Source organism: Macaca thibetana, chromosome 9 (assembly GCF_024542745.1).
Source record: "Macaca thibetana thibetana isolate TM-01 chromosome 9, ASM2454274v1, whole genome shotgun sequence".
Taxonomy (NCBI): domain Eukaryota; kingdom Metazoa; phylum Chordata; class Mammalia; order Primates; family Cercopithecidae; genus Macaca; species Macaca thibetana.
In genome coordinates this window covers 121,609,837-122,763,269 of record NC_065586.1, presented here as the reverse complement: position 1 = coordinate 122,763,269, position 1,153,433 = coordinate 121,609,837, and the positions used below count along the sequence as shown (strand labels likewise).

At 43.2% G+C, this 1,153,433-nt stretch overlaps 9 protein-coding genes, 1 long non-coding RNA gene and 2 pseudogenes across 40 annotated transcripts; 9 read left to right on the top strand and 3 right to left on the bottom strand.

Annotated features, from left to right (window-relative positions):
* Positions 1–32,999: 32,999 nt before the first annotated feature.
* C9H10orf90 (chromosome 9 C10orf90 homolog) lies at positions 33,000–271,069 on the top strand. 6 transcript variants are annotated; one of them, XM_050803715.1, is made up of 10 exons: positions 33,000–33,848; positions 58,059–58,131; positions 190,380–190,471; positions 198,534–199,662; positions 238,766–239,056; positions 242,135–242,319; positions 244,502–244,679; positions 266,084–266,147; positions 269,966–270,065; positions 270,154–271,069. In XM_050803715.1, exons 1-10 carry the CDS (start codon positions 33,609–33,611, stop codon positions 270,190–270,192), a joined length of 2,391 nt encoding a protein of 796 aa, XP_050659672.1. In that variant the 5' UTR covers positions 33,000–33,608; the 3' UTR covers positions 270,193–271,069. The 6 variants fall into 6 exon arrangements, with proteins under 6 accessions (XP_050659672.1, XP_050659675.1, XP_050659677.1 ...); XM_050803718.1 differs by lacking the exon at positions 238,766–239,056; XM_050803719.1 differs by lacking the exons at positions 33,000–33,848; positions 58,059–58,131 and adding an exon at positions 183,020–183,121.
* A 35,417-nt stretch (positions 271,070–306,486) lies between these two features.
* Positions 306,487–683,948, top strand: ADAM12 (ADAM metallopeptidase domain 12). Its single transcript, XM_050803714.1, has 23 exons — positions 306,487–306,928; positions 359,481–359,578; positions 417,227–417,300; positions 540,237–540,315; positions 559,502–559,578; positions 576,128–576,314; positions 585,261–585,326; positions 586,449–586,520; positions 593,851–594,020; positions 596,895–596,979; positions 601,240–601,388; positions 623,859–624,036; positions 628,718–628,807; positions 630,841–631,036; positions 646,238–646,346; positions 646,456–646,654; positions 649,769–649,846; positions 652,683–652,791; positions 656,408–656,543; positions 657,165–657,273; positions 659,191–659,370; positions 676,648–676,778; positions 679,010–683,948. The coding sequence occupies exons 1-23, from the start codon at positions 306,841–306,843 to the stop codon at positions 679,068–679,070; spliced, it is 2,721 nt and encodes a 906-aa protein (XP_050659671.1). The 5' UTR covers positions 306,487–306,840; the 3' UTR covers positions 679,071–683,948.
* Positions 683,949–685,701: 1,753 nt separating this feature from the next.
* On the bottom strand, positions 685,702–807,387 carry FANK1 (fibronectin type III and ankyrin repeat domains 1). Of its 8 annotated transcripts, XM_050803772.1 has the most exons (12): positions 807,264–807,387; positions 716,866–717,043; positions 708,191–708,315; positions 707,509–707,586; positions 701,288–701,369; positions 700,141–700,215; positions 699,267–699,332; positions 691,705–691,870; positions 688,135–688,278; positions 687,554–687,631; positions 687,417–687,461; positions 687,095–687,313 (listed from the first exon to the last, which is right to left on the bottom strand). In XM_050803772.1, exons 1-12 carry the CDS (start codon positions 807,274–807,276, stop codon positions 687,248–687,250), a joined length of 1,116 nt encoding a protein of 371 aa, XP_050659729.1. In that variant the 5' UTR covers positions 807,277–807,387; the 3' UTR covers positions 687,095–687,247. The 8 variants fall into 8 exon arrangements, with proteins under 8 accessions (XP_050659727.1, XP_050659729.1, XP_050659723.1 ...); XM_050803766.1 differs by lacking the exon at positions 707,509–707,586; XM_050803767.1 differs by lacking the exon at positions 707,509–707,586 and adding an exon at positions 729,136–729,273 and having other exon boundaries at positions 687,095–687,461; positions 807,264–807,372.
* On the top strand, positions 745,865–746,205 carry LOC126962973 (guanine nucleotide-binding protein G(I)/G(S)/G(O) subunit gamma-10-like; annotated as a pseudogene).
* On the top strand, positions 800,616–863,849 carry DHX32 (DEAH-box helicase 32 (putative)). 3 transcript variants are annotated; one of them, XM_050803726.1, is made up of 13 exons: positions 807,427–807,699; positions 822,604–822,691; positions 822,801–823,132; positions 835,041–835,234; positions 841,366–841,738; positions 847,112–847,354; positions 848,682–848,781; positions 848,873–849,031; positions 858,279–858,470; positions 859,222–859,371; positions 861,010–861,197; positions 861,816–861,997; positions 863,328–863,849. In XM_050803726.1, exons 3-13 carry the CDS (start codon positions 822,851–822,853, stop codon positions 863,497–863,499), a joined length of 2,235 nt encoding a protein of 744 aa, XP_050659683.1. In that variant the 5' UTR covers positions 807,427–807,699; positions 822,604–822,691; positions 822,801–822,850; the 3' UTR covers positions 863,500–863,849. The 3 variants fall into 3 exon arrangements, with proteins under 3 accessions (XP_050659682.1, XP_050659683.1, XP_050659681.1); XM_050803725.1 differs by lacking the exon at positions 807,427–807,699 and adding an exon at positions 800,616–800,637 and having other exon boundaries at positions 822,604–823,132; XM_050803724.1 differs by having other exon boundaries at positions 822,604–823,132.
* LOC126963521 (uncharacterized) lies at positions 812,904–813,081 on the top strand (annotated as a pseudogene).
* On the bottom strand, positions 847,635–875,981 carry BCCIP (BRCA2 and CDKN1A interacting protein). 4 transcript variants are annotated; one of them, XM_050803776.1, is made up of 8 exons: positions 875,764–875,981; positions 872,813–872,887; positions 871,844–871,924; positions 868,826–868,915; positions 867,871–868,058; positions 865,590–865,764; positions 858,890–858,968; positions 847,635–848,198 (listed from the first exon to the last, which is right to left on the bottom strand). In XM_050803776.1, exons 1-8 carry the CDS (start codon positions 875,926–875,928, stop codon positions 848,080–848,082), a joined length of 972 nt encoding a protein of 323 aa, XP_050659733.1. In that variant the 5' UTR covers positions 875,929–875,981; the 3' UTR covers positions 847,635–848,079. The 4 variants fall into 4 exon arrangements, with proteins under 4 accessions (XP_050659733.1, XP_050659736.1, XP_050659735.1 ...); XM_050803779.1 differs by having other exon boundaries at positions 858,890–858,965; XM_050803778.1 differs by lacking the exon at positions 847,635–848,198 and adding an exon at positions 855,197–856,557.
* Positions 875,982–876,222: 241 nt separating this feature from the next.
* Positions 876,223–923,610, top strand: UROS (uroporphyrinogen III synthase). Of its 11 annotated transcripts, none has more exons than XR_007728725.1 (11): positions 876,223–876,484; positions 886,186–886,274; positions 886,452–886,535; positions 887,898–887,994; positions 890,784–890,858; positions 895,843–895,917; positions 905,608–905,688; positions 907,846–907,931; positions 909,082–909,180; positions 909,824–910,045; positions 914,894–914,976. XR_007728725.1 is itself a non-coding variant. In XM_050803786.1 (11 exons), the coding sequence occupies exons 2-10, from the start codon at positions 886,212–886,214 to the stop codon at positions 920,854–920,856; spliced, it is 882 nt and encodes a 293-aa protein (XP_050659743.1). In that variant the 5' UTR covers positions 876,223–876,484; positions 886,186–886,211; the 3' UTR covers positions 920,857–920,859; positions 923,512–923,610. The 11 variants fall into 11 exon arrangements, 9 of the variants coding, with proteins under 9 accessions (XP_050659743.1, XP_050659742.1, XP_050659747.1 ...); XR_007728726.1 differs by having other exon boundaries at positions 909,698–910,045; XM_050803786.1 differs by lacking the exons at positions 909,824–910,045; positions 914,894–914,976 and adding exons at positions 920,635–920,859; positions 923,512–923,610.
* A 2,843-nt stretch (positions 923,611–926,453) lies between these two features.
* Positions 926,454–939,976, top strand: MMP21 (matrix metallopeptidase 21). Its single transcript, XM_050803811.1, has 7 exons — positions 926,454–928,548; positions 929,848–930,382; positions 931,417–931,556; positions 931,814–931,955; positions 933,580–933,837; positions 936,478–936,650; positions 937,211–939,976. Exons 1-7 carry the CDS (start codon positions 928,387–928,389, stop codon positions 937,508–937,510), a joined length of 1,710 nt encoding a protein of 569 aa, XP_050659768.1. The 5' UTR covers positions 926,454–928,386; the 3' UTR covers positions 937,511–939,976.
* A 75-nt stretch (positions 939,977–940,051) lies between these two features.
* Positions 940,052–986,118, bottom strand: EDRF1 (erythroid differentiation regulatory factor 1). Of its 2 annotated transcripts, XM_050803712.1 has the most exons (25): positions 985,723–986,118; positions 984,217–984,425; positions 982,508–982,574; positions 981,416–981,541; positions 979,967–980,091; positions 979,573–979,729; positions 976,348–976,449; positions 975,973–976,094; positions 975,048–975,159; positions 971,911–972,058; positions 971,723–971,831; positions 971,281–971,392; positions 969,257–969,517; positions 967,166–967,237; positions 966,691–966,841; positions 964,422–964,610; positions 963,877–964,077; positions 961,735–961,953; positions 959,086–959,309; positions 957,680–957,838; positions 957,356–957,505; positions 954,646–954,799; positions 951,306–951,421; positions 950,362–950,513; positions 940,052–940,886 (listed from the first exon to the last, which is right to left on the bottom strand). In XM_050803712.1, the coding sequence occupies exons 1-25, from the start codon at positions 985,828–985,830 to the stop codon at positions 940,715–940,717; spliced, it is 3,717 nt and encodes a 1,238-aa protein (XP_050659669.1). In that variant the 5' UTR covers positions 985,831–986,118; the 3' UTR covers positions 940,052–940,714. The 2 variants fall into 2 exon arrangements, with proteins under 2 accessions (XP_050659669.1, XP_050659670.1); XM_050803713.1 differs by lacking the exon at positions 976,348–976,449.
* Positions 952,124–972,714, top strand: LOC126962591 (uncharacterized). Of its 2 annotated transcripts, XR_007728733.1 has the most exons (4): positions 952,124–952,284; positions 959,318–959,467; positions 967,588–967,735; positions 972,469–972,714. It is a non-coding gene; the product is annotated as an uncharacterized LOC126962591 (long non-coding RNA). The 2 variants fall into 2 exon arrangements; XR_007728734.1 differs by lacking the exons at positions 952,124–952,284; positions 959,318–959,467 and adding an exon at positions 954,795–955,222.
* A 33,102-nt stretch (positions 986,119–1,019,220) lies between the features above and the next one.
* On the top strand, positions 1,019,221–1,108,220 carry TEX36 (testis expressed 36). Of its 2 annotated transcripts, none has more exons than XM_050803802.1 (4): positions 1,019,221–1,019,489; positions 1,036,677–1,036,808; positions 1,037,555–1,037,635; positions 1,108,052–1,108,220. In XM_050803802.1, exons 1-4 carry the CDS (start codon positions 1,019,439–1,019,441, stop codon positions 1,108,175–1,108,177), a joined length of 390 nt encoding a protein of 129 aa, XP_050659759.1. In that variant the 5' UTR covers positions 1,019,221–1,019,438; the 3' UTR covers positions 1,108,178–1,108,220. The 2 variants fall into 2 exon arrangements, with proteins under 2 accessions (XP_050659759.1, XP_050659758.1); XM_050803801.1 differs by lacking the exon at positions 1,108,052–1,108,220 and adding an exon at positions 1,042,450–1,042,947.
* Positions 1,108,221–1,153,433: the final 45,213 nt, after the last annotated feature.

Here is a 1,153,433-nt window from a genome sequence, read left to right as displayed (position 1 = left end):
TATCTTTGACCTCTGGTCCCCCCAGTGACCAGGTTTTTCTGAGCTGCAGGTGAAGCCACGGCTCCTCAACCCACTTCTGCTTCTCCTCCTGGAAGTTATCCCTAGAATAGGATCCTTTACACCCAGACAGCTTCCACTTAGAATGAATAGAAAGGGTATCTCTCATTGCCTATGTGTCTTTGAGTAGTCTGCTTAACTCTTTTATATTTTGGTTTTCTCTTGTATTCAATATAGGAGGCAGCTAGCTCTAAGACTAATTCCAATTATAAAATTAGTAAGTCCAATATTGAAGACCACTTATTTTGGAAAAGGGAGTAAAAGGTATAAGGAGGGGAGAGAAGCCAGTCACGAACAGAATTGAAATCAGGAGCCCAGCTCCCGGTGTCCTTGTTCTTTCCTCTCTACCCATCTGGATCAGCATCCTGTGGGCTAACCACAGATCTGACTCAGTACCACTGAGCTGCAGTTGGCCCTTCTGGAGCGTGAAGTCAGGAACGAAGAGTCTAAACATCAGCAAGAAGGTTGGCTCTCATGCTTGTGCTCTGCATAGCATTATGCATGTATATCCCATAGCCTAAAATGTACTTACCAATGAACAAAGCTAAGATCAAAAGGATGCTAACCGGATTACAGGTGAGGATGGGAGGTGGAGCAAGGAAGAATGCACCCCTGGATTCCATGTTTAGCTGAATCTCTTCCCTGTGTTCTGTTTACAGACGCTCGGGGTACTGTCTTCAATTCAACAAGAGAATCTTTGTTGCTGGCTTGCAACAGAATCTAATAGGCTTCTTTTCTTATTGTCTGGACCTCTTGGGCACTCTCCTGGGTCTTCTGTGGAAAACAGATCTTACAGCTGCCATCATCACAATCATTGTCATATTGCCTTGACTGTCTGTGCCATATGTACCCCAACAGAATGTGTGTCACTTGAAAGAGGGACATTGACAAAGCTCTGTCTTTGGATCCCTGGTGATCAGCCCCTGGGGCAGTGCTTTATGAAGAGCTGTTGAATGTGCTATTGAATTTCCTGAACAAAAGCCCTGGTCCTGGGTGGGAAGAGCACAGTTGGAATCCCAGCTCTCCTGCTGATGAGGTTTGTGGCCACAGTGTAGAAAGAGGAGGGCTGCATGGGTGCAGTGCCCCTACCAGCTGTGTGAGTGTGGTCTAGGAGCCTGACTTCTTTAAGACATAGCTTCTGTACCTGCCCCAGGACTCTCATGAGAATTGAAAGTGATTTTTGCAATCGTTTTAATGTAACATCTCTTGTGAACCGATGGACTTTGATGGAGTGAGTTGCCCCAGTAGAGGTTTAGAGGGTGTGTTCTCCCAGGTCAGATGGACTTGAGTCCACGTCCTGGCTGTGCCTCTGCCCAGGTGGGTGACCTTGAGCACATCACTCCCTTTTCTGTGCCTCACTTTATCCTTTTATAGCATAGAGGGGAGTCATAGCATCAACCTGTGGGGTTGTCGTGAAGATGAAATGTGCTGGTCCTCTAGAACACTAAGCCCTCTACACTGTGCCTGGCCACTGGAACACCCAGTAAGTGTTAGACTGTTGTGCCTTTAAATTTATGTTCTGGGTACTTTTTTTGAAACTTCAGTCTGATTTTCTGTGTACCTCTCTTAGCAATGACAAGTCATTTTAAAACATTTTCCTAAAGTAGTTTTTTATTTTGTTTTGTTTTGTTTAGCAACTTAAAATAGCAAACATTTATTATCTTATAATTTCTTTGGGTCAAGAATCAGGGCACAGCTTAGTTTAGTTTAGTTTAGTTTAGTTTTGTTTTTGAGACAGTCTCACTCTGTCACCTAGGCTGGAGTGCAGTGGCGTGATCTCAGCTCACTGTAAGCTCTGCCTCCTGGGTTCAAGCAATTCTCCTGTCTGCCTCCTGAGTAGCTGGAATTACAGGCATGCACCACCACACCTGGCTAATTTTTGTATTTTTAGTAGAGACGGGGTTTCATGATATCTCTGTTTTGGTACCAGTACCATGCTGTTTTTGTTACTGTAGCCTTGTAGTATAGTTTGAAGTCAGCTAGCATGATGCCTCCAGCTTTGGTTTTTTGGCTTAGAATTGTCTTGGCAATTCGGGCTCTCTTTTGGTTCCATATGAACTTTAAAGTAGTTTTTTCCAATTCTGTGAAGAAAGTCATTGGTAGTTTAATGGGGATGGCATTGAATCTATAAATTACCTTGGGAAGTATGGTCATTTTCACGATATTGATGTTTAGTAGAGACGGGTATATAATCCTTCGGGTATATACTCATGGAGTTTGAGACCTCCTAACCTCAGGTGATTCACCTGCCTCCGTCTCCCAAAGTGCTGGGATTATAGGCATGAGCCACCACACCCAACCCTTAGTTGGGTTTTCTCTGGCTCAAATTATCCTTGAAGTTTTATTTATTTATTTATTTATTTATTTATTTACTGGCATTTGAACTGCTGGTGATACTTATTACTTATTATTTTTATTTGTTTATTTTTCATTATACTTTAAGTTCTAGGTCATTATACTTTAAGTTCTAGGGTACATGTGCCCAACATGCAGGTTTGTTACATATGTATACATGTGCCATATTGGTGTGCTGCACCCATTAACTTGTCATTTACATTAGGTATATCTCCTGATGCTATCCCTCCCCCCTCCCCCAACCCCATGACAGGCCCCAGTGTGTGATGTTCCCCACCCTGTGTCCAAGTGTTCTCATTGTTCAATTCCCACCTTTGAGTGAGAACATACGGTGTTTGGTTTTCTGTTCTTGCGATAGTTTGCTGAGAATGATGGTTTCCAGCTGCATCCATGTCCCTACAAAGGACACGAACTCATCCTTTTTTATGGCTGCATAGTATTCCATGGTGTATATGTGCCACATTTTCTTAATCCAGTCTGTCATTGATGGACATTTGGGTTGGTTCCAAGTCTTTGCTATTGTGAATAGTGCCACAATAAACATATGTGTGCATGTGTCTTTATAGTAGCATGATTTATAATACTTTGGGTATACACCCAGTAATGGGATGGCTGGGTCAAATGGTATTTCTAGTTCTAGATCCTTGAGGAATCACCACACTGTCTTCCACAATGGTTGAACTAGTTTACAATCCCACCAACAGTGTAAAAGTGTTCCTATTTCTCCACATCCTCTCCAGCACCTGTTGTTTCCTGACTTTTTAATGATCGCCATTCTCACTGGTGTCAGACGGTATCTTGTTGTGGTTTTGATTTGCATTTCTCTGATGACCAGTGATGATGAGCATTTTTTCATGTGTCTGTTGGCTGAATAAATGTCTTCTTTTGAGAAGTGTCTGTTCATATCCTTTGCCCACTTTTTAATGGGTTTGTTTGTTTTTTTCCTGTAAATTTGTTTGGGTTCTTTGTAGGTTCTGGATATTAGCCCTTTGTCGGATGAGTAGATTGCAAAAATTTTCTCCCATTCTGTAGGTTGTCTGTTCACTCTGATGGTAGTTTCTTTTGCTGTGCAGAAGCTCTTTAGTTTAATTAGATCCCATTAGTCAATTTTGGCTTTTGTTGCCATTGCTTTTGGTGTTTTAGACATGAAGTCCTTGCCCATGCCTATGTCCTGAATGGTATTGCCTAGGTTTTCTTCTAGGGTTTTTATGGTTTTAGGTGTAACATTTAAGTCTCTAATCCATCTTGAATTAAGTTTCGTATAAGGTGTAAGGAAGGGATCCAGTTTCAGCTTGCTACATCTGGCTAGCCAGTTTTCCCAGCACCATTTATAAAGTAGGGAATCTTTTCCCCATTTCTTGTTTTTGTCAGGTTTGTCAAAGATCAGATGGTTGTAGATGTGTGGTATTATTTCTGAGGGCTCTGTTCTGTTCCATCGGTGTATATCTCTGTTTTGGTACCAGTACCATGCTGTTTTGGTTACTGTAGCCTTGTAGTATAGTTTGAAGTCAGGTAGCGTGATGCCTCCAGCTTTGTTCTTTCAGCTTATGATTGTCTTGGCAATGCGGGCTCTTTTTTGGTTCCATATGAACTTTAAAGTAGTTTTTTCCAATTCTGTGAAGAAAGTCATTGGTAGCTTAATGGGGATGGCATTGAATCTATAAATTACCTTGGGCAGTATGGCCATTTTCATGATATTGATTCTTCCTATCCATGAGTGTGGAATATTCTTCCACTTATTTGTATCCTGTTTTATTTTGTTCAGCAGTGGTTTATAGTTCTCCTTGAAGAGGTCCTTCACATCCCTTGTAAGTTGGATTCCTAGGTATTTTATTCTCTTTGAAACAGTTGTGAATGGGAGTTCACTCATGATTTGGCTCTCTGTTTGTCTGTTACTGGTGTATAAGAATGCTTGTGATTTTTGCACATTGATTTTGTATCCTGAGACTTTGCTGAAGTTGCTTATCAGCTTAAGGAGATTTTGGGCTGACACGATGGGGTTTTCTAAATATACAATCATGTAATCTAAAAACAGGGACAATTTGACTTCCTCTTTTCCTAATTGAATACCCTTTATTTCTTTCTCCTGCCTGATTGCCCTGGCCAGAACTTCCAACACTGTGTTGAATAGGAGTGGTGAGAGAGGGCATCCCTGTCTTATGCCAGTTTTCAAAGGGAATGCTTCCAGTTTTTGCCCATTCAGTATAATATTGGCTGTGGGTTTATCATAAATAGCTCTTATTATTTTGAGATATGTTCCATCAATACCAAACTTATTGAGAGTTTTTAGCATGAAAGGCTGTTGAATTTTGTGAAAGGCCTTTTCTGCATCTATTGAGATAATCATGTGGTTTTTGTCTTTGGTTTCGTTTATGTGATGGATTACTTTACTGATTTGCATATGTTGAACCAGCTTTGCATCCCAGGGATGAAGCCCACTTGATCATGGTGGATAAGCTTTTTGATGTATTGCTGGATTCAGTTTGCCAGTATTTTTTTGAGGATTTTTGCATCGATGTTCATCAGGGATGTTAGTCTAAAATTCTCTTTTTTTATTGTGTCTCTGCTAAGCTTTGGTATCAGGATGATGTTGGCCTCATAAAATGAGTTAGGGAGGATTCCCTCTTTCTCTATTGATTGGAATAGTTTCAGAAGGAATGGTACCAGCTCTTCCTTGTACCTCTGATAGAATTTGACTGTGAATCCATCTGGTACTGGACTTTTTTTGGTTGGTAGGCTATTAATTATTGCCTCAATTTCAGAGCCTGTCATTGGTCTATTCAGGGATTTGTCATCTTCCTGGTTTAGTCTTGGAAGAGTGTATGTGTCCAGGAATTTATCCATTTCTTCTAGGTTTTCTAGTTTATTTGTATAGAGGTGTTTATAGTATTCTCTGATGGTAGTTTGTATTTCTGTGGGGTCAGTGGTGATATCACCAGGTGATACCTTTACCATTTTTTATTGCATCTATTTGATTATTCTCTCTTTTCTTCTTTATTAGTCTTGCTAGCAGTCTTATCAATTTTGTTGATCTTTTAAAAAAACTAGCTCCTGGATTCATTGATTTTTTTGAAGGGTTTTTTGTGTCTCTATCTCCTTCAGTTTTGCTCTGATCTTAGTTATTTCTTGCCTTCTGCTCACTTTTGAATGTGTTTGCTCTTGCTTCTCTAGTTCTTTTAATTGTGATGTTAGGGTGTCAATTTTAGATCTTTCCTGCTTTCTCTTGTGGGCATTTAGTGCTATAAATTTCATCTACACACTGCTTTAAATGTGTCCCAGAGATTCTGGTATGTTGTATCTTTGTTCTCATTGGTTTCAAAGAACATCTTTATTTCTGCCTTCATTTTGTTATGTACCCAGTAGTCATTCAGGAGCAAGTTGTTCAGTTTCCATGTAGTTGAGTGGTTTTGAGTGAGTTTCTTAATCCTGAGTTCTAGTGTGATTGCACTGTGGTCTGAGAGACAGTTTGTTATAATTTCTGTTCTTTTACATTTGCTGAGAAGTACTTTACTTCCAACTATGTGGTCAATTTTGGAATAAGTGCGATGTGGTGCTAAGAAGAATGTATATTCTGTTGACTTGGGGTGGAGAGTTCTGTAGATGTCTATTAGGTCCGCTTGGTGCAGAGCTGAGTTCAATTCCTGGATATGCTTGTTAACTTCCTGTCTCGTTGATCTGTCTAATATTGACAGTAGGGTGTTAAAATCTCCCATTATTATTATGTGGGAGTCTAAGTCTCTTTGTAAGTCTCTAAGGACTTGCTTTATGAATCTGGGTGCTCCTGTATTTGGTGCATATGTATTTAGGATAGTTAGCTCTTCTTGTTGAATTAATCCCTTTACCATTATGTAATGGCCTTCTTTGTCTCTTTTGACCTTTGTTGGTTTAAAGTCTGTTTTATCAGAGACTAGGATTGCAACCCCTATCTTTTTTTGTTTTCCATTTGCTTGGTAGATCTTCCTCCATTCCTTTATTTTGAGCCTATGTGTGTCTCTGCACGTGAGATGGGTCTCCTGAATACAGCAGACTGATGGGTCTTGACTCTTTATCCAATTTGCCAATCTGTGTCTTTTAATTGGGTGATTTAGCCCATTTACATTTAAGGTTAATATTGTTATGTATGAATTTGATCCTGTCATTATGATGTTAGCTGGTTATTTTCTCCATTAGTTGATACAGTTTCTTCTTAGCCTCGACGGTCTTTACATTTTGGCATGTTTTTGCAGTGGCTGGTACCGGTTGTTCCTTTCCATGGTTAGTGCTTCCTTCAGGAGCTCTTGTAGGGCAGGCCTGGTGGTGACAAAATCTCTCAGCATTTGCTTGTCTGTAAAGGATTTTATTTCTCCTTCACTTATGAAACTTAGTTTGGCTGGATATGAAATTCTGGATTGAAAATTCTTTTCTTTAAGAATGTTGAATATTGGCCTCCACTCTCTTCTGGCTTGTAGAGTTTCTGCTGAGAGATCTGCTGTTAGTGTGATGGGCTTCCCTTTGTGGGTAACCCGACCTTTCTCTCTGGCTAACCTTAATAATTTTTCCTTCATTTCAACTTTGGTGAATCTGACAATTATGTGTCTTGGAGTTGCTTTTTTCAAAGAGTATCTTTGTGGTGTTCTCTGTATTTCCTGAATTTGAATGTTGGCCTGCCTTGCTAGGTTGGGGAAGTTCTCCTGGATAATATCCTGCAGAGTGTTTTCCAACTTGATTCCATTCTCCCCGTCACTTTCGGGTACCCCAATCAGACGTAGATTTGGTCTTTTCATATAGTCCCATATTTCTTGGAGGTTTTGTTCATTTCTTTTTACTCTTTTTTCTCTAAACTTCTCTTCTTGCTTCATTTCATTGATTTGATCTTCAATTACCCAACACCCTTTCTTCCAGTTGATCGAATCAGTTACTGAAGCTTGTGCATTTGTCACTTAGTTCTCGTGCCATGGTTTTCAGCTCCACCAGGTCATTTAAGGACTTCTCTGCATTGGCTATTCTAGTTAGCCATTCATCTAGTCTTTTTTCAAGGTTTTTAACTTCTTTGTGATGAGTTCGAGCTTCCTCCTTTAGCTCGCAGAAGTTTGATCAACTGAAGCCTTCTTCTCTCAACTCGTCAAAGTCATTCTCCATCCAGCTTTGTTCCATTGCTGGTGAGGAGCTGTGTTCCTTTGGGATGGTTCTTTGTTGTTGTTGTTGTTGAGACAGAGTTTCCCTCTTGTCACCTAGACTGGAGTGCAATGGTGCAATCTTGGCTCACTGCAACCTCTGCCTCCCAGGTTCAAGTGATTCTCCTGCCTCAGCCTCCTAAGGACCTGGGGTTACAGGCATCTACCACTATACCCAGCTAATTTTTTGTATTTTTATAGAGATGGGGTTTCACCATGTTGGCCAGGCTGGTCTCAAACTCCTGACCTCAGGTGATCCATCTGCCTTGACCTCCCAAAGGGGTAGGATTACAGGCCTGAGCCACTGTGCCCAGCCGATGAAGTTCTTTTGTGGTGATTTATGAGATTTTGGTGCACCCATCACCCGAGCAGTATACCCTGTACCCTATTTGTAGTCTTTTTTCCCTTTCCCCCTCCCACTCTTCCCCCTAGGTCCTCAAAGTCCATTGTATCATTCTTATACCTTTGTGTCCTCATAGCTTAGCTCCCACATATCAGTAAGAACATATGGTGTTTGGTTTTCCATTCTTGAGTTACTTCACTAAGATTAATAGACTCCAGTCTCACCCAGGTTGCTGCAAATGCCATTAATTCATTCCTTTTTATGGCTAAGTAGTATTCCATTGTATATATATATCACAGTTCCTTTATCTACTCATTAATTGATGGACATTTGGGTTGGTTCTATGATTTTGCAATTGCAAACTATGCTGCTATAAACATACGTGTGCAAGTTCCTTTTCTGTGTGACTTCTTTTCCTCAGGGTAAATACCCAGTGGTGGGATTGCTGGATCAAATAGTAGTTCTACTTTTAGTTCTTTAAGGAATCTCCACACTGTTTTCCATAGTGGCTGTACTGGTTTACATTCCCACCAGCAGTGTAGAAATGTTCCCTGACCACTGCATTTACACCAATGTCTATTGTTTTTTGATATTTTTGATTATGGCCATTCTTGCAGGAGAAAGGTGGTATTGTATTGTGGTTTTGATTTGCATTTCCCTGATCACTAGTGATGTTGAGCATTTTTTCATATGTTTGTTGGCCATTTGTATATCTTCTTTTGAGAACTGTCTATTCCTAAAATCATTTTTTAATGAAGAGTAATGCATATTCATTACAGAAAAGAAATGAAGAACAAGTTGCCTATAGTGCCACCCTAAGAACAGACCATTGTTATTATTTTAGCATATTCCATGTAAACAGCTTTCTCTGTGTGTACAAGTTTATATTTCATAATTTTCTATTTTCATTTAGACATTTCAGTTGTTTAAAAATATTCTAATTAGCACCTTTGACAGTTTAAAAAATGTATTTTTCCTCATTTCACATTATTTCCTTCAGATCTTTCTTTATCAGGTTACTGGTGAATCCTTAGCTATGGATGATGAAGGCAGTTTTGTTCTGGGCCCTTTTGCATCCACGTTCATCTTCATGAGTTTTTCTACTGCTAATGTACTAATCAGGATCAGTCCATGCTGCTTGATTTCAGAATGCTTGCTTATTTTTTATATGCTAATTCCAGAGAGTTCTCAGTCTCTCCAAGTGGTTCCAAATTCATTCTTGAATCTATAAACATTTTCTAACTCAGATCCATAGGCATTATAAATGTATTCCTATTTTTCTAGCTCTACATATTCCATTTTAATACTTTAGCTATTGTGCAACTGTTGAAAATTTAGGAAGTGTGGTTTCCTTTTTGATAACACTTTCTTCAAGATAATTTCCTGCAACTTTCCTGGGAGGGGGAGAAATTGAATGTACCTCTTTGGTTTTTGAAGAAAGAATATCTCTGTTGGACTGGAAAATTCCTGGAAGATTCTCCCTAATTACTCAAAAGTTCCTTTATCTGTTTTCCCCCTTTTCTTCAGTTTTCCATTTTCCATTTCATCCTATGTAAAGTATATGTGGTAACAAATTCTTTGTTTTTGGGATTTGCTGCATTTGGGTGCTCAGTGTTTTATAAGTACTGTGGAACCTATAAGAGAAAATAGGGACATTTATTGAGCTCCTTCCTTGCATGCTTCTCAGCACTTCCCCGAGGTGTTTAAAATGCAATCTTTACCCTAGACTTCTAAGGTAGACATTATCCTTCCATTTTATTAATAAATAAACCTCACTGGTGTATGCAGAGGAAGAGTCTGGGTGGAGAACCCAGTTGGTTCTGATTCCTTGATGAGTTCTTGCTTTTTTGTCCGATTGACTCTTTAAACTATCCTTGGATTCCTTGAGCCAATGGGTTCCTCTCTTTGTCCAGCCTGGTTTAGGTGGGTTTCTGTCACTTGTAACCTGAGGAATTCTGATTAACATGTACTTGTTTAATCTTCCACTAGACTGTAAGCTTTTTGAGATTAGCTACTGGGTCCACACTTATTCTTTGATCCCTAGGAGAAGGAAGGGGAACATTTTTTTATTTAGACAGGGTCTCACTCTTTCACCCTGACTAGAGTGCAGTGGTGCAATCATGGCTCACTGCAGCTTCAACCTCCTGGGCTAAAGTGATCCTCTTTGTATTAGTCCATTTTCATGCTGAAGATAAAGATATATCCAAGACTGAGCAATTTACAAAAGAAAGAGATTTAATTGGACTTACAGTTTCACGTGGCTGGGAAGCCTCACAGTCGTGGTGGAAGACAAGGAGGAGCAAGTCACATCATACTTGAGGGCAGCAGGCAAAAAATGAGAGATAACTTGTGCAGAGGAACTCCTTTTTTTAAACCATCAGATCTCGTGAGACTTATTTACTGTCATGAAAACAGCACAGGAAAGACTTGCCCTCATGATTCAGTTACCTCCCACTGGGTCCCTCCCACAACACGTAGGAATTCAAGATGAGATTTGGGTGGGGATACAGCCAAACCATATCACTCTTGCCTCAGCCTCCCGAGTAGCAGGGACCACAGGTGTACGCCACCACATCTGAAATTTAAAAAATTTTTTTGTACAGATTGGGTCTTGCCATGTTGCTCAGGCTAGTCCTGAACTCCTGGGCTCAAACAATCCTCCTGCCTTGGCCTCCCAAAGTGCTAGGATTACAGGTGTGAACCACCATGGCTGGCCTGAAGGGAAACATTTTTCTGAAACAAAAATGAGAATAGATTAATTGCAAATTAAACAGAATATTTGATGTGAGGATTACCTTGTAAATATGGGCCATATGGTCCTTTCATATAAAGTTCCTTTGAACTTTAAAATTCTGTTAATTAGAACTAAGGCATGAGTGCGCTAAGATTTGGAAATTCCCATCATGAGGACTTGGGCTTCTTCATAGAAGATAAATTGGCAGTGTGTCACTAAAGGCTTCTCCAGAGGCCATTCATGAACAGCTGGTAAATTAGAAAGAAAGAAAAAAAGAAGGCAGAGTGAGTAAAGCTGACTGCCTGGGAGAAGTTTCTAGTGTCAAGAAAGATGAGTGGATAAGAGGCCACTGGACGTTTGTGCTTCATTGTCTAAAGCGTCATCCAATGCATCACTGAATGCACACTAGCCAGTGTGACTGTCCAAGTAATGCAGGATTTATGAATAGAATAAAAGTGTATTTTTTGAATTCTAAATATAGTAAATGCAGGTGAGCTTGGGTAAGGTGCTCTGGCATCTTCCTCTCCCCTTTCATTGTTGCTGCCAAACCGCTTTTTTCTGCTCTCTCTGCTGCCCAGACTCAGATCACACCCATGCACATGGTTCTGTCTTGGTTGGCTCAAAATGACAAACTTCAGTCTGTATTTCCTTCCTGACTGGTCTCTCAGGGCTAATTGACTGAGTCTCCCTGTGTTTGAGAGACAAAGCTATTTTGATAACTAAGCCACTTTGAGAGAATTTGATTGGCTAAGCTTGAATTGAACTTTCACCCCATCCAATTATCTCGTAAAAAAGATCATGTGATTTAAAGGCCACTCCTGTGGAGAGGCAAATTGTCAGTTAGCTAGAACCTGCTTAAGAAAATATTGCCACAATTTAAACTTGGAGCTACCTTTACAAGTTAAAGAGATATATATATATATATATATATATGTGCATATATATATACACACACACACACTTTTTGAGACAAAGTCTCAGTTTGTCGCCCAGGCTGGAGTGCAGTGTCGCGATCTCAGCTTACTGCAACCTCTGCCTCCTGGGTTCAAGCAATTCTCTGCCTCAGCCTCCTGAGTAGCTGGGATTACAGGCACCAGCTGCTGCACCTGGCTAATTTTTGTATTTTTAGTAGAGATGGAGTTTCACCATGTTGGCCAGGCCGGTCTTGAACTCCTGACCTCATGATCCACCAGCCTCGACCTCCCAAAGTGCTGGGAATAGCCACCATGCCCGGCCACAAGTAATTAATATTTCTATAAGCATTATTAATTGTAGAAAATAACTTACTACCAGTTTGTTGAGGAAAGAAAAACATCCTTTTGTGCATTTCAGGCATGACCCAAACTGTAGTATTTTTGACTTACAGTGAGTTTTGCAGGAGACATCTGCTGTGCATGACCAGACAGCCTTCAGCTTCATGTTTAAGTCCTGTCTTGTCTGTAATGGCTTACAAGGCTGTCAGGTGGCAGTATTTTATGCAAATGATAACTCCCTGATACAAGGTTGTATATATTTTTAATTTAACACATGTGAATGTTCACATAATTCTTGAAAGAAATGAGGTGAAAGAGCAACAGCAAGATAAATGATACTAGGATATATGCACTGGAGAAGAATAAGCTGCGGTTAGTTCAGTGACTTTCTACATAGTAACTTGATTGATAGAACAAAAGTAGGACAAGACAAGAGAAAATAAAAATGGGGCTTAAGCCTATTAATTGGATTAAAGATCACAATGTTGGAAGCATCCTGTGAACACAATTGGCTGAGATATAAGAAAACATTAAAATGTTCCTTGTATCTACTAATAGAGAGACTGGTGAGATATAAAATGAGGCAACTATGGGAAATTGAATGAGAATAATAGAGATGCTTGAAATCATGGTGTTTGGTTCTTTCCTTTGCCCCAAGTAAATACACAGAGTTTCATTTCTCCCTCCCATTATTTGTCTCTTGTGATTGGGCTTGGGTTCATGTGTAGACAGAAGTGGTGTTGAAATCAGAAGGATGAATAATGACCAGACTATAAAGGGTGGTTTATGTAAGCCTCATGGCAGCCACAAAGCAAAAGCCTATAGTAGATACAAAAAAAGAGAAATGGTAAGGAATCAAAGGATACCACTGTAGAAAATTATTTAATCACAAAGGAAGACAGAAAGAGAGGAAGACAGAAACAAAGGATCTACAAAAAAACAGAAAAATATAAATAAAAAGGCAATAGTCTTTACCAATAATTATCTCAAATATAAGTGAATTAAATTTTCCAGTCAAAAGATATAGAGTGGCTGAATGGATAGGTTAAAAGAAAGACCCGATTATATGCTGCCTACAAGAGACTCACTTTCACTTCATTTTTAAGGATACTCATAGATTGGAAGTGAAGGGATGGAAAAAGATAACTCCGTTCAAATAGAAACCAAGAAAGATCAGGAGTAGCTATATTTATATTAGATAAAATAGACTTTAAGCAAAACATCATAAAAACAGACAAAGAAGGTCACTATACAGTAATAATGTCACTAATTCATCAAGAAGATATAACAATTGTGTGTGTGTGTGTTTGTATGTGTTTGTGTGTATGTACCTAATGGGAATGTATGTGTGTGTGTGTGTGTATATATATATATATGCTCAAGAGCACCTAAATATATAAATCATATATTAATAGATCAGAAGGGACAGATAGACTATGATAATAATAGTACAGGACTTTAATACCCTATTTTCAAGAATGGACAGATCATTCAGAGAGAAAAATCAATAAGGAAACATTGGACTTTAATTACATTTTAAGCCAAATGGACCTAACAGACATATGCAGCATTATACCTAGCAGCATCAGAATACACATTCTTCTCAAGTACACACACAACACTTTTCAGGATAGATTATATGTTAGCCCAAGAAACAAGTCTTACCAAATTTAAGAAGATTGAAATCATATCAAATATCTTTTCTGACAACAATAGTATGAAATTAGAAATTAATAATGGGAGGAATTTTGGAAAATTTACAAATATATGGAAATTAAACAACATACTCCTGAACAACCAATGGATTAAAATAGAAATTAAAAATGAAATTTAAATATATCTTCAGACAAACAGAAAAGGAAACACAGCATACCAAAACTTATGAGATGCAGCAAAAGCAATTCTAACCAGGAAGGTTGTAGCAACGAAAACCTACATCAAAAAAGAAAGATCTCTAATAAACCAACCTAATGTTATACCTCAAGGAAGTAGGAAAAAAAATAAGCCCAAAGTGGGTAGAAGAAAGAAAGTAATAAAGATTAGAGCACAAATAAATAAAGAGACTAGACAAACAATAGAAAAGATCAATAAAACTAAGAATTAATGTTTTGAAAAGATAAATACAACACACAAAACTTGAGCTAGGCAAAGAAAAAAAGAGAGAAGACTCAAATAAAACCAGAAATGAAAGAGGAGACATTACAACTGATACCACAGAAACACAAAGAATCATAAGGTATTACTATAAACAGTTACATGCCAACAAATTGAATCACCTAAAATAAATGGATAAATTCCAAGAAACATACAACTTACCACAATGAATCACGAAGAAATAGAAAATCGGAGCAGAACAATAACAGGAAAAGGGATTGAATTAGTAATAGAAAGTCTCCCGTCAAAGAAAATCCCATCAAAAGGACCTGATGGCTTTACTGCTGAATTCTACAAAACGTTTAAGGAAAAACTGATGCCAGTCCTTCTGAAACTCTTCCAAAAAATTGAAGAAGAGAGAGTACTTACAAACTCATTTTGTGAGGTTAGCATTACCCTGATGTCAAAGCCAGACAAGGATGCTACGAGAAAAAAATTTACAGGCCAATATCCCTGATGTACATGGCTGCAAAATTCCTAAACAAAATATTAGCAAACTGAATTCAATAGCACATTATAAGGATCATTCACCATGGTCAAGTGGGATTTATCCCTGAGATGTAAGTGAAACCACCTTTGCAAAAATTATAAACAAGGAAATTATGACAGTGAAAGAGATTAGAGCTAATAGACTCCATCTTGCTTCTAACCTTTAAGCTGTCCTTGTTCATTCCTGGGCATAGACAAAACTAACTTTGGGAAGAAATTCAGTTTATGGTTTGACTCTGAAACAAAATTGACAATAGCCCTTTTCTGAAAAGACTCCCTTCTTGCCTGGGGACCAGTCTGCCTTTGCAGCACTAATACATTAGCTACAATATTAGATATTATGGTTTATCAGAAAGCTAACACCCACTTAGTAAAATGGACACATGAAGCAGAAGTGGCTTTCCAGGCCCTAAAGAGGGCCCTAGCTCAAGCCCCAGTGTTAAGCTTGCCAACAAGGCAAGACTTTTCTTTATATGTCACAGAAAAAACAGGAATAGCTCTAGGAGTCCTTACACAGGTCCGAGGGACGAGCCTGCAACCCATGGCATACCTGAGTAAGGAAATTGATGTAGTGGCAAAGGGTTGGCCTCATTGTTTACATGTAGTGGCAGCAGTAGCAGTCTTAGTATCTGAAGCAGTTAAAATAACACAGGGAAGAGATGTTACTGTGTGGACATCTCATGACGTGAACGGCATACTCACTGCTAAAGGAGACTTGTGGCTGTCAGACAACCGTTTACTTAAATATCAGGCTCTATTACTTGAAGGGCCAGTGCTGCGACTGCACACTTGTGCAACTCTTAACCCAACCACATTGCTTCCAGACAATGGAGAAAAGATAAAACATAACTGTCAACAGGTAATTGCTCAAACTTATGCCACTCAAGGGGAACTTTTAGAGGTTCCCTTGACTGATCCCAACCTCAACTTGTATACTGATGGAAGTTCCTTTGTAGGAAAAGGACTTCGAAAAGTGGGGTATGCAGTGGTCGGCGATAATGGAATACTTGAAAGTAATCCCCTCACTCCAGGAACTAGTGCTCAGCTGGCAAAACTAATAGACCTCACTCGGGCACTAGAATTAGGAGAGAAGGAAAAAGGGTAAATATATATACAGACTCTAAATATGCTTACCTAGTCCTCCACACCCCTGCAGCAATATGGAGAGAAAGGGAATTCCTAACTTCGGAGGGAACACCTATCAAACGTAAGGAAGCCACTGGGAGATTATTATTGGCTGTACAGAAACCTGAAGAGGTGGCAGTCTTACACTGCCAGAGTCACCAGAAAGGAAAGGAAAAGGAAATAGAAAGGAACCGCCAAGAGGATATCGAAGCCAAAAGAGCCGCAAGGCAGGACCCAACATTAAAATGCTTATAGAAGGACTCCTAGTATGTGGTACTCCCCTCCAGGACACCAAGCCCCAGTACTCAGAAGAAGAAATAGAAAGGGGAACCTCATGAAGACATAGTTTCCTTCCCTCAGGATGGCTAGCCACCGAAGAAGGAAAAATACTTTTGCCTACAGCTAACCAATGGAAATTACTTAAAACCCTTCACCGAACCTTTCACTTAGGCATTGACAGCACCCATCAAATGGCCAAATTATTATTTACTGGACCAGGCCTTTTCAAAACTATCAAGCAAATAGTCAGGGCCTGTGAAGTGTGCCAAAGAAATAATCCCCTGCACTGCAGGCCATGCATTTCAATCCCTGTATCTTTAACCTCCTTGTTAAGTTTGTCTCTTCCAGAATTGAAGCTGTAAAACTATAAATCGTTCTTCAAATGGAGCCCCAGATGCAGTCCATGACTAAGATCCACTGTGGATCCCCGGACCAGCCTGCTAGCCCATGCTCCGATGTTAATGACATCGAAGGCACCCCTCACAAGGAAATCTCAACTGCACGACCCCTGCTATGCCCCAATTCAGCAGGAAGCAGTTAGAGCAGGCGTTGGCCAACCTCCCCAACAGCACTTGGGTTTTCCTGTTGAGGGGGGAACTGAGAGACAGGACCAGCTGAATTTCCTAGGCTGACTAAGAATCCCTAAGCCTAGCTCGGAAGGTGACCGCTTCCATCTTTAAACACGGGTCTTGCAACTTAGCTCACACCCAACCAAAAAGATAGTAAGGAGAGCTCACTAAAATGCTAATTAGGCAACAACAGGAGGTAAAGAAATAGCCAATCATCTGTTGCCTGAGAGCACAGAGGGAGGGACAGTGATCAGGATATAAACACAGGTATTCGAGCCGAGCTGGAACGGCAACCCCCTTTGGGTCCCCTCCCTTTGTATGGGAGCTCTGTTTTCACTGTATTTCACTCTATTAAATATTGCAATTGCAAAAAAAAAAAAAAAAAAAGAAAGAAAGAAATTACAGTTTAGAGGTCATGCAGCCTCTGGCTCCTAAGATCAGTGCTTGAGATATTTTGCAGACCCTGCACTGGATAGCTCAGTGGACACCACCCAGACCAGTAATCTGGCCCAACCAGTTCTGCCATCCCACCCAGGAACAGAAGAGAGTAAGAAAACCTCACTTTGACCCCCTATGATTCCATCTCCAACCTGACCAATCGGCCCTTCTTACTTCCCAAGCCCCTACCCACGAAATTATCTTTAAAAACTCTGATCCCCAAATGCTCAGGGAGACTGATTTGAGTAATAATAAAACTCCTGTCTCCTGCACAGCCGGCTCTGTGTTAATTACTCTTTCTTCATTGCAATTCCCCTGTCTTGATAAATCAGCTCTGTCTAGGCAGCAGGCAAGGTGAACCCATTGGGCATCTACATAAATACAGTTTAACATAGGGAAATCAATAAATGTGATACATCACATTAACAAAACAAAGGACAAAAACCAAACAATCATCTGAATAGATGCATAAAAAACACTTGATGAAATTTAACATCTTTTCATGATAAGAACTCTCAACAAATTAGGTATAAAAAGAAAGTGCCTCCACAAAATAAAGATAATATATGATAAACCCACAGCTAATGATATGGACAGGAGGCAGAGAAATACTAGGCAGAGAAGGGGAGGTCCCTGGTGAAGCCCCACCCTCAAGCCTGGACCTGCAGACCAAAGTGAGAAATACGTTCCTGTTTTTCTGCCCAAATGTTGCCTTTTCCAAAACCACCCTGCCCCACCCTGCCCAGCCCCACATTCCTGTACGCATAAAATCCCCAGGCTCCACTGGGCAGTGGGCAGAGAGAAGCAGCTTGACTTCAGAGGGACAGCTTGATAGTGGGACTTCAGAGAAGAGTTCATCTGGGGACGACTGAACTCCAGGAGAAGACTACCTTCCCACTCCATCCCCTTTCCAGCTCCCATCCCACTGAGAGCCACTTCCACTGCTCAATAAAATTCTCCACATTCACCACCCTTCAATTCATCTGTGTGACCTGATTTTTGCTGGATGCTGTACAAGAACTTGGATACCAAGAGGGTGAGTGCAAAAGGCTGTCACCTTGACCCTCCACTGAGCTGTTAAACACGTAAGCCATACAGTGTGCCAAAGCTAAAAAAGCACACTGTAACACACACCCTCTGGGGCTTTGAAGGTTGCAGTTATCCCCCAGATGCTGCCACAGGGACGCAAAGAGTTCTACTCCTGCTGGCACCCAGAAGCACTCATCCTGGCCCCTGCAGCTGCTCACCTGGATACTCCCCCTCTCGTGAGGGGTTGAGAGCTGTGGGCTGAGTAAATGAGCCAACCCCTTCGTGAGTCCCACAAAGGGGTCAAGGGAACTACATCATTTCACTAACGTCATCCTAAATGGTGAAAATTTTTTTCACCACTGGAGAAAACCTTTTTCTCTAAGGTCAGGAACAAGACAAGGATGCCCGTTTTCACCACTTCTATTCAACATAGTACTGAAGTCCTAGCCAGAGCACTCAGGCATGAGAAAGAAACAAAAGGCATCCAAATAAGAAAGGAAGAAGTTAAATTGTTTCTGTTTGCAGATGAAATGATCTTAAATATAGAAAATCCTAAAGACTCTACCAAAACTGTTAGATTAATACGTTCTGTAAACTTGCAGGACACAAAAATCAACATACAAAAGTCAGTATTGTTTCTCTACACTACCAATGAACTGACCAAAAAAAAAAAAAATCAAGAAAATAATTTCATCTACAATAATTAACAAAAATACCCTCAAATCTCTAAGCTAAAAGGCAAAGTCAAGCTGGGAACTGCTTAGGGCAAACCTTCCTCTCATTCCATTCAAAGTCATCCCTCTGAGGCTCACCTGAGACAAATGCATATCTGATTGCTCCCTCTCCCCTACTGTTTATGTAAAAATGCAGATTCACTGAGCCAGACTAAATTGTGTATTCAGTGGAAGGCTGGCCAAGGACTCAGAAGAATGCAACCTTTTGTCTCTTATCTTCTTCTAACCTGGAAGCCCCCACTTCAAGTTGCTCTGCCTTACTGGACCGAACCAATGTACATCTTACACGTACTGATTGATGCCTCATGTCTCCCTAAAATGCATAGAAGCAAACTACACCCCCAACCACCTTGGGCTTCCTGAGGCTGTGTCACAGACGTATCCTCAGCCTTGGCAAAATAAACTTTCTAAATTGACTGAGACCTGTCTCAGACATTTTGTGTTCACAGAACTCACTGGCTTCTGAGAGAAAATGGAGAGCACAAGCAAACACATCACTCCATGCTCTGCTGAAAATAATTCCAGCCTGAGAGAAGTCCTTGGAGAGTTCCCTGGTCTATCAAAGCTAGCAAGAAAAAAAAAAACGGGACCCAAATCAAATAGCCAGTGCATAATTAGGATGCTTTTGGTGCAAATAATAAATTCAAACTGAATTCTAAAAGAGTTTGGGATTCATTTGCATGTGGAACTGGAATCCAGTAGTAAGGCAGACCTCAGGGATGCTTTGATTTGGCTGTTCCAAAATCAAGAACCTGATTGCCTTTTGTGTATTCACTCTGGCTTCCCTGCTGTCAGCTGTGTTCTCAGGAGAGGATGGCTGTGGAAGTTCTGGACTTCACAGATACTGAGCAAAGTATCTCCCAGATCAAGGAAGAGCATCTTCCTTGGAAGCCTCAGCAAATTCCCCTCCCTCCAAGGTGGGGCTGGACCTCATCCAAGGTAAAGGCTTGTCAGTGGCTGATGTGGGTCCCTGCTGAAGGACAGTGGAAAGGATGGTTGACAGCTACACTCGGCACTGTCCTGGAAAAGCGTGACCCAAATTCCTTCTGAGTGGGGCTGTAGGAAGGTCCACCACAGTGAGGTGTCTAATGGCAGACTCTAATCCTAGTAGGGAAAGAGCCCATGCAGGCAAGACTGGCCCCAGGTAGTGGTGTTAGCCACAGTGGCTGTGCCAGGCTCAGCTGCCCGCAGTTCAGCAGGGTGACAAGCAGTCCCAGGAACAATGGCAAAAGGCTCCAAAAGAAGCCATGATCTTTTTTGAAGAAAGGGAGGGGGAGCTGGGAGCCAGTGCTGATGTGAAGTCCTGCGGTGGGCTGTTTCTAGACCCCTGCTTGGCCTTCCCAGTGCAGGGTTGGTGGCCTGGTGGACGACTGTCCCCAACTTCATTGCATATTTGTGGTCATTAGCACATCTTGGATGATGACACTCCCCAACCCGCCACCACCCTCCCCACCGTAAGGAGGAGCCGATTCCAATTCTGGGGGTATACCCTGGCCCTCCACAAAGCCCTATCCACCAGGACGGGGGCTCCACATTCCTTTCTATCACTCATCCCCACCAGAAAGGAACTGTTAGGGCACTCCTGATGATGGCCCATTTAGTTGTCTATAAAGTATGACTACCAGCCATTGTACTCATAAGTTCTATACAGATATTGTAAAAGATGAGATACAAGTAAGTATAAATAAAACTTGTAATATTTTCTTTCATCACTCCTGGGGACAACAGTGGTTGTGCAAGTGTCCAGACGAGCCTTGGGGACAACGGCCCAGAGCCACAAGACCTGGAGAGCCTTGAGATCAGGGACTGTGGTTTTTATTTACATATTCATTGTAAATTATTTGTATTGTGATAATATGCACATAACATACAATTTACTATTTTAACCATTTTTTTTATACTTTAAGTTCTAGGGTACATGTGCACAATGTGCAGGTTTGTTACATAGGTATACATGTGCCATGTTGGTGTGCTGCACCCATTAACTCGTCATTTACATTAGGTATATCTCCTAACGCTATCCCTCCCCCCTCCCCACACCCCACAACAGGCCCCGGTGTGTGATGTTCCCCACCCTGTGTCCAAGTGTTCTCATTGTTCAATTCCCACCTATGAGTGAGAACATGCGGTGTTTGTATTTTAACCATTTTTAAGTGTACAGTTAGTGGCATTAAGTACATTCACGTTGTGGTGCAAACATCATCTCCAGGATTTTCCATCTTCCCAAATTGAGACCCTGTACCCATTAAACAATGACTCTCCATTTCCCCCTAGCCCCAGCTCTGGCAGCCCCCATTCTACTTTCTGTCTCTGTGCATTTGACTACTCTAGATACCTCATGTAAGTGGAATCCTACAGTATTTGTCCTTTTGTGTCTGGCTTATTTCACTAATGTCTTCAAGGTTTATCCATGTTGCAGCATGGGTCAGAATTTCCTTTCTTGTGAAGGCTAAATCCTGTTTCATTGTGTGTGTATGCCACATACACATTTATTTTGTTTATCCATTCAGCTATCAACAGACACTTCGGTCGCTTCCACCTTTCGGCTATTGTGGACAATACTGTGAACGTGGTGTACAAATGTCGGTTCAAGTTCTTGCTTTCAGTTTTGGGGGACATATATGAGAAATGGAATTGCTGGATTATTTGGCAATTTCTTTTCTTTTTTTTTTGAGACAGTGTCTTGCTCTTTCACCAGGCTGGAGTGCAGTGGTGCGATCTTGGCTCACTGCAACTTCCGTCTCCCGGGTTCAAGCCATTCTCCTGCCTCAACCTCCCGAGTAGCTGGGATTACAGGCGCCCGCCACCATGCCCGGCTAATTTTTGTATTTTTAGGAGAGACAGGGTTTCACCATGTTGGGCAGGATGTTCTCGATCTCCTGACCTCATGATCCGCCTGCCCCGGCCTCCCAAACTGCTGGGATTACAGGTGTGAGCCACCGCGCCCGGCAGCAATTTCTATTTGTAAGTGACTGAGGAACTGCCGTGCTGTCTTCCACAGCAGAGGAAGCATTTTACCTTCCCAGCAGCAGTGCACAATCCGGGGTCATGTTGAAGTTCACCTTGCACATCTGGTGGCTAGAACTGTGCCTGGCATCTGGAGGGTGCTCAGAAAATGGCGCTGAAGTGAATACATGAGTGAGGAGGGGAGCTTCAGAAGGCTCTCTGAAGTTCCGATGGGGCCAGGGAGTGAACCATGCTGGTCTCTGCAGGGATAATGCAATGGCGTGGGCCCGAGAGTTAGGACGCGGATCAGCAGGAAGCTCCACTGAGCGCTTCCCTGGGGGCAGGGTGGGGGGTGTTGGGCACTAGACCTGGAATAATTTGTTTTCCAGCTGAGGTGCCAAAAGGGCTGCCCCCTTCTTCGGAGGACCCCAGCTATACCTTTTATAAAACTAGTTTAGCCCTTGCGAGTGGCCGACAGTATAGATTCTTCTTATCAAAAAAAAGAACAAACAAACCCTCAGACTTTCTATTTTCATCCTTTTAAAAAGGGCACTTGGCTGGTCCGGCCCTGTATTCCTCATCTCATTTCAGTTCTCCTGCAGAAGGCTGTTTTCTTTGCTTAAAAAGAGGGCTGTCATCCTATTTGAATGCTCACTGCAGGGTGAGGAGCACAGAGAAGCCCTCAGCCAATGCAGGCGGAGGATCTGGGAAAGAGAAGCTGGGACAAGAAAATGCCCTGGAAACCCGAGCAGGGCATGCTTTGTGATCAGCCGGGCAGGGAGGAGAAATGAATCTGAGGCCCAATTTCCCTGCATGATGGGCTGGCTTGGAACACAGGTCAGGCAGTGCAGCTGAGAATGAAGAGCTAGAACCCCGGGGGACACACGAGAGGGGAGGGAGCAGAGTCCTACAGTAAGGTGGCCTCACCACAAGCCCAGGGTGTCCAGGCACAGAAAGTGGGGAATGGGGATAGTGTGCACTCCTCACAGACACAGGACAGACTTGTCCGGCAGGCCTCACACTCCTGGTCTGTTTGCAATGCTGCTGCAGTTTCTTTGTCCGCCTCAGTAAGTGGAGACCTCCCAGACAGCTGCCAGAGGGGCTGGGGAGGCCGGTCCACCAGGCAGTCAAGAGCGGATCACTCACTTCAGCATCCTTCCTGGTTTCCGAGCAGGTCGTGAGATGAACTCAAATGCCGCACAGAAACAGAATCCTGCTCTGACAGACGGGCACTTTGCTGAATTATATCCAAAGGGTTAAATAGAAGCCTATTGAACCAATGCAGGGAGAATCCAGTAAAGTTGGAGCGGTGATCAATTCAACCAACATTTCCTGCATCCTGCCTCCTGGCAGGATGGGGCTGGGGCAAAGGCTCAACATACTGGTACTTGTGAGCTACAGAGAAGGAGCAGGAGGGGGAGCTCACTGTGAAGGAGTCAGCTCCTTTGGCTTCTGCCTGCCTGCTAGAGCAAATGCAGCTTTGCCCTGCATTTAGCTGCCCGCTTTCCCTGTGTTTGAACACAATAGGAGATAGCCTTGTGCTCTTTTGGCATGTGTTAAAAAACCCCTCAGTGTTATTTCTGGCCTATATCCCCTTTGATGGTAGCTTGGAAGCAGAGGGGAGCCTATGGCATTGCATTCTCTATGACCTGCCTCCATGCCTCAGTGCCTGAGTGTTGGCCTTACTGGGGAAGGAGCTGACCCTCAGGACAGAAAGCAGGTGGACCATGCAGAGTTCCTGGGCCACTGAGTCACACCAGGTCCTCTAAATGCTACTTAACTCAGTGTTCCGTGATAAGGCTCATTCACGGACTCAGGCAGGATCCTTATACACAGGAACTGTTATTTATTCAGAAATGTGGATGGATTCATTTCTGTGAAACCACACTTAACAAATGTTTATTGAGATTCTATTATGAGCAAGGCATGGAGGCAGCCACTTAGAAGGACCTGTGAAGATCCTGTTAGTCATTCCAAGAAAAGAGGAGGGCACCACCAAAGCCCCTGGGGAACTCAAATTCAAGGTCAGGGGTGGGACAGGCCACTCAATAGGGGTGACATGGTGGGAGACATCATGGGTGAGTTGAAATTGGGCTCAGCCCGACTTCCCCTTACAGCAGAGCCTGAGAAAAGCCTTGTAGCCATAGTTGACTGGGAAATGTGTCCAGGAGGAGGAGTGAGTGAGGAACCAGGAGCATGAAGCTGGGAAACTGGAAAGACCAAAGCGAGGAGTGCTGAACCCCTGGGGTGACCAGTCCTCCCTCCAAGGGCCCCTCAGATGAGCCGTAGGAAGAATATCTCAGGTGTGTCCTCTGGGGATCCATCACACCCCCATCCCCCAGTGGCCAAAGTGGCCCCGCGGGCAGTGCTGCACAAAGCTGGCCAAAGCCTGAACAGAATGAGCCAGAGATGGGGAGGAGGAGATTGGATGGGGCCACAAGAGAAGTCCCATTCTGCATTGAAGGGCTAACCCAAACCCACTCATTTCCAAATATTGCTAAGGACATCTAATCCCTGCAGGCCCTTCTTTTGGGGCCATACCCATCCTGCTTCAGTACCCATATTCTTAATACCCTGGTAGAACCCTGTTGTTCATTCATGTTTTAGGTGGTGAAATGTGGGAAGGAAAGGAGAGATAGACGGAGGGAGCAAGAGAAGGAGGGAGGCAGGAGCAAATATGGAACACCACAACCATCACACATGAAACCATGTCCTGCTCTCTGAAAGTTTTCATCCTGGGGTAAGAGAGAGACCAGAGAAAACCAGAATCAATCCATATGTCAGGGTAAGAAGTAACATGAAACCAGACTGAGCAGTGTAGGGGACTCACGGGGGGAACTTGGCCAGGAAAGGTCTTTGGGAAGATGACATCTGAGTTGGGAGCTGAGTGAAGGAGAGAGCCAAGCAGAGGTTCAGGGAAGGGAGACCAGGTAGGAGTGTGATTGGCAAGACCCAAGGGCAAGCTCAACACTCAATGTTTCTGGAATTATCTGGGTAAGCCCCTGCCCTCCAACTCTTCTGGAATGTTCCATGAGGGCAGCATCATGCTGCCTCCTTCCTGCACAGTCCTATCTTATCCTGGTGCCTAGAATTTTGTAGTGCTTATTGAATGGGTGAATATGTGAACTTGCTCATCCTTGTGCCAGGCACAGTTCCTTGAATAGGTGTCCTGCTCTCCTGGGCATACCAAACCCAAAATGTGTGCATTTGCTGATTACATGCTAATGAGCTGGCTCTGTCTTTGAGGCTTTCTTTCCTGTTTTATTTGGGACTTTATAGGGTTGTGGGTCTCAGAGGTCATGGGGAGGGGTCAGGGGGTTAATGGAAGAGGTTCTGCCCTTCAGTCTGAGCCCTGGCTCTATATTGACCAGCAGGCACACCACAGGAGCCTCACCTCCTCATCTGCAAAATGAGAATAATAATTGCATCTTCACACTAAACGAGGAAATGCACAGGAAAGATGTAGGAAAAGGGTGGAAAGTGAAGGAGAGGTGAGATGTGGCTATCAGAACTCCTGGGAGCCAACTAGTGCCTCTTAAACCTGCTGCTCCACCCACTCATCTGGAGATTCTGATTCAGGGCCAGTGGGCCCTGGGAGTACAGCTTTTCAGAAGCATCTGGTGATTCTGTTGCATAGGTAGGTTTGGTAAACCTTGGTAAACCAGGTTTGACTACTCTGCTGAAGTCAAAGCTGATGGTCACCGTAGAGCCGACTCACCACCTCATCAGCTGGTCTCATTTCAGGGGGTGACTAATTCTTTCTGTCAAGGGCTAAATAGTAAATATTTCAGGCTTTGGAGGCCATACAGTCTGTGTTGTGACTATTCAACTCTGCCATCCTATGAAAGTGAGGGCACCATTGACATGTACACAAATGGCTATGGTCACGTGCCAATAAAACTTTATTGACAAAAATGGTCAGTGGGCCACATTCGGTCTGCAGGCCCCTGGTCTCATTCATTGCTAGACAGCTGGGGTTGGTAGAAAGTTCTTACTTATATTTATATGAAATGTTCCAAAAGGTAAATTATACTGGGCCTATTTCATTTTCAGAAAGCACATGGATTATTGGATATCTTTATGTATGGATTTGTTTGTATGTATATGTCTGTGTGTGTATGTATATGTATATACACACGCATGCATATATAAATATAAATATGTGTGTGTATGTGTGTGTACATATATATATATTTTAAACTTATGTTTAATTTTATTTCCCTTTGTCTTCCTTCTCACCTTCTATAACAGGGACTGTTAAGGACATAATCACTTAGGAGGAAGTGGTTTTATTTTATTTTATTTTTATTTATTTTACTTTATTTTATTTTATTTATTTATTTTTTGAGACGGAGTCTCGCTCTGCCGCCCAGGCTGGAGTGCTGTGGCCGGATCTCAGCTCACTGCAAGCTCTGCCTCCTGGGTTCACGCCATTCTCCTGCCTCAGCCTCCCGAGTAGCTGGGACTACAGGCACCCGCCACCTCGCCCAGCTAGTTTTTTTGTATTTTTTAGTAGAGACGGGGTTTCACTGTGTTAGCCAGGATGGTCTCGATCTCCTGACCTCATGATCCGCCCGTCTCGGCCTCCCAAAGTGCTGGGATTACAGGCTTGAGCCACCGCGCCCGGCCGGAAGTGGTTTTATAATCATACTTGGGGGCTGGGTGCGGTGGCTCATGCCTGTAATTCTAGCACTTTGGGAGGCTGAGATGGGCGGATCACGAGGTCAGAAGATCGAGACCACCCTGGCTAACTCAGTGAAACCCCGTCTCTACTAAAAATACAAAAAAAAAAAAAAAAAAAAATAGCCGGGCGTGGTGGCGGGCACCTGTAGTCCCAGCTACACATGAGATTGAGGCAGGAGAATGGCGTGAACCCGGGGGGTGGAGCTTGCAGTGAGCCGAGATGGTACCACTGCACTCCAGCCTGGGCAACGGAGCAAGACTCCGTCTCAAAAAAAAAAATAAATAATAATAATAATAATAATAATAATAATAATACTTGGGAAATCAGGGCTCTGCTGACACCTGTTGTTGGTCTTGGTGTGTAGGGATGATCCAAGTAGCCACATGTGTCCCCCTGCCCCACCCCTCCCCACCACTAATGCTGAAGATAGTCTCAGGGTTATCACCTTGGTATTAAGCAAGTGGAAAGCCCTGCCCTGACCAAGACAGTACTGCCTGGCATGGGCCATGCAGGGTCGGGTGGACGGGTGGGGCTATGCAGGCCGTTTTCTTTCATTCAGCACCAGGGAAGGAATCAGAGTGGCCTGGCCTCTGGGGCTTCCTCATGCAGGTGCCCACCTCACCACGCTGTGGGTGAGGGTCTGGTTGCTACTGAAGCAGTTGGTCCCCACCTACTGTCCCCATGGGAGGGAGGGATCAGGTTTGGGTGAGTCCAGGAGGCGGGTGGTGGCTGCATTGTCTGCTGCTGTTAGGCCTGCTGTTTCCCTTGGGGCTTGGGTATTTTGCTGATAAATATTGTATTTCAGAAATTTGCTCAGCACAACTCATTGAAAAATTAATTCGTCCAAGCAAAAAATAGCTGGCTGAGAGTGACAGTGAATATGTTGGTGCCAAGCGAAGTGGAAAAAGTGGCATGTCCACCCTCAGGCCACAGCGATAGGCCCCCGTCCTTTGCTCCCACAGCTTGGCCTGCCAAGGAGTTGCCCTTTGTGCATTGACAGGAGAACACGTGGCTGTCTTTCAGGGAGGACAGGGGCAGGTGCCAGGCACTCTAGGTTTTCCTTTTGGGTAAAATTGCCACAGGACACAAATAGCAAATTGCATTTGATGTTTTCTTAAAACTTCACCCATATCTTTGCCTCCACCTCCTGCTTGCAAACGTATATGGTTTAAAAGCAAACATCATTTCTAACGAAGTCATTGGTTTTCTTTATTCGAAGTCTGTTGAGACATTGGAAGGAAAATATGACAATACTATCTGTTATTTTCAAATAGCTTACTCTTCCCAATGAGTTTAAAGGAGGGATATGTGATTTATCCCTAACTGCGGTTGCTTTGGTTTTCAGTGGTGTTAGAAATGGCTTTGAATATTTAATTGAAGTAGTTGGCACAGAGCTGAACACCCTGGGGGTGCTCAATAAATGATTATTGATTGCTTGCAAAAGCGGGAAGAAAATGAATATTGTGGATAAATGTGACAATATTGGTTGTGCTTCTGTTCCAGTTTTCTCCGTGTTTTGCCCTTCCCTTTGGGTAGTTGGGAGGGAATATGAAATTGTCACCTGGTCCAAACATTGTATAAAGAAGAAGAAAAAAGTTTTCCATTTACAGAAAAGAAAAACAAATGCATATAGGATAATTGACACCTTTTATTTGCCATCCACCCACTGAACAACTATTTATGGGGCCCCTGTAACTTGGCCACGGAAAGGATTACTCCCCTTCCATCCTATCAATTTGTAGCTGGAAAATTTAACAAGGGAATGGAATTCATCAAGCAAACTTGCATCCTCTTCCTAATTTGATTAAAAGGTCCAGGATTCCTTAGTTGGCCATATTATTCTCAGTTCTTTTGTTTTATTCTAGCACCCTGGCGGGTGGGGACTAACAAGAGGAAAAATATATTGCATTGGTCCTGTGTTAGACAGCCCTGTAAATTTCACACATCTGTTTTAGAAGGATGATTGTCTGGATGCACTCGCAGCAAGCGTTGTGCCTTGGAGAAAGGAGAAAAACCTCAGCACCCACCTGATGAGTAAAGAGCCCATAAATAAAAATGTCATTTCTCCCGTAAGGGAAACTAAATTATGAATTCAGAAATTCATAGTCATCTGTTTTTATTGTTGCCTAATGCTTTTTAGATCTGCACAGGCCCTGCAGAAAATCAACTCTGAAATTCTGCATAATTAGGATATCTTTCATAGTCCTAAATGCTAATCCCATTGGAGAACAGATTAAGAATTCACAGGCATGATTTTTGGCATCAGGTACCTGCAGTTTCTTTTCTTTTTGAATAATTCATTGTTTAAATACTTCAGTGCATATTATATACAGCCCTGCATATTGTCTCAGGGGCAAGGGAGAGGTAAGAGATTAATTTCCCATATATTTCAACACTAAACACATTCAAGACTCATTTATGTTGATTTGGTATCATCGGATTGCAATTGCTAACAATGTTACAGTTTTAGTTAGTCACCCCAGGGACCAATTTAGGGAAATTAAATAGGATATTCTGCAGGACATTAATAAGGTCAGAGATCTAACTTTTATAGTAGTTGACTGAGTTATTTGCTTTAAGAAAAAAACAGCAAAAGATTCAGGAAGTGATTTTCCATAAACAGTGCTGATTATTTGCAGTAAATATGGCTTCAGTTAGTGCTTTTCCATTCTCAGCTGTGAATGCTTTATGACAAAATGTGTGAACAGAAAGTAGAAGGTGATGTCTTATAGCTGACTTTTGTCCATGCAATGCTAACCATGGGGGTTCAGCAGTAAAGCAGTCATCATTCAAGACTTGATGCCATACCCCTTCTCCCATGAAAGTTTCTTAGTGTCCTCACCACGTTGGTGCAGATGCCCTCATAGGAAACATTCCCTGTGCTTTGAGGAACTGCTAGTCAAGGCATCCGTCCCATTGCTGGACAGTGAACTCCCTTTCATCTCTATCACTGGTGCCTTGCACAGTGCCTGGCTCAGAAGCACTTCATCTCTGTTTGTTTAATAAATGAATGAATTTTCAAAGATTAACATAAACTCTGTGTTGGTTGCAAGTAACAGGACCTAAGTCAAACGACTTAAGCCTAAAGGGGAGAGTATTGTCAGGATACTATAGTCTCGTTGGTTCCACATGCAGAATGTGGGTCAGGTAGAACCCAGGGTTCCAGAACTATCCGCATGCTCCCATTTCTGGCCTCTGCCTCTCTCTGTGACAGCTGCTCGCCAGAAGTGCTTGTGGTGTTCCAGCCCACAGCCTCAGCTACCCACTCTTGCTCAGTTCCAGGTTGCGGGTTCTCCAGAACAGACTCTTTCTGACTGGCCTCCTGTGAGCCAGGTATTTCTCCAGGAGTCTTAGTCAGCTCAGGCTGCCATGACAAAATACCATAGACTGGGAGGCTTAAACAGCAGACATGTATTCTTTTGCGGTTTTGCAAGCTGGAAATCTGAGATCAAGGTGTCAGCAGGACTAGGTCCCCATGAGACCTCTCCTGACTTGCAATCAGCTACCTTCTCACTGTGTCCCCACACGGCCTCTCCTCTATGCTCAGGAGGAGGGGTGGAGGAGAGAGAGAGATCTCTGCTCCTCTTCTCATAAGGCCACTAGTCTTATCATGAGGGTCTACCCTCATGACCTAATTACTTTCCTAAGGCCCCATCATCAAACACCATCACATTAGGAGTTAGGGCTTCTTCATATGAATTTGAGGATACCCAAATATTTAGATCATAACAAATGGCTCTGATTGGCCCTATTTGGGCCAGGTACCCACATCTGGGTCAGTCAATGGCCAGTCAATGAGGTCAGAGGCATGGCCAGCTTCTATGGGCACCATATGGGAGGCTTTGGGGCGGATGTGGGGGAAGAGTTCCCAGAAGAGCGGGACTCTTGGCAAACCAAAAAGCCTTCAGTGTCCTTGGCAATGTGCGTGAATGTGGTGGCATGGTGGTGCCTGATGCCACCATTCTTTCGTGACTGTAAATGTGACTGACTTTCTGTCCTTTGGGTGAGAACTAGCTCAGTTTGTGCTTATGTCTGGCACTTCTTCCTTCAGTTGTTTTTGCTGGCATCTAGCATTAAAAATCTACACATGTATAGTTTTAAAAATATATAGTTTATAAAGCAGTTTCACATGCACCGACCACCTAATGCAATGTTCACAGCCGTCTGCTCCGGGGATGCTAACTCTATTCCCCAGGTGAGGAGATCAAGGCTGGCCACCTGCCCCAGTTCTGCACAGCATTACATGGCAGAGGGAGTCTTGGAGATAGGGTCTTAGGATGGCCAGTTGAGTTCCAGCTTCTCCTTAACAATCTTCCTTCTTTAGTATTAACATGATGTGTCTGGCAATTTAGAGTCTTTGTCCTTTGGGAGTGATGACAGCTGGTGTCTGTCGAGCAGGTGCCCGGTGCCAGGCTCTGTCCCAAGCCCTTTACTAGTGCCAGCTGCTTCAGTCTCCACAGCAGCCCATCAAAGAAGGCACTATTGTTATCCTCTTAAATGGATGGGGAAGCTGAGGCAAGGGTAGTGTGCAGTTCGCCCAAGGTTGCAAGGCAAGCACTGTGAACATCAGCAGGAGCCACGTCTTCTTACTTGGAGGCTGTGCTTCAAGAGAGCACAGTGGCTGAACTGTGGAGGTTGTGGCCCTGCTGGATGTGAGGAGCAACAGTTCCGAGGGCAGATGGAAGGATATCAGCTCATTCTTCTGCACCCACCCCCACCTCAGTGACCCAGACAGGAAGGCCTGTCCAGGGAGGGTAGAGCTGCTCTCTGCTGAGCTGTGTCTGCACATGGTCAAAATTGACATACTCTAGAACCCAGGGGTGTCAGAGAAGCTAGGGGGCTTGTGGTTTAAGGGAACTTAAGCCAGAAGGGAGGAGGCTTGTCCACAATCACGTGCTAGTTTGTCTTAGGGTCTAGGTGCAAACCCATCTCCAATTGTCCATCCTGTGCTCTTTCCAGCCCTCTGACCTCTCAGTCAAGGTTCTCTCCCTCTGGGCCTCCATTTTCTCCTCCATATAATGAGGAATTGAATCTGACAATCCCAAGGCTTCTGTCCAGCCCTATTGACCAAGAATCCTGGAGAGCTGCCTAAGGCCACAGTGCTCCTTCCTCTTGTTGGCCATACTGGCCAGTTAAGATCCAGCCAGCAGCTGTGGTCCAAGGAGAGAGAAAAATTCACCCATAGCCTTAATGATCTTTGGAATCTCTATAATCACCACAGGCTGGCTCTGCTTGTGACAAGTGCTCGCACTAGCAGTCAGCCAATCGTCAGCAAACCTCTCCATGCTGGTCTCGGAGCAGCTGATGGCCAGTCCTGCTGGTCTCAGCATTGTCCGAGGCCCTTTAGTGTGTGTAGTGGTGGAAGAAAAGACTTTATTATTTGTTACCTGCCTCGCAGGGTCTGCTGGACAGGAGCAGATAGACACCAGTGGGAGCTGGTTTAAATGGTGCCTTTGGGGGCACAGGAATGACCTTCATAGCTGCCAAACATGCAAGCAGATCCCCTCTTTCCTTGATGTCCCTGTTCAATTTTAACGTTTTTATTGCTCAAATGTCTCCCGTGGCTTTCTTTATCACATTGCTTCCAAATCCAAGATGGTGCTCCATGGTGTAGCTCCCTGGGAGTTTCCAGCATGACTCTCAGGTTTGAGTCAGCCATGGATGTCTTCAGTTGGGTGCTGACATTCTCATTGACATCCTCGGGAGATCCCCAGGCAGACCTGGGCTGTGTTCTGTTTAAGAAACCGTGAACTCCACTTCACTGTGTGATCTCGAGCCAGCATTTAATCTCTGTAGGTCTTCTACTTTAACACTCAAATGAAAATGTTGGCCTAAATGATCTCTAAAGTCTTTTCTGTCTCCTCCTTCATTTCCGTTCCCATCTTCAATAGTTCCATTACCTCTGAAGGTGGAAGTTTAGCATTTTAGCCCCCAGGTCCTAGCCCTGCTGAGTGTGACATGCAAAGCTTCGATCTACTGCAGGAAGGCTCATGGCTCTGGGCTAGGACTGCAGCTCTGTTTTCAGGAAAGTTATCTGGGGGCCCTTCTTCCTTTAGCCTCCCCCATGGCTTTCAATGTGGGGCAGGTGAGTTAATTATTCAAGGAGGTGTCTCTGCCAAGAGAAAGTCACCTGTGGAGAAGAGTTCTGTGTCTGGACTTGGAGCACAGCCATGATGCTGTCACCCGCTTCCTCTTGGCGCACACCCTTGATCCAAGGCTTTGCCATTTTCACTTCTAAATTACTAGGTTAATAGAAATGGCATCAAAACAAGAAATAAAATGAGGCATATACCATGGATCTGCAATTCTAATTGATTTGAAATTTAGAATCCGACAATTATCAGCACCACGTTAATCTCCACTATCATATGTGTAGCGAACACTGTGCAAAATAATTTGGGTAGAGAACGTGCAACTGTACTTTCAAAATGATGCCTAACGTGACTCTATTCCGTGCTGTTGTTGTCTCACTGTTTTGCTCACCAGAGTCTAACAATAACCCTGTGAGTGGCAGACGGGGTATTTTCATTCCAGTTTTCCTCCTGGTAAACTGAGGCTCAGGGTGGTGAGGGAACTTCCCATGGTTGACCCAGGACCAGAGCCCCCTTCTAGGCGAGTGGACTCCACCCCCAAGCCCCCACGTGACACGCTGTTTTTCTGATGGCCTCTTACAGCCGTTGCTGCTTCTGTGCTGGGAGTTCTCTTTTTCGCTTGAATGTGTTTCTTCTCCAGGGCTGAGGACGCTCTTTGTATTGGTCGGCAGCCTGCACTTGTTCCTTTCAGTCCTGGCAAGTAAAAGCAGGAATTCTAAAAAGCAACGATGATTCCTCTTGGTTCCTTTGTATAGAGCCCTGTAAATAATTTATTTGGATTTGAGAGGATAGAGACTAGCAAACATATTGAATCTCTCAGTAACTGGGTGGATTCTGTGTTCAAAGTTTCAAGGCAGTGGAAAGAAAAATACTTCTTTGAAATCAGAGAAGACTTTGAGTGACCCGAGAGCTCAGGCGTGAGGCTGGAAACAGACCACAACAAGAAGTTTTTTCTTTTTTGGCATGTAAAGGTCACCCTTGAGGTTCCCACATCCACATCCTTCACAAATGTAGCTGGGATATTGAGACGACTAGCTCTGGAGTTGGAAAACCCTGGGACAGGTCCGAGCTGGGGCACTGCCCAAGTCCCTCCTGTTGCACTCAATACCTGGGTTAAACAAAGAAAATTGTGTTTGCCAGTCTCGCTAGCTAAAGTCACAAGATTCCGAGTATCATGCGGCACTCTGGAATTCCTACAAAAACTCATCAGCAGGGGTATGCTGCCTGCTATGCAGAAACGGCCGTGCATCGGACTTTCCAGATAAAAACATTTAGTACAGAGTTGAAAAACCATGTGATGGTCATGGATTTTGTGAAGAGTAACTGGTTTCCCTCCCAGAGAAGAGCCAAAGTTTGTATCATCCATATGTGTCAAGGCTTGAAGACGGCTGAGCAGACAGCCAGCAGATATGAGGTACGGCTGAGCCTGGGTGGGTGAGTGGGTACACACTTGACTCAGAGAGAGATGGACTTGTTGCTCCTCAGACAGTTCAGGTGTTTTATCTGGTCTGATAAATTAATCATATGTGTTTGTAGACTTCCCTGAGGGATTTGGAAAAACCTTCTTCATATCTGAATTTATTTTAGTTTTTGAAATATGGGGGAAGGAGAAAGCATATTGGATGAAGGTAATTTACGATGACACATGTCTGCATTTACAAACATTTAGTGGTGCTCCAAAGACTACTGAGTTGGGTAATTTGTATCCATGTTTAGAAACTACAGCATGTTTCTGTGAGTTAAATATTCTTAGCTCTGTATGTTTGCAATCACCTGTGTTTAAAAGCAAATTCCTGTTTGTTTCCTGTTGTGTTTTGCAGGAGAACATGTATGACAGGTTTTCATTGAGTTAAAATAGGATGATTCAAGTTAGGTCGGTGAGAATGGTCTTTTATTTTTGAGAGCAAGCTCTAATTTTCAAGCAGAGACAACTTTGTAAAAAAAAAAAAGAGAGAGAGAGAGAGAACTTTGGAGATTTAAAATGTCAAAGTGAGATAAACACCTTACTCTGAAACATATTTGTATTCTGCAACTAGTATCATCCGCAAGCAGTTATCTTTTCAGGAAGTAAACACGCATGAAATCTGATCGGCTTTTTATTGTACATGGAATAAATTATGAACGACATTGTAATTGACTCCCATATAGCTCATTTACCCATCTCTTTTGATAGATGTAACATGCAAATTGCTAATGCCTTATGAAAAGGTAACCTTTCTGAATATTGATGCTGTTATTAGGAAAGCCTTCCCATGAATACTGGCAAATACGCCAGGTCTTTTGTTCCCCAGACTGGGCAGAAGGAAGCCAGCACAATGTGGAAGGAACAGGTTTTGCAAGGTTCAAGGCTGGCTTCTTCCAGTTCCAGCCCTGGGAGTGTGAATTTCCTCATTCACAACAGAGATGTAAAGGCCACAGAAATAATGGTGCTAATTAAATTCAGTAATAGTTGTTCATTACTCCATTGCCCAATCAACCAGAGCAAAAGGTGTGCAATTAGAATATAATTGAAAGAAATCAGAGATGTCATTATTCACAAGTAATTAATCAGATGGGGACAGAATTTTATCATTGCATAATTTTCATTGAGGTTATTTTCCAGTCCTCCAGAGAGAGAAAAACTTGTTGAATTACATTATCATGCATCTTACAAAAGTGTTCATGGCTTCATTTTAAACCCTGTGCAGCGAACAGTAGATCTGGGATTCTCATTTTCTTCATATGTAAGACTTCACTTATTCCTAGAGCCACACTAAATAAAACAATGTGAAAAAAGTACATCTTTTTAGGAGGTTACAAAAAACTTCAAATATGTGACAGTCACAGCTACATTTTTTCCAGGGCCCAATGCCCTGCTACTATTGACAGCTAACAACTGAGCCACCAATGTTAAAATGAATGCCAGATCCAAGCCTCCACCCACAATCAGTCTGATGGGCTGGATGGGCCTCACTGTGTCCGACTCCAGAAGTTGTCCAGGAAGGGCCTGCCTCCTTGGCTCAAGGGCGGGCCAAGTTTGAAAACCATCAGATGGGATTTGCACCCCCCGTCCCTCTGAACTTCAGGCTCTGCTCTTGATTTTTGGTAGCAAACATTTCCGATTTTAAAATATTCCACATCCATTAAACTATTCTTCATGTCGTTCCCACCAGGACACCTCAGCATTATTTAGATTAGGAAATTTAGGAAGAAGGAAACTTCCTTACTCAATTTCCCAAGCTGTACTGATGAGAGACCTCAATTAGCAACTTCTGGATTCTGCCTTTGGACTTGGCCCCGTGACTCTTTCTCTTCTATCGGCTCCAAGGCCGTCGATTAACCTGCCCCGGGTTTTGACCATAAAGTACTCAATGGGCTGACAAATGAGCAAGGTCTCTGGGATGAACTCTCAATGCACAAAGGTGCTACATTAAAGAAACTGGCTGGTTATCTGGCAAAAGTGAGTTTTGGAGATTTTATTTCTGTAAAAACCTTATGGATTTCAAGTTCTTCCCATGAGGTCCTGCAAATCTGCTTGATTTTAGTGTAAAACCTACAGACTCAAATTTTTCCAAAACCATGGGCTTAGTCCTGAGCTGTCTTAATGATTGGAGAACCCACCTCTCACCTGCTGAACTCCAGCCCAGGGATGATCCAGCCACACGCATACCCTTACATAGACTTCCTTCTGATAGCAACAAGGAGCAGAGCCTGCTGTGCTGAAAGTAACCAGGATTGGAAGCAGGTGATGGTGAGGGGTGCTGAAGGTCCCCGGGTTCATATTTTCAAAGCCTTGATGTCTGCACACTCAAAAAATGCCCCAAACTCTGAGAAATACAGTGTGTTAAGGGCATGTCTCCCCCTGCATATGTTTTTGATGAATTTCAGACATCAATGTAGCCATAACCGGAGGATGGGATGAGCTCATATTGAAGCTCTGCCTTCTGTCCACATGGCAAGCAGGGACACTTTCTGAGACTCTATGCAGCAGAGCTTGAATGGTTTTGCCGACCTGGGAAGGGAGACCTCATAGAATTCAGTGATGTGCTCGTATCTCCTAAGGTGAGAATGTAGTGGGCATCTCCTAATTGATTGTGGAGACCTTTCTGATGGTAGGTGTAGGCTGAGATGCATCAGCCAAGGCTCACCCATCTGTCCTCTGATAGGCGACAGTTTCTAATACCTTTAATCATTAGAGGAGCCAAAGAAAGATTATGTATTTGGAAATCACTATTTGGCCATGCCTCCCAATATTTTTCAAAATCTCCATCATCATTTCCATCTCCCTCTTCTATTCATTCTTTTAAAAAATTTGGGTTTAGCCAGCTGGGCACAGTGGCTCACACCTGTAATCCCAGCACTTTGGGAGGCCAAGGTGGGCAGATCACGAGGTCAGGAGATCAAGATCATCCTGGCTAACACGGTGAAACCCCGTCTCTACTACAAATACAAAAAATTAGCCGGGCGTGGAGGTGGATGCCTGTAGTCCCAGCTACTCAGGAGGCTGGGGCAGGAGAATGGCATGAACCTGGGAGGCAGAGCTTGAAATGAGCTGAGAACGTGCCACTGCACTCCAACCAGGGCGACAGAGCAATACGCCATCTCAAAAACAAAACAAAACAAAACAAATTGTGTTTAGCCAGTAGTGCTCAATTCATAGTGAATTTTTTTTTTTTTTTTTTTTTTTTGAGACTGAGTCTCACACTGTTGCCCGGGGTTGGAGTGCAGTGGCACGATCTTGGCTCACTGCAACCTCTGCCTCCCGGGTTCAAATGATTGTCCTGACTCAGCCTCCCGAGTACCTGGGATTACAGGCGCATGCCACCATGCCTGGCTAATTTTGTTGTATTTTTAGTAGAGATGGGGTTTCATCTTGTTGGTCAGGCTGGTCTTGAACTCCTGACCTCATGATCCACTTGCCTTGGCCTCCCAAAGTGCTGGGATTACAGGTGTGAGCCACCGCGCCCGGCCTCATAGTGAACTCTTTAAAGAACTGCATACGCCTCTGGCAAAGTCATGGCCGTTGTGACTCAGTGGGCCCAGGGCAGCGTGAAGGTATTGGCAATGACAAACAAGGAAGAACACTTACCAGGCGACTCCTTTCATCTCCCATGTCCCTCCTCATGTCTGCACTTTCCTCTCCCTTCTCGAGCTGTTCCAAGGTCCTTGTCTGCTCATTTGATCAGCATCTGTTATTTCTGTATCATTTCTGTGATTGATTTTCCTTCTGATTACAGGTCATGCTTCTTTGCACACGAGGTAATTTTTTTTTTTATTATACTTTCAGTTCTAGGGTACATGTGCACAACGTGCAGGTTTGTTACATATGTATACATGTGCCATGTTGGTGTGCTGCACCCATTAACTCATCATTTACATTGGGTATATCTCTTAATGCTATCCCTCACCCCTTCCCCCGCCCCACAACAGGCCCCGGTGTGTGATTTCAGCTTCCTGTGTCCAGGTGTTTTCACTGTTCAGTTCCCACCTATGAGTGAGAACATGTGGTGTTTGGTTTTCTGTTCTTGCGATAGTTTGCTGAGAATGATGGTTTCCAGCTGCATCCATGTCCCTACAAAGGACACGAACTCATCCTTTTTTATGGCTGCATAGTATTCCACGGTGTATATGTGCCACATTTTCTTAATCCAGTCTGTCATTGATGGACATTTGGGTTGGTTCCAAGTCTTTGCTATTGTGAATAGTGCCATAGTAAACATATGTGTGCATGTGTCTCACTAGGTAACTTTAAAATTGAATTTTGGACACTGAATTTTACATTGTTTGGTGTTTGATTTTGTTACGTTTAAGTTATTTGAAAACAGCTTGACCCTTTTGAGGCTTACTTTTTGGATTTGTTTGGGCTTGTTGAAATGTCCGTGGGGATATTTGGTAATGTCTGGAGACAGTTTGGTTGTGACAACCTTGGGGAAAGTGCTACTGGTGTCTAATGGGTAGAGGCCAGAGATGCTGCTAATATTCTACAATGCACAGGACAGTGCCACCTTCCACCCTGTAACAAAGAATTACCTGGCTGAAAATGTCCATGGTGTTGAGGCCGAGAAACCCTGATGTGGGCTAATTTAGTCCCAGTGTTACAACGTGACCCTCCTGAGGACTCTACCTGATGTCTCGTGTGTGACAAGGTGTTTGTACCTTGGCTGGCGGGAACCTAAATTGCTTCCAAGTAGGTCCTGAATGATGTGACCTACCACTTTCTGGAAGTTATTTTCTTGGTTTCAGGTATTTTTCTCTTGGGCAGGTGCAGATCAGTATTCAGGCAAAGACCTGGGAGGTCCCTTGCAGGCTGCTGGAACTCTCCTTTGCAGTTCTCCTCTTCCCAAATTCCAGCTACATCGGCCTCTCTAATTTCCTTCTCTACCTCCTCCACTCAGCAAAGACCCCAGGCTCAGCTGAGTTTCCCCTCCCAAGCTGCAACCTGGACACGGCCTCCAGGTGGGGACAATTGTAGGACTCACCTCTCAGGGGTCATAGTGCTACACTGCTTATTGTGCAATGTCTGGAAGTCATTGTTTCCTAGCTGTTGTCTGGTTACTCTGTCATGGCTGGAAGAAGAAGTCTCCCAGAGCGGTTTCAATATCCCACTATAGTTTGGAAACTTAGCTCTGGGCTTTGCTGAATGTTTTCAAGTGGTTGGAGTACACCGTTTGGTCTTGTAAAATAAAAGCACTCAAGTTTTAAGTATTTGGGCTTCAAGAGAATTTGATTCAGGAAATAAAGAGGTCACTGAGACCAAACAGGAGGTAAAGCGAACATTTCCTTTCTTCTCACAGTTATCAAAAGGTGCAAAACAATTTTCCCTGTTTCCAGACCAAGTTGAAGAGCTTAGCCAGATCAAAGCCTTTGGAGTCTCACCTTTCCCCCTGAAGTCCTGGCCTCCAAGCATTATTTTTGCTGGGATGTGCTCGTGGCTCTGACTGCAGTGAAGACTCTACCTCCAGCCTGAGGAGGGCTGAGAAAAGGCTGTTTAACAAAGGGCAATAAAGATTTTCATGAGCTCCGCCACTCCGCCAACAGGCTGGGAGCCCCTGCCTCATTCCTGTGCCTTGCCTGCTGTCTGGTGGGTGCTTGGGCTCCTCCTTGAAGCCTCAGCTCAGCCTCCACTGACAATGGCTGATGGCCTCCATTCAAACGCAGACATGAGAAGCCCAAGAACTGAGAGGGAAATGAAATGGCTGTGCTTGGGTCTCAATGCTGCCCTCTCACCATATTCTTCCAGCCCTCCCTGCACCTGGCAACTGGAGCTGCCTGTCAGAGGGCAAGGTCCTAAAGAGGTGTGAGGAGTCAGAAGTCTGAAGTCGGTTTTGTTGCATCAGGAGGCAGATCTGGTGAGTGAGGTCTCCAATCTTGCTACAGTGGACAGTATTTAACGAGAGGTCAAGTGTGAGTTGACCCATGGCATTGGAAGCTAAAGCTTGTAAGATCTATCTGACATCATTTTAGTCAATTTCCACCAGGGAATTGGGAACTTGTGGGGAGACCACATCCACATTTCAGCCAAACCGAGGGAGAGAAGAGACAGCAGATGAAAGGTGGCGGTGTGGTTAGGAGAAAGAGCACTGGGTTGAGACTGTCTGGGCTCTTGCCAGCTGAGTGATCTTGGCAATTTTCGTGTTCTCTTTGAGCCTAGTTTTCTCATCTGTGTTCATATGAACAATGATAATATCTGCCTTATAGGGTTGCTGGGGGCATTAAAAGAGATAACCTATATAAAGGGTTAAGTCTTGGGGCTAGCATGGAGGCTGTACCACATGAAAGTGACACAGAGCCGTGGCACCAAGACGTGGCCCCTGGGTGCAGGCCAATTGTAACCAGTGCTTTATGGGTGCTGCTGCTTTGTAAGCCGTCTTGTTTAAGTTGGGGCAAAACACTTCCCTTCCCTCCTTCCCCACACTCAAAATGTCAGGTCACAGGGACTTATGACCTTCTATATTCTTGGCTCAGGGTAACCCCATCCCCCAAGCAATTTAGAAATTAGTCATCAAATTGGCCAGGAGCTAAAATGCACAGTTTTCATTCAGAGCACGCCCACTCCTGGGACCAGCTGCAAATTCCATCACCGACAAGAGACTCTTGAGAGTGTGAGTTCATCCACACCTGACTCCCTCACGATAAAGCTACGGTTAAGGCAGAAAGCATTAATGAGGCATTTTTGACATAAAATGGACCTCCCTAGGAACAAGGATCTAAATGAGGTTTTGCCATCTTATGGAAGATTGCATGGCCCCTGCACCTTAGTGTATTTTAGAATCCTTAGAACATTCTAAGAATTCAGACCCCTGGGTTCTGGGAGGGGTGGCTTCCAGAAATCTATGTTTTTAAATAGAGAACTTGGTGGTTCTGTTGCAGTTCTGAAACCATGATCTGCAAGTTCTAGACCATTATTTTCCAACTGCATGAACCCCAAAGAAAGTCACAAAAAGGCCAGTGGAATTGTCCTTGTTAAGAAAACTAGTGTGTGGAAGGGCAGGGAGTGGGGGCAGATGTGAGTCAGAGAGGAGAGTGTGGAAGCCAGGACCACTGTGTGCAAGGAGAGCTGAGAGATGGAGATGGAACAAAAGAGGCCGGTGTCAGCTGATTCCTGAATTGCCTCATTGAAGCTCACAACAGCTGTGTGAGACACATGAGGCCTATTTTTCCAAAGAGAAAGTTCTGTGAGGCCAGAGACATGGTGCAGGCTGCACAGTGACACAGTTAAGAGCGGCGGAAGGAGGATTCCATCTAGGTTACGTCTTCTTCTACAGATTGTACTTCTCACGTGGTGCTGGGGGAGGCAGCACATCTCCTGAGAATGACAGCTGGAACCCAGGGAGGTTCAGAGCTAACTACAGAGAAAGTCAACTACACCAGAATGAAGTGGTTAGGGGCAGTCATCGTGCCCCTCTAAACTGGGGGCCCTTTCTCTTTCCTTCTGATTGAGACATTTGTCCACCCACAGCTTTCTCACTGAGAACCTCCTTACAGCTCTGAGGACCACACGTGTTCTTACCACCCTCTGTAGTTGCCACCCTGGGTCCTCTTCCTCCTCTACTGGAGCAGATGGATTAAAGAGGAGACACTTGAGCTTGCTCTTGTAACAAATACGTATTAAGGACCTACCCTGTGACAGGAACTGTGGTAGGTGCTGGGGACATAGAGGTCAAAAAGGCTTATCATCTGATTGAGGAGGCACCCATCCCAGTGATGCCAGGCCAGGGTGTCTACACAGAGTTGTGGATCCAGAGAACTCAGCGAGACTGCACGGAGGAGACCTTTGGGCACATTCTTTACGGAAGAGTGGGCGGTTTCCAGGCGTGGCGGGACAGAGAGAGTATAGGCAATTGGGGAAGGGGAGGACATTTCAGGCAGAAGGAATGGCAATTTCTGGATGGGGGCACGGGAAGGGAAAACCTAAGCAGAACCCAGTAGTCTCTCTCAGCTGAAGAGACACAGGGTGTGACTGTAATTTGCAAGGCACACTTCTTGAGAGGAAGGAGGTAGGCAAAAAAAAAAAAAAAAAAAAAAAAAGAATTCCAGAAGTTTGCATCGGGCCCTCTTGAGTCTGGCTGAAAATTAATCTGTGCTGTGTAGGGAGAAAGTCTCTATGACCAGACAGAAAACCGGCAAGGAAAGAACATCTTACTGGGGAGCTGTGAGATGAGCACTTCTCAGCACTACCTCAGAGCCATGAATCATTCAGGTCCCTCACCACCTGGAATGTAGAGACCACACTGAATACAGGAAAATCACATAGAGCCCCGAGGAGGGTCATGTCTTAGTAGTGTGGCTAAACTAGCCTCAGTAAAGGCTACCCTAGATCCATCCATAGTAATTTTAAAACCAGTTGTTGAAATAATCAAGCCATTCCTCGAGTGGTTTAGTTGGCAAACAAAGTTAAAACTTTTTTTTTTTTTTTTTTAACAAGACTGCAACAAAATCCAGCAAGCAATAATATAAAATTTACAATGTCTGGCATCCAATCAAAATTACTAAACTTTCAAAGAATCCAGAGCATATGACTCATAACCAAGATAATGCTAGTTAGTAAAAACAGATTCATTAATGATGCAAATGAGAGAATTCACAAGCAATGATCTATTAAAAGGCTATTACAGATATTATAATTATATTGTTTTCCCTTTAAATTCAATAATTTAAGAAAGGATATCACCGTAATGGGGCAAGAAATGGATTATTTTTTAAAAAAGAACTTGCTAAGAAAAAAATGACACTATCTAAAATGGAAATTTTACTGGATAGGATTAACAGATTAGGTGCTGCAGAAGAAAAGATCAATGAACTTTCCAAAATGAAGACAAGAGAGAAAAATTTAAAAAAAGAAGAGAGAGCCAGAGTGAGATTTGGAGAGGGAGACACGGCAAAAGAGAGAGCACAGTAAGATCTATCTGACATCATTTTGGTCAGTTTCCACCAGGGAACTGGGAACTTGTGGGGAAACCATATCCACATTTCAGTCAAACCAAACCAAGGGAGAGAAGAGATGGCAGATGAAAGGTGGTGGTGTGGTTAAGAGAACAAGCACTGGATTGAGACTGTCTGGGCTCTTGCTAGCTGAGTGACCTTGACAGTTTTCTTGTTCTCTTTGAGCCTAGTTTTCTCATCTGTGTTCAAATGAACTATGATAATATCTGCCTTATAGGGTTGCTGGGGGCATTAAAAGAGATAACCTATATAGAGGATTGAGCCGTGGAATTGGCAAGGAGGTTGTTCCCCATGACAATGAGTTGTTGTTGTTGTCCAAGTTTCAACATACGTTTTCCCGCCGTCTCCACCTCTATCACAGAGCCATGGCAAAAAGATGTGGCCCTTGGGTGCAGGCAAATTGTAACTAGCACTTTATGGATGCTGCTCCTGTGACCTGGAGGATGATATCAAGAAGCCCAACATACATGTGATTAGATACACAGAAAGAATGGGCGGGGAGGAGTGAGGAGAAAAAAGATTTGAAGAAATAATGGCTAAAAGTTTTCCAAGTTAATGACATTTGTATCAAGCATATAATAGCAGAAGCCAGATTCTCAAGGTTGTCCCATGCCACATTAAGTGTTTCCAAAATGATGGTCCACAGGGTTGTCAGTAGGGGTTCTCCAGTCCAAGGGAAATGACCACCATGTACAAATTAACTGAAGCAGCTAGCTGCTGTACTTATGACTGAGATGATACCAATTTAGGGTAGGATCACATATTGTGTCTGTTATGATTGGCTATTAGTAAAACGAAAAAAATCTGGCAGACACAATCTGCATTTATTTTTTATTGTTGCCTAACTAATTATTACATATATAGCAGCTTAAAACAATGCCATTGATTATTTGTAGATCAGAAGTTCTGGTGTAGGTTAGATGGCTTCTCTGATTAGGATCTCTTCAGGTTGAATCACGGTGTCACTGAGACTGTGATCTCTGAGGCTCGGGGGTCCTCTTCTACGATCACTGGTTCTTGGCAGAATTCAGTTCCTTGTGGCTACAGGACTGAAGTCCCCATTTTCTTACAGGCTGTTAGCCAGAGATCATTCTCAGCTTTTAGAGGACTGCCTCAGGTCACTGTCTGAGGCTCTAGCTGTGGGCAGCTCACAATATGTTGTTTGTTTCTTCAAGGCCAGAAGGAGAATCTCTGCTACTTTGACTCTCTCTGACTTCTATAAAAGGCTCATCTGATTAGGTCAGGTCCATCTTATATAATCTCCCTTTTGATTGACTCAATGTCAACTGATTAGTAACCTTAATTACATCTGTAAAACCCAACCCTTTTGCCGTATAATGTAACTTAATCATGGACGTGATTGCCCATCATATTCATAGGATCTTTTCGCCATCAAAGAGAGGGGAACATATAGGGCATGTACACCAAGAGGAATCTTAAAAACCATCTGAGTATTTAGCCTGCCACATTCTATTTTAAATTTTTGCATCTGTGGAGTAAAGGAAATAGAAGGAGCCCTTGGGATTGAAAGCACATAGGTTGGAGTCTCTGGGAGCTCCATGAGGCAAAGTGCACATAATCTGCTCTAGCTCACCATGTGCCCCTGGCACAGGTCAGTTCTCAGTAGATATTTGTGGGATGAATTATGAATGAAGAAATGAATAACCAGAAGTGCATGCAGTATGTTTTAGATGAGCACCTGAGGCCAGAGTGAATGATGGTTGACTACTTAGTGCATGTAAGAGATCTTCCTTGATTCAATACTTACATTAGTCTCTATTACAGATTCACTCATTTTTCAGTGATCACAGACGGACAGACAGATGGACAAACAGGTAACAGCTCTAGTTTGTCCAAATGAAGCTAAAAATGAAGGTCACTTGTTTGAGCAATGTTTTCATTAATCCAATTCCAAAAAGTGAAATTATTTAACTTCCTCTCTGTGAGTCTAATTTATATCTCTTCTCCATCTAGAAAGGACTTTGAGACAGCCCTAAAAATGAGTATCTTGGAAAATATCCCAAATTTAGGAATAATAACATATTAGAAAAACAAACAGGGCTGAAGACAAATGGGAGAAATATTTTCTCAAAGTAAACAACGCATTGCTTGCTATTTTATGCAGGAAACCACCTCCCAGCAGAGTGGCCAGCAGCCAGGAGCAAGTACATTGGCAACCCAGGGCCTGTGTCAGGGCCCAGATGCCTCTGATTCAGTCCTCAATTTACAGAAAGTTCACAGATCCCCTTATTTTAGCTGCAGATGCACTCAACTTTTCACTGATGCTGTCTAGACACTGCCGGCTTCTCAGTGCGTGGCTCTAGGTTGGCTGCCTCATATTGCACTAGTTTTCAAGGCAACCTGTTTGGTGATGATGTTCTGGGTGAGCTGTGTGAAAGGGACTTGGCTACTGGATATGCAGAGAGGCTCAGAAGTGAATGGGAGATGCCGTGTGCTTACCTCCTCACCGCTGATTGGAAGTAGGAAAGCTCTGTAGTTCCCAGCGCATGCAGCCACTGTGCTAGCTGTCAGATATACAGGAAAAGCAACCGTGAAGACTCTGTGGAGCAGCTCCACAACCTGAACTCAGGTTCAGCCTCTGCAATCTGGAGGAAGCTTGCAAAATGAAAATCTGATCCCCTTGTTTTAAAACTAGGGAAAGGGCTAGGAGCAATGGCTCCCGCTTGTGATCCCAGCATTTTGGGAGGCTGAGGTGGGAGGATCATTTGAGCCCATTCAAGACCAGCCTGGGCAACAGAGTGAGACCCATTGCAATCAATCAATCAATCAATCCATGAAAACCAAGGAAAATTGTCAGCAATGGTACTAAAATATAAATCATTCTCATCCTATTCTGTAGTCTTTCTCTTGACTTTTTTACAGTGTTTTAAATTTGCTATTTATGTTGGTCTAAGTACAAATTAAAATGTTATTATCACAAATTTTACTTTTCAGCTTTACATTGTGCAATGACAGTTTTAACACAAATTCAAAACCATGTAGCTCACAGGTAGACTCACCAAAATGACACAGTTCATGTTTTTTGTAGCTCATAGGTGCATATATGTATTTCATTCAAACCAGAATGATGGAAGTGCTGCAAACATCAACTCAACTGTTTGTAATTTCATTGCTTCATATAATTTTACCAGTACTCTCTGCCCTTTGGCCTGCTGATGACTGAAGAAAGACTATAAGGAAAGGAACTAGGGTTGCCCTGTCTTTCTCTTCCTTCTGTGTCATCATTTCAGCATATAAGTGGCTGGCTATACAGGGAAGTAGCATGAGTAAGAGATTTTGATAGGGCTACTGGTCACTCGTGTTTTTCAGAACATCATCGCCTTCTTTCTGCCTTTGAAGTCAATCTGGTTCCAATGGGAAGTGGGACCTCATGGCTGTTGGCATTTCAACGTCCTTGTTCTGGGACAGAATGCACTCACCTTGTATTCACTGTGTATCTTCCTGAACTCCCACACCCAGACTTTGTAGGTTCACCCAAAGTTTGTGAATGAGGATCACCTTATGTCAATGGGGTGCTGAGGGAGTGCACGTGCCTCCTCTGCCCCCAGCATGCCCCATGGTCCTGTTGGCTGTCACTTACAAAACACAAGTTCAAAGACAAAGTATTGGCAGCTGGGTGCAGGAGCTCACGCCTATAATCCTAGCACACTGGGAGGCCGAGGCAGGCAGATCACCTGAGGTCAGGAGTTCCTGATCAACATGGAGAAACCCTGTCTCTACTAAAAATACAAAAATTAGTTGGGCATGGTGGCACACACCTGTAATCCCAGCAACTCAGGAGGCTGAGGCAGGAGAATCATTTGAACCCAGGAGGCGGAGGTTGCGATGAACCGAGATGGGGCCATTGCACTCTAGCCTGGGCAACAAGAGCGAAACTCTGTCTCAAAAAAAAAAAAAAAAAAAAAAAAAAAAAAGACAAAGTATTAAAATATTCAAGTTGGTGATACCAAAAGCACAGGTCCACAAAAGAAAAAAAATTGATCAATTGGACTTCATCCAAATTGAATATTGAGTGCATTAAAGGACACTCAATGGAGTGAAAAGGCAGCCCACCTTTGGATGAACTGTGAGGATGTGGTGCCAAATGAAATAATGCAACACACAGGGACAAACGTTGTTGTACTCTGCTTTTATGAAGAACCCGGAATTGTCAAATTCACAAAAACAAAATGTAAAATAGAGCTCCCAGGGGCTGGGAGGAGGAGGAATGGGGAATTATCATTTAATCGGTACAGAGATTCTGTTCAGGATGATAAAAAAGTTCTGGAGATGGTTTGTGGTGATGGTAGTACAACATCGTGAACGTGCTTAGTTGTGAACTTGAAAATGATTTAAATGGTTAATTTTATGTTGTGTATATTTTACCACAATTAAAAAAAAATTCAAAATAGTGACATTAAACTGAGCACGTGGCAATTCAGTGTACTGGCCCCTATGCAGATTCACAGGTCTCACACCCATGAAGCTGGCCCTGCACTTACCTGTGTTTACAGAACACGAAGTATGAATGCCTAGGACAGTTGTTAGTTGCAGGTTCTTTCGTTAGACAGTGAGATCCCTGAGGTCAGGGTGCATGTCCTATTTCCCGTACTAGTTATATGTTTGTTGAATTGAAATTCTAAGCTAAATGGAAGCTTATTCACAATATATTTGTTAAAAATCAGCCTTATTAAAACATAATTTACATACATGATTACTCGTACGTTTTTGAAGCATACAGTTCATTTTGTTGTGACAAATGGATACAGTTGAACACCAGCACCAAATTGTGACATAGGCCATTTCCACAAGCCAAAAAGTCTCCTGTGCCCTTTGTACTCAATGCCTTTCCCAGCCCAGTCCCTGGCAGTCGCCCGTCTGCTCTCTATAGCTATAGTGTTGCCTGTTCTGAAATGTCTTGTAGCTGAAATCCTAAAGTACGTAGTATTGTATGGCCGTGATAAATTTCGGTTACAACTTCTAGCATCTTAATTAAAGAAATGATGTTCTACTGAGGTAGCAGAGGAGCAAGGGCTTGGCCTTGATCAGGTGAACTTGTATATGAATCCCGACTCTTCCATTCATTAACTCTTCAATTTTTCATGGACTCTCAGTTGCCTCAGTGTCAGTCGCCTCATATGTAAAATGGAGTTACCAAGAGTACCTTCCTCTTGTGCTGCTTTGAGGCTTGTAAGTTGTGTATGACAAGCACTTAGGGAAACCCTTGGCTTATAATAAGAGCCCAAAAAGTCATTGATCACATCATTATTGATGTTATTATTAATAACATTTCTTTGCCTTTAGAATGGGATTACAGTAGTGCCTTCCTTTGGGAGTTGCCATGGAGATTACATAATGCCTGTGAAGCATTTAGAATGGTGCCTGGCCCTTGGTAAGCACTCCATGGTGTGGCTGCTACGATTTTTCTGTTATAAAGCCATTAAGGACCAAATTTTGCTAGCGTTCAATAAGCAGAAGTTATCACTTCCCCTAATTCTGAGAAGGTGTGAAAGTCAGCCACAAAAAGCACTCCTTTTACATTACTTTCTGTCAGTCTGGGTGAAAAAAAATCACAGAAATCAATCACCAGTGTAAAATATACCAAATCTGAAGGCCTTTCCCCCCCGCAGGCCCAGGACAGGCGTGTCATCAAACAGGTGAGCCAGGGAGCTGGAAATGCCTTTGTTCTTCTTGTTTTTTGTTTTGTTTTGTTTTGTTTTGTTTTGTCTCTGTTGCTTTGAAAGAAGAAAGACAATTGAGTTAAAAGTTAAAGGGTCAAGTGGGCTATTGAATTCTCAGAATTTTCTGAGGTGTTCCAAAGTCAGAGTAACTTCAGTGTATTTGATTTCAAAGTATTTCCAACTGTTCAGGACTCTAATTGGGGGAAAGCAGGAAGTGGTGGTAAACAATTCCTGGAGAAAGACGTTTCCACATGGAATGAGAAATGGACTCAGTTCTAGAATCATCAGCTCACATTGTCAAGTACAGCTCATTCTATTGCGCTTTCCTTTATTGTAATTTGCAGATATCACGTACTTTACAAGTTGAAGGTTTGTGGCAGTTGTATTGGGCAAGTCTAGCTGTGCTGTTTTTCCAAAAGCACGTGCTCACTGGATGTCTCTGTGCCACATTGAAATTCTCTTAATATTTCAAACTTTTTCATTATTATATCTGTTATGGTCATCTGTGATCAATGATCTTTCATATTATTATTTTTTTTTTTTTTTGAGACAGTCTTGCTCTGTCGCCAGGCTGGAGTGCAGTGGCACGATCTCAGCCCACTGCAACCTCCGCCTCCCGGGTTCAAGCGATTCCCCTACCTCAGCCTCCCCAGTAGCTGGGACTACAGGCACGTGCCACCGTGCCCAGCTAATTTTTTGTATTTTAGTAGAGACGGGGTTTCACTGTGTTGGCCAGGATGGTCTCGATCTCCTGACCTCATGATCCACCCACCTCAGCCTCCCAAAGTGCTGGGATTACAGGCGTGAGCCACCGCGCCTGGGCTCATATTACTATTGTAATTGTCTTGAGGTGCCACAAATTGCACCCAGAAAAGATGCCAAACTTAATCAAGAAACTGCTCCAACAGCAATTTTTTCCCTCACCTCTCAAGTGCTACCTATTTCCTGAGCTACAAAAGTATGAAAATTAGGCTAATTAAGCCTACAATGGCCTCTGAGTGTAAAAGTGAAAGGAAGCGTTCACGTCTCTTGCTTTAAATCAAAAGCTAGAAATGATTATGCCTAGAAATGATTAGTGTAGAAATGATTAAGCTTAGTGAGGAAGACATGTCAACAGCCCAGTCAGGCTGAAAGCCGGGCCTCTTGCACCAAACAGTTAGTCAAGTTGTGGATGCAAAGGAAAAAAATTCTTGAAGGAAATTAAAAGTGCTCCTCCAGTGAACACACAAATGATAAGAAAGTAAAACAGCTTTATTGCTGATATGGAGAAAGTTTGAGTGGTCTGGATAGAAGATCAATCCAGCCACAACATTCCCTTAAGCCAAAGCCTAATCCAGCCATAATTCTATGAAGGCTGAGAGAGGTGAGGAAGATACAGAAAAGAAGTGTGAAGCTAGCAGAGGTTGGTTTATGAGGTTTAAAGAAATAAGCTGTCTCTGTAATATCAAAGTGCACGGTGAAGCAGCAAACGCTGATGTAGAAGCTGCTGCAAGTTATCCAAAAAATAACTGATGAAGGTGGATAAACAACAGATTTTCAATGGAGACTAAACAGCCTTCTACTGGAAGACGATGCCTTCTAGGACTTTCATAGTTAGGGAGGTAAAGTTAATGCCTGGCTTCACAGGACAGGCTGACTCTCTTATTAGGGATAATGAAGTTGGTGACTTAAGTTGAAGCCAATGCTCATTTCCCATTGTGAACATCCGAGGACCGTTAAGAATAATGCTGAACCTACTCTGTCTGTGCTCTATAAATGGAAGAACAAAGCCTGCATAACAGCAAAGCTATTTACAGCATAGTTTATTGACTGTTTTAAGCCCACTGTTAAGACCTGCTGCTTAGAAAAAAAAAAAAAAGATTCCTTTCAAAATATTACTGTTCATTGACAATGTACCTGGTCACCCAAGAGCTCTAATGGAAATGTACAAGAAGATTAATGTTGTTTTCATGTTTAACACAGCATCCATTTTGCAGCCCATAGATCAAGAAGTAATTTCAACATTCAAGCCTTATTATTTCAGAAATACATTTCCTAAGGCTATAGCTGCCATAGAGAGTGATTCTGCTGATGAATCTGAGCAAAGCAAATTGATAACCTTCTGGAAAAGATTCACCATTCTAGATGCCATTAGGAACATTCATGATCCATGAAAGGAGGTCAAAATAGCACATTAGCAGGAGTTTGGAAGAAGTTGATTCCAACCCTCATGGATGACTTTGAGGGGTTCGAGACTTCAGTGGAGGAAGTAACTGAAGATGTTGTAGAAATAGCAAGACAGCTTGAATTAAAAGTGGAGCCTGAAGATGTGACTGAATTGCCGTAATCTCATGATAAAACTTTAATGGATGAGAAGTCACTTCTTATGAAGCAACAAAGAAAATTGTTTCTTGAGATGGAACTATTCCTGGTGAAGATTCTATGGACGTTGTTGAAATGACAACAAAGGACTTAGAATATTCTATAAACTTGTTGATAGAGCAGTGGCGAGGTTTGAGGGGATTACCTCCAAAGTTGAAAGAAGTTCTACTGCAGGTGAAATGCCTCCAAACAACGTCACATGCTACAGAGAACTGTTTCGTGACAGGAAGAGTCAATTGATGCAGCAGACTTCATTGTTGTCTTTTTTTAAGGAATTGCGACCGCCACTCCAGCCTTTAGCAACCACCACCCTGATCAGCTGGCAGCTGTCAACACCAAGGCAAGACCCTCTACCAGCAAAAAGATTGCAACTTGTTGAAGGCTCAGATGATTAGAATTTTTGTTTTAGCAATAAGTATTTTAAAATTAAGGTATGTACATGTTTTTGACATAATACACCTTTAATAGAGTACAATATAGTGTAAACAACATTTCTATGTCCTGGGAAGCCAAAAAATTCATGTGGTTTGCTTTATTGTGATATCTGCTTTATTGTGGTGGTCTGCCACCGAACCCCCAATATCTCTGAGGTATGCCTATAAGGAGAAAATGTTACAAATGATAAGAAACATAATAGAACATGCTGAAAGGAATACTTAACGAATCCAGGGAAATCTACCTCTTTCATATACAAAATAGTTCAGCTAAATCTGACTTGGTAACTGGGTAATTAACATGCCTATATTTTAGTGTGGTTCTCCCTTCATGGCTGATGTTTGCATAGAAATCTCCAGCCAAGTGCTTCGTCCTTGCTGCTCTCACTTATACCTGCAAACACACAGGGAGCTGAAGTCACCTGGTGGGAAAATGAAGAGTGAACGCTCTGCAGACCACATCTCGTTAGACAGCCAGGGGAGGCTGTCTTCCTCCATGTGCCTCCAAAAGCAGAAATAGTAGGAATAATATATCCACTTTACATCCTGATTCATCTCATTTTCAAATCAGAACCCCACCAGCCACCACCTTGAAAACAAAAGTGAAGGAGAAACAAGGAGAGACAGATAGATTGAACTGCGGCATCCTCATTCAGATCCTATGCGGCATCCTCATTCAGATCCTAACAAGGGAACAATCCTACCATTTGCAATCAGATAAGGGATATTATCTCGGTAATAAAAGGCAATTGAGAATCTAAATGAAAAATCTAATGCTTTTCATGCTGATTTATTTTAGATTAGAAAAAGTTAAACCAGATGTAAACATGAAGAGATGAAGCATGAACAGGGAATCATGGTAGAGCGATATATCTCAGTTTTGTTATTATAGGTGCAGGGTTGCATTAACCAGAAAATACACTGTTGATCCATAAACTGATCTGACATTAATTATTGTTGCAGAAGAGTTCAGAAGATTGAATAAAAACATGCAACACTGGCAAAGATCAATCTTGCATCTAGATTAGCGGTAGAGAGTATGTATCATACCATCCCCACTAGAGTCTGTGCTCACCAACAAATCAGCAGTCCAACCTGGAACCATCCATCACACGTGCTGTCTGCCCTCTAGTGGAACCTCCTACATCCCTTGGAGGAGACATTCAGATGCTGAAAAGAGATAGTCCTCTTTTCTTTGGACTCCAATAATGTCTATCTTTATCTTAAAGGGAAGATGCAGCCAAAAATCCACCTTTGGTCTTTGTCTCCTTGGGATCCAAGTAGACTTGGGATGTCTCCTCTGTTTTCTCTGCAAACCACGCACATGTCCAGAGAGGCAAAGTTAGTGGGGGAGGGTACTGGCAGCAGGGTTCTGTGTAGACCCTGGGAAATCCTCAGCTGTTTTCTCCCCTCTCTTCTTTCCTGCTGTGTATAATGTTTCTGTCCCTGTTCTGCTTGCTTAACGCTGTACAAAGCTCAGAAGCCATCTCTACGTACCCCAACCACCCCTACACACACACACACGTGCACACACACACGTGCACGCACATACATTGCATTCTAGTTGGAGAAGGGAAGGCCTAAGCACTTGGTGTAGGAGTTAAAAATGCTGCTGAATCGTGGCTCTGGCATTTAGTACCTCTGTGACCAAGAGCAAATTACCTAATCTCTCCATACCTCAGTGTCCCTGTCTATTAAATGCAGGAGAATGTCTGCCGAATGGAGGTTGAGATAAATTAGGACTGGATGAGGGGGTATATGGAAAACCCTCACCCAGAAGCCGGTGATGAATATTCATCAAATGTCCACAGTACTGACTGACAATCCTCCATCCCAAACTTTTGGGATCAGATGTGATTCAACAATAAATTTTTTTTTGGATTTTAAAAAGATAATATTGTGCAACAACTCCATCAGGATCTGAGGGAGAACTCTGTAATTAAGCTTAATTAATAACATGTATGAATATTCACACTCAATGGAATAAATTAATATCATAAATAGCCTTAGGTTAGTTCAGGTAAGGTTTTGCTCTCAGAATAGTTTGCTACAGACCGAGGGAGAAAAACTCTCAGACTACAGAGCTTTATGCATGTTAGCATTGCAGATTAGGGTCTATGGATCCATGGTGAGTACTTGGATATCTCGAAGGGAGAGTCAGGAAACAACAAAAACAGTAAAATATTCACTCATTTGAGCCCAGCTATGATGGCAGGATTTGGGAGAACAAGTGAGAGAATGTAGGAGTTGCTTTGTAAAGCATTTAGTCTTACATATACGGAAGGTTCTACTATTATGGCACCTACAATGTTTAGTCAGAGCTCTTGGGAGCACTGCTTCTGGCTACGGATGGAATTCATAGATCAATGTGATGTTGATGTTACTATTGTCTTAGCAGATACCAGGCTTGACCACAGAATTTCTGCAGGGCAGGTCTGGCAGGGTTGTACCTGTGAAGTGGCCGGTGGTGTGGGGGGGTGGTGGAAGGAAGGCTGGACCAGGGTCAGGAGGGCTGGTGTAGGTGACAGAGCCACCATTTTCTTGTTCTTGGACACTTAGGTTTCTTATCCTTTCTGGGCCTGAGTGTTGTTATATATATATTTAAAAATCTCTGTGTCCTAGCCACCACCTTTCAGGGACTTCAGAGAGTTAAAATGAAGTCATGTGAGTATCAGAGCTTTGCAAGCTGGGGCATTCCACTCTATCAAGGAAAGTCATGATTTTCTTACGGTACTTGATCCTAATCTTACTTTTCTATTCCCTAGGACTGATTCTAATAGCATGGGTTCCAATTTGGGGTCCTTTACTCAATTACTAGGGGGGTGTGACTTTGGGCAAGTTACTTACCCTCTTTGTGCCTCACTTTCCGTAAAGTGGAAATAATAGTGATCATGCCTCTGTCACAGAGTTGTTAGAACGATCCTGTGAGGATTAATTGCCCTCATACAATGATAGCTCCTCACGTGATCCCAGGCTTAAATCAGGCCCATGAGTCACTGGGAACAGAGGTGAGAAATGGTTCTTAAATCTTTTTCCCATTGTGTGGCTTTGGTAAACTGTTTCCATTCACTAAATAACACCCTAATGGCTTCAGAGACTTAAGGGAGACAGTCTTGAAAGGACTGAGTTAGGAGTCACTTAATGATCACTCATGAAATAGTGAAGGCTGATCAGGCTCTCCCTCAGAGTAGTAAACAGTAAAAATTGGAGTCAACCTTTGGTTTATTGGGGAAAATATTTCCACGTGTAGAAAGAGTGCCACATAAATCCCAGGCATTGCAGGCCAGAGGCCGGTGTCTCCTGTTAACTCCTAACCTTGATCAGGAACTCCGCCCTTTCCCTCCCTCTCCCCTCCCCTCCCCTGTTTTCCTCTTCCCCTGTGTCCCCACTCCCTCCCAAGCTCCCTCTCTACCTTTTCCCTTACTACTTCCTTCCTTCCATCTTTTCTCCTCTTCTTTCTTCTGCAAACATCCACTGCGTTTCTCATTAACACCCACCATGGTGCTGGACACCAGAGATATACAGGTAGGTCCTGCTCCCAGCAACCTCTAGGTCTCAAGGTGAGGCAGACCTGGTTGGGCGAGGAGGAATCCATTAGCAAGCGAGGCCAACAACTTTCTTCTCACTGGGGTTATGGTTGAGGGAAGATGCAGATGTCAGTTGTAGATTCACATGCATCAATGTGTATTTACAAACCGAGGCAAGTGCTCTGAAGGAAAAGGAATGCTTCTACAGGAGCTTGTACATCAGAAACCTGACTTTGGTTTGAAGGTAATGTCAGGAGAGACAATCCTGTGGGCAGCTCATGTGAGCCGAGCTTCAGAAGGACCAGGGAGACGTGTTATGCAAATAGGACAACGCGTGCTAGGGCCCTGTGGTGGGTGAGCGTTTAACCAATCGAGGGGATGAGGGGAGCTCATAGAGTGTGTGGCAGGAGAGAGGTGCCCAGTGAGTGACGTCACAGAGATGAGCAGGGGCACCATCAGGGCCCTCGTCATACTTTACCCTAATGGCAATGGAAAGTGTTGCTCTTCTGTGTGAAAGGATTACAGTGAGAAACCAGCAGAAAGTAGAGACCACGGCAGGTCTTTCCAGGATGTTGTGATGGGGCTGAGACCCGGGGTCCAGCTGATGAAAGAAGTTCCTGAATCACCCCATTGTTGAAAATTCTTGAATCAATAGTGCCCACAGCCTGTGGAACATGGTTCTAGGCTTTGGAGAAACCAGGCATTTGCAGAAGGCTGTGAGTCTTAGTCAATTTGCCATCCATTGTGAATTGCTGAGTCGAGAGAGAGAGACAGAGAGAGAGAGAGAGAGAGATCATCTGTGATCCAAACTGAAGCACTTCAGTGTTTGTTACTTAATGGCAAGGCTGGGGCTCTTGACTAACAATTGCATGGTGCATCAGGAGATTTTCAAGTGAAAATTAATTCTGTGTTGTCACATTCCAGGTTAATTAACTTGCTAGACTTGATAGAGTTACATTAAAAATATGCATAACAATCGTTCTTAAAAGAACCACACAAGACCACAACCCAGGAGAGAAGAAGCTTAAAATTTCCTCTATGCCAGTTTCTCTCTGCATCCCTCCACCTCCAAAACAGCCTCCAGATCTACCTGACTGGTGTGAAGCACTGGAGAGATAACTTGCTGCTTCTGACAGACTTAAGATTTAAATTATTTTCCAGCCCCATATACAATGTTGCAGCACTTTTATTTCCTTCCCTGAAAATTTTTATGCATTATCTAGTATTTCCCATGATGCATCTATGCTAAGTCTGAGAAAAGGATATATAGAAGTATAATGGCTATATAAGTATTGCCAGATATAGTCAAATAGCCAAATAATGATACTTAGTGTCTTAGTCTTCTTTGTGCTGCTATAACAGACCATCTGAGATTGTGTAATTTATAAAGAGCAGAAATTTGCTTCTCACAGTTCTGGAGGCTGGGCAGTCCAAGATCAAGGTACTTGCATCTGGTAAGAGCCTTCTTGCTTCTTCCTCCCTCCTTCCCTTCCTGTGCATTTTGAAATCCTCAAACACCTTCCTTTTATTCACTGGTAGAGGTAACCCAGGAGAAAATGGAAGTACATCCTCATTATGATCTGTAGTTGTTTCTTGGGAGAACGAAGAAATTCCAGGATGTTCCTGATTAAAAAAAAAAAAAAAAAAAAAAAAAAAAACCACCATGGCAGAAGAGCAGAAGAAAGCAAGCCCACTCCTCTAAGTCATTTTAAAAACAGCAGCATTGATTCATTCATGAGGCAGAGCCCTCATGACTTAAATACCTCCTGCTAGGCCCCACCCTCAACACTGTTGCACTGGGGATGAAGTTGCCAACACATGAATTTTGGGGGACAAATTTAGACCACAACACTTAGTAACAACAACCACATTTGGAACACACGGGCTAAAAGCTAGCGTGTTGGGTCTAACTGGCCAGATCTGATTTCCTGGCTCCATCACATCCAGCTGGGTGACCTTGGCCTGTTACTAAACTGAAGCCTTAGCTTTCTGAGCTTTCACGGTGGAGCTAAAAGAAGCATACCTTTCTGAGAGTTGGGAGAATTCAATGAGAGGATATATGTAAAGCACTGAGCATACATAACCAGTATATGTGAAGTCTCAATAATTTTCAGCACTTATTACAATTAATAATCACATGACTGATAGGTGGTGGCTGAGTTGGGCCACAAGGAGGGGCAGAGATGGTAGCAAATAACTGTGAATCTCAGCTCAGGCTAGGTCCCTGTCCCACCCCATTCTTTCTCTTTCACTACGGGGTCGGGGGGAAGCCAGACTTCTCCTTGGGATGGAAGAATTGCTTGACTACAGATTCTCCACTGCAACCCCAGAAATGGTTGCCCAGATGCAGGGGGTAAGAAGGGGCCGATAATGGGAACTGAACACCAAAAAGTTTAACTCAGCTTCTGGACTGGGGCATGAACTGAGGCCCATGATGACAGCCCAGCTCGTGCTCGAGGAATGTGTTGCCCCTTCAAGTCATGCCAAGATGATGACAGGACCATCAGCACAGTTGCTCTCCAGCTTTGGGGCGAGGACACAGGATATTCCAAAGGACGATGGGGATAGGGCAAACCCAGTATGGAATGAGATAATCTGGAGTATCATTAAAGTTAGAAATCAGAGCCAAAAATCTCACCCACAGCAAACTGCTTTGAGAATAATATTACAAAAGAAATCTTTATCTTTTGGCAGAAAAAGTCAGCAAACAGTCATACCTGCAGACCACGGAATAGTTTCCTACACATTCTGCTTATTTTCACTGGGTCCTAAAGGCCTGAAATCGGATGGCTCATAGCTAATCAATTTACCAATATTTATTGAATGTCCAGCTTCAGCCCAGCACCCATTCAGCACTGTGATGGGCTAGAAGAGAAATATTAGATGTGGTTCCTTGATCTGCTAACAAAATCCACGGCAAAATCAACGTTGGCTGAATTTTTCTAGTTTCCCTTCCTCCCTCCCTCCCTTCCTGTGCATTTTGAAATCCTCAGAAACCTTTTTATTCATTGGTTTTATTCACTGATGGAGGTAACCCAGGAGAAAATGGAAGTACATCCTCATTACAATCTATAGCTGTTTCTTGGGAGAATTGAGAAATTCCAAGATGTTCCTGATTTTTAAAAATGTACATTATTAAAGATTATATATCTGGCAAATCAAAACATGAAATTGGGAAATGTTTCTGTTTGTTTTCTAGATCCACAGTCGACTCTTCTCATCCCCCAAAGATCATTCTGCCTGGGAAAGAAATGAAAGTCTTTCGAATGCAGGTAAACGACTGGGGTCTGCCCAGGCAGGGTTCCCTTTCAAGCCTTTATTCACTCTCTCTCTCTCTTTTATTTTTATTAATAATGGAATGTACTTTTAAGCCTAGTTTTCCCCCAAATGTGAGATGATAGCTCAGTGGCTCTGACAAGATTTGAAGCTGGTTTGAATGTCTAAACAGCCAGGCCTTGAGACTAAAGGATGTCACAGGGGCAGCAGTGGCTTCAGGGGCGCCTGTGGAACCTGAGCTCCTTGCAGAGTGCAGAGCATGTGGGTCAGGCCAGCATGCAGCAGGGCTCCCCCAGGGATGAGTAATGGGACAAATACGAATATTCTCAGAACAAAGTGGATGCAATTTAAATATAGGCAGGATATGTGCATTCATAAATCATTTTTATAAAGCTTCCATTCTCAGCCACTAAACTGTAAAAACACTAGGTGAGATGGTTACAGTTCATCACTTTTATTAAGTTTGTTAACATAAATGATGTGAAAACCAGCTCCCCTGCCCCACCCTTTGTGAGCGAAATCCTACGGATTTAGTCCAATGTTCTGATGGAACTATAATAAGACTACTGGGTTAATAGACTATTTCCATTCAGAGACTAGCAAAATTCAATTCTAAAAGAATGCTTTAATGTCACAATTTTATTTTTTAATCCTCATTTTAATTTTAATTTATAAATATGGCAGATGGGCCACTACAGATGAAAAGTGCATGTGATTATGTGTGTGTGTGTATGTGTGTGGATGTGGATATATATGCATGTATGTATACATGTACACACACATAGATACATTTATGTCTTCTCTTCACCACCTGCCTATAGCAAAGATATCAGGAACCTGAATTCCTTTCCATAACTGACACAGTCAACCCAAGACAAAAACACTACTTGAAACAAGCTTTCATATTTAATCCTTTCTGGAAGTCCCGAAGCAGCATGGTTTACAGCTTGTTCTTTTTTTTTTTTTTTTTTTTTGAAACAAGGTCTCATTCTGTCACCCAGGCTGGAGTGCAGTGGTGCTATCATGACTCACTACAGCTTTGAACTCCTGGGCTCAAGCGATCCTCCCACTTCAGCCTCCCAAGTAGCTGGGACTATGGGCACGCACCACCATGCCCAGCTATTTTTTTTTTTTTTTTTTTTTTTGGTAGAGAGGGGATCTTGCCATGTTGCCTCACCTGGTCTCAAACTCCTGGGTTCAAGCGATCTGCTCACCTCAGCCTCCCAAAGTGTTGGGATTACTGGCATGAGCCACCGCACCCAACCTCCAGCTTTTTAGTAGTGACAGATACTTAGTTTGAACTTTTTGAAAACTGAGCCCAGAAATTGCCTGTAGTGAGAACACGAATCCATCTGCAGACACTTACTGTGGTCTGAACAGCAAAGGCAGGCTCCCAAAACATGTCTGGCTACTTGCATCCCACAGGGAGTTTGGGGACACTGAGAAGAGTGCCACGTTTTCCTCAGAGCACTCAGAGGTGGCTGTGACATCAGTGAGACCTGGTGACTTAAATGTGGATGCCTTGGTCCTTTTTAGCTTAGGACTGGGCACTTCCACAGTGGATGCCTACTGGAGAGGGCCTGAGCACTTTAATGGCTTAGGAACCAATTCCGTGCTGGCCCGAGGCTAGAGGTTAATGGTGCAGGCAGCAGGGAAATTGCTCAAGCAACCCTGGGTTGGGAGGGAGACAGAACTCTTGGCTTTGTATCCTTTTTTTAGTCTGCCAATATTGTCAAAGTGCGGATTACAGAAGGACACTTAAAGGCAGTCCTAAACCTTGAGTATATTCTAGTAGAAGGCAAGGAGTCAGACCTAAATGGGTTTCACGCTTCCCGGCAGGGCTGATTCTCCAAGGCACTCTCTCATGTTCTCTGTGTCTTCCCGCAAGGTTGTTTCCATCTGTTTAAGAGAAATTGCACTGGGCACTTGTTTAAAATGGTAAGACAGATTTTACTGGAGTTCTGCAGTGGAGGAGAGAGCTTTCAGCGCAGGACTAAGCTCAGCTCTGAGTACAGCAAGGGCAGCTGGAGGTTTACGGCCAAAAGGCAGAGCGAGGAACTCAGCTGATGGAAAATTACAAAGAGGAAGTTAGTATCCAAGGTGGGGGAAGACGGACATGATTAGCCATCAAGGGTGGGGGGCATTCTGCCTAAAATGGCTTTGCAGAAACTCACTAATCCTGGGCTCAGAGCGATTCTCACTAACCCTAAAATTGGGCTTAACAGGCCAAGGGTGAGGCCTAGTCAAGAAGAGGGCCCAGAGGAGCCTGGCTGAGGTTTGGTCAAGGAGGGAGTCCAGTTGTACCTCTTCTACAAAAGGAGGGCTAAGCAGCCATCCGTGCCCTCTGGGCTCTCCATGGCTGGCCTTTCTCCCTCAGGAAAGCATAGGGAGTTTAGCTCAGGACTAAAGCCGTTGTTTCCATGCTCAACAGAAGGGCCTGGGACAAGGATGACATCTTTCTTAGCCCTCTCAGTGGCTTTGGGAAACCCAGAGAGCAGAGTTTTAGGTCAAACTCTGGGTTTGGAGACCAGAAACCCACTATTGTAGACAAAGGGAAACTGTTGCAAGGAAACCAGTGAACTTCATGGGAGGATGAGGCACTGGGTTGCAGAAAGACAGGAACCAAGGTTGCTACTTGGGCCTTGGCAGCAAGAGCGTGCGGCCCCTTACCTGGAACTGCTGGGTCAGGCGCACTCTGACCCGATCATCAGTCAGGAGGCAAGGTCAGATATTAGATGCACAACTTCCAGAGACCCAGTCCTGGGGGTGATGGGCTAGTGGGGCAATGTTCTAGAAGGAATCCATGGGCCATGCATATGTCTCAAAAGGCATAAGTAGGCACATAGGATCTTCAGCTAGGGAGGGGCCACAGAGGTCCTTCTGTCCAGCTTCCTTGAGATGTCTGATGTTTTAAACCCCTCTTCATCATCCCCATGCAAGAATGTGGAAGCCCCTGTGGAGTGGCCTGGCCACACAGTAAACTCCAGGGACAGGGGACTCACTCTGTTTTAAGGTAGCCCGTGGCATGCTCACACAGCGGGGATTGTTAGAAAGCTTTTCAATGGCATCAAGCCAAAATAAATCAGCCTTCTTACCTATTTTTAATCTGTATTTATTAGGTAGGCAAAGAGGAACAATGAAATATTTTGAAGTTGCTGGAATACACTATCTGATCCAAGTGCTAGGAAGACAACTCTGTCGTGATATTCCAGGTGGCAGGTAATGTGGGTTTAGCTGGGGCAGTGGCTATGGTCGCTAGAACTTTTGGAGCCCTAGAAATTAGTCAAATTATTTGCATGCTGTTGGGATAAGGGGAAAGTTAAAGATGTTCCTGGACAGACAGTGCTGTCATTCATAGGGTAGGGAACTCAGGATCCAGGAGGTTTATGGGGTTAGCGGGGTGCTAGTGGGAGGATCCTGACTTTGTGGTGTTTGGAAACTCTGTGTGTGAGAGGTCAGTATGGCCTCATCTGCTCCAGATGCCCAGGAAGCAGCTGGCAGTGTGGCATAGAGATCAGGAGCCAGGTCAGGGTTGTGGGTCAGCGTTGTAGATCTTGATATCATCATGGTGTACACGAGGGTGGTATGACAAACCATGAGAATGGCTGAGATTACAGCGGGAGAGAAGATATGAGTTGGGAAGAGGATGGGACTGCAAAACCAGGAGGAACCACATGTGTGGGGTGGGAAGAGGAGCACTGTCCTGAAAACCACAGAGCAGACATCAGGGTTTTGTCTTTTCAATTGGGATATGTAGTGCCCACGTTGACCTTGCCATCAGTTAGCATTTTGTCTTTGGAACAGTTCTTCCACTTCCTCATTTCTTGGTTTGCTCTTAGACAAGGGTGCTTTTGGATGCTGTGATCTTTATGAAGCTGCTCTAAGCTTCAGTGATGCGGGTGGTAGCCTCCAGCAGCAGCTCCATCAGTGGGCTATTTGTTCCAAACAGGCTGTATAGAGCCCAAGCAGGAAATCGGAACTGAATGTCGTCTCTGAATTTTCATTTTTGCATCCTTCATTTTCACAATGAAGCTATTCACTTTCTCAGTCACTGGAAATTCCAGGACTGGGAAGAGTGGGGAGTTGATTTCTTATAGTTAAACTGTCCTCCTGGCAGGGCCTTTAAAATCAGTTGGCTTGTGTAAAAGGCTAGTTTACTATGATTAATAGGATCTGAACACGAAAGGAGAAAACAAATGTAGGAAGGGTGACTGTTCTGTCCAAACTCACATCTGTTTTTAAAATCAGAGAGAGGTGGAAAGTCCCTTTCAAATTTCCATTCTGTGTGTTACAAAAATATTTTGTCACATTTCCCCATCACCATGCTACCTGTCTGCCGATGAGACTACTTGGTCTAAGGATTGACAATGATTGGAAGTCAGGTGTCTGGTTCAGCCATTTCTGGGGAAATCATTTAGGGGAAATGTAAATAGAGGGGGAAATGATGAAGATCGTTTAGAACTTTTAATTACCAATTCACTTGGTTTAGGGAAAAAGGCAGGGCCAGAGGGCATGGAATTTTCTTCCTCCTGATCAATTTGACCTGACCTTTACAACTGGCGGTTTTTAAACTTTGATTGATGAGTCAGATAAAATAATTATATTTCACTTAAAACTTGAGGATGATTGTTCTTTTATTCCAGATTTTACAAAAGCAGTGATTTGATTCCTTCATAACAATAGTTTCTATTTCATTAGTACTGAATTAAACCATTAGTTGCCCCCCAATAAACCCCATAGCCTTCGTCATGATTCAAGGAAGGTTTGTTCTAGGATCCCTTACAAACACCCCAGAACCTGGTGTGAGTTACATGCGTTTTCTTTTCCAGAAGAAGCCTCTTGTAAATGCAGTTTCTCTGGGAACGAGGTATAGGAGGGACACCACATTTATCTGTTTGCTTTCCCTGAAACACCTGGTTTTTAGGAAGCCTCTAATTGTTGGAATTTCAGTGTGTGGATTATCTTTTGATACAGAAACTATTTGATTGTACCTCACTCCATCTGCCTCCTTCTCGTAGATTCCTCCCTGCCCATGGGAGAATCCATGTATTCAACAATTTATAAGAGTGTCTCCAATCAATGCAACTTCTCTGGTCAAAAATCACATCAGTCCCCAGAGGACAAAATGTAAACTCCTTGGCATAGCATTCAGTGCCTTTCCCCTTCAGAGTCTGATTTATCCTTCTGGGTTTTTCTCCAGGCCCATGGCCTTGCAAGCACCCTGCACCCAGCTCTTGACTGTCTCTCTCCTTGTCCAGAGACTCTTCTGTCTGAAAACCCTTCTATATGTTTCTGTTGATAAAACCCTTTCTTTTGACTGAAACTTGATTCAACCTGCCCCACCCCACCCCTGGTCTCTCAAGGGCCTTTTGTCCATTGCACAACCACAACCACAATCCTTTCACGTGACCTTGCTGACTCATCCTTTTTCCCTCCAGAACCGCGAGCTCTGAGTGTAGGGACCTTGTTTTACTCATCTCTGTGTTTCCAAGCTCAGGGATCAGCAGGGAGAAGTGGTTCAATAGATTGAATGGCATAATTTGTCCGAAGAAGCTATTGGAGCCATTTCTCCTTCAGAGGCTCTCACTTCACCCTCCCAGGCAAGCCAGAGCAGGGGGAGAATCAGCGTGTGAGTGACCGAGAACCCCACGGGGAAAACATCTGCCTTTCTGCTCTTCAAGATTTTTTCAAGTGCTTTGAGCAACAGGCTCCTGACCTGCTCCTCAGCTTCCCTTGTCGAGAGGGACAGAGGCTCCCCTAGAAGTGGCTTGGATGGGGTCTGCTTGGTGTTTTCTCCAGCTAGCATCCACCCTGCTGTGCACAGCGGCAGTGGAAAAAGGCAGCGCTGCTTTTCGGATCACTGGAGAATAAAACGCATTTACTCCTGCTTCCTGTGGAGGACATAAGGAGATGCATTTGAGTCTGTTGTGCCTGCTTGGGTAGGATGTTATTAGAGAGAAAGCAGACCAACCGGCCCTTGCCACTGGGGCTGCGTGACACCTGGGTGCCCTCTTATGAAGAGCCGCTGTGCTCCTGTGCCATCCTCGACTCTGCTTCATGGCTCCCTGGGCCTTGACCCCCAATTTTGCTGCAATCACCCATAAATAGTGCAATAAGCAACTCTTTCCCCCGTATGTGTTTCTGCCTCTAATTTTGCCTTTGCCTATCACCTGGTAACATAATCTAATTTTAAAAATAATTGGTAAAATGCTGTACTATGAAAAGAGCTCAACTGCAGATTTTGCAGTCTATATAGCTTTGTGTCAGACAGAAATGCATCAGCCAGATTTTACAGCTTCCTTTCAAAGGCATGAATGCTCAGTTCCTGCCTCTTGTGTACCAAGGCAGTTGGCAAGAAGACTTCATCCAGATGTGAGGAAATCAGACATTGGGGTAGACATGTGGGGCACAGTCCAGGACGCCCCATGTCTCATTCTCAGAAGAGCGGAATGAGGAAACCTACCCATGATTTCATTGAATTCCCGTCTGAAGTGTTTGAACCCTTCCACCTCGCCATGCACGTCAGGGTGGGCACCTTTGGGCGTCGGTATCCTGATCTGAATAAAGACCTGAATCAGGTCTGAGAGACAGGCATCTGGCACTGGTTTTTCTTTTTGCTTGGAAGGAGCACCTCCTGGAGAAATATCGTTAAGAGACCTGAGTATGATGGCTGAGCAGCAACCCTGCACCATGCGCCACAGAGACGAGATTTTCCTGCAACCACAGAGCAGGATAAATGGCTTTGAGTTGGCAGCAGTTCCCAACTGGAGGGGTGCATCTGAATCTCCGATCAAGCCTAGAGCAGAAATAGGTCTCCAGGCCTCACCCAGGCCTGTAGCATCAGAGCCTACAGGTGTGGAGCCCAAGAAGTTATCATGAGCAGCCCTGTGAAAACCACCACTCAGGGTCTTTGGCGTTTGCTGGGTTTTTAAGAAATAAAGGTGTAATATTTGTCCATCTAAGTGATTGTCATTCCCGCATGTCTAAGAGTTACTCAGCGTAAAGTTATCCCATAGAAGGCTGTTTTAATGGCCTCCTCTTCACCCTGGTGGTGAGGGAGGGATTGCTGCTCTAGTGTGATGGAAATGCCCACACATGATACCCAGCACTGGGCAGTTGAGGTCAACAGCTGTTTATTGGTCCCATATGCTCATAGCTCCAGGGAGGAGGGCTCCGTGTGTCCTGCAGGGCTACATGAGGACTGCACTGAGGAACTGTGTGAACACATCGGGTCTGTGGGAGGCAGGCTTTGTAGTAAAAAGAGGGCGGGGTGACCTTGGGTTCCTATGATCCCGTGATAAGGAGGGCTGTTTGGCTGTGGGAGCTTATCTGAGGGAGCAGCATGGGAGAGGAATTATGACGGGCCATCCGAGGACCTCATCATTTTCCCCAGATGTCAAGGCACACGTCATACTGGACCTCAATGTTAGGCCTTTCACCAGGAGGGCCTGGCAGGGGGAGAGAGAAGATGTAGAGGAGTGGGCAGAATGAGACCTGCTGGGGCAGGAAGACAGGAAATTGAGACTTGGCTCCTAGTGGCTTGGTGAGAGGCACATGTGGACACCAGTCAGGCAGTGTCAGGGCTGCAGCAAGAGGACACAGAGTCCTCAGAGGAGGCACAGGTGGGTGACTGGGAATGTAGGGTGGAGTGCAGTGGAAAGAGGTGGTGTCCAGGTCCCACACACATCCCTGGCTCATGACCAGCCCCATCCAGAGCTCCTGAGGTCCCAGGATCAAGCAGAGGAATCAGATCCAAGTCATGAACTCACTTCCCAGAGCAATGCAGAAATCTGAGCTCTAGACTGGGTCCAGGGAGGCCGGGAGGCCCAGTGAACCCTGACCTAGAGCCGGCCATTGCTCTGAACTCAGGAATGCTGCTCCATGTCAGCAACAGCACTGTCATTGTCAGCCACGCCGGAAACCTGGTCTTTCTGCCTTCCCTCACTCCAGTGTCCAACCATGACCAAGGCCCTCTGATTTGCCGCCTCATCATCTTTGGGGCAAGCCTCTTCTCTCCGTCGCTGCCATACTGGCCTGGACTCCTCCATAGCCCAGCTGTGCCTCCCTCATTCTCATCTCCACCTACAGCCAGAACGACTTGCTTAGGCCACAATACCCCTGCTTAAGACCCTTCCATGCCTTCCAGTTGTTCTTGGAATAAGGAGCATTTTTATTGTGGTGCAAAAGGCCCCGAGGCCCTGGGCCCTGCACCCCGCACTCTGTCTCCTTCCCTTTCTGTCCCACCCTCTGCCGCCACGTGCCTCCTGCTTCGGGATCCCTGCCCGTGCTGGTGGATTCCATCCTGCTAAGTGGCCATGACCCTCACTGACCTGACCTGTAGCCCCTTACCTGCATGTCCTCTGGAAGCCAGCCCGATGTCATGACCAGTCGGTGGTGTCCACTGTTCTCTCCCCTACTGTGCCCGTTGCAGTCATGCTTTCAGGTTGATTTGGATTTGATGAATACTTGCTCCTCCATCCAAACTACAAGCTCCACAAGAGCAGAGGCCTGTCTGATTTTGCTTGCCAGTCTCAGTGCCGTGCCTAAGCACTCAATAACCCCCTGGTGGGAGAATGCGCTGGCTGATGGGAGGTAGGAGCTAAGTCTAGGATGAAGTCTGGGTGGGGCATGGAGACAGGGAATCAGGCCCATCTCCAAGGCAGACATCAATAGGACTTTGAGACGACACAGAGTACGTGTCCCCTCGTGTCTGCTTTCTACTCACCACTCTGAATTGATCTTCCCTCCTCCTGGCATCAGCATCCTCATCTTCCACTGACTCCATCAGCCTCTCTCCTCCTGGTGTTGCCTGACTCCACAGCAAGAACCCTAACCTCTGCAGAAGTCCGCGTTGGGCTTATGCGTTATTTTTGGTGTGATTTTAGGCTCCTTTAAAGAAGGAGGTTTATTTGTTTTGACTTCCTTATTAATTGCTAGTTGTATATCAAGAGCACCCCCCAAGAGAAAAATAATACTTACAAATAATCACTGGAAGGCACACACTCCTTCTGAGGGCTGTGTACTATTGGGAAAACACTGAACAGAGAAGGCATGTTCCCAAACTTTGTGGTCCCCGCTGTGCGGAATGCTGCTTGTTTTGGTGAAATATTGTTAATAAGGCGTGGAGAGAATAGACTTGGTTATGAGCTAAAGTGTTATTTATTTATTTTTTTTAGTGGCTTTTGCTCAGTTGACTATCTAAGAAAAGGATTTCTAAAAAAAAAAAAAAAGCATATAAACAAATGCAACGTAAATTGAAAGCGACACAAGGATTTAAATGTATTTTTGAAGCTTGTTGTGTTATTTAATATAATGGTCATGTTAATATCCAGCTTCCCAGCAGAAAAGGAATATTTATCTGGCAGCTGAAATGTGGCAGAGCCGGAGGAGACAAGGACAGGCGGAGTGAAGCAACTGCCAAGCAAAACACAATTATTTGTCCTCTCATTATACACCTATGACTTTTCATGGTTTATTTTATATCTCGGTAAAAATGTCAGAGTGTTGGCCATGAAATCATTATCATACAGCATCTTTTTCTGGAACGAATTACCTCCTAACCTGCTTGCTTCTCTCTTCTTTTTCAACAGTGGGTCTCTCTCTTTCTCTCTGTGTGTGATTGACTGCTGATAACTTGCCCTTAACTCCCCTTGGTGAAATGCGGTAGGCAGGAAGGCCCACGCCTGGCTGAGAAGAAACAGCTTGTAACACGTGTGAGAGGTCATTGTTATCAAAAACAGAAAATTAGAGCCAGTGACCCCTTTCCAGCTTCCAAGGGGTACAAGGATGTCACGTGTCCTGCTGCAAATTGTATTCCTGTGTTTGAGCAGAAGACAGGTAAGGTCTGGCTTCCTGTTCAAAGGTGTTATTGTTCTTAAAAGAACCCCGGCTTCATGTCACATGCCTACCTTGGGTACATGAGGAGATCTTATGATTATAAAACCTCCCAGAACCTTCTCCCTTTGGGCTGGTATTTGACAATGCCACCGTTTGACCTCTGCGCTGAGGGGAGAGCTCCTGAATAATGCTGTAAGAGATTCAGCTGTGAAGTGTCTGTGTCTCTCAAACTCCCTTGACCGTTTGGAGTGAGTACAGATCACAGAGGGCTAAGTTTCCCTAAAGCAGTTTATATTTTTAAATGGAAATCTTTCCGAAGAGAAAATCTTGTGGGAGGCCACGTTATAAACCAGATTAAAGCAGAGAAGCTGTGGCTGAAGGAGGGCGGTGAGCACCCCTGCCAGGTGCACAGTCTCCCCTGAGCAGTTAGAGACATCCCTTAGTGTGTCAAGCAGGATTTGAAAACGACTGTCTGCAGGTCTGGGAGGGGAGTGCAGACCATTTGAGTGACATTGACCGATTTCTCATTGAATATTGAGATTGCACCTCGTTAATCTGGAGCCCCGTGGAAGGAGCAAGTTATCACTGTGGTGGTCCTTTTTAACCCAGAGACAGGCCCCGCTTCTTTATTGATCTGCACTCCAGTTCCTAAATCCTGAGCCCACTCTATTTTATAGCTCTTACAAATGTGATTATCTTGGTGCCCTTAAGCCACAGCTGATATTTTGGGCTCTTCGAGGCTGTAATGGTTCCGGGCCCCTCTCCTCCCCGCCCCCCATGCCTGAATGGAGAAGTGGTGGTAGATGTGTGCCCTGGATTTTAACTGGAAGATGGGAAGAAGCAATAATCTGTAATAGGACAGTGCTTTACAATTTTCTTCCTTTTCCGGTATTAAATAGCTTTGCTTTAATGACGCTCAGCTTATAGCTTCTTTTAGATCCTCCATACCAGTGCTGGCAGGAGTCCAGCTACCAACTCATCTCTGAATGTGGCGTTCACTAATGCCTTGTGTGTGCTTAAACTTGATTTGTTCTTTTTATGAGACTTAGGAAACGATCTATGAGGGTGATTAAACATTGAGACAGGCAGCCTAGTGGGGGGGTTGGCCAAACCCTGTTCTTGGACAGCTTTGAAAACAGGCAACACTGGGGGTCAGGGACTTCCCTTCCAGAAAGCTGTACTGTGTGATGAAGTTTGGGAATGTGGATTCTTAGCTTGGGGTGCCCAGAGCATGGATTAAAATTTGTATCAAAGGATACTGCTCTTTCCTTAGGAGACAAGATTGAGAGTCAGTGTCTGGGTGAAAAATAGGAGGCTTTGGAGAACCCCAGCTCTTCCACAGTTCATGCTGTGACCATGAACAACTTAATTAATTTCTAAGACTCAGTTTTACAATTTGTAAGTGAAAATGGTAGTACCTACCTTGCATTGTTTTTTTGAGGAATAGTTGTAATAGACATAAGACAGTCATCATAATCTCTTTTTTATTATTGTGGTAAGAATACTTAACACGAGATCTACCCTCTTAGTAGATTTTTTTATGGTACAATGCACTATCGTTGACTCTAGGTGCAATGCTGTACAGCGGATCTCTAGAGCTGATTCATCTTGCTGGACTGAAACTTTATGCTCATTGATTATTAAGTCCTTATGTTTCCCTGCCTCCCAGCTCTGGCGACCACCATTTGTTGATTCTATGAATTCTGCTCTTTTAGATACCTCATATCAGTGGAATAATATAGTATTGGTCCTTTTGTGTCTGGCTTTTTCACTTAGCATAATGTCTTCAAGGTTCATTCATGTTGTAATGGGATTTCCTTCTTTTTAAAAATTGAATAGTATTATATTGAGCCTATACACCTCATTTTCTTTATCCATTCACCTATCGATGGACACTCAGGTTGGTTCCATATCTTGGATACTGTGAATCATACTACAATATACATGGGAGTGCTGATATTTGTTTGAGAATCTGATTTTAATCCTTTCGGATGTATGTCTAGAAGTGGGATTGCTGGATCACATGGTAGTTTTATTTTTAACTTTTAAAGGAAACTCCACATTGTTTTCCATAGTGGCTGCAACATTCTACATTCCCACCAACAGTGTGCAAAGGTTCCAATTCCTCTGCTTCTTTGCCAAAACTTATCTTTTGTTCTTTTTTGATAACAGTCATCCTGACAGGTGTGAAGTGATATCTCATTGTAGTTTTGATTAGAAATTCCCTGATGAGTAGTGACTAATTCTAATCATTAATTTTTAAATTAGCAGTGCGTGATATCAACCTCCCCACCTGCCAAAACATACAGATGCTTACAGGTGTGTCCGTGTAATTATTTTCTGTTCTGAAGCATTATGTTTCCTGCATGTTGGGGGAAGCAGAGAGGTTGGGAAGAGGGAAATACAGTGAGCACTGGGGTGGGTCTCACAGAGGGGAAGGACAACCGGTTGGATGACCTGAAAGCTCACTCTGAGCCTGCCATCCCAGGAAGTCAGGCATCTCCCCACTTGCTAGTGACATGCACAGTTGGCCTCCATGCTCAGCCTGTCCCTGCACCTGGCTTCTTTATTCCCACAGCCTCATCCCACAGGAGGGGCTGCTCTTCTTCCAGCTTGCCACAGAGCCTCCTGCCCCAAATCTTTCTGGGCCAGGAGCCCTGCAATGGCCAGCTTTGTCCTTGGCCTTGGCTGTGTCCATCAGGCTGCCCCATTGGGTGGTCAGGCCTGTCTCCTGGCCTGTACTTCACAGCTGGTCAGCAGGGGTTGGTGACCTCACAGCTCCTGTGTGCTGCTCCACCTCAGACAGAAACTGCCAGGTGTTCTCCAAGACACCATGTGGCCCTGGAATGTCCTAGGCCTCCCCTTCCGCATCATTTCTTGCCCATCAGCAAAATTGCTGCCTCATGGGTCTTTGGGCAGTTGATGGAGGGAGGATGAAAAATGCCTGCAGAACCTGGACATCACTCCCTTCCAGGTAGTTTTATCACATGGTTGCCAGGGGTAGGGGGCATGTCTGGATTGTGGCAGCAGGTGCCATGTAGATCCAGAAGTGCCATTGTGTCAGAGGACCTGGCATGGGCTTGGGTAAGAACAGCCATGGAATTCAGGTATCTGTTGCCACAATGCCAATAAACAAAGTGTCTTCCAACTCAGTAGCTTATGGAACAACAAGCATTTCTTTAGGTCTCAGGGCTGCAGGTCGGCAGTTTTGGCGTTCTGCTCTCACTGGGCCCACTCGTGTGTGGGGTCAGTGAGCTGTCAGTTGGGGTGATGGCTCTGCTTACTCAGGCTTATCTAAAAATGTTCACAAGGTGAAGGCCAGGGCCAAGCACAGAAAAGGAAATGCATAAGTTCACGTTCAAAGCAAAGCAAATATAATGGCACAACTCCGAATCTAGAGGTGGAAATATAGACCTTACCTCTTGATCAAAAGATCTAAAAGTTCATTGAAAAGAGCAGGGGCCCTGGGGAGGGGCCATAGAGAATTGGAGCCCTTATTGCCATGCTTCTACAAGGCAGCAGCAGGTGCATATTGTCTGGGACCAACTCCACACCCACCAATTCACTGGGCATTGAAAAGGATTTGTGCTATTTTCACAACCACTACATGAGAATGGGATAAATAAATATTCCCATTTGATAGATGAGAATACTGAGAGCTAGAAAAGTCCAGTAGCTTATGGGGTTTCTGAATTGCTCATGCCTAAGATGGAGGTCCTATTTCTCCCCCCAGGACTGCAGTGGGGTTCAATGCTCTGGGGTGTGTTGAGTACCCAGAGAGGCAGTGCTGGATGCCTGCTGGCTTGGGAGCCTGAGGCCCAGCAAATGCCGGTGTCACACTCCTCGCTGCAGCCCCAGCACCCAACACAGCATTAGAACCCAATACACAGATGGGGACTGGATGTGTGGCAACATTAGAGGGTGGGGAACAGATTCTGGAACAGATTCTGAAACGTATCGTCACTTATGAACTATGAGACTTCTGGTTTCTGGGCAACATGGTGTCTCTTCGAGGTCATTCTTGGAAATTTCCTCATCTCTCCCATGATGAGTTTTGCCAGTTTCTTTGTGTTGGGATTCTAGGGCTGCTCCCCAAGGTCACTGTGTTCCAGCTCTACTGGGGCATCTGCAGCTACACACGTGAGGACAGCATCTGGTCCCCTGTATCAGTGTCTGACGCCTGCCCCGTCTGCTCTTACCACTCCTACCACGTAGTCCTTGGGCTGCAGAGGAAGGTCCACGTTGCGGTTCTTTCGTGACTGTCTCATTCTTTCTGTGCTGCTGCCTTTGCATCTGCTTGCTGGGTCTTGGTGTTTATGCTGCCTGTCCTCAATTTCATTTGCTGACTGTTCAAGTCCCTGCCCTGGGGGTTGGTGTCGGTGGTGTTCTGCAATCTCAGAGGCCAGGGAGCTACAGGGTGGGTAAATCAGAGGGGTGGTTCCCCTCTTACTGAATACTTCCTATGCACCAGGAACTGTGCTGGCACTGAGCATGCAATGCTGAGCAAGATGTCAAGGGAACTTGCCCTCCTGAAATCTATGTTCTGGTGTTTCGGGAAAGACAAACATCAAGTGGACAAACAAGTAAAATCATTGCAACAAAGAGAGAGCAAAAACCAATGGGTGCTCTGCTTCAGGTGGAGAGGATTGAGTAGGAGTTTGCCATGCAAGCAACGGGGCAAGGGGCAGCTGTCTCCAGGAGAGGAAGCAGGATCTGCAAAGGTTTTGAGGAAGGAACGGGTCGAGTGTGTTCAAGGAGCCAAGAGAAAGCTCACTGTGGCTTGATCCTACCAAGAAATGGGGTGAGTAGTAGGAAAACAAGTTGGAGAGCTGGAAGGGAGGGCTGAGGTAACAGAGGCGAATTATCTGTTTGCTGCAGAAGCTGCTAACGGGTTCAAAAGGAGGGAGTTACAAGATTTGTTTTGCTTTGTGAGAAGACTGTTGTGCATGCTGGAACAGATTCTGGTCTAATACCTAGATAATCTGGTCAATCCTGTTTAAGAAATGTAAGACAAAATGACAAGTACAAAACTGCTGTGGCCCCTTGTAGAGGCTTGGAAGGGTGTACGTGCGAGTGAGTGTCCTCTGCTCCACGCGGAATCTCCCTTGACGGTGTGAATGAAGGAGGGAAGGAGTGAATGCTGGAAACACACCAGAGGCCTGCAGCAGCTGTTCCAGTTAAAGAGGGTGATTCCTAGGGTGTTGGCCTCTGGGGTGTTGGAAATAGAGCCTCAGGCTTGGCTCAAGCATTGGATGTGGATGGTAAGGGAATGGAGGGTGGAAGATGATGTCACATTTCACTTCATCCTCTAAATAGATCCAAGAGCTACTGATTATTATTTTTAATAATAATAAATAACTGATTAATAAGTAACCTCTCCAAACCTGGCCTGCTGCTGGAGTACTTACTTGTTAGCCATTGTCACCATGGTGCTTGTGGGGGCCTCGGAGCCACAGACAACCCTGGGTGATCACCCATGGTAATTGTTGACTTTAGACCAGACACACGGAGTGTCCATCAGACGGACTTGGCTTAAGTGAAGGTTCTGTCCTTTCAACCTTCCTCTTCATTGTCCCCACTCTGCGCTCTTCTCCCCATTCCCAACCCCACCATTACCAAGCCCAGGGCCCCTCTATGCTTCTCAGAACCCTGCCTGGGCCATCACATCAGCACAGTCACCTCTCCCTCCTCCTTCACCTATCTGAACCCCGACAAGCTCATCCACAGGGTGACTACACTGGGGCCATGCTGGGCCCTCTTCATCCAGCATCTGCAGGACTCAGCACAGAGTGGGGGTCCAGACAGGATTTGCTGAATGAAGGCCTTCAACATAAAGGCAGAGCAGCGTGTTGGTGAAGTATGAGGGCATCAGGGATTTAAGCTCTCCAGCTCCATTTTCTTGTTATTAAAGTGGGACAGTTATAGTCCCTGCATCACAGGGACATCAAGAAGATGAAATATGGTCCTGCCGGCACCATGCCTTGCATGCAGTGCACACACAGGCAGCTGCTATTTTTATTATCTATATTTTAAGAGGAAAGAAATATGAACAATGTCATATAGTTAATGCAGGATAAAACTCAGAGATATTTGCAAGCTAAAAGAGAAGTTGGTGAATGTAAAAGAAAAGCTTGTCTAGCAGTGAGGTTTACAGACGATCATTGGGGTCTGGAGACCCCTCCCTCCCACCACGCTCACCTTTCCTTGCAGCTGATATACAGCAAATCCTGCTCTACCGGGTCCGTCTCTGGACAGTGCTTTGCAGGGCTAGTGGCTCCTGTCTTCACTGAATACCAAGTATGTGGGTTTAGTAATGGAAAGGGATGTTGTATCCACCTGGAATACAAAACATTCATGACCGTATTATTTATAAGCCTATTTTCTACAAATGGCTAGTCATCCCTGTGAGCTTCAGTTTTCCTGATTAGTTTAACTAAAATTTAAAATATATGGAATTTAAAGCTACTTTGAAAACTTTCCCCCTTTCAAGTCATTGCATAAAGAATAGATCCCTTCAGATGTCTGCATCTGTTGGGCAGCTGGTAGCTCCGTCTCCTGCTCTTGCTTTTGACACCTGCCATTTGTCTCTACACAGACCTTTCTTGGTAATTGAGATGTGTTGTGCATCAGGCAGGAGGCTTATCTGAGGGTGCCGAAGAGATGGTCTCTGGCCAGATGTTTCCCCTTCATTAGAATGTGTCCATCAGACATTGCTCACGAGAACTCTCTGCTAAGGAGTGTCTGCCTCTTTCATCCTATTAGCTAGGATAAGCTGGGCTTCTAGTTCTCTCACCAAAAAGATGGAATTAGCATTTAAGAAGCCGTCGACATAAAAGTTTGTACCCTTCGCAATTAATGCAGGAAGAGGTCAATGATGGTAAATGAATGCTGTAGAAATCAGCCTTCGTCGTTCGCGAACAGTTAGGGCCCTAGCTGCCACATTTGAAGGCTGCTTCTGTCTTCCAGTCCTGATGAGGACGTAATTGTATGGAACACTGGCTTGTGTTTGGAATCCTAATTTGTGCATTGGCAGTGTCACAAGGAGTTCTATGAAGAGCCCTGATTCTTACAGAAGCACCATGCAGAGACCTTTTTAAAGGCCAGGGTGTGCCACGGGGTACACCAAGTGTCTCCCGACACAGTGGTGGGCACCCACGAGAGCAGTGTGTTTGGAAGGTGCAAGCTGTCCCAGCCCAGCCGCTGCCCCTCTGTAATGGCTGGGATCTCCTGCCAGTGAGGAACATAGAGAGTGAGCAGTGGGCAGGCAACCCTGGTTTCCGCAGAAGCTGCAGGGACTAGATACAGAAGAGGCAGGCAAGCGAGTGGCTGGGGAGACGCCCAGGTCAGGACTGCTTACTGCCAAGTGTTCAGAACTGTCCACTCTGCAAAACCATCCCCAAATTACTTATTGAACTGTTCTCACTGCTGAGAGGCAGAGCCAGTAGAACTCGCCTTGCGTCAGGGAGCCTGACCTCTGGCAAGATCAGCACACCTCCCCCTGGGCTCCACTCAGTGTTCCCAGTGACGGCCAGACCCCAAGCAGAGGGCTCATGGCGAGTCCTGGAGTTCTCCACAAATAAAGAAGCTGTGATACAGGGACAAACACAGCATCCAATCACCCAACTCCATCCTATTTTTTTCATCTTTTTGTCCATCCATCCATCCACCCACCCACCCACCCGTTTACCCTTCCACCACTTCATAGACTCTTTGAGAATGGCCTTGACAATATATGAATAAGACATAGGCCTTGGCATTTTAAATTCACTCTAGCAAATGGACATTTGGAGATCCCAAGAATGTCAAAGCCAGAACTCTTGAGAGGCTGCCTTGTCTCATTTGTCCAATAAGAAGACTGAGCCACAGAACAGAGAAGTGGGCTGGAATCCAGGCCTCTTCCCTGCCCGTTGAAGGTGTTTTCACACATTACATGGAGGAAACTAATTTCATAATAAAGACAAATGTATACTTTATAGATTGGGTATAATTCCATGCATTTTTTCAAGAGATACTTGCTCTTTCGAGATTAAAAGAACAAGCAAGTTTTCTCATATTCAGAGAAAGCTGGCACAGCATTTTGAGAAATCAAAAAGCACTATTCATCTTAACATGAAAACAAGTTCTGCTTTATAGCCAGGCACATAGGCGCACACCGATAGTCCCACCTACACACGAGGTCGAGTTGGGAGGATTGCTGGAACCCAGGATTTCAAGACCAACCTGGATACCATAGCAAGACTCTGCCTAAAAAAGACAAGGGAGGAGGATTCTGCTGAGTACCTGGGAGCTGGATTTTCTTTTTGCTGAGGGGACAAGAGAAAGGAAATTACAGTGCATAACTTTAGCCTATTAACTTCCTCCTTTTTACCTTTAACTGCCCCAAGGTAGAAATGAACTAACAGTGAGTATTCTAACCGCGAATCTCCCTTTTGCCCATGCTTCACCTCTTTTTTTTCTTTTTTCCTTTTAACCTTGGAGTTGTCAAACTTCTGGAATTCCGGCCGTGATTTCCAGGCTAGAGGCAGGAACCCCATAGAGACAAGCAAGATGTGTGCTCCTTTGCAGAGTTTCCCTGTAGGCCTCACTCCCGGTAAATTCGATTCCATACACCCATATGAACCACAGTGAAGATTATCCTCATCACTCATGAGACATGTTACAGTGGAACCGTTTCTTAGAAATGAAAATAACCAGTTATACTCACAGTTTAAGAAAAAGAGGCTAGGTGCGGTGGTTCGTGCCTGTAATACCAGCACTTTGAGAGGCCGAGGTGGGTGGATCACTTGAGGTCAAGAGTCTAGACCAGCCTGGCCAACATGGAGAAACCCCCTCTCTACTAAAAATACAAAAAATTAGCAGGGTGTGGTGGCACATGCCTGTAATCCCAGCTACTCTGGAGGCTGAGGTGGGAGAAGGGCTCCAACTCAGAAGGCGGAGGTTGCAGTGAGCCAAGATTGCACCACCACTGCACTCCAGCCTGGGTGGAAGAGTGAGACTACATCTCAAAAAAAAAAAAAAAAAAAAAAAAAAAAAAAAAAAGAGAGAGAGAGAGAGAAAGAAAGAAAGGAAAGGAAAAATTGAAACCAACGCTCCTATCTGGTCAACCTGGTTTCACTGAGCCTTCTTTGAATTTAGCAACATGGCCTTTGTCATGGCAGCCGAGGCAGCTGCTGGATGGAATTGTCCTTGCAGACAGAGAAGAGTTGAGAAGTTTTGACAGCCCCAAGGACAGTCACACTTTCACTGAAAAACCAAGGTGAATGCTCCTGGCGAAGCAGTTGCAGCGTCAACTGTGTTTTCTTCATTGCCAGCACCGGCCTATCAGGAAACCTGCAGCCATGGCACCGATATAGCTCAGTGTATTGATCCCTGTGATTCAGTTTCTGCTCCAGGCACCTTTTAGCACTTTTAACACATCAGCACAATAGTTCAAAGATCAATCATTATTTCTCCTTACTGATCCGTTTTAATTGTGATATCAAAGATGCAGTAATGCTTCCTTAAGTTGGAAGAACATATCTCAAGCCAGGGTACGGTTTTATTGTCATAGTAATGAGCCCTTCACACACGAGGCAAGGCACGTGGCTTTTCAGTTCTTGCACTGACCCCAAGCGTCCGGCACCTCTGAGCTTAACAGAAGTTTCTGTACTCAGCATTCACCAGCCAGGTGACCTCTTTCCCTCCCTCCTCATCCGGACAACTGTGGGTTCTGCGATGCAAATGGTCCCCACAGGACAATACAGATGCAAGTCACAATGAAGGAAGGACCCCTCCCTCTCTGTTCCAGGATGCTTCTGTCCTGAGGGTGTGGACAGGGCAGTGGGGGCAATGGCCAGCCTTCCCTGGGGCCTTCCATGATACCTGCCTTCTGTTCAGAAGAGAGGGGCTTATTTCCCAGGAAATTGACGGTGCCTGGAGCCTTCTCACTTTTTTTTTCTTTTTTTTTTGAGATGGAGTCTTGCTCTGTTGCCCAGGGTTGAGTGTAGCGGCACGATCTCAGCTACTGCAACCTCCGCCTCCTGGGTTCAAGCAATTCTCCTGCCTCAGCTTCCCAAGTAGCTGGGATTACAGGCATCTGCCGCCAAACCTGGCTTTTTTTTTTTTTTTTTTTTTTTTTTTTTTTTTTTTTTTTGTATTTTTGGTAGAGATGGGGTTTCACCATGTTGGCCAGGCTGGTTTCTAACTCCTGACTTCAAGTGATCAGCCCACCTCGGCCTCCTAAAGTGCTGGGATTACAGGCGTGAGCCACTGCGCCCAGCCCGCCTTCCCACATTTGTGAAGGAATTCTGCATTTTATGGAAGGTCTCCATCCACAGAATTGAAGATTGCAATAAAAATTCCAATGAATGATGTAAAGGAATAAGGTTGGATTTCAGCCCTCAAGCTAATTTCCATGTTCCCACCTATTCACTTCATTTTGAGGCCTTGATACCTTTAGAAAAATGAAAGAGTCATCCAAACATCATTAGCAAACTCAAAAAGAGCCTGCACTGCCTCCCCCAAAGCTCTACACTCAGAGTTTCTCCCGTCAGGATGCACTGGAGCCAACCAGACAGGAAAAGGGGGGCAGGAGTGCACCCTAAAAGAACCCTCAACTCTGGATGGAGTTTCCCAAAGGATGTTCCGCAGAATACAGTTAAGCAGGATGCTAAACACCTGCTATATTTTATAAAAGTGTCCTGTGGTCAAATCAGTTTGGAAAGGAACACTGTGGTGAGCTGTATTCTCTACTGAGGGGCCTCCTAGAGTCCTCACTATGCTAATGGACGTATTTCTGCAAGTTCTGCAATCCTGCTTGGCCTCTGTGTGATGAGTGTCTTGCAGGACAAGTGTCAAGTGGATAATGCTGAGGAAGTGCTGCTGAGGCTCAGGGGCTCCCAGGACATTTGTTGAAGGGGGTCCAGCGTGGGCCCTGAGGCTGGCAGGGGAAATGGCACATGAGTGTCTCCTTACGTACAATCGCTCTACTTCCAAGAAGGAAGACTGTGGGGGAGATGCTGGGGTCCCATCAGGCACTCTCTTCAGCGCCTCCAGCTCCCTGCATCAGCATGGCTGGAGGCCCCAGGCCTGATGCCTCCTATAACTGTGATTTAACAGGAGGTGATTTCACAATAGAGTTTAACATTGTAATAGACTGCCCGCTCTCTGAGGGCAAGGGCCAAGTGGGTATTTGTCCATCTTTGACTGCTGGGTTCATTTCCATTTTCTACTAGCTTGCCACATTCTTTGTAGGCCTTAACCTGCTGCAGGCAACCTTGTGGGGAATAAATATGGATGCCTGTCTCCCACTGTGGGGACGAATGGGGCCCTTAGGCAGATTTTCTGCCAGACCTTTCCTTTCCCTGCTCTGTACACTCGGCAAAAATTCAAAAGATGATGCCTGTGGGTGCTCTTTCCTGGGACCTTGACCCTGGGATAAGTAACATAAGCAGGAAATAAAACAATCTCAGGTTATTTGACTCAAGGTTCTTATCCTGACTGTCCAGCTATGGAACCATTCCTAACTCTCTACTGTTTCGTTCCCAGGAGCCTACTTAGTTCCTGCTAAGTTCCAAGTCTGGTTCTTAGCCTTTTTAGCAATTTTGTGAGCTCCCCAAATCCCACTGGCTTAGGTTAGCTAGAGGCAGTTTCTGCTGAGAACTTCAAATGCAAAGCGACACACAAAAAGGGCCATGTTATACTATCTCGTCATCATCCTCTAATGCCAGCATTCACAAAACCTCAGTAGGATTCTCTCTCTCTTTTTTTTTTTTTTTTCCAGATGGAGTCTCATTCTGTTGCCCAAGCTGGAGTGCAGTGGCATAATCTCAGCTCACTGCAACCTCCACCTCCTGGGTTTCCCCATTAGCTGGGTCTATAGACGCCTGCCACCATGCCCAGCTAATTTTTGCATTTTTGGTAGAGACAGGGTTTCACCATATTGGCCAGGCTGGTCTCAAACTCCTGACCTCATGATCTGCCCGCCTCAGCCTCCCAAAGTGCTGGGATTACAGGCGTGAGCCACCGCGCCCAGCCCCAATTGGATTCTAATACCTGTTTGCTGAGTTGACCAGCAAAGTTCCTCATCTCTTTGTGTTATCAGGGTGGACCCCAAAATGCGATGGTGGAGTCATTCATTCCACAAATATTTATTAAATATTCACTCTGTCCTAGAAGCTAAGGGCTTCTAAGGGCTGGGACCATAGCCTTGAGCAAAGACCCTGTCATATGAAGCGCTCATTCTTTTTTTTTTTTGAGATGGAGTCTCTGTCACCCAGGCTGGAGTGCAGTGGCGTGATCTCTGCTCCCTGCAACCTCTTCCTACTGGGTTCAAGCAATTCTCCTCCCTCAGCCTCCAGAGTAGCTGAGATTACAGGCGACCACCACCACGCCTGGCTAAATTTTGTATTTTTAGTAGAGACGGGATTTCACCATGTTGACCAGGCTGGTCTCAAATTCCTAACCTCAAATGATCCTCCCACTTTGGCCTCCCAAAGTGCTGGGATTACAGGCATGAGCCACTATGCCCAACCTCATGAAGCTCTCATTCTACTTGGGGAGAGAGACAGATCAAGATAGAAATTGTCAGGTGTTGGTGAGCTCCGCAAAGGAAAATGAAATGATGTGAGTGACTACAAAGAAACAGGGTGTACTACCTTATTGAAGATGGCCTCTCAGATAAAGTAGTGTTGAGAGACCTGAGGAATGGGAGGAAGTGAGATACACCGAAATTTGGAGAAGACAAACCCCTGAGGCCTGGACATGCATGGAGGGTTTGAGAACAGCTCGGAGCCCAGCCTGGAGCCAATGAACAAAAGGGATAGGGCCTCATGGGGGGGGTCCTGTAGCTTTTAGCTTATGCTCAAGGTGAAGTCAGAAGCCCAAGAAAGGTTTTGAGCAGGGAAAGTCTTGCTCTGACTTGGGTTTTTAAAACACTCCTCGGAAGTCTGCAATGCCATGCAGCTGTGAGCTCATTCGACACTTCTTAGAGCTGCTGGCCAGGCAGGGTCGGGGCCGAGGTCTTGCCTGTGCCATTGTCTCTAACTTTTACATCTCCTGTGGAGGATGATTGCATTGAGACTTTTGAAATCAGATGTTATTCTTAATATTTCATGTGAGGCCTTCCAATATTGCTACTTAATTTGTAGCAATGAGGAGTCTGTGTGAAAATGTGTGCTTGCACATGTAAATTAAATAATTTTATGTCAAGTAGGTATCTGAAGGGTTGTTGAGGTTCTTTGCATAATAGGAGTGTGTGTGCCTTTCTGACTACAGCATGGTTGATGCTGTCAGAGCCAGGGACTGCGGCTGCATAAAAAGGCATACTGGCTACGCCTAGTGAAAAATCTCCCTGTCATTCAGGCTTCAGGGGAATGGAGACTGCTAAGTAGTGGGCAGAGAGGGTGAGAGGCTAGAGTCATTGGGAAGGGTTTCATAGAGGAGGGGTCCTCAACCTCAGCACTATTGACATTTAAGGCCACAAACTTCTTTGTGATGGTAGGGATCCTGAGCACTGTAGGATATTAGCTGCACTGTGGCCTCTACCCATTAGCAGTAGTACCTCCTCCCTCTGGGGATAAAACCCAGAAATGTCTCTAGACATTGGCAATGAAACCCTGGAGGTTGTACATCACCTCTAGTTGAGAACCAGTGTCATCGAGTACCTAGGCTTGGAACCTGAGGCTTTTTTCTGGGTCACAGGGGAGAGAGACTTGAGTTCACCAGTGGGCAGGGGTGGTGAAGATTGGAAAGTTGGGTCTGAGTCTCCTTTCTAAGTCTGACAATATTATTCATCAGCGGAGCTAGAGAAGGTTGGCGAAGGTGGAGTTTACTTCACTCATTTCAATTCACTCCACCATAAATCTTTGATTGCTACTATGTCCCAGGGACTGCGATAGATTCAGGAGTGAAGGGTGGGAGTCAGCATAAGAATGAACCAGACATGATCCCTGCAGACAGTTCTCACACTGTGTAGAAGCTGCTATGAAAAGGAACACATTCCGGGTTCTAGGAGAAAATAGTGTAGGACCCAACCAGTCCACGGGAGGGATAGGCCAGGATAATGCTTGCTAACCTGGGAATCTGAAGGTACTGGGGATAAGCCAGTTAGGGGGTGGTGTAGGGCAGGGGTGGTAGAAATGGTGGGGATTAGCATGTTCAAAGACCATGAAACAAGAGAGAGTGCAGTGTATTCAGTATTGCTGAAATGTAAAATAATCGTCAAGCATGAATAGCTGCGTGTTAATGAGTTAAGGCAAAGTCAGGGGAATTCTCTTTAAAGTTCCATATTTATACTATGTTCATCATATAGAGGAATTTTTATTAATATCAAGAATGAGTGGAACGGCCTCAGAAAAAACAATCCGTAAGATTGTCAGACTGAAATAACCAAATTGGGGATTCTTATTCATGGCAGATGCCACTAAAAATAAATATGCCATATGTCATCATTATCATAATAAACAATCAACATTTATTAATTCTTTCCATGCACAAAGCACAGATGGTGGGAATATATGGGGAAGAATACTTGAAACAAACACAACTCCATCCACTCAGCAAAAATTGATTGAGCACACACTGCATGCCAATGACTTGCCAGCCACCAATGATCTGAAGAGAAATTCCACATTGTTCCTGACACGAAGGGTCACAAGGTCGAATAAAAAGCAAATAACGACTGTTTTTGTCAGTAAGTGTCATACAAATTGGTTAGAAAAATGTTAAGACCTTGTTGTATCAATGTACAAAGAATGAAAAAGGAGATGTAACTAGGAAACACATTGAGAAATATCCATCCCCACTAAAGTGTAAAGTAATTCACAATTTATATGTAAAATCTACGTTTATCTGTTGAAGCTGAATGTTTCCAGTGGTTATGTAAAGTAGTAAAATCCACTGGGAAAACAGAATTCAACAGAGTCAAGACAACTGTACACTTGAAGATGTTCATAGCAGTGTTATCTATTCTAAGAAAAATCAAAAGCAGCCTAAAAGTTTAATAGCAGGGAAAAGATTATCTACATTTTGGTAATATGCTTCATAAAATATTACATTCATTTAAAACAGAAGTTTTAAAGAGGTTGCAATAATATAAAACATGCTATAATTCTTATGTCAAATTTAAAAGCAGTGGCAAACTATACATATGAAATAAAGACCAGCAGAAATACATAAAAATCCGTAATTGTTGAGCTAGTTGGAACTATAGATCATCTTCCCTTCCGTTTACTGAAATTTGTGAAGTTTTTTTATGGCTTCTGTAAATTTAAAACCAAACAAAATGAAAACAAATGAATAACAGTGCATCTTTCTAGCTTTTTTTTTTTCTAGCCCCCACTGACCAATAAGAATGATTCTGGATTTGCTGACATTTTTGTCCTCTCTCCCACCCTCCAAAGAGGGTCTTCTATTTTTTTCTGGCTTCTAAGATGGAAAATAAGAGAGTTGGGTAAAGGAGAAGGTGCCAAGAAATAATGTTCAAGAAATGCAAATAAAAGTTTCAAATTATTTTGAAATTCCTTTAGCATTAATGAATGATATTCTTTTAAACAAGACTGTGTCCTAAGGATGAATCACACGAGTGACAATTGACAATGTGAATTTTAATATTTGTAAAAATTGATTAATGCCGAAAAAGCCAGAGTAATCAAGACAGTGAGGAATTAGTTTAAGGACAGACTTGGGAGCCCAGCCACAGACTCGCAGGTGTAGTCATCCGGTGTGTGGCACAGGGGCCACAGCAATGACGCAGGGGGAAAAAATGTTCCTGACTCAGTTGGAAATTTGTATAAAAGTTTGCTTCTAGATGGATTACTGACTTAAACGTAAAAGCTAAAACAATAAGGTTTTAGAAGATGGCATGGAAAAATATTTTCATGATTGTGGAATGGGAAAAACATAAGACACTATAAAGGAAAAGGTTGCTGAGTTGAACTGTTGTAAAATTTAATTAAAATTGAGGACTCTTGCTCATAAAAGACACCATGTAAAAAAATAAAAATGTGAGCCACAGAGTGTCAGAAGATAATTTATATCTGTGATATATGTTAGATAATAGATCATTGATTTATATAAAACAAAGGATTTGTATCTGACATCCAGAATATATCAGGAATTTCTAAAAATCAAAAAGAAAAAATGACCAGGTACAGTGGTTCACGCCTGTAATCTTAGCACTTTGGGATGCTGAGGTGGGTGGATCCCAGGAGTATGAGCCCAGCCTGGGCAACATGGCAAAACCCCATCTCTACAGAAAAAATATAAAGATTAGCAAGGCATGGTGATGTGCACCTGCAGTTCTAGCTGCTTAGAATGTTGAGCTGGGAGGGTCACTTGAGCCCAGGAGGTTGAGGCTGTAGTGAGCCACGATTGCACCACTGTGCTCCAACCTGGGTGACAGAGCAAGACTCTATCTCAAAAACAAAACATAAAAAGAAAAAAACAACCCAGTTTTTAAAAGTTCCAAACACTTGAACAGATTCTTAATTAAGGAGGATATCTGATGACTAACAAATTTATGAAAAGGTTCTCAAGATCATTAATCATCAAGGAAATACAGATTAAAACTATGATGAGTTATCACCCAGCAGAAGGTAAGATGAAGTAGACATTGTCAAGAGTTGATAAAGATTTGAAGTTGACATGCTTATGCATTGCTTGAAGGAGGAAGAACTGGCACACCTACTTTGGAAAACTGTTGAGCAGTCAGTGCTAACGCTGAACTGATGCTCTATGCCAAGTGATTCAACCCCTGTATATATTCCCAACAGGAATGCGTGCCTATGTGTCCTGGAGGGCATGCATAAGACTATCCATGACAGTTATTCTGAATAGGCATTAATAGGAAACAACCCAAATGTCCATGGAAAGTGAAATGAATAAATGTATTGTTACAGTGAAAAGGAACAAAGCACTGCCACACACTTCAAGATAGTGTGCATGGTGTTATGTAAAGAAAACCAGCACGAAGAAGTGTAAGGATTATGGATAATGGCCATCGTACTTGCTAAGGATAATGCCTTCCAGTTCCATCCATGTCCCTGCAAAGGACATGATCTCATTTTTTTATGGCTGCATAGTATTCCATGGTGTATATGTACCACATTTTATTTATCCAGTCTACCATTTATGGGCATTTAGGTTGATTCCATGTCTTTGCTACTGTGAATAGTGGCTCCATGCTCTATGCTTTTGAAACTGTATGCTTTCCTTTATATACAGTTTGAAACAGGGAAAATGCAGCTCTGGTTTTGATTGAAGTCAGAATGATTAATTTGAGGATGGGAACGAGGAGTGGAAGACACAAGAGAGTCTTATACTTTTTAAAAGTCAGCATGGTGATTTCCCAATGTGCTCACTTTGTACAAATTCCACGCTATCCCTTTGTGATTCGTTGTTTTTCTATGTATGAATCATACTTCAATAAAAGGAACTGAGGTTGTTTGACTTACAGGAGAAAAGACTGGAGTGCTTGCTTACTTTCTTTAAGCAAGTACAGAATTTTATTTAAAATAAGGGGGGAGAGGTTTAGCTTATTTCCAGGTAAGTGGGAGATCAAACAAGCATAAATTAAAGTAATAGAGAATTTGGCCAGGCAGAAAGAAGGACTTCTTGAGAATAAGGATGCTTCAAATAGAACAGTATGTGAGGAGGTGGGGGGCCCCTGTCTTAGAGTGTTCAGTAAGGACACAGTGTCCCACACCAATGGTTGAGTTTCCATGTCAATGTCAGGGGCAAAGCCAGAAAAAAATAGCATAGTTTTTTGACTCTAAGATGCACATTTTGTCACATTTGAACATCTCTGAAATCAAGATGCATCATGCGGGCCATAGCACTTGACAATTGATGGTAGTGTCTCTCTTTCTTAGGTCCAAAAAATAATGTGCATCAATATAAGATTGTAAGATCAAAAGGCACCTTCAATTTGATGAAATATGGTAATAAAATTCCTTTCAGCTTGCAGATTCTCTTCTGAGCCTCATGGTGAGGGAGGCTTATTCCCTTAGGAAGGCATTTTCTATCCCTCCTGAGGGTTTGTTCCACAAGAGGGTCAGAAGGGGCCTCTTCCATTATGGGCACTCAATAAATATTAAGCATCAGCCATGGCCCACGGCCAGCTCCGGATAAAATTTGGCATACGTTAACATTTATTGCTCATGGATCTTGTGACTGATGATCTCTCCCCCTCTCTCTCTCTCTCTCTGACTGTAAAATCTATTCTCATAATGGTAAACACGAGGTAGGACAGAGGGAGAGCCCATGGGAGATGCTTTTTTACTGTAGAGATAAACAGTGGGATGAGGTAGCAGATCAGCCTGGCAAATCTGATCTGAGAGAGGAGACCAGGACACAGACAAGGACGTGGGCTTTGGTTTCAGAGCTCCTTGCCCTAGCAAAGACCTTGGAAATTATTCCAACAAATGAGACACAGTGGTGGAGAATGCTTCTCTTGCAGAGAATGGATTAAGGGGCACCTTGTGTCTGTGTGTGTCCACACCCAAAGACTGAACGTTCACCTGTGTTATGTACACCTGCTAAGAGGATTGGCTCTGTGTGGGAGAAGCTGAGGATCCCAAGCCATAATAGCTCAACCTAGTGGTTTGGAAGAATCCAAGCCAGTCATTATGAGCAGGAAGGCACAATATCCCTGTGCAGGTATTTAGGTCAGTGGTGTCATCTCACTGTGGGACACATGACACGCTGTGGTGTTCATTCTTGCAAAACTGCAAGCAGAACATTCTTTCCATTGGACCCCTGGGGAAAAAACTGGAGATCAAGCACTGCTCTTATCACACTCTAGGTAGAGACCAAATTGGACCAAACTCCTGAAATGTTCTCCGTTGGGGTGGGATGTGGGTGGGTAGAGTAGTTTGGGAACGCTAAAGAAAAAGCAAAGAAAGTTCACCCTGCTACACAGAGAAATGTGTATAATTATTCCCGATGTGTTTTTGCTCTATTTCTCTTTGGGTTATAGAACCAGAAAGAATTTTGTCTAAGTAGGAATTAAGTCAGTTTCATTTCCTGACCGCAAATGATGTCCGAGAGATTTAGCAGAAACACAGTCCGGGAATTTTCGTCTCCCATTGTCTTTCAGCTTAGAAGACATAGCCCTGGTTAGAAGGGGAGGTGTGGGAAGCAGGAAGGCAGGTCACACATCAATGTTGCAGACCTACTTTGCCAGGGCACTGAAGATCCAGAAAAGACTTACTGTTATTTTCCTTCCTGCCTGAGATTCAGTTAGGAGGAGACAAGCAAAGAGCAAAGATTAAAAGGTTGTGCTCTTCAAGTGGCATGAATTGCCACAAGTTTGGCTTTAATGGTGAACGGTCATTAATTAAGGAGATGGATTGTACAGACCGGAAAGATGAGGCTCAAATATCCAAAAGCCCTGCCTTGACCTCCAGTTAAGTTAGTGGACAAAGAGCCACCATGTTGCTGACCAAGCTGCTCATGTCACAAGGCTTTCCTCTGTGCCTGTGTCAGCATCTATTAGGCGTCTCTGACTCTCGAAATCTTCCCAAGGCCCAGCTCACATTCCACATCCTACTGAAACAAACAAGTGTCACCTGGAGCTATTTGGTAGCAAGGCTCTATGGTAGATTCAATGGGGTAGGGACAATCGTATTTTGAATGATTAATTGCTGTACTTCTCTCTTACCTTCTACCTTTATGCTCATCAAATCCTCCGGTGAGCCCTGAAAATCTTTCTCCTAGGACAGCTAGACGTGGCTCACCCGCTGCTTGTTGGAAGAGGGCCACTGCAGAGAGGGAAGCATAGATGGTGGTACAGGCTTGATTATTATGTTCGATAAATACAAGGCAGATGGATGTGGAGGCACATTTGCAGAACTAGTTTATTCCACACCTAGAACAGATGAAAGACTCACACCCTCAGAATTAGGAAAGCCTACTCTGACAAGCAGTGTTGGGGTCTTGGGTGGTGGGGGGCCTGTGTATCTCTGGTCAATGGTCCAGCAGAAATGATGCTCATTTGTGCCTCAAGGCAGTTCTGAGCTCCACCTCGAGCCATTGCAGGGGACACGCACATAGTTAATAGTACAAGCTGCTCACAAATCCCTTAGACCTTGGATACCAGTGAAGGTGGTGGTGGCCTGATGGGAAGGCTCCAATAAGTGGCCACATTGGAAATAGATGGAAACTGTTTGGGGAGTCCATGAAGCTACAACAGTGAGGGATCATAGGATACATACATAGCCTGATCTTGAGCCTGTTTGGACTTTCCTGTGTCTCTCTACTCCCATAATGCCTTTCCCCCTCTCTTATGGTGAGTGTGACCATGATCTGAGCATAGGCATTATCTCTCCTAGTTGGGTAAAGATGGCATCTCTTACTCATTTTTGGTCCCTACAATGCCTTACACATCGTAGCTACTGAACAAAAGATGTTTGCTGAATAACAGAAAGAAAGCTTAAGGGGGTAAAACATAACCGTTTGATTAGAGAATAAAATATTAGAAAATTGAAAGTATGAGCTGAATGTGATCATTGTGTTAAGATTTTCTATTTTTATAGCCTTGCTTCAAAGGCATCTTTTTTCATAGACAATGGCTACAGAAGTCATATTATGAAATATTACTAACAAGTAAAATAACTTGGCCTAAGGTACCTATTCAGTGTTCTCTACATCCCATTCAACAGAAGAGATGTCCTTTGTTGGTTTAGGGCATCCAAGACCTCACATCTGGGATAACTTGGGACAGATCTTTGTAGATGTGACCTCTGATGAATTGTGCCTCCCTATAGCCACACCCTTGGGTAGTTCCTCTCACCTGACCCTGGAGTGGGTCATGTGACTTGCTTTAGGCAAAAGGATCCTAACAAATATGATGCAGGCAGAGGCTTGACAGGTTTGGTGAGATAGCGCACATCCTCTCTCATTTCTGGAAACCTTTGAGCCTCCATCTGAATAACCTCAGCCCAGCCTCTGTGGAGGATGAGAAAACACTGAGAGAGCTCCAGCATCCCAGCCGAGGACCCAGACATGGCAGCAAGGCCACCTGGAACCATCTAGCCTCAGTCAAGCCAGCCAGAACAGAAGCAGCAGCCAGCTAATGTACACAATCATGAGAAAAAATAAATATATGTCATTTCAGGGCACAGCGTCTTGAAGAAATTTGTTATGCTGTAAGTCCTAATTGATATACAACTGAACCCAACAGTGGCATAGAGGAAAGGGTATTTCTACTGCTATATTTCACGGATAATCTCCTATATTATCCAGATATGTAAATTTATTGAACAGAAGCTAATACTCTGGGTCATGCCTTCTCAAGGGATGATGTCCTTTGGAGTCATCGAGCAACACCCCTCTCTATTCACTGCTATTCCTCGAGTTTGATGAACCTTCCCTGGTGTTGAAAGGCTGAGCTAAGCACAGCAGAAATACATGGAGGAGGATTTTCCCTGGATTGGGAACCACCTAAACATGGTAGAACTGGTCTCCTCAACTAGATCCCCAGTGGCCCACGTCCACCCCCACATGGCACCTCAATCCACAGGCATGGGAAGGGCAGAGACCATCTGTGTAGCTTCAGGATTGAGCAGAAGGTGATACATGTTTCCATGGGCTTTTTAAAATACTTTTCTCTAACCCTGAATCCACTGAAGACTGTTCTTGACCTTGGAATAATCTAGAGTATTTATCACATTTTTCCCTTTGAATGTTTTTATTCTCTTAATGGTGACTGGACATCTTGATTCCTTTCTAACCCCGATGACCTTGAGTGAGTCATTTGATTTCCATGGTTTTCTCTGTAAAGTGAGGATAAGACTTTACTTCCTTGGGAAAGTGGGCAGGGGGAGTCCCAGGGGCTCAGTGCAATGACCTCTAAGGTTTCACTCAGCTCTCTCTGTCCCTGAAAGACCTCAGATTGTTCTCACCCTTGAACCTGCTTGGCAATATCATTAACTTTTCCTGATATCCTGTTGCTGTTTTGGGGACCTGCAACACAAGGAGATGAGATGTGTGATGAGGACATGTAACCCACCCATATTATCCATGATGAATGTAACAGACCTTTAAGGAAGGGGAATGGCGTCAGATTCATGGAACCTCAGTTTTCTGGCTTCCTTTGGAAGAGGGCTGGGTGGTCTATCCCCATTTCCTAAGCATGGGGTGAGGGTCAGGCCATCACAACCAGCCACTTCTTCCAGATTATCACATTTTCTGTTCAGATGTGAAACATTGAAAGCTTTGGCTCATGCGTAAGCCAGAGGATCAAATCCAGAGGGAAGGGTTTCCCTCGCCCTTCAATCTTTACTTGAAGGTCACATGCTTGTGAATTTCATTTATCCTACTTGAGAAGTTACTGGTTGCATCTTTAAAACAAGACCTGGCAAGCTCTTGTTTGTCTGCACTGATTGAAGGGGGATAAAGGCTCTTGGGAGGACTTGGCTTTTCAGTTTCTTCATATAGGTTTTCAGATTTGAATTGGTAATTGCACAGTTTTGCGTCAGTGGATTAAAATAGTCATCTCAGGCTGGGTGTGGTGGCTCATGTCTGTAATCCCAGCACTTTGGGAGGCCCAGGCGGGAGGATTGCTTGAGGCCAGGAGTTTGAGACAAGCCTGGACAATATAGTGAGACCTTGTCTCTGCAGAAAAACAAACAAACAAACAAAAAGATTAGCTGGGTGTGGTGGCACATGTCTGTAGTCCCCACTGCTCAGGAGACTGAGGTGGGAGGATTGCTTGACTCCAGGAGGTCAAGCCTCCAGTGGGCCAAGATCACGCCACCGCACTCCAACCTAGGTGGAGAGAAGAGACGGAGGAGACCCTGTCTCAAAAAAAACCAAAAACAACATAAAAATAAAAGAAAATGGTCACCTGTAGCTTTGGTCTTTGAATACCATTTAACTTGTGGCAAAATACAGTATTGTAATTTTAGAGATAAGTCTGGAGCCCTTTAATATGATATACAAATAGTAAGAGGTATTTGTATCCCTTTCAAGGTATAAATGAATATACTGCTTGAATATTAATAATAATTATATTCAAAGGTATGTAAAATCCAACATTTGGTATTCCTCACGAGACACCAGCCCCCAGAATTCAAGGCCAACTCTGCTTTAGTATGTAACACACTGTTGGAGCTGCGAGGGTGAGCACTTTTCCTGTAAATGACTTGCATAACATTTCTAACATGCTGGAAGCTGAAAAATATTAATTGACTGCTAATTATTAGTAGCACATACACAGCAACTTATTTTTTTAGAAACACGTAAATGCTGGCAATCCTTCACAGAAGAGTTTTCAGAAACAGACCATTTTAGCTATTTAATATTTCTCATCTGAGACACCAAGGTTTGGGTAGTTGGACCCCGAGGAGTGAAAATAATAGCTTAAATGTTCTTGAACTGATTGGAAAACACGATAGTCCACTTGAGAGAGCTTGAGGTCTAACTTTGTGCTTTTCTACATGAAAAAGATACCCTTTTATCTGACATCCCTAAGAATTCTCAACCTCTTCAGATGGCTGGCAAAATGGGCCATGGGTGATGGGGTACCTCAGTGGAGGGGGTCTGGAGACAAAGCCACTCTGAATAGCACGTCTGACAGGGTGGTGGCATGTAGGGCCTTTTCTCTTTCCCTGTTTCATGCCATCCAGTAGAACTTTCTACAATGACGGAAATATGTTAGATCTTCACTGTCCAATATGGTAACCACTAGCTGCATGTGACTTTTGAGCACTTGATTTTTTTTTTTCTTCTTTAAAACACAGTCTCACTCTGTCACCCAGGCTGGAGTGTGGTGGTGCGATCTCGGCTCACTGCAACCTCCACCTCCCAGGTTCAAGCAATTCTCCTGCCTCAGCCACCCAAGTAGCTGGGATTACAGGTGCGTCCCACCATGCGCAGCTAATTTTTGTGTTTTTAGTAGAGACGGGGTTTCACCATGTTGGCCAGGCTGGTCTTGAACTCCTGACCTCAAGTGATCCACCTGCCTCAGCCTTCCAAGGGGTTGGGATTACAGGCGTGAGCCACAGTGCCCGGCCGACCCTTGAGCCCTTGAAATGTGATTAATGTGATTGAACCACTGAATGTTGAATTTCATTTTAATTAATTTAAAATTTAAAATAAATTTGAAATTGAATAGTCACACATGGTTAGTGGTTACCATATTGGACAGGATAGGTCTAGAGCATGTAGGATTTGTGTCCTTGTGAATTTGTTTGTACTCTCTATGCAACACTTGGGACCTAACTACTGTGTACCCCTGGAGCCCAGAGAGAACCCCAGAAATGGTGAGAGGCTGAGGAAGCAGTTCGAGAGCCCCTTAAATCTGTGGCCACTGCAGTAAGGAGTTTAGATCGCTGACCGAAGCCACCTGCAACAAAAATCCCCTCTTCTGGGAAATTGAAGAATGAGTGTGGAACCAAAATTTAAAAATAATCATAATAATATTTGATGACAAGAGTTTGAAGAAGTTAAAATCCTCATACACTGCTGGTGGAAACGTAAAATAGTGCAGCTGCTTTGGAAAATAATCTGGCAGCTCCTCCAAAGGTTAAATGTAGAATTACCATATGACCTGGCAATTCCATCCAAGAGAAACGAAAACATATGTTCACATAAAACTTGTACACAAATGTTCATAGCAGCATTATTCCTAATAGCCAAAAAGTGGAAACAGCTCAAATGTCCATCAACTGATAAACAGATCAATAAAATGTGGTCCATCTTTACAGCAGAATATTATCCGGCATTAGAAAGGAATGAAGTACTGGCACATATCACTACACGGATGAACCTTCAATACATTATGCTAAGGGAAGGAAAGAAGTCAGACACTAGGGACAATACGTTTTGTAACCCATTTATACGAAACAACCAGAATAGGGAAACCCATGGAGCCAGAAAGTAGATGAGTGGTGGCTTAGGGGAAGGTGGCTGAGGGGGATAGGGAGGGAGTGGCTGCCAGTGGGTACAGGATTTCTTTCTGGAGTGATGAAAATGTTCTAAAACTAGGTAGTAGTGATGGTTTAACAACTCCGTGAATATACTTAAAAACCATTGATTTATACACTTCAAATGGGTGAATAGTGTTGCATAACAAGTACATCTCAATCAAGTTATTATGTCAAAAAACATAAATAAAATTAAAGGACAAATAGAAAAAAAGAAAGGAAAATAGAATATAGAGACTTCCACCTCACCTCCAGTTGCAAGGAGTTGTGTCTGGGGAGTGTGGCGTGCAGGTGAGATTTTCAGACGGGGCTTCATTTGAGCTCTCCTCTCTGCTAACTTGTTATGTGTCTGGTTTTCAATTATTAACTCTGAGTGGGTGAAGGTTTGATGATAGCTATAGATAAAAATAATGACTAAGGGAGGCAATTAATTCCCATTCTAAAGTGTTTTGAAGCATTTGATTTAATATGTGGAGAGAATGATAGTGATTATTCATTTATCATTTATTCATCCAATGAATATTTAATAAATGCCTACTGTGTGCCCAGAATCCTTCCCAATCCTGGAGAATGGCAGAGTGCAGGAGAGAGGTGGTGTCTACCTTCCCAGAGGGTCATCTACATCTGAGGCGTTGGATCTATGGGAGTCCATTAGTTGGAGGACTGGAAGGAGACAGAGAACACACTCTCATTGGGTAATTTTAGGAGAATTTGCAAACGGAACCATTTATGAGATGTGGGCAGGGAATAGTGCAGAGCCCTGGGGCTCCTGTCTGAGCCCGTTGCAGTCCTGCTGGAGGCGGAGAGGGGAGTCTGGGTTACAGAGGGTAGAGGGTCAGGAGGAGTTGTCTGTAGGAACTGGACTGAGCCAGCCCATAAAGGGCCCACCAGGCAGAGCCAGGGGATTTAAACACCCCAACTGCCCTTCCTCCTATATCCTACTGTGGTCCCCTTGGGTGAACCCACCCAGAAGCCAGAGGCCAGGGAGCCCTGTGGACATGGTCCATGCAGGTCAGCCTGTGAAGGATGGAGTGGATCTGGAGAGGTGGAGAGGGGTCCACCAGAGAACAGGGGTCCAAGGGGAAAAGGATACACGGCTAACCCAGACCCTCATGATCCTGAGGGCCCCTGGAGGAGCTGACAAAGGGGTGATGTATTCTGCCTGGAGGCTCCTGGGAAGGCTCCAGGTACAGGTCCAAAGTGAGCGGCCCTAATAGGTCTGCCCAGGCAAGAAGAACAATTCTGGGGAGGTGCACATCCTCCTGATCCCATTACACTGGGAGTCAGATCACATCACACCCTTGCTCAGCATCTCCCATGCCTCACAGCTGTCTCAGAACAAACCCACAGTCCCCCTGCCCTCGCAGAGCCACATGGGCCATCACTGGCATCCCGTGCAGCATCTGTCTGGCTCCCTTGGCTCCTATTGTGTCACTCACAGGCTCCTTCTCCCTGCTCTAAGTCACTGCTCCTAAGGCCCTCCTCTCCCTCTTCTCCCACAATGCTCAGCCCCATCATGCACACTCGCCAGCTTACTTCATGTGCTTCACTGTGTGCTGCCCTTGGCGGAACCTGAGCACCGCAATTTGTCTGTTTTGCTTTGTTTCCCCAGTACCTATTGATAGCTAAGCACTGGCAATTAAATGCTTAACAAACAGGGACTGAGAAGCAGTGACAGCCAACATCATTGAGGACTTACTAGGGACCAGGTGCTGCATGAAATGATTCACATACTTTTTTTTTTTTTTTTTTTTTTTTTTTTTTTTTTTTTTTTTGAGATGGAGTTTCACTCTTTCTCCCAGGCTGGAGTGCAGTGGCACCATCTCGGCTCACTGCAACCTCTGCCTCCTAGGTTCAAGCGATTCTCTTGCCTCAGTGTCCTGAGTAGCTGGGATTACAGACGCCCACCACCATGCCTGACTAATTTTTGTATTTTTAATAGAGACAGGGTTTCATCATGTTGGCCAGGCTGGTCTTAAACTCCTGACCTCAGGTGATCCACCCGCTTTGGCCTCCCAAAGTGCTGGGATTACAGGCGTAAGCCACCACGCCTGGCCTGATTCACATACCTTATTTCATATTACCTCCTTTTACAACTGGAGAAACTGAGGCAGGAAAGGATGAAATCTCTTGCCCAAGGCTATAAAGCTTGTAAAGGGCAGGGACAGAATATTTAAGCCAGTGGTTTTTTAAGTTTTAAAATTATTGGGGTCCCCAAAGAGCTTTTGTTTATGTAGGCTACTTCTACCTATATTTGCTGAACAACAAATTAAAACTGGGAAAAAATTAAAGTATTCGTTTGTTGACTCATTTAAAATAACAATAATAAATCCATTAAAAGTTTACATAAGATTATTTTTATTAAAAAATAACTGTAATTTTCAAACAAAAGAAGTATGAGAAGCCTGGCATCGTTTTACATTTCTACACATCTCTGTGATGTCTGGATTAATGAAAACAAGCTGGATTTCTTATCTGCTTCTGCATATAATCCATTGTGATATGCTGTCTGGATTGAAATATATGAAGAAAATCAGACATCACTCAGGTATATAGCTGGAAAAGGAGAAATAGTTGAATAGCTTTTTCAGATAATTGTGAATATTGTTCCTTGATACTACACCAAAACTTGATGAGTGGAATTTTCGTTTTTCAATTTTATTTTGTGGTTAAGGGCACATATGGTAAAATGTAACATATTAACCATTTTTAAGTGAACAGTTCAGTGATATTAAATGCATTCAGGCTAGGTGTGGTGGCTTAAGCCTGTAATTCCAGCACTTTGGGAGGCCAAGGCAGGAAGATCGTTTGAGTTCAGGAGTTTGAGACCAGCCTGAGCAGCATAGTGAAACCTCTTCTCTACAAAAAATAAACAAAATTACCCAGGCATGGTAGTAAGTGCCTGTAGTCCTAGCTATTTGGGAGGCTGAGATCGGAGGATCACTTGAGCCCAGGAGGTTGAGGCTGCAGTGAACCCTGATGGCACCACTGCACGCCAGCTTGGGCAACAGAGCAAGACCTTGTGTCCAAAAAAAAAAAAAAAAAGTAAAGAAATACATAAATAAGTTCATAATGTTGTGCAAACTTGATCACCATCCATCCCCAGAACTGAACTCGTTTCGTCTTGGAAAACTAAAACTCTACACCCGTGAAAAAACAGTTCCCCATACCCTCTTTCCCCTGACCCCCGGCAACCACCATTCTACTTTCTATCTCTGTGATTTTCACTATTCTAAATACTTCATTTAAGTGGAATCATACAGTATTTGTCCTTTTGGGACTGGCTTATTTCATGTAACATAATAGACATGTCAAACTTTCTTAAAAGTTGTAAGATCAATATGAAACAGTCTGAGTAAACTCTTACTTTGTTACCTTAAAATTCATTGATTGATCTGACACATTGGATGGATCTTTTATCCATATATGATTTTGTAACCTCCTGCACTGGTTATTTGGAAAATATTGATTCTTTGAGTTATACAGATCTTCTCAATGTTGGCACATTTTATTTTACAATATGAAAAGAATTCATTGATAGTACCACTGAACTCGTCAGAAAAGTCTGTAATTATTGAGAATCTGTAAGGATAAAGGAGGCATGCAGAAGTTCTCAAAATTCTAATTTGACTTGAAAGTTCAAATTTGATCATTGATAACCCATATTATCACTTGTTTTCCTTAAAGTGACAGGCTCACTGTGTTCATCATGAAACAATGTCTGCCAAATACTCATGTCTGAGAACCCATAGTTTGTTAGTAATTCTTTCAATTAAAGTGGTGTTTCATGAAAACACCAGCTAGTTAGATTTGCAACTACAATGAGTAACAATTGCACAAATGATTTTCAACACAGCCAATGTATCACAGCTAGTGTGAGTTTCCCATTGTGTCACATAGGATATTAAAATGAAAAGTACTCAATGGTAGCTGTATAATAAAACACTTTGCCTGGCTGCATCAGGAACATTGTTGTCTCAGTGTACAAGTAATGCGGCGTTAAAGAGTGTGATGACTGATAGCAGAGTTGGGCACCCCTGCCTTCATTCATGTTACGGAGCCAGCTGCTTCACCCATCATGACTTCCACACCCATCTGTGCAAACGGTTAACTCCATGGAAAAGCCAAATCACAACTTGATAATATTACGGAAATAATTTTAGTGCTTAAGGATCATGGAAATCCCTATCTTTTGAGAATGACAGTTTTAAGAGACGCCTACTTCTAACAGTTTTCTCTTTAAGCCTTATGGGTCATTGCCATGACTCTTCTGATGGCTATTGTCTGATGTCATGAGGATCATCCGTTACATCTAATGACTGGTCTCTGGTTATGTTCCTGGTCTCCTGTAACTGAATGTGAAGTTTGGAAAATAAAATCCAGGAGCTACAGTGCTTCCCTCAGGTCCGGCAATGCAGAAATAATCCACAGCATTTGTACAAATAGTCCAAAATACCCCCAACAAAAGCAGCTACATTATGGAAATGATTGAACTTCATCCAATCAAGAGCCAAACCAGTCGTAGTTCTACTTTCATCCAGGGCCCCACTCCCCAATTCTAAAAGGATTCTGATGCTGCAAATCCTAATCCTAACAGAAAATCATCAGAGCTGCTCAAAGTTCCTCGGAGGTGGAACTCCAGGAGGTGGAATGCCTGGACCTTTTCTGTTTGTCCACAGTGAGCTCACAGTTTTGACTTTCCATGAAAGTCAACATTGGAGAGCCCACACCGGAATAACCTTGAGAAATGGCATAAATGATTTGTAGTGTCTTCTTTCTTACTCAAAGGGAAAGATAAATCAGGTGTTCACAGGTCATAGCCAACATGCAGTAGCCCAACAGCCCCTAGTAAGAACCAGAACTGACCAACAGCCGATGATGTCAGGGCAATGAGCCATAGTTGTTTTCTCCGCCATGTGTTTTGAAACCCAAATCGTTTATCATACTGATTATAACCTATAAGGGTGACATTATTCATCTCTTTAATATCATTTCACATCTCCAAGGACATAATCATTCTTTTAATTAATGCATCAATACTATTCCTGAGGGTATTCTGTCTTGGAAGTTGCTTCATGGACGGTGGGCAGAGCTCTTGAGAATGCCTGGGTTCCCAGGGTGCAGTGGGACAGTCTTCTCATGCTGTAGCATGAAACTACATTGCCTCTGAATTGCTGCTCTGTGGTTTAGCTATTTCTTCTATTTAATTTCAAGGCTACTAATTTGAATCTCAAAAGCGGTCTCCTTCAATTCACAGATGAAATTGTTAAATTTAAGGATCACATTTCAGTGAGACAGTCTTTTCTTTTTTTAGTGCTGCAATCAAATGTATGTATGTATGAATGTATGCATTTATTTATTTATTATTTATTTATTTATTTTTAGGATTTCCTTTGTATCTTCTAGCAGTTCCGTGTCGTGACACACCTTTTCCGGGTCTGGTTGTTCCTCCACTCTTGGGCTGTTGAGTTCCCTAATCTTATGCTCTAGTCATTGCTAGAGTCCGGATGGGTTCTGGAGGCAGCAATGCCACACCTGGCAGGCAGCCCGGCAGGCTCCATCTCTAAGAGTAGTTATCTTCACGGCACCAGCAGGACACATTGGAACCTCCTTTTCTCCTTGGCTACAAAGGCTGGATCCACATTCTCTGCAGGGCTAGGGACTGGGAGCTGTGGGGTTCAACCCATCTTTTCTCCTCTCCTGACGTCTTGCCAGGACCACTTCCACAGGCTCTTCCCACACAGGGGCGCAGGGGTCTCCAAAGAGCAGGTATCCTGCAGGAGTAGTGGGACCTCTCCAGGGTCCTCCACAACAAGCCCCAGAGGGAAAAAAGTCTCCTTTTGCACCTGGCAGGGCTTTGGTCCCTGGCTGTTCCCCACAGGCCTACAGCTGTGCATCTCAGAGGAGAGTCCTGTGCTTGCACTGGGGTCGGGAGAGGGGAGCGCTGGAGTCAGAGAAATCCTTTTCTGCTTCCATCTTTCCTTTGGTTTGTGCACCAAAGCACACACTCCTCCGAGGGCATTTACGGTCATTCATATTCATGACTTGCTGGCCCAAATTCTGGCTCTACTTAGAATAAATATGAAGCCATTTTTCAGAATAAAGTTTTTATTTCTTAGTTGTAAGGTTAAAGTGACCATTAAGTGATGAGTGTGACTGAAGACATGAAGCAACATTCATCTGAAAATCGAGTTCTTTGAATGTGTGCAATCCGTTTCATTATCATGTATCTTCTGCGGCTAGTTTTGGCTTTTTTTCCTGAGCTTTCCTGGGGTGGCACCGGATCAAAAGAGCACCGTGGAATGAAATGTCTACATTTTATGCAAGGACTACGTGACCAAATCCCAAGATCCATTAATGGAAAAATATGCATACCTCTCGTGCCCTATTATGAAAACGGGCCTTATCTTACCTGATTAAACTGTCAGCTTTTATTAAAATGGATCCATGTAGCTAAAGAAATTCAAGCTTGGTGGAACTTGCAGAGAAGTGTAGCTACATTGTTACCTCCGTGAAATCTGCGTCTCTTATCAGAATCTCAGCCTTTCTGACCCTTTGGATGTGGAGAGATGTGGTTCACTCTGTGGCTCCTGAGGGGGAAAGAATCCCCAAATTAACTTTGCCGGGGGTCTGGCGAGAGGAGAAGACACCACGCCCACATCTGCATTTCTGTGTTTTAGAGATTATCTTTCCTGCCTTGAATAGCAGAGCTGAGCTTCTCCCTGAAGGCTGAGGACTTTTTGTTCAAGCAATTTCTCTCTACCTTTTCAAAAAGTGCATATATATGAGTGTATATTTTTTTTCTTTCAACTAAGGATCAAGTCTGAAAAAGAAAATGAGGACTCAAGATAGCCAAACAATTCAGGCAAAATAAATGACCTGCAGGCATTTTTTGGTGGTGGTTGTTGCTTTGTGAGGGCTCCTGGGTGATGCCCAGGTGGCGCTGATTTCCCCCAGGCTCGGTTTTACTCAGGGACTGAGAATGAGTCAGGCAGAATACCAGGCCAGACTGCCACCTGAGGACGGCCAAGAGGTCAGATGACTTCTCCAAATCTATGTTTCTGGATGGAGCCGGCCTTGCTGCAGGAGTCGACCCGTCAAGGTGTCAAGGTGGTTGGAAGGGAAGCCTCCAGGAAGGAACTGCACGCAGGAAAAGCCGTGATTTGGGTTCAGTGAACACAAGCATCCCTTCCACTCAAGCTTGTCCTACCGAATTTCAACTCCAGGCTTCAAGCTCAGCCACCTTTGACGAGCTTGAGTACCTCTTTGCAACCTTTGAGTTGAAGGGGAGGGCCTCCCAATTTGCAGTGAAGCAATCTTCAGTGTCAAGCTGGCCTCGATGGGCTCCTCCCTCTGCGTGTGGCTCCTCTTGTCACCCAGCAAATGCTTCCCCCATTCTAATGTTTGTATTGATTCAACCACACCACGGTGAGGCCTCTTCCGCCTGGGAGGTACATACGCACCCGTCCGTAGACAGAGGTTCCGTACCACCTGAGGAGAACTGAGGGTGGCATGGAAGCCAGGAGCTGCTTTCAGCATCTTATGTGAATTATCACACTTCGCCTTCACATCCTGGGAGGCCAGCACAACTCTTAGGGCACTATTGCAGATGAGGCAACTGAGGCACAGACGGCTTCAGCCGCTCACCTAGGGTTACACAGCGAGCAATTGAGGCAGCCAGGGGTGAAACTCAGGTATATTGTTTTATCCATGACGTCGGATGACATGGATGATGATATGGTTTGTCTGTGTCCCCACCAAATCTCATCTCGAATTGTGGTTCCCAGAATCCCCATATGTCGTGGGAGTGACCGGATGGGAGGTCACTGAATCATGGGGGAGGTTACCCCCATGCTGCTCTTCTTGTGGTAGTGAGTTCTCACAAGATCTGATGGTTTTATAAGGGGCTTTTCCCGCTTTTGCTCAGCACTTCTCCTTGATGCCGCCATGTGAAGAAGGACATGTTTGCTTGGACTTCTGCCTGATTGTAAGTTTCCTGAGGCCTCCCCAGCCCTAAGGGACTGTTAGTCAATTAAACCTCTTACTATAAAGTACCTAGTCTCAGGTATGTCTTTATTAGCAGCGTGAGAAGGGACTAATACAGATGACCTCCAGCTCCACCTGCAGACTGGAACTCTCCTCTGATGTCCAAATGCGACTCATGCAGGGCATCATCCCCTCCCCCACCCCGCCTGTTCACTCCCTCTCTCCTCCCTCCTTCTCGCTGCTTCCCTCTGTCTCTCTGTCTCTCTCTGTTCTCCCCAACTCTGTCACTCCCTCTGAGTTGCCAATCTGCAGGTGCTGCATTACCCATATTCTGATTTTTCAAAAACCGCGCTTTGGAATGTATTTCAACAAGAGGACGAATAGACGTGACCACGTTTCATCAAATCCAAGACCCACTGATTGTAAGGTTCTCCATTATTTTATGCAGAGCTCAGAAAGACAAAACAAAACAAAAACCCTGCCAATGACACTATGACACAACATCCCTTGTAAGACCCATCTTGCTTTTTGAGTGGTTAAATTGTCTCTACTATCAGGGCAAATGAGCTTACAGATCATATTCAAAGCACTTGGGTGGATATGGGCTCTGTCCAAGCCAGGAAAATGGCCCTGCTCTGAGTGTAAACAGGTGCTGCTCCCACCTTCAAAGGGCTGTGAGCCCACAAGTGAATATTTAGGGGCAGAAGTTCCACAGCGGGACCACCCTGTTGAGATGGAGGCCAAGTCCTTTCACACCTAGGTCATCTGGCAGGGGTTCTTACCCTTGCTATATATAAGCAAGTACCTACCTCCCTGCGTGGGCATGAGATATGATATTCCAAGTAAGCTAGAGGCCCAGGTCAGAGCAACTACTGGCTAAACAGTAGCTTTCATTACTGTTATCATGATTTTACTCATAGCTGCTTATTTGTCAAGATGGGTGTTCAGTGCATCCAGCAACCCTATTGTAGCTCAAAGCCTAGGAAGACGTGATTAGGATTACAGTATAATACCTCTGCTTAGAGATGTGATTCATCAGAAGGGCTTGTCCTGAAATACCAGCAATTGAGAGGACAATTTTCCTGGAGCTGGATGGGTGGGCCTCATTGGGAGGGGCAGACTATGCTCTTAGGTCAGAGGGGCCAACTTTGAAGGGAACATTTACCTAGCAACGTGAAAGATGGCTGTTGGACTATCCCCTGCTTTTCCTAACGTAGGGTACTTGCACGCTGTTTGTTCATCTTTAGGATAGTTGCAGCATTTAGATCTGAGACTAGCTATAAATGAGAATGAGGTTAGGGTATAAGAACATCTTAGGGGGTTTTCCTACTCCCTGGCCGCAAGTGGACAAGCGCAGGCAGGCCACGTTCCCGGGCAATGACAGGCATGCTTCCCCCTCCACCAGCATCTAGGCCTCAGTGGCCTTGGTGGTGTCCCCGCCATTCCTTAAGAGGGCCACTTGCTGGTTATTCTGGGTCCAGGAAAGAGAGTCTGTGTGGTAGGATCCTTGTCGCATGAAACATTAGCCAGCCTCTGCATTCTAGGGTATAACTAGAAAAATCACGTTATACTATTTAAATGTTTAAAAAGCTGTATCAATCAAATGAGATAATTGGTGTATATAAATGCACCAAAAGGACAAGAAACTAGAAATATTGCTTGTTTGAGGTCAAGTTCATATGAGATGCTTTGGGGAAAGTGAGGGTAAGTGAAACACAGTCCCTGTGTCACCTTGTAAAAAAAATAAATTTTACTGTGCATATTTGAGGTTTATAACATAATGTCGTGGGAGACACATAGATACTAAAATGGCTAGTATAGTTAAGTAAATTAACATATTTACCATATACCTGGTTACCTTTTTTGGGCAAGAGCAGTTACAATCTACTTATTTAATAACAATTTCAAATACATTTGCTTACCTGGAGTCCTCATGTTGTACATTTGATCTCTGGCCTTGTGCATCCCACACATCTGCTAGTTTGTATCCTTTAACCTACCTCTCCCCACCCCCAGCCCCTGCCCCTGGTGACCTGGGGGCTTTCTGCTCTATCTCTGTACATTTGACCTTTAAAAAGCTTGCACATCTAAGTGAGATAAGCAGTATTTTTCTTTCTGTGTGGGCTTTATTTCATCTAGCATGATGTCCTTCAAATCCGTCTGTGTTGTGCAAATGACACAATATCCTTCTTTTTAAAGGCTGAATGATATTCCATTGTATACACAGTACAGATGCCATATTTTCTTGATCCATTCATCTGTCAATGGACACTTAGGCTGTTTCCATATCTTGGAATAGCTGTAAATAGCGCTGCCGGGGACGTGAGCGTGTGGATGTCTTTACAAGGTGGTGGTTTCATCTCCTTTTGGGTAAAACCCAGAAGAGGGATTCCTGGGTCCTCAATCTCCCTCAATTAAGGTAAGAAACTGCATTTAAACACATGCCTGAGGAAACACACACACATACACATGCACACACACACCCCTAAGAAACACACACACATACACACACATTCAGTCTTTTATGTGTAGCTGGGCCTGTAATACATCATATAAATTTTCTGGTTTGAGAACAGAGGGGGACTTAGGTATCTTCTGTTTACTTTTAAATTCAGAGCATTAATGAGATGGATTTTCCCAAGATGGGGTGAGGGGGTTTCTCATCCCTGCTCCGTGCCTCCTGACTCTCTGTAGGCAGTTGGCTTTTGCTCATTTGCATTTGATTGGCTTTGGTTGCCATATGTGTGCCCATGAGGCCCTCACCACATCCAGCTGTTGTTTCTTGTATCTCCTCCCTGTACATGGCAGGCACAGGTTTCTGCATACAACAGGGCTCAGTGACTGTTTTCATCCAATGGCCACAAGAGAAGATAATAACATTGCCTGGAGATTTTCCGTAGCATCTCCCAGGGACAGCCAAACCTGCACATCTTGGACAGTCTGCACTCCACATGTCAATGCTGGTGAGCTGGCCTCCTGCTGGCCCTCTGGACCATAAGGAAAGTCACCTGCCTGCACACAAACGCATGCACACATACATGCATGCACACACACGTGTACACACACACATGCACACACATGCACGCACACATGCACACACACATGTATGCACACACACACTGTGGAAACCTGCTTCTCATTAACTGAGCCCTCTCTGCTTTAATTGAAATAATTGGACTACAGTGGCCAATAAGAAAATCGTTGGGGGAAAAGATAGACATTTGCATCTTAAAATTTAAGCACTTTCTGACTGATTAATTGGTGGAAAGCAAAAGATATTCTCTTGCTTCCTTTTTGTGTTTCACATCTATTACAGTTTATACTCTAGGAGTGAAAACACGCAGTGCTTTCCTGGATGGAAAAAGTAATCCAGTTATTACCCTACCAAACTATATTCTCTCTTTCCTCTTTTTAATGAAGTAGTTAGTGTTTGTTACATAATGAGAGAAAAAAGCACTTTAATTAATATTAACAATTGGAAGAGGATTAGTGCCCAAATCCCCTATTACCAGTTTTCTAATCCACCTTTAATTGTGTAGGCAGCTATCAGTGAAGCACCTAAAACTCTACAAAGCTTAGGGGCAGCCAGAGGGTGGGGGTCCACCCTCATATCTCTGAGGATACATAGGGCCCATCAGCCTCTGTCTTCTAATCCTTCCCAGTGGTCTGCCCTTCCATCAATTGAATGGCTCTACGAGCTTGTCTTTAAGAGTGGAACCCAATGAGGCCTGGCATTCTTATCTCTGTAGTGCAGAGAGAGGTCCACTTTGTGTGCAGGGGAGACCTTGCCTGAAAAAGCCAAGATTGGGGAAATGTCAGACGGGCTGATGTTGAGGCCTGGTGTCTCCAACAGAAATATCCTCAGGTTTCTCTGTTATTGTCAACAAAATAGCTGTGAGAAGTTTGCCAACATGTATATGTGAAGATTTGTTTTGAATATAGAGCAAAGCTGAATTATAGATCATCAAGAATCATCTAAGCCTTCATTATTTAATTGGAAGGTAGGAAAGAAGGATGAAAAAAGAAAAGAAAAAAGCACAGTTGGCCTGACTCCCTAGTTTTCATCCATTCCTTTCCCCTCCTTACCCCAATGCCAAAGATGGGAATATTCCCTACTAAACTCATTAATTTCCTTCAGTTTTGACAGCCTGCTTAAATCAGCTTAGAAATGCCACCACTGAATAAGCTAACCCCTGAGTTGATGATTGCTTCCTTCCTAAAGAGCAGCTCACACAGCAACTGCAAGTGAAACGGTGTACTCCAAGAGTAGCTTAATTACAGATCTGAGAGAGGAAGACACCAAAAATGTGTAAGAGCTGAAGAGACCACAGGCAAGGGGCGTGAAACCATATTGGTGCAATGGATGCTTAAATCATAACCTGTGGGATGGCATAGCTGGAAGGCAAGGCAGATTTTTTTCCAGACATCTATCTCCCGTGGATTTGGCATTCAAAGATATTAATTCTCATATGGGCATCATATAGGATGTTTTAAAAAAAGATACCAAGAGGATATTTGCTGTTTCTTTTTCTCTTCCACGAGAAGCATGCCAGACATGTAGGCAGCTATCAGTGAAGCACCTAAAACTCTATAAAGCTTACGGGCAGCCAGAGGGTGGTGGTCTGCCCTCACATCTCTGAGGATCACCTGAGTTCGTAACACATTGCATAGAAGGGCCAAAGGCTAGCTCTGCTAGACCTGTTACCCAGTCCTGCAGCTGATGGAGAAGGGCCAGGAGTGGATGGTGTGCAGCATCCTGTGTATGGGACCGGCTTTGCCACTGGTGGGCAGCAATGAGCAAGGACCACAAGCGAGGCTGTGGAGATCCCTAGGACAGTTTACAGAAGGGTGGGTCATGTTAGCCTTCTTCCTTTTCTGATATGCTTACCAGAGCAGCAGTTCAGAGGAATGCCATGGAAATAGGGTATCTGGATGCCCACGAGGCATTTGGCCAGGTCTTATGATATCCTTGTGGGGAGACTGGAAAAACATGGGCTAGGTATATTCATAGCTGGTAGAGTGAAAAGCACTGGTCCAAATCAACTTGGAAACGTGTAGGGGAGTCTCTTGTCCCTTAATGCACCTTATCTTGTTTCAACATTTGTAGCAATGGCTCAGATGACACACATAGACACTGATCACATTTGTAAGGAATTGCTTATGGCCTGAGTGACAGAATCTAAAATGAAGGGTGGAAACTAACAAAATAAAATTTAATAGGGGTGAGTAGAATAATTTCTCCAAATCTAGTCATTCATCAAATTCTTTTGATGCGATCTCTTAAAGCTCTCCCACATGCACCCACTTCTATGCGTCGTCACCATCCTGACCCCAGCCATGATCAACCCTTGTTGGTCTCCCAGTTGGTCTCTCAGCTTCTACTTTTGTCCTTTTACAGTGTATTCTATTGCCGGCATCCAGTTGTCTTTTTAAAATGCAAAGGTGATCGAGTTCATCTGCTGCATCAGTTTTTCTTGTCCTTGGAACAAATCCAGGCTCATCAGCATGATTCACAGGGCTGTGTGGCATTTGGTTCCAGCCTCCTCTCCACTTGCCCTGCCCCAACCACGCAGCTCCTCAAGCACACCACGTGCTATCTCGCCTCTAGACTGATGAACACATGTCCCCTCTGCCTGGAATAGCCGTTCATTCCTTTCTATTGCTGAGTACTACTCTCCATTACGTGGGGGTACCACCAATGTGATTCATGCAGTTATGAACATTCTCATACAAGTCTCTCTCTTTTATTTTTTTTGAGATGCAATCTTGCTCTGTCACCCAGGCTGGAGTACAGTGGTGTGACCTTGGCTCCCTCCAAGCTCTGCCTCCCAGGTTCACGCCATTGTCCTGCCTCAGCTCCCCAAGTAGCTGGGACTACAGGCGCCCGCCACCACGCCCGTCTAATTTTTTGTATTTTTAGTAGAGTCGGGGTTTCACCATGTTAGCCAGGATGGTCTCGATCTCCTGACCTTGTGATCCGCCTGCCTCGGCCTCCCAAAGTGCTGGGATTACAGGCGTCAGCCACCGCACCTAGCCTCATACAAGTCTTTTTGTGGATATATGCTTTCATTTCTTTTTGGGTAGAAATCTGTAGGAGTGGGATTGCTGGGTTGTGTGTAAACATATGTTTGACCTTATAAGAAATTGCCAAACTGTGTTCCAAAGTGAACTGTATTACTTCACAGTCCCAACAGCAATGTACAAAAGTTGAGATTTCTCCATATTCTCAGCAACACTTGATATTGTCTGCATTTTTAGTATAAGCCATTGTAATAGGTGACTAATGATATCTCATTGTGGTTTTAATTTGCATTTCCTAGATGACTAAAGATGTTGAACATCTCTTTGTGTGCCTATTTGTCATTTGTATGTCTTTCTTTATGAAGTGTCTATTTAAATCTTTACCTCATTTCTCAAAATTGAGTTGTTTGTCATATTGAGTTATAAGAGGTATTTATATACAGACAGTCCCCAACTTATGATGGTTCAACTTGTGATTTTTCAACTTTATGATGGTTTGAAAGTGATACACATTCAATAGAAACTATACTTCAGGTACCCATACAACCATTCTGTTTCTCACTTTTACTACAGTTTTCAATAAATTATATGAGATATTCACCACTTTACTATAAAATAGGCTTTGTGTCAGATGATTCTTCACATCTGTAGGCTAATGTAAGAGTTCTGAGTACATTGAAAGTAGGCTAGGCTAAGCTTTGATGTTTGCTAGGTTGGGTGTATTAAATGCATTTTTGATTTAGAATATTTTCAACTTACAATAGGTTTGTCAGGATGTAACCCCATTGTAAGTGAAGAAGTGTATGTAACAGGTACAAGTCTATTGCTAGACATATTTAATGCAAGTATTTGCTTCTGGTCTGTAGCTTTTTTTTTTTTTTTTTAATGATGTCTTTCAAGGAGCAGAAGATTTTAATTTTGGCAGCGTCCAGTTAGTTTTTCTTTTACTTTTTTTTGAGACAATGATTTGCTCTGTCACCCAGGCTGGAGTGCAGTGGAGCAATCACAGCTCACTGTAGCCTTGACCTCCAGGGCTCAAGAGCTCCTCCAACCTCAGCCTCCTGAGTAGCTGAGACTACAGGTGTGTACTACCATGCCTGGCTTTTTTTTTTTTTTTTTTTTTTTAAATAAGAGATAGGGTCTCTCTATGTCGCCCAGGCTGATTTTCTTTTTTCTTTCATAGTTAGTATTTTTGGCATTCTGACAGAGGAATTAGTGCCTACCCCAAGGTACAAAGATTTTCTCCTATGTTTTATTCTATAAGCTTTATAGTTGTAACTTGAACATTCAAGTCTATGACCCATTTCAAATTAATTTTCGTGTGTGGTGTGAGGTACAGGCTGAGGTTTATTCTTTTTCTAAATGTCACAGTCTCCTGAACTTGAGGACTCACAGGCACCCAAGATGAGGCACCTGGCTGGGATATGTATTGGGGTGTAGGGTACTGAGCTAGAGATGCGGACCCCAGCTCCTCCTCAACCCGTCAGGGGTCCTACACTGCTATATTTGCCTTTATTGGTCTTTGGATAAAGTTTCCTCTGAATACAGGGTTTCACATCTAGCAATGTTAGAATCCAGTCTAGTCTCCGAGTCATAAGATGGGGGAGTTGAGTCCAGGGAAGGTTGTAGTTTTGCAGGTGAGTCCTTGCCAGAACTAGACCTGCAAGCCAGCTCTCCTCCTAGAGTACCACACCTTCCTCGGCCCCACCTCCACACAGCCTCTGGTGGACAGCTGCTGGAGATTCCACAAAATCCCTTATTTGCAATTTGCCTTTTCAGCATTTTAAACATTGAAAATGAGTAACACTTAAAACTAAATAATTTAGATCCTCTTTTTCTGATGCTGTCACTTGCAGAGGAGATAAAAGATGAGTTTGTCAGGAGGGGTGGCAGTCGTCCAAAGGCTCTGCAAGCACATTCTGCATCTCAGTGGAAAAGCCCAACCTATCAATCAATGTAGAGCAGAGGTCAGCTTCATGGGTATCAATTAGAATTTCTTTTCCCCACTTTCTGAAATGTGGTCTGACATCCTAATGATCTGCTTGGGTTTCCAAAGACTCTAGATTCTTGCAGACTAGCTAATAACTGTTAACTGCAAGCAGTTGCACAATGAAAGTTGGAATCCAGAGTTTGAGAACAAGGCCAAAGAGTTCTGGGAATCCTTAGGATGGGCTCTGAGATGGGAGAGTGCTATGGTACCACTGTTTCCTGAACAATATTTCGCTTCTTTGAAAAACTTAAACTCTGTTTTAAAACCTTTTAAAGTACACAAATAGAACATGAATACATTCTCTTCTCAACCTGCTCTGATCCAGGTTCATCTCCCTTTCACCACTGAAACCATGCAGGTCAAGGTCATCAGTGCTGGCCAAGTGGTCATATCTCCACCTCACTAGGAACCATCATCTGAGACAGGGGATCATTTTCTTCTTCCTGAACCACTTTCTGCTCCAACCTTCAAGATCACCCAGTTACCCACTGTATTTTTTCCTCCTTTGTCTTTCTTGATGACCTCTCTTCCCCCAGGTTCTAAATGTTGATGTGGCCTAAGCTCCATCCTCTTATCTGCCTGCTTATTACTTTAGGCGACACCATCTTGCCCCTTCGTGTTAAGCTCCACATTCTCCACTTTCTTCATAGTTTCAGTCTGAACATTCTGCAATGTTCCACACCTGTCTATATAACTGCCCACCTGTGTCTCCTCTTGAATGGCAACTCAGAGTGATACCATTGTTGATTTTCCCTCCAAATCCTGCCCAAATTCTCTACCCCTCTTCAGTCTGACCAGTTTCAACAATAAAACCATCTTTCAAAAAGTTGCTCAGGATGTCACCCAAGGGTTATAATTGATCCTTCTCTTCTGCCACATCCCGCATTGAATTCATCTGTACATCCTGCCAAATCTTCCTTCAAAAGTGGATCCTGATAATGACCACTTTATAACATTTCTATGACTACTTCCCTTGTCAAACCGCATCACCCCTGCCTGGGCTGCTGGAATCCCCCTCACAGGTCTCCCTGCCTCTGCAGCAGTCAGAGTGGTCTCTCCTCCTCCACCTTCAAACTCTCCAGGGCCTTCCCATTTCACTGAGGACACAGTCCAGACCCATGAGCATGCCAATAAGTCTCGCACCTGCCTCTTGGTGCCCTTCTTTTTTCACCTCCTCTCTGTTCACTGCCTGCTGGCCGTATCCCTTGTCTTTCTGTCTTTTGAGAGCACAGCAAGCCCTTCCTGTCTCAGGGCCTCTGCCCTGGCTGATCCCTTTGCCTGGAATGCTCTTGCTTTGAATCTGCTGTAGTTCCATCCTCACTATCATCAGCTACTCAGAGAGGACCTCACCAGCTCCATGCACCATTCCTAATCATGTTACTCTCTAGTTCTATACATAGCATTGATTCATACCTGAAATACTTATTTTTATATTTATTTATTCCATCTTTCCATCTGAATACAGTCACCAGGAGTGTGCTGCCTCACGGGCTGGTTCACCCTGGATGTAGCATCTAGAACAGAGGTTGGTGTAGGTGAATGTTCAGAAATAGTTACTGGCTGCTTCAGGTGAGCCACATAACTCAGGAGGATGTCCCCTGTCCACGCTCATCTTCCCAATCGAAACTCCCTCCCCGGAGATGATTATTGCTAACATTTTCATGTATTTCCTTCTAGTCCTTTCTCTGAGTATTTACATATATATCACACAATCACGTATGAGTGCACACACACATACACACACACACATGCTTTGTCTCCATTTTTGCTCCTTTTTTGTTTTCTTGGCAGATGGGATCTTTCTAGCCACACTGTCCTGCAGCTTACTCTTATCACTTAGGAACGTGCCTTGAGGGAATTTTTCAGTTCACTTCAGCACATAGAGATTGACTTCATTTTAGGTTAAAAAAAAAAAAAAAAAAAAAAAAAAAAAAAGCATCGTCCTCTACAATTAGGTACCTATGTGATTATCAGGGGATACATGGGCTGTTTTCACTCCTGTGGGTCTAGAACTTCATGAGCAGTTCCCTCCCAGGGCTGATCCTGCTTCTAAGTGTTCATTTTCTCTTTCCCTTTTGGAGGCTCCTTTACACCATCTGCAGTCTTTCCTGCCCCTCCATGCAGGATTACGTCAGACAATATCCTGCCCGGAAGACCTAGGATACTGTTTGTGGAGCATAAATATGATACACCCTCACCCCCAGACTCCTCACCAAGCACAATGTTTGGAAACAACAACAACAAAACTTTTTAAAACTACAAGATAGCAGAGAACACAATGTATGGTAGGAAATAAACAATTTTCTTTTTTTTTTTTTTTTTCTCATTGTTTTCCTTCAATTTTATTTTAAGTTCTGGGGCACATGTGCAGGTTTGTTACATAGGTAAACATGTGCCATGGTGGTTTGCTGCACAGATCAACCCATCTCCTAGGTATTAAGCCCAGCATCCATTAGCTATTCTTCCTGATGTTCTCCCTCCCCCATGCCTCTTTGACAGTCCCCAATGTGTGTTGTTCCCCATTCCATGTGTCCACGTGTCCATGTGTCCTCATCATTCAGCTCCCACTGAATAAGTGAGAACATGAGGTATTTGGCTTTCTGTTCCTGTGTTAGTTTGCTGAGGATAATGGCTTCCAGCTCCTTCCATGTCCCTGCAAAGGACATGATCTTGTTCCTTTTTATGGCTGCATATACACCATTCCATGGTGTATATGCACCACATTTTCTTTATGTAGTCTATCACTGATGGGCATTTGGGTTGATCCCATGTCTTGCTATTGTGGATAGTGCTGCTGTGTACATACGCATGCATGTATCTTTATAATAGAATGATTCATACTCCTTTGGGTATATACAAAGGAATGAGATTGCTGGGCCAAATGGTATTTCTACTTCCGGATCTTTGAGAAATCACCACATTGTTTTCCACAATGGTTGCATTGATTAACTTTGTCACCAACAGTGTAAAAGTGTTCCTTTTTCTCTGCAAACTTGCCAGCATCTGTTGTTTCCTGACTTCTTATTAAGAAGGGGCAATTATTAATCACCATTCTGACTGGCGTGACATGGTATCTCATTGTGGTTTTGATGTGCATTTCTCTAATGATCAGTGAAGTTGAGCTTTTTTTCATGTGTTTGTTGGCTGCATGAATGTCTTCTTTTGAGAAGTGTCTGTTCACATCCTTTGCCTACTTTTAATGGGGCTGTTTGTTTTTCTTTTTTTGTAAATACAAGTTCCTTGTAGACTCTGGATATTAGACCATTGTCAGATGGACAGATTGCAAAAATTTTCTCCCATTCTGTGCATTGTCTGTTTACTCTGTTGATAGTTTCTTTTGCTGTGCAGAAGTTCTTTAGTTTATTTAGATCCCATTTGTCAATGTTTGCTTTCATTGCAATTGCTGCCGGTGTTTTCACCATGAAATCTTTGCCGTTGTTTATGTCCTGAATGGTACAGCCTAGGTTTTCTTCTAGGGATTTTGTAATTTAGGGTTTTACATTTAAGTCTTTAATTTATCTTGGGTTAATTTTTGCATGAGTTGTAAGGAAGGGGTCCAGTTTCAATTTTCTGCATATGGCTAGCCAGTTCTCCCAGCACTATTTATTAAATAGGGAATCCTTTACCCATTGCTTGTTTTTGTCAGGGTTTTCAAAGATCAGATGGTTGTAGGTGTGTGATCTTATTCCTGAGTTTTCTATCCTGTTCCATTGGTTTATGTCTCTGTTTTTTTACCAGTACCATGGCGTTTGGGTTACTGTAGCCTTGTAGTATAGTTTGAAGTTGGGTAGTGTGATGCCTCCAGCTTTGTTGTTTTTGCTTAGGATTGTCTTGGCTATTCAGGCTCTTTTTTGGTTTCATATGAATTTTTAAATAGTTTTTTCTAATTCTGTGAAGAATGTCAATGGTGGTTTAATGAGAATAGCATTGAATCTATAAATTACTTTGGGCAGTATGGCTAATTTTTTTTTTTCTTTTTTTGAGATGAAGTCTCACTCTGTCACCCAGGCTGGAGTGCAGTGGCATGATCTCAGCTCACTGCAAGCTCCACCTCCCAGGTTCATGCCATTCTCCTGCCTCAGCCTCCCGAGTAGCTGGGACTACAGGTGCCTGCCACCACGCCCTGCTAATTTCTTTTTGTATTTATGGTAGAGACAGTGCTTCACCGTGTTAGCCAGGATGGTCTCGATCTCCTGACCTCGCGATCCACCCACCTCGGCCTCCCAAAGTGCTGGGATTACAGGTGTGAGCCACTGCGCCCAGCAGCTATTTTCATGAGATTGACTCTCCCTATTCATGAGCATGGAATGTTTTTCCATTTGCTTGTGCCTTCTCTGATTTCCTTGAGCAGGGGTTTGTAGTTCTCCTTGAGGAGGTCCTTTATTCCCTTGTTAGTTGTATTCCTAGGTGTTTTATTCTCTTTTGGCAATTGTGAATGGGAGTTCATTCATGATTTGGCTCTCTGCTTGCCTGTTTTTGGTGTACAGGAATGCTAGCGATTTTTGCACATTGATTTTGTATCCTGAGACTTTGCTGAGGTTGCTTATCAGCTTAAAAAGCTTTTCTAGATGAGATCATATCATCTGCAAACAACGATAATTTGATTTCCTGTCTTCCTATGTAAATACTCTTTTTTTTTTCTCTTGCCTGATTTCACTGGTCAGAACTTCCAATACTATGTTGAATATGAGTGGTGAGAGAGGGCATCCTTGTCTTATGCTGGTTTTCAAGGGGAATGCTTCCAGCTTTTGCCCATTCAATGTGATATTGGCTGTGAGTTTGTCATATATGGCTCTTATTATTTTGAGGTATGTTCCTTCAATACTTAGTCTATTGACAGTTTTTAACCTGAAGGGATGTTGAATTTTATTGAGGGCCTTTTTCTTGTCTATTGAGATAGTCATGTGATTTTTGTCTTTAGATCCATTTATGTGATGAATTCCATTTATTGATTTCCATATGTTGAACCAACCTTTCATCCCAGAGATGAAGTCAACTTGATCATGGTGGATAAGCTTTTTGATGTGCTACTGGATTTGGTTTGCCAGTATTTTATTTTATTGAGGATTTTCACATTGATGTTCCTCAGGGATATTGGCCCGAAGTTTTCTTTTTTTTGTTATATCTCTGCCAGGTTTTGGTATCAGGACGATGCTGGCTTCATAATATGACTTAGTAAGGGGTCCCTTCTTTTTAATTGGTTGGAATAGTTTCAGTAGAAATGGTACCGGCTCTTCTTTGTACCTCTGGTAGAATTTAGTGGTAAATCCATCTGGTCCTGGGCTGTTTGTTTGGTTGATAGCCTATTGATTACAGCCTCAATTTCAGAAATAATTATTGGTCTATTCAGGTATTCAGTCTTTTCCTGGTTCAATCTTGGGAGGGTGTATGTGTCCAGGAATGTATCAATTTCTTCTAGATTTTCTGGTTTATGTGCATATAGATACTTACAGTATTCTCTGATGGTTATTTGTATTTCTATGGGGTCAGTGGTGATATTCCCCTTATCATTTCTGATTGTGACTATTTGATTCTTCTCTATTTTCTTTTTTATTATGGGGTTTGTTTACTTTTGGTTCTCTAGTTCTTTAAGTTGTAATATTAGGTTGTTGATTTGAGATCTTTCTATCTTTTTGGTGTAAGCATTTAGTGCTATAAATTTCCCTCTTAACACTGCTTTGCTGTGTCCGAGATTCTGATATGTTGTCTCTTTGTTCTCATTAGTTTCAAAGAATTTCTTGATTTCTGCCTTAATTTTAATATTTACCCAGGAGTCATTCAGGAGCACGCTGTTGAATTTCCATGTAGTTGTGTGGTTTTGAGTGAGATTCTTAATATTTAGTTCTAATTTTATTGTTCTGTGCTCTGAGAGACTGTTTATGATTTCAGTTCTTTTGCATTTGCTAAAAAGTGTTTTACTTCCAATTAAGTGATCAGTTTTAGAGTAAATGCCATGCAGCGATGAGAAGAATGTATATTCTGTTGTTTTGTTAATTCTGTAAATATCTATTAGGTCTGCTTGATCCAGAGCTGAGTTCAGGTCCTGAATATTTTTGCTAATTTTCTGTCTCGATGATCTGTCTAATATTGTCTGTGGGGTGTTAAAGTCTCCCTCTATTATTGTGTGGGAGTCTAAGTCTCTTTGTAGGTCTCTAAGAACTTGCTTTATGAATCTGGGTCCTCCTGTATTGGGTGTATATATATTTAGGATAGTTAGCTCTTCTTGTTGAACACTTCACCATTATGTAATGCCCTTCTTTGTCTTTTTTGATCTTTGTTGATCAAAAATGGATTGCAACCCCTGCTTTTTTCTGTTTTCCATTTGCTTGGTAAATTTTCCTCCATCCCTTTATTTTGAGCTTACGTGTGTTTTTGCAAGTGAGATAGGTTTTTTGAAGACAGCATAATGATGGGTTATGACTCTTTATCAGTCTTGTCATTCTGTGTCTTTTAATTGGAGCATTTCACCCATTTACACTTAAGGTTAATATTGTTATATGTGAATTTGATACTGTCAGCATGATGCTAGCTGGTTATTTTGCAGACTTGTTTATGTGGTTGCTTTATGTCACTGGTCTGTATACTTCAGTGTGCTTTTGTAGTGGCTGGTAATGGTTTTTCCTTTCCATATTTAGTGCTTCCTTCAGGAGCTCTTACAAGGCAGGCCTGATAATGATGAATTTCCTCAGCATTTGCTTGTCTGAAAAGTATCTTGTTTTTCCTTTGCTTATGAATCTCAGTTTGGCTGGATATGAAATTCTGGCTTGGAAATTCTTTACTTTAAGAATGTTGAATATTGACCCCCAATCTCTTCTGGCTTGTAGGGTTTCTGTTTACGGGTCCGCTGTTAGTCTAATGGGCTTTCCTTTGCAGGTGACCTGGCCTTTCTGTTGGGCTGCCTTTAACATTATTTCTTTCATTTGGACCTTGGAGAATCTGATGATTATGTATCTTGGAGTTGATCTTCTCATGGAGTATCTTACCAGGATTGTCTGGATTTCCTGAATTAGAATGTTGGCCTGTCTTGCTGGCTTGGGGAATTTCTCCTGGATGATATCCTGAAGTATGTTTTCCAACTTGGTTCTGTTCTCCCCAGCTCTTTCAGGTACCCCAATCAGTCATAGGTTTGGTCTGTTTACACAATCCCATATTTCTCAGAGGTTTCGTTCATTCTTTTTCATTGTTTTTTCTCTATTCTTGTCTGCTTGTCTTATTTCCCAAAGATAGTCTTCCAGCTCTGAGAGTCTTTCCTCCACTTGGTCTATTCTGCTATTAATACTTGTGATTACATTGTGAATTTATTGTGTTGTGTTTTTCAGCTCCATCAGGTCAGTTACACTCCTCTCTAAACTGGCTGTTCTGGTTATCAGCTCCTGTATCGTTTTATCATGATTCTTAGCCTCTTTGCATTTGGGTTAGAACATGCTCCTTTAGCTCACTGAAATTCATCATTACTCACCTTCTGAAGCCTACTTCTGTCAATTCAGCCATCTCAGCTTCAGCCCAATTCCATGTCCTTGCTGGAGAGATGCTGCAGTCATTTGAAGGAGAAGAGGCACTGTGGCTTTTTGAATTTTCAGTGTTGTTGCACTGACTCTTTCTCATCTTTGTGGGCTTACATACCTTCCATCTTTGAGGCTGCTGACCTTAGAATGGAGTTTTTGTGGAGTCCTTTTTGTTAATGTTGTTGTTGTTGCTTTCTGGTTTTTTTTCTTTCTTTCTTTCTTTTAATAGTCAGACCACTCTTCTGTAGGGCTGCTGTGGTTTGTTGGGGGTACATTTCAGACCTTAGTTGCCTCTGTCCCTCCCACACCCAGAGGTATCACCAGTGAAGGTGGAGAAACAGCACAAATGGCAGCCTGCTCTTTCTTCTGGGAGCTCCTTCCTGGGGGCCACCGATCTGATGCCAGCCAGAACACTCCTGTAGGAGATTTCTGGAGACCTCTGTTGGGAGGTCTCACCCAGTCAGGAGGAATGGGATCAGGGACCTGCTTAAAGAGGCAGTCTGGCTGCCCCTTGGCAGTGTGGGTGCACCATGCTGGGGGAACCCTCCTCATCCAGACTGCCAGCAGTCTGGAAATACTGTCGTCTGAATCACAGAGACTGCAGTCACCCCTCTCCCTGCGGGCTCTGTCCCAGGGAGAGATCAGAATTCTCTTCTGACTGCCTGGACTCCCAGAGCTGGTAGGCTAGAACAGCCAACTGCAACCACAGATATGGCAGCCACCCCTCCCCCTGGGAACTTGGTCCATCTCAGGCAGTCTCTAGCCTGCTGCTGCTGGCCCACTGGAATTCCAAGCCAGTGGGTTTTCACTTGTAGGGTGCCATAGGACTGGGGCCCGCAGAACAAGGCCACTTGCCTCCCTGGATTCAGCCCCCTTCCTAAGGGGATGCATGGATGGATCTCCTGCCTCGCCAGAATTCCTGGGGCTGCATAGCTCACAATTGTAATTCAACAAGGGCCTGGTTTTATTGGGTTCTGGAGGCACAGTGCCTGCCTACTTTTCAAAGATCTGCAAAATGGTTGAATACTTAAAAAGTCGTTTTGCTGGCTTCATAATGTGGAAATAAAAAGTGCAAATTAATATTACTAAATGTTTCATAAGTGTCTACAAAATATTACATTATGTCAACTAATCAACCACATCTCACCTCTAAGTCTCTAGCAGAGAATTGCTATGGGCTGAATGGTGCCACCTCAAATACATATATGGAGGGCGTAACCCTCAATGTGATGGCATTGGGAGATGGGGTCTTTGGGAGGTAACTAGGTTCAGATGAGATCACAAGGGTGAGGCCCTCAGGATGAGATTAGTATCCTTATGAAAACAGACACCAGAGAGTTTACTGGCCTCACCTCTGCCATGTAAGGATCCAGTGAGAAGGCAGCCATTGGCAAGTCAGGAAGAAGGCCCTCACCAGAAACCAAGCATGTGGGCACCCTGACCTCAGACTTCCAGCCTCCAGAACTGTGAGAAATAAATTTCTCTTGTTAAAGGCAGCCAGTTTGTGGTATTTTGTTATGGCAGCCCAAGCTGACTGATACAGGAATTTTAATACATGTCATAGGATGTGGCAAGGTCAAAGATCTTTAAATGCCCCAGATCCCATGCATGCTTTAAAATATAAGTTATCCAGTAAAATAGAAGAATACCTGGGAATAGTGAAGCCTCTGGATGTCCCTGTTGTGATGTCATGGGGCTATGACTTCACCGATGGTCATAGATTGGTGGATTCCAGCATACACAAATATGAAACCTCATAGCTAGCCCCTCTTTGGCTATTACAGTGGTGTGACTAAAAATGGATGATCACATCACTTATAGATGGTTTGTTCCGACGCTATTCTATATTGGTCACCTCCTTTCCTGATAGAGAGAAGACCCTTGAGGGCCCTTTGCATTCCTGGCCTCTGAGAGCCCCATCATCTTGGACTATTTTCATCCACCGAGTCAGATCCCGAGGCTGGGGGTGCGGGGAGCAGTGGAGAGTCACAGAGGAGCAGCACCTGTGCTGGATGAGATTGAAGAGACTCCTCATTAAACCAAAGCTTTGATCTCCCTCTGGCTATTCCCCACTCCTGCTTTCACGCAGGAACTTAGGAAGTCTCCAGAGCCCCTCGCCCACCAAGTCCGACACTTCTTTCTCTTAACTTTTGGGGATTCAGGGACCTAATTAAGAAAATGTTCTCTAGGCATATTCTGAGCAGCTGTATGAAAGTTAAGACCGTCCAGAAAGAAAAGGATGTAAATGGCCATTTCGAAGGTGCCAGGCCAGCAATTACTGACCCGGTTTCCAATCTGTTATTTTGAGAACAGCCACATGAACCTTGAATGGACTCATGAAAGGGTGCCCCGTTTACTCAGAACGCGTGCCGGTTTTCCTTTGCCTGACCTCTGTGTCAGTGGCTGGGGGCCACCTCCGTCTTGGCGTTGCAAATGCTCTTTTGCTTAATTAAAGCCATGGGTTTCCAGGCCACAGCTGCTGGGGAGCCCCAGTGTGAGGCACGCTCAAGGCTCCGGTTACAAGACGGCATCCTCATATCTCTTTCTCCTTGAACAGATTTCCTGTGGCTCTTACTGGTTCACCTGATACTGGTCTGTGACGATTGCTTCTACACTGTAAACGTTCTAGTAGCACAACTGTTCCTGAATAATTAAGGCTGGCTATTAGGAAATACACTAAAGCCAAAGGCATAAAATTAGGACATGAAACAACTTAAAGTTTGTATTTACCATTTATCTTTTGAGAGGCTGGAAAGAAAATGAGTTGCCTTGGTTTTTATAGTAGAGTTAAGTCGCTTCTCTGTTCAGTAATCTTCAGTGATTCCCTGTTGCTTACAGTAGCAGGTCTTAAACTTGAGCACGTATCTGAATTCCCTGGAAGGTTTCTTATTCTGTGGGGCAGGGGCCAGGGTTGCTTGAGAATTTGCATTTCTGTGTAGTTCCTGGGTAGTGATGCTGAAGTTGATGCTGTGGTCTGGGAACTCCACTTGGAGAATCAGTGATTTATAGCATAAGGCTCAAACACATTAACCTGGGACTGAAAGTGCTGTTTTCCGGCCCTAATTGGCCTTTCCAATTTGGTCTTCAATTCATAAATCCTTTGCTTTTGTCCAGTGGACTGCTGTCTATTCTTTACTCTTGCCTCATACATGCGGAATCTGACCTACCCTTCCTCACTCCCTACTCTGTTTCTTCCATTCATCCTTCTTTCCTTTATTTTTCCTTCCTTCCTCTCTTTCTCCTGCTCTCCCACCCTTCCTCCCTCTTTTTCTCTCTTTCTTCTCTGTCTGCTCTGTTTTCTTTCTTTTCCTCCTTTTCTTCTTCCTCCCACCATTCCTTTCCTTCCTTCCTCCCTCCTTTCCTTCTTTCCATTTTCCCTCCTTCCATCCCTCTTTCCCTCCATTTCTTCCTTCTTTCCTTTCTTCTTTTCTTCCTTCCTTTCTTTTTTCCCTCTCTCTCCCTCCTGTCTCCCTCTCTCCCTTTCTTTCTCCCCTTTCCCCTCTTTCTTTCTCTCCTTTCTTTCTTTCTTCCTTTCTTTCTTCCTTCCTTCCTTTCTTTCTTTCTTTTCTTTCTTTCTTCTCCTTCTTTCCTTCCTTTTCCTCCTTTCCTCCCTCTCTTTCTGCCTTCTTTCCTAACTTCCTTCCATTTTTTTTCCCACTTTCCTTCTAATTTTCTTCCAATGCCCAAATCCTACCTTTAAGGATTCAGACATTACCTTTATTCTTACTTTCGTTATCTTTGCCATGCACAGTTGGATTTCCCAGCAGGAATTCCTGTCTCCAGCATGGACCTCTCCATCCAACCTCTGTACTGCTGGGGAGGTGTCTCCCAGATCGAAATCTGGTATCATGGTAGCTCTCCTGCTTAGATTCGGCAGGGGCTGTGCATTGGCCACAGCTAACATTTGCCAACCTAGTGGGGGTAGTGCATGTGTGTGTGCCTGTGTGTACTTTTAGGGATGAGAAGGGAAAGAGAGGACTTGTCAAACACACCCAGGGAGCTCTACCAACACACACACGTCGTATAGTGTCACTCAGAGGTCGAGGTGAATAGGTATCAGAATTGTGAGAAATTCTTAATAACTAATATTATAAAATTTTAAAGAGAGATAATATCTCAACCCACACCTCCAAGTTCCAGAAATCAGCTGCTCTCAGTGGGATTCTGAGAGGGGTTTGGGTCCCTTGGTCTCTTGTGCTGTTAGCACAGGGACATGGGCACACACAGGCAAAGGCCGTCTCCCCTGAATGGGAAGGCCAGGCTGGCTTCATTCGGTATTTCCCACATGCCAGGGCCTGCGTGTGCTCTGTTCACGCTCCCAGTCCCCACAGTACAGATGCAGATGCTTGCAGGGCCTGTTGAACAGCTCTATAACTGGATAGATGGACAGGTAGATGGATGGATGGACAGATGGAAGGTGGACAGGTGGACAGACAGGCAGGTGGGCAGGTAGACGGATGGCTGGATGGACAGATGGAAGGTGGACAGACAGACAGGTAGACAGATGGACAAGTGGACAGGCAGATGGATGGGCAGGTGGAAAGGCAGATGGATGGATAGGCAGACAGGTAGACAGATGGAAAGGTAGACAGGTGAACAAGTAGACAGATGGACAGGTGGACAGATGGACAGGCAGACATGTCAATGCATCAGCTGTTGTTGCGGCTGCTGAGGGTTTCCCCTTCAGGTCAGAGCCCTCGTATTTCTTCTGAGATAGAGTCTCACTCTGTCACCCAGGCTAGAGGGCGGTGGCACCATCACAGCTCCCTGCAGCCCTGATTTCCTGGGCTCAGGTGATTTTCTTACCTCAGCCTCCCTGGTAGTTCGGACTACAGGCATGTGTCACCATGCCCTGCTAATTTTTTTGTATTTTTTTAAGTAGAGATGAGGCCTCTCTACATCGCCAAGGCTGGTCTCAGGCTCCTGGGCTCAAGCAACCCACCTGCTGTGGCCTCCCCAAGTGCTGGGATTACAGGCGTGAGCCACCGCGCCCAGCAAGAGCACTGAATTTTTATCCAGTTTTGTTCATCATTTCAGCTAGACCGTTTGGCACTGGGAATGTGAGCAGCTGGACAGCCTTCTGTGAAAGCATTACTAGAGGCCCCTGGACCTTGGAAGAGATGGAGAGCTAAGCAGAGAGACTTCGGACAGCTGTGGCAAGGTGGGGGGGCGGGGCAGAGCCAGCTTTGGCTGGCAGGTGCCACAATCCCAGACTCCTTCCAAATGATAAGAGAAGCCACTCACCATGCCAGGCTGACGTCTGAGCAGAAAAATGCCAATAAATGATTATTTAAAAGAAAAAAATTGATAGTGTTCACTCTCATAAATATGAAACAGAATGAAAATTTAAGAATATAAATTCAGAGCTTTTAAACCTGAAATATAAAGTTGAATAAGGTATCTGTCAGACAAACTAGGATCTGTGTTCAATATAAAATCCCCAACAGAGGAGGATGACTTTTGAGAATGAGAGATTTTTAGTTCTTCATATGAGAATTTGTAACCATTTTTTTTCTCCAAATGTTTCAGATAAAAAATTGTTACATTGAGATTTAATGAACAACTTTTGAGTTTTTCTTAAGCTACAGTAAATATGTGCACATACACACCAAAGTGTTTCCTGCAGTTTGTTTTGGCAAAGTGGCCTATTGTTTCTATCTTTAAAGCAGTGTTTATTGACTGGAGGTGGTTTTGTCCCCCAGGCACATGTGACAAAAATATCTGGAGACATCTTTGGTTATCACAACTATGGAGTGAGGTTTACTGGTGTCTAGCGAGTAGAGGTTAGGAATGCTGCAAAACATCCTAAAATGCACAGCAGAGCCACCCCCCAACAACTAAGAATTATCCAGAACCAAATATCAATAGTACCAACCAAGTTTGAGAAACCCTCCTGCAGAACGACTTTGAACAATTTGCAGGAACAGTGTCTTGGTCTGTCATTGTGTGGCACCACCCATTTCTTCCTAAGAGCAGTGAAAAGTATATATTTTCAAGTTGTAAGTGGTTCAACACACCTTGTATTTCAAGGCTTTTGTCTGAGTCCTTGAGATTATTGGGGATAACATGGGATATTGCTTGCATGTCTGGATTGCATCATTTTTATGATGTTTGGAAAACTGAAAAAACATATCATCAGGAGAGGAAAATAAAGAGACCCAAATGGAAAGATGCATATCTCCTCATCCATTTTCATATTTACATTGTTATATTTTTGTCTCCATCTCTCTCATACAAATCAAGGATCTTTGTCTCCCTTTTAACCACAGACGTTACAATGGGATCTGGAAACACCAACTCCTTCTCACTGTTCCCCAAGATCACAGCTGACATTTTTGCAGTGAAAGCTGGTGTCTCAGCAGGTTGCACATATGCACATCTACCCTCCTTGTTTTACACACTTCCATGCGGGCTTCCTAAGTGTCCTGAGGTTTCAATTGCGGAAAAGGATAAAAGAAACCATAGAGATCCATCAGGGAAGCAGAGTAAGAAGGCAACTGCACACTTCGAATCCAAAGCGGAGAAGATGTTGAGAAGGAGTTGGGGCAGGGGAGATGCATGCAATCCTATTCTGGAAAGGTGCCCTTAGCACACTCTCAGCACAGGTGTGTTGTACTCCCCATGGCTCTTTGTCACATACCACAAAGTCCCCTGCTGCTAGTTTGGGGGACTCATTAAGGACAACATTGGAGGGGCCATGGCAGCAGACTATAGGCTAACCCCAGGAACACGTCCCACAGCAGCTGCAGGGTGACCTAGGAGAGGAGCTGCTGTGGATGCCAGGAATATGCTGTTCCTGTCATGGTCAGGAAACCGCTCTGTCCCCTTGCTCCCTCCCAGGTGGGAGCCCACTACCCCTGCTAGCATCAGAAATTGTCACCGCAGCTGCCAACTGCTGAATCACATTGTCCTTCTGCAACTGAGATGCTGCCACCGTGCAGCAGTAAGGCGGCCCCAGGTCTCCTTCCATAGCTCCTGTCCTAATCAGTCCACGGGCGCCTGTCTGACTGGTGGCATCTGAGTCACATGTCTGCATTCTGGCAGCAAAGTCTGCTGGGAAGCATGGTTTTTTTTCTGTTCTTAGAGTGTAGGAATCACAACGTGGGGAATTTTCTAAATAGAGAGGTGTTCAGTATATTTTACAAGGCCACCTATGATACCTGTGTCTATGTTTAACACTGGCAAATGTGACGTACGTTCAACTTGGCCCTGGATATCAGTTTCATGCCCGTAAGGAAGATGACCAACCTGCGGAAAGATGAAAGGCAAAGGTCTGTGCCCTAAGAAAGGAGAAGAGAGGAAACATGACTGACCTGAGGATGGAGGACTTGCAGAGTGCCCGGGACCATCTTCAGGGATGCAGATTGCAGCGTCCCTGAAGAAGGCATGATGATAGGACCAGCCAGCATGCAGTCCACGTCACCGGGCGGTTCTGGAACCCCTCTCTCCTGGCTATTCCAGATCAGTGATGTGTTCCTAGGAAAATGGCCATAGAGTCAGTCTGTCTGCTCTCCCCCAGTTCAACATTGCTGATCAAATACATTCTGGGGTTAAAATTCCCACTGTAATATGCCTTTTTCCTTCCAATTCCTTTGAGCTTTTTGGAACAAAATCACCTGCATGAATATCTCTGTTGGTCCCATTTTGCCTAGAGGCTACATAAGACAGAGGAATGAGAAAGCTGATCTAGCTAAGGTCCAAGCTAAGCAAACAGCAGGAGACACAGTGTGTGTTCCGGGATTTCCATTCTGCACGGCGGCTAGTCTAAGCGAGGTGTTGCTCAGACAAGCTGTGAGTGCCTTCTCTGGTTGCACACTTGTAGTTTTGCCTGATAAAGGTAAATCTATGCCTCCTGCAACAACTGTAAATGTCAGTCATGACTGTTGGAAAAACAGGGCCAAGAACACAGGGGAGAACTGACAATGCGGCTAGCTACTTATGGGTAGAGGGAGGGAGGATGGAAATGTGTCCAGAAAACACACATGCACAGACACACACTCAACACATGAACATACACACACATATATACACTCTTGCACACACACCAACACATACACACACACACACATGTTCACACACCACATATGCATGCACTCACACAAACAATACATACACACACACTTCTTGTTTGCGCAGTGGAGAAGCACAGGAAAGCATCTTGTCTTAATGTCTTTTTTTTTTTTTTTTTGAGTTGGAGTCTTGCTCTGTCACCCAGGCAGGAGTGCAGTGGCATGATCTCGGCTCACTGCAAGCCCCGCCTCCCAGGTTCACACCATTCTCCTGGCTTAGCCTCCCAAGTAGCTGGGATTACAGGTGCCCGTCACCACACCCTGCTAATTTTTTGTATTTTTAGTAGAGACAGGTTTTCACCATGTTAGCCAGGATGGTCTCGATCTCCCAACCTCATGATCCACCTGCCTCAGCCTCCCAAAGTGCTGGGATTACAGGCGTGAGCCACCGCACCCAGCCTCTTAATGTCTTTTAAAACTTTTCTGTGGTGAGAGAAACCAACTCAAATTAGCCATTGGGAAAATGGATTTGTTCGAAAAGATCAAGATCTCCTAAGATCCAAGAAGAGTTGACTATCCAAGTCTCAGAAGAGAGAGAGCCAAGGCATGGCGTGAGCACAGCGGTGGGCATCCACATGCCCTCCTTCCCTCAGGTATTTTCCTTTACCAGACCCCATGCGCCTCTCACTAGGCAGTGTTTAGATCAGCTCTGGTCCCTGAGCAGAGAGTGGAGCAATTCCCAATGATCAGGGGTCTGCCCTTCGGAAATGCACCATGGCCCAGGAGAGGCGAGTTCTCATAGCACCAAGACCCACAGCTCACTGTGTGGGTGAAAATCAATCCCAGGTAGAATTCTGAGCACTGGAACCAGGCAGCCTTGTGTCCCATCAGCTTCATATAAAAGATGGTGATTTGGAACAAACACTATCCCACTCAGCGTCCTCATCTATGAAATGGGAATAATAACAATCCTTGCACCGTGGGGTTGTCCTGAGAATGAATATGGGTTAATGCATGAAAAGTACCTGCATCAAAGCCCGGCATTTAGTGCTCAGTAAGAATCAGCTCTTTTTTTTTTTTTTTTCATTTCTTTACAAACATATGTGAGATATTTTGCAGTAAAATTCAAGAAAGTGATGGTAGATTTCAGTAAGAGATCACCCCTAAAAAACTTCTGTTGTTTTTTTTCTTTTCTTTAGCCATGAATAATATACATGTTAAACTTTTCACAAGTTTCAAATGGTCTGTGAACAGAGTTCAACAAAATTTGTTCAGTGTAAACTGCACCAAGAAATACAGATTTGGCTGGGTGCAGTGGCTCATGCCTGTAAGCCCAGCACTTTGGGAGGCCAAGGTGGGTGGATCACTTGAGTTCAGGAGTTTGAGACCAGCATGGTCAACATGATGAAACCCCATCTCTACTAAAAATACAAAAATTAGCTGGGCATGGTGGTCGGTGCCTGTAATCCCAGCTGCTCGGGAGGTTGAGGCACAAGAATCACTTGAGCCTGAGAGGCAGAGGTTGCCGTGAGTCGAGTGAGACTCTGTCTCAAAAAAAAAAAAAAAAAAAAAAAAAAAAAGAAGAAGAAGAAGAAGAAAGAAAGAGATATAGATTCATAAAATGCAAATCTTGCTGAAACACCTGTATATGAATGATTGATAAGGTTGACCTGGTGGCCCCTGCTTCTGTACAGGAAAGCACATGGAGTGTGCTGTTGCTACCCTGGCAAGTGACACTAAATGCCTACCCATAAGAGCAGAGATGATAGGTTTTTTTTTTTTTTTTTTTTACTTTTAATTGGAGTACACTATCTATACAGAAAATGTACATTTTATAAGTGTACAGTCTCATGAATTTTCACAAAATAACTTCACCTATGTAATTGGGAACCAGACCAAGAAACAGAACATGAATTTCTCCCATGTCTTATTTTAGCCACTCCCTTCTGGGATTGGCATACTGGCCAGATTGTTGGCCTATTTTTGCATTTTGTGTCAATGGAAGCATGCAATATATGTTTTTTTGTGTTTGACCTCTTTCACACAACATTATATTCGTGCAATTGTTGTGTTGTTATGTTCATTTATTCTCATTGTTGAGATAAATTTCTTTGTGCAAACATACAATTTAGTTACCCATTCTGGGCATTTGAATAATTTCTTCTTTGGGGCTATAATGAACACAACTGCAATGTATATTCTTATACGTGTCTTTGGGTAAACATATGTAAGCATTTCTGTTGTATACATACCCAGGAGGATCTGCTGGATCATAGGACATGCCAAATAATTTTACAGCATATTTCACTAATATTCACCACCAGCAGCACTACTTGAGAATTCTTGTTGCTCTATATCCTTGCTAACACTTGGCATTTTCCAACTGTTTCATTTTAGCCATTGTGATGGGTGTGTCGTGGTTTCTCATAGTTGTTTTATTTAGCTTTGCCCTAATGATGAACTTGGTTGGGCACATTTCCCTTTGCTTATAAGCTGTTAGAATATTTCCTTTTGTGAAAAGTCTAAGTTATTTTCTCACTTAAAATTGGGTTGTCTTTTTGTTACTAATTCACAAGAGTTCTTTATGTATTCTGGATACAAATTCTTTGTTAGATATATGTACTATAAATATCTTTCCCTTTGTATGAATTATATTTTCACTCTCGATGTCTTTTCATGAATAGTTCTTAATTTAATAAGGCCCAATTTATTAATGTTTTATGCATTATGAATAAAGCAATTATTTTCTGTTTATGATATTTTGGCCTACTACAAAGTTGTGATGATGTTGCTGTTTAATTTTTCTTCTGAAAGCTTTATTTACTGATTGTTACCTTTTATACGGAGATACTATTAATCTGGAATTGTTTCTTGTGTATGATGAAAATAGGGGCCCAGATACATTTTTCTCTCATATGGATGTCTATTCTACTCAATCCCTTTTGTTGAAAGACCATTCTTTCCTCATTACATTACAGTATTGCATTTGTCATAAATCAGGAGAGGCTCTGTTTCTGGACGCTCTTGATTTCTACTGGTTAGTTTGCCCGTTCTTTCATTAGTATTACGCTGTCTTAATTTTTGTAACTTTAGTATGAGTTGATACCTGGTAACGTAAGTCCTCCAGTTTTGTTCTTCAAGATTACGTGGAATTTCCAGGTGAATTTTAAAACCAGTTTGTCAATTTTGACAAAATATCCTGCTTGAATTTTTCTGGAATACTGCTGAATTTATGAATCAATTTGGGAAAGAATGAACATCTTTACAAAGTCAGGTCTTCTAATCCCTGAACACAGTATATTCCTCCATTTATTTGTGTTTTTCTATTTCAATAATTTTTAAAAAATTAGTCCAGAGGTCTTGCATAACTTTTGTAAGGTTTATTCCTAGGTTTTTGATTTCTAAATGTTATAAAAATAAGATTTATTTTGTTTTCTATTCATTTTTTGCTAGCAAATAGAAATACAATTAGATTTTGTGTCCTGGTCTTTTATATCAAGAAATCTTGCTAGTTTGACTTATCATTTTAAAATTTTTTCTTGTTAATTTTATCTTTTAATTGACCAATAATAATTGTACATATTCATGGGGTACATAGTAATGTTTTGATATATACAATGTGTAGGAATCAGAACAGGGTAATTAGCATATCCATCATCTCAAACATTTATCATTTCTTTGTATTGGGAACATTCAATATCCTCTCAGCTATTTAAAATGATATAACATATTACTGTTAACTATAGTCATCCCATCATGCTATAGAACACTAGGATTTATTCTTCCTATCTAGCTGTAATTTTGTATCCTTTAGCAAATATCTCCTTCTCTTTCCCCTACCTTTCTCAGCCTCTAGTCTCTGTTCTACTTTTTACTCATATGAAATCAACTTTTTTTTTTTAGCCTCCACACATGAATGAGAACATATGGTATTTAACTTTCTGTTCCTGGCTTATTTCACTTAACATAGTGTCCTTCAGTCCCATCTATGTTGCCACAAATGACAAAATTTTATTCTTTTTATGGCTGAATAGTATTCCATTGAAAACATATATACATATATATTCCATTTTCTTTATCTATTCATTCATTGTTGAATGCCCAGGTTGATTCCATATCTTGACTATGGTGAATAGTGCTGCAACAAACATGTGGGTGCAGATGTCTTTTCAATATACTGTTTTCCTTTCCTTTGGACAAATGCCCAGTAGTGGGATTGCTGAATCATAGAGTAGTTCTATTTGTAGTTTTCTGAGGAACCTCCATACCAGCAGTGCATGAAGAGTTTCCTTTTCTCTATATCCTCACCAGCATTTTTTATTATTTGTCTTTTTGATAGTAGCCATTTTAACTAAAGTGAGATGATGCCTCCTTCTGGTTTTGATTTGCATTTCCCTGATGATTAGTGATGTCAAAGTTTTTAAAATATCTTTCTTGGCCATTTTTTATGTCTCCTTTTGAGAGATGTTGGCTCAGATCATTTGCCCATTTTTAAATCAAATAGGTTTTTTTGCCGTTGGATTGTTTGAGTTCCTTGTGTATTCTGGTTATTAATCTCTTGTTGGATGAATAGTTTGCAAGTATTTTCTCCCATTCTGTAGGTTATCTTTTCACTCTGTTGGTTGTTTCCTTTGCTGTGCAAAAGCTTTTCAGTTTGCTATATAACCCCATTTATTTATTTTTGCTTTTGTTGCCTGTACCTTTGAAGTCTTATTCATTAAATCTTTTCCCATACCAACGTCCTGAAGCATTTTCTCTCTGTTTCTTTCTAGTAGTTTTATTGTTTGGGTTCTTACATTTAGGTATTTCATCTATTTTGAATTGAATTTTTTACAGGGTGAGAGGTTGGAACTTAGTTTCATTCTTCTGCATATAGTGACCCAGTTTTTCCAGCACTGTATATTGAAGAGATTATCCAATGAGTGTTCTTGGCACCTTTGTCAAAAATCAGTTGGCTAAAGATATGTAGATTAATTTCTAGGTTCTCTATTCTGTTTCATGGGTCTATGTATCAGTTTTTATGCCAGTACCATGCTGTTTGGGTTACTATAACTTTGTAGTATATTTTGAGGTATGATGGTCTGATACCTCCAGCCTTGTTCTTTTTGATCAGGATTGCTTTGGCTGGCTATTCAGAATCCTTTGTGGTTCTATACAAATTTTAGGATTTTTTTTTCAATTTCTGTGAAAAATGTCATTGGTATTTTGATAGGAATTTTATTGACTCTGTGAATAGCTGTGGGTAGTATTGTCATTTTAACAATATTAATTCTTCTGATCCGTGAGCATGGGGTGTCTTTCCATTTGTTTGTATCCTCTTCAGTTTATTTCATCAGTGTTTTGTAGTTTTCCTTGCAGAGGTCTTTCACTTCCTTGGTTAAATTTATTCCTAGGTATTTTATTTTATTTTTGGTAGCTATTACAAATGGGATTACCTTCTAGATTTCTTTTTTAGCTCAGTTCTAAGAGTTCTTAGGTAGAGTATTTAGGTTTTTCTGTATATAAGATCATACTGTGTTCAAACAGGGACAATTTGACTTCTTCTTTTCCAATTTAAAGGCCCTTTATTTATTTTTCTTGCCTAATTGCCCTGGCTAGGACTTACTTCACCTATTCTAATAGTTTTTAGGTTCCCTTAGGTTTTCTACATGCATAATCATGTTATCTCTAAATAACAAAAATTTCATTTTTTCCTTTCTAATGCTTCTGTTTTTTATTTCTTTTTCTTGTCTTACTAGGCCAGGCCATGCCTTGAGTAGCATGTTGAATAAAAGTGGTCGTAAGAGGCATTTTATCTTATCCCTGAAGCTCAGAGGGAAAGCTTTCAATATTTTACCATGAGAAATGAAATTTGTTGTTATTTTCCCTCTCCCAAATACTAACCAGGCCTGATCGTGCTTAGTTTCTAAGATTAGGCACATGCAAAGTGATATGGCCATAGATTGCTGTGGATTTCCTTATACCCCTATCACATTAAGGAAGTTCCCTCCTGTTTTTAGTTTACTAAGACTTTATTTATTTATTTATTTACTTATTTATTTATTTATTTATTTTGAGACGGAGTCTCGCTCTGCTGCCCAGGCTGGAGTGCAGTGGCCGGATCTCAGCTCACTGCAAGCTCCGTCTCCCGGGTTCACGCCATTCTCCTGCCTTAGTCTCCTGAGTAGCTGGGACTACAGGCGCCCACCACCTCGCCCGGCTAGTTTTTTGTATTTTTTAGTAGAGATGGGGTTTCAACCGTGTTAGCCAGGATGGTCTCGATCTCCTGACCTCGTGATCCACCCGTCTCGGCCTCCCGAAGTGCTGGGATTACAGGCTTGAGCCACCGCGCCCGGCCGACTTTATTTTTAAAAAGTTCGTAAATGGGTACTGGAGATTATTAATTAATATTATTAGTTTTATATCTTTTAAGACATTTGTGTTATTAATGTTGTATAATGTGTATTAATGTTGTATATTGCATTGATTGATCTATTGTTAAGCCATCCTTGCATCCCTGCAATAAATCCCACTTGATTTTAATATATATTACTATTTTTACATATTACTTGCTTTGATTTGCTGATATTTAGTTTAATTTTTTTGCATTATGTTTGGAGACTGATCTCTAATTTTTCTGTCTTGTAAAATTATTTTCAGATTGCAATACTTTGCATTTTCTTCTTTATAGTGAGGTTAAACATATTTTCATGTTTAAGAAAATTCTAAATTTTTTTCTTCTGTGAACTTCCCATTTGTGTCCTTTGCCCATTTTTCCTTTGTTTTTCCTTCTTATCTATTTTAGAAACTCTTTACATATTAAGAAAATTTCTTTTTGTCTCATGTATGAGTGCTCAATATATTTCTGCCAATTTCAAATTTATCTTTTGATTTGGTTTATGGAAAATATTTTTGTGACTATGCACAACGTTCAAATTTTTTATGTAGTCAATGATTTCAGTTTTTCATGACTTCTGTGTTTGAAGTCTTACATTGAAGGGTATCCTCACTCATAAAATTATTCCCCCTTTTACACTTCTATGGCTTTATTTCTTAATGTTTAAATATTTGACTACTAGAATTTGTTTTGGAGCAAAGAACATAATACATTTTTGTTAGATGAAGTGAACTACCACAAACTTCTATTTGTGAAACTAAAAAGTAAGTCCCTCAGAGCAGGACTGGGCCTATTTTCAGTCTCTGATCCTCACCCCACCCTGCACCAGGTAGAATTTGAACAAAATAGTAGCCGCTGTTTATGCAGGGTTAAAAAAAGCAAAGTTAGAGCTCTTCCTCCACTTTTGAAATCCTTTCTGAGTTTCCTTATGCCAGACCTTGTGTTGGGTACTGAGGAGCAGTCAGGGAAACCGCAGAGCCCACTTGGCTGAACCTCAGGTTCTGTGAAGGTTGGGGACGCTCTCCATGGAGACATGCCATAAGTGAGGAGGTGTACGCAGCATTCAAGGCAGGGGCAAAGCACAGAAGTGTGGGGGCTGTGGAAGGCCCTGGGGATTTTGGGGGACCCCTCTGTGAATGTGTTACTGGATAGGGGTCCTAATCCAGACCCCGAGGAAGGGTTCATGGATCTTGTGCAAGAAAGAATTCATGGCGAGTCTGTAAAGTTAAGGGAGGAGACCACCCCTCATATGTCTTATGCCCAATTTCTGCCTCCAAAGAAAAAAAGAAGTAAAAACTAAAAGGCAGAAATGAAACCCACAGGCTAACAGCCCGGCGCCACACCCTGGGCCTAGTAGTTAAAGATTGACCCTGACCTAATCGGTTATGTTATCTATAGATTACAGACATTGTATGGAAAAGCACTGTGAAAATCCCTGTCCTGTTCTGTTCCGTTCTAATTACCTGTGCAGGTGCATGCAGCCCCCAGTCATGTACTGGCTGCTTGCTCAATCGATCACCCCCTTAGAGTTGTAAGCCCTTTAAAGGGACAGGAACTGCTCACTCGGGGAGCTTGGTTTTTGGAGATATGAGTCTGCTGATGCTTTCAGCTGAATAAACCCCTTTCCTTCTACAATTTTGTGTCTGAGGGGTTCTTGTCTGTGGCTCATACTGCTACAAAGTGAAAGCAAGTTTATTAGAAAAGTAAAGGAAGGAAGAATGGCTACTCCATAGACAGAGTTGACTGTTTTTATGGTTATTTCTTGATGATGTGCTGAACAAGGGGTGGATTATTCATGCCTCCTTTTTTAAGACCATATAGGGTAACTTCCTGACATTGCCATGGCATTTGTAAACTGCCATGGCGCTGGTGGGAGTGTCAGAGGCATGTGAACCAGAGCAACACCATCTTGAATAGGAGCTGGGTAAAATGAGGCTGAAACCTACAGTGCTGCATTCCCAGATAGTTAAGGCGTTCTAAGTCACAGGATGAGATAGGAGGTCGGGACAAAATACAGGTCATGAAGACCTTGCTGATAAAACAGGTTGCAGTAAAGGAGCTGGCCAAAACCCACCAAAACCAAAATGGTGAGGAAGTGACCTCTGGTTGTCCTCACGGCTACACTCCCACCAGCGTCATGACAGTTTACAAACGCCATGGCAACGTCAGGAAGTTACTCTATATGGTCTAAAAAGGGGAGGCATGAATAATCCACACTTCGTTTAGCATATCACCAAGAAATAACCATAAAAATGGGCAAATAGCAGCCCTGGGGCTGCTCTATCTATGGAGTAGCCATTCTTTTATTCTTTTACTTTCTTAATTAACTTGCTTTCACTTTGCACTATGGACTCACTCTGGATTCTTACTTGGGTGAGATGCAAAAACCCTCTCTTGGGGTCTGGATACAGGAAGGGTAGCAGCGAGGATGATCAGAGGTTACTCTCATCGCCATCTTGGTTTTGGTGGGTTTGGCAGGCTTCTTTACTGCAGACTGTTTTATCAGCGAGGTCTGTGTGACCTGTATCTTCTGTCGACCTCCTATCTCATCCTGTGACTAAGAATGCCTTCACCTCCTGGGGATGCAGCACAGCAGGTCGTAGCCTTGTTTTACCCAGCTTCTGTCCGAGATGGACTTGCTGTGGTTCAAATGCCTCTGACATATGTACTAAGCATAGATGCTGGACCAGGGCATCAGAAGGTCTTTTGAGGTTTTCGTTTTGCCACCACCTCTAGCAGGGACTTCCTCTGAGAGGACAGGGATTCCAGGTGCTGGGTGTCCTGCCAGGAAGTGTACAGGCCTGACTACCTGCACTGTGGGGTGTGATTGGTGCCCTTGAGGTTTGGTAGCCAGTGGCCTGAGGTCTTGGGTTTATTTATGCTTGGAGTCCCAGGTTCTGTTCCCTGACAATGTTATTTCCAGTCCTGGTGGTGAACTGTCACCTTGCTAAAGGGTGAGTGGGAAGGTCAACCCCAACGGGTGATCTACCCTCCCCCTCAACCTACCCAGTGTCCCAGGTCTCACTTGCTTATTCCCGGAGACACTTCTCCTTTCAAGCCAGGAGGAGAAATGAATGCCTCATTTGCGTCCTTTGAATGGAATGCTAATGATGGGCGGGGAGAGTGTATTCATTATTCATGTGCCGCCTCCTCCCTCTGCCTCCTTCCAGGGTGCAGGGATGCCTGGAGGCTTCCAGGTGGCAGAGCAACAGGTAATCAGCCTGTCCCCGTCTGCCCCGGCTGCTAGGAGTCTCTGCTGCAGGAGCAGCTCTGCTGCCCCAGGTTCCCAACTGCACTGCTCCTGGGTGACTTGGGCCACCGGGCTGAGGGCCAGTCCTCCTGAGACAAATCGTTGCCCTGGTGAGTCTCACCTGCCCCTTGGCCTGGACGAGGTTGTGGGAGCCCCCTGCCGGGTCAAGAATGAGTGATTCCTGTCTTTGAAAAGTGACTGCATTACCCTCACTTCTAAAAGAAGTCTCGGTGTTCCCAGAAGGACCTCGCGGGTCAGGAGCTGGGTGCATTGCTCTCACTGGCTGCATCTTCTCATTGCCTTCACGTTTCCAATTGCAGCTTCTTTAAAAGGAACTGGTGCCAAACCTAACATTTATTTCCATGGCAATTTCCTGCCGGCAAGCACATCTATTTAATGGAAGTAGATAAAGCTGTGGGCTGAGCACAGGTTTGTGAAAGGGATGGGATGGAAATGGCATTGGAGACTGCTGTCTGTGGAGACGCTGCAGCAGGGAGCATTGAGAAAATATGTTTCTGGGATCTTGATACGGGTTCTATTATGACTCAAATAGTTTCATTTTTCTTTCTTTTAAATGAGATCATATTATTTTGAAAGACTGGATTGGAAGTGTGAGAAATAACATATCTGTGGCCTAGTATCATAAAACGTAAGGGATACGTAGGGACCTCCGCAAAGAATGCAGAAACGGACTGGTAAGATGGGATTTGCTTCTCATGGAAGTGGTGGCATTCTTGTTTGGTTTCTCATTTATTTTCAGCAAAATACTTTCAGTGAGGCTAAGAAATAGTTGCCTTGAGAATGATTTCACAATGGCTCAAAAAACCCTTTCTGAGATTCCCACGAGATAACTCTCAGGAATTTCAGTGCATTATTCCAAAGTTTTCAAAAACTCCTGATGAACCCTGTAGGGTCTAAATTTTCCTAATTCAGTTTTAAAGTCACTCCTTTTATTGCTTAAAAATCATTGAGCATTACATTACGGTACCGTGAAGTAAAACTGTGCTAACTGGGTAATAATATATTAACTTCTTGGGGTTCGTGTAAATGCATTTCACTCCTGAAACACAGAGAACACACTGGCTTGGTGGGAAGTGAAAGGAAGAAAGTGAGGCAGTGCATGAAGTCCACTGTGTGCCAGCGCTGTGGAAAATGCACATAACTCTTTACTGATTGACACAAACCTTAATGAAGTCCCTGCCCCAAGGAGTTTCTGAGTCGCAGGCATGAAGTGTACTGTGCAGGGGAATCAAAGGAAGAGAGATAGGGCAGCATAAACCAGGGGCTGCAATAACGTGGGAGAATATGATTAGCGCAGAGCTGGGCATGCAGTGTAACACCAGCACCCGCAGAGAATTTTGCTTTATTTAATTTTTAAAGAGACATTTCTTTTAGATGCATGCTGTTGCCTCTGGTTCACAAGGATTACAATGAATCATTTAGTACAGCCACCATGGAATGCACTGGGTCACCAGTTAAAAAGAAACATTGTTTTGCTTTTCTTTTTTTTTTTTTTTGAAGCCTGAAAGTGACACATGACCTGCTTTCTCCATAATTCAGAAACACTTTAGGAGATTTGGGGTCCCTTGTAAACTTGGTTACCCTGTGCCTTGGGTTGATTTTACTAGGGACAATCAGAAGAGCTATTTTCCAGGTTTTGGTTGGCTATTCTTTCATAACACTGAGAGCCATTAGCATAGATTGGCCATAGACACCCAACAGGTTATGCTAAGAGATAAGACTCCACACTTCCAGTAAATCCGTCTTGTTCTTCTCCCAAGACACACCCTCTTTCTGCTCACCCTGGCTTCTGCTTCTAATTTTGTATTTTCACATCTCTTTACAAAAATGTATTGCCAAGATACTTCCTTGGTTTACACCCTAACTGTGGCCTGCCTGGGTTTGATGTATGTGAGGATTATTTGTGGGTTCATATCAGACTGGAGAACCCTCAAAGGCAGATCTGGTCTCTCTTGGTCCCTCTCTGCTTAGCATGAAGTGTTGGGGTGAGTTGGGCCTTACAGGTTATAAGGAAGAGAGACTCACTCAAGCTCCTCCCCTAAAGACAGTTTATTGTAAGGATCTGTGCTGCAATAAAGGAGGCAGGAATCTCTTGGGGCCCCAGAAAGAGCTGCTTTTTTTTTTTTTTTTTTTTTTTGTATCAAATGTGGGACCAAGAAGAGGTTCTCTTGGGACTCCAGAGCCCTCAGGAATCATAGACCAGTTCCTTCTCAAAGTGGCTACCCTGTGGCTACCCTCCCCTGGCAGCCATGCTTGGAATTAGAGGAGGTGTCCTTGGTTCCCTGAAACCCTGCACTACTGCTCCCAGACTCTGTTTCCCTCCCTTCTTGAAGAGCCCGACTTGCGTGCCCTCCTGCCAGCTGACGTCACCCTGCACCCTGTCCCCTGGTTGCTGCCCCTGCTCTGGCCCCAGCCCTGCCCTCCAACCCAGCAGGGCTCTGGCGCCCATCTTCCTCTCCAGCCCTCCTCCTGCCAGCTCGGCCTCTTCCCCTGGCTGAGAAGGTGCCCTAACCTCCTTGTCTTCATTCCTCAACACTCCTGGAGATCCTCCTGCCTTCTCCTCAGGTGAACTTCTCTCCCGTTGCACTGGGAAATAGCACCGTGAGCTGCGAGCCCCTTTGCTTTCCCACTCGGAGCCTCCTAAAACACCTCTGCCTGGCTGTCTTTTGCCTCTCTCTGGTGTAGGGAGAATGCTAAGATTCTGAACCCCTGGTACAAGCCCTGCACAATCTCCATGCCTTAAGTGTGGGTAGAACCCGTGACTATGTGATAGAATATCAATTCCATGATTAGGTTACTTGTTATTTGAGGTTGAGCTGATGGAAAGAGATTATCAGGGTGTGTCTGACTTCAGTGAGCCCATGAAAAGGTCCTGCCCTTCATGAGGTCAGGGATGTTCAGGGTGAGGAATTCTGTGCTGGCTTTGAAGACGGAGGGGCCATATGGTGAGGACCTGAGGGAGACCCCTAGGAGCAGACAGCGTTCTCTGGCCAGCAATGGCCAGTAAGGAAATGAGGACATTGGTCCTACAACCACAAGGAATTGAATTCTGCCAGCAACAGAAAGAACCGGGAGGAGGAGCCCAAGCTTCGGATGACAGCCAGCCCTGGCTAACGGCCTGATTCCAGCCTGGTGTGACTCTGGACACAGAGCCCGGTTGGGTCCGGCCTGACTTCTGAGCTAGGGACCTGTGAGATATAAACGTGTGCTGTTCTGAGGGCTCCATTTGTGTTTTTTTTTTTTTTGTTAGATAGCGGCAGAAAACTACTGCCTCCTCCCTCTGGCTGTGGAGATTTGCCCACCTTCTAGGTGGCTTAAGCTTAGGAAGTGGCCTAAGCTTCCACTTTGCTTCTATCCCATGCCCTCTCCTTTTCCAGAAGTTTCCTCCTTCTCTTTTCCCCTGTTTCTTGTACAATAAACAATACCACTCGTTTCTACTCCTGGATTTTTCCATCAGTGCACAAACCTGCCCCATCTTACAAATATCTTTCCCCAGTCACTCATCCCTCTCAAGGTGCCACTCCAGGCCTCTGCTTCCCCCTTGGGAATACTTCTCAGAGGTGAGCACCATCCCCTATCCCTTGTCCCCCCTCTTCTACATGCTCCAGTCTGGCGTTCACTCTAACAAGGTCCACAGTGACAACACCTCTCTCTCCCCACCCCGCTTGGTTTCCTAGCAGCACAGAATGCAGTCGCGTCTCGATCTTCTTCTGGCTCGAGGACACCCCTTTCTGTGGTTTCCTCCAGGTCACCTACCAGGGCTTCCGACTCTGCTTTGCTGATCTCCCTCCTTCAGCCAACCCAGCTGTGGGTTTGCTCCTCTCTGAGCAAATCTCCCGGGGGTGGGGGAAGAGGGTCTCATGCCTCCTGATACGGTTTGGATCTGTGTCCCTGCTCAAATCTCATGTCAAATTGTCATTGCCAGTGTTGGAGGAGGGGCCTGTTGGGAGGTGATTGGATCGTGGGGGTGGATTTCCCCTTTGCTGTTCTCATGATACTGAGTGAGTTCTCACGAGGTCTGGTTGTTTGAAACTGTGTAGCCCCCTTCCTCTTCATCCTTTTCCTCCTGCTCTGGCCAAGTGAAGACATGCCTGCTTCCCTTTCGCCTTTCACGGTGATGGAAAGTTTCCTGAGGCTTTCCCAGCTATGCTACCCCAGCCTGCAGAACCATGAGCCAGTTAAACCTCTTTTCTTTACAATTTACCCAGTCTTATGTATTTCTTTATAGCAGTGCGAGAACGGACTAATACAATCCCCATGGCTGTAACTACTTTTTATGACCAGGGCACCCAGGTGTGGCTCCCCCCAGGGTCCCCTCTGAGCTCCATGTTCACAGCCAATGGCCCACCCCAGTGCCACCTTTGGTGGGTAATATGCATCTCAGTCTGGGTGTATCTAAATGGAAATTTTCACTTCCTCCCATCTTGCACCCAAATGTTCTCCCTGGGCTTCTTGCCTCAGTAGGAAATCTAGAGGTCATTTTAAAGTCCCTCCCCAGCCTGTCTTCCCCACGTGTGCTCCATTGTCAAGTCCTGTGCGTCCTGCCTCCCAGGTGTATCCTCTTAACTGGTCTCTCTGCCTCCGCTCTTGCCCCTTCCTGGCCCATCCTCCACTCAGCAGCAAAAGTGCTTTTCCTAAAAGGTCAGCACCTGCAGTCCTCCATGCCCTGCCCCACAGGCACCAGCTCCAGTCTCACTGTTCTCTTTCTGGTTCTCAACCTCACCAACGTCCTTCCTGCTTCGAGGTGCCCGCCCAGGCTATTGCTCTGGCTTGGAATGCTGTTTGCCTTCTCTTTGCCGGTGGCTTCCTTCCTTCTCGCCTTTTGGGTGGCTCTTCAGGGAGCCTGGTCCCGTGCACTCCAGCAGCTCTGCCCCAGCATCCCTCATTGCAGCCCTGGTGTTTCCATTGTGGAACTCACTGAAACTGAAAGGTAATCCTTTATGTTTTTCTTTCTTGTTCCCTGAAGGCCTGTACTCTTCTTCTGGGTAAAGATTCAGTCCACTTTCTTCACTGTTTTATCTCCAGGACTCAGCACAGTGCCTGACACATAGTGGACCCTTGATGAATATTCACTTACTTTGAAAAATAATAAACAACATCAGGTGTTGGCTTGCTGTCTTTCAAGCATAGCTACTTCAGTTTGGTCCATTCTATAACCCCATCTGTAAGTATCATGATCATGAATGTTGAGAAGGGGAGGAGACCAAATTGGAATCAGGTGAAATAATTTACCCAAGGTTATCGTTGCATCAATGCCAGGCTTTCTGGCTGCAGAGCCTGCCTGTCAGTCCTACACCTGACTGGGCAATGAGCCTACTCACAGGACTACTGGGGAAAATTCGTAACTAATGACAATAGGGTGGCCTGAAAATACCCAGAGCTGCATACGGGGAAATGGCCTTCTTTGTGAATACGGAAATGAGAAGGGGATGTGGAGGAGGCTATTTGGGTTAACTGTCATGTCTTCAGTGGCCGGTAATATGCTGTTAGGTGCATTTGTTTGCATGTGCAGCGCAGCATCTGAGAGCTGGTTTCCTTGGTCTCAAAGCAGCAGGTGGAGGACGCTGCGACCAGCATCTGGAGCTTTGAGAGAGAAATGTGGCCACTGGGCCACATCAAAGGCTGATGAGACTCTGCTCCCCTCCTGGATGGAGAGTGCTTGTATGGGGATGGCCTCTTTTCATCCCTTTGTTTTCTGTTTCCAATTTGTTCAAACAACAAGGAGCTTTGAAGTTCCTTAAGCTACCACAAGTGCAGAGCCTGGACCGCTGAGTGCGGAGAAGTTTCTCTTTTCACTGGAAACGTGCCAGTTTTCCAGATGTTAATGGTGAAGGGCGTTTTTATTTGTTTTTTTTTTTTTTTTTTGAGATGGAGTCTCGCTCTGTCGCCCAGGCTGGAGTGCAGTGGCCGGATCTCAGCTCACTACAAGCTCCGCCTCCCGGGTTCACGCCATTCTCCTGCCTCAGCCTCCCGAGTAGCTGGGACTACAGGCGCCCGCCACCTCGCCCGGCTAGTTTTTTGTATTTTATAGTAGAGACGGGGTTTCACCGGGTTAGCCAGGATGGTCTCGATCTCATGACCTTGTGATCCACCCGTCTCGGCCTCCCAAAGTGCTGGGATTACAGGCTTGAGCCACCGCGCCCGGCCTGTGAAGGGCGTTTTTAAAAAGCAGAGCTTGGTGTTCCTACAAGTGCCTTGTTTGTAGGGAGGGTGACAGCAAATTGATGCACAAGTTTGTGTGTGTGTGTGTGTGTGTGTATATGTGTATATATGTGTGTGTATATGTATGTATATGTGTATGTATATATGTATATATGTTTGTGTGTGTGTGTGTGTGTATATATATATATAGAGAGAGAGAGAGAGAGTCATATTCCTAAACTTATAGTTGAGTCATGCAAAGAGGTCTTCATTTCAGTGTTTAATTGGATGCCTTTGGGAGGGTGGGGATGAGTGAAGGACACTCAGTAATCAGGCCCCACACATGTAGGAGGCAGAGCGAAGGAAGCCTGAAGCCAGTCGTGTGCCTGAGTGACTGTGGAGTAAGGCTGGCCACTTCCATGTGAGAGGGAGGAGGTTGCTATGGTTTCAATCTGGGAACTTCTCCAGGCTGCAAAAGGCAGGCCCATTCTTTGCTGTTGAAGGCAGGGTTCACACTGGGTGGGCGCCAGGACACAAACTCCATGGGACTCGGGCTACACGCTGCTTGGGTGAGACTCTGGCCTTCTCTGAGAGCCAGGCTGTTCGTTCCTTGAAAGTGTGCAGGCTTGGCTGTTGGTTTGTGTTTGCGATGGCAGGAGGATGGCACCCACAGTGGGACTTTGCTGGTGCTGCCTTTGGGAGCCAGGTTAGAGTCACCACTTCTAGCCCTCTTCTCTGCTCACCACAACCTGGTGGGCTGGGTCTCCATTCTTGATGTTCATCTGGATGGTTACGAAGCCCACAGAGACTCAAATGCTCAGCGTGGAGAGGAAAGTTGCTGCTGACGCTTTGGCGTAGGCTTTCCGGATTTCTTCCGACCCTCCAGATCTCCAGGGCCTGTGGTCTAGAGCCCTGTTCCTGGTCCGTGTCTCCCCAAGCACACAGATAGCAAGTGAGAGCCATTTGCAATGTCTGGAGACATTTGTGGTTTTCACAACTGGGGTGGGATGGGGACTACTGGCATCCAGTGGGTAGAGACCAGGGATGCTACTAACTTCCCACAAGGCACAGGACAGCCCTCATGCAGAGACTGCTCTGGCCCCAGGGGTCAGCAGTGCTGAGGTTGAGAATGTCTGTTCTCAGCTTCTGTGGTCATGGCCTTTACTCGTCTGGCCCTGCACAGGTCTGTGAGCCACTTGAAGGCAGCACCGCTGCGGCTGATCCTCGGTGGGTGTCGGTTAATGAGTGCAGGATGTCCGTCAGCTGCTGCCGCTGATTCCTCTGGCCTCAGGACCGAATAGTTTCACAGGGAGCAAATGAGCAAACTCTGGAGGCAGGATGCCACGGGCTGTGTTCCTATGTTTAGTGCTCACAGATTCCTCCGCTGAGCAGGCAGACAGGATATTTGCTCATCACCGTCACCTCTATCACAGCCATCAGTGTGGACTGGGCTCACGGCCACCAGCTGGTCCACACATTTTCACACAAATAGTCCCATTGAATCCTCACACCAACCCTCTAAGGATGTGACTGTGACTGTCCTTTTACTATAGATAGAAAAACAGGCTCCAGAGGTCACAGCCCTTCTTTCCCACGCTGCACCCCTAGTGAGCACAGGAGCTTTGCATGTGGCCATTTACAGCTCTGGTTAAACCCCGATCAAGCTAAGGCAGGTCTTGGCCTGGGCTGCCCAGGATCTATTTCACTGCACCTTGGGGGTAAAAGCTGGGGTCTCAAGGCCCATTCTGTCACAGGCCAGACGCAGTGTGAGGGTGGGGGTGGCAGGCGTGCGTCGGACGAGTGGCCCCTCTTTGGCCTCACGCTACTGCATTGCCAATGAACTCCCCTCCCGCGGCCCACGGCAGTTGAGTGGACATGCCCAGCATGTGCTGGTCAGTTTTGACAACAACCAGCTGGGCTGGGGGTGGGGAATTTTGCCCTGAGTTGTAGCATTTGCCGCTTTCTGTGGTATAAACACTCCCCCTGTGGCTGATTTCAAGTTGTCAATGTGACATCACGGGCGTGTGTGACGTCACTGCACAGCCGTGGAAAGCATTGTACGTGGCTGCCTCCTCCCAGCCCATGAGAGCGGGTGGCAGCACGCCACTGCCGGTGGCCGAGAGAAGTGAGTTCGGACTCCCTGCCCCTGGGAATCTTGGTCTCTGCACTGTGTGCGAGTGCAGCCTCCAGTTGGCAGATGCGGTTATGTGCATTTGGTACATTGTGAAAGAAGGGGCATGCCTGATGGTTTTACTGTCCTGGTTGGGGAGCTCTGGCAGGCTGTGCTCCCTGGATATTGCTGACTGTCAGGTGGGTTATAGGCCTCTTAGCAGCAGGCTATAGAAGAAGTGTCTGTAACCACACAATTGGTGCCCATTAAAAATGATTGTGCCTTCAGAATCCAGAATAGTCCTATCCCGGGGAAGGGGGAGGAGCCGCTCATTGAGCATCTGCAGATTGCCTTGTGCCTGTTGGACAGGTGGGACAATCTGCATATCAGCAAGGTCGCTTGGGCCACCCAGGGTGCCACAAGCAGCAATGAACGGATCCCGGATTTCCATCTGGCTTGTCTGGGATGGTTCTGTCTCATGCTATCTGCAGGAACGAGGGATTCTGTTAAGAGGAATGTCTCATGGCCTGTGTGGTTAGCAGGCCCCGTTGCTTCGGTGTTGGTGGGGGAACAATGCAGAGCATTGCTTGTGGATGTCCACTCTAGGCAGAGGCCCAGCCTTTGGACTCGGCTTCCGCGCAGTCTAAGGGAGCGCAGGGGGTGGCTAGGCAAATCCGATTGGATGTGGGAAGTTGGCAGATGTTAGCAGGGGTATGCAGCAATGAGATGAGGGCCGCCTTCTCCCTCCATCAGGGACCCTCTGGGCCATGCTCATAGAGGTTCTGGATAAACTATCGCCGGCAGGAAGCTGCTGGGCCTGCAGTGTCCTCTGGGCAGCCTGTCCCCGCTGGGACAGAGTGGAGAGAAGGCAGTCAGCACTTCAGTGGCAGGGCGGCACCCAGGTGAGGTGCGGAAGCCGGAATGAATGCTTCATGTCCGGCCCAAGATCTTTCCTCAGTTTTCTAATTAGGAAGACCTTCCTGGTCTCAGCTTTTATGTCTCTAATTCATCTCTCAGTGGGAGTTCTTTCTCACTTAACTTCCAGACTTACACCTCTCCTCTCTCCCTGCGCTCCTATCTGGAGGTGTTGACGGGTGCTCAGCAGGCCGCCCCGGGCCCAGGGAGAGGGGCCTGCTCCCTCTGTGCCAGGCACGCATCTGCCCACTGTTTGCCTGTCCTCTCTGTTCCCCGATTCTCTCTGCTTGGAATGCAGTCATTGTTTCTGTGAGAGAGTCCCCTTGTTTAATTTGCAGCTGCAGTTCCGGGAGATGACATTTCTCAGTCACATCCAAGTCTCATTGCACTGCGGATATTCTGTGGCTCCTGTAGCAGGGAGAGTGAAAATCTGCTTTCATTTTTGTCATTGGGACCACCGAAATTCCACAGTCCTTCAACCCGATTCTGGGAGCAAATTTTAATGAATTCAGCAGAAACTTGTGTAGCAGTGATAAAATGTAATTGCCTACAATTTCACACCCACACTCTCCTCCGTGAGCTGCAGAATTTCAGCCAGCTTGCCGCTTTGCAATTTCATCTCCATGGAATCACTCTCTTCTAAGGTATTCAAGCCTCACGTGTGCTTGAATGAAATGTGTGGTGAATTTTCATCATGATACCAAGAGCAGAAGCAGTCAGCAGTGCCATTAAGATTAATTAGAGGTTGAGGGCCCACACTTCGGAAACAGCGGCAGGCTATGAATTATATTCTTGGTGTACTTTTTAAATATTCTTTCTTCCAGACTCTGATTTTTTTTCCAGCTGTTGTGGTGCCTCTGACTACACATGGGGACTCAATTGTTTGTCCACTCTGACCTCCTCTTCCAGAGCAGGTGGTAAAAACCAGTGACGGGAAGTGGAAGGATGCATCGTGCTTGTGTCTTAAATTACCTGCGAGAGTTTGGTTTCATCCAAACAGCTAGAGGGATGCACTCCCAACACAGGCTTTGTAGGGTGATAGATACTATCCGAGAAGATCAGGTTGCCCGTTTCTGTAAGACCTCTGAGCTAAGAATGTTTTCTACATTTTAAAATGGATTAAAAGAAGCATAATCTTTTATGACATGCAAAAATTATACAAAATCCACATTTCAATGTCCAGAAATGAAATTCTGTTGGAATGCATCCACGCCCATTGGTTGACATATTGTCCAGGGAAGGTCTCATGCCATGGTGCAGAGTTGAGTAGCAACAACAGAGATGGCATGGCCTGCAAAACCTGTGATATTGACTCTCTGGCCCTTTCAGAAGACGTTTGCTGACCTGTAGCACAGAAGAGCAGGTATCTCCATGGGGATGGCTTTGGTTCCTCTGCCATCACTAAAGAAGCACTGTGCTGGGGGTCTCTTAGTAGAGTTACGTTTTCGATGATGCCCATGGGGTCACTCTGGTTTGAGACCTATGCCCTGAAGCCCATTGTGAGTCAGGACTGGACACAGTGACGAGGCTTCCTGGCAGCAGGACGGGACTGCCCATTAAGATGAAGACTCGGGGCCTCCAACCATTGACTGTGTGCATCAGCAGCTTATTATTCACCATTTATCACCATGCCTCAAACCTTCAGCAAAGTGAGAAATAGTTTGCCAATGAAGTAAAGTGGACAATTAATTTGGTTTTCTCCTATTGCAAGTGAATGCTGAAATTAAAAATGAAGCCTCCGATCACTGGTGTGTTTTCCTCTTAGGCTGAGTCTTACCCACTTACAAATCATTGAGGTTGCGGAGATTATTTCCTTCTGAAAGTAATTCTTGCTGGCCAATGGGAACTGTCTAGCGAGATTTGTTGGGGGGAACAATGGAGCGGTTGTATAGAAATATGATATTTATTGTTAAGAGCAGATATTATAAACTGAAAATGTACAACCTTCAGGCAGCCTAACTCCACATAAGCTGGCTCTTATGAGAAGAAAGGAAAAAGGCCTAGAACTTGAAACGGCCAAATATGCAGTTCTCCGCAGTGTCTAATTTCACATTATTTATCATTTATAATGTAATGCTGTATTTTCTCTGAAACTCTTGAGGGTCTAATTTCAGTAGAATTTCCAGCAAGTATTTTGAGCATGACTAGGAGCTGTTAGTAAACACTAGGAAAAAATATTCCTGACTTGCTTGCTGAAGGAGACCCTCTGAATTAAGCTGTTATATAAAATATCCTGACTTGGCCGGTTCTTATCATGTAAGAACAAGGTGAGGTTTCTTGGTTGGCTGGTTTCTTGCTTGGTTTTTTAAATGATTAGGCTTCTGCTTAGAGATGGCAGAGGTAATCCAACTTCTCTGGTACCCATCTTCAGATCAATTCCACCAGCACTGACCTGGAGCAACCAGGCGGAGGCAGAAGGTAGAAGGAGAGGAGGGAGGGTCAGGGGTTGGTGGGGATGGATGGATCTGTAGCCTCCCTGAGGCAGGTGGCTTTTCCTGGCTGCCTTCAGTCCTGCTCTTAGTGACAATTCTGAATATCACTGCAAGAGATATTCACTGCTGCAAACACAGGACTTGCCCTTGTCAACTGAGAAATGACAGATGAGAGCAAATGTTATTGACAGAAGGGATATCAGGTGTCCATATAAAAGCAGAGCCATATGGGGCCCGTTGATGTAAGGAGAAACCCTTGTCTGGATTTTACTGCGTTAAGAATGGGTGCTCCTTATAACAGAGCATGCATGGAAACATGGAAATGTTGGAAACATTTTTATTGATTTAAAAATTTAAGGAAACAAAGAATAAGGAGTGACATTGAAAATGTTTAACAACTACAGGGCATAGTCATTGGCCGATGAGGATAAATGTGGTTGTAAACAACACATCCAGGTATATAGGAGAATATTGGCCAAATATCAGCTGGCATAGAATGGTTTTAGAAAATGTTCTCTATAAATTACTACATACAAGTATTTTTGGCACAAAGAGATGAACCTCAGTGATGTGGGAAAGCCACATTCAGGATACTGGCTTCTCAATCATTCCAGTAATGAGATCATTGCCCTTTAGCATTTCTAATGGTGTGTGGCCCTCAGATTCCCCCAGGCAGCCTGATTCAGTCCATCTAGTATTTACCCAGCACTGCCAAGAGTGGGCACTGAGCTGGGCCCTGGGGATCCAAAGTACACGGCATGGCCCTTGCTCTCTGGGAGCCCAACTCTGGGTGGGGAAGAAAAGAGACGCATTTCTAGTGGGTTAATTTGTGACCTTGGATTCTTAATCCATAGCAGTAGCATAGAAGTGTTCCAACAGTGTGAGTTTGACATGGGAGCCACAAACGCAAGGGATGCTGAGGGCCACAGAGCAGGGAGCCCCACTCAGATGGGTAGAGGCTCAAGAAAGGCCTCCCAAGGCTGCTCAGCTCAGCTCAGCCGTGTCTTGAAGGACCTGTGGCTAACATTGTCCAGGCAAGGAAAGGCAGAGCGAGCACACGCAGAGGAAACCATGTGCAAGGTGAGGGAGTGCACAGCCAGCCTGCAGAATTTCAGCAGCTTGTTAGTGCTGAGGTCTTAGGAGATGAGGCAGGCCAGGTGGGATCAGATCACAAGGAGAGTCTTGTATGTCATGCTTTGGGGTTTGGATTTCATCCTGAAGACAATGAGAAGTCACTGAAGGATTTCTAAAGTGGAGGGGAGGGGATTTGATCAGGTACAAGTTTCTGTTTTAAGAAAATCCTCTGGCAATGAGGCTGGAGGCTGATCTAGTTTCACTAGTAATGAAGCTGGCAAAGTCATAGAAGTATGAGATAATGGTAACCTGGCCTGGGATATTAGTAGTTGGGATGAATGAAGGTGAGCTTGGACTAAGGCAAGACCAAAAGAAGGCTGGGCAAGTACAGCACCACAATATAGGCAAGAAAGGTGTTCCCCTGCTGTGAGGCCTGGAGAGTGAAGAGGATATTGCAGAGTCTGCGGGGCATTAGGAGGGGCTGCCAGCAGGACTGCATCATTGGCTGGGAGAGGAGTGGGGACTGGCGAATGCTTCCAGGTTCCTGACTCAACACCGTCACTCCCCAAGAATGAGAATGTAGGAGGAGTAGGGAGAAGGCATGTGGAAGATGTTTCTCCCTCGCCCCACTCACCTGATGGTCAAAGTAACACCAGCTCCATGGAGGCAATTTGGAAAGTGGAAAACAAAAAGGAGCAGAAAGAAGAGGACTACTCACATTACACAGGAGTGCAAAGGAACTTATTAGAGCTACAAGTGTTAACCTGGGTGAATCTCATTTAAAATATTGAGCAGAAGGAGAGAATTCCAGCAGGGTATGAACAGTACAGTATTATTTGTAAATGTTTCGCAACATGAAAACCATGTCACAGATTGCTAAAGAAATTGTGTATGTGTATCAAAGCACACCGAGGAAAGGACAGACCTCAAATCCCGGCAGTGTTTACCTGAGGAGGGGATGTTATGGGGGAAAGGTATAGGGGACTTTTGGTAACTTTTTTTTTTTTTTTGAGATGGAGTCTCGCTCTGTTGCCCAGGCTGGAGCGCAGTGGCGCTATCTCGGCTCACTGCAAGCTCCGCCTCCCAGGTTCATGCCGTTCTCCTACCTCAGCCTCCTGAGTAGCTGGGACTACAGGTGCCCGCCACCACACGCAAATAATTTTTTGTATTTTTAGTAGAAACAGGGTTTCACCATGTTAGCCAGGATGGTCTAGATCTCCTGACCTCGTGATACACCGGCCTTGGCCTCCCAAAGTGCTGGGATTACAGGCGTAAGCCACCGTGCCTGGCCACATTTATTTCTTAATCTGAATGGTGATTATGGACAATCTGTTATTTATTATACATCCATATGTCTTGACTATTTCATGACTTTAAAAAAGTCATCAGAGACTCATCACCTGAGACCATCATTGTAACATATTTCCTATGAGGTTGGTGCAAAAGTAATTGTGGTTTTTGCCATTTTTAAAAAATTGATTAATTGCAAAAACCACGATTACTTTTGCACCAACCTAATAGAAACAACTTTCTTCTCCCCTCTTATCCAGAGCCTTCAGGGAGAAACCCCACAGCACTGCCTGCCCCTCAGGCTCCGGGTTTCTGCCTTCCCCACAGGTCACAGCTTGGAGTACACACCTCTGTTCACGGTGTTTGACCTTCATGATGTCTACAGGAACTCTTTCCTGCCTCTTCTTTTCAGAGACCACAAAACACATCAGAGAAATAGGGTGTCTGGGTGGCTGCTATGGATTAAGAATCCAAGGTCATGAATTAACCCTCAAGAAATGAACTTGAAGATCACCTTGTCCCTTAAAGGGTGGTTTGTTCTCCCGCGGGGACCTGGTCCCACAGCCAACAATATGCTGCTGGTGTATTGCACTCTGCTGGAATTCCACAGGCTGGTTCATAAATTGAATTTCATTTTCAGAACCAGGAGGAAATGAAGAAATAATTTCACATACCATACATTTATTGAAATTATATCAAAATAAGCAATGAAGGAAAATTTCTCTTGGTAATATAATTTCAAGGATCATTTCATGAGTTTGCAGCTAGAACAGCATCCGAAAATATCTGGGTTTGATAAGCACAGGGAGAAACCGACTGTGTTCTATTTAAACATGAAGGGAGAAGGGAGCGCCCTTTGCAGAGTCCCCACTCAGTTCTCCCATCCTCGCTTCTTGCATCCTTGTCCCTCTGTAGTACTCGCTGTTGACATTTTGCGATTGTGCATATCCCGATTTAGACACCATTTCTTTGTCTTGATAGAGGGCCTGAAATTATCGTTACAGGACCCAGCACTCAACCCCGGCCATTTTGGTCTCCACATTGGCGTAACTTGACCACATGCCAGACCACCAGCTAGTTTTGATACTATCAGAAAGTGGAGACTCATTTGTGATCTGATGCAGGCTAGCCCAGACGTTTTTCACCAATTTTGGTTAATGTGAGGTCAACTCACGTCACAAATTTACAGGTGTTCACCAAAATTGTATCATTTTATTTTAGGAGATATATGGCGGGTTAAAGTGTGAAATGGACTCTGGCGTCATTTCTATTTCTATGAAGAAGCAACTTCTGACTAACCATTCATGTGGAGAGAGGGACTTCCATCTGCCAACTTCTATCAGCATTTCTATCTGATGCTGACTCCACTTGCATTGACCCAGGTGTAAATTTGGAGGATTCGAATAGCTTTTTTATTTATTTAATTTTTGTTTGTTTGTTTATTTATTTATTTATTTATTTATTTACTGAGATAGAGTCTCCCTCTGTTGCCCAGGCTAGAGTGCAGTGGTGTGATCTCGGCTCACTGCAACCTCCACCTCCCGGGTTCAAGCGATTCTCCTGCCTCAGCCTCCTGAGTAGCTGGGATTACAGGCACATGCCACCATTCCCAGCTAATTTTTGTATTTTTTTTGGTAGACATAGGGTTTCACCATGTTGGCCAGGCTAGTCTCAAACTCCTGACCTCAAGAGATTGCACCTGCCTTGGCCTCCCAAAGTGTTGGGAATACAGGCATGAGTCACCTTGCTCGGCCTGATTGGCTTAAACAGTGTATGATGAGACATATAAATTAATATATCAATCTTTTTCCATTTCTTTTGTATCCAGCAGCTAGTACTTGGATACTGCTCTATTTTTTTTTTTTTTCATTTCCTACTCCTCACCCCTCTGCCACCAAAGCCCCATCCATTTGACCCATACATTCAAGGTTATCCCAAAGTCAAGTTGTGAATTAGTAAGGAATGAAATGCTGGTAAGTCAGGTGGGGCCAACCATATCACCACCCCACCTTCCATATTGAACTTGCTGATTGTAAGGGGGGTCCTGCTGATCAGGTGCAGACGCCACATCTCTGGAGAAGTTACTCCTTTTGTGTGGACCGCAATCACATTGTCTTCCCTGAATACAAGGGAAATTCAGGGGATATTTTCCAGGATTTTAAAAGACTCCTGAGGAAGGTGAGTGCCATGAGATTAAAGCGAGCAGCAAGTGCTTCTGCAATGCCCAGGTTGCTCGACGCACCTGATGATCAGCTGTCTTCTCTGCGTTTCTTTCCTTCTCTGTTTTGATGCTGGCTTGATTGTGCTGTACATTTTGCTATCTTGCCCAAGAATAATCAGCAGGAGTAGTCATTTTGAATAAAAGCATCTTTGACTTTCATACACATTTTGTGAGACCAAAGAAAAAAAGCAGAAGTCATTTTTAGCTTTAAAAATATTGTACTGCCTCTGCAGTGTTTCCAGAGAAAGTTGGTAGCAGGGAATGGAGTTGAAGAGGAATCTATCACTGTGACAGTAAAATTAACAAAAACAGTAGAGTGCTAACTTTTTGAGTGATTGCTATGCACTCTGCACCATGCTTAGTGGATTTTCGTTATGTTTAATGAGATAGCACATATGTGTGGCGAAATACACAAATGTGGCTTATAGCTTGATACATTTTACAAATGTATATACTTCTATAATTACCACCCAAATCAAAATAGAATATATCCAGTAATTCAGAAGGCTCCTACCTTCTGAATTCCGAAGGCTTTCCTCATCCATAACTACTACCTCCAGCTGCCTCACCAAGGTAAGCACTATTCTGACTTCTACTGCAATTGATTACTTTTGCCCCTTGGACTTGATGGAAATGGTCATGTAATACATGGTCCGGGATCTGGCTTCTTTTGCTTGACATTATGTCTCAGATTCATCCATGTTCTAGTGTGTTTCTATGCCAAGTATTCTTTTTCATAGCTGCATAATATTCCATTGAATTAATATGTCACTATCTGTTCCACATTTGGGTTATTTCCATGTGTGATGGTTATGAACAAAGCTGCCACAAATATTCTTGTGTGTGTGTCTTCTGTGGACACGTTAATCCGTTTCCCTTGCATATATATCTATAAGTAGAATGGCTACATTAGAAGCTAGGTATAGGGTTTTTTATCTTTGAGAGTAAGATTCAGCAGTTTTCCAAAGTGGCTGTATCACTTTAGCTTCACACTAGCAATGTATGGGCGTTGTGGTTTTTCTACATCCTCTCTAAAACTTGATATTGTCAAACATTTTAATTTGAGCTTTTCCTCTGTGTTACAGCCATGCATCACCTAACAATGGAGATACGTTCTGAGAAATGTGTCGTTAGGTGATTTCATCACTGCAGAACTACCGTAGAGTTTATGTACAGAAACCTAGATGGCATAGCCTATAACACACCTTGGCTAGATGATATAGCCTATTGCTCCTAAGTCACAAACCTGTACGGCATGACTGTATTGAATACTATAGGCAGTTGTAACACCCGGGTAAGAATTCATGTATCTAAACTTATCTATACATAGAAAAGGTGATAATGCATTGTGCTATGATGTTATGATGTCTGTGACATCACTAGGTAATAGGAATTTTTCAGCATCATTATGATCTTATGAGACCATCATCATATATGTGGTCTGTCATTAACTGAAATGTCATTATGTGGTACAAGACTGTATTTTGGTGATTAATAGGTGTTGAGCAACTATTCATATCATTATTTGTCACTAGATATCCTCTCTTATGAAGTGCCTTTTTAAGTCCTGTGCCTAGTTTTAAAATTGTGTTTTCTATCTTTTTCTTATTGATTTGTGGGAGTTCGTAATAGAACATAAGATATATGTATTGTAAATATCCTTTCTCCATCTATGGCTTGATTTTTCATTCTCTTAATGGTTTCTTTTGATGAATATAAGTTCTTGATTTTTCTTAAGTATGATTTATCATTTTTTCTTTTAAAATCAGAACTTTTCTGTATCCTTTTAAAGAAATCTTTGTCCCAAGATCATGAAGATATTCTCCTATGTTTTCTTTTAGAAGCATTTTGGTTTGACCTTTCTTAGTTAGGTTTATTATTTATGTGGAAGTGATTTGTGTTTATGATGGGAAGCAGGGGTTGAGATTCATTATTTTCCCCCAGCAGATGTCTAATAGACCCAGAACGATTTGTTGAAAATATTTTCTTCCTCCAAGTGTATTGCAGTGGCATTCTGAGTGTTTTCCATGTTTTCCATTCATTAATTCTCATAACCCTAAGATATAGATATTGGTTTTATTCCCAATATACATGTGAGAAAACTGAGGCTCAGAGAGATGATGTAATTTATCCTGCCATGCAGCAAGAGCTCAAGGTCTTGCTACTTCATCCTCCGCCTTTGCGCATATGCGCACAGGTCCTGCTGCAGCATTTCCTTTCTGCTGGGTAAATTATATGGCAAAGTGGGAAAGGAATGCCCACTGAGCCACACTGCAGGTGTGCAGGGCTGCAGGTGGTGGGATGGCATAGCCTCTTGGGTGAGTGTCCTTTATAAGACAGCATCTCCTGGCAGGGCTCAGTCTGGTCTTTGCAGCAAGAACGCCTGGATGATGGACAACCTGTCCACTTCTTCTCTGTTTGGCAGGAGGCCTCTCTTGAATGCCCATTTCCATTGCAGCTGTGTTTCCTCAGGTCTTGTGGAGGGAGGTTCTCGACCAGTGTGGGGACTTCTGTTCTGCGACTGGATTTAACTAAGACAAATGCAAATTTGTGCTACAGTTTACTGCTACAATTAGTGCTACAATCAGTACCCTGAAGCACTTAAAGATAACAAAGGCAAACTGTTCTGTTCATTCCTTCAACAAATATTTATTGAGTGTATACTATGTGGTTCCATGTACGGGAAAAATGGCAGTGAACTAAACAGATGAGGACCCCTGCCCTCAAGAAACTGACATTCAAAGAAGAATCTTTTGTAGAGGCTTTTTCACACTGATGACCCTGGAGCTCTATCAATTAAAGATTACCTGAACTTCTTTGGGAGGCCGAGACGGGCGGATCACGAGGTCAGGAGATCGAGACCATCCTGGCTAACACAGTGAAACCCCATCTCTACTAAAAAATACAAAAAACTAGCCGGGCGAGGTGGCGGTGCCTGTAGTCCCAGCTACTCGGGAGGCTGAGGCAGGAGAATGGCGTGAACCCGGGAGGCGGAGCTTGCAGTGAGCTGAGATCCGGCCACTGCACTCCAGCCTGGGTGACAGAGCGAGACTCCGTCTCAAAAAAAAATAAATAAAAAAAAAAAAAAAAAAAAAAAAAGATTACCTGAACTTTACCAATCACTTCTTATCCCAAGCTTCTCCACCCCTACTGGCACTTTGACAACCTGGTTCTTCTAGGTACTAACCCTAGACAGTATCCTAGTTTCTTAACCATTCTACAGTAATTCCTGCTTTATCTCCAAAAACTGGAAAATGGGAGGAGTAACTTGAAATGCCCTGGAAAGGCAGCGGGTCCTATCTTGTTCTAGCAGATGAATTCAGTTGTAGGCTATGCTTTTCGTGGTTTTACCAAGAAACTGGCACGTAGCTGCTACTTCATTATTCTGCAGACCTTTTGGAGATTATGTTCAGCAAGTGTACATGGCCCTTATCAATAAGGAAACTGATTTTTGATTTAATCCTGCAAACCACTGGTTTCTCTTCTGTGCCTTTTTCTTTGAGGCAATCTATAAAATGTGCTCAGATGCAGCCCGTGGTCTGAAACATAAGTATGGAGTAATTGCACCTGGCATAGGAATCTTACGCTACTTGGATCTGCTGAGATTCAGTAGATTGCATTTGACAGAGTTGTTTTCATTCTTTTTATTAATCTGCAGTTTTTCTGCCTCAAATTTTTTCCCCCACCCATATAATGTTTAACCATTCAGGAATTCAATCCGACATGTGTTTCTGAGATATCTACTGCATGAAAGACTGTAAAGTATACTTGGGGAAAAGCAAATTAATAGGACCCAGTACATTGCTCAAGGACTTTCCAGTCTAGTGGGGGAGGAGCTCATATTCCATCGATTATTGCACCAGGCAGAGTGGACCAAGTCCACACAGAGGTGTTGGTAGTGGTAGAAACAGTTACCAGTTACTAAGCATTTATTATTTGCCAGTGCATTATTGCAAATGTTCTCTCTAATCTCAAGACAATCCTTCAAAGTAGATTGAATTATCCCTTGCTTAGAAAACTGAGGCTTAGAGGGGATGAATGTCCTCTTGAAGGTTTTACAGCTTGGATGTGAAAGTCAAGGACTTAAATCCAGGACCAACAGCTCTAAGGCTGGCTCTGCCTTGGAGTATTTGTGTATTTAGAACATTTACATTTAATGTAATGATTGATATGTTTGGGCTTAAGTCAACCATTGTATTTATTATTTTCTCTTCCCTCTCCCTTCTTTCCTTACCCTGTTAACCTCAGAGGGAGAAAACACAGAGGAGAGGCAGATTAATCCTAGTTTAGAGAAAGGCAGTGGCATTGTAATTATTTTTAAACTTTTTAAATATGGTGACAATTATAGGTTCATGTGCAGTTTTAAGAAATAATACAGAAAGAAGTCAGGCGCAGTAGCTCATACCTGTAATCCCAGAATTTTGGGAGGCTGGAGCAGGCGAATCACCTGAGGTCAAGAGTTCAAGAACAGCCTGACCAACACAGTGAAACCCCCATTTCTACTAAAAATACAAAAATTAGCTGGGCATGGTGGCACATGCTGGTAATCCCAGCTACTAGGGAGGCTGAGAAGGCAGGATTGCTTGAACCCATGAGGCGGAGGTTGCAGTGAGCTGAGATCATGTCACTGCACTCCAACCTGGGCAACAGAGTGAGACCCTGTCTCCAAAAAATTAGAAAGAATACAGAAATATTTCATATGCCCTTCATTCTATTTCCTCCTAATGGCAACATCTTAAAAACTACACAAAGGATACTGCCATTGATACACTCAAGACGGAATATTTCCATGATTACACGGTTCCCTCCTGTTGACTTTCTATAGTCACACTCACTTTCCTTCTGCACCTCCCTCTTCCTAACCTCTGGCAACCACTTGTCTATCCTCCTTTTCTATAATTTTGTCCTGTCAAGAATGCTGTCTAGGGGCCGGGTGCGGTGACTGACGCCTGTAATCCAGCACTTTCAGAGGCCGAGGCAGGCAAATCACCTGAGGTCAGGAGTTCGAGACCAGCCTGGTCAACATGGCAAAACCCTGTCTCTCTACTAAAAAATACAAAAATTAGCCAGGCATGGTGGCAGGTGCCCATAATCCCAGCTACTTGGGAGGCTGAGGCAGGAGAATTGCTTGAACCTGGGAGGCGGAGGTTACAGAGGCCGAGACTGCACCACTGCACTCCAGCCTGGGCAACAGAGAGAGACTGTCTCAAAAAAAAGAATGCTTTATAGAATTATACAGCATGCATCCTTCTGGGATTGTCTTTTTGCACTCAGCGTTATTCTTTGGAGGTTCATTCAGGTTGCTGCATCTATAACTAGTCTATTTTTGTGGAGTGTCCCATGATATGGGTGCACCAGTTTGCTTAGCCATTCGTCCACTGAAGGACATCTGGGTTGTTCCTAATTTTTTTTTTTTTTTTTTTTTTTTTGCTATTATGAATAAAGATGTAATAAACATTCAGATGCACGTTTTTGTGTGAGCACAACTCTACATTTCTCTGGGAGAAGTATCTGTGAGTGAAATTGTTGAATCATAGAATAGTTACGTATTCAGTTCTTTAAGAAATTGCCAAATTATTTTCCAGAGCAGCTGTACCATTTTACATTCTCACCAGCAGTGTAAGAGTAATCCTGTTTTTCTGTGTCCTTGCCAGAATGTGGTGGTGTCACTGTTTTTTAATGCTAGCCATGCTGGTAGGTATGTGGTGGTGGTATCTCATTGTGGTATTAATTTGCATTTCCCTAATGGCTAATGAGGCTGGACATCTTTTCATATGCTTATTTGCCATCTGTGTTTCCTCTTCAGTGAAATGTATCTTTATGTCTTTTGTCCATTTTCCAATGCGGCTGTTTGTTTTTCTTACCGTTGAATTTTGAGAACTCTTCAAATATTCTAGATAGTAGTCCTTTGTCAGCTATGTGGCTTGCAAATATTTTCTCTCACTCTGTGACTTGTCTTTTCGTCTTCTGAACAAGGTCTTTCACAGAGCAAAAGTTTTACACTTCGATTAAGTACAATTTGTCAACTTCTCCTTTTGTGGATCATTCTATTTGTGTTACGTCTAAGAATTCTTTGCCTTGCCTTAGATTCCGAAGATTTCCCTTAATCTTTCTTCTCTAAAATATTTATAGTTTTACATTCAAGTTTATCATCCCATTCGAGTTATTTTTATATAAGATGTGAGATTTAGGTCAAGGATTATTGTTTGGCCTTTGAGTGTCTACTTCTTTCCATTTGCTGAAAAGGCTAGCTTTCCTCCATTGAATTGCTTTTACACCTTTGTCAAAAATCACTTGATCCTATTTATGTGGATCTATTTCTGGATTTTCTGTTCTATTAATATTTGGGTCTGTCCCTCTGCTGGCGCCACAGTCTTAATTACAGAAGCTATATAATAAATTTTTCAATCAGGTAGAATGTTTTCTTCCACTTTGTTTATTATTTATTTATTTATTAGTAAAGATGGGGTCTTATGGCCGGGCGCAGTGGCTCATGCCTGTAATCCCAGCACTTTGGGAGGCTAGGCAGGTGGATCATGAGGTCAGGAGATTGAGACCATCCTGGCCAACTTGGTGAAACCCCGTCTCTACTAAAAATACAAAAATTAGCTGGGTGTGGTGGTATGTGCCTGTAATCCCAGCTACTGGGGCTGTAGAGGCAGGAGAATCGCTTGAATCTGGGAGTTGGAGATTGCAGTGAGCCAAGATTGTGCCACTGCACTCCGGCCTGGTGACAGAGTGAGAAACTTTGTCAAAAAAAAAAAAAAAAAAATGGAGTCTTGCTATGTTTCCCAGGCTGGTCTCAACCTCCTGGCCCTTATTCTTCTGCCTCAGCATTCCAAAGTTCTGGGATTACAGGCATGAGCCACTGTGCCCGGCCCCACTTGTTTTCTTATGAAATTATTTTTGTTATTCTAGTTACGTTGAATTTCAATAGAAATTTTTAAAGCGTCTTGTCTGTATCTACAAAAAATCTTGAGATTTTGATAGGAATTGTGTTAAACCTACATATAGGTTTGCCTTTGGCTTTCAGGAGTTTAATTGTGATGTGTCTTGGTGTGGATTTTTTTTCTTCTGTTTATCATATTTGGTGTTCACTAAGCTTTTTAAATTTGTAGGTTTTGGTCTCTTCAAACTTCAAAAGTTTTTAGCCATTATTTCCTCAAGTACTTTTTCAGTGTAACCCTTCCCTCTTCTCCTCTGGGACTCCACTGACATACAGTTAGATCTTTTAGTCTCACAGGTTCTTAACGAGGCTCTGTTCAATTTTTTTTTTTTTCCAGGCTATTTTCTCTCTGTTGTTCAGTTGGGTGATTTCAATTGTTCGTCTTCTAACTCACTGATTCTTTCCTAAGTACCTTCCATTCTTCTGCTGAGCTTCTTTACTGAACTTTTTGTTTCATTAGTTTTAAAAATTCTAATATTTTCATTTGACCCTCTCACAGTTTCCATTTCTTTGGTGAGATTTTCTGTTTTATTCGATGAGGCTTTTTTATTTCATTTGTTTCAAGTGAGCTTATAATTGCTTGTTGAGGCATTTTTATCATGGCTGCTTTAATATCTCTCTCAGATAACTCCAATATGTCCTCTCAGTATCAGCATCTATTGTCTTTTTTTTCACTCAGTTAAAGATGTTTCTGGTTCTTATTGTGATGAATGAATGATTTTCTTTTTGTTATTTTTGCTTTTTTTGTTGGTTGGAGATGGAGTCTCACTCTGTTGCACAGGCTGGAGTGCAGAGGCACGATCTCGGCTCACTGCAACCTCCACCTCCTGTGCCTCAGCCTCCTGAGTAGCTGGGATTACAGGTATGCACAACCATGCCTGGCTAATTTTTTGTAGTATTAGTAGAGATGGAGTTTTGCCATGTTGGGCAGGCTGGTTTGGAACTCCTGACATTAAGTGATCCACCCGCCTTGGCCTCCCAAAGTGCTGGGATTACAAGCGTGAGCCACCGCACCTGGCAGTGATGAATGATTTTTCAGTCAAAACCCGGACACTCTTGTTACAAAACTCTGGATCTTATTAAATCTTCTATTTCAATTGACTTTTTCTGACACTGCTATGCCTGGGAGTGCCACACTGTTACTGCCAGGTGGAGGTAAAAGTCCAGTTTCTCACTAGGCTTCAGTTGACGCCCAAGAGGGGAGAAATCCTCATTGCTGCTGGGCAGTGAGAAGAGCTCTGCTCCCCACTCAGCCTCCACCGACATCTCCCTGGGTAGGAGGGGGGGTTAAGAGTGCCTCCTTACTGCTTCCTACGTGGCTTCCCCTGAACTATGGTGGAGGTGGTCTTGTTATCACCGGTGGGTGGTAAGAGTCCAAAATCTCCACAAGGCCTCCTCTGGTACCATCCCGGTGAGGAGGGGAGGAGATACCTCCTTACTGCTGGGTGGGGGTGGCAGTCTAGGTTCCCCAAGTGATCTGAGCTGAGCCTGGGGGCGGGCAGGGGTGAGAATTCTGGCTCCCGCTCAGCCTGGCTTTCTCTGACTCCACCCTGCTAGTTAGGTTAGGGTGCTTCTTTATAGCCTCACAGATGTGGAGGCATGCTGGCCTTTGCTGGCGTGTGGGCGTGAGGGTACAGTTTTATTCTGTGGGGTTTGGCTGGAGTAGAGTGGTTTTTTCTAAAAGTTTTCTGTCTAGCTATGTCGTGTCTGTCTTGGTTTTTGTTTTAGCCTAGAGAGCAGGCTTTGCTTGGGGTTTTTTTGTCTTTGCGCCTTGATGTTTTCAGGTTGCTGGTTCCTGCAGCTTCAAGTCTGAGATGCACGAGACAAAAGAAAATCCAGGGAATTCATCACCACGTCATTTTTGGGTCTCGAGGTCCATAGCTAGTCTTCCTCCTCTCCACCTTTAAGAGTCTTGTTATGTTTGTTTTATACACAATAGATAGCTCTTATATATATTTTATATATAGCATCCAGAACAACATTAGTTGTATTTAGTGGAAGAAATAAGTCACTGCCCTCCCCAAGAAGAGCCACCGCCCCGACTTCCAACATCTAAACTGGGTTGTTAAAAGTTAAGAACCGATTAACTGGGAGAGAAGACGGGCAGGGGCATTCCATGCTGATGGTGTGAAAACAAGAGGTATATGCTCAGAAAAGTGCTGTACAGTGAGGATACCTCATTCTCATACTTGCCTTCAGGAATTCCAGTAAATGGGTTTGCCAAAGAGAAAAGGAGAGAGTTCCATTTAAACATGACAGGCTCCTACCTCTAGATTCTGCAACAACCTTGGGATGGTAGGCAATGGATAGAGTAAGCCTGAAATAGCCAACACATGTTGGTAAGAATAAGTGAATACTTCTAAAGGTTTTTTTTTTTTTAAATTAGTGACTAAAAAAACTAAAGGATTTATATCATTTACTGGGCCAGGCAGTGCAGGTCAGGATGCCTTCCTTAACATTATAAAACGGGAAGAACAAGGAATTAATTAAGACTACAGGGACACATTGACCAAGAAGGGTTAGGATATTGGAAAACTAGTCGTGGCTTATACATTTTGTAGACTGCACTGTAGTTTATGGGAGATTTTTACTACACTCAATTTCACCTCCCTTCGCATGGGTCCCCAGGGTCAGAGACCTGGCTCCAGAGGATGAGGGAGATCAGAGGAGGGCTGGGTGTGATTAGGAAACAGAGATCGAACAAGGGTGTTAGGAGGGCATGGGATGAGGGGGGTGCCTTACGCATGACCTGCATGACTTTGGCTGAGCTGTAAGATGCTTATTTTCAGGCACAGGCTAACATTGCACCACATCTTTTAAATAATAGGTCAGCATTTATCTCTTCTGAAAGCAACAGTGGTGTTCAAAAATCATTTTGTCCACACCAAGGATGGGAAAATCTAGCCTAGGAATTGGCTTTAACATTTGTCACCCTACTGGTGTCAATCAATACGAAGGGGCATAATACTGAAAATCACCAGGCAATCAAAGTCCCCCCCACCCATTTTGGTGGTACAAATGGGCAGGATCGACAGGGCAAGGCAGGGGCATTACACCATCAGGGAAGAACCGACTTCAGAGGACCTCTCCCAGGCCATGAATTATGCACTTATTCACTCACCTCACTTAAGAAAAATCAATTCTGCAGCATTGTCTGGTGGCTTCGTAGTTTCTTTCCTCTAAATCTATCTTCCTCTTTGTATTCATTTAACATAATCTTTCTAAAATCTCCACCAACACAGCAGAGATGCCGAATGTCACAAATTCTGTTAACTTTCCGTGGAAAGGAAAAAATACTCTCATATGTGCTTTCTTGCTTGAGAATGTGTCTTACGGTTTATTTTTCTGGAGTGAGTTTTGTGGATAGCACTGTACAGTTACAGGTGTTATTTCACATGATGGCCCCCAGCAGGGGTAGTGGCCCATGAGCGCCTTGTGGAGGGGAGGATGGGCCAAGTCCTAGAGGTGGATGATTGACAGGCTGGGGATGGGAAACTACCTCCCATGGAATGCTGGGCTTGGTAGGACCTAAAGAGTGCAGCAGATTGTTTTCCTGTGATATTTACAGTCGTGGTCTATGAGCATGCAGTTTCACATCTGTAAGGACAAACGTATGTCAAAGAAGTCACCAACTGGGGCCCCAGGGCCAGGTCCATCTCAAAAAGTCTTTGGCCCCAAGGAGTTTCTGTCATTTACTTTGAGTTACTTGACAATATTAAAGAATTGTAAGATTTCACATAAAAATTCAAGCATAGAGTTTCTCTTTAAAAACGAGAAGATCTGGCAACACCAGACCTGTGCTTTTGTCAGCTGAATTGAGAGGCACCCACCCCTGGAGCACGGAGCTCGCCAGCTTGCCCCAGTCCCACCCAGCCTCCTTCCACTTCTGCTGAAATGTCACCATGACCCTGATATGTGGCTTAGGTGTGGTGATAGCTTTGAGGCTGGAGTCGGTAGCTCACCGAGGCCTTCGGGGGAGGTCACATTGATACCAGCCTTCTGAGTGTCCTTTACTGTTTTTGAGAAAGCATTTTCTTGAAAGTAATGGCGCTGCTAATGAAAATTGATCTTTCTTTCCAACAGTTGATTTTCCAGAGAACAAACACAGGAAACTCTCAAGCATATGTGCTAATGGTAGAAAGCACAGGCATGGGGAAATGGAATGTGACCATCAGAGGCAAAAGCATATTAGCTGTTTGTCTCCACCATGAGCCGTTGGCCTGGTCTCAGGGAATGGGGTCACCTGCAGCTTCCATGGTACCGAGTGGTGATGGGAAGTTCTGATACTCCATGTTAGCCTGTGCGTATGCTGCCGTAGTCTTCATCACCCGAATTATAGAAAAATTGTCCTGAATTACCTAACCCTCCTTTCCAAATGTCAACCCCTTGAGTGCCTAATATATCCCACACTTACTGTGTGCTTAAGATGTGCCAGACATAATGCTAAGCACTTTATCTGAATTAACTTCGTTGCATCCTCTCAATAACCTTTTGAGGCAGGAATGTTTCTCATCCCCATTTTTCAAATGAAAGAACAGAGGTGCACAGACGGTTGATGATTGACGGGCACGCAGAGCTGGCAGGCTTGAATATTTACAAATTTGTTGAACTGTGTCTAAGCAGCATGGCACTTGAGTGATTTCATTTTATTACAGCCACTTTATGAAACTATATATATACTATACTATAAAGTAATATATTTATGCATTTGTATTGCTATATGGAATTCACACAAAACACATATATGTAATTCATGGGTGATTTAAGGAAATTTCAAGGGAAATTAGAGACCAATGGGTTGTTCACTTTCTCTGAGACTCTTAACAAAACCAACAACACACATTTGACAATTTTTAAAATTTCAAAATGTGTTTCATTTGTAACTAAACAAAACACCAGTGAACAGAATATATACATATATACACATATCTTGAGGCACATGTGGCATTGAATCCTATAAGTGAAATAGATGGGTCACAAGGTATGTATATTGTACATTTCAGTCGATACTGCCAAGTTTTCCTCTCCTAAATGTTCTACCAGTCTACATTTCAGCCAATAGTTTGGGAAGAACCCACCTTCCCACAACCTGATGCTGGATTTTTATAGGGGCGCGTGTGTGTATTTGCCACACTAAGGAAAAGACAGAGCATCTCCTTGTTCCTTTTTTAATTGGGGTAAAATTCATATAATGCAAAATTAACTATTTTAAAGTGAACAGTTAAGTGGTATTTAGTGCATTCGCAATGCTATGCAACAAACACTTGTATCTAGTTCCCAAACCTTTTCTTAAAAACATTATTTCATTATTTATTTATTTATTTATTTTTTGAGACAGAGTCTCACTCTGTCACCCAGGCTGGAGTGCAGTGGCACGATCTTGGCTCACTGCAACTTCCACCTCCCATGTTTAAGCAATTCTCCTGCCTCAGCATCCCAAGTAACTGGGATTACAGGCGCCTGCTACTACACCCAGCTAATTTTTGTATTTTTAGTAGAGATGGGGTTTCACCATGTTGGCCAGGCTGGACTCGAACTCTTAACCTCAAGTGATGCACCTGCCTCGGCCTCCCAAAGTGCTGGGATTACAGATGTGAGCCACTGCACCTGGCCTAGTTCCCAAACCTCATACTCATTAAGCAGTCATTCCCTATTCCCCAGTCCCTATTTCCCCCAGTACTTACAAACTGCTAATCTGCTTTCCATCTCTGTAAATTTACCTACTCTGGACATTTCATATAAAGCAAATCGTACATGATATGATCTTCCGTGTCTGGTTTCTTTCATGTGGCATAATGTTTTCAAGGTTCACCCATGTGTCACGGCTTCATGCCTTTTGTTGGAATAATGTTCCATTGAATGTATGTACAACAATTTATCCATTTATTTGTTGATGGACATTTGGGTTGATTCCACTTTTTGGCTATTGTAAGCAGTGCTGATATGAACATTTTGTGAAAGTATGTACCCCTGTTTTCAATTATTTGGGGTTTGTATGCACGATCATATAGTCATATGGTAATTCTTTGTTTCCTTGTTAGGGAACTGCCACAGCAGCTGCAGCATTTTACATTCCCACTGGCAGTAGATGAGACTTTCCATTGCTCTACATCTTCACCAACACTTGTTATTTTCTGTTTTGTTTTAATTATAGCCATTTTAGTGGGTTTGAAGTGGTATCTCATTACAGTTTTGATTTGCATTCTCTAATGACTAATAATGTGAAGCATGTCTACATGTGCTTGTTGGCCATTCATATATCTGTTTTGGGGAATGTCTGTTCTTTGCCCATATTTAAATTGGATTGCTTGTCTTTTGTTGTTGAGTTGTAAGAATTCTTTTTTTTTTTTTTGAGACGGAGTCTCGCTCTGTCGCCCAGGCTGGAGTGCAGTGGCCGGATCTCAGCTCACTGCAAGCTCCGCCTCCCGGGTTCACGCCATTCTCCTGCCTCAGCCTCCCGAATAGCTGGGACTACAGGTGCTCGCCACCTCGCCCGGCTAGTTTTTTGTATTTTTTAGTAGAGACGGGGTTTCACCGTGTTCGCCAGGATGGTCTCGATCTCCTGACCTCATGATCCGCCCGTCTCGGCCTCCCAAAGTGCTGGGATTACAGGCGTGAGCCACCGCGCCCGGCCGAGTTGTAAGAATTCTTGATGTGTTCTGGATATCAAACCTTTATTTGATATATGATTTGCAAATATTTTCTCCCATTCTGTTGATTATCTTTTCACTTTCTTGATCATGCCCTTTGATGTACATTGCTATTTTAACTTACTTTCTTTAAATATCATTTTAAATTTTATTTACCCAATTGCTAAAGAGCTCTAGCATCTTTTTAGTATATATTATCCCATTGTATTTATTTTCCAGTAACATCCATGTTCAAATCATTTACTCACTTTTCTAAAGTGTTTTCTTCTAATACAATCACAGGAGTTACTTTTATAGCCAGAATATTACTGTTTTCTTCCAGTCTGTTAGGCATCTTATAATTTTTTGTGTAATAACATTGTCATATAAAAATTACTTGTTATAGTCCAGCTCTTCATCTTTCATGGCTTCCAGATATTTTGTCTTCTTTAATAAGACTTCCAATAGTATCAAAATATCTTTCTATTATTTTTGAAAATTTCACTTTTTTATGCTTATACCTTAAAGGCATTTTAAATTTAGTTTGGTGTATGGCTTTAAATATGGACCATAACATTATCCCCAAACAGATTACGAATATTATACACAAATATTCCTTTTGATTTAAAATATTCCTTTCATAAACTAAATTCCCAAATATGCATGGATGTCTTACTCTGTTTTCTTCCATGGATCTATCCATCTCTTCCTGTGCTGAGACCACACTGTTTTACTTAATACTGCCATAGTGTAGGTTTTGATATGCAGTATGTAAGTATTCCTCTCTCATTGTATGTTCTCACTAATTATCTTGGTTGTTCTTCTTTCTTCTTTCTTCTTTCTTCTTTCTTCTTTCTTCTTTTTCTTCTTCTTCTTTCTTCTTTCTTCTTTCTTCTTTCTTCTTTCTTCTTTCTTCTTTCTTCTTCTTTCTTCTTCTTCTTCTTCTTCTTTTCTTCTTCTTCTTCTTCTTCTTCTTCTCCTTCTCCTCTCTCTCCTCCTTCTTCCTCTTCTCCTCCTCTCTCCTCCTCCTCCTCCTCCTCCTCCTCCTCCTCCTCCTCCTCTCCTCTTCTCCTCTTCTTCTCTTCTTCTTCTTCTTCTTCTTCTTCTTCTTCTTCTTCTTTCTTCTTTCTTCTTCTTCTTCTTTCTTCTTTCTTCTTTCTTCTTCTTCTTAGACAAGGTCTCACTCTGTCACCCTGTCTCCCAGGTTGGAGTGCAGTGGCATGATCTCAGCCTCCCAGCCTCAAGTGATTCTTCCACCTTAGCTTCCCGAGTAGCTGGGACTGTAGACACGTGGCACTATGCTTAACTGACTTTTTAACTTTTTGTAGAAATGGGATCTCACTATGTTGCCCAGGCTGGTCTCAAACTCCTGGGCTCAAGTGATCCTTCTGTCTTGGCCTCCCAAAGTGCTGGGATTACAGGCACGAGCCACTGCACCACTAGCCTTTGGTTATTCTTATGAATTATCTCTTCCACTTCAATTTATAAATCAAATTATCAAGTTTTTGATTAAATATGGAATTTTATGAATTAACTTGGGCAGGTATGACTTTACAGTTTTTACTTTTTCATCTAGAAACATATTAAGCCTTCCCATTCATTAAGTTCTCCTTTTATTTCCTCCAGTATAATTTTATGATACTTTCGATATAGGTCTTGCAGATTTCATGTTCGATGTCTTCCTGCAGGCCTTATAATTTTGTTGCCGTTGTTAATTGTTTCTCCTGATATTTTCTAATTGATTATTGCTGCTCTTTATGGAAGTTATTTATTCTTGGAGGCTGCTTTGACTCTGGCTAAACTATTCAACACTCCTAGTAGTTGTAATTGCTTTTCAGTTTAAACCCTTGGATTTACAGGTAGATAATTGCATCGCCTGAAATAGTGATCTTCCATTCCGGCTTCCTGCCTCTTTCTTTGCAATCTTTCTGTGTTAGCAGCACCCGCAGTGAGCCTGGGAATGCTTGTCTGTTCCTAGCATCTGGAGTTTTATTATTTAGCATTTCATGGTTCATTACAATAAATTTCATTGTTTAGATGAAATTAAAAAAATCACAAGTCATGCAACGTATTTGATAACTATTTGCCGGAAAAAGTTAATTTACAAACTTTTCCAAATATGTTAGTCTTAGAAGTTTGCCCATTTTATAGAAATCACAAAATAGGTATTATATTTCTTTTGCTTTATTAAAGTTTTTTCCCCCAGGTTTTAGAACTTGATCATCTCATTTATATCATATTTATGGAATGAATTTATTGCTATAGTAGTTTGGCGGAAGGTCTGTGTGAATAGAAGAATCACTAAAATGCATTTATTCATATGGCCTCATTTTAACTAGCATGGTATGTGGCAGTAGCTTCTTTGATATGAAAGCTTCGCTCCTGCGGTGAAACACTACTGCAGAGACTCCCATTAACAATCAAGAATCCTTTCACACACATCCTCCCCCCATGTGTTTAGTTTTATAAACACAGTGACCTTGTTTGCAGTATAAATTCACCTTCACCTGTCTGTAATAATTTTAGACTCTCTCTGCTGTGGAACAGAACCCTAGCATGGATTCCACTCACAGCTGATTTGCTTTTCCTGCTAATGCGCTAATTCAAATGGGTTCCTGTGCATTCCAAAAGTGAAAAATTCCTTCTGAAGTGCCCTGGTCTGCCACTGGGGTGGAAAGGTCCCTGCCTGCTGTCTTGCTCTGAGCTGGGACTGCGGGGACTGCGGGGGCTGCCTCCAGGCTCTTTCTCCCCATGGCCCTGCAGCTGGGGATGTTTAATCAACTTCAAAGCTAATTTTGTTCCAAGCCCAGCTTTCTGCAGCAGAAATCTCTTGCCCATCAGCCAAGGACCAGTTCCTGGCTCCAGCTCAGCTGGCATGCCTCACTTCAACATATTAAATATTTCATCGTGCCTTGGCGTTGGGGTTTCCCTGGCCTGGTTAGCAATTAGCTGTGCTTTTAGCTACTTTTGGAGGAAACCCCTCAGGATCAGGTGATGGGAGCTATATTTAGAATAAGCAGAAGTAGAATGGCATAGGGTTAAGCATGGGATTCCAAGGCATCCAACTTGGGTTTGAATTCTAGCTCCTTCACGTTGGAGCTGCAGGATGTTGCACAAGTTACTCACTCCTCTGAGCCACATATTCCCTCTGTGTTAAATATGGTTAATCAAACATGGATTTGCTGGAGGAGTTATAGGAGAAGGGGAAAGGATACACCTATTAACAATGCATGGCAAGTGGTAAACCTTTGTGTTAGTTTCATAGGACTGCCATAGCAAAGTACCATGCACTTGGTAGCTTAAGCAACAGGCATTTATTGATGCACAGTTCTGGAGGATAGGAGTCTGAGATCAAGATGTTCGTCCCTTCTGAGGGCCATGCAGAAGAATCTGTTCCATGTCTCTCTCCTAGTTTCTTGTGGTTTGCTGACAATCCTTGGTGACTGGTAAAAGCATCATTGATCTGGTTTGGCTGTGTCCCCACCCAAATCTCATCTTGAATTGTAGCTCCCATGATCCCTACATGTAGTGGGAGGTAATTGAATCATGAGGCGGGTCTTTCCCATGCTGTTCTCATGATAGTTAGTAAGTCTCATGAGATCTGATGGTTTTGTGAAAGGGAGTTCCCCTGAACACACTCTCTTGCCTGCCACCATTGGATGTGCCTTTCCCCTTTTTTGCCTTCCACCATGATTGTGAGGCCTCCTCAGCCATGTGGAACTGTGAGTCCATTAAACCTCTTTCCTTTGTAAATTACCCAGTCTTAGGTATGCCTTTATGAGCAGTGTGAGAACTAATGCAATCACCCCAATCCCTACCTTTGTTTTTAACGTGGCTTTCTTCCAGTGTATGTCTGTTTCTAAATGTTTCCTTTTCGGTACAATAGTCAAATTGGGTTAGGGCCCACTCTAACGACCTCATTTTAACTTGATTATCCCTGTAACAATCGTCTTTCAAACAAGATCACATTCTGAGGTACTGGGGGTTAGGATTTCAACAGAGGAATTTTGAGGGGACACAATTCAACCCGTAACAGCATTCAATAAATATTATCAATTAAAAATTTCCAGTAGTAAGTTGAAACCTGGGAATTACCTTCAGATGAAACAGCAGTATCTCTCCTGGGCTGTAGAATTTCTTGGGATCCAGAGAACTCTTTAGACAGAAAAGAGTATATTTCTGTCAAGCTGAGCTATAAGAGAACTCAAAAAAGTGGTGAGAAATCCAAGGATCCTAATCTTGGAGGAAAACAACCTTCGAAGCTCAGACCCGAGGCTTTTGCACTGGTCAAAGACCCAAGCGGGAAAGAGAGGCCTCCCCGGGTGGCTCTTTACTTTGGTAGCTGCAGGCAGTAGCTGTCTATTAAAGATGTTCCGTTTTCAGAAGATTCAGGTAACCAGCAGGAGTTTTGGGGGGCTAGGTTGCTAGGCAATAGCTTTCTCATTTTCTAGGAAGGCCATAAACTGTCTCATTCCACCTGTTCAAACATCTCTTTTTAGGTAAAGGCTACATTTAGAGAACTGAGGATAATTTAAAGCTTCTTTTTGCAGGAGGAAGGGGAATTTATATGTGTCATCAGTCACATAAACCCTCCTGTTGGAAATGACATGGTAGCCATTTCCTTTGTTGCTTCTGGGCTATTTTTCTTATTGAATCGTGTAAGGGCATCAGGGTGATTTGACTGCTGGGCCTTAGCAGGAGAAGGGGGAAGTTAAGGATCTGTGGACTGCAAAGTTTATGTGTGATATCAAGCCTGGCTCCTTTTTTACTTTCAAATTTCAAGTGCTAGTGATAAAAAAGCAATTACCTGTTATCTTTTGTTGGAAAAGAAGATAAGCACCAAACCCACTCACGGTCCTCTTTATTTTTACTTTCCCGTGTTTGTTTAATCTCAGGTGTTCCTACTGCAGGTTCCGCAGAGTTGGCAGGGTGGTGGTTGACTTACCCAATCCAGCCCTCGGAAGCTTCGTGTTTTAGGGGAAGCACAAAGTCCACATGTTCAAGCAGCCACGAGCCTCCTTGTCTGGCCAGGTATCCCTCTGTGAGGTTTTCAGGGCTGCCTTTGAATGGGAGACATTTTTATCAGACTCGGGAGGGCCCCAAATGAATTCAAGAACAATTTTGTCTGTAGAAAGACAAATGCAGCTTTCCTCACTGGCTCGTGGAGGACAGTCTTGGTGTGGAGAGCACCAAAGCTAAAGCCTTCCCTTTCCTTGATGCCAGTGAAGCTTGGTGGGACAGCTTGGGTCTGGAGTCAGGCAGTCTGGGTCGAATTCCCCGTCTCTCAGCTGGTTGCTTAGCTGCTCTGACTCTGTGCTTCTCTTTCTTTAAAATGGGGATCTTTCCACCAAGGAACTAGGCAATCGTGAGGCCTGGGATGATCCATCTGAGGTCTTTACACAGATAGTAGGCAGTCAGGAAAGAAAAGTAGTCTTGCCATTTCCTGAAATCGTGGACAGCGCCAAGCCCCAGCTAATTGCTGAGGAGGCAGTGTGGGGAGTCATTTGTGTTTTACTATGACGGGGAGATGTCTCCTTACTCTCCTGTGTGACCCACTGCCACCATCCTGATGGGCTCTTCCCCAAGTTCAAAGTAGTATCGAAAGCCCATATCCACGGGGGGCGCCTTGCATCCAACGGCAGAGCTGATTGTCCCAGTCTGAGGAGGCCCACTGTTCCCATGCAGTGCACCGTAGCCACAGAGGACCCCTGGGAGACCCCGTTTCTTCCACACCGGTGGAATAAAACTTTGGTGCACATCTAGATTCTGCTCCATCTGCCCCGTAATGATGGACTCTCTGCACTGATGTCAGACGGTTCTTGGAGAAGAGAAACCCTGAGCGGGGATTCCAGTGTTCACTCCTAGTGTGGCCTGAGCTGTAAGTGCAAGGGCAGCTCTGCTTCACAGGGGGTTTTATGGCTCATTGTTATCCATGCTGTGCTCTCTAATGAGAGTGTTCAGAAAGGAAAAACCCAGCTGGCTAAGGTGGAGGAGAGAGCTTTGCTGTCACCTGTGGAAGAAATGGCCATTTTTCTCCACATTTATTTCCACTGGGGAGATCTAAGAAATTTTTAGAAAATGAAAAAAATTACAATTTTGTGTGAATCTCTCTCTCTCTCTAAATGTACACGCACACACATGTATATATATATATGTGTGTGTATGTATGTGTATATATATGTATATATATGTATTTATCAGAATGCGTGCTACCAGGAGTTTACACTGTGAATACTTCTCTCACATCTCACAATATATTCAAGGATCTGTTTTAAAATGTCCTGGGGTGATAATATGTGGCTCTTTCACGAGTGTGGTCTCAGATGCTCTGAGCAAACCACCTTGGTCTCAGCTCCTGAAGGGGTGAGGTGGGAAGTGGCCCACTGCTGCCAGGAGGAGGGCGCTAATGGAGTGAGTGTGACCTCCATGGAGGCCACCACCAGACACAAATGCAGGTGCCGAGCTCGCAGGTCCATTGAAAGGCAGCGCCATCTTCCCACTCTGCGGAAGCAAGAGATTCCAAAGCCACCACTTGTTCCCCATTTCTTCAGTTTGCTGAGGCTGTAGGGAAAGCAGAAGAAACAGGCAAACCCAGAGTCCATTTCCAGAATTCTGACATACTGCGTAGAGAAATGAAGGTGGCACAGACCCAGTGGTGATATCATCTTCTCTTCCTTTGGAAATGGAAGAAGGATGTGGCAGAGCTTTTTCTGTAGACATCGTGGAAGTGGTGGATGTGCTTCTTGGATCTTGCTCAATGACACCAATGATACTCCCATGAAAGGAGAGACCAGGTCACCCAAACACTGCAGAAGCCTCTTTTGGGAAAAAAATCTTTCAGACAGATCCTAAGGACTAAGAGAATTGGAGAGAAAGATGTCCACTTACAACTCTAAGAGCAGAGGCACCATGAAAAATGGCAGGCATTGACACCAGAGAAACTGAAACGGCAGGGAAGAGATGACCAGAAATTCTTAAGTGGCAAATCCAGAGAAGTCGCTTGGACACAGAGCATAGGAGTTCTGAGGCCCACATTGGAAGCACAGAGTACGAGCAGCCAAGGAACCTGAGTTTGGCACAAGCAGGTACGCTCTGCATCCTCACTGTTGGAGGTGGGTTCTGCACCCTGGCTGTGTAATGCAGAGGGTTCTCAAGGGAAGCGGAACTCGTCAGGGCAAGATGAAATCCTCAGCCTGAGGCCACATGCAGGGCTGGCAGTTCCAAGGGAGGACAAAAGGACAGGGAAGAGCAGATTCCTCCCTCTCATAATGGATCTTCACATCTCCTCCTCCCTCTTCTCTATGTGTACAGCAGTTTTGGAGGCTTTGTTCTAATGTGGCCCCATCTCACACAGGGTTCCTGGTCTCAATGGCAAGGTGCCACCCGAACACTCTGGATTGGGTCCGCTCCTGAAGATCCAGCATTTGTCATTCAGCCCAGTTCAGCAAACATTTAATTAGCTCTCATACCTACTGGCAGCTGCCACTTCTTAGCTTCTGCAATGTGCCAGGCACTTGTGCTAAGAGCTTTTCATGCATTAAACAATTCCCTAAAGTGAGTGTGACATGTATTCTCATTTCACAGACAGGGCACAGGCTCTGAGGGGTTAACTTGACTGAAATCAAACCTGGCCTCGGGTCCTTTTACCGTCTGAGCTCACATATTCTTGTTATTTCCCATGTCCAGAATTAGGCAATGAGGACTCAAAGGTGGGGGCTCCTGTCCCCAAGAGGGCTACAGCCCATCCAGGGGAATGACCATGCAGTCATCCAATTGCTACAATACAATGTGCCCTGAAAACAGGACTGGTTTGTTTTGTCCAGGGACAAAAAGTTCTGAAACAATTTGAGCTGGTTTTTGAATAAGACAGATTTCCTTGAGTTTAAATGGACTGGACTGACTTCTGTATTCAAGGAACTTAGGAATGCTATCACCTTGATCTTAAGTTTTCAGGGCTAAAATATGTATGATATGGCTGGGAAGAGATTCAAGCACAAGCATATTATCTATGAAGCCAAGAGAGAAGCCCACACGTATACTATTGAAAGTCCCACTGGGTTGATGTGAGGCTTAATAATGCAGTAGCAAGCTTTTATTTTATTTTAGATTTTTGAAAACACTTGTTTTGTGCTCGCTCTTTATATGAGTCCAAACCTTACTTATCAGGGGTTCATTTGAGAGTGATGCCACTTTGATCAAGCTCCGTAAAACCCACTGGCCAAAGCTCAGAGACCATGAGGGAGCTGTCTTCTCTGAGGTTTCTGGGGCCAAGAAACAGGGTAGGGAATGGGAGAAAGATGCAGTTGTGATGACAGCCACTGGAATCAGGGCCTCAGACCCCAGCCTCTGTGGCCTCTTAGAGGGTCACATTTACAATGAGGAGACAGTTTACACTCTGAACATTTGAGAACACCCAAGAGGATCATCATAAAGTTACTCATTATCCACAGATAGAGCCATAGGTCAAGTTAGGGACATGGCAGGCTGAGATGCAATGAGATGGAAGAAAACCAGACAGCCCTGGCAGGCTGGAGGCATATCTGTAAAAGGTGGAGGTCCATCCTAACTCCAGAGCTAAGTTGTATATGACTGGGGAGTTCATTGCCCTGGATGTGGGGGGCAACTGCCTGAGTTTATACATTATACACAGCTATCCAGAAACTAGCCAAATGTGTATGATTTCCAACCCAGTGAGGGTAGTTAAATATTCGGTAACTCCATTTTATATTGGGTTGGTTGTCTTTTTATTATTAAATTGTAGGGGTTCATTATATATTCCGGATATCTGTCCTTTGTCAGAAATATGGTTTGCAAATATTTTATCCCAGTCTGTGGCTTCCCTTTTTATTTTCTTAACAGTTTCTCCTTATGAGTAGAAGTTTTAAACTCTAATGCAGTCTAATTTACCTTCTTTTTCTTTTATAGTTGTTACTTTCTGGGTGCAAGAAAACTTTGCCTCCTCCTAGTTTACAAAGATATCCTGCTCTATTTTCTTCTAAAAGCCTTATAGTTTTAATGTTAGAGCTAGGTCTGTGATTTGTTCAAGTTAATTTTTGTGAATCATTTGAAGTAAGAGTTGAGGTATATTATTTTTCAGTGGAATATCCAGTTGTTCCAGCACCGTTATAAACTCTACTTGGTCAGGATAAATATACCTTGTTTATACATTGTTGAATTTTATTTCTGATCTTTTGTTAAGGCTTTTTGTGTCTTTGTCAGGGTTTCTCATCCTCAGAAATGTTGACACTTTGGGCCTGGCAATCCTTTGTCATGGGGCTGTCCCATGCATCCCCTGGGGTTTTGCAGCACCCCTGATTGCTTTAACATCTACCAACCAATGCCAGCTGCACTCTCCCACCAAGGATGACAACCATAAATGTCTCCAGACATAGCCAAATGTACCCTGGGCAGCAAAATCAACCCCAGCTGAGAGCTGTTGGTCTATGTTCATGAGATATATTTGATCTGTAATTTTCTTTTTTCTTTTCTTTTTTTATTTATTATTACTATTATTATTATTATTATTATTATTATTTTGAGATGGAGTCTCACTCTTTTGCTCAGGCTGGAGTGCAGTGATGTGATCTCAGCTTGGATCCTGCCTCCCGGGTTCAAGATATTCTCCTACCTCAGCCTCCTGAGTAGCTGGGATTACAGGCGCCCGCCACCACGCCCAACTAATTTTTGTATTTTTAGTAGAGACGGGGTTTCACCATGTTGGCCAGGCTGGTCTTGAACTCCTGGCCTCAAATGATCCACCTGCGTCAGCCTCCAAAAGTGCTGGGATTACAGGCGTGAGCCACTGTGCCTGGCCTAATCAGTAATTTTCATTCTTCCTTCCTCCCTCTCTCTGTTTTGCTTTTTTGGTTTTGTTTTTTGGTAATCTCTTTATCAGGTTTTGCAGTTTGGCTTTTGCTAGCCTCCTTTATTTTCTTATGTTTTATAGGGTTGGAATGTCTTCTTCCTGAAATGTTTGATAGAGTTCATTTTTCCCACATGTGCCTGCAGGCTGCCTTGGCTAGGTTTGGTTTCTTCCTTCTCATTCTATCCCTTTCATTTTCTTGTCTCCAGTGAAGCTACCTGGACCTGGCATATTCTTTATGGGAAGATTTTTGATAATGGGTCAATTCTTTAATAGATATAGGGTCTTCATACTTTCTGTTTCATATTGTATCATTTTGGTAAGGTATTTTTTTCAAGCAATTTGTTTATTTTTTTCTAAGTTGAATTTATTCACATGAAAGTTATTCATAATATTCTCTTATTATCCTTTTCATGTCTATAGTCTCTGCAGTAATAACGTCTCTCTTATTCCTGACAATAGAAATTTCTGTGTGTTTTAAATTTTTTTCTAGACTGATTTGTGTTTTTTTTTTAGGAACTGCCTTTTAACTTTGTTAAGTTTTTCTATCATTTCTGTTTTATTGATTATTTTCTGTTTCCACTCTTATTTTGGTTTGCTTTTTCTCATCCATGTTAATGTGCACACCTATACTTTATTCATTTTCACTGCTAGATAGTTGAATATTTCACTGTTTATAAATTCTCTTGTCAAAGAACATTTTTTGTTGTTTACAGGAGCTTTTTTTGACACCATTAAAAATCGATGCAATAAACAGTCTTATATATCCCAGTGCAAATGTACAAGAGGTTTTAAAATGTACATACTATATTTCATTTAGTTTAAGATGCATTTTTTTACATTTTAATATCTCTGAGACCAGAATATGTATTAAAATTAATGACATCTTAGAGTATAATTAGCAGCTTTTTATTCCTTGATGATACATTTTTAAATGGCACATCTTATAATCAATGAAGTGTTAGATTTTGATGAAATATTGTGAATAAGAGCAGAATTGCTAGGTGTTAGGTATTTGCATCTTTCTGTTGATGAGGTTGCTCTTCATAGTGATCATATTAGTTGTGCTCACTGATCATACGTGGGAGCCTCTATTGTCTGACGTCCTCACCAGTATTTAATACCACTGATTTTTTGCCAATCTGGGTAGATGCGAAATGGTCTCTTATTGTCATTTTATTTTGCCTTTCTCTCTTTACTAATGAGGTGGAATATCTCTTCAGTTGCTTGGGGAAAATGTGATTCTACTGAGAAATGGCTATTTTGTCTTTGTCTATTTTTCCATTGGGCTGGTGGTCTTTCTCAAATTAATTTACGGGGGTTTTAAAATTAGTTTTAAATCACCATAATAACCCTTTATCTGTTATATGGGTTACAAATATCTTCTTCTAAATTGTGGCTCACCTCCTCTCTTTATGGAATCTTTTGATGATCAGCAATTATTACATTAAAAATAATTGAAATTATCAAACTTTTATTTAATAGTGTTTGTCTTTGGGAATATTCTAAAGATATCCTTTCCTATTCAGGATCATGAAAATATTAACTATTTTATCTTTAAAGAATGTTTTAAAGTTTTACCTTTTACATTTCAGTTTTTAGATTATCTGGAGTTGATTTGTAGGTATGGTAAGGAAAAGATGTCTAATTTTGGTTTTTAAAATAATGGTAGCTAATTGTCCCAGCATCATTTATTGTAGTTTGTAAAATGTTGTGTTTATTGTGTATATCCACTGACGGATAGTCTCACCTCATTATTTTTCACATCCATATATGTGAGCGTCTCTTTTTGGGTTCCTTATTCTTTCTTTTCCACTAGCCCATTTTTGTTTATTTCTGTAGCAATGACCTACCTTTCTTCTCGCCTTCATAATAAGTTTTGATATCTGATACGGCAGATCCCTGGCTACATCTACCTTTACAGATCTACTTTTCTCCAAATGGCAGTCATTGATACTGCTGTCTACTCAGATTTGACATATCCTCTCCCCTTTACACACAAAAAGAGGCTGCTGTTGTCTGGCTCACAGAGAACCCTGCAGTGAGCTGAGAATCAGCATTGCAGGCTGTGGGAATGTCCTCTAAGAAGGACCTGAGAGTCCAGCCTCAGGTCCAGATGGGATCAGGGTTGTTGAGCCCATTTTGCAGATGAGGAAACCAAGAGGAGGTAAGTGACTCGCTTGGCTCCCACTGCTGGGCTGTGATGGAGCTGGCCTTGAGCACGGTTCGGATGAGCGTTGCCACTGCAGACTTGCTGACCTCTAAGTAGAACAGTGTTTCTCATGATCTCAGGACCTCATTTACTCAAATGAGTTTCACCACCACGCTTCAGAAGCGTTCTTTAGCCTAGGCTAGCAGTTTTCCTGTTAATCAGTGTCATGTTCAGCCCCACCCAGCCCTGTTGGACCAGTTTTTCAAGCATCAAGAGGTTCATTCCTTGCTCTTTCTTGCCACACACTCTTCTCATTTATTTCTTTTACACTTAAAAAATTATTTTTATGCTTGCAAAACTCCCCAAGATTAGTAAGTATATTTATTGGTACGTATGAGCTCTCTCTTTGTCTAGATATCTGGAAATGCTAAATCTGGTGTTTGCTCCTTTTTTTCCGTTCCTGAGACCTGGTGGACCCGCAGTCTATGGCTTCTCAGGCACCTCTCCTTCCCCATCTCTCTCTACAAGCAGAAAGGAAGGAAAGGCCACACTTGGGGCCTGGCAGGAGAGCTGTAATTACTGAAGCTAATGCTTTGTCTCTCTGTAAAGTTCAAGTTCATTAGTGAAACTTCCTTTATCTTGTCTTCCTAGTTTCTGGTTTCTGATGAGCTGGTACTTATTTTGCAATCAACAGTAAAAATGTTAAATTGTAATAGTAACTAGCATCGTTAACGTTTTAAAGAAAGTTAACTACACGTAAGCTCCGTGAGGGCAGAGCCTTTTCTGGCTGTTTTGCTCATTGCTGTGACTTTGATGCCTAGACCAATGCCTGGCCCGTGGTCAATGCTGTATAAATATTTGCTGGATAAATAAAAACTAAATTGTATTACGTGCTTCCTACATGCCAGGCAGTGTGCTAAAGGCTTTCTATGTGTCTTCTTTCTTAGCTCTCATAATCTGATGAAATAGACATCACAATCCCTGCTTTGCAGATGGGGAAGCTGAGGTCTAGAGAAGTCAGGTGACTTCTAAGTCACAGATTTTATAAGTGACCAAGCTAGATTCAAACCCATGTCTGTGGGACTCCAAAGAACATTCTCTTAGCCCCCATGTCAGAAATGACAGAAATGTCTCTGACATTAAAGGTACATAGATATGAGATGCTGCCTTACGGAGTCTGAGAATCATCACTGCTTCTTTCACTCATTGGCAGGGGTAGGGAGGCATCACTAAGCATCTTTTCCCCAGAAATCCTAAGAAAAGACAAACAACCCAGTTATAAAATGAGCAAAGGATCTGGAAAGACATTTTTCCAAAGAAGAAATGTAAATGGCCAATAAGCACGTGAAACGATGCTCCATTATCATTAGCCATTAGGGAAATGGAAATCAAAACCATAATGAGATACCACTTCACACCCACTAGATTGGCCATAATCCAAAAGACGGACAATAACAACAGTGAGGAAGGCTGGGGAAAAGTGAAACCCTCATACATCGCTAGTGGGAATGTAAAATGGTACACTTTGGGAAACAGTTTGGCAGTTCCTCAAATTTAAACGTGGTGTGATCGTACGACCCAGCAATTCCACTCCTAGGTATATATGAGAATAGAACACATATATCCACTCAAAAGCTTGTGCATGAATTTTCGCAGTAGTAGTATTATGACCCCAAAGTGGGAACAACTCAAATGTCCATCAGCTGTTGAAGAGATGCAACATATGTGGTCCACCTATGCCCTGGAATATTATTCAGCCTTAAGAAGCAAGGATGTCTTGATACGTGTTACAGCATAGATGAACCTTGAAAGCATTAAGATAAGCAGAAGAAGCCAGAAATAAAAGGCCACATATTATATGATGCAATTTATAGGATATGTCCAGAATGGATAAATCCAGAGAGAGACAGTAGATGAGTGGTTGCCAGGTGCTGGGGTGAAGGGATCATGATGAGTGCTACTAACAGGTATGGGACTTCTTTTGGGGATGATGAAAATGTTCTGGAATTTGGTGATGGTTGCACAACTTGGTGAATATACAAAAACCACTGAATTGTGCACTTTAAAAGGGTAAACTATATGGTATGTAAATTATATCTCAATAAAGCTGTTATTAAAAAAATTAGTCTGCTGAGCGCTGTGACTCACACCTGTAATCCCAGCACTTTGGGTGGCCGAGGCGGGCAGATCACGAGGTCAGGAGATCGAGACCATCCTGGCTAACACGGTGAAACCCCTTCTCTACTAAAAATACAAAAAATTAGCCGGGCGTGGTGGTGGGTGCCTGTAGTCCCAGCTACTTGGGAAACTGAGGCAGGAGAATGGCGTGAACCTGGGAGGCGGAGCTTGCAGTGAGCCGAGATTGTGCCATTCCTGCCTGGGCAACAGAGCAAGATTCCGTCTCAAAAAAAAAAAAAGAAAAGTCAATTGCAGAGAGAGGAGAGATCATCTTAGCCCAGAAGGAAGGGCTGTGGTTAGGAGAGAATGGGACTAAAAGTCAGAGACCTGGGGCCTCTCTTAGACTTGACTGAGAGAGCCTGACTCTGCAACTTCTTAGCTGGGGCCTCTCTGGAGAGCCCTGCCCCTCTTTGCCTCTGCTGCTTCTATATATATATATATATATATATATATATATATATATTATATATATGTATATTTATATTTATATATTTGTATTTATTTATTTATTTTTGGTTGTGGCAGGTGTGGACAAGCTATTTAGGCAGCTTTGGATTCTTAGGTGCCTACCCATTTAAGAGGACAGTTTCCCTGTTCTTGCCTGAATTGAAGGTCTGCTACACAGCAGGGAATAACACGGGGAGTGCAGGGCTCCTCGCTCCATTAAACAGCAACAGCAAAAACAAAGAGCCAAAGAACTCGAAACAAAACCCACCCCAGGGAGAAGAACAACCTTGTTCTAATTGTCTGGCATTGCTGATAAGCCATTGGAGAGTTCTGTAGCGAGGCCACTTTGGTTTTCTAAGTGGGGACACAGGATAATGGCAGTGGTGTGAGCATCTTGAGCCTGGGTTTTTCCTTTGATGCTGGGCTCTCGGACCGGGTCCAGTGACAGTGGCTCTCCAGACCCCTGGTGTGCAGTGTGTGGCTAATGGCTCTTATAATGAGAGATTTATGACTTGGGCTTTCAGATGCTGCCCCAACCTCATTTGTCCAGCTCACAGTGGAGCCTGTAATCATTTCTGCGGGTTCCAGCTCCGGGCTCCAGACATTCTGCTCCGGCCAATTCAGCCAAACAGATGAGAAACAAGAAGCCCCACAGTCCCACAAACAAGAGTCACGTTGCTGCTGGGGAAGGAGAGGAAACCCATCCCGACATCTTAGGAAAATGTTTTTGTGTCTTGTTTACGTAATGAATCTGTCTGTTAACGAAAGAACCTGAGCTGACAAATTCTTTGGTCTCACTGAAGTGTGTGGCTTTGCAGTGGGCTGAAGGCACCTCCAGGTCCTCTTTTGCAGGAAGTTTCAAAGACGTCCCATTTTTCTTCCTGGTGGGTTGCTTGTTCACCAGTCCTGAACTAAAAGCAAATAATTCATCCTTGCTCATCCTACAGAAAGTCGCCTGGCTAATGAGTCTGGTAATTGGGACCCTGTTGTAGCATGGATCTCTCTTAGGGGGAAGCTGGGGTGGCGGCTGGGGTGGCGGTTGGGGGTGGTGTCTCTTTCTGGCCACTGTTGTCCACAGAAGCATCCCAATTTTCTGCCACCCACCTGCAAGGGCAGAAACAGTCTCCTCTGAAATCAAACCACACCGTGACTTTCAATACTATGTAATAACGATTCTTGTTCAGTGAGCTTGACAAAGGAGGGAGTACATCGTGATGAAAATGATGGCGTTTTCCACTTAATGAGAGAAGCAAGCTAATGGAGACTGCCTCCCTCTCACATGCACTGTCTCTCAATGGCCCCCAGCTCTTGTAGGAGAAGCCCTCGTGGCAGAGCTAGACGGCACCCTAGGGGTCATACAGGTCCGTGCACTCCTTGCCTTGCCGATGAGGAAGCTGAGTCCAGAGGAGGGGCTGACATGGCTGAGTGGCCAGGTGGGATCTGGAGCCTAGTGTCCTTGCTGTCTGGACTCTTCTCAGCATATCATGCTGTGTCCTACTAAGGCTCCCCAAATGGGGACTAACTTGTCATCTTTCAACTTCTCCCAGTGCACCTTCTCGCTGCCTAAGCCCTGACTCTCTGCTTAGGTGAGGCTGTGCATTTCCTGGTCTTCCCAACAGAATTCCTGTCCCTGCTACCCAGGTCTCAGTTCTCCCTGATCTGGGCTGCCTCCCAGCTCTGGAATCTTTCTGAGAGGAGAGTGCCTCCTCTTCCTGTCACATTGATGTCCACATTGAAGATGTTTGAGTTACACAACAGAGACCACCTGTGTCTAACTGCTTATGTCCATCGAGGTCTGAAAACAAGACCCTCATTCTTATATCCTGCTCCCTCTGCTCATGTGGTCATGAAGGGAGGAAGGAATGTTTTTAAGGATGGTTTTAAGATTACTACCAAATTTATCTATCCATAGATCTATCTCCTTGCCACCTCCACCTACCGCTCAAAACAAGAACTAGTTTGTGCTAAGAAAATATTATAGAATAAGATCAAGAACTATAGAATGAAAGGCAAAATACAATTCTTAAGAAGGAATTGAAATCAGGGACTTGGATACACATTTGTACAACCATGTTCATTGCAGCATTATTTGCAATAGCTAAGTGGCGACTAGTGTCCACTGACAGATGTAGGGATATGGACATTGTAGGCTATACATTCAATAGCATATCATTTATCCTTAAAAAGGAAGGAAATTCTGACACATGCTACAACACGGATGAACCTTGAAGACATGCTAAGTGAAATAAGCCACACAAAGGCAAATACTGTATGATTGCATTTGTATAAGGTTCCTAGAGTAGGCAAATTTGTAGGAATAGACAGTAGAACAGTGGTTGTTAAGGGCTGAGGGAAGGTGGGAAGGGGGAGTTAGTGTTTAATGGGGAGAGAGTTTCCATTTTGCAGGTTAAAGAGTTCTGGAGATGGATGATGGTAACTCTTGCATGTTAGGAAAGTACTTAATACCACTGCACACTTAGAAATAATGAACATGGTACATTTTATGTGTATTTTACCACGAGTATCAAAACACGAGACAACTCATGAGAGAAGAGAAAATGGTCAGATCCACATTGCATGGAAAAATATCTCTTTATGTGTGTCATCTCCCCATTAGACTGTGAGTTCTTCCAAGGCAGGGATTCCTGTGTTCTCTGCATCGTTGCTATCTCAGCACCCAACTCAGGCCCTCAAACATGCTATTTTGTCCGTAAATGTTTGCGGCTCTGAGATACTGGCTTGATCACATCGATGTGGTACCCATGAGCGGGGTGCTTTCACGTGCATTATTGTATTTGGTTGTCATCATCATCCTTGAGGCTGGTGCTCCTGCTCTGTCACTAGGAGATACCCACACTCCAGCCACAGGGAAAACGAAGCTGGAACATCCCACCCTGGCTGCCACGGGCCGGAGGACCGTCCTTCACACTCCACGGGTCTCAGATTCAGCTAGAGCCCAAGTGACTACAAAATTCAGCAGAATAGGATTTTACAACGTCTTCATTATAACCCATAATTTTCTGAGAGAGATGAAAATTATGTGTAAAACTGTGGCTAATAACACATTGTTTTTTGAGGGCCCGTTCTGTGACAGCACTGTGCTGAGCCCATGAAAACCTTTATTTGCCTCATTTAATGATTCCCAGCCCAACAAAGCCTATGCCAGCCTCTCTCTTACAGAGGAACAAACAGAGGCAAGGAGGTTACGTGGCTCATCCAAGGTTAGACAGCGTTAAAATGTGGTGGCACCAAGCGTCAACCTGGACCAGGCGTCAAAACTCAAGCAGCTCTACTTTTGCCTTCTCCTAATCATGTACAGTGATTATTCATATTGCAAACTCGCAGCTTTAGTCTTACGGGAGGGGTGACACCTAGTAAGAGACATAAATGGAGCTCAACTTCCTCATCTGTAAAATGAGTAGTCATAGTGCCCTCCCCACAAGGTCATTTCTTCCATTAAAGGAGATAACACCTGACCAGTGTTTAGCAGGTGTGTGGCTCACGATTAATGTGCAATGCGTTTTAGCCATTATGATGTGACGGAGACCCTGACCAGACGCAAGGGGCTTGGGATTATCCAGCGAAATTTCCATTTGTCTTGTGTTTGTGAAACGGCTTACAAAGCCACTGTGCATTTATATAATGACCCAGGCTTTATCCCAGAAAATAAAAACTGCTCGCCTTATAAAATGGTGTATTTCATTGGAAAGACAATAAGTTATGCAATTTCTCACATTTCCCCTTTACTTCGGCAGTGGGGAACTCACCCTGTCGTTGTGATTCGTCTGTGCCCGTGCTGTCTCTCTTTTTCTTTTTGTTTGTTTTTGAAATGGAGTTTTGTTCTTGTTGCCCAGGCCGGAGTGCAATGGCATGATCTTGGCTCACCGCAACCTCCGCCTCCCGGGTTCAAGCAATTCTCCTGTCTCAGCCTCCCAAGTAGCTGGGATTACAGGCATGCATCACCATGCCTGACTAATTTTGTACTTTTAGTAGAAATGGGGTTTCTCCATGTTGGTCAGGCTGGTCTCGAACTTCTGGCCTTAGGTGATCTGCCCACCTCGGCCTCCACAAAGTGCTGGGATTACAGGCGTGAGCCACCGCACCCAGCTGCCAGTGCCATCTTTAGCCCAGGTTTTTGAGTTTGATTCAGTGACTTCTCCAGCTCATTATGTGCTTTTTTTTTTTTTTTTTTTTAAATCAGTTTGTTTTACTGTTTTTAAACTGCATTATTAACTATAAGCTACCTCAAATTTGGTTGGGTATAAATTATAAAACAATGCTCATTATAATTTAGTGTCAGATATTTCATTAGATTGAAAACCAATCATTCTTATAAGAGCTTGCATGGTAAATTTTTATATTGCTCAATTTTCTATATAAACCGTTTGTAAAAAAAATTGGTAACAAGTAGACTAATCACCAGTGTGATGTTATCTGGATATATTTTAATACTAAGAAAACTTTTAAATAACTCTCATGCAAACTTGTTTTACTCGTCAAAGAAGCCTCAGATGTAAACATCAAAGAGATGATTGCTGCTAACAAGAAATGTCACAAGGTGGGCTTGTATGCCCCCTCCCATGGTTGCCCTGTAAACATTCCGGTGACTTCATCACACATAGAGCTTTGAGGTTCTTTGGCCGAGGCCGGAAGGTGGAAGCCTGACTCATTCGGAGCCTAGTTACAGAGGTAAACTGTGGCCATTTTTTTCTTTCATTTAGCCAAATGCGTCCTTGTCATTAAAAGACCTTTGAAACTGAGTAAAATGGCTTTGAAACCTCAGTAGAATATGCTCAAACTGTCTGGAGAAGGTACGTTCTAATTCTTTCCCACAGATATAACCGTTATTAAAATATAAAGTAATCTGTTCATTCTGTCCACACTGAGTGTCTTCTGGGCCCAGTACTGTGTGAGGCCCCAGGGGAAAGGAGATGAACCAGGTATCTCTAAAGACCTGGGCTAACTTGGGGAGATACTCAGGAACAGATCATTACACAACAGCATGAAAAGGATGCACGGTAGCGCCTGTCGGGGGTGCTGGTGTGGGCTGGCTGAATAGTGTTCTGAAAAGGATATGTTCCAGGTCTAACCCCTGATACCTGTGAATGTGACCTTATTGGGATAAGGGCCATTTGGATAAGGACCTCGGCAGACGTCATGGAGTTAAGATGAGGTCACGCTGGAGTAGGGTGGGCCTTACATCCAATGACTGGTGTCTTTATAAAGGAGAGAGTTTTGGACGCACATCCAGGGAAGATGGCCATGTACAGGTGGAGGCAGAGATTAGAGAGGGGCTGTCCCAACCCAAGGGACACAGAGGATGCCAGCGACCATGGGACACTGGGAAGGGCAAGGAAGGGTCCTCCCCTAGGGCCTTCAGAGGGAACACGGTCCTGACACCTGGATTTCTGGCCTCCAGAACTGGGAGGCAGTAAATCCCTGTTGTATCCAGCTGTTCCCTTTGTGGTCACTTTTCACGGAAGTCCTGGGGACGAATGCAGGCTCCAGTCCAGCTTGGGGGCCATGTGGGGTAGCGGCGGATCGGCACGTCCTTCTAAGAGAAGCGATCTTGAGCCATGTCACCGGTGAGGAGTTAGGAGTTAGCCCAGTGGGGGAAAAGGGGAAGGCAGCACTCACAGTCATCAAGCCAGCCACCTGTGGGAAGCAGACTGGGTTTAAGGATTTCTAACCTGAGCTCCTTGAACTCCCAGGGTCCCTCTACATGTGTGCTTCGATTTTGTACCTTTTCTTGGGGAGAAACACGTCCCTTGCATTTGAGTTTTCGAAGGACCATGTGGCTTTCACAGTCACACACTGGCAATGTCAAGAAGGTTTGGCAGGACCGGCTGGGAGATAAGGCTGGTGGGGTCACCAGCTTGATTGTGACCTTGCTGACACCAGCAGGGCAGGGAGGTGAACTGATGCAATGGAGCAGAGCCTTTCTTTCAGGAGCAAACGGCCTTGGCCTTGGCTTTCAGTTGGATGTTGGAGGTGAGGAGGAGGGTGCGGAGTGGGCGCCTCTGTTTCCAGTGAGGGCAGCGGGAGGGTGAGGAGGATGTTGCCTCAGATGAAGTCAGGCCTTTGGTTTTTGCTCGGCCACTGGCCAAGGCGATGACATAGGAGGAAGAAGGGACGGAGAACCATGAAGGGGTCTGGTTGGTTTCCTTTTGCAAAAGCTGTTTGAGGCGACTTGGAGGCAGCTGGCTCTGAGGCGGTGCTCACGGAGGGGATCTGGCCTCTCCTTGGCTGGATTGGTCCCTCAGGTTTGCGAAGAGGGCACAAAGGCAGGACAGAGGAATGTCAAGGAGAGAACCCCCAAAAGAAAGTAAGATACAGTAGCCAAGAGGAAAAAGACGAGACGAGAAGTCGAAGACAGGAAGACTTCCCGGAGAAACTGGGTAGTCAACAGCATCGAATCACACCGAGATGATTAGCTGAATTTAAAGCTGAAAAGTGGTTCTCTCAGAGAAACATCTGTTTTAAAATATTAACAAGGAGTATTGTTAAAAGGATGGTGAAAATTCAGAATAAACCTTGACTTCCATAAGACTAGAAATAAGAGAAGGCATGTAAAAATCCAAGAAGTAAGAATTTGAGTGTCCCTTCCCTGCCTCTGTCGCTAATGATGTAGGTAGGAGAGTAAGTGTAATTATTAAACAAACTGAAGGCCTCTGGGCATTTGCCATTTGCACATTTCTTGGGTGGATCAGTTCACGAGGCAATATGTGATGGTGCTTGTCTGCTACTTTTGTAGAGACAAGCCAAGCAGTATTGGGCAACAGATTGGAATTGGACATAATTTTTAACCATATTCTATGATTCAACCAATATTCTACTTGCTATTCTCCAAATAAGCTAGATTTTTCTGCTTTTATACTTTATCTTAAGCCATTCCTGCCTTTCTGTTTGACTGTGGCTTGGGCTGTGCCACGATCCCTCTCCACTCCGTTCACCTGTGTCTAAACCCAACCCTATCTGACAAGGCCATGTCAAGTGTCTCCTCCCCCCCACCAACTTTTCCTGGTTCCCTCTGCTGGAAGGGCTCTGTCTGTGGCTTATTAAGGCCAGGAATAGCAAAGCCGTGACTTTCTCTTACAGTTGCTGGAAAAAGAGAGCATACCTTTATCTCTCAGCTCAGGGCCCCACACGCCCTGAGCACTGCCTAAATTCCTGCTCAGTGGAATTCCGTTGCTGAAACACACACCACCCTCCAGGCAGGAAACCAGGATTCTCAAAGTGCTTGACTCAGGACCTCATGGTATGTTCATTCATGGTGGTTGTAGCCTCTGGGAAGGTGCTCAAAGTGAGGAATGGTTTGGGATGTGTGGTTCAGGCTGATGGAGATAGCAGCAGATGCAATCCTTCCAATCATCTTAGGAGAGAAGAGCTCTTGGCACCTACTAGTGAACACACACATTCCCTGGGTACAGAGGGTCCGCGTCCTGGGTAGCAAACACAAGTGAGTCATAAACCAGCAATAACTTTGGGGGGCTAATTGGGCTGGTTTTTAATTACTTTCAAAATAAAAGCATGCTGGCTCTCATGACTTTTTTTTTTTTTTCTATGACAGTTTTGTTTGAAGTGAAACCATTGATGAAAAGCCTCATTGAGATTCCCATGCCCACAGACTAGGTGTGATTTTTCTAAAAGTCATGCAGTGGTTTTCGAATCAAGGCATTATGATTCTCTTCTGGGGCTTCAGACTCACCATCTGTAAAAGATGTCTTAAGTTGTCTTAGATCAACAAGCACTCCTGGATGTGGGCTGTGCCAAATGTCCGGGAATGCTTGCTAAAGCATAGGGCTGAACCTCCTCAAAGCTCCTCATTTGCTAGGTCTGCAGGTCAGTAGGTGAGACACAAGAATGTGAATTTCTAACAAGTGCCCCCATCGTATGGATGCTGCTGGTCTGGGGACCACATTTTGGGAGCCCTTGCTGTTGAGCAGGAATACAGGGAGGACCCTGTCTCGGGTAAGGTTTCTGAGGGGCAGAGCCTGAGGGCAGTGGGGTTGGGCTGTTCTTCAGGATAAGAACCACAGAAGAGTGAGGGAAACCTGATAAGGAAGGGGGAAGAGCCAAACAAGGATGTCAGGTGAAGTCAGGCCTTTGGTTTTTGCTCTGGAGCATAAAAGTCAGAGCTGTCCTGACCTTTGTACTCCTTTTTTTTTTTTTTTTTTTGAGAGGGAGTGTCACTCTGTTGCCAGGCTGGAGTGCAATGACATGATCTCAGCTCACTGCAACCTCCACCTCGTGGGTTCAAGCAATTCTCCTGCTTCAGCCTCCCGAGTTGCTGGGACTACTGGTGTGCACCATCACGCCCAGCTAATTTTTGTGGTAGAGATGGGATTTCACCATGTTGGCCAGGAGGGTCTCCATCTCTTGACCTTATGATCCACCTGCCTCAGCCTCCCAAAGTGCTGGGATTACAGGAGTGAGCCATCTGCGCCTGGCCCCAACCTTTGTATTCCTAAGAGTCATCCTGGGCTGTGCTTCAACGTGGAGGGTCATTCTCAGAGCGAAGCTATGAGCCATTGTCAGTCACTCTCCCAACAGCTGAGGTATGTGGCAGTTCCCCAGCAAAGGGCAGGACTCAGACAGTCTCCACCACATATTCTAATTTCACAAATGGGGCATGGGAATCAATGAAGTTTAGTTAGAGACAAAGCCCTGTTTGGAGTGTATGCTGCTGTGTTCAGGGCCTGTACACCCTCTGCCCGTTTCTTTAACCAGGGCACTTTCTTGATGCGGTTACAACTTTACTATTTTTTCAGATGTCTACACACACTTTTTAAATGTTGCAGTCATGTGGTTCATAGGCTTTTTCCTTCTTTTGATAAACATAACATTGTAAGCACTTTCTCATGTTGCTATATAGACTTTATATTCATTATTTTAAAGGCCCTACCTTACATCCAATACATGTGCCTCCATCTCCTCAACTAGTCTGTAGTGGGCAGAATAATGTCCCCCCTCCCACAAAGATGTTCATGTCTTAATCCCTGAAACTTATAAATATGTTACCTTGGCCAAAGGGACTTGGCAAATGAGATTTAGTTAATAACCTGGAGACGGGGAGGGTAGCCTGGAATTTCCAGGTGGGCTCAATCTAATCCAAGGGTCCTTACAAGAGGGAGGAAGAAGGGTCAGAGTCAGATAAGGAGATGTGATATTGGAGGCAGAAGTTTGAGCGATGCAGGGCTGTGAGCCAAGGAATGCAGGTAGCCTCTACAAGCTGAAAAAGGCAAGGAAAAGAATCCTGCCCCAGAGCTTTCAGAAAGGAACCTAGCCCTGCCACCACCTTGATTTTAGCCCAGTGAGGCCAGGTTGGACTTCTGACCTCTAGAACTGGAGAATACCACATTGGTGTTGTGTAGGCCCTGAATTTGTGGTCAATTGTCATAGCAACCGCAGGCAGCTTGTGCCCAGCCTTTGTGTATCTGATCATGGCAGTTCCTCCGCCTCCCTGCTGGAGACAAGGCATCTCCCCAAAGCTAGTGTTTGCTGCATGTTGTTATGTGCTGAACGTTGCACTAAGGGTAGTTATGTCATTTAATTGCTTATAGTAACCCTCTGAAGCAGATACCCTTATTGTCTTCATCTCATGGTGAGGAACCAAAGGATGCTGAGTAACTTGCTCAAAGCCACACTAGTAACCAGATCTGGGATTCAGGTGCTGGGACTCTGTGCTGTGATTCCAGCGACTTCCTGACCACTGATGCCACAGTGATAGCGACCAGTTGGGTCTTGGGGAGGGCTGCCTTGATCCTGCTCATTGCCAATCATAACTGGTGTCATTTATAAAACATTAACTCCACACTCCACCCTGCCCAGATGCTTTCCATTCAGTATCCTCAGTGCACTGATGGCAAGGCAGCATTTTTGCAGGAGGTGTTATTGCATGCATTTTATGAAAGAAGAAATTCAGAGAGGGTATACAGCCCATCCACTGTAGGTTGGCCTGGGGCCAAACCTGCAGGCCCAGACCTGTCTAGCCTCATCCTGTGCTGACTCCAAAGTTCTTAACCACATGCGATGCCACATGACCAGAGTAGGATTTCTGTCTTCATCAGCTTTATTGTCAGTTCATCATGATGCATCAGCTCTGCACAGGAATCCAAAAGACCTTTCAGCTCTTATATTTGTGCTTCACAAAAAGTAATCTGTGCACATCATCTTGGATAACTGTCTCTGTCACTCAATAGCAGTCATAGATGGAGGCACAGCCCCACATCTGAATTAGAGCTGATGGCGCTCACTGTTACCCAAGGACAAGATGAGACACAGCCAGGCTCTGGACAGGTCAATGGTGGCCCTTGAAATTCCCTCGAGCCATGTCCTGACCCTTCTGCAAATCTGCCAAACTTGAAAATATTAGAGCACATTATTTTCCTCATAAAACTCTTTAAGTTACAGCCATGCAGTGCTTCAGGATGGGGATATGTTCTGAGAAATGTGGTTGGGGGATTTTGTTGGTGTGCGAACCTTGTAGAATGTACAAACCTAGATGGTATAGCCTCCTACACACTTAGACCGTATGGTATGGCCTATTGTTCCCAGGCTAGAAACGTGTATAGTGTCCGACTGTGCTAAATACTGTAGGCAATTGTAACACAGTGGTAAGCGTTTGTATATCCAAACATATCTGAACATAAACAGGATACAGTAAAAATACAGGCTAAAAGGTAGAAAATGGGCTACCTGTATAGGACAACTCCCGTGAATGGAGCTTGCAGGACTGGAAGTTGGTCTGGATGAGTGAGTGAGTGCGTGAGTGCGTGAGTGGTGAGTGAATGGGGAGGCCTAGGACAGTATTGTCTACTACTGTAGACTACGAGCATTGCACACTTAGGCTACACTACTTTTATTTAAACAAACAATTATACTACAACGTTCTGATGGCTACAGTGTCAGTAGGTGATAAGAATTTTTCAGCTCCATTATAATCTTATTGGACCACTGTCATATATGCAGTCCTTCACTGACTGAAAGGTTGTTGTGCAGTGCGTGACTGTATATCTAAAATGTTCATAAACCTTTTTGATGAGTTGATAAAGGCAGGACTCTAGTTTAGGGAGCTGCTTTCATAAATCTCTTCTTTCTCATCACCTGCACTAGCAGCTGGGGAGCCATTTATTACAGCCCTGTAGCGTAAGGCCGTGTAAGCCCTGGGTAGACTTTGTAGTACTGCTGGCTTGCATCTGAGGGAAAGCTTCTGCCCAGGACTCCGTGAGGCACTCAGGGCAGGTTTGGTGGATGAGGAATTCAGGCAGAGTAGATCCATAGATATGTCCACTGTTATTAAGCTAGTGCTTGGGGGATCCAGGACTAGAATCCCGCTCCTCCAGTTCTCGGTCTGCTGCTCCGTCCAGCTGGACCTGACAATATTCTTAGCTATCTTTGTGGCAGACACTCACAGAGAGGCACAGGTGGGGGATTTTACGTAGAGTGTCTCATGATATGATCACTAAATTATCCTCAGAGGGTCTAAAACAGTGTTCATATCAGTTTCTGAGTCATCCATGACCCCTCCAATAATGGTTGCATGAAGAGGCTGAATGAAGGTCAGTTTTGTATTTCACTCATTCTTAGCTCTAGTGATGTTGGGAAATCTATAGATGTGAATCTCTCTTCTGCTGAGTATAAACTTGGGACGCTGGTGAATATGATAGGCCTAAAATTGTGTAATTGTGACTGAGTCTAAAGAACACAAACGATCGTATGGAAGAAATCTCGCAGCTGAATAAACTAATAATGAACCCAGAGAGGTTAAATGGATGGGATGGAATAAGAGAAATGTACAAGGTTTTGTCATGGTTAGACTATCCTGGATTTACTATTGGCTGATAGAATATGTGAGTAGGTGACATTAAATTTTACAGTAGAGTTATATATTCCATTTTATCCTTTTATCTACTAAAAAGTAGCAATATTATCTCCTTTTGCCTAGGATTACGGGACAACTACCACAGTACAAGCGATCAAATTGCCCTTAAAAATCTCCAGTCTGATGTCACAGAGGCGAAATCTGACTTCACCAAGGTAACATACATTTCTAACTTCTAGAATAGTCAGCAAAATGCACCCATCTATAAAACATAATCACTGGCCTACTTGTGATGTGAATGCGTTTTATTTTATTTAGTCAAAAATTGAATTAATGCGGCAAACAATCTAACCACGCTATAGATGTAATTATTCTTTTATCATCTTCAGCAACAATTTGTAAGCTTGCAACATCTTAGAATACGGCAATTGCTCTCAATTTTAAACTAAAATTTATCTGCTGGAGAGAGAGATAGAAAGAGAGGGAGAATGATGCCATACAGCATTTTGAAGATGCGAAAGAGATACTCTGAAATCTAACAAGCTGGTAGAGGTTGTTAGAACTGCAAAAACTGTCAGTGGTCTGAACAGGGAAGAAAATCAGAGGTCATATTTATGAGATGAAATATTTCAGATTGTAGGGAACAAAAGAGCTTGGTGCACAGTGGTTAATATTGTCAATGTATCATATACCAGGCTCTGACTAATCGACTGATTCAGTTAATCCTTCCCATAGCCCCATGAGACAGGTACTGCTCTTATATTAATACCTAAAAATGAGAAAACTACAGCTTCAGTAGGTGACTTGCCCCAAATCTCACAGCTCGTATAATCTGCCTGGCTCTGGAGCTTTTGTTCTGAGCTTGGTCTAAAGGACTGTCGTGGTGGAAGTCTCTTTTGAGTTAACAAGATTTACACTATGGACTTTCTCACCTTAAAAAACTGTCCAAGATGTTACAGTTTACAAGGCTTCTGCTATCTGTCACAAATGGAGATTCTGCCACCAATTTTTGTAGTTCTAAGAGAGAGTGAAATTATAAGAATCACTCTCTCATAACAGATTAAAGTAACAAAGATGCCTGTTAAATTTTTTTTTACCCAAAATGCTTGTGTTAGGTGTTACTTTGATTTAGCTCTGTATTTAATAAAGCTCAATATTTCCTTCAGAGACTCGGGACTTGAAATCCCACAAGATGGAGAAAGGAAGTTATTTGGGGTCCTGAGATTTACTCATCAATATTTAAAGCCCTTTCTATGTGAAAGCACCAAGCTCACTGTCTCCAGATGTAAAGATGCATGGCTGTAATTAATTTGCTCCCTCAGAGCAGGAGTCAGAGCCCTGGGTTTGGGGAGGAAAATGGGTGGAAAGAGCAGTGGATCACTGAGAGCCGTCCTTAGGTGGAGATGCCAGTTAGGAGGAGAGAGATCGAGTCAGGGAAGGGCGTGGGGGCAATCCCGCTGAGCTCCACCGCTACTCTTTTTTAAGACAGGTATCAACTGAGGATCTTTGTCACCTGTTTTTCACATTGAGCTGGCAAATTTCAGCATTTTCCTATTGATGTCATAAATTAATCAGAGTTTAGACACTAATGTTGATGCCCATGTTTGTGGCTATGTGGCTGCATCCCTGTAACACACACACACACACACACACACACACACACACACACACACACACAGACTTCTCTCTCTCTCTTTCTCTCTCTCTCTCTCCCCTTTCGCTCTCATGCTTGGTCATTATCTATGACTGAGTTCAATAACTCTGGAAATTATACCTTCTGACCACCTGCTCTGGCATCATCTGGATCATCTAATTTGGTCAGTAGGTGACTCAAATTTTCCTCCTAACTTGGAATGTTTAGAGCTCGCCCCTGGGCGTGCACTAGAAGGCTGCCATAAGATGATGAAACACGCCAGGGACTGCCCTGCTGCCCTGCGACTGTGGCTGCCGTAAGTCTCCGCCTCTCCTCCAGGGCCCCCACAAGATTGATCATTTTTCCTTCCAAAACGCATTCAAGCTGTAGCAATGATAGGAAGTCACCTTTTCTGCCAAATGATTATTTAAAAGGAGTAAATATAGAACAGAGTTCTCTTCTTTAAAAAAATTTTTTTAAATTTTCCTCTTAATAAAAGTAAAAGCAACCCCATGCAGAAATAGGAAAATACGGAAACAAATAAGAAAATATTTATCTGTACATTTTCCTCTATTTTCCCCATGCATTTTAACATAAGACTGTGATGTAATTTAACTTTTGTAGCTCTCTTGTATTATTCTCTTGTAATATCCCATCATAAGCAATTCCTCATGTCATTTAAATTATTTGTAATTTGTATTTTTAATTTCTGCAGAATATAAGATGCAGTTGTGCAGTCAGGATTTACTTACCCACTCCCCTTTAAAAAAAAAAAAAAAGCAGTGATTCTTGGTGGTTGTGAGGGAATGGAGAAAAGGGACTGGGAAGTGAGTGTTTACTGGGTATAGAGTTTCAGTTTTACAAGACGAAAAGAGCTCTTGAAATGGATAGTGGTGATGGTTGTACAACATTATGAATGCATTTAATACCACTAAGTTGTACACTTAAAAATGGCTGAGATAGTAAATGTTATGTGTGTCTCACCACAATTTAAAAATTGGGGAAGAAATAGATTCTTTCTGGCTTTTCAATGCTCTATGTCACACTGCATTGAGTTCTTTGTTTTTAGTAACTGCCTGGAAAGGCAACAGTTTCACGATGCAGAATGAGAAAAGATCAGATTTTTCCATTTGTCTTTAAACTGTCTTCCCCTGTTGCTACATAATTGAGCAAGCTCATACATTGGAAAATGCGCTTCCATTCAGGATGAAATGCCCCTAGGCTGACAGTGACCGTGGCTCCAGATCAACTCAAAGGAGGAAGGCAGGTTTGCAGCAAATGCGGAGAGGACTGCAGAGTCTTCTGTGGGAAGCTGCAGCCAAAGAATCTTCGGGCAAGTCCAGCACAGGTTGCAGAGCAGCGATGGGGAAAAATTCAGGTTTCAAGGTAGAGATGGGAGGAGAGGCTTACTCTTTGGAGAAATAAATTGCTACAGGAATGGAGGTATCGTCACTCCAGTGGCTTAAGAGCCGATTCCTCTGATCATCTGCTACTTGACTCTTTCTGGCTTCAATTTATGAAATTACGCCCTTCTTAGAAATACCTCAAGGCATAAATATAAAGTTAAAAACAGTCCGTAAAAGCATGAAACTGTGAAAACAGTTACCAGCACTACAAAATCATCTTTGAAACATTTAAGAGAAATCAATGTCTTAAAGCAGCATCTCTGGGAAAGAAAATGTGAAAAATGCGTTGTGTGGTGCTGGTCAGGAAATGGATGGTTCACCAAACCGAGACAAAACCCAGCCACGTATCTGACCTCTCTCCAACACGAACGTTCTACCGTAAATATGAGATGATTTTCATCCTCCTTTTAAATCAAATCTGATGTCAGTGAATTTTATTTTAGATGAAAGGAATCTCTTTGTAAAGACATGTTTAGTTAACCCAGTAGAAAGGAGGATGGAATGTCACCCTGAAATAGCTTAATTTGAGAAGATATTTGGCATAAAGGAGGTAATTACTCTCTAGAGAAAATTTGCCCAGTTTTAAAAGTAGTTGGCTGATTTAGGAACATTAAATAACCCCCCATCTCATCCCCTTCTTGGTTTCCGAGACCCAGAAGAGGAATGCAACACAAAATGATGTGTTAGGGGCTGAATCGTGTCCCCCCAACCCCCACTAAATTTATATGTTGAAGTCCTATCCTCTGCTTTCTCAGAATGTGACTGCGTTGGGAGGTAGCATCTTTCAAAGAAGTGATTAAGGTTAAGTGAGGTCATTAGAGTGGGTCCTAATCCAATCTGACTGGTGTCCTTATAAGAAGAAAAGATTAGGACCCACACATGGGGGCAGAGGACAGAGGGAGGACCATGTGAAGATGCCGGAAGAAGATGGCCGTCTACAAGCCAAGGAGCTTCTTTCAGAAGAAACCAGCCCTGTGACACCTTGATCTCAGACTCCCAGCTCCTAGAACTGAGAAAAGCAGTTCAGTTGTTTAAGTCACGCAGTGTGTGGTACTTTGGTGCTATGGTAGCCCTGGCAAACTCACATAGATTTTTAAGAGGTTGGACCTTATCTTCAATCATTTAATGGGTCTCACTGAGAGCAGCGTTTAATACACAGAACTTCCCAAACAAGAGTGTCCTGTGTATTAAAGAGCAAAGAGTCATCCAGTGTTTCCTTTTCAATATCTCCCAGTTTGTTGTTTGGGGACTTTTGTCAAAGCTGAGACTACACACTGGGAGAATGCAGCACTTGGCACATAGTAGGTGCACAAATAAATACATGGAATGCACAGTTAAAGAGTTTGACCATGACTGTATGTTATGAATAATAGAATTGCACCTAAAAAATTACATGACTTCTACATTTCTATCAGCAAAATTTCAATGTATTGGATATACAATGAGTCATTTCTGTTTATGTAATTCAGGTAAACTCAAATGCATTCCATTGTAAAGTCCACTGAAATATGGTATCGCTTTGATGTGAACACCCCTCACTCCTCTGTAGGTTGGATTATGTCGGATATCCACTCGTTTCTGCTGGGTCATGGGAAGAGTACCAGAGAATTACATCACACATTGGTATCTTGAGAGGGCAAATCGATTTTTCTTTGGAACTGGGCATTCATCAGTATTTGTCCCTCAGGAGCAGTGTCACCTTGACATCCTGAGTGACTCCAGAGCTTCAGAAATAAGTTCAAATTCATGCCGTTCATGATTGCTCTTCCCGCATCCATTCACATCTCATAGAGTCAAAACATCACGGTCACACTTGCCAGGCCCCACTTAATGAAACGGTGGCTAATTCCTTATCCCGTCCTCTGGGCTGCTAGGATCTTCTGGAGGGACGTACAGGCCTGCAGCCCCTCAGCACAGCCTGGGGGCATCCCTCAGTATGCACGGCCCTGGGCTCTGACTGTGGCTTCAGGGCTCAGTCCAGACGTGTAGCCAGCGTCAGGTATTTCCCATTCCTGTCGTTCCAGGGTGAGATGACATTCACCCATTCCCAGCAACACACCCCTTGTTGATGCCAAGCTCACGGGTGTCATGGTGTCCTGAGCCTGAAGAATAGGTACTCTCTTGATAGTGGAGACCACAGTACGGGGAAGCCTGGAGGACTCCCCCCCAAGAATCACCCCTGTTTTCTCCTTGCTTAGCAGCTGTGACAGCCAAAGGCCCTGTCCAAGGTCCTGTAGCCAGTATGGGAGTCCCGGCTCACGCTAGACCCCAGCTGGCCTGAGTCCTAGGCTGGCATCCTTCCCACCATATCCATGCAGAAGAATCACCTGGGAGCTGGTGAAAGACACAAATTCTAGGCTTTATCCCATAGATCCTGAGCAACCTAGGTCCAAGGAGGGAGAGGTCTAGAAATCTACATTTTTAACATGTCCTCCCCATCAGCACACACACACACACATACACACACACACACACACACCATCTCTCTCTCTCTCTCTCTCTGTCTCTCACTCACTCACTCACTCTAGGTGGTTTCTATGCAGGCAGTCCCTGGCACAAACTTTGGGAAACATTGCCCTATAAAATAAGACCTACACTGCAGTTTCCAAAGTGGGTCTTTTTTTTTTTTTTTCTTCAAAGAGCAGTGTCAAAGGAGTTCCTACTGGGTATGATTGCACTCCTCGTAGGGTACACAAGAACAATTATGATCAGAACTAAATTTAACTAAAATGGGAGGGACTGTGTACCAAGTGAAATAGGCACCAGGTGCATTTCAGTTTTCTTGTATGTAAACTACATCCATAAAAAGTGGTACAAGTGGAAGGGATTCAGGGTGCCACAGAAGTGTTGGGGCTGCAGGCTGGAATCTCACTGGAAGCTCTAAGAACACTGATGCCTGGGCCTGCCTGCCCAGGAATTCCAATGTAATTGTCTGGGAATGAGGCCTGGGCATTAGGGTTTGGACAAGTTCCCAGGTGACTGATGAACCCTGGGCTGACAACTACTAGAGAGGAAGCCCCACTTGACAGGAGTTCCAGCAGAGCTAGCCTCAGGGAAGCAACGCATGATATGATCTGGAAGTGTGAAGCAGCCGTTGGGCTAAAAGAGAGGGCTGAATGTCCCCTTTCATGACTCAGTGCTACTACATTGACCGTTTTTTTTTTTTTGGAAAAAAAGTAGCCAGGGATATTTTGATTTATTTTTAAATGAAGTAAATTTTAAAATGACTCTCCTGCCTATTTCTTCTTTGTTGCTCATCTCTGGGTATCTTTTGAATGTACAACTTCCTATGTATCTTTTTTTAAAAAAACCACATATAATGTGATGGAGATTGTCATGCAAAACAAGCCAACCGTCTTCTCATGCCTGACTCTAAGGATACAGAGCCCCTCAGGCAGCTACGATCACACACTGGCCCTCCTGCAGCCATGTGGACTTGCCATGCCAAATGTCCAGCTAGTGGGAAACATGCAGTTATTTGAGTCAGCAAACATTAGTCCTGCCCTGAAGAAAATAAAAATGCTACTGTGCTTGCTGTCACCTCTTGGAATGAGCAAAGACCCTGCTTCCAACATACACAGGCCCTTCCTCTCCAAAATGTGTTGTCTTGAGAAGACCAGCAGCCTCACAACTTGTCTGTGTTTCTCAAAGTATGCGACCCAGATCACCTACATCAGAATCACTGGGATATCAGTTGAAATGCAAATGCCTGGGTGCCACCCACAACCTACAGAATCAGTCTCGGGGCCTGGGGAACCTGTACTTGTAACATCCCAGGCCATTCTCTGCATGTTGGGATTTGGGAGCTGCTGTGGCAATTGTTGGGCATCTAGTTATGTCCTCAGGCCCCCAAAGCAAAGATTATCTGCAAGCAGTGGGAGTTTAGTGGATACATACATCATTCCAGATCCTGTGCAGTTCTATGCAAGGATTCATTGTAAGCATGTACCGTAATGAATGTCTAAACGGAGGCCAGGACCCTGTTAGCCTTCACTAAGTGCTGGGGTGTAGTCCATTTTCCATGTTGTATTTTGTAGTGCTTCATACATAACCATAATAGAAACAAATGAGTACAGACCTGGTTAGATGCTTTGTTAAAAATCATAGCACACTCTTTTGGAATTTACATGAGCAATTTACCATTAGGACAATCTGCTGATTAGGAAAAATGAAACACCTTGGTCATTTAAAAATATTGGACAAAAACTCATGCAACCGATCATTGAAATACAGCAAAGCTACCTGTGCCTTGGTCCAGTGTCCCCATCCCCCAATTCTGATAGGTGAAATCAACTGATTGCCATAGTGTTGGTCTGGGCAAACGTGGGCATTTGATTTTTTTTTTTTTTTTTTAATGTGTGTGTGTGTGTGAGACAGAGTTTCTCTTGTTGCCCAGGCTGGAGTGCAATGACGCAATCTCAGCTCACCGCAACTTCCGCCTCCCGGGTTCAAGCGATTTTCCTGCCTCAGCCTCCTGAATAGCTGGGATTACAGGCATGTGCCACCACGCCCGGCTAAATTTGTATTTTAGTAGAGTTGGGGTTCTTCCATGTTGGTCAGGCTGGTCTCAAACTCCCAGCCTTAGGTGATCTGCCCGCCTCGGCCTCCCACAGTGCTGGGATTACAGGCGTGAGCCACCATGCCTGTCTGGGCATTTGATTTCTATTGTTTTGCTCTCTGGATCTTGACTTCCATGATGCCAAGCAGCAGGAAGCAACTGAATTAGAGTCTAAATCGGCAAATGTGGAGGACTGCAAAGGACCAAGGTAGGGAGAGGCCTCCTGGTAACCACCATTGCTGTTTCTTTTCAGGAGTGCTGACTTACCTCCCACATGAACCTGCGGCCCCAAATTCCAGACCACCTCCAGAATTCTGTCTTTCCTCTCCATTGAGGATGCGAGCCTGTATTTGGGGGCTCCTGGGCTTGGTGGAGGTGGTTATCAGAATTAGATGATTCCCGTTGAGACATCATTAGATAAATTAAGAATAGATGCCCAGCAGAGAAAACCAATTCATGACTCAGGCCAATGTTTCCAGAACATGTAACTTGTCATAAACATCTAGTTTTCCTGCCTTTCCTGACATCTCTGAGCATCAGGTGTACAGTAAAAAGCCTTGGACAAGACATCTGAGTGTTATGAACCAAGTGCTCCAGCATCCTGGTGGCCCTTGAAAGAGAGTTTACTGTCTGTGTTTCAACAGACTGCTTGAATAATTGGAATCTTTTTCTATTTGCAGGAGACCCTGGCATCACAAAACACAAAAATGATTTCATCCTTAGTCATCTCCCAGATGATTGATGAGAATAAGCTGAGAGAAAACAGGGCCTCCTTGCCCCTGCCTTGTACGATTGGTCAGGCTCGTGCGCATCACACCAAGCAATCTCTGGCTAATCGCAGCGGAGTCAACATTCACAGGGCATTTGCGTTACTTCCGGGCAGATTAGGAATCCCAGCACCGTCAGATGAGCGAGGACCTGAGACAGAGCTGCCACCCAAAGAGGAGAGCCACTGTGGGGGTCCCCGCAGAGGGTTTGCATCCATCACCATCACGGCCAGACGCGTGGGCCCCCCAGCCAGCGCCCTGCTGTGGGGGACTGTTGGGGACTCTCTGTGCCCCAAGTGCAGGGCTGAGGACACACTGTTCCAGGCGCCCCCAGCTCTGGCCAATGGCGCCCATCCAGGTCGGCATCAGAGATCTTTTGCCTGCACAGAGTTCTCCGGAAACAGCTCCGTGGTGCGGCTGAAGGTTCCCGAGGCCCACACAGGGTTGTGTGAGAGACGCAAGTACTGGGTCACCCATGTGGATGACAAAGGGACCAGTTTTTCTCCAGACACCCCACTGTCAGGAAAGAGCCCGCTGGTGTTCAGTTCCTGTGTCCACCTCAGGGTGTCTCAGCAGTGTCCAAATTCAATCTATTATGTAGACAAGTCTCTCTCCGTCCCCATTGAGCCACCTCAAATTGCCGGCCCCAAAATGCACAGATCCGTCCTGTCGCTCAACCTCAGTTGTAGTTCCCACAGATTGACAGCAGATGGAGTAGATGGCCTAGTGAACAGGGAGCCAATAAGCGGAGCCCTGAAGCAGGAGCTCGTGGAGGGAGACCAGGACCTCGTAGGCCAGCGCTGGAACCCAGGTTTACAAGAAAGTCACTTGAAGGAAACCCCATCGTTGGGGCGGGTGCATTTGGGGACCGGCGCATGTCCTTGGAGTGGTTCTTTTCCATTGGAAAACACAGAATTGGCAAATGTGGGAGCTAACCAGGTCACTGTAAGAAAAGGGGAAAAGGATCATGCAACTCATTGTCATGCCAGCGGTCATGCCAACCAACTGTCCATTCACATTCCTGGCTGGAGTTACAGGGCAGGTGAGTGGTGCGTGCATCTGCAGGAGGGTGACCTGTGTAAATGTCCTAGCAAGGTGCTGTTGAGTGAGTTTCTTATACAAAACTTACTCTAAGAGCCATTTCTCAGTAGACTTGCAGTGATCTGCTCTGCACATAGTTGACAACTGATAGCTCAGCATCGATGTCTGATTGGATAGATTTTTTTAGTTGACACTTTTGTAGATTGTAAGAGGCCTTCTGTCTAATTCTTGTTCCCAATAGTTCCAGACCATATGTAATGAGAAGGAAATGATAGCCTCCAAAGGAAGTTAATTTACAACATGCCCAAACTGCTTTCCAAAAGAGGGTGAGAAGAATGAAATGCCATTCGCCCCCAGATGTTTCATCTCTCTCGCCAAACATCTGCGTATTTGGAAGTGTCCAGATTTCTGTACTTTTTGCTTTTCAAGTTAGCCTCATTGATATAAAAGCTAGACTGCAAAGCTTCATAATGGAGTGTGTATGTGTGAATGTGTGCATGTGAATGTGTATGTGTGTGCGTGTATAGTAATTATAGGACATTTTCTAAATTAGGCAAGTCAGGGATTCTCTGTGCCAAATAGTAGCAGCAGCAGCAATTTTCTGTCCCCCTGGTTGTGTCTTCTGGGGCATCTCGGCCAGGATTTGTTGCTGTTTCTGCCATTTCCAGGGTCGGGCAGAATTCCCAAGGTGGGCTGCCCTGAGGACTCTTTACCTTTCTTGGGAAATCAAAAGAGGAAAGCAGGCATTTTTTGGAGGAAAGAGGCCAGATTTCTTTCTTTCTGTGTGTAAACTTCTGATTTTCAACTTTTTACTTTCTACAAGAGGCTCTGGTTTATGAATTACTGAATTTCTATTTGGAAAAAGGTATTTAAAGATATTAGTATACAATTGAAAATGCAGAATGTGCATAATAATTTTACAGTACAACTTTGGTTCATTAAAGCTTTGTTAATAAAAATGACTAAAACATTTAAAGTTATAATGTGTATAGAAATGTTAAATGATGTAATTAATGTTAACAAGTATATATATATTTAATGCACAGAGATTTTTAAGGCAATTTTGATATGGCTTTCAGATTGATTAAACCATTGAAACGCATGTCTTATAGACTTATTACAAGAAGGACAACATAAGCAGCTACCAGTGTTCCAAAGATAAATCCCACTTTAGTATTTAAAGAGATTGCTCAAGCTAAGCACTTCATCTTCCTTATTGATGATGATTCCAGAAATATACCACTGCATTGTTGTGTGTTACCCCAGTTAAAGCACATTCTCATTTTTTAAACCACGTTTCATGGTGTGAAATAATAATTTGGATTTATAGTACTTTTCACCAGAGGCTCTCCACAAATAATAAGAGCCAGATCTCAAACACTCATCTCAGAGGAGGGCAACAAGAGTGTGGAAACTTCCCCCAACTTACTTTTTGGCTTTGGTGGTGCAGAGAAGATTTTTTATTGTGATTTTGTGAAATGACTACTCCTGTAAGGGATTATCTTAGGCAAGTAGTGTAAATTCATTCTACATCCTATGGGCCAACATTCCCCAGAAAAAGCACATATCCCAGAGATTCGCGAGTGGCTTTAAGCCATGAGGCTTCATTCTACCATTTGAGGAAAGAGATAGTCACAGAGACTAGGGGAGACTTGAATACCTTTTTAATAATTTCAGTAGCTTTGGGGGTACAAGTGGTTTTTGGTTACATGGATGAATTATACAGTGGTGAATTCTGAGATTTTAGTGCACCCGTCACCCAAGTAGTGTATATTGCACCTGATGTGTTTTTTTTAAATCCCTAGGCCCACCTCTCGCCCTCTCTTTTCTGAGTTTCTAAACCCATCATATCACTCTGTATGCCTTTGCATACTCATAGCTTAGCTGCCGCTTATGAGAACATACAGTTTTTGGCTTTCCATTCCTATGTTACTTCACTGAGAATAATAGCCTCCAGCTTTAACCAAGTTGCTGCATAAGACATGATTTCATTCCTTCTAATGGCTGAGTAGTAGTCCATGGTGTATATATACCACATTTGGAACACCTTTTTGTAGAGTTGCTGATCTGTTATTTCTAGCTCAGTGTATGTGGAGGAGTGACACTCTCTGAACTCCTCATCTGGGTAACTAGAGCAGCGGTTAGATTGGATGTTTTTCGAGATCCTATCAAGCTTCAAAAAATTTCAGCTCTATTTGCCTAAAGTGGACTCTGCAAAGAAAAGAGGCTCCATGTGATTCTGAGCCCTTCAGCCGCAAAGTCCAAAGCCACCGAGCCCTGGGGTGCACAGTGGGGCACTTGCCTCGGATGCCTACAAATGCACACCCTCACCTACACGTGTACCCCTGGCTGTGTGCTCCCTCACTCAGAAACTAATTTCCAGTGGACTCTATTTCTTCTCAGGTGACAAGAAAGCACATCTGTCCATGCTGTAGAATTCTGGCCTGAAATTTACCAGCACAGCTTATTGACTTTAATGACCACAGGCTATCCTCACACAATGTGCACGATGTTTGGAGGGTGAGCTTGCTGATCTTCAGTTTCAACAATACCTTTTAGCCATAATGCAAGAGATTTCAGACTGCAGCAGTGCTCATTAAAACTCAGAGGAACTGTTTATATTTTCCTGTCTGGAACTGGAATCCTATCTGAGACATTCTTGACAGCCTCCTGTGGTTACACATGCTATTAGCAGTCTTCATACTTCATAGTTATTGAATCTGATTCTTTTTATCTGAAGGATTCCAAAATACCTCATGAGCAGGATCTTCTGTTGGCTGGCTTACTGACATTCAGCTGCTTGGTGGGTGCAGCCTGGGAGATTCTACAAACAGAGGCAAAGCAATTTTAGTTCTAGTCATTATGTCATTGGACAGAAAGCTCTACAAATTGTATTCATGATTGAGCCTCCAGGATATGCACCCAAAAGATCAGATTAGGAAAAATGAGACACAAGCACGTCATGCAATTCAAATAGCTGTGTCTACTGAGACATAGCATTCCAATAGACGTGTGGGCACCTGCTCTCGTCTCGGGCTGAAGGTTAAGGAATTGGTTCTCTCTTTGCTCATCTCCTCGGTCCCTGTATATTTTGTCTTTACATCTCTACTGTTGGTAAGCATTTGGATAGCACCATGTAGGTGGGCATTGGACAAATCTTCACATCTATCATAAAAAAATTTAATCCCCATTCTTGTCATCATCACCATCATCATCTTCATCATCATCATCTTATTCATAACCACAACATATGTTGTAGAAGTCCTAGGCGCCAGGCCCTGGGCTGCATCCATTATTTTGAGTCATTCAAACCATCTGTAAAGAGTATCATTATCCTTATTTTTCAGACAACACAAATGAGGCTTGAAGAATAAATGATTTGCCCAAGTCCACGTGACCAGTTGGTGCTAGAGCTGTGTACTAGTCTCCTGCTGTTCCCTTCTCAGTGACAGCCCCAGGCAGGGCAATTAAGACGGTGGTGACTCAGTGGCAGGCCCCACCTCCACTGCCACTATCAAAGGTGGTATCTGAAGGCTGCTGCTTGTGAACGTCTGGAGTAATACTAGTATTTGGTTGCCAGTTACCGCGGTAGACTATTAGGAGAGTGAACTGCAAGTTAATTTATGAAAAAATGTAATAAGCCATATTATTTGATACAGTTAAAATGTATTGGCTCAGAAATCCTCCTCAGCCTGAAATCCAGTTCTTTGTGGTGGTCTGTGAAATATACCATGTTAACCCAAATGGTTCCCAACTCACCGGATGTGCATGCCTGACTCACTATTGACTTAGACACATTTCTTCCTGCCAATTTTATTGTGCATCTGTGGCTTAAATCTGAAGCTTTTCTCCATTTCTGAGATATCCGAGTAGAGGGAGCAAAATCTTCCAATGATGGTAGATGCTACTGAAGGAAAGATTAGTGAATACACTGTCCACACCTCTTTGCGTTCACGTTCTATGGTGGACCCATGTTGCAACTCCTTCAGTCAGTGCACAGGCTTTGGTGGCGTTGGTCTGAGATGTCCTCAGTGGAGTTTAGCATCACTAGTGAATAAAGATGTGGATGACTAGAAGGCAGAAATCCCTGCCAGGTCTCCAAATGAGCTCTGTGCCTACTCGCACTTAGATGGTACGGTACTGCCACATTGATAGCGGGAGAGGTTTATCTCACTTACACCACTCGAGGGAAGATAACAAACCATGCACACATAAACCAAGCCTACTTGGAGGAGAGAAGCCTGCATTAGACTCCCACTCTCATCCCATGAAGACTTTTTACTAGAGGAACCAGAAGATATTTTACAAATGTGATTTTTTTTTTCTTTAATGATCTATAATTGGGATCAGCAACCTTTTCTTTTTCCCTTTTTTTGTGAAGGGCCAGATTGGGAGAATGTGTGTTTGGCTTCACGGGCCGTATGGTTTCTGTAGCAACTACTCAACTAACAACTCAGTCTTCAGATACCACCTTTGATAGTGGCAGTGGAGATGAGGCCTGCCATTGAGTCACCACCACCTTAACTGCTACTCTGCCTGGGGCTGTCACTGAGAAGGGCACAGCAGGAGACAACTTGCTGTTGTAGTGCAAAATCAGCCATCGACAATGCATAAATACGTAAGTGTGGCTGTTGCCAATAAAACTTTATTTACACTAACAAGAAGTGGGCCAGATTTGACCTGCAGTCTATAATTTACTGACTTCTGGTCTAGTATTCAACTAAATCCATCCCCTAAGGTAAACTTTACTCTGTTTCCCAGTATTGCATATTAGATTCTCTAGAAATCAGACTCTGAGGTGGAGATGAATGGTCAGGGTATTTACTGGGGAGTGTTCTGGGATACAACATCCAGGAAGCGAAGCAGGACTGGGCAGAGGGAGAAGGTGTTCTGTGGTGCAGTCATAAGCAAGGCCTCTGCCAGCCACTTAGGGAACTCTGAATCTAGGATAGGCCTTCAAGGTTATTCTGAGTTTCTGTAAGGGGACTGGGCCCTTATATTTCCCAGGAAGGTATGTGACCTTGGGTGAGGGAGCTCTCTTCAGTCAGCCAATTCCTATAGGGTGGATCGCCGAGGGCACTCTTCCTATAGGACTTCCAGCAGCTGGGGGAAGAAGCTCTTCTTTCCTGAAGGGAGATCTGAGCAGTATAATGCAGTGTCCATCACAGCTGGCCATTCTGCCATTCAGTCTGTGTTTTCCACTCTGTCATTCCATAATGCTCTAAAATAAGTCAAGGATCTTGCTAGGCTAGACCCGGGGCAGGGGATTGGTGGTGAGCGCTATAGGCCTTAGCACCTGTATGAGGAGGCTAGTGCATAATTCTACTCTCTCGCTCTTGATGTTTGTTCATTCAGCAAATATATATTGGATAATTGTCCAGGAGTGGGAGTAGTGACTTGGACAGGGTAGCAGTAGTGAAGGTATTGAAAAGTGGTCAGATTCTGGGGCTATGTGTTCAAGGTAAATCAATAAGGTTTGCCAATGGATTAGATGATGTGGCAGTCCCACGCTGAATCCAAGTGACTGCAGGTGTGCCTAACGCCCTCCTGGTTTTCTGGGGCTGCCTCTACCCTGCAGAGCTTCCCCACTTTTCTGCTGCTGGCTGGCGGACATTCACATCACAACTACACAGTTCTTCCTAATGAAGTGGGTACAGGGTTGAGAAGCAGGTAAACAATCTTACAATAGTCTTTTCTTACCTTTAGGGAAACCAGAAGAATTGAGCAGAATGAGTTTTTTTGTTTTGTTTCATTGTTAACAGCAAGATAAGCCAGAGAGTCTTAGAATCAGCTGATGAATAGACAAGAACTCAGCCCCCGGTATTTAGCAGCAGCTCTACGGCAGGCATGAGCAAACCACCGGGACTCCAAGTTCAGCCTGGTGCCTGTTTTTGTAAATAGTTGTATTGAGACAGAGCCATGCCAATTTATTTATGCATTGTTCTGTGACTGCTTTCACACTGCAACAACAAAGTTGAATAGTTGGGACAGAGACCTTATGGCCCACAAAGCCTAACATTTTTACTGTCTGGGCCTTTTCTGAAGAAGTGTGTGACCCCCCTGCTCCAGGGCAGGCCCTCTGGGTGACTTTGGGCAGGTCCCTTGCCTGCAAGGTCTCTGTTTTTTTCATCTGTGGAATAAGAGAGGTGGACAAGATCATCTTGTGTTTTCTTCTTTCCTTGCTTGTTAATTTATACATTTTTTGGGCCTGTGGTTTTCTGCCACAGGAGCTGTCAGACAAGCCTGCTTCTCAGGTCGATTCTTAGAACATGGTGAAGGAGCAACGCTCAGAGTCAAAGGGAAGAGTTGTTGGCCTCCTTGTACTGTTTACTCTTCACCTTTTCTAACCAATACCATCCCGTCTCACTCTGACTCTCTTCCTGTCCCGTAAGAGCAGGTGCCCACTGCAGTTCGACCTTGGCCTCCAGCTTGCCTGCCACCTTTCCCATCAGCAGCAAGAACAGGTGCTCCTGTGCCACTCATTGTGACTCAGTGGGCATGGCCCTGGCACCTCCTGCCAGCACCCAGACAACCTCCTCTTGCTCACCTGACATTGATCGTGTCCGCTGTGGTACCAGACGCTGGGCTCTTCTCTGGTTCTGCGATGCTGACACATAACTCGACCTGGTCTCCTTGCTAGGCAGGTAGCAGTCTTTTAATGTGATGCATTTGCTGTTTCGTAGAGGTCGTTGTTATACTTGCACACTGCACAGTCCTGGAGGGCAGGATTCAACTCTGAGTCTCTGGCATTGACCTCATCTTACCCAGTAGAGAGCCTGGGAGCAAAGCCTCATAGAGAACCATGGAGCAATGGCCTGCAGAGTGGGTGCCCTGGACTTGTGGGCTGGGTGGAGGATGGGTTTTGTTGATGACCCAAAAAGCCCAATCTTATGTCAGGGCCCCTTAAGTGCTTGATGTGTTTACTTCCTCAAACTACCTTTCCCCATCCCCATATTCAAAACCTCTCTGGCAAGGAAAGGGTGAGGAGCGATGAACGATTCACCGCCAAGAGGTAGGTTATGAAAAAGAAAGTGAAAACGAGAATCCCCACTTGGTTTGAAGTTGAAGTGGAGGGTGGCAGGGGAAATGTCTCAAAATATTGTTTCCCTTTAGGAACTCGGTAAGAATAATCAAGTATTGTCAAGGAACAACTTTATGATCCTTCATGTGGTCACATTTAATGTTAAAGAGGTGAAAATATGTAAGCAGTGTTGCAAAAATATTTTGAAGGTTTCTGAGAATGTTTTATTTATCTCTTGGTAAGTCTTGATGAGATTGTGTCATTTTCCTCATCATCGTAAACACCGTTTCCAGATCATTCCCAAGAGTCCATATGGTATCTAAAGGTTGGTCATGTCAGCCATCCCAGCTAGCTTCGTGGAGAGAATGGCTTTGTTTTTTCTTTTTTTCTGAGTAATTCTTCCATTTATATGAATAGGAGGTGTCCCTACAGTGTTTAGGAGAGAGTCATTATTAATGGGCCATTTACTCAGGTTTGCCAGGAATAGATTAAGAGAAATGGATTCAAAGCCTGAAGCAGGCTGACCAGGTAATGGGCTGATCTTTTAAATTAGGACACTGCAGAGCAGCCATTTACACATGAGTAACAGTGAGTAATAGGGTAACCTGGCAGAAGCACCACGGGCTTGGGAATGAGGCTCATCTGGGGCTCCATTTATACTCCGCCAGTTGCTTGCTTGTCCTTTACAAGGTAATTTACGTAAAGAGTGCTGAGCACTTGGGCTCGTGGTGGGGACTCAAACCATTTTGTAATTATCATTAGTCCTCAGTATCATCCAAGCTGTTCACAGGAAGTCAATTTAGAAGGGATCTTGGAAAAAGGTAGGGGTAGTAGCATGATGAGTTCTGAAAGAAAAAGTATTCTAGATACAGATGACCCTGCAAAATAGAACAAAAAAAGTGAGAAATCGATGATGTGTTTAATTCCTTTGACTTGGTGAGTTTTTGCTCTTTTCTTATAATCTTAAAGCAAAGCTTTAAGATTTTCTGTAAAATGTGATTTTCTTTTCATCAATAATGGCTAACTTTGGCGAACAAGAAATAAATAAAGATGGTAGAGCCAGCCCATTAATTCTTCTTAAACTATGTTGTCAAAGTAGTTTGTTGTTAAATGCAGAAATATTTTTCATATTGCTATCAGATGTTCTTTTATTTCCCCTGCTAGGTCATAGCCCCATGAGGGCATTACTGCAAATAAAGTACTGCAGTCTATATTTGGAGCATTCTATTGACCTTAGGTGGTACAGGGGTTTTATCAGAGAGTATGAAAAAGATACTCTTAACCAGAGAGGTGCATCAGACATGGGTGGGTACTTTTCAAAACACACTCACTCCTGGCTTCAAGTGATCCACTCGTCTCGGCCTCCCAAAGTGCTGGGATTACAGGTGTGAGCCACTGCGCCCAACCAAAACACACTCATCCAATGCTGCAATGAACATGTCTCAGTCAGTACCTCCCTGGTTAAGAGCTCTGTTTGGGGGATAAATTAGGATTAAATTGGGACACTGCAGAGCAACCGTCTCTACATGAGTGACAGTGAGTGTCAGGGTAACCAAGCAGAAGCACCACGGGCTTGGGCATGAGGCCCATCTGAGAACATCTGATAGCATTATGAAAAATATCCCTGTATTTTACAACAAACTACTTTGACAACATAGTTTAAGCAGGTCCATTCTATAGTGTGTCTTGATTCTCAGCTATTCATGGGTAATGGGGAGATTCTTCAAGGTTAAGGTCCCTGTGAGAGCCTGAGGGGCAGGTGCACAGGGCAGGTGTCCTCTTTGCAGGGAACACAACCTTTGTCACTTAGGATTAGAAGCTGTTCCTCAAATGCCTACTCTTGCCTAATCTAATTCTTGAAATAAATGCCCTTGTAGGAACAGTGAAAGTCACAGACAGATGAGGAGTATATAAACCGGTCCATTAGATGGCTGTTGTCTATAGAATCAGAAGTTAAAGACAGAAGCTACAGAAATTCAGTTTTCCTTAATCATTTCCTCAGTTGAGTGAAACATTTGCATGCAAGGACCACATCATGGCAGTCAGTCCCTGGCAGAACTGCACTGGTTTTCTTTGGTGTGCTTTGTGCTTTGGTGTGGTGCCAGAGCCTGCACTGAGCCTGTGTCTCATTCATGTTATTAAACAATGCTATTTATGTGTGCCCCACAGGAAAAAAAAAAACTCAATTCTTTCTTTTTTCCAGAGTTGTGCATCCTCTGAACAACTCTAGGTTTTCTTTCTCAGAGCATTTGACCCATGGGGTAACAAACTGTGTGCTTCGTTGTGTGTTAAAATTCAGTGTCAACTTTGAGGCCCATCTCTTGCAAATATGTGAGCTCTCACGGTGATATTTGGTGTGCAGACCTCACTCCTGGCTTTGTCCTACTTTCCCCATTTATAAATATATAAGTTTGCTGAAATAAAGGGAAACTTATGTAGTTTTACTTAAAATCTACTCACTCTTCCAGTGTCTTTGGTGTATATTCAGCAGATGAACGACCCTGGTGTTTTAAGAAAATAGAGGCTTATCCATTTTTGTATATGGGTGGGTCATATTTAGGCATTTTTGATCAGATGGCCTCTGTAGATAGTGAACAAATGACTTTGAGTTTCTTTGACAACTTCTGCATCTTCATAAATATCCTTGGGCATGTAAGAGCACGTGGACCACTGCAGTTCAGAAATTACAGCCAAAAAAACTGTGAACAGTGGAGCATTAGACCTCAGGCAGCGGAGCTGGGGAGGGATGGTCCATTGAATGTCACAGTGTTGTGCATTTGGAAGATACAGCATGCTAGACGTCAGGGAGAATTTACGCTGATGTAATTCACTGTCAAAACCCTCATGAACTTCGTGGCCTCAAAGCCTACCGTGGCTGTTGGCGTGGCTGGTAACTGGTTTCTTTTCAGGTCTAATATCATTCACTGAAATGTTGCTTAGAAAGGAATTTAAATGGAATCAGTTTCTTCTTCAATTCATTTGCTTTTCTAATGCTTCATTTTCTCTTATTGAAAAAACAACACTCGGCCGGGCATGGTTGCTCACTCCTGTAATCCCAGCACTTTGTGAGGCCGAGCTGGGTGGATCACCTGAGGTCAGAAGTTCGAGACCAGCCTGGACAATATGGCAAAATTCCATCTCTATTAAAAATACAAAAATTAGGTGTGGTGGTGGGCACCTGTAATCCCAGCTACTTGGGAGGCTTAGGCAGATGAATCGCACGAACCTGGGAGGCAGAGGTTGCAATGATGCCACTGCACTCTAGCCTAGGTGACACAGTGAGACTCTGTCTCAAAAAAAAAAAAAAAAAAAGTAAAACATGTTTGTTATAAAACTTAAAATATAAATAAGCAAAAAGAGGAAAGTAGAAAATCAACCATAATCCTACTGCCCAGAGAGAACATCACGGTTAACATTTCAGTAAATCGTCCCAGACAGATTACTTGGAATCTCTCATAAATGCAACAAACTTCTTTTTCTTTGTTTTGTTTCATTTCCTTTTTTTTTTTTTAAACAAAAAGGGGGATTATGTAAAATATATACTGTTTTCGAAGGCTTATTTTTCTCAACAATGGATTTTGAAGTTCCAATACCTGTTAAACAAACTTCCTATTAGTCGTTTAATGGCTACCTGGGCTTCCATTGTATAGCTTTATTTAAACTGCTTTTTAAAAACCTTATTAAATAGGTTGTTTCCATTTTACATTTTTGTAGCAATGTGTTGATAAATTTCTTTAGAGAAAAATGTGAGCATTTTATGTGATTTTCTGAAGCCAGATTTCTAGAACTTCTGGTCAAAGAATAGACACAAATTTAAGACTTTTTAATCTAGATTTCCAAATAACACTCCAAGTGGCACTATCTGTACGTACATACCAGCTTCCTTAAACATGCACAGGTATTGGATATTGCCATTACAAAAAACTCCATGCCATTTTGATGTGTGAAAAATGATACTTATGATTTATTAATTTGCATCTTTTCAGAAAGATGTTGAAGATTCTCATGTGTTTGTTGTATATCTGTATTTCGTCTTTTGTAGGTCGCCTTTGTTTTCTTCAGAGTTCTCATATTTTGCATTTGTACTTCTGCTGAAAATGACCTTTTGTATTTTACTTTTTAATGTTGTCTATGGTAATTTTTAAAACTTTGAATTTTGAAATAATTTTGGATTAACAAGAGTTACAGAGATAGTAGAAAGCACTTCCATACATACATCCTTCACTGAGCTTCCCCTTACATTTACATCTTACATAACCACAGTACATCTATCTGAGACAGAGTTTCTTGACCCGGGTGCTATCCACATTGTGGGCTGGATAAGTCTTCATCGTGGGCGGCAGTCCTTTGCACTGAAGGATGCTTGGCAACATCCCTGGCCTCTACCATTAGATGCTGGTAGTACCTCCACTTCTCCCCCTAGTACACAACCAAAAGTGTCTCCTGGCACTGGCAAATGTTCCCCAGGAAGCAAAACTGGTCCCAGATGAGAACAACTGACATAAACTAAGGAATTAATATTGGTACACTACCATTATCTAAACTACAGACTTTATTCAGATTCTATCTGTTTTTCTACTGATGTCCTTTTTCTGTTCCAGGATCCGATCCAGGATGCCACCTTGCATGTAGGCATCATATCTGTTTCTGGTAATTTTTCACATTCAGATTTCTTCTTCGTCTTTTCCCCTTTGTCTTTTCACAGACAGGTTTAGAAAGGACTTCTGTAACCCGCATGCCTCTCTTGTACTTTTATTTAAGTCTGTAGTCCTTCTGGATATATTTCCTGTACAGTGTAAGTTTGGAATCTGCTTTTCCTAAATGGTTTGCCAGTTGTCCACAGACCACTGATGAGATAATTTGTTATTTTTCTGCTGGTTGGAAATTCCAATCACACATTTAATTCTGGCTTGTATCTTGTTTATACAAGGATTTCCCTGACTTATACAATTGTTTCCTTCCAGAAATTCTCACGCAACTTGAATATTGTGTGAATCACAAAAGCTCCACTGTTTCCGTCTGTGGATTTGAAAGATGAGGAATCTTTCAGATGCTCCTAAGTGTAAATGGTTAGCATTTCATGTACCTCATTACTGCAGGGGTTTGGAAGTGAGAGAATCTGGCTGCCATCATACTTTCTCCAAATTTTAATTTTATATTTTAAAAAAGACCTGGTTCTGTACACTGTTGTTTGTTTTTTTTTCCTTTTACATTGGCTATTTGGAGACATAATATACTTATATTAAAGTGTACACATTTTATTTATATGCTTATGTAACTAACCACAATTAGATATAGATGATTTCTGTCACCTTAAAAAGGTTTAATCTTTTTGCGTTCAATCTTCCTTCACCCCCAGTCCTGGGAAACCACTGATCTTTCTGTCACTATTCTACGATCTATATAAATTGAAGCAAATTGAGCATACTCTTTTGTGTATGATTTCTTTCACTCAGGCTAATGCTTTTGAAATTCTTCCATGACATTGAATGAATCTTTAATTTCTATCAGCAGAGTTTTGTAGTTTTCATTATAGAGATCATTTACATATTTTGTAAAATTTATCCTTACCTATTTTATATTCTGAATGCTAGTATAAATGACTGATACAGATTTTTTAAAATTTCATTTCCAATATTTTTACTTATGGAGATACTTCTGTATAGGAACTGAATCCTGTGACTTTTGCTAGGTGCACTTAGTAGTGTTTTTATAGATTCCTTAGGATTTTCTACATAATATTTTTATACAGGAACAATTTTTTACATACTTTTTCCCATTTTGATGACTTCTATTTTATTCTTGCCTTATTGCTCTAGGTAAGGCTTTTCGTACAGTGTTGAGTAGAAATCATGGGAGAGAACATCCTCGCCTTTATCCTTTGTTAGCTGTGGGGATTTTCAAAAACAGAGATATATAGATTCTCTCTATATCTATTTAGAGAAAATTTACCAGGTTGAGGAAGTTTCCTTTTATGCCTAGTTTTTTCTTCTCTTTTTAAATTTTGATAAAATACACATAATATAAAATTTGTCATTTTAACAGTATTTAAGTGTACAGTTCTGTGGCATTAAGCACATTCATATTGTTTTGCAACCATCATCACCATCCATCTCCAGAACTCGTTTCATCTTGTGAACTCCATATACCCATTAAACGCTATATACCCATTCCCTGGAAGCCACCACCCATATACCCATTAAACACTAACTCCCCATTCCCTGGAAGTCACGACCACTCTACTTACTGTCTGTGAATTTGACTGCTCTAGTGTCACATAAGTGAAATCATACAATATCTGTTCTTTTGTGACTAGCTTATTTTACTTAATGTCCTTAGGGTTCATTTATGCCTTTGCATGCGTTAGAATTTCCTTCCTGTTAAGGTTGATATTCTAATTGTATTTTAACTGTATGTGTATATTCTAGTTATGTGTGTGTATATATATATTTATTAATGCGATGCACAAGGGATATGAATGTGCTTAATGCCACAGAACTGTACACTTAAATATTGTTAAAATGGTAAATTTTATATTATGTGTATTTTATCAAAATTTAAAAAGTGAAGAAAAAACTAGGCATCAGAGGAAACTTCCTCAACGTGGTAAATTCTCTCTAAATAGATATAGAGAGAATCTATATTTCTCTCTCACTCTATATACAGACACACACACACACACACACATATAAATATGTGGCATATATTCCCCTGTTTAGCCTCCAATTGTATGTAAGTGTCTGTATTAAGGGTCTAATATTCTATGTATGTATATACCACATTTTATTTACCCATTCATCTGTTGTTGGGCACTTGGGTTGCTACCACCTTTTGACTAGTATGAATAATGTTATTAATACGATGCACAAGGGATATGCAGGTACATCTTTAAGTCCCTGCTTTTGATTCTTTTGGGTATATGCTCCAATGTGGAATTACTGGATCATACGACAATTCTATTTTTGATATTTTGAAGAACTGTCATTCTGTTTGCCATAGTGGCTGCTCCATTTTGCATCCCCACCAGCAATGCACAAGGGTTCTAATTTCTCCACATCTTCACCAACACTTGTCGTGCTCTGTTTTTTCAATAATGTCCATCCTGATAGGTGGGAAGTGCTATCTCATTATGGTTTTGATTTGCAGTTTCCTAGTGACTTCCTAGTAATAACTGAACATCTTTCCATGTTTCTGTTGGCCATTTGTATATTTTCTTTGAAGCAACAATTATTCAAGTCCTTTGTCCATTTTTTATTCAGGTTGTTTGGGGTGTTTTTAATTGTTGTTTCTATTCCTACTTTGAGAGCTTTTTTATGCATTGGTGTTGAATACTGACAAGTGCTTTTTATGCACCTGTAGAATAATAATAGGATTTTTTTCTTCATTTTATAAATATGGGGAATTACATTGATTTTTTCATATGTTACATTAACTATTTCCAGGGTAACTATTTGGTCATGATCCATTATACTTTTAAAAAATAAATATATTGCTGGATTCTATTTGCTAATATTCTGGGGGATATTTTTATTTATGTTTGTGAGGAATATTGATATGTTGTTTTCTTTTTAAAAATGTTTTTGATTTTGGTGTCAGGAAAAAGGTTTATAAAATGAACTGGGAAGTGTTCTTTCCTTCTCTGTTTCTGAAGGAGATTTTAGAGGGTTGGTACTATTTCTTCCAAAAGTGTTTGGTAGAAACCACCCATGAAGTCCTCTTGGCCTGATGTTTTCTCTGTGGGAAAGGTTTTCATTATGAATTCAATTTCTTTATTTGCTGTATGACCAGTCAGGGTTTCTACTTCTTAAGTATTTTGGCAATTTGTGTCTTTCAAGGAATTTGCCATCTCATAAAAGTCTGGTTCTGCAGTCTTCTGTGTCTTTCAAGGGGTTTGACATTTTATCAAAGTCATTTAAATTATTGGCATAAAGTTGTGCATAGTGTTTTTCTGTTATCCTAAGATCTTCAGTGATGGCCTCTAATCTATTCCTGATAGTGGTAGTTTTGTCTTTTCTTTTGCCCTCATTAGTCCAGCTACAGGTTTGTCCATTTTATTGATTTTTTTCCCCAAATATCCAGGTTTTATTTTGATTTTCTCTATTGTTTGTCAATTTTCTTTTATATTTATTTCTGCTTTTAGCTTTCTTATTTCTATTTGTCTATTTATTTTGTCCTGCATTTGTTCCTCTTATTTTTTTTAGCTTCTTAAAAAGCTTAGATCAAATTCCTATATCAAATGTTTTCATATACTAATTTGAGCTATAATTTCCTTCTAATTTTGGTATGTATTGTTTTCATTTTTGTTCATCTCAAAATATTTTCTGTATATACTCATAAATATTCCCTTTGTTTTAATTATGTCTTCATCATGAACTTTAATACATTAGGGTAAGATGCTGATTACTACATTTTTGCAAAACTTTGCTAGTTATTATATATTTGTAGAAAATTTAGACCATTTACGTTTATTTTGATAAGTAATATGTGTTGATTTATTTCTATCCTATTATTTAGGTTTTCTATTTGTCTTACCTCTTTTTCTTTTTATCTTTCCTCATATTGAATTATTTTTTTCTGATTCCACTTTTTGTCTGTGATAGTTGGGAGTTACACTGTTTATTTCTATTATTTTAGTGACCAGCTAAAAATTGTAACATGTGAACTCTTCAAGTCCAAAATTAAATCAATATTTTTACTTATCTCTGGAGCAATTTAGAATCTTAGAATACTTTACTTCTAATTATCCCCTCGAGCAGAGATACTACTGCTATTATATGTTTTAGTTGTATCTTGTTTTGTTTTTGATTCTTACAAATAGGATTTTCATTTTATATTATACAATATTTAGATTTACCTTGTGTTTATCATTGCCTTTGCTTCTCTTTCCCTTATGCACGTAGATATTATCAATTTTTACCTTCCTAAAGTACTTATTTTACATGTTCCTTTCGGTGGCACATCAAAGTGGAGGGACTTTTGGTGGTAAATTGTTTCCGATGGCTTGGGAGAAAGTGGAAATCCTAAAAACATCTTTGTTTTACTGTATTCTTAAAAGAGAACTTTACAGGGTGTTAGTCTATGTTGACAATTATTTTCTATCAGTCCTTTGAAAATATCCTAGTGTCTTTCGCTTCCACTATTGCTATGGAGAAGGCAGCTATATGTCTAATTACTATACCTTCATACCTCTTTTGGCTGTTTTGGAGATCTTCCCTTTGTGCTTGGTGTTATACTTCATTATAATGTATTTAAATGTGGATTTCTTTTTGGTTCTTTTAATGATTTGTTATCCTTCATGAATCTGATGGTTTTTGTCTTTATTCTGGAAATTTCGCAGCCTTTTATTTCCCCTATTATCTTCTTCAGAATTCTGATTAGGTGTGTTTTATACTATCTCGTTCTTTTCTTTTCTTTCTTTTTTGACAGATTTTCACTCTTGTTGCCCAAGCTGGAGCATAATGGCACATCTTGGCTCACTGCAACCTCTACCTCCCCGGTTCAAGTGATCCTCCTCCTCAGCCTCCCAAGTAGCTGGGATTACAGGCACCTGCCACCATGCCCAGCTACTTTTTTTGTATTTTTAGTAGAGATGGGGTTTCACCATGTTGGCCAGGCTGGTCCTGAACTCCTGACCTCAGGTGATCCATCCCCCTTGGCCTCCCAAAGTCCTGGGATTACAGCCATGAGCCACTGCAGCTGGCCTCGTTCTATTTTTCTTTCTCCTAACCTGTCTTTCCTATTTTTGATTTCTTGACTCTCTATGATGCTTTCATTAAATTTTTTAGATTAATATTCTACTTCACTAATTCTGGTTTCACTTGTATCTAAAGTCATCTGAGTTTTAACTTCAATTAGTGAATTTTTAATTTATAAAAGTGCTTTCTAGCTCTTTTGAAATCACTCTGGTAATCTTTATAGTCTCGTGCTCCTCATTCATAAATTAATTATTTTATACCTTTAAACATATTAGTTTATATCCTGTATTTTTAATTTCTAAGATGAAAATACAGGACATAAGCTAATATTTTTATTTATTTTTTTATCTGAGGCATACGTGTGTCTGATTCTGAAGTTTGGTGTCTCTACTGACTTTTGCTTAAGTTGTTTCTTATATTATTATGATTTCTGCTCCATATATGTTGTTACTATGATCCTGAGCTCATGTTTATTGGGACTTTATCTGTGAAAATTTTCTGGTATTGAGAATAAGTTCCTTCAGATGGGGTCTCCATGCTTCTCTCAGCTGGGCTTACTTCTTGCTAAATTTCCAGCTTGTGGTTGTCCACAGTAAGCAGGTTGTGTGAACTTTTGGTCCCAAGTCTGAAAGGGGACTAGCTTATGATTATAAATTGAGCCTTTATACAGGGATTTCCAGTCTGACTTCCCACATTCTCATTTATTCTCAGGTCTCAGGTTTTGTCCCCTGGTGTGATAATAAATTTGTCATTAAATTCAAATGTCATTTGAATTTAATGACATTGGCCTGGCCAACATGGTGAAACCCCATCTCTACTAAAAATACAAAAAAAGTAGCTGGGCGTGGTGGCAGGTGCCTGTAATCCCAGCTACTTGGGAGGCTGAGAAGGAGGATCACTTGAACCTGGGAGGTAGAGGTTGCAGTGAGCAACCTCAAATGACAAATTAAATTCAAATTTAATTTGACATTAAATTTGACATTAAATTCAAAACTATAAAGGACCAAAAATCAGCAGTGGCCCCCAAGGCAGATGGGTTTGCTCTCCAGTTTTCTTCTTGGTCTCTGAAGTGTTTCCTTACATTCTTGCAAGCGGAACCATATATTTTAAAAATATGTCTTTATACTTATTTCCAAGTTTGTTTTTTTGTTTTTTTGTTTTTTTTTTTTTTTGAGATGGAGTCTCGCTCTGTCGCCCAGGCTGGAGTGCAGTGGTGGGATCTCAGCTCACTTCAAGCTCCGCCTCCCGGGTTCACGCCATTCTCCTGCCTCAGCCTCCCAAGTAACTGGGACTACAGGCACCCGCCACCACGCCCGGCTAATTTTCTGTTTTTTTTTTGTTTTTTTTTTGTTTTTTTCAGTAGAGACAGGGTTTCACCGTGTTAGCCAGGATGGTCTCGATCTCCTGATCTCGTGATCCGCCTGCCTCAGTCTCCCAGAGTGCAGGGATTACAGGCGTGAGCCACCATGCCGAGCCATTTCCAAGTTTTTATTTGCTTCATAGCATAAGAATTTTTGTGATATCTAGTCCACCAAATGACAAAAAAAAAAAATTCCTAAATCTATTTTTCCCACTAGAATGTTAAGTTGGCCATCCATAAAAAAGTTAGGACATTTTTGCTCTTTTAAAAAAATTAAATTCAAAGTTTAATTGTCATCATTGCATTCTTAGTTTTTCTGTATAGTGATGGTATGCCTCTTCATTTAATAATGGACTTCATGAGTCCATTTATACAAGTGGACTTAAATGGGATGTCTTAGTCTGTTAATGCTGCTATAACAGTGCCATAGACATGGTGGCTTATAAACAACAGAAACTTATTACTCACAGTTCTGGAGGCTGGAAGTCTGAGATCCGAGTGCCAGCATGGTTGGGTTCTGGTAAGGGCCCTCTTCCTATTGCAGACTGTTAAGATTTTGTTGTGTCCTCATGTTGTGGAAGGTGAGCTAGCTAGCTCACTGACTGCTTCTTATAAAGTCACTAAACCAATTTACGAGGGCTCCACCATATGACCTAATTACCTCCCAGAACCCTACCTCCTAATAATATCACACTGGGATAACAGCTTCACCGTATGAATTTGGTAGAAACAGGAACTTCAGTCCATTGTACGGTGTCTACTCTTGAAGATTCTTTTTTGCTCACATTGGTAGGCTTTTTCTAATATTGTCACAGTTTTTATCAAGCCATGAATTAGTGACCTGTTTTCCTTGTTATTAAAAGTTATTTTCAAACATATGAAATAGCTAATATTCAGATCATATAATGATATGAACTTTTCAACTGTATTCCTAATGTTGGGCATTTAGCTTGGTTCCTAGTTTTTCACCATTATAAATCTTCATATCTGTATGTGTAAAACTTTGACTATACCTCTGTTTATGTTCTCAAGCTATATTCCTGGAAGAGGAATTGTTAGGTAAATGACTTGAACATTTTTAAGGCTTTTGATTCTATATTACTAATTGCCTTAAAAAGTGTCATGGTAATATGCGCTGCCATTGGCAATGTAGGAGAGTTTCTGCCTCCCTTTAGTCTCTCCGGAATTAAGTAGATATATCTCTATACTTTACTAATTGGATAGGTGAAAAATATGTTATTTTAGTCTAATATCAACTCACAAATAAAGCAGGACTTTTTCATATATTGGCCATATATATTTCCTACTTAAGAAATGGTCTTAGTGTTAGGGTTTTTTTGGAGTCACTAGTGTAACTCTTTCACATCACTAGGGACCACAGTGGTTAACCTGTACCATTTGAGTCAGTGTACAGGGACCCCTAAATCCTTTTGAACTTGTGCTTTACATTTTTATTTTTCTAACTTTTTTTTTTGTTTTTAGAGAATTGGGGTAGTTGTGACAACTCAAAATAATGATGAATCTAAAGGGAATTGGCATATACATGAAGAGAACTGGGATGCAAAAATAACACAATTTAAAGTTTTATTAAGTATAGAAGGCATATTATAATACAGTGAAGAGAAGGATAACTTGCCCCAAGACACACACAGACAGGAGAGAGAAAGAGAAGAGAGAAGGTCTACCAGCAATGACATTTGCAAAATGAGTCAATGTCAGGTCTGTGGAATATCCAAAGCCTATGCTGGCCTACAGAGCAAGGTAGGGTCAGGGGCTTGCTTTTCAATGAGTGGGATGGGTAAGGACATCCCAGGATGGAAGCAACCCACAGTAGACACAGAAATGCACAGAGTCTTGGAGAATGGCAAACAGAACCTGTTCTTGGATCACTGTGAACTTGATGGTTTGCAAATAGAATATGGTATTGGAAGTTTAGGACCCAGCATGTGAGGCTAAGATTTCAGGCCTCACTCTGGGGCCTCTGAAGGGTTGCTAAGCGAAATGACAATACCTGCATCTGGTTGGTATGAAATCTATGCTTATAGAGCTAATGCTGAAGTCTTATTCTGAAGATGCAGTCCTCCTTTTTAAGGATTACCTTATAAGAATACATCTTATCTCAAATCACAAACAAAAGGAATGCACGTATTTTCAGACAATGTTGACGAGGCTAAAATATCACCAGTCATTTCAAGCTCAGCTTGGTGCTTGCAAATGAGCTTTCTGCTTTCCTCCTGAGTATAGATCAAGTCAGCACACAAGGCATGGAGTCTAGGATTAGTAGAGAAAGGAGTGAGAGAGGATTTTTCACATGATGTAATTAGATGCGAATCTTTAATTACATTATAAAACTTAAAGCACAAAACTCAGAGTCTCTGCAGCTGAGTTGAATTAGTTTCTCAACCAAAAGAAATTAGCGTACAAGTCAAAAGACTATCTAAGACCAGAATACCAAGTGTGGAACAGTGTATTTCACTTAGGCTCTCCCTGCAAAGAAAGAAATGCTCTTGGTTTGCGTTTGGCGACTCCTTTTCTGTTCCTGCCTGGTTCAGAATCTGCCTTCCACAGGCTATCAACCTGGTGAGCTGTCTTGCTTTTGTACATATGATATAGCTAATACTCAGATCATATGACGATATGAACTTTTAGACTATATTCCTAATGTTGGGCATTTAGCTTGATTCCTGTTTTTTCATGGAGATGTAATTCACACTCTATAACTATCATGCACTGTGTTATTTTAGCCAGCAATATCTTCTAGAAGGCAATTTTATTCAGAAATGCATTGAAAATCTGAGTGTTGCATATTATTCAGCAAGAGTACCTAATGTCACGAATGCAGAGAACTTAAAGGTAAGGGGCCCCCAAGCCTCACTTGTTCCTTAACTCCTTTTCCAGCAGAGAAAATTTCCTGAAAGTTGGATTCTTTTTTCCTGCAAGGAAATGCACACCCCTCTTCTAACCTCAGAGACAGCCTGATCACCTTGTTTTCACTAATGACACACCAGAGCTTGGCATCTGGTCTGCGTGGCCTGGGAATCTGATCCGCTGCTTCCTTCCTGAAAATTGTCCTCATGTGGCTGAGCTGGTGGTCATGTCAGAAATGGAAAATGTGTAATTTTAATCCAGGAAAAAGTCATAGGGGCTACTACTAGCTAGTTAGGGAGTAAATGATCTCAATGACAGTGCAATTGAGCTCTCAGCTTCTCCATTCCCACTCTCCTGCATACCTGGCTTTTGTCTAATTTCCTGCCCACCTGTGCTTCTGTGAAGGCAAGGTGCAGAGAGAGAAGGTGAAGTTGGAATTAGTCAAGTTTGCCACTTAGTTTATACAGGTTTCAGAGTGGAAAAGGACAGGCCTTGAGGGTCATGTGAAATGGTTCTGATGGAATCTGTACATTTGCATTGTTGCTTATGGCAATTGCTCACTAGGCTGTGCTGCACTCAACCCTGCATCCTGCCACCTGTCCCATTCAGCCAAGTAGATTCATAATATAGGGGCAGAAAAGGAGTGATCCCTTTCCTCTCCCCTTATAAGAGTCAGGACTGATACCCCTATAACAAAAGACAGGTTATCAAGACAAAAGCATAGCATGTTTATTTCATCCTATTTTTACATGACACAGCAGTCTTGAAGATGAAGACTCAAAGCTTCATGGAAGTCATCTGATTTTATGCTTAGGATCAGCAAAGTAGAGACAAATGTAGAAATGTGATTGGACAAAAAAAAGTATGAGCCAAAGGTAATAGACTAGGGAAACCTAGCAAGGACTGTCTGTTCAGACCCTTCTTGGCTTCTCTTTTGTAGCATTTCTTCCTCCTAGGTATGGGGTAAGAACCCCTCTGGAATGAGGGTCTTCATTTCTTTTTGGTCAGCTGTTACACAGAAAAGTGGGAAGAAGATGAGAGTAATCGTCTTAGGCTCTATGGCTGGTCTTTGGGACAAGACGTTTTGGTTTGTGTGGCCCAACTTGGGGAGGAGGGATTCTAGTTTCTGTGACCTGCCCTGGGGGAGGCAGGGAGAGACAGGAGGGAAGAAGAAAGTCAGAAACTTGGCTTCTGAGGTCTTCATTTTAGGGTGGTGTTTTTTGAGCCCCAGCACTGGTACCTGCCAATATGGTGGCCCAGCTAGGGGAAGCCAGGCTTCCAACACCCTCCTGACATGGAGGGAATGGGGCACAAAAAACGAAGGGCCAGAGAATGCAGAAATGCCTGTGCCGTTGGGGATGGGGATTCTGTCTCAAAACAATTTTTCTTTCGGCTGAATGAAACCCATGAGGAGTCATCAGTTAAATGATGTGAGTCACTTGACATGAGCCATTGGTTAAATGATGATATAAGTCACTTGACAAATGTTTATTGAGTGCCATGTGTCATCTAGGTGTTGGGCACTGCAGTGAGCAAAGCAAGGTCCTTGCAGTCACGGAGCTTGCTATTCCATAGATGCAAATGGACAACAGATAGACGCTTCCAAGTGAGATATCTCAATGGTGATAAGAGTTTGTGTAGAGCACTAAAATCAGATGATGTGATTGGGTTGGCTACTCGTTGGCTTCTTTAGATGAGTGGCCAGGGAAGGCTTCTCTGAGTGACATTTCAGTCAAGATCTGCAGATGATGGGAGGAGCCTGTCCTGTGACACTAGAGAGGACAAAGGAACAGCTGGCAAAAAGCCCCTGACATGGCACAAGAATGAAGCTGGCACATTCAAGGGACGAGACCAAGACCAGTGGGACTGCAGAGCAGAGGGGCAGAGAGGGGACACCTGGGCACATGGAGGTGAGCAAAGGCTAGATCACACCGGGAAGAGTTTGTGATTTATTTTAGGTGGGAGGAAAAGCCATCAGAGAGATCTAAGCTGATCTTTACCATAACCTGACCTACATTTTCTCAAGATCTCAGGTGAAGCAGGAAAGTCAACAAAGCAAGGGAGTCCACCAGGCGAGTGGTACAGGTGGGGATGGAGAGAGTATGGTTGGAGGGATGTTTCAGTTATGCAGAATTAGTGCTTGCAGATGGATTCCATGCAGAACATAGGGAAGCAGGGGTTGACGTAATGCCTAGATTTGGAGGTAAAGAAGTCATTGAACTAAGGGATGTGATGGTTAAGGTTAGCACAGGTCCTAATCGTTAACTGATCATTTTCAAATGCATGTGACAGTGGGCAGGCCACTGTATGTTCATCAGTCCCTGGGGACAACCTTCATCTCCAGGCTGATGTGCCTGAAAGCTCCCAAGCACTGGGCCAAATGGTACATGGAGGTATGGCTGTGTTTAAAGATGCCTATAAATTCAAGCAATGGGAAAAGTGCCCCAAACCATGAAATGGTCCTACGTGGAAAGTTAGAATGTTAAAGCCAATAGAAGACTGAGCAAATTTTGCCAAATTAGAAATTGCTATACTTACATGAGACAAAGCAGAACAGAGCTTTATTTTCAGTCGCTTTTCAGTGACATTTTGAGTTTGGCCTACAGTGTTACTTGTATTTTGAGTGGTATTAACATTTTATCATGCTTTTCTCTTTACATGTAACTGTAAAAGTATGTTTATGTTTTTAAGTGTGATTTTATTATATCCAAGAGGCACCTTTTTATCTTAGCCATACATAATCACAAGTGAATAATAAAAGTCATTAGGAAAATAAAATTATCTTTTTAAAAATGTCCTTCCCAGTAAACTTTTCTGGAATACAGATCTTTTGGACCATAATGCAGTACTCCTCTAGCCAATAAAAACCTTTCAGTATCCTGGTCATCAAAGAAGAGATGGGATGTATTTTTCAAGGGATAAAAAGAACATTACTTAAACTGTGTTCATGTAAGAAATCGAGCAGGATGTCACATTATCCCACATCGAAACCAATTTAATGACAAGTAACCAGTCTGCTATTATAATCGAGAAGGAACTGGATGTCTTGGGCAGTGAATCTCTCTGGTTCCACTTTGTTTATGTTCTTAAAATCCCAAATAGAAACAATACGTATGTTTTCCTTCTCTGCATTTTATTTTTAGAAAATCTGGAAAATGAAATGCCTTCAGTTCAGCCACATGACTTCCATTAGTCTTAATGGGAGAAAGGCATCTTCATGGAGGAAAAGAATAACTCCCACGTGTATAAATAACAGCAGGCCTGCAACCATGGAGGGGGTGGGCCCTGCCCAAGTCAGACTCCCATTCAGGATGAGTTGGGATTGAACAATCAGGGTCTCCCAGGAGCTCAGCGCCCAGGGGCACCTTCTTTGGCCCACCACTTCGCCCTCCGGATCTGGGCTGGGCAGGCTCTGCATGACTCACCAGAAATCCCATGCCATTTGGATTGAGCCCCGTTCTTACTGGATTCTCTTCCCCAACTCCAAAGTATACACCAGTGTGACCCTAAAGCTTGTCCCATTGACTGGTCTTTTCTGATAAATTTTTGCAATTGTAATTCATTTCAATTCAACCAGCATGAACCTGAGCCCCAGCTCCATGGGAAGCCATCAGGAGGACTGCCCACGTTGGAATGACGCACAGCCCTTTCCCTCAGTGCTTGCAGCCTTGTCGTGGAAGAGTCCAGACATTCTTATTCACTGGTTGGCCTCGGACAATTATGTTCTTTTACTCCTCACTCCCTGGGGTAGAGCAGGAGTTCAGCACAAATCTCACTCTATGCTTCTCAGCCCCATTCCCCACCCTAGTGCAAATTTCAGTGTCCAGATGAATCTGACCAAGGTGTTTAAGGGCATCTTTGAAGGTGAGAAGAGTTAGAGTATGCTTGTTCCGGCAGGGAAGGGCACAGAGGGGCAAAGGCTGATGTCGCCCCACTTCATTCCTGTTTCTCATTTAAAGTTCACTGAGCGTCTCAGATCTCCTCCAGCTCCTGCAGGCAGCTCCATATCCTTCTCCCCTGCTCCCCAGGGGACACAACACATGAAGGGAGTTGGCACATTGAAAGGACAAGACCAAGGCCAGGGTGTTGGACAGGAGAACCTCCTCCCACAGTGCGCCTTGGTTTGTTCTAGCCAAAGGACAGCCCTTAGCTCACCCTACAAGATGGTCACACCCCTAACTCGCATTGATCTTCATCCGGCCTTCATCCAGTAACTGTGACAAAAAGGGCAGGAAACAGCCATCTTTGAGCACGGGGGTGAGACACGGGTCAAAGATTTAGCAAACTGGCTTCCTGCCTTTCTGTGTCATCTTGTGTGTATACATTTTTTCTTAAATTTAAAATAAAGAACAAAGTCTATGTCACTTACAGATCTTCTCTCTAAAGTTGTGCCTTAGCTATGGGCCATCCTAGGGTTGAGTCAATTATCACAAAGGCTCACGTCTGTGCACTGCATTGTTCTTGTCGTGTTTTCCGGTGGTCCTATTTCCCCCTCCTGGAGCAGGATGACAATCTGCCTGTGATGTAGATGAGGAACTTGAGACCAGATGGATGGAGTGACCTGTGCATCGTCACCCAGTTGATGGGTGGCAGAACCAGGTGGGAATAGGTCCCAGTTATTTATTCCAAGGATTCCAAGTTATTCCAAGGCCTTGTATTCCGAGTTACTTCCAATGCCTTCCGTCTTTCTCAAATGATGCCATGTCACAAACAAACCATCCTGAGAGATTTTATTCATGGTCTTGCTGGGGGACTCTGCCAGGGGCATGAGTCAACAGAGCTGGGCTTGGTGGGATTCTGAGCAGCTGATGACCCAACTCTCCAACAGATAGATGGGAACTTCACTATGATCAGATGCACCTGGGTGCTTTAAGAAATATAGCACGGGATGGGCATGCACGGTGGCTCACACCAGTAATCCCAGCACTTTGGGAGGCCGAGGCGGGAGGATCACAAGGTCAGGAGATGGAGACCATCCTGGCTAACACGGTGAGACCCCGTCTCTACTAAAAATAGAAAAATTAGCCGGGAGTGGTGGCAGGCGCCTGTAGTCTTAGCTACTCAGGAGGCTGAGGCAGGAGGATGGCGTGAACCCAGGAGGCAGAGCTTGCAGTGAGCTGAGATCGCGCCACCGTACTCCAGCCTGGGTGACAGAGCCAGACTCTGTCTCAAAAAAAAAAAAAAAAAAATATATATATATATGGCACAGGATTTACAGATATGTTTATGCCATTTCTGGTGAATCAACAGATGCAGAGATTGTATGTATGGCAGAGCTGCTGAGAAGTGACTCAACTGTATAAAAAACTGCTACTCCATGAGGAACTTTTTAAATCTATCACAAATAACCACTTTTAGAAACATTGCACATTTAGGCTTATGGAAATGGAGCAAAAATAGTACGAAGAGCTTCCTTGTACCCCGGCCCTGCTTCCCTAATGCTAACATGTAAGATGTTAACAATGACCATTCTTTTGTTTTTTTCTTAAACAAAGAAACAAGCACCAATGCAACCTAAAGACCAGCTGCCTGAAAACTCACTTTTTAAGGGGATCTGTACTTGCTCTAAAAAAGATTTCTCTAAAAGGTGTCAAGGCAAAACACAAAGGAGTGGGGCAGGTACCGGGTAGACCCAGAGGGTGTGAACCGTGGCAGGCTTGTCTTCCTAAGAGAAGCTTTGGGAAAATTTGACTGGGGTGTTCTGAGGCTTAAAAGCCCAATGAAAAGCAATCAAGTATCTTTTTTTTTTTTTTAAATGTTCTTTAAAAATGTTGAATATTCTGACCCAAAAAAGGGGAGAAGGTCTGGCGGAAAAATACATACATCCTACAATCATTCCGCATAATTCACTGCCAGTGGTGTGAGTTCATATAAAACAACACTCGGCCGTATTCACTGAGCTTAAAAATGTCAGAATTCTGCCTTCTCCACATTGCTCCAAAATGAAAATTTTTTTTTAAAAAAAGTAAAATGGTGATACATTTATTTTCCAAAAGAAATTCCTCCCTTCTTAGGGTGTAAGGGAAATGCTTTTCCTAGGTACAAATATTCATGGTAGCTTTCAAGAAGTAGTTAAGCATATTTCTATTTTCTATACCTAAGTGGTCTCATGGGGCAAAGCCATAAACCAAATACATTTTGTTTCTTATGAATTACTCTCAGCGAAGAGAAATAAATAACTCAGGAAGTCCGCGTTAAATGGGAGTGATTAGAAAGTGGAGAATTTGTCTGGTGCCACACCACCTGTTTATTGCATTGAGAAAAGGTCGTCATTTGGGGAGGGACTCCGCAACAAAAGGACATTAAATGTCTAAGCTTCGCAGTCACAGAGACGGAGGCAGAGAAAACCAGCTGGGGTCAGTGTCGCCTTCCTTGCATCCTGCCTGCAGCCCGGCTTGCACTGACGCAGGCTCCTTTGGTCTCTTGATTTATTCTTAGTGACTATTTTCATGTGGCATGTGCTTCTCTTCAGAGGCCCTAGGGACTGTCTCCAATTCTGATTGTCAAAAATAGTTCTTCAAAGGGCACAGTGTTCTTAGAAGGCGATGCACACAGGGCCACGTGTTTCCAGCTGAGTTTGGGTTGACATGACTGAGGTTTGCAAAAAGTGTCTGAGAAAACCAGAGAGATGATGTCAGTGAGGCTAGGAAGCGCTTCCAGCGGCCCCAGGAGTGCTGAGAAGTGGAACTCGGGGCCTTTTCCACGGGAATCCTGCAGCCTTGGAATTCACTTCCTTTCCTGACATGGAATCCTCTAAGATATTTATATCTTCCCAAAATGGGGTTTCCAGATCTTGTAATGGAAATGAGGGTTTGAGGGGGCTGGAGGGAGGAACAGGACTGACCGGGAGAGGCAGGAAGTGGAGGTATTTTGGGCCAGGCAAGCCTGTCTCCGTCCTGTCCCCAGCCCACAAAGCACCAAAACCGTGGATCCCTTACGGTTGGTGTCCTGAGAACATGTTTGGACGTTGAATACATATCCCAAAAAAAACACATATTAGAAAGGAGATTCTGTGATCAGAGCTCTCAACAGTAATATAAAACCTCTGATTTTATAACTTATCCGTAGGCCTAGTGTTTGGTCATATGTATTTCACATTTCAAATCGACTCTTCAATTTTGTTCATTTCCTTCACAACTCAGCATGAAATCAACCCATTTCTGGCTTCAGTCCCATGTCCGTGAATTAAGGTTAAAGATTTGCTTCTTCCAGCACCTAATGATCTCCATTTTCAACTTAATTATAGTTATTACGTTTTGCCAACCATACTCATATGCCCATTTGCTACTCATTTTTATAAAGAGGGGAAAATGTAGTATATGTTCAAATTATTGCCAGGAAACAGCTGTCCAAACAAGAATGACGGCCATGCTAATGATGAAGGCGGTGTCCTGAGCAGGAGGCTGTGGTGAGTCGATGCGCCAGTGTTCAAAATCAATGCATGGAAGTTGCTGTAGGCGGATGTCCTAAAATGTAGGAAAGTCAAGATTAGGAACATCAAGATCTGCTTGTGTGTGTGGACTATCCCGGGGCTTAAGCCTAAGCATGAAGATAATTGAGGGATGATTAAGGCCTTAATTTAGTCTCCATGAGCCCTCACTCACTGATCTAGCTGGGGTCCTCCCTAGACTGCCTGCAAGTTTTAGTCTCATTCAAGATGCTTTGTGGCTTGCTGCCTTTCGGCCTTCAAAATGGTTCTTTCCACCTCTCTTTGACCAGGCTCATTAGCTCAAAGACTCTCCAGGGCTCCGTCAGCCAGCTCCCACGTGTTGGATATATTTGTTCAGTGATTTGAACTGCTCAGCACAGGTGTCATTCACTGCTCAGTGATGGAGTTGGAATTTATTATCTGAAGGAGCCTGCCTGGTCTGCCCAAATGCAAATCAAAATGATGTCCATTCGTTCTATGGAAGGGCCATTATTCCCCACTGGCCTCACCCCTCATCCTTAGATCTCTAAGGCTTGCCCTTGGCTTACTTGCTGACAGAGGACAAAGCAAAGGAGCTGATGATGCTGGGGGAGGCCTGCAGGCCATTTCGTAAGCCCCATCAGAGTGGAATCCTCGTAGGGGAATTGCTGAATTGCAAGATATGTTCAGATGTGGCTTTGTTAGGCATTGCCAAAGTTCCCTTGTTTTACAAGCCACATTGAAAGTCTTTTTCTTTTAAAAGATAAGTTAAGTCCATTCACATTTATTGATATAGGCCGGGCGTGGTGGCTCACGCCTGTAATCCCAGCACTTTGGGAGGCCAAGACGGGCAGATCACAAGATCAGAAGATCTAGACCATCATGGCCAACACGGTGAAACCCCGTCTCTAGTAAAAAAAAAAAAAAATACAGAAAAAACCACGACACATTTATTGATATGACCGATGTTTGGTGTCAACACTATCATAATTTAATAATTATTTTTATTTTTTCATACTTGCTATATTTCTTTCCAAGATATGTATTCTTTGCTACATGTGAAATTACTATTTTCATATGTAATTTGAAATTACATATTTCGTTTATTTTGTTTTGGTATTTAAGAAGGTTTGTGTTTTGTTCTAGCAGATACATTTGTACTTATACTATTTTAAATTTCTGTAGTCCTTTTTCTGAGACTAGTTGAAGGACAGGAAAGAAGAAAGCCAGGCTGACTGTAGGAGTCCTTAAATTGTTCGTTCTCATTCTTGTTCTCTCTCTGGGAACCTGATGGGATTGCATACCCGCCACCCTGACATTAATGGTTGATGTAGTCCTGAGTGATGTGACTCACCTGGAGTGAAGCCTTGATGGGCCAGTGCAATGATCCATTCTATCCACTCCTGTCAGCGCCCATAGTCAAGGAGGCAGATGGAGCCTCCTTGACGTCCCTGAATGACCGCGATGGACAGAGCCCCCCAGGCTTGCACGGGCCATATAACAGGTCTTGCTCCTCAGACATGGACATGCATGTGAACCACTTGGGAACTGGTTACAATGCAGATTCGGATTCAGTGGTTCTGAGGTGAGGTCTCGGATCCCGTGTGTCTAGCAAGTTCCTGGGCATGGTCAATGCTACTGGTTTGTGTACCACCTTTTTAGTAGCAAGGCACTGCACCACCAAAATCTGCTTGCTTCTGTTCTTTGTTTCTTTGCTGCAATGAAACCTAACCATGTGGGTCTCAAAGTATGGTTCAAAGCAGTAGCATCAGCATCACTTGGGAGCTCAGAAATGAACATTTCTGGGGCTCACTTCTGATATACTAAACTGGAAACCCCAGAGTGGGCCCAGCAGTCTGAGTTTTAACAAATATGCCATGTGATTGTGCTCTATGCTACCATGAATCTATCTACTCTTATGCCTTGATAGATCAATTAGGACTTGTGTTTAACTCTGAGTAACTAGATACTCAAAAAGCAGTGGCTTAAAAATGTAAGAGTGTATCTATTGTAAAAAAAAAAAAAAAAAAAAAAAAGATCCAGAGGTAGGTAGCTTGGGGAAGGGTATGGCTCTGACCCCTTCCTTTCTATTCCATTTTCCTTTAGGTGTGGCTCTCATTATTATGCTCATAAAGTAGTTGCCAGGACTCCAGCCATCACATCCACATCCATACTAAATACTGTGTGGACCATCTCCTCTCAAGACCTGCTCAGTTCTCCCAAAGGACTTTTTCCACTTATATTTCACTGACCAGAGCAGTGACCTATGATGCCAAAATGTTTTTAACTAGGACCATTGCCATCTTGAACAAAATGGGGGGTTTTCTGAGTTAAAACAAAAAAAAGCAAAAATGGATATTAGTTAGGCAACCAGCTGTGCCTGGCAGCAGAGGTGCTGGGGACTTGAGGGCTCAGTGATTCTGAGTAAAAGGCATGAACAGAGTAGTATTCTGTGTTCTGGAAGAGTTAGTGGATGTAGTCAGTGAGTAAGAGGCTTTAATCTACGAGCTCAGAGGTGAAGCAGCTGTGGTTGTAGGAATGTGGGGCTGGCGTGGAAATGATGGCCATTGGATATAGGAGGCATGAGGGTGGGAATTTTGTTCTTTTCACTGTTGCATCCCAAGTGCCCTGTAACATTTCCTGGCACATAGTAGGTACTCAATAAATAGTTAAATTGAAGATAAAGAAGTCACAAAATTTATTTGAGGGAGCAGGAGAAACCCACAGAAAAACTTTGTTTCTTCCCTCCCTGGAATACTAAAAGCTCAGTACCCTCAGATGAGGGTAGTAGGTTAAAAATCTGACATGGAAGCTACCTCCTTTCTTCACTCATGCACACGCGCACACACGTGTGCGTGCGTACACTCATGCACATGCGCACACACAGACACACACACGCATGCATGTGTGCACGTACGTGTCTGGTAGTTCTGGGATGACCATCTGGTCCTGAGCAGACATTTCACTCTGTGGCGACCTTGGTCAACATTCCTCTGTGCTGTTCCCTTCAACGCCTGGAAGATTATCTTGATTTTTTTTTTTTCTGCCAATTTTTAACATGCAGCATTGTCTGCTTGGTAATTGTCAGAGTACCCAGGAAAGCAAGAGTGGGAGGAGACATGAAAGCCTGCTGAAGTTGCCAGGCACCACGAAAGGAGAACCATCAATAGCAAGGAGCCCAGCACCCCAGCTCCGCTCCCAAACAGGCATGTCTCAGTGAACCTGTGCTTTTAGATGTCAGTGGATATGAGTATGAGAGAGGGTGACCCAGGTGAGTGACAAGCTGTATCCAAAGTGGAAATGAAAGAAATGAAGGAAAAAACTCATATATTAATATACTAGAAATATGTCATAGCTCCCAGAGACAAATACTGTGAGCATTTTGGGAGTGTCAGATTGTCAGTATTTTAATTTTTAATACTTTTCTGTAGGTCAGATTTTCTTTACAGTGATCATTTATTGCTTTTATACTTTAGAAAAAGATGTTTTAAATGGAAATGTCTTAATGAAAGTAATGAAAGTAATTATTGAAATGTATGAAATAATTATTACTTCGAAGGGTCACTTTTGGAAACTTTAGCAATGAGTTTTAAGAAAAGCTTAAAGTTATTTTCCTGTGTGCTTCTGGAATCTGAGCCATGCTTTGGGGATAAAGGACTGTAGGGTAACTGATCTTCTGGGACTGTACTTCCTGAAAGGAAGGTAGAAAGATGTGATCTAATATTTAATTGGAACTTGTTTCTATTGATCATGATTCGCAATGTAGTCGAAGTAATCTTGTTATTAGGAAGCAGACAGGCATGAGTGTGTGCACGTGTGTGTGTGTATGTGTGTTTTATTTCTGCCTTCCAAATAGTTTTGTTATGTTTTAAGACTTCTGTTCATCAACCTGAAGATCTCTAGGTGTATGACATTATTGGAATAATCATAACTATCTAACAACAGAATAATAATGGATAACTAGAACTGGCTAGTTATCCAGTCCTTTCTAGAGATGCTTCGTGTGGATTGATGCATATATTCCTACTTTGCAACAACTGCATGTGAGTCTTTACTGCAAATGAGAGTTGCCTGCACAGTTGCCCACATGGTACCTTGAAACTTGACACTAGAACAATAACATTGAATATACTGGGTTTTTTTTTCCTTTTTCTCTGAATACACAGAGTGCTTCTGATCACTGAATTTGCATAATAATATCCTAACACCGTATTGACATCTTAACTATGGTTCTCCCTTCCTGACCATCTGCCCAAGCTCCCAGAAGAAGGAAGCCTCTTCTCATATATCACTACCTCTGTTTACAAGTCAGTCTGATTTCTTGGTCATCAGCCTCTCTGCCCCTGAGGTCTGCTGCTTGAGGGAGAAAAGGTTCTAATGGTTGACGTTTGTGGCAGAAGAAATCTGTTTACTGTCTAGAAAGGTATTTGTAGGAAGTCTGGTTTTCTGGCGAGGAAAGGCCCCCTCCATGTCTGCTTCCTCTAGCCCCACTGGTGTCCCTTCATCCCTGCGGGTAGATTTTCAGGTTGGCTGTCCTCCTTGGCATTCCCATTCCTGCTCTCTCCTTCTTCTTCCCAGTGGCGCCAGCTCCAGCTCTGCTTTTGCTGTGGATCATCTTTGTGGGTAACGCAGCTCACTGCTTCCATCCTCTCTGCTGGGAGCTGTTTATCCCATTTGCTGTCTGCCTCCTCCTACCTTTTCTGACTCCCTTCCTGGGCTGCAATGCCACTACATAGAAATTGAACAGAAATGTGCTGAAACAATTATCGGTTGATTTTAGACAGAAGTCTGGATGCGGTGAAATACAGCGATACCAAATGGAGACCCGATCCCATAAGAGGAAATAAAGTTTTAACCTGCAGCCAAAAGTTGAAGCCTTAACCAAAAAAAAAAAAACAAAAAAAAAAAAAAAACAAAAAAAAAAAAAAGGGAGAAAAAATATCTACCAGCCTTGTCCATGTAAAACGCTTGTTCTGTTCTGTTTTCTTTTCTTTTCTTTTTTTCTCTCTCTTTCTTTTCTTTTTCTTCTTCCTTTCTTTGCTTTTTTCCTTTCTGTATTTTTTTTTTTTTTCGAGACAGAGTCTCGTTCTGTCACTCAGGCTGGAGTGAAGTGGTGCCATCACGACTCACTGCAGCCTCGAACTGCTGGGCTCAAGTGGTCCTCCCATCTCAGCCTCTAGAGTAGCTCGGACCACAGGCACATACCACCATGCTTGGCTAGTTGTTTTTTCTTTTTCTTTTTTTTTTTTTTTTTTTTTTTTTTTAGTAGAGTTAGAGTCTTACTATGTTGCCCAGGCTGGGCTTGAACTCCTGTGCTCAAGCAGTCCTCCTGCCTCAGCCTCCCAATGTGCTGGGATTACATGTTTGAGCCACCACACTCAACCTCTTGTTTCTTAAAAGGCTACAAATTAACTTGACTTTATTTTATTTCATCTTCCATGTATTGTAATTGGAGGTGGTTTTAGGTTTTCTCTCTCCTTTAAAAGTAAAAGAATAAAGCAAACAACACTTGCTTGAAAAGCTGTGCGATTAGAGTGCTCATTGTTACTGCCTCTTCCTTCCTCTTTCGTGGCCTCCATGTCCACGGAGGAGCATGCATCATGCAAAAGAATGCCTTCCCTGCTCCTCTGCAGCACGCAACATGCAGAAAAATGCCTTCTCCCTCCACTGCAGGACACCGCATGCAGAAGAATGCCTTCCCTCCTTCTCTGCAGCATGCAACCTGCAGAAGAATGCCTTTCCCGCCACTGCAGTACGCAACGTGCAAAAGAATGCCTCCCCCTGCAGTATGCAACATGGAGAATAACACCTTCCCCACCTCGGCAGCATGCAACGTGCAGAAGAATACCTCCCCCCGGCAGCACACAACATGCAACAGAATGCCTTCCTTCCCCTCTGCGGCAGCCTCTCACTTGCCAAAAGGACACAGCAAAAGAGTTCTCAACTCACCTGCAGGTGCCTATGCAGAGTGGGTGTTCGACAGACACCCAAGCCTGCCAACCTCTCTTAACTGGTTTCCAGTTAGATGCTGTAGTTTTGGGGCTGGCTGGAGGAGAACCCAGGTGAGAGGAAGAGGTGAGACGCTACGTATAAAATGCAGACCTGAGAGCTTTGCAAAGGTGTTGAGGGCAGAAGGCAGTCTGGGGCTGCTTGTGTTCATGGCAAAGAGCATTAGGGCTCGTAGGAGATGCTGAGGGCCACCCTGCAGTTGAGTTGAGAAATTGATGTTTATGTTGATGGCCCAGAGACAATGACACAAGCTTGGGTTACTGGAGCTCTTAAGACACAGTTGGTTGTAAGATGGCCCAGATTCTGCAGGGAGAAAACGTCACCGCCCGGAACATCAGCATATGGAGGAAATGTGTGGTTTACACTCAGGGAGGCCTGCTTTGTTCAGAAAGGTCTTTTTGGTTGAGTGGTTGGTTGAAGTCTGTTTTAAGAGGGCAGGAGGCTGCACAGAGCTGACTCAAAACGTCAGAGACAATCTTTCTCTTCCTGAATGAATGAATGTTCTAAAGAGCTAAGTTTCATCTTCAATACGAGAATACCTTTAACACAATTTAAACTAATCTGGATATAAAGGATTCTAATGCGAGTTCTGTATGTTATTTACCTGCCTTCGGCTATTAAAGTTCCCGGGGCAGCTGTACCCTCCTGGCTCGCGTGTCTGCTTTTCATAGTTTCTTGCTCTTCCTCTGAGATGTGACTGACAGTCTTGCTGTCATACTGGTTTCTCTCCTTAGCAACCAGTCATGCTTTCTGGTTTTCTACTGTGAGCAAAATTGCCATGGTTATGAGAACTGTGTGCGTGTGGGGAGCCACTGGCTCAACAGGGGCTCGTATAAGAACATCAAAGATTTGTACAATATTTGGAGAGACACAATAAAGTATCTTTTTCTATCAGATTGGCTAATGGCAGCATTTTCTGGCCAATGGAGGTAAAATGTCCTGAAAAAGACCCACCTTTTTCTCATGTTGTCCTAAGGACCTGCATGGGCTGGCGGTGTCCCCACCTAGCCCAGATGCATGCCTCTTCTCGGCTGTTCTTGATGATGTGTCATTGAGGTCCTTGAAATTCCACCACCCCGAGTCCCTGCCCTGCATGGGTTTCCATAGGGCTCACATTTCACTGCAGGTGAACTTATCCCTAAGGCCTACAGTTGAACATGGTGAGGTCGGGAACAGAAAATCCAGACCAGCCTGCTCCCCTGATGCTACTCCTGCCTGCCAGCATGCCCGGACACATGCCAGCCCTGCCTGATGCCAACCGTGATCATCCCCTGGTGTCCAGGACTCATTCATCCCTTGCTACTTTCTTCCCCAGCATCATATCCTATAAACTCACATGAAAGCTATGGCCCAGCCAACCTGCTGAAGCCTCCTCTGGAAGCTTTTATCTAACAGATACAATGATGTCCTTACCTTAAAACAGCTAGCTTTTGCTGGACGTGGTGGCTCATGCCTGTAATTCCAGCACTTTAGGAGGCTGAGGTGGGGAGATCATGAGGTCAAGAGATCAAGACCATCCTGGCCAACATATTAAAACCCCGTCTCCACTGAAAATACAAGAATTAGCTGGGCATGGCGGCGGGCACCTATAATCCCAGCTACTCAGGAGGCTGAGGCAGGAGAATTGCTTGAACCCAGAAGGCGGAAGTTGCAGTGAGCCGAGACTGTGCCACTTCAAGCTGGCGACAGAACGAGACTCTGTCTAAAAAAAAAAAAAAAAAAAAAAAAAGCTAGCTTTGTGCTTGCTAGTCAGAATTTTGGTACAAAAACATATTGGTTAAGGGTAGCTATATAGGTGGGAAAATTAGAGACAAAAGGAATGTGGAGTAACCCACAGTTGAGGTGAGTGGTCCTGTCTCGTAGAATGTGGGTGGGTGCCATCCAAGAGCAGCTCAGATGTCTGAAGCCCCGGAAAAATTCCACTTCTTAATCTAGGAGGTAACTTTGTGGGTGCTCTGTTTAATATTTCTACATTGTAAATATAATGTATTTCGCAGTAAAAGTGAACTTGAGGGAGGCATAAATGGGTACCGCGTCATGAACCAAGGGGCTCTTCTATGAGTCAAGGATATGAGTTCAATAGAAGGAATTTACAACTGTTGGGCAGAATCCTTTGGTTGCTTTTTGTTCACTTCCTGCTGCATAGCTCAGTTCTGGGATAATCAAGTTTGTGAGATTGTTGCGCTGTGGCATGAGAAAAGGGGATATGGGGAATGTTTCTATTTAAAGGACAGTCATGATGGCCTAGCCCTCTCCATGTGGCAGACTCAGGAGCGGGGCTTTGAACGCCCGTCCAGTGGATGGAAATGCCTGGGATAGGTGACTTCGTTGGCAGGCTGCTCTTGAGGTGGCCAAAGCCTGCGGTGGCCGTGGGTCCTCGCTGGGGTTATGCAGTTTGGAATGTTGGGCATGAACAGAGAACTCTCAGTCCCACCCACACGTAGAGTGCATGAGAGGAGAAGAGCACACGTGCCGCCTTGTCCTGCAAGGGTCCACCTGAGGGTGACTGCACAGTCGACGATTGTACATTTCAGAATGCACAAAATGAGACCTGATCAATCAGTTGTCAGAAAAGTCCTCTTTGGCTGCATATTTCTTTTCTGCAGTGCACTAACTACCTTCTATTTTCTCTGAGTTGGTTTAACTCTTTCAAGTCACAGCCTGAACATCTGACTTACATAGCTCATTCACATAAAAAGTTACAGTAAACCAGAGATAGATGAATAGATAGATGATAGATAGATAGATTAAAATATTGATCGGTTGATCTTATAAATCTATAAATAAATAGTTAATTTAAAAAAATCTAACTCCAGGATGGATCCCTATCACCTGGCAGATTGAGACTGCATCACTGATAACTAATTTGGTTTTTGATTCTGTCAGAGAGCTCTAACAAAAGAAGGTGGTGTATGACTATTTTTGGGCTTTTTCTGTCTGCAATCTTTTGTACTTAAACGGAACCAATGTTTTGAAATAAGAGTCTGGAAACGTTTTTCTGTACAGTTTAGCAAAGTCAACTTTACAATAGGTAGACAAACATCTCCAAATGACAAAGGCTGATAACAATTTCTTTCTTTTTGGTACTTTCTATGTATCCAACACTGGGGCCTGCAGGCACTTTTGACCTACATTCTGTTTATTTGCATGTAAGAACATGGAAAGCTGGGTTTCCCCTCTTAGTGAATAAGAAAATTGATGGCTCTCAGGTGGCCTCACCTGTGCTGGATCCCACGGCCAGGAAGGTGCTTTGGGGGCCCTCTAGCCCTAGAGTCTTCGCTCTTCCCTCTGTACTACACAGCCTGGCCTTGCCCCACACAGCCTGCTTCCACTGGCTGGAGCAGTGGGGACTCCAGGACAGAGGGGGTGGAACAAATGACAGACTTCTGAGAAATTGATGAGAGAGGTTGCTAGTCATGAGCTCAATTCCTTTTTATATATAAGACGTTTGAGAAAACATAGCAAGAATATTCTTATAACTTTTATTATTCCAGGGATTCCCAATATGTTTTTTTCTGTCCCAACACACAGGAAGGCTAGGACGCATTCCCACTGGCAGCAATGGTGGGGCCATTTCTCTTGGGTGGCATCAGCATGGGGGGCTGACAACTTGGTGCAGTCCCTCCCTTATTTAAAAAGAATAACTCTTTAAAAAATGTATAGGGCATTCCAAAATAAAAGAGGTTTAAAAAAATCAGAGTACAAAATGGGTGGTGGAAAGAAAGCCTGTTTTCCACTCCCAATTCCTAGTGTTACATTGCCCTCTCCTGAGACAACACAGTCTCCTGTCTGTTCTGTGTCCTTTGAGAGAGATCTGAGTCTAAAAGCATTTACTGGGGAAACACACTGTCCTGCATTTTGCTTTGTTCACTAGATAATGTATCTTACAGATTAACCCACATCCACACAAGAGCATCTGCCTCATTCTTTTTAACCGTTGCAGAGCATGGATGTACCATCATTTATTTAATTAGTCCCCTATCAATGGACATAGGGTGGTTCCCAGGCTTTTGATAGTACAATGTGGGAACAAGTGACATGTTGTACACGTCTTTAAACCCACCACTTTATTAGAGCTATGCACATTGACCCGATAAATTGTTTCCTACCTCTGTATTTTCCATAGTACGTAACTCGGCACCAATGCTTCTGCAATAGTAATCATAATGAACATTTGTTCAAAGCTGATTGTGCATCAGGAACTGTGCTAAACACTCTATATAAATTACTATTTCATTATAACATTACCTCAATTTTCATGTTTGAGATTTATATAATATAGATATGTTGTTATATATAATATAATCATATAAATTATATAAAAGATATAATTTGTTATAGAAATAAACTTATTACAGAAACCTAAATAATATAATAATAAATAATTTAATATTAGTCCATTATATTATTGCCTCACCTCAATTTTATAGGTGAGGCTGGAAAGTTTAAATGTAGCAGAGGTGGGATTTGAACTCAGGTACTCTGGCCCCAGAATCAAGGTGCTAACTCACTCTATTGCTCACTGAAGATAATGTAATATGAGTTCCTAAGGACACCACTGAGCACAGTCTCTTTCAAGCCCAATCCAGGACAGCCCTGTATAGAGATGGAGCTCCTAACTGAACTTGCAGTACTGTACTCCCCCTCAAGTTTGTCCCAAGAAAAGCACCATGTGCGGTAGATGTCAGTACTTTAGATTGGATTCACAAGAGATTTTGAGCACAATTCTCATTTTATTTTTAGTACACACAAAAGTATTTTCTGGAAGCAGCAAGAGGCAGCAAGGAGAAGTATGCATGACTCTGTCTGCTCCTCCAGTGGAACAGCAGCCCACTAGACATTTCCTTCCCATTGGGGATAGCTCTCCAAGCGATGACTGTCTGTCTAGAGACCTTTCTGAACCCACAGAGGGACGACATCAAAGCTTTCTGAAACCCAGAATCCCTTTTCCTGGGTTTCTTTGCCCCTTACAAGATGTATGTGCATCTCAACAGGAAGACAATGGTGTTCAGATAGAAAGCAAGTTCCCCAAAGGTAAGGAGCGAGGGTGGTGGGTGACATCATTCTGTCTTGACAGTCGATAAAAAGTTGTTGATTACCTACTTGGACCTTGTGCATACCGTCACTGTTCACCTGAGGAAGCCTCCCCTTCTCCAACTGGGAGAGCAGAGAGGGGACAAATTGTTGCCATGTAAGAACCTCCCAAGCACCCAGGAGGCAGCCCTATGTGGGTCAGGATTTTCCAAGCCCACTGTGTGCCAGGCCAGTACCCACTGTGGCTGATAGAAGACCACACCCAGGTGCACAGCAGACTCCCAGGCTCAGCTAAGGAAAGTTGGAGATGCAGGTGTGTGTGGCTGCTCTGAAGGCAGCAGGTCCGCTGGGTTGACTGTGCCCCGTGACTAACGAGCAGGAATAATGACTAAGGGGCGAGGCTCCCACAGGTGCCCAGCACTTAACAAGCATGAGACACTGGAACTCACATGCCCAAAAGGTAGGTCCCAAACTCAGCCTCCCACAGAAGAAGAAACCAAGAATTAGGACACAGTCATCATTTCTCTGGGCGTCAAGTTGCTGACCACTACTGAATGGTGCAACAATGACATAGAAAGGACATAAGAGCACATTGGAAAAACGTCCTGTGGCACCTGGTTATGTCAGCAGGAAAATTTATATTTCCTGTCCCTCTAAAGATGTTCTCTAAGAACTACGGAAAAGGACAGAAAGATGTCAGCTTGGGTTGTAAAATTTAAATTGGTTATGGCAATTGATAAAAGTAATTTCACTTGGAACCCAAGTTAATCCCTAGCTTCTCATTCATTAATCGTTTAGAGAAGCATTTATTAAGCATCTACTGCATGCCAGACACTGTGCTTTATATCCCCTGCCCTCTAGGCTCTCAGTTGGTGCAGGAAACAGCAGCATAGTTCTGTCTGTGTGATGGGCCATGGGGAAGCCGAGGACAGCCCCTGACACTCCAAGGAGGGTCTGTGCAGAGGCACCTTTGCCAAGGAAGTGATTTGAGCAGGAACTTGAAAGTAAATTTGACGTTTTCAAATCAGACCTGAGGGCAGAGGGAAAGGTACACACGAAACAAGGAGCTGGGACAGGTTGATGTGGGGACCTGCAGAGGGTCGGGCCAGGACCCAAGGGTTGTGGGGGTAGCAGTGGCTGGCGTGAGTCTGCAGGGGTCACGTGCATCAGGTTGGAAGGCCTTTCTAAACTCACTTAGGAAGTCTGGATTGAAGGCAGAGCCAAGCCTTTGAAAAGGAAGAGACATAATTAGATTTGCTCGAGAGGAAACTACTGCCTCGTGTGCAATGTGGAGGACAGATGGGAGAGGAGCGCGGCTGGGGCCTGAGGCCCAGCCGACGAGGAGAGCGTGGAGTCACTGTGCAGGAGGGGCCGCGGCTGCAGAGATGCTTGGGATCCAGGGATGGGTCTTTGAGCAGTGAAAAGGTGGGAATGTTAGGGTTGGCCCTGGGGTTTCTGGTTCTGGTGCTGGGGAGAATGATGGAGAAGGAGGCGGAGAAATTGTGGCTTCCTCCCCTGTGTACAGGGTGAACTAGAAAACGTGCTCACTAGAAGACATGGAAGCAGTGTGGCAGAAGGCAAGCTTAACTCCACAGGAGGGAGTTGGGGCTAGTGTTAGGCCTGAAGGGGCAGCGGGAGACAGGCGGTGGGTGGGGCAGAGTGGTCACAGGGAAATTTTCCAGAAGGAACCAGAGCAAATGCTCAGAAAAATGAAAGAGCATGACTGGAAACCTAAGTGGTGTGCTGTTGTTAGAGACTCCAAAGCGACCGCTGCTGGTGGGATGCCCACCGTGAACGGCCATGAAAAGTCCACTTGGCTTGGGCTTGTAGGTAACAGGAACTGTGGGTAGGTCTTGAGCAGAGGTTGGACAGCTGACCCAGGCAAGGGATGACCCAGGCATAAATGGTGAGTTGTAGTCGTTGTAATTGTGGAGATGCATCCTATGGACAGGTGAGCCTCCAGAAGGCCACCTCCACACTCGCCACAGAATGAGCTCCTTTTGGGCACCTAGCCCGGTGCTGTGGAGAGAAGGAGGGTGGATATGATATGGTCCAGCCCTCGAGGGAGTCCTCGCTGATGGGGTGAAAACGTCATCTTCCAAACCCTCCCCTGGTTATAGATGCTGCTGAGTGAGCGACGTGTGTTCCCTGGGATGACGTAGCAGAGGCAGGGATGGGTCCTGCCTTGGGAAGGGGAGAGAGGCTTTTGGAAGGTTTGGACTCAGCCTGGAGGTGGGAGTCCACTGGGCAGAGGAATCAAAGGGGCTTTGTGAAGATAGACGAGCCTGTGGGTGAGGAGTGAGGGACAGGCTGCCATGCGTTTCAGAACCGGGGTGGTTTCAGGGCGCTGTGTTGAGGGGAAGATGCAGTGAGGCAAGCAGTGGGGCTCATATGGGAGGGGTGGACTAAGGACAGAGTGAAGGACGTTGTGTTGCAGGCTGAGGCCCGTAAGTGCCCAGTGAATACTCATTAATCCCCAATCCATCAGAAACGGTCCTGCCTGAGATGCTGTTGGATCCATTCATGTTCGGACATTTTCCACAAGGGAAAGTCAAAATGGCCCCAGAAAGAGCCCAAAACCAGCCTTGAGCGAGAAGTCATCCCAATTACTTATGCAAAGCCAGTGGTCGTCTCCAGCAAGTGCAGGGGAGGGCTCTCTAATTGAATACCAGCGCTCTGTCCTTATATCATCAGTGTAGCAAGCACTGGGTAGATTAATACACTGTCCCAAAACAACCCAACTGTGATAATTGGACAGGACACACTTAATATGAAGCACTGAATAGAAAAGTTTCTTTTCATTTTGAGCAAAGCCATCCTAACCATCAGAAGCCTAGGGAATACCTCCCTGGCATAATTAGCCGGTCCTGAAGTCTGGCTGAATGCAAATGCTCTTCCTTGTGACCAGGGCGGCCGGGGGCTCTATGATGAGGCATGATCTTGTCAGCTTAACGAGGCCCATTAATAATCCACTGGCGTTTCTATTTTCAAAATTGTCTTCTGTGTCTAATGGTATTGAGGAGTCAGGCGAAAATCACTTGGTGCCCTCTAAATGGGATTCTAAATCTTCTCTCCTAGGAGATTACACATGCTGTGACTTGGTTGTAAAAATAAAGGAATGTAAGAAGAGTGAGGACCCCACCACGCCTGAGCCCGCCACAGCAGCACCCTCGCCAGCACCCCCTGAGACAGCAGGGAGCCCTGGCCTGTCCGAAGACTGTTCTGAGCCTCAGCAAATGCCTACAAGATCCTTGACCTTGCAAGTAAGGCCTTCTGTGTGTCATGGCTTGAATCCTGCCAAAGGGAGAGGTTTCCTAGGGAGTCCGTGAGCACACACTCCCTCACTTCCACCTCTGAGGCTGGAAACCTGATTTCACTTCATAGCAGCTATGTGACTGGGCAGGTCCCCTAAGCTTTCTGGGCTACTCTGTCACTGTTTGAATAATGGAGACAATGACACTGACTCCTCCAGGTTAGAATGAAGATCAAATACTATCAGTAGTGACAGTGACAGCGGCAGTGATGGATGCTCCAGCCTTCCACAGGTCACTTCCTAGGCATCAGTGCCTCCAATCCATGCAAGACTCCCAGGAGGTAGGAGCCTGTAGGAGCTCCAGATCTCAGTGTCTTCAGATGAGGACACTGAGCCTTTGAGAGGTGAAGTTGCCCAAGGTCACATGGTCGTGAATGGAAGGATAGGAAAGTTTTACTTTGGCATCTTTTCCCAATTGCTTTATAAAATGTAGTATGCACACATTTTATAAAGTTTAAAAATACAGAGAAATAAAATTAGGAGGGCAAACAACCTCAGAGAAAGTCTCTGCTAACTGTATTGCACAGCTAGCCACACCTTCTTGGAAGGCACTTAATAAGTTTGCAAACCTCCCTGCAGTTGCAGGTGTGGAGATGGCTCCACTGGCTGGCTCCTGTACCCAGGGGGCCTTGGTGGGACCTGGGTGAGGCATTCATGCTGCCCTCAAAGTCTCCAAGGACATTCTTGGTGGGGTGGGCAGCCGAGGCAGAAGCTACACGTAAGCCACCAGTCTGTTCCTAAGGGTTATCTCTTTAGGCATGGAACTCTCTTGAAGCTTCAGCACATCCAGTGACTTATACCTTGTGGTTCTCTGCTCCTGGTGGCTGGCATCATGTGGGGAGCTGGCTGAGAAGACTTCTTCCCTAGCATAGCTGCCAGGGACACATATGTGACACAGACTGAGCCCACACTTCTTCCCCCTGGGCACGCTGAACTCCCAGAGGAAGAGGAAGGGGGCAGCGGAACATTTTGGTTGTGGCAGCACGCCCAGCGAGCCTTTGCTGAGCGTATACATGCAGGACTCCTACTATGTGAGTGATGCATTGTTAATGAGACATGGCCCATGACTTCCTGGAGCTCACAGCCTAGCACCGAGGTAAATGTGTGACTCACTGTTGCTCAGGCCCATCGGAGAAGCACCATGCTCTGACTCAACAGGACATTTCAACAGGGATTCCTGGGGTAGATGGAACTTGAACCAATGGCTATGGGTGGTACTTCAGGCCGGGGACAACTTGAGCAGAGACACTCAGGAATAGTAAGTTAAGACCATAAAAAGCAGTGCAGGAAAAGAATGGGGTTCCCACGGATGGGTTGTTACCATGTGATCTACCAAACTACCATAAGCCTCAGTTTTTGCATCTGTCAAATGGAAAGAAATATGCCTGCCTTTGTGAACAGCTGTGGGACTCCACGAGGTGATGAATACACGTTGAGCACCTAGCCCAGTGTCTGGGACATAGCGGAATGGCAGTTAGTCTTGTTCAGGAGACCTGTGTGGGTGGCTTGGTGCATGGAGGTGGGAGTGGAGACACAGGGACCTCTGACATGGTTTGTGGAGCTCACAGAAACTTCTGCATAGGCAAAGGCTTCCTCCCAACTCTTTCTACCCAGGAGGAGGAGCTGTTTCCTTTTGCCGCAGTTGTGGTGCCTCCTGAAAGGGTGTGTTTTTCACACTGAGTGAATGATCTGTGTCTGTGCTTCTTGGGGCTTCCAAGTGCAACAGAAGCAAGTGACTCAGCACCTCCGTTCCCTCCACACCCATGTCTCTTTGGAATACAGAATGTAGGGCTCTTGGATTGTCTTTTGGGAACAAATGACTCAGCAGGGTAGAAAGAGGAACGGGCAGACGTTGCCTCTGCACTCCCGGCTTTGATGCCAGTTGCCGGTCAATCCTGCTGCAGCAGGGGTCTCAGCGCTGGCCAGGCCTGACCCCCAGGACCTGTGTTGTCAACATGCCTGTTACCCTCTTTACACAAGGATGTAGAAGAAAATTGTGATGTACTTTTGCACCGTGGCTTTTGGTCTCGGAATGTCATGCTTGCCATCAGCTTCTTGGCCACATCAGACAGATGTGTTGCCTTTGTGTGTCACTGCTCTTAAAAATGACATATTTTCTTTTCCTTGCATAGGAAGCACTGGAAGTTCGTAAGCCTCAGTTCATTTCTCGCTCACAAGAACGGCTGAAAAAGCTCGAACACATGGTCCAGCAGAGGAAAGCCCAGCAGAAGGAGGACCTGAGGCAGAAGCAGAGCGTCCTTCCCATCCGCACCAGCAAGAAGCAGTTCACGGTTCCCCATCCTCTGAGTGGTAAGCTGCAGGTGGCTTGTGGAGACTGGAAAAGACCGGGGCGGGGGGTTCCTGGAGCTGGAGGCTTCACTCAGGAGTGATGGTTCCAAGTGATGCCACTGACATATGCAGAACCTATTATGGCTCCAAGTGGCTGACCCTCAGCATCATAAAGCCTGTTCTTGGAGCCAGCCCATTTTGAGAGATCACATATGGGCATTGAGCTCAGCAGAAACAACTTGGGACACCAATTTACCATTACAGCTGGGACAGAAGCCACACCACTATAGCAGCCAGGGTAGCAAGTTCAAATTCTTGGCTCCTAATAGATATTTGCAAGAGATCCCCTTTGCCCTTTATAGATTGCAAAACAGATCTCGGGGTGAGAGGTTGACTCCAGCTTGTCTACATCAACATTCGTCATCTTGAAACCCCTTTCCTGCTGTGAGCTCAGAGGATGCATGGCCAGCTTCCCAGCACTGTGAGGCCAGTGTCACACTGACCCTGTGAGGGAGGGCACTTCCTGACTCACTGGAGAGGGAGTTATCAGGAACCTCCTTTGGGTGCCATGCTGGGAGCAAGACTGACCTCAGTCCCTACTTCATGGAGCTTATAAACAGACTATTAAACTAGCAAGAATAACAAAAAGAAATGAGGGTAAGGATGGGGGACATCAGAGCACATACTTAGTGACTGCCAACCCAAATCTTAAAATCTGGAGGCCTGGAGAAACCCCAGTTTTATTCCTTTGGATAGAGGAATGAGATCTTTCTTCCTAGGAAAATGTTTTGGCCCCTAGGAGGTGAAATCATGAGTATAACTCAGAATAAAAGTCTTTTGGGGAAATAACTGTATTCAATAAAGTGCAGCTTAGCAAACATTACCAAGATCTCATTCCGGGTGCCTGGGGGACTGAGGAAAAGGGTGTTGTAATAGAATTCCTGTGAACCTCCCCAGTCTATGGGCAGACTAAGTCTCCTTCCCTCCACCAGAACTCTGCTGGTGGAGCTGTCTAAAGACCTCGGGGAGGAATGAATTTGAATGCATCCTTCCCTGTGGCTAAATATTTGCCAAGACACCTGCTGCTCCCTCCGCATGACAATTTCTAGTATACTAACAAAAGGGGGTATGCAAAGAGCTCCCCATGGGAAAATGTGTCTCTAACCAGTGCTGTAAGTCTGTTGGCAGATATAGGTTCAATGGGGATACAGTTTCCAGGAGGCTGTTTCGTCTCTGGCCCAATAAAGAGAAAACTGGGTTCAGGCACAGACTTCTCAAGTTGCTGTGAGAATCAAAGCCAGCACCAGGAGACCTCTGGGGCCTTCAGTGCCTACACTGGCCCTGGGCAGTGTTGGGTGTTGGTGCCCAGGCTGTGTGGGCCACTCAGCCTCGATAGTTCTGAAGATGCTACTTGAGAGCATGGTTAGGCTACCAAATTTGTGGTTAGCAAATATAGAATGACGCCACTTTAGAGCTCAAGACTCACATACACACACAGAATGGCGCTGAGGGCTTCCTTTTCAGTCAGGTCCCTTCACTTTGTGTGGGAAGAAACAGAGACCCAGAGACCTTAGGGAACCTGTTTAGTGTGGTGCTGTGCTGGGCTTCTCTTCTCCTGGGCCAGCACCTCCCGGCTGTGCCATTCTACCAGCCACAAGTGGTCTGGGACACCACCATCCCAAGTGCCAGAGGCAATGTGGCCTTGGCCATCTGTACTGGTTTCCTAGGGCTGCTGTGAGAAATCACCAAACACAGGGCTTAAAAGAACAGGACCTGGCAGGGCCCAGTGGCTCAAGCCTGTAATCCCAGCAGTTTGGGAGGCCGAGGTGGGTGGATCCCTTGAGCCCAGGAGTTCAAAACCAGCCTGGCAACATGGAGAAACCCTGTCTCTACAAAACGTACAAAAATTGGCCAGGCATGAAGGTGCATGCCTGTAGTCCCAGCTACTTGGGAGGCTGAGGTGCGAGGATCACCTGAGCCTGGCTAGGTCATGGCTGCAGTGAGCCGTGATCGTACCACTTCAGTCCAGCCTGGGCAACAGAGCACAAGACCCTGTCTCAGAAAAAGCAAAATACAAAACAAACAAACAAACAAACAAAAAACAAGCCCAGAAACATTTTCTTGCAATTCTGGAGGCCAGAAGTCAAAATCGAGGTTTCCACAGGGTTGGTTACTTTCTAGAGGCTCAGTGGGCAATGCTGTGTCCAGCCTCCCTCTCTGCTCCTGGCGGCTTCCTGCAGTCCTCAGTGTTCCTTGGTTTGTAGATACAGCACTATGGTCTCTGCCTCTGTCTCTACATGGCCGTCTTCCCTGCATCTGTGTCTCTATGTTCAAATTTCCTTTCCTCATAAAGATGACAGTCATTGGATTAGGGCTACCCTCATCCAGTCAGACCTCCTTTTAACTTGATTACCTCTGCAAAGACCCTATTTCTAAAGAAGTCACATTCAGAGTTATGGGGGATTAGGACTTAAACATATCTTTTTGTTGGGGAGACACCATTGTACTCATTATATCATCCAACTGGTGTTTGCCCAAAACAAATATCCTTACAAGTTCACATTCCTTTAAATGAAAATCTTAAAATTGTATATAATAAAAGGTAACCAGGCTCAGTTCAGAATGTTAACTAACTGAATACCTTTTGCTCCCCAAATTCCAAGACAGTCCTGGCAACCAGCATGCTCTCAAAGTGGGACTTGGCCAACATGGGTTTTATGGCCACCCAGACCATCCCTGTGGTATTTATGTGTTGATGAGAGCTTTACTTTTGGGTTTGTTTGTGTTAGGTCAGTGAAATCAGACAACCTCTGAAACCAGAGCCTCATACAAGCTTGGGCAAGTGAGAAGAAATGTTTAAGGCCCTATTAAACAAGTCTGCAGTACACATCTTGTCTTCAGCCTGTCTGCTGGCAAGATGATAAAAGTAAAATGCAGATGTTTTTCTTACATGCTAAATTAGTTAATAAATCATATGCGTGAACGAGCTCTGGCTACAGCGTCAAGGCATCTGCTAAAAAGAAGACTCCTATTTGCTTTTGGTGCTGGGGTAGCTGCCTCTGATTGGGGCTTGTCAAGCAGTCTTGGCTCAGGAGCAGAACCTGAAAGGTTCAGGTGGGAGGAGCCTCGGCAGCTGACAATGCCAGAGAAGCCAGTCCCTGGACTTGCAGGGGATGACTATGGTGAGAACCAGGGAACCAGCTGAACTTTATGGTAGCTAGTGAATTCTGAGCACCTTTGAGGCCAGGGGAAGAGTGCTGCATGTGGGTGAGTGTTAATTAGGGTTAGGGCTCCTTGTTTGGAGGCAGGAAAATTTTCATGAACAACTGAGGACTCTAGAGGGACCAGGAAGTAGCACTGTCAAGGTCCTAGCTACAGTCCGTAGCCTGTCTTGACTATCTTGTCACCTGTAGTTTGAACTCTCGAAGCCAATAAATACGATGCATAAGTCTCTCTCCTCACCTGGGAGCTACCTGGGCCACCTTCCCATGGCTCTAGCAGTGACAGAAGGAACTTCTTTGTCCATCTCTTCAGCATACCTTGTTTGAGAACCCACACAGTGCTAGGCACAGTCCCTAGTCTGCCCACCTTGTGGGGAAGCAGGCGGGTGAAGAGGCAATGCTCATAGGATTCTCACAGTGCCATGAAAGGGGTTTTCTGAGGTTGTTGTGGAATCTCATAGATGGTAGCCTTGCTCCCACCCTAGGGAGGAAGGTTCCCGACGTGGGGGAGAACCATGCCAATGGGGCAGGGTGGGTGAAGAGGGGAATACACGGTGAAGAAAGGAGGCTGGGGATACGCAGTTTAGCTATGATTGGATGGTAAAATGGGGATGGGCGGGGAGGTGAAGGGGCCAAAGAGGAGCCCAAGGAAAGATGAACTGTAGATGTGGCTAAGTGTAACCTTATTCTGAGGTCAAAAGCAGGGCTGGGAACTAGTAGTGTAGCTTCAGGTATGACATGATGAGGGTGGGGCTTGGGCAGGGCAGTGGGATGAGGAAGGCGGTGGATGCCAGGGGTTCTCAGGTAGAGGGATCAGTGGAAGGTGGTGATTGTGAGATGTGGAGGACGGAGGCTGACACCCATGGACGCCAAGGGAAGGTGGCAGGAGAGCTGGCCTTTGCTTTCAAGTCTCTGACATTAGGAACATTCCAACCCAAGGGCCTCTCTCCTCCCCAAGTCAGGGCTCTACCTGTGCAATTCACCAGAGTTGCCTGGGAGCGATAAGCAAGGCTTCCCCATCATCACCACACAGCTCCTGGGGTCCCAAGTGGATTGGGTCGTGTTCAAAGGCTGGCCACAACCTGGGAATTAGTGTGTTCCAGAACTTGTCATTGCTCTGCCTTACAGGTGAATCCAGAGCAGGATAGGCTAAAAATAAGTGTGAAGCATCAGGCACAGCCCCTGCAGGTTATAGTGGGGACAGTGCCTGCAAGTATTAGGGGGTATAGTCCCCGCAGGTGGGAGGAGTACAGCCCCTGCAGGTAGGGGACACAGCCTCTGCAGGCAGTAGGGGGCACAGGCCCTGCAGGCAGTAGTGGGTATAGCATCTGCAGGTCATAGGGCGCACAGCCCCTGCAGGCAGTAGGGGTACGGCTCCTATAGACAGTAGGGGTAAACCATAGCTTACAGGCAGTACGGGGTCAGCCTGTGCATAAGAGGCACAGCCTTTGCAGATTGTAGAAGGTACAGCGCTTGTAGGTAGTCAAGGTACAACCTCCGCAGGTCACAGAACAGAGTCCCTGCAAGTTGTAGAGGGTATAGCCCCTGCAGGCAATAGGGGGTTCAGCATTTGTAGGGGGTACAGGCCCTGAAGGCAGTAGGGGTACAACTCCTACAGGTCATAGGGGTACAGTCTTTGCAAGTCATAGGGCTACATCTCCTGCAAGTCATATGGGTACAGCCCCTGTGGGTCATAGGGGTATATCCCCTGCAGGTAGTAGGGGGCAGAGCCACTGCAGGCAGTAAGGATACAGTCCCTATGTTCATAGAGGGTACCATATCTGCAGATTGCAGGTGCTCAGTTACTGGCAGTCTTCACTATGCCCTGTTGACACAATTGTGCCTGTATCCTGTGCCCACTGGAGCTTATCAAACTGGCCCTGGCTATCTCCTTCCAGGCTTGGGGCCCAGCTTCAGAGCCTCCCTGGATTCCATCCCTCACCCCAAAACCCAGACCCCTCTCAGCCTGACTCTGCCCACTCTCACCTTTGCCAGTTGGTCTCACTTCTTGTCCTTCCTTCACTCCCAAAACATTCATGATCAGGGTTCCCAAACCACCGGAGAGAAGCCTCTGTCGCTCCTCCTGTCTGTGCTATAAAATCCCGCCTAACCTTGCAAGCGCCTCTCAAGTCCAGCCTTTTTATTCAACCCTTACCCCCAGACCCTTTCCTGTGCTTCCTGTAATACCTGAGCTGGGCTCTGGCGGCTTTCATCTCTCAGCTGAGTGCTTTGCTATGAATTACTGTTGCTGCCTGTACTCACCGCAGTTAACTCAGCCTGAGAGTGCTCAAACTCAGCCCATATTGCCCCCTTCTATTCTCAGCTCATTTCCTCCTCTGAGGACACCTGTCAGGGTCCTCCTCCATGGCTCTCTCAGTTTGTCCCCTTAACTTTCGAATGTGTAGAAAACCCTTCAGGAACATCCCCTTCTTCCACAAAGCCTCCTGACTCCCATCCTGTCTTTCTGCCCTTCACTCCCTCTCCTCTCCTCTCACTCCCATTTGAACACTCTTGGCATCCTGGTATTCTTGCATCCCTCCAGATCACCTGCCTTCTTCCCTTCTTCACTTTGGCTTAAGGTTGTGTGGTTGCGTTGGAAAACCTTCTAGATTATAAGAGCTGGTGGGCACACTCCACGCCAAATCGCTGCAAGAGGCCCTGCTGCATCTAACACAACAGACAGAATTCATCCGAATTGCATTATCCACACTTCTCAAGGTGAGCCAAGTCAGAGCCATTCAAATCATGCACCAGTAGAGGAACGGAATTCTCTGGAAGGCACGGCAGAATTCCTTCTCCAACAAATCTTCTTTCCCTGATGATTCTTGGTTGGAGCAAGTATTAAAATTAATTTGGACTCCTAGAGCATCTAGCCGAAGATACGACCCAGCAGATAGGAGACAGTGGTGGAAGGTATCTCAGTAATAAAGATTTGCTCGCTGAGCACAGGCCACACCATCCTTCCTGTTGCCTGGTCTGATCTCAAGGCTCTCATTCTCCATAAGGCCTTTAAATAAATATTTGGGGCTAGTTCTTCCGATATTACTCACAAGAGAATTTTTAAATGGGCTTATCAGATAAAAATAAATTTTTACTTTATCAGTTTACAAAGAAAACAGGAAGCATGAATTACTGAAAAGACTGTTTCCCCAATTCAAAGACATTCACTTGTACACTTTTATTATCGTCCTTCACAGACACTGTGAGGTTGTATGTTTTTATTAAGATGCTTGGGAAGAAAAGATCAATTTATGTCTATTGATTGGAAGTGGATTTAAAGGACAATTGTACTTATGGAAGTGGATTTAAAGGACAATTGTACTTACAATTAAAATAATGTAAGGTAAAAACACTGAGTTTCCGAATGATAAGGAAAATGACTTTATGAGGAGTTATATTTCCCAATTGCCTTGATTTTATTTTACAAGTGATTTCCCTTTATATTCCACAAAGCAGCTAAGTAATAAACCTTGCAGTGACACCATAGATATAAATCTACTTGGCAACTAGCATAAAGTTTATTAATAATCTACAAATCACCATATTTTATGGTTCTCTAAAAAATGCTGGGAAACCCTGGAATTGGAGCAAACGGTGAAGTTACACTATCAGACTTGTACTGGATGTAGCTGTTTTATGGTGAGGTTGTGATTCGAATCATTGTTAAAATTCCTTTAAATGAGCAGTTTAAACTTGTCATTAAAAAAACCACACGCCCACATTTTGTTTCAACTTTAAGATTTAATTGACAAGTAAAAGTTGTATGTATTTATGGTGAATGACACGACGTTTTGATATATATACATATTGTGAAATGATTAAATGAAGGTAACATATCCATCACCTTGCATACTTTTGGTGAGAACATTTAAGATCTATTAATACTACTCCCAGTAATTTTCACATATAAAAAAGCTTTATTATTAACTGTAGTCATCATGCTCTACAATAGGTATCCAGAATTTACTCCTGTTTAGTTGAAACTTTGTACCCTTTGACCAACATCTCCCAGATTCTCCCCTGCTAACGCCTAGTAACCAACATTCTGCTTCTATGAATTTGATATTTTTAGATTTCACATATAAGTAAGATCATACAGTATTTGTCTTTCTGTTCCTGGTTTATTTCACTTAGCATAATGTCGCCCAGGCTCATCTCTGGTGTTGCAGATGACAGGATTTCCCTCTTCTTTAATGCTGTATAGTATTCCATTGTGTGTGTGTGTGTGTGTGTGTGTATATCAATAGACTATGAGAAATTGTGTACATATACACACATATATGTATATATATGTATATGTATATATTGTGTACATATATATGTATATATTGTGTACATATACACACATATATGTATGTATACATATATGTATATGTATATATACACATACATGTATATATACACATACATATATATGTGATATATATGTACACACATATGGAGAGATATATATATCTCTCTCTCTCAAAAGATCAATCAATAGGCATAAATTGATATTTTCTTCCCAAGCATCTTAAAAAAAAACAACACCTCACAGTGTCTGTGAAGGACAATAATTCACACACACACACATACACATACACTACATTTTCTTTATCCAAGAAAATGTTTCTTTGTTGACTTTCTGTCTTGATGACCTGTCTAATGCTGTCAGTGGAATATTGAAGTTCCCTACTATTATTGTGTTGCTGTCTATCTCATTTCTTAGGTCTATTAGTAATTGTTTTGTAAATTTGGGAGTTCCAGTGTTAGATGTATATATGTTTAGGATTGTGATATTTTCCTAAAATTGGATAAGGCCTTTTATCATCATGTAATATCCCTCTTTGTCTTTTTTAACTGCTGTTGCTTTAAAGTTTGTTTTGTCTGATGTAAGAATAGCTACTCCTGCTTGCTTTTGGTGTCCATTTGCATGAAATGCCTCTTTCTACCTCTTTACTTGAAGTTTATGTGAGTCTTATGTGTTAGGAGAGTTTCTTTAAGGCAGCAGATGGTTGGCTGGTGAATTCTTATCCATTCTATAGTTCTGTATCTTTTAAGTGCAGCATTTAGGCCATTTACATTTAATATTAGTATTGAGATGGGAGGTACCATTTTATTCATCATGCTGTTTTTTGCCTATGTACCTTGCTTTTTGTTTTTTTTGTTTTTGCTTTTTAAATTGTATTTTTGTTTTATAGATCCTGTGAGATTTATGCTTTAAAGAGGTTCTGTTTTGATGTGTTTCCAGGATTTGTTTCATGATTTAGAGCTCCTTTTAGAGTTCTTGTAGTGGTGGCTTGGTAGTGGCAAATTCATATGTAATGCTTAGTTTCACTGGATACAAAATTCTTGGCTGATAATTGTTTTATTTGAGGAGGCTAAAGAGAGGGCCCCAATCCCTTCTAGGCTGTAGGGTTTCTGCTGAGAAATCTGCTATTAATCTGATAAATTTCCCTTTATAGGTTACCTGGTGCCTTTGTCTTAGAGCTCTTAAGATTCTTTCCTTCATCTTAACTTCAGATAACCTGATGACAATGTGCCTAGGCTATGATCTTTTTGAGATGAATTTCCCAGGAGTTCTTTGTGCTTCTTGCACTTGGATGTCTAGGCCTCTAGCAAGGCCAGGGAAGTTTTCCTCGATTATTCCCCCAATATGTTTTCCAAACTTTTAGATTTCTCTTCTTCCTCAGGAATGCTGATTATTCTTAGTTTTAGTCGTTTAACATAATCCCAGACTTCTTGGAGGCTTTGTTTATATTTTTTTATTCTTATTTTTTTGTCTTTGTTGGGTTGGGTTAATTCAATGACCTTGTCTCCAAGCTCTGAATTTCTTTTTTCTACTTGTTCAATTCTATTGCTGAGACTTTCAGAGCATTTTGCATTTCTATAAGTGCGTTCACTGTTTCCTGGAGTGTTGATTGTTTTTCTTTATGCTGTGTATTTCCTTGAATATTTCTCCCTTCACTTCTTGTATCATTTTTTGGGTTTCCTTACATTGGGCTCCACCTTTCTCTGGTGCCTCCCTGATTAACCTAATAACTAACCTCCTGAATTCTTTTTCGGATAAATCAGGTATTTCTTCTTGTTTGGATCCATTGCTGGTGAGCTAGTGTGATTTTTGGGGGGTGTTAAAGAGCCTCATATGTTTTGTCATATTACCAGAGTTCCTTCTCATTTGGGTAGGCTCTGTCAGAGGGAAGGTCTAGGGCTGAAGTCTGTTGTTCAGATTTTTCTGTCCCACAGGGTGTTCCCTTGATGTAGCACTCTTCCCTTTTCCTATGGATGTGGCTTCCTGAGAACTGAGCTGCAGTGATTGTCTTCTCTCTTCTGGGTCCAACCACCCAGCCGGTCTACCAGGCTCTGGGCTGGTACTGGGGGTTGTCTGCACAGAGTCCTGTGATGTTAACCATATATGGATCTCTCAGCCATGGATACCAGCACCTGTTTCAGTGAAGGTGGCAGGGGAATGAAATGGACTCTGTGAGGGTTCTTAACTTTGGTGGTTTAATGCTCTATTTTTGTGCTGTTTGGCCTCCTGCTGGGAGGTGGCACTTTCTGGAGAGCATCAGCTGTGGTAGTATGGAGAGGAACCGGCAGTGGGCAGGGCCCTAGAACTCCCAAGAGTATGTGCCCTTTGTGTTCGACACCAGCGTGGGTAGGGAAGGACCATCAGGTTGGGGCAGAGCTAGATGTGTCTGAGCTCTGGCTCTTCTTTGGCAGGTCTTGCTGTGGCTGCTGTGGGGGATAGGGGGTGAGGTTCCCAGGTCAATGGAGTTACTTACCTAGGAGGATTATGGCTCCCTCTGCTGAGTCATGCAGGTTGTCAGGGAAGTGGGGGAAAGCCGGCAGTCACAGGTCTCCCCCAGCTCCCACGCAATCCAAAGGGCTGGTTGCACTCCATAATAGCACCAAGTCTGTTTCCAGGCAGTAGGCAACCAGGGCTAAGAACGTGCCCCAAGCTACCTTTGTCCCAGCTGTGAAAGAAAAAGGCTTTAGTTCTTCCCCTACCTGTGGAGTCTGCATGCAAGATTCATACCCTCCCCTGAGTTCCGGCCAAGAGGCTTCTTGACTGGTTCAAATTGTTACAGAGTTCAGCTGGAGGTTTCCTTTGTCTTGTGGCATTTTCCCTGAACCTCTGGCTGCCCTCCCAAAGGATTCCTGTGATGCCTGGCAGGAATGGCCTGCTTGGGGACTCAGAGAGCTCCGAGGGCCTTTCCTGCTGCTTCCTCTACCCCTGTATTTTGCTCGGCCCTTCTTAAACTTCTGTAATGCAAAAGTGAGCTCTTTTGATGCTGTTCTATAAATCCCATAAGCTTTCTTCATTCATTTTCGTTCTTTTTTCTTTGACCAGATATTTTTGAATAACCTATCTTTGAATTCACAGGCTCTTTCTTCTGCTTAATTTGTCTGTTAATGCCTTTTATTGCCTTTTTAAATTTCATTCATTATATCCTTCAGTTTCAGAATTTCTATCTGGTTCTTTTTAATTATTGCAATCTCTCTGTTAAACTTCTCATTTTATTCATGTATTGTTTTCCTGATGTCATTTTTTTTTTCTGTGTTCTCTTATAGTTGGATGAGATTCCTTAAAACAGTTATTTTGAATTCTTTGTCAGATGATGCATAGAATTCCATTTCTTTGGGGTCAGTTACTGGACAATTATCACATTATTTTGTTGGCATTATGCTTGCTTGTTGTTGTTTTTCTGTTTCTTTTTGCCTTGCAATGATGTCTGCACATTTGATGGAGCAGTCACCTCTTCTAGGTTTTAAGTACTGGTTTCATTGGGGGAAAAAAAGTCATCCTTTTCAGGTGAGTGCAAGAACACTGGGTGGAGTGTGGCAGTTCTAGCTCTAGTGAGGGTGCAGTGGCATAGCTGTCAGCTGAGGTTAACAATTGCCAATATTGCAGATGTCTTCAGTGGCCAAGGCTGTGGTTGTCTACAGCAGCAGCAAGGGTTCTTAGGGCCTTCAATGGCAAAGGCTGCTGGGATCCTCCTGATAGCTTTTTCTACCACCAGGAATGTCATGGCCAAGGGGATTTCTCTTGAACTGGGTCTGGCTGTTAGGTGCACTCATGGTGATGTTGACACTGGTGTATGATGTATGGTACCAATGGAGTGGCCATGAAACCAGGGTCTGGGGCATGGGTACATATGGAGGGAACACAACTCCAGGGTCTGGGGCAGCAGTTGTATAGGTTCTCAGGCACTGGCACCCCCAATGCCATGTTGGTAATGGCACACACACATACTTTTAAGAGATGCCATGTGGCCTGATTGTGTATACCAGATATACACACACATACCATCATACATATACACATGTATACATATACACACAGAGATTAAATTCTATGTAACAGGTACAAATAATTTTGAAAACTGAGAACTAGTTATAGCTGTTATATCCTATAGTTGATCTCATTTTTCTTCTCGGTTTCCTCTAGCCAAATACTAACCACAATGCATTCCAAAGGAGAAAAGGATCCTTCAGATTCCTTTGAAAAATATGTTATTTGTTGTATACTGTATTATTTTAGAAGTGTGTAGTGCTCAGTGTATGTTAAAAGCATTGATAAATCCTACAGAAAAAAAAGTGTTTTTTATGCTTAAATTTGTTTAATCCTATTTTTCCTAAATTATTTTTTGGACCTTGAAATGTTTTTATCTAATTCTCGATAGTCTGCTTTGGAAACATTACTTTAGGAATCTACAATGCTTTGCCAATGAAACCCCCACTGGAGTTTCAATTTGCCATTTTCCATAGAAATCTGGCACTGTGAGAAAGTGGTCTTACCCTCATTACCTGCATCCTTTATGTCGAGCAATTCCAGGAAGTGACGGCTGAGGGTCCTGGGGTTCCTCTGGGCAGTAGGGTTTGGTGCAGGTTTCCATCTGTGGCTAGCTTTGCCTCACTGGAAGCTCGCCTAACAATGCACCCTGCCTGGAGCTGTCTCTGTGTGTGTACCCCAGCATCTGTAACAATGCCACCATGCTGGTGCCCAGCACAAAGTCCTCTGGAAAAAGTGGAGTCAGTCACATTCCCATTAGAAAGTCTTCACAGATGTCACAATGTGAAATAACCACAGAAAACAAGATCAAGGGGGAAGTCTCATCCATACCAATTATATGAGAGAATAGCTGCAAGAAGCAATAAACTGCCAGAGAACTAACTGCATAACAAGGGCACAGGCTGGCCTTCCATAGCATTGCCTTCACATGCAGCTACTTCAGACTATGGCTTCAGGGACCCTGCAGCTGGGGGCCTGTTTGTTGCCATGGTATGGAGAGGTTCTGTAAACATTCAGAGTAGGGTTCCCAGATTTATCTAACGAAAATACAGGATGCCCAGTTAAAATTGCATTTCACATAAATAATGAAGCTTTTTTAGTATAAGTGTGTCCCAAATATTGTATGTCCCATATTTATGCTAAAACATATTTGTTGTGGATCTGAAATGCAAATTTAACTGAGCAGTCTTTATTTTATCTGGCAATACTTCCTCAAAGCCTCCAAACCCATGTAGGGACTTGGCTTTTTTCCTTCTCACTCTTACTACATTCTACCAAGGTAACAGTGGTCCTCAAACCTAGGCAGGCTTCAGAATCACCCAGAAAACTGCTAAAGCCACAGACCACCGGCCTAGCCACGGAATTTCTGATTTCGATGACCTGATATAGGGACCGAGTATTTGCATTTGTAACAAAGCTCCAGGTGATGTTGATGCAGCTGGTTCAGGGACTGGAAGGTAACTGGAAGCCACCCAGATGTTGACATTTATGTGAAAATACAATCCCTCCTTTGAGAATTTCAACCTTATATCTTTTGTGGAGAATAAAAATCCCACGGATTCCATCAGTACTAAACTCTCAGGTCTCTTGTCTACTTACTTTGAGAATAGAGGTACTTTACCTACCCACAAAACCCCTGTAAAGAGGAGAGAAGACTAGCTTGAGTGGGTTGCTATAACGATGAATCAAAACATGAATTTGGGGGATAGGTGCCCAGTAGAGAAAGGAACGCCGGGGGAATGGTGGTCGTTGGCATTGCCATTAGCTTCTTCATGGTTAATAGAGTACCTTCATATGGACCACTCCCAGCACAGTGGCTCATACCTATAATTACCAGCATTTTGGAAGGCTGAAGTGGGAGGACAGCTGAGGCCAGGAATTTAAGACCATCCTGGGCAACAAAGTGAGACCCCATGTCTACAAAATACAAAACAAAAATAACAACAACAACAACAATAACAAAAACCCTGTTATTTAGGGGAGGCTGAAGTGGGAGGATCGCTTGAGCCTGGGAGGTCGAGGCTGCAGTAAGCCATGATTGTGCCACTGCACTCCACCCTGGGCAACAGAGTGAGACCCTGGCTCAAAAAAGAAAAGTTTTTAAAAAATGATTCTGCTCCCACAATGGGTGCAGAGGAACCAAATCTTAGCATAAGTAGCTTGTCCCAAAGTACATAGCAAAGCAAAGGCCTAAGGTGACCCCAAGTTTTTAGACTTATACATGAGAAAGCTTTATCAGTTTATGGAGGCCCAGGCAAGCCAAAGATATCATCACATATATGTCATAAAAGTATGATGTTTAATTTTCTAATGCTCATTTTTTTTTTTTTTTTTTTTTTTTTTGTAAAAAGAAACTGAATTTCCTGTTGTGTTTAGTGAGGTCATTAAGAATTTGAATCACTGAATCCTAGAGACTGGGTGTAGTTGCCCATCTTTCACCTGATTTCCTTTCAACTTCAACAGTGTGCTCATTGCAGAAAATAGTCTGTATCACTTTGTTAGCCACTGCTGAGCTCCCCTGGGAGGAAATGCATGTTTTGGGCAACTGACAGGAGTGCTCCACTGGGATTCATGTTGTAAGTTTCTGGTCTTGGGTAAGAATCTGGTTAGTTTGAGAGTCTCTGATCCTGTCAACATTGGGGCAAACTGAATTTGCACAGGTAGAGCTTGTTGTTCTGTGGGTCTTTGGCACCACGGGCAACCTGAATTAGGAGGTGATATGTACCAGCCTTCCTTAGCAGTTCCTGTAGCTTTTATGGGGAACCCTTTGTCTATTACTGGATCTCTTGTGGAGTAACCAGTCCATTAAAAAAATGTTAAGCACTGGATATCTTTTGGCCATAGGAATGGAGTGCGAATGGGAAAAAGCAAGGATATTAGGGGCTGAGAAGAGACTTCCCTGTCCTCTAGGAGTTCATGTGCCACTTGCGGAGAGAGTTGGCCAGGCAGACAGCTGCAAACCACGTCTAGAATCATATAGGAGAAGACCCCTAGGGAGCCAGGAAGAGAAGGGGACTGAGGACAGTGCTCTTGGGTCCAAGAGGTAGAGCAACATGGCCTCAGGGAGTGCATCAAGATTCCATTTCTCTCCCAAAATGTTTTTAATAGACATGGTTGACTTGGGGGTCTGGGATCCTCCAGCTGGGGAAGCAAAGCTCTGGTCCTGGGCCTCATCTGCCATATTGCCTCAGGGGTCTCTCCTTGGAAGATCTGGGGAGGCTTGGGGCTGCCAATGTTCATGGGAAGACATTCTCTTCACCACCTCCCCACCAAGGGTGCAGACCCTTTATCAAATCCATCCAGTAGCTCCACAGCACCCTATCTTTCCATGGAAGCTCCAAGATGGGACCCCATTCTGAGCTCAAACTCAAGGGTAAGTCTCTGTGTGCAAGAGAATGATCTACCCTTCCTTTACCAGGAGGCCCTATACACCTTGCTTCTCAAACTGAGTATGCAGAAGGGAATCAATTTTTTTGGAGACTCTCTGGCTTATTTTTTATTTAATTTTATGTTCCTTCACCAGAAAGTTCTCAGAACCTATTGTCTTTCCAAATTGTTACATCAGCAGCTCTCTCACGTGTCTGGACAGTAATTGGCACATGGCATCACTTTCATACCATTACCAACCTCTGTGTGGCTTCCACTCACCTGACAGGGTTCGGAAACAAGCTGCCTGCCATGTGCACCTGTCGTTCAGCAGCAGGATTCCACAGAAGATTAGAAGTGATTTTAGAAACAGGATAATGTTTAGAAAATGAGAATCCAGCATAAGATTTTATCATGAGAGCACTTCAGAGCCAAACCACCTATGAGTCGTTAACTCACCTTCATATGGTGTCACCTGTGCTGTTTAATTTCTGGAGGGCTAATTTGGTCCAAGATAGACCACTCTCCTATTGCCTACATCAAGAAAATTAGAGGGTCCACCATGGTGAGTCGAACAGAAATTATGTACAAATTTAAACCCTGAGAACCTTGTATTTAAACCCTGAGAACCATGATGGAATTACTCTAACGGCCAGCGGCAGAGACCCAGTGGCTTTGAAATTGCATGATGCACAGCCTTGTGATCTTAGAATTTACAGTTGTTAGGGGTTCCCTTAAACACACCTATTTCCATTCTTTTGTGAAGGTCCAATCTTTAATACGAGATTCAGGGAGGTAGAGACTTGACATCTATACTCCAGGCTGGCTTGTGGACTCCCTGCTGATTTCTCTCCAACAGCTTTCTCCTGGTTTTGGTGTTTCTAAGATAGGGGAAGCAAATGTCTAAAACATCCTTCAAAGTGCTCGGGCTGACTTCAGAAAACAGGCTTCTGGAGGGCATTGTCCTAATAAATCGTGTGAACTTGATTATCATTTAGATTACCTCTTCAGTAGGGAAAATGAAGTTTGCAACCAGAGCTGTAGATAAGGGCTCTGCAGGCAGGAAAAACAGCCCAGCCCCACAAACAACCAATCATGCTGGTGGCAGGGTGATCTTTGCTGCCTTCTGGTGACACCGTCAACTGTCTGAATACTGAGGCCACTTGTCCTTGTGTATGTGTGTGTGCCTGTGTGTGCACACAGGTGATATGAGGATTACAATAAACACCCACATGTGTTTATAGAGATTAATGGGATGTCTGGGCTTTGACCTTACCAGAGTAGTTCTCAGAAGCACCCAAATCTTGGTACCTGGTTGTGTGCTGACTTTGACACAGGCAAGGGCTTGAGGAAGTCTGGCCTTACCAAATTAAATTAGCAACAGACACTGTAGTTTGGATCCAATAATGAGGCAGATGCAAGACTTTTTGGGGAAAAAAGTATTTTCCAGAAATATAGAAATGGGCAATTTACCTTAGTAATTTTATCGAGGGGAAAAGCCCTCCTCTATTTGAATAATTCGAGGTAAACACAACTGCAGTCTCTTCCCTCCATATCAGTGAATTAGAACACATGAAACTTCAAGGAAAATCTGTAAGAGACCCATAAGCAGGCTGAAAATGGTTCTCACCTGCCACTGTAATTTTATACAGGCAGAATTTCCATTAAGAGTAATTTCATAGATAAGATTTCTCTGTTTTTTTTGTTTTTTTCAAACGAAGCTCATGCAGGATGGGTTTCCATTCCATGAAGTGAAATCCCTGTGGGTCATGCTGTACATGTCCTGAAGGCAATTGCGCCAGGCCGGGGAAGATGGCAGTGTGCAGGTAGCCGTGGGAGTCTTCTGCCCTGCACAGGAAGAAACTGAGTTGTGGGACGAGGAGAGATGAATCAAGGATGACTTATCTCTTGCTGCAAGCAGGTCCATGTGGCCCTGGGCCATCATTTTACCCACCCGCACCCACCACAGGCTATTGGGGAACATCCCTCTCTACTTCATGACCTAGCTCAGCTGTCTCCTGTTATGGAGTCTTCCCAGATGCCCCTCTTCCCTGGTGGACCTGACCACTCCCTTCTGAGGTCTCCCCTCACCCTGTGCAGACTTTGCTCTTGGCATCTAAAGGCCTTATTTACCTCATTCTCATCTTGGGCTCGGAGCTCTTAGTTTTATTTATCTTTGTGTCCCTATCGCTTAGCACCCAGGAGATAAAAACTTAACAATGGTCAAATGAATGGGTTGCTTAAACCCAAAGCCTAGGAGTCACCCGTGATTCATCTCTCCTGGCCCCTACAACTCAGTTTCTAACTGTATAGGGTAGAAGAGTCCCATGGCTACCTGCACGCTGCCATCTTTCCCCACCTGGCTGCAATTGCCTGACCTGTCTCACTGCTGCCATTTTTGCATCTCTGCGGTCATCTTTTAGCAACAAAAATCAGATCTCATGTTTAAAACTCCACACAGCTCTGCATCTCTCTTACTCTGGAGGCAAACTCCTTAACAGGCTTGCAAAGCTCCTTAAATAGGTTTGCAAAGCCCAGCATGGGTGGTTTTCAATTCTAGGGCATATTGGAGTCATCTGGAGATTTGGTTGAGATTCCAATGCCAACACACAGGAATCTTTGCCAAATCCCCAGGAAGTTGTAAGGCATCACCTGGGTGGAGAACCAAAGTAATCTTAGCTCTCGCCTCTGCACACTCCCTCCCTGCACAGTCACAATGACCCACTTTCAGTTCCTGCTGCAGAAGCTCACTGTGCCCTTCTCCCAGATCCTCCCACAGTTGACTCTTGTGGTCATTCAGGTCTTGGTTTAAAGATCTCCTCCCCTGTAGGGACTTCTTGCCTCTCCAGTGCCCCTTTGATAAACGGTGGCATTTCATTTTCACCAGAGCATTTGCCGGATACTTTAGTTGGTTTGTGACTTGTCCAGCTTCTCCTGAAACAAATGAAATCCCATGAAGGGAGGATCTTATCTGTTATTTTTGTTTCTGAGCTTCCCCTACCAACATAACTGCTCGTTAAATGTAGAAGGAAGGAGAAAGGCATATCTAAGAAATGAATTTTGGATTGGTCTTGGGAAATGGAGGAGCGCTTGGTCAGGGCTCCCGAAACACAGTTTCTGCAACCACAAGCCACTTCCTCTCTCAACGTGCCCAAAGCTTCTCCAGTGAGTTGTGTTCCTTTCACTCAAGTGAGATTGGGAGCTGTTTGCAATGCGCTTGCCCTATTTCAAACCACTTCCTCACGTCTCTTTCCTCTAGGCTAGGAAAGACCCTGCTATTTATCAGATGAGCTTGGGAACCATTAGGAAAACTCCAAGTCAGCAGCAATCAACTTGCAAATACCTTCTGGGGGTGTGGGTTGAGGTCACCAGCAGGGGAAGCCCCCTTGGACACAGTCCTGCTTATTTTGCACCTAACATAGGCTGCTGGGCCCAGAATCAAAAGTTCTGCATGGCACAGCAGGCTGAGCCAAGTTGAGGAAACACAACACTGGAGGTGTCAGAGAGCTCACATTTGCTTTTGTTTCCTCTTGGGAATCAAACCAAAGCTTAATTGTGGTATCAGGTGTTCTAAAGAAACAAACTGAAAAAAAAAAAAAAAATCTCGCTTTCCAGAGTAGACCACATACAGTTGAACCAAGATGATCAAAATCTTACAAATGGTATTTGTAATGTTTTTAATCTCCTCAGGACATGGTCTGTCTACCCTGGCCTCACCCTACTCTTGAGTAGCCCATGAGGATTGCTAAGCTGGACTTGAATCTAATTCTTTGTACAAGGTTTCTTTTCCCTAAGTAGAATAAGTGACTGTCAAGAGTCACATATTTGCTTGCCCAAGGGCCTGACTGACTGAAGCTGACATTTCCTTTTTTCTTGGAAATGCCATTGGGATGTTTCTGCGACCCTTGGCTCCGACCTGGTGCTGCCTGGAGCAGGGACCACTGGGTACTGGGCGGTATCTTGGCCCATTGCAGTCTCCATGGTGATGTTATTTTCTCACTGCTTCTTCTTACAAATTGCTCTAGGGAAAGCTGGGAGATTTCCTTGTCCTTAGAGGCCTCATACCTAGTGTAGGGATTTTTCTATGGGTGGGGTGACCTTGCACCCTGGCACTTCTCTCCAGAAGACCATGATTCTGTTGCTAAAAAGAAGCATTCAAAGTCATTGTTCTCCATAAAGTAAGTTAGGTGTTAACACTGTACTTCACACCCTTATTTAATTTGTCAAGATCAACTCTGTTTTTGGTCAGTTGTCAATACAGCCACTTAGTTGGAAATATTCTGATTTCTTTTTCTTGTTTCTCATTTGAGTCTTGTCTTTGAAGTTAAGTGATGGTGCCATATTCTTTTTCATGTTTGAATAACCAGATGGGACAAGCTCAGCCACTGTGTTGTTTTCCATATTGTAAGTCAGTAGCCGTGTTGTGTTTCTCCAGAGAGGAAGAAATTTCTTAGGCTCCTTGGCTCTATCCCACCTTCTTAGATATTCCTAGAAAATTCTGTCTATTCTCAAGCCTGAGAAATATTTGGTTGCTCCACTGGATTGATGAGCAAAGGGACAGGCCCGGGTTGGAGGAGATGAATAGAAATAGACCCAGGACTTCACTGGGGATCACAGGAGGCCCACTCCAACTCTGATGCTTGGCAAGGGGCCAAGTTGCCTGTCTGCTTCTGCTGAATGAGCAGGTTGCTGCCCAGGTGTTTTAGGAAGCATGGCAGTTGCTCAAACACACCTCCATGCAACAAGCGCCCCAGGAGCATTTACATATGCGAGACCCTTTGTTAATCTACACGGCTGAGTGTCTCATGGAAATTTGAGTTATTGGAACAGGCCTTTTTCAACTTTTGCAAAAGGATATACACTTTTTTTTTTTAACACACACCACTTTTAAGTGTGCCATCTATGAACATCATTATGATTAGTAATATGTACTTAGAATGAAAAAATCCCAGTCTCATAGTGATTTTTAGCTACTGTGTACTTTCTTAAAGGATACCGAGCATACATGATTATTATGTTGTGGTTCGTTACCTTTCCCCTCATTAGGAAGAGGACAAGGTGGTCTTCATCTTGCAGAGGCTGAGCAACCCTGAGACAGGGCTAAAGACAAGAGTGACACCTCCTTCTTGCAAAATGCCCTAGGGGTAGGTGGGGTATTTCCTTGTCCTTAGAGGCCTCACAGACCTAGTGTAGGGATTTTTCTATGGGTGGAATGACCTTGCACTCTGGCACTTTCCTCAGAAAACCATGACTCTGTTGCTAAAGGAAGTATTGGGGGAACCCGCCCCCAATATTTCAATGTAGGTTCTTTTATTTTCCATAAGTGTTGGCCAGCTGAGAAATTATAAAGAGAGGCATTTTACAGCTGGGCCTCCGGGGGTGACATCACATATCGGTAGGATTGTGATGCCCGCCGGAGTCTCAGACCAGCAAGTTTTCATTAAGGGTTTTAAAAGGGGAGGGGGTGTAAGAACAGGGAATAGGTACAAAGATCACATGCTTCAAAGGGCAAAAAGCAGAACTACTAATAAGGGTCTAACAAAGATCACATGCTCCTGAGGGAACAGGATAAAGGGTAAAAACAGAACCACTGATAAGGGTCTATGTTTAGTGGTGCACGTATTGTCTTGATAAACAGCTTAAACAACAGAAAACAGGGTTTGAGAGCAGAGAACCAATCTGACCACAAATTTACCAGGGCGGAGTTTTTCTCCACCCTAGTAAGCCTGAGGGTACTGCAGGAGACCAGGGCATATCTCAGTCCTTATCTCAACCGCATAAGACAGACATTCCCAGAGCAGCCGTTTATGGACCTCCCCCCAGGAATGCATTCCTTCCCCAGGGTATTAATATTAATATTCCTTGCTAGGAAAAGAATTTAGCGATATCTTCCCTACTTGGACGTCTGTTTATAGGCTCTCTGCAAGAAGAAAAATATGGCTATTTTTGCCCGACCCTGCAGGCCGTCAGACCTTATGGTTGGCTTCCCTTGTTCCCTAAAAATCGCTGTTATTCTGTTCTTTTTCAAGGTGACCAGATGTCATATTGTTCAAACACACATGTTTTACAATCATTTTGTACAGTTAACACAGTTATCACAGTGGTCCTGAGGTGACGTACATCCTCAGCTTACGAAGATAACAGGATTAAGAGATTAAAGACAGGCATAAGAAATTATAAAAGTATTATTTGGGAACTGATACATGTCCATGAAATCTTCACAATTTATGTTCTTCTGCCGTGGCTCTAGCCAGTCCCTCCGTTCGGGGTCCCCGACTTCCTGCAACAAGGAAGCATTCAAAGGTGTTGCTCTCCATAAAGTAGGTTAGATGCTAACATTGTACTTCATGTCCTTATTTAACTATTGTCAAGACCAACCCTGTTGTTGGCCATTGTCAATACAACCACTTATGGTGTATCAGTCTCTACTGAGTTCTGCTTAGACTCAGGATATGGATTAGAATAAAGATCAATTAACAGATTATGAACTAACCATAATGTTTCTCTAGAAATGTGCAAGATTCTATACCTTCTGAACTTAATTCTCTTTCTATTTTTTCCAGATAACTTGTTCAAACCCAAAGAACGGTGCATTTCAGAGAAGGAGATGCATATGCGATCTAAGAGGTACCTAGCTATTGTATAGTGTTCAAAGAAGTTGGTGGGGCAAGTGGGGTGGTTTGAAGGCTTCAGGTGCTCTCCAATGGGACCACTGCTTGTAGGCCCATGTTTAAGGTCTGAGGTCTTTTTGGCTGCAGACCTGAAAAAACGGCTAAAATAAGTATGGTAGTTGAAGTGTGCTTTTGAATGTTAATGCTGCTCTTGGAAAAACCTTAGGAAAGTGATAGGTCTTGGATTCTGAACCAATCCAGTAATTGGTCTCTAAGAGATTCCCAGACTCTGAGCTGGAACTCCTGCACATTCGTATTGTCGCTCTGGGCAGAAGCTATTTGTCACTGCACCTTTGAAGGTAATTTTATGAGGGGGAGAGAAGCTATTTCTCCTAAGGGCCTGGACTGTAGCAGGGACTGAAGGAAAGGATCCAACCTTGGAGGCAGATGGCACATGGGAGCCAGTAGAGCCTCAGAGGGGCCACGAGCTAGGTTTCCTGGTGCTGTCTCCAGCAGACCTGGTGGCCACGCTGCAGGCACATCCTCCTCGTTCTGCTTGCCTGGTGCCTGTTCAAGACTCCCACTAATTCTCACCAATCTGGTGCACACAAAGGCTGCCATTCTTTCTGAGATCTGGCCTCTTAACCAAAATATAATAGCTCGGCAGCGTTGGCCAAGTTCATGCAAGTAAAATGTCATTAGTTTATAATAAAGTACCTAGTACAGGGAGGAATTATAATAATTAAATCAAATTGATAGCACACTTAAAGAAACCATTGAAATAGGAAGAATACTTTTCTCCCCACTTCAGGCATACAATTTCTGCTTTTACCATGATTATATTGTTTCCATGGTGATTAGGTAACTTTGATCATTTATTGGAAGGCTCTTTGTAAATAAGGAAGTGAAAACGAGGAAAAGGGAGACTGTCCCATTAAATACTTGATTCGTAGCATTCTAATTGGGGTTTTTAAAGGGCCACTGGGCTTTAAGACTTGCTATTTCAGAAGTGCAAAGTTGCATATGCCTCAGGCCAGAACCATTCCCTTTTCAATTTACAGAAAAATTTCAGCCAAATCCTCCCCTCCCAGTCCCCAAACCCTAAGCCACCATTATGGAGCCTTGCAAACTAAGCAATTAAAATAATAGATCTCAAAGTAGCATGAGTAGTCAGAGAGTATTGCCCTATCATTTTACTGAAGAGGAAACTGAGGCTCAAAGAGGACAACTGAGCTAGGTGACGTTTCACGTCGAGTAACTGGCTTCCCCCAGCTGGTCTCCTCTGGTGGACTTAGTAGCTGGCTTTACACTCTGCTCTGTGGATTATACTTTGGGTGGGCTCTGACTCTGGCTCACCCACAGAATCACCTGGAGCTTTCTTTTCTTTGTATTGTTTGCTATTAATTATATTGTTAAATTACATTTTTATTTTAAAAAATGCAAACAATGCAGATAAAGCTAAAGTCCCCTCATGACCAGCGGTTCCCCTCCCTGTTGCCAGCCCACTTTCCCTGTCCCAGTGTCAGCTCCTCAGCTATCTCCTGTGTATCCTGTCAGGCCTTTCTCTTTGCCTTAAAGTAGACTTTTACTTGTGCACATACAGTCATGTGATTTTTAACCATGAAAGACTTTTACTTGTGCACATACAGTCATGTGATTTTTAACCATGAAAGACTTTTACTTGTGCACATACAGTCATGTGATTTTTAACCATGAAAGACTTTTACTTGTGCACATACAGTCATGTGATTTTTAACCATGAATGGTATCCTACTACACACTGTCTCTTGGTAGCTTGTTTTTTCACTTTATGTCTGTGAACCCCTTCTGTGACGAATAGATAGATTATTTTCCTTGTCGGTTTTGACTGTCTGCAGAGTGGTCCATTGCATAGATGGACCACGATTTATTTGGGAAGTTCTTTTAAGAAAATACTGAATCAGAAGCAACAGAGGTGGGACCTAGGAGCCTTTATTTTACACTTCCCAGATATATTAGTCAGGGATCCCCAGCGGGATAGAACTAATAGGATGTATGTATATAAAAGGGAGTTTATTAGGGAGAATTGACTCACACAGTCACAAGGCAAAGTCCCACAATATGCACGCTGGGGAAGAGAGAAGCCAGTAGTGGCTCAGTCCAAGTCCACAAGCCTCAAAACCAGAGAAACCAAAAGTGCAGGCTTCAGTCTGTGGCTGAAGGCCCAAGAGCCCCCTGGTGCAAGCCCAAGAGTCCAAAGGCTGAAGAATCTGGAGTCTGATGTCTAAGGGTAGGAGGGGCCAGAGGAGGAGCATCTAGCATGGAAAAAGAAGGAAGCCAGAAGGCCCAGCAAGCAAGGTGATCCTGCCTTCTTCCTCCTGCTTTGTTCCAGCCACGCTGGCAGCTGATTAGATGGTGCCCACCCACACTGAATGTGGGTCTTCCTCTTCCAGTGCACCAACTCAAATGCCAATCTCCTCTGGCAACACCCTCACAGACACACCCAGAAAAAAGACTTTATCAACCATCCAGGCATCCTTCAATCCAATCAAGTTGACACCTAATATTAACCACTCTGCCAGGTGATTGAGATGGTCAGTATCAGAAAGATCAGTCTATATGGATCTGAGGAAATTCCCACTGCAGAGTTTTGAGACATCTTTACTTTCTAACTGACTCCTTAACAGTTTTCTCTCCTAGTCCTTCCTAGAATCACTCCCGAATGTGGCAATTATGTGTTCATTTTTTCATTCATTCATTCAACCCATGTTGATGCCTACAGAGTGCTAGGCATAAGCATTTCCAGGATCTCACGAGTAGCTTCATGCCATATTATGGTTGGGTGACAGGGTTGTGTAGAAAGAGTCAAACAGACCAAGGTTCGAATCCCAGCCCACCACAAGCCAGCCAAGGGACTGATACAAACCTCCTGATCTTACTGGGGCTTGGGTTTCTCATTTATATAACAGTGGGACACTATATGCCTCTTCCAACTGTAGTGAATATGACATGAAATAATTCATGTCAAGCAATTCAAGCCTAGTGTCCAATACCTAGGATGTCTTCTGCAAAGACAGTTGTCATCATTTTTCTACATTGTCCTTATTATTTTAATGGTGGAATATCTTCCCTATATCGTATCTGGCTTCCAAACACGAGAGAAAGATGTTTTAGCCGAGTGCCACATGTACAGCAATCCAAATGCTCAGGCTACAGGGACTCCACTGTGTCTGTGGATTATAATGAAATATTAATTGGCATCAGTCCATGAAGTTTCTGTTAGAAAGTAGGAAAGAAGTGTCCAGAGGAAGATCCCTTGGGCCCATAATTCAAAGTGCAATAGGTTGAGAGGTAAAAACACACACACTTATATGTTTTATTACAGTATTATAATTCCTGCTACTTCTATTTATTTGCTGTTCTTTCTCTAAGTCACAGGAAGGCAAACGTTGAGTGGTAAGAAGGTATTTGGAAACAAGTTTACAATCAGAATACTAAAGGAGTAGGTTTAGAATCCTTCATTTTATGGTTAATTTGTTAATTATCATAGAGAATGGAGGGACAAAAACAATGACTCTAAATAAGCAACTGGCCCCTCCAGCTTTGCTACTGGTGGGACTCTGCCTGTTTCATTGACCCAGGTAGCACTGGACAAGGTGCCATCCCCTGCCATGCAGCGGGTTCTGGGTATGGTCAGGAAAGCCCTTCGTCCTGGCATCCTACAGTTGTGAGCTAGTCCATAAGCAGCAATCTTCTCTTTGAAATGTAAGAGCCTGCCGTCAGGGCAGGATGCAGCCCCACGGCGGGAGCGCGCTGTCAAGCTACCCTTCCAAATGTGTTCTGAATCTGTTTCAGAATCTATAATAACTTGCCGGAAGTTAAAAAGAAAAAAGAAGAACAAAGGAAAAGGGTGATCTTACAAAGTAACAGACTCCGCGCCGAAGTCTTCAAAAAGGTAATGGCCTCGTCACCAGCAGGTGTGATGTGTGTGGCGCACAGATGCTGAATCTGAACTTGACATCTTTGTTTCCCTTTTCCTCTAGCAATTACTGGACCAGCTCCTTCAAAGGAATGCGGTCTAACCGCAGGCTGCCCTGCTGACCACACTACCTGGACCTGGGAGGACTTCAAATGCTGGATAAGCCATTAAACTTAGCAATATCTTCATGATGGGAAAACACTTATTTTACCTTTGATTTTTTTTTTTCCATAAAGGAAAACATCACTTCCTGAATTACTGACCCAAGCCAAACAGAAACAATAACACTCGAGGAAATAGGTCAACAATCTGTTGTGGGGAAACCACCTCCATGTAACCCACTAGATACAGTCCCCTTCACGTTTTTGCTTCTGAGTTGTACCTTTTGCTTCTGATTTCTTCTCCCCTGCTGTTTCCTGCCCATCAGAGAGGCCTTATACAAGCAAGTTTGCTTACATCCCTGGGGAATATTTTACATCAAACTTTTGGGATCCAAATCCGTCTCCTTTTAAATTTTAATACCAACACCTGCCAGTTATGCAAATGCCAAAATGTGGGTCATCATATAGTATATTTTTAAACTTTCTGAACACATATACCACCAATGCTAGAGGCTGACTTGGAAACCAGTGGGTGCAATGCCCGAGGCTGTGGAACAATCAGCCCATCTCTTTGTGACCTGAAGCAGTCAGAGTGGCCCTCAGTCACCCTGCCCCCAGCACCGTTCCTCACCAGGGGGAAAAGAATCCATTGCTATGGAAGCTCTGGTGTAACTTCAGTGTTTTCTGCAACACTCCTCCTGCCCCACCCCGTAAAAAAAGTCGTTTTGTTAAGAAATAGCCTAATGGTCCAGCTTTGCTGTCTGTTCTTCCAAATGTTTATAATACACATTATTTATAAATATGTGTGTTTGGGAAGCTAAGAACAAGCTAGTTTTTACAACACAAATGGAAATAAATGCAGTTATTATAAAAATTCAAGTATTTCTCTGTTATATATTCTGTTATGAAGTAGGTGGCCAGGATAGATAACATAAGGTATAAAATGCTGCCCAAGACCCAGCAGGCACTACTGACCTGCTCCACATCCTCTTCTGCCTCTGACCACCATGGAAGTCCTTGTGATTCTAGATGCTCCAGTGGATAATGTTGCCTCCTAGACAACTGGTAAGAGAAAAGCTGGTCAAACCATCGAGAGCAAGATTTAGGATCCTTCAGACTCTAAATCTTACTAGGATTCTCCCTGGGAATGAAACAAAAGGTTTGGGGATGAAGCAGGAGCTTGGTGATACCTCTGTCCCTTCCCTGAAGTTGTCACCCTTCCTTCCTCCCTCCTGCTGCTGTACATACTGTCCCCTCTTTCTGAAATGCCTTTCTTTTACACATCTGCTGCAAACTGTTGAAAACTCCACCCTGGGGTTCTCTCCTGACATGTGTCCTCTCTGCCTTGCCCTCCAGTATGAATCAGAGACCTCACATCAGCACACACTGAATCAGACTTGTGCTCTCCTGCCCACGCAAGGGTCTGACAACACTGTCAAGCACGGAAGCTGCCTGATTTCCAATCTTGGCGGCTGCTCCCTGGTCTGTGGCCTCTGGCAAGGGTGTCAGTCTGGGTCCAACTAGGAGAGAGAAACCACACAGTCATTTGAATGGAAAAGTTTAATATGTTTAATCATTAACCTTAATAGCAGATTAGAGTAGCAAAAGGTTGGCTAGTAAGTTGTAAAGATAGCCCTCAAGAATATAGTGGGTACAGCAAATACAAGGAGTCCTAGGAAGAGTGTTCCTCCTAGTCCTGGGCTGAGAGGGAACCACAGGGGCTCAGCAGGTGGTGGAGAAGTTTCTGTGGTGGTGTGCCAGTGGAACTTGGTGAAAATATACAAATCTCTCTGGAACTTGCCAGAGATCTGCCCTCTAGGATCCACAGGGAACCATCTCCTTGGAGACACTGCTACAATACCACCTCAGGGAGGGGACTGGGGAAGCAGCTGGCCATGAGTGCTGCTGTCCACATGCCACCTGCAGGGCCTGGCGCTGGAGCTGGCTGGGCAAATACACTGCCTCTGGGAAGCAGCACCCTTTTCTCCTGCAGTTTCTCTCTAGCTCTCTCTACTGACAAAGCCTAACATTGTGTCAGCTGGCAAAGGGAAAATACTGAAAGGGCCTGGATCCATTTTAACAGAGCAGGCAAAAAGGGTGAATATGGAGTGAGAGAGAATATAATCAATATCTGGCACAGTGAGTTATTTAACCTTGCCTTTGTTTCCTTAACCACAAAATGCGGATAATTATAGTGCTCCCTTCATAAGGTTGCTATGGGAATTGAATAAGCCAGTGAGTGTTGAATGCTTAGAAGTATGACTAGCCTAAAGCGAACACACCATGAGTGTTTCCTATTCTAAGTAGAGGTGGAAGTTAGGACTGTCTTGGGAAACCTAAGAGTACAGGGGCTGTGAGTTGGTCCTCCTGGAATCCCTCAGCTCTGTAGTGAGTGCTACACAAGACCATTGAACTCATGGGTGCTGGTACAGCCAAAACCTGCCAATATAAATAGGGTGCTTCATAAACTTCTTCCTTTTATGTTCTTCTCACACTCAGAAACCATTTCAGCAGGTGACAAGCTTGCCTTCAGGTTAATTTCTGTTTTCTTGAACTCATTAGACCTCTTCCAGGATGTTACACTGAATTTCTATTTATACTTTAAGTGATTTTTTAGAAAACATTTAAATCAAATCTATGATATTAGTTAAGGACAGTCTTTCCCAGATAAAGATCCTGCACATGGCTAGGTATGATGGTTCATGCCTATAATCTCAGCACTTTGGGAGGCCAAGATGGAAAGATCTCTTGAGCCCAGGAGTTCAAGACCGGCCTGGCAACACGGTGAAACCCTGTCTCTACAAAAAATGCAAAAACTCATCAAGCTAATGTTTTAATTTTCTATAATCAGTCATTGAAACTCAGGGCCCAACCACTTCTAGACGGTTCTATGATGCTTTTTAGATTTGTGTTGGCTAACATTTAAAGAGAGAATGCTTAGATGGAGCCAACCTTCAAAAATGCCCACAAAGAGCCTCATCCCCTTTGCAAATCCAATGTCCAGCCTTAAAATCTAAAGGATAAACAAACATCAGCTTGAAAGGAAATGCCTCTGAGTCATGTATTTCTGAGAACAGGTCTTAACTAAGGTGGCTAGGATGGAGAATTAAGGTAGGAATACGTGATAGCTGGTGTGAGCTGGTTTTTCCTCTGGGCAGCAGGCTCAGGACAAGGCTGGAAACTAAGATTTGGGTTTCTGTTGAACTAATTTTTTTTTTTTTTTTTTGGCCTGTTGTAACTGTCCTTCAATGCTGAGAAAGGAATTCAGAGAGCCAGTATTTCTTTTCTGTTATGAAAGATGTTAGCAGGAATATAATATAATCATGTTAAAATTCCTATGAAAGTAAAGCCCTGAAGAATCGTAACTGCTGTCCTTTATATTTCTCTCAGGAATTGGTTACCCATTTTTTGAATTCTGTTATTAAAATCAGACTTCAGGGAATACTTTGAGGTTTTGGAAAATTCTAAATAGAATTTACCATTGTAACTTCAATCATTAAATTCTGTTCTGGAATAGATTTATTTACGTCTGAGTGTGTTTCAGTTCTGGCCTAAAACAATTCTTCAGTGATACAGCTGGCAGCAAGGGGTAAAGATTGTTAGAGGACATTCATGAGCTTAGACCAAGCAACATCTGAAATAACTTGAGGTATCCAGGTGGTGACAGCACTGGACCATCTCACTGCGGTCTCCATGACTTCATGTCGAAGGAGCAATTCCTGTTTCGGCTGTTTTCTCTGCCAGCTGGTAATGAAATAATGGAAAAACAATGGCCTTGGTTTTGTTAGTGTCTATTGCCAACCAAACTTCCTGGAAGTTTGCGGGCTCCCCGAGTGAGTCAGCAAATGCTTGCTCGGATGTAACAGGGCTCTTTGAAGAAACTGTTTCTGAAACAGCCAATTGTGGGAGAGCAGTTGAGACTTTGATGCCTGAGGTTCTCCCATTTCAACATTTGGTATAAAAATTGCAGGCAAGGGGCCTGGTCTCTGACTGCATCAAATGACCAACGGTCTGAGTATGAGGCACATCAGGGGCAGAATAAGCGAAGAGAAAGTGGGATGATGTGGCTGCCCAACAGGAGGTATCTGGCAGTTGGTGTGTGAGAGCTCTGGGTTCAGGAAATGACACAAGAAAAACGAACCCCCGTGGGTCTGTGTGAGTGTGTCCGCATGAGCATTAAAAGCGAAGGAAATAATCTGTTTGGTAATGAAAATGAGCCCATTAGCAGAGGGTTTTATGTTATAGAGTTCATTGTAGTTGTGCTTTTATCAATACTTGATAATTACCCATGAATGTCTAGCTCTAACAGAAACCTTTTGGAAGTGGCTGTCACTGGCTGAAGCAGCCCGCACCGGGACTGAATGGCTTTAGAAATCACCCCAGCCTTCTCCTGAGTGTCCCACGCTGAGGGAACGTTTCCCCACTTAGGCAGGAGAGCAGGCTGCCTGGGAGACCCTTGAAATTCCATCAGATCCGCCCTTTCTGCCCACAGTCGCTGCTTGTTTGGGAGTGGGGGACTCCTTTACTCACACAGATGTTTCAGCCACATGGAATGGAGCCACGACTTTGGCATGTCACTTCCAAAATTCAGGGATTTTTTTCAAGTCAGGTCAATTGCCTCAGGCACAGTTTTGATCCTGAGACCCCAAGAAACAGTCTGAGGTAATGGCCTGGAGTGTGTGTTGGGCAGGGGGGTTGAAATCTTCCATTTTTTATCCTTCTCTGAGAAAGTTTCCGCATACACATTCTGGATGCTGCCGTGACCTGCCAGGGTGCAGCCAGAAACAGGATGTCAACCTGTGGCTCTTCTCTCACATCTTTGCGCATCAGGAACTCGAAGAGCAGGGAGGGGAGGAAGAGACTGGACTTGCCTCTAGAATCTTAAAAAATGCCGGGTTATTCTTATCAAAGCTTAAAAGGAAAGAAAAAGCAGCTTATGATCTGAATTGCTGCTGAGAAAAAAAAAATGAATTTCTTTAAATCATTTTTATTAAATAGCACCAAGAGTGAATGGCATAGGAAAAAGTGTCCTTTTGATGACTTTCAGAGCATTCTTCCTCTGTTTAAACATCTCTACTTTCCCGACATGCCTGAAACGGTACAACAGCTGTAACTGACATCAGGGAAAAGATATTACAACCGTCACCCGTGTTAACTCCATACGCCGGGTAATATCCTTTCATCAAAGCCAACGGGGCTGCCTGCTTTACCTGCCCAGTGATGTCAGTGAGAGGGAAATTATAAATCTTTTCACAGCTGCCAATTGATAAAGAAATAAAGCACACTTTTGTGTTATATCCACTATGGTTCCTCTTGGCTGATGTTATCACATGGGTACCAAAGAAATTAGTGATGACAGCACACTTAACGGGTACACGTTGCCAAATATGTGCTTAACATTAAAAGCTACTGAGTGCATAGACAGAGGTTTTGTGTTTGTTTTTGTTTAAAAATATACCCGAAGGCGAGTAAGGCCAGATTTAATTATTATATGCTGACATAATTAAAATGCCCGGTCTTGCTCTCTCAGCTGAAATGTTTATTAAATCAAAATGACAGAATAATTCAAAATATTTTCTGTCATTGGTTTTTGTCTTTTGGTTTTTTTCCAGTAGCATGTGACATTGTATTAACAAGGCTGAGCCTGGCTCTTTAAAATGGAAAACAAATGTTTGTTCATGGATTAAACTGAGGTGTGTGGACACCAATATTTCTCAATAGCGGTTTTGATTCAGATGGATGATGCATATGTTTCCATTGAAGCACTTCTTCCTGATTAGGGTGTTTCAACCCTAAATCTCAATTAGCAGTTGATTAATATTCCCCCTCCTCCCACCCCCTCAACACAGGAGGTGTTTTCTGATTGGTTGGTGAACAACCTCTAAACAGAGACAAGAGCCTGAGCGGAAAACTCCTGAACCCGGAGAGTGCATTCTGAACATTTCTCAAAAGAATAGCTTACATTTGTTTCTTCTGAGTGCTAACCAAGCGACATTCACTTGTCATCTACTTTCTGTGTTCCCGCTGGGCCACAGCAGCTTTAACTCATGCAAATCAATTGTTGCCTCTGTATATCCCATTCCCGCCCTGGCCCTTTTAGGAGCTTCCACCCTACTGCTAAGTGGGGACACCAAGTTAGTATCTTGTCTCTTCTGTTCCTTTTGGAAGTGCTGTCACTGGCTAAAGCAGCCCGCATGTGGGACTGAATCACTTTGGAAACCCTCCCAGCCTTCTCTTGAAACAAAGAGTTCCATTTCACGTACAGGTCCCATCAGTTTGAAATGAAGCCCTGCCTAGGCTCACACTTGGCCTTTCCGAGTTCTGCCACCACCAGCTCCTTCCCAAGCTTGTGGCTAGCTTCATGATGGGGCTTCCTGGGGAGGGGATGAGCAGGACAGTCTCAGCTCTGTGTCCAGGGTCCTTGGGTAGCAATGGAACTGCTATGGACTGAATGTTTGTGTTTATATGTTGAAGCTCTAATCCCCAATGTAACTGTCTATATTTGGAGATGGAGCCTCTAATAAAGTAATTAAGTTAAATGAAGTCATAGGGTGGGGCCCTGATCTGATGGAATTAGTGTCCTTATAAGAAAAGACTCCAGAGCCTTCTCTGTCTCTGCCTCTGCCTCTCCCTGAGAGCACACAAGGAAGAGGCCCTGTGAGCACACAGTGAGATGATAGCAGCCTACAAGTCAAGAGAAGAGACCTCAGAATGAAACCTACTCTTCCAGAACCTTGATCCTGGACATCTCAACCTCCAGAACTGTGAGAAATCCATTTCTGTTGTTTGAGCCACCCAGTTCGGGGTATTTTGTTATGGTACCCCAAGTTGACTAACAGGGGACCCTTGCTGTCCTCAGTGGTGACAGGGTCCCTTGCCCATTCTACTGGCATCTGCTACTCAAGTCTATAGCAGGGGAACTCTCAACTTGCTGACTGTGCTCCACCTTTGCACTCACAGGGACTATCTGTCCCCCTGAGGCTGGCCGTGGCTCCCATAGACCCAAGGCTCTGTGGTCTACTTTGCAGCCCTGGGCTGCAGGAGGGCTCTATTGATGCTGGCACAATTCTGGACAAGTTAGGCAACCAGTACCATCAGCTACCTTCCCCATTTGCCCCTGTGGTTTACAGGAGCTTCCTGACACCTTCCTGCATGCACCATGGAAGGGCATGGAAACCTGCTGAAGAACCAAGCTGGTGGAGGTGGATTTCTCCCCAGGTTATATCCTGAATTCTCTCTGCCCTGGGCAATATATTGGGCCTCTAGGACCTAGGCCCATAAGCATAGCTCTTGAAATGCTCATGGAACTCCAGAAAATTACGCCCCACTCCCCTACAAGGCCTGGTTTTTCAAGACAACTGTGTCATGAAAGATGTTAAGAGACTAGGTTTTAGGGCTCGATGGCCCCTTTTTTATTTTGTGAGATTTCTCCATTACTTTCTTTTCTAAGGGAAAAAGTCTCTGGCTAATGAACAGATGTTCCCTATGCATTTAAAACTCATACCCAATCCACACTTACTATTCTCAGGAGGGCCCTGGGAGCTAGGCAGCAGGCAGGCTCTGGACTGACTTCCTTTTTTTTTATAGGGGCCAGAGGTGCGTGGGGGTTAGTAATCATTTTTAAAGTCAGATGCAATAAGAATATGATGATATCAGAATCACTATTTAAAGTCCCTTAAGTGTCATCTTGATGACAGACTAACATATCTCTTTACAGGTCAGCTCACCCAGACAGCTTCCTTCAGCTCTGAAACAGATCGATTGAGCACCAGATGAAGTTGGCATGGATGGGAGATGTGATGTACAAGAGGTATTTCCTTTAAAATATTAGACTCTTATTCAGCATGAGGAGAAGGCCACGCTTTGAGAAGCAAGGGAACCACACATAGATTTACATCTCCCATCTGGTTCTGCCTCCAGGGCAGAGGCTGTATTGGATTGATGAGCAGTCATTCAACTGCTGGTGAAATTGTCCTCTCTCTTCCTCCCCGAGCTCATCTCTGAATTAAGAGAAGCATGCACATGTGAAGCACTGCCCTTGAATAGTCCCCATTGTACGTGAGGAGCTGGAGTAAGCCAGAGAACACGTGTAACTCGCTCGGAGTATTTCATGTTGGTGGGTTGGGACTGAGCTTTGAACCACGTCTGTTTCCCTCCTGAACTCTGAGCTCTTATACTGACATCATGCTGCAGATGGTGTACATGTGTCTAAGAATGAAAGATACAGATTTTTCAGGTTTCACTAAAATGTTAAGTAATTTTACTGGCCCCAAAGAGCCTTAAATTTTAGAATAGGATCCCTCAAAGCTTTAGGAAAATAAAATTAGAAAATATTTGCCTTGGAAAATTGCATCCTTAACAAAATAAGGAAAAATTACATAGGGTTATCATGGTGTAGGTTTATTGTGATGTGGGAATCATGGAGGATGTGATGTTTCCACCAGACTGAAAGCACCCTGGGGGCAGGGGCTATACCATGCTTCTCTTCCCTAGAAACTGGTATCTCTGGTGTCAGGACATTCTCCTCACTCCAGTGTCACCAGCCATCGAGGCTTAGTTTTTCCCTTACATTGCCAGCTGTTTCTCACATTCTTCCCTCTGTGTCTCACTCCATCTAGAAAAGCAAACATTGCTTGCGTTCTCTCCCCAAAGTCAAAAGTAATGGGACAGGCAGACCCTCCTGAAATTCTAAGCAGAAATTACTGCTACATTTGAATCAGATTCTAAGAGGTGAGAAAGGCTTCTTTATTTTCCCAACTTGTATTTTAAGTTCGGGGGTACACGCGCAGGGTGTGGAGGTTTGTTACATAGGTAAATGTGTGCCATGGTGGTTTGCTGCACAGATCATCCCATCATCTAGGTATTTTTGTCCGGCATCCATTAGCTATTCTTCCTGATGCTCTTCCTCCTCCCACCCCCAGGATGTGTTGTTCCCCCCATGTGTCCATGTGTTCTCATCATTCAGCTCCCACTTATAAGTGAGAATATGTGGTATTTGGTTTTCTGTCTCTGTGTTAGTGTGCTGAGGATAATGGCTTCCAGCTCCATCCACATCCCTGCAAAGGACACGATCTCATTCCTTTTTATGGCTGCATAGTATTCCATGGTGTATATGTACCAAATTTTCTTTATCCAGTCTATCAGTGATGGGCAGTTGGGTTGATTCCATGTCTTTGCTACTGTGAATAGTGCTATAATGAACATATGTGTGCACGTATCTTTATAATAGAATGATTTCTATTCCTTTGGGTATATGCTCAGTAATGGGATTGCTGGGTCAAATGACATTTCTGCCTCCAGGTCTTTGAGGAATCACCACACCGTCTTCCACAATGGTTGAACTAATTTACACTCCCACCAACAGCGTAAAAGCGTTCCTTCTTCTCCACAATCTCGCCGGCATCTGTGGTTTAGTGACTTTTTAGTAATAGCCATTCTGACTGGTGTGAGATGGTATCTCATTGTGGTTTTGATGTGCATTTCTCTAATGATCAGTGATGTTGAGCATTTTTTCATGTTTGTTGACTGCATGTATGTCTTCTTTTGAGAAGTGTCTGTTCACATCTTTTGCCCACTTTTTAATGGGGTTGTTTTTTTCTTGTAAAATTGTTTAAGTACCTTATAGATCCTGGATGTTAGACCTTTTTCAGATGGATAGGTGGCAAAAATCAGAAAGACTTCTTATGTACACCTGTGGATCAGTGCTGGTCACATGCCCCAGGCCATGATTCTTCATCAGTGCTAAGGCGTTCTTCTAGTGGACATCTCAGCATTGACGTGTTCAGAGTTGTGAGGGACTTGGATGGTGATTAAGCAAAAGAGGATGTCCTGGCAGCAACAACCTGGGCCAGAAAGTGGAAACAGCCTCCTGAATTCTGAACTTCCCAGGTTACATTAATGGAGGTGCTTTACTCTTGATACGAAAAAAAAAAAAAAGAAAAGAAACTGGACCAGGCAAGGTTTCAGCAAATACATGTCACAACTGCACTATGATACAAAGAAGCAAGTTTATTCCAACTTTATAACTTTCTCATCCTTCTATAGAATACATGCATTTCCCTAAACATATATATTATTAATAGCCCATAAAATATTAACTCCATCTAAAAATGCATTATTAACAACATAATGAGTGCAATACACACATCAGTTTTCTCTAGACACTTTATTTAGAAACCCCAAGCTCTTTTGTTTTTGATGTCGGTGAAAAGAGACAATTCTAGAAATGTTTATCTAGAAATTCTAGAAATGTTTATTTGTAATGATCAAGAAAGTTCATGATCTTGTAGTCAAGGAGTCAACACAGAATCAATAGTTTGGTTCAAAAAGTAAGATTTCAAATCAAAGATTGTTCCCCAAAGTTGAGAAAACACAGAGGTACTGTGAAGCGGCACATCTTTATAGATGCACTATGTGGTATTTTGTTTGGTTTTGTTTGTGGGCGCTTTTTCTAAAATGGGATTTAAAGTCCAGAGACCATAATTAGGCCCACCGCAAATGATATTATTGTTGTCTTTAATGTATGGCCTTCAAGACATCATAAGAAGGTTCACAGTGACAGTTTACTCATTCTGTGAGCTTGTGGACATGAGTTTCTGCTTTAAAACAATGCTCTGACTTTGCTCTTTGAAGACAAGCCCTGAAAAATCAGCTCTATGTATTTTCATAGATCATCAATATTAGAAGGTGCACATTGTAATTCAAGTCTCTGAAGAGGAAGAAGGAAGATGTTGACTTCAGTCTTCATTTAGTCCTGTTATGGGACTTCCAGACACTGGAAAAAGCTCATCCCTGCAGTCGGTTGGAGGATATTGTCCTGGAAGGGGCAGCTTTCACATATGGTTTGAATTCAATTAGCCAGCTCCTCTGAGAGCCACTAGAGTACCATTTAGGACATTGCTTCTTGAATTCTCATTTGCAGTCTTGCAAATAATTTTCAAAGGTCATTAGACCATAAGGAGTTTTCATTACCCTTCATTCATGTCAACAGCAAACACTTACTGATTGAGCGTCCACTTGGTGCCCTCTGCTAGGTGCTTCCAGGTACATCAAAAAAGGGATGCAGTACAAAACTAAAATGACTAGAAGCAGCAGCATATGGAAGGTAAAATCTTTCCAATAAGAGCAATTGAAGAAACGTTTCTACAAATGTTAAGCTGTAAGTCAAATGTTTTTAAAAAGAAAGAAAAGATTTGATTAGACAAAAATGAGAAACTGCTTGCTGTGGTCTGAATGTGTCCCCCCAAATTCATATGTTGAACCTTAATTGCCAATGTGAGAGTATTAGGAGGTAGGGCCTTTAGGAGGTGGTTAAGTCTCTGCCTTCATGAATGGGATTAGTGCCTTTATAAAAAATGTGCAAGGAAGCTGCTCATCCATTCCACCATATGAAGATGCATCCAAAGGTGCCATCTGTGAAGCAGAGAATGCCCTTCAAACTAGACATCAAACCTAAATTGGCCTTGATCTTGGGCTTTTTACCCTCCAGAACTGTGAGCAATAAATTTCTGTTTTTTATAAATTATCCCGTCTAAGGTATGTTGTTACAGCAGCCCAAACATACTGAGGCACCCTTGAATGTCAAAACACACTGTAAACAAAATTTAAAAGGCAAATGGCAAAATGGGGTAAATATTTAAAACCATAAAGGGTAAGATCCTTTATGAAAGCATCATGTAGCTCAATAAAGGGAAAACAGTCCAACAGAAACATGGTTCTAGAACATAAGCCCTTCACAGAAGAAATGCAAATCACTGACGAACATACAAAATGCCAAGAATAGCTAACATTCAAAGAAATACAATAAAAATAATGAAACATTTAAGCCTGTCAAATTTTCCTCTTCTTTTTCGTTCTTTTTTTTTCTTTTTCTTTTTTTCTTTTTTAAGATTCAACGCCATTAGTGAAAGCACAGGAAACACTGTGGAGTTGGAGGTGTGGGTCATTGTCTGCCTGTTCATGCCCTGTTCTAGGTATTCTGTCCTCTTCCCAGGCTACCCTACCCACCCATTACTTCTCTGACCTACACTCACCATGGAGAGCAGCTCATCAGCAAGGGCCCGGAGTGTGGGGCCATACACTCTAGCAAAGCAAAGGCTCCCAGGAGCCAAGTGAAAGAACTCAGAGCCTTGCAGAGAAGCTACTCTCCCACTAACCGGAAGCTGGAGCAGAGGAGACGGCAGCAGAGACAACACACACAGACATAGCACCTGGCTCTGTAGGTGGGAAAGCCCAGACTGTGTTTCATCCAGTTGGAGGCACTGAGATCCCCCAACAAGCCTACAACGGACCCTGCATCTCACCTGAGCTGCTGTGAGCTGGGCTCTGTTTTTAGCCACTGACAGAGCCGTGCTCCTGCATTGCTAGGGGTACAGCGCATTGGTGGAACTTTTCCAGGGCACGTGGCAATTTGTATTAGGAGCTTTCAGTTGGGAGTTGTTTTTCAACCCAGCAATTCCCAGTAAGGGAATTTATCAAAGATATGACTAAAGATTCGTGTCCAGGGACAGTTACTGAAATGTTATTTTTTATTAGTGAAAAATTGGAAACAATTTAAAAGCCCCACAGGAAGGAAATTGTTTCTGTCCGTAAGATGGTATACAAAGGTCATGGTAACATATCCATGGTGTGGCCTTGCAAAGTCTGCTGCTGAAAAAGTGAAATAATATGAACCCTCAATTGGCAGAAAATGATGCTTTTATGCATAAAAAACACTGAGAGTGTATCATCTAAAATCTATTAATCTTTTACTTTGAAATAATATCACTTGTATAGGTAAGTTGCAAAAACAGTACAAGGAGTGCTCATGTGTCTTCACCTCAGCTCAACAATTGCTGACACTTCACAACATTTGATTTATTGTTCTCTCTCCATACATACATATTCACTCACATATAATTCTTATTACATGACTATCACAATTTTATACAATATATACATATACAATATGTATGTGAATTATATAACTTACATAGTTTTATATAATTTTGTATATATTTGTGTGAACATGTATGTTATTCAAAATGTAACTATGCATGTTATTTAAAATCATATACATTATTTTTCTGAACCATTTGATGGTAAGTTGCAGAAATCATATGCTTTCACCCCTCAATAGTGACCTTCAAATGTTATTTATATTTTTTGCCTCTTTTGTTATTCTGTATTTCCCAAGTTTTCTATCTTTGTAATTAGATAAAAATAACAACATACGTTATCTCAAGAAGTAAATCACAACTGTTTACTTCTGAAATTCTTTAAGTAATTTAAAAATTACATCTAGACAATAAGTTGATATATTCGTTTGAAATAAACTTAGAAAAACATACGTTAAGCTTTAAAGAGGTACATTTCTTTTGAACAAATAATCCTTCTGGGACTCCATTCTAAGAAATTATTCTAAAATTGCAAAATGGCAAGATGAACAAAATGTGTTTATAGTATTCATTTAAGAGAAAAAAATGTCTAACAACAGAGAAATGGTTATGAAAACTAGCACATCCTTCTAAAGAAAAAGTGTTCATCCATTAAAATGGCACCTGTGGCCAGGTGCAGTGGCTCGTGCCTGTAATCCCAGCACTTCGGGAGGCCAAGGCAGGCGGATCGCTTGAGCCCAGGAGTTCAGGACCAGCCTGGCCAACATGGCAAAAACCCATCTCTACTAAAAATATAAAAATTAACCGAGCATGGTGGCAGACACCTGTAATCCCAGCTACTTGAGAGGCTGAGGCATGAGAATCACTTGAACCCAGGAGGCAGAGATTGCAGTGAACGGAGATGGTGCCACTGCACTCCAGTCTGGGTGACAGAGTGAGTGAGACTCTGTCTCAAAACAAAAAAACAACAACAACAACAAAAAAAAAAACAAACAGACAAACAGCACTTGTGAAGAACTCATTGCCACCAGGAAATACACACCTACACTATGGACACAGGCAGCCCTCACTGAGGGTTTGGGTGGGAGGGTGCGTGCACCACAGCGATCCTAAAAGCCTCAAGTAGATCCCTTGAGAAAGCCTCCCTGATCGTGAAGCCATCTGCTCTGTGGCCAGACTCATCTTTCCTGTCATGAACATCTGAGTCCACAGAGAGCTCTGGGGTCCCAAGCATCACCTGCTAGGGCCCCCCTCTAACAGGGGCAGTGAGCACAGAGGGACTCCTCAGGGGCCAAGCAAAGATCTTGCTTCTCCCCATTCCATGTCCAAGGCAGACCTCATGACCAATGGCAGTCTTCCTGACTACAATGCCCAGGTAAAGCCTCAGAATCATTCTGGACACAGCATTCCTGGAGGGAAGGAACCCATGAGATACATGTATGTGCTGCCTGGGCCAAGCCTGCAGGTAGAAGCGGAAGCTGGGGAAGTGGGGTCTCAGTAGAGGGCCTGCTGGCAGTGACTGAGAGCCATTAGCACCCTGATCATGGAGCCTCACCTCCAAAAAGGCCAATTTTCAGGAACAATGGTTACCGACCTGGAAAAAGCATTTATTTTTAAAATGTGCCATTGGTCATGGTTTCATTTTCATTTCACTGGAGACTTATGTAGCCTCATTGATTGCCCCAGGTTTCTTCTCAAGGCTGCTTTCATGACCTGAAAGATGCAGCACCCTTTGGGCGTGGGGCAGTAACTGTCTCCCAGAGTCCTGAGGAAAGGCAGGCCTCACCTCTGTGGAGTGCAAGTTCAGATATTTGTTAACATGTCCTGACACAGCCGTGACTTTGAAAGGTAGGGTGCTGTTTTTTACCAAGATCAGGACAGATGCTGGGATATAGGCTGAGGTCCAGGACAGATGCTGGGACGCAGGCTCTAACTCCTGATCAGGCCAAAGGGACCAAGCTGATTGCTCCCACAGAGCAGAAGCGGACTTGGTGACATGGCTCTGGTGGAGGCTGATCCAGGACATGATGGAATTGGGCAAATCTAATATGATGCATCCTATCTCACCAAAAAAAAAAAAAAAAAAAAAAAAAAAAATCATTTCTAAGGTGAATGCAACCATAATTGCTGCTTGAAGATACAATTATTTAAAATAGCAATATTCTCTATGCTGAATGCACAATTGCAGCATTACAATCCTCAGGGGTGTCTCTGTGAGTTCAGAGAGGAAAGATTTAGAAACCACAAGCCTCTCCAGGATTTGCAGGACGGCCCTTTATGTCAGGCTGCTACATCCAAGGGGTGAGCTGGCAGAAGGCGAAAAGAGACACGATCCCCAGGAATAAACCTCCAAGTGCAAGTTTTAACTTAAAATCCTATTTCATTTATACCAAATGAGATCTGCAAGGAAGTGACATTTTAAAGGTTCCAGTCGTGCAGGAATAACAAAGACAACCATTATGTTGGAAAGAGCAGCTGCTCTTTGATGTTTTAAAGGGCAGAGACAGAGTGCCCAGGTGGAATTAGAGTTGGATTAAGAGGCGAGTTTAGGGAAGAGGCTGAAAGAAAGGGCTGTACAGTTTCAGACACAGATCTGCAGACAGCTTGGCCTGTAGAAATAGACAACCCACTCAGGCCCCAGAGAAAGGCAGGGCCACAGTCCGCTTCCCTGCTTAGGAAGATGCAACTGGGGTTGGGGGAGAGAAGGAGATGGATGAAGCGGGATTTGTTCAACCTGACTGATCCCCTCTAGTTTGCAGACAAGAGTAGAAATTACTGAATTGTTCCAGGAGATAATGTCTTTGAAATATTGTGAACAAAGAGAGACCCTGTTGATCTATCTTCTATTGGGGAAAGAGCAAAAAAAAAGTGACTCAGGTTAACTTTCTTGGCAAAGCTGGGACCTCTAAGAGAGCACTTGCAGAAGATCATTTGCCTGTCTTATCTGTGTCCCAGTAGACATAAATGAGCACCCCACCCAACCCCATCCGCTGCCCATTTAAGCAACTCCTTGGAGTTCAAGTTTTTAAAAGAAAATTCAGCTCAGAAAACACCCTGTGGGTCATGGTTTCAGAATGTGTAAGGTTGGCACATTGCACCTGACAGTATCTGTCCGTATGCCACGACTTCCTTATAAGTTGGTAACAATTGAAAGTTCTTATTCTGTGTCAGTAAGTTCCAGTTCTACAGGCAAAGATTAGAAGGATTTCCATTTTTCCAAAAGGCTCCCAGGTAATGACTATTTTGATGTTATTGTCATTGGAATGTGATGTTTCTTGTGTTGAAGCCTTGTTCTAGGAAAATCTGCTTTGTGCATTTCTTTTCTGGAGTAGAGATTGCAGCTCTCTTTCAGAGGGAAGTTGTAAGTCATTTGTCAGAAAGGAATCCCCTGAAGGAAACAGTGACCAAACCCAGATAAGAGGATGGTCTTTAGGAGGGGGCTTACCAATCACGTTGGTGTGGAGGTAGTGAAGGTCGTCTGTGGTCTGACCCAGCTGCAGGCTTCTCCTCCTCCTCCTGGGCTCCTGCTCTTACCTAGGGGTGTGAACTGCTGCTGCGGGGACTGTGCTCTGGGCTTGTTCCTCTGTGTCTTGGTCCATACTATTCCTTCTACTGGGAAAGCCCTTCTAAGTGTCTTCGCCTGCTGAACAAGACCTCCTCTCCTCCAGGAAGGGATTCCTGACCCCATCACCAAGTTTCCACACCCATGTGACTTCTACAGAAACATTTCCAAGATCCGATTAAAAATACAATTTTAGAGACAGAAAAGGCAATATCTTGACATGGGAAACTGCCAATATCTGTTCAGTACAAATTCAAAAAAATCAGCTATCAAAAGTATATACAGTGTGATTTCAACTGGGCTAAGGTAGCTAAATAGATAAAAATATATCTGAACTAAAATGTGATCATCCAGGGATAATAGAAGTATGGATGGCTTTTGCTTTGTTCTTTGTGCTTTTACATAGTTTCTGACAATTTTGTAATGAAGGCCAGGTGCAGTGGCTCATGCCTGTAATCCCAGCACTTGGGGATGCTGAGGAGGGCAGATTGCTTGAGCTCATAAGCTCAAGACCAGCCCGTGGAACATGGCAAATCCATGTCTCTACAAAAAGTACAAAAATTAGCCAGGTGTGGTGGTGTGCGCCTATAGCCCCAGCTACTCAGGAGGTTGAGGTGGGAGGACGGCTTGAGCCCGGGAGGTGGAAGTTGCAGTGAGCTGAGATTGCACCACTGCACTCCAGTCTAGGCGACAAAGCCCCAGATCTTGTCCCCCATCCCTACCAAAAATTTATAATGAACATTGCATTATATTTTTATTGTTGCTATCACAAACAAAACAACAGGCATTTGTAATTTTATACTTCTGCAGGTCAGAAGTCTGATGCAAGTGTCACTGGAAAAAATGCTGGTGTCACCAGGGCAGGGCTATGCTCCTTTTTGAGGGCTCTGGGAATGCACCTGCTCTTGAGCTCATGCGAGTGGTTGGCAGAATTCAGTTCTTGCGTCGTACATTCCCTTGAGGTTGCTGTTTCCTTGCTGGCTGTCAGTGGAGGGCCATTCACAGCTTCTAGATGCCACTCAGATACCTGGTCTTCTGCCCCCTTTCTCCCTTGCCAAAGCCAGCAACAGTGAGTCAAGTCCCTCTGAAACCTCAAATCTCTCCTGCCTCATTGTCCCTCGAATCTCTCTGATGGAATCTTTTGCCATCCTATTCTACTGGGTCATTGAGCCTGCTGGATAATCCCAGGCAATCCTTCTATTTAAGGTCAGTTGATATTAGCAACCCTAATTCCCTTTTGCCTTGTAACTGACATATTCGCAGGCACACCATAAGATCTTAAGGTCAAAACCCTACCTACCACAAACATTCATTTTTAAATAATAATTTAAAAAGTCATTGAAAAAGAAGCCAATTTAAATAAAGGGAGGGGAGTGTCCGCCATATTTTGGCCTTTAACAAAATAAACAGTAGTCCTCTACAAATGGCTCACCACTTCTGTGAATGTCTTAATTTTCTAAGAAGCATCTGGCTTCTTGGAACTCTCAAACACAATTCCAAATCCCTTGACAAAATTTTCTTCTATTTTTATTCTTTACAAATGAACTTCATTTTTCTGATTTCAAATGGCATGTTTGTTTGCCTGCATGGTCACAATTTCCCCATCCCTGTGTACACAGGCCTTTCGCACAGTGGCTTTGGGGTGTTTCCATTAAGAGGCAGAGTCTCGCCTCCACCCTCTCAAGCCTGGCATGGCACACAGATCATTTTGGCCAATGGACAGGAGCCTACATGATGCAGGCAGAGGTGTGAAAAGAGCATTCACCTTAGGACTTGCCCCTTCCTCCTCCTCTTTGGACCCCCAAGACCACCATAAAAGAGGCTTGGGCTGGCCCCTGGGAGAATGAGAGATGACATATCATAGAGATACCAGTCCCAGCTCAGGTCCTTGGACCAACCAACCTGCCAAAGCTAGAAACGTGAGTGCTGCCACAACACGAGGGCATCTTGAGTTGGCCTAGCTGTCAGCTGACCTCAAGACCCACCACCTGGCCTAGACCCAAGGATCAGACCCAAGGATCCTTAGAATTGTGAGAAATAGCAAATGTTTTTTGTTTTAAGCCATTAAATTTTAGAGTAATCTGTTATACAGCCAAGGGTAGCAAACATATTTTAAGAAACACTCAAAAAAATTTTAATAAGAAAACAAAAGTCAGCCACAATTCCATCAACCCAAAATAACCAGTGTGAATATTCTGGTGTATTTTCTATGAATTTTTGTATTTAGTTACATAGCTAGAGAGAACGAGAGACACAATGATCAATACAAGATGATGGAAACATAGAATTTCTATGACATTTTGTTGAATTCTTGCCTTTCCCCCCTCTAATAAGTTTGAATGTATGTCATTAATTATTTCTAGAAGTATGGCTTTCATTGACTTGGTAACATCTTTCAAACACTGTGATTTCCCTAATGGCTACTTTATTAAATAATGTCACCTGTATTAGCTCCTTTATGAATGTCTGTACATATGAACTGAAGCCCTAAAAATATTCAGTCTAATTGACTTTAAATGAAACAAATTAATAAATCTTTACTGGCCATCTTATGTTGTTCAAATTTTTCTGAACAACTGACTAGAGCTTGGGTTTGGTTGGTCCAATTTGGCCCTGGACGCAGGAATGAGTTCTTGCTACCCTGGGCTTTCTGTGAAATGCATGCTTTCCTTGGTTCCAGGACCCGGCCAGAGTGAACAGGAACAGCAGCTGATCACCACCTCCGCTGCATGGAGCCCCATCTTGGGCAGTGGTTCTTTCTCTGTGTACCTGTATCCGCTTAGCCCCCAGTCTTGCTCACCATGGGCCCCAGACCTAGGTGGGCAGACAGGTGGGGCCGCCTCTTGCAGTGACCTCATCCTAGGCTGATGTCTAATTGGAAAGCCTGGGCTATCTGGAGAGAACAGGCCATTTCAACTGTAGCAGGCTACCTCATGTTTAGGTTTGTTCACATCTGAGTCCCAGGAGGAGCAGGGACTGCGAGTGTGACCTGTCACGCCACCGCTCATGTCAATTCCAAACAGCATGGTTCAAAAGCCACACACAAATCCACAGGGAGTCCAGCCCATTCTTTCAAGGCTCTAAATTGTAACACTCAGGAACTTGCACCCCGTTTTTTGGAGTCCTCCATTTCTAATTCTCTCCACCCCAATGTCCTCTGACCCCAAATAAAGCACCTGTTAACTCACCCCATTCCCCAGCACCCCAGCTCCCTCCCCACTGCCAACTTTGGCTGAAGTAACTGCAACCTATCGTCATGGGCTTCCAGCTTCACCTCTCTTGCTGGCCTTTCTCCCATCCTCCTCTGCCCATCCCTCCTCTCACAGCACAAAACCAGGAATGTTCCTGGCAGAAAAAAACTCTCCCCAGCAGGTTGGAGATACAAGGGCTCTCCATACAAGTATTTTTTTTTCCCTTGGGGGAGGGAGGGATGTAAGTATGAGAATGCTAACAATGCTTCCACAATAACTTTTTTCAGCCCAAGCTGACAACTGCTATCTTCACAAAAATTCCAAGGAGACATGTGGAAACAAGGCAGTCTGATTGGTGTCACGTATCACAGTTTGACGTCAGAGTGCAGCCCTGGCCATCTGGCCCTTCCAGGGTTTCCTGTGCACAGCTTTAGGAAGATGGGGCTGAGGTCTCTGTGAGCTGGGGGTGGGGGAAGGGGGAGGTTAAGGGCAGTTGTGCAAAAGCACACGTGAGACTGTCCTAGAGGCAACCGGGAAGTAATTGACTGAGTCTTTTGCCTTCATGTGGGCACAGGACCAGTATAGAAAATGTGGGAAAGTGGTCGGGTGTCAATGGCTCACGCCTATAATCCCAGCACTTTGGGAGGCTGAGGTGAGTGGATCACTTGAGGCCAGGAGTTTGAGACCAGGCTGGCCAACATAGCGAAACCCCATCTTTACTAAAAATACAAAAATTAGCCAGGCGTGGTGGTGACCGCCTGTAATCCCAGCTACTCAGGAGGCTGAGGCACAAGAGTTGCTTGATCCTGTGAGGTGGAGGTTGCAGTGAGCCGAGATCTTAACACTGCACTCCAGCCTGGGTGACAGAGCGAGACTGTCTCTCCAAAAAAAAAAAAAAAAAAAAAAAAAGGAAAGAGTCAGATAAAGGCAGCAAAATACAGTAAGGAATGCAGTCTCATTCTCACCCCCAGGCTGCTGGTGTGACTTGAAGAAACTTGAAACTAGACTTACATTTGTCCCAGTTTCTTTCATCCTTTTCTCATAGCTCCACTTTGATAACACTCAATCTCTTATTCTTTCTTTTCATCCTGCAGCACCCTCTGCATATAGAAAAGCTCACAAGTTGCTCACAACCAGAGTTGCAGATGTCAGTCCGCTGGTTGAAATCATTTTGCGGAAGTTCAGTGAAAGCCAAATATTTGTCTGAAAGACGCGCTTTTCAGTTTAATTGCTGGTGGTTACAATTATCTCCGCAGGCACTCAGGTTATTTTAACCTACCGGTGAATTCTCAATCCACCATTACACAAATGTCAACCCTTTCTGTGGACGTGTCTATTAGAGAAATTTAAAATAGCATCTCTGTGATCGTGCTTCATCTCTGTGGTCCGTGCTTCACTTGGACCATGAGGTCAGTGCTAAGAGTTCCTGGAGGCAGAGCCAGGGCCAGGGCCAGGGCCAGGGCCAGGCAGGCCCATTTGCATCCCATCAAGCCTCCACATGGAGAAGATTGCTGGTCTTGGCAAGTATTAAAAACGCAGAGTTTGTAAACGCTGTTTTCTGTGATCACGGCAATATGGTGGCTGAGGGGGAGAGGTGGACTTTTCAAAGCAGATTTGTGCAGTCTAAGCTAAGTGCCTATCACAGCGGCTTCCTCCTGGCTGCTGAGTCCTGCTCCTTTGCACCTCCAGGCCCCGTGCGAGTGAAGCCTTGGAGATGTAAAATATTTCCCAGTCCCAGAGAGTTCTCTGAATTTCAGGCAAAATAAATTATCCCTATGTGTTACAACTATGGAAATAGGTTCACATGATCCAAAGAATTTAAGTGTTTAGTAATAAATACCAGGTCCTACCCGGTAAGTAAGTAGGTTTTAAGCTCTTAAGAATATTGATTGATTAATTAATTGATCCAGTCATTAAAATATTGCTTAAGCCAGGCCCTGTGAATAAACACTGGAATCTTAAGAAGAATAAGACACTGCGTCTGGCCTGGGGGAATTCAGATCCTAATGAAGAGACACAAGCAGGAAACAAATGATTCTGCTCGGGGTGATAAGAGCTGTAGCAGAGACATGGAGAAACTGCTTTGAGAGCCACAGGAGGATTAATTCTGCAGGACACAGGACATCTCTAAGGAGGTTTCCAAGACAGGGCGATCCCAGAATGGCTGAAACAGTGGCAATCCCGGTATCCCTGTGAACGTGAAGAAGCTAGGGCTTTCACATGGTTCCAGTGGGAGTGACAATTGGTATAACTGTGTCGGAGATTCTTTGTTGGAGACTGTGTTGGAGACTCAGTCACTCACTGAAAGTAAATATATGCTGATCTCATGACCCAGCAATCCCACTCCTGGGTTTATACCCAAGATAAGGGTGTGCATATGTCTATAGAAGACCTTTATCAGAATGTTCATTGCAGGTTTCTTCATAACAGTTAAAAATCAGAAGCAACCCAAATCTCTATCAAATAGTAGGATAAATAAATAAATTCAGGTGTATTCATACAATGGAATATGCAGCAATGAAAAAGAATAAACTACCGCCACATGCAATAACATGCATGAATCTCACAGACATAAAGATGAGTGAAGGAGGCCAGACACAAGGAACCACCCACTATGAGGTCAGCTGTGTCTGTGATGTTGGAAATTAGTGTAGTTGATAGCTATGGGGAGACGGTTTTGACAAGGGACACAAGGAGTGGAGATGCTGGAGTGTTCTATATCTTGATCAGTGTTGCAGTACAAGCATTGCAAACATGAGCAAAACTCATGAAGCCGTATACTTAATATGCATGTACCTTACTGTACGTATGTGATAATACAATTTTTAAAAGTCAAAAAGCAGCTAACAAATACACAAACAGAATGCCATTACTTAATACTCTAGGACACCTAAAGGATCTCCAGCTTTGCAGGAATTATGAATAATCTGCTAGATAAAAAGGTTTTATTCTTCAATGTCTAGTGGGGAGGGGTAGAAAGAACACAAACCTGGACAGAGACTGACATGGGATTGACCCCACTCGTGGCACTGTGACCCTGGGAAATGCCTCTGAGACTTCACTTCCTGACTGTTTTAATTGGTGATAATAAAGCTTAAGCTATAAACACCTGGAATCGTCGAATATATCATCTCTGCACATAAAAATTGGATCAGTAACGGTCAAAGCAAATATATCCGTGTTTTCTATAGTGATATTCACATTTTAGGCATGAGAACCTATTTCAAACTTTTTTCCAATGAACTTTAAAAAATTTGTAATTATGAACATAATTTTTAAGGATATAGAAAAGCAGGGAGAACATTGAATAATGACTCTAATAAACCATCAATCCAATTGAACAGTTGTTAACATTTTGTTATAATTGATATACTATTTCTCTGAATTAGTCTTTTTTAAAAAATGATCTTATGGAAAGATTGAAACATTAAAGAGAGAGAGTAGTATGGTGAACTCTCATGTACCCAGCACCCAATCTCAATAATTATGAAGACCTATTTCCCCATCTCCTACCCTAGAATTATTTAGAAACAAATCTCAAATATGACATCATTACATGTACAAATATTTAAGTACATATGGTTAGGTCTCTTTTAAAACATAACCACAAGGCAACTATCATATCTTTAAAAAATTAACAATAGCTTCTTAATAGTAAACACAAAGTCAATGTTCATATTTCTCCATTTCTCTCATAAAACATGTTTACAGGTTGCTCAAATCAGGAGCCCAATAAGGTTCAAATACTGCATGTTGCTGCTATTTTTCAAAATTCTTTTTGAACCTATAGGTCCCGCTTCTGAGTTTTCTTGCAGTTCATTGTTAAGGAACCCAGGTTGCTTGTCCTGTACATCAATGCTTCTCACATTTTAGCATGGAAAAGAACCCCCTGGTAAGTGTGTTAAAATGCAGATTCCTGGGGTCCAATCCCAGAGAGTCTGATTCAGTAGGTCTGGGCCAGGGCCTGAGAATTTGCATTTTTAACAAGCTCCCAAATGATGCTGATGCTGGTCTATAGATTCCTGTTGAATAGTGCCACTCATTTCCCACAGTGCAGATTTAGCTAGTTACACTCCTGAGGTGTCTTTGAATGTGCTTTTCTGCTCCTCGCATATTTTTAAGTCACCTTGGCTAGATTCATATGTAGGGTTGTGTACTTTCATCAGGAGGCTTCACCTCTGGCCAGTAAGTAGCCATCAATGATCATCCCTAGATCTTTTATTTCAGCAGAGGTTACAAAATGGTAATTCCTAAATCTATCGTTCCTTCTTCACATATTACCTGGCTTAATTCAACAAAAAGAGACTTTCTCTCAACAACTATTTGAATAAGGTAGAGTTTATACAGAAAATTCAGGATAAATGTTTGAATCTCTCTTTTTATTAACCCATTTTCAAAATAGTGACTTGGTTCCCTAGCCTCCTGAGCAATCAAAGACACATTTTGTTTGTTTGCCTGTTTTTTTTTTTCTAATCCTGATGAATTCATGAATACAAACATATTTGGCGTGTTTCAATACATTAAGTTATTGTTTCTGTTCAAATTGTCCCATCTTTGACTAATGGGAACTTAGTAGCTCCTGGGTCCTTTTGATATGACTCTAGTGATCTTTGACAGCTTCCTTTCTTTGGACATGACAAGATATTATAGCTCACCTTATATATTTCCTGACTCAGACCCAGAGTCAGTCATATCTCCAAGGACCCCTGGTTGCATTTAAGGGGAAGTGGCAGACAGATCACAATCTAGGCACTAAAAGCATCATTATTAATGGATTGGTCATTGTTTCCAGACCCTTTCAGTGCACAAAGCTAGAAAATAGGTTTTATTTTTCCAAAACAAAATATGTCATGAGTTTATACGAACACTTTCAATTAGAGTTTAAGGGGTATTTTACTTGATCCCATCAATCTTAAAACCCAGAAGAACGACTCTAACCCTATAGCCAATAATAGGATTGTTAAAAACCACTAAAGTTGTTTTTTCTTTTTTATGTTCTTTTTGTTTTTAGGGTATGTCTCACTAAGGATGTACAATGAAATTAATGTTTTTAAGTCACATGAGATTGTCTCTTTCTTTGTGGACATGCCACAAATCAATATACAATTATGTTTATTCCATTTTGGTTTTGATGTTTAAGAACTAATTTTTTTAATATTTCAATTTGTTTCATAATTATGTAAAAATATTTATGCGGTTTCAAAATCAAATCTACAAACCGAAGCATATTTTGAGATATTTGACCTGTTCCTTTTCTCTCTGTCATATCTCTTCATCCCCTTACATAATTTAAAAAAAATTTATGGTTTATATTTTCATTGAAAATCAATATATTAACAGTACATGTATAATGTTATACCCACACACATATATTTATATCACAACTTCCAGGATAAATGTTGTATTATATATACTTTCATTATATTACATACTATATTATATACACTTTTGCCCACTTAGCTTTTGAGACCATTTTATATTGTCAGTCATTTTTATACTGAATATATATATCCCATTCCATTCTTGGCGTTCATTAAGGAAATATATAAGGACAGTGCATTTGGTCGCACTTTTAAATAACTTTGTTAGTCCTAACTTTGTGTAATTGGAAAATGCTACTCCACGTGTCTATTCTGCCTACAATAAATAGTCCTTGGTGCAAATCTTGATTTGAATTGCCTGGATAATCAGGAACCACAAGATAACTACTATTTCTTCCCCCTTTTAAGTTTTGGAATAATTCTGGATTTACATAAAAGTTGCAAAGTCAGTACAGAGAGGTCTCCCATATCCCTCATCCAGCCTCCTCTATTGTCAACATCTAAAATAACATAGTACATTTGTCAAAACTAAGAAACCAACATTAGTATATTGCTATTAACTAAACTCCAGACTTTATTCAGATTTCACTGTTTTTTTCACTAATGTTCTTTTCTGTTCCAGGAGTCAGTACGGGATACCACATCATATTCAGTATCTTTCCATTTTTAATTGACCTAAAATTTGATCAATGCTAAAGAGAACTCCCATTCTGTGGGCAGTAAATGACAGAAACCAAGTGGTTTACTAGTGGTAGGATAATCACAGGATTTAAGTACACTTTTGGGTAGAATTGACTTTTACAAGAGGCATTGTGGTTTATAGAAAAAAATGTAAACTCTAGAATTAGGCAGTCCTGTGTTTGAGTCCTAGTTTGGGACTTACTAGTTTTAAGGTTTTGATTATTTACTATCACTGAGCCTTCATTTTTCATCTGTGAAACTGAAATATACCTCACAAGGCAATAGAGAATTTAAAAAATAACGTATGTGAAGTGTTTGACTGTAATATGTGCTACTTCAATGATAATTGCCATTATCATAGCATTTTATCGGGCAGGCTTATAACCCGAGCTTGGGAGCTGGATGTCGGGTCATTTGCTAACCAGAACCCAACTCTCTCATAAAACAGATATGCAATTTTTATTCCTCCAGTTTACTATGGGGTTACAGCTCAGATATGCAACCTCTGATTAAAGTGACACTAAGCAGGAGGAGACTTTTCGAGAGCCATTTGCATCTAAATCTACCATGACTCATATAAAAATTGCCTGGTTTCTGTTTATAAAATGAGGCTTTCCACCAACATGCACTGACATTACCTTGCAGGTATTTTTACCAGAAAATAAGATCTAATATATTATACATATTAGTTTTGAACATATATATATATTTATATTTAGTCTTGAAGTACTGTTGACACTTTTTAAAGTACTTTCTGATGAGTTAATTTTTTTTTTTTTTTTTTTGGTGACAGAAAACAAATGCTCCTTTCTAGAAAATTACTCCAGCCTTGATTTCTGCATGTGTAAGTGTTCATGGGTGCCTAGGTACGTGTTTTAGTCTCTTCTTCTTTTGTAGGAATACAAAAGGCTTTTGTGTCACTTTCCGAAATAGAACTTGAAAGTAGGTCAGTAAGAGAGCTGTAAAATAGGTCAACTGCCATAAATCTAGGCAAATGAAGGAAATAGTGTTCAGCTCTAGAAAGACTTCATGTTTAGACCTCTGGTGCCGGTTCTGCTAAGGCCTAGAGGACCATTTGGGACACAGGGGTGACACCAGACACTCTACAGTACCATTGCTGCCTGCATTTTCTTTCTCCAGGGCAGAGATCACGGCTGCTGGTCATCAGGACCAAGTGGCAGATTTAAGCCTGATGTCATTAGGAAGCCCAGCATGAGGTTGAGGGCAACATTCTGCTTGGGGATGAATAAGCAGGATGCTTTCTCCCCTCCCTGGGTAGGTGAATAAGCACTGGTGTTGAATAATGTGATGTGAAACCACATTATTGGGTCATGCTTCTGGTATTTCAGTGCAGTGGAATTGGACATGGAATCCTATTCCACAACACCCCCCACCCAGAGTGATGCTGCAGTTCCCGCTCTGCTGCTGGAAAAGTGCCTAAAAGACTCAGGCTGCAGGAATGGCTTTTACCTGATTTAACAGTCTCCCCTTTAATGACAGTGTTGTGTCCTCATCACTGGGGGCCACTTTTCCATGCACGAGACTGTCTACATTTTACCCCCAACAGAGACGGCATTTTCCTGATGGTGCAGGATTTTGAGTTCCCACAACTTGATTTTGTAAGAATTCTTGGCACTCTACCAGATGTAAGGGGCTCTCTACTATATGAGATTGTAATTTTTGAAAAACCATCAAATCTGGTGTTGTGACCGAGGCTCTTCCATGTGACTTTCTGAGTTATTACCAACACACATTTCTGGTTTCAAGTTATTCTGACTCATGCTCATATTTATTTTTTCCATTGTTGGCAATATCTCCAACTAACCACAATCCTTATGTATTGTCTGATTACCAGAACAAAACACAGTTTGAGGTTATTTAGAGCCTTAAGAGTTTTATTTTGTTTCTATTAAATTTTAAAATAGTACCAGAAGTAATAGACTTAGTTTAAAATCAAAGATTTTCAAAAATAAAACATGTCCCAGTACAAAATGCTAACTCTGTGAAAATCAGTTCAAACTTGATTTGCAATGATAATGAGCCTTAACTGGAATAATTAGGGAGGTTATTGGAAAAATAGTTTGCGAGAGAAATGAAATATTGTCCACTTATTGTCTTGAACCTCAGCAATAAATACACTTACATGGAATCCCTGTTCTTAAGCCTGGTTTGGGAAACTATATATAGAGAAAAATTCCTAAAGACCCAGATGGCAACATGGTCACACACTGGTTCATTTATCCACTTCACCAGAAATTCCTGTGCCTTCTCTGTCCCAGGCACTGGGCTAGCCATGGACAATAAGCGTGAGTAAGACAGGGTTACCTCCAAGGGGATTCCTGTCTCACAAGGCAGACAGGCTTGCACAGCAATAATTGCACCATCAAGCGTTAAGCCTCATGCTATCAGCAGATACACAGAATTGTGGAAGCACAAAACAAAATGTTCACTTTGCCTGAAGAGGTAGAGAAGGCATCACAGAGGAAATGGTGCCACTCTGGACCTTGAAGGATAGATCTGCTATGGAGTGGAGGAGGAGGGCATTGAGATAGTGGCAGAAGCACATGGAAAACCACGACGTGGTCAACATTTTGCAACAGTCAAGTGGTGCCATGTGACTAGAGGATGGTGCTGTGTCAGGTGGCAGGAAAGAGAGGAGGCTGGGAGTGTTGATTGTGGTCTGTATTAGTCCGTGCTCACGCTGCTAATAAAGACATACCCGAGACTGGGTAATTTATAAAGGAAAGAGGTTTAATAGACTCACAGTTCCACATGGCTGGGGAGACTTCACAGTCATGGTGGAAGTTGAACGAGGAACAAAGGCATGTCTTACATGGTGGCAGGCAAGAGAGTGTGTGCAGGGGAACTGCCTTTTATAAAACCATCAGATCTCATGGGACTTATTCTCTATCATGAGAACAGCAAGGGAAAAACCCACCCCCATGATTCAATTACCTCCCACTGCATCCCTCCTACAACATGTGGGGATTATGGGAGCTACAATTCAATATGAGATTTGGGTGGGGACACAGCCAAACCATATCACAGCCAACCCCAGATTGCTTTATATGTCTCGTGAAGTAGATTTAATATATTTCTGAAGGCAATCAGGACCCATGAAAGTTTTGTCAGATTTCCATTGTAAAAGTGCCTTTGCAGGAGCAGTGGCTAGAATGACAGCAAAACAAGACTCAGGACCCTACACCTGTCTGAGGGGAGGCACCTGGGTTCTCTACCCTGGGGGATTGTGTGGAGAGGGCAGAGCCAGGGGGATATTTCCAAGGTGGCATGCACAGGACTTGATGCCCAGTCTGAAGGGCGTGGTTCAGGGAGAGAGAAAGGAAGGGGCCAAAGATGACTCGAGTTTTGGGCCAGCACTGGCAGGGAGAAGATGAAATGGAAGATCTTTGGAGTCAGACAGACCCAGCCTCCAATCCCAGTTGGACCACTTTTGAGTTTTGTGTTCATGGGCAAGCCACTTCTCAAAGGCACCATTTCCTCTCAAAAGAGGAGGAGTAGTTAACTGTCTCAGTGAGGGCTGATGAGATCTTGCAGGCCTTGGACAGAGGGGCTGCAGGACAGGCCCTGTCATTATTATTTTAGGTAGGCTCAAAGCCATTCTCTGTATCACAAGACCAGGAGGTCTTTGAAGGCAAGATTTGTGTCTGTGTCCTTAATCTGTGGGGATGCTTCCTCAACTATTGGTTCTTTACTTTTCAGCCCAGCCTAGGACAAAGAAAGCTGGAACATTGTGAGTATGGCTTAGGGATATTAGGGGAAAGGAACGCTGGAGTTTCTATCCAGGAAGGCAGTGGGATAATTCCTTCACTCAGGAGTGTTGGGGGACTTGCAGCAGTGGGGTGCTGCTGGCTCAGGATCTGATGGAGATGAAAATTTTAAATGCTTGCTAACTGCTAAAAAATTAAAGCTGCATTAGAGGCCAGACCAGAACTTAGTGTAAGAGGAACAACAATTGATCCCAGGCCCGCACTTCTGACCATTGTCTCGTCTGCCTGAGCTCATCGGGGAGTTAATTCCAGGGAGAACGGAGCCTTGGATAAAAGTGCTCACCAGGATGCAGAACTGAGAGAAACTGAAGCAGCAGGGAAAACTGAGATCTGAGAAGAGGACTGAAATAACTATGGTGAAGGAGGGGAACTGCACGTATCACAATCAGGGCTTGGGAGCGGATGGGTGCAGGGTCAGTCACTCTGCTCTCAGAGCAGCTGGCCTCCCCAGACCCAGAATCGCTTCTTCATCCTCAAGAGTAGAAAGTAGGTCAGGCCTCCTAAAAGGAGTTAAAAGTCTCAGCTGCAGAGAGACCCCACTAGGCGCAATCAGCCAGCACTCTGCCTCCCTTGGCTTCATGCAGACCCTTCTTGGAACTCTGTAGCCACATTTGGCCTCCACAGTTTAAGAGAAATCAAGAAACTGGAGAGGTGCCAAAGGAGAGCAACAAACATGATTAGAAAGAGTGAGAATAGGACCCAAGGGGTACATTAAAGAAATTGGGGTTTATTTGCTTGAAACAGTAAAGAAAAAATGGGAACTATTTTCAAGTACATGACGTGGGATCAGTGTCCAGTTATTTGCCAATTTTAAGGGCACAGAATAAGAGGCAAAGGGCCTAATTAGCCACAGGAGAGATCAGGTAAAGACGGAGTTTCAATAAGGCATGTAGGTCTTGGGATGGCTTTTCCTGTGTTATTTTAAAGTAGGTCTGGCCTCTCTCTCTCGGAAGAAACCTGCTGGAGATTAGATAGGAAGGCCAAGACTTGTCCCCAGAGTACCATAGAGTCCTCCCCCAGCCTTCATCAAGCCCAGCCCTCCTGGCTTCTGGGAGTCCATGCATCCTTGCAGGAACAGAAACCTGACACTCGAGTGGCCAGCCTGGGTGGTGGGGCAGCTTTGCTTCCTCTGGTGATTCTAAGAGCAGGAACAAGCATGACCTTTCATCACATCTTCTCTTTGATGCATTGAAGATACAGCCACCAGCAGAGCCCCAGGTTCTTTGGCAGCCAGTGAAAAATGTCTTACAATTTCCGGAAATGGTAGTCCAGATCAGATCCCTGTGTGACTGGCTAGCCGCGCAGTGCGGATACTCAGACAACCTTGTGAGTCTTCATGGCCTCAGCCAGTTTTGCCTTGGGTGCTGTGGCTTTGTATCTATCACCGCGAGTTCACTCACTCTGTTAACCATCCTTCACGGAAGGAATCAAGTCAAGATGTACAACCAAGCATGTGTGCCTGCCCATCCCTCCTGCCCTGAAGACATGGCACAAAAGACACATTTATCTACAGACAGGATAACTGTGCACTTTGTTTACAAATCAGGACTCTAGTGAGAGAGAAAAGGGCTGCTGTTGATAAGTACAATAGGACAAGTTTGAGATCCACGGCCACCCTATCAATACCCTGTTTTCAAAGCTGATAAACAAGAAGGGTGCCCTGCATATTGAAATTATCAAGATGTTCCAAAAACTAGAAAAATATATAGAAATGGAATGTTCACTTTATTAAATGCATAACAATTACTGCTGTGTAAAAAATTATTCCCCAAAGGGTCAAAACAACAAATATTCATTATCTCAGGGGGTTTCTGTGTGTCAGGAATTTGGGAGCAGCTTAGCTGAATGGTTCTGCCCTGGGGTCTCTCAAAAGGCTGCTGTCATTTGAAAATGACAGGCTGAATGATCCACTTCCAACACAGCTAACTCACATGGCAGGAAACCTCATTCCTCACCTCAGCTCTACTCCACTGGGCTGCTTGAGGCTCCTCACGATATGGCAGCTGGTTGCCTCCAGAGTGAGCAGCCTGAGTCAAGGAGCAAGCTGAAGTGCCTTTCACAATTTAGCCTCACAACTTACACACTGCTCACTTAGGTGGCGTTTTGTTAGAATGAGTCACACTGCTCACTTAGGCGGCGTTTTGTTAGAATGTGTCACTAGTTCATAATTGCAAAGATATGGAACCAATCCAAGTGCCCATTAACCAATGAGCGCATAAAGAAAATGTGGTGTATAGGCACTATGGAATACTACTCAGCCACAAAAAAGAATAAAATCATGTATTTTGCAGCAACTTGGATGGAGCTGGAGGCCATTATTCTAAGTAACTCAAGAATGGAAAACCATATGCCATATGTTCTTACTTATCAGTAGGAGCTAAGCTATAAGTGTGCAAAGGCATATCAAGTGGTATAATGAACTATGGAGACTCAGAAGGGGAAGGATGGAGGGACATCAGGGATAACATATACTACTCGGGTCCCAGGTGCACTAAAATCTCAGAATTCACCACCATATAATTCATCCATGTAACCAAAAACCACTTGTACCCCAAAAGTTATTGAAATAAAAAAAAATGAGTCACTAAGCCCAACCCACATGAAAAGGGAAGAGGATTAAGCCCTATTTCTTAAATGAAGTATCCTCAAATGCTTGGTCATTCTTGTCATTCATGTTTGTTTTTGAGATTCCCGTTTGCCTTTCTCTGAGTGCTGCCTTTGCACTCAGCCTGCCCGCGCTGATGGCGGGAGAGATAAACACCTGGGCCAGGAGGCTGTCTCAGCAGCTGCTGCTCCAGGAGGTTGTCTGTTTCTCTTAGTACTGTCAGTCACTTGGGGTACATAAAATGGAATCTGGGGGTGTGTAGGGAGGGGCATAATAAGTTCCCCATCACAATACAGTCATGAGTCACTGAATGACGTTATGGTCAATCACATAGTACGCACTTGAGCACTTGTAAGGATGCTCCCACAAAATTATAATGGCGCTTCCCTATCCAGGTGTACCATTTAAAAAAATCTTTTCCACTGTATTTTTACTGTACCTTTCTGCCTTTTTACTGTACCATTCCCTACAGTATTCAGTGGAGTCATGTGCCATACAGGTTTGTAGCCTGAGAGTAAGAGGTTATACCATAAAACCTAGATGTACAGTAGGCTGTGCCATCTAGATTTGTGAGTACACTCTGTAATGTTCACACAGTGACAAAACCACCTCACGATGCCTTTCTTAGAATGTGTCTTTGTTAAGTATGACTGTCACTTGGTTGGAGAAGTTGAATGGTCAATGGGCAGGTGACATCGATGAATACAGATGGGGTGACCTTTCCTGTCTCTTGTGACACAGCGCATCCCTGAGTTCCCTGCCCCAGGAGCATTCTTTCTTTGGCATTTATACAGGCTACTCAAGTGCTGATTCTGTGCAATTATGAAAGCATCAGAGACAAGAGGGTTTAATCTGCCCAGAAGAGGTTCATTGGGGGCAGGTTTCTGAGGAGGTGAAGGCATGGATTCTTGAAGTGAGAGATCTAGGAAAAGAAAAATGGACTACATGTTATTAAAATAGACTGAGAGGAGCAGTTTTCATCTCCAAGAGATAGAATTAAAATTTCCAAGAATCTTAATCTTGGGGCAATCACATTTGTTTACGTTTGGAGTAAGCCTTGGGAACTGTGCTTGGAGAGATAAAAGCTGTTCTACAAGCCTCTGTCTGAAGTTCTGTCAATAGGTCACTCTGCAAGGAGGCTGGCTCTTCACTTACTGCAGAAATTAGGAGTGGCTGCCTGTAAATTCCTGGCTTAGGAAAGTTTGCCTCCATTTTTTATCTGCTTGTACTCAGAGCAGATTGAGCTTACATGAGCTTGGGTAAGAAATAAGTGCCCTGTTCATTGTGAATGCCCAGGCTGTTAAACAAAAATAGCACACAGGAAACAGTATTGCAAAGGTCAATTCTTCTAGAAAGGAAGGGACAACAAGCCATCTATCTGAAATTTTCATGTGCAGATCCTGGCCTCTGACCCCACACCATTACCTAACAATCCAGTATTGAATGAGATGTCGGCTTCCATTTCCTGTGAATGAGGAGGCAGAATTTCCATCCAAAGGCAGACCATCTGCCGGACGCAGGATTTGCTCTTTGCCTTAGCTGGCTGTTATTGATGTGTATGAAGGCTTTATGGAGACAGTGTCAACCCAGGCCCCTTGCTTCACAGAGGTGGTGAATTACAGGGCTGAAATCCAGGGCTTGCAGCTAGGATTTTATTTCTCTTTACTTTTCCTCTGCAATGGCTGTTTTGTTTCATTCAGTCAAAAACAAATCAAGGACAGTCTTGGGGCACATTTAGTTCTTCGGAGGAAGCTTTGCAACTTCCAGGATTAAAAGAAATTGGACTTTTACAGCCAACAGTAACAATTGAATACTAAAGAGTGAAAATAAATTGATCATTAACAGAAGATGTATACAAGGCCCCCAGCCCAGCGCACAGCACATATTAGGTCCATTGTGAATAAACCACTTAACCAGTCAGAAGGATCCAAGAGGCCAGTGACTGGGCTCATCTGCAAGCAAATCTGGCTCTTTGAGCTGGAAGAAAACAATTTTTAATTCTCCTACATCGAGGTGTCTGAAGTTCTATGGGTCACAAGTATCAGGATCACCTCAGCACTTGCTAAAAAACTGTCCTTCCCAGACCGTTCTAATGAGAATCTCCAGTGCAAACGCCAGAGGAATTGAATTCTTAACAGACATCCCAGGGATCAGGTAGGTTGGGAGACATTGCATTCGTTCACCTGGTGCTCACAACTACCTAGGAGGTTTGTATTTTACCTTCAATTAACAGCTGCTAAAACTGAAGTTTGGAACTCTGGCTTAAAGAAACAGGCTGTATCTTTAACAGGTCTGAGGATGGGCTCTGACCTACTTTGCTGTGTGGTGGTGGGAAAGCTACATCTCTATGCTGCAGTTTCCTCATCTGTATATTCAGGATTTTAAAAATGAAATAATGGAAGCGAAAGACTTTAGCACAATACTCCAATTATATGAGGTATGTAAGGAATTATGAAGCAGTAAATAGTCTGTTTTTGCGCTGCTGACACGGACATACACAAGACTGGGTAATTATACAGGAAAAACGTTTAATGGACTTACATTTCCACACAGCTAGGGCAGAATAAATGGAGGGGCAAGTCATGTCTTACATGGATGGCAGCAGGCAGAAAGTGTGAGAGAGCTTGCGCAGGGGAGGTCCTCTTTTTAAAACCCTCAGATCTCGTGAGACGTGTTCACTACCATGAGAACAGCATGGGAAAGACCCCATGATTCAATTACCTCCCGCCAGGTCCCTCCCACAACACATGGGAATTCAAGATGAGATTTGGGTAGGGACACAGCCAAACCATATCAGTAAACAAGCCTAATTATTATTAAATAGGTTAAGTAACTAGCTCACACTGTCCAATAATGGTGATTTATCAGTTTGACCGATCAGAAAGAAAAGTCTTTGAAGGCAAGAGGCTTTCTCATTAGTTTCCCAAGTCCCTAACATAGTGTTGACCATGTTGATTGACTGAATGAACATAAGAAGTACACTGCAACGCTGGTTGGTAGTACGGTTAGATATGACACGGCTTGAACCAGGCCTGGTTTCCAGATCGGGTGCTGAGATATGGAGGCATTGGGAAGGGGGCTGGAGAGCCTGTGCCTCCCACTAAGGTTTTTTAAAAAGAAAGTCCTGCACCTTGTTGGAGCATCAACCTGGTGTTTGGGAACACTGCAAAACCTGTGGTGGGAGAGAACTCCCGAGAAAAGCTCCTCTGTAGTGGGAAGAGATGGTATGGAAGGCAGTTTCCTCAAATGCTGGATAACCGCCTCCTAGGAGTGGGTGCTCAGTTAGGAATCAGTGCGGAGTGGCAGGACCAGGATGGAATTTCTGCAGGTGGTCCTAGGTCTGAGCAGCACAGTAGAATCACCTGAGGCTTTGAAAACTATTGAGCTCCACGCATTGTGGGAAATTCTGAGTTAACTGGTCTCTGGGGGTGGCAATGTCTTTAACTCTTCCTATTCTAATAAGTCCCCAAGGCTGGGAATCACCGTAACCCGCAGGGTAGGCATCAGTCATCCAAAAATGGCTCTCAAGGATGAGAAGGCACGGGCACCATTCTTTCATTGGTGTTTCTCCAAACACCCTGGGCTCCCCTGGCCCCACAGTCTGAAGAGTCTCATTCTGAAAGCGTAGGAGGCGCCCGGGAATCTTTTTAACAAGCCAACCCAGGTGCTTCTTACAATCAGGAAAGTTTGGGGAACGTTACTGTACACCCTTTTCTGGGTCCAGGTCATGGAAAAGAAACGTGAGCCAATCTATCAACATAAAACCTAACACTGTTGATTAAAAGTAACGCCCAGGTGTCCTGTGCCTGCGAATCCAAGCTTGTTTCTCGGGCGCGAGATGCCCCTTTGGCGCTTAGGGCCAGGCGGGGTCGCGCGCCGGGCTGTGGGCCGCGGTGGAGACCTGACCCGCACTCCGAGGGTTCCCGGAGAGCCGGGGAGCAAGCAGCCGAGTCATCGTTTCCAGCTTCAGCCTGGAAAGCTGGACCGTGCCGCTGCGTGTGCTCTTGGCAGCCGGGCGCCCGGGGCCCTGCGGCCACATCATCCTGGGGCGGGGACGTGTGCGCTCCGGGCGCCCGGCCGCCACCGAGCCACGTCTATGCTGCCGGCGCTCGCGGCCAGGGAGGCGCCCTGCCCCGAGCCGCCCACCCCCGGGGATGAGCTAGCCGCGGCTCGGGGCGGGACCCTGGCGGGGGGACCCGAGCGGTCTCTAGGACCCGCGGGACGCCGCCGACGGGCGGGGGTGCGGGGGAGACAATAATTTGTTCGGCGGTAATGAGAACGGTGACTGCTGGCCGTGGATCCATTTCACAGGCCTGCCTTCTCTCACTAACGCTCTTCCTCGTCCCCGGGCCAACTCGGACAGTTTGCTCATTTATTGCAACGGTCAAGGCTGGCTTGTGCCAGAACGGCGCGCGCGCGCGCACGCACACACACGGGGGAAACTTTTAAAAATGAAAGGCTAGACGAGCTCAGCGGCGGCTCGGGCGCTGCGCGAGGGCTCCGGAGCTGACTCGCCGCGGCAGGAAATCCCTCCGGTCGCGACGCCCGGCCCCGGCTCGGCGCCCGCGTGGGATGGTGCAGCGCTCGCCGCCGGGCCCGAGAGCTGCTGCACGGAAGGCCGGCGACGATGGCAGCGCGCCCGCCGCCCGTGCCCCCCGCCCGCGCCCTCCTGCTCGCCCTGGCCGGGGCTCTGCTCGCGCCCCGCGAGGCCCGAGGTAAGTCGCCGAACCCGGGCGGCTGGCTGCCCGCCCTGCTGGGGGCACCTCACACTGCGCCCGGGCGCGCCGAGGTCCAGGGCTGCCCCGAGGGGCGACGCGCCCGGAGCCCCGGGGCTCGCGCTTCCAGCGCGGCGAGACCGACCCCCTCCCAGGTGTCAGTTCCCTGGGGAAGGGGGACACTTGGCCCGCAGCCCCGCAGGAGCCAGTACCTGCCCCGGAGGGCACAGCCTCCGGACCGTTCCTCCGTCCTCATCTTCTTGGGTGACATTTGTAGATGTCTCTGTATCTTGACATTTACACGTGTCGCTCGGGACGATGCGTGTCGGGTCCTCTTGCTGGCCCTATCCCGCAGTGAATACCCCCACCCCAGGCTCCGGGCCAGCCCCCCACCAGGTTTCCTTTCCAGCCCCCGCCTCCCCTGCTTACACACTTAGGGGGGCGCGCAGCGGCCCCGCAGGTGAGGCAGCCCCCTCCTCCGCAGGTGTGCCTGCTGCGCTAAACATTGGGCTCTGTTTTCATTAACTGACTCTCTTACCTACTTCTTTAGTTTCCTCCCTGCCCCTTTTCCTGGCTTCCAGGTCACTTCCTAGCTGTCAGTCGCGGGCAAACTTTAGCCGAATTCTCCTTCCTCCCTCCGCTCAGTTTCTCCGCCGTAAATAATCACCCACATCAACTTGGTGTACAAAGAGAACTTACTTAGTTTAACGTGCGCATCTTATGGTTGTTTTACAGACTTAGATTTTCCCGAGTTGTATCCCCTTAAAATCGGGCATCTGTGGATCCCGTTTGCACAGTGAGGACTCACTCAGCAGGTGCCTTTTTAAAAATCCGGGAGCTTCCCCGGGTCTCCGCCGCCGCCGCCTTCTTTCTGCCGCCTGGGGCGCTGTCGGTCCACCGATGAACGACTTGCCTTGGCCGCAAGCTCTAAATTTCTATGATTCTATATAACAGGCATTTATTTTTCAACAACTGGCCTCAATCACGAACCGTTACCACTTTATGATACGTTTTATTTTGCGATTGCCACTGCTGCCCTCCGCCCCCACCGCATCTACTGTAATGTGGTTAAAACCCAGTTCTTGTTAAAATCCACACTGCGAAGATCAATTTGGAGATTAACGATTAAATACAAAGATTGCACAAAGCAATGAGAAAGCCAAGAAAGAATACTGCTGAGGGTTTAAATAACTCTATGACCTGTAGTGAATTGTGCTTTGAAAGACTTTTAAACAAATTAGTCCTTTTGAATGTTTATTGAGAAAGAACTTTTTAAAAAACGGAAAGTGTCTCAAAGTGTGCCTGACATGGTCTTTAACTTGGCACGTGCTTTGTACACAGAAGTCTACTGAGCAGGGGCAAAATTTTTTTTAGAAGAAAATGTTTATTAAATCCAGCTAATAATGGGAAATTATTTCTTGGGCATGTGTTTATTAAATCAATTAAAAATGTTTATTAAATCCAGCTAATCATGGGAAATTATTTCTTGGGCGTGTGTTTATTAAATCAGTTAAAAATGTTTATTAAATCCAGCTAATCATGGGAAATTATTTCTTGGGTGTGTGTGTGTGGGAGGACTTTTACTATTTTATGACTTCAACTTTGGTGGAGAGACTGTTTCCTTAAGAGAGATATGACCCAAAATAGAAAACCAGGGGGGCCTAAGCACTTTGAGTGGGTTACCTTTTGTGATATATTCCAGGATTCACTGCTTGTTTACCTTTAGATTCTCAGTATCAAGTCTTCAATCAATCAGTGCCTTAGATTCTCAGTATCAAAGTCTTCAATCAATCAGTGCCCCAAATCATACCACTGAGGCTGTTTAAAACTCCAAACATATAATGAAACATTTCTTTGCATTGGCAAGAGAAAAGGAGGAATTACTACCTGTTGAGACTGAGCATATTCTGAGTTTCTTCCTAGCCTTGTCTGTACCCTGAGCCCTGGCACAGTTGCCTACTTGGTACTTTCTGGGGGCAACTCAGCCTAACAAGTCCAAAACAGAGCCCTAGATCCCAGACTCTAGTTGCAAATCATTCCTTCCCCAGTCTTCCTGAACCCAGTAACAACCTCCTCTGCCTTCTCCAGATGCCTTGTGCTGACATGTAGGAAGTCATCCCTGTGTCTCCCTTTTTACTCCGTAAGCCACCAACCTCCTAAGTATATTCCCATCTACCCACTTCCTTATGTCCCGAAGTGTGCCTTTCCCAGTCCAGGTCACCTTATAGGAAAAAATCTCTTCTGCAGAAGCCTCTTATTCCTCTTATCTAACAGGCCTACTGGCTTTTCACCTTATCCCTGCATGGTATATTCTCCTTCACAATACAGCCAAAGTTATTATTTTCAAACATGAGTTACAGCATTCAAGTTTCCTGTCTGAAACTCCCCAGTGGCTCTGTAGCACCCTTAGGAAAGAAAATCCAAACCTCAGCATGACCTAATTCCTGTTTTCCTTTCTGATCTCCTTTCTTACCATTCTCCCCTTGCTCACTCTACTCCAGACACACTGCCTTCTCTTCTTTTCAACTACCCAATATAGTAGTGCCATCTTTAAAAAGAATTCAATGTTTGCACTAAGAAGACTTTGCAAATACTTTTCACTGTTTTGCCATGCAGTGTTTTATGGCATTTCATCCCTCTTGTAACTTTTTGCTTTTCCTAGAGTTAATGATTGCCTTGTTTTGATTTTTGTTTGCCTTATTTTCTGTGCACCAAGCTGTGATATTGTGATATAATAAGAAATGTATATTTGGTCTCTGCCCCTGGTTCCTGGCACAGAACTCCTAAAATCCTTGGACTCTCTGGGGTATTAAGAGTGTCTTTTGTATGCTAATCAGCTTATTAAGGCATGATTAGAGTTGGAACTTTCAGTGCCACCCTTCTTGCAACCTCCAGGGACGGGGAGAGGGATTGAAGGTTGACTTGATCGCCAGTGGTGCAATTAATCATGCCTATGTAATTAGGCCTCCATAAACCCCCAAAAGGACAAGGTTTGTAGAATTTCCAGATTGATGAGCAAATCAAAGTTCCTGAAGGGTGGTGCATCTAGAGAGGGCATAGAAGCTCTGCATCCCTTTCCACATTCTCTGTCCTTTGCATCTCTTCCAACTGCTGTTCATCTGTGTCCTTAATTACATCCTTCATTATATAATAAACTGGTGAATATAAGCAAGCATTTTCTGGGATTCTGTGAGCTCACCTAGCAAATTAACTGAACCTGAGAAGGGGGTTGTGGACCCCCAATTTATAGCTAGTTGGTCAGAATTATAGGTGTGACAACCTACTACTTGTGATTGGCATCTGACATGGGGGGGATGTTTTGTGGGACTGAGCCCTTAACCTGTGTGATCTGATGCTTTCTCCAGGTAGATAGAGTCAGAATAGAGTTCAATTGTAGGACTCCCAGTTGATCTCTACTGAAGAACTGGTGGTTGGTGGGGAGAGATTTCTACACATTTGGGTGACCAGAGGTGAAACGTTCGGTACTGAGTGTGAGAGTAGGGAGAATACTTGGTTTTTGGTTTTTCTCATTCCTTACACAACCTCTATTTTACCTCCACACTTTCTAGGAGAACTATCAACCTCCTTTCAATATGATCCAACACCTCAGGTAGTCTAGCCATGATTGTTTTTTCTTGATGTCATCTTTCCTGGAGCCCTTCATCCTCCTTTTCCAATGTGACTGGGTTACTTTGTAGGCACACATTACAGCTGTCATCTCAGGACTGTCCTTATTACCAAGACACTAAGAATTCCTCTTGTATCCTTCCTGTGTTGAATCATCTATATTCTGAGCACTATACATTTTTCTTAGAGTTCATTCCTCATTTCTGTGGAGCACATTTTCCAGTAACTTCCTGAGGAAGGGTGTTGGGGAGATACAATTTTTTGTTTTGATAACTTGTGAATATGTCAGGGATGCTTTCAGCTGCAAACAACAAAAAAAAGTGACAGCAGCAATTTTTACAAGCTTGTGTTCTTTATAAGCAGTTGCAAAATAAGTAGTTTGGTGGCTGGTGTAACTAGTGTGGCAGGTCAGTGATGTGATCGGTCACCCAAGCACTTTCTTTTATTTCTATCTGTGATACTTAGATGTTGACTTTTGCCTTTATGCTTACTTCCTCGTGGTCTTATGATAGCTGCTGTACCTCTTGGCATCCTATCTGCATTCCAGGCAGTAATGCAGCAGAAAGCACAAAAGACAGAACCAGTCAAATCTATTTTCATCAGGAAAATAGTATTTCCATAAGCCTTTGTAGTAGATTTTGTCTTAGATATCATTGGCTAGACTGTGACACAGGGCCACTGCTAGCTTGTACAGAATACTAGAAAAGTAAATACTTTTAACTATATACATTGTGGCTTCAAACAAAACAGTTCTGTGAGTAAAAAAGAAGGTTGGAATGTGTCTCTGGCATACCTCGTATAAAATATATTGATAAACACACATTCATTCATTCCACCCTTGATTGCTAGTTTGTTTAGGTATAAAATTCCAAGAAAGAAATCATATTTTCTCAGTATTTTATAAGGCATTTCTTCATTGTCTCTGTGGCCATTACTGCTTGAGAAGTTGATGGTATTCTGCTTGTCAAACCTTTGAATGTAGTCTTTTTTCTTTTTGGAAGTGATTATCTTTTTTCTTTGTGACTAGTATTTTTGCGTTTTATGATTATGTGCTTTAGCAATGCTCTTATCAGTAATTGTTGGGAACTCAGTGGGCTCCTTCAGTTTGAATATTCATTTTGTCAAGTTTTAATATACTTTCTTATATTCGTTCTTCAATTATTTCTTCCTCACTGTTTTTACCACAGTTTTTCTGAAACTGCTATTAGCTGAATGTCCCAGCCTCCTGAAAACATCCTTTAATTTTCTTATCTATTTTTCATCCCTTTGCATTTGTTCTACTTTCTGGGACAGTTGTTTAATTTCATTTTCCAACCCTTCTATTTAAATTTTTTGGCCAGGCACAGTAGCTCATGTCTGTAATCCCTGCACTTTGAGAGGCTGAAGCAGGAGGATTGCTTGAGCCCAAGAGTTCAAGACCAGTCTGGGTAACATAGTGAGACTCCCCACCCCTGCCCGCATCTCAACAATAAATCTTTTAAAAATTAACTGGGCATGGTGTCATACACCTTTAGTTCCAGCTACTCAGGAGGCTGAGGTGGGAGGATCACTTGGGTCCAGGAGGTCAAGGCTGCAGTGAGCCGTGATCATGCTGTACTACTCCAGCCTCGGTAACAGAATGAGACCCTGTATCAAAATAAATAAATAATTTTAAATTTTATCCTACCACATTTAATTTCCAAGAGGTTTCTTGTGCTATGAATGTTCTTTTATTCTTATTGTAGTGTCCTCTTCTTTTTTGTAATGGATATAAGATTGCTATTAACTCTAAATGTGTTAGTCATTACTTGTTAAACATTTTTTGTTCACCTAATTCTCACTGTTAGCTTTGAGATTCTTTCCCCCCTATTTGTTTAACATCTATCTGACTTTCTTCAAAGGTCTGATTTTTGGCTGTCTGTTGATATTTAATAATGGGACATTAAAGAGGTGATTAGAAATTCTGTGTACTTCCACAGATGGATTTACTGACTGGTGAACATTCATTTTGCTGAGAGACATCCACATATCACAGACTCTGTTTTTCTTAGGCTGGTCAATTTCCCCAAGGAAGAATCCTTCAGCTTCTTGCCAAGGCGATTTCAGTCTGGCAATTGAAGCCTGGCTCTAGGGCCTGTGAGCTTAGCAGGGGAAAAAAAGATAGTGTTGCCATTAAGTATGCTTATATTGTTTAAACTTAATCCTTTTGTTTTCAGTTTAGCACTTTCCTACGCCCCCCCCCCCCCGCCCCCCGCCCCTTCACGATTCCTGGGAGTCCTTATGTTCAGAACTTCTCTACTTCAGTGTCTTCAGAAATACACCTCCTGTGTTGGTCAGAGTAGGGCAGGCAACACCTAACTGTGTTGGCTTTGCAAGGGATCTAGGGCTCTAGCTTCTCCTTATACAGCCTTTCAGCCTCAGCCTGTATTGGCCTTGGCCCATACAGTGCCCCCTGTTCCAGTGCCCAGTGCCCAGTGCCCCCTGTTCCCAAACCTTTCCAGGGTTCTGCTTATCCATCCCACCTTTTGATGGCTGCCCTCCTCTTCAGGTCATAAGTTCCCATTCTCTCTTCCCTGCTAAATAGGTAACAACTTGTCCATCCCCTTTCCATCTTCCAAAGCTTTGCTGCTTTGTTTTTTAATTATTATTATTGTTATTTTTTTTTTAGACAGGATCTTGCGTTGTCACACAGGCTGATGTGCAGTGGTGCAATCGGAGCTCACTGCAGCCTCAACCTTTTAGGTTCAAGTGATCCTCCTACCTCAGCCTCCCTAGTAGCTGGGACTCCAGGCACACACTACCATTCCCGACTAATTTGTTCTTAATTTTTAAATTTTTGGTCAAGCATGGTGGCTCACACCTGTAATCCCAGCACTTTGGGAGGCCGAGGCAGATGGATCAATTGAGGTCAGGAGTTCGAGTCCAGCCTGGTTAATGTGTTGAAATCCTATCTGTACTAAAGAAAAAAAATACAAAAATAAGCCAGGGGTGGTGGCAGGCACCTGTAATCCCAGCTACTCCAGAGGCTGAGGCAGGAGAATCACTTGAACCTGGGAGCCAGAGCCTACAGTGAGCTGAGATCATGCCACTGTACTCCAGCCTGGGTGACAGAGTGAGACTCTGTCTCAAAAATTTTTTTAAAAAAATATGTAATTTTAAAATTTTTATACAGATAGAATCTCACTCTATTGCCTCAGGCTGGTCTTGAACCCCTGGGCTCAAGCATCCTCCTGTCACAGACTCCCCAAGTGTTGGAATTACAGGCATTGAACCATGGTACACAGCCTATTATTGCTATTATAATTATTCCCTTATTGTAGGGTTTTGGGCAGGGCACATAGATAAACACCTGTGACTCTGCCATGTACATTTAGAATTTAGCCAAGGCTTTGATTACCATGCTCTACATATAGATGTATTTTCTTTCTCTCACTTGTCATTTGGCACTTTCTACTCCTTCCTTGTGGAAACAAAAATTAAACTCATTTTTAAATGTTTCAAAACTTTCTTTTCAAAATCTATAAAAACTCGAAGTCAACATATACCTAATTAGATAAATGTTGCAGCTGTGGAAACTGTAACAAAATTTTTCTTAAGGAATGCAGCTACATCATTTAAAGAAGCTAAGCACATTCCTTCCTGGTGTAGATGATGCTGTAATGAACTCATTAGAGTTGCAGAAAAAAAATTTTGTATCAGAGTGTGTTTCAGAGGCCTCCTTAAGCTAAATTGTTTCTGCAGCGTCCATGATTTACAAAGACAGGTGTAGAATTTTCAGATGTTTCTTCTGTACCGAATGGCTAGCCCTACAGCCCTTTGGCTGTGTGCCCACAGGGAGCTATAGGAAGCAGCTCTGGAGTATGTCCATGCTCTTTAATTGTCAGGTCTCTGGGATGGAGAAGTGAAATTGATATAATCTAGACAATGTTTATGAAGGCAGTTGCTGTGAATTTTTCATAATTGTTTCTTTATATGTTTGGATTTTATTAAACCTAAAAGTGTCATACCATCACATTGTGACTTAAAAAGGAGTTTGTTGAGTGCGTCAGTGCCAGGAGCAGTACTCTGGTCTTTGCATGCACTATCTCATACAATTCTGGTGAAAGAATCTTGTTGGTCCTGTTAGTACTCTCATTCTACAGAAGAAGAAATGATAGCCTCAGATAGTGAGATCAGCTCTGTCAGGAGCAAGGCAGTCTAGTCTACCTCATGCTGGAGACTGGATCTTAACCTAGCTGTGGCAAACATTTCATAACCTATCTTTGCCATAACTATAGCAGTGAGATTGTAATTAGCTTGAATTTCAGCAGAATGGTAATGCAGTTCAAATAAACGTTATTTGCCAATTGAAATGTGCACATTAAATACTACACTTTCTTACAGGCTGCCATTTCAATCTTCATGCTTTCTCCAGCCCATTTTTCATCCTGTTTCTTTTGTGCTTTATTTAATGCCCAATATACCTTGCCTCCAGTTGATAGATGGGATGGAGAAGCCGAATAATTCAGCATCATGTTGTTATTTTTTATCCTTTAAGCTTTTATGTCATTCCAAGGCTACACTAAGAGCTCAGCTTCTTGGCAACTGTTTAAAAAATTGGACAGTTTCATTGGATTACATTTTCTGTCTGTTTACCTCCTCCAGGAAGCCTTGAACTGCTTAATCAGTTTAGATGATCCATTCTTAGAAATGGTGAAACACCTTGACATGTCTTCCCCTAGCAGGCGTGGTGAGCAATGGTCTGCAATTTGACCAAAAGATTCCTTGTATTATGTGTTGCCATGTTTGTAATTGAAGCCATGATAGGATGGAAGCATTTCTTGTGAGAGATATGCTCATTTGAATCTGAAGGGGATCTGAGAACTTAGTCTTACTTAAAAAAAAAAAATGGAAACATTGGCAGTATGTGAAGGATTGCCTAGATATATGACCAACTTTTTAAAATATACTTTTAAGTTTTGGGGTACATGGGCAGAGCGTTCAGTTTTGTTATGTAGGTATACAGGTGGCATGGTAGTTTGCTGCACCCATCAACCCGTCATCTACATTAGGTATTTCTCCTAATATTATCCCTCCCCTAGCCCTCCATCCCCCTGACAGGCCCCAGTGTGTGATGTTCCCCTCCCTATGTCCATGTGTTCTCATTGTTCAGCTCCCACTTATGGGTGAGAACATGCAGTGTTTGGTTTTCTGTTCCTGTGTTAGTTTGCTGAGAATGATGGTTTCCAGCTTCATCCATGTCCCTGCAAAGGACATGAACTCTTCCTTTTTTATGGCTGCATAGTATTCTGTGGTGTATAAGTGTCACATTTTCTTTATCCTGTCTGTTATTGATAGACATTTGGGTTGGTTCCAAGTCTTTGCTATTGTGAATAATGCCGGAATAAACATATGTGTACATGTGTCTTTATAGTAGAATGATTTATAATCCTTTGGGTATATACCCAGTAATGGGATGGCTGGGTCAAATGGTATTTCTAGGTCTAGATCCTTGAGAAATCGCCACACTGTCTTCCACAATGGTTGAACTAATTTACACTCCCACCAACAGTGTAAAAGCGCTCCTATTTTGGTTTTGTTTCCATCCTGGTTTTTTTATTGTTGTTGGTAGTGTTCTTCAGAGCCTGCATTAGGATTTAGGGTCTGCATTATACCTTAAAATGCAGCTGTTGTCTGCCTATGGAAAGGTACATTCCTAAAATTAAGCATACTAAGTAAAACTTTTAAACTAAAATCATTATTTCAGCCAATTTCAGTATGATTTGAGAAGATCATGTAAAAGATGATTGAAAAAGAAATCTGGCACCATCATTTATTTCTAAAATATGACCATTTTAAATTGAAAAATGGACATAGAATAAGTTATACACGCATATATTTGCCAGCCAGATTCTACTATATATGCTTCAGAACTTTCAACATTTAAAGATGTAAAATGTTAAAGATATATTTATAGCCATCCTTTTTCTCCCCACCCATTCAGACTATTTTATCTCAGTCTTCCTTTTACAGAGGCTGTACTCCTGTGAAGTTGGTTGGTCTGTGTGTATGTGTGTGTATACACACACATACTCCTAATCAATACCTGATATTCTTTATGTATTTAACTATTAAATAAATGGTACCCTACTATATATGACAACCTTCTGCAACTTAAAAAAAATATATATATATATTTTAGACTTATTCATATATGTGCTTGGTTCATTCCTTTTAATTGAATGGCTGAATCATAATTTGTGTACTCCTCTGCCGATAATAAATCTGTTTTCCCCAACTTTTTGATATTGCGATGGTGCAAGGATCCTTGCTATCTTAGGTATGGGTGTAAGCTCTAGGGAACCTGTTACAAATGAATTACTGAGCTGTAGAGTACACGAAGTTTTTACTGTAACATATTTTGTTAAGTTGCTTTCCAGATTGGTTGTACCAATTTATGTGCCTACTTACTGGAGAGCTCTGGTTACCTATGTGGTTGTCAATACTTGGTATTTTCAGGCTTTTTAAATGTTGCCAAGCTGGATGTTAAATATTTCATTGTTTTAACTGGCATTTTTCTCATTACTAAAGACTCTAAGATTCTTATGTGTTTATATGTTCTTTGTATTTCTTCTTTGAATTATTTGTATTTGTTTACTCATGTTTCTTTTTAAGTTTAGTTTAAGCAATCCTCCTCTCCTGAGCTCCGAAATAAATTTTGATACTTTCTTCTCAATTTAAAATTTTTGCTGTTCCCTTTTAGAATAACTGGAATTTAATTTTTATTTATTGTATGAGATCTATGTCTGTTTCCCCCCATCTGGAAAACCAATTGCTCTAGTAACATGTGTTGAATCCTTTCCACTTCTGATAACCAGCAAGCACACACAGATATGCTTCCGGGTTCTTTGTCCTACTGTTCTGTTTACCTCAGTTCCAGCCTCATACTGTTCTCAGCATCCTTTACTTCATGATAAGCCTTCAGTGTTTAGATTGGTTGGCGTGATGGTTAAGCTTGATTGGATTGAAGGATGCAAAGTATTGATCCTGGGTGTATCTGTGAGGGTGTTGTCAAAGGAGATTAACATTTGAGTCAGTGGACTGGGAAAGGCAGATCCACCCTTTGTCTGGATGGGCTCCATCTAATCAGCTGGCAGCATGGCCAGAATATAAATCAGGCAGAAAAATGTGAAAAGACTAGACTGACTTAGCCTCCCAGCCTACATTTTTCTCCCGTGCTGGATGCTTCTTTCCCTTGAACATCGGACTCCAAGCTCTTCAGCTTTGGGACTCAGACTGGCTTCCTTGCTCCTCAGCTTGTAGACAGCCTATTGTAGGACTTTGTGATCATGTGAGTTAATACTCCTTAATAAACTTCCCTTTATATCATCTCTATGAGTTCTGTCCCTCTAGAGAACCCTGACTAATACTGTTGGTATGTAGTGGTGCAGAAGGCAGACCCTGAAGCCAGCTTGCTGGAGTTTGCAGATCAGCTCTGCCACCTGGCTCCTGACATGTGATCTTGAGAAAGTAACAAACCAACCTGTGTGCCCAGACTTTCCTAGGTTTAGCACTGAAGATGACACATCACAGGAAACCTCTCAGTGCCAGGCAAATTGGGATCGTTGCTCACCTCAAACCTTGAACAAACTACATAATCTTTTTCTTTCCCCATTTCTTCTTGATGAAATGGTGATAATAATCGTATCTACCTCCACAGGGCCGTAGTGCAGGTGAAATGAAATAATACATATACAGTGCTTTGAGAAGTGCTCAGACCATGCTAAGCATTCAATAAAGTTTAACATCTCCTTTCCTTCTCCCTTCCTCTCCTTTAAAGTTATCTTGACTATTCCTGAAACTTTAGTGTTTCATATGAACTTTAGAATCTTCTTGCTAAGTTTTGCAAAATACTGTATGGGGACTTGTAGGCTAATTTAGGGGAGAATTGACATCCTCATGACATCAAGGCTTCCCATCATGAATGTGGTGATTTCTCTATGTATTTGTTCCCTTTAATGCTATTCAATATGTTTTCAATAATATTCTCTTCAAGGTTCTTGCGCATCTTTGTAAGATATATTTCTAGATATCGTAAGTACCTAATAGATTTATTGTCACTTTAGATGGTATCACTATTTTTAAAAATATTTTAACTTTTTAATATGAAAAGTTTTAAACATACACAGAAGTAGACAGACTGCAATCAATACCCATGTTTCTATCACTCAGTTTCAACATGTGCCAGTTCACGGCTATTCTTGTTTTATCTGCGGAGTCATTTCCTTATTGAAAGTTCTAATTGATGTTTTTTCAGTGTATATGAATGTTACTTATTTTTGTAGGTTGACTTTGAATTCAGAAATCTTGCTCAATTGTTTTTAATCCTGATGATTCAAATCATAGCTGGGTGCTTGCTCAATTTTTACTCTAATAGTTTGTCTGTAGATTGACTTCATAGAAATTCTAAGAGAGTAATCACCTGAAAGGGTAAGTTTTTTTTTTCCTTTACAGTCCTTATGCATTCTACTGCTTTTATTTTTCTTCTTTCATTCGGTAGCATCTCCATTACAATGATGAACAAAAGGATTAGCCAGGCCCAGTGATTCATACCTGTAATCTCAGAACTTTGGGAGGCTGGGGGCGGGAGGGGAGGGGGAATTACTTGAGCCCAGAAATTTGAGACCAGCCTGAGCAACATAAGGATACCCCATTTCTACAAAAAAAAAAAAAAAAAAAAAAAAAAAAAAATCGTATGTGTGGCACATGTAGTCCCAGCTACACGGGGAGGCTGAGGTGGGAGGATTGCTTGAGCCCAGGAGGTCGAGGTTGCAGGGAGCTTTGATCTTGCACTGCACTCCAGCCTGGGAGACACAGTGAGACCCTGTCTCAAAAAACAAGGAAAGAAAAACAACAAAAAAAAGTGATTGCTAGTCTCCTTGTTTGTTTTTTTTTTTTTTTTAACTTTAACAAAAATAACTAACTTTTGCTATCTTTATACATCTTTCTTTTCTTTCTTCTATTGCTGTAGGATTATTTACTCCTACTTTTTCCCAGTTCTATTAATTTAGAGGTTACATATTCTCTTTCCACAGTTTCAGTAGTACCATTAAATTTTTAATATTTGCACTTCAGCAATGGAGTCTAAAGGTAGTCAATAACTTTGGCCTCCTCCCAAACAATTACAGGCTAACCATGCTTTAGTGCCCTTCACTGTGCCTCCTGTTTTTTTTTATTATTGTCTAGAATTTTAGTTCTGCCATTTTGAAACACATCTCTCAACAAAAAATGTAGTGGGGAAATACTAGGCTTTGTTCTATGCTGAGCAGTCCAGGCTTATGCTGATTTATCCAATGCAACCAGTTTCTTTTCTTTTTCTTTTCATTCTTTTTTTTTTTTTTTCCATGGTTTTTTGCAAACCACTTCCACTTCTGGATCCAGTTGCTTCTTATTGAAGTAGTCTTCCATCGAAGGTCTCTGAGTAGCAAATTCCCTATATTTGTTTGCCTGGAAAATGTTTTTTTTTTTTTTCATGAATGTTTAGCTATGTATAGATAACCAAACCAAGGTTGGCAGTTGTTTTCTTTTATCAGATATTACCTGTTGTATCCTGGCCTCTCCTGTTGTTGTTAAGGAGTCTTTCATTTAAGGACTATGCCTTTGCGCTAAACCTGCCTTTTTCTCTGGTTACTTTTAAGGTAGTTCTTTGGTGGTGGTGGAGTATGTGTGTATGTGTATGTGTAGTTCTGTATTTTATTCATGTGTTTTTATATGGTTTCATATTAAATTTGTGTATTTCTGGCCTTGCTGTGCTTCTTGAATCTAATCAATTATTTAAAAAAAATTTAGTAAGCATCTCTTTAATTACTGCCTTGCCCTTTTTGCTTCATCACTTCCTTTGGAACTTTTGTTGTATGTAGTTGGGCCTTATAGTTCAGTCATCCTGTTTTTAGCTTGTCTTCATCTCTTTATCACTCTTTGCTTTATATTCTGGGTGATGTCTACAAGTCTAAATTTCAGTTTACCAATTCTCTCTTGAGCTGTGTCTAAATGCTGTTTAAACTGTCTATTGACTTAACGTTTTTCAATATCTTTAATTTTTCACGCATGGAAGCTTTGTTTTGCTCTTTTTCAAACTTGCCAGATCTTTTTAAAATGTAATATTTTAAAATTATCTTTTGTTATCTTTTCTTTGTATTCCTACATGTCTTTAATAATTTGGGATTTATTTATTGTTATCCATTTCAGGTTATTTCAAGTTCTTAGGATGCTGATTCTGTATTACCGTGGATTATCTCTTCCAATGCCTTACAATTTTAAACTGTGAGTTCATTTTCAGCTTTTTTTCCCTCCACTGCTACCCACTTCATGTGAGCCCTATGTACCCTGGATTAAGAGAGTTCCTGTGGAGCAGAATCTGTTTACTCGTGACAGATGCCGCAGGGATTTCCCTTGTCTAAGCCCAGTTATTGTGGGAATTTTACACCACATGGCTATTCTAATTTTGGTCTCCATACCCATGTGGCAAAGGCTTGAAGTTTCTGTTTCTCTTGCAAAACTCCCTAACCCTCACCAGATCTCTGGGGAGACATGTCACTTTGAAGTTTCCCTGTGGCACTTGGTAGAGGTTTTCTAGCCCTGATGACTTGGGAAGGGCGGCCTGTCTGGGCTTGGTTTTACTCAAGGATCTTAGCTAGAATTCTCTGACTCATGGTGTTCAAGATCATGCCTCCTGTTACTAAACTCATGGTTTCCAGGCTGAAGGCTTGTATCTGCCAGGCCTCTGGGATTCCATGACTTTGGCAGTGGGTGGATGCTCTGGCTAGGAATTCCTTCATTCCCTGATAATTTCCTTTCTCTTCTTTCTAGTTCAGTTATACAGGTTGTCACATTTTATTTAACATGTTTCTGTGTTTGTAGTAGAAAGGTTTTCTAGCTGTGTCAGCTCAGTCCACTGTGTTTTCAGAACTGGACATCTCCAATATTGATTCTTTGGTTCTTTTAGTCAACACATTTGTTTGCTGCCTATTGTAATCCCAGATTTATGCCAGGAACTGGGGATACAGTGTTAAGAAGAACAGACACCCTCATTTCATGGCCTCTAGAGTGAGTGGATCGTAAAAACGTACAGAAAATGAGTTGAACCCGCTTGGCAGCTTGATTCTCAACTTCCAGTACTCCAAACACTCAGTCAGAAAAGTCAGTCAGCTGCTTTCCTGCTGGCATGTTAGTCTTTGCCTTGGCAGCTGCCGGGGTGAGATGTGCTAATGATGGGGCCAAGCTGAGCTTTGGGGGTGAAGCCATCAGCTGTTCCCATCTCCCTTTGGCGGAGGCAAAATGAGAACAGCTGGGAAGCAAGGCCAACATACACTCCCAGAAGCCGCTGCTCTGCCAGCAGAGGTGTCAACAGAATTCCAGTCATGTGAGCCTTCCAGGAGTGTATAGTGAATTCATCCCATACTTAAACATTCTAGTATACAGAGAAGATTGTACAATGGAGTAAGCCGACAATGGAAATACTCATTTGTATATTTTTGTAACCTTCAGAATGAATGCTACAATTCCATATAGATTGGTTTCTCCACTGATTTATCTAGAAGAAAATCAGATGCCTGATTTGCCACTAGAATTTGGACATGTCAGATTTAGTCTATTCAATTCACTAAGCTTTACTTCCAGTTTCTTAGTAGGGAGAGTCTGCTCCTTGGAGCATAATTTATTCAGCTGCAATAGATGGTTCTCTTGAAACTTTTTTCTCACATATTTTAGTCTCTTTTCTGTTTTTCGTCTCTGCTCTCCTTTAAAAAGGTGCTTGTCATCCTTCTTTCTCCCTCAGCACTGCTGAAGACTAAGCCATTGGTTACAGAGGCTCAGTGAGGAAGCAATTTCAAAAGAGGGAGGCAGAAAGGGCTGTGATAGGATATGGTTTGAAAAGCTAAATCAAGACAACTGTTTTCAAGCACAAAAGCTCCTAGTAGAAGCGTCTGCTTCTCTTATGAACTTCAGTGACATAAAATAATGAGATTTCTTCAGCTTATCTCTCCTGATGTTACTTCCTTATGGATTTAGTGGGTCAAGAGTGCTGTGTATTCTGGCATTGTAGTTATAAAATTGACAGGTGGCTTGGATCATGGCCAGAATTCTGGACTTGGAGTGAGAAGTGGCTCTGAGTTCCGGCTTGGCCTCTTTATAGCTGTGTGACCTTGAGGAACCCACTAAATCTTTCTGAACTTAGTTTCTTTGTCAACAATGAACAAGGATGCAGCCTACCTCCCTGGATTGTGGTGAATATCAAATGAGGGAGATGTTGGGGGATGTGTTTTGTAATTTAAGGTCTTCTCTTTCGATGGTACAGGGGGACACATGGTACCACTGTTCATTTGTTCATTCAGTGGCTGAGGTTTGCCCTCATGCCTTGGACGGCACAAGTTCTCAGCATCCATGAGCCACCGTTCCCTCCTGCTCGTGGTAGATGGGTGTCCAAGTTAATCCCAAAGTTTGGCAGAGGGGGTGGCAGAGATTTGGGAGAGGAGGGCAGTTTCTATTCCTTTTTCTCCTACCTTAAATCTCATGTTTCCATCTTTGTTGTTTATCAGTCTACCATCAGGGCATCTCTGTTAACCAGGACTATTTGAGATTGCATTAATAATGTGAACTCTTTCAAATATCATTTACTTATAGCACACAAAATGGTCGTTAGTTTCCTTCTTCTCTGCTGTATGGGACACACTGTGCACTGGGCATAAGGGCTGCAGAGAATGAATGGTAGCAGATGCCCAGGCCAGGGGCATGAGTTTTCCTGGCCTTCAACTTCCACTGACTTCTTGAGAAAGAGGTGTGGGAGGGAGGATAAACGTAGAATGGCAAGGCAAATAAAATTTAACATGCCTCTCAGGGTATTGGGTTGGCATGAATAAGAATTGCTGTAGAAATAGGAACCTCACATTTGTGGATGAAGCAGACACATAAATTCTTGACTTATGTGTTAATTACCAGTTAGAGCATGTGATTGCAGCAGTGAAGCCCATTAAGCACTCTGCATCCTTGTGGCTCCAAACAATACAAATTTAGAACATCCAGAATCTGACAGAAATGTTCCACTCTAAGACCAAATATTGGTGGTGTTTTCCCAATTTACAGCAAAACATAAGTGACTGGAAATATCTCCCCCACACTACTAAGATTGTTCGTCTGAATCTTTCTGAAACTGTGGATTGCAGCTACCATATCTTCTGACTTGCACAGCAGCAAATGAATTTTCTAAAATGTTTACTCAGTCTTAGTTCAGCACATGATCAGACAACACCCAAGGGCTCCTGGTTGCAGGTTTATCTGTGTACCTGGAGAACAATCACATTTCTGAGTGGTAATTGCTCTTTCTTTATAGGATAGAATTGAGGAATTCCATAAGGGATTTTGCCTGTGTGGTTTCTGTGCTAGCACTGGTCCAAGGGCTTCTCGTACATTCTCACCATGTCCTGGGAGGCAGGCACTATGACCACTCTTTCTTCCAAATAGGAAAGCCAAGGCTAGGACATTCAGCTTGTGCAGTTATGCAGCTACAAGGTGGCACAGCTGAGATTATGCATGTGAATTACTGCACAAATAGGGAATGTACTAGACATGGGACTTACACGAATAACAGTAATAGTGATGACACCGGCAGTTAACAAAGCATTCAGCAGACTCTGGACTAATCCCTTTACATGAATTATGTGGTTAAGATATCCTTATAGCCCTTAGAGGTATGAGCCATTATTATTTCCATTTTACAGATGAAGAAACTAAGGCATAGAGAACTCGTGATCTGCCTTAGCCTCTGCATCTTATAAGAGGCTGAGCCAGGATTGAAACAGGCAGTTGATTTCAGGGCCCACATACTAAACCACTGGACTGTCAAGCGAAGACCTATGATGTCCAGGAACTCTTCTGTACTCCAAACCATTTGCAGCTATCTCAGCTTGTGTTTATCTTGGGACATTGGGATTTGAGGAGAGAACCTTAGGAACACACTGAGATAGAACAATACTTGAATTTTTAGCTGTGTGAATCCAAGGAACTTGTCCTGTGGGCTCTGACCTGCAAGGACTGGCAGGAAAAATGGGACTGGAGACCCATTTGCAGGGCCTGGTATTTCTGACGTTTCATTTTCGCATCAAAGGAGCATGTGGACTTACCAGCTAAAATGTATTCTTTTTGAAGGAGAAACTTACTGTTTAACAATTAAGTACACTATCTTCTGTTTTCTCTCACAAATAAAATGCAGGACTGAACCTAATAACTTCTACCTATGATGGCTATAGAAAATACTTGTAAACATGATAAACACACATGCATGAGTGCATTCGTTATTTATTGCTGTATGACAAATTGCCACAACTTAGTGGCTTACAATCACACCCGTGTACAATCTCACAGCTTTTGTGGGTTATGAGTCTAGGCACAACTTATTTGGGTCCTCTAATTCAGCTTCTCTCACTGGTTTCAGTCGAGGTGTTAGCCAGGACTGGGTCTCACTCGAAGGCTCAACTGGGAAGGATCTGTTTTCAAGCTCACAGAACCATGGCAGAATTCAGTCCCTTGAGTTGCTGAACTGAAGGTCTCAGTTCCTAGCTGGCTCCCATTTTCCTAATCAGTATTCTCTCCAGTATAGAAGCTTGCTTCATCAAGGCCTGCAGACTGAGAAGGCAATAGAATCTGCAAACAATACAAAATCACAAGTTGTATAATCTAATCATGGTCCGTGAATATTGCTATAGTCTATTGGTTAAAAGCAAGTCACTAGGTTAAGAAACCTAGTGACTTGCTTTATTTTAACCCTACCAGGGTTACACATGGAAGTGAATACCAGAAGGGGGGGGCACTGGGAACCATCTCAACAGTCTACCACAGTGAGTTAATTAGATAGTCAGCATTGTAAATATCAGGAATGGCTTTGACAGGTGGAAGCTTCTGTTTTCAGAGGTGTCCACTCACTATGTACAGGTCTTGGAGCTGGCAGCAGCATCTGATTGGTAAGGTGGCTCTGTTTCTGCATTTTTGTTCCCTAGCTGTTTCATGTCCTTTTACTACAGCATCTTCATTACCTTTGCCTGACAGTTCTTTTCCCATTCTCACTCCAACACTTGGCTGAACTCCTCCTTGGCTTAGACTTCACTTCCTCACAGGCAGCCGGTTCTTGGACCTTCCCACCCAACCCCAGTCAAGGAAAGGTCCCCCTGCTAAATGTTCAAAATGCTATGTCTCCATCAGAGCACTTATCACATTCTAATCAACAGTTTGTCTTCTTGTTTAGAATTTAAGCTCTGTGGTGACAGACCACATCCATCTTATTCTCTGTTGGGTCCCCCATGCCTAGCACATCACAGCTGCTCAATAATTATTGGCATGATGAGTAAATAGTCCCACTTGATGTGCTGCTTTTTCATTTCAACAAATTTGATTCACTAAAGCTCTACTCTTAAATTTTTTGTGTTTGTACAACCTTTCATGTAAATGAATTTGCATATTTGGAAAGTCTTTTTGAAAAAAAGACCATGTGTCCAAATATTTGATATGGAAAAGGTAGTTAGTAAATATTAGTGATACAAAAGGAACATCTTTTGGAAATACTGTGATGCTGTTATGGATGCTGATTTTTATATTGGGTAGAAAATGTGAGGTGATAGTTTAATAAAAATCACAAGAGGTCTCTATTAATTTTAGCTTGTTCTTCTGATCTGCCTGAGAAATGTACAGATGTGAGAATGGGCATGAAGAACTCTATGCGTTTGCTTGGGTTTGGATATTCTATAGCTAGCATTTAGTGACCTGGTGATGATAAACTTAACTATATATTTACTTTTTTTCCTTTTTATTTTCTCTACCCTCATTTAAAACTTTTGAAGTGATTTTAACCTAAATGAGTCAAAATTCAATTGGGGAATGAAATGACTCCTTCTAAAACAGAGCTCACCTTCTGCAACTACAAAGGCAAACAAACCAACAAAAAACTTACATCAGGCTAATTTGCAAATCACAAGTTTTACTTTGTTTTATGCTGCTTTCTTACATTGAACTTGGTTATTTTATTTACATCCACAGTGGATAGTTTCAGTGGTTTGATGAAAATCATTTTTATATGCAAAAATTGGAAGACTTAACATGAAAAGTTGTTATTGATACTCATAGTAATTTTAAAAGTACATTTCTTAAAGTTGTACCGTATTTATTGTTACAATACAGTTTTCTTTTGGTGGTTTGCCTTCAGTCCTTTGTAAAAAAAAAAAAAAAAAAAAAAAAAAAAGAAGAAAAAAAGCACAAAATCTAACCTGGGATCATAAAACAGTGAATTAAGTTATCAAAGGAATAATGAAATTTATGTTTCTGAGGAGTTTTAATATAAATAACAACTGGATAGCCTGATTAGTTATAGTCCTGGGAATATGGACTACAAGACCTACTTAGGTTTTCACAAATTAGCATGCCCATTCATTTGTTGTTTATCCTATATTATATATACACATACACACACATATATACATATATGCACACGTTTATACACACACACATACACATGCACACATATACATTTATGTACATATAGAGAGGGATCTGGGTTTATTACCTAATATTTTAAGGATTTTATGTCTGTTTTTATAAGAGATAGTGCTATTTCTCTTGTTATATTATTGTCTGGTTTTGGTGTCAGGGTTATACTGGCCTCATAAGTTAAGGTTTTCTAACTTTCTGTATTTTGTGAAAAAGTTAATGTAAGATTGTTATTATTTCTCTCTTAAATGTCTAATAGAATTATTCAGTGTGGCCATCTGGGCCTGGAGGTTCAAAAAATATGTGCATGTCGTCTGAGTTAACAAACGTATTGGCATAACATTTTTCATAATATTTTCTTATCACTTAATGCCTGTATTATCTGTAATGATGTACCCCTCTTTAATTCCTAAAATTGGTAAATTATGATTTTTTTCTCATTTTTTTTCATCCTGCTAGGAATTTAACAATTCTATCAGTGTTTGCAAACAACCAACTTTGGTTTCAAAGATTTTCTCTTTTGCTATTTATTTTTTTAATTTTTGCTACTTATTATTGCTTTCCTTCTAGTTTGTCTTTGATTTGCTCTTTAGCTGTTTTTAGTTGATCCTTACTTTGAATATTAACATAACATTCTCAATTTCTAGTACAGCCATTTGGAAATATAAATATCCCTGGTACAGTACTCCTTTAGCTGAGTATTATAAATTTGTATAGGTTATTTTTTCATTATCATTAGTTTAAAATATTTTAAAAATTTCTTTTGTAATTTTTTTCTGTGACTTGTAGCTTATTTAGAAATGTTTTTAAATTTCTGAATATTTGAGATGTTAAGATTTTTGTTATTAATTTCTAATGTTATTTTCTTATAATCAGATTGTTTTCTTTATTACTTTTATCTTTACATTTGTTAGAGACTTGTTTTATACTCTAGCTCATAGTCTTTATTGATGGATATTCCATGAATGGTTGAAAGGAATGTAAATTCTGCTGTTATTGTATAGGGTAATGTCCTGTAAATAGCATAGTTGATGGTGTTTACTTACTAATATTTTTTGTTTATTATTTCTATCAATTATTGGGAGAGGAGTAAAACCTTTAACTGAAGTGCCAATTTATCTATTTGTGCTTTCAGTTCTATCAGTTTTCTTGATGTATTTTGAAACTCTTTTTAGGTTTATATGCATCTAGGATTGTTATGTCTTCTTGATGAATTGACTTCTTTATCCTGATGAAATTTCCTCTTTATCTCTGGTAGTAATTTTTGTCCCACACTTTGACTGACTTTGACTAACATTGATATGGCCTTTGACTAACATTGATATGGCCACCTCAGCTTTCCTATGCTTAGTGTTTGTGTATATATGCACAGAGCATCTTTTTTCATTTAAAAAAATTTCAGTGTATCTATATTTATGCTCAAAGTGCATTCTTTTAAACAGTGTATATTCGCTTTGCATTTCAATGTTTTCTGAGAGTCACTACCTTTTAATTGAAATATTTAATCCAATTACATTTAATTATTCTTATGGAGAATTACGTTCATTTTCTTGCTATCTTTTACTATTTGCCCAGTATGGTTTTGGTTTTTTTTCCCTTCTTTTCCCGTTTTCTTTTGTACTGAGTAGTTTTAACATTTCCCTTTTTTAGCTGTAGTTCTTCATGTTGTTATTATATTTTAGTGCTTGCCATAGGGATTAGAATATGTATCTTTAACTTAGAGAGCTATAGAAAGGATCATGCATCCTGCTGTGACATCCAAAAAGGCTGCATAAAATTAATATGGAAGCAGTGTTTTCATACAGTAGTTCTATAGTTTTAGTTTTTGTATTTAAATTATTCATTCATCTATCATTTTTACATAAAAAGTGAAGATAGGAATCCATTCTCTTTTCAGATGACTACCCAGTTATAACCACTGCCTATTTTACTTCCATTGATTTGAAATACTACCTTGTTTGGTAGAGTTTTATACATATTTGTGTCAATTTTTCTCACTTTCATTCACTTATATTGATCTGTCTACTCTTGGACTCTATGCTTAATTATTGCTATTTGATAACTCTAACACCTGGTAGATCTAATATTCTTTTCAGAATATTCTTTCAGAATTTTTGTACCTTCTTGATTACTTTCCATATAAATAAACTTTAGAATCTAAAAGAAATCACAATAAATGTGAGCAGGATTGCACTTAAAAAGCAAGTGATATCAGAGAGGAGTAAGCACCTTTAACATTTGTGCTATGTGTTGTAATTGGTTTTCCAATGGCTATGCTGCTCCATATGGTTTGGCTGTGTCCCCACCCAAAACTCATCTTGAATTGTAGTTCCTATAACCCCCATGTGTTGTGGGAGGGACCTGGTGAGAGGTAATTGAATCATGGGGGCAGTTACCCCGATGCTATTCTTGTGATAGTGAATGAGTTCTCATGAGATCCGATGGTTTTATAAGGCGGCTTTTCCCCCTTGGCTCAGCACTTCTCCTTCCTGCCTCCCTGTGAAGAAGGTGCCTTTCTTCCCATTTGCCTTTTGCCATAATCGCAAGTTTCCTGAGGCCTTCCCAGCCACGTGAAACTGTGAGTCAAACCTCTTTTCTTTATAAATTACCCAGTCTTGGGCACTTCTTCATAGCAGCATGAGAACAGACTAATACACCCCTTTATGTTCTTCCTGGCCTGTGTCTCTGAAGCTTTTTAATTCCTAGCTAGTGGAATTATTGTTACCAATTATTATCATATTTTCTTTGCCAATTTTCTAGGTTAAAATATTCTAACTTGCATTTTAAATTTATTGTTGGGGTCTTAGTTGTCTATTAAACAACACCTTCCTTCCCCTGTTAGGTTCAGAAGTAAACGATGGCATAGGAAGCAGAATGTTAGAGAACAAACTATCTGTTATTAATAAACAGCTGATAGTAGAATTTGGCTTTAGGTCTTTGGCTGAGTAGGCTTATTACTGCTTTACTTCCAAATTTGAGAGTCACCAATCATACTGGATAATATTAAAATGTAGCATCTTGCCCAATAGGGTCATATCCCTTAACATATGGCAGAGGGCAGACCAGAGTGAGTGTGCTGTAGACAGATCCAAGGTGACAGGGAGATCCCAGAAGAAATGAGCCACAAAATTCAGTTCCTTCTTTGAAACTCTTATATACATCACTATTCTTTACCTGGGGGAGTTAGGGCAAGGGAGAGAGGCCAGGAATATTAATCTAATGGAAATTCATGTACACTAAAACAAGGACAAAGGTAGCATGGTGATGGAGGAGTTGAGGGAAGGAGATTCTCTTTAAATTCTTCATAATGCAGTTTAATTCCCTCCCCCCCTTATTTTATCAACAATTTGTGATTCTTTTTTTAATTGTTAGTTCATATCCTTTGGTCACTTTGTTATTGAGGATTTGTCTTCCTTTAATTGATTTGCTAAGTGCTGTTTATATATGACAGCATTACCCTTTTGTGAGCCATAATTTGGAATGAACAGCATATCACTCATTTCTTACAAAGTATTTTTTAGGTGTTATTTTTCTGGTTGTTTTTCTTTTCTTGTCATTATAAATGGAGTCCAATTTTCAATTTTATTTTAGTAATGATATTTCTTGTATTGGTTTATGGTTTATATACACTCATTCTGGGACTAGCCTGTTTATTAAAATATCTTGATGGTTTTAGTAGATGTTCAGTTGACTTTCTTGGGTTTCCTAGGTAACTAATCATATCACTTATAAATAATTTTTCTTTTCTAACATTTATTTCCCTGAATTGTTACTGCTTTATTGCAGTGTCTCAAACATAAAGAATTGCTATAAAAATGTATACAAATAGCAATAATTCCTCTTTTGTTTTGGTTTTTTAATGGAAGGCTCCTGATATTTCACCATTGATTTTAGTATTGACTGTTGATTTAAGATGTGAGTTTATGATTTTAAGAAAGAACCTATTTCTAGTTTTCAAATAGTTTTTTAAAAAAAAAAAAAAACAGTGTCGGATATTGAATTTTATTAACTTTTTTTAGACATTTACAGAGGTACCATACTGTGTTTCTCTTTTTAAATCCTGTGACCTGATAAAAATATTAATTGACTTATTGATATAAATATTCATTCATGGATTTCCCCATATCAAAATATTCTTATATTTTTGGGATACATCCTGCTGTGTCAAGGCATATCATATTTTTAATATGCTGCTGAATTTAATCCCTTAGTGTTCTAACTAAGATTGTTTGCATCTATATTAAGAAGGAAAGTGGTCTTAGTTCTCTATTTACACAAACTCAGTGGCCTTAAAACAGTAAAACACATCTTTAGCTCATGTGTCTGTGAGTCAGGGATTTAGGCTGGGCAGTTCTGGTCTCCGTTAGGCTTGCTGCCGTGTTTATGGGCTTGCTGAGTATAATAGAGTGACCAGGCTCTTCTCCATGTCTCTCCCATCTCCCTAGAAGGCTAGCCCAGCATGTTCTCATAGGGAAGGCAGAGGCATAAGAACAGACATGTCCTTAGACACAGCCCATTTCAAGCATCTGCTTTGGACCCACCTGCTAACATTCCATTGACCTGTCAGGGAGGCAAACTGGGGAGGTAGGTTCTACCTCTTCAGAAGAGGAGTGGAAAAGCCATATCCCACTCCCAGCCAAGGGATTCCTTGGGGCTCAGATAGAGGGATGGTAAAGTATTAGGGCAATTTTAGCAATCAGCTATAATCCTAAAGTTTCTTTTGTCCAGTCTTTTACTGTGTGTTTTTTGGGACAGTAAAAATTATATGAAAATAATCTGTCATATATGGGGCTTTTAAAAACTCTCTCTTAAAATTATTTGGCCCCAACATCTTCATGGAACATAAATCTCGTACAGATTTTTGAACTTTTTACAGACATACTGGTTTTGCTATTTCTTGTTGAGCCAATTGCGATAACATCTTTTCCTAGAAAATTATTTATTGTCGCCATGTTTTCAGATTTATTAGTATAAAGAACATGTAATACTTGACTACAATTTAATTTTTGTAGCTATAATTATACTCATTTCTTTTTTTAAAACTTATTTTTATTATGAGTTGACAAATTATATGGGGCCTAAAGTGATATTATGATTTATGAATACAACATGGAATAATTAAATCAAGTGAATTAACATATCCATCACCTCAAATATGTAGCTTTTTTTGTGATGGGAGCATTTGCAGTTTATTTCCTTCACGAATTTGAAATGTACAACACCTGTTATTAGCTACATTCATGTCACTGTGCAATAGATCTCAAAAAAACAAACAACCTTATTCCTCCTGTCTAACAGAAAGTTTGTACCCTTTAACCGTCATCTCCTCACTTCCCCCATCCCCAAACTTTTGGCAACCACCATTCTACTCTCTGTGTGAGTTCAATTGTTTTAGTTTCCACATGTAAATGAAAACACACAGTATTTGTCTGTCTGTGTCTGGCTTATTTCACTTAGTATGATCTCCAATTCCAAACATGTTGCAAATTACAGAGGTTTTTTCTTTTTAAAGACTGAATAGTATTCCATTTGCATATATACTACATTTTCTTTATTCATCTGTTGACAGACACTTGGGTTAATTCTATAACTTGACTATCATGAATATTGCTGCAATGAACATGGAAGTTAAGACATCTCTTTGACATACTGATTTCAAATCTTTTGGGTAAATACTGAAGAGTGGAATTGCTGGGTCATATAGTAATATTGCAGGGTCATATGGTAATATTATTTTGAGGAACCTCCATAGAGTTTTTCATAATCATACTAATTTACATTTCCACCAATAGTGTACAAGTGTTTCCTTTTCTTCACATCCTCGCCAACATTTGTTATCTTTTGCCTTTTTGATAATGGCCATTCTGACAGGTGTGAGATAGTATCTCATTGTGGTTTTATTGGCATTTCCATAATGATTATTTATGTTGGACTTTTTTCATATATCGATTGGTCATTTGGAGTATGTCTTATTTTGAGAAATGTCTAGTCTGGTACCTTGCCCATTTTAAAATCAGGCTAATAGTTTTCTTTCTACAGAATTGTTTGAATTCCTTATATATTTTGGATATTAACCCCTATTAGATGAATGGCTTGCAAATATTTTCTCCCAATGCATACATTGTCTTTTCATTCTGTTAATTTTTTTTTCATTGTGCAAAAGCTTTTTAGTTTGATGTAATTCTATTTGTTTATTTTTGCTTTTATTGCCTCTGCTTTTGGGACAAATCTAAAAAAATCATTGCCTATAGACCAACATCATGTAGATTTTTTTTTGTTTCCTTCTAGCAATCTAGTTTCAGATTTTATATTTAAATCTTTCTTCCAGTTTTAGTTGGCTTTTTTGTGTATAGTGTGAGATAAGTGTCCAATTTCATTCATCTGCCTATGATTATCCAGTTTTTCCAACACCATTTATTGAAGAGACTGCACTTTTTCTATCATGTATCCTCGGCAACTTTGTCAAAAATCAATTGACTGTATATTTTTGGGTTCATTTCTGGGCTCTCTATTCTATTCCATTGGTTGATGTGTCTATTTTTAGGCTTAGTACCATGCTGTTTTAGTTACTATCACTTTGTAGTATAGTTTGAAATTAGGTACTGTGTTGTGTTCAGCTTTGTTCTTTTTGCTGAGTACTGCTTTGGCGAGTCAGGGTTTTTTTGTGATTCCATATAAATTTTAGGATTGTTTTTTCTATTTCTACAAAAAATCACGTTGGACTTTTGATAGAGATTACATTGAATCTGTGGATTGCTTTGGGTAGGATGGCCATGTTAACAATACTAATTCTTTCAATCTGTGAACATGGACTATCTTTCCATTTATTTATGTTTTCTTCAGTTTATTTAACATTTTATAATTTTCAATATACAAGTTATTTAATTCCTTGCTTAAATTTATTTCTAATATTTTATTTAATTTTTATAGCTATTTTAAATGGGATTTGATAAGGTTTGGCTGTGTCCCCACCCAAATCTCATCTTGAATTCCCACCTGTTATGGGAGATAATTGAATCATGGGGGCAGGTCTTTCCCATGCTGTTCTGGTGATAGTGAACAAGTCTCATGAGATCTGATGCTTTTAAAAATGGGAGTTTCCCTGCACAACCTCTCTCTTTGCTTGCTGCCATCCATGTAAGACATGACTTGCTCCTCCTTGCCTTCTGCTGTGATTGTGAGACTTCCCTAGCCATGTGGAACTGTAAGTCCAAATTAAACCTCTTTCTTTTGTAAATTGTCTAGTCTTAGGTATGTCTTTATCAGCAGCATGAAAACAAACTGAGTAAATTGGTACCACTGGAGCGGCACTGCTGAAAAGATACCTGAAAATGTGGAAGCCACTTTGGAACTGGGCAACAGGTAGAGGTTGAAACAGTTCGGAGGGCTCAGAAGAAGAGAGGAAAATGTGGGAAAGTTTGAAATTTCCTAGAGACTTGTTGAATGGCTTTGACCAAAATGCTGATAGTGATATGGACAATGAAATCCAGACTGAGGTGGTCTCAGATGGAGATGAGGAACTTTTTGGGAACTGGAGTAAAGGTGACTTTTGTTACATTTTAGCAAAGAGACTGGTGGCATTTTGCCCCTGCCCTAGAGATTTGTGGAACTTTGAACTTCAGAGAGATGATTTAGGGTATCTGGAGGAAGAAATTTTTAAGCAGCATAGCATTCAAGAGGTGACTTGGGTGCTGTTAAAAGTATTCAGTTTTAAAAAGGAAGTAGAGCATAAAAGTTTGGAAAATTTGCAGACTGACAATGCAATAGATAAGAAAATCCCATTTTCTGAGGAGAAATTCAAGGCAGCTGCAGAAATTTGCATAAGTAATGAGGAGCCAAATGTTAATCCCAATACAATGGGGGAAAATGTCTGCAGGGCATGTCAAAGATCTACATGGCAGCCCTTCCCATCACAGGCCTGGAGACCTAGGAGGAAAAAAAATGGTTCCATTGGTCAGGCCCAGGGTCCCTGTGCTGTGTGCAGCCTAGGGACTTGGTACCCTGCATTCCAGCTGCTCTAGCCATGGCTAAAAGGTGCCAAGGTGTAGCTTGGGCTGTTGTTTCAGAGGGTGAAGCCCCAAGCCTTGGCAGCTTCCATGTGGTGTTGAGCCTATGGGTACATTGAAGTCAAGAATTGAGGTTTGGAAACCTCCAGTTAGATTTCAGAGGATGTATGGAAATGCCTGGATGCCCAGGCAGAAGTTTGCTGCAGGGGCGAGGCCTTCATGGAGAATCTCTGTTAGGGCAGCACAAAAGGGAAATGTGGGGTCACAGCCCCCATACAGAGTCCTTACTGGGGTACCACCTAGTGGAGCTGTGAAAAGAGGGCCACCCCGTCCTCCAGACCCTAGAATGGTAGATTCACTGACAACTTCAACTGTGTGCCTGAAAAAGCTGCAGACACTCAACACCAGCCTGTGAAAGCAGCCAGGAGGGAGCCTGTACCCTGCAAAATCACAGGGGTGGAGCTGCTCAAGACCATGGGAACCCACTTCTTGCATCAGAGTGAACTGGATGTGAGACATGGAGTCAGAGGAGATCATTTTGGAGCATTAAGATTTGACTGCCTTGCTGGATTTTGAACTTGCAGGGGTCCTGTTGCCCCTTTGTTTTGGCCAATTTCTCCCATTTGGAATGGCTGTATTTACCCAATGCCTGTACCCCTATTGTATCTAGGAAGTAACTAACTTGCTTTTAATTTTACAGGCTCATAGTAACTAACTTGCTTTTGATTTTACAGGAAAAGACTTGCCTTGTCTCAGATGAGACTTTGGACTGTTGCCTTTTGAATTAATGCTGTAATGAGTTAAGACTTTGGGGGACTGTTGGGAAGGCATGATTGGTTTTGAAATGTGAGGACATGAGATTCAGGAGGAGCCAGGGGCAGAATAATAGGGTTTGGCTGTGTCCCCACCCAAATCTCGTCTTGAATTCCCATGTGTTGTGGAAGGAATCTGGTGGGAGGTAATTGAATCGTGGGTGCAGGTCATTCCCGTGCTCTTCTGGTGGTAGTGAGTATGTCTCATGGGATATGATGGTTTTAAAAACAGGAGTTTCCCTGCACAGGCTGTCTCTTTGCTTGCTGCCATCCATTTAAAACGTGACTTGCTCCTCCTTGCCTGCCACCATAATTGTGAGACTTCCTCAGCCATGTGGAACTGTAAGTACAATTAAACCTCCTTCCTTTGTAAATTGCCCAGTCTTGGGTGTCTTTATTAGCAGTGTGAAAATGGACTAATACAGGATTCTTCTCTCGATTTCTTTTTTGAAGAGTCTCTTTTTAGTGTATAGAAATGCTACTGATTTTTTGTGTGTGTTTATTCTGTATCCTGCGATTTTACTGAATTCGTTTATTCTAAATTCAAAAAGTTGTTTTAGAGACTCTTTAGAATTTTTTACATAAAGAAACATGTCATCAACAAACAGCAACAATTTTACTTCTTCCTTTCCTATCCTATTTGGGTGTCTTTTATCTCTTTCTCTTGCAAAATTGCTCTGGCACTATGTTGAATGGAAGTGGTGAGTGTGGGCATTCTTGTCTTGTTCCAGATCTTAGAGGAAAGGCTTTCAATTTTTTACCATTGAGTATGATGTTAGCTGTGGGCTTCATTGTGTTGAGGTACATTTCTTCTATGCCTAATTTGTTGAGAGTTTATCATAAAAGGATGTTGAATTCTGTCAAATGCTTTCTCTTCATCTAATGAGATGATCATATGGTTTTTGTCCTATGTTCTCTTAATGTGATGTATCACATTTATTGATTTGTCTGTGTTGAAACATCCTTACATCTCAGGGATAAATCCCACTTGATCATGATAAATGATGCTGTTAATGTGTTTTTGAATTTGGTGTGTTAGGTTTTTGATAAGGATTTTTGCATGTATGTTTAACAAGGATATTGGCCCATGATTTTCTTTACTTTTGATGTGTTTGTCTGCCTTTGGCATCAGGGTAATGCTGGCATTTGGAAGTATTCTTTCCTCTTCAATTTTTTGGAAAAGTTTGGATTCATATTTGTTCTTCTTTAAATGTTTGTAGAATTCAGCAGTGAAGCTAATATGGTTTGGCTGTGTCCCTACCCAAATCTCATCTTGAAATGTAGTTCCCGTAATCCCCATGTGTCATGGGAGGGACCTGGTGGGAGGTAATTGAATCATGCAGGCAATTACTCCCATGCTACTATTCTTGTGATAGTGAGTGAGTTCTCACAAGATCTGATGGGTCTTTCTATAAGGTGCTTTTCCCCGTTTTGCTCAGTACTTCTCCTTGCTTCCCCTTCTGCCATGATCAGGGGCCTCCCCTGCCATACTGAACTGTGAGTCAGTTAAACTTCTTTGTTTTATAAGTTACCCATTGTTGGGTATGTTTTTATTAGCAGCGTGAGTATGGACTAATACAGAAACCATTAGGTTCTGGGCTTTTCTTTGATGGGAGACTTTTTGTTAAGCATTCAATCTCTGCTTAGCTTTTGTTTGTCTAGGAAAGTTTTCATTTCTCCCTTATTTCTGAAATACAGCATTGCTGGGTAAGGTATTCTCGGTAGACAGGGTATTTTTTTTTCCCCCTCCCTCCCTCAGCACTTTGAATACATCATCCCACTCTCTCCTGGCCAGCAGGTTTTCTGCTGAATAATGCACTGATAGTCATATTGAGACTTCTTTGTATATAATGTATTTTTTATCTTTTGCTGCCCTCAGAATTTTTTGTTGGTGTTTAAGTTTTGATGGTTTGATTAATATGTGTTAGGTGGACTCCTCCTTGGGCTGAATTTGATTGGAAACCTCTATGCTTTCAGGATCTGGATGTTGGCATCTTTCCCCAGGTTAGGGAAGTTTTCAGCCGTTATATCTTTAAATATATTTTGTGGTCCCTTTTCTCTTTCTTCTTCTGAAATTTCTATTATGCAAAGGTTAGGTCATTTGATGGTATTCCATAATTCCCATTGGCTTCCTTCATTTTTTTTTTCTTTCTGCTCCTCTGATTGGATAATTTTAAATTATCTACTTCAAACTCACCGATTCTTTTGCATCTTGCTCAAGCCTACTGTTGAAGCTTTCTATAGCATTTTTAAAGTTTAGCCATTGTATTCTTTATCTCTAGTGTTTCTATTTGTTTTTTGATTGTTTCTGTTTCTTCGTCAAACTTTTATTCATGTATTGTTTCCAAATTTTATTTAATTTTTAATGTGTAATATTGTATAGTTTACAGAATTTCTTTAAGAGGATTATTCTGAATTCTTTGTCACTTTATAGATATCCATTTCTGTAGGGTTCATTTTTGCAGCTTTGCTAGTTTCTTTTGGTGTTGTCATGATTTCTGGATCTTTGTGATGCTATGTTCTTGCACTGGTTTTTGTGCATTTGGTGAGACAGTCACCTCTTTCGGATGTTACAGGTGCTCTTTGGCAGAAATACACCTTTACTATTTAGTTTAGCCTGTGATTCTGGATGGGCCAACTGGTAATGACCCCAGGCAGGCAGAGCTTGCTTTCTGTTATCTAGATGGCTGGAATGCTGCCTTTGCTTTGAGTTTGGGTAGAGCTAAGCTAGCTAGGCTCAGGTGTCAAGTGAGATCACTAACTGAACTCTGTAATTAGGCAGAACTACTGGCTGGTCATTGCAATTTACTCTGATTGGGCTGGGCTGCAGGGTGTATTCTTTGGCCAGGTGGTACTGTTACTTGAATTCTTCAGTTGTACAGGGTTGCAGGAGGTTCCCTGGGGTCAGGTAGAGTCATTGCTCAGGAAGGTTGGGATGAGCTGGTGTTTTCAGTAGAAATGTATGCTTGAGGTTTGCTTCTTTGCCAAACCATGGCCTTAGGGTAGGCTTTGAGGTTAAGCTGAGTGCTGTTTGAAGTTTTGGGTGTTGCAGAACTAGCTCTTGCTCTTTACCAGAATGTGCAGTGGTGGGGAGCTCTCTCCCCAGGTGAAGCCTTCAAGTAGAGCCTAAGGCTGGGCCTGGAAGATGGCTGTTGGGATTCAAGCCAGGCAGAACTTTTCACCACTTGCGAGTGACCATCTTGGCTTTGCAGGTGTGCTGTGCTGTTTGCTGGTACCTCTCACTGGGGGCTGCCACTGGCAGATAGACAGAGATATCAGCAGTATCTGCTGTGGGCCCTCTCTGCTTGTTTTGTTTCTAACTGACTCCAGCTGGTCTCACCATGCTACCACCGCGAGCATTCTTTATGAAGTGAGACTGGGGTGATCTTCCTGGACAGCATCTCAGAATGCTAGAGAAGCTAGATGTCTGCTTCTGGTTCTCCCTGCCCACTGCAGAAGCCATGGGCGCTGAGGCATCCTCTCTGTGAGGCACCATGCTGAATGAAAGGATGAGGGGAGAAGCAGTGTGGTCAAAGTGAGACCATTTCTCCTGCCCTTCCAACGCAGACTTCATTCGTTTCTGTAGTCTAGGCAGGCCTCTCAGGCTTATTCCCAAGTTTTGGGGTTTTGACCCACATGTTCTTGTCTGTAGATAATTGCTAGTTGAAATTTCAGTGGGTGATAGTAAAGCCTGGGGCCACCTGTTCCATTATGTTTGCCCACTTCTCTTTATTTACAATTTATCTTTGCACTTGTTTAGACTTGTCCGAGATTTAGGTATGTGTTTGGCCTGTCAGAAGAATTCAATCTTGGATTTATTAATCAACACTATTCCTTTCATTCATAGCTTTTAATTGAGTCATTTCTGGTTTTATTTCTTAACTCCTTTGTCTTAATTTTTATTGTTTTGACTTTTTGGCTGAATGCTTAGTTCATCTATGTTCATATTTCTTGATAACAAAAGCAGTTAAAGCTATACATTTTTTGTTAGTGGAGTTTTGGTTTCATTCCATATATTTTGATGTATAAATTCGTTCAACACAATTACAAAAATTTTTTACCTTTTAACTTTTTGTTTTTGCTGTGGGGAATTGCTATTTGACAGTTGACATAAGAACTCTTGTGGGTCAGGTTTTCTGTGAACTACTATGAATTCCAAGATCACTGCAAGTTTTAATAGAAATATGTGAAAAGCTCCCATCTCCCTATTTTGCCTCCCCTCCAACATAAAATGAGTACAGATTTAGAATTTCATTGATTAAATACATCTTCTGAGTGTTCATTTTTCAAATAAAACTTTAGCAGTGGTTACTCAAAGTCTTGCTGTAGTCAATTCTGCAGTATTCACTAGAAGACTTAGATTTTTATCAAAATTTATTTCCCCCTAAAGTCTATGTGGTAGAGCTTTCTTTTTCAATCACTAACCAGTTTATTCTTGGCATTAAACATTATCTTTTTCCATTAAAGCTCTAATTTTTTTTAAAAAGCTAATGATGAAAATTTTAGTTATAATTTAAATGTAATTTGCATGTACAGTTGTCAGTAAGGACTATGAAACATAAACAGTTAAGTAATTTTTGAGATGCAGCAGATCCTAGAAACTCACCCAATCCTGTGGTTGCCAACCTTTCTACGTCTCCCGCAGATGTTCATTGAGCGCCTACTGCATGCCAGATACCATGTGCAGTAACTTCTGAATCCTCTCATCCCCCTACTTCCAGAACATAGGACTATGAGTTACTTGCGAGCTGGAGCCAACTGCATTAAATTAAAATCATTGCAAAATATATTCTAGGGCTTTTACTCTAATAAAAATGACTCCTGGAACTGCAGTACCATATTCTTGGAACCCCAAGAAGCCAGGTGACAACCCATAAATTTATCATAATTTTTCAAATGAGGAAGGCAAGTCTGGAAGGCCAAGTGACTTGTCCAAAGATAGACACCAAACCAGTAAAGGAGCAGGATTTGATGGAGGGAGGGTGAAGTATCAATGAAAAAATAAGTGTAAGTAAAGAAATGCAAATATCTTTTTCTTTAAAAAAAAAAAAAAGCTTGTTATCATTATAAAAAACATTTCAAATATGGCATCTCAAGTTTGAATTGGTTAACTTCCTTTAGGGATATGGAATTTTCTGTCAACATGATTCCCCTGGCCAGGATTAAGACGTGGTCTTATAGACTTGTGAAAGGGCATTATCCCTGGAAAATATGCTTTTCAAAATAAGGGCAGCTGGAAGCCTACAGTTGACTGTTTGTGCCAGAGCAGTCAATTGATTACAGCAGGGAGCTTTCCCTTCTTTTTAAGGACTGTGGAGAGTTCATTATGAAATCTTTTGAAAGATATATGAGCAGGAACAGGCTAGACCTGGATTCCATTAGCTTTGTCTATTCACAAATAGTGGTTAGTATTAGAAGAGTCATAAATCTCTTTTTTATTTTGCTATCAGAGATCTTCATATAACTCAACTCTTTAATAAACAGGTTGAGATACTCAGCAAACTGAATGGCAAAAATGAGAAACTCATGTAAACACAGCGTTTGCCTTGTTTATCATCGAGTGCCTATCTGTGCTTGTTGCTTTCTGAACCTTGAATGCTGTTACTGCAGACCCTAGCTTTGTGCCTAGTAGCCCGTGTCCCTTGGGAAACCTCCTTCACCACTGTCCTCTCGCTTCAGCTCTGGTTCCTTACTCCAGATACTGGAAGCCATTCTCCCTGGGAGCTCCACCATCTTGGTATGACACTGTTGCTTTCCCCACTTATACCGTAACATCGTTCAGATCTAGGCATGTGACCTTTGATTCTAACCTCAAGGAACTGGCCTAGCACATAGCTGGTGCTAAATAAAAGCTAGCTGGTTACATAATGATCTCATGAGGTTGTGAGCTCATTGATATCAGAGTTCAGGTCTCCACTCATAGGGTGTTACAGCCATTTAAGTATAGGGAGTGAGTGGCAATTCCCTTTGACTCTGTGGGCTGCATTTGGTATGCAGGAGATGCTCTGATGTTCCGTGAATGGGAGGAAGGATGTTCTGGGGCAGTGGAGAGAAGCCTGCTTTGATCACAGTGAGGATGCCCCCACAGCAAGAGCAGCCTTTGTGCTTTGACTTTAGGTTGTGGTCAAAGATGGTTGGTTCAAAGGCTGGGGTCTGTGAGACTGCTGGTCTACCAAATGGTCTGCATCGAAACCATTCCCTGGGAGCTCGTTTTGAATGTACGTTCTTATACCCCACCTTGAATCTGGATCACATCGCTGCCACAGTGGTGACACCCTATTGTTTATTCCTGTTGTTTATGGCAAGGTCCCCAGCCTCCCAGGCTTACTTCCCACCCACCCCTTCCCCTGCTCAGCAGAATGGGGTGAAGAAAACCTACTGCGACGTCTTTGTGCACTGGCGTGAGGTGACAGATGCAGGAAGCACTTTGTAAACTGTCAAGTGCCTGGCAACTGAAAGACATCCGACATAAGACGGCCATTAGGTAATTACATGCATAGCAACGCTGACCAGCTGTGGTCCAAGCAGTTCATATAGTACCAAGTTTCCTAACTTGGTGTTATTTGAGAACTTACTTTCATGACTTTTTAATAAATGTATATCACCTGTGCTGTACACAGCTTTGCGTTTCTTAATATTTCTTAAACTTTAAGTCAGTATACACATTTTGCTTAAATTTGTTTAAGAAGGAAGTTGTACTTCAATATTATAAATAGGCCAGTATCACTTGGCATAAATACTATAAAGATAAATTGAAGGAAAACAAAACAATGTTATTAAAATGCAGCCAGACAATAGTGTCTGTTGGTGTCCCTGAGCCCCAAGACTTGTTCTCTTTGTGAACAGGGGCAGAGAGCCAGTGGCTGGGAGGTTTTAGGCATGGTATACCAAATGGACTTTTTCCTAATTAGAGGGCTTTGACAGGAAACTGAAAAGGGAATAATTTGTTCCCCGCTTGACCTTATGTTAAGTGTCAGCGCCACCAAGGACACCTCCACCAAGCCCGCTAGGTGTGTCTGGTCCTTGGAGGGGTGCTGATGAGTGCTGGGTTCTGAGGCTCAAGGCCGGAGGTCTTCAGTGAAGGCCCTGAACAACTCAGTGAGTCTTTGTCTAAAGCAGAGGGGATGAGGCCAGAGTCCTATAGTGCCTCGAGAGTACTTTCTCAGTCCACTCCTCCTGTGTGTGTCCAAAGGCCGGGTGAGGGCTGAGTGCTAGAGTTGGGGGCTTTGGGGGCTCAGGGCCTCTCACTGGGGGTGGGGGTACAGGGAGAGCAATGCACAGTTGAAGGCATTGCCTTGTTGATGAGGAGGTTTGAGATTTGTTCCTGGATCCTGGATCCAAACCCATCAACCAGGGAGCATTTTCATGCAGGTCACTGGAGGGCTTCCGGACCTCCCGCTTCTCTATCACATCTATTCAACATGTTGATTTAGCTTGTGGGAGGTCCAAGGTGTGATGCTGAGGAATCCAAGGAGAAGAAGCAGCAGTCTCTCTCGCAAGGAGTCAGCTCCCCTCCTGTGTGGCCAGGTAGTAAGCACAGGACATGCATGGGCTCTGTGTCAGGCGGGCAAATCCAGCAGCAGAGGACCAGAGCAGGAGGGACCGTTTCTTGCAGAAGGCTTCAGACAGGGATCCATTGTAGCTCAAGCATACAGGGTGGTGACCACCAGTGAGGCCAAGAACCGGCCTATCCAGTGGGAACCCTCTTGATTTGGATGGCACTGGCAGAAGACAGAGCTGCCAGAAGCCGGTCACAACTGGGCCACATCTGGTGAGGTCCGGACAGCTGCAGGAAAGCCACCACTGAAGGGGGAAGTCGGGACAGAAGGGAAGGGTGGGATGGGGCACAGGTTGTCTGGTGCCAGCTTTGGGCTGAACAGGTGGGGTCTGGGCCTCCGGGCTGAGGGCACTGTCCATGGGCACCTCTGCCACAGCCTAGCTTTGCTTGAAATCCTGGCCATGGCCTGCTTTCCACACCCTGCTTCATTTCACTATGTAACCGATATGGGTACACTGCAGTGGGGAAACATGGCCCAGACCGATGGAAGACCAGCGTGAGCAAAGGTGCCGTGCAGGAGAGCCTGGACGGGGGAACAGGCAGGGCTCTGGAGGTCGGCAGCAGTTCAGGTCACAGGATACTCTGGATCTGAGGTGCCCGTGGCAAGGCAGAGCGCTGGATGTGAGCCTGAGCTCTGCCCACTGCCAGAGGCATGCATTCTGGCCAGGTGCCCGGCCTCCAAGGCTCACTTCCCACCCACCCTATCTCCTGCTCAATAGAATGGGATGAATCAAACCTACTGTGGCGTTCTTGTGCACCGACGTGAGGTGACACATGTGGGAAGCACTTTGTAAACTGTCAAGTGCCTGGCAGCTGGAAGCCATCCAACACAAGACTGCCATTTACAGCAGACACAACTGCTCACACACGCAGGTCACTGCAGAAAATGCTCCAAGAGACAGATGGAGTCAGGCTGTGGAGCAGGAACCTCCTAGAATGATGGAGTTGACAGGGTCAAGTGAGTCTGGTTGTGGTGGCCATTGCCAGGCAACTGTCTCTGTCCCTGGGGCTGAAGTCCTCTCCCCTCTTCCTCCCTTTCTCAAAGTCAGCCTTGTAGAGAACTTGCTTTACTCGGGCTTGGCTGACTCTGTGTGTGGATGTGTATTTTCAAGAGGAGAGTTTCTCTCCATGTGGCTCTGATTTATGCTGATACTGTCAAGTTGAAAAATACAAATTGCTTGATTCCACAGAAAATCAATTTGACAATTTCTTTGCTCCCCACCCGGCCCTTGACATGAAAAGTAATCTTTAGGACACGCTGGAGAAGTCGGTGTGTGGACGCTGCTTTGTTTTAGTTGTTTCCATTTTTTTCCAGCTTCTTCTTGGGGACGGGGAGAGCATTGAAATATTTTTGAGAATATCATTGGCCGGCCAGTGACAAGTACCCTCAACTCTCTCTTCGATGGAAGCTGTGTCCATGTGCAATCACAGAGTTGGAGGAAAGACGAAAAGGAAACAAAGTCTACTATGTGGCTTCTTGGCTCTAAAGACAAATATCTGGATTTCAATCATATTCATTTTCCATCTAGAAATTTGTCTTATGGAGAAAACCCGTGCCTGAAGAGCAAGCCAGCATACCTGTGTGTTTCTGCACACGGAGAATTCCATTATGTGATCTTTTTCTGCTTAGCACAGATAAATGTAATAGTATCTTCATTGTTGTAGATCTCATAGATCTGGTGTCCAAACAGTTTACCTAGATGGAGGAGATACGCAGATAGTTGAGCCTGTAAGGGACGTTGAAAGTTTATTAAAATAGGAGTTACTTCCCTTGATAATTTCATTCTCAATTGGACATTTAGAGGGAAATTTCCTCTTCATATAAGGAATTATGCAAATGTTTGGTTTATAGTAGATACATTTGGATTCCTATCTCTTATTTTATAACAATTGCATACTAAAACAGGCATCTCCGGCACCAGCCCCCTCATAAACTTAGCTTTCTTTAACATATTTTAAAAGCAAATAATTTTGGTATTGTGGTCTGCTACAGACATCATTTGTAGTTGAGCCAGGATATTATTTGAGAACTGCAAAGCTCTCTAGGTATTACCTCCTATATAAACCATGTGTTAGAAAGATATAAATTCAGTTTTGAAATATTTGTTAGACTGCTTTTGGCTTTCAGTTCGTGCCAAACATGTGCTTTGGTGACAGATGGAGTCATGTGGGCCCCTGAATGAAACACTTTATTGTGTATAGACTTTGTCTTCCAGCAGTTGGGTTGGAGAAGCTGGGAGATAAAGAGGATCCAATTGCTATGAGGTGTGTTCTCCAGTGAGCATAGGACCCTTTTCCCCCTCAAATATGTCACTAGGTTATTTGGTCTCAAATTCTGTGCCACAGAAAATAGTGCTGTACACTCTGAAGTTATCTAGAATAATTACATGTAAAGCATTCTCATGTTAACTTCAAATTTTGAAACTAGAACGTTTTTCCTAAGAATTTATTGAAACATATTGGCTTTGTGGGACTGTGAACCATTCAAGGAAGCCTGGACCTAGGGTTGCCAGATAAAACAGGACTCCCAGTTGAATCTGAATTTCAGATAAACAATTTTTTCTTAGTGTAATTATATCCTCAGTATTGATTGCATGGGACGTATTTATCCTAAAGGATTATTCATTGTCTATCTGAAATTAGATTTAACTGGAAGTTCTATATTTTTATTTGCTAAATTTGATCATTCTACTTGGATCCCAATTTGTGGTTCACTCTCATAAACAGTGACTGTCAAAGAACATTCCTCAGTGATGAAGGCTCTGTGAGTTTGCAAGTCCACGTGGCACAGAGACGGAGGAAATCTAAGTCCAGTCCTTCTGCAGAATAAAAAGAGTGTTCTGTTAGAACAAAGCGGACATAGACCGCATCTACTGCACTTCGGACTGTGCTCGTTGAATACTTTTTTCTCCCCATATGCCTTTGTTCTCTCTCATCTCCCCCTTTTGCATTTGTCCAATGTTGTATAGGCAGAACAGGGAGGTGAAGGGGTAACTCAGAAAGGCATTCTTGGACCCCTTCTCTTTTCCATGCAAGAAACTTCCTCTCCCTTCCCCATCCTCCCACGTGAATGCCCAGATCCTACCCATTCAAAGCCTGATATCATCGGCATCCATGTTGTGAAGACGTCCTGCCTCAACTGCAATCAGGTTTCTAGCCCAACTCAGATTGCTCTTACAGGCACTATCCCTTTCTTTACCAGACTCTATGCTCCCTGTAGGCAGGATCTAGTCTAATTTAAGAAAACACCCAGGGAGGAGCCTCCAGGCTACTGACATTCAGAAGAGGTTTCTCTTTTTCTCTTCTCTCTGTAGGTAGCATGGTAGCTTCTAATTGAGCACTCAATGTACAGGTGCTAAGACAAAGGCTTTCCACAAATCCTCTCCTTTCTCAATTGCCTCAGGGGTTAAGCACCCTGTACTATGAAGGTCCCACCTTTGGTGAAAGGCAGAGCTCACTGGAAGTTGTTATTCTAGACTCCTATGGAAACCTGAAATGCTGTTGACTTTCAGCCTGTACATCCGTACCCCATTTCTGAGCAGCAGTAGAGAATTCGTCACTGGATGTGTGACTCCCAGCCTCCACTCTCAGGGCAGGATTCAGGGTGACCCAGAAGTTTGTTTTAGAAATAAACCTGTTTAATATTCTTAACACATAAAGTTTCAAATAAATAAGAGAAAAATAGACTAATTAAAAATTGGCAATAAATATGAGCAAATAATCCCCAAATTAAGAAACAAAAATAACTGATGAAAATATGAGAAGGCTCAATTTCAGTGATAAGCACATTAAAACAACAAAGAAATTTGTTTTCTTTATAAGTGGCCAAACAGTATTTGTAGGGCTTTCTCTTTATAATGTCTGGCTATTGTGTTGTCAACTTGCCAGTGCCTGGTCGTTGCTGAATGAAGGGAAACCAGTCACATTTCAGGTCCAGCAGAGAGGAGGAGGGAGCCCTGCCCATGCCCCAGCCCTTCACCCTCCCTCCAGCCCTCATCAGTGGATTCACCTTGTTGATTTATGGTGCTACACTGTGCGATCAGACACCGAAAGGAGAAAAACTGGGCGCTTGGATGACATATTAAGTGTTCATCTTGCAGAGAAATGAAAATCCATTTAGAACAATTAATGCATCATTAGCGTGGATTTTAAACCAAGGCAGTGTTCTCAGCCCACAAATGTTCTTGTTCTGATAAGAGACCTGCCAGCCAATACTGGATTGGGCCAGTTCTCTTGTCTGTGGGAATAGATCAGAGTCAAGGTGAGTATTCTTGAGAGGAAATTATTTAGAAGTTCCTAAAATGAACAGTTTTCTTTACTCTTCTCTATGTAAGATGAGGCAAGGATTTAAACAGTTAAGTACACTGCTTAGTTTCAAACACTGAGAACAAAAAAAAAATTGTAATTAGAATTATTTAAAATGTTCCTGGGTCAATCTATATGCCTAATAAATATCTGTCAAATTGAATAGAATTAAAAGTTGTTCAGGATGCTAATTCTAAATTGTAATAGTTTTGTTTATCCTGTTTGACTATTTAAATTAGGATTGCCCATTTGGGTCCTCCAAATTCAATGGCCAAAGTCAATGGCTAGAAAATAAAAAGTTGTAAAAATCATGTCAGCACCCACCTCTAGATAGCCACATTTTCTCCTTGGCTATTGGAACTTAGGCAGGTGTCCCCTAACTTTGTGATTCCAATCATCACAGCACTTGAAGTCCCACCTTATTCCCCATCTCACCCTGTTCCCCACCTGTATCCTGCCCAAGCCACAGAAGTCCCTGCATTTGGGTGTCCAGCAGGTGGGGAAAAGGGGAAATGAACATTCCTGCTGTCGGGCATGGGACACAGGATATGCCGCTTCTTGTTGTCTTTTGGAATTCAGGTTCTATTTTCCCATAAAAACACATGAGGTTTCAGATATAGAAACTATTACCCACATTAGAAGTCAAAGTGCATTTTTCTCATAAAATGAAATGTTCTAAATGGTGATATGAAAGTCAACTATATGAGTTAAAAGGCATTTAAGAGCTAGCCTTCAAAAACTAACCGAGTCTATAGAAAATACATTTCAAATTCAAATCATCAACTTGTGTCCACTGCCTTCTGGTGTGTAGCCACGTACGTGCTGGGGTTTAGCTTCCCCTCGGCTAATGTAGCAGGCATGGATCCTTAAACAGGAGGAAATATCAGGCTACCATGATGACAATTGCTATTATGGTCCCTTAGTTCTCTGTTCTTCTCTTAATTTGGCTTCTCAAGGAAGCTTTCCTGCTGGGTAGATAATGAACAAAATGTTTTAGACAAGGACTCTGGTTGACTTGGCAGTTCTTTCTCATTAAAAATAAGCAAATTGGAATTCTGGCTTATAAATAAGGCTCATGTGGATTTGGTTGTGTGCATCCACCTGCGAGGAACCAGACATTGCTGGGTGAGCTAAAAGTCAATCACCCATCAGAGTGTCCATGAGAACAAAGCCCTGGACCCCATCCCTGTCTCATCATGATCACAATGAGGCCATGGAAATTTTTAATTTGTTTGATGATAATTCATTGCACAAATATTTGTCTGCACATGAAGATACAGCAATAAATTTGATAGACAAGGCCCCTATTTCTTGTTATTCCTATTTTTGATGGAGGGGTGGTAGAGACAGACAGAGGTAAATAAATAAAACACGATTTGATACTGATAGTTGCTGTAGGCAGCATAAAGGATGATGGGCCGGGAAGCAACTTGGGTTGGGAGGAAAAGTATTTAAATAGGGAAGACTCTCTGAGGGGTAACATTTGAGCAGAGACTTGAATAACAAGGTTTGGGGGCATGTGAAGGTTTGACAGTAGAGTATTCTATGCAGAGGGCACAACAAATGCAAAGGCCATGGCTGGGCGCAGTGGCTCACGCCTGTAATCCCAGCACTTTGAGAGGCCGAGGCAGATGGAACATGAGGTCAGGAGTTCAAGACCAGCCTGGCCAAGATGGTGAAACTCTGTCTCTACTAAAAATACAAAAAAAAAAAAAAATGAGCTGGGTATAGTGGGGGCACCTATAAACCCAGCTAGTCGGGACGCTGAGGCAGAGAATTGCTTGAACCCAGGAGGTGGAGCTTTCAGTGAGCTGAGATCGCACCACTGCACTCCAGCCTGGGCAACAGAGCGAGACTCCATCTCAAAAAATAAAAAAGACCATGAGGTAGGACATAGCTGGGCATTATTAAGGGGTCAGGAGGGTGGTCAGTATGGTGGCAGTAGAGAGAGCAAGATGGTGCTATCAGGACATGAGGTTTTCCAGAACTTAGGAAAGCATGTGAATTATACTTCAAGTGTTTCCTAACCAGCATGATTGTTTGTTTATCACACAGTAGGATTATGAGCACAGCATTCTGTAATGTGGCTGTGTGGGTCAGCCACCTGGCTTCATGATTTGTGTGATCCTGGGCAAGTTGCTTAACTTCTGTGCCTCAGTTCCATCATCTATGACATGGAGATAAATATCATAGGGTTGTTGTCAGGCTTAAACAAGGTAAGCTTATAAAAGATTAGAATGGGGCTTGCTTGCATAGCAGTTGTTCATTTAGCATTCATTATAATCAATAACTATTTCTTGATTATGTAATCTATGCTCAACACTCCGTGTTTGCCTTATGAATAGTTCTCATTCATCCATTCTTCAGGCTTTATACAATCCATTCTTAGGCAGAGTATGTGTCCATTATGGGTCACAGTTAGCCTGTTTAAAAGCCCTAGACTGGGGCTGGGCGCGGTGGTTCACACCTGTAATCCCAGCACTTTGGGAGGCCGAGGCGGGTGGATCACGAGGTCAAGAGATCGAGACCATCCTGGCCAACATGGTGAAACCCTGTCTCTACTAAAAATACAAAAATTCACTGGGTGTGGTGGCATGCACCTGTAGTCCCAGCTACTCAGGAGGCTGAAGCAGGAGAATCACTTGAACACAGGAGGCAGAGGTTGCAGTGAACTGAGATCGTGCTACTGCACTCCAGCCTGGGTGACAGAGCAAGACTCCATCTCAAAAGAAAAAAAAAAAAAAGCCCTAGAATGACTTCCCACTTCACTCAAATAAAATCTAATTTTCCTGCCTTGAAAGGCTTGCCACAGTCTGGGCCTTGCCTACCACCTCGACTTCTGCTCCTCCCTCTCTGCATCCCCTCTCTCACTCCATCTTAGCCATACTGACTGCCTGGCTGTTCCTGGAACCTACAAAGCACTCTACTGCCTTGGGGTTTTCACATTCATGTTCTCTTGATGAGAAACCTGTTATAGATGTTTGCTCTTGTTAAATGTCCCTCCCCTTTAAGATTGGAAGGGGAGAACTTGCAGATGATGAGGCTATCTAGAAGTATTCAGTTAAGAACTGGGAGCATCTTTTAGAAGACAAAAGAACAAAAGCAAAGCACAAAACGCCCAACTGGAGTTTTACAGGAAGAGGACTCTGTCAAAGAAGTCAGTCATCCAGACACATGGCTTAATAAAGGGTGATGAATGTGGATGGGGTATTGACAAGACATGTATGATTGAAAATGTGTTGGTTTTTCGCTGGGGGGTGAAGATTAAAAACCTTTGATTTTTAAACACATTGAATGTGAGGTGGTGATGGTGATGAGACATTGAAATTAACATGTCCTGTAGATAAAATATAGACTGTGCTTGGGTGAAGTGGCCAGATGGGAAGAAAATATTGATTTGGGTAACATCAGCTTAAAAATTAATGAGTTCTCTGGGGAACAGTAAGGGTAGAGAGGGAAGATGGCCAAGAACTGAGACTTGGGGAATGTTCAAGTGGAGGAGGCAAGACCCGGGCAGAGGAGGGGAAGAAATCCAGAATCACAGAGTGCTGCCCAAGTTGGTGTGTATTTTGGCAGAAGGTGGTCACAGATACCCAGCGAAGCAGGAGGGATGTGAGAGAATGCCGTTACATGGAGCTGGGGCTTTAGTGTAGATGCAGAATGACTTGTTTTTCATTGTTGTTTAATTCCATTTAATAAGTTTGCAAGACTTAATGAAATATACAAGATTCCATTCTTCTTTTGCTGTCAAGATCCAAAAATTATTCCTAGGTTTTAATCATTAGTTTCATTTTCCCCTTACATCATTTCTTGCAAGGTAAACATTGAAGAATTCTGACCCTCTGCAAAAATGTTACAAAGTGATTGTATGTATTTGACATTGCAGAGGGCTTAGGTTTTGCCATTAATTCCACCATTTATATTATTGGGCAACTTTGAGAAAAACCTATACAGCTCTATAGTTTAGTCTCACAGTGTGTCAAACGGGATTAGTATCCCACTGACCAGTAACAGGGGTATAAAAATGTAAGTTACTGTTGTAAGCGACTTTGCTCCCCACAGCTGGGAGGCACCATAGGCATGAACAGTTATGTTTATGTGTAGTAGAGACAGCTCGTGCTTGGTGTATGAATCTATTTAGACATTTATGAGAAGCCGTAACTAGCTTTCTTTGAATTTCAGAATGACATATAAAACATCTTTTCCAAATTGTAATTGTTCCATAGCACTTGATTGCTTTTATTTCCAAATGGCTCTGTCCTCTAACACGCCCGAGGCTGTGTATCTGTGGTGCCAGGAGAACTGTTGTTTTGTCATCATGAGTCCAAATGATTTTTTTAAGTTTATTTTTTCATCATAAAAGTAATATGTGCCAATTATAGAAAAGCCAGAAATACATACAAGCATAAAGAAGAAAAATATAATGAATTCATAGCCCCAGCACTGAAAGAAAGCCAGCAAGAGCATTTTGGTGTGTTTCTTTCCAATGACGGATTAGGAAAAAACAAAAATAACAACCTAAACTAAACGATATCCATCTGTGATGGTTAATATTAGGTGTCAGCTTGATTGGATGGAGGGTTGCCTACATGGTTGATAAAGTATTGTTTCTGGGTGTGTCTGTGAGGGTGTTGCCAGAGGAGACTGGCATTTGAGTTGGTGGCCTGGGAGAGGTAGACCCTTCCTTTCCCAGGATGGGTGGGCAGCCTCCCATCTGCTGCCAGCGCGGCTGGAACAAAGCAGGTGGAGGAAGGTAAGATGATCTGGCTTGCTGAGGCTTCTGATTTCCTTCTTTTTCTGTACCGGATGCTTCCTCCCACTCCTCCTGCCCTTGGACGTCAGACTCCAGGTTCTTTGGCCTTTGGACTCTGGGACTTGCACCAGTGACTTCAAAACAGGCAGAGGAAGGTGGGATAAGCTTGCTTGCTGAGCTTTCTGGCTCTCTTTCTTCTTCCTATTCCTCCTGCCCTGGGACATCAGACTTCAGGGACTGAAGACCTCAGACTCTGGGACTTATACCAGTGGCTTCCCAACCTTTGGCTGCACACTGAAGGCTGCACTGTCGGCTTCCCTGGTTTTGAGGCTTTCGGGCTTTGACAGAGCCACTACCAGCTTCTGTCTTTCCCAGCTTGCAGATGGCCTGTCCTGGGACTTCGCTTTGTAATTGTGTGAGCCAGTTCTTCCTAATAAACTCCCTGTTTTATATACACGTATTCTATTGGTTCTGGAAAACCTGACTAATACACCATGTACACGTTTGCATCCATGATCTCATTTGATCCTCTTGCCGGCCCTCTGTGGCAGATGGTGTTCCATAGCTCAGCTCCACTCATCAAGGATCTGAATCGCAAGGAATGTGAGTAACTTGCCCAGGATCATTGAGAGTGTGTGGTGGGTGCAGGACGTGTCTTCTGACTCAAAATACTATGCTGCTTCTCCTACATCTGCCTACATCTTCATAATTCAGCCTGCCAGCATGGTAGCTACAATCTTAGACTCTGAGAGAAGCTGTGTTCTGTCTTGACACGGTTTTATCAATGTGTTTATGCATGTGTCACTTGGTGTCACCTTCCCAAACCAAGTGTCAGTTTCTCCCTTTCACTTTTCTGCCATCCTGGACCCTTGTAGCCAATGATGCAAAAAATTTTAAGTTTTTATTTCAACTTGCTGTTTCTGTGTTTTCTAGAATATGCTGGAGTACTCAGAAGGCCCTTTCAGCTGCTTGAGAATCAATTATTTTCACATGCCTCCCTTTTCCTACTCCAGGAAACCCTGTCAGTGACAAGGTTTTAGCTTGCCTGCAGGTACTGCATCTTCTGTCTAAGCAAATAGCAATGTCGGAAGAGCAGTGAATGGTAAACATGCCAACTTTCTGGTATTCAGAGCCCCCAGTGATAACCAGTCATCCCTGAGCCTTTTGATATGTACTGAACTGCTCCAGAATGACATGATTATTCTTGCAAAATTCCAATTACATTTTAAAAGTTATTCTTAGTAGACTTCATTTTTAGAACGATTTTAGAGTGACAGAAAAATTGCAAAGCTAGAACAGATGGTTTCCAGACACTCCACATCCCATTTCCCCTATTCTTAACATCTTACCTTAGTATTGTACATTTGTTACAGTTAGTAAACCAATATTAGCATAGTTTAAATTAGGTTTATACTTTATTCATTGGTTCTTACTGAGTGCATTTTTTCTGTTGCTCAGTCCCATCCAGGATACCACATTACATTTAGTTGTCATGTCTCTTTAGGTTCATCTTATCTGTGACAGTACCTCAGACTGTCCTTTTTGTGATGATGTTGACAGTTTTGAGGATTACTGGTTGGTATATTTTAGAGTGTACCTCTTTGGGAATTTATCTCATGGTTAGACGGGGGCTGTGGATTTTGAAGGAGAAGATCACAGATGGAAGCGTCACTATCATCACATCACGTCAAGGGCCGTACCATCCACAGGACTTATCACTGTTGATGTTGACCTTGACCGTCTGGCTAAAGCAGGGTTTGTCAGGTTTCTCCATTATAAAGCAACTCTTTTCAGCTTAACTTTTGCCACTGGTTCTTTTGCGGATCCTTCACTTATGTTATTTTAAAATTGCATCACTAATTTACATGTAGGGAGCATGCAGCTAAAATGAAAGAACTACATCATTATTTGGTTAAGATGGAAAATGTGAATCTGAACCAAGGAAATCTTGCTGTTGTTTATCGGAGCATCACCAACATATTGCCCTGAGACAAGGAGTTGCTTAGTTCTATAAGATTTTCTTTAGGTCTCGGATATTCAGGGGCTAAAAAAATTTGCTTAATCAGTTTCCGAAACCTTGTCCCTGGCTTCTTTGCAAATGGCCGCCTCAACTTTTTGCTTTCACTTAGATTTTTCAAAATAATGTTTATCTTAATTCTACTTTTTGCATCTCAGATTGATTCTCCATTTTAAAGTTCACGTAGGTGTTGATAATGGTTTCCCTTTCAAACCAGAACTCCAGGTGTGATATTTAAGTTTCTCTTGACTAATGATCTCATCAGAGTTTGTTTCCTCAATGGCCCACTGGGTGGCTTAGGACGATTCCCACTGGCACCCACTTACACACTGGCATTTTCAAACAATCAGTATGGAGTTGTGATTTTCACACCAATAGTGTGGTTTGGTTAAACGGACACGGCCTCAAAGTCTAGAAACTTGGATTCTGATATCTGAGACTGATTTCATGCATTAAGCTTTTCAAATCCCTTTACTATGTTGACGTATTTGAGCTTCCTTAACCTAATGAGAATCTTAGAGGAGAGAGTACAGTTTTCATTTTGTGGGGGGTAGAGCCTCAGATGTCAGACTTTGACAAATGGAAATAAATCAAGGAGTCAGGACCAGGGTTGGGTCTTGTGGCTCCAAGACATCTCCTCTTCACTGTATGTGTCTTCGAGCTACTGCATCAGTCTCCACCTCTTGTGAAATGAAGCTTGCGGGTGTGGGCATCAGGGTGGTGTGGACTTGGTTAGCCTTTCCTGTTTCCCTTCATAAGCTACCAAAGGAAGGTTGGCTAGAGCAAGGATGGGGCAGGACTCATGCAGGCAGCCAGCCTCTGGGTGACGTGAGGGGAAGATCTGGAGTCACTTTGAGAGGTTTCTTCTTTGCCTGGTTTCCCATAACCTTAAAAACTTTCATTGCAATCTTGACCAGCCTGAATCAGATCTGAAAATGACAAACTCAGACGAGGAGACAAGCAAAGCAGGCACACACTTCCCATGGGAAAGCACAGCTGATGATCACAGCAGATAACCATCAGAGACGAACAATCTAATATGTGTTTTTCCACTCTGAGGCTGAAGCAAACTGGCCATTTTATCAAAACTGCAAGCAGTGTGTCAGGTTACCCAGTGGCAAAAAACCTGGAACTTCCTGCCCAGTATAATCTGTCCACATTTCTTATTTAGGTAACTATGAGTTCTATTGATGCCCAAATATATATTATGAAAAATAAAATATATGCAAACTGTGTATTTTATAGGGTCATATTTTTTCCCCGGGTTTCTCGGGCTTGAATGTATCCATCATTCAGCTCCCGCGTTTATAATTTATCAATAAGATCACTCTATAAAATATATTCTGATGCCTCACAGCTGTGTATAATTTATTCTGTCTATCCGTGCAGTAGAAATAAAATTTTTATTTGCATCATCTAAAGGAAATACTAATGTATAAATACATAAGAAAAGCTCATAAGAAACGGTCTTCTGACTACAGATACTGCTGAGGGGATGTTGTGCAGCCAATTAAAAAGCTGAGAGATGGCTTCATTATCCATGTACATAGATAATAAATACTGTACTCAGCAAATAGTGCAGTTACTCAATTTCTCAAAAAGGTTGCACCACATTCTACAAGGCTGCCACAGCCTGCTTCTAAATTCTCCTTCGAATGTTTGGAAATAAAGCCTCTTCAAGGAAAACATATTTGCCAAAAAGGGCTCCTTTTGGATTAAGATACTGGAGTATGTAGGTGAAACAGGAAATGTTTCAGTGGTTGGAATATTTTGCCTTCAGGAAACTAAATAACTGTGTCTTTCTCAGCCACTAAGAGCCTTGGAAGAAACAGTCCAGAGGATGGAAGATGTTCTTTACAGTTGGTTTCTGTAGCCTCGCCCTGATTATCCAACAGGAGGCCCCACCAACACCTCCTGAACTTCCCCAAAGTCAAGATGTGGAGTTGCTGCCTCTCCTACAGCTCTCCCTGCAGGAGCACCTGCAAACGGTTCGACTAGAAGACCCGGATTTCACGCATTATCTCCTTCCTCCTCACACATGCAGCTTCTCAAGGAAAGTCTATTAAGTGCAAAGACGTTTCCTGCAGGCATCTGAGGCCTGGGAGAAAACTTTCCAGGTCTTTTGGAAGTGTGGCTGGAATACCCATGGAAACCATCCCATCCTCCCCATTGCTGAGGTTGGGTTGGGGGTGATACAGGATTCTAGTTTTAGAACTCTTTCTCTGCCCAATTTAACAGACCCTTGGCAATAGGATTGATTCGTGGTTACTCAATTTCACAATTCACTTGTGTTGGAAACTCAGCACTGCCAGGAGTACCTTATAATTAAATTGGTTTGTTTATGTGGAGGATATTTTAAAATGCTCGCGATCACTTTTTTGACAGTTTTAGCTGACTTTCCAAAGACTACACCGATGCCCATGGTAACTCACCGCGTGGTGTGGTTTTCGGCAGGTGAAGGGAAAGTTCAGATGGATCTCCCGTTTTCACTCCATAATTGCTAGTATTTTAAAGCTGCCTTAATCCAATTCCAATAACATGACAGCTGTCTTATAAGTTCAGTTAATTGCACTCTGTAGTCGGCCTCTGCAGGAGCTGTATAGCTGGATCAGAACTCACTTTGTTTCTTTGCATTCCAATGTGTGAATCCCGTGAGGTCCTGAGCAAGAGACCCAGGTCTTGGCAAAGCTTCGAGAAAGGTGCCGTTGAAACCGGTCCATGTGCCCCTCACACATCAGGTGATTTCCCTCGGGCTCACCACGCTCTGCCTCATTTTATGGAAAGGAAAGTCTTGCGCTCCCTCTGCTGCTGTCTGTCCTCGTGGCTATATGTGGAGCTGGAGGCTTCTCATTGTCAGTTCTCAGCTTATAAGCTCCCCATTCCTAACAAGAAAGGGGGACTTTCCTGACCTGTCCTTCAGAAGTACCATCCCCAGCCATTCTGCTGTCTCCCTGGTTTTCTTCTTAATTTTTCAAGTTTGAAATAATGTTTGATTTACAGGAAGGTTACGGTTTTAACAGAGTTGCTGTGGTCCTGCTGTTTCACACACTTGTTGCTCTCTGAACTGGTCTTGTTTTCATCGTTTCTCTCCCAGTACAAGAATGCAAGTCCTGAGGGTAGCTTTCTCTACGTGCCCCTCTGAAATGCACAGGATGGAGAGAGAGGCAAGCCTTCTGGGATGAAGCTGTGCTCAGGAGATGAGGGTGTCAGTAGTATAGACAGAGGGAGCTGGCTCACTTTGGGGCTGCTGGCATGAAGAAGAAAGAATGGGCTTTTTTAACAGAAGGCATCAGGTCTAGAGTCACTGACAAGAGTGCCTGTCCCCAGGTAGAGAGTTGAATACTTGGTGAATGGTGAGTAAACGTGAGATGCAACTGGACCGCGGCCCCGCAGCTGATGTGCGGTAGAGCTGGTGCTGCTGCGGGGTGCGACTTCCTCCAAAGCCTGCGCTATTCTGCCTTTGAGCACATGGAAGGCATGGGCTTAAGTGACAGGAGGAGGGAGACACACTTACTCAAGATCTCCATGGTGCCAGTGGTTGCACCCCTGCAGCCAGGAGAAGGACTTCTGATGCCTCCCATTCAGAGAGTCGACTCTTCACCTCCAGGCAGCCCTCCACAGGTGTCACAGATATTGCCATCAGAGCCAGCACCTCTGCTTGCTCCACCAGAACCCTTCTTGCTTGAATGCAAGTTCATCCCTGAAGACTCAGCCCATCCCCACACTGAAGATGACACGTCCTGGGCCCATAGTCCCCTCCCTCCTTCCTTCCCCATGCGGCCGAGGGGCGCAGCTCAGCCCTCTCCCATTGGCTGTGTTTCGGACTTTCAGTTCATTCCTGTTCCTTGTCCCCTTGGTCCTCAGCACCTGAGAGTTTTAAATGTTCTGTGACCAGCTTGAGAATTTCTCAGAGGCTGTTTCAGACAGTGACTACGCGAGTAGTAATCCTTTGGTAACCTGAATATAACTGCAGACTTCCACATTGAGCATGATAAAATGGTGTGGATTTAAAAGTATTTGGGGAACTGTAAAATGTCTAGGATTAAAATTTCAATACCATTTGTGCCCAATAAATGTGAACTCTTTAGTAACTTAAAACTGTGCTATTATGACTCAGGTCTGAAAATTATGAGTCCTGCTTGAAGAAATGGGAATAACATGTGAGGGAATCTGGTCCCATCCTTCACCTTGAGGGATATACTGTGGTCAAACCAAATAGCAGGAACATGACCTCATAGGAGAGCAAGCCCAGAGAAATTAGCGTATTTGTTGAGAAAGTGATACACCCTCCAGAAGAGAAAAATGTTATACTTTCCATTAGGATTGTTTATGGAAATGGGGCTAAATTGAACCTGTGTCGGTATATTAACTGGTTCAACAGACAGGACCCCAAGAAACAAGATCGTATAATAGTTTATTGAATGACTTGATTTTTTTTAAAACATAAACCGGTCTAGTCAGTCTGAACTGGAAAATTAATTTTGTCTATAGAATCACTTACTAAAGCATATAAAATTAGACTCCGTAAGTGCAGAGAGGAGAATTGGCATTATGTTTAACAGATTCGCTGGGACTTAAAAATAAATGGATTTAGTCTTAATACAGCTAAAGCCTTGTGACTTTTAATACAGAGCAGATCTTAAATAAGTATCAATTCATCATTTCAAAAAAGTCACTTTTGCATTTTTGTTGCTTGTCTAAGGACTGAATTATATATCTTGTCTATGATAATACCCCAGCACATGTTATAGGTCTTGAAGGAACAAATTAATTAACTTTTGTTTTCTTTAAGTTACAAAATTTTCATGGTTAGATTGACAGAGAATTCAGCAGTTTTAACACTTATCATGACTTAATGGGTTCTAGTGTTTCCCTGGGCTTATTTAACTTCCAAATATTTTCACTGTGTCATTTATGTAATAGGCTTCTGATGCCAAACTTTTCCTGACTAGGGTGAAATATGGGACTGTTTTCCTTTTGATTCAGGGGTGAGCTTATGGGACCAAGGAGGAGCTGATGAAGTTGTCAGTGTCTCTGTTTGGAGTGGAGGCCTCTGGATCCCAGAGAAGAGCTTCGACTCCAAGGTGAGTTCCTTTCCTTCTTCTCTCCGCTCTGAGACTGCCGAAGCTTTTAAATCACATTAGCTGCTTTGGTGTTCTTTCATTCAAGGGTTGCCTCTACTCACTTTAATGCTAACTCTGTCCTTATAGAATGGAAGCTTTATTCTTAAGAAGATGAAATGCAAACCAATTTTGATGTGACAGTGCTGATGAGGGATCCAACATTATTTGCATCTACTGAAAATTAGTTTTTGAACAAAAACCAGGGGTTACAATCCCAGATACACAACTTCCATGTTCAGTTTAACTGAATGAACGATGGGCATTTTTCTATATTTATGTCTATTTAATTAACATTGATTTCCTTGAATTGATTATTGCTAGAAATATATTTATGCAACTTAAAAACCCACTTGTCATGAGTTTTAATGCAGTCTAAACTTTGTTTACTTTGACATGTTTGATTTGAGCCTTTTATGATGTAAAAGAATAATATAAAATGATTGAAATAATAGTGATTAAATTTAATATCTTGGTGCATTTTATCTGCTAAACTGACATGACTTCCTTAAATTTCAGTGCTTGTAGAAACAGTTGGAAAGTGATAAAAATCTGTGGAAATATGAGCTCTTTGAAGAGATCATACAGATGGCTTGGTCCTTGTATTATATAGAACTATTTTTAGATCATTTTTCATAATAGAAAGCAGATTTTTTGAAGAGCAGTTGAGATTGTGAACATCCTCTGTCACTTTCTGGAATGGTTGCAGTGGGCCGCCTTTATGTGAGTAATGATAAGGTGATTTCCATCTAGGGAACTTACCTTGGAAACTGAGCTTTTAGAAAGATTGGTGGTTTGATTAAAAGACCCAAATGCCAAATGTGCACGTATTTCTAACATTGTTGTTTCATGGACATTGTTGCAAATTGAATATACAAGGTACAAGTCAAGTATAGTGGTGTTGATATTTTCTGGAAGGAAAACTTAAGATATTAAAGAAAATTCCATCATGCTATTGGTCAGCAAAATTAAAAACAACGTAATAGATACAGTAAAAGAGGAGTGGGCTTTCATTATTTAAAAAGTTGATTTAAAATATTTAGAGACATGAATAATAGAAAAACATGGAATAATCTAAAGGTTCTTGGATTATGGGAGCCATTATATAGACTTTCCTTGGGGGTAGAGTTGCCAGATTTAGCAAGTTAGAAGTACAGAATGCCTGATTAAATTTGGATTTCAAATAAACAATGTATTTAATTTTAGTGTAAATATGTCTCATGCAATATTTGGGACATACTTTCATTTTTAACCTATGTGTTGCTTATCTGAAATGCAAATTTAACTGGATGTGTCCTGTCTTGTGTCTGGCAACCTTCCTGGAGGGGATCAGAGGGACAAGCTCCTGAGGGCTATGGGCCTGCCCCTGGGGTGGACCAGTTCAGGTCTTCTCTGGTTTGTGACCCCCAGCTTCCTCCTTCCTACCCACCAGCCACCTGGGAGACATCACAAGGTGTGTTGGAGGAGGAACTGGCACATCTGCTGCTGGCCAAGCATACCACCTGATAATTGTGGATCACAAGCATCATCTTTTAGAAAACTAGGAAAAACCATGATTATTAGGTAGCTGTCCCAACTCTTCTGGGTTTCTGCCTCCAGAATGAGAGCCCTGTGGGTGACGGGCATGTGCCCACTGCACTAAAAGAATTCCAGGTGAGTGACATTATGTAGGGGCATGACGACCTAGGTGAGTTGGAGACAGCATTTTGTTGTAACACCAGTGGGCTCATCTCAACATATAGTTTATGGCATCAGTGTATGGCCGTAAAATTACACTATGTACTCATATTTGGTGGGTAACCCCGAAAGCTTGTGTGAGAAGTGGTGCATGTCAATGTCTGTTACGTGTGTGTACCTGTTTGCAGGAGTTCCCCATGGGGAGGACGTGTATACATGCCATGGGAATAGGCATTCTGGCCAAAGGTGTGTATGTGTGTGTCTGTCCTCATTATCAGTAAGTCAAGATTTTCATTTTGAACTGAATCATGCCGTGTATCTTCAGTATGCAAAGCATACTCACGTTAAGAATAATTTTTGCAGAACAACGGTGCCTGCTGTGCCTCAGAATATAGACTTTTAGATTGGCTTCTCGCTCCCTGCCTCTTTCTGTTTGGCCAGTTTTTAACCGAGCACCTATTATGTGCCAGGTGCTAGGCATGCAGCCAATGCAGAAGGCAGGCACACTTTCTGCCACCTGCAGCTTACATTACAGTAAGGGAAACATAATTAAATAAATTCACATTGTGATAAGTGTTAAGAAAAAAACAACAAAGTATTCTAGGGGCCAGGAGAGGAGGTGGATTGTGATAGGTTGGCCAGGAAAACCCTTTCTAAGAAGGAAAGGTAATTGTTTCAATAAGTTCTAAAGAACCAGCCATGAGACGAGCCAGTGTGTAAGAAGCTGGAGGTGCAGGGAGGAGGCAGGTGTGTCTAGAGCACGGAAAATAAGACAGACCTGGAGTGATGCGGGAGCAGCAGGGGCCAAGCCTCCCCACAGGGCTCCTCCCACGTGTGACCTCACTGTGGAAGGTAGTAGCCTGTAGGAAACAGACATTCCTCCTGAGATGATGACATGAACTGTGGCCTTCTTTCTCTGATAAATATTCTGTTTTTTTATGACTTACCAAATCGTAACATTAATTTTTTTGTGACTCTTTTTCCCCAGAGGTGACATGCAGTGTTCACAACCGTATAGCACGTTCCTTATTTATATAGAAATGCCTAGCTTTTAAATTTCTTCTTCTTATTTATTTATTTATTTTGGTAGAGATGAGGGAATCAGGGGATAGGGGACAGGCCTCTTTTGTCACCTAAGCTGGTCTCAAACTCTTGGGCTCAAGCATCCTCCTGTCTCAATCTCCCAAAGTGCTGGGATTATAGGCGTGAAGCACTGTGCCCTGCCAGAAATCTCTAGCTCTTAAACATTTTATCAGATGGCCGTGACACGTCTAGTAAGCCAGAACTGGAAGTTTAGCCCGCAATTTCTGGCTGGGAATGCCATGGGAACCTAAAGACAGGGGGCCTCAAATTCCAAGTCACATCCTTTCTGGCTTTCTTCCAGACAGATTTCCACAATTGTTTTCCTAAAATGAAGATCTAACTCATCACGATTTTCCTTGAAAACCTCTGAGGTATTCCTCGCATCCACATCCTAGAGTGTGAAGACAAACTCTAGGCTTGGCATGAAAAGCACATTACTCTATGACCCAGAGGCACTCACCACGGCCCCACCCCATGGCCGGGGGCTCTGACTGTCCCTCCGCTCTCTCCTCATGTGCATTCTTCTTCATCCCATGATGCCATAGCATGGGGCCACCCCTGTGACCTCAGGCAGCCTGGTCACCTGCCCCGCTGTGCTTTGTCCCAAAGCACTTTGGGCTAAAAAGCGGTAACAAGTTCCTGGGGGTTCAGTCACTCATGCCCAAATCTGGATTATGTGCCTGCCGTGCACCCGGTGCTGGAGCTGCGTCCCTGCCCCGAGGGTGGTCAGGAAAGGCCTCTCTGTGGAGGTGACATCTGAGGGTGACCTAAATGACATGACGGGTGAGCCTGCCATGTGGAGTTCTGGGGAAGAGCATCCAGGCCAAGGAAACCACGACAGAGGGAGCCAAAGAGGGAGCGCGGAGAGAGATGAGCAGGGCCCTGAGAAGGTAGAACAGCTATGGGAAGGTTCCTGGGGGCTTGGGGCAGGGCGTGCAAGTGAGTTTTAACAATGATCTGTGACAGCTGTGCACAGACTACAGCGTAGGGCCCTGAATGGAAACGAGGAGAGCCATGGGGAATCCAGTGCAACTGTCCAGGAAGGAGAGGGAGGCGTCCACACTGACCATGGAGAGCACGAGAAGCGACTGGACTGGAGACGTATTTTGAAGAGAAAGTTTGTCGGACTCGCCAGTGGATTCAAGGTGTTAAGGACAACTCCTGTGTTTTGGCCCTGGCTATGTAGGTGGCAGGAGCTTCCATCATATACACCCCCAGAGAGAAAGGACCCCCTGTCTAATTTGGTGTTCACCACGTCATTGACTTACTATGTATACTGGTTCTCAGCCTAGCTGCATTTTAGAATCACCCAGAAACTTTTACAAGTAACAGTGTTCAACCTCCAGTTGTTGAGATGGCTTAAATGGTCTTGGGGCGGGCCCACGCAGATTTCTTTCTTTCTTCTTCTTTTTTTTTTTTTTTTTTTTTTTTTTTAAAAAATACTCCCCGGTGATTTTAGTGAGCACCCAAGGCTTAGATCCACTTGGGGAAATTAATGTTGCATCCAATGCCAGAGTGCTAGTCAAGTCGATTGAGCTGATTTAGGTAAAATTACTGTCAAGTTTTCCCTCTCTTTCTCTCTGAATGGGATGTTAGAATGTCCTTTCCAAATCAAGAATCGAGCCATCACTGCCACTGAGAATTTAGTGGAAGGAGTAGAGGGACAGGAAAGGATGCCACCTCGTGTGTGTTGGAGAGCTTGCACTTTTGTTCGTTGGTTGTTGTCTATAATGTAGGGATAGGCTTATCTGCATTCCCTCCCTCTAAGGGTCATTGTGAGAATGAGATGAAACAGTGGCTGTAAAATACACTAGAAACTTAACACTACTACAGACATGTAAGGTGACGCTAAAAGTTTAAAGTGTCTTTAGGAACCAAACTCCAATTTCATGTCTTGAAAAAATTAACCGCGGAACCAGCGAAGACGTGTCAAAATGTGATTGATCGTGAGATGACCTCACTTGAGCTCAGCCTTTGAATACTCCAGGAAATGTCCAATTTCCAGCTTTCTTGAGTGAGAATGAAGTTATAGAAAGAGTATGCGAAATGGAAAATAGAAGGCAAACCCATTAGAACATGAAACTAAAGCTTCCCTTAGCATATGGCAGTTCTCAAATATCAAATAGCAACTAATTAAAATGACAGAGGCACATTCTACTCTATACATTTCCATGTGCCTTTTTTTTTACAGCTGAGAAAATGGAGCCCTGCTCTCCCCTCCAACAGCCATCCCCATTCTTTCCTTCACAACCAGACTTCCCAGAAAGGTGGTCCGCATTCACTGGTTTACCGCCCTGCAGTTCCCTCCCAACCCACGGTAGCAGCTCCCATTCCCAACATGTCATTGGAACGGCCTTTGCCAAGGTCAGAGATGGCTTCCTAGTTTCCAAAGCCAGCACACACCTTTCACTCTCTGTCTTACGTATCTTGACACCCATTCCCTCTCCTCCTCTGAAATCCTCTCTTCTTTGGGCTCCTGAGACCCCATTCTCTTGTTTCTTCTCGTATGTTTTTGTTCTTGCTTTTCATTCATTTTCCTGGCTCTGTCCCTCACTCTTGGTCTCCTCTGAGTTTCTTTGTGGCCCCACTTCTGAAGAAGGGTCCCGCTGGTGATGTCCCTCTCAACTGTGACCTCATGGCCTACTTGTACCTGGGGGCTCGCATGAGTGGCAGTGGCAGTGAGAGCCACCACATGTGGAGTTCCCATTGTGTGAAACGCTGTGTCAGGTGTTACGAACGATAACTTCGGCTTTTGTCATCTAGCATGCGTTGACTTAAAATCCACACCTCTCATTCTGCTTTGACCCCTGAGATCTAATCCTCTGCTTCCAATCAATTATAGGTACCCCCAGCTGAAAGTTCCCAATTATGCAAATGTATTGTCCCCCACGGTAGACTCTGCCTCCCACTTAATTGTCCCTAGAAGATAGGGTTGTCATCTTCCTTCTCCCCTGAAATAGTAAGGTTTGAAACACTTCTTAACTCTCCTGGCCCAGTATCCTGACATGAGCTTTTCCTTTCTGCTCTCTACCCCTGCCTGCATTAGTCTTCCTCCATTCTATAAAAGGAGGCGGGGTGCTCTGTCTAAGGCACAGATAGAGCTTGTTCCCTTCCTGCTTTCCAGTCCTTTGGAAGTCCCAGATGACACCTGAATTCAAAGCCAGGCTTCTTAGCATGATGCCCATGGGACTGGGTAGCCTGGGCCATCTGGACTCTAGAGTCCCCACTCCTACATCTTAGCCATGAAGCTTATCAGGGCAGCTAGTTGCCGAAATAGGCCATGTTCTTTACCACCATGCTTGCACTATGTTCTATCCCCATGTCCCCCTGACTCCCTCAGCCCTACTCATTCTTGAAGCACCACTTAAGCACTCATTCTTAAATGGCACCTTATCTTGTGAAACCCGTCCTGCACCCCTGGCCTCCTGGCCAAATTCTTCCTTCCCATACCTTTGTCTTTATAAGTTGTACACATCTCTGTGATATGCAATCACATCATGCACACATTTAATTCATGCAAATTCAGCCTTGCACATGGCAGAAATAGATGCTGCAAGATGCAACTTAAGTGACATAGGTGATCACATCCCCTTGGATCCCCAAGGAGCATGTGGGCATCTGCTGTTTTCTTGGTTCCTTCTGCCTCTCATGAGGCAAGCTTCTTACTTCCTAAGAGCAGTTCTAGTTCTTTCTGTTGGATATCATGAAATAGCACAACCCCTAAAATAAGCCACCTCAACTGTGCTCAACCCAATAAACAACGCCCCAGTGCTCTGTGGAGAAGAAATGCTGAACCTGTATAAAAGCATGAAAGCTGTGAGGCTTTCGAAGATTAATTTTGACTGTGCCTCAGGTACTACCTCTACCTTCTATATTGGCCTTCGACCCCAACCGTGCATGACTTGGGACTCAGCTCTCTGGCATGATCACACAGTACCATCATTATTGGTTTTTATCTGTGCGTCTGCCAACCAGCCTGTGCCCTCCCTCAGGGCAGCAGCCACAGCTCTGTGCCCTTCCACCTCGGTGCAGTACTTGGCACAGAGTGGAGTGATTGCAGGATGCTTGTTGACTGACTCTGAAACTTTATCTGTGCCTGGATCCTGAGCCTTGCCCATTTCTGTGAAGAGTTTGCAAACCACTCTGACTACCACAACTTTTTAGATGTTTCCTATCTCCTTTTGGCGACTCTGGGTCCTTTAAAATCATCTGGAGGCTGCGTCTAGCTGATAGAATGCTACCTTCTTCACTTTAGTGCTATGTGGTATCTTACCTGGAACACCTCCCCCAGTGTGGCTCTGTGCCAGGAGCAGTGCTGTTACTCTACATGGGTGGGTTGACATAGCCAGACCTACAGAGAATGATTTTCCTCTTTATCTAAGGGATTATTCGGGTAATTGCAGGAGTTGCTCAGGCTAGACGATAGCACCTCCAGCTTGGCTGAGCAGGCTCAATAGTTAGCCTTTCGGACTTAGGAAGCATCTATTTTACATTAGCTTCCAAGCCAGCCGATGGTGTTTCCTCTTAAGAATGGAATGACTAAAATACCTACTGTGGAGTAGATCTCCTCATGGGACGTGCATAGTGGCTCATGGTTGGAACACTGTTTCCAGACTCTCTGGGTTCCTGGGTATGGTCTATCCCATCCAGCTTCTTACCTTCTGTGGGAACCCCAACCCCACCCTTGGCCTGACAATCCTCATGAAGCTGTATCTGCCACACGGGAGGCTGCTGGAGGCCCCAACTCCTGCACCAGGCCTCATATAACCCACCATTATGGGGAGAGGATTTGGAGAAGTAAAAGCTGGCACCCTTGTATCTTGGCTGGGAGCTCACCTGTTTCAAGAATCATTGCCATCCATGGTAGGAGAAGAACAGTGGATGTTGGGGCCTGCAGAAATGGATTTGGACTCCCTCTGCCTTGCTATGTGGCATTGGGCCTGTCGTTAGCCCTTGCTCAGCCTTTGTTTCCTTAGCTGTAAAGGAGATGGTGATGGTGACCTTGTGACCTGATGTTACGCCCTACACATGCTGGCTACTCAGCAAATGCCAGCCTCTCTCCTGTCCCTCACTGGGTCCTCCTATCACTACCCCAGGGCTGGATAAGCCTTTGCTGTGTGTGGGGGAGAGCACTGGCCTGGGAGTTCCTGGATGTGTAGCAGCATCCCTGCCTCTACCCGACTGATGCCAGTGCCACCTTCTTCCACTCACAGGTGTCTCCAGGCATTGCCACGTGGCCCCTAGGGTACAAAATTGCCACTGGTTGAGAACCACTGCACAGTGAGAAAAGATGAGGAAGGAAAGGAAGCTGGCAGTTACTGGGATCCCCCTCTTGGCCTTGGATGGAGCCAGACTGGGGTTCTGCAGATTTTTCTGGGAAAATCTGAACAGTAAATATGTTCAGCAACACAGGTCATAATGGTACTTGCTGCAGCGACTCAACTGGGTTGTTGTGTAAAAGCAGCCGTACATAATACGTAAATGAATGAGCATGGGTGTGTTCCAATAAAACTTACTGGACGTTGAAATTTGAATTTAGTATCATTTTCATGTGTCATGAAAAAATATTTTTAAACAATTTTAGAACATGAAACCAGTCTTAGCTTGCAGACTGAACCAAAACAGGCAGTGCATTGGCTTTGCCCAAGGGCCACAGTTTACAACCTCTGGGCTACATGTTCCGTAGATATCAGCTCACTGGATGCCCCCAGCAGCCCTGCAAGGTGGATGCTGTTGTGCACACTTGCAGATGAGGATGCTGAAGCTCCCCACTCCCCCAGCCCACCCTGAGGTAGACCGTTAAGCGAGAAGACTAGCATCTGGGCCAAGGCCTGTCAGATTTGAAATCCAGTATTCTTTGCATAGTGCTCTGCTACCTTTCAGAAAAATCTTTAACTTTCTTTCCCCTGGGCATCATATCAGGACTGCTTCATAAATCTTGACTCCAGACAGCTGAGGTCACGGTTCAGGGGGGCAGACGTGGTGAGCACTTGCCAGAGCTCCCTCCCTGCCCATCTTGCCTCCGAGGGAGATCTGGCTTTCTTCAACAAGATGTGATTGTTGCATCCCAGCTCCCTGCCAGGGTCTTTCCTGCTCACTCCTCCTTTTTGGCCAACACACAAAGAGGAGAAAGCAGGCCAAGGTATTGTACTTGTTTCAACTGTGTGCCTGGCCTAGGGAGCTCTCCTTCAACCAAGGAGGGGCTCTGCGTTTCCAACAACACTCACCACCCACCCGCTTTTTTCTTATGACCTCTTAGCAAGGCCTTAATATCAAACTTTTAAATTGTTTTTATTGAATCGAGTTGTCTTAGATTCTGTACCTTTTCCTTCCCCTACAAGCTTCTGTCATCATCATTAAACTGGGTCCTTTTGAAAAAAAAAATGATATTTTAAAATAACAAATTTGGATAATGCAGGAGATACCATGATTTACCTTCTTTAGACAGAAATTGTAAAATATATTTTTATAATCCTGAGTAATGCTTTTTGTTTGACCAACACGTAGGGCTTATAGTTGCTTGATATTAGGAGAGAAGGAGTTTGATGAATTCTGTTTTCAGTTGTACATTTGCCCAAGGACGTATAAATGCTGTCTCTGAGACCCGAGGTCAAGTTCCCAGGAAACAAGGATGAATGGGACCCAATCCTGCCCTTGAGAAGCTCACAGACTGTAAGAGATTTAAATAAGTACTTAGTCAGACATGTGGGATTTAAAAAAATAAACAACTTATTTTAAAACAGTTTTGGATTTATTGAAAAATTGCAAGGACACTACAGATAATTTTTATATACTGCATACCTTGGTTCCCCATTTCTCACAATTACCTCTGTGTAGTTCATTTGTGACAATTAATATTTTTTTCTTTTTAAGCCTGAAATTTTTTTAATAAGAGAGAGAACATTCTGGGTATTGAGGTCATTTGGAAGAACATATAACTTCCAGAAGGGATTAGGATTCTAAAATCTTACTTTAAACTGAAGAGCCTATCTTCCCGAGAGATTTAATGTGTATTAATGTTGCATTTTATAATTTCATGTCACAGGAAACCTGAGGAAGCCTTCTTCTATGTGTTTACTGTGGAATTTCTCTGAAGTTGCAACATATAATCAGTGAGGACTGTTCCTTAATAATTACTCAATAAGTAGTTGTGATGGCAATGAAGATGTTTTTGTTCAACCAAAATGTAAAGTTAAGATTTTTTAAAAATCCTCCTATTCTTTCCTTAAAAAGTGAGAAACATTTTTGTACCTATCCTGATAGTGCCTGCAACCACATATATAAAATCATATTAACACTTGACTACAGCACCCTTGTAGAATGTAACATATAGCTGCATAGAGAGCCCCTGTGGGAAGAATTTCCTTTTGGATGTATTTAACACACTCTTCATGCTCTTGTGTCTTGCATGTGTCCCTGAGAATGTGAGGAAGACATGCATTGTTCGTGGTGTACACTGCTGCTTTCACAGCATTTTTTATTACTACCTCCTAAAGAGAAAAATTAAATGAATTTAAATTTAATTTCTCCCTAACAAGAGAACTCAAACACTAAGGACTAAGATTTTATTGGGTTATGCTAAGCTCAGCTTTGGAGGGTAACAACCTTTGTAACATCTAAGAATTTTCATCACCTTCCTGGTACCAATTTTGCTCATCCCCATTGAGAATGCATGGTGGGCACCACACGTAAAAGGTCAAAAGGAAACACGTGTCTCCCAAGACTGCATGTGTTTAGACAAATCTGCCCACTGGAGATTTGGGGCAAGGAAGAATAAAAGTTGATTCCCACCCTTCCATCCTCCCAAGATTACTCTCGCTAGATCTTTAAAAATAAGCTTTTTATATAAGAACAATTTTTAATTTATAAAAAAAAATTGCAAAGATAGTGTGGTTCTCATGTACCTCACACCAAGTCTCCCCTGTTATTATATTTGTCACAATTAACAAGCCCATATCAATGGACTATTATGTGCTAATGTCCGTACCTTATTCCGATTTTCTTAGCTTTGACTCTGTGTTCTTTTTCTGACGGTTCATCTAGGACCCCACATCATGTTCAGTGTCGTGTCTCTGAAGGCTCCTCTGGGTTGTGGCTGTTTCTTGGGCCTTCCTTGTTCTTGATGACCTAGACGGTTTTGAGGAGTAGTGAGCAGGAGTGGCATAGACTTTCCCTCAGCTGGGATTTTCCAGCGTTTTTCTCATGATGGGACTGGACTTGTCTGTTGTGGGCAGCAGATCACAAAGGCAAATTCCCTGTCTTGTTACACCATGTCAAGGGGACATACTGTCCATATGTCTTATCTGTGGATGCTTCAGCACCTGGCTGAGGTTGTGTTTGTTAGGTTTCTCCACTTGTAAAGCTCCTTTTTCCCCTTCCCATGCTCTGTTGCCTGGAGGGAGGTCACTGTGCACATCCCACACTTGAGGAGTGGGTAGTTACGCTGCACCCCTGGAGGGGGAGGTAGCTGCATCCATTATTTGGAATTCTCATGCATGTGAGATTTGTCTGTGCTCCCTATTTATGTTTTTAATCATTTAACGACATTAATGTGGTCTCATGGTTATTGATATGGTTTGGCGGTGTCCCCACCCAAATCTCATTTTGAATTGTAATTCCCACAATCCCCCACATGTTGTGGGAGGCACCTGGTGGGAAGTAATTTAATTACAGAGGCGGGTCTTTCCCATGCTGTTCTCATGATAGTGAATAAGTCTCATGAGATCTGATGGTTTTTTAAAGGGGAGTTCCCCTGACCATGCTTTCTTGCCTGCCACCATGTAAGATGTGTCTTGCTTCCCTTTCGCCTTCTGCCATGATTGTGAAGCCTCCCCAGCCGTATGAACTGTGAGTCCATTAAATCTCTTTCCTTTAAAAATTACCCAGTATTGGGTCATCTTTATTAGCAACATGAGAATAGACTAATACAGATATTTATTTTATACTTTAGAATGTAATCCAATACTCTTATTTATTTTATTGCTCAAATTGTTCCTACTTTGGCCATTGAGAGTTCTTTTCATTGGTTCCTGTGTCTCTTTGACATACACCCATGTGTGCATGTGTGAAGGTGTGTGAGAGAGTGTGGGTGTATGAGTGTGTGAGTGTGAATGTTAGTGAGTTTGAATGTGTGTGAAAGTGTGTTAGAATGAGTGTGTGTGACAGAGTGTGACACTGAGAATGTGTGAGTGTGAATGTCACTGCATGAGTTTGAATGTATGTGAAAGTGTATCTGTGTGTTAGAATGTGTGTGTATTTGTGTATGACAGAGTGACTCTGGGAGTGTGTGGGTGTATGTGAGTGAGTGTGAATGTATGTGAGTTTGTGTGTGAAAGTATATGTGAGTGTGTGGGTGTATGTTAGTGTGTGAGTTTGAGTGTGTGAAAGTGTATGTGAATGTGTAAGAACGTGTGAGAGTGTGTGTGAGAGATGGTGTAACTGTGAGAGGTGTGTGTGTGTGTGTGTGTGTGTGTGTGTGTTCTAGCACTTCCTTCTTTTCTGGCACTGCAATCTGCACTGGGTTCACCTGGTATATTTCCTGTTCCTGTCCTAAAGTCAGCCATTTCTCCACAAGCCCTGATTCCTTGGAGAATGGTATTAGAGACTAGGTACTAGATAGGCTCACTGCTACTGGGCAGTCATTGCTTCTAGGCCCTCTCAGCTGACAGAGTGTGGGAAATACATGTGTATGTTTGCTGTGGGTAGATTATAAAGAAACAGATCTCAAATGCTAGATCATGGCTGAGACACACCCTACCTTTTCACATAATTAATTTAAAATGGAATAAAATTGGGAGGCTGAGGCAGGAGAATTGCTTGAACTCGGGAGGTGGAAGTTGCTGTGACCCAACATCATGCCACTGCACTCCAGTATAGGTGACAGAGCAAAACTCCATCTTGAAAAATAATAAAATAAAATAAAATGGTATAAAAGAAAATATGCCAGGAATTTGGCTCTTTATGGATGTACCTATAGACATAAATAAAATAGCTACGTTCAGTACGTTAAATCAGTTACTGAGAATCAAACCTAATCATTAGGCTCTTTTCCCTGGGGAAAAAAAAAGTTTCTTTAAAAAAATTAATTCCCAACTCTTCAGTATTTGACCTAGCTCTGGCATTTCACATTCCTTGCATTGATCCATGCCTCAAGGCTGCCTTTCTGCTAATTACTTGAAATTAAATTGACCTTTTTCTAAAGTTGGCACACAAAAAGGTTTCATTTGGGGGCATAACAATTGTCATATGCACTTTTTACTCAGCAAAGGTACTAAGGTCTTCCTTTTGCTTAAACCTACTAGTTTTCCAAGCATATTGTTTAAAGATTTGTCAAAATCCCAAACAGAGTTGGTGAGAGCACAGAGCTACTGAGATCCAGGGTTGTGGATTGGGTCTCTGTTAAGATGTCCTGTTTCCATGGGAGCCATTAGCTTGGCTGTGTTCCTCAGCATCACCTGGCAGGTCCCACCCCAAAGGTGTCTCAGGAAGGACTCCTCAGAAGGGCCATGGTGGATTCACCAATTGCAGAAACATCACAGGTACAGAACAGCACTTCCCATCATTGACAGACTCACAGCGATGTTTCTGTATATGTAGGCAACGTAGTTTGCATCCATGTTTCCCAAACTTCAGTCACCCAGGTCCCACCAGTGTGAATTTAATCTAATTATAAAAGCAATCACATCATTAATATTATAGCTTATATTAATAGCTTATACATGCTTGAAGTACTTACGGATTTTTTTTCTCAAACACATAAAACTGATTAAAATGAAGTGTGCTGTATACCTCTTAAAATGTATTTGTCTATCATGGGAGAACACATTATACCACTTGCAAAATGCTATTTTAGCTGTTGTGGACTTTTAACAATTTCTTTTTTTTTTTTATTTTTTGAGATAGGGTCTCACTCTGTCACCAAGGCTGGAGTACGGTGGCACAATCAGTGCACCATCACACCCGGCTAATTTTAAAAATTATTTTTTGTAGAGATAGGGTTTTGCCATGTTGCTGAGGCTGGTCTCAAACCCCTGAGCTCAAGCTATCCACCTGCCTCAGCCTCCCAAAGTGCTGAGATAACAATCATGAACCACTGTGCCCAACCAGTTTCTTTAATTTTTCCACCTTGAATACCTCACCAGGTGTATTTTTTCATCAATTTATATGTATAGCCATGTAAACTGAGCCCTGCACAACTTGGGGCTTAGAGTTGAGTGGCTCTAAACCTGCTCAGCTGCTGAGGGTGGAGGCCCTGTGTAGGATACTGTTGGGTGGAATTATCTCCATGAGTTTTGACTTAACACTTTTGAGAGGGAAGAAGTTACTGATTAGATATTACCCTGCTTTTCTGTTGAGTCCTTTCTGTATATTCATTTAATCAACACATATTTATCGAGAATCCTTCATGTGCCAGGCCCTGTGCTAAGTGATAAAGATACTTTGCCCTTTTAAAAATTGCATTAAAACTGGCCATTTCATTTCAGAGCTACTTTGCAACTTGCTCAAACAGAACTCTTGAAATGTTAACTCCTCCTGCAGTACAAACATAAAGAAGAGTTAAAAACCCACCAGGGGTAGAAAATTCTATCATATCTCCTTTGAAATCTATCTCCTTCTTTTATAGTTCAAAACAAGACCACGGGGGCATATAATCTCTGGTCGTGCCTATTCAGCTAATAGGAATGTGTTTGCATTGCCAAAAGTTATTGCTGGTTTTAGTGTTCCTTGACACAGGCAAATCTCCTAAGTGGACTTCGTGGGAATGCATCAGATCTCTGGGAGCTGTAGGACAGCCAGACACTAGCTGCCCATGTCTCTGTCTTTGCTTACAAGGAGCATTGGGAGTGGGCATTTGCTGTCCTGCGATTTCCATGTCTGGATCTGCTGTGGAAAAGTGAAGAGTCACAGATCTGCAGACACCCTTGCCTTGCAGTTTTAAGTAAAAAGAGAAGGGAGCTTTTTGAGGTTGATCTCCAGAATGGTCTCGGTGGAACTCCAGAGACTGAGTTTTCCAGCCTGCTGTTTCATTGGCAGGTACTGAGCCTCGTCTGGTTCAGTCTGGAAGTGTTTCTGGGAATGCAGCTGCCATGGGAAACGCCTGTGATGGGCAAAACACAAACTGGTCATCCTCCCAGCTCCAAGGATTAAACTAATATTCTGATTTTTATGCCACATACTTCAGTTGCCCAGACAGGGTTAGAAGGAGCCTTCAGCTGGAAAGGACAGAAACAGTGTCCTTAAATCAAATACAAAAGATTGGATGCATTTTTGTTGGTTATAACAGACAGGAACACAGAGACGTTCTTTTGGCTCCAGCAGGCATTACGAGGAAAGAGCTGGCGAGCAGAGTTGGCAGGTGGGGAAATGAGTTGGAGAAGCTTTAAAGATCTTTTCCTATAAAATAAATGTCCAGAAGCTGTGGAAACGTACGTCTTTAGTTAAGTAAATACCCTCAAAGACAACACACGTACATTTTTCAGTGAAAGCTGACCAGCTACAACTGCCATGTTTTCAGATTCCAAGAATTTCAGCACACATAGAATTGGCCTCTCATGCTCATTAACCTCAGAGCAACTCCTTTCAAGAAGTTCCTGCAGCCATGACGGCAAATGAGTTTAACTGTTTCATTTTAAGTGCAATGACTTGGAGAGGCATGCTTACTGTTTCCTTGCCCTGCATCTCAGGCTCAAATGAGAGGGAACGTTAATTACCTTACCAGTCCTAGCTTCTGTGCAAACTGGTGCTGAAACCCCCACTTCTCCCTTTCCTTCCATAGAAAGCCTCATAGCAGGGGTTTTGGATGAGGCTCTGTGTTGACTGTACTCTGAAAGGCAAATTGCAGTCCTCTGTTTATGTTTGCGAGTGACTATTAAGTACCTATTCCAGCTAGATTTGGGGTTGGGGTGAGGAGTTTTCAGATTAAATGAGGCCCTGAATGTCATGCTAGGGGCTTGACTTCAATTCTGAAGGCAATGGGGAGCCATTGAAGGTTTCTGAGTAGTCAAGCGACATTTTGGGGGTGTAATTTTAGAAGAGGTTTGAAAATAGAGTATTATTGAAAACTTTATATAAACAATGGACTCTCAGGCAAATCTTTTTTTCCTGAAAATGTCCGTGTTGTATCTCTTGATTGATTTGAGTGTGTCTCATTTATGAGTGGAGAGTGCTCCCAAAATTTGTCCCAAATTCAAAGCAGAACTTGTTAACGTGTGGCCCCATTGAGGTGATGTTCCAAAGGGCAGCCAGACCTTGGCCTGCAGCCCTAACCCTCCCTATGCCCTACTCTGTCTGCATTGAAACTCCCTTTGGAGCACCTCCCTCACACCATGTCCTCACCCCACAGCATCCCCAGCTGGTTTCCGCTCCACCCCACCTGGGACATCAGGTGTCCTCTCTAGCAATCAAGCTGGCTATTTTTCCCATGGCTGTGGGACTTGCATCCATGTCCTTCTCTCCAAGCTTGCTTCCTGCCCCACCCTCAGCTCCTCCAGCAGTACTCAGGCCACGCCGCTCCTGCCAACCAGCGCAGGTCAATGGTGATAGCCTCATCTTCCACACCTGGCTTCTCATCTTGTTCCTGACTTAGTTCCTCCTCTGGCTTTTGTCCAGGAGAGCCCTGGGAACCTCCTTGGGAATGCCTGTTCCTGACCTCCGTCCATGAGTGCCTACAGCACCCCATCTAGTTGCATGGTGGATGAGTCCCTTCTCATCTCTGCCTTAAAACCCCTTCCTTAGGGAAGGCTTCCTTCCTTCATTATTTCATTTAAACAGATGCCTACTCAGTTGGTTGCTATAATTATTCTTTGTGTCTTCCATGCTCTGCCTCACCATTTTCTTTATCTGTTTATATCCTCATTTAATGTCTGCCTTTCAGCCTTAACTCTCCATCCCATAAGGAGAGAGACTTATCTTTTTTATTCACCACTTTTTCCTAGAGTTCACCACAGAAGCTTCTGTGATGAATACCAGTGATATGTGTGTAGGTGGATAGATGGGTGGGTGGGAAGACAGACGGACAGATGGATGGATGGATGGATGGATGGATGGATGGATGGATGGATGGATGGACAGATGGATGGATGGGGCTCACACCTTGAAATAGATGGTGTTGATGAGGTGTATGTATTCTCTTGCACCCTTTTACGTGGTCACCTTATATGTCTGGCTATTCCTTTTAAGATCTTAAAATGTTCTTCTGTTTCCCAGGTGGGAGACTTTGACCCCATACTTTGCATTTTCAAAGTTGAATTCAAGGGCTTTGTGATAGCCAGCTTCCAAGGTGATCCTTGCCCTTCCAAGGCCCTCTCCTTTGTGAGGCAGGGTTGGTTTGGGTCACCAATAGAAGAAGGCAGAAGTGTGTGACCTTGAGGTTAAGTCATAAGAGACATGATACTTTTCACCTGGGTTTCCTGGCCCTCTCAACTGGTGGGAGAAGCCAGCTGCTGAGCCGCGAATATACTTAAACAACCCGGTGGAGATGCCGTGTGGAGAGCCGACAGCCAGTGCTGACTTGCCAGGCATGCTAGGGTGCCATCTTGCAGTGGGTCCTTTGATCCCAGCCAAGCTGCAGGCTCAGGTGGCGACTGCACCCCGAGAGACCCTCAGACTGGAGTCTTCCAGCCAAGCTGCTCTGCATTTCTGCTCCAAAGAAACTGTAAGGAAAGTAGCAACGTGTGCTGTTGTCTCTTCATCTGAACCACCATGGCTAATTTATGCAAGTAAGTAATAATGTCTTACTGAAAAGTAAAAGAAGAAACCTTAAAATCTGAAGACTTGGCCATAAATACCTGTTAGCTTTGGCGGTGTGGCTCACATATGTTCACGTGCGTACGTGGCTGCAATGAGAGGGCATCATTCCTGATTTGTCAGTGCCTAAGATGTGCTGGTGTCCACGGGTTTGATGGCACCATTGTCTAACAAGAGAAGAGAAGGCAGTTGCTTGTTGCTGAAGAAGGGCAAAGTCTACAACATAAGGAGTATTTAATAAAGCCAGCCACAATGTTGATGTCGTGTTTGGCTTAGTGTTTAGGTTTAATTACAACAAATTCAGATTTAGAACCTAAGAAGAGACTTCCGCCTATTTATGTTCTCCTCCTCCTTGAAGGCTCCCCACAGGCCTGCCTCCTCCCTGAAGCTTTCCCTGACCACCCAGACTCCGCTGACCACAGGGTGTCCACATCCCATTAACCACATAGTCAGGACCGTCCAGCCACACACAGCGTTTCTCCTTTTGTGTTTGGTTTGTTGAAGGGAGACAACTATCTAAATTAAGTCACATTCATCCAGAGGCACAGCTGGGTTCTCACTTCAGGACTTGCCATTCTGGAGCTCGCGGAGGACAGAACGCAGGTGTTGGAGAGAGGAGGAGCAGGTGTGCCTGGAAGGCCCTGCTCTTTGGTTCCCTCTGCACCTGTCTTGTGGCCCCCACTGGTGCTCTGCCATGGGTTTCTCACAGCCTCTCTCACATCGTCTCATTGCAGCTGTTGACAGAAAATGCAAACCTTGGCCTTGACGCTTACACTTCACTTCTGGTCACCAGATGTGGGTTTTTTTTTTTTTTTGTTTTTTTGTTTTTTGTTTTTTTTTTCACACCAACCCATTCTCCAACTTTGGACACCAGTTGAGTGCCCTACATTTCAATTATGATGCTGACTACCTGGAGTTAGCACAGACCCCACAGGCAAAGGGTTCCATCCCACAAGATGCCCCACTTCAGATGCCAGTTGCAATCCCCAGGTGACCCACACTTCACTCGCACTTGGCTACAAGTGAGGGAGTCCCATGACCCCCTTGTCAGGCTTAATAATGTGCTGTAATGACTTTGGACTCATTTATTTACTTAGTCTTGCTACTTTATTATAAAATATATGGTAAAGGACACTGATGAGCAGGCAAATGAAGAGGTGCATATAGAGCACGGTCTGGAGGATCCTGAGTGCGGGAGCTCCTGTCCCCGTGGAGTTGTGGTGCACCAGCCTCCTGGCACGTGGGTGTGTTCACCACTCCAAAAACAATCTCCTCTTTTCAGGATGTTTGTGGAGGCTTCATCACTTTGGCATTATCAATTTTTAACTCCAGCTCCAGCTTCTCTCCCCTCCCAAGAGGATGGGGGTGGGCTGGAAGTTCCCAGCTTCTAATTATGGCTCAGTCTTTCTGGTGACCAGCCCCCATCCAGGAGCTCACCAAGAGTCACCTTATTAGAACAAAAGACATTCTTGTCACCCAAGAAATTACAGGAGTTTTAGAAGTTCTGTTCCGGGAACAGGGGGCAGAGACCAGATACATGTTCCTTATGTCACAGAGGTCTCAATGGCTCTGCCAGTGCTGTGCCCTAAGCACTGTGCTACTTTTTTATAACTGTTTTTAGAGATTAGGTTTAGAGGGAATTATTTTCCTGTCCCAGGTTTCTCCTCCCACTCCAGCCCCAGTTATACTTCTGTATTTATTCAGCAAATATGGGTGGAAAGTGGCATTGCCAAATAAAATACAGGATGCCCGGTTAAATTTAAATTTCAGAAACACAGTGAGGAGTCTTTGAGTATATCTCATGCAGCTTGTGTCCAGCAGGTGTGTGTGTGTGCGTTTGTGTGTATGTATAATGAGGAAGACCCATAACCCACTGAAAAGGTGGGTGGGAGATTTAGTATTAGCTCAGCTCAGAGGAGGCATCTTAGAGATTTTCTCTGCAACCACCCTTAATGAAGACTGGCATTCTCTAAAGGCAGGAACTTCTTTCCTACCCCTTAGGGTCCACCATGTCCCCTTGCACAATAAATGCTTAGCAAAAATGTATCATCCCTCTCATAGAGCACAATTTCATATTTTGGTCCTATTCTCATGGAACAGCTATGAGACTATGTTAATAATTTCCCTGTGCCTGTGCTACTCTGCATTACAACCTTCTTTTATTTACTGAGAAAGTTCTTTTGTACCTTCCCATTGATAACGAGACACATCCCACACAGTGATCTATACTTTAAAACAATATAATGGTATTTACATAATTTTGAGGGTTAGCACTCCAATTTCCATACTGTTACCTCTGCACCCGCCTGCCTTTCTGCCTCTGCCTCAGCCACCAGGCATCTCGGAGGTAGCTGACTGCTTTTCGTGGCTGCTTTGTACCATGGGTTTTGCTGTGTAACTATTGCAGCCTGGTTCTACCCTACCACTTGCTTGGAACATCTTTTGGCAAGCTCAATAATGCTTTGGTAAATACCTTGCTTCTTTTACATTCTCTAGGGTCTTTAATTATTGGTATTTGTCGTTGGTGATTTCTTTCTCTTGCTCGCAACTGCTGCCCCTGGATTTCTTGGTCCCAGGTTTTGCCTTGTTCTCCTCCAACCCCTTTGACCACTCTACTAGCTTCTTTTCCACTCCTGTTCTCCACCTGCCTTCTAAATGTATGCAACTCCCAAGGTTCTGTCTTCTGTCTGCTTGTTTTTTACTGCATTGCCTCTCTGGACCCTTTCAGAATACTCCAAGATATCATCTATCACTTTTTTTTTTTTAAATACTTTTGAGACAGTCTTGCTCTGTCACCCAGGCTGGAGTGCAGTGGTGCAATCTTGTCTCAGCACATCCTCCACCTCCTGGGTTCAAGCGATTCTCCTGCCTCAGCCTCCTGAGCAGCTGGGATTACAGGCGCACGCCACTATGCCTGGCTAATTTTTGTATTTTCAGTAGAGATGGGGTTTCACCATGTTGACCCGGCTGGTCTTGAACTTCTGACCTCAAGTGATCTGCCCACCTCAACCTCCCAAAGTGCTGGGATTGCATGCATGAGCCACTGCATCCGGCCCATTTCATCTATCGCTTCTGTTAACATGACACAAAAACTTCACCTCCAGTTCTAATATTTTGCAAGGCTCAAGTCCATATTTACAACTGTCTTAAATCATCTCAATCTGGTTATTAAACTACTCTCTCTATCTGCTAGCCCACCCCCTAAAACTGCATTTCTCTGCTTCTCCAAAGCTTAATGGCTTATTGATGTCCATATTTGCATTGTGACAGAGCCAACTCCCAAGAATGGATTTTCACTCAGTGTAATGCAATAGGAGCACTTTAATTTTATCTGCATTTTCTGGACCCGATGCACCATTCTAGCCCTTTTCTCTTGGAATGAAGTCTGGCTGAGAATGATGATCCATTAGTAAGAATTACCTAATAAATCAACTCTTGGTTATGAGTGGCAGAAAACTAAAGCCAGCTTATGTTAAATTAGAATTTGTTTTCTGTTTACAATACGCAGAAGTCCAGGGGTGTTTTCTCGCTTTAGATATGACAGACTCCAGGGACTCAACCAGTGTTCCCGAGACTGGAATTTATTCTTTCTGTTGTCTCTGCCCTCAGAGAGAGAGAGATGGCTGCTAACAGCTACAGTCTTGTCTCCCCTTCTCAGCAACCCCAGCTGCAAACATTGTCTTCCTCAATGATGTAAATAAAAGTCCTCAAATAGAGTCTCTGAGATCCCATTTAGGTCATGTGCCCCCATTTGAAATGATCAATGTAGTCAAAAAGTATAGAATACAGTGACCGGCCAAGCCTGGGCCATGTATCCACTCTTGGCACTGGGAGAAGGAAATAGTCCACCAAAATCACAAGGACTGGGTGGGAGAACCGTGGTTCCCCAAAATAACCCTGGGTTCTGGGATGGTATAAGAGAAGAATAGAAGGCAAGCAGGCAAAAATGGCAGATGTCTACTCAGTTGTATAAATTCGTCTCTCCACTCGTCCCAGAAGAGGCTTCATGACAGCTGACACATACATCATTCTTGGACTGGTAAGGGATAAGATCTGACCTTCAACAATGGATATGAATTAAAGGATCTCCAACACATCACAGCTGTTACTTGCAGTTGCTAACTATGAGATGATAATGCCTCTTATCTGAGATGAGATGTTCAGTTGTCTTCTACCACAAAGCACACCAGGCATCAACCAACTTGCAATGAATATTTTTAAACTTCTAAGATATAGTTTGAGGGCATTTCCTCAAATAGAAAATCAAAATTTGAAAAAATAGTCAAAACATCACTTACTCAAGATTTGAGTTAATTTTAAACAGTGGCTGTGTAAAAGTTTACTTTTAGACTGTTAACAATATTAAGTAAGTCTATAGTAAAAGCAATCTGCCTATGGTGATGTTTAAAGTGTTAATAGTGGGGAAAAAAAAAAGACGTGTTGAAAGTTTGCTTGACAAAGTAGTATAAATGTACATATAATTTCTGGCATTGTTTAGGAGGCTGAGGCACTGGGTGAGAAAGGCTGAGTGAGATCTTCCACAATCTGCTGGTAACTTGGGAGACAAGGTTCAGCTAGAGGAATGGGGCTTGCAACAAACACATAACTGGTCTCCCATGTCATGTTTCTTGCCCAAGTTGCATGGGCAAGAAAACTGAACAGTATGCTTCTAGTTTCCAAAAGATAGAACTTAACTTCTTCTGTAGTCTTTTGTAGTGTTTTGGGGCCAAAAAGACAGAGACTCCAGACCCTAAATTAAAAGCCTAGGATGGTCACCCTCAAGGAGGCATCCTTGAGGATGAGCCTTACTAAGGCTTGGACTGAGCCTTACTGAAAATGCAACCCAGTTCTGACCCAGCTCAATTCCTGGCAAGTGAGAGACTGATCACATCAGTCCAATTTTCCTACAGATGAAAGGCTGTACTCTCTCTGGTGGGAAAATCATCTGGATCCTTTATGGCACTGCCATACAGTGTCTAGCATAAAATACAAAGTAGCTAGACATGTTTTCAAAAGCAGGCATGAGGGCCAGGCATGCTGGCTCATGCAAGTAATTCCAGCATTTTAGGAGGCTGAGGCAGGCAGATCACTTGAGGTCAGAAGTTTGAGACCAACCTGGCTAACATGGTGAAACCCTGTATCTACAAAAATACAGAAATTCACTGGCCATCAGAGAAATGCAAATCAAAACCACAATGAGGTACCATCTCACACCAGTTAGAATGGCAATCATTAAGTCAGGAAACAACAGGTGCTGGAGAGGATGTGGAGAAATAGGAACACTTTTACACTGTTGGTGGGATTGTAAACTGGTTCAACCATTGTGGAAAACAGTATGGCGATTCCTCAAGGATCTAGAACTAGAAATACCATATGCCCCAGCCATCCTATTACTGGGTATATACCCAAAAGATTATAAATCAGGCTGCTGTAAAGACACATGCTCCTGTATGTTTATTGCGGCACTATTCACAATAGCAAAGACTTGGAATCCACTCAAATGTCTATCAGTGACAGACTGGATTAAGAAAATGTGGCATATATACACTATGGAATACTATGCAGCCATAAAAAAGGATGAGTTCGTGTGCTTTGTAGGTATATGGATGCAGCTGGAAACCATCATTCTCAGCAAACTATAGCAAGAACAGAAAACCAAACACTGTATGTTCTCACCCATAGGTGAGAATTGAACAATGAGATCACTTGGACTCTGGAAGGGGAACATCACACACCAGGGCCTATTATGGGGAAGGGGGAGGGGGAGGGATGGCATTGGGAGTAATACCTGATGTAAATGACGAGTTGATGGGTGCTGACGAGATGGGTGCAGCACACCAACATGGCACAAGTATACATATGTAACAAACCTGCACGTTGTGCACGTGTACCCTAGAACTTGAAGTATAATAAAAAAAAAAAAGAAGAAAGAAAGAAATTCCCCAGCCTGGCCAACATAGTGAAACCCCGTCTCTACTAAAATACAAAAATTAGCTGAGCATGGTGGCATGCACCTATAGTCCCAGCTACTCAGGAGGCTGAGGCAGGAGAATTGCTTGAACCTGGGAGGCGGGGTTGTGGTGAGCCAAGATCGCACCACTGCACTCCAGCCTGGGCAACAGAACAGAGTGAGACTCTGTCTCAAAAAACAAAAGAGAAAAGAAAAAAAATACAAAAATTAGCTGGATATGGTCATGAATGTCTGGAATCTCAGCTACTTGGGAGGCTGAGGCATGAGAATTGCTTGAACCCCAGAGGCAGAGGTTGCAATGAGTGGAGATTGTGCCATTGCACTCCAGCCTGGGTGACAGAGCGAGACTCCTTCTCAAAAAAACTAAAAAGGCAGGCAGTAAACTGTGACTGACAATCAAGAGAAAAAAAAAAACAGAGCCACCAATGATGTAAGTATTGAAATTAGCTGAGAAGGACTTGAAGCTAATTATGATTGGTATGGTAAAAAAAGCAAAAACAAGAAAACAATCTCTGAAATGGAGAAAAACATGCAGAATTTCAATAGTGACCTGGATTCTACAAATATGAATCAAATAGACATTCTATAACTGAATAATATAATCAATATCTAAAATTAAGTACTCACTGGGATGGAAACAGAAGTTGTTAGGAATAGTGAACTTGAAGAAAGATCAATAGACATGAAACACAATAGACATGAGTGGAAGCAACAGAACAGAGCACAGAAGCCACATGGAACACTGAAAAATGTAATTACACATAACTGGAATCCTATAAGGAAAGGAGTGAGAGAGACTGGGAAAGAAGCAATGTCTAAGGAGATAATGGCTGAGAATTTTTCAAAAGTTATGACTAATAGTTAATTCATAATTTCAAACTCATTTAGCCTCAATTAGAATAAATGCAAAGAAAACTTCATCTGAGCCCGTGGTAATCAAACTGTTGAAAGTCAAAGTCCAAGGGAAAATCTTTTAAACATTCAGAGGAAAGAAAGACTTTCAAAGGAGCAAAGTGAAGACTGGTGGTTGACATTTCAATAGAAACAGCCAGAAGAAAATGGAAAGATATCTTGGAAGGGCAAGATGTAAGAAAAACTGCTAATGCAGAATTCAAACTCAGAGAAAATACTCTTTCAAATGGAGGAAAAATAAAGATATTTAAAGACCAAAAGCAGGTGATAAAATTCATCTCTAACAGAATCAAACTGTAAGAATTATGAAAGGATGTCCTTCAGGTTGAAGGAAAATGATGCCAGATAGAAGTATAGAACTGCAGAAAGAGCATGAGAATATCATCAGGTTGGTAAATATAGCAGCATTAACTCTTTAAAAGAATAATGCAAGATATTTAGGGCTTTACAACATACGGATAAGTAAAATATGAGTAGCACAAAGGGAGGAACAAATAGAGCTCAACTATTATAATATTTTTGCTTGCTCTGAAAACAGTAAAGATACTAAGTTAATAATAAGTCTACAATCCTCATTTTGATCTCCCAAGTAGACACTGAAAGGATAACAATAAGATACAAGAAGCTGTTATGGAGAAAGATGGAATAATAAAAATATAAAATGTATTTAATATAAAATGCCATCAAATTTCTCAGAGCTAAAGGAGGAATTACGTACCCAGCGTAAAGAAACTAAAAATCTTGAAAAAAAAGTGGAAGAATTGATGGCTAGAGTAATTAATGCAGAGAAGGTCATAAACGAAATGAAAGAGATGAAAACCATGACACAAGAAATACGTGACAAATGCACAAGCTTCAGTAACCGACTCGATCAACTGGAAGAAAGAGTATCAGCGATTGAGGATCAAATGAATGAAATGAAGCGAGAAGAGAAACCAAAAGAAAAAAGAAGAAAAAGAAATGAACAAAGCCTGCAAGAAGTATGGGATTATGTAAAAAGACCAAATCTACGTCTGATTGGGGTGCCTGAAAGTGAGGGGGAAAATGGAACCAAGTTGAAAAACACTCTTCAGGATATCATCCAGGAGAACTTCCCCAACCTAGTAGGGCAGGCCAACATTCAAATCCAGGAAATACAGAGAACGCCACAAAGATACTCCTCGAGAAGAGCAACTCCAAGACACATAATTGCCAGATTCACCAAAGTTGAAATGAAGGAAAAAATCTTAAGGGCAGCCAGAGAGAAAGGTCGGGTTACCCACAAAGGGAAGCCCATCAGACTAACAGCAGATCTCTCGGCAGAAACTCTCCAAGCCAGAAGAGAGTGGGGGCCAATATTCAACATTCTTAAAGAAAAGAATTTTAAACCCAGAATTTCATATCCAGCCAAACTAAGTTTCATAAGTGAAGGAGAAATAAAATCCTTTACAGATAAGCAAATGCTTAGAGATTTTGTCACCACTAGGCCTGCCTTACAAGAGACCCTGAAGGAAGCACTAAACATGGAAAGGAACAACCGGTACCAGCCATTGCAAAAACATGCCAAAATGTAAAGACCATCGAGGCTAGGAAGAAACTGCATCAACTAACGAGCAAAATAACCACTTAATATCATAATGGCAGGATCAAGTTCACACATAACAATCTTAACCTTAAATGTAAATGGACTAAATGCTCCAATTAAAAGACACAGACTGGCAAACTGGATAAAGAGTCAAGACCCATCAGTCTGCTGTATTCAGGAGACCCATCTCACACGCAGAGACATACATAGGCTCAAAATAAAGGGATGGAGGAAGATTTACCAAGCAAATGGAGAACAGAAAAAAGCGGGGGTTGCAATACTAGTCTCTGATAAAACAGACTTTAAACCATCAAAGATCAAAAGAGACAAAGAAGGCCATTACATAATGGTAAAGGAATCAATTCAACAGGAAGAGCTAACTATCCTAAATATATATGCACCCAATACAGGAGCACCCAGATTCATAAAGCAAGTCCTTAGAGACTTACAAAGAGACTTAGACTCCCATACAATAATAATGGGAGACTTCAACACTCCACTATCAACATTAGACAGATCAACGAGACAGAAAGTTAACAAGGATATCCAGGAATTGAACTCATCTCTGCAGCAAGCAGACCTAATAGACATCTATAGAACTCTCCACCCCAAATCAACAGAATATACATTCTTCTCAGCACCACATCGTACTTACTCCAAAATTGACCACGTAATTGGAAGTAAATCACTCCTCAGCAAATGTACAAGAACAGAAATTATAACAAACTGTCTCTCAGACCACAGTGCAATCAAACTAGAACTCAGGACTAAGAAACTCAATTAAAACCGCTCAACTACATGGAAACTGAACAACCTGCTCCTGAATGACTACTGGGTACATAACGAAATGAAGGCAGAAATAAAGATGTTCTTTGAAACCAATGAGAACAAAGATACAACATACCAGAATCTCTGGGACACATTTAAAGCAGTGTGTAGAGGGAAATTTATAGCACTAAATGCCCACAAGAGAAAGCAGGAAAGATCTAAAATTGACACTCTAACATCGCAATTAAAAGAACTAGAGAAGCAAGAGCAAACACATTCGAAAGCTAGCAGAAGGCAAGAAATAACTAAGATCAGAGCAGAACTGAAGGAGATAGAGACACAAAAAAACCCTCCAAAAAATCAATGAATCCAGGAGTTGGTTTTTTGAAAAGATCAACAAAATTGACAGACCACTAGCAAGACTAATAAAGAAGAAAAGAGAGAAGAATCAAATCGACGCAATTAAAAATGATAAAGGGGATATCACCACCGACCCCACAGAAATACAAACTACCATCAGAGAATACTATAAACACCTCTACGCAAATAAACTGGAAAATCTAGAAGAAATGGATAATTTCCTGGACACTTACACTCTTCCAAGACTAAATCAGGAAGAAGTTGAATCCCTGAATAGACCAATAGCAGGCTCTGAAATTGAGGCAATAATTAATAGCCTACCAACCAAAAAAAGTCCAGGACCAGATGGATTCACAGCTGAATTCTACCAGAGGTACAAGGAGGAGTTGGTACCATTCCTTCTGAAACTATTCCAATCAATAGAAAAAGAGGGAATCCTCCCTAACTCATTTTATGAGGCCAACATCATCCTGATACCAAAGCCTGGCAGAGACACAACAAAAAAAGAGAATTTTAGACCAATATCCCTGATGAACATCGATGCAAAAATCCTCAATAAAATACTGGCAAACCGGATTCAGCAACACCTCAAAAAGCTTATCCACCATGATCAAGTGGGCTTCATCCCTGGATGCAAGGCTGGTTCAACATTCGCAAATCAATAAACATAATCCAGCATATAAACAGAACCAAAGACAAGAACCACATGATTAAGGCTTTTGACAAAATTCAACAGCCCTTCATGCTAAAAATGCTCAATAAATTCGGTATTGATGGAACGTACCTCAAAATAATAAGAGCTATTTATGACAAACCCACAGCCAATATCATACTGAATGGGCAAAAACTGGAAAAATTCCCTTTGAAAACTGGCACAAGACAGGGATGCCCTCTCTCACCACTCCTATTCAACATAGTGTTGGAAGTTCTGGCTAGGGCAGTTAGGCAAGAGAAAGAAATCAAGGGTATTCAGTTAGGAAAAGAAGAAGTCAAATTATCCCTGTTTGCAGATGACATGATTGTATATTTAGAAAACCCCATTGTCTCAGCCCAAAATCTCCTTAAGCTGATAAGCAACTTCAGCAAAGTCTCAGGATACAAAATTAATGTGCAAAAATCACAAGTATTCTTATACACCAGTAACAGACAAACAGAGAGCCAAATCAGGAATGAACTTCCGTTCACAATTGCTTCAAAGAAAATAAAATACCTAGGAATCCAACTTACAAGGGATGTAAAGGACCTCTTCAACGAGAACTACAAACCACTGCTCAGTGAAATAAAAGAGGACACAAACAAATGGAAGAACATACCATGCTCATGGATAGGAAGAATCAATATCGTGAAAATGGCCATACTGCCCAAGGTAATTTATAGATTCAATGCCATCCCCATCAAGCTACCAATGACTTTCTTCACAGAATTGGAAAAAACTGCTTTAAAGTTCATATGGAACCAAAAAAGAGCCCGCATCTCCAAGACAATCCTAAGTCAAAAGAACAAAGCTGGAGGCATCACGCTACCTGACTTCAAACTATACTACAAGGCTACAGTAACCAAAACAGCATGGTACTGGTACCAAAACAGAGATATAGACCAATGGAACAGAACAGAGTCCTCAGAAATAATACCACACATCTACAGCCATCTGATCTTTGACAAACCTGAGAGAAACAAGAAATGGGGAAAGGATTCCCTATTTAATAAATGGTGCTGGGAAAATTGGCTAGCCATAAGTAGAAAGCTGAAACTGGATCCTTTCCTTACTCCTTATACGAAAATTAATTCAAGATGGATTAGAGACTTAAATGTTAGACCTAATACCATAAAAATCCTAGAGGAAAACCTAGGTAGTACCATTCAGGACATAGGCATGGGCAAAGACTTCATGTCTAAAACACCAAAAGCAACAGCAGCAAAAGCCAAAATTGACAAATGGGATCTAATTAAACTAAAGAGCTTCTGCACAGCAAAAGAAACTACCATCAGAGTGAAACAGGCAACCTACAGAATGGGAGAAAATTTTTGCAATCTACTCATCTGACAGAGGGCTAATATCCAGAACCTACAAAGAACTCAAACAAATTTACAAGAAAAAAACAAACAACCCCATCAAAAAGTGGGCAAAGGATATGAACAGACATTTCTCAAAAGAAGACATTCATACAGCCAACAGACACATGAAAAAATGCTCATCATCACTGGCCATCAGAGAAATGCAAATCAAAACCACAATGAGATACCATCTCACACCAGTTAGAATGGCGATCATTAAAAAGTCAGGAAACAACAGGTGCTGGAGAGGATGTGGAGAAATAGGAACACTTTTACACTGTTGGTGGGATTGTAAACTAGTTCAACCATTATGGAAAACAGTATGGCGATTCCTCAAGGATCTAGAACTAGATGTACCATATGCCCCAGCCATCCCATTACTGGGTATATACCCAAAGGATTATAAATTATGCTGCTATAAAGACACATGCACACGTATGTTTATTGCAGCACTATTCACAATAGCAAAGACTTGGAATCAACCCAAATGTCCATCAGTGACAGATTGGATTAAGAAAATGTGGCACATATACACCATGGAATACTATGCAGCCATAAAAAAGGATGAGTTTGTGTCCTTTGTAGGGACATGGATGCAGCTGGAAACCATCATTCTTAGCAAACTATCACAAGAACAGAAAACCAAACACCGCATGTTCTCACTCATAGGTGGGAACTGAACAATGAGATCACTTGGACTCAGGAAGGAGAACATCACACACCGGGGCCTATCATGGGGAGGGGGGGGGGGGGGGGGGGGGAGGGATTGCATTGGGAGTTATACCTGATGTAAATGACAAGTTGATGGGTGCAGCACACCAACATGGCACAAGTATACATATGTAACAAACCTGCACGTTATGCACATGTACCCTACAACTTAAAGTATAATAATAATAAATAAATTTAAAAAAAAGAACATAAAAAAAATATATATATATATATATAATGTATTTTTAAAAACAGAAAGGAAAAAGAAATAAAGTACTAACACTCAAGAAAATAAGTAGAAGGATGCCAGACTTGCAACTCAACACCGCAGGAATTATAGTAAAATTAAATGGAAAAATAAAAAAACAAGGATTATCAGATGGGGTTAAGAAACCAAACTCCCTGTATATGATTTACAAGAGACACTTTAAATGTGAATACATACAGAAATGAAGTGTGTATAAATATAGAATTTCTGACAGAAATCAAGTAAAAGGACAGAAAAATATATATGCCATGCAAACACACCAAAATAAAGCTCACCAGCTGTAACAATATTAAATATAGTCGATTTAAGACAGGAAGTTTGATGAGAAATAGATAGGCATATCTCATAATAAAAAAATCAGTCTAGTAACCTGGTCATAATTCTACTCAGTATCATTTTCCTTCAATCTGAAACACTTCCTTTAGGATTTTTTCAAAATATGTACCATAAAAATTTGTAGAACTAAAAAGAGAGAAAACCATATCACAGTGCAGAGTTTTTGTAAAAATAAACTTTGAAGTAAAACAATAAAAAGATAAAATACACATAAGTGGACAGTTTAATGAATTTTGACAACTATATACACCCACATAACCATCACCCAAATCAAGACATTAAATATTTCCCTCATCCCAAAAATATTTCTTTATAGTCAGTTCCTTTGTAGTGTTCCTTTTCAATCAGTCTCTCTTATCAACTCTGGCTTCAAGTAACCACAAATCTGTTTTATATCACTAAAGATTAGATTTTTCTCTTCTAGAACTCATATAAATGAAGTCATATGATTGTACTCTTTTGTGTCTGGCTCCTTTTAACATAATGCTTTTGCTTTTAACAATTTCATCTGTGTTGTTGGTATCAGTGGTCCATTTCTTGTTATTGCTTGAGTAGTAGCTCATTGTTGGATATCCCACAGTTTGCTCATACATTCCCCTGTTGATGGATATTTGGGTTGATTCAAGTTTTGAGCTATTAAGAATAAAGCTGTTATAATTAACTCTGTGTAAGTCACTGTGTAGAAATATATTTTTATTTCATTTGGGAACATACCCAGGAGTAGAATTCCTGTTTCAAGTGTTTAGCTTTCTAAGAAATTGTCAAATTGTCTCCTAAAGTCGACCATTTTACTTTCCCACCAGAAATATATATGTGTTCTATTGTTTCCGTCCTCACCAAGGTATACATTATACGTCAGTGGTGATTTATAATTTACACTTCGTATATTCAGTCTTCTTAACCTCAACCATTGTAATGGATGGGTATTGGTATCTCATTGTGGTTTTAGTTCACATTTCCCTGATATTTCATGAAGTCAACCCTGTTTACATGGAACTTATAGGCCATTCAAATATATTTTTTGTTTTTGTAAATGTTCAGTTTTTTTTGCCCATTTTTAAGTGGGTTATTTAAATTCTTGGGTGGTTAACAGTTCTTTATATATTCTGGGTAAGAGTCGATTTTGTAGCAAATATTTTCTTCAACACTGTGGCTTAACTTTGTATTTTCTTGATGGTGTGTTTTGATCAGCAGAATTTAAAAATTTTGAAGTCTAATTTATCAAATAGTATTTCATCTTCTATAATATATCATTTACTGCTCTTTCAGTTTTAATCTATATGCATTGTTATACTTACAGTGGGTTTCTTGCTCACAGCATGTAGTTAAGTCTTCCTTTTTCACTGCCTGTGACCATCTCTGCCTTTTATTTTGGAGTATTTAGATCATTTATCTTTAATGTAATTATTGATATCATTGGCTTTTTGGAAGTCATTGTTTTTTATTTTCTACTTTTCCATGTGGGTTTTTGTTTGTTTTTTCCCCCTCCCTCCCTCCCTCTCTTCCTTCTTTCCTTCCCTCCCTTCCTTCCTTCCTTCAGTTCCTTTTTGTTACCTGGTTTTGGAATTTTAAAAAATCAGTATTCTAGTTTTCTATATGTTTGTTTCTTAGCTCTTTGTCTCTATTGTATTAACTATTTATTTGTTAACTAATTTATTACTTTTGGGTGTTTGTGTGAGGCATAGCCTCTCTTAGAGTGTTTCATCCTAATCACAGAAGACAGAGAAATGATTGAGCATCTTTCTCAATTCTCCCAAGGATGATACATAAGTAATACCATTCTAAATGCATAGGAGAGACATTAATTCATCATATATAATGAATGTGTTAAGGTATTGCAGCTTAATCTCTGGAGGAGGTCTGATCGAGAAAGGCTGTGAAATTTATAGTATGGTTCTATAATGTATTCATAGTCTACTGTCAAATAATAGTATACCACAGTGGGAGAATTTAAAAATATCTTCAGTCTACGATCTTTGCCCTTCTGTGAACCAGCCAATTTGGTGTATAATATGATGGTGTTCTCACAATTAGGAGAAACAAGGTGAGGTATCACCTTACAATGGATTTCAAACCCACCACAGGTAAAGTGGTTTTGCTATGCAGGGTTAATTTGTCTCAAAGCTGCTCTGTGACTAGGACAGCATTCAAGCATATTGCTTGTTTCCCTGTGCTCGGACCCTCTAAAGGTTGTGCAAAAATTATTTTCCTTTACCACATTCCCTGGTTTTGCACAAAGCATATCTCACTTCAAAAATGCCCAAGAGCCAGAAATAGGGTGATTTTCTTAATTGCCCTGAATGCTCTGTGTGAATCTTCTCCTCTTGGAAAGTAATTTAATGACCTGTCTTGGGAAATGGACTGGGATCCCTATACAGGCTATTACATTACTCTTTCTAATAGGATTTCTACAGCGATTTAACTATTCCCACTAATCACAAACAACCAATTTAATAAAAGGGAAAATGACAGTTTTGCTTAGAAAGCTGTACAAACATGTTTCCACTTTTCCAGCACAATGACAGCAGCAACAAAAACAGGTGTTGTTACATTGGTGATATACATAGGATAGTATGAACAACTGGAAATACCAAAAGGATTGAAAGCTCACAGTAATGAATGGGGATTTTATGCATGTAAAAAGGAATATCGATGCTTCCCAAAACAGCAATGGATCACATTGTACTTAAACAAACACTACTTTCAAATTGGTAAAAATGTTTAACACATCAAATATCAAAAATGATCAAATAAGCCCTCTCTCCCTTATTTTCCTCTGGGTGTCAGTGTCCTCCCAGGCACCCAGCTCCCCACTTTGCTCCATTCTTGACTTCTTTTTTGTGCTTAATGCCCAGCCTATTCCAAAACCATGCCACCTCTTCCTTTGTTCCCTTCTTATAAAAGTCACTTCTTTTCTGGTGTCACTGCCATTGTGCTCAACTAGTAGAAATTGGAAGTAGTAAAGTCTATACTGCATTATGCCTCAAAAATACACACAGTTAAGGCATTTATCATTCTGAAATGACACAATTTTTGTAATGGTATGTGTAGCCTATATCAAAAATCTTTTCCTTTCTTTCTAAATGTTATTTTTCAGGAGTGATTTATAATTTAGCATAATGAAACATCCTTACCACTGGTGGTTTCCTTTTTAAAAACAACTGAGTACAAACTGACTCTAGACGGGAGACAACTGTGCTTTTGTTTTAAACTTGTAAGATCACTTCAAGCTCTTCAGACGTCCTCCCCTTCCACCCTCCGGTAGCTTAGACCCCCACTCATTATCCTAAATGCCCTCATGAAAGGGATTAAATCTTCCCATCTATCTGTGTTCTTTCTTTTTCTTTCTTCTCGTCATCATTTCTGTTTTTGCCGAAACACATTGATCACATTCAAAGTATCATATAATAAAAGACCAATTACTTTCTAAAAAGTGCTGACTTTCCATTTTTAGTCCAAGTGCCTTGAGATCACACACAAAAGGAACACAGATTAGAAGCACATCTGGGATCACAACAGGAACAAGTTAGTGAGGATTTAATCTGAACCTCCATCTCATAGAAGGATAGTCCAAAGGCCGAAGGCTTAACTTGCAGAATTTGGCACAGAAACAGACTTAGTGAAGTAGAATGAACAGTTTGGATGGACAAAACCCTGGGGGTGGGGTTGGTGAGGTTTGAGGAACAAAGAGAGAAAGCCAAGAGATTATTTGATTTAAGCATCAGAATTGGATGACCCTGAGAATCCCTCTGGAGAACACACTAAAGACTGTTTCTCCAGAGAATGTCGAAATTTTAGATAAGACCAGGATGTTTTTGTATACGATTTGGACTTGAAATTTTTATTAAGTGGCTCAAGCTGTCCCACGGTCATGATACATGCTACCCATATATGTTCCATGAATTTGAAAAAGATTAAGTAATTAGGCCCCAGGCTCAGAGTATAAATTATGATTTAAGGAGGCAGAGTATTAACTATGCCTGGAAGTTAGGGAGGATGTAAGAGTATGTATAAAGGGCGAGGTCTGCAATCTGGATGGGAAGAGAGTAGACCAATGTGTTTTTGTCTTCTGAGTATTTCTCAGTGGACTCATAATGGTTGCTGCCTTTTTATTGCTTGGGATTAAATATAACCTTTGATGATCGTCCTCAAAGCTTCTTACCAGCTGGTCACATCCTGCAAGTCTTGACCTCCTATAAATACAACCTCCTTCTCCAAAAGTCCACTGATTCAGCTATGTCAGGCACCCCACCCCTTACCCCCATGTTCCTCATTTAGCCTAGAAATGTGGAGGTTCTTCTTTCCTTACTCTTCCTCCAAACAAGAACTGAAGACCTAACTCTCAGGAAATCTCCCAGGTTAAATGCACAGCCACCTATTTTCCAATGTGTCATCATTTGGGGACTGAATCAAACTATACTCACCCTGACATAGATTGAATGTGATTACATTTTGGCAAGTTTTCTTCCATTCAAAGGTGGTCTTAAAAAGAACATAACACATCTGTTTGCATATATAAATAAAATAACAAGGGTGGGAGCTATGTAAGCCAGTGTGTTGTTAGCACTTATAAGGTTATAGACCATCTGGTTAAATACAGCTATTCAAGAAGAAAAATTTAAACCAGGGTTTCTTAACAATGACACTGTTAATATTTGGACTGGGTTACTCTTTGCTGGGAGGGTACTGTCCTGTGCATTGTGTGATGTTTAGCAGCATCCCTGGACTCTACCCACTGCATGCCGGTAGCATCTTTCACCCTGTTGAGACAACCAAAAATGTCCCTAGACATTGCCACATGTTCGCTGGGGGGCAAAATTGCCCCACGTTGAAACCACAGATTTCGACCAACCTGTTTAAAGAGTTGCTTGTTTTGAATACTTGTTTTACATTAAGCAAATCAAACTGAAAAGACCTGAGGACAGAAAGCTCTGAGCTGCCTTAGAAGTTGGTCTTTTTCATCATAAAGTACTAGTGGGATCTTGTGGAATACTTGAGCAATGTTAATCTGTGGACACGGGAAGAGTTACGCACTCAACCTATGTAGACTCTTACATCAGGGTTTTACAGCTGACATTAATTTTTCTGTGCAGAATTGTATTCTCCAGTAAGGTCAGGTGTTTGTGTTTCCTATTAATTAAAAAAAGAAAAGTGAGGTCCTATGGTAATAAGTTCTGTGGTAAATAAAATTGGGCTATTATGTTAATAGCAGAGATAATGAAACAGTACTTTCATTTAAAAAAAGTCTTTTTAAAATGTGTTTTGGCCGTAAATTATCTACACACCCGTGATTGATTATTGCTGTATAGATACAATTTATCCTGCAAGTTGTTAAACAGTAATGCAGATATATGCAGAAGTTATTGCCAGGATTTAGGAGGATAACTCTTAGCTTGGAGGTACTGAATTTGGTAAGGGGAAGAAGGAAGGAGAGTGGTCTGGCTGCAGAGCCCCATGGATAGTATCAAAATTGGCCTCTTCCCCCCTGTTTATCACTGGGGGACCAGTGCCCAGGTCCTGTCAGGTGGGATGGGGTAAGGCAGGTGGAGCAAAGCAGTAGCCTCTTTCCTTCTTTCCTGGGCCACATTAGAGCTTTAGCTTTGACCCTGACCCCAGTTCTTGGCCAGGGCAAGAGGACAGTAGCTGTGTATGATTTGGGTAGCATCATTAAATGGTTGAAAGTTCCAATAGGATTCTTCTAACTGCGGAACCTTGCATGTTTGCATCTTAAGAAATAGAAGGTCACACGATCCATTTATTAACTCAAGATATTTTTATTCTACAAAGGTAAAAATAATAGGAAAGAAAGTGAAAAGGACTACTTTGAAGATGGTGAAGACATTGACAGTGATATGAGGATGTCAGAGAAAAAAGCTGAGTGGGACCGGGCGAGGTGGCTCACGCCTATAATCCCAGCACTTTGGGAGGCCGAGGCAGGCAGATCAACTGAGGTCAGGAGTTCGAGACCAGCCTGCCCAACATGGCGAAACCCCGCCTCTGCTAAAAATACAAAAATTAGCTGAGCGTGGTGGTGGGCGCCTGTAATCCCAGGTACTCGGAAGGCTGAGGCAGGAGAATCGCTTCAACCCAGGAGACGAAGGTTGTAGTGAGCCAAGATTGCGCCACTGTATTCCAGCCTGGGCAACAGAGTGAGACAGTTGCAAGAAAAGAAAAGAAAAGAAAAGGGAAGGGAAAGGGAAAGGGAGGAAAGGGAGGAAAGAAAAAAGCTGAATGGTAATAGCAATAAAATACTAGAGAGTAATATGGGTAAATTCAACATGAGCATTCATGTATGTGATTTTTTTAGGGAGGGGAGTCAAGATTGCTTAGTAAAAATTTCATGGCGAGGAAATTGATCCAGGGTTTGGCTCTGCCACGTAGGAGCCAGGTAACCTTGGGCAAGTTGCTGAACTTCTCTGAGTTTTCCTTCTTCGCCTGTAAAATGAGTGTCTTCATCTCTGTGGTCCCAGAACTCTGTACGGTGCCTTGCCCATAATAGATGCTCAACAGATTTGTTGAAAAAACGACTGAAAAGGATAAAATGAACGTAGCCAGAAGAAATCTGGGCTATATCCCTAGTGACTGAAGTTCCAGGCAGGCATGCCGAGGCCTGGGGTCATGGAATCTTCTTCCATTTAAAAAATATGTTCCTGGAAATGGAGGCATTGAAAGTGGATATGTGCTGTGTTTAAACTGTTGTAAACTTATTCACTGGGTTCTGTTTACCTCCTCTCTTTCCCATTGTTGTACCATGCATTTAATATTCATTTAGAGGTTCCCACATGTTAACCTTTCCGCTTCATTCCTTCCTACAATCTCCAAGCAGCTGTCAAAAGTAATATTCCTCTCGCCTGAAGAAAAGCCCTTAGTATTTCTTTAATGCAATCTGCTGCTGCTGAATTCTCTCGATTTTTGCTTGTCTGAAAATATCTTTATTTCAGCTTTAATGTTAAGGATATTTCATTTTTTAAAGGATATTTCATTTTCAATTTTAATGACACAGAACTTTAGGTGACAGTTGTTTTCTTTAAACGATATAGTATATTCTTTTGTCTTCCGTGATGTCATTTGTCAATTATTATTGCTCTTTTTAACATACTGCATCTTTCTTTTCTTTGTCTCTGTTTTTCAGAAACTTTGCTATGATTCATCTAGGTGTGGCTTTTCTTTTTCATTTATAATACTTAGGATTCATGTTTTTTAAATAAAAGTAAGTGACTTGATATCTCTTCCTAATTTTGAAAAATTCTTATTTGCTCTTCAAATATTGCTTCTGCTGTTTTCTCTTACCTCCTTTGCTGGGTCTCTCATTACATATACCTTTCACCATGTCCCATATATCTCTGAAGCTTTTTTCTGAATTTTCCCACCTTTTATCTCTATGCTTTTGTCCTGCATATTTTCTTCAGACCGATTTTTCACTGTACAATTTCTTCCTTCAGCTGTGTTTAAAATGCCATTGAACCTACTCATTGAGTTGTATTTTCTAGTTTTTAGAATTTCCATGTGGCTCTAGTTCTCTGCTGAAATTTCTATTTTTCAATTTCTTGAACATTTGAAGCGTGGCATTTTAAATGTTAAATTCTGCTTCTGAGTTCCTTTAACTGCATCTCCTATAGGTCAGTTTTTATTGCCTATGGTTTTTTTCTTATATTTCAGTCTCATCTTCTCAGTGTTCACTTATGCCTGGTTATTTTTGGAGTGTCAGACATTGTATATGGGCAGCTTAAAGACAAATAGAGCCACTAGATGATGTCATCTGGTTGGTGCCTAAGCTAGGGGCACTTGTGATCAGCGACTGAACTGGTCTCAGTCTTTGTGAAGACTGATCTACTTCTCATTCACCCTCTCTCCTTGGGTATAGCATTTTGAGATCCCAACCCAAACCCTGGAATCAGGAGTTATCAATACTGCCTCTTCGCAGGCCCTCATCTCTTGGTTTTGTCTTCCTTGCCCTGTGAGTCTGTGGGAAGTTCTGGTGAGGTTTTTTGGCCTCTCAGCTGCCTCTCCTAATGGCTGTAGATTCCTTGAGTGGGACAGTTACCTCCCCATTCTGGGATCATACCTTCTGTTTTCTTCTCCATCTGGGTCATGGTCCCACAATACTTTATTACTTTGGAAATGCTACATTGCTTTCAAATATCATTTTTGTATATTTTCCCCAGCTTTTCTAGTTGTTTTTGGTGGGAAGTTAGGTCTAAATGACTCAAACTGTCATTACCAGAAGCAAAACCCCTCCATTTGTGTACCATCAGCTTAATGACTGCGGAATATCACATCATGAGGTTCCCATGTTGTTTTGTTGTTTTTCATTCCTGAGACAGGGCCTCGCTCCCTCACCCAGGCTGGAGTGCAGTGGCACATTTCTAGCTCACTGCAGCCTTAAACTCTTGAGCTCAAGTGATCCTCCTGACTTCAACCCCCTGAGTAGCCCAGACTACAGACACATGCCACCATGCCTGGCTAATATATATTTTTAAATTTCTTGTGGAGATGGGTTTTCACTATGTTGCCCAGCCTGGTCTCGAACTGCTGTCCTCAGGTGATCCTCCTGCCTTGGCCTCCCAAAGTGCTGGGTCTCTAATTACATATACCTTTCACCATGTCCCATATATCTCTGAAGCTTTTTTCTGAATTTTCCAGCCTTTTATCTCTTTATGCTTTTGTCCTGAATATTTTCTTCAGACTGATTTTTCACTGTACAATTTCTTCCTTTAGCTGTGTTTAAAATGCCATTGAACCTACTCATTGAGTTGTATTTTCCAGTTTTTAGAATTTCCATGGGGCTCTAGTTCTCTGCTGAAATTTCTATTTTTCAATTTCTTGAACATTTGAAGCATGGCATTTTAAATTTTATGGTTTTTTTTGTTTGTTTTTTGTTTTTTTTTTTAACCATTCCTCTGATGTGGACATAGAAGAGGTGTTTTCCGACTTCACTGTGAATTATGCTAAATGTCTTTCTGCTTATATCTGTGCATACTTTTCTAGTTAGTTCCTTTAGATGATTTCTTAGAAGTGGAATTGTTGAATCAAAGCTATGCACATTTTTAAGGAGTAGGAAACCTGTTTCCAGACTGCCTTACGGAAAGTGGCACCAATTTACACTTTTACCAGCTGTGCATGGGAGCGCCCATTTCTTGACATCTCACCAACACCAGCATCTCATGCTTTAATAAGCCTAGCACAGCCCCGGGTGGCTACCAGCTTGGCTGAAGGACTCCCAGCTTTAAAAGTCCTCAATAGGTTGGAACTGTGTGTCAAAATTCATAGGATAAGTTGTTAGGTGAAATGAAAAGGGCTGCAGTTAAAACAAACAACCAACAAAAAACTAGCTAAGCAGATTCAGGATAGGGAAACCTGGTATAATAGCAGTTCATATTAAAAAGAATGAGGGGTCATTTTAGATGACAAGCAAACACACTCCTGGACTGGATTTGTAGACCTTGAAGGTACAGATATGGAAACATGGGGTCTCAGTGAACGCTAAATTAGGTGGCTCATATCTGAAATACTCCAACCATGGTTACATTTTAAGAAGTCTGTGGCATGCTTCCAGAGCAGAATATAGAAAGAGGCTGGTCTGTAACCATGTGGCAGGGAAAGCAGCTGAGGGAACAGCGGTGTGTGTCCCTCACAAAAGATGTGTTTGGGGGAAGAAATGAATTTGCATGACTTTGAAAAGATAGTTCTTCTCGACTACATTTAAAAATATTTAAAAGCTGGGCATGGTGGCTCACACCTGTAATCCTAGTGCTTTGGGAGGCTGAACGGGGAGGATCGCTTGAAGCCAGAAGTTCAAGACCAGCCTGGGCAACATAGCAAGACCTTGTCTCTACTAAAAAATTAGTCAGGCGTGGTGGCATGTCCCTGTAGTCCCAGCTACTCAGGAAACTGAGGTGGGAGGATTGCTTGAGCCCAGATGTTCAAGGTGGCAGTAAGCCATGATTGTACCACTATACTCCAGGCCTGGGCAATAGAACATCTCAAAATAAAAATAAGGAACAGGCAGTTACCTACCAAATATTTCATTTTAAAAATGTTTTGGTGCACATTTCCTGTTGGTCCCCACGCACAGGGATGGACATGAGCTGCTCTTCTCTCCATTTACTGCCCTTCATGGACTGTTCCTGCCAGAACTTGGAATTGGTTGTAGCAGAGGGCAGATGCCTGATTCCCTGATTTACCCATGGGGCTGTGTGTGTATGTGTGTGTGTGTGTGTGTGTTTCTGTTGTTCAATACTTTATGACAGTGGTTCATTTTTAGCTTTGATCATCAGAGGAAGAAAAATGGGCTCGCCTTCTGTCTACTTTACATTTCATAATTTTGTTTTATTTTGTTTTTCTTTATTAACAGCTAGCAATAGGACCCCAAAAAGTCCAGGCATATTGGGGGCAAAAGAGTATGCATGGTTTTCATGGTGAAGGATAGAGTGCCTCAGAGTTATTGAGAAGGGATTTATTAACTTTTCTTATTCAGGTAACTATGATTGTCAGTTTGGATGAAATTCTCATGAGTGATTCTTTTTCTCACTTCCAATGGGAGAACAGAGATAAATGTGTGTGTGTGTGTGTGTGTGTGTGTGTGTGTGTGGTAAGATGTTATGGTTTGCAACAAAATGAAAATTCAATTGTAAGAACAGTAGTGTTTTCCTGGATTGCAGGGCAAAAATATATTCTTAGACAAAAGGAGCAGAGGTATGACCAGTACAAATGGCAGTGTGATGTGATCCTTACTGTCGGTCACATGAAGTGCTTCTTATGTGCCATTCCTGTCCAAGTCATGATAGAAACTACGTCATTTAGTCCTCCCACCTGGCATATTACACTGTACTTACACTGGACTCAGAAAGGCTAACAATGACCAAAGCATCACACAGCTAGTAAGTGATGGAGCTTAGATTTGACCCCAGATCTATGTGATTCTAATTTTGGGGGGGAGAGGGAGAGGAGGTTATATTTTTTTTAAAAAAGAGTTTTAGTTTCCTGTGAAGCTCTGATGGGTTTAATTGACCACTTCCTTTTATTTTCCACTGAGGCTGGATTTTCCATTTGTAAAGAATTAGAAAGGAAACCTTTCATTTATGCTTGATGATCATGTAACAGTTTTTGGACTTCCTTATTCCAGTGCAATTTTAGGTAAGAACCTGCCATATACTTGAGGAGAATACACACAGACACACATACACGCGCACACACACAGGCACATCTACACACAATTTTGTGTATACAAAATATCTCCTAGCTAGTAATGCATCAGAAATATTTTCTGAACTATTTTTCTGAAATCATTACAAATAAAATATTTTTCTGTAGGAGTTCAGGAATCTCTGTATGATATGATATCTCTAGAAAATAGTGGAATTTTGGTTCTTACTGGTTGTAAATAATGTTGGTCAGTTGTAAGTTATTCACACCCACGTGCTACGTCTGTTAGCTGTCTTGACTCTTCCTCTGTTTTCCTTTTTTTCAAGTCAACATTAGTTTTATAGTCCAAGTAAGTTGATTACCCAGTTTTTTATCATTTAAGTCAGGTCATTCTTAGGAATGGAGTAACCCTTTCCTCTTCCTAGCAGAACAGGGAGGAAACCTGAATAGCCGAGACTGTCGTGGGAGAAATCCTGCAGTTTCCACAGTGACCTCTTAAATGCTGTGACATTTTCACTCCTGTGGTTTGGTTTCGGATGGGACAATCCAGGAAGGCTGAAAATACGCTAAGGTTTTGCTGATCACACACTTGTGATCACTCTAGCCTCATCCTCAGCAAGGACTACATTTTCTATTTTGGTCTGAAATTCGTCTGTGTTAAGGGTGAATTTAAGTACTTTGCCAAAGAATCAACAGCCAAAATTCTATTATATTCATTTATTCCGTGTAATGATGACTTTGACTTTGTAGCAAAAATCGAGATTGACATCAGAGTGGACAGCCTGTAGTTAGCACAATGTCAGATTCTGCCCTGTAAGCATTTGATGAAGGCATGAGCACATTTTATGAGGCATTGATACAGTTAATTCAAAAAGGCATTGATTTCATACTTTCTATATACAAAGAAGTAATGCCTGAGGTACATTGATGGGTTTTCAAAGTTGGCTGAGGCCTCAAGAAACTTGAAGCCTAGTGACTGGGCAGTGTTTGTGAGTAAACAGAAATAACCACATTTCAGGTAAAATGTGGCAGTATAGTTAGAAGAACAGAGACTGGAGAGAAGAGCTCTTCCTGAGCCTTCGTGGAGAGTTTTAAAGGCCAGGGCATCTGAAGGGGACTTATGGAAGATGGGGAGTACTTTAGGAAATAGAAGGAAAGGCAAAAGAAGAAATGGGAGGCCGAGGTGGGCAGGTCACCTGAGGTCAGGAGTTCAAAACCATTTTGGCCAACATGGTGCAACCCTGTCTCTACTAAAAAACAACAAAAGTTGGCCGGGCGTGGTGACACACACCTGTAATCCCAGCTACTCTGGAGGCTGAGGCAAGAGAATCACTTGGACTTGGGAGGCGGAGGTTGCAGTGAGCCAAGATCGCACCACTGCACTCCAGTCTGAGTAAAGAGCGAGACTCCATCTCAAAAATAAATAAATAAATAAAAATAAATGGGGTGCTCATTCACTTGTTTCATGTGTATCCCACATCATCATCCTTTTGACTTGAGGCCAGGGATTGTGAACTCAATACCTGTAGGGGCCAGGCCAGGGATACAAACCAGTGTAGCTAGCCAGACATAAGATGACAGGTAAGGTTTGCCCCTTGGGCTCTGTATGTGCATCCCATAGGGCAGGTGCAGCTGGGAGAATTGGTGGCTTCTAGTTAGTTTTGGCCAACTGTTACCATGGAAGTAGAAACCCAGGGTTGCCATTTTTTTCCTGATATGTCTCCCCTCCCAGAATCTGCACATCCAGATTTGTCTGAGAATTCTCCTGACACTTAGATGTTAGCAACTTAATCAAATCGACAGCACTGGATGGCGCATACTTTGGGGCCATGCCAGTGACAGCTACAGGCTGAAGGAGCCTTGTGGGTTGCTGGCCTGTGAAATTTGGTCAGGCACATGATTCTGCAATGTGGTCCCCAGACCAGCAGCATCAGCATCACCTGGGAACTTGCTAGAAATGCAAATGCTTGGGCCCCACCCAGATCATCTGAATCGGAAGCTTGAGGTGGGCATGATGAGCTCTGTTGTAATAAGCACTCCGCGTGATTTTGATGCTTGCCCGTGTTTGATATTTTTTATTTTTATTTTTTTTTTACTTTTCTAAATGGCTGGAGAAGAAAATCAAAAGAAGAATATTTCATAACACATAAAATGATGTGAAATTCAAATTTTGGTGTACATAAGTAAAGTTTGATTGGAACACAGCCACATTCATTCATGTGGTCTATGACTGCTTTTGCACTGCAGTGGTGGAGTTAAGTGGTCACGACAGGGACTGCATGGCTAACAAAGCTTAATGTATTTATTATCTGTTCCATTTCAGAAAATGTGCATCAACCCTGCTCTAGAGCACTGGATGTGATGGAAGGGGAGGAGGCAGGTCAGGGAGTCTGGGATGCTCAGGAATCTTGGCTTTATACCCAACCTTGGCTTTATATATGAAGGGCAGAAGTATTATTTGAGCCCTGCATTAATAAAACAGCTCGGGGAACAAAGTGTAGGACTGGCTGATGAAAGAGTAGCCAGGGGAGAGCTGGAATGAGGGCCATGTGGCAGGAATAGAGGGAATTGTGGAGATACTCCAGAGAAGGAATTGCAAAACTCAGTCACTAATTCAACATTGGAACCGAGAGGAAAAAGAGAGTCAGAAGAGGGTACCAGTGTGGGCCAAAAGGATGATGATGACAATAGGAAAAGGAAGGGGTCACAAGATGAGGAATGCACTTGGGGGAGATGGGAGAAATATGAAATGAGCTGGTGAGTTTTCAACACCATAGCCTTTGAGTTGCCAGGGAGAGATCTGCTGATTGTGGCTTGAGGGGCATTTGCAACGCTTGTGCTGGGCTCAAGAGAGCAGTCAGAGCTGGAGATTTGGAATCGAGCATCTTCTACATAGAGGACCAAGTTTTTCATAAGTATGCCTGGGCTTCATGACTGGCTGATTTTTCTAATGTTTTAACAGGAAAAAAAAGCTGAACCCCAATTTTCATCAGCTAAGTATACAGATTGAGGATCTCTCTGTCCCAGAACCAGACTGGGTTGAGATGGAAAGTCATACCCGTAAAGGTTGCAAAGTCCTGCAAGCCTGGTGAAGTGATGGTCTGGTTCACCCGGTGGCTCCAAGGAGCCAAACAGCCAGATGACCCAGAGTCCTTCTCAAGTCCTTCATCTGCTTTTGCCTTGAGTCCTCAGTCCCAGAGCTGCATCCATCACCCCCGAGCCCTGGGATTTCTGGCTCCATCTCCCAACTCCAGTGGAGCTTCTCCTCCAGCCTCAGCGTCCACCTCTGTCCCATTCCTCCCATGCCATCTCCCTCCTGATGCTGAGGCTCTCGTGAATACCCCAAGATACAGCCAGGCAGGTAAGCAAAGGGAAGAGCAGGTGACAGTCTTACTTCAATTTTTGTATGCAGCCACGAAGTGAGAATTCTCTTTGCAGGATCTTTGTGAGGCTTACAGCGTGCGTTTTCATGGTGCAATTTGAATGTGTTTTATAAAAAGTTAGCAATTAGCTGTAATTCTGTTTGTAATAGAAAAACTTGTTTGCATTCGGCCTCACTTAGTACGTAGTGACTCGCGGTGCCTCTGTGATCGATAGCAGGATTACTCTTTAAAGGGCTTAGTATATTCTGCTGATGTTTATTTGAAAGACATTACAGTGATGCTTTATAAATGGCTTTTACTCAACATATGAATGGGGTATTTTTCTAGAAGACAGCTTGCATGCAAACAAACTAGCAACTTAAGCTAACTTCCCCTGACTGACAGTTTTGAAATGGTGTTGTAGGAAAATGGTACATGAATGTTTCCAGATATCAAATTAGTTAGATAAATGAACTTTGAATGGGAAGCAAGCTTTCTGGTTAATAAACACAGTGCATGTTGTTCTACCACTGGCTGTGTCTTAGAAGGCACATAGGCCACTCCAAAACCAATGTTCTGTGCTTTTATAATATTTTAATATCCCTGGTTATATCAGTAAGCGTATCTTAGAAAGTATTACCTTAAAACATTCTACACCAAAATGAAGTACATTCACATATTTTGTGCTGCATCTCACAGGTCTTCTAGTACCTTCTATCCCCTTCTATGATTGGTCATACACATATTACATAAGAGCCTCTTCCCATATAGAAGAAGGGTGAAAGCTAACCTGCTTTCAGCTATCAACCCAGGACTGGACCAGTGCCTGGCTCATAAATAGGCCCTCAGTTAATAAATGTATAATATTCCTTTTTGAAAATTTTTTAAAATGTTATTTATTATGCCCATTTTGATCTAACTATAAAAAGCATAAAAAGGGTGCAATTTGGGAAAATAGCAATCAATAATAAGTGAAATGGTATCTTGTCACTGTCATGCTGTGCAGTAGCAGTTTGATTTGTGATTGGATTTCTGTAATAAGCATGCATTTTCATTTTGTCATGCATGATGGTTTCCAAACAGCCTTTTTACCATTTGAATCTCATAGCGATCATCCTAATTATGTCAGTTGTCTAGTGCTGCTATAACAAATCACACCAGTTTAAGTGGCTTAAAATGACACCCATTTATTATCTCACAGTCACAATCTCAAGGTCAGAAACCCAGTGGGCATGGCTGGATTCTCTGCTTCAAATCTCACCAGGTTAAAATCAAAGTGTCCACAGGACTTCCTTCTTGGTAGAGGCTCTGGGGGAGAACCCATTTCCTGCTCCTTGATGCACTGGCGGAATTCACTTCTATGTGGTTTTAGGAACATGCTTCCTATTTTCTTGCTGGTGGTTGAGGGCGGTTCCCAGCTTCTGGAGACACCAGGTTCCTTGGCTCATGGCTCGCTTACGTCACCTTCAGAGTAAGCATGGTGGGTCATGCCCTCTTGTCGCATCTTTCTGACCCCAGTCATGAAAGATTCTCTGCCTTCAGGAACCCTTGTGATTACATTGGGCCCATCTGAATAATCCATGGTGAAGTCCCTGTCCTTAACCTTAACTGCGTCTTCACAGTCCCTTTCACTGAGTAAGGTAACATATGTATACATTCCAAGGCTTAGCACATCTTAGGGGGCTGTCAATTCAATGACCACAATGATAGACAGGAAAAGTGTTGTTATCCCATTTTCCTAGTAAGAAAACTGAGGCCCAGCAGAGTTAAAAGACTGGCCCGCAGTCCATGGCCCACAGCTGCCATCTGACCATAGCCTTCTAGCCTGAGGCCCCTCCTACTATAGCCTCTTAAATGGAAAAATGCTACATTTCCAAAATGAAATAGTTCTTTGTTGCTTAAAATCATTGTTCCTTTGCAGTCAAAAGAGGAGGAATTTCTGCATCTCCATAAACTTTCAACTAAAGATGCTCCTAGAAATTGATCAGGGTGCTCCAAGACCTCCTTCTGGGCGGTCTGAGGATGCTGAAATGAACTGGGTCTTGGAACCCAGCCTAGGCCTTCTTCCCATGACAAGCACACCTCCTCATCAGGCCTGCTTTCCAGTGCAGCTGGCATTGACACTGAATGTTGCAAGGGGCTGGTACCCATGGATGTGGATGCCAGGCACTTGGCACTGGGGCTGCCAGTGGTCCTTATGAGCCCAGGAGGTATGTGGCTGACAGGAAAGACTCATCCTGGCCTTGGCCTTCTGCCTCCCCGCCTTGGCATCTGATGGTCCTCAGCAGGCAGCCAGGTGCTGGCAGAGATGCCTGGAAGCAGGAGAGGGCACAGGGCAGCAGAGGTCCGAGGAGGTGGTCCCACAGCCTGGCGGGGGTTAGTGTCAGCTGGGGCCTGGTCAGAGGCTGACTTCAGCAACATGATGTCAACACACAGTCCAGCCCCTGGGCACCAAGTCACCACATGGTCCTGTCCCCAAGCCATTGTATCACCACATGGTCCTGTCCCCGGGCCACCGAGTCACCACATGGTCCTTTTCTCTAGCCATGATGTCACCACACAATCTTATTCCTGGGTCACCATGTCACTATATGTCACTATATGTCACTATACCACACAATCTTATTCCTTGGGTCCCATCCCCAAGCCATCGTGTGACCATGTGGTCCTATCCTCAGGGCTACCATGTCATCATGCGGTCCTGTGTCCAGGCCATCGTGTCACCCTGTGGTCATGTCCTTAGGGGTAACTATATTACCCCATGATCCTTTCCCCTGGGCCACTATGTCACCACTTTCCTGTCCCAGGGCCACCATGTCACCATGTGGTCAGGTCCTTAGAGTCACTGTATCAGCACATAGTCCTGTCCCTGGGCCACTATGTCACCACACGGTCCTGTCCCTAAGGCCACCACGTCACTGCATGATCCTGTCCTAGGGGCCACCATGTCACCACATGCTCCTGTCCCTAGGGCCACCACGTCACCACACTGTTCTGTCCCTGAGGCCACCACATCACCACATGGTCCTATCTCCAGACCATCATGTCACCACACCCACCTCCACTCTTTACCTTGTATTTTGTATTGATTCAAATTTTATCAAAAGTCCTGCTGCTGCTGCTCCTCCTGCTGCTGCCGCCCCACCCTGTCTGTCCTATTTTGGATTTTTTTAATCACGGAGATCCAAAGAGACTGAGCAGGAGGATGTGGAATCCTCTCCGGGGAGCTGAGGGTGCTGGAGCCCAGCCTGGGAACATGGAGCCCAGCCCGGGAACATGGGGCCCAGCCCGGGAACATGGAGCCCAGCCTGGGAACATGGAGCCCAGCCTGGGAACATGCCTTCGTTGGTCGTTTGTATAGTCCCAAGTACAAATGTAAAAAATTCAGCTCACAGGCCAAGCCCTGCCTACTCTCCTCAGAAGAACAGAATGCAAGTCCATTTTCAAAGACCAGGGTTTCTCTGCTCCTTGTACAGGGATCCTTGTACAGCCACTTGTGTCCCACAGGCGACGTTGGCCTCCTAGGGTGAGACAAGCAGGCAGCCCACAGGTCAGAGGGCCCTCTGCTTGTGACAGTGTGTGACAGGCGAGGAGGGTCTGGAGGTCCCTGTTATACCTCCTTAGGGGACCTTTGTAACTTTGGGGTCTCCTCTCCACCCTCCAGTTAGTGTTCCTCCTGCATCCCCGGCTCCTCCTGCCTGTACCCTTCATCCTACAGAGGCATCTCGGTGGCCTTGCTCCAGGTGTGGGGACTGTAACGTGGAGCACGCTGACAAATTCTTTGTCCTCGGGAAGTTTCTATTGTACCAAGGGAGATAGACTGTAAACAAGTAAAAGAAAACCAACAAATCATCACAAATGAGGAACTTTGCTAGGAAGAGACAGAACGGGGTGTGTGAGAACCAAGAGCCCCCTTAGGAGGCCACCAGGGCTTCTCTGAGGCCGTGATGTCCAGGCCAGTGCCTGGAGGTGAAGCCACACAGAGGGCCCAGGGAAGATGCTTTGGCAGAGAGTCAGCAGCCACAGGGACCCAGAAGCTTCGGGAGCAAGCGAGTGATGACCTCCAAGTGAACTGCCAGGTGAGCAGATGCCAGAGCCTTTGCAGCGTGAAGGCTGCAGTTTTGTTCTAAGTGCATCAGGTCACCATTGAAGGGTTTTAAGAAAGGGCATCACTAAGCTCGGGAATTCTGGAGGAAAGCTAGAGTGGATTTTCTCCAACCTCCCCTCTGTCGTGGATCAGGGTGACGGAGGGAGATGCTCAAATAAAAGCTGAATTTTAGCTGTGTTAAGTTTGAGAAATCCATGTCATCGTGTTTTCCAGGTTGCTTTCTGATAAGTCATGTTGTCACTTCCCTCTTCCAACCCAACCGTAAGCTCCAGAAAGAAACAGAGTAATGTCGTCTGCTTCAGAATTGGCCATTGTCCTCAGACAGATGCACGCGCCTGGTGGACTGTGTCATTCTATAGTGTTCAGATGCACAGAAGCAGACCAGAAGTATTTCAATGAATAAATAAGGCTTTAAGATGCTCTGGCTATAGCTAAAGTAATCTAAAATGAAAATCTAAAATGTTTGCTACAAACTTGAGGATTAGCAATCATACCAGTAGCAATGGGACAAAGAACTTGAGCTAAGAGCATCACAAGGACCAAAGGTGATGTGATTGTGCCTTTTCCTGCAGGGAGGGAGAAGCGAACTGAAAAACTGAGACTCTATCATGCGACAGAAACACAGTGAGAAGATCCTGTGCTAAAAATAATCCAACATTCTAACACAAACAACTTCCAACTGCATTATAAACCTAAGGATAATACGTGCCATCCGCTACATTTTAACAGGTTGTTTGCTAAGGTTAATTATCCATCAGAATAATTGTCAATAACTCATGAATAAACATTATCATTATTTTTGTAATAACAAACAGGCCCCAATCCAGGGACACCCCATTATAATGCTGCAGTGCCTTAATTCCTGACTGTGTTATACTGCAGTTAATTCAATTTTGTCCTCTCTAAATTCCACAGTGCGCATATCTTCCAGGCTGTGGAACTAGCACACTAATATTAAAGTGGTAATCAAGATTGCCTCTAAATATTCATAGCAATAAATGACTCCCTCGTGCCCCATGAATGCCAGGGCTGCAGCCTGAAGCATTTATTTAGTGCCGGAGAGGGATCTAGTTATTTTAGAGTTCCCTTGAATGCAATATTTTAATTTTGTTGTTCTGCTTGAAAAATTAGATCCCTCTGAGCTTCCAGTATTGATGGTTGAGATGAATGACTTTGGCTCTGGCTGACCGTGGTCTTTGGAAGGATAACCTCAGAGTTGTGATGGGAGTGGACTTGGCCATTGACCCCGAATCTTACTTTTTGGATGGTAATTCCCTCCTGCCCCCGCCAGACCTGCTGCCATTCCACTGCCACATTAATTCACCCTCAGAATCAGGGCAGATTTTTCTAAGCTGTTGAAAATTTCTTATTCTCTAAAGAGAGAAAAATACCAAGGAGCTGATGCTGTACGACATCCCGTCATTCAGGGAAAATAATGAGCACCCTATAACCATGCAAAGCTACATTTATGGACTCCAGGTATTTTGTGTTCATCATGGGCAAAATGATTTAAAGTCAAGTTTGGATCAGCCTCCAATGGCACACATTAAAGAAGGGTAGCACAACATGGATAGCACCAAAAAAAAAGAAAAGGGATGTCAATCTAATCAGCCAATCAATCAATCATCACTTTTTGCACATCTGTTTGTACGGCCAGTTCACTGGGGTGCCCTGGCCAAGTGCGTTGTGGGAAACTTCTGAGAGAACACAGGCACCTGAGGGCCCTAGAGGTGGGCCGCTGGGTCCTGACTGCACCCGTCTTTGCAGATTTGCCTGGGCTCGCCGTCTCAGGGGGAGTCTGCCAAAAAAGCCTTTCTGTGAGGAAGGCACATGCCTCCTGCGAGTGCATGTGCACTGAGGGTAGAGTGTCTGATAAGTTTTTCCCAATGACAAGGCTTCTCTCCTAGGAGGAAAGAGGGATTTGGGGTATATGCAGTATCAGTCTTGGGGTTTATCTCCCAGCCTTCATGCCCTAATGAGGGAACTTAGATCTCACTCCTGGATGGAATTAGGAGTGAAGTGTAATACAAATAGCAAGAGCTATTTCATGAAAAAATTCTATAATAAACTGGGACATCAGCCCAGGTCCTATAATACAGTTACACACAAAAGCACGTGTTCATGCACTTGCATGCATGCATACAGGTAAGTAGGGATATCAGTAAATGTCAGTGCCTTATGGTCTAAGAGGCAGTGCAGTAGATAAAAATAAATCGATTCACTTGAACTTTCAAACTTAAAAAGATATTTTCTTATGACTTTGGAGGAAACAGGAAGCTGTTGAACAATGCCATGACTTTTTTTTGTCACCTTTGTTGAGGAGAACTTACCTCCAAATTGTAATGCTTCCCTTGCTGCAGAACCCTTTCCTTCTGTCCTGCCCAGCATCCCATAGGAAGTAGTCCCTTTCTCTCCGGAATGTCCATCCAGAGACCTCTGTCCAGTCTCTCAGTCTGTAACCCTTTCTTGGCCAACACCTACCAGCTCCTCTTACCTGCTGGCTCCCTCCCCTCCAGCCTGTATTCTCCCCTGGCCTTCGGCCACTCTCGGCCTGCACAGTCTCCAGTCTTGGGTCACACCCTTAACCCTACCTACTTTTTCCAGTCTGCCATTGAGCCCCGAATGCTGCAGAAGACAGACAAGTGTGTATGGGTGAATAAGAAATAAAAAAAACCCCAATGAAGAGAGTAAGAGAGCATCCTTTCTCCAAGGAGGACAAATGAAAATGAACAAATAAAATTCACACCCAGAGATACAGTGGTCACACTGCCAAACATGGAAGAGAAAAGGTCACAAAAGCAGCTGGAGAGAAGAGATGGGTCACCTGTCCAAGGAGGCTGAGGACTGACTTCTCAGCAACAAGAATGGAAACCAAGTCATCCTTGATGGTTCGAGCCTGTAGTCCCAGCTACTTGAGAGGCTGAGGCAGGAGGATTTCTTGAGGATAGGAGTTTGAGACCAGCCTGGGTAACATAGTGAGGCCTCATTTTTATTAAAAAGAGATAGAAACAGAAGACAGTGGAGCAATCCTAGGGTGCTGAGATAGTGGAGGTGAGAAGACTCACCTTGCCAAACATCAGGACTCAGAGTAAAGCTGTAGTAATTAACCCAGGGTGGCATTGGTGCATGGACAGACAATGAGACACATGGCATTAGCTCAGAAGTGGCTCTCTACATGCTGCTACAGATACAGGGGAAGGATAGGTTTTTTTTGTTTGTTGGTTGGTTGGTTGGTTTGTTTGTTTGAGATGGAGTCTTGCTCTATCACCCACGCTGGAATGCAGTGATGCGATCTCAGCTTACTGCAATCTCCGCCTCCCAGATTCAATTGATTCTCCTGCCTTAGCCTCCCGAGTAGCTGGGATTGCAGGAGCACACCACCATACCCAGCTAATTTTTGTATTTTTAGTGGAGACAGGGTTTCACCATATTGGCCAGGCTGGTCTCAAAGGCCGGACCTCAGGTGATCCCCCCAACATCGGCCTCCCAAAGTGCTGGGATTACAGGAATGAGCCACCGTGCCCAGTCAGGAAGGACTTTTAACAAATGGTGCTGGAACAGTTGGTTAATCACATTTTCTCTAAAGTAGAGTTGGACTCCTACTGTGTACTAGACACAAGAATCAAGTCTGGATGGGACTTAAATGTGAAAGGCAAAATTATGAAACATTTAGAAGATAACGCAGTCTGCTCTTTGATCTTGGAGTAGGGAAGGATTTCTCAAATGAGGCACAAAGACTTTAAACCATGAAGGATTTTATTAAAATTAAGGCATTCTGTTCATGAGAACACATTCAAGAGGATGAAAAGACAAAACTCAAACTGGGAGAAGGTATTTGTCACTCATTGAACAGAGAAAAGCATCTACAGATTCAAAATGACAAGAGAAAGGGAGGAGGAAGAAAGCAGGAAAGAAAATGGTCAGAAAACATGAGCAAGTATTTCACCGGAGAAGAAAATCAAATGTTCCGTAAACATAAGCAAAGGTGCTCTGTCTCGCTACTGAGGAGGGAGGCATAAAGGAAAACCCCGGTGAGCTGCAGTTGCACAGTCAGCAGCCTGGGGCTGCCTGCCTTTTTAAATTTTTGCCAGATATTCATGAGGCTATGGAATGAGGGAAACATTTATAACCCATTTGTACTTTGGAAAACAATTTAAAGATCCCTGGTAAAGTCAAACATGTGCAAACTACACCACCCAGAGTTTCCATCCCAGATTAGCCAGGGAAACTCATATCTGTCCAGCAAGGCAGGGGTCTTCAACCCCTGTAGCCTAGGAACCCAGCCACACAGCAGGAGGTGAGGTGAGCTGCAGGCGGAGAAGCTACATATGTATTTACAGCCGCTCCCCACCGCTCGCATCACTGCCTGAGCTCCGCCTCCCGTCAGATTAGCAGAGGCACTGGGTTCTCATAGGAACACAAACCCTATTGTGAACTGTGTATGTGAGGGATCTAGGTTGATGGTTCCTTATGAGAATCTAATGCCTGATGATCTGTCACTGTCTTCCATCTCCCCCAAATGGAACCATCTCGTTGCAGAAAAATAATCTCAGGGCTCTCACTGATGCTACATTATAGTGAGTTGTGTTTCATTATATATTACAATGTAATGGCAATAGAAATAAAGTACACAGTAATAATAATGTGTTTGAATCATCCCGAAACCATCCCCCACCCCCAGCCCCAGTTCCCTGGAAAAATTGTCTTCCACAAAATTGGCCCCTGGTGCCAAAAATATTGGCGACTGCTGTAGTAGGGGACATGTACACAAGAACATGCATAACAGCGTTGTAAGAGCAAAAAGAGGGGTGGACAGAAAGAACGCCAAAGTCCACCTGTAGGAGAAAGGACTTACACATTGTTTTTACAATAGAATACTATATAGCAATGAAAATATATGAACTACAGCTATAAACAACCATATGTATAAATCTAACAGATATGAGATTAAGTAAAAGAAACCAGTCCAGTCATAGAAGAATGGACAAAGTATGAGGCCATTTTTATAAGGTTCAAAACTGGGTAAAACTAAACAGTGTATTGCTTAGGAATATGTACATTAGAAATAAAACTGTAGAAGAAATCAAGATAATGATTAATAGAAACTTCAGCATAATGGTTACCTCTGATTGCGAATAAGGGAAATGTAATAATGAATTTAGCATGAGGAGGTGTATGAGATGAATTGCCTCTCCCTTCCCCCCAGCAAATTCCTATATTGATATCCTAATCCCAGCACCTTAGAATGTGACTGTATTTGGAGAAAGACCCTTTAAAAAGGCAATTAAAGTAAAATGAGGTCATATGTGTGGCCCCTAATCTGATATGGCTGGTGTCCTTATAAGAAGAGATCAGGACACAGACATACAAAAGGCCATCTGTGGACACAGTAAGAAGGCAACTGTCTCAAAGCTAAGGAAAGAGGCCTCAGAAGAAACCAAACCTGCCAATGCCTTCATCTTGGACATCTAGGTCCAAAGCTATAAGAAGATAAACTTCTGTTGTTTAAGCCACAAGGTCTCTGGTATGACAGCCCCACCAAACTAGTACAGGAGGCTTCTAAGATTATAGAAATAGTGTCTTTTTCAGTTGGGTAGTAGGTGCCCTGGTGTTTATTTTACTGTTGTTTTCCAAATTGTACTTATACATTTTATATACTCTTGGATGTACTTTCCCACTTAAAAAAAAATAGAACAACAATTACTGCCAAAACATTTCTGGCCCGTTGATTAGCATTTAATTGATTTATTCAGCAAGTGCATTTCTTTAAGCATTCAATAAAAGACACAGTTCCATTAGAGTAATCAATATATCATTTTTAAGAAAAGGAATGCCATATTTTACCAGTACTACTCCATCATCTCCAATAGGTAACAATCAAAAGAAAATGGAATGAATACATGCTTTTAAGAAGTCTAAGGCAATTAGTGGTCTTAAATTAAAATAGCTGTCTGTTCTTCCTCTCTATTGATTTCTCCTTTACTAGTCATACCTCAACTAATGTACATAAAGATCTTCCCTGAAGGAAAATATATTCTTCTGCAAGATGTTGACACTGGACTCTCATAACACTTCTAGTACTTTATGTGGAATTACTACAAATGTTAATGCTTAAACTACCTCAATTCTTTGGGGGAAAAGGGATGTTGCAAATAATATATTTTTATTCACATATAAAATTGTCCGGATTTCCATTTAAGGTATGTGATCTGTGCATTGATATCTTAGGCAAAGACAATTTGTAACTACAGTAACTAAGTTATGTATATATACATACATATGAAACATGTAGTTATACACACACATGTATACATACGTATGGTGTTTGGGCACATTTTGACAGAATGTTGAGAACGTATTTTGTTCTAATATTTTGTAAATATAATTAATAATCTTGTTTTTCACACATATAATTAATGAGTACATATTGCAAACCCTGGAGAGAACATTATAGAAGCATTCATGGTTCAGCCCGGGTGTCAGCAAGTATAGGTAAATATGCAAGAGTCCCTGTGATGGACTCGAAAGCAAATACCTGTAAGGGCATAAGAACACTTTGACGGCCTACATTACAAAGACATGGTGTATGTTTCTTGGCATGTAGGATCAAATAGTAAGATTAATTTCCAAATTTGAGTAAACACTCAGAAATGCATACAGTTCTTATAAACACCAGACAGTATCAAAATATATAAATTCGGTGTGTTTTTGTAGTCTTTTGCTAGAGTAAATCCATCAAAAACAAGGCCTGTGTAAACCCAGAAAACATACGTGAGAATTTCACATATCTGGAAATTCACCAATTTAACTCTTAAGTTTAAGTAACTACATAAAATAACGTCATCCTTCAATGAAAATTGAGAAAGAACCTCCTTGAAGCTCATAAGAAAAAACCCTTGGGTTTGTACCTATTTTTATCTCCTGAAGGCCCTGAAATTTAAAATAATCTATTCCTCAGGCAAGCAATTGGATGATGTAAGTTTTAGGTCTTTGTCACCGACTCAGAGCTGTCCAATAGAACATTCCATGATGATAGAAATGCTTTTATATCTGTGCTGTCCCACAGTGGTGGCCACCTGCCACACTGAGTTATTGATTCTTGAAATGTACCCAGTATGACTGTGAACTAATTTTTAAATTTCATTTCATTTTAATTAACTTAAATAGCCATACACAGCTAATGGCTACCATGGGAGACACAGAAAGACTACAAGAAGATGTGCAAAGGGCTGCCCTAAAAATAAAGCAAACGATGTTTCAGCCTTTCTGATTCTAACCCAGTTATATGGCCTTAGTTAAGGCATGTTTCGCCTTTTTTCCCAAAACTCACGTGACCTTCAGTTGTTGTGGGTTTTCTTTAAATTCTGTTTCATTTTAACTAACTATTTTCATGTTGGATATTTGGAACCCACAGACCATTTCATCTTAAAGTGTAGTGGCATGTGGTTAATTAAGTCATGGTATAGCTGAAACATTATACATACTGTGAAAAGATCTTTTGAGCTCTGGAGTTATAAGACGGACTTTCAAATATGAAATATTAGAAAACTATGTCTAAACTTCTCATTCTCTTAGCTTTTATACAAGCATAGCACTGAAATAACTGACAAAGCAAAGGCAGACAAAGTCAACATAACTGAAGGAAGCACTAATTGAATGTGGCGGTGATCATGTCTCACCAAGACTGAGTCTCCACGTTCTGCACTCATGTGGTGCTGACCAGGAAAAATGAGGTCTCGTTGAGTTTGTGGTGCCTGTCTCCCTCCACTCTTGTCTTCTTTTTCTTTCTTTCTTTTTTTTTTTTTTTTTTTTTTTTTTTGAGACGAAGTTTCGCTCTTGTTGCCCAGGCTGGAGTGCGGTGGTGCGATCTTGGCTCACTACAACCTCCGCCTCCCAGGTTCAAGCGATTCTCCTGCTTCAACCTCCTGAGTAGCTGGGATTACAGGGGTGTGACACCGCATCAGGCTAATTTTTTGTATTTTTAGTAGAAATGGGGTTTCACCATATTGGCCATGCTGGTCTTGAACTTCTGACCTCAGGTGATCCACCCCCCCCCCCATCGGCCTCCCAAAGGGCTGGGATTACAGGCTTGTTTTCTTTTTTTGAGACAGGGTCTCACTCTGTCACCCAGGCTGGAGTGCAGTAGCGTGACCATAGCTCACTGCAGCCCGAACTCCTGGGGTCAAGTGATCCTCTCGCCTCAGTCACCCAAGTAGCTAGGACCTCAGGCACAAACTACCATATCTGGCTAATATTCTGATTTTTTTAAATTTTTATTTTTTTGTAGAGACAGGGTCTCACTATGTTGCCCACCTAAGCTGGTCTCAAACTCCTGGACTCAAGCAATCCTCCAGTGTCTGGCCTTCACTGCTCTTTTTAAGCTGCAAGAAACCTTAGTTTATACGCTGTGTTGTGATGGCATTTGGCTCTTTCTTAGGTTGACCGCATCATTTATTCCCTCAATTGACTACTCCTGTGGGTCTTATTCAGATATTTGCAAGTCAAAGCCAAGTGTTTTTCAACTGACTTTTCTTGTTTATCTTTCAGAATCATCCAGAAGTGCTGAATATTCAAATACAACTGGAAAGCAAAGAACTGATCATAAATCTGGAAAGAAATGAGTAAGTTAATTCTTGTTTATTGCTTGATATGAGAAAGTTAAGGCACCATGGACAGAAAAGTGCTCTGTGATTTATGCTGGGGTTTAGAAAACAAGAACGAGATGCATGGATTTGTAATCCAAATTTGGATTTGAGGCGAGAATTAACTTTAAAAAATTATCTAATGGAAAAATAATTTTATCACTCTGTAAAGGAACTTTATAACTCAACACTATTTTTTCATAGTTCTGATGTTGTATTTTTTTCAGAGCCTGATTGTTCAAAGATTTAACTTAAGCATCCCTGTACTGTTCAAATAACAGAGTTTCATAATTAATTGACTTCTGACAACTCCTGGATTGTATTAGGGGAAACAGCTTCAAACTGATAGAAATTATCTTCTCCCTGAGAAATACCAAGAGTTTATTTTATCTTTCAAAGCTTATCTCCAGTGGTTTGGACTATTTCTTTCATCTTCTTATTTTTTAAAATTGGTCCTTTTATGGAAAAATTATATAAATTTCCAGAAAGTGGCATTATGGCTTCTTCTGGGCCACTTGGATACGATTATAGATTTTGTGTGCCTTGCTAGCAGAAAACTTTGTCTGCCTCCAACCATAAGTAAAACAACTCATTTTCTTATTCTTTATACCCTGGCTATCCCCACAGATTCCTCAGATTTAAAGGACTCCTTAATATTCTATTTCATTTGTACCATAAAAGAAGAACTTATTAGTTCTTCTAATAAGACAGAAGTCAATTTTCCAAGTCCTGCTTGGTCAAAATAGCAGTTTCTTTCTTCCAAAAGTACTGGTTCCTGTTCCTCACCCATCAGCAGGATGCTGATTTTTTCTGAAACAAGAGTAAATGAGTTCTGTCAGGGACGTGGAGTCCCAGAACCTGACTCAATATCGTCCTCTAAACAAGTCAGATCATTTACTTGTGTTGGTGCTTTGAGTTGAGCGTTTTAAGCAAGTCAGATGAAAGACACAGTCAATCAACAGCCAGCCCGAATGTTCAGTATCTAATGCCAAAATACATAAAAATGTATATAAAATCACACTACCTGCTCCCTGGGATCCACAACCTGCCTCTTTGTATTTTTTTCTTATATGCTTACTGCTCACCATTAAATGGATCAGAAGCTTTGGAAACAAGAAATGAGGTGTTTTTAGCTTTTCTTGTGACTTGATCTTAAAATAGAGGTTCAGGCACATATATTATATAATCAGGAATCTGAAGAGAAAACTGTATATTGCTTTTGATCCGTCTCCCTTAGCAAAGTACATATTTTCATACTCTATTTCTTTATATAAGAATATCAAGGGGCACACATTTTTGTACATTTTTAGGTATGGTTTTGAAAATATCTCAGTGGAAGAAGCTAGGCATTCCCTGAAAGATCAAAAGAATATAAGCCTTCCGGTGGTGATGCATTTTCTCCATAGGGTTCTGTGGTGGGCAGCTGGATTTAGGAATGTTCTTTATTGCACCTGCTCCCATTGTTAGACTGTTGGAAGAAACGTGGTGCACAGTATGAGGGGAGGCTAATCCTGAATGTTTTATGGAGCATTACGACTGCAGGTAGAGAAGCAAAAATCGACCTCATAAAAACCATAAGTTGTTTTTACTATGAAAATAATATACATACCCAGTGAAGAAAACTGAACATTATAGGTGGGAAAGGAACAAATAACCCTAAATTTTTTTTAAAAAGTACTTTTACCACCAAACACAATCCTGTTTAAGATTCTGGTGAATTATATAGATGGGTTTTTTTTTTCTTATAGATAAGCCTTTGCTGCTTTTCTTTCTTAGTTGATATCATAGTCTATATGCAATTTGATATCCTACTACTTCATTTAGCTTCATAATGGACATACATTTCCATAGAGAAATAATTTCTTAGAGCCCATCTGGTTCTCTGAGTTTGTAAAGTGACTTAATAGCCTTATCCACGGTTCCCTCTGAAAATGATTTACCTTCCATTACCGCAGATACTATAATACATGTTCACTGCTAGATAGTAGCTAATTTGTATAAGTATCATTTTAAAAGGTGACTTAATTTGCTGCCTTTCAATTCTGAGTCTTTCACGAGATAATCTCAAAATTATAAAAGTTGAAAACATAAAACTATCTCTTTTTAATTTATTCCTCTCTTTGCAACCTCACTGTCAGACTACATTTTCAAAAATATATAGAAAATGTTTCATATGTTCCTGTGATATTCTATAATTTTAATTGTATTACTTGTACCAATTTTAGAAATTCCATTATATTAAAAGTAACATTTTCATAATAAGAGGGTGCCAATATTACTATTTTACCGATGCATTACCAAAAATACTTCAGTGTAACAATTTTTTTGCAAAAGGTTACATATCTATTCCGAATCTACTATACCTTGGATGCAATGAATACTAAAAACAAAAAAAAATCAAGCAGGCTGAAATGGTTGTGCACTACCAGCATGTAAGGCTGTTAGACGCCAAAGGCAATCAATCATTTAGTATATAATAGAATTTTTAATTTACTTAGCCATTGGCCCAATAGATTCAAGTCAGAGAGTTTTTACAAATGAAACTATAAGAAACCAGAGATAAAAACATAAGCAGAGGCCATTTACATGTTTAACAATGAGTACAATAAAGGCCCTGACCAATCAGGATGAACAGCCGACCAATCTGACCAATCAGAAGGCAGACTGGTCAGTACACCGCTCCAACACCTTCAGCCCTGGAGTCAGCCCTGTGCTTAAAGATGTTTTACCTAAAAGTACGTCAATAGGAGACTGATTCAATTATCAGCTATGAAACAGGATACCATACAACAGTTTTAAATGATGAGACTTTTATTATAAAAAAATTTATGGTATAATCAATGTAACTAGCATGTTCGAAAATAGTTGTTTCTGCTAGTGTTTATTTTTAAAAAATTAAAATAGTTTACATAGTATCCAATTTTTATTTTAAAATTATACACATGACATGTATCTCTGAGTAGGAAGATTATAGAAGATATTTACTTTCTTTATTGTATTAATGTTTCACAAAATAAAATATTTTAAAATTAGGAAAAAACATTTTTCTTTTGAAGGAAAAAAAAACCTATCTTAAAAACTTGATAATGGTTGAAAAGAAGATGCTAACGTATCTATTATTCCTAAAAAGAAAATGATAAAGGTTATTCTGAAAGGCTTCTGGAAGGCCTCTGGTGACTTTTAAAGAGCAAAAAAATACCTACTCATTGAATATTGGGTCTTTAAATATCCAGAAGTTTGCTGTAATTGGAAAACCTGCTTAGAAACCACAACCTAAATTAAAGCGGTCCTATTCCCTTAAATCTGTAGCTAATGCTGAGAGTCATCCAATTAACCCTACTCAAAATGCTTCTGTGGTAAACCGATTCTTCATGGCACAGGGCTGAATTTTTATTAAATAGTTTTTCAGGGAATCTCTTTTATTTGCCTTCTAACATCCCTAATTTATGAAAAGACCGGATGCTGTTCACTTAAAATCTGTATTTGTATAGCTGTAATTGAATGTTTAAAGAAACACAAAGCTTCCCCTGAGAAGCATTTTTCACAATATTGCTGTCTGCCTATGGACCTGCAGAAACTAGGTTGATAACTTTTCTAACTCTGCTAGATCCCCGTGGACTCTCAGGCCATCCCTTACACAGGTATTCGGTGAAACTATATCTTTGATCAAAATGTTTTATTGGACAGGCTGGCCAGCTTCAGCATCAGTTTTTCCATTTTAGGATAATGAAGAGTGATGGCGGTAGATCACGTTCCCTGCATCTCTCAATCCCAGCATGCCTTCAAACTCTGTTCCCATCACTGATTGAAGGCAGTTGCCAGGGGAAGTCCATAGCCCTCTGAATTTATGTTTGGGGTGTCTCTGGGATAGAATAACTTCAGCACTGACTTATTTTGTCTAAAACGATTCCAGACATCTCTTACGGGGCAACTTTAATTAGTATTCACTCTAAAACAATAACAGAAAGGGCATTTTAAAATGGCCAAACATGGGTATAAATATTTGGAAAGGCATTTATCTTAGATCATCTCTCAGAATATCATGATACAGAATGGAGAAATGTAACCAGTGTGGAGATGGCATTAGATGGTTTAGTTGGCTGAATCACCATCCAGAGGACATTAGGCCATTGTTCCCATTGACCCAACCCATGTTGAAGAGGGGGACTGAGGTTGCTGCCGATGGCCTTAGGGCTGTGCGCATGGCCTTGTCCTGGCCCACAGTTTCCTGGGCCATCGCGATGAAGACATAAAAGGTGCTCTGATCACATTTCCTGGCAGTGCAGAGCTGGGGGACATAACTGTGCTTGGCATGGCAAAATCTGGATTATGAGGATTTCAGCAGTTTGGATCAATGGGCCAAAACTAACAAGATGAGATTTAATGGGGATAAATGTAAAATCCTACACTTGGGTTAATAAAAAAATAAACGTTGCAAGTTCAGAAGGCAATTTGTTAGTAGTTCTCGTGAATGAGACCTGCATACTCAAAAGAAGCCCCTGGGGCAACGTGGCTGCTAAAAAGGTGACTGCTGCCTGAGCGTGTGGGGGTATACATGGTGGGTCCTAGACAGGGGAGGTCATCCCTCTGCTACACAGGGCGGGGCACAGTCAAAACCCTGCATCCTTCACTGTTCCAAGCCTGACATCAGAGAGCCACCTGCTGCTTTATTCTCATTTCCACCATTGGGTGTTCCTTTCCTTTCCTCCTCCACCAACCATGACATCCTTACAGTGAGGGGTAGGGTCTTAATATCCTCCCTGACCACCTCCCACACAGTGTGGCTCATCATAGGCACTCGATAAGCACTCCTCAAATGAGTGGAGAGCCTGGACAACCTGGACCAAGCCGGAAGTGAGTTCCCAGGAGGTCGAAGGTCACCTGGGTGGGGTGAGGAACAATTCAAGGAGAAAAGCTTCCAGAAAGGAACACATGATTTGGAGTTAGGAGCCCAGGCTTTGAAAGCAGCATTGCTCCCAACAGCAAGCTGCTGATGTTCTCTCCACTTCCTTCATGGCCTCGAGCGATCTTCCCACCTTGGTCTCCTTATCTGCAAAATGGAATAAGCATCTGTGTCCAGTCAGCGCGGGAAGTTTAGAGCTCATGTTAATTTTGATGATCAGGTTTGAATGACTCAGTAACATTTCTCTGTGGATCCAGCAATCTTAATTATTTTACCTAATTATATTATGTTTTGTTTCAGAGTTTCTAAATTAATGGAAATCAGGTTATGCCTACTCTTTACCTCTAAGTCTTGGTGATGGCCAAACATCTCAACGCTCACAAGACCTGGAACAGATGCGCCGCCCTGGTCCTTTGGGATCCAGCTGCTGTAGGGTTCTTACCTTTACAATCTTGACATGCCCAGGGATTGGACTTTTAAAATCTTTGAGTGTAGAGTGCAATTCCTTCTTTTTTCCTTCTCTTGTGGAAGAAGCCTAGACTGTTTCCCCCCTCCCTGCCCACCACCTTTTTTTTTTTTTTTTTTTTTTAAAAGAGAAGTTAAACTTATTTTCACTGTCCAAACATCAGTCAATATACTGGGCAGACCAGCGGAAGCCCTTGCCACAGCCCTGTTGTTGTACACACTGAACGTGAACAATTCCTTGGAGAAGGCATTTGGCTCCTTCAGGGTCACAGTTCCCTTTCCTGTGGTCTGTTCATAAAGACCAAATGGCGGACAGAGTTTTTCTTCACTGATTGTGCCTGTTCTGTCCAGTTTCTGTTAAGATAAGGACTGGCACATTAGATATTCTTTCATCAGTCATTAAAGCATTGAGCTCCACTTTAGATTCCAGGATCTGAGGACAATCTGCACAGTCCCCGAGAAAGTCAATCCCATTTATTGCTAGGAGATCGCTGTTCCAAACCCAGTGTGCCTGCTCACACCCCAGAAGATGAAAAGTTATAAAAGTCATGCCAGCAGTTGTCAGCTCTGCTGATGTCAGAGGTCGCGTTGGAGCTTCTTGGCCCAGTCCACCATCTCTGAGCATGTGAGGAAGAATAGTTTCATCCACATTGTCCCAACCCAAGAGAATATGTTTTCTAGATTTCTTATAGAGTCCTAGGAAGTGGAGCACACTGTGGAAGCCGTTGTAGATCCACTCACAGATGAAAGACATTATTAATGCTGACCATGGCCTGAGGGGTTCCTTTGGAGGCAGCATGTGGCCTAGACCCTCCCTCAGAGAACACAGACCAACAGCACCCGGACCAGCAGTGACTTGCTGGGTGGACATCACACCCCTTCCCTGCAGCCTGTCCTTAGGAATGGGGAGTTCTAAACTGCCTGGTGGTTCTAATTAGTGATTAAACAAATGTCAATGGAACCGTATCTCAGAAATTGTAGTTTCATGTTTCCAGCTCTCAGCTTCCCTTCTACTATTCACAGATCTTTATTGGAATCTTTATTGCTATCTTATAATTATCCTTACTAAACATTAATAATTAATAAAGCTAATTAAGACAATGTACTTGCTCATGTCCCCCAAGATCAAAAGTTGTAAAAGTCATATCAACAGTTGTCAGCTCTTCTGATGTCAGAGGTCATGTTGGAAAGTGTTGGCCTAATCTGCCATCTTTAATGATTATCATCTGCCATCTTAATTATCTTTAATAATTAATCTTTGTTGATGTGTTAAATCACTTACTCTTTCACTTCTTCACCTGGTCATTTATTCACAAATATGTGTTTAATACCAGACAGTGTAATTGACCCTGGAGGGAGAGTAGTGAATAAGATAAACTTCTTGTCTTCTTAGAATTTAGTCAAGGAGCCCAACACTAACAGATCATTACAAAAACAGTAACTGGGTGACTGCAGTGCTCAGTGCTCAGGAGGGAAAGTTATGGGGCCAGCACCTGGTCTGGGGAGGGAAGATATAGAATGAAGCAGCTTTTAAGCTGTGCACACACAGGGAAGAGCCCAGTCAAGGAGGGCAGGAGATAGAGAAAGAGCAGAAGTAAACGTCCAGCTTCTCAGATTCTAGAAGATCTTTGTACTGATGACCAAGAAAGAGAGAGACAGAGGAAGCCAGGCCATACAGGGGTTTGTGTGCCCTGATAAGGATCTTGACTTTATTCCTAAATACAGTGGCACACCATGGAAGAAAAGGCCTGTAGGCAGAACAACGACATGATAAGATTCTGCTTTTCATTTGTTTGAGATAGGGTCTCACTCTGTCACCTAGGCTGGAGTGCAGTGGTGCAATCACGGCTCACTGCAGACTCAACTGCTCTGGTCTCAGGTGATCCTCCCACCTCAGCCTCCGTAGTAGTTGGGACTACAGGAATGCACTGCGATATCCAGCTAATTTTCCTATTTTTTGTAGAGACTGGGTTTCACCATGTTGCCAAGACCAGTCTTGAGCTCCTGGCCTCAAGCAGTATGCCCACCTCAGCCTCCCAAAGGCATGAGCTACTGCTCCCCACCAAAAATTCAGTCTTTTAAAGACCATCTGGCTGCCTGTGAACACTAGCTGGGAGGGTAGAGTGGGCGTGGTTAAGAGCTGCATATTGCTGCTGTCCAGGGAGAGCTGATGATGGCTTGAGCCAAGAGAGTATCGGTGGGAAGGAGTAAGTAGTTAAGAAATGTTAAGTAGGCAGAATGGACAGAATCTGATGAATGATGGAATATGTGGGATCATGGAAAGGAAGGCATACAATTCTTACCTGAGATGCTAGGAGAACAATGATGCCTTTGATCAGATAGAGAACCCTGGAAAAGGACCAAGAACTTGCCCTTTGAGCAGCGGCCAGAGACACAAAGATGTGGGTCATAGTAGGCATGGTCCTGAGAGTCTGGGAGGGGCTGAATATTGGGTTTCACAGAATTCAGTCTGGAGGTGCCCTGTGGAGGGCCCTTGTAGAACTGGGCGTGGCATTTTTGAAGGGGGGTGTTCATGGATGTTTGCAGCTGACCGGTGGCTGGCAGCTATGAGCTGGAGATCAGGAGCTAGCAGTGGGTAGAACATGGAGAGGCATCAGCTGTGGCCTTGACAGTATCCGAATAGCTGTCACAACCCAAGGCAATGTCAGTGCTCCACTGAATTCTAAGCTGGAGCCTAGTGGGTGAGCCTCTGGCCTCTAGGCTCACTCCCAGGCCGTATTCCATATCCTTCCTATAGTCTGTCTCCATGCGGTGGGTGTTCCTCACACATGGACTCCTGCCCTCCTTGAAGTCTAGAGCATTGCTTCAAGACTGCCAGCATGAGGACCACCTGGAGAGCTTGTTAAAAAGGGCAGTGCCTGGCCCCACTGCTATTGAACCAGAATCCCCAGCTATAGGGCCTGAGGGTCTCTATTTTTAACACATTCTGCTAGGAGTTATATTCACGCTTTACGTGGACAGCCACTAGCCACATGTGGCTATTTAAATTAAGCTTAATTTAAATAAAATTAAAATTTTAGTTCCTTGGTCAAACTAACCACAGTTCAAGTATTCAATATCCACGTGTGGCTAGACGGACGTTTCCATCATCACAGAAAGTTCTGTTGGACAGCATCGGGGCCAGCAGGGAAATTCCAGTTCATTGGATCCTTCTGTGAGACTTTGGGGTATCTGTCATAGCTGATGCATCGCCCACAGGAATGTTCTTTCCTACAGGGAGTGACCACACCTCTTCAGCTTGCCTAATGCCTGCCGCGTAAAAGGCCCATCTCGTGCCTTGGAGAATCAGGTGCTACCAGAGGGGTCATCTCTGCCCACTTTGATGAAAGGGTGATGGTGCAGTCGGAAATTCTCTAAGCATGACTATAGACTCAGGGAATTGACTCAAGCTTCATGCACTTCAGCAGTCTAACTAGACCAGACTCCTTCAGATTTAAGTTAAAATCTCTCAGCCTTAACATTTAAGTTCTTTTTAATTGAGCTAAATTTTCTTTCCTGAATAAGAGCTAAGTTCCCTTGAGCTTCTCCCCTCATGTTATTCTTTGAAGTTGTACAGACGCTGAAAAAGGTCAGAACACCATTTTTAGAGCTTTTTGTTCCTCAACCCGAGTTAACTTGAAAGTGCCTAAACTGGTTAAGATCAACCTTTTAAAAACAGGCCTCTCTGGGTTGCGATTCGAGAGCGTGGTGTCCTTGAGTGAACTCTTTGAAGTTGGTAGAATGAGAAAGGGCATTTGAGATGGAGGTGGAGTTCCGCATTTCATTACATCCCCCGTGCTCCTTCCCTTCTGACTGCAGACTCAGGGTTTTCTGATGAAAATCCTGCTGTGGCCTTAAGCTCCTTTCCCCAACTCTGCATCCCAAAAGGACAATAATGGCTGTCCTGGCTCTTCCCAGGAGGTCTCTGGCATTGGAGAGGCCGATGCCATCTTAGTGGCTGTCGTTGCATCTTCCCTCTCCTGGTGCGGCCAGGATGGTTACGTGCAGACACTGTGCAGGCTGTGGTCGTTATGGCCCATCTCTTCTGGACTTTTTCTAGTTGTTGTGTCCTCAAAAGAAAGACCACGATGCTTTCATTGATTGCTTACGACAACGAAACTAACTCTCTGGAAAGCTTGAAAGTTTTGTTAGAGGCGTTTGAACCAGAGCAACTCCATCTTGAATAGGAGCTGGGTAAAATGAGGCTGAAACCTACTGGACTGCCTTCCTAGACAGTTAAGGCATTCTAAGTCACAGGATGAGATAGGATGTTGGCACAAAATACGGGTCATAAAGACCTTGCTGATAAAACAGCTTGCAGTAAAGAAGCCGGCTAAAACCCACCAAAACTAAAATGGTCACGAGAGTGACCCCTAGTCATCCTCACTGCTACACTCCCACCAGCGCCATGACAGTTTACAAATACCATGGCAACGTCAGGAAGTTACCCTATATGGTCTAAAAAGGGGAGGCATGAATAATCCACCCCTTGTTTATCCTATCATCAACAAATAACCATAAAAATGGACAACCAGCGGTTCTCAGGGATGCTGTGTCTATGGAGTAGCCATTCTCTTTTTCGTTTACTTTCTTAATAAATTTGCTTTTGCTTTGCACTGTGGACTCACCCTGAATTCTTTCTTGCACAAGATCCAAGAACCCCCTCTTGGGGTTTGGATCGGGAACTCTTTCCTGTAACTCTTTGACATAATTTTGCTGAGTTCATAAATACAGATTCTGCTACATTCTTAGAGTATCATGCCCCAGGAAGCCAAAATCCTAGATTACTGTTTTCAGATGTGTTTACTTCAAACTCGTTATCTTGAGTGGAGTTGAGCCCTGTCTGTGATTGGCCATGTTTCATAACGTGCATGGGAAAACTTCAATTGATAGTAACAGCTCTGTTTTCTTGAGGCCTTCTTACTGGTTTCTCATACTGTTTTCATAGTTTATTAGTGATGATAAAGAGCTGCAATATAACTCTATTTACCAATAGCTCATTTGTTGCATGCTGACAGTATGTGGCATGCCTTTATTCCTCATCACAGGTAATGTCATCATGAAAAAGCTGGACTTCGTCAGGGACTTACAGAGATTTGTACACCCACCTTCATAGCAGCAACATTCACGATGGCCAAAAGGTGGGAACAGCCCTAGTGTTTGTCAACAGATGAGTCAGTACACAAAATGTGGCATACATAAAATGAAATTTTATTCAGCCCTGAAAAGGAATGACATTCTGACACATGCCATCACATGAACTTTGAAGACATTATGCTAAGTGAAATAAGTCAGACACAAAAGGACAAATATCATACGATTCTATTTACATGGGGTATACTTCAAATAGGCAAAATTCGAATAGGCAAAATCATAGAAACAGGAAGTAGAATGGTGGTTACCAGGGACTGGAGGGTTAGGGAGTGAGGAGCTTGGTGGGCAAAGATTCTGTTTGGGATTCTGAAAGAATTGTGGAGATGGATGGCAGTGATGGTTGCACAAAATCGTGAATGTGCTTAACGCCATTGAATTATGCAATTACCAATGGTTAAAATTATAAATTTTATATTATGTATATTTTGCCCCAGTTAAAAAACAAAGTTGGGCTCCTGGTATGTTTTTATCATCTAACAAAAGGTCTCCCTCCCTGTCCTCCTCCATGAAGGTACATAGTGTAGAGGAAGACGGTGGTAGTTTCTTCTAAATGCCCGCCCTACCGCCGCTCTTTTTGGTACCTCTAGGAGAATCACAATCCTCCAGCTCCATTTAGGCTAGGGGTCCCCAACACCCTCTCTGACGTGCTCTTCCCAACCCTTAGGAACTGGGCCACACAGCAGGGGAAGAGCATCTGATGAGTGAGTGAGTTTTCATCTGTATTTACGGCCGTTCCCCATCACTCAAATTACCGCCTGAGCTCTGCCTCCTGTCAGATCAGTGGCAGCGTTAGATTCTCATAGACGCAAACCCTCTTGGGAACTGCACATGCGAGGGATCTAGGCTGCACGCTCCTTATGAGAATCTAATGCCTGATGATCTGTCACTGTCTCCCGTCATCCCCAGATGGGACTGTCTAGTTGCAGAAAAAGCAACTCAGGGCTCCCACTGATTCTACATGATGGTGAGTTGTATAATTATTTAATTATATATTACAATGTAATAATAATAGAAATAAAGTGCACAATAAATGCAATGTGCTTGAATCATCCTGAAACTATCCCCGCCCCCACCCCTAGTCCATGGAAACATTGTCTTCCGTGAAACCGATCTCAGGTGCCAAAAAGTTTGGGGACCACTGATTGAGGTGACTGTTCTGAGCTAATGAATAAGGGTGTAACTGTGATTCCACTCACAAAACCCAATCTGACTTTCCTGGACTCTTTCTAGAGCTGCTTCCATATCCCTATCAGAGGAGATGATAGACAGTGTTAGGATCTAGATTTGGGTATCAGGCTGCTTGGAGACAAGCCACCTCAGCTCCTCCATTCTAAAATGGAGAGTAAGGCCTTCCTCCCAGGCTGATAGGAGAGCACAGTGATATGGTTTGGATCTGTGTCCCTCCAAATCTCCTGTTCAGTTGTAATCCCCAGTGTTGGAGGTGGAGCCTGGTGGGAAGCGATTGGATCTTGGAAGCGGTTTCTCATGCGTGGTTTAGCACCATCCCCCTAGCACTGTTCTCGTGGTAGACCTCTCATGAGATCCGGTTGTTTAGAAGCATGTGGCACCTCCCACCTCTCTCTCTTCCTCTTGCTCTGGCCATGTGAGATGCTTGCTCCCACTTTGCCATCCACCATGATTGAAAGCTCCTTGAGGCCTCCCCAGAAGCCAAGCAGAAGTTGTCACGCTTCTTCTACAGTTTGCAGAACCGTGAGCCAATTAAACTTCTTAACTTCATAAATTACCCAGGCTCAGGCATTTCTTTGTAACACTGTGAGAACAGACTAATACATAAGGGATGTGGTATTCAGTGTGCTTGATACTGCACTGCCATTCACAGTGTGTGTGCTGCTCTGCTGCCATTGCTCTCCCATTATCTCCCTCCTCATCCTGGCCGCCTCTGTCTGTAGGAACAGGAATCACATGCTCAGGTCTCATCATCTCCCCTCCTGCAACCAGCTTCCTGTGACTGCCCCTATTCCGCTCTCCTCACCCATCTTTCTCTTCTTCCTTCACTGTGATAGTCAGACAGGTCAATCCCAGTACCCTGCCTCGTCTTACCCTGCACCTGCTGCTCTTGTCACCTGAGGGTTTGGATACCCCCATTTCCACTCGCCCTGGCATCAGCAATGGGAGAGCCCCCAAGTCACCTGTGTGCTGTGGATGGAGGTGGGCCAGGAGGTGCAGTGCAATTCTGTAGGCCTGTGGAGCCCAGGGGCCACCTGTTTGGCTGGCCTGGCTACAGATTAGGTGAAGTGCATGCAACAGTTAATTGCTATGTACCCGTAGCCTGTGTGCAACAATTACCATGCAATTGTCGGACTCCCCTACCTCCAGGCATCACATCATTTCACCTGCAAATTCTGACACATGTATTGCTAAAAAAAAAAAAAAAAAGAATTATTTTTATCACACCTAAAAGATAATGATTTCTTAATACTATCAAATGCCCAGCCAGTATTCATGTTTCCCAGATTTTATATATGTCTCTTAATTTTTTTTCTTGGCAGTTGGATTGCTTGAACCAGGATATAAACACAGTCCCCACATTGTATTTGTCTGCTATATTTTTAATGTCTCTTTTAATATATAGGTTTCCTATCCTTCCTTTTAATTCTTGCAATTAAAATCTTGCAGTCCTGAAAAATGAAACCAGATTTTTACTCAGTAGAATTTTCCACACCCTCAATTTGCTGATTTCATCCTCTTGGTGCTGTCTAGCCTGTTCCTCTGGGCCCTGTGTTTTCTGTTTACTGGTAATTCAGTGTATGGGCTTGTACAGATTGAGGTACTGGTTTTAGGCAGGATGACATTGCAGGTGGTCCTTGTTCTTCTCTTGTGCCATGTCAGTAGTTCTGTGACCTCTGATTGTCTTGTGATGACAGGTTGATCACTGAGTCTGGGGTCACTCTGGAGCTTCCATTAGAAAGCTCTGCCTGAGCCTTTAGCCACCGGGTTCAGTGGCCATTAACAATCAGTGCCTGCATCTGTTCTTTCTTTGGGTCTTGCAAAATTGCAGTATTCTATCATTCTTTCTTCTTTTATTAGCTGAAATGCTCCTATAGAGAAGAACTTTCCCTCATCAATTATTGGTTTCCCTGAGATATGAGATAAAAGGCAAGATAAATTTTTTTTAGAGACCACCTCTACTTATCACTCTGCCTTTGCCAATGGGTAGCCACTGTGTTCCCCAAATTTAGCATCTCACACTTGGTGGTATGCTGCATAGCTCCCTGTTGAGGGTCCACATTTGTAACAGGTTCTGTAGGGGTACCAACATGCACCACAGCCTGTCCTGGAGTAGCTTCTTATATGCTGTAAACACTTCTTGATCCAAAAGCCTTGTATTTTCACATTGAACCATAAATTACCCATATAGATATAACACAAATCTTTTTATTTACAGTGCTGGATAAAAGGCTGACTTTGAAACTGCTCTACAGAGACCTAATTTTCTTGTTGTTTTTAAAGACAAAGGCATCCTCACATCTGGCATGGAGGCAGATGCTGGGGCGAGAACAGGAAAGCAGGAACTGGTTCTAGTGTTGCTAGTAGGAAAAGCAGGGGTGTGGATTGGAGTCTAGACATGGCCTGTCCCTTGAAGGGCTGTTTCCATTCCAATGGCATTGGCAAGTTTAAAAAAAATTCATTTCATTCACAAGCAGGCTTAATCCCACTGAAGGAAAATTGCTGTAATTGGTAAAGACCAAAGCCAGAGACGACACAGAGGCTAACCCTACTTGTTCAGGAACCCGTGAGAAAAACAGAATGGTGTGTTTATCTAAAAATGTTATAAAATACTCACTTCTTTCTTCTCAGTATGCTGGTGGATTTCACTGTGGGATGAGGTGGATTCAACATAAGGGGAGAACAAGGCTTTCTTTATTTTCTTTTATGATTTTCTTCCTTATGAAAAACATGTGGTCAGATAGAAGATGATACAAAACCAAGCCCCCAGCAGGAGGGTTATCTGGGGAGACGATTTATTTAGAGAAAGTTATTTTCACAGCCCTTCTAAGGCCACCTCTTCAGTTTCAACTGGCCTAGAGGATTTCGTTGGTCAGTTTCATGGTTTTCTTTGAAAATCTGACAGGCTCCAGTGGAGAAGCCGCCCGTGCTGTGTCCACAGCCGGCCAGCACCCATTAAGCAAATATCAGTGTCATAGAAGTCCCTTCAGAGTTGTGGGAAATGGTTTTTACATGTGGTTTTCATAAAACGAAAACAATTATTCATTAATATGCTCAGTAAAGTTTTGATAGTATTGTACATTCATATCAACAAAATATATAGAATGTGAGGCTGGTTAAATGAAAAACTGTAAAATGACATTAAAAACTTACTGAAAATACTAGCCCCTCAATTTAATAAATATATTTGAAATTCATTTAAATTTTGGAGCAAATTCACGATCTTACCAAATAGGGTAATGATTATGACTTGATAACATCACTTCTTATATTCTGTAAGTACTTCCTGATCCAAAAACCTTGTATTTTTATATTGGACCATAAATTACCTGTATAGATATTACATAAATCTCTTTTCATCTAGAAAATTATTTAAGACAATTGCTTTTTCCAAAGTAATTTTACATGTAGGAACTGAAATCATTGATGTAGAAGGAAATATGTTATTCAATCAGTTAATTAATTGGTTTTTACCCTATCATAGAAAAGATTCAAGGTTACTTACTGAAGGACACATAAATTAATTAATAAACTTTTCCAGATGTGTAAAATACCCCCTGCCCACCAACAAACTAACATGTCTGCATTTTACTGTCTTCGGAGCAGCAGTTCTAGTTCATATTGAATAGAAGTGATGAAGACCATTTGAGGCAGTATGATGCATGCCTGTTACTGCTTTACTTAAACAAACAAACAAAAAAACAGCAAAGAGGATTTAGTATGATATAGGGGAGAAGCATTGAGCCAAGGGAAAGGAAATATGAAATCTCTGGTATTTGTAAGCTCTGTGACTTTAGGCAAATTAATTAACCTCTCTGGTCCTGAGTTCTCTCATCTATAATCTGAAGTTAAGCCTTCTCAGCTTGGAGACTGGATCAGATGGTTTTCAGGGGCTCCATTTCCACTCTAAGATCTTCGGCCTCAGTAATTTTCTACATTCAAGTATGTCCTCGCTTTACCCAGAGGAATGCTTAAACTGATCCTACTGGCAGAAATCATACTTATAACACTAGATGAGGAATCATGTACGGCATGTGGTATTCAAGCATCAAAACAAATTAAACAATTCCTACGAGAGCCAAGGTTTCTTATCTCATTGTATTTCAGTGAACCAGGAAACCCTGAGTGAGTGGCTCCTTCCACGTGATACTGAGTGATGTTCCTTGGAAACCTGAGAATCCAGGCTGCATCTCAGTGCCCAGAGCAGTCTATTTTGTTGGGAGATTGAAATGTCTGAGATTCCTCATCTGGGGGAAGTGTGTGCTCAAGGGACACTCCTGGCCAACATGATGAAGCCAGCAGTACCCCACCTGTGGGATGGAGGCAGGGTGAGAAGTGCCCTTGGCCTGAGGAGTGGGTGGCATTTGGTAAAAGCTAGATGGCCTTCATGATACACTTATACATAATGGCAACCCTGACCTCCTTAAAGGCTTTTAAAACAATTTGTAAAGCAGTTATGATAGAAGAAAGGCACTGGGAAGCCTCTGGGATTCTAGTTATGTCCTATTTTTTAAGCCAAGTGATGAGGGCATGGGTGTTGATTTTAGTGTTCGTTTTTCCATGTTCTTTTATGTGTTCGGTGTAGGTCACAAAAATAAAACATTATTTTTTGGTAGCAAAACCTGACAGATATTCTTGTCCAAAAAGGGTAATCGTACTGCTCTTTTTGAACACATTTGTTTTCTTCTTCCCCTCTGACCTCCTTGGCTAGGAATCCTGACTGATTTGCAGATTTACAGAGGACATTGTCATTGGAATGAGTTTAAGGAAAGTGGCCACTGTTTGTTGCCAAAGACAAAACTTGGCTAAATATTTTGATGAATCAGCATCTTTTTTTCCTTTAATCATTGGCATTAATTCCTATAAGTGGAAATAGTGAAAACCAACACAAATACTATATAAAGAGTAGGATTTCTCAGAATTAATCTTTGTAATTAAATTTGAATACTGATATGAATATATATAAATATATGTACATATTCTACATGTACTATATGTTATATGATATTACAAAATACAGGTCATTATGTTTAGAATGCAATGATTCATTTTATTAGGTTGAGCCAATAACAAATATGTTATGTTTAGAAAAATATGTTAGTTCAACCTATACTATTGATGACTTTTCAAAAATTCTACTGCAGTACAAATGTGGCTGATGCCCTAAAAATAATCTATAGGTTTTGATTTAGAAATAGAATTCCTTCCACCATTTAAATGTTGGGTATTAAAAATACTATCCTGGGAGGCTGAGGCAGGAGAATGACGTGAACCTGGGAGGCGGAGCTTGCAGTGAGCAGAGATCGTGCCACTGCACTCCAGCCTTGGTGACAGAGCGAGACTCCATATCAAAACAAAACCAAAAAACAAAAAAAAACCTGTCCATCCTTGCTTATTAAGAGAGAAAAAGCCTTTTAATCTGGGGTGTGTTTTTGCCATTTTCATTTTTTACATTTGGATGTTGAAGTGCTTGATGCCATACTGCACATTCTGTACATCTATTCACATTTGTTCATTTGCTTATTCATTTGACAAACTGTGTTCCAGATATTGTATTGGGGTTTGGGACACAGAGATGAATAACACACAGCTCCTGCCCTTCCCAAGGCCTAAATCCACCACTGTTTTATACAGTAGCAAAGGATAGGCTTGTCTGAATTGATTTATAACAAATACTCACTATAGGGCATCACTGAACTAGATTGCCAATTAATAGGAAAATTAGATAGATAATATACTGCTCTTCCTCTCCCAATCTTTGCCATGTCTTTCCTCCCAAATAATTCAATAATTTTTGCTTTTTTTAAAGTATACTCTTAATTGCTAAGTGTATTCTCAATTTTTCGAAACAAGAACCAGATGAAATGCAGCCCGTTCATTGTTTCAATCTCCTGTCCTCAGATGAAGCTTTCTTGGTTCCCATATAGAATTTTTAAACATACCAGCATGTGTGTGTATGTGCGTGTGTGCGCGCGTGCACAGTCATCCCTTGGTATCTGGAGGAGATTAGCTCCAGGACCCCCCACGGGTACCAAAATTCAAGGATGCTCACATGCCTAATATAAAATGGCATAGTATTTGCATATAACCTATGGACCTCCTCCTGTATACTTTAAATCATCTGTAGGTTACTTATAATACCTAATACAATGTAAATGCTATGTAAATAGCTGTTATCCTGTATATTTTTAAATTTCTATCATTTTTATTGTTACATTATAATTTTTTGTTTTCTCCCCCAATTATTCTCAATCTGCAATTGGTTGAAACTGAGAGTAGGGAATCCCAGGATGCGGAGGGCCAATTGTATGGACATAAATATAAAGCTCAATATGTATGTCACATCATACAAGTATATTTTTTGGTGTAATCTATGGGTGGTCTGTTTCTGTCACAGTGCTTTGGGGTGGACATGATAGAGACGCATGTCATTAGGGTGGCACTGCCACGGCACACCCCTTCTGTCCTAAGATGGATGGTCTCTGGTTTTCAGTGGCAGCACTTCTCTGAAGTGCCATAGCTGTCATCACTCACCCTCTGTCCACTTTTCATGTTCCCTTCTTCACAGCCTGACAAGTTATCTGAACAATTAACTGGCCTTAAGGAAAGTTTCAACCTCTATATGTTCAGAATGAGGGATCTGCTTGCCTGTAAACATTTATTTTGCTTCCTATTTTTGTTTTTACCTTTTCCCCAGTCATCCAATTTTTCTAAATAAGAAGCAGATGAAAAGCAGCCCATTGGTTCCTCCAATCTCCTGTCCTCAGATGAAGGTTTCTGGGTTCCCATACAGAATTTTTAAGTGTTTGGGGCTGGCTCAACAGCTTTCCCTTTGGACCCTGTTGTAAACACTGACCACTTTTGATTTATGAGAATCCCAGCCAGGAACAGAGGGCAGCTTTTAAATTGCTAATTTGTATCCATGTTTGCCTGTGAGTATGCATAGTCTAGCAGGCAGCTTGGAGCACTGGCTCCTGGTCATTTGTCCTGTTGTCCCAGGACAGATCTGAAGATCTGAAGAACCAAGTGAAGACTACCTGGCACCAGCCATGGGTAGGTAGGTAATGTGTATGGTAATGTGTGTGGAAGAAATGCTGGGGCTCTTGTAGGCAGGTGGGACCCAGGTGTCACTTGAGGTGGTGGCTGACCTTGCAGGCAGTACTGTCACCTCTGGGAGATCATCCCAGCTTTGCACATCCACAAATCATTCTCCACGGAACTCAAGAGGTCTGACTCACAATGACCAAACTCACATGTGACAGACACCTAAACCAGACTCATCACTGTCATATATGCATCATTTCCCTATCACCATCCATGAGCTGACTTGATTTCCCTCAGTTTTCTTTAAAGAAAGAATTTCAGTGTTAGATGTTTGACCCAGCAAACCATACTGTGAGCTCTGGAACTTTTTTTAGGAGTGATCATCAGTTGGGTTGATTGCCCTGGTTTAGTTCTCAGAGGGTGACTTTATTCTCTCATGGGTGGAGAAGAGGTACTTTCTCTCTAACCCATGTGTGGATGATGAATGATAGCTCAAAGCCTTTGTAATAGAGAACAAAGGAAATCAGGACATCAAATTCCCATCTAAGTATCAAGTATTAGAATTGCATTTTCCCATTGTAAAATATTTTGCTATCTCAGACCAGATCAGGTGCCTGAGACCTTCTCAGTGAACAAAGAAATGAGTGGCCTTTATTTTTGTTAGTAAGAAAACATGTGATTATTCTTTTCAGTAAACAAACTTTGCAAAAATCTTGAAAAGAGACTTTTTTAAGCCACAAGGGCTAAAGCTCATACTGTAAGCTTATTATAACTTTACAGAGCTTGACTTTCCTCTCAAAGCTCCTTGAAGATTTTTTAAGAAGGTTTTTTCTTCTGTATCACATTTACTTGGATATCTAAGGTTATTTATTTCACTAGATAAATTGAGAGCACTGGGCTGGGAATCTGATAATTCCAGGTGAAAGCTGCACTCTGCTGTGTGAATTTAGGAACTGAGCTGTCCAAGCCTCAGTTTGACATCTATTAGATGCAGACCACCAAGATCCTACTGTTGTTTTAGGAATTAAATGCAATAATCCATAAAACCATTTACTACAGAGTCTAAGGCATAGCAAATATCCCACAAAGGTTAGCTGGTGCTGCTGTTATAAATTCAACCATTATTTTTGAGCTCCTGCTATATAACAAGCATGGAACAACACACTGGGGACACAGTAGGGAACAGGGGGAAACAGCCCTTGACCTCAAAGAGCTTGCAGACTAGTGGGACTGTGAGATGTCAAAGAGATGATCTTACAAATAATGGATTATGCTGTTATGTGCACTGGAAGTACTTACGAGTGTGGGCAATGAGGGGAAGAGAGGTGTCTTGATGTGGCAGCCAGGGAAGGCCCCCAGGCTAGAAGCACCATCACCTGCGGGAGTCAGCCAGGTGCAGAGAGGAGGAAGAGTTTCCAGCCAAGCAAGCAGTATATGCAAAGGCCCAGGTGGATGAGGAGCTTGTGGCATGGAGGCTCTGGCCGAATGCCAGGGCATGGGTTGAAAGAGTAACCCAAAAGGGAGACCAAGGGGCTGCCGAAGACCAGACCAGATCTGGCCAGGTTTCAGACGCCACCCTGCACCAGGGGAGGCCCCTGAAAGTTGGTAAGTAGGGTATGGATGGAATGAAACTGGTGTTTTAAGAATGGCTTCCTGAATGAAACATAAAGTATCAAGAGCAGATGTTGGAGGCCACTGGGAGACCGTGACACCGGTGGGGCATGTGGGGCACGGAGGCAGTGGGGGTGAGTGAGGTGGAGGAATTTCAGAAATAATTAGGGAATAATCCTGAATCCTGAAACATTTAGATGCAGTTGAAAGTGATAGCCCAGAAAACTGTGAGATGACTCAGACTCTAATGAGGACAAAGACAGATTGTAAATAAAAATGTTTTTATAAGATGTGAGAGTGCAGAAAGCAATATCAATAAACTTATGCTTACATTATTTTAAATGGGTACCTGAATTGGCCAATTAAATATTGTCAGTAGACAGTGGATTGTTCCCCACTGTGTCCCCAGCATATTGTTCAATGCTTGATATATAGCGGGAGGTAAAAATTGAATATAAATATAGGGACACAGATATAAGATGGCCAAAAAGTCCTTTTGGTATCTTCTCATTGTGAAAATTGAGAGGCCACTTCTATTTGAGGTTGCCAGATATAGTAGGTGCCTATCTTAGTAGCTATTTTCAGACATGGGGCCTGTAAGGATACCACCCTTGTCCAGAAATCCATGACCTCTGGTGAGGAACTCACCTGCTTGTAAGTACCTGGAGTCATTTGCGCTGCTGAGCCTTTCCTGAGCCCTTGGCAAGGCTGACTCTTTTTATAATTCTAACCTCTGCATTAATATACTCTTATCTTTATCTTTGTTCTTACCTCTATAAAATGAGGATGGTTATATTTCCTTGCCTATCTCCACAGTTGATGGATGAAAGTTATTTCATGAAGCGACTGCAGTATTTTATCTGCGATGTAAATTTTTATGTGATTGTGTGACAGGTCATAGTTCCCCATTTTCCTTTATTGTTGTGGACAGAGTTTTATTTAAAGAGTCAAGACAATGTTTTTCTTTTAAATACAGCATAGAAATGCATGACCACTTTTGTGCACCTGAGAAAGTTAGTGAAAAGAATAGATTATCACATGCTTGAGAAGTTCCACTTTGTTCTAAGTTGTATTGAGTCAGAAAGAGTTACTTTGCTAAACTCAGTGAAACTCCTGCATTCTCTCAGCAGTGAAGAGGCCATCTCAATACAAACGGAACGTTTTGATCACAGAACAGAAGACAATGTGCACGTTTACTTACTTAGGTGTTTTGGTGAGGATTGAGCATACCTGGTGTCTGGGCTTTAGGACATCGTTGCCTGATATCGTTCCTTCCTGGTGCTGTCTTTGGAGAGTAACTATGTGTGTTGTTGTGTTTTGCAGAGCACATTTAGGGTTAGGAGGTTGCTGCCAAGTGAAAGAGAATCCAGGCTGGCAGTACACATACAGGTGGTATCAATGTTCAGGGAGGAAGGGGCTGAGAGTGGGCACTGCAGGCCTTGCACAGGATACAGAAGTGGGCTGGGGAGCCCCTAGGTGGCCAGTGGGTCACCTAAGAGTGGATGGCAAATGCTCTGCAAAACATGAAAAGCTGCAAAACCACAGAAATCCCGTCTTCGTCGTCATCATCATCATTATCATTATTATTATTATTATTATTATTATTCCTACCTCAAAGCTGCAGGAACAGTATTTCTTCAGAATAAATACACGAAATGGTACTTAAAGAACCAGACTTTGCAATGTTGGTGTTGATATAGAAGAGATTTCTGGATAAACCCACTATCTCGCCATCCTCTAGGGCTCCTACCTCATCTGTCTCTGTTGTTTTGAAGCCCTCCAGAGTGATTCAGGGAAATTTTTCTCCTGTTCCTCTGCTTTTTAGTTGGTATAATCTCTGCTTCTCTGCACTGGGCTATTGTCCAGATACATGAAGTGGATTCCTAAGTGGAAGTAGACGGAAGTGAGGATGTCTGCTGGAATGTAAGCTCCTGAAGGCCCCGGGGCTGAATCTCCAGCGCCCAGACCAGAGCCTGGCACACAGTGAGGGCTCAGGGTGGTAGAGCCTCTAACAGTGCAGAGAGAACAAAGGGACCTCAGAAATCACCATGTCCACGTCACCCATTTTACAGATGGAGACTGGAAGAGCAGGGAGGTTTAGATACTTGCCCAAGATCCTGTACTTTCTGGTGGAGTCGAAAACTAAACCAAGGGGTCCAGGTCATAAACCAGAGTTGTTGTTTCCTAATACATTGGCCTTCTACTGTTACAAAGCCATAGGAGTCTGCCTTCATGCTTACCCATTCATTCACAAACTAATCATTCATTCATGCAATGTGATTGGTAGACCTCAGACCAATGGCTTTCGTTCTGCTTGGACATTAGAATCACCTGGAGCACAACCCAAAGTTGCCAGGTAGGACGGTGATTTGATTTACTTTTACCTGGACATCAGTATTTTTCTTAAGTGTCCCGGGTGAGCTGCAGAAGCAACAGGGTTGAGCACCACCTTGGCAGACTTGGCTGGTCCTAAGTACCAGCCGTGGTGGGCGAGTGAAGATATTCCCTTGGCTGGGTGGTAAGTGCCCTGACGAGATGCCCATGGGCACCCACCTTGTCCCCTGCACCGTTCCTGATGCAGAAGGCCCTTGGACAGCCTGCACTAGCTGGATCTGGCTCCAGTAGAGGTGAGGGAAGGGTAACACCGTAATGATCAGATGTATGCCTTGGCTGTCCGCTGCCTCTGTGCAGACATCTCTGAGACTAGCTGCAATGGGGCCAGTTAGCTTTGCCATCCCCCCTTCAGAGTGTCATTCTGTTGTCCTGGAGACAACCCTCATGGAGCCAGGTGCTTTGCTGGGGATTCAAAGAAAGGTAAGATGAAGCCTCATTGGGAGGGACCCTCCATGCACAGGAGGAAGTGTTTTGATATTAGTATAAAGTGAGGTTGTACTGACTACTTTGTTTAATGCTGGGATTTAAAAATCAGTTTTCCTGGAACCTTGCTGTTTGCTTTTTTAAAAAATTAATAGTATGGCCATGATTACATCATCAATGTTTAAAGTGCCTTATTGGACCCTCCTAGTCCCCCTGCCGTGAAGGGGCTGCATTCTAAGAGTGAGTGTGTGAGGTGGAGCCGCAGGGAGGAAGCTGGGACTGAATGCGAATGAGAGCTGGACTCGGGACACTGTCTGAGATCGCCACACACCTGAAGCTTCTTTTTGACATAAAAAGGAGCAATGTTTTACTTCCCAATGTAAGTCAAAACCTGAGTCTGTTCAGTTCTCAGGCCTCACAAACTTTCATTGAGTGTAGCACAAGGAAGACAGGAAGAAACCTGTATCCATCACCACCTGACATTGGTCTGAGTGCCACCTGGCCGGCGACACCACTGGGAGCTGGGACTTCTAGTGTGGAACCCACAGAGGATAGCATTGCGGGACAAGCCAGCAGATGGGCTCACGACAGGAACGCCCCAAAGCTGTCTGAGCTGACCCCACTTCTGGTGCAGGAAAGCTATACTCAGAGGGTGGCCCCTGTCCAAATGCCGCTGGGGGTTGGTGACTGGGGCAAGCTATGACCAAAATGTGAGACTTCTGTGCTTTGTAAAGGGGGACTGATGTCAGGGAAGAGAGATGGTGCCCTAATGGTTTTAATTACGGTTTACGTCAAGAGAGATGACATTTTAATGGTTCTAATGACAGTTTCAGGCTGTCAGTACACTCGCAAGTCCTATTATCTTGAAGCAATTTCTGAACATGTGAAGAAACCCCTACAAAACAGAGGGGCCTCCCCAGGGATGGCGACTGTTGCACAGTTCAGAAGAGGCCTGGGAGCATGTGAGCGGAGCGGTCAATGGCCTTCGTCCCCACCACGGTGGTGGCTCCATGGATGCTCTGTGGCATCCCAGAGAAGGAAGCAAAGAGGAACAGCAGTTCAGGAGGGCCAAGGAAAGGGCCTCCCACCTGGGCCAGGTGTGGAATTGACACTGAGTAACACACCTGTACAGGTGGACTCTGAGCAAAGGCGAGAGGAGAGGGCGGGATGAGGAGAGCATCTCCAGGGGAAGAGGCCAAGACCGCATCCTGAGAAGGAAGTTTTGTCAGTTGCTCTTGCTGGGGTGAAGCTGACCAGACCGCAGGTGCTCCCTGGAGCTAGTGACAATGCCAACAGCTGACATGGAGGGAGCACATGACTCATGCTTGGCATTTGCATCTGCATTATCTTGTTTATTCCTCACATCAGCCCTATAAGGTATGTGCCATTACTGTCCTTGTCTTCCAACCGAGGAAACTGAGGCACAGCCCTATCAAATGACTCCTGCCAGGTCACACAGCTGATAGGTGACAGAGCTGGCTGTGGACCCAGACAGGCTGCCTGCAGACCCCGAGCTTCAAACCTATTCTGATGGCGGAGAGCTGAACACACCTGTGGGGCCTCCCAAGGGAAGGGAAGGGATGAGCTGGGAAAATGAACAGTGCTGCCCAGGAGGGACCTGGGAAGGGGTAGCAGAGGGGCCATAGGGCCTTGGAGGAGGGCCACTGAATGGCTCTGACTGAACACAGCACTGGGCTGGGTGAGCCAGCTGAGACATAGCGCCCTGAAAGTGTGGCCCTCAGCATCCTGCACTGTAATTGCTTAACTCCAGGTACGGGATGGGGCATGGCAGGCCTGCTGGTGAATAGAAACAGGGAGGGCTCTGGGCTCACCTCACTCATCCTTGAGTCTTCTCTCCTGGAGCCTGTGCCAGCTTAGGCCAGGCAAGAACCGCATCTCGTTCCCTGCTTATCCCAGGCTCTGCCCTGGTCCCTACAAGCCCTCCAGGAGGAAGAGTGGGACGGTATGAGGAGAAGAGCAGAAGCCCTCCCCCCGCCCCACTCACAAAGATCTGCTCATGCAAAGCGAGTCCAGGAGCTGTCAGAGGAGCAGGGTTTTCTCGGGGGGGTGGATATTCCCCTTCTTAGCCCAAGCACTGCCATACAAGAAGCAGATGTCTTGTTCTAATCTTCAAGTGGGATGATTCGTGGACACTGCCATTAGCTAGTTTTCTTAACATGAAGAGACGGCTGCTTAGTGGCTATTTCTATGTGGGCTGAGCTCATTCAGTAGAGCAGCTTTCCCCCCTGGAGAACAAGAAAATGATAAGCGAGCATAAATCATGCTAAAAGGAACGACTCCTCATCATGAGTCATTAGGACACATGCCACATTGGCGAGCAGATGAAAAACCTTTGATGAAGACCAGTTGTAAAAGCACAAGCTAATGCTGGAGAAATGCATCATGGTGACTTGAAAGTGTAATGTATGCATGCTCTCGCTCTCGGTCTTAAAAAAAAATTGCAGTGCATGTCAAGAGTGGTCCAAAAGCATTTCCTGTGCTCGACCCTGCAGGGAGAGGTTCAGGGGAGGGTGGGTCTGGAAGGATACTTCAAATCAGTGAGTGCTAAGCGTAGTTTGGCACAGTCCTTCTGGAATGGCATCAGGAATGTGAACCACAGTCCTAAACAGGTATGTCCTGCTATGTGACAGTAGCTATAATAGAGCATCATTTCAGGGTTTCAAGAGCACACATCAGAGCATGGATGAACAATCATCCAGTGAAGTTCCAAAGACCATGAAGTCGCAAGTGCCACCTTCGTCCCTTCCTACAAGCAGTAGGAGGCAGTATGCCAGGGCTAAGGCACCAGCTCTGCATGCAGGCAACCTGCTCAGTGTCCCTGTTCTACCACTTCGTAGCTGTGTGACTGTGGTGGTGAATTTAGGTGTCAACTTGACTGGTTAAGGGACACCAAGAAAGCGGGTAAAGCATTATGTATGGAAGTATCCATGAGGAGGGTGTTTCTGGAAGAGATCAGCATTTGAATTGGTGAACTGAGTAAGAAAGATCCCCCCTCACACAATGTAGGCAGGCACCATCCAGTCAGTTGAGGCCCTGGATAGAACAAAACTACAGGAAAAGCGAATTCACTCACTTTCTCTTCTGGAACTGGGACACTCATCTCCTGCCCTTGGTTGGACATCAGAACTCCAGGTCTCCAGTCTTTAGACTCTGGCCTCCCAGGTCCTCAGACCTTTGACCTTAGACAGAGTTATATCATCAGCCCCCGTGGTGTTCAGGCCTTTGGACTTGGACTGAGCTACGCCACCAACTTCCCTAGTTTTCCAGCTTTCAGACAGCATATCATAAGCCTTCTTATTCTTCATAACTGCATGAGCCAGTTCCCATAATAAATCTTCTCCCATCCATCCATCCATCCATCCCCTCCATCCCATCCATCCCATCCATCCCATCCATCGATCTAATCCATTCATCTAATCCATCCCATCCATCAATCCAATCCATCCATCTCATCCATCCCATCCATCCAGTCCATCCATCATCCATCCATCCCATTCATCCACCCATCCATCCTGTCCATCCATCCATCCCATCCATCCATCCATCCAATCTATCCATCCCACACAATCTATCCATCCATTTTTCCATCCGTCCATCCATCCCATCCATCATCCATCCATCCCATCCATCCATCCATCCATATATCCATCCCATTCATCCATCCATCCATCCATCCCTTCTATCCATCCCTTCTATCCATCCATCCCATCATCCCACCCATCCATCCTATCCATCCATCCCATCCATCCCATCTATCCTATCCATCCCATGCATTCATCCATCCATCCCATCTATCCATCCATCATCCCGTTCATCCATTCCATCCATCCTATCCATCCCATTCATCCATCCATCCTATCCATCCCATCCATCCATCCCATCCATTCATCTATCCATCTGTCCATCCATCCATTCTATCCATCCCATCATTCCATCCGTCCATCCATCCTGTCCATCCCATCCATCCATCTCATCCCATCCATCCATCATCCCATCCATTCATCCATCTATCCTATCCATCCCATCCATTCATCCATCCATCCCATCTGTCTATCCTATCCATCCCATCCATCTATCCCATCCATTCATCCATCCATCCATCCATCCATCCATCCATCCATCCTATCCATCCCATCTATTCATCCCATCCATCCATCCATCTATCCTATTGGTTCTGTTTCTCTGGAGAATTTTGACCAAGACAGTGACCTTGGGCAAGTTCTTTAACTTCTTTAAGCCTGCTTCCTCATCTAAATAAAGAATAATATTCACACCACCCACTCTCTGGACAGGGTTCTCTGATTGCAGGCAAGGCAAATGCACACTGCTGACTTCAGCAGAGACGAAATGTTTAGGAAGGAACTGGAGGAAAGCACAATGAACCAGGTCTCAGAAAGGTCGGGGACCAGGCCACTTGGGGATCTTGGAAAAAGAACCGATGGACATGCTCAGCGGGGTCTGCCAAGGACTGTCTTTGTGTCATCTGGTCATGTCCCTACCCCTTGGCCAGAGGAGACCAAGCCACTTTGATGTTAGCCAGTGAGAGAGGCAGAGTTTCTATTCCCAGAAGAAGGAAGCAAGAATGTTAGGGGGATTGATTAACATCATGTGTGTCAAGCTAGTACATCATAAAAGCTGAAAAATCAGCAGTTGTATATTAACAATTATAAATTGGAGTGACTTATAGCAGATCAATAATGTAAACTATTCCAAATAAAAAGCTAATGATGCATTCACATAAATGAGTGCAATTGAAATTAGAAATATGAATCAGATTGTTCGATTGTATCAGTGTCAATATCCTGGTTGTGAAATTACACTAGAGGCTTGCAAAATCTTTCCACTGGAGGAAACTGGGCAAGGTGAACAGAGATTTTCCCTGTATTATTTCTTAATAAACGTATATGAATCTACAATGGTCTCAACAAAAATTTCAGTTAGCAATGTAAAGCTAACAATGGCTTCAGAATCCCAAGAAGTGTTTTGTCTCCATTGCGGCTCATTGTTTTAATTCCCAAGCCACACACATTAAAAAAAAAAAAAAAAAAAAAAAAAAAAAAAAAAAAAACAGAAAAATGTTGTTTACATGTAAGAGTCTTGATGAATAAAAAATTATTTTTAAATGCTTGAGAGAAACGTAAGATACAATAAAAGAGCAGGGCCAGATCAGAATATTCCCTTCTTAAAAATGCTCATTATTAGGCATATGGTAAGCTTGACTACACACACACACACACTCACTCACACACTCCTGCCCTCCCAATAAACATGTGAACAAAATGTCAGCCTGGTTTGTCCCCAGTGGTTTATCTTAGAGAGCACTGTTTGTTCTCAAATCTTATCTTTAAATGTTAGTTTATTGAAGTAAAGGTGGGCCCCAGTGAGTGTCAGCGCTGGAGGGATATTTGTTGGGTTTATTGAGTCCTTGAGTCCCTGTTTATATATTCTGGGATTATGCTGGGGGAAGAAACCTCATGCAAGGACTTTGAAGGGCCTTGTGGTCAGTATGCCCTGGCTTGCAGCTTTCTGTGGTGGTCCCGGATGGGCTGGAGTATTGCTTTGGTGGAAGGGGAATCTAGCCATGCACCGGATTTTTGCTTACTCCTTTTTTTTTCCCCCTTTCTTTTTCTTCTAGCCAGTGTTTATCAGTGGCCTACTTACTGTGTATGAGTCCCTGTGCTGAGTAGTGAGGATCCTAAGACCCAGTTCTCCCTTTAAGAAATTTGCAGTTTGATAGAGGACCATGGTGTGTGCTCCAATAGTGAGCAGTCAGGGAAGTGGGTCTGTATCTTATGCATGTAACAAAGTGCAAGATGAACTCAAGAAAAGAAGAAAAGCAAATTCAGCCATGAATTCTAAATCAGAGTTCCTGCAATTTAAATTACATTGCTGGCAAGGGCTGCATGCTGGTGTAGGTTTTCTAAGGCACTTTGGCTAACTCATAAGGCCTCCGCTTCCCCTCACAGACATAAATGCACTCCCCATCACCACCAACCCCCACCTAGACTGCCCTCTTTGTGGTCTAGAGGTAGTGGAGAGTAGAGTGTTTGCATTGGATTCTATTGGCCATTAGCTGTGTGGCTAGATTTTAGGAAGGGAAATTGATTACAGAATAAAAAATATCTTCCAGAGTTAATTAGAAAGAAAGGATGGGAACATTTTAGCCTAGACGAGGCAAGACTTAGGAGAAACATAAGCTGTGTGGCCTCAGGCAGAGTACTTAATTTCTCTGTGCCTCAGTTTCCTCCAACTGTAAAGTAAGGATCATAATCTTACTCTATAGTTGGTTCTGGAAATGAAATAAGTAAATAATTGCAAAAGTCAGACACAGTGGCTCACGCCTGTGATCCCAGCACTTCAGGAGGCCGAGCTGGGCGGATCACTTGAGGTCAGGAGTTTGAGACCAGCCTGACCAACATCGTGAAACCCCATCTCTACTAAAAATTAGCTGGGTATGATGGCGCCTGTCTGTAGTCCCAGCTACTCGGGAGACTGAGGCAGGAAAATCACTTGAACCCAGGAGGTGGAGGTTGCAGTGAGCCAAGATCGCACCACTGCACTCCAGTCTGGGCGACAGAGACTCTGTCTCAAAAAATAAATAAATACCTGTGAGGCTCCTAAAACAATACCTAGCTCATGGTATGCATTCGATAATTGTCAAGAATACTGATATGTGTTTGCTTGTTCATGAACCTGTCAGATGGCAGAAACATCTGTTTGGCCACCAAGGACGAGAACAGACCAGTGAGAAGCCAAAGCAGCGCAATCGGCTCTAAAACAAAAGTCACGTTGCCTCGAGGGGTGGCAAGGCCTGTGTTTGGGAGGGCCCAGCCATGACTTAGTGGCAGTTGTGTGTCCTGGTCGAGAGTCAGAAGCCTAAGGAGAGACAAATATGGTTGTTCATTATGTGCCAGGCGCTGTGCTAAGTGCTTGCATGTCGGGGCTAGGGGCCTTGCAAGTTTTGTTCATTTCCGAGTTCATTTGTTTATTCTGAGTACCTAGACAAATTCCTGACATGTGAAGTCGGCATCACCCTGGAAAGAACATGTGAATTATGGCCTTTAATTCTTCCCACTACCCAGCGATGCATAGAGGGTATGACTGCCACACTCAATCGGCAGATGAGGACACTGAAGCCTAGGGAAGGAAGTTATATCACCCGAATAATTTCAGCGATGAGCTTTGCCACCAGCAGGTGCAGAGCCAGAGACTTGAACCCACATCTGATACCTTCTCCAGCAATCTTCCACCAGCACTGCTGCCTTTACTGCCCACAGACACCATTCTGATTCTCCAGTCTTTGGTTTGAAGAAATTACGAAGTTCAAAGAGCATCTCACTCGGTCACTGGATCGTGGAGCCACAAGATCCCAGGAGGCAGGCTTTATTTTTATTTCTTGGAGTTTTAGTGAGTGGCTTGACAGAGGAGGAGGTGAAGTTATGGCCACTGCGTGCTGACTGCATTATCTGCTTGTTGCCACCATGCTGATTTGAGAGGTATTTTTAGAGTCACACGTTCATTATTCATGGCTGACATTTTTACTATTACCAAAAACTAGATAACAGCGAAGAATTCCTGGTTGGTGACTTAGTCTCAAGATTGGCGCCAAGCCCTGTTTTAAATGATTCACTCTTTTCTTTGGCTGTGGAATGCCATTGGGTCCTTATGACTCAGGGCCAAAAAGCACATGAGTTTCTCAGGACTGAGCCGGGCGCTGGGATTGCCCATACGTCACAGATGGCAGGCTCTCTCCTAAACATCTAACAATAATTGTTGAGTGGACAAGGGTTTCCAAGTTCCTGCTACTACTGTGATACATGAGTGAAATTTGGTTAGTGGCTCTGTTGCCGGGAAGTTTTTCTTGTTGCTGGTTTTGTTGACATTGCACTTGAATGGAATCGAAACTATTTTGTCTAGGAAGAGGGTGAGAAGAGTTAATATTATACACAAACATTTTATATAGTGATATTTTCAAACTCTCTCCAAAGGCAGTAATGTTTAAATAAAGGAGGCATTTGATTCTCCTTAAATTTTTTAGCAGTGGCCTTCATGTATTAGCAAAGTTGAACTGAGATAGATACACTAAGGTCAACATGGAAAGGATTTTCTTAGAAACCACTCTCAGATACTTTACAGGATAATTGGAATTATTTTCCAACAAGAAGTAATTTTATACAATTTTGAAACCTTTTTCATTTAAATAACAAGTGACATTTCTTCTTTGCTGTAGAGAAAGAAAAGTTTAAGGAGCTTTTGGGCTGAAACTATGGGTTTTGCTAGATGTAGATATAGAATCATGTTGTCTGCTAACAGGGATAGTTTGACTTCCGCTCTTCGTATTTGGATGCCCTTTATTACTTTCTCTAGCCTGACTGCCCTGCCCAGAACTTCCAACACTATGCTAAATAGGAATGGTGAGAGAGGGCATACTTGTCTTGTGCCAGTTTTCAAGGGGAATGCTTCCAGCTTTTGCCCATTCAGTATGATGCTGGCTGTGGGTTTGTCATAGATGGCTCTTATTATTTTGAGGTATGTTCCTTCAATACCTAGTTTCTTGAGAGTTTTTAACATGAGGGGATGTTGAATTTTATAAAAAGCCTTTTCTGCATCTTTTGAAATGATCATGTGGTTTTTGTCCTTAGTTCTGTTTATGTGATGGATCACATTTATTGTTTTGTGTGTGTTGAACCAACCTTACATCCCGGGGATGAAGCCTACTTGATCGTGGTAGGTAAGCTTTTTGATGTGCTGCTGGATTCTGTTTGCCAATATTTTCTTGAGGATTTTTGCATTGATGTTCATCAAGGATATTGGCCTGAAGTTTTCTTTTTTTGTTGTGTCTCTGCCGGGTTTTGGTATGTACTTCATGGATAGCTAGATATTCGCATTTACCTTGAGTTGTCTATGGCTATTTTCCTGGGGATAAAACTATAAAATCCAGGGCATTTTACAACAGATTCAAAATAAATTGGAGAGTCAAGTAATTACTCATAACTTTACATCCATATATCAATATCTCTATCTTTTCATCCTTCTCCCAGTTTCTGAGAAAGAGGGTTATCTTTTTATCCCCAAAGCCATTTGTTCACCTATATCTTAGGCCCTATTTATTCCTGGCTTTCTCCTCTAGAATGCAAGCATTTTGTGTCCCTCATTATTTTCTTTGTCTTTACCATTTTTCATAGGCCTTCCCTGTGTACTCCTTCCTTTCCACCTCTCAATATGCTTTCTGTCTCCACCATTTAAAAAAAAGTCCATCCAACTATTTTCTCTGTCTGTCTGTCTAGCTATCTGTCCATCCATCCATTCCCACCCAGTCAAATTTTTCCTTCATCTTGTAGCCAAACGGTACACACCTGTAGGGTGCTACCCTCTCACTTCTTCATCCATTCTGCTCTCCTGTCACCCCTCCTCTCCATGACCTTTTCTTTCAGAAAACCCAAAGACAGGGCCACTTTCTTGCCAAATCCAATGCTTTCTTCTCAATCTTCTTCCTCCTTGTCGTCTGACGCTGACGTTCATGATCCCCCTTGTGAAGCCCCCTGCCCTGACTCCCATGATAACTTTTTCCTGGTGCTCCCAACCTCTCCAATGGCAAATCCCCTTTACTGCCTTTCTTTCCTGCTTCTAAGTGTGGGTGGATGCCAGGGTGCCTGATCCTTGGCCCTAGGGCCTGGATTCTTTAGGCTTCCTCTGGGACCTATCTCCCACTCCCATCGATTCCAAAGGCAGTGCCTCTAGCCCTGACCTTCTGCCCACTGCCCAGTCCTTCAAGATGGTCCCCCTATCTTCTAAAGCCATCCTCTCCAAATGGGAGCTCCTGGTCTCCCCAGCGCCTCCGTAGTGGGCTGCAGTTCCCAATTGTGCGCATTCCCTTCTCGAGCTGGCAGGACTCTCTCCTTTCACGATCTAGGTTTAGTCTAAATTCCATGTTCTTCAGCGTCTCTGGGGGATGTGTCCTTTCTCTTCCCTGCCTTGCTGCACATTTGCTTCAGGTCCCACCTGGATTATTTGTCTCCTCAATGACCTTTCAGAAACATCCTGCCACCAGTTTGTCTTACAGAGACAAGTGCCCTTTCCAAAGCACAGACTGGAACATGCCACTGTGATACTCACTCTCCCTTGAGGGTTCCCCGAGGCTGATGAAGGGGATGTCCTAGTGCTTTCAGGTGACACCTACATCTCTGTATCATGCCCCCGCCTTGCTGTTTGCATTTACTTCTGCTTACCATCTTCCTTCTCCTTGGTGCAAACCCCTCCCCTGATCATGTACCCTACTCCCCATCTTCAAACATGGCCAGATGTTGACATCTCCGTGTCTCTGTTCATCCTGTTCTCTTGTCTGGAATGTCACTGTCTCCTTTGCTTGGTGAATATCTACTCATTTGCTAATGTATAACTCCAATATCATCTTCTCTTAAAGCTTTTGCTGTTCAATTTCTAGTCCCCCCATTCCTGTCCCCACTCAAGTAGCATTTTCCTTCCTCTTTCATTCTGTACAACTTTACATCTCTCTTTATCATAGCATGTGCACTTTATTAGATCTATTAATAGGTCTGCTTATGCTAATGGAGCATGAGCTCCCTGATATATGAAATTTAGTGTCCTCTCTCTGTGTCCCCAGCACCACACCTGTGAATTAATAGCTGTCAGTATATACTGATTGAATTAAATTTTAAGTGACACTTTCCTGCTGAAGGAAGAGGATACAATCTTGTTAATTGGCATCTCTAGTCTAAACTTTCCACCATGTCTACCATGATCCCCCAACGGTCAGTCAGTCAGAGTTTTCTGGAAATGCCTAAGCCCATTCTCACATTTCTCATTCCTGAGCCCTCCCTTCTCTGCTGCTTCGGAGTCTGTCTCCCCTTTCTCACCATCTGTACCTTCTCCTCTCTTCAATGCAGGCTGTGGTTGCCTTCAAATACAGGCAGTGCACTGTGTGGTCATGGACCCAAGCATGAACCCTCAGCTGATTTTCCGTGTTTGTCTGATCTCTCAGAATTTTGTATGAGCCAGATGAAGGCAGAGGCTGGCCGTTCGTTTCCCTTGAGTACAACTCATGTTGGATTCATGCTTTGCCCATAGTTGTACATCAGAAACTTGATGAGTTGTTTAGATATCTTAGATTTCATTGCCAAGTATTCAAGACCATCAAACCCACAGTTTTATGGCTAAATCCATGTGCTCTAATCATCGAGTTGCCAAAACATGAGTAGGCAGTCTGGAAATGACTAGAATTTGAGAAACAGAAACCTTTTGCCCCCAGTCTGATCCAGTTGGTGCGATGTTGTCCCCCAGATTTCGATACAGATGCAAAGCTTTTCCAAACTGATTTACTCTAGAATTGTTAAAAGCGTATAGAGGACAGTCACTGAGGTTAAGCCTCACATTCCCCATTGTCTGTGCCATTCCATGACAATCAGAAGCCCTCCTACCTTTGAAAAATAGCTGTGGTCTAGTTCCATTGTGAAAGACATCAGAAGCTGCTTCCATTTGGCTGGTTCTCTAAAATGACTAGATACCTGCATACAAGCACCTACAAAGCAGGGTGTGCTGTCTCATTAGTATTCTACTCAGAAAGCAGCTATCTGCAAGAATACCACTTTTATCCCACCAAAAGAAGTCAATAAAAATGTTTTCACCCTGAAAGTGGAAAACACATCCCGTAAGTGTTTTAACGTGGCCTGAATGACCTACACACACACACACACACACACACACACACACACACACACAGTTGCTCCCCACTGGTCTACACAGAAGATAATGTTAGTCCCTGCCTCCTGGGGAACTGGGAGAATTAAGTAAGACACATGAGAAGGCCTGAGAACAGAGTAAGAGATCAGTAAAGGTTTGCTCTGGTTATAATTACACACTCAAAATTGATATCCATAGTTATTATCAATTGCACTTTTATGCTGCCTCAACATCCAAGAGTCAGACACAAGACATCTGGCAAGGGCTGCCTGTTGGCATCAGCAACTTGGGGCAGGAACCTCAGGCTAAGGGTCCCCTGCTGCCGGGGCGGCCTCTGTGCTGCCTGCTCAGCAGCTGCACGCCCAGGAACATGGTAACGCTGGCCTGCTCCCAGCAACATGATGCAGCCATCACAGCTGCTCTGCGCACACCGACAGGGTGAATGTGTCTACAGGGAAAAAGAAAAAGGATGAAGTCATTGCTGGTTCCATACGGGTGGATGGGTGGCCACCCCTTGGGCTTGTATTCACATGTCTCTTGTGTCACAGCCTTGGCTAGATCATATCCTTTTCAGGGGACAGTTTTAATATGGAGAATGGAAGAAGGTTCTCTTATACGAGATCATAAAAGTCCACAGCCCTTGGTGATGTCAAAACCAGGCACTGGAAAGAGCCAGCATGAGCTCTTTCTCACAAAGTGAACCCAGAGCTGGGAGGCAGACCTGTGTCCACTTCCTCCTCCCCACATGTGGACATCTTGAAATCCTGAGGAGCCTGGGACCCTGGCCATGGCTTTGTTTGTTATTTGTGTCAGAAACTCAGAGAGAACACTTCTGTACCTATTCCAACTCAAATAAAGCACAATTGGGCTTCATTAAGAGGGTTTGCTTGGCCTGTGTCAGGGACGTTGTGGAGGACCCACTGTGGATGGGGCTGGAGGCGCCCACGCTCCGGGAAGCGCTGCCTTCGCACAATCTCGTGGAAGGGAAGTAACCCTCAGACACCACCTCCCTACTCCTGTCTTGGGCCAGAATTGCTTACATGTGCTTAATTTTCCATCATTTTGCCTTGATTTTGAAAGTCTTTGGGGAATTTCAGTGGAAAGTGAGCAAGCCTGTTTAGTGTTTACTGCTGAACCATAAATACGACTCTCTTCCCTGCTGGTAGAAAAGCCTTAGGAATAAACGACTGGTTTTACAAAATAGTAAGTTAGGGGTTCCTTAGAATGTCAAGGGGGTTTTAAAGTATGTTTTTACAACTTGACAGAGTCTGGGGAGAAAAGAGGCTGAAAACTAAAGTGTTAGGATCTGCTGCCAACTGGAAATCCATCACAAATGAAGATAAATCAGCCCTGAGCCTATAATATGGAACAATGGGAAAATATGATGAGAATTGTAAAAATTTGATTTGCATGCAACTTTTCAGAAACATGGCTTTGCAAGCATAAATTGAAACAAGCAGACTGACTCATATAACGGGGGGAAATCAGTCTAAGATTCCAAACATGTATGTCAGGGGATGATTATTAGATGGGTTTAAAAAAAAAAAAAAAACTCCGTTTCACAAAGTATACCCCACTAACTCTTACTTTTCCATGGAGAATTCCAAATAACATTTATAAAATGGACTAACTACAAAGGTACTAATCTATAAAATATACTGTCAAGACCCTGTAAAGTATCAATAGCACTATTAATAACACCTTATTTATTTATTTATTTATTTTGAGACGGAGTCGTGCTTTATCACCCAGGCTGGAATGCAGTGGCACAAATCTCGGCTCACTGCAAGCTCTGCCTCCCGCCATTCTCCTGCTGCAGTCTCCTGAGTAACTGGGACCACACCCGGCTAATTTGTTTGTATTTTTAGTAGAGACAGGGTTTCACTGTGTTAGCCAGGATGGTCTCGATCTCCTGATCTCATGATCTGCCCGTCTTGGCCTCCCAAAGTGCTGGGATTGCAGGCGTGAACCACCGCGCCCAGCCCAATAACACCATTTAAGTATCTGCTGCTTATATTTATCCCATGCACATGTCATTTCTAATACTTACAGTGATGTTCTTGTAAAAGTCTTGTCCCCATTTTTACATGAGGACACTGTGCAGAGCATTCACGTAGCTTGCCAGAGGCCACAAAGCTATTAAGTGGCAAATCAGGGTTCAGGCTCAGTTTCAGGCTCAGTTTGCCTTGGCCTTAAACACACCTGCTTTGTCATGGCCTTAACGTGTCTTATAAACAGAAAATTGAACATTGGCCCAATAGAGGCATAATGCTTGTTGGAAGGAAGAGACCTCGACCAGAGAGAAATTCTGCCCGTTTGAGCACAAGTCATGATTTCTGAGACTGAAGGAAACAATTTACTAGATGACATATTTTTTTAGAAGTCAGTTTTATCTTTCTGGTTACGATTCTTCTAATTGAGATGTAATTCATGTAACATAAAATTCACCATTTGAAAGGGTACAGTTTCAGTGGGTTCTGGTATATTCACGATGTTGTACAGCTGTCACCACTATCTAGTTTCAGAACGTTTCCATCCTCTCCAAAAACAACCCCCAAACCTGTTAAAGTCACTTCCTATTCTCCGTTTGCCCATCTCTCTGAATCTTCTGGCAAATGCTCACCTTTATGTCTCTATGGATTGGCCTCTTTTAGACATCTCATGTCAGTGCAGTTATATAGTACATGTCCTCTTGTGTCAGCTCCTTTCACTTACAAGGTTTCCAGGTTCATCCATGTTGTTTGTAGCATGTACCAGAACTTCATTGCTTTTAATGGCTGGAAGACCATTCCATTAAGACAGTATGGACATGCCCCATTTTGTTTATCAGTTCATCTGTTACTGAATGACATTTCAATGACACTTTAGATTTTATTTCAAGGAGTTTGGTTTACACCATAGCAAGCTGCAGAAGAAAGGTCTATTCGCTGTAGGATAGATACCTGACGGTGATACAACAAAAAGTGGAGCTCCCTGGGGGCTCTGCGTTGTCCTTGGAAGGACCTGGCATCTCCTGACCATGACCTTCTAGGCTGGCGTGCCCTGCTATCGGCCTGCATCTCTGACCGTGGTCAGATCACTCATTCACTGAGTTCCAGCTGCTATTTCTTCAGTTCTCAAGCATGTCATCTCTTCTACTGCAGGATCACTTGTGTCCTGTTCTCTGCCTGGAAGTCTCTGCCTCCAGCTCCGGCCTGCCTGGTAGCTCCTTCTCGGCCTTCAGGTCTCAGCCCAGATACTGAGAGCACAACTGACCGCCTGTGTGAAATAGGCCTGCCTAACCCTCAGTCTTTCCTAGCATTTTCTTTCTTTCCCTTTAAACTGCATCTCCTCATTTATGATTCTGCACTTGTTGTGTGTTTACTCATTTTATGTAGGTCTCCCCCACTACCCTTAATGCCATTGACAGGAACCAGTTCTGCTCCTGTTACTTTGTCTCCAAGGCCCAGCCGAAGCACAGATTAGCACAGGTGCAACTTCTGTCACACTCTTAGGGGCTGATGCCCCCCAGAGCATCGCCTGTGCTGCAGTTGCCAGAGCTTAATGAGTGCTGTGGAATGAATACTTTAAAGGGTGTGCCTGTCTTGGTTGTATGGCTCCCCTTCAGCTGGTGAAGAGTCCTCAGCTATGCACACACTGAGTGGGAGGCAAGAACAGTGCTCAGCCAGGTCTCTGCCCTCGGGCTGGTCATCGCACAATGGATGGAGCACTTCATTGCTGAGCACTGTGTGCACCAATGGGCAGTATAGACGCATGCTACAGCAAGCCAGGAGGGAGCTGAGTCGACTCGGGCCAGAGCAGGGCAGATGTGCTGCCTGAGCTTGGCACAGAACGATGGAGGAAGAGGGCAGGGGGCATGGCAGTAGACACCCAGTGATTGGGTGTAAGACCCCAGTTTGGAAGCCCCACCAACCAGAGCTCACCTAGGACCTACTATATGGATTCCACCTGCCCATCATGGGGTGAGATGCTGGCCTTCCTTTAGAAAGGGGCCAAATTTTGTTTTCCATCAGAAAATAATGAATACATAATCAGATAGTTCTGAATGAAGTGAATTGTTCTCTTTCAACCTTACAAGGTTTTGAGAGTCTAATATTAGGATTTGTGATCAAAAAGTTGCAAACGTGCATTATGTCATAACTCCTTAGATCTGACAGTGAAGGATTCTGTTGTAATTCTCCATCTTAAGTGACTTTTTTTTCTCTCAGATGAAATAATGACCTAAATAAATATCGTGTGCTTTAATTTCTGAAAGGAAAATGTTACCCCATACCCATCTATTTTAGAATCGGATTTGTTCCCCTGTGAACAAAAGTTCTGAGCTACACATTGGTGTAGACACCCCCAAGTACTCCAGAAAGTTGAGGGTTAAAAATCGAAGAATAGATTTTATAAATGTAGGACTGATGAAATTTTCAACAAAAAATCCACCATAATGTCCTATCTTATAGGCAAGGCTTTATCCACACATGACTTCTTGATATTCTATGCTGTGGTTTCATCCAGTAGTACATTGGTTCTTATAGATACGTGAACACAATGAGGTTCTTTCTCCTATGTGATTTTTATTTCTGTAGTTTACATATCCCACCTGTTATCTAGAAAACACTGTTCAGTTATATGTACATGTGGTGTTACTTGAATTAGTTCAGCATCAAAAGCTAATCTTTAACACTGGCATTATTGCTGGAAGTGGTTCTCCTTTACTGCCTGCTAAAAAACTTGTTGACATCATTTTTACTTCTTAATTTTGGTTTATTTCAGCTCCCAAGATGCCTACTTAGTCAATGTGATCAAACTCCTAGAACCTGAGGCCTAACTATTTTAGTCCCTGAAACCTTCTCTCTTTTATCTCTTTCTCTATGAATAATTCATTTGTCTGCATAGCCTCTGAAGCAAATCTTCTTTATAAAAAATAAAGACAGGGAAAAATGTAGCAGAGCAGAATAAGTGCCCATGAAATCTCAGGTTTGCCCTCAGAAACAGGCTAAGATTTTGAGGGAGTTTCTGTTTCGTGTGACTTCTTAGCTGGCAGAGAACTATGGATTTATTTTATGAGCTGTTGCCTGAAGTAATGACATCGATATTTAGGCATAATACTGCACATGTTCTTGGTCTGGGTATTACATTCCATGTTCTTGTGTTAATTTCTAGAATAGTCTATATGTTCTTTGATGTATGACTTTTAAAAATAAATTTTATTGTGTATATTTGAAGTACACAACATGCAGTTTGGGGATGCATATAGATAGTAAAATGGTTACTACATGGGTTTAGAACTTAAACTCTCAGGATTTAATTAATTAATTAAATTTTGTTTGCCTGTTTGTTTGTTTGAGATGGAGTTTTGTTTTTGTCTGCCAGGCTGAGGCATGATCTCAGTTCACTGCAAGCTCCACCTCCTGGGTTCAAGCAATTCTCCTGCCTCAGTCTCTCAGTAGCTAGGATAACAGGTGTGTGTCACCACGCCTGGCTAATTTTTGCATTTTTAGTAGAGATGGGGTTTCACCATGTTGGCCAGGCTGGTCTTGAACTCCTCACCTCAGGTGATCCACCCACCTTGGCCTTACAACATGGTGGGATTACAGGCATGAACCACCATGGCGGGCCAGGATTTAATTTAAAATATGATTGTAGGAAGAGTTTTGAAGGACCTTATTTTACACAATGTATATATTCCTAAAACGGCATGAAAGTTGCACTTTTACAAATAAAACCATTTTGATGATCTTTGTTTAAAGGAATGCTTTAGATAATTATTTTGCATAGCTAACAAATGTTGTCCTTGCTTTGTTTTCTTCTGTACTATCGCAGGGCCAACAATTTCACCCATTCTCTTATCATTCATACCTAAATTCAATAAACAGTGTGTCACTCCTGAGTTCAGTGCACTGTGCTGGGCACTGTTGAGAGTACAGAATGACACGCCTTGATCTTTATATCATCCTAGCTTGTCCCAAGCTCTTTACACCCCATCACTCTAAGGCTGGAGAGAGGATTTACATTAGAGTTCTTTCCAATGGGGGCCTCTGAAGCTGTGCAGTGCTTAACCTGGGCCATCACATGCATGGGTTGATTGTCAGCGTGTGATTAGGAATATTTTGCTACATACGTATGATTTTTATTTAGGTTCTACCTATGACCAAATATTATTTGAAGTGGCACATCCAAAATAATAAGGATCACAGCCCAGTATAAAGATGAAAACCAAGTAGAAAGAAAAAGGGAAGGAGGAGGACAAAAATATATTAAGATATTGCAGATAAGAAATGGTTCTAAAGCAAAACTTTTGCTGACGTGTTTCCAGTGAAGATATCTGGGATTTGCTTCAAAATAATTCAGTGAGAGGAAGGGAGAGAGGGTGCTGCCATAGATGAAATGAGGTTGGCCCCGAGTTAACGATAGTTGAATTGGGGTGATGGGTATAGGGGAGTCCCCTCTATTTTTCTGAGAATAATAGAATAGAATAATAGAAGTCCTCTCTATTTCCCTATTATTTGAAAATTTTCAAATTTATTTTAAATTGCCAGGCCAGCAAACACACAAAAGATTCCTGTAGAGTTCTCACAGCCAAGGCAAAGAATAAAATAAGGAGTTATGTATCTCATAGTCCAGAAAAGGGAACACAGCAGTTTTAAAGAAAATATCTGAATTAGATGTGTCATGAGGGTATTTATTTGAAGAGTGCTAGAAAACGTGTTAATTAACGCAGAAGCGTCTGGGGAAATGGGGCGAGGGGTTGTGGGCGAGGCTGGCCCAGGCAGGGAGGAGTGCTTTCTCACTGATGTTGTTTAGAATGGGCGATGCACGGTGATAATAAAAACCAGGCGGCTTCTGCTCAGCTCTGTATTGTTTTAGATTCTCTGCAGGCAATGCCATGCTGCCTGCCCATGCCCAGGGTGGAAGGCTCCTGTCACCCCTTCCTCCTGGAGGCAGCCCTGCCTCTTGGCTTTGGGGGTGCTGCCCCCAGGAGTTTCTCCATCCTCAGAGATCTGTTGGTTCCTTCATGGGCTCCTTCCTGTGAGTGCTCCTTCCTGTGGGTGCTTCTTCCTGTGATGCTCCTTCCTGTGGGTGCTCCTTCCTCTGAGTGCTCCTTCCTCTGAGTGCTCCTTCCTATGGGTGTTCCTTCCTGTGAGTGCTCCTTCCTGCAGGTGCTCCTTCCTGTGAGTGCTCCTTCCTGTGAATGCTCCTTCAGGTCCCCCTGCGGTTCCCTACTCTCTTTCCTTTCCACACACTCCCATGCAGTATCCACATCTGTGGTCCTGGCTGTGATTTATCTGGAGTTCCATATCAGTCTGACAATTTCCAGAAACCAGGCTGTCCATACTCAGCTGTCCCACACCCATCTGAGACTCAGCAAATCCCAGCCTGAGCTCACAGGTTTGCTCTCCTGCTCCCCACTTATCCTGGGGGCTTCCCCATCATAGGCCCTAGCATCTCCATCTGACCAGTGGCCCCAGCAGCCAGACACCTGAGAGTTGCAGGGTCTGCCCCAGCCTTTTCCCAGGGCACTAGGCCTATTGATGCCACCTGGGCACAGCTCTGGATAACCTTGCATAACCTGCCTTTTCTTGTCTCTACGGCCACTCGCTGGGTTGAGCTCCAGCATCCCCTGACTTCTTTGCTCCAGAGTGAGGGCATTCCCTTCTAACTCACAAATGTGTTCTTCCTCCTTCCACACTGGCGGCCTGTCCTTTTCAGGTTGAAACCCAAAGCCCTGGCAGAGCCTCAGCACCTGCCTGAGATACCCTCTCCAGCCCAGCGCTGCCTCCCTGTCTGCCAGGCCCTGGACTGCCCTCACCTCTGCTCCCCTGGCCCCTTGGTCTGGCCAGGTCCTGCACAGCCCATGGTACAGCCACCCCCTCCTACGTGTGTTACCACAGAGACCCAGATCCCTGTGTCCCCCACACCCTGCTTCTTGCTTACCCAGCCAGTTGCCAGGGCCTACGATTTGACCCTTTTGTTCCTAACGCTGCCACTCTCCTTGAACTCGAACACTATTTTTCTTTGGAAACCAATGGTTTGTAAGCAGATTTGTAAACAATGGAACCCTTTCTTCCCTTGACATCTGGAGCAGAAAGTGGGAGGAGAGCAGAAAGGGACCAGGAGGCTAGAGAAGGAGACACGCATCCTGGCAGCATCTGCTGAGTGTGGCTGGGCTGGACGGTGTGCCACTGCTGCCTTTCCAACAGCCCCATGAGATAACTCAAGCCCGCCTCACAGATGCAGACACGCTCCTGCGGCAAGTTCAAGTCCCTCGAGGAAGGCCAGAAGGCCACTGAGGGCAGAGCCAGGACTCACACCCAGGGGCCCGACTCAGAGCCCGGCGGTCCATGCTCCTCGGCTCTCATCACTCCCAGAGCCTCTTCCTGTCATCCTCCAGCTGTGTCCTCTCTTGCTCTGGAGTGGCCACGTTTGTGTTTTTGTTGTGTTGCTGCCTCAAGGCAATGGAGCCTCCTGTGACACACCCAGGCCTGAGGTTCATCCTGTGACTAAGCCCACTCCCTCAAGGCCGTGGTCACCGGTCAGTCAGGCCAGGTCCATCCCTGGGGGGGTGGCTTCCTGAGGGTCACCTGAGGCGGATGCCACAGAGCAGCAGGTGCCTGGGCTCCCAGGGTGGCCCCAACCTGCAGTGGCCTGGCCTGGACTCAACGACCTGTGGGGAGGCTGGCCTTCTATGCAATGTGGAGACGGTCCTTTCCACCCCTTTGCCAGCTCCCCCGACTCTTCCACCTCCTCCTGTGCTCATCCAGTCCTAGTCCCTCGAGTGCCCCTTCGACCCTGAGATGGGGAACTGCTTGGCGTCTCAGCCATCACTGGTAGCAGTTGGGCTTTCCTTGGTTATTGCCTGGTGTGAGTGTTGGCCTTATCCATCCTCCCTCCATTTGGAGTTATTCCTGTTTTCCAGATCACTGGCCCAGCACCATTCTTGCCTCTCCACCTCCTCACACAGATGGAAGGAAATACAAATCTGCACTTTCAAGGCTGAGCATCCACATAGGCGGACACCGTCGGGATGCCTGTGTGTTTCTGTTTCTCACCAGGCAAGTTCTGAGTTGGATACTACACCACCTCTCTCTTCATATCCTCCTCCATACCCAGCTCATTATTGGGCAGAGTAGGCACATGGGAATTAATAAAGGAGTCATCATGTTGAACTATAAATGTTGTAACTGATCTGTTTTCTAAGCCTGTGTTTGGATATTAGATGCAGCGTTAATCTGCATTTGTATATTTGAGATTTGGCAACAGGAATCTAACTGGCTTTCAAACAAACAGTACTGAACTGCTTTATGCCTGCTTAAAGAATACTTATGAGTTTTTATTAACATATGCAATTTTAATTGTAACTGTTATTGCTTTTCTTATTATAAATGCAGCCCGTGGTAATTACATAAAAAATAAGCACAAGTAAGACGAGAAAAAAGATGACACAGAATCTCATTCCATTTTGGTACCCTTCCTTCTCATCTTTTTTCTTTGACATGCTTGAACTTCTGCCTGGTGGTTTTCTTTGTACAGGAGTGGTGTGCCTGCCCATGAGCTTGGGAATTTCTGTACTCTGCCTACTGTGTATTATCAGCCTCTTCATTACTTTCCTTGGGAGGTACAGCTACAGCCAGCTTATGCTATCTTTACTGTAAAATAGGTGCCTGGTTATTTTCCCATCATACACACGCAAAGATAACAATGATATATTGCCCCTTCTTTAATCTCTTCTCTTTTCCTTTATAGAACCTTAGGGGATACAAAATTATGTATACGAAGGATCATAAAATACCAAGTGCAATGTAAACACAGTTGCCACTTACTTCTTTATCTGTTATCGTAAATCAAAGACCGCTTCTACAGTAAGAGAAACGCATTTCCAATTCAGGTGGGACTCACCTTACAATATGTGAGCGGAGGGAGTCCCCTTGTTAGAAACATTTGGTTTACCCGTGTCCAATAATTGCAGAGCACTCCCATGAGTGCAGAAAGCTCCCACAAGATGGTTGAGGCTTCTGGAGAGCCAGACTCGATCCTTCTATCTCCTGCAAAATGTGTCTGTCTCCAGCCTCTCCCTCCTTCCCAGCTCCTATGCAGCCCACGACATATACCAGTCTTAAAACTATGCCTCCTTTCCCCAACCGCCCACCCAAACCACGTGGGCCCTGTGGTGCCTCTCTACGTTTCTCTCTCTTTCTCCACTCCTGGTCCCCGCTGGTTCTTATCCCCATCACTGCTACTTGTACAACCTCCTCTCCCAGCAGGACCTTGTCTGGAACTGACTTGATGTGGACTCCACTGTATCTGGCACAGTCCCTCAGGTTCTCCTTCTTTAACACTCTCCTCACCTGGTTCTGTGACGAGGCTCTTCTAGCATGCTGTCTGTCACTCCTCAGGGGTCCTCTCCCACCTCTTCCGGACTGTTCCTCCTCCACTCAGGTCTGAAATGCTGGTGCCCTCTGGGTTCTGCCCTTGGCTGTTCTTCTCCTGCACATCCTGTGTCGTGAGGACCCATCCTTGAACTCCCACCTCTTCACTGATGAAGCCCAAGTGTACATCTTCCGCATGCATCTGTCCCCAAAGCCCTGCCCCAGGCCCTTGAATTGACTGTGGTAGGGGATGCTCTTCTGCCTGGACGTCTTCCACGTGCACCCCAAATGCAGCAGAAACATACCGAGATGCCACATCTTTCCCCACCGACTCCCTACTGCCCCCTGTCCTTCCTTCCTCTGCCTCCATCAGTGACCTCACCTACCCACTCACTCCTCTTTGTCCTCATCCTGTGGAATTTATGTCCTAAATATTTTTAATATTCCTTATCTTCCTCCCTAGTCCTATCACTATTTGTCTAGTTCCAACCCTCATCATTTTCACCTGGGCTACAGTCATAGCTGCCTGACTATATAATAGGCCATCTTCACAAGTCACTCGTTTTGCTGCACATGTGCCAGCTGAGGATGTGTTTATTGGATGTCTAAGAGAAAAAGACTGATGAAAGGTTGGTATCTGAGATGCTGGCCTGAGAAGATGAGGGGACAGTGCAGGAGTCAGTTGAGAAGGAGGAGAACAAAGAGAGAGCAGGTTGCCTGGCTCCATGTGAGGTTTTCTGGTGGTGCTGGTGAACATGTCACTTTCGTATTTTGCTGCTCTAAAAAAAAATCACTACAAACTTCATGGCTTCAAACAACATCGACTTGTTGCCATACCATTCTGGAGGTCAGAAATCCAAAATCAGTCTCACCAGGATACAACCAAGGTGTGGATGGGGCTCTGTTCCTCTTGGAGGCTCTGGGGAAAATCCCATTTCTTTGACTTTTTTAGCTTCTAGAAGCTGCCTGCATACCCTGGTTCTTGACCTCGTCCTCCTTTTTCAAAGCCAGCAGTGTGGCATCTTCTAATTTCTCTCTCTGACTCTGACCCTCCTGGCTGCCTCTTATAAGGACCTTTGTGGTTATGTTGCGCCTGCCCAGATCATCTCCTTCATCTCTAGCTCCTTCATGTAATGACATCAGCAAAGTCCTTTTGCTAAACGAAGTGATAGATTCACAGGTTCCAGGAATTAGGATGTGTATGTCTTTGGGGAGGCCAATATTCAGCCCATTACAGGAAACAATGGGATGAGGAACACTCATGTCCAGAGTTCCTTTCTGTCATATGAAGTTTGCAGTGTCTGCTGGACATTCAAGTAGAAATGTCAGAAAGGCCATTGATTATGTCTGGAATTCAGGGCTGAGAAAGAACAGTTGGGGATCAAAAGAATCTACACTGAGGCTAGACTGAGTCACCTAAAGAGGGAAGACATAGAAGACCAGTGGGTCAAGGACCAATCCCGTTCATCCCTTTGAATCTCCTCCACAGCCCAACACGCTGAGGCTGGGAAGAGGAGGAGGTGCCAGCAGAGAGCAGCCGCCCTGAGGCAGGAGGGAGTTCATGACCTAAGGCATTGCCAGGAGGAGAGAGTGGTGGGCTGGCCTTGTGCTAATGTAGGGAGAATAAGATCAGGAAAAGAACTGGTCCTTCCATGTGATCAGAGTGGGTAATGGGTGGCCTTGGTGACATCCCTGTTAGAGACAGGAGTCCTGTGCCAGGGCAAGGAGAGGATGAAAGGTAAGAAATGCAGCACATCACAACCACTCATGGGAGGGCAGTTGCTATGGATGGCGCAGTAGCTAGAATTAGGGACAGTGGCAGTTTTGCTTAAAAGATAGATATTATTAAGACATTTGTATGGTGTAAAGGACCCAGTAGTTTGGTTTGTGTTTTTTTCCCCTACTAATCTTCTATTTCGGTTGCCTTATTTCCTCCCTCCTAAGATTTCAAAGTTCCTAAGAAGACATCATTATTATAAAAACCCTGGAAAAAGGAAGCCAAATGTTCCAACACAAAGAAGAAAAAATATAGTAAATAAGTCTCTCACAAACTTTAAATAATCTTAGTGGACTATACTATTCTGGCAAACCTCAGCCTCTAGTAGATTGAAGAAACCATTTTTTAAACTAGAGCTATTAAAGTGCACGAATATATAGATTTACAGTGTATGGCAGGCAAAAGTCAACAGGGGACTCAGAAGATGCTTCCATTTACAGGAAAATGCAATGAAGAAGTCCCTTTAAGTTGATGTCTTACGTTCTTAATAAAATGTTTTTGGTTGCCAAAATTGAACTTATAACCTTCTAAAGTGCAAGCTTTTATAATTTACATAGGACACAATCCCCTTAGATTTAAGGCATGTCCTTGCTTAACATAAAAGTAAAGGGAAAAAACTAAGGGATAAGACTGCAATAGTTTATCTGTAAGTTAAAAATGTTTATTTTTAAAATATCCAAATCAAGGACAAAGAGCACATGATACAATGGAAAAAATATTGGCAGCATAAATACAGTGAATGTATAACGAGCTTTTACAAATCAGGAAGCAAAAGACGTTCACACTGAATTTACAAAGGGCTTAAGACAATCACAAAGAAAGTACAAATGACTAATGAATATGTGGGAAAACATTCCAATTGATTTATACTTAAATGAAAATTCAAATGAGGTCATATTTTTCATCTATCAGATTGGCAAAGCTTTTAAAAACTACAATTCAGTGTTGATGGGGTTTCAGGAAAGTGGGTGGATTCTTATACAGTTTGGAAGAGTGGAAATGGATACACCCTTTGGTAGAGCAGTTGAGAAATACATATTAAGAATATTAAACATACAGCATTCGACTCAGCAGTTTCACATCAGGGATTTATCCTCAGGAAAGTATGGTGTATCCCAAGGCATATGCAAAAGTATATTCATTGCAGTGTGGTCATGATAGGCATTCAAGATGTTATATTGAACATCAGCTAAGTGCCAGGAACAGTGTTAGGTGCAGGCAATATAAGGTGTGAGGGGCGGTAGAAACAGATCCAGTCCCTGACCCCTTTACGAGTGTACCCTGCATCTGAGGTACAGATAAGTAATTTGGCCATAAGAGCCCAATGCCATGAGTGCTTTGGGGGCTGGAAGATCACACAGAAAAGGAACGTGCCCTGGGCTTGGTAAGACAGGGAAGGAGAGTACCACGAGAAGGCTTCCTGGAGGAAGTTGCAGCTCAGCTGAAATGGAGGGATCAGTAAGCATTAGCCACATATAAAGGGCAGGCAGGAATTGGCCAAGCCAAGGATGTGGACTGACACATTAAGGGCGAAACAGTGCTGGAGAAGCACAACCCGTTGGGCACCTGCATGTGGGATAATGGAGTGCGGCAGCAGCCAGGTCACGAGGGCCTTGAGAGTCTTCAATAGAAAGCACAGAAGCATGACATCAATAAGAGATTAACAATCATGCCTTTACTGGAATACGGAGCATTTACTGGAATACGGGGCAAAGCTCCACCTGAACCCCAGGCATGAACAGAGCAAGAGGGGGCTCCCAAAGGAAAAGTGAGGTTTGCAACTGGAGGAAGGAGAAAGGGTGAGTGGAAGGTAGGGAAGGAAGCGGGAGAGATAAGGACAATAGGACGGAAGGGAGAGAGTGGGGGGAAAGAGGAAGAGAGGGGGAGAGGGAGAGGGGAAGGAAGAGAAAGAGGGAGAGAATGCACATGCATAGGGAAAGAATGGAAGGAAATAGATACATTCAATGCTAATTAATATTTTCTAGGGTGTTTTACTGGAGACTTGAAATTTCTTCTTTATAATGTTCTCAAGTTAATATATATAACTTTTTAAATTCTAAAAACAATTTTAAAAGACTCTTACAATTATGCAGCCATTAAAATGAATGAAAGTTTTCAAATGCATCAAACATAATTTATCCTCCGAACTGCCATGCCCAGACAAACCCAGAATTGGAATCGAACAGGACTGGAATTTGGTTCCTACAGGCTTTTTCTCAAAAGGCAAATTAAGAGCCTTCAGGCCAATTAATATATTTCTCCTCCTGGATTCCTCTCCCTCCACCGGAAGCCCCTGCCCGCCTCCTGGGAAGGGGAGGCGCTGAGGGCATCTGCACGTGTGATCACTTGAGTAAGGAAATCCCCTGGCTCCCTGAAAAAGTGTTTCCATTAGCGTGGTCATCTCAGGTTTTTCTGTTTTGTTTTGTTTTGTTCTTTTCCTGGCAAACGGGGGAACCACAAAAAGGTATTGGATTTTCTTTCTTTCCATACCAGTTGATTTTATATTGTCTGACAACCCTTGTACGCACTGCCAATAAGATTTTTTTTTTTTCCTTAAAAGTAATCTATAATCCAGTAAATCACTGGATTTACATTTGGTTTGTTTTATACTTGCAAAGAAAACAGCCACTTTTATTTCAAGAAAAGAGGATTGAACATAGCAGAAGCTTCAGCTATGTGGGTGGGAGCCCTGGCCTATGTCTACTGCAGATCACGGTTTGGGGGCAGAAAGATGAATTTAAAGTCCACCCCTTCCTCCTGATAATCAGAACTTCAAAGCTCCAGGAGGAAGGACAAATATTTGCAACCATGTGTTTCATTTAGTAGGAAATTGTCTTATATTTCCAGAGTGTAAAAATACCCTACTAGAAACATGATTTCTAATTATCTGGTTTCATTCTAGTATGAAATAGACTTATGAGTAGGATGTTTCTTATTTAAGTATTTCAAAAAAACATATGTTTAAAAATACAACTAAACCTTCTTAGGGTTTTCTAAAAATTAAATCCTGAGCCCAACATTGTACATTTGAAGTTACTTTTTGAAAATCTGTTTCACTTCTGTTCTTTCCGCACCCAGTTCTTGGTCTCGTATGAAATGATCTCTTAGAATCATGCATTTAATAGAAGTTGAATGGCGAAAAAATATCTTAAAATGCACTTTATGGATCAAAAACTCTTACATGCCAAGTGTTAAGCCTCTGTTAATACCAATTATTTGTTGGCATATTGGGGGTCATGCTTATGACTTTGCCAACTTTCAGAAAATGTTGATTTGTTTTTGTCAGTGGGACTTGATTTTCATTCCAGAACCTAGGCAGTGTTGAGGGGTGCAGGCTTCCCTGTCAGGTGTCCTCTCTGCTTTCAAGTGAGGACTGGCAGTGTCTGAGGCCGTCCTTGGCTGCTTCTCCTTCTCCTGGCTTCTGGAAGCTTGTTTCCACCCAGACATACCCTGATTCAGGGGAATCATCACAGGAAGGTTCCCACTGTCTCCTCCCTAGGGACTCCAGGCTATGAATGGTATGAAGGGCATGGCTCTTGGTGAGGAGCTGCCAGCCCACCATCTCTGATGACTCAGCTCCCTCCTCACTGTCCTCTCCACTCCCAGCTGTCTCTCCACCTCACAAAAATAGGGCCATTTTTTTCTGCCTCTTTGTTTTCTTGGCCTAGTGAGGTTGTCAGAAGGATTGTTCAGTGGGGTCCCTGGGAAGGAAAAGGAGGGGAAAGAGAAAGGTGCTGGAGTACTCTCTCCAAAGCAGTCACTTTTTGCTGAGACACGGCGCCATCCTGAACGCCATCTTCTTTTCTGAGTCAGGGCTTCTCAAACATGAGCATGCCTGCAGAGCACTGGGGATAATGCTGACATGCCGATTCTGAATCGGTGGGTCTCGTGGGGCCTGAGAATTTGTGTTTCTGACAAGCTCCTGGGTGACGTACCTGCTTCGGGCCCATGCTGTCATGAAAAGGCTGCTACTTGAACGCCAATGAGGTAGTCTATGTAGTAGGGGGCTTAACAAAGGGCCTGGCAGATAGTAAGCGCTTCCTAATGTGCGTGAAGATGATGATGAAGAGATAATGGTGATGGTGGCATAGTGAAGATGATGATGATAACAGCGGTGATGTGGTTATGATCACAGTGCTGATGGCAATGATGATGGTGATAACAGTGATGATGGTGATGACGATGATGGTAATGATGGTGATGGTGATGATGTAGTCATGGTGATAGTGGTGGGCATGATGGTGATGGTGCTGGTGTTAGTGATGATGGTGATGATGATAATGGTGATATGGTGATTATGATAATAGTGACAGTAGTGACAATGGTGATAATGATGGTGATGGTGGTAATGGTGGTGGTGATGTTGGTGGTAATGGTAATGGTGGTGGTGATGATGGTGATAACAATAGTGATGGTGGTGATGGGTCAAGTATTGATGGTAGTGATGGTGGCAATGCTGGTGGTAGCAGGAAACACTTATATTCATAGAAACGTTATTGTTGAATCTGCTGTAGGATAAGCAGTTATTTTCAGAGAACAAGCATCAAGGAGAACAGGGAGAAAAACAGGAATTGGTTCACTTGACCAGTATATGATATGTTCATATTTCCACCCAGAAATTTAGTGCAGTTTGCAAACCTGCCTTAGTTCTTCAGGCCATAAGCTCTGAGGCCGTAACTGAGTCAGTCATCATTATTCTGTGTCCTGGCACCTGGTAAAGAGCCTGGCACATAGTAATCCCAATAAATGTTGGCTTCTGTCCTCAATTACTGAACATTTACTACAAGCCAAGCTCTCTACATGCATTTTTCTCATTTAGCCTTCACAACAAACTTGAATGGGAGGTATAATTATTAACCTTAATTTGCAGGTATGAAAAACTAAGTCTTGCCTAAGGCCCCTCAGCTGGCTGGAGGCAGAGCCAGAATTCAGGCTCAGGCCCATCAGAGTTGACAGCCCAGTCCCAGTCCTCTTGTAATGACATGTGGTTCTGGAGCAGCGCCACCACTGCATGCATGTCAGCCATGCCCATGTTGCCTTCACACCACTTGCCAACGCAGGGCTGCACATGCATCCCCTCCACACAGAAGCTCCTCACCAGGTGAGGCATGTGCCCACCAGCCACGCCTATGCCCACCCAGCTTCTCCTCTTATTCCTGCTCCTGAACTCATGCATTCTTTCCACATGGTTCTGATTCTCTCCTGGAGAGATTTGCTCAGGCTGACATCCACTGGCTGAAAGAACAGCACTCCCACCCTGCCTCACCTCCCCCTGCCGCCCCCCCGCCCGCCACCACCTCCTTTCCCCAGGGATGATGCAGGGCGCCTGCTGGGCCATCACCTTTAACCCATCTGTACCATGTGCCCAGAGCACCATCCTGGCATGCACAAGCGGTCTGTGCCAGGCATCTTAGGTCTGCAGCTGTTCCCCCATAAGATGCCTGTCCCTGCTGCCCTTTGAGGGTACTCAAGTTGAACCCCAGATGCCCATTTCATGTTTGATAAACTTTGCTCCACACTCCCATTTCTGTTAAAGCTACGAAAGGCTTCGACTTTGTTCCATTTGGAAGGGAGGCTGGAGTTACCACTCTCCGGGCTCTTACATCCTGTTGTAACATCGTTGTAAGGGTTGTGTTGTGACTCCAGGAATTCCCAGTTGCAGTTCCAGGAAGGTCAGAGAGGAGCAATGTTCCGAGCCACAGTTCTGTGAGCTGTGGTTCAGACTAAAGTCTTTTGCTTATTTTGGTGATAAAAGCTGAACATGGTTTGTGCTGAAGTTCCAGCTGGTAATCGGAGTGCTTTCACGGCTTTGTGAAAGGGAATCCAGGCCCCTCTTGCCCTCATTTTGCAGCCTGAACACATGCTCCCTTTCCAGTCCCACGTGTGAAACATGAACACACGCACACCTCCGCCCGCTTATGCAGTCGGGCTCATGGCTCAAAGAGACCGATTTTCCAAATGATCGGGCGGGATCACACTTGGATGACGGAAGTTCTGGCTCTGCCTCTACACTAATTGCTGTGCGATTCTGCACAGGTTTCTTTACTTCTCTGGGCGTGTTTCCTCACCTGCAAAATGGGAACACTTCACGAGGAAACTTTGCAGAGAGCATTCAGCTTTCAAACTCTGACTCCCCAAGTGTGTGGCATATTTTAAAATAACTCCTTTCTCATTATTTCCCTTTTACCTCCTCGCTTTGAATCTTGAGACACAACAGAAAACATACACATGGTGCTTTAGCAAAGGCAACCAGCTCCTGGCCACCCTTGCCAGGGATCAGGCAGAGGTGTATGTGGTACAAATGGTCAGGAATGTTTTTCATCCCTGAAAAAGCCTCCTCGCCCCTCTGCCACCAGGACAGCCTCCTCTGAAAGCAGTCGAAACAGTGGGCTCAGAGGACCCCACCCTATTCTGGGGGTGCCCCCTTTCTAAACAGCTGCTTCTCACTCCCAAACCTGACTCAGAGGTGACAGGAGCGGTATCTGTGACTGACAACAAAAGCCGTTCATGTAGAGGGGGCGGGTGGCGGGACTGGCTTGGCCCTGATGCTTCCCTGATATCCGCCTTTCCCAAGTAATTGCTTCCTCGTCTCCTGCTGCCGCACTTGCGTGGGATCCTCCATGAAACAGCTGGCTAGGGCTGCAGAGTGCCTCCAGATACGCCCTTCTCCTGTGTCCCTTCCTGCTCACTTCTGGGTGGCAACAGACGTTTGACCTGACATTGTGACAATGGCTGGCTCTGTGGCAATCCAGGGCCAAGGTGAGCCAGGGAAGGCAGGAAGCAGAGGGCCTCTGGAGCTGGTATGTTGTGATCCAGGTGAAGTCACAGGCTAAAGACTGCAGTATTATGGGAAGATGCCCGTGGACCCTCCCTTCATGACAAGGGCCATGCACCGCCCCCACCACCACCCAGGCACCTCCCCAGCCCCCTCCCCCAGAGTCCATCCCCTAGAGCCTTCCAAGAGCCAGAAGAGCCACCGTCCATCCTTCCTGTGCTTGTTCCTCCCTCTCCTGCCAGGGAACCCACTTCTCCAGAAAGAGCCACCGTCCATCCTTCCTGTGCTTGTTCCTCCCTCTCCTGCTGGGGAACCCACTTCTCCAGAAAGGCCCAGGAGAAGAATCCAACAGCTGCAAGCTCCCACCTCCAGGAAGGCAAGACAGGGCCCTGGTGGAAGGAGATGCCCAGAGCTGGAGGTGTGTCCAGCTGGAGCTCTTCTTTCTCCTGGGACTCCCCTTGCCAGCATGGCCCCAGCCTGGAGCCTGTAGGACCTGTCTAAGAATGGAAGAGCTGAACATGGGGATGGTTCTAACCCCGGAGACAGGGAAGGACAGGAGGAGGGGGCCTAAGTCAGGCCCTCTCTGGGGTCCCCTGAGAGCAGTCAGCTCCATATCACACCTGAGACCCACCTGGAAGCTACCTTTCCCACATCTCTCCCCAGGCCCCCTCCCCAGGAGTCCAGGTGTCTGGGGCCCCACAGCCTTAGCTGGTGGGGGTCATGAGTTCCACTCTGAGAGGACAGGGCTGGGTTCAAATCCAAGAACCACCTTGTATGGGCTGTACTACCCTGGTCAGTCATCCAGCATCTCTTAGATAGCAGTTTCCTCATCTATAAGTCTAGGCACCAACCCCCAGGGATGCTGGGATGGCTCTAGCTGGTGTAGTACCAGGGTAGGAATATCAGCATTGGCCTCACATAAAGCACAGGTCCAGGCACCAAAGCAGTCATGCCCAACGCACAGCTTTCCCTTCCCTCCGGCAACTGGAGTGTTGCTGCTGAGGCTCAGTAATTGTGACCAAAGACCATGGAGAATTTTCTTTCATGCCACGGTGCTTCTGTCTGGCATGTGTCTGTCCCTGGGCCTGGCATCAGCCCGCCTCCTGCACCATGAAGTGGTGAGGAAGGGCCACGCGGGCTGCTTTTCTCGTAGTGTAGCGAGAAAAGTGCTGGGAGGTGCTGCTGAGGACATTCTCCCAGCATTGCTTGCTTATAATTCCTTCTCAAATTTGAGTTGTGGCCTTTTGAAAATTGTATATAGAACCCTATTAGGCTCTCAGCTCAAGCATTCAAGGGCATTTAAAATAGAAGGTTGTTCTTCATTTTCTTGTGTGTGTTATGTATGTCAAAGGCAGACAACAGAATAATTTCCTTGGAGAAATGGCACCCATCCGCAATCAGTGTTCATCTTCTTGGTGCTCAGAACCTCAGCTGATTTGAGAGAGCAGAAGAATGTGACAGGCAGAAGCTGAAATATGAGAAATACTTCTTTGAAATCAAATTTGAATCTATGTCAGAGCATTATACTTTAGACTTATTAAGGAAGCAAAAATAACTAGATTAAATTACACAAGTTTATTTAGAATTAGGCTTATTATAAGCAAAATCTTCCCCAAATTGTATCCTAAGTAGAAGGACTTGTGAAAACTTATAGATTATAAGTTGATAGGAAAAATGACAGGCAAAATGAAGACTATTTTTTATGTTTGAATAAAGCATTTTCAGTAGATTTGGCAGAGCTGTGCTTTCTAAACCTCCAAGGAACGCGGGAACAATTAGTAAGTATCATGAATCCGCTGACATAGGCTGTTTTCCCTTGGCCCTGTGTGAAACGATGGAAAATTTTCTATTGCAAGTCTCATTTCCCAAGAAGTTGGAGTATGCATTGGATAAAGGCTGAGGTCTCTAAGGAGAGTCAGAAAGCAGCTTGGGATGAGAGAGTATATGGAGACACGAAGACTAGATGCTTTTTATCTACTGACTCTGAATCTATGAAAGTGTGAAATTGCAGATTCTCAGCAGCCTCTGCCATCACCAACCATTCCTGAAAATTGAAGTCACTACCATGATGCCTGTCTTCTTTACAGTTAGAAAACAACCCAGAAACGCAGGATGAGAGCCCCAACTGGAAGCTTTAGGCAACTTTCCGGATCAGCATGCTGATCGGAGCCAATAAAGGACCCCCAGTGAGTCTGTCGTAGACCAGCTGGCGTGCTCGGTTCTGGGGCCACCAGGAAGCCAGGGATGCCACTTTGCAAGAAGAAATGAAATCTGGTATGTCGAGCACTCACTGGGAGTCAGAGACTGTGCCGGGCTCCTCCTCCAGCCACCCAGTGAGATAAGCACGAGCCTTGTCCCTGTTTTTCAGATGAGGAAACTGACCCACAGAGAGGCTAACAGATTTTCCCAAAGAAACACAGTGAGGAATGGGGCCATGTTTTATGAACCTGCCAGTTCAATTTCATGTGAGACCTCAAAGGCGAATTGCCCTGAATGAGGTGCTTTTTTTAACAGAAGTAATGCCATGCTGCAGAGATGTTCAAACCCAGCGTCTTCTCTGCAAACAAAAGCTTTATGTGGAAACCCAGAATATGCCATGAGTAATCCTAGAGGTTAGCCACCTATGAGCAGTCCCTGTGACTGAGTACCTTCCAGAGAGGGACGGTGCCCACGGTTCCGTGTGATGCCTATGTTCGCATGTGACGTGTAGGCAGCAGCATAGTTCAAAGTGGGTCGAACTCAGCTGCTGAGGACCTCAGGAGACAGCCATCTGGAGAGGGGGACTTCTGATGGACAGCCAGTGAGTGGCCCAGAACGAGATGACCTCTTGTGACCTAACCTGGCACTCTGGTTCTGAGGGTCTATGACAGTTCGGTGGTTTAGAGGGAAGCATTGGGCACGTTTAATGAGTGACAGCTTTGGTTACTCTTTTAACATAGTAGAGTTTCATAGCGCCTGGTTCAGCCCTGTCGCTCTTTGGGGAGAATGAGAAGGTCTAGTCTCCTGAGAGAAGGAGGATTCCAGCTCCTTTGAATTTCAGACCTGCTTCTTGCCCCCTGTGACAGATTTCACACCTCTGTCTCCTCGGTGTTGGATGCGAACAATGAATGAGTAGCAACTTGCCAAATTCCTTTTCCTTAAGTAAGAGAGAAGACAGATGGCGAAGAGATTTTTAAGCATTTTAACCTTATCCACATGTTATAATATTATTTAAATAGTAGAAACTGGCACATATTAAAATCACCCACAAGTCAATAACCTGAGAATAATAATTGTTATTTTATCTTTTGTGTTACATCCAAATGTCAACAGGACTTTTCCTCTTTTTCTTTCTTTTTTTTTTTTTTTGAGACAGAGTCTTGCTCTGTCACCCAGGCTGGAGTGCAGTGGCGCAATCTCAGCTCACGGTAACCTCCACCTCCACCTCTTAGGTTCAAGTGATTCTGCTGCCTCAGCCTGCCGAGTAGCTGGGATTACAGGCATGTGCCACCATACCTGACTAATTTTTGTATTTTTAGTAGAGATGGGGTTTCAGCATATTGGCCAGGCTGGTCTCGAACTCCTGACCTCAAGTGACCTGCCTGCCTCAGCTTCCCAAAATGCTAGGATTACAAGTGTGAGCCACTGCACCCAGCCTCTTTCTCTTCTAAATCTGCCTCATACATTTCCTGTATTGCTCCATCATCTTCAAACTGGAGTCTTCCATGCCTGAGAACCACCTGTCAAGCCCTCAGTGATGTGGAGAAGCTTTGTTTCATCCCCTAATGGGGTGGGATCAGAATGTGTTCTGGAAGCCTCTGGGCCTCCATGTGGCCTGCTGGAGATGCGTGATTCCCTGCCCCAAGGCACTGATCCTAGGAACCCACAGGTGCCCCAGAGAAAGGGCCTGAAGTTGCTAAGAGGGACGCAGATGCTGCCAGATTTGCATCTGGGAGGAGCAGCTCCTAATATGTGACAATTATTCCTAGACTTTCCAACTGCTCGTGTTGGGTGAGATTTTCAAAGCCAATTCTTTTATAAGCAAGGCATTCATAACTTTGGAATCCATCATTAGCATCGCAGAGAAAGGAGGACACTAAGGATTGCCGTATCTAGCAAATGCAAATACGGGATGCCCTTTGAAACTTGAGTTTCAGATTTAACAAAATCTTTTTTTTTTTTTTTTTTTTTTTTTTTTTTTTTTTTTTTTTTTTGAGACGGAGTCTCACGCTGTTGCCCAGGCTGGAGTGCAGTGGCGCGATCTCGGCTCACTGCAAGCTCCACCTCCCGGGTTCCCGCCATTCTCCTGCCTCAGCCTCCTGAGTAGCTGGGACTACAGGCGCCCGCCACCGCGCCCGGCTAATTTTTTGTATTTTTTTAGTAGAGACAGGGTTTCACTGTGGTCTCGATCTCCTGACCTTGTGATCCGCCCGCCTCGGCCTCCCAAAGTGCTGGGATTACAGGCTTGAGCCACCGCGCCCGGCCAACAAAATCATTTTTATAAGTGTGTCCCAAATGGTATACAAGACATACTTAACAACAACAAAAAATCATTTTTGAATGAATTGATTTTGGGGTGAATTTTGATTTGTATTTCCTCATTTGAAATTCAAATTTAACTAGGCATCCTGTGTTTTATCCAGCTCTCCTCTCCAGGCAACACAAACATGACACAGCGTCCTCATTAAGGGTGAGGGCTGAGAAGCCCTGGGCCAGTTCCTTGCATTCCCTGACCTCTGTTTCCCAGCTATACACAGGACTGTAGTATTTGCACCTACCTCAGAAAGTGCTGTGTGGTGCTTGGCACCTCGTAAGTACTCAACAAATATTTACTGTCACTATTGTTTTCATGAATCAAGGACCCAGCTCTTCAGAGTTAACTAAGCCCTTGTCACATTTCACATTGCCATGCACAGACGCACACACGTGTCTCTGAAGAGTGGAGGCTCCCGAACGACTGACTGGCCCTGTGGGCATGCGTCATCCCTGAAGGAGACCTCTCAGCCTCCTCCTACACGGACTGAGTCTCTGCTGAGATTCAGAGTCATCCTAGTTGGTATGGCAAGGAGCTGCTTTATGACCACTGCAAATTCCAGAATTTTCCAGCTCCTGTCTCCCCGTTGGTTCCATCTCATTTCCAATTCCCAGTGGCCTTGTTTGGACAACTATGATTCAGGTAGATTCCCATTGATTGTCTAGTTCAATGAAGAAAACCCATTTCCTATTTTGCCAGCAAACTGACAATGTTTTTTACTTGCCCGGAATTGTCTGATAATAAGAGGAAAGTCTATCCAAAAAACAAATGTTTCTTTAAATAGGTGGCATTAATTAATGTATGCGTTAAATGGATGGTTTAACTAACAGCATCTAAATTTACTCATTGTCTCACAGAACCTAAACTTTGTGAGAAAAGTTGACTTCTAGACGATTGCAACATATCTATGTCAATTATAAACTATTATATTCAACTAAGGTTGTTCAACTATAAGGGTTTTCAACAGAAACCTTTGAGTTGTTAAAATAGTAACACTTACAATTGGATTTATGGACATTCCTTTTCTCTATAAAATGTGGACGTTTTATAGCTCTGTCAATCTTAAAGAAAAGAAAAAGGCCATTGGTATCTGTGTTGCAGATAGGTAAAGAGATTAATGCATGGCCTTATTAGCAAAGGTTCCCTGCTGGCCCACAGGGAGAAAAGGCATGGGGGCGGGCTGAGGTGATGTGTCTGCCACACCAGTGGTTCAATCTGAGCAGAGCCTCCTGAAGCAGGTCACCAGGACCTCTGTTGGAGGAGTTAAGGACGACTGCAACAGGCCCTCATCTCAGAGGTCACACGTCGTCAGGCATGACATCTGGGGTAATAAATCCTTTGGAGGTTGTAGCAATGGATTTTTGTTTTTGTTATTTTTCATTCCAAGAGCAAACCCCAAATAGCCTCAGCCACGTGAGCTGCACAGTTACAGAGAAAAGCACGGGACCTGTGAGGTTCTCCACGCCGGGCACCACATTCTGGCCCTGTTACCTACTGCCTGCAATCTGTGTCTCATTTGCTTCACCTGTAAATTGAGGGGAACGTTACCTTGCAGGCCTGAGAGGCTTCAATGTGATGTCTGTAAAGCATCAGGCACGAGGCCAGGCATGATGCAGCTGTGCAGTTGATGGGAGGGAGGCGTTGGCATCAATATTTATCACAAATATCTAAATGACTCGCTTTTATCATAACCCTGGACATCTCTACAGATCCTAATTTGGCAGCTGCGATTCTTATCCTAATGCCACATGAGAACTGGGATGGAACAGTACATTCTGCCTCCGGAGGGTTTGTTTCTGGGGTTCACATTTGCGTCCAAACATTGGATGTCCTTTGAACCCGGATAATGCAAATATGAAGCCAGTGCTGTGGGATGAATGCGTGAGGCCCCGGCAAGGCAGCCCCATTGCCCGGCACCTTCGTGCTCCGCTTCCCGCGGCACCTATTCCAAGGCCCTTTCACAGAGAATGAAGGTTTTGCTGTCTGTTCTGCCTCGGGTACCTCACAGACCCAAGCACCTGCAGGGAGGAAGTACCAAGATGCCCTCAGCATGTCTGTTGTTGGCTGAGAGTCTGCCCAGAAAAGTCAGTGCATTGCAGTCAGTTCCAAGTCCAACTCTTCTATTCACCAGCTGTGTGACCTTGAACAAGCCTTGGTTTCCCCCTCTGTAAAATGGGCATAAGAATATCTAGCTTGGTGAGTTGATGTGGAGTTAGGTGAACAACATAGTTAGAAGGAATACATGTCCATGTTTACCTGTGATGGCCCAAGTTATGCCTATTGTCAGGGCATGTGTATTCATAGTGTCCCTTCTCACTCCAAATGTATCTCAGTGTGGATGTTGGTTACCACACACACATTCAACAACTGTATTTTGCTTTTGTTGCTGATAATGATTAATGATTATAATCGTAATCATGTCACTGTTATTCCTAGCAGCTCAGTGTGACTGAAGTACATAGTACCAAAAAATCCTTATTTACATTATACTTTGATGTAATTAAAAGCTTCTTATATTTCCAACTAGAAAATATTGTAATTTTTTTTTTTGAGAGACGGAGTCTTGCTCTGTCACCCAGGCTGGAGTGCAGTGACGCGATCTTGGCTCAGTACAACCTCTGTCTCCTGGGTTCAAGCAATTCTCCTGCCTCAACTTCCCAAGTAGCTGGGACTACAGGCATGTGCCACCACGCTCGGCTAATTTTCATATTTTTTAGTAGAGATGAGGTTTCACTATATGTTGACCAGGCTGGTCTCAAACTTCTGACCTCAGGTGATCCACCCGCCTTGGCCTCTCAAAGTGCTGGGATTACAGGCATGAACCACCGTGCCCGGCCAAAATATTATAATTTACATGGAGCAAAACTGTGTGGTGGCTCACGCCTGTAACCCCAGCACTTTGGGAGGACAAGGCAGGTGGATTACCTGAGGTCAGGGGTTCGAGACCAGCCTGACCAACATGGAGAAACCCTGTCTCTACTAAAAATACAGAATTAGCTGGGCATGGTGGTGCATTCCTGTAATCCCAGCTACTAAGGAGGCTGAGGCAGGAGAATCACTTGAACCCCAGAGGCGGAAGTTGCGGTGAGCCAAGATCGCGCCACTGCACTCCAGCCTGGTCAACAAGAGCAAAACTCTGTCTCAAAAAAAAAAAAAAAAAGGTCCAAATGCACAGGCTTTTCCTGTTTTCCTGTGATAACTTCATAAATTTGAGGTATTTATTTTTCTTCCCATAGAAAGCTATGGGACTGATTATTTTTTCTCAGTAACCTTTGCTCTCTTCTGGGTAAACTTTAGTTCATCTTCTCAAAGATTGCAGTGTATTTAGGACATTCATTAGGTAATTAATGGTTAGCCTTTTATAGTTATTATTATAAAAGTGCATTCATCTTAATCAGTTTTCTTCATTGTAAAAAATATTCTTACTTTCATGGTTTTACTAATTAAACATTAATTAAACATTGTTTTATTAATGTACCAGGATTTGTTTGCTGACATCCCTGATTCTTGAGCTCAGAGTTGGAAAGATGAGCACCAAGAAAACAGGAGAAATAGAAAAATATTCTCCTTAATTGTCACGTGGGATTTCAGGCAAAACCGCAGTGCATGGGAAGTTATAGGCAAAAGGCCTCAAGAACTGAAGATTCAGGGTGTGCATGTGGATGAGAAGCCCTTTGGGGGTACCTCATGGATCATCTTTCAAAATCTGGAATTTTCTGTTTGGCCCCAAGGTAATGTCCTCTGGCCTTCTGCCGGGGTCACCCTGGTGGCCTGGCTAAGTTCCAGGCAGGGAGGGAGGCCACCTCCCTGACCTGTGAAAACCCCTGGGCTTTTGATATACATTCAGCATTCCAAATGGTCAAAACCAGAGGCATCATTAATAAAGGATGTGTCGGAAGGAACATTTGAAGCAGTGTGATGCATTTCACATGACGGTCAGGAGAGAAGATTTATGATCCTGGAGGATAAGCCCTTTTCCTGGAGTTACTCAGACCTAACAGTTTCTTGAGACTGAAACAACAGATCTATCACAAGCTGTGATTTATGTAAAGGCTCTGATGGAATACATCTTGGCAGGGGCGAAATTGAGAGCTTTCGAGCTCTGTAACAGTTGGGAAACAAATGGCTAAGCCTCAGCAGGCTGACTTGTGCCTGCCTGGAGTTTGCTTTTTAATCTTTATGGGAATTCTTTGAACTTCGGAGTGGGCTTTGCTGTTGTAGGAAAGGCTGTAGCTCATCCTCATTGGCTGGGGCCAAGCTTTATCTTCCCAATTTCATTACAGTGTTTTGCACAAAGTAGTCACTTAAATACCGCTGGGATGGAGTGAGGATTAGGGCCCTTAGCAGGAAGACCTAAAACATGTCTACAGAAGGCACATCCGTGTGTGATTTAGGGAGTTTCACAATCTTCTCTGTGACCTCTCAGACTGTTCTAAAAGAAGCAAGCTGTGAGCAAAAGCTTTTTAACACCAAATGGCAAAGCAAGCCCTCGAAAGGGGAAAACAAAAGGCCACAATCAGATGACTTGGGCAAAAGGGGATCTTGCTGCCTCCCTGGGGTGGGTTCATGGCCATGACAATAATACAGATGTCTTCAAGGAATGCAAGCATAAAGCCTTTAGCCAGAAACCAAGGGCAACTCATGAGCTCTCACTAGTCAAAATATTGATGCGTTCGCGAGTACCATGACCCTTGGCTAACACCCCTGATTTTTTGTGCTGTTTACACAAGTCCTTAAAGCTGTTGTGGTGCCGGGAGTGACAAATACACAATTTACTGTCACTGGTACACACTCTGCTTTTGAAAAATGGCTTAGTTTTCATCCCAGGCTTGAGGGTTGCATTTGAACTGAGTCTCTGTCTTCCTCATTGAGTTCTGCCCTCCCACCTTCCAATGGCCGTGCCTGCTCTCTTCTCCTGCACTTTTCCAATTTCTTCCTGGCCTCAGTTTACCTATCATGTATCGCTTTTTATGTAAAGGTTTTCTAATGGCCTAGTCCTTGGTTAGCACACCTCCCTCACAGATTCCCACACAGAACCTAAGCCCTTGATTATTCTATTATGAGCTGTGATTTCAGGGGGCTCTGAGCTGAACTCCAAACTCCTCGAGGCGAAGGCCCTGTCCTGTGGCCTCCCCCAGATATTTAACATGGATTGAAACCCTGAGTTATGGAAGGGCAGCCAGAGCCAGGGAGAGGCCAGAGGAAAGAGGAACGCACCATGGGATTGTCCCTGCGCCGAGGACGTACCTCCTTCCCCCGCCACCCCTGTCGGTACTGCGAATGAGGAGTGTTATCCTTCCTGTGCCAGAAAGGGAAAGGCCAACCAGGCCGTACAGCTAATACCTTCAGGAGCAGAACTGGTTTGGAGCCAGGTAACCCAGAACCACAGCTAAGTGCCCCTCACAGAAGTCACACATGTGAGCGGGAAGTGTGGGTATGGGGAGGCTGAACTGGACAGACGGGTGTGGTCACACAAGCTAGAGGACCTCCAAAGCCAGCCCCAGGGGCTTGGACCAGGTGCCGTGGGAAAATCAGTGTCAGAGAAGGCTTTGGGACAGGAAAATGGCCCAGCGAGGGACTGACTCTCCCAGGTGGATGAGAGCCGCCAAGGTGAGGGTAAGGGATGAGGCGTGGAGGCCTGGGAGGCGAGCAGCTGAGTGGCATTCTAATCCAGTCAGCAGGCATGAGAGGTGGGCTGGGCCGAGGGTCCCATTCCAGAAAGCTGCTATTCTAGAGTCAAAAATGGTCTGTGCATGGCCACCTGTGATTAACTAGGACTCCAAGCTGAGTCATAATGAACATCATAGATACTCTTCTCAAAAACATTGCTCTCATCAATGGCCCAATTTATTCATTTTCTAAAAATTTAGTGCTTTTTGCTATGTAACAAATGCAAACAGAAACTCAATCACCGCAAAAGGGTATTGTCAATCAGTGAATCTTCCTCTGATCACCTACTCCCAGACCCTCCAGAATCTTTTAGAGGCAACCACTGCTTCCAGTCTCTCATATACATTTACAGAGACAGCCCATGCATGTTTTAACACAGCTGTGTTCTGCTATTGCTAATAATGATGGTGATGAGAATAGTAGCAAATATTTATATAATAGGTACTACTATATCAGGCACCATTCTAAGTGCTTTATAAATGTTATCTCAGAGGAGCACTTTGTAGCAACCCTACAAGGTAGAAACTCTTACCCTCCCCCACTTTACAGATAGAGAAACAGAGGGAGGGGAGGGACTTGGCTAACTCACGTGGCTAATGAAGGGTGGAGCCAGGATGTGACCACATAATCCTTGTCATTCTGCATCTGGTGTTCTGCGCATACGACCACGGACAATCATTCCTTAGTAACTGTATGCTTCTTCCTTCTTGTTTTAATGCCCACACAGAATGCCACGTATTCAACGAACCCTCATTCATCTAACCAGCTTCTTATTGATGCTTCTTATTGCATTTAGTGGTTTTTGAAGTGATTTATTGGGTCATGTTATAAAATTGTACTTTTGTAATCAGTATGTTGTTTTCTAAAGGGTGGTAGCAAAACTTTTGCTAAGCCTGGAATTCACCTCAGTTTGGAAAGCTGATTTCTAATAGAAGGAACTTGCTTTAATTTGCTTTCGCTATGTCTATGGAAGGACAAGGCAGCAGATGGTCCCTGCTTGAAGGGGTAAACCAAGCAAGAGTTCATTCTAGCATTTTGGCAGGGAAATTTTCAAGAACATTGTTAAGACACCTGCTTGGTGCTTCAGTCTGAATGCTTTTGGCATCTCTGGGAGCTTTTCAAAATATGTATTTTCACTCACAACAGTAATTAGTTTTAGTCATATGAAAATTTAAGGATAAGAATATTCAGTTTTGTGTTAGTGGGTAATTTAGCCTGTGCATATTTTTATACCCCAAAATTGTTCTGCAACCCTCATAGAGAAAGTGGTTTTGGGTGTATTCAGTGGGTGGCTTATTTATTTCAACAAGTTGGCAAATTCTAGCCTATCATTTCAAAGAGTTCCATTTGAAACAAATGTTTGATCAATTATTAGCTTCTTGTTTTCCTGCTTGTCTTGCTAAAACACTCAATTAAAAATTGTTCAACAGATTCCTTCTGGCACATAATCTGGGGATCATCTCTGAAATTTCTTAGGCTGAAATTAGATAAAACGAGTGTGTTCTACCTAAAGAACGAAGCGTATGCACATCACCTCATGGATGATCTAAATTTATGTTGTCAAGTGAAAACAGATAACCTATAGCATTTTATTGTTTATAAAATTCTGGTTTATGATGTTTTGCCAGAACACAAATGAGGTTACTATATTTAGTAGATCCTGCAGCTAAGCCCTCTCCTAAAATAATGGGTACATGCCTTCTACAAGTATTTATTGAGCACCTATTATCTGCTCAACACTGTGCTTGATACAACAGGAAAAAAATTGTGAACCCAGTGTGAATCTTGTAGAGCTCTTGGAAGGCTTTGAAGGGTGGGGGTGCACTTACTAAAGATCCCTCCCACAATTCTGTGAATGCAGTAAAAACCACCAAATTATATGCGTTCAAAGGCTGTGTTTTATGGTGTGTGAAGCATATCTCAATAATGCTGTATTAAAAAAAAAAAAGTTACTCTGACTGCATGAGAGAGAATGCACAAAAGGCAGGTGGTAGGACCAAGCTCAGGAGTCCAAACACATTCTTAAGCATTTAATCATAACAAGGAAGAAAAAGTCTTAGCTTACCATGATAGCAAATTTGAAGATAATCCATCTCTCCATAATCAAACTGCTCTTTTAATTAAATTCAGAAGAATTCAAATGCTCATGCTTAAGAGATACCTGTGTCAGTGGCTAAAGATGATAAAATTAGATTACCAAGGCAAGACTTGAGAAACCAAGATAGCCCAGTTTTCTTCATATATGTAAGAATAGAATGGATTGACCCAAATAAAATAAAATATAAAATAAAGAGGAATGAAGAACTGCTGCTTAACTCTCCATCAAGTTTTATTTGCTTTTCAAGATAGTTACCAAAAGATAAACCAATGTTTAATCAAGATAAGTACATCTTAGTTTTTTCACAAAGCTGAGGGGCAGGATACATTTAGAATATACGTTTTATTCCTTGGTTCAAGATAAAATCAGTAGAATTTAGTCACTTGGAAAATGACAGCATCATGATCATTATTAGAACAAATCATTCTTGTTTCAAAATTCTAATTAACCCCAGCTGTGTTGATTCAATATGGGCACCTTACTCAGGTTGAATTTTCACATCTATATATGAAACTTTTTTTGGAGTTTGTGAATGAGTATGCATAAAAGAGGAGAAAATCCTCATTTGGAAAGTGGGAGTCTGCCCGTGAATCTTAATCGCCAGTGCAGTACCTGGCATGGCAATGCACAGCCAGGCTGTTGAGCTGCACAGCACTCATGCCTGGGAGTGAACAAGACCCAAACTCACAACCTTTCCAGGCAATGATGAAACTCCAGGTAAGTCCTTATTCCCTCCCCATCACCCACATTCTTCCTCCTACTCTGGACTTCACAACTGCTCCAGTCTAAGCACATTATTTGGACAGAATTGTTTCACGTAACAGAAAACCCAACTCAAAATAAGCACAGAGGGTGTTTATCAGCTCATGTGGTCTCCCTCATTCTACTGTACTTTCCTCTGCATAGTTTTCATTATCCGTCTGGATCTGTCCACAGGAAGCAGAGATAACTATTGGCAGGTCCAGCATCACGTGGTCCAGGAGGCAGAGATGACTATTGGTGGGTTCAGGATCACATGGTCCAGACGGCAGAGATGACTATTGGCAGGTCCAGGATCACATGGTTCAGGAAGCAGAGATGGCTGTTAGTGGGTTCAGAATCACATGATACTGGCGGGTCCAGGATCACATGATCCAGAAGGCAGAGATGGCTACTGACGGTGCAAGATCATATGGTTGAGGAGGCAGAGATGGCTACTGGCAGGTCCAGGATCACATGGTCCAGGAGGCAGAGATGACTACTGGCAGGTCCAGGATCCCATGGTTTTTATGTTCTTTCTCCTTTGAGAATATGTGAACTCTCTTTCCCAGTGTCCTTGGCAACCACTGAAAGAAGAACTTAAGTGAAGCACCCAGCTTTTGAGGACCAATTGCAGAGCCCGGGAGGGTGGGGCATGCCGCCTGGCTAGCTCCATTTGGCAAAGGAACAAACACACTTCAGGCAGGTTTTGATGCAGCCATTTGATATCTCAGTGATGGGTTCTGTACACCTGGACAGGGAGTGCCCTGAAGGGAAGCTCCACCTTCATTCTTTGTATGGCGTCACCTCCAGCCACCCGTGTGCACACCCTGTGGCTGTAAATGGCAACAGCGGCTGCTATCCCTCACACTGTAATACCACAGCCCCAAACAGAGGAAGAGAGAGGAAGCTCCTTACACCACAGTGGCCCGAGTGGCACCAAGACCCCACCCTTGATGGAGTCAACTCCACCAAAGGACAAAGATTGAAAAAGGAAAAAGGCAATTATTCAAAGGAAAATATGGAGGATATTGGCAGAAAACAGGGACCAAAGTGCCATCTACCTGGAAACCACCCATAAATGCCCCTCATAACCTTTCTATGATTTCCCAGTCTGCCAGACTTCTCACAGCCTTGCCCCTGCCCTGTCAGCCTCCCTTAATGTCCAGAAAAGCCCCACCTCTGGGTCAACCCAGCCCTCTGCTCTCCTGCTCTGTCTCCTCCAGTGCAGGTTTCACTGGTGGAAGGAACCTTTCCCTAGACATATGGCTGAACCTCATCCAGGCCTCTCTGGAGACCTTCCTCGTGGGCCAGTTATCATCGTCCACATCCACGTTCATCTCCTCCACCACCTTCTTCACTGGACTTCTTTTATTCAACAGTCAGGAGGACTCACTCACATCCTGTCAGCCAGGAAGCCTTCCACGACATTCTCTCTGTGCCCCTTCCCCCACCCTACTTGTTCCTCCTTACTCTTTCCCATCTAGCATCTGGCATGCTGTGTGATCACTGTCTCCTCCTGGACTGAACCTGCCAGAGCCAGGTGCTAGGTGACTCACACGGGGCTGATGTCCAGAGCAGGGAGGAAGAAATTGCTATAGGGGCTGTCTCTCTCAGGTTGAGAACTTGGGGAGGAGTAAATAAAATAACATTTATAAAATGACCAGCACAGCGCCTGGCACAGAGCAAAGCATTGGTCAGCAGGAGCTGCTGCTAGTCCAGCTTTGTCACGTGCTATTTCTGGAAGAATGAAATGGAGTTCATCAGTCAGAGATGAAGGGAAGGACCTTCCCCATAGAGGGTCAGCCCAGGAGGAGGGGAGCAGGCATGAATGTACCTGGCAGATGGGGAAAGATGGGAGATTCAGTCATCGAGTTGAATGTTGCATCCACAAAGTCCAAAAACCAAGCCTGAGAGTTAACGTAGTACCCGGAGGATCCCAAGATGTAATTATGTGAGTCTGCATTAATACAGTGATCAAGGAGAATAATTTACACATGAGGAGTGATCGGTAGCAGACTATTCCCAGTGAAGTTGTGTGCTAGCTAGGATAATCAGCTATCTTTTGAGCTTTTCATGGGTCCAGACCTCTAAATCTATTGCGTCGTGTTCTGCTGTTGAACTTAGTGTTCATAGGCTTGGGAGTTATGGTAAAGGAAAAGTAAAGAACTTCTTGTTTTACAAAAGATTTTTCTTGGATCATCTATGGCTTAAAACCTGCATTCAGGATAACAATATAGGCCTTGTTTTGTCACCCTCTTTCTGAAAACTTTTTATATCTAAAACTTTTTATATCTAAAAATAGCTGTAGATATAAAAACTTTTTATATCTAAAAATGCAGCTGAAATATTTGGATTATTTCGACCATCATGTGATCATTGCCTTAAACTCAACAGAGTTTGTAAAATCTGACTCCTGTGTTTATCACCATCAAACTATGACAAATCATGTTACGGTTATTAGGACAAATTCTAACAAATTCTGTGTGACAATAGGACACCCCAGTGATTTATTTTTCTCACCATCAATTATCCTTATAAATTCTAAAGAGTAATCTCTGCTTAAGACAGTTTTGTCTTTCCTACCAAGACAAGAAAGGAACAGCACTATGGATCAGGTAATCGTTAGGCATTTTTATCAGTTTGAAACAATTTACATATCCAACAGAATTTTATAGAGGTGTCTAAAAAACTTATACCCAGGAATGCTACAATAATAAAGTTTTCAGAAGCTGCATTAGCTTTTTCCCCCTTTTCATCAAGGTGTGAACAGTCTACATTTTCTGGAAGTAGCCATAAGAAGCAATTAGAAGATGAAAATATCCCTCCTACGTTGATAGGACTTTGGCTTGCTGCCAAAATTCCCAACAGTGGATTGACAACGTTCTTCTTTCCTTGAGATTTCTGATTTTCATTGCGCTCTTGCCGGTCTCAATTTTGACAGCAGAATAATGAGTAATAGAAAAGTTTCATTAATTCTGGAAAGAAATGTCCTGTCATTTGACAATTCTCAGAGAACATTCTTACGACAAGAAGTTGGCACATAACTGAGGAAAAAGCTCAATTTGTATAGGCTAGGGGATGTGATCACCAGAAAGATGTGGGTGGTAACAGGAAAAAAAAAAAAAAAACTTTCTTTTTTTTTCCTTTCTATCCTGCAGTGTAAGAGTTTCTGATGGGTGTGATTTAAAGAAGTGTACTCACTCCATTGGGCTTCATAGCATTTCCCTACAAGTATCAAATGATCATTTTAATCAGGTTACCTGATGGTTCTGTTTCTGCTCAGTCTTCCTGTGCTGTGAGTTTCCATTCTCTTCTACCTGAATTTTGGAGTGTAGATTCTATCCCCCAATGAGCATGTCATAGAATTCCTGATGGCCAGTCAGCTGCCACTGAAAAGTAAAGATAAATCCTACTTTTATTTTTCTTTACCTTTACTTCATTAAGAAATATATGTGTGGTGTGCCTATCCTGTGCCTCCCACATTTATTTGTGCTTGTGCACAATTGCATATGAATTTTCAAGAGCTCTGAAAGCCATCTGACCAACCAAGAACCAGTGTCTGATGAAGCTGGAACAGATTTCTTACCCTCAGCCCTATTGACTCTTGCAGAGGAGGGGATAACTCTTTGTTGTTGGGGGTTGCACTGGGCATTGCAGGATGTTTAGCAGCATCCCTGCCCTCTGCCTGCAGTCTGCTCCCCTGATTGTGACAACCAAAAGTATCTGCAGACGTTGCCAACGTCCCCTGGGTGGGGTGGGGCACAAAATCACCCCATGCCCCATTAGGAACCACTGATTTAAACTAAGGACCTTTTATGGTGGCTTCTTTAAATCTCCCAGGGAATTCTTTCTCAGCTGATAGAAGGATTTCCTTTATCAGAGCAGCATAAATCCCACATCGAGAAACACAGAGTTTGAAAACTAATATAATCCCCTACATAAAATCTAATTCTGTGAATAATAACTTTCTTTATTTAAAATGTAAATTATCAGAAAAAAATTACAGAAATCATTGAAATATGTTCCTTGCAAGGCTGGCTGCCTACTATTTTTTCCTTTTAGTGTTTTTCATATTGAAACATGTAAGAGTTTCTGTGTATTTTTGTAATCTTATCAACAATATATTCTGGAATTTAATCTCTAATTCCTGAGAGATGATGACAAGGAGATGAGTGGAACAAGAATCTGGAAGAATATTGGTGTTTGAGCAACCATTTAAATAAACAGCAGCTGTAATCTTCTTAGTATCAGTAAGTAATCTTGAATAATATAAACTTTGAAAGTTCTACAAAAATATTAGCCACAAAAGCAATTATATTTTAGTAACCAATTGCTATATGAGTCAGTATAATTGGAGCAGAAGCAATCATATTTTATATTGAGCTTATTAGTAACAGACAAGGTCCTGGGCAGAGTCCTCAATACCAATAGCATTTCGAAACTGAGAAAGTAACACTGGAATTGCACAGATGTATGTTGAGCACTCTTTGAGAATGTTCTCTTAAATGATCATTTTAGTGTGGTTTCACATAAAATATCAGACCTGAATTATAATAGCTTGTATAATTTGCACTATAGCATAGCTAAGATTATAAGAAAAGATCCCAATGCATGATCATTTCTTAGTGATGAAATCAGAAGTATGGCAACTCTACTAATATGTTGGGAGCCATTGCATTCTGCCAATGAGGCACAATAAACCTCTTTCCCTTTTCTGTGTCCTGTCTCCCCATTCCATTGTTTCCCCAAGCTTTCTCATCTAAGATCTCAGGGTGTTCATCTGAAGTGACTTCTAGTTTATGTTCTTTACCCTTGCTTTCTGTATTAGTCCGTTTTCACGCTGCTGATGAAGACATACCCAAGACTGGACAATTTACAAAAGAAATTTAATGGACTCACAGTTACACATGACTGGGGAGGCCACACAATCATGGCAGACGGTGAAAGGCACATCTCACATGGCAGCAGACAAGAGAAGAGAGAGCTTGTGCAGGGAAACTCCCCTTTAGAAAACCAGCAGATCTTGTGAGACTTATTCACTATCAGGAGAACAGCAAGGGAAAGACCTGTCCTCATGGTTCAGTTACCTCCCACTGACTTCCTGCCACAACACATGGGAATTCAGGGAGCTACAACTCAAGATGACATTTGGGTAGGGACACAGCCAAACCGTATCACTTTCCTTCCTCATTGCTTGCAGAGAATTGCAAAGCCGTCAGGAGAAAGAAGCCCCTCCTACTGCAACATACTTAGAACTCAGAGCATGATTCTTGCATGTTTCTTTCTGGAAATGTTAGTACTTGCCAGCCAGGTAATCTTATAATTGCCTAGTGTGGTCTTAGCAGATACAGATAAACATCCTGTAATAGAAAAAGATGTACTTTTTGAGTCAGCTGTGGTATGTTTGTCAATGTTTGATATGAATACACATGTTCTAGAGGCAGCAGACTAGGGGTTTCTCTTTACTCATGGGATGTTATGATTAACTTAATTCCTTGCTTGAGTGCTAAGGAGTCACCTCTTTTATTTTGATGCTTGTGTTTGAAAATGTTTTCAAAATTGATTCATGTGTCTCCCTAGACTAAGCAGAATAGTGTCCCACCTGAGTATATTTTAATCGTCTATTGTTTTGGGATTTAGGATCTTGAAGCCTCTCAGAGTCAGAATTTCTGGTGTGTAGAGCAAGCACTTTTAGAAAGGGTCAGAAAGATGCATGTCCATATGCTAGTTCTTTGGACTAGTGATTTTGCCTTGCAGTTGTTTTCTTACAATGTGTTTCCCCTCAATAAAGAAGGTTTAACCACAACACAGCATCAGAGGGTTTGGAGGTCTAGTTATTTGGGTTCAGGTTAGACCCAGCTTTGCTATACACAAGATAATTTGTTTAGGTGCTAGAAAAAAATTAGACATTTTTCCAGACACATGAAGTCTAGCTAAGAAAGCCAGACAACAGCCTTCCTACCAAGATTTTTAGACTATGATGTGTTATTTTTTTATGTGGTTGGGTGTATGTACTAGTGTGCATTATTAGAATTTATTCAGATACCAGTGATGTTTTGTCTATAAAATAAATCATGTGACCAGACTATCTCAAATTTAAAAAGATATCAACTGAAAAACAATAAAAAGAAATATCTCCGGGATATACTGATCAGTCTTTCACAGACAGTAACATGTTATACATCGTCTGGAACTAAAGAGTCATGAAGTAATGGAAGGGCAGAGATACAAGAAGTCTGCAAAATTTGAGACAAGATTCTATATCTTAGCCTGGGTTTTGTCTTTACTTTTGGAAACTGCAATGAGTGTATATTTCAGACACCTGATGCTAAGCATTCCCTTGTCCTGTGGAAGCCTATCCCTTTCAGAAGGATGCTCTGCGTGACAGACAGATCAGGTTTAAGAAACATACAGATCCTGAGCTGGCGTGGGCTGAGCTGAGCTTCAAGAAATGGTAATAAGCCAGTGGATTTGGGAGATTTTTCATTTTAGGTTTTACAACTCTTGCTGACATTAAATTAAGACTTTTGCCATCTTATATAAAGTGTATTCCAGTGAGTCAGCTCTTCTAACTTAAGAGGAGTGAAGTTGTTTTTTTTTTAAAAAAAAAAAAAAAAAAAAGAAAGAAAGAAAGAAAAGGAAAACATACAGTCAAAATTATTTTGGTTGCAAGTGATAGAAAACCAACTCAAACTGCTAAAAGAAAAGGTAATGGGTTTTGCACCATATAACTGGGAAGCAAGCTACAACCTGCTTCAGGTGTGGCCTGATCCAGGGGCTCAGAATGTCATCATGGCTCTGGCTCTCTGGTTGTCTCTTGGTCAGATTCTCCTGCTATGCTGGATGACAAAAGCCATTGGCATCCACAGATCACACACTATTAGCTATAGAACTCCAGGGGAAAGGTACCATCGTTCCCAGGTACTTGCTGGAAAGATTTGAGGTGGTGTCCAGATGGCCTGGCTTCCTTCAGGTGCCTGTCCCCGAGCCAATCCACCTTGACCAAGAACCTGGGGTTACTCTTGGCAAATGTGGTTCTCATGCCCATTCTTGTGACTGTGGCTGGGTTCTAACCTACCTAAATCTACTTAGAATAGCACAGAATTGGGTAGTTGTGACAAAGACTGTGTGGCCTGGAAAGCCTATAATATTTGTGATCTGGCCTTTTACAGAAAAAATGTGCTACCCATTTGGTAGGTAAGATAAGCCCGTATATAGAGCCAACTTCATGAGTGTGCAATCTGAGTGGTCACACAAGACCCCATCCCTAGAAGGGCCCCATGGTTGGTTTAATGCTCTGCTATCACCATCTTTACATTCTTAATAATTTATGAACAAAGGGCGCCACGTTTTCATTTGCATTCCCTTGAGTTGCTCATAGCCTAAGCCTTGAGGGATGAGAGGGATCTCCCAGAGGAAAAACGCCTTGAAGACAGGGTGTGAAGCGAGAATCTGCTTTCTGTTCGATGTAACAGAATACCCAACCCAGAGTGACTCGGCAATGAGAAGCTTACTGTCTCACGGACGCGGTCTCCCAGAGGTGGCACTGCTAGGTGAGGCTAATTCAGCAGCTGACAGCACCTGAATCCTGGGCCAGCCTTTCTGCAATTCTCTGAGCTTTCTCCTAGTCACAGGTGATGGAAAGCTGCAGTTCCAAGCATCACACCTTCACCCAACAATGTCTAATGGGGGGGAAGGGAAGCCATGTTTCCTGCCTTGCACTGCCCTTTTTGTTAGGGAAGAAAATGTTTCCAGAAAGTTTCCCAGCAGATCCATTGACTAGAGCTGGCTCCCAGGGGTGGGGAGATTTCCATTTCTAGCCTCTGAAGTAGGAGGTGGCTTCTCCATGAGGAACCAGGGGCTGGAGATAGGAGCTGGGGGTCAGCAGCCAAGGCATTCGCAACTGGCAGCCTTGCATCGGCAGCTCCTACTGTGAATAATTTGTTGCAGAATTCCTTCAACTCCTGAGCGAACTCCTGGGGACATTGAAAAGATGACTTAGTTTGGTTCATACACACACACACACACACACACACACACACACACACACACACAATCTGATTTGCTTGATTTCTCCAAGAATACATCTACTGCAGAGAGTGAAGTCCATCACCGACAGCTACACTCTCAACATAGAACTGGGCCATAGTGCAGTCTTTGTGGGTCACACCCTCGCATTGCCCAAAGTTATGAAAGTTACTTTTTTAAATAGTTCTGCTAAGCAGTTTCTGAAGAATTTGTGGGAGTAGGAAGGAAAATTGTACCTCAAAAGATATTTGATCAGATCCTGTCACATAAGCAGAGGGTATTTAGGGTATGTTTGTGAAACATGATTTCTTATCTAAAAATTGAACAGCTCTTCAGTAAAATGGTATTTGATGGTTTGGTAGAGTTTATGCCCAAATCATTTTTCTTCCTGACTTCTGTATTTCTGCGTATTTATGCTTCTATATTTATTCAAAAAGAACGTCTGAAATGTGTAAAACATAATTTTTCTTGGCTGAAGCACCTCCATTCCACACAGGAATTTCACTATACTTGCTTTTTATAAAATAAAACGTCTGTTGCAATATTTACCTTAAACATGATTTTAGTTACATCTGAACCAAGCTATTTCTTCTCCTTCAGACTGTAATTCTTTCTAATAGATGTTAGTAGGAAGGCATATGACATATTAATATGCATGTCAAATGAAGAATACTTTCTGGTTTCTTATAGGAAATTACTACTACAATCCCTATAGATTAAATACAATTTATGCTCTGATTAGTTATTAAGGTAAAAAAACTTTCAGTTTAGAAATAAAGGTTTTTCATGGTTTTTACCAAATTAAAAGCCTGACCATCGCTGTCTCCATACTTTGCTCTTCCTTCCTTACTCCTTCCCTGATGACAACTAGTTGAGCACCTGAACTTTCACAAAAGATGTCTAGTTAAAAGAGACTAGTGTGAAAGTTTGTACACAATTTCCCCTGTATTCTACCATCGGCAATGATGTGAAAATTTTTAATTTTAATTTTTAATTGCAATGTGAAATAAAAAGTCTTGAATGGAGACATTTTTTCTTCCAGTGGTTTAAAGATCGAGTCTCACTTTGACCGTTGGAAAAATGTTAGAGCCGTTTCAGAGACACGTACATCTGTGAACCTGCAGTGATCTGGGGACTTTATACAACTTGAAGTCACTTGAGTTCTGTAGACACTCAGAGATGATGAGAATTCTGTTGACGCAAAACTTTTTTGCCTCTTGGCCCCGGCAAAATTGCACGTTGTGAGTAGTTTGTATTTTTAGTTGAAGGTTTTGCTTTGGAGTTCAACTGCAATTTTACTTTCGTTGTCGTCTTACATCTGTAATTTTGAGAGAAAGTTTTTAAAAATATCTTCAATCCGCTGCAGCAATTACTCTGACTGCAGAGTGACCTTTATTTTCTTCTGGTTGAAGAGAGAGAGAGAGAGAAGCAGTAGAGCATTTGGGGTTTTTCAAACCATCAGATTATAGGGTAGGACACCTCAAGATAAAAAAGCAAGATTTTCAGACTTCATAATGTCATTGGATAGTCATTAAATTTATACAAAATTACAGTTCAGTGAACTTAAGGATAGGCTGAAAAAGGTAAAAGTGGTAATAATCAGAAAGGCTGAAATCTGGAATCAATTAACTGAAAACAAATTAACCAACAATTATGGTATGCCCTGTTTATTTTTCTAAAGATCTTGAAATAAAGCAAAAGTTTTCCACAGGTACTAATAGCTATAAACCCATGGGAATAAGTTTTGGAGTCGAATTTCCCCACATGGGGTGGATCTCCAGCCACAGTGGAAGAAGAGTCGACTGAGATGTTTGGAAGTTTTAATTGCCAAGGCATGAAGACAAGAGTGGATGGAAGTGGACAAGGAGGCCTGTTGCTGGTGCTGTACATTCTGTGCATTGCAGCTCCAGAGCCTTTCCACTGGACGAGCTCTGACCTTGCAAGGAGAAGGGCCGCCCACTCTTTCCCTGGATGTTCTTTATGTGAACAACAGCGTTGTTGAACTAGCCTGCTGCCTCCCTCTGGGGTAGGCCTCTCTGCTCAAGGTGGAAGGTCTTGCTCAGAGCCAGCACCTCTCTGCTTTTGTTTCTGTCTGGTCTTTGTTTCTATCAATGGGAGAACCTTGGCCCTCTGGGTTCTTACCACTTCCCTTTTTCTTTCTTCATTTCACCGTTGTATCTCCAGGTCTTCGATCCACTCTAAGAACGGCTTCTCAGCTCTGTTCCTTGTCACCACCACTCTCTCATCTGGTAACTACATCACGTCTTCCCTGTACATCGCCAGTTCCCCATCTCCCAGGGCTGCCGTAATGAAGCACCACAAACTGAGTGGCTTCAAACAACAGAAACTTGGTGTCTCACAGCTCTGGAAGGCAGAAATCCTAAATCCAGGACTTGTGACTGCTGGCAGGGCCACATTCCCTCCCAAGGCTCTGGGAGCTTGCCTCTTCCACCTTCTGGTGCTTGCCTGGAGTTCCCCAGTGTTTTTGGCTCGTAACAACATCACTCCAGTCTTTGCCTCCCTTGTCATTTGGCCTTTTTCCCTGTGTCTCTTCTTTATCTCTGTTTCATCTCATGGCCGCCTCCTCTCTGCGTGTCTGTGTTCAAATTTCCGTCGCCTTGTAAGGCCCACACTACTCCAGTGTGACCTCAGCTTAGCTTGGTTATGTCTGCAAAGAACCTATTTTTAAATAAAGTCACCATCACAGGTGCCAGGAAGTAGGAGTTAAACCTATCTTTTTGGAAGACACACATCATGTTATCCTTTCTCACATGCTCCCTTTTTCTCACTCCATTGTTCAATAACCATTTTGCCTGTGGAAGAAATTCTGACTACTTTAGCCTGATGCTCATACTCTTTTCCAGCCTGGACAACCGCACCTTTCTAGGGTCACTGCCTATTACCTCCCATATGAGAACCTTATGCCCTGCCCAGACTGGTCTACTGTTTCTAGAACATTCCATCTGCATTTACAATATCTGTGTCTTTGCTTACAGCTTCTCTGTTGCTTTGATTTAACCACCACCACCCTGCCCCCATCACATACACAAAATCTAAGTCCTAGCAACTCTTCAAGGTCCATCTCAAACCACATCCTGGGCTCTTTCTCTAGAGTCTTGGAGACTCCAACCTATTGAGAATCCTCTCTCCATTGAACATTCTGAACCATTTAGAGCTTCTCATCTGGTGCTTTGTTGCTGCTGATGTAGCTCTTGCCATAAATAGCTAACGTTCCTGGAGAGTTCACTCGGCGCTGTAACTGAGCTCTTGGTACACATTATCTTATTGGCATCCCATGGCAGCTCCACAGTGTAGAAACCATTATATCGTGGTGTTGTGGATTAAGATGCTGAGGCTGAGGGAGGCAAATCCCTTGCCCAAGATCTCACCAAGTAGTGGGAGATGGAGCCAGGAGTCTTGCTGATTTTTCTGACTCCAAAATTCTGGTTCTTAACCTCCAAATGCTCCTGCTTTTGTTGGTGTTGGTTGCTATTCAATGTCATTTTCATATAGGATAAACTTCCTGAGCCTTGAGACCATACTTGAAGGCATCTGATCCTGTTTGGGGATCAATGTCATGGTTACTAACCTGTTGCTCCATTTTCAAAGACAAAATCCGTTGAGTTAACTGAAGACCTAGGAAGTCTGGAGTCCCTCCTGCTCCCTCCTGGTGCCCTCAGCCCATCCGGTCCCTGTGTGAGCTGCACTTCTTGCCAACCTTAACAGCTTGCATCTGTTCCACCTGGTTATGTGAAATACCAATTCATAGAATATTCTGATTAGTAGAACAGTGAATATTAAAGAGCGTCTCGTAGATGGTAATGGTCTGGTAACTAGTATCTAAGTCAGTGTCCTTCCTACTGTTGATGGACTATATACATAGATCATGGTGTGTGTAGAAGATCCCATCGAGTGGCTGTATTTTGTGCCAGTGGGCATTTTGTTTTTATTAGTCAATCATTTGACCAGAAAGCATTGCTTTGATCAGATGCACACTGTCTGTTTGTTAATAGAACAAACCTTAATGCCTATCTCGTGGTCATGCACAATCTCAATTAGCTAGAGAGAGAGGGATGGGATGACTTATTTTAAAAGAATGCATCCTTATTGTTTCATTATCAGGGAATATTACTGACATGTAGAAAAACTTTATATGCATTTCATTTGTAATTCTAAATGTTTATTTTTCTCTGATTTAGTAAAAAAAAAAAAAAAAAAAAAAAAAAGTAACTCACTGAAGCCTAAAAATGAAATCTTGGTTTTGTTTAGATGTGTAAGATGGTCCGAGACACACTGTGGGAAGCAGCAGCAGCTTCCCACGGACAGGGTCACATGATGCATGGGGCTGATGACACTTGATGAGCAGAGGTTTCTGGGAGCGTTTCTGCAGTAGAATCCCAACACATTAGCTGGAGGCCAGAAGGGGCTGTGAACCTGACCATACGGCTGAGTCATGGGTAGTCGTTGAAATTGGCTGGTGCCCGTTATGCCTAAAATGACTCATGCACTGCAAGCAGATATGATTGTTGGTGTAACTTGAAATGAACACTGGCCATTTCAGTGGGCTTATCTCGATGGTGATTATCTCGATGGTGATTAGGTGGGTAATTTTTCAGCAGGGCTGCGTTGCCTCACCCTTCTGTCATTGTCCCAGTCTTTGAAATCACTTCGTCTTACACTTTACTGAATCATCTAGATAATTGTCCCAAACAAAACCTTCAGGTGGTTAGTCTAAACTTACTGGGGTCTTCAACCTGGCAAGGAGGTAGTTTTAAAGTGAGACTGAGGACTTGACTACATAACTTAAATTCCTTATTCCTAGGGCCGCAAAAGCACAAAGCTCACCATAAAAAGATACAGACTCCCTGAAAGAAATCTCTGGAATCTACAGACCTTCCGCTCAAGCCTACCTTCCTTACTCTTTGATATCAGATAGTGGTAATATAGTGGTAATAAAATGGGACATATTTTTGATATATTGGGAAAAGTCATTTCTTCCCCTCTTGAAAAATGTTCTCCTCTTTTCTCATCACAGCTGGGAGTTTTGAATATGAATAAAGTGCCAAGAATTTGGCAGTAACAGTATATTCATAAATACACATGAAATTTGGTGGGGTTTAAAGAAAAATAAAATGGAAAGAGCATATTGTCAGGTTTAAGCACAGACGTACCTTGAGATGAAAACTGAGTCTGTTTGCAGTGGGTTGTTCATTTGCTTTGCAAGGCTGTGTGCCAAGCACTCGACCTCATACGGAGGTGCAGGCAGAGATCCCCGGCACCCACAGTTTAGTAGGAGTGGCAGGGGAGGTGCTGGATCTCTGTCTTCAGGCCCAGAAACAGAAGCGGCAGGATTCACGCGAGCTAGAGGTTACGCTTGCCCTGGTTGCACATTTTGCATCCACAAACCAGATAGCAAATATTGCACTGCAAAAGCTGGTGAAATGTAGAACACATGGCCCCTCCCAATGGCTCCAGGAGCTGCAGACAAATCCGGCATGTGGGTGATGAGACTTGCCGGGCCCTTCTGTTCTCTCTCCTGGTTGTGTAAATTCTGTCGTCTTACACTTCATTAGACCATAAAAAGGTGCACACCTTCCTGATAGTGCGACCTCCCCTCTGCCATGGCAGGGTTAAGATTCAGTCTTTGAAATGTGTCTGCTGATGCTGGAGAGCATGGGCATCTGCACCAGTGGCTCGCCCCTCTCCTGTCCTGCATCTGCGTCTCCCACGGGGGCTTGCCAGGGAGGGGCATGGACTCGAGGGAGGAGAGCAGGGCCCATTGTGGCTTTCCATCTTGACTGAACGACCCCCAACCCATGAGGAAATACCTGGTTTGCATCTTCATGCTTCTTAGGAAACAGTGATGTTAATTTGGAACATGTACCTTTGTGGAAATGAAGAACTGTACCTGCACATTGAAGCTCCAGTCCCTTCCCTACCTGATTCCTGCAGTTCATGGAGGTGATGTCACCCCACGTGTGGTGGAGACTTAGGCCTTCCATGTGCCACCCCCTGTCTGGGGCTTTCAGGCCCATGAAGAGTTTTCTTGCTTCTTCTCCACTCATAACCTCCCTCCCTTCCCAAAGATGTCCCTACCAGCATCGCTTCCCTCTGTCACTTGGCCACCTAATGTGTCTTCACTTTAGCCTCCAAATTCATTGACTATTTGTTGAGCACCATTGATATATAAATGCCAAATGCAGCTAGGCAGGCTTCTGCATACCAAACCCAGGGCTGTTTCTCAGGCTTACCTCTGTGTCCTCGGATGCTCAACCACGCAGCCTTCCTTAAATCAGAGTCATTTAGTTCCCAGCACTGAGAAATTCCCTGAGTCCCATTCTATGTTTGTGCTGCTCCTCTTCGGACTCCTGGCTTGGTTGTGCTTCCTCTGCAACCCCAGGAGGGAAGCACTCGACTGTCCTCTCCCGCAGGGTCACTCACAGTCTCGCTGTGGACCTCCTGTGCTGCATCGACAAAACCCTCAACTTGCCTCCCTTCTGCTCAAGCCTGGGGCATGTATCCTGAGCACGTTCTATGTTCTGGGCACCAAGCTCAGCCTCAGGGATTCAAAGACAGATCAGATGCGCTGGCTTCTTCCAGAGTTCACCACTGGACTTTGTCCAGAAGATGCCTTGTCACTCCCTGTAGGGCCCCTAGTCAGTGCCCTTTTCAACCAGCTCATCTTTGCTTCATCATCTCTAAGTCTTTACAAATAGCTCCTCAACTACCTGTGTCTTCCTCACCACCCCTGCCTCCACCTGGGTCCGTGTCTTCATCTCAGGTCTGGATTGCACAGCAGATTTCTACCTCTTTCTCTTCTTCCCATCTTAAAGCCACAGCAGCTCCCTCTTACCCAAGATGATGGGTCAAATTTGTCAGCCCAGCTTCCAAGGCCTCTACAGCCTTGCTCCCCTGCCCTATCTGGATTTTTCCTTTGTCCCCTAATCTCCCACTGAAGCCAAACGACATTCCCTGATTTTACCTGATTGACATTTTTGAAAAGTTAAAATCAAATTCCCCACTTTTTTTTATTTTACAAGAAGCAACAGATGCTCCTTACAGAAAATTACAGGAAGGGAGGAAATCTTTAAGTATTCATTATCTCACCTAACAGCAACTAACTGTAACTAATCAGGCAGTTACAATTAACTGTGACTTTTACTACACAAATTTATTTCTGAGTACATGTATTGATGTATTGTAGTTATTTGAGTGGATGAGTTATTTTCTATCAACTCCAGTTCTTATCCACTCTTGGATCCCACCTAGCATCCAACATAATTCTACAATATAGAAGGGGCCCAGTAGGTCATTGAGCCAATCAGAGTTGCTCAGTAAATATGTCTTCAATCAAATGTAGACAAATAAGTTATGTCAAAGCACAAACTTCAGAAAGTTAAAACCATGGCTGTCACATAAATCTATAGTGAGCATCTGCCAAACGTTTATGCAGGTGATTGATGAGGGAACCAGCAGGATGCCGAAGCAGGCTCAGGGAGAACAAGGAAGGTTGAGAGAAGCCTGCTAGCTCACATCCAGAACTGGCTCATGTCCTTCCGGGCGATGAAACCATCGCTTTAGCGGTTTGTCTTTTCTACTTGACAGATATCACTTACCATTTCTCAGTCTTCTGCAAGTTAACATCTAACTTTACAGAATCAGGTCACTAATCAATAGCAAATAGTAAATCAACCCAAATAGCATCCCCTAGAGTAAGGGTCTACAAACGTTTTCTGTGAAGGGCCAGTTATTAAACATCTCAGACTTTGCAGACCGTGCAGTCTCTGTCACAGTTACCCCACTCTGTTGCCACAATGCAAGAGCTGCCATAAACAACATGGTAAGTGGCTGCATTCCTATAAAACTTTATGAGAAACAGGCCCCTGGATGTAGTCCACTACCCCTGTCCCACTAAGAAACATTCTAGGCCAGCTTGTGAGACAGTGATCGGGTTTGACTTTGAAAGCAGACACAGTGATCTTTTCGCCTTATTTCCAAGTTTTAGGTAACTTATCTTAACAGTTTCATGGACCCCTGTCTTTTAGATATCAGTTCCCAAGTTTATCATATAAATTGTATCATATAAATAGAGTAGTCAAAATTAAAAATAGTGTCTAAGAATTCAACAATATTTAAGATTGATACATAATGCAGATTTTTTAAATTGTATTTATTTTTATTGAAAAATTATATGTATTATATAAATATTGTTTTGAAATGTGCATATATTGTTGAAGGGCTAAACTGGGTTAATTAACGTATGTTGATGTTTTTGTTTTTTGGGTGGGGGATGGAGTTTTGCTCTTGTTGCCTAGGCTGGAGTGCAATGGTACGATCTCGGCTCACTGCAACCTCTGCCTTCCGAGTTCAAGCGATTCTCCTGTCTCAGCCTCCCGAGTAGCTGGGATTGCAAGCACATACCACCACGCCTGGCTAATTTTTGTATTTTTAGTAGAGATGGGGTTTCGCCATGTTGGCCAGGCTGATCTCGAACCCCTGATCTCAGGTGATCCACCCACCTCAGCCTCCCAAAGTGCTGGGATTACACGCATGAGCTACCGCACATGACCGACATAGGTATTATTTCACACATTTTTTGTGTGTGTGGTGAGAACGCTTCAAATCTGTTCTTTTAGCAGTTTTCCAGAATATGATACACTGTTCTTAACTGTAGTTATTATATTGCACAGTAGATCTTGAACTTATTCCTCCTAACCGAAATTTTGTGTCCTTTGACCCACATCTCTCCACCCCCTGAGCCCCCCACCCCTGGTAAGCTCTGCTTTGGAGAGTTCAACTTTTTAAGATTCTACATATAAAGGAGAACAATATTTAAGGCTGATACATAATTAGTGCAGATGTTTTAATACTACAGTCATGCTACCTTAGCTTAAACTAACAAGGCTATCAAATTCTGCCTCACTGCCAGAGGCATTCAAGCGTTACCTGCCAGCAGAATTTGGGGGGCCACATGAGGTCTGATTATCCTGTTGAAACAAAGTTGTGAGGATGTTCCTAGCATTCTGTGTTACATAAGTATGTCAGCAGACATTATACACAAGGGTAGGATTGCAGGCAAATACAGAAACATTCACTGCAGACCCAGAACCAGGGTTGCAACTTTCTACTCTGAAACTCTGAGTGAGCAATTTTGCTTCAACAAAACCACATTATCCATTAGGCTGAATTAATATCCTTCAACTGAGTGGTCTTGGGTTGGTAATTTACTTTGTTTTTCATTTGTGAATTTGTTTTGATTGGCGTGTTATACACATACATTTATATTTCATTTCATTCTTGCATGCATTTAAATACTATTGGAATAAAAATATTGTAAGTCAACACCAGAGATCTCTGAGAGTTGGAGACTTTCTCTATGCCTGAGAAATGCTACATTAAATCACTTTTTATCTGTCACTGGCTCAGCCAGATTACCCAAGTCTGCTTCCCGATAAATGGTGAGGTGTACACTTCCCTTTGATTCCTTCCCTTTTATTTGTCTCAGAAAGCTTAAAGGATTCCTCTCTCGTCTTCACACAGAGGGGCTGACAGTGTCCAGAAGCCTTTTTTTTTTTTTTTTTTTTTTTTTTTTTTTTTCTGAGCATATGAACTTCTTATGTGGTGTCTGTGACTGCTGGCAAGGGACAGAAGCACCAACGATATTTAGTTGTTGGAAACTGAGCCACTCCAAAGTTTGATTTAACATTTACTTACATAGCACGCTGTATTTAAAGTCTTATGTATATGTTTCATGATCTTCTTCTAATAAGCACCTAGAGTGTTTCTTGAATGGTCTTCTCTTCATCTCACAAATGTCACTTTTCCGGGGAGAGCATCACTGCTTCGAACGCATTTCAGGCTGTACAACAGCAATCCCTGTTTCCAAATCAATCCCTCAACTTTGCTTTCTCATGGCAGGCCTCTCTCACATGTTTATTTTATTTTATTTTGTGAGACGGAGTCTCACTTGGTTGCCCAGGCTGGAGTGCAATGGCACAATCTTAGCTCACTACAACCTCCGCCTCCCAAGTTCAAGAGATTCTCCTGCCTCGGCCTCCTGAGTAGCTGGGACTACAGGCGCCCGCCACCACATGCAGTTCAATTTTGTATTTTTAGTAGAGGTGGGATTTTGCCATGTTGGCCAGGCTGGTCTCGAACTCCTGACCTCAGGTGATCCACTTTTTTCAGCTTCCCAAAGTTCTGGGATTATAGGCGTGAGCCACCACACCCGGCCCTCTCTCATATGTTTAAAAGGTGTGATAATGCCATTGTTGTTGCTTTATCTTTTGAAAGAATCTACCCCTTCCCTGGGTTTCATAGCTGAGTTTTCTTTAAAATGACCCGCTTAAACCACATGATAAATTAATCCAGTCAGCACATTTCTCTAATGTATTTGACCAGTGGCAGGAATCAAATAGATTTTTGTCCATCGTGGCCATCAGATTACAGTGACTTTGCAAATTAAGCAAAACCTTAACCGTCATACTGGTTACCTGAGTTCATTGTCTCCTAGAAATATTTATTTAGTCTTGCCTATTGTATATGGTTTGTCTTTTTTTTTTTTTTTTCCTTGAGATGGAGTCTCTGTCGCCTAGGCTGGAGTACAGTGGCGCAATCTCGGCTCACTGCAACCTCTGCCTCCCAAGTTCAAGTGATTCTCCTGCCTCAGCCTCCTGAGTAGCTGGGACCACAGGCACATGACACCACACCCGGCTAATTTTTTGTATTTTTAGTAGAGACGGGGTTTCACTGTGTTAGCCAGGATGGTCTCAATCTCCTGACCTCATGATCCACCCGCCTTGGCCTCCCAAAGTGCTGGGATTACAGGCGTGAGCCACTGTGCCTGGCAGTTTGTATTTAAAAAAAAATTTTTTTTTAAGTCCATTACAATGTCCCTTTGGCAAAGGCTGGTGACTGTCTCCCATTGGGGTAGGCCGAATATTTCTGTCTCTTACAGAATTACGTGGTAGAAACCCACAGCTATAGACCAGTCAAGTTAAGGCCTTTTGAGGAGGACCAGATAGTCACATGCTGAAATGGGTCTTTGGCATATCTTTCAAAATTTCACTGGCCTCCATGCTTAAATTTGATCTTTTCAAATATTCTTTAACCACTTCAGAAGTTTTGTAGTCAACTGGTGGTGAAGGACGTTTTCAAAATGTTCCCAAAGGGGATCCCATCTACTGAAGTACAAAGAGAGATTTAGAACTGTAAGTTAAGTATGTGCGATGGATGAACATAGACATCTTTGTGGTTGATTCCCATGTCACATTTCTCTTAGACTCCTGTTATTCTTCTTTCTCTGTAATAATGTGGCCATTGGCTGAAACAAGGAGTAACTAAAGCTGTATTTTATGAACAAGTCTGTGTTTGTCACTCCCATAGAACATAAGCCTCTGGGAGGTAAAGCTGATGTCCCTATGTCCCTTTGCACCCAGGACAGAGGTGCCTCCAGCAGACAGGGTGCTGAGTGTATGTTTGTTGTTAGTAATAACTATAACTAAGGTGGTGGCTGTTGTTTACTATGTACCAGGCACTATTCTAAACACTTTTTATATGTATATTAACTCATGCAATTCTCATAAGGACGACAAAAAGATTGTCCTCATTTTTAAAATGAAAAAAAGCAAGTCACAGAGAAGTTAAGCAATTTTCCCAAAGGCACACAGCTAGTGATATGGTTTGGATCTGTGTCTCCACCCAAATCTCATGTCAAATTGTAATCCCCAACTTGGAGGTGGAGCCTAGTGGGAGGTGATTGGATGGGGGGGCAGACTTCCCCCTGCTCTTGTGATAGTGAATAAGTGCTCATGAGATCTGGTTTAAAAGTGTGTAGTACCTCCCCCTTCTCTGTCTTCCTCCTTCTCCAGCCATGTGGGACATGCCTGCTTCCCCCTCACCTTCTGCCAGGGTTTTAAGTTTCCTGAAGCCTCCCAGCCATGCTTCCTGTACAGCCTGTAGAACCATGAGCCAATTAAACCTGTTTTCTTTATAAATTACCCAGTCTCAGGTGTTTCTTTATAGCAGTGTGAGAATGGACTAATAGAGCTAGTTATTAGTAGAGCCAAGATTTAAATTCGAGCTTGCTGGCTCCAGAGTTCCACCTTCTCAAACCCTGTGCTAAGCTGTTGTTCACAGCATTCAACATGTTGAATTTTCTTTGTCAACTAACCCTGGAAGTCTTAAATTTTGTCCTAATCCTGTCCCCTATTCCCCCCACCTTAGTCTTCTCCATCACTCAAACAGAACATTAGGAATCCTTTGTGATGCCCCTCTTTCCTCACCCACCCCCTCTGATCCATCTCCTTCTATACACATCAATCTTGAATCTACCCAGCTCCTCCTTCCCAGTGACCCTGCACTGAACCAGTCCAAACCATCGCCTTTCATCTGGACTCGTGCGGTCACCTGCTAACTTCCTCCAGGCTTCCCCTCCTGCTGTTCACCCCCATCTATCCTCCACTCAGTGGCTGGAAGGATTAACACATAAGCTAAACAATGGTAATCCCAGTTTATAACCCCGTAAAGGTTCCTCAGAGGCTGGGCCCGGTGACTCATGCCTGTAATCCCAGAACTTTGAGAGACTGAGGCAGGCAGATCACTTGAGGGTAGTTCAATACCAGCCTGACTAACATGGCAAAACTCCATCTCTACTAAAAATACAAGAATTAGCTGGGCATGGTGGCAAGTGCCTGTAATCCCAGCTACTCAGAAGGCTGAGGCATGAGAATCGCTTGAACCCGGGAGGCGGAGGTTGCAGTGAGCCGAGATTGTGCTACTGCACTCCAGCCTGGGTGACAGAGCAAGATTCTGTCTGGAAAAAAAAAAAAAAGACAAAACTCCTCATGGTAGCCCAAACAAAACCCAAACTCTCCCAGACTCTTCACCCTGGCATTTGCCTGACCTGCCAACCTCTCCAGTGTTATCTTGTGCCTCCCACCTGCTGTGTGCTCTAACCCCACTATCTTATTTCTATTCCTGGGCTGCTCTGCTCTTTCCTGCCTCTGCCCTGTGTGGGAGCATTCCTTCCCAAACCTGTCCACAAGGCCAGCACCTGCCAGCTTTGCTCTCAGCCTCCATAGCATCGCTTCAAAGAGGTCTGTTCCTCACCACCTTCTCATTTTCAATCTCCCATTAGTGTTTGTCTCTTTCATAGACAAAACAGCACAGGCTGTAATATACACTTTTCACATTGCGTCTGCTTCCCACCAGACTTTGAACTCCCAAAGGGCAGAAGCATACATGTGAATTTTGATGAAATCCCCAGCCTCCAGCACAGCTGGCTGGAGGCTTGACCGGCTTTTGCTAAATGAATGAATTGGGGCCAGGTGTGGTGTCTCATGCCTGTAATCCCGGTACTTTGGGAAGCAGAGGCATGTGGACCATTTGAGGTCAGGAGTTTGAGACCAGCCTGGCCAACATAGTGAAACCCCGTCTCTACCCAAAACACAAAAGTTAGCTGGGCGTGGTGGCACATGCCTGTAATCGCAACTACAGAGCCTGGAGCCTGAGGCAGGAGAATTGCTTGAACCTGGAAGTGGAGGTTGCAGTGAGCTGAGATCGTGCCACTGCACTCCAGGCTGGGTGACAGAATGAGAGCCTGTCAAAAAATAAAACAAAGTCAATTGGGCAGATGTAGAAGCAGGCACGCCACATGCCAGTCCCCTCTGCCCCAACCTGAGGAGGCTAGATACACGATGGGATGTCTCAGCAGGTGGGGAAGGCTGGCCCCGGTCCTTAGTGACTGCCTGGCATCAAGCCTGCACTAAGCACAGCCATTTGGAAGAGTGAGCTCAGGATCCCATTCACAGTGCTGGGTCTTCAGTGACCATCTCATGAAAAGAGACAAACGCCTGCAGGATTACGAAGTGAGTGGGGATGTGTGCCTGAGAGTGAAAGTAAGTGCGCCTGAGTGAAATAAGTGAAATAAGCTGCTGCACACACGGCCTAGGGAGCCTGAGGGTTGGGCATTACCGCAATGCCTTCTTCAGGAAGGATCTGCAGGAGGCTCAACCTTGCAGAGCAGAGGCTGGACATATGAAAGGTCAAGCAGAGAGAAGGGAACCACTGAGGCAAGGGACAGCTTGCGGGACTTAAAGCATGGGCTCCACAGCAAGCCTGCCTGCAGGTAGATTCCAGTGCCTCTGAGTACCAGCTCTGTAGCCCAAGACAGGGAGCCCAACCTGTCCTCACTTTGTTGTCTATAAAGTGGGAATCACAACGGTATCTACCCATAGCTTATTTTGAGTCATAAACATGGCAATGAATGTTTAGCACATGCCTGGCATGTAGTCAGCACTCAAAAAACAGTCCTAAGAGTTGGTGGTATCCGTGGAGTAGAGCAGCTGTACTTGTGGCTACTGTTGTCATGATGATAAATGAGGATAGAACAAGGGACAAGGAACATGAGGAGTTGGAAGCTGACTCTGGCGTTTGAAGCCCTTCATATTCTGGCCCCAACTGGTCCTTCTGCCTCAGTCCTTCCCATACTTCCCACTGTATACCCCATGCTTCATCCCCACCGAACTCCCCATTCCTGGAATGCTCCATGCTCTTTCCTGCTTTGGTTTCTTTCCACGTGCTGTTCCCACTGTCTAAACACCTTGCTCAGTTTTCTATGCCTGGTGAGCCCTTCTCCTTCATCATGATCCTTCTCTATGCCACCTGGACCTTCCTTCATTCCTTAGGTCCAGGGCTCCTTCCTAAGTGCTCCCAAAGCTCTCATTGTATCTGTATTTGTCTCGCTACTCTAGGATGTGGGCTTCTTGAGAAAAGGGACCTTTGTGCAAGAGGGCTTACACTGCACCTGATGCTTAGAACATGTTCATGGATGGATGGATGGTGAATAGATAGATGGATGGTGAATAGATGGATGATGAATGGATGGATGGATGGACGAGTGATGGACAGAGAGGTGAATGAAAGGATGATGGATAGGCAACAAATGGATGAATGGATTATGGATGGATGAATGGATGGATGATTGATGGTTGGATGATGAATGGGTTGATGGGGGATGGATGGATTAAAGGATGATGGATAGATGGATTAAAGGATGATGGATAGATGGATGGATAAATGGATGAATAATGGATGATTGTAATAGTTAAAATGCAATTGAAAAAAATAGTTCCCAAAGGTAAGATGAGGGGATTAAAGGGCATACAAAGATATGTCATGGGATCAAATAAAAGAGAAATGATTCCACTCACAGAAGATGCCTGTGACTGATTAAGGTCCCTGAAATTAGGAAATAAGAATGTTATTTAACACTGAGCTGTAAGTTCACACACAAGCAAGACCTTTGTTCATTTTCTTCCTTGTGCCCACCAAATGCATGAGGCATAGTAGGTTTAAAGTAACCCTGAAGGAAAAAATCAGATGGATAATTCTGCAGGTGCCCCATTCAGTGAGTTTGGAAGAGAAGGAATTTCGATGCACATTTTATGTGTGGGCAACAGAATTGGACCACACTTAATCTTAAAGTCTTTTTCAACAGTGATGTGGCCAAGAGAAGGAATTTCGATGGCACATCAACAGTGATGTGCCAAGGGCACACCCAGTGGTACACATGGAGTCTAGCAAAGGTCCACAGAAACTCAGGGGCTTTGCTTTGAGCTGTAAACTTGGATTCCACTTTGAGGCTTTGGACTCTGCTCTCAACATATTTTTGCCCTTATGAGCCAGACTTGTCAGAGGAAAGAAACTGACATGGGAACCTGAGTTGGAAGGAAGAGGACAGCAAACAGTGAGAACAAGCTACAGTGTCCAGAAGCTCTTTGCCACATAGGGCGGACTGGGTTGTCAATGCCCCTTCACAGCCTGGCTTTCCAGTGACCTCTCCCAGGAACCTGCCCTTCCTCTTTGCAGATCCCTTAGCTGCCTGATTAGCCAGCACTCTGACCTAAATCAGACATGTGCTTCTTCCTTGGATGCTCATCTCACACTCCCAGTCATCTGCAGGAATGTCAGACTCAGGGGACAGCGTCATCTGGTACTCAGAGTAGGATGTGATGCTACGTGCACATTTACCCTGGACCTGGCGGAACATAAGGACGTCTTCAAAACTCCTTTCACTTTAGCTCATCAAATAATTCCAGCAAGATGTTAAAACCTCTGCACTGTGTCCAGCGTGCTGCGCCCTGTGTCCAGCGTGCTGTGCCTTGCATATTCCCACCTGGTGCCCTCTCTGTGCCCGCCCTGCAGCTCCGCCTCTTCCTTTAGACAGCCTCTGTGAAGTCACTTTGAAGTAGCCTAGGGTTGAATTGCCTTAACACCATCCTCTAGGGGCAGGAGCAATGTAGCCCCAGGGGTGGAGTATGTAGCCCCAGGGTTGGAGTTTGCAGCCAGGGCATCCCACAACACCGACCTGGGCTCCCACCTCATGATGACTCCAGACCTGAGCCTTCTGCCTACAGACATCAAACACAGCCACTTGCTGAGCACCCCGGCGCCTGTGTGTCAGCATTTTGATTTCCTTGGCTTTAAGAAGAAGCTAGAAGGAAGGTTGAAATTATTTACTGAAATGCCCCCAGCAGCAAAAAGCTGCTTAGTATTTTATTTGCAACATTAAATTTGTTTTTTGTTGTTGTTGTTGTTCCATTTCCTTCACAGCTGGGGAGAACTTAAAAAACAGAGGTAATAAGAACGATAAAAATCATGCAGAGATGACCAGAGTGGACAAGTCCTCAGAGGATGCCTGTCCTGTATTGTATCTGTATTTTAAGAAGTGTGAAAGTTTTCCTGATGTTGTAATTCCCACAATGCAGAGATTTTTATATATAAACAGCACCTAAACACTGGAGTGAACAAAGAAATTAGTTACTATGTCATTCATGTAATTAGCTTAAAACTGGGGCAGAGAGGAGCTGCAAGACAGTGAAAGGCACAGGGGAAGACCATGCAATTTGAATCCAAAGTTGGAGATTGATCTAGCTAGTGACTGTGTGTCCTCAGGAAAGCATATTTGCTCATGATGACTCAGTTTCCCCATCTATAAAACAAAGATGGTAGTGCCTGCTTCCCAGAGCTGTTTGAGAGATCACAGAAAAATAATATGGATGAAAGTGTTGATTGCTGTCCATCCTGCGGAAATGTCCATTTCACAAGAAACTTAAAAGTCATCTTCTGTCCATCCGCGATGCATTCTGCTCCTTCTGGCCCCAGCCACCTCTGTCGTTGGTCTTCTCTGCTCTCGATGACCTGCTTCTTGCCCCCTCCCTAAGGCTCCAGCCCCTTCCTGTTGTCTGCTGGTCCAGACACTGTGTTATTCCTGCCCCCATCTATGGCCCACTGACCCCACACTCAGCCAAATGCCACACAGAATGGCCTTTTCCATCTTCCCATTCATCTCCATATCCCTAGAACTACAAAATTGAGTGCAGAAATAAATGACTTTTGTTCAAGTGAATACAGTATGTTGGGCTGAACTTTTCTCTGGGACTCAGATGTTGCTCTGCTGTTTGAGGAGTTGGAGCGATCGCTCCAAGGGAAGCCAAAGCTCTTCCATTCAGATTACCGCCCAGCCAGACAAACCCAGACAGAAATTTTCCTTCAAGCAAGCACCACATTGCTCCACATTGCCATTCTCCAGCAATAGACTCTTCCTTCGTGGCTAAATGGTCCCCTCAAAGGTCACAGTCGCTAAGTATATTGATTGATAGGATTTTTCTGCCCCGTGGGGATTGCAACATGGCGAGCCTAGTGACTGAACACTGTACACTGTCCAGTTAGAATAGCAGTCAGGGACTACACAGAGATGGGTTTCCTGAGGCATCCCCACCGGTGCCTACTAACGGGCACTCTTGCCACAGCCCTTGGGGACACAGGACAGGCACAGTGCCCCCTCTTACTGCTTTAACTCTCATTGGCCTGAGCGGTTGTCTTTCCAGGTAGACGTCAGTGACTTCTAGCAACAGCACAAGTCTAGACAGAACATTTAAACCAAATGTCATCAAACTTTGTAATTACAAGTGACGTTTTTGGTCATCTAGTTTGTTTCCCTGGCTAATCTTCAAATATTTTTGAAAACATTCCCTCAGGAGTTGATTCATACCTGGGGCCAGGGGAATGTGCTCTCATTTGAGACGGTCTGTTTCCTGAGACAGTCATGATGATGGTAAAATTATTGCTTGCACTGGGCCGCCCAGGCCGGTGTAGCTCCAGCCACTGTGCGTTGGTCTGCTCTTTCTCACTCAAATCGTCTCTGTTTCTCTAATTGTTCCCCATGGGATGGTGTGTCTTATTTTCTGGCCATCCTAGATGTTGTCCCCCAAATGCACTGTTGCTTGTCAAACTCCATCTTTTGGGAAGCTTTTTTTGCTATAGTTTCCCCTTGTAATCTCACACATTAAGCATATAATAGACCACAATTGGCCCCATTATGTACTTTCTAAAAATTACTTTCCCTCTATCCCAAAAAAACAGATGTTAACCGAAATCAAGATATTCCAGCAACCCTTGACTCTTGCAAAGTGGGAGCATTGTATTCAGAAAGGGATGCTATCATTTGCCCCTCTAAGACTATCAGAGTCATTTCACTAAGACCATGGGGCATAGCCCTGCCTAGCAAAAAGAAATTCCACAAAAGAAAACTGAAGAGTAAGCTCAGACCCTTTTTATTTTACACCATTGTTAAAAAATGAAAATATATTTGAAAAATGCAATGCAATAGCAACATCTTTCTTTCTTCGTGGACATCAAAACGAAAGAATTTTGTGACTTAGAAGACAGATGAAGCAACAACCCCACAGCTTTTGTTACCCATAGAGGTAAGCCAGGACCCAGCCTTATACTACAAAATCCGGACCATGTGCAAGATGGTCCTGAAAGGATATATGGCCCCGAAAGAGAGAAAAAATAGACTCCAACCCATGCTTTCATGAGATGGGTAGATTTAATCCAATGAGATCGTGGTCAGGGTGCCATGTTGGCTTGGTCTCTAAATCCATCAGGATGTGCCCTTTCCACCCCAGTTTTCCCCATACAGGATGGTGATGGTCACTGAAGTCTTGATTCCAGTCCTCATGGAGCCCCGAAGAAATAAGGCAGGGCTCATGGTGTCCTCATACTCTTGTTGTACACTTGCAGAGGGAAGGGCAGGATTTGAACTCTGCAGAGGGAAGGGCAGGATTTGAACTCTGGTCCTCTCAGGTGGATCTTGTGTATGTTCTGTTCTTGTGTGCTGGGTTCATTTTTCCTGCAACATGTTTGTCAACAGACCGAGCACAAACACAAGAGACAGAACTGAAGCGTGGCAGCTGACGGAAAGGTCTTCAGGTTGTGAAGATGCCCAAATACTAAATTTTTGACAAAACCGTAAAAAATTGAACTTTAGCATTGAATCCCTTAATTCTAGTCTAGAAAATGTCATCTGCAATCTGCGAAATATGGTACAGCTTTTGCCACTTCATCATAAAAACTGGAGTACTTAAGTCTAAATAAATTATATTTGGAAGACTAATGTACTAATGAAGGTTTAAGCATGAAATCCAAGCAGGATTAACAAGCTTTGCGCCATATTAAAAATTTGAGATCACTTTTATGTAACACTCAAGAGCTGGAGGCTTTCTGTCGAGCATTCTTTTGTTATGAAAAACAATAAAACCTGTGAGAGGTTAATTTGTTCATATTAATATTATCTAAAAGTTGCTGATATCACAAAACCAAATGTAATGGCACTGAAATATCACTTTGCATTTCACTTCTATCTGGTAGTTCAATTCTGCTACGCTCTGGATTGACACTGGGAAGACCCAGGGTACTGGAGGAGAAGAAGGCGTTGAATGCTTCTTGGAAGGGGCTGAAATATTTCTGCTTTCAATGGGACACAGTCTTGGTTCTGGTACACATTTGGTAGGACTAGGTCCAGATTCCTTGGCTCAGAATTATGATGTTAATAGATATTTCACACTCTTTTGAAGAAAATCAAGTAAAATATAAGGATCATAATAATGTAAGAAAAGAATATTAGATATTTCATTGTGTTACATAAGCATTTATTAAGTGTGGATTTGGGAAACGTGCCAAGTTTTTAGTGTTCATCACAGAATTCAGTAATAGATTCTTCTGCAGTTACACGTAAATTGCCATTGACATCTCCGTGTTTGGATTTCAAAACCTTCTGTAATTTACTCACATTTCCATCCATTCATGACACTGTCAGTGGGCGCCCACTGTGTGGCTCTAAGAGAAAAGATGTCATGGGTTCCTGTGGTTGTACTTTGGGGAAAATGAAGCCATGACTCTGAATTTGTCACTGTCGTTCTCAAAGCACTTAGGATAATGTGTGGGAACAGAGAAGACATCCAAAAAACATTTATGTGAATTAAGACTTTTTTTTTAGAAGTACGGATGACATGTTCACTTATCAGCTGTGCCTTCAAAAAGCCTGCGCTTCACCACTTGCCCCACATGGCTGTTTCACCTGTTCTGCTTTTCCAGGATGGTGTGTAAATGGCATGGCAGGAGGTGAAGCTCACCTGTCTGCAGTAGCCATCCTGGGACTGGGCGAGGTGTTTTACAACGTGACGCCCTGCTCACACACTGGTGGTGTTCTAGTGCAGCGGTCCCCAACCTTTCTGGCACCAGGGACCTGTTTTGTGGAAGACACTTTTTCCATGGAATGAGGTTGAGGGGGTGGTTTGGGGATGATTCAAGCTCGTTACGTTTATTGTGCACTTTATTTCTATTATTATTACATTGTAATACATAATGAAATAATTATACAACTCATAATATGTAGAATCAGTGGGAGCCCTGAGCTTGTTTTCCTGCAACTAGACAGTCCCATCTGGGGGTGATGGGAGGCAGTGACAGATCACCAGTCCTTAGATTCTTGTAAGGAACACGCAACCTAGATCCCTCGCAGGCGCAGTTCACAATTGGGTTTGAGCTCCTGTGAGAATCTCATGCTTCTGCTGATCTGACAGGAGGTGGAGCTCCAGCAGTAATGTAAGCAATGAGGAGTGGCTGTAAATACAGATGAAGCTTCACTCATCTCCTGCTGTGTGGCCCAGTTCCTAACAGGCCACGGACAGGTATCAGTCTGTGGCCCAGGGGTTGGGGACCCCTGTTCTAGTGGATTACACACTTGCATGCCAGGAGGCGGAAAGATTAACTCTTCTTATGTTAATGCAAATCCCCGTTTTCCTGAGAATTAGACTGGGGGTCATCCAGATAGAAGAGATGCTAGGGAAGCAAAACCCTCTGGTACACTCCTCAAACCCACCTCCACTGACCTCACGGATGCTTATTTCTGCCCCAGCATGGTCAATATTTGCTTTGAATCCCCTCAGCAACTTGCATGAAATCTGGGCTCTTCACATCCTGGCGCGGGCTCACTTGCTGTCATGCTCTCTCTCTCTCTCTCTCTCTCTCTCTCTCATGTGCCTGATAAGTCCTATACCTCCAGTGACATTTTAAACTTCCCCAAGGCAGAATCTGATATTTTCATGCTTTTACGTCTTTTGTCTACAAAGGATACTTTGAAAAGATCAAGAATTTAATAAACTTTCATTAAATAAGTGAACACATCCAGAAGAAAAATTTATAGTGGGTGTTTTTTGTTTTGTTTTGCTGGACAAATCTGGGTCCCTGGTTAAGGAAATTCCATTTGTACCAGACTATAAATGTGTTTTAAGTCCCTTAATGTTTTTTATTAGATGTCTTTAGGTCTTAGACGCTGCAAATAAGTATGCTGTGCTGTGATAGAAATCTGACCATCAATATCAGACTTCTGATTGTACCACATACTCCCTCTACATGTTTGTGTTTTTGAAATATAATTCTGACAAGGCATGTCAAAGGAAACTTGCCAGCCACCAGGCAGAGGGGCACCTGGCAGCAGGGCTGCTGTTTTCTGGTATGCCATCCATCATTGGCTACTTCCTGGGATGCGCTGCCTTGCCAGTGCTGTGAGGGTGAACTGCTCTCTTTATTTGTTTCCCTAATCATGTGCTTTACATGTCTTCTGAAGGATTATATGTCCTCTGCTACCATCCAAGAGACAAAGACATTGTGTAGGCAGTGGACTGATGGTCACTGACCGGGCTATGCGATTAAAGACCCCAGAAATCATGTAATCTCCCAGTGGATCTCAGCTCCTTCCACACCAGGAGGGGCTCTACAGCTATTCATCAGTCCAGAAGGACTGCCCCTGAAGGCCTGATCTTCTGACCATCACCAGCTGGCTTGCTTCCAGAAGAGGTGGTATAATGCCAGTGAAGGCAAACACAAAGCTGCAATTTTAACCAACTGAGAACTGGAGGTGGAATCCCACAGCATGCCTGTCTTCTGCCTCTCTGAGACCTTCCTCTGAAGGTTGTTCTTTCATTCGCTTGCCCCATTTGTCTTTCACTGCCCAACATGGCACCTGACACTTAGCAGGCTCATAATTAATGCTTCTTGAGTGGTTGGATGACTGAATGTGTGGATGGCTAGGTGGGTGGACAGATACATACACAGATACTATATTTACGAAATAGTAGTAATCACGAATTGAGTAGGACATGGTATCATGTAATATATATCAGTATAACCATAAAACTATCAAAATAATTATTGTAATTATTTTGAGGCATTCATAAAGCTATGATCAAAATCCCTGTGTAGGCTTGGCATGGTGACTCACGCCTGTAATCCCAGCACTTTGGGAAACGTAGGGGGTAGATCACTTGAGGTCAGGAATTCGAGATCAGCCTGGCCAACATGGTAAAACCCCATGAAAATACAAAAATTAGCTTAGCATGATGGTACGTGCCTGTAATCCCAGCTACTCAGGAGGCTGAGGCAGGAGAATCACTTGAACCCAGGAGACGGAGGTTGCAGTGAGCCAAGTTCATGCCACTGCACTCCAGCTGCTTTTATATCTGCTAGATTCTTTATTAGTATTTATGTTAATCAGCTAGTATAACATTGTCCATGAAATAGCATTGACTGTTGAAATTATCAGGCTAAAAGCAATATCTGAACTTTCCTCATTCAGACTTGTACTTCTTCCTCTTCTAGAATGTGTGTGGCTGATTGTTAAATAATGAAAGTGTATTAGTATAATTGCGGTAACGATGGCCCTCTCTCCAGAAGCACAGTGCCATGGTGGGAAATGAAAATCAACAACATAACACATTTGCTCTTCATTAACTTCCTTTCTAAGAAGCTTCTTTGTACGTGATAAGGTTTTGTAACTGAAGAGGGAAAAGGATCGATAACTTCCAATGCAAAAGCAAATTAAAACTTCATAAATATTTATATGAGGAAAAGGAGGCACTTCTGCTGCTTGGTTAAATCCTTTTGGAACAGGTGCTAGACAGACAGACACTGGGGCTTCTCTCTTTTTTTAGAAAAAATAAAAGATGCATACTGTTGGAATTATCAAGCTTACCTTTTACGTTCAGGTTTCTCCTACTCTCTTCGTTTAACATTTCAGTGCTTTTTCATGAGCATAGCAATAAACGTTACATGCCACCCATGTACAGAGATCACACGAACACATGAGAGTGCCGAGTCAACCTCATGGCTCCTGAGGTCGGTTGCTGGAGGGCCCCTCCAGAATCACAGAGCCTGGCTCTCGAGCTCTTGAATGCGGAATACTTGGGAAGGTTTTCCTTAGCTGTTGCTTGGAACTTGACCTCTGTAGTCAGAAAGCTCAGATTCAAACCTTAATTCAGCTGGTTACTAAGTGGATGACCTTCAGGACGTTCTTGATCTGCGTTCATCTTCATGTGTCAGTTTGGATATTAGTAGCACCTGGGGTTGTTGGAAGATTAAAAACTGCTTCATACAGTACCTGGGACATGGCCATCATCCCAAATAATTGCTGTTATTTCTGATGATATTGTCTGTATTGTATCAGTATTATATGGATGGGTATCGTATGGATATTGTAGCCTAATAATAGTTTTCTTTGAAGAATAAGTTGGGTTTTTTTGCATTGGTTTATTGTAAAAATTGAGAAATACCTTCTTTGAAGGCAAACAAGAAGACTTAGGAGAAGCATCGGTGTGCGGTCATCACATCCAGGAAGCTTTCCTTAGCTCTCACTCCCGTCTCTATTCTGCCTGCCTAGTGGCAGCAGACTACTTCCTCTTTCAACCTTGCATGCCATGCATGCACTGCTATCCCAGCATCGATAACTATTTATTTATACTTATTTACCGCTTGGTCACCGCCACGAGACCAGAAGGACCCTTGAGTACGTGAACCATGGTCTAACCCATGTTTGTTTCCCCAGTACCCCGCCTGGCATTTACAGGCACTCAGTGTTTATTGAATTAATTAACAAATTAATCCAAGATCACCTATATAATGTTGAACATAGTCAAAAGACAGGCAGGTAGTACCTGTGACTCAGTAACATTTTTTAGCATCCAAAAGGTATGACCCATTTTTCTTCACAAGGTCAAAACAGTTCTAAATTGCATGAACTTTCTCTCTAGAATTGACTTTGTTTTGTCGGAGTGGCCGTTACCACTCTTGGTGGAAGAAATAGAAATTTGGTTCTGACCAATCAGACCATCTCATTTTGAGCCCAATGTGTAAAGAAAGTGGTGCCGATTGATTGTATCCTGTGGGATGACTTGATTGCAAACACAAGAAGCCAGAATTGAAACAGACTGAAAGCACAGTTACCTGCAGTGGCTCTAATGCTAACTACAGAGGTGCCAGAGCAAACAGCAGAGGGGGAGAAGGAGCGGCTAACCTGCTTCACTTAACCAATATTTACGAAAACTTTGGGCACAGCTGATGGGGGATTCCCACACACTCCACTTTTGTTCTTGAAATAAACTACACAGTCACATTGATAGGGACTGCTTGAGTGCATTTTTTCTTTTTCTTTTTCTTCTTCTTCTTTTTTTTTTCTTTTTAGTTAAGAGTCTCTCTCTGTCGCCCAAGCTGGAGTGCAGTGGCATAATCTTGGCTCACTGCAACCTCCGCCTCCTGGGTTCAAGCAATTCTCCTGCCTCAGCCTCCCAAGTAGCTGGGATTACAGGCGTGCACCACCACACCTGGCTAATTTTTGTATTTTTAATAGAGATGGGGTTTCACCACGTTGGCCAGGCTGGTCTTGAACCCCTGACCTCAGGTTGGCCTCTCAAAGTGCTGGGATTACAGGCGTGAGCCACTGCGCCTGGCCTGCTTGGGTGGATTTTGACAGCTGTGTGTCATGTTTTTCAGTTCACATGCAATGGAGACATTTGCTCGTTTCCTTTTCTACAAAGTACCTTTTCTACAAAATGCTCTTGGAAGAAGCGTTTTGGTTTCATCTTTTTGTCTCCTTTGATTTTTTTTCTCTCTGAAGCCTGTTTCTGTTGTGTTCTAGTACTTTCAGTCTCATAAAAGGGTAAGAAATAAACAATTATTTTTACAAGCATACAAAGAAATATATTGCTCTTTTATATGAAAGAGAGTTTGACAATTTGTGTAACGTTTCAATTGCTACTTAGAAAACTATCTGAAAGATGTTTATCCAAAAAAAGGAAAAAGGTGTCCTCCAATGAGGACTAAGGTAAGCCAAAAAGGAAATATAAGTATTTCCCAATTTTCCTACATGTTTTATTGATTTGAGTTTAATGTGCAAAATTCTCTTTATAAAAAAATGTGACTTGATAGCAGAACACATGTGTAACAAACCAAATTCCTCTGGTAAGAAGCTTTGTAACTACAATGTGGGATTTTTTTTTTTTTTGACTGTTTGAGACCATGTTTATTCTCTACATAAGAGAATAGATCCCATTTCTATAGAAAGGAGTTTTTAAATGACTGTGATGATTGACTTTGTCTAATGTAGATGCTAAGATCTTGACAGCCATTTTCACATCAATGATCACATAAATAAGACACAAAAACTTTCCCGGTTATTGTTTTAAAAAATTCCAAAAAATTAGGTTAGAGACTAACATTTGATTCAGAATTGAGGTTAATAAGCTAAGTTAAATGAGTGCTTGGAGATTGCTCGCTAATGAAGCGGAACAAAGATGCCAGAGGCTTGAGTGACACATTGCTTGCTCCAGCTACCTCCCTTCAAATGCAAAACCTCCCTTTCCTTTTGGCCAGAAGCCTGATAATGAAGAAGGACTTCAACTGCAGTTAATTCCCATTCTCGTTTGCAATGTAAGAAAGCAGGGGCAACTCTTGATTGTATTATTTAACTTTATCTTGAATTCACTGCATTGGATTCATTTGGGTTTTTTTGTTCATTTGCTGATTTGTATCTGCATTCTTCCCACATTCTTAAACCAAAATGTTGTTTACTTTTGTCTTTTAAATAACCAAAACCAAGCAAAACAAAATCGATTCCTATCATCATCACAAATCTTCAGTAGGAAACCTTGAAACAGATTCTGGAGTCAGACTGATTGAGGTCCCAGTCCGGGATCTCTGATGTATTAGCTGTGTGGTCTTAAGCCACGTAATCTCTTTGTGTCTCAGTTGTCTGTTCTGCAAAATGGTCAGATTCGTGACACCTTCTAGGTCTTTTTATGTACTAAGTGAGAGAGTTGCTTATTAAATATTAGCATGACACATAGCAGGGGTTCAGTAAATGGTGGCCATCGTCGTTATTCTGTAATTATCAGTGTTCCACATCTCACTGGCATCAAATCTCCTGTTTCTCATCTCATTACTTTTTTTTTTTTCCATTTACAATCCAATGTTATCTTCTGTTTTCCTTCTAGGTAAAGTAATTCTCCATTTTTCTTAGTCTTTTCTTGACAGCCTGGCCCCTCCTTTCATAAAAGGCTCTAATAGACATTTCCCATAGCACACCTGCAGCCATGTACAGCCATAAATGAACAATACCGAGTACGTTATGACCAGGAAACCTTTGTGTGTGTGTGTGTGTGTGTGTGCGCGTGCCGCGCGCGCACACAAACACATACTTTGGCACACTCCTGCTTAAAAAAATGACACAATGACAGATTCACTATGGCTGTATTCAAACAGGGCAGCTCTGTTTCAAATGAAGGGAGCCCTTTTCTGAAAGTTCAGGAGTCACAGTTGCCAATTTCTCTCTATGCTTTTTTTCTCTCTCAGGCTTTGGCAGTAAACCCTTAGAGGGAAGCTCCTGCAGTCCCCAGACATCACATGAAGAGTCACCTGCCATTTAACCACACATGTCTCCACGCTTTAGGAGACAATGAGAGATTCTGTTCAGAGCCGTTAGGAATTAAGTTTTTATTTGAATTTATTTTTATAAGGTCATTATTTTTAGGCTAAAAGATTATCATATTTTAGTTACACTGTTGCTTCCTGTGCCATTGAAACAAAACAATCGTATTACTCTATGACACACAAATAATATGGGATGTACTTGATTTCACTATTTACTTATTCCGAGCACAAGATAGGCTCTGCCCTAGATGAGAGATTCAGAGTTCTTGCAATGGCAGTGTCTTGCCATGTCTGGTTTTGTATTTCCTCTCCTCATCATGTGTCTTAAATTTCACCTAGTGTCTTTATTTAAAATGACAGTAAACTGTATTTCATATCACCTGTAAATGAATGCCCTCGGAGGCCTCATGATAATTAATCCCACCCTGAAGGATTCCAAAGCCAGGATTTGGAATCATGGCCTTGGCCAAGAGCAACGTGTACCCTCTTGGTGAGTTGTGAGTTCCTTGAAGGAAAGGCTGCAGGGCCAGAGAAGGCCTTGAACGCATGTTAATTCATGGTATGTTTTCCATCAGAGTCCCTGAGAATATTCTTTCCTTGGGATCATTCTGAAGTTGTTATGTGTGCTCAGTAACTTCCCAGAACTCAGTGCCTGGTCCGTTTTGTTTTATTAGCCGCCTGGTTCTCTGACCCCCTGAGGACCGCGGTGACCTGACTCTCTTGGAACAGTTCTTTCTCTGTGGTGTGCAGGGTGAGGGCGAGGCAGCCTTTCTTTATGCTGAGCTAGCACACCCAGAATGTTGATTTCTATCACACAGCTTCAGGGAGAGACCTTACGAGACCCATATTTCCAAAGAGGGGAACGGCAGATCCCACCTGCCTCTGGGGCTTAGATGCTGACTGGGCTGTCTTGCATGAGGCTTGAACCCCCAGGGAAGTCCAGAGTGGTAAGGGAGAGCCTTTCCCCTCCTTCCAAGAGCAGCTGGCAGGGCGGCCACTGGCTGGGCTTCTTTTGCAGTGTGTGGTGGGAGCCCCTGCTCTTCTGTGCAGTCCGATGGAACGAGCAAACTCTTTCCCAGCTCTCCGCAGCTCTTATGTGGCACCCGCATCGTATCACGTCCCTCTCACGCCACTCGAATGAAACAACTAGGTTATGCTTCAGAACTCCTCGTACTGTTCCTCGATTGTTTTTGATGAGAGAAAAAAATGTAGGGCATGTATAGGCAGTTTCCAAAGCAAGTCATGTACACAGAAAAAGGAAAATCGACTGGATGCTGGTTTTTTTTGGCACTCACCACTGACTGTTTTAGAAACATATGTTTAGAATAAAACCTGTAGAAATCTCTTCTTGGTGTGCCAATGGTTTGCCTGTTTTGATTTTTATTTTCCGAGCAATTGTGATTGTTACGAGTAAATAATAATAATATTTTGTAAGGTTGCCCCCCCAGCAGGCAGGCCATCATGGAGGTGAGTTGCAACTCCTGGCACCTGGCTGTGTGGCCCAGTGGCCTCCGCATACACTGGTCTCCTGGTGCTGTGTGTGTCTCTCGGCGGCGTTCTTCGCTTATTTGTAAATGCTCCACCTCGTGTGTGCCGTGCCGTTCAGCTTGGCTGCAGGTCCCTGTGAAGCCATTGTTTCTGGCTATTCTCGCAGGATTGTGGCTCTGAAGGTGGTCCCAAGGAAATAGCAGACAAACTCAAAATTGTTTTAATAAAAAGGGGTGAGGACTGTGGTCTTCAAATATGTCATTATCATAGGAGATAAAAGCAGTGGAAATGTCTCATTCCAAGAGACTAGGGGTAGTGAGTATAAAGTAAAGGGCATGGGGAGATGGAATGCCTAAAACCATCTTGTGGTAGATGGTGGCACCACCCTGAACAGGGTAAAAAACATGCAACTGTATACCTTCAGTGGGCAAGTTGTCTGGTGCGGGAACCGTGTCTTAAAGTTGTTAATAAAAAGATAGGGGAAAATGGACATGACACCGTAATGCACGCCCTGGCCCTGGACTGAACTCAGCCCGGGAGGAGGAAAGACAGGCTGCAAAGCTCACAGCTGGGGCAGGGAGAGCCTTGGGTGTGGCTGAGAAGTGAGGGACTGCCTGGATGTGACATTTGCTGACTTGGATAGCCGGGCCATGATGCGTAGGAGAATATGTGCTTATGGGAAATATGCAGTGAAGTATTTGGTGGTTAAGGGCCATGTTGTATATCACTTATCCTCAGATGGTTTAGGAAAAACACTGTGTGTGTTTGTAAAGATTGGTGGGCGGGCAGTGGGGGGAATTGTAAAGATTGGTGGGTGGGCGGTGGTGGGAATTGTAAAGATTGGTGGGTGGGCAGTGGGGGGAATTGTAAAGATTGGTGGGCGGGCAGTGGGGGGAATTGTAAAGATTGGTGGGCGGGCAGTGGGGGGAATTGTAAAGATTGGTGGGCGGGCAGTGGGGGGAATTGTAAAGATTGGTGGGCGGGCAGTGGGGGGAATTGTAAAGATTGGTGGGTGGGCGGTGGTGGGAAAGCGTAGGAGGGGAACAACGCATAAAGCAAATGGAATAAAATATCGTCCCAGCTACACAGGAGGCCGAGGCAGGAGAATTGCTTGAACCCAGGAGGCAGAGGTTGCAGTGAGCCGAGATCGTGCCACTGTACTCCAGCCTGGTGACAGGGTGAGACTCCATCTCAAAGGAAAAAAAAAAAAAAAAAGATGAACAACAGATGAATCTGGATAAAAGATGTATAAGTGTATATATATGTTGTTTGTATGATTTTTATTTTTGCAATTTTTCTGCAAGTTTGAAATTATTTTCAAATATTAATGCTCTTTTTGTTTTGTTTTGTTTTTTAATGCACATTCCTGGTCCCCAGGCCCCTGCGATGCTGACTCCCTGGGCCTGAGGTGGTTCCCAACACCAAGGTCCCAGACCAGCCTGAGAAATTCTCTGGAGATGGGGCCCCTGGTCTCGGAGCCCCAGGCAGACTCTGCTATACTCCTCAGGAAGATTTTCCAAACCACAAAAGAGACTGAATTAGCATTGGGATTTTTCACACTTTTGTTCCTCCATTGACTTTAAAACTTGTACTCTGAAACTTAAAAAAAAAAAAAAAAATCTATATTCAAAAGAAGAGAAAATAGTATATTAATCCCTCCGACATACCAGCAGTTCTCAACTGAGGGCGATTTTGCCCCACAGGGGACAGTTGGCCATGTCTGGGGACAGTTTTGGTTGGGAGAAGGTTACTGGCATCTCGGGGGTGGAGGCCAGGGATGCTGCTAAACACCCTCATTACACAGGACATCTCCCCAGCACAGAATCATCTGCACCGAATGTCAGCTGAGCTGAGGTTGACAGACCCAGATTCAGCCGGTGTTAAGATTTGCCGCATTTGCTGTTTCTGTGGTTCTCTCTTTTCTGACGTCACCTCTAACAGACTTCATGCCATTGTTCCTCTTAACCCTTCAATTTGTGTTTTTATTGTTATTATACTTTAGGTTCTGGGGTAAATGTGCAGAACATGCAGGTTTGTTACATTGGTATACATGTGCCGTGGTGGTTTGCTGCACCCATCAACCCGTCATCTACATTAGGTATTCCTCCTAATGGTATCCCTCTCGTAGCTTCCCACCCCGCGAGAGACCCTGGTGTGTGATGTTCGCCTCCCTATGTCCATGTTTTCTCACTGTTCAACTCCCACTTATGAGTGAGAACATGTGGTGTGGGTTTTCTCTTCTTGTGTTAGTTTGCTAAGAATGATGGTTTCTAGCTTCATCCATGTCCCTGCAAAGGACACGAACTCATCCTTTTTTATAACTGTGTAATATTCCATGGTGTATATGTGCCACATTTTCTTTATCCAGTCTATCATTGATGGGCATTTGGGTTGATTCCAAGTCTTTGCTATTGTGAACAGTGCTGCAGTAAACATACATGTGCACGTGTCTTTATAGTAGAATGATTTATAAGACTTTGGGTATATACCCAATAATGGGATTGCTGGGTCAAATAGCATTTCTGGTTCTAGATCCTTGAGGAATCACCACACTTTTCTTCTACAGTGGTGGAACTAATTTACACTCCCACCAATAGTGTAAAAGCATTTCTGTTTCTCCACATCCTCTCCATCATCTGTTGTTTCCTGACTTTTTAATGATCGCTGTTCTAACTGGCATGAGGTGGTATCTCATTGTGGTTTTGATTTGCATTTCTCTAATGACCAGTGATGATGAGCTTTTTTTGTATGTTTCTTGGCCACATACATGCCTTCTTTTGAGAAACGTCTATTCATATCCTTTGCCCACTTTTTGATGGGGTTGTTTTTTCTCGTGAATTTCAAAATAACACACAGTTCCATTGTTACACCCAACAAAATTAGTGATGACTCCCCAGGACCCTCTAATAACCAGAGTCTGAATTCAGTTCCAGGTCAAACAATGCTCTGACCCATCGAGAACTGAAATGCAATTGTTTAATTTTGGAAATCTCTGCCTTTATGGGAAAGATAAAGGCAGTAACTCCACATTTTATCTACTTTCTGGTTGGATCCATTGCCTCAGTCTTTGAGTGTACAGGAGTGCACTTAATACATAGTTGTTTTCTGACCCCACGAAGTGTTGATTAATTCAGTAAGTTTGGAGATCATAATAGTATTTTTTAAAATGAAACTCTTAGAAGGGATTACTGAGCCTGATCATTATAAATTACATTTTTTAGTCATTAAACTGGGCCTCCCTCCTCCTCAACATATTAGCTATTTTTTTCCCCAGACACATGGAAAGCTTTCAGCTTCTAATGAAGAACTCCTTTCTGGAGCATGTTTCTAGAATATGAGTTTAGCAGCACACATGATGTCATCCTAATTCCCAACTTTGCGTGCAAGATTGTTGTGTGAAAATGAAACCATAAATCCCATCTGAATTCTACTTGCTGGGTCCTTTATAGGAAGTATTCTTCTGTTTTCCTTTTCTAAAGAAACCACAACAGTGTCATCTGAGTAACAGATCAATGGCTGGGGAGCCAGAAATACTGGAAGCATGTTTGTCTTTTTTCTGGCCAAAGTCCATCCAGAGAAGTGAAGTAATGTTTTGGGCTGGGTGCATTGAGTAGGTATCTGGTTTTGTCCCATACACAAGACACCTTGGAGACTTAGCAGTGAACAAGCCACAAGGAAAAGGTTCTAACTCTTAGCCTAGTGCTGTAAGATTGCTTGTTGCCTAATGCCAGCAGCTTTTTAAAAATGCAGTCCAAGTAAGTAATACATTAGAATGCCTGGACAGCAAATGAACTCTAAAGATTTCATAAATGTAATGAATTACTGCTTCAATCAAATATGAACCAACTAACCACCCCTGCCACGGTTTTTAACTAATTTTACAATTTGAGACCATGATGCTTATTAAAGATCTCTATTTTTCATGACCCAGGGTAATATTTTGTCGTGTATTGCATTACTTAACTAAATCAACAAGGTAATTCGTAAGAATTACCCTGCCTAGCCTAAGAATAATGAAAGCAACATAAAACATTCCCAACCATCATTCTGACTAAACTATTTAAGTGCTTATGGAAAATTAGCTGTTAGAATTAGCCGAACTCTTTTGTAACCTTAGAGGCTGGAATTGAATAAGAAATTAAGGCACGGGGGAAAATGTCCATTTACCCTTGGAGAGTCCACATGGAGGAAGCAAATAGTTCAAAGGCCCAGCTGTAAGAATATTGATTGGTATGGTCTTTATCCTGGAGAGAGATCCATCGATGAATGGCCCACTGTCACTGGCATCTGTCCTTTGGTTCTTCTCTAGGGTTTTCGACAGCATTAGATCTTGATGCAAAACCCTCCCAGTTTTGTTTTGTTTAAGCCCAGTTGCTGATCAGATAGTAAATCAACTAAGCACCTGGAGAATCATTATTGGGAAACAGAAATATTCAGCATGGGTATTATAAGTACTTCTTGTTGTGGTTTCTTTAAAACAAAGAAAACAGAAGACTACTTCATATAAAGAACCCAGCAGCTAGAATTCAGATGGGATTAATGGTTTTATTTTACAATTTCATATTTTACAACCCTTCCTTGTCCCAGACGCGGTACTTTTCTAACAGCTCTGTGGCAGGCAGTGGTGTCTGCTTGGGGCTGGCACAACCCATGGCTTTTTTTGGATCCTCCTGACTCAGCCGGGGGGATCGGAGCAGACATACTCAGTGGGGCCTTCACAGGAAAGAGGGTGTGCTTTACCTGATTAGGCCTCTGTACGCCTGGGTTCACATACAGGGACCGCCCCACCCCCCGCCCTTTTTTTTTGTTTTGTTTTAAAGGTAAAGACGTCCATTTCAAAATCCAGGCACATTTCATGGTAGCCTCAGCAAGAGGACCTGACCCGCCCCATGGGCCAGTTTAGAACTTCAGAAAGTGAAGGTCCTTTTCCCCGCCCCAGATCCCTCCTGGTGTCTATCTTCTGGCAGCAATGGTATGGAAATTTGCAGAGCATGACCCTGTTTGAGTAAGCAGAGAGGAACAAATTTGATCTAACACACATTCTGTGAGTTTGGTTCAATGTAGGTCAATTTTTAGGAGAGTCCAGCTGGCCAGTCTGCAAGTCTGCCAGGGAGCTGGCTGGCTGGCTGGCTTCCGCCACGGCCAAGAAAATCCCCTTCTGCCCCAAAGCCCCAGTTAATACAAGTTCTTCACCGAGCTGGGTGGGTGAAGGAAGCAGGGCTGAAATGCATCCGGCTTTCAGTGAAACCACTTACCAGGTCATCAGCCCTGAAATCTTGCAGGACCCCCTGCTTTGGGCCGGGTGGAAGACGCCCGTCTGCACCAGAAGACTCTTGGATACCGGCTGGTGTGAGGAGAGAACATGCACACCAGGTCGTTTTATTTTTAAAGTGTAAAGCTGTGTGTCCAAGGAGTCAAAGGTGTTGGTTTAATGGTTCCAAATAAGTTGGCTAAACTTTTTTTTTAATTCCGGAAGTTAAGCAAATGCCATTTGAAGATGTATTTTGTAAAGTATATTTTCTATTCTACCTGATGAACTAAAAACCAGATATATTTTAGGTGGTAGAACTTCTAAGGATCAATGTGTCTCTTACCAGTCAGTGTTTTGTGGGTTTTGGTGATGTTGGTGGTTTTATTGATTTATTTATTTTTCGAGTGGAAAGAACTCCTCGTATCCTAAAATAGCAGCAAGTCAATAATGATTCTATTATGTATGAGTGCTTTTGCCATATTTTTCTCATTCTCAGTTATTGCATTCATTCTACAAGTGTTTATTGAGCATCTGCTAAGTTACAGACATTAGTGTAAGGGCTGGGGAGGGACCCGGATAGACTCTGCCCTAATGGGGGAAACATACCTCAAATGACAGAGCAAATAAATGAGAAATGGCACCATGCGCTCAAGGAACGGGGCAGGACGTTGCAAGAGCAGCTAACAAGGAGAACCCCAGTTAGGAAGGGGCAGGCAGGGAAGATTGCTGCAGATGCTGTCATTTTGGATGAGGGTTACTAAGAGTTGGCCAGGCAGAGAAAGTGGGAAGAATGTTCCAGACCAAGATAAGAAGGGTGGTAGACTTGGGAAACCAAAGCGAGGCAACAGAGCCTAAGTGGATGAATTGGGCAGGTAGAGGGGGTGGGCCTGGTCCACACTAAGGAATTTGTGTTTTGCTTTTTGGTTTTTGTTTTGTTTTGTTTTGTTTCCGAGACGGGGTCTCACTCTGTGGCCAGGCTGAAGTGCAGTGGCATGATCTCGGCTCACTGCAACCTCTGCCTCTCGGGTTCAAGCAAATCTCCTCCCTTCACCTCCCGAGTAGCTGGGACTACAGGCACATGCCACCACACCCGGCTAATTTTTGTATTTTTAGTAGAGATGGGGTTTCACCACGTTGGCCAGGCTGGTCTTGAACTCCTGACCTCAAGTGATCTGCCCACCTCAGCCTCCCACAGTGCTGGGATTACAGGCGTGAGCCACCACATCCAGCCCTGCACTAAGGAATTGGAATTCTACTCTGGGTTCTGTAAGAAGAGTGCACTGTTTTAAACAGAGAAGTGACATGATCCGTTTTTGTTTTAAGAACTTCACGCTGACTGGTGTGTGAAAACGGACCTAAATGTTTCAAGAGTGAAAACAGGAGTCTGGCTGATCTATTATGGAAGGTTAGGGGAGGGGAAGTGGTGGCTGGGACTGGAGAAGTGGTAGATGAGATGAATAGAAGCCAGAGGGCTTATTAATAATAATAATTGCTTCCATTTACTGAGTACATAATGTGGGTTCAGTCTGTTTATCATCTATAGCATAAATTAACTTCCCGTATAGTGTCCCTGTGAGGTAGGAGCTATCATTCCCATTTTAGGTGAGGAAACGCCAGCGTGAGATCAGATTTCATGTTCAACGTCATAAAAGAAGAAAATGACAGAATGAGATTTGTTCTTAACCACTGTTGCTATACTGCTGCTAGAGATATATTTTCAAGGTAGATTGGTCTTCTTGTCCACATTTTATTACTGGAAAATGTATCAGCCAAACATTCTGCAGATACTGACTGAAAGCCTTTCAGAGCCAGGAACTGGCCTCGGAAGTGAGTAAGGAAGACCCCACCAGTTAGCCCAGCTGAAAAGGCGCCTCTCTCCACTTGAATCTTTTTGTACATGAGGTTCAGTTAATCAGTTAGGTAAATACATTCCTTAAAATAATCAACCAAGAATTTTCTGGGACTGGAGGAGAGAAAGGTATGCTTTTCTATCCAACATGCATATGGCCAAGGGCTGGGTGTAAGATATGTTCGCATGTAACGACCCAAGCCCGTTGCCGCTGTAAGAGTGTGTGACCTTGAACACATTTCTTAACACTTCTGAGCCTCAATTCCTGTATCTATAAAATGGCCACATACCAACTCATAGTGTCATTATAAAGATGTAAAGAATCACCCATTATCACATGTCCTCCCACATCATAGACCATGTGGATGCTTAAGGAGCAGTGGCTAATAAATACCACTTGCAGTCCAGGACAAGAAGGGCAATTAGAAAATGAATTTGAGGTTCACTTTGCTTCTGGTCTGTAGATTATTTGCAGACAGTTGTGGCACTAATGAGTAAATATAAATGGGTTTGATTGTTCACTTGCATTATTGAATATTTCACACACCTTTACGCATGGAATAGTGTCAACTGATACACATAAAATGACTAAGGTGATTATTCTCCAGACTAGAGGCAAACAGAACGCCGATTTATACAGTTCCTCATTGTTACTTTTAGTTTTGATCCATGGCAATAAGTGGGAAATAGATTCACCCAACTCACTCCAAATTCTTTATCATTGCTTTGAAAGACAGAGATTGCTACATTCAGTATAGTTGTCCCTTGAAAGGAATATGGGCAGAAAAGGCAAAAGTCAGAGTAAGGAGAAACAGAAGTCATATAAGCATAGCAATAAGAGCTCTGAAGTCGAAACGCCTACACAGTGCTAGCTGTGTGACCCCGGCCAAGTCGCCTAACCTCTCTTTGCCTGCAGTGTCTCATGTACAAGTAAGTACCTGCCTGCCAAGATTGTTGTAAAAGTTAAATTTAAAAATACACATAAAGTGCCTTTGCTTAGGAGGAGCTCAAATGAACGTTAGTGACTGATGCTGCTTAGTGACTGATGCTATTGCTACTGTTAAAGCCAACTCTTGTTTTCTTAAAGGAAGAAGGAAAATTCTGAAGTTTAAGAGAAATGACTGTTTTACCTATGTTGGTAGAAACGTTTGAAGAATGCAACGTAAGCTGACCTACTATATCTACGCTTGCAATTGATTCTGAAAGAAGTGGGTGCAGGGCTTTACTGTCAGTGGAAGTAATTGTTTATTGGGTTTACAACTTTTCCCCTGTATCTGAAGCCCTATTTTATTTTATTTTTTTCTTAAAATTGTGTTACTGAAACTTGATAGCTCTCATACTAGGAAGGCAGTCATGACACATTAAAAACAGCCTGAGGCCAGGTACGGTGACTCATGCCTGTAAACCCAGCACTTTGGGAGGCGGAGGCAAGCGGATCACAAGGTCAAGAGATCAAGACCATCCTGGCCAACATGGTGAAACCCCATCTCTACTAAAAATACAAAAATTAGCTGGGTGTGGTGGCACATGCCTGTAGTCTCAGCTACTCAGAAGGCTGAGGCAGGAGAATCATTTGAACCGGGCGGCAGAGGTTGCAGTGAGCTGAGATCTCATGCCACTGCACTCCAGCCTGGTGACAGAACAAGACTCCATCTCAAAAAAAAAAAAAAAAAAGCCTGAAACGGTATGTAAGTCCTCATCCAAGACTTGAAAACTGTATCTGGTTATTAAAAAGGGGAGAAAACAGCCCAAAGCCTTAAGACTGAGTCTCATGCCAGCTGGAGAGCTGCGAAGGCAGGAGCCCATCAGTTTCCACCTGCTCGTACATTTCAGCCAGTTGACAAGTCAGTCCTCCTGTTCTTATAGAGGCCTCCACTGAGTCTGCAACAGTCCAAAGGGGTGAGCTCTTCGTTCATGAACAGATAGGCTCATCTGAACAGTCCCAAAAGACAATCATAACATCATGTCTCAGTGTGTCACATGATTTGACCCAAAACTCTGTGTATTTGTGACTTATAATGGAAGTGGTATATATTAAGAAGTTATTTTGCAGGAAACTTTGTTGTCCCCTACAGCTTCCAAAATGCTGTATCAACAGTTTTATTTATTATAGTTTGTGAAACTAAATGAGAAAGAGCTGGGCAAGGAAGCTCTTTTTATTCCAGGGGAAAACAAAAGTTGTTTTGATCATTTTGAAAATTTTAGTAAAGGGAGAATAACAGAAGAAAAATGGAATGTGCGTGCTCCATTGTTCTTACAGATGTACAGTTTAAATAGTTAGGATCCCAAAATACTGAAATTATATCCAAAAATAAATCTGGATTTTGTAACAAAATTGAATTGTGTGTGAAGAGAAATAGCATGGCACCATTTTCAAGTGTCTCTTTCAACATGGAGGAAAAATTATTTCAGAAAAACACGGAATTTGATTTTTGCTGCTTTTTTTTCAGACCGTCAGAACCATACACTGATGCTGCTTCCTGGGAAGGCAGTGTCGACCAGTGGTTAGGAGCAGGTGGGCTTTGGAGCCAAATAAGAGTTGGGTTTAGTCTCCAGGGCTCAGCTGTGTGGCTTTGAACAAGTCACTTAACCTCTCTGAGTGCTTCCTCTTCCTTATCAGACAGGCAGTTACGGTCCTTACCCTGCAGAGTCTCTTTCAAGATAAAGTAAGGCAGTGCATATTAAAAGTGAATGCCCCCGGCTGGGCACGGTGGCTCACCCTTCTAATCCCAGCACTTAGGGAGGCTGAGACAGGTGTCAGGAGTTCAAGACCAGCCTGGCCAACACAGCGAAACCCCATCTGTACTAAAACTACAGAAAATTAGCCAGGCGTAGTGGTGTGTGCCTGTAATCCCAGGTACTCAGGAGACTGAGGCAGGAGAATTGCTTGAGCTTGGGAGGCGGATGTCGCAGTGAGCTGTGAGCCAGAATCGTACCACTCCACTCCAGCCTGGGTGACAGAGAGAGACTCAGTCTCAAAAAAAAAACCCAAAACTTTTAAAAAAGTGAATGCCGCAAGGCCTACAACGTGCAGGCAAACAATGAACAGGGGCAGGAGGAAGGTGGCAAGATGATGAGGGCAAGGCATTGAGGGTGGTGACGGCGATGCTTGGCTTTAGTTCTCCAAGCCGAGAACCCAGACCATGAGTTATTTACCAGGCTGTGATACGTTTTACCATAAAAAAGAAGCATAAATATTTGCAAAGGCAAAGTTGAGATGTGAGAAATACCAGATGTCTTCGATTCTTCTTTTTCATTTTTCTCCTCTTATTTTATACCTCAGTATACTGGTTTCTGATCTTTTCATAAAATAGTCCAGAAAAGCCAATGATAGCAGCATAAAGACCCAGCCAGTCTAGAGTTTCTGCTGAAAACTAGAGTGAGTGTTTTCAGAGGATGCAGGGTCCGGTCTGGGTGCATACCGTTTGCCCTCCGGATCTTTTCTCTATATTTATTTAGCTCTGATTGAGGAATAGACAGTTTTCATTAAAGAATGTCATTTTAGTAACTTGGAGAATCCTGATCATGATTTTTAATTATGATCTTTATTGGATGCTATGTTTTGTTAAAGCTCTGGCCCTTAGTCTCACATATGAAAGTATTTGTAGCTGTATTTCCACATTCTAAAAAAAGAAATCCATTACCCAAATTTATGTATGGATGATTTTGTAATTTGCGGAATGATGACATGATAAAGTAAGTCTTCGGCAGAAAACTCAGTTGGATACTTTGTTTTAATACCAAATGGATCTACCAGGAGGAAGAAATCTCTGAAGCCTACATTGCCTGGCATGATTTAATTGCAAAGAGTATCTATACTGCCTGCTGGTGTTAACTGACAAACAAGAACTGTCTTGTGATACTTTGGCATGGCATGAATATGCTGTACGGAATAATTAAACCCTCAAACAATATGTAAGGTCTTCAAAGAAATAATAGGAAAAAGTTGACATGTCATCAATAAGTGTTTTCATATTCTAAGTAATTGATGCCAGTCTCTTACTTTTCGTTCCCGGTTGCCCTCATTTAAGCAGTTCTGAAATTGATAACGTGTTGTCAGCGTTGATCGGGAAGACCAGAGAACATTCAGAATTCTTGAAATAATGAAGGAATGAATGAGATTGTCCCCACCCCATATCCCCTGTGTGATCAGTGTAAGCAATTTGAAGCATATTTCTTTTATTTTTAATTGATCCAATTAGTTTTGACACATTCTATCCAGATCGGTTGCTTTTCTGTGATAATATTCAGTTTCTCATTCATTTATTTACGAAGCCCTTCTTCTATGCTAGGCATTGTGCTGGGTTTAGAGGTGTTGTTTCTGCCTCTTAGCTCAACCCAATGTGGGAGGAAGACAAGTACACAAGAAATAAGGCCGAATAGGGAAAGTCTTGTTTCAGAATCCTGGCAGAACACAAGAGAAAGGCTGTTTCACTCCTGGAGTTGGGGAGTCTCTTTCAGCTCTCCCATGCTTTAGAGTGTAACATAGCATATGTCATCTTAATGAAATCCATCTCATTCAAACTGTGTGACTAAATTAGATAAGGGTAAAGTTAAAGTCAGGTAATTTCAATATTGATCTGAAAGCAATTTGGAGGTCATGCATGTTTTGATTCAATACTCAAATCATCTCAGAAATGCAAGAAATTTTATCAGGAAGAACTTTACCTGCATAGTAATATTTTCATGCAAATGCTAAATAACCATTGTCAGCCAGTATATCCGAAGATTTTGAAATCAGAAAATACAGTATTCAGCCAAAAAGGATGGGAGTCTACTTGTCCTCTCTAAATGAGGGTGGACACCGTATATCTCCAAACTGTAGATGCATGGGGTCATCTGCTCCCATAACATGTCCAAGGAAGAGAACAGCTCTCAGCACTGAGCATGGCCGGATTAGGACATTCTTGCACTGCTATGAAGAAATACCTGAGACTTGGTAATTTATAAAGAGAAAAGGTTTCATTGGCTCATGGTTCTGCAGGCTTTTCAGGAAGCATAGCATCGTTATCTGCTTAGCTTTTGCGGAAGCCTCAGGAAGCTTGCAATCATGGTGAAAGGTACAGTGGAAGCATGTACCTCAACTGAGGAAAGCAGGAGAAACTGAGAGGAAGGGGTGGGAGGAAGAGGTGCCACATGCTTTTAAATGACCCAATCTTGCAAGAACTCATTCTCACAAAGATAGCACCAAGCCATAAAGGATCCGCCCCCACAATCCAAACACCTCCTACCAGACCCCACCTCTAGCACTGGGGATTACAGTTCAGTGTGAGATTTGAGCGGGGACAAGTATCCAAACTATATCCATGGCTAAGACTGAACTCATGTCTCTTCTCTCATTTATGAGTCACCCATCTCTGTTGACATCACCGAAGAGTCCTCAGTCTGTCACGCAGTTCCTGATTCTGGGCCCCTCTGAATTTCCCATCCTGTCGTGTCCTGGCCTGGTGCTCTGTATGGACGCTCACACCAGCCTCTTTGCCAACCTTCCTGCAGCCTGTTTTTTTCTCTTTCCCCTCCAAGTCTCATCCGTGTGGCTGTCACTGCCTGTGGCTCTGAAGCTCATGTCTGCTGAAGTCCCTTCCGTGTTTGGTGGCTCCGCATGGCACAGGATAAAGTCAGCAGCATTGGGCAGCATGTAGGTTCTGTCCCCAACCTGCCTGTCTCAGCAGCAGCGGGTCTCCCTGCCTCAGGCCCTGCACCCTGACCACGTGGCATCCACGTCATTTCGCCTCCCCTCTGCGCGTTGCCCGCTAGCATGCTGTTTCTGCACCCCCATGCCTTTGAGGATGCAGTCCCCTCTCGCTGGAATGCTCTCCTCCCCATTTCCCATTCCTCTCTTCACCTTCCCCCGACCAGCCCAGCTCACTCTTCCCCATCTTTCCTGGCTCCTTTGGGCACCCCCTCCACAGGCTGACTTCTGGGTTGGAAGTCTTTCCTGGGGCTCCTGTGGTGCTTTGGGTATGTCTGTGTCGTGGAGCCCTGACTACGCTGGGTCTGTGTCCTTCACCAGTGGGGCCTCCCGGAGCATCTTATTCCCATTGTGCAGCATGCTAGATATTGTTTAAATGAGAGAATATTTAGGTGTCACATGTCATCCCACAACAAATGGCAAATAGCAAAATCAACTCCTGGCACAGTTAAAATGCATTTTATTTCCTGGTATTGCGAGAAACAGAGTACCTTGTTAGATCAGCTAATCTAATAAGCAGAAAAAAAGAATGTTCTCATGAAATTCTGCATTCACCTTCTGTTTTCATTTGCTGACATAAGAGAGTCCATCTAATTGGATTTTCTCTTTGGGGAAATCTGCAGGCTCCAAGGCCATTGCTGTCACATTTCCAATACTGCCATTGTCCATCCACCCCCGCTTAGTTCTCTCCAGGGGCCTTTGACTCCTGGCCCCTTTTAAATTAGACACACATCTTAGAAAACCTCCATCCAGCGCCTTCTCGGTTTGATTCACACTCCCTGGCAAGTCATGGTGCTGGAGAAAGATGTGGGACGTGTATCACCCAGGAAGGAGCGGAGAGCCTGAAGCAAAAGGGGCAGTGCCTGCCTCATGCTTCTCAAATTCACTTATTCATTCATGTATTCATCTGCTCAACACATATGTATTCAGCACTTAGCACAGCATCTGCAACAAACACTCCGTCAATATTGCTTGACTAACCTGTAAGGTCTGCTAGTGCCACACAGCAGTTAAGAGCACAAGTTCTAAAGCAAAACCACCTGGACACTGTCGTGGATGGCATGACCTTGGGCAGGTCACTTGACCCTGCTGTGTCTTGGTTTCCTCTTTTAAATAGGGATAAAAAAATAGTATCCATGGGCCAGATAATATATGGATTAAATGAGATATCAGGGGCTCAGCACAGCACCTGGCCCAGTGTGAGTGTTTAGCAGCTATTAATGCTTCCAGCCAGGAGGAGGTGCACGCTCTCTGCAGGGCTGGAAGTGAGGGACACAGTGATGACCAAGGAGGCCTCCTGTGGCTCACATTCTTGAAGGCAGAGATAAACAAGTAAGGAGATGCATAAACAAAATAGGAATACCAGACAGAAAACCAAAGGAGGACTGCGATGGGGGCTAATAGTGGTGATGGGGCCACTTTAGATAAGAGATCAGGAAAGGACCCTCTGGGGAGACAACACTGAAACCAAGAGCAGAAGGGTAAAAGGAGCTGGCCACATGAAAAGCCATGTAAAGAATGTTCCAGACACAGGGCACAGCAGGTGCCATGGCCCTCAGAGGGAGAGGGTCTGGAATATTCTAGAACCAACCAGAGACCAGTGTTGGCTAGAGTAGCATGAGCTAGAGGGAAAAAATTGAGTGTGGTGGGAGGGTAGGCTGCATGAGGTTGCACCTCAGAGGCCATGGGGAGGTGTTGGGATTTCATCCCAGGGCCAGCGGGAAGACACTACAGAGCTTTAGCAGGGAGGGCAGCATGATCTCCAAGCAGGACCTGAGGAAGTCAGAGCAGGCAGCAGGGGCACACAAAGCCCTGCAGGGTGGGTTCATTCCCAAGGGTGTGGAGCGCATGACACGTGGAGTCCTGGCCGCGGAAGCAGATTCCTGGAAGGGACAGCTGGGAAGGTGTTCGGATATCAGGTCACATTGCTTCCCTCCATCTCTCATTCAAACCCTGCATAGGAAACCAAGGAAGCTGCCTGCTTTTCCCAGCTCATAGCGCTGGGGCTGCTCCACAGAAAGCCCATCATCAGTTTGGGGCTTGTTTTTGGAGGGGGGTAGTTGGTGTTTATTTAGGTATTTAGCTATTTAAATGGACGCATCATTGCATGTTGTTGTTAGGCACACCGTGTTGTTTTGAAGGGGATGGTTGAATCTAGCTAATAAACTAATGTATTACCTCCCAGTTACCATTTGTGTGGTGAGCGCACGTAACATCCACTGTCTACATTTTGCGAGACTCTGTTGTACACTGAGCATGAACTCTTGCCGGCTTTCCTCCTGTTCCTGTCTTTCCCTTCCCCTTCCCCTTTCTTGCCTTCGAAATATCTTGAGAAGATATAATATACACAAGTGGTATGACTGCATCTTATCCATAAATCAAGATTTCTTTTCCAGACTGTATAAGAAAAACTCAAAAAGAAGCATATCATTTAGTGCCTCAGCAGCAGTGGGACATGGTCAGGGCTGTGAGCAGAAGCCCCTGTTCCACTCTCTTTCGACAAGAGAAAACATAACACAGGGCTTAAGAACTCTCCAGAGCTCCAAGCATGACGGTGGTGGTATTTCTGCTTAGCTCCGATGATACTTGGATGACGATGAGGAGCAGTGGGTAGTTTTAGGGCTTTGTATTGCTATTCTGAGTCACATTTCAAAACCTTCTAATTAATTTTACTGCTGTTTAACCCTAAAATTACTCTGTCCTCCAGTTGCTGAGAGTTGTCTATCGAAAGCTCGTTTTCTCTAATTCCCAGCTTTCCTGATGGATTTTCCATCTTCCTCATATGTAAAATGACTGTTCTCCTTGGCCATCTGTCCAAACCAGCTTTCAGTTAAGCCTGGTCAGAAGCCTTCGAATGATGTATCTTTGTTCTACAAATGTCTGCACCCATCACTCCCCTTACTATTAGGTATTTATATACCTTGTTCATTCAAATAAGATTTCAACATTGTTAAGACCTGAATTGCTAAAATATTAATAAAATATGTGATAAATAGAAGTAAAAATACATAGTAAATAATATAAGCAATAATTAATATAACTTAATCTACATTAAATTCTTCCTTTCCTTTCTCTGTAATCTTGAAGCTGGTCAAGTGTGCACCTTTTTTAAGACTATAGACTATTGAGGCCACTCTGGGTTCTTGCTCAACAGAGAATAGGCTATGTGCATCCTTAGCTGCATCCTCCGTGCTCTGTGCATCCCCCCTGTGTATCCCCCCTCCATGCTCTGTGCCTCCCCCCATGCTCTGTGCCTCCCCCCATGCTCTGTGCCTCCCCCCATGCTCTGTGCCTCCCCCCATGCTCTGTGCATCCCCCCAATGCTCTGTGCATCCCCCCAATGCTCTGTGCATCCCCCCGTGCTCTGTGCCTCCCCCTGTGCTCTGTGCATCCCCCCTCCATGCTCTGTACATCCTCCCATGCTCTGTGCGTCCCCCCTCCATGCTCTGTGCCTCCCCCCATGATCTGTGCATCCCCACATGCTCTGTGCCTCCCCCGATGCTCCGTGCATCCCCCCTCCATGCTGTGTGCATCCTCCAGTGCTCTGTGCCTCCTCCGTGCTCTGTGCATCCCCCCTCCATGCTCTGTGTCTCCCCCCATGCTCTGTGCATCCCCCCTCCATGCCCTGTGCCTCGCCCCATGCTCTGTGCATCCCTCCTCCATGCTCTGTGCCTCCCCCCTCCATGCTCTGTGCCTCCCCCCGTGCTGCATGCATCCTCCCGTGCTGTGTGTATTTCCCCGTGCTCTGCACATTGTCCCATGTTGTGTGTATCCCTCTGTGCTCTGCATCCTTCTGCCTGTTCCTCTGCAGCTTCGCCCATGTCCCCTCTCCGCCCCATCCCTCCAGTTATTCCCCTCAAGTCCCATCTCTGGATTTCACGTCCTGCCTCTCTGCTTCCCTTTGGAACTGTGCTGTGGAAGATTGGTTCACCTTGCCTGTCCCCTTGACCTGGGCTCACCTGCTGCAGCTCCATTGTCAAGGTCGCCAGACTCCTCCACCCTCCTGGAGCTCTCTACCTGTGACCAAGGACCACCCCTTCTTCACACTCCTCTCTTCAGGGCTCTGTCACCTTCCCACTGCCTTGCCTGCTCTCCCTCCCCTCTTCCTCTCCTTTGCTCCTGACCGTGTGACAGGGCTGGGGTGCCCTGTGAATAAGCCTGCCCAGGCAGCCCCTCTGGCAGCTCAGAGGAGGTGAGCTTAGAAGACAGGGGTTTGAGAGCCCAACGCTGCCAAGTAAAGCAACTTTCTCTGGCATGACATGTGCACTGCTGAGGGGAGTGAGGGGCAGCACTCGGGAGGCCCACGTGCCTTTGCCAGTGAGTGTGAGGGCCCGTCTGTGTTTTATGTTTTCCGCATACTCTCTCAAACACTCGCTGTTAAGTAGACTGCAGCAGAGACCTGCCATCAGGGTCTAACTGATTTAAGCCAGGCGTATCCTCAATATATTGCAATCCATGTAAAACAAGGAGCTGCCTCTCAGTTTTGAACTTGACTGGGAGGGGGTCTAAGGAACTCTGACTGTGTAACGAAAGTGCTTCTCATCTCTGACATTTGCATCATTCCCACTTCTTTTCCTTCCCTGCCATACTGATCAGGACTCTGGTTGCAAAACGCAGCTCCAGCCAGCGGAGGCAGAAGAGAGGGACTTAGGAGGAGGAGGAGAGGAGGAGCAGGCCCCGGGGCAGCAGATCCATCTCCCTCTCCCTGCCTTTTGTCCCTGCCTGAGGGTGACAGCTTTGTTCTCTCTGACCAGCATTCTCCTGAAGTAAGGGACCAGGGTGGAGGTGGTGGCCACATCCTCAGAGCCTTGAGAACAAAGAAAGACCTCCTCCCCGGACATCCCAGCTCAACGTGCTGTAGGGAAGCTTTGTGATGGGCTTAGCTTGGGTCACGTGTTCATCTCCGGATCAGGTGTGGAGGAACCACCCCCACAACCCCCACACAGAACCAAATGGTGTGAAGAGTGTTCTCTGAAGACAGGAGAGGGCAGGCAGCACCTTCACCATCCCCAAAGTTCAGTATTTAAAGCAACTCTTGACTCCCTGTTGTCCAGACACAGAAAACCCAGATTCTGTTTAGAGCCTTTCTGTGTCTTCCACCAGCGCAGCTCCCCAGACTCCAGGCCTTTCAGATCCTGACCTTGACATTATCTGCCTGGAGTTCCCCTCTCCTTCCACCCACTCCTGGGCCCGGCCGACTCCTGCTCCATCGTTAGGGCGGGGTAGTTGTCCGCTCCCTCTGCAAAGCCTTCCCCGCAGGAGGCTCCACCCACAGCTCATCCATGCACCCGGAAGTGTTACTGCTGGAAGATGTCCAAGTTCTTGGTGTTTTGAACAAAGAATTGGACAAAATGCACAAACAAAACAAGGAAAGAATGAAGCAAACAAAAGCAGAGATTTATTGAAAATGAAATTACGCTCCACAGGGTGTGAGGGGGCCCAAGCATAGGTGCTCAAGAGCCCCGTTACAGAATTTTCTGGGGTTTAAATACCCTCTAGAGGTTTCCATTGGTTACTTGGTGTACACCCTATGTAAATGAAGGGGATGAGGTAAAGTTACAAAGTCATTTAATTGCTGTACTCCCTATGTAAATGGAGAGGATATTTCCTGTCATAGCTGAAGTGTTTCCATTTGACTTAGTTCTAGAAAGTCAGCATGAATCGACCTCATGTTCCCTGTCTCCAGACCCTGTTCTCCTGCCTCAGAAGGACTCTGTTTCTGTTCTGTGATCTCTCCCTTCACACTGGATTCTGTGTCACCCATCACCCTACCAGCTCGTGGTGTCATCAAGAGTGGGGCTGTTCCTAGTTGTCTTTGTAGCCCAGCAGCTAGCACCTGGCAGCGGTTACACAAGAAATACTTCCTGTGGTTGCGTTGAGTGGGATAAAATAGTGCGTGTTATGTAAGACACTGGAAAATAATTTAAAACCTAAGTAACCCATGCTCTGCAATCTTTAATGAAGTTCTGGTAGACTGCATACAGTTTTATTAATAGTTAGAATAAACAGGCGGTTTCCTCCTCCTTTCAATTTATCTTAGAAATTCAATATTTCAGGGTGTGCAGAATCATTTTTCCTCACCTCATACATACATCGCTGCTTTTAACATTTCATTGCTGTTCTAATCTCTTCTGTGACATTTCAATATTGTCAGCCGGTTCTCTCACCTGCGGGGGAGCCAGCAGGGGCACTGCAGTGGATCAGAATGATTTTCCCAGTGGGAGGCTCAACCATTGATTCCAGTTGACGGAGGCTGTGACTTCCAGGCGGGAGGTTTTCCCAAATTAGATATCTGCCTGTACTATTTATGGAAGAGTATATGTGTGTACACACATGTGTGCATTTGCAAGTGTGTGCACCCAGGTGTGTGCATGAAGGAATGAAGTGGGAGGAAGGGAGAGAGGGAGGGTTGCACATTGAGTGTGTGGGCTATTGTTCCAAGGACGCATTATCTGACTCTGTTGTCTGAGTCTCCTCTGAATTCTCCCTGGAGAACCTAAACTGGTAAGGCCCTAATGGGAGCCTCCTTGGATTATCTGTTTAAAAAAAAAAAAAAAAAAAAAATGGAGGTCAAAATCTTGCTACCCTGTAGCCAAGACATTCACAGCAATGTATCAATGTGATTGTGCACTCATCTTTCTGTGGTGTTTTTATTTTTCCACAGAGGTCTCATTGCCAGCAGTTTCACGGAAACCCACTATCTGCAAGATGGTACTGATGTCTCCCTCGCTCGAAATTACACGGTAATTCTGGCACATTGGGATCACCATAATCTTACACCATTGGATCTGTGCTTAAACTTTGTAGCCATTTTGTTCGGAGCAAACTCACATGCCCAGATTCTTAGCTTAGGCCCCAAGAAGTGCTGGTGTGTCCCTTAGTGGTAGGCATTCCATTGTAACTCCAAAACACCAGCCTTGGCCAGGTATGTGCGCAGACAGCCCTTGAGGGAATGGTTTTATGGCGGGGCTGACCTTGAAACCACCTTCCAAGGACTATGGATGCTCATTTGAGCAAATCCTTTTTAGAAAACCTAGCCAGTTAGAGATGGCTTGGAAGGCAGCCATGCCTGGACTGAACTTGGCTACATTAAATTCTGAGGCACCTTAAAGAACTTTAAAAGAAAACTGATTCTGCTTAACCTATTCTGAATGTATCCACAATGTGGATACGATTCTATACTGTGGGTGTTACTGTAACATGACATTTATCACCTCTTAGGCAGTGTTCCTGGTATTTGAACTTTTAGCTGTGTCCTGGACAAAATGCTCACTTTATTTGTTGCTTTAACAGATGTTTACTGTGTACTCGCTGTGATCTGTCCCACATGTGAATATGGGGTTTCAGAGAGAATAGGGCAGAGTCACTGCCCTCTGGGAAGGAGGAAAGTTACTTGTTTTAAAGAGCTGTGGGTATTTATTTGAAAAAGGATGAGCTAGAGGCAGGCTTTACCCTTATCCCTTATCATTGAAGCTTGTCAAATAGCCATTACTGTCTGCAGTGATTCCTCCCTTCTCTGCGTGACGCCAACACTTTTCTTTATCACTTGTTTGACACTTGGCACTTACAAGCTGATACCTGCAGCCTTCCAGGAACTTGGTGGAATGAGCTGCTATAGCTCTCCCAGCCCAAAGAAAACACGTGGAAACCCTGGATAAAATATAAACATTTAAGAATTTTTGCTAATGCCTGGTCAAGCTCAAAAGAAAGTCAGCAAATCCCCAAGAGGCAGAAACAAAGAGGGGATGTTGTTCCTGAGCCCTGGCTGGTGAGTTGGGGCTCACCGAAGGGCTATTCAAAGACCCAAAGGGCTATTCAAGACCCAGCAAGAGGGCCTGGTGCTTGGGTTTGGGAAAAGAGAAGTAACCGCCTACAACTGAGAGTCCCACAAAAGCCAGATCCCCAGAAGAGCTGCTTTCCTCTGTGAAAAAGAGACAAAAAGAACTCTTCCAATCCAGGGATGGGGGCTGGGAGGAAGAATTGTTTGCCAGGTGTCTTGGATTGAAAAAAGATTTCATAAAAAATGAAGACATTGAAACCCCAGTTAGTCTCATGTGTGGATGTTGGGAATAGTCTGGGCCTGTGTCCAAATTTTTAATACCAGCGTAGGAATGGAATTCCCAGTCAAGATATTGACCTCAAAACTGGTCCCACATCAATGAAACTCCCATGGGCCCAGGCCTAAGCCAACCCAAAATAGTTCTGTAGGAATATTTCTATAACCCAGATAACATGAGATACCCTCATGGAAGAAAAAGTAATAAAAATATTAAAGATGAGCTCCAAATCAAAATTATAAGCCACACAATGCAAAAAGACATTGTACACAAGCATCAGTAGACAAGAGAAACAAGAATTAGGACCTCTGAGAACATAAGAGATAATAGAAAAATCAAAGAAGAAAAATTAAAAGAATAGAATGGGTCTAATAGAAATTCCACAATGAAAACACATAAAATTTTAAAACACACACAGGAAGCAAGCCGTGTTTAATCAGAATGTGATGAGCCTGTCCCTGAATTGAGGAAAGACATGAGTCTTGAGAAAAATCCACCAAGTCAAGCAGGAGGAATAACTAAACTAAACACACTCCAAGACAGCTTATGATGAATATGCAGAACACCAAAGATGAACTCTTGAAACCACTTGAGGCAAAAGAGAGATTTGTACAAAATAATGACAACTAAACCAACAACAAACTTTTCATTAGTAACTATGCAATTAAAACTTGAGAATTAAGGGAAAATTATTGTCAGTCTCAATCCTATATTCATTAATTATTTTATAAGAATAAAAATGAAATAGACATGTTCATACAAAGATGAGAGAATTTACTACCCTCAGATTCCAACGAAGGTATATACCAAAGGATAACTAACAAAGAATAGCTCAGTAGGAAGGAAATTGATCAGCAGCAGCAAGGACAGGAAGTCAGAGGCACTACTAAGCAAAATAATGCATGTGAATAAATTTAAATAAGCTTCTTAAAATGACTGTTACAACAGTGACCAAATTTGGGTGGTTTAAAACCAGATGAGCTAATAGATTTAAAATGGTTTAAGAATTTGTATTGTGCTAGAGAATAATAGACATGCTGATTAACTTTAGATTTTGATAAGAGCGTGTCCTGCAATTTTAAGTATAACTATTTAAAGAATAGAAAATCATGAAATAGTAAGATAAAAATGAGTCAACATATTAATCTCATTATATGTAAATAGATGGAATCTCTTTGTGAAAATGAAAACAGATAATCTGCATAGAATTTAAAATAAAATCCAGCTGCATCATTTTTACAAGATTCACACCCAAAATATAAAATGGCTGTGAAAACAAAGAAAAGGAATGGAAAAAGATATTGTAGACAAATCTTAATCCAAAAAAAAAAAAAAAGCTGCTGTAGTGGTAACATCAGAGAAGCTAGACCTTAAGGCAAAAATGACATGAATAGGGATAATAGGGTAATTCTGTAATGATAAAAGGAGCAATTTAGAAGGGTAGTAAAAGAATTTTGAAACTGTATATGTTAGCAAAATTGTCTCAAAATATATAAAACAATAAATGACAGAATCCAGGTATAACATTTAATCTAATTATATAGATTCATCTAGAACTAAGCTTTAGCCCAGCTCCTAAGGAAAGGATTTCTTAAAATCTGAAACAAAACAAAAAACCATTAAAGATTAGACATTATTGACTAAAGCTTTTTTGGTTCCTAGAAGGTTACCAAAAAAACTTTCAATACAGACAACATGTTGCAATTTTTCCTCAAAAGAAAAGTCTCTAGATGTAAAGTTGATAAGCTTAATTTACAAAGCAAGTCACTGAAAATGTCTGGACACATTCACAGAGTGGGAGATTTAAATATACCTCTCTCAGAAATGAAGATTTTTTAAATGAGCAGAAATTAATGAAAAGAAAGACCCCCCCCAAAAAAAAAACTCAAGAGAGAAGATAAATTAAACCAAAAGCTGGTGCTTTGAAAATATTCATAAAATGGACAAAACATTTACCAAATTAATCAAGAAAGAAAGAATTCCTAAGTAAATAATATTAAGAATGCAAAGAGGGATATAAGTATTGTTATTCAGAGATTTTTTAAATCACAAGAATGTTGTGAACAATACTAACCATTTTCTTAAAAATGTAAAATTGTTAACACTGGTTCAAGGCGAAAGAAGAAAATTTAAATATAACTATATGAAGAAATTAAATTTTTAATAGTATTTTTAATATTTACTTACAAAAATAAGATCAGACTCAAATGATTTAACCAGTGAGTTTTAGCTAACATATAAGAGACAAATAGTTCCTGAGAAAAAAAGAATAATTTCTTTAAAGGAGGGGGTGGAAGGAGCTACTAAAACAAGAAAAAGGGCATGCACAGAATGAATCCTACAGACTAGTTTCAATTATGGACATAGTTGCAAAAATCCTAAGTAAACTTTACAAACCCTATCCAGTACATATTTTTAAAATACTTTCTGACCAAATTATACTTAACTGAAGAATGCAAGGATAGTTCAATATTAGTATATCTACTAAGGTAATTCAATCCATTAATATCTTCAGATTAAAAGTATTATAACTGATAGTATTTCTTCTATGATAACCTATACTGTTTCTTATAGAGACTATAATAGCTTTTGTGAGTGGGGAATGCTATCTATCCCTTTCCTACCCCCATAGAGCCTCACATAGCATCTTGCATATACTAGATTTTTAATAAAATTATCCATCTAGCATTGCATTGTCTTAGGTGATGCCATGTAAAATTGATTTCTTCATCTATTCACTCAGCAAACATTTATTCAGCACCTCCTGTTTGCAGACACTGTTAGGCTGTGGGGAGATAGGCTGACTAAAATATATTCCTCAGCATATAAATTCTACTGGAGAGGCACAGAGCATTTTAAAGACATTTAAAAAACATGTTTTAATATAATTACTATAATAGGAGAAGAGTACAAAATACCATTGTGGTATTTTAACTGTGGCTGATTTTAATTCTTTGGAGGCCATTTCACTAAGGAAGTAACATTAATCTGGGTCTTTAAAAGTGGGCAAAGAAGAACAGCATGATGGGGATGAAACCTTTCAATACTAAAGAGTTTCAACTTTACCTATTGAGAATTGGGAGCCATAGGAAGTTCTCATGCAGCAGAATGGCCTGTTCAGTTCAGAAAGGGTCTCTGACGACAGAATGGAAGAAAGATGGGTAGGAATATTGGTAGACAGAAGATGGGAAGATTTCTTATGGGTCCATTGTAGTTAGTGAAAATTTTGCCTACAGAAGTGGGCCTTGGAATGGTCAGCAACTGGCCAGAGTCAAGAGTGCTTGGGAAGTCAAAGGAGACAGGATCAAGGGATAGGGGGTAGCGGAGGTGTCATCAGTGGGACTTTCCCTTCCACTTAAGCCGTTGGATGGGCAATTTGTTTCTCACTGGTACCATTAAGGAGCAATTGTTGGTTGGAAGGCAGAGGAGATGAGTCTTGGTTTGTCAGTGTTGTGTTTGTCATAGGACAGCCAAGTAGAGGTGTTCTGTAGGCAGATGGATATCTAAGAACCTAGAGTACAGAGAAAGATGGAGTCCTAAAGTAAAGATCTGTGGATCAACCTCATAGGCAGGGTCATGAGTTCATATTTGACATTTTTGTTCTCTTTTACCCCACTAAGATCTCACTTAAAATATGTTTTCAGACTCAGCACTAAGGCTGTCTCCACAGTGTAAATTGTTATTTCAGAAAGAAACAGAAAAGAGAGATCTCAGAAATACCACAATAGGCCCCAGTTTTCCAAACGGCCACCATCTATGACGGTGAACAGTGCTTGTCTAATACGGACATCTCTAGAACGTGTAAAATATGCTTCCAAAGTTATTTGAATGCTTTTGTACATTCTGTTTCAATCTCCCATACTACTTTTCTTTTTCTTAGGCATTTGTATTAGTCGGGGTTCTCTAGAGGGATAGAACTAATAGGATAGATGTATATATGAAGGGGAGTTTATTAAGGAGTACTGACTCACACGATCACAAGATAAGGCCTCACAATCGGCCATCTGCAGGCTGAGGAGTAAGGACGCCAGTCCAAATCCCAAAACCTCAAAAGTATGAAAGCCTATGGTGCAGCCTTCAGTCTGTGGCTGAAGGCCCAAGAGCCCCTGGCAAACCACTGGTGTAGGTCCAAGGGTCCAAAAGCTGAAGAACTTGAAGTCCGATGTTCAAGGGCAGGAAGCATTCAGCACAGGAGAAAGGTGAAGGCCAGAAGACTCAGCCACTCTAGTCCTTCCACATTCCTCTGCCTGCTTTAATCTAGCCATGCTGGCAGCTGATTAGATGGTGCCCACCCATTGAGGATGGGTAGGCCTCTCCCCGTCCACTGACTCAAATGTTGATCTCCTTTGGCAACACCCTCACAGACACACCCAGGAATAATACTTTGCATCCTTCAATCCAATCAAGTTGATACTCAATGTTCACTATCACAGTACTTTTTCCCCTTTTTCTCACTTGGGAGGAAAAATGCAGTAAGTGAGAAGGTGAAGAAATAGAGGACTAGAGAAACAGAGGTTCAGCAGCTGCCAGATCTGTTTGGGATTTGGATTGCAAAAGCTGAAAGCTACATATCCAGGCATCTTAGTAAACAGCCCTGATGGAAGGGCTCCAGGATATTGATAGTGGTTGTCTCCATGTGGTGCGGGACTCTGTGCTTTTCTGGGCTCTCTGATTCACGTGTGCACAGGAGCAGGGGCTCACATTTTTCCTCTCCTCCTTTTCCATGTGGTGACTGTGTGAAAGGGTGAATGTCTGCTCCATTCCCCTCCTCTTCCCCTAGTCCTCCCCGTGGAACTGTCTCTTTACAGGGAAGAGGGTGGGAGGAGACAGGCCCTGAAAATCCCTGGTCCCTGCTAACTGGGGAGTGGCTGCAGCCCCTGTGTTGGGCAGCCCTTGAAGTCAGTAGTGGGTGAGACTTGCCGCTCCCTCCCTCCATGGAGTCCTCTAGGCAGCAGCGTTCCTCATCTCCACCTTCCCCAAGATGGGTCCTGAGGCTTTGGCTGGGAAGAAGGGGAAAGAGGTTGGGGTGTGGGGAGGACGGAAATTGGAAATTGCAGGAAGCCTCTCTACTGTCTAGGCCTAAACTAGTATCCTCTCCAGAATATACCAGAAGCCTCTTTTTTTGGTAGTCATTAAGCTGATGCTGTATTTTGATCTTCATCTGACTCTGTGGATCATCTCCACTAGGGGAAGCAACTGAAAGATAGATTAATTGGCACCCGCAAATCTCCAGAAGCATCAAGCCCATGTTGCTTTTATAATTAGAAAAATGGTGACTTTTCTTTTAACCCAGTCGTTCCCTTTCCTCATTCCTCTGAATGCCTTTCCAAGCAGTCAGCCTTGTTACAGTAAAGATGGGGAGTGAACACTGTTGTTCACTAAGTAAAACCCACAGCCCAGAACAGCTGGTCCTTCCAGCAGGAGGCCCTTAAGGAGGGTCTGAGGCCTTGTATTGTTTTTCGTGGTGAGGACCCAGATGCAGATTTTAGGGTTTTGTTTTTATTGAATCAGGCTGGAAAACAAAAAGAAATTTGCTGACTCATCTCCTTATCTGCTAAAGTCAGCACACGGTGAATTTTCCTAAATTTAAAATTATATATAAAATAAGAACCACTTTTTGGTGGCTATAGCGTATAGTGCTTTTTTTTTTTTTTTTTTTTTTTTTTTAATATCTCGACAATTGGTATAAGCTGGTTGACTCAGAAGAGTGGCTGATTTTAATTTTGGAGTTAATCACATCTTTTTTCTCAACTGTCCTGACAGGATAAAATATTTGTGGCTTTATCCTTTGCTGACCACATCTAAAGGGAGATTGTGTTTTATACTGTTACTTTTAATAAGGCCTGTGGGAGACTATCCACGTGACATTTCTGCTGTTTATGTGCCAAAAGACAGCTCTGGGAAAGGCTGGCAGAGGCCCCCAGAAAGGCTAGATGCTGTCAGTGCTTTGGAGGGAATACATTCGTCTGTTACATGCATGTTGTCAACCAAGCACCATGACCTGTTCACATGCCCCCTTACACTGAGAACACAGCAGGGATTGAAACAGACAAGGGAACCCATGGGTGGGGGGAGGCTAGAGGAAGAAGACTGCCCTTATCCTGGTAATCACAAACATAATTAACATCTGGGCTAAGTGCACCAAAGGAAAGGCCACGGGGCCCTAGTCTGGTCTGAGGGATCATGGAAGGCTTTACAGGGAAAGGAACATGTGAACCAACAGCTGGAGGCTGAGAAGGCATGAACTGGGGGACAGGAGGAGAAACATTCTGGGCTGCTGCTGAGTTTTACCTGGGGTGGCAGGTGAGGGGAAGGAAGTGTTTAAAAGCTAATGAAAGTCAGAGCGTATAGGACCTGAAGACCATGGTGACAGCCTTGGTTGTGATAAACATTAGGAGACCACTAAAAGGCCTTCCCCAAGGCATGTCATGACTATGTTTGGGCTTTGAAAAGCACCCCGTGGCTCCAGCATGAAATTGTAGTCAGAGCGAACAGGAGGGGAGGGGGAGGGTCCCCTGCCCTGTCAGGGTCAGGCAGGGCCCTCTTGTAGAAGAGCCTGAAGCCCAGGTGAGAGAAGATGGCAGCAGAGGCCAGGTGCATGGAATGAAAGGAAGAAAAAAATGTCTCACCCCTGGACGTGATCAGGACCCAAAAAAGTTTCATTCGTGGTATATGTTTCTCACTGGAAAAAATATAGAGCATTTGCTTTGATAGTGTCAAAGGAGACCAGCTGAGATGAACTGAGCCTGGACCATCAGGTGAGGATAGAATCTAATATTTTGGCCAAAAGTGTTGTTTGGGTGACATCCCATTCATTTCCATGGCAACTACTGATTGTCAGAAAGGGATAGTATCTTCTACAACTGGCTTGGACTAAACACATCAGGGCGATGAATGTCAGGAGTTAACCACAGTTTATTACAGTTAGAGAGCATCTAACAGAGATGAAAAGATAATCCTGGAGGGAAGGGGAAAGTCAGAGATCATGCACATCTCATAAGTGTATCAAGTGTAAGTGCTGTTGCGGGTGGGCAGTGGCTATCTGGGCCAGCAGCATGGGAGTAAGAAGAATTTACCAAGACAGTTGTAGGTAAAGAAAGGGAGATTTATTAGAGATCATAGGAAAATACATTGCAAAGGAGCAATGGGCAGGCCAGCAAGAGAGGAGCTGACTGCAAGGAGACAAAGGTTTGCTGGAGATTTTATAGGATGGTGCTTGTGCCGTGTGCTGAAGAGAGTTTTGTGCAATGTTGATAACACGAAGGTTGCATTGAACTAACTTGCAATTTTCTATCAGCTGGGGGTCTGGTGATACCTGAGCGCAGGAAGATTGTGAGTTATGTGCACAGGAGGGATATGTGTATTGGACCATGAAGAAAGACAGACTTATAGTTTATCTGCTTCTTCATTTTGCTTTCCCCCAATCCTGTTAGTCTGACTCCCCCTACCTAACTAGGACTCCACAAGCCAGGCCCATCATCGTATTCTTAAAACATCATTGAGAATGGATTGAATTTCCCTGCTGTTGTTGTATTCCACACATACCTAACTCACCAGTTCTCCCTGCCTGCCTCTCCCTCACAGGCTGCTGTGCTGTCCCACTGGCCGAGGCACTCAACACCAGTGCCTTCTCTCCCTTGGGTCTTCACCCAGGTCCTGTGGTGACTCCTACCTCCATAGCACATTCCACACCCTTTCCTGTCCACCGTCACATGGCTGCACCAGCTCAGGCCCTCCCTTCCTCACAGCTGCAAGATGTTTTAGCCGCCTGACTTTTTCTCCCCACTCCCAATCTCACCTAGCTTTAATCCAGACCCCACTCCTGCCTGAATGATCCTTCTAAAACATCTTTCTATTTATGTCACAAGATTGCATTTACATTTTGATCCTCCCAAATCATCAGCAGCTTCCCCCAATGCCTCCTCAATCAAACTCAAATTTCTTAGGCCAGTATCATCTTCCACAATGGTGACAGCCCCTACCTTTTCACGCATGTGTGTGTTTATTCAGTCATTCATTCATCCACTTATTCAACAAATGTTTACTGAGTGTCCAATGCGGTAGCCAACATTGAGTAAATATCGACAATAGGCAAGACACTGTGCACAGAACTTTTTATATATTCTGTTGTTTGATCTTCACCAAAGATTAATTTTTTCTATCTTTATACCCAGATGAGAATACTGAGACCTCGAGGGGTTAAATAACTAGGCCACACCTGCAGTTAATAAGGATTCAAACCCAAATAGTCTGACTCGAGAATCTGAGCTCCTAGTCTGAGGCCATCCTACCCAGAATGAGCCTGATCTTATCTGATCTTGGAAGCTAAGCAGGGTCTGGCCTGGGTATCTCTTGGATGGGAGAGTCTCAGCTCCTATATGCTGTGCTACACGCCTCCAGTTCACTTGGAACAAAACACTGAGTCTCGGTTATACGTTTCTGGCTATGGTGTTTGTTGTAATGGAATTAGTCTATAAAACTGCAATGGGGTGGATTGGGGAAGGGGGTGGCATTCATTTACAATGAGAGACACCTAGAGAATGCTCTTGGGGGAGAGCAGAGTATGTTCAGCTGAACCAAAGTCCTGGAATATGAGGAGAGGAGAGGCCAGAACAGGCCTCTGGAGATTCACTAAGTGCATCACTCCAAGGCCCAACTGAACTCAGACCAGTAAACATCCTTACTCTGTGGCAAGTCTGCGGAAGGGAGGATGTCCTCAGGGAACATACACTCTAACAACATATGACATGGTGTGCCCATAACAGAGATGCTTTGGGAGTCAAACAATGCAAGGGGCAAACCCATGTTTCCAGAGGAACTCACTGTTTTAGTGACTTTTCTTCCATAAAATTGTCAGGAAAGGGCAGGCTCTAAGATAGACCTTCTGTCTAGAGACAGTATACTCCACAGTTGGGATCACAAGCCAGAGTCCGACTACCCAGGTTCAAATCCCAGCTCAAGCACTTAATCAGCTGTGGGATGTGACAATGAAACAGACACCGAGCCTGGCACGCAGTCAGGGCTTTAGAGAAGTGAGCCAGCCATGGCCACTGCTATGCCAGTGATCATTTCATAGCACTTCTTCCCCACGCTGTACCATGTGTTCCTTCTGAAATCCCTTGTAGATTCTGAGAACAGATGAGAAGCTGGGATGCAGCTGAGAGTAAGGTAGATGAACATGCTGATAACTGAGTTGTTCAGGCTTGTGTGTCTCCATCAAATTGCAAATGGCCCCATAGGTCTTCTGACCCCTGCCCCTGCTAACCCCTTCGTGTGCATTTTCACACAATATCCAAGAAGATTTGCAGTTGGGAGTTAGAGCCAAGTGACAGGGTATAAGCAAATAACCCTCCCTTCTCTCTAATGGGTCAGTTTCTCTCATGCACATCCATTCATTCATTCATTCATTCAACAAAAATACACTGAGCAATGGTCAGTGTAGAGGAAAATAGCAGGTGGAAAATAGAGCTTACAGCAGAGTGGGTTTAAAATATTTATGTTCATATTCCAGATTTGTAATAATGCCTTACATTTTATGAATTGCATCCCCATGTCATGTTCATTTGATCCACAAAGCTCTGGACAACTAAGTGCCTGTCCCATTACACAGATTAAAAACTGAGACTCCAAGACTCAACCTCAAGATTTCCAATTCTGGATGGATCTAGTGGTCTCACTATTGCAGACGTGCTGTTCCCAGGCCCAGTTTGCCTGGAGATCTCAAAGACTGTGAACGTGATTTTGTAAGCGTTTGTTCTGTCTGCAGAATTGTAGCACAGCAAAATGATTTCAGGGGCCCCTGAGGTTAGTTCTTGATAGTCTTTTAACCAGACATGGTTCTTGTTATGGACATGGGAGCAGAGATCCTTGGAGGATGGGTGTGGTGACTTATTGCTTCATGATCCTGCCCTGCACACTCTCAGGACTAAGTGTAATGTAGCCCAGTTATAGAAACACACAGAGCTGCAAAGTCACTTTTTCTTTGCTCAGATGCATTGTCACCTTGTTTTATTCTTAAGCAAACATATAGTATGTTGGGGCTTGCGTGCAAGGGAATAAGGACCTGACTGCAGTCATGCTGAAATGCAGGCTGGCAACAGACATGCATGTACATATACACACCCAGAAACACACATACACACAAACCCATATACACACAATGCATATACACATACATACCCACATGCACACATATACACACATGCACACCCATATATGCACATACATATACACATATGCACACCATATACACACATACATACACACACACACCCACTCCCATATACATACACATGCACATACACACAAATATACACATGTGTCCACATATACACACATGCATACCCATATACACACATACATATACACACATGCACACCCATATCCACACATATACACACATGCACACCATATTCACACACATATACACACACACCATATTCACACACATATACACACATGCACCCTACACACATACACACATGCACACCATACACTGCGTATACACACATACACACCATATACACACATGCATATTCACACATGCACACCGTATACACACATACACACATGCACACCATATACACATGCACACCCATATGCACACATGCATATATATACGTGCACACCCACACAACCCATATACATACACATCCATGCACATGCACACACACAAATATACATACATGCCCACATATATACACATACACACCTGTAGACACACATACACCCATACACATGTACGCTTACCCACCCTTGACCCCTCCTATTTATGGGCTTTTCTCTGAGTTTGGAAATGACTTCACTTTCCTATGATGCCGTGAGTGACACTGTAATGAGGCTCCGCAGTACTCAGGAAAAGCATTCCACCCATGTATGGATTTTAGGTGACAACTTTTTGTTGGGAACAGACCCCCCCAAAATCTGGCCATATCCTGGCCCCAAAACTGACCATAAAGAAAATGTCTCCTGCACTATGACATGTTTGTGATGGCCAAGACACCCATGCTGGAAGGTTGTGGGTTTACCGGAATGAGGGCAAGGAACCCAGGGCGGGTAAACCACTTAAAGGCGTTCTTAAACCACAAACAATAGCATGAGGGGTCTGTGCCTTAAGGACATGCTCCTGCTGCAGATAACTAGTCCAACCCATCCCTTTATTTCAACCCATCCCTTTGTTTCCCATAAGGAATACTTTTAGTTAATCTATAATCTGTAGAAACAATGCTTATCACGGGCTTGCTGTCAGTAAATACATGGGTAAATCTCTGTTCAGGGCTCTCAGCTCTGAAGGCTGTGAGACTCCTGATTTCCCACTCCACACCTCTATATTTCTGTGTGTGTGTCTTTAATTCCTCTAGTGCCACTGGGTTAGGGTCTCCCCGACTGAGCTGGTCCCGGCCGCTTTTCTTTTCTAAAAGAGAGAGAAACTCATGTTTCTGACTGCCAGGTATGGAGGGAAGCATCTGGCCTGGAGTTGAGAGGCCTGGATTTTAGTTCTTGCCCTACCATTAACCAGCTCTGTGACCTTTGATGGTTATTTAGGCCTTGGTTTCCCATCTATTCAGGGAAGGGACTGGCTAAAAGAGAAAGGTTGGCCTTAGATGACCCAAAGCTTCCTTCTGGCTAGAACATTGTGTGATTCAAGCACTAAATCAAGATAGTTTGGCACATTCCATATGGCAAGGAGTCTGGGAAGACCCTACAAAGTTCCCCTACAGAAAGCATTCAGAATAATTTTCATTTGGCGTACTCCCTAACAGACTTTGTCTGGTAGCATTCCTTTCTAATCGCAAGGTCAAGCCATCTTTGTTACCACTTAAGCATATAAAATGCCTTTCCTTCTAGTCCACTGAGAGTTGGGTAACAGACGTTTGATTTTACTTCCCACATGGCGTAGAGTTGAGGGCTACCAATTTTCAAGTTCAAGAGTTCTTATTGCATCTTCCTCTTACCCACCATTATATTTGATTGAGTGTTAAACAGAAGGAAAAGTTGTTCTACTGGAGTGGGAAAATGCATTAGGTTAAGTAATAAGTATATAAAATACATGGTTAGAGGTTTTTTGAAAAGGAAAAGATGTAATTTTGTGGTTATGCATGTTTGGGGCTCTTTTTCTGTGTTGTGTTTCGTTGGTAGAAATAGAATGTCTTGGATCAGCAGAACTAGGCAAAGACGGCCTGGCCTAGTGGGACCATGTCTTGTTCAGCAGTGTCTTTAGAGACATAAGACAATGTCTTTAGAGACAAAGAGCTATACAGTTTGGCGCCTTTGAGGCAATCAGAGAGAGGAAAAGGGATGCAGTGTCGGAAGGTCTGCAGAGGACTGTGGCCACAGCTGGCTGGTAAGGGCCATGTGGTGATCAACAGGTCAGGGGACCCTGGGCGTAAGACCCTCTTAGGCATGATGGCTCCCTGCTGGGTCTCTTTCTGGTGTGCATATTCAGACCCAGCAAACCCAGTGTTGTGAACCCACAAGGCCTGGTTGGTGCCCGCCTTTTAGCATTAGTGCACTCAGAGGTGCGCCCTTGGGCAGGGCACACACTCACCTGGAGATTGTCTCGAGCGGCCACTGCTGGCCACTAGTGGTGATGTAGCCTGTACTCTCTCTCTGCGTTTGTCACTAAGAGGGTCATCCCCAACCCCCAGGGGTTGAAGACTGCATCTCCTCCACTCCCCATAATCAAATTTCCCAACCAACCACGTGATGCATGGTGTAACAACCATGTTTTGCTGAGTTGTGAGATTATCTGTGTGTTGACTTATGTTATGAAAACTAAATCACATTTGTTTAAACATTTAATGAGACATATTGAAAAAAATTAAATTTCATGAAATTGTGATTGCCTTGGAAAATCTAGAATTTGGAGTTCTAATAATTATGATCAGTAATCTAAGAAGTTAATCACTGTCAGGAATGAACAATGGACTTGTTAGTCAACTGTCTGAAGGTGATACAAAAGTGATGTTAAAGCTGGAAATCAGTTGTTAACTCTACTAATGACTGATATTGTTTACCTTAAGCAACAGTTTATGAGAGCTAAAATCCACCCCCCTCCTCCTTCATAAGCAATACTTCAGCTGAGTTGTTGAACTGGAAATTAATTTGATACTAATTTGTTCTAAGCTCATGCTTTAACGAGCTTATATATCTGTGTATTTAATTTGAAAGTACATTTAATAAATAATCTATTAAAATAAATTGAGATTGAGTGTAAATGAGCTTGAAATTTCAGAGGTCAGTAATTAAAATCATTGTCACCATTTGGTTTTCAATTTTTTAACCAGTGTTTAGCTACTTAGAGTAGCATTTCACATTCCTCTAAAATGGAGGAAATTCTGTAATGTATGTGACCCCAAAGATCTGTGACAGTCAAAACCCAGTGATTCTGGTTACCTTGAGCAGCCGAAATCCTAACAGCAGCTGCCAACCTTTCACTTTCTGCATCGTCTTCCGCTTTGATGCCTGCCATGTGCCCAGGGCTAAAATCCCTACCAGTGAAGCCCAGCCTGGGAGGTTACTAGGATCCCCCTGATGCCCCAGAGCATTATGATCCAATTATATAACCCCCTCATAGTAAGAGAATTATCATGCTTCCCCTACAACCCAACTAAGAGTTATCTAGAGTGAGAGGACCCTGGAGCCATTCAAAATATATGTCACACAGAAGCTAAGGAGGTGAACTGGTAGCAAGGTTTTTGCCTTCCCCGATGGCCTGGGTGGAAGCCTGATGTATCCTTTCCTAAGCCACATGCTTATTGAAGATGGCAGGTTCTCTGGGGGAGGAACAGGACACCGTGAGAGCTACGCTCCTGCACCTGAATCTTCCAGCCCAGCAGAACTAACCCCACCCCTGAATGCCACTCCCCACCCCCAGCGCCCACTATCTTTGCACATGCTTTCCCTCTGTAGGCAAGTCCTCTCCTGCCATGGCCCCTGCACGCCTAGCCATTTCACTCTTCAGTGTTGCATGAAGGATCCATAAAGAAGCCCACGGTACTTTCATTGTTTGCAATTTATATAATCTGCAACATAGAAAAAAGATACACTACAAACTGACAAACTGATAGGATGGTGTGGCAAAAGTGCCCAATATAAGACCAACTCACAAAATCAAAAGCTTTCCTTCACATGAAAAATAATTATATGTAAGACAAAATAGGAAAAAAAGATCCTATTTATGATAGCAGCAAATCTGTACAATATCTATGCATAAGCTTAACGAAAGTTTTCCAATAGCCACATGGAAAAAAAAATCTAAAACTAGACTAAAGGACATAAAAATGACCTTGTTAAAAGGAGAGGCCTGCTTACCATGTACAGAATAGAAAAACTGCTTATTGTGAAAATATAAGTTCTTCCCAAACTGACCTATACTTCAGTGTAGTACAAACTGAGATCTCAATGGATTATTGTGTAGCTTAAAATTGGATTCTTTAATTCATCTGAAGAGAAAATGGGGAATGATAACCAAGAAACTTTTGAGAAAAGAATGGTACCAAAAGAAAACAATTTGGAGAAAGTCACTAAGACAATTCAATAGAAAAAAGAGTAGGTGTTTCAACAAATGGTTCTGGAACAACTAGCTGTCCACATGCCGAAGAATGAAGTTGGACCTGTACTTCAAGCTACATACAAAAATTAATTCAAGATGGTTAAAGATCTAAATATAATAGCTAAACCCATACAACTCTTTAAAAAAAGTATACGTGTAGATCTTTATGACCTTAGGTTAAGTAATGGTTTCTTAGATACGGCACCAGAAGCATAAGCAGCCAAAGAAAAAAATAGATAAGATCTCATCAAATAAAAAACTTTGAGCTTCAAAAGATACAATCAAGAAAGTAAAAGGGGCCGGTCCTGATGGCTCACGCCTGTAATCCCAGCACTTTGGGAGGCTGAAGCAGGCAGATCACTTGATGTTGGTAGTTCAAGACCAGCCTGGCCAGTATGGTGAAACTCCATCGCTACAAAAAAATACAAAAAGTAGCTGGGTGTGATGGCATGTGCCTGTAATCCCAGCTATTCCAGTGGCTGAGGCAAGAGAATCACTTGAACCTGGGAAGCAGAGGTTGCAATGAGCCGAGATCACACCACTGTACTCCAGCCTAGGTGACAGAGCAAGGCTCTGTCTCAAAAAAAATAAAATAAAAATTAAAAAAAGAAAGTAAAATGACAACTCACAAAATGGGAGAAAGTATCTGTAAATCTTATATCTAATAAGGGTCTAGTACTGAAAATATATGAAGAATTCTTCTAACTCAACAATAAAAACACCAAAATCCAATTTACAAATAAGCAAAGGATTTGAGTAGACATTTCTTCAAAGAAGGTATAAAAATGGACAACAAGCACATGAAAAGATGCCCAACATCGTTAGTGATTAAGAAAATTAAAACAAAAACCACATTGAAATACCACTTTATATCCACTAGAATGGCTATAATGGAAAAGATAAACAACAACAAGTGTTGGTGAGTATGTGGGGAAATTAGAGCCCTCATCTAATGCTCACAGGAATGTAAAAGGGTTCAGCTGCTTAACAGAATAGTTTGGCAGTACTTTAAAGAGTTAAACATTGAGTTTCCATATAACCAGCAACTTTACTTTTAGACCCATATGTCTACTCATAGTACATATCCAAGAGAACTGAAAACACATCCTTACAAAAATGTGTACACATGTGTTCATAGTAACATTACTCATAATAGTCAAAAAGTAGAAACAACTCATGTGCTCATCAATTGGATGAGCAAAATATGTTTTCATCCACACGGTAGAAGGTGATTCAGCCATAGAAAAGGAATGACATTCTAATGCATGCCTCAGTATGAATGAACTTGAAAACACCATGCTTAAGTGAAAGAAGCCAGTCACAAAAGGCACTTATTGTATGATTCCATTTCTATAAAATAACAGAGCAGGCAAGTCCATAGAGATAGAAAGCAGGTTAATGGTTGCCAGAGATGGAGGAGCAGGGAATGGGAAGTGACTGCTAATGAATATGAGGTTTCTTTCTGAGGTGACAGAAAGGTTTTAGAATCAATTAGTGGTGATGAGTATATAATATTGTGAATATACAACAAAACTCACTGATTATATATGCTTTTAAAAGGTGAGTTTTATGGCATGTGAATTTCATCTTAATTTTAAAGGACAACGTACTCTATCTGATATCAAAATAGAGTATAGAGCAATAGTCATTGGAACAGTGTGGAATTGGCACAGAAACAGACAAATGGATGTCTGTTTCAGTGGGCTAGCACGAAGAGTACAAAAGTGGTGCCACAAACATATTGTGGGCCTTTGATATATGCCAAGGTAGCATGTCACATCACGGAGAAAAGGAAAAAATGGCAGCAAAGCACAGCTGCCTCTCATTTGTAGGGGAAAGTTAGCATTGAACCTCACACTCCCACAAAAATTAATTCCAGATGGATTAAAGAGCTAATTATAAGACTATAAAGATAGAAGAAAATAAAGAAGGACGTATTTGTGATCCTGAAAACAGCCACCTTGAGCTATACAAAAAATGCATGAAGAGAGAGACAAATGCATTTAAATGGATATACATCGGAAACTCTGAACAAAAAATATCATAAGCAAAGTTAAAAGACATTTCCCATGTAATAACAGGCAGAGTGTTAATATCCTGAGTATATAAAGAACTTCTAAAATTAATATGAAAAAGCTCAACAGAATAATAAATGTCCCTGCAACCCCTTAACCCCATCACCCTCCTTTCATCGCCTTTTAGGTGATCTGAGAATTTTGTCATCTACGTTGAGACCAAGAGATCATCTTAGCCCCTTTCCCATGGTGGTGTCTGGTTTTCTTCATTACTCAATTGCATCTGGTGCTTTTTCTTAGCAAAGTCAAGGTGGGTTTTGTTGGGCAGAACAAATGGACACCAAGCTCTGCCCTGGAGAAAGTGCATGACTATTGTCATGTGTGAAGGAGCCGTGCACAAAGGAGGGTACAGTGGAGACAGACTAACACCTGAGCTGCTTGAAAGAGGAGCTTCTCAGGGGAAACCCTGAGAAGATACATGTACCTTTCTCTGCAGAGATCTGCACCCAGCTGGCATCCAGAGGACCTGGGTGAGGAGTACTGAGTATACTCAGCCACTTCTTGCCAGCCTGCCACTTAACTGGAGCTGCGGCGTACCTTTTGCTCAGTGATAAAATTAACCTTGATTCCGGACTGATATCTGTCTTCACTAAGGAAGTGTCTGTGCTGTGGTTTCTTTTTGTAAGCTGTGACATTATCAAAGGATAGAATATTACAGGCATGACACACGGGAACTTTTGTCTTAGACTTAGAAGACCTTCCTATTTTTCTTTCCTGCTGAGATAGACTTTTAGCTCTCAACTGGGTAATTCAGTGAGGTCCCCTCCTTCCTTCTTCACCCCCACTTCCTCTCATCTGCTTTCCTGTTTTCATAAGCCACAGATTTAGGCCTTGTTTTATTACATTTCACAGTGTGCTTAGATACCCCCTACAGTTCATCATCTCATTACAAAAGACAATTTACATGAGGGTAAAATGGTGATGTCAATGTGATTTGTTCTGCTGCTGGATTTTGTAAAACATTCTGTATCAGGGCTTTCCTGTAGGGTGTCAGAGAGACAAGAGTGAAACTAGGGTTCATTTAAAAACCCCTATTGGTAACCTCTAAGTAAATCAGATATTCCCGACCCTGTCTGGGTCACGTTGGGCTTTGCGTTAAATATTAAGGCTGCATAATAATATTTTATGCAAAAGAAAATTCTATAGCTAAAAACAAGTGGAGAGGATTAGAGGCAGTTGATTTATTATAAGTGGGCAAAAATATGTTATAACTGAAATGGGATTCTCCCCTCCTCCCCTGTAGGGTCACTGTTACTACCATGGACATGTACGGGGATATTCTGATTCAGCCGTCAGTCTCAGCACCTGTTCTGGTCTCAGGTAAGTGGCCATGACCGTGGTGGCTCTAGTCTTCAGCCGTCTACTGCAGACAACCTCTGTCTTTTCCTGCTCATGCTAAAGCACTGAGAGTCAGTGATGGGGGCTCCCAGCTCAGCTGCACCTTCACCTGGGCAAGAGAACACGGAGGCCCTCGCTGCATTGCTTACAAGAGCATGGCCACCCAGGATCTTAGCCTCATATTCATGCCCCCTCTTTCAGTGCTGTCCTCAGGCCTGGTGGGGTGAGAGTGACTGAACTGGTTGAATTTCAACATCCAAGCATTTTGTGAATTTGCTTCCATTTATGTGGCTCTGATGCTTTATAATTCCCAGTGCTAAAGGACAGAACATTACGTACTAATGTTGAAGCTGCTGGCTTAATGTAAATCTTAAAGGGCCTCCCCTCATAAGGAAACAAAGTAAGGAAACTAATTTAACAACGCCCAAGGTGAGTTGAATATAGGCATGGATCGGTAGGGAGTTTGCTACTATGCTATGGGTATGATGCAGGAAGCAATTACCTTCCCATGCTAGACAAGTCAACCTCAGGTGTTACTCGCAGCCCCCTTCCTTCCACATCACAGTTATTAGCCATCGGGTGGCCCTTATGTGCTCCCCAGGAAAATCATTTTGTTTGATAAATTTCCAGCTGTTTCAGCCTTTTTACTGGATTTACTTGTTGAGTTTGTGAACTAAATGTTTGTATCCTCAGAGTCCTGGGTAACTTTGGCCCAAGGCACCAAGTCATGGTCCCATAGAAGGGAAGAAAGAAGGCCGTGGAAGGATGTATCCGCTTGAGTTAAAAAGCAGAATCACATTCTGCATATCAGCAGTTCCTGTGACGTCTTTGAGGGTTCTGTGTGGGATCATGGAGGATGAGAATGTGCATGTGACACACCTAACAATGACACACCTACCAGTTTGTTCTTTGCTGCCCTCACTTCTGCTCCAGTCAGCAGAGAATGAGAGTTCTGTCTGCTCACATCTTCCCCATTGCTCAATACATCTGATTTATCTCTAAGTATTTACCAACATTGGTCCTTTCATGTACCTAAAAATATGTACACAAAGCTGTTCCTCTTCCTCCTTTATCCCGTTCCAGTCCCACTCAGATAAAAATGCAAACTGGGAATTCCCCTCCCAGCTTTCTGATCCCTTGTGCATGTAAACACCTAGTCAGAGATTGGGGTGCATATTCATTTATTTTTACAAACATAGAATCATGTCATATAAATCATTCTACAGCTTTCTTTTATCACCCGACCCCATCTGTCTCTCCAAGTCAGCAGATACAGAACCAAATCATTGAGCGAACACACACACTCACATGCACACACTCATTTCTGCATACCTGCATTTTTTAAAAGCATTTTTATATCCTATTTATGCAACACAATTGAACTTTAAGATATCTGCTACTCTGAAAAGTGAAGGAGGTGCCTTGTGGTTTGAATTTGCTTCTCTCCAGTTATTCATTCATTCAGAAGACATTACTTGAGTGCTTCCTCATTGCCAGTTCTGTTCCAGGTTCTGGGGACATAGCACTGAACAAAACGTGTTCTTCCTGGAGCATTTCTTAGTGGAAGGAACAGACAATGGACATAGAGTAAGATACATGATGTCAAGGATCATGGAGAAAGACAAAGCTGAGATGGAGGACAGGAAAGGCAACAGGTAGTCAGGGAGGTTTGGGAGGAGGTGAGCCCTTTAGATGATGTAGGTGGCATATCAGACAGAAGAGCATGTGCAAAGCTCCTGAAGCAGAAAGATGCCTGGGATATTCCCAGAGCAGCAAGGTGGTCAGCATAACTGGAGAGGACAGGGACAGGGAGGCAGTAGAAAGAAATGAGGTCAGAAGGGAAGTGGAAAGGTAAGATCACCAGGGGTCACAAAGGTGGTCAGATATCCTTTGGCCTCCCCCCAATGATGGGTGCCAGGGGAGCTTGGAGCTGAAGTGATGTGATCTGAGTTAACATTTTTACAGGGGCACTCCAGCTGCCAGGCTGGAAATAAGACTGTATAAGAAGCGCAGACTTGGGTAGGTGCCTTCACAGTAACTCCGGTAAGAGGTGGTGGGACAGGCCTAGTCAAAGGTGGCAACTTTTGTGAGACTCAAGAGACTTTGCCAAGGGTATTAGAGAGGCTGGTGACTCTAAATTTTTTTAGTGATCTGTGTCTTAGACTCACTTTCCTGAGGAAGTGTGGGGTGTGAGTACTTGAAAAGACCTACTGAAGATGCAACAAAATCCACCACCTGGCAGGGACTCCAATATACGTGCACGCCCAGCATGCGGGGTGGGCGCTCAGGAGAAGGTGAAGGAGGAGAGTTTGGAAGTGACAATTTAGAGCAAAGATGACAACTGTTCACCACCAAGGAGCTGAGGTACATAAGGGAGAAATTTTAAGTAATGAAGTATCATCCTGAGAGGCTGCAGGGGAGGTGATATCAGTGGAATCAGCCAGGATTCAGCTAGGGGAAGGAGGTAAGAGGAATATGCTGGAAGAGATTTGGATCAGGAGAGGATTTGAGGATGGACCATGAGCCCCAAGAGCACAGCGGGAAGGGTTAGGGAAAAGGGAGTGGGGATAGGGTCAGTAGATGATTCAAGAGTTGTGAGGGATAAGGGGCCGGTTTTCATGGAAAACCAGTGCTTGAATTCCTGGAGGGGACAGAGATGAGCAGGGCTGGGAGTGAAATGGGGTCAGAGCTGGTGGCATCTGAGGTGAAGGTGAGTGACCAATTCAAAATGGGTACTCTGGGACCCCAGGTAGATGTTCTCAGCCTAGAACATGATAGGGTGGTGAATTAACTGTGTGACAATGGACAGGTCACTGGGCCTCTCTGAGCCCCAGTTTTCATGGTGGGAAGTTTGCATGTTCAAACAAAGTTTGAGTTTGTTTCTCCCCTGTGATGGGTGCCAGGGGAGAAACCGTAAACAATTGCAGTGACCTCTAGGAAAGCCAAGCCCTGTGCCGGCCTCTAGTGAGCATCATGAGACCGTCTTTGTTCTTTGATTCTGGAACTGGACTAGTTGGGGAGGTGTGTTCATGCAGCACTCCTGGGATCATTCCTTGCAAAGCTTTGCTGCTCCTGTAGAGACCAGGGCAGAGACACACAAGGCCATGGTAGTAAGGACCACACACGCTTGGAAAGGGAAATCCACACTTTACTATTGTGCCTCTCTAGGGCCTGAAAGGTGGACCTCTTTCTTCAAAGGTCATGTGTTGAAGGCTGGATATTTTCAGCCTGCAATTTGGCATTAAGGTCAATGTGTGTAAAGAAGAGAAAAGCTGCCCAGGGGCATGGTGGCTCACGCCTGTAATCCCAGCACTTTGGGAGACCGAGGCAGGCAGATCACAAGGTCAGGAGTTCGATACCAGCCTGGTCAACATGGCGAAACCCCATGTCTACTAAAAATACAAAAAGTAGCTGGGCGTGGTGGCATGCTCCTATAGTCCCAGCTACTTGGGAGGCTGAGGCAGAGAATTGCTTGAACCTGGGAGGCGGGGGTTGCAGTGAGCTGAGATTGTGCTCGCTCCAGCCTGGCGACAGAGTGAGACTCCATCTAAAAAAAATAAAAAATAAAAACTCAAACTGACTTAAAGAAAAACAAAATAATGTGGAGATAGGCTTATGCTACTCAAAAGTCCAGGCATGGCTGGATCCAGCGTCCTAGCTAGTATTGTCATGGTCTGTTTTCTATCTCAAGCCTCTACCACCTTCTGTGTTACTTTCATTCTCAGGCACTATCTTAGCATGGGCTGCCGTAGCAAGATACCATAGACTAGTTGGCTCAAACCATAGAAATTTATTTCTCACAGTTCTTGAGCATGGAAAGTCCAAGATCAATGAGCTGACAAGGTCAATTTTTCCTCCTGAGGCCTCTTCTCTTGGCTTCCAGGCAGGCGTTAGCTTGCTGTGTGCTCACATGACCTCTCTTGGTGCGTGTACAGAGGGAGGAAGCTCTGGTGTCCCTTATAAGGTCACGAATCCCATCATGGGGCTTCCCTCATGATCTCATCTAAGCCTAATCAGCTCCCAAAGGCCCCATCTCCTGATACCATCACACGGGGGTCACGGCTCTAACATATGAATTTGCAGGGTATATAAACACTCAGTCCATAATAGGCAGTTTTTGTTTTGTTTTGTTGGCAGCATGAGGCTTCCATGTTCAAAAAGCAAGTAGAAGAATAAGGGCCTCTCTCCCAAGCTCAGTGGAGGTCATCTAAACACATCCCAGTGGCTCTGACTAGGCCACTGGCTCATCTGTGAAACAATCAGAGTGGCCAGTGTGGAGCTCAGTGGTCTGGTCAAACAGGTTATGGGCCTATATCCTGGACCAGGTTGAAGGAAAACTACACCCAGGGCCCCTGAGGCAGGGAGCAGGGAAGGGGTGAATGTACCAAAGAAATGCAATGAGCTTTTGCCAAAAAAAAAAAAAGGATAGCTGAGAGCCAGGGACACTCAGAAACAAATAGGCCTCTTCCAGCAACAATTATGAAGAAATTCTTGATCATCAAAACTTAGATCAGCCATCAGTGGAAACATCTAGCATTGGCCGGATAATTTTCAGGCTATCTTTATAGAGCTATCAGATTCTTGATGGGCAAAGAGAAAAGGATTAACTACAAGGAGTTCCTAATAGCTCCTATTTACCTGAATAACACAACTTATAAACCAGTGACCTTAACTCATTAGAGTGACAACTGGGGAAGGTATTCCTAGAGTAATATCCAAGCAAGACAAATCCTCCCATAGGGCTTGGCCTTGCCACTCGGTCACGACCCTCCATCCCTCTTCCCAGGCCGGCCCTGCAGTCACTCTGTTCCGGGCACACTGCCTTAGCTCTTTCAGCCTCCTAGAAAGGTGCAGGGCAACTGTCAGGGTTGCCAGTTCCTTTCACATGGTGGTAATGACCTTGCTGGCCAGACTCTGCAGTGTCTGAGTCTCCACGTCCACCCCCCATCTCCAGGAGCAGGCACAGACCCATAATTTGGCAGAAAAGAATATTGTGAAATCCTTGCAGCTGGGGTGTCAGGAAAAGTCCGAAGAGTAAGTGCTGCATTGTCTTGTGTCAACCACCAAGAGGGAATGGGAATGGTGATGAGGAACGCTGTGTGGGTCTAATGAACTCCTCACTGTGGGTGCTCCTGAGAATTTTGACTTTCCAGATCTTTGTGCTATTGTTACAAAAGCAGCAGACTGTGCATCAACAGAGAAATTCCACAGCTGTACAGTCAACTTTATGATCTTTCAAGTCAAGAATCAGACCAGGGCGAAGGGAAGCTATATCCGACCAACTGCTCACTGACAGAAGAATCGATTGAGACTGGAAATAAAGGGGAAAAAAAAGCAACTAGAGTAGCACCAGCCTGCTAGCTGTTAAGAAAGAAAACAGGGATTAAAAATTGTGTTAAACGTGGTGTGCTCCAAAAACACATTAAAATCTAGGAACGTGGAGGGAAGCTGGGGTGTCCTAGAAGACACATTAATTACAGCCCAACAGATACCAGTTTTGCAGAGAAAGAACATCCCACATTGCTTCAAAAACACAGGATCACAAATGAGCAGGAAGAAAAAAACTCTGTCCTGGAACACAGAAGAAGGAGGGAACCCAAAGTTCTTCATTTGAAGCTTGAAGCAGAAAACACAAAGATAGAAAAACAGCACAATCTCAGTAGAAAGGGACATTAAAGAGGAGACGGCTCTTGAATGGAGGGAATGAAGTGCAACATGGAAAATGGGTCATAAAACGGAGTTCAGCCATGGAGTTTATTCTTACTTTGAAATGACTCCAAGTCGAATGTGAAGTTGAGGCCATACATTAATTTTGTCCCGTATCATATGTCTCCCATTGATGCGCAACTCCCAGTTAATACAGTTTCGGTGCAGTGCTTGTGATTCTCCTCCCCCATTTACATTCTGGTCCCCCATTTGCTCTGGTGGCTTGGTGCTCTCATTCCTGCCAGCCAGCGAGCCTGGAGGTACTGCTATGAGCTTCGGATAATCCACAACTCTGCAGGACACAGACATCAAACTGTCGCTGAGATGGGAAGAGAATCCAGCTCTTGGCCCAGAGGAACTGACCTACTGTACTTTGTAATGGGACAGATGTCCAGCCCTGTCATGCTCCTGCTGGGGCATCAAAACAGCCATGCACCCATCTTCTGAGTTTGTTCCTAAATGCCACCTTCCCACTGCTTCAGCTCCTGGAGGGAAAAGGTTCTTTCCCTTATTTTTCTGGTTCTCTTGCTCCACCCTCTCAGCTCCAACTCGGGTACCTGGCAGGAGGAGTCTCGTGGGCTCTTGCTGTTGGAATGAGTCCCAAGTCTTCATCACCTGCAGGCACAGAGGTTCGACTGAAGCTGAATTTCTTAAGGGCCCACCTGTGCTTTAAAAGACCCAAGCCACGCTCACTTGCTAGATGAGGAAGTGGTATCTGGATCAGATCGTACACTGGAGACTGGTTGTAATCATAGTTATTTCCTTTTTAAATTGGGTTGGTGACACCTGAGCACCAGATGTCCACACACTCACATGCACAGGCGCCCACCTGCACACATTCCCACACGTACACCGCACACTCATAGGCGTGCCCACTCTGTCGGGTGGTGATGATAATTGTGGTAGCTCGTACTTTATTTTTCATCATTGTTATGATTCGTATTTTCATGAGGATGGGACAGGTATTATTGTCACCTGCGCAGCCAACAAAGGCATGGCATCCTCAGGGGCCTGGAGTTCGTTCCCCAACCCCCAACATTGCTGTCATGCAGTTTGTACCTTGAAATCGCCATCCTCCCAAAGCCCTTTGCCTCATCGCCATATCACCAGCTGCTGACCCAGCTCACTCCGCTTCCTCATCCCAGCTGCAGACGGAGGCCCTCTTCTCCACTGGCACCGCGCCTTTCCTTGTTCTCATGGGAAGCTCACAGAAGCCACGAACAGGTCTCATGCTCCTTGGTTTACAGGTAAAAAGCAGAGACCACGAAGTGACTTCCTCGCGGCCTCTCAGTGATAGTGGTCAAAACTCGATCTCAAACCAAGTCTGGCTGACCCCCTGTTCCATATTTGTTCTGCTAAACCTCTTGCACAATTTGGATCCAACCTTCTTTTACAGTCCCACTATCCCGCTCCTGAGGAAACCACCCTATTCCCGCCACGCTGTTTTTTTGGTTGTTTCCAGAGTGTGCCCCCACATGCATGGTGCTGCCCCTCTGCCTGGGACAAACCACTCCCCGCTCTCCCTTTTGGCTCTGGAAGATCCGCTCTTCCCTCAAGGCCCAAGTCAAACACTGCTTCCTCCTCCAAGAAGCCTCCCCTGGTGTCGCCACCTCCTTGCCATCTGGCTCAGCCACGTGCTGTCATGCATTTTCTCACACATTGCAGTTCCAGTAGCATAGCAGGTACTTTGTAAGTATGTTTTTAAGGCCCCTCTCCTTCCTTGCCCTGTGCCTTGGTAACTGCCATACCTCATTCTATGAGGTGCCTGCAATGTATAGGTCTAACACTCAGAAGGTCAGGTGCATGGAGGTGGCCTTGCCTTCGCCTTTCTTTTGCTAGACTGGGAGTTCCAGGAAGGCAGGGACTGGGTGCCCCAACACAGCTGTGTCCCAGACCCTGGCATGTTACAAGTACTCAGTAAGTAGTGCAGGAATAGATGTGCCCTCCCAAAGGTCAGGCGGTTCATAAACCTTAATTCTGGCCAATCCACTTTTTAAAAACTATTTAAAGTGCAGTAGATCATATGAAGGAGGAAATTGGCATGGAATGGCGTTAAAGCCACTTTGACCTTCACTTTTGCACTTATGGCACTCACTCCGTTAGCATCTGTCTGACTAGCCCACCTGGCTCTCCTCCAACCTCTGGCCAGCTGTCTCTAGCCAGGTTTCCACACTGCTTCCCTTCTCCCTTCTGCTTCCTCCCATGGAGATCTTTGGACATCCGGGTAAACTTCTGTGAGAGCCATCCCTGGGAGCCCACCTCAGCTGTTTGCAGAAATATTGTTGGACGAGTGCATGAGTCAGCGAGAGGCTTTGACGCACAGGCCACAGGGAGCCATGGTGGTTTTGCCAGGTGGCATCTACTCTGAAGGACACCCAAGGTCAAGTCTCTCAGCTCTCCCCAGGCCCCACTGTCACTCAAAACTCAGGATGTCTCAATCTAAACTCCTCTGGGTAGGTCCCAGACTCGCTTTCCACCTGACCTCTTCTCCAGAAGGTCCACACCATCTCAAGTCTATAAGCCTGACCCCAGGGAGATTTCTATAACCTACCTTATCCACCCAGGCCCTGCACACTCTCCCCTGTAGCGTCTCCTTCATCCCTCTCTTCTGTCACCATCCTCGTTCAACCCCCTTCCTTGATTTGAAAGTTGCCTCCCCCACTGTGCTTCTGTCTCCACCCCTCCTTTCATCACCATGTTGCACATTCTAGAAGGTCATATTTTAAAAACACTACTAGATCATATCTTAAATCCTGCCAACCCGTTGCACTCCAGCCCACCATGGCTCTCCGTGGCCTACATGTCAAAGCCTCTAGTTCAGTCTTATGCTTGTTCAATAGTCCTGCAAATATTTAGTGATCACTTACTCACCTACTGGTCAAGTGCAAGTTGCAAAGCCGGTTCTAAGAAAAACAACAGAAATAAGGAAACTATTCCCTGGGTGTGTAAAGGGAGCCCAGGTATCAGTTTAATAAAATGTTGTTAGTGAGGGGAAGCAGGTTGCGCAAAACCACATGAGGAATTCTGCAGAAGGGCCCTGGATGCTGGGGATCCTGAAGGAAGGGTTGGCTAACCTGGACCTCGAAGGTCATGCATCAGCCTTGAAGGTCATCCCCAGCATTAGTGCTGTGCGTGACCCTGAAGAGGAGGCTGGCCATCCAGTATGATGAGGGCAAGTGACCAGGCCCAGGAGCCGGGTCCCAACTGGGACATCTTGGCTCTGCTGCTGATCAACTGTATGGCTGTGTCTGTTTCATAGGGCTACCTTCACAAACTGCCACAAACTAGGTGGCTTCAGACAACAGAAATGTAGTCTCTCACTGCTCTTCAGGCCAGAAGTCTGAAATCAAGGGGTCAGCAGGGTTGGTTTCTTCTGCAGCATCTACAGAACAATCCCTCCCACATCGCCGTCCTCGCTTTGGGTGGCTTCTGGCCATCCCTGGTGTGTCTTGACTTGTAGATGTCACTCCCGTTTCTGCTTGCATCTTCGCTTGGCCTTCTTCCCTGTATCTGTGTGTCTCCTCTTCGGACTCTTCTAAAGACATGTGTCATTAGATTTATGGCCCACCCTAGTCCAGGACAATCTCATCTTGAGATCCTTAATTTAATTACATTTGCAAAGTCCCTTTTCCCAGTAAGGTCACATTCACAGGTCCAGAGATTAGGACTTAAACATATCTTTTCTGGGGGCTGGGGGGACACTACAGAACCTCCTACAGTGACCTGGGGGCTCTCATATTTATTTTCCTCATTAGTAAAATGGGCTCATGTTATCTGCTTTACAGGATTGCTGTAAATATTAAGGAAAATAATATATTCCTGGCTGGGCGTGGTGGCTCACACCTGTAATCCCAGCACTTTGGAGGCTGAGGCGGGCGGATCACGAGGTCAGGAAATTGAGACCCTCCTGGCCAACATGGTGAAACCCCATCTCTACTAAAAATACAAAAATTAACTGGCTATGGTGGCACATGCCTGTAATCTCAGCTACTCAGGAGGCTGAGGCAGGAGAATCCCTTGAACCAGGGAGTCAGAGGTTACAGTGAGCCGAGATCATGCCACTGCACTGCAGCCTGGAGACACAGCGAGACTCCGTCTCAAAAAAAAAAAAAAAAAAAAAAGGAAAAGAAAATAATACATTCGAGATTCTGGCTCATGGGGGCCATGGAGGGTCAAGAGTGACTACTGATAGGTCTAGAGTTTTGCAGGGAGTGATGAAAATATTCTGCAATTAGATAGTGGTGATGTTTGCATGACTCAGTGAATATGCTAAAAACCATTGGATTGTATGCTTTCAAGGGGTGAACTTAATGCTCTGTGAATTATTTTTCCATAACACTGCAATTTAAAAAAGGAGCCTGACTCAGGGCATCTTTTCATACATCATAGCTGCTATTATTATTATTGGTGTGCTGGTAATGCTGGTAATAACACTTTTTGTTTTTGAGACAGTATCTGACTCACTCTGTCACCCAGGCTGAAGTACAGTGGTGCAATTTTGGCTCACTGCAACCTCCGCCTCCCAGGTTCAAGTGATTCTCCTGCCTCAGCCTCCCAAGTAGCTGGGATTACAGGCACGCACCATTACGCACAGCTAATTTTTGTATTTTTAGGAAAAATGGGGTTTCACGATGTTGCCCAGGCTGGACTGGAACTTCTGACCTCAAGTGATATGCCAGTCTCAGCCTCCCAAAGTGCCGGGATTACAGGCATGAGCCACTATGCCCAGTCCTTGGTAATAACTATTCATAATGTGTTTTATCACAGTTTAAACTCTTACCTCTTCAGTCGTGCTCCCACACCCTGGTCGTGAGTTATATTTGAAATGGGAACCACAGGCAACGGGTCTTTGCATGTCTCACCTAGTGCGTTGCACGTAGTAAAGGGATAAAGAATATTTGTTTCGATTGCACCTGAGTAGTTCACATGGAAATTGCTGAAGCCCTGTGGTGCTTATGTGTTAAGTAATACTGCTGCCACGACTGTTTATCAAACATGTATGGGGTGAGATATTACTTTCACCCATGAGTTCCTCCAAAAAAAAAAAAAAAAAGCCGAAATTAAATTTCAAGCCATCTGCTTTTCCACCATATGATTGACAGCACCACACTGAGACCAGAAGTCTTTTTCTAGGAAATTCAGTTAGCAGTTGGACACTGAGCTAGCCAGGATAATTCATGTTTTCTAATCATCATCTTATTACAGGCAGTCAAAATCCATGTGCCACTGTCCTGCTCGCCGGGTACAGTCAGAAAAATCAGGATCAGGCATTAAGCGGCCCTGGTGCCTGCTGCATCGTGGCTTTGGAGATTAAAAACTGAATTTTCAGAAGGACAAAAACTTATCTTGAGGAAATATGGGTCTCCTGAGTGTTCATTTTGAAAGCTAAAATAATCAACTAATAAAATTTTAATAGATTCCTCTTTGTTTCCAGTCAAGGAAAAACAACAGGATTTTACGTTTGAAAGGAAAGCTGCTGGTTCTCAAAGCAGCGGCTCCATTTTCTCTCATTCTAATTCTAGTCCTTTTCTTTTTTAATTCTGCTTTTTTTTCATGCTCCTGCTGGTTCTGGGCCCTTCTCTCAAAACTGCACAAAGGGAAGCAGGTGAGTGTGAGGATGAGAGGTCCAAGCCTGGGACACACAGGTCCCGACTGGGTTCCCAGCTCTGCCACCTGCGCACCTTGGACAGTGGGGTCATGGCGGGAGCTGCAGCCATGATCAACAGAGTGCTCAATCTACGGAGCACGGCCCAGACCCTGGGTCCTAGAAGAGTGCCACGGGGGGTGACCCTCACCACCCTGAGAACCCCTTTCTCTCTGCCCCAGAATGTGGCCTCAGCCTGAGGTGATGGCTGGCCCAGCCTCCTCCTGTCACTCTAGAGAAGGGACCCGCGGTCTTCATCTTTCCCAAACATTGGAGACTTTCTTCTCATCTTTTCCTCCTACTCTACCAAGGGAGAAAGAACCCCATATGCAAAGTCCACTGGATTTAAATTCCATGCCCTGACAGTCTTCCAACTTCAAGTTTACAACTCAGCATCTATGACATTCAACTTAAAACAAATTACATTCACTTATCTAACTCAGGGCCAGTAAGGGCTGTGAGAACATCAAAATGTTGTATCTCAGAAACCCTGAATGCTTGCATTTTGTGTCCACTGTTGTTTCCAGCAGTTCTTTAGAGCTAAATAATTAATTACACCCAAGACAGTCCAAAGCAATTATTTAATTAAGCTTATTATAGGCTGCCAATTGTTTGCAGTAAAGGGAAGGCCTTCATCTTGATTTCTCAACATCTGGCCTTTGGATGACTTAAAAGATAAAAGAAGATAAGGAAATATTTTTACGACTAAGTAACAATTGCTAGAAGTATTCCACTAAGTAGAAAAACTTTTTCAGTAATTTGCTTCTCATGATTAGAACGTGGTGACATGTTTTACGTTTTGTTCAGCTTATTTAGATCCAATGTAAAATCGAAAATGCTGCATTACAAAATGAAATGTTACTGCCATTTTCTCTTTAGGGCAGAATTGATGGTATTCATTTCCACTTTCCCCTTGCTTGTTTTTGTTTTTTTGTTTTTGAGAGGGAATCTCATTCTGTCACCCAGGCTGGAGTACAGTGGCACATCTTGGCTCACTGTAACCTCCGCCTCCTGGGTTCGACAATTCTCCCACCTCAGCCTCCCGAGTAGCTGGGACTACAGGTGCGTGCCACCACACCCAGCTACTTCTTGTATTTTTAATAGAGATGGAGTTTCGCCATCTTGTCCAGGCTGGTCTTGAACTCTTGACCACAGGTGATCCACCCACCTCAGTCTCCCAAAATGCTAGAATTACAGGAGTGAGCCACTGCAGCCGGCCTCCCTTTGCCTATTTTTTTAAAGTTCGCATCCTTAATTTAGGCTTTTAAAACTCAACTGTAATAAACAAAAATCCTCTCCTACCTATTCCAAAGTTAGAAGTCTACATTTTATTTCATAAAGAACATCTTAGAGAAAGAGACACAAGCCACTCCACAGAGTTGTTGACCAAAGTAATTCCTGAGTGATCTGTTTGGTGATACACATGGACACCAGTGTGGGGGAAGACAACACTTCATAGAATGACTTTTAGTCAATCTGGCCTTTGGATGACTTAAAAGGAGACATGAGAACATTTTCATGACTAAGTAACAATTTCTACAAATTTGGGATTTGAAAATATCAAAAAATGTTTTAGTTGCTCCAAACCACATTGGACTCCCTCTTCTCTGAAGCATTAAGTTTTATGGTTCTTTCAATGTACATCTTAGCTCTCATGTGATTTCTAATTGTCCCAGGTATCTCAATGCTTCCTTGTCTATTAGGATACAAGCATCCTGAGCATGATAGATCTGTTTCTCCCATTGCCCATAACAACTCATAAAACAGGATTGGTAGAGTAGGCCAGCTAAATAATAGTGAGTTGATTAGTCTGTATTTGCTTACCGGTCGTGTTCAGAATAGATACTTGACTAACTCAAACCTCTTCCTTCCGTATCATTTGAGCGTTGAGATACTGTCAATCAATTTTTTTTTTTTTTTTTTTTTTTTTTTTTTTTTTTTTTTTGAGACAGAGTCTCCCTCTGTCACCAGGCTGGAGTGCAGTGGTGCGATCTTGGCTCACTGCAAGATCCGCCTCCCGGGTTCACACCATTCTCCTGCCTCAGCCTCCAGAGAAGCTGGGACTACAGGTGCCCGCCACCACACCCAGCTAACTTTTTTGTATTTTTTTTAGTAGAGTTGGGGTTTCACCGTGTTAGCCAGGATGGTCTCGATCTCCTGACCTCATAATCCACCCGTCTCGGCCTCCCAAAGTGCTGGGATTACAGGTGTGAACCACCACACCTGGCCTGTCAATCTTAAAATTTAAGAGTTGTTAAATACTACCTACAAATGGGCCATCAATGAGCATAGGATGATAAATGACTGAACAAATAGGTAAGCAGTAATGAATGACATAGGAACACCTTATACAATCTAAGCTTTCTTGGAAAGAAGCTTAGATTAAGGAAAACTCATGGAGTTTGCAACTTGACCAGCTATTCCTCGAGGATTGATGTATACCTAGATCCTTGGGTTGCTGTAATATAAATTATATATTAGAACTAATTATGTATTATACATATTATTATATATTGTATATAATTATATATTAGAACTAATGCCCTGAACATCATTTCCATCTCCGAGACCTCATCCTCAGTCCTGAATTTGCTAAAATAATCTGCAAAATTTTGTGGTTATGTATGTTGGGGCTCAGAAACTGATACTCCAAAATATGACTCTTTGACATACTGAACTGTAGAAAAACCCTCAAGGTCTCTCTGGCCCCTGGCACCCACCTTCACCCCATCTCTGTCTCTCCCAAAGCACAGAATGAAGTTGTTCTCTGAAGTTCCTTTATCTCCCTAAACTAGACACCCTCCAAAAAAGAAATCAATGACCTTGGTCCCTCTCTGAGTTTTCATTAACTCATGTCACAGGAAGAAAGACCGAAGCCTGTGGACACATCCAGACAGACTTTTGTCATAAACAATCGTCCGCTCTGCGGGCCCAACAGACTTTGTCCCAGGCCACTGTGTGTTCTTCAAGCCCAGTGAATTCCCCTAAAAGTCACTTATTCACCCCCTAAAATTATCCATACTTCCCTCCCTTTCTCCTAAGAAGAAGGGTATATAACCATTTGTACCCCCATTGAGTAATCATTCTTCTACAATTCACCTGTGCTATGCATGTTAAAATAAACTTGTATGCTTTTCTCACATAATATATCTGCCTTTTGTCAGTTGATTTGTAGTGAACTTTCAGAGGGCAAAAGGGGACATTTTTCCTTAGCCCCTACAGGTATGGATGTGAATTATTCTAGGGAGAGTCTGAGGAGGTTCATGTCTCACAAAGGTTAGTAGTAGTCACTGTATTAGAAGGGTCCATTTTCAGTCAGATGAATTTTGCATGAAAATGTTGTGTCTTTCCAAAGTGGAGAGATAGTGGTCACCTTGCTAAATAACATAAGGTACTAGACACGTGGGAATTCAGAGCTGCCAGTTTGCTGTTACCCTAATTGTCATTTCTCCGAAGAAAACCTTTCTCTCAACATCAGGAAGCACCTTTTAAATTAAAGCACTTCACTGCCCCACCATAGGAAAGAGAGAAATGAAAACCAAGCTGCAGGCCAAGGTTCCCATCGTTTGAAAGAACCCGACAGCCCAAGGCTAGCATTACTCATTTCCAGGGAGTGGGACGTGGCCTTAGCCGTGAGCTCCAGAAGGTCAGACATGTGTCATGGTCCATGGCTAAATGTCACCTTCTGTCTCTGCAAGTTAGAGTCTTCAGCAAATTTGTCCATTTTTACAAAGAATCTATGCTTTTATTCCCAGACCTAAAGTTGGCTCAAAAGGTTCTTTCTTAGTTATTGTCATTCCCAGAAATGTATTTATATTATTAATGCTATATTTTGTATCGCAGAGCCATGAGTGACCAGTATTCCTATGAGCAGATGGGTTAACAAAATACAGAACTTTCCTGAAATTCTCAGTCTCCCGATTAACATGTTAACAGATGCCTAATCCATGGATCTGCCCTTATTAATAGTAAAGAGAGCTACCACCTCCCAAGCACTGACTTGGGGCCTGCCCTGGGCTCAGTGTTTTGACTCAATGACATAGCAACCCTGAGAAGTAGGCACCATTATCCTCATTTTACAGGTGAAGAAACCAGGGCTGAAAGAGACTAAGAAAGTTAAGGTTACCAAACTAGTAAGTAACAAAATGGAACTCAAACCCAGAGCGCTTCCAGACTCCAGAGGCCACCCTCGCAACATGGAGACTGACATTTCTCCCTGTGGTGTTCCTCGATTCCAGAAAAAGCCGAACACAGGATCCAGAGGCCAGACCTGAGCCTCCAAGAAGCAGTGCTAATGCTCTGTGTACTTAAGTGGGTTCTTTTATGCACACATCTCCCACAAATTAAATAAGTAAATAAAAAATATCAATTTGTACTCATGCTTATAATTCCATCAAATATTTAGGGAATAGGGCTGATCAGGATAAATAATTAGACGTAGGAATTGTCATTTCATAAAAAGATTTCCTAATGACTTTTGGAGCAACTTGGATGGAACTAGGGCCCTTATTCTAAGTGAAGTAACTCAGGAATTGAAAACCAAATATGGCATTTTCCGGCTTCTAAGTGGGAAGTAAGCTCTGGGTACACAAAGGCATCCAGAGTAATATAATGGACATTGGAGACTCAGAAGAGGGAGGCCAAGAGGTGGGGGAGGGATGAAAGACTACCTGCGGGGTACAGTGTACACTACTCGGATGACAGGTACACTAAAATCCTAGACTTCACCATTACACAATTTATCCACATAACCAAAAGCTACTGTACCCCTGAGGTTACTGAAATTTTTTTGAAAGTTAAACATTTCCCTTTTGCCATGTGGCTGCTAATTCAGATACAGTTACTTCTAAGCAGTTGAAACATCTTTTTCCTCATTCTTCTTCCCGGCAATATATCTTTGAGACATAAAAAGTGATAAAAACATACAAAAGCAAAAGGCACTGTATTCTTTACCATAAAATATTTCAAACAAAAGACAATTCCTAGGTTAACTTTCCAAAAGATTTGCAAAATGAATCAGTGCAGACATATGTCACAGAAATGTCCTTTCCGATTAAAATCTGAGAATATAAATAAATTGGTGTTTCTTTTTTCATTCTCTCTCTTGTTAAGAGCTGTGTCTTAGCCATAAACAAGAAGCTGCCCTTAAAATTATACTTTTTCTTATTTCTGTTTCAACAGGGGACTTATTATGTTTGAAAATGAAACCTATGTCTTAGAACCAATGAAAAATGCAACCAACAGATACAAACTCTTCCCAGCAAAGAACCTGAAAAGCATCTGGGGATCATGTGGATCACATCACAACACATCAAGCCTCACTGCAGATAATGTGTTCCCACCGCCCTCTCAGACATGGGCAAGAAGGGTAAGAGGGATACCCGATTTTGTGTTTCTGGGAAGCTAGGAGCTCAAGCTATGGATACCCAATATTATGATATCTGGAGAAATGTTGCCATCTAGATGATGTGGCATCTGGGGGATAGAAGTACCCAGTTTATCTGGAGGTGGTAGACATTATACAGTGGAGTGTAACCATAACCCAAATCCCCATCACTGTATTGGAGATGTCAGCCTCAGACTCATTAAAATATGCTGGGTGAAGTCACATAGTTGGGATCAGAGGATGACAAAATCACCATTCATGAAAACTCCCAAGAGACCCTATTATGGTCCTAGGCCCAGGGTTGGGCCCCACCATGGCAAGCAAGAGAAGATTGGACCCTGACCTACTCTCTAGCAGCTCTCCATCTCCTGGAGGCGAAAGACCACATAGAGCCTTCTTTATGAGCAAGTTTGGGCTCTTACTATAATTCGCAGAGAATTCTCACTCTTTGCCCACACACTTATGCAGAGGTGAATGGGGCCTTCCTCCACGTGGTGTGCCTCAGGAATCTTACTTACCCACAGTCCCAGCTGCAAATGCTTGTCCTAGCAGTCTGTGTTTTCTGGCCACCAGCCCCTGGATCCGCTCATAAAATGTCTTCCTTTTTGCAGTAGCACCGGAAAGAATAGTTGCCTAAGGGAGTCTGCGCTGCAGACAGTCTTCCCTTCCTGACACGCGTAGCGTCCCACCATGAAACCTCCACCCCTAAGGGCGGCCTGCCCTTTTTCTGTCTGGTATTATGTGGGCACCAGAGGCCACAGTAGAGCTCTGTTAACAAGGATTAAAGGTGATCGTTCCCAACATTTGGCTGGAGGCTCTGAATTTAAATGAGCAGAAACAGATAGGAAATTATCAACAATTTCCTGATTTTTCATTTCTGGATTTCCTGTTCCTCTGTTGACAAGAAATCAAGAAAATGTATAGATAGGATGTCACTTGTGCTTATATTTGAGTGTCCGGGAACATTTCTTCCAGGTTCCTTCTAACACATTGTTGTCTCCTAACTTTAATTTCGGTAGACCACTGCTTAGCACTCAGCATTTAATGAATATTATTCTTGGTTCATTCTAAATCATTTTTCTATTTGGAAACGGTAGAGGTTATCACAAATGATATCTTCTCATTCTCTTTTTTTTTTTTTTTTTTTTTAGACGGAGTCTCGCTGTGTCTCCTCCCAGGCTGGAGTGCAGTGGCACAATCTCGGCTCACTGCAAGCTCTGCCTCCCAGGTTCACGCCATTCTCCTGCCTCAGCCTCCCCAGTAGCTGGAGCACCTGCCACCACACCCGGCTAATTTTTTTGTATTTTTAGTAGAGACGGGTTTTCACCGTGTTAGACAGGACGGTCTGGATCTCCTGACCTCATGATCTACCCGCCTCGGCCTCCCAAAGTGCTGGGATTACAGGCGTGAGCCACCGCGCCTGGCCGATTCCTTCTCATTCTTAGAATTCCCCTCATACCTGTGGATAGATGTCTGTTCCCCTAAAACTGCTCTTACCTGAACCAGTTCAGGACTTTTAACTCTAATTTTACATTCGTTCTTTCAGTCCAGGTATTCTGCTTGTGTAACCCTCACGTCTTCTGTTTGCTAGTGTGTTTCTAAGAGTTTCTATGGCAGGTGCTCACAACCTCTTTTTCGTTTCCTGCCCCGTCACAGGACGGAGAGGAACTCTCCCATCTGGTACTGTGGCTCACCTTGACATTGCTGCTTGGTGGCAGAACATTGTATCCTAATCCCCAGGAACAGAGCTTGAAAATTACCGCCCCCCAACCTCCACCCCCACAAGCTCAGGAGACTTTTCATCCTGTGCTTCTCCCCGCTACCTGTCTTAGTGATGGACTTAAAGACTAGCCTCTGGGGTCCCACGGCGTGTTTATTTTACTCTTCAGATGCTTTTGCCTTTGATTCCAAACCTTGAAGGAGATGTGATTAAGCTGTGGCTTTACCGGTCATAAACAAGTAGGACATTTGCATTTTGTTTTCCAGGCTCTTTGCTTTGAGTACCTTGTTGAATGCATGTTGCCCACGTTATGAGATTTATAACTTGATGGTTTAAATGACACTCAAATATGTTTGTCGTTTCATTTAGCAGTACAAACTTGATCTGTACTTGCCAGCCATATTTTAATTCTTTTAGCTTACAGCTCTCTAGAAGCATGATTGTAATTTCCAGTCATTTTGACTTGTGGAGAAATGGGGAGAATGGGAATAATAACGGTGCTTTGTGAATAATGCGTGCTGAAGTGCAAATGAGCCTTTAAATTGAAAAGGGAAGGCACTGATGCCGGTCAACTCAGTTCTCAATATTTCTCTCTAGAAAGCGCTGTGATGGTTTTTATGGAAGAGAAAGCATCCTGGACTTAAAATGCATGTATATAATGAAAATGGTGTGAAAAATAATTTCAAATATGTGGAATCCTTGTGAATTGGAATTATATAGTAGATTATTTTGGTTAGCACCTATGGTAAATATGAAAGGGATATTTCCTGCCCTGCTTACACTGCCTTTGTTTCACTCTTAAAAAAAAAAAAAAACAAAATCAACGGAAAGGCTGCTAACTAATCTTGTTTATGCAATGCAGCAACTGCATTTGCTTTTTCCCTATATTTTTCTGCCCCCACTAAATGTTAACTATTGCAAAGACTGGTTTGCAGACTCTGGTTTTTCTGCAGGTGTCTGCGTTTTTCTTCACAGAGCATCAGGAATAAATCTGCACTCAGGGTATACACTGGCTGTGATATAAACCTGAGCTATTGTTTGTCTTTTTCACAAGGCTCTACATTAGATTTTAGTGAGAACCCAAGTTGCCCCTCGAAGGGCACAGAGAATCAGGGGCGTCACAGTCAGCTCGTTCTCTCTGTGGATTTTTGAGTCCAGCCTGAAGCCTCCTTACTGTTCAGCTCCCCCACGGCAAACTCCTTCCCTCTCCATCGGCTACTCACTCAAGAATGCAAACCAATTTTAACATTATCCTAAGCAAGCTCTGAGCAAGGCAAAGACGGTACATCTACTGGAAAAAATCACATAAGACATCCCAAAGGCAAATGCAAATTAGTTTTGAATTGCCTTTTCTTTAGGGATTATCCGTGCCATTGTTCCCCTCCATTAGTATGGATAATTATGAGTCAAATAGAAAAGTTGCTGCCTTCTCTGAAAAGAAATGTTTGCTTGGGCCGCTTGTACATATAGGACAGCAAGTTGGGGAGGTGCTGTTTTGCTTCCTCGAAGGTGGCCATTCTGAAATGAACTGGTGCTATTGCTTTTGTGTTTCTAGACAGCCTGTCGTATTTGTTTAAAGAACGCACAGTAGTGGTGGGGTATTTGTAGCCACAGTAGTATATAACACATTATATGTAGAGCCTAATGAGAGTTGAATATCAGGAATTGGCCAGAACTGTTTAAAAACTCCTTAATTATGACAGGCATACTGAATTCCTCTCTAACAACCATCCTTGCTTCCATGCCTCTTCTAAGAGACTATCATGTTCTCTTATTACCTTAGTTGTTCTTTTTTTTTTTTTTTTTGAGACAGAGTCTCGCGCTGTCGCCCAGGCTGGAGTGCAGTGGCGCGATCTCGGCTCACTGCAAGCTCCGCCTTCCGGGATCACGCCATTCTCCTGCCTCAGCCTCCTGAGTAGCTGGGACTACAGGCGCCCGCCACCGCGCCCGGCTAATTTTTTGTATTTTTAGTAGAGACAGGGTTTCACCGTGGTCTCGATCTCCTGACCTTGTGATCCGCCCACCTCGGCCTCCCAAAGTGCTGGGATTACAGGCGTGAGCCACCGCACCCGGCCACCTTAGTTGTTCTTAAAGCTTGGCAGTGGGGGCAGGATACAAGGCTCACACCTGTAATCCCAGCACTTTGGGAGACTGAAGCAGGCGGATCACCTGAGGTCAGGAGTTCAAGACCAACCTGGCCAACATGGTGAAACCCTATCTCTACTAAAAATACAAAAATTAGCAGGGTGTGGTGGAAGGCATCTGTAATCCCAGCTACTTGGGAGGCTGAGGCAGGAGAATCGCTTGAAACCGGGAGGCAGAGGTTGCAGTGAACTGAGATCGTGCCACTGCACTCTAGCCTGGGCGACAAGAGTGAAACTCTGTCTCAAAAACAAAACAAGACCAAACAAACAAACAAACAAAAACGCTTGGCGGTGGGGAACAGGGCAGCACCACTTCCTTGGCCCTGGGCTTTGAATATCTGTTTGTGTGAGTGGAGGCTCCAGTTTTCCAGGTGTGGATTCCTAGTGAGTTTCAAATCCACTGAAGCTCTGGATAAATAAATAATAGACCTCACTTGTGTCATTCGTTTTTAAGGTTTAATTTCAATACTTCACACTTGTCCCTATTAACATTCAGTTTGCCAGATTCAGCCTATTCTCCTGGCAGTTTGTCTTATTTGTTTACTTCTGCCCACCTACATGTCGGCCAGGTGTCAGAGGCTGTATCCTGTGTGGGTATGATCAGTGTGTGCTGTCCCCATGCCAGTCACGGTCAAGGATGGTGGAGACAACCTTTCCTAACCGAAATCGGAGCTCAACCTACAAATATGTGGAAATTGATCTTAGAGTCAAGGCGTGGAGCCTTGCTTGAGCTAATACTGATATTTTCTTGCCTAGAGGAAGAGAAACCAAACTTTTGATTGATTTCATTTGCTGATCTTGCTGGCAATGGAAACATTGGCTCTGGTCTCATTGTGATTGTTTTTTTCTGGCTATCGGGTGATAGCACAGCCGGCTTGCATGTGGCTGCCCATGTCCACCATGACTGCCACCTCTCACCTGGACAACTGCATGGCCTCCTCGCTGCACTCTCAGCTTCTAATATCATCCAGTATCATCCCCCTAGAATCCATTCTCCTTCTAGTAGCCAGAGCACTATATATAATATATACTAGTATATTATAATATAATATATACTATATTATATATTATAGTATATATACTGTATTATATAATATATACTATATTGTGTATTATTATATACTATATACTCTGTATTATATAGTATATACTATATTATATACTATATATTATATACTATATTATATATCATAGTATATATACTATATATACACTATATTATATAGTATATATTAATATATACTATAGTATATATTTTATATAATAATTATATATAATATATTAATTATATATTCATTTTATATAATATATAATATATTAATTTTATATAATATATTAATTATACATATTATATATATTAATTATAAATATATATATTTTGAGATGGAGTCTCACTCTTTTGCCCAGGCTGGAGTCAGTGGTGCCATCTCAGCTCACTGCAACCTCCACCTCCCAGGTTCAAGTAATTCTTGTGCCTCAGCCTCCCGAGTAGCTGGGACTACAGGCATGTACCACCACGCCCGGCTAGTTTATGTGTTTTTAGTAGGGGCAGGGTTTTACCATGTTGATCAGGCTGGTCTCGAACTCCTGACCTCAAGGGATTTGCCCACCTCGGCCTCCCAAAGTGCTGGGATTACAGGCGTAAGCCACTGCTCCCAGTTGCAATACTTTTAAAATCTCACATTCAAGGCCCCCATGCTCTTAGATTATTAGGCTATCACTCAACCTTCTTGCCATGGCCCCAGTGTCCTGTCCCCATCTTCCACCTCCTCTCATCCATTCTTGTCCCCCATTTGCCAGACTCCAGCCATACAGCCTGTTGCCAACACCCACAAGCTCTCCACAGCCTCAGGACATCTGCTGTTGCCTTTCCATCTGCCTGGAACACTGTTCCTGCAATCTTTCCACACATGCCTGCTTCTCATCCTTCAGGCCTCAGCTACCTTAGGCCTGCCCACTGCCCACCTTCATCCTACCTGCAGAACCCTGTGGATTTCCTTTGCTGTACTTTTCACAGACTCTCTCTTACTTTTGTTAATTCTGTATGGGCTCACCTTCTCCAAGCCCCCACCAGAATATGAGTTTCAGGAGGACACTGGGTTTCAGGAACGTGGGTTCCCTGTCCACACTGTGTCCCCAGCACCCTCCACAGTGCCTAGCACAAACAGCACCCCTGGTAGATAGCGTGGGATGAGTAAGTGTTATACAAATGATATGACCCATATGAAGAAAGATTTGCAATAAGGATTTATTGCAGCCCCAGTCTCAACTTGCTTTTCTAACTTGAGTTAAGTTCCCACTGCCAGAGTCCTCATCGCAGGCTGCTTGGGGGATATTTATCCTTGGAAACTTGGCTGTGATGACTTTGAGAGGCCCAGAAACTGGTTCTCTCTTGAGCAAGATTCAAAGAAGGCCTCTGCCTCCACGTGGGAACGGAGACTTTTGGGCCAATCTCAGAGGCTGCTGTTCTCATTTGAGGAAGGGCTTTTGTTCATAACCCCCAAAATGAAAATTCAATCGAGCAACCAGTTTCTTTTTTTTAATTTTTTAAAATTATTATTTTAATTTCTTCTTAAAAAAAAAAACAGGATACACGTGCAGAATGTGCAGGTTTGTTACATAGGCATACATGTGCCGTGGTGATTTGCTGCACCTACTGACCTGTCCTCTAAGTTCCCTCCCCTCATCCCCCACCCCTCAACAGGCCCTGGTGTGTGACATTCCCCTCCCTGTGTCCATGTGTTTTTATTGTTCAACTCCCACTTGGTTCTCTGTTCCTGTGTTAGTGTGCTGAGGATAATGGCCTCCAGCTTCATCCATGTTCCTGCAAAGGACATGATCTCATTCCTTTTTATGGCAGCATAGTATTCCATGGTGTATATGGACCACATTTTCTTTATCCAGTCTATCAGTGACGGGCATTTGGGTTGGTTCCATGTCTTCAGCAACCAGTTTCAAATGTTGCTCTCCATATCACAAATTTAAAAACATGATTCTTTGTTGTTGTTGCTGCTGTTTTTAACTGGACAACCAGATAGGTGGAAATCACGTGGGGATAATGTGAGCCTCTCTCTGTGTGTGCAGCTAGCAGTAGAATAAGCCTCTGCCCTGAGCCGAAGACTCCCCCAGTGCTTTTCTTTATTATGTGGTTAAGCTTCCCTCTGAGCTTGCAGTTCTCTGAATTCGTGAGAAAATGTAGACTTCTCTGAAAATTGCAGAGACAGGAAAATTGTGTTCACATGTTTGTTTTTATTATCTGGAATTGTGTATTTTCTGAATGGCGATCCTAAGCCAGTTGGAAAGATCCCATGGTCGTTTATGTCACCCCTCTGCAGGCTGAAAAGTGTAAACGTCTAAACAACCAGATTCCTTTCCATGAGTTTTTCAACAAGAGATTAGGTTTTCATTTCTGGAGCTTTATTTTCTTCCGCATAATTAGCCAAATTTGTCAATGGTTAATCAGGGAATTGTGGACAACAGAGAGGGTTCTGCCTCTTTCACGCCTCAATGAGGAAAAAGGTCAAGGTCTTCACACTTTCAGAAGGTGACTCATTTTGTGTGCACCCGTGGGTACCATGGGGACAAAGGTTTTTTCTTTTATAAGTAACGCACAGTTATCCCCATAAAGCATGCCTACAGGTATGCTTACAAAGCCTGACAACTTCTTCTCATAACGTTTAAACGTATGAGAAATTGTACCTTTCCTGGTGCTTTATTTTTCCTTTTCTGTAAGGTTTCCAGATATCTTTAGGAACACCTAAATTCGTGAATTAGCACAGCTGGGCAGCAAGAAGGAACACTGCTATAATACAAACATTTTTCTTGTAAAAATCTGTTTGGAAGATCCCGGACTGATGAGGATTTGTTTTATAAAAGATGTTTCCCTCAGGATTATGTGACTGGAAACCTGGCTCAAAGCATACTTTCATGATTTTCTTTTGCTTTTGTCTGAAAGAGTGGTTATAACATGCAAGTTTTTACCTTGAAGCAGTGTGCGTAGTTAACTCATAAACCAGCAATATCAGTCATCAGGACCAAAGACCAACTCGACCCCCACTTCCTCCAACTGCATTTTATGGCAGAAACAGAGGCTTTGTTTTTTGTTTTTAATGTTTGCTTTTCGAGACCACCCTCCATGAACTGCTTTATTTCTCTTAAAAATGCGTTTGGAATTCTCCCAGTAATTCGCAGAAGAGTGTGAATGCTTTTTGAGGAAGTTTGATTAAAATGTGACCCACTTCAGGAGCCGCCTTTGTGGGGGACCGGGTTCCTATTTCTGCTGCCTGAATCATCTCCATTCATCCACTTCCATATCACTTTCCATGTTCTCTCAACTGTTTCACTCTTATGAAATCCCTGTTCTCCAGGGGCATATTGCAGTCTTATTTTTTCTTAACTCTATTTCTTTCTCTTTCTTTTTGCTCCTTTTTCCTCCTCATACCTTTCTTACTTCTCTGTTCATTAGTCTGACCGTTCCCTTTTCTCCAGACCACCCCAGTCTTCCATTGCTTCTAATTAGATTTTTATATGATCATTTAAAAAATGATTTTATGGTTCCTGTTCAAAATGTATTCTCCTCCACTTTTCTCAAGTCTCAAAACAGGTACACTTAGACCATAAAGACAAAGGGAACAGCCACAATGCATTGAACTCCATCATCTTCTCTAATGAGCTTCCAATGTGCTACACGTGGTCTGAAATACATGACCTTTGACTGGCTGCTGTTCTAGGGAGTGCATTGATTCTGTTTGTTTATGTGCTCATTTTGTTTAACAGTCTTGATTTTTTTCTGCTCCAATAATCCATGATTCAGCAGAAAGGTTAAACTCCTTTTTAAGGGTTTTCCAAGTGGAAATGGAAGCTGGTCACTCATGTTGAGAAGGTTGTACAAAGAGATGGTTGGAGCTGGGGTAAACTTCTAGATGGAATGGAGATGTGGGGGGCCTGGTGGGGATGGGGGTATAGAGTCTCAGCCTAAAGTGTTTGGACTGAGAGACCCTGGCGGTGTTCCAGAAGCCCCAGAGAGGCATTAAGAGAGACTAAGTGCATGTTCACTCTTGGCAGCATAAAAGGGAGACCCTCAAGGCGACCAAGTATGTGGAGCTGGTGATTGTGGCGGACAACCGAGAGGTAAGAACCTTTTGAAATTTCTCAGTATGGTTGTTGAGAGAAAAAAGAAAAAGGACATGTTCTGCAAGTTATTACTTGCTTTAATGAACCTCGTTTTCTATGTGCTCTTAAAAGCAGTGGAAACAACCCATTGAAACAATGGTTTTCTGATTTTATAAAGTATACAATATTAAAAATTTATTTGATCTATAAAGTAATGGCAAAGCCTGCAGGAAAAAAAAAACAGAGTTGCCCTATAGCTAAGCGCTCCAGACGAGGAGAATTAACTGAGGGGAATGACAGAAGGCTTTAGATTATATCCTAAGACATTTTGGGGAAACGTTTAGTCTTTAAAATGGCACATTTAAAATAATCGCATATGTCATTAATCAAAATGAATGAATGAATGAATGAAGGCTATAGAGACACAGCAGAAAAATCCTCCCCTCTGAGCTATGGCTTGATACTACCTCCGTTTTTTATTTTAATTAATTTTGAATTAGTTTTTCTAAAGATTATCTTCTCTGTATTTACTTACTGCCTCATTGGCATACATGAATTGGGTGATTGGGTAATATTTTCTCATAGACTCTTTCAACACATATGAATGAAACACAGGCTTGATTATTTTTCAGAAAACGATTCCCGTTCTGGAAGGTCAGATTAGAGAGGGGAATGGGAAATTTGTTGATTTTTTTTTTTTTTTGTCTGTTCTCCTCTGGATTGTTTGACAAGTTGCCATGAGCTTCTATTACTTTTACTTTTTAATTTTTAAAAACAAATACAAAGAAAATTTCTCAGGAAGTTAAAATCAAGTCGATGATATGAAAAATGGCTTTGGACTGACTTCTAGTTGTCTGTTTCCTCTTTGCCAAAACATGTCACTGCCTCCATCATTTATGAGGCTGGAAAATTGCAGAAGTTGCTGTCTTGAGAGCACTTGGCTTAGGCAAATTTCAGGGAATTTCAGGGAGTCCCCAGCCGGGAAAGATATTCAGCAGGATGCAAGCTCATTTCACCATGAACTGTGGAGGGTCCCCAGTGGTTTGTAAAATCCCAAGACTTCACATTTCCAGGAGCCAGGAAGATGAGACATGATTGATATTCTTGCTGGTATTAATGCTGACATTTAAAATTGTTAAGTTTCAGAGGCAAGGAAAAGATCTGGAAAAAGTTAAGCAGCGATTAATAGAGATTGCTAATCACGTTGACAAGGTAAGTTCTTTTTCGGTAGTTAAATCATTCAGATCATGTAAATGTTTGGAAATGAGATTGGGGGACCTCATCTGACTTAGCACGAAGACGAGATTCTGCCTCTGGGCCTTGGGTTGGAACTGTTTCCTGTCCTCTGAGTGTATAATTCCTGGGTCATGGGGCAGCTTCAGGACATGCCAGACCACAGCTGTCTGGACTTTGGTGGTCTTGGGGACATGTCTTCCTCCAGGCTGTCTTCTGGTCAGGTGGAATACCAGTGTGAGGGTGTTTTGGACTTCCCAGTTAGCTCCAGAACCCCTACAGAGTTCATTGATCCTTTGGATTGCTCCTGAGCCAGCCTCTCCCAGGTCTCCCGATGACAGATCCCACAGGCCCCTGCAATCTGTCCCCATCATTGCAGGCCTGTACCAATGTAACCCTGAGGGTGGGCTTGCATTTCTAAGGGATCCATAGGCTTCACTGTCCTGGAACACAGGAGTTGACTTTCAGCTCAATCAGCTATTGGAAAATCCCTTGCTAAGAACAAATAGGTCAGAAACTCACCTTTCACAAAGATAATTTCCTTGCTGGAGGAGCCCCTGGAAACTGGGTCCTATTCCTGGGGTACTTGTTCACTAACTGCTCCTCACACTGTGGGCCGGCAAAGAAAATGGCAGCGTTCTCTGTGTAAACCACCTGTCCTTCCTCAATGCATCCTGCTGGAGAGGATGTTGGCTGTTTGATGCTGATGACCCTCAGCCTAAAATAGGCTTCTTACAAGTCCCACATATTGGAGTTGCCCTGGGAGCTTCTGAAAGCATTGCTGCTTTCAAGGGGCAGGGCAGGGGAGGAAGTTAGACCTCAGAATTTTCAGAAGCTCCCCAGCAATTCTCATGTGCAATGTGGATGGCAACCGCTGTCCTAAAGCAGCCATAGTCTCTCAGGAATACTGAGTCTCTTGCGTGCGGGGACAGTGTGAGAAGGCATCTGGTCATGGCTGAGCCTTTCACAGCCATGGTCCTCTGAAACAGCAGATTTTACACACAGTGGTTGGTGAGGGTGCCTCACTCTAGCCTTGTTTACAAGCCATCTTATTCGATTTGAATTGCATTTTCTAAGTTTTCAGAAAAATGAAGGCAAAGGCCCTTCCAGAAATTCGGCTGCATGTTGCAAGGCCTTATGCCCTCTGCATCAATAATTCAGAATGAATCAGGTGTGGTTCTTCCACTTGAGAACGTCAAGGCTGGTAGGGAAGCAGGCATGCAACCCACATAGCATGTCCAAGGCGTTAGGAACGATCCATGCTATGAATGGAGGTTTATGGGGATGCAGAAGAGGATCACTTACTTCTTCCCGGGACCAGGGAGTCTTTGCAGGGAGAGGATCCTGAAAGGTAAGTTCAGTTTCACCATGAGCATAGCAGAAGAGGAAGTATGTGTGATGTGGACATGTATGTGTTTCGTGTGCATGTACATGCATGTGTGTTCCTATATGTGTTCATGTGTGTGTTCATACATGTGTGTGCCCTGCATGCATGTGTGTTTGTGTACATGCATGCTCATATTGTATGCAAATGCATGCATGCAGAGCTAGGGCAGGAGGAGATGAAGCTGCAAAGATTCACAGTGCTCAGGGCCCCGGTTGTTCTACAAAGCCATCTTGATGTTATTCTGCAGTGAATAGAGAGCTAGGTGAATGTTTTTAAGCAGGGGAGAGACACATGGGATGGTAGAAAGATATCCCTGCAGTTAGTGTGAAGGGTGGAGTAACCAAAGACAAACAGGGCTGAGAGGAGCCTATTGCATAGAAATGATAAAGGCCTGACCGGGAGCCGTGGCTCACGCCTGTAATCCTAGCACTTTGGGAGGCCGAGGCGGGCAGATCACGAGGTCAAGGGATTGATACCATCCTAGCCAACATGGTGAAACCCTGTCTCTACTAAAAATACAAAAATTAGCTGGGCGTGGTGGTGGGCACCTGTAGTCCCAGCTACTCGGGAGGCTGAGGCAGGAGAATTGCTTGAACCTGGGGAGCCGAGGTTGCAGTGAGCTGAGATCGCGCCATTGCACTCCAGCCTGGTGACAGAGCGAGGTTCCATCTCAAAAAAAGAAGAAGAAGAAAAAGAAGTGATAAAGGCCTGACATGACCCGGGGCAGGGGAAGTGGGGATGTGAGAAGGACGAGGACTGAGAGATGCTTGAAGGGATGTGTTTCCTGATTACTATTTTTACCAGTTACTGTGTGTCAGGCTCTAAGTGCTTTGCATATGCTCTCAGGTACGTGCTATTGTTCCTATTTTTAAAGCAGAGGAAGCTGAGATGAGCAGAGGTTAGTCATTTGCAGGACGAGGGATGAGTGCTAGTCTTGCTGAACCCCAGCGGCAAGGGCTCTTGGCTTTGACTCTACTCCACCTGCTGTGAGTCAGGACCTCATGATGACCAAGCAGAGGCTGAGGGCGAGTGGGAGGCCATGTGACCCCAGTTTCGTTGGAATGGAGAGGCAGGTAGACGATGCTTCATACCCAAGGAAAGCAGGAGCAGGAAGAGGAGTTCTGAAGGGCACTCTGAGCAGTCAGAGATGTGGGCTTGCCACTCAGAGAGAGGCTATGGCTGCATGGAACTTTCTGGAAGTCAGAAAAACCCACATGGCCATTGATATCCTGGGATGGTATTGCCCTTGTCCACCTTTGAAGTAGGTCAAACTCCCTGGCAACCCCTGCCCGTTGATGTGTTTTCAGTAGTTACTCTTTGCAGATTCAACTTTATCCCAAAGCCCAGGTGCGGGAGAATCCTGGTGAAAGGCAAGTCCTGGCAAGGGGATGAAGGGTGGATCTTAGAGGAGACATCGAAGATAGCGCGGCAGTTAGAACTGGACCTCGGTCTAGGCTGGACATTAGAACGCCTGGAGGGGAGTTTGTTTGTCTATTTGTTTATATGTTTACTTTTAGAAATACTGATTCCCACACCTTGGCCCAGGGATTCTGATTTGATTGACCTGGCGCGGGGCCTGGGTACAGATATTCTCCAGGGTCCTCCAGTTATCCTAACATGAAGCGGGACTGAGCCACGGTGGCCTGGAGGGTGGAAGGCTTAGGTGCCTGAGCTGGGAGCGCAGGTGCCATTCTGAGGCAAGAGAGTTGGATTGTTGCCCGGGAGGCCTCGGGCTATCCTCAGACTGTCCAATGAGGAGAGAACACGAGTTCTTCTTAGACCTCGGGAGCAAAAGGAAATGATAAACTATATTAAACCCAAACTGGAAATTGCTGAAGCCCCATTTTTAAAAAGGGATGTGTTTGGGTCCTCTGTGTTTGTATTTCTTTACATTTATTCTAGGTTATATCTTGCTTCAGTTTGCAAAACCAAAAATGAGCAATTGGGGGTTTGTTAATAACTCATACTGGTAATTAGAAAACACCGTGCCTTGGAAAAGTCCTAACGGACTCCTGGAGTTTGCCAGCCTGGCTGTCCTTGTGTTTCTGGCAGGGAGAGAGCCGATTTGCTGAGCACACAGCTACCCCTGGCCCTGGCATCCCTGTCCATCCCCAGCAGATAGCAAAGACCTTGGAGGAGATACCCAGACTCCCTGGGAGACTTGGTGCTTCCAAGTCTATTAACAGATGACTCCCAGCTCTGTTACACAATTCTCAATTTCAGTTTTTCAACTCTACAAACGAAAGTGTCTTATCCCAGAAAACAATGACTGTGCCAGTGGCAACTTCCTCATTTGCTGAAGTCTTGGCTCTCCTGGACCATTCTAAATTAATAACGGCTGGCTGTATGGAGAAAGAGGACATCCCAGACTAGAAGACAGAGGAGTAGTTTAGTGACGAAGGTGACATTCTGGAATGTTCAGGAAAGTCCCCCGTAAGCAAAACACAGAAGGCATGTTTGACACTCATGCTTCCAGGCCAGATGCTGAGAATTTTCCCTGGGTCCTCATTACATCCCCACAGGAGCCCGGGGAATGCACCTGCCAATGGAGCTATCGTGGGGTTTGCATCTTCCACACTTCGCCTCCAGTCTGTCCTCCTTATTCATTAGGAAGCTAGTGTCAGCTGCAAATTCAGGGAACTGCTTCTGAAAGGACTCATTGCCTATGTATTTAATTTCTTTTTTTTCTTTCTTTCTTTCTTTTTTTTTTTTTTGACAGAGTCTTGCTCTATCCCCAAGGCTGGAGTGCAGTGGTGCCATCTTGGCTCACTGCAACCTCCACCTCCCAGGTTCAAGCGATTCTCCTGCCTCAGCTTCCCGAGTAGCTAGGATTACAGGCATCCACCACCAGGCCTGACTAATTTTTGTATTTTTAGTAGGGATGAAGTTTCACCATGTTGGACAGGCTGGCCTCAAACTCCTCACCTCAAGTGATCTGCCTGCCTCAGCCTCCCAAAGTGCTGGGATTACAGGCATGAGCCACCATGCCCAGCCTCTGTATATTTAATTTCTTAGGGTATTTTCACTCATGTGACAGTTTTCTTTCCCTCCTGTCCCAAACCAGTTGCCTGAAAGATGCAGTTTCCCTCATTAGACCCCAGGGGATTCTGCCTCACTGTTTCTTCCCGAAAGTCTCCAGTGCAGTGTCCCTGGACTTCGTATATGCACCACTGCTTGGCAGTTCACTCTATTGGAGTTAACTGAACTGACAGCTCAGTGTGCTATGCCTTAAGCTCCTGGTGACCTCTGAGCATTTGGGTAGCAGGGGCGAGGGCATCCTAATCTTTGCTCTCTCTGCCACTGCCAGCCCAGCCCACAGCAAGAGGCAAGCAAATATTTGTTACTGTTGTGTAAACAGGTGAATTGCTTCAGCTGGGTCTCTGACTGTGTCCACATATGTTCTGGGCTTTGTAAGTCAGGCAGGCAGCTGCCAAGTTCCATGTGTACCGCAGAGGGCCGTGAGCTTCTCTCTGGGCCTGGGGTCACAGTGGGCCATCTTGGGAGGGAGTCTTAGCGCTCACAGAAGACGGCAGTGTTACCTAGTGGTTTCAAACATGAGCATCAGGGTTAGCTGGCCTGTGTTCCAACCCCAGCCATGGAGTCACAATCTTAAGTCGCCTGACTTCTCCAAGCCTCCTTGTCTTTGACTATAAAATAGAAATAATAATAATTCTAAACTCATAGAGTTATTTTCAGGATTAAGCCACAGCACAGAAACCGCCGTGGCATCATGCCTGTGATGTAGTAATGCTCACTACACATTAGCTGTGGTGGTGGTTATTAGGAAGAATCAAAAGGAACCCGTCAGCAGCCCTGGAAAGAACTTTCACAGCAGGCAGTAAAGGCATCATGTATGATGACTTGATGTGAGTTTAGCGTATATAACAGTCAAACAATGGCACTAATTTTGGAGAGGGGAGATTGTCTGTTATATTACTACTAAGTATGAAATCTGTTCTAAGGATGTGGTTTGAGAGGCCTAGTAGGTGGAAATGCAAAACCCATCATTATCATGAAAAGCTCCTTGATTAGGAAGCAGCAAACCTAGCACTGAGGAATGATGACAATTAGTCCTTTGCAGACCTTCGTTACTGCCTCCATGCAACACTCCTGGGAGGCAAACCTAGTGTCTTCTTCCCAGATGACAACCCTGAGCCCACGCAAGGTGTCTGACTCCGAGGACGTCTCTTAGCAAGCTGGTATACGCGTCAGCATTGGATCACCTCCGTTTCTGCTTTCTGATCACTGTTACCTTTGTATATAATAGAACTGAAAATGTAATCTCTCAGTGAACAGCAGCCAAACATGTGCACTGAGAGTTCCAGAGCCAGCCAGGAACTTATTTTTGCCCCGGAAGCCTGGGCTGGGAGTTTGCAAGTAGATGGCGTGGGCCATGCAATTCTTGATTGAAAACAAACTATTGGACTGTGTTGTAGTCATGTAATTGTCTCGTTAACTCATTAATGTAATGTCTGTAATTGTGATCTGTTTGAAACCAAGTTGGACCAATGCAATCCGCATATATTCTGCAATGCAGTTTGTACCCCGGTCATATTCTCCTGCTAACCCAATGCTCACCAGATGACTGTGGGGACCAGCAAGGGAAAAGCTGAGCTTGCCTTATGTGGGTTAGAATCTAGGGTCAGATGTTCAACTTTGAGGATTTTCTTGTACTTTAGTTCACCATGTTGGAATAGTGCCTAACTAGCAAATGCAGAACTTCTATAAGTTTTGTTATTGGCCAGATGCTTCTAGCAACTGAGAATAGGACCTGCTTTTATCTGGTGCTTGGCTTTGGTTGCTATCACTAGCCACCCTTTTCTCCTTGGCTACCTGGGATCTCAGAAGATGAGGGCTTTCTCCCTGTGTGCTGCCTCATACACCAGGGGCATTGAAAGATTTGACAGCCAACCAGGGGACACCATGTCCTCGCCCCCTCAGCCATGAGTACAAAACCATCTCCTTGTCTATGTAATGCCTATGAGGACAGTGGGTAGGTCATACCTTTACCCTGACCACTCATGCTGGCCCTCTGAACTCCTATGAGACAAAGCCATCCCTTAGTCCCTGGAGGAGTTGCTTTTCTCTGCTCTGACCCAGGACGACCTGCCTGTAGGTATAGTCAGGTATGGGCTGTAGGCTGAGGTCAGGAACACCCAAAGATGGTGGGGGCAGGCAGGGGAGTGAGAAGTCTTGCTTTCAGTGCTGTGCCAGCTGCTTTGTTTCACAGGCCCTTAAAAGAGGAACTTCATTTAACAGATCTTTCCATGACAGTGCTGGCGAGCTAACTTCTGGCTGTTGGGAGGATAGTCATTAGTGTTCCTGAAGAAGGACTCTGTTTATGCCTTCGTCATTCTGAAAAACACTGACTTCTTCATGTCATTAAAACCTTCTACGTTGATTATAGGTGACAGAATATGATAGTGTTGGCCAAGGCTGAGACTTTGCTGAAAAATTAATACAGATTCATTTTCAGTAACTCACAAGCAGAACATTTTGCTCAAAATGAACACGTTATTGTCCTTGGCAGAAGCGTCTGAAAGATCCTAATTCACTTATTGTTTCACTCACAGTGGATATTCACTGGCCATCTTTAGCTATAATATACATCTGTATGCACATTTTAAATCACCAATGAATCATTTGAAATGAGTGCTTCCATACAAATGAAAGCAGACAGTACAAGGCTAATCACTTCAGCATCTAATTGGTCAACCTTCGAGAACCTAGTTAACGCATCACTTTGCATTAGGCACTGCAAATATTTCTTCAATTCCAACACCACAGGAACCAAAGAGCACAGAGATATTTTTCTTACCTGTGTCAGTAAACCTCAAATAACGCAAATCTGTTCTAATTTTCATTTCGAGTTTTCATTAACGTGATCCCAACTCCAGTGCCAGTTTTGCCTGTTTCGCCCAGTTTTACAGACCACTGAACATTCGGGTCGTGTTGGTAGGCGTGGAAGTGTGGAATGACATCGACAAATGCTCTATAAGTCAGGACCCGTTCACCAGCCTCCATGAATTTCTGGACTGGAGGAAAATGAAGCTTCTACCTCGCAAATCCCATGACAACGCGCAGCTTGTCAGGTAGGGAGTTCCGTCTTCTGTCTGCTTAGAAACAAGAGTGCCCTCGGCGAAGCCCCTAGTTTCACCTGTACAGCCCCGGGAGCTGCCACCTTTCTGCAGAGCACACTGCCTTGTATAAGGGGGCTTCTCAGCTCACACCAGGGGGCAGATGCCACCCTCACCTGAAACTGAAGGTCTGTTAGGAAAGTCTCCCTCTGAACACCCTGGGAAACCTGTCCCTCTACAGAATTTTCATTTCCTTCTTCCAGAACCTGGACATTTTATTCTGTACCAATTTTTCTGATTTTAGCTGTGATGTAAAGTTGTTCTGAGTAGCCTATTTTTTTGTTTTGTTTTTTGTTTGTTTGTTTTTGAGATGGAGTCTGTCTCTGTCGCCAGGCTGGAGTGCAGTGGCGTGATCTCGGCTCACTGCAACCTCCGACTCCCTGGTTTAAGCGATTCTCCTGCCTCAGCCTCCCGAGTAGCTGGGATTACAGGCAAGTGCCACTACGCCCAGCTAATTTTTGTATTTTTTTTTTTTTTGGTAGAGACAGGGTTTCACCATGTTGGCCAGGATGGTCTCGATCTCCTGACCTCGTGATCCACCCGCCTTGGCCTCCCAAAGTGCTGGGATTACAGGCGTGAGCCACCACGCCTGACCAAGTAGCCTGTTTTTAAAGATTCATCATTATTAGTGGAAAATGTGTGTTTATACAAGATCTAAGGACAGCACTTTGGGTGAATATTGTCAGATTCCTGGAGGGAAAAAAGACTTCACTCCTCCTCCTGTTGTGGCTGTGACTCTTTGGTTTTCTAGATGAGAGACTATCAGGAAGTATAGCACATTTACCTTGTGTTCCCTCTTTCAACCAATATGCATCGAGTACCTGTTAGGAACCAAATAGTGTTTCGGGGGCTTTGAACATCGTGGTGATCAACACTGTAAATCTCCCTGCTCTCAGAAGTCTCCACTCTACTGAGAGACAACAAGAAAGAGGACAGTTTCAGTGTAATCAACTGGAAGATGATAAACTAAGGGAAAGTATAGCTCTATTATAATTATAGCACAAAAATTGGTGGGATGTTGCAGATGCCTTTATACTTAAAAGGAACAATCTTACAACAATCTAAATAGGTATGAAGTAGATGTTTCTAGAAGCGACAATTATTTTTTATTATACTTTAAGTTCTAGGGTACGCGTGCACAACGTGCAGATTTGTTACATATGTATACATGTGCCATGTTGGTGTGCTGCACCCATTAACTCGTCATTTACATCAGGTATATCTCCTAATGCTATCCCTGCCCCCTCCCCACAACCCATGACGGGCCTCGGTGTGTGATGTTCCCCACCCTGTGTCCAAGTGTTCTCATTGTTCAATTCCCACCTATGAGTGAGAACATGCGGTTTTTGGTTTTCTGTCCTTGCGACAGTTTGCTCAGAATGATGGTTTCCAGAGAAGCGATAAATTTTTATTTAAATCTTTAAATACTTTGTGCCACTATTCTTTTGTCGTCATGTGGCTTATAGCAGAGAAAAGGACACCTTCTGGGACAGAGACTCTTTCCCTTGACAAACCCAAGGTAGCTATTGAACATTTGTGGAAAGTTAAAAAACCGGTCCTACCCCATTGTCACTTTAGAAAATGCCTATGTCTGAACTGAGGCTGTTGGCATTCCTTGATAATTTACTTTGGCCGTTTTCACAGGGTTCCCCCCTGCCCCCACCCTTGGATATTTGTGGTTGCCTCACATTTTATGCATTGATTAGTCTTGAACTACTAAAAGTACATTTTGTGTATTTCGAGTCAGAGTGTTTTGATATTTTTCCCAAATGGAGTCTGTCCAACTTGAACATCTGGAAATAAATTATTATTTTATGTAACCTTATTATTTACATACGTGTATAATTGTATCTGTTCATGTAGTCTATATAGATGTAAATAAAGGCGGAAATTTCTACTACTGTAAATATAAGTATAGTAGGATAGGTGGATAGAGAGGCAGGGAGGGAGGGAGGAAGAAAGGAAGGGAGGGAGGGAGAAGGTTCTATATATACTTACCACTTTCTGTTCAATTGACCATAACTAAAATATCTAACTTTTCAAACAATATATCTGTATACATACATGGCCAAGAGTATTGGTAAGTCATTTGACTCCTTTAAAGGAAATTCAACAAATACAACATTTTCTTTTTCACGCATGAGGTTGGAATTAACAGCACTTGTGTTCAACAGGCCCTTGGTGTCATTAGAGTCATAATCAGGTTAAGATTCCAGATAGAAGGACAACTGCATTGAAGCCATGAAGTCCCCTTCCAGAAGCTTCCTGCCTAGGTGCCAAGGTTTTGCGGGTGCTCACTTGTTCTACACTGGCTCCAGGGTTGATCATTTTTCTGCCTATTTCAATTTTGCAAGCTATCTCAGCAGGACATTTTGAAGGAGTTTTGGTGTCTGGCGGAACTGTAGTAAGTTATCCAGGAAAGCAGTTAAGCTACAGGGAAAATCTAGTAAACCATCTAATGCATTTCTTTTAGTTAACAGTGATTCTCTGTGACTATTTTCAGCCTTTCCATCAGCAGACATTGTTTAAATGGAGCAGCTTCCTACAGTCCATTAGGAAATAGGCAGATTACAACTCACAAGTACAAAAGTAATAACTGGTTGTCGTCTGAGTCTTGAAAACAAAACTCTAAAAGATGATGGAAACATGATGCAACTGCAGAAATAAAATTTTCAGGGAAAAAAGATAAAATCACATGTGAATATACCCTCATACAGCTGTTTTTATTTTTGCATATTTTATTGCAGGAATATCCAACAGAATTTTTAAATATTAGAGAATGCCCCCATTCTAATTTGATTAAAGAAAGTCCTCTCTTTTATTTCCTAGTGGGGTTTATTTCCAAGGGACCATCATCGGCATGGCCCCAATCATGAGCATGTGCACGGCGGAACAGTCTGGGGGAATTGTCATGGTAAGCCAAGGGCATCAGGAGCTGGTTCCCCTTGTTAATGATTCCCCAGGAAGTCACTACTTTTATCAGACTTTGTGAAGATAGATCCTTTCCTTTAATGCTTTTTAGATTTAACTCTGGTTTTACTCTAGCTGTATTTATAATTTTATATATCCCGAAGTATTTTAGGAACTGTTTAAAAGCAAATTGCACACAGGAAAGGTGGGCGTGTAAAGTATCTCAGCAGAGGCAAGCCTACCTCTTTTATGGAGAAACGTTTTCAACCGGGACTTTCCAAACCAGGAATTCCTCCCAGCACTGGGGTGAGCCAGGGCATTGGGGTTGCCCTCATCATGCAGCTGTTGGGACGCCCTGTGGTCTCACCAGACATTCCCATTTGAATTTTTTTCTGATGGTTCTGTCTCCAAGCCCAATGGCCCAAAGTCTGAGGTTTTTAGCTCTTTACCACTGCAAATGCTTTACATACCTTCTGGCCAGTATACACTTTGTCTTTAAAATAACCTTATTCTTGGAAGTCAGAAACCCAGGTTTATTGCTTTACAAGGATCATTTTGTCATGTATAAGCTATATATGTTTGGGGAAGGAAATACAATGGGAAGACTATTTGGGACTCGTTATGAATGTAGGAGGGAGGTAGCTTTGACAGGCTTGCCCAGCAGGGGGCGTGTGCTCCACTTCATCAGATAATTAAAGGAGAGGTTTTCACCCTATGTTGTCCCCACTCTGAAAATTTAGTGTCTCCTCCGCACCAGACCTCAGACAGGGAGTATCCTCAGAGACCATTCCTCCATCTCCATTAAACAAACAGAACCCTGCCCTCCCAAGAAACTGTGAATTCCTCCATGTTTTTTGAACAGAACATGTGTGAATGTTCGGTTGTATTACATGGTGGAAGGAGTCATGTTCTGCTGATGATTACTTTCTGTCCACATACTGCCTAACCAGATCTTCATGAATATACGGAACCAACATTTCCCTCCTCTCTGGGCTCAGAGAGTGGTCATTCATGTAAGCCTGCACTAAGGGTCAAACCTGCGTGGAGGGATTGCCCCCGCTTACTGGTTTCTGGCTTGAGTGGTGACTCCCTTGTTTTCTGTGGACCTGGAGGCCCTGCATGTGATCTCCACCATGGCAGTCCTTGGCGCGTTTGGTTTTTGTTGATGCCAGGTTCATTTCAAGTCAGATCCCAACTCTATTTTTACAGAGCAGACTGCACATTTTTAAGAGGCAATAATTTTCTGTTTCATGGTTCCATGGTCCGTTGCTACTGACTTTGCCACTTAAAGTTGGCATCATATTTTTTTTAGAGCTGAAACTCAGTTCTTCATAAGCATGGTAAGTTCTGCTGCTGTGCAGTGCTGAAATGGGCCTATAACCCATGTCACCATAGTAAGTGGCTTTCTTCAGGGCATGTCCCTTATTCTATTTCCACACAAGCATTTGATCAAAATTCCTTCTTTAGAAGGATACAGGGAAGCCTATTTTTTAAAAGATATATGAAAATGAATGTGGGAAATATAAGGAAATTTTGTGTAATGCAATAAGAATCAAGTGAAGACCAAAGTTAATTATCAGGAAATATGTTTTAGCAATTTGACAGCAGCTAGCATCATCCTTAGACAGACTGCTTACACGTACCACATATAACAGAAACATCAAATAGGATAAAAATGCCTCAGCACCTTTGATTTCTACAAAAGTCATGAAATCAGCAAGCTCAACATCTTGACCGGACCTAACACTTCTAGACTCACTTTCTTTTCCTGTGTCCCTAAAGTTACATTCACGGGCACCCCGTGTGACTATGCTTCATTCGAGGACTCACAAATCTAAGAGGAAGGAAGCAATGTAGCAAGGAAGCAGAGATCCTCATAAAATTGAAAATAGGATTGTAGTGCCATTTCTGTATTTTTCAAAATATAGCAAATCATTAATTTCAGTAACTGAAAGTCATTCCTTTATAGCTAACTGGCCTAAAACAGCCTTGGTTTGGAAATAATATTAATAGCATGAATAAAAAGATTTTTTTTCTTACTACAAATGTAAACTGTTTATCAAGGTCTCTTAAGAGACATTCTGTTTATAATCATGGATGCATGAAAGAATGTAAAACAATCTGGCAACTAAAAACCAAGATATTCAATGACACAAAAGAATCAGAAGAATATTTTTTAATGATAAATTTCTTGAATTTTGTGCCAGAGCGTGCTAACTTCAGCCCCCATGTTCTTAGACTGACTACATTCTCTTCACCTTTGTGTTATTTTTGAGAACCGATTTCCTGAAACATATTTGTAAAGATTCCTACAACAGGAAACTCTAAAATCTAAACAAAGTAATTTATTAGGAATTTCATCTTGGTTCCTTGACATGCCATTGTTTTCTTAGACCGAAGGCTTGTTGTAAACACTGTCAACACACCTGTAAGATCTTGCATGAGCACACTTTTATCCAGGAGCCTCACACAGACTGTCTGTATCGGTGTGCTCTCTGAAATGCAGTATCATTTGTTTTAGCCCATTTTCTGTTGATTCTAACAGAATACTTGAAACTGGGTAATTTATAAAGAAAGGGAATTTATTTCTTACAGTTACAGAGGCCGAGAAGTTCAAGGTAGAGGGGCACACCTGATAGGGCTTCTTGTGGGTGAGGACTCTCTGAAGAGTCCCAAGGCAGTGCGGGGCATCACATGGCAAGGGAGCTGAACAAACTAGCTCAGGTTCCTCTTCTTGTTATGAAGCCACTGGTCCCACTTTCATGATAACCCATGAATGCATTAACCCATTAGTCCATTAATCCATGAATGGATTAATACATTATGAGGGCAGAGTCCTCATGACCCAAACCCTTTTTTTTTTTTTTTTTTTTTTTTTTTTGAGACAGAGTCTCACTCTGTTGCCCAGGCTGGAGTGCAGTGGCACGATCTCAGCTCACTGCAAGCTCCACCTCCCGGGTTCACGCCATTCTCTTGCCTCAGCTTTCCGAGTAGCTGGATCTACAGGCGCCCACCACCACGCCTGGCTAATTTTTTGTATTTTTAGTAGAGACGGGGTTTCACCGTGTTAGCCAGGATGGTCTTGATCTCCTGACCTCGTGATCCCCCCGCCTCGGCCTCCCAAAGTGCTGGGATTACAGGCGTGAGCCACTGGGCCTGGCCTGACTCAATCACTTCTTAAAGGCCCCACGTCCAATACTGCCATACTGGGATTAAGCTTCAGCATGCGTTTTGGAGGGAACAAACATTCAAACCATAGCAGCACTGTTTCTTGGAAAACATCTTATCTCTTTCCTAAGTAGCACAAAGCAAGATTCAAACAAGGTACTTTCCTTACACTGTGGTATACAGGCCTTTTCAGAAATGTTGTATATAGGCACTGTTTCTGTAGATCATATACACTAATTAATTTCAGTTTGTAAAAGTTAAGTAACTATGTTTTTTAGTTAATTTCTAGTATCTGTTTGAGCCAAGCCATCCAGGCACTCCACTAAGTTAGGGGTGGCCAAGTAGTGCTTGCTGAATGGAGAAACCACCTTCCACATCCAAGCAAAAGGTTAATGAACCGCCAGTCATAAGAGTCAGAGAATCGAGACATCTCCCATTTCCAAAGTCTGCCTAGCAACACAAAGGGCCAGCAAGAATAAGATATAACTGGATTATAATCTTAAATGAATGGCTCTTCAAACAGATGACTCAGTGTGTTCAGATTTATTATGAAATATTGTGAAATTTTCCAACTATCCTTCCCGACTAAGCACACAGGAAGAGGCAGGCTCAATGACAAGCTCTTAGAGCTCATTTAAAATGTCACAAAGCGTGCTTGCACCTGTCACCTTTATATCAGCATCATCTCAATCAAGGGTAAAATGATACTTCTGTTGTCCATGAAGGAATGAGCTTTTCCTGTGATGCAGGATGACTTTTTGCTTCATTCAATGGAAGAGTTTTATGGGGCAATTGTAGGAAGCAGAATGGAGACCCTACCTTGAAGATGTCATATAAAAACATGAAGAATCACACATGTATACGTGTGGCATACAGACATTCCTCAGCAGAAAGGACCCCAAACTGGCTTAATTGAAATGTCAAATTATATCTTTTTTAAGTTTAAACTAAATGATAGCATTTTACCTTGGTCCCTTATAAGGAATTACATTAAGTCAAATGTTAATGAAAGGTGTATTTCTGTGGGGAGGGAGGCCTGGGAAATAAGGCCAAGGAGACATGAATTATACACCTGTGCTTTTGTGTTTTCTTTGAGGACCATTCAGACAGTCCCCTTGGTGCAGCCGTGACCCTTGCACATGAGCTGGGCCACAATTTCGGGATGAATCATGATACACTGGAGAGGGGCTGTAGCTGTCAAATGGCGGCTGAGAAAGGAGGCTGCATCATGAACCCTTCCACCGGGCAAGTACCCATCGCTTCCATCTGCTTTGAGAGTGTGCATAGCTTGAAGTGTGTCTTGGGAACCAGATGAGTCCCTGGTTTTCTGGTCAGAGCACCCAGGGAAGCTTCCAAAAAGTAATTCCTTCCCAAGTAGCAAGAGTGGCCTGTGCTACTCCAGAGAGCCATGGGCAGCCAGATGGCAATGCTACATGGTGCAAGGGCTGACCTCTTCCTTGAGGAATGGTGGGGATGGATGCTGTCTGTGTTTAGAAATCGTTAATTATCTTCCTGTCCCAGCAAGTGTTTTTTATTTGAGCCTACGGCTCCAGCTGCCAGGCAGTCCCAGGAGCCAGCCATCTGAAAGCCTGGGCAGAGTGGAGATGGGCCACATGTAAACTCACTGGGCAGAGTTGAGATGGGCCACATGTCTTTAGAGGGTGCTGGGTAGAAGGTGTTTCTTTCCCCGGGGTTGGCCCTAGGGTGTCTCTGAAGTCACTAGCTTGGGAGTTTGTGGTGTCTCTGCCTCTGACATTATATCACCTTACCAGATCTTAGAGGTGTAAATGACATGATTTATCTGCTTTGGTAAATTATGATGCTCTTCCTTATTTAATGCTTTCCTGACTCTCCAGACTTGGCTCAACCAGAAAAGAGCGAGACGGTTCTGTTATTTGGAGTGATCAAATGAAGTGGAAACAGATGCACCTTGGATTAGAGATTAGATGATTAGATTGATTAGAGATTCAGATGTGTTCTTATATCTCTAAAGAGCCTATCCCAAACTAGAACTCTGTGCTAATTTAAGAAGATTCTCATTAGTAAGGGGAAGCATGTGCTGGATACAATGCTATCTTCTTTCTTATACCTTGAAACCTTATAAACACTGACTTTCATGGAACGTTCCAACCCAAGCTTGCTCTCTGGGTTTCCTGAAAGGAGACACTGGGATGAGAGATAAGTGCTGTGAGCAGCCCTATGACTCATCTCTGTGAAGACTTGCCGGCCAGGGGACAAGCATGGTGTGAGGGGATACCTGCTAATGCAGTTTAAAAGACCCAGTAGAGGGAGGAATTTTTAAAGAATGTGTCTGTGCTTTTTCAAGCAATAGCCTTGTGGGCCTCCTGGGAAATCGTTTGTAGGGCATTGAGTTGCCCTTGAAACAAGGACTGGATAGAACCACACAGCTCATCCGGGTATTGTCATTTCATGCGAGCCATCAGGAGGCATCTTCTCACAGCAAGTGACTGATTCTTCATGCTCATCGCCCCCATTTGCACAGAGCCTTCAGGGGCATCTTTCTGCTTGTGGTTCCCTCTTAAGCATAATTCAAGGGAGTCACCAAGTCTTTGTGGAGGAAGTGGCTCTGTGAGTGTGTAATGACAGAAACCAAGGATCTGTACACAAAGTGAAAGTACCAACCAATAGGAACTGAAATATTGCAAAACTCAAGATACTAACAAATGTGTCTCTCCAAAAGGGAGGCCACCCTAAAAAGTAATATGTTCCTAAGTCACTAAAGGTGTCTGAGCAGAGGCACAATAATTGTTTGCTGGACATTTGGGGCAAGGATTTCCTTTTTAGGGTATATAAGGTTGGGCCAAGGACCTGTAGATGCCTTCTGTTTCCAACCATTCACAAGCCCTGATCGCGATGCTGGGCCACACACTGGGTGACTTTCAGAGAGTGAGTTTGGCAGGAGACTGACATGCAATTGAGTGGCCTTCGTGTTTTCTCGCTCTTGATGAACTCATAGCAGTAGAAAATGTACTCTGTGTCTAATTTCCCGATCATCAAATGGGCACAAATACATTAGCCTATGGGCCTCCAGAAATGGTTTCCCATGACTAAGAAGATCATATTGTTAATACTGTTAATGTTTTTTAATTATTGATAAACCAATGGAAGACAGGAAAATCTAGATCAAGAACACTGGACTTGAAGAGATCTGGTTGTCCCAATTCTCACACCATTTAAAAAAATAATGTAGGCAGATTAGTAACCCCCTGGCTCTTACATTCCTCAGCAGTAAGATGAGTGAGTTGGTCTTCATCCATCCGACCATCCATCCATCCCCCCATCCACCCTTCCTTCCTCCTTTCTTTCCATCTGTCTCTCCACCCACTTGTTCACATATTAAACAAATATTTTTGACCCCTGTGCTTGTGGGGAGGAATGCATAGATGAGGAAGACTCTACAGCTCTAAAAATTATGTAATTCTGAAGGCACAATAGCGAGGTATATTTTCTGGCACTCTATATGGTTTTATCTAAATCCTTTCCAATTGGGAAGTCTTCATGGCAGTGCTGAAGAATGCAAGTCAGATTGCCCCGGAGATATTCGAACACTATAGGTAGAAATGGTATTGTTAAGAGCTCAGCAAATCATTTAAAAGCCTTTTTTTCCCCCTTACCAGGGGTTTGCTAATAGCCTTTATTTGATTTATACCATATTAGCAATTTCTGAGTTTTCTCTTTTGCTGAGCTTGTGCTTTTGTGTAAATCTTTTCTATTTGCTTCTCATTTATGATCCTACATTCCTGTCCAGAGAGTGGTGTTTTTAATTTTCTCAGATGGAAAGCAACTTCCTAAGCAAGTAGGTGAATTAATCACAAAAGCCCACAGTGAGGGGGAGGTCGAGCGGCCCAGTCAACCCTCAGTCATCCATCACCCGTGGTGGAGATTTCCCGGCTGCTCCGGTATTATCTCAAAGTGGTGGTTCTCTTACTTCATAGTGTCTCCGAGAGAGTGGGAGAATGGACTCAATGAGATCACATGTCTGTAAATTGTAAATCATTCCACAAAGGTGGTATATTATTACTTAGCTTACATGGATGTTGGAATTATCAAAAAGTTAAAGGCTTTTTTCAGAATTCCTACTCATCATTGCTGGAAAGACTCCCAGTGCCCTTAGCAGTCACTCAGCAGCATGTCCACAGTTTCTGTGTGATGGCTCATTTTAAACTGGCCCACATCCAAACACCAGCCTGCCTCTGTCTTCCTCCTCCCACCACTGATGGAGGCTTGGGGATGTCAGTTAAATTCAGTCTCAGCTCCAAAGGTGATTCAGAGACGAATCAGTAACTGCTTTAATGATATTAACATCTCAGAATCAAAAAGAACCAAGTATTGTAAAGGTGAAAAGTATATCCCCTCATATACCTTGTTTATTCTTTATCAAAACATTCCAAAATCCTAACTCTGACAACATTAACCAACTGCTATCACTGACAAATGGGACTTGAGGCCTGTAAATACGAGGATAGAGTCCTATTTCAACTTGAGTCTTACGTGACTTCAGTTGCACATTGCAGGGATGGTTGGAGGAGGTTCCTTATGGATTGTATCATTAATTACTGCAAGGCTTTAAGTGTGTGTGAGAGTGTGTGTTTTATGTCTCTGAACATTTAAGACCTGTCTTGGAAGTGACTCTTTGGCAAAAGCAGTATCTGGGGATTCATGTGGGAGTTTAACTCAGTTGAGTTTATCCATTAATGAGCTCGGAGTCCTTGGTCTTAGGGAGGTGGGGGTTACGTATGCTGCATTTATAGGAGTAAGAAAATTGTGAATGATTTGAACACTCATAGCAAAGAATATTTACCATAATAGTAAATGTCACTTCCTAGAGTAGGAAAAAAGGCAATATTAACATTCAAAAAATTACTCTTACAGATTCCTTTTTTTTTTTCTGTAGAAAGTTTTCTGTTAAATGAGAGTTGGAAGAATAGGGCCATCTCATCAGGTGGGGCAGGTGAATCTGCAAGTCATATTCACTGAGTACCTGCCACTGTTCCACACTGACAGGTGTTAGGGACACAGCTGTGAACAGGACAAGCATGTTTCTTGCCCTCATGTAACTGGTGTTCTAGTGGTGAAAACAGTTGAAAAATAGAAAATTTAAAACTTGCAGTTTGGGCCAGGTGCAGTGGTTCACACCTGTAATCTCAGCACTTTGGGAGGCCGAGGCAGGAGGATTGCTTGAGGCCAGGAGTTCAAGGCCGGCCTGGGCAACATAGCAAGACCCTGTCTCTATTTTAAAAATAAAAAAATAAAAGTAATAAATTGCAGGTTGGAAGGAGTACTGTGAAGAAAGCAAAGGAAGAGGACAAAGAGAGGAAACATGGGCTGGGGGAGCCCACTTTAAGTGGGGGTTTGGGGGAGGCCAAAAGGAAGACAGGGATGGAGAGCAAAGCATGGAAGGAAAGGAGCTCAGGTGCAGGGGACCATGGGCCCGTGGGCACTGTGGGGACACCTGGCTGCCAGGAGCCTTGGGGCTGTGGGGGGCTGGAGGGAAGTTATGCTGGGTAGAAATGGAGGAACCAGAGCCAGCAAAGCCCAGTTGGCCAGAGCAGGAACGTGGATTCTTATCTGCAGAGCAGCAGGACATCATTGAAGCTTTTCAGGCAAGACAGGAATATGATCTGATTTATCTTTTAAAGTTTCTTCATTTTTAAGGAGACCATGCAGCCTCTGAGATATTGTAGTTTGCCAAGTTAAGGGGTTTTCTGTCTGTACAAAGAAGAGGGAGGCTTCCTGTGGAAGAACAAAGTAATACTAGTATATGAATTCTACTAGTATATGAGTTTAATTTCGGGTAATTCATAGGCATTTGGAAACGATGAAAAGGAAGGGTCCTTCACTAGCACACTAGGTCCTCATCACGCCACGCTCCACACTCCCCTCTCCAGCCCTGTACACTTGATGTAAAATCTTTCTTTTGGTTTGAGATTTCTTTTTCCTTTTCCTATAGTGAGCATCCTTTAAGGATTCTATGTCAGAGAGCCACCAAAGAGCACATTCACATTTTCTTTGTGTGTATCTGAAAAGAATTGTTGCCACAGTTGCCACACGGATGCTGAAATCAACAGTTTGGGCCTGTCTGGGTTTTGCTAGGTCTATACTGGTAAATGGCTTCAACTGACGAGCGTGTCCCCAGCTGCCAGCTAGGAGTAGGGGGAGGGGAGCAGCGTGTTTGTGTGGTGCATTTAGGATAATGTAGGATGAGAAAATAAGCAAGTGAGGGTTACCCCTGCTCTCCTGGGGTGCAAATCATTCACATTAAGCTGAGGTCAGACCTTCTGCAGTCTACACCCAAATCAAATAACCACATTGAAGGAGAATGCGTTGCCATCCTACTTCCCCACAAGCATGTATAATTGGCCCATTCGATTCTGTTTAATTCCATTCAGGACACATTCGTGGCACACCTGCCTGGACATGGAACACAAACAGATGTGGCCCCAGGTCTAGGTGGCCTCTACCCAGGTCAGCTTTCTCTTTTATTTCTTTTTTCTTTTTCTTTTCTTTTTTTTCTTTTTTCTTTTTTTTTTTTTTTTTTTTTTTTTTTTTTTTTTGAGATGGAGTCTTTCCCTGTCACCCAGGCTGGAGTGTGCAGTGACACAATCTCAGCTTACTGCAACCTCTGCCTCCCAGGTTCAAGCAATCCTCCCACCTCAGCCTCCTGAGTAGCTGGGATTACAGGCACACACCACCATGCCCAGCTAATTTTTTTTTGTTTGTATTTTTAATAGAGATGGTGTTTCATCATGTTGGCCAGGCTGCTCTTGAACTCCTGACCTCAAGTGATCCGCCTGCCTCGGCCTCCCATAGTGCTAGGAATACAGGTGTGAGCGACCGTGCCCAGCCTCAGCTTTCTCTAATGACAGCAGAGAAGACAGCAGCCCCTGACTCAGGACAAGCTTGCTACAGGAAATGAGGTCAACAGACAAGCAGCTGGCCACCAGTCAGAGCAAAGCCACTCATTTACTCAACTAGTATTTACTGTGCACCCTCTATAAGCCAGATCCTGGGGAGCAGATTCGGAGGGGGCACAGAAACACGAGCAGGATCCTTGACTTCAGGGACCTCGCTGCAGGGCACCTCATCAGATCTGCTTACACAATCCTGGGTATCAAGCATCTTCTAGAAGTTAGTTCAGTGTGGGCCTCTAAAAGACAAAGAGAAAAATCTATAACCATAATACCATTTCACATCTTTTAAAAAGCGACCAATAATTTATTGCAAAGAGGGAGCAAAGGTTGGAAGAGGCAACGGGCAGAGAAGATATTCTGGAATAGAGTCCAGTCTAAACCGATCTCAGAAGAATTAAATGCAGGCTGGGCAGACCACTCCCTGAAAATTCCTACCTCATACTGTGGGAAAACTGGATTTCTCTTGGAAGAGATTTCTGCCTGAAAAGGTGTTTTAAGAGGGTAAAATGAACTGCAGTTTTCGGTGAAAAAAAAATCCTCCAAGGGCTTTGGAAGTGGTAGGAATTGATAGAAATTCAATGTAGCGGGAAAGTCCACACTCTTTGTAGAACTTGCTTTCCTGAAAATCAGTGTACAATGCATATCATTAGAATTCTCCCTCAAACTTTAGGTGCTGTTGGAGATTATGAAATACATTTGTCATGCTGGAATTTTACCAAGATGGAATTATTTTCCCATCTCAACTCTTCATTTGAGAGTGATAATTTTTTTTTTCTTGATGAAAAGTTTAAGAAAATCTTCATTTCCTTCCTCAAAGTGTTAGGTGAAAAAATGGAAATCTTTATCCAGAGAGAGAGAAAAAAAGAGGAACAGCTACAGAATGAGGAACTCTGGTAAGATGAAAACACTACTCGGTAGAATCAATTTAATTACTCGGCCGGAGTAATGGAGCCAGCTGTACCCCGACATTATGACCGGGAAAAATGAACTGGCAGGAGGGATTCTTGAAAATAGTTCAAGAAGGACGCAACAATATAGACCCTGTTCTTGTTTCTTCTCCATGTAAATAGATATTGCTCACTGGAAAATGAAGGAATTTGTCTGCAATTAATGCCGTTAGAATATGAAAAGCTGCATCCCCAGGTAGAATTGTCCTCCCTGTTAAGCTATACACAAAATAGAGGTCAAGCTTGGGAGGTTGATTCTGCGTGGCCACTGATCCTCAAATATCCAATTTAGGGAAATGAACGCAGACAAACTGACGTTGACCCTGGAGGATTGCATTCCTGATGTCCTCTTTCATCGATGAACTTTTTAAACTTAATTTTATTGTTTTGAGACTGAGTCTCGCTCTGTCACCTAGGCTGGAATACAGTGGCACGATCTTGGCTCACTGCAACTTCCGCCTCCCCAGTTCAAGCAATTCTCCTGCCTCAGCCTCCCGAGTAGCTGGGACTACAGATTAACACTACCACACCCAGCTAATTTTTGTATTTTAGTAGAGACAGGGTTTCACCATGTTGGCCAGGCTGGTCTGGAACTCCTGACCTCAAGTGATCTGTGAGCCTTGGCCTCCCAAAGTGCTGGGATACAGGCGTGAGCCACGCACCTGGCCCATGGATGAACTTGGTGAGATGGGCATGACTATACCTATTTTATTTTATTTTATATATATATCTAAAATATGTATATATATGTGTATGTGTGTGTGTGTGTATGTGTGTGTGTGTGTGTATATATATTTTTTTTTTTTTTTTTTTTTTTTTTTGAGACAGAGTCTCACCCTGGCTGGAGTGCACTGGGGCCATCTCGGCTCACTGCAACCTCTGCCTCCCGGGTTCAAATGATTCTTGTTCCTCAGCCTCCTGATTCTTTGTATTTTTAGTGGAGATGGGGTTTTACCATGTTGGCCAGGCTGGTCTCAAACTCCTGGCCTCAAGTGATCCACCTGCCTCAGCCTCCCAAAGTGCTGGGATTACAGGCGTGAGCCACCGCACCTGGCCAACTATGCCCATATTACTGGAGCTCAGGATATTAAATGAACTGCTTGCATTTTTCCAGACCGACCTAAGTAGAAGCCCCAGGACATAAAGTCAAGCGGCCTCCTAGTGTGTTTGACACATGGAAGTGGCCGTGAACACATTTGGGCTTTATGTGAGAACTAAAGCTGCCTCAGTACAGAGCAATGTCCCTGTGCAACCTCTGGGAGGTGGGAGGTAGCCCCATTTTTAAGCCATTTAATTCTGCAAACCTCCTTCAATTTATGTTCCAACAGCAGAGAATGCTTTCCTGTCACTGGCTCGTTAACCCAGCATTTTATTTGTTGTAGAGCATGTGTGAAAACATTTCAGCTGAAATCCTGCCAATCCTGCAATCCCCCTCCCACACACTTATCCCCATGGCTTCCTCCTCTCCCCAGGCACAGAGGCCACAGTGTGGGGTAAAGGGTAATTTCTGGACTTCTCTACAACAGACAATATCCAAAAGGACTCATTTTCAGCTCCACAAGGTCAGGAATTTGTGTTTTGTTTATTGCTGAACTCCCGGCACCTAGAACAGTGCCTGACACATAGTAGAACTCAATAAATACTTCTTGACTGAAAGGATCCATGAGTGGGTGGGTGGGTAGGTGGATGATAGATGGATGGTTGAGAGGAAGGAAGGAAGGAAGGAAGGATAGATAAATAGATGATAGGTAATTGGGTCAGTAAATGAATGGATAATGGGTGGGTGGAATGATGGATGGATGGATGGACAGACGGATGGACAGAAGGATGGATGGAAAGAAGGAAGGATGGGTAGATGCATAAATCAATGATAGGTAGATGGATAGGTGGACGAATGGATAATGGGTAGGTGGAAATGGATGGATAATGGAGAGAGAGATGGTACAATGGACAGATGGACAGACGTTGGCTGGGTGGATGGATGGAGAGAGAGAGGGTGAGTACAGCACAATTAGATAAGTGCAGAGTGAGGTTTTCTCTTCTCCATCTGTGTAATGGCAAAATCTCTGGGGAGAACGCACTGAGGCCGCTGTCTTTTGTACTAAATCTAGCAATTGCAGCAGCAGCATTTTCATTTTTTGTTTATTCCACATCATTCTACAATGAATTTACAATAGTTTGCAATAATACACACAATAAATAGAAGAAAATAAAAACAAAATAGAGCAGAGAAAACCCAGATAAATAGGAGGCGGAGTCCACTGCTTTTCTGTACATAATCCGTGGAGACCTGGGTGAGGGGAACAATTTCAAACAGTAGAGTCTTTCCAGCAAGGACTTCCCCTGAAAGCCTTTGCTTAATTTAGCTAAAGTGGGAGGAGAGAGATCAAAAATGTCAAATCTAAAAGCAGTTGTGAGCATAAGACTTCGTAGAACCACTCTCCGGTTTACAAAGATCTTTGGCATCTCCTTTCATTGTCACAGCCCTAAAAATAAAGAACAAATACAATCATCTCCGTTTTACAGGTGAGCAAACTGAGGCTCAGGAAGGCCAGAGGGCCCACAGGTGGTCAGGGTCATTCTGGATCTCAGCCTGCAGCCTCAGGCTCCTGGTCCATTCTTTGGCCTTTCACTCTCAGGCATAGGGATGGGGAGGGTTGAGAGGGACAGCTCTTTCTCATTCTTGAGTTCCACGTTGCTCTGGTGGTAACTATGGTGTCAGTTGCTCAGTGGGGCAAGAACTGGGCACATGTAGACTTCAGCCCTGGTGGCAGGCTTGGAGATATCTACCATGACTGCTTTTTCTATCATATTTGATTAGAAGCCTCCGTGTTACAGACTTGCTGAGTCAGCAGAAAGAACTAGCGCATTCTGTGCAGGTCTGTCTACTGGGGTAGGAAGAAAGGGTGGCATCATTTCAGACATGCCCACTGTCCCTTATTCAGACACTGCATCTGTCATGTCTACGAGAGTCTGGTCCCCCAACAACCCCCACACAAAGTCAGCAGTCATTTCTTGCAGTGAAGCTGAGTAGCTCGTCTGATACATGGCCCCTGATGGGCTGAGGTCCTTTTAATGTAGACACTGTGTCCCCTGCCCCTGGGTTCTTGGCCTTTCAGGACTTGGTTCAGGAAGAAATAGCCATCATAGCTCAGAAGTGAAAAGTCCACTTTCTGGTAACATCCAGAAGCTTCCTGTACATGTCTCAACTGACCAGAGCTCAGCTGGTGTCTTTATTAAAAATTCTGGGATATTCTGTTTGCACTTTAATTGGTTTCAGGGAGGAGGAGCAGAGGTCAAAGTTCTCAAGTTAAGACCATGAATTATAATGTGCTGCAGATGGCTGTATTTTGGGGCCCACGTGTTTGCTATTAACGATGGAAATAGCCTACTAAGGATATTTCTGATCATTTGCTCCTGGCCTGGTGGTTTTCTTAGCTTTCTGTGGTCCATCTGGTTGGCCCACTGGGTCAGCGTCCAGTTATAAGGCAGTCACTTCCTGTTTCTGGAGTGGACGTGAGGATGGATTGCCCCATTAGCTTCAACCTCAGTTCTGTTCTGTCGTTTGAGCCTGTGTGCTCAGTGCTGTGTCCCTGTGCACCGCTGGGCAGGCAGAGTGGGCTGACTCAGGCCCAGTTCCCTCTCCCATCACACCACGAGTAGTCACGAGGCTTTTGAGGCGGAGCACCTATTTCCCCTGCCTGCAGCTCATTAGGGTCTGAACAGGCTCGCAGCCCTCCTCAGGTGTGCACAATCTGGCCCAGGTATCACCTCAGGTGAGCTGGATAAATCCCAAGCCCTGGCCTTTGTCTTCTGTTACGCCAAAGACCTTTAGGGAAGTGCTCTAAGGTGCACCTGGAAGGAAGTGTAGGCCCTTGGGGTTCCTTCTGTTTACATCTGGCTCCAGGGAGCCCCGAGATATCAGGGCAGCTGCCTCTCCCAGCCCATGGATACTACTGCTGCCGGCATAGCCATTTGTGCTGGGTTATGCCTGAGGCTGCCCAGAGGCCCTGCCCTGGGGAAGCTCCTGGAAGCTGCTCTTGGAGGCCTCCTGATAGCCCTCCAGACGGTGTGGTTGAGTGGGAAGAACACAGGCCTTCCAGTCAGAGATCTGTGCTTTCAGTCTCCACGCAGGAACTGCGGGGTCCCGGCAAAGAACCCAAGCTGCCTACACTCAGTTTCCTCATCCCTAAAATAGGAGTCATAATTGGCTCCCAGAGGTGTCAGTGAGAGAGTGTCTGCCAGGCTCCTTGTCCCCAGCAGGGGTTCACTAAACAAATGGTGGCTCCTATCCAGCCCTGCTCCAGGCAGGATGGAGTAAAAAGCCCCTAAAATGAGATGACCTCGCATCCATGGCAGGCCTGCCACGGCACTGAACATGAGGCTGGTCACCTGTGAGTACAAACCCCACTGCCCTGGCCTACGAGACATGCTACTTGATTGCACATAAATTCTGTGTGTGGTGATTGAAAGTTTTTATTCCTGGGCATAACTGGGGAAAGACCTGAAGATTTTCCTGAAAATGGCCCTAGAATTTTTGGTTTGCAGCTTGTTCAAGCAACGTCCATTCCCCATGCTGTGGTTCCCTGCCCCCTCATACTGTAAGAGGAACTCGCTCTCACCTGGGAAGAGAAGAGGGAATTCATGTTGGGCTTATGCTCCTCAAGGGACTAGGAATAAGTAGAACTGGCTGTGAACTACTAAGAATTACTAAGTTGTTTTTGGAAAAGCTCAGCAAGCTAGTCATGGAATGAATGATAAAAGATGTGGCCGGCGTGGTGGCTCATGCTTGTAATCCCAGCACTTTGGGAGGCTGAGGTGGGTCATCACCTGAGGTCAGGAGTTTGAGACCAGCTTGGCCAACATGGTTTAACCCCATCTCTACTAAAAATACGAAAAAATTAGCTGCGCACCTGTAATTCCAGCTACTTAGGAAGCTGAGGCAGGAGAATCGCTTGAACCTGGGAGGCGGAAGTTACAGTGGGCCGAGATTGCGCCACTGCCCTCCAGCCTGGGCTACAGAGCGAAACTCCATATCAAAAAAAAGAAAAAAGTCACTAGATTGTCTTCTCCGGAGAATGAATCCCATAATTTGTGGCCACGTCTCACTCTGAGCTCAGTGCCTGGCCTTGGCTGTGGCCAAAAAATGGACAGAAGATGTGGGGTGAGCTCATGTGAAATGAGCTTTAGGAAAAGGGCCAGAAAAAGCTTTCAGGAACTGGAAACAAGCAGAGCCGCATAGCAGGTAACAGCCATCTAAAGGGCGTTTTTGTTTTGTTTGTGGGTTGCTCAGTTGTGCTCCTAACTACATGATCTTGTCGAGCTAAAGAAAAACTGGCCCTTCCAGAACGGGACAGGCTCTTTTGCTTCTTTGACACCATCTATGTATTAAACGGAGGGAATGATCTTTAACTTTGCTCATCCCTTCGCCTCCTGAATCATTTTGCTCTCAAATTTACTTGTATTTGTGGTTTTACAGTGTAAAGCGTGCTATATTTTGGCTACAAGTAATACATTCTACATCATATGGGAAATGTTCTTAAGCACTGTCATACATGGGGGGATTCGCAGTCAGGGCCACTCTCAATGGGAGAAAGACAGACACCTCTTTTGCCAGTCAGTACTGGGAGCTAGCATTTCACAGTGCTTGGAAGTTAACCAGACTTTCCTCTTTTTGTTTGAAGCTCGTTTATCCTCCACTTCAGTGCAATGAGGTAGTTGTTATCCCTATTTTATAGATGTGAAAACGGAGGCTCAATGAAGTACGGATAGACGGGGTGCCCAGACATAGGTTTCCGACTTTACTTCTCTCCACACGCCCAGGTAAAGGGCCTCCTGGGTCTGCTGAATTTGTGGCGTCTGCTGTCAGGAAAAAAACCAAAACTCCCATTTCGGTCTGCAGAAAGAAACCAGTGGGAAGCAGAATGTCGGCAACATATTTTCCGAAACCAGTTAGCCCTTCACCGTCTAATCATTTATCAGCTGTGGACGATATGAGGTGGTTTTTTTGTTTTGTTTTGTTTTTTCCCCCAATCAGTTTAAACTGAAAAATCTGGATGTATTCCCGTCCCCGGTTCCCTGAAACTTTGGCTTTTCCTGTCACACAGTTGTATCAGCTCCAAGCTGCTCTCAGCCGCTGCCCGGCTGTTCCATCCTTCTTCCTCGGTCACTTCCACTCCTTTCCTGCCATCAGCACTCAGACAGATGTCAGCCCCTGAGCTTGGCGCTGGGGAACCTAGACTCAGTGCGTGTTTATTAATGAGGCCGCAGAGTCACAGGAAGCAGCGGGACCGTGACCTGCAGCCCCCCTGAATCCAGCCTGATTATAGCTGCTTTCTCTAGATGCCTAATTTCCAGCAAGAAAAGCAGTTGTCTCTGAATCATACCCAGAGAGCTTTTGCAAGGCAGATAACTCCCGACTTCGACTGTCAAGGTTGATAAATTGGCCTAGTGTGATTCACCCCCAAGAATATAGCAGTGAGACGCACAATAGGCTTCGACAAGAAAAGAACCTTCTGACTGCAGATTTTTCAAAGTAAAAGTAACCCCTAATCATGTTTTACTTGGCAGCTTTGTGATGGCTAAAATATGAAGCCATGTCTGCCTTTATGGCGGGGAGCTGTAAGTGGCATTCCTGTTTTTAAAGGTGGTGTTTTTTCCCCAAATCACCCAGCTGTCTGTTTCATCCTCTTTTTATTTTTAACCTTGCATTCAACATGGTCAACTTGCCCCAAGTGTCCCTGGTAGTTAAATATTAGAGAAAAAGGAAAGCAAGGCTAACAAAAGAGGTCACATCCTAGCAGGGGCCACAGTCACCCTGCCATGGCTTTGGAGATAAATTCTCTGCCTCTGAGCTGAAAGTAGCACTTTTCTTCCTGGGCCCCAGGTATGACCATTTTAACGCATTCTCACGCCAAGGGAGAGTATCGTGCTAAAGGGCTTCTTTCCTGAGTAATTCTCTGGTTTTATTGCTTTGCACCAGTCTCTCTCTGCTATATGTCACTTCAATGAGCTGCTGTCCTGGCACATTTGGGCTAATGTATTAGACATGTTAAAAGGTATGTTGTGATGAGCTTGCCAAAGGCTATGGAAGAAACTGAGGCTTCTCTTTTTAACCACAGGCGAGGGGCTGTATGAGTTCTTTGATGTCATGAGCAACTACCTGGCCCAAGTCAATGTTCTTTCCATGGATGCTCCAGGGAATAAAGCTATTAAATAAGAAAAATACAAGCACAAAGGAGGCACAATTACCATACTTTGGATTTGGAAGCAAGTGGAAGGGAAACATCACTCTGTTCACAACTAGAACCTTTCCTATACCTTAATTACTGTGCAGTATGAGGATTAGTCAATTTAACATAACATGTCCAGATACCTGAAAATTCATTTCTGATACAAATTTTGTTTATGAGACAGATACTCTTGGGATTTTTAGCACATGCCTAAAATCAGATCAGGTTTTCAAAATGCTATACATTGGGCTTTTCTTAGAAGATGGGACAAGAAAGCAAAACATAATTATTTTTTAGGCTATGACAGGTGGCCCATGGTGAGTCTAGATTGCATTTTTTATTGTTATGACACAAATAGGTACAACAACATTTGAATTTAAAATCTAGGTAAGTTGTTTCCAGACTCTAATGGGCATCAAAATCACCTGGGCCATTAACGGATGGGCAGATAGCAAACTGTGGTGTGGTCTCACTTACAATGGAATATCATCCAGCCATAAAAAGGAATGAAGTTCTGATGCATGCTACCTTGTGGATGAACCTTGAGAACGCTATTCTAAGGGAAAGGAGCCAAACACAAAAGGCCACATGGTGTAGGATTCCGCTTACATGAAATGAACAGAACAGGCGAATCTGTAGAGACAGAAAGCAGATTCGTGGTTGGCAGGGGCTGCGGGGGGAAAGGGAGAATGAAGAGTGACGGCTTCATGGATGTGGGGTTTGTTTGAGGGGTGGGGGAAAGTTCTGCAGTTAGATAGTAGTGATGGTCACACAACACTGTGAATGTGCAGGGGAAAAAAACATTGGATTATATACTTTGAAGTGACTTAAAGGATGAATTTTGTGTTGTGTAAATTCGATATCAATTTAGCAAATCGTCTGCAGAGCTTATTAAAATACAGGTTTCTAGGCCCCTACCCTGAGTTATTCTGACTTAGTAGGTCTGAGTGGGGCCTGAGAATGTGCCTTTCTAGAAAGTTCCTAGTGCTGCTTGTCCTGGGAGCACACTTTGAGAACCACTGGTCCAGGCATATGTGGGATCACAGCAGGATTTGTCCCCTGTGTTTAAATCGGTACATTGAGGGTTAGTCAATCACCTTCTGTGTTTCAGCATTCACTGCTGGTCATCCAGTGCTGAACTTGCATTGGTAATAAAGAAAATGGTTTTTAGTACCTGAACATGGAATCATAAGAATTGATCAAATCTAGTACTGCCATCCCCTAACTGTGAACTCTCAAATCCCTTCACCTCATTTGCAAATGGAGATAATCATAACTATTTCATTGGATTGTTTCAAAATTTTAAATTCAAAAAAAAAGTATAAAAGAAGAAAAATATTGCCATGAGAAAGCACCACCATATCACATAGCTTCAAGCAGGTACTCCATAAACAGTGATGCCAAAAAAAGTATATATTTTAACCCAGTTACTAGTCTTGGGAATTTATAATGTGGCCAGAATGTGGTGACACAGGAAGGGAACAAGAACTTACAGCCTTGGACTGTAGTTCCACTCAGACTCCATTTATGTGGCATAAAAGATATGTTTCTGGGGGTTTGGGACTTCAAAGACCATTTCTGGAGGAGTGGAATTATATGGGCCTTGGAGAGTGGCTGGAGAGGAAATGAGATGAGAGGGTGGGCACCTCCCTTAAGAAAGGAGCTTGGCAAGGGGAGTATGGGGCCAGGTTCAAGTCGTATTGGAATTGGGATCCTCTTCAGTGCTTTGAATGTAATAGACACTTGAAAACTGTTGCTCCATAAGTGAGTGAATAAATGAGAGAGTTGTGAATTTGCCACTCAAAGTTGGATTCTGCCATCATCAGAAGTGTGTAGGCAGAGTCGGCACCTGGGGAGTCAGTGATACACCTGGCCTTGCTGAGCATCTTGCCAGCATCCTCTCTCCTGCATGGCTAAGTGTGCAATAGCGGTCTCATCACCGATTGCACTGACAGATCCTGGCGATGATTCCTGAGACCTTGGGGAGTGGATTCCTTGCCTCGCTTGTTGTCCATTGGCACGTCTTTCACGCAGACCAACTCACTGCTCTTTGACTCCTTGAGCCGTTAGACATTGGCACCTGCTTTGCTCTAGCCACTAGGTAACTAGTGGCTACTTAGGATATAGAAAGTATTCTAATATGTGTGGATTAGGATAGTGTTACCATTAGAGGAATCTAATATTCACTACTGGCAAATCTCCCTTATCTCTTAAGATTTGAAGTAATTTTCGTTTATTAAATTTTTTGTATGGGGGAGGTCATTGGGTTTGCTGTAAGTTTTCCATACTTAGTTCTGTGTTTTGATCGAATGAGACTATCTTAGAGCAGAAAAAGGGAGATGAGGAGCAGACCTTTGCCTGCTTAAAAAAAAAAAAAAAGGAAAAAAAAAATTTGCTTTAAAAATATAAAAAGGTGGGGGAATAAGGGTTTGGAGTTCTTAAAAACACCTTTAAATCTTTAATCCATCTTGAGTTAATTTTTGTAAATGGTGAGAGGTAGGGGTTCAGTTTCAACTTTCTGCATATGGTTAGCCATTTATCCCAGCAGCATTTATTATTGAATAGGGAGTCCTTTCCCCATTGTTTATTTTTGTTCATTTTTGTCAAAGATGCAATGGTTATAGGTGTTTGGGTTTATTTCTAGGGTCTCTATTCTGTTCCATTGGTCTATGTATCTGTTTTTGTACCACTACCATGCTGTTTTGGTTACTGTAGCCTTATAATATAGTTTAAAGTCAGATAATATGATACCTCTGGCTTTGTTCTTTTTGCCTAAGATAGCTTTGGTTATTTGGGCTCCTTGTTGGTTCCATATGAATTTTAGGATAGTTTTTTTGAATTCTGTGAAAAATTACATTGGTATTTTGATAAGGATAGCACTGAATCTGCAAATTGCTTTAGGTAGTATGGACACCTTAACAATGTTGATTCTTCCAATCCGTGAGCATGGAATAGTTTTTCATTTATTTGGGTCATCTCTGATTTCTTTCAGCAGTGTTTTGTAGTTCTCCTTGTAGGGAACTTTCCTCTCCTTGGCTAGTTAGATTCCTACATATTTCCTTTTTCGTGTGACTATTGTAAATGGGATTGTGTTCTTGATTTTGTTCTCAGCTAGAACATTATTGGTGTAGAGAAATGCTACTGATTTTTGTACATTTATTTTGTATCCTGAAACTTGACTGAATTCATTTATCAGTTCCAGGAGCCTTTTGGCAGAATTTTTAGCATTTTCTATGTATAGAATTATATTGTCAGCAAAGAGAGAAAGTTTGACTTCTTCTTTTCCTATTTGGATGCCTTTTATTTTGACTTTGGCAAATAATTTATGGCTGAGTCCCCAAAAGCAATTGCAACATAAACAAAAATTGACAAGTGGGACCTAATTAAAGAGCTTCTGCACAGCCAAAGAAATTACCAACAGACAGCCTACAGAATGGGAGAAAATATTCACAAACTATGCATCTGACAAAGATCTAATATCTAGAATCTACAAGGAACTTAACAAGCAAAAAACAAATAGTTCAATTTAAAAATGGGCAAAGGACCTCTCAAAAGGAGATATACAAGTGACCATGTGAAAAAATGTTCAACATCACTAATCATCAGAGAAATGCAAATCAAAAACACACTGAGATACCATCTCACACCAGTCAGAATAGCGATTATTAAAAAGTCAAGAATAACAGATGCTGGCAATGCTATGGAGAAAAGCGAATGCTTATACACTGTTGGTGGGAATGCAAACTAGTTCAGCCACCATGGAAAGCAGTTTGGCAATTTCTTGAAGAACTTAAAACAGAACTCCCATTTGACCCAGCACCCCCACTACTGTGTATATATCCAAAAGAAAATAACTCATTCTGTCAAAAAGACATATGCCCTCATACTTTCATTATAGTGCTATTCACAATAGCAAAGACATGGAATCAACCTAGGTGCCCTTCAACAGTGGATTGGACAAAGAAAATGTGGTATGGAATACTACATAGCCATCAAAAGAATGAAATTATGTCCTTTGCAGCAACATGGATAGAGCCGGAGGCCATTATCCTAATCAAATTAATGCAAGAATAGCAATCAAATACCATGCATTCTCACTTACAAGTGGGCACTAAACATTGAATAGACATAGATGTAAAGATGAGAACAACAGACACTGGGGACTATTAGATGGGGGAGGATGAGAGGAGAGCAAGGGCTGAAAAACCACCTATTGAGTACTATGCTCACTACCTGGGTGACAGGACCCCAGACCCCAGCATCATGAAATATACCCATGTAACAAATTTGTACATGTACTCCGTCATCGCTAATAAAAGTTGAAATTATTTAAATAAAAATACCTTCAGTCATTCCCAGTGCCTGGCCCATACAGAGGCACAGCTCCCTGTATATTGACACTCTATGGGATCTTCTCACCATCAGCATGACCTTGACCTATACAGGAATGATGCCAAGTAGAAAAGAGGTTGCCTCTCTGGGTGTATGTCTGCAAGAAGAGCCTGTTTCCCAATGTTGAGTAAGTTCCTCCAGGCCAGTCCTGTCCGTCTGCGCACACTTGCACTAGCTCTTTCCCCAGGTGCAGTCACACCTTCTTCCCTGTGGGTGAGGGGCTCAAATGACCCTCTTCCTGGTGAAGTTTCCTGGTGAGGTCCACTGTCCCTAAAAGTTCAATACACACCCTCTTCCCTTGCTCTTTTATTTTTTCTCCTTAATTCTACTCTTAACTCATTCTGTTCCCTTAGCTTGCCTATTATCTGTTGGCCCCACTGAATGCAAGCTCCATGAGGGCTGAGATTTTTTTGTTTTCTTCATTCCCATATCCCCAAAGCCTAGAACAATGCCTGGCACCTGGTCCGTGTTGAATAAATACTTGGGGAATAATGGAATGATGTGTGATATGTTGTTCTGATTTTCTTCCTCTAAAGCCTGACTTCCTCTAAATGGCCAAATAGGGTTCATAACTATTGTATTAGAGTGAATAGTCACCTGCCTCCTTGCTGAGAAATCATGAAAGGATGGGATGAGGAATGACATCCTACAGGTAGAAAATGCTCCTTGGCCTCATCACCATTTGTCATCAAAAGTAAGTTCTTGAACAATAAATAAGGCATTTTTTTCTTTATTACATAGAGGACATGGTAGCGATATTGGCTGACCCAGTCCGAGGAAATGGCAGGAATGTTTGTGGAAGGGCTGCTGGACTCCCCATTCACCTTGCTGGGTCCCCTGAGCAAGTCAGAAAAACCCCAGGTTGGTGTGAAGAGAAGCCACTCACACCTACTCGTGACTGGAGCTGTCAGCCATGGTCAGGAGTTGCTGGAAGTTGAATTTGTCCTGACCTGGAAGGCAGGCGGCATGCTGCTGAGCTCAGGCCACATCCCATGGTCAGGAGTTGCTGGAAGTTTGGATTGTCCTGACCTGGAAGGCAGGCGGCATGCTGCTGAGCTCAGGCCATGTGGAAAGGAGCCCTGAGAAAGGATCTGTTCAGTGTCGGTGAATTCATCAAGACCTCATTTCACATCTGAGGAAGACATCGCTACTTTCCTGTTAAAACAGAGGCACCCCTGAGGAAGTAATGCCAGGATGCTGTTCCTCAGAGCAAGGATGAACACCTGTGAATTGGATAAGGACTATTTATGTATACATGATTCTGAATGAGAAAGAATTTTGTTAACATTTGGGGGGTGTCCTTCAGCAGAATAAGGACAAGCTAAGGGAAGTAGAAATATATTATTACACAGATCACTCTACACAGACAACACCCAATGCGGACACAAAAAGACAATGATGATCTGGTCTGTTCTCCTCTCCCACACATTCTGAGATTTAAATCCTGGACTTAAACTGTTCTCATTCATCCTATTTGGATGGCAAACCCACCCAAAACTCAATGTTTGTGTGTTTGTTGCTTTGAAAGGAATGAGATGGGGAAGGCATGTCTGAGCTTAGTGAATGGAGCTGGTCTCGGCTCTCCAATCTCTGGGGTCTATGGACATTCTCTGCTCCTTTGGGAAACAGGGCAATTCAGACCACTCTTTTCTAAGCTTCTCTTAATTGCTGTGATTCTTGCTATAAACCGTTCCTGAGACTTACCATTTATCCTAGGGTCTTTCCTAATTAACTCTAATACTTTCTAGAAATCACTTCCCTTCTAGAATGAACTGATAATGGTTTGTCACAGAACTAAGTTGCACATCATTGACTGAGAATGATGTTTCATCTCCTCGATCAGGCCTGGAGACATATACGTCCTAGGAAAACTCTCAAATACAGAAGAAGTTTTCATCTGTACCTGCATGAAATGTATTTATTTATTTTTTTGCAAAAAGAAAAACTGCTCTTAAGTCCCTGTGTAATGTACCAGTTACTTCAACATAATACCCTTCTAAATTGCAGACACATTATCATTTTTCTTGTGGATCATTGTTTGAACCTAGTCAGTATCATTTTGATACCAGGGATAACCAGTCTGTCTGCCAGGGGAAGTCACAAAGATTTCAAGATTGTTACAGCACTATGAGTAAGTCCTGGTATGTTGCCTTTGCATTCACAGAGGAGCACTTTCATTTATTAATTTATTTATATTAGGATTCTTAATATACTCCAGAGTTAATAGCCCAAGGTTGATAGAAACCACTTGGAGGGAAAACTAATGCAGCAACAGAAAACCAAATACTACATGTTCTCATTTATAAGTGAGAGCTAAACACTGAGTACATATGGACACAAAGAAGGGAATAACAGACAACGGGGAAGGAGAATAACAGAAAACTCCCTGTGGAGAACTATGCTTATTGCCTGGGTGATGAAATAATCTGTACACCAAACCCCGTTAACATGCAGTCTACCTACATAACAAACCTGCCCATGTACCCCTGAACCTACAATTAAAGTTTAAAAGTGAAGGGCCAGGCGTGGTGGCTCATGCCTGTAATCCCAGCACTTTGGGAGGCCGAGGCAGGCGGATCACCTGAGCTCAGGAGTTTGAGGCCAGCCTGGCCAACATGGTGAAACCCCATCTCTACTAAAAATACAAAAAATTAGCCAGGCGTGGTGGTGGGCGCCTGTAATCCCAGCTACTTGAGAGGCTGAGGCAGGCGAATTACTTGCACCCGGGAGGTGGAGGTTGCAGTGAGCCACTGCACTCCAGCATGGGTAACAGAGTGACAGTCAGTCTCAGAAAATAAAGAAAAAATAAATACCTGGTCATTAAAACTCTGGCTAATAGCATGCCTTATATACTCGGGGAAGAAAAGGGAAACCACTCGGAGAGGATGGTGCAGTGTTATCAGTTCGGTCCTGGAAATCATGATCTCAGAATTTGCCAAGCTCTGTCATTAAGTGGCCGCTGGTCTACCATCATTAGGGAAGCGTAGCAGCTTGCGTTGGTTTGGCCAATTGATTGAGATCCAGTTCTAATGTCATCCTTATAAATGTCTCCGTCGGGAGAGGGTGCTTGGGTTTGCTGGACAACAGTCCCTGCTCCCTCTCTAAGTAATAAAACTTTCTGGGTTTCTGGCATGCTTATACCTTAATAATCCTTGCTGCCTCAAGACATGGGAAAATGCATTTGTAAAAAGTGAGACACTCTGTGTATGTTGGATAACACTGGCTGCTTTGGGAATCAAACCCCAAATGCTCAGTGGGTTGCCATATTAGCGTGTTTTCCGTCTGGATGAGGCCCTGAGGCTGTAGGCTGCAGGTGGCTTCCCTCCATACAATGAGTTAGGACCAGATGCCATGCCTGACTCCTCCATCTCCTAAAACCATGGGATACCCTAATCTCAGCTGGCAGATGGGGAAAGAAAGGATATGAAGAAGTAATACTCGCTTAAATACCATCAGCCAAAAGTGACCTATATCACTTTTGCTCATGTTCCAGTGCCAAGAATTAGTCATGCAGCCCACCCAGGTACATGGGGGCTGGGCAGCCCTTCTAGAGCACAGAAGGGGAGCATAACTTTGCTGGGGAGTTGGCTGACCCTGCCACACCCGGTTGTAGCCCTGGAATTTAGAGGCAAGGGTAAGATCTGCGTTTCTGGATCACCTCCATTCTCTTACAGCTGTGCTGGGGGAAGACAGTGATTTGACCTTTGTAGACCCGAATGCCAATATCAGCAGGCCCTGCCCTACAGTGGACCCGTGTGTCCTTGGAAGCGTGGAATTAATAAACACCATCATTCATACTCTTTCCTTCTTTGCACTTTCCAACAAGGACATTGTTATATGTTTGTATTACAAGCTACAACCCCTAAGAATTCTCTCTTCATTGCGTCATTTCACCCAGAACTATTAATAATGTCTTTCATGAGACTCTGCCTGAACTTGTTGATTTGAAAACCATCAAATGATCATTTCTTTTTTGATAAAGCCCTTCTTCATCAGTCACGCTGGCACTGTACAGGAATGGATGTCGGGATAGAACTGAATGTGCCTCGCTTTACACTGCATATCTGAGTTTGTTGATATGCATTGTTCACTGAGACCACCAGTGAACACCTGGGTGGATGTGGCCAGTGGGTGCCTTCTTGTGGGCACAAGAAGGGCAGGCAAAGCCGTTCCGTGCCCTGCGACTTACTGTTCTGGGCTCTCCTTTCTCAGGTACCCATTTCCCATGGTGTTCAGCAGTTGCAGCAGGAAGGACTTGGAGACCAGCCTGGAGAAAGGAATGGGGATGTGCCTCTTTAACCTGCCGGAAGTCAGGGAGTCTTTCGGGGGCCAGAAGTGTGGGAATGGATTTGTGGAAGAAGGAGAGCAGTGTGACTGCGGGGAGCCGGAGGTAAGAACCATCCCCAGAACAAGGACACAAGAAGCCTTGTATCCTCAGCTAGGCAAAGATGACAGGACTTGGAGGAACTGCACAGCCAGATGAAAGTACTAGAACTCAGGAAGGAAGAGTCCTGTCTGGCCACCCTGAACAAGGCCCATGAGCTAGGGTGGCTTTCTTGAATTTTAACCATTCCATGGAATAAGTGATCACTTGATTTAAAAAGATAAATAATCCTATCGAAGGGTGCAACATTCTCAGCAAGATGAGGGCAAAAACAATACAAAAGCGTTTAGCTTTGAGTTTGGCAGAGAAGAAAGCCCTGGAATTCTAGCTTCAAATAGCTAATAAGCACCATTTCTCTCTCTTTGTAAGGTGTGCTACCAGAGGGGAATCTGAATAAGCAGCACTCATTTTTAACCAAGAGCTTCCTCTCCGGTTGAAATTCTGCCTTGCTGCTGCACACGCCTCTGTATATACAACTTGAGGCTTCTGTCTCTCATGCTTGTAGCTTTCAGAAGCAATAAGTGAAGGCAGGGAACATTTTTATCTAGCACAGAGCTTATTTAACCCTGTTTTCCAGCCAATATCAGGAAACGTCCTTGTTTTAATAGGGCCCAAGATAATCAATATAAAAATTATAAAAGCCACTTTTTCATCTCTGAATAATCTCAAGAAGGAAGGACAGAAGACACCATGAGGCCTCCTGGTAAAACAGGTGCCCTTTCGAAGTCTGGAGGGGGTTGTGTTTAGAATAAATCAAGCCGTTGTATAGCACGCAGTCTCCGTGTGGGATTCCCTCCCTGAGAGTTTATGCAAGCTGAAATAGTAGACAAGTTCAAGGCAGACTTAGCTAAATTCACAGATGGACTTAATGAGAGCTTAGGAAGGGCATCTCCAAGGGCTGCTCTGAAAGAGGGAGTTTAGGGTGGAGAAGAAATCGTGCTGAGACTCTGGAGTATCCGATATATTCCTGTGTTCATCAAATAAACAACTGGCAAACAGAATGTTCATCATATCCCCATCTTCAAGTCTCTGAGGTTTTCCATACCAGGAGGAATGAGCTTGGTCTGACAGTTTCTGCAAGAATGTTGGAAGTGTGTAAGTATTGGGTGGGAGTAAGGGGGGATGTGATGTAGAAGTGGATTCTTCAAATGTTTTTGTGCCCTTGCCAAACTCAGAACTTAACCATGATAATGACATTGTCTGGAGGGGTGTTTAATTTTGCTCACAATGAGCAGGGAATGGTTGCTGTGTAGGAGCAAGTCCTAATTATAGTGTTACAGAAACTCTTCTCAAGATTAACAGAGGAAAACTTAAAACCATCACGGGTTGGGGTATGCAAAGGGGAAATTCCTTGTAGGCCTTGTTAATTTCTTAAAGGAAAAAATGAATTAGTTTAAATTACTCATATTTCTCAGGAGAGACCATGTTGGCTTAAAATGGTTTGTCTTTGATTTGAACTTCTTATGATTGTTTGTTCATCTAAATAAATTTGACAGCTCTTCATGAAGCTATGAACTCTTGGGTTTGGAATGATTTTGTTAGCAGTCATTTTACTCCATATGCCACCAGCAGCAGCCACACCACTGCCACAATCACGACCACTATTGCTAACATTACCATCTCCACAATCACCCCCACCACCTCCTCCACCCAACAGCATCACCATTTCTCTCATGACCATCATCACCATATCACTGCCAGTACTGCCACCATCATCACTACCGCCCTCACCATCACCCCACTATTATAACCACTGCCATCTCCACAGCTACGGCCACCACCACGGCCACACCAGATCCACATCACTACCAGCATCACTGCTACCATCCCCACCCCTATCGTTATCCCCACCACCACCATCACATCGGCAAATGCTTGAGTGCCTAAAATGTGCCAGCCACTCATATTCTCATCCTCTCTCTTTTCTCCATGAAGGAGTCATGCGGCTCGACAGGGTGCTGTCCCTCCAGGTGGCATGTTGCATTGTAGGGTAGCTTTGATTATTACAAACTCCCTCCTTAGGGAGCCAAGCTCCGCTTGAATGCAGTTACCAACTTTGTATTTCTGTGGCTAAGGTCCTTATTTTATAGGATAACTTCTTGATATTTGAAGATAGCCCTCATTCCCCTCATCCAAAGTTCTCTCTTTGAAAGTTACAGGTGAGCCTTTTGCCTCACTTTTTAGATTTGCTTTTTATTATTATTATTATTTTGCTTTTCAAAAAATAGTTTCAAGTACTTATTATTTGAAAATAATAGTTTCAAGGTTCAAACTCAAATTGTGTTTGGCAGTGTGACAACCCATTTATAGTTTCCAAACTGCTTTGCCTAAGAATTTTAGGCAAAAAGACTTGTTAACCTAGGTTCTTTATCCCACTACCCAGTGCTCAGGCCCTGGAGTTATTCTGCATGCCCTTGCATCAGATTGACCTGGCCATTCCCTGGCCCATAGAGGGACCCAGTGTGTTACCACATCAAGGAAGGAGTGGATGGGATCCGAAAAACCTCTGCCATCACCCAACGGAAACCAGCTTCTCCCTTGCTCCCAGAAATAATCTCCATTATTTACAAGAAGATGGCTTCTAGTCTTCTCCCAGTTCATTGTGATTAAGAATCTGTCTGCTACCTACAACCTGAGAATGACAATTAGGGCTTTGCAGAGAATTCTCTAATGCTTTCATTATTCTGTCTTCTTTGGAGACTTGGTATTCATTGGCTCTGTTGGACTTCTCTATTGAGGACTAAAATAATAAATGTAGCAGCAGATGAAGAATGTGTCTTTTCTGAGAAATATGGTACTGCAGAAGAAATAGATCCTGGGTGGTTTAAAGACAGGTTGATTGCTGAAGCCTTCCAGGACAGGGCATTGGTTTTATATCAACATAAGGAAATCCTGACAACTCACTCATTCTTCCAGCTAACAGGATTGGGAAAGCAGCCTTATCTCCTTGTTTAAAGTCAATAGGATGCCAGTAGCTTGTGAATATCTTTTAAACTTAGTTATCTTTCTCACATTATCATCCCCTTTGAAGTCAGAGCCATTTGGCTTGGCTGCATTTCCATGTGAGCTGCTGCTTATATTATTGGGTGATTTGAGAGAGGGGGGAAGATATTTCTTAAAGAATTTTAGGACCCAGATTTAGGATGGCTGATTTAACATGGAATTTCAAGAAAACTTGTAATTTGGTAAATGTGTCATTTGTAGAGCCATTTAGACCATAAGGCCCAGGATAGCATTGGTGTGCACTCTGATTTAAAAATGCAATTAATGGATTACTTTTTTAAAGTTCCTAAACTCTTTCAGAATTATAAGTCCACAGGTTCGAAACCCTTACTGTCATAAAAGTTACAGCTATGACTTCTGGTTGACAGTTTTATCTTATTGTATATTTTATACATTCTGGATGTTTATAAAGTCCTCAAGCAAATTTAACATTTAATAACTTTGTAAGTCTGTATAATAGAAGCAAATGGAACATCAAATGAGAGCATAATTCATGGAGTTTTACGTGGGATATAGTTTCAGTATCTAGGTTTGCCATAAATCTTCTGGATTATTGACAAAATTGTATTAATTGCATTTATAAAACTCATGATAAATCCATTCAAGAAAGATGGTTTTCAGGAGTAAAGTATTATACTATTAAACTAGTATGTGATTAGCTTCACCCCAGCCATTAGTATAGAAATTTTTCAGAGCATATCATATATTGGATAAAATAAAAGAACAGTGATAAATTACTCAGTATTAAAGATCTATGAACTGTTCCATCTTATGATAATTACATTTCTTCTAAAATGTGTAAACTCTAGGTTACTTGAATGTTCTCAAGTATAAGGACTTCACTTGATAAATGTGTGCAGGCCTTTTGTTGAGAGCTAAGCAAAAAATGTCAATCTCTTGTTTTTGTTAGGAAAAAAATGGAAACAATGGGTACTTGTGGAGCACAGCATTATAAAGGAGTTAGTTTCTTTTCTCACTTTTGTTTCAGAGAGGACAATGCATCTAATGCTTGATCTATCCATTTAAATCGCTTGCAAATCAATGGGCATTGCCCGTAGTCCTCCTTCCGGCCAGTGGGTTGTTATAATGTCCTAATGTCCATTTCTGACCTTCCGAGTGATGGAATCCTCAGGCCAGACAACTTACCTGGGCTGCTCAAGGGTCTCCTCCACGACCCTGGTGGGATTGCAGGGAATTGTGGTTGAAACCACTGGTTAGACTTCATTTCCCGCCAGTACTCTCTAGATCAAAAAGGGTTCATTTTTGAAGAATACAGATTGTACGCATCTATGTATATTTTTGATTAGGTAATTTCAAAGTCCTCGAGGGATCCTGATGCAGTTCATTGCAATGAGATCCGCCTGGACACCCCTCTACAGAGCCCCAGTGTGCTACTGCTGACTAGAGTGATGTCCCCGGCCGGCCAGCCTATGTCACAACTGCTTTACCTTTCATGAGGGCACTTGTGTGCTACTGGCTTTTTCCAGGGACTTGTAGACCCAGTTGGTTCATAAATAGCAGAAGCTTTGCTTTCCTAACAGACAGAAACAGGTGGGTGTGCAGTTCAGGAGCTGGGCCCTCTGAGTCTTTCTTGCTTTTCACAGCCATTTGAGGTGTAATGTTTGCATTCAGTGAGTGCATACTCCCTAAGACCCTGTCAAACAAATCCCATTTCCCTCTCCAGGAATGTATGAATCGCTGCTGCAATGCCACCACCTGTACCCTGAAGCCAGATGCTGTGTGCGCACACGGGCTGTGCTGTGAAGACTGCCAGGTGAGTCACTGGAGCTGCAACTTGACCCCCAGGTCGCCAACAGGTTCAGGTGGTTCAGATGTGATGCAGGGCAAGCAGTGCGGCTGGAAGGTTTCCCAGCACTCACCACAGCACGCACCATCCTGCCTTCTCACGCCAGTTGGTGTTACCCACCTCTTATTGCGTATCTTCCAATCTTGGGGTGAAATGCACGCTTTAATTGCCACTCACTTGTGTTTATTTATTTAGTGGCTGACAATTCATCAGACCGGTAAACCCTAGTTCAACTTTAAATGTTCCATTTGTGCCGTCAGAGGCACATGCGGTCCTACTGTGCTGACAAGAGCAAGGCGAAAACAAGTCCCCACCACTGTCGCTCAGGTTCCCCCAGGTCCACCTTCTCCTCCATCCCGCGAACACCTGCCTGCTGGGTTGTCCCAGAAGTTTTGTATAAACAACTCAATCTTAACATCCTCCCAAAAGAAGGTGCCACCGACCCTGCCCAGCCAAGAATGGCAGTTTTATGCTCTCGCCATTGCTGCTAGCTAGGACTGCGTTTCTTTTGGCAGTTCCATTGTCTCATTATTCAAAGCTGATATCTGACAGAGTAGAAGCCTGAACTTTTGATTCAGCAGTTCCAAGGGTAGAGTTTTATTTTGTTTTAATTAAGCAATGGATCCCGACATTCCGCTTACAGGAAACTCCCTCTTAGCTGCTCCACGTGAGCGCGGTGATTTAGAAGTGCATTGTAACATTTAATGTTCGGCTTTAAAATAGCCTTCATCCTCTTCCTAATGCTGATTAACTTCTGAGGGATGTTATAAGCAGCTGTCTCTCCCTGGCCCCCAGTAACTGGTGGAGGAAGGTGCCTGGAAGGGAGTTGGGGGAAGGGGGGAAGCAAGTCTGAGTCTGTGCCCAGAGCATGCCCAAGTTAGGAGGGAGGACCACAAGGCCATGCCTGATTGTGGTTCACTTTTAGGTTATGGCTTTTTAACAATTGCTTTCAACTTCCAGATCTTCTAGAAGTTAGCAGGGGCCTTATCCCTTTGCGTTTGAGGAGTATGCAGGGAACTAAGCCCAAGACTTGCAGCAGTCCCTAGCCGTGTAGTCTCAGACAGGCTACTCTGAGCCTTAATTTCTTCAACCACAAAAAGCTGAGTCATTGGTCAGATGGCTTCTTTTTTTTCTTTTCTTTTTTTTCTTTGAGACGGACTCTCACTCTGTTGCCCAGGCTGGAGTGCAGTGGTGTGATCTCGGCTCATTGCAAGCTCCGCCTCCGAGGTTCACGCCATTCTCCTGCCTTAGCCTCCTGTGTTGCTGGGACTACAGGTGCCCACCACCACGCCCGGCTAATTTTTTGTATCTTTAGTAGAGATGGGGTTTCACCATGTTAGCCAGGATGGTCTCGATCTCCTGACCTCGTGATCTGTCTGCCTCGGCCTCCCAAAGTGCTGGGATTACAGGCATGAGCCACCGTGGTCAGATGGCTTCTAACATCCTTTACCTCTCCCTTGTTCTTCTCCTGTTCTTCCCATAAAGCAGTAAAGAGAGAGTTCCAGTTGTATGATTTGATGACAAAGTAAAATTGCTATTGTGATTCTGCCCTTAAAGTCATTTTTATTAACTTGCCTACAAATGCTAACACTATAAATGCAAATGTCCCCTTGAAATGTGTGATGATGTTGACACCCAGAGACCTTTTCCTTAAGAATCAACCAGCCCAGCAGCCAACGCTCCCCTCCTTCTTCCTCCTCTGAGGTGCCAAGTGCCGGCAGCCAGCTTGCGTGTTCCTCGGAGAGCCCTGATGTTGCATGACATTAAAGAGAGGCTGCTCTTGGTTGTCCCACCCACTTTATAGTGGAACAGTGAACCCCAGAGTGAGAATCTGATGATTTAATGAGCTCTCTCTACATTAGAAGCGACTTCCTTTGAAATCTTCACCCCTTTATGTGGGACTTTAAGATGCCCTTGTCTGCTCCAGCCCAGGAGTGCTGCTGAGAGCTGCCCCTCCCTTTCCCTGGGTGCATGTGCCATCAATGGCCCTCTCCTTCCAGCTGAAGCCTGCAGGGACGGCATGCAGGGACTCCAGCAACTCCTGTGACCTCCCAGAGTTCTGCACAGGGGCCAGCCCTCACTGCCCAGCCAATGTGTACCTGCACGACGGGCACCCATGTCAGGGTGTGGACGGCTACTGCTACAATGGCATCTGCCAGACTCATGAGCAGCAGTGTGTCACGCTCTGGGGACCAGGTACGTGGCCGCCACAAGCTTGGCCTCAGGAGAGGCGCTGGCAGACCTGGGATTGGGGGCGTGTGCTCTGTTCTGGCAAGCCTCCACTCCAGGCGGGCGCTGTCCACACAGCATCCGGTGTGTTCAGTCAGGAGTGATTGACTCCCAGGGAGGGGCTGGGGCCACACTGGGCATGGGGTGTGCAGAAATGGGCGCTGTCTGGAGCCTGGCCTTCAGAAGCTCAATGCAGTCCGACAGGAGATGCAGGATCAGCTACTGTGTGCCCCAGGGGATGGCAGGGATGAATCCGTCATGACTCCTGCCCTCGGATAGCATAGCACGTAGTTGGACAGACAGACAGAACTTTCCCACCACCACTGAGATTTTAGTAATGCCCCTTTGTACTCAAAAGAGGACCCCAACCAAGTGAGGGGCCCAGAGCTCCACTTGAAGCATGAGTGTGTCGGTAATTGGAAGGCCTGGGAACAGCAATGAGTGGCTCTAGAATGGGAAAGTGGGTGGTTGAGTCAAACAAGAGGCTATCGGTTCACCATGTCACCAGTTCAGGCTGGGCACTTGGCACAGTTTGTCTCTTCTGACCCTCCAACAAGCCCCTGAGGTGGGGACTATGAAGTTTTACAGAAGATGATGCTCAAACTCTGAGACCAAATGTCAGTTTCCCCAGGTCTCCAGGCTAGGATTTGAACCTGGGTCACTGTGACCCAATGCCCATGTGATACTCCCACAATGCACAGTCACCCCAAAGAGGGAGGTCTTGCTCTAAAGCTCTACCAAAGCTCCAAAATGAAGCAGAAGCTCAGATGCAAAAGGGGGAAGAATTCATCCCCTGCGTCTCTCTCCTCCATGCCCCACCTTCTGGGGTCAGATCCAAGGTCTCATTGGGCAGCCCTGGACTCCAAGGCCCTGTCACCCCAGAACCATTTGAGATTCAATGCCTGTGTCCAGCTCCCAGGAGTCCAACCATGAAATCTACAAATACAGGCCCCACCCTGTCCTGCAGTTCTCTTTCCCTTATTGTAACGTGGCTGAGTCCTTTGTCACTCCCTCCTCCCGCTGGCTGCAGAAATGACCTCAGCCATGGCCAGAGACCCCAGCTCTGGCAAGGCCGCTGTGGTCGGCCAGGCCCAGGCTGAAAGCCAAGCAGAATCAGGCACGATCTCTAGGGAGAGCGAAACCTGATAGGACCTTTGTCAGACTTTTGTTGTGAGGCTTTGGTGTTAGGAGTGATGAGGGAAGTAAAGTGGAACAGAAAATGACAACTAAACCTTGAAGCTTGGGTTTTCAATGGAATGTGAAAGCCACGACCAGGCATGGAAAACAAGATGGATGTCCCTTGGAGCTGGGTCCTGCTGGGAGGCCCATGTCCCCTGCCAACCAGCAATGCCCTCTGTACTTGGAGCTTTCTAAGGCAGAAGAAAGGGCAGCCTGGTAGCAAGGATGGATGAGCAGAGGCCTCTGTAGCTTGGCCTCTGAGGAGTTGTTCCGACGCTCCTCAGCACTCAAGGATGCCTGCGGGCAGGTGGGATGGGGGGGCCTGCAGTTCCTGGACCCTTAGCGCTTCATCCTTGGACCCTGAGCAGCCCTCAGTCCTGGCATCATTGCCTGCTGGGCCTTGGGGCCCCCTAGGCAAAGCAGGGGGCAGGAGCAGTGGGAGACACCCTGTTGCAATGACAAGAACTAAGCCAGGACTCGCTATACACATTGAATGGTGTTTCAGCTTGACATGGTTTAGTGACTTCAGGCACCATTTAGCCAAGTGAGGTCACTTTGGGACTGCGGCTACTGCTGCAGGCCAGATCTTCATGGCTTCATGAATCCTTAGTGCCATCCCCTTCCCAGCCTTTCTCCAGAATCAGCAGTCTCCTTTTCTTGAGTTACAAGGGCCGTGATGAAGTTCCTTTCCAAAAAGCATTTTGTGGCCAGAGCACACACAGCACTTGGAGCTTTGGGAGTGAAATATGTTCCTTAATGCCCTGCCATTTTCGAACAGCTGGCCCCGTTTCCAGAGTGAGGTCAGATGGAACTCGACAGTGCTGTCTGAGACACCCCCAGTGTGTGACTCAGCTGGCTGTGTGCCTCTGATTCATGGTGACCGAGGCTGGTATTTATTATCTCATCAAACTAGTCCTTCTGCAGCTGCCTGACCAGAGAGAGAACCAGACAGGCAGACAGACTGACAACCTGACCCACAGACTGGTCAGCTGCCTGACCAGAGAGAGAACCAGACAGGCAGGCACACTGACAACCTGACCCACAGACTGAGCTTTTCAAAAGCAAGAGCAATAGGAAGTCACCTGCGTGGGCTCTCATCATCCCTACGATGGAGTGGGAGGCTGGAGGTCTGAGTACCCGGGTAGCCACATCCTCTTCCTAAGGAGGGGGCTTCCCTGGGAACTCCTGGCTTAGCTCTGCTCTCTCCCATCCACTCTCCCTGGTAACTAGGAGGCCTTTGCTGGGGTGGTGGTGGGTGTGGCCACTGCACACAGCATGGAACATCCATGGCGTCAGGACTATTGGTAACAAACGTGTTTTGGTGAAGAGGCTTTACCTTGGAGGAGATGGCTCAGTGTTCCTGGAAGCCATAACACAGAGACCAGGCTTGGGGAGCCACCTTGGACTTGTGACTTTCTGGGTTTTGGTCAGTCCTGCCCACCGCTTCTCAGTTCTTCAGATCATTATACAGACTTCGTCAGGAGAGCAGAGAGCAGGGAAAGCCCTTGATGCCAGGGAGCTCTTAGAATGGGCCTTTGACCACCTCCTTCAGGAGTGCAGTGTGCTCCTTCCTCCCTTTGTCAGTGTTTCCACCTGGTTTCCAGTTTACAGGCCCTGTGTGAGTTTCCCATGGCTGCTCTAACAAATTAGCACAAACTTAATGGCTTACAAATGCTTCATCTTACAGTTCTAGAGGTCAGAAATCCTGAAATTAAGATAACTGGCAAGGCAGCATTACTTTGGGAGGCTCTGGGGAGCATCCGTTTCCTTGCCTTTCCCAACTTTTAGAGGCCACTTGCATTTCTTGGCTCATGGCCCCTTCCTCCATCTTCAAGGCCAACAGCACAGCATCTGCAAATCTCTGTCTCTCTCTGACTTCTGCTTCTATAGTCATATCCCTTTCCCTGACACTGACTCTCCTGCCTTCCTCTCATGAGGGCCCCTGTGATTCTATCAGGCTTACTCAGATTGTCCAGGGTGATCTTCCCACCTCAAGATCCTAAAAGTAATCACATCTTCGAAGTCCCTTTTGCCATGTCAGATAACATGTGCATAGGTTTTAGATAAGGATGTGGGCGTTTTGGGGGAGCCACAAGCATTGAACAGACCACTTACTAGCAAGGGACCTTCTGCAAATTGCTCAACCTTGTTGTGCCTCATCTGTAAAATGAGGATAGTGATCTACCTACCCTAAGGGTCTGTTGTCCTCTAACATAGCCTATGATCTATTCCATGTAATATATGTGGTTCTATGCTAGATGCAGAGCTCCTAGTAAATCTAAACTCTATAAATAAGACGAAGCTGCACTCCCAGGAAGCTTAGACTAGTGAGCAAGATACTCAAATCCTTGGGGTCTGTAAAACGGGCTATAAGAGGGTCATAGGCCAGATATGTTGGGGCGGAGGAAAGCAGCCAGCTCAGAGGCTTTGAAGACAAGGTTGCCGTGGAATCGTGGTTTGCCAGGGGTGGAAGAAGAGGGATATTTCCGGTATACAGAACAGCACAGCTCAGGGCACACAGGGACAGTGGGGCCAACCAGGGCAAGTTCCAGTAGTTCTGTATGTGTAGAGCTTGAGCTGTGACTTGGAGAGCAGAGATCCTCATCTGCCACACCATTCTCTCATTTGTCAAGTATTTGTTGACGTCCTGCTCTGTGTAAGATGCTGACTCAAGAGCCCTGACTCTGCCAGAGTGACACACTTCCCACAGTCCCTGCGCACTCCTGCCTGGATCTGGAGGGGAGCGCGGATGTGAAGCCATCACAATATCCTCCCGGGAGGCATGGATCCCGGACAAACGCAGTCCTGGGAGCGGAGATGACTTCCTCAGCCAGGCCCCTGGCCAGCCAGATATACCACTGAGAACATTTCAATGCTTTGTTACAGTGGTTGGTTTGAATTAGCTTTTCGTGATTCAGAAAGGAAAACTTATTGTCAAGTTTGCATTTGCAGTATTTCCCCACCCAGGAGCAAATGCTTCAGGATCTGGATCACGTATGCACTGGGGTCATCGTAGGCCTCCTGGGAAACGCAGTAACTCGGAGCTCCAGGAGCCCTTGAGTCCTTGAATCCTTGCCCCACCGGCCCTTGACATTTGCACCCTAGTGACCTGGCTGAATTGCTGAGTTGTCCAGAATTCTCCAGTTATATTCAGGATGTCCGTTACTCACCGTCCAGATCTGGCGACGCAAACACTAACTGGATGAAGCCCTTCCTTCCAAATAACGATTCCCTTTTGAAATGGGCTTTTCTCAATCTGGCATTCTATTTCAATAAAATAATCCTGCTTCCAAATCTTTCTACAAATAAAGCAATAGAAAATTCAAAACACATGCCTGCAACTTCTAACTGGCAAAGGAATACACTTTGAGAATGCCTTTTGGGTTTTTTGTTCATTTATCTGTTGTTCTAATTGTTTTTGTTGTTGATAATGTACGTTCTCGTTGGCTATGAGTATAATTTTTTTCTCACTGATTTTTGTCCCGCAAATCTTGTATCTCAAGACTTCCTATGTTGATTTCAAACACACAAATGTTACTCACAGTTCAAACTGTGTGGTTGGCGTTTAGCTCTCTTTGCCCGGTTTAGTCTTAGTATCTACAAAGATTTTCTGTCAATATGACATGACCTTTACTCCTTCTGAAATATAGCTGGATATGTTTATTTAGGTAGCAAATTTACTTTTACCAATGTTGTTTGTCAGAACCACTAGCATGGTTACTGAAAATATTCCTTGGCAATTAATCTTAGAGATAACTACACATCTGTAGTCACAAACAATTGGCATCAGAGAATTCCTGAAATGTGTTAGCTTTTTCTATTTTATCACTCACCAGAATCTAATGTCGTTTGATTTCTGCAGTGTGAGCTGGCCAGAGCATTTTTATGGGCTGGTGAATACTCAGTGTTTATCTGCAAAGCTGGTTTACATGAGCTTGGTTTATTGTGACCCACTTGGGGCAGTGCATTTATGAATCACCTACAACTCCTGTGGCCACAGATGGGAAAAAAAGATTTTTTTTTGCCAGAAGTCGTATTGTTTAGAAGTCAGGAAAGTCTCCCTTTTGTCCTATCAAGCGAGAAAGAAATGATAAAATTTGTTCATTTGGACTTCATTTTCTGAAGAATACAAAGGTCCGTCTGAAGAAGAGAGATGGGAAGAACAATACAGTCTCCAGTTGTTTGTAAAAATGCCTTTGTCTGTGGATGTTAGTGGCAGGGGTCAGGGAAATCAGTGACAGAGGGAAGGAGGAGCTGATTTGACTGAACTGGAGAAGTATATTTGCATAATAGAGTCATTTTAAGTAAGATTAGATTGAGTAAATTGTGGGCTTAATTCAAGATGCCATCATTTCTCTTTCAAAAAAAAAAAAAAAAACATAATGACATTGGGAACTTCCAAACTACAATTACAAATATAAGTTATAGCACTCTGAAGATAAAACTGGTAATTAAAATCCATCACTTTCTACATAATTATAAAATACAGTATGGTGTCAAAATTCCCTCTGAAAGCCTAAATTTTATCTTTTGATAATGGCAAAATTTCTAAGTGTTCCATTATTCAGGACTCAAAGGCTCTAACTGATGTAATATGGTAGTGATAAGAACACCATTGTCATTCTTTCTAAGAAATGTGAAATCTCTTGTCTTCACGAAGACAGACATTTTTTAAGGCAGCAACTTCGAACCAAATCTGTACCTTTATAACATCTTACAAGTGGATAGAAGTCATTTGCACTTTTTTGAATTACTGACCATTCTGTCTCTAAGACAAACGCCAGATGGCAGCTAACACACAGAAGCCACGGGAAGCACTCTGCGGGCCCCTCCTCCGCCGTCCTGACTGGGATCAGCAGGTTCTGGACAGGCAGGGTGTGCAGAGAGTTGTCTGCGGGCTCCGTGCCTTTGAGCCTCTTGCCTTTAATGACGTTTTCTTTTAGTGCTGGAGCTGCATCTGCTCCCAAGGTCAGCACTCAGCCCCCTTCGGTTTCCCTGCTTGTACGTTTTCTTCCTGAACTTTGAAGGAATAACAGTTTACCTTTCCAGGAAGTAAAACGTCTGTCTTTTTATGACCTTACATAAGATCCCACAGTAATACTTCATTTGATGTCAATGAATAAGTGGAAATCCAGAGTCAGAGAAAAGATAACCAGCAGACAGTGTTCATTTGCCCAGGCTGCTGTGTTTGCAGAACCACCGTTGACTTCCTCCGGGAAGGGCACTGGAGACATGATGTGCTTTCCCCAAATGGCTTTTTACTCACTCGTTCTTGGAACACATCTGTTCTGCGCTGGCCCGAGGCACCATCCCTGCCCACAGGCAGGAGCCCTGGGCCTCCCAGGAGGCAAAAGCAGTGTGGTAAATAAAAGAGGAGGACAACCTTCGGAGGAGGGAAAGGAGGGCCAATCCTAGCCTCCATGGCAAAGCTGGGGGCAGAGGAGAGCCCTGAAGGACACAGGAGCCCTGGACCCTCATCCAGCTGACTCAGGCATCAAGTTCCAAGGAAGACGCTGACTCCTCTGGTTTTGGTCATGTGCCCAGCATTGACCTGATCATATAACCTGTGGGATGGACCGCTCAGATTCAAGCTTATGTGCATACCTCTGCCACTGGATAGGAAAGTTAGCTCCAATAAACCATGTAAAATGGATTTCCCATAAGGAAAATGTTCTTGTTCCTAGAAGAAGGGATATGGGAGAGGTGTTGAACAAAATAATAAACAACCCTGCGTCTCCTACCCCCACAATCCATGTTCACAAAGTGCTGTTGCTGCTCCAAGCTCCCAAAACAACCTCTTACCACACAGGTAGATTCCACCCTGGAGGGGTGTGGCCAGTATGTGGTTCTGGAAGGAGTTGTGCTGAATCACTCTGGCGACCACTAACTGGCAGCTCCCTGGCCCCAGGAAGTGGCCCAGAGCCCACGGTGCTACCATCCTACAACCTAACATCGGAATTCAGGGCAGCAGGGGCGTGTTGCAAACAGGACCAAGTTTTGGCCACTGTGTCCTTAGAAGTTTGGTTCATTTTAAATCCCTCGGCCTTTAAACATCCGTGTTCCTCATGGGAGATTTCTCATTACAGCCTGGAGACTCCAGGGCAAGGCACCCTAGCCAACTGGGTAAGAGTAAGCATTGTAAACAGGGCTCTGCTCCATCTTCCTCCCACCTTCCTGCACCCCTCATCGCCACTACCAAATTAAAGCAGCAGCAGTTTCAGAGGGCTGATAGAAGGACGCAAAAGATCACATCTGTTGGGGCTTCCCGTGAGTTATCATAGCCACTTTTCTTCATCCTCCAGAGAAGAGAATGAACAAAGTAGATGACAGGGGTTGGAGTATGCATTCAGACCTTTGATTCCATAGAGAAATGCATCTGTCCTATCATGTTTACATGGCTGATGAAATCATGGCCTGCCTCTCCTGCAAATGTGCGTTTTGTTTGCCATGTGGCAGTGAGCCGTATCATTGCTGTGCCCTGGGGACATCATGTCCTGGCCATATTTCAGCAGTAAAGCGTGACATGGCATCCCTCACTCCCTCATGTTTTGGGTGAAAGCTGAAATGAATGAAACTCTTAGAAGGTGACCGTTACTGCCTTCCTGGAGGTAGAGACAGAAGGTGAACCTTTAGAACCTCGCATCGTTCGAGCCACTGGATGAATTAATAGCAGAGTGGAGTCCGTTTTACTGGCCAAACTTCACTGAGATTTATTTCTTGAGGAACTACTTCCTCAGAGGTTTCCAAGTCATTCTACTCCAAATTTTTCATTTCTTTCCCTGAATCAGTATAGATGCAACAAAAAGCATACAAATATCTGCTGCCTGCCTCCATCGTCCCAGTTTTAAAGGGAAATCTCACTGCGCATGCTCGGGTGCCAGGGGTAGGCTGTGACCCAGGTCAGTTCAGCACCTGAGACATGAGCATGAGGTGGCTGGTGTCCTCAGCTGTCAGGAGATGTTTTGGAAAAAGATTTGGTGGAGATGGAGTTGACACCACGAACAGGTGGATTACAGGAGAATATGTTGGTGGTTCTGAAGAGGTAAAGGATGGCAGGGACAGGAGTCCGTGGCCAAGTAGGGGGTTTCTAAGAGGAAGGCTGTACAGGATCAAGGCTGGATCATGAGTTTTGGCTTTAAACCCATGAGCCAAACCCAACTTTGCCGTTTACATTGTGATCTTCGGCAACTTGCTAAAATGCTGAGGCTAAGTGAAAAATCTCTGAAATGGGGAGAATGTAGACCTTACGGGGTGGTTATAAGGATCGAAGATGATACTGCGTGCTGTGTCCAGCACCATACTTTAATTACAAGTAGCCCACTGATGATCTAAAAGGTGTCGTTCAGTTAAAGTGTGTGTGTGTGTTAAGAGCAAAGAGGAATGACAGGAAAATGATCTTTGTTCCTAGGGTTGAGTGGCATAAAGAGAAGTCAGACTCAAGGCTTTTGCCCGGGGTTGCCTGCTGCCTCTTTCAACATGGCACTGGGTGCTGACTCAGGAGGAGTCTGGAGGCCCAGCCCGGGGCAGGCCAGGAGGGTTCCCAGAACCAGCTGGGATTTGGGGGCCGCAGGGAACCGCACACATTGAAAGGAGTAAAGGGATGGGTGCAGGGAAGTTGAAATCCTTGTGCTCGATGATCGTTCTGATTTATATGCAAAAGATGTGCAAAAACTATTAGGGTTTCAGATGAGATTCCCTTTCCTTCTCATTTCCTGAGGCATCTGGTTAGCCCACAGTCTCTACTAGGTCCCCTTAATGTGTAAGGGCCTGGGGACCATAAAGTGTGAGGGAGATGGATATAAAGCCCCTACTGACGTGATCACGAATCATTACAGGTGTGGTAAGTGATGCGAGCAGGGGCTGGTACAAGGAGTTCTCTTCTCCCCCACACACACCCCCAGCCCTAAAGTCCAGAAGCTACGCCTTCCCCACAACCCAAGGTGGTCCTCATTATCATTTGGGTTTCCTAGGGGCCTGCCACATGCCAGGAGCTCTACACACTGACTCAACTCTACAGCACCTTTGAGTCAGGTCCTTGTCCCCATTTTACAGATGAGGGGACAGAGCCTCGAGAGCTTGTACAAAAAGGCCTTTTGGACATTGAATGCCAGATCAGCCCGAGTTCCAAGCCTTTGTTCTTCCCACTCTGAAGCGTGGTCACTGAGTTTATCAATCAGACAGGAGGGGGCATTCTAAAAAGCCTGAAGACTGAGAGGCATTCTACATTTTTCTTAGATCCCATACATGCCCAGCTATAAAACAAGGCTTCCTCCTGAAAGTACCCAGCAAAAAGAATCACTGATCACTGACCTGTCACTCTCTCAGCCACACCTTTTGGATATCACAGAGCAGGTGGGAAGGAGCTTTGGCACTCATCATCCTGCATCCACGCAGGTTCATCAAGGCTGCCTGACAAAATCAGGTTTAAAAAAAGCATCTATCCCATGCTTAAATATTATTCTTCGGCTGTGACTTCATCCCATTTTGATTATTCTGGTAAGAAGCTTTTAAGGGTTCACTTTGATAAGCAATAGAGTGGGTGGTTTAGTTGTGGAGGTCATGAATATACCCCCTCTGGGCTAACAGAGAAAGTGCTCACTGTTGGAAGAATGGGTACTCGAACCTAGAAACAAGACTTCCAGTGATAACAGAAGAAAAAATGTCAGCATCCTGAGAAAGCCGGAAGTGCAGGGAATGTGCCATGGAAAACAAGAAGACTGAGATCAGGCCGGGCATGGTGGCTCACGACTGTAATCCCAGCACTTTGGGAGGCTGAGGCAGGTGGATCACCCGAGGTCAGGAGTTCGAGACCACCTTGGCCAACATGGTGAAACCCCATCTCTACTAAAAATACAAAATATTAGTCAGGCGTGGTGGTGGGCACCTGTAATTCCAGCTAAATGAGAGGCTGAGGCAGGAGAATCACTTGAACCTGGGAGGCAGAGGTTGCAGCGAGCCGAGATCGTACCATTGCACTCCATCCTGGGCAACAAGAGCGAAACTCTGTCTCTAAATAAATAAATAAAAATAAAAAGACTGAGACCAAAGGAAATATAATCTCAGTAAAATTGTTCCACAATGTGGGGGAGTTTTTATAAGACAATCTAAATTAAAATGTGATTCTTTGTTTCTCATTATTGTTAATTGACAGCATATTAGAAGATGATGTTTGACTGTGTCATCTGTGTTTGTAAAATTCACATATTCAAATTGGCCATAAGCCTTTCTGAGGGTTTGTCTTTGGGAGAATGGTGGCGCTCCTGAAATGCCAGGTGGCTCTCTGCTGGGGCGTGTACCATGCTTCTGCGTTACTGGTAAACAAGGCATTGCATCTTACACACACCTGGTTTTCTGAGCTGTGCCGCTCCACCAGCATTTGCGGCATTAAAATCATAAGCACACCCTGTATTAGTCTGTTCTCACACTGCTATAAATAAATAAATACCTGAGACTGCGTAATTTATAAAGAAAAGAGGTTTAATTGGTTCTTGGTTCTGCAGGCTTTATAGGAAGCAGAGTGGCTTCTGCTTCTGGGGAGGCCTCAGAAAGCTTACAATCGTGGCAGAAGGTGAAGGGGAAGCAGGCACACCACACGCCAGAGTGGGAGCAAGAGAGAGAAGGAAGAGGGAGGTGCCACACACTTTTAAACGACCAGATCTCAATGACTCACTCACTATCCCAAGAACAGCACCAAGGGGATGGCGCTAAACCATTCAGGAGAAACTGCTCCCATGATCCAGTCACCTCCTACCAGGCCCTACCTCCAACACTGAGAATTATAATTCTCCATGAGACTTGGTGGGGACACAGATCTAAACCACGTCACACTCTGACCCAGAAGGCTCAGTGTGTTTCGGCTTTGGATTCCCAAGTAGAGATCCAGTGTTTTCACTTCCAGAATGCTTTTATACTTGATTACACACTGTTTCCATGCCTTTGCTTGACTTCCTATCTTAACGATAGCCCTTTATCTGGTATTCGTGTATGAAGCTTCCCCTTTGCTTCGCCGATACATTTGCAGTGTCTTCAGTCCCTGTTGATGTTGATCTCGCTCATCCTTTCTCTCTCCCCCTTCCTCTCTCCCCCTTCCTCTCTCTGTGTTTATCCTTCTGTACTCCTCAGTCCAACCTCATCTAACTCTCCTCCCAGGCTGCTGTTAAGCTGTTTGTGAGCCCACGTGTCTAAAACTGCTCAAAGTCTCTTTAGAGCTCCCTATAAGGAAAACAAATTTATCAACTGGCACATTTGAATTGCACCATGGTATATGTATTTTTTAAGTGGTCACAATTCCCAGGAAAGAAATTACTTTATAATAAAGGTAGCAGAAACTAGGACATCCGAACAGCATTGTGTGCAATGGCACAGTGATGTCAACTCCACCCACCCATTTCCTAGGAGCTAAGCAATCACTAGGAGCTGCTTGTATTTCCGAGTCCTGGTCTTATGAAGTAGGGAAAGAAGCAACAGAGCCATTTCCTGCCCCATTTTATTAGCGCTTCCATGAGCAGCTGCAGCACACCCCACAGCCACTGAACCTGCTGTTGCTTGGGCTGCAGGGCCAGGTCTTAATCTGCTCTCTACGCCTGAGACCCAGTGCAGGGTCCAGCACCTGTGAGGATGGAGCACAGGAGGGAACAGCACAGAAGCCCGGCTTTACCCTTAGATGATTCTGCCTTCAATACCTACGTGAATCTAAGCAATATATTTAACCTCTGATGTCCTCATTTTCTTGTCCATAAAATGGAATAATGAGACCTACCTTGTAGGATTAAATGGTAGGATTCGGCTCCTGATGTCTTCTCTAAGAGGACTTCTCTGACCAGCCTGCCTTTAAGAGCAACAGTCCCCTGAACCCTCCTATTCTGTTTCTACCTTCATAGCATTCCCTAACACTGGACTTTAGAGGAACATAAGCATTTGTTTTCTTTCTGTTTCTCCTTGCAATTTTCAAGTAAGCAGGAGGTTTGTCCAGTTTGGTCCCTGTTATACTAGCAATGTCTGGAAGATAGTAGGTGCTGAATAAATATGTGTGTCTGATTGAAGCCTGCAACATGATGGCTGGCTGGCTGGCTGGCTGGCTGGACGGGTGGATGGATGGATGGATAAATGGATAGATGGGTAGATAAATGGATGATGGAAGGAAGTAGGAAGGGAAGGAAGGAGGAAAGAAGAGGGAAAGAAGGATGGATGGGAAGGAGATAGAGTTAGGCAAGTAACAAATACATAGGGTGTGTGCAAAAACACACAAACAACTGTTGCATTGTTACTATTCTAGATGCCAGTTTTTCCAAACTACTTTGATCAATCAGATCCAAGTACTTTGATCAAAAGTGCCACCAAACAGGATGAAATTAAGTACAAAGTGCAGGTTCCACACTGAGGCTCGCCTTCCCCATCCTTCCCTGCTCAGACAGAGAGATGAAAGAGAAAAAGAGGGCAGAATGCAGACAAATCAGGTCCCTACTAGACAGGAGCTGAGTGTGTCGGTGGTGTCGTCCTACTGTGAGCTGAGTGTGTCAGTGGTGTCGTCCTACCGTGAGATGAGTATGTCGGTGGTGTTATCCTGCTGTGGGCTGTGTCAGGGGTGTCATCCTGCTGTGGGCTGAGTGTGTCGGTGGTGTCATCCTGCTGTGAGCTGAGTGTGTCGGTGGTGTCATCCTACTGTGAGCTGAGTATGTCGGTGGTGTCGTCCTACTGTGAGCTGAGTATGTCGGTGGTGTCGTCCTACTGTGAGCTGAGTGTGTCGGTGGTGTCGTCCTACTGTGAGCTGAGTGTGTCGGTGGTGTCATCCTACTGTGGGCTGAGTGTGTCGGTGGTGTCATCCTGCTGTGAGCTGAGTATGTCGGTGGTGTCGTCCTACTGTGAGCTGAGTGTGTCGGTGGTGTCGTCCTACTGTGAGCTGAGTGTGTCGGTGGTGTCATCCTACTGTGGGCTGAGTGTGTCGGTGGTGTCATCCTGCTGTGAGCTGAGTGTGTTGGTGGTGTCATCCTACTGTGAGCTGAGTGTGTAGGTGGTGTCGTCCTACTGTGAGCTGAGTATGTCGGTGGTGTCATCCTGCTGTGGGCTGTGTCAGGGGTGTCATCCTGCTGTGGGCTGAGTATGTCGGTGGTGTCGTCCTACTGTTAGCTGAGTGTGTCGGTGGTGTCGTCCTACTGTGAGCTGAGTGTGTCGGTGGTGTCATCCTACTGTGAGCTGAGTATGTCGGTGGTGTCATCCTACTGTGAGCTGAGTGTGTCGGTGGTGTCGTCCTACTGTGAGCTGAGTATGTCGGTGGTGTCATCCTGCTGTGGGCTGTGTCAGGGGTGTCATCCTGCTGTGGGCTGAGTGTGTCGGTGGTGTCATCCTGCTGTGGGCAAGGCAGATGTGGATCAGGTGGAAGGAAAGGGAATGCGATGGGAGGAGCTAGGAACCTCATCTTTTTCCATGATAGAGAACTGTGTCCAGTCTGGGGTAGTGCCCCTGAAAAAGGAGGTTGCGGAAGTTTCTCTAACGTGACTTATAAAAGAACGGGAAAAGGGGAGGTGTAAGGCTGGCTCATTGCAGAGGCTGAGCGCTGAGCACACTGCTCACTTCAAATGGTGCCAAGGTGGTGTGGCGTGTGTGTGTTTAATGAGATGATCATGTCTGCTAGTAGCTGATGAGGTATCAGGTGCAGGCTAAAGAAGGGGGATGTTTTCAGTAATAAGAACATCTTCTGTTCCCTGGGAGGATGTATCTTAAATAAATCCATTGTCACCTTGGAAGGCAAATAAAGTCTCCCCGCGGTAGGGAGCAGAGAAGGGCAGGAGGCAGAGTGGGGCTCTGCAGTGTCAGCGTCCTGGCCATCAGAAGCAACGTGAGATAAAGTGCCCAAACAGGACACCAACGAGGGAGAGAAAAAGGACCGCACCGCAGGGCATGGTTTGTTCTGAAGAATGTGACATGTTTTCTTGACTTGCTCAATAGTCTTCAACAGACATCACTATGCCCAGGAGTCCTCCAGAGCTTTGGCTACAAACCCTGATTATATGTGCTCTCTTTCCATGGCTGGAAGATGTGCTAAAAATGGCCATTTCTGAGCTCTCTGGTTGCCATGACCCTCTCTGCTGGGACCCGTCATGCTGTACCTAGGGATTACCAGGGTTTGTGACTCCATGGCCTCTGAGAGAAATCTCTGCCTTGCAAATAAAATAGAAGGTTTTTTTTTTTTTTTTTTTTTTTTTTTTTTTGAGATGGAGTCTTGCTCTGTCACCCAGGCTGGAGTGCAGTGGCCGGATCTCAGCTCACTGCAAGCTCCGCCTCCCGGGTTTACGCCGTTCTCCTGCCTCAGCCTCCCGAGTAGCTGGGACTACAGGCGCCCGCCACCTCGCCCGGCTAGTTTTTTTGTATTTTTTAGTAGAGACGGGGTTTCACCGTGTTAGCCGGGATCGTCTCTCGATCTCCTGGCCTCGTGATCCGCCCGTCTCGGCCTCCCAAAAAATAGAAGGTATTAATAGAAGGTAGGACTTGCTCTTACAGGGAGCTTTGTGGGACTAAAATTATTGCAGAGGTATCTTCGTTGCTCCTTTGGAGCCTGCCCTGGCTTGCATCTTCTCACCGGAATTGTGTGGGATGTTGTTAAAGAGGGCAAGCTTCCCCTTCCCTGCAGCCAGCCAGCCAGCCACCTCCTTTTTGCCCTGGATCGGATCTCATCCCACAGCCAGGCCTCATTTCCTGAGAGGCCACACACGCCATGAGCCCAGAGAGCAGACCTAAGGAAGAGTAAGCATTGAAACATATGCTTTGCCATGTGCTGAGTCAAGAGAGGATGTGAGCTGTTGACACCCTTGGCTTCCCCTGGCCAGCTCCCACCATGAGTCAGGGCAGACGCTGGGTGTGATTGCTTCGAACATGTCTCCCCTTAACCATCTGAGAGGCCTAGAGCCATGCAAAAAAACAAAACAAAACAAACAAACAAAAACATTAAAAACACCTGCAGGAGATGAAAATGCAGTTCTGCTTCTGTTTCAGGTGCTAAACCTGCCCCTGGGATCTGCTTTGAGAGAGTCAATTCTGCAGGTGATCCTTATGGCAACTGTGGCAAAGTCTCAAAGAGTTCCTTTGCCAAATGCGAGATGAGGTATGGAATCCAGACATCCTGGCAAAGTCTTTGCTCTGACCTTCCCACATTGCATAGGGTTGGTTCCAAACGGTTTCTCTTTGGGAATTGTTTGTTCTTACCCTTCCAGAGATGCTAAATGTGGAAAAATCCAGTGTCAAGGAGGTGCCAGCCGGCCAGTCATTGGTACCAATGCTGTTTCCATAGAAACAAACATCCCCCTGCAGGAAGGAGGCCGGATTCTGTGCCGGGGGACCCACGTGTACTTGGGCGATGACATGCCGGACCCTGGGCTTGTGCTTGCAGGCACAAAGTGTGCAGATGGAAAAGTAAGGCCCAAATGTTTGCTTGGATCATAAATGTAAGTCTGGAACAGGGCCCACTGAAAAACGGCCTGTGCAAGAACTGGGTTACAGCGTTTGTTTGTTTTCTTAAATCTACTTCTTCTCAGATGCACCTAGAAGAAAAAGTCAATAAATCCTAGATCCTGGTCTGACTATTAAAATGCAGAATGGGGAAAATGAAGCCTGTCTTCTTAGGCCTGGAGTGTTAATAAGTCATTTCTACACTCCAGGTGGCATGAGGACTTCTAGCCAGAAAATTACTTTGGAAAGAAATACAATCGCATATTCTATTGGTTTTGGATATGTGGCTTGGTTTTCAGCACAGAGTTCTTGGGGGCTTGTCCTCACCTGGACAGAAAGGGAAATCAGATGTATTTTCACAGACCCTGTAGAGAGAAGAATAGGAGAGGGAGAGCAGTGGGAAAAACTCAAAACCAGAAGGGAGTCCTTTCAGAGAACAGGGAGAAAGATACATGGAGATATTTTGAGGTTTAGAAATAAAGTGAAGCTTTTTTTTTTTTTTTTTGAAAAAAGAATTTGAAATTTTCATGCTCTGCCATACTGATTTTTTTTTCACCAAACTTTCTCATCAGACTAAATGACAGCAAGCCGATACAATGTTTTAGGAAAAGGATGAAACAACCCCCACATGCCTTTTAGACTCCATATTCAACAGGATCTTGAAATCACTCACTAACATGAGGTCACACAGGGAAGAAAAGGCAGAGGCAGAGACAGATCCTGAGGACAAGTGTGGTCTCCACTCTCCTGTCTTTGCCCCCACATACCCTGAGCCACAAATGCTTTTTCCTTGAGAAATAGGATAGCATGTGAATCTTCTCATACATTCTGAATGTCTCCTTACCTACATTTGTTCGTATTCCAGCCCTGACAGTAAAATGACATCTGATTTTTTTAGGCTCAAATCATATTGTGTCTTTTAACTTTTAGATTTAGGGGTACATGTGCAGGTTTGTTATACAGGTAAACTTGTGTCAGGGGGGCTTGTGGTACAGATTATTCCGTCACCAGATACTAAGCCTAGTAACCATTAGTTATTTTTCCTGATCCTCTCCCTCATTCACCCTCGACTCTCTGATAGGCCCAGTGTGTGTTGTTCCCCTCTATGTGTCTGTGTGTTCTCATCATTTAGCTCCTACTTATAAGTGAGAACATGTGGTAGTTGGTTTTCTGTTCCTGAATTAATTTGCTTAGGAAGGTAGCCTCCAGCTCCATCCATGTTCCTGCAAAGGACATGATTTCGTTCTTTTTTATGGCTGCATAGTATTCCATGGAGTATATGTACCATATTTTCTTTATCCATTCTATCATTGATGGACATTTAAGTTGAGTCCAAGTCTTTTCTATTGTGAATAGTGCTCCAGTGAACGTATGAGTGCATGTGTCTTTATGACAGAATGATTTATATTTCTTTGGGTATTACCCAGTAATGGGTTGGCTGGGTCAAATGGTAATTTCTGCTTTTAGATCTCTGAGGAATCACTACACTGTTTTCCACAATGGTTGAACTAATTTACACTCCGCCAGCAGTATATAAGTGTTCCTTTTTCTCCACAGCCTTGCCAGCATATGTTGTTTTTGACTTTTTAATAACAGCCATTCTGACACCTTTTTTTTAAAACTGTAGCCTGAACAGCCAGGGCCGGGTGCATCTGGACATTCCAATTCCAAGGGCTCAATTTATCATCAAATTTGTTTTCCATGTTCAAGATGAAATGTGCTTTGATCTCAGAACCTTGGTTCTCTGATGGCTCAGGGATCAGCAGTGATTCTCATGAGGGTCCTGCTGTGTTCACTGTAATCCGGGACAGGTTCTTTTATCAGCTGGAATGTGACCATTCCCTTGGCCAGAATTCGTACCCACAGAGTGGGAATCCCCTCAGTGCTGCTTGGGCCAGCACTTCTCCCAAAGGGTATGCCTCTTGCCTTATATGACCTGTTGGGGTCAGATGGTGACCTCCTCCATAGGAAGGTTCTACTTGATTAAAAATTATTCTGCCATTTGAACATTAGATTCTTCTTCATTTGACTCCACTGATTTGTAAAATCTTATAGGAGATAAAGGGCTGGAGTATATTATGCACCTTTGAAATGAGGCTGAACTCTTTCAGCTGGCACAGTATCATTTAGCAAATGCTTGCCACTACAACAGCTTGATAAATTCAAGGAGCAGTCTGTTTTCCACTTTCCACTGCTGAGCCTCATTACTGATGGTTTCTGTCATTGATGATGTTACTTGTCAGTCGGTATCTGGAAAAAGTTCCCATATTTCAATCTCTCCCTTAAAAGACTCTTCAACCCTGGATTTTTGGAGTCTCTGTCTATGTGTATCCAGGCCCTAGGATAAGGAGTAATTTGTCTCGCCCTCTCCTACATTTTTTTTTTTTTTTTTCTTTTGGAGACGGAATTTCTCTCTGTCACCAGACTGGAGTGCAGTAGCACAATCTTGGCTCACTGCAACCTCCAGCTCCCCGGTTCAAGCGATTGTCCTGCCTCAGCCTCCTGAGAAGCTGGAATTACAGGCACATGCCACCACGCCCAGCTAATTTTTGTATTTTCAGTAGAGACGGTGTTTCACCATGTTTTCCAGGAGAGTCTCGATCTCCTGACCTCGTGATCTGCCTGCCTCGACCTCCCAAAGTGCTGGGATTATAGGCATGAGCCACCGTGCCCAGCCTCGCCCTCTCCTGTATCTTTTAATGGAAGAAAAAAATGCTGCAATACATAGATTTCATTACAAGCTCCAAACAAAACTCATAAGAAAATCAGTTATAATTGTAGGATCAACTGAAAGTTATATTAAAAACCATAAAGTGCAAAATAATTTCATAGTGTTCACATTGAACTTCGTCTCAAAATGTGCTGAGTTTGGAGGAGTCAGCAATAAGATCCGTGCCTGAGTCCAGTGTAAAATGTATTGTTTTGCTACATCCGTATTAACTGAGACAAGGTTGGGTCTTCTCCAAGCTTTTTTTTGCTTGCTTTTTGTTTGAATACACGTATGTGTGTATGCTGGGGGCGGGGGGAGGGGGTTGGAGAAATACTAAGATATTTGCTGTGTTTTCCTCCTCCTTACAGATCTGCCTGAATCGTCGATGTCAAAACATTAGTGTCTTTGGGGTTCATGAGTGTACAGTGCAGTGCCACGGCAGGGGGGTGAGTAGCCAGCCCATAACAAGTTAAGTAATAAATAATTCCTTTGTAAAAGGTTTCACAATCCATAGCATTTTTTAAACAAAGCAGTTAGTGTCTTTGCAATATTTTTTTTCTAAAGACATTCATTTCCTTTGACCTTTTCATTGTGACTTTTATTTAACAAAGAAAATCAGATTGAGCCATAATTATCTTTTGAATTAACATTCTATGATTTAAAAAAAGATTTTTGTTGTTCAAAGTAATTTGAAAACCAGCCTTCCTTCATGAAGAGTTTCACATTAACATTTCAAACTGCGCTGTTCCTCTTCTACCAACATTCAGAACCAGTGTCTGAACTGAAATACTTCCAAAAGGAATTAAAACAAGGACAACAGATCATATTAAACACATGTTCTTGAAATCACACACAATGGGTTTCAACTAAAGGAGGCTGTTATTTTAGCTCAGAGAGCCTTTAGGGTAGAAGAGAACTCTAATTGCTTAAAACATAATTTATTTTTCTTGATGGGCTTAATTCTTTCCAATGGAATCATATTAGTCTTGATTAACCACACCAGAGGTTCATTTGTTTTCCTGAAACATTTTCTACAGAAATCAGGCTCCAAATTCTTTATTTTAAAACTTGTAGACACTTGCCAATGATTCTTACACAGAATTACGGGGTGCGGGGGGAGGGGGTTGTAAATTACCATTGTGCCGGAACCATAAAGACCACAGTGTCACCTCAGATGGGTGTGTTGACAGTAAGGTTAGCTAACTCCCAATATAGAATGGAATCTTCTTATGTCTTCATTGCATCATAGATTATTTTCTGATGGCTGTTAAGAGATGATCAAGTCCAGTCCTATTATTTTACTGAAGAAGCCAAGCCCTGAGCTGGGGGGATGGTGTGCCCAAGGTAATATGGCCGGCAAGCCGCAAACTGGTTGAGGACCCTGGACCACTCCCTTTCCAATACCCCTGGGCCTCATCCACACATGGGAGAGGAGAGGTCCACATTTCCTGGGTAGGTGGAGCAGCTGGCCATGCCTTGCTGAAGGGTAGCTTGGCCACAGTCCCACCCTAACAAGAGCAGGCTCCCGGCAGCACCTTCATGTGGGTTTTAAAACAAGGCGCATGGCCATGAGTTGCTGAGAGAAGCCATGAGGGGCAGGCATGAATCTCGGGCTAGTACGTCCGCAGCAGCATCTTTGAGAGAACAGGCAAGACACTTATATTTGGCATAGGCTCTGCCACATGCCAACTAATTCTCCTCAATTTCTGCTTTATAGCAGTCTACTTTCTAACTTATTAAAGCCCATCCTGACAGTCGGCCTTCTTATCTGAAGCAATGGGGGTAGGTGATTGATTCATCAAAACAAGTCGGTTGAGGCAGAGAAGCATTACATGGGAGATGTATACTCCACACATTTTATTTTGCCTTGAAATAAATATCTGGCAGCCATATTTTGACAGAGAGCTGAGGCCTTTAGGATTGATTTACTGAATGTCATTGTGCATTGACTTCCTGATATAAACCACCCAAAAATGCATCATCAACAACTTCTAGTTCGTTTCTTTAAGTGGAGGGGGACCTTAGACACTCAACAGTATCCAGGAACAGCCTCCTGCTTGTCCCCTGCTGCTCTTCCCAACCATTGTGTAGTTGTCTCACTCATTCCTAATTTTTCAGAAATTCTTTTAGTGATTTGTCTTTTTTAATCCAGTGTTCCCTAAGGATTCAACCTAATATTTTTTTTAACTTTTTTTTTTCTTTATAAAGACAGGATTTCACCATGTTGGCGAGGCTGGTCTCGAACTCCTGGCCTCAAGTGATCTACCCACCTCAGCCTCCCACTTGCTGGGATTACAGGCATGAGTCACCGTGACTGGACTTGACAACCTAATTTTCATAGAAAAATATTAAATATATATCATCTTCATGGTAATATTCCATTGGATCATGTACTTTCAGTTAGTTACATCTGGCATAATAACGAGTCCAACCAGCATGGACAGGCTTGGGAGTGGCCACCATTGGTAGCCCTTGGTAACCAGGTGGGCAGGGGCTCCTGGCCCCTCCATGGAATGCTCTGGTCTATGAGCTGGGCCCACCAAGGGCTAAGCACAGCCTCCTCGGGCTTTCTTGGTCTCCCTTTCTTGCCATGCCAGAACCATTCTCTTATTTCACAAGGAAAAGAATCCACTGTTGGATTCACACCCTGGTGTATGGCTGGGAGTCAGGAAATAGCCACTGGGAAACTCCGTAAGAAGGAGGCGGGCATTGCAGGGGACAGGCTTCAGGAAGTATTAGTGGAAATCCCATGCACCCTGCTAGGCTCAGGAAATGGGGGGCCTGCCTCGGACCCCTGCCTGGTGCGGGACCCAGCAGTCACCAGCCTCTCTGAGCCTTCTGTCTGAGGGAGACAGGGATGTGCCAAGCATCTGTCAGGTCCCGTGGTGCGCCAGGGCTTTGGGTCTGTAGCCGCAAAGCATGGTCCCTCCTCACTGCTGAGGGGGCTTCTCCTTGTGGTCAGACAGTGAGTTTTCTGGATTCAAAAAGGAAGATGGGGAGATAGAGAAGGAAGTGAGATGGGTGGGGGAAGCAAGCTGATGAACCCAGATAATCTTCGTCACTCTCTTAACAGCCACTAATAGGCAGATGATGAGTCTTTGCAGCCTCAGGTCTGGTCACACCTGTGTAGTGTGTAGTGTTTGGGCTCATTTGCACCATGGCATGTGCTGAGTCTGGCTGTGTCACTGTTTGGGGGGCTCTGACCATGGCCCCCATGCTCCTGTGGTGATGCACAGAGCGGCGTATGCCCTAACCCCACGTCCCTCCCCTCTGCCCTGAAAGGTGTGCAACAACAGGAAGAACTGCCACTGCGAGGCCCACTGGGCACCTCCCTTCTGTGACAAGTTTGGCTTTGGAGGAAGCACAGACAGCGGCCCCATCCGGCAAGCAGGTCAGTGAGGCCCCTGCATCCTGGCGGGAGGAGGCTGAGCACCTGGGGGCAAGTGGGCTCGCCAGCTGTCAGCGTGGGTGCAGGTAGAGCCAACAAGAAACCCGGTGGGGACCCCACGTGGGTCTGCACAGCCTAGGGTCTCCCACAGTTTCCAGATGCCCCTCTCATCCCTGCCCAATCTCCGAGGCTCCTTGCTCTCTGCTTTGACTGAGTGGCTGAGTTTGCCAGTTCCTTAGCCTGTGACACTTTTCTTAGCTAAGGTCATTTCTATAGTGAACTGCTGAATGGGTATGAATTTCATCACTGTATCAAAGGACTTTGTAAAAGCCAGCATCTGTGTGGTAGGGTGAAAAGGTGTGAAGTTTACTGCCTTTTAAAAATCTTACTGGAAAGACACCCACCTCTTAGTAAAGGTGACAGTCACAGCAGCAGAGGGAGTCACTGCAACAGCTTCTGCACATGGAACGGTGTGTGCAGGTGCTATGTGGTACATTTTATGCGCATGATGTCATCCGCTCCTTATACAACTCTGAAGAAGGTGGTATGATTCTTTGTTCACATACATAGGATCTGAGGCTCAGGGAAGTTAAGTATTTTGCCTAATGTGATCTCGCTAAGATTTAGACACAGGTCTGCCTGTCCCCCAAGCAGCTCTTAGTAGCAGCTGTGCTTGAACTCACGGCCATTTCTCCTCAGATGACCTTTAGAAGTGGTGTCCTGGTGTGGTGCTGTTTTCTCTGAGTTCTTATTGGGCAATTCAGGGGCAAATCTGAATGATGCCCCTTTTGGAGGGAAAGAAGCAAGGCAGGAAGCTGCAGAGCTCCGACAGGGAGCATGGCCAGGGCCAGGTGCCCGCGGGATCGCAGGAGCATGCATCTTCTGCCTCACTGACACTCATCTGAGCCCTCCCATGACATGGGAGACTGTGACTAGTGCTGCTGCAGAGGAGGTCACGCGTCCCCAAGGCCTCCGGTGACTGACAGCATTGACTTTGTGGCTTTGCCATCGTTTCCATGACAACAGACACAACACAGTTCTCGGGGCTCAGGAGGGGAAGTCCAGCCTACCAGAGGCACGTCTGCAGAAACAGCGCGAGGAAGGGCAGCGAGTTCCTGGTTGAGCTTCTGCTAAAACGTGGACGTGCTTCAATGCTACTCCTGAGAGAGCACCAGGTTACCACTCTAGCAGGCCCCAGCTCTGCAGCAAGTAGGAAAAGGACTCAAAAGTCTGGCCTTTCACTGAGCCTCCACAGCAGTGGGGGAGAAGCAAGGGTTGGGCCCAGTGTCCCCTTTCCCCAATGACATCTCAGCCTTGACAGCCCTGATGACTGGTCTCTGGCTGAAACTTAATGCTCTGATATGGCTTTTCGCATTTATTATATGAAAATAGCAGGGTTTTAGTTTTTAATTTATCAGAGACCCTGCCACCCATTCCGTCTCCATCCAAGCAAACTGAATGGCACTGAAACAACTGGAGAAGAAAGCAGGAGAAAGGGTGGCAAGCTCTGTGGCTCTTTGGCACAGACATGTGTGACCAGCAGTACTCAGGTTTGAGGGTTTGCAAAAAGCCAGGGAACTCACAGAGTCACCAATCCTTCATTTAAAAAATAAGAATGTTAAAAAGTGAAAACAACAGAAGAGCCTAACTCCATCCCCTGTGGCCATTATTGCATAAAAGAGAGTGCATTTGAAATATCCCTGCCTCCACCCCGTGCATACATATACAGAACCAAGGCAGGCCATGAGCAAGCATGGCTCGCTGCTCCTTGGCCTGGCCATGGCTCAGAGGCTCATTAAACAAGTACTCATTTGTCTGCCACATGCCAGCCATTCTCCTGGGTCCTGGAGAGACTTTAAGCAAGTATGACATGGCATGATAAGTGGGGGGTACGACTGCGGGGAGAGAGGGCATCATGGGAGGGGAGCAACCCTCACGGAGCAGCAGGGTATTGTCAGGAGGGCTCCTGGGGACCCTCATCTGTTGAGGTCTGAAGGGGGCGAGGGAAATGTGCCTTCTGAAGCAGAGATAGCTGACTGCGTGAACATCTAGAGTGTGGACTGGGCTGGGCTCAGATCTAGAGTGTGGACTGGGCTGGGCTCAGACCTAGAGTGTGGACTGGGCCAACAGGAGGAGACACAGGACACGGTGTTCATGCTGGTCATGGGGAAGAGGGAGATGGAGTCACTCACTGCCCGAGCCTCTGGCTTGAGCAACCCTGGGGGATGCAGCAGGTTCAGGGTGTGGGCCCTGTAAATGTTCGGTTTCATAGAGTGATGTATTGAAGACTTATGGATTCACTTTATGGAACTAGAAATTATAGTTCAAGAATTTTGCTGCTCACTTTTTAAATTAGCTTTGTTATGAGACACCAGAACTCTAGCCAGAGCCCCTGTGATCACTGCTAAGGCTCTGAAAAGAGGGACATTTTGGCCAGGAAACCAGAAGCAATACTTTTCCAGTAACACTAACAAGTGAGTCAAGACTGTCATCTGTTGGCTGTCTTGCTTAGGCTAAGACACATCCCTGATAGGCCTTGTTAGTGGGGGATGAGGTCCAGAAACCGAAAGGGTGTGAAAGACATTCTTCCCCTGGAGTGGAGCTGCTGCTGCAGTGGTCCACAGCCAGCTGAGGGTCCAGGTAGGAGGCAGGGCTGAGGAGAGCCCAGGTAACTGCAGTCACCTTCGCGGCGATCACCAGCAGCCTGAAAGGACTGTTGCGCACTTACCTAATGTGAAGTACACCCTGATCCTTGCTGGTGGGAAGACAAATGAATCAAGATCCCTGTCCTCTGAAAATTCACAGCCCGGTTGAAATCACAAGTAGACCTCCTCTAAGTCTGAGCATTTAGAGTCCTTCCCAGCCTCTGCCCATAGCTGCTGTAAGAAACCAATCTGATGGTTTGATTTTTTCCTTCCTTTCCCTACCCTTGAGGAGGCTCTTAACTGTAATAAACAAAATGGCAGCAGGTCAGAGAAAACATGTTTTCATAGAGAAAACAGCTTCCTCCCAGAAAAAGGGTTTCCCCCACAAAGGCTGTGTTTGTAAGTCCCCAACATAACAAAGCAAAACCCATGGGTGCTTCATTTAAATGAGTTTTCTTTTTTCACTATCTACTTTGAGATGTCTAGCAAGAAAGCATCTCATTCTTTAAAAATATGAAAAAAGATAAAGCAGAACCCAAAACTACAGAATGAGTAAAGAAAGGCACTTTGAGGTGGCAAATCTGTGCTGAGGGCTGGAAACATTTGAGCCTGGGGATGGCTGTGATTCCGGTGAGGTTTCGGTGATGGCTCCCTGCTACCTTCTGTGGCTACCATGGTCCACTGTGCCATTGTCACACCTCAGGGAGCCTGGATGGTCCAGGCCATCGCCCCAACTACCCAACTATATATTCCTGTTTGGCAAGTTCTAGAGTTGTCAGAAATGAATGATGGCAACATAGATTGAACCTCAAACATGATCTTTGAAGTAAGAGAGTTTATTAGTACATCACTCAAGGGTTTACTCTCTTCATTTCTGTTGTTTCAGAGTTCACTTTGCCATAAATGTCAACTTGATACCTCCCATATTTCATTGTAACTGCTTCCTTCCGTGAGCCCAGTGTGTTTTGTTTCAGATAACCAAGGTTTAACCGTAGGAATTCTGGTGACCATCCTGTGTCTTCTTGCTGCTGGATTTGTGGTTTATCTCAAAAGGAAGACCTTGATACGACTGTTGTTTACAAATAAGAAGACCACCATTGAAAAACTAAGGTACCCTGGGTTTAGGTTGTTCAAGAAACGGTGGCTCAGAAAATGTACAGCAAACTGCTTCTCACTTCATTTTTTTTAAGCAAAGGTCAGATTTTCTGGATCATAAACCTGGGACTTGGTTCTTTTTGGGGGGGTTTCTTGTTTTAAATTTCTGCCAGATCAGCTGCCTCCTTTACTTCCCTTCAAACAACAATATGCTGCTTATTACATAAGCTAGCAGGGTGTCAGGGAATTCCACTGATGTGTTTTCTCCCACCCTTATGTTAGTAGTTTTTATACAACATGGAGACATTGAAATATTTTCATCAGATGGGGTACCTTTTGATCCAAATATATTCAAAGACATTATCGCTGAAATGCCAGCTTCATACAAATCATCTTCCAGGTGTCACTACACTGCATTTCCATGGAGTGCAAGAACTAATTTGACAAAATAGAGGTTTTGAGGAAAAAATCAGTATTTATTTTTTAATCTCCTAAGAGTGTTAGGTAATTTTTCCTTTGCATGTTTAGCACACTAAGTAAACTATCTTTTGAGTGCCACTATGAGCAAAGTGTAAAAATTCAAGTCAGTGAGAAGGGGAAACATACTTGGTCAGCAGGTGTGGGATTCTGTTGCAGGTGTGTGCGCCCTTCCCGGCCACCCCGTGGCTCCCAACCCTGTCAGGCTCACCTCGGCCACCTCGGAAAAGGCCTGATGAGGAAGCCTCCAGATTCCTACCCACCGAAGGTGAGTCTTGAATAGATGTGAGTGCTCAGGGCACACATGCAGACATGAGATTTTCAATACAAGATTGAATAAGAATGGGATCCTAGAGGAACTGCCTGTGAAGTGCTGAGTCTGCATTGCCAGATCAACAGGCTCTGAGGGAGGGTCTCTGAGATGATCTGGGGAGGTCCCATGGTGCCCCCATGGAAGCCCACCTAGATCCTGTTGGCACAGTGTCCCCTGCATGATATGGTGCAGCATATTGTGAGTTGTGATCCCTCCAGTCACCCAGAGCAGCCACATTTCTGGGGCCCTACTGGGTCTGCAGCCCAAACTGGCTCCTGATACCGGTCCCCAACGCCATCCCCACCATGGTTTCCAAATGCCACCACCTGGCTTTAGGTGAGCTGCTTTAGCCCCCTGTTACTCTTAAAAATATTTTTAAAAGTTACACGGAGCTCTCAGAATTGACCATTTTGCTCCAGCCTCTGAGCTGAGGAAGCCCTGTCCACCCTGTGGTTTCAGAGAACTGGATCCTTAACCCAGAGTACCTCATGGCTCCCTGCTGTCTCTTAACCCTCTTGCTACCCTGGTGAATTACAGCTAGAGTTCATTCTAATAGTTTTTCCCCACCAAGTTTTTCTGATGTACCCACAAGAATTCTTGCATATTGAACTTATTCAACAAGAGTCCAAATTATAACAGTGAACAAGATTGGTGTCAAAAAAATTAGAAGTGATTGAAAAATCACTGCTGCATATTCAGTAGACAAGAAACTGTTTTAACTCCCTTGAGCCAAAAAGCATAGAGGGTGGGCCACCAAGGAGGAGGCTGCCGTTCCCAATAAGCTTTACCCCTGCTCGTCCCCAAAGGTGGAACCGCAAGTGAGAATGGCTTTGTGTGGTAGCCAAAAGCACATCTTTATTTTTAAAGAAAAAGAAAAACGCAGCTCTATTTAAAAAAAATAAAAATAATAAAAAAATAAAGCACAGCCTTATTTTTGAGAGCCCCAAACTAGAAACGACCCAAATATCCATCAACCAGTAAAAGGATAAACAAACAATGGTATGTTTGCACAAAGGAATGAACCACTGATGTATACAACATTGTGGATGAATCTCTAGATAATTATTCTGAGTAAAAGAAGAACAGCCAGAGTACATACTCCGTGATCCCACTTATATGCAGTTCTGACAAATGCAAACTGACAGTGACAGAAAGCAGACTGATGATCGGAGGGACAGTGAAGGGAGAAGGATGATAAGGAAACTCTTTGGGGTGATGGACACATTCATTTGTCCGCTTGTTTCTTGTGAGGGTTTCATGGGTGTAAACATGTCAAAAATGACCAAGTTGTATACATTGTCAATTATACCTCAATTAAGCTGTTTTTAGAAAGAGAGGAAGGAAGGGGTGGAAGCCTGAAGTCTAAGAGCCCCTACAGCACCTGTTCTAAGAACAAGGGTTACCATGTGGGAGAACGTCTCCAACTCCAAGCCCCAGCTTCAGCCATGGCCTCCTGAAGCCACAACTCTCCTTTCCTCAGTGGCTTTCTCAGTTCTCATTGAGCCTTGTACACATTAAGCTGTGTCTTATTTTCATATCTCTTTTGTAACTTCCCTAAGATCTCGGTCCGTGTCTTTATACTTGGTACTTATTCAAGTGCTTTACACCTATCTGTTAACCCATTTTTTAAAATCTAAACAAAAATCGATCCTTCTATTCCAGATTTGGCGGGATGGAGGCAGGTGATGCTTCTGTTTGAATGTTGAAGTTTAAATAAATAATAGTTTCCCTCTTGTGTACATCCTTGATTTCTTTCCTTTACTCCACCTTGGCCTTCAGCTATAACGGATGAGTTGGCACTGCATTTTCCTTAAGAAATTACTGATATTTTTGAAACCCTGTCTAGCATGGCTTTTTACTTTGACTGTGCAGGACAATCCCAGGAGACTGCCACAGTGTCCGAATGTTGACATCAGCAGACCCCTCAACGGCCTGAATGTCCCTCAGCCCCAGTCAACTCAGCGAGTGCTTCCTCCCCTCCACCGGGCTCCGCGTGCACCCAGCGTCCCTGCCAGACCCCTGCCAGTCAACCCTGCACTTAGGCAGGCCCAGGTATGCTTTGAGTACTAACATGATAGGATGTAGTTCAAATCCAGATTCTGCTACTTGTTAATGTGTGAGCTTAGACAAGCTGCTTAACTTCTTGGTGCCTCTATAATATGGAGATAATTCAGCTACTCAGATGGTTAAATGAGATAATCCACATAAAGCAGTTAGTTTGGTGCCTGGAGTATAATAAGGGTGTCATATATTTTAATTACTAGTTGTAATGTGTTAAGTATTTGAATAGTTAGACCACCCATGCAACTAAACTATGACACTTTTGAGAATTGCAGGGGGACTAGTAATAATTAGGCCCGGACAGTAAAATAGAGACAGGCAATCTAAGACAGATGGTCACCCTAAGAACCATCAGTTATACTTTCTCATCATTTTATTTCAAATTTACAAGAATTATACCACCTATTGAGTGTCTCTGTATCAAACTTAGCACTGTATTGTTTACTTTATGTATATGATCTCATTTGTATGCTATTTTTGGAAGTGACCGTTTGTTTGCTGCAGTAACGAATGATATTTCACAATAGAAAACTTGAAGGGAGGAGAAAACAAGCAAATAAACAGGAGATAATCACTGGTAATTTTTCACTGCTAATTTTTGTTTATAATTGTGTATTTTAACATAATTTATTTGTACAAAGTTTTATATACTGCTTTGTTTTGCCTTAAAAATCAGTCCCATTTACAATGGCATTAAAAATCCTTAAAAATGTTATTTAACAATAACACTATGCTTGAATATAAATGTTTAAGTGCTTGCCAATTATTGGGCATGTTTTGATGTCTCTAACTTTTGCTGTTATAAACAGCTCTGTTATAAAGTTCTAGACAGGTAAACCTTGGACCTCTTTATTCCCCTAGGAGAGATTCTTAAAAGTAAAATATTGGGTTGAAAGCCTCATAATATAAAAATATTTTTTCAGAACTCTTACATATGTTTGCATTTCCCACATTATTGTTTTTCTTACCATGACTTTGCTAACACTAAATTTTAACTTTTACCAGTTTGATAAATAAAACAAAATACCTTATTTTTTTTTGCTGTCTAGTAGTTCTATCAGTTACTGGGAGGAGATATTGAACTTGCCAACTATAATTGTGTCTCCTTTGAATTCATCAGTTTTTGCTTCATGTATTTTGAAGCTCTGTTGTTTGTGATACACACAATTAGAATTGTTGTGTCATCTTCATAAAGTGACCCTTTTATCATTATGTCATGTCTCTGTTTAGCTCTGGTAATCTTTGTTCTAAAATCTACTTCATCTGATATTAGTATATCCACTCCAGTTTTATTCTGATTAGTATTAGTGTTGTCCTTTTGCAATCATTAATGGTATTTCACAATAGGAAACATCATTCATGATTGCAGCAAACAGAAATGGTTACTTCCAAAAACAGCATAAAAAGCAGAGTATGAATTTTTCCATCCTTTTAACATACCTATGGAATTACATTTGAAAAGAGGTTCTTGTAGACAGCATATAGTTATATTTTTTCATCCATTTAGCCAGTCACTATCTTTTAATAGGTGTGTTTAGAACATTAATATTTAATGCAATTGTTGATATGTTTGGATTTAAGTCTACCATGTTAATATTCTGTTTGTTCTCTCTGGTTTTTGTTTCATTGTGCTTTTTCTGTGTTCCTGTAGTTTAGTTGAACACTTATTAGTATTACATATTGATTTATCTGCATTTGAGTATATATCTTTGTATTTTTTTGTATGATTACACTAGGGCAGTTTCTCATCCTCAGCGTTTTGACATATTGTACTGAATACTCTTTGTTATGTGGGGTTTTCCTGTGCATTGTAGAATGTTTAGCAGCATCCATGGCCTCTATCAAGTAGATGGAAGTAACATGTGTAATCATGTCTCCAAACATTGCCAAAATGTCCTCTGAAAGGCAAAACCTCCCTTGATTGAAAACCACTGCTCTAAAGATTACAGTATATGTACTTACTTTATCACAGTTTATTAGTGTCAATATTTCATCACTTCAAGTAGAATACAGAAACTATCACCTTTTAGGTCTCTTTTCCTCCTCCTTTTATAACACAGATGTCTTAAATATTACCTTTATGTGTACTGAGAGTCACTTCAGATGTTGTAATTTTGCTTTCAGCCAAACATAATCTTTAAAAGTTAAGAGTCTACTATATTTACTCATATATTTACTTTTTCTGTTCTTTCTTAACTCCTAATGTTTCAACTTATTTTCTGTCTGAAAAACTTTCTTTAGCCATTTTTTAAAAGCAAATCTGTAGGTGACAAATTCTCTTCATTTTCCTTTATCTGTGAATGTATTTATTCCTGGAGGATAGTTTGGCTGGATATAGAATTCTGTGTTGACTGTTTTCTCCATTCAGTACTTAAAAAATGTTGTTCCGCTTCCTTCTGCATTCCATGGTGATGAGAAATCCCCTAAAAGTTCTACCCATAGTCTCTGTTCCAGGGAAGGGATGTGGCATGTTATTGCAAGAAGTGATGGAAAGTACAGATCTGCCAGTCTCTAGGACATGATGCCTGATGAGAAGTGGGAGGGAGGCATAGCTTTTTTCAAGTGTTGAGCTGGAATAAGGTCACGTATGGTCAAAATAGTTCTGTATTTCTGGACTGCTCTTTCTCCAGTCTTTTGTCTCAAGATAGCAGGCTTTTCCAGTTGTGGGCCTATCCTAAGCCCAGGCCAAGATACATAAAAGAACACACACACACAAACACACCATTGGGTAATTCCTTGAGTTCTGAGATCCCTAACCAGCATACTTTATGTCCAGACATTTTTGTTGCACTTAGCAGGAGAAATAGGGTGAAATGTGCTTATTCCACCTTGTCCAGACCTCATTTCTTCTTGTATTTTTTTGATTACTGGTACACTTGAACTACTGGTAGTAATGGTATGCTACCAATGGTAGCATACCATGGTATCCTAATGGTATGCTGGCAAACTGGCCTTTTATTTAAAAATCCTGATTTATAGCTGATTTCTCTAGTATAAAATCTCCCACCATGGCCAGTTTCAAGCTACGAATGTGACATTACTGAATGAGGACTAGGGAATTGGCAGTTATGAGCCAGTACCAGCCAGCTCAAGCATACCACTGCTGTTCACTGTATTTGTTCTGTGAATTGTCTTTTCCTATCCTTTGCCTATTTATTTCTGTTTGAGAGGCAGTTTTTCTTCTTGGTTTATAAGAGTTTCTTTTAAAAATATTTTAGTAATGTATTATAACTTTAGTTATGATTTTTTGGCATAAGAATAATTCTGGTTTTAAATATTGAATTTTTATTTTGTGAATTTTCCCATTCCTTTCATGCTTGCAAAGTCCACTCCCATTTCATTATTAGTGAAAGTCCACATATAATTTCTTCTGTTTATTGACAGTTCTTTTACATTTGTTTTTCTAATTTGTTTTAGAGTTGCAGTCATGGAAGGTGGTGAGCACGCCCTAAACTTTTCTCATCCATCAATATTTTGTGTGTGCATTTCAGGTAGCCAAAGAGCAGGGAAGCTCCTTTCCCATGTACCCCTCATCCTGAAGCTTTTTATTTCTTTTAAGCAACTCACCTGTGTACCATGTCAAACTGGGGCCAACAGACCACGTTATCAGAGGAAGGTATTCCTACTGCTGGTGTTTTTTTCTCCACCAGCAGGGACTCTTCCAAGATTTCCTTTAAAGCAGGCCCGAAAAAGTCCTTCATTCTGTTTTATGAAACTAAGGAAATGTTACCCTTTAAACATCAATCACTGAAAACTCCACATTTCTCACTCCAGGCTGGTGTCTGTCTGGAACTTTTCCGAGACATATGATATAGATTAAGTGTTTGATTTCTCTCCCATCACATATAGGGAACAGGAATTAATTCCATGCAGGTGTGGAGAATATTTAGAGGTGACTCTTGTTTGGCAGCACAAATCGAATCCACTGACATTTTGTACTTTGGAGTTCCTTATGCCCTGCCCAGGACAATGTGACAAACACATAGCTACACAACTAATCCTGCCTCATTTGTCCAAATGTACCATCTAAGCATTCCAGAAGAAAACACTTATCACAAACACCATCTTGGTCCACCTCACATTTAAATTGTAAGCTAGGTCTTTATAGAAACTATTTCATCTTCTATAAATGTTCTGCTTGACTTTTTAAAATGAAGGACAGCTGAATGAATGTACTCTCTTGTCCACAAACATACCTTTGCAATGTACCACTTTCTCCATGGTAAAAGGACCCTTGGAATTCAAGCTTCTCATCCTAACTCCCCAGTCTTGATCAAGGAAACAAACTTATTTTCTTTTCATCCCATCAGCTGTATTAGAGGAAAAATAATTCAGTGTATTCATCTAGCTGTTCACTGCATCTTAAAGAAGGCTCTATGCATTTTCTGCAGAGATGGAGATCTTCAGTTCAGTGTTGCTGTCAAGACACAACATTTCTCCTAATCAACAACTTATCTGTCTGTATTATATGCAACATATAATATTTTATAACACAAGACTCACCAGTCTGGCACAGTCTCTTCTAAGAAAAGGCTACTTTGCTTGAGTTGCCATGGGAAGAGGGTGGCAGCTATTTCAAGGAGGTCCAAATTCCTCATCCTCCTCAAACCCATATAAAAGGTGGTGAATGATGAGCTGGGCCTGTTACTGGTAAACAGCAGCTACTCCTTCACAAATACTTGGTCAGGATGCAGATGTGAGCAAAGCCAATTAATTTAAACCATGATTGTAGATCAATCAGTTGCTGGGCAGTTCACTCAGAGGTTGAGTCCAAACCTTCAAACTGTTCAACAAAATGAATTTGGCTCCAAATGGATAAGGGCATGTGCCCTTCTGACCTGTGTGGGTGTCTGATATTGAAACCTGCACTTGCAGAGTCTAGAAATCTGGGGATTAGGTCCTTGCTCATCAGAAATGCCAATTTATAATGAGAAAAGGAGACCCATTCGTCAATACGTTCTCCTAAAGAAGTAAGATGAAATACAAGAAAACTGAGTTTTATGAGAGCTTCTGTTGCTACACACAAAGCACAGGCTAATAACTGAGAATGGTGCTGGTGAGTGTCCTTCCATGCCCTTTCCCTGTGTTCCAGATCTCACCCTCCCCTAAGACCTCTCCACAGTCCTCCCTCCAGGACCCCGATCACCTGCTGCCATAGCCTGGAGTTACCAGTATGCCAGCTCTGCCCTACTTCTGCAGACACAGACTGATCTCAGGCACACCTAAGTCCAGCCTCTTGAACACAATAGATATGTAGGCAATATGCTGAATTGATGTGGACTTAAAATAGTAAAAAGTCAGTTCTCACAGTGTCATTCTCTGTAGAGCCATCACATTCAGTTAGTTTTGGATTAATGAAAATGAGTCCATTCCCCGTGTAAATCTAAAACACAGCTACCAAGGTCTTGGACTCTCCCTACCACCTACCCAATACTTTGAGAAACTTTAACTGAACTTTCTTTGGCATCATATATTAATTATTCATCAGACACAACCATCAAATATCTTTAAGGGTATCAGTTATCCACGGAAGCACGATCTCTCTCTGAAGAGAAAGAACTTCTCAGAACACATTTTCAAGGGAAGTTGTTCACGTGATTACAGTATTCAAAGGGGTATTTCTCACTTATTTCTGTTACTATAAACATGAAAATTACATAAAAAGCAGATGCCTGATATTTTAGCCTTTACATGTGTTAATAGGTAATATAGGCCTATAATTTAAAAATCTCAACAGTACAAGGGTCATTTAGAAAACAGTCTCCCTCACACCTGTCACCAGTCTCCCTTCCCAGAAGCAATCATCACTGTTACTAGGCTTTTATAAAATGCATTTAGGATACAATGAAAAGTCTCAGTCCTGCCCCCACCCACCTCTCTGCAGGGAGAGATTATGGAAATTTTCAAACACTCAAAATTGGAGAGAAGAGTACAGTGAAACCCTATCTACCCATCACTCAACTTCAGCAACCGTCAACTTGCTATCACTCATCTTACATCCTTGTTTTGAATTCAAATGACAACACATTATATACTTCTACTTTGGTTAATCCTTATTAGTTTTATACATCTGCCTCATTCTTTTCACTGGCTGCATCGTATTTGTGAAGCTATACCATGACTTCTTTCACCTGTCCCTTACAGATTCCTAGATGGGTTGTTTTCAGTCATTTGGTATGTCACACAGGCATAATCTTGCCCAAGATGGATAAATTCCCAAAAGCACAATTGCTGTGCAAAGGCCATATGCATTTAGAAATTTGATAGATTGGGTGAAGCTGCCTCTAAAGGAGTTGTTCCAGCTATTCTATTCTCCAGCTTCTCACCAACACGGTATGTTCAGAGGTTTTCCATCTCTTTGCCAGTTGATAGGTTAAAAACAATGGTCTCCATGTTTTTCTTCATAGGGAATACTTCATAGTGAGATGAAATACCTTTTCACATGTTTGTTTTCTTTTTCAAGAACTGCCTTTTCATCTTTGCCATTTTTAAAATTTAAGATTGGGGGCTACTGTTGTGGGAAGTCAGGGACCCCGAACGGAGGGACCTGCTGAAGCTGTGACAGAACAACATAGATTGTGAAGATTTCATGGACATTCGTTAGTTCTCCAAATTAATACTTTTATATAATTTCTTATGCCTGTCTTTACTGCAGTCTCTGACATAAATTGTGACGATTTCATGGACATTTATCACTTCCCCAATCAATACTCTTATTTCCTATGCCTGTCTTTAATCTCTTAATCCCATCATCATAAACTGAGGATGTATGTCGCCTCAGGACCCTGTGATGATTGCATTAAGTGCACAAATTGTAAAGCATGTGTGTTTGAACAATATGAAACCTGGGCACCTTGAAAAAAGAACAGGATAACAGCAATGTTTAGGGAACAAGGCAGATAACCATTAGGTCTGACTGCCTGGGAGCCAGGTAGGACACAGCCACATTTCTCTTATTGCCAAAAACGGGTAAGAGAAATACCACTGAATTCTTTCCTTAGTAATATTAATAATTAACAGCCCTGGGAAAATAATGCATTCCAGGGGTGTCAGGGGGCTCTAAAATGGCTGCTCTGGGGGTGTCTGCCTTATACAGTTGCAGATAAGGGATGAAACATGCCCTGGCCTCCTGCAGTGCCCCCACGCTTGCTAGGATTAGAAAAATTCCAGGCTGGCAAATTCTAGTCAGACCAGTTCTCTGCTCTTGAACCCTGATAAGATGTTTATCGATGGCAATGTGTGCACAGCGGGACATGGAACTTCATTAGTAATTCTAGTTTCACCCTGACCTCATGATCTCACCCTGACCTTCTGCCTTGTGATCTTTTATTGCACTATGAAGCATGTGATCTCTGTGACCCACATCCTATTCGTACACTCCCTCCCCTTTTAAAATTGCTAACAAAAGCTTGCTGGTTCTGTGGCTCAGGGGGCATCATGGAACCTGCCGACATGTGATGTCTCCCCTGGCCACCCAGCTTTAAAATTTCTCTTTTATACTCTTTCCCTTTATTTCTCAGACCAGCCAACACTTAGGGAAAATAGAAAAGCACCTACATTGAAATATTGGGGGCTGGTTCCCCCAACAGGGTATATGTGCAGGATGTGCAGGGTTGTTACATAGGTAAACATGTGCCATGGTGGTTTGCTGCACAGATCATCTCATCACCTAGGTATTAAGCTGGGCATCCATTAGCTATTCTTCCTGATGCACTTCTCCTCCCCCTACCCGATTGTGTCCATGTGTTATCATTTAGCTCCCACTTATGAGAACATGGGGTTTTTGGTTTTCTGTTCCTGCATTAGTTTGCTGAGGATAATGGCCTCCAGCACCATCCATGTCCCTGCAAAGGACATGATCCCATTCCTTTTTGTGGCTGTATAGTATTCCATGGTGTATATATACCACATTTTCTTACCCAGTGTATCACTGATGGGCATTTAGGTTGATTCCATGTCTTTGCTATTGTGAATAGTGCTGCAATGAACATATGCATGCATGTATAATAGAATGATTTCTATTCCTTTGGGTATATACCCAATAATGGGATTCCTGGGTCAAATGGTATCTCTGCTGCTAGGTCTTTGAGGAATCATTACACTGTCTTCCACAGTGGTTGAACTAATTTACACTCCCACCAACAGTGTAAAAGCATTCCTTTTGCTCTGCAACCTTGCCAGCATCTTTCTGACTGGCATGAGATGGTAGCTCATTGTGGTTTTGATTTGCATTTCTCTATTCAGTGATGTTGAGCTTTTTTTCATGTTTGTTGGCTCCATGAATGTCTTCTTTTGAGAAGTGTCTGTTCATGTCTTTTGCCCACTTTTTACTGGGCTTTTCTTGTAAATTCAAATTCCTTATGGATGTTAGTTATTACTTTTGTCAGATGGATTGAAAAATTTTCTCCCATTCTGTAGGTTGTTCAGTCTGATGTTTCTTTTGCTGTGCAGATGCTCTTTAATTAGATCCCATTTGTCAATTTTTGCTCTTGACGTCATGATGAAATCTTTTTGCATGCCTATGTCCTGAGTGGTATTGCCTAGATTTTCTCCTGGGGTTTTTATAGTTTTGGGTTTTATATGTAAGTCTTTAATCAATCTTGATTTGATTTTTGTATACAGTGTAAGGAAGGGGTCCAGCTTCAATTTTCTGTATATGGCTAGCCAGTTCTTCCAGCACTATTTATTAAATAGGGAATCCTTTCCCTATTGCTTTTTGTCAGGTTTGTTGGAGATCAGATGGTTGTAGGTGTGCGGTCTTATTTCTGGGTTCTCTATTTTGTTCCACTGGTCTATGTGTCTGTATCAGTACCATGCCATTTTGGTTACCATAGCTTTGTAGTATAGTTTGAAGTCAGGTAGCATGATGCCTCCAGCTTTGTTTTTTGCTTAGGATTGTCTTGGCTATTTGGGCTGTTTTGGGATTCCATATGAATTTTTAGTTTTTTCTAATTTGGTGAAGAATGTCAGTAGTAGTTTGATGGGAATACCACTGAATCTATTTGGGCAGTATGGCTATTTTCATATTGCTTCTTTCTATTCATAAGCATAGAATGTTTTTCCATTCATTTATGTCCTCTGATTTCTTTAAGCAGAAGTGTAGTTTTCCTTGAAGAGGTCCTTCACTTCCCTTGTTAGCTGCATTCCTAGGCATTTTACTATTTTTGTGGCAATTCTGAATGGGAGTTCATTCATGATTTGACTGTTGGCTTGTCTGTTGTATAGGAATGCTAGCAATTTTTGCATTGATTTTATATACTGAGACTTTGCTGAAGTTGCTTAAGAAGCTTTTGGGCTGAGACAATGGGGTTTTCAAGATATAGGATCATGTCATCTGCAAAGATAGTTTGACTTCCTCTCTTCCTATTTGAATATGCTTTCTTTCTCTTGCCTGATTGCCTATCCCAGAACTTCCAATAATATGTTGGCTAGGAGTGGTGAGAGAGGGCATCTTGTCTTACACTGGTTTTCAAGGGGGAAAGCTTCCAGTTTTTACTCATTCAGTATGATATTGGCTGTGTCTTTCATAGATGGCTCTTATTATCTTGAGGTATGTTCCATCAATAACTAGTTTATTGGGAGTTTTTTTTACATTATGGGGTGAATTTTATTGAAGGCCTTTTGTACATCTATTGAGATAATCATATGGTTTTTGTCTCTAGTTCTGTTTATGTGATGAATCACACTTATTGATTGGCATATACTGAACCAACCTTGTATCCCAGGATGAAGCCTACTTGATCATGGTGGATAAGCTTTTGGATGTGCTGTCAGATTGTTTGCCAGTATTTTGTTAAGGATTTTTGCATCAATGTTCAAGGATATTGGCCTGAGGTTTTCTTTTGTTGCATCTCTGCCAGATGTTGGTATCAGGATGCTGCTGGCCTCATAGAGAGTAGTCCCTTCTTTCCAATTTTTTGGAATAGTTTCAGCAGAAATGGTACCAGCTCTATTCTGTATATCTTGTTGAGTTCAGCTGTGAACCTGTCTGGTCCTGGGTTTTGTTTGGTTGGTAGGCTATTTATTACAGCCTCAATTTCAGAACTCATTGCTGGCTGTTCGGGGATTTGGTTTCTTCCTGGTTCTGTTTCAGAGGGTGTATTTGCTCTAGATTTTCTAGTTTATGTGCATAGAGGTGTTTATAGTATTATCTGATAGTTTGTATTTCTGTGGGATCAATGGTGATATCCCCCTTAACATTTCTGATTGTGTCTATTTGATTATTAGTCTAGCTGATGGTCTATTTTAGTAATTTTTTTTCAAAACACTAGTTCCTGGATTCATTGATTTCTTGAAGGGTTTTTTCATGTCTCTATCTCCTTCAGTTCTACTCTGATCTTGGTTATTTCTTGTCTTCTGCTAGCTTTGGGGTTTGTTTGCTCGTTTCCCTAGTTCTTTGTGATGTTAGGTTGTTAACTTGATCTTTCTACATTTTTGATGTGGGCATTTAGTGCTATAGCTTTCCCTCTTAACACTGCTTTAGCTGCATCCCAGAGATTCTGGTATGTAGCCTCTTTGTTCTCATTAGTTTCAAAGAACTTTTTGATTTCTGCCTTAATTTCATTATTTACCCAAGAGTCATTCAGGAGCAGGTTGTTGAGGTTCCATGGAGTTCTGTGGTTTTAGTAAATTTCTTAAGCTCTAATTTGATTACACTGTTGCCAGTTATGATTTCAGTTCTTTTGCATTAGCTGAGGAGTGTTTAAGTTCTGATTGTGTGATCAATTTTAGAGTAAGTGCTGTGTAGTAATGAGAAGAATGTAGATTGTTGATTTTGGGTGGACAGTTCTATAGACGTGTAACAGATCCACTTGTTCCAGAGCTGAGTTCAAGTCCTGAATGTCTTTGTTGATTTGCTGTCTAATATTGTCAGGGGGGTGTTAAACTCATTGTGTGAGAGTCTAAGTCTCTTTGCAGGTCTCTAAGAATTTGCTCTGTGAATCTGGGTGGTATTAGATGCACATATGTTTAGGATAGTTAGCTCTTATTGGACTCTTTACCATTATGCAATGCCCTTTTTTTTTTTTTTTGATCTTAGTTTCTGACAAAACAGACTTTAAACCAAGATTGCAACCCCTGCTTTTTTCTGTTTGCCATTTGCCTGGTAAATTTTCCTCCATCCCTTTATTTTGAGCCTATGTGTATCTTGGCACATGAGATGGGTTTCTTGAAGACAGCACATCAATGGGTCTTTCTTCATTATCCAGATGATATTGGGCCAGATATGAAATTCTGGGTTGGAAAATCTTGAATGTTGAATATTGGTCCCCAATCTCTTCTAGCTTGTAGGGTTTCCACTGGGAGGTCTGCTCTTAATCTGATAGGCTTTCCTTTATAGGGGACCTGGTTTTTTTTCTCTGGCTGCCCTTAACATTTTTTATTTTGACCTTGGAAAATCTGATTATGTGTCTTGGGGTTAGTGTTCTCTTGGAGTATCTTATCAGGGTTCTCTGGATTTCCTGAATTTGAATGTTAGCCTGTCTTGCCAGGTAGGGGAAGTTCTCCTGGATTATATCCTGAAGTATGTTTTCCATCTTTGTGGGCTTATCTACCTTTGATCTTCGAGGTTGCTGACCTTTGGATTTTTGTGGGTGGTTTTCTGTTTAACAATCTGGCCACTCTTCCATAAGGCTGCTGCAATTTGCTGGGGGGGGGGGGGGGTCTCTGTTCTGCCTGTCTCTTCGGGTACTCCAATCACTTGTAGATTTGGTCTCTTTACATAATACTATATTTCTCAGACCTTCTGTTCATTCCTTTTCATTTTTTTTTCTCTTTTATTGTCTGCCCATCTTATTTCAGAGTCTTCAAGCTCTGAGATTCTTTCCTCTGCTTTGTTACTTGTGATTGTGAAGTTCGTGTAGTATGTTTTTTAGCTTTAACAGGCCAGTTATGTTCCTCTCCAAACTGGCTATTTTGGCTCTCAGCTCCTGTATTATCATGATTCCTAGCTTCTTTGAATTGGGTTACCACATGCTCCTTCAGCTCAGCAAAGTTCTTTATTACCCACCTTCTCAAGCCTACTCTGTCATTTCAGCCATCTCAGCCCCAGCCTAGTTCTGAGTGCTTGCTGGAGAGGTTGTTGCCATGATTTGGAGAAAAAGTGGCACTCTGGCTTTTTGAGTTTTCATTGTTTTTGTGTTGATTCTTTCTCATCTTTGTGGGCTTAGCTACCTTTGATCTTTGATGTTGCTGACCTTTGGATGAGGTAGTTGTTTTCTGTTTAACAGTCTGGCCACTCTTCTGTAAGGCTGCTGCAATTTGCTGGGGGTCTGCTCCAGACCCCAGTAGCCTCAGTTTTCCTTGTACCACTTCCCATGGTGGGGGTTCCCTTGGCTGCGTGTCACTCCCAGGTGGGCCATTGCCTCACCCTGTGTTTTTTTCTCCATGTGTCTATTTGTTTCACTAATCAATCCCACTTAGTGTATAATCAAATTTTTTTTTTCTAGATGACTACCTAGTAATCCTTAATACCATTTATTTTGTCCTTGATTGGCCTATGTTTTATTAGATTTGTCTGGTTTCTTGTTCTCTACCTTCAACCAGCTCAAGGTCTTATATGATCATCTTCTTGCTACTATTAGATCTTGGAAACATGACTTTAATCTCCCCTCTACAAATGTGAAATAGTAGTACTTGCCTTTTGGGACTTTGTGATAGTTACCTGAAAATATTAGGAACTTTCCTTTAAACATTGCCTTACCTTGCTCACTGGTTCCAAGTTGTAGTGTATTTTATATTTTTTAAATAGTCTACATGTTCTCTTCTGTTTTCCTCCTTGGCCCAAAGATTGAACTTATTTGTTTTTAAAATATTTAAAAATACAGAAAAGTAAAAAACTAAAATTTACTCACATATATTCTACATAGAAATAACCATTGTTTCACATCTTTCTAGATGTATATGCCTATTTAAATTTCAGAAATATGCATACTCTATCACTTTTTTAAAAAAGTAAAACATTAAAGTCACTACATTAGCCTCCCTCCAGATACAATCACTGTTGTAAGTTTGCTGATTTAATAGAATATTTTGAATATTTTTGTGTAAATATGTATCCATGAGTATAGTGTTTTGTGTTTTAAACTTTACATAATGGTATCAAACTGTCCTTACCTTCATGCAATTTGCACTCATCTATGTTGTACTTTTTTTGCTTCTAGAAGTTCTCTTTGGTTCTAATTCAACTATGCTAGCTTGTCTTGCATTTCTTGAAACATAGTAAGAAAACTTTTTCCAGTAATCCCAAAATATGAAGTCTTTGGATGTTACTGCTGAAGTTTCTATCACTTCTGACTCCTGGTGCCTTGTTTCCTTGTATGCCTTTTTTCCCATGAGTTCATTTTTTAAATTATAGTTCTTCCATAAAGGGTTATTTTGCCTCTGCCAGGTGCCTGGGGGCAGTGCCAGTTTGAGACCTCTTCAAATGGCTTGGAGCTTACTGAACTACTCAGGTGATGTGATTTCAGCTTCAAGTCCTCAAGGAAAATTTGTGGGACAGGTTTATTTTCCTCTCTTGGTCTGTCAAGCACCAGAAGAATGCTCCTTATAGTAAGCTGGGGATAGATTATAGTATGCATTTACTTCTAGAAGATTCTTAACCTGAGGTCTCGTCTGTAGAGCCCAACTTGAATGGAGAGGAGTCGGGAAGAGAATTCTCTCTCATTAAACTTGGACATTTGGTTTCTGCCCACATCTTGACCTCGGTTGGATTTCTGTATTCCTCACTGTGAAAGAGTATCAAAACCCACATTTAGGTTTCCCTAACTTGCCAGATGCCTCCATCTTCAGTTACTATTCCAAGCTGCTGCTTTCACTTAAACATTTACTGCCTTGTAACTCTTGGTTATCAGAGAAGGGGTACAGCACAACAACAGAGCCTGCCATGTTACTGGAAATGGAAGGCCTGCCTGTCAACTTTGGCAAATTCCATGATACCTACATTAGGGTTTGCAACATTTATATTTTGATCTATAGCCATAATTCCCACAACTGTTTTTAGCTAGAGGTAGACTGAATTTGCACAGTGAAACATGTTGATGCCGCCCCAGCCCTGCATGAGCTCACCAGGGATCTCTGGGGCATCTCTGGCATTTTCCTGTGATGAATTCCAGTCTTCCTGCAGAGATTTCTCTGGATAAGCAGGGCATGTTTACTCTCGTTTACCATGTGAAGTTGATAACAGCTGAGACTTCTTCATGATGCTGGTCAAGGCAAAGTGGTTATATTTGGATTTAAAATTGTTTTGAAACTTCTAAAAAATTTGAAATATGTGGCTATTACCAGAACATGAGCAGAAAATAGAAGAATGGAACAGCCCTATTTAATAGCATACCTGGATTTTTCTTCAATATCTGGAAGAAGTTAAGAGGGCATAAGAATGAGGTTTGAATTCTTCATTTCCTTGTTTAAAATGAAAATAGATTTAAAGAAATGTTTATCATGTGTGAGTGATCTGCCTAGAGTCATTTCTCAGCTCCCTTCAGATGATGCTTGGTGATCACACTGAACTTCTCTGGGACAGGTTCAGGTTTAGGTTTTACAAAGGCAGAATGAAAAGCAATACCTAAAAGAGCATGGCAATTTCACCCCTTCCTCCAAGGTCAAAATGTACAGCTGGTGCTTCTTGCATCATAGGTTCCACACCTCCATGCCTAATGTCTAAGACGTGAAGGCACATCTTCTTGGACTAACCCCACTGTTCCATGGTCATTCTGTCCCAGTTAAGCCCTGGCAGGAAGCCAGCATCTTACCTAGGCAACATCTTTGCTTGCAACCTGTCTCATGCTTCCATCCAAACCATGTCCTGGCCATGGCTAGAGGAAGCAGATGGTGCCTGCACTGATCCCCAGGTTGGAGGTCAGACCCTTCAATCAGCATCTCAGCCATTTGGGTTTTCTTCACTATGGTGACCATATATCTTCTAACGTAGGAGACGTGCCTGAGTGTGATTAATAATTAAACAGGACGATAAACAAATTGTGAATGTCCCAGGCAAACTAGAATGAACGGCTAACCTAATTACCTCCTATGTTTCCATGATAAATTCAAATATATTGTGATACATACCTCACTTTTTCCTTCAGCATTGCAATAAAAACCTGACGTTATCTTTATTGTCAAGACAGCTTAGTCATACTTACCAGCAAAACTAGTATTGCTTAATTATTTCAATTTGACGAGTGCATACATCCATTTTTACATGACACACTAATGTCTTGCTCATGGTTTTCTGTTAGCTATAGGAAAGGGAGCTTGATTTGTTACCTTAATTATCCAAAGTTTGTTAGTAGGGTTACAGTGCTTTTTGGTGGTAAATTCACTCCATTAATAACTGTAATCCAGCAGCAGCTAACATGCATGGGTTACTGCATGCCAGGCCCTGTGCTAGGAGCCTCAATATCTCATTTAACCTTCACATCCACCTGGGAGGAAGGGACTATGACCATCCCCTCTCTACCAGTGAGGACGCTGTGTGTGTATGTGGAGCTAGTTGAATATATAAACAAACCATGCTGTTGGGCACATTATACAGCCTTTATTCCTAGCTGGGGGATTTTTTCTATTTGATGTTTCCTTTAATGAAAACTAATGTAGAAATGTCACTTCTAAGTCTGTCCCTTGTTCAGGGACTTTTTCCTAGCCCAGTGTGTCCATTGTTCCAACTCAGCTTATCTTCCACACACCTGTGGTCTACAGACTTCTGTGGTAGCTTCCTTTGCTTTACAAAGATACGTTAAATGGTGATTATATTGTTGCATTCTTTCAGCTGAGCCCCAACTGCTGAATGTCATTTCATGTGATTGGCACTGTGAGAGAAATTCAACTCAAGTGTTTGAAATCATTGTTGAGTGTTGCTAGATATAAGGCATACTGGGTCCTATGATGGTGAATTGGAGCATTTCATTATTAGGGGTGTTCTGTCTCCTGGAGGTTCTAGCACCGTTTCTGACAGACGTTCTATGCATTCATGAAGATGAATTTCCAGGCTTCAAGGACAAGACATGGCACCCACATTCACCTGGGGCCCAGAGCAGAGATGTGTCCAACACTGACTTCTGGACACAGTTCCAATGAACCCCTCTCTCATGTGTATCCACAGGAGGGGCCCCACAAAAAAAGCGGCATGTGTTCTTACACTTTTTGAGACAGTCTTGCTCTATCACCCAGGCTGGAGTGCAGTGGCACGATCTCAGCTTACTGCAACCTCCGCCTCCTGGGTTCAAGTGATTCTCCTGCCTCAGCCTCCCAAGTAGCTGGGATTACAGGCACGTGCCACCATGCCAGGCTAATTTTTTGGTATTTTTAGTGGAGATGCGGTTTCACCATGTTGGCCAGCCTGGTCTCAAACTCCTGACCTCAGGTGATCCGCCCACCTCGGCCTCCCAAAGTGCTGGAATTACAGGCATGAGCCACCTCGCCCTGCCGTTTTTCTATTAAACATTTTTAGATTGTGGCATGAAGGAATGCTGATATTAATAACTATTAAGTGTGTGCTGGGAACTGTCTATGCATTATTTTCTTTAATCCTCATAACAATGCTGAGATAGGTCTTTTTCCCCACATTTTCCAGAGAAAGAGGTCAAGTGACTTGCACAAGTCCCAAAGCATCATTTTTGGCTAAAACCCAGTGTGGAATAACCCCACCTTCCCTGGCCAACTCCCTCAACTGGCTTCTGGTCAACACAGCCCTGCCCCTTAGTGTGTTTACAAAACTTGACTTGTCCCTCACACCACTGCATCAATTCTTTGAGCTTATGAGAAAGTATTTAGTGGAGGAACTTCGGTGCATTTCACGGAGCCATCTGGAGCAACATGTGGAACAGCGCCTACACGTGGCCGACTGAGCACGACCATCCTCACCATCTAATCCACCCACAGATGAATGAGTCCTGCTACGTGATGTTGGCAAAACTGAAGAAATGTGATGTTGAAAAGATTTTCACCAACTTCTCATTTTAGGGTGAATAGAAAGCACAGGAAAGTGTGTGTTCTCAGGGTGACATTGGCAGAGAAACCCCAACATCAACTCTACCCCAGGGCCCAGGGCCAGCCCAGAAGCCCCACAGTCGAGTGTTTATAACTGTGATCCATGGATAAGTCTTAAATGTTAGAGAAAATTTTGGCAAGAAGGTTAACAGAGCTCAGCCTCCACCCACCTTGCACGGTGAGAGGATGATATTCAGGAATCAGGGCCTGTGCCGAGTGGCAGGCCCTGCTTCTCAGGGGCTTCTGCTGGCTCCTGGAAAGTTAACGCTATGTTTGTTGCAGGGGACCTGTAAGCCAAACCCCCCTCAGAAGCCTCTGCCTGCAGATCCTCTGGCCAGAACAACTCGGCTCACCCATGCCTTGGCCAGGACCCCAGGACAGCGGGAGACCGGGCTCCGCCTGGCACCCCTCAGGTTTGTGTGACACGCTATGTCTCTCTCTCAAACTCTTGTAGGACCGACCACGGCTAATCCAAGCCAGGACAGGGGTGCAGTTGTCTAGGCCATGCTTCCTGCTCCCCCTACAACTGGGAATACCATAAAATAGACATGACAATTACCGGGAAGGAAGCAGTCCACGAGCTTATAATCACATGCATCACCACACAGTGCCTATCAACAGCCACAGTGGACCTAAGAGAGCAAATCAAGATGCCATAAAACTACAGTACCTGAGAAAGCCAGGCCTGTAAGACACAAAGAAAAAAAAGAGCTACCAAGTAGCATGACAGTATGAATACTGGACACCTGTGTTAGTCTGTTCTCACATTGCTATAAATACCTAAGACTGGGTAATTCATAAAAGTTTCAATTGGCTCACAGTTCCATAGGTTGTACACGAAGCATGGCAGCATATGCTTCTGGGGAGGCCTCAGCAAACTTACAATCATGGCAGAAGGGGAAGCCAGCACTTCACATGGCTGGAGCAGGAGAAAGAGAAAAGGGGGAGGTGCTAAACCATTCAGGAAGGATCTGCCTCCATGATCTAGTCACCTCCCACCATGCCCCACCTTCAACTTTGGGGATTACAATTTGCCATGAGACTGAGGCAGGAACACAGATTCAAACCATCTCAACGCCCACCTCCACAACTCTCAGCAGACTCTGCCCAGTTCCTGAGGCCCTGAGACATTAGTTGGGTTGGAGGTACACAGCAGGAGCAAGGGACATGTGGGGAGTAAGGCAAAGCAGCTGCCCAGCAGCAGGACGCTGGGAAAACAGGGACAATGGGCAAAAGCAATCACCTTTCACAACTTCTGCTTGGTCCACTAGAAAGGCAGAGACCTCAATCCCAACCTCTGCTGGGAAGCTAACCTCATGGTGTGGGGGAGCCAGCTCACCCTGGTTGGTGAGAGCTAACAAATTTCCAGGAATTTAAACCTAGCCAATAGTAAGGATTCAGTTATACAAATTTATAAGTTATATTAGAAACAAAGGTAATAGGTGCTCAAAACTCACTTCATGTTTTAATATCCATTTTGCTGTAATTATCTGTGCTCTTGAGATTGCACTTGACCATTATTTCTGTAAGGCAGAAAACCTAGGTCATGGTAGCTGCCTGCATCTCTTCCATGTTTAGTGACATCAGGTGGTAGCTTGAAATCAGCCACAGGGGGAGTATTTACACCATGGAAATCGGCAAACACTGCAAATCAGGCTTTCCTGCCCCCAACCCCATGGGCTGTTAAACATTTACCAGCACACAGCTGAGTTAAACCCAAGCCAAAGCACTCTTCTGACACACATGCCCTCTTGGCAGGAAGCCTGCTTTATGAGCTCAAAAGAACCAAAGGTACTGTGTTGGCCAGGCCCTGGGTTCAGTATCTCTGAAGGAGAAGACACACTGGAGTGATTTCATTGCAGCTCTTGGGAAGAATGTTTGGCCTGTGAAAGAAAGAGCTGCCTAATAAATCTCAGAGATAAAGGCAGTCAAAGGGTCAGGACAATTGCTTAATTCCCGACTGCATAAATAGAGAAAAACTGCGCAGCATCCTAATTATTTCATTGTGGTTTGCATGTTGAAGTTATTGTTCTTGTTCTATTTGAGGAAGAAACACTACATGAACACAATGAGGGGAAGCCCTTTTTCGGAAATGCCCTCAAGCCGTGGCCGATCTTACGTCAGTTGCTGATTTTGGTCCTGTCCCACACATTTCATTTTTGAGGGATACTGGGTACCCACCTTTGCTCCCTGTTCTCTGGAGCTGTGCTGCAGGATACAGGGACTGCTAGGCATGTTGTGCCTGGTAAAAGTCTTACTGTATTTTGAAGACTTAGTACCCTAAAATGTCAACTATCATTTTTTTTCTATTGATGACCTGTTGAAATAGTCCTCTAGGTGTACTGAGTTAAATGTATTACTGAAGTTAATTTCACCTCTCTCTTTACTTTTTTCATGTAGCTACTAGAAAATTTCTTGTGTAGCTCACATTTTTTCTGTGGGACAGTGCTGTTCTAGAGCCGACTTGTGGGTGGGAAGTGCAGCTTTGGAGAGAGGTCTCCCGCCACCGTTATGAGGGGCAGTGCTATCTGACACAGAAAACCCTTCAGCCTGTCAGAATACATCTCCAACCCCAGACCTCTCTTATCCTCAGAATCACTTCTCAAGGGCTCTTATCATTTCTTTTCCTCCTCTCTTCATTCAGACCTGCTCCACAATATCCACACCAAGTGCCCAGATCCACCCACACCGCCTACATTAAGTGAGAAGCTGACACCTTTTTTCAACAGTGAAGACAGAAGTTTGCACTATCTTTCAGCTCCAGTTGGAGTTTTTTTGTACCAACTTTTAGGATTTTTTTTAATGTTTAAAACATCATTACTATAAGAACTTTGAGCTACTGCCGTCAGTGCTGTGCTGTGCTATGGTGCTCTGTCTACTTGCTCAGGTACTTGTAAATTATTAATTTATGCAGAATGTTGATTACAGTGCAGTGCGCTGTGGTAGGCATTTTTACCATCACTGAGTTTTCCATGGCAGAAGGCTTGTTGTGCTTTTAGTATTTTAGTGAACTTGAAATATCCTGCTTGATGGGATTCTGGACAAGATGTGTTTGCTTTCTGATCAAGGCCTTATTGGAAAGCAGTCCCCCACCTACCCCCAGCTGTGCTTATGGTACCAGATGCAGCTCAAGAGACCCCAAGTGGAACTTCAGTTGATTTTCTAGATTCCCTATCTCAGGCCAGAGCCAAGGGGCTTCAGGTCCAGGCTGTGTCTGGTTTCAGGGAGGCCCTGTGCCCCTTGACAACTGGCAGGCAAGCTCCCAGGGACAGCTCTGGGACAGCAGGTAGAAATCTGGCTTCTGGCCAGGAAGTTTTGGAGAGAACCTGGGTTGCAGACAGGAATTTTAAGGTGTAGCCACACGAGGATAGAGACTGGAACACTAGACAGGCTGGAACTTGACCCTGAGTTGACCAGCCGTGAGCATGTTTGGCTCAAGGTTGTGCTTGATAGAAATGCCAAGCACTTCTTTTTCTGGCTGTCCTTTCTAGAGCACTGCCACCAGTAGGTTATTTAGACTGGGAAAGGTGGTGTTTCTACAAGAAACCTACTGCCCAGGCACTGCAAACCACCACCTCCCTGTACTGCTTGGAGCCGAGCAAATCACCACAAACTGTAACACAACGATCATATATTCAGACAGATGAGGCTTTCTATGGGACCACAACTATTTTCAGATGTGAACCATTAACCAGATCTAGTCAATCAAGTCTGTCAATTTAAAAATCTCCTTTTACTGCAAAGTTCAACTTATTGAAAATTAGGCAGACTCTTTATGCTTGCAAAAACTGCAACCAAATGGAATGTGATATTCATGGGTATAGCTCACGTCTGCTATCATTCGTAGATATTGGACAAAGAGCCTTCTCTATGGGGCATCCTCTTTTTCCAACTTGGCTGCAGGAATCTTTAAAAGATGCTTTTAACAAACACTTGTAACCTACCTGTTGAGCATCACAGAACGTGATAAAGAAATGAACCTGCTTATCAACTTCCTAAATATGTGTGAGATGCTGGCTTGGGCAGCATCCCCTTGAACTTTTCACTCTTCAAATGCCTGACTAGGGAGCCATGTTTCACAAGGTCTTTAAGATGACTAATGGCATGAGAAATACAAAAATACTCAGATAAAGTAAAATGTCATGATGCCTCTCACTTCTGGAGTGAGAAGTGTCTTCTGGAGGGGTCATGTGTGACTGGTTTTCACATTAGAAGACAATTGACAACAGTTATGTAATTCACTCTGAGTGTATTATGAGAAGGGCTTCTTTTGGGGGTCAACAGTTTTCCTATGCCTTGAAACAAAGAAAAATATGTACCAAGAATCTTGGTTTGCCTTCCAGAAAACAAAACTGCGTCTCACTTTCCCGGTGTTCCCCACTGTATCTAGGCAACATAGTATTCATGACTATGGGATAAACTAAGTAAACATGTGACACAAACACACACAAAAGGGAACCTAGCTCTAATACATTCCAACTCTTATAGCATGCATCTGTTTATTCTATAGTTAAGTTCTTAAAAATGTAAAGCCATGCTGGAAAATAATACTGCTGAGATACATAATTACTGTAACTGATATTACACTTGGTAATTGTACTAAGGCCAAACATATATATATATATATATACTATTAAAAAGGTTTACAGAATTTTATGGTGCATTATGGGGGCATTGTCTTTTTAGATGCCCAAATCCTTAGATCTGGCATGTTAGCCCTTCCTCCTATTATAAGAGGATATGAATTGAGTTTTTCTTTTGTTGTTTGTTCTTAGCTGTAATTCCTATGCTTCTATTTCAGAGAGCCAGGAAGAGTTTGCTATTAAAGGAGGTTAAAACTGTGATCTTATGCCATGTCATCAATGGCCACTTAGGGGCCGTGGCTGATGACACATTCGCATCTCTACAGTACTAATTTGTTTTTATAGAGCCATGCATTTTATTTCTGAATAAGAACATATTTAAAGTAATATTCCCTTACAATACAGACAGTATTAATCCTTCCAAGATGCAATATTTATCAAGTGAAGCATATTTAACAGCAAATTCGTAACTTAGGAAACGAACCAATAACCAGGGTGTTTTGTGGTGGGGGGAGGCAGGGAGTGGAGTACTCCTTTTTATATCTTCAAAACAACAACAAAAAATTAATACTTATATATTTCAATGGCAATCTAGTGTTTTTTTAAAGATTGTATGGGCATGAATAATAGAGGCGGTTTGAGTTTTGTAAGGCCATCACCTGGAAAGTCAATGCGACTAGACACAAAGTAGCCCAGAGGCCACTTTTCTTCCTACATCATCTTACAGTTGTAGGTTCTATGACCTCACTTCACAGGTTCCAGGCAATTCCACTGAAAGGTTTGTCTCCTGACACATGTAATCAGATGTGTAGCAACCGAGGGAAACGAAGCCTAACATCCTCCATTGTGGAAATACACACAGGAGGTTACACTTCCCAGGGTGGATTTTTCCAGCTTACACATGTGGGATGACGTCACAGAAACCACAAAAGCAGCAAATTAAACTGTAGGAGAGTAAATACTCCTGACGAGTCTCGGGGGGGACATTTTTATGCCTTCTTAACTTTATGAGAATTCTCAGGCTGAACTATAGGCCACTGTTCCCTGGCAAATCAATACATCAATGCATCCTCAAAAAAACACCCTGCTAACACTGTGTCAGAATGTTCTTAGGAGCCTATGGTCTCCACGGTGCTAAAAAGAGCCTGGTGCTGGGCCGACTGGCAGGGCTGAGCGTCCTCCTGCCCCTTTGCCACTGATGTTTACTAAGCACTCTGAGCCAATGAGACCCCCAGCAGCAGAAAGGGTACAAGGCAGTGACAGGGCAGCAGGGCCAGATCCTTCTCATGCACCCTGACCTCTTGCAGACTTTCCTCGTGAGGCGTACTCATTTCGAAACTGCTATATGCAGGGCTCCCCTACGTATCACTCAGGCTGAGAGATCCTTCCTCACTGCGCTCAAGATGGCCCCAGCCAGACACCAGTTACCCAGCTGAAAGTCATAAACCCTCCCAGAAGTCTCCCAACACTAGTGCTGATCAGAGGTGGGGCTCTCAGGCTAGGAGTTTCACACACTATGACCGGCTGCTGGGGGACACTGCAGGACCCCTTTTCCTCCTCCTCTCCCATGCTAGAAGCCAGCCCTAGGCAGCTGCAGTTACTCCCTGTGACTCAGCAGCAGGCTGATTCAACACAGCTGCCCACAGGAAGCCAGTGGCCAATACATCTGTTTACCTTTCCCTATCACCCAGACACAAGCCCCTTTCCCAGGTCAAACCCCAGGCCAATGCATCTCCAGTTTGTGACAGTCAAATTGCTATTTCCGTTGCCACTTTAGATCAGCCAAAGTGGTGACTGCTGCAGTGTGTGGCTGTCCCTACAAGGCCCACCCAAGGGATGCCCAAAGCCCAGCCTTCTCCAGGGCCACAGCCCAGAGCAACCCCACCAGCCTGAGTCCAGCAGAGGACCTCCCACCCAATGTCTTGTTCTAATCAGAAGGGGAAGTTAGCCATAGAAAATCAACTTATAATTACAAAATTCTCTTAACTCGCCTTAAAGTTCCTATTGACATCTATTGCTTTTAAACCTATTTCAAAACTCTGATACTAAAATGAATGGCACTCTAAGAAAGTTTGGGAGCCTCATGCTGAGAACCATTTCTGTGCAGTGAAGATGTTTCCAGAAGCTACTTAACCTACATGTGAATGTGCCATTTTCTTTCCTTGTGTAGAGAAAATCCCCTTCACTTTTTGGAACAGTAATGACAGCTTCTAGTACAGCCATTTACAGTTTCATATGAGAAAAATTGAAAAGAATAACTATAAAATTGTTAAAATATCCAACAATGGATAATGATGGCCAGAAGATTTAACACATAAAGTAATTCTCAATGTAAAGCTATTCAGCTCTTCCAGGTTGAATGCCCTGGAACCCATCCTGACCTTCCACATCATCTTCAAAAAGCAGTTTCTCTGTTCCCCGTGATTCTCCTATAAGGTAACTCTCTAGTCCTCCCTCCATTTAGCACATATTAAATCCTCCAAAGATTAAGTACCATATGATTATTTTAGTTTTACAAAAAAAGTTGAATGGCATTTTATTTTCATGGCCTATAAGCAGGTACATTAGTAGGGCAGTGATAGGAAAAACAAATTAGACCAAAAAAAAAAAAAAAAATCCTCTACAAATCCAAGGCAGGAAAAGTGGTGGCAGAGTGACTCATTCTCCTGTCCCTCCCATCAAGTCAAATCGGGAGGCTGTAGTGAATGCTTGTTCTTTGAATGTGTGGCAGTTGTTCCTGGAACTCTTTAAAACGTGGCTATAGGCTATTTAGCACAGTATAGATTAAAGATACAGTTACGTAAACCAGCACAGTCATTTTATAGTGCTTCATCCATTTATCATGCTTTGGTTTGCTAATTTTTTCACGTACCTTTTTATATCAGTCTGTTGCTTTTGTACACATCTCTCATATTGGGGTTTGACAGGTAAACACAACCTGCTATTTCAGTAGAAAAAATTGTTACAAATATTAAACCCAATAAATAGTATAAAGGTAAATCAACGTGTATCTCATTTGTTACTGAGAATGTTACAAAAATTGGGGGAAGGCCTTCATGTAGAAAAATGTATTCTCATTCATTTATAGATGCTTGAGAAAATTTTGGAACAGTACAAAAAGAAACTACGAAGAATGGTTGGCAGGGTGGGGGTGCGTAAGGCGTGTGTGCTACCAGCCACATGAACGTGTGAGACTGTGGCACAGGAAGGAAGATGCTCACACACAGCATGGGGGGTGAGGCTTGATATGGTTTTTGAACAATGTGAATGTATAACCTAACTTTTTAAAACTCATCTATTTACATAAGAAATCCAAAAAGCAAGCAAGCAGTGGTACAGACATTAATATCGGAGTTATTTGGTATGAAAAATTTAAGTGTATGAAAAATGTAAGTGTAAACAGGTGCCTATTTACAAGGTTAAGAAATGCAGCATCGCCGGGCGCGGTGGCTCAAAAGCCTGTAATCCCAGCACTTTGGGAGGCCGAGACGGGTGGATCAGAAAGTCAGGAGATTGAGACCATCCTGGCTAACACGGTGAAACCCCGTTTCTACTAAAAAATACAAAAAAAACTAGCCGGGCAAGGTGGCGGGTGCCTGTAGTCCCAGCTACTCGGGAGGCTGAGGCAGGAGAATGGTGTAAACCCGGGAAGCGGAGCTTGCATCTGGCCACTGCACTCCAGCCTGGGCAACAGAGCAAGACTCTGTCTCAAAAAAAAAAAGAAAAAAAAAAGAAAAGAAATGCAGCATCCAACTTAATAAAACTACAGAAAATACAAAGAAAAATACATATACAAAATGCTAATAAGAATAAAGGAATTTTTTTTTTTTTTTTTTTTAAAGACAGAGTCTCACTCTGTCACCCAGGCTGGAGTGCAATGGTGTGATATCAGCTCACTGCAACCTGTGCCTCCTGGGTTCAAGTGATTCTCCTGCCTCAGCTTCCTGAGTAGCTGGGATTACAGGCACGGGCCACCACGCCTGGCTAATTTTTGTATTTATAGTAGAGACAGGGTTTCACCATGTTGGCCAGGCTGGTCTCGAACTCTTAACCTCATGATCCGCCCACCTTGGCCTCCCAAAATGCTGGGATTACAGGTGTGAGCCACCACACCCAGCCAAAGGAGTCTTTATTCTTACCATTCTCCACCTATGATCACACAAGCTGGCAAAAATTAGTACATATAAAACTTCAACCATAATTGATATATATATAACAGGATACTCCAAATATACAGAATATATCATCTTTCCAAGTGCCTTAGAGGAAAAAAAATTCTCAAAAAATAATTCCATATGCTAGAAATGTAATGATTCATTAGTTTTCAAAGATGAATTGCAGATTAGAAAACAGCAAGTGAAAACATTTGTAATAGCACACATGATGGTAGGGATCCTCAAACTCTTGGAATTAGAAGAACTCACTTGTGATGCTTGTTCAAACCCATTAAAATCCATTGCTCATGCCCTTTCCTTGGAGATTCCAATTCAAAGAGCTGAGATGGGGCTATGAAATGTGTACTTAGCAAGTTCTCCCAGTTGTATTTTTCATCAAAAGTTTAGAAAACTTCTATGATAATGTAACTAAAGCACTGCTGGGGGGAAATTCATAGCCCTAAATCTATATATTAATTTGTAAAGGATGAAAAAGGGAATTTAATATCTACTATAAGTTATAAAAGGAACAATAAAATAAACCCAGGGGAAAAAATAGAAGAAATGAATTTGTAGACCTAAGGATAAGTTCATTAGAAAAAAGTAGAGCTAATAAAACTATGAGTTGCTCATTGGGAAAATTCAAACAGTGTATATAGACCACCTTCTAATCTCATTAAGCAAAAAGAAGAAAAAGAGCAAACATACATAGCATATGAGCATGAAGAATCCTGCAGTCCACCATAACCCAGGGAGATGATCTCAAGAATATAAGGATGGTTCGATATTGATCAGGAGGGTGGACAGTTTTGCCAAGCTTGATGTCAACCAGAAGGGACGCACACTTCTTCCATAGAGCAGGCTAGTGAATATAGTCTACAAGAGACCAAAAAATGAAACTAAGGTGAATGTCAACATTGACCACCAACCAAAGGGGAACCTGTGGAGAGTTGTAAATGTGCTCCAATTTTTAAAGAGGTTTTAAAAATCTAATCTGGCAAATCTAAAGGAATATGCATTTGTACAAAAGGTAAAACACTCATGAAATAGTTAAGGAATGGACTATATATGGTCCACAAATCCAATTCCTAAATTGAATATACTGTGAGCTCTTTGGAATAAAGCTGATTGCTAACGTCAATAAAACTTTGTGCTTTTTCTCTATGCCCCTCAGCACAAGCTTTGGAGCTTTAATTACCTTTTATTAGTCTTTCCCTACAGAAAAAAAAAAAAAATCCACTCCTCTACAGACCTTTGTAGCTGGTTTTCCCATGGGGCCAAGTTAACCAGTGTGTCTCTGGAGACATAAAATTCATGTGGTCTGTGTGCTCACTTTTTTGCTGATTTTGAAGTATGTTTGCTGAGTTGAAGCTCTACCACATTTGTGTCTTTAAGCTCCCAACCAGCAGACATGGTTGCGGTTAATTCCTACTTGTCTAGGAACTGCATAATCAGCATCAGAAAACCTTCTGCTCTGAAGACAAAATTTAATACACTACCCTTTGGCTACGTCGTCAACCCATGAGCAGGCTAAGTCTTTCATTGTCAGGGCCCGAGTATATGCAAACACATTAGACCTGTCTGTGGTCTAAGAAGGCTGACCCTCAAGCAGACACCTCTAACAGAACAGAACTGGAGTCTTGAAATATGTATTTTGAGCTTTGATGTGAGGCCAACAGCTGAAGAGAAAACGCCTGGGCTTTTCGAAGGAGCACCGCTCCAGGAGGGAGCAGTGGCCTGACAACCAGCCTGGAAGCCCTAAGTTGGGAGGGCAGGATTTAATTGAAAACACATGAGGGAAAGAATTCCAGCAAGGCCTAGCGTGGTCGGAGGACAGCTTGCGGGGCAGGAGCCGGGAGTCGGAGACCCATGTGTGTTTGTGTAGCTCCGGTGCATCAATATTTTGTTTCATGTCTAACTCCAAAAGGCACAAGGGCAAGAAAACATCCCCATTCTACAGACACCCAGTGATGGCAACACATATGCGCGTGCTTAGGTAAAAAGATGTATTTCAAAGTGGGATCAGTGAATCTTCAATAAATAAATAAATGTACAGCCCTCCAAGATGCAGAATTTCCCATCCCTAGTTTCACAGTCACGGTTCACTTTGTTTTACGTGCATTTCGCAGATGAGTGGTGCTCTCATCAGCAGACACAAGACTTCTTTGGCCTCTGCTTTTTTTTCCTTTCTTCTAATAAGGAGATTACACTCTGGATAAACAAAACAGACAGGAGAATGTAATGCAGGGTTTTGGTGGTTTGAGTCTAGAAGGACTACAAAATTAGCCTTGATAGGCAGAAAGAGCATCCCAACCTGTCTGTCAAAAACTCTGGCCATTTCTAGGACACCTTTGCCGAACTGAAACAGGAAACAACAAAAATTTTACATGCTTATAAATGTTCTTTCTCCCCCTCCGAGGAAAATCTTTACATAAAGATGGACTCATTTACCTCATTTTTTACACTTGCATCTGCCCCTTTGTCAAGAAGTAACTGAACTAACTCTTCATGATTATTTAACACAGCCACCTAGAAAACAAAACCCAGGGTGGTGTGCATGAGCATCTCCCTCCAGGGCACACACAGCAGGGAGCACGAGCCTGGCGCGTGCAGGGTCCCAGCAGCCCCCCTGCAACCCACAAAGGGCCACTGTGGCTTTGCGTGGCCTGCAGGCACAGCACTTCCTCTACAGCTGCAGTGGTAGCAACTCCAGGGAAAATGAAAACGGACCCTCCCTCTCTCCACACGAAAACCAGGACAGAAAGCAGTTTGTTCTTTGTTTCACCAGATCTGTTTTGATCCCACAGCGGTCTTGGGGACAAGGGCTCTTTACTCCTTCAATAGTCATAAAAAGGCAACGAAGTATTCTAGTGATAGCCTCATGCCCTTATGAACAAGCCGACAGGGAACACACACACAGTCAAACCCAAGGGCTGGTGCAGGGCTGAACTCACAAGAATTGTCTAATTACAGAAAAAGCTCTGACCTTAATTCCACGCAGAAAACTGCCTATTTTCGGGAGGAGGACCTACCATAAGGGGCGTCTTTCCATTTCTGTCCTTCACATTCACATTGGCTCCAGCATCAATTAGAAGAGAGGCCACCCTCTGATTTCCCGACACCGCAGAGACTCTCATGAGTGGGGTCCATCCTGAACCAGTGTCCACGACATCTACCTGTTGCGCCAGAGAAACAGCTGTGTTAAGCCCAATTTCTTTTTCTTTAACTGATTCAAACTTATAAAAGGAATATTTGCTTGCCCCAGTGCCCGGACTTAGATAGCAGTCTTTCTATATTTGGTTCACTGCACTGTTCTAATTTAAGTCACATTTCTGTGCTGCAAAGACATGTGTTAGAATCGCATTAGAGGGTGCTGAGAGGCCCCAGGGTCTCCCCGTCAGCTTCTTCACCTACATCCTTTAAAGTGGAAAAAAGGTGGGCTAGAAAAATTAACTGAACTACTTTCCCCTTGGCTCCTGGTGAGTTCTTATTTTCTTTTGCCTAACTTTCCTCACCTAGCATTCATTGTTCTTTCTTTTATGTATCGTTGTAAGCAGCTTTACATCCTTTCTGGAATGAGACCGTAATAATATATACACACACACTCTTATGCTTACCAATACTTATCAATTTTAGGCAGGAGACCTACAGGTAAAATACAGAACAACCAGATTCATTACACAAACTCTGTCTGAAAAGTCTAATGGCTTCTCCAAAACAGTGTGCCCAGTAATCAGATGGCTATTTCCTGATCATCTTCTCTACACTGAAATCTCTCAATTTAGTGTTTTAAAATAAATATTTCAGATTAAGAAAATGTAAATGTTGTCTCTTCCAATTCCAGTGAAGACCTCACCAATCCACGAAGAGTGGTGCTGAAGTAAAGACAGATACATGTGTGTGCTCAGATACACACGTGCACGTGTACATGCACACATGCGTACCATGTGCACACATGCATGTAAGCACACATGAGCACATGCACGCACACACACACAATCTGTTACAGAAAAATTACTCAAAGATGAAGCACAGCTTTAGTAAAACTTCAGAATGGAACAACAAACAAGGAATTTCCAGGAGATCTTGGGGGCACTTCAGGGTATTTCTACGTATAAGATTATCCACTGTAACACGATTTGGATTTGCAGCTCTTCTTCACGAAAAGAACTAACCTGTGGGCAACACACTCCGTTATATTTAAAGAATAATAAAATAAGCACCTCATATTACATGATGCTTTATACAAGCTTTCAACCCTCTTTACACACACTTTCTCTTTTGGTCCTAAAGGTTAATCAGAGGTAGGTATTTTTATTCTTGGTTTACAAACGATCAAACTAAATCTCAGAGAAGTGCCTTTCCTGAGATCACATGGATCATTAAATGCAGAAATGAATACATAAGTCACCAATAAGTCACTCTTAGTATATGATCATTACATTTGGGAAGAAGGTGGTGATTGGGTCCCAAGTCCTTCCTATGGGCTTCAGAAGCATCAGGTGAGCCATCTGCCAGAACATGGAGAGACTCATGTTGACATCATCCATCCGCCACCAGGCCAGTCATGTGGAAATCTATAGTGAACACATCCATGCTTACTGTTCTGTCCTCTGCAAAGTAGTTCCAGTGCTTCAAAGATGGAATTTCTCCCAAATAAGTATATTGATATCTGAAGCCCTGAGAGCCAACATTTCCAAAACTCCAGTATTTAAATGTTGATAGAGATTTGCCCTATTGTGAATGCTTCATTCATTCATTCATTCATTCGAGATGGAGTCTCACTCTGTCGCCCAGGCTAGAGTGCAGTGGCACGATCTTGGCTCACTGCAACCTCCACCTCCTGGGTTCAAGCAATTCTCCTGCCTCAGCCTGCCTAATAAGCTGGGATTACAGACGCCCACCACCACACATGGCTAATTTTTGCATTTTCAGTAGAGACAGCATTTCACCATGTTCACCAAGTTGGTCTCGAACTCCTGACCTCAAGTGATCCACCCGCCTTGGCCTCCCAAAGTGCTGGGATTACAGGCATAAGCCACTGCGCCCGGCCTGGATGCCTGACTTCTTACAGCAAAGTACAACCTTCTTTTTCAACCACAGACTTTCACTAGGTGCAAAACCTGCCCAGAATTCATCATAAACCAATCAAGGAGTGTGTGGCTGTCACTACCACACATGGCACGTGGGCCCAGCTCTACTATGGAAGCCCATAGGCTCAGCCTCCTGCCTCTGTGCCTGTCTCTAAAACATAAGGAAAATAAGAAATGTAATAAATTTTTAATGACTGAAATTTTTCCTATAAGTGGGCACTTTTCTTAATTCTCCAAAAGCAGCAGCAGGAACCAGGTAGATCCCATAACTGAAGTCTCACTTTCCCTCAATTACCCTTCAGAAACAAACTAGAACAAATCTACTGACATCTTCCAGGAGACATGACTTTTCTCAATTTGAGTTGATTTTCCAGGTCATCGACTTAATTTCTCAGCACTACACACCATCTGGCAGTCACAGATAGCACAGAACTTTGTCCATCATTCTTTAGTTCTATGCTTTGAAATTTTTAGCTGATTCCTTCAAAGTCTTGAACTAAAGTTTTCAAAGTTATCAGCAATTTCCATAATTGATCTAATTCTAATTACCCATCTTCAAATATCTATAGATGTCCAAACAACACTGCTTCTATTTGCTAAATCAAATTTGCAGTTTCTGATAACATGAAATCAAAAGTAGACCAACTTGCCTGTTTCCAGGTAAAGACACAACTGAAATGTTCTATTCTTGATAGGGTCAGTTTGCTCTTTGGAAATTTTTTGTAATGACTAATCTTTAAAACAAACCAAGAATAAAAATTACCTAATTTTAGAAGCAACAAGAAGCACAATGGCTATAAGAGCTCTTAATATCTTTGTATCACCACCATTTGAGATAATATCTGGTACATGCTTAGTAAAGCTTTAGTGACAGACCGAATGAAGAAAGAAATCAGCAAATGAACAAAAGAACAAAGTAGAAACATCAGGCCGGGTGCAGTGTCTCACACTTGTAATCCCAGCACTTTGAGAGGCCAAGGCAGGTGGATCACTTGAGGTCAGGAGTTCAAGACCAGCCTGGCCAACATCGTGAAACCCTATCTCTACTAAAAATACAAAAATTAGCTGGGGGTGGTGGCATGTGCCTGTAATCCCAGCTACTAAGGAAACTGAGGCAGGAGAATCACTCGAACCTGGGAGGCAGAGGTCTCAATGAACCGAGATCGCACTACTGCACTCCAGCGTGGGCGACAGAGTGAGACTCCATCTCAAAAGAAAAAGAAAAAGAAAAATAGAAAAAGAAGAAAAAGAAAAAGAAAGTAGAAGCATTACGTCCAGCTCTGGATTCAGACATGTTTCTTCTCCCTACACAAGACAAACCCCCACGACAATCGGAAAGCTCACTCTCATGTCCATTCTAAGGTTTCAGGGGCTTTCTTGCTAAGTCAGAAAACTTTCTCCAGCATTTTGTAGGTTGACTAATCAAAGGCCCTGCTTCTGCCAGACCCCGTGGAGCAGCATTTCAGATTCTTGACGATATGTGCATGGTTAACAAGGCAGGTCCCATACCTCACAGCCATCCTTTATCATCCACTCAATCACACTGCAGTGGCCTCCATCTGCAGCCCAGTGCAGAGCCGTACAGCCGCCCAGGTCTCTAGCCTGCCAAGAAGCGCCGTGTCTTCGGAGATATTTCACAACATCTAGGTGTCCCGCATAGCACGCCAGCATTAGACTGCAACATACGGAAGAAGCAGCATTTGACGATAAGCACAGTCACCGAACTCAGCTCCACTTTTTACCCTACCTGGCTTAAACCAAGAAATCCTAACTTGAGTGGAAAAGCCATGGGAATTGTTCATATAAAATGTACACATATCCATCAACTGATGTACAAAACGTGGTATATATCCATACAATGGAATATTAGAAATGAAGTGCTACAAACATGAAAGAACCTTGAAACACTGCGCTGAAAGATGCCAGACATGAAAGGCCACATATTGTCTGATTCCATTTATATGCAATGTCCAGAATAGGCAACCTACAAAACAGGAATAGCAGGTGAGTGGCCGCCTGAAGCTGAAGGGAAGGAGTAATGGGGAATGATTGCTAAAGAGTGCAGGGCTAATATTTCAGGGGGGCAGGGGATGAATGTTCTGGAAGTAGATAGCAGTGATGGTTCCACAACTTTGCAAATACATTTTTAAATGTTGATTTGTATGTTTTAAAAGGTGAACTTTATGGTATGTAAATTATATCTCAATAAAAAACAAATACTGACTGTAACTTAGGATAAAATATTAGATTTTAAAACATCTGAAGTCCATAATATTCAAAAAAGAGAAAAGGAAAAAATACTCATTTGACACTATTAGAGATAACTATCAAACCAATTTCCTACTCTAAAAGTTGGTATTTAAGAAAAAATTAAATATTTTCTTTTTTTTTTTTTAGGATAAAATGTAGTCTATGCCCAGTTGGTGGGGGGAAGAAGCTGTTTTTCACAGAAGACTGCCAACTAGTAAATATAAAAGAAACCATAGAGTTAGAAAAGCCCTTATTTGCAATTCCCTATTAAATAATTGATTCAGGCAATAAAATTATTGGCACTGACATTATTGGGTAAAAGTTAATGGGGAGGCCAGGCGCAGTGGTTCACCCCTGTAATCCTTTCTCTTTTGGAGGCTGATGTGGGTGGATTGCCTGAGCTCAGGAGCTTGAGACCAGCCTGAGCAACATAGCGAAACTTCATCTCTACTAAAAACACAAAAATTAGCCAGGCATGGTGGCAGCTGCCTGTAATCCCAGCTGCTCGGGAGGCTGAGGCAGGAGAATCGCTTGAACCCGGGGAGGCGGAGGTTGCAGTGAGCCGAGATCATGCCACTGCTCGCCAGCCTGGGAGAGAGAGCAAGACTGTCTCAAAAAAAAACAAAAAACAAACAAACAAACAAAAATTAATAGCGAATGAAATATTCACACGGCAATGAATTATTACCCCCAAAATTATTTTCTAAGTGCAATGGGAAAACTCTATCTTTACAAAGAAGAAAATTTGCTGTCATCACTAAAAAAATAATGAAACCTAGAATCACTACCTGTGAGACAACCTGCATCACATGCCTCCTGATGGATGTAACATGAAGTCACAACACTAGCTCTGAAGTATTCTTGCCAAAGTGTTAACCTGAGTCTAATTAAGCCTTTAATTTTTTTAATTCTTAAAAAATTTCACCTTGTTGCCCAGGTTGGTTTCAAACTCATGGCCTCAGGTGATCTTCCTGCCTCAGCCTCCCAAAGTGCTGGGATTACAGGCAGGAGCCACAGCACCCAACCTAATCAAGCCCTTAAGCCTGTCTTTAACTTTATTGCTAATAAAGGGATAGATGAACAAGTGAAATGCCTGCCCCACAACTGGGAGACAAGCAAATCCAGAATATAGGACATTCTAGAAGATAACCGGTCCGCTCTCCTCAAAGAGTCACTGCTATGAGAAAAAAAAAAGTTTTAAAGAGAGAGGACTGGTCTAGAATAAGAGACTATAGAGAGAAAGGCCAGATGAAATGTGGGAACCCTGAATGGATCATGGTCTTGCCCCACACCACCTCCCAAACCCCACACGCCACCTCCCAAACCCCCACACACCACCTCCCGAACCCCACACGCCACCTCCCGAACCCCACACACCACCTCCCAAATAAAGCTGTGGAAGCCCTTTGGGGAACAGGTTGGGAGACCTGCACGGGTGGTTGTGTATCAATGATATTAAGGAATTAGTTGAAGTGTCTTAGAAGTGATATGATTACTATGCAGGTTAATGACCGTGTTTTTCGGAAACATTTTCTGATGTATTGAGGGGTGAAGGATTATGCTATCTACTAATTTCAAAGTAGTTCAGCAAGAGTGGGAAAAAAAGGAGAGACAAATACAGCCAAATATCAACTGCCAAGCCTAGGTGGGAGGTATACAGGTGTTTGTTGTACTATTCTTTCACTTTTTCTAAATGTGTAAATGTTTCAAGATAGAGTTAGAAAATAAAACAGAAGATCTTCCCAATAGGGAAACGTGCAAAGCCTCTGAGTGGTAACTGGAATATCCAGCCCCCAAGGCAAGGCCCAGCTGAGCTGAGATGGGGCCAGACCTCTGCAGCCCCACGTCCTCACACAGTCCTTCATTTCCTGGAGACCCCCAGAAGACAGTCAGCGTGGTGCAGTACCTGCCTGCCGGGTTTAGGGTGCTCATACTCCTTTCCCAAGCACTCGAGGGTCTTTAGAATGACTTTTGCTAAGGGAAGAAAACTTCACTTTTTAAATTATATTCTCAAATAGAACCTTAATTATCTGCATGACTTTTCTTTTTCGAGACAGAGTCTCACTCTATCACCCAGGCTGGAGTACAATGGCACAATCTTGGCTCACTGCAACCTCTGCCTCCTGGGTTCTAGTGATTCTCCTGACTCAGCCTCTCAAGTAGCTGGGATTACAGGCGCGCACCACCGTGTCCGCCTAATTTTTTGTATTTTTAGTAGAGACAGGGTTTCACCAGCCTGGCCAGGCTGGTCTCAAACTCCTGACCTCGAGATCCGCCTGCCTCGGCCTCCCAAAATGCTGGAATTACAGGCGTGAGCCACCACGCCCGGCCTATCTGCATGATTTTAAAATAATGCTTCTTTTCTGATTATAAAGTAAGGCATGGTACCTAGAAAAAAAAATCCTATATTAGAGTCACCCATAACCTCACCTCACAGAGAACAAACTCTTAAGATTCTGTTGAATTTGCTCTAGAAGGTAAGGAGGATTGCTTAAAAACCAGCCCCGGAGGCTCTGGGTTGCCCAGCAATGAGCTCATTGAGACGAGGCGCTCTTCTTTCCCAGGGATAGGCACAGCCCTGAACTTACCACCTCCCGCTGGCAGAAAGCCACCAAGGCCCTCCAAGTGCCAAGCCGCTGGAGTCAGCCACCACCCCAACTGCCACCTGAACTCAAACTGCCTGGCACCCACGGGGTCTGTTATCTGCTGCTTTATAAGAATGCCCCTCTCTGGTTCACAGGGTAGGAGAAAGGAAGAGCAGCCAGGACATAGCATGCTCCTGAGCACAGCCCTGCAGGGCATCCCACTGTGCCCCAGGGCAAGCCCACCAGGAATGGAGGACCCGCTCCACTCGCCTGCTGCTGAGTTCCCTGCTCAGAGTCACACTCCCAGCTCTACACAAAATCCCATCCTTTCTCGCTTTGTATGATTTTCTCTTCTCACTGCCTTTTAAAAAGTATTATTTCAGTTTCTTATTATTTCATATACTTTCCCGTTTACATAAGCACTGAAAACAGTGTTCACATACTAAACATTCCATCATATGAACATATCGTAATTTCAATCAATCCACTATTGTCGGACATTTAAGTTGTTTCACATTTTTCACAATTTTGAATAAGGCAACAACAAACACCCTTACTAATCATATTTGCATTTCTGATTGTTTCCTAAAACGGGATCACTGTGTTCATGGATGTGGCTTACTTTGGAAGCACATTTCCGAATTGCTTTCCAGAAAGATTATACCAATTTACATTTCTATCAACTATATTTGAAAGTACAGGTTATTTCACTGCATCTTTACCAACATGATTATTTTTTAATAACCAATTTGATAAGTAGAAAACTTTTTATTACTAGTAATGCTAAACATTTTTATATGAATTGCTTATATTGATTCTGCTATAAATTGTCTTCTTGTGTAAACTGCTTTTTTCTACTGTGTGTGGAGGCTTTTTTGGAGTACATGTACGGGCGTGTGTGTGTTCTACACATTAAAGATGCCGGTAATTTGTCTATAATACATTTGTAAATATTTCCCTGGATTGTCCTTAACATTGTAATTAAGTTTTTAAAAATGTATAATACACTCTTAATCTTTTCCTTAATGATTCCTTTCAATGCACTTGTTCCTTTCACATTACAAGATAAAACAATTATGCATCTGTGTTTTCTGGTCATTTTTTATGGGTCTTTTACATTTAATTCTCAATTCATCTGGAATTTTGATACATGCTATAAGACCAGGATCTAACTTGACTTTTTCCTTCAAACATCCTGTTTTTCCAGTACATTCCTCATTGGTTTATGTTACTTCCATCATCATATACTAGGTTCTTATGTAGATAGGGATCTACTTGAGGATTTCTATTCCATTCTACTTTTTTTCTGATTTGTTCCAATATCATATTACTTTAATTACTATAACGTTATGAGGCATTTTAATAACTGTCAAGGCAAGTCCTTCCACATTCTTCCCTGACAAAGTTTTAGTAGATATTATGTATTTGTTCTTCTCGATAAATTACAATCATTTTGACAGGTTCCGAAGAATAATTCCATTTGAGGCTGCACTGAACCTCAATGCAGTATTTGAGAAGAATTAAAAATTGTATAATATTCAATCTTGCCATTCTGGCATATGATATGTATTTCTTAAATTTTTATATCTCTCAGTAAGGTTTTTAGGTTTATTTTTTCATTCAGATTTCCTACCTTTCTTGTTTTCATTCTATTTTATTTCCCCATTATATTTATTAACCAGTAACTGCAGGGATTTAAGAAAGTCTTTTCTTTGCCTTGTTTGTCCACTTTACTGAGCCTCCTTATTAAGTCCAAGTTTTTCAAGTTGATTCTGTTGGGTTCTACAGGAAATAAATCACACCTCTTATCTCAGTTCATATCTTCCTAAGTGGATCAGCCTTCAAAATACTGTCTAATCATGAAATAACAAAATATATCTGTATTTACCATATGCCAGGAACTGTTTTATGCATTTTTCATATTAGCTCATTAAATGCCTACAACCTATAAGCACTTCCATTATTCCAATTTTACAGACACGAAACTGAGATACGGAGAGGTTAGGTAGCCTGTCCAAGGCCACACCACATCCTCAGAGGGATGCAGATTTCACATCAAGCTCTCCACCACTCTCCTGGGCTTCACTACTAATTTTGAAAAGGAATTTGCCAATACTAAGAATGACACTGGCTGATTGAGATGATTTAAAAAATAAAAGAAACCTTTGTATGCTGCAATCAAAGGAATCCTTCATTTAACAGACACTTCCTGCCTCCCATGTGCCAGACACTGTTCAAAGGCTGAAGTATCCTTCACTTTAAAAAATAAGATACTTTTTTCAAGACCATCCTGGCTAACAGGGTGAAACCTCGTCTCTACTGAAAATACAAAAAATTAGCTGGGCGTGGTGGCGGGTGCTTGTAGTCCCAGCTACTTGGGAGGCTGAGGCAGGAGAATGGCATGAACCCGGGAGGCGGAGCTTGCAGTGGGCTGAGATTGCGCCACTGCACCCCCAGCCTGGGTGACACAGCGAGACTCTGTCTCAAAAAATAATAAAAATTTTAAAAATTTTAAAAATTACTTTTTAAACTTTTTAATATACATGCCAAGTTACACCCAATTTTTGTTTTGCGTCTACACAAATAACGGTTTTCACCTTTAATCTACTGCTGGGAAGTGTTATGTTAAAAAATTTCCTAATACCCTCCGGAATGGCCCTCCTAGGTGGGATGGAAGAGATCTATAAATATCTACATACAAACACACACACAAATAGCTTTTTTTCTCTCTATCAGATTTTAGCAATAAGGTTATCCTCTGGAGCATTCCAGTTTGCTCTCTGATCTGGAAAAGCCCAAGGTTATTATCAGTGCCTAGAAAATCTGAACAGGTTTACTAGGTAGAATAGTTGAGCCACGGAGCCTACATTGGAGGTAATTTTTAAATGAATTTTCTAGTTTCTTGCATGGACATTGGTTATTTCGAATTTTCTACTTCTTGGGTTGACATGGTGGTTTAAATTTTCTCAGAACAAAGTATCCATTTCAATGACATTATCTACTATTATAGACACAAACTTCTTTTCATGTTTACATTTTCTCTATAACCATCGTTATTGTCCTCTTTCAAACTTCTAATTATTTTTCTTCTTTCTTAGATTTACAAAAGATCGGTGTATCTTACTAGATAGTTGCCTCTTAAACAGAAAGCTCTTACATTTCTCAATAATCTTTCTACTTTTTAATCAATGTCTACTTTTAATTCTTTCATTTTTCCTACTCTCATTATACTTTTTTTCTTTTCCCTTTTCAGATTGCTATTATTCTTTTCAAACCTGGAGTTGACAGCTTAGTCTCAACCTATGAGTTATTTGGAAAAATACTTTTTAAATTTATAAGTGATATTTAAGATATTGTTATTTAAAATCTATTGCTGCATTGTGTTCAGAGAATGTAAATGTAGAAGATAGTCCTTCTGATTTGAGGAGTTAGTTGGGGTTTTCTTTACGGCCTCCCCCAGAAGGTCAGTGTTTGGCAGCTGTCCGTCGATGCAGTCTGCAGCGCCCAAGCCCCGGTTCCATGTGTGTCGTGACCGCAGCCCCTGAAGCCAGGGCCTGGCATTTTGCTCAGTGTTTCACCCATGCACCAAGCACAGCGCCTGGCAAGTAGTAATCAGTCAATAAACACGGGTTAGCTGGAATTAATTGATTAACTCTAATGACTAGATGAGCGAGTGTGTTTAGGTCTTTCAGGAACACTCATCTGCCCTGAGCTTTTCCTGTAGCGTTCTCAGCCCTCCAAGGGAACATGTGCCTCTCACCTCAGAAAGTGCTCCGGGCGTCTCTCTGGTGGTGATTTCTGTCTGCTTCTTTAGAAACAACGAAGATTTCTTAGCAAAGAGTGAGGCTGAAATGCAGCGGGGGACTGAGAGAGGCACGGGGTGCCGGGGGCAGGCGCTTGTACCCACGCGCCGCGCAGCTGGCCAGAGCTGCTCTGTAGCTGCCGTTTCCCGTGCACTGCGTGTCCACTGGGCACAGCCACCACGCCAGAGAAGTCACCATACGTTACAACAGATGCCCGCCCCCCACAAGCACCCTGGTGAGCGAAAGCACAAGACCATGTGAGCAAGCCAGCTTTTGTGATCACCATCTTTCCTCGGGGACCCAACTCACCTCTCAGGACTGTCAAAAGAAACTCGAGAAAATGTTTGGGTGAAATCACAGTGCCTCTGGGCACAAGCCCAGCAACACAATTCTGAGAACATCAGCACATTTTCAGTCATATCCCACCTCCTACCTGTCCTTGCCACTTCCGTTCTTCAGATTCACGTCTGTGCCATTAGAAACTAGGATTTTCACAAGCCTAAAGGAAACAAACTGAACTGTAGCGAGATAAGTCACTTTGATCACTCAGCACCCACAATAGTCCAGTCAAAAAAGAATAACACAGCATTCAAGATGACTCTTTGCAACAGTTTCTTCTGCACCTTCAGAAGCCAGCTGGTTTTAAAACCAGGCACCATTAAACCAGAAAACCACCTCTTCAATCCAAAAACACAGGCTTTTACCTTTGACACAAGTTGTTGACTAAAATCAAACAAAAGCACATGAAACAAATTGGGCTACCAAAATAATTCACTGTCCTTTGAATGGCCATTTTTTAATATATTCTTAAATGGCAGCATTTAATGAAAAAGCATTTATTTTTTTTCAAATGGCATTTAATTAAGATATAAATGAAAATAAGGTATTTCTATTAATACTTATCTCTGCGTGGAATAGATAATGAGGGTATATCTGTGAAAAGTATATCTTAGCAACCTAGCAGAAAGTTTTCCAGAATATCCCTCTATTTTTTAAAAAGAAAAATTCAAATTCCAATAACCAGTTTTCCAAGAACATAAAAATATATTGCATGTAATTAAATGGCTACCCCTCTTCCTCAACATATGATTTACATTCTCTCCTGCATATTGTATAACTTTATGATTACAACAGCGGGATTTTTAAGCCATCGCATGGTACGGACGGTTTGGGAGACAGAAAAGAAACTGGGTTCATCCATGGCCCTTTTTCCTCCCCCATCCTTATCCTGACCAGAGTCTCTGAATAAAAAAAAAGTTAAATCCCCAAGAGAGATTTAAAAAAAAAAAGAAGAAGAAGAGCCATACCTGGTGTATCCTTTCTGGGCAGCAACCATCAGAGCAGTAAAGCCAAACTTATTGGGAACATCAACCTTAACATGGCTTGGGAAAGACAGAGAGAAGAGATGAGCATGCTCAGTACAGCTACTGCAGAGTCAAAGCCAGTGGTTCTCGTGGGGCTCAGGTGGCTAAAATGACTCATTTTACTGAAAATTCCAATTTCTTTGGGGCCATTAAATCTTTTCTTGTCTTAGGACTGCTAAGAATCTTCTAAACTATATGCCTAATATTCTACAAGATTCAAATGCATAATAAAAGAGAAAACTACTGTAATTTCACTTAAAATATGCACACTTTAGCTCAAAGCCATCGTGCCATCAGATGTAGCACTCTTAGATGAACACGGCTCTTTAAGATAGCGGAGGACAGTATCTTCACTGCTGACTCTCAGCTCCACCGAACATGAGTTTGTATTGGTGGAGACTCGAGCTTTCTCCTTGCCTCCCATCTCACCTACTGGGTAGAGAACAGTCCTGTTCAGGGAAGAAAGCGGAGGTCTTCACGCACATTCTCCAGCACAGCAGCTTTGGCTTTTTGTGGGAACCTTCTCTGAAGAGCTCCAAATTACAGAGCCATAATTCACAAATGACTTGTCTGCTAGGGCACTCAAAACTATTGATTCAAAAAGAACCTAGGTAACATCATCTACTTTTCATGTAGGAGGCAGCTTCAAACGTCTCATCTGCAGCAGCAATATTCACCATTTTCCCTCTAGTGTTATATCAATCTTTTAAATTAGAAAGCAGTTGATTTGGCGATTCCCTCGTTTCATCAGAAATTAGACATGGGCATCTGGGGGTGAAATTTGTCTAAATGCTGTGGCTTATAAGCAAGATACAGAAATCATTTCTGGGAAGAAAATATGATACCCAGCCTTGTAATTTCCTTTTACAATTTCTATTACATGATTACAAAATATAACATTTACATGGGGCTTCACGAGCATCTTTATTAACTATGGTTTATTAACTCACACCAGTCACCTGAGATCCATTTTGGAGGCAGTTTCAAAGGCATGGGAATTTTTAGGAAAACAAAATGAAGCTACTGCATGTATTTCTATGCACTTTATAGGCATGGGGGAAAAAAAAAAAAACTGACAGAGTTCTCTCACCCTCCTTGAAGTATTCGGACAAGCAAATCTTCATCATTCACATTAACAGCCCGATGCAAGTGCTCGCTACTTATGGGCTCTCCTGGAGAAACGAGATGGAAGGCAATCATCCAGAACGTCAAGAAAGGAGATTCCTTCCCACCATCTTCCTCCTGTGGCCTTCGGGGATCATCTCCAGGAAGGCGCTTGGCTATTTCTGTAAGTGTATCTTACATTTCCTACTCAACTGCTTCTTTTACCGAAAAAGACCTTGTTTTCACATGTTAACACAGCATCCAAGATGGCTCTTTGCAACCGTTTCTTCTGCACCTTCAGAAGCCAGCTGGTTTTCACATATTAAGAGAACATTTTGACTGACCTAAAGGCTTGGGACATTTTCAAGTTATAAAGTATTGCTTTGTGAATGTTATTTTGATATTTAGAAATAATCCTGTCAGATTTCATAAGACTTAATAAGTGTCTCCTACAAGCAAGGAAAACCCCAGCAACTGCCACACCACGCTAGTTTCATTGGCCAAAGAGATGTTAAACTATTTTGGGGAAAAAAAAAAAGGACAAAGTGCTTTAACATTCGAAATTAAAATTTTCAGTTCTTCCCAGGAATGTGACACACACGTTGGCCTTGTCTTCTCTGAGCGTGTGGGGTCAGGGGGCTTCTACCCACAGGGAGGTGGGGAGCACCAGGAGAAAACTCAATTAGGGGAGAGAGCTTGCCAAGCAGAGCAGACCCAGGAGTCCAGAAGCCTAAAAGAACAATGGTCCACAGTCGGGGAGGGCATCCTCTGTACAGGGGACATCAGCTCCACAGCAAAGCCAACAGGCAGGCGGGCAGCACAAATAGAGGGAGAGTAAAGGGCTAGGAGAAGCCGCCCATCTTTCTAGGAGTTTCTGGTTTCATTTGTTCCTTATTCTACACCTTCTAATTTTAAAAAGGATCACGATTAGGCTTAAATGAAATAATACCAGTGAAGCACTTGGAATAGCACCTGGCACATCGTAAGTACCCAGCACACGCCTGTTGTTGGGGTGACAGTAGCAGCAGCTGCCATCGTGAGTGGATACAGCCCCACCGCCTCTTAAATTCTCCAAATGTACACCCAGCCCCTCACCCACGCGTGGCAAGCGTTTGAGTTTATAATCCCTGGTCTAAATAACCTCAAAGGTCTCATTCATTCATTCAACAAACCTAAGTAATGTACATACCAAGTCCTGTGCTAGGCTCTGGAGGGTTAGCATGAAAAGAGCTAACCATTAGCTCCCATGCTCCCTTCCACTGTAGTGCCCGCTTTCAGCCCGTTATTATTCTAAACCTGAAAGAAAATATCCACTCCTGCCCCATTCTCCCCCACTGTACCCTACACTGCCTCCTGGGGCTCACCCACCCTCCCTCCTCTTAACCCATCCTCCCCCACTGTACCCTACACTGCCTCCTGGGGCTCACCCACCCTCCCCTCTTATAGTCTGGCCCAGAGAGATCAGCTTGCCTCCCTCTTCCTGCTCCTTATGGTAGAAAATCTCTCTGGGATGCCAGTTCCTGGGCCTAGGAGACACTTTTTCTTTGTGTTTCCTTGGAGGGTTTCAGTGGTGCAAAGTGAGTTGGGCAATGTACAAACTGGGAAAACAGTGAGACAGGAGAATAAAGGGATTTCTCCCAGAATGATCTTTAGCCGATACCTTTTCCTTTCTTTCGTAAAAATAAATTTATGCCAAGTTTAAATTATTTTGAAATAGCAATTTTGTCTGCTAGAGCTTGCCAATCTCTTAGATTTTTTTTTAGCTACATTATACTTCCTTTTCATCATTACATACAATTTTTAGATCAAAAGTGTCAAATAAAAGTCGCACGATAACCTGTCAAAGGCCAAGGCTCACAGCTGTCCCTGGCCTTCTAAGGCAGGTCATGCTGTGCCCAGTGGTTTCACTAGTAGGGCTTAGGAAGGAGGCAGGGTTTTATACCCCAGAGGACATCTGGCAATGTCTGGTGACATCTTTGGGTGCCACAACTAAGGAGATGGTGCACTGGCATCTAGAGGATAGAGGCCAAGGAAGCTGCGAAGCATCCCTGGTGTGCAGGACAGCCCCCCACAACAAGGAACCATCCAGTCCCCAAAGGTCAGTAGTACCAAAGTTGAGAACCCTGGGCTAGATTAATAAGGACTTAAAATCATCATGTGTTTCATCTACACTTTAGATGGATGAACTAAACCCATAGACTGTTTCCCTTTCTGTTGCTAACCAGAAGAGAGTGGTATGTTTATAAAAGTCTTTGTTATCCCATTAATAGGCCCCATGTTCTCCTAATCTCAAACTTCAGCTGCCACTAAAAACATAAAAACAAGTCATTTGGATAAATCACTTATAACAACATATAAAGCTCATTCTATTTCTACTAAGTTGTACAATGTGTAGTATCCTAAATCAAATCCTATGTAGGCTTTTTACACAGTGCTTTTAAAATTCTCCTCCAAACCATAAGACTGGGAGTCAGAAAGGCTAAGTTTTAAAATTCTCCTCCAAACCATAAGACTGGGAGTCAGAAAGGCTAAGTTGTCCAAGGTTGCCCAGTTAGGAGAGGGCAGCATCAGAGCCAAGGCCAAGTCTTCCATGAGGCTCACTCGTTCCCTTTAGTATTTAGTAAATGCTGTAGTACAGACCAATTCACTATACGCTTCCACTCTTACTAAATTCTGCAGACAGATGAACATCTTAAGTAAATGTGATCCTCCCCCAGTGTTAAAAGGAAGGGGATGCCTAAAAATCTTCCAAAAAGTGCTAACTGCTTGAGATGTTAGGGAAAGTTCTAAGGGTGCACCCCCGACCACCTCTCTCCACCGACCCCATCTACTCCACAGCCTCCATCTTACCGAACAGCAAGGCTCTCCCGGGGGGGGCACTTCCCAGCGCATCCTAACCAGGAAGCTCTGCAGCATGCAAAGGTTGGAAAATGAAACAAGTTCACTGCATGCTTATAAGCTACAGGACCACCTGTAGCAAAGACCAGGGCTTTCAGTATCAGGATATAATAAATGTAATGCCAATTCCAGCTTCCACAGGAGGTAATAAGCACTTCGCAGCTTACTCTGAGAACAAAGGGACACCTCACAGGAGAGAGGGGAATCGACATAATTGTTGCTCAGTCCTTGCTTGCTGAGCAGTGACCACCGTTGCAGGGTGTGAGAGCTCTTTCTCAGCGTTAACTCCTCAGCTGTCCTCACGCTACTACCAAGAGTGAAAGGAGGGACTGAGGATTACACTGGAACCTGTGTGAAGCAACAGAGGCACAAAAACGTCTCCATTTACATGAATTTGACAAAGAAACAGAAAAAGACCCTTGTTTGCAGTGCACAGCAATTCTTCCTACTCCCACTATAGGCAGGAGTCCTGAGGAACAGAGAGGAAATTCCAGGGTGAACAGAATGTTCCATTCCTCCCACCCCTGAATCCTTCAAGACTTTGTGGGCCTGGCCCAAGGGAATGCCATCAATAAGTGCAACTGAATATTTTTAAAAGGCTGGCTGTTGCTCTGCAGGTTTGTTTTTCTAGTGTTTACACCCTGAGTGTTGCAATTGCAAATATCAAACTGATCCTGCCTATAGTGAGGATGTAAGCCCATGCGTTCATCTGAGCAGGATGGAACTCACCAGTCAGGCCCAGGTGAGCGGGGACACTGATGAGAAGGGCAGAGCAGGGCAGAGTGGTCTTGAGGAAGCCATCGTTCATATTCTTTAAGAGGGTTATTTAGCTGCAGATGTACCTGCAGATATTATAATATGGTGATAACACCTTTCTTGGTGGAATTTTAAGTCTATTAAAAGCAGTGAATAAATCACGAGCTCATTGGAGAAGATATTTGCCAATTAACAAGTAGCAGCTGTTTTTCTTTATAAGGGCCCAACTGATTAAAATTGTATGCCTCATTTAAGCAAGAATCTCGTGTACTTTACCTGGGGGGAAAAAAAAGGCTGTGCATTCTTTATTCAAACAAAGTGCATGCCTCTGTGATTCATTAAAACACTCTCAAACTGAATGCAAATTATCACCACACAGAAGCATTTGCACTTGCTCTGTATCATGTGCACATTTTCAGTTCTTTGTTTAGCATGATCTGCCTCCTTAGGAGAATCTGCTTTGGATATTACAAATATATAACAATAGCATAAGGGAACTGCAGCCAGCCCGCAGAGCCAAGAGCCTTCCCCAGCTAGGAGGAGGAGGACACCTGATCCTCACCAACCAGTCCAGCCCCCTGGAGCTGAGAAGGCTTCCTGGCTGCAGGCAGTGATGCTATTATCTGGCAGTGAAATGGCCAGGATCACTCCCCCAACACACACACACACACCCCTGGTCACCACCACACACTCATCCTTGCAGGAGGCCTCATCTAATTAGTCATGGAAACCATGGGGCTGTAAGGACAGACGCCTTGCACCAGCTCTCCATGGCTGCCTCTGGAGCCAGCTCAGTGGGAAGAAGGCACATCTGGCCCACAGGCACAGCCTGATATGGTTTGGCTGTGTCCCCACCCAAATCTCATCTTGAATTGTAGCTCCCGTAATTCCCATGTGTCATGAGAGGGACCTGGTGGGACGTAATTGAATCATGGGGGCGGGTCTTTCCCATGCGGTTCTCATGATAGTGAATTAAGTCTCATAAGAGCTGATGGTATTATAAAGGGAAATTCCCCTGCACATGCTCTCTCTTGCCTGCCACCATGAAGACATGCCTTTCCTTCTTCTTTACCTTCCACCATGGTTATGAGGTCTTCCCAGCCATGTGGAACTGTGAGTCCATTAAACCTCTTCCTTTATAAATTACCCAGCCTCAAGTATGTCTTTATTAGTAGCATAAGAACACACTAATAAACAGCCCTTCTTAAAAGAGCTCCAAATGGTATGCCAACCCCATGTAAACTCAGGCCAGGAGGGCCAAAAGCCCCTGCCCCGGCTTTGATGTGCTATTAAGAGGATGCTAGAGACCACCTGAAGCCCACCATGGAAGGCTGCAGAACCAACCATATTCACCCTCACGTGGAAGGTTCGGGTGAACTCTCACTGGCCAGTGGAAAACTAATACATCTCCCAACAAACGTAAATGAAACCTGAGAAAATCAGTGTTTCTTTTCATACTCTTAATTCTGCCACTGGTCCTTAATTTTCACCCATCCATCCATCCATCCATCAAGGATCTTCTTTTTTTAGAGAAAGGGTCCTGGCTCTATTGTCCAGGCTGGAGAGTTCAGTGGTGCCACCATAGCTCACTGCAGCCTTGAACTCCTGGGCTCAAGCGATCCTCCTGCCCAGGCCACAGGCACACACGCTGACTTATTTATTAAGGATCTCCCACAAGCTAAAGATGGCCAACCCACCACCCACCCTTTTGGAGCCCGCAATGTAGGTGGGAGACCAAAAGGTAGACAAACACTTAAGAGAAGATGCAAGAAGTGTTCACAGAGGTGGGGAATACTGCTCTGTACCTGGGGAGGAGGGCGAGCATGTGACAGAGGAGGGGAAAGCTACACGAGGCATCGCCCCCACGTGCTTGCCCATGGAGCAGACTCAGTGAGCACAGCAATGAAGTGAGTGCTCCAGGGAGGAGGGCAGAGGTGGGGGTCTGCGGAGTGGCAGAAGGCCTGTGGGCGGTGGGGACAGCAAGAGGATGGGAGGGAACAGAAAGGTAGCCTGGGACGGCATCCTGGCTGGGGTTGCCCGGAGAGTCTCTGTTCATACGCCTGGCTCCCTTTGCCACCTCTTCCTCCTACCCCTTCTCCTGCACGCCCTCTGCCTTCCTTCAGCACACAGAGCTCACGTTCTGCCGTCTTTGCTTTCTCGTAAGAACCCGAGAGGTAAGTACGTTCCATATGACAGCAAATGTTCTCAGCACTGCCAGATGAAGGAACAAGCCCTCTTTCTTAACCTGAATCCCCAGAGTTGACCATTTCACATCAGAAGTCTCCTCTGAAATTGTGTTTTTCACAGTTAAACTCCCAGTTTGCTAAACTCAGATCCTGTCCCCTAATGCCAGGTCTGCAACTGAAGGTACCACAGCTCACAAGCTGAGTTAACTTTAGTCTACACAAAAATTGTCATGAAGAAATGCCTAAAGGACACAGCTGAAAGCCACAGAAAGCACATACCTCCAAGCCAAATGCTACCTGGACTAAAACGGAAAACAGCTTTACTCGCAAAGGCAGGCTTCCTTCGTGCAGCTGAAAAATTACTCACCTGTGTTTTCAGTGGGTGGGCCGTGGAGGACACTTGTGACCATCCTAATTTTTACCATGTTCTTGCTCAGAGATGGTCCTGGACACAGCATCTTTAAAATGCTTTAAAATACCAACCTCAGAAACAACCTTAAAACTCAGCTGGCTGAAGGGCTCAGAGGTCTCCATGTGGGGCTCTCCCTTGCGGGGTTCTCCATGGATGCAGCAGCACTGTTCATTCTCCCTCACTCACCATGACCCCAGGAATCGGGTTTGTGTATCGAGTTAAGACGCACACCCTGGGGTTGTCTAAAATGGACAAGACGCTGGATGGAGCTGCTTGCCCGAGGACGCTCAGGCAGGCGGCCTGCTTTGCTGCATGGGGACGCTTAGGCTTACCCAGCCCACATCCCTGTGGCCCATTTCCTAAGAAAGGTGACTCTACCCTTTTGTGCTGAATGGCTACTGACAGGACAGTTTTGGCACAAAAATAGATCTCCCAGTTTGTGAAAGCAGAATTAGACTTCCCTGACATTACAAGTTATGGCAAAGGCCCAACTAGTAAATACTGTTGCAGTGTTTAAAAATGGTATCATTCCTGCTTCTGGTAAGGCCGAACAAGAGGCAGAATATTTTCATCTCTAAATTGCTTGTCATTTCCATTGATCTAGAGACAGGTGAGCATGGAGAGGCTGAATACTCACTGGTCGTAGACACTGAGACGAGTGGGCTGTACTCACACTCCCCAGAGGGGCTGGTGACCTTCAGGCGAAATCTGTACAGCGTCCTTGGTTCCAGACCTTCAACAACATGCTTCGTTGCATATCCCCTAGACAGGAGGAGACAAACATGCTGACAACACCAGGTAGCTTAATCTGCACTCTCTGATAAGACACGAGAAGAGCAGGTGGAAGTGATGTTCCTTCTATTTCCAGGACACAGCTGATGGATCCTGCTTTGCTGAACTCCTAGAGAATGAAGGACAAGTCCCCACATGGCACCTCTATCCCTACCCAGCAGGTGCCCTCTGTCCCATAGGGCCTAGTCTGGGGCCTGACACATAGCCAGCATGCCATTTTGTACTTTGGAGAAATAATCACGTTAACTGTGACATTTGTCCTCAAGTGACAAAGTTTTATGTTTGAAAGATAAGACAGGCAGTCAAATTGTATATATGTAATTTTCAAGTGGGGGCCATCTAGTGGTGGGGGCTGTGAGGCTAATACATGGCTGCATAACTATTGCCGGCAAAATACCACTGCAGGGAAAGGACTGAAGAAGTCACATGCAAGATTGCTCGCAGCCCATGAGCAACTTCCAGTAGAGCTGGGAGCTCAGACAGCACACAGAAGACAATGCTAACATCATGCCCCATGGTCAAGTTCATCTTAAGAATGTTTGTGGGAAATGGATGCTGAGCACTTCTGGGATAGAAATCTGATGAGAGACTCACGATGGAAATCCACACACCTCCAGAGGGAAGCAGGACTGAGTCTAAACATTTGCAGCCTGCAAAATGAGCACCAAGAAATGCAGGTAGGTAGTTTGCCTGGCTGCTCAGAAGATGCTGGGACCCAGCGCAAGTGCTAAGATAGGACCCCACCCTCTGCTTGTGAGGCAGGTCCCAGGAGCCTGGCTTTGAGTGGCATGCATTCTACAATATCAGGTCTCCAAAAGTTGACAGAGCTGTACATATTTCCCAATATTACCCAAAACCTCTATGTTACCCATTTCTCCGTTCTGCCAACATTCTTCTTATCTGACTAAACTCCATGTATCCCTTTTCAAATCCTATCTCAAAATTTTTCTTTTCTTCTACTCAAAGGCTTGGTTTTCGAGAGGGGTATGTGTGTCATTTCCAGCTCTTACTTCTTTCCTGCTTCAACACTTAATCCTGTTCTTCTTCTCCTCCCTTGGACCATTCTCCATAGCTCCTTAGATGCCAAGGTTACCACTGTTTCCCTCCAGATTTTTTTTCCTGTCTCTAGTTTTTACTTTTATTCTCAATAGATCCTCCAAAGATACCACAACCATTCTTTGGGATTCACAACTAATTTTTCAAGGATGTTTATGTGCAACTAAATATTTATACATCGATTCCATTCCACACAACTCAACAAGTATATCTAGTGTATCTAGCGCCCATTATTTGCAAGGTGTTGGAACAGGCTGGGATGCAGCCCTGCACCAGCTCAGGGCCAAAATGAACCTGTCAACACTAAGTTGAACCCAACTTCCTACTGATGGGGTGGCAAGAAGAGGGGCAATCAAGGACCGTGAAGAAGGGACAGCTGAGCAAGGGTGAAATGACAGTGCTAGAGTTAGTATCACTAATAAACACCTGAAAACCTGCCTTCAGATCTGGGTCACGTGGGTGAGCTAACACCTCACCTAATCATCAAACAGCCTTGCCCACTCACTCCCAGCCCCCACCGGATTCTTTCCCCCGAAGGATGAGGCACGGCACTAAGTGTGTGGCTAAAGAACAGACCCAACACTTGCCCTAGAGGGAGGAGTATTCCCAAAGGAGAACTCAGAAGGTCTTCTCAGTTCCTTCCGCCAAACTCATCCATCAAACAAGTAATTCCCCCACTGAGGAACAGGCATGGGGCAGGAACAGGTACTTGAGAAACAGGTACAGGGCAGAGGGAGTGAGGTGCCAGGAGAGTGTCCTCTGGTAGAGGTATCTCTGATGTCAAGTGAGAAATGGCATAAAGGACTTCCATGACAGACAGGCAGATGTCTTCCAGGCGGTCTGAGAAAGGACTTCCCAGGAGGGTTGAAAGAACACATAACGCCTGGGAAAGTCAGGTTCTAGGTGCTCTCACTGTGGCGAGAGTCAGGGTGCAGAAGAGTCTGGCACGTCCAGGAAAGAGGTGCCTCCGTGAAATCTGGAGACAACTCTAATATCATAACTCTAACTCTAACATCTAACAGAATCTTTTTTTGAAAACTGAAAAACATTTACAAAGACCTTCTTCACTTGATGTTTCTGTTCTTTGTTAAAATGTGAAATTTCAAGGTAAAATCAAATACTGAACATTCATTGATCCTGTTTTTGCATCACAAAGTTACTTCAGGCACCAAATCTAAATGACTTCTTGGGTGTAGCACCAGCAGAACCAAGAAAAAGACTAAGCACATTAAAGCACCTCTGACCACGTACGTGTCTCTGCCTCCCTGCTCTGTGCGCTGGTGGATTCAGCCTCCTAACCAACATCATCTTTGCTAGAAACACATTTCTATTCACCTAAAAGAAGCCAAATGAGCTGGAAGTCAAGCTGGCCTCCACAGTCGCTACCATCCCTGCAGGAACATGCTCCTCTCCCCACAGAGTTAAGGTCGAGTTCCTCTCCCCTTGAACAGGACGGAAAGTGGTGGAAGTGAATCAGTACAGCTCTGGCTCTGGGTCTTAACATTCCCGGAAGTTTCTGCTTCTCCTTGCTTGGAAGCTGGCCACCATGTAAAGAAGTTCAACTTTCCTGTTGGAGAAAGAGGCCACCTAGTAAGACAGAGTCAGTGGAAGATCCAGACCACAAAGGAGATGAAGAAGCCCAGCCAGCCTCCTATTGTCCTGGCTGTCCCAGCTGATGCATCTCACATGGGTGAAGCCATTTGGTTCTTCCAGCCCCAAGAGAGCTGCAACCGTCAAGACCACATGGCGCAGAAACAAGTCATCAACACTCTAGCCAAATTACAGATCATCAGCAAACACATGACTGTTTCTGCTGCAAGCCGCTCAGTCTGGGGCTGGTTTGTTATGCAGCAGGTAACTGAGATAGTATGTATCAACAAAAAAGAAACTGTAGAAAGACAATGAAGAAACAAAGCCAACGGCATTACAAAAACTTTTCCATCAAGAAACCAAGAAGTAGATAAGTGTTAAAAATCGATATAAATACACTTACCATAAAAGTAAAAGCTCTAAAACCAAGATAAATATTCAGAAAAACCGCCAGAGCTAAAAAGTAATAATTTTTTAAAAACTGAAATGTATCAGCCTGGCACAAAGGAGTCTTATGAGTAGGTAGATTTTGATGTTAAATGAAAATACATCCATGAATACTTAGATATTTGGGTCACAGAAACTGAGCCCTCAACAATGTGTGGCATCTGAAAAGACCTTTGCCTGCAATCCCAGCACTTTGGGAGGCCGAGGCAGGTGGATCACGAGGTCAGGAGATCGAGACCATCCTGGCTAATATGGTGAAACCCCGTCTCTACTAAAAATACAAAAAAACTAGCCGGGCGAGGTGGCGGCACCTGTAGTCCCAGCTACTTGGAAGGCTGAGGCAGGAGAATGGCGTGAACCTGGGAGGCGGAGCTTGCAGTGAGCCGAGATAGCGCCACTGCACTCCAGCCTGGGCAACACAGCGAGACTCCGTCTCAAGAAAAAAAACAAAAACAAAACAAAACAAAACAAAACAAAACAAAAAAAAGAAGTTCAATGAGAATCTAATGGCCAAGCCTCACCGGAATTCAGTGCAAGGTGTCAGAGACTTAGCATAGTATCAGACCAAAACAAAACCAGAAGTGGTCCCAATAAAATCCAATATTGCTAAATATCATAAGGTCACCCTGTAGCAAACAGTACCTCCATAACCCCTGGAAAGGGAAATAACACAACTGTGTTAGAAACCAGATGTTACCGAGCACACTTGTGAAAGGCTGAAGACTCTTGCATCACTAGAGATGGCTCCAAAGAGGACAAAAGACACAGCAGGGACCCAGGACACAACTGCCCCCCAGGGTACTCTACAGTGATGACAATGCAGGCACAGGGAGGACTCACAAGGGCAGTTCATTGAATCCATGGAGAAGCGCAACTTTACCTAGACATGACAGCTGAAAAAATAAATGAATCTTAGAACTATTTCCACAGTAGAGGAAAGTCTACAAAAATGTGAAGCATAGCCTTGTTTTTGTTATCAGTCAACAAGCAAATGTTTGATGCAAGAGCTGAGCAAATATGAAACATAAGAAGCTAAATATTGAAAAGCCCAAAGACTCAGTTACCAGACTTCCCTTTCTTCTCTCCACTCCCTCCTTCAGAACTCCAATCCAGCCTCATGTTGATGACTCTGGAGTCTGTCTCTCGAACCCAGACCCCTTTCCCTGGCCCTTGACATCCCCAACTGCCTCCTTGACATCTTGGCTTGGATGTCTGATAGTTTCAAACTGATCTACTCCACCCACAGTCTTCCCCGTCTCTGTTATTATAGTTGCTCAGGCCAAACCCTGGGTTCCTCCTGTGAAAGGCTGGATTGTTGTTTAGAGACACGAGGTGCCCTCCCCCAGGGATCCTACCTCCTCGCCCTACTGAACTCAGACATGGCTGCATGTCTTGCTTTCAGCAATGAAGTAGACGCAGAAGTGAAGTATGTCATTCTGGGTGGAAGCTTCAAGAAACAGCGTGCCATGCTCTCTCCCCTGCTACAGTGATTGACAATGTTCAGGCAGAGGCTGCTGCATTGGCCTGGGCTGCAGGAGGAGGACAATGCAGGATGGAGCCCTGGCCCAGCCACGGTAGGCATGGTGTGTGGGAGGGAATTGCTGCTGCCATAAGCCACTGAGACTGTGACACTTATGCTTCAGGCAGCATCACTTGGCCTGTGCTGGCTGTCACATATCCCTTGACCATCCTCTCTCTCTCTCTCTCACATCCCACATCCAGTCCACCAGCAAGTTCTTAAATCCATCTTTAAAGCATATCCTGCATCGTCCCACTTTCCACCATTGTGCTGTCTCCCACCTAAACTGTTTCAAAAGCTTCCCCATCAGTCCTCCCTGCTGCTTGCTGCCTGGCCGCCCTACAGCCTGTTCCCAACTCAGCAGCCAGAGGGATCCTTGTAAAACACAAGCCAGATCACGCCTCTTCTCAGCTTCACAATCTCCAGTGGCTTTCCCCGCCTCTCTCAGAGTAAGCCAGAGTTCTCCCAATAACCTTCAAGGCCCAGGCAGTGACCTCTCATGACCCAGCTGCCCTCACCCCCATTACTTTCCTCCTTGTTCCCTCTGCTCCTCAACGCTCCTGGGACCCGCCGAGTATACTTGCACCACCAGGCTTTCTCACCTGCCCTTTGCTCTGTCTGTGAGTTTCTTCCCCCCTATAGTGGCAAGGCTCCAGGTATCCTTGCTTCAGACCTACTCAGAAGTTACCTTCTTAGTGAAGACTTCCCCACCTCTACCCCAGGCCCTCAATTTTTCCTGTGCTGCTGCCCCTTAGTACATATTGCCCGCTGACTACCTATTTTTACTTATGTATCTTATTTATTGTTTGCCTTCCTCATCACGAGGGAGGAATTTTTTCCCCAGTGCCATATCCCCAGCATCTGGAGCAGTGTATGACACATGGCAGACACTCAATAATACACGCTGATGGAATAAATTTAATGCATGGCATGGGCAGCAATGATCACAGGAATTTGGGGCACAGACAGTATCGGGTAGTAAGGAGAACTTCTCAGTGGAGGTAAAATCTGACCAGGGCAGAAGAAAGAATAGGGTGAGGGGGGAAAATCTGTCCAAACAGGGAAAAAAAAATGAACACACATGCAGAAAACATCACGGCATATTCAAAGGACAGTAGGAAATCTGATTGGAGGGTTTGTGCTGAGAAATAAGAGGCAACAAGAAAGGCAGGTGTGGGGAAGCTGTGAAAGGCATTAAATGTTAGTCTAAGGAATTTGGCCTTTATCCTTCAAGCAATGGAGACCCACCAAAGACAATTTGACAAAAGAAAGATTAAAATGGAAATTAGCCCGGCAAGGTAGAACGATGAGGGGGAAAAAAAAAGGAATAAAGTCAACTCCTTCCATGAGAAAATACACTGGGCAGGTGTAGGAGCTGCGGATCCACAAATGAGCTACAGGGAAATGGAGCTTACATCCTGCAGGGGAAACCCCCAGCTAATGAGGGAAAGCACAGACGCAATTCTACAAATGGAGAACTCAGTAACTGACTGGCTGTGAGAAGCCATGGAGGAAAGCCCAAGTCAAAGACAATGTCATTGATTCCAGATAGACTGATGACTGATGGGAACAGAAATTGACAAATCAAGAGGAGGTTCTTAAATCCACAATCCAAATATCAGGTATTCCAGATAATCACTTTTTACAAGAAAAGCATTTGCTAGTTTTAAGGCCATGCAGAGAAACAAATAAGGAAGCAAAAGAGGTCAAGATTAATACAGCCTAATTCTGCCACCTAGCGTCAAGATTTGTACTGTATAATTCTGCGAGAAATGCAGGCATTTCCCCATTGTCCTTAGAGCGGGGACCATAGATGTCACTGCCAGACCCACAATGCCAGGTTGTCTTTGGAGTATGAGTGCGTTCTCCAGCCTGACAGCAACCAGGTCTCTGGGAAGAATGCAGACAACACAGACACACACCTCAGGCTGGAAGCCAGCACACGCAGCTGTGGTTTCTCTAGCTGAGGCTGCCTACCTGGCCACCCAGGAAAGGAACAGCCAATGAAGAAAGAACGATTCAGGATGGCCCCACTCGCCTGCCCAAGCAGAGCTTGTGGTGCTAAGGTGATGGGGGAAAGAAAGATGTCTTTTTCTTTCTCCAGAGAAATGCTTCTTACAATTCATGCTTTTAGATAGAAGCATACTTTCAATGAGTAAAACGACATGATTAAAACAATATTTGACTAGTTAGAACAGAACTATTTTTACATGGTTAACTACATTTCTTATTTTTTTTAAGGTACAGAGAAATTTCTCAAATATCACATACATTATCACTGAGGTAACAGTTGAAGTTGGAGCCTTCATATACAGATTACATATTTCTATATATTTTATATACACATACACACAAACATATCGATCTCTTCATGTCAGCGTTTTGATCACAATGCAAACTTGAGAAAAGGCCAGGAAAGTGACGGGCCTGGTCTGCATCAATGCCAGTATCCTGACTGTGATGCTGCACCATCGCATTCAAAGATGTTACCATAGGGAAATGGGAAAAGGTACAGTCACCCTGTATTATTTCTTACAGCTGGGTATGAATCTATAATTATTTCAAAATTAAAAGTTTACCTAAAAACCGTATTTGTATCTCATTTTTGATATTCCTGAATCACAAAATAGTCATTTTGCATTTTTCAAGTGGTAAATCTATCAAGGGGGAGAAATAAGTCAGAGATGATATGAAGACTGAGAAGAAAAACATAACTTTTTTTTTTTTTTTTTTTTGAGACAGAGTCTCACTCTGTCACCCAGGCTGGAGTGCAGTGGCACAATCATGGCTCACTGCAGCCTCCACCTCCCAGGCTCAAGTGATCCTCCCACCTCAGCCTCCCAGATAGTTGGGACTACAGGCACAAGCCACCACACCTGGCTAACTTTTGGATTTTTTGTAGAGATGGGATTTTGCTATGGTGCCTAGGCTGGTCTTGAACATCCAGGTTCAAGGGATCTGCCCACTTCAGCCTCCCACAGTGCTGAGATTACAGGCATGAGCCACCATGCCTGGCCAAAAATGACTTCTTGGTTACTCCTGGTGGTATTTGTTCATGCAAGAAGCATGTGGAGGGCCTGCTATATAACAGCCAGCACTGTCAAGGAACCGGCTGGAGCGCTAAGCAGGCAGGAGTCTTATTTGTCTCTCGCCGAGTTTAATACTGGGTGGGGAGGCAGGAAATGAACAAATAAAAGAAGTAAACAAGGAACAAGGTAAACAAACTCAGCAAACAAGTAAACAAGTAAAACAAACCCAACAGAGCTAAATGCTATGTGGCATACAAAACAAGGTTCTGAGCTACAGGAGGCCTGCATGGAAGGATGGCTACTTCAAATGGCCTTCTGGGGACGTGGGGTTGTTTCATCTGAGACTGGCATGGTGTGAAGGAACCAGCTGTATGAAAACAGAAGGAAATGCATTCAAGACAACAGCAACAAGCAAGACCCTGTAATGGGAACCGGCTTGGCCTGTCAAGGCTGAGAGGCAGCCAGCATGGTATAAGAGAATTGACAAGGTGACAATGGTATGACATGAGATCAGAGAAGCTGGCCAGGGCAGACCATGCGGGGCCATCCTACGTCAGGGAACACAACAGCCTGATGGGAAGCTCACCTAATTTCATCAAGCTATCGTTTGAGTGTGTCTCTGCATTCTGGATTTTAAATACATATCATTAAAATATTTCAGAAGTCAAAGAAGCTCTCAAAAGGTACAGAGGTTTAATTTCAAAGTTACTGCTAATGCCTATTTTCCAAAAATTGTAATTCATAAAAGAGCATGAATACAAATGATGCTGACTCATTCTTTAATTTGAAATAAGAAGTGGCTTTTTAAAGACAACAGAAATCATTCCAGCTAATCAGGAAGTCAAGGCAAAGTGGCAAGCAATTCAACACTGCACCTACGTATAAATGATACCGTAAGAGTGCATTTTGGGGTCTTCTTCTTCAATCGAGAACCTGAACCACTGCTCCTGAGGTCCTTGGCGTTTGGCTTTCTTTTCCAGATCCCAGTATAATTCAATGCTGTGATGAGTCACTTTGCCCACGACAGGTGGATGAGGCTTTGAGGGTGGCGTGATTTCTAAAAAAAAGAATGATACCGAATTTCAGGATCCAGTTTCCATAAGGAAGAGAGACCAGTCGAGTGGACTACAGCTGCTTGGTGATCGAGCTATTTTTCTGAGCATAAGGCACACATATGAGCATACCTCCCTGTTGCTTAAAGAACCCCTGAAAAGCTCAATACACAAAATTCAGCCCATGTGTGAGCTACCACAGTCTTCAACAAGCATGTATTGTACCATGCCCATCAATATCATGCCACCCACTGACCCTTCCAAAGGGATGCTTAACTTATCAAACTAATGAGGTTGTACTTGACCTGCTGGAACACAGTTTGCTTCTATTAATCCTTCACTGACTGGCTAACAAAGCCAAGAGATGAATGCTCTATCTGATTCAAATATCTGGAACATAGATGACAAAGGGTTGACATCTATGCTGTATAAACAGTCCTCAGAAACTAACCAAGAATAAGGGCCCAAAGTTAGTAACAAACCTAGCAAAAGATGAGCAGCACACAAAAGAGCAAAAACAAATTGCCAAGGTGATATCTGGAAAGATGCTCATATCCCCTAGTGCTCACAGAAATTGGTAACAATGGGGTATAACTTGATATCCAGTCAGAAACTGAAACATTTCATAACTTTCAGAAGTCACAAGATAGGGAGAGGATATTCTCATGTGCTGGTTGTAGGGAAATATGAATTGCGGCCTTTTTAGAGGGCAATACGGAAGCATCTATTAAAATTAAAAATACACATGTCCCCCTGTCCCACCATCCACCCTTCTGCAGAAATCAGAGCATAAATACACACGAGAGTGAGTGGCCAAGATGGCTGACTAGAAGCAGCTGGTGTACCTGGCTCTCATGGAGAGAAACAGAAGGAGCAAGTGAATACAACACCTTCAACTGAAACAGCCAGGTACTCGCACTGGGACTAATCAAGGAAACAACTTGACCCACAGAGAACAAATCAAAGCAAGACAGGACGATGGCCCACCAGGGGGCAACACGGAGCCAGGGGATCCTCCCCTGCCCAGGGAAGCAGTGACTGAATGGGCGACCCAGAAACCACACTTCTCCCATGGATCTCTGCAAACCTCAGGTTAGGAGATCTCCATGCAAACCTCTCTCTACCAGGGCCTTCCGTCTTCAGTCTGACAGAGCTGCGGGGAGTCTTGGCAGAGCAGCCGCTCAGGCATGCGTGGAGACCCTGGAGCCTTAGCTACTCAGGCTTTGGAGCAAAAGTAGCCGTAGCTCTGGCAAAGTGAGAGGTGAGACTCCCGTACATACCCTTAGGAAAGATGATGAATCCAGGGGGCTGCGCAGCAACAGCCCGCAGGCCCCACTTCCAATGCACCTCACGAGATGAGACCCCACTGGCTTAGAATTTCAGCCAGCTTCCAGTAGTGGCATTGCACCTCCCTCAGAAGGAGCTCCCAGGGAGAGGGACACGCCACCAGCTTTGCTGTTTGGGCACCTTAGCCATTCCAGCCTTCAGGCTTTGGAGAGTCTGAGCCAACACAGGGCAGAAGGGATCCCCCCATACAGCATAGCTGCTCTACTGAAACGTGGCCAGACGGCTGCTTTAAGCAGGTACCTATCCCGTTCCCTCAATGGGCAGAACCTTCCAACTGGGGCCTCCAGCCACCCCTGCCCAAGCTGTCCATCTGACAGATGGACGTTGAATTTCCCCTGGGATGGCACTCCCAGAGGGAGAGGTGGGCCACCATCTTTGCTGTTCAGGTGCCTTAGTCGTTCCAGCCTTTGGGCCTCATAGTATCCGAGGCGATCAGGGGCTGAAGCGGACCCCTAGCACAGCACAACTGCTCTACCGAAACGTGGCCAGACTGCTTTAAGTGGGTCCCAATCCCGTTCCTCCTCACCAGCTGGGACCTCCCAACCAGGGTCTCCAGCCACTTCCTACAGGTACCTTTGGCCCGACACCAGGTCCATACCTCCCTGGGACGAAGCTCCCAGAGGGAGGGACAGGCTGCCATCTTTGCTTTTTCTCAGCCTTCGCTGGTGACACCTCCAGGTTCTGGAAAATCTGAGGTGACTAGGGACTGGAGCAGGCCCCAAGCATACCACAGCAGCCCTATGGAAAAGTGGCCGGACTGTTCCATGGGGGCCTGTTCCCATATCTCCTCACTGGACAGGTCCTCCAGGCCTGGGCCTCCAGCCACCACTGCCAGAGCTATGGAGCCAGTACCAACTCAGCAACTCCTTGAACAGAGCCTCCAGGGGCAACTGAGAGCCTCTCTCCCACTACTTCAGCAGTGGAACTGCCCTTGCCACCCTCAAACTAACAAAGGAGCAAAGACTCTAAGAGTGTCTTATCTACACCTCCAATAAGCTACAGTCGACCCCAGGAGAGGCAGCCAGTCCGTCTCCCACAGGTTCCACACCTCCGCTCCCCCGCATGGCTCATCAGCAGACAGGGAACCCCTGGCTTGGGCACACAGCACAAACCCTCCATCTTGGGCTGACTGCACTGAGTGATTGCTGACCCACGTCTCTCTGAGGTGGAGCCCCCAGGAGTCAAGCAAATGACCCCTGGCCACAACCCCTGCTAAGATCTCTTCCTGTGCTGCCTCTAAGCTGGGGAAGGAACATAAACACTGAGATCACCCCAGAACTGCAGTGGGCATTCCAGGAGTGCCAAGGAGCGCCAGCACTCAAGTGGGAGAGGAACGCACAGTTTCAGAGCACTAGAAAGGGAACACGGCGGAAACTGAGGAAACAGGAGAGTCACACAACCAAGCAAGAGTCTAGCAACTGACCAGTACACCTAAGTGCCACCTAGTGGATCACACCCCAAAGCTTCAACACCAAAAATGCCTCATTAACATACCCCCCTCTGAAACCAGAGACAACAAGTAAGCTTCAAATAAAGACCCTACACAAAGCATCAGCCCAGTGAAAACATCCAGAAAAGAAGTCTGCTGACTGTGCTCAATCTACATTAAAGGAACGCCCACACACAGAGATGAGAAAGAACCAGCAAGAACTCTGGTAACATTCAGATGACCAGAGTGTCATATGTCCTCCAAATGGCCACACCAGTTCTCCAACAAGAGTTCTTACCCAGGCAGAACTGGCTGGAATAAAGGAAACAGAATTCAGAACATGGATAGGAACAAAGATCACTGAGATTCAGGAGGATGGTGAAACCCAATCTAAGGAAAAGAAGAATCACAAGAAAATGATACAGGAGCTGAAGGATAGAATAGTCAGCATAAAAAAACTAATGGGTCTGACAGAGTCGAATAATATAAAAATTTTACGATCGGTTGTGGTAGCTCACTCCTGTAATCCCAGCACTTTTGGAGGCTGAGGCAGGTGGATTGCCTGAGGTCAGGAGCTCGAGGCCAGCCTGGTCAACATGGTGAAACCCCATCTCTACTAAAAATACAAAAATTAGCCGGGTATGGTGGCAGGCACCTGTAGTCCCAGCTACTCGGGAGGCTGAGGCAGGAGAATTGCTTGAACCTGGGAGGCGGAGGTTGCAGTGAGCCAAGATTACGCCACTGCACTCCAGCCTGGGTGACAGAGTGAGAGACTGTCTCAAAAACAAAAACAAAAAAGAATTTTACAATGCAATCACAAGTATTAACAGCAGAATAAACCTAACTGAGGAAAGAATCTCAGAACTTGAAGACTGGTTCTCTGAAATAGGTCAGGCAAAAATGAAAAAAAATTTTAAAAAAAGGAATGGATAAAACCTCTGAGAAGAATGGGATTATATAAAGAAGCCAAATCTACAAATCACTGGCATCCCTGAAAGGGAGAAGAAGAAAGCAAACAACTTGGAAAATTCCAAGATACCATCCATGAAAACTTCCCTAACCTTGTTAGGGGGGCCAACAGTCAAATTCAGGAAATACGGGGAACTCCTGCAAGATTCTACACAAGAAGATCATCTCCAAGACAGATAATTGTCAGGTTTTCCAAGGTTGAAATGAAAGAATGTGAAAGGCAGCGAGAGAGAAAGGGCAGGTTACCTACAAAGGGATCCTCATTAGGCTAATAGTGGACCTCTCAGCTGAAACCCTATAAGCCAGAAGAGATTAGAGGCCTATTTTCAACATTATTTTTTTTAAAAAATCTTCAACGAATAATTTCATATCCTGTTAAACTAAGCTTCCTAAGTAAAGAAGAAACAAGATCCTTCTCAGATAAGCAAATGCTGAGGAACTTCATCACTAGACCTGCCTTATAAGAGATCTTGGAAGGAACAGTAAATATAGAAAGACTGCCACCAGCTAATACGAAAATCCACTTAAACACACAGACCAGTGTCACTGTAAAGCAACCACACAAACAAGCCAACATAATAACCAGCTAGTGACAGGATCAATGACAGCAGCAGCTAATGACAGGATCAATGACAGGATCAAACAGCACAATGGCAGGATCAAATCCACACATATCAATACTAATCTTGAATGTCAACAGGCTAAATGCCCCACTTAAAAGGCATGGAATGGGAGAAAATGTGTGCAAACTATGTATCTGACAAAGGTCGAATATCCAGCATCTATAAAGAACTTAAACACATTTACAAGAGAAAAATAACCCCATTAAAAATTGAGCAAAGGACATAAATAGACACTTCTCTAAAGACGACATACATGTGGCCAACAAGCACATGAAAAAAAAAGATCAATATCACTGATCATTTGAGAAATGTGAATCAAAACCACAAAGAGATGCCATCTCACACCAGTCAGAATGGCTATCATTAAAAAGTCAAAAAATAACAGATGCTGGCAAGGTCACAAAGGGAACCCTTATACACTGTTGGTGGGATAAATTTGTTCAACCATTGTGGAAAGCAGTATGGCAATGCCACAAAGAGCTAAAAGCAGAACTACCATTTGACCCCGCAATCCCATTACTGGGTATATACCCAGAGGAATATAAAGCATTCTACCATAAACACACATGCACCTGAATGTTCACTGCAGGACTATTCACAATAGCAAAGACATGGAATCAACCTAAATGCCCATTGATGACAGACTGGATTAAAAAAATGCGGTACATATACACCATGAAATATTATGCAGCCATAAAAAAGAATGAGATCATGTCTTGTGCATGAACATGGATGGTTCTGGAGGCTATCATCTTTAGCAAACTAATGCAGGAACAGAAAATCAAATACCGCATGTTCTCTAAGAGGAGGCTAAATGAGAAGAACTTATGAACACAAAGAAGGAAACAACAGACACTGGGGTCTCCTTGAAGGGGGAGGGTGAGAGGAGCAGAAAAGGAAACTATTGGGTATTGAGCTTAATACCTGGGGTGATGTAATACTATGTACAACAAACTCCTGTGATGCATGTTTATCTGTGTGACAAACCTTCACACATACCCCCCAAAACTAAAATAAAAATTAAAAAAATTAAAATGGATACAGAGACACATACATAAGGACATTACTACAGTTTTCAGCAGTTTACAGCAAAACAAAAAAAGATGACCCATTTATAAGGGAATGGACAAATAAGTTATTCTATGTCCATAAAGTGGAACATTATACACCCTGTGAAAAATGAATTTGTTCTATACTAGGTGCTTTGAAAGGACCTCCACTAAGTATTGTTGGGTAAGAAATCAAGGTGCAAAGAAAAACACAGAATATCCCATTTTTGTCAAAGGTAACAAGGGGTAGAGTGTATACCAAGCTGGTTAGCATGCAATTTTTCTATGTTCGTTTTGTCTCCCCTGCTACACTTTACTCAATGCTTCTTGAGTCTCAAATATATCACAGATCTACTGCATTGTTCATTTAAAAAGAAAGGATCTTGTATTTCGCTTGAGCCAATGTCCCAAGTAGCTGACCGGCCACCCTCTGAAGACCCAGGGGTCCTCCTGTGGTGCAGTCCCACTGAGAAAGACCGGGCTGCCCTGGTCTTGCCCACCCCAGGCCAGTGGGGCACACAGCCAACAATTTCACTTACACGAAGATCCCAGAGATATGCTAGGAGGCAGCCTGCAAGCTCATTTTCCCAACTTTATTTTCCAAATGTTTATAGAGAGCTTGATGAAATCGGATAAACCCAGGTTTGAATATGTTCTCTGAAACTGAGTTAAAAAGACCACAAAGTGTTTCGTGATAATTAAGTTAAAAAGTATCTAAATAAATGATGGCATATTTCCTACAGTAAAATCCTAACAACTAAAAGAAATTAGCTGTATGAGTTTTTTATACGCCTGCATCAACATAGATCAATTCAAAATGAATGGGTGGAAAACATGGGTTGCAAAAGGACACACTACATGATTACAACACACACAAAACACTACATGTTGTTTATGAATGCACAGATATGTAGTAAAATTAAAAAGCTGATGGGAAGAACACACGCCACCTCAACAACATGAGGGAAGGGATGGGGGCATGATGGGCAGGAGGAGGGTCTTGCCAGTATATTTGTAAGGTTTTATTTCTTCATGAAAAGACTTTAGGACACATATGGCAAAATGTTAACATCTTAAACCAAATGGTACATTGAGTACATTACCATTTGAAATAATTTTGATGTTTAAAATATTAGTTTTTGAAAACTATAAAAATCAACGATATATATTACCGTTTCGGGCCTCTTGGTTTTCTCAGAGAAACCAATTTCAGGGTTCTAGATACTGAGGGATACATGTAGAAGAAGGAACTACTGAGCCAGACACTGACCTCTTACTGTGAGTCATCTCACTGAATCCCAGCAATTCTGGCTGATGGATGTCACGATGACTCACATCTTCACGTCCTTGTATCATGACATCAGTGTTGAACAACTCATGTTTTTCCCAGCCCACTAAAACCAAACACCAGGAATGACAGACTGTTACGGATTACCCCCAAAATAACCAGAAGCCAACAAGCATTTCAATTCCAAAGACATCTAGCCTAGAATCCTACTAGAGATCAGAAAAGGCAAGCATATCTAAATTAATGTCAAATTTCAACGCAGTTCACCATGAAGTTGTATGAGGAGTAAAAAGATAACAGTCCCAGAGACCCAAGAGTTTCTTATGGCTTGCTCTTTACTGATCACTGATCTAGGTATATAATGAGAGATCTCCATTAGTGAGCATGCCACCAGCCACAGGTGGCCCACTGCCACCAGAGCTGGCCACGGGCCCACTTCCAGCTGCTACTAATGATGGAGCCAAAACCCTCACTGCTAGCCATCACCCCCCTCCAGATCTGGTACAGAGCCCAGAAAAGGTGGGTGTGGTGCTTGGAAAGTTGGTTCATGTTTGTGTGTGTGTTGGGGGCAGGTAGTGATCCAAATGTAATGGCAGCATGGTCTCTCCAAGGAAGCCTTAGGGGTGAGTGACGCCTCAGTGAACACATACACGTCAGCAATGGACCAGCTGCTGCCAAGTCACACAACTATGCAACACGTTGCTCACACAGAAATGCCAATGGTTAGTGTAGAGCCCATTGATAATGTTCCTGCATCTTCTTTACTTTCATACAAAACTCATCAAGATGCAACTCTCCACTTAGGCAAGAGTTGCTTTTTGCAAAAAGTTATTATTGCCAGATAGGACCTGGATGGTCAGGTCATGAATGAATGACCTCATCAGGTAAGAGCTATTTTTAGGATGCCAAAAAATAGTGGATGGGGCCCAATTTGTTTTGCTTTGTTTCTTAGCCAACCTACAGTAATTTGACAGGTGTACTCTAATCCTTACAATATTATACCCATATACTTTCTATTTTCTCTTTGATAAAAATTCTGGTGTTTTTGTCATCATCTGCTAATATACGTGTTTTTAGGATCCTAAAATATGTACATTTACAGGTCACCAGCAGAGTGCAAACATTACTATGACAATGGACCAGAGGCCCAGGGCGGCACTGAGCCTTGGTAAGAGCCGACGGAAGTGGCAGGTCACAAGCCCAGTTGCTGAGAGGAGAACTGCAATGCAGCAACACTTATATGACACTTAATTTGGGTCATGCACTAGTGTGGATGCTTTATTTATTCATTTAACTTTCACCACATTTAACTTCAACTCTATATGCTGTAAGGATTTTTATTATCTCCCTTATAAACAATCTGAGGCACAGAGAGGTTACATAACCTGCCCAAGGTCACACAGAAATAACTGGTAGAACCAGGATCAAAATGAAGATAATCTGGCTCAGGAGTCCCTTACTTTTAGCCCTGTAGCATACTGCCTCTTAAGAGTAGAGATATAAAATGTAGACCAGGGGTGAAAAATCGACTATTAGTTCGTTCTCCAGATTTCCTTATTCATTTTAAATCAGGTCTAGCTCATGAACTGGCTTGAACCCCAAGGAAATTTCTAAATGATCAAGAAAACTCGGTAAGAAAAAGTGAGACAATGCAAATCAGGTAATTGTTTGAATAAAGTATAGAGATGCTGTGTGCAAGCGGAAGAAGATACGGCAGCTTATCCTAGCACCGAGGTCAGGGAGGCTGCTGACCTTCAGGAGCCCAGTCCATGAAAGGAAAGACGGTGTAAAAAGCCCACAGCAACCAGTCATGGAAACCAAAAAGGCAGAGAGTTTGGCTGACGTTTACTTGCAGACACTATGGGCATAGGTAGGAAGCCAGTCCAACGCTGCATTAGGCTCAGCATGAAATCTGGGAGAACAGTTGCATCAACAGGAGGGAAAGGCTATAGAATGTGGGCAAAACAATTAGCAAGATAGCTCATAGATAAATCTGAAAAGATTGTATACACTTAGGGCAGAAAGCACACATCACGGTGGAAAACTACTCTGAATTTACTAATACAAGAACAAGTCTCTCTATTTGTAAATGTTATCATCCCCAAGTTTTATAATATAGCTAAAGTTGCAAGGAGTGGTAAATATATCTATGATTATAGTCCTGACTCACTTGACACTAGGACTTAACGTGCTGGATGTATAACAAGTAACACATCTTTCCTAAGGTGATGAAAATCAACATTTTGAGAAATTCAAAAGCTGATCCTTTTTGCTATTTATTTAACCATGATGTTTATATCCCTATCTGTATTTATCTGTTATCAGTGGAAACACTCTTGAGAACTGTTTTTATAGACTCTATTCAAGTTTTATAGAACAGATATAACACATCCATAGAAACACATTCATAAACACTACTTACATGCTACACTTTTTATACAAAAGTTTTAGAACTCTATTTTTTCCTGTCATAAGTAAGTCTCAGATCTTTCAAAAAGTACTTTTTTTTTTTAAGTCTGATAACCAGCATCCAAATTTAACCAACCATATAATTTCATCACAAAGTCAGGCTTTAATTTTATTTTAACTTTTCTAAAGATTTCTAAAGATTTTGTTTTCTAAAAAACGAAAAGAAAAAGGAGACCTTATGTTCAATTTTGGATGGTTCTTTTAAATAATTAGTAGGATCTTTCCATCATGACAAATATTTCTTATCTTAAAAGTTTCCCAACTAATGAAAAAGGAAGAAGAACAGTAAAACTATAAGTACCTCAAAAGGACGATTATGAGAATTTATGAATGTGTTACGTACCACAAAAGGCTTTTGTAAGAAAGTTCTTATGCAAATCTGACAAATAAAACAATTTTATGCCTCTGGTGCCATTTGTTAAGCAATAAATAGGAATATAGAACAATAAATGGTTTCATACACTGTCGCCACTCAGTCCCTATGGTTACTCAGAAGATGGCATAAAACATGGCTCAAGTACATCAGAAATCATAATAAAAAGCTATCACTCACAAATTATAGGTTTGAATGTAGAAAACTATAAAGTTTATGTAAACCACTCTACAATATTAGGCCTTAGCATCCTACATTTTTTTAAAAGGATTGTAATAGTAAAAGAAATGCACCAGAAATGTGCCAAGAGGAGACTCAAAAAACAAATTAGTAAAACAAAAAAAATCAGATTATTCAGCATCCATCCTTATGATAAATAGTTGACCATATCTCAAAAGCTACAGAGAGAAGCAGTGATCATACACTGTATTGGAATGAGCAATTGTGATCAGTATCATGAAAAGTGGGAAATGATAAAGAAAAAAAGCAAATATAAATAGATTCGTTATATAAAAAGAGAACACCTTAAAGCAGAATTGTAGTTTCCCTGCTCTTCCAAACTTATGTGAAAATTTACTGAAGTCAAATTTCACTAGCAAGGGGCATCTGTGGTCTAGCCTCCGGTGGCACATGGTCCGCAATGAAGATGACTGCACACTGAAGGGGATGCTATATGAGAACAGTAGTGGCTGTAACCTCAAAGCAGTTTATCATGGTTTGATCAGATATTTACAGCAACCATTAATCACAAATACATTCTAGGTCGGGTGCAGTGGCCGACCAATACCTGTAATCCCAACACTTTTGGAGGCCAAGGTGGGAGGATCACTTGAGGCCAGGAGTTAGAGACCAACCTAGGCAACATAGAGAGACCCCATAATCACGCCACTGCACTCCAGCCTGAGCGAAAGAGCAAGACCCTGTCTCAGAAAGAAAAAAAAGGAGAAATTAAAATAACTATAAGGTACCATTTTACCTGTAAAATTAGACAAAAAACATGTAATGGTAATAATATTCAGTGTTGTTCAACACTGTGATAAAATGGTTTGAGATTGAGGATTACACTGTATATTACACAATTCTTTAAAAAAACAATTTGGCTGTATTCAAAAATGATGGTAAGATCTCCTACTTGGTGGTCTCGCTTCTAGAAACACATCCAAAAAATAAATTCAGAAATCAAAAAATAAATGTAAAAGCTAAAATGTTTTTGTATTGTATGTGCTTTTATTTTTATTATGAAAAAAAGTTTCTGTCTGCGCATGGTGGCACATGCCTGTAGTCCCAGCTACTTGGGAAGCTGAAGCGGGAGGATCAGTTGAGCCTAGGAGGTCGAGGCTGCAGTAAGCCATGATTGTACCGCTGCATCCCAGGCTGGGCTATAGAATGAGACCCTGTCTCAAAAAAAATAAAAATCTCACCATGAAAAGTAGAAATGAATAGTATAGCAAATCCGCTTGTATCTGTTACCCAGCTTCAATTAGCAACACAATTATGGCCAATCCTATTTTACCGAGGAGTCCATCCCACCATCCCTGCCCAAACCTGGGTTATTTAATAGCTAAGTTTTGATAAGACTTTACTTTGAGTGTTCTAAAATTCTTTACATATATTATTTAATCTTCACAACAACCTTATAAAGTGCTAGAACTTTCCTCTTATCTTTTACCTGTAAGGCTGGAGACACGCAGAGGTCCCATCATTTGCTAGGGAGGTCATGCAATAAGCAGCAGAGTCAGGATTTGAACCCAGGGAACCCGACTCCAGTGGCATGTCCTTAACTTTCTATGTGCTATCTACTACTGCCCTATGTTTAACTACATACACACATACATAAATCACAACATAAAATAAAAACCAGAAACACTTTAATACCATTCACAGCAATAAAAACTAATCTAAATGTCCAAGAACATGGAATTTGTTAGATACACTTTGGTACATTATTTAGATAGAAGAATATTTACTGATTAAAAGCATGGAAGATGACATACTAAGGAAAAGACATGAACTTACACATATGTTATTATAATGGCGTAAAATGTACAGATGCACACAGACAGAAGAACTGAAAGAATTTAGAAAAACGAAAGACAAATATAGCATTATGGCTGATTTTTTGGTATTATTTTAAGCTGGTATAGTACTGAATAAAGGGGGAAAAAATAAAATGTAACTGAGCATTTTTATTCTTAATGGAAAAAAGATTCAGCTAAGATGAACTAACTAGCCTAGACTCTTCCTTGCTGAGCTTATACATATATGATAGCAACAAGTCTGATAAAAATAAACCAAGAATAAGTCCATGTGGATGCTTCAAAGCATGAGACATTTCAATTACACTCTGGCTCAATTTATTGACCATTTTGGTGTCAAGCAGATATCCTGCTTGACATTTATTTCCAAGGAAAAAGTTTACTTATACCCAGTCATTCAGCACACTTGTGGGACACCTCCCCTGTGTCCTGAGGGCACAGGTGTAACCAAGATGACCAAGAGGGAAGGGCAAAGTGAGGAGCAGGGAACATTCAACACCAAACAAATACAAACCAGATGCATGGGGGAGGCAGCTGCGGAGGGAGCCTACGGGAAGACGTGTTCAAAATGCATACAGTTTACATACATTCTAATCCGGGAATGAGGTGCCTTAAGTGAGGTCTCAGGATAAAGAGGCAAGTCTGGCAGAGCCTGCAGGCAAAGAATACATCATCTCATGAAGACATTTCAATATACTTAAATTGTCTTATGTTTTTATCCCCAAACATTCCTTATCCTTTAAAAGTAAGTAATGTAAGTGCAAACTGCCCAAAAGTTGCTTTCCTCTACTTTGCTAATAAGTTCTTCTAGGGCAAAAATCAGTTCAAACAGCAAAAACAACAAAAGCCAAAACTCCCTAAGGTAGTAATCGGGAAACACTGCTTCCTCTCCTGGCTCTACCCTGGATATTCCTCATCAGGAAAACTGGGGGATAAATAAGGATACCTGTCCTGCCTCCCTCTCAGATTTACTGCAAAGAAAAAATAATGTGACAAAATATTGAAGTGATTTGAAATGTATAAAGGACTTCACAGACATAAGGTAATGGTAATGCCTTTGAAAGTCACAATGCTCACACCTATTTCACACTTCTAACTACATGGAAACCCTGCTTGGAGTTCTATACAGGTAACAGGTAGTAGGCAAAGAAGGAAACGTACTTCCAAGATATTTCTTTTACTTAATTACAACAACTTCAATTTACTGCAAGCTTGCTCTAAGCAAAATATCATACAGGACACTTGATCAACAATGGATTCAACTTCACGATGATGGGGTGTTCTCAATTTACAGATAAGGATAGAGAGGAGGAGACCAAAGCTCAAAGAGGTACAGTAGCTTGTTCAAAGCTACAGAATTGATAAGTGGAAAGCAAGGATTTCAACCCAGATCTCTAACTCCAAAATCTGTGCTCTTTCCCCTACAGGCTGTGCCTGGTATGGAGCTTCTGAGATTTTCTATGGAAATGCACAATGAGTCTGTAAAATGACAAAGTCTTTTACAATCAGATAAGAAAAGCCAAATTGCTATATATATTCTTTAGACACAGTATGTCATTGAAGTCTAAAATATATTCATAGTGATAAATGGTAGGATACTTTAACAATAGCAAAGTATTCAAATGCGTACGATCAGCTTATATTCACTCTTAAGAAAAACGTACTAACGAAGGATATGACTAAGCAATTCAGGAGAAGAGGAGTGCCAGTGAAACCTACTCAACCTCACTGATAAACAAAACGATGCAATTACAATGACATTTTGCATTCATCTAGTTTATTTGTTTGTTTGTTTATTTATTTTTTGAGACAGAGTTTCGCTCTTTGTTGCCCAGGCTGGAGTGCAATGGCACAATCTTGGCTCACCACAACCTCTGCCTCCCGGGTTCAAGCAATTCTCCTGCCTCAGCCTCCCGAGTAGCTGGGATTACAGGCATGCACCACCACACCCAGCTAATTTTGAATTTTTAATAGAGATGGGGTTTCTGCATGTTGGTCAAGGCTGGTCTCGAACTCCGACCACAGGTGATCTGCCTGCCTCGGCCTCTCAAAATGCTGGTCATCAAGTTTATTAAATCTAAAATCTGCCAGTAGCAGTGAAGAGGAAGAGTGGAACACTCTCAAACTGCCAGTAGAGTATAAATTGGGAAATCTCTTTGGAAAACAAGTTGGCAAGGCTAAGTTCAGGTCGTGCATTCTCTATCATCCAGCAATTCCACTCCTAGGTATGGTTCCTTACATGTGTAAGAATGTTCATGGCAACTTTACGTTTAAGAGAAATGGAAAACTACTGTAATGGCCAGCATGAAAAGATTGGGCAAATTATGAATAATCAAACATTAGCATACTACATAGCAGTTAAGACTAAAGTTAAAATGAATTGGGGCTAAATATACCCACGTGAATAAATCGAGGGGAAGGTTGAATCACAAAAGAAAGCTGTAAAACTTTATGTAGAGAATGATACAATATAGGTCAGGTGCAGTGGTTCATGCCTTGATTCCAGCACTTTGGAAGGCCTAGACAGACAGATCACTTGAGGTCAGGGGTTTGAGACGAGCCTGGTCAACATACTGAAACCCCATCTGTACTAAAAATACAAAAATTAGGTAGGCCATGGTGGCTCATACCTGTGGTCTGAGCTACTTAGGAGGCTGAGGCAGGAGAATCACTTGAGCCCAGGAGGTGGAGGTTGCAGTGAACAGAGATTGCACCACTGAACTCCAGCCTGGGTGACAGAGCAAGACTCCATCTCAAAAAAAAAAAAAAAAGAGAATGATACAATCTACATAATATTTGATCAAAACTATATCACAAACAGAGGAAGATAAACATAGGATGAAAGAAAAATAATTTTGTCAGCAATATTTTGTTTCTTAACCTAGGTGGTGGCATGTATTGTTTTACATATTTTATGTCTGAATTATTTAATAAAAAATCAAAGTACTGCATACATGGATATATTTCTATCCTTATTTTTGTCTTACCCTTCTCCCAACTAAATAGGTATCCAAGTAAGCTACACTGCAAAATTATCTTAAAATGTTATATAAAGGTGGTTCAGCTTCAAATTCAGGAATCCTGAGACCTATGCATCTTTAATATTTTCTATATTCCAATATAGTTTCAATGCAACTATAGTTGCCCCTCGGGATTGGTTCCAGGACCCCCAACGACACTAAAATTCAAGGATGCTCAGGTTCCTTATATAAAATGACACAGTATTTGCATATAACCTACATGCATCTTCCCATATACCTTATATCATCTCTAGATTACTTTTATAATACACAATACAATGTAAATGCTATATAAGTAGTTGAAGTAGTTGTTATACTGTATTTTTGTGTTTTCTTTGTTGTTGTATTGTTATTTTTGAGGGTTTTTCTCGCAAATATTTTTAACCCTTGGTTAAATGTGTAGAGCAGACCCACAGATACAGAGGCCGATTGCAGAGACGAAGCTCTTGGAGGAGAGTGAGCTGAGGTTCATTCACTCTCTACCCTAGTGCTATCAATAATTATTTGATCTGAGCTGATCTGGTATTATTCAAATATCCGTAAGATTCTGTTTTATCATTCCTTAAAATATGTTGCAATTAATTTAACCATGACAGGTAAGCAGTGACTTAACACATAATATGTAGCACATTTTATTCTATGGCCTTTGGTGCTTACCCACATTTACACTGCCTATTATTTACCAGTAGGTGTAAAAATTAGATAGCAACTAACTTCAAATATGCAAACAGGTTTCCAATATTTCTGTCATGTGAGTTCCCATCATTACATGAACCCATCTCCTAGTTCACATGTGTCACCCATAGGATGTGACGCTGTCTTTCAACTCAGGTTTGTCAGGCTGCTGAGTCTGATAAAAGTCCTCAACCCAGCTAGTTACAGAAATCAATTATATTCTCATGAGCCTCTCTTATTCACACAACTAAAACGGAATGACACATACTGACACAAAAATCTTTTAAACTCTACTGTTTTTCTTAGCACATAATGTGATATTAAAGGGTAAATATGACTATATCAGGGATCATTCCCAAATTGCCCTCTACTGCTGTTTTCCTTCTCCATCCCCTGGCCTGCCAGTATCCTTTTTTATTCATTCTCTGTTCCTTTGCTCACAATAATTTTTTGAATGTTACTATGTGGTAGACCTATTAGGAACGGGGAGCACAAGACACTTTCTGCCCTCACTGAGTCTTGCAGGAGAAACAGACATTAAACAAAGACACTACCTGCCTCCCTAAAAAAAGTTATCATAATTGTGATGATTGCTCTAAAGAAAATAACTGCGATGCTGAGGGACATCCGAGGTCATATCTCAAGGAAGCAGCCCAGAGAGGACAATGAAGAACATAATGGCAAGAAAAAGGATTCTTTCTTCCACGTAAGTCACCAGTGACATGCTCTGCAAACTTGCCCCATGCAAATCCAAACCTGAAAATGAATCCAATCATCTTAATATAGTAGAGTCCAACTAATATTAAGCCCTCTGGAGAAAAATCTAATCCTCATGACCGACATACCTGATAAGCTAGACAACCCCCTAAGTGTTGTGATTTTTAAGGAAAATGTAATTTTCTGTTTATACATCAATTCATAGTATCTGCCACATATTGTTGCTCTTTAAAATGGGGTTTCTTTATAATCTACAACTGCATTAGCCCATTCTCATGTGCTGCTATAAGGATAAACCCAAGACTGGGTAATTTATAAAGGAAAGAGGTTTAATTGACTCACAGTTCCACATGGCTGGGGAGGCCTCAGGAAACTTACAATCATGGCAGAGGGGAAGCAAACAAGGCAGCAGGAAGGAGAAGTGCCGAGTGAAGTGGGGAAAAGCCCCTTATAAAACCATCAGATCACATGAGAACTCACTCACTATCACAAGAACAGCATGGGGGAACTGTCCCCACAATTCAATTACCTCCTACTGGGTCCTTCCCATGACACATGGGGATTATGGGATTACAATTCAAGATGAGATTTGGGTGGGGACACAGAGCCAAACCATATCAACTACCATGTCCCTGTTTCTCTAACAGCTTTCTACAATGGTTTACAATAAAAATAAATAGAAGGGTTGGATGAACTTACCTTACAAAGACAAATTTTGTGCTCTAAATCTTCCTAAACATACTCATTCTAAATAGGCTACCAGGGTATACACAGAAACATAAATTGTATTTTTGCAGCCAGTATGAAAATAACCAGGATCATAAATCAGATATTAATTATAAATAATGGTCATTCTTCTTTGCATTTATCAGAATAACATCCTACATAACAAATCCCCTGTTTCTACTACGGGACTGTTTCCACATTCATCTGTTTCTTGGCTCCAAGCATGTCTTAATGGCCAAGGTTCCCTATTCTGCAAATAAAATGCAAAGGCAGCTACTATAACATAGTTGTCCTTCCAAAAATTCTCCTCCTATAGAAAAAAAGTTTGAAAATAAATTTACTTCCTTTTCTTTGTGCTAGCTACAAAGGTACACTTTTAATCTCAGCTTGAATACAAATAAATCTCTTTAATCTTCTGAGCAGGTATTGCTTCTCCCTTCTTCCCTTTCTAACCTCCTTCCTCAAGCTCCCACTTTCTTCACACTTAACACCCCCTTCAACTCTTTCATTAATTTCCTAAAACTGTTTAGGGGACTTGCACTTGAAATTACCTTTAAACTACCAACTTTTGTTCTGCTTCACCCTGTCTTACTATAGTATGTAAATATGTATCCCTCTCAAAATTCAAATTACAAAATAACCTTACAAATAAAAACCGGCACGTGTGAGGCATTTAGGCATAACCTTGACGAACAAGGAATGTAAAAAATGCCATGCAGTCAGATCGGTTCAAGAATGCATGCTCTGTTGTCTCAAAACAGAAGCCAAAATACATATGCAGATATTGGCCATTTTTGTTTTTTTTTGAGACACATTTCATTTTGTTGACCAGATTGGAGTGCAGTGGCATGATCTTGGCTCACTGCAACCTCCACCTCCCAGGTTCAAGCGATTCTCGTGCCTCCGCCTCCAGAGTAGCTGGGATTACAGGCGCGCACCACCACACCCAGCTAATTTTTGTATTTCTAGTAGAGATGGGGTTTCACCATGTTGGCCAGGCTGGTCTCGAACTCTTGACCTCAAGGGATCCACCTGCCTCGGCCTCCCCAAAGTGCTGAGATTACAGGCATGAGCCACTGCACCCAGCCTGGACACTTTTAAAAATATATACTTAAAAAAAAAAAAATAGGCCGGGTGCAGTGGCTCACGCCTATAAATCCCAGCACTTTGGGAGGCCGAGGCAGGTGGATCACAAGGTCAAGAGTTCAAGACTAGCCTGGCCAAGATGGTGAAACTCCATCTCTACTAAAAAAAGAAAAAAAAATTAGCCAGGTATGGTGGCGGGCGCCTGTAATCCCAGCTACTAGAGAGGTTGAGGCAGAGAATCGCTTGAACCCGGGAGGTAGAGGTTGCAGTGAGCCGAGATCGCGCCATTGCACTCCAACCTAGGTGACAGAGCAAGACTCAGCCTCAAAAAAAAAAAAAAAAAAAAATATATATATATATATATACACACACACACACACACACACACATATATATATATACAACCTCTCTGGTCTCTCTCACCCAGGGAGGACCACCAGCGAAAATTCTTTCAAAGATTTATTTAGCATGAATACATAAAATTTTACAAAAAGCCCTCATATTCAACGTGCTGTTTTGCAGTGTGTGTGTGTGTGTGTGTGAGACAAGGTACTTTGCAGTGTGTGTGTGTGTGTGTGTGTGAGACAAGGTACTTTGCAGTGTGTGTGTGTGTGTGTGTGACAAGGTACTTTGCAGTGTGTGTGTGTGTGTGTGTGTGACAAGGTACTTTGCAGTGTGTGTGTGTGTGTGTGTGACAAGGTACTTTGCAGTGTGTGTGTGTGTGACAAGGTACTTTGCAGAGTGTGTGTGTGTGTGTGTGTGACAAGGTACTTTGCAGTGTGTGTGTGTGACAAGGTACTTTGCAGTGTGTGTGTGTGTGTGTGTGTGTGTGACAAGGCACTTTGCAGTGTGTGTGTGTGTGTGTGACAAGGTACTTTGCAGTGTGTGTGTGTGTGTGTGTGTGTGTGACAAGGTACTTTGCAGTGTGTGTGTGTGACAAGGTACTTTGCAGTGTGTGTGTGTGTGTGTGTGTGACAAGGCACTTTGCAGTGTGTGTGTGTGTGTGTGTGTGTGTGTGACAAGGTACTTTGCAGTGTGTGTGTGTGTGTGTGAGACAAGGTACTTTGCAGTGTGTGTGTGTGTGTGTGTGTGTGACAAGGTACTTTGCAGTGTGTGTGTGTGTGTGTGTGTGTGACAAGGCACTTTGCAGTGTGTGTGTGTGTGTGTGTGACAAGGCACTTTGCAGTGTGTGTGTGTGTGTGTGTGTGTGTGACAAGGTACTTTGCAGTGTGTGTGTGTGTGTGTGACAAGGTACTTTGCAGTGTGTGTGTGTGTGACAAGGTACTTTGCAGTGTGTGTGTGTGTGTGTGTGTGTGACAAGGTACTTTGCAGTGTGTGTGTGTGTGTGTGTGAGACAAGGTACTTTGCAGTGTGTGTGTGTGTGACAAGGTACTTTGCAGTGTGTGTGTGTGTGTGACAAGGTACTTTGCAGTGTGTGTGTGTGTGTGTGTGTGTGAGACAAGGTACTTTGCTGTGTGTGTGTGTGTGTGTGTGAGACAAGGTACTTTGCAGTGTGTGTGTGTGTGTGTGTGTGTGTGTGACAAGGTACTTTGCAGTGTGTGTGTGTGTGTGTGTGTGTGTGACAAGGTACTTTGCAGTGTGTGTGTGTGTGTGTGTGACAAGGTACTTTGCAGTGTGTGTGTGTGTGTGTGTGTGAGACAAGGTACTTTGCAGTGTGTGTGTGTGTGTGTGTGTGTGAGACAAGGTACTTTGCAGTGTGTGTGTGTGTGACAAGGTACTTTGCAGTGTGTGTGTGTGTGACAAGGTACTTTGCAGTGTGTGTGTGTGTGTGTGAGACAAGGTACTTTGCAGTGTGTGTGTGTGTGTGTGTGTGTGTGTGTGTGAGAGAGACACAATCATGGCTTATGGCTCACCGCAACATCCGCCTCCCAGATTCAAGTAATTCTCATGCCTCAGCCTCCAGAGTAGCTGCGATTACGGCACATGGCACTGAGTTAATTTTTGTATTTTTAGTAGAAACAGGGTTTCACCATGTTGGCCAGGCTGGTCTCAAACTCCCGATCTCAAGAGATCTGTTCCGCCCACCTTGGCCTCCCAAAGTGCTGGGATTACAGACACAAGCCACTGAATCCAGCCCAAGCTTGCCTTTTTAAATTAACAAGTTACTAGTAGATATTTTTGCATGTTAGTACATGGGATTTTAACTCAATTTTTAAAAACAAGGGTACTTTCTGTATAAAATAATTTTTACAGACAACACTTCAATAAAAACTGTGCACTTAACTTTACATAGTGATGAAAATATTTTTAGATGTTATGGCAAATTCCTAGAAGAATTGAGTTTTTGGATGTGTATAGGTTTCATTTTGATACATATTGCCAAAATGCCCTTTAAAAGGAGCATATGTCAATGTACCAACTGTATGTAATTTCAAGCGGAAGTCCCCTGAAGATTATCCACCTCCTGCTACCAGATATAAGGTCTAAAGACACATTAACACATGTATACAAGAAGACCTAGCCAAGAATGATCATGGTAGCATCAGTACTGTAGTGACAAAAAATTGGAACTAACCTTTTTAGCAGAAGAGTGGATAAATAAATTGAGGTATGTTTACATCACAAGATACTATCCATTTTCTTATCATCTGTTAGATAAGTTATAGTATCTGTTATTTAGAGTCTACCTGGAATCACTCTGCTTTACTTCAGCTCATATTCAGTATGTTAGCTTATAAAATATGTACAATAATCCATTGTTTATAAATATATACATATGTAGGATAAGTATAAAAACAAATGTATTCATTCAGCAAATATTTACTGAGAGCAAAATACATAGAATGTTAGAAAAAATGTTTACAATCATGGGTAAGATAAAGATATCTTATATAGGACACAAAAAACATTAACTACAAAAGAAAATGATTTGATAAATTGAGTTTCAATACATTAAAAACCTCTACTCTTTGAAAATCACCATTAAGAAAATTAAAAGGCAATTCACAGAGTAGGAAAAAAATATTGATGATACATAAGTCTAACAAAAGGCTTACATGCAGAATATATTTAAAATGCTTACAACTAATAAGAAGATATACAACCCAATTTTTTTTTTTTTTTTTTTTTTTTTTTTTTTTTTTTTGGTGGGGGACGGAGTTTCGCTCTTATTGCCCAGGCTGGAGTGCGATGGCATGATCTCGGCTCACCGCAACCTCCGCCTCCCAGGTTCAAGCAATTCTCCTGCCTCAGCCTCCCGAGTAGCTAGAATTACAGGCATGTGCCACTACGCCCAGCTAATTTTGTATTTTTAGTAGAGACGAGATTTCTCTATGTTGGTCAAGCTGGTCTCGAACTCCTGACCTCAGGTGATCCGCCCACTTGGGCCTCCCAAAGTGCTGGGATTACAGGCGTGAGCCACCATGCCTGGCCACGACCCAATTTTTAAATGAGTAGAAAATTTGAAATCTTTTACAAAAAACTGACAAATGGTCAATAAGGATACAGTAAGACGACTAGTCATTGTGGAAATGCTAGTAAAAATGCTAGTAAAAAATGACAATGAAATGCTGAGAATGCCTAAAATGTAAAAAGACTGAAAATACCAAATGTTGGTGAAGATGTGGAACAACTGGAACTCTCACACACTGTGGGTGGAAACCTGGAATTGTATAACCATTTTAGACAGTTGGCAGTTTCTAACAAAGTTAAATACAGACCTGCCCAATGAACCAGCAATTCCATTCCTAGGTATTTACTCAAAATGAATGAAGCATGTCCACACAAAGGCTTGTACATAAATGTTCAGAGTAGCTTTAATCATAATCGCCAAAACCTAAAAACATGCCAAATGCCAATCAGCAGATAAATGGATAGTGTTCTACCCACACAATGAAATACTAACCTGCAATAAAAATGAACTATTGGTACATGCAATAGCGTAGATAAATCTCAAAAAGAAATTATGGAAAGCAAGTGAAAGATTCTGAGCCAAGGAGCGACATGATCAGATTTAGGTTTTAACAGGATCCCTCCGGTTACCATATTGAAAACAGACCAAAGTGAGGTGAAGGCAGGAGCGGGAAATCAGACAGGAGGCAACTCAGTAATCCAGGTGCAAATATGATGAAGGAAGGACCAGGCAGGTAGCATGACAGGTCATGAAAAGTGATCAGATTCAGTCATCAAAAACTATCAGACTCTGAAGGACTCTCCACTCTATAACAATTAGACTTGGGCTGGGACACATCCTTTGAAGCATTTCTCATAAAATGTAGAAGAACCATCCAGGGACATCCCCACCCTTTCGCCCTACACCCTCTCGCCACCAAATTAAAAATTTAAAATATGAGTAGACCTCAGATCAGTCAGAAACCAGAAAGAACAAACCAGTGTCTCCACGTTCCAAAGCCACTGCAACAGCACCCAAAAGACAGGAGCCAAGGAATCTAGAGAGGGAGAGGACTCAGACCAGAGAAGCAGGCAGTGAGAGCAGTGGAGAAGCGGAGCTGACCTGATATGCACATAGATGGAGGAGTAAGATTACCATGAGGCCAGGTTAATATAGCAGCCATGATGTGGGGATACTGAACTTGGAAAGCAGCAAGAAATAGAAGCTGAACCTGAGACTCCTGCTCTGAACAAGTCTCCAGTGGATCCAATATGATCATGGTTTGGATAAGCCTCTTGACTACCGCCAGAGGCAGATGCAAATGCTCTCTAAAGGAAAGACTCACCAAGTTAGCTACCCAGTTTAAGATCAAAGATTAAACACAAGGGGAGGCAAGCAAGCTGCAGTCAGAGATATACACCCTCCAAGAACCAAAGAGGCTGGAGTGTCAGACTCAGAATATCCAAGAGCTATGTACAAAACTTTAAAGAAACAGAAGATTCTATTACAAATTGAGTATTAAAGAGCTAGGAATTAGCAGAAATAGTTGAGGAAAAAGGCAAATGGAAATTCCTAAAATAAAAAATTGTTGAAATAAAGTAAGTAGGTCAAATGCAAATAAGGCAAAGATAAAAAGATAATTACATATCTGAAGAATTGACTCAATTTACCCAAAATAAAACGAAGATGGAAAACACAAATAGAGGTTAAAAAAACAAAATGAGAAGATCGTGCATATATTTAATCAGAGAGCCAGAAAGGAGTAATAAAAGGAACAGAAGAGAGGAAATATTTAAAGGAAAGTGTGTCATAACTAATTAAAGATATGAGTTCAAAATTCCAGGATCCCAATTAAGATAAAAAGAAAAACATGCCTAGACACAAATATGAAACAGCAGAACATCAAAGGCAATAATATGATCCCAAAAACTAGAGAGCACACACACATCATCTACAAAAAATGTCAGAATGACAGAATTCTCAAAGATGACAATGCAGACTAGACAGTAATACAGTAAGATCTGCAGACAGAAGAGAAAAGAAGCTGTTCAGAGAACTATATGCTCAGCCAAAATTCCCTTCGGGAACAAGAATGAAATAAATGCATTTACCAATTTTAAAAGGAAGACATTCTGCAAGTATTTGCAAAACATACCTGATAAAAGACTAGTATCCAAAATATACAAAGAATTCTTAAAACCCAACAAGAAAAAAAGCCCCATTAAGAAATTAAGATCTGAATAAAAACTTTACCAAAGATGTACCAATGGCAAATAAGCATACTAAAAGATTCTCATCATCAAATGTCATTAGGGAATTGCAAATTAAAACATGATGCCAGTATACACACATTAGAATGGCTATAATTCAAAAGCCTAATGATACCAAAGTCCAGCAAAGATGCAGAGCAACAGGAACTCTCATTCATTGCTGTTGGGACTGCTAAATGGTACAGCCACTTCAGAAGTTTCTTACCAAGTTAAACACAGTCTTATCATGGGATTCGGCAATCATGCACCGAGGTAACTGCCCAGTTTATTTTAAAACTTGTACGTGAATGTTTACAACACCTTTATTTATAAGGCCAAACACTAGAAGCAACAGGTCCTTCGATAAGGGAATGGACAAACTGGTATTTTTACAATGGAATATTTGTTATTCAGTGATAGAAAGTGAGCTGTCAAGCCATGAAAAGTCATGGAGGAAACTTAAATACATATTTCTAAGCGAAAGAAGCTAGTCTGTAAAGGTACATCTGTATTATCCCAACTATATACCACTCTGGAATAGGTAAAACTATGGAAACAGTAAAAAGAACAGTGGTTATCAGGAGCTTAAGAAGAGGGAAGAAGGGTTGAATAGGTGACAGATGGAGGATTTTATTCAGGGAGTAAAACTTTTTTTTTTTTTTTTTTTTTTTTTTTTTTTTTTTTGAGACAGAGCCTTGCTCTGTCACCCAGGCTAGAGTGCAGTGACACGATCTCAGCTCACTGCAACCTCTGCCTCCAGGGTTCAAGTGATTCTCCTGCCTCAGCCTCCCGAGCAGCTGGGATTACAGGTGCCCACCACCATGCCCGGCTAATTTTTTTATTTTTAGTAGAGTCAGGATTTCACCATGTTGGCCAGGCTGGTCTCAAACTCCTGACCTCATGCTCCACCTGCCTCAGCCTCCCAAAGTGCTGGGATTACAGGCGTGAGCCACTGTGCCTGGCCACTATTCTTGATGGTACTAGAATGGTGGCTATATGACACTGCATTTGTGAAAGTCTGTAGAACTTCCCAGTACAAATAATGAAGTTTAGTGTTGCAAAGTTTAAAGAAGCATTTAGGAAGCTGGGGAATCCCAAGTTAGAATGCAGACTATGACAACATGTTGATGATACAAGAAATATCAAGATATAGATGGCTAACAAAATTGTATATAATTTAGCTATGTTACAAATGGATGAAACAACTTTACTGAAGGAGTAAGGGGAAAGGGTTTTGCCCTAAATAACTCTGGCAATGAGTGCAGTTTCTGAGACTAAAAGCAAAGGAAACTGGACATAAGCACTGTACTCTAGTTGATAACACATTTCCCACAGAGATACAGCTTAACAATTCTGAAATTGCTGTGCATGTATATGGGAAATAAACAACTAGGTAAATTAATGGCAGATGATGAAAGCTAGATTTCTGTTGGAGTAGGAGTTAACATATAAGCAAGGGAAGGAGGCTAGAATGATCCATGTGGTAATGAATTACAGTTGGAGATATCAGTTGGACTCACTTTTAGTTTAACTCACATAAACAAATATTTGCAGGTATATTTGTACAAACAGGTAAGTAGACACTGATACATTTCTCAGAACTCCTTTGAGAAATAGCTGATTCAAGACTGAGGGCAGGAAATTATACAAAATGAGTCTAGAGTATCTTATTGTGCCAAAATGTAAGTTCATTTTTTTTGTTTTTGTTTTAAAAAAGCCCATCCCACTATAGAAAAGGGATGCCAACAGGACACAGGAGAAACAAGAAACTGAAAAAACTTCCAATGACCAAAACTGGAACATTTGAATAACAAATTAAACAGCACTGGATTATAACTGAAAGTATAAAAATATTCCTCAGTCCATACTGATATAAATGAGTGAACAAACAAACACAGGAGAAGAGGCAAAACTCCTATGCAAATAACTCATTAGATAATCTCCCCTCAAGGAGCTGCAGCATAACTCCTCAATCCTGAAGTGTGGTTGCATATAGAGACTTCCAAAAAGTACATGGAAAGGAAGGGGGAAAGCGTCACTTTGCAATGGAGAAACCTGACGAACACTACCTCAGCCAGATGATTAAACAATCAACAGTACGGTTGGGCGCCGTGGTTCATGTCTGTAATCCCAGCACTTTGGGAGGCCAAGGTGGTTGGATCACAAGGTCAGGAGTTAAAGACCAGCCTGGCCAATATTGTGAAACCCCATCTCTACTAAAAATACAAAAATCAGCCAGGCATGGTCACAGGCACGTGTAGTCCCAGCTACCTGGGAGGCTGAGGCAGGAGAATTGTTTGAACCTGGGAGGTGGAAGTTGCAGTGAGCTGAGATTTTGCCACTGCATTCCAGCTTAGGTGACAGAGACTCCGTCTCTAAATAAATAAATAAATAAATAAAAGCGGTTAAGTCACGTGGATAGTATATATTCTTAATTTGAGGTAACGAAAATCACATTTTTACCTCTGTGATTTTCCTCCCAAAAAAAATCTATAAAATCCATCTATGAGAAAAAAAAAAAAAACAGAAAAATTCCAATTGAGAGACATTTGCAAAATACCTGAGCAGTACTTCTCAAAATTGTAAAGGTTATCAAAAACAAGAAGAGTCTGAGAAACTGACAGCCAAGTGGAACTTCAGGAGAAATGACAACTAAATATAATGTGGTATTCTGGATGGGATAAAAGAGGAAAGAGACATTGGGTAAAAACTAAGGAGATCTGAATAAAGTATGGACTTTGGTCAATAATAATGTATCAGCCTGGCATGGTGGCTCACACACCTGTAATCCCAGCACTTTGGGAGACCGAGGTGGGTGGATCATCTGAGGGAGTTAGGAGTTCGAGACCAGCCTGTCCAACATGGTGAAACCTCGTCTCCACTAAAAATACAAAAATTAGCCAGGCGTGGTGGTGGGCACCTGTAATCCCAGCTACTCAGGAGGCTGAGGCAGGAGAATCGCCTGAACCCAGGAGACGGAGATTGCAGTGAGCAGAGATCACGCCACTGCACTCCAGCCTGGGTGACAGAGTGGGACTCCATCTCAAAATAATAATAATAATAATGTATCAACATTGGTTCATCATTTGTAACAAATGTACCATATTCATATAAAATGTTAATAATGGGGTAAATGAGTGCAGGTTATGTGACAACTCTAAGAAATAGATTTGTATTTTATAAATCTAAAATTATAAAACTAAACTTTTTTAAAAAATCACCAATATGCAAGGAAACAAAATATGACCAACAGGAAGAAAAAAAATCAAGAGAAACTCAAATGACATCTATGATAGAATTAGTAAACAAATGTTATCCTGTAAGTATTGTCTTCAAGATAAAAACACGAGCATAAGAAAATATTTTTAAAATACTTAGAACTGTTAGAAATAAAAAAATACAATACAAAATTGAAAAATAGAATTAACAGGTTATACTTGGCAGAAAACTGTATCAATAAATGAAAAGAAATAGCTATTTTAAAAATTGACAAAACAAAGGAGACAGAAAAAATGATTGAGAATTAAGAGCACCAGTGACCTAAAGGACAGTATCAAGCAGTCCAACACATGTGTAATTGTAATCCAAGGGAGAGAAGAGAAACAAGAAACAAAATGATTTGAAATAATGGTCAATTTCCTAAATTTGATGAAAAGCATAAACCCACAAATCCAAGAACCTCAACAACCCCAAGCAGAATAAACGTAAGAAAACTACGCCAAGCAACATTCTAATCTAATTGCTAAGGTTCAGTGGAAAATCGTAGAAGCAGCCATGGTGGGTGCAAGGGGATCTACAGAAAAAGACAGCAGACCTCTCTTCAGAAGCACGTAAGCTAATAGCAGAGTAGATATGCCTTTAAAGTATTCAGATTGTTTTTTGCTGTTGAGATGTGTGAGCTCTGTGTATATTCTGGATATTAATCCCATCAGATGAATAGCTTGCAAATGTATTCTTCCATTCTGTAGGTTGCCTTTTCACTCCGTTGTTTCCTTTGCTGTGCAGAAGCTTCTTCATTTGATGTAATCTCATTTGTTTATTTTTGCTTTTGTTGCCTGTACTTTAAGAGACAAGCTTTTGCTCTGTCACCCAGGCTAGAGTGCAGTAGTTTGACAGTAGCTCACTGCAGCCCTGGATTGCTGGATTCAAGTTAACCACCTGCCTGAGCTTCCTGAGTAGCTAGGACTACAGGTACATACATCACATCTGGCTAACTTTTAATTTTTTGAAGAGACAGGGTCTCACTATGTTGCCTAGGCTGCTCTTAAACTCCTGGGCTCAAGTGATTGTTGACTGCTTTTGAGGTCTTACTCATAAAATATTTTCCCAGACCAATGTCCTGAAGGGTTTCCCCTATGTTTTCTTGTAGTAGTTTTATGGTTTCAGATCTTACATTTAGGTCTTTGATCCATTTTATTTTCATATAGGGTGAGAGGTGAGGGTCTATTTTCACTCTTCTGCATATGGATATCTAGTTTTCCCAGCATCATTTATTGAAGAGATTATCCTTTCCCCAATGAGTATTCTTGTTGCCTTTGTCAAAAATTAGTTGGTAGCCAGGCGTGGTGGTTCATGCCTATAATCCCAGCACTTTGGGAGGCTAAGGCAGGAGAACCATTTGAGTCCAGGGTTTCAAGACTAGCCTATGCAATACAGTGAGACTGTGTCTCCACAGAAAATTTTTAAAAGTTAGCTGGGTACAGTTGCACATACCTGTAGTCCCTGCTACTCAGGAGGCTGAAGTAGGATGATTTCTTAAGCCCAGGAGGTCAAGGCTACTGTAAGCTATGATCATGACATTGCACTCTAGCCTGGAGATGGAGTGAGACACTGTCTCAAAAAATAAAAAAATTTTAAAAAGCAGTTGGCTGTAAATCAATAGGTTACTTTCTGGGTTCGCGATTCTGTTCCATTAGTGTGTCTGTTTTTATAACAGTACCATGCTGTTCTGGTTACTATAGCTTCGTAGTATATTTTGCAGTCTGACAGTGTATACCCCCAGGTTTCTTTTTGCTCAGGACTGTTTTGGCTATTGGGGGCCTTTTGTGGTTCAATATAAATTTTAAGATTTTATTTCTATGAAGAATGTCATTGGTATTTTGATAAAGATTACATTGAGGCCAGGGCATGGTGGCTCACGCCTGTAATGCCAGCACTTTGGGAGGCCGAGGTGGGCAGGTCATGAGGTCAGGAGATCGAGACCATCCTGGCCTAACACAGTGAAACCCCGTCTCTTAAAAATACAAAAAAAATTAGCTGGGTGTGGTGGTAGGCACCTGTAGTTCCAGCTACTCAGGAGGCTGAAGCAGGAGAATGGCATGAACCCAGGAGGCAGAGCTTGCAGTGAGCTGAGATCGCGCCACAGCACTCCAGCCTGGGTGACAGAGCAAGACTCCTGCACGGGGCGCGGGGGGAAGGATTGCATTGAATCTGTAGATTGCTTTGGATAGTATGGTCCTTTCAACAATATTGGTAGTGCCCACACTCAGGGCCTGGCAGGGCTGACCTGCCTACCTTGGCTCAACAGCCCTTGGAGCACACTGCTGCTACCATGTCTTCCAGGGCCAGCGAGAGTGCTCTGCAGCACCTGGTGGAGCAGCTCAAGCTGCAGGTCGGAGTGGGAGAGGATCACGGTCTCTCAGGCAGCTGCAGAGCTGCAACAGTACTGCATGCAGAATGCCTGAAAGGATGCCGTGCTGGTCAGTGTTCCAGCAGGAAGTAACCCCCTCCCGGAGTCGAGATCCTGTGCTTTACCCTGAAGACTCTAGGAAAGAAGTCTGCAGAGGAAAGCCTTCAAGCACAAAGTGATAAATCACTGCCTCCAAGCCTCAAGAGAGGCTTTTCACTGGTCAAGTGACAGTTATTTCAGACTTCCTATGGCCTGGTACTATAACCAAAATTCTACAGAAACTGGTGAGTTTCTGCTCAATTAAGGAAACTGGGAGAAGGAATCTAGCTCTAAAGAGTAAGTCTGGGTTTTTGTTTGTCTTACATATAAAGCACTTCACCAAAAAAACAAACAAACCTTACCACCAGATATGCCAAAATGTACCTCTTTCATAAGTGAATTACTGATGTTTCTATACCTGGAATATCATGTATGTTTTATTTACTGGATGTTCACATTTAGGAAGGAAAAAATTTTATTTAAAAAATTGAATATTTGTTACTTGGTATAAAAATATTTGTCAGGAACAACAAATACTACAAAATTTGTTCTGCTCATGAATTTACAATTTCTAAACTAAGGTAAGAAAGTACAGGCCGGGCGCGGTGGCTCAAGCCTGTAATCCCAGCACTCTGGGAGGCCGAGGCGGGCAGATCACGAGGTCAGGAGATCGAGACCATCCTGGCTAACACGGTGAAACCCCGTCTCTACTAAAAAAAATACAAAAAACTAGCCGGGCGAGGTGGTGGGCGCCTGTAGTCCCAGCTATTCGGGAGGCTGAGGCAGGAGAATGGCGTAAACCCGGGAGGCGGAGCTTGCAGTGAGCTGAGATCCGGCCACTGCACTCCAGCCTGGGCGACAGAGCGAGACTCCGTCTCAAAAAAAAGAAAAAAAAAAAAAAAAGAAAGAAAGTACAAACTGCTGGGGAAAACAGTAGTCTTTACTAATTGACTGATGCCTTGATTTTTCCAAATGAGAAAGTTGTTTCATTTTTAAACACTTAACATGGGAGCTGTTCCTTAGCAAACTTGTCTGGAAAGATTAATGTTATGTGAGGCATTTGGTTGCCCCATCGTATATATAGATGAAGCAGATTCGGTTTTTGTAGTTGTGGTTGTACCTAAATACATTACTTCTTATCTTTTTTTTTTTTTTTTTTTTTTTTTTTTTGAGATGGAGTCTCGCTCTGTCACCCAGGCTGGAGTGCAGTGGCATCATCTCAGTTCATTGTAACCTCAGCCTCTCTGGTTCAAACAATTCCCCTGCCTCAGCCTCCCAAGTAACTGTCATATGTGATTACAGGTGCATGCCACAACGCCCAGCTCATTTGTGTGTGTGTGTGTGTGTGGATTTTTAGTAGAGGTAGGGTTTTACTATGTTGGCCCAGCCTGGTCTTGAACTCCTGACCTCAAGCAATCCACACACCTTGGCCTCCCAAAGTGCTGGGGTTACAGGCATGAGCCACCATACTCGGCCTATTTCATATCTTAAGAAATGTTTAAATATGACTCGAAGAACACTGTAAAAACAGTTAAAAACAAAGTAATGTAAAATACTACAACCTAAAATAATTCTTAATGTCACAAGTGTTTTATTTATTTTGATGCTATGCCTTTGATTTGATTTGGGACACTTTTAGAAGGCAACTTTGTGTTTGCAATAATCTTTGAAGAGTTTGGAAATAAAATTTCTGCTAAATTCAAAAAAAAATTAATTCTTCTGATCCATGAGCATGGGATGTCTTTCCATTTGTTTGTATTCTCAAACTATCCAGTTTAAATATAGGCCAATAATCTACAGACACTTGTCAAAAGACGACAAACAAATGGCCAAGAAATACATTTTTTAAATGCTCAACATTACTAATTATAAGGGAAATGGAACTCAAAATCACAGTGAGGTATCATCTCACTGTAGGATAGCTATTATCAAAAGACTAACAAATGCTAGTGAGGATGTAGAGGAAAGGGAACTCTTAAATACTCTTGGTGGGAATGTAAAGTAGTACAGCCACTATGGAAAACAGTATGGATGTTCCTCAAAAAACTATAAACAGGCTGGGCATGGTGGCTCATGCCTGTAATCCCAGCACCTTGGGAGGCCAAGGCTGGCTGATCACTTGAGGCCAGGAGTTCGAGACCCAGCCTGGCCAACATGGTGGAACCCCCTAAGACATGCCTGCTTCCTCTTTCACCATAATTGTAAGTTTCCTGAGGCCTCTTCAGCCATGCAGAACTGTGAGTCAATTAAGCGTCTTTTTAAATTACCCAGTCTTGGGCAGTTTTTTATAGCAATGTGAAAACAGACTAATACAGAAGCTAAAAAAAAAAAAAAAAAAAATTGTTGATCACACAGAAGTAAAAAGGAGAACAGAGGATACTAGAGGCTGGGAAGGGTAAAGGAAGCAGAGAGATAGGAAGAGGTTCATTAAAGGATATAAAATTACAGCTAGATAGGAGGAATTAGTTCTAGAGTTCTACAGTACTGTAGAATGATTATAGTTAACAGTAATACATAGTTTCAAATAGCTACAAAGAAGATATTTAATGTTCACCCTCCCAAACTAAAGAATGTTCAAGATGATACGCTAATTACCCTGATCTGATCACTATACATTTTATGCACCAAAACATCACTCTATACCCCATAAACATGCACCAAAAAGTCAATTACAAATTTAAAAGAAACCAATTTTTAAAAAAATTTTTTAAGCACTCAAAAGGAAAGTGTGTCAAAGGAGAACTCTTTACCTAGTGACATTATCTTTAAAAAATAAAGGCAAGGCCGGGAATGGTGGCTCATGCCTATAATCCCAGCACTTTGGGAGGCTGAGGTGGGCGGATCACCTGAGGTCATGAGTTCAAGACCAGCCTGGACAACATGGTGAAATCCCATCTCTACTAAAAGTACAAAAATTAGCCGGGTGTGGTGGCGGGTGCCTGTAGTCCCAAGCTTCTTGGGAAGCTGAGGCAGGAGAATTGCTTGAATCTGGGAGGCGGAGGTTGCAATGAGTGGAGATCACGCCAGTGCACTCCAGCCTGGGCAACAGAGTGAGACTCCGTCACAAAAAAATAAATAAAAATAAAAGCAAAATAAAAGGTTAACATAAACCAAGCTGAGAGAGCTCATCGCTAATACACCTGAACCATACAAAATGTTAAAGGAAGTTCCTCAGGCAGAAGACAAGCCATACAAGATACAAATCTGGATCTACACAAAGTAACAAAGAACCCTAATAAAGGCAAGTATGTGGGTAAATATAAAATATGTTGTCTGCCTAAAACAAAAATAACAACAATGTTTTGTGAGGTTAATAGGGTATGCAAAAGCAACATAGAGGATAACAACAGCACCAAGTCTGGGGCCTGGAAGAATACTGTCATAAGGTTCTTGTGCATAAGGTCAAGCAGCAGGGTATTGCTTGAAGGAGACTGTGATAAGTTAAAGACATCAACAGTAAGCCAGGCGCGGTGGCTCACGCCTGTAATCCCAGCACTTTGGGAGGCCAAGGCAGGCAGATCACAAGGTCAGGAGATCGTGACCATTCTGGCTAACACAGTGAAACCCCATCTCTACTAAAAATACAAAAAATTAGCTGGGCATGGTGGCATGCACCTGTAGTCCTAGCTACTCAGGAGGCTGAGGCAGGAGAATCACTTGAACTCGGGAGGGTGAGGTTGCAGTGAGCCGAGATCACGCCACTGCACTCCTGCCTGGACGACAGAGCAAGACTGTCACTGTACGTTAGAAGCCTATACGACTCTGGACTCACCCTTATTACACAAATCTATAATGAGCTTATGTTTTTCCTTGTTATTAAAACCATCTTCCTTCTGGTTTGTCAGATATTCTGCTAAATGGCCTGAGCAAGTCCCTTCATCGTCACCATAATTGCTAAATAAACACACTCACAGGTTACCACACAATTATCTAACTCTTATGACCACTAAACTATAATTTTAAATTTATTTTAAACTGCCTAACTTTAAAATTAGTTTCTACTATTAAAAGCATATACAATAAATATATTACATTTCATGTACCTGTGCTATATTTTCTGTAAAACCAAAGAATCTTTGGTGAAAAGTTAAAAATTCCAACTTGATCTGAAGTGGGAAAGCAATAAAGATAAAAATTATTCATGGTCATACATAATAAATCTGCCCGCTCCTTCCCATTTTCTATATCAATATAACTTGCATTATATTTGGAGGCTTAATATTAGAGCTTGGAGGCAAAGGATATCTCCAATAAATCATATTTTCTGTACAATCTAAGACAGCCTTTGATTTTTTGCTTTTCCAAAGTGAAGTGCTCAATAAACATCACTTTGAATCTCCTTTCAAATATATTCAATCCTCATTCTGGCTGTTTCCTCCCTTTACCACCCCCCACCCAAAAAAAAAGTATCATCGAAGTACTGGTTTAAGCTTCAAGAGTAGATAGGGTGTAAATCACTTGCATTCTTGCTAGGTAGAATGCCTTTTAGCCAAACTGTGATATAGCAAAATTCTTTACCTCGATCCCCATCTTCCTCCTGATTCTAACTTTAAAATGGGAGTAAGTGGGAATGTGGGCTTAAATGCCCCCCACCTCCCATCACATCCAGGATATATTAGTCATAGTTCCTTTGACTAGAAGTGTTTCAAAACGTTAAGTTCTTTTCATTTTCCTTGAACACGATATATTCTCCCCAACCCCGCTTCCTTCCACTGCCTTAGAACATAGATTCTTTTGTACTTGGAAGGAACTTGATTTGTTTTGGAGCCAATCACTTGAGATGAAGCACATAACTGACATCTTATTAAAACTTCATTTAAAAATAAGATGGGGCCAGGCACAGTGGCTAACACCTATAATGCCAGCACTTTGGGAGGGCAAGGCATGAGAATTGCTTGAGCCTTGGAGTTTGAGACCAGACCGAGAAACGTGGTGAAAATCCGCTTCTACAAAAATTAGCTGGGTGTGTGGTGGTGCACACCTGTAGTCCCAGCTTCTTGGGAGGTTGAGGTGGGAGGATCTCGAGCCTTGGAGGTCGAGGCTGCAGGGAGTCATGATCGCACCACTGCACTCCAGCCCGGGTGACACAGCAAGACACTGTCTGAAAAGATCACAATAATAAGATGCATCAAAGTTGATGTTGCAACTATGCAGCCATAAAAAGGAATGAGATCATATCCTTTTGCAGGGACACAGATGGAGCTGGAAGCCATTATCCTCAGCAAACTAATGCAGGAACAGAAAACCAAACACCACATGTTCTCATTTATAAGTGGGAGCTGAATGATGAGAACACATGGTCACATGTGGGGGACCCACACACTGGGGTCTGCTGGGGAGGTGGGTAGGAAGGGAGAGCATCAGGAAGAATAGCTAACGGATGCTAGGCTTAATTCTAGGTGATGGGTTAATCTGTATGGCAAACCACTATGACACCTACGTAGCATACCTACATCCTTCACATGTACCCCTGAACTTAAAAGTTGAAGACTAAAAAAAAAACTTTGAGCATTACCAGTGTTTCACAGAAATTCTTGGTGGAGCAAAGCAATCAACATAAAAAGGTGAAGTGATTTCTGCTAATGTTATGATTGTAGGCAGTTTTTCTTTTAAAACTGCCTTTTAGTTAAGTAAATGCTCCTTTAATTCATTTTCCTTTTTTTTTTTTTTTTTTTTTTTTTTGAGACAGAGTCTCACTCTGTTGCCCAGGCTGGATCGCAGTGCCACAATCTTGGCTCACTGCAATCTCTGCCTCCTGGGCTCAAGGGATTCTCCCACTTCAGCCTCCCAAGTAGCTGAGACTACAGGCGTGCACCACTGGGTCTAGCTAATTTTTATATTTTTAGTAGAGGCAGGGTTTCTCCATGTTGGCCAGGCTGGTCTTGAACTCCTGACCTCAAGTGATCTGCCCACCTCGGCCTCCCAAAGTGCTGGGATTACAAGTGTGAGCCACTGCGCCTGACCCCTCTATTTTGTTTTTAATTAAAAATCAATTTTGCCCAGTACAGGAAAAAATCCATTAACTATTGAAATTTTTCAGAGATTTCAAGCAGGTCTTCATATTTATTTCATTTAAAAATTACTGATCCTTTAAGAATAATGTTCTAATTTTCACTACAAGAACAAAACCATCATGAAAATGCTAATATTTAACTGAGCACGCTGATGATGGGTCAGATACCGTGCCAAGTGTTTGGGATCTACAACCTGTTAGACACAAAAGAAGTTCCCATTCAAAGGTTTAACATCCTTGCTCTTTGTTCCCTACTTCCAAGGCCAAACTAACTTCCTTATCCTTTATGCCTCCCTGTCTTGGTTTCAGTAAACAACTTTCCCGCTGGTCCTTATCTACAGAGCCCACATCTGCTACCCACTCTGTAAATGACCCCTCCCGTCGCAATGGCTCTTCCCACCGAAACTGCCCCTTCCGCCAGTGTAACCACATTCCTACACCATTCAAGTTAGCCAACTGGGTTCAGCTTAGACTGTACAGTCTGACTCCACAGTGGAGATAGGACACAGTAGCTGGGACAAACTGCCATTAGGGATAAAAACCCCTTGCCTCCTTTGTTTGGTGTGCTCTCATGGTGACCAAACTTGAGAGCAGCACCCTTCTGCAGAAGTAAATTTTGCCTTGCTGAGAAATCCTTTGTTTAAGTGCTCATTTTCTTTGTGACTGTGAGCTTTACTTCCTACAGATCTCATCCAAGACTCACAGCAGCCCACGGGGAAGGCAGAGAATCATGGCCCATGTTACGGACACAGACGCAAAGACCTCCCAGAAGCAGCAGGGTGCCCAGCTAGGAGGGGCAGGTCCAGGACATGAACCCAAGTCTGTCTGACTTCAGAGTCTGAACCACAAAGCTATGCTGAATTTGGAGTTGTAGCTCTCCAAGAAATGAAAAAAAATACAACTTAGCAACCAAGAGGCATTCTGGCCCTCTGGCATTCTGGGACCTGGAGCTCAGAGGAAACCTCAGGGCTTTCATAAGCTGCTCACTTTGCAGGGCCCAGAATCCAGGTTGTTACCATAAAAATGTGGGGTTTTTCCCCTGCATAGGAACTCATTCTCCAAAGAAGTTCACCTATAGGATCCTAGTGCCTAAGACATAAAAACAGAGCTGATCTGGTGAGAAGGTGAGGTCTGAAGCATCACCCACACCACCTCCCTGGATCAGTCACCGTAAGGTGACTCCATTCTACTTAGGAGGGTTAGAGAGCAAAGTCTGAAAATCCCTAGACAGTCATTCAGACTAAACTAGTACCATGCGTCTGGGGGGGCCTCTTGAAGATTCCAACTTCAGCCACAGAGCCCGATGCAAACCACCAAGCTGCACAAACAGAGGGGCCTTCACAAGCCGTCTCCCAAGACAAGTGAGCCTTGGCAGGGGGACCAAGTGGTTCTCGAAGCAGGGTTCCTGGCTTATCACTGGGAACTTGCTAGAAATGGAAATTATCAGTTCTGACACCAGTCCTACTGACCCAAACTCGGAGGCTGGGGCCAAGCATTTCTCATGTTAACAGACTTTCAGGTCATTCCAATGCGCACTCAAGTCTAAAAAACCACTACAAAGAAATAGAGGCTGACCAGTGCCCTGAAGTCAGCAGCTGTGAGGAAGAGAACACAGCATTTTCTACACCGAGCTTTCTCTCTGTGGAGATAAAGCTGCCCATTAACTCCCCGAGAGCTGCCACCCCAGCCTTTAATGAGTCCACCGTATCAGGCATGTAAGAAGTGTGTGAGAGTGTGTGTGTGTGTGTGTGTGTGTGTGTGTGTGTTTCCTGCTGGGCACCATAGCAGCAAAGGTCTTAAGGGAGATAGAGGGAGATAAACAACTCACAGAAAAACAAGGTACCAATCTGCAGGAGAGATGCAAGCAGAGGTATACAAACCAGGAGGGTGGTCCACTCTGTCTCAGACATCGAGGAACATTTTCATCAAGATGACACCTGAGCTGCTGGAAAATGCAAATAGGAATTTTCCAGGGACAGAGGAGTGCTTTGGTGTCCAGATCCCCCCAATCCCAGCACCTGATACACACACGGATGATCCTGGTTTGGGCCAGAGCTCAGGAAAGAACATCTTCTCTGAACTTTTTTTAAAACAGCTTTATTGAGATGAAATCCACACACTATAAATTCACTGACTTAAATCATACAGTTCAGTGGTTTTCAGGGCAAGAAACTGGCAGGATTGGCATCTAAACCCTGACCTGACATTCTGGGCAAACACCCAAACAGCCAAGTTTTACAGTTTGAAGCAGAGAATTTGGTTCTTGCTGATACCTAGTTAAAATAAGTTTTCACCTGTCAAGAAAGATACTCAAAAAATAATGTACATAATTATAAACACACCATGCTTTTTTCTTTTTTAAAGCAAATCACATGAAATAAAATTCCTGGGTTTGTAGGACACAAACACCAAATATTCCTACAAAGAGTAAGTATAATTGGGGATGAGGCTGCCTGATTTATGCGCACCTGAACTTGTCTGACACATCTTGTCACCACAAAGTCTGACAGTTCCAGATAAAGCAGCATGCAAAATTGCCACCAATATAGCAAAATGGCCTGAAGAAGCAAATGTTCCAATGAAAAACTCCCACATGCATCCCATCAATAATTCAATATTTATAGTATGAGAATAATCTGGTTACACAATTATAGGGCTCAACTGAACACAGTGGATTTTTAAATGCATTTGAATTATTTTGTGGATGTCTCAATTTCAGATGAATTATTTTTTTCTACAATTATTGATCATTCCAAAATTTAAACTCAATGGAAAGTATCTTAGTGGAAGCCAAAAAAGGAAATTGAAAGAATGAAGATAGGCAGGAGCCTCGAAATGTCAAGAACTCTCCTATAAAACAATGGAGACTAAAAACTCTAATGGTTGAAATGGTACGCAGAACTGTTTCATTAAGAATCATAATCGCCAAGAAAATGTTGGTAATAACAGAAGAGAAATAAGACTGAGAATCAGAATACTCCCAGCAGAAAACAAAACCTTCCAAACAGAAAACAATTTCTACAGTCAGCACAGCCTCGTTTTAATGAACGTGTTGACTTCCATAAGTACCTTGAACTTTCATCCCTGCATGTCACAATGAGCAATTCACAGCAACACTGTGAGGTTGCAAATTTTTCTGCCTCCAAAATCATGATTCCTATTTACAGAGAATCAAGCAGAACATAAAGGATTTGTTTAAATGTTTCCTAAACAGGTATTATAAAAATATGAGCAAATAGTTATAAGATCTTGGGCAGTCTATTCTAAAAAATATATAATTGGTTATTAAATTTTTTAACAAGACACACGTGACTTACACCAGGCAAACCGTCAGACTAGATTAAATGTACTGAGCTCTTAATCAGAAGACACACACAACACAGTAAGTCTACATTTCCTTGGATTACACATAAATGAATTATAATGCATTTTACCATCGTCCTGCAGGACAAAGAAGGAACATACAGTATGATGCTGAAGTATTAAGAAGAATAGTGGAAGGTGTTGAATTGTTAAGTGAAAAAGGTTTATTCATCAGAGATCACAATGAAAAGGTTGTGCTCTTCAAGTAACAGAAACTTCTAGGAATCATCCAATTAATTTCTAGATTTGATCAATTTTTATGTAAGTGTCTGGAAAACTGTAAAGGTAGAAGGACAAATATGACATTTATTTATCCAAAATAGCTCATGGAGAATCAAAAAAGGGAAAATATGTACAAAATAAGGGAAAATAAAGTGGGAACTCAAATAAGTAAATAAACCAAACACCAAATAATATTGCTACAAATTCTCCAGTAGCAAATTGTTTTGTGTATGCCATTATCATGTGCTACTCTATAAAAATAGAAAAATCATTTTTTATACAGCAAAGCAACTTTTAACTGTCAAAATTCATCTGAAATTAAAGTATACACAAGAATAATTCAAACGCAGTTTTGTCTTTTCAACAGAATGAAATAAGTTCTGAGCAACTTTATGTTGCATTTGCAATCAGTCATGTAAAAATGTGACTTTCAGAAGACATGAAGGTTCCAGAACTCTTTAAAAACATTAGTAAGTACTTAAAAGACATTCTGGACAACAGTTCAGTTTATCACTTAGTTATCCCTAGGAAGGCTTCCTTCCCAGTCCCTGAAGTTGCTGACTACTTCAGATTTTGCAAGTTACACATTCTTCTTGAATTTATCCTTTACATGTAGTATTTTCATCACCCATGCCAACTTAGTATTCAGGAGTCAAAGGATAGTGAGATGGTTTGCCCATTAAAAAGCACTGAGATCTTGTAGCACAAAGTACACAACATCTTAAAGACTCTAAAATATATTTTCTGACTCAGAAGGAAAACCTGAGCATGGATAGAAAGAATTCATTCAAAATTTAATAAAGTTTGCACAAACGGTCACATATTGTATAATTCTATGTATATGAAATGTCCAGAAGAGGTAAATCAGACAAAGTAGATTAGTGGTTGCAAAGTGCTGGAAGAAGAGGAAAAGGGAGAATGGCTTCTACTGGTTATGAGATTTATCCTGGAGGTGATGAAAATGTTGTGAAGATACATAATGGTGATTATTGTACAACTTTGTGAACATAATAAAAAGCCACCGAATCACACATATTTTTAAAGGGTGAGTTTTGTGGTATGTTAATTATATGTCAATATTTTAAAAATTAACAAAGTTCGAATATGCCATTTTAACTGTAATTTAGAAAAACAATTTTAGGCTAGTTTAGAAAAAAATGGAAACTGTCTGATTCCTGATTTAGACATACGAAGGGTTTAATAGAAAATACAGAAAATTACTGGACTATGAAACAAGGGCGATTAAAGATGAACAATGAAATTAATAGAAATTATTCTGACATCAAGCAGCAAATTATAGTCTGGGCACAGTGGCTCATGCCTGTAATCCCATCACTTTGGGAGGCTGCGGTGAGATCACGAGGTCAGGAGTTCGAGACCAGCCTGGCCAACATGGTGAAACCCTGTCTCTATTAAAAATACAAAAATTAGCCTGGTGTGGTGGTGCACGCATGTAATCCCAGCTACTCAGGAGGCTGAGGCAGGTGAATTGTTGGAACCCAGGAGGCAGAGGTTGCAGTGAGCTGAGATCATGCCATTGCACTCTAGCCTGGGTGACAGAACACCACCTCAGAAAAAAAAAAAAAAGCAAATTATAAAAAAAATTTGGATCTAATGAAAAGCAGTAATTAAATGAAAGACACAAACTTCAAATAGAAGGAGCAAATAAGCTCTTAGATTATTCGATAATTCAGTTAATGAAAGGAAGTGAAAAATGTAACAAGTGTATCAGTCGATTAATAGTTTTTCTGAATTTAAGTTGGTAATGTTTTATATTTGTCAGCTTTTAAGTATTTGTAATTTTCTTGTTTTTAATGTTAGCTTTTCTACCTAATTTTGTTTTCTTAATTTTGTCTTCTTTTCCTTAAAAAATGTCCCCCTCCTCAAATTGTTTAAGATTTGGTGAGAATTCTCAGCTTGTCCAGATTGGGGAAAAAAATCTAAAATTTTAATAAAATGTTAAGCCTATGAAGTCAGGGAGAATTGACATCTTTATAAGAATAAATTTTTGTTTAATTTCTGGGATATACGTGCAGGACATGCAGGTTTGTTACCTAGGTAAACATGTGCCGTGTGGTTTGCTGTACCTACCAACCCATCGAGAATAAATTTTTCTAGGAACAAATTGTGACTTTTTGTTCAAGTTTCTTCTGTGGCTCTCAGCAGACTCTCGATGGCTTCACAATGCTCTTGTAACACTGGCCATGAAATTTACTCCTAGCATTTTATCTAGGAAGTTCCCTTCCTATATTAACTCTGATTACTCTTTATATACAGAGGCTATTTCTTATTTTCCTTCATCATTATCATGACATTTCACATCAGAAGGGTGTGTGAACTCCATACCTAATAAAATGTAAAAGGCACATGCTGGGAACCAGCCCCCATCTGAAGGCCAGAACACTACTAATACCAGTGGCTCCACTTGTGTGCTGGCCCCATCCTATTACCCTGAATAACCCCCAAAGATACCACCACCAGTTTTGCGTACATTATCCCTATGATTTATAAAAGTGACATTGTACATATGAATCCTTCTGCATTGTTTGGTTTTGCTGCTACAATGCTAATGCCATTATAACAATGGTATAAAATGGTATGATTTTCTGAGACTTGTTTTATTAAATGTCATGTTACTGGGATATATCAAGTGGTGAGTAGCTGTGGTTCACACTTTTCCATTGTTGTGTTATATTTCATCATGTGAATATACCATAATGTATAGTTCCTCAAGTCAGGTTCCTCACAATGGGCATGTGGTCATTTCTAGGTTTTTGCTACTGTAAACAGTGCAGCTATAAACATTCTTGGTTTCTTGGTATCCACACACAAGTTTCTTTGGGGCCTAGACCTAGCAGTGAAATCTATTGGTCAATAGCTACATAAATATTCAAACTTATGTGACAATGCCAAATTGTTTCTCAAAGTGATTATACTAATTTCCACTTTCCCCAGAAGTATGAGTTTCCACTGACCCATAATCCATTATTAGACTTAATTATTGCCAGTCCTGTAGATGCAAAATCGTATCTTACGATGGTCTTCATTTTTATTTCCGTTTTCCAGACAGCTTTAATGCCTTCCCATGATTGTATTTGCCAAATTGCTTCCTCTGCAAAATGTCCATTGTCCATACATTGCTTATTTTTCCATTGGATTTATTGTAATTGACTTGTAGAATTTATGTAGTCTGAAATCTAATCCTGTCAGTTATGTTGCAAATATGGAATTTCTGCAGGATTGTGTCTTATTATTTCACTTTCTTTACCATTTACCTTTGTGAAAATGTTATTTCCCATCCCAAGTTTAGAAATGTGTTAGGGAAAAGAGAGATCAGATTGTTATTGTGTCTATGTAGAAAAGGAAGACATAAGAAACTCCATTTTGATCTGTACCCTGAACCATTGTTTTGCCTTGAGATGCTGTTAATCTGTAACTTTAGCCCCAATCTTGTGCTCACAGAAACATGTGTGGTATGGAATCAAGGTTTAAGGGATCTAGAGCTGCGCAGGATGTGCCTTGTTAACAATATGTTTACAGGCAGTGTGCTTGGTAAAAGTCATCATCATTCTCCATTCTTGATTAACCAGGGGCACAGTGCACTGCAGAAAGTCACAGGGACCTCTGCCCAAGAAAACCTGGGTACTGTCCAAGGTTTCTCCCCACTGAGACAGCTTGAGATATGGCCTCTTGGGAAGGGAAAGACCTGACTATCCCCCAGCCCAACACCTGTAAAGGGTCTGTGCTGAGGAGGGTTAGTAAAAGAGGAAGGCCTCTGTCTCCTGCATGCCCCTGGGAATAGAATGTCTCAGTATAAAACCCAATCGTACATTTGTTCTATTCTGAGATAGGAGAAAACCGTCGTGTGGCTGGAGGCAAGATATGCTGGCGGCAATGCTGCTCTGTTACTCTTTACTACGCTGAGATGTTTGGGTGAATAAAAGCACAAATCTGCCCTAAGTGCACATTCAGGCATAGTACCCTCCCCTTGAACTTATTTGTGACACAGAGTTCCTTTGCTCACATGTTTTCTTGCTGACCTCCCTACTATCACCCTGTTCTCCTGCCACATTCCCCTTGCTGAGATGGTGAAAATAGTAATCAATAAATACTGAGGAAACTCAGAGACCAGCGCTGGTGCAGGTCCTCCGTATGCTGAACACCGGTCTCCTGGGCCCACTGTTCTTTCTCTATACTTTGTCTCTCTCTTATTTTCTCAGTCTCTTGTGCCACCTCATGAGAAAGACCCACAGGTGTGGAGGGGCAGGTCACCCCTTCACCTGGCGCCCAACGTGGGCCATAATGACGATTAGGAGAGATGTGTGTATACAGTCGTCACTGTACAATGCAGGTAAAGGAAAATTAAACCACAAAAAATAGAAACAAGAAAAGACACATTAAAATCATTAAAAGACTTTCAAAAATTGCTAGGAAATATTAATTGGATTTGACCAACTCTAGGCATCCCTACTTATGCCATATCAAATTTCTCTATTTTGAGAGAGGATCCATAATGACAGGCCATGACGACAATGGTGGTTTTGTCAAAAAGAAAAGGGGGATATGTAGGAAAAAGATCGGACTGTTACTGTGTCTGTGTAGAAAAGGAAGACATAAACTCCATTTTGATCTGTACCCCGAACAATTGTTTTGCCTTGAGATGCTGTTAATCTGTAACTTTAGCCCCAACCTTGTGCTCAAAGAAACATGTGTGGTATAGAATCAAGGTTTAAGGGATCTAGGGCTGTGCAGGATGTGCCTTGTTAACAATATGTTTACAGGCAGTATGCTTGGTAAAAGTCATTGCCATTCTCCATTATAGATTAACCAGGGGCACAATGCACTGCAGAAAGCCACAGGGACCTCTGCCCAAGAAAACCTGGGTACTGTCCAAGGTTCCTCCCCACTGAGACAGCCTGAGATATGGCCTCTTGGGAAGGGAAAGACCTGACCATTCCCCAGCCCGACATCTGTAAAGGGTCTGTGCTGAAGAGGATTAGTAAAAGAGGAAGGCCTCTTGCGGATGAGATAAGAGGAAGGCTTCTGTCTCCTACATGCCCCTGGGAATAGAATATCTCGGTATAAAACCTGATCGTACATTCGTTCTGAGATAGGAGAAAACCGCCCTATGGGTGGAGGTAAGATATGCTGACAGAAATGCTGCTGTTACTTTTTACTACACTGAGATGTTTGGGTGAATAAAAGCACAAATCTGTCCTAAGTGCACATTCAGGCATAGTACCTTCCCTTGAATTTGTGACACAGAGTTCCTTTGCTCACATGTTTTCTTGCTGACCTTCTCCCCACTATCACCCTGTTCTCCTGCCACATTCCCCTTGCTGAGATAGCAAAAATAGTAACCAATACATACTGAGGAAATTCAGAGACCGGTGCCGGTACAGGTCCTCTGTACACTGAGCGCCGGTCTCCTGGGCCCACTGATCTTTCTCTATACTTTGTATCTTATTTCTTTTCTCAGTCTTTCGTCTCACCTGATGAGAAATACCCACAGGTGTGGAGGGGCAGGCCACCCCTTCACTGACACATCCTTCCAAAAAGTTTTAAATTTTGCCTTTCACATTTAAATGGATTAAGATTAAGAGGTGGAGGTTGCAGTGAGACGAGATCGTGACACTTCACCCCAGCCTGGGCAACAGAGAAGACTCTGTCTCAAATAAATAAATAAATAAATAATGACAGTAGAAATTATTTTCTTGACCCTGTCTTTAATGAGAATGCTTCTAGGTATTGCTCCCTTAAAGCATGATGCTAGCATTTAGAATATATATAATTTTATTATGTAAGGCAATCATCTGTATTTTCCTACTTTAAAAGTATTTTTAAACTAGAAAGGATTTAAATTTATCAATGCCTTTTCATCATTCTTTTGATTTATTAATACCATGAGTTATATTAACAGGTTTCCTATTACGGAACCACAGATGACAAAATGGTAAATTAGTATCCTTAAAGAGATATGGGGATTAGTCACTGCACAAAAATGTTTGAAATGCCCTGAAATCAATATTCTAACTTATTTCAAAAATTCTATACCTATAGAAAGATAAAATAGTGCAATGAATTAAAATGTTGCCACATTTGCTTTATTCTGATATACCATATATCACATTTTTCATTGAACCATTTAAGTTACAAATATCATGCTTCTCTAAGTACTTTAGTATGCATATCCTAAGACAGTCTCCTATATAACCGAATACCATTACACTGAAAAGCTTGACTTAATATTATCGAATATGTAGTCCATATTCAAATTTCTCCCAATTATCCTTTTTATTTTTAGCTAGGTTTTTTCTGCAATCCATCAGATTCAATGAAGAATCATAAACTGCATTTAGCTGGTGTGTGTCTCCTCTATTCTAGAACAGACACCCATCTTTCATTGTCTTTCACATTCACATTTAAGAGTCCAGGCCAGTTGTTTTCTGGAATGTGCTACAATTTGTCTGATTGTATGTGCATAATTATATTCAGATTAGACACTTTTAGCAAAAAGAATACATAGATGATACTGTATATTTTCCACTGCATGACATCAGGTGGCATGTGATGTTGGCATGTTTCATTATTAGTGATTCTAAGTTTGATGACTTGGTTACAGCGGAGTTTGCCAGATCTCTCCATTGCGAAGGTATTAACATTATCCTTTTTGATGCTCAAATGGTTCCAAATCTGGCTAGTGGGAGACCCTTCAAGCTGGTTCTGTATACTTTACCACTCCCTAGAGCTTTGGCAGGGGGTTGTTTTTTTGAGTCTCCCAGGATGGTGTGCAATGGTGCAATCTCGGCTCACTGCAACCTCTGCCTCCAAGGTTCAAGCGAGTCTCCTGCCTCAGCCTCCCAAGTAGCTGGGACTACAGGCACCTGCCACCATGTCCGGCTAATTTTTGTATTTTTAGTAGGGACAAGGTTTCACCATGTTGGCCAGGCTGCTCTTGAACTCCTGACCTCAAATGATCCACTCACCTCAGCCTCCCAAAGTGCTGGGATTACAGGTATAAACCACTGTGCCCAGCCACTCCTCAGAAATGTTTAAAGCACCTCTTTACTTTCCTGGTGCATTGGATATCCTAGGCTCACCTTGTAGTTTTCATGCCCCAATACCAGAATCATCCAATTTGCTAAGCCATTTCCCCTACTTCCTGTTAATGAGAAATATATTTAGCAACTGAGGTCTTGCACTAAGTGTGTTCGTTCCTACTGGGCAGTCATTGTTTCTAGACTTTTCAGTTGACAGGTTTTTTGTGTTTTTTTTTTTTTTTTTTTTTTTTTTTTGAGATGGAGTCTCACTCTGTCTCCCAGGCTGGAGTGCAGTGGCCCGATCTCAGCTCACTACAACCTCCGCCTCCCGGGTTCAAGCGATTCTCCTGCCTCAGCCTCCCGAGTAGCTGTGACTACAGGCGTCCGCCACCACTCTCGGCTAATTTTTTTGTATTTTTAGTAGAGTCGAGGTTTCACCATATTGGCCAGGCTGGTCCCGAACTCCTGACCTTGCGATTCGCCCACCTCAGCCTCCCAAAGTGCTGGGATTACAGGCGTGAGCCACCAGGCCGGTCGACAGTACTTTTTTTTAAATCCTGAATTCACAGTACTTATTCCAGTTCAAATCCAACATGACTATATTATTTTAATCCTTCCATATTTACATATTCTTTCTTCCACAGTGAGAATTCTGTTTTCAAAAGCATCAATATAGCTTCTCAATTGTTCAATCCCAGAATACGCACAAAATAGTATGAAAACTACCAAGAGACTGAGGAATGCTCAGTAGGCCTTTACGGTCTGTGTCTTTAGAATATATATACCCATAAATGTATGGAGTCTGAAAAATGTGTTTACAAGTTCGATGAATAGCTGAGTGCTTTGCTAATAAACTAGGTCTACTTACTTTTGTTTGTATTATATTTCAGTTTTTTCCACCTTTGTAAACTAAGTTTTGAATCTGTAAAACATTAACATAGTTTACCAGCTAGCTACCTGTTAAACTTGTTAAAGTTACCTTTATAGGTAGCTTTAAGCCTCACTCCCTTACCTATCCCTTCCACCTTATTCCCACTTACCTCCTGTTGTGGGTATTTCAATTTCATTCATGTTTGATTTATTCTTTTGCTTATTTTTTGCAAAACATATATACTATAAATATACATATGCACAAAAGGTATATACATCATTCTAGCTATACCTTTTGCAGTTTTCATTTTATATATCATAGAAAATCACTCCCTATCAGTTCACTGAGATTGTTCTCCTTTTTTAATGTAGTTGCGTGGTACTCCATTGTCCATACCATAGTTTATTCAATCAGACTCCTACGTATGGGAAATACCCTGAAATCTTAAAGCTTATACGTGAAAAAAGTTGACAGAGGTCTTTCCAAATATGACAATTCTAAACACTTAATACCAAAAACAAGTTGTGAAGCAGAATCTTTTCAAAAATGTCTGTACTAAACTACAATCCAAATTAAAACCACAATGAGAAACTGCTTTCACAGGTACTACAAAGTCTACAATTAAAAGGATAGAAAATACCAAGTGTTAGCAAAGAGATGGAAGAGTGAGAACTCTCATACAATCATGCAATATATTAAAAAAAGAGCTTCCTTACACTGTGGGTGAGATTATAAGTCACGACTTTGAACAACTGTTTGGCAATATCTAGCCAAAGTCAGTCACACACATACCATATAACCTAACAATTCTACTCTTAGGGATATAGTCCACAGAAATACACACAGATGTTTACCAACAGACATGTACTAGAATGCTCACAGGGGTACTTTTTTTTTTTTTTTGAGGCGGAGTTTTGCTCGTTGTTGCCCAGGTTGGAGTGCGGTGGCGCGATCTTGGCTCACTGCAACCTCCGCCTCCCGGGTTCAAGTGATTCCCCTGCCTCAGCCTCCGGAGTAGCTGGGATTACAGGCATGGACCACCACACTTGGATAATTTTGTATTTAGTAGAGATGGGGTTTCTCCATGTTTGTCAGCCTGGTCTCGAACTGCGGACCTCAGGTGATCCGCCCACCTCAGCCTCCCAAACTGCTGGGATTACAGACGTAAGCCACCACACCCGGCCTAGAGGTACTATTCATAATAGCCAAAACCAAGAAACTATACAAATGTTTATCAATACTGGGAATAAATACATGGTGCTATATTAATGGAATAGCAATGAGAAAGAAGGATCTTCAACTATCTACAACAATATGGATGAATCTTACGAACATAATGTTAGGGAAAATAAGTCAGATCCAAACAAGTACATACTATATACTTCTATTTACACAGAGTTCAAAAGCTGGCAAAACTAACCCATGCTGTTAGAAGTCAGGGCTGTGGTTGCCTTGGCAAGCATAGAGATTGAATCTGGAAAGGAAGAAGAGGTAGTTCTGTGGTTGTGGCAATTTTCTGTTTTTTTTAATTTATATTTTTGTTTTGAGATGGAGTCTCGCTCCAGTGGGTTAACTTTGTGAAAATTCAGCAAGCCATACACTTATGATATGTGCATTTTTCTGCATATCCTTTTTATTTCTATAAAAAGCTATGTTTTAAATTTCAGTTAAGGAATGAAAAAAAGGACAAAAATAAATCACTAAATTTACCTAAATACCTACAAACAAATGGAAAGACTATGATGGAAATCAGGATTACAGTCTTAGATTCAAACGTGTCAAGCTATTAGCTCAAAATTATAGCCTTATGAAGTCTGGTATTTGAGCTTTAAATTATATGTTGTGCACAGTTTTCTCTGATATTTCCTTCTGTCTTAATTAAGAACGTTCCTACATATATACTAACAAGTAAAACTGATGCTCCAGGAATATGCACCATGCTTTTCCTGTAGTTGAAAATCTACCATCAAACGGCCGGGCACAGTGGCTCACGCCTGTAATCCCAGAACTTTGGGAGGCCGAGACAGGGGGATCACGAGGTCAGGAGATCGAGACCATCCCGGCTAACACGGTGAAACCCCATCCCTACTAAAAATACAAAAAATTAGCTGGGAATGGTGGCGGGCGCCTATAGTCCCAGCTAATCGGGTGGCTGAGGCAGGAGAATGGCATGAACCCGGGAGGCAGAGCTTGCAGTGAGCCGAGATCGCGCCACTGCACTCCAGCCAGGGCGACGAGCAAGACTCCGTCTAAAAAGAAAAAAAGAAAATCTACCATCAAACGTGCTACTACCTACATAATGATGAATTCAGAGAAGGGAAAGAAAGTATGTAAACCTTTCCCCCACTAGTGGCCCTTATTAGCTTAAAAATATAATCTACATATAATACAGCAAGAAATTTATGCAAGTCTAACATCTTTAGACTAAAGAAAAAAGTTTAATTACTATATCAATAGAAAGACTAAATTGTCTATTCTAGCCACTGAAGTTATTATAACAGAATTCTTACACAAAGGTAATATAACATGTAGCCAAAATATATAGAAGATATTATAGAAATATTAGGCAATTAGTTAATAAATGTTATTTTCCAAATGTTATAGCATTTGTGACATTGGTCAGTTTTTTATATCTTTAATTATACTTTTTGGCATTCTAAAAGACAAATTTATAACAAATTTTGTGTTTATAATCAGCATTCTTTTTCTTAAAGACAACTCCCCAAACTGCTTCAGAATCACAAAATCTTGATTTGCCCCAAATGAGACTGAAGTTCCCAAAAAGCCTTTAGTTTCTTACCACATCAAATATATATTAGATCATAACCCTGCTGTCTTATACCACCTGGCAACTAGGAAGTAAGAGACAAAATTAGTTTAAGGAAGTCATTCATGTATTCATTCATCGTATGTAAGGCTTCTGGATGTCAGGTGCCATGTAAAGCTACGAGGATACAACAGCGAGCTCAAGACGTGGCCCCTGCCTTCAGGAAGCCTATAGTTCCACAGGGCAGAGAGATAACAATCAGATAGTCCCCAGTTACAAACTGCTGTCAATGGGACAAAGAAATATTACAAAGATGACCACAAAGTAAAACAGAAAAATAGGCTGACTTTCCATGAAGGAATGAATGGGCGGATGCCCCAAGGCAGGGTGTCTCTATCAGAATAGGAGGAGACGTCTGGAGAAACAAGCAGAGGGATGAAGGCCAGCAGCTCTGCCCACACCCCCAGGCAGAAGAGATTGGGGCAGGGACAGCACAGCCTCCACCCTGCTGAACCGCAGCACCAAGCAGACCTGGGGAAGAAACAGCATGGTGCTGGGAACCACAGCTCAGCCAGGCCCATGGCGCCATCCTGTAGGGCAGGCACTTGAGCAGCAACTGGCAATTCCAGCAAGACACTGTTGTCACCTGATGATTCAGAGTTGTGAGGACAGCCAGACTGGGATAGAATCCTGGTTCTGCCACATTCCAGCTGTCTTTCTTTTTGTGATTTGCAAACAAAAAAAAAAAGGTGGGGGGTGCAGGTGGTGGGATCTGAGTTGCTGCATGCTAGGCTGTTAGGTGCCCTGCACAGAGGTCAGTACGCAATATTAAATAAATGGCAGCGGCTCTCATCATGGACCTCCCCTCCTCCTCCCTCCAGTCTGTTCTGTCTCTTCCACTTGGTTTGGGGACCAGCCTTAATGCAGGACTGAAATTCTGCCCACAGCTCAGTCCCCACAACTAGCCAGACATGCTGGAGCCTTCATTTGCCTGCCCAACATTGCCACCTACCGCCCAAGGCTGGATTCCCTCAGAGCCACGCTCGGCTCAGCCCTCAGCCAGCGCTATAAGGTAGACGCTGCCCCAAAACAGGCAGAATTATAACAACACATGTTTAGGGATATATTCATGAACAGTAAACTATAAAGAAAAGCCAAGTAATAAAATGCAAACTATCTTTCAATTATAAAAACAGTCTTCCTGCTGCATTAGAAGGGTCACTTTAGTAAAGAAATTAACATTTCAATTATGAAACTTTAAATACAGCACAATTTTAATATGTTTTTCTTCCACACCACATTATATTGAAATTAGCTATTTAACTGATTGTATGCACTTTAAGAGCAGGACTGTGTTTTATTATACTTATTTCCAAAACCAAAGAAAATATAGACAAATCGACAAATCGACCAATGAAACTTGCAGATGCCAATAAAATGAGCCTCAATAAATTTAAGAAAATTGAAATTATATCAAGCACTCCCTCAGATGACAGTGGAATAAAACTGAAAATCAACTCCAAAAGGAACCTTCAAAACAAAGCAAATACAAGGAAGTTAAATAACCTGTTCCTGAATGAACATCAGGTCAAAAACGAAAACAAGATGGAAATTTTAAAATTCTTCAAACTGAATGACAATAATGACACAACCTATCAAAACCTCTCGGATACAGCAAAGGTGGTGCTAAGAGGAAAGTTCACAGCCCTGAACACCTACATCAAAAAGATTGAAAAAGTACAAACTGACATTCTAAGGTCACACCTCAAGGAACTAGAGAACCAAGAACAATCCAAACCCAAACCCAGCAGAAGAAAGGAAATTACCAAGATCAGAGCAGAACTAAATGAAATTGAAACACACAAAAAAGACAAAACATAAATGAAACAAAAAGCTGATTCTTTGAAAAGATAAACAAAAGACCATTAGCAAGATTAACCAAGAAAAGAAGAGAATATCCAGATAACCTCATTAAGAAATGAAACGGGAGATATTACAACTGACAACAATGAAATACAAAAGTTCATTCAAGGCTACTGTGAACACCTTTACACACAAGTAGAAAACCTAGAAAAGACGGATAAATTCCTGGAAAAATACAACGCTCCTAGCTTAAATCAGGAAGAATTAGATACCCTGAACAGACCAATAACAAGCAGCAAGACTGAAATGGTAATTTAAAAATTAACAACAACAACAAAAAAGTCTAGGACCAGACAGATTCACAGCAGAATTCTACCAGACATTCAAAGAAGAATTGGTACCAACATCACCCTAATATCAAAACCAGGAAAGGGCATAACTGGAAAAGAAAACTACAGACCGATATCCTTGATGAACATAGATGCTAAAATCCTTAACAAAATACTAGCTAACCAAATCCAACAACATATCAAAAAGATCATCCACCATGATCAAGTGGATTTCATACCAGAGATGCAGGGATGGTTTAACATATGCAACTCAATAAATGTGATACACCACATAAAATTAAAAACAAAAATGACATGATCTCAATAGATGCAGAAAAGGCATTCAACAAAATCCAGCGTCACTTTATGATTAAAACTCTCAGCAAAAATGGTACACAGGGACATACCTCATGTAATAAAAGCCATCAATGACAAACCCACAGCCAATATAATACTGAATGGGGAAAAGTTGAAAGTACTCCCTCTGAGAACTAGAACAAGACAAGGATGCCCACTCTCACCACTCCTCAACACAGTACTGGAAGTCCTAGCCAGAGCTGCCAGACAAAAGAAAGAAAGGGAATCCAAATTGGTAAAAAGAAGTCAAACTGTCATTGTTTGCTGACAATATGGTTGTTTTCCTTGAAAATCCTAAAGGCTCCTCCACAAAGCTCCTAAGAACTGATAAAAGAATTCAGCAAGCTTTTCAGATACAAGATTAATGTACACAAATCAATGTACACAAATCAGTAGCTCTTCTATACACCAACAGTGACCAAGGGGAGAATCAAATCAAGAACTCAACCCCTTTTACAACAGCTGCAAAAAAACAAATACTTAGGAATATACCTAACCAAGGGGGCAAAATACCTCTACAAGGAAAACTACAAAACACTGCTGAAATAAATCATAGATGACACAAATGGAAACACATCCCATGCTCATGGATGGGTACAATCAATATTGTGAAAATGATACTGCCAAAAGCAATCTACAAATTCAACACAATCCCCGTCAAAATAGCACCATTATTCTTCACAGAATTAGAAAAAACAAATTCTAAAACTCAAAAGGAACCAAAAAAGAGCCCGCATAGCCAAAGCAAGACTAAGCAAAAAGAACAAATCTGGAGGCATCACACTACCTGATTTCAAACTATAAGGCCATAGTCACCAAAACAGCATGGTACTGGTATAAAAATAGGTACATAGAAACAACGAAACAGAATAGAGAAACCAAAAATAAGCCCAAATACTTACAGCCAACTGATCTTCGACAAACCAAACAAAAACAAAGTGGGGAAAGGACACCCTTTTCAACAAATGGTGCTGGGATAATTGGTTATCCACATGTAGGAGAATGAAGCTGGATCCTTACCTCTTACCTTATACAAAAATCAACTCAAGATGGATTAAGGACTTAAACCTAAGATCTGAAACTAAAAATTCTAGAAGATAACCTTGGAAAACCCTATTCTAGACATTGGCTTAGCAAGGATTTCATGACCAAAAACCCAAAAGCAAATGCAATAAAAACAAAGAAATAGTTGGGACTTAACTATGAGCTTTTGCATGGCAAAAGGAACAGTCAGCAAAGTAAACAGACAACACACAGAGTGGGAGAAAATCTTCACAATCTATACATCTGACAAAGGACTAATATCCAGAATCTATAACAAACTCAAATCAGTGAGAAAAAAACAATCCCATCAAAAAGTGGGCTAAGGATATGAATAGACAATTCTCAAAAGAAGATATACAAATGGTCAACACATATATGAAAAAATGCCCAACATCACTAACGATCAGAGAAATACAAATCAAAACCACAATGTAATATCACCCTACTCCTGCAAGAATGGCCATAATCAAAAAATCAAAAAACAGTAGATGCTGGTGTGGATGTGGTGAACAAGAAACACTTCTGCACTGCTGGCGGGAATGTACACTAGTACAACCACTATGGAAAACAGTGTGGAGATTCCTTAAACAACTAAAAGTAGAACTACCATTTGATCCAGCAATCCCACTACTGGGTATCTACCCAGAGGAAACGAAGTCATTATTCGAAAAAGATACTTGCACATGCATGTTTATAGCAGCACAGTTCACAATTTCAAAATTGTGGAACCAATCCAAATGCCCATCAATCAACAAGTAGACAAATAAACTGTGGTATATTTATACCATGGAATATTACTCAGTCATAAAAAGGAATGGATTAACAGCATTTGCAGTTACCTGGTGAGACTGGAGACTATTATTCTAAGTGAAGTAACTCAGGAATGGAAAACTAAACATTGTATGTTCTCACTGATATGTGGAGCTAAGCTATGAAGATGCAAAGGGATAAGAATGATACAATGGACTTTGGGGACTTGGGGGTAAGGGTGTGGAGGGGGCAAGGAATAAAAGACTACAGATAGGGTGCAGAGTATACTGTTCGGGTGATGAGTGCACCAAAATCTCACAAATCACCACTAAAGAACTTACTCATTTAACCAAATGCCACCTGTACCCCAATAACTTGTGGAAACATTTAAAAAAGGAACTTACAGAGGCCAAAAGCATGCCCATGTATATAGTACTTGATTTATAATAAAGGCAACACTGAAGAACAATGAAGATGGGCCAGATGTGGTGGCTCCTACTTGCAATCCCAGAACTTCTGGAGGTCAAAGCAGGAGGACTGCTTGAGCCCAGGAAATCAAGATCAGCCTGGGAAACATGGCAAGACTTCATGTCTGCTTAAAAAAAAAAAAAAAAAAAAAAAAAGCTGAGTGTGGCATGTGTGGCTGCTGTCCCAGCTGCTCAGTAGGCTGAGGTGGGAGGATTGCTTGAGCCAGGGAGGTTGAGGCTGCAGTGAGCCATGAGCCATGATCATGCCACTGCACTCCAGCTGGGATGACAGGACAAGACTCTGCTCAAAAGAAAAAAATGGTCATTTTAGGTCAAGCGCGGTGGCTCACACCTGTAATCTCAGCACTTTGAGAGGCCTAGGCAGGCAGATCACCTGAGGTCAGGAGTTCAAGGCCAACATGGTGAAACCCCATCTCTACTAAAAATACAACAATTAGCCGGGCGCATGTAATCCCAGCTATTCGGGAGGCTGAGGCAGGAGAATCCCTTGAACCCAGGAGGCGGAGGTTGCCAGTGAGCCGAGATCATGCCACTGCACTCCAGCCTGGGTGACCCAGCAAGACCTCATCTCAAAAAAAAAAAAGAAGAAAAGATGGTCATTTTAATAAACAGTGCCAAAGTCAACTGCATATCCCTGTGAAAAAGTTTCTACTTGGTACTGAGGCAGGAAAATAGGGTCTGGAGGCAGGCAACATCAGGCCAATTCACACTTCCACTATAACAGAAAATATCCTCTGCATAGGGCATATGCTGTAAATTACTTTGTAACTTTACTTCACCCTCTTCATTTACATAGAGTGTACCCGAAGTAGAGGGTAAACTCATAAAAACTCTAACAGGAACTTCAAGCCCCTATGCTCAGGGCTGCTCCCATACTGTGGAGTGTAGTTTCATTTTCTACAAATTCCTTCCTTCCTTGCTTTGTGCGTTTTGTCCAATTCTCTGTTCAAGATGCCAAGAACCTGGACACCCTCCACTGTTAACAATACCATACATAAAAATCCCTTCCAGATAGATGATAGGCTACATATGAAAAGGCTTCTAGAAGATAACATAGAATTAGGTAAAAATTTTTATAAAGATGTTAGGGCTCAAAAAGATACCCCAAAATATGCAGCTGTAGACTTCAAACTGAGAGCACCTGGGAAGCAGCAAATACAGGAAGTGCTTTCTCCAAAGTTTCACGTATTTAAGAGAAGTTCCCCCAGGAGGAATGCTGCTGTCTGTCATAAACCCTGCCTTCCTTCCCGGGATCTACTTTAACCAGACTCCCACGGAAAGAGAGGAAACTAAAAGGTGTCCACACTCAGGGTACCACACCCAGACAGACTTTTCACCTATTCTGAAGGCTGCGACCTGAGGGACCTTTTTCTGCATAAGATAGCCTTTGTTCCCAGTACAGTTCCTCCCCTCGCCCTCCCATAGCTTGTTGCCATTACCATCCAGGGGCCTTTAAGCTCCTGTTTCCTTCTGTAGCACAAATTGCCAGCTAAGCTTCAACCACCCGGCTCTTCCGTAAGTCTCGTATTCCGTGGACTCCTGTGCATAAGGACATAATCTGTATGCCATTGCTCCTGCTAATCTGGCTACTGTCAAGTTTATTACAGAGACTCAAATTATTGAACCTTCAGGGAAAAGACAAAGTTTAAAACTCCCCTGCAACCAAAAACATTATCCATAAAGGAAAATACTGATAAACTGGACTATAGCAAAATTAATCATTTCTATTCAAATAAAGAAATCATTCAGAGAATACTGGGTAGAATATGACCAAATAACTTTGATCCAGAATATATTTAAGAATTCCTACAAATCAGTAATTTAAAAAAAGAAGGCAGGTAACCCAACAGAAAGCTAGGCAAGAGACCTGAGCAGGCCCTTTCCCAAAGAGAATAATTAAATGACCAATATTAAAACATGAGAAGATGCCCTTCCCTAGTTAGGCATTATGGAAATTCACGTGACAAACACCACGAGATACCACTACACATCTACCAGAAAGACTAGAAGTTTTTAAAAGCTGACACAATAGTAAGTATGTGGAAGTGTCAGAGGGGTTTGAAAAAGAGCAACTCCATCTTGAATAGGAGCTGGGAAAAACGAGGCTGAGACCTACTGGGCTGCATTCCCAGACAGTTACAGGCATTCTTAGTTACAGGATGAAACAGGAGGTCAGCACAAGGTACAGGTCATAAAGACCTTGATGATAAAACAGTTTGCAGCAAGGAAGCTGCCTAAAACCTACTAAAACCAAGATAGTGACAAGAGTGACCTCTGGTCATCCTCCCACTGCTACACTCCCACCAGCACCATGACAGTTTACAAATGCCATGGCAATGTCAGAAAGTTACCGTACATGGTCTAAAAAAAAAAAAAAGGAGGCATGAATAATCCACCCCTTGTTTAGCATATCATCTAGAAATAACCATAAGAATGGGTAACCATTCTTTTATTCTTCTATAGAGTAGCCATTCTTTTATTCTTCTACTTTCTTAATAAACTTGCTATCACTTTACGGACTCGCCCTAAATTCTTTCTTGTGTCAGATCCAATAACCCTCTCTTGGAATCAGGATAAGGACCCCTTTCCTGTAACAGAAGGATGGGAAAAAACTGGAACATTCATCCACAGCTGGCAGAGTGTAAACTGATATAGCCACTGAAAAGTTTTTAGCAATATCTCCTAAAACTGTACATATACTCTATAAAGCACTTGCACTCCCAGATATAGATCAAATTAAAGTACACACATGTTCACCAAAAGGTAAGTACAAGAAAGTTTAGGGCCGAGCGCAATGGCTTACGCCTGTAATCCCAGCACTTTGGGAGGCTGAGGCAGGCGGATCACCTGAGGTCAGGGGTTCAAAACCAGTCTGCCCAACATGGCAAAACCCCATCTCTCCCAGAACTTTGGGAGGCCGAGGCAGGTGGAACACAAGGTTAGGAGATCGAGACCATCCTTGCTAACACGGTGAAACCCCATCTCTACTAAAAATACAAAAAATTAGCTGGGCATGGTGGCAGGTGCCTGCAGTCCCAGCTACTCGGGAGGCTGAGGCAGAAGAATGGCGTGAACCCGGGAGGCGGAGCTTGCAGTGAGCAGAGATCGTGCCACTGCACTCCAGCCTGGGCGACAGAGCGAGACTCTATCTCAAAAACAAAAACAAAAACAAAAAAAAAAAAAACCATCTCTACTAAAAATAATTAGCCAGGCGTAGTGGCGGGCACCTGTAATCCCAGCTACTTGGGAGGCCGAGGCAGGGAGAATTGCTTGAATTCGAGAGGTGGAGGTTGCAGTGAGCCAAGATGGCACCATTGCACTCCAGCCTGGGTAACAAGAGCGAGACTCCATCTCAAGGAAAAAAAAAAAAAAAAAGTTTATAACGGCATTATTCATAATGGACCCAAGCTTGGAAGAACCCAAATGTCAGCCACCAGCAGAACAGATAAACATTTTGTGCAACATTAGTAAAACTGAACGCACACAACAATAAACGAACCACTGCAACACCATGGATATAGCTCACAAGACTAAAGCTGAGAAAAGCAGCCAAAAGATCCCATTTAGAAAGTAAATAATACGAAAACTAATCTATAGTGTAAAAGGTCAGAATAGGAGATACTTTTTGATATCTCAAATAGGTCAAAGCAGCAGGATTGCTTGAGCCCAGTAGATTGAGCCAGATGTGGCGTGTGTGCCTCCTGTCCCAGCTACTCAGGAAGCTGAGGTGGGAGGATCACTTGAGCCAGGGAGACTGAGGCTACAGTGAGCCATGATCATGCCACTGCACTCCAGCTGGGGTGACAAAGCAAGACTCTGTCTCAAAAGAAAAGATGGTCATTTTAGGCCAGGCACAGTGGCTCATGCCTGTAATCCCAGCACTTTGGGAGGCCAAGGCAGGCAGATCACCCTGCCTCGAGAGGAGTAAGAGTAGCAACTAGAAGGAAACAGAAGAGAGGCTTCTGGGTTGCTGGTCATATCCATTTCTTATGCGTTAACTACGTGAAAATTCATTGACTTGTACGTTCATGATCTCCTTACCTGTATGCCTCTTATACCACAATAAAAAAAAATTTTTTTAAGTATGAAACTAACACAACAGAGCTCGAAATGTGCAGAAATTGAGGGAGCTAGCCCAAGGAAACCATTACTAAACAGATAGGAAAAGATTTCGGGCAGAAAGAAAATGATCCCAAGTGGAAGATCTGGGATACAAGAAGAAATGAAGAGCAGGAAAAAGAAGACAGGTGAATATATGGATAAAACTAAACAAATATGAAACGTATAAAACAACAAAAGTAACATCCCATGAAATATAAAAAGAAAAATGATCAACTATATCAAAACAACTTTGATGGATCACAAGATAATTATGCTGAAAAACTCAATCTCAAAATATTAGACAGTGTATGGTTTCATTTACATGTGTTCTTGAAAAAAAAGTTATAGAGATGAAGAACAGATTAGTGGTTTCCGGGGTTAGGGGGCAAGGAACGGGTTTGTGACTATAAAATGAGTAGCACAAGGGATCCATCCTTCTGATGGAACTGTTCTGTATCTTGACGATGGTGATGGTGGTTAGATATCTAATCTGTGTACACGATAACATTTCATAGAACTAAATACACACCAAAAACTAAAAGTGCACAGAAAACTGGTGAAATCTGAATAAGGTAGTTATGCAGGATGTTACCATTGGGAGAAACTGAGTGAAGATTATATGGGATTTCTTTATATTATTTCTTAAAACCGCCTGTGAATCTACAATTATGTCAAAATAAAAACCTGAAAATATACTGTAGTAGCGTAACTCAAGAGGAGTTTAATGCAATGAAAGTATTGTTAAGTTATCCTATCACCCAGGAGGAGAATGAATTTTAGACTTTCATAACTTAAATATGCACATTTAAATTAGCATGACAGTTACTAAAATAATATAAACAAAGACTAACTTAAAATGACTAGAGAAGAGAAAATATCCCATCAAATGAAAAGAAGGCAAGAAAGGAAAAAAAGAAACATAAGTAGGACAAATGGAAAGTTACAATAAAATGACACAAATACATATGCATGTACACACACACACCACTCACCATCTATACAGAATCCAAGTACGTCAGAATACAAATACATGCAAATGGACTAAGTAATCCAGTTAAAGATGGATAAATTGTTACTCATTCCATGCTATTTATAAGTCATATTTAAAAGACAAAGATATAGAATGATTTTAAAAGGTATTAAAATACATATCAGAGGAGCCGGCTTGGCAGCACATGCTTGTAATCCCAGTGACTTAGGAAGCAGAAGTGGGAGGATCACTTGAGACCAAGAGCTCAAGACCAGCCTGGGCAATATAGCCAAACTGTATCTCTAAAGAAATAAAAACAATTACTTGGCTGTGGTGGCACACACTACTCGCAAGATTGAGGTAGGAGGATCATTTCAGCCCAGGAGTTCAAGGCGGCAGGGAGCCACAGTCACGCCTGTGAACAGCCCCTGCACTACAGCCTGGGCAGCATAGTGGGAAAAAATACACACACACACACACACACACACACACACACACACACGTGTGAAAGATACACAGTGCAAAGTCTAACCAAACTTACTATGCTATATCATAATGTTGAAAGTATACATAAATGAAGGAAAACATTTCATTTTGATAAAAGTTCAAATTTTAAAAAATATATATATATATTTTTTGAATCACACTCACCCACATACAGCCTCAAAAACCACAAGTTGACAGATGAGGAGACAGACAAATCCATACTTCTAGTGGGATATTTATTTCTCAGTAAATAAAGTATAAAAATAATTAGGGAGGATGAAGATTTAAAATTATGAAAAAAATAGATTCAATGCACATATACAGAACATGAGATTTAACTGCAGAAATAGAGTTCCCTTCAAGAAAATGTGGACAAGTTCAAAAATTAACCATATAGTCCAGTGTTAAAAACAAGTAACAAATTTCAAAGAAAGTGGAACAATACAGATCACAATTTCTGGTAACAACATAATTAAGATAAAGTAGAAAATAAAAGGCTAACTAGAAAAGCCACAATTTTAGAAACTTTCTAAAAGTATACTTTTAAATAGCCCATAGCTCAAAGATAAAATAAGGCAAATTCATCATCAGTTCTACATATTAAAAACGGTAGGATATAGTTAAATCCATTCATACAGGGAAATTTATAGTTTTGTTTTTGTTTGTTTTTTTTTGAGATGGGGTCTCATTCTGTCACCCAGGGTGGAGTGCAGTGGCATGATCTTGGCTTACTACCCTCCACCTCCTGGGCTCAAGTGAGCCTCCCAAGTAGCTGGGACCACAGGCTCGCACCACCACGCCTGGCTAATTTTTGTGTGTTTGGTAGAGATAAAGTTTCACCATGTTGTCCAGGCTGGGGAAATTTATAGTCTTAAATGAGACCATTAGAAAAGGAACTTGGAAAAAACATCAACAGACTGGACACAGTGGCTCACGCCTGTAATCCCAGAACTTTGGGAGACAGAGGCGGGTGGATCACGAGGTCAAGAGATTGAGACCATCCTGCCCAAGATGGTAAAACTCCATCTCTACTAAAAATACAAAAACTAGCTGGGCATGGTGGCACACACCTGTAGTCCCAGCTACTCAGGAGGCTGAGGCAGGAGAATTGCTTGAACCCGGGAGCCAGAGGTTGCAGTGAGCCGAGATTGTGCCACTGCACTCCAGCCTGGTGAAAGAGCGAGACTATGTCTCAAAAAAAAAAAAAAATCAACAAATGAAGCATCAGTCAATAATCAGAAAAAGAACAAGTTAAATTAAAAGAAAAAGGAAAAACATAACAGAAACAAAATATAAAAGAAACACCCAATAGACTCAGCCAAGCTAAAACTTGGGGGTTTTTTGGTTTTGAGATAGGGTCTCATTCTGTTCCCTGAGCTGGAGTGTAGTGGCTCAGTCACAGCTCACTACAGCCTCCCCCCCTTCCAGGCTCAAGTGATCCTCCTGCCTTCACCTCCCAAAGTGCTGGATTACAGGTATGAGCCACCATGCCCTGCTAAAACCTGGTTCTTTAAAATTACATTATAAAATTCACAGCCCTTTAGCAAGATTTGTCAAGAAAAAGCAGTCAAAAAACAATCTTGCACAGGAGGACTGTACTACACATAGAAAGACTTTGAAAGGAAGTCATAACTGGCAGGCCAAGAACGATGGCTCGTACCTGTAATCCCAGCACTTTGGGAGACTGGAGTGGGAGGAAAGCTCAAGTTCAGGAGTTTGAGACCAGCCTGGGCAACATGGCAAAACCCCATCTCTACCAAAAATACAAAAATTAGCTACTTGGGAGGCTGAAGCAAGAGGGTGGCTTGAGCCTGGGAGGTGGAGGCTGCAGTGAGCTGTGATTGCACCACTTCACTCCACCCTGGGCAACAGAGTGAGGCCCTGTCTCAAATTCATAATATACAATTATGAATAACTTTCTGCCAACAGACTTTAAAGCATAGATGAAAAACCTTCTTTTTGAGACAAGGTCTCACTCTGTCACCCAGGATGGAGTGCAGTGGCACAATCACAGCTCACTGCAGCCTCGACCTCCCAGGCTCAAATGATCCTCCCACCTCAGCCTCCCAAGTAGGTCACACTACAGGCACCCACCACCATACCAAGCTAATTTTTTTGTAGAGATAGAGTCTCACTATGTTGCCCAGGCTGGTCTTGAACTCCTGGAGTCAAGTGGTCCTACCACCTCAGCCTCCCAAAGTGCTGGGATTACAGGCATGAGCCACCATACCTGGTGAGATGAATTTCTAGGGAATAAAAAAACATCAAAATTGACTCAAAAAGTAGAAAAAAAATCTTATATACATTAAATATATTGAATCAGTACTGAAAAAACTTCCCATAAAGAAATTTCCAGGCCCAAATGCCTTCACCAAAAAGTTCCATGAAACATACAAAAAAAAGAAAAAACAAAAAAACTCTGCCACTAACACAAACAGAATAAAAAATGAAGCCTCCCCAGTTCATTTTACAAGGTTAAGATAAAAAAACCTTGATATCAAAACCCAACAAGGCAAGTGCAAGAAAAAATATTTACAGGCCATCATTATTCAACATGGATGAGAAATTATTTTTAAGATGTATCGGCCAGGTGCGGTGGTCATGCGTATAATCCTAGCACTTTGGGAGGCCCAAGTGAGAGGATGACCTGAGTTCAGGAGTTTGAGACCAGCCTGGGCAACAAGGCAAAACCCCGTCTTTACAAAAAATACAAAAATTAACTGGACATGGCAGCACACCTATAGACCCAGCTATTCGGGAGGCTGAGGTGGGAGGATTGCTTGAGCCTAGCAGGCCGAGGCTGCAGTGATCCCTGATCACGCCACTGTGCTCCAGCCTGGGCAACAGAGTGAGACCCTGTCTCAAAACAACTAAAACAACAACAAGATGTATTGACAACCTGTGATGCTGGCCAAGATGGCGTATGCATGCTATGGTCTGTTGTTTCTACTGATCACAATTTGAAACTCTGGACAAAATATAAATAGCAATGACCCAAGTACTCTGAAAAGTAACCAGTAGACAGGTTGAGAAACGTCAAAACCTGAAGAATTATCAGTATGGCGGTGGTGAGAGATCATATTCTGGGTCATAAAACAAACCCTAGAATTAAATAATTAAAATTCAGTGAATTATGTTCTCTGATGACAGAATTAAACTAGGAATCTAGAACATTTCTAGAACATCCCCAAATATGAGAAGTTAAATGGCGTACTTCTAAATGGCCCACAGTTCAAAGAGAGTATCTTAAGAAAAATTGGAAAACAGTTCGAACTGAATAAATATGACATCAACTTATCAAAATATGTGCTTAGAGGGCAATTTATAGCACTAAATTATATGAGAAATGAAGTATCAAATCAATAATGTAAGCATCTACTTTAAGTAAAAAAAAGAACCAAATAAACTCAAATCAAGCATAAGACAAACTAAATATATAAAACTAAATCAGTAATATTTAAACAAAAACAATAAAGGAAAAAAATTCAATGAAATCCAAAGTTGGTTCTTTGCAGGGGGTGGTGGGAGGTAGAAATCGAATGAGTAAGCCTCTAGCAGAATGACAAAGGAAGAGAAAACACATATTACCAATACCAGAAATCAAAGGAATATTATTACAAACCCTGTAGACACTAGAAGGCTAATAATGGATACTACAGAAACAAAACACAAACACAACTATATGCTTCTAAATTCTACAAATTATGTGAAATAGATCAATTCCTTGAAAGACAAACTACGAAAACTCAAGAAGAAACAGACAGCTTGAATATCCCTACATTTATTAAAGAAACTGAAGTGGGGGAGCACTTAGGAAGACAATTTGGCAGGTTCTGATAAAGTCAAACACGTGGACCACGAGACTCGGCAATCCTACTCCTAGGTGTTTGCACAAGTGAAATGAAAATCTATGCTCAGACAAAAAGCACTTTGTGAATTCCAATCCACTTATAACTTACCAAAAAGTGAAAATAGTCTGTGTTCCCCCAAAGACAAACCAATAAGCAAACCATGTAGTATTTATACAATGGATTACTATTTGGCAATAAAAAGGAATAACTGTTGATACCGTACACGAAAGTAGCCAGACTCTACATCCTGAACGATTCCATTTATATAAAATTCTGAAAAAAAGCAATGCTAGAGGAACACAGATCAGTGATTGCCAGAAGTTTACAATGGAAGGTTTTACTATAAAGGGCAAGGTAATTTTTGGAGTGATCATATAATTTTGTCATCTACCAAAAACATAATATATGGGCAGATAAGTAAAGTTCACAGACGGGAAAGTTCAATGTTGTAAAGGTCTCCCAGAAAAGACCTATCAATTTAATCCCAATGGAAACTCCAGTTTTGTGAAGGCCGCTAAGTCAACTCTAAAATGGCCAAGAATAGACAAGATCAAGGGAGAGGAAGCATGGAGGTGGACACAAATATTTTCTGATTGATGAGTGAAATCATTAGAAGTCCAGCAAAAATACAAGTGGGCCAGAATTTCTAAAGCACCACAAAAGAACACTAGTTAGTAGTGCATATAAGTATCTCCCAAATTTGTTGTAAACATAGGCCTTTAAAAAATATTAGAAACTGATATTTAAAGAGAGAGAAACTCATATGAAACCTTTTAAAAAACAAATTCTAATCAAGGGCCTCACCTAATTTCATAAAAGGTTGTGTAGAATCAACCATTGCAGCAAACGATGCGCTGCCCTGGGATGTGAGGATCCCAGTGGTCTCTCTGGGTCAACAGCAGCTACAGCGGCTGAGCCCAAACTGTGATACATTATCTATCTATGATCATTGTATTTATATCAATGCTACCCATAAATCACAGAGAAGCAGAAATGTTTATGTGGCCTCTTGCCAAAAACAATCACTTGCACTTGTTTCTAGGACTACTCCAGAAGACAGTATTAGAAGTTTTTCAATTTAGAAAAACATTTTCAGCAAAGAAAAAAATCTCTGTAAATTTCCTGCTTAACCAATCTAGTGAATTGTGATGAACTATATAAATTCATTTAGCCACCTTATGAAAGACTAAGTCCAAAGTCACATCTAACTTCTCTAGAAGAGCTAATGTATTATAATCACAGTTGGGAAAGACTCAAAGGCCAGAAATGTCAAGGTTTGGTCTATATCCTAAGTCCAGGGAAAGAAAAAAAAAAAAAAAAAGCAACATGTACAGGCCAAATGATTGCCAATTTCTTCTGCCTGTGTCATCTTTCTTCACTATAGCCTGAAATTACATTTCATGTTTGACAATTCTCAGCAAGGAGACAAAACAAGCTTATGAGTAAATTAACAGAAAGCAGAGCCACAGAGAGCACGAGGGGCAGGGGTTATCTCCCAAGTCCAAGTTCGACCTCTGTATTAGACAGGGCCTCAGTGTCCTTGAACCGCAAGGAATTAATATTGATTGTAGCATTAGGAAAACCTATCTTCCACTCATCATGAAAAGTCACAGTCGTTTTATTTAAAGACTCCAGAATTATTATAGGCAGAAACAAATAAGGTTACCCACCTGTTTGGTGAAACCAGGAATCAGGAATGAGTATGCCCAAGACAATTAATCCAAAAGTAAAATCACCTAGAGATTTGCAGCTGCTTAAAAAGCCCAGAAAGCAGCGCCAAATGAGAAAATAATCAAATTCGGTGGAAAAAGTCACTTGAAGGTATCACGGTCAGCTGGGGTTCCACCCGTGTGATGCACTTCAAATCCTGTGTATCCCACAAAGACTTGCTCCTTTCTAAAGGTTATGGTTCACGGTCAACAGAATAGCAGCAACCACCACGAGCCTGAGGGCTGGCTAGTCTTTAGTTTTCTACCCCATTCAAAGAAATGATCCTTTCCCTCATTCCTCAAGATCTCCCGGGTCCAATTAGAAAAAAAGGAGCAGCCAGATACAGTGGCTCATAGCCTGTAATCCCAGCACTTTGAGAGGCCAAGGTGGGAGGATCACCTGAGGTCTAGAGTTCAAGACCAGCCTGGCCAACATGGTGAAATCCCGTCTCTACTAAAAATACAAAAATCAGCCGGGTGTGGTGGTGTGTGCCTGTAGTCCCAGCTACTAGGGAGGCTGAGGCAGGAGAATCGCTTGAACCCGGGAGCGGAGGTTGCAGTGAGCCAAGATCATGCCACTGCACTCCAGCCTGTGGGACACAGCAAGATCCCGGGGGGTTGCGGGGGAAGCATTCTGACCTCCAGGAAGTGTTTTACTAGTGTTGGTTTCTATTTTACATTAAACACTTCCCCAGGCCAATGCACTAGCAGTTAGCTCCTTACTGAATATTATCTGTAGCAAACAGTAGCTGACTCCTAGCTCTCTTCAGTGAACTTGAATGTATAGAATTCTCATGACTTCTATTTCATCTTAAAACCCAGAGACTCCTTCCCTTTCCTAGTGATTTACTTTTCAATTATGTGTAGACTGAACCAGTCCCAGCCGTCTTTAGTTGGTCTCTATTCAAACATTGTACTTTTGTTTCTTGATTACATCTTCGATTATTTTAGTTATTTCTGAGATTCTTTCCTGTAATTTCTCCCAACTATCTAGGGTATAAAGAGTGCATGAATAACATTATAAAGGCTGTAAGACTTCAAATAAATAACTAATCTTTCTGAACCTCAGTTTCTTATCTGTGAACCAGGAATATTTACTGAACAAAGTTGTTCTAAGGATTGGTGAAATGTATGTAAAGCACTTAGCATTTAATAGGTGATCAAACGGTAAATGGTGCTTATAAAATGTTTTTATCATGGTAAAGTATATATAACTTAAGATTTTTTTTTTTCTTGGGATAGAGGCTCACTCTGTCACCAGGCTGGAGTGCAGTAGTGGCACAATCTCAGCTCACTGCAACTTCCACCTCCCAGGTTCAAGGATTCTCCTGCCTCAGCCTCCCAAGTAACTGGGATTACAGGCGCCCACCACCACGCCCAGCTAATTTTTGTATTTTTAGTAGAGATGGGGTTTCACCATGTTGGCCAGGATGGTCTTGATCTTTTGACTTCATGATCCATCTGCCTCAGCCTCCGAAAGTGCTGGGATTACAGGCATGAGCCACCAATGCCCAGCCTGATTTTAACCATTTTAAGTGTATTGGCATTAAGTACATTCACATGGTTGTACAACCATCACCACCATCCATCTCCAGAACATTTTCATCATCCCCAAGTAAAACTCTGTACCCAGTAAGTAGTGAGTCCTCATTCCTCTCTACCCCAGCCTCTGGCAACCACCAAACTACTTTTTTTTCTGACAGGGTCTTACTCTATCCACCAGGCTGGAGTACAGTGGCATGATCATAGCCCACTGAAAGCTTGAACTCCTAGATTTGAGTGATCCAACCCGCCTCAGCCTCCCCAGTAGTTGGAACTACAGGTATGCGTCACCACACCTGACTTTTTTTTTTTAAGCAGAGATGAGGTCTCACTATGTTGTCTAGCCTGGTCTTGAACTCTTGGGCTGAAGTGATCCTCCCTCCTTAACCTTCCAAGATGTTGGGATTACAGGAATGAGCCACTGAGCCTGACCACCATTCTACTTTGTTTCTATGAATTTTACTGGAATCATATGTAAAGGAAGAAAAATATTTTTCCTCCACCCTTCTTAATTTCTTGGCTGGGGCTCTTGTACCAAAAGACAGATTAACAAGAGAAAAGCATCCACATTTACTTAATATAAGTTTTACATGACACAGGAAAAATTGACTTTTCTGGAAGTAACTTGATGTAACTAGGAGCCTTTGTAAGGAAATAAAGACCTGAAGAAACAGTTAAACGTATGTCTTTGTATATTAGGTTTGTCAAAAGACTAAATTACAACAAATTAGGTTTCATATTATCAGAAGACTACAACAAATTTAAAGATTTAATTGGCTTTTATTCATGATTCATGAATCTGGGTGCCTTCCACTCTACAAGAGAGAATGAGAGCTCCCACTGGGCAATAACAGAACCACAGGTTTTATAAGGTGGGAACAAGGTAACAGAATAGAAAAACCTGATTGGTTAACATCAAGTTACTTTGGTTATTTCTTTTGTAATGGTTAAAGCAGAGGGGACTTCCTTCTTCTGCTGATTCTAGTAGACTGGAATCTCATGTTTTCAGGAAAAACTGGTCTGTTTGGGGATCTGCTTCCTTAAAGTTTCAGTTTGATGACACAGCATTTAGCATAAGTAACTCCATTTTGGTTTGGTGTGATCTGTTGAGGGCTAGTGCAGGAGCTCAGCCCAAAAGAAGGGCCTCCCAGAATTTTTAAGTTTGATGAAAAGTGGAGAGAAGCAGAAAATGCAAGAGGACAAGAAGAGGTAGGAGCTAAGTGTAGGAAACTGGGAGGAACAGCAGGACCTCTCAGATTCCTCTCTGCATTGTCTTCCGAGAGAAGGATGCTCCTTCCTCCAGGGACAGGGAGGGCACCTCTCACCCGAGGGCCTTGTGACCTGCGTCAGAGAGGAGGGTGGGAAGGCTAGACTGTCCTTCCTGCCATTTCTGAGATTCCTTCAAACATTCACTATGTCAAAGTGGCTATTTTGGAGATTATCAAGAAGCTGATCACATAAAATACTTGTTCTCTGGTGACTGGCTTATTTCACATGGCATAATGTCTTCCAGGTCCATCCATGGTGTAGCATGTGTCAGAATTTCCCTTCTTTTTAAGGCTGAATAGTATTCTACTGCATATAGTATATATACACCATATTTTGTTTACTCATCTGTAGACACTTGGCTTGCTTCCACTTTTTGGCTATTATGGATAATGCAAATGGTATATTTTAACTACAGATTTTTTATACCAAATAGACAAACAATCAAAAGAATTTATCCTAGGCCCACAGAGAAGGCAGACAGGGTCCCTGATCGATGACAGGGGTTCCCTTTTTAAAATGCCTTCTTCATAAACCTATGTGAGGGGAATACTGACAGTACCTACTTTTTATAGATGGAAATTCTACTTAAGAGCTCTCATGTCTGGGTGTGGTGGCTCATGCCTGTAATCCCAGCACTTTAGGAGGCCGAGGCGGGCAGATCATGAGGTCAAGAGATTGAGACTATCCTGGCCAACATGGTGAAACCCCCTATCTACTAAAAATACAAAAATTAGCTGGGTGTGGTGGCATGCACCTGTAGTCCCAGCTACTCGGGAGGTTGAGGCAGGAAAATCGCTTGAACCCGGGAGGCAGAGATTGCAGTGAGCCAAGATCATGCCACTGCACTCCAGCCTGTGGGACACAGCAAGATCCCGGGGGGTTGGGGGAAAAGCATTCTTACCTCCAGGAAGTATTTTACTAGTGTTGGTTTCTATTTGACATTAAACACTACTGTACTCTAGCCTGGTAACAGAGCAAGACTCCGTCTAAAAAAAAAAAAAAAAAAACTCAGTACTTTCTCGTATTACACAGAGGAGCTAAATATGACAATTAACTGAAGAAAGACAAACTGCTCATTTCAAGCAGTTATTACAAACTGTCAAGTTAATATAGACAGCAATCTACAATTTGAAAATGCCAGTCACTACGAATCACAGGGAAAACATCTGTGCTTCAGCGGAAACACTACGTATTTAGATCACACTCCTTCAGACTTTCGCTGAGATAGGATCTCCCTCTGTCACCCAGACTGGAATGCAAGGGCATGATCTTGGCTCACAGCAACCTCCACTTCCCTGGCTCAAGGGATTCTCCCACCTCAGCCTCCCGAGTAGCTGGGACTCCAGGCTCATGCCATTATGCCCAGCTAATTTTTGTAACCTTTTTTGTAGGGACAGGGTCTACGTTGCTTAGGCTGGTCTCGGACTCCTGGGCTCAAGTCATCTGTCTACTTCGACCTCCCAAAGTGCTGGGATAACAGGCATGAGCCATCGCACCAAGCCCCTTTAAGGTTTTCTAGTCTAGCCTTTCACCTGTTTTACGGTATATAAAGTTGAAAGGAACTGATAATGTAAATGATTCTTGTTTATAAACATGCAAATCAACCTGCCTTGGAAGGCCAATCCTTCTCCACGTGGCAAAGCCACTTATGTATCAATTTCAAGTTTATTTCAATATTCTGAGTAATAGATGTGTTTATCATTTGGGTTCTCTTTTGAACTGGTTGTAACATCTCACTGCTTACTTCATTAATAGTTAACATTTGTATCTATGAGTGATAGTTTTTCCTGTTTATGAAAAGTTACCCTTTAACAAATATAATATGTACAGGTGAGATAACACCATGCTTCTCAAAGTGTGGTCTGTGGAAACAGCAGCCTGGCGGTCCCCTGGAGTGTTTTTGTCGGAAATGCAGAACACTGGGGCCCACCTCAGGAGTGCAGTCGCAGCAAGACCCCTGTCACTGACACATTAAAATCAGAGCCACCCGCGGTTAATACACATCACTGACCTGCCTCAAAGAATAGGAGTGCTGGGTCTACCAGTCTCTCCTGACCATTCCCTGGGCTTTGCCAAGCGCTTTCTGCCTGCCGAGCTCTCTCGGATCAGATGTGGGCTGCCTGCCGGCAGTTCTACCTCATCCCCTCGGCACCTGTTAACCCCGGAGTTCAGAGACCTCAGTTCTGATCTCCACCACCCCTCCCCCCCCTTCTACAGTAACTCAAACCTTCAGGCAGTGAAAATAAGCTCACAAACTAGGATACTATAGCTTCAGACCACACATTTTCCACTGAGCCAGTATGTGAGCAAAAACTAGTGTTCTGGAGTTAGGGGGATGAGAAAGATTTGATATTAAAAGGGTCCTTGGTGACCTTTCAAAGTTCATCATCATCTAACAAAAATTTTATTCCTTTAGTTTTTCATTTCTGTTAGGGAATGTTTAGTTTTTCCTCTTTGATAATGAAAATACGTTAAGAAACACTGCCTTGGACCAATCTTCCTTTTCCCAAATCACTGGCGTGTGTCTACCCGCAAGTTATCAGTCCAGCCTACATTTTCCTGTCTCCATTTACCTATTCAACCAATACCTGAGCGCCTGTCATGTTCCGCCCTGCGAACACGCTGGTGACACAGTGTGAGCAGGCAGGGCTGGTTCCTGTCCTCATGAAGCTTACACTACCTGAGGCTGGGGTGTAGAAATCGACACATAAGACCGAGACTTTTTTAAATATATGTATCTATAAGGCATACAAAGATGCTGAGCTGGAGCTTTGGAAAATGAAGAAAAATACAAATTTAGAATGTGATATCGAGGAATGAAGACCATCACTTAACATATCCTATGTTTAAAAAGTCTAATGTCCATAGGAAGTTGTCTGGGAGGCGGGCAGGGTTTCATAGTGTAATGAGTCTTTAGGAAGTTTGGAAGACTTCTAATGGCTCTTAGGTAAAGAATTATGAGAGGTGGATTCAGGTAGAGAGATTCCCACGATATTCACTGCTGGGTGGAGGAGATCCATCCCCCTCCACTCACAAACATCCTCTCTGTGGTTTTTATTAGACAGTCCTTCATTTAGCTGATACATCTGTATTTATATTTGTTCTCTTCCAGATCTTGTTTCATAGTCAATATCAAGTGTTTTTGTGTAAACTGCCTGGTCTTGACAGGCCAGGCACGACGGTAGGCACCATTCACACAGTACTGCATTTCATCTTCACAAGACTCCTGCAAGGTAGGTCTCACCCTCCCCTGATATAGGTGAAGCAGGAGGCTCAGGGCTGCTACAACTTGTCCCCAGTCCCAGAGCTGGTACACAGCAACCCAGGATTGACAGATTCCAATACCCATCCATGCTGCCTCGCCTAACCATGTTGTTGGTGCCACAATTTTGTAAATTAAAGTAGGTTTATCTAAAATTAACTCAAAGTTAACATATGTTATTTGGAAGTAGTGGTGGCAATGACTTATCAGAGAACTTTTAAGAGAAACAGCTGTGGCAAACGAGCCTGACTCACACTGAAGTTATCTGTAATCAAGTTACCAACCGGCACCTGATTAGTGAATGAAGCTCACGGAGCCCCAGGCCTCACGACAGCTGTTTCTCCTTCCTCTCCTCCACGCCCTCCTTCCTCCTTTTGGCAGACTACTAAAGGGTTTAGGTGTCACGCAGAGTTTAGGTGTCAGGCAGAATGAGTTCACGTGTCATGCAGAATGAGCAACAAGCAAAATCTAGGTGCAATCAGATAAGGATGGAGAATTACCAGTTATCTTTAGAATCACCTGTTGGGCGTTTCTGTCGATAATCACCAATTCAGAACAGCAAGGACTGAGAAGCCACAAGATTCCCTTAAAAGTCCTCATCCATTTGCATACTTTTGTTTTCACAAAACAAAAATTATGTTATGTGGGCTCAGTCAATAGATTTTTGTTCCGATTTGTATTTCCACGATACATAATTAAGTTTTGTGGTTTCTTTGAAGTTTAAAGAATTCTGAATGTGTATGCTAACACTGATTCACGTTAAAGCTAAGCAGTAGGCTGGACGCAATGGGTTACGCCTATAATCCTAACACTTTGGGAGGTCGAGACGGGCAGATCACTTGAGGTCAGGAGTTTGAGACCTGCATGGCCAACATGGTGAAAGCCCATCTCCACTAAAAACACAGCAATTAGCTGGGCATGGTGGTGGGTGCCTATAATCCCAGCTACCCGGGAGGCTGAGGTATAATTGCTTGAACCTGGGAGGTGGAGGTTGCAGTGAGCCAAGATTGGGCCACTGCACTCCAGCCTGGACAATACAGCGAGCAAGACCCTGTCTCAAAAAATAAATAGAAACAAAGCTAAGCACTATATATTAAGTAGATGATTGAACATTTTAACCAAGGGTGTAAGTTATTAACCAGGATATTTAAAAAGCAATGAATTGAAGTTGCTGACATTTTTAAGAGGTGACAGCTGTTTCCCTAAAGTTTTAATATCTAAAACACACACACACACACACACAGTGGCAGTGCCAACAACAACAAAAAAAGGAAACAAAACGAAGAAATGGAGGTAATGATGATCCCCAAGCTAAGGGAAGAGGAGGAGGGGGGCAGATATATGTTCTTTTCGTTCTTTCCTATTTGTTTCACTCTTCACTGGAAAAGCACTTCAGTTAGTTTGCACTTCTGTTAGTCCTTCAATATGGTAAAACAAACAGGTTTATCTCATGTGCAAATAATCAATGAGGAGTGGCTGCCTCCAGGAACCTGGGTAATGTTGACCTTAGTGGGAAGGATCTGAATCAGCTGCCAGGGCCACACATGTGCTGTGTGTTTGTTGATCCCGCCTTATGTCAACCAGCCAACATCAAAAATGATCAGGGCATTGCTAGGCAACTACTTCTTCAGTCTTCACTAGTCAATTATGGTGATTAGGATATTTTAGTTCGAACATTTTGTTTTCCTAAATGGAATTTGATAGATGGATAGAATGGATTCTACATTGCATTTCTTTCCCTCCATCACGCACAGACGCTGTTGAGTGTATCATCATCTTCTGTGCAGAGAGCCCGCCCTGTGTAAGGTAACAGGAAGGATACAATGGTATGCAGCGTAGAAAAAGAAATAAGGGCCAGGTGTGGTGCCTCACGCCTGTAATCCCAGCACGTTGGGAGGCCGAGGTAGGCAGAGCACGAGGTCAGGAGATGGAGCCCACCCTGGCTAACACGGTGAAACCCCGTCTCTACTTAAAAAAAAAAAAAAAAAAAAGAAAAATAGAAAATATTAGCCGGGCCTGCTGGCAGGCACCTGCAGTTCCAGCTACTGGGAGGCAGAGCTTGCAGTGAGCTGAGATACGCCACTGCACTCCAGCCTGGGCGACAGAGTGCGACTCTATCTCAAAAAAAAAAAAAAAAAAAAAAAAAAAAAAAAAAAAAAAAGATATAGAAATAAGGACCCAGGCGTAACTCAGAAGGAGCTTCTAACCATGTTGTGCAGATGAGGAAGACTCAATAATTAGCAGGTTATTCAAAGAAATTAGGGTTTTTTACTAGCAGAACAGTAAAAATTCGAAAAGTCGGATAACACACAGAGTTGAGGCGGCTATGGGAAAGAGGTATTCACCCACATTGCTACTAGAAGTATACACTGGTATAACCTGTCTAGAGGACAGTGATTTAACAATTATCAAAACTAGCTACCTAGTCAACATCTAGACATTTATTCTGCAGATATACCTGCCCAAGTGCAAAATGTCAGATAAGCATTGTTTCTTGCAGCTTTGCTTATAATTGTAAAAACAGCTCTTCTAGTTTCCTATCGCTGCTATCATCAGTTACCACAAATGTAGCAGCTTAAAACAACACAAACTTATCTTATTACGAGCCCGGAGGTCAGAAGTCCGAAATGCGTCTTGCGGAGCTACAGTCAAAGGCTGGTTTTCTGGAGGCTCTAGGGGAGAGTCCATTTCCATGCCTCTTCCTACTGCTGACGGTTTTCCACACATGCCTTGGCTCTTGATCCTGTGTTACTGCAACCACCACTTCCATCTTCACATCGCCTCTCTGATTCTGACGCTTATGCTTCCCACTTATAAGGACGCTTGTGATTGATTCCATTGTGCCCACCTGGATGATACACGCTCCTCTGCCTATCTCACAATCCTTACTCCCAAGGCCCGTTTGGCTACGTAAAGTAATATATTCCTAGATTCAGGAATTTGAATGTGGACATCTTTTTTTTTTTTTTTTTTGAAAGACGGAGTCTCGCTCTGTCACCCAGGCTGGAGTGCAGTGGCGCAATCTCAGCTTACTGCAACCTCTGCCTCCTGGGTTCAAGCAATTCTCCTGCCTCAGCCTCCCAAGTAGCTGGGACTACAGGTGCATGCCACCACACCTGGCTAATTTTTTGTGATTTTAGTGGAAACAGGTTTCACCGTGTTAGCCAGGATGGTCTCAGTCTCCTAACCTCATGATCCGCCCGCCTCAGCCTCCCAAAGTGGTGAGATTACAGGCGTGAGCCACCGTGCCCGGCCCGTGGACATCTTTTATTCAGCCTATCACAATAGCAAACGACTGGAAACAAACTGGATGTCCATTAGCAGTGGACTGATTCAATAAATTACAATAAATTCATACAACAGAATACAGTTATTTAAAATACAAGAAAATTTATTATGTACTCAACAGAAAACTCACCAAAATATAATGTTAGGTGAAAAAAGCAAAGTACAGAACAGAGACAGGAATGCAGTATACATAATTTGCTCGTATATATAATGTTTAAACTATTTCTGGAATGATATACCAGAAACTAATCATGGTGGTTACCTGTAGGACAGGAAGAGGGTGGTGGCATTGCAAGAATGAGACTTTTCACTAACACTCTTTCATAATTTTTTATCTCTGAAACTTGTAACTATATTACTTATCCAAAAAGTAAAATAATAAAGTCTAGAAAGAGTAAAAAGAAAACAAAGTGTAAAAAAGTTATAGATGGGAGATAAGTAACCATTGTAGGACTCTTTATGCTAGAGCTGTACAATTTTTAAAAATAAAAAGTATGTGTATGTACACATATATATGTTACCAGGAATGTTAGGATATATGATCAAGTGACTGAAAACTATGAGCAAAAAAACAGAAAAGAGAAACCCACAAGTTCTTCAGGTATTAGAATTATCAGACATGAACTTTAAAGTAATTGGAAATGTTATCAAACCTAGGTTTAAATAACTAGTAGTAGCTTTTTTTTATCTTGGTGCTAGTTACAGAGGTTTACGTTGTGATAATTCATCCACCTGTACGTTTAAGATGGCACACTTTCTCTCAGGTATATTATACTTCAATACACTTTTACAAAAGCAGAAAACTTGTGGGATGTGACTAAATCTGGGATTGGGGGAAATCTATAATCGTAAACGCATGCATTGGAAAACAAAACCAAAAAAGTACTGAAAAACAATGATATGCTAGGTGTGGGGGCTCATATGTATAATCCCAACACTTTGGAAGGCCAAGGCAGGAGGTTTGCTTGAGGCCAGAACTTCAATACCAGCCTGGGTGACATAGTGAAACCTGTTACAGAAAAAAAAAAAAAAAAAATTAATTGGGCGTGGTGACGCACACCTGTAGTCCCAGCTACTTGGAAGGCTGAGGAGGGAGGATTGGATCACTTGAGCTCAGTAATTTAGGGCTGCTATGAGCTATGATTCACCACTGCACTATGGCCTGAGTGACAGAGTGTGACCCTGTCTCAAAAAAAAAAAAAAAAGAAAAAACCCCAATGATCTAAGCATCCATCTCAAAAATCCCAGCAAATTAAGCCCAGTGAAATTAAAATGATGGAAATAATAAGGATAAAAGCCTAAATTAAAGGAGAAAAAAAAAACCAAAAACATCATAGAGAAAATATAAGAAGCCAAAACAGTTTCTTTGACAACCATATTCCAATTGCTAATCTCTGTGGCAGCCAGCCTCCAAGATGGCTCCCAGTGGTTTTCACCTCCGCTATCCATGCCTTGTGCAGTTCTCTCTCATATTAAATACAGCTGACCTGTGTTATCAAAAAGATAGTTCAAATTTCCTAGGCTACATTATAAAATACACAGCAGCTTCTACCTTGCTCACCCTGGGTGAAAGCAGCTACCATATTGCAAGGACATTCAAGCAACCCTACAGAGGTTAATGCATCACATTACAGAGGTCTCCCACTAACAGACAGCACTGACTTGCTAGCCATGCTGAGTAAGCCATCTTGAAACTGGACGCCGTAGCCTCAGTCAAACCTTCAGATGACTGCAGGCCTAATCAACATATTAACCAAGACAGAACTACCCAGCTAAAGCATTTCTCAAATCAGGACCCACAGAAGCTATATATTAGTTTGGTATTGTTGCATAACAAATAGAACATCTCAGGAAATATACATACACTGTCTAGTATATTTTCTCTTATACAGTTTCTGTGAGTCAGGATTTCATTTAAGAAAATACACGGTTATTCTTTTTTAAGTGGGTTTTTTTTTTTACTTCCTTTTTTTAAAATTTATTTTTTATTTCAATAGGTTTTTGGGGAACAGATGGTGTTTGGTTACATGAATAAGTTCTTCAGTGGTGATTTCTGAGATTTTGGTGCACCCATCACCCAAACAGGGTACACTGTACCCAATGTGTAGTGTTTTCTCCCTCATCCCCTTCCCACCCTTTCCCCTGGGTTCCCAGAGTCAATTGTATCATTCTTATGCCTGTGCATCCTCATAGCTTTGCTCCCGCCTATGAGTGAGAACATATAATGTTTGGTTTTCCATTCCTGAGTTACTTCATGTAGAACAAGTCTCCAATTCCATCCAGATTGCTGCAAATGCCATTATTTTGTTCCTTTTTATGGCTGAGTAGTATTCCATGGTACATATATACCACATTTTCTTTATCCATTCATTGACTAATGGGCATATGGACTGATTCCATACTTTTTCAGTTGCAAATTGTGCTGCTATAAACATATGAGAAAAGGCCAGGCACAGTGGCTCACACCTGTAATTCCCAGCCCTTCAGGAGGCCGAGGACAGATCACCTGAGGTCAGGAGTTCGAGACCAGCCTTACCAACATGCAGAAACCTTGTCTCTACTAAAAATACAAAATTAACTGGGTGTGGTGGCGCATGCCTGTAATCCCAGCTACCCGGGAGGCTGAGGCAGGGGAATCGCTTGAACCTGGGAGGCTGAGGCTGTGGTGAGCCAAGATCGTACCATTGCACTCCAGCCTGGGCAACAAGAGTGAAACTCTGTCTCAAAAAAAAAAAAGAAAAGAAAATGTGAGAAAAAACATATTTATCCTCTCGTATTTTCTGTGGGTCAGGAATCTGGCCACAACTTAACTGGGTTCACAGCGTAGGGTCTCACAAGGTTGCAGGCAAGGCGTCAGCTGAGCTAGGTTCAACTTCATTCAGGTTGTTGACAAAATTCATTTCCTTATGTCGGTATGATTTTTATTGGTTATTGGCTGGAGGCCACCCTCAGGTCCTAGACACCACCTGCTGTTGGGCTTCCTCAATATGGTCACACACTTCCTCAAATCAGCAAGGAGAATCTTGGGTGCATGCTAGCAATATGTCTATCTCATATCCTAATGCATGTCTCTCTCCTCCTCCTCCTCCTCTCTTCTTCCCTCTCCTTTCTTCTATCTCTCCATATGTGCGTGTGTGTGCACACGCACACACACATACACATCCCAGGAGTAACAACCCATCACATTTGCAATATTCTGTCGGTTAGAAACAAGTCACAGATCCTACTCATACTCACTCAATTTCATCCAAAAGGTTGAGAAGTGATCCCATCCACATTAAAAAGGAAGAGATTATACAGAGTATAACACCAGGACATAGAGATCATGGGAAACATCTTAGAAGTCTGCCGATCACAGATAATCAATATTTGTTGTTGTTTGAAGACATTAAGTTTCAGGTAATTTCTTATGCAGCAATAGATAACTAATTAGTAAGAGTTGTGCCTAACTAATTAGGTACAAGTTAAAATATAAGGAGTTAAGAGTTATTACTGTAGATCCTACAGATACTAAAGAGTTGGTTTTTTTTATAAACAAGCCTATCACAATAAGATAATTCAGATTAAAAGGCTGGTAAGTTTTATGCTTTGTATATTTTACCACGATAAAAACACTTTATAAGCATCACTTACCACTATTAAATGCTAAAGGCTTTACACACATTTCACTAATCCTTAGCACAACCTTGGTTCAGTAAAAATTATTTCTGGTTTACAGGGAGAAAACTGAGGCTCAGAGAGGCTACTCATTTGTTTGAAGTCTCACAGCCTTCATAATGTTATTCATGCATTCTTTGTACCTTGCCACACTCTTCTCTAGATAACTGGAGAAACTGCAGGGAAGAATCTCAGAAATAACTAAAATAATTGAAGATGTAATCAAGAAACGAAACTACAATGTTTGAATAGAGACCAATTAAACACAGCTGGGACTGGTTCAGTCTACATATAATTGAAAGGTAAATCAGTAGGAAAAGGAAGAAATCTCTAGGTTTCAAGATGAAATAGAAGTCATGAGAATTCTATAAATTTAAATTCAAGTTCACTGAAGAGAGCTAGGAGTCAGCTACTGTTTGCTACAGATAATATTCAGTAAGGAGCTAACTGCTAGTGCACTGGCCTGGGGAAGTGTTTAATGCCAAATAGAAACCAACACCAGTAAAACACTTCCTGGAGATCAGAATGCTTTTTTTTGTTTGTGTTTTTCCCCAGAGTCTTGCTCTGTCCCCCAGGCTGGAGTGCAGTAGGGTGATCTTGGCTCACTGCAACCTCCACTTCCCAGGTTCAAGCAATTCTCCTGCCTCAGGCTCCCTAGTAGCTGGGATTATAGGCACACACCACTAAGCCCAGCTGATTTTTGCAGTTTTAATAGAGATAGGGTTTCACCATGTTGGCCAAGCTGGTCTCAAACTCCTGACCTCAGGTGATCTGCCTGCCTTGGCCTCTCAAAGAGCTGGGATTATAGGCCATGAGCCACTGCGCCTGTTTGCTCCTTTTTTTGTAATGGACCTGGGAGATCTTTACGAATGAGGGAATGACTCATTTCTTCGAATGGGGCAGAATATTAAAGACTAGCCAGCCCTCAGGCTCGTGGTGGTTGCTGCTATTCTGTTGATTGTGAACCACAGAAAGGAGCAAGTCTTTGTGGGATACACAGGATTTGAAGTGCATCAAAGGGATGAAAACCCAGCTGACCATGATACCCTCAAGTGAGTTTTTCCACTGAATTTGATTATTTTTTCATTTGGCACTTCTTTCTGGGCTTTTTAAGCTGCCCCAAAGCTCTAGGTGATTTTACTTTTGTATTAATTCTCTTGGGAATGCTCATTCCTGATTGTTTCACTAAACAGCCTTGAACTCCTGGCCTCAAGGGATCCTCCCACCTCAGCCTCCTGAGTAGCTGGGACTACAGGCTGCAGAAACTTTTAAGAGAAAATAGAGGCAACAGAGCCAAGCTCATTGTTTGAGATTAAGATACACTTGATATAGAAACTAGACTTGTCACAGAGAGTGCAAGAAGCGGGAGTTAGCTCCCAAATCCAAGTTCTGCCTCTGGATTATTAGACAGGGCCTCACTGTCCTTGATCTGCAAGGAATTAATACTGATCATAGCATTAGTAAAACCTATGTTCTACTCATCATGAAAAGTCATTTTTTAAAGATTCCAGAATTATTAGAGGCAGAAACAAATTGAAAGGTTGTACACCTGCTGTTTGAAAACACAACTTACCAAAGCCAAACAGAATGTAAACTCCTATGTCTATTAATAAGTAGAATCTGTAATTTAAAACTTTCCCACAAAAACAAAGTTCCTGGGGCCGGGCGCGGTGGCTCAAGCCTGTAATCCCAGCACTTTGGGAGGCCGAGACGGGCGGATCACGAGGTCAGGAGATCGAGACCATCCTGGCGAACACGGTGAAACCCCGTCTCTACTAAAAAATACAAAAAACTAGCCGGGCGAGGCGACGGGCGCCTGTAGTCCCAGCTACTCGGGAGGCTGAGGCAGGAGAATGGCGTAAACCCGGGAGGCGGAGCTTGCAGTGAGCTGAGATCCGGCCACTGCACTCCAGCCTGGGTGACAGAGCGAGACTCTGTCTCAAAAAAAAAAAAAAAAAAAAAAAAAAAAGTTCCTGATGGCTTCACTGGTGAATTCTTCAATGAAACGGAAAAGTAACACCAACACTACACAATTTCTTCTTTGAGGGACAGAGTCTCACTACGTTGCCCAGGCTGGAGTGCAGTGGTTATTGACAGTCACATTCCAGTGATCCTCCCACCTCAGCCTCCTGAGTAGCTGGGACTACAGGCTACAGAAACTTTTAAGAGAACAGAAATAAAGGGAACAGAGCCATGCTCATTTTTTGAGATTACGATAAACTTGATACCAAAAGTAGTCTAAAAAATTACAGTAAAACTACAGGCTCATCAGTCACATGAACACAAACCCAAAAGTCATTTTTAAAAACAGCACATTAAGCTGGGCACAGTGGCTCATGCCTGTAATCCCAGCACTTTGGGAGGCTGAGGCAGGCGGATAACAAGGTCAGGAGATCGAGATCATCCTGGCCAACATGGTGAAACCCCGTCTCTACTAAAAAAACACAAAAAACTAGCCGGGCGAGGTGGCAGGTGCCTGTAGTGCCAGCTACTCGGGAGGCTGAGGCAGGAGAACGGCGTGAACCCGGGAGGCGGAGCTTGCAGTGAGCCAAGATCGCGCCACTGCACTCCAGCCTGGGAGACAGAGCGAGACTCCATCCCCCCCGCCAAAAAAAAAGCTGGGCGCAGTGGTTCATGCCTATAATCCCAGCACTTTGGGAGGCCAAGGTAGGAGAATTGCTTGAGCTCAGGAATTCCCTTTATTTTCGTTCTCTTAAAAGTTTGCAGCCTGTAGTCCCAGCTACTCAAGAGGCTGAGGTGGGAGGATCACTGGAGTGTGACTATGAATAGCCACTGCTCTCCAGCATGTGGGCAACACAGTGACACCCTGTCTGTCCCTAAGATTAAAAAAAAAAAAAAAACCTGTAATGTTGGTGTTATGTTTTCCCTTTCATTTAAGAATTCACCAGTGACGCCATCAGGAACTGGGGATTGTTTTTGTGAGAAAGTTTTAAATTATGGATTCTATTTTTTTAATTATTTTTATTTATTTAATTTTTTATTTTTCTTTTTATTTTTCTAGAGAGGGAGTCTCACTCTGTCACCCAGGCTGGAGTGCAGTGACGCCATCTTGGCTCACTGCAACCTACGTCCCCCAGGTTCAAGCAATTCTCCTGTCTCAGCTTCCCGAGTAGCTGGGATTACAGGTGCCTGCCACCGCACCCGGCTAATTTTTTGTATTTTTTTAGTAGAGACGGGATTTCACCATCTTGGCCAGACTGGTCTTGAACTCCTGGCCTCGTGATCCACTCGCCTTGGCCTCCCAAAGTGTTGGGATTACAGATGTGAGCCACCATGCCCAGCCGGATTCTATTTATTTAATAAATATAGAGGTATACAAACTTATTATGTTTGGTTTTGGTAAGCTGTGTTTTTCAAACAGTAGGTACAACCTTTTAATTTGTTTCTGCTTGTAATTCTGGAATCTTTTTTTAAAAAAATGACTGACTTTTCATGAGTGGAAGATAGGTTTTCCTAATACTACACTCAATGTTAACTTCTTGCAGGTCAAGGACACTGAGGCCCTGTCTAATAATACAGAGAAAAACTAGGCTAGCGGCAAGACTAGCCTGGGGAACAAAGTGAGACTCCAGCTCAAAAAAATAAAACATTAGCCAGGTGTGGTCACACACATTCTGTGGTGCAAGCTACTCGGGAGGCTGAGGCAGAAGAATCACTCGAACCCAGGAGGCGGAGGTTGCAGTGACCCTAGATTGCGCCATTGCACTCCAGCCTGGGCGACAAGAATGAAACTGTCTCCAAAAAAGAAAAAAAATACACACACATATATATATACGTATATATATATACACATATATACACATATATATACACACATATATATATACAGAGAGAGAGAGAGAGAGAATGCCTAGAGACGAGTAATACACTAAACTAGCAATGCTAGTTTCAATTTAGGGTGAATTACTTCAGCAGAGAACTAAAGAACGGGCACTAGCCTGAATATGTTAATTTAAATTAAAAAAATAAAAACTTTAAAAAAAAATTAGAGATGGGGTCTCAACATGTTGCCCAGGCTGGATCCAAACTCCTAGGCTCAAGCAGTCCTCCCGCCTCAGCTTCCCAAGTAGCTGAATAAGCTAATTAACTTGTTTCATTTCTCTCAGGCTGACTAGGCCTGTAAGGTCATTTTAAAAACTGAAAGTCTGTGTCTGATCGTCCCATTCCTTCATTTACTCACACCAACATGAATAAAAGGATTCACTAGAGTCTAGAAAGAAGATTTTATCCCTGTCTCAAGAAAACTTCTCAAGGGAGAGTGGAACATATAAATATATATTGACTACATGTTGGACTGACAAAAGTATTAATACAATGCAGACACAGTACCGAGGAGGAAGAAATTAACTCTGATTTGGGGTGGCGGAGGGTAAATATACATGTAAAGTTTCTAAGAGATTGTGATGTCCAAGAGAGGTTTGTTTTGTTTTGAGACAGAGTCTCATTAACTCTGTTACCCAGGCAGGAGAGCAATGGCGCCATCTGGGCTCAGTGCAACCTCTGCCTCCTGGGTTCAAGTGATTCTCCAGCCTCTACCTCCACAGTAGCTGGGATTACAGGCATTTGCCACCACGCCCCTAAGGTTTGTATTTTAGTAGACACAGGGGTTTCACCCTGTTGGCCAGGCTGGCCTTGAACTCCTGACCTCAAGGGATCCACCCACCTTGGCCTCCGAAAGTGCTGGGATTACAGGCATGAGCCACCTCGCCCAGCCAAGAGAGGTTTTAAAGGACAAATAGGTGGACGGGCAGGGAGTGCACAACAGGTAGAGGGAGGAGGCAGGAGTGTGGGGATGAAAACACCTTCCCAAGAAAAGGCCTGGAAGAGTTTCTAACAACCTGGGAGGGCCTGGGGCACAGCAAAAGGAACTGGCCCCTGCCTCTAGGAGAAAGGAATGTCTCCTCCCTTCTTCCAGCCTCCCTTAAGAAAAATACCCAAGAATGCTCCCAGCCCTGTGAGCACAGAGCACTGGTGTGAGTTGTCTACTTGTTAATGAGTTTGCACCACCGTCTGTATGCAATGAGTCATTCAGGTCATTCTGGGATGATGCTGGTATGTACAAACCCCTCCTTTAATCTGGTTGGCTAGTTCAGAACGGACAAGTTTTAACACTGCTTCCTTCTCCTGTCAAGAAGTAAAGCTCAGGTTCTGAGGAACAGACTCCATCTGGACACCATGTTTGGTGAACCGGAGCTTCGGGAAAGACACAGCTTCAAGCCTCAAGTCGTTTTGCCCCTTCCTGTGGCTGACAGCATCAGAGGTCAGGATCACGATGAATTTTAGCATTTTGATGGGATTTTAAAACAGGACTGTTTAAAAGATGCTGCTTTGAAAATGTTTTTTTTAAAGTTTTAATCTTGATTTACATAAGCATTTATTTCTTGATAAGATTTGAATTATAACCTAATTGATAGAATATTCTTTGGGTTTAAGACTACATGAGAAAAAAAATGTTATACAGATTTCTTAAATGATTCCTGGGCTTAAAGAAGAAATTACTTTTAAATCCTTGCCAGTCTCCCAGATAATTAATGAGCAGGTACTGCCCGGGAGTGTAAAAGATTTTTAGGTCTTATGTCCTCGTGGAAACTTGGTCCAAAAAATAAGATTACTTGCCTCTTTCCTTAATCTTACTGGATAGAATGAGACTCTTAAAACATCTCGTTTAGGTTAGAAAAGAAAATGGGACACCATATTTGTAATCGACCTAACATTTATAAGTACCTGATTTAAATGAACTTTACCCAGAGCACACTCCACAAGAGGCACTTCACATTTCACTGGAGCACAGCCCTTTGTGTTGTAGAACAATGTAGAATAAAATGGCTTTCTTTTTTTAAGTACATCACAACACTCTCAAGGAAATGCAAGCAGGTAAGGCATCCATCTGTGAACAGCAGCGCTGTCCATTCCATGAATGTTCAGGGTTTACTCCATGTTAGGCACTAGGGACAGGATGGCAAACAGGGCAGACAGGGCCCCTGACCTCTTCCACCACCCTACAGTCAAGTGAAGAAAGTAGATTTTTTTTTTGAGACAGAGTTTTGCTCTTGTCTCCCAGGCTGGAGTACAGTGGTGCTATCTTGGCTCACCGCAACCTCTGCCTCCCAGGTTCAAGTAATTCTCCTGCCTCAGCCATGTGAGTAGCTAGGATTACAGGTGTGCAATACCACGCCTGGCTAATTTTGTATTTTTAGTAGAGCGTGGTTTCACCAGTTGGCCAGACTGGTCTCGAACTCCTGACCTCAGGTGATCCGCCCGCCTTGGCTTCCCAAAATGCTGGCATTACAGGCGTGAGCCACCATGTCCAGCGAAGTTTTAAATATTAACAAAATATTACAAGTTCTGATAACTGCCATTAAGAGAAAAGTACAGAGATAGAATAACATCAGAGAGGGGGCACCACCACTTTAGGAAACCAGGGAGGGGCTGGAGCCGGTGAAATTTAAACAAAAATTGAAGGACATTAGGAGTCAGACTTGACATAGCAGGAGGGAGTAGCATTCCTGGCAGAGAGAAAGGTTTGTTCAGAGCCACAGATCTGAAAGAAGCTTGTTTGAGTAACTACAAAAAGACCAATGTGCTTGAAGGATAATATGTCTAAGATCCGATGTGTGATGAGTTTGAAGAGGCAGCTAGATCACCGTAAGAACTTTGGAGGGCTTTTGGCAGGAGAGTGACATGATCTGATCTGATGTATGTTTTGAAAGGTCACTCTGGCTTCTAGTTAGCGGTGGGAGAAGACATGCAAAAATCACTAGCGCTCACAATCATAATTTGCGTGGCATTGTGGCGTGGAGTACCAATGATTAGAGTAGGGAGGAAGAGGAAGCACATTTGAGGTATATTTTGGAAGTGGAATAAACAGACCTGCTGGTGGATGGGGTAGGGTGGGGTGAGGGTTGGTAAGTAAAAATGAGGAGCCAAGGATGACTCCTATTTCAGGCTGGAGTAACTGGGAAGGCTGGGAAGACTAGTGGAGAAACAGGTTTGGAGAGAGAAGTCTCAGTCCCTTAGTCATTCACCTCAGTTCCTTAGTCATTGGAATATCTTAGATCTCTATCTACCATTTCTTTAAAAACATAGCAGGCAGTCCTGGCTACTTGGGAGGCCGAAGAGGGAGGATCCCTTGAACCCAGGAGTTTGAGGCATACCTGGGCAACACAGCAAGACCCTGTCTCTCTAAAAACAACAACAACAACAACAACAAAAATGCAGAAAAAGGCTGGGCACAGTGGCAGACGCCTGTAATCCCAGCATTTTGGGAGGCTGAGGTGGGTGGATCACATGAGATCAGGAGTTCGAGACCCGCCTGACCAACATGGTGAAACCTCGCCTCTACTAAAATACACAATTAGCCAGGCATGAGGGCACACACCTGTAATCCCAGCTACTTGGGAGGCTGAGACAGGAGAATCGCTTGAATCTGGGAAGCGGAGGTTGCAGTGAGCCGAGCTAGTGCCACTACACTCCAGCCTGGGTAACAGAGTAAGACTCTGTCTCAAAAAACAAAAAACCAGAAAAAAAGATGTGTAGCAGAAAACTGCTGTCTGCTGGGCCTAAACTAACCCCAGATTTTTAAAATATATATATAGCAAGAGCTTACAGAACAGGCAGCACCAAGTGGGAGCTGGAGGGCTTCTCTTGATGCATTTGATAAATATACAGTTTTTACTCAGATTATATGTTTGCTTAGATTTGGGCTAAAGATACCCAAAGCCGCCCCTCGGTATTCACACTCATTAAGAAATTAGGGAAGAGATAGTACTATTGAACTATTTTCCAAAAAGAGAAAAAAAAAGGACAAAAACCCAAAACAAATGGGATGTGATGTACATTTTCCATGTTATTTTATACATGAGCTATCTTTCCAACACTGAAGTTGGTTCAGCAACAAAATAACTAAAGATGTAAATATGCAAGTCAAGAGCCAAAACCATTCTCAACAGCCCAAGGTTGTGAACGTATTTAATTTGCCCCTTCCTGGGGAGTCATTTCTTGGATCATTGACTTACTATTATTCTGTAAAACAGTGGTAGCCCCTGCCTTCCTCTGCTTGCTGCCAGAGTATGATCCAGCTGTGGGGTCTGAAGAGTTTATGTTTATTGGATTTTAATGACTTAGTTAACAAAGGTCATTCCTAAAAGTAATAGAAAACTAAGTGTGTGGAAATAGAATGGAAAAGACTGACTCGAGGGTTATTTCTAGTAGTTCCTTGGTGGTGTCCTTAGATTCATGTTTAATCCTTAAAAGCGGCCGGGCGCGGTGGCTCAAGCCTGTAATCCCAGTACTTTGGGAGGCCGAGACAGGCGGATCACAAGGTCAGGAGATCGAGACCATCCTGGCTAACACAGTGAAACCCCGTCTCTACTAAAAAATGCAAAAAAACTAGCCGGGCGGGTTGGCGGGCGCCTGTAGTCCCAGCTACTGGGGAGGCTGAGGTAGGAGAATGGCGTAAACCCGGGAGGCGGAGCTTGCAGTGAGCTGAGATCCAGCCACTGCACTCCAGCCTGGGCGACAGAGCGAGACTCCGTCTCCAAAAAAAAAAAAAAAAAAAAAAAAAATCCTTAAAAGCAATTATGAAGGATTCTTCCTCATAATCAATTTACTGATGCTATATTCAACTATACTTGTAAAATGTAATTTTAGACCTCTCAGTAACAAAAGGAACAGGGCTTAAAATATGTTCGATAATAGCGGCACGAACAATGTATCGTTAACATATTGCTGACAGTATAATTGTAATTATGTATAACTGTTAACACTTGATGTCACATCTGTAGTGCTTCCATTATCCTTGACAGTAGTAAATAACTTCAGCCTCAGGTGAAATCTGGTTGGATACAAATCTCCAAGTTAAAAGAAACCTCAAATATCATTTAATCTTGTCCTTTTAAATATTTAGTAACTGTGAATGGTAGTAAATATTTATCCAAATGATGTTTATTAGACTGTAAAAGAATTTCCAGGCTGGGTGTGCTGGCTCACGCCTGTAATCTTAGCACTTTGGGAGGACAAGGCAGGAGGATCACTTGAGGCCAGGGGTTCGAGAACAAATTGGGCAACACAACCAGACTTTATCTCTATTCAAAGTAAATTAAAAAAAAAAAAAAATTTAGGGGCCAGGCGCAGTGTCTCATGCCTGTAATCCCAGCACTTTGGGACGCCGAGGCAGGAGGATCACCTCAGGTCAGGCATTCAAGACTAGCCTGACCAACATGGAGAAACCCTATCTCTACTAAAAATACAAAATTAGCCAGGCGTGGTGGTGCATGCCTGTAAACCCCGCTACTCGGGAGGCTGAAGGAGAATCACTTGAACTCGGGAGGCGGAGGTTGTGCTGAACCAGGATCATGCCATTGCACTCCAGCTTGGGCAACAGGAGCAAAACTCTGTCTTCAAATAAATAAATAAATAAATTAGCTGGGTATGGTGACACACACCTGTAGTCGCATCTTCTCAGGAGGCTCAGGAGAGAGCACTGCTTGAGCCCAACAGTTCGAGGGTGCAGTGAGCTATGATTGCACCACTATACTCCAGCCTGGGTGACAGAGCAAGACCCTGTCTCAAAACAAAACACAACAAAACAAAACAAACAAAACAAAACAAACTTGAGCTAAATGGTGATTGAATTATTTAAAATTAAATTGATGAAATCATTTAAGAATACGTGGAAAGAAATAAATTTAGTCATTCCCCAGGTATAAATTTTTTCCACCTCAAAATCCAATGACATGAGATATAAATGTATAGTTCACATATGTAACACATTTCTCACATGGTTACAGGACCTTTCTGATGTGGCTCTGGTTGACTTTTCCAGCCTTATCTCATTTCTCCTCCCTCCTTCCAACCCTGTTTTTTCCTCCTCCTCTCCTTAGCTACAGCTTTACTAGTCTTCCTACTGCCAGCCTCAAACCCATGCTGCTCTCAGGTCTCAGGGCCTATGTACAAGTAATTCCCACTGCCTGGAATCCCTTGCCCTCATTCTTTGCTGGGTCATTCTGCAGATCCAGTACTGCTTCCTCTTGGGAGTCTTCTGTCCATCTCCTCTTCCCCCAATCTCTGAACCCCACCAAGACCTCAGTAGTTCTTGAGCAAAAGCCTCTGCTTAGTTTTCCTGGGATGACCAAAACGAACACCGTCCTATCCATTGTTCAATCCCCAATCCCTAGACCAGAGCTGCAACATAATAGGTACTATAAATGAATGAATGGATAAAGACAGCGACCACTGAAGAACTTGAAATTATAGTTTACACATGTAAACAATAACATAAATCTGAAGAAATAAAGTTTTTTTTTTTTTTTTTTTTTTTTTTTTTTTTTTTTTTTTTTGAGATGGAGTCTCGCTCTGTGGCCAGGCTGGAGTGCAGTGGTGTGATCTGGCCTCACTGCAACCTCCGCCTCCCGGGTTCAAGTGAGTCCCCTACCCCAAGTAGCTGGAACTACAGGCGCGTGCCACCGTGCCTGACTCGCTTTTTTTTTCTATTTTAGTAGCGATGGGGTTTCACCACGTTGGCCAAGATGGTCTCGATCTCCTGACCTCATGATCCGCCCGCCTCAGCCTCCCAAAGTGCTGGGTTTACAGGCGTGAGCCACTGGGCCTGGCCAAATTGTTGTTTTTTAAAAGTTAATATACTCACTTCTTCTCTAAGGCGGGAATATACACAGCCTGGCATCAGTTTGACATAAAACAAAAATTTTAGCATTGTTGTATGCTAAATTTCTTTCACTAGGTTAAAAAAATGTAGAATCCAAAGAGCTGTAAATGCAAACGACAAATACTGTACAAAAATCTATGAAGCATATATAAGTCACAACTTGGAAGCTTTCTCCTCAGCAAATGAGTTAAAAGAAAAGGAAAAGTATTTGAAACCTTCTTGGTGGAAAACGAATGACCTTTAAAAATGCCAACATTTTCTCCAGAGAATAGATTTAGTCTGAGTTCTTCATTTCTGAAATTGTACAAGATAAGACGACTTGGTTTTGGGAGTCAAACTGCATCCTTCTATAAAGATTTCAGATCTTTTAAGTCTCCATACAAAACACTGCCCTTATTTTGAGAACAAAAGGAACAATAAGACAACTTAGGCGGGGCACAGCAAGAAGGGCCTTGAAACAAAGTCCCTACTTAGGCGGGGCAGAGCAAGAAGGGCCTTGAAACAAAGTCCCTGGAAAGGTAAAAAGAACAACAAAAATAGTTAAGTTTAGAGCTCGTGTTAGATCTGATAACTCAAAACTGCACAACTTTTGCCATACATCGAAAGCAACATGGGAAAACAGAAAAAGAAATCATAAACATTTTTTGAGTGTCCTAACTTGTAGAACCCCTAATAATGAATCCAATACACTTGGACAAAGCTCTCTTTTTTTCCTCTCTCTCCTTCAAATCGCAGACTGGGGTGTGGGGTGGGGGGCGGGGAGCAAGACGCGGTCTCTAATAAATACAAGACCCAGCCTCGTGGCGTGTTTAATTGCTGCCATTTTAGAAGAAAAAAGGGGTATTTACAATTAATGAACCAAACTACCAAACTAAAATCATGACAGTAGGAGGAGTAAATGGAACTGTCTGGGCCAAGTTTCAGGGAGGCCCATGCTGGGGGCGCTACGCCCTCCCCCCACCCATACCTCGGGGCTCTCCCGTCGCTCCCAGCCCCCAGCGCGGACCCTCAGGCGCCGGTGGCCTAACCTTACAGACTTGGCAGGATGTAGCCCCCTTCTCCCTTCTCAAAGAGAGAAAAGCGCGAGGAAGAGACGCAAACCGTATTTCCGTGTCCAAGCGTTGACACCTGCGGAGCCGCGCGCGGGGCGCCCACACTCGTTCCCGGGAAGCCCCAGCCCGGCCGCCCGCCCCGGCCCCAGCTCCAACCCGGGCCTCCCTTACTCTGGGGCTCCATGGTCGGCTGCTCCCCGGCCTCCGCGGGCGAGCCCCCAGGCTCCTAACGCCTCTCAGCCAGGGCAGGCGTCGCTACGGTTACCCTGACAACCCGGAGGCGGAGTGGGCGGAACCAGTGGGACGGCGAGCGGGAGGGACCAAAAGCCGCAGGAAGTGAGGGCGCGCGTTAGGACCCGCGCGTCGCCTGGGGCACTCAGCGAGGGTAGCGGCCAGGTCACCGGCTGAGGACACTGCCCCTGAGGCCCGACCAGGCGGTCGCGCCCTCCCTGGCGGGCCCCACAGGACCTGTGCCCCGACGTCTGGGGTAGCGGCCTGCGGCCCCTGCCGTCGCCGACCCGCGGCGTCCGTCGGGCGAGTGGGCCTGCCCACGGGGAAGGCGCCGGCCCTGGGCCTCCCTCTCCGGACTCGGGAGCCGCCGCTGCAGGTAACAGCGGGGCCCCGGCGGCGGAAGGGGTCGGGGGTCGGCGCAGGAGCAGGGGCGCCTGGAGCCGAGTGGGCGGCCCCGACGCACCTGTTGCGGCCGCCTGGGGGCCCCCTGCCCGCCGTTGGCCATGGATGTTCCCCGCCCCAACCCCGAAACGCCGAGGGCGACCTCCGCGCCTGCTGTTCCGGGAGCCGTGCCTCAGCGGGAGGGTCCTCGCACCAGGGGGTCCCTCCGAGCCCGGGCAAAGGCAGGGCCTGGGGCGGTCCCTCGAGCCCCCCTGACGGGAAGCGTGGAGCAGTGGAAGCCGCCGCCGTCGTCGCTGTCGCCCCCAGTGAGCCGGGCGCGTCTCCTGAATCGCGAGAGCCAGGAGCACGGCTTTGCCCGGCTTTGCCCCGTCATCCCCGTGTCCCATTTCAGGCAGGGGGCCCGGGTTGGATCTTTCCCGCTGGCTTCGTTTTTTGTGTGTGGATTTGTTTCAGTCCTTCGCGTTTCCGGTTGAGTTACGGAATCAGCCCACACGTTTTGTAGCCAAACTTTGTAGGACTGTGAAACAATGTAACATTATCCTACAGAATAGCCTTTCACCCTGGTTTTAAAACACAGTGATTCAGGGTTTGCTTTAAGAAAACTTTGAGGATCACAAGGGATTGTTATCTGGTAGGTTGTAAAAATTCAAACAACCGGGAGAGTATCATAGATTCCGGAACGCTGGAAGGAGGAAAGAAAAATGGAGAGGAGAGAAAAAGGATAAGCAAGAAAGTGCAGGGGGCTTAAGGGTGTGGGGGGCTGCAGGATTGATTTAGTACTCAGGTCTGGAGATTGTGGCCCCTCTATTAATTCCAACCGCTGCTCCAGACGGTACTTGAGGGAAATGGAAGGAAGAGCCGTTTTGGGGGGTTATGCAAGTGATTACTAATCTTGCCACTAGAAAGATTTCCACTCCATGGATGACAAGGACACTAAGGAGAATTACTTTCCTCTTAGAAAGGGAATCGTTCAGAGGTTAATTGAACTTGAGAAGCATATATTCTGTGATGGAAGCGACATTTATTATATTCTGCCAAGTTAGGCTTTCCCCCTCTCAGACTATATGGGGACTTTTTCAGATTAATTGTCAAAACAAGAAGTTTTATGTGTGGATATTGACAAGCAGCGTGAGATATACAGAACACATAATTCTTAAGCTAAAGTATTAAGGTAATAAATTAAGGGTGGAAAGTAAACGCTTCATGGAACCTTAACTCCCTGTTCCTGAAATTTAGAAACAGGGGCCTCATTTCTAGACAGAAAGTATCTAAAGATCAGCAGTACTTCTGTATCCAGTTGTTCTCAAGTTCTAGTTTACATATCATTAGCAAAATCACAAAGTGGTCTTTTCATTCAAGATACAAAATAGAGTGATCAGTGTATCATAATCAAAAGTGACAAGATAGTGATTTTAAAAACACCTGGGTTTTATTGACAAAAGAAAAGGATTAAGTCTGCTCAAACAGTAAAGGATTAGCCTTAGTATTTTTTTAAAAAGAAGAAACAACACTGCAGGTCTCTATGCTAAAGTGATAAGGCCTGAGGAAGTTTTCAGGTTGGAAAAAATGGGGATATGTATTGGTGAAATACTTTGCAATCGTATAGAGTGATTATTTTATCAGCAGCTGTGAAGTTGACTTTGAGGAAATTTAGAATTGAAATACTTTAGGTGACAGGTAAAGGCAACTGTGAAAAGCAACATCTGATTTTAGGGGACAGGGTACCTATGGAAGAAGACTGGTTAGGGGTGGAAGTGAGGCAGGAACAATACTCAGTTTCTATTCCTCTAGCACCTAGTGCCATGTACTTGTTAAATGTTTGTTGAATGAGTGAGAAGGGCTTTAGAGAAATTGCTTTGGATATAGGGATACACTTGACTCTTGGAGAAAATACCCGCGATCATAAAGTTGCTAATGAGATAGGTGTGGGAGATGAATGGTAAGGACATTGATTGTAACTTTTTGGAGTTTTCTACCATTGTGTTTTATTTCTTTTCACTGGCATGTTCAGTGTGTTATTAGTGGTCAAATGAAAAGGAATAAAGTTCTAGATACACTTTTTTTTTAAGTTTCCAAGCTCATTCCTACACAGAACAGTTACATTATTGTTTACTTTGCTGATGTTTAACTAAATGTAGCAAACTGAAGCATTATGGATAGAGAATAACAAAGTAACAATGAAGAGACAGATGTAGTCTTTTTCTTATTTAAATCTCTTGACTACCTCAGAATTCAAAGTAAAAACAACTTAAGTGGGAGGTTAACATTATTTAATGCAAATAGGTTGATAAAAAATGTAGCAGATGACCTTGTTAATAATAGTTCTGTCTCCTAGCCTCACTGTGGTAAGTTGAAGAAAGTTTCCATTTTTGTTTTTGTTGGTTTTAGGGTTTTTGTTGGTTTTTGTTTTCTTTACAAGAGTGAGGGTACTTTTTTCTCTGATACTTTCTGAAACTCTTAAGGAGTTCGGTCGAAGGTGGAAATCAATCAAATTTCAATTTTTGGTGTTTTACCTTTTTGTTCTCCAAACTTGTTATGGTCTATGTTCAGTTTGTTGCACTCACGTGGAACGTCTCTCAGCCCTTTCCTTGTCTATGGTATAAAGGAGACTGCAGGACCATGCTGCCCCGGTTTCTGGAAAGTCTTTCCGGATGAGGCTAATGCCTACTCAATGCACTTCTCTCTCCTACTGGGGGTGCTACACGGTTTAGCATTTAGCCCTATAGTATGCTTTCTTACAGAATTTTATCTCATGTGTATGGATCTTGTACCTCTGACTAGATTAAATATTTTTGGAGCTAAGTGCATGACTTACGCTTCTTCTGTGATGTTTTTAGCACACAGTGGGCTTCATTGTGTACCTGATAATTTAAGTAGGATAATAATAGGTCAAATCTTTAGTTAGGGGTCATTGCATTAATTTCTAGCGTTGCCCCTTTGGGAAAACCAAAAGCTATTACTTTGATAGCATTGATAACTTGGGATAATAAAACCTGCAATGGTTATCTGATAGTCTGGTTGTGAGAATCAAGATAAATGTGATTATAGATATCTTGCATATCGTAATGAACTTTTTAAATGTAAAGGACTGTTAATCTTGTATATCGTAATGAACTTTTTTAATGTAAAGGGCTGTTATTGACTTAGGCATAGAGCAGACATTGATTCCGCATTCACAATGTGTTAGGTACTTCCTGGGCTCTGGAATTGCATGTCATAAAGGGTGAACAGGAAATGACCAGGTGCTTCCAAAGCAGAAGAACAGCCTGGGCTGAGGCGAACAACTAAATCGTGGTTTGTTGTGGCTGAACCAGAGAATACTTTATGTGTATTAGAAGAAAATGGGAGGAAGTAAGGCCAGAAAGGCAAATGTGGGCTAAATCAGAAGGAACCTAAGGACTGTGGGTTTATTTTCCTTAAAGGTAATAAGGAGGATTTGGGTCAGTGACTGGATCAGTTTTGCATTTGAAAAGGATCACTGGCAACACTCACATGACAGATTGGTAGAGAGCCTAAATGAGAGACAAAAAAATTGGAGATGTCGCTGAAGCTCAGTGAAGAAATGAAGAGGTAACTAGGAGAGCGATGGTGGGAATAAGAAGGAGGGGGCCACTAAAAGAGGTAGAATTGGCAGATCTTGGTGGTACAGGAGATGAAGAAAGAGAAGCCAGGGATGACAGTGGGGTGATAGAGTGGATTGTTCTGCTATTCATTGAACTCTAAAGAAGAAAAAAGTTTTTGTTGAGGAGTTAAAGAAGTGGGGTAGATGATGTGTCCAGTTTGAGATGCCTGTCATATGCATTGAAAGATCCCGTGAGTAGTAGTAGTTGGACATGTGGGTCTGGAACTAAAGGAAAAAGTCTGAGATGAAGATAGAAATTTGGATTAAGCATTTAAGAATTGAAGTTAAAATGTGATTATACACCCACCAACCACCCCGCCCACCCGCCCCCACCCCCCCCCAACACCCCCCCCCGCCCCCCCCCCCCACACACCTTTCTCCAGGGATATTATGTGGAATAAGAGGGTAAAGGAGGATGCACATTTTACGTTGTGGGGAGGGGCTGATAGTGGAAGAACCCGAGGAGGCTAAAGACCAGTGCTCAGAAAAGGGAGCTGAAAATCTGGGAGGATTAATGGAAGAGTTCTTACTCCTGAGGAGTTCATGCATTGATTGACTGAAATGATTATATTTTCCTCTATCTACGATACAACGCACAACACAGTTCATCTATTATTGTTTTATTAAAGTTAATGTGAAATGACTACCCATTACTTTGTTAACTACAGCAGAAATCTTGATATTTATGTTTAAAAATGTTTTTAAAACATTTTTTAGATACAGAGTGTTACTATGTTGCCTAAGCTAGTCTGGAACTCCTGGGCTCCTCCCACCTCAGCCTTCCAAAGTGCTGGGATTACAGGCATGAGCCACCATGCCTGTGGCTATTTATGGGTTTTCTGTCTCCATTTGGGACAACAAATCAAGTAAAATGTAACTTTAGAAGTTGATTATGATTATGGCTCAAGCAAATACTTTTAAAAAAAGAGACAGATGGATAAAAAGTTCATTTCATGTGTGTCTCGGGTAAAATATGTTAACTTGGGGAGACCAGCAGTAGCCTGTTCTTTAAATCTCAGCTTTTTGAATCTCACACAAAATTTTTCTCAGATATCTAACTAGACTACTTAAATAAGCCAGATTAGTATTTTAGCATACTTTATTAACTCTGCTACTACTCATAGTAAATTACTTTTTGGAATGTAATGCAGTCAAAAAACCATCAAAATAATATCACGAAGCACTGAGTGGTCCAGTCATTTGAACTTCTGACAATACCTTTGACTTACAAACTTATTTGTGGGGAGTGGTATGTTAGTACTATACATAAACATTGATTGAGTTCGGGGGAACTTTCTGTATATACATTTAAAAATATATTTTTTTAATAGAGACAGGGTCTCACTGTGTTGCCCAGGCTAGTCTCAAACTCCTGGGCTCAAATTAACCTCCCCACTTGGCCTCCCAAAAGGATGGGATTACAGGCATGAGCCACTTCCCCAAGCCTAAAATTTTTGTAAGTACCATTAGAATGTAAGAATTCTTTTTAAAAAATTTGATAGTGCAGGGTTGGTTATTCAACCAACATGCACTACAATATTCAATACTGTATATTCATCACTTCTCGGCCTTTTGGCGAAGATCAAGTGTAGTATCTGTTGTTATTAGCATAATATTGTATATGCAACCAATAGTCAATACAAGGTTGGTTGTATCTGATATGAACCAACATTGAGTTAAAAATGGACTTTGAGTATTTTTAAAAAGCTAATTAACTAGATTTGCTTACTTAACATCAAAGAAATTAACACATTACAAGTCTAGAAATAAAGATTTTAAAATAAATTTTGAATTTTGACCTTATCTTTTCTGAGAAAGCCTTTAAATTGATACTGGAAACCAAATAGGATATATTTTTGGGAGATTTGAGCCTATTGAAACAAAGACAAACAAAGAAGTAACCATCTAAAAGTCCCAGTAATGATTAGGTCCATTGTTTCAATTAAAGCATACCATGCTTGAGAGATAAAGTGTATTAAATATTTGACTGTAACTTTGTGTTAGAAATATGTTTTTCAAATCTATAAAAAAGATTTACAAATCTGTCTATACCATGTTTTTCAGTTTTATGGTACTTCTTCCAGACCTCTCTTCCTGACATCTCCATTAGTGTCAAGTATTTCTTCAACCCCCAGTGGTGCAACGTGAGCCTATTTTTAAAAATGTAATCTGGAAGCAATATGTAACATAGTCAGGAAGCAGTATGGATATATGGTTAAGCATATACACTATACATTTAACTGGGGTTAAGCAGAGATCCGACTGCGTGACTTTAAGCACCTGCTCTACCACAGATGATCTTCTAGAAGCTGTATAAATTAAAGCTCTGAAAGTTTACGTTTCCTCATTTGAAAAATGGAAATAATAAAGTAAACCCTCGTGGGGTCCTTAAGAGTTTAAATGAAATAATCCATATAAAGTGCTTAAGTGCCGAACATAGCATCTGGTGTGCAATAATCACTCTATAAATGCTAATTGGTAAAATTATTATCATTGTTATTATTAGTCCAATGGTGGTAGTAGCATGGAACCAGGCCTCTCAAAGTATGGCCTGCAGATCAGGGCCAGTGCAGACTTCCTGGTTTGCAATGAGATCCGGAGCTTGTGCCAGAATGTAAATAGGCGATGTCACTAAACATACTGATTAGTGTTCAGCTGACTTTTTTAAAATAGCAAGACCTCTTCAGTGTAGGAAGCAGTGAGTTGATTTGCATTCTGGTGCAAGCTCTTCACCTTGCCACAAACCAGCACCAGAGTTGATGTGGAGTATTCGACCAATGATCCTGCTCTCCAAAAAATAATAGCCCTTTATTCTGAAGACATTGTTATTCACTCATAATATCTCATTAACTTTCTTTTTTCTAAATATTGTAATAATAGATTATAAGTATATTGTTTATGAGTTCAGCAGTTATTTATTGATCACATAGTTTGTGCACAGTCCTATACCTTATTTTGCAGGAGTTGCAAAGATGGCGCAGAAATTAATCTTGCCTTTAGGAAGTCTGGCATAAACCCGCAAGAGGAAATAAGTGGAATTCTAAATAAATGCATTGAATATATGCAATGAGCGTTTGCAATGTCGTTATAGCTTGGTTCCAAAGATTTCAGTACAGACAGATGTTTCCTTTTGCTGAGCCGCTACCACAAGAGGACAGAATTAATTAATTAATTAATTATTTTTCTGGAAAGGGAGTCTTACTCTGACGCCCAGGTTGGAGTGCAGTGGCACACTTCAGCTAACTGCAACCTCCGCCTCCCAGATTCAAGCAATTCTCCCACCTCAACCTCCTGAGTAGATGAGATTACAGGCACCCGCCACCACACACAGCTAATTTTTGTATTTTTTGTAGAGACGGGGTTTCACTATGTTGGCCAGGGAGATCTCAAACTCCTGACCTCGAGTGATCCACCCGCCTTGGCCTCCCAAAGTTCTGGATTACAGGCGTGAGTCACCACGCCCAGCCAGGACAGAATTAATACCTTTTACTTTTTCAGCATTATGCTATCACACACAATAAAGTTCAGAGTTTGCTTTATTAAGATAGTGTTTGAATCTTGTAGGAGATTCAGAAACCTGCAGTACTAGGGAAATCTGAGTTTTAGATATAATAACTAAATTATAGCTTTTAAAGATTAGTATTGTAGAAGATTCATCCGTGTTTTTTAAATTACTAATTTTCTATTTCATCCTTCGTGCAAACATATGAATTCTAAATGATTGTTCCATAGAATATGAAGAGACATTAAATAAATATTAAAATATTTCTAAAGTTTTGATTAAAATGAGCACAAATTATTCTCAAAAAAAATTCATTGCCAGCGTGGGCAACATAGGGAGACACTGTCTCTACAAAAATAACAAAATAAAAATTAGCCAGGCATGGTGGTGTGTTCCTGTAGTCCCACTACTCGAGAGACTGAGGCAAGATGATCAATTGAGTGTGGAGGCTGCATTGAGCTATGATCGTGCCACTGCACTCCAACCTGGGCAACGGAGTAAGACCCTGTCTTTAAAAAAAAAAAAAAAAAATGCATTGCTCAAACAGATAATGTTGAAACAAATTTTGGAGTAATAGAAACATAATAATTTTTAAAAAACAAGGCATGTATATTTTATGTATAAATATATAGTATAGGGTTTACAAACTATGAATTAGATCACGAGACAGATTTATTTTTGCATACTAATTTACTGGTGAGTGGGCTTAGGGAAAAAAGGAAAATAATGCAAAATGTTCAAGTCATGAAATGTTATTTCATTTTTATTATTTCTTAGAATGTTTTGTATGGAAGTGGATTTATTTGTTTCTCTTATTACCATGCTTGGTGCACCTGCTCATAATCACTTTTGTTGTGCCTTTTGCCATAAACTTTTATCAGCTCTCTTAAAACCTAATCTCACTAATGACTTTAAGAAAATTGAAGGTGGGTTTTAGAAAGATTATAGGTAATATTGAAGAATATAAGGCAGGCATGGTGGTGTGTACCTGTAGTTCCAGCTACTCGGAAGGCTGAGGCAGGAGGATCACTTGAGCCTAGGAGTTGAATACAGCCTGGGCAACATAGACTCTGTCCCTGTTTCTAAAATTTAAAAAAAATACACACACAAACACATATAATGTAAAATAAAGAGAGTAACCTGAAATTTAAGAGGAGAATTGTAAGGAAAAACAAAGAGTAAAAAATGAAATTTGGATCAAGAAATGACTAGGTAAGTTAGGCCCATGGCGCTTGAATCACAACCTTTTTACCATAGCAGATCAGGTATTTTGCGATCTGGTCCCATCTCATCTTTGAACTCATCTTGTACCAGAGTCTGTCTTTCTCTCCAGTTAGGTACCAGCCATACTTGTCTTCTTTTAGGTAATTGTCTGTAAGGTTGAGTCTACATACCATAGACAAAGAATTTCTATTTCCACACCCCACCCTCAGCCCCACCTAACCAGACCTGCCTGTTCAAACTGTGTCCCTACCGTGTTCACATTGCAGACACATGGTAGGCACTCAAGTATTAGTTGAATGGGTAAATGGAAAACCCAAAAATGGAGGCATTGAGGATGAGAAAACTTGAGGACACAGAAGACCTATTAGATTATGAATGATACCGATGATAAAATACAATCAGATGTTGGTCTTAAAATCATGTGCTCCCTAAAGGATAGAAAATGACTCATTCATTATTTACTCAGCTGTAATTATTAATTAGGCACCCACTATATTTGGATTTAGGAGTGGAAATTACCAGTGAAGAAGGTATAGCTCCAGTAACAGTGTAAGTAAAGAAACATAAAGACATGGGGAAAAGATAATCACTAGTACAAACGGTTCAAGAGTCCCCTCGTACTTGATGTTGCCTCCTCAGCATCTGCAGTTTACAAGCGGTCCCACAAAGATGAGTGATCTGCTAGAGCCAGCATGATACATGCCATTGTCTGAATCTCAGTGCAGCTCTGTACTTTTCAACACGGTAACTCTTCTGAACTGATCAAGAAGAAAGCAGCTTGAATAAATGTTGACAAGGAGTTAATTTGGGGTTTGGGTGTATGATTCAAGGGAAGACCAGGAGCCTCTACAAATATTCCAGTTTGTGGGTTTGTGAGTCTTAAAGAATTCTAAGAATAGCAAAAGTCTATCATATATCATAAACAGAAGGGAACAAAAAAGTCACATAAATCCAGAAACGTGGTGAATTCCTGATAGAAGTGTTTAAACTCTATGCAGCAATAGTAAGCTACCTTGAACTTAGCTAAGAGTGAAATAATGAAGGATGTAACTATGCAAGATAGACTGCAGTGGAAACACTAAGCCCCTGCTTCATGGAGCTCACATTCCAGTGGAGGGCACCAACAGAAAACAAAGAGGGAAAATATATACATTATGTTAGGTGGTGGTCTTAAGGAGAAAAAACGAAGCAGTTAAAGAGGTTAGGAAGTGGTTTTCGGGAGTGTGGGAGAGCGGTAAAAGTTTAGATAGGGTGGCCAGGGAAGCCTTTACTGAGCTGCCGTTTGGTAAAGATCTGTATGCAGTGAGGAAGCTAGCCATTTGGATATCTGAGGGAGGAACATTTCAGACATACAGAAGGGTGAGCACCAAGTCCCAGAGGCAGGCATCTGCCACGGTGTTTGAGGAATAGCAGGGCGCCGTCTGGCTGGGGAAGACTGAAGTAGGAGCTGTTGCACATGAGGGCGGAGAGGCAATGGGTCCAGGTCATACAGTGATTGTTGGTTCTCTTAAGGATTTTGGTTTTTCCCCAGAGTGAGATGAGAGGGAAAGTATTGGAGACTATTGAGCAGAGGAGACATCAGCTGACTTTAATAGGATGACTCTGACTGCAGGCTTGAGACCTGACTGTAAGGGGCTAAGGGTAGAAGAAGGCTGATTAGGAGGCTATTGCAGTAATCCAGGTGAGAGGGGATAGTGGCTCAGACCGTGTTCACAGTAGAGGTTATGGGGCACTTGATATTTTTTGAAGGCAGAACTGACATGATTGAATATATTAGTTTTCTATTGCTCCTATAGAATTACCACAAATTGAGTGGTAATTTATTGTCTTACAGCTTCATAGATCAGAAGTGGGTTGTCAGTCTCACTAGACTACAATCAAGGTGCCAGCAGGACTGTGTTCCTTTCTGGAAATTATAGGAGAGAATCTGTTTCCTTGCCTTTTCTAGCTCCTAGAGGTCACTCACATCATTCTTTGGCCATGGCCCCTTCCTCCACCTTCAGAGCCCACAACATTGCATCTCGCCAACCTTCTTCCATAGTCATATTTTCCTCTGGCTGTGGCTAAGAGGGTCTTCTGATCTTAAGACTCATGTAATTAGATTGGGCTCACCAGGATAGTCCAGGATAATCTTCCAATCTCAAGGTTATTAATTTAATCACATCTGCAGAGTCCCTTTTGCCATGCGAAGTACATGTTCATAGGTTCCAGGGATTTCTACATGCGCATCTTTGGAGGCCATTCTACATACTGCATCAAAGGACCAGATGTGGGATTTAAGATAGAGAAAAATCAAGGGTAACTTCAAATATTTTGATCTGAGCAGCTGGAAGGAAATAATTAACTGAGATTGGGGGGACCAGATTTGTGGCTTTGGGGTAAATGTTGGGAGCTCAGTTGCAGGCGTGTAAAGTCTGAGTTTCCTATTAAATATCCAAGTGGAAGATGATGCATAGGTAGTTGAATACATGACAATAAAGTTTAGATCAATGGATCCTAAGGACAGATACACCCATACATCCATGTGTGGATGGCACTAAAGCCATGAGATGAGATGAGACCACTCAGGCCCTATTAAAGAGAGAAAGAGGAAGAGAGGTCCAGGTACTAAGCATTGGGAAACTTCCAGATATCTACCGAGTGCTAAAATTATTTATTTGGGAATTTGATAGGTGAAAAGCATGCAGTAATATTGGCTTGAATACAGAAAAAAAAGCACAAAAGAGGAGCACTGAATGATGAAACATAAGAAGTTACTCAGGACGAATTAATGCTTTTGCTTCACTTAATGCCTTACAAACTTTGTCTTTCCATTTCTGTGAACTGTATTTCTAGAATTACTGGACCAGAGCCAAACACATAAATGACTAAGACATAGCTTCATCTTACATCGACTTCTAATTCTACTTTGTGAAGGTTGTCTGTTAATTAGATATGTATTATTTTCATGGATGCATGTTTAAGAGCTGTAATAGATTCATTTCAAATGGCTGTCCTTGACAAAGTATGCTATCTACAATATACATGTATGATAGCTTTGAAAGGAGTGAACGTCAGTGTTTCAGATTTAAATTTCTTGTAGTGGAATGTAGTTTATACCGATAACAGAACAGTTATTAAACTTTATTTTGAGTGACATCTAACCTACCATATTATTTGTTTCTCTTTCTTTAGACTGGTATTGTTAAATTTGCCAATGGCCAAGACAGATCTTTTGTACATATTTAATTACCTCTCGGAAAAAATATTTACACAGCTTACACCAGTTGCAAGATGAATAAGGAGAGGTGTATGAATGTTATTGGAGTCAATGGGCCCAAAACTCAGCCTCTAGCTGGGTCTCAGCCATTCCACCCTCCAAATTTGAAATCCAAACCATAGAGCAGCAAAAAGTCCCTCTGAGTAGTCAAAATCAAAGTCTGTAAATGTCATAGCTTTGCGCCTCAGACTTATTGGATTCAATGGTAGAGTCCTTTGTGGACTCAAGCTTTACAAATGTGTCTGTCAAACAAGCTTGTCTGGCTTCTAATGCACTGGTTAGGAGAGCAGGTTAGAAAGGCAGAGAAGAGCCTCACAAGGTAAGGGGCCACACACCACACTGCGGCATTGGTTCTGAGTCCCCAGAGAAGAGCAGGGCTCCAGGAGAGCAGTCTGGTCTTTGGCCTCTGTAGATTTCAGAGACATCTGAGGACATCATTCTGTTTTGGTAACTGATGTAATGGTGACCTTGAGTCACGAAGAAAAAGTTAAATTTTGAGTATAGTTTATATAAGAAGGCAGAAGTTTGAGTATAGTTTATATAAGAAGGCAAAGCTTGTGGACTCAAGCTTTACAAATGTGTCTGTCAAACAAGCTTGTCTGGCTTCTAATGCACTGGTTAGGAGAGCAGGTTATCTGTTTGGTTATCTGTTTCTGCAATTCAAACTACCCTGGAACGTAGTAGCTTACAAAAACAGTGACCATTTGTTATCTCATGATACTCTGGGTTGTATGGGCTACTGTGGGTGCTGCTTCTGTTCAGTTGGCTGGGGTTGCAGTCATCTGGGGGCTTGACTGGGCTGCAGCATCTTAGGCAGCTTATTCACATGGTTGGGGGTTTGTGCTGCTGTGGACTGGAAGTTCAGCTTTGGTCTCTTCCCCGTGGCTTGGGCTTGGGTACCTCACAGAATGACAGCTGGTTCCAAAGAGGAGTGTTTCAAGCATGGGAATATCTTGGAAGTGATTCAGTATCACTTACCTGCATTCTTTTGGTCATAGTGAGTCACAGGGCCAGCTCAGATTCAAGCCAAGAGGAAATAGACTGTACCTCTCCATTTGGAACAGTGGCAAATAATCTGTGGCCATCTTTAATTCCACCATAACAGAGAAGTGGTTAAGGCTAATGTGTGTGGATACGTTGCATAATGTGTGATGAAGGGGCCAGGTAAGTCTCAGGTCTTTAGAAAGAAGACTATTCAGAAAACTTGATTATTTCCTCAGGGTTCAAAGTGGTCAATGCTTTATAAGTAAGATTTCACTGTAATTATAAGATTATTACATACTTAGGGAGTATTATAAATTAAGAGAAACATTTCTATTTGGTAAAAATAATAGCTGTTCTTTTTTTTTTTTAAGGTAAAACAGTTAAGAAATACTACCTAAGGCAATCAGTGGTTATAATATTTAATAGCAATTTAATTTACATGTAGGCTGAGAACCCTTGGAAGGGATTCTAATCAGAACAAAAGAAAAATAGAATATAAAATTAAATTTTAACTTCTCTTAAGCAGTAGAATTTTCTGATTCTTGGATACCTTCCCAGAGTTAGCTTGTGCTATGATCTCAAGCTACTGTGCTTCCTGGAGCTATTCTGTGGGTCTACTCTCACCTTATAGAGGCAGTGAAGAGTTCTGAAGTGAATCCATATTACAACATTTCTGTTATGCCTTTGTAATTCCATTTTAATTTTCAAACACTGGCTTTCAGATGAATTTTTAAGAACTCTACTTGGGAAGAGCTGTAAAGTTCTTCTCCCCCTCTGATTATTTATCTCTAAACTAGCTTATTCGTCTGTGAGTTTTAAAACTTTCTATCCTGCTCTTGCTGCCATCTTCAAAATATCCTTTATATGTATATCTAGTGCCTAGTTTACTCATCTAATAAGCCCTTAGAAGACACTCAGCAAATGTTTTTTGAGTGACTGATTGTTGCCCTGGAGCCTGTCTTGACCAATGGAGAGAGAGCTTTTCTTACCACTTACTAATTAGGAACTAGCCATTGGGCACACTGGCTCTAACAATCTAAAGGAATAACTAAGGTAAATCAGGTGATCTGAAAAGAGCAATAACTTACAAAATATCATGAACTGTATTTTACTATTCTTTTTAACTTGAGTTTTCTTTTTCATTTGTACCTGGTTAGTATGAAAAGGGGCTTATTTCCAGCAACACTAATAGAATTTTTCTTTTTAATCACTAGTAATTGGAAGAGGAAAGACCCTTCACCTGACATGTGGAGACTAAGTTATTGCTATAAATCTTGCTCTTTCTTGGGTGATTTCTCTTCATTTAAATTAAAAGTTGTCCTTAATGGCTTCTTGGACCTGACATGTTGGGCTCAAGACCCAAGAATCTCAAGAAATATGCTAGAGATTTCTGGTTTAATTAAACAAAAGACCTTATTAATAAAAGCCAGCCAGCTGGGCACGGTGGCTCACATTTGAAATCCCAGCACTTTGGGAGACCGAGGAGGACAGATCACTTGAGCCCAGGAGTTTGAGCCTAGCCTGGGCAACAAGGCAAAACTCCATCTCTACAAAAAAGTACAGAAATTAGCTGGACATAGTGGTGTACACCTGTAGTCCCAGCTACTCAGGAGGCTGAGGCAAGGGGATAACTTGAGCCTGGGAGGTTGAGGCTGCAGTGAGCCATGATCGTGCGCCACTGCATCCAGCCTGGGTGACAGAGTGAGACCCTCTCTCTAAATATACACACACACACACACACACACATACATACATATAAGCCAACCATAACCACATACGGAAAGAAGTAATAAATTCATTCCCCTCTCTTGAAAAGTTTTAAAAATGTTTTTCATTAAAAAGGATTTCTTAATAATAGACTTTCCTGTAGCCTGTGTTAGAGGAACACTCACCAGGCCTTCACAGTTCTTTCCTTTTATAGTGTCCAGCTCCTCTTTTGACATGGGATTAGGTGACCACGTGATTGATTAGCCTCACAATCACAATCCTGTCCCTCCTGTTGCTTTCCATTCACAGTTGATCAAGACGCAGAGCCTGTGATAGAGGTCAGGCAGAGAGCACGAGGCCCAGTGCAGAATGATTTTCTGAACCAGCCAGGAAATACAGGAACCGACCAAACTTTAAACACCAGCCTAAATTATTCCTGTTCTTTTAAGCAGGCAGCAGAAATGACAGAAACCCGTTAACAGAAAAAAATAATGCTTTTCATTTGAATGCCTATGCATTTTCTTTTTAACTTGTATGTGTTCCTAATTTTCCTTACTCTTTTTGTTTGTTTGTTTCTTAGTGTGGTTTATTGACAATCATTTACAATGCCGAAGAGTGCTGTAGTGAGCCAGCACAGTGGATAACACAGCAACGAAGAACAGATGCAGGTTTGAGGAATTTAACTTGCTAAAACCTTGAACTGAAGTCTTAGAGATTGGGACATATGGGTTTGTATAAATAGGCTTTTAAGCCCTCTTTGCAATGGGTTACTGATAGGAGAAACTTGTTTGCGGAATGTCAGCTGCGTGAGCTCACTGTTGGACAAGATGGAAGAAGAAGGGCTGGAGTGTCCAAACTCTTCCCCTGAAAAACGCTATTTTCCTGAATCCCTGGATTCCAGCAATGGGGATGAGGAAGAGGTTTTGGCCTGTGAGGATTTGGAACTTAACCCCTTTGATGGATTGCCATATTCATCACGTTATTATAAACTTCTGAAAGAAAGGGAAGATCTTCCTATATGGAAAGAAAAATACTCCTTTATGGAGAAACTGCTTCAAAATCAAATCGTGATTGTTTCAGGAGATGCTAAATGTGGTAAGAGCTCTCAGGTGAGTAACCACTACAAAAAATAATTTGCTGTATGTGTTCATTTTTTAATTATTATTTAATGACATGTCACAGCCTGGTGTTCTAATAATAATGTCTAAAACATAAAAGAAAACATTATTCAGATAAAATAATTAAATCACTTACCTAATTTTATTAATTTTACTAATGCTCGCTGAAAAGTTAATATCTATGTAGAAATTAATTGTGTTTAGGGTACCACTGAATTGTCTATAAAGTAGTATTAAAATTACTCAAATGATCTCATTGTGTGTATTATATTTTAAAAGATGTGATGCGTGTTACTTCCTCACCCTGGGTATGGGGATTAACTGCTCTGTTTCAGTGCCCAGTGGTCTGAGAATCCAGATATGTGGATATGCTTGTTAGTGAAGCTTCCTGAGCTACTGAAATCAAACGCACAAGGAAATTCTGATTTTCCTGACTATGAGAAATAACTGAGCAACCAAATATGATCCAGGCCTGGGGCCACACACTTTGGGGTCTAAGATGGGGGAGAGAATCAGGATCATTAAGAGATAAACCTAGGGATATTAAAATACTAAAGAGTTAGAGAAGGCACAGTGGCTTACATCTGTAATCCCGCTACTTTGGGAGACCAAGGTGGGCAGATCACTTGAGCCCAGGAGTTCAAGACCAGCCTGGGCAACATGGCAAAACGCCATCTCTACAAAGAATGAGTATGGTGCCACATGCCTGTAGTCCCAGCTACTTGGGAAGCTGAGGTGAGATAATCACCTGAACCTGGGAAGTTGAGGCTGTAGTGAGCCGTGATCCTGCCACTGCACTCCAGCCTGGGCAATGTGAGACCCTGTCTCAAAAAAAAAAAAAAAAAAAAAAGAAAGTTTATTTGAGCAAAGAATGACTCATGAATTAGGCAACACTCGAACCACTGGAGGTTAGTGAGCCTCACTGCAGCAGCAAGGGCAGTGAGCTTTTATAGGCTGAACATGAAAGTAAGACAAAAGACATTTAAATTGGTTAGAGTGGAAAGTTCTTAGTTAGGGAATAGTTGGCAGTTTCTGATTGGTAAAGTCTAGTATGGTTTTACTGTTTACATTGGACTTTGGTTTGCTTATGTGGGACCTTAGAGCTCTGGCATTGCCTCAGCCTAATGGCCTCCCAATTAAAGTTTGTTTGTTTGCTTTTTTAACGGGATAGTGGGCCAGGTGCAGTGGTTCACACCTATAATTCCATCACTTTGGGAGGCTGAGGCAGGAGGATTGCTTGAGTCCAGCAGTTTGAGACCAGCCTGGGCAATATGGCAAGATCCCATCTTTATAAAAAATTAAAAAATTAGCTGGGCATGGTGATGTGTGCCTGTGCTCCCAGCTACCCAAGAGGCTGAGGCAGAAGGATCACTTGAGCCCATGAGGTCAAGCCTGCAGTGAGCCATGTTCATGCCACTGTACTTCTGCCTGGGCAACAGAGCAAGACCCCATCCCCCCCCCCAAAAAAAAACAAAAAACAAGAAAAAGATGGGCACAGTGGCTCACGCCTGTAATCTCAGCACTTTGGGAGGCTGAGACGGGCAGATCACAAGGTCAGGAGTTCAAGACCAGCCTGTCTGATATGGTGAAACCCCGACTCTACTAAAAAAATACAAAAATTAGCTGGGCATGGTGGCGCACACCTGTAGTCCTAGCTACTTGGGAGGCTGAGGCAGGAGAACTGCTTGAATCCGGGAGGTGGAGGTTGCAGCGGGCTGAGATCATGCCACTGCACTCCAGCTTGGGTGACAGAGTGAGACGCCGTCAAAAACAAACAAACAAACAAAAAAAACACCAAAAAAAACAGGATAGTGTAGACGCGGAAAAAATATAATAATTTTCTCTGTCCTTTATAACTATTATCTGAGGCTCCCTGTAACAAAAGACAAATTAACAGAAGAAAAACAAGCAGAAGTGTATTAATATGTATGCCTCATGTGTACATGGGAAAAACCCCAGAGAAATGAGTAAGTCTCTAGAGTAGATCTCAAAGAAAGCATTTAAATTTTGGGCTTAAATACCATCATTCTCTAAAACAAAGTAAAAAAGGTTGTGGGGAACAAGCCTTTAAGATGAGATGGCCAGGAAAAGCACCTTAAATGAAAGTGAAGTTTGTTATGAAGCTGTAAGTCAATGTGTTCTCTACTTAGTCATCTCCTCCTGGTGCACAGAGGGAGATACCCTTATAAGTAGAGATTTCTTGTATAGGCACAAATTTATCTTTAAAAAGGCAACTTTTCAGAGCTATTCCTATGTCTGCACTTTCTCAAAATGTGCAAAAGAAGCATATTTTGAGGTCACATATTCTGGTCTCCTTCAGTCATATTCAGGTATGTTCTGAGCCCCAACATTAGATAGTTAATAAATACTTATTATTCAGTTTGTTGTTGTATTTGAACTTCAAGTTTTGGTTCAAGTGAGATCCATATTTTACTCTTAAGTTTTAAAGCAAGCAACCGGTATTTTTATCATGAAATTCATTTCTAGATTCTGGTGATGGAAGAATTAGAATAGACAATGTAGTGTGAATAATGAGAAGTCCTGTTTCTCTTAGAGAAGTTATGAATAGATCTAGTAGAATAGGCTATGGTCTAATATAATAGAATTAGAATCTGATGGAACCCCTTCATTTTTTTAGATGAATAAACTGTGGCCCGGAAGGATTTGATAATTTTTCTATCTAATGTCAGTAGCTTTCTGAATTGGAGTTAAAAGAATATTTTCCACTATAAATTGTTGCTTCCAAGTTGTTTATTATCTCTAGAGTTTACCTATTTTATTATCATTGTTATTTTTTGAGACAGAGTCTTGCTGTCAGCCAGGCTGGAATGCAGTGGAGCAATCTTGGCTCACTGCAACCTCCACCTCCCAGGTTCAAGCAATTCTTGTGCCTCAGCCTCTTGAGTAGCTGGGATTACAGGCATGTGCCATCACGCTCGGCTAATTTTTGTATTTTTGGTAGAGTCAGGGTTTCACCATGTAGGCCAGGCTGGTCTCGAACTCCAGGGCTCAAGCGATCCTCCCACCTTGGCCTCCCAAAGTGCTGGGATTACAGACATGAGCCACTGTACCTGGCCTAAAGTTAAATTACTTTAGAGGTAATTTGAAAAGAGAAGGGCTGGACAACAGATTTTTTAAATCTAATTTACAGCTGCCAGTATCAAGGGTTTATTATGATTTGTTCTTTGTTATGCTGTTATTGTTATAACAAACGATTTCAGTTCATTGCGAGAAGCTAACGATGAGAACTGAATGAGTATAATTTTCCTAGTTTCTGTGGACAAATAACATGTTGAAAAATGTGTTTTTATTTTACAATAATTTCAAACTTACAAAAAGTTGCAAAAACAGTACAAAGATTTTCCATATGTTGTTCACCCCGATTCCCCAAATGTAAGATTTTACCGTATAAACTGTATCTTTACCTCCCTGCCCCCTCCATACATTCATACACATTTTTATTCTGAACCATTTAGGAGTAAATTGAGGACATGATGCCCTTTGCCTCCAAATACTTAACACAGTATTTACTGAAAAATAGTGTATAGCCATAATATAATTATCAAAATCTGGAATTTAATGTTGATATCTAATTATTATCTGAATTCTAGACATTCACATTTAATCAGTTTCCCACTGATAGCCTTTATAATCACAGAAAAAAAAATTGTTTTTCTGGTCTAAAATCCAATCTAAAATTATATTGCATTTTATTGTCATTTTTTAAAGTCTCCTTTAATCTGAAACAACTCCCCACTCTCTCCTTGTCCTTTATGACCTTGATATTTTTGAAGAGCACAGCTTATATATTCTGCAGAACGTCCCTCAGTTTGAACATGTCTGATGTTTCCTTAGGGTTAGGTTCAGGCTCTACATTTGTGGCAAGAAGATCACAGAAGTGTTGTGTATCCTTCTCAGTGCCTCATATCAGAAGGTACAAGATGTCAGTTTTGCCCATGCTGGTGATGTTAAATCTGATCTTGGTAAGGTGGTGTCTGCCTGGTTCTTTATTGAAAAGTTAATAATTTCCCTCTAATCATTTAATAGATACATATTTTGAGAGTATATAAATATGTTTCTCATTATACATTTGTAACCACCCAATGGGTTCATCTTGTTTGTTGTCCAGATAGAGCCAATTTATCAAGACAAGGGAATTGAAATAGAGAATGAATTTAATACACATAAAGCTGGCTAAACAGAAGACAGGAGTTTTACTATTACTCACATCATCCTCTTTGTCAATTTGGAGGCTGGAGTTTTTCAAGGATAGTTTGGTGGGTAGGGGGCTAGGGAATGGGTACTGCTGATTGGCTGAGGATGCAGTCACAGAGGTGTGGAAAACAGTCCTCATGTGCTGAGTCCACTTCTGGGTAGGGACAACAGAGGAGTTACTGGTCTGTCCAGTTACAGGCCCATCCAGTTGTCAAAAATGCAAAAACCTGAAAAGACATCTCAGAAGGCCAATCTTAGGTTCTATCATAGTGATGTTATTTACAGGGAGGTTACAAATCTTGTGACCTCTGGAATAATGACTGGTAATCATTTAACTACACTTACATCTTGGCAGAATTCAGGCCCCTCTCATCCTCCTAACCTGGTGTCCTTTCATTAGTTTTACAAAGGCGGTTTCATTTTTCTATTATCATTTAAACTGTAAACTAAATGTCTCCAAAAGTTAGCTTGGCCCACTGCAGGAATGGTTAAGGGCAGTTTGGGAGTGAAAGGCAAGATGGAGTTGGTCAGGTCAGATCTCCTTCACCATCATAATTTTCTCACTGTTACAATTTCTGCAAAGGCAGTTTCACATTCATCCACTAGTGTTAGCATTTTTGGTGATTCTTACCTTTGAATTATTACATTAGTAGTAACCAAAGATGATTGTTCTAATTCTGACATGCCTTCTACACATTATTTAGAATTTTTCTGTAAGGCTGAGCTTTCTCTCCTTCATCATTTATTTGTATCAGTGTGGACTCAAATTATTTTATTCTATGGGTTATAATGTATTACTAAGCCAACTTTATTGTTCAAATTGCCCCTGATGTGACTTCTCTGTCCTTTTGACATTTCCCCATTATTTCTGAGCACGTCTTTGCTTTCTGGCTCAGTAAGATGTTCCAGGTTCATCTAGTACATTCCCCATGCCAGTGTAGGGAAACCAATTTTTTTTTTTCTCCAGGAGTCCTGGTTCCTTTTAGTGGTGAACTGTGTTTTGAAACCAACATCTGGACACTAAGTACCCATTACCATTGGTTTATCATTGCTTTTTTTTTTTTTTTTTTTTTTTTTTTTGAGACAGGGTTTCATTCTGTCACCCAGGCTGGAGTGCAGTGGCATGATGACAGCTCACTGCAACCTCGACATCCTGGGCTCAAGTGATCCTCCCACCTCAGCCTTTAGAGTAGTTGGGACTACAGGTGTGTGCCACTACACTCAACTAATTTTTGTATTTTTTGTAGAGACAGGGTTGTGTCATGTTGCCCAGGTTGGTCTTGGACTCCTGGATGCAAGTAATCTGCCTGCCTTGGCCTCCCAAAGTGCTGGAATTGTAGGCATGAGCCACTTCACCCAGCCTATCATTGCTTTTAGGCCATCTCAGTGGACACAACAAGGAAATAAATGTATGTGAATGCAATACACACACATCTCATTCTGTCTGTCCACCTATCTATGGCTCTGTTTCTCTCTCTAGCTCTATTTCTGTCTTTCTCTATTTCTATGTATTTCTATGTTCTTACCTCTCATATTTTTTATCTATCTTTCTATGTCTTAAAAACCATGAGTTTGTGCTGATGCCTCTGATTCCAGTTTAGCACTAGAGGATTTATTCTAGCCTTCCCAGTTTTCATATCCATAACTTCTCTATGAGAAACAGGACTTCACGTTATTCACACTATCTTTACCTGTTCTCAGATTGAACAAGTAAAGATACTTGAAAGAACAATTCTTATTGTAGTTTCAGAATTGCTCATCCACACTGCAGTTTAAAAAAATTTTTAATATACTTCTTGAGTTTTCTTTTAGAATTTATCATCTTCAAGAGCAAGAATTGTTATATATTATATGTTATATTAATACCTAGCAATGGTTTATCTTGTCATTTTTAATCTCTCAATTATTTCAATAAATTATGCTTATTTTCTGTTAATTGGGACGACATGTATCTTCAAGGTGAGAAAAATCAAAATAGTACTCAAATAAGAAAATGGATCTATTCTAAACTAATTTAGATAGTGGGAGCGTTGGTTGTCTTCTGAAAACAACTTGGTTTTTGTTGTTGTTGTTTTAACAGTTTGCAAGAATATTTTCTTGTTCCTCAGAGTTTTAAACCTTTCAAGAAAAAAGTCTTTCTTTAGAGCCAAGCTTGGTCCTAAAGATTTCATCTGTCTTCAGTGCAGAAGTGTGAAGTCTATTTTATGACTGCCCCAGAGAAACAGAGGACAATTTCCCATATGTTTATAGAATCTTTTCCTATGACATTTTTTGCAGACAAGTTATGAAAGATCCTGAAAGAGAAACATCTCTAGAAGTGTCTATTTTGCTTGTTTCTCCTTCTCTAGCTTTTGTCCTGAAATTTCCCATGAATGGATGGGTCGGTGAGGTGAATAAGCATGATATAACAAAGAATTAACTTAGATACTAAGAAGCTGTATAGCTTAGAACATCTGTACCTTTATTGACTGGGTAAACTTGTTCACCATTTTCTGCTGGTAGATTCTACCTGTATTCACTCAAAACCAAGATATATGTGAGTTGTGTTACCCAGGGATGTGTGACATTTGATTTAGAAGGGGCCTCGCTCCTCAGTAATGGATTCTGATATATTGGCTCACTTTGGGTGGGATGGCTGCCTTAGGGGCATACTCAGGCATAGGCATTTTACAAGAATGTTGTTGAAACCATTAAAACTTACAAACTTAAAAACCATGAGTTTATGTGAATTTGGGTGAATTGGTGGTCTTTTAGATTCCTTTCAACTTGTGGATTCTGTTTTTCTGGTACTGAAATTAAAGGGAGTGATTGGGACCTTGGCATTAGCTGCAGGATTGGTGGTCCTAGAGACATTAAGAGAAGAAAGCAGAAGAGGACTCAGGCCCTGATGGACAAACTGATGATCGAAAGTAAGGGATTAGAGGCTTTTGGGACTAGTATGTGTCTAACAGAACAGTAGTTTGTGTCTCATGGAGGTCCTTTTTTTTCTCACTTCATTTATTCTCATTTAACTATATTAAATTATAGTTAACTGTATTATCCATTAGATGAGGTGAAACAATCACTGGCAGTAGATGGAAAGGACAAAGTTCTACGCTAGCATAGCTCATGTGGAGGTCCTCTTGCCACAATGGCAGTGATGAGACCATACATGGATACGTGATGCTGCTGCTGCTCCCTTGATTCTGATCTGGATCTGGTTGCAGATTCTTACAGGAGATCTCCCTGCAGCCCACCCCAAAGACCCCGGGCCCCAGCTCTCCCAGAACCCAGCGGCCCAACCTCTGTGTGCCGCCCGGAGTCGGGAATGGAGCATCTTTGCTTCACTGTCTGAATTTGCAAGTTGTAGAACTGCAGTTGCTAACTTAGGCTGATAAAGCCTTATGTAGATTAGATTTTGATTACCCAGAGGACTCCTCTTACCTACTGTCATAGCAGCAGATTGGCCAGAGTGTTGGTGATTTCCTTTCAGGCAGGCAATAAGAGGCCAGGGATGCACATTCTCATGCCTCGATTGCTTACCCTGCATGCCCCGGAGTTGGTTCCAACTGGGCTTTGGGACAGAGCATAGGGCAGGCCCCACTGCTCTGGCTTTATGCAAATGGCACATCAGAAGTACAGAAAACTGCATTTAGAAAATGGATTGAGAAGTGCGAAAAAAAGTATTCGGTGAGTTCAGAATAAAAAGATGTGAAGTATTGATTCTAGTTAGGGAGCATTTCCAGACCAAATGTATAAATCAGAGGGTTGCATATCACCAAACTCCCAGATAAATTACTGTGAAAATAGGCTTTTTTTATGTGTTAGAGGAGCAGTTTTCTGTTTCTTCACCATACTGTGCAACTTCTGCTAAGTACTCAGTCACAAAGTGACCCAGAATTCAGTGTTTCTCTGAAAAAAGTTAAAGCCAAATGATTCATAGAAAGGTACAACTATTTAAGCTTTTCTAGTTCCCATAGTGCCAACTTGGCAGTTAGTCCATCCAGAATAATGTTTTTTAATACTAGGGGGGAATATCTTCCAAAGAGGAACCATGGGGCAGAAACAAAACCTCTAACAGGCATGTAATTCATTGGTGAGAAGACAAAGATGCAACCGGGACAATGAAGAAGTCGCTAAGTAGTACCCGGAAGAGAAGCAGAATTGGGACAAGAAAGGTCAATACCAACAACAGATACAACATTTACTATAAATGCAGAGAAGGCGAGAGTTCTTTGTAAAGGTGACATCTCAGTATCCCTTGAAATGTGAAATATTCAGATTACCGACACTGGCCAAATCGTAACAGTTTTCAGTCAGTAATTCAAGTTTGTTAAGGAATCAACCCTCAGTATGTTGCTTAGCTTGCCCAGAGTGATTCAGAAGGCATGTAAAACTGTATAACTGTAACAAATAAGGCAGATCGTTTCATGTTTCTCTCTTTTCTGGCTAGAGATAACCTTTTCAGTTTGTGTTTGCATTGCTTACCGTTAACTGTCTCCCAGTAGCTGTTACTGGAAGGGGAGCTGCATCCTATGTGGTCAGAGCCATAATTGAGTAGGTGCACTATAATTTGTTGTGACTTCTGCTCAACTGTTAACTTGGCCACGTAAGCAAACATTCCTACATTAAGCACAATATGGATCTGTTCAGTCTTCTCCTGGTTATTTTAACTGATATTTAGAAGGTCTTTTCCCATTTCTGAATTAATGTCTTTGCCTCATAGGTGAAATAGTTTGCTCTAATGTAGAGGAAGGCAGAAAAGGAAAATGAAGACTGTTGGATTGGTATATTTGTTGTGCTTCCAGGAATGTATAATGTTTATACCATTATCAACATACTGTAATAAACTAATCTTGCAGAATGTGTTTACATGAGTAAAGAGAAATAAATTAAATGCAGTTTTTAAAAAGGGCCCAAATCAGAAGCTTGAGAACATGGCTCATGATCATTGGAATCCTGTGGAATTTTAGAGTTTGAAAGCAGCTGTCCTGGACCTTGTGTAATAACCAGGCTGAACATGTCCAAATGTTTTAATAAAACTGGATAGTATTATTTCAGCAACAATTCTAGCTATGTAAAGCAGTGCCCACTGTCATCATAGTACTGTCCCCCAGATACTACCATTAGGCTAGAAAGAGTAATTTATTTATTTATTTTTATTTATTTTTATTTTTTATTTTTTGAGATGGAGTCTCGCTGTGTTGCCCAGGCTGGAGTGCAGTGGTGCAATCTCAGCTCACTGCAACCTCTGCCTCCCAGGTTCAAGTGATTTTCCTGCCTCAGCCTCCTTAGTAGGTGAGATTACAGGCACCCACCACCTGGCTAATTTTTATATTTTTAATAGAGATGAGGTTTCATCACGTTGGCCAGGTTGGTCTCAAACTCCTGACCTCTCAAGTGATCCACCTGCCTCGGCCTCCCAAAGTGCTGGGATTACAGATGTGAGCCACCGCACCCGGCCTAGAAAGAGTAATTTAAAATGCTGATTGCCTGAGAATCTCATGGCTTCAGTTGCCACCTTTGTATAAAGATGCTTAGAAGCAACTGTGATGTAGTGGAAATTATACTCGCCAATAAACTAGAAGATATGGATTGGTTCTGGTCATGCTGTTTACTGGCAGTGTGACCTTGGACAAGTCACACCTCTAAGTTTCTTTCCTCATGTGTAACATGAGGGTGTTGGCCTTCATGTCTGAGGCGATTCTCCTGCCTCAGCCTCCCGAGTAGCTGGGACTACAGCTATACACCACCATACCCAGCTAATTTTTATATTTTTGGTAGAGACAGGGCTTCCTCATGTTGACCAGGCTGGTTTTGAACTTCTGACCTCAGGTGATCCACCTGCCTTGGCCTCACAAATTGCTGGGATTACAGGTATGAGCCACCACGTGGGGCCTAAAGAAAATTTTTTAAAAACAAGTGGTTTTAATACAGCGTTTCACATGAATGATGTTTGAGGTCTTGGCTAGGGATGCTAGATAGTGGACCCTGACACGAAGGCAGTTAGTTTAAAAGTAAGGAGTTGGCAAGAATAAAAAATTACTTGCTAAGGAATAAAGGAGGTAAAGTTTTATGTAAATTCTTTGACTATGTAGAATCTTAGACTATGTAGAATCACAGAATTTTAAATTATTTCTAGAAAGTGTAAGAAATTATTCATTCAACAAATATTTACTGAGTACTAGGATAATCTGGTGACCAACACAGATAGGTCTCTGCTTTTAGAGCTCATTTGAGGGGATGTTAGGTAGTGGGGAACTAGGAACAAACAGGTAACCTCAGGAGGGTGATGGCTGCCACAGTGGGAAGCACACTGTGGATCTAGATACCTAGGGGATCGCAGCAAGCCTTGTGGAGAAAACGACACAGGAGTTCAGACTTGAAGGATAATTCTCATTCATTCAGTCCATTCATTTTACAGGTAAGAAAACTAAAGCTTAGAAAAGTTGGGGTTTACATGGAACAAATTAATGGCCAGCCAGTCCCTTAGGTGCCTGGTTACTCCTGGGTCTTGCCTTGATTCCATGTTTCCTGAGCGCAGGATCTTAAACTTTCATCTTTGATAGAACAAAGTAAGCGTCGAGTAAATAATTACTGATAACTTTCAACCTGTTGACAAGGCTGACACCTATCTTAAAATGCAGGAAGTGCATTTGCCTTTCAGTCCTTAAGAATTTGCAGTCTCCAGCAGTCACTCATTTTGGAGTTACTTGTATTTCTGGTGAGTTATGTTTATTTTTCAAATTACAGTGAGGATTCAGATCTAAGAATTTCATAATGAATCTTGTAAATAGCAGACCTCAAGATAATTAGAAATTTTACAACGTTTAAATACCTTAGATCAATTAAAAACACTCTTGGAATAATTTATTTTTAAAATGCATATGTAACAATGCATAATTTACTGACAATGCCTTAAGATTGTAGCATACAGATGAATTCAGTACATTCTACTGTAATAATTCTTGTACAGATGAATGTGATAAACATCAGTTGGTCCATAATATATTTTAGAAAGAAAAGGATTTTTAAAATAAAATGGCTGTAGAGTAGCTTTGCTTGGAATTGACTCTTTCCAAATCTAGATGGGTTGGTTGACTATCTCACTGGGTTTATGGGTTTATTTATTTAATTATATTTAGATGGTAAATTACCAGGATATTTTAGCTTTTATTATCAGAGAAATGTTAAGTAGGCTTATCTGGATATTTGTTATGATCATTTGGATTTAAATGTAAATGCTTTAATTTTGAGCCATTATTTTTTATCTAAATGCCATCTATAATTTACATTGCTTAAAACACAATAGCTGATAACAGAAGCCATATTTTCAGAAGCCTTTCTTCTAACCAAAAAGAAAATAATAATCTCTAAATACATTAGTCTTTTCAGAAACACAGTTGAGGTTGAAAGTATTTTTTTTTTTCATTTTGCCCTTGATTTTTATCTGCCTTTTTTTGTCTGGGAGTCAAACTTTCACAGTCCCTGGTAACTGCTGTTTATTCTTAACTTTATTTCCTAGCAGTAACTCTGTGCATAATCCATATTGTTCAGAGTTTCACTAAATAAGATGTAATACAGCCCACTGCTGATTTACTGATGAAAGAAAATCTCTTATAAGATGAACCCTGCTATAAGACAGAGCTGTCTCATTTTTTATTTTCAGCAGAAGCTGATCCTGTCTCATTTTTGCCTGTTACAGGTTCCTCAGTGGTGTGCTGAATATTGTCTTTCCATCCACTACCAGCACGGGGGCGTGATATGCACACAGGTCCACAAGCAGGCTGTGGTCCAACTCGCCCTGCGGGTGGCAGATGAAATGGATGTTAACATTGGTCATGAAGTTGGCTACGTGATCCCTTTCGAGAACTGCTGTACCAATGAAACAATCCTGAGGTTGGTTTGCGGGGTTCAGTCTGCTCCCTGCTGGTGATTGTTGGCTTAGGTTCTACAATTCTGAAACAGCATTATTCTAGCATTCTACCTGTTAAGCATCTATGCTGTGCAGTAGCAACTGGTCTCTCTTGTCACCAGCCAGCAAGCAACAGTTGCTTTCCCACACTGGCATCATCAGGGATTCCTTGTCTAAACGTATCCCATGACTCCCATTATCCCCAGGAAAAAGTTAGCAACTTGCTTGGCCCCTCAGAACCTTCAAGCATGTGCTTCTGGAGCTATGCCTCATGCAGGGGCCACATCATTGCCTGTGTGCAAGCCACATGGACACCTGGAGCATGCTGTGTGGCCTGTGCTTCCACACCCTGTGCCTGTACACCTGCCCCTCCCTGTGCCCAGCATGTCCGGGCCTCTTCTGAGCCTGGCTAGTTCCTCCTAGTCACTCAGTCTCCAGTGTAGCGGTCACCTACTCGAGGAAGGCTTCCCTGCCCCTCCAGTAAGGTACATTAGAAAACCCTCTGTGGGGCTTCTGGAAAACTTGGTGTCAGCCTCCATCATGACTTCGATCCGTGTTTCTCTAACTGTACTTTTCAGAGGCTTCTGCGTTCCAAGGAGCCTTCTTTGTGGCTACTGCAAGTTGTGGTATCTGTTTTGTGCTTAGCTTCATTATGAGATTTCCTTTGAATAAGGATTTCCAAGAGCTTGAAAGAAGAAGGAAAAAAAAGGAGAAAGAAATTGGAAAATCACTGCTCTGGGCTAGTGCTTCTCGAGCACTTTTATATTACAGCCCTCATAGAAAGTGATAGTATCCATACAGTACTTCAAGGAAATGGTCACAGCTGCCTGCAGCCAGAGATGACCATCCCACGGGCTTCAGCTGCCCCGGGCATTGCCTGACCACTCCAAGAGCCAAGTAGATAAGTATCTCGGGGTCATTATTTGTGCACCTCTGTAACCCCTTTGTGTGGCATACCAGTGTGCCATGGCACACCATTTGGGAAGCTCTGCTTTAGTGTAACAGGGCAGGGATGGTTTTTCACATACTCATATCCCTGAAGTCTCATGTGCTCATCCCCAGGAGGATGTTCAGTAAATCGGATAGTGGAAGGGATTTTGCCCTATCCCAGCTAGCGCTGCACTCTGGTGCGGTTCTGTTCTCCATTCAGAAAGCCCATGGGGCTGGGCACGGTGGCTAATGCCCATAATCTCAGCACTTTGGAAGGCCAAGGCATGAGGATTGCTTGAGCCCTGGAGTTTGAGACCGGACTGGGCAACACAGTGAGCTCTCATCTCTACAAAAAATACAAAAATTAATGAGCGTGATGGTGCATGCCTATAGTCCCAGCTACTCAGGAGACTGAAGCGGGAAGATCACTTGAATCCAGGAAATCAAGGCTGCCATGAGCTGTGATCGCGCCACTGCACTGCAGCCTGTGTGACAGAGTGAGACCCTGTCCCAGAAAAAAAGGAAAGCCCATGGGGCTCATTTGGTTTGTACTAAGCTACTTTCCCTCAAATGTTTATCTTCAAAAATAGAAGACAGTCTTCAGGCTAGTGTCAAATCATAGGGGAAAGTCTTTAGACCATCAGCACTCTGACTTGAACTTCTTGAAGATATATTACCTTCTGCTAGTATAACAATTATGTCCCTGAGTCATTAAATTACTATGTATTTATAAATTGCTTATTGTGTAAATGGTACATGAGTGGTACAAAAGAAACATAAAAACCTCTCTGGTTCTTAGGAGCTCACAAACTAGTTAAAGAGCTGGACAGGACAAGATATAGGACCCTGAAAGGGTTAAGGATCCCTAAGCAGATTCGTGGTTGGTTGGTTTGTTTGACATTTTAAAGTAGCCCTTTGAATTATTTTTTTAATTAAATGATGGCTCTGACTAGGTTCTAAAGTTAATATTGTATCTTTAATACCATCTAGACTTTGAAAACCCTTTAAAAGGTCTCTTTAATGTAGTCATTTTTAAAATGAAATATTATAACAGCCTTATCATAATATGGAATCAGAATTTTTTTTTTTTTTTTTTTTGAGACAGAGTCCCACTCTGTCGCCCAGGCTAGAGTGAAGTGGTGCGATCTCAGCTCACTTCAACCTCCATCTTCTGAGTTCAAGTGATTCTTGTGCCTCAGCCTCCTGAGTAGCTGGGACTACAGACACGCACCACCACACTTGGCTAACTTTTTGTATTTTCAGTAGAAATGGGGTTTCGCCATGTTGCCCAGGCTGGTCTCGAACTCCTGAGCTCAGGCAATTTGCTGGCCTCAGCCTCCCGAAGTGCTGGGATTACAGGCATGAGCCACCGCGCCCAGCCTCAGATATTTCTTAATATGGAAAGCCACAAAGATAAATAATGGTGGGGAAATCTAATAACGCTGTGAGACACGCCTCACCTTTTAAACATCTATCACATGTTGGACTTAGGATTGTTTTATGGTGAAAAACCCAAGCATTCAATTCTGACACCCAAAGGAAATACTATATATTAAAGTATGTATTAGTTTCAGTCTGTGTATAGCATTCCTTTCTTAACAGGCACAGCTGCTTCAGGTCTGGTGGGTTGAAGTACAAAGGCACCCATGGAGACAGGTAGAGAGTAGCTGCCTGCTTTGACAGGTTTTGCACGTTCTGTTTCTTTCTGCCGTTGCTGGACTGCCTTATTCTTCATTGCTTTTATATCTTCACTTTACAGTTACTCTTGTTTCTGAACATTGCACTTTCTTTTCCACTGTGACATGCCCCCAGAACCAGTGCAGAGTCAGAAGACACTCTGATGCATTGTTGTAAACAGGGTTTGAGTCACAGGAAAGAGGCCAGAGCTATACCCCTATGATAAAATAAAGCAATACCAGTTTTCTTCCTGGTATTCTGTGCTCTGGAGAGGAGGCAACATGGCTGTAAAATTAGTGTCTCCACCACTTACTCACTTGTAACCTTATACAAGTCACCTAACCTCTTTGATCTTTAAGTCGCCTCATCTGAAAAATGTGGATGATTAATATACTTGCTCTGAGGGTTGTTGTGAGGACTATTTCATTTATGTAACTGATGCATGGTGTATGTATGTGGTAGCTATGTCTATAATTATAATTATACTTATATTTTTATAATTATGATTAGAACAAGATTGATTTTCCTGAAGAGGTATGCTAGCCATAATTTTGAATAAGCTCAGATTGAATAGCTATTTAAATCAGAAGATTTAACATTGACCATTGATTTTAGAAGGCAGTAGTCTATATTTGATACTGTGTTTTCCATTTTTTTGGTAACCCCTTAGTATCTATGAAACACATCATAGGCAATTTATAAACTATCTTTAAGCCTACTACTATTTTTTGGATGCTATATGTAACAACTTTGTTCTTCTTTAAGCTTTTCTCTGGCCTTTTTTGAAACAGTGAATAACTGAATATTATATACCTAAAATAGTCTTTAGGAACTACATATCAAGGTATCTCATAGAAGTGACTCATAGTGTCAAATGGTGATATTTTCTGTTTTTGGAACTGGAAAGTTCTCAAATTTTCATTAAGGTTAAACTCAAATAATTTTATAAAACATAAATAATAAAACTTTTAACTATTTTATTATAGTCTTAGCTTTTAGAAATTTAGCCTTAAAGATATAAACTGCATTTCCTGAAATCTTGGTAGTATATCTATTTTTTTTTTACATACTTATTAGTTAACAGCACTTTTTAAAGCATCGTATACACAATATCTCATAACTATCAAGTTCAGAAATATATCTTTGTGTCATATAGAAAAAAAGTATTTTTGTTTTGTTTTGTTTTGAGTTGGAGTCTTGCTCACATCACGCAGACTGGGATGCAGTTGTGGGATCATAGCTCACTGTAATGTGGGACTCCTCCTGGGCTCAAGTGATCTCCCACCTCAGCCTCCTAAGTAGGTGGGACTGCAGAAAAATGTAGGTTTATATAGTAAGTTTTAGGAATGAGCCTTCACAATTCCCTTATATAATCATCTGGAAGGCTAGGCCTTGCTGGATGAGTCTGCTGGAGTTTTTAATAAGTTACCACCTTCTCTTTTTTTTAATTAAGCCTAGATGTATTTATATAACACATATACCTCGTCAATCTTATGGGGCAGCATTACTTCCTATAAGATCAGTGCTTAGGTCAGTTTTGCTGAAAAGGAAACAGATTTAATTTCTAACGTTAATAAAGTACCATAAATTAAAATAATTTGTTTTGACATGAGAAGCAGTAGTAACTTGGTATTAATATACTAATTAACCTCAGCAAAAGATGACCTGAAAACTAGATTTCAATGCATCTGTTGGCATCTTGCACAAAGTATAATACTGTAGTATTCAAGATGCTTTCTTTTTTGAGGAAAGGAATCAATTTATCACTGCTCATTTGATAAGACACAGGATGAGAATGTGAAAAGAAAGGCAGAGAGCATGCACTTTGATCTCATAAAGATACAGAGACAAAGAACATGGACTTTATCACCAAAACTACAAGGCCAAGGAAGCAATCTTTATAATTTGACAGTGACATCAGATAGAACAAATATCCAGGTTTAAATCTTGACCGTATCCCTGGCTTTGTGACCTTGGATAGGATACTGAATTTTTCTGAACTTCAATTTTCTTATTTATAAATGAGTCATAGTAATGGGATAGCAATATCTACTTTGAAGGTTTATTCTGAAGATTAAATAAGAAATGTATGCACCAGCTTAATGCCTGGCTCGCACTAGTTTAATAGATGTTTGTTTCCTTCCTTTTTTTTTTTTTCCCCCTCGAAAGAGGTTAATTGAGGACTGTGTCAAGATCCCCAAGACTACCCCCAGGTTCAGTGATTTGCTGGAAAGATTCATGGGATTCAGCATATCATTTACTTATAACTAAGGTTTCTTGCAGTGAAAAGATACAAAGCAACATCAGCAAAGGGAAATGGTGGATGGGACGAAGGTTACAGGAACCCAGGCACAAGCTCCTGAGCTCTCGCCCAGTGGAGTCACAAACAGTGCACTTCATTCACAGCTTATGAAATGGTGCCCTACCAGGGAAACTCAGGCTCAGTGCCCAGGGTTTTTATTGAGGGCTGGCCGTGGAGGCACCCTCTGCCTACTATGTTTCAAAATTCCAGACTCCCAGAAGGAAAGCACATGTGCAGCATAAACCATATTGCCTGTACAAATGGTTCAGCACAGCAGACTACTCTTTATCGTTCTAGGAATGGTGAGAACCCTCCCTAAATCAAAGTTCCCAAATGCTAGCCAAGGGCTAACCTTGCAGGCAGGCCTGTCTACGGATAGCAATCTCAGAATTGCCATGTACAAGAATAAATAAAAGTAAATACCTTAAATGGGTAAAAAACATACGGGATTGGTTTCTTCAAGCAATAATACAGGTAAATATGTAAATAGTATCAGAAAGTTATTTTCATTAAGCTTAGTGACTAATAGGTGGTTTAGTTTTAAAAAATCATCCCAAGAACTATGGGAAAAGTCCATTAAAATCACTAATGACCCCTCCCCACTCCAGGAATTTTAGCCAATTTTCATGCTGCCCTTACATAGGTGGTTACTTTTTAGATCCTTCTGTTTGCTTATTATTTGGATGACACCTTAATGATATCATCTCCCACAATGAACCACCAATAATAGTGTCTGTCCAAACAGTGGGCTAGCTGGACCATGAGCCTGAGCCAGGATGGTTATTCTTGTATCCTTTCCTTGAAAAGTCTATAATTTTACTCAAAATTCTTTCATTAATGAATGAGAGAGGAAAAATTGACCGGAGTGTTCTATGATACTACTTTTTATGTATAAAGCTCAGAACAAAAGTTAGATGCAGGCTTTTATTAATATTTGTAATAAACATTTAGTCAGAGGCCTTTAACCTAGGGTTCAGAATGATCTTTGTAGGGGGCGGTCCAGGAACATACACAAACTGGGTATAAATTTTGTTTGTATTTTTGTGTGTGATAATTCTGTAGATTGTATCAACTTCTACAGCCCAGTAAAAATTTAGAATTACTGATTTAGAGAAATGAATATAGGAAAGGCATTTTTTCTTGTTAGGAAGTTTTTTGCATGACTTAGCATAAGAATATGCTAACTTTAATGTTTCTTCTTTATAGGTATTGTACTGATGATATGTTGCAAAGAGAAATGATGTCCAATCCTTTTTTGGGTAGCTATGGGGTCATCATCTTAGATGATATTCATGAAAGAAGCATTGCAACTGATGTGTTACTTGGACTTCTTAAAGATGTTTTACTAGCAAGACCGGAACTGAAGCTCATAATTAACTCCTCACCTCACCTGATCAGCAAACTCAATTCTTATTATGGAAACTTGCCTCTCATAGAAGTGAAAAATAAACACCCTGTGGAGGTTGTGTACCTTAGTGAGGCTCAAAAGGATTCCTTTGAGTCTATTTTACGCCTTATCTTTGAAATTCACCGCTCGGGTGAGAAAGGTGACATTGTAGTCTTTCTGGCCTGTGAACAAGTAAGTAAGTGATATTCTAACCTTACAGAGTAATAAGGTATTTCACCTGGGAAGCGTTTAATAACCTACAGGTTTCAGTTTGCTAATTAACTGTTTAAATATTTGGTTTCATCACACCTAATTAAATAAAACCTGTGCTGAAAGGAGAACAAGAAGTGTTTCTAAAATCACATGCAGTTCTGAAAACAAAATACGGGTGAGGAGTCTCTAGACATGATCTCCAGAGCCAACTTCCCTCTAGCAGGCTCAGGCCAGAGAGTGGGCTGCCCCAAAGGCAAAACTGACTCTTACGTATGCTTGCTGTGAGTTGTCGTCTCTTGGTACAGTAGGTGCATGCTGACTCCCCTGACATTCCCCGCTGCCTCCCTATGAGCAGGTGTGTTTGTTGGAGATCAGGAATATCACCTAAGCATTCACCATAGAGTTAAGTAATACATTTCCCACAAGCAGTCCTGTGACAGTCAGTGGAGTATGGGCAGAAAATATCATTTATAGCCCACCCGAGAAGGTCATCTCCCTAGACTGGGGCTCCATTCTTAAAAGGTAAGAAAAAACTTTAACTCGAGTTTCTTTAAAACATCTCTTTAAAAGAATGACTGGAAATGTGCAATCAAGCATCATTTCCATTCTGTTACTGCTTTTATACAGCCAAGGTACCATTTGGTGTTGCATTTTTTTTTTTAATTGCAGCTACACTGGCCCTATTTCTTTCCCCAGTACTCTGTTGGCTGAATCTAAAAGCCTCCAGGATCTCCAGAATTAGACCTCTCTTCATGGAGACTAATTGCCTGGCCTTTTCTCCCTATCTTCTCCCACAGAGAGAAGCAGCACGAGTTTTTAGACCATGGCCCAAATGTGTAGTGGTTCTACTCATTAAACAGAAACCAAGAAGGAAATTATCTGATGCAGGCTGAGCCACAGCTGGACAGATAAGTGGCTCAGCTGTCTGTCAGAGCCTTTTCTTGAACATCCACATGCTTTCAGAAACACTTTCAGAAGTATTTATTCTATTTTATACTCAAAGCATAAAGGATGACAGCTCCTTCTGGCTTTGGGAACTTTAGTTTTCTTAAATTTTATCTGTTTCTAGAACCTCAATGTAACTGCATATTTATCATTTTTTTTGCATGTAGATGATATGCATTCTCTTGAATAGCAAATCTGCCTATTACAGTGATTTATTCTGTTATCATCTCCTCATCCTGCATGATTCAAGATATTCAAGAAAGTCCTGAGAAAAATAATAAAATACGGAGACATAGGATTTATGAGAACAATTAGAGCTGCTCAGTATAACCAGATAAAGCCTAAGGAAGGGAAGAATAGCAAATCTAATATATTTGAGAGTCAGAATTGCCAGGTGAAAAACAGGACGTAGGCCGGGCACTGTGGTTCATGCCTGTAATCCCAGTACTTTGGGAGGCTGAGGTGGGAGGATCATGTGAGGCCAGGAGGTTGAGACCAGCCTTGACAACATAGCAGGGCCCTATCTCAACAAAAAAATTTAAAAATTAAAAAATTACAGGCTCAGGCCTGTAGTCCCAGCTACTCAGGAAGCTGAGACAGGAGGATTGCTTGAACTAAGGAGTTTGCGGCTGCAGTGAGCTATGATTGCATCACTGCACTCCAGCCTGTGTGACAGAGCAAGACCCTGCCTCTAAAAAAAAAAAAATGAAAAATTAAAAAAAAAAAAACAGGACATACATTTCTGCAAGAAAAAAAAAGTGCAATTAAGACTGATAGGATGGGTGTAATCCTTCAAGTCAGGGTAAGCAAAAATTCCAAAATGGATTTGGAAATGGATTTTGGATCTTGGAAAATAAAGCTCATAACAGAACTAAGGTGCAGATGGTCTTAGGGTACATGATTCTTACAAGGTTAATATAAACTATAATTAATAGTAGAGTGACTTTTGAACTGTCAACTTTAGAAGATGCATCATTATCCAGGCTGGTAGTAGAAACTGTAAATGCCACAGGACTTGGAAAGACACGTAATCTCCCCTGAAGGCAGGCTGGAAAGGCATTCCTATTAAGAAACCATCAGTTTTGCAGTGTTAAAGTGAGAGTGCCATGAAATACCGGAGGATTTTGTAATTCTGAGCCTCTGTGACCAAGGCAGAGCACTGGACCCTCTAAAGGTGAGCTCCTCATTGTCCAGGGGCTCAGCAACTGACCTCCCCTGTGGGTGGGGCAGCAAGCCAGCCACTGACATTGTGCTGGCTTCAGCAGACTTTACCTGGGCACCAGGTTTTTTTCTCCTGCTTCAGCCTTGGATTCCACAGGTGTTACCTGGTTTTCCTTACCCCATCTGCCTGACAAGCAGAACACCATTCAGTATCCTGATGGACTTTTCTTTTTCATTACTTTTGTCAGGATCCATCATTAAGATATTCATCTCTTATGGGCTGGGATGTGTCTCTTGGAAAGATTTGTCTTGCTCTGAAATCGGTGCTAACAAGCTATTGATCATTCCCCCCCATGCTATTTGATGCTTTCTTGATTTCTATATAAAGCTTTAAAACCTACCATCACACTTAAATATCATATGAAAACAAACTCAACCAGTCTAATACAAATGTACTAATTGTCATTTAAAATTTGTATTTATTTATTTAGAGACAGGACCTCACTGTGTTGCCTAGGCTGGAGTGCAGTGGTGTGATCTTGGCTCAGTGTAACCTCGAACTCCTGGGCTCAAGCCATCTATCTCCTCAGCCTCCCAAGTAGCTGGGATTACAGGTGTGTGCCGGTATGCCCAGCTAGTTTTTGTTGGTTTTTTTTTTTTTTTTTTGGTAGAGACAGGGGGGTCTCACTATGTTGCCCAGGCTGGTCTTGAACTCCTGGCCTCAAGCACTTCTCCTGTCTTGGCCTCCCAGTCTTGGGATTATAGGCATGAGCCACTGCACCCAGCCCTATCATTTCTTATATTAAGAAATATATTTTAAATTACAGAAATATTCTCATTTTGGTGAAACAGCAATGCATTTACATTAGGTGTGTCACATTTTCTCCAACCACTTGCTTAGCACCACACCTGCTGTGAATTAATCTCTGTAATTCACAGGCTGCCCTGTGTCTTGGTACTTAATTGAGACTTAGAGCCCTGAATGTTTAGCGTGTTGTTTCCTATCACCTAGCTGTCTTTTCACCGGAAAACAAAATATGAAATAGAAAACGTACATTGAGATTTACGATAATATGCAGCCAGATTATTGTGCAGTAATAAACTATCACAAAGGTGTTTTTAGGTTGGAGGTTTTCCTGGAAAATGTTCTCTGCAGTTGCGGATCTTCTTTCATTTTTGGCGAGCTAGATGTCTGCTAGGTATCATCCTTCAGTGGGTGTTGCTGTTCCCCATAACTGTGCAGGTAGTTATAGGAAAGTTATGCATAGGTAAATAAACCACATACATTGAGTAAGAATCAAGAAAATTAATAAACAAAATGTCTGAAGTACCAGGTGCATATTTTTTAAAGCTTTTCTGTCCCAAATTCTGCAGATTATGGCCTTAAAGCCCTGTATCAGCTGTGCTTGAGGAGCCTAAACTATATATCTATTTCTATTTTGCTCTGCTTTTTCCCTTCTGAAGATTTTAAAAATTCTTTTTTATTGCCATTTGAAATAAAATTCAACATTAGAACCCACTTTCAAGGCAGCCGAAATAGCTCAGTGAGAGAGCATTAGAAGCAGCATTACTCGAAGAATTCACCTACGACTAAAAAGTTTTAGCAACCAGAACCAAATAAAGAATTAGTGGCCATAATTATTTTTTCACATATTCTAAGAGAATAAAAGTAAATATTTCAATGCAATAAAAAGTTTATCTTGGGCCAGGCACGGTGACTCACACCTGTAATCCCAGGACTTTGGGAGGCCGAGGTAGGCGGATCACGAAGTCAGGAGATCGAGACCATCTGGCTAACATGGTGAAATCCCGTCTCTACTAAAAATACAAAAAAGATTAGCCGGGCATGGTGGCAGGCGCCTGTAGTCCCAGCTACTAAGGAGGCTGAGGCAGGAGAATGGCATGAACCTGGGAGGCGGAGCTTGCAGTGAGCCGAGATCACGCCTCTACACACCAGCCTGGGCAACAGAGCGAGACTCTATCTCAAAAAAAGAAAAGTTTATTTTGATGGGAAATTGCTCATGAATGGGCTACTGGAATCAAATCTCCTTTTCCAAATCCAAGTTAGCTGTTAAGTTGCACCAATGAGAAGCTTGCTTGATGGACTCATCTGGGAGGAATGAATGCATGTCCTCCTAAGGCCAACCAGCAGCCAGGTTCAGGGGATGCAGCTCAGCTCAAGTACTCTTCCTTTTAATTTCTTTTTTGATTTGTTTATTTATTTTTGAGACAGAGTCTCGTTCTGTCGCCAGGCTGGAGTGCAGTGGCACGATCTCGGCATGATGCAGCATCCGTCTCCCGGGTTCAAGTGATTCTCCTGCCTCAGCCTGCCGAGTAGCTGGGACTACAGGCGCATGCCACCACATCCAGCTAATTTTTGTAGTTTTAGTAGAGACGGGGTTTCACCATCTTGGCCAGGATGGTCTTGATGTCTTGACTTAATGATCCGCCCAACTCAGCCTCCCAAAGTGCTGGGATTACAGGCATGAGCCACCACACCTGGCCTTCCTTTTAGTTTCTAAACAATCCTTCCTTAATATGAGGGGTAAAGTGAAGTAATCAGAATTATAAGAATGGAGAAATCATTTTGTTCTCATTATTCCAATTGGCAAGTTTTCACTCGTTAGGATCAACAGCCATGCTGTTTGCTTGGTAAAAAAAAAATCTGCCCCAAGTAAATATGTGGAAAAGGGAAGTGCAAGCAAGGGACTGTACCTATGTACCAGCTGATGTGGGACCCCATGGAGTGGCCTCTGCCCAGCTTCCTGGGAGCCGCTTAGCAGATCAGGAAACAAGCACAGCTCACCTAGTTCTCAGCGACCTGTGATACCTTGCTATTCTTCTAGATGGCTCTGTCTTCCTACAAAACCCTTGAGTGAGTTCAATCCCATTCTACAAAGGGTATGGAAAGGAAAGAGACGTAAGCTAGAGACCTGGAGAACGGAATTGGAAAAACTATGGCAGTTGTGGGAAGTCATCTTTTTAACTTAGATTTCTAGTGAATCTAACGAAATTAAATGGGAAAACAATATAAATTCTATTTAACTTCCCAAAAGATGTTTTCTCATTTAGGTGCATCTTTCCTTATTTAAAGATACATGTAGGCAGCAACACAGGCATTTCTTTCTCTGTATCTGTTATGTAGTATTGCCTAAAATTTTATGTAATTCAGACATTTTTTTCATAGTGAAGTTGTTTGCATTGTATTTTATTTTCATGGGTTTTGTTTTGTTTTGTTCCCTTTAGGATATTGAGAAAGTCTATGAAATTGTCTATCAAGGATCTAACCTAAACCCAGATCTTGGAGAACTGGTGGTGGTTCCTTTGTATCCAAAAGAGAAATGTTCATTGTTCAAGCCACTCGATGAAACAGAAAAAAAATGCCAAGTTTATCAGAGAAGAGTGGTGTTAACTACTAGCTCTGGAGAGTCTTTGATCTGGAGTAACTCAGTCAAATTTGTTATCGATGTAGGTGTGGAAAGAAGAAAGGTAATTATTATTGAGTAGGTTAAACAGACTGCTAATAATTGTCAAGCACCAGTTTCTCAGTTTCCTACCATTTTACTGATCAGGAAGTGAGGATGAACTATGTGACCTGGGGATTCTTTGAATTTGGTCATGAGTGCAAAGAAGAATTATTGCAGCCAGTAACAAAAGTCTTGATCACGTATTACTGTCTTTCATTAGCATGTTGGAAGTTTGGAAATGAATTAAATTGATTGAGCTGCCAAAGGAGAAACTTTTGAGGAAAGACTCAACTACTAGAGCATAAAGGTGATAGTTATCTTTAATGGTATTTTTTCTTTAGCTAAGGTACTAGCAAAGCAAATTGTTTGACTCTTAAACTAATCTTTTCTTATGAACATTTTACTGGATATTTTGATGACCCCTTTATCAAAGTAATTAGTATCTTACCCCAGAGAACTTACTAGAAATTGTTTCAAGTAGACTGACTTTATTTTAGCAATTTTTGGCTTATAATTGACATGATAAAATTTTCATCCTAATTACAAAATATTCTCTATTACTTTTAAATAAAAATTAGAAAAAAAAGGAAAACAAGGTATTTCAAACTCTGACACTAAGACCTCAGAAAATCATAGCATTTGATATCTGAAAGGAAACTAAAAAATATTGACTAATTTACCATTACTAGGTGCTGAGATGTTTTATCCCTCCAGGAGACTATGAGCCTTCTAAATATCCCTGCCTTATTATGACAGAGCAATTCCAACAGTCATGAAGGTTCCCTGGAAATCACTTAGAGTTGATCTTGATTGAATTAGTCCAGCCTTCAGAGAAACCAGGGCTGTCACTTGCCCCCGTGAACCACCTGTAAGGAAAATCATTGTTAGTGCCATATGCAGTTTCTGTATTAGCTGTTATGACCGGAACTCTCAGTATGTGTTGTAAAGGTGAGACCACCAAGATCCTGGTTGATTTGAACAAAACTATAAAGAAACATGGCACTATCAAGTAAGAACCCTTTCTCTGTGTGGCATATGAAGATATGTTATCATTCACCAGTACAGTGCTTTGAGAAGTGACAGTGCTAGTATTTTGGCAGTGACACAGAGGTCCCATAGTTATTGAAGCCACAATGAAAGCAGACGACCTTTAAATCCATTTATCAAAGCACTTGCAGTTTCCATCTCAAGGCAAGTGAAACAATAATAAATATTGTACCAAGAAAATGAGTCTGTAGCAGTGCATTTCATGGAGTAAAGTTCTGCAAACAGCATATTCTCTTCAGGATCAGTGAGCCTACTAAATCATGACTTATCTGACGCTAATGATGCTGTCTTTCCATTTAAAGGTGTACAACCCGAGAATAAGAGCAAACTCGCTTGTCATGCAGCCCATCAGCCAAAGCCAGGCAGAGATACGCAAGCAGATTCTTGGCTCATCTTCTTCAGGTAGTGCTGTGGACACAAATACTAAATGTTGTCAATTCTTGTATGCAGGCAACCCACAAATATTAAAGCCATTTTTCTTCGTGTCTTTTAGGAAAATTTTTCTGCCTGTACACTGAAGAATTTGCCTCCAAAGACATGACGCCACTTAAGCCAGCAGAAATGCAGGAAGCCAACCTAACAAGCATGGTGCTTTTTATGAAGAGGATAGACATTGCGGGCCTAGGCCACTGTGACTTCATGAACAGACCAGGTAGCCTTATGCTCCCGTGTCAGCCAGGCATGTGGGCTGAGATTCACCTTCTCTCCTCCTGCCCATTCCCTGTCCTAAGTTCACATGATGCTCAGCAGTACACACAAGTATAGAGGGGGCGTTGGTTTGGACTGAAGCATTTTCCCGCTAGAGGTAAACATTCTCTGAAGATAATTTTTAAAACCCCACAAACCTCTAGGAAATATCTGTTCTGACACTAGAAATGTGTCTGCTGTTGGACACTGGAGCACAGGGGTACTGGGCTTAAGGAGTGGGGGAATGTGGAGTATGGAAGCGTTAAGTATCAGCAGAAAGAATTCTCAGCAGCTTGGATTTTCCTTTTTTCTTTTCTTTTTTTTTTTTTTTTTTTGAGACAGGGTCTTGCTCTGTCACAGACTGGAGTACAGTGGCATGATCATAGCTCACTGCAACCTCCACCTCCCAGGCTCAAGTGATCCTCCCACCACAGCTTCCCAAATAGCTGGGACCATAGGTGCAAGCCACCACACTTAGACTAATGTAGATTTCCTTTGTAGATGTAGATTTCTTTTACTAAGTGACAACTTTTCAGAGCTACTCCTATGTCTGCAGTTTCTCAGAATAACCAGCTCAAAATATGCCAGAGAAGTATATTTTGGGGTGGCATATTCTAGTCTCCTTCAGTCATATTTTGAGGTGGTGTGTCCTAAGCCCCAACAAGATAGGTTTCATTTTTGAAAATTGCTCTTCCAGTCCCACTGTTCGTCTCATATGCCCAGGAATCACCACCTGTTGATTTCTAGGCATCTTCTTGCTCAGGTTAGTAGATGTTTGGTGAACTAGAAATGCAGGGAGAAGAAAAGGCAGGCTTGGTGATGTCAAGGATTTTTAAAAGCAGACTATATCACTGTGTTCTCTCCATGATCACCCTTGGTGCTGCTCATTCCATGAGGCTTAAAGCTGATAACTGGGGGACAAAAGGGTTAGGGTAACAATTTATTTTTGTCTCCCGACAATACACACATAACTTTTCTACTGTGCTTGGGGAAAATATAACTGTGGATTAACTCTGATTCATTGTTTTGGAAGCAAAAAAAGAAAAAGATGCTTGCAGCTGCTGCATTTAATTCAACTTATAATTGAAATACGCAAATCCAGCAAACTTGTTACCCTTTTCAGGATGCATGAACCATGTGAAAATGAATTTGGCATAACTAGGCTACAGGCTGTTAATTGAATTCCCCTGATCTGGACCTCTTTTTTAAAAATCAGTTTTCTTTTTCTTCGTTGGCTGCCTAACAATTGACCTCCATCCTGAATGACACACTCACTGTCTATTGGGGTGGGAGGCCTCAGGACCAGGTGACCACTTCAGTGGAAACAGATGGCCTGAGACTGCTGTTACCCTGGGAAGGCAGTGGTACCTAGATAGGAATTTGGAGAAAAACTAGCCCAAAGGGACCAGACTACAGCAGATGTCATCTTTGCATTCGGAGGCAGAACTCATTGTAGTAGTGGCCACATGACTGGTATGATCTGTGATTCTTTGGATTATGAAAAGAAAAGTGAACCCAAACACAAACAGGCATGGCGTGTTCGATAAAGCAATGCCTCATGAAAACAGGGGAAAATGTAGGAAGAAAATAAAGCTGCTGGGCGCAGTGGCTCACGCCTCGAATCCCAGCATTTTGGGAGGCCGAGGGTAGGTGGATCACCTGAGGTCAGGAGTTCAAGACCAGCCTGACCAACATGGTGAAAATTCGTCCCTACTAAAAACAAAATTAGCCAGGCATGGTGGCGCATGCCTGTAATCCCAGCTACTTGGGAGGCTGAGGCAGGAGAATCACTTGAACTCAGGAGGTGGAGGTTGCGGTGAGCTGAGATTGTGCCACTGCACTCCAGCCTGGGCAACAAGAGCAAAACTTTATCTCAAAAAAAAGAAAAGAAAAGAAAAGGAAAGAAAAGAAAGTCAAAGCTGCAGAGGCCAGGGATGGTGCTGGCGAAAAGAGGAATTAAAGATTCTGCAGGGCTGGGCATGGTGGCTCACACCTGTAATCCTGACACTTTGGGAGGCTGAGGTGGGAGGACTGCTTGAGGGCCAGGAACTCAAGACCAACCTGGGCAATACAATGAGACCCCATCTCTACAAAAAAAATTTTTTTTTTTAATGAACCTGTAGTCCTAGCTACTTGGGAAGCTGAGTCAGGAGGATCACCTGAGTCCAGGGTTCAAGGTTGCAGTGAGCTATGATCGTGCTGCTGTACTTCAGACGGCAACAGAGCAAGGCCCTGGTTCAAAAGAAAAAAAAAGATTCTACAATGGTGTCATCTGTGATGCTGCAGATCTTTCACCAGAGGATTCCTAAACCAATTCATCAAGACCTTCTGGAATAGGATTTACCACACTAAAAGCCCAGTTTGTAAGAATACTAGAGAATTATATGCGCTTGTTTGTAAATCACTTGGAAACTCAAAATTTGGCTTTGGAACTTACAAAATGATCTTTAAATGTTATAGTAACATTTACTATACTATATATAACATTTACATGTACTCATAACATTTACATGTACTAAGAGGAGAATGGGAGGAAGCAGGCTGCCAATGGCCCTCACATATGGCCCTACCCATAGCTCTGCCGCAGCGCCTGACACCTGCAGGCAGGACTGGCACTGCCCAAACAGCCCAGAGAGCCGAGCAAATATTCTAGCACTGACTGCCAGGAGGCCACAGCCTACCTAGGTTTTTAAGTTAATGAAGGTTAGACTAGTATCTGTTTAAAGGCTACACAAAAGTTACTACTATACTCAGATGAGGGAAAGAAAGACAAATGTGAAAAAGAAAGACAAACATGCCAAAACAACTTTCCAGGGCCAGTGTGTGAGGATCCTGGAAACAATAAAGTAAATAATGTTACAGAAAATGAAAGCAAAATCTGGGAGAGGTTTTAAAGGGCCCAGAATGGAAGTACTTTTGGCTCCTGAAGCCCTTTAGGCTCTTGTGGGCCTGGTAACTATATGGCTTATCATTTAAGCTGATATGTTTTTGAGTGCAAAAGTCCAGGCAGAAAGATGGCTGTGGCTTAGGAGTGACCCCTCCCTACTAACAAAACAAAACAAAACAGCAGTTTAACTTAATGGAACCTGTTTATTTTGTGATGAATTCCGACAAACGGACCATCTCCCTGTGAACCTCACAGGACAGGGGCATGAATGCTGTTAATGATTAAAGGTGGAAACAGATACCACCCTGGGCAAACTGGGGTAGATGGTCCCCATATTGAGGGGACTATACCAAAAGGTGCAGGCTCTTGGGCCAGGCTGCCAGGGCTCCAAGCCTGGCCCCATCAGTCACTAGTGGGGTATTATTCAGCAAATTAGGACTGTCATTGCTTCACTTCATTTATCTGAATATGAGGATAATCAAAGCAATTGGTTCACAGAGTTATTAAGATAAATTAGTTAACACATGCATGCCCCTTAGAAAAGTGAGTGGTATATAGTAAACACTATAACATAATGATTACCGTGTGAGTGACTCCTACCTGAGTCTGCACCACATGGGCCCTGAGCTGCAGAGCGTCCTAGAAAGAACAGTTTTAATGGGTGTAAGAAGCAGATAATGACCCTCAGGTATTAGGAAACATCACCAGATTGCCTCTGAGATGGCTGCAGCCAGGAAGGGCCATGGTAGATAACAGCAGGAGCACTGGACTTGGGAGTCCAGAGTCAGCTGTGCTGGCAAAGCATGCCACGTACCAGTTTCAACACTGCAGGCGGAAGGCCCGAGTTCAAAGCCTCACTTATTACATATGACAGAACAGCTGGGTGGCCATGTGGCTTTGGCAAGTCACTTGTCTTTTTCTCATCTGTAAATTTAGGGTAGAGTGTCTGCCCTCTTATATCCTGGGGTTATTTAGAGGTACAAAATTGCCATGTACAGTGTAAAGGAGTAGGAGTTAGGCAAATGCCAGGTTTTGTGAACACATCCCTGTGAAATTAAGTGAAGCAGAAGCCTTTCCTCCTTGTCTTCTTCAGAACCAACTCTTAATGCTATTCCCCAGAGGCCCTAGACATCGTAGAGTCTTAGGGTCTACACCATCTCTTCATTCTTCAGTTTCTCCCCCTGTGGACTCTTTTACACAATGCCCAAGTCCCAACTCTAAGATAAATCAGAAACAGAAACTTCATTTGCTCCTTCAGCCCTCCTAAGTGATAACCGCATTTCTCTCTATCTGTCCATTTATGTAAATGTGTATATACATTAATGCAGGGGTCCCCAACCCCCCGGCCATAATGGGTACCAGTTCATGGCCCGTTAGGAACTGGGCAGAGTCTTAGCTGCTCTCTGCCCTAAGCTTTATGATTTACTATGTCAGCTCCTGGAAACTCCCTTGGTCTAAAGCCGAAAACTCCCAAGAAAGGGAGCCATTGATTCCATTTGAGAAGCAGTCCCCTGTGACTGGGGTTAGTGGTGATAATGTGGTGTCACGTGGCACAAAATCCTGCTCCTAGAAGTATGGAAGTGAAGGTATAGTTCCCATAAAAGGGGACAATTTGGAGGTAAAAGTGCACTTCCAGTAGAGCAGGATTCTTGGTTTACATGTGCATCTCCACATATAAATGAGACCGTCCACACCAGAAGGGCCAAGAGTGAGGCTGTCCCAGATGTGTGCCTGCCCCAGAGCCTTGCCAGTGCCAATAGCACAAGATACTCAAAATAGACTGAGAGCAAATAATAATTTGAGCCTCACCCTTATAAGGAAATCATGAACCAACACCAAACATAAAGTCCTTTAACTGCTCATATGGAAAACACCCATTGTATGGTCATTTTAAAACCCATGCATTTTTTTCCTGGTTTTTTCTAGGTTGTTCCGGGACTGCCAGTTCCATACCATCTAACTACAATGCCAACTCTTGTTTAAAGATAGTTCTCTCTAATGGTATGAGGGTGGGGAGGGTCTTCAGCTAGTCACCACTACAAAAACCTGGGGCCAGCTTCCTGGCTGTAAGAACAGTTACTGGGAGTGGGGACCATTGGTAATTTGTGAAGTGGCAGGACTTTCCCAATGCCCTTATGCTTGAGGAACACTGACTAGGCGGGTGCCCTCTAGAAGGCCTGTAGTCTTCCCAAGAACATGAGCAAAGGCAGTCACGTGTGGGAGACAAACTTGGCTTCCTTCTTCCCCACTTAGTCCTTTCTGAGGCCTGGGCGGTAGGAGTAATGTGACATGCAGGGAGAGTCGAGAGGATCGGGAGGAGCCTGTGACTGTCAAAGGTCTGCATGTGTTTCCTTCCATGTCACGGGCAGGAGCAGAGCTGGCGTATGAGAGGTCTTTGGGCACAGCAAAGCTCATAGGAGCTGGCCTCCACCTGCCTCACGGTGTGGGTGGCACGGGGAGGGCAGTGGGGACACTGCCATTACCTGAGAGCCCTGCCCAGGGCAAGGCTGGACACAAGGATCTTGGCTCCCAACCATGGGCAGGGAGTTGAAAATGCTTTTCTTCAGTTTACCATGGAGGCTGCTCTATCTCTAATATCCTTTCCAACTCTAATGACTCAAATCCAGCCTTACTTCTCTGCCCTTATTGGGAAGAAAGGGGGTTAAGGAGTGTGGTGGAAGGAGAGGGAATGGCCCTGGCTTTGGGGACTGGTTACCAGGAGACCCCCTGCCCTATTCTCATGGAAATACATGTCCACTTTAGACAAGAGAAGGCATGATGCTGTCTCTCCTAGGCATATTCCCAGGAATAATTGCCAACTAAAACTTTTACCTGTGGAAAGTACATATAAATATGTTGGCATACATTTGCATAATGCCAGCTACCTTGAGAGGAAATTCAGTGTTTCTGAGCCATTTTTGCCAGGTTAGGCAGAAAGTAGGCCAAAGATTGTTATAACAAAGGAGAGCTGGCTGGAGGAAGCCTCCTGAGCACCTGAGTAGACAGACTTCCTGTGAGGGTCTGGGAGCCAACCGAGGCTTCCTACCATCTGACGTCTCCAAAGTTGGCGTACATTATAAGAACACAGCAAACATGCTGTGTGGGGCTGTCAGCTCTGGAACTGCCATGGCCTTGGACTCCACTTGGCCTGTGCTGGGCTCGGAGTTAGTGCTGCATCGGCTCCTCCTCTGCTGGTTGCAGTTTAATGACCTTTCTTTGTAACTAGGTTTTCTACTGATGCTAAGGAAGGAAAATGCAGGCACATACTGGAGCTTGGCGTTTGGGGTTCCACGGAAAACAGACACACAGAACAGTGAAGAAATACTGTAATGATAGCCCTTCACATTATTTTGAGTGATGGTAGTGGAGGAGGAGTGTGACCTTGCAGTGAGCTATTCTACAGGGAGTGCAGCTGCTGTTGGCAAGCGAGCTTAATAAAAATGATGTTTGGTTCATCTCGAAATTGCCTTCAGAATAAAGCAGTCTGATTTTGCACTGCCAAAACGAAGAGGCCTGACACAAAAACACTCCTATTCCATTTGTTAGCGTTACTTACTATGGATTATACTTAAGCAGCACTGCCCTGAAAACCCCATCTAATCTCCTCTGCTTTTTAGCTAAAACAGGTTTGTGGGCCACACTGGGGAGATATCTTAAAATGCAGAATATAATATTAGCAAATCCTATTTAGTTATTAATGTTCCTTCACCTCTGTCATCTGCATTCATTAACTCATTCCTTCTAATATAATAAAACCCCAAGAACATCCTCTCCTTTTCTGTTGTTAGGACCAGAAGCAGAATCATGAAGTCATTTCTTTTACTAACTCTGTGTGTGGCCAACTCAACTCCAGGGTGTAAAAGTAAATAGTAGGTGCCCTTTGGGGACAGAGCCTGGCTGTCAAGCCAGATGCTTAAACGGACAATTGCCAAAGATCCTGTAACTTAAAATGCAGCAGCTTTGCTGATTTATAGAAACTGGTTTCTGAAAGGCTTTCAGTAATTAAGTTTGTACTCCAGCCCCTTCCTGCTCGTTTAAGATGCTTATTTCTGATGCTGCCTCTTGTACTTTCTCCAGCAGATCGGCTGTTACTTTTCATGTCATGCCTCACTGATAGAACTCTTGAACTTTTTTTCTGAATAGCCCATCTGTTTATTTCTCATGATTGTGACTTCTCAAGGTCATGGTTAGTCCAGAGGTCCCCAAGAATGAACACGTAAGACAGTAGTGCTGTATGTCAGGATCCAGGCAGGACAGGAATATCTCTGGGAAGTCATAAGCTTCTGCTCAGTTTTAAATCTTGATGGGAAAACATTCAGAAATAATAGGGAAATTCTCATATTTGTCCCAAGGTGAGGATGAAAGCCTTGCTGCAGTCGTCCAGCGGATGTCTGGGTTCCCTGCAGATTTCCCTTGAATGGTCTGGCACTGCCCCTCACTCCCAGTAGCAGATCTTTTGCCTGCGGTGGGTGTGTCAGGCTGAAGTTATACTGGTGCTTGCTCAGCTGTCCTCCCACAGGACTGGAAGTGTGGTGGGCTGCATCGCAGCTTCTCTGAGTCATTTCCCAGACCACAGTAGTAGCTTCTAATACCTTCCAGTTGTCCTGAGAGGAATGGAGGAATTTTATCAAATCGAAGTTTGTGAGTAGGTTTTTTTTTGTTTTGTTTTGTTTTGTTTTTGAGACGGAGTCTCGCTCTGTTGCCCAGGCTGGAGTGCAGTGGCGCGATCTCAGCTCACTGGGTTCACGCCATTCTCCTGCCTCAGCCTCCCGAGTAGCTGGGACCACAGATGCCCGCCACCACGCCCAGCTAATGTTTTGTATTTTTTTAGTTGAGACGCGGTTTCACGGTGTTAGCCAGGATGGTTTCGATCTCCTGACCTCATGATCCACCCGCCTCGGCCTCCCAAAGTGAGGTTTTTGAGCTACTCAGTTTGCCTGAAATTTAGACATATAGCTTAATGATCAAAGTTTAGACAGCATGTAAGTTTTTACTATTTGTTACTTTGAACTCCCAGGAGCAGACAGGTTCGAGCGCCTCTTAGGTCCCCAGAGTCTTCAACTCCAGCCCACTTTGCACTTACTGGAACTAAGAGAAAAACAACCTAGTGGCTCATAAATCCTGCAGTTTGGGGGTGCAGCTTTCTATTATGGAATTTGCTTCATTGTGTGACCTTTATTGCTATACCAGGAACCAGAAGGGTGGAAAAAACACATGTATTTATTTAATAAATATTAGGTTGGTGCAAAAGTAATCGCGGTTTTTGCCATTGAAAGTAATGGCAAAAACCGCGATTATTTTTGCACCAACCGATATATAGCCTTATTCCACAAAGAGAATATATTTCTTTAAATAAATGGATTTTTAAAAACTTTGGTAGAGATTGAGCATATATAATACCACATCATTATCGATGTTACATAAACTTAAAAGAGAAATAAAGAGATGGAGAGAATCAGCTTGCTATCTTTATTTCTTTATTTGCACTGGGAAATAACATCTTTGTCTACTATTTCTAGCATCTGAGTTCCAGGTCAGTTGTGATTAATTTTTCTCTGTATTATGCAATGTATTTTCCTGCTTTTCATGCTTCTCTACTGGATGCTAAACCTTGTACATTTTACCTTCTTGGGCACTGAGTATTTTTTGGAGTCCCAGAAGTATTTTTGAGCTTTGTCCTGGGATGCAGTAAATCCTTTCAGGTCCTGCTGTATAGATGTGTCAGGTGGCAGTGCCCATCTAGGATTTCTCCCTTGTGTTTTCTACCCAGTGCCTCACAAATCATGAGGTTTTCCAGCTTGGCTGGTGGGAACAGGCCCTACCCTAGGTCCTGTGTCAGCACCCCTGTTCCCTCTAATCCTCTCACATGGCTTTCTCTGGCCTGAGGTGGTTCCTTACACACATGCGCTGATCAGTGGGGCTCTGCTGCCTAGTTGAGGGAGCTCCCTCTGGCCCATGACTTATTTGTATGTCTCTCTCTGGTACTGTGACCGCGAGTTCCGGCCATGTTAGTCTCCCTGGATCCCTGGCATTGTTTTCCTACTGCAGGGAGGCTGGCAAGCTCCACCTGGGTGCCCCCCGCTGCATGCACACTGCAGCTGGGACCCTCTTCGGAGCATGAGCTGGACAATCACAGGGCTCCCCTCCTGAGTTTGCCGTCTCAGGAATCACTATCCTTCACTGCCTGGTATTTGGTGTCTTGCAAACCATTGTTTCACATATTTTGTCCATTATTTGCTTGTTTCATGCAGGAGGGAAAATCCAGTACCTGTTTCTCCATCTTGGCCATATGAGACTCTTAAATTATTATTTTTTCCTTTCCTAGCACCAGAAAGTTTGATGCAGGCATTGGAAGACTTAGATTATCTGGCAGCACTGGATAATGATGGAAATCTTTCTGAATTTGGAATCATCATGTCAGAGTTTCCTCTTGATCCACAACTCTCAAAGTCTATCTTAGCATCCTGTGAATTTGACTGTGTAGATGAAGTGCTAACAATTGCTGCCATGGTAACAGGTACTCCTTAATCACTATTCCTTTTCTTTTTTTGCAAATCTGCACTAGGTATAGATTTAAATGGGATCCATTTGAAATTATATTTTGAGGATAAAATAGCAGAGATGGTGATCAATTCATTTAACCTTTTGAAATGATAGTGAGGTATTTTAATCAGTTAGAAAAAGAAATTTTTCTTAATATGAAAAATTATCTTAATATAAGAAAACTAACTCAAAGTTCAGCAAATTTATACATCAGATGTATGAAAACATACTAGGTTTCTTTTACTGAAGTAATCAGTGCAGATGAAGGAAATTTGTCACTAGAGGTGTTTTTCCCCAAATAATGATGTGTGCTTGTTTTTTTATTTCCTATTGGCTTCATTCATCCTGGCTTGTATGTTTTAATTTATTCTAATACTGGGGGAACAGACCAACCATTGTGCTGTATCGGAACGGGTTCCAATCCTCTTCTTGTGTCTGGACCTCCGAGCACCTCAGGTTTTCCCTGCTCCTGCTGGAATAAAGCAGGGTATTAACCATATTCAATTGACCTTAGAAAAGCGCACACACACACACAAAAGGAGAGGGAGAATTAGGATGACTCACTCTAAATTTCTCGGATTTCTAAGTAAACAAGAATAACATATTTATTCAGAGAACCAAGACAGGAGCCATGCCACTAACAGTTGTGACCCCTCCCCTCTGCAAGTTAGGCTAAGATAAAATGTCTTCATTATTGCTAACCATGTGACCTTTTTCATTTAAAGCTCCAAATTGCTTTTCACATGTGCCACATGGAGCTGAAGAGGCTGCCTTGACTTGTTGGAAGACATTTTTACATCCCGAAGGAGATCACTTTACCCTCATCAGCATCTACAAGGCCTACCAAGACACAACTCTGAATTCTACCAGTGAGTGTAAGTGAATGCTCAGAAATTACCTATTAATTCCACCTTCCTTTCCCCAGATAAGTCTGAGTCCTTACTAGTTATTCATCAAACATTCTTCTTCTTTAGCCCTGTTGGCCCCTTGAATGCAATGGCACTTATGACCCTAAACGCACCCACAGGCGTCTGCAGAGTGGGAGACGCTCACTCCCCCTGCTCCCGCGGAGCTCTGGTGTGCCACCACGGTGGGCCTGTACTGCCAGAGCTCCAGCACTCCACTCAGCCAGTCTTCAGAGCAAGCTTGCTTGGGGCATGGTGACGGGGACACAGACTCATACATGGGTCTGCGGAGGAAGACAAGGAACAGCCACCTCTACATGCCCACTGGGTCAGAGTTGTGCTGTGCACCTTCCATATCCTGGCACATTGACCACATGCATGCAGAGAGGTTGCAGAGCTCCAGATACTGGTGCAGAATAGGCTGGGGTGCTGAGGGAAGGCTGCAGAGTTGCTGATGGAGCTTGGCAGAGGACAGCAGAGGGTGTCCAGAGAACAAAATGGCGCGTGTCAAAGCACAGCCACAAAGTCCTGTGTATGCCTGAAGGGCAGTGGGTAGATTACCTATCACAGGAAGGTACTCAGAAGTCAACTGGAAGCTGCTATTCTGAGACAAGAGGACAAACAGGGCAAAGCAGCGTGGCAGAGGCTGGAGTCACCCATGAAGGGCAGCCAGTGAAGTCCCTCCCTGAAATTTTCCATGATGTATCTTTTACTTCCTTTGCTCTGAAAGATGGTGTGAAAATATGTGTAGTGTGAAAAATATGACAGCAATTTGAAAGACAGTAGAATTGTATAAAGAACAGGGAGTTACTGTTTCAAAGCTGAACAGAAAAAGTTGTCAGTGGAGCCAGAAGGTACACGGGAATTTGGTGGCATCTTTTGAGGGCATGCTGAATGGGTGACACTAAGTACGTGCTCTCATTGCTCCGAGTGGCACGAGTGGACAGGACGGGGTAAATGAGGGTCTTCTGCCTGCGGTGCCATGGCCATGTACATTCCCAGGTCCATCTTAAGTAATTACAGCTGGCCAGAAAGACTAACTTCAGACTCACCCACATGCCTGAATTTTAATATAAAAGTTACAGCTAGGGTAGATGAGCTTAACTGTAACATAATTCCCAAATCAACCTGGTAGTAATCCTTTTCTTATCATTAAATAAAATATGAGATATTTCCATAGATCAGAGGAATTTATACTGTGGGCTTTTTTCTGCCTAGTTTGATTAAATGGGGCCACATACATCCTTGCTGTATGCATAGAGACAAAATATAGATCTTACAAAATCCTCTCTGGCCTTTATGAGCCACAGATTAGTGAAATACATCTTCAGTCACCACTAGGAAGTTTCCAGTTGGCTGGGATCACAGAACCCCAGCAGGTGGCATAGGTGCTGTCAGTGGCACCGTCTCCCTTCCTGGTAGTGCCCTGACAGCCGACCTCGCAGCCACCAGAAATCCTTGTCCTTGCTGCCCTCCTGCCACTCACCTGTGTGGCCTCCTTTGTAGGAGAGGAGAGCACAGGGCTTAAAGATGGCAACTGCCTGGCCTGGGCTCTTTAGAGCTTCTGACAAATCATTTCTAAATAGCCTTGTGTTCTTTCCCTCCTAGACTGTGTTGAAAAGTGGTGTCATGATTACTTCCTCAACTGTTCAGCACTCAGAATGGCAGATGTTATCCGAGCTGAACTCTTAGAAATTATCAAGCGAATTGAGCTTCCCTATGCAGAACCTGCTTTTGGCTCCAAGGAAAACTGTCTAAACATAAAGAAAGCTCTTCTGTCTGGTTACTTTATGCAGGTGAGAGGGGGTGGGGTTGCCTCGGCATAGGCTCCCCTGAATTGCACATACCCAGGACATGCTGCCAACAATCGCTCACTTAGGATGATGATTTCGACATTAAGCAAAACAAAAATCCATGTTATTATTAAAGATTTGATACTTAAATATCCTTCCCCTCAAGGGAATAAAGGGCCAAGGCAGAATATGTAGTCTTAATGGAGAAAAATGACATTTCAGTATGGATTTCCTCATCTGTAAAGTAAGGTTCCTACATCACAGGGTCATTGTGTGCTAAACACCAAGTGTAAAGCACTTGGCATTGGAGTGTATGTCGCCCATAGTATGGCGGGTAGTATGCTACGTTTCATCTCATGGCCAAAACATTAACCTCACAGCTGCACCGTTTTAGCACAGTGCCCTGCTGTTGCTCAAGTTAGTTAACATCACTGTCTCAAAGTTTTAGGCAAAACATGCTTATGGCTTATTTTCTACATGTGAAAATAGGAAACATGAGTGGCAAATTTTAGGTTTAACTATCCCGTATGAAATACTTTGGTATTTTCTTCAACAAACATTTTTGTATAATGATCTCCGTATTAATACAAAATCTTTTTTCTTTAAAACTCTGCCTTTCAGATTGCTCGGGATGTTGATGGATCAGGTAACTACTTAATGCTGACACATAAGCAGGTTGCTCAGCTGCATCCCCTATCTGGTTACTCAATCACCAAGAAGATGCCAGAGTGGGTCCTCTTCCATCAATTCAGCATTTCTGAGAACAACTACATCAGGATTACCTCAGAAATCTCTCCTGAACTGTACGTTTAATGGGGAAGAAAGGGTTGTATTTTTTTTTATTTCATACCTGTAGGAGTAAATGACAAATTTGGCTTTTATTCTTAGTTCTAAAGTTTATACTGATGCAATCTTAATTTATGTTGAGAGTACCTACTAAGGGCAGGCCCCTGTGGATACCTAAGAAATGTCCTTGCCTTTTAGGAGATTACAGCAGAGAAAAGAGTGTAGAAATAAAAACAAAGACCATGTGTCTTTAAGAGGAACAGAATGCTAGAGAAATGCACTGTTTGCAGGTGCACTGACCTTGAGAGGAATGAGCTCAGCCATCTTTCAAGAGCCACTGCAGTTGGAGTTGTTGGGGAAGAGGAAGGAGGGGAGGCTGAAGAGAGAGGCAGGCACCACCAGAAAGTGTAAGGCTTTGTGAGCCACATAGTTTACATTTTATCCAAGTGCAGTACACAGCAATTGGAGCATTTTAAGCAAGAGTAGCATCTTCTCAATATAGTTTTAAGGATCACTGTAGCTGGCCAGGCACCTTGGGAGGCCAAGGCAGGAGGATGGCTTGAGCCCAAGAGTTCAAGACCAGCCCTGGCAACATAGCAAGACCCCATCTCTACAAAAGAAAAAAATTAGCTGGGCATGGTGGCATGCGCCTGTAGTGCCAGCTACTTGAGAGTCTGTGGCAGAGGATCGCTTGAGCCCAGGTCAAGGCTGCAGTGAGCTATTGTCACACCACTGCACACCAGCCTGGGAGACAGACCAAGACTCTGTCTAAAAAGAAAAAAGAACTGTGGCTGCCACATGAATGGAAAGGAGAGGCAGTGGCGAGAGTGTGACTACTCTGCTAGTCTTTGAGAAGCCACTAGAGTCTGGATCCATTTAGAAGTTTCCACTACTATTCCGGCAAGTAGTGTTCAAGGCAGCAACCAAGAGTGACTCATAGGTGTCTGGCTTACGCAGCTGGATGTGGAGTGGTACTAGTTAAAATGAGAAAGAAGCAAAGATACCCCTAGCCAAAGCTCTCCTACGCATACATGATCGGTGCCTCTCATATGGTGTTGGGTCTTAGAGGAAATACTAGTTTCCACTAAAGGTTAGTGGTAGACAGCACTTCCACTGTGTGGCGTAACACTAGAGAGGCCAACTTATTCTAGAAATACAACAGCATTGGCTGCATGAAAACCAGAAAGTATTTATTTTACAAAGTCGGACTGAGATACTGAGGAGTTCAAATTAAACATCGGTTCTGCAGGTAGATGCTCCAGGGATGGCAAGTGCCCAGACATAATGTTTGGTGTCTCTCACCACCTTCCCCACTCAAAATCTAATCTTTTTGTTTTAAACAAACAGATTTATGCAACTGGTACCACAATACTATTTCAGTAATCTGCCTCCTAGTGAAAGTAAGGATATTCTACAGCAAGTAATGGATCACCTGTCCCCTATGTCAACAATGAATAAGGAACAGAAAATGTGTGAGACGTGCCCTGAAACTGCTGAACAGAGATGCACTCTACAGTGACTCCCCAGCAAACGCAAGGTGCAGTAGGGTCCCAAAGTTAGCTGGGTGGCTGAGCTGCTGGGGATGGCAGGCATGTGACGCGAAGATGGATCTCACACCCACGGGACAGTCTTGAAGAAAATAACACTGTGTATATTATTTTAAAATAAAAAATAGAAGTTTTTATTGAGTTCTTTAAATTACTACTCCATGTTTTTCTTCTTCTTGGAAAAGTTTTTAAATCAACCACTCATAATTTGACCAAAATTTTAAAAACTGATATTTTGTAAATGTGTCACAGACACATGGGACAGAACCCTACTTTTTGTGGAGGACCTTAATCTGAATAAAGTCATGAGTTTTTCAGTAAATCTCCACTGAGTTTTCTGGTAATGTTACAAAAACAGGCCCATCACTGTCCACTGGAAATGGGTTAAATAGATAGATATTCTTTCAGTTTATCCATGATTTCGTTCATCTTGTCGCCTGGAATTAACATCACAGTTCGCAAGGGCGTCATTGGTACGTCATCAAAAGACCATTTGCCTCCCAGACAAGTGTCGCTCTCCTCCTGCACTGAGTAGTTGAACTTCAGAATTGCCTTCTAAACCAAATAAGTAACCATGAATTAAAAATCGGGACAACCCAAAGACAAAACCCATTTAATCTACGGCAAAGAATAGTATGTTTGGCATATGCTTAAATAAGAATGAGAGCTAAAAAAAGCAAAACTCAGAATTTTAAAAGTTCAAATGGACATTCAGGCAGAAGTTATAAAACACAAACCAAGTAGATTTTAAACCCACATAAGGAACAGGGATAGAGGCGTGCAACTTCTAAGAGATGAGCAAGCAGCTAAGTGATATTTTCATTTAATTGTCAAAATAATCTTGTGATACGTAAGTGAAATTAAGACTCATAAAATTTGATAATTAACTAGAACTGGTCTTCAAATACTCTTTTCTCACTTTCTCAGCTGCTTCCTTAGCATCAGGCTTTTGTGTGAAGACAGAGTAAATCTGCATACCCCGCCATCTTAAAACACCCATACATACTCCCCGCAAATGGTCGACCTGAGGTGCTAAAGCATGTTTTTTAAAAATTACGTTTACGATTTACTTCCTGGAAAAGAAGGGCACAGCTAAATTTGTACTGCTTTAGTCTTCTGTAGAGGTCTTAAAAGTGATGTGATATCATCCAATTCAGGAAAATAGTTCCCCTCAGAGATACACTTCAAGATTTTTTTTTTTTTTTTGACAGAGTTTCGCTCTTGTTGCTCAGGCTGGAGTGCAGTGACTCGATCTCAGCTCACTGCAGCCTCTGCCTCCCAGGTTCAAGCAATTCTCCTGCCTTAGCCTCCCGAGTAGCTGGGATTACAGGCATCTGCCACCATGCCCGGCTAATTTTTTTTGTAGTAGAGATGGGGTTTCTCCATGTTGGCCAGGCTGGTCTTGAATTCCTGGCCTCAGGTGATCTGCCCGCCTTAGCTTCCCAAGGTGCTGGGATTACAGGTGTACGCCACCATGCCTGGCCCGCTTCAAGATTTTTCAGAGGAAGAGAGGGTGAGAAAGAATATTCTCTGGTATATGGCTGTCCATCACAGTACAAGCTACCTTTATAGGAAAAAAATGCTGGAGAAATCCCACCAGCGGGATGACATCCACGACTAAGGACACAGAGTAGCAGGGGTGCCCCAGCTTCCACACTGACCAGCTGTGTGATCTCAGGTAATTTCCCTCATCTCCCTATAACTTCAAGTCCACAACCATAAACCCCAGGCTAATGTCTACCTCTCCGCATGGTTTTAGAAGGAAAGATTTCACAGGAAGCGTATTATAAATGCCTAATCATTCTTAGCAGGTTAATCGCTTTTCTCCTCCTCCTCCTCACGCTCATAACCACAGTGCAGGCAAGGAGGCTAGTGCCTAGCCTCTTGAGTACCTACTACGCACCTGGCACTATGTTAGCTGCTAGGTCCTATGGGGAAACAGAAAAACAGTGGCCACACTTGAAAGACTTGGACATAAAGTGTGAGAACAATAGATCTTGATAAATCATTTAAGAAAATCCTTATTTACATCTAAACAAATAGATAAGCAGGATAGTCTTACCTCATAGAAAAATTCTTCCTCTGCATTTGCAAACATTAACGCAGCTTTCTTTTTGTTGCTAAGTTTCTTTTTGGAATTGTTTTTTCCTGCTTCCACAAATGTCTTACTAATCAGAAGGTAAAAGTAGCACTTCCCACATGGCTTATTGGTTCTGTGTGCCTCCGCCAGTTCTTTCCTACAAGGCACACACAGCATTTGTTTACCTGCTGGGTCAAGTGAAATACATCAACAAACCAGAGCACAGAGAAAAGCAGGTGAGGCATCTTCGGTGGGTTCTGCTGTGACGCAGGCATTCAATCTGAACACTTAAGTCTACAGCAATGATTTTTATTTACATAATCAGTTGCATTTTAGATTGATTATGTACTACTTTTTATAATAGTATGTATCTCAGATTATGCTGATTTGTGGATATATAGCAACTAACAGATCAGATGAGTCTCAAATTCACTCAATGTATCACTGCTCTGCCTGTGCAGAAGTTAAAAATATATGCGAATCTGAATTTTTGAATTTTTTAAATCTATGAACATTTAACTGAAACACACAAAGGTATACAGCCACAACCAATGTCACTACAGCCTGTGACTAGTACTACAGTCAACTGCTAGAGTCTGGAACTAATTTCTGACACACTGCAGAAACTGCATAAACACATACCCGAAATTCTAGCAATGAAATGGCCACAAAGCCTTAATGCTGCTGCTTTCTGAAAATTAAGCATAGCCCTGTGCATCGGGATGCCCTTGAACAAGGGAAGAAACTCAGAACAACCCTCCTCTTCAGCTTTTTTTTTTTTTCGTTTGGAGACAAAATCTCACTCTGTTGCCCAGGCTGTAGAGTACAATGGCGCAGTCTCGGCTCACTGCAACCTTCACCTCCCAGGTTCACGTGATTTTCGTGCCTAAGCCTCCCGAGTAGCTGGGATTACAGGCCTGCACCACCATACCCGACTAATTTTTTTGTGTGTGTATTTTTAGTAGAATTGGGGTTTCACCATGTTGGCCAGGCTGGTCTCAAACTCCTAGCCTCAAGTGATCTGCCAGGCTTAGCCTCCCAAAGTGTTGGGATTACAGGCATGAGCCACCATACCTGGCCTTTTTTTTTTTTTTTTTTTTTTTTTTTTTTTTTTAAGATACAGGGTCTTGCAATTTTGCCCAGGCTGGAGTGCAGTGGCTATTCATAGGCACAATCATAGTCTACTGAGGCTTAGAACTCCTGGCCTCAAGCATTCCTCCTGCCTCAGCCTCCTGAGTAGCTAGGACTATAGGCGTGCACCACTGCGCTTGGCTCATTTCAGCTTTAACAGGACTAGGAGAAAGCAAATCACCCTCCTATAAAACCAAATAAATGTGAGCTCCAGCTGATCAAAAAAAAAGAAAAACCACTTAAAGCACCAGAAGCACAATCTGAACTGCAGCTGAGAGAGCAGGGAGCAGGAGATAAGCACCGAATCCCTAGGGAAAAACAGCAAACCTAGAGGTTTCCAGAGTAGAGTTGCATTCCTACAGCTATTTAAAGGAAAACCACAATGCAAGTGCTATGACCTCTGTCTAGGCCAAGCACTGTGACTGACACCTGTAATCCCAATACTGGAAGGCCAAGGCGGGAAGATCGCTTTAGCCTAGGAGTTCAAGACCAGCCTGGGCAATGTAGCAAGACCCTGTCTCTGCAGAAAAAAAAAAAAAATTTTTAATAGATAGAAATAAATAAGAGAGTCTGCCTATATTTTGTCCTCTATTGCAAAGCACAGGCAATACAATTCTTAGTGCACTCAGTTTGCTAGACTTCACAGCTACATTTGAAATATTTTTGTAAACTTAAAACTCCTGGATTAAAAAATAGAACAAAAACTCTGAAAAGCTAGCCATAGTATCAGGACTATGGTTTCATTAGTTATGAAACATACGCACAGAATTTGGAAACTTTACCAGTTTTGTTATTATTGTAATTGTTCATTATTTTATTCGTGTTGCAGAAAGCTATCTGTGAAGGTGAAAACTTCAATCAAATGGAGATGAAAAGTCTATTATGAAATTATCTACTTATATACCACTTAAATCTTAAGTTTAAATTTCAAGATTATTGTCACAAACTCTTCAAAAAGCCAGTTGTTAATAATGTATGCACTTCACAGGATGTTTCTTCCACTCCCCTCACACTAAACCCGCTTAAACCAAGGAAAGAACTCTTTCTATACCTGCATATTCTACTTAAATGACATTCATGAATCTATTTGAAAAAAAATTACTGTTCAAAGACATTTTCCCAAGTCTCTTACTGAAGCTGCTGGTACATGGGCAGAGCGATCTGTGGAGGGATATTAATGAATCTTTCACTTAGGAGAAGGCCCACAGGCTTGGTGGTGTCATTTAAAAACTTGTCCAGCTGTTCAACCATGCTCTTTTCACAATTCTTCTCACAGAAGCTGAGAATCAACTCTTGAATTTGTTCGGCACACTGGGTACCCTAGAAAGCAAAGAGAAAGCTGGTTTCCTATTACAAGGCATCACATACAGGAGAAAACCTGAAAGTGAGAGCTATCACTCTTCATCTTACAGCGAACGGCAGTCTCCTGCCATAGCCTTAACGTCTTGTATGTCTTCAGTGTTGACTGCTTAAGCATTTCTCAAAAGCAAATACACTGGTTATTTACTATCCCATGATCAGTGGTAAGAGAGTCATCAATTAACATTCAGACACCCTGGAATGGCAATTCTAGTCCATCTCATAAAGATAGATGGAAGTAACTGGAAAGTTTATTTCAAAATTAAAGATTAAGTGTAGCCTGCATCTTATTCTAAGGAAGGTAAGCAGCTAGTTTATTTTTTATTACAACTCATCAGAGAGTCAATAAAAAGAGATGAATCAAAACAAAATAAAATGTTAATAAGTGCCCTCAACATGGAGGCAGCAAAGCCTGAAAATATCCCCACTACACAAGTAGCAAAGATAACAGCTGCAGACACACAGCACAAACAGCTCCCGCATCAGTACTAACATCAGGACTGCAAAGCCAGATGATTCCCTAAAGCACAGGGAGCGAACACCTTTAACTGGGTACAGACCCAACACCACCACCTTCTTATCGAAAAAGGATTACAGTAAGATTTCACAAGAGCACTTATCCCTATAGTTAGTATCACTGTCTGACATAAGACATTTTCACCATGCATTAAATAAAAGTGGTTTTGGCCTAAGAAATACCCATTCAGATGCCACCCAGTGAAACCAACCTTTCTTTCAGTTAAATTTAAAAGGCTGATGAAACCAAAAACCTCATCTTCATCCACATCATCATCGCTGTCTTCTGAAACATCCGTTTGCTATTTTAAAAGAAAAAATATTTAAATGTTATATTTAGTATAATACCAAGAGTATAATACCAAGTCTTGGGATGTAGGAATTATTTATCTTTTCACTTTTCAAAAGCAACACTTTGTTTTACCACTGCATCTTAGAAAGCATTATATCTTAAATACTGTAACAGTTTTACCACCATCATCTTGGAAAGCACTGTATCTTAAATACTGTGTGACCTTGTTCATTTCACTTTACCTCCCTTGACTCATTTCAATCTGTCCCAGATTCTGGACAGACTGAAATTTCTTTGTACTAGATTCTTAAGTCTTTTTATCAGATTCTCAATATAATACAAAACCAGAAGAGATAAAACCTCATGAAATAAAGCATTTTAATTTGTTTTCTACACAATTTGGCTGGAGCCAAGCCTTGCTTCTCTGCTGGCCCACAGCATTGTTTCATCTAAAACTCATGAGTTTCCAGAACACTTGTCAATCTTGACCATAAGTGAAGCTGGGCAGTGCTTGAGGGCCACTTATACCTACCACACGGGCAAGAGAGAAGGGATAAAAGAGAACCCCCCTGCCCTTTGTTCTATGATCCTAGGGACTGGCTCCACTGAATGCTCTGGGTAGTCCCTTTACTAAGAACAAGAAGTCTCTATCCTCAGGACACCTCAGGTGTCTCTGGAGAAGCCAAAGAAGCCAGTTATAACTGCAGAGCTATCGATGTAATTATCCATTTAAAGGGTGAATCCTGCCATTAGATAACCTCTTTCAAGGATAAAAATAACTGCTGCTTCTCCATATCCATTAGGTCTTCTAAGTGTCTTCTAAGACACGAATCAGCTAGAAATCACATTTATTTGATGAAAGGGCAGGTGGTCTGCTTTTTCCCATTGCCCTAATAAAAGGAAGCCCCCACAGGTTTAATTTCTCATTTTCTTTACATTGAGTGCCATAAGGTTACTAATATTGTCAGAAGCCTTGAAAAGTGGACACTGCATTTAGTAACAAGTATGTTGGTGACCCTATCATTCAGTGTCAGAATTTTAGTTGTGTAAAAGTCAGATAAGAATGTCTGAAGAATGAATAGGAGGACAGGAAGTAGAAACCATGACTTAAGATTACTTTTCAAGAATTTTGGCTCTGAAGGTGATGTACTTCGAGTGGAACATTAGACTGAATGGAACTTTTGTTGTCTTTTTCACAACAGGCTAGGGAACAGGTGCTGGGAACAGGAAAAAGACATCAACAGTGACAGCTACACATATGTAGCACTTGTCAGTTGCCAGGCACTGTTCTAAGCAGTCAGCAACTCATTTTGTTTACCCATGCACTCTACAAGATAGGTGCTAGTATCATCCACATTTTCAGAGCTAGAAATGGAAATAGATTAAGGTACTGTGGCAGATTGTATCTTTCGCAGATGGCCCCAGTGGATCTCTTCTTGGACATGCTCTTCTGACAAAGTGACCTAGATACTTTTCTCATGGAGTGGTGGGATCAATGTGGCCTCCCCCTGGGTAGAAATTTGTATCTGTACTGACTAAGCAAATGGTGGAAATGGCACTATATCACCACTTCTGCCTGCTTCTTTTGGGCTGCTTGCTCTTGGAAGCAACCCAATATGTGGCAAGGCCCACATGGACAAGAACTAAGGCCCCTGGTCCAGAGTCCCAGCTAAGCTCACACAGACAGCTAGGGCTAACTTGCCAGTCATGTGAGTGAGCCATCTTGAAAGGGAATCCTCCAGCCCCTAGTCGAGCCTCCCCAGCTAACATGATGGAGCAGGAGCAGAGATGACTTGTGCCCACTGAGCTCTGTCCAAACTGTAGATCCATGAGCCAAATACATGAGTGTTGCTATTTTACAACACTAAGCTATGAAGTGGTTTGTTACACAAACAACAGATAACCCAAAGAACCACCAGATGATAAGCAGCAGAGCCAGGGTCCAAACCAGTCCTATTTTGTTGAGCTCTCTACAACATCTATCTGATAAGGATGACCATCCCCTCCTCCTTCAAATGTTCTCTTTCTTGCCATGTATGACATCACTGCACTGTTGTTTCTTGTACTTCTCCTGTCATCCCTTTTAATCTCCTTTGCTGGCTCTGCCACTTACAATACTCGGATATCCAAGTATTCTTGGTATTACTAAGGTGTCTGTCCCTTCCCTCCCTGCGCAATCTCAATCACTTCTATGACTTCAATAACATTTACGACAAACTCCCAAGTCTCCGGGGCTCCACCCGCTACCCGGTATCTCACAGGTAACTCAAACGCAAAATGTACAAACCCAAACTCACGTTCCCCCTCCTAACCTGGCCTTCCTCCATGTTTGTTATTCTGTTTGCTCAAGCTAGAAACCTGGAAGTCATCCTTGACTCCTTTTCCTCTCACTTTCAGACCCAATCAGGGACTAAACCCCATCATATTTCATCTCCCAAATATATTCTAAATGAGCCCACTTCTCTCCCTCTCCATTGCCACCACCTGGCCTACTGCATTTAATAAGCTTGGATTTCTGCAATGACTTCTGATCAGTCTCCCTTCCTCCAGTAGTCCTGCTTCCAATTTGAGCTAAACAGAATAAGAACTCTTCCCCCACCCACCCCAGATATAGGGTCTTGCTGTGTTGCCAGGCTAGAGTGCAGTGGCACAATCAAAGCTCATCACAGCCTTCAACTCCTTGGCTGAAGAGATCCTCCTACCTCAGCCACCTGGGTAAAAAGACTATAGGCAGGTGCCACTATGCCCGGCTAATTTTTTGTTATTTTTTGTAGAGACAGAGTATTGCTATGTTGCCCAGGATGGTCTTGAACTCCTGGCCTCAAGCAATTCTCCCACCTTTGCTTCCCAAAGTGCTAGGATTACAAGCATGGTGATGCCCAGCATGAACAGAATAAAGAACTAATTTAATCAGAATAAACACAATTGTCCTGCTTACCTTAATCACACTCCCAATATGGTTCTGTTGAATTAAGAGATCTGTTAGTTCTGCAGTGTTCACAGGAGCCTTTAGAAAAAGCTAAAAGGAGGAAAAAAATTTAAATTAAGATCAAAGCATGATTTCGAATAACTTCAAATCCTATATTCAAATACAAATAACGAAATTTCTGTGACTTAAGAAGATGACCTAGAAAAGCAATCCCAAGAGGGAAAGAAAAGCCCAGGAGAGTCAAAGAAGCTAAAGATTACGAAATTTCAGAAAAGCAGTCAGTGGTAATACAGAAGTAATGGGGGAGGGGGAGGAAAAAAGGGAGAAGAGAGGATAAACATAAGGCCCAAGAATTTGGTGAAAAGGACAGTAGAGGCTATAAAGGTTAAAGAACCAGAGTCATATTATATGAGTAAAAGAATAAGGAGAAGCAGCAAGCATCAATTTTATAGCACCAAACAGCACAGTTATATGACTGTTACATAAGAATTGTGAATTAAAAAAAAAAAAAAATAGCTCAACTAATTAGCAGATGAAAGGAAATAATTCTATCTTCCAAGCAAGGTAGAGAGGACAGAAATGGAAATTCTACAAATTTGAATTTGCGAAAGCCTGTATTGAATGACCTGAATTTTTTTTTTTTTAAGAGACAGAGGCTTGCTCTGTTGCCCAGACTGGAGCTCAGTGGTGCATTCATAGCTCACTGCAGCCTTGAGCTCCTAGACTCAAGTAATCCTCTGGCCTCAGCCTCCTTAGGAGTTAGGACTAAAGGTGTGTGCTACCTCAGTTGGCTAATTTTTTATTTTTTTGTAGAGACAGGTTCTCATTATGTTGCCCAGGCTGGTCTCAAACTCCTGGGCTCAAGTGATCCTCTCACCTTGGCCTTCCAAAATGCTGAGATTATAGGCATGAACCACTGCACCCAGCCCAATTTTTCTTAGAAGAGAAAATTTATGCATAATAAATAAAAGACAATACCTGCTGCAGTAATTTCTTAATTCCGTCATAATCATTATCTGATAGGGAATAAGCTTCAAATTCAATATTCACTTCCTGTAAATAACACACAAAATAGTTGTTACCAGAAAAACTACAAACATCTAGTCTTTAAAATAGGCAAACATTGACAAGATTGCCATCTGTAGAGAATACAAAGCACCTTCACACTCTTTCTTCATGTGACACAAAAGCCTGAGAAAACAAAACACTCAGAATAACCTAGTTTAAATGTTGAGAAAATCCGGTTCAAATAAACCAGACACAGCAGCCACAAAGGAGAAATTATTTTCCTGATTGCAAAAAGGGTGCGCAAAAATCAAAATCACTTCAAAAGTCCCTGGAATTGTCTAGAGCTTGACTTAGCCCATGGATTTGAGGTTACACGTCATTTGCTTAGCAAATACTTATTAAGTACCAATCCAGGTACCAAGCACTGTGCCAGGCACTCAAGATGAAAAGGTTAGTAAGGCAGACACAAATGATCCTGCTCTCATGCAGCTTACGATTTAGGGAGGAATACAGACATTAAGGAAATATTTATAGAAATAAATGTAAGTGCTATAAAACAAAGGTACACAGTGCTGTAACAACTTAAAAAATAAGAAGTCAGTCAGGAAAGGCTTCCTTAAAGAAGTGACACTTGAGCAAGGAACCAAAAAACGGCAAAGAGAGTTCCTGGTACAGGGAACAGCACAAACTAAGGCCCTAAGGCAGAAGGAGACACGATGAGTACAAGGGACTAGAAGAATGAATGTGTAGCTGGGCTCCCAGATCTCTATCTGCAAGACAACAGAATCTAGAAGATGGCACTAAAATGCCAAAAACAAAACCTCCTTCCTTTTAAACACTAACAAGATCAGTCCTTGAGGACCCTAAATCATACCTTGATAAGTGACACAATGAACTTGGGGCTCTGATGAAATAATATATTTTGAGGCACTTCAGGTTTTAATGGTTTGGGAATTTAGATCTTAGCTGAAGGACATCATAGAGGAAATCAGACCTCCTTTTACCTTGCCACCCTAACTACATATATATCTAAGGCTTCCTTAATTGTTAAATGTGCAAGGCCCTGGAATTTTGAAGCAATTCCAGCTCCAATTTGAACTCTTTTAAGTCCAGCTTTGCAGACTTCAAATGCTAACTCAGCCAGATTATGTGAGCAGCAAAACAAGGGGTCAGGTGGGAGTGTTCCAAACAGGATCAAACTAAACCAAATAACAAATTGTCATTATTCAGGACTTAAACTTATTCCTTAGACATAAATACATTCTGTAAATGATGCTCATCTAGTGTTTTTTTGTTTTTTTGCTTTTTTTTGCCTAGATAGATGTTTTCGACCTCTGTCCCAGACCATGACGGCACCACCAGGGAAATGGGCAGCAAATGGAGTATATGTCCAGCACCCTTTTCCTGGGTATGGGCTCATCTCCACATGGTTTCAGCAGGAACAGTCATGTTTGTAGAAAAGAGCCCTGTCCCTCATTCCCAAGTGATTTAGAATTAAGACTGTGGTGGTCTGATAGATTTCCCATGTTAACACAAGAAGCACTGATTTCTATAACCCAAAAGTAATAAAATAGCTAGTTAAAGTTCTAAGTGAAAAATGGTGAGATGGCATTCAAGGCACAGAGCCAAAGTAAAGATCTGTAAGGAAAGACTGATCACCTGCACACGTCATGGTGTCAACTCTAATCCTGCATCCATGCTTCTCTGTATCCTCCCCTGCATGCTCTTCATGACTCATGGTTACCGCTGATTTTATTTCCTATCACTCTCTCTTCCTTATTCTGATCCAGCCATCCAGGCTGCCTTTCTGTCCCTCAAACGTAAGGATTCTGGATTTTCTTATAAATGAACTAGAAAGCCAATGGAGCACTCTGAGCAGAGGCGTGAGATCAGACCCACAAGATCTCTCTGACTGTAGATGGAGTATAGACTGATTGTAGGGAAACAAGAATGGAGAAAAGCACGCCGGTTAAAAGCTGTTATATTAAATAGTAGTCCAGGCAAGAGATAATGGAGGTGTGGACTACGATGGTCTCAGAATCAGTGCTGAGAAATGTCTGGATAACAGGATTTACTGATGGACTGAATATAGGATGAGGAAAGGGAGGAATTAAAGTTAAGGAATTAAAGTTTTGGGTTAGAGCAGCTGGTGATTTTAGGGGCCATTTACAGAAACGGTGACGGTTAAGAGAGGGGGCATTAATTATTATACAAATCTGCTTTGGACAAGTTAAGGTTGAGGTATCTATTTACACATTCAGTGGTCTGAAGGACCATTCAGTCCTAATTATTTATTAAACAAATAATAAGTACCTATATTTCCAGGCACTATAGGACCTATTCTGAAGAAAAGAACCCAGTTCTATAAGACTATGAAGCCAAAGATTTACCTACGATTTGGGTCAGCTGCCCCAGGAGCCAGAAAATACAGCCTAGCTGAGATCTGAAGAAGAAAGGGAAAACTCTGCAGGATGAAGAAGAGCGTCTGAAAAAGCTGCTACGGTAGAACCCGGCAGGAGCCTTCAAGAAACCGAGGGCCCACGTGAGTGCCGCCCGCAGAATGAAGAGGTCAGCTGCTGCCCTGCGGGGAGAGGGCCCCTTCTGCGGGCCCGCGGAGGCCGATTCAGGATTTGAGGCTTCAGCCTGAGAACTAAAGAGGGCGAGAACACACCTGTTGCGGCGGGCTTTTTCGGGGGGCCGCGGGTTGCGAGGTTAACCGGACCGGAGTCGGCCTTTCAAAAATAACCACTGTGGCTGCAGTGTGTGAAAGACCGAGGAGAAACCTGAGAAAGAACTTATCTCCAGCTTTTCCTCACAGACCCTCAGGGTTAGGGAAGTCACTACGCTATTTTTACACAGCCTGGGCTTGCCAGAAAGTTTTTCTCAGGTATAAACCAACTAGGGAAGCGTGTCCTTCCCACCTCGTCAATGACGTCGTCCTCTTCAGCCTCTTCCTCGTCACTGTCGTCATCGTCTTCGTCCTCATCCTCGACTTCATCTTCCTCTTCTTCGTCGGGCTGGACTAGGGGGTCCGGCGGCTGCGGAACCCCACTTTCCACGGCCCGCCGCTTAGGCCTGGACGCCATGTTACCGCTCACACTGCGCCTGCGCAGCTTCCCCCTGCCTGGCCTTCCGGATCAGTCCATAGTAGCCACGGGGGTGAGGGACTAGGAAGAAGCTCGGAGCTGAGTGCACAACAACTCCAATGCCCCTGCTGGATTCCGCAGTCATGATCCCTTCCAGTTACGTCCAGCTTGCGGTCCTATCTTGCTTTTTTCTTCCTCTTTCCACCCTCCCTCACTCCTCCCAAAGCTTCCCCTCCCCTTCCCGTAATGGTTCAACCCATCTAACCTCTGTCCTCGATCCGTGGCCTGGATGTCGGTGCGCATGCGCGAGCGCCTAGCTGTGCGCGCGGCCGCCCCCGCATCCCGGGGCTGAGGTGCGGGGTCCGGCCCGCCGCGGCCCCTTAGGCTGTGCGGGCAGGGGGTGGCACCCCCTGTTGTCATTGCTCCTGCAGCCTCAGCAGCCTCTTCGCTGGGACTGCGCGACACCGCCCCCAGACTGGGTGCCCGCTGTGTGCCAGGCCCGGTGCTGGGCACGGTCCCGTCTCTTAGCCCATTCGAGCCTCCCCAGCCCCGCGAGGTAGGTGTCGCCGCCCGCGGTACCGGGTACAGACGCCGAGGCCCGCGGGCATGCAGGGGCCCAGCCCCGGGCAGTGTATTACACAGCGGGGCCAGGGCGCCGAGGCCTCTGCGGACACCTCCTGCCCAGTCGGGGAGGTCCGCGGCCCTTACGGCTGCGCAGGTGACGGAAGGCGCCTGGCCAACGTACCCTCGCCTCGCTTCTGGAGCGCGTTTCTTGACCTAAAAGTTTTTTTAAAGCCGGCACCGCAATTAAAAATGCTTCGGGGAGGGCGGGCGCGGTGGCTCATGCTTGTAATCCCAGCACTTAGGGAGATCGAGGCAGGTGGATCACCAGAGGTCAGGAGTTCGAGACCAGCCTGGCCAACAGGGTGAAACTTCAACTCTACTAAAAATACGAAAATTAGCCGGGCGTGGTGACAGACACCTGTAATCCCAGCACTTTGGGAGACCAAGAGGGGTGGATCACTTGAGATCAGGAGTTCGAGACCAGCCTGCCCAACATGGCGAAACCCCGTCTCCACTAAAAATACAAAAACCAACCAGGTGTGGTGGCGCGCGCCTGTAGTCCCAGCTACTCAAGAGGCTGAGGCAGGAGAATCGCATGAACCCAGGAGACGGAGGTTGCAGTGAGCCGAGATCGCGCCACTGCACTCCACACCCCAGCGTGGGCGACAGAGGGAGACTCCATCTCAAAGATAAAAGAAGAGCTTCGGGGCCAGTGGGGGTAGTCTAGGTTAAAGACCCGAGCCTATTTTGAGAGAAGAGTGGAGGGGACTGTGGCCAACTGCAGAGCAGGCGCGCCTCTGCTGCCAGGCCCTGTGGCAGGTGGGGATGTGGCCCAGGGCAGCCAGGTCTTTCCATTGCGAGAGAAACGGGGCTCATCAGCTTTCTAGGAATAAGATCTACCGTTCTCCACTGATTTTTCTCTAAAATAAGGGGAGTGGGTTGGGTATGTTTGATTCTAGGAATGGAGTGAGCTGCCCTAATAGGCTGCTTCTGTTTAAGCAGGGTAACATCTGATAAATCAGTGATCCTTCGTCAGTAGGAGATGGGAGGCCCTGAAGGTCCCCAGGAGCCCAGATTCCCCATAATCGTGTTCTGTGAGTTCTGTCTTTCCTGGGAGTCTTGTCTACCCGGCCATGTCATGGGTATTAAAGTAATACTTACACATCAGCGCTCCACATCCGATGGGGCAGCTTGAAATGGCCCATTTGGGTCGCACAACTGCAAAAACATGTTCCTGTAATGGAGAAGAGAGGAAGCTGTCAAAAAAGACCTATCAAAAGGCTACGATTAGAAAAAAGACTCAGAAAGACCATGTGAACATATCAATAGAGTTGCACTGAAATATCATGGCCAATTTTTTTTTCCTGTTTATCCTTTTTTAATGGTGGTAAAAGAGACATAACATACATTTTACCATCCTATTTTTAGATATTCAGTTCAGTGGCATTAAGTGTAACCATCACCACCACCATCCATTGACAGAACTCTTCATCTTGCAAAATTGAAACTCTGTACCGATTAAACAACTCCCTTCTTCTCCCTCCATGACATTTCTACTTTCCATCTTTATTAATTTGACTATTCTAGAAGCCTCATGTAAGTGGGGTAATACAGTATTCTTCCTTTTGTGACTATTTCATGTAGCATGATGTCTTCAAAGTTAATCCCATGCTGTAGCATGCATTAGGATTTCCTTCCTTGTTAAGGCTGAATAATCTTCCATTGCATGTAGAGACCACATTTTGTTTATCCACTTATCTGCCAGTAAACACTTTGGTTACTTCTACATTTTAGCTATTGTAAACAATGTTGCTATGAACGTGAGTATCAGATACCTGTCGGAGTCCCTGCTTTCAATTCTTTGGGGTGTATATGTAGGAGTGGAATTGCTAGATCATATGGTAATTCTGTGTTTAATTGTTTGAGGAACTATACTTTTCTGTAGTTTGCAAATCTTTCACAGTAAACATGGATCACTTTTGTAAGACAAGTAGGGGAAAAAACCTTACTTTATGCCCTCAGATTAGTTCCCAAAGTTGAGCTCATGGTCAGAGTGTGACTTAAGAATAGTGAATGTGAAAGTAAATACAGTACTGAGACTCCGGGGAGCTGAACTCAGCAGGTACTAGATTGCTTACCACTCGTTCAGTGTTCATCTTTAGCTCAGAATTTATCTTAATGAGGCAGAGGGATGATAGCAAGTGGTTAGGAGACTGAGCATGGGCTTCAGACCAGGATCCAAATTCCCTCTCTGCCACTTACTGTGCTGTGTGACCTGGGACAAGTTACTCAGACCTCTCAGGGACTTGGTTTCACCTCCTGCAAAGAAGGCTAATATCACCTACATTGCAGGTTTAAGTGAGGATTGCAATCTTGCATATAAAATGCTTAGCCCAGTGTGATAGTTACTTTTATGTGTCATCTTGCCTGGATCATGGATGCCCAGATATCTGGTTAAACATTATTTCTTGGTGTGTCTGTGAAGATGTTGTAAGAAGAGGAGCATTTGAATGGATAGACTGAGTAAAGTGCATTGCCCTCCCCAAAGTGGGTGGGCAGCATCCAGTCTGTTGAGGGCCTAAATAGAACAAAAAGTCAGGAAAGGAAGAATGCATCCTGTCTCCGCTTGACTGCTTAATCTGGGATATCTTCTGCCCTTGGTGCTGCTGGTGCTGAGGCCTTCAGACTCAGGCTGGAACCTACACCCTTGGCTCTCAGGCCTTGAGGCTACACCACCAGCCTTCCTGCTTACAAGTCTCCAGCTTGCAGACAGCAGATCATGGGACTTCTCAGCCTCCATAACTGCATGAGCTGACACCTTATAAAAAATACCTTTCTAGATATAAATATATGCCATTGGTTCTGTTTCTCTGAAGAACTCTGATTAATACACCCAGTAATTAACATGAGTAAATGCTCAATGAAAGGGTGGCTGTTGTTATTGCTGATACTCAGAACACCATAACATAGTATGGGTTTGAGATTTGGTTCTTTCTTACCAGTAAAGTGCCCTTATTCCAGTCAGTTTTTTTTTTTTTTCTTTTTCATCCGTGATTGATGAACATAAATATGAGGGTAAAATGGCAGAGCAAGCATTAGACTGTAAATCTAGAGTTAGGTCGAGCCCTCTTTTTACCAGTCCCAAGGTGAATCTCATCTTGGAAGCTTCAGGAGCAGCTTCAGTCCTGCCGGGGCTTCTCCCGCCTTTTTCCCCCTCAATGGGAAATAAGAGGTTTTGTTATTTTCATTGGAAAAAAGGCAGAGGAAACCCCAGACATTCCACGGTTTTTAGGCCCTAGCCTCACCAGTCTCACAAGCCTCCTATGAAGGAGGGCCATATAGTGCCTCTGATCTGCTTGATACAGACCCTAAGGTCCTTCCCACTCCCATGAGCCACCCACCAGAGTGAGCTAAGAAATCAGCTGGCAGAGAGCACAGTCAAGAATGGCCAAGAGGAATTGTTCTGGGGGTTGGTTAGCAAGCAGGAGAGAGGGAGGAGAAGAAAAACTGCACAGGGATCAGATGCCTCCAGCAGAAGAAAGCGAGGCATAGAGATCTCTTACCATCTGAGTCATGTGGCACCAAATATGTTACCAGTAGCAAATCTGTAGGCATGTGCAGCAACCTCAGTTCTTGTCTCCTCAGAAGAAAATTCAACTGGGGGGCATAAGGCTAAAAAAGTGACTGAGGCAAACTTCAGAGCAGGAGTGGAAGTTTATTTTTAAAAACTTTAGGCTGGATGCAGTGGCTCACGCCTGTAATCCCAGTACTTTGGGAAGCCGAGGCAGGCGGATCACGAGGTCAAGAGATGGAGACCATCCTGGCCAACATGCTGAAACCCCATCTCTACTAAAATTACAAAAATTAGCTGGGCATGGTGGCACATGCCTGTAGTCCCAGCTACTCAGGAGGCTGAGGCAAGAGAATTGCTTGAACCCAGGAGGCAGAGGTTTCAGTGAGCCGAGATCACACCACTGCACTCCAGACTGGGTGACAGAGCAAGACTCCATCTCAAAAAAACACAGAAACACTAGAACAGGAAAGAAAGTAGAGTACACTTGGGAGAGACCTAAGCAGCAACTTGAGGGACAAGTGTCCCGTTTTTCTTTAATGAAAAGTAATCATTCTCCCTGTTTCAAAGATGCTGGATAAATTTGAAATTGTTGTTTTCCCACAGGGTGAACAAATACTTACTGAGCATCTGCTACAGGAAAGAAAGTCCCTCAAAAAAGCCAACAATGGAGAGGCTTACAGCCCCTTTCAGACATATAGAAATCTGAAACTGAGACTGAGGCAAGAGTGGCCTAGACCGGAACCCAGGCCCTGGCCCCCTTCTGTAAACACTTTCTACGCCACCAATCCTCTTCCTAAAGCCCAAAGTGGCGATGTGTTAACCTGTCTGTGCATGCTTCTCAATTGATTTCTTTCCCAATCAGCCTGATAATATGTGACTCTAGCACAGCAAAGAATAATCAACAACAGTTCCTTTTAATTTTGCATTATTATTATTTTAGAGACGGGATGTATCTCCGTCACCCAGGCTGGAGTGCAGTGGCATGATTATAGCTCACGGCAACCTTGAGCTCCTGGGCTCAAGTGATTCTCCTGTCTCAGCCTCCTGAGTAGTTAGGACTACAGGGATGTGTCACTCTGCCTGGCTCCTTGTTAACAATTTTTAAAATTTTTTGTAGAGATGGGGGTCTTGCTATGTTGTCCAGGCTGGTCTTAGACTCCTGCTCTCAAGCGATCCTCCTGCCTTAGCCTGCCAAAGTGCTGAGATTACTTTCAAAGGCATGAACCACTGTGCCTGGCCTAATTTTACATTAGAAATGCTTTCATTGGGAATGATTGTATATAGGATTAAAAAAGAAGAGAAAGGATAAGGGTAGTAGTTGGATTTTTATTTGCAACACATCTTAGGAAACCTCTTTATTATCCAGAACCTAAACTTCATGCCAGCATCGATTTTATTACCTAAGAGAACCACAGATTAGAACCCAGGAGAAATATTTTCTCTGTTTACAATGGGTAGATGGATTTTGCTTTGGGGTGTTTGCATAACTAAACTAAGCACTTTGTACTACAGTGATCCTTTATATTTTTTACCTCTATTTTTCCCAAACATTTTCATATTCAAAGTGTATGTGAGGCATAATATAGCGTAGGGGGTTAAGAGCAGACTTTGGAGCCAAACTGATTGGGTGTGAATCCCAGCTTTGCCACCTAGCAGCTCTGAGACTTCAGATGAGTGTCATCCTCTGTACGCCTCAGCTTCCTTCTAAGCCTCGTAGACTTAATGCATGTGAAGCTCTTAGAATAGTGCCTGGGAGGCAGTAAGTGCTCAATAAATCTGTTCGCTGTTCTTACCTTCTTTGAGTCACTCAACCACCTTCAGGCTTGGTAGGGCAGAGGTTATTCCCATTTAATGTGGGAAAAAACAAGATCACACCATGGGTAAGTCATAAAGCTGGGACCAGAGGCCAGGTCCCTTGGCCCTTAGTCCTGTGCTTATTCTATGACACCATACTTCCTTCCTTACCTTATCACCTTAGAGAAGGGAGAAGGTAAAAGGGCAAGCAGAAATGAGGAAAAGAGAGGAGAAATACATCTATAAGGTTGGGCATGGTGGCTCACGCCTGTAATCCCAGCATTTTGGGGTCCTGAGGCAGGTAGATCGCCTGAGCTCAGGAATTCGAGACTAGCTTGGGCAACATGGTAAAACCCTATCTCTAAAAAAAAAAAAAAAATCTGTGAACAAGAAGCTTCCTGTTGCTATTAAGATACAATCCACATTCCCTAATATGACCCAACAAGACCCAGCAGACTTGGCCCTGCCTGCCTTGCTGCCATCCCTCACCACTCTGCCCTGTGCTCTCCAGCCACTGGGACTTATCGTTTCTCAGGTGAAGCGACCTCAGCATGTGCAGTGCACCAGCCCCTGCTCGGGCTTCAGGTACACTTCCACAAGGAAGCCTCTTTCCTTTGTGTTGGGTAGATATAGATTCGGCCACTCCAGCAGAGATCCAAATGAACAATGGCTAAAACAGGATAGGACTTGGCTTTTCTCTGATGCAAAAGTCCTAGCTGGAGTGGTAACTCTGTCATACAAAGGGGTCTGTGCTCCTTCTGTCTTGTTCCATCATCCCTAGGTTGTCCTCTGCGAGTATGAAGGAGCTGGCCACCCCATCCACATTCCAGCCAGAAACGGGGAGGGGAGGGACCAGCATTTCCTTCTAAGTGCAGGACTCACAAGTTTTGCACATCACTTCATCTTGCATCCTGTTGGCTAGAACCTAGTCACCTCTTGACATCTAACTACACATTGCTATTTTCAGCAACCATTGCCCGGTTAATGAGCGGTACCATTTCTATGAGGAGAAGGGAAGCGTAGATGTTTAGGGGCAACTGCCAATCTATACCACACCTCCCAGTCCCAATAAGATGTACCAGTTATGAATCTTGAATATTCTTTCATAAGACTTACTGCATTATTACTATGTTTTTACTGATTTATAAAGTACGTATTTGACCTTCCTATAAATATAATGATGTAGGGATCATATCACATGCCTAGTGCCTAGTACAGTTACTGTTCTAGAAAGATGTGATTTACTGATAGGATTAAACTGGACAAACCAAAAAAAGTTCAGGTAGGATTCAAAGAAGCAAGACACTTCTTTTCAGGCTGGTCCCAGCCATTTCAAACTAGGCTATAGACAGATAGTTTTGCCTAGAAATACATCGGCAAATCCTGATAACTCTGCAATATGAAGCCTTGATCCAGTCACCTCTTGACCTTGCCTTTGCTAAAGCCAGCACCCCTGCCACAACTCTGATTCAGTCACCGATGCCTTTCGACTAATTTACTATGACCCATGGGGTCCCTGTCCTTCCTTACCCCAGAAGTCGGTGGTGTTTCTAAAGTGTAGATCCCATTACTGTCAATCCTGTCTTAAACCATTTCATGGGGTCCCTTTTCTCATGAAATCCAAAGCTTACCTTGTCCATTACACTTGAGCCACACCTACCCTTCTCTCCTGGGGATACCCAGGCCCCTTTCAGATACTTGAATATTTTCTCCGCACTGCTGCTGTCATTCAGATCATACATGCCAAAATGACTCAAATGTCAGCTCCCCAGAGGTCTCCCTGGACAGGTAACTAATTATCAGCACCCCAGTCACTCTACCAGATCACCTCATAGCACTTACTAGTTCTGAAATGAATACACACAGCCCCGGTAAATAATGCAGATCTAATTTTCCTGAGGGGGATTCCAGGCTTGGGATTTGGCGTCACTGCCTGAGAACTATTTAGAAACACTTGTGAGAGGCTGGCTTCTGGTATTTGAAAGCATTACAAGAACATTCTTTGAAAATGTGGGGATGATGTGGGGATCTGTATCTCAGAGGCTAGATCCATCACGGAACAAGGTGTGGGGCTGAGGAGAGCCCTGTGGCCACAGGATTGCCTGCTTCCAAGCATTATGCATCTGCGTTTTAATCCCCACACTAATTGCTTGCTTTCTGTGCCACAAAAGGATTTATGCCTTAGACAAAAATGCCAGGTTTTACCTGCCATTCAGGGATGTACGGATTCCTGGAGCTGCCAAATTAGAAGGCGTATTAGAGTTCAATCAAAGAACAAGAACCAGGAAGAGATGTGTATGATTCCAAGGAACTGACCTGTGCAACTGTGGGTGCTGGGAAGTCTGAATCCACAGTGCAAGCCAACGAGGAGGGCGGGCCTGCAGGAAGGGCGGTAGGGAGTCCCACAGGCTGGAATCTCTTCCTCAGGTCTGTTCTTAATGCCTTTGGACTGATTGAATCAGGCCTACCTGGGTTATCTAGGATAATCTCCCGTACTTAAAGCCAGTTGATGTATCTTATCTCCAAAATGCCTTCATAGCAACACCTAGAGTAGTGTTTGGAAAAACTGAGCACTAGAGTCTTGTCAGGGTGACACAAAAGTGACCATTGCAGAAGGGTAGGCTCCTAATTTCTGTGTGAGACACATTTTAAGTAACTTCAGGAAGTGGCAGGAACCATACTGCCCATTCCTCCAAATCCCCTGTCTCTCTAGCTAACACCTTGATAACAGCAATATTAGAAGTTGATTTCATAATTATATTTGTTCACCAGGTTTGGTGCTTAGATACAAAGCAGTTAATTTTGAGCCAATTTTCCTAAAATGTTCCATAAATAATATAATACTCCAGAAATATATTCAGTAGTAATTTATAAGTGATGGCACCCAGAATTGGCACATTTCTGCTTCAAGCAATGTAGTCTGTTGACTCTTAGCAACCACTGTGTCATATTTATTAAGTAACTGGTGGGTCTGATGCCATTTATGGAATGATAATCTACATCTCAAGCAGATTTATTCTGCAGTTTCTCAGCAGCATTTATTGGTTGGTTGGTTGGTTGGTTGGTTGGTTGGTTGGTTGGTTGGTTGGTTTAGAGACAGGGTTTCACTCTGTTGCCCAGGCTGGACTGCAGTGGTAGGATCACGGCTCACTGCAACTTCCTCCTCCTAGGCTCAAGTGATCCCCCCAAGGAGCTGGAACTGTAGGTACATGCCACCAGGCCCGGCTAATTTTTTAATTTTTGGCAGAGATAGGGTCTCACCATAGTGCCCAGGCTGGGCTCAAGCGATCTGCCCACCTCAGCGTCCCAAACTGCTGGAATTACAGGCATAAGCCACCGTGCCTGGCCAGCCTTTGGGATGATTATAATGTGCTCCACCCTGACCCCAATACAAGAGGAATATAGTTTCCATAGTTAAAAAAAAAAAATTGTATAATACTGGAAGAGGTAAAGAAGAAAATAATCATTTTAACCTACCACTCAGAAATAATATTTTGGTGCATATCCTTTCATGTATGTATGAAATCTATAAAATCATACTATTTATGTAATTCTGAATCTTGCTTTTTTCTTAACGTTGTTTTGTGATTAAATAATTCATGCAATTATTTGTGAATATTTTAATGATTTCATAGATCTGTAACATGATTTATTTAACCATTCTCATCATTGGATCTTTACATTCTTTCCAGTTATTTGTAATTCTAAAGAATTCTAGTGTGAGCATCTTTATGTTAATCATTGGACACATTTATGAGTATTGCTTTAGTATTCTTAGAAGTGAAATTACAGGAAGAAAGAGGATGAGGTATATAAGGCTTTTGATATCAACAAATCGTTTTCCAGGTTGTTAGACTCTTATGATACTTGACAACGTTTAGAAAACATCATTTAATAAGTAGAAGAGTCAATATAATTATTTCCTAAAGTGCTTTTGAGGTACTTAGCATATTTATCTTGAAATGGAAAAGCTGTTTATCTCCTTAAAATGTAAGATATCCATTTCTCTGTTTGTCGTTGATACAACCCTAAATTTGCATCAGTTCTCTTCCCCGAACCATAAATGTTTGGCATAGGACACTTGGCTTTCACTAATGGCTTTCATCTGTTTTTCCAAGTGATATCAACTGCTAACATGCTCTTTCTTGGCCTTATCAGTGACAGGGGTCTTCAGAAAGAACAAGCCCATTAGTGCTAAGTCATGGTGTAGGAGGGATGGATCTCTTCAACAAGCGTTTGATTGCCTTCTTCTTGTGTACCTTCCCATCGGAAATCGCTTAGGAAGAGTCTTTGAGATGTTAAGATGTTTCCTTGCTCTGTCACAGCACCCTATAAGGACTGCCAGGCAATAATGAAGGTTCTTTTACTGAAGGATGCTAAGGAAGACGACTGTGGCCAGGATCCGTATATCAGGGTAAGTGGCCTGAGACTCCTTATCCCACAGTGTCCTTTCTACTGAGTCAGGGGGCCTGCAGCGGGCAAGGGTGGGGTCTGCAGAACCTCAGAGGAACTGATGCAGAATAAATTGTTAATATTTCTTTATTTTAAAAACAGCCCTGGCCAATCCAGAACTATATTCTTTCATTTGCAGGAATTAGGATTATATGGACTTGAAGCCACTCTGATCCCTGTTTTATCATTTGAATTTTTGTCTCTTCCCAGTTTCTCTGAGAAGGTAAGTCCTGTTGTGACTAGGCACCATGTTAGTGTTTGATTTTTCCCTTGCCAGCTGAAGCCAGAGAGGGACTGTTTTACTGTCTCCTTATTTTTTTTTTTTTTTTTTTTTTTGAGACGGAGTCTCACTGTCACCCAGGCTGGAGAACAGTGGTCGGATCTCGGCTCACTGCAAGCTCTGCCTCCCAGGTTCACGCCATTCTCCTGCCTCAGCCTCCCGAGTAGCTGGGACTACAAGCGCCTGCCACCTCGCCCGGCTAGTTTTTTGTATTTTTTAGTAGAGACGGGGTTTCACCGTGTTAGCCAGGATAGTATCCATCTCCTGACCTCGTGATCCGCCCGTCTCGGCCTCCCAAAGTGCTGGGATTACAGGCTTGAGCCACCGCGCTGGGCCCTTACTATCTCCTTATTTTATTCCCAAACTTTAAAACAAGGCAGCATAACTTCACCTGGCTCCAGGAGGCTGCTGCTGTTGGGAGGCTGTGAGTGAGCCTCTGTCAGCCCCTCCAGAAAGCCACCCAGACTCAGAGGCTGGGGCCAGGAGAGCAGGTCATGGTGAGAGCAGCAAACCTGCATTGCCCTCAGCAGTCCTAGAACCCTTTCACTCATCCTCTCATTTAATCTACCTCTCACCCCCAGCTTCTGCACAGCAGGCCAGGGAGGTGTTATTCTCCCATTTTAGAGATTGGGGTCCCAAATTAGGCAACTCAGCTAAGACCTCTAGCAAGTAAGAGACAGGGCTGGGACTCAAACCCAGGACATCTGCCCACAACTTCAGTTCTGCTTGCAGTGAGGAGTGATATAAATTTCAGGAGACAAGTCCAGTAAAGCCTTCCAAATGCTTCAGAGTGAAAGTTCAGTGCCCACAGCTTCAGTGAAGTCAGATGTACACAGCAGCCCAGTGCCTGGCTCAGAGTAAACGTTTGTAGATGATATCACCATTATCCTCTTTGAAAATCAGGGCTTCAGCACTGATATCACCCCCTGAATATTCCCGTTTTTGTTACAGATTCGGGTCAAGTCTTCGCCCACTACCTGCACCCTACTCTAATCCCAGGCTGCGTCAGGCTTCCCTCTGTGCTGCAGTGCATTTATCATCCTGTGTTGCACTTGTCTCTGCCCTAGACTGGGAGCTTCCTGGGGGAAATACTGGGAATAAAAAATTCACCTGTGTATCCTAAAAGTCCTAGAGTAAATTGTTCCAGGCACATAGTAAGCACTCAGTAAGTGTTGGGGAGATTGGTGGAAGGAATTAGTTTACCTACTACTGTTGTGAAGCATTTGGAATTCTGAGTCATAGCTCCTTGGAAGATGTTGAACGTAGCCATTGTATAAAATGCCTTTATTGCTTTTTGGTGTGCAGCTTTCTCATCCTGAAGATTACGGGGGACTCATTTTTACCAGCCCCAGAGCAGTGGAAGCGGCACAGTTATGTTTGGAGAAAAACAATAAAACTGAAGGTGAGGGTGGGTCTGCTGTGGATTCCACTGGACATTTATTTACTCTTATTTCTCCTAGTGGGAGACTAAATTCCAGAAGCACCTGCACTTCTAAGAGAAATGAGTGCTTAGTGGTATCAGGTCACAGACTCTGCCTTGGGAAATAGGAGACAGGGCTGTCTCCTAAACTCCCAGACAGATGACCCTAAGGGGGACTTTCCCCTGCCTGTTCGTTGTTCACCTCCTAAGGACTGATATATCCCCTTAGAAGGTACCAGGCACCAGTTTCTTCCTCTGAAAATAGGATAAATACTACATTCCTGAAAGAGAGATGATGAAAAAAATGTAACTATGAGAAAATGGTCGGGGCCACCATGTCAGGCACTTAGTGACCCAGTCATCTCTTTGACTTGTCTTCCCACCTCCTTCTCTCACTATCAGAACAGTATGAAAATGGCAGTGCCCATTGGCAGAACCCTGGGTTTCAGCCTGAGCAAACACCTTGTTAATAAATGCAATTGAATAGCTTCCCAGCTAACATTTATGGAGTGCCTGTTGTATGTCAGACCCTGTATAATGAATACTTCATGTTCATTACCCCACTTAATCCTAGATAACAATCCAGAGGCACACATTGCTATGATCTTATGTCTTACGTTGCCATTGAGAAAACTGAGGCTGGGACAGTAAGCACAGAACAAGTCAGTGCACAGCCAGGCTTCACACTCGGGCCACCCACCTCCACAGTTACACTGATGGGTGGAGGCAGCGGGCAGAGTGGTTGTGCAAGGGCTTTGGAGTGAGTTAGGCCTGCGTTTATGTAGCCATTTGGACATTAATGAGTTCCTTGGCCTCTCACCATGGGATTATTACTAATAGTAATGGGATTATCTACTAGTAGTAGACTATTAGTTAGGTAGAACTTACTGAATGCTCACTCTGTGCGAGACGCTGTCCTGAATACTTCTTCCTGTGAGATAGATATGCTTAGTATTTTCACTTGTCAGATGAGGAGCCTGAAGAACAAAGGGTATGGGACTTTCCAGGCCCCCACAATGCGTAAAGCACAAGTGCAGGATTCAAGCTGCAGAGTCTGAGTCCCGAAGGGAAGCATCCAGGACATTATCTGGAGCAGAGTGGGCATGGAGTAAGTGATGGTATGGAGTAAGTGACGGTGGTGAGTTCTGGTTATTCTGTCTCCACATTTAACTAGGCTTCGTTGTAGCCTAAACACCTTCTTGGTGGTTTCATACACACGTTCACCTGCTGTTGAAAAGAAAGTCTGAGAACCTAAGAAACTCAGAGCCAGCCGGGCGCAGTGGCTCATCCTGTAATTCCAGCACTTTGGGAGGCCAAGGTGAGCAGATCACTTGAGGTCAGGAGTCCCAGACCAGCCTGGTCAACATGGCGAAACCCCATCTCTTCCAAAAAATACAAAAATTAGCTGGGTGTGGCGGCACATGCCTGTAGTCCCAGCTACTCAGGAGGCTGAGGCACAAGAACCACTTGAACTCAAAAGGCAGAGGCTGTGTGAGCCAAGATCGTCCTGTTATACTCTAGATTATACTGCAGATGGGGAAGCATGCGTACTCTTTCCCAGTGGTGCTCTGGTACTTTTTCTTGCAGTTGTATTTTTCCCTTTTGTATATGTTTTGAGGATGAAGATAATGAAAAAGAGGAAAACCCTAGAAAGGTCACTATAACTCTTTCTGGTGCTTTATAATGAAGTTTAAAATGCATTTTCCCATATATTTTCTTATTTTGATTCTCATAACAACCATATGGAATAAGCAGTAGGAGTATAATTAATCCCAGTCACCTTGATGAAGAAACAGACAAGGTGCGTTAACTGACACCCGAGACACACACGTGAAGGGACAGAGCCGGCTCCGTGGCAGGCTTTCCGACTCCACCCAGTGCTCACTCCAGTTGTTCTGCTCTGAGGCTTGGAAAGTGGTTTGTTTACATGCTATGGATAAGTTTTGAATAAGTACTATTGATATTTGTGGGGTAGGAAGCAAAGTGGAACTCAATCTTTGGTTACTATTTCAAAGGGAATTTCCCTTGATGTAAAGGGTAGAGGAATAATGCTCTTGAATTTAAGGGAAGGTTATGCTCATGACCAGAGTTTAGAAAGGAAGAACTATTATTTCTCTGTTTTCTAAAAATGTAATGAATGCCCAGTAGCTGTATGATATATTTATACAATCCATTTTCGCTTTGTATTTCTTTAATCTATATTTAAAGATTTTGTTTGATCATAAAATGATAATATTCTGTATCAAATTGTGTTTGTTAATTGATCTGAAATTTATTATTTTTACTTTGGTGTGATGGATAAATGAACCGTCTCCTCTGAGATTACAGTTTGCTGACTGCTTTCAGATTTATGTCCCAAATAAACCAATTGGATTTCTTTGTAAGACATTTAAGTTGCTTTTTTTAAATGACCAGGTCTTTTTCTTTAAAGGTCTAGATTTAAATGTGTTTAATTTCACTATGCAAATTTAATTATTCAAGTTATGTTGATTTCCTGGTTCCCATTAAAATTCTTCTAGTACCAACTGTGGAAATAAGCTAATATTTCAAGCAAGGAATACTAAAACATTTATGAAAGCAATTTTTTAAAAATTGCCTATAAAACATGAACAAAGTGAAAATGAAATTTTAGTTTGAGATGCTCTTCTTCACATTTGGTTACTAATAGTTTGCTTTGCTCACAGTTTCTTAGGGTCAACAAGCAGCCTTGGGCAATAGTCCAAATGGCCACTTAGGTATTAACAATTCACATATAATTTCATGTTTTACAGTCTGGGAAAGGTCTCTGAAAGAAAAATGGAATGCCAAGTCAGTGTATGTGGTTGGAAATGCTACTGCTTCTCTAGGTAAGGAGTCAAGGTAAAAATAAAACAACAAAAAATGGCTTAGCCTTTTCAGTTTTAAAAAACACTTTAACTCAGTTTAAAAATATTATTTTTTGCTTATTACATTTGCAAAAATTAATTAAATATATTTAATTGATAATTATATTGATAAGAATGCAATGAAACAAATATATTCAATCATTTCCAAATGGCATTAAAAATTGGTTTACATCTTTTGAGAACCACTTGGTCAGTATGTATGCAAAAGCTTTATTAAAATGTTTGTACCCACTTTGGGAGGCCGAGGCGGGCAGATCATGAGGTCAGGAGATTGAGACCATCCTGGCTAACACGGTGAAACCCTGTCTCTACTAAAAAAAAATTCAAAAAAATTAGCCGGGCATGGTGGCGGATGCCTGTAGTCCCAGCTACTTGTTAGGCTGAGGCAGGACAATGGCGTGAACCCGGGAGGCGGAGCTTGTGGTGAGCTGAGATCACGCCACTGCACTCCAGCCTGGGCAACAGAGCCAGACTCCGTCTTGGAAAAAAAAAAAATGTTTGTACCCATTGGCTGACTAATTCCATTGTGAATGTACATAATGCCACTGAATTATGCACTTAAGTGGTTAAAATGGCAAATTTTATGTTATATTTTTACTATAACTTTTTTAAAAGCCTAAATCTCCAGATAGTGATATTATCATTGGTTTTTATACTTTTCTTAATATTTTGTGCATTTTTCCAGTCTTGAGTTTATTCTTTTTAAAGCATAAAATGTAAATAGTAATCATTAAAAATTAACATTAAACATTTTATATACTTAAAACAATGCTTAGCAATTGTCATAAATTAGCCTGTAACTTTGTTTCAGAAAGTTCAATTTGTCCAATGAATTTGAAAATATTAGAGAAGTGTGTAAATGAGTGAAAATTGTTTAACAGTTAAAAGCACATTTTCCAGAGAACAAAATGAAGTTGGGGAAGAAACCAGTTGGGAGTTGCTAAGCTAATTAAAAGATTATTCCTAGATCTTCTGAGCAGCATGACTTTTACTATAAGCTCAGCAGATCAGCCAGGGAAAGGGAATCAGTGGCTTGGTTGCCAAGGAAACCGTCTTCCCTCCCGCACATCTCCCCCCAAAAATAAGTTAAGAATTTGCTTGTTACTTTCTTTTATCATTTTTTCCTGAATGAGGAGAGGAAAGAAAATAGACAGTTTCTTTCATTCTCTATATTTGTTACCAAAAACTCAACTGTCAAATATACAGTATATTTGTACACTTTCCAAACTTTCACACATTCACGGATAAGCAAACATTTTGAGCATCACATGCCCTTCAGTTTGATTTCAGTAGCATCACTATGCATTTAGCTGTCACTGTCCTGTCATATGAGAAGAAAACAAGAAAAAAGACTATGAGATACAATGATGAGCATCTATGTCTTGAGACTTAGAGTGGCTGAGAGAGGACCATATCAAGTGCAACACAAACAGCAGGGCCTTGGTCTCAGGCACTCACTGGACTCAGTCTGGTCTCTGTTTATTCACTTGTGAAGGAAAAGGACATGTTCTAATTGCAGGGAACATATTATCAAAGGAGAGAGGAAATTAGAAATTTTGTAACTTTTAAAAATGTCTTTGAAAGGAAACCACATTTTTCCTTAACATGAAAGTCAATCACCCAACTTTGAACATTCTATTTTAGCTCACCTTTTCAGACATAATAATGTACAAAGGAGCTCTTTTGAGTAGGGTACAGGGAGGAGGCATTGCTTGAACTCTGAGGTTTCTGTTCAACTAGAATCTCAGCAGGAACCTGGAGAGTTATCAGAAGTTGAGCACCAATAGCTGGGAGGAGACCAGGCCCAATGTATTAGTCATCTTTGCTGTGTAACAAATTACCCCCAAATTACCCCCAAAACTTACTAGCTAGAAACAAGCATTTATCATCTCAATGTTTCTGTGGGCCAGAATCTGGGCATGATTTAATGGGGTTCTCTGTAACCAGGCCATAGTCAAGCTGGTGATCAGGGCTACAGACAACTTGAGGCTTGACTTGGGAGGGGAGGGTCTGCTTCCAAAATCACTCACATAGCTGTAAGTGGGCCTCAGAAGATCTGCTTCCCAGCTCATTCACATGGGCGTCTCGAGAGGGCTACCTAAGACATGGCAGCTGGCTTCCCCTGTCACAAGGCAATCCAAGAGAGAGCGAAAGAGAGCACCTACCACTGAAGCCACAGTCTTTTTATAACCTAATCTTGGAAGTGGCATCCATCTCTTCTGCGTTTCTTTTTGCTTGAATCAAGTAAGTCCAGCCCACACTCAAGTGGAGGGATGACACAGGGGCATGGATCACAGGGATCATTAGGAGCCACTTTACACTGCCCATAAGCCCTCTGGTCAAGAGCCACCCCTGGCTCCCTAGAGCCTGGGAATCAGGTTAAGGAAGTTGGACATTTGAAGCAAAGAGAAGATAAAGTAGACATTTTCTTGAAATAGAAATGAAAACAAGGTTCCAGTGAATAGCAAGGAGTTTTGCTGTGGAAATCCAGTGAGAGAAGATGCCAGTATTTTTTTATAAATGTTGCAACCTGACCTAATTTTACACGAATTAATGATTAATAATAGATGGCAAATAGTACATGCTGGCTGGGTGTGGTGGCTCACACCTCTAATCCTAACACTTTGGGAGGCTGAGGCGGGCAGATCACTTGAACTTAGGAGTTCAAGATCCGCCTGGGCAACATAGTGAAACCCTGTCTCTATTTATTTAAAAGTAAATTTTTTTCAAAAGTACATGCTAGTAACGTTATACAGTAAGTCCTCACTTAACATTGTTGATAGATTCTTGGAAACTGCCACTTCAAGTGAAATGAGGTATAATGAAACAAATTTTTTTCCTCACCAATGTTGTAATGAAAACATGTTGAATGAAATGATGTTATTCAAGGACCTGCTGTGTGTTGTTTCACTTACAGTGGCAATTTCCAAGGATGTATAGTTGACATTAAGTGAGGACTTATTGTACTTGATCTACATAAAATCTGAGAACGCTATTTGGTTTGATAATATGTGCATATTTTAATAACATTTTAATTTGTATTGAAGAAGCAAAGATGTCTGGCTTGTGGGTTGATACCTTGCAACTCAGCCAGCCAGATCATAGGAAAGCCTTCCATTTGGCTGCCCAAAGGTCAGGTGCCCCAACTTTCCCTTCTGATTGCAAGGTTGGACCTGGGCGCCATTTAGTAGCCACTGTTGCTTGACCTTGTAAACCCAGACCAGTGATGTCACAGAAGATAGTTTAGCAATTAACAACTTGGAAAGACTCTTTGTACCAGCCTGGGCAACATGGTGAGATCTCTTCTCTACCAGAAGTAACAAAAATTAGCCAAACTTGGTAGTACATTCTTATAGTCCCTTTAACTGTGGCAGTCAGTGTCTTAATCTCTCAAATGTCAAAAATACTCTCAGGTTTATTTAACACAATTGGAAACAATTTGAAGTTTCACTGTCAGCTTTTACTTGGGCAGAGCCCTTAAGATGGGCTTGCCCAGCCAGAGTGTTGATTGAAATGTTGTACTGACTTGAAGCAGAGTCAGTCTTGCCACATGCAGGGACTGAGACCTTAAACCAAATATGCATTCCCCAAACATTTCTTGAGAGCCTTCTGTGGACTGTGGGGTGGACCAGGTTGCCCCAGTGTCTGCCCTCACAAATAGAGCTGGCCACTGCTTAATAGCTTCCTTCTCTCTCAACTACAGTAGTAATTGTTTTGCTCACAGGGTTGTGGTGTAAGGATCAAATGAGCAAGTGCTTACTTTGTGATTAGCAAAGCTATGTATGAGAGTTAATGTTCTGGTTATGGTTATTATTGTTTCATTACTTGGGAAAAATGCATATTTATGTCAATATTGATTACCAGTGTCACTGCTAAGTTCTTATGTCTCAGTTCAGTTCCTGTGGGGTTTTTACAGATTTTTTTGTTTGCTTTTGTTTTTAATGCATTTAGCTCTTAACTCAGAGAGGAGGTCCAGCCTGGGTTGCCACTGTAGCATAAGCAAGGGCTTAGTTCCTGAACTGAGTTTATGGCTTTATTTTTCTTTGATTCAGCATGTTTTTAATGATCCATAAGTTAAAAGCTGCTGGTGTTTTTATTAAAGGTACCATTTGTTACTAACCAGCCTCTGTGTGACTCCTAAGTGGAAAGCCCACAGCACTTCCTTCCTCAGAGGCATTTGGCATTCCTGTGAGCAGGTAACAGTGTTGACTGAGCCAGCCCCTGGGGCCTCCCTTCATCAGCACGCTTTGTGGAGTGGCGAAGTGTTTGCTGTCTGGAAAAGGGCAGGGGGAGCCTGCGTCTGTTAGCTTCTTGCTTGGTTCATGAATAGGGTCTCACAGAAGTGCTGGTATAGCCCCTCATCTTCAACGACTTGTGTTTGTAGTGCTGTGGGTCCCTGTTAGCAGATTATTATGAAACCTTTCCTCCCCCTCCTTCCATTTTAGTTTGGCCGTATCAAGCCATGACGCCTTTCTGGATGTGGTCTGGCCACATCCTCCCAACAAAACGAAGGCTCTGTAATGCCGATTCCTGCAAAAAGTACCAAATGCCCATCATCTCCTTCCTGACTGAAGAGAAAACAGCCTTTGTTGAGCTCCTCCTAGATGGCAAGCAGTTTGCTCTTATTATCTGACACAGTCCTTAAAACAGTTCCATATGGTTGGTGTTTCCCCCTCTTGTAGATGAGTTATGTGCGGCTCAGGGGAGGTAGTTAGGGCTGTCCTTTCCCTTACCTAACCTACACAACTGGGATGCAGGTACCAGGACCTGATGCTTTCTCATCTGAACAGACACTTGCGATCTTCCCTCAGTGGCTTTCAAGAAAAGACATCCTCTATGTGATTTGTAAACTGCATACCTGTGTATTTGCACGTTAAAAAATAACGCTGGAACAAAAGGACTTCAATAACCATGTTAAGAAATACATTTCTTTGTTGTTTTTCAGTGAGTAAAATTGGCCTGGATACAGAAGGAGAAACCTGTGGAAATGCAGAAAAGCTTGCAGAATATATTTGTTCCAGTAAGTAGAAAAAGATCACTCCAAATGAAGCCCATTTATTTTTTGTTGTCCTCACAGCCACTACCTAGGGAAAAGAATATTTTCTCAGTGCATACTTGGTGGTGAGATTGATCGGTGAGCAGCGTGTAACCCACTCTGGGACCATAGCCTATTTGTATTTGTGTATGTCTATACTTGTGTGAGGTTTAGCCCACTTCCTTCTACCTCCATACCAAAGAACTTGACTAGAACATAACACAAAATAAAACATCTGGGAGATAAAACCAGAGGAGAGGTCACCTGAGGGATTCCAAAGAGAGCAGAGGCAGGAGGTGTGAGTGGGTGCTCTCCCCTTCCAGAGGACTGTACTTTCCCTTCTCAGGAGCTACTTCCATCTCTGAGCTCCCTCCCCCAGCTTGCTCCCAGGTAAAGAGCTGACTCATCATTGGGCTGCCTTTGGACTTGGACTTCAAATGGCACTTGTTCTAGGGGTGTTTGCATTTAAATGGGGACTTAGTCTTAAAGTAATTATGGAGTTTTAGGCTTCAGAAGATAGGCAAAAATTCTCGGAGCAAGAGAGATGGGAAGGCTGAACATCTGCTTGTAGCGCAGCCCCACCTCTAAGGTGCATGTCTCTTCCCCTCTCTTCCCTGCATGTCCAGTACAACCACAAGCTCTTTCCCCCTTGTCATTTGACTCCCCCCTGCTGTAGGTGTAAGATCACACACCCCCATGAGAGGACGAAGTAGAATCATCTTGTCTTAGATGGCTGAAGAGGAGGAAATCCCAGCTTTCCTAGAGATCATGAGCTGGCAGACTTCATTGGTTAAGGATATTTTAGGCTTTGCAGGCAAATGGTCTGTCAGAACTACTAATCCCTGCAAGAGAAGCATGAGAGCAGCCAGAGGAAATACACACACAGTGTGCTTGGCTTTGACCCCAGGCTGGAGTTTTCTGACACCTTTCTAAAACTCCTTGAGTGTCTGCTGAGCTGCGAGGCCAGGGTCAGATGAACTGCTGACAGCCGAGAGTTTGCTCTAAGGTTGGCCCTGGGGTGGTGATATCAGGATGAGTGGTGCCGGGAGAGAGTACACCTTAAATAGGTCTTTTTATGGCTTCTGAAACAGTGATAGATGGTGCTGTTTCCGGCAAAACAAAGTATTTGTGTTATTAAAAAAAAAATCCTAAAGGTGATGTTGGCCTTTCTTGACGTGCAAACTTGTACACTATGTCTTATAAGGCATTATTTATAAGTCTTATGCATAAGTCATTGCTGTTGCCCGAAGGTTCTCTAGCTTATATTTTTCTATGTGTTACTGGGAGCTTGTTCTAGAGAAAGTCCTGCATCTTTTTCTACACTGTGGTCCGAGGATCCCTGGAGCTCAATTAGGCCCCTGACAGAGTTGTCTGGGGTGGGGGCGGAGTGAGCAGTCAGGGAACAGCAGAGATGCTGCTGGGCTCAGTGGATGCTTCCCAAGTTCTCCAATTCTTCTTTTTCCTCTTTTCCAATTTCTTTTAAAAATAACTTCATTGCACCTTTCTTGTGTCACTGTATGCTCTATGTTAACATTGAAGACTAGCATTTATTGAGTGCCCAGCGTGTCTCAGGTACGTAGACACGTGGCCTGCATGATGTCATTTAATCTTCACCATCACCCCATGGAGTCAGAATCATCTCCACTGCAAGCTGTACTGTCCAGTATGGGAGCCGCTAGCCACAAATGGCTATTTAAATGTAAATGTAAATTAATTGAAATTAAATACAGTTGAAAATTTAGTTCTTCAGTCACACTGGGTACATTTCACAAGCTTAGTTGTCACTGTGGCCAATGGCACCAAATTGGACCACACAGAACGTTCCCATCCTCGACCAAATTTCTTTCTGACTGTGCTGCTATAGAGACTTTTGAGGGACCAAGGCACAGATCTTGTCCAAGGTCACAAGCTATGAAGTGGCAAGCTGGAATTCACACTCAGCACAGCAAGGCCACTGCTCATCCCATGGCCCATCACATTCAGAGGCCTGACTGGCACCTGTTCCATGCCGACCTGCCCTCAAGGAGATGCTGGCCGAGCACCTCCATCCACTCTGATTTAGAGTGACTGGGGCTCCTGCAGGGGTGAAGACTTAAGTGTGCTTGACTCTGGTGGGCAGAGGCTTAAGGAGCCTCCAGTTTAGAGGAGCTACAGGCCTTTTCTGGCCACTCAGATGAATAAGCTCTAGTCTTACTGTTTCAGCCACTTGGCAATCCTGAGCCTGTGCCCTCCTTAGTTCACTGGATGTGCATTCATCGGCTCAGACAGGGCTTTCAGGCATTGACGCATTGACTGACACCTCCCTTGCCCCACCCCCCATATTCCTCCCACATCACAGGAGAACAAGTCAGTTCAATATGGTTCGGCAGATGTTTACCCAGGAGCACCTGTGTACCAGGCCCTTTGCAGGGCATAGGGACTGAAGAGGAGTTTGACTCCATTCCTGTCTTCTGGAAGCTCCCAGCCTAGGTGGGGCTGGAGGTGGGGATAGGGTGGGGAACATAGACATCAGTAACCATTATAAGGCAGGATAGAGTAAGTGACCAGAAGAGGTATGAACAGTTTTTGTATGGTGGGCCTGCTATTAAGATATCTGTTTCTACCTATAAAACACTCAGGATACCAAATAGGTGGGGTTTTTTCTCATACCAATGACCAGTGCTACAGATACGAGCTGGGTGTCCTACAACTTTCTTTTTTTTTTTTTTTTTTTATTTTTTAGTAGAGACGGGGTTTCACCGTGTTAGCCAGGATGGTCTCGATCTCCCGACCTCGTGATCCGCCCGTCTCGGCCTCCCAAAGTGCTGGGATTACAGGCTTGAGCCACCGCGCCCGGCCGGTGTCCTACAACTTAATTTTGACATTGCCCAGAATTAACCCAGACCCCACAGTTTCAGGGCTCAGTCTTAGCAAACTGTCCCCCACTTTAGATACAAGTATTGGATGCTGAGGGACCTCTGTCCAAGTTGGCTACAAGTCAGGAGTTCCCACGACTCCCTACTCAGGTTCAGTAATTTGCTAGAATGGCTCACAGAACTCAGGGAAACACTTATGTGTACTGATTTTTATAAAGAAGATAGTAAGGACACAGATAAACAGCCAGATGAAGAGGTCTGGAAGGGTCCTGAGCACACAGGAGCTTCTGCCCCGATGGAGTTGGGATGCACCACTCTCCTGGCACGTAGATGTGTTCACCAACCCAGAAGCTCTCCAAACTCATAGTTGAGGGTGGAGATTCCATTATGTAGGTACCATTGTTTAAATCATTGACCCCTGGTGACTAACCCCATCTCTAACCCTTTGATCACATGGTTCCCTCTGGCCTTCAGCCCCCATCCTGAAGTTTTTAGGGGCCACCACCAGTCACCTCATTAGCATAAACTCCAGTATGGTTAAAAGAGGTTTATTATGAATGACAAAAGATGCTCCTCTCACCTCTTATCAGGAAGTCCTAGGGTTTTAGAAGCTCTGTGTCAGGAAGAGAGGAAAACAAAATATTTCCTCTTGTATCAAACTAACATGGCAGGGTTTCCAAAAGAAGGCAGAGGTCTTCAGGAAAGTCTGTACAAAAGGCATGGCCTCCTCTCCACTGAGAAGGGTAGGCCCTCCCTCAGGCAGTCGCCATGGCCAAGCCTTCCCACTCGGAGGGAGCCACTGAGCAGAGACGTGGAAGGAGAGGGGTTTCCTGGAGAGTACGGCATGGCAGGGGCAGTGGGTGGCAAGCTGGGGAGCCCTGAGTAGCCTCTGAGAGTCGACCGGAGCCTGGAGGCACCGGGCCTTACGTTAGCCTCTGCGGGTCAGACTCAGGCTGGATTGGTCCTCCCTGGGCCAAGACAGGAACACAGCACTGCCTGCTCCCTCTTAGTGGGAGGGCATCCCAAGCTGCAGCCAGGAATGGGCCCAAAAGGCAGTCACTGGATTAGGACCCAGTTCTCTTGTTCCGGGGACATTTTAGGAATGTCTCTGAAATTTATCCCTTAAGTAAAAAAAGCATTTTTTTTTTTTTTTTTTTTTTTTTTTTTTTTTTTTTGACGGAGTTTCGCTCTGTCACCCAGGCTGGAGTGCAGTGGCACGATCTTGGCTCACCGCAAGCTCCGCCTCCCTGGTTCATGCCATTCTCCTGCCTCAGCCTCCCGAGTAGCTGGGACTACAGGCGCCTGCCACCACGCCCGGCTAATTTTTTTATATCTTTAGTAGAGACGGGGTTTCACCGTGTCAGCCAGGATGGTCTCGATGTCCTGACCTTGTGATCTGCCCGCCTTGGCCTCCCAAAGTGCTGGGATGACAGGCGTGAGCCACTGCGACCGGCCAAAAGGGCATTTTTTAAAACCTACAGCGGCTTCGCAATCTAAGAGCAGGGCCTGGGGCTCTGTGGCAGGTCTTGCCTTGAAGGGAGCCGTCTTCCCACAGCTCCGTGTGCTACAGGGCTTGCTGGCAGGCAGCTTCCGCAGGGGTCCTGGAGGCTCTGGGGGCATAACAGAAATACTATAAGGGAGTCCGAGGGCCCGTTACGAGTCCGACATACATTGGCATTTTGTGCATGCCTCTAATTGTCTGACGTATTGTGGTACTGAGCTGTGACATGGGAATGATTACTAGACCTGCTTTTGCTCATGAAGAAACTGAGCTCAGAGAGGGAAAACTTGTCCAGAGGAACAGAGCTAATAGTGCTAGGCTGGGGCTCAAACCTAGGACTGGCTGACTCCAAAGCTCTTCCTGTTTCCTTCGCTCTGTGTGCTTCTAAAAGGTACTTAGTCCAAAATATGCTCAATTCTCTTCCATCAGTGAAGAAGTCAAAGGAATCTTCTGAAGTGAAGAAAGTGGGTTCTAGGAGCTCATCCCACTAGTTTGTGGGTTTGATTGCCCTTGTGCTGATGAATCATTGGAGTAATATCTGTGGTTTAGCCACATCCTTGGTGGCAAGGCGGTGAGGAAAGCCCCTGAGGGTGAGGCCAGCCTGAGCCCCAAGGGAAAGGGGATGCTAGTACCCCCTGCCTCCGCTCATCTCTAGGAGCACACAGGGACTCACACAGATGCCTCAGTCTGCACTGCTGGGAGTTCGTGCCATCTCAGACCTACCCTCCCTACCCGGGCTATACATAAAGAGATACTGCTAGGCTTTCTCTAGAACATTTCATGAGCCAGCACTGTGAGACATTTTCAAGCTAAAAACATACAGTTCAAGAGACTGTAATCCATGGTAGAAAGTGTTCACCATTTGCTGCTAGTAAAGACGGTTGGCCCTGTCCTTCTCTGGCCACTTGTGCCACATGATGTTCCCGGGAGAGGCCTCTCCATGCACCAGTGTGGAGAAGCCCTCTGGAGGCCAATTCAAAGAGCACCTGAGGCCAAGCAGCTGAAAGGAAAAGGCCTGATGGCCAACGTGTTGCTTTCTGTGGAATGTTCCAGACTGTGGATTGCTGGCGGTCATTCTCTTTAACAGCAGCCTAGACAAGCAGTGACTCTCTTATGCAGCCAGGTGTTGAAATAGCTGCAGGAAAGCCACAGACAGTTGTTCCAGCTTTCCACATCAGAGAGCACTGGTTGGGCCCCGTGCCACATGGCCCCAGTACCATGGGATCGCTTCTCAGGTCATGGAGCCACACATCGGTGTGAAGGGTTCACTCCAGGGGCTCCTGGTACAGGATGCAGATGGGTCCTGTCTGACTCCAGGCTTTTTGTTTCTAATGTTGTTTCTAGACAGTCACCGTCACAGCATTAAATGGTATCAAAGCCCTTCTTTTAAAAATGTAAAAATAAATGTAAATGGTAGATCTTGACATTGCTTGTGGGATTAAGATCTGAAAAGAATAATAATTATTTCTGTGGGTGGGCTAACAATTAGCTCTTTGATAGAATAGGTGGCTCCTGCCTGTTTTCAGTGAAGAGATTGAGCTGTACCCACAGTTTGTTCTGGAAGGAGACAGAAGTGAACCTCTGAGTCATTGTTCATTAGAAGACCCAGAACCGTCAGGCTGGTGTTCCTGCTTTGAAAACACAAGGCAGAAGAGATCAATGTCACTTTTGAGTGATCACATCGGTGTTTCAATTAACTGACTCAAGGCTTGGTTGGGTAGACATTAACATATTCTGACCTTATCTGGGAGAATACTGGTCTGCATTCTTTGCAAAGCTTCTGCTATTTCCTCCAATTTATTACCAGCATATCTATGGGTCCTAATAAATCTTCCATTTGCAATTAGAATATCCAAATAAAAATCCATGTTGACTGCTAATAAGGACCTTCACCTTGGCTTTACCAAGGCATTAAAGATTTTTCTTTCTCAGTAAACTTTGAAGCCTGATTTTAAAAGCTAAAAATCTACCTCCAATGCTCGTAGTAAACAGGCCGATTCATAGCTATGCCTGTTTATTTTAGTTAACACTTACTACTTTATGGCAGGCACTATTGTAAGTGCTTAAAGCTATTAATCCATTTAATCTGATAACTTATTGTTCTGATAGATTCGCCTTCTTTTCCAGATACCTCCTCTAAGGGAAAGTAATTACACGCTAAATGGTAAAAGGTAGAATACAGTATGACTTTAGAAAAGAGAGAAACCGTGTGGGCAGAAAGATTGCACTACAGTTTATTTGAAATGTCCTCCTGGACTGGGAAAGTTTCTGCAGCCTGGCAGACCCGCCGGGCATTCCTTCCATTCCTCCGATCAGCCTCCTCATCCTTACTGTCTGTGCTCAGGCGCCCACTGTCTGCCTGAACTGATTCCCATGGCAGTGCCCAAGAGGGGGAAGTCGTTGTAAACCTGGAAGTTGTTACTGTTTCACAGATGTGTGCATGTCCTTCAGTAAGATGACACTTTAAAAAGTCAGTCTAATTGATGCAGGACTTTTTGCTCCTTAATTCAGCTAAATCTGGGTTCTTGTCTCATGATCAGGAAAAATTAGGCATGTGGACATATTGAAGGGTGAGAAGGGCAGAATTTATTAAGTGAAAGGAAAGCTCTCGGCTGGGCGCAGTGACTCACGCCTGTAATCCCAGCACTTTGGGAGGCCGAGGCAGGTGGATCACCTGAGGTCAGGAGTTTGAGACCAGGTCAGGAGTTCTGGCCAACATGGCAAAACCCCATCTCTACTAAAGATACAAAAATTACCTGGGCTTGGTGGCCACGTCTGTCATCCCAGCTACGCAGGAGGCTGAGGCAGGAGAATTGCACGAGCCCAGGAGGCAGAGGTTGCAGTGAGCCGAGATCGCACCACTGCACTCCAGCCTGGGTGAAAGAGTGAGACTTCATCTCAAAAAAAAAAAAAGAAAGAAAGCCTCTCAACAAAGAGAGGGATTCTCCAAGCAGGTTTCTTCCTCATTATTGAATACCAGGGGTACCACACATGAGCTGATGAGGCCAGGCTCCTGCCCTCCGTAAGGTGCGAATTCCTGGTGGTGCTGCCCCTTTCCCCCAGTGCGCACACGAGGATGCCCAGGCAAGCCATAGGTAGTATTGGAAAAGGCAACATTTCATTGGTTAAAAAGCATTATTCAGAAATAATCAACTGGGAAAGGGCAGACAAACGGGCAGACGTTCTGCCCCTGGGTCACTGGTTTCATCCGGGACCAGCAATCTGGTCTTTCAGCCTTCAGGCTATTTTAGGCTTGAAAGTGAGGTCTTACCGGGGACCCTTCCCTATCTACCTAGGCATTTGTCTGCCTCCTGCTTGTATAATCATTTTCTTAATTACCTGCAGTGACTTTATCAAGCCCCCTCCTGAGCTGCGTGATAATGATACTCTGTTAGGATTTTCAGGGTTGTTACTCATCATCAGCCCTGACGGCCCAGAATTCCAGGCCTCCTTCCTGTTAAATGAACGGAGAGCAGAGCCTCTGAGCTCCACGATTCACTATTTTTGTGTCAGCCTTAACCATCCCATTGGCCTGTTGGGGCTGAAGATAAATCCACAGGCATTAAGCATATTCCAAAAGGGCATGACTCCTTTGTCTCTGGCTTTTTGAAGTGGGTTAGTTTTCAGGAAATGTAGTTGTAGCAGATCTCCCCTCACCAGCAAAGGAGGACTCAGCCAGGACGTTTTCAAGTTTTTCTCCTTTCTGCTGACAGGGTGGTGCCTTTTCAGTGAAGTCAGCTGAGCCGGTTGGACATTTGTGGGCCCCGTGTGCCTGCAGAGCCAAGCTCCCTGCAAGGCACAGGTGGTGGAGAGATAGAGACAAGCAGCCGCCCTCAGGGAGCCCCGTACCCCTTCAGCCCAGCCTTGTGAGTCAGAGATAAGAATGAGCAGCCCAGGACTCCACTGGACCCTCACAAGAGGTGCTGCCAAGGGGAGATTCCTGTATCTTTCCAAGGTCCCTTGCACGCCTGTAGGGCTGGGCTTGCTGAAAAACTAGACTATAGTTTTCTTACTGGATCCCCAGGAAGAGCTTTGGCCCCTAACATCTTCCACCCAGCACTCTCCAACACACACGTAGACACACAGACACAGGGAAGAAAATTGCACCTGAACATGGCTTTGAAAATATGTCTCTAGGGATGACTGTACAGAGCATGAAAACATTTCCTCACATGGGAAGGGAGAAATCAGCAGGCATCCATTAACTATATTTAACAATCTCCCAAGTTGGTACTGATATTTACAGAGCAGTTTAAATAAAGAAAACATTCACCACTATGTAGCCTTTATAACTTGAAATTAAGTGGCCTGCAGTTATTCCTGTTACTTGGCTGCTGCTTGCTGGAGATGGTACTGGATGGAAAGAGGTTGTTTTGCTCCTTCCTCTCATCGCAGTCACCAGAGAAGATGTGATCAGAGAGATCATAGGATGTGAGAAAATATGCAATGTGTATGAACAACGCCCATTAGAATTTCTTATATCTTACGGACGGATGTGGGGAGAAATGGCTCCTTCTACTAAAATGCATTGTTTTCACATTTGGGGAAGATTCTGGCATTTGACAACTCATCAGTTTTTTTGAACAGTATTGTTGCAAATTGGCGTTCAAATCCTATGTTGTCCTCACTATTCTGCAAAGAGTTAAGGGCTGCAAATGCTCTAAGTCTTCCCAGAGTGGAGATGCTGGGAGCAGAGGTAGTGGTGAAAGGAGAGGCAGGCTGTTCTTAGCAGGCTTCTCTCTCTGAGGCCTGTGCATTTGCCTTTTGGCACTTGGCCTAGTGGCTGTTGGTGTGGCTAGAAGCCGAGTGGGCAGTCAGCTTGTCTTTGTTGGAGGTGACTGCAGAGCCACTCCTGGCTGCCGGTTACCTGCTGCCTCCTGAGCATGAGCCCTGGCTCATCCAGAGCCTCTTTAAAGGTAGAAAATGTTTGCCCCAGTGCCAGCCAGCACCGGGCCTGATCTTTACCTTCCTGACTTAGTTAAGGTGCAAAGCCTGCCTTCTAAATAGTGAGTGCAGGCTAGGGAGTCACTTCAGGATCAGAGGGAGTTAAAAAAATGTGGCTAACTTGTTTGCGTGGATGTTCATTTTCTGAGCACCTCAGCACACATTACCTCTTAGGATCTCCATATAACAAACAGCCCTTCAAGTTCAGCAAGGTAGCAGGTGCTCTTCCTGTTACAGATGCTGAAACTGAGTCCTAGAAGCACAGCCAGGCCTGGAGCCTGGGGCTGCTTCCCCTCCCCAAAGCTGCCCCTCCCCATTCCCCTGTGCACAGGCACTGGCCCTGAGTTTTCACAAAGCCTGGTTATTTATTCACAGGGGAGTCCTCAGCACTGCCTCTTCTATTTCCCTGTGGAAACCTCAAAAGAGAAATCCTGCCGAAAGCGCTCAAGGACAAAGGCGAGTAGAATGCTCTGACCGCATCCCTCACCACTTTGGGATCCACCGGTAGCCTTTGCAGTGATAGAAGTGGTGGGTGGCCCTGCAGAGAGCACACAAGGGAGCCGGGCTGGGTTGGATAAGCCAGGCCAAGAGACACAGGGACCATCCTCATGGGAAGTGTGGACATGCAGTCTGCACTTCCCTTTCTTTGGATCCGCTCTTCTCAGCTTGTTTGGCTCAAGCTAGGAGCACACAGTGTGTCTCCAGTCCTTCACCAAGAGGACAGGAGATCGAGGTGTGGAGGTGGCCCCTGGGCAGATAACTGAGGTCACAAACCACAGAATTGGTTCCACATGTAGAAGAAAGTCTACAAATGTAGCCGATCTTGTAATAGCACACAGCACCCTCCAGCCAAGCCACACAAGCCCCACCTGCCCCTCCAGCTCCACCTGCTGTGGCTCCCAAGACTGTCAGCATCTAGAAACCAGTTCTTGCCTCTGAAGCATGCCACCATCCTTGACTCAGACGTCTTGGCTGTCACCTGCGCACCTTTTGCCGTCACGTAGTTGGTCTGGGAGCAAGGTGTATCAGTGGTTTGGAGTATCAGCTTTAGGATGAGATAAAAACAGATTTGAATTCTCCCTCTTGCTGTTTATTAGCTATGTGAATGAAGGTAAGTGATGTAATTTCTCTGTGCATCATTATCCTTACTGTGAAATATGGTTATCTGTGCATAACCATAGTACCCACCTCACAGAGGTGTTCAGAGATCATGTAGCCTGACGCCTTGTTCTCCAAAGGCAAGCTCTTCATGGAACTATGACTGTTACTGTCTCTCCCAGGGTTTTGAAGCTCTAACGGTCCACATGAGCAGTGTAACCCAGGATGACCTTAGACCTTGTAACTTTCCCCCCATATTAAAATGGAGCTGGAGCTAGATCGTATCCCTTTTTTTTTTTTTTTTTTTTTTGAGACGGAGTCTTGCCCTGTTGCCCAGGCTGGAGTGCAGTGGTGCGATCTCGGCTCACTGCAAGCTCCGCCTCCTGGGTTCACGCCATTCTCCTGCCTCAGCCTCCCAAGTAGCTGGGATTACAGGCACCCGCCACCGCGCCTGGCTAATTTTTTGTATTTTTAGTAGAGACGGGGTTTCACCGTGTTGGCCAGGATGGTCTCGATCTCCTGACTTCGTGATCCGTCCGCCTCGGCCTTCCAAAGTGCTGGGATTACAGGCCTGAGCCACCGTACCTGGCCAGATCGTATCCCTTCTACCCATATCATCTGTCTTCTAAAGCTACCAGGTAATAAGATCAGCAAAATCATTAGCTTTTCGGGAATAGGAAAGTACCAATATAAAATAAGAGAAAGCTTGGTCTCAGTTACCCTTAAAGAAATAATATATAAATCAGAGTTTTCATACTTCAGTTTATTTCTTTAGTTTTCGGGGATATGAAATGGCAATAGGTTGCTGTTTTATGCTGAAATTATCATAATTTCTTCTGAGAGAGTTTTACATTTTGTTTTCAGAAGCCCGAGTTTTCACTACCTTTCACCTACCATCTGGCTGCCCCTCATAAGTCAATATCTGATTGAAATTGCACAAGTCCCTTCAGTGCCTGGTGCCTCATAACCAGCCCTGAAAACCCCTGGGAATGTTCAGAGTCACTGAATGGCACAGGGAGGAATGTGGGAAAGTCCACCGCTTAATCAGTTCATGTCCAAGTGGACACACTGAGGCCCAGAGAGGGGGCGCGTGACCATGCAGAGGCACAGCTGGAGTACAGCCGGGAATCTGGACTCCAGGCCTCTCCCAAGAGCTGCCCTTCCCCGACTTGGTGGTGTCATGCAACCTGTCTGCCTGAGATCCATGGAGTGACTAGGGACGGCCTTGTGTGGACAAACCTACATAAGCCTGGGAACAAAAGGCATCCTGGATACAAATGAAGGCTTTGGTTTCTGGGCCTTTGTTCTTTTTCTGCCGTCTCAGCCCCCTCTTCCACAGGACTACTCCACAGCATTCAGCAGGCTGCAGAGGGCTGTTCAAGGCCTCTCTGCTGAGTCTGGCCTCTCAGCTTCCAGGCAGCTGGTTCCAGGAGGGTGGTGCTATTTTGTGAGGTGGCGGAGGCCCCATTGTGTGCCCAGTGTGGTAAAGTGTTTCCTGCTTTTGACTGTGCCCAGGGATTGCCATGGAAAGCGTAACTGTGTATCAGACAATTCCACACCCAGGAATCCAAGGGAACCTGAACAGCTACTATTCCCAGCAGGTACGTGGCGTTTCGGGGGAGAGCTCTGGCAGGGTGGGTGCCCAGGTGGGGAAGCACAGGGTGAGGGGCATAAGCTCACAAATACTGGTTCTACATGTGCTTTCACTGTCTCCAGCTGTCACCTGCATGCCTTTTCCTGTCACATAGTTGGTCTGGGATTCTAGAATTAGGAATGGAAACAATTTTGTGGTTATTTCATGAAATGTCTATTGCAAGCTGGTTTGAAATCAGTGATTTCAATAAGAGGTGCTTGTGGTAGGTGGTCTATGAAACCTCCCTGATTGGAGAGGTTAATGTGGTGACTTTGAGGAAGTGTTAAGTTTTTATAGGGGTTAAAGGAGATAATTTACAAAAAGCTTTTTGTACAGCATCGAAGATACATGCAAGCCTGAGGTAAATAGTGGCCTTGATGTTATCATTGTTTTTCATCATATGGGAGCGCTGGTGGAGCTGGAGGGGCAGAGGCTGAAAAGGGAGGCTGGGCCCATAGTGGGAAGAGCTGACAGTGGCCACCAAGGAGTCTGGATTGAATTTGGGAGTCCACGGGGACTGTTGGAGGACTCAGGCCTCCAACAGGAGGATGGATAGCTCTTGCTTGAGTTCCTTGATGTCTTCAGCATTTATATGCAGTAAAACACCTCCCTTTCCTCTCCCAGGGCAGGCTTCTGAATGTCTTGCCCGGTATTGGGAGGGCCTGATAGAACAAACCAAACGCAGAAAGGCCAGGCAGGCTCATCTGCCTGCTCTACTTCCCGAGGGAGGGAGCATTGATGGAGCCAGCACTGCCTCACACCACTGCCTCGTGTGATCAGTGCCATATGACCACAGGAGCTAGAGGCATTGTCTAGGCTGCTGGGCATATGAGCTCCATGATGCCCATGTCCTCTGGCCAGGCAGACACAGACCTGGGGGCCAGCAGAGCGACCAAGGAGCAGCACCACCTTTCTGATGGCAGCCTGCTCTTTCCAACAGTTCCCTACCAGAATCCTGCTCACTGGAGCAGAGATGCCAGCATCAACCAGGAACCACGCCTGTGCTAAAACTGCCTGGGCGGCCTCTGGCTTGAGGGTTCGATGCCGACGAAGCTGGAGGAATGTTGTCTCTCCTCAGTCTCATGGCAAGGACTGATCTTGTTTTCTCTTCCCCACAGGGGGTTCCAGCCAGCATCACATTTTTCAGTCCCTCTGGCCTCACATACAGTCTCAAGCATATTCAGGAGTTATCTGGTGACAATATCGATCAAATTAAGGTAAGTTATTCAATGGGCTTTTGGTCTTTTTCAGATTAGTTTTTTTGGTTTTTGTTTTTGTTTGTTTGTTTTTTTAATCTTTACGGATTATCCTAGGGCTCCAGTGTCAAATGAGACACCCCTGGCCTAGCAGGTGCCTTAGAATTGGAAGGGCAGCTCTACCTCCTGCTGGGCTGTTGCACAGACTGCTCACCTTCTTCTCCCAGCCCATTTCCTCACCTGCAGCATGGGAATAATTGTCTCTCTGTGGCTTTCATAGACATATGTATGGTCTTCCCTGCTTAGGATGAGTCTCAGAATTACATGAGGGAATTTGAGTAAAGTCCTTAATTAGCTGAGGGCTTGGTACAGGTGTTAGCATCCTTTCCTTCCTTTCCCCCATCTTATGTTTGCCATTATTATCTATTCTAAAAGCAGTCACCGTTTTCATGTCTTTTAAAGGGTTTACATTCACACTTACTAGGGACTGTATTTATTATGAGTCTACAAATAACCACAACTCTTGTGTCTGTAATAGAAATACCCTTGAACTGGCTCCAGAGGGACTGAGGAGAGGGTGCAGGATGTGACCCAGAACCCAAGGGCAGAAACTGCCACTCACTGCAGTCAGGAAGAGCAAAAGGCTTCACCTGCCTTCTCACAGGTGCATCTCATGTGGGGAGCACGCGCTGCTTTCCCAGTTTTCAGAGGCGTCAGATGGCCTGTCTGTAGGTCACGCTGCTGAGAGGAAGAGCTGCAGTTTGAACCTTGGAAGACTGATTCCACATTGTCAGCCATGGTGATGCCTTGCCATGGTCTCAGGAGCTGCTGAGCAGTTGATGGACTTCTGGGCAGTAACTGATGTAATTCCCACACCAGTCCAGTGGTGGGTATCCAGAAAAAGAGGTCAGTGGTCCTCATTACAGGTGAGGACACTGAGGCCCAGAGAGGTTAAACAACTTGCCAAAGTCGTGTGTTAAGTCACTGAAAGGCCCAGGACTCACACAGGCCACTGAGGAAGAAAAACAATATCTGAATCTTGTGGTTAGAAAGATTAGAGAGGCCAGGTGCGGTGGCTCCCACCTGGAATCCCAGCACTTTGGGAGGCCGAGGCAGGCGGTCACCTGAGGTCAGGAGTTCCAGACCAGCCTGACCAATATGATGAGAACCCCATCTCTACTAAAAATACAGAAATTAGCCAGGCGTGGTGGCAGGCGCCTATAATCCCAGCTATTTGGGAGGCTGAGACAGGAGAATTGCTTGAACCCCGGAGACTGAAGTTGCAGTGAGCCGAGATCGCGCCACTGCACTCCAGCCTGGGCAACGAGAGTGAAACTCTATCTCTGCCCCCTCTTGCCCCCGCCGCCCCCAAAAAAAAAAAAGAAGGAAAGAAAAAGAAAGATTAAAGAGATAGGACCCATAAAGTGCTTAGCATGGCAGCTGGTCCACAGTGAGCGCTTACTTCATATTGCAGGTCAGGAAGGGTAAAACGGTGCTGGTCCTGCTCTGGTTCTTGTCCCTGTGTGTCATGCTGCCTCTATCCTGGACCTGTAGGAGTCCCCCCTGCCCCACCCACCCACCCCCGAGTCACACAATGCTGTGAGATGCCTGGTGGTATAAGCCTAACACAGTTTTCCCCAGGCTTCTTAGTGTTTGCCTAGAGGAAGAACACAAGATTTATACTCTATCTTCTTTCAAAGCAAGCATGTTTAAAAGCACAAATGGATACTCAGCATGTGAACCAAGAACTCAGGCCTTTCTGAATAGACTGCTGCCTGTATTGTCCACACCCATGGCAGCTGGGGGCTGAGTGCGTGTGCCTATCCTGCATCTGTCACACCCGTTTCTATAGCCCTCCAGACGCTCTGAGAGCTCTCAGTAGCCCCCTCGCCTCTTCCTACAGTGATTGATTACCCTGCCTGCCAGTAGTTAACTGCCATTAAATCTGCCATTGCTGAGGAGGAGAAAGTGACAGAGCTGGCCTTGCTCACAGTGACCCTGGACTGCTTGGGGGCCACGAAGGCACTGTGTGTGGGGTGTGAGTCGTCCCTCGTCACTGGGACTTGGCGCTGGATAGTGAGGTGCTTTCAAGGTTCACAGAGGACACAGTCCTAGCCCGTGAGTTGGTAGTTAGGCTTTTCTGTCTCAGCTCGGCCTCAGATTTGCTAGTAGCCTCCCTCCCCAGGAGTCCCTGTAGGACCCACTGTTTGTACAGCACTGCACAACATGCAGGTGCACCACAGAAGATCAAAGGGGGTGAGGGGGCGACCTCTGACCTGAACTTGCTACTTACCATTGACTTGGGAAGACGGTGCACTTGTCTATAAATGCCACAGAGATGTCACTCCAAAGCAGTAGGTAAGCAGATTCATGATCACCACCACCACACTAATGGCAGCAACTGAATTTCCTGTGTACAGGAAAATGCCCTTGCAGCCTGTGAGGTGGGTATCTTCACACGTAGTGGTCGCTAACCACAGTGGCAGAGCCAGGCTGTGAATGTGGCTGCTGCCCCCACAGCCAGGCTGGTGCATTCACGTTCAGTTTGTGCCAGGGATGGAGAAAGAACATTGATGCTGGGCCCCCTCGCCTAGCCTGGGGAAGACTGTACTGCTCTGTGGGGCACCGTCGTGTGAGCCTTCGCTGACACAGAGGAGTGAAAGGCTCCTGTGAAAAAGCTGCCGTTTCACCAAACTGTTGGTAACCCTGCTCTAGGACTACAGTCATGTTTGCCATTTGCTGTTTCCCAGTCCCAGGGAGTTTCTTTTTTTCAAATTTTTAAATAGCTTTATTGAGATGTAATTCACAAACCATAAAATTTACTTTTTATAATTTTAATATGTAAACTTAAAAATTTTTTTTAAATTTTTTTTTTAGAGATGGGGTCTCACGATGTTGCCCAGGCTGATCTCAAACTCCTGGCCTCAAGCAATCTTCCCACCTTGGCCTCCCAAAATATAGGGATTACAGGTGTGAGCTACCATGCCCAGCCCAGTATGTAAACTTCAACATGATTTTTATGATAGTCACAAATTTGTGCATCCATCACCACTGTCTAGTTCTAGGACATATCATCACCCCAAAGAGAAACCCGGTACCCATTTGCAGCCACCCCTCATTCCCTCATTCCTCCCACTTCTTGGCAACCACTCAACTGCTTTTCATCTCCACGGATTCACCTATTCCGGACATCTCGTATTAATAGAATCATACACTATGTGTTCTTTTGTAACTGACTCTTTTTACTAGCATAGTGTTTTCAAGGTTCATCCATGTTGTAGCAGGTACCAGTACTTCATCCCTTTTTACTGCCAAATAATGGTACATGCTGAGGACCGTTTTATTTACCCATTCACTAGTTGATGGACGTTTGGATTGTTTTCCACTTTCAGGCTATTAAATAATGCTGAACATTCAAATACAATTTTCTGTGCGGACGTAAGTTTTCATTTCTCTTGGGTGTATATCCAGGAGTAGATTTACTAGATCTAAGGTAACTTTGTTTAACATTTGGTCGAATTACTGCTATTTTCCAAAGTGGTTGTGCCATTTTAAAGCATTGTCACTAGCAATGTATGAGGGTTCCAATTTCTCCATATCCTTCACGTCCTTATTTTTCTGTCTCTGATTATGGCGATCCTTGTGGGTCTGAAGCGGTTACTCAGCATGTATTTAATTTAGATTTCGCTAATGACTAATGATGTTGAGCATCTTTTTATGTGTTTGTTGGTCATTTTTATATCTTCTTTAAAGAAATATCTATTCAAATCCTTTGCCTACTTTTAACCCAGGTTATTTGTCTTTTTATTGTTGAATTGCCAGAATTCCTTATTCTGAATACAATTTTTTTTTTTTTTTTTTTTTTTTGCGAGACAGTGTCTCTCTGTGGCCCAGGCTGGAGTGCAGTGACACAGTCTCAGCTCACTGCAACCTCCGCCTCCGGGGTTCAAGCGATTCTCCTGCCTCAGCCTCCTGAGTAGCTGGGATTAGAGGTGCATGCCACCTCGCCTGGCTAATTTTTGTATTTTTAGTAGAGATGGGGTTTCACCATGTTGGCCAGGCTGGTCTGGAACTCCTGACCTCAGGTGATCCGCCTGCCTTGGCCTGCCAAAGTGTTTGTATTACAGGTGTGAACCACTGCGCCTGGCCTCTGAATACAAATTTTTTATCGGACATATGATTTGTAAAAATGTTCTCCCATTCTGTGAGTTGTCTTTTTACTTTTTTTATTTTTATTTTTTTATTTTTTTATTTTTTTGAAGCACAGAAGGTTTTCAATTTTGATAAAGTTCAATTTATTGGTTTTTTTCTTTTGTTAGTTGTGCTTTGGGTGTTGTATCCAGGAAACCATTAATTTAGTGTTGCTTTAATTCAGTGTTTTGAAGGTTTATTCCTATGTTTCCTTTTAGGAGTTGTATAGTTTTAGCTCTGAACTTAGGTATTTGATCTGTTTTGAATTGATTTTTGTGTGTTGTGTGAGGTAGGGGTCCAACTTTATTTTTTCCTCAGGGAGTTTCCTAAGCAATGGGTGCTTAGCAGGGCAGTACTGTAGGCAGGGTGGGAGTGGGGCCTGTGCAGGACAGTGGCCTCCCTCCCCTCGTTCTGACTCAGCTGGAGGAAGGAGCCTCAGGCCTGCAGCATCCGAGTTATGCAGAGGTACAGGTGGCTTGTTAACTCCACTACCACCTGGCCTGCTGCTCACTTGCTGGGAGGGAGGATGAAGCGGAGTGCTGGGCAGGGGCTGCCACTGTTGGATGCTCCCCTGCTCCCAAACAGCTTCGGGGTCCACAGTCTCAATGCAGAGGAGAGTAGGGGATGAGGACCTTCTCTCATTTAACCACCACACTAGCCCTCTGAGGCCAGGGTGACTGTGCCCCTTTTATAGGTGAGGAACAGAGAGGCTAAGGGACTTGTACTAATAACAGCTAGCAGGGGCAGAGCTGGGACAGAAGCAGTGCCCCATCCCAGGCGAGGCTCTGCACAGAACCATCGAGCCTGTGGTGCTTGTTCAGAGAGAGGTGTCCTGTGGATGAGGCCAGTGCCCCGGATTGGCTGATTTGGAAGGATCACGACAACATAGGCAGCAGCCTATGATGGTCATCGAGCTTATCTCTGGGCCAGGCCAAGTGGTTCACACCTGTCACCTCATTTAATCCCCACAGCAGCCCAGTGAAGAGTCCTGTTATCTTTTCTTTTTATGGATGAGGAGATGGAGGCCAGAGAGGACGGGCCATGGGCCAAGGTCATTGTCCTGTGGAGCTGGGATTTAAATCCCAACCCTGTGGCCACAGAGCCCTGACCTTGATAGTCTGCTTTCCTGGGGATTCAGTCACTGCCCCTGCCACACCCTCCTCCCCTTGATCAGATAGGGCCCCCGCCACTCGAAGCAGAACTGTCTGCAGCTAGAGCTTCTGAGGAAGGACTGCACCGATGCAGCCACGATGGTGAGCACCAGCCTGGGGCCTTCATGTCCCTGCCCCTCACCTGAGCCTGGGAACAGTGTGCTGTCGCTCAGGGTGGCAGAGAGACGGTGATGAGAGCGTGGATGCAGAGGTATTTTGCGCGCTCAGAAGCTGGGCTCAAATCAGGCAGTGTTGTCATTTATATAAATGCATCACATGAGCAGTAACGTCCAACCGAAGGGCTGGCTGACGGCCCCTGCCCACATCCAGCCGCCTGCTGCCCCAGCCCCTGCTAGTGTGCTGAAGCCCTGTTTTCTCTTCTGTCTTTATAGTTTGCAGCCATCGGCCCCACTACGGCTCGCGCGCTGGCCGCCCAGGGCCTGCCTGTAAGCTGCACTGCAGAGAGCCCCACGCCACAAGCCCTGGCCACTGGCATCAGGAAGGCACTCCAGCCCCATGGCTGCTGCTGAGTCAGCCACCTGTCGCTTGCCCCATGCCGCCTCCCTGGGCTGGGCTGGCTCTGGATGGAGCTGGGCATTGGCAAGGGCTCTCAGGAGCTGCTGCCATCAGACTCCTGCTTCAAGCCTGAGTGGAAGCATCTGAGGACCGGGGATCAGGACCTGACCTGGGGCTGGCCTCAGGCCCACGTGCACGTGACCACCCTCTGTGGAAGCCAGCTTGAACTCTAGCTCTGTGAGAGCTTCCTGTGCCCAGCAGGAAGGAAATAAAATAAACCACACTGGCTGCCCATGCTTACTGAGTGGTTACTATGTGCCATTTTAAGTGCAAAGCTATGTTCAGGGAGGAGACAGGTATGCCTACCTGTGATAACCCACAAACCTGCTCTGAATCAGAAAATTTGCTCTGTATGAAGTAGGTTTATTCATTCTATAAAAAGGACCGTGAAGTTCCTGCTTGTGAGCTATGGACAACTGTAGTTCAAATATAGAGAGACTTGCTTTCCCTCAAAGTTGCAACTGCAGCATTAGACGATGACACCATCTGCTCTCCCAGGAATCTGAGGGCTGGAGAGGTCAGTATGTACTGAGAAGAGGTTCATGTGCAAATGCAGTGCCCTGTAGAAAGGCTTTGGAAATCTGTTCCCAAATTTCCTTCCCACTTCATTCCCAAAGTTCCCAAACTTCATTCCCAACTCAGCCTGGAATTTAGGCTGAGTTGACTGAAACCCAGACTTGTCTCTTGGTAGCATGTGGACTGGTGGTGGGAAGGCTCTGCCCACACGCCTCTGTTTCCTTGAAAGATCCGACTGAAAGGCATTTGGGCTCCACGTCTCTGATCTCCATTCCTCATAACATCCCTGAGGAGTGGACATTCCTATCATTCCATTTTTCTGGTGAGGAAACAGACTCAAGGGGGGAAATGATTTCTCAGGCTCACATAGCTAGTGAGTGGCAGAACCAGAACAAAATTAAAAGGGATGGATGAGCCTAAGCACTTAGACCTAGACTAATGAAATTCATCAGCCACCTCATATGAGATTCACGCTAGTAGAGAGGTTAGAATTCAGTGATAATTGTTCTCGAAATCTTGATGTGATTATACAGAAATTCTTTGAGAACTGTTCTAAAACTGGATTGTGGTGATGGTTCCATGAAGTGACCACTTGTCTCAGAAGATTAAGGAAAATAATTGGGCAAGCACTGTTTCATACACATTTTTCACCTTAGTACCAAAGTGAAATAGATTAGCCCATGAACTAAGAACCTGACTGTACGTTAGAACCACGTGATGTGCTTCTAAAATGAAATTGCTCAGGCCCCACCCCCCAGAGATTCCCCTGAATTGGTTTCTAGAATAAAGCCCAAGCAGCAGGAGGTATGAGACACTCTCCAGCTGCCTCCAGTGTGCACCCGTGTTTGGAAACCGCTGGATTACAGGAATGGGGTCCCCCATAGCTGGAGTGCAATCAGGAATGCCCTCATGTGTGGTGAAGAGGCTGGAGAAGCAAGACAAGCCCGTAAGTGAGGAAAGAGAAGTCCAAGCTGTAGGCAGACAAGAGCGGGAGGGATGTGTGGGCTTTGGAAGCACATGTTGTTGGAGGGGGAACAACACCCTGTTGCAGGGCAGGGGAAATAGGATCCTTTTCACAGCCTTAGGGGGTGGGGGACAGAATCAGGGACAAAGGTTCACTAAATGTCTGCATGCTAGTAAACACCATACGTGTGTCCTTTCATCCCCACACAACCCGAAGCCACCTTTTGAAGAGGATGTAAGGCTATCAGCAGTTCTGGCGAAGCCTTGTTTCAGATGGAGTGGGCCAGGGTATGGTTAAAGATGGTTCTGTTTGGGATTAGGAAGGCAGGGATCTCGTGCACCAGCGGGAGATGAGCAAAGCAGCAGGTGCAGTGTCCTCGACCATTGCGTGAGTTGGGAGCCTGGGCTTTCTTTGGCAGTTGGGCTGGAGATGCCTTAGAACATGAGGGCTGAGTAGGCAAAAACTAGTTTGAAAGGGACTGTGGAGAAACCCTGGTTCTGAAGATATTGGTGGGACAGAAGGTAAGGTCTGTAATTACCCAGCTCAAGAAAGTGAAGCCCAGGGATGTCACACGTCACTTCTGCTCACCCTCCCACAGAACTACAGTTTCTGTTAAGGACAATAATTATGTTAATCATTCTATGGCTCAATGGCTAGATGGGAGTGAACAGAAGCTGGCATAAGGCTTTCCTTCAAAGATACAACTGCAGCATTAAACAGACCGTCTGATCTCCCAGGAATCTGAGGGGCTGGGAAGTCAGTATTTACTTAGAAGAGGTTCATGTGGCCGGGCACGGTGGCTCACACCTGTAATCCCAGCACTTTGGGAGGCCGAGGCGGGCGGATCAGGAGTTTAAGACCAGCCTGACCAACATGGTGAAACCCCATCTCTACTAAAAATATAAAATTAGCCGGATGTGGTGGAGGGTGCCTATAATCCCAGCTACTCAGGAGGCAGAGGTTGCAGTGAGCCGAGATCATGCCACTGCACTCCAGCCTGGGAAACAAGAGCAAAACTCTGTCTAAAAAAAAAAGAGGTTCATGTGCAAATGTAGAGCCCTATAGAAAGGCCTTGGAAATCTGTTCCCAAACTTCATTCCCACATTTTAACAGATCCAGCTGTTCCTGATGTGCTGAGGGAAGTTCAGCTTTGAGTTTGTAGATGTTCTAGGTGCCTTCCCAGAGTCAATGTGGGAAGCCGGGTCGAAGCCAGAGTCTCACACGATACCATGAGCGGCAAATAGGGCCACCCAGGACAGTGAGTGAGTCACACCCCCAGCCCTGCCAGCTCCAGACAGAGTAATGCCCCAGCAGGCTGGGTGGCCAGCTTCCTTGTGTCCCTCCTGGGGATCAGAAGGGACAGAAGGGTGGGGTGGGAGAACACACTCAACAGATGTGCTGCACAGGGTTTTGCCACAGTTGTGTGACCTGCATTCCCTGTTCGCATCTGCTCTCACGTGCCTTCCCCTCCAGCTCCTGGACTCAGGAGAGTTGCTGAAGAAGTTTGTGCAGGGAAGGAATAAAGGATCACACAGGAATTTGAGAGCCAAACTAGAGTGCAGCTGGCCCCCCAGGCTCAGGTGGGCTAGTGGTAAGAACTGAAGATGTTTCCTCTGGACCTTCCAGCCACAGCTCATTGGTGGGACATGTTCTCAGACACTCTTCTAAGTTTTTTGTGCTTTAACTCTTGAGTTACATGTGGTCACTCTCTTAATGAGTTAAGCGTTAGTACAACTTCCCTGTGAATAGAACGTAACAAAATAAAAACATTGTGTTTTATACAAGTCTTCAGAAAATAAACTAGCAGGAATCATTTTACTAAAAATTCTAAGAAAGTAGATGACAGGGATAGAGTCTGAGGTAGTCTCAATATTCATTACTCTGGAACAAGAATCCTTGATGTTCAGCAAAGTATGTGGCCATTTGGAATAAGAACTACATTTCCCAGCTTCCTTCACAGGCAGGCAGTGATTAAGCTGTAGCCAAGGGGATGTAGTGAGATGCACACCCTTCACATCATTCTTCCTTTTTCCTGGAATACAGATAGAAGAGCTGGAGCTCCAGTAGCCATCTTGAGCCCTGAGATGACGTTGGGGAAAGGAAGTTTTCTAGAACAAGATGACACTGTGGGCACACAAACTATCCCAACTCTAGACTTCTTGAGTGTAAAAGATATATCAACTTCTATCTTGTTTAAGCCACTATGACTATGAGATTTTTCTTTTACAGTCAAATCTAAATGGTAAAATAATCAAGTGAGTTGGTAGAGTAAACATCAAGATATACCGTTTCCGAGTTTGAATAAAATGCTCTTTAAAGAAAGTCTCAGCCAGGTGCAGTGGCGCATGCCTGTAATCCCAGCACTTTGAGAGGCCAAGGCGGGTGGATCACTTGAGCCCAGGAGTTCGAGACCAGCCTGGCTGACATGGCAAAACCCCATCTCTACTAAAAATGCAGAAAGTTAGCCAGGTATGGTGGTGCACGTATGTAATCCCAGCTATTCAGGAGGCTGAGACAGGAGAATTGCTTGAACCCGGGAGGCGGAGGTTGCAGTAGGCCGAGATGGCACCACTGCACTCCAGCCTGGGTGACAGAGCGAGACTCAGTCTCAAAAAAAAAAAAAAAAAAAAAGAAAAGAAAAAAGAAATATTTGGTTACCAGAAGTCCCTCATAAACTTACTGTTGAATCTTTTTATCAAGTTCAATTTAAGCTGTATATTTGCATATTATTTATAGATTTATGCCTTGTGCAATTATATAAAGTGTTTGAAAAGCAACTGAAACAACAAAAAGACTTCAGCAGTAGAAGAGTTCTAATTTTGATGAAATATTGATAAAACCTACAAAAGCTGCAGGAATGCATTTGCTCAGACAGTTTTCTTTCATTCTTACTGGTAAGCACTCTACTGATTGGAAGGTGTGCACAGTCCTTACGGGAGAAATGTATGTCTTTTATCATATTTATCTCGTTAAAAGAAAACCTTAGACAAATTACATTTGAGAGAGTTTGATTGAGCAAAGAATGATTTGCGGATTGGGCAGCCCCTAAACCAGAAAGGCTGAGAGGCTGCGGCGCTGCCTCGTGGTTGAAGATTTGTGGACAGAAAAAGGAAAGTGACGTACAGAAAATGGAAGTCAGATGCAAAAACAGCTGGATTGGTTACAGCTTGGCATTTGCCTTCTTTTGAACAGCGTTTGAGCTGTTGGCCACCTTTGATTGGCTGAAATTCAGTGATTGGTACAAGAGTAGGTTACAGCCTGTTTACACACCTAGGACAGCGCCCAAGCTGTATCCTACGAACAAGCTGTAACCTACTCTTGTACCCATAGCTGTAACTATTTAGGTTACAGTTCACCGTATACGGAGAATTCTTTAGGCTGGTCTTAAAACATGTAAGGAGGCAGCTTCAGGCTCAACTTAACGCTCTGAATTAAGAGAGACTTAAACATTTCTCTTCAACATCTCATTTAATCCTCAAAATAGCCCTATCAGGTGGGTCCTACTACCTCCATCCTAGAGATAAGAAAAACTGGACTTGGAGGAATTTAATGCCATACACAAGGTTAAGTGAGGTGGAGGCAGGTTCGAACTTTGCTGACCAAGGGCTGAAGGAGAGTTAGATGAGGGGGTGTTCCCACGGGAACACTGGACTCCACCTCACCTTGGCAGGGCGCCCCCCAGGGCTGCAGGATGGGGGTCGTGTTCCTCAGCATGGCCTCTAAGCCCCCTTCTCAGCCTGGCTTGACTGCCCACAGCCCACGTGTGTGCGCAGCTCCAAACCGTGGCCACTCCACTTCTCTGACATTCTGAGACCTTGTTCTTCTCAGGGCATTTGTGGGCCCCTGAGAGCTGGACCTGTGCTTGTCTCTGCCCCCTGAGCCCCTAGCAGAGGCCTAGGACTCATAGGTGTGGAGGATAATGATCAGAATCCCGCCTTTGCCGTCAGCAATGCTTTTCCCAGATAAACTTCTCATCTCAGCCCCAGCAGCAAATCATGAGCAATATTATTTATTTCTCAGAACATGTTACACGTTGTTTGTTAATCACCGGCATTAAGCTATTGACTCTACCTCCAGCAGGCTGCAGCAGCACTTTCCTCAGTGGTGAACACATCTGGAGGCAGCAGCTCAAACTCTCTTAACGGATGGGAGACTGAGGCTCCGAGGACAGGGCAGAGACGCCTCAGCGTCAACCTGCTTTTGGCGGCAGGACAGGAATTGGGCCTGGGCCTGAGATGGTTCCTTCCTACACCCTTCTCCAGGGTACCATGTCCACCTCGAAGCCTCCGGACCCTCTGACATGTAAGCCGTGCCCCCTCCCCAACCCGCAAAGAGACCCAGGCACAGTGCGCTTATGGAAGCAGCTGCTGCTTGTTCTCAGCCTGATGGGTGTCCCTCAGGGGCGGCGCATGTGTAGCAGCTTTTCAGGAGTATGGGGGGTGATGGGAGCCAGGGGCCACGTGGTGCAGATGGGAGAGAGGCCAGCAGATGGGTCCAGCAGCAGTGGGTTGAGCTTTGCCATGTAACCTCGGCGACAGGGGCTGTATTCTGCGTGGAAAATTCTGCATGATTCATACCCACGGGGCCTGTCACCAAGCTGAGTTACTGAGTTACTTTACTCAGTGTTCATCGTGTCACTCAATTTCTGGACCTGGGGAGTTGGTAACTTTTTCCTCACCTCTCACCCAAACACCCCCAAGTCCTGTAAAAATTGCATTTCCAGGGGCGGAAAGGAGTCCCACGTAACCAGCCAGATCCCATCTCTGAGCCAGGCCAGACCGCTTCCTCCTCCCTCTGAGTCTGGTCTGCTTCTGGGGTTCTCTCTCTCGGTGTTTTACGGTTCTCCAGAGAAACGGAACCAGTACGATAGATAGAGAGAGAGAGAGAGAGACAGAGAGACTGAGGGCACTTAGGGGAATTGGCTCACATAATTCTGGAGGCCGAGGAGGCCAGCATCTGTGGGCTGCAAGCTGGAGACCCAGGAAAGCCGGTGCTTGCAGTTCAGCCTGAGCCTGGAGGCTGAGAGCCAGGGAGCTGGTGGCATGATTCCCAGTCTGCGTCTGAAGAAGGCCTGGGGAGAAGGCACCGCTTCTGTAAGTCCCGGGGTCTGAGGGCCCGGGAACCTGGATGGACAGGATTCAAGGGGCAGAGAAGATGAATGTCCCAGCTCAGAAAGTAGGAGGATTTACCCTTGCTCGGCCTTTTCATTCTCCTCGAGCCCTCAGTGGACTGGATGACACCTGCCCGCTGGTGAGGGTGGCTCTTCCTTACTGATTTAAATGCTCATCTCTCGCGGAACACCCTCACAGACACACCCAGGAACAGTGTTTTACCAGGTCTGTGGCTGTCCCTTGGCCCAGTCACACTGACGTACAGAATTTACCATCGTGCTTGGGAAATTTCAGCTTCTCCGCTGGTGTCGTTGCTGTTGCCCTGGCAGCTGCCCTGAGAAGAGCTGGGTTTGACCAGCAGACTGAGGGCATCTCCTCATCAGAGGGCCCCACTCTCAGAGCAGAACCAGTTGGAAGCTTTCTGAGGGATATCACCAGCAACAAAGAGCATCATTCTCATCCGGAGGCCAGGAGGCCTGGGTGTGCCTTGGCAGAGAAGTGCAGGCGGGTAGTAAAGGGGGCCTCCCTCCTGCAACTGCTGAGCAGCCTCCACGTGCATCCTTTGTGGGGAGGAACAAGCCCCAAACGCAGACCCTCGTGTGTATAAAACACAAGGAGATCTCCCGAGGGAGGCCGAGGGTCCTACACAGCCCAGAGATGGGGAAAAGGGTTTATTTGTGGATGAAAAGGGACCAAAACACAGTCTGGACAGAAGGGAATCAGGACAGACACTGGGAAGAGTCCGTCCCTCTCACAGGTGCACTATGCAGCTGGAAACGACAACAGGCCTGCCCTGGTGCCGATGGCATCACTTCCCAGAACCTGGGCCCCCAAGCTCTGCTCACTTTCAGAGTCAGAACTGACCCCTTGCTGAACATAAGGCTCAAAGATCTCCTGTGGGAACGACTGTTTCCAAATATTATTGTCCAACTGTACTAAGAATATGCAAATCCAGGCTGGGTGCAGTGGCTCGTGCCTGTAATCCCAACACTTGGGGAGGCTGAGGTGGGCAGATTGCTTGAGTCCAGGAGTTCAAGACGAGCCTGGACAACGTGGCAACCATCCCACAAAAACATACAAACATTAGCTGGGCATGGTGGCTCACACCTGTAGTCCCAGCTACTTGCAGGAGGCTGAGGTGGGAAGATCACTTGAGCCAGAGAGGTCACAGCTGCAGTTGAGCTGTGGCTGTGCCACTGCACTTCAGCCTGGGTAACAAAGTGAGACCCTATCTCAAAAAAGAAAAAAAAAAAGCCATTTTATAAATGATGAATGTTTTAGAGGAAAAAAATTTCAATTATTCCACTGACAATTAGGTTATGCATCTCATGGCTTAAAAGAGATTCTAAAAGCTCCAAGCCAAACCCTTGCCCAGTCTCAGAAATGGGAAGTGGCCTGCACAGAGCAGGAACCAGTTTGTGCAGGAGCCCCTGTCCCTCATGTTGTCTTTCTTGTAGGTCACGTGTCTTCCTCTGACGTTTTCCCTCCTAAATCCAATTGATTTCCTTGAAATCCAGTTAACCTGGAATGAGCAATTTGTTTAATCAAACATTCTCAGCCTTGAGCAGCCAGTACATTCCAAAGCTTAGTAATAATGGGAGAGAAGAATCCTCCGAAAGAAGAGCAAACGTCCACATGGTGAACATACTTCCCCAAGTCAAGCACCCAAGCTGCATGAGGTCACCACACCATAAAGTTTCTTAAAGAATAATAACTTTAGGGAACAAGACCCTTCAGTAATGAAGCCCTCAAGCCTATGATCCCTGTCTTAGTCCATTTGTGATGCTATACCAAAATACCTGAGACTGGGTCATTTATAAATAATAAACAATTTTTTTCACAGTTCTGGAGGCTGGGAAGTCCAAGAGCAAGACTTGGTGTCTGACAAGGGCCCGGTTTCTGTTGCCAGATGGTGCCTTGAACACTGCGTCCTCATATGGCAGAAGGGCAAAGGGCTGAACGCACTCTGAAGCCTGGCTTCTAAGGGCAGGAGGGTAGAGCCTTATGATTCAATCACCTCCTCAAGGCCCCACCTCTTAATACAGTTGCACTGGGATTAAGTTTCAACATGAATTGTGGAGGGGACATGAACATTTAAGCCACAGTAATCCCTAAGGGGAATCATCTTACCCCCACTGGGGAGAGCTGTCATGCAAGTTTTCAGATTTGACTTTCAGAAGCACCGTCTTTGACCAGAGCTGGTGGAATGGACAGAACTGCCAGGCTTCAAGCAGAACAGGGATCGTGGTGGGTGCCCAAGCTCCTCCTGAGTACCCCTTTCCAGCATCCCAGGTCCCGCCTTTCCCCCTGCAGCGTTGGGTGTGGGCCCAATGAGGAATGGATCTCCGAGGTCACAGCTCAGGACTGTGCCTTCCCCGGGAAGCCCGGTGTCCTAGAGCCCAGGAAAGTGTCCTAGGGTGTGGCACAGTCAGAAAAACACAGAGGAGTTGACGATGGCCAGAGGGTTTCACCCCAGGAGACACAGCCTACACCAACCTCAGAACTGCACAGAGGTTCTTCAAAAAGTAGCCACTCCTGGCATTGTCCATTCAAAATGTTCCAGCTGAACTTACAGTGAACCCAGACTCCTCATTTGCCCTATGGGTCCTTCCGCATCTGACCTTCACCTGCTCCTCTCCATCCTCCCCTGCCAGCTCACTCCTCCCAGTCACGTCCAGCCAGGCTGTTCTTTCTTCCCTACTATTGTAGCTTTGCCCAGCTGGTCCCAGCCTCAGGGCCTGTGCACTTGTCCTTTCCTGGCCTAAAATGTATGCCACTCCCGAATCTCAAACCCCCAGTTACATGTGACTGAGTCCCTCTGATCTTTCTGCTGTTGCCCAGATTTCATCTGCACAAGAGGTCTTTCCTGCTCACCTGAATATTCACTCTTCCCCATAGACACTCACTTTCCCTAACTCTATTCCTAGCACCTGTCATTATTGGAATTTTTCATTTCTTTTTTGCTTATTGTCTGTCTTCCCTACTTAGAATCTACATTCCATGAGGGTAGGTGTGATGGTTAATACTGAGTGTCCACTTGATTGGATTGGAGGATCCAAAGTATTGATCCTGGGTGTGTCTGTGAGGGTGTTGCCAAAGGAGATTAACATTTGGGTCAGTGGGCTGGGACAGGCAGACCCACCCTTCATCTGGGTGGCACCATCTAATCAGCTCCAAAAATATAAAGCAGGCAGAAAATCGTGAAAAGACTAGACTGGCTTAGCCTCCCAGCCTCCATCTTTCTCCCATGATGGATGCTTCCTGCCCTTGAACATCAGACTCCAAGTTCTAAGACTGGCTTCCTTGCTCCTCAGCTTGCAGACGGCCTACTGTGGGACTTTGTGACTGTGTGAGTTAACACTACTTAATGTATCTACCCTATTCGTTCTGACCCTCTAGAGAACCCTGACTAATACAGTAGGGAATGAATCCATCATGTTCATTTCTGTATTCCCTGTCTGTAGGACAGTAATAAGTATTTGCTACATGATGACTGAATGAATAACTAACGGATAGCCCCACACAGGCCTGTGCACACCTGCTCTTCTTGGAGACCTTTGACATAAAATTCTAAGTTTTCATCTGCAAAATCACAGTGCCTAAAGAACTTTAATTCATTTCCTGCAAGCTCTCTGGATACTGGGGTAGAAATTCCTGCAGCAAACCTGAACCTCTACTTACTTTTGCCTCCCCATACTCTGCCTTTCCCCTGCCCTTCCCGTGCCCTTCTCCTGCCCCTGAGGGTCAGCCCCTGCAGGCATCTGTGTGACCCACCAAGAAGAGAGGAGGAACAGGAAATACTCAAGGAAGTGGGAGATGAGGAGGCTGCTGTGCAGCTCAGGAGCCCACAGAGAAGGGGCGTAGTCATGAGTTTAAAGGAAATAGATGAGCAAATGTGTGCTCAGCATGATGGAGGAGACAGAAAGCCAGATCCGCCCAGGGCACGGCCCCAGTGCAGGGGTGGTGGGAGGCTCTCAGGCAAGGGCTTGGTCGGCATCTTTGGGATCTGAGCTGGACAGAGTAAAAACCAAGGATCCAAGATAGGTGGGTGAGGCAGAAGGACCCTCAGGACCCTCGGTGCAGTTGGGACTCAGAGGACCATGTGGTAGGGACAAGAGGGTGAGAAGCTACAAGGAGAGCCAGCGGTGGGCTTCAAGGGCTGCCTATGCCTGTAGGATCAGAGGTGCAGCAGTCCAGGGGGTGCCAGGGCTGGGCCAGGCCAGGCCATGGGTGACTCGAGTGGAGTGGAGGTGAGAATCTTCAGATCACAGTCATGGGGGGGTAGGTCAAAGCAACGCACCAGTCATTCACAGGGATGCCAGGGTCACTCAGGACAACGGAAGGACCTGGAATATAGGAGAACTCTGCAAGAAAAGGGACGAAGGCATCTTGGGGAGAGAACAGCCACTAGGAAGGCTGGAGGTGACCCAGAAAACTGTCATGAGGCTCACAGGAGCAGGGCGCTTCCCTGAGTGGAGGCGGCCATCAGGGACGGGAACACCCATCCTGCTCCTTGACCTGTGCAGCCTTCACCGGAGAGAGAAGGGCAAGCCGTAGTCTCTACTGGAGACAGGTCTTAGGGAACGAGGAACATGTTACGGGTCCTTCTGGGGACAGACTAAGCGTTTAGTGGCCTGTATTAGGGTTGTCTAACTGCTGCACCCACCAACCCCAAATCTTAGGCTCCAAGCAATAAAGTTGTTTCTTGCTCCTGTCACAGAGCAGTCAAGGGTTTGCGGGTGGCCTTCCACAAGGGGGTTCAGGGATCCAAGCCACTTCTGCGGGATGCTCTGCATCTGGTCAGGAGTTGAGGGAAGAAATCACAGAGAATACGAGGGTGGTCTTAGAGTTCAGGCCTGCAAGTGGCACACCTCACTCTATCCATTTTTTCACCCCTTTTGAAACAGGGTCTCATTCTGTCATCCAAGTTGTTGTGCAGTGGCGTGATCTCGACTCATTTCAGCCTCAGCCTCCTGGGCTCAAGTGATCCTCCAGCCTCAGCTCCCCCATGTAGCTGGAACTGTCGGCACGCACGCCACCACACCTGGCTAATTTTTGTATTTTTAGTAGAGATGGGGTTTCACCATGTTGCCCAGGCTGGTCTTGAACTCTTGCTGGTCTTGAACTCCTGGATTCAAGCAATCCACCCCCTTGGCTTCCTAAAGTGTTGGGATTATAGGTGTGAGCCACCACGTCCGGCCCATGCCGAGCTAATTTTTAAACATTTTTTGGTAGAAATGAGGTCTCACTGTGTTGCCCTGGCTGGTCTCAAACCCCTGGTCTCAGTCCTCCTGCCTCAGCCTCCCATAACGCTGGGATTATGAGTCTGAGCCACTGCGCCTGGCCTCTCCATATTTCTATGATTCTCCATATTCCCATGGACAGCTGTGGCCCAGTCAGTCTGTGCTCTCTGGAGGACGTCTGCTCAAATAAAAGCCCAGTTCAGGGAAGGTTCTGTCTTCAGGATCCCAGAGAAACTTGAGGCTTCTCCATGAGGGGAAAGTGAGCGGGCCGAGGTGATTGTAGTTTATCCTCATATACGGATCTCTACCCACAGAATGGGCCACTGTGCAGTCATTAACTAGAACGATAAACACTCACATTCAGAAACAGAAAAGTGCCTGTAACGTTGTGCTGACTTGGGCCGGGCGCGGTGGCTCAAGCCTGTAATCCCAGCACTTTGGGAGGCCGAGACGGGCGGATCACGAGGTCAGGAGATCGAGACCATCCTGGCTAACACAGTGAAACCCCGTCTCTACTAAAAATACAAAAAACTAGCTGGGCGAGGTGGCGGGCGCCTGTGGTCCCAGCTACTCCGGAGGCTGAGGCAGGAGAATGGCCTGAACCCGGGAGGTGGAGCTTGCAGTGAGCTGAGATCCGGCCACTGCACTCTAGCAAGGGGGAGCAAGGGGGACAGAGTGAGACTCCGTCTCAAAAAAAAAACAAAAAAACCCAAAACAAACAAACAAAAAAAAACATTGTGCTGACTTGAAAGGAATAGAGACTAGAGTTCATGTAAAATGAGAGACACACACAAATACTTTTCTAGGCACCTGCGCATATGTATCTGCAAGAATGTTCACTGAAATGTCACCACCATAATCACAGAATTTCTTCGTCATTCTCAGTACTTTTACAATTTATACTATCTACTGAGAAGATCTCCTTTATATAAAGTGAAACAAAAAGAAGAAAAGCTACACAAAAAAAAGTCTGAGTAACAAACTAAAACTCTCCAAACCCCAGTTCGCCAAGAAAAAAAAAGCGACCCAAACTGTAAGCAAACTAACGGTCAGCGTTTTTAAACTCAGGCTCAGATCTGAGAGGCACGTTGTTAGGGGTGCAGTCTCGTGCCTCTGTTAATTCCACAGCTCATTTAGCGGCAAACTTGCCCACAGTACATCTCCATAGAAATGGAATCCACAGGCACTGGCAACTGTAGGATGTCATTACCCGGGGAGGTGGCAAACTCCGGAGGCTGAGAGGAGTTCTCACACCAACAAGAAAGGTGAGCCTGGGGTCTTCAAAGGCAGCACGCCCATGGCCTGCCACGTGGCCTCCTAATGGGCACACTTCAGGGCTGGGTGAGAAATGCTTGGAAACCTGGGTGCTCCCTCCTGGGCAGCTTATAAAAGCCACCCTAGGTTCTGCTCCTTAAGGAGAGGTGACGGGGACGGGGACGAAGCAGGCAGGGAGGGCAAGGGTTCAGACCAGGCCAATGCTCGCCGCCTCCATCTTCCGTCCGACACTGCTGCTCTGCTGGCTGGCTGCTCCTTGGTCCACCCAGCCTGAGAGCCTCTTCCACAGCCGGGACCGCTCGGACCTGGAGCCATCCCCACTGCGCCAGGCCAAGCCCATTGCCGACCTCCACGCTGCTCAGGTAGGAGGAAGCTGGAAGAATAGCAACACCCCCAGGCACACGCACGTGCACACAGGCACATGCACATGCTCTCACAGGCACAGGCACGTGCACACGCACGCACAGGCACAGGCCAGGATGGCGACTGTGCCGAGGCAGAGAAGGGCCACGCAGGCTGGGCTGGGAGGGAGGAGTGGCTCCTGTGGCTCCTATTGAACAACCATGAATCCAGTGTTAACCTGATTCGACAACCCCACAGGTCAGCCCTAGTGAGAGAGAAATGTCCATGCACAGACAACAGACTGAAATGCCAAGTGCCTTTCCAAAGGCAAGCATGTGATACTGTAGTGGCCAAGGCACTGTCGGAAGGTTTTCTGTGGCTGCTCACCATGCCAGTCTCTGGATGAAGAGAAGGGAACAGCCCCGCAAGGTTCCCCAACACCGCAATAGTGAGGATCCTAAGAGAGCTGTCTGGGGTGGCATCCGTGGACCTCACCTGAGTCTGTGGTGAAACACCCAGAGGTCTGATGCAGCCGATCCCCTCCTCCAGAGAGTCGTGGTTGGGGACAGGGAGTGGACCCATGAGGTCCCTTGACCTGCCCTGGCACGTGGTCCTGTGGTCACCATAGGCCAGGAGCTGATGCTCAGGGTCAAGTCCAATCCCCAGCTCCCATGGTGCCCCAGAGGCCAGGGCAGAGAACAGGAGAGCCGCCCTGTAGCCAGGCCCTCAGCACCATGGGGGCCGCCGACCTCCCTCCCTCGGTGCGGCCATGAGGAAGCCCCCGGGTCCTCAAACCCAACCACTGCCAAGCCCCTCAGTTCGAATTCCCAGCTCTCAGGACATGCCTCACCCTGGCCTTCTCTGCGGTGTGGCCACGCCCGGCCTTCCTTGGCACCCCCACCTGCCCCCCACGACCCGCCCCGCATGGCCTCGGGAAGCCGTCTTCCTTCCTCACTGCGCCGACCTCTTACCTCCTCCCGGCACTCGCCCACCCCGCTGCCCAGGTCTCCTGCTCCTCGGGCCCTGGGGCGCCTCTGACTCAGCCTGGTGCCCATCCAGGGCCCGCACTCAGGACGGCGCCCTGGACTCGCTCCCTGTCTCCTGTCTCTGTCCCTCACTGCTGCTCTCTCTGTATCTCCCTCCCTATTTCTATTGCTATCTCCGTCTGTCTCTCCCTGGCTGTCTCTCTGCTTCTGTCTCTTTGTCTCTCTGTCTCTGTGTCTCTCCCCATGTCTCTGTCTCTCTAGACTCTGGGGCAGGGCAGCCCGGGAGGGCCCGGACCGAGGCGGCCCAGATGAGGGTGCCTTTCTCTCCCCCAGCGGTTCCTGTCCAGATACGGCTGGTCGGGGCTGCGGGCGGCCTGGGGGCCCAGTTCCGAGGGGCCGCCGGAGACCCCCGAGGGCGCCGCCCTGGCCGCGGCGGTGCGCAGGTTCCAGCGGGCGAACGCGCTGCCGGCCAGTGGGGAGCTGGACGCGGCCACCCTGGCAGCCATGAACCGGCCGCGCTGCGGGGTCCCCGACACGCGCCTACCGCCCCCCGTCGCCGCGTCTTCGCCCCCCGGCCCGCCCCCCAGAGCCCGCTCCAGGCGCTCCCCGCGGGCGCCGCTGTCCGTGTCCCGGCGGGGTTGGCAGCCCCGGGGCTCCCCCGACGGCGGGGCCGCCCGGGCCTTCTCCAAGAGGACGCTGAGCTGGAGGCTGCTGGGCGAGGCCCTGAGCAGCCAGCTGTCCGCGGCCGAGCAGCGGCGCATCGTGGCGCTGGCCTTCAGGATGTGGAGCGAGGTGACGCCGCTGGACTTCCGCGAGGACCTGGCCGCCCCCGGGGCCGCGGTCGACATCAAGCTGGGCTTTGGGAGAGGTAAGAGCGCCCCGGGCTCCTGGCCTTCCTGCCCCAGCCCCTTGGGGATCCTGGCGCACCAACCCCCGCCTCGGCCACCTGCAGAATAGGGGGATAAGCCCTCCCGGCCTGTCCCAGGCGCACCTGTCAGCAGGCAGAAGCCTCCGGTCAGCGTCCTCTTGTCAGAATCGTGGTCACCCCGCAGAGAACCCGGTGTGGCCTATGGGGACACTACGGCTGGCCCTGGGCGCAGGCTGCTGCCCGGGCTGCTCCTGAACGTCCCACTCGGCTCCCTGCCTGTGCCTCCAGCTTCCTAGGGAGCAGCAGCCGGGCCTCGGGACAGGCCGGGGTCAGGCACAGGTGCCACCACCTCCCCCGTACAAACGGACAAATGCGGGACAAAATACCTTGGACATCTAGCAACAGAAGTGTTAAGGGGCAGACCGAGCAGAAGAGGTGACCACTGCCACCTGGAATTGGGTGCTGGCGCCCCCAGGAATCAGGTCTTGGTCTAGACTCAAGGATGGCTGGGATCTGGGATGCCCAGAAAAAGGCACCCAGAATGGAGAGTGGATGGGGCGTGGAAGTGGTCAGAGACAAGCAGCAAGCAGACAAGCCGCTTTTCAGCCCCATCGGTGACCCAGGGGTGCACAGGGCTGTCTTCTGGTCTCACTGAGTTAATGTCCCAGGGTGAGAAGTACAGGGACACGGTGGGCTGAAAAAGACAAATTTTAAGGGACCCGGCTTCCAGTATTTCATGACCTCCGCAGAGGCGAGGATCCGGCCCTGATCTTGTCCGGGTGAGGCCTTTTTGCCATCTTCCCAGGCCCCCTCTGCTCTGCTCCCAGGCATTTGGTGCCTGCTGGTCTCTGTCTCTGACAGTAAACACGGTTTATAAACAAACCGTCTCCCACCCTCCTCACATTGAGGACTTAATCCAGGAGCTGTCGCTCTGTCTGCCTCTGCTGCCGGTTCCTGGAGGCTGGGGACCCCCTAGGTGAGGAGTCTGTATGTGGGGCACTCATCCTGCACCTGGACCTTCTCCCCCTCGCCAGGCCGGCATCTGGGCTGTCCACGGGCCTTCGATGGGAGCGGGCAGGAGTTTGCACACGCCTGGCGCCTAGGTGACATTCACTTCGACGACGACGAGCACTTCACGCCTCCCACCAGTGACATGGGCATCAGCCTTCTCAAGGTCAGTGGTCCTGAGCCGCTCGTGTTGATAAGACACCAGCAGTGCTCATGGGCCGACGTCCAAAAAGTCCAAGCTTTTCCCATGTAGCGTCTGCATCCTCTGAGGAGGTAAATCTGTGTCTGACGACGGCTCCCCAGTTCCACTGGTGCTCCCCTCTTCACAAGCACCGCTCCTCTCGAAACACAGGCCTGCGTCTGTTACGCAGGGATCCATCGCCCAGGCTTCACCTAGCGCCCATGGTGTGTGTCCCCTTCTAGGTGGCCGTCCATGAAATTGGCCATGTCCTGGGCTTGCCTCACACCTACAGGACGGGATCCATAATGCAACCAAATTACATTCCCCAGGAACCTGCCTTCGAGTTGGACTGGTCGGACAGGAAAGCAATTCAAAAGCTGTATGGTAAGACTGCTGGGGAGGGCATCCCTGAGCTCGCGGAGGACCCCGCTCACTCCTCACCGGGAACCTGGGTCCAAGAGCACAACGTTGTACAACTCATGTCACCCAAGGGTAGCCGTCCTCTAGCTCCCTGATGCCATTCTCTTAGTTAAAAGTGGTTCTGCCCAGTTGACAGCCAGTCCCTCCTGTGTCCTGTCTTCCACATGCCACATGCATTTCCAGGGAGGACAGTGAACGCAGTGTTTTTCTCAACACAAGCAGGCCCCCCCACCCATGCTATGGCATCCCACCAGAGACGCACACACTGGAAGCCCTGGGAGTTTACTGCAATCCCAAAGAAACTGAGTTTAGCCTGGCCAGGATAAGCTCTAATCTCTATTTAAAATCATTTAGGCCAAACGTTCTAGTGGTTGATTAAAGTGGTTAGTGATTTAACACAGAGGCCCAAGGGAATAAAGCTGTCCTCCTCTTTTCCATTCAGAGGTCCCTAGGCTGGGCACAGTGGTTCACGCCTGTAATCCCAGCACTTTGGGAGGCCAAGGTGGGCGGATCCTTGATGTCAAAAGTTCGAGACCAGCCTGGCCAACATGTTGAAACCCTGTCTCTACCATAAATACAAAACTTAGCCGGACGCGGTGGCACACGCCTGTTATCCCAGCTACTTAGGAGGCTGAAGCAGGAGAATTGCTTTAACTCATGAGGTAGAGGTTGCAGTGAGCCAAGATTGCACCACTGCACTCCAGCCTAGGTGACAGAGGGAGACTCTGTCTTGAAAAAAAAAAGTCCCTAACAGAGACCAGCCCATTTCTGTTCTCACATCCCCCCGTTCTCAGCACTGTGTGTCTTTGGAGACAATAACAGGCAGGACACACGGACTTGCCCCAGTGGAAACCTTACTCTTACATGAGCCCAGAATCAAACTTCTTCCCGCTAATGAAGTCAAATTGCCGTTAAGGCGTCAAGGGAGGCATTCACTAGCTATATTTAGGGTGGTCAACCATACATAACTTTGCATCCAAATTGAGATGCTTCTGAGAGGGGCCTGGGACACTGTGAAGAATGAAGCCACAATGTGGCTGTGAACCAGGACTGTAGCAGGCAGCTTGGCACCTCCAGCTCCCTCTGCTCACCACCTCAACCTTTTTTTTTTTTTTTTCCCAAGATAGGGTCTCACTGTATTGCCCAGGCTGGAGTATAGTGGACTGATCTCAGCTCATTGCAGCCTCAACTTCTCAGGCTCAAGCAATCCTCCCACCTCAGCCTCCCAAGTAGCCTGTGCCAAGGGACCACAGGCACGTGCCACCATACCCAGCTAATTTTTGTGTGTGTGTATATATATATGTGTGTGTGTGTGTATATATATATATATATATATTTTTTTTTTTTTTTTGTAGACACTGGGTTTCACCATGTTGCCCAGGCTGATCTTGAACTAACCAATCTTGCCTCGGTCTCCCAAGGTGCTGGGATTACAGGCATGTGCCACTGCACCTGGCCTCACTTCAGTCTTACATGGTGTCTTACTTTAAGGTGTTTTTATAGAAAGCCCCAGCTTTGCAACTGTCTTCATTCAAGTCACACAGGAAAATATGTTTCTGTACCATGTGACAAGTGACTTTTTTTTAAGGCTCCTGTGAGGGATCATTCGATACTGCATTTGACTGGATTCGCAAAGAGAGAAACCAATATGGAGAGGTGATGGTGAGATTTAGCACATATTTCTTCCGCAACAGCTGGTACTGGCTTTATGAAAATCGAAATAATAGGACACGCTATGGGGACCCTATCGAAATCCTCACTGGCTGGCATGGAATCCCAACATACAACATAGATGCCTTTGTTCACATCTGGACATGGAAAAGAGATGAACGTTATTTTTTTCGAGGTACAGATTCTTCATGGATGGTTCAATTTCCCTTGTTAAATGAATGCACTCAGAAGGAATGTCTTGAGCCGCTACCAAGGAATCTGTTGTAATGCTCTCGTCATTACTTGCTTAATTTTTATCTGCTCCATCAGACTGGAAGCTCTGAGGGCACAAGGATTAGGTTCTATTCTGGCTTTTTGTTTGTTTGTTTCTGAGACAGAGTTTCACTGTTACCCAGGCTGGAGTGCACAATCATGGCTCACTACAGCCTCGACCTCCTGGGCTCAAGTGCTGTTCCCACCTCAGCCTCCTGAGTAGCTGGGACCACAGGCACACACTACTACACTTGGCTTAATTAAAATATATATATATATTTTTTGTAGAGATGGGAGTCTCACTGTGTTGCCCAGGCTAGTCTTGAACTCCTGGCTTCAAGCCATCTTTCCACCTTGGCCTCTCAAAGTGTTGGGATTACAGGGGTGAACCAGTGCACCCAGCCCCTGATCTTCTTAAGACGGCACTAAGTCACTGAATGAGTGAATGAACTCTACTAGGTACTAAGGTGGCTGCCAAAAAACTGTAAGAAAGGGCCCTGCCCTGCAGTTTTAATCTGGTTCTGGTGGGAAAAAAAAATACCTTGGACATCTAGCAACAGAAGTGTTTTTAAGGGGCAGACCAAGCAGAAGAGGTGACCACTGCCACCTGGAATTGGGTGCTGGCGCCCCAAGAATCAGGTCTTGGCCTAGACTCAAGGATGGGTGGGATCTGGGATGCCCAGAAAAAGGCACCCAGAATGAAGAGTGGATGAGGGCGTGGAAATGGTCAGAGACAAGCAGCAGAAGCAAAGCCGTGGGGCTGGGAGTGAAAAAGCCGCAGAGCTGTGAGAGTGGGGTCCATCAAAGCTGGCGACAGACTTACCCGGGATGAGGTCAGGCTAGAAAGGCAGGTTGGTCCAACCACAGAGGGCCTCAAATGCCAGGGCCAGGGCTGGACTTTGCTGAGCAGGCCATGAGCCATCAATGGCGATTGCTCAACAGGGAAGGTCAGTGTTTTGCTGGAAGACAGAAACTGATGTGGTGGAGCCTGGGGGGGTCATGGGGAACACAGAAAGAAAGGCAGGTCTGGGACTCTTACTACCGCTGCTCCTTACTCACCCCCGGTCTCATCCAGTACCCTGGGCCCGGTGCACGAAGCATGCTGCCTTTGCAAAACCAGACAGCACAGAGTCCGATCACAAACATGATTTTGTGGTCACTGCTTTTTCCTTCCCCTTTCCTACCCAGAGACAAGTTGTATAGCCCCTCTGCCTGAATCCTGGTAAATAACCATAGGGCTTTCAATTGCTCAAAAAGACTTAACAAGGCAAGAGCCAAACGGAATGAACTTTATATGCAAATTTTACCATAAGGATCCTGTATATAAATTTGGTCTCAGTTTTCCTTCATATCACACAAAGGAAGAATTAGTTCAGTACATAAAGAAATTGCCTTACAGCTGACTTTTTTTAGTTCAGGTCTTTCAGAGTTGGAAGCACATCTTTCAGGGTTTTAAGAAGTTCCAAACTAGAATTTATGTTGGCAACACTCAAAGAATCTTAATTACAGATTTAGGTCATCATAGGATAACTACTACAATACAGCTGTATTTTATTCTTGGAGCTTTAAAGACATCTTAATTTGCTATGAATAATTTGGATTAAAAGAAATTCCTATTAGAGTGAACTGCATCTCTAACTGGACATACGTCGCATTGTTCTCAATAGTGAACTTTTCCAAGTGTATTAAATATTTGGTTGCTAAGGAACGTACCGCCTGGGGAGTTCTGTGAGCTGTGAACACCAAATTATCTGAGTGGATTTAGTCTATTCCGTTGGCAAGATACCAAATATTCAGGATTAGGAACTAACAAGAAGAGGCTAAAATAAACTCCTACTGATTTAGAGCACGAAATGAGCGTTTGAACTCTGAAACAAAATGGAGCGAAGTTCCATTTCGTAGGACAGTGGGCAGCCTCTCCGGAGTGGAATTTGAGAGTCCTGACTTGCATTCCTGGCTCAGCCTAGGCGGTCTGAATGTGGACAAGTCACTTCAGCTCTCTACTCCAGTGTCCTTATTTGTAAGGTGGGCGTGGTGGGGGGACTAGAGGACTCTCAAACACTCAAGGTATAATCCAATCATAAGGATCATGATTTCTTCAGTAACAAGAGGGCTTATATTGATTAGGATAGGAAAGTGATTCCAAGCCTTGGGCCACTAACATTAAAAGGAACATCTTTAGACTGTAAAGGAAGAAGAAAAAAACATTAAGATACTAAGGTAAAAAAGACAGGATTTTTGCTGTTTTGTTTTTGCTTTTGATGAGGGCTGGGAGGATGACGTTCATGGGGCGGGGTTTCCTTTTGCTGTGAAAGGCAACCAACATTCCAACTGCAGCAGTGACGGTCAAGAAAAATGCACTTCTTGGGTTAAATGTAGGACTAATTCAAGACCTCGGAAATCGCGGAGTGGAGGCTTCACTCAGACGCCGAAAGCCCTGCTTTCTCCTAGAATCATGGCAACACATTGTACAGGATTGGCTGAGACCTAGATTAAAACTGTCCGCTTTGTCACATGATTTAATAGTAATAAACCATATGCACGTATTTTGTTTGGCTCTCAGGAAATCAATACTGGAGATATGACAGTGACAAGGATCAGGCCCTTACAGAAGATGAACAAGGAAAAAGCTATCCCAAATTGATTTCAGAAGGATTTCCTGGCATCCCAAGTCCCCTAGACACAGCCTTTTACGACCGAAGACAGAAGTTAATTTACTTCTTCAAGGAGTCCCTTGTAAGTAGAAGGCTCTTCAGCCGAGCAATGCTTCTGTCATCCCTAATAGAGATTGGTCAGATGGTCAAGTTTGTATTTAAAAGCTGTACTTGGCCTGCCACAGTGGCACACGCCTGTAATCCCAGCACTTTGGGAGGCCAAGGTGGGCAGATCGCTCAAGTCCAGGAGTTTGAGACCAGTCTGGACAACATGGTGAAACCCATGTTTCGGTCTCAACAAAAAATACAGAAATTATCCAGGTGTGGTGGCACATGCCTGTGCTCCCAGCTGCCTAGGAGGCTGAGACGAGAGGATCACTTGAGCCTGGGAGGTCGAGGCTGCAGTGAGCTGTGATTGCACCACTGCACTGCAGTCCATCTGGGCAAGAGTGAGACTGGGTACAGAAAAAACCCAAAAAACTTGTACTCACTTCAGATCTAAATAGCGATGGCAGAGCATGATGGAAAATTAAGAAGTTCAAGTCTAAAGAATTTGGTACAAAGTCTTGTCTCGTTGTTATAAATTAACCTAAAAATATTAATGATTTTCAGAAGAGCCAGTCTATCTTATTTGCTTTGCAGGTATTTGCATTTGATGTCAACAGAAATCGAGTACTTAATTCTTATCCAAAGAAGATTACTGAAGTTTTTCCAGCAATAATACCACAAAACCATCCTTTCAGAAATATAGATTCCGCTTATTACTCCTACGCATACAACTCCATTTTCTTTTTCAAAGGCAATGCATACTGGAAGGTAGTTAATGACAAGGACAAACAACAGAATTCCTGGCTTCCTGCTAATGGCTTATTTCCTAAGAAGTTGATTTCAGAGAAGTGGTTTGATGTTTGTGATGTCCATATCTCCACACTGAACATGTAATAAGAAAAAGTGGGAAATGGAGTCATAGGACTTCGCTAAGAGAAAAATTCTGATATTGTTTACAAAGAAAACCAGATTTTCAGTAGCTAAAGCAAATATGGCACTGTAAGTTAAAACCCAATGGGAAAAGCCTTAGTTGAACTTTTAAAATACTTCATTTAAAAATCAGTTGCTCAGGGAAAACATAATTCATAACCTAGAAAGGCTAAAAAAAACAAAGAAACCCAAAAACTAAGCATCCAATGATCTTCGCCTGCTTCCTACTCTGTGGGGCTCCGCCCATCCCAACTGTTTGCCCACCTGATTAATGGGAGTTGGAAGGGTGGCCAGAGCCCTGGGTCAAGCTATGAAGGAAGGAGATGGCACGGAGATGATTTTACTGAGGGATGTAATGGGAAAGTCATGGGATTCAAATGGATTGCCCTCCATAGTCCCTGTCAGAATGACATTTCTCTAAAGACAGTGTACAAAAGGTTTTCACGTTTATTTCTCTCTTGATCTTCACAGCTCTGTCAGCGTGGCAGGATGGATGCTACTGTACACATTTCCAGTCACATTAGCCAAAGTTCATCTGTTGTATCCTGCCAAAAGTCAAACCCAATGGTAGCTCTGGGCCCTCATCTCCAACTCCCAGCCCAGGGCCCTCTGCACTTCCTCTGTGTCACTGTGGTGGTCTTGGGCTCTGAAATGAGTTGCACCCTCTTGTTTGAACACACAGGCCTGCAACCCAAATGGTCCTGAACAGAACAGCTTTGCTGGTTCACTATAATTCATGTAGTGTTCTCTCCTGCCACTCTATATGACAGTTCACTTAGGTTCTAAAGACCAGACTACCAAAAGGAGACTCTTGAAGCTAGCTGGATCATTTCATTTTTCCAGTATCAGTTATATCTAGGACAGGCAGTATATCCCTTCAACTTTTACATACTATCGCTATTAACTCTTAACCCAAACGAAAACCCAATGTCATTTGTAATGATGTGAACAAAATCTGAAATTAACTGAAATGGGTTCAGTAGCCTCCATGATCAAGCCACAGATACCAAATTCTTCTTCCAAAGGAAGAGCGGAAACACAGGTACTTTAGGAAATTTTAAGTTAAAAACAGCAAATTACAAATATATTTTATAAGGATCTTTATTCCCCCCGTAGGAACTTTCATGTTATTGCTCTGACAAAGGAAGATAACTAGAATTTATTCTTGCTTAAGAACAAATTCTCCTGTTGACTGAAAGCTTGTTTCAGCCAAGGAGGGGGCGGGAGAAAAGATCAGCACCTCAGGCCCCTGACCCCAGCTCAGTCCTGCCTGAGCGGGAACATGCTTTTGAATTCACTAACCCAAAAGATGGTATATCATCTTTGATCATAATCCACAGAAGTGTCTACGTTTATCTAGCAGGGCGAAGACAGCTTTATTATGTGTGTACACTTGCTACAAGGGGAAACAGAATGACACTGGTCTTGAAATGAAACATTGCTGAATTTGTACAACTGCTTTACAATTTAGAATTCAGGCAAAACTTTAAATGTTTCAGTGATTAATTTGTGCAAACTGATACATATCTGTTCCAAGAAAAATGCAAACTAGGTAAACAACAACTAAGTGGACAAATGGCAGGAGAGAATTCTGCTAAGCTATGATGGATGTTAATTCACTGTCAATGGGCTGGGTGTGATGGCTCACACCTGTAACCCCAGCATGGTGGGGAGGTGGATGGATCCGAGGCAGGTGGATCCCTTGAGCTCAGGAGTTCGAGACCAGCTTGGGCAATCATGGCAAAACGCTGTCTCTACTAAAACTACAAAAAATTAGCCAGGCATGGTGGTGCACACCTGTAGTCACAGCTACTTGGGAGGCTGAGGTGGGAGGATCCCTTAAGCCTGGGAGGCAGAGGTTGCAGTGAGCCGAGATTGTGCCACTGCACTCCAGCCTGGGTGACACTGAGACCCTGTCTCAAAACTAACAAAAAAATCTCAGCCAATGAAAACACCTGAAAATCTCTGTAAAAGAGAAAGAAGTCTCTTTTACATCACAGCTCTGTAAAAATTTGGCTTAAAACCAGTTATTCCAAACAATTTTCTAGTAGAGTTGGAATTCCTTCGGAGGGCTGGCTGGTGTGGGAGGGGCTTCTGGCCACCGTGCAGGGCCTGCAGGGAGCTGGCCGAACCTCCAGCGCGCCTGCCCCCAGGCCTAGGCAGCAGACCTACCCACAATGGTGTCAGGCACAGGAGTCCAGACATTCACCTCACCTTGAAAGAGCCTGTTTTATCTGTTACACTGCCTTGAAATTGAAAGCATGAATTATGAACAAAAACAGCCTTGTGTACTATAGCCATTACAAATAACAGGGGATGTTTGTGTGTAACTGGACAAGAGCCATGTAGCAGCAGCAATAAGTAAAATATTCTAGGGAGAATTTAGTGGACAGCAGAATTTTACTTTTAATGTTCTGAGCTTTGCTTTTTAAAGTTTATTAATTTTAGACTGAGTTCAACTCAAAACTCAATGTGAAGAATGAAAATTGGAAAAATACAAAGACATTTTAAATAAATAGTTTATTTATTCAAAATAGTTTTCTTACCTTATTCACAGTTTCAAGTTTAAAATGAAAACAAGGGGTAGTACCTGCTCTTGATCGACTGTCATATAAAGTCAAAAGTGAATCCTTTCAGAACATGCATTAAATACAGCAATTGCACAACAGCTAGTCTTTGAAAAATCCTGCACTGAAGCTTATGAAGAACACACCTTTTTCCTGGGCAATTTAAAAGGAAACACTGTAGATGCACAGGAAGTCTCCTTAACCCACTTGAACCTGTAATGTCATTTGGATAAAAGTTCTCTTGACCAAAGTAACATTTTATCCAAAATAACCATATCTTAGACCATGTAGCTTGACATACTTCAAAAATAGGAAAGTGTAGCTGCATCACAGCAAGTCTGTGAATACTGAGGTACTATGTACTTCTTAAAGAAACAAATAGTGGAAGCTTTAAGTTTGATTCTGATGTTAGCACTTCAAGTGAAGAAGCCACAGAACTCAACCGTAATTTGTCTGTCACTTAAAATAACTCTGTGTTTCCACTGATATACCTGTTTTAAATGGATATTTCCCTATTATTTAATGAAACAAAGCACCGAATGAACAAACCGGCTCCGTGTTGAAGGCACTGACAGCGTGTCTGGGACACGGCTCTGTGCAGTCACTGAACGGTGCTGCTGCTCGCTGCACTGCCGGCGGCAAGCTGGCCCAGCAGGTGGACGACAACGTTGATTCTTTCCAGAAGAGTCGCAGTTTTATTTGCAGTTGCTCTCAAAAGCTGGGAGTAAATGTGCTTGTTGGTTTTGAGAACTGCATCATCTTCGATGTTATTGCTAGGGTTAAAAAAGACAAAGAGACAGGTAAGGGACCAGCAATGCCTACTGACAATTCAGAGGTCCAGAAAACCAGACAGTGACAGCCCACCAGTCACTCTTCGCAGAGCAGCAGGTGCTCCTCTCCTGCCGGGTGCAGACCTGCCTTCTTCTACCTATTGCTCACAGGCCTGTTTCTACACATTTATTTCAATACATCAATGAAATCCAGTACTCATTCCTTTTATAGACATTTGAATGCCTATTATGTACTAGGAATTACTCTTGACAGAGAACAAAACAGGCAAAAAGAAGCCCCTGACTTACGGAATTTGCATTCTATTGAGGTAGGAGTTTGGGGGAGGGGAGCGGAGGCACTGGGGGAAACACTAGTAAACAAGAGAGTGACAGACGGGACAGCCATGAAGAAAACGCAGTGGAGCTGGGCGAGGACACAGAAGGAGCTATGCGGTATTTCCTCTGTTCCTCAAGCTCCGCCTAAAGCGCCTTCCTGTGTCCCAAACACACATCTAAAGCCACTGTTGGACTGCCATCTCTAGAGCTAGAACTATCTGGGGTTTAAACATGGATTCCTGAACTACAAGAACTGCTGCATCTCAGTTTACTCTAAAAATGTCAGTGCAATTCTGTGTGAAGACTGCCCCTCAGCTGAGGAGTACCAGACAGTACTCTACCTTAAAACTATTTCAGTTTACAGTTTGTCCTGAAAACATTTACCCCTTATGATGGATCGGTGAATTCTATTTTTGTTACTACTGGAAAAGACTAGTAATTCCGTGGCAGTTCATATCTAGCATTTTTTTTTTTTTTTTTAATGAGTCCAGGTGCAGACCCCTGGCTCACATAACCAGGTAACAGATAACAATTCCACAACTCTTTACAGTGTCCATGACCACATCTGAGTCTTACAATAATCCCATCCCCTCAGATAGGCAAGGACTAGCATTTTTAATTTACAGATGTAAAACCTAAGGCCCAGAAGGGTTAATAGTTTGGATTAAGGTCAAAATGTCATGTTTTCCAATTTCAAATGCTATACTCTTTCACCTCTTCGGGGCACAAATTTTCTCCCTTCACCCAAGGGCTTGCCTCAGGCCTGCCAGCCAGCAGCCAGCAGTGCAGAGCTCCCTTCCCCAGGAATTCCCCTTTCTTTTATTCCTGGCTCCATTCCTCCTCCACAGGATCCCCATTGCTGCCTTTAGACATTTCTCCCCTCCAATTCCCACTTATTTTATCAGACAGATCTCCTCCTGCCTTCTCCCAACAACCACAGTACAGCAGAAGTGACTGTTGTAAATGCATCCCTGTCTGTAATCTGGGCCTAAGGTTGGCTGTATTTTAGTTATGCGGGGAGTTAACAGTCACGAAACCTTTGATAACCTTATAGAAAATTTAAATGACTCTGACAGTAATCAAGGCATTAGCACTTAACAATTAGAAATGGCATTTGAAAGATGAATTATTCTTTGTGGACAATGACATCACACTGTCATTTTATTAATAGTTGGGTGCCTAAAGATAACTGATGGCTGCAGGGATCATAACCTTAAAATCTTTGGATCTGTCCTAACCATAACTCTGAATTTTAAGTCTTCATCTTCCAATTTCTACAAATCATGCCTGCCTTAATGCATTCTTATCAGCAGTTTCACTGACCTATGACCCCTATTCAGAGGGCTCCATCATCTCACAGGTTTTTTCTAAAGGGAACTAACTTACATTCTTTCATCTCCCTTTTTACTAATCTTAACCAAATATTAAATGTACACATCTAATGGGAACAACCCACGAATCTAAAGGATCTGTTCTTAGCACTGCAGCAGACAGCTCCCTGAATCTTCAGAGATTACTTCTACTTTTTATGGTATTTCACTATATTAAACCCCAAAGCCACCAAAGTGTCAAGAGGCCTGGATCTGTGAAAGCAATGAATATTAAAATACAGTAGAAGAGTAAATTCTAAATTCCAAAAGAAAAAAGAAAAAACCTTTGGCTTAACAAACTGCTACTGCTAGAATTTCTAGCAGATCAATGCCAATGCAGTTGTCATATGATGATGAAATGCCTGCATAACCTGAAAATGAAAAAAAAATTTTTTTTAAACAAGTAAAATGCATCTTTCACTCTAATTCTATAGGAATCTAATAAGCTTAAGATTTTAGTTATTAAGCCTTGTTTATGTTTTTGCCAGCGGGCATGAAGTGGAAAAAGCAGTAGTCAAAAAATGAAACAAAAATTTATTTAACATGGCCTCTTATTATCTGTGGAGGATTGGTTCCAGGATCCTCCAGGAAACTCAAATCTGAGGAGGCTGGAGTACCTGATATAAGATGGTGTAGTATTTCCATTTTGGCTGTGTACATCTTCCTATATACTTTAAATCATCTCTAGATTAGTTATAATACCTAATACAATGTAAATGCCATATAAATAGTTGTTATATTGCTTTTAAATTTGTATTTTTTTATTTATTTATTTATTTAATATTTTCAATCTGTGGTTGGCTGAATCTGTGGATGCAGAATCCCTGGATACAGAGGGCTGACTGCATTTTCTCTTTTAGGTCTCATTCTGATTTCCCTCTATACTGCAAAAGAGAATGTTCATGTATCACTGTGAAACAACTAAGCCTGTGGCAGAGGCTATTTTCCTCTTAACAATAAAATTATAGATGTTTTCATTTGCATATCAGTGAAAAATGAAATAGTCATTGACTTAGTAATTAATATTTTTGTTTTGAAACTGTCAAGGTGCTTATTTTATTAACACAGTATCACATTTAACCGTTTAATAAACCTTAAAATCAATATAAATTAGCTAAATAAGACTGAATACATCATGCATGAAAACTTTACACTAAAATAGTTTTCAGCAGCATATTAATAACCTAAATAAACAGAAACTTAGAAAACCTTCCATTAAAACAAAAATTACTTAGGTCACACATATGACTGTTACAGTTATAAAAGATAAAACTGAAACTATTACCTATTAAATTACTCAAATGATTGACTTGTGAAAAATCAATGAATCACTTCTTCTCACGTATCACATATTTATATTGCCCTTGTGGAAACCAATACAAATTTTAAAAATTTACACACTGCTGTTAGAAAAAGGCAGGAATTCTTTTCAAGCCTTGTAACTATATGCACTATCGGCTCTGCCTTACAGCTCTTCAGAAAGATGGATGTCTCCGCTAAATTACAGTGAGTGTATCAACACCCGCTGGCTGCTGTGTACCACAACCAGGATATGGTACAGACCCTGAGGACTAACCACCAAGTAAAAGCTCTCCTTAGACTATAGAGAATTATTCAAAAGCTTTTTTTTTTTTTTTTTTAAAGAGATGGGTTTTGCTCTGTCTCCCAGGCTGGAGTGCAGTGGTGCTGTCATAACTTGCTGTGGCCTTGAACTCCTGGGTTCATGTAATTCTCCTGCCTCAGTCTCCCAAATAGCTGGGATCACAGGTGTCAGCCATGGCACTTAGTCCAAAGGCAATTACTGAAAGAAGTTTCTATTCATGGTGCAGAGCTGAAAAAAGTCTCTGGCTCAAGCAGGGCAAACTACAAGGTCATGGCTCTTCTTAAATCCATGAGAGAGGTGGGCCAGCCAGCCGGCCTGCAATCTAAGGAGAGACAGGCTGATGCAGGGAGAGAAAGGACAGTCCTTCCTTACCCGGGACAGAGGCAGCCAGATGCCAGTAAGCATTTAGCTAAAATAGTGAATGAGTTGGTGGGGGCCCAGTGAGGCTGGTGAGAAAGTGTAGGGCCTCTGTGGAGTCAGGGGCTTCACATCTTCTTACTGGCTTTTCTCCAAGGACCTCCTAAAGTTCTCACATAAAAGACCAGTGAGAATCCTGAAAGAATAACCCTCCTGGTGTAGACCGATGGCAGGGTAACAGCAGCTGCTGTAGGAGGGATCGGCAACCCCACCTGGACCCCTTCTCCTCTACGAAACAAAAGCCTCAGTGCAGGTGGGGGAAGACAATGACCACTGTCAACCTTAGGGCATGGGTTAAAGTCAATGAATAGAGGGGAAGGGAACAGAAAAAACACTCTGGGGCGTTAGGCGGGGGTGCAGGAGCAGTGGGAAGGCCACACTCCTGAGACTCAGGGACACGAATGTCTGCCTAGGCTGAGGCTTAAACAACTATGGAGTCCTTGCTAACTCCCTGCTCCCTCCCAAACAGGCGAAAAGGCACCAAAGGACCAGTGACAGTGGAATATGGCTGGAAGAGCTGTGAGAGTGTAAAGACAGATCCTCTCTAAGGTGCAAAACAAAAGAAAGACCTAGAGCTGAAGGTAGAGAAGACATTAAGAATCACCTTCTGCAGACCTGCTCCACCCTACACATGAGGACTGCTAGGAAAACTTGAAGCCCATGGCACATGGAAGGTAACCATCACAATAAAAAAATCTCAACCACAGCTCAACTCCAGGCTAGAAAAATGAATTCCACTTCCCACACTAAAGCCCTAGCAGGGGTAAGTACAAAAAATTCCAGGCAAAAAAAATTATTTCCCTTGGTCTCTACTATCATACATAAGGTATTCAGTTTTCAACAAACAAGAGATACATGGAAGGCAAGGAAAAAACAACATAGTCCCAAGAGACAAATAATCAACAGAACCAGCTAGTTATGACACAGATGTTCGAACTATTTCATAGGTAATTTAAAAGGACTATAATTAGTATGTTCAAGACACTAATGGACAAGGTGGATGCCATGCAAGGTCAGATTGGTGATTTGAGCAGAGAGCTTTGGAACTGTAAGAATGAACCCCAGGGAATTGCTAGAAACGAGGAACACTGTAACAGAGACCAAGAATGCCTTCAAAAAGTTCAACTGTAGATGACACAAAACCAAGTAAGGAATCAGTGAACTTGAAGATAGTTCAATAGAAATTATCCAAACTAAATCACAAAAAGAAAAAAAGGGTGTCAAAAAAACCAGAACAGAATATCCAAGAGCTGTGGAACAACATCAAACAGTCTAATATAGGTATAATGGGCTACCAAGGAGGCGAGAGAATGAAACAGAAGAAAGAAAAATGCTGAAGCCAGGGGTAAAAGCTATCATGACACACCCAAGCCTAATCACAGTCAAACTGCTGGCGGGTGGGACGCCTACAGGCAAGGAAGATGCATTTCTAACAGATGAACAAAAGTAGGAAACACAGCTGGCTTCCAGTCAGAAAACAGGCAGGCCACAGACAATGGAGTGACATCTTTAAAGTATGGAATGAAAAGGACTGTTAACCCAGAATTCTATACTCTGCTCAAAGATCTTCCAAGACTGAAAAAGGAATAAAAATTCTCTCAATTGAAAAGACAGAATTCATTGCTAGCAGAACTAGCAATGCTAAATGCTAAAAGAAGTTTTTCAGGCAGAAGGAATATGATGCTAGACAGAAACCTATACAAAAAGGTTAAGAGTACTGAAATGGAATAAATGAAGGTAAATAAAATCTCCTGTTCTCTTTAATTGCTCTTAAAGATAACTGTATAAGGTAAAAACTAGTAGCAGTGTATTATGTGTTTATAACATACATAAAAGTAAAACGTATAATAACAGAACAAAAGACGGGAGGAAGGAATTGGGAGTCTACTGTTACAAGGTCTTTACAGTACATGTAGAGCAGCATCATATTACTTGAAGGTGGCCTCTCATGCAAGATTAACGATGTATACTGCAAAATCCTAGGTCAACAGCCAAAATAATGAAAAAGTGGCAGATAATAAATCAATAGTGAAATAAAATGGAATCACAGAAACTATTCAATTAACAGAAGGCAGAGAAAGAATCATATTAAATGTGAATGGTCTAGAGACCCCATTGTAAGACTGGACTTAAAAAGCAAGACCCTTGGGCCAGGTGCAGTGGCTCATGCTTGTAATCCCAGCACTTTGGGCGTCTGAGGAAGGTGGACTGCTTGACCCAGGAGTTTGAGACCAGCCTGGGCAACATGGCAAGACCCCATCTCTACAAAAAATGAAAAAATTAGCTGGGTGTGGTGGTGCACACCCGTGGTCCCAGCTTCTCTGAGAGACTGAGGTGGGGGATTGCTTGAGCCCAGGAGGTTGAGGCTGCAGTGAGCTATGATCATGCCACTGCACTCCAGCCTGAGTGACAGAGTGAGACCCTGTCTCAAAAAAACTAAACATAAAAATAAGTAAATAAAAAATAAAAAGCAAGACCCAACTATTGCTACTTACAGGAAACCCAATTTTAATATGAAAGACATACATGGAAAAAAACATTAACCAAAAGACAGCTGAGTGGCTATATTATCAAAGAGGGATATCTGTAGTAATAAGGAGGTCAGTTCTCCCAGATATCACAATCCTACGTGTGTGTACCTAACACAGCTTCAAAAACATATGAAACAAAACTGACGGTGCTGAGAGGAGAAACAGATAAATCCACAAGTGTAGTTGGAGACTTCAACACTCCTCGCTTGGTATATTGATTGCAGAAGACAGAAAGTCAGTGAGAATATAGAAGACCTGAACAATACTATGAACACGCTTAGCCTAACTGACATTTACACAACGCTCTCTACCCCAAACAGCAGGACACGCAGATTTTTCAAGTACACATGGAACATGTGCCAAGACAAATCATATTCTAGGCCATAAAACAAATCTAAGCAAATGTGAAAGAAGAGAACATACACAGTTATGGTCTCAGCACATTAACAGAATTCAACTAGCAAGCAATATCGAAAGATAGCTAACAAGCCCCAATATTTAGAAACCAAACAGCACACTTCAAATAACAAATGGGTCAAAGGAGAAGTCTCATTTAGAAACCAAACAGCACACTTCAAATAACAAATGGGTCAAAGGAGAAGTCTCAGGATATCAAATATTATTTTGAAACAAATGAAAGAGAAAACATACAAAAACATATAAGATGTAGCAAAAGCAGTGGTTTAGAAGAAAATTTTTGGCAGAAAATCTTTTATTAAAAAGGACAAATGTCTCAAATTAGTCATCTAGGCTTCCACCTTAAGAAACTAGAAAAAGAGCAAATTAAGTCCAAAACAAGTAGAAGGGCAGAAATTGATGACATTTAAGAGAGAAACAATGAGGGGAAGAAACAGTCAATTAAGCCAAAAGTTGGTTCTTTGAAAAGATTGAAAAGATTGAAAAAAAAAAATTGATAAACTTCTAGCTAGAATGACCAAGAAAAACAGAAAGAAGAAGGATTACCAATATCAGGACTAAAAGAAGAGCTCTCATCACAAACCCCCTTAGACATTAAAAGGATAATAAGGGAAACTGTGAACCTATACATTTGACAATTTAGATGATGGACCTTCGTTTATTCAAGAAAAAGACAGCCTGAGTAATACTGTATCCAAGAAAAGAAATTGAACTCACTGTTTAAAAACTTCCAACAAAGTAAACTCCAGGTTAAGATGGTTTTACTGGTAAATTCTACTACATGAAGACCTAGTACTAATTCTGTACAATCTCTTTCAGAAAATAGAAGAGGGAACATGACTCACAGACTTTATGAGGCCAGCACTGTTCTAATACTCAAACCAGACAAACCCATTATAAGAAAAGTGAGCTGTAGACCACTATCCCCTATGCACAAACACAAAAATTATCAACAAAATGTCAGCAAAATGAATCCAGTAATACATAAAAAGAATACTCCATCACAACAAACTGGGATTTATCCCAGGAATGCAAAGTTGGTTTAACATTTGAAGAATCAATGTAATCCATTATATTAACAGGCTAAACAAGGGAAACCATGTGGTCATCTCAACAGATGCAGTAAAAGCACTGGACACAAATTCAATATCCATTCATGATAAAAACACTCTTAGCAAATTCAGAATAGAAGAAAACATCCTCAACTTGATAAAGGCCTCTACAAAGCCCCACAGCTGATACGAGGCTTAATGGTAAAAGACTGAAAACTTTCTCCCTGAGATCCTGAGGAACTGGGGGCAGGGGCAGGGTTGACTGCAAAGGACAGCAGGAAGAATTCTTGGAGCGATGGAACTGTTTTCTGTCATAACTGTGGTGGCAGGCACACATCGGTATGCATTTGTCAAGATTTTAAGAAGGATACACCACAAAGAGTCCATTTTACTGTATATAACAAAAAAAAAAAAAAAAAAAAAAAGAAAAGACAAAAATGGGCCGGGCGCGGTGGCTCAAGCCTGTAATCCCAGCACTTTGGGAGGCCGAGGCGGGCGGATCACAAGGTCAGGAGATCGAGACCACGGTGAAACCCCGTCTCTACTAAAAATACAAAAAATTAGCCGGGCGCGGTGGCGGGCGCCTGTAGTCCTAGCTACTCAGGAGGCTGAGGCAGGAGAATGGCGTGAACCGAGGAGGCGGAGCTTGCAGTGAGCCGAGATCGCGCCACTGCACTCCAGCCTGAGCAATAGCGTGAGACTCCGTCTCAAAAAAAAAAAAAAAAAAAAAAAAAAGACAAAAATGACCTGTACCCTACGATTATAAATTGGTAAAATATACATAAGGTAACTGGTAACAATGGATATTAGGATAAATGGTTTTCATTTCCTTTTCTCTATTTTCCAAATTTTGTTGTATGGTCAGATTGCACTTACATTTAAAAACAAGGAAGGCATATCATTTATATTACTTTCCTGATCTAGTACTACTACTGAAATTTCAAATTAAATCAATAATGCCAAAATAACAACTTTGGCAAAAGAATGTAAGTGTAACAAGATAACCCAAGGCCACGAGAACATTTCTGCGGAGGTGTGTGCTCCTGCTTCCGTGTTCTGTCCTCTACTCTGCACTTGGCCCTGAGCATCAAAACTCCAGTCCAGGCTCTCCATTAATCACAACATTCAGAAGTGTCACTAGAAACACAGATCTTCATTCCAGGGTTACTCATCTCCCTCAGGGAAAACGTTAACAACAGAGTATTTGCCCTTAGGCAGCAAGATTTCTTTCTTTTTGTAATTTCAATACATAGAAGGCTTCATGGAGAGAGTTCTTACCTAGTTTAACAAGTCAAGAAGGAACACCACTTAAAATTCTGAACTATCCACATAGAAGACAAGACAGAATACTATCTGTTCTTTCCTTCTTTTTTTTTTTTTTTTTGAGACAGAGTCTCACTCTGTTGCCTAGGCTGGAGTGCAGTGGTGTGATTTCAGCTCACTGCAACCTCTGCCTCCTGGGTTCAAGCAATTCTCGTGCCTCAGCCTTCCCAGTGGCTACGATTAACAGGCGCACACCACCACACCAGTTAGTTTTTGTATTTTTGGTAGAGATGGGAGTTTCACCATGTTGGCCAGGCTGGTCTCGAACTCCTCAACTCAAGTGATCTGCCTGCCTCAGCCTCCCAAAGTGCTGGGATTACAGCTGTGAGCCAATGTGTCTGGCCACTATTTTTCCTTTATGTTAGTAGAGAATATTTTTATAGGTAGGGTGCTGGGAAAGAAATTCCTACAAATATCCACTTAATTTACCTTGTTTTCTTTTTAGTTGAAGATAGCAGTTTAATGGACTGAAGGAGAAGAAATGACAACCGAGACTCAAATATACTGAGGAGTTTCATCACTTCTTCTCGATTGAGACTAGGAGAAGCATCAGCAGCTGGAGCAGCGTCACCACTCTTAGGCTAAAAACAACAACAAGTTATTTTCCTGGAGCTACCCAACAGCTGTAGTTTCATACCGTATCAAGTGATGCAACTGCAGTTTCATTAATCTAACAAATGTTTAACCCTAAACAAACAAACAGAAAGCACACCTATGATCATTCTGATAGACTAAAACACATAATTAAAATGTCTCAGCCTGCATAGGCACTTTTGTAGAAGAAATTAATCCTGACTTTGCAACATTAGACACAACACGGAAATGTACGGTACCACACAGGATTTGACCAAGCAGGGCTAGAAGAGCAATAGGTGGGTGCACCATGGGGCCTTCAGGAAGCTCTTACAACAGTAGAAGGTAACACGAATGCCGGAATGCCCAGAAAACGAGAAATTCCTTCCTGAGGAGCCTGCTTAGGCCCAGTCACCATTCAACTGCTCCCAGGCATTTTAATGGAAATTACAAAGGAGTGCAGAGGCCTTTTCTTTTAAAACATAAAACAAAACAAATTCCCACCAACAGCAACAAAAAACTTGAGACTTTATAATTTGCTAACTATGGTCTTGTTGAGATATACTCTTAAAAATATTTTAAAATACTTGCAAATTAAAGAAAGGAGATGAATAATTCTACTAGGCAAATATAACAAATCACTGTTAAAATGTTTCAGCACACAGCATACATATGTACATGTGTGTATATATATACACACACATAAAACACATACTCACACACATAATATACCCACTATGTACATTCACCATGTAGTTTAAGACAAACGAAATCCAAAGACAGTCATTTCCTCCATTTACCTGGCCAAATTCTTCTAAAAGCTCCTTCTGGATCAGCTGGAATGCGTGCTCGGTTCTCACCATTATATCAAGAGCCCCAGATAGTGTTTTCAACTTTCCAACATTGCTATTCTGACCTAAAGTGTTAAATACAAAATGTTCATTTCTTTAATATAAATCTAGAAACCCATCTAATGTTAATGTATTAATGAAAATTCAGACTTTCAAAATGCTATAAAGGAAGCTAAAGAGAATCTTAATTCTTCTAAATCCAACTTCTGTTTAATAATATTCCCTTGAGAAAAATACTAAGTCTGAACAAAGCAATAAATAATCATTGCTTCCCTGCCTCACCATTTGGTTTTGTCAAGATAGGCCACTTTTTCAGAACAGGAGCCTTAGGAGAAGGGACCAGTGGAAAAGAGTCTGGGGCTCGAGGCCCACCTCACAATTTACCAGCTGTATGGTCAAGTCACATAAGCACTTACTATCAGCAGTCATACCTGTAAAATAGTTTCTTACATTTCTGTTCAAAGGCAGGAAGTCAGACCAGATGAACAAGGTTTTGTTTTATTCTAGAGCCTTCTGAATACAATTTTTCTACAGTTATCAGACACCACAACACACCTTTGCTCCTGTTCTCCTAGAACTCAATCATGTGTGCGGTGGTGTGCAGTAGAGGATTCATCTTGTACAGAGAGGTTTGGTCTTTGTCCTTGGCTCCTAGAAGGTAATCACTAAGTCCTTGAAATGTCCTGCCCAGTAAGAATGCCTCTGTTTACCTGGCAGGGGGCTTGGGTCACAATGGATAGCCTAACAATGGGATTTACTGTGGGGGCTTTGGGCCCCAGGGTAACAGCTCAACCTCTGGAGGCACTGGAGACAAAGATCAGCCACATGGCAGTCAACCATGTCTATGTGACCAAGTTCCAATGAAAACTCTGGACACCAAGGCTTGGATGAGCTTCCCCAGTTGTACATGCAGTGATTTATACACTTGGTGAGTACTGTCACGTGTCACTGCCAGGGTGAGTTAGCACTATCTGTAACTCCAGCGGCAGAGGAACTGGGAGCTCGGCACTTAGAACTCTCTACAACTCTGCCTTCCGAGCCTCTTCCCTTGGCTCATTTTAATGTACATCCTTTCAATGTGAGAAATTGTAGCTGTAAGCAGAACAGCTTTCAGTGAGTTCTGTGAGTCCTTCAGCAAATTCTTAAACCCGAGGGTGGTCCTGGAGACCGCTGACAAACCTCCAGTTAGTGTGAGAAGTGCAAGTGGTCTTGGGGACTCCCCAACTCTGCAGGTGGTGAGAGACAGTAACTGTTGCCTTCTTCCTTTAAAGCATAATCCCACACTTTCTAAACAACTTATTATCTTTAAAATCAATGGGTCAATGTGATTTCAGCATAGATTTGGCATCTGGAAGACAAGCTATTGATTATGTATGAAAGTGTCATTGGGGCAAGGACCAGACAATATAGACATTAGGAAGGGAGATCTGAATCCTATGTACTAGGAAAAAAAAAAAAAAAAAACTGGGTAAAATAAGATAGAATAAAAGGTGTCACAACCTAGAGCATTTATTAACTTGGCTTACAAAACCCACAAACCTGGCTAACAAAACCCTCTAAAATATTTACATTACTTTCTAAAGTACTCATAGTAGTAAAACATTTAAAGGAGGGAATTAAACACGCTTATCATCTTAGCAAATTGTTCCAGTATCTTCCAGCACTTTGGGAGGCTGAGGCAGGAGTATCGCTTGAGCTCAGGAGTTTGAGACCAGCCTGGGCTTATAACATAGTGAGACCCTGTCTCTACAAAAGATTTTTCAAAAATTAGCGCCTGTGGTCTCAGCTACTTGGGAGGCTGAGGATCACTAGAGCCCAGATGGTCAAGGTTGCAGTGAGCCATGACCATGCCACTGCATTCCAGCCTAGGTGACAGAGTTAAGACTCTGTCTCAAAAACAAAAAACCCCAACAACAAAAAAGATCTTGATCATTCTAAGGAATTCAAACAAGGCAGAATATTCAAAGGTGCAAGTGAAAACTGAAGATCACTCTCCCCAGACCTTCCCCACATCAAGAGCTACTGTTAATTCTGGTGACTGTCCCACACATCTAGCCATGCATTATATGCCAACAAAAAATTAATTTTAGTAAAAACCATTTTTAGAAACTGTTTTAGATAGGTAATACATTCCCCAAATTTACAAGGTCCAAATGGGTATGCAGTGAAATCCCTCCTCCTGGCCTTGCAGGTTTCCTCCCCAAAGGGAACACGTTACCAGTTTCTTATACACCCTTCCAGGGCTACTGTGTGCCTGTGTAAACTAAGTCATACAGATTTAAAGTGTTAATCTGACTTTACACAAGGCTGGAAAACTAAATGAACTGCTGCACTTCAAATAATTGTTTCTTGCTTCTTGACCACACAGGAGATATTTCTCAAAAGACTCCTCTGTGAGAGAGGAGAACAGGTGAGCAAGAGAGAGAGGGGGAGAACTTAGGAAAAAATCATTAAGTGGTTGAAGTATCTGCTTACTCCATGCCATGGAAAATAACATAAGAAAGCATTCTCACTTTCACCCTTCTCTATCTCCCGACTTACCTTTACCTTGGTCAGGCTCTACAGTAGTATCTGTTCTGGAACCACAATCCAAGGGTCAGTTCTATGTTTAAAGGGTTCGATATGGCCCACTACTCCTTTACTGTTGCCTCTCCATTCCCAAATTTTTCATGCCGATTTAAATCTTTGGTTTTTTTTTTCTTGTTTTTTTTTTTGACACACAGTCTCGCTCTGTCGCCCAGGCTGGAGTGTAGTGGCATGATCTTGGCTCACTGCAAGCTCCACCTCCTGGGTTCAAGTCATTCTCCCACCTCAACCTCCTCAGTAGCTGGGACTACAGGCCTGCACCACCACACACGGCCAATTTTTGTAATTTTAGTAGAGACGGGGTTTCACAATGTTGGCCAGGTTGGTCTTGAACTCCTGACCTCAGGTGATCTGCCCACCTCAGCCTCCCAAATTGCTTGGATTACAGGCGTGAGCCACCGTGCCTGGCTGATTGAAATCTTTAACTGTCTAAATTAATTTGTCAATTTTTTTTCCAAATAAGGGGTCATGGGACACATCTCAATATTTCTAGTCACTGAACATAATCTAATACATTTCTCTAAGTTTTAAAAAGTACTTCAAAAAGTGTAGAGATTTCTCCCCCTCCCTTCCCAAAGTCATTAACTATGGGGCAAATTAAAAAGAAAACAGTATGATTTAGATTCACAGGCCTGCCTTACTCTAAGACAATCCAGCACTAAGCCAGTGCATACATATCTGAGAAATGAGAAGTAAGACTTACTGGTCATCTGAAACTCAGCAAACGCTACTCTCTCCAGCTGTACCCTCAGCAGCTCGCAGGGAGCATCTTTGAGCAGCTGAAATAGCTTTGCGGCCTTGCTGTAATGAAGATCGGCCAGCACCCGGTGTTGTTTCCTGAGGTGTTCGTCACCAACCTAGAACCAAACCAAAACAAACAAATCCTTCACGGTAACTACTTCAGGCTTCATTAAGTGCTGCTTAGTTATTTTTCCCCCACTGTGGGTCTTACTAGGTCTTATTAGTTTTAGCTTTTATATTGAGGTCTTAATCCATTTCCTTTCTTTTTGTTTTTGAGACAGGGTCTCGCTCTGTCGCCCACGCTGGAGGTCCAGTGGTGCAACCTTGGCTTGCTGCAACCTCTCCGCCTCCTGAACTCAAGCAACTCTCCTGCCTCAGCCTACCGAGTTGCTGGGATTGCAGGCACCCGCCACTACTGCTTGGCTAATTTTTGTATTTTTTCGTAGAGATGGGGTTTTGCCATGTTGGCCGGGCTGGTGTCGAATTCCTGACCTCAAATGATCCGCCCGCCTTGGCCTCCCAAAGTGCTGGGATTACAGGTATGAACTGGAGAAGATTTCTTTCCACTTCGCCTTAGGAAGTCCTCAACCAAAATTCAGGTTTCCCCAGAAGACCTAATATCCTGAGGGCAAAAGCAAGCTTAAGGGTGCCCAGACGATTCAGCAGAGGAATAGTCTTTCAGCAAATGGTGCTGGGACAACTAGATATCTATATGCAAAAGAGTGGGGAGGCCTGCGAGGCGGAGGTTGCAGTGAGCGAGTATCGTGCCACTGCACTCCAGTCTGGGCAACAGAGTGAGACCCTGTCTCCAAAAAAAAAAAAAAAAAAAAAAAAATCTTCTCCAGTTTAAGCTGTATCTCAAAAGATGATACTTTTCAGGATAAGGGCAACCCAGAAGTAAACTCATGTAAGGTAAGTAGTCTCACCTTGCAGGGGAGAAAGATCAACAAAACAAACAAAAAACACCACTGAGAAACTACAAGCCCGAGATGCGTAGCAGAAGCCAAGCAATCTCTCTGAAGGCAGGCGCCTTTATCCTAGGCCTCGGATAATTCTCAGAGACACAGGGATCTGGGCAGCAGGATTAATGTACAATACTGTTGGTATTCATTATTTCTAATAGCATCAAACTGGAATAATCCCAAAATTCAGTAATCATAGACTAGATAAACAAGCTACGATATAGTCATTTAATGACTACTGAGCTGAGAAAATGAATAGCTACCTGTGCCAACACAGATGTATCTCAAAAACATGATGTTAAGTGAAAGGCAGTAAGCCACAGAACACCAACAGCAGATTCGTTTTCCCATGCTCACCACAGAGCACAATGTAGACATACCATTTAAGTGGCACAGCACAAAAAAGGCACAGACACAGCAGAAATTTTCGGACAGCAGTTCACCTGGAGGTCCGGTGGTGCAATCTTGGCTCGCTGCAACCTCTCCGCCTCCTGAACTCAAGCAACTCTCCTGCCTCAGCCTACCGAGTTGCTGGGATTGCAGGCACCCGCCACTACTGCTTGGCTAATTTTTGGACGGCAAGGAAGACACACCAGGGAGGGGCATATGGGGCACTCCGGAGGATTCCTCTATTCCTCAACCTCCAGACAAGGGACACAGGGGTTTCCTTTTATTCTGTAAACTGTACGTATGTTCCACATGTATTTTTTTTTTCTTTCTTTTTTTTTTTTGAGATGGAGTTTTGCTCTTGTTGCCCGGGCTGGAGTGCAATGGTGTGATCTCGGCTCACCGCAACCTCTGCCTCCCAGGTTCAAGCGATTCTCCTGCCTCAGCCTCCTGAGTAGCGGGCATTACAGGCATGCGCCACCACACCTGGCTAATTTTGTATTTTTAGTAGAGATGGGGTTTCTCCACGTTGGTCAGGCTGGTCTCGAACTCCTGACCTCAGGTGATCCACCTGCCTCAGCCTCCTAAAGTGCTGGGATGACAGGTGTGAGCCACTGTGCCCTGCCTGTATTTTCATATATATGCTCTATTTTACAATAAAAGATGGGAGACTAGTACTGTAAAATTGGCACTGAACCATTACTATAAAGCCTACCTACATTTTAAAAAACCGAAGTAACACACCCAGGCAAATAGGTAAGTTCACAAACTAAGACCCAATCAAGTAGAGTAGAAAAAAATACACAGTATAGATTTTTGGTGAGAGGGAAAACCAGCTACACTACAAGTTTTTCTAAAGTAGCTAATTAACACAGATTGCATTTAAAATATATATGACTTGGCCGGGCGCGGTGGCTCAAGCCTGTAATCCCAGCACTTTGGGAGGCCGAGATGGGTGGATCACGAGGTCAGGAGATCGAGACCATTCTGGCTAACACGGTGAAACCCCCTCTCTACTAAAAAATACAAAAAAAAAACTACCTGGGCGAGGTGGCGGGCGCCTGTAGTCCCAGCTACCTGGGAGGCTGAGGCAGGAGAATGGCGTAAACCCGGGAGGCGGAGCTTGCAGTGAGCTGAGATCCAGCCACTGCACTCCAGCCTGGGTGACAGAGCGAGACTCTGTCTCAAAAAAAAAAAAAAAAAAAAATATATATATATATATATATATATATGACCATGGACCATGTTAAAAAAACAAAAACAAAAGCACCCAGAACACTTCTCAACTGATGTGGCACTGTACTTAACTTGGACTGACAATACCTGATTCCTCAGACAGCTGTGGTACATGGAGGCCAGCCTGTGATGGATGGTTGCAGCTCGATACTGACAAAGGGGCTGCCGAGCAGACATGGAATCCACATCGCAGTATTTCAGGGACTTCATCATGGCCTCACTGACTTCTTTTTCAATCTGTTTGTTTAGTTTTTTTAAGGGGGGAGAAAAAAACAAGCTCGTAATCTGACTGTAGGAGTTTTTAAAACGTTTAAATACTGCTTATTCTGGAAAAGACAAGAGATGCTAAATATTTGTTAAACAAGGGAATGAGACTGAGAACTTATTTTATAATCCAGCAAATATTATCACCTGCTCCTGAGCTTTTCTAGACAATGGAGCATAATCTTGCTGTAGAGTTGCCATAGTAAAGTAAGTAGTGGACAATTCCCAGTTCACTGAATCCCAAACAGCTGGGTGTATGTCTCGTGTTCCCAATGACCTCAGCGCTTTCAAATAGTAATCAATAGCCTGCAAAGGAGAAAGCAGTGTGCATTTCTGACTCAGCTTAAACATATACCAATACTGCATTAAAATAAAACGTACTTCATAACTACCCAGATGTTAATTTAATTTGGGGATGATTTATCAAGGGGCAATATTATGAGCAAAAATGAAAAAATAAGTCAGTGAAAATATTTCAATGAAGAAAGTTATTCTGAGTAGACTGAAGACCACTGTGTTCCCATCTCAAGGCTATAAGAAGCCGATCCGTGGTGCTGCTTTCTGACTCAGGCTGAGCATGAGGATGCACTTGTTTCCTTTTTTTTTTTTCTTTCTAAATGAAAATTAGTTTCTATAACTAGTACATTAGATTTAAAACATGCCAAATTTTACTGTAAAAAGAAGTATCTCCTCCTACCTTGTTACCCCAATCCTCAAATACATGGCCATTATATTGAAACCAAAAACAAAACCACGCTTAATATCCCAGCAATAATTTCTACATTTCTGGTGTTTATTTATTCACTCTTTTCTGTGTATATATAAATTTTAAAAAGAAAATCAAAAATGGTCACTCATTTAAAAATTTATTATGCCACCAACATTCTTCACTAATGTCATTTAAATGGCTTCAATCACTCCATTATATGAGTGCTCATATCCTTGGACCCTCTGCAACAGTGGGTGTGATCATTTGTCATAAAATTTGGCAATCTAATAAATAAAACTCAATGTTGAGGCCAGGAGTTTGAGACCAGCCTGGTCAACATGGCGAAACCTCATCTCCACTAAAAATATTATAATGCCAAAATGAGACAGCATTTTTAGATCTTTTTTATACATTTGTGCATTTTTAGAACTTTATTTTCACACATTTGAGTTTATTCAACTTTTACCCAGGATTTCTGCTTACTGTGCCATGCTGGGAAAGTCCTTCCATAACCTATCATATAAGCCTCTACCTATATTTTCTTCTAGTACTTTTACAGTTTCACTTTCTCCATGTCAATCTTTAATCCATTTGATATTCATGCTCGTTGTACAAACAATTTGCAGAATCATCTTTTCCCTCCCAATTCCACATGTCATCTTCAATACTCAATTCTTACTAGTCTTAGGCCAGGTTCCAAGTGTTTTCATGATCTGTCTAGTCTTGTGCCATTAGCAGAGTTTAATTATTTTTAGTTTTGTAATACTTTAGTGAAACAATGGAAAAATGTAAATAAATGACAGGTATGAATGGATGAGGCCCAACATGTAAGCGAATGTGTTACCTTATTATAATATAAGCCTTCTTCTGGTGAAAATTCACGTTTAAATTCATCACCTGCACCACAGTGCGCCTGTGCACAAATTCGCATGAGTCTTCCCGTGTTACATAATAAAAGGGCGGCATTTGTGGCATCCTCAATTGACTCAAAGTTGTGAATTCCCTTTTCAAAACAAGAAAAGCTTTTTTTCCACAACTGTTGCTCGGCAGCAGACACAGATTTGCTCACTTTACAGAGAAAGAAAGAAAACAACTGTGTAAGCAGACATCAGTGTAAACCCTAGCACTGTCTTAAGAGGAGGATGGCAGTGACAGGAGTGTGGTGGCGAGCCAGTCATCTGCAGTCAACCACGGCTCATTGCTCTCACCATGCCTGTTACATGAAGGTAAACGTGTCCCTCAGAGTTCATATGCTGAAGCCCTAACCCCTAGTTCCTTAGAATCTGACTACATTTAGGACAGGTCCTTTAAAGATGTAATTAAGGTTAAATGAGACTGTAAGAGTGGGATCCTAATCCGGTATGACTGGTGTCCTTTTAAAAAGAGGGAGGGACTCCAGGGGTATGCACAGAGAGAAAGCCCTGTGTGGACACAGTGACAAGGCGGTTATCTGCAAGCCAAGGGAGAAGCATGAGAGGAATCCAACCTTGCTGCCACCTTATGGATGGATATGAGACAGTAAATTTCTCATTTACGTCATCTAGTCTATGATATTTCATTACAGCAGCCCCAGCTGACTAATACAGCTTGATGAAGTCTCTCACCATCCTGCTCCGCCTCACCCAGGATGGGAACCATCCCTTTGTCCAGCACATTCATGCTGTATGCCTGGCCTGCCCATTAGTCACTTAGTAGCTGTCTGGGGTATCCGATCGACTGTTATGATATCGCTGTGCTTTTGTACAAGTAACCCTTATTTTGACTTAATAATGTCCCAAAGCACCAGAGTAATGATGCTGCCATACTGTTGTAAATGCTGTTAATCTTTTACTTGCCTAATTTGTAAATTAAACTTCATCACAGCATGTATGTACACGAAAAAGCACAGAAGAACTCTCCAGTTTCAGGCATCCACTGGGGATCTTGGAATGCATCCTCCAAGGGTAAGTGGGGTCTACTGTACAACACTTAAGCATAACCCTCTTCACTATTAACCAAATGATATTCAAATAAGCAAAGAAAAACATCTGAGCAAAGTGTCATTTTGTGAAGATCCAAAAGCGTGGTTCCCATGGAGTTTGAAGAGATTACAACCTGTGTTATATCCAATTTCCCTAGCTTCCTGACGACCACTTCCCAAATTCCCTCACTGACTGTCCCTCCAGATGCACCTTAAATGCACAGGTTCTCCCACTAGCAAGGAACTCTTTGAGGGCAACATCTGTATCCCTAAGTGCCAAGCATTATTCACAGATCAACAGGCACACAGGCTGGGTGCAGTGGCTCATGCCTGTAATCCCAGAACTTTGGGAAGTCAAAGCATGAGGACTGCCTGAGGCCAGGAGTCCGAGATCAGCTTGGGCAACATAGCAAGATTTCATCTCTAAAAAAATTTTTAAAAATTGCTTGGGAGGCTGAGGTGAGAGGATTGCTTGAGCCAAGGAGTTCGAGGCTGCGGCAAGCTATGATCATGCCATTGCAGTCTAGCCTGGGCGACCGAGTAAGACCCTGTCTCTTAAAAAACAAAAACAAAAACAAACAAACAAACAAAACCAAAAACCAAAACCAAAGGCCCACAGATGCTCAGCTTACCTGCTGACCTCAGTTCTACCTCAGCCCCTTTCTGTTCTCTCCCTGTGTCCAGCCTTTATATTCCCATCTATTCTCACAGCTCCAACTATTACCTTTAAATGAATGGCTCTCAGTCTATCTCGATAGCCCTACAGCTCTTAGCACACTTCAAACTGACTACTAAATTATACTTTTCACATACACGTTCCATAGTGAACTCAAATTCAACATGGGCCCAAATGATTCACCATCTCACATCTTACTCCCACATCTTACTTACACCATCCCACATCTTACTACACCATCCCGCATCTTACTTACCCACTATCCCACATCTTCCTCACACAGGCCTCTTGCTCCCTCTAAACGTACACTTGCACCCTCTGAGATCCCTGGCTTCTTCCTAACACCGCCTCTTCGGTCTGGAGCACCCTCCTTTCCTCACATTTGCCAGCTGACACTACACACCCCGCACCACCCTGCTCAATGACACTTTCCCAAAATCCCTCTAACTTATGACCTTATGTCTTCTTTCCCCAGTCTCCCATTATACTTCATCTGTACTCATCCACAGTGTTCTTTGTGTTCCTATCCAGCTTCCCAACATGAAGAGAGGACCATATTTTAGCCAGTTCCGTATCCAACATACAGCCTGGCACATGATTGGATGTCCCATTTGCTTCTAAATTGATCAGATGGACTGAGTACAAAAGTGAGAATGAAGAACATTGAAATAATTAATTCCAAGGGAAAAATCATGTTTTCCTAATTCTATTTCTTAAGAATAATAAGAGGTTCTCTAACAAAGCACCTCTTTATGACATAAAATCAAGTGCCACAGTTCTTTGCTTAACTCATACAAAATTAGCATAATTTTCTAAGAGAACAGGCAATAAAGAGAGGAATCTAAAGAAATACTCACCTACTCTCTCACTCTGCAATGCTGCCGCCTGATTCATGTAAAACACTCCAATTTCATTTCTAATGTTACCCATTCTCTTCAATACTTGTACATAGTGTTCTGGATTTTGGCTTTTCAAGTCACTAAATTGCAAGATTTCATTAGCAGCCTCGTAACATTTACAACTAACAGAAAGTTGACTTTCTAAGTCTGTAGACAAATCAGTTGCCCATGCAAATCCTGAAAAGAAAAAAGGGATACATCAATGCGAGTCATGTGATTCCTTCTTCCTCAGTATCTACATGAACCTGAGATTCTAAATTTTAAGTAATAAAAAATGCAATACGGTATAAGTATACTAAGATTCAATCAATACAACAATATTTAAGTTTCATAATAAAGATCTATTTATTTATAAAATTACATTTCTTGGGATATTAATGTTGGATAAAAATATTTTCCTGACTATGAATATCACACAATTCCTGTGATCCAGGTTTTCCCAGGTACGCTTGTTTATTAGGGCAGACCTAAAGTTGTCCACTAATACAAAGTTGTTATTTTTTAATTAATGGAAATAGTTCTTGAAATAATGTGTCAATATTAACTTTAAGTCACTGAAGAAGCTGCTACAGAAGCCCTCAGAAGATTAAAAATGCCATCAAAGTGGGAACTGGAGTAAAAAGAAGTATTTAACTGAAATTGCTATGATGGGAGTAGTAAAAATACACTGAGGACTTTCCTACTATATCTATAAAAAAATGATTATTTGAGAAAGACGGAGAGAGGGGAAGAAAGGGCAAAAACACTAGAAAATAAGACATTTTTCCCTCTCCCCCAGTACACTCCTCCAGCTGTGAGTTGTCTGAAACTCTGGAAGACAAACATCAAGTCATATTTAGTATAACAATTTAAGAGCATAATAAAACAACCCCATGAGACATTACAGAAGCACCTTCAGAAGACTCATCTTTTACTTCGTTCACTGTCTTAATGGCAGCGTGCTCACACAACTCTGCTGAGGTAAGAGGGAGCGATAGCGCTGCTGCGGATCAGATTACTCTATTTCCCAGTTTTAAAGCCTGATAATTCCAAACACAGCGACATATTCAGTAAGACGCTGGCTATGAACCAATGTTAAAAACAATGATCACTTTATTTCAGCCCCAAGGAATCATCCAGAAGGTAATGAACCACCTTCATCAACTGTTATACCTTTCAAAAGGAAACCCATGGCTTTGTTAGCTGCCTACAAGTGTTACCTAGAAGAACCTCATGAAAAGAAGAGTGTAAAAAGCTGACACAAGGCCAGGCGCATTGGCTCATGCCTGTAATCCCAGTACCTTGGGAGGCCAAGGCGGGAGGATCGCTTGAGTTGAGGAGTTTGAGACCAGTCTGGGGCAACATGGTGAAACCCTGTCTCTAATAAAAATACAAAAATTAGCCAGGTGTGGTGGCGCATGTACTAGTCCCAGCTATTTGGGAGACTGAGATGGGAGGATCACTTGAACCCAGTGGGTAGAGGTTGCAGTGAGCCAAGATCGCCCCACTGCACTCCAGCCTCCTAGGCAGCAGAGCAAGACTGTGTCTCAAAAAAAAAAAAAAAAAAAAGTTGACACACAACTGTCTTCATATCTTACTTTATAGTTAGTTCTAGTTATATAAACAGTAATTATAAAATACTTAAAAACCATTTTATACAAATACACAAGATTATGTTTAATTTTAAAATTAAGAAACGAATAAAACAGTAGGCCAGGCACAGTGGCTCAAACCTATAATCCCAGCACCTTGGGAGGCCAAGGTGGGCGATCACCTGAGGCCAGGAGTACGAGACCAGCCTGACCAAGACGAAGAAACCTTGTCTCTACTAAAAATACAAAATTAGCCAGGCATGGTGGCGCATGCCTGTAATTCCAGCTAGCTGGTAGGCTGAGGCAGGAGAATCGCTTGAACCCGGGAGGCAGAGGTTGCAGTGAGCCAAGATTGCACCATTGCACTCCAGCTTAGGCAACAAGAGTGAAACTCCGTCTCAATAAATAAATAAATAAATACAAAGCAAATATCAAAACTCTAATATTTCTGTCCCTTTTCTGAATACTCAAGCATGAGCTAGACTGCATAGTCCCACCATGAACCACGTGGTCCAAGTCTGTGGCACACCTTGGCAACTGGACTCTCTGTGAAGGCTATGCAGGATCTCCTGGTCCTCTTTTGTTTGGTAATGAAACTCTTCAAGGTGTGCAGCTCTATTATTTGCATTCTGGGCCAGCATTAGTTGGATATCACCACAAAGTGTCAAATATTGAGAGAGAAACAGCAGGACTTCGGAAAGCATATTGGTGCAGAGGCAGCAATAAGTATCTGTTTAGAAAGGGCGGGAAGAAGAAAAAACACAAACGCAGAAACAGTTAATGACCACAGGAAATATGAAGAAACTGTGTTATCAGCAGAACACTTTGTACCACCGTAGCTATTGTTTATTTTATGTCCAATAATACATATTACGGCTTCATGTATTTCAAAGCAGAGACGTTCAACCATTGAGCAGAAACTAAAATAGAAGGTAACACACACAGGATTGGAAAGAGTCATTTTAAAATAAAGATACACAACAGAAACAGGAGTAAACTTCCACTGTGATTCAGAAGCCTTCTCTGTTCTCCCTTCCCAGGGCCTATTAAACATATTCATGTACAGTGGCTTACCATGGCTTTGCAAAGCTAATTTAATGTATCGTAATGCTCTTCCATATTTCTGAAGACTCATGGCAGCATCAGACAAAACATAATAGGCCTTCGACGACTTGAGAATCAGCTGAAGTTTCATTTTATGTTGCCAAGAGCCAGGGATCATTCCAGATTGACTGGAATAATTGCCCTTCTGAAGGGAGCCCACTGTGACATGGAGAGAAAAAAAAAGACAGCACATTTGACTGTAAGTCTCACGCACAAAAAATATTTTCTGTTTCTTGATAGAAACACTCTAGACTTAGGTGCTATTGTGACAAGACTGGTAAATATTATGCTTTACTGCTTAAATACACTGGAGTAAAACGGCTGTGTTAAAAGACTCTCACTTGGGAGTTCCGAGGCCTTCTGCTTCCCTGACATCGGCAACTCTGTCATTCTCTTCCAGTGTCACTGACATAGCTAACCTCATGAGTGACACCTGTCTCCTTTCTCCAGTCTATGTGTCAACCTGTCAAAGTTTACCTTCCTAAAGCACAGCTTAGATCATTGTGAAAGCCTGTCCTCAAACATGAAAATGGTTTCTTCCCACTTAGCCTAAACTAGTTACATGTTTCTCAGTCTCACTTCCTACTTGTCCATCCTACTACCCGTCAGCCAATGTTAAGTTACTACTTGTCACCTATAAAGATGCCTGTTTTTCCTATCTCCCATCTTAGTTTACTGTTTCCTCTATCAGGAATACTCTATTTAAAGTCCAACCCATCACTACCTTCTTTATACTCAACAAATGATCATTTTTGTGGCAAGTACTGTGCCAGGCACTGGAAACTGTGACATGAAGTTATATGGCCTCTATGCTTGATAACATAAACCACAACAAACTATGTAAAGTGTAATTAACAGAGAAAGAACAAAATACTGTGGAACATTTTGCTCCACAAATAACAAAAACACACCCCGACTTCTCCCAGCTTGAAGGTTTCTCATTTTTTTAATCAGCTAGAACCCAAGTCTTTCAAGGCGATGAAAGATACTTAGTCTTCATTATGGTTTGATGTGTGTATGGATTTCTTTCCTCTGCTGATATAAGCATCATCTGTAAGAGGCATTGTGAGAAACTAAAGTTAAGTCAGATGAAGTTCTTGTTCACAACTGTTTGTGTGTGCATGTGTGTGTAAAACCATTTAACGCAGGAACTCTGACATAAGGCAGGCTCACAGGACAAAGTGGTCAGAGAATCAAGTAATTCTGATGGAGAACAGAGGGAAGCATGGAGATTCTGAGCTTGAGCAGGATTTTCAACAGGGGAGACAGAGGAGGAGGAAGAGACAGAAAAGGCATTCCAGAAAAAAAGAATGGCAAAAGTCCTGGTGTGATCTCCTTACTGCCTGTAGGCTGAAGCGTGGCATACAAGCAGGACTACATAAATGCTGGGGAAATAAATCTATTCCTCTCCTATCTCCACCATGTTTGTTCAGGAAAAGAAGGGTCCAGAAAGCACTTCTTCCACTGTGATTCAAATGTATTTCAAACATACAGGCTTTCTACATTTCTTTCTTTCTTTTTTTTTTTTTTAACAATTGAAACTGATTTAAAAGGGGGAAATAAATAAGGTTGGAAAAAGAAATACAACTTAGGTTAAAATAAAGAAGAAATTCACAGCTTCTGCTTCAAAGTCCATATGTTCTTCATGATGTTATATTCCTGAAGAACAAACTAGATAATTTAAAAGTGACATTTGTAGCTTATTCAAGTGCTGTGCAGTAACAACAGCCTACGCTTCTATAGTGCTTATTATGTACACTGTTCTGAGCACTTTACATATATTAACCATTTAATCATTCTAACAACCCTTTAAAGAAGCCATTATTATCGTTTCTATTTTGAAAGAGATAAAAAGTGACTCAAAGAAGTGGAACAACTTGCCCTAGCAAAGCCAAGATATGAAGTTAGGCAGTTGGGCTCCTAAGTCTGTGGCACCTACACACTCCAGTGCTTTTACTGAAGCAGCAATTTCTGAGAACTCCACCGGGCTGAGGCATTAGTTCCTCACTGTGGGTAACGGGAAGATGCAGGCTCCTTATGTTCTTATTAGAAATGTCCATGAAACATCAAAAATATCCTTTTTATATTTCAAATGAAACAATACTACCCCTACTTCCAGTTCACATATCCTTTTCTCAATGCCTTGCAATGAATGTCTTAATTGACATAAGTCTGCTGTTGATAAAGAACCAGTATATTATTCTATTGAAGGCCTTATTTGCACATCAATTCAACTTACTTTTGTCCAAAAACAAGGCCATCTGCTTCTCTAGCCCCTCGGGACCCCCTCTTGTGGATTCGTCTTCATATTTTAACGGGATTGGAGTGCTGGGGTCAGCTGCTGGGAGGTCGCTTTCTTTTTTGATGCTGCTATCGACAGATTTTAAACCCTTCAAAAAAAGGAAAAGCATTCACTATATACCTAACTTCAGGTCAACTGAAAACTAAATATAAGACAGTATCTGGACTACTGAATATGTTTAGTAATTTAATTTAGTAATTTAGAAATTTCCATCTCAGAAACAGACTTTTAAAAACTTGGTTTGATCTGAAATATTTCGGAAAAATGAATCTGATTATCAGTTTATGCTTAAGGAAAAAAAAAACTGCAGCAGAACACAATTTGGAGTAACATTTAGACACCAACAAACAAGTGTAATTTGCATATCAAGTACCAACTTTACTGAAAAAGTGAAGACTAAACTTAAACTTACCTCTAGAACATAGCTCAGCACAAGTCTACAGCGCTCTTCTGTGTCATGGCAAACTGGAAATGCACAACTGGGCTTGAGGAACAAACATGTAAAATTATGAATACACTACCAATGTATTAAGGTCAACATATTGTTTTTGTTGAAGATTAAATTACTGCAAGCATTATCAACAAAAATCTTGCTTAAAAAGATCTTACAACATATATGTTGCTTTAAGTACTTACAATTTTAAATATAATTCTATTATGACAAAAAAGCAAGAACTAGAGTAGTAATATTTTAGACAAATATAGACCTCATTTAGTAGGTCAGCTCCACTCATAATTAGCACCGATACTAGGCAAAACACAATTAACAATTAGCATCAATTTAGAAATAACAAGTTTCACCAATATTCTTGTTAATTTATTTGTTTAATTAAGGAGCAAAACCAGCTAGCAACCTCCAACTAAGAAGGATATTACGTGTGAAGCATTTCATTTTGCTGAATCCCGTGGGGTTGGAATGACTGTTCTCATTGCACAGAAGAGAAGCAAGCACAGACAGTTTAGCAATTTGTCTGAGGACACGGTGAGTGAGTGGGGAGCTGGGACTCTGGAGCTTATGCTGACTGTCCATACTGCAAAGTCATTCAATAAGGATAAGGAAAGGCCAACTAAAGACACGTTTATATGAATACTAAGACTGCATTTTTTGAGTGCTTCAGATACTGACAGAAAGTGCTATCTGTGAAAAACAGTGACACTCATTACATCTTTAATTATTATCTAATTGTTCCGTTAAGTCCACGGCCTAGTGTTACAATGCAGTATTCCATATACATGTAACTTTTGCAATCAGTGATTATAACCAGAACATTTTTTCACTCCACTGTGGAAGTTCAAGCTGAAAGTGAACTAAAATTTAGATGGACAGTTAATGACTTTTTCCTGCAGTCATTGAGTCAAATATTTACTGAGCACCCATAATGTGTTCTAGACATTGGAGATAAGAGTGTCTGTACCTGCAGGGAACTTACATTCTAGTGAAGCAAGACAAACATAAAAATAAGAACTTCAGGAACAGATAGGCTCCTTGAAGGACAAAAAAGTAGAGCACGCTTTGGCCAGAGTGGTCAGGGAACATCTCCCTGAAGAGGCAACATTTCAGTCAACACTTAAGCCTTAAAAAAGGCAGCCATGAACAGACCTAGGGTAGGTGCATTCCAAACAGAAGCAACAGCAAATACAAAGGCCCTCCAGTGAGCATGATCTTGATGCTTTTGAGAGAAAAAAAAGCCAACATGACCATGGTAAACCAATAGGGCAAGTGAAGGTCAGAAAGATGGGCAACGTTTTAGGGTGACAGAGATAGCCCCTCAAAAACTTGCTTAAAGTTTCCATCTGAAAGTTACACTCAGTGCTTAAATTAAGAGGTTATCTGTAAATACAACTGTATTTCAGTTCAGGGAACAGCCAGAACTCTTAAGGTTGGCCTGGATCTAATCATAGGGAGATGGTATGTTGAAAGGTATACACTGCCTGGAGATACACTGATGGTAGAAGGACAGTCAGGGAGGGCAACCCACACAGGGAGAAATCCGTCTGGTCCTCTCCAGGGCAGAGACATGTCCAATACGGCAGACATGACTACCAGAGTCATGAAAAAAGTACTGTCTTATATAGCACAGGGATAATGTACCAGATCTCACCATACACAGCTCCAAGAGCCACCTCCTTCTCTACCCTAATTCTATGTTCACCAAGCAACCTATATATGTCATTTCCCAGCAACCCCAAAACTGGACAGAAGTGCCCTAGTAAGGAGACAAGACTATGACTACACACTGGTCACTGGAGAGGAAAATCCTTCACGTAAGAATAGACAGACACCTGGTTTACACATCTGTCCACTATAGGCTTGTACAATGTGGGTCAGTTATCGTGGAACAATACTATAAAGCCAAGTTTTAGAATTCAGAAAACTAATGATTATTAGATGCTGGACCATGAAAGATTTATTGAAGCAATGGTATCTTTTGAAGGGCTAACTATATTCGATTAACAATTATGTTTCCTTGATAACAATTTAATATAAATTCTAAAGGCTTACTCTGATTTGATGAATAGATTTGTATTTTTCTGGTACTGACAGTTCTCCAACGGACTTGATTATAGCTACTGCTTTGCTATCATCCGATGGATCAGAGCTGGTGCTATAGGATCCATTTTCATCACTGTCGGGCATCTCTTCCTCCTCTTCACTATAACTTTCATCAGAATTCTCGTTTAAAGGAGATTCTGAATTTTCTTCCTTTTTAGGTTCATCCAATTGAAAAAGTTCTGAAAGCATGTAATTGGCGGAAGCAATAATCTTATGAAAAAGAGAGAAATATGTGTAAATTACTGTCATAAAAAAATACGTGGATTTTAATACCATACTAACAAATTTTAGAAGGAGGTCGGCACACAGGCTGTTTCCACCATATAGACTGTAACACACACAGAAATGTTCCCAGTTCAAAGCTACCAATACTCTGAGTATGCTCCACAAAATCTTTATAGGTTGACGCATTTCCTATTTCCTGAAATTACTCCACCCTGAGCCTTCTCTCTTAAAAGGTGTCAACTGAATTTCACTGGAGACAAACAAAAGCTTTTGAGTATTGAGTGTCATATCTAAAATATTAACAAATATTAATACCACCCTATACCAAGTGAGAAACCAGAATTTTTCCTTACAAACTATAAATTAATTCAAGTTTCTCTATAATAGGCAACTAATATTTATTATACAATCTATGGTTCTAAAAAAAAAATTACATTAACAAGGGAAAAGTCCATTCTGATATCTCTTAAAATTAGCAATTATATACAATCATTTATCCCATTCTATTATTTATCAGTTCTTAATCACAGACAATGGTCTTAACACCATTTTCTAACATCCACATAAACCACTCAAATTCCACTATACACTGCCACCTCAGTCAGCAATTAGATATTTCAGTCAGAAACAAAATGTTTTACTATTTTTCTTCAAAAAAATTTCTGAGTTTGGTCTCTAGCATAATCTTTATCTCTAAATCAAACGTGGCTACAATTAAAATTACTTTGGCTCTTCAAAGAAAAATTGCGTATCCTACATACCTTTACTGATTTGAACAGGATACAACCATTAGCCTTACAGTGAAAAATAAAGTTATGAAGCAAACAACGGAGGGTAAGGATGGTATAAAATTGTGGGGAGCATGACTGAGGGAATATTTTAAGAGATGTTTTTCCCCCCTCTCTTTAAAACAAATGTTACTAGCTTTTATTTAAGAGATGCTTTAATATCCTTAAGTGTGGAATGTGAACCCTATTTATATTAACAAAGTGTTATCAAGGTCTAATAGCAACAAAACAAAGAACTAAGAGTGCTACTGTTAGAATTCCATGAGTTCTAAATTTATTGAGCAGTGCTGTCTAAGAGAAATGTAACATGAGTCACATACGAAATTTTAAATTTTCTAGTAGCTACATTTAAAAAGTAGAATCTGTGGAGGCCTGGCGCAGTGGCTCATGCCTCAGCACTTTGGGAGGCTAAGGTGGGCGGATCACAAGGTCAGGAGATCGAGACCATCCTGGCTAACACAGTGAAACACCGTCTCTACTAAAAATACAAAAAATTAGCCAGGCGTGGTGGCAGGCACCTGTAGTCCCAGCTACTCGGGAGGCTGAGGCAGGAGAATGGCATGAACCCAGGAAGTGGAGCTTGCAGTAAGCAGAGATTGCGCCCCTGCACTCCAGCCCGGGTGATAGAGCGAGACTCTGTCTCAAAAAAAAAAAAGAAGTAGTAGAATCTGAGAAATTAACTTAAATATATTTAATCCAATATATATACCATTGCATTTCAACATGTAATATGTACAGACACCCAACCTTCAAAATTCAGGGTGTATTTTACACTGACAGCACATGTCAATTCAGACAAAGCACATTTTAAGTGATCAACAGCTACATGTCATGTGCTAATGACTACCACACTGAATAGGGCAGTTACAGAATATGAATCGGGAAGCTTTACTGTCTAGGTAACAATTCCCTGTTAGAATGCTAGAATTGTTTTAGAGAATACATAAATGTTAATCTTACTTGAGGATGCCTGCTTTTGTCCAATAATTTAAGACAATTAAGAAGCAACGTTCTAATAGTTCCATAGTGTTTCTTATTTTGATTCTTCTTCATCATCATGTTGCAAGCAACCCTAAAAAAAAGAGTTTATATCAACTTTACTGCCCACCATTCATCACTGTCTGCAAGACTCAAGTCTAGGAGTGCTCTTGTTTCTTTCCAACAAAGAGCTGTAAGAAACAACAAAATATTAAACTTTACACTTTACCCACCACCCCCAAAATGTTTACACTATTGTGTCATAAGAAAGCTGAGTAGTATTTGGTACAATGTGTATTTTATATCTTTCCCGCTACTATGAAAACCTAAAAGCATTTAAAAACCTTGGTTTGGATACTGTGGCTGTATGCTTTAAAACTTTATATAAGGCTACTTCTTCATCTAAAATTCTTAAAGCACTCACTTGTACAAGAGAATGGCCACTGGCATTGTGAATGGATTTTGGTATTTGTCTTCAGTTTCTTCACAAAGAGTAGTGAGGTCATAGAGCTTCACTATATCACTGCCACTTGCTGGAAAGAAAAACAAGCCTCATTTTACAACAGTTACTCAAATCAATTATTGTTCACTCAAGGAGTATTAATAGCTTACCTTTAAAGAGCCAATAGGTATGTCCTTCTTTGGTACAATTAGATTTCAAAAATGATAAAATATTCTGTGCAATGTCTTTTATGACTTTAGTAGAAAAATTAGAATTTTCCAAATTGGGAATTTCTTCTGTCTTTATCATTTCATATTTCTGTAAAACACAGACAGATGGAAAGCAGTTTAAGAGAAAACCCGAGGAAACAACACCTTTCTTTTAAAAAAGCAACCAAATGCAGAAGTCCTGCAAATAGAGACCTGTGTAGCATGAAAGCGTTTAAACCCGTGGTTTTTAATCTGTTTTCCGCTGCAGCCTCCCAAAGGAATCTCATCCACCCCATCAGCAAGGGCAGCTCACTAGTGGGTAATTTCAACGGAGAATCACTACCAGATTTAGAACCTTAGATTTAGGCATGATCTGATTTCTGTTCTAACATGGAACAAATCATACTGAATACTTTTCCTCCACTTTAATGGTTTTCAACTGGGAAGATGGTAAATGAAGGTAGGCTTTACCCAGCAAAATTTTAAAACACATGTATTTCTGGCCTTTTCTTTTGCTAGATACTAGAGTCGGTGGCTCAAGGAGAGAGAATCATTCAGGAAACTTTTCTGGCAGACACTTCTCTTCGCTTGTCTATGGACTTCATTACTTCACAGGGATGGAGCAGGCGGGTATGGAGGTGGCAATATGAGTAAAGGCTTCATGGACATTACTACCACTATTTTAACAGTGCCTTTGCATTTTTCTTGTTTGTCTTCTGTGCACACTTTCCTAAACACCTCCTACCACATTTTCTGAAGTACTCTAAAACTAGAAACTTTAAATCAACTGGAATGTACGACCAAACACAATCGTCTGAGGTTGATTTTCACCCCACTTTGTTCACTGAAGTCCCCAATGTTGATTATTTCCTTCCTCAAAACACTCCTTTCCCATATTTTAATCTGCGCTATTCTTGTTCTCCTTCTCTCTCTCTAAATGCCCTTCTATTTTTACCCCTATGGGGAGAGGCTCCAATGCCTGATTTTAATAGATTCTCAGGTGACGAAATCTGACAGTATCTAGGTAGATGATGCTTCAATTTATTTCTCTAATGGCTGCAACTTCAAAATGCTCACTAGACATTTTTATACTTTCCTCAAACTGAACATGTGACAAAAACATACTACCTTCCCTGTCTAAACCAATTCAACATCCTTCTCTCACTAAATGACACCACCATTATTCTAGCCCCTAAACCCTGGAATCCCCTTTGACTCCTCTTCCCCTCCGCCTTGTTAACGCTTTATCTGCCTGTCTCTTTTCTCCTGCTCCCCACTCCCACCTCAGCCTCCCACTAAATGTTGCCATTTAGGGAGATGTTCTAACAGTGGTTTTCAATGAAGACTGCAAACCAGAATCATATACCAGACTTTCTGAAAAGACAAGAGGTGCACATCCTACTGATACTAGAACACTGGGGGCCCAAGCAAGAACATTTTTAAAGAGGCTACAAGTGATTCTGATGCACAACCAGGTTAAGAATCACTGGGTTGGAATATAATGGTTCAAAGCATGTCCTCAGCCAGAGAGAGGCACAAAGACTGGCACCGCCACTCACTACTAAGGTGACCCTGGGCAACTCACTTGAGCTCCTTGATCCTCAGTCTCTCTTTCCATCAAATAGGAATAACAGCATGTGAGGTAGCTAAGAAGATCAAATAAGGTAAAGCATTTAAAGCATTCAGCAAAGTGCTGGGATCAAATAAGCACTCAATAAATGCTATCTATTCTTACCATTGTTGATTCTTAACAGTTCCTCTCTAGTGGAAGTACATTATACTATTAGCAAAACGGTACAATGCCTCCGGTTTTCTTGTCTCTAAGTCCTCCTTGTCTATCCTATATGCTATCTCTAAATTAATATTCTAACACAACAAATTTCCCCTCCTAGATGCCTTCACTGATTCCAGATTACCAACTGAACCAAGTCCATACTCCTTAGCTCAACATTTAAGATCTCCATCACTTGATCATGACTTTTCCAACCTTATTTGCAGCTATTGTGCTACCTAAATCCTGTGTTCCCTAGCTGGATTTATTATCAATCCTTTCATGTATTTACACTAGACTTTTGAAATCCAGCTTTTATTTTTTGGGATACTACCTATTATCAGGACTCAGTGAAGATGGCCCTTCTTCCACCAAGTCTTTCTTCCAGTGTCAGTGCTCAGCCCCTCCTCTGATGATCTAGACTTGTGTGTGTGTATTACACTTCTCGTTCTTATCTGTCTCCGACTGTTTTCTCTGCATATTATTTCCCATTGGATTATCTCTTTCTAACAACCAAACTTATTCTTTGTTTTCCTTCAACCATTATTTATTGTTTAAATTCTAAATTTTTTATTTTTTTGAGACGGGGTCTTGCTCTGTCACTCATACTGGAGTGCAGTGGCACGATCATAACTCATTGCAGCCTCAAATTCCTGGGCTCCAGTGATCCTCCTGCTTCAAGCCCCCAAGTAGCTGGGACTACAGACATGCACCACCATGCCCAGCTAAGTGTGTGGGGTTTTTTTCTACAGTTAGGGTCTCGCTACATTGCCCAGGTTGGTCTTAAACTCTCAGCTTCAAGTGATCCTCCTGCCTCAGTCTCCTGAGTAGCCTGGGATTACATGCATGAGCCAACATGCCTGGCTTCCCCCAACACTTATAATGGGGATACATGTCTTCTAAACAGAATATGCTGAATAAGAATTTGCTATATAAGCTATCTACCATACACAATTTTTACAAGATCCTTCCCTAAAACTTTGCGTGTACTGAGTAGATATTTGCATAATGAAGAAACGCCTCCATTGTATAGACACTTTCAGTTAATTATTAATGAGTGCTTGGCATTAAAATTAGACTTCTATGGCTACAAATGCAGGTTTTCATACATTTATGAACTTCCTCCAAATTACCTGTAAAATTACACTTCTAGAACATCTAGAATTCTGTTATCACCAACTTAAATGTACACTCAAATTCAGTTTATTCACAGCTATCTTCCCTGCCAAAAATGTACCTTAGTACTTTAAGGCCATAAAGACTTTGGTGAGGAACTCTCTGTACCAATTTGCGTTTGAGAGGTTACAAAAATCACACTGTATCTTACCTGTACAATTCCGTTTACATGAAAACACATCACAAGCTCTGGTACATTGCATATCAAGTTGTCCAACCAATAGTCAATTCCAGTTAGCACATTAATTGGTTTGTTGTTATCCCTAAAAATATACAGTTCTAGCGTTATTTGGTTTAATTAAGATGTTCCTTAATGAATCATCTGAAAGTTATTTTATCATTTAAGTATTTTAAGCTGTCCTCTCTTGATAGAAAATGCCATCTATGCTTTCTTTTCTGACAAGATATGCACATGCAGCTCAGTGGTTGTGCTATACTTAACAACTTTCCAAAAGCTTGCTTGTATTTCTAACTGACACTGGTAAGTTTTCAGTAAGAATAGAAGACAATATGATAGGAAAGGACTGTCAGCCTACTGCCTGCTCCTCACACAACTTGAGAAAGACTGAATACCATACAAGACCATGCTTAAGTTAGAATTCACACTGGCTAATGTCAACAAATACATGTGGAGCATTAAGCAAAATGCTCACAAGTAGTTAGTAGGAAACTCTCTAACTAATTAAATAAACTGTCTTGAATATTCTCACAAGTCGTAGGTTCAGACCTAAGACTAGTTCAGTCCAACAAACCTCTGGCTCTATTCAATGAGGTCTAGAATGAGACTCGGCTATAGGCCTGCCTTTCAGCATTTGTTGATAGTAGCTCCTTCCTTAATGCGGCCATTTCAACTGGCAAGGGAAGGAGGGAGGTGAAAAAACCTAGAGAAAGAGGAAGATGCCCAAACAGATGGAACACTGATTCTTTCTTTTTTTGAGACAAGAGTCTTGCTCTTTCGCCTAGGCTGGAGTGCAGTAGCATGATCTTGGCTCACTGCAACCTCAGCCTGATGGAACAGATTTTAAAGGAAGAATTTAAATACCATAAGCTTGAGAAGGGGTACGATGTTGGTTTACCTGAGACGTAAGCTGACTGCTGGGTATCTGCCTCCTCCAAATATGGGCATGTTGGAGCCAACCAACATATGGATATCTTCAAATGTCCAAAGAATATTCCGAACGAAATCATTTTTAAGACCCTGTGATTTAAAACAGGAAAGATTATAATAAACAGTCAATCTGTAATTTCCCCCTATGATCCATAAAAAGACTAGAAAAAGGAAGAGACAAAGAAGACAAAGTCAGGCCCCAGAGCTAAGATCACAAAGATGCTTAGAAAGCAATTTCAGGGTCAAGTGGAGTTTTTCCCTATCAATTTCGACTTAGACTAGTTTTGAAATGACGAAGTAGACTGGGGATTGGCTGTCACCGTGGACACCATGGAAAGCATACCTGACTGTGCTCCCCGTCATTGAATAAAGTAGTCAGGTTTTGTTCTTTGGGTGCTGAGGCCACATGCCCCACTATGTATGAGGGTTCAAGAGGCTCACTTCCCTGTGAAAAGTGCAAGGATAAGGAGTGATTCTGCTGTCAACATTTCTTAAAATTGACCCACTGTTGAAGAGTATCACCTAAATATTCAAAGTACACACTTCAAATCTACTATTGTGAATTAGGCCAATACAGATAATAACACTCCTCACTGGGTGGCCTGCTCTGGCTGGTGATCACAGCTACCACAAGAAGCGAATCACATTTAGATCTTACTCAAGTGAGACAGATTAAAGATTATTCTAAACGTCCAAAGTTTTTCATTTTTCTCCTTTTTTGAGCATCTGATTACCACTGCTCTTTCAGCCTACTCTATCTGTATTGAATTTAAAAATTCTAAGGAACTGGCTAGGCACGATGGCATGTGCTTATAGTCCAAGCTACTTGGGAGGTCAACATGGGAGGACTGCTTGAGCCCAGGAGTTCGAATCCAGCCTGGGCAACATAGTGAGACTCTGTCTCTTAAAAAAAAGAAATTCCTAAGAAATCTTACTCAGCCACAGTTTGAGATACTCATTATCTTAACAGTCTCCAGCTTAGCATTTCCTAATGTGTGTTTCACAGAACACTAGCTCCTGAAACTGAATGAAAATTTTCCAGAGTCAGGTTTGAAAGATGACATTTACCAAGTATTCACTTTCGTGGAGTAACAATATTTATTGCTATTAAAACAATAAAGATATAATAAGCAATCCTGCAATAGAAAAATCTACTTTGCCTTTGTAAAAACCAATGTTTCCCAAATTTATTTAATCTCAGAACACTTTTTGTTCTTAAGATATTCTCTGGAATACAGTTTTTTTTTGAGAGAGAGAGAGTTGCCCAGGCCGGAGTGCAGTGACGTGATCTCAGCTCACTGCAACCTCTGCCTCCCGTGTTCAAGCAATTCTCCTACCTCAGCCTCCAGAGTAGCTGGGATTACAGGCACATGCCACCATGCCCAGCTAATTTTTTTTTTTAGTAGAGATGGGGTTTTGCCGTGTTGGCCAGGCTGGTCTCAAACTCCTGGCCTCAAGTGACCCGCCCACCTTGGCCTCCCAAAGTGTTGGGATTACAGGCGTGAGCCACTGCGCCCGGTCTGGAATACATTTTAGAATACACTTAGGAAGTGGGCCCTTTGACACTGGGTAAACTCAGCCTACCACTCAATTTTCCAACCAGCAGGAAAGTAGTACAGCCATTAAGAAATACTACTTTAAGCTTTTAATGTCAGTGCCTCGACAGAGCCCAAGACAGGCATGTGTGTGCTGCTTATTCCACAAACATCTGTCTTACTTGTTATCTGTGTGTGCCAATAGGCTTGGCACCTGCCTGGGAAGCGTGTGTGACTACAAGCACAGGTGGCTCTCTAGCACTTCTACTGTGCCTTGTCTTCTCCCTCAGGAGTCCTAAGATAACTTTAAACTCTTTTTTATTTTATTATTTGTTTACACAGACAAGTTAAGAATTCATGAACTGATTCGTAAAACATAGTTTGCCAGGCAGTTGCTTTAGTCAGAGTATGGGCCCTAGGTTACAACGTTCTCGATAAATGTCTGGCTCTAAGGCCATCCCACAGTCACCTATTTAACCTCTGTAACTGCTCAACAAAGATCTCAAACCAGCAGTTTTAGTTTTTGGAACAAGAATTTGTGCAGCGATACCTTGCAAATATAAACAAACCTCTAAAGCTGAAATTTAGGCAGTATAATATAAGAAAAGTACTCTGTAAGAGACTCTTATGGCAGGCTAGCTCTGCCTAGGGATACACCACTGCTACGATGATCTGACTGCTAGTAGGGCCTTGCTAACCGTGTGTGGAGTACACAGACAGAGTGGGGTACTGCTGGAGGAAACAGGCCTCTGCAGGCAGAAAGATCATTTATGCCCTAGCCTGAGAGTTTCGCCAGCTGTATGACCATGTGAAACATCTTTTGATGAGCTTTAGTTTACTTATTTGTACAATATGCAGCTCCAAGAAGAAAAAAAAAAAACTTGTACAAACATACGTATCAAAGTACATGGCATAAGAGCTATTCAATAAACGCCAGTTTGCTTCCTCCACACATAAGTCTACAGATTCCCAAGTCTCCAAAAGTTTCCAAAGTAATTCCTAAACAAGGTAAAGAAAGAATAACACTGGGAGATGGGTGAGATGGGTAATAAGGAGGGTAGTATTTGTATTATGTAGTCTTTTCTCCCTTCTGAATCCTAGAATATCCCTACTTCTTGGTTGTTACCACTATGTGACTTGCATATTAATTACTTCCTTCCTTTTCCTTACATTTTTCTCACTTTTGAAAAAATTCGAATTCATTATGGAGTTTCATGGGATGCTTTCTCTATTTTAAACCTACTGAAACTAAAATCGAGGTAAATGTATTTGCTCCCTGTAATTTGTGAAGATTGAAACGATCTGGTTGAATAGTGCTCAATATGTGGGAACACACAGCAAGAGGGAAGACGTAATTTATCAAGTTACAGATCTTATTATCCATTTATCTATCTATTTTCCTGAAAATAGACATGCCACAATTACATCTATAGCCTTATTTTATTCTTTGATAGATACAATAAGCACAAAAATAAATAAGCAATAAGAAGAAACAAGGATGTAAGAGATAAAAAGGACAATCCAGTCCATTCTCTTTTCTAAAAGTTTTATAACATGAATATGGACTAAGTTTCAGGAATTTTATCGGGAAAATCTTAAAGGGATATTTTAGGCCTAACAATCTGACTAAAAGTTATGAAAAAGGTTAGAACTTAAATTACAAACAGGCCTCTGAATCTCTGTATTTTATAGGTATTTCCTACATATCTAAAGTTAAAAATAAACTATATCTCTATATAACACTCACCACTTTAGGGAGATAATCAGTATTAATAAACATATCAGTAAACTATTATAAAATATTTTGATTTAATAAAAAAGTCTGATCTACCCACTTATAACAGCTCTTGTAAATTCTATTGTGAAAAACTAAAAAGTATTTCTCCCACTCCATAAACTGATAGAAGTCTTTTTTCCCTCATTATATAAGCTGACAGAATATTTCTTATTCCTGTTCTTTTTTTTTTAACAAGATGTTAAAAAAGGCTTTGTCTTTCTAAGGGAGTTTCTAGAATTAGCATTTAAGTACTAACCTGACTGGAAGCACTGGGATCTTCAGAAACTGAAGAAGGCATTTCGAAGGGAGCGGGCCATGAAGCCCCTTCCGAATCATTTGTCTGATCTGAACTGGACGATTCCTGCTGTTCTGCGGTAGATGAGACAGGCTGAGCGGCTCCATCACCATTGATACTGGCCAAACCAGAAATAAAAAAGGATCACTGTTACTAAAGTTAACTTTATGCAACAGTCTACCAGTTTATAAAAACTACAATCTGTAATTAAGCATACATCTCGTAAAAAAGAAATATGAAATAAATGTTAACAGTATCATAGGGGCCAAACTTAAATTATTATTTGTATAAGCTTCAAACTAAATTTTAGATCAGAATTCCCTTTTTCTCTTTAGAGAAATAAGTAGCCGAGTACCTGTAATATAAGAACTTGGAAAGAATTGCCTTTTGATACCAGTGCTCCTTGCTCTTTTTCTTCCTCTGCCACTTCTGGTCAATTAGTCTTTGATAAAACTCTTTCAACCATGTCCAGTCACCAGTCTGGATAACATGAGATACATATTATTAATACAACACACATAGTTGAAACAATGTTCCTTAGTACTATCTTACAGAAAAGTCTCCTTTTATTCTTTGAATATGGTTTCATAAACACAAATTCATTAAAATCTTATCTTTCTGGGTCAACGCAGACCACATTTCTTTTGTTTTTTGTTTCCTAAAGGAAACCCATCTTCCCCATCTCCTAACAGTCTGGGAGAGGTAAGTCTTCTCTATAACATGTTCTTTAGCAGCTGGAGAAGGTCTCACTTTGCACACTATATTGAAATGATCTGTGTGTTTATAACCCCAAACAATGAACTGCTAAGGAGCAAGGCCTGTGATTTGTTCACTGTCACATCCCAGTGCCTAGGCTCATACTCACATGATGAACTAAACTGTGGTCTTTTCAAAGGAAAAAAACACTTATTTTAAATGTCATTTAAATCACCATAGCTTAATTTTCTTTATCAAAGCACTGTAGGAATATTCTTTAAAGATTGACTATGAACTATTTCTTGCCAGCCCAAGAAAAGTACAGATATGGAGGGTAATCCTTGAGAAACTGCAACAATGTTATGTTTTTCAAAAGTATCCATTCTCAACATGTGGGAAAAACAGTCCTTACCAACATACAATTTGAGAATCTAAGCTAAAGAGCATCAATTAATTCTAATAACTACAGCCATGTGTCATTTAACAATGGGGATATAGCCTACTCCGGCCTAGGTCATATGGTATAGCCTATTGTTCCCAGGCTACAAATCTGTACATGTGACTGTACTGAATATCACAGGCAATGGTAACACAGTGGTATTTGTGTATCTAAACATTGCAAATACAGTAAAAATACAGTATATTATAATCTTATGGGACCACCGGTATATGCAGTCCATCGCTGACTGAAACGTTATTATGGGTACGTGACTGTATTTATTCAGAGGAACAGCTTCTAATATTTTTCACATTTTCCAGTAGCCATGTTTCATGAGAATCTGCTTAAGGGAGACATTAAAGGATTTTTAAAAATATTAAACTAGTCCCTTAAATTTCACAGATTTTTCACAACTTTCTTCATTGGCTTCATCTGTTTTCTTGTAAGAAAGAATCTGGCTATTGGAATCAATAAAATAATTTTCTTCACCATTCTCATTCTCTTCTTTTTTCTTCATTCAAGCTTTTCTATCTTCAGCAAAACTTTCAGTTTCTCGATTGTTGAAGTACTCAACTACATTTCCACTTTGGCCATTCTCTGAAACAAAATCATATTTCTAGTGCTCTTAAGCTGTTAATGTTTTGCTGGATTTTTTCACAAAAGCATTACCTGAGATGATCTCATAAAGAGTTCTTGAATATCTAGCTCATCTAGTAAGAGAGTCCTTCCTATGCGGTGTACTGCCATGCTCACGTGCGACTTGCTGTAGGGAATTTTCAGGAGTTTTTTTATGTTCTTAAAAAATTAAGAGAAAAAAATAGTTGAGAAAGACTGTTTTGGTGTGATTTGCAATCTTTTAAATTTTAGCTTCATTCATTTTAAAGCATAATAAATCTTATTTCCTTAAGGTTATACAAACAGAACTTTAAACCAAGAGCTACACGCAAACACACAGAGGATGGAGCGTTCAAACCAGAATCACGTAGACTTTATGAGTCACACTATGTCAGTGACAGTCAAACATTTATTTTTAAATTTTTTTTTTTGAGATGGAGTCTCGCTCTGTCGCACAGGCTGGAGTGCAGTGGCGCGATCTGGGCTCACGGCAAGCTCCGCCTCCCGGGTTTACGCCATTCTCCTGCCTCAGCCTCCCGAGTAGCTGGGACTACAGGCGCCCTGCCACCTCGCCCGACTAGTTATTTTGTATTTTTTAGTAGAGACGGGGTTTCACCGTGTTAGCCAGGATGGTCTCGATCTCCTGACCTCGTGATCCGCCCGTCTCGGCCTCCCAAAGTGCTGGGATTACAGGCTTGAGCCACTGTGCCCTGCCCAAACATTTATTTTTACATGATAGGATTTCTTAAAGTTAAGGGTGGATACGTCACACTGTTATGCTGACCCAGGCTTCTAGCATATCAGATCAAAGCCAATAACGATCAATAGATTTTACTAGAAATATCATTTGTAACTCAATTGGTAACATATACAGAATAATCCCAAACACTATAATCAGTTTCAATTACTATCATTAAAATATAACCATCAGTATTATTACCACTGCCAGTGTTTGGGGATTATTCCTTCCTCTTTAAATAAAAATGTGGTAAACAATGATACTTTAATAACAAAAAAGATATTCAATAATCAGATAAGTTTTGTCTTATTTCATCACTAATTTCTCAAGACTTGCAAATTTATATCATGCAAAACACAGCATGGTATAAAACACCTATCACAAAACACCCCCAAAATTACACTTACTTCAGAGTCAGAGACAACATCCACATCATTTCCCACTGAATCAATAAAGTCGTATGCCATGCCAAAGCTACCAAAGAGATAAAAGGACACCGGTTATAAGGTCATGCTCATAATCATGCAAGTAGAATTTAATAACAATACTTCATTGCTTCTAGGATACACATTTTCCACATTTTAACAACTCTGAAACCAGGATGTGTATCACCATCACAGCTGGCAAGTTTTTTCTTCTTAGTGGCACTAAAATCATGCTGTGTCTGAGAGTCAATGGCATCTTAGATTTGATAAGACATGGTAATAATCATTAGAAGCATCCAGTAGGAAATATTTCAAATAAAAACAATTATTTTATTTTTGTAATCACAAAACCCAAAGTCTCCAAGGGAAAATAGTTCAAAACTTTATTCTTTTTAGGTGGAGAGATAAGAAAAACAGAAACATGTACTAGGATTTTACTTTCTGAGATTGTGTTTCTAGTGATATACAATACCTCTTTTAAAAAATATACATGAAAAAAATGCACCTGACACCAATTCAGCCACAAAAGGAAATGGAAAAAAACTGTTAATTGAGCAGCCAACTGATGCCACGTACCACCTGAGGCACATCTATAGTCTATAAGCCTGAAAGGTACCCAACATCGCCATGTTCCAATTACTAAAAGGCAGAGTCAGGACACTTACCAAGGACTGCCTAATGGCAAAGCATGCTTTGTGATTTACTGTACGCTTGAGTCAAATTATTTCACCCTTCTCAGCTTCCGTTTTCTCAGGTGCAAAATAATTAACAGTGCCTATCTCAAAGAGTTGTTGTGAGAATTAAATAAGCATATAAAATACTTGGCACGGCATTTGTATAGAGTTAATATAATTATTCAAATTTCCTCGCAACATTTAATTATGTTGACAAATCATAATTAAGCCATTCTTTTAAAAAATGATATCTGGGATATTCCCAACTTTTTGCTCCTATAAATGATGCTACACACAAACGTATTTTTGCAAATATAACTTTTATTTTCTGAGGCTTTAGGATAATTTCCAAACTACCAGCTCATAAAGTATTAGTGTATTTGTGCCCCTTGATACAAGTTACATGGAAATATTTTAGATTGAGTGGCTGAGAAGGGGGAAGAAGAAAAGAGAACCCCACACATTAAATGGCCTACAATATGGACATTAGTACATTTTTCTCTATAGGACCTCAGGCTACTCTCTCAACTTTAAATACCATCAGCAGAATTTCTGGTGCCAAAGTTAAGGTATAGGTCACCCAACATGCTGGGTTTTTAAATCTGGCTTTTCCAGATCAACCTGCCACCATTTAATGAAAAACTCCACAGGAAAGATGAAGTAATGTTCAAGGTTTTCCTCCTCATGCACCAAGCTGATCCTTTATATTCATATATTCAAAAGGTATGCAAATTGGCTAAAATAAAAGGGCTGATTGAACTTTGGCGGTCAAAACTCATCTTTGCTAATAACGTGATGCAGACTTGAAAGAAGCATATGCAATTGATATTGTATGTACATCTTCATATTGTAACATCATCTATTATCAGAATAAAAAGCCTTTGAAAATCAAATGTGATCTTTCTCTAAAGAGAAATCTCGACAAGTTAATGGGCATTACAAACTGAATTTAAAAGCAAATAAGAGTTTTAAGTGAGGGTGGAGGGGCAGGTAAAAATGCCACTGATTAATATTTACCTTGAAAATGGCTTGCTTTTCTTGCTGTTGCCAAGAATGGTAGTTCCTGCCGGCCCTAGTTTGGCACTCTCTCGTAACCAGTTGGCAGGTGGGAGTTTCAAGTCTGTTTTCTCTTCAAGGCGTGCAAATGCTGTTCGAGGAGGGGCAGAAGAGTATTTCACCACAGCTCGGCTCTTCACTTCATTGCCTCCAAGAAATAAAGCTGATCCCTAATTAACACATTGGGTGAAACTTTAATGAAAATTACTAGGAACGAAAAATCTCACCTTCATAAAAAAGAAAACAAGGACCTGTCACACCAGGCTTCACAAGGAACGGATGCCACATGTTACTAACAGCACTTAATAAATTTGAGCATAAACGCTAACATTTATTTAGTTCTTTTACACCAACTTCAAAGAAAAAAGATGAGTCAAGGAGTATGATGGTCATGGTTATCAGCTAGAAAATGGACCACCTACTCTACCTTTTAAAATTTATTCATATAATGTGGAGAAGCAGAAACCAAGGAGACTCAATGGTAACATGTTAACTAAATGCAAACTTCAATAAAGTCTATTTTCAGTATCGAAGATGTATTTTAATTCTTTTTTTTTTTTTTTTAATTTTTGAGAAGTAGTCTCGCTTTGTTGCCCAGGCTGGAGTGCAGCGGAGCAATCATGGCTCACTGCAACCTGGGCAACCTGGGCTTAAGCCATTCTCCTGCCTCAGCGTCCCTAGTAGCTGGAATTACAAGCTTGCACTACCACGCCCGGCTAATTTTTGTATTTTTAGTAGAGACGGGGTTTTGCCATGTTGGCCAGGCTGGTCTCGAACTCCCCGACCTCAGGTGATCCACCCACCTCGGCCTTCCAAAGTGCTGAGATTACAGGAGTGAGCCACCGCGCCGGGCCAAAGATGTATTTTAATTTTAATAACACATCATTCATAAAGTAGTGGTAGAATATTTGGGCCTTTTTTTGTTTTAATGCAGATATTTAGTAATTGATGCATCGGTTCATGCATGTATGCATGGTTCAAATAATCTTGAGTCTCTAACTTCATAGCAAGGCATGGGGGGTTCGTTCCTCACAACCTGCACCTGCACACTCCCAAAGCAAGTTCAGTGTCTGGGTTCAATATTCTAACCTTTCACGCAGTCCCTTTTCTGCCTGGCAAACATTTTACACCTTTTGTGAATTAGTTCGGTCTCATTCTCGGCGAGTCACTGCCTGGCACCGTTTCTTCCCTCCTGCTTTGCACGACTGTGCCACGTTTTGGAACGACATATTTACAAGAACCCTCCTTGAGAGCAGAGATCGTATCTAACTCACCTGTCGGCTACCAGGACTGCTTTTAATACGAATACCTGCCGAAAGGAACACGGACTTCCACTCCCTGTTTTGGGGGTGTCAGGGAAACATGGAGAAGCCTCCAGAATCTGCCGGGAACCGTGGCATCCCTCCCCGGTGGAGCGGATCCTCGGCTCCCGCATCCCTGGCAGGTGCCACTCCGCGGAGGACTCACCTGTGCAGAAGGTTCCTCGGATTCTCCCTGGGACAGGAGGCTGAGCCCTCCTCGAGAGGCGGCCCCCGCCGGCGGACCCTCTGCTCCGGCCTCCTTGGGATCCCCCATCACTTCGATCCAGGTCAGGCGAGACGAAGGGGGAGCGGAGCAGCGGCAACAGCCACCCGGGCCCAAAACAGGGCAAGCGCCAGACACACTCCGCGGACCGCACTTCCGGTCTCTGCCAGGAAGAAGTAGCTGTGACTCCACATTAAATCTCGCGATCTTTGTCCCATAGGCCCGGCCCCGCCTCCCGCTGCGGGTCCCACCTTCGCGGCCAGGGCGGGAATTGTAGTGCGCCTGCGCTTGTCCGAACCTCTTCGGGAGACTGCTTCTCGCGGTATCTGACTCCTAGGTTCCGCCCCCTGCACGCCGCTCGCGGGATCTGACGCTCAGGCTCCGCCCCCTGCACGTCTTTGTTGGCAAACAGTTCTGGGGGTGGTGCGCGCTTGCAGGTAGTCTGCGCGTGGGAGGGGACGTGCAGCCCTCTACGCTACCGTTGGCTCCGGTTACGTGAATTAGTGAGGGCTTCGCACTTCTTCCCCAGGCTTCAGTGTCACCTCTTTTCACACGGGCACCCCGAGGGCCCGGACTGGAAAAGCGAGCCTGCCATCTCAAGACTGGGCGCCCCTGCCCGCCTCTTAGTGCCCGTGTGGCTCCATCCTGGGTGTGGGAGCGGCGGGGCTTCCGGGGAGGACGCTGGGACGCGCGGACGAGGCTCCCGGTTTAGGGAATGGGTGGCTTTCGGAGGCTCCTGGAGGCCCGGCATGCCCGCTGCTTGCGGGGCGTCCCAGGCTGTGCAGGATCCCTGAGACGCTGCACCTGGGGCCTCATAACGCGTATGTTTTCATTCGGGCGCTCTGGGTGGGCCTGAGACTTGGCGTTTCTCACAGGTTCCCAGGAGGTTCCTTGGAGTAGCCAGGAGGTGGAGAAATAGCCCGGGCCGTTTGCAAGCTTTGAAGGTCCAGGCTCTCTTACTTTCCCACTCTTCAATGTCATCTCCAACTGTCAAACGCAGCCACATCCATCATACATGTTTTGTAGGAAAAGTGTTTTGTTGTGCCGTAGGATGCAGAAAGTGTTTTTAAAAATTAACTTGGTTCCTGCAGTTTGGCTATCTCAATTTGTAATTCACATTTGGCTGTGATAACTCACTGTCCTGTCCGTTTTCAGGAATGCTCCTGATGAGCAAGCATTCAACTCACAAATTGCTTTCAAATGTAACAAAACAATTTTATGAATTAAATGTAACAAGCCAGGCGCGGTGACTCACGGCTGTAATCCCTGCACTTTGGGAGGCCGAGGTGGGCAGATCACCCGAGGTCAGATCGAGACCGCCTGACCAACAGGGTGAAAACCCATCTCTACTAAAAATACAAAAATTAGCCAGGTGTGGTGGTGGGCGCCTGTAATCCCAGCTACTAGGGAGGCTGAGGCAGGGAGGCTTGAACCCAGGAGGCGGAGCTTGCAGTGAGCTGAGATTGCACCACTGCACTCCAGCCTGGGCGACACAGCAAGACTCCGTCTCAAAAAAAAAAAAAAAAAAGCCAATGTGCAATATGATCTTAATTTTAAAAAGTCTCCATTTCTGTGTCTGTGTCCACAAAAACAGATCTGAGTCGTGAAATGAAGTGATTTAAATTTATTCTTTAATATTTTCTTTTCCTATTTTTATTTGTGATTATTATAATATGTAATTTTGTTAAGCTTTTACACACATACATAATTCAGCTTGTGGTAATCTTTAAATTCTGTTGTTTTATTGTGTAATTCTATCTTTGTAAGAAAGAAATAGCAGTGATTCTTTTCTCAGGATTCAAATATTTTGCATGCTTCTTGAGAAGTGAGTGCCTAGACACGTGTTGATGATGCTTAGTGGGAAAACGTGCTGAAATAGCCCGTGAAAAGACAAAGTATGAAACAGAACCAGGAACTCAGCACAGAAAAAGAGGTTGGCAGCACACAGAGGATAATGGGAGCTCTAAGGGTGACCAGGGACCCTTGGGACTGACTGTGGAGGAAAACCTGAGTCAGGGCTGGGTCTCCAGCAGCCACACACAGGACCAGGATTACAGTACTGTAATTTAGTTCGTAAAGGAGCAAGATTGCTGGGGGCTGGAGCAATTGGGCACATCTGGGTTACATAAAATTTATATATGCCTCTTGCTCTAAGAGCTTATTAATTTTTTCTTTTTCCCTAGTCAAACACTTTTACATGCTGCTGGAGCTCATAGTGGTCAGGAAAATTTTTTAAAATAGGTGAGAAACCCACTTTTACATGGTGTAGTGTTTTTTAAAAAGTTATTGTCACTTTTTAATATAGGAGGTTGGAATATTTTGTGGGAAAACATGGAGGATAAGTCATTACTCTTAGAATTTCAAGTTTTCAGACACTAATTGATTTTCATTTTTATATTGTACCAGTGTCTGCCTGTTTCCTCCATCCCTGTCCTCCTGCCCCAGGGCCCCACTTGGGATGTACCCCGTCAACCGTGGCCTGCTCTGCCTTGTCTGTGTAGTTATCCTGGCTCTTGCAACTACCCATGGCTCTCACGTGTTTACCTGCCTCTTCAGTGCCTGATGCTCTAGCTACTAAGAGTGTCTGTTGAATGAATGAGCAGTGTGCTTGTTTGCTGCTCCAGCTACTTGTTCCATAGCTCCACGTTTGCTGGTGCTTTCCTCTGCCTAAAATACCTTTTCCTTCCTCACCTGGCTTCTCTCCTGACACCTCCACCTCCTTACCCCTCAGGGTTCCTTCCTTTGTTCCAGTCACTTGTATTGCTTTATCCTGCACTTGTCACATTATAGAAAAATTACCTGTTTGTATCTGCCTCCCTTCCCGACTGTGAGCTCCTCAAAGGCTGGAGTCCCGTCTGATCACTGACACCAGGCACAGCACAAGCCGACAGAACTGTTTCAGCCCTTAGGCAACGGAGGGAAAATGACTGGGGCTGACAGGCTTTTAAAATGCTCATCAAAATGTTTGAGACATAAAAACAATATTGTTGGCTCCAAAATATTTTTTTTTAATCTGCAAAATCAAAGCTAAAAATGTTTAATGAAGTAGCTCTGAAATACTGCAATGTCAATGTCATTAATTATTAAAGGTCGTATTGACATACAGTTTGTTCCATTCTAAAACAGTTTGTAGATAGACTTTCTCAGCAAAAATCCTCCCAGCAGGCAATGATTTCTGAGAAAAATCCCAGTCATTTGTAAATTCAGGTAGTTATTTGTATAGTTTCCAAAACGTTATAGCAAGACAATTTTAAGTTAGGCAAATGTGGTTGGGGCTCCTGCCAGAAGAACAAGTGGCCAGGATGCTCACGGTTCTTATCTAGCCTCACGGGCAGAGCATGCCAAACTTGAAAACCTCTCAACTCAGGGACCATTTGGGGAATATGCTTTTCAGTTTGCCATGGGCGCTTCCACAACCTAATGTCTTACCCGTCACCAGCCTCATTTGTTTACTTTCTGGATCTTAGAAAGTTTTGAATTTCTGGCTCCTGATCCTAGACTTTTAGAGCTGAAAGAGATTTGAGGTCATCTGAGCCAATCTCTTGCCTCTTTAGATGAGAGCAATGCAGTCCAGAAAGGAGAATAGGATCGACTTGTTGAACATCATACAAAGGTAGTTACAAAGTTAGGACTAGTACCCAGGTCTCCTACCTTAGCTTTCTAAAAAGTCAAATAGTAGACATAGGCCAGTGGATTTGAAGTTGTCTCATAATCACCTGAGGAACTTGTTAAGCAAACAGATCCTCCAGCCACCTCCAGAATCTAGTATCTCTGGGGTAGTGCTGATTAGTGTACATTTTTACTGCAATTGTTAAGTTTCTGACAACCTTGCCCTGTAGATTATACCTTTGGATAGTGGTCTCCAAAGACAATCCCCTGGGGTTCAGGAAGACTGTTTTTTTTTTTTTTTATCTGACAAGTAAAGGCAAAATTAAGCTTTACTAATATGTAATTTATGGATTGACACAGGTGCCCTTCCTTGGGCCATGGTGAGCTGGTCACATAAGATTGGGTTATACTGACAAACCCAATGATCCCCAAGTGTCAGTGGCTTACAGCTGGGTTAGCCAGGTCAGTGGCTTACAGCTGGGTTAGCCAGGTCAGTGGCTTACAGCTGGGTTAACCAGGTCAGTGGCTTACAGCTGGGTTAGCCAGGTCAGTGGCTTACAGCTGGGTTAGCCAGAGAAAGAACAGGATGCAAAGTTAAATTTGAATTTCAGATAAACAGTGAAAAAATTTTTAGGATGAGAATGTCCCAAATATTTAGCATAAGTATGTCCCATCTGATGAAGCAGCCTCAATCTGGAACATTGCCAGTTGCAGTAGCAGAGACAAAAAGAGATTGGTGCATTGCAGACTAGCTCCAAAAGCTTTTGGTCAGAAGTGGCAAACATCACTGCCATTCATTTTTTTTTTTTTTTTTTTTTTTTTTTGGCCAAATAAATCACATGGCCAAGCCAAGCATACGTGTGGCAGGGGAGACTGGACCCTAAGGAGGGATGTTGGTTATCCATGACCATTATGCAGTCTACCACAGGCATATATGGTGGCTTGGATAGGCTATTGGATGCCATTCACAAGGCCAAATTTGGTGAAAAAGCAAAGCCTTTTGCAGAATCTTTTCAGAGTTTTGTGATGAGGGGTGTCTTAGTCTGTTTTGTGTCATGATAACAGAATACCTAAGATTGGGTAATTTATTTTTAGAAAAGGTTGATTTAGTTCATGGTTCTGCAGGCCGGGAAGTTGAAGCACATGGCTCTGGCTTCTGGTGAGAGGTTTCAGGCTGTGTCATAACATGGCAGAGAAGATCAGTGGGTAAGTGGACATGTGTGAAGAGAGGCAAAACCAGGTGGGTGTTCTGACTTTGTAACAACCCACTCTTGCAGAACTAACCAATTCCTGAGAGAACTACCACACTGAGATCAAATTTCAACATGAGTTTGGTGGGGACATACATATATCCAGATCACAGCAAGGAGTGACCTTGAAAATCTTGTATCCCACAGAGATCACAGATCATCAGTAGTAAAGCATTCAAAAGAATTGTCAAGCTTGAAAATGAGTTACTATATTTTCTTTTATAAAGAGTGTTCTACATTTTCTCATCTTATCTGTGATGACATGTAGCTGTCATTAGGATGATACCCAAGCGAAAGTTTCACAAAAACAAACAGACTGAATCTGTTTCTTCAAAACAAAGGTGATGTTTTAACAATGAGTAGGCCAGGCGGGTGGCTCACACCTGTAATCCCAGCACTTTGGGAGGCCAAGGCGGGCGGATCACAAGGTCAGGAGATTGAGACCATCCTGGCTAACACGGTGAAACCCCATCTCTACTAAAAAATACAAAAAATTAGCTGGGCATGGTGGCAGGCACCTGTAGTCCCAGCTACTTGGGAGGCTGAGGCAGGAGAATGGCGTGAACCTGGGAGGCGGAGTTTGCAGTGAGCAGAGATCGCGCCACTGCACTCCAGCCTGGGCAACAGAGCGAGACTCCGTCTCAAAACAAACAAACAAAAAAACAATGAGTGGGAAAGTATTTGTTTTTGTTTTGGTTTTTTTTGACAGAGTTTTGCTCTTGTTGCCCAGGCCAGAGTGCAGTGGCGCCATCTCCGCTCACTGCAACCTCTGCCTCCCGGGTTCAAGCAATTCTCCTGCCATCAGCCTCCCAAGTAGCTGGGATTACAGGTGCCCGCCACCATGCCCAGCTAAGTTTTTATATTTTTAGTAGAGACGGGGTTTCACCATGTTGGCCAGGCTGCTCTCAAACTCCTGACCTCAGGTGGTCCACCCACCTCGGCCTCCCAAAGTGCTGGGATTACAGGCATGAGCCACCACACCCGGCCAGTATTTGGTTTTCAAAAGAATCTTATGGAGAGCATTTTTGAAAGTAGATGTTTAGAAATCTTTCCAACATTATGTGATTTTTGTCTCTAAAAATGATGTATATTGCTTATAAAAACTCATATCTGCACACTTAACTTAGAAACTGAAATTCCTAACCTCTTTTAGAAATCTTCCAAATGGAGAGGTTGAGTTTTAAATATATTGAGGAATTCTAAGGAGGACAGTGGCGTAGTTCTGGCTTACTTAAGGCGTGCGGAGGGAAGAGAGCCAGCAGAGCCCGTCCAGAGGCAGCAAGCCTCATGTGCTCCTCAGCCACACCGTCAGGGGTTCGAAAAATCTGTCCACACTTAATTGTTTTCTTTGATACTAGTTGTCCTACCCAGAACATCCAGACTGATCTCTTTATCAGCTGCCAACTGATTTGTTTACCCCAAAAATATGCCTGCAAGATTCACGATTCCCAGGCTGCCAGCAGGCTTTTCTGCCTCCTATCTGTTATACATCCTGTTTTTAATTTTGTTCCATGACAACAGTCTATTGACCTTTCTTCTTGTACAAGTAAACAAATTGCATATAAAACAACTAACTAAAAATCTCTGAGTTATTCCTTGATACTGTTTAATTGGTTTGTTAAAAAAAGACTGATGGACTTCAAAGAAGATGGAAATTTAACTAATTACATTTCAGTTAAAACCTGTGCATGATTTGTGCATACAGTTGAAATGAGCAGTTGGATTTAGTAAACCCTGAGACCATGTAATTTTTTCAAGTAGGCTTGCTTATCTTTTGAGATATTTTAAGTGATGACAGCCATTAAAACCACATCTTAAAATAAACTTGACTTGGAAGGAGACCTCAAACTGTTATACCACAAAGTTTTCAACCAAGATTCTCAAAAATAAAGCCTATTCAGCAATTTTGCTCTTTTAAAAAATATTAATGAAAATATAACTAATTTTCAGTCAGTAAATTAAAATGTTACATTGTTTTCCACTTGTTTTATGTGCATGTATTAGTGACAGTATAGCATTTACAAATAAATATACATGATATTGGGGTCGCATGTTCAGAATTTTTTTTAATTTTAATATTTTTAGAGAGCACCCAGGCTGGACTTGAGCTCTTTCCTGGACTTAAGTGATCCTCCTGCCTCAGCCTCCTGAATAGGTAGGACTACAAGTGTGAGTCACTTTACTCAACCAAAAATGTGTTTAATAATGGCGAATGATAACAAATGTTTCTAGATCATTGCTTCTGAAAAGACTTTACTGGACATACTGTGGTACCCAAAACCAAATGCTAGCTACTTTTTAAGTCAAAAATAATTAGCCAGCTAATGACCTATATTTTGCTTTACAGTTTAACTTGACAAGAGTAGAAAAATGTCAAGGTACAAGACAATGCAAAACGTAAGGACAAAGGAGAAAAGCTTCCCCTTTCACCCTCTGAAGGTTTGGCTGAAAATGAGCGGAAAAAGGCAGAGCAACAGGAGAAAAGGCATGCGTTTATTTTAACGTGCATACCACGGGGAACTGCAGAAGAGTAATGACCTCATAACCCAGCAGGGTCCAGATGCCTGTATACCCTCTCTTCATAGGTAAGTGGGGGATGAGGTGTGCAGGAGTAAATGACGAAAGTTCCTCTGAGCTCTGGGGGAGGTGTTGGGAGGATGAGTGAAATGTCACCTTGCACAAAGGTTGTCAGTACTGCCTTCAAGAGAACAGATGAGCAGTCTGGGTGTGGTGACAGCTTTGTCTCGTCTCTTCTTTCCTGGCCATTTGATGAGATCCCTAAAGAAGGGAGTTCTTACGACTATTGCCTTTTTGTCTTGTGTTTGGAAAGAAGCTTTGTTAGATAAGAAAATTCCAGAGAGTCGGTCCAGTCCCTCCAGGTGCTTCTAGAAAGAGGATCAGAGAAACAAGGAGGTAAGAAAAGTCAGAAAGAGAGCTTGGGTCTAAGGCTTATTTCTAAAACCTTTCGATTTTCAAAGTACTCGGCATGCCAAAGCACTATATTTTGGGGAATCATTTTCTGCACCCCAACAAAACCTTAATACACAATTTTTCAGTGTAATTCAAGACACCCTTGGTTATAGCTATCTGACATTTAATCATTAACTGATAATTATTTCATTGCTGCTCTGTAGATTCATAACAAGCAGAGTATTTGAAGTTATTGAAACTATTTTGACTGCATTTGAAGGAGTTTATTTTCTGGACACCTGATGAACTCGAATTCTTTTCCAAGCTCTTAGCATTGACTTTCAGGATACAATGCAAGTGACTGCAAGGGTAGACTGTCTCTGCTAGGTATCACTTTTGCAACAGAATTGTTCTTAGAGTCTTTGTGAGTTTTCTTCTGAAGCTGATTAATATCCTAAATGAATCCCAGGAAGAGTTTCAAAGTCACTCATGTCTGGTCTTCAGGCATGTGGGTGGCTGGAGCCCAGGCAGTTATTCATGCTGCACATGCACCTTAAGCTAAGGATGAGAAGGAAAAAATTCTCAAATGAACCTTCCAATCAATCTGATAGAGACTGCTTGTGAGTTCCCCTCTGCCTTTCCAGTTAAGGGCCTGACCTTTGCAGACCCTATTGAGTCACTTAGCTATTAAACATTTACAAGGAGGCTTCCAATGGAGAGAACAAAAGGACAGCGTTGCTTAGTGCAAAACCATCAAGTGTCAAAGCCACTGACTGGACCTTTTTACTAAATATTTCTATAGCATTTATCTTCCCCCGTGCATTGAAGATAAATATATTCTACTTTCTCAGTGTCATGCAGTCACAAGGCACCCAGTAATAGAATCCATTGCTCGTGAATGTTGGACAGAATGGTAACTACTGGATGAACCAACGGTGTCATCCACATATGACAATTTTTTACATATTTATTTACATGTTTTTTTTCTCTCTAGGAAGTGGAGCCAGAATCCACAGATGTCATTATCCATCTGCACACTTTGTTTACTACCCAGAAGGCAAGAATATTGCATTTTAAAAGTATCCGGACTTTTGTTCTTTATCACAAATGACTTGGGAAGCTCTGACCACTCATGTTTACCCTGAGTGAAAGTCCCAGTCAAAGCCTTGCTTCCTGGAGAGCTTTGAGATTCTGGTACAAAGGCATTTTATAAGCACAAAGTGGAAAAGCATCATTCATATTCATTTGCTGCTGTGGCATTTCTCCCTGGAATCTTCCTCTTGTCTGTCAACATTAGGCAAAAGGACTACTCCTCATGTACTTTACAAATATTCTTGTCATGGTCTGGAGGTAGGAAAAGGACACCCAGCACAAGAGTAAAAAGGGAAACTCAAGCTCTTCTGTTGGAGAGTCTCAGGCTTCTTTATCCATAAAACCGATTGGACATAATTGGTGTGGGTTGATGATTTGTTTTGGAAAAACCCGAGTATGAAATCAATACCGTGCTTTGTGCATCTTGGCTGCAATGAGTGTTTTTTATGTGATTGCAGGGACCGGTGGGAGAGGCGGCCATCCGGAGGGCTCTCTGAGGGGTCATTTAGAATGCAGCTGCTCTGGGCAGAGGATGGTCTGGGCTGGCCTCCGCTGCACTGAGAGGCTTGCAGAGTGGAGAAACGTCCACTAGCATGGCTTCTGTGAGGTGTGGGCAGCTCTTTTCTTGGCGTGGGGCTCTGTTTGGTGTGATATAAGAGATATCGCAGGGCTTTCCTGTCCCGGAAGATCTTGGTGGGTGACACCTGTGGGGGTTGCCAGCTGGATTAGGTGAGGCAGAGCACACAGCTCTACCTAACAAGTCCCATTCTCATCTGGGAATATTCCAGGACATAGGGCATTACCCAAGAGGCAGAGCCTGGAGTGCCATTATACAGGTGAAAGATCTGAGTGCCAGGTCCATGTAAATGAGGTGGGTTGGGGTGGTTGAGGTGCTTAGAGAACAGGAGAGCTGCCACAGGAAGGGATGGTACCCACAGGGAGGAAGACCCATGTCTCAGACCCCTTCCTTTATACCTCTTCCTGGGACCTCCTCGGAGTCTGCAGATCAGCTGCTGCTTCTCCGTCTTCCGTCGTCGTCTTCAAATCTTTTCATCACAAAAAATGCTGAGTGTAAACCTAAGTAGAGAGAACAGTAAAAGGAACTCCCATGAGCCGTCACCATCACCTACCATCAACAGCGATCAACACATGGGCCGTCTACGTCCGTCTTCCCTACTTGCATCCCCGCTCCAGATTATTATCACAAGTAGCTCATCCCTGGTTATATTGCATTTAATCCTCTCTGTTGCATTTTTTTCTGGCCACGTTCTTCTGTCTGTCAATCATTGTTTTAAGTCAGACAGTCTGCTGGGTTGGCTAGGAAAAGACATTTCTCAAGAAAGACTTCTAAGTAATTTTGAGGGAAATATTCAGATTGACCAAACAAGGTATGCTTGATTTAGTTCAATTCAACAGTTACTTATTGAGTCTGAGGCTCAGTGCTGGATTCAACATATCAGTAAAAGATGGTTTCTGGCCTACAGGGTTCAGTGCTCAAGTTCTGGGTGTGGGACGAGGGCCATAGCAAGTATTCACTCCAGAAAGGCAGAATGTGGCCACTGAGAAAGGAAAGGTACAAGGTGTAGTGGAGGTTACAAGGCATGACAAACACACTGGGCTGGGAATGGTGACAGTGGAAAGGATCAGGAAGGGTCGTGAAGCCTTAGGCATTGGAGAGACACTTGGAAACCTGGGCAGACAGTGGGACGGTGACTGCAGAGCACTTAAATGTGCAGGTGGGAATGGCAGTGGGGGGCAGGCGAGCCTGGCAGCGAGAACACATGGTGCAAGGGGCCCGGTCGGGGACGGACCTGGGGTGGGGGAGGTAGGCAACTGGGCTCTCAAAGAAACCCTTGGGCTTTTTCTAGCTTAATAACTAAACAATTATTATTTCTAAGGAAAAAGAAAACTGGATTTCTAGAAGCATGGCTATTTAAAAAAAAAAAGCAACTCCAGACCCCAATTAGGAAACTGAAAGGAAATCAAAGTGGGCTTAATGGAAATTAGGTAGTAGGGGTAATAAAAGAAAATGCAGGTAGCTGCCGAAAATCCAGTGGACTCCAGGTCCACCAGCCAGGCACCACATTATTTTAACCTATAAATGAAGTATGTCCATGACTCTCACTACATAAAATGGAAGTTAAGCCATAGTCCTTTTCCACTGTGCTCTGAAAATATACTGTTTTTGCCTCTGCCAGCAAAGCAAATATATAGACAGAAAATTCCTAGCACTGCTTTCACACGAGGGATAACAAAGGTGACAGACTCGGGCAAACTGTTCACATTCTACACATGAAATGGAATGGTAACTTGATTTTTCAAAAGGATAAGATTCTCATTACAAATGTAAGCATATTTATTAAATAAAACTCAAACTGTAGTAAAATGTAGAAAGGCAAGGAAATTCATGGTCCCACTACCCAAATAACATATTTTTTTTTTTCAGAATTTTGGTGTTTATAATCATTTTGGAACACACTTTTCATACTGAACGGCTTCAATATTTTATCCCTACTCTCTTCCAGCCCCCTCATTCATTGTGATTATCAGTGAGTTTGGGGAACCGTACTGACTTTTTAAAGAGTCAATTCTCTTTTGAACTCCGATTTCAGAAGGGGTACAGGGAATCATCTCGATATAAGTGTTGATATAAAGTTTATTCTCAGATACTTGTGAAACCAAAAACTCTGTGCTAACATTTGCAGGGCTTTGGGAAAACTGCACATGGAGGTCTGAATAGCATATGTCCAAATAGTTGAAGTTTTTATAGATTAAGCTAACTCATTATTAAAGAAAAGCTGCTCTAACCTCCTTCCTTGATAAATACACCTTGATAACAGCTGCCCCTTGGAAGCTATTAAATATGTTATGTCCTCTTGACTTCATAACAACTGTCCCTTGGCCAGTTGGGGTGTGTACACCAAGTACACACTGGTTTGGGGTGTGTACACCAAGTCCTCTTGGGGACAGGCCCTAAAAGTAGGCTTGGAGCCATTAGGGTCAGTTCCCTGGAGCTCCAGGTACACCTGTCTCCTCACCCTATGTGGGGAGTGGTGGTCAGAGGAGGGCCAGAGTGGAACCGCAGCCTCATGGGGCCCAGGACAGGCATGTCTCTGGCTCTGGTCTGAGTGAATCATTCCATATTTCCTATGTGCAGGTCATGTGCTGGGTGCTGGGAACACAAAGGTGAGTAAAAACCGTCTAGTGGGGGCACACAGACTTCCAAATAAGTGCCCCCTAAAATGTAAATTTGCAACTCTGAGTTGACTCAGGAAAGTTAGGAGGAGGTAACTTTGCAAAGAAGGAAAGAGAAGAGAATTTCAGGCAGAGAGAAAAGGGTCAGCAAAGTCCTAGTGGTGGTGGAGAGCACAGCCAGAGTGAGGCATGAAAAGCTAAGAGGACATGGGGCTCAGGTGTGAGTTGGGCTGGACAGGCAGTGGGCACCAGATCAGGAAGGGCCTCTGTGGCCTTACTAAGAAACTAGGTCCAGCCACAGTAAAAGGCTTTTAGACAGGCGTCACATGATCAGGGGCAATGAGGCTAGACCAGGCTACTAAATCAGTCCAGGCTAAACCTGTTCTTTTTCCTTTTTTTGTTTTTTTAAGAAAAGCAAAATATTAGACACTCAAAGAAATGTGAAATATGTAAATATTAAGTAGACATTTGATAATATTAAGGAATTAATGTTTTCTGATAATAGTTTTGTGTGTTTGTTTTTACTTTAATTTTAGGTTTGAGGGTATATGTAAAGATTTGTTACACAGGTAAATGCATGTCACTGGGTTTGTTGTACAGATTATTTCATCACCCAGGTATTAAGCCCAGTACCCAATAGTTACCTTTTCTGCTCCCCTCCCTTCTCCCACTCTCCCTCCTCAAGTAGACCCCTGTGTCTGTTGTTTCCTTCATTGTGTTCATAAGTTCTTATCATTTAGCTCTCACTTAGAAGTGAGAGCATGCAATATTTGGTTTTCCGTTCCTCCACTAATTTGCTAAGAAGAATAATTTGCCTCCAGTTCCATCTATGTTCCCACAAAAGCCATGAGCTCATTCTTTTTTATGGCTGCATAGTATTCCATGGTGAATATGTACCAGATTTTTAAATCCAATCTGTCATTGGTGGGCATTTGGGTTGAGTCCATTAGACCTGATAATTCTTTGGAATAGTGGGGGAGAGGAGGAGATGGAGTGAGTCAGACAGGCTAGAAAATCAGATGGCCAGCGCTTTGTGTATGGATTGGGTTAGGAATGAAGAGGAAAGTAGGCACCAGGCATATCTGGTTGGATGAATCATGTATTAGTCCGTTTCATACTGCTATAAAGAACTATCTGAGGCTGGGTCTTTTATAAAGAAAAGAGTTTTAATTGACTCACAGTTCTGTATGGTGAGGGAGGCCTCAGGAAACTTACAGTCATGGCAGCAGGCAAAGGGGAAGCAAGGCATGTCTTACATGGCAGCAAGAGAGAGAGCGAGGGGGGTGCCCCACTTTAAAAACCATCAGATTTCATGAGAACTCACTATCACGAGAACAGCATGAGGGAAACTGCCCTCATGATCCAATCACCTTCTGCCAGGTCCCTCCCTTGATAGGTAGGGATTACAGTTCTAGATGAGATTTGGGTGGGGACAGAGAGCCAAATCATATCAAATAGGATGGATGAGCTGGGGACACTGAGAGAGGATGAGGGTTGAAGACCGGTGAGGTCATGAGCTGGCTTTGGGACATGTGCACTTTGAGATGCCTTTGGGACATCTGAGAGGGTAGCAAGTAGACACGAGCATGTACTGCCAAGCTATGAAAAGATGTTGGGGCTGGGTGTGGTGGCTCACACCTGTAATCCCAGCACCTTGGGAGGTCAAGGTGGGCAGATCTCTTGAGATCAGGAGTTCGAGAACAACCTGGCCAACATGGTGAAACCCCATGTCTACTAAAATACAAAAACTAGCTGGGTGTGGTAGTGGGCACCTGTAATCCCAGCTACTTGGGAGACTGAGGCAGAAGAATCGCTTGAACCTGGGAGGTAGAGGTTGCAGTGAGCTGAGATTGCACCACTGCACTCCAGCCTGGGCGACAGAGTGAGACTCACTCTCAAAAAAAAAAAAAAAAAAAAAAGAAAAAAGAAATTGGGGCTGCAGATTTAAAATATGTAGGAGCCATCCCCATGGAATTGGTGAGGTAAGCCATGGAGGTGATACCTGAGGAAAGGTACCTGCCTGCTTACCTGGTAGAAATGAAACAATCCAAGCTTTCCAATGCAGATGAGAACTTTAGAAATGAAATCACACAAGCAATGAACTAAAATGAGAAAGGCAAACCTTCTAGCAACCTTGCATCTAACATTTGTCACTGTAAACAGGCTTGTCACACACAAATCACTTGCAACCACAAGGAGGACTGTGGATCAGTTGGTCACTCTGCCCAGGTCTTTTTGTGCCTGTGACTTTAAATCAGGTTCTTGTTACTTGCACACCATTTTGTGGTGTGTATTTGTAAATATATCTTGCCAGCATATTTTATGCTTCAGTTAATTTAGTTGACATCTAATTTAGTTGACATATAAAAATAAAATCAATTTTCAGACAAAATACCCATAAAATAAGTGAAATGCTATAATAGGTTTCAAGAAATTAAAATGTAATATATTTAGGCTTCTATTCTAAAGCAATTTCATCTAGAACAGCAGATACTGTGGATGTATTTTTTTCTATGCATTCTTGCCAATTATATAATAATAAGTGTTGCTACTATATATTGAGAAATTTATTGCTTGGGGTAGTTTGTCATAAAAAAATGAAAATTTTTGTTGGGGTTTCCTTTAAAATGCCAAAGAGCCTAAATATGAATACTTTGTGTATTGATGTTCAGGCTGTAATTAAGCCATGACAATGATTATTACTTTGGATGTAAACACTATCACATTTTCATTGGGTGAGTTCTTTTTAAATTAATGTTGAGTTATGTTCTGTTTATTATCCTGTTTGCTTACGTTTCCTGTCATTTTCCAGTTGTCTGCTTGAATTCTGTTTTTCAATAGTGATTTAGCAACTGATAATATATACTGGTTTCAGTTTTGCTTCTCATTTACATTTGTATCTGTTTGGTTGATGTATTTGGCTTAATCATTTTATTTTTATAAGCAGTTGTACAATTTGTTAATTTAGCTAGATGATTAAATTTGGCTTCTAAAGAGAGTTTGTTTTAGAAAATAGTCCCTGAAGTAAATTAGTGTTTGGCATTTCCAACATGTCAAAGGAGCTGGTTTCTTAACGATAACTAGAAATGTAACTCTGAATTCTCAAAAGTGGTTTTGTAATTTTAAACCTCTGACTATATGAAGCTGTATATTCCAGTAGGTGGTGCAAATCGACTCCATTTCAGATGGAAATGTAATTTAAACTTGTGATGTAACTGTTTTCACTGTAAAAATAATATTTCAACATGTTTCGCAACTGCAAAATTATTTTCCTCTCTTTCTAAAGGAAGCTTGATTTACCCTCTCAATGCTCATTTTTCTTATGGTTTATTCCTCAGGTATCATTCTGATCATTGTTGTTATAGGAGAGATGAGAGGAAATTAGAGGGGCTAGAGGAACCAGCAGACCTGTTAAAAATCATGAATACAAACAAAGGTCGTTTGCTTCTGTGCTTCAATTCCATAATAAAATGAGAATAATGTCAGTATCAGTGTTCTAATAGTTTTTATATCCACATGATTAATTGAATGCCATGTTTTTTCTGTTGTAAAAATTGAGGTTATTTCACTTCTAGGAGTCTGATATCCTCACACAAGCACATAAAATATGTATACAAGGATATTCACTGCAGCATATTTTTAACTTTTTTCATTCATCCCAGTCATATATGTGCACAAGAGGCAGCAAAGTAGGATGATTAGGAGCAGGGCCTCTGGGCAGCCTGCCTGAGATGGAGGCCTTACCACGTATCTCTGTTTCCTTTTCTGCAAAATGCAGATCCTCACAGGTACTGCTACCACATCATGGCATTGATAGGAGGATTATGTGAGCATATATGTAAGTGTGCAAAGCATGCCTGGCACGTCGTAAGCACTGCATCAATGTTAACTGTACCTCTAAAGTAAAATAGCACTGAAAGGATTGCAGTGAAAGGCAGCATTCTCTTGCAGTCTTCCTCCAGCCTCTGAGTATCACTTCCTGGTGGTAAGTCTTCCTCCAGCCCCCGAGTGTCACTTTCTGGTGGTAAGTCTTCCTCCAGCCCCCGAGTGTCACTTCCTGGTGGTAAGTCTTCCTCCAGCCTCTGAGTATCACTTCCTGGTGGTAAGTCTTCCTCCAGCCCCCGAGTGTCACTTTCTGGTGGTAAGTCTTCCTCCAGCCCCCGAGTGTCACTTCCTGGTGGTAAGTCTTCCTCCAGCCCCCGAGTGTCACTTCCTGGTGGTAAGTCTTCCTCCAGCCCCCGAGTGTCACTTCCTGGTGGTAAGTCCTCCTCCAGCCCCCCAGTATCACTTCCTGGTGGTAAGTCTTCCTCCAGCCCCCGAGTGTCACTTCCTGGTAGTAAGTCCTCCTCCAGCCCCCGAGTGTCACTTCCTGGTGGTAAGTCTTCCTCCAGCCCCCCCAGTATCACTTCCTGGTGGTAGGTCTTCCTCCAGCCCCCAGTATCACTTCCTGGTGGTAAGTCTTCCTCCAGCCCCCGAGTGTCACTTCCTGGTAGTAAGTCCTCCTCCAGCCCCCGAGTGTCACTTCCTGGTGGTAAGTCTTCCTCCAGCCCCCGAGTGTCACTTCCTGGTGGTAAGTCCTCCTCCAGCCCCCCAGTATCACTTCCTGGTGGTAAGTCTTCCTCCAGCCCCCGAGTGTCACTTCCTGGTAGTAAGTCTTCCTCCAGCCCCCAGTATCACTTCCTGGTGGTAAGTCTTCCTCCAGCCCCCAGTATCACTTCCTGGTGGTAAGTCTTCCTCCAGCCCCCGAGTGTCACTTCCTGGTGGTAAGTCTTCCTCCAGCCTCTGAGTATCACTTCCTGGTGGTAAGTCTTCCTCCAGCCCCCCCAGTATCACTTCCTGGTGGTAAGTCTTCCTCCAGCCCCCGAGTGTCACTTCCTGGTGGTAAGCACTCACGACTTCTCTCCACGGCTGCTCCTGACAGTCACCACCATAACTTTAAATACTATTCTTACACAGCTATTTTTTAAACCACTTTAACTATTTCAAGTATTCAATTCACTAACATTAAGTACATCTACAGTGTCATGCAATCATCACCACTATCCATTTCCAGAATGCTTTCATCTTCGTAAACAGAAACTCTGTCCCCATTAACTCCCCATTCCCTTTTCTCCCCAGTGCCTGGTAACCACTACTGTACTTTTTGTCGCTATAAATTTGCCTATTTTAGGTATCTCATGTAAGTGGAATCATACGATATTTGTCCTTTTGAGACTGGCTTATTTCACTTAGCATAGTGTCCTCAAGGTTCATCCACATTGTACAGAATTTCATTCCTTTCTAAGGTTGAATAATATCCTATTGTTTTTATATGTAACATTTTATTTCTATTCATCCGTCGATGGACATTTAGTTTTCTTCTGCCTGTGGCTACTGTGAACAATACTGCTATGAACACAGGTGTACAAATATCTATTCAAGTCCTTGTTTTCAGTTCTGGGTCGCTATTTTTTGATGTATCTGTTCTTACATTATCTTTTTACTTCTAGGCATGGTAAATTAGATAGACAAGGACTTAACCGTAGTCAACTCCCTACCTTTCTACATACACTCCCAGTCCCCACTCCCACATAGCTTTGGTTAAAGAACAATGTTTTCTCTATTGAATAAAAGTTCTCTTACCTTCCCTGGGATGGAAGAGACGAGGAAGGAGATGGTGTTCCTGGAACCCAGGGAGAACTGGAACCTGGGAAGAAGCAGAGGGAAGCGGAGATGATGAGTGAGACTGCACCAGATGCCAGAGCCGGAAGGAAGCAGGGAAGAAAGATGCTGGCCTTCCTCTCCTTTCTCTGCTCCATCTCCCATAGCTCAAACCGGCTTGAAAGCCAGAGGCCAAAGGAGCCCAGGCCATGCATCCGCAGGGCCCAGGAAGATGAGAATGGACCAAGGAAGGAGGCCAAATGGAGCCCATCTGCACCCTTTTCTTCCTGAACTGCCCTTTCCATTGCCGACTCCCTGCCAGTACCCACGGCCCCTGCTGCCAGCAGGACACCTTCCCTGAGAGCAGCCTCACTGTGCACATGGACCTGGCAGGGAGGCTCACACACACCCATACTCAGAACGAGCAGAGAAACTTCTCCCAAGGCCAAATAGAAATGGCTTTTGGATTACCCACCATTTGGGCAGATTATCTGCACCACTGCTTCTGTCCATTACTGAGGAGAGCCAGGAGGTATCTGGACTGTCCTTGGTGTTCCGGGATGACCTTGTGGAGAGCTGATTACAGTCTGTGTGTGGAAAAAGAAGACGTCTGCCTGCCATTCTTTTCCTCACACTGGTTCAGCGACGTTTGATCTCTGACCTGTGGCTGGAACCCATATTAAAGAGCCTGTCATTGCTTGTGATTTTTCTTGGAACACCAGAATTCAGATTGGAGCAAAGCTTTCCATCAGAGCTGTAGAGAATCCATATTTGCCTTTGAGCCTTCCCGGCTTCAATTTAGTACTTGAGACCCCTTCTCCATAGCACCCCTCCTCACCCTCATCCCAACTACGTGCCCCCTGGCAGTGCTCCCCTACCCCCAAGCCATTAGAAGGACAGCTACCAACGCAGCTGTAGGTGTCTGAGCAGAAAAGAAAATGAGAGCAAGAGGCAGCCTCCAAGGTCAGGACCTGCAAGAGTTGGTGGATACGCCAGTGATGGGAATTCAGGGTCTTCCTGGTGGGCTCCTTGGATTTGCACAGAGAACATGTGCCTCTGCCAGAGCCGCCTCTCATATCTCACAGCCCTGACTCCAGGACTCGCTTCCAGAAGCTCCAAGCTGTACCGCAGCCCTAGCTCTAGTCCTACCTATTTCTGATGTCCTAGGCCCTTTTCTCCTTCTTTCTTCAACCACCACTGCATTCCCGCATAGGCACTATTGTTTATAGATGAGAAGCTGATGCATGAAAAGGTTAAGTAACTTGCCCAGTATGGCATGTCTAATAAGCGGCAGTGCTAGGGTGCAAAACCAGGCTGGCTACTGCCAACGCTTGTGCTCTTACCTGAGGGTAAGTCTGCCTCCAGGGCCATTCCTCCATGGTTCCCAGGCCTTTGGCTGCTTACTTGCCTGTCTTCCTTCCTTCCTTCCTTCCTTCCTTCCTTCCTTTCTCTCTTTCTTTCTCTCTCTTTCTCTCTTTCTTCTCTTTCTCTTTCTCTCTTTCTTTTTCCCTTCCTTCCCTCCCTCCCTCCCTCCTTTCCTTCCTTCCCTCCTTCTTTTTCTTTCCTTCTTTCCTTCCCTTCTTTCCCTCCTATTCCTTCCTTTCCCTTCCTCCCTTCCTCCCTCTCTTCCTCCCTTCCTCCCTTCCTCCTTTCTTTTCCGAGTCTCCTTCTGTTGCCCAGGCTGGAGTGCAGTGGCGTGATCTCGGCTCGCTGCACCTTCCACTTCCCAGGTTCAAATGATTCTTGTGCCTCAGCCTCCCAAGTAGCTGGGATTACAGACGTGCACCACTATGCCTGGCTAATTTTTGTATTTTTAGTAGAGACGGGGTTTCGCCATGTTGGCCAGGCTGGTCTTGAGCTCCTGGCCTCGTGTGATGTGCCCACCTCGGCGTCCCAAAGTGCTGAGATTACAGGTGTAAGTCACTGCACCTGGCCTGCTGTTTACTTTCTAAGTGTTGGGAGATTTTCCTGCTGTCTAAAGAAACAGTGAGGCATTAGCATTCAGGTGAGTTTTGTTTTCAAGTATGACTTATTATTCAATAATAACAAATTATTCTGAATGTGCTTTTTAAAAATGGCTTTACTGCACTGGAGATTGGGTTAAAACAGAAGTTAGCAATTTTTTCAGACCAAAGAGTCCAAATACGCTGAAATCAGAAAACATGGTCGACAAATTTGCAAGATGAGAATGCTGATTTTTAACAGAAAAATAAACAATTGTATATGAATGATACTGATTTGGGGATGATTAAGGGAATATACTGAATATGGAACTTATCAATTTTATTCTACGAAATTGAATTGGTGGGGCCTTTGCTTTTTGCTTTTTCAAACTGGGCCCTGTGGGTAACAGAGGAGCTGGTCTTGTCGACAAAAAGGAAACTACACTCAGGACAAGAAGGGGTCGCTTGGTCCTTGAGGTGTGCATCTGGTCTGTCTGTGCCAGGTGGAGGGAAAGCCGAAATTATAGGATGAGCGGTGGGGCTGTCGTGAAGGCCCCAGGATTTTCCAAAAGAAATCCTTTCCCAGGAGGAGCAGATGGTGCCTTGTGGGTGAGATCAAACCCAAAGTGGGTGGGCTGGGGTTGGAGGGTCCACAGGGACCAGGGAGTTGGAATTCCCCCTCTCCTCTCCCCACCCACAGTGGGGCTCAGCTTCCTACCTGCTCTCCTGGGGACAGTCAACAGCAGGAGACCCTGTCTTGCAGAGGCTAAGCGTGGTGGAGGACTGAGACGCGCGTGGTGGAGGACTGAGACGCGCGTGGTGGAGGACTGAGACGCGCGTGGTGGAGGACTGAGACGCGCGTGGTGGAGGACTGTGACGTGCTCAGCACTGGTGGACAGCAGGGGGTGGGTCAGAAACGTGGGTTGGGAAGAGGCATGTGATCCTGGCTTTGGAGGCTTTAGCCTGGACACTGGTAGGAGCCTGTGATCCTGGGAGAGCAGAGCCTGGTTTTTCCTTTCCCTCCACCCTCCAGTGGCCCCATCTCTCTCTTTCCCACTGGAAAGAAACTTGTCCAGTATGGCAAATCTCCATAGCATCCTCTCACACTCAGCCTGGGAGGCCAAGTCTTCTTTCTTTCCTAGCTTCTCCCTCAATCTTCATTCCCTCTTAACAGCAAGAAGGAAACTCTATTGGTTCACGTGCAGAAAGGTTCAGGGGGGTTCACGTGCAGGTTCAGCTTGAGTTGTCAGGACCCAAGACCCCTCAGCTCCTCCCACAGACTGCCCAGGGGGAATTACTCTGATTGGCTGGCATTGGAGCAAGGGCAGAATCAACTCCACCTAAGCCATGTGGAATGACAATGAGGGGAGATGGAGAGGGAGTTATTGCTGGAAAAAGAGGGATGCTGGATGCTGGCAAGGCAAGCCCCAAATGGCCTCCATGCCCCCAGTTCCTCCTGCCTCCAAGTCCCCCATGAGTGCCCTGTAAATTCAGATCTGGCCCCTGTGACCCAACCCTGGTCTGGATCACTTGGCCAGTGCCCTTGGGACCTGCCTTAACCCCTTAGGGAAGAATCTGTCAGGCTGTCTATTTACTGTAAAAATGAGCACTGGATACTAAAGAAATCATGACAAAAGCTTTCAGTAATGGAGAGGATTTATATGACACACAGACAGACACACACACACACACACACACACACACACACACACACAATTTATTTCTTTTGAGTCTGATTCCTGAGGGTGGAAACTTTGAAAATTTCATGACTATGTTTAGAGGAACCCATGAAGACACTTTAGCTGATCATGGTCTTCCTGCTTAAAGATCTTATCAGGAATTTTACTGGAACTTGGAGCTTTATTATTACTCATTGTTTGACTGTAAGGCTTCCATCTTAAGAGTCTGGGGTGAGGCCAAGCATCATGTCTCAGCAGTCTTTAAGCTCTCTCTGATTTCACATTCCATAATGCAAGGCTTATTAAAGTAGATTCCATAGGAGCTGACAGGAGAACTTCTCTGCCTGCCACAGGGTGGAATGACAGTGCTTCTGTGGAAATGTGGATGCATCCCTCGGTCAGGGCTTGAGCCCTTGAATAGGGATCACCTATTATGCACTGTGATATTTTAAGCACCTGATACAATTTGGAGGATTGCCGGTAGGACACTTTTCTGGGACACATGCACATTTATGATTTGACCGTAAGCCAGTCTGGTTGTCTGTATTCTTTGCAGACCATCACCAGTTCTCTGTTTTGTAGCTTAATTCATACATCCTTCTAATTGTCTGAGTCTTGAATTGCGGCAAGACATTGATCATACATTACTTGGTTTGCCATACCTTCTTTTTAAAAAATCATTAAAGTTTGTTTCTGACCACAATACAAATATGTTCCTTATGGAAATTTGGAAACGCTCAATGAAGAAAAAAGAAACAAATAATTCTAAATATTTGTGTAACCTGCAGTTTTCCCATAATATGTGGATATATATTTACAAAAAAGGATTATTCTATTTATGTATTTACTTTTCTTTTTAATTCTGCAGTTTTAGTTACTCAAGGTCAATTGTGGTCCAAAAATGTTACAGTATTTTGGCAGAGGGACAGAGAAAACACATTCGTGTAATTTTTACTATAGTATATTGTTATAGTTGCTCCATTTTATTATCAGTTGTTTTTAGTCTCTTACTCTGTCTAATTTGTAAGTTAAACTTTATCATATGTATGTATAGAATGTATAGTATGTATGTGTAGAAGATAATATAAACAGATGTTCCTCAACTTACAATGGGGTTACATCTAGATAAACTTATTGTAAATTTAACATATCTTAGGTTGAACACCATCGTCAGTCCAGGAGCGTACTGTCTGGGTCTCACCTTTGCACCACTGTAAAGTTGAAAACTCACAAGTGGAATCATTCTATGTTGGGATCGTCTGTACCATCTGCAGTTTTAGGCATCCACTGGGGTCTTAGAGCACCTCTCCCTCAGATACCGGGAGGACTACTATCGATTGTTTCCATTTTTTTCCTTAACAAATGCTGCAATGAGCATACTTAGGGATAAATCTTTGTGCAAATACTTGGGTATTTTCTTGGGGTAAACTCTCAGGAGTAGAATTGCTGGATCACAAGATATGGATATTTGTAAGGCTTTTTTGGAGCCATTGCTACCCAATTACTTATCGCTGCCAATAGTAATTTCTTAATTCTTGGTCCTGATGCCAGGCCTGGCGGCTCCAGGGAACAGTACCTAAAGTGAGAGCCAACCTCTGTAGGTGAGACCTCCTGCTACAGCAGCGCTTTGTTCTTTACAGACGAACTGGTCTTTCAGGGTCTATTCCCTCCCACTGCTTCTCATTCAAATGTCTCTTTAAGTTGGGGTGAATGCAGTCTCCAATTTGAGACGGTGCTTATTCAAGAAGGCAGTGCGTCTGTCACTCAATTACTCAGCTTTTGATCTCGTGGGTTTTCTACTGGACAATCCCTGAAGGAGGGCCTGTAGGTAAGGACTTCCCTACGCAAGAGCAAGACCTTCTCTCCAAAGGCCAATGTTAGCAAGGGCCCTGCCATTCAGAACTACGTATTCCAACCGCACAGGTTAATTTGTCTAGACAATGGCTTGGTCTCTAGAAATGGCCATAACGATTTTCCTGGGAAGTGAGCTGAGGTGTTTCAGCAAAGCAGCTTTTTAAAACTGAGGGCCAATCATTTATTGTGGCCTTTTCAGATGCCAGCAACAATTGGCCAGAGTAGGAGATGCTTGCTGGAATGTCCCTGGGCCAGCCATGCAAAAGTCATAGCTATTCTGGCCAATGGGAGTGAGTGCTAATTCGCTCTCAGGGCCCTAATTGGCTGATGGTGCCATTACGTGCCTACTATTTTAAGGCTGCGTTTCTAGCCCCAGCCTGGCAGGCTTTCTTGAGACATCTGGCAACAATGATCAGAATGCCTCTTTTTTCAAGGAGGCTCACAATCGATTCATCTATGGACTCACAAGGACAGGCTCATTTAGTAAAGACAACATGTTTCAAAGAAAAGTATATTTTCATTAACTAGCCTCAAAGCAGTAATTATATGTTCAGAGAACACAGTAAAAAATTATTTCTAAATATTTGGCGGTGAAAGGTTGAAGGCACTGTGTGTGTGTGTGTGTGTGTGTCCAACATGTTGCATGTGTTTTAAATAAACCCAGCATCTTCCCCTCTAAAAGGAAGCAGGAAATACAATCGTAGACTTTGAAATTTAATTTTTAGCAACAGGATGTGTTTCTAAATACCACTAACATATCAAAAGGAGAATGTGTAGTTAAAAGCTTTAAAATTGTTATCAAAGCAATTGCAAAGCAAATGAGGTACCTTTCTTCTTCTTTTTTTTCCCCCTAAGGATGGTGGTGTCTGAACAGTGAAAACCAAATCTCCACTAAGGATCAAAAGCAATGGTGGTGTCTTTTTGTGTGAGATGCAGCTGAACTTGGATGCTCCCCCGATCTGATTCACAGTTTATAATCACAGTTATCACAGAACCATTAAAAGCCTATTAACTTGAATTCCCACAATTCCTTGAGGGCAAGGGCAAAGAGAGAGCAAAATAACTTTGAATATAAATGTAGCACAACATTCGAAGGGAGAGAATCTCTTTTAATTATGCCAGCGAAGGAAGATGTCTTATGGATGCATCTCCCCTAGCAGATGGCTGATGAAAGAATACACATGAAGTTTTAGGACGCTCGGGATGTTATGAAAATGAATTCTCTGCAAAGAGACTGGGAAAGCGTAGGGAAGAGTGTGCAGACCTCTTCCTGGGAGGAGGAAGCGTGGAGGACTTGCTAAAATGTGTGACTGCCAGTTGGGTTGGCTGGATGGACACTGTACCGTGGCGAAACAAATCAGCCTGACGAGAAGCCTCAGCCACATTCGGTGGAAGCAATAGCCCAGTGAATATTTGGGCTATTGTCATGTGAGAAATTTGATTTCATGTTTTTCCACCCTTCAGTGACTTCGCTGACATTTCCCCTAACAATGCTATTATGTGCTGTACCAGTAAGACAGTGTGGTCAATAAGCTGTCTTGTGACTTCAGATAAAATGGAACGTTCTTATCTCACCACAGAACAATTAGATGCATCAAATTACTTAAAAAAAATCATACAGTAGTGAGCTGTGTGCACACCAATGACAGACTCTATCCCCAAATCTCTGGGCCCGGCATGGTGGCATCCACACCTCCACATTGGGATGCTGGCACAAAATAGTCCCCACAGGTACTTGCACTCCTGGAGGCTGGACTTGACCTTGCCTTGCTGTTTGTAAAGGAATATTGGAATCACCTGGGGAGGGAATGCACCCGTACATGCGCACACACACTCTCTCGGTCTCTCTCTCTCTCTGCTGTCTGAAATAACTAATTCCAATCAATCCACCCTCACCTTAAATGCGTTCTTCCTGCATGAATTACCCACATTCACTGCCCAGCTTGATCTCGTTTCCGCAATGGATGAAGCAAATGACTCAGTCCAGAGGGAGTGGGTTATTGACTAAGTGCTTAATTAGGCGCACAGCCCTTATGTGGTCGTTCTTGTACAGTCAAAACGACTGGACCGTGGCGTGGCAAAACCATGAATCTGGTTTACTCTCATGTGCCTGAGCCACGGTTGAATCAATGGGGCAGCAATCTAAATTAAACATTAAGACAGCCACACTGCAACATGTTTATGTAACTGCAAAGAAACAGCATGTCTCAGGATCCTCCAGGGGAAAACATTATCCACGTCCCTCCTTGCATATCAGGTACACAGGAAGGTGGGTATGGTACAGTCTACAAAGGTTTTGAGCTCCTGAGGGAAAACCTAGGTAAACACGATGCAAACTCACTCTTTTGGCCCCTGACTTTGGCTTCTGAATCTTTAAAAGTTTAGCAGCACAGTAACTGCTGTCCAATTAGAGGTAGCAGGTTGAGACAAGGCTCCAGTGCTTATCTGCAGGCGCCAGGTCAAATGTGCCCAAGGGGCACCGGCAATGCGTCTTCTTCCTTAGAAGAACCAAGGTGGTATTGACGTAGACACAGCCCAGGTGCGTCTCCCGATTCCGTAAGGAGACGCTTCTCAAACTTTAATGAGCACATGAATCACCTGGAGCATCTTGTTAAAGCACAGATTGTGATTCAGTAGGTCTGGCTGGGGCCTGAGATCCTGCATTTCTAATAGATTCCCAGGTGATATTGATGCTGCTAGTCCCAGGTCCACAATTGGAGCAGGGAGGTCCTAGCAGGAGGGTTCCCCTACCTTACAGCCAAAGCAAACATGAGAGGGGTAGGAAGAAAAAAAAAAGACAGCTGATGTTTTGGTGACAAGATGCACTGAAGCCAGAGGGGAGGCTGATGGCCACAAAGAACCAGCCAGTCATCCCTGGAGTGAAGGGAAGTGTCTACACAGGTTTTGATGGCACCCCTACCGGCTCTCCATTAGGGTATCGTTTACTTAGCTGAGTGTGCAGAAGGCAACATGGTAAGGCTCAATGTGGTGCACATTTCCCGTTCGCCTTTCCAAGGCACACCCCATTGGCAAAAATGCCCTGGAATGTGAACAAAGAGCAACATCAAGAAAGGACACATTGTATTGGTGGCCATCCACACGATTAACTGAGTTGATGAACCCTAGATCCCTGTAGAGTTGGAGAAAGTGAAGCCTAAAGCCAGCACTCAGCCCAAGTCTGCCTTTTATGACTTTGTCTTCTTATTATCTTTGTAACAAGGCTCTTTTATGAGCTTGCGATTTCCTGCCAAGTTGATGAAATCTCCATTATGTTTTATAGTACAAAATAAGAGGATAAGAGAGGTTTTTAAAGGCCTGCAGATCTCTTCTTCGTTTAGGAACCCTGTCTGCCCTAATTCTGTCCCTGTGTGGGGTAGAGATCAACTTTCTGTCATGTTCTAAGACACTGTTCATTTTCTCTTCTGCTGAAAAATAGATATTTATTTTGCCATTTTGCTTGACAATTCTAGAGGCTGGCATTTTCCATTTTAGTGCTCTTCATTTTGAACCACACATGTAATTACTGCTGTCTTTTAGTCTGTGTTTTCGGAGGACTAGCCCGTTCAAACTGGGAGAGGACAAAAGCAGCTGTCTTTCCAGGGGGTGAAAACAATAGCATAAAGTCTTCATGTAAACCTCAACAAACACTGAAACACAGAAGTGGAAATAGGAATAAAACTCAAAACAAGTGGAGAAACAGAAATCCAACTACATATTCCCACCTTTGTCTGAATTTAGAGAAAGAACAAATACACTCAACACACCTGCTATAGTTTAGCACGAGTCTTATTTCTAAGGTGCTTTTTCTAAAAAGGCCAAAAGCTCCCAACTGATTTTGTTGTTGTTGTTGCTCACTCCCTGCATTTCTGCCTCCTACTGGCTTGGTCAGTTGGTCCAGGTCACAGAGGGCAAGGTGCCTGTCCACATTTCTCGGGCTGCCTGAATGATCTCCCTCTCTGGTCCTTCCTCCAGTCTGGCTCTCATCCATCCCCTTCTTGATGGCATCAAAGCCCCCTCCAGCCTCCCTCTGCGTTCTTTTTTTTTTTTTTTTTTTTTTTTTTTTTAGACGGAGTCTCGCTCTGTCACCAGGCGGGAGTGCAGTGGTGTGATCTTGGCTCAGTGCGACCTCCACCTCCCGGGTTCAAGTGATTCTCCTGCCTCAGCCCCACAAGTAACTGGGATTACAGGTGCCCGCCACCAGGCCCAGCTAATTTTGATATTTTTAGTAGAAACAGTATTTCACCATGTTGGCCAGGAGGGTCTTCATCTCCTGACCTCGTGATCCACCCACCTTGCCTCCCAAAGTGCTGGGATTACAGGTGTGAGCCACCGTACCTGGCCTCCTCTTGGGTTCTTGAGTGAGCCAAGCTCCTTCCAACGTCAGGGCTGCAGCAGTCAGTCCATCTGCCTGGGACACTCTCCATCTTCCTTGGTTTGCTGATGTCATTCTTCATTTCTTCATCATCTTTCACATTCATTCACTGTCACAGGCTCCTGGAGCACCCTGGACCTCTCACAGTCATAACAATTATTTGTGTAATAATGTCTATCTCCCTTACCTCAGCTTCATGAGGTCAGTGACTGTATTTATTGTGCCTGTCACTGTATCCAGTACAATTTCCTAGGTCACAGCGCTTCTCTGGGTGACCAATTCTCCAAGTTATCAATTAACCAAAAGCTTTTCTAGAAATGATCTGGACAGTTTATAGCAATTCCTGTTTTGGCAAGGGTGTCAAAAATTCAGTCACTACAATGACAATGTCTTGTGAAATTTGAATCTGGGGTGTCATGAGCATCAGCAGAGTCAAGAAGTTTTGTAAATATTACAGTTAGTTTCTACCTTTCAATTTGATAAACTTTCTAACCGGGACTGGTGGCACATGCCTGTAATCCCAGCACTTAGGGAGGCCGAGGCGGGTGGATCACCTGAGGTCAGGGGTTGGAAACCAGCCTGACTAACATGGTGAAACCCCATCTCTACTAAATACAAAAAAAAAAATAGCTGGGGGTGATGGCGCATGTCTGCAATCTGAGCGACTTGGGAGGCTGAGATAGGAGAATTGCTTGCACCTGGGAGGTGGAGGTTGCAGTGAGCTGAGATTGCACCATTGCACTCCAGCCTGGGCAACAAGAGTGAAACTCCATCTCAAAAAAAAAAAAAAAAAAAGAAGGTTCTAGTGGGCCAACTTATCCTTCTTATCTTTCAGCTGGTTTTGTCTTTCTTGTCTTGATCCAGGAATTGTTCCCTTGTGTAGGAGACAGAGAGATACAATTAATTTTCCATATAGTTTGCAACATAGGGTAACAAAAAATGTGCTTTATGTTATAGATGCCTGAATACTTTTCAAGGTGGCAGCATACAAATGTGCTGTGTATTCATGACAATTTCTACTAGCACCGTATGAATCATGTATCATCATAAATAATTGCAGCTGAGTCACTTCAATTTGGTTGTTATTTGCAGAAAGAATCCAGATTCAGCCTTACAAGGTGAACCCAAAATGTGCTTTACAGTTAAGATACCTAAGTATTTCTCAGGTGGTCAACATTTTATATACAAATGGATTGGCCTTCCCCATATGCATGTTTAATTGTGCAGGATTTGCGGACGTAAACATGAAAATGAATCTTTCATTTGGTAGACTGACAAACTGTCACATGCCTGCATATGTGGGAGCTGAGTGTGTGTGGGTGGACTTGTGGGTGTGTGTGGGTGGACTTGTGGGTAGGCGTGTGCAGACACACACGTGAGAACGTTCCTGCAAAGTCCGCCTAATTCTACCGCTTCCTCTCCCGCAAAAGACAGCAAATCGTTCATTAAAACGAGGAATGACATGCTGCCCTGGAAATGTGCGGAAGACTTGGGCGCGTTTACCCTGCACTACCCTTATGAAAAAAGACTTAAAATTTAAAGTACACAAAAATTGTCATGTCGAAAAATACACTGGACACAACAATTTGCTGTAAGTGTTGTAGGTAGTCCAATGAAAACAATTTTTGGTTAATCAATAGTTTTGAGGTACTGGTCATTGAATGTATTGCTAAATTCATGATTTGCTATTTATAAAGAACTGATGTTTGGTGATTGCCCTAGTGCTGTCTAAAAACAGCGGTGACACATGGCACATGTGCAGTGATATTTGTTGAATAAATGATTGGCTCGGTGTTGTCTTTGCAGACAGTCCCTAGCTGGCGGTTTGGACCCCTACGTGCAAGCCTGTGGCAGGACCGAACTTGACCCTTGGGCGTTCTCGGCCCTGGTGGTCTGAGTACCCTTAGTGCTACAGGACTTGTTTTCAGAATGGTGGGTCACAAAGTACAGCTCAGTAATTTAAACCTCTGAAAATAATAACAGCCACCATGAGCATCCCTGCTCCAACCTGTGGCTAAGAAATCCTAGCTGAAGAGAAGTAGCATTTCATTTTTTTCCTGGCCAGGTGTCTTTGTTCAGTTTTGATTTTCTTGGACAAATTTGTTAGGATTTTAAACAATCATTCAAAAGAAGAAAATGGGAACATACCTTAACCAGCGGTCATATACCTTGTTTAACAGAGCATGGGACTAAGTACAGAGGAGAGGCGAAATATATTTGAAAATCAAGTTTCAGTTCTAAGAGATTTTCTGCTCCATCGGTGGAGACAAAGTGAATGCATGTGAAATACTGAGTTGGAAATGGCCACTGTTTTTAGGTTTTAAATGTCATCATTGTCTTCCTCCCTCCTTTCTGACTTTAGCTTTCATCTTAGGGTGCAGGAGAACCAGAACTCTGCCCTGGCCCACCACCTTCATCTGTGTGGTGTTGGTGGCACATGATGTCCATCATTTGGCCCCTGGCCTACAAGAGCTCACCTTGTTGAAGCGCTAGGCATTTCAGCAGGCCCTGTTTTGTGCAGGTTAAGGAAAGGGAATTAAAAGGAATCCTCTTATAAAATCACTGCTCAATAATTTAACAGCGTCAAGCAAGTGCATTAAAACAAAACCTGTTTTATGCTGGCACTGAATTTGGCCTCTGTACATCTGGGTTGTGCTGTGGGCTCTGCCATATATTAGCTGTGTGACTGTGGGTGAGTCACCTCACTTCATGGAGGCTCAGTTTCCTTATCTGTAGGTAAGACAGTTACTAACACCTGCTTCAGTTTCAGTCTGCGTCCCTGCAGTGAAACCAGTGACACACTCCAAGACAGAAGAGACCTTAATGAAGGGTCTCCTCTCAGAGATGTGGGCAGGGTTACAGGAACTGACAAGAAATGGTGCAGCTTCCGGGACCAGCAAGAGCAGGAAGCCTGTCTATCCCTGGGCCAAAGTGTTAGGCAGAGGGCACTGTGAACAGGGAGAACTGTGGCTGTGGGGAAGAGGCTGCCCGGCAGGAGCCATGGACATAAGTAGACAAACACGGTTCCTTCCAAATTCTGGCCTGGTAGGGATAGAGCCTGGGGGGCCAATACTTTGAACCTGTGATGTATCAGAATGTGTTATATACATCTCTTCCCAACTCCATGTTCAGTGATGTCAGTAGCTTGAAATCCACCATGGTGGAAGTATTTATGCACGGAAATTGGCCGATGCCACTACAAATCAGGCTGCTTTTCCTCTGGAGAGCTGGTTGTGAACCATTTATGAGCACACCACTGCCTATCTCCTCCTGCCCTTCTGATTCCCACTGCTATTTCCTATGGGATGAATCCAACCAGAGCCAAAGCATGGGCTGGATGCGGTGGCTCACGCCTGTAATCCCAGCACTTTGGGAGACCGAGGTGGGGGCAGATCAGCTGAGGTCAGGAGTTCGAGACCAGCCTGGCCAACATAGTGAAACCCTGTCTCTACTAAAAATACAAAAATTAGCCAGGTGTGGTTGGTTGGCACCTGTAATCCCAGCCACCTGGGAGACTGAGGCAGGAGAATCGCTTGAACCCAGGAGGCAGAGGTTGCAGTGAGCTGAGACCGTGTCACTGCACTCCAGCCTGGGCAACAAGAGTGAAACTCTGTCTCAAAAAATAATAATAATAAATTAAAAAGCAAAAGAACCAAAGCATAGGGGAATAGGGGATACAGCCTTTACAGCTTAGACTCCAGGCTGCAGAACAAGGAATGGATGGAGAATGAATGGGAGAGGGGTACACACAAAAGAAAGATAGCCAGCACATGTCTTAGGGTTGTTGTGAAAGTTGTATAAAACAATGAATATAAAAGTACTTAGTAAACATTGAAGTGCCTTTCATGTGTTGTTCCTTAGTTTTGCAAAGCACATTAGAGTTTGCAGAGTATTTGTAAGGTGCTATGTGAGCACAGCGCCGGAAAGTAGACAGCACTATGCATCCTCTTCGGCACCCCTCCCCTGCCCCGGCCAGGCTAATTGGAATGAAGTTAGCCTTATTCTTGTTAGAATTTGGGGAATTAAATGTTCAAATTAAAGACAAGAGAACACCCACTGGGGTGGCAGTGCCTTCGGGCTGTACTTTGATTTTGCTTCTCTGTCTCTTCCATGGTGATTAAACTTTAGGCTGGGCAATCATCCCACCAGGACAAAGCCTACTATGCAACCCCCTTTACAGTGAGGCCTGACCATGTGGTTGAAGTCCTGGCCCACAAGAGGAAGTGTCGTATGGCAGCTGCCAGGAACCCTCCTTAGGAGGAAGCAGCTGAGTCAATTGGGGTTGGCCCAATATGATCCATGGGGACATGCCCTTTCCCCTCTACTTCTCTTCCTGCATTCTGCTACCTGGAATGCAGATGCCATCTGGGGCCACAAGATGACAGCTGTCCCCTAGGGCTGGTGAGCGGTGGTAGGTGGGAGGGAGCCTCATCTCTGAGAATCCTGAACAGCAGAGCCACCATAGCGAGCCTGGACTACTTCCCTCTGGACTTCTTTTACGCAGAGAGAATAAATGTCTATCGTGTTTAAGCCCCTGTTAGTTCGGGTTTCCTGTCCCAGTCAAATTTGATCGTAATCAATATAGTGTGTCTTGGCAAGGCTGTGAGATGACAGGACTCCCTTGTACTGCTGCTGCTGGGAGTATTTCTTTACACCTGGGCTTTGGAGAGCAGTGGGCAATGCCTGGTAAAGGTGAAATACACTGTGTCTGTTGCACCGGGCTTGTCAACAGGTAGCAGAAATCCCAGAAGGGTTTACTACGCACGTGACAGATCGCCTGGTGCAGCAGCTTTGCAACACCAAGAGAGGCGGCCCACCATCTTTTCCTCCTCTCCTTACCATGTGGCTTTTGGCGTCACAGTGCAAGAGGACCTATGCATCTCTGGCGTCACATCTAGGGGCCACCTCTGGTCCTTCAGTGCTGGCAGTGGATAAGGTCCTGTATCACTACTACGGCAACTCTCGTTGGAAAACCCAGGGAGGTAACTGGGGGAGGAAGGGATGGAGGACACAATTTCTGAGAGAGAGAGCAGCTGGACAGGTTGTCCTGTACGTGTTTACTCTTGTATTCACATGGAATAGCCAAGAGAATTGGCAAGACAGAACATTTAAAAAAAGAAAAAGAAAGAAAAGCAGAAAACACCTTACTGAGTAGAAGGGAGGCAGGAAGTGTGTCCAGGCCCTGAGAGAAATGCCAGATCTCAGGAGCAGCCTTTGCAGCCCGGGGGAGGCCAGGTGGCCCTTGGCAAGTCTCTTGAGCTCTGGACTTGGCCCATGACCTTGCTGGGACTTGTGGCGTCCCATCCATTGCTCTATGACCCTTGTTTCCTATTTGTAAATGTTGAATGTTGTCATGGAGAAAAAATAAAAACAGGTGAATGTTTAGTTTAACACAGCACTTGACATATAATAACTATTCATGAGTGTTACTTCCTTGTGGCCTCAATGCTGTGCCAGGCAGGTAAGAGTGGCTGTGAGTGAGTCCTGAGGTTGGGTCTGAGCTGAGACACAGAGGCTGCCACAGAAGGAGATGGTAGGCAGCATGGGTTCTGGGTGCAGCAGTGCCACTGATGCAGACAAGGCCACCCCCAGCCTGGGACTCAACTTACTTCTCTGAAAACTAACAGGTTGGAGCATACAGTTGCCGTGGGGACATCCAACTCAAACATTATTCATTCAAAAATTGAGAGGGTACAAAATGTTTGCCATTACCCCCAAATCATCTTGTCCTCGCCTGTCTGAGCTGACCACAGGGCTTCCTCAGCTGGGACCTGGTGGCTCTTTGCCTCTTACCCTGGGGAGTCACAGCTGCAAGAAACCGGTGGCAGGAATCCTCAGAGGGCTTAGAAGACTCCTTCGCCCATTGTGATGGGTGAGTTCCCATTCCATGGCAACAATGGGCACCCGCACCTTCCCCTCCTGGTAGAGGCTGAGAAGTAAAGATCAGGAATGAGGAGGAGGAGCAACTTCCCAGACGTGTAGAACTTATGAAGTTTATGAAGCAGCTTCCCAGACGTGTAGAACTTATGAAGTTTATGAAGCAGCTTCCCAGACGTGTAGAGCGTATAGAGAGGTGAGGCAGCCAACCTCAGCCACATTCAGCTTCCTGAAGAGAATGACTAAAGGACGACGCTTCAACCCACCTTTAGACAAGGATGGGAGATGGGTAAGGAAGATGGTGGCCCCTGATGCCTTTCTCATGCCACATGGGTGTGGTCAACGGTCTGAGGAGTTCAGATCCTGCTTCTGCTATTTCTGAAGCATGACCTTTGACAAATCACTTCACTTTACTCAACCTCAGTTTCTTCATCTGTGAAATGGGAATCCCCTAACATTCTTACGAAGATTGAATGAAATAATGCATGTAAACTGCTGAGCACGCTGGAACCTTGTGAATGTCTACTAAGCAGTAATTCCCACTCTACTTTTTCTTTCTTCCTTAACATCTATTTTCTAACGTACTACAGAACGTATTCTCTTATCTATGTTATTTTTCTCCCCTTGCTAGAATATAAGCTTCATGGAGGTGGGATTTTTGTCTATTTTAGTCACTGATGTATCCCCAGTGCCTAGAACAGGATCTGGAGCATAGGAGGCATTCAATAAATATTTGTTGAAGTAATTATATTGTACTAGAACCTCTATACACAAATTCTTGTTGGCTCCCAATCCGATTCCTTTAGCCCCTCCAGCCTATGAAATGAGAAGAGTCCGGGAATGCATCATTTACTCATCTTCATCTCTTGAAAACTTTCCCTTCCCAGCTTCACGCTCTCCCCCAGCCCTTGCTCTTCTGATGTCACTTACAGAGCCTGTGGGATTTGTCACTCTTCTACCATCTTCAAGAAACATTAGGGTCACTAGTGTGAGGTCTTAGCTTCACTAAGTGTGAGGTCTTAGCCTTGTCGGCCAAGCACTTCTCTCCTTTGCTCTTAAACATGTATATTTCATGGCTGACAAGCCTTTCCCATTTCTAATTTCTACAATTTATTGACAAAAAGAATGTTAAGGGGAAATCACAGATGTAGACTTGCAATGAGAGACATAATCAGAGAAAAACCTGATGCCAACTTCTTTTAGGGTAGCAATAGGTAAAAAATTGTTAAATTTTTAATTTGTTTCAAAGAATAACAGAAAACACTTCAGCAAATTTGGGTCTGAAGGCTTTAAAAAACCTGATATACCCACTTGGATATAACCTTGGCTAAGCAGCTTAGTCTTTCTAAGTCTCAGTTTCTTTGTCTGTAAAATGGGAGCATAATGTACCAAGGATAGAAGACCATGGTGGGGGATTCATGATTCGTTAACAAGTGCTCAGTACAATGAGTGAGCACATAGAAACCACTTAACATATATACACTTTGTATATATGTGTACATATATGTGTATACACACAAATGTATACCTTGTTTCATTCCACAAAAATTTAAAGCATGGAAAATGTACACAATAAAATAATACAATATAAATCAAATAGAAAGTTATAACCAGTTTTATAAGTACTTTAGAAGGAGAAGAGGCTGAGTCTGAGAACACATATAACATAGACATAATATTGTGTATATTTCTAGGATTATATGGTAGATATTTGGGCACCACATTTGACTCTGAGTTCCCTGGCAGCCAAAGTAAAATGGGAACTAATGTCAACTCCATAAAGCTAAATTCCCATGAAGAGAAAAATGTAAGTCGCTCAGACTAAGTAGCTTTCCCTCTAGCTATTACCTATGTATCAGTTAGAATCATCAGACTGAATTTTATAAAAGGCTGAATAAAGTGACTATAGTGTCTTAACCAAATAGGGATTTATATTTAAGTAACAATGAAACCTAGCAGTTGGCCATCCCAGGCTGGAACAGCTCCTCAAGGGAGTCACCAGCAGCTGCCTTTTCAGTGTTCTGTTTTGCCATCCTTAGTGTGGGGTGACTCCAGCTCCAGACAGTGAGTCCACAACTCAGACAGGAAAATAAGAGGAAGGTCAAATGACAAAAAGATGGAAGGCAGCTGTCACCTAAGTCTGCCCCTTTTTGTCAGGAAAACAATACTTTCCTGCCTTCCCCAGAGCCTGCTCCCTAGACCTCTGCTTCCATCTCACTGTGTCACATGGCCAATTTAGCTGCAAGGGAGTCTGAGGAGGTTTTTTTTTTTAACCAAGCACATGGCTGCTCTGAATGAAGAACTTGAGTTCTGAAGTAAGGGGGAAAGTGAGAATCAACATTTCACAGGTAGAAATTTTATTTCATCCTTCTGTCAAGAGCCCAGAAACGTAGCCCAGTCCCTGGGTTTTAGGGAGAAGGGCACTGCTCCCCAAAGCTTGGCTTGAGCATTTGGCAAAAATCCTTTCTGCTGTCAGCACCTAAGAGCATAAAAAGAATAGTGCTGATCATGAAGTTTCCCAAAGTAACTTGTAGACGAGGAAGGAAAAATTAAAGAAACTGTTGGCTTTGAGTCAGCAGCAGCCCATTTGGGAGGACAGTAATTGCCACATTAGAGATGACAGTCGTTTTGCAGTTGACCTTGCTGGTTGTAATCTGGCTATTGCCAGGTAGGAAAGACTTTTTCCATACACTTGCCCCTTCCTATTTAATATTTCAGTCATTGAGTGATTGAACGCAGCAAAAATTTCATCGCCAACTAGTTAAACAGCTATATTTCACGGTTACGATATCTAACAGAAGGGTTTATTTCACAGCTATCATGTTATAGCCATTAAATATATATTTTAAAAGAGTGAAATTAAAATGCTGGAGCCATTTTTTACAGTGATTTAGTCTACAGACTTGCTGAATACAAATGAACCCAAGTCAGTCGTCATTTAACTGGTGAGAGGCATCATTCTTGATGTTAGAACAGCCTCCCAACCACCAGCCTGATTTTCCACAGCTTCCCAGAGCGAAGTGTTGACTCAGTCAGCCTATTGGAAGGGTGAAGGAAAAGGTTCGGAGCCCAAAGGCCCTTTGTATTATTTATATTCACCTCTAAAAATATTTCTTCAGAAAATATTTTAAAAATAGAAGATAGGATGAATAAGAAAGATATAGGTTGACTTTGAACACCTTTCTAGAATATATTGTTAAGAGAGGAAAGCAAGGTGCAAAGCAGTATGTATGATATAATCTGATTTTTGTAAAGCAGTGTAAGTCTTCTCACAGGTATAGGTGTTTGTATGTGATCATATGAATGCTTAGTTGTTAATATTGTTATCTGGGGTTGGGGGATGTGACAGGACGCAGAGAAGAAAGCAACCAAAAGCTACTGTAAAATAATAAGGCAGGGGAGGGGTGTCAAGATGGCTGACTAGAAGCATTGCGTGCCCGCCTCCCCTACTTAGAAGAACCAAAATAGTGTACAGGCAGTCACACTTCAAATACGTTATCCAAGACAGAACGCTGGAATTCAACAGAGAAGTGACAGGAAACACTGTAAGTGGGGAAGGAGAAGGGAAAAAGGCAGTCTGCCTGGCCGGGATCGGCTGGGAGCCAGGAGTGACTTCCCAACATGTGGAAAGGGTAAGTGAGAGACTTCTGGCAGCCCACATGCCCACTGTGGAAATGTGTAATTCTGGCCACAGAGAACTTCTCGACCCTTCCATCCCTGAAACTAACATAGACAGTCTCCTAGAGACTGTGGGATGGAACTCCTCTAGGGAGGAAGGTCGTGCTGGGTTTCTTTCTGAGACCCAAACTGCTATAGCAAGGTGCCATTTTCAAACCTAGCTTTTGGCAGACTGCACACTGTCCTGGGGCCCAGCAGCATCTGGACTGAGGCATTAAGGAAACTTGGGCTGTTGCTATTGGGACTGAGGAGTGAGCTGAGAGCATTTCCACAGTTTAGGCTAAGAAGCAAGTGAGGCACAGGCTGCAGCTGCAGCTGCTGGTGCTGGGAAGTGAGCACTGCCAGGAGACTGGGATGTAAGCGAGGCACAGACTGACACTGGGACTAAGTTGTCAGCTTTCAGGGGTGCTCCTGTAGCCAGAGCCAAGGGGGCAAGCTAGGCATGGACTACTGCCGAGGTTAGAGGGCAAACCCTGGCAGGACTGGAGCATGAGAGGGATGTGTGTTCCCCATCCACCAGCCCAGGCTGTGGCCACCAAAGACAACCCCTCCCTCCAGTGACAGGGCCTCAGCACAGCTGCTGCCACCTCTCAGCTGAGCACTCCACCTGGGGCCCGCTACTGCTCATGATGGCTGGTGCCTGCTGTCATATTTCGGGGGACTGAGCGCAAGCCCACCCAGCCTGGCTTTGGCTCCTCTTCCATAACAGAACACATAGCCTCAGGTCCTTGGGCTTGCCCAACCCATCCACCACCTTGAGTACACTCCTCCCAGGGAACTCACATTGGGCCTAAACTCCTGGCCACTACCATCTCAACTGGTTCCTATACGCAAGCACCACCTGAGTCCTAGAGACTGGCCTGCCCAACCCATCACAACCACTGCCAACATCAATGCACACCACTCAGGACCCAAAAAATCATCCTGCCACTGCTACTGCCATCACCCATGCCACACCAGCTGCCTAGGGGCCTGAGAACCCACCCACCTGCCTGGTTCACTGCTGCCACTACTGGTATCCAAGCAAGCCACCTGGAGGCCCAAGAATTGGCCCACCAGGAACTGCCAAAACAGGCACCAGCTTATACTACTCTGAAGCACAAAGATAGACATGCTCAGCTAACTGCTGCCACCACTGGGGCCTGAAGACTGACCTACCTGGCGTCTCAGTCCCCAGCACAACTTCATCACAGCCTCTCTTGTTAACCACACTGTAACCCACTGAGGAAATCACAGGTACCACTCATTGTGGTTACAGACAAAGAAATCATATAGAGCCTACATGACTACATGCATGCAGAATCAAAGCCAAAGTACCCTATCTAACTGAAACCATAGAAACATCTTCAGGAAAATGTCCTCCCTTATGAAAGTAAATTTAAAATTAGGAAGAAGAGACTGTTATACCAGATGTGCAGATAGCAATGTAAGGACAGAATAAACATGAACAAGCAAGGAAATACACTTCCAAGAGACAAAAGAATTCACCAGCAATAGATCTTAATCAAAAAGAAATTTCCCAAATCCCAGATAAAGAATTGAAAATATTCATTTTAGGGGCTGGGTGCAGTGGCTCGTGCCTGTAATCCCAGCACTTTGGGAGGCCAAGGTGGGCAGATTACTTGAGGTCAGGAGTTCAAGACCAGCCTGGCCAACATGGCAAAACCCCATCTCTACTAACAATACAAAAATTAGCTTGGCATGATGGCACATGTCTGTAATCCCAGCTATTTGGGAGGCTGAGGCAGGAGGATCAATTGAGTCTGGGTGGCAGAGGTTGCAGTGAGCCAAGATCGCACCACTGCACTTCAGCCTAGGCAATAGAGTGAGACTCTGTCTTAAAATAAAAAAAAAAGAGAGAGAAAATATTCATTTTAAAGAAGTTCAGTGAGATACAAGAGAATTCTGAAAAATAGTACAAAGATGTCAGAAAAATAATTCAGTATATGAATTATAAATTTGCCAAGGAGACAGAAAAAGAAGAGAACCAAATAGAAATTCTGAAATTGAAGAACTCATGGAAGGAAATACAAAATACATTTGAAAGTTTCAACAATAGATTTGATCAGGCAGAAGAATCTCAGAACTTGAAGACAGGTCTTTTGAAATAATCCAGTCAGACAAAAATAAATAAAAAATAATTGAAAAGTATAAGCAAGGTCTTTGTTACATTTTGGATAACATAAAGTGATCAAACATTTAAGTTATTAGTGTCCTCCAGAGAAAAGAGACAAAGAAAGGATTAGAAAACCTATTTAACACAATAATAGATAAAAACTTCCTAAGTCTAGAAAGAGATTTAAACATTCTAGTACAAGAAATTCAACAGTCCCCAGGCAGATACAATACAAAAAGGTCTTCTCCATGAAACATTATAGTCAGACTATCTAAAGTCAAAGATAAAGAGCAAATTTTTTAAAAAGCAAGGGAAAAGCATTAGTCATAAATAAAGGAAACTCCATCAGACTAACATTAAGTTTCTCAGCAGAAACCTTACAGGTCATAAGACAATGGGATTGTATATTCAAAATGCTGAAAGAAAAAACTGCCAGTCAAGAATGCTATTTCCAGCAAAATTCTCCTTTACAACTGAAGGAGAAATAGTCTTTCCCAGACAAGCAAATGCTGAGGGAGGGACTTTTTTACTCCTAGATTGACCTTTTGAGAAATGCTCAAGGATCCCTGGAAGTGAAATGACAATATTTACCATCATAAAAACATATAAAAGTATAAAACTCACTAGTAAAACAATCATACAAAGGAGGAAGAGAAAGGATTCAAATCGTGCCACTAAAGAAATCCACCAAATCACAATGACAATCAGTAAGATAAAAAGAAAGGAAGAAAGAAGATGTAAAGAACAAGAAAACCATTTAATAATATGATAGGAACAAAGCCTCACATATCAATAATAACTTTGAACAGAGACATTAAATTATCCATTTAAAAGATATAGAATGGCTCGCTGAATGGAATTTAAAAAAATGATCCAACTATATGCTGCTTACAAGAAACTCACTTTAGCAGTGAAGACATATAGACTGAAAATAAAGTCATGATAAAAACATATTCCATGCAAATGGAAAACAAAAGTGCACAGCAGTAGCTATACTTAGATAAAACAGTCTGTAAGTCAAGAACAATAAAAAAAGAAATACAAAGAAGGTAATTATAATGATAAATGGATCAATCCAGCAAGAGGATATAACAGTTCTAAATATATGGCTATCCCACACTAGAGCACCTAGATTCATAAGGTAAATATTATAAGATCCAAATAAATGGACTGCAATGCAACAATAGTGGAAGTCTTCGATTCACTATTCCCAGCATTAGATAGATAATCTAGACAGAAAGTCAACAAAGAAACACTGGATTTAAACTGAACTTTAGGCCAAATGGACCCAACAGGCATTTACAGTTCTTTCTATCAAACAACTGGAGAATATACATTATTTTCATCAGCATATGAACATTCTCCAGGATAGACCATATGTCAGGTCACAAAACAAGTCTCAACAGTTTAAAAAAATTAAAATCATCACATATCTTCTCAGACCACAATAGAATAAAACTAGAAATCAATACCAGGATGAACTTTGGAAACTATGCAAATACATAGAAATTAAACAACATGCTCCTGAATGACCATTGGGTCAACGAGGAAATTTAGATAAAATTAGGTGGGAGGGGCCAAGATGGCCAACTAGAAACAGCTGTGGTTGGAGGTTCCCACTGAGAAGAATGAAAATGGTGAGTGAATCCTGCACCGGCAACTGAGGTATCCTGATTGTGTCATTGAGACTGACTAGGTGGTTGGCAGGACCCACAGAGAGTGAGGAAAAGTAGGGTGGTGTGTTGGCCCACCTGGGAGCCACATGGGGTGGAGTTCCCACCCCCAGCCAAGAAGGGTGGTGAGTGACCATCCTGCCCTGCCTGGGAAACCATGCTTTATCCATAGACCTGTGCAACCCATGGATCGGGAGATCCCCCTCATGAGCCCACGCCACCAGGGCCTTGGGTCCCAAGCACAGAGCTGTGCAGATTCTCAGCAGCCACTTGGTGGGGACTGCCTAAGACTACCGAGTTCCTGTGGAGAGAGGTAGCCATCATCATCATGGGTGCCTGCTGCCTAAGACGACTGAACTCCCCAGGAGACGGGCAGCTGTCATCACTGTGGCTGCCTGCTAAGACAACTGAGCTCCCATGGGGAGGGGTGGCCTCCATCACTGTAGCTCCAGTCTGCCGTTTTTACCCTGCTGGTGCTGGAGAGACTGGACCATTTGGACCCAGGAGGAATTTCCCATAGCACAGCATAGCAGGTGTGGCAGATCGTGGCCAGACTGCCTCTTTAAGCTGGACCCTGGCCCATCCCTCTTCACTGGATGAGGCCTCCCTGCATGAATTTCAGCAACTCCAGCCAGGGGTTTAGGGACAGAACTCTTATCTCCCTGGGACTGAGCCCCTGTGGGGAGGGGTGGCTATGGTCTCCCTAGATCAGCAGACTTAGTCTTCTCCCCTGCTGACTCCAAGGAACCTGGGCAATCTGGATGAGCAGAGATTCCCCCAACCCAATGCACCCCCTTTGCCAAGGGGCAGCCAGAGTGCTTTGTTAAGCAGGGCCCTGGTTCCCATGCCTCCTGAGTGGGTGGGACCCCTCAGTCAGGTTATACAGGAGTGTTCCTGCTGGTATCAGATCAGTGCCCCTCTGGGACAGAGATCCCAAAGAAAGGAGCAGGCTGCCACCTTTGCTGTTCTTCAGCCTCCACTGGTGATAATTCCAGGTGCTGGAGGGACCCAGGTAAATAGGGTCTGGAATGGGCTCCCAGCAAACTGCAGCAGTCCTATGGAAGATGGGCCTGACTGTTAAAGGAAAGACAAACAGAATGCAACAAGAACAATAGCCTCAACAAAAAGTCCCCATAAAAATTCCATCCAAAGGTCAGCAGTCTCAAAGATTGAAGCTAGAAAAACTCACAAAAATGAGAAAGAATTAATGAAAAAAATGCTGAAAACTCAAAAAGTCAGAGTGCCTTTTCTCCTCTAAATGATCGCAACACCTCTCCAGCAAGGGCACAGAACTGGGCAGAAGCTGAGATGGATGAATTCATAGAAGTAGGCTTCAGAAGGTGAGTAATAACAAACTTCACTGAGCTAAAGGATCATGTTCTAATCCAATGCAAAGAAACTAAGAACCATGATAAAACATTACAGGAGCTGTTGATCAGAATAATCAGTTTAGAGAGGAACATAAATGACCTGATGGAGCTGAAAAACTCAATATGAAAACTTCACAATGCAACCACAAGTATCAATAACCAAATAGACCAAGAAGAGGAAAGAAGTTCAGAGCTTGAAGACTGTCTTGGTGAAATAAGACAGGCAGACAAGAATAGAGAAAAACAATGAAAAGGAATGAGCAAAACTTCTGAGAAATGTGGGATTATGTAAGAAGACTGAACCTATGACTGATTGGGGTACCTGAAAGAGAAAGAGAGAACCAAGTTGGAAAACATACTTCAGGATATCATCCAGAACTTCCCCAACCTAAAAAGACAAGCCAAGATTCAAATTCAGGAAACCCGGAGAGCCCCAGTAAGATATTCCACAAGAAGATCAACCCCAACACATGTAATCATCAGATTCTCCAACATGGAAATGAAGGAAAAAATGTTAAGGGCAGCCAGAAAGAAAGGCCAGGTCACTTACAGATGGAGGCCCATCAGACTAACAGAAGATCTTTCAGCAGAAACCCTACAAGCCAGAAGAGACTGGGGGTCAATACTCAACTTTTTTTTTTTTTTTTTTTTGAGACAGAGTCTCTCTCTTGTTGCCCAGGCTGGAGTGCAATAGTGTGATCTTGGCTCACTGCCACCTCCACTTCCTGGGTTCAATTGATGCTCCTACCTTAGCCTCCTGAGTAGCTGGGATTACAGGCACTTGACACCATGCCCAACTAATTTTGTATTTATATTTGACATGGGGTTTCACCATGTTGACCAGGCTGGTCTTGAACTCCTGACCTCAGGTGATCAGCCCACTTTGGCCTCCAAAAGTGCTGGAATTACAGGCATAAGCCACTGTGCGCAGCCTCAACATTCTTAAAGCAAAAAATTTCCAACTCAGACTTTCATATCTTGCTAAACTAAGCTTCATAAGTGAAGGAAAAATAAAATCCTTTTCAGACAAGCAAATGCTGAGAGAATTCGCCACCACCAGGCCTACCTTGCAAGAGCTCCTGAAGGAAGTACTGAATATGGAAAGGAAAAACCATTACCAGCCACTGAAGTATAAAGACTAATGACATTATGAAGCAACTACATCAACAAGTGTGCAAAAATAACCCGCTAGCATCATGATGACAGGATCATATTAATAGATAACATTAACCTTAAATGTAAATGGGCTAAATGCCTCAATTAAAAGACACAGAATGGAAAGCTGGATAAAGAATCAAGACCCACTGGTGTGCTGTATTCAAGAGACCCATCTCATGTGCAAAGGCACACATAGCCTCAAAATAAAGGGATGAGGAAAAATTTACCAAATGGAAATCAGAAAAAAACAAGAGATGTGATCCTAGTTTCTGGAGAAAACAGACTTTAAAACAACAAAGATCAGAAAAGACAAAGAAGGGCATTAAATAATGGTAAAGGGATCAATTCAACAAGAAGAGCTAACCTAAATATACATGCACCCAATACAGGAGCACTGAGATTCACAAAACAAGTTCTTAGAGATCTACAAAGAGACTTAGACTCCTACACAATAATGGTGGGAGGCCTTAACACCCTACTGTCAATATTAGATCACTGAGACAGAAAATTAATGAGAATATTGAAGACTCAAACTCAGCTCTGGATCAAGGGAACCTGATAGATATCTACAGAAGCCTCCACCCAAAAATAGCAGAATATACATTCTTCTTGGTACCACATGGCATTTACTCTAAAACTGATCACACAATGGAAAGTAAACACTCCTCGGCAAATGCAAAAGAATTGAAATAATAACAAACTGTCTTTCAGACCACAGTGCAGTCAAATTATAACTCAAGATTAAGAAACACACTCAAAACCACACAACTACATAGAATTTGAACAATCTGCTCTTGAATGACTCCTGGAAAAATGATGAAATTAAGGCAGAAATCAAGTAGTTCTTTGAAATCAATGAGAACAAAGAGACAATGTACCAGAATCTCCGGGACACAGCTAAAGCAGTGTTAAGAAGGAAATTTATAGCACCAAATGCCCACATCAAAAAGCTAGAAAGATCTCAAATTGACACCCTAACATCACAACTAAAAGAACTGGAGAACTAAGAGCAAATGAACCCCAAAGCTAGCAGAAGACAAGAAATTACCAAGATCAGAGTGAAACTGAAGGAGATAGAGATACAAAAAATGTTTCAAAAAATCAGTGAATCCAGCAGGTGGCTTTTTTTTGAAAAAATTAATAAAATAGACCACTAGCTAGACTAATAAAGAAGAAAAGAGAGAAGACTCAAATAGACACAATGAAAGATGATAAAGGGGATACGACCACTGACCCCACAGAAATATAACCAACCATCAGAGAATATTATAAACACCTCTATGCAAATAAACTAGAAAATCTAGAAGAAATGGATGAATTCCTGGACATGTACACTCTCCCAACATTAAATCAGGAAGAAGTCGAATCCCTGAATAGACCAATAACAGTTCTGAAATTGAAACAGTAATTAATAGCCTACCAACTATACAAAGCCCGGGACCAGATGGATTTACAGCTGAATTCTACCAGAGGTACAAAAAAGAGCTGGTATCATTTCTCTCCTGAAACTATTCCAAACAATTGAAAAGAAGGTACTTCTTCCTAACTCATGAGGCCAACATCATCCTGATACCAAAACCTGGCAGAGATACCATAAAAAAAGAAAACTCAAAGCCAATATCCATGATGAACATTGATGCAAAAATGCTCAATAAAATACTGGCAAACTGAATCCAGCAGCACATCAAAAAGCTTTATCCACCATGATCAAGTCAGCTTCATCCCCAGGATGCAAGGCTGGTTCAATGTATGCAAATCAATAAATGTAATTCATCACATGAACAGAACTAAAGACAAAAACCACATGATTATCTCAATAGACACAGAAAAGACCTTTAATAAAATTCAACATCTCTTCATGTTAAAAACTCAATAAACTAGGTACTGGTGGAACATACATCAAAATTGTAACAGCCATTTATGACAAACCCACAGTGAATGTCATACTGGATGGGCAAAAACTGGAAGCATTCCCCTTGAAAACCAGCACAAGGCAAGGATGCCCCCTCTCACCATTCCTATTCAACATAGTATTTGGAAGTTCTGGACAGGGCAATCAGGCAAGAGAAAGAAATAAAGTGTATTCAAATAGGAAGAGAGGAAGTCAAACTGTCTGTTTGCAGATGACATGATCCCATATCTAGAAAACCCCATCTCAGAACAAAACTGGAGGCATCATGCTACCTGACTTCAAACTATACTACAAGGCTAGAGTAACCAAAACAGCATGATACTAGTACAAAAACAGGCACATAGACCAATGGAACAAAAAAGATAACTTGGAAATAAGACTGCACATCTACAACCCACTGATCTTCAACAAACCTGAAAAAAACAAGCAATGGGAAAAGGATTCCCTATTTAATAAATGGTGCTGGGAGAACTGGCTAGTAATATGCAGAAAATTGAAACTAGACCCCTTCCTTATATAACAATTAACTCAAGATTAAAGACTGAAATGTAAAACCCCAAACTATAAAAACCCTTGAAGAAAATCTAGGCAATATCATTCAGGATATAGGAAAGGGCAAACAAATATTGCACGATTAAAATGTCAAAAGCAATTGCCTAACCACGCCTACCAAGCGGAGGTGTCCCCAGGCTGTCCCCAGTACTCCAGGCCCTGCCCCCTGCCACACTCTCTTGAAGAGGGGGCCTCCTCCTTGGGGGCTCCAGGTTGGCTTGCCTGTGCTCTTGCCTCCCTCGTGACAGTGGTGTGTGATGTCGTCTGTGAATGCTAACTTCATCACCCTTTCCAGCACACTGCCAATAAACAGCTATTTAAGGCCGGGGGCGTGGTGCAGGGAGAAAACTACAGCCAATATCCCCGATGAACATAAATACAACATTTCTCAACAAAATACCAGCAAACTAAATGCAATAGCACATCAAAAATACAATATACTGTGATCAAGTGGGATTTATACCAGGGACGCAAGGATGCTCCAACACACACAAATAAAAAAACATGACACATCACACCAACAAAATGAAGGACAAAAACCATATGATTATCTCAACAGACATAGAAAAAGCATCTGATAAAGTTCAACATCCCTTTACGATAAACACTCTCAACAAACTAGGCATAGAAGGAACATAAGTCAAAATAGTAAAGACCATATACAGCCAACCCACAGCTAACATCATACTGAATGAAGTAAAGTTGAAAGCCTTTGCTCTCAGAACTGGAACAAGACAAGGAGTCTCACTTTCACCATTCCTATTCAACATAGTACTAGAAGTCCTAGCCAGAACAATCAGTCAAGAGAAAGAAATAAAAAGCATCCAAATTTGAAAAGAAGAAGTGAAACTGTCTCTTTCTGCTGATGATATGATATTATATCTAGAAAAACCTAAAGACTCTACCAAAAAAAAACCCCACTTAAATTTGATAAATATATTCAGTAAAGTTGCAGGATACAAAATCAACATACAAAAAGCAGTAGCTTTTATATATATCAGCAATGATCTAACTAAGAAGGAAATCAAGAAGGCAATTTCATTTATAATAGCTACAAAAATATATAAGAATAAATTTAACCAGGGAGGTAAAATATCTTTATAAGAAAAACTATAAAACACTGATGAAAGAAATTAAAGATGACACAAACAAATGGAAAAATATCCCATGCTCCTGGGTTGGAAGACATATCATTAAAATGACCATATTGCTCAAAGCAATCTACAGGTTCAATGCAACCTCTATCAAAATACCAATGTCATTCTTCACAGAATTAGAAAAACAATCTTAAAATTCATATGGAATAAAAAAGAGCCAGAATTACCGAAGGAATCCTGAGCAAAATGAACAAAGCTGGAGGCATCACTTATTACAAGACTATAGTAACCAAAACAGCATGGCATTTTTATAAAATTAGACACACAAACCAATGGAACAGAATAGAGAACCCAGAAAACGGATCTTTGACACAGCCAGTATGAACTTATATCAGGGAAGCAGCACCCTGTTCAATAAATGGTACTGAAAGAATCGGATAGCCACACACAGAAAAATGAAACTGGACCCCTATCTCTCACCATATACAAAAATCAACTCAAAATGAATTGAAGACTTAAATATAAGACCTGAAGCTATTAGAACAAAACCTAGAGAAAACTCTTCTGAACTTTGCTTTTGGCAAAAAATTTATGACTAAGATCTCAAAAGCATAAACAACAAAAATGAAAACAGACAAATGGAACTACATTAAATCAAAAAGCTTCTGCACAGCAAAGGAAACAATCAAAAGAGTAAATAGACAATCTGTTGAGTGGAAGAAAATATTTGCAAACCATTCATCTGACAGGTGACTAATATCCAGAATATACAGGGAACTCAACTCAACAGTAAAAAACAAAAACAACAACCACCACCACCACAACCAAAAAACCAAGTAATTCCATTAAAAAGTGGGCAAAGGACATGAATAGACATTTCTGAAAAGAAGACATACAAATGGCAAACAGGTATATGAAAAGGTACTCAACATCATTGATCATCAGATAAATGTAAATCCAAGCCACAGTGAGATATCACCTCACCCCAGTTAAAACAGCTTTTATCCTAAAGACAGGCAATCACAAATGCTGGTGAGGATATCAAGAAAAGAGAACACCTGTACACTGCTGGTGGAAATACAAATTAGTATAGCCACTGTATTAGTCTGTTTTCACACTTCTATAAAGAACTACCTGAGACTGGTAATTTCTAAAGAAAAGAGATTTAATTGATTCACAGTTCTGCATGGCTGGGGAGGCCTCAGGAAACTTACAGTCATGGCAGAAGGTGAAAGGGAAGCAAGGCACATCTTAGATGGCGGCAGGAGAGACAGTGAGCAAAGGGAGATGTGCCACACTTTTAAACCATCAGATCTCATGAGAACTCACTTATTATCACAAAAACAGCAAGGAGGAAATCCACCCCCGTGATCCAATCACCTCCCACCAGGTCCGTCTTCTGACATTTGGGGATTCTAAGTCAAGATGAGATTTGTGTGGGTACACAGAACCAAACCATATTAGCCACTATGGAGAATAGTACAGAGGTCCCTCAAAAAACTAAAAATAAAACTACCATGTGATTCAGCAATCCCATTGCTAGGTACATACCCAAAAGAAAGGAAATCAGTATACTGAAGAGAGATCTGCACTCCCATGTTTATTGCAGCACTATTCACAATAGCCAAGATTTGGAAGCAACCTAAGTGTCTATCAATAGATGAATGGATAAAGAAATGTGATACGCATACAAAATGAAGTACTAGTCAGTCATAAAAATGAATGAGATTCTGTCATTTGCAACAATGTAAATGGAACCGGAGGACATGTTGTTAAGTAAAATAAGCCAGGCACAAAAAGACAAACTTTTCCCATGTTCTCACTCCTTTGTGGAAGCTGAACATTAAAACAGTTGAACTCATAGAGAGTGGAATGATGGTTATCAGAGGCTAGGAAAGGTAGTGGTGGGGGAAGTGGGGATGGAAAATGGGACAAAAATATAGTTAGAATGAATAAGATCTAGTATTTGATAGCACGACAGGGTGACTATAGTCAATAATAATCTATTGTACATTTTAAACTAAAAGTAGAATTGGATTGTTTGTAACACAAAGAAATGATAAATGCTGGAGGAGATGGATCCTCCATTTACCCTGATGTGATTATTACACACTGTATGCCTGTATCAAAGCATCTTATGTACCCCATAAATATATACAGCTACTATGTACACATACAAAATTTTAAATTTTAAAAAAGAAGACATACAAATGGGAAACAGGTATATGAAAACATGCTGAACTAATCAGCAGGGGAATGCAAATAAAAACCACAATGAGATATCGTCTTATCCCAGTCAGAATAGCTATTACTAAAAAGACAAAAAATAGCAGATGTTGGCGAGGATGGAGAGAAAAGGGAACTCTTACACACTTTTGCTGGAAATGTAAACTAGTAGAGCCACTGTGGAAAATAGTATGGAGATTTCTCAAAACACTAAAAAGAGAAAGTACCATTTGATCCAGCAATGCTATTACTGAGTATCTACTAAGAAAAAAATCAATATATAAGAGGGATACCTATACTTGCGTGTTTATTGCAGCACTATTCACCATAGCAGAGACATAGAATCAACCTAAGTGTTCATCAGTGGATGAATGGATAATGAAAATGTGATTGCTATTTAGCCAAAAACATTTGCAAACTATTCACACTATTGGAGTGTATACATTTCCTCTTTGTATCAAATCTACCACATCAGGTAGGTATTATTACTCCCATTTTACAGATAGGGAAACTGAGGCTTGAGAAAGTTTAGTTTCTCTCATCAGGCTCACCTAGGAGACAGGAGAGAGAGCTGGGGCTGGACTCAGGACCTCTGAATGTCTGGCCTCTGACCCAACCACATTATGCTTCCTTCTCCCTTTATGGGAATTTTCATTGAATTGGGTCTTGTCTTTTTAATTTCCATTCATTTCCTCCTAGAGAGTCCTGCTTCAGAGCTCACTTTGTTGGGGTGGCTTTTAAGAGGTGCCATTCAAATAAAATTGGGGTGAGTTTCTCTCGCCATCAAGAGCCAGCCACATCCCGCTTCAGGAATGAAAGACTCATCCCTCCAGTTGCTGGGAGTGTGGCCCTCCCTGCCCACACCCAGAGATCTGCTGGCTGAAGAGAGCTGCCTCCCTAGGGTCACCCCCTCTTCTAGGGGTAGCCCAGGAATGAATCCAATGCCTCATTGCTGGGTGCACAGAGACTGGATCCCCTCTCCCCAACTCTGAGGGGCCACCCAAAGTCCAGAGCTCCCAGCCCAGTCAACAGAGGCCCTTGTTGGGACCAACCCCTTCTGCCCAGTCCTGTTTCCTTCCCAGTCTTTTGTTGATTGAGATTGCAAGGACACATTCTAGATAATCCTCATTGTCTTCATTTTTCTTGCTTCACAGCCTTCTATCCCCTCTTTTTCCCTCCTAGACGTTACCTCCCCTATACCATCCCACATTACCAGCAGAGAATCATTTAGGACTCTCTGTTCCTCCTCTTCCCATGGTCTTAGGGCCACCTCATACCTATGTTGCTGCAGGTTGGCTCATCTCCATAAACGCGGGTTGGCTCCTAGGTCCTCAGTACTGGGAGCTCCCTGACCACAGGAAGGACCTCAAATAACACATTTCTGTCTCCTCAGAATGTGTCTGCTCACTCTCTGAGGACCACACCCTCCTTACCAGGCTATGGAAACATTTCCAGGCTCCAGCACAGCAGGGGTGGCCTCTGTAACTTGAAACAACCGGCAGTGATGGCTCTGGGCCATTACAATGTTTTTTGTCTTGGAAAGAATACTTGAAAATTACAAAAATTATGCCATTTCCATTGCATGCCAAAAGCACCCAAATTGCATTTTAATCACTGTACAGAGGAAGCCCTGATACTTGGCTTGTAGATTCGAATGTGTCTGGTTTTAATCAAGGCGTGTGCTGTTCTTCCAGTTCCCTCACATTGGGCTAACGCAAAAGACATCAGAATCCAACACCAGGGCTATGTTAAAAGAGCCCCAGAGTCCACACTCACCTTGGCAAGTGGAGGGGAAGCTGCCGCCTATATACAAAGTCCGGGAGAAGGTGAGTCCTGAACACTGGCCACAGCCATGGGCTCCTGTGGACCTCCCAGGGGGCAGCAAGGCTGGCACGTTGGGCCAAGCAATTGTTCCTTGTAAGAAACTGTGCATTTACTATCCTTGGACCCTAAGGGTTGGTAGTGTCCCCACCCCGTACCCTGGTGCTCTCCAGCAGGAACTACCTCCTGCTACGGACAATCAAGTCAGGCTCCTCCATGAACAGGAAGCAACATCCTTCCAGCCCACAGCTCATTAACATGCACCTCCTGCCTCCCCGGCCAATTCCTGAGCAACTTCAAGGCCCTGCAGTGGCACGAAGGAGAAGCAAGGGTCCATGTCATACCTGCCAGGGTCCCCCCGAGTGAGGCCTTGGGCCAGGGCTCTCATCTCCTGGGACTCCTACTGGCCAGATGACGGAGTTGGTCTACATAGCCTCAAAAGTCCTTCCCAGCTTTTGGCTCTGTGAGCCTATACGCTTTTCCATCCTTGCCTCCAAATAAGGTGTTTTGAAAGAGAATTTTTATGACTTTCAGGAAGCTGGAAATAAGGTGGGGTTTCAAAGCCCCGGGGCTGATGAGCACGTAGATATCCTCCCTGTCCTGTATCTGCTCCATCTCGGGGGCCAGGTTTCATTGTCTTTCTTAGAGGTTACTTTGCCTCATCCATCTTCCTTCCACATCACCGGATCCCAGTTCTGAAAGCAAGCCGGGTTCTAATGTGTGCCCTTTCTCTTCCATCCCACTTTTCCAGCAAGCAGTGAATAACCAGTTCCCCTTCTCCGTGCATGACAATCGGCACAGTTTGGAGAACTCTGGATGCTACCTTGACTCCGTGAGTATTTCTTTCCAAATTATTAATAAAACAGGGAACAACACAAGAGATCTTGATTTTCTGGGGTGTGTTGAAGATAGAGGACTGGCCTCAAAACTGGAACAAGGTCAAAACAAAGCGAGATCTTAAACAAGACTCATAACAGGTTAAAAAAAATGTTGGAAGCTCTCAGAATTCCACGCCGCTTTCAAGATCTACACCAGTGTTCTGCCTAGGTGTGTGTGCACTTCATCCTTCTCCAAGTGCCTTCCCATAAATTGTCTCTTTTGCGAGCTTTCTTGTGAGGATCTGCCATGGGAAGGAGGGACTGCTATGCGTATCTCTGGATAGCAGAGCCAGGATCCACAAGGAAAGGTCAGAAGGAGGAGGAGCTTACATAATAGAAGGAAGGATTTCCTCGTGACTGGAGTTGCCTTTTCTCAGCAGGTGGTGAGTTCTCCTTCACTGAAGAACATGAAGTCTGACACAATGGTGGTTAACACAGCACTATGTGATAGCAATGTAATGCAAACTGTATGCATAATTTTAAGCGTTTTAGTGGTTACATTAAGTACAAAGAAACAGGTGAAACTTACTTTAATAACATATTTTATTGGCTGGGAGCAGTGGCTGACCCCTGAAATCCCAGCACTTTGGGAGGCTGAGGTGGGAGGATCATTTGAGGTCAGGAGCTTGAGACCAGCCTGAGCTACCTAGTAAGACTCCGTGTCTACAAAACATTAAAAAATTAGCCAGGTGTGGTGGTGCATGCCTGTTGTCCCAGCTACTCAGAAGATTGAAGCAGGAGGTTCACCTGAGCCCAGGAGTTCAAGGCTGCAGTGAGCTATGACCACGAACCCTGCACTCCAGCCTGGGTGTCAGAGTGAGATCCTATCTCAAGCAAACAAAAATAATTTATTTAGCCCAATAATTCTCCAAATTGTCCATTCAACATGTAATCAATATAAAAAATTAATGAGATATTTTACATTCCTCCTTCCAAACCGAGTCTTTAAAATCTAGGTGGTATTTTACGCTTACATAACATCTCAACTTAGACAACTCACATTTCAAGTGCTCAGTGGCTACATGTGGCTCGGGGCTACCAGACTGCACAGCACAGGGAAACCTATTAGGTAGAAAGCTGCATCAAGTGATATCTGCAAATCCTCATGGAAGCTGAAAGTCCAAGATGATGAAGATGTTATTAATGGCCCACCATTTAGAAAGCATCTGCCATATACCAACATCTCGTATTATTGTATTCAATCCTCACAACAATCCTACAGGCTCATTACACTTATCATCTCAATTTAGAGATGAGCAAATTGAGATCCAGTAAAGTTAAACAACTTGCCCCAAATCCCTCTTTCTTCTAGACTACAATGTCTTAACTAAATAGAAGTGCCTTAACCCGAAAAATCTGGTTTTCTTCTGGCAGAATGTTGAAAACAGAACCAGAATACCCACTTCGCCTGCTTCTGTAAATGGAGTGCTTAATATTGTTTTTCAAATAATCAAAGCAACGTATGTCCTTTAAAAACTGAAATAATACAGAATTGTATAAAATTAAAAATAAATTCACACCCTTATTTTCCCTCCTCACAATCTGACCTTGATGACTCACTGCTAGTAATGGTTTTGTGGGTAAAATTTGAGACTTTTTCCAATTCACATGCAAATGTACACACATAAATGTATATTTGTTAATGGTATAAACAGGATTGTACCACTTGTATTTTGCTAAGGTTATGATGGTCTTCTAGAAAACCTTGGAAGCTTTCCAACTTTCTCTATGTTCTGGAATAGCTTATATAACATTTGGATTTTCAGTTTAATGAAGGTTAGACAGAATTTGCCTATGAAATAACTTGGGTTTGATATATTTTTTAGAGTAAGTTTTTTATTACTTTTTCTTTTGTTCTTGATTATTAATCTATTCAAACTTTCTACCTCTTCTTGGGTAGATTTTGCTGATATATATTTGCCTAAAATTTATCTAATTCATTTCAAATGTACTGGTATAACATCTCTCAAAATAGTCTTATTTTGTTGTTCCTTTAAAAATTTTTTTTCAGTTGAATGTTTAGTTCACATACTTGCAATTGTTTTTGTTAATAATTTATTAAAACTATAAGTAGTCTTTAAGATTATTGGTTTGACTACATCCCAAAGGTTTTTCCAATTAAGGTCTCATTATTATTTGCTTTCAAATAGCCTATGCTTTAATTTTTAATTTCCCTTTTCCTAAAAAAATTGGAAGAATGTTTTGAATTATCTATATGGTTAAAAATTTTAGAAATAATCTATTCATTGCTAATATCTAGTTTTATGGGTTATGGTAAATTTCAAAGAGTATAATCTAAGATTTTCACTTTTTGAAATATGAGATTATCTTTGTTGTCTTGTATGTGATTAACTTTAACAAGTGTGTTGTGGCTGTTTACAAATAATATATATTCCCCCATGTTGGTTACAAAGTTCTTTATATTTATTAATTTAGGACTGCAAATTATTTAAACCTTTCTCATGCTTGTCTTAATTTTTGTATTGATCTGTCAATTTCTGTTTCTAAGATTATTCTTGAGATTCTAAAGTTTTTTTGCCTATGTAGTTTAATACCATATCTTTCTGCATCAAAAATTTTTGTTGTTTTATTTTCATGATGGCTTTTGCCGTTTATCAATATAAAGTGTTTCTCTTTATATGCGTTAATGCTTTCAGCCATGAATTCTATCTACGTTATGATACTAGCATTGTCACTATTACTCTCTTTTTGCTAATGTTTGTTCTTTATGTTGTGGCCCATTCCTTTGTCTCCATAATTTGTAGTCACTTTGCTTTGCGTTTGTCTTCTATGATAAGTAGAATGCGGCATAGTTTTTTTAAAAAATCCAAGAATCTATTTCTTTATGTGAGAATTTAGCCCATTCACATTATTATGACATTTTATGCTTTTGGTTTTATTTCTGCCATCTCACTTTTATGTTTCCTATTTATTATGCTTATATTTTGTTTCTTTTTTTCTTCCTCTCATGACTTTGCTAGACTGATTTTTTTTGCTCACTCTGACTTCTATTGATGTTCTACGAGTACTTGCCCTCAAGTATAAATATTTAAAAATTATATTAACACTATATTACTCTATGTATAAAAATTAGTAACTATAGCTTTTCCCCAAGAATAAGGTAAGTCTTTCAGCAGGCTGTATCTCACTTCCTGCTTCAGGGCTGCTGTATTGGTGGCCAGGTTGTATCCTCCAAGTTCTGTAGGTGCCATTCCTGGACTTCAGCTGGGAGCTCAGAGACGTGGCCCTCATTTCCCTAATCAAGTTGAAATCCTGGAATTTTAGTTGTAAATTCTTTTCTGTCTGTCTTTCTGTTTCCCTCCCTCCTTTCCATTTTGTGAATTTGTACAATTCAATACATTTCATAGTCACATTATTAGCAAGCATTTAGATTTCATCCATAAATTTTACTTGCTACTTCCCTTGAAGCTCTTTCCCCTATTTTCATCATGCCTTTCTTTTACTTGTTTTTCAATTTGCTGGAGTATCCTCAAGTCATTCTTTAGAAGCTGACTTGGACTTTGTGCCCCGCGTCATACACTTGTTCCTCCAGTGCCACTCTCTTCCTCTTCTCCCCACTCTGGTTCCGGGGGGCTGATCTATGTGGAGTACATTCCTCCCCAGTCCCCTCAGTCCTGGAGCCATTGCACAACCCCTCGGGGTGTCCCTACACATACCCACACATATGTAGATAGTCCCTTTATAGACTGTCCTCAAATTACTCTAATTGAAATGTGCCTTGCATCTCCTGCTGCGAATCTGACATTGACCCTTCATCACAGAAACCTCACTTTACTGATGTGAAGTCTATGTAATGTAACGTCCGTTTCCTCTCAGTCGTTCATGTCAGTATAGTGTTTTTGTTCTTGGTTTTCACCTAGTTGTGATCAAACAGAATGTACAGTTTTGAGTACACAGTAATTATTAGGTTCACATGTAAGGCGCTGAGAGTGAATGAGGAAGCCGGTGGGCCAGTACCCAAAGGTGCTGGGTCCTTCAGGGGAGCCCTTAGGGATGGGAAAGAAGTCGGCCTCCTCAGACTTTTCAGAGAAAGAGTCATCATTGGTCCCACTGAGTGCTGGGGAGCAGGGAGGGTCGGCGATGTTGGGGCAAAGGGAACCTACCTGGGTCCCTAAGGTTGAGGCTGTCTAACAGTCTGTTTCTGGCTGAATTCTCTCTGGTTCTGCCTTCCATGTCTCTAAAAGCCCCGGCTCCTTGGTGGCACCAGAAGACTGTGAGGACAATAACAGAACCCCGCCAGGGTTTTGTGAGTGTCAGTTCATAACCTTCAACAGGTTGGTAAAGGAGACCTCGAGACAGTCATCATAGGGTGCATTTCAACATATACATGTCAAGTAACTGATTTTAAGAAACACCTCAGAACTAGGTGACTGAGGCTGGGCACGGTGGCTCACGCCTGTAATCCTAGCACTTTGGGAGGCTGACGTGGGCAGATTGCCTGAGCTTAGGAGTTCAAGACCAACCTGGGCAACATGGCAAAACCCTGTCTCTACTAAAAATACAAAAACTTAGCCAGGCGTGGTGGCATCCACCTGTAGTTCCAGCTACTCAGCAGGCTAAGGCATGAGAATTGCTTGAACCCGGGAGGCAGAGGTTGCAGTGAGCTGAGATCGTGCCACTTAACTCCAGCCTGGGCGACAGACAAAGACTGTTTCAAAACAAACAAACAAACAAAACAAACAGACAAACAAACAAAAAACTATGTGACCTTGAATATTTTCCTTCTAATCTTGTAATTCTTCTCCAGGGCCTGGGACGTAAGAAGATCGCTCCAGATAAGAGGCAACATGTTTCAAGAAATTTTAATCTCTGGGCATGTGACTATGTTCCATCTTGTCTTGATGGCTTTTCAAATAACCAAATATCATATGTGCATAAAGAAGCCGTGGTGGTCTCAAGTTTCAGACGCTTTCCACGATGCTATAAAGAGATATGGAACACTTTAACATTTCTTCCTGAGCGAAGATATACAGAGTTTTTGAAAAAGAAGCCCAAGGTAAGGTTCACTATTGACAAAAAGGTTATCTCTTCACTGGAGTCCTAATCCTCCCAGAAGTTTTTTGATGAATTTTTAATATTGGTATTTCATCAGACATCCTAAAAGCATACGTTTTCTGATCCAGCACTACTATTTAATTTTTTAAGTGCTTTTATGATTTTTATAAGGTCAAAAAGCATTCAGATCTTTGTGAAATAAATATGTGATGACATACGCATGTGTAAATAAACTTTTCGGATGGCCACATTTACTTTTGGGGAATTTTAAAAAGTACATCCTTATATGGTCACATTTTCATTTTGAAATTTCAAACCATACAGAGGAAACGAAAGTCCTCCTGATTTCACCACATCTCCAATCCTGTACGTCCTCAGAAGTAAGTTAACTACTTGTTCTTAGTCTGCATTTACAAGCATATACATCTGCATTAACACATAAATTTTTAACATTACTATGTTACACAGTGCAAAATATTCTACCTTTTTCTTTTTTTTCTTTTTTTGAGACAGTCTCTGTCTCCCAAGCTGGAGTGCAGTGGCACGATCTCGACTCATTGCAACCTCTACCTCCTGGGTTCAAGTGATTCTCCTGCCTCAGCCTTCCCAGTAGCTGGGATTACAGGTGTGCATCACCACGCTGGACTAATTTTTCTATTTTTAGTAGAGATGAGGTCTCACCTTCTTGGCCAGGCTGGTCTTGAATTCCTGGCCCCAAGTGATCCTTCCACCTTGGCCTCCCAAAGTGCTGGGATTACAGGCATGAGCCACCGCACCTGACCTTCTACAGCTTTCTTTTGATACTTAATAATGTGTCTTGGAATTCTTGCAGTGTTATAAGAATAGACTGATTTTTTAAAAAATCACTACCTATATTCCCAAATACAAATTCACTCTGTTTTAAATAATTATCTTAATAGTCATTTGAATAATTTCTAGTGTTTTTGCTGTTAGACACAGTGGTACATGAACGTGCTTGATCAGCCTCTCTGGATACATATTTCCCTGAACCTCTGGAGTGGATAGACTCTGAAAAGTTACTTTGTTAATGCTTGGTTGTCAGTAACGCACAAAGTGTTGAGAAATAATGCCATTGGTTTTGAAAAAGACTGGACCAGTTGAACTCCTACTAACAGTATCTGTGAATTTCTGTTTTTCCCCTTTCACATTATCATTTAAATATTTAAGGATATTTAAGGGGAAAAAAGGGACCTTGTTATTTTCTTATTTAGCATTTCTCTAATTATTAGTGAAGCTGAGTATCTTTTCCCACGCAGTGGCCTCCTCTATTTCCTTTCTATAGACTGAGCAGTGTCCCCATCATTCCTTACCAAAATTTTCTTGTTTATCTTGGATATTTTTTTCTGTACATAAATTTTAGAATAAGCTTGCAAAGTAAACAAACAAACAACAACAAAAATAACATTGCCAATGTGATAGGCATCTCCCCAAATTTAGCTTTTAATTTATGGGAAAACGGACACCTTTATACTGCATCTTCCCCTTTGTTTGAATTTACTTTATATCCTTCAGTAAAGTTTATAATTTTCCTCACATGGGTCTGATGTGTTTCTTTTCCATGTTTATTCCTGTATATTTTGAAATTCTGTGGCTATTTTGAATGTTTTAGTTGCACTTTTAGATTGGTTTTGGCAGATGCATGAGAAAGCTATTGGTTTCTGTATGTGAATCTTCTACTTGGCAACCCGGCTAAACTTCTAATAATAAATAAATAAATCTTCTAATAAAATAAAAAGAAATTTCTAATAATATTTCAGTGGATTCTCTTCTGGATTTTTGTTTGTTTTTTATTTATTTATTTATTTATTTATTTTTTATTTTTTATTTTTTTTGAGACGGAGTCTCGCTCTGTCGCCCAAGCTGGAGTGCAGTGGCGCAATCTCGGCTCACTGCAAGCTCCGCCTCCCGGGTTCACGCCATTCTCCTGCCTCAGCCTCCCGAGTAGCTGGGACTACAGGTGCCCGCCACTGCGCCCGGCTAATTTTTTCTATTTTTAGTAGAGACGGAGTTTCACCATGGTCTCGATCTCCTGACCTTGTGATCCGCCCGCCTTGGCCTCCCAAAGTGCTGGGATTATAGGCGTGAGCCACCGCGCCCGGCCTGGATTTTTCTAAATGGAAAATTATATCATTTGTAAAATAATAACTATTTTAAGTCATTTCCAACATTTATATTTTTCCCATCTTATTGCATTGGATAGGACCTCAGGTACAATTTGAATATTATTACAGAGAGTATATATCTTCATTTTCTTTTTTTTCTTTTTCTTTTCTTTTTAAGAGACAGGATCTAGCTCTGTTGCCCAGGCTGGAGTGCAGTGGTGCCATCATAGCTCACTGCAGCCTCAAACTCTCAGTCTCAAGTGATTCTCCTATGTAATGAGAACTACAGGAGCACGCCACCACACTCAGCTAATTTTTAATTTTTTTTTTTTATATATGGGATCTCACTATGTTACCCAGGCTGGTCTCGAACTCCTGGCCTCAAGTGTTCCTCCTCTGCTGGGATTAGAGGCATGAGCCACCGTGCCCGGTCCTGATTTCTTTATAGATTAAGATGTTAAGCCTTCATGTCAAATATATTTCAAGTATTTTATCTATTTTGTTGTTTTTTGTTCCTCTTTGCTTATAAACTTTATTTCTCAGAGCAGTTTTAGGTTTACAGAAAAATTGGAAAGTTCAGAGTTCCTGTATACCCACTCTCCCCGCTTATCTCCACAGTTTCCTCTACTGTTAATATCTTGCTTTGGTGTGGTATACATCATATAAAAGCCCTGCATATTTTAACACAGTAAAATGAATGAAATTTTTATTTAATGGCTTCAGGATTTCATGTCGTGCTTAGGACTTCCTTTGCTTAAGATTATTAAATAATTCTGAGTTTGTGCTATGGTTGTACGTATGGAGGGACATTATAGCAAATAATGTTCTGGTGTTTATTGAGATAATCTTATGTTTTTCTCTATTAATCTGTTAATATAATAAGGTATATCAGTGGATTTTCTAAACTTCAGTCATTCTAGCATTCTTGGGACAAACTCTAGTTGTTATGAGGTATTATGCTTCCGATGCATTCAGAATTCGACATGCAATTATCTTACTTGCAGTCTTTTAGTTTTTAAACTTCTGCAATTATTATTTTAGCTTTCAGTTGAAGGCAGCTTTCTCTCCTTTTCTATCCTCTGACACTGCTTATATAAATTGCAAATACCTATAGAATTTGCCAGGAAAACTCCTGGACCTGAGGCTGTTTTCGGGTGCAAATCTTGGCATGTCTTTTCCCTTTATTTTTATGGAGATTGGTCTGTATGGTACTTCCATTTTTTTTTTCTTTTCTAATTTTGATCATTTTTATTTTTAGAGGAAACCATTTGTTTTACATGGCTTTGTAAAATGTTGGTGTTTTAATACAGTTCTCTTTTCTAAGGCTTTTAAAGTCACATCCTGTCCTTTGACATTTTGAATGTTTACATGCCTTTGCTCCATTTACCAACTCTACATTTTTGTTGCTGTTGTTTGCTTTTGATCTCATTAATGTATGCTTTCATGTTTACTAATTCCTTTCCTGAGCTTATTTTGATTTTCTTTTTCTAGCTTCTCAAGGTGAAAACATAACTCAATTATTTCCAGTCTTTCCTGTTTTCTTGTAAATGTAGTCAAGGCTACTCCCTCAGAATGCCACTATACATAGACACATCATGGTGCTCTTGTTATTTCTTGTTACTGTTCTTTTTTTTTTTTTTTTGAGACGGAGTCTCGCTCTGTCGCCCAGGCTGGAGTGCAGTGGCCGGATCTCAGCTCACTGCAAGCTCTGCCTCCCGGGTTTACGCCATTCTCCTGCCTCAGCCTCCCGAGTAGCTTGCAGTTGTTTTCTTTCTTTTTATTCTTTGTTTTGTTTTGTTTTGTTGGTCTTGAGACAGGGTCTCGCTCTGTTGCCCAGGCTGGTGTGCAGTGGCATAATCATGTCTCACTGCACTGCAACCTTGACCTCTGGGGCTCAAGTGATCCTCCTCCCTCAGCCTCCCAAGTAGCTGGAACTACAGGTGCATGCCACCATGCCTGGCTATATTGTATCTTTTGTGGAGACAGAGTTTCACCATGTTGCCCAGATGGTCTCAAACTCCTGAGCTCAAGATCCTCCTATCCAGGCCTCCCCAAATACTGGGATTATCAGTGTGAGCCTCTGCTCCCAGTCTGTTTTCTTTCTTAATTCAATAATTATTAAGAAATGTATTTGATTTTTTTCTTTTGTTGTTATTTTTCATTGTCAATATTTTATTAATTAAATAATTTCTGCATTGTGGTCAGTGATTAAGATTTGTGTGATTTCTGCTTCCTGAAAATTTTAAAATGTTCTTGAGGCTTAACACATAGTCAATTTCTGTCACTGTTTTACATGTATTTGACAAGAATACACAATCTCCCTTTTACGCATTTCTTTTTTAGAAGGAATAATTATAGGGCCATAGAAAGTTGCAAAAAAATATTCTGCAGAAAGGTTCTGCCTATTTTTTACCCAGTTTTCTCCAATGCTAATATCTGGCATAACTCTGGTAAAATAGAATATTCATTTTCTATTGCTGTGCATATTAGTCCATTTTCTGTTGCTTAGAATAGGATATCTGGAAAGACAATTTAAAATTATAAATTACAACTGTAATTTATAAAAGAAACTTATTTATTACAGTTATGGAGGCTGAGAAGTCCAGAGCCAAGGGGCTGCATCTGGTGAGGACCTTCCTGCTGTGAGGACTCCCTGCAGAGTCCCCAGGGTGAACAGGATTTCCCATGGAGAGGGGGCTGGGCATGCCGACGTGCTCTCTCAGGTCTTTCTTTCTCTTATTATCAAGGCACCAGTCTCCCTTCCATGATAACCTATTAACCATGGATCCATGAATGGATGAATCCATTCGTAAGAACAGACCCCTTATAACCCAATCATCTCTTAAAGGTCCCGCCTCTCAATGCTGTCACATTGGAAATTAAGTGTTAACATGAATTTGGAGGGAAAATATTAAAATTATAGTACTGTGTCACAAGTGACTACAAATTTAGTGGCTTATAACAAAACTACTTGGCACACAGCTCTGCAGGTCAGACATCTGGGTGCACGTGGTGATGTCTTCCGCTCAAGGTCTCACAGGCTAAAATCGAGGTGCACTCTCATCAGAGGCCGGGGGTTCTCTTTCATGTCTATGTGGTTGTGGCACAATTCAGTTCCTTGTGGTTGGAGGACTGAGATTCCCTGCTTCCTCATTTGCTGTTAGCCAGGGACCTTCTCAACTCCTATGAGTTGCTGCATTCCTTGCTACATGGCCCCCTCCATCTCCAATGCCAGCAATGGAAAACCTCGAGTGGAATCCCTCACACATTTTGCAATCTCTTTCATGAGGAAGAGTTTGGTGCCCTTTTTAAGGGGATCACCTGATTGGGCTTGACCCAACCAGGATAACCTTCATATTTTAAGGTTGAGACCTTAATTCATCTGAAAAATCCCTTTTGCCATATAACATAACATAATCATGGAATTGATACGACATCATATTCACAGGTACTGCCACACTCAAGGGCAGGGGATTATACAAGAGTGAGGTTCATTAAAGGTCATCTTAGAATTCTGTGTGCCACAAATATCATAACCCGGAAATTGATGTTGGTGCAATTCACAGGCCTTATTCAGATTTTCTTCACAGTTTTACGTGTGTGTGTTTTGCTGGCTATAAAATTAGATTATATCTAGCTTCTTAATTAGCTAGTCATGTCTGACATTTATATAACATACACACTTGGGAATTAGGTAGGGTATTTCACTTTCAGTATTGTCTTTTTATTTTCCATTTTCTTTTAGTTACAGAATTTTTTTTCAGTTATATCTCTGATTATTTTCTCTACTCTATTTTCTTCGAGAATGCTTCTTAGATGGTTACTTAAATACCTGGCTCTATCTTCCTCAGCTCTCAAGTATTCCTTTATATTTTTTGTCTACTTACCCATTTGCACTGGTTTCTGGGAGAATCCCCAAACTTTATCTTCCAGTTTACTAAGTGGCTCTTCAATGATCCATTCTGCTATTTAGCCAATCTATAGAGGTTTTCCTGTAACCAAACAACAGTTTAATTTCCAAAGTCTCTATTTGGTTTTTGTTTGTGGGTGTAATATTTGATTCTGCTTGATAATGATTTTACTTATTTCTGTAGCTTGTTATTTTTCTCCACCCACTTTGCTTCCTTGGGTATTGTTGTGTCTATTTGTCTTTATTGCATGGTGCGAACATTTTGTGACTTGATTTTATGCTCATGTTGGTTTTTTTGGTTTGTTTGTTTGTTTTGTTTTTTTAGGTGAAGTCTCGCTCTGTTGCCCAGACTGGAGTGCAGCGGCAAGATCTGGGCTCACTGCAATCTCTGCCTCCTGGGTTCAGGCAATTCTCTAGCCTCAGCCTCCTGAGTATCTGGGATTACAGGTGTGTGCCACCATGCCCAGCTAATTTTTGTATTTTTGTCTTTGTTTTTCTGTTTCTTTTTTTTATTTTTGAGATGGGGTCTCACTCTGTTGCCCAGGCTGGAGTGCAGTGGTGCGATCTCTGCTCACTGCAAGCTCCACCTCTGGGGTTCACGCCACTGTCCTGCCTCAGCCTCCCGAGTAGCTGGGATTACAGGCACCCACCACCACGCCTGGCTAATTTTTTGTATTTTTAGCAGAGACGGGGTTTCACCATGCTAACCAGGCTGGTCTCAAACTCCTGACCTCAAATGATTGGCCCACCTCAGCCTCCCAATGTGCTGGCATTACAGTTGCTTTTTGAGGATCCTTGATAGCTCACCTGTGAGCAGTATATATGTTTTTCTCACACTGTCTGCATGAGGGTCGGGGAGAGGCAGAAAAGACTGCCCCAGATGTGGCCACTAGCTCCTGTTCTGGGGAGGGGCTCCCAGTCTGTTTACTGCCGCCTTTCTGGGACACTGCCCTGCCCTCCTGACCCAAGTGATAACTGTCAATTCATCTACTTTGTCACTGACACAGATCTAGTTCATCACTTTGCACAGAGAATGTGCTGAGGACTGCCCTGGCAGAGAACCTCTGTGAATAGCCCTGTCAAATGCCCTGGACCATGCCTCTTCTCAAATTCACTGCCTCCATGCCAGCACCCCTGGAACAGAGAACATTTGTAGCCGAACTGACCTGTGCCCAATTTGATCCTGTCTATCTTCCATTACTTAGAAAACTGGGATCACTTGTCATAGATAGAAGCCAATCTAAAAGTAAATAAAATGGAAAAACCAACCAACCAACCCACCAAACAACCAAACCAACCAACCCACCCACCCACCAACCAAACCAACCAACCAGGACGATTAAATTCCAGCTGGACTTTGTTGCCTCCTAAAGACCTCTTGCCTGAGGCCTGGTCTTGGTTTGTTGAAATAGGGAATTAGTAAGTATTAGACAGGTGTTGGACATATGATCACCAAACCCAAGATTTTCTCCTTAGCCTAAACAGAAGGTTTGAAATAGAATAGAAAAAAAAAAGAAAAGAAAAGAAAAGAAAAGACCTTTCTTAACATGTAAGTCAATATTATTTAATGTTGCACCTGGCAGCTACCTAAACTCCCTCCCATACTTTAGGAAATACAGGCTAAGGGATTTTGTGGTCACTAAAATGAAATCTTAAAAAATGTCACAAATAAAGAGAATATCAAAAGACATTTCACATATATTAAATCAGCAAGCATCGTAGTTTCCATTTTTCATTCCTTTTTCTGAGGGAATCTTGGTAGCTTCTCTCCTGTCCTCTGTTTCAAAGAGACCCTGTTTTTGTTGCGGTTTAACAGAATGCCGTTTAACAGGCAGGTTTGTGACATCAGAGGCCTGCAATGTGCATAACTCTCAAGCTTATATCTGACGCGCAGGGTTACGTGACTTTGTCTGTGGTAAGTTCTCTGCAAGGCCCTGTCTTTGCCTTCGATATGTAGGAGCTTTGTTCTCCACCAGGTGCATTTTCTTTTCTTCTCCCAGGGAGTCCTCACAAAATCCTTGCTTGTGGAGCCTTCTGCCTCTTCTCTCCTTTCTCTGCCTAAACACCAACAGTCCCTAACAGGAGTGACACAAAATTCAATTTATGGGAAGTGAAATTCAAAAAATTACCCAAAAGACATACAGAACCAAATCTGCAATTATGTGGAGGGACACAGAGATTGATGAGTGGGAAAGGTATATTTACCACCTATGGAAACACAAATTAGATAACCTCCCCTTAAAACCAGTCTTTCTTAGCAGCTTTCTACAAAAGAAATAACACTGTCCAACCATCTCACAATTCTCAATCCAGTGAGTCAAAAACAAAAGGATACTGCACAGGAATGGGGGGCTAGGTCCTGGGAACTCTAGCGTAGATGCCCCCAATACAACAGCCCACTTTACAAAACTAAAAGTCTTTGATAAATTGGCACAATGTCAGTGACTTGCTGTTGTTGGTTCCTTCTTTTAACGTGTTGTTCTGAACAGAGGAATAAACAGCCAGTTAAAGAAACCCCAACTTACTAATCAAATACATGAAGGTGTTTATAGATTTCTTCTGTTTTAATGCATTAGAGTTGGACTTGTGCCATCTGAGAGATGACTTAGACATTAAAATGACACCCGGGGGTAATAATGTTTCATGGCGAGGCTGTCTAGTACCCATTCTAGACCCATACTAGGAATCTTCAGTCACTGTTCGTGCATGTAGCAGGCATCTGCATATTGAGTATCTAATTTATATTTGCAAAAATCAGATGTAAAGGCCCTCAGACATGATGGTTAGAAGGGCAAAGTGATCATTTCCTATATGAAACCAACTTTTAAATGCTGCCTATTTTTAGAGAAGTGCATTCTCATTTGGTCTGCTTTAGCATTTAGGACCATGACTTAAAAGTTGCCTTGTGCCTTCTTTTTGTTAGAGTATCTTGTGGCTGCCTTTGGCCAAAGCCATTTCTGTTTGGGTGGCCAGGCACGGGAATCAGGTGTTGTGACATTTCTCCTGCCCTGGCTAATTCTACAGCCTTTCTAGGAACAATTTCTACGTTGCAGTTTAGTGGCCAATTGCAACTTCAATCAAAGTTCGGGACCTATCACAGCTGGCCTACAGTTCAGGAGAAAAGGACATTTCATCCCAATTAATTTTTTTTTTTTCACCTACAGAAAAATTGGTCCCATATTGAAGATTCCCGGGGGAGGGGGGAGAGATGGGTGTGGGGGAGGAAGGGTTGAAATGATGAGCTAACTATAGGCTTCCCATATGTTCTGTTGAGTACAGGGAAGAATCCATGCTGTTATGGTAACACCCTAAGAACCACAAAACAAGCAAGAAGAATCAATTTTCTCCTTTGGGCTCTTTGCTGCCACCCACAGTCTTTGGTCCTAGCATGGCACTGGGACCCAGTGTTTTGGAAAGATCCCCTTCAGCTCAGCTCTGCCTTGGCAGTAGCCCTGTCTTCTAGTCCTGCCTTTCTCTGGGTTTAACAAACCTGGCTGTTCCCAAACACACAGGACAGTCATTGCGCTAATCCTGGTGCCATGTTGAGGATGGGAAAATGCTAAGTGTGAAGTGCTGTATATTGCCTTTATAAGTACCCATCAAAACAAACCAAAACATCTCATTTAACACACGGTATTTAAGTAAACATGTTACGGCTATACCAAAATAATCCCCCCAAATATTAAACAACAAATCAACCCCCTGTCAGAGCCTGACTCACTGAATAAATGGAATGAATAAAATTGTAACTCACGCGCTTGACTACGGCTCTATGAAATTGTTGAATCTGTTAGGTGTAGCGTGTGATTTCCGCACAGAGTAACCGAAATAACCTCAAATGCTTTATTCTCTCTCCCAATCGAAATTAAACAGATCTGTAAGTTCCCAAATTGGGTAATACAGGCACAAGAACACAAATCCTATTTTCTTCCCTTCTTCCTCTCCTCCTGCCAAATAGGAGCTAGCATCAGAATATTCAGTCCAAGAACAATGATTTCTACTCCACTTGGGCACTGATCTGGCTGCAGCATCTGCAGGGGACAGTCCCAGTTCCGAACGGAAAGAACAACTTTGCTCCTTATCCACGTTCCATATAGCTACTGACAGGATAATAAGTGACCATAGCGGAATACTACGCCTCCTCTGCTGAGAACACATGGTTGTAATTCCTTTGGCCTGAAGGAGAATCACTGAAGCCATTTTAAACATTCTTTTGTTGTTTATAGCCTCTGTCTAAGATTCCATGACCGGTATCAGCTATGAGTGGCATATCCAATCCCTCTCCAACATCTGCCGTTATGGTTCCCAAAGAGGATTGAGAAGTCTCAACATAATCCCACAGGAGAAATCTTATTGTTCCTCCAAAGAATATTTTGTATTGAAAGCACTGCCTCATATTCATGACATTCTAGATGTTTAGAGAAAGGATTTGACTCTGCTGGATATCTTCAATCAACCAGGAGAGTCTGGGTTAAAGCAATCATGTTTGCCAACTGAATCTGGGCTGTTTTACAGCTCACTCCTCAATATGGCCACAGTCCCTCCCACCCTCAGCCTCATGACACACCCCTCCACTCTCTATTGCCCCATTCCCTTTGGGACAGGTGATGTAGCCACAGTATCATGTGTATTGGTATGAACACGATGTAAGGCATGCCCAAAGACCTTACGTATTTACTCATCATTTGGTGACAATTTTTTTATCACAGCCCTACCTCTGTGTTAAGTACCGTGCTGGCTTCTAGGGAAACGCATGAGTGGTAATAGACCCCAGTGCTGCCCGTGGTGCATCCAGCATAGACCGTCAGGCAGTGAGATGCAGCAGGCCCCTTGCAATAGCCGAGATTTGGAGCTAGGGATGCTGTGTAAATGTGGATCAGGCAATGAGACTTTGAAAGGTCATCATTATAATTTTATTAAGCTGTGACGAAAGGGAGAAGATCAATGTAGAAATGTGTTTAGTATTGCATACATATGATCTTACGGAACAATTATGAATTTGTGTTTCTTGCGTACATTAAAATTTGGATATATGTGTAAGAACAAAAGCTGAATCTAATTTTTTATCTGACAGATAAGGAATTGATTTGAATTCTTTCTCTGCTAATTAAAGGAAAATTAGAAAACGAGCTATTTACTAAAGCACTAAACACATTTTGATTACTTATGGATAAAGGCAGTTGTTTTGGCTTCACTTATTTATTTACTGAAAGCCTAATGATAGATAAAACGAAGAATTAATAGTGTAACAGAGAGGGATGATGGGTTTATTCAGCAGACGGAAGGAGGGTGATGCATTTCCACCTTAGAGTGGAGAACATGAAGTCTCAGTGATGCTGATGGGTGACGTTAGGCTTAATGCAGCCCCTGCTGGAGTGCACTGACCTGCACACGGACACGGCAGAGGGATCAGGTTGGGGTAGCAGGTGAGTGTGGCTGCAGACCAGCTGAGTTCAAGGTGCCAGGGGAGGCAGAGGGAAATCTCTAGCTGACAGCTGGGCACGGTGGCTTAGCTCAGGACTAGACTTGTAGAGAGGAGATACGGAGATAGCTTGATGGAGAAATAGAGTCAGCAAAATTTGTTTGTTTGTTTGTTTACAACAACATAAGTTTATTATCTGATAATTCTGGGGTCAGAAGTCCACAGTGGGTCTCACTGGATAAAAACCAAGGTGTAGGGCTGGTTTTCCTTCTGGGGGTTCAGGGGGAATCTGTTTCTTTTCCCTCTCCAGCTTCAGCGTTGAACTGAGACTTTCTCTCACTCCCATCTCTCTGCTTCTGTCTTCTGAATCCCTCTCTCTTCTCTCTTTCTCTCTCTTTCTGTTTTAGGATTTTTTTTTTTTTTAACATAGGAATGAGTGGTGTTTACAGACCAAGGCAAAGAAGGGAATGGGAATGCCCAGGCTGAGGCTGCCTGAGGATGGGGGAGGAGAGAAGGGGAGCAGGGGCAGCATGGGGAGGGGCCTGCACCTGGAAGGGAGACCCACTTCTGGCAGTGGGGGATGAGGGTGGGGGAAGGGGGTGTCACATGACTCAAGTGGATGGGAAGAGATGAAAGAAACTTGAGAGTGGGGAGGGAGGCAGTTGGGATTTCTCTGGAGTGTCTGAGGGAGGCCGAGAGAGGTCTTCAGCTGAGAATGAGGCACCTGAGATGAAACCTGGAGGAAGATGGGCAGCCTGTGGCATCGTCATTTCAAGAGAACGCCATAACCGAGAGGAAGCTGGACGGAGCCCGGCAGCAGGGCGGGGGTCTGGATTTGTAGAGGTTTGTGGTCCAGCTGTGGGATTTTTCCAAGAGAACTCAGCAGCTCAGGAGTAGGGGCAGGAGAAAATGAACACTGAAGTGGAAATCGTTCTTGTGGGGAAAAGCAAGGAGACTGTGCCATGAGATGGATGGGAGCAAGGTTCTTGAGGCCACTGCCTGTCAAGTCTCCTGGGGAGCCCACCACAGGGGTCCCACTGGACCAGCTGAGTCAGGTTCCTCAGCATTTTTGAAAAGCTCTCTAAGTGATTCTAGGGGCAGCCAGGGCTGACAACTGCTGGGAGGAGTGGGGGAAATGTATACCTAAAAGACGTGAAATCAGGATCTCAAAGGGATGTCTGCACTCCCATGTTCACCGCAGCACTGTTTGCAATGGCTCACATGTGAAACTGACCTGGACATCCAGTCAACAGGTGAACGGATAAAGAAAATGTGGTACATACATACGGTGGAATCTCATCTAGTCTTAAAAAGGATGGAAACCCTGCAGTCTGCGACATGAACAGACTTTGAAGATCTTATGTTAAGTGAAATGTCAGACACATAAGAACACACACTGCATAATTATACTTTTTTTTTTTTTTGAGACAGGGTCTCACCCTGTCATTCAGGCTGGAGTGCAGTGGCGATATCATGGCTCATTGCAGCCTCGACTTCTCAGTCTCGGGTGATCCTCCCACCTCAGCCACCCAGGTAGTTGAGACCACAGGTGTCTACCACCACGCCAGACTAATTTTTATTTTTTAATTTTTTTGTAGAGACAGGGTCTTGCAATGTTGCCTCGACTGGTCTCAAACTCCTGGGCTCAAGCGATTTGCCCGCCTCTGCCTCCCAAAATGCTGGGATTACCAGCATGAGCCACTGCACCTGGCCTATAATTCCACTTATCTGAGATGTTTAAAATAGTCAAATTCATAAAATCAAAGACTGGAATGGAGGTGACCTGGGGCCTGGGGGAGGGGAAAATGGGGAGTTATCCATCAATGGGTATAAGGGTTCATTTAAGTACGACAAATAAGCTCTAGAAATCTCCTCTACCGCATTGCACCCCCAGTCAACAGTAACGTATTATACACTTAACATTGAAGAGGACACATCTCACGCTGAGTGTTCTTAGCTCACCCACACACAAGTACACCGGCAGGGAACTGAGGGTGAGAGAGACGTGACCGCAGAAAGTGAGAACTGGCCTGAGTGGGGATGGGGGCGGGGGCTGAGCTGGTTGGGGGACTGGCCTGAGTGGGGAGGGGGGCGGGGGCTGAGCTGGTTGGGGGACTGGCCTGAGTGGGGAGGGGGCGGGGCTGAGCTGGTTGGGGGACTGGCCTGAGTGGGGATGGGGGCGGGGCTGAGCTGGTTGGGGGACTGGCCTGAGTGGGGAGGGGGGCGGGGCTGAGCTGGTTGGGGGACTGGCCTGAGTGGGGAGGGGGGCGGGGCTGAGCTGGTTGGGGGACTGGCCTGAGTGGGGAGGGGGGCGGGGCTGAGGGGACTGCCACTGATACAATGGTGGGTCACAATGTGTGGGGTAGACTTACAGAACTGGAACATGGGTTTAGAAAGTTCATATTTGTGAACTCATTTGGAACTTTTACGAAGGTATCAAAATTGAATCTCATTTGGTTATTCATTTAGTGAGTCATCCATATAAAATAATTCAGCAAACACAGTGTGTAAACATTTGAAGGCCACGTGTGGTGACTCATTCATGCCTGTAATCCCAGCACTTTGGGAGGCCGAGACAGGGGTATCACTTGGGTCCAGGAGTTCTAGACCAGCCTGGGCAACATGGCGAGATCTCATCTCTACAATAAATTTTAAAAATTAGCCAGGCGTGGTAGTGTGCACCTGTAGTCCCAGCTACTCAGGAGGCGGAGGTGGGAGGACGGCTTGAGCCCAGGAAGTTGACACTGCAGTGAGCCGTGATTATGCCACTGCACTCCAGGCTGGGTGGCAGAGCTTGACCTTGTCTCAAAAAACAAAAAAATGAAGTGTCCTAGGAATTCAGGCTGCCCAATCACCAAGCAGACAGGTAGAAAGAGCCCTGGATGGCTGGGTTCCAGTCTGGGCTGGAAGTGGAACCCACCATCCCAGTTCATTTAAACCATTAACTGGGCACTGGCTGGAGTGAGTGGAGAACAGGAGAAACTGTGAGAAAGCAGGCAGAGCCCCAAGGACGTGAATGGACACAGTGATGTTGCTGAGTTCTCAGGCCAAGAGGATGGCAGTGCTGGGGGACAAGAGAAAGCTGGTGCACTTCCCCCATCCACTGTACCTTCATACCCCAGCACGCGATGCCCTGCCTGGTATGCAGAGCACTGTTGCAGGGGAACTAGCAAACAGCATTCTGAAATGCCTTTGCCATGGACAGTTGTCAAGGCTGGTCTTGGCCTACTGATTGAGAGGAGAGCTTTGGTGCCCAGCTCAGTTACTTGATATCTTCGTGACCTTGGGCAAGCTACTTCTAAGTCTTAGTTTTCATATCCTTCTATTGGGGCTAATGATAGGACCTACCTTGTACAATTAAGGATTGCATGAGAAAATGAATGCACAGCGTTTTTCAAAGTGCTAGATGCAGGGTAAGAGTCTGGCTACCTAGAAGATTCCAATGGCTAGTCAGTGAGGCCTGCAGGATGACCTTTCTGGATCCCTTCTAAATGCAAGGAGCAACGTGGTGGTGCCCGCTTCTTGGCAAGACTCTTGGCTGTTAAATCTTTACAAAATCAAGTTCCTAGTTACACTTCTCATGCACTATCGGTAGATTCTGCTAGTTCCCAGGAAACCAAGGAATGTTAGGTTAGCAGTGGGTCTGGTGTGGCCTTAATCCCTTTCCCTGCCTTGCTTAAGGGAAGACCTTGTCATTCCATCCTGGCCCCAGCTGGAGGAAATGTTACCTTCTTCTCTGAACTCCCTCACAGCCCCGAGCACAGCCCACTTGTGTGTTAGGCGTCTTTGTACAGCTTCATCTTCCTCCCAAACTCCATGCCTTGGGGACAGGGGCTCACCATCCATCGTTTCACCTTTAGCTTGCCACAGTACTTCATTCTCTCTACCCTCAATGATGACGTATTGCACTAATGGACTGGTGGATGTTTTCAACATAGCCAAACACTAAGCCATTGTTTGCAGATCTGGGCATTTTTTAACCTTCTGATTTTTAACAAAATGGGCGCTATCCATTCTAGCAGGCAGCAACTATCATTTTGTTCTACAAAGTTGCAGCACGCAAGCAAAGATGTGTCTGCAGAAATGATAACATTTTACCAAGGCAGAAAAGAACGCTTCCGTTTTTCTTCTGAGAAGATAGAGTCCCCTTTGTTATTTATTTAATAGCTGTGATCACAGGGAGAGAAGATAAGAAGTTTGCTCTGGACTAAGCAGATGAAGAGATGCATTTCACAAGGAAAAGTGCCCAAAGCAAAAACTGCTCCCCCGTCAGTACTCGGATCAAGACTAACAACCCCAGTGGGCTCGCAGAGGAACTTGTCATAACAACATACCGTCTCCAGAATGACATCAAATGTGTGGAGGTAAATGAGGTCAGATCACCTCCCCTCCTTGGCGTCAAAGAGAGATGTTGCAGAGTTGGGACCTGGCTTCTGCTGGCTCTGCAGAAGGAATCACACTCTCTATATTTTAAGTCCCCAATCACTCAAGCGCTATGCAAGATTAATAAGGTTCAGACAACAGGATTTTTAAAAAATATCGTGTACGTAACAAGCATCCTTTATCCTCTTCCTTAAATGAATATACAAAGGTCAGCTCATTGTTTTTAAACATTTGGGCAAAAGCAAAACAAAGCCAGAAACAACCTCCCCGCTCCAAAAAAATGTAAGTTTTTTTTTTTTTTTTTTTTTTTTTTTTTTAAGTCCAAGAAAGTAAAGTTATCCAATGCTGAGGAGTAGACTTGAACCCTAGAGGCAGCGGGGTGGGTACTAAGGGTCCCATAAAGAGCTCCCTGCCTCCCGCTTAATGCCTAATTACTCATCGGCATGCCTTTGTTCGCCAGGCGTCTGCTTTTACAATGCAGTCAAACAACGTAGAACTGTGTCCATTTATGGGAAAGTCAAAGACCAATAAATAAAAAGTTTAATTTCCTGATTCCCTGAAGTCGATGGGGCTTAGAAAGTACTCACCAATCCTTCCAACAATGGTCTTTTCCAAACATCATGTGAGCAGCACCTCGTATCAAATTTCATTGCTCATAAAAAAGAATCAGATAATGTTCAGTGGGAAAAAAGCAGGATACAAGGTACATGGTGTTTACAAGTAAAAAGCCAGCTGCTTATGGGGAGGGACTGGAAGTGAACCATCGCTATCAGAGCCTTTGTGTTGGGGGCAGGATTTGGGGAGATCGCTTTCCTTCTGTTTTCTACATTTTCTCTTGCTATATTGGTTTTACCGCAGAATGTTTTTAAAAAATCGATTGGTAAAACAATTAGCTAATTATTTAGCAGATGTCATTACTTAGAACGAAGAGCATTACAGGAGGCAGCCAGTGTCAAGCAAATCAGCTGTAGCCCAATACATGCAACCAAATATCACCAGACTGGGTTTCTTGGCTTTCATCTGGAGAGATGTTGCCTCCTATGGATTTCCAAAGTTGCCACCATTAACAAAAAATCATCTCTCATCAGTTCTTTCCACCTATTGAATTATTTCAGGTAATTAACAGCCTTTAGGGAATTTTCCCTCTAGAGAGACAGAATGGAAAGATAAGGCAATGAAGTATGCATATAACTCTTTTTTTTTTTTTTGAGATAGGGTCTCATTCTGTCACCCAGATTGGAGTGCAGTGGCACAGTCTTGGCTCACCACAACCTCTACCTTCCAGGCTGAAGCGATTCTCCTGCCTCCGCCTCCGGAGTAGCTGGGATTACAGGTGCACAACACTGCTGCCCAGCTAATTTTTGTATTTTCAGTAGAGACGGGGTTTCATGTGTTGGCCAGGCTGGTCTTGAATTCCTGACCTCAAATGATCCACCTGTCTTGTCCTCCCAAAGTGCTGGGATTACAGGGTTGAGCCACTACACCTGGCCATAATTACTTCTGATGTTTGGTAATAAAATCGCTCAAGAGACATGAGCTGGTTTATTCACCTGGCTGTCCACTGGGAGGGGATCCTACACAAAAGTGGACGGAACCATTTCTGTCCCACCCCAGCCCATACTGCCAGGTGGAACAGGGACTGTAGCTGAGCAGCTCGTGCCGCTGGTGACAGATACACCAGCTGGGCTCGTTCTCCTACTCTCTCTTCTTTCCCATCACTTTTACTGGCTTCTCTTCTAAGCATTCCTCAAAAGGTGGTCCTCAGAGTTACGCTCTTGGCCCTCTTCCCTCCCTACGCTTCCTCTTCCTGAATGCATTTTGTGGGCCAGTCTCTTATGTAGACAGCTGTTTATCCAGCTAAGTCTACTGAACCTTCCGAGGTGCCAGGCCCTGTACTAGGCACAGGAGATGTGGGACAAACAAGGAGAGTCTCTTCCCTTAGGACTGTGCATCTCAGTGGATAAAAGACACACAGACAAGCCAAGAGGATTTCACCAGATAAATATCCCGAGGCATACCCAGGGTTGTTTTCTGCGGGACTTGCTCCCCAGATATCTCATGAGCACATCAACTCAGCCAGTCCAAATGTGAGCGCCAGCTCTCCCCAAGACCAGTCTTCTCCTCCTCAGAGTCCACATTCTGTCTGGTTAAAGACCCTGCCATCTACGTAGTCACCAAAGCCCCAAGCCTGGGAGTCCTCACAGATGCCCCTTGCCTACACCCTGCCATTCAGCCTGAGGACAGTCTCTTTCGTCATTTCCTTCTTTCCACGCCCACACACACTGCCCCAGATCCCCCTCACTTCCAGCTTTCTGCTGCCATCTTCTGTCCTATCCTCTCGCTCCTCCACATGCCACCACGCTGAGGGCTTCTCCTAAAACACCTGACTGCATGGTGTTCCTGCTTAAAAGACCATGCCAGGCTCCCTACCAGTGGATCAAGTGCATCCTCCCAGCATGACCCCTAACCACTCTGTACCAGCCTCCACAAGCGGCCTCACTTGCTTCCAAACACTCCCTTTCTGTGTCACCAACCAGGGCACCGGGCACCTGCCACTTCCCACACATAGAGCACTCACTGACATCGCTGGACCTTGGCCATGCTGTTCTCTGTACCTAGAATGCTTCTCCCACTACCCCACCAGAAGGGAGGTCCTAATCCTATTCACCTGTTATTCAAGACCCAGGTGCAATCCCTCTTCTCTGGATCCTCACACATCCCAGTGCTGTCCTGGTCACTCCGTTGTATTAAATTCCTCCAAACCCAAGGAGAATGAATTGTGTCCTCCTCTGGCTCCTATGGTTGATCATTCCTACCTCTAAGAGAGCATACCCCAAAAATATGCTTTTCTCTCATTCCAGCGATGACACAGAATGTTCAAGATCAGGACAGAGCTCTCCTCTGTCATACAGCCGAGGCACACCCCGAGGGCATGGGGCTACACGGTGGGCTCCTGAAATAGCTCATGTAGTGATCAAAATGTTAGCAGTGGTGTTCCTAAATACCAGCTATTTTTTAGGAGTCAAAATACTCATTTAAAAAAACCTGAATGAAGGCTTGAGATGTACTCAGATAATTATAGGCAGCAGTCAATGTTCTGATCCAATGCAGTTGTAGTCATTGGAGAAAGCACTCTGACCATACCTTTCCTGCCTAATAAAATCCTTTCAGCTTGCCTGATTTGTTGCTTCAGTGTCTGTTTCCAGGGTTACTGGCGAGATTGAAGATTTTTCAAAACTGTTTATTAGTCATTCGTATTTCTCCCAGAAGTCCTTGATGGGACTTTTTTAAAAAGCAGGCAGAAGTGGGGATGGGGAAGGAACTCTGAGACAGGAGCAGAGGGAGAAGCGCCATTCCTGCCCTTCCCTGGAGCCTGACCCTCCCGTCCATCTGCGCCACAGCCCCGCCTCTGGCCTCCCTTTTTAACTCCAGAGCTACATCCTGGAAGACTGGGTCTCTTCCCTGGGGTGATTTCCTCTATTAGGACTTCTCCCCTTGATCGTCTTCCCGGAAACATTCCAGTGGAAGTGGGAAGGGAGGGGACGTCGACCCTCCACACTGGTCCACAGTTGGATGGAGAGTTCATTAGGACCGGGTGCCATCCCCGTAACAGACACTAGTTTCCCACTGGCATGTGTGGCAGTCAGCCTTCCAGATGCCCGAATGACCCACACTTCCCCGTATTCGTGTCCTTAGGCAGTCCCCTCCCATACTAAATGACAACTGGCCCTTTGTGTCCAGTAGAATATGGCAGAAGTGACCATGTCTAATTCCTGAGGCTGGTCATAAAAACGAATAGAGCTTCTGCCTCGCATTCTCTCTCTCCGGACATTCACCTTTGCAGCACAGCCACTGTGCTCTAAAGAAGCCCAAACTAGCCCACATGAAGAGCCCACATGCACTGAGAAAAACCGAGCTCCCCACCTTTAGTCAGTCTCATCCACCACTGGAGTAAACAAGCCTTCGAGTGTATCCAGTCCCCAGACTTTAAACCTTCTTCCTGAGACCCCAGATAATCCATCCCCTGTCTGAATTCCCGACTCATAGAATGGACATTGTACACCATGAAGTTCTGGGGTAATTTGTTATGCACCCCTAGTAGCTGAAACAAAATAAATAATAAAATGCCAATAAAAGAATTTCGTTTCAGTATTGCCGTCATTAAATATGAGCACATTGAGATTTTCAATGTCTAGCAGAGGAGGCATCTAGAAAACACTTTTTTTGTAAAGAATCAGAACTATTTGAGCACTAGACCCTATGGCTTGGCTTATAGACAGCCACTTGGAATACTGTATTTCTTACGGTCTTAAAAATGCATGGTACGTGATCATACAGACACATACCACAAGAGGGCAGGTGTACATACTGGAATAGGGCCTCGCAGACCTAACCCTAGTCTCTCACAGTGACTTAAACAAATTTCATTGATGATTTTGTTTCATATTGATCACGGTGATGGATAGACTTCGGTTTTGAAGAAGTGAATCTACATTTCAAAACCCAGCCAGCTGGGAAGGCCTTCATCCCTAACAGTTAATTTAACAATGCCATATTTGTATTTATTATAAAATATATTTTTGTAATGAAAATACCTACAATTTCATTACTAAGAAAAATCGAGCTGCTGTTTTTAAATGTCAGTGGGATAAACATTTCCTGACTTTATATCACCGAGTGAATGCAGATATGCTATTTACTCAATCTCATTTATTTCATAATGGGATTAAATAATGCTTCATTATTTCATAATGAACAAAGTAATATGTGATTTTGAAAAAAGAAGCAATTACACTGATTTTTCTTTCGCCTTAGAATCTCCCCCCATGCACTCTGACATTAAAATGAACTAATTCATTGGGTAAATTTGAAGTCGCCTCAATTTCTTCAAGAAAGATGAGGAAACAGGCTTCTCAGAACCTGGGGTTTTTAAATTGTTTTTTCAAAATATCTTGTATGAACATCAGATCGTCTCCATCACGGGGTGTTCCTTGTACACCACACAGTCAGTCCTTTTTTTGTGAGTGACCAGTGCTGGTCTCTGCAGCCCAGCTTAATTGCAGTTATGATGTAGATCAGGCTGAAATATCAGACTTTGACTGATGGCTTACTTGCAATTTGCCCTGCACAAATTCCTAACTACAGAGAGGCCACGGAGCTTTGTGACTGAGAGACTGGGTGTAAGTCATGTGACTGGTCAATGAAATAGCTTTTCTTAACCTCGGCTTTCTCACCTGTCAAATGGAGCTCACACTTCTATTTTCCCCAAGAGGATGTTGTGAGGAACAGATAAGGTAGTGGATATAAAGCATGAAACTCCGTGCCTGGCACATGTGTCATCAGTGCTCAGGAACTCCTCTGTCCGCCCCCCACCGCAGTCACAAATCTCCGTGATCACGCATCACCTAGGATGTCTGTGACAATGTCTGGGTCGCAGCAGGCACTCCCTAGGCAGTTAACTACTATTATTTTTTACCCTCCAGCTTTTCACTCTATAACAATCTTTAGAAAGGATTTTGAAAACAGAGATGGCAGATGAACGCTGCCTCTTCGTTACCAGCTGCGTACTCATGCAAGATCTCGAAAAGCACTTCTAAAAGATTCCTTCAAAACGATGCTCCATTCCACACTTCCTTCCTGTGTCCAGAAACCTAATTATCATCATCGGGAGAAAAAAGTCAAGACAAATGAAGCCTTTCCTGGTCAGTGTTATTAGAGACTGATACGCTCATCCATTCCAAAAGAAAGCAACTTCTAAAAAGCAGCTTCTTTTCTTTCCGTTCTCCTCTCTGAAGGTTTGCTGCAATACGATTCCAGGAAGATTTTGCGCAGCAGCCGCAAGCCCACACCAGAGGCCACAATAACAAATAAGATATAGACAGTGGGACATTAACTGTGCTTCCATGTCCAGGGTGCTGAGGTGGAAATCATTTTCGACCGAACATGCGCGACTTTGCAGCCTGTTAGCATTAAGCAGGCACAGCTAATGCAGTGACTCCAAATAGAATCCTTTAAAGCTTTGCTCCCTTCCACGGCAGCACACAAAGCCAGATGTTTTTATAGTGGAGAATTCTACATCAGCACACTCGCATTTTTTCCCTTCAAGTGCCAAATGCTTCTTATCATTACATGGTCTCAAATACATTTTATTAATAGTTTTTTTTAAGGCACCAATAAATTGCATAACCTTTAACCCGTGAGTGTAAGCACACTAAATTCAGACAGGCAGCAAACTGTGACTCCAGTCTTACAGTCACTTGGGTTAGCCTGGACAAGTCTCTTAATCTCTCATTTGGATAATCTTTGAAGAGTCTCCTGTGGCTTTGACATTCTCAGTGTTGCCACCTGGCACCTTTTCAAATCCACCGGTGAGACTGGCATCCTCCTCTGGGCTCTGCAGTGCCCTGTGCTGGCGTCTGCAGCTCCCAGAGCTCTGTTTTATCCCTTGGTGTCCCAAGGACTCATGCAGACCTGGATGTTTCTTGAGGACAAAACAGGAATGGTGTCCCCTGGAGTTGTGCAATGTGGTGGCATTGTTCATTTGTACATTTGTTGAACAAACGATAATACTTTATGACATAGTTCTGATTCAAAATATTTGTTTCACTCTTTTTATTAAAATTAAGATAAAAAAGATCAGGGTTGTTTTAGAACGGTGTAAAAGGCAATGCTTAAATAGAAAATGATGTTTTAAATTAAATACATGCTTTCAAGAACGTAAGTTAATAGATTTTTTTTTTCTGAATGACTTAAACATGACTTAAATATTCTAACAAGCCAATGGTTTATTGATCAGAAAAACTTAGGTATTAAATTACTGGCTGAATACTGCCCTAGGAATCCCATTTGTCTTTAGATTATAGGGTGATTAATTTGATAAATAGCCAAGATATATTTTCATCTCTGTAACATCTAAAAGCATAACCTAATGTTCATTGTTCTTCTATCCAGATATGTTCTAAAGTAGTATGTCTGACAGCACAATTAAGGATTTCAATATTTTACAAGTGTCAATATGCCCCAAAATCAGATTAGTGAAAACATCTCACTTACATGTATTTAAAAAATCTTTTTCTCTCAAGGTTCTTCTCCTACTGGAGATACAAAATTTAGCAAATCCTGTTGACTCTGGAAAGTGGCAAAGAAGGATTTAAATTAATCCAGTGCTTGAGGTGGGACCTGGGGCTGCTTTCCAAGATCCTGTTATTCTTTCATTTGCGATCCCACCAGCCCACTCCGGAAACTCCCTCCTTCCCTTTTCAGTCTCCTCTCTTCTATTTCCCAGGCCCCAGTGGGAAGGAGCCTCCGGGAGGTCACGCCCGGAGGGAAGCGCGAGGCCATTAGACGTCTCTGACTTCCTGCCATCTCGGGTTAGACCAATAGAAACGTCTGAGTAGCTTGGTTTGTGTGCAGGTTTCTTGCACTGCTGGGACCGACTGTGGTGTTCGGTGTTGGATTTAGTGCTCCCCTGGATCCCATTGCTTCCAGCTGCTGGTTCCAAGTTCCCACCTCCCTGGGAAGCCCTCCCTGATTGCCCTCCTTCTCCCCACTTCATGGCCTCTGTGTCTGCTGCATCACAGCTTTAACGCCTGGGAGAATTCTCTGGTTTGACATCAGCCTTGTGCACTTGACTGTGAGCTCTCCAGGGGAAGGAAAGGTTTTTTTCTTCATTATATCTTCACTTCTGCATGGAGCAGGCACTCACTATGTCTGTTGAATGAGGAGTAAATGAATGAATGCACAGACAAAGAAAGGAGGTGAGATAATGTGCATGAAAGTGCTCTGTAAACAGCACAGCACCACAGCAGGCACCTGAACGTTAACGACTCTTCTGTCAACATTGGCCAGTCCTGAAGCCAGGCCCAGGACATAGGGGGACTCAGCACTGTCTGTGGAAAGTGAAGGCAGGGAGGCTGAATGGGGAGCTGACTGTTGCAGAATGGGCCCCCAGCAAGCAGAGTCTGAGGTGGAGTTCAGTGTGCAGGGTGTTTACCAGGGAGGGCTGGTGGGACTGAACTTGTAGAAGGGAGGAGGAGGGAGTGGGACTGGGTAATGGTAGAAGTGTGGCTTCTTGGCTGACCCCAGGTGTGCTCTGAGCTGGAATGGCCCTTCAGAGTTGTCCTGAGTTGGGCTAAGATGGCCTGACCTTTATCCCCGGCACTGATCTGTGATATGGCTCAACCAGGAAAGGGTGCAACCTTGGATGAGGTGGCTCTCTGCAGCCGTGGTCCCCAAAGGTGTCTATGAGAGCAGGTAATGGGTAATGCCTCCTTCATGGCAGGGGGAGGTCTGGGTTGCACACCTCGGTGTCCACTATACCAACTCCGACAGAACCCATGACTGGAGGGAATGTGCTCAGAGCTGAGGAAATCCTTCACCCGTAGAAGAGGTGGCATCGGTTGGAGAAACATAGCCTGGTAGATACATAGAAAGTCTTTGCCACGAAAGTGGCTTTGCACTGGGTCAGGTGCCAAGACTGAAGAGTCCAGGGCTGGGCATCTGGGATGTTGGCAATGTTCTGTTCCTGGCCCTGCATGTGAGGTTGCATCTAGTTGAACATGTATGACATATTTACACTTCTACATGTTATGTAAACTACATCTCAATAAAGTTGTTAAAATTCGTTTAAAAATTTATAACAACTGTGTTATGTTTCACCTTCCAGTCTGCCTCTTATTTCTCCTTTTGAAAGAGAACATGTCACTGGGGTTTTACTACACACAATTCTGCCAACCCCCAGATGGAAACAAACATTTTAAACTAAACTATGAACTGATCCAGAACATCGAAATAACCTTTGGATCAAATCTCACTTTTACTTTCAATTTGGGCAACTCTCCATCCTCTACTCAAACCCTTTAATGGCCTCCCATGTCACACTGCACATCCACAAAGTAAAACATTTGGATTTGGTGGGGGAGCTAAACTATTTTCAGTTCCTGTCACCAAAGTTTAATTGAACACTTACTTTGTGCTAGGCCCGGCATCTGGCTCTGGGCTTAGACCCGGGGCTGAATAAGGCAGTCCTGCTCGGGAGGAGCTCATGTCTGCTGGGAGATTAGGATGCACACATATCGCCTGCGTGTCCTGAGAAAAGCTGAGCAATGGCTGAGCCAGGGGCCACCAAAAAAAACTGAGTAATGGCTGAGCCCGGGGCCACCAGGAGTTCTGGGGAGGTGCAGGGGTCAGCACGGACTTTCTGGAAGAGGTGTTGCCCTTGCCAGATCTAGAGAGATCGCTATCTAAATTGTCTGGCATGTCTCCTGGAAACTTTGTTTTGCTTGTGTTTGTTCTCCAGAGGCCAAGGTCACCCTGGCCTCCTCCGCAGTTATGGCTCCTGTGTTGACGGCTCTTGCCTTTGTACCTCTGTGCCTGCCTTTGTGCCCCGTCCTTATCTCTTTATGCAAAAAGCTGGCTTGCTCTTAGATGGCTGTGCTTGCTTGCAGAAAGGACAGTCACTTTCTCCGGGATCTGCCCCCAAGTCTCCTCTCACAAAACCCTCTGTGCCATTTCCCCAAGTGCCCTGGACAACACTCCTTTAAAATTCATATCTTTTCTGTTTCTGCTGCTGCTTTCAGGCCTTTTTTTTTTTTTCTGCAGAACTATACATCTCATGAGTATTTAGTCAGCTTGAGGAAGGGTCATTCTCCACCTCCAATGAAGATGAGCTCACCAGAACAAGCTTAGCGGGGAGTGTATGGAGACCTCAGGGTTGAGGCTATGACCAGCCCCACCAGTCATGACCCATTGCAGCTCTTCCTCAGGCCCCTCTGACCTGTTTTGCAGGACAGGGTTGAGAATCAAATCCTTGGGTCTAGTTCAGAGCCCAAACAGGCTCAGGACTGGAGGACACAAGGATGCCTGCCCTGGGTTTCCCCACTTTGTTCTCTGGTCTCTGACTACCCCCAACACTCACCTATGTGGAGCCGCACCTGCCCCCAGCTCAGGGAAAGGAGAATCCTGCCAAAATTCACATGAGCATTGGTGCCTCACTGTCATTTGGGAAGTTCTTAGGGGGATAGTGAATGGCAGGGAGGGCTTGGGAGGAGATCAAGAGATTCCACAGCCAGAATGTGTTTTGCTTCCACAAACACTAGGATTAACCTGCCTTTCTGAGCCTGTAACAATTCACAACTGGGAGAAGGGACTCAGGACTACAGAGTTTGTCCAGCTTAGAATCAAAAAGTTACTGCAGATAAATCTGAAAGCAGAGACATGGAGAATTAGTGATACCAAGAGGGAAAAAAAATCAACATCTTAGAAAACCTTCCAACCTGTCCACACGAGTTAATCCCACCAACTCTCACACGTGTGTCCACTCTGAGGTGAGGATAAGATGATCCCCATTAATATGTTCCGTGCCCTCTTTCCAGAGCCAAAGCAATGAGGCGACTGATTATTTATAGATTCAAACTGCATAGACAGCCATTCAAAATAATTTACATCCAATCCTTTCTTTAATGTGTTATTAAATCCCTGGGTACATATTTGCTGATACAACATTCACAGCGAGACTTTGAAGAGCCAGAATGAACATAAAGTGCCTTTCTCACACTTACAGAGTCTCTTCAGACTTACCCATCAGTCCCGTACAGGGCCTCCCACCTTCCTGTCTCGGGGCTGTGCAGGGTTTGGGACTAACAGGAGACTTTTTTTTTTTTTTTTCATTTTGAAACCAGTCAATCCTGGGGATATTTCTGAGTCAGTTTCATGTTACAGATATTACTAAACAATCATGAGATAACGCAGAAAGACAAATCTCTCCCAGTATTGCTGTGCTAAATGTGATGGTTGTGTGATGGTTAATACGAGGTATCAATTGGACTGGATTGAAGGATGCCTAGATGGCTGGTAAACGATTGTTTCTGAGTATTGTCACCAACGAGGTGACAATACTTTGCAGGGCTGGGCAAAGTTCTCCAGAAGGCTGTGTATACCCTGAATCAGCCTCCAATATATGGTCCTGTTTCTCCCATAGCCTGGATTCACAGGTCTGGGAGGGTGTTGCCAGAGGAGATTGACATTTGAGTGGGTGGACTAGGAGAGGAAGACCCACCCTCAATGTGGGTGGGCAGTATCCCAGCAGCTACCAGAGCAGCGGTGGGCTCATGCTCATGGAATTCACTAGTCTTACCATGTTCTACATCATCCTGAAGCAGCTGGATTGATAGAACAGTGGAATGGCCTTTTGAAGTCACAATTACAATACCAACTAGGTGACAATACTTTGCAGGGCTGGGCAAAGTTCTCCAGAAGGCTGTGTATACCCTGAATCAGCCTCCAATATATGGTCCTGTTTCTCCCATAGCCTGGATTCACAGGTCCAGGAACCAAGGGGTGAAAGTGAAAATGGCACCACTCACCATCACCTCTAGTAATCCACTAGCAGAATTTTTGCTTCCTGTTACTGTGACATTATGTTCTGCAGGCCTAGAAGTCTTAGTTCCAGAGGGAGGAATGCTGCCACCAGGAGGTGCAACAATGATTCCATTGAACTGGAAGTTAAGACTGCCACCTGGCCGCTCTGTGCTCCTCCTGCCTCCAAGCCAACAGGTTAAGAAGGGAGTTATAGTGTTGGTTGGGGTGATTAACCTGGACTATCAAGATGAAATCAGACTACTACTCCTCAATGAAGGTAAGGAAGAGTATGTGTGGAACACATGAGATCTCTCGGGGCATCTCTTAGTATTACCAAGCCCTGTGATTAAGGTCAATGGCTCTACGGCCATACCATGCTGAATGCGCCCCATCTTGTCTGATCTTGGAAGCTAAGGCCAATGGGAAACTACAACCCAATCCAGGCAGGAACAAATGACCCAGACTTTCAGGAATGAAGGTTTGGGTCACTCTACCAGGTGAAGAGTCATGATCAGCCAAGATACTTGCTGAAGGCAAAGGGAATACAGAATGCATAGAAGAAAGTAGTCATCAATAACAGCTATGACCACGTGACCAGTTGTAGAAATGAGGACTGTAATTGTCATGAGTATTGTCATGAGTATTTCCTCCTTATTTTGTTAAAAATATGTTTGTGCATGTATACACCTGTACTAAGGAAATATCTTCATTTTATTTCCTTTCTTTTTCCTTTATCATGTAGCATAAAATTTATTGACATCATATCAGCATTTAAGCGTTGTTTGCTTTATGTAATAGCATTTAGGTTAAGGATTAGTGTGCTTCTCCTTGTACGAAGGATAGCTGTATTATGTTAGGCATAATTATGACCTTATTATTGTTTTTATGTGGTGATTAAGTATGATTTCAGGAGATGTGTATGAGTGACAGGTTGACAATGGGTGGACTTGTGATGGCTAATATAAGGTGTCAACTTGATTGGATTAAAGGTTGCCTACATGGCTGGTAAAGTACTGTTTCTTGGTGTGTTTGTGAGGGTGTTGCCAGAGGAGACTGGCATTTGAGTCAGTGGACTGGGAGAGGAAGACCTACCCTCAATGTGGATGGCAGCATTCCATCTGCTGCCAGCGTGGCTGGAACAAAGCAGGTGGAGAAAGGTGGGATGATCTGGCTTGCTGGGTCTTCTGACTTCCTTCTTTTTCCATGCTGGATGCTTCCTCCCACTCCTCCTGTCCTTGGACATCAGACTCCAGGCTCTTCGACCTTTGGACTCTGGGACTTGTACCAGTGGCTTCCGGGGGCTCTTGGGCCTTTGGCCACAGACAGAGGCTACATTGTCGGCTTCCCTGGGTTTGAGGCTTTCAGACTTGGACTGAGCTATTGCTGGCTTTTCTCTTTTCCAGTTTGCAGACGGCCTATCGTGGGACTTCGCTTTGTGATCATATGAGTCAATTCTCCCTAATACACTCAATTTTATGTACACATATGTCCTATTAGTTCTGTCCCTCTGGAGAGCCCTGACTAATATAAGTGGTAAAAGCAATGTCAAAAATGACATACTGGGAAGATATACACCACACCAGCACATGAAAACATGTCACCAATCATTAGGGACATGCACATCAAAAGCACAATAAGATATCACCTCTCATCTGTCAGGATGACTACTATTAAAAAAAAACAACAACAGAAAACGCCAAGTGTTGGTGAGGACATGGAGAAACTGGAGCCCCTGTGCTCTACTGGAGGGAATGTAAAATAGTGCGACTGCTTACACACGGGGGCTCCTCAAAGAATGACAAATCGAATTACCACATGACTCAGCCATTCACGCCTGGGTATGTATCCAAAGTATTCTTTGGATATCTACTCTATATATTCTATATGCTCAGGAGTGTATATATCCCCAAAGAATATTTTGAACATATACACAGAAGATATTTGCAGGTGTTTGGGGATACTGTATCTGTATACCTATTTTCATAGCAGCACAATTCACAACAGCCAAAACATAGAAACAAGTGTCCACTGATGGATGAGTGAATACACAAAATGTGGTCTATCCATACAACGGAATATTATTTAGCTTTGAAAAAGGAAGGAAATTCTGACACATGCTACAACAGGGATAAATCTTGAGGATATTATATTAAACAAAATAAACCATCCACAAAAAGACACATGCTATATGATTCTACTTAATTGAGGTTCCCAGAGTAGTCAAACTCACAGAGATGGAAACTGGAATGGTGGTTGCCAGGTTCTGGGGGGAGAGGTTCTGAGGAGTTATGGTTTAATGGGTACAGATTTTCAGTTTTGCAAGATGAAAATGTTCTGGAGATGCGTTGCACAGCAATGTAAATTATCTTAACACTACTGAAGTATATATTTAAAAATAGTTAAGATGATACATTTTATTTTATGTGCATTTTACCACAACTAAAAACAAATTGACTTGTGATTGCCTCCTGGCAGCAACTGTCACTGGCTCCAGCTAGTGTTCTGGCCTGGGGTGTGTTGTGGGTCCTTGACCGTATCTTCCTGATCCCCGTCTGCCACGGTCTGACAAATCAGTGCTCAGCACATCTTCACTGAATGTCAGAGGAAAAGAGGGAGACAGAGAGGAAGGATAGAAGGAATGAACAGAAAACTCACGAAAGATAAATTACAAATGGACAGTAGCCAAAAGAGGAAATGCTCAGCTTCACTAGTAATCAAAGAAAAGGCCATTAAAGCGACAATGAGTTTCCATTTCTCTCGACAAAATGAGCAATGATTTTTATTATTATAATTTAAAAACCTAGTGCTGGCAAGGATTTGTTGAGATGGGTAACTTCAGACAGCGCTGGTTCATTTCTATAAGGAATGTAGTAGTATATATCAGCAGCCCTATAAATGTTCATAGCTTTTGACCCAAGAAGGACAAATCCTAGGGAACTGACAAGATACTCAGACAAAGATTTAGGGGCAAAGATGCATGTTACAGAGTTACTTATAACAGCTCAAAGAGCAAAGCTAAATACCTAGCAAAAAAGAGAATGCTTAGGTATAAGATGCAATGTTTTGTAGCTACTGAGAAATCATATTTTACAAGAATATTTAATGATGTGAAAAATTTTTACAATGATACATGCAACTAGGTGATATATACAGGTATATATAATACACACACACACACACACACACACACACACATATAGTAAAAAATGGTCAGGTGAGGTGGCTCACACCTGTAATCCCAGCACTTTGGGAGGCCGAGGTGGGTGGATCATGATGTCAGGAATTCAAGACCAGCCTGGCCAACATGGTGAAACCCTGTGTCTACTGAAAATACAAAAATTAGCTGGGCATGGTGGTGTGCACCTGTAATCCCAGATACTCAGAAGGCTGAGGCAGGAGAATTGCTTGAACCTGGACCCAGGAGGCAGAGGTTGCAGTGAGCCAAGACCGCACCACTGCACTCCAGTGTGGGCTACAGAGCGAGACTCCGTCTCAAAAACAAACAAAAATAAATTACTTCACCATCTGAGCATCCAGAAAGTGCTTAGAGACACAAAATGATGAGGCATGGTCCGTGTTCTCAAGGAGCAGAAGGCATGGTGGTGGAGACCTCTACTATAAGGAGAGGGGAGTGTGGGTGGTGGCGCTGGGGCAGGTACCAGGGATGGAGCCCAGCAGAGGTTGTGCCTGCATGGCTTTGAAGGATTTGCACCCTTGTCTCTGCTTCCCCTGAACTTGGTGGTGGTGCCTCCTGTTGATTTTGTTCTTTCCCGCCATTGCTTGTTTTCGATGCTCTGTTTCTGTGATAGGTTTATGGTGCTTTAGGGTTTACTTTTCTCCATGATCTATCTTGGCTCAACTCAACCAATAACAGATATTCCCCAAGGCTTATCTCTTTAACACCGTCACTGCAGCAGGCTTGTGAGTCAGTGTTTAAGTATCACTCGACTTGCATCTATTCTGGCAAAGATAACCTTTCTTGGAGATCAAGGTCTGGAGGGTGGGCAGGACCCGCACTAGCTGAAGGCCATTGTATCAGGAGCCTAGGCTGGGGAGCTGGGAGGCAGGCACCTCCCTTAGGAAGTGGGGAAATGAGGGCTAGAGAAGGACAGTCTTGTCCAAAACAGGGTGCCAGCCCAGCGGCAGAGCTGGGACTGACTCTAGCTTTCCTGACAGCTGGGCGGGGCACCTCAACACGTCACTCTGCTACTGTTCTGCTCTCAGTCTCTCAGCTGGAGGGGGCAGATCTTTTTTTCCAGCTGGAACACTGGACTCCTGCAGTGGTGCAAAGAGACCAGAGCAGGCTTTTGGTGGGGGTGGCTGGTGGCTGCCTTTAGTCTTGATATAAAAATGATGGAAATTATCTCTGTGTGCACATCAGGAGACCATCCAGATATCTTTTAAAATTTATGATTGAAAAAAATTTACAACCCAAATGAAATCTAGCCATTTTCTTCTATTTTGGTTTTATATAGTTTTCCTCCCCCCCACTCCCCTTTTGTAAAAAACGCTACATGTTCTGGAAGTTTTAGCAGATGCGATAAACAAATCAAAGGTGGGCCGTGTGCGGTGGCTCACGCCTGTAATCCCAGCACTTTGAGAGGCGGAGGTGGGCGGATCACGAGGTCAGGAGATTGAGACCATCCTGGCTAACACGGTGAATCCCCGTCTCTACGAAAACTACAAAAAATAAGCCGGGCGTGGTGGTGGGCGCCTGTAGTCCCAGCTACTCGGGAGGCTGAGACAGGAGAATGGCGTAAACCGGGAGGCGGAGGTTGCAATGAGCGGAGATCGCACCACTGCACTCCAGCCTGGGCGACAGAGAGAGACTCCATCTCAAAAAAAAAAAAAAAAAAAAAAAAATCAAACATGCGCTTTGCAACTAGTAAAAGTAAGATAAACTCAATTACTTTTAGGTATGACGTTTGCCTGCTTATAAAGCCCAGAGGATTACTAAGGGAGCTACTGCAGGTAAGAAGAGGACAGTTGGCCAATGAGCCAAGGCAGACCTCTGGCTGCAAACTCGCAAAAAGGCTGGATAGGATATAAATGTGTAGCTATAAAGCTATATATATAGTAATGTGTGTATATATACATATGTAAATATATATAAATGTATATTAGCTGAGCTAAATAGAACAGGTGGGGCTGACAGAAAGAAACAGAAAGCCTCAGGTCCCCTGAGTGGTAACACAAGAGCAGATACAAGTGCTTGGCACTTTGATGGGTGCTGGGGTGCAGTGGCTCACGCCTGTAATCCCAGCACTTTGGGAGGCCAAGGCAGGTGGATCACCTGAGATCAGGAGTTCAAGACCAGCCTGACCAATATGGTGAAATTCTGTCTCTATTAAAAATACAAAAATTAGCTGAGCGTGGTGGCACACACCTGTAGTCCCAGCTACTCGGGAAGCTGAGGCAGGAGAATTGCTTGGACCTGGGAGGCAGAGGTTGCAGTGAGCCGAGATCGCCACTGCACTCCAGCCTGGGTGACAGAGGAAGACTCTGTCTCAAAACAAAAAAAAAGAAAAGGAAAAGGAGTGGAAAAGAGACAGTGCTGAACCCTTCATGAGGCTTGCATGCTATAGTAGAACACAAACATTAATCAAAGAATCACACAAGCAGAAAATACTGCCATTGTGCAAAGTGCTATGAGAGCAGGTACCTGGTGTTCAGGAGGCATTTTACCTGGCTGGGGAAATCAGAAAAAACACAAGCAGAGACCGACCTGAGGGACAATTTCGTTTTAACAGTAAAACATGTAAAACAAAATCTAAAAGAACAGAAAGAAGACACAGAGGGATAATTTGGAGGTAGGGCTTATATTTTTCTTTTAGCATAATACTAAGGAAAAACATTGCAAAATTTGACCCTGTCAACATTTAAAACTTTTGCTCATTGAAAAAAACACCATATGCAAAAGTAAAAGGCAAAGTGCAAATTGCAAAAAAGGTTTGCAATAAGCCTAGGCAAGAGTTAAATTTTTCATATATAAAGAGCATTATCCATCAATAAGAAAAAGATACATGCACCTACAAAAAAAAAAGAGAGAGAGAAAAACAGGCTTAGAACTGGACAGTCTCACACGCACATTAAAGCAAGTAAATACAGAAGGCCAATAAACATCTAAAAATATTTGCCTTCTGTTGTCATCAAAGACACATGGATTACAACAATAGCATGTCTTTTTATTTATTCAGCTTATGAAATTGGCAGGGATTTGAATGTTGAGGTATTAAAATGTTGAGGAAAGTGGCAGGAAACAGGTGGGAATATAAATCGGTACAATTTTTCTGGAGGGCAATTTGGCAGTATCTATCAAGCACTTTAAAAATATGCCTACTTGGTAATTTCACTCAAATAATTTATCTTAAGGAAATCAGTATGCACATGTGCAGAGATTGTGTGAAGGATATTAACCCCAGTGTTATTTACAATAGAGTAAAACTGAAAACAACACAACTGTCTAACAAAATAAAGTATGGCAGAATACTAGGCAGTCATTAAAATTTGCATTGTACAGGAACAGCTAATGTTGCTGAAAAATGTTGACAATATATGGTTAAATGAAAAAAAGGCAGATTACATAACTGAAAAATTCAAATAAGGAGGCCAGAACCACACATTCATGGAAACGTAAGATAGCATAGATAGCACCTATGACTGGAATGACACTACCAGTCGGGAGGGAATGGGTGGATAATCCAATGAATGACACTGGGATAATAGATTATCAATATGAAAAGATAAAATGAGAGCATTATAGCACACTAGAGACAAATGTAAATGCCAGATGGAAGAACAATCTGTGAAAAGAAAACCTAAAAACTTTTAGAAGAAAATATAACATCATATCTGTATGATCTCAGGAAGACAAGGATTTCTTAAGTGACAAAGAGGGCAAAAACCATAACATAAAATATTGGCAAACACTACAAGGTTAAAATTAAAAAAAAAAATCTGTACATGAAAAGATAGATCCTCAAGATGCAAAGGTTGCTACAGAGTGGCAGAAAATGAATTTGACACATATAAAAGAGGAAGAATTATCTCAGAACATTTGAGTACCAGCTTCTTCAACTTTAATACGCATGGGAATCACCAGGAGATCTTTTGAAACGCAGGTTCCAATTCAGGTGGAGGTTTGGGTGGGGCCTGAGAGTCTGCATTTCTAGCAAGATTTCAGGTGCAGTGTATGCTCTGCTCCAAAGATCACACTTCGAAAACAGCAGGATATACAGGACTCCTACTGTGAACCCCCAAATTGGGGTTCAGCCTGGGAGGCCATCTGGGTTCTTGACTTCGCTCAGGAAGGAATTCAAGAGTGAGCCACCAGAGTAAAGTGAAAGCAAATTTATTAAGAAAGTGAAGGAATGAAAGAGTGACCACTCGATAGGCAGAGCAGCCCCAAGGACTGCTGGTTGGCTATTTTTATGGTTATTTCTTGATCGTATGCTAAATGAGGGGTAGATTATTCATGAGTTTTCCAGGAAGTGGCAGAGAATTCTGTGAGGGTTCCCCAATCTTTCAGACTATTTAGGATAATTTCCAGCTATTGCCATGGCATTTGTAAACTGTCATGGCACTGGTGGGAGTGTCCTTTAGTATGCACATGTATTATAATAAATGCATAATGAGCAGTAAGGCAACCAGAGGTTGCTTTCATCACCATCTTGGTTTTGGCAGGTTTTGTCCAGCCTCTTGACTGCTTCCTGTTTTATCAGCAGGGTCTTTGTGACCTGTATCTTGTGAAACCAGTCCTGCCAAACTCCTACCTCACTATAGACAAATAAAGGAATATAACCCCATACTAAATTTGGTGAAGGGTCTGAGCAGGTAATTCTCAGAAGAGAGGAACCAAACGACCAATAAACACGTGGTGTGAGTTAGGATGGGGTTGCTGTCGCAACGTGCGTCCCCACAACAGAAGTTTCTTTCTTGTTCATATAAACAGGGCAAATATTCCAGGCTGGTGAAGGGAGGGGCAAAGTTCTCTCTTCACAGCTCACAGGGTTCCCGGCTGTTGGAGGCTCTGCCATCTTCAATATGGTAGTTCCAAAGTTGCCGTAGGAATTAAGCAACTGAAAAAAGAAAAGAGGGAGAAGGATCCCACATGGGAGGTTTTCCTGGGCTGGACCTGGAGATGGTAGCGGGTTGCTACTCACATTATGTTGGTTAGATCTCCATTCAAGGCCACAGCTGAATGCAGTTGAGCTTGGGAAATATTTAACCGTGCCCAAGAAAAAGAGGAACCATGCTGGGTGACCGGTTAGCAGTGTCTGCCACACATCTGAAGACACTGAGCTCAGGCAATTAAAACCATAATGTGATTCAATTCCACACCATTGAATTGGCAAAACAAAACATAGAGCCACCAACCAACCACACAACTCCACACAGAGAATGTTCCCTCTCCCACCTCTCCAACCCCTTCCCCTGTGAAAAATTTTGCTTTTTTTTTTTTTTTTCTTTTTTTGAGATGGAGTCTCACTTTGTTGCTCATGCTGGAGTGCAGTGGTACCATCTCAGCTCACTGCAACCTCCGCCTCCCAGGTTCAAGCCTCCTGAGTAGATGGGATTACAGGTATGTGCTACCACATCCAGCTAATCTATCTTTCTTTCTTTCTTTCTTTTTTTTTTTAGTAGAGGTGGGGTTTCACCGTGTTAGTCAGGCTGTTCTCAAACTCCTGACCTCAAGTGATCCGCCCACCTCAGCCTCCCAAAGTGCTGGGATTACAGGTGTGAACCACCGCGCCCGATCCTCCTGTTTAAAATTTTTATTCCGTGCATGTATTAGCTCTAACATACCATTAATTTCCTTTCATATAATGTTGTTTCCTGTCTGCTTTCCTTCTCTAGACTGTCAACTCCAACAGGGAAGGGGCTATTTGTCTATGACGTTAACTTCTGTATCCCTAGTGCTGGCATACAGTAGGTCCTCAAAAAGATGTGCTGAGTGGGGAGGCTGAAATAGGGGTGCTCCAGGGGGCATTCTAATCTTCCAGTCACACCAGCCCACGGCCCAGACACCAGACATGTAGGGAGTTCCCAGTCCCTCCAGCCGTCAGCCACTTGGTCATTTCCAGCTTACGGGTTTTCCCAGCTGAGGTCCCAGGCTTCGTGGAGGAGAGACAAGTTTTTCCACGGTGTCATCTCAGATTCCCAACCCACAGTATCTGTGAGTATAACCAATGACTGTTGCTTTCATTCTTTAAAGTTTTTTGTTTAATTTTAAAAGTCAGTTTATTAAGGTACAATTTATATTTAGTAAAATGCATCCCTTTTCAGTATACCGTTCGATGGCTTTTCATGACAAATGTAGTCATGAAGCCATCATCACAACCAATCCATAGAACATTTCCACCACCTACACACTCCCCTCTAAGACCCGAGCTTTGGGGTGGTTTCATATACAGCAAGACTCACAGGAACGACACCCTCCTTTCTCTTTATTGTGAACAGTGTCCTTATTTAGTGACTGTTTTTTTTCCCACTCTGGAATCTCCTTTCCTGTGAGCTCGTGCTAGACCAGTTTCCTCATCAGCCTCCAAGCTCTGCGAGAGCCAGATCGGCATGACTCGTTTACCGTAGCTGCTCCTATGCCTGGCACAGCTCTCGGTTCACAGTAGGTACTCATTAAACCATCGTTTCACGCATGGAAGAAGGTGATGGCACCTGCTGGTTCTGGAGACTTGAATTCTCACTCTGGCTTCAATCTTCTATGCGAAAGTCATGTGACTTAGCCTCAGGCAGTTCAAATGCGAGACGGGGTTATAGCTCCCGATGAAAAGGCTTATGGCGTGGAGGCAGTTCAGCTCATTGCCTCAGTCATTTGTTTGTCCAGTAAATATTTATTGAGCACTGACTATGTGCTGGGCACTGTACTAGATGCTGGGGATGTGCAGGTGGACATGAGCGGATGGAGTTCTTATGCTTCCAGCGCCTACCAGCTAGTCGGGGAGTCACATGTAAACCCAAGGAGCACACATGTGTTCTGAGACACTATGGCAAATGAGTATGTGTTTCTGTCCTGAGCTCAGTGGTTCTACAGTATTCTTTGGCACCTGAATGAATCCCCATGTTCTCTTGCAATCATTGCTCAGGAGGCAGAATTGTTCATATTTGCTGTCAAGGTTAGAGATGTTCTGAGAATCACCATGTTTATACTAACAACGGCTTCTGAAATAAATATGGGGAGGGCAGAAATGGGCAAAACCACCAGGCAGTCTATTCTCTTTCATAATCTCTGACTTTAAAAATGACAAAATAGACCTTTCAGATAAACCAATCAGCCTCACAAATATTGTCCAGGATTCAATCTGGGGACACTTGCTTGACAGCACTGGAAATTACAAATGCCTTGCACTTATCCTGCAATGACTTTACGCTTTGGAAGGAAGTGTGCTGTCTTATAAATATTTCCCATTATGGAACTTTTTGGTAAGTTCCTAAAGTAATTTTAGATCTCAGCTAGGTTTGCTCTCCCTGCTGCCCAATACAATATCTTCCAGGGCTGCAGCACTGGAGCGATCTAGAGAAAAGAGAAATTAAGACAATTTTCTAGCTTTCTGTAAGCATTTGCATGTGAATGAAGGCATCCTGCTGTTTGATAAATATGATATGTAGGAAAACCATGAGAATCAAAGTTCACATCCAGTTGGGCCCTTTATGTGTACGTTGTGAAGGTTGCTACAAAAAATGTGATAATATCTTTGCAAGTATATGACTAATGAGAATACGTATAGCACATCTGAGACGGCTCAAATGTGTAATTATTGTGAGGATTTCACAGACACATAAATATAATGATCTTCAGCTAAGTAAATTGCTAGCTACCAATGAAATAAATAGAGTCCCTTCAGAATTTGAAATAATTTGGAATGGTAGGTGGTAGGAAATGATTCACCTTAGCTGTTATCTCCGGAACAGTAATATAGAAATATATCTGCCAACTCTGGTGCATTTACATTGTTCTTCATATCCTGTAGAGTTTGTCAGAAGAGCTCTGGTCCCTGCCGACTTCCACCCCCTGATTTGATAAGCTACAGCACAGCACGGCTCAGCACTGGGTAGGAGCAGCTAATATTGTTTACCGTGGTAGGCATCCCAGCCATAATATTTTTCCAAGAAACACTGATGTGTTTAAAGGTCAGGTTGATACTGATTTGACGGAATAACATAAATTCAACTTTCTAGGAGTAAAATGGTGTACATGACTTGGTTTAAAGGTTAAACTGTTTTTTTGTGCACTGGATAGGTCAAAGATACAAGACTTTAATACACAAAGTATAATTACCTGTTTGGACAGACAGGAAGATGTGGTCTGGGGTTTGGATTTTCGGAGAGATGTTTGGAAACGTAGGAATCTATTGATGTCTTGTCGTTCTTGAATACGTTTCATTATAGGGAAAAAATAAATCCTACAAGGGTGCTTAATTAGAAGGACTGTCAGTTTCCCTTTTTCTACGTATATGACTGCTGGGATTCCAGGAATTGATTTTTTAGAACACGGCCCAACAGTCTAAGAATGTCTCCAGATACAAAGTTCCCTCTGGGCTGGTAAACTCCCGAACAAAAAACGTACAGAGTGGGTGCTAAATAAAAGCTCGGTAGATGAATGACTTAAATGCATCGTTGATTTTAGTCCACAAAGTTGGTTTTAATAAATAAGATGAAAGGTGAATAGATTCCCTGTAACTAGAATCTAAAAATAGATAAATCTGGCTGGACGTGGTGGCTCACGCCTGTAATCCCAGCCCTTTGGGAGGCTGAGGAAGGCAGATCACCTGAGGTCAGGAGTTTAAGACTGGCTTGGCCAACATGGTGAAACCCAGTCTCTACTAAAAATATAAAAATTAGCCAGGTATAGTGGCAGGCGCCTGTAATCCCAGCTACTCAGGAGGCTGAGGCAGGAGAATCGCTTGAACCCAGAAGGTGGAGGTTGTAGTGAGCTGAGATAGCACCACTGCACTCCAGCCTGGGTGACAGAGCGAGACTCCATCTCAAAAATAAATAAATAAATAAATAAATAAATAAATAAATAAACATATTGGACCCAGAACGTTTTTTTCATTCATTCCTTCACTCTCTTTCGTTTTCACTAACAGATTTTAAAGCACTGACCACATTGCTGCACTATGTTGCATATGGAGACTAACTGGGAGGGCATGATCCTGACCTCATAGACTTTACAGGCTGTCTAGGAAGAAAAATAAGGTGAGTTGAGGACATAACAGGAGAAGAAGAGTGATAATAAGGTGGGCCCAGCTACCTTGCGTGCTGTGCCTGGGCACAGGCCCCACTAGCATCCTTCTCCCCTGTCCCAGAGAGCAGCCATCCCCAACCTTTTGGGCACCAGGGACCAGTTTGGTGAAAGACAATTTTTCCACAGACCAAGGCTGGGGGGATGGTTTTGGGATGATTCAAGTGCATTCCATTTATTGTGCACTTTATTTCTCTTATGATTACAGTGTAATGTATAATGAAATAATTATACAACTCACCATCATGTAGAATCGGTGGGAGCCCTGAGGTTAGTTTCATGCGACTAGATGGTCCCTGCTGGGGGTAATAGGAGACAGTGACAGATCATTAGGCATTAGATTCTCTGTCTATTTCTTTCTTTGAGACAGAGTCTCGCTCTGTCACCAGGCTGGAATACAATGGCATGATCTTGGCTCACTGCAACCTCCGCTTCCCTGGTTCAAGTGATTCTCCTGCCTCAGCTTCCTGAGTAGCTGGGCTTACAGGTACACACCATCACGCCTGGCTAATTTTTATATTTTTTGTAGAGATGGGGTTTCACCTTGTTGACCAAGATGGTCTCAATCTCTTGACTTCGTGATCTGCCAGCCTTGGCCTCCCAAAGTGCTGGGATTATAGGCGTGAGCCGCTGCCCCTGGCTCTCTTTTTTTCTTTATTTGTAGAGTCAGGGGTTTCACGATGTTGCCTAGGCTGGTCTTGAACTCCTAGACTCAAGTGATCCTCCCACTTCAGCCTCCCAAAGTGCTGGGATTACAAGCATGAGCCACTGTGCCCAGCCTAGATTCTCGTAAGGAGCGTCCAACTTAGATCCCTTGTATGCACCGTTCACAATAGGATTTGTGCCCCTATGAGAATCTAATGCCACTCCTGATCTGACGGGCGCAGGGAGCTCATGCGAGTGATGGGGAGGGGCTGTCAATACAGATGAAGCTTCACTTGCTCATCTGGGCTCCTGCTGTGTGGCCTGGTTCCTAACAGGCCACCACCTGGTACTGGTCGGGGAACCCTGCCATCGAGAGCTCTTTCTCCTGGCTCTGGTCACATTTTATGGGAAACATGTCTCTTTCCCTGAGGACCCCTCCCCGACTTATCAACTCTGACATACAGACCCTCATCCTAGCTCACTGCTCACTAGCAGGTACTTTCTGAGCTTCTCGGGTCCTGGGGGAGGCCTGGACTGAACCGGGATGGGCCCCTCATCCCCTAGCGCCCAGGTTCTTACAGTGCAGTATAAGAGCCAGACGTTTGGAGTTTGCCTGACCTGCCCACTGGGCCCAGCCAGTACCTCCTGTCACTCTTTGCTCGGTGACAGGGGGCACTTTGCACTCTAGAGGGTCCTGTGTTCAGGTGGAGGGGGTGGATCATCTCAGGCTGCAGGAGTTGGGTGGGGAGGGGAGGTTGTGGCTCTGATTTTCAGTATTAGGACTGTATAGGGGAACTGTGAACATGCTATCCTTCTGACGCCTGGCACTGTGGACATGAGGTTTGTGCAGGTGGCCGTATGTCCTGTCCCAGGAACCAGCCTCCAGGGCTGCCATGCTTCAGCAGCAGCTTAGCCTGTCCCCAGATATTGCCATCAATTGCATGCCAGTGTTTTAGAGGTGAGAATGATTGCACAGCCTTATTCGTGTCCACTGTGCAGTATAAGATTCATCAACAAGTTCCCCTGGGGGCTGGGTTAGAGAAGCGAAGCACTGGGTGGCGGGGGCAAGAACTAGTGGGGGAAATGGGTTCAGGCGAGGGGCAGACAGATGGGGGACCACTAAGAGGTGCAGAGGGGAGACCAAGGGCTTTCCTGTGACCTCTGCCCTGCCCACCCCATCCCCGGACCTCCACCAGGTTTCTGGTGCAGGGATGGGGGCACGGGTCTTTGGAAGTCGGAGAAATCAAAGTGGAAACCATCTGGTAAGGGAACCATCCCTTCCTGTAGTTTCTGGAGGGGGGCCATGGGGAGAGGTGGTGCTTTTATTTAAGTAATTTTATTGGGCAAATGGCACTCTTAGGATAGGAAGGCTGGTTGGCCTTGTCTGTAGATGGTCATCACTCCTGAAGAATGGTCCGAATCTCTTTCTGCCCAGTTCTGCCATGCTTGGCCTTGGAGCCATGTTCACCTTTCCATGCATGGCACCAGGTGGGCCTGTGGGCAGGGTCCAGCTGGGTGGAGCCTTCCTGGGCCCTGGAGAGGATAGAACTGGAACCGCAAGCCACACAGGTCCCTGTGGAAATCTCCAGGTGTCATGTAATCATCAGGCTGTCCTCGAAGTCTTCATTTGCACCACATGCATTTGATGTATTCTTAACAAGTATTCCATGGAAAGGATACAAATGTTAATTCTTTAAAAAGAGAACAGAATTCTATGTGGCATAGAAATATAAACACATAGAATTTTTAAAAACCTGGAGGGAGAGAGTTTGGAAATGTGTCTGGACTTATTCTATAACTTCACCTTTGCCTTCTTCACTTTATCCATTTCTTCTCTGTCTCATCTTTGATTTGTGTCTTTAAGACACAGAACAGGCACTCACAGTGTGTTTGTTGAATGAATGAATGAATGAATGAATGAATGAATGATGAAAGAATGAATGAATCAAGCACAAGTCAGAGTAATACAGCTGCCGGGGAGCATGAGAAGGAGAGATGAATCCCAGTGGAGGGAATCAGATGGGGCTTGCCTGACCCCTGAAGGATGGATAGAGGGGAACAGCACGAGACGGGGCGGAAGGTGTCCAGTGGGGCTTGGGGAGTGATGAAATTCTCCTTGGCTTGAATACACAGTGGTGGAGGGATGTGATGGGAGCTGAGAATTTTTTTAATTAATGAAAAGCGCTTTCCCACTTGTGTCTTTAAGCACAAGAATGACAATATTCACTTCACATTTCATGGTGAAAATGAAGGCCCTGGGTATCCCGAGATGTACCTGCCAGGAGATGGGTGCTGGACCAGCCTCATATCCCACATAAACCAGGCAGTGTCTCTGCCTCACTAAGTCACAGTTAAGTCCCCTCCTTCTCCCCAAGACACTCTTGCCCCTTCTTTTTGACAGGCAAGGAAGCTGAGGCACAGAGTGGCGGTGGCCTGCTCAGCAGATAGAGGCAGAGCCCAGGCTGGCCTCCCCTTTCCCCCTGCAACACCTCCCTGGATTTTGCTATAAATCTGTTCACCTCCCTGCTGGGGGTATGAGGACGGTCCTTGGATGTGTGTCTGTGTCTTTGGCAGAGCAGCAAGAGCAGGGAACAAGGAAGACTCCCAGCATGCAAGTGCTGCCTCTGGACCTTGTCCAGGGCGAGGACCCCAGCGTGCAATGCATGGAGGCTTGCCAAGGCTACCACTGCCTCCAACTGGTTAGCAGGTCAGTGTTCCCAGGGGGTGTTTGAAGAGTTCATGGACTGTGATACATCAACATCCCCCAAATTGTCCCAGGGTCACAACTCAGATGTAAAACTGAAGCAAGGGACTGCCTGCTAACAACTGAGGGTGGATGGGGCCCCTGGATCCCCAGTTGAGCCATCAGCAGTGGGAAGCAACTGGAAGCAGTGTGCACCATCTTTTCCCCAAATTTTCTAAACCAAGCTGGCAAGCTGGTGAGCACCGTTGTGCATAGGTAATAACTCAGCCAGAAACAAGTGTCATGATTCACATGCTACAGCTAATGTCTAGCTAATATCCCCCAGCAGGGATGAGCAATTACAAATTCCTGAATTATCTTCACTGTCTGTAACTCAAACAAACAAGCAATCATCTGTTTCCTTAGCTAACCCCCTTTGGGGCTATATGGCTAAAAGGTTGGGAGAGAGTGGGCCTCTGAGATGGGAACCTGGCGTTGCCACTTCCTGGTTATGCCTCTTGGGCAAGTTACATGGAGGTCCCCATCCATATAATAATTATTATAGTTTCTTTAATAATATACTTGTCTTATAGAGTTATTGTGAAGATTAAATGTGATTATTAATTAAAAGTTCCTCGAACACTGTAAACGTACCATAAATGTTAGCTGTTATGATTAACTGAAATTTAAACCAAAAATATTAGGATGTGGGCATTTATAGATAAAGTATGCTTAGATTTCACAAACATGTTTAATTTTCCTGAGTCTTCTATTTCAACCAGAGAGCCAAATTGAATCAACACTTATGCATGCCAACTCCTCTGGCCAAACGAGAAAGCTAAAACAAAATTGCTTTTGGACTCAGCAAATGTACTGTATTCTTTAGCAATTGCTCTTGCTTGCTAAGGTCATCAGTGAGGCTCTTGGGATTAGTGCAGTTCCAGGTAGGATCCAGATAGAAATGGGCTGCGGTATTCAGCGTCTCACATTTGCAAAATCAAATCGTTGTGCTCTCTCATAGACAGGACTCCATGTACCCTTGAAACACTAATGAGATACCAAGAGACTTTCAGATCGTTCCATGGGGGTTATAATTAGAAAGAGAATGATTTGTGTTTAGCTTAAAGATGGGACGGTTGTCCTCCTGAGCTCTTCAACTCAAAGGCCATTGCATAGAGGGTTGTGATTGGGACCCTAGGGTATCGCTGGGGGTCCTGAGCAAGTGACTTGACTGCGGTGACTTGACTCACTTTCCACAAATGTAGCATGTAGGGCTAGATCCAAGGGCTTTCTTTTTTCTGATTTTAAGTAATTCAAATAGAAACAGAAACTCACCCACATTAGCTGAAGTAAAGGAAGGTCTACCAGAAGTACAACAGGCTCAGGAGTCCAGGATTCCAGCCCCATGGATCACACAGGTATGGTGGTAAAGGTTGGAGACCCACATGATCAATCCCAGGACATTTTTCCTACCTCTCTTTGCATCTGCCCACCCATATCTCTTCCTTCCTCAGGTCTCCAGTCTCTACTCCCTCCTCAGCCCACACATGAGCCAGCACAACCTCCCTGGGCCCCTCTACATCAACTTGTCCAACTTATCCCCACAACCAACTCTCCCAACATTTTAGTTTTCTCATGCAGACTTTCTGAGAAAGTAATTGGATTGACCCAGCTCATCTTACTAAGAAGATGACACAGGTCATAAGTTACCCACCAGCCTGTAAACTAGCTCCTCTGCTATGGGCAAGGACTCATTTGTGTTTGCTGCCTAAACAAATTGGATCCAGGCCCAGTTTCCTGAACTGGGCTGGAGATGTTAGGGCTGAATCAGACAGCCAATCCTGAAATGAGAGTCTGAAGCTTTCTAATTCCCACGTGTCTTAGGACAGCATGGATCCTGGAGTCTAGGGCAGGGCTGAGCCAGGGATTGAGGGTCTCACAGGCACAGCTTCCATTGAGGAGGGTTGGGGTGGCCTGGAAGCCAGGGAAGGTCCACCTGAGGGGCCTCACATTTACAGATGGGTAAACTGAGACTCGGAAAGGGATTTACACTTTTGAAGCCTCTGACCATTGCCCATTCAGAAATATTGGGCCACACATACTGCCCAAGGTAATTTATAGATTTAACGCCATCCCCATCAAGCTACCAATGACTTTCTTCACAGAATTGGAGAAAAACTACTTTAAAGTTCATATGGAACCAAAAAAGAGCCCACATTGGCAAGACAATCCTATTCCAAAAGAACAAAGCTGGAGGGATCACGCTACCTGACTTCAAGCTATACTACAATGCTACAGTAACCAAAACAGCATGGTACTGGTACCAAAACAGAGATATAGACCGATGGAACAGAATAGAGCCCTCGGAAATAATACTACACATCTACAACCATCCGATCTTTGACAAACCTGACAAAAACAAGAAATGGGGAAAGGATTCCCTATTTAATAAATGGTGCCGGGAAAACTGGCTAGCCATATGTAGAAAGCTGAAACTGGATCCCTTCCTTACACCTTTCTTACACCTTATACAAAAATTAATTCAAGATGGATTAAAGACTTAAATATTAGACCTAAAAACATAAAAACCCTAGAAGAAAACCTAGGCAATACCATTCAGGACATAGGCATGGGCAAGGACTTCATGACTACAACACCAAAAGCAAAGGCAACAAAAGCCAAAATTGACAAATGGGATCTAATTAAACTAAAAAGCTTCTGCACAGTGAAAGAAACTACCATCAGAGTGAACAGTCAACCTACAGAATGGGAGAAAATTTTTGCAATTTACCCATCTGACAAGGGGCTAATATCCAGAACCTACAAAGAACTTAAACAAATTTAGAAGAAAAAAATCAAACAACCCCATCAAAAAGTGGACAAAGGATGTGAACAGACACTTCCCAAAAGAAGACATTTATGCAGCCAACAGACACATGAAAAAATGCTCATCATCACTTGCCATCAGAGAAATGCAAATCAAAACCACAGTGAGATACCATCTCACACCAGTTAGAATGGTGATCATTAAAAAGTCAGGAAACAACAGATGCTGGAGAGGATGTGGAGAAATAGGAATGCTTTTACATTGTTGGTGGGACTGTAAACTAGTTCAACCATTGTGGAAGACAGTGTGGTGATTCCTCACAGATATAGAACTAGAAATACCATTTGACCCAGTCATCACATTACTGGGCATATAGCCAAAGGATTATAAATCATGCTACTATAAAGACACATGCACACGTATGTTTACTGTGGCACTATTCACAACAGCAAAGACTTGGAACCAACCTAAATGTCCATCAATGATAGACTGGATTAAGAAAATGTGGCACATATACACCACGGAATACTATGCAGCCATAAAAAAGGATAAGTTCATGTCCTTTGCAGGGACATGGATGAAGCTAGAAACCATCATTCTAAGCAAACTATCGCAAGGACAGAAAACCAAACACCACATGTTCTCATTCATAGGTGGGAATTGAACAATGAGAACACTTGGACACAGGGTGGGAACATCACACACCGGGGCCTGTCATGGGGTGGGGGGAGGTGGGAGGAATAGCATTAGGGATAGCATTAGAGGGATACCTAATGTATAGCATTGAGTTAACGGGTGCTGCAAACAAACATGGCACATGTATACATATGTAACAAACTTGCACGTTGTGCACATGTACCCTAGAACTTAAAGTATAATAATAAAAAATACATAAAATAAAAATAAAAAAGAAATATTGGGCCACAAAGTAGTATTTGCACAAATACAATACAAAGGGTATTATATTAAGGGAGAGATATCATCACAGATTTTTTAGCCAGTTGTTTGAGTCAGTGAAAATGTTACTAATTCCAGCGAGGTGTGTGGTTCTGGCATTGGGTAAACCTTGGTGCTCACATGTGCCATCTTTCCCTAAGCAGATGGGCAATTTCCATTTGCTATTTATCCAGGTCCTCCAGCATGCATGGAATCTAAGAACATGATACTGAAAGACACCTGTTACAAAGGAAGGAAATACAGAAAAACAAAACTGAAACTGGAAAATGAAAGGAATGAACATCAATAAAGAGAGTGAAGTGAGGAGGAAACACACACACACGTGCACACACAGAACAGGACGCTGCCCCCAGGGCAGGCGTGATGGCCTGACACTGGTGTCAGCTGGTCCTCAGCAGTTTCCTAGAGCCCAGGACATGCGTCTCCATAGTTACACACTGAGACAGATTTCAGTTTTAACATCCAAAGGGCCACAATGTGGACTTCTGCCATAAACCATTAGTGGTTGCAGTTTGCTAGGATTATAGGAGTTTTTTTTTTCCTCTTCCATTTTCCAGATCTTCTTTAATGCGGTTATATTTTATAATAAAAAATGTTTTTTCCTATTATTTTAAGAAGAAAAATCCAAGATGAGTACCTTTTCATCTTTCAGTGAGTGACTCTTCAGGTAGCAGAAGGCAGGGGGCACAGAGCGGGGCAGGCAAGGTCATGGTTAAGAAAGACGAGATTCTAGAGGAAATTTCCAGTTTACGGAAAAATAGGGTTGATATGGTCAGCTTCACATTTGGCTGATTTGTTAGTGGTTAATCAGCAGGACCAATTATAAATTTTTGGGTTGGGGGTTCCAACAATGGTATGGAATTTTCAAGACAGCTCAATGTTTGGGATTTCTTTTCCAGAAAAGGTGCAATTTAACTCAGGTGAGTTAAACGACTAATTTAACTCACTCAAGTGAGTTACTGTTGACAGGATTTTGAGCCTTGCCAATGATTAAACAGGACTTGCCTGTTTGCTGAATGCATTTGATTTCCTATAGTGAATCTGCTGGGTCTCTTAAAAACCTCCAAGCAAAAATCAGTAAAATCTACTGACTAGCAAAATATAGAGTCAGAAGAGATGTTGAGAATGCTAGGAATGGACTTTCTGGATTCATTTTCTTCACATGAAAATTAGGCCGGCTCGGCAATGGATGATTGGCACTGGACTCTGTTGGTTTGGGGAGAGGTGGCCTTGTCAAGGTCCTAAAGGACTAGTTTTCCAAGGATCCTCTTCCTAGAGATTAGAGCGAGCTGGCTGCTGAGCTGCCTGGAGGCCTAGACAAGCTCAGGGGCAAAGGCAGGAGGAGTGCTGGCCTCAGTGTCACCCCGACGGGGTTACCATCACTGGCCAAAAAACTAACCCAGTTTTTGCAATCCTGTTTCCTCCACTATTGCTACCCTGAAGTGTTGTTGTGAGCTTACACATAACAGCTGGGCAGGGTCCAGCCTAGACTATGACCTCAGCAAATGTGCATTATATTGGCACAGTGTCTTCAAAGACAGGCCAGAGAACATGGCAAGCAACCACACACTGGAGACTTAGGAAACCTGTGTGTCCTGCTGACATGAGGCTAGAATCATGCTTGCAGGTGACCCACAGACTGAGGAGGTGGTGAGACCTAGCAGGGACCCCTCTTAGGGGTCAGCCATCCCCACCCTCCTCAACCCTGGCATGGAAATAAAGGACAAATTTTGTTTCCCTTCAAGGAAGATTCCGGGCACCTATAGCTAACTCTATAATCAGCAATTAAGAAAGTAAATAAATAACCCGCTAAACAAGAAGGAAATAATAACTTCAACAACAGCCACCCAAGTGAGCCAGAGTCACAAAGTGTTTGGGATCCCTACAGAAACGAAAAGATAACATCTTAGCATATGTCCTTGAGTTGTTTTTTGGAAACCCAGGCCCCCACCAAATGGAAAATGCCAACCGTTGTCATGTGGATCTCAGATAAGGGGGAACTAAGGCCTGAACGCTGACTGCCATTCTAAATTTCTTCCTGTGGGGCCTGGAGCGAGTCCTCCAGGCCAGAACTGAAGGCTCCTTTACTCTGACCCCCAGTTTTTAGACACAGCCTTGCTTCCTTGACCAATTGCAAATTAAATAGCTCTGAATCCACCTTTAAGTGCCCACTTAAAGATAGCCTGCCTTTTTGGGCCAAACCAACATAAAACCTCCATGTATTGATTTATGGTTTTCAACGTAATTTCTGCTTTCCTGAAATGTACCCCTGCCATTAGAAATTCTTGCTTGTAAGCTATTGGGCAGTTTGGGTATTAAGCATTAGTTGCAAGGTTCTCTTTGCTCAGCACCCTGTAATAATGCCTCATTTTCTCTTGCTGCAAATCTCCATGTCAGTGTTTTTTTTCTGTGCACTGGGTGAGCAGACCCAAGTTCGGCTTCGTAACAGTGGTTGGGCTCTGGAGGAACCTCAATGGGTGGGACCAAGAATGGACTTCACATGGTGGATACAAGTAGAGTTTGATGTGAAGTCCAAGCCTCAGGTGCAAACATGCATCTGCAGTGGATAGAGAAGACAGATGGACTACAACATTGGGCAATGTAAGCACTTTGCAGTTCTAAGTGATGGTGAAGTCCACAGTCACTCCCCTAAAATTGCATGTGCTCACCGGCAGGGCTCAACCAAGTTTGGGTCACTCTTGTTGGGATAGGCAGTTCATAGGCGCCAGATGTTCTAGCAATGTTGAAAGGGGCATCTCATGTCATCCCATAATGGCTTTTTGAAGTAAGTAATATTTTTAACCCATTTTACAGATGAGGAAAGTTAACAAGAGAGATTACAAATTTATACAACTGCATTTTAAGTCCAGATTCCCAGCCAGGAATCTCTGAATCCAGAGTCCCAGGTTATCTGTTATATTGAGCTGTGCTCAAGCGTCATGCTAATGAGATGACTGGTGGCTGAGGCCCTTGGGCAGACCAGCATGGGGAATGGTTGCCAGAAGAATCAACTCTGTGATTGGAAGGTTGGAACTTTTAGCCCCGCCTCCCACCCTCAGTGGAGCATGGAGAGGATGAAGGTTGATTTCATCACCAGTGGTCAATGATGTAATCCATCACGCCTACATAATGAAACCTTCATAAAAACCCAAACAGGAAGGGTTCGGAGAGCTTCCAGGTTGCTGAACCCCTGGAGGTTCCTGGAGGGTGTTACCCCCGAGAGGTCATGGAAGCTCCACGCCCCTTCCTCCATACCTCCCCCTAGGCATCTCTTCCATCTAGCAGTTGTTCTGTATCCTTTGTAGCATCCTTTATAAGAAGTGGGTGAGCCTAAGTAAAGTGTTCCCTGAATTCTGTGAGCTGCTCTAACAAAGTAATCAATTGTGAGGAAGGGGGTTGTGGGATCCCTGACTTATGGCCAGGTGGTGGGAAGTATGGGTCACAACCTGGGGCTTGGGACTGGCCTCTCACATGGGAGTGCTGTAGGACTGAGCCCTCGCCCTGAGGGATCTGATGCGATCTCTTGGTGGATAATGTCAGAACTGAATGAAATGATAGGATATTCAGTTGGTGTCTGCTAGAGAATTGCTAGATGTGCAGGGAGGAAACCCGGCACATCTGGTGTCAGAAGCATTGTGTTGCATGACTGTGTAAGAGAGTAGAGAAACACTGCTTTCTCCTCTATCTTCTACAGAAATCTAAACATAAAATTCAAGTGGCTACATTCTATACAAGCAAAGAAAAAATTGTGTTGTATTTGTGAGCATGTAGTTAGAGAGGGGTCGTTACACGGAGGTCAGAACCCACTGGAAGCTCATCAAAGAGAGACTGTGGCTGGTGGCCCTGGTGGCCCTTGTGACCTAACGCACGTCTCGCTTCACGGGGATGGTCTCCACTTGCCACCGCCAGCCTCGCTTTCCTCATGCCTGCTGTCTTTACCGAAGGTTTTCTCCCAGTAGGAGAGTTTAGGATGCACAAGATACGCTCTTCCAAAAAAGTTGGGCATTTCTCCAGGAGCCAGAAAAATAAACCAGTGCTCAAACAGACTGGAAGACAATTTTGTTTTTCCAAGCTCTGAAATAATCAAGATCTCACTATGTACATGTTTGCAAACAAGGAGGAACAATAAGCACATTCAACATGTAGAGTTTTATTTGCGGTTCTATTGTGCAGGACAATCGTTTGTTAGGACTCGATTATGACTGTCACTCTGTGAAAATATTGCTGAGCCTGGGCCCTACTCAGAAATGAACGCTCACAGACTTGTGAAACGGAAAGCCCCGTCTTTCCTGTTGGGAACTAATGATTCTCATACAAGCAGGGAAGGTCAGTTTCAACAAAGAAAAGTTGACAAGAGCAGAGTAAACAAGTTCGTCATGAACGCATCTGCTAATTGATTCTCTGAGTCTGAGGGATATTTCCCCTTAATGTGGCAGCTTCATGAACATGCTTGTGTATTATAGCTACACTTTCAAGGCTAAGACTAAGATTTGCTCTAATACAGGAACACTAATTTCCTATTGATTCAGGTAAATTCAGTGTAGAGAGAACCACGGCAGACACGAGGGTATTGATCAGTGCGGTTTCCCAGCGTGCGTACACACAGATAGTGAAGCTGAGACAGTTCTAGAGTCCTACAGGACACTCCAGGAGGATAGTGTGTGAATCCTAGCAGCCGTTGGCTTCCCACTGCAGGAAGATCTTCAAGACAAATCCACGCAGCCTGGCGGCCCTCACTTCTGGGCCTTGGTGGCTCCCAGTTACTAAGGGCAGAGCCAATGACAAGGGTTTTGGGGGATTTGGGGACTACATTGAATTTTAACTTTCACCATCCACCGACTGATCTCGCCTCCTGTTGATAGTTGAGAGGAGAGTGCAGTAATTAAAATAATATAGATGACATCAAACGCTCACTGAATGCTTCCAGATAGGCCAGGCACGATTTTAAATGTTTTACCTTTAGTAACTCACCTTTTCATTCTCAAATTCCAAATGAAATGGATTTCTGTCATTATCATTCTAAGACACAGAGAAAGATAATCACTTGCGCATGGCCTCACAGCTGGGTGGAAGGGAGGGCGCTCAGATCTGCCCTCATCACTGGGCCGTGCTGTCTCCAGGTGTAGTATGGTGCAGGCCAGGCCCGTTGTGAGATGATTCACCTTTGGGCCACATGTGGGGAAAAAAAATATATCCCATGAACATTACTCATGTGAACACAACCGAAGAAGAACATTTAAACTGTGCAACAGAACAACCTTTGGAGCCCGTTTGTAACTCCTGATTGCATCATATGTATGTATATCAATGTATCTATATCTATATATAGAATCTATCTATTGTGTCATGATGTTTGTGTAAACCATACCAGTCCACAAGATCAACACAAAGTAAATCATATTTCTTCATCAGACAATATTATTCTCATTATAGCTAACTTCTGTTTAGTGCTTTTTTCCAATGCGTTTTCATAAACATCATCTTATCTGAGCACTGAGCAGCACGCACTAAGTCAGTATGTTGTTGACGTGGACTTCCATTGGATGGGACTGGTTATCAGGAAACACTTTCAGCCTAGTGGTAATAGTAATAATAATATCTGCCACATTTGGAGCTCTTACCCTGTAATGCTGTGCTAAAAGCTTTTGTAAAATTTTATGAATCTTTACAAAATAGTGCCACCATGAAGATAGTACTATTAGTAGCTGCCCCCCACCTTTTTTTTTTTAAATAAAAGAGAAGGAGGGCCAGGCATGGTGGTTCACATCTATAATCCCAGCACTTTGGGAGGCCGAGGTGGGAGGATCACCTGGGCCAGGAATTTGAGATCAGCCTGGGCAACATAGTGAGACCTTGTCTCTACAAAAAAAATCTTTTAAAAAAATTAACTGGGTGTGGTGCCACGCACCTGTGGTCCTAGCTATGGGATAAAGTGGGAGAATTGCTTGAGCCCAGGAGGTGGAGACTGCAGTGATCCGAGATGGTGCCACTGCACTCCAGCCCGTACCACAGAGAGCAAGATCCTGTCTCAAATTAAAACAAAAAAAAAAAAGTGAGAGAGAGAATGAGGCTGAGAGACATTAACAGACTTGTCCAAGGTCGTATAATGCTAATAAGTGGATTCCTGCAGAAGCCTTGCAGACAGGTGATTGTAGTTGTGAAAAAGGAGACCTGCAACTTAATTATGCAGATTTGGAAAAGCAAAATGATGCTCAAAGATGAAGATTGCCCAAGAGCCATCTAACCAATTGTGATACCGAGACTTTACAAACCACATCACTTCAAAAGATGAGCGTGCAGTGAATCATATTTCATCAGACAACATTATTCTGATAATAGCTCAACGTCATACAGTGAATTCTGACCAAATGAAAATTAGACTGTAACTTTTCGTATGACTATACATGAGAGATGCAGAAATCCTAAATACAATACTAGATAATTGAGTCTTGCACCATCCCAGGAATGCGAAGATAGTTTAGGATTAGGAAATCTATTAATATAATTTATCATATTATAAGACAAATAAATAATATATGGTTCTTTCAATCTATTCTGGAGATATTTTAATAAAACTCAATATCCAATACTGATCAAATTTACAAAACACTGATGGTATCTCAGTAAATTGGGAATAGAAAGACACTCCTTTAAAAGAGTAAAAAGTATCCATCTCAGTGTATCAACCAATATCACACTTGTTACTGAAACACTAGGAACCTTCCCCTTAAAGTCAGGTGTAAGACAAGGGTGGCCACTATCACCCCTATTTTTCAATGCTTTTCTGGAAATTCTAAGTCGATGTAAAAATACACACACAGAGAAAAGATAAGAATGTTAGAAAGAAGATACAGGTGGTAATTATTTGCAGGTGTTTTAGCTGTTCATCTGAAAAATCCAAGAAGGTCAACTGACAAACTATTGGAATGAAAAGGAGAATCCAGTGAGTTTGCTGTTTTTAACAAATCTATACAATAAACAATCTCATGAAAATAGGCAAAGAACATAAATGGTTAGTTCTCAGAAAAAAGAAATAGAGATAGTTTTATGGGAAGATGCTGAAAATCATTCTGCTATTGTTTGATGTTCTTCCTCTCCATATCTCATGTTGAAATGTACCCCCAATGTTGGAGGTGGGGCCGAGGGGGAGGTGTTTCAATTATGGGCGGACCCCTCATGAATGCCTTCATGCCAGCCCTTGGTGATGAGGGACCTCTTGTTCTGTGAGTTCACGTGAGATCTGATTGTTGGGTGCAGTGGTTCACGCCTGTAATCCCAGTACTTTGGGAAGCCGAGGCGGGTGGGTTACTTGAGGTCAGGAGTTCGAGACCATCCTGGCCAACATGGTGAAACCCCATCTCTACTAAAAATACCAAAAATTAGCTGGCCGTGGTGGCACGAGCCTGTAGTCCCAGCTACTTGGGAGGCTGAGGCAGGAGAATCGCGTGAACCCGGGAGGTGGAGGTTGCAGTGAGCCAAGATCGGGCCACTGCACTCCAGCCTGGGTGAGAGATCGAGATTCCATCTCAAAAAAAAAAAAAAAAAAAAAAAAAAACAACAACAACAAGAGCCTGGGTCCTCCCCTTCTCTCTCTCTCTCTCTCCTGCTTGCACCACATGCTGCATTGCTTCCCCTTTCACCTTTCACCATGAGTGGAAGCTTCCTTAGGTCTTCACTAGAAGCAGACGCTAGCACTCTGCTTCCTGTAGAGCCTGCAGAACTGTGAGCCAATTCAACCTGTTGACTTTATAAATTACCTAGCCTCAGCTATTTCTTTAAAGCAATGCAAAAATGGACTAACACATATTCACAGTAAGTGAAATCAAATGACAGCTACACTGAGATACTACTTTTAACCAATCACGCTTGCAAAGATAGAGAAGGTCAATGTCACACTGAGATGAGGGTGAGGGACTCTCTTGGATACAATCCCTTTGAAATGTAAATTGGTCCAACCTCTATGGAGAGCTCTATCCAAATTACAAATGTCTGTACCCTTTGACTCATTAATCCATCATCTAAGAGTTTATCCTAGAGATACACTCACGTGTGCATGAAGTGATATGTTTACAAAGTGACTGCTGTGTTTGCGAAATAGCAAAAGATTAGAAACATTCTAAATGCCAGTTGCCAGTGGAATGATTAAATAGATTATGGTATACATACTACGATGGAGAATCTAGTTAAAAAACAAACCAAAAAAGGAATCCTTAGGGGCTAATATGGGATGCTCTCCAAGATACAAATGCAAGGCACAGAAGAACTATTGCTTGTTATAGTTATAGCAAGAAGGATACATGTGTGTATATGTGTGTGTCTGCTTCATTTGTATAAAGTGTCTCTCTTTTTTTTTTTTTTTAATTTTGAGACAGAGTTTCCCCCTTGTAGCCCAGGCTGGTGTGATCTTGGCTCACTGCAACCTCTACCTCCTGGTTCAAGCAATTCTCCTGCCTCAGCCTCCCAAGTAGCTGGGATTACAGGGGAATGCCAGCATGCCTGGCTAATTTTTGTATTTTTAGTAGAGATGAGATTTCACCACATTGGCCAGGCTTGTCTCGAACTCCTGACTTCAGGTGCTCTGCCTGCCTCAGCCTCCAAAGTGTTGGGATTACAGGCGTGAGCCACTGGGCCAGCCTGTATAAAGTGTCTCTAAGGTAAGAAACTGATAGCATTGATTGTTTCCAGAGGTGAGAATATTGGTGGGAGGCTTTTTACTCTATAACTTTTTTAAACTTTAAAAGTTTGAACCATGTAAATCTAATCACCTTTAAAAATTAAATTAAAACATGATAATACAAAATATAAAACCCTTTTTTTCCCAAATGGGGTCTCAGTAAGTTGCCCAGGCTGGCCCCAAACTACTGGACTTAAGCCACTCACCTGCCTGAGCCTCCAAGTAGCTGGGATGACAGGAGCACACCACCATACCCAGTGTATTTGTTCTTGCACTGCTGTACAGAAATACCTGAAACTGGGTAATTTATAAAGAAAAGAGGTTTAATCGACTCACAGTTCTGTGAGCTGTTCAGGCTTCTGCTTCTGGGGAGGCCTCAGGAAACTTATAATCGTGGTGGAAGGCGAAGAGGAAGTAGACACGTCTATACGGCAGGCACAGGAGAATAGAGAGAGGAGGGAGACACTACACACTTTTAAACAAGCGGATCTTAAGAGGACTGTATCACAAAACGGCTCTAGGGGGATCCTGCTAGACCATTAGAAACCACCTTTCCAATCACCTCCCACCAGGCCCCACCTCCAACCCTTGGGATTACAATTCAACATGAGATTTGGGTGGCGACACAAATCCAAACCATATCACCTGGTACGTTTTTTTTTTTTAGACAGGGTCTCACTTTGGTACCCAGACTGGAGTGTAGTGGTGCAACCTCTGTCTCCTGGATTCAAGCAATCCTCCCACCTAAGTCTCCTGAGTAGCTGGGACTACAAGTGTGGGACACCACGCATGCCTAATTTTTTCTTTTTTTTTTGCATTTTTAGTAGAGACAGGGTTTCACAATGTTGTCCAGGCTGGTCTCGAACTCCCAGGCTCAAGCGATCTGCCCACCTCGACCTCTCACACTGCTGGAAGTACAGGCATGTGCCACCCTGGCAAATCTTTTTGATAGACTACTATACACACTAACCCATTAAGGAATATATTATTGGAATAAGATCTTATTCACAAGAGTCAAAAAGATAAAATAAAATACTAAGGTATAAATTTAACAAGAAATGTACAAGACCTGAAAACTACAAGATATATAATAGTATCCATCCGGGTTATTCACTACCTTTGACCCAATGATTTTACTTCTAGGCACTTATGCTAAAGAAATAGCATAGAGGAGAATAAGGATTAACCTATAAAAATGTCTATCCCAACCTTATTTGTAAAGATAATACATTGGAAATCAACTAAGTGTACAATAATAGGACTGAAACAATTGACTGACTAAATTATGCTATCTACATGTGTATTGGACACAGACTTGTGTGCTTTGTCAGATGCTGCAGATGGCCTCTGTCTCACTGTCATTTGAGCTCTGTGTCCCACATGCACACAGTTGCACTCTATTACTGAACTTAGATAAAATACCACAAGCCAGGTCTTCTGTGCAAACCCAAAGGACTGGACCACACAACTCAGTCATATGGGACAGTCAGCTCCTGTAGGGGAGGGAAGTTTTCAAACCCTCCTAGGGTGCCGTGCTAGGTCTGAATGTAAAACTGACAAAGACAGCTTAACAGCAGAAACGAATCCAAATCATTAAATGAAAGTTTTGTATGACATGGGAGCCTTCACAAGGAAACGAAGTCCCAAAAGCCTGGGGAGAACTATGGATTTTGATGCGAAGTCTGATGAAAGAAGTGGATAGTTGGCTAGTTGTGGAGAAACATGACTGTACACAAAAGGGGCAAGAAACTGGATGAGTTGTGTGGGGGAACCCAGAAAGCTGTTTGTTCGGATTCTTTTCTCTGCCTCTGGAAGACGTTCCTTCCCTTCCACACATAGGGCAGGACACCTGTCCCATGAGGGCTTTCATGGGAAAGAGAGATCAGAGCGACGTTTCCACACTTGATGGCTAGCGGTGGGGCAGAGGAGTTCTAGTTTCTGTGATCCACCTTGGGGGAGAGGAGTTTTGTTTTCTATGACAGGCCTTGAGGGAGAAAGGGGAGAAGGTTGAAGAGACCTTGTTTGTGAGGCCTCCCCAGGCTTCTTCGGTTCAAAGTCCTCAGCGCACCAACGTGCCATACTTTGGGGTATTGCCTTCTAAGCCCAAGACACTCCCTCTGGGGGTGACTTTTGACCTGCTGGAAGTGGGAGGCAGGAGGGAATTGGGCAGGTACAACCTCCCTGCTTTCTCCCTCTGGGAACTCGTCTATGGTGTAGTTCTTCCTCGCAGCCCCTCTGGGGACACACCTTAAGCCAGGGGGTGACTGACCTGCTATGTCTTTGTGCAGTTTGTCAGGAGATCTCAGTCAACACAGTGACTCATCACACAGCATCTGTGTTTTTCCTGGTGTTTTTCTTTCGTTTCTTCCCAGTGCTTGCACCTCCCAAATAAAGTATCAGCAGGTTCATCTTTGCCTAAGGCTGCATTTTCTAATGGAACCATGTTGAGACATTCATCTGAGATATTGTTTAAAATGATGTTGAAGACTATCTATGACATGAAGAAACATTCGCACTGGGTCCATGAAACAGCAGATGTTCAAAATGTTAGTATATGTGTATTAGTCCTCTCAGGCTGCTGTGACAAAATACTACAGGATGGATAAACTACGTGACAGAAATGTATTTTCTCACATTTCTGCCCATTGGAAGTCATAGTTGGATTCTGGTGAGGTCTCTCCCCTTGGCTTTTAGACAGCTATCTTCCTGCTGCATTCTTACAGAGGCTTTCCTCTGCACATTCAAGGAGGAGAGAGAGAGAGAAATCTCTGGTGTCTCTGCCTCTTCTTACAAGTACACTTACTCCCATTGGATTAGGGCCCCACACTTATGATGTCATTTAACCTTAATTAGCTCCCTAAAGGTTCTGTCTCCAAATACAGTCACCTTGGGGGTAAGGTCTTCAACAGATGAACTGGAGGTAGGAGACGGATTTTAGATCAATGTTTTCACCTTGTAAAAAACATAAAAAGTTTGGAAGAAAAATACCAACATATTAATTGCTGTTAAAATTAGGGGTAGGGTTATGAGGATTATTTTTATACTCTTATTTCTGAGTTATCTACATGTATTAAAAACCCATTTGTATCAGCGATCTGTTGCTGCATTACAGGCCACCCCAAAACTTAGTGGGTTCAAACAACATCCATTTTATTTGTGGACAGTTTTGTGTGTCAGCAGCTTGGGCTGGGCTCTGCTGGGCAGTGCTTCTGCTGGTCTTGCCTGGAGTCTTTCAGGTGGCCCCTAGTCTGATAGCTTTCCTGGGGCTGTTGGGTCCAAGACAGACTCACTAACATGGCAGGCATGCCTCTCCCTCGAGGTGGTCTTTCACGTCCACAGTGCCAGCTGGGACTTTTTTTGCATACTGGCAGGAGTTCGAAGAGGACAGGAGTGGAAGCTTTGAGATCTCTGAGGCCTGGGCTCTAAGCTCCCACAGTGTCACTCTCTCCACAACCTGTTGTTCAAAGCAAGTCACAGGCCTGCCAGATTTGGGGGATGGGTGGGAAGAGACATATTTTCTGCCTCTCTGGATGGGAGAAGCGGTAAAGTCACGGGATGAAAAGGCTGGAGTACAAGGATGGGAAGAATGATCAGACTCTTTGCAAATGATCTACTGTACCGTTTCAAAGAATTTTTTAAAGCTTCTTCCAGGCTATGTATCTATATTGAGGCAATAATAATGGCTAACACTTATATAATTATTTTGTGCCAGACTCAAGATTCTATTTGGACTTGAAGGAAAACATTTTAAAAGTATTACATAAGTCCTACAGCTGATATTTTTAACCAAAATAGATGGGCTCTTTGCTAGAGTCTGAATGTGTCCTCTACAATTCACAAGCTGAAATTCAATTGCCAGTATGATAGTATTGAGAAGTTCTGCCTTTAGGAGGTGATTAAGTCCTGAAGACTCTGCCCTCATGAATGAGATTAATGCCTTACAAAAGAGCATCTATGCAGCATTCAAAACAAAAAGAGCTTTTTGTTCTTCTACCCTTTCTGCTATGCAAAAACACAGCGTTCATTCCCTCTGGAGGAGGACACAGCAAGAGGCACCATCTTGAAAACACAGACCATGCCCTTACCAGACATTCAACCTGCAGGCACCTTAATCTTGGACTTCCAGCCTCCAGAACTGTGAGAAATAAATTTCTGTTGTTTTTAAGTTACCCAGTCTCAGGGATTTTGTTATGGCAGCACAGCTGAACTAAGACACTCTTCCTCTCCACCCGGTCAAATTAGTGAAATTTACAACATATGTATCAGGGAAAGTAAACTTCAATTTAGTTCCTAGCTGCTGGACAGATTGTCAGATTTGTGCTAGTGATTAGAAGAATAAATTTCCCACAATTCTGCAATTAAAATCCTACCAGTTTTCCATTCCTGATTGTGTGGTAGGATAGGACCATCTCCCAGTTGCTTAATATTATTAGATTAGCAAGAAGATGTCTAACATGACTCAGTGTTGTTCTTGAGAAATAATTAGCTACCTAAGTGGAATAGATCTCCGTGGAATACAACTATATCTCTTTTATAACGTTTAAATTTGGAGGCTTAATTATCTAGTGAAAAATTGTCACTTTAGCACTTTAGTCCATTTGGCTATATATTGACATTATTAAAATGCTTTCCTGGTCTTCATGCAAATTGCTTTTTTTAAAAAACCAATTTATCTCCTAGCAACCCAAAGTGAAATAAGCACTGAAAAATACCACTTCAAGAAGACTTTGGGCTCTTAATCCATGTAAATTCCTGAGGTTTATTTATTGATTGTCTGAATGAACAAATGACGAATTGCTGCCTATAGGTGTATGAAGCTGCATCACTCTCTAAACGAAACTTTAAAGCAGCTAATTAAGCAGTCAAGTTCACTCAAATAAATGATAAAATCCAGTGCACTTGGCCACCATTTTGGATCTGTAAGCACGCACGCAGCAGAATGGAAGAAACAAACTTAAAGTTAGGTATGTGCATTTGAAAGACATGACCATGCTCTTGAGACTGGGGAAGTTGCTGTCTCTTTTTAGGGATGAACCCTGGCCCTGTGGAGCTGGCAGCCACCTCACCTGCCAGAGCCTGAACTTCCTCCTCTGTGAAATGTGTAGAAAATTTGCGCTCTAGAATTTGAGGTTAAGAAGGTACAGTTAAATTATGGGAGTGAAAGTGCTTTACAGCTAGACATCACTGAGGTGAAAGTCGTGGTTTTTCTTAGGGATGATGCAGCAGTTAGGATACAGGCTGCCAGCCCTCCCTGAGGGCACCACTCCACCTCACCCCTGCGGGATGCTGCTGGCCATCTCTCTGAGCATGTCCCTTGGCTTCCTCACTCCCTTGGTCTTGCCATGGGAAGGCACTCAGATTCGCTTCCTCCAGCTGACTGCGTTGGGAAAACCACCCCACCCCTGAGGTCTGGTGAGAGCACCTGCTTACCCCCGAAGACCATGCATCACTGTGGCCTTGTCTGAGTGGAACTCAGCCTCCTCCTCTCACTGCTGCCTCTGTGGCTGAAGACAAACTCTGCTCAGCTGCAGGCTCCTTTGGGTGGGAGGACAGACAGTTACCTACCCTCTACAGGGATATGCCCAGTTCATGGCGCCTGGGCCTCAATCATTTCCATGGGTTGGGAGGTGTGAGCTCAGATAAGGTTGAGAGACCACCACCCTACATTCCCCCATGACTACTTCTCTCAAAATCCCAGGGTTGAGTGGCTTACCCACATTTTCTGCTTCGTGATTCTTTGAGAATGACAGGATTTAATTCAATCACACAACCTTAGCGGGGAAAAGGCAGAGACGGAACTGGCTTTAGGGATGTTCCACAGACAGGCCATTCCTGATTAGTTTGGATTCCCCAAAAGCTGACTCCAAGACAAATAGGTGAGTGCAGGTAGTTTGCTTAAAAGGTGTTTCCAGAAAGTCCTTGTAAGGACGTGGGGGAAAAGTGGGGCAGGAAATTGAGAATACCCAGGAGGATGTGCCGGAGTGGGGAGTTACTGAGGAGGATGTGCTCTCTCTGACAGCAAGTGGACTTTCTTCAGCATGCTCCATCTCAGGCCACTCTGGGCTGAGGTCCTTAAAGATTACAGAGGACTCTTCCCTTCCAGCTCCAGGCAGGAAAGTCCCAGGGAAGGACTCTGATGGGCTTGGTTGGGTCATGTGACCATCCCTAGGCCAATCATGGTAGTCAGGGTGATGGAAAATTATGAATGGGCCAGGATGGGTCGTTTCTCCACCCCTGGTCGGAGGGATGAGGCCTGTAACTGGAAGTGGGAGGCTGAGGCCAGTAGAAGCTTGCATCCTTTCTGGTCATTGGACTTTGACCAGGACCAGCCAGCCCACCTAGCGGGCTTCAGTAATGTGGGCCCTTGGTGACGAGGGTTTGGGGTCTGATCCCTTCCCTCTCAGAAGCTTCTGGGCTCTAAGTTTATGTTTTCTCTTTTCTTCCCTCCAGCTGTCTTCAAGCTCAAAGGTTTCTTTTCTCCGCTTTACCCCTCCAGGCACTGGAACAGGCAGGAAGCCACTTAAATCTCCTAGCCCTGTCTAGCTGGGTGTATTTTATGGTGTTCTGGGAAAACTCTCCTCTTCCATTTATCAGGCATGAATAAAATTGGAGAAAAGGTTTTGACAAAGGGTACTACCATAAAAGAGCAAATGGAAAGTTTTTAAATATTTTTCACACCTTAGGGCACTTGACATTTTAGTTAGATCCATGCTTTTGCTTTCCTGTACTAGAAGTAAGACTTTCACTTGCCTGACCTTAATGAATGTTAAAGGGATCCTTTCATGGCTTAAAGACAAGTCCAATGTGCAAGAAACTAGTGGTAAAAACCAAGCAGCCATTGGTTGGAGAGAAGCCGACACTCCAAAATATCTTCCTCTATGTCTAATAATACAGACCATGCCTTTTCAGAATTGGATGTTCATTCCTTCTTTTATTCAACTAATATTTATTAAGTACCCAACAGATACTTTCTAAATCATGTTGACTAAGATCTAACAACATTCTTGTTTTCAAGAAGCTTACTTCAAATTGGGGAAACTGTATTAGTCCATTCTCACATTGTGCTAAAGTACTACCTGAGAATGAGTAATTTACAAAGAAAGGAGGTTTAATTTCCTCACAGTTCCACAGGCTGTACAGGAAGCATGGCTGGGGAGGCCTCAGGAAACTTACAATCATGGTGGAAGGTGAAGGGGAAGCAGACATGTCTTACATGGCCAGAGAAGGAGGAAGAGAACAAAAGGGAAGGTGCCACACACTTCTAAACAACCAGGTCTTAGGATAATTCACTCACTATCATGAGAACAGCAAGGAGGAAATCCATCCCCATGATCCAATCACCTCCCACCATGCCCCTCCTCGAACAATGGGAATTACAATTCAACATGAAATTTGGGCAGGGACACAAATCCAAACCATATCAGAGCAAGAAGATGGGCATGCAGGAATGAGAAAGCAAGTGACATGATTTGGCTGTGTCCCCACCTGAAATCTCATCTTGAATTGTGATCCAAATTGTAATCCCCACGTGTTGGGTGAGGGGCTTCGTGGGAGGTGATTAGACCAAGGGGGCAGTTCCCCCATGCTGTTCTCATGATAGTGAGTGAATTCTCATGAGACCTGATGGTTTTATAAGGGGCTTTGCCCCCCTTCCCACTGCACTTTTCCTTCCTGCTGCCTTGTGAAGAAGGACGTGTTTGCTTCCTCTTCCACCATGATTGTAAGTTTCCTGAGGCCTCCCCAGCCATAGAAACTGTGAGTCAAACCTCTTTTCTTTATAAATTACCCAGTCTTGGGCAGTTATTTATAGCAGCATGAGAACGGACTAATATGGCAAGCTTCTTTCCAAGAATGAGTGTGCCAGAAATGAAGTAAAGCAGAAGCTATTCAGGGAAGTCTCACAAAGGAAGGCATTTTTGAGTCAATATCTGAATAATCAGGAGTCCTTTGTGTAATGAGTTGGGGATGAGGCAGATAGAGGCATGAGCATGTGCCAAGGCCCTGAGGCAGGAACAAGTTTGGGGGGTTCAGGAACTAGGAAGGAGGCATGGGCGACCAGGGCACAGCATGTGGGGAAAGGTAGAGGTGGGTCAGAAAGGGAGTCCATCAGCAGGGCTGCAAATGAGAGTTTTGGTCTCAGGGCAACAAGAAGCCATGTGAGCAGGGGATTGCCACAGGTGGGTTTGGTTTTTGAAAGGTTGCTGTCACTCCTGTGTGGATAATGGCTGAAGGGACCACAGTAGTCTAGGCATGAGATGGGGTGGTCTGGCCATAGGTGTAGCAGAGGAGATTCTAGAAGTAGAGCCACAGAACATTTATGGACTGGACAGACAGGATGGAAAATGAGAGAAGGAGGGACGACAGGGTACCCCACCTTCCCTTGGCTCTGTTCTTCAGGGAGAGCAGAGCCCACTTAAAGCTGGGTAAGCCCGTAGCCAAATGTACTATTTTCTGAGTCATTGGAAATACCTGGGTCCTGTCCATGTTATCTTGGGAAAAAAGAAAATTCAAGTCAAAGAATGACAGAAAATTCAGTTCTGTTAACCGACGACAATTTAATTCCAGTCGAAATGTCATTCCTGTGCCAGCAAACAAGCTCTACTCAATCACTATCCTTGTGTGACCCAGGGATTTATTTTCATCATCCATAGTAGTCAAGTTGAGCTAAACCAGAATTCCATTTTGATGTGAATTTCAATTAAGCAGCTCAAGCCTGTGGGTTTGGATCCACATATTATCAGCAGCTCTCAGAACAGCATCCTCTCCTCACCTGAAGCAGAAAGTGCTTTTAGAAAACCCTGTTATCACCCACAACCCACATAAATCCATAGATTCTCAGAAATTACTCCTTTCTCTGCAGTGGGCTGTGGCAGGAGAGCACCACCCTCTACTGGTGTTCAAGCTGTCCAGTGGACTTAGTTATTTAAAAAAAAAAACAGGGAAAAATAAATTTAGTGATTAATGACTATAATGCTGATAAATATAGCCATTTCAAGGCATGCACATAGAATATGACATTTGTTTATTTCAGCAGCCCCGTGAGGGTCACCAAGACCTGCCCTTTTTAATCTTTCTTGCTCTTCTCTTTGCTCACATTCCCCCGGAAACCAAAAAAAGTCAGTACTCCTTCCAGTTATTTGTGCAGTCTACAAACTTTTTCTGCCAAAGATCTGAGTAGGAAAGGAAGTGGATTGTGCAGGGAACACAGTCAAAGGAAATAACATGAGAAAATCCTTCTGTTATCATCTTAAGTAAAAAGAGCAGGATGCAAAATTGTCTATACAATATGGCAGGACTATATTAAACATGTACATGTGCCTGGAGAAAAAAGACTCGGAGGAAATACTCGATCGTGTTAATTACAGTTGTTTGGAGATGACAGGATTAGGGGTGATGTTTTCACTCCACATTTTAAATTATTTTTTATGATTTAAAATAATGAATACTTATATTCATCTTTTTTGTCTGTTCTTTTTTTGAGACAGAGTCTCACTCTGTACCCCAGGCTGGAGTGCACTGCTGCGATCTCAGCTCAATGCAACCTCTGCCTCCCAGGCTAAAGTGATGCTCCCACCTCAAGCCTTCTGAGCAGCTGGGATTACAGGCGTGCACCACCGTGCCTGGCTAATTCTTTGTATTTTCAGTAGAGACAGGGTTTCACCATGTTTCCCAGACTGGTCTCCAACTCCTGGGCTCAAGCAGTCCTCCTGCCTCAACCTCCCAAAGTGCTGGGATTACAGGCGTGAGCCACTGCACCCAGCCTGATATTTACTGTTTTGTCCATGCAGAAGAGAACCTGAGACCTTTTGGAAACCTTCCTGCCTGGATTCAACCCTGTGCTTCTGCTGAGGGCAGCCCCTCATTGTACCCTATCCCTCCAGTCAGAGGGACAGACACATGTATGACCCAACTGAGCCGGTAATGACATCCCATTCCCTCGCCCCAATTCAGGGATGGGCCTAGGGCTCAGGCTAAGCCTCACTAAATCCTTCTCTGGGGTGTTTTTAAAGCTTGGGCAGGGAGAATAAGGCCCCCTGTCCTCTCCGATTGCTGAACTACGAGGATTTAAGCACACAACTACTCATGGTAATACTTCCTCCCTCTTCCTCACAGGAAAGAATGACAGCAACGGTGCCACAGGGAGAACCAGGCAAGAGACAAGAGTTCTGTGAGCCGGTGAGGACCCAGTCTTTTCCTCGTCCAGGCCTGAGAACTAATGCACCCCTCCTTGTCGTGTGAGCTCTTTGGGAGCAAGTTTCTGTCACCCGTTCCCCAGTCCTGACTAATAGAATGCGTATTAGTTGGGAAGAAAAGGACCTTTTGTCTTAGCCTCGCTGGTTGGTAACCACAAGGATTTATTCGGTATTCTTGGAAAAATAAATTCCCAGCTATGGAGAAATCCTCTTATTCTGCTTGCCTGTGTGGTCGCAAGTATCGATAGGCTGTCTCCCTGGCAGGAAGAATGATCTGTCTAATGGTCTTTTTTGTTTGCTCTCTTAAGCCAGTGAGACGATGTTTGTCCTGTTGTTTCACTCTCAGAGTAAATGTATAAACCCTAAAAGTCAGATAGGACCACTCTGCCCCTGACAGAGCATCTTTTGGAGTTGTTTGAGAGCATCTCAAAAGGTGTACCTTCATCAGAAATCCCAAAGGGTAACTGCCCCTGATGGAAGTGACGTTTACTCAATGTCGTGCAAACAGCAACTGCCCGGTGTAGACACTGCGAGTCCTCTACAGAAAAACACGCAGCTCTTTACACATGCAGGGCCCATCCCATGCAGTGAGAGCATGTCTGAACTTTGCATTGTCCTGACTGTCCTTCAGGCAGAGCCATCCAAGAGTCAGGGGAGCAGGAAGGACTCAGAGGGATTCAGGAACTGGGGACACTGGTATGGTATGATGGCTGGCCCAGGGAGGAGGTAGGCAGGCCCCCGGCTCCATGAAAGATGGGTGTGCCATGTTCCTCCACAGTTACCATGTGGAGGTACTCACGTGGTCATCCAAGACTCAGGGACTGTCTCTTAGCATTGTAGCTCTGAGAGATAGGTCCAGGCTGGGGCTGGAGCTACAGAGAGCAGGAGCTGCTCATGTTGAAGGCTGGCGTGCAGGGCTGCCTCTGATGTAGCTGTGGATTAATACATTAAGACAGGAAAATTGAGGCACCAGTCTGTCCATTCATTCACCTATCCATTTATCCATCTATCCACCCACAAAAATATTCTGAGCATCATAAGCCAGGCACCATGTCAGGCACTGGCAGTACAACACTGAATTAGACGGTTGGCCCCTGACCTCAAGGAACTTGCAGTCCGGTCACGAACAAAGACGAGGAAGTGGCAAGTGTGCAATAGGGAAATGGAGTCTCTAGCAGGTTGCCGCCCATTGAAGGAGTTAGGTGGGAATGGCTCTGAGCCAAGTCCTGATGGGGAGTAGGAGGTAGGGGAGGAGATGGCGAAGGCAGTGAGAGGTCGGGGAAGCAGGAAAGGCAGCCCTGGCTGAGGAAACAGGGTGTTCAAAGGCCTAGAGGCAAGACATGGAAGAAAGGGGTTTCCGGATGTCTGGGGCATAGGGTGTGGGTGGACAAGTCTTGAAAGATGAAAGAAGGGGTTGGGGAGGTGGGCGGGCCCCATGTTCAAAGACTTGTAAGCTAGGTTTAAGAGAGTTTGTTTTGTTTTGTTTATTTTTATGTTTTTTTTTACACAAGATCTCGCTCAGTTGCCCAGGCTGGAATGCAGTGGTGCCATCAGAGCTTACTGCAGCCTCAAACTTCTGGGCTTGACCAATCCTCCCACATAGTTAGGACTACAAGCATGTACCACCATGCCTGGCTAATTTTTTGAAAACTTTTGAGATGAGATCTCATTGTGGACCCAGACTGGTCTTGAACTTCTGAGCTCAAGCAATCCTCTAGCCTTCACTTTCCAAAGCACTGGGATTTCAGGTGGGAGCCACTGTGGTTGGCCTGAGTGTGGTCTTTTTGGTGGGAGCAGTGGAGCAACATGAAAGGTTTTTCAGCAGAGAATTGTCAAGTCTGGGTTTAAGAACAACCCTGGCTGCTACATACAGAATAAAATGGAGGAGGGGAGACTGCAGGGTGGGAGAAGCTTGCCTGTCCCCACTCCTCCCTTTTGGCCTACCATCACCCTCGCCCCTATCCAATTCTACAGCCAAGTTTTCTGTGCAGGAGAACTCCTCCCTACAGAGAAGCAGAGGCCATATTGGTGCTGCTCCCTGTTCTGTGTCCCCAGCTGGGCACTACGCCTGGCACTAGGTGGGCAATAAACATCCATTCCCCAATGAATGGCCACCTGAATCAATCTGTAGGAAGCCATATTCTGCCTTAAAATCTCAACACTGTCCATTCCTAGCTATGGGGATTTAGTCTCGCTATGGAGTCCTTCCATGTCTCCGTTTCCTCACCTGTACAATGGTGGGAATTATTTTACTTACCTCATACGTTTGTTGTGAGGATTGAATTACATAAAACACGTAAGGCCCAAGCCCGGCACCCAGTAAATTGTTACTACTCTTGGGCTGTGGAGGTTTCTTTACCAAGTCACAGAAGTGGAAGTCCACTCCTCTCAGTCAGGGCCAGCACAGCCAGGGTTGGGTGAAGGAAGGTGTGGAAGGTGGAATAATGGCCCCTTGAAGATGTCACAACCGAGTCCCTAGAGCCTGTGAATATGCTATGACACAGGACAATGCAGGTGGCAGATGGAATTACAGTTGTCAACCATTCCCTGAGATGGGGAGAGTTTCCTGGATCATCCAGGTGCTCCCAAAGTCATCACAGTGGTCCCGGTGAGTAGAAGAGGGAGGCAGGAAAGAGGCACCGTCAGGTGACATGGGAACGACTCAAGCTGCCATTGCTGGCTTTGAAGATCCAGGGAGGGGCCACTGCCAAGGAATGAAGCAGTTTCTGGAAGCCTGAAAAGCCAAGAACACAGATGCACCCCGAGGCCCCAGGAGGAAGCAGTCCTGCCAACACCTTGACCCTCGCTCAGGGAGACCCAGTTTCGACTTCCACCCTCTGGAACTGTGAGATGATACATTTGTGTTGTTTTAAGCCACTAAGTCTGTGGGAATCTGTTACAGCAGCGACAGGCAAGATGCCAAGGCTGAACGCTGGCTGCAGGGCCCACCTTGAGGAAGCTAGGGGGAGCCACTCCTCTCCTCCCCGACGGCAGCCATGGCATTTGGGGGAGCTGTCAGTCACCGAGCTTGGAGCACGCGGCCACACTTCTGGGGGTATACATGGGGTCCCTGGGATTGCTGAACTGAGGCTGGGGAGAGAGGCAGGCCCTCTCAGGTGGCACAAGCGGTCCACATGGGAGGTAGGTGGTGGTGGTGGCCATACTCCCAACCACATCCTGCTACGACAGGGCATTTGGCAGGAGCCATCAGCAGGCAAGAGGGCAGCAGAGGGGTCAGGGCAGGTGCTGAGTAGCCCCTCAGCAGCCCCAGCCCCAGGGGGTCTACAGGGAAGTCCAATGCTGAGTGTCCCCCAACCCCCACCTCCTCCTCCCAGCTGCTGAGCAAAAACCATAGGGTGAAGAGAAAGGAAAGTGTTGCTGAAGTTCCAGGAGTGACAGTGGATGAGCCTGGGGTGAAATGTCTGTCGCTGGGTACAAGAAGGCCGACTCCTGACATTGGTGGAGCCCAGCACGTGAGTGTGTGCTGAAAACAAATGTGTTAAATATGGTAAAAATATGTTTGTAGTTTGTACATGACAGCAAGTTGGCAAAATTTCAAAGACGACTGAATTTAATTATTATCGTGTATGTTTAAGCATTTTACTGATGGGCCGGTAATAAAATTGAGATGCGTAACTCATAAATTATATACTTATTCCATAAAATTTATATTTCTTGTTTATATTTCAGTAAAATCACTAATTATCTTGTTATAATAAAGATTTCCATACAATTTACATGTCACATGGAATAATGCCAAATTAGACAACATTTCTTGAGTTATCATAGTTCTTAGTTTTTTACGAACCTCAAGTTGAAGCAGTAGCTGCTGGAGTCATCAATAAACGTCTTCCAGTAATACCTAGATGCCAAAATAGACCATGAATTTTACATATCACATTCACATATTATAATACAATTACATATGATAAATTATTGCAGAAAATGTTATAAATTATAATTTTATCATATACACAATAATCATGTATTTAGCAATTTTAGCCATCTCTTAAAGCAGTGTCTAGATTGATTTAATATTTCTCAATTTCTTCTTTCAGATTTTTCAGTGCTGGGATATTATGAAGAAAGCTGAAAATGTCAGTAAATTGCTCAATTTTTTCGTATCTCTACTCAACTAAGACTCTTCCCTGACCCACAGTATCCCCAAAATATTATCGAAGGGAAATTCATTTGGGAATTATTTTTATGTAGCTCTTCTTCACAGCGACTCAATTATTTTTGTTTCCTTGTTCTAATTTCTTTACATTTTATTGGAATGTCACACATTTTACATGTGTTTTCTTTTGATTTAGAAAACTTTCTTTAAAATTTCAAAAAATTCGTTTTGATATTTAAAAAATGAGGTAGCCACACTTAAAATTTTTTTTCTTTTGAAAGCTTCTGATAATATAATTGAGAGCAAGCAACAATGTATACCAAAAGATTATGGATACTGCAAATTCAAAGTAAATTTAATTTTCTATTTATGAATTTTTTTTGTAGATCTTCTGTTACTTTGCCTAACTCTTCTCCTGTCGTGTTTAAATGAAATCGAATTGCTTGAACAGCATTTAGTTGGCATTCCCATTATATGCTGAGAGAGCTTGTAAGGTCAAACTGGATGTATGTTTCATGAAGATGTTCCCTCTTTGGGTGGGTCCAGAAACCACCCTTCAGACTTGCTTAATTGTTCTGAAAGTTGCATCACCATAGGTCAAGTTGAGACCACGTGTCCTAGCAACAGATTTATACTCTCGGCTTTACAGTGGATGCTGCTGAATTTTCGGACAAAATTCTGGCCTATATGCTTTTTCCTTTACTAAGTATGTTCACGCCATTTTCATAGACTTAGCTTCACAGTCCTTTAACTTAATTCCTAAAATTGTAAGTTATCTTTCCAGTTCCTCATTTAAATCAAAACCTGTACTTCTAGGTGTGGAGACAATGTAATATGTTCTTGTTTTATTCTTCAACAATATGTATCATAAATGTTAGTTGTTCAACATGACCTTTGTCCCTGGTACCATCTAGTTGCATTGAGTAATATTTACTTATGTTTGTGTGTTATGTATGATTTATTCTCTCACTCTATTACCTACTAAATTAGTAATCTCATTTTGAATTATTTATCCTAGATAGTGATTGCTTTATTACTTTTATTCATCTTACATTTTTGGCCTTTCTAGCATAAAAATTGGAGTTATTTCTATTAAACCAAAAATTCTTTTATTGTTTCTGTGAATATGGTGCTTGTTAATACCGTGAAAAGCATCATTACTCTTGGTTACATACTGGACCCCTAATATATTTTTTCAGAACATCACAACAATGTTGAATATTATTCACTTACCATTGTTGAATATTATTGGAGGTCTGGCCTATTTTTAAATTTCTAGTATTTGCGCACGAATTTTTTTTTTAATGTGTGTGAATGACATTTTGTGTTATTTTAATTAAAAATCCAAATGTTTCTGGTCAAAAATAACTTATTTGGCTAAAACTCATCTTGAAAATTGGTGTGAATCACGTAACCCATATAATCAAAAAGTTCATGTTTCACTTTGAAATATGAAAATCTGTCTCTAGAGTTCTTTTTCCATTTGAAAGAATGTTGGTCTAAAATGAAATACTAAGTTTCCTGCAATGCTCACCCAGTGAAAAATCGTATTTGCTAATTTGAGTCAGACTGTGTTTTGCTAGAAACATTCTCATGCTGTGAGGGGGATGGGCGCCATTTTTAGGATCCACCTAAATGAGTGGTGCTCTGGAGACTTGATCTTTCTCTCCAGGTTGCTGCTTTCACGGTGGAAATTTCTTCCCCTTCTACAGGACAGGCCGGAGTTGCACTCCTGAGTTGTGAATTTGTTATGAACAATCCTCTTTTTCATTCTCATTGCTCTGAGCACTAATTAAATCTTCATGTACTGAAGAATGTGAGGTTCCAGGGATTTCATCGACCTCTTGAAGTTGTGAATTTGATGAGAATCATTTTCTTGCTCATTTATCGTTTTGATCCATAATTAAAACTTTATTAAATGTAGCAGTTGTAATGTCTTACTAGCAAATTTTATGTCTCATGCTTTTGTATAAGACTTCTCACTTTTATTATTTCAGCTTTACAAAATTTAAGCAAACCATTTCTTTGAAGGTATTCCATTTTTGTTTTAGTTTTTTCTTTTTGAGTTCTACTATTTTTATTCCTATCATGATCTTGCCTTATATTTATTCTCGGTCATTTAAAGACTAAAAATGGAATGTAATTGTCTTTTAAGAAAAAACAATTTAAATATATTTGTTTTAAAAAGCAAATGTGAAAATAAAATAAAAAGCAAATGTGACAAAAAGTTATTTTTATATGTTTAAATATTACTTTTAAGAGATGTTAAATTTTAAAATTAAAGAAAAAACAGCATCATTAACAAATATAAAAAATGAAACATTTTTAAGAAATAAAATTTTACATTTAATTTTGAAAATTTAGCTCTATCTTATTGCATAGTTTACAATAATAGGATTACTTTCAATTCTAGTGCTCAATGGCCATCTAGTTGTGCATGTAGGAGTTGGTACCAGGCTTCATGCATGTCATAGCTAGATCCACATACATGCAAATTTAAGAGTAATATGAATTATTTAACTATTGAAAAATATTCTTCAGATATTAGATGCAACTGTTGCAGATTATGCACTAATTCTTCAGGACTTCTGGGCCACAAATTAGAATATGAAGAGACAGAAGAAAATGGAATCTCAGCACCACCGAGAAAAAATGCTTCATTATGTGAGAATCTATTGTGTTTGCCTTAACTCAGAAGATGGAGTTGACAAGGTAATTAATTCGTGATTTATCTTACCTAAGCACTTCTACTGCTCAGGTCCTCCCTGATTCTGAAGCAGTGTCTGTTTCTGACATGTGCAGGTACAACCCACAAACATTTGTGGCATTTAGGCTCAGTTACTTTTCGTTTCAAGGAATAGGGCAAGGGATAAAGAGAAGTGTTTCCCTGGGACCTGAGCTGTGTTAGTCAACTGCGTAAATGTTTAAGGTGGCAGGTGGCACTATGCCAGCATTGCCTGTCGGATCCCAAGGGACAGAGCACCTGTGTATTTTTTTTTTTTTTTTTTTTGAGACAGAGTCTTGCTCTGTCGCCCAGGCTAGAGTGCAGTAGTATGATCTCAGCTCACTGCAACCTCCGCCTCCCGAGTTCAAGCGATTCTTCTGCCTCAGCTTCCTGAGTAGCTGGGACTACAGGCGCACACCACCACACCTGGCTATTTTTTGTAGTTTTAGTAGAGATGGGGTTTCACCATATTGGCCAGGTTGGTCTCGAACTCCTGACCTTGTGATTCACCCACCTCGGCCTCCCAAAGTGCTGGGATTACAGGTGTGAGCCACTGTGCCCAGCTCACATATGTGTGTGTGTGTGTGTGTGTGTGTGTGTGTGTGTGTGTTTAGACAGTCTCTGTTGCCCAGGCTGGAGTGCAGTGCTGTGATTTTGGCTCACTGCAAGCTCCACCTCCCGGGTTCACATCATTTTACTGTCTCAGCCTCCCGAGTAGCTGGGACTACAGGTGCCCGCCACCACACCCGGCTAATTTTTTGTATTTTTAGTAGAGACGGGGTTTCACTGTGTTAGCCAGTATGGTCTTGATCTCCTGACCTCGTGATTCGCCCATCTCAGCCTCCCAAAGTGCCGGGATTACTAGCGTGAGCCACCGCACCTGGCCCCTGTGTATTTTTTAAAACATTCATCGTGTGTATTTGTGATATGCAGACCCCTCGGAATTTCAGAACCTAGGACAGAGGTTCCTCTTGTTTGGAACTAAGGGTAGAACCAACATTTAAATATTTTTGAATATTGTAAATGAAGAGATTTAGGAAACAAGGGTTTTAGTCCATCTACCCATCCATCCATTTATTCAAATACATTTATTTTTTTGAGTACCTCTTGTGTACTAGGTACTATGCTAGGTGCTAGGGTCACAGATTGGGGGCATTGAGAACCCTTCTGTAGAAGAAAACAGAGAAGGCTATACTGGATGGGACAACATTAAAGTTGGTCTTAAAGAGTCAGTGATGACCAGGCGAGAAGAGAGAAAAACAGACGAGAGGGAACAGTCTGTGTAAAGGCACAGATTCATGAAAGGGCTTTAATGTCTAGTTTTGAACATGTCTGATGGGCCGAGTTTCAGGGAGCCAGGAACACACCATATGTCTAGAGAGGTGTGCTGGAGCCTAGTTTTGAGTGGTCTTGTTCATGTTAAGGAGTTTATAGTTTATCCTATAGGCATTGAAATGATAGAGTTCCCTGACCCCTTTGCAGGACTTGCAACAGGGGTGTGGATCATTTGCTCGGCCCGCGGTGTGCTCAAACCCTTTTCCGGAGAGGGAGCACATAGACAGGCAGGTGCAGGAGCCAGGGTGAGCACTTTTGGCCTCTGACCCCACGGTAGCATCTAGGGTGTGTTACAATTAATGCTCTTATATCAGTTGCCGTTCACAAATGGCTAAGTGTTAAACCAGCTCAGTGGAGAGTCAGGGCGACAGCCTTTTACACCCTGCCTTCTTGGTACCCAGGCCCTTGCCCAGTGTCCAGGAAGAATGAGGTCACTCGAACTTGGAGGATGGTGAATGTGGGGATTTTATTGAGTAGTGGAGGTGGCTTTCAGCGGGATGGATGGGGAGATGGAAAGTAGATGGACTGGAAGATTATCTTCCCTCTGGAGTCCAGCTGTCCCTCAGCCAATCTCCTCTCTGACCATCCCCAGCCAAACCCTTCCCAATGTTCAGACGCACCTTCTCTTCTCTCCTTCTCTGCCTCACCGCTCCGCCGCTCTTCTGCTGTTGTTTTTTTCTGCCCATGGAGCTTGGGGTTTATATGGACACACGATAGGGGTGTGGTGAGACGCGGTCTTGGAGAAGGCAACATGTGGGCGTAAAAACAGGAAAGCCTGTTCCCATTTACGGCCACGGGTTTCCAGACTTGGGGGCGGGGCCTTTGCCGGGGAAACGCCCTTCTGTTTCCTGTCCGTGTCAGCATGCGTGTGATACGGTCATATGTACAGTTTCAGGGAGGAAAGTCTTTTACTCTACTCTCTCAGGTTTTGTATTGAGGGCCTGAAAATTAAACTGAAAAAAAAAAAAAAGACAAAATAGCGAGAGAAAAAACCCCTCAGATTTAATTACATGTGTATGCGTGGGCGTTCACAAAGAAATGTGACTCAAGGAGGCAGCTAGAATTTGGGGTTTATGTATCATCTTAACAGGGGAAGGGGCACCTCTGGGAGAAATGATTTCTTAGATGAAGGGAAGAAGGGTCACTTATGGAAAAACAATTGTCTTTTTGGAAAAATAAATATGCCCTTAGGAGAAAAGATGAGAGATAACGATGGTTTTGTGACATTTGTTTGGGATGTAAACCAAAAATAAAATTCAAAGGCCTCCCAGCCCTCCTGTTCAGGCCATGATGGGAACTGGGGGTCAGACATGCTTAACTGTACCCCTCCAGCATTACCATCAATATGGACCTTAAGTCTGATAAGAAATATTTACAACCTATTCTCTCTGAAGCCTGCTACCTAGAGGCTTCATCTGCACAATAAAACCTCGATCTCCACAACCCTTTGTCCTAATCCATACATTCCTTTCTACTGACAATAACTTTTTCAACCAGTTGCCAATCAGAATATATTTAAATCTACCTATGACCCGGAAGTGCCCTGCTCTTCCCTTTGAGTTGTCCCACCCTTCCGGATCAAACCAGTGTAAACCTTATATGTATTGATTGATGTCTCATGTCTCCCTAACATGCATAAAAGCAAGCTGTACCCCAACCATCTTGGGCACATGTTGGCAGGACCTCCTGAGGCTGTCATGGGTGTGTCCTTACCCTTGGCAGAATAAAGTTACCAACTTGATTGAGACGTGTCTCCGATACTTTTTGGTTCACAGGGAGTAGGGATTAGAGTTGCTCCTGGGGAGGCCATTTATAACAATTTAGTTTTTTGGGTTTTGTGGAGGCTGTTCTTTTAGGTAGATAAGAGATTTTGGAAACTCAAATACCTTCAGCTCAAAACAACTTTTATGCCACAGTGGTTTATTCTGGATCACTTCAATGTGGAGATTGCTTTGAAATGGGAGAGAAGAGAGAACAGGAGATCCCTCTGGAGACTGGATGAGTCCGGGCAAGAGCTATGAAGGTTAAAGTTTAATGTGCACAAAGTACACCTGGGGATCTTATTAAAATGTAGATTCTGATTTAGAACTTCTGGGCCGGAGTCTGAAATTCTGCATTTCTACTAAGCTCCCAGGTGTTGCTGGTGCTGTGAGTCCCTGGACCACACTTTAAAAAGGAGGGCTTTGGCAGCAGCAGAGGGTAGAAAGGGGAGGAGACTGATGAAGGTTCTTGACTTTGACTGCACAATAGAATCACCTGGCCCACATCCAGCGTGATGGTATCCGAATCTCTCGGGGGTGGACACAGATATCAGTATTTTGTAAAGCTCCCCAGGTGACTAAAACTGCCAGCAAGGTTAAGTGGCAGTGTCATAGAGCCAGTGTCAGCTGAATTTATCCCTCCATAAGCCACACCACTCCCGCTCCTGTGCGTTAATTTCTCTGGCTTTTAATGCCAAAGCTGATTCCTGGCAGAGTGTGCAGAATGGCTTTGGGGAACTGAAAGACAAACTGAAGACAAATGCTTAGTAGGACAGAAATGATGGCTGTTTCATCTCCACCTTCTTTGTTGCTTTTAATTTTGCTGTCTTACTTGGAAACAGCCTTCATGTATCTCGTCTTTCATAGAGTCAGAAAGCACAAACAAAAATCTGCTGTTGTTTATCACAATTGAATAAACATCCTTAAACCCCTAGCTACTCCTGCGAGCCACAGAAGGCTGAGCCAGACAAAAACAAGAATGAAAATAAAAAACAAAACAGTTTTATTTTGTTTTAAGGAATGTCAATTGCCTTTTCTAATTACAAAAATTATATGGGCTTATTGTAAAAAATTTCAAACATGATAGACAGATAAAACCTGGAAAGGGGCAGTCGCCCGGGATCTAGTTGTTTTATTTTAATTTCCATTTAGAAAAAAAAAAACTTCATGCAAAAGCAAGGTAATGAAGCTCAAATGCAATCAGAAGGGAAAACAGCATTCTTGTCAAGTTTCGATGGCATAAGCCTATTAGCTTTTTGACTTCCAAACTTTTGCAAATGTGAAACTGTTCTCATCTTCTCACCTGGAGTGATCAGTACTTAATGGTAGTGATTAACTCTCCAGCTCAGAAGGCAACTGGTTATTAAATAACAAACTCCTGCCACATTATCCTTCTCCAAAAACAATGTGCTCACAAACCCCAGTGTTCTCCTTGCTGGAGCTGTGACATGGCTTTGGGGCAAGTGGCACAAATGAATTCCTCCCCAGGCACATACAAAATCTCTCGACCAGTCCCGCTTACTTGAGGTTTAAGGATAAATGTTGCAACAGACAACTTCCAGTGATTAAACTTGCTTTCTCTGGCAAAAACCCCACGAGTTTGTGCTATTGACGAAATGTTAAGTCATAAATCTGTTAATGGGATTAAGGAAATAAAATATAGATTATTTTTAAAACATTAAATTGGCACAATTATGAGACATCTGGGAAAAATATTAAAGCTCCGTGAATTCTTGAGCATGCCAGAGCCTGAAGGCCAAGGTAGCAGGCTCCATTCATCATCTTCAGGAGTGGAGTCTGTGCTGGCCTAGGAGGTACTCGACTGTGTGCAGCTTGTTTGTTTCACTAGCACTAAAGTGGGTATCCAATTTAAAAGGATTGAGGGCTGAGATGCAACGAGTGAAGGAGGGTGGGATGAGACTGACTTGGATGATAATTCAATAAGGAGAGGAAGATTTAACAGGGTGATGGTGAATGTCTTCACAGAGACCTGTATGTACATCAGGGGTCCCCATCCCCCAGGCCATGGCCCACTACAGGTCCTTGGCCTGTTAGGAACTGGCCACACAGCAGGAGGTGAGTGGCGGGTGAGCCAGGGAAGCTTCATTTGTATTTACAGCCACTGTATTTACAGCCACTCCATATTGCTCGCATTACCCACTGAGCTTCGCTTCCTGTCAGATCAGTGTGGCGTTAGATTCTCATGGGAGCACGAACCCTACTGTGAACTGTGCACATGAGGGATCTAGGCTGTCTGCTCCTTATGAGAATCTAATGCCTGATGATCTGTCACTATCTCCCATCACCCCCAGATGGGACCGTCTAGTTGCAGGCAAACACGCTCAGGGCTCCCCCGATTCTACATTATGGTGAGTTTTATGATTATCCCAAAACCATCCCCCTCCCCAGCCTGTAGAAAAGTTGTCTTCCACGAAACTGGTCTCTAGCACCAAAAAGATTGGAGACTGCTGCTGTACATGAAATATTTTCACCAAAATGCAATTTTCCCATTTTCTCACCTCGTTTTATTTTCCCACGTAAGGTCAAAAGGAAAGTATTATCAGTTGAGGTATATTAAATTTAGTCTTTTTTAATCCTCAGTAACCTATCTCTGTACCCCCATTGTTTCTTCAGATGCAATTAATTCCATTCACCTTCATGGTGTGTCCTGGGCACTCGCTGGCTGGTCATCAAGAGCTTTGCTCAGGAATAGCCCAGCTACAATGACTAGATGAATTTTCAAGTTGAGTCCAGTTTCTCACAATATATATCACTCTTGAAAGGATAATTTCTTTTCATTTTTGATTAATGATGTGGTTTTTCTTGGGGAGCTGATCTACTAATTCAGAATCTGCCACAACCTTGCATTCCGGTAAATGGTTTTCACATTTCAGAGGCTCTTTATTTACTCTTCAGTGTTCTGTTGGTGTTCTAGAATACAAAATGGTTCCCACTGAGCCATTTCTCATCTTTCTGAGCATTGCCCTACATTTGAAACATTGGCAAATCAATTCAAGCCACAATCCAGTTATGCTGATTTTGAAGAGAAGTTGGGATCAAAATCCAGAGTTTTTCCCTGATGGGAAATGAGGAAGATTCATGTATTTTAAGATCCACTCTAATCAACCACAATTGCCTAGATAATTCAGGTAGAAATGAGATCTCTTTCCATTTAAGTGACCTAGGTAATTTAGGCTGTAAATTACCTAGGTGTAAATTTCGGTGTATTCTGTAGACACTGATTGTAAATAACTCACATATTAGTTGTCAGGTACTAACTAAAAACTTTGCAAAAATTCTTCCCATCAGGAGTCTTGATTTCTTGTTATTTGTGATAATAAAAAAGTAGCATGAAAGCTCTCCAGATATATTAAGTGAAAAATGCAAGATGCAGAAGAATGTATATATAATATGGCACCATTTATGATAAAAGAAGAAAGGAGAAGAATACACATTTGTATTGACTTGTAAATGCTTTAAAATGTCGGAAAGGAAAAAGTAATAAAAGCAAAAGACAAATCGAATAACCCTGGTCCCTGGCTGAGAGCGATGGGGAGTTGGCAGATAGGAGTTAGGAGTGGAAGAAGGCTTTCCACCGGGTGCCTTTTGGGATTTTTCGATGCTTGAACAAAAAAAACTCATTCATGTCAACGAGTAATTTGGCCAAAAACCCAAATAATTATTTAATTTAAAAAAGTCATTGGTGATTAGTGACTAAATGATGGAGCGGCATGTTCAGATACCTCACCAGCTTCCCTTTAGTATTTATTCTTTAACTGAAGGGAACGAGCGAGGCAGGAATAAGGGCTGATGCATTTACCTTTTCTCACAAGCCACCCAAGAGGAGCCCCTGACAGTCCAGCCTGTGCAGCAGAAAGAACTCGACCACCTTGAAGACTGCTGGCCGGCTGCCAATGGAGTGCACGCCCAAACGTCCTGTGCTCCACAGCTCCCCCTAGCCGGCGCACCTGTGTATGGCTTTGCATGAGGCAGGCAGGACAAGATTGGGTCGTGGGGTCCGGACGTGGCCATCTGACTACATCCAGCCACCATCCCATCAGCAGAGGGAAGCTTCTCTTAGAAGACTCCATAGGCCTAATAGACCGCAGGCACCCTGACACAGAGAAACAATCCTTTGATTAAAAGATCAAACGGACAACACTTTAAAAATGGTTAAAGGCCGGGCGCAGGGGCTCACGCCTGTAATCCCAGCACTTTGGGAGGCCGAGGCGGGGGATCACCTGAGGTCAGGAGATCGAGACCATCCTGGCCAACATGGTGAAACCCCGTCTCTACTAAAAATACAAAAAATCAGCCGGGCGTGGTGGCGGGCCCCTGTAGTCCCAGCTACTCGAGAGGCTGAGGCAGGAGAATGGCGTGAACCCCCGAGGCGGAGCTTGCAGTGAGCCGAGATCGCACCACTGCACTCGAGCCTGGGCGACAGAGCGAGACTCTGTCCCAAAAAAAAAAAAAAAAAAAAAAGGTTAAAATGGTAAATGTTATGGTATTTATATTTTACCATAAATTTAAAAATTAATAATGTAATATACAAAACTTATTGAATTGTATATTTTAAATGGATGGATTATATGGTATGTGAAGTATATCTCAATAAAGGTGGTTTTTGAAAATCAGACTAAAACCCCTGCCTTTTTTCTGAATAGTTGTGAGCTCCTTGAAGGCAGAGGCCTTGCCTTGTCCACACTCATATCCCAGCGCCTTCAGGAGGGCTGGCTGAGAAGGTTATCGGGAAATGTTTGCTGTCTGAATGATGATTCATATTGGCCATATGGATAGTTCAAATTCACCCCTTAATTCTGTCTGGCTTATATTGGAAACCACCTCTGTATAAGTATCTGGATCTCCACTACAGCAATCTAGTCATTTTTTTCTTTTTCAATTTTTATGGTTAAAAGCAAAACAAAACAGAAAATCTTTACATCACTATGGAAGAAAAAATCACAACTTAATAACAAAAAAATCAAATAACAATTAAAAAGCAAGCAAAGGACTTAAGTAGATATTTCTTCAAAGATATGCCAAATGGCCAAGGAGCATAGAAAAAGTTGCTCTATCCCTCATCAGCAGATAAATGAAAATCCAAACCTCATACCTGCTGGATGGCTACTATCAAAAAACCCAGAAAAGAATGAGAATTAGAACCCCTTTGCACTGTTGGTAGTACACAACAGTGTAAAATGATGCAAACCCTATGGAAAACAGTATAGACATTCCTCAAAGAATTAAAATTAGCACTCCCACACAATCCAGCAATCCCACCTCTGGGTATGTATGCAAAAGAATTGAAATCAGGGTCTCAAAGAGATATTTGGACTCCCATATTCTAGGCTATTCACAATAGCCAAGAGGTGGAAGCGACCTACCCACCCAGGGATGAATAAGTCAACAAGAGGTGGCCTACCCATAAGATGGAATATTATTCAGCCTTGAAAAGGAAGGAAATCCTGCCTCATGCTACAACAAGGAGAGACCTTGAAGACACTAGGCTAAGTGAAATAAGTCAGTCACAGAAAGACAAATATGTAAGATTCTACTTGCATGAGGTATCTAAAGGAGTCAAATTCATAGTAACAGAAAGTTAAACGGTGTTTGCTAGGGGCAGGCAGGGGGAGGGAATAAGTTATTGTGTAATGGATATAGAGTTTCAGATTTGCAAGATGAAAAACTTCTGAAGATCTCTTTTACAATATGTGAATATGTTTAACATTACCGAAGTGTAACACTTAAAAATGGCAAAGATGGTACATTTTATGTCACATGGTTTTGTTTTGTTTTGTTTTGTTTTAACACACACACAAAAAGAAGAAATCAGCTCTATGATTGGTATAATAAGAAATGTTGAAACTGAGTGATGGGTACACTGAAGTTCATTATTCTGCTCTCTCTATTTGTATAGCATAGAATTCTCTAAAATTTATTTAAAATAAATTTGGCATAGGCATACCTCAGAGATATTGTGGATTTGGTTCTCGATCACTGCAGTAAAACAAATATCACAACAAAGTGAGTCACACAAATTTCTTGGTTTCCCAGTGCATATAAAAGTTATATTGACACTATACTGTAGCCTGTTAAATGTGCAATAGTATTTTCTCTAAAAAAGGTACATACGTTAATTTAAAATACTAAAAAGTGCTAACAATCATCTGAGCCTTCGATGAGTCACAATCTTTTGCTGGTGGAGAGTCTTGCCTCAGTGTGGATGGTTCCTGACTGACTAGGGTGGTGCTTGCTGAAGGTTGGGGTGGCTGTGGCAATTTCTTCAAATAGGACAACGATGAAGCTTGCCACCCCACTGACTCTTATTTCCACAAACGGTTTCTCTGTATCATGTTTGGTAGCATTTTACTCACATTAGAATCTTTTTCAGCACTGAAGTCAATCCCTCAAGCCCTGCCACTGCATTATCAAGTTTACGGGATGTTCTAAGTCCTTTGTTGTCATTTCAACAATGTTCACAGCATCTTTATCAGGAGTAGATTCCATTTCAAGAAACACTTTCTTTGCTCACGCATAAGAAGCAACTCCTTAGCCATTCAAGGTTTATCACGAAATTGAGGCAATTCAGTCACATATTTAGGCTCCACTTCTAATTCTAGTTTGATTGCTGTTTCCTCTACATCTGCAGTTATCTCCAACACTGAAGTCTTGAACCCCTCAAAGTTATCCATGAGAATTAGAATCAACTTCTTCCAAACTCCTGTTAATGATGATATTTTTATTTCCTCCAATGAATTGCAAAATTTTTAAATGGCATCTACAGTAGTAAATCCTTTCTAGAAGGTTTTCCATTTACTTTGCCCAAATCCATTAGAAGAATCACTACCTATGGGAGCTATAGCCTTATGAAATGTATTTCTCAAATCATAAGACTTGACAGTTGAAATTACTCCTTGATCCATGGACTGCGGAATGGATGTTGTGTTAGCAGCAATGAAAACAGCATTCATCTCCTTGTGCATTTCCATCAGAGCTTTAGGGTGGCCAGAATCATTGTCAGTGAGCAGTGAGCAGTAAGATTTCGAAAGGAATATTTTTTTTCTGAGAAGTAGGTCTCAACAGTGGGCTTAAAATATTCAGTAAACCCTGCTGTAAACAGATGTGCTGCCATCCAGGCTTTGTTGTTCCATTTATAGAGCACAGGCAGAGCCAATTTCCCATAATTCTTAAGAGCCCTAGGATCTTCAGAGTGGTGAATGAGCACTGGCTTCAACTTAAAGTCACCAGCTACATTAGCTCCTCACAAGAAAGGCAGCCCGTTCTTTGAAGGTTTGAAGCCAGACATTGACTTCTTTAATCTAGCTATGGGAATCTTGGATGGTATCTTCATTCTACTAGATGGCTAAGGGAATCTTAGAAGGTAGCTTCTTCCACTAGATGGCTAATTCATCTACACTGAAAATCTATTGTTTAGCATGGCCACCTTCATCAATGGTCTTAGCTAGATCTTCTGGATAACTTACTGCAACTTCCCCTTCAGCACTTGCTGCTTCATCTTGCACTTTTATGTTATGAAGACAACTTTCCTTAGACCTCATGAACCAACATCTGCTAGCTTGAAACTTTTCTTCTGCAGCTTTCTCACCTCTCTCAGCCTTCACAGAATGGAAGAGAGTTAGGGCCTTGCTCTGTATTAGGCTTTGGATTAAGGGAATGTTGTGGCTGGTTTGATCTTCTCTCCAGACCACTAACATCTCCATCTCAGCAATAAAGCTGTTTTGCTTTCGTATCATTCATGTGGTTACTGGAGTAGCACTTTACTTCCCTCAAGAACTTTCCCTTTGCATTCACAACTTGGCTACCTGTTTGGCGTAAGAGGCCTAGCTTTCAGCCTGTCTTTGCTTTTGTCATGCATTTCCTGACCAAGCTTAATCATTTCTAGGTTTAAGCTTGGCGGGTGCCTGTGGTCCCAGCTACTTGGGAGGCTGAGGCAGGAGAATGGCATGAACCTGGGAGGTAGAGCTTGCAGTGAGCCGAGATCGCACCACTGCACTCCAGCCTGGGCCACAGAGTGAGATTCCGTCTCAAAACAAAAAAACAAAAACAAAAAAAAGTAATTAAGAGCCAGGCATGGTGGCTTACGTCTGTAATCCCAGCACTTTGGGAGGCCAAGGCAGGTGGATCACTTGAGTCCAACATTGAGAGCAGCCTGGGCAACATGGTGAAACCCTGTCTCTACAAAAAATACAAAAATTAGCCTGGCGTGATGGTGGAATAGTCCCAGCTACTCGGGAGGCTGAGGTGGGAGGATTGCTTGAACCCAGGAGGCAGAGGTTGCAGTGAGCTGAGATCCACTGCACTCCAGACTGGGTAAAAAAGTGAGACTCTATTTCAAAAAAAAAAAAAAAAAAGTAGCTAAGAAAAGAACACAATTCTTTTTAACTAAAGCCACATTGAGATTCAGCAATGATCTAGATTTCTGAAACAGCCAGACTCAGGATTGAGACTGTATGAGCTTTGACTGAAATGCACATTTGCACAGGGGTCACTTCTGACATTGCAAAGGGAGAGGACAGCTCTGTGCTGCCCGCCAGACAGACCACATCTGTTGGAAACATTGTCTGCAACAGTAGATGGCACACTTATTTTTCTCAGGTTCCTCTAACATGCTACAAAAATCAGGGCATTATTCTGTGTTGTAATTTTCCATTGTTGAGATGCAAATTTACTAAATATATTTCTGATAGGTTTCATTCATATTCTCTATGTCACCTGGTATGTGATCAAACTTCTTTACCTGCCTTCTTGGAATCCACAGTATCAGCCATCTTAATGTTTTATTAAGCTTTTCAAACACATCATCAATGCCCTAGCCAGAATCCTGCGCTTTACGTGGCTTTAGTCCCAACACAGCTTCCCAGGGATATTTGCCAAAATATTCCTGGATTCATCTGTAATCCATTTACTAACTTATATTCGAAGGATAATTGTTTGTACAAATACTAACCATATTATTATGCCTGTTGATGGCTACCTAGATAATCGGTAAATTGTACAAAGATCACAATAAATAATAATATAATGATAACCACACGTGGAAAATCAAAAGAATATAGGCTAGCTTTCGTTCAAGATATCTGTACATTACGCCAGAGTTCCAGATGAAAAGCAAAGAAGTTGCACATCTGGGTCTTTTATTTACCTGCTGCCAAATGTCTACACATTGGGACAGATCCGGGAGATGGATGGTTTTCAGTGCTGTGGACACAGATGTCACTATGGGCAATTCAAAGAAGACCAGACTTAGATGATGAAAAAGATGATGTTGAAGAGAAACTTGGAGGGAGAAAATCCAGGGGATAGAGATACATTAGGAGAGGATAAAACACCAGGAATGACAATGACAGAGCAGCTGGCATGTGCACACACAGTTACACAGTATCACACTCCGAAAACACAGTGTTGCCTCAGACCTGTGAAGGTTTAATGGAGATGCCATGTAATTTACAAAGGTCTTTTATCACCTTCTTTATTCCATGGGAGTAAGCCGAGAAGGAATGGAATGAATTTCTAAGTGTGTAATTTTTATTCCTTGCCGTTCAGCCAGCTGACCGACCTCTCTCCACACTGGCTCGTAGATTTCCAACTCCTTGAGTCATGGGTCTGAAATACAAATTGCCCCACAAAATAATAACAAGAAACAAAGAGTGTGTCATTTCTTGTGGCATTTTGTTTCCCAGGCTAGCCTTTGATCTCTGTAGCATCACAGGCCATTCTGTAGCATATTGAGAAATCAAGCTACCGTGTGTTTTTTCCACTTGAGCCATTTGTCGGCAGATGCTATAAAAACCCGAGTTGTCCCTCTTGATCTTTATCAGAGATTGCTGTTTTCTTTGATCTCCTCCTCTGTGTGTGACATTTGTGCATGGCTTCCCCATTTAATTGTCTGACTTCTGGTTGCTGTTTGAGTTTAAAAGTTAATCGTAGCTTTCCTTTTTCTTTTTCTTTCTTTCTTTTTTTAACTCTTCATTCTTTGGAGCCAGTCATCCAGGTAAAGTATTGTGATTTCCTGATGACATCTCATCAATTAGGTTAGTAATGTCTGCCTCTGCTCAGTTTTGCACAGACAGTAAATTTCTGAAGTTATGAGGAGAAACACCTCACAGAAAAGTTCAGACGGTTGCTGTGCATCTTGGTTTGCCATTGTCTGTGTGGAAGACATCAAGACTGGCTTGCAAAATGCAAACCCGCCTCCCTACAGTGCGGCCAGTCTCTCCAGTTCAGTCCAGCTTCCTCAGTTTACCCCCATGCACCTCCTTTCACTGTGACAGCCACCAGGTAGAGGATGAAGTAGAAAAAGGAATGTGTGCATGCTCCCCCGACCTTCTCCCCATCCTGTTTGAATATTGAAGATCTTTTTGCAGTTTCCCTAGCAGTGGGGCCCTCCAGAGCCCACCCCGACGAATGCCAAGGCTTTCTGTACAGTTTCCACAGTTACAGCCACATTCTCCATCGGGACTTCTAACTGCAAATATCAGGGAAAGAAGACTGACATTTAGTTTGGCACATGATATGTGCAATGCTTTAGAAGCATCTCTTGTACAATCAGCACCCCCATTTTGCACATGAGAAAAGTGAGGCTGATGAAGTTAATAAATGAATGTCTTTCCTCTTCCCGCTGCTCTTGTGCTTTTTAAAACTCTCGCTTTTTTTTTCTCCTTTCTGTAGTTGTACAGGCACCTCTGGGCTCTCACAGCTCAGTACTCACGTTCGTGTATCAAAATCTATAGTTAAGCTTTGCCCCAGGTGAGTGCAAATGGCTGGTGAGCGTGTGCCGGCAAGCAGCGGCTCCCGTGTGGAAGAGGAGGTTGAAAAAATGCATTCACGCTTCACTTCAGAACAAAACACTTGAGAACACACTTGAGACGGTACAAAACACTTCAGACGTGGCCAGTAAACAGGCCTGAGCTCCCCGGGAAGGACCACACGGCACAGTGGACCTTTTCCTATTCTGTTTCGTGGCATCCAGATCAGCCCTCGGAAGATGTCTGGGCACAGTGGAGGGGTCCATAAATCACCAGGCCAGCAGACTCACCTCCAGGGCGGGGAGGTCTTAAACCTTCCCCCGCCACATACTCCACAGAGTACGTTTTTCAAGGACGGGCGCCTCTAATGACCATCAGCACCCGGGGGACCACGTGGGGAGAGGGGCACACAAGGACGTGTATGATTGATGACAGACTCTTCCTCTGTGACACGCATCATGGTTGTGTTTAATAAGTCTAGGTAGATATTTGCTTACTGTCTGTTTTCCCTAGGAAACATCACGCTTCTTGTGCGTCGGATCTGTGACTGCCTGACTCTCCTCAGCGCCTCTGCAGAGCCTGGCAGGTGGAAGGTGCTCAGTGAATACTGGTTGAGTGAATAAACAAGCTATTTATGCAGGGTGCTTTTATTGGATGAGCTAGGAAAGATCTCCTGTGGTGCTGAAGCAAAGGCCCCCAGGTGGAGAGGGGATGGCGACCTGAGGGGAGAGGCAAAGAAAGTCCTATCAGGGAAATGAATCCATCAGAAGTGAGCAGCTCAGTCAAGGGCAAGTGGAACGGTGTCAGTTGGGCTCAGGGTTCAGACTGGCCTCTGGGCAAGAGGCCTGGGACAGGATGTATGGGGAGACAGGGCCTTCCACGTGGGGCTGGCAGCAAGCAGGTCTACAGGAAGGGGCTGGGCAAGGACAGGCCATTTCCTAACTTCCTGCTTGAAAATATCAGGAAAAGGGAGGAATAAAGGAAGAACAAAGAAAAAGGAAGAGGACCGAGAAGAAGTGGAAGGGAAGGAGGATGAGGAGGACACCGAAGAAGGAAGGCAGGCAGGAAGGCAGAAAGGCAGGCAGGCAGGCAGGAAGGAAGGAAGGAACGACGGAAGGGAGGAAGGGAGGGAAGAAACAGCAAGAGAGGAAAGATGGACAAAGGAAGATGGAAGGTAGGAAATAATGAAGGAGTAAGAAAAGAGAGGGAAGGAAGGAAGAAAGAAGGGAGAGAAGAAAGGAAGGACAGAGGAGAGGGAAAAAAATTTATCTTCTATTAATAGAAAAAACCCTGAAGGCCAGGAGAACGTGGTTATTTTATAAAACATCACAAAAGGTAAGGGAAAAACAAACAGTAGAGAAGTGGGAGCAGCTAATCTGTGATCTCGATGGAGAAGAGGTGCTGCGTATGTATCCATAATGAAAGACCAAGATTGACAGGAGGAAGATGGGCCAGGCAGGAGGGTATAAATAGCAGCGCTGGCTTATTTGTAACTTTCATTTTTAGGTAAGGATGATTGGCACATGGATGGCTTGGATGAAGGGAGCCCCCTGATCTTTAACTTGCAGGTCACATGGAGAAAACTTTGCAAAAATGCTCCAACATGGAGATGTCAACTTGAATGACAGCCCTGCGCGAGGTGCCTTGCTCTGGCTGCCTTCTTTGCATGCATGGCTTCACAGAAATGATGACTGCCATTTGAACAGAAAGACATCCTTCCCGACCGGGGTCAGGAAACTGACAGGGCCCACCCATTAATAGAAATAACTGTCATTTAAAATAAAATGCTTGGTGGAAAACTTCAGGAATCTATTAGATAACATGGGGCCTGTGATCAGGGCACCCATGAATCACCATAGAGGATGCTGGCGCTCAGATATGGCGCAATGAGTGGGTGATGGTCACATCCCCAGCAGTCGATGCAGTCAGCCATATGGCTCCCTCATGTAGAACACGCCGGCGCCTTCTCCTGATTTACAGCCCCTACATCTTAATCAGGAGCTTTCCTTGTGGGACAACACAGGAGGGGATCTGCATGAAAGGATGAATGACAACATAGTTTATGATTTGACAACTTCTTACAGAAAAACCTTTTTTGGTGCTTGGAGTTGTTTGGAGAAGGTTCTTTCCTATCGGGACTACTCCTGAGAGTGAGTTCAAAGCTCAGGACCTCCTCTGAGCTTCCACGATGCCTTATTTTTTGACCAAATAAAATATTGCATAAGGTACAACACTACTCAAAGGGTTATCATGGTATCTAGGCAATTTTCCTTAAACATTAAATACATTTCTGAATTAGAGGGCCCTGAACTATACAAAAATGGTGGTGCTTGATGATAGGCTTGCAGAAAGTGAACGTTTATGGCCTGTTCTTGGGTGTATGATGTCTGTGGTTTGTGCTCAGACTGGGGGTGTAAATAACAAACATTGGTGTCATGCCTTATACATCCATTATCTCATTTGATATAATCTTTAGAACAACAGTAAGATGACGATTAATGTGACCCATTTCACAGAGGAGACAACTAAGGTGCAGAGCGAGTAAATGACTCTCCCAAGAGCAGCCACCTTGAGAGGAAGGAAGTTATTGAACTCCAAGTCCTCAGACTGCAGTCACTGGGACAACTCTGAGATGTGGGTGTTATATCTGTCACTCAGTAGATGAGAAAACTGAGACTCAGGGGTTGTGCAACTAAGAAGAAGTATAATAGGAATTCAAACCTTGTCCATGCTCCATTCTATGAAGAGTTTTCAAAGACAATGTCAGCCTTCTATTGCTAGGCAACAAATTTTCACAACTGTAGTGGTTTAAAACAACACCCATTTATTATCTCACAATTCTATAGGTCAGAAATCCACTGGGCTCACACGGGCTCTGCTTAGGATCTCACAAGAGAAATCAAAGTACCAGCTGCTGGAGGCCCTGGGGGGAGAATCAGCTTCCAAGCTTATCCAGGTTGTTGCCAAATTCAGTTCCCTGTGGTTGTAGGACTGAGGTCCCCCTGACCTTACTGACTGTTGGATGAAGTTTGTTCTCAACTCCTACAGGCTGCTATCCAGCTTTTACATGTGGCTCCCTGCATCTTCAAAGTCAACAACAGTGGTTGTTTTTTGTTTGTTTGTTTGTTTTTGCTTACCTTTTGCTGATTTCCCTTTCTACCACCAGCTGGAGAAAACTTTCTGGTTGTGTTAGACCCATCCACATAATATCCCCATCTTAGGGTCAACTGATTAGTAATCTTAATCACAGCTGCAAAATCCCTTTGCCACATCATGTGACATAATCAGAGGAGTCCTATCATATACACATGAGAGGGAATTACATAAGACTGAGGGCCATCTTAGAACTCTGCCCACCACAGAGATCATGGGCTGGGAATTGCCAGCTTTTAGGTGCTCAGCAGGGCATCCTTGGTGGAAGGGAACACACCAAATCCTTCCTCCCAGAGGTTGAAGCTGACTCTAGTTCTACTCATGGCACCCATTGTTCCTGAGCAGTAAGAGGTGGCTGAAGACTGCAAGCTCCTTGGGAGCTGGGGATCCAGCCACTCACTTGCTCTGTGACCCTGCCAAGCCACATTCTCTCTGAGGCATCACTGTGCTCTCTGTTAACAGGTTTGGGGCCCAAAATTGAAGATCACATCAGACCCCACAATGTGCAAACACTGTACTAGGCACTGTGGACAACCCGAGAAAGGAATGAAGCACGGTTCCTGCTTGCGGGGAGCTTACACACTCAGTCAAGGAAATAGCCCAACTAACCAGAGTCCAATAGACCCAAGGTTTCCAGGATGCAGCTTCCTTTCAGTACCCAGCCAACAAGTCCCAGGCCCTCCTGAAACTCAGGACATCTGTTTTTGTCAGAACCCTCACTCCCTCTCCAAGGGTTTCTGAAAGTCTCCAAGAAATACACTGGCTCAGTGAGCCCACCTGAACTGAATCTTAGCACCTCGGCTGTTTGTGTCCACTCCCTCATGCCACAGTCATGATCTAGGCTGCCAGAGCTCTCCTTATACATCCCAAGGGTGAACATGGGCACTTAAACTTAATTCCACAAAGTTTAGCAAAGACCAAACCATGCTGATGACCATGGGGATCTGGGGGTAGCATCAGGGTTTACAGTGCAGTTGAGAACAATTTTTAAATCACCTCTTGAACCAACATCTAGAGTGCATTGGTTGTGGCCTTCATGGGATCCCCTTTTGGCTCTCGTTAGGTGTCCAGCCCAGACACTACTCTCAACAGGGTTGGCCAGGTTCCCAGAGGAGCGATGGGACAGTTTTCATTATATTCTTCCAACCCTCAGTGGATTCAGCTCAGAGGAGGAAAGAAACCCACATTTCCCTCATGACTGCTTTCCCAACAGCATCATGGTGATCTCAGTTGAGAAGGAACTCCTTGCCTGGTGCAGACAACCTTGAGCATCAACACACAGTGCTTGATCGATTGCACTGTGGCCTCATCCTCTCCATGCCAGTGTGGGCTTGGGGTCTTCTCTGCATGATCACAAGGACATTGAAGTGTCCTTTCTACCCTCCAGTAGATGGGTGTGCAATCTTTCCCCAGAGGCAAAGTTGACCTCCACCTAAAGCGAAGGAGAAAATTGTGGGCAATTTTACAATTGCGGTTTTCCTCCTTTTTAGCCATTCTGGTTTTTAAATATATATACTGGGGTGAGCCCAGTGTCGGAGAACCCAGTTAGCAAACTTAAAATGAGACATGGGATGCCAGGAAGGAGTGTACCAGGATGAGTTCCCTGGAACAGACTCTGAGGTGGAGAGCTGCGTGTAGGTTTCTTGAGAGATGGACCCATAAGGCAGTAAGGATTGGGCAGAAGGAGAAGTGGATCTACAACAGATACAACAGAGGCCCAGCTGCTCTGATGGGAGCTCCGAAGCCAGGGTGGCCCTTCAGCATTGTCCCCAAATGGAGGGAAGTAGGCTGGGCTTGGTCTCCCTGCTTCAGCCAGTCACCAGTCATAGGCTGCCTTTGCAGGAGCCATTACCTTGGGCTAGGCTATTCCCTGAGGCTAAATGCAATTTCCAGTGAGGGCTACAGCTGGGAACAGCTGGGGGAATGTATGCTTTGGTCCTAAAGAGGGGATCTGGGCAGAGTACCCCAGAATCCACAACAAGGAGGCACCAAGAAAAGCTGTGGGTTACAGAGGAAGTAGAAATACATCCAGGAAGGCTTCCTGGAGGAGGATTAGCAATGTATGAGCAGCCTTTGGAGAAATAGTACGAGGTGGAGGAGGGGACCTGCCTCACAAGCGCTGTGGGCCCAGGATCTGTGCCCACCTGAAAGCCTGCTGTGATTGTGAAGAGTGACAACAATTCCTCTCGTCTCTGGAAAGCAAGAGGCTTGGGCTTTGTGAGTGCTGGGATGCCTGCAGCTCTAACAGGGTTTGACCCCTTGATCTTCTGTCCATCAGAAAAATGCACAGGGAAATAAAAATAATGGAGAGGTTAATTAATGGTGCCTGCAGACTTCTTTTTAACCTCCTCCACTTCACTATGTCAATAATAAGTCAAGAGTCGACTTTCCCCAGGATATTCCAAAGCGTGACTAATTGCAATAACACCGAACACATTTCCCCTCTTCTCCATCCTCTCCAATTTGGAAAATGATTTTGCCCTTTCCAGATATATGATACAAAATGGGTGAATTTGTTTAAACACAGCTACAGAGTCAAAGCTCACTTCCTAAGACCTGGGCACCCTCAGTGACTCCTTGGCACTTCTTTGGAAACCAAGCCCAACAATGCCTTGAGAAGTTGGTGCACTGCTGTGGGCATGAGGCCAGAGACATATAGAATTCACTGCTTCCGTTGTAGAAACGCTTTCTGAGAATTAATCTAGAATCACATAAACAAGATTTCTTCCTCTGAAAATAAATTTTGCTTCCAAGACATTTACATTGTTTTTCCAAAGGTTGTGTAAATACATTTATTTGTTCATTTGTATTTAACTCCTGAGACATATGCCTCTCAGGATCCGTCAGAGTGGAAAGTTCAATGAGGACCAGGCAGTTTACGTGGCTGTGTGGGAAGTGCTAAGTGTGTCTGGAACACATTAGGGACACATGAGGCTGTGCTCACCACATGCCTGTCAGCTCAGAAGATCAAAGAGGAAGCTCTGCCATGCATTTAGTGTGTTCCTTGAACAGGGTTCTTGTCGCAGATTACAAAAACGGCCATAATTTGTTTAACTTCCTCTATCTGCCCCTTGGATAGTCCCCTCCCACACTGGCTCTGCACTGGCCTTATGTCTTACATGGCTCCTGGGACATTAGCAAACAAGCTACCAAAGGCTTTAAAAAGTGTTCACACTTTGGGGCTGGCCGTCTTGCTGCCCTGGGAAGCTGGGTTCATGAGAACACATGCCCCAGCCATTCGTGTTGCCCATAGCCATCGACTACCAGACAGGTGGGTGAGACCAGCCAGCCTCCACTTGATTCCTAGCTGACCATGAGTGGGTAGTGTCTCGCTGAGACCATCAGAAGGGTGTCCATCTGAGTCCAGCCCAAACTGCTTACCAATAGCATTGTGAGCGAAAGAAATGGAGACATCTGGGAGTGTGGCAAAAGTGAATCAATTCAGTATTCACCCTTAGTCTTTTCACCCATAAGATGGAGAGAAATTGCCTCCTCCCTAGGTTTCTTGAAGCTTAAATGAGTCCTGGCCCACAGTAGGTGCTCCAAATTTGTTCCATCCCTTTTCTGCAAAAGATGAGATAGAATGTGCAGTTGGTTGATTTATTGGCCCCAGTTCTTCCCACCTCTCTACCAGCACACACTTGCCATGACCCTTTTAAGGGAGTGCTCCTGTCCTTTGGCCTTGGACTTGGCCACATGACCTGCTCTTGTTAATGATATCTGGGCAGAAGTGGCAGCGACTGGTTTTGAGCCTACCCCTTAGGCGACCTGGAGGGTTTCCACGAGCCCTCGAGTACTTCCTGCTGTTGTCATCAGAAGCACATGCCCTGGAGAGGTCCTTGGTTACAGGAGCAGGATGAGAGCCATGTACTGGTAGAGCTGCTGCCAAAATTTCCCCAACCAGAGCAGTTTGGAGTAGAGCCCAGCCTAGATTAGTCGATACCAGCTGCCCCACACATTGGTGAGAATGCATCTTGTTGTTTTAAGCCACCACGTTTTGTGGGGGAGTTTGTTACCCAGCATCATTGTGGCAATGGCTAACTGATACAGACAGGGTTGCAACTCACTGCCCATATTTGAAAGGCTTTGGTCTGGACAACTCCTACAAATATTTGGAAACAAGGCCAAAGGAGAGAGGGCATAGCAGGGGTTGGTCCCCTCAAGTTAACCATTGCAGAGTGCTCTGTTGGGAGCAGCCCAGTGGAGAATGATAAGACTTTCTACAACTTATGGGCAATCTGCATGTATCTGGTGCTGTGCTAAAGACTCCATGCATCAGCCTTTGTAACCCTCAAAGCAATACCAAGAGGCAGGTAAAAGAATCATCTGCTCCCCCAGTCAGGAAACAGAAGCTGGGTGAGATTGAGAAACACAGCCCAGGGCTCTGGGAACAGGGCTCTTGAAGTGCAAGATCCAACCCATGGCCGGTGTCTCACACTCAGCCACAATTTAGCAGCCCAGTTCTACCTGGTAAGACCAAAATCCCCTGGGTTTTCAGCTATTGCCAGACTGGGGTAGTGCTTTGTGCTTATTGTAAAGGCCCACAACACTGTTGCCTTGAAATATAACATTTCCATTTGTGAATTGAAGAATACCATTATGCAGGAGTACATTTCTTTATGTCCAAATTCTGCATTCACGACGGGTGCTCCACAAATTGTTTCTTTTCATGAGAAACTTCTGTGCAAATGCACAGCAGAGTACCCACTTCTGGGCACACATTGAATTTTCACAGCCGAGTTGGCTGCACCTTCAAAAAGAGCAAGGTATTGTTAGGCAGCAAGAAACCTCCATGAACAGATAGTAAGATATGGAAATCCACTACAACTGAGCAATAAAATTAGAACTCTGGTCCTTGTCGCATGCTTTTCTCCTACACAGATGACCCTATCAGTAGGGGATCATATCAGTTATTTGCCAAACTTGGACTCCCATAAGAATGAAAAGGGGCTGGGAGAACAGGTGCAACTGAGACTGTTGTAGGTAACCAGGAATGTGGTCACCCCATCCTGCTAGGAGACTTACAAAAACAACAGCAACTGACCCTTGTAAAGGACTTTAGCACTTACAGAGACACTTCCCATACTCTGTGAAGCAGTATTAGATCATCATTTTACAGATGACAAAACTAAGGCCCAAAAACTGGCATTTAAGTGGCATGTTAAAAATCATGTGTGCAGCAAAGTGGTGACTCCAATCGAGGTTTTCTAACACCAGATCTTAGATTATTTCTTCTGGAGGATTCTGTGTCCATCAAATCGTTTTCCATGACTTGCACATGGAGGTTACTTGATAAACATTTGTTGGAGGAATGAGTGAATGTAACGGCCAAAGAAATAACGAGTAACACAACCATGTTGTATCTTGTGATTTCATATAGTGCTCAGAGGTATTTTGCAATGTAAGAGAAAGGCTCTGTTCTGTTGGAACTTCTCTGAAATTGCCTAATAACTTAATTGGTCTTTAATATGAAGAGGTTCCACCAATATCCTCTTCTTCTGTTCTTGGGTTGCTAAAAAATGAGTACTTTGTTCTTTCCGGCGTGGGAGGATTTGGTTGATCTCTGTAATCAGTAGTAGTGGGAATAACATCTTTTCATGCATTCTCTGCCTCCCCTCACCCTCTCCAACCACCCTTTTTTCCACCCGAGTTTGATGCTCTTAATTGCGGTTTCCCTTCCGCTCTGTGTCAGGGGCGCTGCTACCTTTTATAAAGACTTTGGGAGGCTCCCTTTTCCCCTCCAAATGTTCCACCAAGGCAGCATCTGCTGTAAACACTTATAAAATCAGTGAAGTGGTATCATTCCCCAAGTGCTTCTTTCTAACATTAGTTTTCATTTCTCTGAAAAAAAAAATTTACACCTAAGAACTGGAAGCAGTAGGCAGTGAGGTGGTAACAGTATGTCCTACGAAAATGTTTTGGCCATGGCATCTATGATAGCTTTTGATGACTGTTTTAAAAAATAGTCTTTTTCTAGAAATAGACTCATGACAAAGACGGAACACATGTTCTGGTCTCTCCGCGCTCAGCTCCTGAGGCATCCTTGGCTACCTTCTTTTTTTTTTTTTTTTTCTTGTTTTGAGACAAGTCTTGCTCTTTCGCCCAGGCTGGAGTGCAATGGTGTGATCTCGGCTTACTGCAACCTCCAGCTCCTGGGTTCAAGGGATTCTCTTCCCTCAGCCTCTTGAGTAGCTGGGATTACAGGCGCACACCACCATACCTGGCTAATTTTTTGTGTTTTAGTAGAGATGTTTGCTAGGCTGGTCTCGAACTCCTGACCTCGGGTGATCCACCTGCCTCGGCCTCTCAAACTGCTGGGATTACAGGTGTGAGCCACCGCGCCTGGCCGGCTACTTTCTCATTTATAATCTCCACTCATTTGCCAGACATCTGAGGGACATACTTTGCTCTTGAGAAAGATCTTTCTCTGTCCTTCTGGATGAGGTACAGGGTTCCTGTCTGCTCCTACCCAATACAGCGTGATAAATACCGTTCACCTCAGAAAACAATGTGAAGCTGAGAGTCAGGTCTCTCTTGGCGCTGGACAACAGAGCCCCGCCTGTGGGTTTTAGGCCATGCCCCGGGCATTATTTCTCATCGTCCAGGCAGGAGGACTCGGCTGCAGACCAGGCTGCTGCTGAGCGAGTATTTGTCAGTTAAACACAGACCCTGAAGTAAAGATAGAAAAAGGGGCTCCCTCACCCCCAGGACTCTTTGGTCTTGTCCCCAAAAGCTGTAGAGGACACTGTTGTACCCCTCTCAGGCCCCCAGCTGTTGTCTCTCTTGCCCACCCCTGTACCTGTGGCCCCTTTGGAGGCCTGTCCAAGGGCTACTAAAATCACTTTGCCCACGTGTCCAGGAGCCCAAAAGGCCTGAGTGATTGTGTTTCTTGGGGCTCAGAGCCAATAACTGGGTGCAGGACAATGACACCCAATGCCATGACACCCTCCAGGCTGAGGTATGACTCACTCTTCAGGCTCCTCACAGGAGCAGGCTGAGGCCAGGAGCTCTCCTAAAATTGCACCCTGGTGTGTGTGGCATCTTCCCTTTCCCTGCCCCAACTCCCACCCGTGTCCCAGGAGCGTTTCCTTCACAAATCTCTTGCACAGGAATTCTTGTCTTGGAGGAACCTAACCTAAGACTCAAGTTTGCAAGAAAAGTGCTCACTAGCAGAAAGCATGTATTTCAACAGGCATCTATTCAGAAGAGAGACCCCCTTGGTTTCTCCCCAGAGCATTTGCTCAGGGAACTCTAAATAAGGGATTTCTTTCAGCACACATGCATGACAGGGACATCAGCAACCTCTTAAAGAGGACAGTGGTGGCACTAACCTGCAGAGAACACACAGCTAAGCCCATTTGTTGATTCAGTCCTTGTGCATTCATCGAGGGCGTAGGGTAATTTATGCTAGAAATGGTGCTCGGTGTAAGGATATGAACAGGGCTAAGACCCTCCTAAGGGTGCCACAAGTGCACAGTAGGAGAGATAAAAAAACAACACAGGGAGACAGCACAGGCACAGAAAGTTCTGGAAGCAGGACCGTCCTGTTTTCTCCCATATCTGGCTCCTGGCCAGTAGACTGTGTGCTCTCTGCAGGCAAGGGACCATGTCCTGTGTGCTTTTGCATCCCTGGTGCCCAGCACAGGCCCAGCACACCGGAGACAGCCAACAGGTGTTTGCTGAATGAAGGAAAGCACAAAGGAGGGGTTCCCTGTGTGGCCAACTTGAGGCAGGGATGGGATGAGAGTGGTCAGGCAGGATTCCTGGAGGAGCTGGTGCCTGAGCTGTGTTGGCTATGGCTGGGGGAAGAAGAGTGAGGGAACAGTGTCCTAGTCACAGGGAACAGCATGTCACAGCCTGTCCTAGGAAGGCCCAGTGTGGCTTGAGCAATGCAGCTGGCGTGGCACTCCTGTATTCGTACTACTGCTACTACTGCCTTTCAGAAGGAAACCCTCATACCTGTGAGAGCGAGCAGCTGGGGGCGAGGTGGATGGAGGAGCAAAGACCCCACCGAGTGTGGGGAGCCTTCAGGTTTGCAGCTGATGCTATGGGCCATTAGCAGGGGAGAGCATGGCTAGCAAGAGTCCTGTGGCTGTCGATTGGCGCCAGGAGAAGTGGGGACCAGACACCGCTCAGCAGGATTCCAGGTTTCCAGCCTGGGGAAGGGGGAACTGGACAGATGTGAGGATGTTTAAGAAATACCAGCCAGAAGAGATTGTGGCACTCTCACCATGGCTCTTCTGCCATCCAAACAGAGCTGTTCAGGATGGGAGAACCCTGGGGCACAGCTCCCGCTCTTCCTCCTGGGTGTGGCCCTGCTAGGGATAAGGCCATCTGCAGCAGGAGGGGCACAGCGAGGCCCTGGGAGCTGAAGACAGCCCGCATCTCTCTGGGGTGGACTGTCCTGGGGCAGGAGGGGCACAGGGCGTTATAAGCCGAGGTTTTCTACTAGCTTGGCCAGGGTGATTTTGGCGGGGCGGGGGGCGGGGGACGGGGAACAGATACAGAGAGGGGACAAAATTCCCCACACTCTCCGGAGTCACTGCTTAAAACAAAACTGCCTCATTCTTAGAAAGCATGATGTCTCCAGTGCAGAGGTGGGGACACTTGGGAAAGGGCAATGCTTGCATTTCCAGAGGTGTGCGTATGAGTTCCTTAGAACAGGTGCCTTCTGTGTTGAGGACATGAAGACCCCCAGGGCAGTGGGAACCAGGAGGCCGGGGGTCCAGTCCCAGCCTCGTCACCAACCTTCAGTGTGACCTTGGGCAAGTCACGTGATCTCTTGGGCTTTGGGCTGTGTGAGCCTTAAAGTCACTTCTGGCTGTAACACTCCGGGGTCTAGTTTAAAACCCACAATTCTCAGGGAAGAAACAGGGCAGAGGGACCAGGACAGTTCAGGGTCACAGCAGCTGCCTGACTGGGATATGGCAGAGCCACAGTGTACCACAGCCCTTCTGGCAGGAAAAGTTGGTAGCTTGCCTGGAACTTTTGAAGGCACATCTGCCTGGACCGTGAGGTACAGCCTCCTCCTCTGCAGCCCACCACGTTAAACATAGCAACTTCCTGTGAAGGGAAGCATCAGCAGAAAGACCTCAGGGTTTTTGTGGAAGCCAAATAAGGTAATGCAGGTCAAGCAGTTTAAAACAAAGTGCCCCAGCCATGGCAGATGTCACTGCTAGTAACAACTCTGTTGGTGAAAAACAGTAACTTGGTGAGCTTAAAAGGCTGGCTTCCCAACCTTGTTCTTACAGCCAATTGAAACACGCCCACATACACACATGCGCACATGCTCTCACACATACACACTTAATACGCAATGTTACTTACGTGGCATAGTTAGTGCAAGCGGAATATTCCTTCTCTGAAATGCTTGGAACCAGAAGCGTTTTAGAATTTGAATTTTTTCCGATTTTGGAATATTTGCGTTATACTTATTGGTTGAACATCCCCAGTCCTGAGATCTGAACCCCAAAATGCTCCAATGAGCATTTCCTTTGAGTGTGATGTTGGTGCTCAAAAAGTTTCAGAATTTGGAGCATTGCAGATTTCAGATTTGGGATGCTCAGCCTGTATCAAAAAGTCCGCATTCCAAAAAACAAAGCAAAGCAAAACAAACAAACAAACAAAAAAAAACAAAAAAACCCACCCACTCTAAAAGTATTCAGTAGTGCCCATAATATCCTCCTGCCCTTCAGAAGGGATCCCTTGTATCTAGGCTCATTGACCATTAAGCTGAATGAAGGCACAGGGATGTTACAAGCCACTGTTCAGTTCTTGCAGCTAAGCTCAGTGATATGAAGTGCAACAATGCAAGGCGGTAAAACCAAGCCGAAGGCAACGATTTGGAAAGGCACTGATGTTGTCAAGCACATGGCATAGAATCAGGTGAGACGACAACTCATCCAGGAGATGAGAGGCTCCCTTATGGCCTGGAATATGATAAGCCTTGATTTAACTTTATTCTATTCAGGGAGATATAAAAATGTCTTTGGGACGGAAACCTAGTATCTAAGTTTTAGAGAAATTTACAAAATGTATTTCTGGTTACACAGAGCATTTTAAAATCACCTAGTACTTTAAACCAAAAGGGAGGGATTTAAAAGAATTTGTGTCTATCTATGTAGTCCCAGGGATCTCTCTGCAGCCTGGCTGTGCACACAGGACCCTTGCCTGCCGTTCCCTAGAGAAATACCACTAGGGAAATACCAGGGGAACACTAGAGGAATATCAGGGGAACACCAAGTCCTGTTTCTGCTCCATCATCTTGGCTTTCCTGAGCAGCACATGCTGAGAGCTTTGCTGGTGCACAGGCAGGGGATGGGAATGGGATACTCACCTGTGATATTCCCACGCAGTCGCCTGACACCCCCAGGTCCCATCTCTCCTTGGCGCATCTCCTCTTCTCCTGTCCTCTGAGGAGAGTTCTGTTTTCCCCCACACACTTCCCAGACTTTGAGACACAGCACTGGAAGACGGAGTGGAGAGACGCAGGGTTGGAGAGCGAGGGAGAAGAGGGAAGCCAGGGAGAGACTTAGAAGGCACATGGGCTGGGGCTTCTGGGACTCTTGGAGGCAGAATGTTGAGAGTGAAGTATTTAGAGTTTGAGAGCGATTGTGTAAAAACTGGAGAGAAAAAAGGAAGGCAAAATAGTTTTATTGATTTATTATTTCAATAGTTTTGGGAAACTAGGTGGTGTTTGCTTACACGGACAAGTTCTTCAGTGGTGATTTGTGAGATTTTGGTGCAGCCATCATCCGAGCAGTGTACACTGTACCCAAAGTATAATCTTTAATCCCTCACCTCCCACACCCTTCCCCCAAGTCCCCAGAGTCCAGTATCATTCTTATGCCTTTATGTCCTCACTTATAAGTGAGAACATACGATGTTTGGTTTTTCATTCCTGAGTTACTTCACTTAGAATAATGGTCTCCAGCTCCATCCAGGGTGCTGCAAATGCCATTATTTAATTCCTGTTTATGGCTGAGTAGTATTCCATGGGGTGTGTGTGTGTGTATATATATATAGTGTGTGAACATGTGATATATAATACACACGTATATATATATGTATTTTTTCTTTATCCACTTGTTAGTTGATGGGCATTTGGACTGGTTCCATATTTTTGCAATTGCAAATTGTGCTGCTATAAATGTGTGCGCAAGTATCTTTTTCATATAATGACTTCTTTTCCTCTGGGTAGATACCCAGTAGTGGAATTGCTGGATCAAATGGTAGTTCTACTTTTAGTTCTTTAAGGAATCTCCACACTGTTTTCCGTAGTGGTTGTACTAGTTTACATTCCCGCCAGCAGTGTAGAAGTGTTTCCTGTTCACCGCATCCATGCCAACATGTATTTTGTTTTGTTTTGTTTTTACATGATGGCTATTCTTGCAGGAGTAAGGTGGTGTCACATTGTGGTTTTTGATTTGCATTTTCCTGATCATGAATGATGTTGAGCATCTTTTCATATGTTTGTTGGCTATTCTATTCATGTCCTTAGTACACTTTTTGATGGAATTACTTGTTTTGGAAAAGGGATTTTTAAAGAAGTATTTCTAGATATTATAATTTGGATGACCTCCAAATTATATTATTATTCCAAAGGAGACTGAGATTCGTGGTGTCATTTGTTGCTGCTTGAAAGTTTCTGATGTGACACTCTGCTGAGGCTGGACCCCACAGGGCCTGAGGACCTGCCCAGGTCACACATGGTTAGCTTGGAAAAGTAGGAGCAGTGTTCAGTGCCTCTGAGATTATTTCCCTCCCCAGCACGTGAGGAGCCACGTTCCCGTTAGTGAATGTTGGAGTGGAGCGCACTGGACCACGTGAACAGTCACTTCCCTCTTGCTTTTCACCATCCTTGGAGGCCAGCCTGGCCCCTCCCAAGCTCTAGGGGGAGCACTCTACTTTCCCATTTTATCTACTGGATCACTGGCGTTGCATTCATGTATCTGCTCAACACATCCTCAAGTTTAAGATATTCTGTTTTATATTTGAGATATTTCCAAGATCCGTAGGGAAAAAAGAAAAAGGGAATGAAAGAAAGGAAAGGAAGGCTGGGCGCAGTGGCTCACGCCTGTAATCCTAGCACTTTGGGAAGCTGAGGCGGGTGGATCACAAGGTCAGGAGATCGAGACCATCCTGGCTAACACGATGAAACCCCGTCTCTACCAAAAATACAAAAAGTAGCCGGGTGTGGTGGCACGTGGCTGTAGTCACAGCTACTCAGGAGGCTGAGGCAGAAGAATCACTTGAACCCGGGAGGTGGAGGTTGCAGTGAGCCGAGATCGCACCACTGCACTCCAGCCAGGGCGACAGACTGAGACTTCAAAAAAAAAAAAAAAAAAAAAGAAAGGCAAGGCAAGGCAAGGCAAGGCAAGGCAGTGATGGTATGAAGGAAAGAAGGAAGAACAGCACTACCACCGACTCAGAGCCAGGCACTGGGTCTGATACTTTATATACAGAGAATGGCTTGAGCCCCAAAGCCACACACAGCACGACTTAGTCCCCTTCATTTATGAAGACATTGAGATTTGGAGAGGTTAAGTTACTCAGTAAAACCCAATTCTGCCGACAGACAGTTCTGGGTCTGTGCTGTAGAGCTTCTGCCATTCCAGGACTCACAACACACTCCCAGTCTGAGCCTCTGCAAATGACCCAGCCTCCCTATCCAGAGCTCTACAAACTGAAAAAGATGAAGCGTGGACTTTGAAGGGCTTCCTCAGGTGAGAAGCCTACAGTCGTATAAGTGGAGCCTCAGCTCACCGAGGCGCAGCTGGAACTGACCTACCGATGTAAACTGGTGTGAAAAGAAAGCCCTGGAAAGATATTAAGGTCCCGTGTTCTCCTTCCACTTGGTGGACAGCGTGGTCCAGTGGGAACTTCTGAGAACCAGGAGACCAGGGTTCCACTCCATGACCTTCAAGAGTCACTAACTCTCAACACACCTCAGTTTTCCACTCTGGAAAGTGGAAAATAACATTTATCAAACCTTTCCAAACCTGTTTGAATACATATCAGAGTGAAAACCTCTTTAAAAGAACAATACAGAAAGAATGCATAACATTTGCCTCGGTTATTATTGTATCTCACACAGTCATGGGCCTTTGTTTTGTGTGGTTTCACATTCTTGTGAAGTAGGCAAGGTGGGCATTTGTGTTCCCATTTAGCAGACATAGAAACTGAGACCCGGGAAGCCCAAGTCACATGGTTTTTAGGTACTGGGAGAGCACATGCCTTCCCTCCCTGCCACATCTGGCACGTGCCTATTCTTTGTCCAGGCCCATCACCCACCTGGAGCATCCTGAGATGTGGGGGCTGACAAGGCTGCGTCTTGATCGACTTGTGGTCCAAGATGTCCCTGGAAGAGGCGGCCAGCTGTGACCAGGGGTTGAGAGGAATCAGGAAGAAAGCAAGTGGCTGGCCATACATGACCCATTATCACTCATGGGGAGGAAGAGCCACTAAAGGCACTTACGCTGCTGGTGGCAGGGTGTAGTGTCACCTTCAGACAAGAGGGGGAAGTGACAAATGGGATCTCCCCTCAGTCAGGGTTCAGCAAGGGAATTTACTACCTCAGTCTGCAAGTGTTGGTTTCATTTCCATGGAATAACATTTATTTCAGTTTGATGGATGAGACATAAATCAACTTCGATGCCCACCTCTGTCTGCATATGTGAGCTGTGCTGTACTGTTTCTTTAAAAAAAAAAAAAAAAAAGTTGGAAAGGTAATTCTTCCCAGAGCTAGATTAATGATTGCACGTCTCCTATTACCACGGGCTTGTAAGACCAGGATTGACAGCTGTTTTAGTGCTCTCCGGCTGGGAACGGTTTGTTTAACAAATACAGCAGGACACACATGATCCCCTGGCTGCCTGTTCTCATTCCCATCTCGTAGGATGGCATTGTGCCCACTCACAAGCCGGCAGCTCCCTGCCCTTGGGCAAAGGTGCCAGGGAATTGTGGCTTAAACTGGCACCAAGTGGTGCACAGAGGATGCTCTGCTTTTCCTTCTCCTGCAACCCAGGAACCCTGCGTCCTCTCCACATGTGCTTCCACCAACCTGGCACCTGAGTATTACGACAAGACTCTGAACAGACGACACTATTAACAATAGCAGGTACTGGGCATCTGTCACGGGTCAGGCATGGTATTGAATATGCCCTTTACATTTTGTCTCTCATTTGAGCTTCACAGAAACCCTTGAAGAGTGGCAGAGGGGTAAGATTATTACCCCCATGCTATAGAGGAAGCAGTGAGGATGCAGAAAGTTCCACTAACCTGTCTGACATCTCACAGTTGAAGTGGCAGAGCCGGAAAAGACCCAAAGGGCAGGACCAAAAAATTCACAGGCGGGGAAATTTAAATGACTGAGAGAATATGTGTAAAAGTTGAAGACTGGAATGAATAAATTCAAATGAAAGCAACACTAGTTTATTGTATCTTAGCTTTCGAATTAGCAAACAAATAAATGTTTCTCGTGATAATACGTAATGCTGATGTGGCAAATCACAGGTGGTTATAAATTCTTTCACACGCCTAAGAAACAGGGTCTCAGCCCCTCCCTTGAACCTCGGTGAGCTCTCTGGTTGCTTCGACCAACAGCATGCAGTGGAAGTGCTGCTGTGCCTTAAGAGACTGGCAGGTTCCACTTCCCGGCTCTGGGAGCCCTGGCTCACTGGTGGCACCTAGAGTCTGACTGCCCAGTGGGGGAGACCTTGTGGCGAGGCCCTGAGAGCACATGAGCAGGGGAAGGGAGTTATGAACCGGATCTTCGAGCCATCCCTGCCAGACTGCAGACATGTGTGGAGGCCAGCTTGGACCCTCTGACCAGCTGCCAACTCAGCACCACCAAGAAACCTCAGTCAGGGCCATGTAGGGCAGAAGGACTGACCGGCTGAGCCATGCCTGAATCCCTGACCCATGATATCGTTTGTTCTGCAGTGGTGTGTACCCGGAAGAGCTGGGAAGCTGAAATGTTGCGAGCACTCTCAAACCCAGTGCGGCAGTGCACGCTGGGGCACACTTTCTAGAAAGCAATTTGGTAATATGGCTCTAAGATCCTAATTCTCTTTTGAGGAATCCATTCTAAGCAAATAACCCAAAATGTAGACAACATTTTCTACATCTTTTATTTACATTAACATTCAATGAGAACCTTCCAAATGTCAAACATAAGAAAATTTAAGTTCTAGTGCAAACAATGTCACATTCTGTAGTTTTTTTAAGTTTTTAAGAGTTTTTAATGACAGTGGAAAAGAACTCTAAACTGTGTATTTAATATGGGCTTATCAATGTTAAAAATACATACATAGAAACATACTATAAGGACATATGCCAAAAATAATAATCAGAATAACCTCTAGGTAATGGGATTACGGCTGACTTTTTTCCTAATTGTTCAAACTTTTTTCTACTTTCCAAATTATTTATAATGATACTGTGTTACATTTTTAATCATAAAGTAAAAACAAAAAAGAGAAAACTCTTTTAATTTATACTAAGAATACTGAACGAAAATGGGCCTTTGGGGTGGAGAAAACATTTCGCTCAAGTACAGGTTGTAAGGTATGCAGGTTGATGTTCTAAGAAATAAACTTGACTTTCCAAGGAAAGTCTACCTTTAATCTGTAAAGGTTTGAGCTTGAGAGATCACGTGAAGCTCTACAGGCTGGTGAGAGCTGCTGGGTCCAAATGTCGCCTCCTTCAGGAAGCCCCGAATCTACCAGTGCACCCCATCAGGAAGTGACCCCACTCATCCCAACTCAACTCTGAATTTCTGAAGCACTTGACTGGTCTCATTCATTTGACCAGGTTTAGTGAAAATGGACTCCCACCACACCCTGTGCATGGCACAGAGGATATGAGTGGTCATCTCTGTTCTTGGTTTCAAGGAACTTATAATCTAGTCCACAGGCACTCGGCACTTTGTAGGTGGCGCTAGTGGCTGTGTCCGTGGCATGTCTCCTCCAGCAGCCTGGGAGGTCCCTGAGGGCGGCAGCATCCATGTCAGTCTCTCTTCAGTATTCCCATGGCACCCAGGGCTGGCGCCGGGCACATAACAGGCACCCACTGGGTATCTGTGGAAGTAACGATGTGGTGAACGCCCCACCCACCTCTCTGTTATTGTCGTTTGAGTGAAATGCGCTAAAGTCCATGCAGTGTTGTATAAATGGAAACTAACATACAAACAGAAAGGACTCAAGTTATTAATCAGAAGGACCGAGAGCGACCGAACATTCCACATAAGGGCGGAAGGGTTCTCTCATTTGCATTTTTCTGAGAAGCAGTTCTGCCTGCTAAATAAGACTTTCCTGTTCCAAAAATTGGAAGCAGATAAAACAGATCACTGTCTCCAAGATGTCAGCAGAAGCTGATCAGAGCACGCATCCCTAGGCTGGAGTGTCGCGTGTTGTTCTGCGGTAGCAACCTTCAGTAACAGCCTTGGTGGAAAGGGTGAGTGTCGAGCAAACCGAAGACCCGTCAGACCCCAGGCACCATTGCGTGCCAAAGAGAACACTTATTTTCCTTTTGTTTCTGTGGATGTTTTTAAAGGCAGAATGCCTACTCATTGTTTTCAATCTCGTTGATTATGAAGAGATTGCTGGATCAGAAAAATTCACAGAAGAGCAGATGTGGGGCAGTGGCCGTCCAACTGTAATGTGCCTAAGCTTCATCTCAAGTATCTGTTCACAGTGCAGGTCCCAGACCCACGCCCAGAGACCCTCAACTCAGTGGATCTGGATGGGGTGAGGATGGGATATGAGATTCCCAGGACCTCAGCTGGAGAAGCCATGATATTGGGGTGTGCTCATTTGGGGCTCTCCAGAGCTAAGCTGGTTAGAGGGATGTGGCTCTCCAGAGTTAAACTTGTTAAAGTGGCGGGAAATGAGTGGAGTTTTTCTCGTAAGATTTCATAGGTTCATTTATTGGTTTATCCCTTTATTCATTTTATATAAACATTTATTTAAAGTCAATAATGTGGCAAAATAGAGACTGAAACAGCCCATTGGAGGTCACTGACAAGCTAAGGGAGGTTTCTGGGGGGTGATGAGGGCAGAAGGCAGATTGCTGTGGGCTGTGTGAGTGGGAGGTGAGGAAACAGAGCCCCTGGGTGCTCGTGATGCTTACACGAAGCTTGGCTGCAAAGGGAGGAGAGTGTGTGAGAGAGAACAAGAGTGAGACAGAGGAGGTGAGAGAGGAGAGAGAGGGACAGGAGAGAAGAGAGGAGAGAGGAAGATGAAAAGAGAGGAAGGGAGACAGAAGAGGGATTCAGAATGTTTTAAAGATGGTAACTGGGCAGTGGGCTTGCGTGTGTTAACTGTTGACGGGAAGGGGCCAGTAGGAAGGGTGAGGTTGATGGCCCAGGAGAAAGCAGAGATGGCCCTTGGAGTGAGTCCAGAAGGTAGGATGAGGCAGGGTCCGGAGCCTGGGGGAGGGACTGGCCGGCGATGAAGAGGTGACCTCTGACTTAGCACAGTGGTTAAAGAGTGGTCAACTCCTGGTTCTGCCACATGCTACGTGTGCAGCCCCGGGCAGGTGTCAGGAGAAGACAGCATGGATTGGACATCCCAGAGGTGAGAGGCCCTCACGTGACCAAGAAAGCCTGAGTCGCGGCACCCAGCCAAATTAGCCCCAGTTGTGGACAGTCCGGCATCTCAGAACTCAGTTATCAAAGATGCTGTGGTTTATTCACAGCAGTTCAGAACAGGGGCCCACAGAGGACCACCGCCTGTTCCTGCAGAGCTGTGTTGGCTGATCCACGCCCATTTACCTCCATGTTGTGTGTGGCTGCTTTCTCTCCAAGGTGCAATAGACTTGTGAGGATAGAGACCATATGGTCCCCAAAGCCTCAAATATGCACTACAGAAATACATGTTGCAGAAAAGCTTGCCGACCACTGAGTGAGAATATGCAAGGACTTTGGGCAGCTTGATTCCAGTGCTGTCTCTACACGGATGCCTGTGAGCCCTGGGCAGGCTCCTGGTCTGTAAGATGCAAGAGCAGGAGTCCTCCCAACAGCATGTAGGCAGTGCTCACCATGTCCTCACTCAGCTGGGCACTCTGTCTGATATGGATTGGCTGTGTCTCCACCCAAATCTTATCTTGAATTGTTGCTCCTATAATTCCCACGTGTTGTGGGAGGGACCGGGTGGGAGGTAATTGAATCATGGGGGCGGTTTCCCCCATACTGTTCTCATGGTAGTGAGTAAGTCTCATGAGATCTGATGGTTTTATAAGGGGAAACCCCTTTCACTTGGTTCTCATTCTGTCTTGCCTGCTGCCATGTGAGATGTGCCTTTTGTCTTCTGCCATGATTGTGAGGCCTCGTGGAACTGTGAGTCCATTAAACCTCTTTTTCTTTATAAATGACCCAGTCTCGGGTGTGTCTTTATCAGCAGCATGAAAACGGGCTAATACACAGTCCTTATCTCTTGGCATGCTCGCAGCCAGGGTGCCCAGCCATCCTGATCACCAGCTTACAGACTGAGGCTACAGAGCCCTGGCAGAGTCTAAGCCACCTGCCCAGTGCCCTGCAGGAGAAGCCGAGTTTCTGAACCTGTGCTCTTCACGGCTCTCCTGTGACGTCCACCCTCAAGCTCGGGGCCCTGCATGCAGCTCCTCTGGAGGTGCTCTGGGGTACCCACAGCAGGATAGGAGGAAGCTGGGGGCAAGACCTGGCATCCCTCCTTGCTTCCACCAGGGTTGCTCCACTTTGATCTGTTTATAGCCTGGATTTAAGCATAAACGTCACATGAAAGAAGGGTCTGCAGGCCAGCTGGGCTCTTAGGCTGTTTCCAGGAAAAGAAATCTGTCTATTTTCAGGGCCCCCAGCCAGATGCCTTGAGCCGTGTATGCTTCCTCTCCCTCATCCCCACACCCAGTTACCCACCAGCTGTTGACTGCTTGCAAAATATCTCTTTATTCAGGCCACATCACCTCTTTCCCGGACTGTGGGCTCATCGCCACTCTGAAGGCTCCACCTGCCAGGGCCACATGACTCCCAACTGCTCTGTAGCTACAGGGGCACCTGTCCACCCTAGACAGCAAACCTACATTTTGGTCACTTGGGACGAGGCATGCAGGTGGCTCAGGCTAAATTATGGACCCTGCCAGGCAAACAGCTCAAACCACGTGGGCATGAGAAGCTGCTCTAAGTTGGTAGCATTACCCAAGGGTTTGAGAACATGTCCACAAAGTGATATCACATTGTGATAGCAAAGTGAAGCCCACCTTCTATTACAGGGGCCAAGTTTAGCAGCAGTGACTTTGCTTTCAATCAAATTTTGTAATTAAATTTGTTTTTATGTAGTAAAATTCCAGGTACACTTGTTAGATGCTCCTATGTCAATAAGACCCCAAGAAACGCCTAATCGAATTCTAGCGCTCAGACTTCTCTCTTCTGTTTACAGCACGGGACGGTGGCACTGAGTGACATGACATAGACTGATAACTACGGACCCGCGTAACGAGCATCGCTTGTACACACAGCTCCTGAGGGCCAGGAGGAAAGCTTTGTCTCCTTGAACATCTAAACTGTAACATCTGCTTGACAAAGACGTCTGATTGGATGACTCCTATGGAACAAAGTCTAGTATGTCAAACTTGTGCTCCACTGCCCAACACTTAATATTACACTAATAATGCTCAGTGTCTGTGTGGTTCATCTGTGTTTCCAAAATACATCAAAATGTTTAATTAAGTAGCAAATATCTATCCCTTTCCTTCAAAAAAGAGCTTAAAACCAAGGTCATCAAAACATGATTCTAATTTGATCACCTGCCTTTTGAAGTCACATCTCTTAGACTCAAGTAAAGTGTGGAGTTGGGGCAATTATCTGAACTATTCAGGAAGCAGAATTTTGGCCTAAATCATCACATTCCCAGAGAACAAATAATATCTGTCAGTTCAGCCGAAAAGCAGAAAAATTGAACACTCTGCTCTTTTTCTACATGAAATAGCATATATGCCACCTTATTTTCTCTGAGCCAACTAGCTAATGAATTCTGTTTGACCCTGAAAAAGCTTAAGAAGATGAAGCCAGAAAGTTAAAGATTCTTTCGTTTTGCAAAAGTCAGAGAGATCTATATTTCCCAAAGGTCGTTTGCTTTAAGTTCCTGGTGTCAAATTGGAACTTTCTGAGGAATAGAACTCAAGACTTTTCTTATTTCTTCAGTAATATTTCAGTTAGTCCCACTCTCCGTTCTTACTTTTTCACCTGAAAAGATTCCATATCATGGAATCATTAGTAAAATGAACTGTTGAGAGATTTTTTTTTTTTTTTTTTTTTTTAACATCAAAGTTTTCTGGCCAGGCACGGTGGCTCACACCTGTAATCCCAACACTGGGAGGCCGAGGTGGGTGGATTGCTTGAGCTCAGGAGTTTGAGACCAGCCTGGGCAACACAGCGAAATCCCATCTCTACCAAATACACAAAAATTAGCCAGGTGTTGTGGCACGTGCCTGTGGTCCCAGCCCATCTACTCAGACGGCCGAGGTGGGAGGATCACTGGAGCCTGGGAGGTTGAGGCTACAGTCAGCTATGATCCCATCACTGCATCCAGCCTGGGTGACAGAGCCAGACCTTGTCTCAAAAAAATTTTTTTTAAGTTTTCTATTCTTTCCAAGTGATGTGGAGTCTGAGAAGTCACTCATAGGTCTAACATTCAAGTTTGTAAATTAGGCTGTTTCACTTTTGACACCATAATTTAGGATGAAAACCAGGTTTGCGTAAAAAGTCCCTGACTCTCCAAACGGGGAGTTTCACCAGAAACATCAGCTATCCCATTCTGTTCATTACAACAAAAAGTTTCTCCTGGAGGCAAGTTTGGCTTTGAATAAAATCAGATAAACCCAGGTTGGAGGAGGGGGATGGTGGTACGGAGGTGGATCCTGTATTGTTTCTTTCTTTTTCGGTGAAACAACAGATCACCAATTAATTAGGATCTGAAAGAACAGAAGTACTCCGCATTTCTAATTTTGAAATCCTTAATGTATAAGTCCTTCTAGGCTCACAGGGTTTATATGGCAACACAATATGTTCAGAAGGAAGTCTGGAAGGAGTTTGGATCCCTGTTCTCCAGTTCTCGGAAGAAAGGATCAGGACAGTGCGATTGTGTGAGTTCTGGAGCCACTGGGGCTCGGTCAGTGCCTCCCCCAGATGACGAGCCATCAGCTGATTCATCTTGATTTCGATGCTGCTGACACCTGCTCTAAGCACCCCGTCCTGTTTCCATGGTAACTAAGGGAAAGCATCCTTGTCCACATACTTTTGGAACCTCATTAAATCAGGCGGCAGGGCAGCAGCTGTGTTCTCCACGCATTTCTCTGACAGTCATGAACTAATTTTACGATGCTCAGGTGATTTTGGGCGCTTTCTAGGCCAGACTGTTGAGAATGTGTAGATAGTGGGACAGATGGCAGAATAAATAAATATTGCCAAAGTG

What these genes read in the sequence shown, in the direction of transcription:
- BCCIP (XM_050803776.1), bottom strand. Translation starts at nt 875,928, where the DNA reads ATGGCGTCCAGGCCTAAGCGGCGGGCCGTGGAAAGTGGGGTTCCGCAG. An exon ending in ATATTGGGAGTGTGATTAAG is followed by an intron (nt 868,916 to 871,843) that starts GTAAGCAGGACA and finishes CTTTTAAAATAG; the next exon opens with CAAACGGATGTTTCAGAAGA. An exon ending in CCCATGTACCAGCAGCTTCA is followed by an intron (nt 865,765 to 867,870) that starts GTAAGAGACTTG and finishes TGTGCCTTGTAG; the next exon opens with GAAAGAACTGGCGGAGGCAC.
- TEX36 (XM_050803801.1), top strand. Translation starts at nt 1,019,439, where the DNA reads ATGACTAAAGGACGACGCTTCAACCCACCTTTAGACAAGGATGGGAGA. An exon ending in TATACAAAGTCCGGGAGAAG is followed by an intron (nt 1,036,809 to 1,037,554) that starts GTGAGTCCTGAA and finishes CCACTTTTCCAG; the next exon opens with CAAGCAGTGAATAACCAGTT. An exon ending in CTGGATGCTACCTTGACTCC is followed by an intron (nt 1,037,636 to 1,042,449) that starts GTGAGTATTTCT and finishes ATTCTTCTCCAG; the next exon opens with GGCCTGGGACGTAAGAAGAT.
- MMP21 (XM_050803811.1), top strand. Translation starts at nt 928,387, where the DNA reads ATGCTCGCCGCCTCCATCTTCCGTCCGACACTGCTGCTCTGCTGGCTG. An exon ending in TGAACGTTATTTTTTTCGAG is followed by an intron (nt 933,838 to 936,477) that starts GTACAGATTCTT and finishes TTTGGCTCTCAG; the next exon opens with GAAATCAATACTGGAGATAT. An exon ending in ACTTCTTCAAGGAGTCCCTT is followed by an intron (nt 936,651 to 937,210) that starts GTAAGTAGAAGG and finishes TTTGCTTTGCAG; the next exon opens with GTATTTGCATTTGATGTCAA.
- DHX32 (XM_050803725.1), top strand. Translation starts at nt 822,851, where the DNA reads ATGGAAGAAGAAGGGCTGGAGTGTCCAAACTCTTCCCCTGAAAAACGC. An exon ending in ACCAATGAAACAATCCTGAG is followed by an intron (nt 835,235 to 841,365) that starts GTTGGTTTGCGG and finishes TCTTCTTTATAG; the next exon opens with GTATTGTACTGATGATATGT. An exon ending in TGACTTCATGAACAGACCAG is followed by an intron (nt 849,032 to 858,278) that starts GTAGCCTTATGC and finishes TTCCTTTCCTAG; the next exon opens with CACCAGAAAGTTTGATGCAG.
- UROS (XM_050803786.1), top strand. Translation starts at nt 886,212, where the DNA reads ATGAAGGTTCTTTTACTGAAGGATGCTAAGGAAGACGACTGTGGCCAG. An exon ending in GAAAAACAATAAAACTGAAG is followed by an intron (nt 887,995 to 890,783) that starts GTGAGGGTGGGT and finishes CATGTTTTACAG; the next exon opens with TCTGGGAAAGGTCTCTGAAA. An exon ending in GAAAGCGCTCAAGGACAAAG is followed by an intron (nt 905,689 to 907,845) that starts GCGAGTAGAATG and finishes GACTGTGCCCAG; the next exon opens with GGATTGCCATGGAAAGCGTA.
- ADAM12 (XM_050803714.1), top strand. Translation starts at nt 306,841, where the DNA reads ATGGCAGCGCGCCCGCCGCCCGTGCCCCCCGCCCGCGCCCTCCTGCTC. An exon ending in AGTCTGGGGGAATTGTCATG is followed by an intron (nt 596,980 to 601,239) that starts GTAAGCCAAGGG and finishes GTTTTCTTTGAG; the next exon opens with GACCATTCAGACAGTCCCCT. An exon ending in GTGACTGCGGGGAGCCGGAG is followed by an intron (nt 624,037 to 628,717) that starts GTAAGAACCATC and finishes TTCCCTCTCCAG; the next exon opens with GAATGTATGAATCGCTGCTG.
- EDRF1 (XM_050803712.1), bottom strand. Translation starts at nt 985,830, where the DNA reads ATGGGGGATCCCAAGGAGGCCGGAGCAGAGGGTCCGCCGGCGGGGGCC. An exon ending in TACCTATTGGCTCTTTAAAG is followed by an intron (nt 971,832 to 971,910) that starts GTAAGCTATTAA and finishes TTTTCTTTCCAG; the next exon opens with CAAGTGGCAGTGATATAGTG. An exon ending in TGCTGAGTTTCAGATGACCA is followed by an intron (nt 951,422 to 954,645) that starts GTAAGTCTTACT and finishes TTAACACTTTAG; the next exon opens with GTCAGAATAGCAATGTTGGA.
- C9H10orf90 (XM_050803715.1), top strand. Translation starts at nt 33,609, where the DNA reads ATGCGGCACTCTGGAATTCCTACAAAAACTCATCAGCAGGGGTATGCT. An exon ending in TGAAAGTCTTTCGAATGCAG is followed by an intron (nt 58,132 to 190,379) that starts GTAAACGACTGG and finishes CCTTTTGCCTAG; the next exon opens with GATTACGGGACAACTACCAC. An exon ending in CAAGATCCTTGACCTTGCAA is followed by an intron (nt 242,320 to 244,501) that starts GTAAGGCCTTCT and finishes TTCCTTGCATAG; the next exon opens with GAAGCACTGGAAGTTCGTAA.
- FANK1 (XM_050803765.1), bottom strand. An exon ending in AACGGAAGTGGCAAGGACAG is followed by an intron (nt 691,871 to 699,266) that starts GTAGGAGGTGGG and finishes CGTATGTTGCAG; the next exon opens with TCTAATGCTGGCGTGCTATG. An exon ending in ATGGAAAGACGCCCCTTATG is followed by an intron (nt 687,632 to 688,134) that starts GTAGGTCCTCCT and finishes TTTGTTTTCTAG; the next exon opens with GTGGCTGTGTTAAATAATCA.